At 35.0% G+C, this 1,153,433-nt stretch overlaps 1 protein-coding gene and 2 pseudogenes across 3 annotated transcripts; 1 reads left to right on the top strand and 2 right to left on the bottom strand.

The window, feature by feature from the left end:
• Positions 1-355,769: 355,769 nt before the first annotated feature.
• Positions 355,770-356,285, bottom strand: LOC123581405 (annotated as a pseudogene).
• Positions 356,286-445,604: 89,319 nt separating this feature from the next.
• Positions 445,605-1,146,857, top strand: LRRTM4 (leucine rich repeat transmembrane neuronal 4). 3 transcript variants are annotated; one of them, XM_045446641.1, is made up of 4 exons: positions 445,605-445,912; positions 446,204-446,354; positions 448,189-449,735; positions 1,145,585-1,146,857. In XM_045446641.1, the coding sequence occupies exons 2-4, from the start codon at positions 446,351-446,353 to the stop codon at positions 1,145,804-1,145,806; spliced, it is 1,773 nt and encodes a 590-aa protein (XP_045302597.1). In that variant the 5' UTR covers positions 445,605-445,912; positions 446,204-446,350; the 3' UTR covers positions 1,145,807-1,146,857. The 3 variants fall into 3 exon arrangements, with proteins under 3 accessions (XP_045302597.1, XP_045302596.1, XP_045302598.1); XM_045446640.1 differs by lacking the exon at positions 446,204-446,354; XM_045446642.1 differs by lacking the exon at positions 446,204-446,354 and having other exon boundaries at positions 445,606-445,912; positions 448,189-449,784; positions 1,145,585-1,145,681.
• LOC123581024 lies at positions 712,164-713,294 on the bottom strand (annotated as a pseudogene).
• Positions 1,146,858-1,153,433: the final 6,576 nt, after the last annotated feature.

Below are 1,153,433 nucleotides of genomic sequence, written 5' to 3'. Positions count from 1 at the left end.
CCTTCAAATCAGCATTTTTTGTATCCTTTGGACAAATACCTAGTAGTGCAATTGCTGGGTTGTAGGGTAGTTCTATTTTTAATTTTTTGAGGAACCTCCATACTGTTTTCCAGAGTGGCTGCACTAGTTTGCCTTCCCACCAACAGTGCAAAAGTGTTCCCCTTTCTCCGCATCCTTGCATATCTGTTGTTTCCTGAGTTGTTAATTTTAGCCAGTCTGACAGGTGTGAAGTGGTATCTCCAAACTTAACCCCCAGTTTCCTTATTTTTAAAATGAACAGTATAATACCTACAACTGTTTACTTACAATATATGGGATAGGGCTTTATAGACTTCAAAAAGTTACCAAAAAATCAAATTTTAAAGGAAAATCTTGATAGAATCTAAATGTTGGGTATATAGCTGTTTTCATTAAAAAAAAAAAAAACGGCTTTGTTGTGTTTTTAAAATTCCCCAATTTAGACACGATTTTATGGCATTTCATTAAAAGAACAAAATATTCTTCTTTATTTTTTTTTAATTTTTAATGTTTATTATTTTGAGAGAGAGAAAGAGTGTGAGCAGGGGAGGGACAGAGAGAGGGAGAGAGAGAGAGAATCCCAAGTAGGGATCCTGACACAGGACTTGAGCTCATAAACCATGAGATCATGACCTTAGCCAAAACCAAGAGTCAGACACTTAATGACTGAACCACCCAAGTGCCCCAAGAGGGGAAAAAAACAAACAAAAAAAACTAAATCACATATTATGATAAAATTATTATTAGTCCTTATTATTTACTTCCCCTCCCAGGAAAAGTATTTCATTTCTTTGTTCTATAAACATCAGAATTTCCTATGTGACTCTTTGGTCAGTAAAATCTGAGCGAGAGTGAAATATGCCTGCCACCTCTGAGAAGAGTGTTTCAGAGTTGAATCATGGCTCTTATTGGTCATGAAGCCATCTTTCCCCAGGCTGGGGTTATTTCATTGTCCTTGAATAAAGAGAAGAACTTTAGGTAAGCCATGAAGATATGTAGGAGGAGCAAATAATAAGTCTCTTTTGTGGGAAGCAACTAAGATATTTAAGCTTGTTATTAATGTAATATAACAGGAACTCACTAGCACAGTTTGAAAGCTAATAAAAATAAAATTATCCCTAACAAAGCAGATCATCCTGATGAAGAAAAAAGTTAGTTAATACCTAAAGAAACTCATCTGTACAGGCAGTTTCAGAAACATTTAGTTAAAAAGTATGGAATGAAGAATGTATAATTAGCAACACTCTTCAGTTATGTCTGTACCTTCCTGCATTTAAAAGCATGTCTTCTGGATGGCTTTATTTTGTCCCAAGGAAAATCTACCAACATTTCTCATGAATTCTTTTTAAAGCTATAGTGTACTCCCATTAACCAGTTTTCTACTTGGGAGCAAAGGCTTTATCCTTTGTTAATAAAAACCACGCAGCAATGAAAATATTTGGACAAACCTCAGTCCAGTTTGTAGTGAATAAACTGGCCATTCTTTTGACTGATTGCCCCTTCACATGTTCTGTGAACCGTGTAAACACTTGTGCAGTCCTGTATTTTCTGTCATGCTCATGTAATCAAATGTTTTCCCATCATTTAAAATAGACAACCTAACAATGTCCAATTAAATAATTTCTTTACCTCTCCTGTTTCAGCCTATCTCAACCGGAAAACCTGCAGTGAAATGAGTTGATAAGAAAAAATCATAATTCTCTTACTTTTCCATTTAATAGCTACAGTTTGAGGCCCTTCCAGCTCGGGGGCATTGAGAAAAGGAGAAAGATAAAACATCACCAATATCTTATTTGACTGGTAGAAAAAAAGTTATAAGAATTTTGACAGGTAAAATTGTAATCTGATGCTTAATTTAATCCTAATGCTGTGTATGTGGCAGAATCCAATGCTGATTCTTTTTCTCTTTATTCATAGTTTTCTGGGTTCTTTAAATCATACCTTACCTCATATTGCTGAGGATCCTTCATCTGTAGAATATTTGCCATGGGCAATGCCATCTCTATCTGGCAACTTAAAACTCTCCCCTACTTTGGGGTTTTCAACAGCACACCCCTTCACAAATGTCATTTCAAAATTCCAGAAGTAGTATTATGGAGCCAACATCTGTCCCTGGGAAATTTGTACACTTCTGGAATTGAAGCTTCAATATACCCCCTGTTTCTTTGCTATGCTACAGGTAGGGCCAGCTACAATGAAAACATTTTCTTCAGTCAGGTGTAATTCAGGCACCAGACAGCATGTTCCTTAAACTACACAATAAAGGTGTCAAGCAATCTTACAAGTTTATTGAAGCCATGTCACTTAGCTTGAGCAAGGTGGTATACCGTTTTCCCTTCTCTCCTCACATGGAGGAAGTACAGACTATATTGGCATACTGAAGTCTTCTCAAATTCTCATTGACGTTACCCTCATCACTTGCCTCCTGAATCACTCAATACAATCTTAGCATTTTCCTTTATAGCTCAGAAAGCGGATAGGCTGTCCAAGGAGAGCTGATTTCACAATTTCTTGCCATGTTTAAGCTAGGCTGTGAAGCAGCAGGCTTTAGGATGTTGGGTTATTACAATTTGGTTCAGAAAATAGGAAGATATTAAATAATGCATTTAACCTATTGTTTCATAACTTGATATTCACATGTGATCTACATGTAGGATATATCCCCAGAGGTGTAGTTGCTTTGTCAAAGAGAATATGCACTGTTAAAAGAATTGCCTTAATACTCTGCAAAGAAGTCACATCTATTTCCATTTACCACAGTATTTAAAATTACTTGTTTACCTACTCCTTTGTCTACTCAGATTAACAGGGATACTACTTTTGCCCTTTGGACAGATAAAAACATTATAGCAATTTTTTTTCAATGTATTCTTTAAAAAATTATTGAGGTTATATGTCTTCTCATTTGTTGATAGGTGTATATATATATATATATATATATATATATATATATATATATAATTTGAGTTCATTTGTTGATAGGTATACATATATATGTATATATATGTACATTTATATGTACATATATATACATATATATGTATCAGATCATATATATACATATATATGTACACATATATATGTATATGTATATATATATGATCTGAGTTCATATTTTAAAATGTAGGCTGCTTTTTCAACTTATAGGTCACTTTAATGATACCATAATAATATTATCAGTATAATTAAATTTCTCTATATTTGTTGCCAGAGTGAATAATGAGGGTGTAATTTGATCAATGATAAAAAGATTACAGGATTATAGTCTATTATTTAATTCATTGACAGTCATCTTATTAATTGAGTTAAGTAAGATAGATATCGAAGCATCATCTTTGACTTATCCCTCTTCATGTTAAGGATCTCTGCTAGATGTTCCCTTGTCTTCATTTCTAAGGCATATCACCTATTTTAAAATTTTATACAAATTTTGATTCACTAATTACATGCCTAGGAAATAATAAAACATGTGTTCAATGATCTATACATAGAAAAACTTGTTATAAAAATTCTATCAAGCAATTAAGAAATGTTTATGTAAATTAGTTTCCTTCCATTTAATTAAGTGGTATATTATCTTATGCTATGAAAGACATTTTACTAATTGAAAATACTATTTTTGGGGACAACTGGGTGGCTCTGTCGGTTAAGCACCTGACTCCTGATTTTGGCTCAGGTCATGATCTCATGGTTTGTGAGTTCCAGCCCGTCACTGGGTTCTGTGCTGACACTACAGAGCCTGCTTGGGATTCTATCTCTCCCTCTCTCTCTCTCTCTGTCCCTCCCCCAATCTCCCTCTCAAAATAAATAAATAAGCATTGAAAAAAGAAAAGAAAAGAAAGTGCTCATTTTTATTTTTTTTAATGTTTTTTTTTATTTTTGAGAGAGAGCACACGAGAGGGTGGGACAGAGGATCTGAGGTGGGCTCTGTGCTGACAGCAGCGAGCCCCATGCGAGGCTCAAACCCACAAATGGTGAGATCATGACTTGAGGCAAAGTTGGTCACTAAACCAACTGAGCCACCCAGTCACCCCAAAATGCTCATTTTTAAATACAAGGTAAAGAAAAGATTGTAAATTAATAGAGCATTATATCATTTTCAAAATACATATCTACAAACATGTAGTGGATATATATAATACATAGTTATATCTATCTATACATGTAACACACACACACATATATATATATATATATATATATATATATATATATATATATATAACATACAGTTAAATATAAACCCCCTTAATAGAACACACAGGATATATATGCAATATATACAATTATTGATGCATCTATAAGCCCATTCAAAGGATTGAAACTAGATTTTTATATACATTTAAGTATAGTACTTGGTGTATTGTATTTTTAGATAACAAAATTATAAATGTTTTTCTTGTACTTGTTCTTCAGATGTTCTCTACTGACCTTGTAATTTTCATATTAGAAAATAATTATATGTGATTTTAATACATGAATATAAATATAACAATTAGGTTAAGCTGTTAAATAAGACTATTTTGCCAATTTTTTGAACATTTAAATTAGAATAATGTGATACCTCCCTCCAAAAAAAAATTAGGCCGAGTGGGTATAAATATAAAATTAAAATCAAATCATGCATATAAGTAATTAAAAATAAATTTGATATTATGAAACAGAAATGCATACATATAGTATTATACATCTGCTAGATATAAACCATGAATTTGATCCTTCTGTAGAGGTCAAACCACTAAGTCATTAATAAGATCATTAAACTGGCAGGTAAGGTAAAGCACAGATTTCCAGGTGACAAAGTTGAGTCTGGTTTTCTCTTTTTGTCCACTTAAGAAAGGATACTGAAAAGTATAACTAACCATGGCATATTCAGCAGTATTACTACATTATGATCGGTGACAGGTTTTATTATGCTGTTTGTATTTATGTTTCATGACCATAGAATAATAGTGTAAAAATTAATATTTGAAACTTGAAAAAAGTGGCTAATAATGTAAACTAGGAGGAACATGTATAGATGTATATACATATATATTTATACATATACATGTGTATATATTTGAGTAAGTCAGGTGGAAAGGGGGATGATTTAAAAATAGATATCAATGCTCAGTGATTCTCTTATATCAAGTTTGATCTTGATTATATCTTTAAAAGGTTAACATTCCCTGTAGGAGGCTCCCTTTTGGGTAAAAACATTCTATTTTAGAATTGCCCATGGAGAAAACCTACATATGCCCTAGAGAAAAACTGTTTCTGATATATTTAAGTAAGCTATTATTTGGAGAGATCTTCAAAATAGAATCTGTCTTGAAGGTGCACTGAATGTTCACAAAAATTATTTTAACTGCCTCTTTACAATCCTACCATGAAATAATATAGTCTATAAAAAATATCCTGGAGCAAAACTTAGAAGTATGGAGGAGGATGTGTATTGTTTAACCAGCTGCTATAAATTTAATGTAGTAACATTATTGTCACAAAGAATTTTATTGATTTTTTTCCAAGTTACTTATCTACACATTTATTGTGTCAGTTCCCAAATTTATTTTACTCTAAATTCCCGTAAGAACATATTAACTAACTGCTATTTATAATGAAAGGAAAGAAATATGATTTATTTTGAATAAAGATTTAACTGAATTCAAGTATTGCACTGACATTTAAATCCTTTATTTTTGCCTGACTTTGAAAAATGTCACATAATTGGAAATTTAATTTATCAACATATGCAGCATGACTCTTTGAAACAAGTTTTGAGTTTGTGTTCTTCTCCATTGTATGGTATATTTATTAATATAAATAGATTACTCAATTGATTTTCACCACTACTACTATAATTTATGAATTATTATGGGTTTTTTAATATAAGAAGACTATAAAACAACTAAAATAAACATTAACATGTTTAAATTATATCAATTGGCCATATACACTGCCAATACCCATGTCTTATTAATAACAATTCAGTGTGTTGAAACATTGCTCTATATTTTAATATTGAAAAAAAAATCCCCCTAAGAAAATTTGTAAAGGTGGCTGACATTGATTAGGAAGTATTTATAGCTCTATAATGCTTTCTGATACACAGCTATTTGGCTGACTAAGCATATTGGTTGTTTATAGCCCATGGCTATCCTGATTTAGCAAATAGCAGGGTCCCTAACTTATTTGTATATTAAGTATGTTGAACCTCTCCAGTTGCAAATAATAAAGTGCTCTTTAGCCATGAATTTTTTTTTGTCAGAGAATGCAAGGTAAAAAAAATAAATAGGGACACCTGGGTGGCTCAGTTAAGCATCCAACTTCAGCTCAGGTCATGATCTCGTGGTACACAAGTTTGAGCCCTGCATTGGGCTCTGTGCTGACAGCTCAGAGCCTGGAGCCTGCCTCAGATTCTGTCTCCCTCTCTCTCTGCCCCTCCCCCACTTGTTCTCTCCCTCTCTCTCTCTCTCTCTTTCTCAAAAATTAATGAAACATTACATTTTTTTTTTAAATAAAGAAATTTGCAAACATCAAGTATAATGAAGTTCTAACTTGGGGGCATACCAGAAAGAATTTTGTTCAAGATGCTAACCATGAATATTAAGATTACAAATAATATGTCTTTCTCATCAGTGTTTAATTAAATTATATTTTTCTACAAAGATTAAGTATGAAAGTAGATTTGTATAAAGACTTTGTGATCCTTCTAATAATTAACTGACCACGAGTTTTAATTTTAAGTTTCTCTTGCTGGGTTTGTTTTACCTTGCACCAATTTAATATTCCTTTTCATGACTATTTGTAGAGTGATACATTATAAACAAAGAGTACATTGCTTTATGTTCCTAATGTGATTCTTTGCATTACTTACTGAGCATATGAGGAAATAAGCTATCTCGGTTTGCTCTCAGAATTACACATTACAGAAAGATAGTGTTATGAGTCATATTATGAAGTATCCTGGGTAATGAAATTTAAAGCATCATCAAGGCAAATGGCATTAGGCATGTGGTTACAAGAGCATGTGCTCACTCAGGTTCTGGTCAGTTGATTTCTAAGAAGGAAATAGAAATCTAGGACACACATCTCCCACACTAGGGGCTCATCAGAGTTTTACCATCATTGCATATGTGAGAGAAAATCCCTCCTGGAGTTACCTGAGATTGGTAATATTTGGTATGATTGAGGAATCAATTTCCCTGCTAGCTCTCTATATAAAGTTTTGTAAAATATCCTCCCATTAGTTCAAAATGTAAATTTGGAAAGTATTTGTGTCTGGATGATGCAAGAAATTATATATACAGTTTTCTAAGTTTGTTCTACTATAAGTTCTACTTATAAATTAAATAGAAAATTTAATACTATAGTCTTCTGCCTAAAGTCCACTAATCAACATTATGTTGCAGAATATTATCTCCAAAGTATTTTTTTCAATATTTGTATTTAATTAGAGTCGTAGAAAGTTATTGATTTCATGGGATTTTTTCGTAGCAATGTATTTTAAAATATTTTATATTTATAAGAGCTTCTCAGGGTAATTTCAGGAAATTAAATATAGATGTTTGCACTTCTTAGGATGGTTGGGGTACCACTCATTCTTCCAGTTTATTATACTATGCTATTGTAGCCTGTAGATTAAACATATATACATTTCAAGGGTTTCTAAGGTGTTCTATGGAGATAATATGCACAATTAAGAGAAAATACAAATTTAACTTTTTAGGCAAAAATATTTCTACATCTTATTCAGTTTCTGTTTAATACATATCTTTTTATTCAAGTTCATATGTTCTTATATGATATTGTATAAATATATTTCTGACAACTTCTTCTCTGGATTGTATTGTCTAGCAGATATAGAATTTTAGTGTAGCCTTAAAGAAAAGAAAATGCTATTATTGTTTCTTGCAAGTTTGAATTGGTATAGCAAAGCTGGATTAATAAAATTGAGAAAATATGGATTTTTATTTACTTATAAACATTTGAGTGCACAGTAACTGAAGACTAAAAGGAAAGTTTTGTTCATGGTTATTTTTCCAGAGGGAAGAGATTTTATCATGACCTATTATTAAACTATATTACTATATAGTACAGCTATAGAGCAATTAATATCTTTAAAAAACATTTTATTATATATTTTGCTTCATTAGAAATTTGAATTTAAATATATTTCAGAGAATGTACTATAACCTATAAACATGTTAAAACATGTTACTTTTTCATTAAAGAAAAAAGATAGATAAAATGTATCCCTGTTGATAATTTATGAATAATGGAAAATTAAATAAGGTATCATTTTAGCTATATGTTGTACATAACTTAAATTTGTACCTCCTGGCATACCCATCTTGAACATAGCACATATTATCTATGAATATTTAATAATAGATAACTACATACTTATAATCTATGGATTTCTTTCCAGTAAATCAATCTATCAGTGAAAATTTATTGATGCCCTGTCTTTTGGAAAGTACTTTCTTCACTTGGCTTTAGTAAAATATATATATATATATGTTTTTCTACCTCAGTGTTAATTCCATTCAGTCTACTTCACTAATGCAACTTATTTCCCTGATCTCTAAAAGTTACAGTACTTTATATTCTTCTCATTCTCTGCCCTAACCCTTGAGAGATAGATAGATAGATAGATAGATAGATAGATGTAAAAAGAAACCACCATGTAGTATCAGGATTTCCAATTTCTACCATTTACCCTCGACTGAACTCCACAGTTTTATACTCCACTCCACTAAAATATGTAATTGACATCACAAACTTGACACAGGCAAAGGTGTACTGGTTTTATATACAACTTTAATCTTCCCAGTCTTTTAAATATATATATATATATATATATATATATATATATATATATATATATACACACACACACATATACATATATATATATATATACATACACAGTCTTTTAAAGTATGTATATATATATGTGTGTATATATAAATACATATGTGTATATATGAATACACCATTCTTCTTAGATCAAAGCAGTTATCTTAGATACTACCTTGACTTTCATCTTTGTCTCGAATCCCATAACTAATACATCTGTCAGTACTGTCAGCTATACCTTGAAAACATTTCAAATTTCTGAGTACATGTCTTTATTTCACCAGGTTTCAGGCCATGATCATCTCTTACCTAGAGTTTTGCAGTAGCCCTCTAACTGGTGTCCTTGCTTTCACATCTGCCTCCCTGTGGTCCATTTAGTACATAGCAGCAAGAGTAATCCTATTAAGCTGTAAGCCACATCAGGTCACTCATCTGCTCAAGCTCTCCAGATGGCTTCCCATGGCTCTCAGAATAGAAGCCAAAGCCATCATAAAGACTTACAAATTCCTGCATGTCTGGGCCCCATTACATCTCTTGAGTCATCCTCTGCTAGTCTTGCCTTATATTATTCTGTTTCAGCTAACCTGGACTCTTTGCCGTTTCTTCATTTGGAATGTTATGTTCCTGCCTCAAGACGTTTCATTTAAACATTTTGCTACCTAGAATAATCTCCCCTGCCAAGAAAAGTATGGCTTACCTCTTGTAGGTTTTTACTTAAGTTTTAACTTCTCAGGGATGCCTTAACTAATCTTACTGTTGAAAATGAAACTAACCTCGTCCCAACTCCAGAAATCCCTGTATACAAATTATAGCTTAAGTTTACTTCACAGCACTTTTACTCTTTGGCCTAACACAAGATTTCATTTATTTATTAAGTTATTATTTCATTCATTCATTTATTAGTTTATTCATTTGTTTTTTTGTGTCTCCCCACTAGACTATAAGCTCCTAAATAGCGGTTTTTGCCTGTTTGATTCACTGCTATATGCTGAGTACCTAGAATAGTGTTCAGTACATAATAAAAGATTATTTAATATTTATTGAATTAATAAATTAATTATTGGGACTTATGCATAACATTCTAAATATAGATATAAAATGAATTTCTACTGCATTGTATCAGAGACTACTATATAAATTGCTAACCATATAAACTTTTTTTGCCTAATTGAAAATTCTGAAAGAGCAGTCATTTATTTTTATGCCTTCACTACAGCACTGCCCAACATTACTGGAATTTAATAGATATTTATAAAGTGAAATAGTGGAACCAGTTTCAAAGCATGTTAGCAGAGGTAAACAAATATAGTACTGACTAGATACATAAATGCTACAGAACACAGAGTAAAAAGTAATCCGATTTACCTGGTGTCAAGAGTCCATCTTTCTGGAAATATATAACAATAACACACAATTATTTTCATCATCCCACAAAATCAATTTAAGAGAAGTTAATGTGTCACCCTGATGTTTACCCTCACCTACTGATGTAGGATCACCATACCAACTACATGCATAGCCACATGTAAATGTCACAATTGCACTGTGAACTTGAATTTGTGTTATCCTGATTTGCTGCTTGTTTGATGTACTAAGAATTGAACTGATAACTTTTGAATAATCACTTAGTGATAAGTAGGTGATAGATTATGTCTTGAAATTTCTATATATATCGATAGAGAGTTTCATTTTTTATTGCATAGTAATTCCTAAAGGTAATTTTAAATGAAGATACTGAGGGTTGCAAAAGAAGAAATGTCAGAATAGTCACTTAATTCCAAGATTTCTGACTTTAAAATTTCTTCTCAATATGGGTTTTGAATGACATTAGAAAGATAATTTAACATAAAGTATTAGGAATATATGCTTGGTAATTAAGATATTTATTAAATGGCCATGCGAATTTTTATAATCCAAAAAGTTTTTTTAGTACAGTTTAAGCTGTAATAAAAAATATATCTTAAAAATTAAAAGTGCAACACATAGGAAAGTACAAATGGCTGTCATCAAAAACATAAGAGATTAACAAATGTTTGCAAGAATATGGAGCAATGAGAACCTTTTTGCCCTGTTGGAGGGACTGTAATCTTGTGCAGCCACTATGGATAGAAAACAATATGGAGGTTTTTCAAAATATTAAAACTAGAACTGCCATATGATCCAGGAATCATCCTTTCTTGTTATATGTCCAAGAAAACAAAAACACTCTCCAAGAGATATTTGCACCCCTATGTTCATTGTGGCACTATTTACAATAATCCAGACATGAAAACAACCTAAATATCCATTGGCAAATGAATGGACAAGGAAAATGTGATATATAGAGGGACTGGAATATTATTTAGCCATAAAAGTGAGGAAATCCTGTCATCTGTGACCATGTGGATGGTTCTTGAGTACATTATGCCAAGTAAAATAAGTAAGGTAGAAAAAGACAAACACATTTCTGTGGAATCTAAAAAAAAATAATAATAATAGAGAAAGAGATCAGATTTGTGGTTACCACAGCTGGAGGGTAGAAGAAGTTGGACCTGGATGAAGTTGGAAAAATGTACAATGTTCTAGCTATAAGATAAGTATGTGCTAGGGATATAATGCACAATATGATGATTATAGTTAACACTACTGTATGATATGTTTGAAAGTTAAGAGTATAAATCCTAAGAGTTTTCATACAAGGAAAAAAAATTATTTTGATTTTATATGAGATGATGGATATTAATTAAACTCATGTAGTAATCATTTCGCAATATATGTAAATTAAAGCATTATGTAGTACACCTTAATAATGCTGTATGTTAATTATATCTCAATAAAACTAGGGGGGAAAGAAGCAGAAAAAAAGAGAAAATTTCATTGGTTTCTAGAAGAGACATCAGTGGGAAAGTGAAAAAATTTCATACTCTCCAGCAGATGGAAGTGGTTTTATGTTACCAGCTCATAGGTGGGTAGGAAGAAAAAGAGAATTTGAACTAGTAGAAATGTCAGGTTCAGGGAAAGGTTGAGATTAATACCTCTCACTTCTCAGTAACAGACACCTGATGCTATAAGAGCATCAGGAGAAAGGTACTTTTTGTGGACTTAGGTTTATTTGAAAAAAAGGTTTATTTAGTCAGAGGCTTACAAGTCTTTATGATGTAAGGCATATGGAAAGATCTTAATGCAACTATCATGGAATGCGAGACAAAAAATACTCTTTAGAAAATAAGGCTAGATTAAACTTCTGATATTAGTACTTGTGAAATGTTTTGTTTGTAATTCCTAGGTTGTTTTTTTCCTGTTACTTGTTGATGAGATGTATTATTGCATTATTTCAGATGACTCTCAGTAGGAAGCAGGCGATCACGTACAACATGTTAGCGATTCAGAGCAGTCATCTTGCAGAGCCTCACTTCTGTCCAGGAATCTTAAATCCACCAAGGACCCTCTCAGATCTCAGAGCTAGCACAGTGTCAAAAGGGCAAAATTTTCATGGTAGAGAGGGCAGATTCAACTTACCATTGTTAGTTTATTTGATGGCAAATAACAGAAAAATAGATTAGAACCAACTAAAGGGGAAGAGTGTTGGATTGAAAGTTTATTCATCCAGCCTGTTATATACCATTGTCAATGTCTAGGTAACCCTGAATAGTATCTGTTGTTGGCTTCCTCCGCTTTAGGCAACACTGAAATTAACAGACCTAAAAATAATAAATTTTCCTTCCATATTCCTAATATATTATATTTTATTATGATATAATACTGTTATAAGTCATCGGTGAATCTTATTTCCATTATTATATTTAGGATTTTGCATAGATATTCAAAAATGTTATTGCTTTTCATTTTGGGTATTTTGTTAAGTTTGGCAGATTTTGTTACCAAAGTTATGTTACCATTATGAAATTGGGTGGCAGTTATTCCAACTTTTTCTGTGCTTAGAAAGAACAGAAATTCCAAAACCATGGAGTATATGAGGAAAAAAATGTAAATCTTCTGGGCCAAAAGTATTTATTTCTGTCTGTTTTTTTCTATTACCATTTTTTCTTAAGTTTTAAAAATTATTTCTTAATTCATTATTTTTTTCTCACAAACATCTTTTATTTAATGAACTGTTTCATAATTATTAGCCAATAAATGGCCATATTATGCTATATGTGTCTTTAATCTTCTGAGTATTTGATTAAGTTTTTTATCTCTTGAGTAATAGGGTGTTATAATTGCTTTAAGCTTATTAATAGTAAACGAAATATATTTGGTCAATGAAGAAAAATTCAAATATTTAGAGGAACAAAGGAATGTAATAATCATGTTCTCTCCAGCCATAGGCAAAATATAATTACTGTGTATATATTCAATTATTCTCTAAAAAATATCAAGATTATAAGGAACACCTGGGTGTTCAGTTGGTTAAGTGTCTGATTCTTGATTTTGGCTCAGGTCATGATCTCACAGTTCATGGGATGGAGCCCCGCATTTGACTTCACACTAACAGTGCGGGGTCGGCTTTGGATTCTCTCTGTACCTTCTCTCTCTTCCCCTCCCTCACTTGTCCACATGCACCTGAACTCTCTCTCAAAATAAATAAACTTAAAAAAAATCAAGATTAAGGGCACCTGGGTGGTTCAGTCAGGTAAGTGTCCAATGATGTCAAGTCATGATCTTGTGGTCCATGGGTTCCAGCCCTGTATCAAGCTCTGTGCTGACAGCTCAGAGCCTGGAACCTGCTTCAGATTCTGTGTCTCCCTCTCTCTCTTTGCCCATCCCCCACTCTCTCTCTCTCTCTCTCTCTCTCTCTCTCTCTAAAGTAAACATTACCAGTTTTTTTAATTAAGATTATATCTGAGCATATTTCTATGTAAAACAATTTAATTCTGTTACATGGTTTTCATTGCCGGCTTCGCACATGATCCCATGTGTGCAAATTAATTTTCTCAAACTGTCCCTGCACACCAAGGTCACGTCCAGTTTTTTACCATTTAAATGGAACAAGAGTGGTAGAATTAAATCTTTGTGCACATATTTTAGTTAGGGTTGTGGAGTCATAAAAATGAATAAGATAGTTTTAAAGTTTTCACCTTTCCAAATTTATACTCAAGAAGGGTTGTACAAATTTATAATGCATCTAGCAGTGTATGAGAATGTTGGTGTACTCTTTTACTTATGGTAATTCTTTTTTGTTTTATTATTTGCCTAATCATAACCTAAAATTTCCTGTTGTTGCCATTTTGAAAAGGCTTCCTTATATTCTAAAAACAATGGTAATCTTTCTCCTTTTCAATGGTTACAGTTCTTTATCAATTTTGTGTTGAATTTCAAAGGACGACATTATGTATTAGTGGCAATCATTGGCTGTTTTCATTTCTTTGCCAGTTTGCCACTTGAGGTCCCACTGGCCTCTGGACATTAAATTCTGTCATGAAGGGTGCCTATAATGCCTTTTCTCTGGACATTGAATACTCATCTGGTGCTGGTATTTTTATTTTCTTCCATGGCCTTCAGTCCTGAGTAATGTCTTTGCTACCTCCTCATTTTGATCCCATTTTGATTCCTAGAGCTCAGAAACTTTTAGCTGCTTTACCCTCAGCAAAGTTTTTTATATGGACTTTGCTGAAGTCATTTTATTTCCATGGAAATGTATTTATATTGGTTATATATTCTACTTTTTGTATCTATTGTGATTTGTCCATTTGAAACTTGTAGCTGAAGGAACAAAGTAAGTGGTAAGATAATTGTCATCACAAGAAATGCATTAAATGCATTACCACCTTATTTTTAACCCTAAGTCAAAAAAGGAATTTAAACAAGGAATTTCAGCCTCAATGAATTGATCGACAAAATGGAGATAATAAATGCTTGATGGAATTGTAATGATTGAAGAAAATGCCCTGTTTTCATGGGCAGAAGACATGAATAGACCTTTTTCCAAAGAAGACATCCAGCTGACTGACAGATATATGAAAAGATGTTCAACATCACTCATCATCAGGGAAATACAAATCAAAACCACATTGAAATGCTACCTCACACTGGTCAGAGTGGCTAAAATTAACAACATCTCAGGAAACGACAGATGTTGGCGACGATGTGGAGAAAGGGGAATCCTAGTGCAGTGTTGGTGGGAATGAAAACTGGCTCAGCCACTCTGGAAAATGGTGTGAAGTTTCCTCAAAAAGTTAAAAATAGAATTACCCTACAGCTCAGCAATAGCACTATTGGGAATTTATCCAAAGGATACAGGAGTGCTGATGCGGCACGTGATGGGGCACGTGTACCCCAGTGTTTATAGCAGTGCTTTCAACAATAGCCAAATTATGGAAAGAGCCCAGATGTCCATTAACTGATGGATGGATAAAGAAGATGTGGTTTATATATACAATGGAATACTACTTGGCAATGAGAAAGAATGAAATCTTGCCATTTGCAACAACATGGATGGAATGGGAAGGTATTATGTTAAGTGAAATAAGTCAGTCAGAGAAAGACAGATATCATATGTTTTCACTCATATGTGGAATTTGACAAACTTAACAGAAGACCATGGGGGAAGGGAAGGGGAAAAAATAGTTTCAAACAGAGAGGGAGGCAAACCATAAGAGACTCTTGGATGCAGAGAACAAACTGAGGGTTGATGGGTGGGTGGGGAGAGAGGAAAATGGGTGATGGGCATGGAGGAGGGTACTTGTTGGGATGAGCACTGAATGTTGTATGTAAGTTTTGTATGTAAGCAGTGAATCATGGGAATCTACTCCTGAAGCCAAGAGCACACTATATGTGCACTATATATGTACTATATGTTAGCTAACTTGACAATAAATTATAGCATAAATAAATAAATAAATAAATAAATAAATAAATAGATAAATAGATAAATAAAAGTTTATAGATTAAGGATTTAAAAAAGAAAGAAAGAAAATGGGTCATTTTCTTTCTTTTGTTTACAAAGTTTCCCCTCATTTTCCTGGCAAGATCTGACTCACTAGTTAGGCCCCAGTTAACTTATGACCTTATCTGTAAAATATTTCTCCACGCTTGAAGCAGAAGTAATTGATGCTGCCTGTGTGCTCCCACAGCACCTTATCCATGAGCACTCATCACATATTAGTTACATTCCAGATTGCTGTTAGCTAACACCAAATTGGGAGCTCCTTTTTAAAAGACCGATAATAGAACCTACTTATTTTTATTTTTTATTTTATTTATTTTTTTAAAGTTTATTTATTTTTGAGACAGAGAGAGAAAGAGCATGAACGGGGGAGGGGCAGAGGGAGAGGGAGACACAGAATCGGAAGCAGGCTCCAGGCTCTGAGCCATCAACCCAGAGCCCAATTCGGGGCTCGAACTCACAGACCACGAGATTGTGACCTGAGCTGAAGTCGGACGCTTAACCGACTGAGCCACCCAGTCGCCCCCCAAAAAATTTTTTTAAACATTTATTTATTTTTGAGACAGAGAGAGAGCATGAACAGGGGAGGGGCAGAGAGAGAGGGAGACACAGAATCTGAAACAGGCTCCAGACTCTGAGCTGTCAACACAGAGCCCGACGCGGGGCTCGAACCCACGGACCGGGAGATCATGACCTGAGCTGAAGTCGGATGCTTAACTGACTGAGCCACCCAGGCGCCCCAGAACCTACTTATTTTTAAAAGCCTAGAACTGTTCACTTTGCGTAGTATAAGAATGAAAAGACACCAGTTGAACTGGTTTGAATTGCATTGTCACTTCTGTAGAAAAATTAAAATAGTGGATCATTTTACTGTGAAAAAGTTGGACCACTTTAAGTCAGAGCTAGGGAGTAAAATGACTTGGGTCATTAAGCTGATTTGTCCAGCCCTCATGACTATTCTTTACCAAGTTAATCAGAATATTCTGGTTCATTTTTTAGGGTTGGTCCCCTCTCTCTTTGACAGAGCTGAAGGCACACAAGAGGTGTATTTCCTTCTTCAAGTCTTTTTTTTTTTTCACATCCTAAAGGCAGCTTATTTTCTTAACTCATACCAGCTTAATGTTTCAGACAGTCAGGTGTTATTACAAATAATTATTCAATAGCTATCATTTTTCCTCATATTCCATGTTTGGAGCCACAATTTGTTCATTTTAGTCTTGAATATTACCCAAACAACACATAGTTTTTTTTTTCCTAAGTTTTTTTTTTCCTAAGGAAGGGACTACTTTTATAGATTGATGCATGTCCCTTTAAAAAAAAAATTCATTAGTTTAACTTCTTAAAAGATGATGCTTTCCAGAATATTTCTTTAATTTTAGGGAACTGAAAATTTAGACCATGTTTATCATACATGCAAAAGTATAATGTTTAGGATAAAATGACATGATTTTATAAAAATAATAAATAGTATATGTTAGACTCATTTATTTGGTAAAATCCTTTTGTCTTGCAAGATAACATGAAGTAAGAATGGCACACAAAATTTTGGTTCTTGCAAAGTAACATGTGCTACTTAGCCAGACTCTTAGAAAAATGTTTTTTGATTCTAATCTATAGTCTTTTAATATATGCAACAATTAGAAGGAAATATATAAATGTAATATATATATGTTCAGGTTCTCTGCAAAATTCACTTTTTAAAAAGTCTGCTAAAATATAGTATAACAGCTAAAAGAGACAGTAGATCTTGTTCAAGGCAGATTTATAGCTATTGCTTTTTTTCTTTTTCCTTTTACTTTATTTATTTATTTTTTGCTTGTGTCAGCAAACCTTGGCAAAAAGGTTTTTGCTATTGGAGTGAAATCTGTAAATTTAGATTTTCTCTCCTTCCCTCCCAAAACCTTGTCCTAGGTGTTGTCACTTTCTTTATTCATCACTGCTTACCTTGAATGTGTAATGAAATTCTGGAATATTTCATTGTTGTTATATCTTGAACATTCTTTTTATTAATTTCACTTGTAGTTAGTAATTAATAAATATTCTTCTTTGCTGAAATGCAGGAAAGACTGTTGTGATTTTGAAGAACCCACTTTTTTGATTTGCATTATTCTGCTTTTATTTTTATTTACTTTATTTATGTTTATGTTTATTTATTTTAGAGAGAGAAAGAGAGAGTGCGAGCAGGCAAGGGGCAGAGAGAAAGAGTCACAGAATCTGAAGCAGGCTCTAGGCTCTGAGCTGTCAGCACAGAACCTGACATGGGGCTCGAACTCACAAACTCCGAGATCATGACCTAAGTCAAAGTTGGACGCTTAACCGACTGAGCCACCCAGATGCCCCTATTCTGCTTTTAAATTAAAAGAAATGTAAAAGGGCTATCTTTATAGTATATGTTAATAAAAATAATAATACCACTGATTTTCATTTGTGGCTTATACAAATAACTTATTAAATACGAATTACATTTTAATATTTTACATTTTAATATTACATACAAATTACATTAAAAAGTAGGCACATTTTTATATGTAATTTCAAACTGTTACTCTAATGCTGTCTTTGATCATTTAATTCTTTTATTTTTTAAATTAAAAAAATTTTAATGTTTATTTATTTTTGAGAGAACAAGCGTGAGCAGGACACGGGCAGAGAGAGAGAGAGGGAGACACAATTCAAAGCAGGCTCCAGGCACTGAGCCTGATGTGGGGCTTGAATTCACGGACCATGAGATTATGAACTGAACTGAAGTCAGACACTTAACTAAGGGACCAGGAGCCCCAGACTTGTTCTTTTAATTAATGAATATTATTACCATTTTTGAAAAGTCTGGGATTATATTAAGTATCATGTCCAGTAACTAAGGTTGAAGATTTGATTCTTGGGAGAAATTTTACTTTTCCTCTATCAGGAAATGTTTTTTTATAAGAAATTTAGATGTTCTCTTATATACGGTATGAGCAAGGAAAGTCACAAAAATAGCATGAAAGTAATAGCTGTTATAACACTCTAAAATAACTTTTAAGCTTTTTTGCTGATTGGACTAGATTAAGGTTTTTTGTTATTATTATAAATAAGGAATTGTTTTTGTGTATGAACAGAAGAAACATCTTGAGGAAATTACATGCATCCTGGAAATCTTTTAACTTTTTTTTCAAAATCTAGCTTGTATAGAAAATTAGTTTGTGAAAGCAGTCATTTGGCTTAATACATAGAGAATCAATGCTCACATTTACTGAACAGAAAATAGAATTTGTAGTCAGCATAATGAAATTTCCTTTTCTGATTAAGACAGATGTTTCTGCAAATGAGTTGTATACATTTTACAAAGGAAATAACCTTATTAAGTGCATCACTGCATTATCTCACTTAAGGAAAAGTCCATCTTTTCTCAGTTCTTCTCATGGCCCTAATATTGGTCCAATGGATGTAAAATATTGGTTTAATAGATGGTGTTTAGGAGCTGACTATAGAGATTTGCATATAAAGCACTTAAAGCAAGCAAAAGTAAAATTCGCAGAAATTTACCTACCTAGAGTTAATTCATTAATTTTGAATTCATACGGGTACAACTATGTTCACATTACTGTGAATAAATATTATCCATTCATTTAAAAGGTAACTCTCAAGGTGCCGGGGTGGCTCAGTTGGTTAAGCGTCCAATTCAGCTCAGGTACTGATCTCATGGTTTGTGAGTTTGAGCCCCCCATTGGGCTCTCTGCTGTCATCACAGAGCCTGCTTCAGAGCCCACTTTGGATCCTCTGTCCCCCTCGCTCTCTGCCCATCCCCTGCTCATTCTCTCTCTCTCTCTCTGTCTTTGAAAATAAACTTTTTAAAATTGTTAAAAAAGGGGCGCCTGGGTGGCGCAGTCGGTTAAGCGTCCGACTTCAGCCAGGTCACGATCTCGCGGTCCGTGAGTTCGAGCCCCGCGTCAGGCTCTGGGCTGATGGCTCAGAGCCTGGAGCCTGTTTCCGATTCTGTCTCCCTCTTTCTCTGCCCCTCCCCCGTTCATGCTCTGCCTCTCTCTGTCCCAAAAATAAATAAAAAACGTTGAAAAAAAATTTTTTTAATTGTTAAAAAAAAATAAAGGTAACTCTAAATGTAAAAGTATCTAGAGGCATTTTGGCTCATTTCTTTCTATTATGTGTCAAAATGTTGAAAACATACTTTTGAGTGTTTAATTTTCACTAGTGTTCAATTAGCAAGAACACCAAAATTTGCTGACTTCCCCAGCTCAATGTGATGTCTGAGCAAAGAGAGGTTTTGCACCCTGTTCAGCATGCAAGTTATGGCAATAGACTAGAAGCTCACTATTTTAGGTGTGGATTTCTATCAAAATATGGATAAGACTTCTTTTTGGAGAATTCTAATGTTAAACTAGAAAAAGATCTAGAAAAGATCTAAATGTGGGATTTGCTGACAGGATGACTCAGGTTACAGGCCAGATACCTCATGGATGTCATAATGGATACTCACATAATGGGGGAGACTAAAGGCTTTGAGAATTGGGCTTCTTTATCCAGCTAATCCTTGACTTTCAACTCAAAGATTTTTTTCATTGTGAATTTATTTTTTTAATTTAATTTTTAATTTTTAAAATTTGTATCCAAATTAGTTAGCATCTAGTGCAACAATGATTTCAAGAGTACATTCCTTAATGCCCTTTACCCATTTAGCCCATCCCCCCTCCCACAAACCCTCCAGTAACCCTCAGTTTGTTCTCCATATTTATGAGTCTCTTCTGCTTTGTCCCCCTCTCTGTTTTTATATTATTTTTGTTTCCCTTCCCTTATGTTCATCTGATTTGTCTCTTAAAGTCCTCATATGAGTGAAGTCATATGATTTCTGTCTTTCTCTGACTAATTTCACTTAGCATAATACCCTCCAGTTTCATCAACGTAGTTGCAAATGGCAAGATTTCATTTTTTTTGATTGCCGAGTAATACTCCATTGTATATATATATATACCACATTGTCTTTATGCATTCATCCATCAATGGACATATGGGCTCTTTCCATACTTTGGCTATTGTTGATAGTGCTGCTATAAACACGGGGGTGTATGTGTCCCTGCAAAACAGAACACCTGTATCTCGTGGATAAATGCCTAGCAGTGCAATTGCTGGGTCATAGGGTAGTTCTATTTTTAGTTTTTTTGAGGAAACTTCATACGGTTTTCCAGAGTGGCTGCACCAGCTTGCATTCCCACCAGCAGTTCAAAAGAGATCCTCTTTCTCTGCATCCTCGCCAACATCTGTTGTTGCCTGAGTTGTTAATGTTAGCCATTCTGACAGGTGTGCGGTGGTATCTCATTGTGGTTTTGATTTGTATTTCCCTGATGATGAGTGAAGTTGAGCATTTTTCATGTCTTGGTTGGCCATCTGGATGTCTTCCTTGGAGAAGTGTCTATTCATGACTTTTGCCCATTTCTTCACTGGATTACTTGTTATGTCATTTGCAAATATCTTCTCCCATTCTGTTGGTTGCCTTTTAGTTTTGCTGATTGTTTCCTTCGCTGTGCAGAAGCTTTTTATTTTGATGAGGTCCCAGTAGTTCATTTTTGCTTCTGTTTCCCTTGCCTCCAGAGACGTGTTGAGTAAGAAGTTTCTGCAGCCAAGATCAAAGAGGTTTTGCCTACTTTCTCCTTGAGGGTTTTGTTGGCTTCCTATCTTACATTTAGGTCTTTCATCCATTTTGAGTTTATTTTTGTGTATGGTGTAAGGAAGTGGTCCAGGTTCATTCTTCTGCATGTCGCTGTCCAGTTTTCCCAGCACCACTTGCTGAAGAGACTGTCTTTATTCCCTTGGATATTCTTTCCTGCTCTGTCAAAGAATAGTTGGTCATACGTTTGTGGGTCCATTTCTGGGTTCTCTTTTCTATTCCATTTATCTGAGTATCTGTTCTTGTGTCAGTACCATACTGTCTTGATGATTACAGCTTTGAAGTCTGGGATTGTTATGCCTCCCACTTTGGTTTTCTTTTTCAAGATTGCTTTGTCTATTCAGGATCTTTTCTAGTTCCATACAAATTTTAGGATTATTTTCTCTAGCTCTGTGAAGAATACTGGTGTTACTTTGATAGGGATTGCATTGAATATGTAGATTGCTTTGGGTAGTATTGACATTTTAACAATATTTGTTCTTCCTATCCAGGAACATGGAATATTTTTCTATTTTTTTGTGTGTCTTCTTCTATTTCTTTCATAAGCTTTCTATAGTTTTCAGTATATAGATTTTCCCCCTCTTTGGTTAGGTTAATTCCTAGGTATTTTATGGTTTTATGTGCAACTGTAAATGGGATCGATTCCTTGATTTCTCTTTCTGTCACTTCATTGTTGGTGTATAGGAATGCAACCGATTTCTGTGCATTGATTTTATATCCTGTAACTTTGCTGAATTCATGAATCAATTCTAGCAGTTTTTCGGTGGAATCTTTTGGGTTTTCCATATAGAGTATCATGTCATCTGCAAAGAGGGAAAGTTTGACCTCCTCCTGGCCAATTTGGATGCCTTTTATTTCTTTGTGTTGTCTGATTGCAGAGGCTAAGATTTCCAATACTATGTTGAATAACAGTGGTAAGAGTGGACGTCCCTGTCTTGTTCCTGACCTTAGGGGGAAAGCTCTCAGTTTTTCCCCATTGAGGATGATATTATCATTGGGTCATTCATATATGGCTTTTATGAGATCGAGGTATGCTCGTTCTATCCCTACTTTCTTGAGGGTTTTTATCAAGAAAGGATGCTGTATTTTGTCAAATGCTTTCTCTGCATCTATTGAGAGGATCATATGGTTCTTGTCCTTTCTTTTATTGATGTGATGAATCACGTTAATTGTTTTGTGGGTATTGACCCAGCCCTGCATCCCAGGTATAAATCCTGCTTGGACGTGGTGAATAATTTTTTTAATGTATTGTTGGATCTGGTTGGCTAATATCTTGTTGAGGATTTTTGCATCCACGTTCATCAGGGAAATGAGTCTATAGTTCTCCTTTTTAGTGGGGTCTCTGTCTGGTTTTGGAATCAAGGTAATGCTGGTTCATAGAAAGAGTTTGGAAGTTTTCCTTCCATTTCTATTTTTTGGAACAGTTTCGAGAATAGGTGTTAACTCTTCCTTAAATGTTTGGTGCAATTCCCCTGGAAAGCCATCTGGCCCTGAAGTCTTGTTTTTTGGCAGATTTTTGATTACTAATTCGATTTCCTTAATGGTTATGGGTCTGTTCAAATTTTCTATTTCTTCCTGTTTCAGTTTTGGTAGTGTGTATGTTTCTAGGAATTTGTCCATATCTTTCAGATTACCCATTTTATTGGCATATCATTGCTCATAATATTCTTTTATTATTGTTTTTATTTCTGCTGTGTTGGTTGTGATCTCTCCTCTTTCATTCTTAATTTTATTTATTTGGGTTCTTTCCTTTTTCTTCTTGATCAAACTGGCTAGTGGTTTATCAATTTTGTTAATTCGTTCAAAGAACCAGCTTCTGGTTGCATTGATTTGTTCTACTGTTTTTTTGGTTTCGATAGCATTGATTTCTGCTCTAATCTTTATTATTTCCTGTCTTCTGCTGGTTTGGGACTTTATTTCCTGTTCTTTTTCCAGCTCCTTAAGGCATAACGTTAGGTTTTGTATCTGATCTTTCTTCCTTCTTTAGGAAGGCCTGGGTTGCTATATACTTTCCTCTTATGACCGCCTTTGCTGTATCCCAGAGTTTGGGGGTTATGGTGTTATCATTTTCATTGACTTCCATATACTTCTTAATTTTCTCTTTACCTGCTTGGTTAGCCCATTCATTCTTTAGTAGGATGTTCTTCAGTCTCCAAGTGTTTGTTACCTTTCCAAATTTTTTCTTGTTGATTTTGAGTTTCATAGCATTGTGGTCTGAAAATATGCACGGTATGATCTTGATCTTTTTGTACTTACTTAGGGCTGATTTGGGTGCCAGTATATGGTCTATTCTGGAGAATGTTCCACGTGCACTGGAGAAGAATGTAGATTCTGCTGCTTTAGGATGAAATGTTCTGAGTATATCTGTTAAGTCCATGTGTTCCAGTGTGTCATTCAAAGCCATTGTTTCCTGGTTGATTTTTTGATTAGATGATCTGTCCATTGCTGTGAGTGTGGTGTTGAAGTCTCCTACTATTATGGTATTACTATCAATGAGTTTCTTTATGTTTGTGATTAATTGATTTATTTATTCGGGTACTCCCACATTGGCACATAAATATTTACAATTGTTAGGTCTTCTTGGTGGATAGACCCCTTGATTATGATATAATGCCCTTCTGCATCTCTTGATACAGTCTTTATTTTAAAGTCTAGATTGTCTGATATAAATATGGCTACTCCAGCTTTCTTTTGTTGACTATTAGCATGATAGATGCTTCTCCATCCCCTTATTTTCAATCTGAAGGTGTCTTTAGGTTTCAAGTGGGTCTCTTTTAAACAGCATATAGATGAATCCTGTTTTCTTATCCATTCTGGCACCCTATGTCTTTTGATTGGAGCATTGAGTCCATTGACGTTTAGAGTGAGTACTGAAAGATATGAATTTATTGCCATTATGATGCTTGTAGAGTTGGAGTTTCTGGTGTTTTTCTCTGGTCCTTTCTAATCTTTGTTGCTTTTGATATATATATATATATATATATATATTTTTTTTTTTTTTTTTTTTTTTCATCTTTTCTCCACTCAGATTCCCCCTTAAAATTTCTTGCAGGGCTGGTTTAGTGGTCACAAACTCCTTTAATTTTTGTTTGTCTGGGAAACTTTTTATCTCTCCTTCTATTTTGAATGGCAGCCTTGCTGGATAAAGAATTCTTGGCTGCATATTTTTCTGATTCAGCACACTGAATATATCCCGCCACTCCTTTCTGGCCTGCCAAGTTTCTGTGGATAGGTCTGCTGCAAACATGATCTGTCTTTCCTTGTATGTTAGGACTTTTTTTTTCCCTTGCTGCTTTCATGATTCCCTCCTTGCCTGAGTATTTTGTGAATTTGACTATGATATGCTTTTTTGATGGTCAGTTTTTATTGAATCTGCTGGGGGTCCTCTGTGCTTCCTAGATTTTGATGTCTGTGTCTTTCCCCAGTTTAGGAAAGTTTTCCTCTGTGATTTGCTCACATAACCCTTCTACCCCTATTTCTCTTTTTTCCTCTTCTGGGACCCCTATGATTAAGATGTTGTTCCTTTTTAATGAGTCACTGATTTCTCTAATTCTTAAATTGTGATCTTTTGTCTTAATCTCCCTCTTTTTTTTCTGCTTCCTTATTCTCTATAAGTTTGTCCTCTATATTGCTGATTCTCTGTTCTGCCTTGTCCATCCTTGCCCCCACTGCATCCATCCGTGATTTCAGCTCAGTTATAGCATTTTTAATTTCATTCTGGCTATTTTTTACTTTTTTTTTAATCTCTGCAGAATGGTATTCTAATCTATTTTCGACTCCAGCTAGTATTGTTAGTATCGTGATTCTAAATTCTGGTTCAGACATCTTGATTGTGTCTGTGTTGGTTAAATCCCTGGCTGTCGTTTCTTCATACTCTTTCTTTTGGGGTGAATTCCTTCGTTTTGTCATTTTGAAGGGAGTAAAGGAATTAATGAGGTAGAAAAACTGAAATTAAAAAAATTAAAATTAAAAAAATATTAAAATTAAAAACTAAAAACACACACTCACAAAAATCGAAGATGATGCTAGGTCCTAGGTTTGTTTTGGTATGGGTGTTGAAAGTGGTTGGACAGATTAGGGAAAAAAAGGGTGGAGAGGAAGAAAAAAAAAAGCTAATTGTTTGAGAATTTGAAAAAATAAATACACTGAAGTAGACTAAAATGAGATGATGGGGGTAAAATAGAATTTGAAAAAAATATACACAAAAGCAAAGAATATAGTAGAAAAAATTAAAGAAAATATTTTCAATAAAAGTTAAAATTAATATGAATTTTTTCTTTTTCTATATTTAACAAAAAAGAAAAGAAACGAAAAAGATAAAAGATAAAAAAGAAAAAAAAGAAATAGTTTGAAAAATTTAAAAAGTGAATACACTATAGTGGACTAAAATAAAATGATGGAAGTAAAATAGAATTTGAAAAAAATTACATAAAAACAAAGAATATAGTAATAAAAACTGAAAAAGATTTTAATAGAAATTGAAAGTAAAAATGAAGTTTTTCTCTTTCTGCATTCAAGAAAAAGAAAAGAAATGAAAAAGAGAAAAAAGAAAAAGAAAGAAAAAAAGGAAATTGTTTGAAAATTTGAAAAGGTGAATACACTGAAGTAGACTAAAATAAAATGATGGAAGTAAAGTAGAATTTGAAAAAAAACACAAAAGTAAAAAACATAGTAATAAAAATTAAAGAAAAATATTTTTAATAAAAATTGAAAATAAAAGTGAATTTTTCTCTTTCTGTATTCAAGAAAAAGAAAAGAATTGTAAAAGAAAAAGAAAAAAAAAAGGAAAGAAAATTGAATAGATGAATCTGCTAACGGATTGAAGGAGGACTGAAATTGCTTCGTTTTCCCCTAAAAGTCAGTCTATGTAGCTCTTTATAGCCCATAAATTAAGCCGGCAGTGAGACTTGTGTTCTTGAAGAGCGACATTGGCCCAGTTGGGCGGGGCTCAGTGTAACAGCTCCACTCTCCACTAGATGGCGCTGCTAGGCTTCTTGGGTGGGTTGTTGCAGAGCCTGTAGGTGCCTACGCACGTGTGCAGGAGTGGTGAAAATGGCAGCACCCACCTACCCAGTCTGTTCTCCAGGATCAGCAATCACGCACCCTCCTCTGTCTTCAGCTCTCGTCCACTTCCCGCTTTTTCACTGTCCATGACCAGGCCCCAGGCAGTACCTCTCTCCCGAGTTTTGTCTCAGATGCGGCTGTTTTCCCCAGCCCCTTACTTCCGAAGGACTGCAGCTTTGACCCATTCTGCCCCTCTGCGGGAGGGTCTCACCGAGCAATGGCCCAGTGAACAATGGCCGAATATTGGCTGCACCCAGGAACACCCACTGGACCCTGCTGTTGCCAGTGCCTGGAGACTGCAGCCAGGTGCCAGCCTGCCCCAGAAAAACTTTGTGAGATAGTGTAGCAGCAGCATTTCAGGGATTATGGAAAATCACAACACACATCTGGCACCAGGCTTCACCCTTAATGACCTTGCCCCAGCACTAGCAAATGTGGCCACTTTTAGTTTCTAATTTAAAGAAATATTCACTGCAGATAATTTGGAAATTAAAATAGAAGAAAATAACCCAACAGCACAGAGACAGAAAAATTTTAGAGGACATATTATTGTATAGTCTTTTCACATCTATTATCTTCCTGTCTGTCTGCCTGTCTATCTATCTATCTATCTATCATCCATCATCTATCACATCTATCATTCTATTTTAAAGATGAAACTACTATAGAATTGCATATGTCACTATAGAACATGCATTTTTGTATATGTATATAAATTTATTTACATGTCTATTTAAACAATTATAAAGTAGTCTTAATTATAAAATGTTATAAGCAATACTGGAGGAAATAAATATTGGAGATATATTTGAAAATAATCATTATTTGTTCCTTAGGAAAAATCCATAGGACTATAACTACAAGTTTAACCAATACACTTTAGAGAGATTTGATAATTGTCAAATCTCACTAGAAAGATACTAATTGGTTGGTATTTAATGTTTTTTTTTTAATTATTTTTTCAACGTTTATTTATTTTTGGGACAGAGAGAGAGCATGAATGGGGGAGGGGCAGAGAGAGAGGGAGACACAGAATCGGAAACAGTCTCCAGGCTCTGAGCCATCAGCCCAGAGCCTGACGCGGGGCTCGAACTCACGGACTGCGAGATCGTGACCTGGCTGAAGTCGGACGCTTAACCGACTGCGCCACCCAGGCGCCCCAGGTATTTAATGTTTTAATATGTCTAACAGCTTATATGAATTTAACTAGTTTCTATTTTTATCACTTTTTGGATCAAAAATTTTGTCTTTAAAATTTATCATTTTTTGAAAATCATTAAGATATTCTTTGTACCATTATGGGTCTATATTATAAGATACTACAATGTTAATAACCAAACCCTTAGTTTACTGTATAACATAAGCAAGAGGCTAAACTAGAGAAAGCACTGACTCCCGCACCGTTTCATTTTTCCTCATGAAATGGCTCTAGTGATGGATTAGCACAAATGTGGGAAATAGTCTCTCTACTGTGGGAGCCTTGTACTATTAAATACACAGACTAAAGTTTCCTGCAGTTTTATGGACCTGAGGACTGGACCAGAAGGCAGGAGAATGGTAAGGGCTAGGAGTGGATATTAAGTCAGGTAAAAACTGTCTTCTTAAAAGGTTTATTTTTTTTAAGTTTATTTATTTTGAGAGAGAGAGAGAGAGCCAGGGGAGGGGCAGAGAGAGAGAGAGAGAGAGAGAGAGAGAACCCCAAGGAAGCTCTGCACTCTCAGCACAGAGCCAGACATAGGGCTCAATCTTATGAACCATGAGATCCTGACCTGAGCTGAAAGCAAGAGTCTGACGTTTAACTGAATGAGCTACTCAGGCACCCTGAGGTTTCTTATCTCCATCAGGTAAGAAGGTTCAGAAGAGGTGCCTGAGAAAGGCCTCTGCTGAAGGCCCCAGTGCAGAGACCTCTTAATTCATGTACTTGGGCTAGGATTTCAGATAGGCATCAGGGCATGGTCAGCTAAGGGGCCTTGACTCTACAGTTCTTGACTGTATCTGTCTTCAGAAACTGCAATGTACTGACTGCCCACTAAGTCTTATGAGGTCAGGGCAGCTGTGCCCCAGTGAAGTGTACCAAATAAAGCCTTTCTAATGGCCTGTGGTTAGGCTTAAAAGATCATATAGATTTTTGGCCAGGAGCTAGAATTCTCAACAAGGTATGTTAAATTGAGGCAAATCTTTATACATCACATGATACACAAACATATATTGAATCACACAGTCTTTAATTATAATTTAATAAAAAAGTAGCACATGTCTGCAGGTGGGTAGTTTTTTTTTTTTAATTTTTTTTTTCAACGTTTATTTATTTTTGGGACACAGAGAGAGCATGAACGGGGGAGGGGCAGAGAGAGAGGGAGACACAGAATCGGAAACAGGCTCCAGGCTCTGAGCCATCAGTCCAGAGCCTGACGCGGGGCTCGAACTCACGGACCGCGAGATCGTGACCTGGCTGAAGTCGGACGCTTAACCGACTGCGCCACCCAGGCGCCCCTGCAGGTGGGTAGTTTTATCAGCCTGCTTTCTGTAAGTAAAATATGGGGACCGACAGCCTGTCATTTTGTATTCTGTCTTCCTTTCAGTCCAAGCTGGCAGTGTTTCTGCAGATACGAAATTCTTAAGAACTTCATGGATCTCCCTTATATGTCACATGGACTCAGTTAATTAGACAAGAGGCACATCCACAAATATTTATGAGATAATTCCATCTCATTTTTGCCTTCTGAAATGACTGAGATCAATATGCATAAATTTTGGAAGTCTTTTAGTTTGATTGAGAAGGTTTTGATACACATGCTTAATCTCTTGTGACTAAATACTCTGAATTTTGGTCTTTAGAGTCAAACATGTGTCTTTTACTCTAAATCATGTTTCCCTGACAGTGAATCTCTTATACTAATATCTTTCCCATCTGGATAGGCTGAGGATCAAAAAAATCATGAAGCCCTGGTTATTTTCCATCAATGTGCATTTATTTTACTACACGCGGCAAAAGGAAACCAGACCACACCTCCAATACCTTACTTGAAATCTCCTGGGCTAAAAATTAAAATTTTTCACAAATTTTGCTTTACCCATTACTGGAGGACATAATTCCATTAAACTTTCTGCTTATTCCCATTAAAATACTTCTCAGCTTCTGAGGCCATACCAACAGCACCTTCAAGTTCCCTATTTCTGCTAATAGTTTGCTCATGATGATTTACATACACTCTCCAAGGCCATTTAGATTTTCTATTATGCTACTCAGTTCCTTTGGATCCCTTAGTAGCAGATTTGTTAGCATCCTACTAACTAGCAGTTTGTTCAAGCAACTCTAGGCTTTTTCCATCATCTTTATCAAATTCTTTCAGTCCCTGCCAACTGCCCATTTCTAAAGCCAGTTCTGCATTTTTAGGTATTTGTTACAATACAGCTCACTTCTGAAAACAACGTCTGTGGTGCTTTTCTGTTTCTGTCATAACTATCACTGAGTGGATTAAAATTACATAACTTCCTCTCATAGTTCTGTAGGTCAGAAGTCTGGATCATCTCAGTGTTCTTGGCCTGTGTGAGCTCTTATCTGGAGGTTCTGGGGGAGCACCCACTTCAAAGATCATTGAAGTTGTTGGCAAATCAGTGCCTTATGGTTGTGTTTTAGGACTAAGGTCCTTGTTTTCTTGTTGGCTGTCAGCCAGGTGCTCCTGTCAGTTCCTTCAAGCCATCAGCATTTCTTGTCACATTGCCTCTTCCCTCTTCAACCCAGCAACGGTGAATAAAATCTTTCTCAAGCTTCAAAATTTTCTAACATCCCCTTCTTCTGTTCCTCACTTCCTCCAGCTAGAGAAAGTTTCCTGCTTTAAGAGCTCATGATTTGAGATTGGGCCCACTCTGACAATCCGGGATAATCTTCTTATCTTACTCTATAACCATAATTATATTTGTAAAGTTCTTTTTTGCCTTATAACATAACATATTAACAGATCCTAGAGATTAGTATGTGGACATATTATGTCTACCACATTCTAGTATATATTAGAATTTCTTTCTTTGGTCTAATACCAAAGGACTAAATAAATATTTTTCCAGACTTATTAAGTGAGATTATTTTTTGCTAACCTTCCTGTTGCAGAAATTTGATTATGATTTGCATTAAGGAAATTTCAATTGCCTTTATAAAACAAATACCTGGTCATAAGTCTTTTTGTGATTAAAGTAAAATGGATGATGAGTATAAAAAAACATGGTGTAGTTTATTATTTGACCCCAAAATGCAAGTGTGGAAACAAGTCCATTATATACCAATATGTGAAATGGCATAAAATAAGAAAATATGTTTTCAGAACACAAACAGAAGAAACATGCCACTTATGAACATGAAGAAAATATAAAATAACAAAATTCTGTAGTGTGATATCCCAGTGTGAAGAAAGCTTTCCATAGTTAGGAGCTAAAAATGAAAGAAGCAGAATAAATGGGGATATAGCTAGTCTGAAAGTTATACATGAGAGGATAGTACAATATTTTTAGTAACAATGATAGTTTTTTTTTTTTTTTTCTGTTTTTTTTTTTTGAGAGAGAGAAGGCTCAACTCGGGGAGAGGGGCAGAGGGAGAGGGAGAGAGAATCTCAAGCATGGTCCACTCTCAGTGCAGAGCCCTATGCAGGGTTCAATCCCGGGACAATGAGATCATGACCTGAGCTGAAATCAAGAGTCGAATGCTTAACCAACTGAGCTGCCTGCCCAGGCACGCCAGAATGATAATTTTTAAAGCCATATTTCACTAATTTTTTAAACATGTTGTGCCATGAACTTAGTGGTTTAGTTAGAGGGCTTTGTGAAAGTAAGTTACCCATAGGCTATGAAGGTGCTTGCAAACTGCAAGAGATTTTCATAAGCCATCTCAAATTCATAATTAAATTCAAACTGTCAATCAAATTGGACAGCAATATTTACTACTCAAAAATATTTTCTTTGCAAATTTAGAGAGTAGTGAACATATCATCCAGTACAACTATTTGCTTGAAGTTACTGTAATTAGGATTTCTGGAACACAGTATAAAAACAGAAATCCAAGAAATCAGTATTTCCAAGTACCAGACCCCAAGAAGCATTTTCTTGGAATATTGAATACATTAAAGTCACAAAATTGACAGACTGGATAACCTTCATAACTAAAATTTAGGCATATACTGCATTTTTAAAACACATGAGGGATGAAATTAATTTTCTTTCTTCAGTCCCACCTATGGTAGGTCTTGAGAGCATGTAAATTACCTGCTCCCAAGAGAAATGCTGGTCTATCACCAGTATAATCAAAAGTTCCAGCCCTCCTGAGGGAAGTAATTGGTGCAAGATGTGGTTATTTATAGTAAGCAATGCCTTTTGCCTTCTTATCATTTGAATAAGTTAGTGTATTTAGTAAATTATATCATAACTCCCCAAAGGATTCCAATTTTATTTGTACAATGGCCAAAACTCCATATGTAGCTATTGCAAAAATTTCCTCCAAATAAACACAACATAATGAAAACATAACCCTCACAAGATTTTCAAGTGAGTCAACAGATAAAATGTATGTGTGGTAGGGGCGCCTATGTGGCTTAGTTGATTAAGCGTCCAACTCTTGATATCAGCTCAGGTCATGATCTCATGGTTTGTGAGATCAAGCCCCATGTCGGGCTTTGCTCTGACAGTGCAGAGCCTGTTTGGGACACACACTGTCTCTCAAAATAAATAAACATGAAAAAAACTTGTGTGTGTAGGCAGATGGGGGTGGGAGTGGTTATAAACTATTAATAAGGCTAATGGAGCTATATTATATGACATTCGGCTTCACCTCTTGGCCAATCTAGGTTTCAATTCATGAACTAGACCTATATAAGAGAGAGAGTACATGTACCTAACTTGGAAACCATATCCAAACAATGGGAGACTTATCCTATGCTGTACTGAGTGTTTCTTTTTGAGGTAAATCCTGTTTATCCCATTCACCCCCTACTCTTACCCTTTATGAACTGCAGATATAGCAGCATCCAGAGAAGAAAAGTAAAGGGAGTGGAGGAAAAAGGATATTTAATATATTGTGTGTGTGTGTGTGTGTGTGTGTGTGTGTGTGTGTGTGTATGAGAGGATTGCCTCATACAGTATTCTAGGAACAACTATAGGAGGAATCTTCATTGAAGTTTATGCTGGGAATGTCAGCTTTAATTTTTATACCAGCTTAGTATAATATAGAACCACTTTAGAATTAGACGAAGTAACAGTTCATTGCAGCAGTCTTGCATGAAAAACTTCTGAGAAATGAAAAATTCTTCTAAGAGCTATGCCCATTATTCTAGCCCCCAATTTAATTTTGAGAAGATAGTTCTACCATCATCCAATAAACAATAAACAGACGCACAAATCTTAGGTTTTACCAAAAATCAGGTCTGAGGAAAATGTTTTTGTTTTACTAATAAATAAAATAATCTGTGATCTCACATTTTTTTCAGTGTTGTCTTAAAAGTTGTTAGACTACTCTCATAACTTTTAACCTTAAACAGGCCACTCTGCTTGTATTTTCTTTTCATTTAACCACAGCTGAATGGGTATGGTTGTAGACCCTTGCCATCGAGAGATTTTTGCCTCTTTCTGATTTCATTTCCAGTGTGATGAAATAGAGACCAACATTTTTATTTGGCTTCATCCAGTTATTTGTGGTGTCTGCAGCACACTTCAATCCTCATGTAACTATCCAATTACAGTAAATAATTTTACAGTTTAAAACATACAAAACACTAGTTTTATGTTGGTTTTTGTTGTTAATTCTGCCTATCACGGTATGGAAGTGTCTGTAAGTTGGTGTGATTACACTTGAGTATATTTAAATTCTGGTGATCTAACATGGTTCCAAGCCAGCTTCCTCATCGCTCTTCCAAATTTGATCCTCATTCTCATTTCTGACCTCTAAATGCTGAAATGACTACAACACTGAGTTTCCAAGCTAGTATGTATTCTTTGATCTTGTCTAGGCTACACTGTATGTCCTAGATAATCCTCAATGCTTATGGCAAACAAATGGCCATTTGCCTAGTTTCTATCTATTATTATGACTTATTTTATTTCCCATTTTTTTTATCATTTTCTCATTTCAGTTAAGATTTAGTTATTCAAGAGATAGTGCCTGAATTCAATTAGTATTATGATAATATCTTCTTAGATTATCTCTGTCTGTCTCTCTCTTTCTCTTTTATTGTTTTTTTTTAATTTTTAAGAAATATATAACAGATTGCTAATATGATGGTCAGTATTTTAACTGGAAAACTCAAAGAATCATTGTGTCCTAAACTCACTAAAATAATTGCCGCAAACTACAAAAGTAATACCACACTGGAAGAAGTGGTTACCACTAAAGTAAGAACTCTCTATCTTTCAGATTCAAAATATGAAGTATCAGTCAGTAAGAATGAATTTAGATCATTGCATGTGCACAAAATAATATGAGTTCTGTATCAATGTCTTTATCTCTGCTCTAATATTACCCCATGAACTTTCAAAACTAGTTCCTTCTCATTATCTTAGTCTCTCCTTGCAGTAGGCAGAATTCTAAAATGGGTCCAAGATTCCTGTCCCCTGGTGGACAAGCTCTTTATACTTCCCTTGCCTTGTGGGATATTCAATATATCCCACAGGATATACAAATATATATGGTCAGGACCTACAAATATAATGGGATTATTCTTATGACAGGACTCCATTTTAACAGATTGGAGAGAGATTCTCCTTGCTTTGAAGAAATAAGCTTCCATGTTGTAAAAGGATCATGTTGCTAGAATTTGAGGGTGTCCTTCAATAGCCGAGAGAGCTCAATAGGTAGCTCGGAAGAATATGAAGACCACAGTCTTACCGCAACAGAACTGAATTCGGCTAACAAACTAAAAAGGTTGGAAAAGGACCGCAGCCCTCAGATGAGAACACATCAGGTTGATGTCTTGATTTCAGCCTGGTGAGACCTGGAACAGACAATATATGTAAGGCATGCCTGGATGCCTAACCTACAAAAACCCTGGAACAATAAATTGGTGTTGCTTTAAGCCTCTAAGTTTGTGGTTAATTTTTATACAGTAATAGAAAACTAACACACTTTTTTTCCATTTATTTACTTATTTTTGAGGGAGAGAGTGTGTGCAAGTGGGGTAGTAGCAGAGAGAGAGAGAGGGGGGGGGGGGAGAGAGAGAGAGAGAGAGAGAATCTCAAGCACATTGCGTGCTATCCGTCCAGAGCCCAATGTAGGGCTTGAACTCAAGAGCTGCAAGACCATGACCTGAAGTGAAGTCATAATTAACTGAATGAGCCACTCAGGCGACCCACTAATACACTTTTCAAATGCCAACTTGTATAGTTCTTTTTTGGTGCCTCAATCTGAACTACATCCCACATAGTCATATCACTATCTATTATGTTGCCTTGTTTATTTTTTCATAGAATTTATTACCATCTGAAATTATGTATATTCTGATTGAACAGCAAAAAACCCTAATAATAGCTAATAATAATTGCATTCTTATAAAATTCCCATCTTTGTGCATTACTCATTTAAGTCTCATCCTCACCCCATGAAGAAGGCAGGATGATTTATATTTTATAAAGACTATTCTGGGATATTTATATGTTGAGTAATCATTTCAAGATTACATAATTGTCAAATGGAAAGATTTGGATTTAAATCCAAGTTATTCTAATTTGGTAGCTCTTACTATATTATTCTGCCTTAAAAAATATTTTATGTTATTATACCAGTTGTAATTTATTTCTTTCGTCTTCCTATTGCACTTTCCACTCAAAAAAGAAAAATAAAATAGCAAGTTTATGATCTCATATAGAGCCAAGTATTTATTTTCAATCTTTCATGACAAAATATGCTTTTCTTTTTCACATAATGATTGAAATACCCAAGATAGATTTTCCTTATGAAAAATAGTTGACGTTAAACTATTAAAGCAATAAAAAATGGAAAATCCACAGGGACGTTAATACCGTGAAGATCAGTTGCAAAATTATTCTACTATATTACAATGGAATCTCAAAGGGTTTTGTTTGATAGTTACAACATGAAATAGCAACTAAAACATGGGTAGAAACAAAATATAATCTATTATAAATGCAAATTATTTTTCTTATTATGAAAGTAATGCACATTTACTGTGGAAAATTTAAACAGTCCTGATAAGGAAAAAAAAGCATCTAAAACTCACATGTAATCCCACCAATTAAGAGATGGCAATTGTAAACAACTTAGTTATAAGATTTCAATATTTTTCTATATTTACATTTATACAAAGGGGTTCATATTACACATAATTTTTAGAAGATTTTTTCCCAGTTCACGATATACTGCAAGCATCTCATCTTTACGTATTTATCTGCATTACTATGCTAATAACTATATTTTAATATCGAGCTCAGGAGAGTTTTTAAGTTATATCACAAATTAATATGTTCATGTGGATCAAAATTCTTGTGGGTAAAGACATGAGCACACCCTTTATTATTCCTGTGTGATAAATTCCTAATTGTGAAATTGCTATATTAAAAGGAATGTAGGGGTGCCTGGATGGCTCAGTCAGTTAAGCATCCATCTGACTTGGGCTCAGGTCGTGACCTCACGGTTCCTGGGTTTGAGCCACGGAGCTTCTTCTGGATTCTCTGTGTCACTTTCTCTCTGCCCCTCCCCCACTCACTCTCAAAAAAATAAACATTTTAGTAAATAAGTAAAAGTAATATAAACATGGACATGCACTCACACAGTATGGATATATACACATATATATGTTATTTTAATATATATACCAAAATGTTCTATTCAATTTTTGTATCAATTTATATATCCATAGGTTGCATCTAAACATAAAAATTGTCATTCATCTTGGATATTGACATTTTCAACATCTCTACCATTACTATCTACTCAGATATTTAAACTGCATGTGTTAGCTCATTATTTAAAAATGCTTACTGTTTTGGGGCACCTGGGTGGCTTGGTTGGTTAAGGTCCAACTCTTGATTTTGGCTCAGGTCACGATCTCAAAGTTTGTGAGTTCAAGCCCTGAATTGTGCTCTGTGCTGACAGTGAGGAGACTGCTGGAGATTCTCTCTCTCTCCCTCTCTCTCTCTGCCCCTCCCCTGCTTATGCACACTCTCTCTCAAAATAAATAAATAAACTTAAAAAAATAAAAATAAATAAAAGTGTGTACTGTTTTTTTTCATGTGGTAAGTTTTTTCCTGGGATCTTTTTCATTCTTCATAGCTTTTACATGCTTTTGATACATTGAGGATCTAATGTTTTTTTCTCTACCTATGGCTCTGATAAATATTTCTAAATTAACCTTTATCCTTTAAGGCCAGATGTCATTATTTAAATAGAATGTAACAGGATGGGTTGCAATCAGGATATAATTAATAAAATATGTTAAACATCAAGGGAATAATACAGATGATAATCTCATCTGGTATCTGTTTCCTTTTACAGAAATTATTTTCATCCCCAACCGTCTCCTCCATCTGTCTTGCTGTTAATATAAGAACTATTCTATTTATTTCTGAGGTGAATCTCTACCTGAGCTATGGACTCCATTTCTTTTTGCCTTCCCATGAACTTTGCCCATTTTTTTTCTACTCCCCATTCCTATAATTATACACTATCCACAGTATTAACTTCATCATTACAGTTCTGTCGATTTTAGAAAAGGTAAAATTAATCCATTGTGAAGAAAACTTAAAAACATTGATTGCATGGTTTGGTTTGGGAGAGGGGTGGGTCCTATGGATTGACTGAGAAAGGACATGAAAGAACTGAGTAGTTTCACTCCTGGTCCAAATCCTGATGATCTTTCAGGCCTAATCACAGGGAATCACAAAGGCTTTACCTGTCAGGCTCAATGGGAGAAATCTATTCTGTCAGATTTGCTGCACAGCCAGTCCATTGCAGTCTCTGAGAAGATTTGTAGTCAATAACTCAAATTGTCTCTGTCATCCATGCCCTATGTGTATCTGAATTCCTAGCCCAAGTGCCTCCACTTGGAGGCCCTTTATCTGGTGCCTTCTTCAGGTACTTCTGCAAAGACCTCCTTATAGAAGGAGGAGAGGAGTGAGGGGAACCTTGAAGACACATTTTCTCCACTCTGACTCAGTATTCAATACTTTTCCTCCCCAACCCTTCTCCCACTCCCTTTCCCCTGCCCCATGGCCCATAAAACTGTACCACCCTTTTAGAAAATACAGTGCAACTAATATGATGAATATAAACTGCTACTGCTGGGAAAAAAAACAGAAACAAACAAAAAAACTAAGGTGCTACTAAAGGAATAGGAAACACACAGGATAGAACAAGTCCCTCTCTCCACTTCCAGCCTTCCAGTCTCCCTTCTGGGCTCCATATTGGAAGAGCCTGAGAAAAACACCTGATGAGGTTCAAATGTGGTTTTCAGTGTTCTGACCTCATCATTGCAAAGCAATGCAGGGAGGAGTAGGACTGGAGATAAGAAACAATTATTTAACAACGGGGCATACCATTTGACCATTACCATAACAACGTTAAGCCTCAATTTTCTCATCTTCAAAGTATGTGAATGTACGTGTGAATGTGTATGATGATTAATATACGTATATGTGTGTATGCACATACACATATACATATAGATACATACACACTTTTATAACTTATACCAGATTAATAAATTTGTTTGACACTAAAGGTGAGGGAAATGCCCAGGTCACTTTAATCAAGAGAAAACATGTCATTTGTATTATTATAATAGACTATAAATGTTGGAATCACTGTACTTTTTGTTTCCATGTAGCTCAGTTTTATTTTGTTTTGTTTTGTCTTTCCAAACAAAGATACCATTTCAAGTTTCTATTATGCTTATACTACATGCAAGAGTATAATAACCATGAGACACAGGTCAACATTGCAACTTACATAAATATGGTCTGATTATACATAATATCCAAAATTGCAACTCTCCTGGAAAGTCTTGAAATTTGTCAATACAAAGATATGTTCTCTGGCTATACATTTATTTTTATTCTATGGAAAATAAACCACTCATATATATTAGGTAGGAACCTTGGTAAATTAGCGAGGCATCACAAGATTATTCTGAGGATTATCTGATTTATGTGTGTGTAAATGCAATGCTGTCTATAGCAGAATCTAGCGTTGTAGCTGCATAATGAATATTTGTTGAATGCATAAATAGGAAGTATTATAACTGTACCTTTACATATTAAAAGTACATTCTGATGCATAGAAACAAGTGCCCTTCCAATCACGAATTCATAGACTTCTAAAGCAGCAGGCATTAGAAAATCAGTGACTAGTTGCCAGCTATTGTGCTAAGCACCTTCATGTGTAATTTCTCATTAAACCTCTAAAGATCACATGGCCAGTTGGTGTCAGTGACAGAGTTCAAATTTAAGTCTATTTGCCTTCAATGATACATCTCTTAACAATTTATCCCACCTTATTGTAGCAATATCAGCTGAGTGCACTGCTAAACACAGGGCCACAGTATTTACTCAGTAATTAACAATGAGATGTTTCGTTTTGTTTTGGTGTCTTGTGATCATCTAACCTGAGTATAAAAATAGTAAATGGCTGAGTTCCAAAATATCTATGTTGTGTAGGTTAGCATTGCTGCACTTTTATTCCATAGCCCTCCAAAAGCTTTTGGAAATGGTATTTAAAAAAACCTCATTATAGCATTACGCAATATGCTTTATGAAAAAGACACACTCTTTGTTTATTGGCTTCAAATCAAATATACTATCTAAAACAAGAGAAGGACTCTCTGCCCCTCCCCCGTTCATGCTCTGTCTCTCTCTGTCCCAAAAATAAATAAACGTTGAAAAAAAAAATTAAAACAAGAGAAGGATATTAATTAGGATGCCAGGATAAGGAAAAAAATAGGATAATCTAAAAAAATCGTCTCTGATCTTTTCTTTTTTTTGCATTTTGCAAATATATAGCATAATAAATGGTATAGCGCAGGACTCTTCGGTGCACAGGCAAGACTTTTCATTTTATGCTACTTAACATAATGCAATGATTCCAATGGGCTAGCACCTACCTTGTGCACAGAGCAAGGAAGAACAAAAGATTTGTTGTTGTTGTGAAGAATTCTGACTCATATCTCCTTTTTATTCCATTCTACAACATACAGAGATATCAGTCTTCATCTCAGAGAATACTGGAAAGAAAAGATATTCTTGCATAATTTGCCTCCTTCTTTTTCTTTTCTCTTACAGCTTGCTACTCCTATCTCTTTATATTTTCACGTATGGACACAGACACCAACCCTCTTTCTTGTTGTAAGTAATCATAGCATATTGCCTTAGTCCACTTAGGCTCCCATAACAGAATACCATCTTATGTGGCCTTGAAAACCGGATATTTATTTTCTCAGGTTTCTGGAGGCTAGAAGTATAAGATCAATGTGCCAGAATGGTTGGTTTCTGGTAAGAGATTTCTTCTTGCTTTGTACTTGGCCACCTTCTCTCTATGGTCATATTGTGGGGTTAGAGAGAAGGAGTTCTGTGGTGTCTCTTCTTATAAGGGCACTGATCCTATGATAAGGGCCCCACTTCCATGACCTCATATAAATCTAATTATCTCTCAAAGTCCCATCCCCAAAACCCATCACATCGGGGATTAGGGTTTCAATATATGAATTTTAGAGGGACAAAATTCAGTCCATAGCACATGTGGTGTTATATTTTAATTTTTTAATTAAAATAACTAAGGTACCTACATTATCTTTTCTATTTGTCATTTTTCAATTCAAGTTAACTTTCTGAGTCACTGTTTTTAACAAAATATACATGTTAACAGAGTTCAGTTCACTTATGTTATTTCTAGATTGTCTAGCAGATACTGCCTATGGATTCCAGGATTTCACTTAGAGTACATGTTTTCATATAGTCTTAAAACTTTGTTTTTGTCTGTTTATGTCTGGATATCCCATGGACAATGACAGATGTGGCCTAATACCCATGTAAATTGCCAAGTCTGACTTTGTCTAATTTACATATTCAGGTGAAATGCTGAAGAATCGGAATTAATTTCCCAGAGGTATTTTCAAATTTATAAAATATATGCCAAATCACAAAGAAAAGAGTGATTTCTCAGTGAAGACTTTCTGATTGCTGTCTGTGTTGCTCCATCATTATTCTCCCTCCCCTAGAAGAACAGCTAGAACGAAAACAGTCCATTTTTTATCACTTTGTGTGCTGCTACTTATCTCATTTATCTCATCTATTTTTGTGTGATGTGTATTGGCCATTGTTAGTTGAATTTTGGCTTTGAACTTAAAATTCAATTCAGGAAAGTGGAAATTCTTTTTTTTATCATTGAGTGTCAGGCAGATATAAGTTATATGCTATGGAAGACTCATATACTTTAAGCAGGTATGTAACATGCATACACATACACACACACACACACACACACACACACAAGAAGTAACAATTCCAGATCATTTGTTTAAAAAGCTAAGACTCTGGGACTATTGGTCTCCAAATCATTGGAAGTAAAACCCGCATGTAAAGTCAGTATGCATTAGTGTCCATGTGTAAGAGAAGGAAGTCTTATTTGATGTTCCTGAGACTCAGAATTGTTTTCTTGAAACTTGGATTATCTTACAGAATGCACAGACTGAGAAAAATATTTGCAAAAAAAAAAGCATTTTTCATAAAATACTTATATCCAGAATATGCAAAGAACTCTTAAAACTCAACAATAACAAAACAAAAAACCTGATTTAAAAAATGGGCAAATGATACGAGCCGACATCTAACCAAAGAATATATTTAGGTGCCAAAGAAGCGTATAAAAAGATACTTATTCTCATATATTAGGGAATTTCAAATTAAAACAACCATGAGATACCCCTACACATCTATAAGAATGCCTATGCTCCAAAAACCTGAAAACACCAAATGCTGACAAGGATTGGAGCAACAGGAGTTCGCTTACTGCTGGTGGGAATGCTAAATTGTACAGCCATTTTGGAAGAAAGTTTTTCGCTTTCTTTCAAAGGTAGTAATAGTGTTTGGACATGTTCTAGAAATCAAGATCCTAGGTATTTATCCAAATAAATTGAAAAGTTATGTCCACACAAAAACCTACAGCTTTATTTATAATTGCCAAAGACGGAAAACAACTAAGATGTCCTTCAGAAGGTGAATTGATAAGCAAACTGTAGTATATCCATGCAATGCAATATTATCCATTAATAAAAACAAATGCTCTATCAAGCCATTAATAAACAGGAAGTACCTTAAATGCATATTGCTTAGTGAAAGAAGCCAGTTAAAAAAAGCTACATACTCTCTGATTATAATTTTATGACATCCTGGAAAAGGCAAAGATATAAAGAAAGTAAATGTTCAGTGGTTTCCAGGGATTTGGGAGAAAAAGAAAAGGAAGGATAGGTGAAGTAGGCATTTTTAGTAAAATTATTTTATATAATATTGTAATGGTAAATATATGACATTGTGCATTTGCAAAACCTCTGGAACTATACAGCATAAAGAATGAACCTTAATGTAAATGATGGACTTTAGTTAGTAATATCATATCAAGGGCCACCTAGATGGCTCAGTCAGTTGAGCATCTTACTCTTAATTTCCACTCAGGTCATGATATCACAGTTCCTGGGATCCAGCCCCATGCTGAACTCTGTGTTGACAGTGCGGAGCCTGCTTGGGATTCTCTCTCCCACTGCCTTCTCTCACTCTGTATCTCTCAAATAAAAACAAATACACTTAAATAATAATAATAATAATAATAATAATAATAATAATAATAATATCATATCAGTAGTATTGGTTTATCAATTGTAACAAAAGTGCCACATGAATGCAAGATGTTAACAGTAGGGCAAGCTGTGAGCAGGGGAGAGAAGGAATATTTGGGAAGTCTGGGTACCTCCTACTCAATTTTTCATACACCTAAAAACCATTCTAAAGATAAAGTTGATTTATTGAAAAGAAATGGAAGTGGTTTCCCACTTCTCTCAACTTTGAATGGTATAAATATTTATTTATAATTATTTAAGGTTACTAATTATTGCCAGAAAATCAGCAAACTGGGGGAGAGATTATATTTAATAAACAGATAAATTAATTCCTGCAGATCTAATGCTAATTCAGGAAACAAAAAAAATATGAGAAACTTACTAAGCTTAAGAAAATATAATAAGTGGCACTTGGGTGGCTCAGTCAGTTAACCATCCAGCTCTTGATTTTGGCTCAGGTCATGATCTCAGAGTCATGGGATCAACCCGTCTGTGGGGCTCTGTGTTGAGCATGGAGCCTTCTTAAGATTCTCTCTCTCCCTCTCCTCTGCCCCTCCCCTACACATGTGCACATACTCTTTCTGAAAGAAAGAAAAAGGAAGGAAGGAAGGAAGGAAGGAAGGAAGGAAGGAAGGAAGGAAGGCAATGTAATAGTTATTTGAAACTTCTTTATAAAATACATCTAAGTTTAAATATATTTAGGACACAATAAAAGACTTATTTTCTATGATGTAAAACACTATGTAGTGACCCTTGACCAAATCACAATGCAAAAATGGAAAGAGATGGTAACTGTAAAATAAAAGTAAAAAAGACAAGATAAAATGACTTCAAGAAATCCAGTTACTGTTTATTGTGAGTTCTGGAAGAAGAAAATCTAAATCACAGAAAACTTAGCAAAAAAATGTATTGCATTTTTTGGTATGTTAGGTAGAAAATACAAGATTTTAGGCTAGGTTTTTACTACATGGTTACAAAAATCTAAGAAAGATAATATGTACATAGATTGAACGAAGTAAATATTCATTCAGAAGTTAGAGGTAATCATGAAGCAACATTATATAGAGGAAATATGAGAAACTATGAGATAGGAAAGTACATATAATGGTTGGATAACATCTGAGCAATAGTCAACATGAACTAGCAAAAGGAGAACTCACCACAATTTTAAAAAGTTCAAAAATACTGCAGTAACTAGAGGTAAACTAGCCTCGAGAGATCTTTTTTATAAAATGGGAATATTAAACACATATTATCAGCTAATGAAAATGCACTATGTGGAACAGACTGAATGTGCAACAGAGAGAGTTTGTTATATTTGATAGAGGAAGTCCTTAAACTATATGGTCAGGGACAACAACAATGTTTGATTTAGGAAGAGAAAGATCAATTATTTCAGCTTATGAGTGTACACAAACAAGGCTTATATTTACAGTAATGTTTCTAAATTTGCAAAAAGGACAAGAATTTGTGGGAAATTATGCAGATTGCTCCAATTGTCTTGTAGAAGAAGGAAACAGTTCTTTTGAAAGTACAGTTGGGATTTCTATTGTTGCTCTTTGCTTTTGGAACAGGGCTTGAGAAATAAGTGAGGGAGGGTATAGAGGTGGAATAGATGGATAAATGGTTCAGAGCACACTGTTTAGTTTGAAAATCAGGAATTTTAGTGGTGACCCACTAGTTGAATGATTTTCTCCAACTGTGCTTAGGAATGCAGATGTAGGATGGTAACAGATTCGAGTTTTTTTCTTTTTTCTCTCTTTCTGGGTCTTTATGGTTGAAGTAAGGTGTGAAAGGTAATATGGTGTTAAGAGAACATGTGAATATAAATATACAACATAAGATACAGATGGACTGGCACACTGGCTGATCTATATTCTGAGAAACATGGAGAACTCAAAGGAACATAATTCTCTGAGGTCTAGAATCTGAATGGGAGTGAGAAGAAGAGATAAAAAGTTATGAGTTTGGGGCTAAAGGCAGTAGTATTGAATTTTAGCATTCACACGGTGAAGTGACCCTTGGGGGTGAGAATATCTATGTCAGTGTTTCCCCAAGTATGATCAGGAGAACTACCTGAATCAGAATTGCTTGGAATTTTAACCTAACAGAAACTTTCAGGGGCTGTCTGGACATCAGTATTGCTAACAGACCCAGATGATTATTCGGTAGTCATAGTTGAAAAACCACTGATAAAAGTTATGACCAGTAAAGAAATGGCAGAAGCTGAGGTGAAGTTCACTGGACTTTGGAAATTACAAAATAGCAAGGGTAAGATTCTAAAACAGTGAAATCTTTGACATTAACAAGAAAGGTTAAAACAAAGAGGGCAAGAAAGAATAAGTATCTTCTTAATCCATCAAATAGATGGACATGACCACAAGTTAAGTATGGCTTTTCTTGCTAATTTTTGATTTTGTGAATTAGACAACATGACTAGATAAATAATCCATGTAGATAAGCTTGGGAACCCATGAATCAGAGTTCAGATTAAATACAGGGGTGCCTAGGTTGCTCAGTCGGTTAAGCAGCGAACTCTTGATTTTGGCTCAGGTCATGATCTCATGGTTGTTGGGATCAAACCCGGTGTCCAGCTCTGCGCTGATGGCACAGAGCCTGTTTGGGATCCTCTCTCCCTGCCCCCACTCTTTCTGCCCCCCCCCACTCATGTTCTCTTTCTGTCTCTCAAAATAAATAAAAAAAAACATTTAAAAAAAACCTCAAACGTGAATGTTGAGCTCTATGGAGCAGCCACTAGTTCATTCAATATGCCTTGATCAAATAGATACGTCAAGTTTATGATTAATGTCATCAGCCCTTGATATATAAGAAGGTTTGATATTCCAGAGCACCCAAAGTATCTCAATTCATCATTCCTGCACTATCATAGGGGTTGATTGGTAAAGTTAAAAGTTTAGCATAGTCTCAAACTTATACTTAAAGGAAATGAGATAAATACTCAAGAAGAACGATATTGAGGACAATTTGCATTTCTGGAGCAACATAGTAGGGAACAGGGAAAGTCCGGGGCTGGTTGCCATCACAAGCACACTGGTAGGCCAACACTAAGCCATCCTAAATAGCATATGACAAAATACAGGCTTATTTTTCTACTGTGGTTACTGTTATAAGGAAGCACATCATGCGGTTCCTTTTGTGTGAAGAATTAGATCAGGAATATGTAAGAGTAAAACTCAAGAGTTTGGCAGCCATGACTTCATCTGGAAGGGCTACCAAAATTCAGACATTCAGAGGCGGAGCCATTTCACTTTCAAATGAACCACCAATTACTATTAGCATAACCTTTCATTTTCAATTCTGTCTGGTATGGAAGGAAGTGCATCTACTATGAAAGCAGTTTTGCATAAAGAAAACATGAGGTGGTTTGACTGATAATGTGGAGCAGAGGAGAACATGTATTCACAAGAAATTTAACCAAACAGAAAATAATCAAAAACACAAATCTAGGGACCTCCAAGGCATTGAATAGTATGTAATGAAAGGTATGTTTTAAATATTAATGCCAGCTTTAGAGAGTTTTTCTTTCTTTTATTCCTCATATTTTAGTTCCTCAATATTAGAGGTCTCCAGACAGAAAATAAGGAATAGACTGAAAAAGTTAATTGATCTCATTGAATTTCGTTAGGGTTGTGAATAGAGGGATTCCACTGTGTTCCAGAATTTTGGATTACACTAGACTCCAATGAAAAATATCCTCATATTTTAGCCTGTGTGTCGGTGGGGGAGAGGGGTGCTGGTGTGTGTGTGTGTGTGTGTGTGTGTGTGTGAGTGAGTGGGGAAAATAGGGAAGAAGAGAATACAAGTGTTTGTGACATATATGTATAGTGTCACATGTACAAAGTCAACAACTTCATTATTATTGTGTATTTGGGTGATGGGCTTATTGAAATAAAGGAGGTCAGGCACTAAGAGCTGAATTTGTTCAAACTATTTTTTAATATGAGGAAGATCCCTGACATATCCATTTTTTGAAGCGGTTGTGAGATGTGCTGTTACACCTATAGTGTTACAGTGCTCTTGGCTGTGTATAGAAATGTGAGATGGTTAAAACATAACATAACCAAAATTTCCTTAATAGCTCTATTAGTTCAAAATTTGCGCCAAAATGAACAATCTACAAAGATGCTCTTTGATTCAAATGTAACAGACAAGTATAGATAGTTAAGTTGTATAAAGAGCAAAAGGAAATATAGAAAAGTTGCTGCTGCTAACACTCACCACTGTGTAGTTGTTAACCTAGGTCTATTCACTATCATTTTTACCCAATCCAAGTAATCATCCAAACAAATGGATCTTTGGATCACAAAGTTATTTCCTAAAATATTCAACACAATATTTTTTAAATGTTTATTTATTTATTTTGAGAGAGAGAGAGAAAATGTACACAAGCAGGGGAGGGCAGAGAGAGAGGAGGAGACAGAATCCCAAGTAGGCTCCATGCTGTTAGCACAGAGCCTGACATGGGGCTCTATCCCACGAACCATGAGATCATGGCCTGAGCCTAAATCAAGAGTCTGACACTTAACTGACTGAGTCACTCAGGAGCCCTTCAATGTGATATTTTTAAAGTTGTTAGATGAAAGTATGGGTGTTTTGATATTATTAAAGTAGTGTGATTGTCATCAAAACTCAAAACCAAAACCTACCCTAAATCAGTGTTTTTAATTACCTGGAACAAATTCTAACGCTGACACATTGTCAACTGCTGGTAAGTAAAATCCTGCTATAGTGGGCCTACCTGATGCCGCCACCACTCAGATACTCAGCTGGTCCCTTAGAAATTTCTTTGGTTAAGCAACTGAAAATTAATTCCTGGCATGGCTGGCTTATCTAAGATCCTGTGCTCCCTATTGGGGCAGCACCTATCTTGAAGGATTAGTGCCACACCAATTGTGAAAGATTCTGAACATTGTCTGTGTCCTAAACTATCATCATTTGAGCTATTTAATGTATTTGAAAGATGACATAACTGCCAAGAGCACTGAGAAAAGAAAGCAGAGAAACACTTCTTTAAAAATCTGTATTGATGCATAAACCCAGTTTTAGGAAACTGGAGTGAATTACATGCAGCTATGTGGTTTTGATAAGCTAATTTGGGCTAAAATAACTTCACACCAAAACAAAACACTTAACAACCGCAGGGGAGTACATCAATGAGAGAAAAGCAACAAGGGAACTCGGGACTTAGCATTTGTCTCAAATGCCTGGTGATGTTCTGGCTTAAGTTTCTAGACTACTGCTGGATAGTCTCCATGTTGGCTGTCAGAGGGGAGAAGGGAAAATGGAGGAGACAGCTGGGTCTGCACACAGGGGCGTGCCTTGGGACGCATTACTGCCTAAATAGCATATGTGCAAGACAGAAAGGAGACCTCTAAAAGCATGCCTGGAAGTCATCTCATGAACTAGGCTGTGGCTCACAGCACCAGAATGGTATGAAAAGGAAAGAAATAAAGAATGAGCTGTGCACATCATATTTGACACCCTGGTCCTGCCAATGGGTAAATCACCGTGCTTCAATCTATCATTCAGCTTAGTATTAATATAAGTGAAGTTTTCTTGTTTTTTTTTTTTTTAAGGTGAAGGTTTCTTAATTACTTAAGAATTTGGCCTTATTCATGCCTACAAATATTATAGGGATAATAAGCATAGGGTTTTTATACATGTTTCTTACATTTTGCACATCTACTTTTAAATTCCTTTTTGCATACATGTTGCAGGGGACAGAGCAGAGAATATAAAGAAGGAGAAAGGATGATTATGAGGGTAAGCCTTCACAAGGAAATGGGAACTTGAAGGCTAGAATCTGGTGCTTAGTTTTAGACACATGATTTTCTTCCCACATTTATTTTCCCCAAGTTTTCAAAAGCACTGGTGTATAAACTAGGATTTCTTTTTTTCTATACAGAATCAGAGCGAGGAAAGTTACCTGAAGGCTGTTGATGGGAACAAGCTATGGGGCCTGTAATACCCACCACTGCTGTAAAAAGGTATTTGCTATCTAGTTTGAAACACACAGTTTTGTTTGTCTCAGGACAAGGTCCTCTGGAGAGGGCTCAAGAAACACTGCTAAATACTTACTCTAAGAAAATTTCTCTTCATTTAGCTGATATTATTGTTTACAAAGTTATCTACATGAAACTTCCTTTAGCCAGGCTTAAAATTACCTAGTAGTGGTCTTGACTAGTTTTAGGAACATTATCAGACTTCTATTTGTATAAAATATGTTGGGATGAATCATTTCCACAGATATTAAGTCATATCAATTGAGTGTTGAATTTTGAAACTTAATTATCAAACGGTCATTTTATAATCAAGCTCTGTAAGAAAGTTACTCTAGTCCCATATAATCCAAAAGCATTGTTGTACCATTTAATCCATACAAGTCTGGAGAATATGTAGGGTTTTTCCTTGAGGTTGCCATGTTGTTTGGTTTGTTTGACCGATGCTGCTCATTTTTTCCTGGTCACTTATTGTCATGTATTTATACCATCCACCATTCCATCTATTGCCTCCGCTTACTGATTTCTTAGCCACACTTCATCATTAACTTAAGGTTTTGTCAATAGACTTGTCATTCTTCTCTTCAGATAAAATCTATTCATATGTCATACAAAGTAAATTCAGCATCCAAGCAGACACCCAGTGTGGGGAAATAGGTTCTATCTACATAAGTGGGTTAGAAAAAAGCTTAGGGCTGAAAGCCACCAGCACGGGGTGAATGCGCCTGAGGTTAGCTTGCAAGATATTGTAATGGGATCATGAGTAACTAGTTATATCACCTGCAGGAAACTACTTTCCCTCTGGTGCCAATCAATGTACCTTGATCACAAACATCACTTGCCCCCCAGACCCTTTGCTTCTTACACACACAAATTAATGATTACTATCTGATTGTTTTCTTCACGTTCACCACATGGGTAGTATCTTGTGAGCTCAATAAATATGGAGATGAAACCCCTGTTCAGGGCTCTTCTCTTCTCCTGGACATTAGCCTCTCTCCCATTCAGTTCTGCATCCGCTGTCCTGCTGGACAAGAGAGAACTCCAGACTTGTAGTCTGCGACAACCCAGCTTGTGAATTTCTTTGTTCCTTAACATTCTAAACTACTGGGACCTTCACCATGACTCTATCTCAGCCACTCATTTCCGTAATTACCTAGAATTGCTGCAATTCTAAACTCAAAATCTGATACCTGCTCTCGCATCTAGGTTTATCCCCGAAGCTCTGACATGTGGCTGCCCACTGTGTTGGTTTTGCATCTAGTCTTATGACCTCTCTAAGACCTTCACATTGATTAGCCTCCTCCCCAAGTCCCCATTACTGTATTTTTTATCTTCCTTATATTTCTAAATTCTACGGTACATCTTTTTAATCTTCCTCTTGCCAACATCCTCAAATTCTTTCCTTATTTGCATTTCTATTACATGCTGCCAATAAACTGCAATTTTGCAAAAGTCTAAAATATTGGCTGCTCAGCTTTTCTACCCCTCTTTTAAATGCTGCTGGAGAAAACCACATCTTTAGGCAGACTGGTGGCATCACACTCCATGAATCATTCTGTATTTACCTGGTCACAGTAACTATTTAAAATATTCTCTAATTTCCTCAAATAATCTATTCTACCATATCTTCCCCTTATTCAAAGCAACACGACAGAGAAACAGAAGTGTCTTCCCAGGAACATTATTAACTTTTTGCAACGATGCCATATTGGAATGCTATCTCTTGATGACAACACTTTAAAAAAAATTTTTTTAATGTTTATTTATTTTTGAGAGAGAGAGAGATAGAGTGTGAGTGGGAGAGGAGCAAAGAGAGAGAGAGAGAAAGACACAGAATCTGAAATAGGCTCCAGGCTCTGAGCTGCCAGCACAGAGCGTGACGCAGGGCTGGAACTTGGGACTGGTGAGATCATGACCTAGGCCAAAGTCAGACGCTTAACTGACTGAGCCACCCAGGCGCCCCTTGATGACGCCACTTTAGCAGACTTGCTATCCTGTATCTTTCTGTGGACTTGTCTATGCCCATCAATGTTTAAACATGTTTGAGGGTCTCACATATTTAAAAATCTATTCCTTTACTTCATGTTTTCCTCAAGCTAATAAGCAAAACAAAAGAAAACAACTTATTTTTTTCAACCTTTTCATAAGTAAGTTGCCTGAAACAATTTTATATATCTGTTGTCTTCAATTTGTACCTAGCCTGAACTTCTACAGTAAGGAATAAGCTACAGTTGCATGGAAAGTGTTCTTGTCTGAGTCACAGAAGGCACGCTTGCTTTTGATTCCAATTAATATTTCTTAGAGTTTATCACACTTGAGCTTTCCAGAGCACTTGACCTTGTCGACTACATGATAATCGTTAAAATGTACTTCGCCCTTGACTTCTAGAGGCTATATTCTTATTATCTTCCCAATACTCTGAAAACACTTTCTCAGAATTCTTGTTAGGTATTCTTCTGTCACCCATTTTTAAAATATTGGTCTTTTTCACACATTTTGTCCCTGGAACTTTTGTTCTCACCATATATATATATTTTCTGGGTAAACATCATTCAAGTATCTTCACTTGTTAATCTTTTTCAGTTCAGATACACCCAAGACAATGAGTAATAATAATAATCATTAAAATCAATAATAATCAATAATAATTAATATAATCAATAATAATCATTATAAAGACTGTTATTTTTTACTACAGATAGTTCCTCCACTCCACTAGAATCTTGAGAGGTGTTAATGTAGAAAATGTAGAGTGTAAACATGGTATCCCTGAGGTGATTATGGATTTCATTGATTTATTTTTTTTATTCTAAACTCCAAGTATATATATTAAAATTCCTATTGGACATACCATTTGGTATTATCTCTGATATTTCAAACTTCTCTTGTGAAATATCAAAATTATCATCCCTCCCTATTTCCCCTATGTCAGTCAGGATAATAAATGGTATAGGGGCAACAATTAAAAAAAAAATCTTATACAATAAAGATTAACACAATGTGATAGATCAAAAAAGGCCCTTTAAAGATGTCCAGGTCCTAATTTCCTGGATCTGTGAACATGGCACCTTTTCCAGATGTGATTAAGTTAAGGATTTTTAAAATGGGGAGTTTATTCTGAATCATTTGGGTTAGTACAATACAAATCAAAGCTTATAAAGCTTATAAGAGGGAGCAGGAGAGTCAGTCAGAGGAGGAGATGTCACAGCAGAAGTAAGAATCAAAAGTCAGAGAGGGAGATTAGAAGCTGTTATGACACTTGGTTCAAAGATGGAGGAAGGCACCATGAGCCAGAGAATACAGTAGCCTCTAGAAGCTGGGAAAGGCAAGAAAATGAATACTCCCTTGGAATGCCCAGGAGGAATGCTGTCCTTCTCAGCAATTTGATTTTGGATTCACAAGACTCACTTCTTTTGAACTGCAGAGCTGTGAAGTAGTGAATTATTGTTGTTTTGAGCCAGTAACTGTCATAATTGGTTACAACATCAATAGGAAACTGATAAAACAATAAAGATTTAATTGTTACAACTATAATCCAGAACAGATTCTCCTTGCTCTTATCCAAGTGATACAGATTTCTGGTATTTAAAATATGTAGTTCTAATATCACCAAAGAAGAAGAAGAGAGATTCTGGGCACTCATACTCAAAGGTTTATGGTAAAGGGACACCTGGGTGGCTCAGTCCCCACCCAGTTAAGCGTCCAACTTCGGCTCAGGTCATGATCTGAGGGTTTGTGGGTTCAAGCCACGCATCGGGCTCTGCACTGACAGTGTGGAGCCTGCTTGGGATTCTCTCTCTGTCTCTCTGTCCCTTCCCTATTTGTGTTTTCTCTCTCTCTCTTTCAAAATAAATAAATAACTTAAAAAAAAGGTTTATGGTAAGGCCTAGAAATGTGTACATCCCATTCAAATATTCAAATGATAAGGGAGCCTAAGACATGTAGTCTTGATATACATCCAGAAAAAGTAGCTGATATTAGTGAACATCTAGCAGGTCTCTGCCATCATCCATCCTCCTGATCATCACATACTTATTTCATTTTTCTCTTGTACATAGAACAAACTAACTCTTTCCCTAAAGAAGACTCCCAGAGTCCCATACAGTCACTGCATTCAGGGCAAGGGTAAGTAAGGCTTTCTGCATAATGTTCGATTATTTCCACTGAAGTCCAGGTGTTTGTTTTTGTTTTGCTTTGTTTTGTTTTTTCTGGCAACCAGTAAACTAAAAAGACAAGTTATCTGTGCTCCACTTCTATTTACACCCCCTTATACAAAGATGTAACAAGGATGAGATAACCCCAATAAATTATCCCTTTTGAAAAAAGAGAAAAATAGGAAACAGTACCTCACAGCAATTCTGAGATTCTTCTGAGCAAATACTGTGAGGGGACCCCCTCTCCTGGAGATGGCAGAGATTTAATTAAACCTTGATTCTACTATCGGTGGGAAATGGCCTCATGCACTGTTCTTCATAGTCACATTGTTCTAATGATCTTTTTTAGAAAGATCCCATTCATAATTTTCATAGTCACATCTGAAACATTGTTGTTCTTAAGGTAGTTACCATTAGGTTGAAAGAAGAAAGCTTGGTGCTGAGAAAACAGAGAAATAAAGCAAATTTGAGAAATGTGTCAAGGTAAAAACTTTAGGTAGAATTCCTGAAACATAGACCGACAAGAAATAATAGTTTAAAAGTTTTGTTAGAATGATATTGGCAAAGAAATCACAAGCCCTGATCCCTTGGCTTCTACCAATGGGAAAAACAAACACATGAACAAATAAAAAACAGCTAACTATTCAAGACTTAAAACAGACTCTGAACTTTGCTTTTTATGATCAGAGGGCAGCTTTTGAGGACTATGCAGTCTCAACGGAGGTCATTTTCCACAGAACCGTAACTCAAAAAAGTTTACGAGTGCCAATGTTTTTCATTGTAGACAACCCATAAAAAATAGGACATTCATGATTCAAGGTTGGTGGTGAAAATTTGATCCCATTTACAGTTGATAATTATTTTCCCTTTTCTATTCTTATCATCTTCATTTCTTCAGGGCCAGTGCATTTCATGAAAGGTTCCAAAATACGTGCATTTTTAAGTGGGAAATCAGAAGGGTGTCAAAGCACAAGGGTATTTTTGAGAGAATAATTTGTGACTGCAGACAAATGGCTGGGAATACAGACTCCGGCAAAGATATGCCAGTATATCATCAGTTTACAAAAGCCAGATAAAACCCACTTGCCCTCACTGGTCAGCATGCCAGAGAGAGAAGCAGGTCACCGATTTTCTACAGGCCCCAGAGTGTTCAGAGAACCTCATCTCTTGCACCACATGAGTCATGTTTACTTCTCCATTTTTTCATACATCCATATGACACATCAAAAAGGAACACATGAGAAATTAAAATAACTTTTTATCATACAAAGTAAGTTACCAAAAGTCATAGTTATTAGCTTGGGCACGGATGACTGGAATTGGCCATTATGACATCTCTCTGCTCCCACCTTGCCCCACTCTCCTTTTTAAGGAGATAAAATCAGTAGTTAAAGAATAAAGGAAACACATTTTTTGCACATATAATTTAATACATAGGTAAATTTATGACCTCACTAGAATTATAGCACAGTTATTCCATTATTGTGAAGTTTTAAGTGAAAAATACAATTACTTTAGGTTGCAGTATTCTCATTGATTAATTGAAAGAAAGAGACTTTTTGACTGCTATGTTTCCTCCCTATTCTAAAATTATGTTTAAGTCCTTTTATCTTCCAGCCTTTTTCTCCTGCCATACCATTTAGATATAAGGACTAAAATTATTACATCTTATTTAGTCTTTCTTTGGTGAGTTTGTTTGTGTAGCAATATAAATAAGTTTCTCAACATCTAAACAATTAGAAGGATATACAGTTGGGTTCTTCTAGGTGGGAAGAAAATAAATGCCTTCAACTTTAGCATAAACACATTAGCTACATGTGAAGATTTAAACCATCTAATTTACATAATGAGCATTTTATGCCTCATTATTTGCACCTGGTTTACAAATTTACTGAGCTTTTCACAACAATTATCAATGATCATATCAAAATGTCAAATGTCCCAAAGTGACATTTCACTAGGCAGTTATCAAAAAGATTTGTTTTCCTTTTGATATTTGTTGACAGTTTAATTTGTTGCAATTTATTATGTAAAAAGAACTATTGACAAAAAAAGTGTCATTTTTCTTTCTTATTTTAGTCAAGGAAAGAATGAAGAAAAAAAGATGCAGTTTAGACCTCTCAAAATCACATTTAATACTGTGACATAAACAAATGCACACATTTAATATATTTATTAAAAAAATAACTAGGTTAGAAAATGCAACCAAAATAAGCATACCAAATACATTTTACACCCTCTCACTCCATAAACAATCACTGTTACATTTTTTTCTATTATTCTTAGCATCTAAAAATTTTAAATCCTTATTCTTAAATAAAATTAGATCAAATATACACCCAGTTTTGTAAGCGTGCTTTCATTTATCAATATATCATAAGTTCAGACAGATTTCTGGTAAACAATTTACTATTTATATTGCAATTCATTGTATTATACTATAAGCAAAGCCTTATTTAGATAATTATAGTATTGCAAATTTTCCTCTTGTAATGAAGACTGTGATGAATATTTTGCAGTTCAATCCCACCTAGACATGTAGACATTTCTTTGACGTAAATACTTTGAAAGTATATTTATAGGTTAAGGTCTAATATAAAATCTAATGCTTTTAACTACTGTTGCTAAATAGCATTTAATAATTATTTCAAGGGAAAACTACATTTACAAATGCTAACCATTTTGACTATCTTTGGATCATTTCTATTCTCTATGTTTTATTATGTGACATTAATGCATTAGTACATAGATATATGTACTCAGCAGTATTATTGAAACTTTAGTCAAACTAATATTTTGAAATATATTGAGCCAGAGGAGTTTGTTTGTATAGGATATCACAAAAATCTTAAAGTATTATTTCAGATAATTAAGAAAAATAAAGTGTTTTTTCTCATATTGGGCAAACATTGGAGTTTGAGGTTGAGTTGTCTGCCATACATGAAAAGAAAAGGGGGAGGTTGTTGAACATAGATAAATATCAAAAAAAATTCATAAGTAAGGAATTAGAGGTTTTCTAATGAAGAATGGTGGAAGAATTAGCCAATTATTGGTTAGGTAGCCCATGATTCTGGAGTTGATCAATGTCTGAAATGTTTCTCTGTGGAATTAGTATATATTTAAAGCTTGCCAAGCCTTCAGTTTTCATGCTGTTATGGAGGACAGCGTCAATGAACCTGATCTTTCTCCTCAAAGCCTATACTAGAATTATATGTAAGGCCCATCTCAACAAGAGAGGGGAATATGCAGGTTACTTGTAGAGACATGAATCTGCCTTGCATCCGTCATTTCTTGAGACCACAAGCCTAAATCTGGACTAACCTAGACTCTCTCTGTCTGTAACACACATGAGAAATACACCCTTTGGATATATTTTAAAACTGCTAATTTTACCCTGGTTCATCTCTTACCCAGGTTTTTGTGTTTTGATTTTGCGCTTTTAAATAGGTAGATGTCACTGTTTTTTAATTAAAAATATGGATGGCCTACAGATTATATAAGCTCTTCCCTCATTTCCCTGGAGTCTAAATACTGATTTAGAACAGGCTTTCCAAGTATATTAGAAAGACACCTTATTTATTTGTGGCATATTTAATACAGACTTTCTCTAAAATTTAAGACCAATATTTATATAATTAAAGATGATAACCAGTTTTTTAAAACGGTAATTAATAATATGCCAAATGAACAACAAGTCTGTCTGGCATTGTTCAGAGAAGCTTATTCAATAGCATTTACTGGACACCAGACCAGCTATGTGCCAGTCCTTTTGTTTTGCTCTTTGGCTAAAGTTACGTTCTTAGGGTCACATAATCCCCCCAACATGTAAGAAATACAAGCCCAGTATCTGAACTCAGGAGATGAGTTCAGTTTATGAGGAATAAAAAATGTACTGAGGATCACCCTTTGGAAAAAATAAATAACCAAAATGTAAAATAATTGATAGTATTAATGATTACAAATGATCTTACTAATGACCTTAATGATTGTTTTTTTTTTATGTGAGCATTAATATTTAGACAAAATCCCTTAGTTTGTAGCTGATTCAGAGCCTGTGAGTTGTGATATCGATCATACCATTGATTTGTTGTCTGGCACCAAGAAAGGCACTTAATAGCTGTCAGTTAGTACTTCTGAAAATATGGAGTTGAATGTGCTCATGATATTGTTTTGACAATTTAGTGGTAAAATGTCAAAATATTCACAAATGAACATATTTTAATAATGTCTTTTTCATGTGTTGCTAACATGAATGCCAATGTGTAGTCACATTTTAAAAACTGCTAATTTGTCCTTTCTTCTATGATGCCCATCATTTAACAATTGATAGAGAGTAGAACTTCCTGGAAACACAATGAAAACCTATTCAAGGCAAAATTAAAAATATATTTTGGTTAATGTTTTGAACCTTTGTATGAATTTCAAGAAAAGTAACAAATATCCATGCTCTGATGATACAGTAAGCATTTACCTCTGTAAAAGTGTGATTTTGAAACTGAGATCTGAGAAAACATGCATAAAAATTAAGTAACATTTAAGAATTTAAAGATACTCTATTACCAGAAAATTAGGGCTAACAGATCTTACAGTGTGAGCACGTGAGCACACACACACACACACACACACACACACACACACACCCATAGTTGAGCTTAGGCTGTAGTTCCTGGCTGCATTAAATGTTTTACATAATGAACTGAAAAAGAAAGAAATGAACTTTTCAGTAGGCACTTATAGTAAGCCAAAGCACAAGGTTTTTATTCACTCTGCCATAATTCATTAATTAAGAGAGAGGAGGAAAAGTAAGAAACCAAAAAATGCATTTAGCAGCTACTATGAATTAGGCCTCATTCAATTTAGTTTATAAAACCATGTGAAGTAGAAAGCAGCTGGGGAAAAAATTTAAGGGTTTTCTGAAGAAATTAGAAAAAATGAGGAAGAGGGCTAAAATGGCTTTCTGACAATTGGGCTAATTAATTATACTAGTAGCATACGATAAAAGTAAATGATAATGTATACTAATAGTGGAGGTCATGTAGTAGACTTTAAAGGAAAACTCAAGGAGTTTGACCACAACCAACTCCAAGAAAAATGACTTATCTAAACTTAGATATGGAAATTTGTAATACAAGAAAATCAAACTGAATTTATTATAGTTAATGGCAAATTTTTGCCAAGGGAAGGTTCATGGTTAACACGAGTTAAGAAAATAAAGGCTAAAGAGGGAGAGTTTAAGAGTGTTTTTTTAGCACCACCCAGCTGAAAGAGAGTATCTGAATCTAGATGATAGTAAATGATTATCAATGTTACATTGGTGAGTGCTTCTTTTTCTTTTTTTTTTTTTTTAGGAGAAAGATGATTAATCAATCTTCTCCAGGTCTCCATTGTTTGGTTAAAATATTGCTTATTATTACTTAATTATTCCCTATGTCTTTTCCCCCCACTTTACCAGGCACAGTGGTTCCAAAAGTGTTGTTACAGAAATGGCAGAGACCATTTATTTTATTGCTTGCTTGCTTGCTTGCTGCTTTATTTATTTATTTATTTATTTATTTATTTATTTATTTATTTATTTATTTTACTTGGATCTCTCTACCACCAAAACAGAGGGTCAGACCTGGAACCTCTAAATCTTCTCCAAGCCCTAGTTTTCTTATCTATAAGATGGGGGAAAGCTGCATTAATAATGGTGATGCTGATAATTGTATGAGCCAATTATGATAATATTTAAAGCCACCTATTGTCATGAAAGTATCTTAATTACATACTATTGTACTGATTTTTACAAAGGAGGTAAATATGCGTGTATATACATTGTAATACTGTACTAAGTATATACACATGTATGCATGTATCGTTACATAAATAGGAGAGGACAAAGCACTTGTCAAATAGCAGTACTGCCAATGGGTAGAAGATGATACTTTAGAACTCCAGAGTAGAGATCAGCACACTAAGACCCACAGGCTAAATCCAGCTTACTGCCTGCTTCTCCGTATCTTGTTTTTCTGTGAGCTAAAAATAAATTATACATTCTTACATGCTTAAAAAGACAAAAGAAAAATGACATTTTGTGACACATGAGGTATGATATGAAATTCAAATTTCAGTGTCCATAAATAAAGTTTTATTGAACATAGTCATATTCATTTATTTCAGTACTGTCTATGATTACTTCTGTTATAACCAGTGAGTTGAATAGTTGAAACAGAGATCTTATGGCCCAGAAAGCCTAAAATCTTCACTCTCTTGATCATTACAGAAAAAGTTTTCCAATCTTTGCTCTTGGTCATTTCTGTAAATATTTTTGTGAGTTTCCTGATTTTTCCAAATGTTCGAAATTCAATTGAAATTATTTGTATAAAATTAAAGTAACTCTGTATTCACTAGTAATTATAAATCAATTTTAAGTCACCATTATACTTCATTGAATTTGTGAAAAATGATTTTTATATATTTATTTTAAAGTTATTACTGTTAGTTATCACTATTACTATTAAAATAGAGTAAATATAGATACCTTAATTTGATCACTTCATTTAAAACAAATTTCCAACTGATATTACTTTGAAATTTTAAATGAACATTTTAACAGTGAAGATTATGTGCTTGTTTTCTAAGATTGGAGTGGTCAATTATATCTTCTGGTAGTGGAAATATTTGGCAAATTTTAAGGTTAAATAACACAAATGAGCCCAAGGATTATTATGTCTCACATGTAGCCAAAAAAATCTCTCTTACAGAGATTTCTTTCTTTACAGAGGCATCCAAGGAGCATATTCTGTCCTTTCTTTCAAATATCAAATGGTTCACCAGTTATAATTACTGCCTTCCTTCAAAAACGACCTCCCAATGAGAACACATTGAATTGAAATAAAAAGCGTATTTACTTCTGTGAAATAAGGCAATTAATTATGGCCTTTAAAGCATGAGTTATTTGTGCATTCTCTTGTATTTGTACATTCTTAAATAAGCCACATATATATGTATATATTACGTATTTATATATAAATAGTAGATAAATAAAGCATGTAGAAATGCAAGGCATATATATGCATATGTATAACCTCCCTTACAATACTCATCCTCCAAGTGAGAGAAAAATGTCTTCATACTTTAATTCTTCTTCAAACAGTTTACTGGAAACATACCATTTATTAATATCCACTATGCTATATATTCACGTATATATGTAATATAAAGGAAACAGACTTTATATCAATTTTATTTTGAAATATAGAAAGAAATCATCTGAAAACCTTATAGCCAAACTTCTCAGGTGTGTATTCATTTTGAATATTTATGTTTAGAGAAAGAAGTGAAGTAGGGGGCTAGGAAAAGGTGAGATTTTAATATTCTAAGAACAGCCAAATAAATAAAATGGCATATAACCCATTATGCATCAACTTCTCCAGTAGACAGCAATTTTGTAACCTCCTTTTGCCATGTATTCTGCTTCTGTTCATTAGATTGGGGAATCTAAATATTATACATAATTCGTGCCTTTGCTCATGCCTTTCTAGCTATGTAGAAAACTTTTATGCATTGCTTTGATGAGTAATGTGTAGTTTAATGATGTTTATTCTAGGGTGGCTAGTGTAAATTGGATTCCAGGAATTTAATTATAGATCATCTTGGTGCCTCCTTCTAGGAGTCTAATAGAGAGACTAATTTGATTGCTGGTTTCAGGATTTCATTGGAAAAATTCCCCAAATGGGATTTCCTGTCTATTCTCTGACATTTTGTTTTGGTAGGATGGCCAATGTTGTAGTTATTAAGTGTCAAGGACCACAAATTTAACTATTTTGTTCCTTTTTTTAATTTATGTTTATTTTTTTCCTTAGCTAGAACTGAAAATTTTTAGATGTAAAGAAACAGACTTTTATTTTAAATTAAAATTAAAGGCATTTTCCACAGGCAACAGGTTTGTGTGAAAGGTGCAAGAGTGAAAAATATATGTCTTCTAGTAATTTTTCTTAGTCATTAGAATTGCTATTATGGAAAAGAAAAGAAGAATATATTTTTTACTTGCAAGTAATAGACTTATTTAATATAAAACTATGAGTCTTTCTTGTGACCAATTTTAAGGTGATGTGTGATTCCTAGATTTGGAACAAATAAGCAGTCCATTACTGCACAGTGGAAGGACTATTGTGAAGCCAAATGGGTTTTGGAACATTCAGGGGAAACAGAGATATATTTAAGTTTCTTTGATTTGAGCAGGTACTTTTTTTTTTCAGACTTGTTTTTCAAAAAAGTTGCCCCCTGCCTCATTTTGCCAATGCTTCCTTTCCATTATAAGGATGGGAAGAAGCAAGAAAACATTAAACACACAGAACAGCTCAAGGATGGTGGAGATTTGGAAAAAAAAAATTCAACCACATATTTTTTAGTATTTAATTATTTTGAGAGGGAGAAAGCAGGGAAGGGGCAGAAAGAAGGGAGAGAGAGATATCAAAAGCAGGCTCCACCCTGTCAGCCCAAAACCTGACACAGGGATGAATCTCATGGTTCATGAGATAATGACCTGAGCAGAAATTGAGTCGGATGCTTAAGGGACTGAGCCACCCAGGAGCTTCAAAAAGTTCAACAATATTAATCACATGTAAATACTGTGAAGTCCTGGTCTAAATCCTTGGATACCTCTTAAAAATTCCCTGCACTTAGCCATGATCTTCCCCAAACTTTCCTGTTACCAGCTCATTCTTGACTTGGGGCCTCAATGGGTGCCCTTGACCACTAGAGATGCTAGATTTTCAAGGAAAACCAGAATTTCCAGAGAATTTTATGACCTTAGAGATAGCTTATGGCCAATGACTGACCTGTGGGGAGGAGAAAAGTCAGTCCTCTTGGCCTAAAACTAGTTTATACTCCAGAGTTCCCTAAGACACCAGACAGAGTCTGGACATCACCTGAAATCATGTCTTTATTTGGGTTCCTCCCTTTCCAAGCATGCTTTCTTCATTCCATGATGTATTTTTCCTACAGCAGTTGTTGCTCAATCATTTACAATAATTTACACTCCCATAGTTGTGTCTGTTTTCTGGGATAACCCAACACTAAAACACACACTCACACTGCACAGAAAGAGTGAAAGTCACTATATTACATCCTAAGAATAACATGCATTTTCACAATCAGGTCTAGGGTTGAAAGACATACCTGTCATTTAAAGTATGTTTCTAGATGACTGTTAAGATATCTATGGTCAGAGAAGAACAATGAATAATTTTCCTTTTGCCTACCTACCCATATTTATTAAAAATGGCCACCTAGAATATTGTACGGGATGATTGACATTGAAAAGGATTTTGTTTCTCTATCAAACATTAGAGAGGCTGGCACATAAGAAAAGATTAACAAAATATTGTCCAAATATCTGTCAAATAATAACAAAGGCAAGAAGGAAATACTTGATTTGGTGTATAACTGTGATTTGGTGATACTGTCTAATGGGTTTTGTTTGTTTTTTAACCAAAGTAACCCAATATACTTTGTTATTTTCATTATTACAATGACTCTATGTTATTATTTTCTACAAACTCTATTTCCAGAGAGGTTTCCACTTATAAGGAGAGCACTAGTGCCTCCTGACAAGTACCTATTTAAATCACCAGAAGAGAAGGCCCAAAGTATTCTTTATACCGATGATCACCCTAAAGACACATCATCAAGAAATTCAGCTATTTTTCTGACTTTCCTATAAACAAAAAAATACATCATGGTTAGAGAAAGAGGTATGTTGGAGAATTTTTTTTCTCCTAAGAGAATGCATTAAAGCATTAAAAACAAACAAACAGGGGCACCTGGATGGTTGAGTAAGTTAAGCATCCAACTCTGATTTTGGCTCAGGTCACGATCTCATGGTTCCTGGGATGGTGCCCCTGGGATTTTCCTTCTCCCTCTCTGTCTTTCTGTCCCTCCCCCACTCATGCACGTGTGCACGCTCTCTCTCTCTCTCAAAATAAATGAACATTAAAAAAAAAAAAAAAAAAACACTGAATCAGAGACACTGATGGATAATCTATATTATTTAAGCCAAAAATAAAGGTGCTATAAGAAAAAAGGCATTTAAATCAGACCCTGTATATAATGCCTATAATAAAGAAGCTCATTACTCTTTTATCAGAATGGAGAGTCACTGTAAACTGTAACCTTGTAAATGATAATCAATAGTTGGCTGTTGGGAATATTGCCAAAGTCTAACAAACCCTCAGTAGTGATGGACATTTAAACTTCAATAGTTTCTGTGTCTGAAACTTGCCTGTGTCCTAAAGGAAATCTGGTTTCTAAGATCTCAGCTATCATTGGTATTTTACTGGTAATAACAAGAGGATGCTAGAGAATTCATAAATGCAATGATAAAGAGTAAATACTCTGGAGTCAATCTGGAACCGGGGTCAATACTTAGATCTGTGTGACCTGGCAAAGTTATGTAATCTCACTAGGTCACAGATTCTTCATTGGCAAAATGAGGTTCATGGTTGGTTAACGAAGAAGCAAGAGAGGTAGGAAAAGAGAGATAAGGTAAGAGAGGAAAAAGCACATTTAGGAATATCTAATCAGTATATAATGGCCTAAAATATTAAGGCTGAATCAACAATGTTAGCAAACAATGAATACTTGCTTAGTTTCCAGGTTTTATTTATTAATTGATTGTTTTCAAGTGGAAAATTTTAACATCTACTTATACATGCACATATACATATTTAACAATTGAAAATACCTGGAAGCAGAAATTTTAAAAGAATGCTTACATTTTAAATCATCAAAGTGAAAACTACAAGTATTATCCACACAGCCAAACATTAAAATGAAAGAAATTTTAAAACTAAAAAAATGCATTACTACAAAGCATAAATAAGGTAAAAGAGGTAAGTCAAGCATAACAATTGTAACAATAAATGTCAGAGTTTTACATGACATTGTAAATCAACCCAGTCTGTCAGACCCAGCAGAAAAATCAAAGGTTACAATATGTGGCATAAAAATGATAATCTGAAGTGAAATGAATCAGAAATAGGAAGCAAAATGTACAAAAATGATTTATAAAAATCAATACAAAATAAGTAGAAGTTATAATATTAATACTAAACCAAAAAGTAAAGCAAGAGGAAAATAAAAATACTACCAATCTGGGTATTTGTGTTAAAGAATGGAGCTCTTCTGATAAAGATATGCATCATGAATATCTCTAGCAATAATATGAATAAATATATCAACAAGTACATATGTGCATAATTTGTAACTGCTGTGACTTACACGATGACTTATTTACCTACTTTTATGTTTGACATTTTAGAGATATCCACACTTCACAATGTATATGTATATTAAACCATCATATTGTATACCCTAAATATATATATAATTTTTATTTGTTAATCATACCTCAGTACAGCTGTGGGGAAAGTGAATAAATAGGAACTGATGTAAATAGGTCTTCAGTAATGAGGTGGTGGGATGTGGGAGAGAGGAAACATACAACCATACTATGATTAGGCCTGTCTTTTACTGACACTATGCACCTGATCAGTAAGTTTTAGCCCCACCCCGCTCCCCGCCCCCTCCAACCTGTAGATGGAACAGCATGGCTAGAGTGGACTGAAGTTATTTATTTCCTTTCTTCCAGGTCAGTTAAGCTCTGATAATAACCCAGAAGGTTAGTCTCTGGTTAACTAGTTTCCTCTGAGGGCAGACCTTTTTAAGAGAGTGCTTTGGCATATTCCAAAATGGTTCTTTTTTCCTTACCCCTGAAACCTGAAAGGATTTGTCTCTGACATTTGCTGTGGGAAACTGGTAGGGTTCCCTGAGGGAAATCTAACAATATTATGCCTCCCCACTCTCATGACTGGGTTCTTTTGGAGTTGATAACTCTCAGAGTTATCTGCACTAAGCTTCCAACAATCTTTTGGTTATAGTTTAGGTTTTTCTTACCCTTCACTTATTTCCCAGGGTTGAATCCATTCACTCCTTGAGTCTTGGCTCTGGGAAGCCTCAACCTCCTGTGTTCACCTCTGTCATTCCAATCCTGGGGCCAGTAGAATGCACTGTGTCCTCCACTTTCTTATGGATCCAAGGAGAATTGTTAATTTCTCAGTCTGTTCAGCTTTGACTTGTTGTTAGGATGCAGTGGCAACTTTCAAGCTCCTTACGTGTGGGACCAGAAACCAGAAATCATCATGTTACTTCTGAATGATATTTTGCATTACAACTAAATTGTAAGAGTCTTAAAATTATTGGCTTTTACATGCTACCACCAAAGTATGGCACCTTGGCATACTGAATATCCTATGCTGAAAGAATTTAAGAAAAAAAAAAGGCAGAAATAGTAAACTCAGTCTGACCTCCCACTTGCCTGTCTTGCCTAAAGTAGGTAACATAATTTCCATGTTACAGATATCCTCCCTATGCAGGAAGGAAAAAAAAAAAACAACAGCAACATTCCTAACATCGGAATTGGGAAACTTGGGGCCAAGAAATCTGTGCAAATAAACCTTGTTAAACTAATCCTTATCTTCCTAGTTACTTCTTTTTTTCCCCCAGTTCTACTGAAATAGTGTTGGTATTACTTTAGGGTGTACAACCTAATTACTTATGTATATACTGAGAAATTATTGCAACGTTAGGTTTACTTAACATTTATCGCCTTACATAGTGACAGTTTTTTCTTGTGATGAGGAACTTTTAAGATTTACACTCTTAGCAACTTTTGAATATACAATACAGCATTTTTAAGTATAGTCATCGTGTTGTACATTACATTCCCCAGAACTTATTTATCTTATAAATAAAAAATTTATGAGGTACCTGGGTGGCTCAGTCAGTTGAGTGTCCATTTTTGGCTCAGGTCATGATCTCATGGTCCAGTTCAGGCCCTGCGTCAGGCTCTGTGCTGACAGCTCGGAGTCTGGAGCCTGCTCAGGATTCTGTGTCTCCCTGTCTGCCCTTCCCCTGCTCGCGTCTCTGTCTCTGTCTCTGTCTGTCTCTCTCTCTCAAAAGTAAATAAACATTTAAAAATTATACAGGAGGTTATGCCTTTTGACCACATTCGCTCAATGCCTCACCCCCAACCCCTCACTTCTGGCAACCACCAAATTGTTCTTCTCTATTTTTATGAGTTTGGGTTTGTTGTCGTTGTCGTTGTTGTTGTTGTTGTTATTTGATTGCACGTATAAGTAGGATCACACAGTATTTGTCTTACTCTGTCTGACATTTTCACTTAGCATAGTGACCTCAAAGTCCATCTATGTTGGCACAAATGGCTGGATTTCCTTCCATTTTTATGGCAGAATAATATGTCATTGCATATATATACCACATATTCTTTTTCTGTTCATCCATTGATAGACACTTAGGTTGTTTCCTTAGTTGTTGTAAATAATAATATGCACAATGAAAATGGGGCACATATATCTTCTGAGTTAGTGTTTTCATTTTCTCCAGATAAATACCCGGAAGGAGAATTGCTGGATCCCATGATAGTTCTATTTTTAACTTTTTAAGGAAGCTTCATACTGTTTACAATAATTGATGAATTTACGTTCCCACCAACAGTGCATAAGGGTTTCCTTTCTCCACATCCTCACCAACATTTGTTATTTCTTGTCTTTTTGATAATAGCCATTATAAAAGGTATGAGGTGATATCTCACTGTAGTTTTGATCTGCATTTCCCTGAGGATTATTGATGTTAAACATCTTTTCATGAAATCATTTATAGGTCTTCCTTGGAAAAAAATATCTATTCAGTTCCTGAATAGCTCTGGATACTTCTGGTCTTCATTCTCTTGTGAAGGCTCCCATGTACATGTCAAAATTCAACAAAATTTGTGGGGTTTTTTCTATTAATCTCTCTTTGTCGGTTTAACTTTCAAATCCAGCAAGGACCCTAACAGGGTCAAGGAAATCTTTTCTCCTCTACACTGTCCCCAGACTTGCTACTCTAGTAATTAATGCAATATCATGTTGGACATAAAATTTTACATGTATTGCTCATTTCAGATCATATTCTTTATATAATAGAACTAATAAGCATGCAAAACAAAAAGATAAAAAATATATTACATTGAAAATTTTGTTTGTTGTTAGAATTAAATACTATACCACTATTAAAAATTGATCTCCAAATAATGTTCAAAGATATGTCCCAAATACTTGAATAATGATATTAAGTAGTGGAAGGAGAAACTCTAACAATGTAGTCTCATAGTTTAACATAAATTGATCAGTTATCATTTATATATTTATTATGAGATATTTATCTGAATTTAACAATTAAATTATGTCCTTTCTTCCTAGCAGGACATTACTAATAACAGTAGGTGGGAAAGCAGAGATGAAAATGTTTCATTATTAGGGGTGCCTGGGTAGCTCAGTCAGTTAAGCATCTAACTTCAGCTCAGGTCATGATTTCACAGTTCACAAGTTCAATGCTCAGATCGGGCTCTGTGCTGACAACTCAGAGCCTGGAACCTGCTTTGGATTCTGTGTCTCCCTGTCTCTCTGCCCCTCCCCCACTCATTCTCTCTCTCTCTCTCTCTCTCTCTCTCTCTCTCTCTCTTTCTCTCTCAAAAATAAATAAACATTAAATTTTTAAAAAATATTTAATTATTGAGCAGTTAGTATATATGTGTGTGTGTAGCTCTGTGTGTTATACACCCAATGTTGTTAAATCATCATAATGACACTGTTAGTTATACCCTGTCAGAAAACTTCAAGAGTTCAGAAAGCACAAGCACTTACCACGTCTGGGTGTAGTAGTTCTGGATTTCGAATCTGGGTTTTTCTGTCCCGTAAGCCTTGGTGTTCTGTGAGACCAGACTATGATGTGAGCAATAGCCTTTTCAACTAGAAGCATGTCATGCAAGGTATGTTGTTGTGCAGGACAGTCTAAATGAGGAAATGGCAGTGAGAGAGCTTAACCCTTCTCGGCCATCCTAAACTCTGGTGATGTTCTTCAGGACTTCTCAAACTGCCCCTGTTTCCGTTCACTGCAGACCCAAACAAATGAAATGAACTACCAAACTGGAAAAAAGAAAAGGCTGTTAGGTAAACTATGTGATTTTTAGGAATACTTGACTTGTGGAAAAAGGCTCTTGAGAAAAAAAAAAAAAATACCATAGATACCACATAGAGATATTTCATCTCATCCTTAGAAATAAATCCCTTTGGTTTAATAGCATTTCTTTTACAGTGCAAATGCTTTGCCTTCTTTATGGCTCAATCATAGGTATTATGAGTAAGAAAGTCCATTTAAATGATAAATAAAGATCAACTGTGAAGGAAAGGGAGTAAAGTTAATGGACTGAGAAGTAGAAAGAGATGATTTTAGAATATTGTAGTGAAGGGCTTGAATATTGAAGTTTGAAAGAAGCAGACAGAAGGGAGAGATAGAGAAGCACAAACTTGGGCATGTTCATTTTGTTATTCCAGTGCCCAGAGTGCCATCCCTAATTTACAGCCTGACAAAGAGCCTGAGTGAATCGGAGGATGTTCTCTTTTCTACAAGTTCTTATTTTCTCCATGAACTTTTCAAATATTCATGCTAACAAAAAGGTTTTCATTTCATAGGAGAAATTTAGAGCAAGGCAAGCATTAGTAAGTAAGTTGGCAGTTGGCTCAGCCATTCTATTTCTTCTTCGTTCATTCTTTCCTTTATAGGGTCCTTCCTTCCTCACTTCTTTCTTCCTTTTTTTCTTTCCTTCCCTCCTTTGGTCCTTCTCTGCACAAATATTCATTTCACTTCTTGAGTGGGGTAGATCCTTTGCAAGATGAAAAAAAAAATGAGACCTCATTCCTATACCAAAGGAATTCATAGTCTGGTGTTACTATTCCTATACTTAAGTACAAAGAAGGAAAGCCGGTTTCACTGTACATTTAAAAAAAAAGGTAGCAAGTTGACTAAATTTTACATTATGAATCAGAAATGATAGTATATGTGTTTATTTAGTATTTTAATTTTATAAATGAAGAATATCAAGATGATGATTAATAATCATCTTTAGTTAGACGGTACATATAGATGTTGGTAACAGGATGTTGGCACTTGTGCTGTCCTTAATATAATCTTGCTCTTCATATATAAATTCTTCAATTTTTAATTTATTTTCTATATAATATGATTTCTATGCCTGTGATGTTTATTATATGGAGGCATAGAGGGGCTCACACTCTGAGGCAGTGTCCGCCAGAGTCCTTGGCCCAGATGGAAGGATGTTGGTAGGTGGTATTGTGGACGGGAGGGTCAGGGGAAGGTAAGAAGATGTAGCATAAGTTCATACATGCAGCTGGATGTTTATTTGTGTGTGGATTACTTTCTGTGGAAAGTATTCATCCTTTTCATCAGATATTCTGAAAGGTCTGTGACCCCCCCAAACTTAAAGACTATAGACCTAAATTCAAACATAAATATGCTACTTTTAATTTCTTTTTTTTTCAAGGTTTTATTTAAATTCCAGTTAGTTAACTTACAGTGTAATATTTATTAGTTTCGGGTGTGCAATTTAGTGATTCAACACTTCCATACAACATCCGGTGCTCATCACAAGTGGGCTCCTTAAACCCCATCACTTATTTCACCCATCCCCCCACCCAACTCCCCTCTGGTAACCACGGTTTGTTCTCTATAGTTAAGAGTCTGTTCCTTGGTTTGCCTCTGTCTCTCTTTTTTTCCCTTTGCTCGTTTATTTTGTTCTTAAATTCCACATATGAGTGAAATCATATGGTATGTATCTTTATCTTTGACTGACTTATTTCACTTATCATAATAGTCTCTAGATCCATCCACATTGTTGCAAATAGCAAGATTTCATTCTATTGTATGTCTAAGTAATATTCCATTGTGTACATACCACATCTTCATTATCCATTCAGTAATGGACATTTGGGCTCACTCCTTTTAATTTTATTGGCTCTTTCGTATATATTTTCAGGCAGTTCCACTAATAGAGATTTTAACAACTTTGGCAAACACACCAAGAAAAAAAAAGACTATATTAAATTGAACTTTTCTCATGCTTTCAAACTCTCTGCCTTAACATAGCTCTGCATAATGCACTCACAATAAATATAGTTTTGTTCCAAAATTTTTATTTTATATAATATCAAGATTGTACTCTCTACGAGTACATTTACAGAGATTAACATTTTGGTTTTTTAACAAGGTAAGGATGCCTTGACCGTTTTACTCTATGTAAATATTTGATTTCTTATGCCTGAGGGAAAAATATCATGTAGTTTATCATTACTATTCCCACCCAAATACATTCCTTTTCAAAAAAACCGTAATTTTGCACACACTTTTGCTCATGATATCATATGCATATTAACACTGATCAGTGAAAATGACAGTGATAGCAACAGCAGAAATTCAGCTGGATGTTCAGGAATTAATTAATCCTCCATGATATGTTAAATCTAAGCATTTCCTTAAAAAAAAGTTGGCACTTATTTCTCAGTGCAACCCACAGAGATGTAGGAAAGTGCACAGTGGTGATTACATAGCAACATAAAAGCTATTTTGGATCCAAAGCTAATAGTTTGTAAATAATCCAGATGTTGTTGTATGTGCTTCAGATAGATTACTGAAGTCCCTAGTACCACTACATCCGTAGTTAGAGAAATGCTTCATTTTTTAATAACTAGTTAGGTAATGCATTTTGACACCCTTCCTTAAGTACAATTAAGGAATTATAGGGAAGTAGAGTTCCACTGACAGCAGCCTGAGAAATGCTGCCTGAAATTAGGAATCCTCTGATGGAAGGTCATTTCTTGGTCATGCTCCTTGAAGTCTAAGAATCTAACACTGGATTTTGCTACAATTTCTTGTAGACTAAGATAAAGTACATATGGTAAGAACTGAGTCATAAAGCTTGTTCTTACACATGAAATATTTTCCCTGCTATTCTACCCCCCCCCCCCATTTTCTACATTTTAAGACCCGGTCTTTAGAAAATGCCTATTTAAAAGGATGCTGCTTGAGGCAAAAACAGGTTTAGAAAATGTTGTAGTTTAATTAATCAAAATTCGTGCTTTTATTTTTAATCTGTAAAAATAAGGTTGTGGACCTACAAAACTAAAGGAGAAGAAAAATAAGCTTTAAGTTACAGTAGGTGTGACAAAGATATTGCATTTTTCCTTCTTTATTAGTATATTCACCAGATATATAAAGAGTGACAACTTAGTATAACGCACAGTGCTAAAATTTTACATGCCCTAGAATTAAAATAGCAGTCCCTGATCTCTTTAAATACACCTTCTGATAGATGAGACAGACAAAAACTATCATTATTCCTTAATTCTAAAAGCTAGATATGATAATTGCAAAAACTACATGTGAAGTAGTGAAAAATATGAAAGTATATGCATCCATACACAAGCACACACATGTACGTAGTCATCCCTGTACCTTAATTCCAATTCCCTAAAATAATAATTGTTAATATTGTAGTGTACTACTTGTAATTATTATAATATCACCAACATTGTTTTCCTTCTCTTGCTACATTTAGCTCTAGATCTACCTCTTTGTATATTACTGACAAATAGTGTGGAAGCAAATAACAGAGTGCTAAGAGAGCTGGTAAATGGAGAAATCTAACCAATGCCAGAGCATCATGGAGAAAAGGACATTCCATCTGGACTTGGAATGAAAACAAGGATTACACCAGTGCTTGAGAAGGATTATGAAAGTATAGCTTTCAGAACTTGTGAAAGCCTGAAAGTGAAAAAGAACAATATGACTTGTGGCATGGACATAAGACCAGGCTGGCTGACATGAAAAGCTAAGAGGTTTCTGGTTTATAATGCAGCTAGTCCAGTGGGCAGCAGGGAGCTCCAACAGCTACTCTTGTACAGTCCATGCTGAAGTAAGTCTTCGCAGCGAAGGAGAGTTGCTGAAAGATTTTAAAACAGTTTATGACGTAATCACATTTGTGTTTTTAAATTATGACTCAGGATGCAACACTGTAAGAAAATGGTGGTATAAGAATGTAGACGGAGATAGAACAGTTAGGAAACCATTGATGTGGTCCTAGTGAGCAGAGATGACAGTTCAGACTAGGGTCATGGCAGTGAAAATGGAGATCTCTTATTGAGGTAGAACATCAGTGGTTGGATACGGGAGAGTGAGGAAGAGGGAGTCATCTAAGATTTAAAATGTACCTAAAAATAAGATATGCCTACAGTAAAACAAAACAAAAGAACCGCAACAACAACATACACACATACCCCTGGACATCCCATGAAACCGAAAGAGAAATCTTAGTTGCCCTTACAGACTAAGGGAAAGAAGCCCCCTTAGAGGAGACACCTGAATTAAAATTATCAGTTTTCCAAATTTGCCAATCCCAGGGAAAGACCACACACGTTAACAGAAACACTTTTTCACTGTCTCATTCACCAAAGAATTGAGATATGTAAATTTAAGTCTAGGATAAAGGAACTTTTTACCTCTAAAATCTGTGATTCCATTTCAGATTTACCTAGCAGATTCAGATGATGTGTTTCACACCTCCCTCTGAAATATTTAAGAAGGCATAGAAATGGATAAAAATTTGAAATAATCCATGGAGGTGAGAATGACAGGCTCTTGTCAGAATCTGTAAGAACTTTTAAATTAATGAAAAGTGACAGTTGATTGATAAATCACTACTCAGTGTTCACTTTAAGGTATATCCCTAATTCACCTTATGAAATAGAGCCTATGCCAACAAAATCATAGTAATCAAACTTCCCACACAGGTTAAGAAAAAAGCAACCTATTGAATACAAGCCATCTTGAATTGCTTGTATTCAATTGAGAAATGAGAAGAGAACCTGTGAAATACTTCTACCTTGGTTTTATTTAGTCTCTGATCTTCATCTATCCAGCAAATATTTACATAGCCCTTGATGGCATGAAACTAGAATCTGATGATAGAGTAGTGATGAAGATTTGTGTTGGCCTTACCTTCCTGGCATTTAAGGTTTCAGAGACTAAAATTTAAGACTAATAAGACAAGACAGTAATTCACAGGTTACACAACCCTTTTGGTCTCAGTCCAATGCTATTAAATGGTCTTCCCTGAATCTCCCAACTTGTAGATAGTATCACAGTGGCCTTTATTCTTTGTGAGTTCTTTTCAGTCAAGTGTGATTTGTGTGAGTTCTATAAATGCATAGCCATTATCAGCATCACTCATCGCTCACCACTGTAACACTTATGCTAATAGCAGTCAACAAATGCCCCATAGAGGGCCTATGAGCTAAGAACTTTATTTTTTCAAAGGTTTGCAAAGGAAAAATGGAAGAAGTGGGAAGAGGAGAAGAAGGAAGCAGAGGAGGAGGAGAAGGAGAGACCAGGGGAGGGAAAATTTACCTGGTCTGTGAAGCCTAAAATATTTGCTATCTGTCTATTTACAGAAAAAGCTTGCTGACCCCCTTCAATACAGGCCAGTATTTATTTAATAGAGGAGATGGATCACCTTTCTAAAGCCTAATAATATTAAAATCAGAAAATCAAGGAAATGAAAGATAGATTTCTCTATTAAAAATCAAATTTTTTTTGCCATAAAATGCCATAAATAGCTCAAAATAAAAAGACATACTACAAATAACAATTGAAATATTTATTCATTCATGCCATATTTAAATAGTTTTAAGTTTCTAGTCTTTTATGATGTGAAGATGCAATAAAGGCTTAAAAGCACGGAATGGCTATATAAAACAATATATTTAATCTCAGGGAAGTAGCTAAACACCAGTGTTAATAATATTCATTCTGTAGCAATAATGATCAGGTTCAAATATCAACTTTGATGGTTCCTGGTTTTGAGGAATAAGTTATTTATCATATTTTGTGACTATCACTTCATCCACAAAAGACAATATTAGTAGTGCCTACTTCATAGTTATATGGGAATTAAATGAGTTAATGCAGATGAAGGCTTAGAACAAAGACTAACACTTATTAAGCATCAATTTTGTATTAGGAATATGTTAGTAGACATTGTTATATCTCCTAGGTTTTTTAAGATGAGAAAAATATCACAGAGTTCACTTTGGGGCAGGGAAACAACTTTAAATACAGTTAATTATAGTACAAATCGCACAGTCTTTTTAAAGAGCAATTACTCAACATTTTTCAATGACATAAAATCAGCAAATTTCAGCCATTCTAATTCTTGGTATTTATATTTGTAAAAAAAATCAGAAATACGTAAAACACTGTACATGCAAGATATTTTCTTAAACACTGTGTATATTATACAAATAGGAAAACTCAGTGTCTAATAACTCTGAAACGGTTATATATACCAAAGTATTGACTAATGATAAAACATTATGTAGCTATTCAAAACTATATTTTAGAAAGATAAATACAGGGGCACCTGAGTGGGTCATTCAGTTAAGCATTGGACTCTCTATTTCAGCTCAGGTCATGATGTCATGGTCGTAGAGCCTGCTTGGGATTCTCTTTCTCCCTGTCTCTCTGCCCCTCCGTGGCTCCCTCTCACTCACTTGCTCTCTCTCTTTCTCTCAAAATATATAAACATTTTTTTTTAATTTAAAAAAAGAAAGATAATTATAGACTTAGATAATACTGACAATATAGTAATATCTTCCCTAGCCCCTCCAGCCCCCAGTTGCTTTTAAGATTTTCTATCTTTCTCTTTGTTTTCCTGCAATTTAAGACAGAGAGAGAGAGAGAGAGTGCACAAGTGGGGGAGGGATTGAGAGAGAGAGAGAGAGAGAGAATCCCAAGCAGATTGGGGCTCAATCCCACCAACCATGAGATCAAGACCTGAGCTGACATGAAAAACCAGACACTCAACCGACTGAGCCACCCAAGCACCTCTCATAAGTCAATGATATTCTTAATTTCTGTTAGTGTTTTTGATTTCTAGTATTTCCTTTTAGATTTTCTATCACTTTGCTTACAGTAACCATTTATCCTTGTATGTTGTCTGCTTTTACCTACAACATAATAACAATCACAGATTTTTAAAAATTTGTCTGGTAGTTCCAATTTCTGTATTATATCTGAGTTATGTTTTGATGCTTGCTTTGTCTCTTCAGACTATTATGTCTTATCTCTTAGAACATCTTGTAGTTGTTTGTTGAAAACTGGACTATTGTATGAGATAACAGGAATCAATGCAAACAGGCCTTCACTGTGAGGTTTTATGGTAACATGGCTATGAGTCAGACTCTGTTTAATTTTTAATAGAGCTGTAGGTGACAGGCATTTCAAATTCCTCCTCAAATTCCTCAATTCTTTATTTTTGTCTCTCTTGTCTTTGCGTTTCACTAAGAACTTCTTAAACAGAGTGTGAGCCTTACAGCTCAATCAGCTGTAATCCACCCTTATTATACTGGAGCTGGTTGATGTGGTGGTTATGGGAGGACGGGGTCGGAGGGGTGCTCTACAATCTCATGATTAAATTACATAATTTCATAAGTTTTGTGTCTTGCAACTGTGACCTTTACAAATGTTTCTTCCATTTCTTTCCCCGTTAAGTGAGACAGAAAAGCCGGAAAATGGAGTCGTAATCGTTGTTCCTCAGGTGCAGTAATGATTTGGTAAAGTCTTTAAAAGCCTACTCCCGGAGAGTAGGCTTTTGTTATGGGGATTTCTCTGGGCATATTTCAAAATGGAATCTATTCCCTTGCTCCTGTAAGATATATAAAGGGATTTTTCTTGCCTCTTCACCTTGAGAACCTAGAGTTGCTAGAGGCAAAACCTCAAAAGAATGAGGGAACCTTAAAACTGTGACCCTCAGAAGTTTCTTATACTCAGCCTCCTCCCCATTTGGCCTTCAGCCATTTGTCAAAACTGCCCCTGAAGTATTCTTGACAGTTTTTGGCTCTAGTAAATTCCGTCCTACGTGAGGACAACTATGTATCAACTGTGATACTCTGTATTCATCTGTCTCCAAATTTCAGACAGCAGTTTGCCCTATGACCTCAGTTCTCTGATAGGTCCAGGAAAAGTCATTGATGTGACTCTTCTTTTTTCCTGTTGTAAAAACAAGAGTTACAATTACCAAGTTATTTCCTGATTGGAGCTAACGCTTGCAATATAATATTAAAAGAAAACTGGATTTTTTAATGAAAGAAAATAGGTTAAAATGTAGAATCTATAGAAATGATTACAAACTTGTTAAATTTGCTCACAATTTAAAATACTTCTCCTTTAAATTGGAGGGTAACAGTGGATTGTCCTTTTTTTTTCTTTTTTTTTACCTTTCTGGTTTCCAAATTGTGTTTTTATTTTATTTTATTTTTATATTATTTTATTATATTATTTTACTTTTATAATCATAAATGTAGTTCAAAATATTCTAGGTTTCCAAACAGAAATGTAGTATAGTTATTTAAGGACTTCAGAGAAAATTTACCTACTTTTGTTTCTTGGCTTACTTCATTATATTTTAAATGACTCTGGGTGAATTTCTTAAATATCCAGTGCCTCACATTCCTCATCTGTATGATGAAAATACTAGTATTGCTAACCCATAAAATTGTCATCAGAATTAAGGGATTCCTATATTAAAACTGCCTCGTACCTTAAATACTTATTATACTGTTTGAAATAAGCAATTGAGAAAGCATTTCGTTTTTGAATTCATTAAAACAGATGCAATTTATTATTCATTTCCCTTGATGAATCCATAGTCTGAGTTGCTGACCATCTTCTCAAGTGGGTCAATTAACTGCTCTTCACCATCTGTTTGGCCAGTGATCTGGTCTCTTGCTTCCAGTCATATGCAATGGCCTTTAACAGTGTGGGGGCCTGAGAATACTGGAAGGGCACCAGATTGGAGATTATCTGTCCATGAGAAAACACCACAGAAAAAATATACGTGTATTCAGAGAGAATGAAATGTGCAACTTTAAAAAATTGTTGTGTAAATCTTATTGCTGGGTTGCAACTCTGATATCAGTACAATGAATGTAAATATCATGTTTATCCACTTGACAGTCATTCCTCTGTGAAATCAATGTGTCATTTTGTGAGGGATTTTAGCAGAATTGGCAGAGATCATATTTGATCTTCCTTGTTCATTATACCTTCCACTAATATTTGATTCTTACTTAAAAGAACATATACTTTTTTTTAAACGAATGTAATAATATTTTAGCAGGGTTGACTCTTTCAGCAGTTTGAATTTATGTTCTTTATTCATCCATTTTTTGAAAACTAGGTGAGTTTTAATTGTTCATGGTGAAAATAAAACAATACCACACTGGGAAAAGACCCTTAAAGCATGATTGTCAGGTTTAGCCCAACATTTTCCATTTCTATATTTAATCCAGTTAGAGCTTTAATTGAGACCCCTGTTTTTTACCTGAAAGACAGTCGAATTTTTATCATGAATCTGCAATTTTAAGTATTATTTTGAAAGTGGATTCTAGAAAATTACATAGAGTATTGAAAATTATATGCAGTATTTAAAAGAGGATTAGTTCAAAGTTCTTATTCAGATGATTTATCTCTTATTCAATAAGAAAGGGCATAGAATACAGATAGATACATAGAAATATGTAAGGGCTGCATTTTTCTCCTACATTCAGGAAAGTATGTCTATTATATTTAAAGAAAAAAATTAAAATATAATGTTAAATGCCAATTTTTTTTATTTTTTAAAAAAAATTTTTTTTTCAACGTTTATTTATTTTTGGGACAGAGAGAGACACAGCATGAACTGGGGAGGGGCAGAGAGAGAGGGAGACACAGAATCGGAAACAGGCTCCAGGCTCTGAGCCATCAGCCCAGAGCCCGACGCAGAGCTCGAACTCACGGACCGCGAGATCGTGACCTGGCTGAAGTCGGACGCTTAACCGACTGCGCCACCCAGGCGCCCCAATGCCAATTTTTTAAAAAAACTAATTTTTAGCGCTTGTACACAGTTTTATATGCTTTATATGTAATATTCTTTTAAATCTCTCCAATAGCTAATGAACTAGATGCTGCTATTTTCATCACTTTGCATATAGTAGTGATAAAATAAAGTCCTTGGACAATTCAGAAGAAACATTTTATTAGTAGGAAAAGATATGATGATTTACAACGTTTTGTAACAGTTCTTAATTAGCCACAGGATCTTTAGATTTTTACACAAGACCACAATATTCATATATACGTTATTAGAAAAATTTGAGAACCAAAAATAGTCTCCACTGAAGAAAGATTGAGAAGTATATTTTGCAGATTATGATACTAACAAATGATATATTTGATTTAATAAGCTCCTATAAGGTAGAAATGACATTCAAAGTGGAAACATAATTATAAACAAGAATGGTTAAAAATCTGTAAGTCCAGGGACACTTGGGTGGCTCAGTCATTTGAGTACCCAACTCTTGATTTTGGTTCAGGTTTGTGAGTTGGAGCCCTGAGTCAGACTTTGCCCTGGCAGGACAGAGCCTGCGTGGGATTCTCTCTCTCTCCCTCTCTTTGCCCCTCCCCTGCATGCATGCATACTCTCTCTCTTTCTCTCAAAAATAAAATAAACATTTTTTTAAGTCTGTAAGTCCAAATGAATTTAACCCTCCAATACCTGGAAAATGACTATTGGTGAATATTTTAAATAAAAGGAAAAATAAGAATAGTGACCTGGACCTGGGCAACGTTTTCAAATGAGCAAGAGGAATCTGATGGTTGATGGTGTCACGTGACCATAAATAATTCAATATAGTAGTAGTAACAATAAGCCAAATAACAAAACATCTATTTCTGAGCACCTGGGTGGCTTAGTTGGTTGAGCGTCCAACTCTTGGTTTTGGCTCAGGTCATGATTTCATGGTTCCTAAGAACGAGCCCCACATCAGGCTCTGTGCTGACAGTGGGGAGCCTGCTTGGGATTCTCTCCCTCCATTTCTCTCTGCCCCTACCTCACTTGCATGCATGAGAGTGCTCTCTCTGTCTCTCAAAAAGTAAACATTTTAACAAAAAGGAAACTTCTATTTCCTGAAAACATGAGAAACTAAACTTGAGTCTTTCTTCCTCTTTCCTAGAAACAAAGCCTAACACAACATAGAAATGAATGTGAGATTGAAATATCTGAAAATTGAAGGCAAAAGTTGTGGGAAAGGCCTGATACAAGAGAAGGTGGTTGACTCCAGATGTGTTTAGGTGTGTATGTATCAGGAGAAGAGGAAGGGAGGAACTTCCCTCCCTTAATAAAACTTCTTAAAGTTTTGTAATGAAAATTTTCAAATGTACAGAAAAGTTAAAATACTTACAGTGAACACCAACTTCCTAGATGCTACCATAAACATTTTTAAAAATACACTTTAGGGGCGCCTGGGTGGCGCAGTCGGTTAAGCGTCCGACTTCAGCCAGGCCACGATCTCGCGGTCCGTGAGTTCGAGCCCCGCGTCAGGCTCTGGGCTGATGGCTCAGAGCCTGGATGGAGCTTGTTTCCGATTCTGTGTCTCCCTCTCTCTCTGCCCCTCCCCCGTTCATGCTCTGTCTCTCTCTGTCCCAAAAATAAATTAAAAAAAAAGTGAAAAAAAATAAAAATACACTTTATTTTTTGGAGCAGTTTTAGGTTTACAGTAATACTGTGCAGAAAGTACAGAAAGGTTCCATATGACCCCTGTCCCCACAACTCCTCCATCAACATGCCACACCAGACTAGTACATTGGTCCCATCAATGAATGTATATAAACCCATCATTGTCACCCAACGCTTATCATTTACATTAGGGTTCTCTCTTGGTGTTGTACATTCTATGGATTTTGACAAATGTACAATGATATATTCACCATTATTGTATCATACAGAATAGTTTCACCCCCTGAAAAACCATCTGTGTTCTGCCTATACATTTCTTCCTGCTTCTAACCCCTGGCAACCACTGACATTTTATCTCCAGAGTTGTTCCTTTTTCAGAATGCCATTAGTTGGAATCATACAGTATGTAGCCTTTTACGATTGGCTTTTTTCACTTAGAAATGTGCACTCCAGTTTCATCCATGTCCTTCCATGGCTTGATAGCTCATTTAATTTTAGTGCTGACCAATATTCCATTATCTGGACATACTATAATTTATTTATCTGTTGAACGGCTGAAGGACTTTTTTTTTTTTTGCTTTGAAATTTTTGGCAGTTATACATACAGCTGCTATAAACATCTGTGTGCAGGTTTTTGCGTGGACATAAGTTTTCAACTCATTTTGGTAAATGCCAAGGAACACCATTGCTGAATTCCATGGTAAGAATATGTTTAGTTTAATAAGAAAGTGTCAAACTGTCTTCTAAAGTGGCTGCTATGGACTGAATTGTGTCTCTCCGAAATTCACATGTGGAAGCCTTAACCCCCAGTGTGATACTATTTGGAGATGAGGCCTTTGGAATATAGGTTTAGGTGAATTCATGAACACAGGGACCTCAAGAAGAGATGCCATAGAGCTTGCTCTCTACCTCTCTCCTTCAGTGAGGACACAGAAAGAAGGTAGCCATCTGCAAGCCAGGAAGAGAGCTCTCAAAAGAAGCTGAACATACTGACAGCCTTTTTTTCAGGCTTCCAACCTCCAAAATAAATTTATGTTATTTTGTTATGGCATCCCAAGCTCACTACTACAATTATTGGCAATGGGAAGTGGGGTGCTGCTGTAACAAAATACTTAAAATGTTGAAGCAGCTTTAAAATAACCTAAGTAGCAGCTAGAGGCTGGAAAAGTTTTAAAGTGCATGGTAGAAATAAGGTTATCAAGGTTGATTCTGGTGAGCTCTTTGACAGAAACGAGAACATGTTATTGAACAGTAGAAGAAAGTTTATCCTTGTTATAAAGTGGCAAAGAACTTGACTGAACTGTGTTCCAGTCTTTTGTGGAAAGTAGCACTTGTGATGAATTTGGATACTTAGCTGAAGATACTTTAAGTAAATTGTTGAAAGAGCAGCTTGGTTCTGCGTGACTACTTATAGTAAAATGTGAAAGGAGAGAGATTAACTGGAGAAGGAATTGTTAAGCATAAAGGGACCAAGACTTGAAGGTATGGAAAATTCTCAGCCTATTCATGTTGGAAAAAAAAAATGAGAAAGCATGTTCTGAAGGATCATCAAGGGTATGGCTGCACTATCACTTGGTAAAGATTTTATGGTATTATAGGAACAGAAGCATTGCCAGTTTGAACTGAAGGGGACAGAGATAGGACAAAAGAAAGGAAGGCTCTTGTACTTCTTAGATTTGATTAAATGGAATTAAGTGCCATTTGGCTGCAGAAGTGTGCTATTTTTCAGGAAGAGGAAACAATTACCTCAAAGGCAATTCGCATTTCATCAGGTTAACTGCCTTGGTTTCAACAGATCAGATGGCCTCCATCCAGAGCCTTAGATGTAGGCACACCTGGCAGAACAATGAGGTGGGACCACTTGGCAGAGCTTTGGGGGCAGGGTCCTGGCCCAGCCCGGTCATTGAGCAGAATCCCTACTTAAATCCATGGGAATGATGCTGCTGCCTTATTGGTTTTGGAGGACGGAGAATCAAACCAAAAAAAGGATTGTATTCAATGTTTAAGATCTAATGGAATTTGCCTTGCTAGCTTTTAGACTTGCTTGGGACCCATCACTTCTTTCTTCCTTCCAATCGCTCCCTTTTGAATGGCAGTGTCCATCCTATGCCTATCCTATGCCTAATGAGGAGTGCATTAACTTGTCTGGTTTCACAGGTTTACAGATGGGGAGGAATTTTGTTTCAGGACGAATTCTGCCTTGATTTTCACTCATAAATGATTAGATGATATTTATATGAAATTTTTGCCTTTAGATTTTATAACCAATGCTATAGTAAGTCCTGAATTTGGGTATTGTTTTCTTTGAAATTGCTCTTCAGTATAGAGTTGCCTATTCTGAGTCTTTGCATTTCCGTATAAACTTTAGTGTCAGTTTGTCAGTATCCTCAAAATAATCTGTAGTCTTTTTATTGGGAAATTCTTTAATCTATAGACTAAATTTGAGGATAATATTGACATCCATATAATATTGAGTCTTCTTATCCATGTACATGGAATAGCTCTTCATTAATTTATGTATTTTCATTTCTTTTATCAGAGTTTTATAGATTTCCTATAGATCTGGTGCATATTCTGTTAGACTTATATCGAGATATAACACATTCTGGATGCTAATGTAAATTACATAATGTTTTAATTTCAAATTCCAATTGTTCATTGCTAGTATATAGTAAAGCATTTGACTATTTTATGTTAACTTGTATGCAGCCTTGCTATCATTACTTATTTCCAGTAATTTTTTTGTTCATTTGAGATTTTCTACATAATCATGTCATTTATGAGCAGAGTTTATTTTCTTTTTTCCCAAGATGTATACATTTTATTTCCATTCTTTGTCTTATTGCATTAGTTATGACTTCCAATATGATGTTACCTAGCAGTGGTGACAGAAAATATCCTTGCATTGTTCCTGATTTTAGATGGAAAACATTTATTTTCTTACCAGCAAGTATTAAATCATGTATACAGCTGAATACATATTTATATTAAGAACAAGGAAATTCTCAAACAAATAATTTAATTTCCCACTTCAGAAAACTAGCAAAATAAAAGCAAAGTAAACCCAAAGCAAAAAGAATGCATAAAATAGTAAAGATGATAATTAAAATTAATAAAATTGAAAAAGGAGTAGGAGAATTTAAAAATAAATAAAACAAAAAGCTGGTCATTTGAAAAAAATCAATAAGATAAAATACATCTCTAAGAAGATTAACAAAAATAAAAAGGGAGAAAACACAAACCAGCAATATCAGTAATGAACAGGGAATATCACACCAAAACTATAACATTAAAAGGATATTAAGGTAATCCTAAAATATTTCACTGTATAAATTTAAAAATACTGATTACACTATTACCACATATTACCAAACGCATATTACGAAACACATATTGCCAAAATGTAACCATGATGAAGACAATCTAAATAGTCCCATTAACCATGAAATAATTGAATTAAAAAATTTTTAATGTTCTAATGTTTTAATCTTCTGCATGTTGCTGTCCAGTTCTCCCAGCACCATTTGTTAAAGAGACTGTCTTTTTTCCATTGGATATTCTTTCCTGCTTTGTCAAAGATTAGTTGGCCATACTTTTGTGGGTCTAGTTCTGGGGTTTCTATTCTATTCCATTGGTCTATGTGTCTGTTTTTGTGCCAATACCATGCTGTCTTGATGATGACAGCTTTGTAGTAGAGGCTAAAGTCTGGGATTGTGATGCCTCCCGCTTTGGTCTTCTTCTTCAAAATTACTTTGGCTATTCGGGGCCTTTTGTGGTTCCATATGAATTTTAGAATTGCTTGTTCTAGTTTCGAGAAGAATGCTGGTGCAATTTTGATTGGGATTGCATTGAATGTGTAGATAGCTTTGGGTACTATTGACATTTTAGCAATATTTATTCTTCCAATCCAGGAGCACAGAATGGTTTTCCATTTCTTTATATCTTCATTTCCTTCATAAGCTTTCTATAGTTTTCAGCATACAGATCTTTTACATCTTTGGTTAGATTTATCCCTAGGTATTTTATGATTCTTGGTGCAATTGTGAATGGGATCAGCTTCTTTAATGTCTTTCTGTTGCTTCATTATTAATGTATAAGAATGCAACTGATTCCTGTGCATTGATTTTGTATCCTGCAACTTTGCTGAATTCATGTATCAGTTCTAGCAGACTTTTGGTGGAGTCTATCAGATTTTCCATGTATAATATCATGTCATCTGCAAAAACTGAAAGCTTGACTTCATCTTTGCCAATTTGGATGCCTTTGATTTCCTTTTGTTGTCTGATTGCTGATGCTAGAACTTCCAACACTATGTTAAACAACAACGGTGAGAGTGGACATCCCTGTCGTGTTCTTGATCTCAGGGAAAAAGCTCTCAGTTTTTCCCCATTGAGGATGATGTTAGCTGTGGGCTTTTCATAAGTGGCTTTTATGATCTTTAAGTATGTTCCTTCTATCCCGACTTTCTCAAGGGTTTTTATTAAGACACGTTGCTGAATTTTGTCAAATGCCTTTTCTGCATCGATTGACAGGATCATATGGTTCTTCTCTTTTCTTTCATTAATGCGATGTATCACATTGATTGACTTGCGAATGTTGAACCAGCCCTGCATCCCAGGAATGAATCCCACTTGATCATGGTGAATAATTCTTTTTATATGCTGTTGAATTCAATTTGCTAGTATCTTATTGAGAATTTTTGCATCCATACTCATCAGGGATATCGGCCTGTAGTTCTCTTTTTTTACTGGGTCTCTGTCTGGTTTAGGAATCAAAGTAATACTGGCTTCATAGAATGAGTCTGGAAGTTTTCCTTCCCTTTCTATTTCTTGGAATAGCTTGAGAAGGATAGGTATTATCTCTGCTTTAAACGTCTGGTAGAACTCCCCTGGGAAGCCATCTGGTCCTGGGCTCTTATTTGTTGGGAGATTTTTGATGACTGATTCAATTTCTTCACTGGTTATGGGTCTGTTCAAGCTTTCTATTTCCTCCTGATTGAGTTTTGGAAGAGTGTGGGTGTTTAGGAATTTGTCCATTTCTTCCACGATGTCCAGTTTGTTGGCATATAATTTTTCATAGTATTCCCTGATAATTGCTTGTATCTCTGAGGGATTGGTTGTAATAATTCCATTTTCATTCATAATTTTATCTATTTGGGTCATCTCCCTTTTCTTTTGAAAAGCCTGGCTAGAGGTTTGTCAATTTTGTTTATTTTTTCAAAAAACCGGGGCGCCTGGGTGGCGCAGTCGGTTAAGCGTCCGACTTCAGCCAGGTCACAATCTCGTGGTCTGTGAGTTCGAGCCCCGCGTCAGGCTCTGGGCTGATGGCTCTGAGCCTGGAGCCTGTTTCCGATTCTGTGTCTCCCTCTCTCTCTGCCCCTCCCCCGTTCATGCTCTGTCTCTCTCTGTCCCAAAAATAAATAAACGTTGAAAAAAAAATTAAAAAAAAAAAACAACTCTTGGTTTCGTTGATCTGCTCTACAGTTTTTTTAGATTCTATATTGTTTATTTCTGCTCTGATCTTTATTATTTCTCTTCTTCTGCTGGATTTAGGCTCTCTGCTGTTCTGCTTCTATTTCCATTAGGTGTGCTATTAGATTTTGTATTTGGGATTTTTCTTGTTTCTTGAGATAGGCCTGGATTGCAATGTATTTTCCTCTCAGGACTGCCTTCGCTGCATCCCAAAGCGTTTGGATTGTTGTATTTTCATTTTCGTTTGTTTCCATATACTTTTTAATTTCTTCTCTAATTGCCTGGTTGACCCACTCATTCTTTAGTAGGGTGTTCTTTAACCTCCATGCTTTTGGAGGTTTTCCAGACTTTTTCCTGTGGTTGATTTCAAGCTTCATAGCATTGTGGTCTGAAAGTATGCATGGTATGATTTCAATTCTTGTATACTTATGAAGGGCTGTTTTGTGACCCAGTATGTGATCTATCTTGGAGAAGGTTCCATGTGCACTCGAGAAGAAAGTATATTCTGTTGCTTTGGGATGCAGAGTTCTAAATAGATCTGTCAAGTCCATCTGATCCAATGTCTCATTCAGGGCCCTTGTTTCTTTATTGACCGTGTGTCTAGATGATCTATCCATTTCTGTAAGTGGGGTGTTAAAGTCCCCTGCAATTACCACATTCTTATCAATAAGGTTGCTTATGTTTGTGAGTAATTGTTTTATATATTTGGGGGCTCCTGTATTCGGTGCATAGACATTTATAATTGTTAGCTCTTCCTGATGGATAGACCCTGTGATTATTAGTGGTGACGAATTCCCTCAGTTTTTGTTTGTTTGGGAAGACCTGTATCTCTCCTTCTATTCTAAATGACAGACTTGCTGGATAAAGGATTCTCGGCTGTGTATTTTTTCTGTTCATCACATTGAAGATGTCCTGCCATTCCTTTCTGGCCTGCCATGTTTCAGTAGAGAGATCGGTCACAAGTCTTATAGATCTCCCTTTATATGTTAGAGTACGTTTATCCTTTGCTGCTTTCAGAATTTTCTCTTTATCCTTGTATTTTGCCAGTTTCACTATGATATGTCGTGCAGAAGATCGATTCAAGTTACTTCTGAAGGGAGTTCTCTGTTCCTCTTGGATTTCAATGCCTTTTTCCTTCCCAGATCAGGGAAGTTCTCAACTATTATTTCTTCAGGTACACCTTCAGCACCTTTCCCTCTCTCTTTCTCCTCTGGAATACCAATTATGCGTAGATTATTTCTCTTTAGTGCATCACTTAGTTCTCTAATTTTCCCCTCATACTCCTGGATATTTTTTATCTCTCTTTTTCTCAGCTTCTTCTTTTTCCATAATTTTATCTCCTAGTTCACCTATTCTCTCCTCTGCTTCTTCAATCGAGCTGTGGTCGTCTCCATTTTATTTTGCAGCTCATTTATAGCATTTTTTTCGCTCCTTCTGGCTGTTCCTTAGTCTCTTGATCTCTGTAGCAATAGATTCTCTGCTGTCCTTTATACTCTTTTCAAGCCCAGCGATTAATTTATGACTATTATTCTAAATTCACTTTCTGTTATATTGTTTAAATCGTTTTTGATCAGTTCGTTAGCTGTTGTTATTTCCTGAAGGTTTTTTTTGAGGGGAATTCTTCCATTTCCTCATTTTGGATAGGCCCTGGAGTGGTGAGTAACTGCAGGGCACTTCCTCTGTGCTGTCTTGAATAACTTGCTTTGGTGGGCGGGCCACAGTCAGACTTGATGTCTGCCCCCAGCCCACCGCTGGGTCCACAGTCAGACTGGTGTGTGCCTTCTCTTCCCCTCTCCCCTGGGGCGGCATTCACTGTGGGGTGGCGTGGCCTGTCTGGGCTACTTGCACACTGCCAGGCTTGTGGTGCTGGGGATCTGACATATTAGCTGGGGTGGATTGGCAAGATGCACAGGGGCGGGAGGGGTAGGTTCAGCTTGCTTATCCTTTGGAGATCCGCTTCAGGAGGGGCCCTGTGGCACTGGGAGGGAGTCAGACCCGCTGGAGGGATGGATTTGCAAAAGTACAGTGTTAGGTGTTTGCGTGGTGCAAGCAAGTTCCCTGGCAGGAACTGGTTCCCTTTGGGATTTTGGCTGGGGGATGGGCAAGGGAGATGGCACTGGTGAGTGCCTTTGTTCCCCGCCAAGCTGCACTCTGTCGTCTGGGGCTCAACAACTCTCCCTCCCATTGTCCTCCAGCCCTCCCATTCTCTGAGCAGAGCTGTTAGCTTATAACCTTCCAGATGTCAAGTCCCGCTTGCTGTTGGAACACACTCCGTCCAGCCCCTCTGCTTTTGCAAGCCAGACTCGGGGGTTCTGCTTTGCCGGCAGGCTACCGCTCCGCCCGGCTCCCTCCCTCCAGTCCGTGCAGCGCGCACCGCCTCTCCGCCCTCCTACCCTCTTGGTGGGCCTCTAGTCTACACTTGGCTGCAGAGAATCCGTTCTGCTAGTCTTCTGGTGGTTTTCTGGGTTATTTAGGCAGGTGTGGCTGGAATCTAAGTGATCTGCAGGACGCGGTGAGTCCAGCGTCCTCCTATGCCACCATCTTCCCAGAAGCCCCCCCCCAAAATTCTATCAAATATTTAAAGGCAAATTAAAAACTGATTTTACACAATGTCTTCCAGAATATGTAAAACAGAACAATTTCTGACTCACTTTATAAGACCAGTATTAACCTGATATCAAAACCAGAAAAAGAAATGAAAGATAAAGGAAAACTACAGGCCATGAACCAAGTGCAAAATCCTCAACAAAATATTAGCAGTTTTAATCCAAAAGTGTGTAAAATAATTATACACTATGACCACGTGTGATTTTTTTTTCAGGTATATAAGGCTGGGTCAATGTGAAAGAAATCAGTCAATATAAATTATCACACCAAATGACTGAAGAAGAAAAATCATATGGTTATAACAATTGATGTAGAAAAATCCAATACCCATTCATGATAAAAACAATATTTTCATTTTGGCAAAATATCAATAAAGAGGAACTACAATGGGTGGATGAAGAACATTTATAACAAATACACAGAAAACATCAAACCTAATTGTGAAAGAGTCAAAGGTGTTACTCTAGGATTGGAAATGAAGCAAGGATGTCTAATTTTATGATTCTTATTCAACATAATACTGGAAGTTCTAGGCTTCACAGTAGGCATATATGATATATAATATATTACATATTATATATAGTATGTATCCTATAAATAAATATAAATAACATATATGTATATATATATATATATATATATATATATATATATATATATATGTATTATCTATACATATAAAGAACCTGGATGGGACTTCAGATAAATAATAGTGTAAATTGGGAATGTTCCATGTAACAAGTGTTCATCTTGTACAAGATTGAAATTCTTCATTGCTAGAGACATAATAGCATTATACACACAAAATATTGGACAGTAAGCACAGAATATGACCGTCTTGACCAGGTCATGTTAAGTTTTTTGTGTGTTTGTTTGTTTGTTTTCCAGAGAAATAAGAGACAAGGTTTAGGAGACCACAACAACAATTTTATTCTAAGTATATTGAAATGTCATGTTCTTTTTAATTTTTTTTTTAATTTGAATATAGTTGACACACAATGTTACATTAGTTTTAGGTAGGGAATGTAATGATTAAATTTTTCTATGCATTATGCTTTGCTCACCACAAGTGTCATGCTCTTAAAAACACCCTCTAAATTATTCCACCAGCCTTTTGGATTTAGAGTCTATTTCAGGCTTATTTTCAGATACTGGCATATATATAATTCAGAGAATCAGCCAGCTCAATGATCTTTCAGGGAATTGTCAATGAACAATTTGTCCAAAAGTACAAGAGAAATATTTCCAAATGTTGATCACAAACTATTATTTTGATGATGGTATTGTCAACATATAAATTGATATGACTTTAAAATTCTTAAGTATGTTCAATTACTTCCATGAATATTTTAAATCTCCACTGTTTGTGACATAAAAATATGCATTATCACACAGTAAAATGAAAATATTTATACTCATGCCACTTTGAGTATTTCTTCCTACATTGACCATACATGTATATAAAAACCTCAGGTCTGTTCTCTAAAAGGTAGAGTCATTTGTAGTAGAAAAATATACTGGACTAGAATAAAGAGAACTGAGTTTTTAATGGACTTCACCAATTATGTGCTATTTATCATCCAGCCAATTAGTCTCATGCTATTGGATTTGAAAGATAGATTGGGGGGAAAAAAGTATGGATAGGAGAGAGACAATAGATGGGAAAAAAATAAGAAAGGATGACAAAGGGTGTCAATATAGAAATAGCAAATTATTCTTTGAACTATGATTAATATAAAGCCTGCTGTGTATTATCTACACTATGTAAGAGAAAGGATATACAAACAATGAAAAAGTAAAAAATAGATCATCACTGAGTAAAAAGACACATCAAAAGATGGAATGAATTTGCTTATATGACAAATTCACTGAATGATTACTTTTTAAAATATCTTGCTTCACATTGGTGAAAATCTTTTCATGGATCTTTACTCAGGTTTAGATTCTGAGAACAACTGTTGTTCCCTTATGTTTCTCTTTTGTAAATTGAGGGTGGCTACTTTTTACCAGCTGACACCAGACAGGACTAACATATAAGATGGGGGAAATATGAGGCAAAGGAAAAGTAAGGTGTTCAGAAAAGTAATTGGGCTTAAAATTTTAAGAATATGTTCAACTTCAAATAATTTCTTCCTAAAAACAAATGTGCTGTAAAAATTTGAGAACTTTTTGTTTTCTTTCATTTTTATACATGAGTAGAGTTGCCCTCTCACTTCCCCAGTCAGCAAAAATGGTTTATATGCAAATTTTAAGTACTTAGTAATTATCAGTAATCATGCATTAGGAGAGTCACAAAAGAAGGGGAGAAGGTTATACACTTGGTTAGATATTTAAATGTCCCTGGAATACTTGCAGAAATATGTGCTTAAGTAATTTGCATGTGCTTATTTACATACATATCTCACTGGCCACTCATGATAAAGCATGTGCCAAATTGTGTTATGGAAACTGAGCACTTTTAATTGTAACATGTGAGATTTGTTTTGATCTTTTGCTGTGGACTCTGACAGGTAAATGTTTGTGAATCTATCGTTTGGCAGATTGGTGCTGTCATTATGATGACATAAAAATAGGACTTTAAGTAGAGCAGCTCCATGAGCAGATGGGAGAGAAGAAATACTTCAAAATCACCCGTCATTTTTTCATGGCACTTCTTGAAACTACCTACAGGACAGAATATAACTGGCCAAGATACACATACTACATAACAAAGACTCCTAAACCTTTTCACTAATATATGGATTATTGTCCAAAAGTAAAAAAGACAGTTGCACCTGTGAAGGTGCAGGAAAGGTTAGATACATGGTTGGCTACCATGGACTCATTTGCATACAAATGCCTTTGTGACATTTTAACCACTCTTTCTAAACAATACTTGTGTGGTGCATCTGAAATCATTCAATACAATGCATAAAATATGGTTTACATATAAATCATTTTTTAACCTTTCTTTTTTCTTTCCTTCTTCTGTCCCTCCTTCCATTATTCTTGCCTTACCTCTGAACTGGCTATCACATTTGTACAATTTATTCTATAATGTATTAAATTATAATCAACCCCGTTAAAAATCTGGAACTATAAAACAAAGATGAAATGAACAAAGCTCTACTTCTCCACAGGTTGGTTATGTATTTAGATAAACAGATAATTACAGGTGAAACAGTATTTAAATATTTTTATGCTGTATTAGTCTAGACATTTTACATTCTATAAAGGTATTTTATTTTTTTTTATTAAAATTTTTTTTAACGTTTATTTTATTTTTGGGACAGAGAGAGACAGAGCATGAACGGGGGAGGGGCAGAGAGAGAGGAAGACACAGAATCAGAAACAGGCTCCAGGCTCTGCGCCATCAGCCCAGAGCCTGATGCGGGGCTCGAACTCACAGACCGCAAGATCGTGACCTGAGCTGAAGTCGGAGGCTTAACCGACTGAGCCACCCAGGCACCCCTATAAAGGTATTTTAATTCTATTTAAGCTTGTTTCTTTTTTAAAATCTTGTTTCATTAATTATTTTTCTACTTGATTTGTCAAATTATGGAGTTCACTTACATTGTTCCAGTAAGGATAGACATTTTCTCATGCTATCTCTGCATTTATAATCAATTTTTTAATTTTTATAATTTTTTAAATTAAATGATTTGGGACTCATAATTGTATATTTTCAAAATATAAAATATCTTGAGGTGACTTCATCAGTAGGGTGGCATAAGACATTCCTTTTTAACATCTAAATTTTTTGTCCCTTTTTAACATCTAAACTTCTTTTTAGCCTCTGAAGTTTGTTTTCAATCCTAGAATTAGACATACTCATGTGTCATTCAGAGACCTTTCTATACACTGAAATTGGCCATATATACTCTCCCTGATTGTCCCAAACACCATGCTTCAAGAATGGGGAAAGAAAAATAAAGAAGGAACTGAATATCTGGCCTTTTGAACAAGAAGTTAAATGTAGAATCAGGGCAGATCCATCAGGAAAGGCATTCAGTTAAAAACTGAAGCAACCATGCCTGAGAGAGGGGAAGAGAGGAGGTTAGAGAACTGGGTGTCCCAGAACCTATACAAGGCAGAACCCTTGTACTTGGAAGAGTGATTATAGGGAAAAAGTAAAGAATTATTATGTACCACTTTTGACCTCTGTGTGTCTAATGGTAAGATTGTTGGTAATTGCTAAAGGACTTTGATTAATATTAACTGCATAATAAAGTCCATTGCCATGCAATATTTGTTTCCATTGCTTGTGAAACAAATGAGAAAGACACTTTATGTTTTTCACTGACAAACACTAAGGTCTCTGAACTTACTCTAAGAAAATGTTATCTATATTTAGTAAAGGAAAATTAAGGCAGTGACTAAGTACCGTTTTATTTTATTTTTTTAATGATTAGGAAGAGATTTAAAGAATACATAAAAAATATTTTAAAAAAAGGGGGGGGCACCTGGGTGGCTCAGTTGGTTGAGCGACCGACTTCAGCTCAGGTCATGATCTCACGGTTTGTGAGTTCAAGCCCCGCGTCGGGCTATGTGCTGACAGAGCAGGCTGTGCTGGAGTCTGCTTCTGCTTCTGTGTCTCCCTCTCTCTCTGCCCCTCCCCCACTCATGCTCTGTGTCTCTCTGTCTCAGAAATAAATAAACATTAAAAAAAATTTAAAGAATACATATAATCATCGTTGCCAGACTTAATGTGAAATGCTCAATATTCAAATCCAATTTTCTTTCCTGGGTAAGTTCTTCTTTCCTATCTCTTGTCAGTTTGAAAACATAATACCAGAAGAAGAGGGGCCCAATTCCAAACAGAGCTTCTAAGAGTGAAGTCCTGGTTGTGGCTCTGAAATTGGCTTAGATATTTGCTGATCTTGCACAGGGCCAAGGAATCAAGGCCAAGTCTTCATTTCACCCTTTAGCGCCTGGGGTTCCTTGCACTGGAGCAGGTACTTCAGTTTAAGTGGGGATCTTATGGTCAACCGCTGGGCTTGCGCCTATGGGCTTTGGGAGATATGTCCTATTGGGCTGGGTTGGGGGGGAGCAGGGAAGGTGGCCATGTGCACAGCTGGTACTTGTGGAATGACATCTTGGCAACCAGCACATAATTGCACCTCGACTAAGTACTTTTAAACGTTTGTTTTTTCAAAGGCTACCTTTTGTTTGAAACTAATGCTTGCTAGATGATACAATTTTACAAAATTTTAGAGGAAAGCTTAAATCATAATGTTTCAAATAAGGAAAATATTTTCTTTGAATATTTCATTGGGCTTTGAGTTTTCCTCTTCATGAAAAAAATAATAAATGGGGTTCATCCCTTCTCTTCTGGTCCTGTTTTCTTATAGAACTAGAGCTGTAAATTGTAAGAAAAGGTTTTTGGGTTTTGTTTGTTTGGTTGGTTGGGGTTTGGGGTCCATTTTTCTTTCAGAATGAGGTCTTCTGTGGCCCAGTGGCTGTATGGTTGCAAAATCCACCTTTAAGCTAAGGGTTAATGTTATGTGGGAAACCCTGAGTAAAACTGTCTTATTGATGATTAATTAAAAGTAGGAGAAAATACATATTTTGACTAGTTTATGTCTTTTGGTGTTCTGTGATTGCTATTTTATGCTGCTCAAAAATGTCAAAACACAGTACAACTTTGGAACAACTTTTAGACTTAGACTTTCCTAATTTTGACTATACCCTAAACTTTTATTTTATATTTTCTCTTTAAGAGTATTTTTCATGTTTTCTGTCAGTATTTTGGTTGTATCTATAACCTTGTTAAGATTTTCAGTTTAGGAAGCACCTTACTTTTAAGTTTTATTTTTCAGTCCCTATTGAAAGATACACTGCCCTTTAGTAAGCTCTTTTTATCTATTTTTTTTTATTTTTTAAATTGAAAAACATGTTTTTAGTACTTTTGTGTTTTTTGAGCTCTTATTATTGATAATAATTAACTTCTAAGTTTATTGCTGCGACCCTGATACTTCTAAACATCTATAGATATACAGTCTTAATTTTCTGCACATTAAACCTATGAAGTATAATCTAGTATGAAAAAGTTCAGATAATGTCAATTGCCAAAGTCATAAAGATAAAAGATGAGTGAGGATTCAAACCTAAGTTTTAAGCTGCTAAAACTGAAACTTTTCATCACGGAGCTATAGTACGGTATATAAGTTAATGACTGTGGATGTTTCTGTTCTGCACTCACACACACACACACACACACACACACAGAGGCACTGGGCTAAATATAAAAGGTGAGTGTTGGGGGTAGGTGTTTATGTGTGGAGATTCCCTCGTCAATATAATACTCTTATTCTATACTTATTCACTGATGTGGAGAGGAGTGATGGCTGGTGGAGTGATGTAGTTGATCCATATTTGGGCTAAAACAGGGTTTGCTTAGCTCAGCCACATTCCTTTCCTCTTTACTTTGGAAGTAGCCTGCCTTCAATAGTGTGCATTGTGGTCTGCTCCTCCCTGTTTAAATGTAAGGGGGTCAGGCATCACTGGGGAAGGACAACAATCCTTTAGCCTTGCTTATGACTGCTTTGGTAAGTAAAATTCTTAGGTTCACTTTCAAGAAACCCATTGTTCCTACATACCAAAGCAATGTCCCCCATTCCAAAGTTGTTTTAGTAATATAGTGAATATTCTGATCCTGTATACCTGAATAAGTTATCAGTCTTTCCATTGTTTCCTAATTCAAATGTGAGAGAAAGGTTTAACTTACTGACTTTTATGTTAAATCTCCTAAGAAGTGTTATAATCCTTTAGCCATAAAAGTCAATAGCTACCAGTATCCCTTTGTTTTATTTTGATCATTGTAGTCAGTGACTCTGTTCTGTTTCTTTGTAGGTAGCATGAGATTTTGAGCCATAATATAAATAAAATTATTTAATGTAAAAATATAAATATAAATATAAATATAAATATAAATATAAATATAAATATAAATATAAATTGAGCCATAATTTATATTATGGTTGAAATTACAAACTTATTGGAGCTCCTGGCTGGCTCAGCTGATAGAGCATGCATTTCTTAATCTCAGGGTTGTGAATCCAAGCCCCACATTGAGCATGGAGCCTACTAAAAAAAAAAAAAAAAAGAAAAAGAAAATACAAACTTACTTGTAATCATAATCTTCTTTCCTAAATCCAACCTGCTTTCAACAGCAAAGAGCCCTATGAAACTGAACATCTAATAATATGTGAACTTAGGTAAAGGTTTTCATGACAGACATAAAAACATAACAAGTCATTCTTCAGTTTTTAAATTTCATCTTTGCAAATTTTGAATGGAATTGCAAAAGTGTATCAATATTTTATCCAAAAAGATATTTAAAGACTTTTATAAAACCTTTTTATAATTTGCCTTTTTGTAAAAGGACTTTATCTAACATATGGAATGGGATTGTGCAGCCTCATAATGATCAACTCTTATGAGACTAAGTAGCTATTTTAGGTTACAGGATCTGTGTGTTATTGAATATATTTCTGAGGTTCCAACCATATAACAAAGCAGCAATTGCACATAGAAACATATCTTTTTATTACCTTATGTTTGTAAATATCACTGGCTTGATATTTAAATGCTGCTAATAGTTCTAGAAGCCTATGATTTTACTACTTTCAGGTAAATTATCTCAATCAAAGATATTAATGTGTTTACTCTTCCAATTATTTTCTGATAGTTGTTGGTGCGGTCAACTCTTTGTAGTTTAATTTTACTATTTTTATTTAAAAAATTTTTAACATTTATTTATTTTTGAGACAGAGAGAGAGAGAGAGAGAGAGAGAGAGAGAGAGAGAGCATGAACAGGGGAGGGTCAGAGAAAGAGGGAGACACAGAATCTGAATCAGGCTCCAGGCTCTGAGCTGTCAGCACAGAGCCCGAAGTGGGGCTCAAACCCACAGACCGCGAGATCATGACCCGAGCCGAAATCGGATGCTTAACCGACTGAGCCACCCAGGCACCCCTGTAGTTTAGTTTTAAAGAACCCTATATTGAAAGACATTTAAAATTACTTTATTTGATCTTAAATGCACATGGTTGTTTAATAGATTTTTTTTCTTATGTGAGAAAACCACTCTTTTACTAGGCTAATGACTTTTAAGTCAGTATTTGTGGGAAGGAAATTCAAAGGTATCTGCCTCCCTGATGAGTGCTACCTAATCAAGACTGAAATGAAGATGGCAAGATGTTTGCAACCACCTAACCCTCACATCTGGCTGACATAAGGTCATATCTTTAATTTAACAACATTAACAAATGATAAGCTCTATAGGTTGATAGAATCTTCTTTACATAGATGCAATGAAGTTTATTATGGTACCAAATGGTTTTGAAATATTCAGTAAAAGTGTCAAGTCAATAGTGTGGTGTTAACATTTTACTATTTCCTCATATAGGGTGTGCATACCAGCACATCTTAAATATGATCATTATTGCCAGTTCATACTCTGTCATTTTGATTTGTGCTTGGAATTCAGTCCCTTCTGTGTTCTTCAAAGTTGTTTAATTCACTGAAATTCAGTGATAGATACCACATTAAACACTACATTTTTTTTTCTCTTTTGACTTGTGTAAAGCAATCTGTTTCCCATGAGATTTTTCCATAGTCCCATTTGAGAAAAATGACTCAGTCTATTTGATTTCTTTGCCTCTTTTTACAGAATCAAAGTCAACAGTGTCTTTGCTTCAGAAGGTAAATACAAGAACAGACTCACTTCATCTCTTCAAATGGTGATAAAATTGTCCATTCATAAACTACCAAAAAAAGTTTTCAAGTGATTATTCTCTGGGAGGAAAAAAAATTGGTTTTCCTTACAGAATTGCAATGAGAGTCAGTTTTAAATGCAAGAAAACTTTTTAAAAGTTTATCTAGGTAGATTTTCTTTTCTTTTTCTTTTTTGTTTCTTTCTTAGAAAGTAACTTCTGGCTCAGATACTCTTACTCTATTTTTAAAAGCATAAAATTTATAGTGTTGGCCTCTGATTTTTAGTAATAAAAGGTAAGGCAAGCAATGAATTACAATTATCTGTAGCTAATAAACAGGTTGAGTGAATAATTTAATATATAATGCACTATCTTCAGTAGAAAATTTCAATCAAGTTGTAGATAAAACATTTGTTTTCTAATATTTATGATATGACAGCAAAATAAATTGAAAATAGAATGTCTGAAGTCAGAAATGAATCTGACTCCTTCAATTTTGCAGCTGGTAATTGGGCCCTGGAGGATTTAGCTCACAGACATATTGTCTTCACCTGTAGTACCTGTCTCTTCCAGCTTTTTCTCTTAACAATCTCATAGTCAGGATTTTTGACAGGAGCCCTGAGGACAAACACCTAAAAAAAGAAAATAAAGCTAGATTTTGGGGTCAAATTAAAGTGATCTGGGCTTCATTCAGCTAAGCCATCCTCTTGAGATTTAAATCAAAATATGAAAGAAATTTCCATTTTAGTCTGAAGGAGAAAAGTTCAATTTGAACTTTGGTCACTCAGCCTCTGTTAAGTACTATTTTGTTTTTGTTCCTCTGCAGAGACTATTTACATACTTTCAATATTTGGCTGAAATTCTTAATTTTTTTTTAATTTTTTTTAACGTTTATTTATTTTTGAGACAGAGAGAGACAGAGCATGAACGGGGGAGGGGCAGAGAGAGAGGGAGACACAGAATCGGAAATGGGCTCCAGGCTCTGAGCTGTCAGCACAGAGCCCGACGCGGGGCTGGAACTCAAGGACCGCGAGATCGTGACCTGAGCCGAAGTCTGACACTTAACCGACTGAGCCACCCAGGGGCCCCTAGTATTTGGCTGAAATTCTACCATGCGTTGTAACCCGACTACCATCTTCACGAATTTATTGCAGTTTATAATATGTTCGCTAAGGTCAGAATGTGTCTGAGCCTCATATATAAGGACACAGAGCCCTGTGGTTAAGAGCTAGACAGTGAGATTACTCCTTCACACCTCCTGACAAGAGATAAAATGAAAGACTGAAAACCCTAACAGTTGAGATGGATGTGGAGCAACCAAAACTTATATATTGCTAATGGGAGTGTAAAATGGTACAACTGCTTGGCAGTCTCTTGAAAGTTAACGTCTATCTTCTGACTCAGCAATTCTACTCTATTTGTCTTAGAGAAAGGAAACGATAGGTCCACAAAATTTTTTTGTAGAACAATGTTCAGAGCACCTTTATTTATAATAGCACTCCTGCCCCTCTCCATCCCCTCTGCCAAAGAAACTGGAAACTATCCACATGTGCAACAACACAAGAATGGATAAAGAATCGGTGGTATATTATACAATGGAATACTCATTAGAAATATTAAAAAAAGGATAGATAATTGAATAGGCAACAATACGGGTGAAACTTAAATATTTTATACTGAGTGAAAGAAGCGAGGATAAAAATAAATTAGTATTTACCATTTATATGAAAATCATGAACAGGCAAAGCTAAATATGGAAAGTGGTTACTTCCTTGGGAATAGAGATTGACTGTAGAAAGAGATAAGAAGGCAGTTTCTGAGATGTTAGAGATGTTCTATAATGAGTTTTGAGTGGTGATCACACTAGTGTATACAACTGTCAAATCTTATTGAATTGAACACTTAAGACTTGTGCATTTTAATGTATCTAAATTATATATCAAATTTGGAAAATTGGGGGAAAAAAGCTAGAACTTAAAGTCCACTGATCTGGGTTCAAATGCATATTCCACACCCTGTTACCTGTATACCCAGAGTGAGGTTACTTATGTGTGCTTCCAAAAAGAAGTGTGAGGATAATAGTACCTACGTTAGAAGGTAATTGGGAAGAAGTTAGTATTAGGGACATGAAAAACTCAATGTATTTTAGCTATTGTCATGTTTTCACAGACTATTTTTGCTGTTATTTTTCATTTATAACCATTTTAATAATCGCAAGAAGTTCAAAATCTTATTAACTGTCCTTCATTGTATGGGTGTTTTTTAATACATCATTTTATATTTTGGAACATAATTGTATGTGTGTGTATAGAGAATTTGATATATTCAGAATTAAATATACATACCCGTGAATAAAGAAACCACGCTAAAACAGCTTAAATTACATCCCAATAATCTACACAGCTACCTCTGCTGAAGGTATTAACTTAACACAGATCTGTTTGAGTCCTCAACTTAGGATCTTTCACAGCTGTCTTGGAGAGGAAAACAATGCAGAGAATAGGACCTTGGAGCTTGAATGACTGAATAAATGGTTGATTGTTTCATTTTAAAACTTTACACAGTTGGTATGCTGTGTGTGTGTGTGCGCGCACGCATGCTATACAGATCATTATTCTTTATCAAGAAATTAAGGAAATTTACTCTGCCCACTATGATTACACTAAATATGCTGAGTATTGTTTATTTTCCACCAGCCAGGGTTTTAATATGGCCTCACTTTGTGCTCAAATTTGTCCTATCTACTCTAGGTTAATTTTGTTTCTTTAAAGCTTAACGTAATAATGTCTTGTTAGAAACCATTTGATGAATACATCTAATCACCAAATCTGATCTACATCAATTATTTTATCATTACTAATGTGATCATTATATTTAAAAGTTATGCCATATGATTTAAAGATTAATAGGACATAGCTTGTTCATAGTCTCAATATCCACCCTGGATTCAGCATTGCTGTCTTACATTGGTATTAGGTCTGTGCATAGTTGACTGACTTTTCCTTAGAACCCATTTCTCAGATACTCTGTTGATAATAAGATGCGAAGAAGACCAATGACAGTAATCAAAATCCATAGTACAATATTGTGCTCCCTTAGCTTAATTAAGAGATGAGCAAGAAACTTAGGTAAAATAAGAGTAAGACAGAGATATTTAGCAAACATAATTAAAAAGAAATTTTCTCTGGTCAGAATATAACAATCAATACAAAAGTATCTCTCATCCTTATGATTCAGATCAAAACTATTTTAACTGTGCTTATACCATATATATGTGAGTATAAACTTTGTCTTTACTAATAAATAAAAAAAATCAAGATTCCATAGAAAAACATCAAAATGTACAGGATAGTGCTTCATTGATCTTTTCATTCTATGATGGGATTTATACAGTTTTATATATCAGAAGCAGAACTACCAAGAGTAATCTCTATGGACCTTTCAGAACATCATGGTCCGTGAAAATTTGTTTAAATAAACTTCAGTTTGTCAATAGCACTCAAATACATCCATGTGTCTATTTTTTTATTTTTCTTATTTTTTACATTTTTAAAAATGTTTATTCATTTTTGACAGAGAAAGAGAGTGTGAGTAGGGGAGGGACAGAGAGAGAGAGAGAGATACAGAATCTGAAGCAGGCTCTGGGCTCTGAGCTGTCAACACAGAGCCTGACATGAAGCTAAAATTCACGACTAGTGAGATCATGACATGAGCCGAAGTCGGACACTCAACCGAGTCACCCAGGCGCCCCCATTCATGTCTCTATTATCTCTGTTTGACATTTTATCCACAATATCCTGAATCCAGTTAAGAATGTCAGTAAGTAAAACCAAATTGGCACCAGGAATATAAAAAAATTATGGTAAATATTACAATTGAGTAACGATTATACATAAATTTTAAACTAGTGCATGTAACCTTGAGAATATTTTCTGATTCTAAAAATGAAAGCACATTTATGAAAGAAATAAATCTCTGTGCCAGATCTTGCTGATTAGTTCACCTATTATTTACAATACAGTTTCGGTCCCTTGAATCTATAGTCAATAATTAATTCCTCCAACTGAACTTCCACCCACACACAATCACACATACACAGAAATTACTAGTTGATGGGGCGCCTGGGTGGCGCAGTTGGTTAAGCGTCCGACTTCAGCCAGGTCACGATCTCGCGGTCCGTGAGTTCGAGCCCCGCGTCGGGCTCTGGGCTGATGGCTCAGAGCCTGGAGCCTGTTTCCGATTCTGTGTCTCCCTCTCTCTCTGCCCCTCCCCTGTTCATGCTCTGTCTCTCTCTGTCCCAAAAATAAAGAAACGTTGAAAAAAAAAAATTTTAGAAATTACTAGTTGAAGGCTATATTTTTAGATCACACATTCAGATCTTACTTACTTGTGTCATGCTTGACTATCCAACTTAGTCTTCGGTAATATGGCTATCAGTTGCTGAAATTATATCATTCATTCAACAAATACACTTTTCTTCCATCAACATCTCTTTTTCTTAGGATTTTGACCGGAATGATAGTATATATATTGCTTAAGAAAATTTAACATTTTAATATATTATTTCTTGTTATGACTCATTCATTTAGAAATTGTTCAATTTGTCTCAGCAATGTTTGGTAGTTTTTAACTTAGATTTAACTTAGAGGTTTTATAATTAATTATTTTAGACAGCTAGTGTATTTTGATTCTATTATTAATGCTACCATTGTTTTACTTTAGTTTTAATTTTTTATTGTTGTTATGCATATATACAATGATTTTAATTTAATAAAACTATTAATATTAATAGTTTGCCTGTAAATATTCTGGATTTTCTATGTATATAAACATTTCAGGGATGTCTAGGTGGCTCAGTCGGGTAAGCATCCAACTCTTGATCTCGTCACAGGTCAGAACTCACGGTTCATGAGATCAAGCCCTCTATCAGTTCTGTGCTGACAGCACAGAGCCTGCTTGGGATTCTCTTTCCCTCTCTCTCTGCCTCTCCCCTGCTCGATTTCACTCTCTCTCTCTCTCAAAATAAATAAATAAACATTTAAAAAACAAATAAATAAACATTTCAACATTTTACCATTTACTGTAACATTTTAGGAAGAAATTTAATACCACTCAATAGCTTATTTTGTTTGTTATTGGAAATATGATTTGTAAAATCTACTTGTTAAATTCACAGTTCTTTATTTTATATTGTTGGAACTTTTGAATACATCCATGTTAATTATGCACTGAGAGAGTAGTTCTACCATAATCACACATCATATATATATATATATATATATATGTGTGTGTGTGTGTGTGTGTGTGTGTGTATTTTATGTGTCTGTACATATATTACATGTTTCTTATATGTTTGTTATATGTTTATTATATGTTAATATTAAAGGAATATTCCAATACTAATGGGACATTTTTAATGGCTGAGATGGGGCCCAGATACTACTAATGTACATTTTATATTTATTCCTTCTCCTCAGATTTCCACTTTCCAAATATGTGTTTTCTTTGTCAGTGTGGATAGATTTCATTTTGTGACTAAACGGGAGGATTTAATTTTGGTGTGAGGAAGATCTTGAAAATGCCAAGGAAGATGCAATATTGACTTGTATCATTTTTCCATCAAGCATTTGAACTGTAGTTGAATTGAATGAGTAGTGTGGAAAGCACCAAAGGCTAATAAATGTATCAATCTGTTTCAGAAGTAGCTTGATGGAAATTTGACAAATGGTGCTCATTTGAGGTCAATGTAAATGTTAAAATGGGATTTTATGACCCCCCCCTGGAATAAGAAAAGCTTCTTTGGAAATCAGGTGATATAGACTGATTTTGAGAGGGGATGTCATCACCATTTCTGCCCCATAGCACAGTGATGAGAGTTGGAAACAATAAATCAGAGAGAGCACCCTTTCCATGTCAGAGACACTTTATTCATGGCTAATGGCAGCAATATGGCTTTTCAGAGTGGTTTTGCAAACAATGAATCCAGTGAACAAGCTAAAGCTGGAATAGTCCAAAAATGACATGGTGACATCAACAGACTTATGTATATGGAGGCAAATATTTATATCTGGAAATAATGGGAAAAAACTATTAAAATAGTCAATAAGGTCACTATATCCAAAAGAGTATAAGTTCTTAGGTGCACTTCACAAAAAACTAAATAGTATTGACAACCTAGAGGCAGATCCATGTATTTAAGATTTGATTGACATAATGGTTAAAATCTGTAACAAAAAAATTGTTCAACAATACATGAGTTTTCTAAAAACTTAGTGATTAAATAATAATAATAAACTAAATCCATTTCTATCACTATAATTATAAAATATATCTCAGCAGGTTTATACATGACATAAAAATAGTGAAACCATTGTTGAAAAATAATAAAAATAAGCATAAAAGTTCTATATTAATAATAAACATCATTAAAACACAAACTGGATAATATATACTTAAGGAAAATTATTATACAACTCTTAAAAGTTTGTATAGTTAAAAATACTGTATATATATATGTATATATATATCTACAGTCCTTGTCATGATTTTTTTGTAAAAATACTGTATATATATATATATATATACATATATATGTGTATATATATGTGTGTATATATATATATGTGTGTCCTTGTCATGATTTTTTTGTAGTGCTGTCAAATGTTAGAGGGTCTATCTACATGCTATGATTTTCACAGAGCTTTTACATGGAAACTTTCTCCCATACATTACATTCTTCTTAGGAAATTGAATATGAATAAATAGCAAAGCAATTTGTCTTATAACTGCAAGGAACACTGTTTAGAAGAATGCCGAATCAAACTTTCTCATCAATTATTTTGATTTGGTCAGACATTTCACTAATATTAATAATGAATACTATTGGCAGAAGAAAAATATGTCATATGAGGGAGTGGAAATGATTGTGTTGAATTTACATAATTAGAATATGATTCAGGGTAATACACACAGTGCAGCGAGATCTTATGAAAAATAAGCAGAATGAGTTTGATAAATACTTGCATGCTAATGATCAGACATGGAAATGAATCAAGAACATAGTTAGAAAACTAGAATTTGACCAAAAGAAACAGCCAGAATAATGAAGGAATTGCTTATGTCCAGTTCTAGCTAAATCAGTAATAAGACCATAGATCAGTTGATAGTATTATTATGAGAAAAGTCATCTGTGATGGAATATTAGCCAAAATTAGAGGTAGCAGCAGGATGCTGAACTTTGCCTTTGAAAAATATTGAAATTAAATTAACCAATCTACATGAATGTTGAGATAGGTGCGAGTTACGATAGATTTGCTTACGTATAAATTTATACTGTGTCTGTTTGCTTCACCATTTTTTAGGTCCTAAAGTCAAGATGAATTTCCAAGTTACAAAGTACCGTCTCTGTCAGTAATGAAAGGAAGATTTGTGAATCCATACAGGCTTGCTTGATCTATCACCAATGCACCTGATCCATCATTGATAGCTTATTGTATGGAAGAAATCTCCACCTTCAGCAATTATAAAGCAAAGCAAAATGGGGTAAGCAAAGTAATAATTAGTTTTGATTCAAACAGCATTCTTTTGTGGAATTGTCTAAGGAGTTGTCTAAGGATTCTCATCTTTGGATAAGAAAATTTGGTAATGTTAAATATGTTTCAAAATTTGGTATGTGTTAAATATGTTTTTTATAACTAGTTTAACGTTTTAGTGTTTACAAGGTGAGCGATGATCAATCACCATGGTAAGTTGAATTCTCCCACATATATTGTGGTTTTAAAAATCCATCAATTAATCAATGCAGTATTTATTATATTTTCTTATGTAGTTACTTCTGCAACAGGAGTTATGGGTAGTCTAGAATAAATGAAAACTATGGTCTACATCTGCAGAGAGGGGATATGAAATGGCAAAGATCAGTACATTATAAATATGTATATCATATACAGCAGGATATTTATAATATACATGGAGCATAAAATATATGAGAAAAACCTGTGATTTCAACAAGAATTACAGTTAGTCCAATAGTATTTCAAGGAGAATGAAGTTTGATGTGTATTGCAGTAGAGATAGAAGAATCCCTGAGGGGACATAACTGGAATATTAGGTAACTTCAGGTTACACAAATAGGCCAAAGAAATCACTTCAGCAAAATAAATACATGTGAAGGCAGGAATAAGAATGATACATTAATGGGTATTTGAGAAGACTTGGTGGACTAATGCGCTACTCGACCTTAATGAGTCACCCTGAAGGATGAAGAGTGAGGAAAATAGGCTTCATATCCCCAAATACCTTGCTTACATTACCATATATAGGGTAAGTGTTAAACATTTAATGTACAGGAAGAATATTTGTAAGAATATAGAAGTTGATTCATGTATGTTAAATCGCTAAAGTTCCTAAATAAAAATAATCCCATCATCACTTTCAGACTTAATCTCCAAATAGGAAGATGAAATGATATAATCATGATATTTAGTGACTGAACAATATTAAAACTGATATGCCTGTGGTAAGTGTCATAAAGTTGTAAAAATCTATTTCATTGATTTAAAAAAATCCAACATCCAAAGTTCTGTGGATGATCAGAATAATTGCATATGTTTTATCACACTGTTGGTTCTACAAGTATATTTTTGCCATCTTATTGTTACATATAAAGTTGTCTAGTTTGGTAAGATTAGTAGCAGAATGTAGCATGTAACTGAAAAACAAAACAGTTAGCCCATTTATGATCTACTCCTGGTAAGCTGCAAGTTTACAAGTACAACAGCATATAGGAATGAAGCTGAACATTTTTTCTTATTGATGGGAATACTTATCAGTGCATCTTAAGAATGTGGTGAGTTCTGGAATGGAATGACATAGCCTTACACAATATTGGATGATAATGTTCCTGAAATAAATCACACATGTGACTGGTTTTCGAATGAAAATTTCCTCATAAAATAGGAAATGTAAAAAGGGGCTGAGGGGAGAATATGCAAGGTATCCTGGGAAGTTTCCATGGGCCCGACCTTGAGGGAAGAGAGTGTGTGGAGGAGGGCACGAAAAGTATTATGGGCTAGAGGTCCATCGCTTTTGCCCACTTGTGCGTATTGTTCTAAATGCAAAGAGGTCTGGAATGTATAGTCTAGCTTTTTGACCAGAAGGAAATGGAGACAGGATTTGTAATGTAAAGCAGTCTTTATCACCCTTCCTGTGTCCCAAAAGTACTGGGATACTGTCACAAAATGTGTAACACAAACAGAATATGCCTCATACTGGTTTGCCTTAGGTAGAATTTCAAAGCTGTGTGTCTTAATAGTCACCACATTAAAATGCCCAGGCTTAAGGATGATTTAGAATGAAAAACAACCCTTTTATATACAAATATAAGTTAATATGGCAAACCGCCATTTGGTGTAAATTAACTGCATTTTCAGTGTTTATAGTCATAGATCGAATCTTCAGAAGTAGGCTTGGTTCATTCTGACATAGACTTTTTTTTTTTAATTAGGGTATAAATTGTTATTAGCTTTAAAATCTCAGATAGGAAGATACTTCTTTCAGAAAGTTGCAAGTAAACATCAAATTAAAAGAAAGATATATTCACCTGTGAGGAGAACAAAATTAAATATCCAATTGTGTAGACTAGGTAAATCAAGAACCAAGTATTTACATTACAAGGATTCAGACTTATTTTTACCATGACGTTTTTCAACCCAGATTGATTAAATGTGATTTGCTTATAACACACAATTTAAATAGTTTGGGCTCATGAAAAAAGGAGGTTTAGCACCACAGATTTAAGTCTTGAAGTTTTAATTGTCTCATATTTACCATCATATAAATGAAAACAAACTGGGTATATACAGTAGAAGAATGAGACACTATAGGCAAAACAGACTTGCAACAATAAATTTTAAAATTATAAACAAAATATTAGTATACTGAATCCAACATGAATATATATATGATAAATTTATATATTAATATAAATAATATATATAAAACATATAATAAAATACATATACTTTAATCTATACAGGCAAACTACCTTGCCTAGTTAGATTATTCCAAGAATGCAAGGTGGTTCACCTGTACAAAATAAATCAATGTAGTACAACACATTAACAGATTACAAAACTACAGAAGGAAAAGCAATTGATCATTTCAGAAGATGCAGAGAATGTAGTGATAAAATTCAATACTATTCCTGATAAAAGCTCTTAACAGACAATAAGTAGAAAAGAACTTTCATATCCTGATAAAGGATATCTGAAACAATTCCCAAAATACACCGTATTGTGATCAATAAGGAAATGTAAAAACATTACCTTTAAAATCCAAAACAAGATAAGGATATTCACTATGACCTCTCCCATTCATAATTGTAAGGGAGGTGCTAAAGCATTCAGTAGGAAACACAATCAAATGTAATATTTATAAGATTGGAAAAAAACTAAATTTTTAAAGTTAAGATAAAAAGGGGTAAAAAGAGCAGTGTCCCAATATTAAATATCATGTGTATTTATATGCTTAAAAACAACGTGTTAGAAAATGCAAGAAAACGTTTAAACAACACAAAAATAAGAAAACAAGAAATTCACCCAATAAAAGATTTGTATTCTATTGGAAAAGAATTATATAAGTATGTGGAAATGCATTAAAGAAGATATAAGTGACTGAAGAAATATAACTTTTTCATGGATATGGAAAGTTGATATTTTAGCAATGTAAAATCTCATCAAAATGATCCACAGATTCAATGTTCTATCATTAAATTCTGGCAGAGGTTTGAAATGAACTTACCAAACTTACTCTAAAATTTATATGCAATAAGACAGGGCCAGTAACAGTTTAGACACTCTTGAAGATCAGGTAAGTGTGAATTGCAACCATAAATAAATTGGCCAGTGACACTCAGTAGAGAGCCTAGAAAAACACTCACAGAAATGGGAACCTATGGATCACAAGTAGTATGGGAGTTAAAAGAGAAAAGAAATGACCATTTAATAAAATCATGGTATAATATGTTTTCTGTATATAAACAGTCTAAAAGTAGAAAAGTGACCACCTTAAAAAAGGAGGTTTGGAGAGTTGACTTTGGAGAGACACAGCTGTGGGTAAGGTGTGGGGAGATAACCTGTTGACAGAGGGTAATTCAAAGTACTTTAAGTAGTAGAAAGCAAAATCTGAACTTTTAGAAGTCTGCTACAATAGGGGCCATGACTGGCTTAACGGTGCTCAAGTGGTAAAGTGGGGTGGAATGCCAGGAGTGAAATCATAGTCTGAGGATCCCATGGGTAGCAAGAAGCAAAGGTGGTGCCAATGTGGTGCACTGTTCCAGGCATAGGAGCAAGCCAGGGTGCAGGATTTCAGCTCTGTTTTGCCATAAACTCTGAACCCCTGCAGGGTCATGCAACCACTTTCCTTGCCTGAGTCAGCAGATGCCTGGCAAGACCCTCCCCCAGAGGAACAGCACGGGTGCACGCTGTGGGGATCCCTAAAATTTGGAGTTTTTAAAGTCAGACACAAACCTGAGATAAAAAATCTCAGACATAGGCAGGATGAACGCAGGATTCTAATGGAGACTGAGGACATAAGAGGGGTGATTTATTAACCCCTGTGATTCGGGGCCCGATCTTTTGGATCTGAAATCAGAGAGCGAGGTGCCACCATATTCATCCTGCCCATCAGCCTGAAAGCCTTCAGGGAGCAAATACCACCACCACCTCCTGGAGGCTGGAGCTGCTTACTCCAAGCCCCCCCCCCCACCCCTTGGAGGTGCAGTTCCACTGAAACAAGTCAGCATGAGACTCACCACAGCAGGCCCCTTCCCAAGAAGACCAGTAAAAACAACTCACTTGTACCAAGTCTACGGACCAAAGAGTGCTACAAAGCTTCAGCCCGAAGGGAAATGGGTTCTAGCTTTTTTACTTTTATCCTTTATTTTTATTGTTATTTTTTCATTTATTTTCCTATTTTTTCAATTCCATTTTTATTTTTTATTAATAGTGATTTTTATTTATACATTTTTTTAATTTTTACTTTATTTTCATTTTATTTTATTTTATTGTTATATTTGGATCTCAATTATTTTAACAAGCAGACCAAAACACACTCAGGATCTAGTTTTGGGGGGTTTTTTGTTTAGGGGGGGTTGGAGATTTTTTTCATTTTTTTCTTTCAATTTTTTTTTTCTGAACAAAATGATGAGACAGAGAAATCCATCCCAAAAGAACGAATAGGAAGTGGAACTCATGGCCAGGGATTTAATCAATGAAGATATAAGTAAGATGTCTGAACTAGAATTTAAAACAATTAAAAGGATACTAGCTGGGCTTGAACAAAAAGCATAGAAGATACCAGAGAATCCTTTTCTGCAGAGATAAAATAATTAAAATCTAGTTAGGCTGAAATTAAAAATGTTATGACCAAGATGCAAACCCAAATGGAAGCCATAAAAACAAAGATGGACTGGGCAGAGGAGTGAATTAGTGGTGTAGAAGATAAAATTGTGGAAAATAATGAAGCTGAAAAGAGGGAAAGAAAGGTAAAGAATCACAAAGGCAAATTTAGGGAACTCAACGACTTTTTAAGACATAATAATATCATTGGAGTCCCAGAAGATCAGGAGAGATAAAAAGGGGAAGAAGGTTTAGTTGAACAAATTATAGCTGAAAACTTCCCTAATCTGGAGATGGACACAGACATCAAAATACAAGATGCACAGATAACTCCCATTATATTCAACAAAAGCCAACCAAGGCATATCATAGTCAAATTCACAAAATACTCAGATGAGGAAAGAATTCTGGAAGCAGCAAGGGAAAAAAAACAGTCCTTAACCTACAATGGAAGACAAATCAAGTCTGCAGAAATCAGTCCACAGAAACTTGGCAGCCCAGAAAGGAGTGGCAGGATATATTCAATGTGCTGAATCAGAAAAATATACAGCTAAGAATTCTTTATCCAGCAAGACTTTCATTCAGAATAGAAGGAGAGACAAACAGTTTCCCAGACAAAAATTAAAGGAGTTTGAGATCAATAAATGAGCCCTGCAAGGAATTTTAAGGGGGTCTCTTTGAGTGGGTGGATGGGTGGAAAAAGACCAAAAACAACACTAAAAGTACCAGAGAACATTACCAGAAACACCAACTCTACAGGTCACACAATGGCACTAAATTCATATCTTTCAATAATCAATTTTGTATCCTTTAGGTAAATACCTATAGTGCAATTAATTGCCAGGTCATAGGGTACTTATATTATTAGTTTTTTGAGGAACCCTCATACTGTTTTCCAGAGTGGCTGCACCAGTTTGCATTCCCAACAACAGTACAAGAGGGTTCCCCTTTCTCCGCATCCTTGCCAACAAGGTTGTTTCTTATATTATTAATTTTAGCCATTCTGACAAGTGTGAGGTGGTATCTCATTGTGGTTTTGATTGGTATTTCCCTGATGATCAGTGATGTTGAGCATCTTTTCATGTGTCTGTTAGCCATCTGGATGGATGTCTTCTCGGAAAAGTGTCTATTCATGTCTTCCCCATTTCTTAACTGGGTTATTTGTTTTTAGAGTGTTGAGTTTGATAAGTACTTTATAGATTTTGGATACTAACACTTTATCAGATATATCATTTACAAATATCTTTGCCTATTGCATAGGCTGCCTTTTAGTTTTGTTGATTGTTTTCTTTGCTGTGCAGAAGCTTTTTACTTTGATGAGATTCCCATAGTTTATTTGTGCTTTTGTTTCCTTGCATCTGGCAACATGTCTTATAAGAAGTTTCTGTGGATGAGGTCAAAGAGATTGCTATCTGTGTTCGCCTCCAGGATTTTTAGGGTTTCCTGTGTCACACTTAGGTCTTCAATCAATTTGAATTAATTTTTGTGTGTGGCATAAGAAAGTCACCAGGTTTCATTCTTCTGCATGTCACCACACTATTTGTTGAAGACACTGTTCTTTTTTCCATTGGATATTCTTTCCTGCCTTGTCAAAGATTAGTTGACAATATAGTTGTGGGCCCATTTCTGAATTCTCTATTCTGTTCTATTGATCTATGTGTCTGTCTCCATAATTTGGCTATTGTTGATAGTTCTGCTATAAACTTTGTGTACTTTCAAATCTGTATTTAAGTATCCTTTGAATTTAATTTTAATGTTTATTTATTTTTTGAGAGAGAGAGAGACAGAGACAGGGTGTGAGCAGGGGAGGGGCAGAGAGAAGGAGACACAGAATCTGAAGCAGGCTCCATCCAGTCTCTGACCTGTCAGCACAGAGCCCAACAAGGGGCTTGAACTCATAACTGGGAGATCATGACCTGAGCTGAAGTTCGACACTTAACTGACTGAGCCACCCAGGCACCTCTGCATTATCTTTCAATAATCACTCTGTAAATGGACTAAATGCTCCAATCAAAAGACATAGAGTGTCAGAATGGATTAAAAAAAAAAAAACAAGATCCATTTATATACTGCCTACAAAAGACTCATTTTAGACCTAAATACACCTGAAGTTTGAAAGTGAAAGGATGGAGAACTATCCATCATGCTAATGGATGTCAAATAAAGCCTAAGTAGCCATTCTTATATCAGACAAACTAAATCTTAAACCAAAGATTATAACAAGGGATGAATAAGGACACACACACACTTTATTGTATTTTTTTGGAGCAGTGTTAAGTTCATAGTAAATTAAACAGAAGGTACAGAGAAATGCCTCTCTTACTGTAGTGGTGCCTTTGTTACAATGAACCTACACTGACACATTATAATCACCCAGAATCCATAATTACTCTCAGGTGTATTCTTAATGTTATACATTCTATGGGTTTGGACAAGTGTATAACAGCATGTATCCACCATTATAGTATGATGTACGATTGTTTCACTGCCCTAAAAATCCTGTGCACTCTACCTATTATACTCCCTGCCTCATTCCCTGGCAACTGTTGTTTTTATTATTTATTGTTCTATAGCTTGGCCTTTTCCAGAATGTCATATAGTTGGAATCATACAATATATAGCCTTTTATTGGCTTCATAACTCGTTTCTTTTTAGTGCTGAGTAACATTCCATTGCCTGGACATACCACAATATATTTATCCTTTTACACACTAAAGGACATCAGGTTGCTTTCAAGGTTTAGAAATTATGAATAAAGCTGTTATAGACATCCATGGGCATATTTCTGTGTGGAAATAAGTTTTAAACTTCTTTGGGTAAATTCCAAGGAATGTGATAATAGGATCAGATGGTAGGAGTATATTTAGTTTTGTAAGAAGCTACCAACCATCTTCCAAATTGGTTTAACCGTTTTGCATTCCCACCAGCAATGAATGGGAGTTCTTATTGCTCCACATCTTTGGTAGGCTTAGTGCTGTCACAGTTTTATTTTTTTGTAGTTTTTTTTTTTAATTTCAGTTAATTAGCACACAGTGTAATATTAGTTTCAGGTGTACAATATAATGATACAACACTTCCATACAGCAGCTGGTGCCCATCTCAACAAGCGCACCCCTCAATCCCCATCACCTATTCAACCCATCCCCCCATCCACCTCCCCTCTGGTAATCATCAGTTTCTTCCCTATAGTTAAGCATCTGTTTCTTAATTTGCCTCTCTCTTTTCCTCCTTTGCTCATTTTCTTCTTCCTTGCATTCCACATATGACTGAAATCATACAGTATTTGTCTTTCTTTGACTGACTTATTTCACTTACCATAATACTCTCTATCCCCATCCACACCCTTGAAAATGGCAAGATTTCATTCTTTTTAAGGCTGAGTAATACCCCATTCTGTGTGTGTGTGTGTGTGTATATATATGTATGTATATATATATATATATATATATATATGTATGTATATATATATATGTATGTATATATATATATGTATGTATATATATATATGTATGTGTATATATATATATATGTATATATATATATATATATATATATGCCACATCTTCCTTATTCATTCACTAGCTGAGGGACACTTGGGCTGCTTCCATAATTTGGCTATTGTAGATGCTGCTGCTATAAACAGCGGGGTGCCTGTATCCCTTCAAATTAGGATTTTTGTATTCTGGAGTAAATACCTAAGAGTGTGATTGCTGGGTTGTCGGATAGTTCTTTTTTTAATTTTTTGAGGAACCTCCATACTATTTTACATCATGGCTGCACTAGTTTGCATTTCCAACAGTACAAGAAGGTTCTCCTTTCTCTGCATCCTCACCGACATCTGTTGTTTTCTGTATTGTTAATTTTAGCCATTCTGACAGGTATGAAGTCATATCTCATTGTAGTTTTTGATTTGTATTTCCCTGATGATCAGTGATGCTGAGCATCTTTTCACGTGTGTGTTGGCCATCTGTATCATCCTGGGAAAAATGTCTATTCATGTCTTCTCCTTATTTGTTACTTGGATTATTTGTTTCTGGGTATTGAGTTTTATAATTTCTTTATATATTTTGGATACCAACCTTTAATCAGATATGTCATGTGCAAATACCTTCTCCCATTCCATCAGTTGCCTTTTAGTTTGGCTGATAGTTTCCTTCGCTGTGCAGATTTTATTTTGATGAAGTGCCAACAGTTTACTTTTGCTTTTGTTTCCCTTGCCTCAAAAGATATATCTAGAAAGAAGCTGCTATAGCCAATGTCAAAGAGGTTACTGCCTGTGTTCTCCTCTAGGATTTTGATGGATTCTTGTCTCACATTTAGGTCTTTCATCCATTTTGAATTTATTTTTGTGTATGCTGTAATAAAGTGATCCAGTTTCATTGTTTTTTTTAGTATTAAGTTATCAAGGTCATCTCGATTTTCCCCTATGTTATCTTCTAGGATTTTTGTAGTTTTGCATTTTAAACTTAGGTCTATGATCCCTTTTGAGTTAATTTTTGTGAAGGGTGCAAAACTTATGTTTACATTCACATTTTTTTTTAATTTTTTTTTCAATGTTTTTTAATTTATTTTTGGGACAGAGAGAGACAGAGCATGAACGGGGGAGGGGCAGAGAGAGAGGAAGACACAGAATCGGAAACAGGCTCCAGGCTCTGAGCCATCAGCCCAGAGCCTGACGCGGGGCTCGAACTCACGGACCGCGAGATCGTGACCTGGCTGAAGTCGGACACTTAACCGACTGCGCCACCCAGGCGCCCCTTACATTCACATTTTTTACATGTGGTTGTCTAATTTTTCCAGTGTCATTTTTTTTATTGTTATACATTTTCAAACCTGGTTTTTAAGTTAAAATAGGTTCATGATTATTCTATTCCCTTGGTACAAATAACTTTTTAGCATTAAATTATGCAGGAGTTTTAATATTTATCTGATAGTATTTTTAGAAAAGTGAGCAAAGTAAAAAAAAAAAAAGAGACTGAGTAATCCATTAAATAGAGAAAAATTTTTCAGAGATGAAGCAAAATACACATACTTGTAATGAAAGTGGGGAGCAAGAAAGGATCATTTCCTTGACACATAGCAGGAAAATATGTAATGAAAAATATAATTAGAAGATTTATAAATATTAAAAAATGACTACTAAAAATACCAAGAAACACATTTTTATTAGATAATTTATTGGTATAACTGGATTCAAGAAGACGCTTCTTGAACTTCATGTTTTGCAGGAAAGTCTTTTTGAATTTTAAATTCTGCCTATAGCCAAAATATCATGCAGTTTGAAAAAAATGAAATTATCTTCAGTGATATAAAGACTGATGAGTTTTTAAAACCTGTAAAATAAATCTGAAAAAAAAAACAAAATAAATTTATTCAGCACAATGAAAATAAATGCACAAAGTTCTATGTGAGATACAAATGAAAAAGACATAAACAAAGAATTCAATAATACATATGGGTGAGCCTAAATGAGTCAATTTTCCTATTAAAAGACATAGATTCACAGATTTTGGGGATATATAGCCCTAGGTTATTTCCAAGAGAAATATTTAAAAATATTACAAAAAATGGTTGAAAATAAAAACATGGAAAAAGAAATGCCAGAAAGAAATACCTAATACAATAAAAAGTAGCTGTATCAGTTTTAATTGTAGTAACATTAAAAATCAAGGGTAAATATTTTGGAAATGTCAAACTAAATTTCTTAGTTTGTGTGGTGGACTAATGGATATACATTTTACAATTATACTAATGAATAACTTGTATGTGTCAAATATTTCATAATTTAGAAATGCAAATCAAATCAAGTAACTTAGACATGTAATCAAATTTCACTGTAATTTAACAAATTAAAAAGTAAAAATTTTCTTATATATAATTCCTAGATATTAGTTATATGTGTATATACATATGTGTATGCTTTTGTTCTAGAGTCAAAGTATGCCCACAATTTTGCTCTATGGACTTGAGATATATAGGTATAATTATCAGTAACAAAGTAATTGTCCTTTATTTGTGAAAAACATAAGTAATATAATCACTCTGCTATATTGAGGTCATTGCATTGTTTTTAATGTTATATACTGACTTTTTTGTTAGAAAAAAAAATCCCATCTCTATGCATTTGAAATGACTTTAACTTTGAAATTAAATGTTTTAAAATCCCTAGTAAATAAAATGGGATATTAAATTTAAAAATAGAAAAAAATGACAAACCCATATTCAAATTAGCTTATTTCTTGCTTTAGAGACTTCCAGAAATGTATCATTAAAAATGCACTCACAATTTCATGGGGTACGTGGGTGGCTCAATTGGTTAAGCATTGGACTTTGCCTCAGGTTATGATCTCAGGGTTCCCAGGTTCGAGGCCTCCATTGGGCTCTGTGCTGACAGCTCACACCCTGGAGCCTGCTTCAGATTCTGTCTCCCTCTCTCTCTGCTCCTCCACCATTCACACACTCTCTTTCTCTCTCTCTTTCTCAAAAATAAGTAAACATTAAAAAAGATTTTTTAATACTTTAAAAATACACTCAAAACATCAATCATACTGCACACAATTTTTTAAAATGTTTTAAATATCTAAGGCATAGTTAACTCTTTTTTCCCTTTCTTCTTGCTTCTTACTAGTAGTAACTAAGGTGGGGCAGCTTTGGAAGAAGTCATCCAGAGGAGGTGACCAGTGAATTACCCTTGCTGGACCCAGGCAATCTGAGACTCCTCCCTCCCTCCCATGTCCTTGGAATGTGCATTCTGCTTGCCTTTCCAAAAATAGAAGCTGACCTAAGGATACAGCCTTCACAGTGATGTGTTATTGTCATCATCTGGACTGTATACATGACTGAATCCTTAAGGCCTCTATTATAAACTTTTAAGATCCTGGTGGGCAAAAGCAGAGATCTATTCATCTTGCAGCTGCCCAAGACAAGCCTTACTGGTAAATTCCCTTGCTTATTAAACCTGCCACCTCCCAACCTGGAGGCCCTGCCTGTCTCTTCAGCCTCCCCTTGCCTTCTGTGTACATAGCCAATTCGTACACCAACAGGTGGACTTGGCTAAAGCACATCCTTGAACAATTCTCTCCATGAAATTGTCTGGTTGTCAATTTTCTGAGTCCTTTTATTTCTCGAAGTATATTTAGTTACTACTCTCATGACTGCTAATTTGGCCAGACAAATAATTTTAAGTTTAGAGTGATTTGCTTTCCATTCATCATTTTGAAAACCATCCTTGTTACACTGATTCATTATCATAGTGGCTGCATCTTCTTCTATCCCAAATTATCTTGGCAGCGGTATTTTTCACCAATTTTGACATGAATGTATTGAACAATTTTGACATATGTGCGTAGGATTTCCTTCGATTCAAGAGCATGTTCTTCTATAAATTTTAGTGGTTTTTTTTTGCTACTCTTGCCCTATTCTGGTTCTGGATTTAGGAGTTTCATTTATGTTATTATTTTTGCCTGCTCTAGTGTTCATTTCTTAATCTACAAAAAACTATTTCTCCTTTTTAGTGAATTTTATATGATTTTATTCAGATCCTAATTGTCTTTATTTTTTCCTAGATTTGTCAAAGACTGAAAACTTTGTCTTTTGATTTTTCCATACAAACTATTTTTCCTTTCAAAATTTCTACTTGACATATCTTTATTTTCTTCCTTTTCTATTATAATTTTATATTTTATTAAAAAGATAATTTTATATTTTATTTGGAAGTTTAAAACTTACTATTGATAAAATACACTGTTAAATATTCTCTATGTGAAGATCAGAATATTAGGTTATCTTTGCTCCTAACATGTTTTACACATTTTCTCTTACTTACATCAGTTTTATTAATAATATAAATAATCACGTTAACATATTAATTAACACACAATACTATACATTTTCAAAATAAAGCACATTACATTGAAAATGTATTTTCAGGAATTATTTTCATCATTAGTATTTGCTTTGAAATGATATATTCAAAGTAGATTGAGCCTTATTTTGCCTACCTGTGGATTCAATACTCATTAGTATCATTTTCATATATTGATATCATTTCTTACATTTCTATTTGGATTTATCCTTTGGTTTTAGTACTTTTTAAAAAAGTTTTTATTTAAATTCCAGTTAGTTAACATACAGTGTAGTGTTAGTTTCAGGTGTACAATATAGTGATTTAACACTTCCATACAACAGCTCAACAGTTGGCGTAGACATATAGCTACAGTACCTTTTGATTCTTTAAGCATCTCAGTATCATTATGGTTTGCACGCATAAGAACTCTTGCAATAATAAAATTACAGAATTATGGCATTTTCTCTCAAAGCTTTGAGTCATTTTCCCAATATTTTTTGGCTAGTCAGTCTTTTATGAAAGAAGACTAAACCTTGCTTTGTTTTCCCTATAGAAGTATCTCTGTTTATAGCTTTCTCTTGTCACGTTGCTTGTCAGCTTTTAAACTTAACATCTTGAAAATATAGAACCAAATATGTAGATATATATCTATTTTACATTATAATTAGGCATTAAACATGGTGTTCTTATAATTATCTTATTATGACTACTTCCCTACCCCTGAACAAATCAGTATCTGACAGCTCACTTCATCTTCCTGGCTGTTCTCCAAATTACTAACAGTCAGATCATACCCATGCTTAGACACTGCACTATGAGAGGAAAATCTTTATATTTTAATAGTTATTATTAATTCATGTAATTTTTTATTTTAGAAACTATCTTAAGTAATAACAGAGTAGAGTAAGATAAGTGAATTTGAAGATTACGAGGGGTTTTTGTTGTTGTTTTGGTAAATGCCTGCTTATATGCATGGTGGCCTCTTATGTGATATCCATAAAGCAATAATGCTTAAGAAATTCTCATGTTATGTATTTATAATCACATCTGAGCATATAAAGAAGTCTATCTCCTTGATAATGTTTTTAATTAAGGTTTTGTATTATTTTCATCATTATACACAATTAAATAGAAATATTTATACTATAAAAGTTAGCAATGAAGCAGTTTTTTACCCTGTAAAATAAAGATTATTACTTTTGTTAGATTTATAGTAGTTGCAGATCAAATGAACTAAATCTGTGAAGATTCCTTAGTTGTCACAGAGAGATCTAAACCATAGTGAAGATGAAGCTGAGTCCATACTAGCATTGCTGGCTATTTTATATGAATCCAGCATGAGAAAATATGTAATTCAGCTGAAAAATTTTGAGATTATACCACTATGACTTCTTTTACAAAATTCAAACTTTTTAAAATATTTTATTGTTTGTTTTATTTATTTTTTATTGTTTATTTTATTGTTTCAGATCCTTTGTTTAAAAAATACCTTTGGATATACTTAAATCATTGACTAGAACGTTTTCTGTCTCTTTGATGAATCACTTCAGAAAAAATCCAGTTTTCCTTATTCAGAGTTTTATTTTTCATTTTAAGTACAGTGATTGAAATTTAGTTTTAAAAGCTCTTGCTTTTATTTTCAGTCCCACTGCCAATCTTTCAACAGTTCACTTGACCTTTCTTTTCAATTGGTAATAGTGGTGGAAATAATGACTTTCTCCTACTATAATGATCATAAGAGAACAAATAATTTTTGTAATGAGAGTCTGCACTTAGTGAAGAAATGTTCTTTAAAAGAGAGATTTATTATCATTATTATATAATTTTCTTGTGTGTAAGGCAGTGTAATCATTAGTCTTTATTTTTATTTCTGGTACTTTCTAAGGACTGTTGAATGCCCTCAAATATGTTTCTTAAGCTCCCTATTTGTCAGACAATGATGGGATCCATGTATGCACATGCTCTAAAAAATTTTTTTAAGGAGAATTACATATTTTTGGAATGGCACTTTTCCCTTTTTCTCATTTTATTAATTTTCCTGGTAGTTGATGAGACTCCATTTTTAACTCCAATGAGAAGTGTCTAATACTCTTTCTTCAATTGATTTTCCTTTATTTGCTGTTTTCTCTGTCTAGAATCCTTATGTTAAACATAACAATTGTCTTGAAATTTTTATAACATTCATTAATTTAAGCTTTTCCTTTTATTTTTGGAAGAATTCTCTCTTTAATGCAATATTCTGCAGTAACTGCTGTGCTTAATATGCCCCTCATTGCTTTGAAGAATTAAGCAGTCATCCTTTTTAATCTAAGCAAATTTGTGATCACAAATTTTTTCTCTACCCAAAGTTATAGAACTTATTGTTGTTCATAGTATCTAAGTCCTACCAAGGACTTACTTCAATTAAATATTGTAAATTATTTTTTTTTTAATTTTGATCGCAACTGTTAATGACTTTGAATTTCTAATGCTATTTTCTTCTTTTGAAACCTTTGATCCATTAAATATTTTTCTATCATTTCTTGTACTTGCATTTACAAGCTTATATTTATGGGTAAATGGCATGGGTTTTGAGTGGGATATGGGGCCACAATTCAAATATTTAGTCTATAAAAATGTTTGCTTTAAATAAAAATCAAAATTTTAGTATAACATCAGTTTCCTTCTTTCTTTTCTTCCTTTTTAATTGGTAGTTTTTGCTCTTCAAGTTATTTCTTGCAAAACGGTATATGATCCAATATGGAGAATGAAGGACACACACACACACACACACACACACACATATGTATACTCTACTAAATAAATAATCACAAAATTCCTATTTCTCAAGTTAATTCAAAACCTTTTAAAACTCTTGTTTTTTTTTTTTTAATTAAACTTAATTATTTTCATTACTTATTTATTGAGGAGCATTTCGTTACCAGACAGTGACCATCGCCATCTTTTTTTCTGTAAGTCATTTGCTTTATAATAAATTTGGAAGCAAACACGGTGACTTTGGAATTCTGTAAGGATATATAAAAAAATTGACACAATCCTAACAAAGGCTGTCATCACCTAAGCATGCCTTCTAGAATGATGTTTGACTACTTCACACTTCTATAATAATGGCCTTATTATTGTACTGTGAAAGATTACACCTCAATAAGAAACATTGAACTCTTTAACCACTTTCCATGAATTTAATTATTTCAAAGTATTAACAAACTAGTGAAAGAATTAATCAAAACCATATAAAGTATTATTTCTCATGGATAGGAAAAAGAATAGGATGAGGTAAATTAAATCTAATTCCTAAGACTTTCTAATGATAAGGACATTAAATATAAAATATTCCACTTCAAAATATTTTCAGAGATGTTATACATGGTGAGAGAGAGGGGTGCCTGGGTGGCTCAGTCAGTTGTCTGACTTCGGCTCATGTCATGATCTCATGATTGGTGAGTCCGAGCCCCGCTTTGGGCTCTATGCTGATGGCTCAGAGCCTGGAGCCTGCTTTGGATTCTGTGTCTCTCACTTTCTGCCCCTCCCCCATTCATGCTCTGTCTCTCTCTCTCTCAAAAATAAATAAACATTAAAAAAATTAAAAATTATATCATATATAATTTTCCACTTTATTAACTTGATTATATTACAGCAAAGGAATATTATAGGATTAAATTAAAAGTAAAAATGCAAATCAACTGCACATATAAATTGACCTCAAAATTGGTTTGTAAATATTTTTAAATGCATCTTTCAGTTTTCTTGTTTTTCATATTATTTTGGAAAAATGATAAATTACAATATATAGATTTAAAAGTTTGAATGCTTATGTAATATATCTCAATCTCAAGAAAGCTAAAATCCCTCAAACTCCTTCCTTCTCTCCTTCCTTCTTCTTTTCCTTTCTTATTTGTTTATTGGTAATTTTGGCTCTAAAATTTATTTGTTGGCAAAATCTTACCTAAACTGATATCAAGATTGTAGGAATATATATCTTTCACTGATCCAACTTGGAATGAATATTTATGTATTTCTCTGCAAAATTATTAATGGATTTAGTTACAGGATGCCATCCCTTATCATTTTTAGTATTTTACAGTATATATACTCATTACTATTTTATAGTGTGAATTTAGCTATTGAATCTCTATCTCCATGCATACAAGAGCCTAAATTATTATAAAATTATAACTTGATAATTGTGATATAGGGGAATTACATGGTGTTAAATTATGGTAATGTAATGAACTTTGAGAATTCAGAGATAATGGAGCTGAGGCCTGAAAGATAGACGATAATTAGCTAGACAAACCACTTGACTAGAGTTTGGAATGATTGTTTGAAAGGTCATTGCCAGAAGTGAGATTGGCATGTGTAATGGCCCATTAGCATAAGGGAACATGGAGTTACAAGAGGTAAGTATACCTATAGTGGTGACCATGAAAGTGAGCAAGGAGTAACTTAAGGCTAGTGAAAAAGGTAGGGCCAAATATATACAAGTTGGTATATCATGCTGCTGTCCTTAACCCAGGAACAATAGGGGGCCTTTGGAATGTTGACATGGGCAGATTTTACTGATTTTGGAGTTTAATATTGTATGGAAAGCAATGGGAAGTGGAGTAAGTAGACCTGTTGGAAAACTATAGAAATAGTCTAAGAATAAAATATAGGCTTTTTAGATTGAGGTGAAAATGATGGGCATTAAAAATAGTGAACAGATTCAAGAGAGATTCAAGATATGGATACAAGGGAAAAGATATCAAGAAAGAAATCAATGCTCATTTATTGAACGAACTGAAGGATAATTCACTAATTAGAACAGTTCTGAGCGAGAAGAAATCATGAGTTCTGTTTTGGACAAGTTGGTATGAGTTCTTTTTGAGACAACCAAGTAAAGATTTTAATAAAACAATTGATATACAAGGCTGAAGCTTAAATGGAACTGCTGGGCTGAAGATATAAATTTGTGAGTTATCATTTATACGTGACCGTTGAACTACAGATATACATATATAATTGCCTAGGAAGCCAGAAAGTTAAAAGAAAAGAAGGCCTAAAGTTGCATATAATGCATAAAAATTAAAGAGTAGAACTCTCAAGGTAAAAAGAAAAGAACTAAGAATATAAAGTGGAAAATCAGGAACATACTGAGTCATGATATTCAAAGAAAAAGATATTTTCAAGAGGGAGCCATGAGAACTATGTCACTTCACTTAAAAAAAAGACACTCATGCATTGAAAAAATTTATCTTTTGCATTTATGAAAGATCATTGACAGAAAATATACCCCAAACAATGAACAATTGTGTAACATGGGTGACTGATCAGATACTGGTTGTAAAGCTAAAGCAAGGCCCTAGGTGCCTCATTATGACAAGCAATCTTTTAGTTGTAGGTTCTTGGAGAGTTTAGCAAAAGGCTACATAAAGTCAAGCTGGTGCTGATGGCAAGAAGGGGAGAAGATTGAATGGGGGTGTATCTCAGGACAGAAGTACTTTGTTATTTAACAACTACTATGGACATAGTAGTTATTCATTCCTAAAGACAAGTCCTGGTGATTAGTGACTTTAGAAAAATCTTATTCAATAAATAGATGGACCAGATGTCATAGTGGATAAAAATGTGAGTGAAAATAAGAAAATAAAGTTGTAATATTGGTAAGGTTTTTTATGTAATATGGCTAAGAGAGACAGGTATGTAACTAGATGGAGATAATCAGTGGAATAAAGTTGCTTTGTTTAAATAAGAATATGTTTTAAAATCAGTGTGACTGGCCATTTTGAGAAATAGAAGAAAAACAAGCAAAAGGTTACATAATACATATCTTAAATGATAGTGAAATGATTATTTTTAGAAAGAGAATGGTTCTTTTACTTTAAAATGATATAAGGATAAAAAGGTAAATAAGAGTGGAAGGTAGATTGGAAGAATAAAATGACCATTGTGGAGAATAACAGAGTAAATTGACCAGGGAACTCACTGATTTGCCACATTTAGAAATTTTGATTATAGATCAGAAGCTGAGTCAATTCATCATGCTGTGAATTTCTGTAGAAATTTGCACCTCCGTATTAAAAATATTTTTAAACTTTATAGTTTCCTAATGCCTCAAGATTCCTACAAGTAGGCTTTAAACACCCTGCTTAGGTGACCAGATGCACCAGTGATAAAGCTGGTTGGTTTGTCCTGATTCAAATTCCTCTTCTCGCCTGTCCTGACTGTGAGTTAATGACATTCCAACTTATCAGTAAAATCCCCTCATGCCTTTTGTTTAAGTACTGCACCCTGACCCTCATGAGTCCACACACTCTCAGCTCCCCACCTGCTTGGTTGAGCCCACTGCCCTGGTGCTCCTCACATGTTACTGACTGTGTGGTGTGCCATGCCTCCCTCTTCTAGGAATTCAGAATATGATAAATCTCTTCTCCTTTTGCATTGCCACTTCATAGTGCTATTCTGCCTCTATTCTGGTCTGATGACCAGGCTGATCATCAAAAATCCCATTTTAAGTAACAAGTATTCTTCACAAAATAATCTCTCTGGGGTGGGTGCCTGGGTGGTTCAGTCACTTGAGCATCCACTTCTTGATTTTGGCTTAGGTCATGATCTCAGGGTCATGGGATCTAGCCTCGTGTTGGGCTCCTTGCTAGGTATGGAGCCTGCTTAAGATTCTCTCTCTCCTCTCTTTTCCCCTTCCCTGATCATGCTCTCTCTCTCTCTCTCTCTCTCTCAAATTAAAAAAAAATAAGAAAATAAAAATAAAAATCTCTGTCTCTTCAGATACATGCATGAAGAAATGGGAGAGTTGAATTCATCTCTGATTGGATTGTTCTCAGATGGGTGTAATGAAATGAATGGTAGAAGAGCAGTGGAATTTAGGGTCCTATTCAAAGATCATCCATTGGTAAAAGCATGGACCCAGGCATTGTGGAAATCAAAGACAAATCTAAGACAGCAAAGATGAGGATTATCAATACATCTAAGCAGAAACTACAATTTGATGGCTCTTTTGGCTTCCCAGTACATTTTCTGTTAGATGTGGAACAACAAGAAGGAATATAATCTCTCCAAAAAACTCTTATTTTTCAAAAATATTTATGGGGTGTCTGGGTGGCTCAGTTGGTTAAATTCAGGTCATGATCTCATGGTCATGGGTGGAGCCCCACATCATGGTCTGTGCTGAGCATGGAGCCTGCTTAGGATTCTCTCTCTCCCTCTCTCTCTCTGCCCCCCACTCCCCACTCATGCTCTCTCTCTCTCAAAATAAATAATAAATAAACTTTAAAAATATTTCTGAATGGATATTATTGTATTATAGTCTCTCCTGATGAAATTGAATTGAGCAAAAGTGAGATAAAAAGAAATGTTCACAGATAATATCATGTATTTAGAACAAGATTCACATTTTTAAAATAAAATTTTTTAATGTTTATTTAGTTTTGAGAGACAGAGACAGAGCATGAATGGGGGAAGGCAGAGAGAAAGGGAGAAACAGAATGCAAAATAGGATCCAGGCTCTGAGCTCTCAGCACAGAACCTAATGTGGGACTTGAACCCAAGAACCATGCGATCATGACCTGAACCAGTTGGACACTGAGCCGCACAGGTACCCCAAGATTCAGATTTCTAAAGTTGCAATGTTAGACTTAACTGTTTGTTATAAAGGACATTTCTCAAGCTTTATAACAACTTATAATTTTTTACTAAGTTAGTAATTTGAAGTATTGTATATTGCATTATCTCAATATAATCCCCTTTTCCATGAAGTTTTCTCTAAACTCCATAAATTAATTCTTCAGATAATTCTGGATAAAGGATAGATACTATTATTGTTTTCAGATAAATTACATAACAATTGAATATTTATTTGTTCATAAGGGTGCCTTTATTCTGTATATTTCTTATCACTTTTACCAGTAAATGAAGGGTCTACATTTTCCCTTATTTTTAAATTTTTTTTCAATGTTTATTTATTTTTTTGGGGACAGAGAGAGACAGAGCATGAACAGGGGAGGGGCAGAGAGAGAGAGGGAGACACAGAATGGGAAACAGGCTCCAGGCTCTGAGCCATCAGCCCAGAGCCCGATGCGGGGCTCGAACTCACGGACCGCGAGATCGTGACCTGGCTGAAGTCGAACGCTTAACCGACTGCGCCACCCAGGCGCCCCTACATTTTCCCTTATTATGTATAGTGGAGGGTTTGAGAGCCTGTATGCACAAGGATTTAAGCCAGATCCAAAAATTCTTAAAAAATAAGTTTTAGATAAGGAAAATATTTTTAATGTAACATTAAATATAAGCAGTAAAGAGGTTAAAATACATCTTTTCAAAAATATATGAGGTAAGAGATATCTAAAGGGTAAATATGTAATCTGTATTACCCTAAATTTTACTATCTAAACATGGTTTTTTTTTTAATTTTTTTAATGTTTACTTTTTGAGAGAGAAAGAGCATGAGTTGGGGGAGGGACAGAGAAAGGGGAGACACAGAATCTGAAGCAGGCTCCAGGCTTTGAGCTGTCAGCACAGAGCCCGACATGGGTCTCAAACTCACAAACTGTGAGATCATGACCTGAGCTGAAGTTGGATGCTCAACCAGGAGCCACCCAGGTGCTAAATTTTACTATCTAAAATGCAGATGAAGGAAACTAAAATACTCAATGAAAGTAAAGGGGAAAAGTTAAAAAAAAAATGACACAAATGTATACAATTTAAAATAAATGAAAACATATATAGAAATAAAATTAAGAAAAACTGCCACAAGTATAATATTAGTATTCTATATCCATGAGAAGAAAAGTTTAAAATAAATAGAATACATGAAAAATTAGAAACAAGTAATTTTGTTTTAAATCCTGAAAGTTGGGAGAAAAAGAAAGGAAATTATTTCCAAGTTTCTTCAAACATAGCTGTTTTAGAAAATATTAAAATTGATACAGAGTATGTTAAGGAGTTAGAACTTGAGCAAGTGGGTAAGTTATTTTTGTGAATCCAGTATTCTGAAGAGGGCCCACGTCTCTGAAGAGGAAGATGAACAAAATATTCTGAGATCTACAACCTCTAAATCTTGACTTCTTAATTTTGATGCAACCCGTCACCGTTTTGGTTTAGCTTTTGCACCCTTTATATATGCTATTCTTTTTTTCTTTTTTTCTTAATGTTGATTTATTTTTGAGAGAGAGAGAGAGACAGAGCATGAGTGGGGGAGGAGCAGAGAGAGAGGGAGACACAGAATCCAAAGCAGGCTCCAGGCTCTGAGCTGTCAGCACAGAGTCCAATACACGACTTGAACCTATGAACCGTGAGATCATGACCTGAGTGGAAGTCAGACACTTAACTGACTGAGCCACCCAGGCACCCTATGCTATTCTTATCTTACCCCAAAATTGACAGACTATTTTTTGAGCTTTAGAAAATTACTTAATTTTTTAAAAAATTATAATTCCCATAGACTCTTATTGTTAGTGATTTTTTATTAAGAATCAGGAAAGAACTAGGGTAACCTAAAATTAAACAAGACATGGAGATACAATAGATATCACATATGAAAAGATGGGCACCAAACATATGCAGAGTTCAAAAGTGTTTTTGCTTGTTTTTGTTATGTTTTAAATGTGTTATATAACTGTAGAATTCACTAGCAACACTGAGTATATAAAAGGGTCTGGTTGATGGAAGATAAGTATATCTGGAGAGAATTTCTTTGTAGAAAGTTGCTATTGTGCTATAAATGCCACTGTTCCCAAGAAGAAAGTATGTGTATGTGGGATGAAGTTCCAGCCTCCCACCTTAAGCCCAGTGAGGATACTGCAAGTGGGAAATTCAGTGATATTCAAAGGAGTTAGTTAAGGTAAACTGACATGTTATTCCTGTCCGGTAAATCTAAAGGATAAGAATTAAGCTATCTGCTTTGGCAATGAGGTAGAGGACCAAGTGGCTACTATGTTAAGATTAAATTGTGCTCCTGAATGAATGAATGAATGAATGAATTTAATTTTAAAGTGTATTTATTTATTTCGAGACAGAGAAAGAGAGAGAGAGAGAGAGAGTCAGCATTCATGCATACCAGTGGGGAGGAGCAGATGGAGGGAGATATAGAGAAAGAATCCCAAGCAGACTCTGAGCAAATCTGTGCTAACAGTGCAGAGCCTGATGTGGGGCTTGATCTCATGAACTGTGAGATCATGACCTGACCCGAAATCAAGAGTTGGGTGCTTAATTGGCCAAGCCACCCAGGCACCCCTACAATTTATTTTTTTTAATTTTTTAAAGTTTATATATTTATTTTGAGAGAGAAAAGAGAACACAAGTTGGGGAGGGGAAGAGAGAGAGAGAGAGAGAGAGAGAGAGAGAGAGAGAATGAATCCTAAGTGGGTTCCACACTCTGCACTGAGCCTGACCCTGGACATGATCTCAAAACTGTGAGATCATAACCTGAGCCAAAATCAAGAGTCAGACACTTAACAAACCTAGCCACCCCAACATCCCAGTGCTCATAGAATTTATTGAGCAAAAAATATGTGTGGGCCATGAAAGAAAGGGGGCTAACATTCAAATACCTTAAATTGTCAACAAAAGGACTGCACAGGGACAAATAGGTTTTGCTAGAGAAGAATCTAGATGTGTACTGATCAAGTAGGGATGAACCACTGATTCAAGAAAGTGCATTAACTCAGGTCAAGGGAATTGAAAAAGGGTAACTGCCAGAAGGTATTAGTGTTTCCAAAGAACCCAAGAAAGCATTCTAGTAAAAATCTTAACTCATAGAACATGAAGAAGCCAGGTTATAAGAGTGTCAATGAATAAACATACTACTCTCTAACTCTTCTCTTTCCTCATTTAAGCTTAAAGGGTCAGATAGTGTTTTGTCATTTGGGAAAGAGGTGAGCGAAGTAGAAGCAAATGCCACCTCTACCCCATCATTGCCAACACAATCACTGTAAACTGAAAAAGAAAGTAGGCTACATTTATCATTAATGAATCACAATCATCAAGACATATTCTGGACTAACCAATGCCATCACAAAGTACATTTCTGAGTGTCTCAAGCCCCCCAGGAGGAACAATCCTACTGGTTTCTACTTTTATCCAGACTCTTTTTACCTATGGCTCTTTACAGTTCATTATCTGACTCAATCTCTAACCTCTCATGATCCCCCAAATATACCAATTTGTAATTCATGATCAAAACAATCTACAACATCTGTAGCCCCATCTCTGAACATTTGCTTTCCCATTGCTACACTGTTATTGTTGTTGTTGCTGTTGTTTATGACTGTCTCAAGAAAATAATTACCTTTATACCTACACCCCAAATATAAGTCAAGAAGTAGGACAATTGCCATTCTTGTCCTAGATGGCATCTTCCTGCCTTTTCCTAAAATCCATCTAATTCTTTGAGGTTATCAACAAGGCCATTCTCCTTTTATCAGTGGATGATTATCAGGACTAGATCACTGTCTTTCCTTAACACTTCTTACCATACTTTGGGCACAGCCCATCATCAGCTTCACCACTAAACTTTCTGAGTTACCCATCTTTAAGGATCTGCCCTCCCTTTAGTTACACCTTCCCTTGACCTAAGCATTTCTAAAGTGAGATTACCTCTACAATCTCATTGTCTGATTCCCAATCACTACCTTCTACCTTCCTTTAGTAACTCCACCCCCTTAACATGTCATTCCCAGTGCAGCCCCCAATACATCCATCTACCATTTGTTCACAGGTCATTGCCCATGTGCATCCCCTCACCTATCCCCTCCTCGTCTTCATCTTCCTCCACAAAATCTTCTATTTTTCCCCCTAAATTCATATCTACAGTCTTCTTTCCTCTTACAATATCTTCTGAATCCTAAATCTAATCCCTTCATAAACTCACTAAATTGTATTCCCTCTGCAATTAGCACACTTCTTTGTACTATGATCTATTTTTTCCTTTCTGCTTTCTTATTTCAATCAGTACAATAATAGCTGAAATATTTACATCCTGAAAGAAAAAAAAAACCTTTTGAATCTAGATTTTTTTATCAGTTGACTTCTTAATCTGATATCCTTTTTCATAGTAAACTTACTCAAATTGTGCAATGTTTTTGTTATCTCCACTTTCTGATCTCCTGCTCTAAAAGTCTCTTCAGTCTAGCTTTGCCCCCACTATGTCTTATTGATCCTCTTTTCAAGATCCCAATAAACTCCCCAGCTTCCAATCCAATCTTTAATGAGTAACATTTGAAAAAGATGGTTCTTCTTTTTTATTTTTTGAAACATGTGAAATAATTAGGGATAAAGGAAGAGAAAGTAAGCCAAAATAATGGTAAGTTTATTTTAGAATATTTTGGGTTTAGTTTAAAAACATATGTATGTAAGTATTTATTTCTGTGTGATAGGCTCTATCTTGATCCATTGGAGACCCTTGATCCACTGGAGAGCTCAGCAAAGTGGAGAGCATATGATGAAAGATTTACACATTTTGCTGTGCCTCTGGATCACCCAAGAACAGGCATACAGCAGAAACGTCTGGCTGGTAATGGGGTTTTAGCATCCTACAACACTTAGGGGCATATCCATAGGATGTAAGACAAGCCTGCAGAATAAGTAGCAAGAAAAACAAAGGAGAGAGGCCAAAGAGCCAGCAGGATGCAGAAGGGGTGCACCATAGAGAAATCATTACTTTGTAAGAAATGCTCAAAATATTCAGTGTTCAGAAGTACAGAAAAATGAGTAAATTGTAAAAACAGAAACAGTGAACTAATTTCTACTGCATCATAATTGAATTTGCAATCAAAATTAAGTTATGTGCTCTGATAAAGCGTGTTAATCGCATGCAAATTATTATTTTTACCTTAAGCCACTCTTCAAAATGACCAGACATCATGTTTATTTACAAATGTATGCAGGTATCGCTATGGCGAGTTATGGAGCATATCTAAAAATAGCTTCTGCTTCTGCTTCTACCACCAAATTACCCCTAAATTGAAGAGAAAAGCAGATTCCAGAGCTTGTTTCTTATTATTTCTATAATGATAGGACTGTAATGGCAGTCTAATGATAGTAGTCCCAGTGACTCCATTCAGGGGAAGAAGTGAGAATTGCACATTTATTTTAGCAAATAAGCATGCAGTTAATTATAGCTCTTGGCTTTAGTCTGCCTTTCTCTTGCATTTTTGGAAGCTGGATTCACATAGTTCATTAAAATAGCAGTTTTTCTAAGAGTTACAATGTTTCTTTAAAAAAATAATATGGATATAAAAACTCATTTACAACCTAAGGAGAAAAAGCTTCTCTTTCATTATAAGAGCCCAATAACTACTTTGCGCCTAAACAAATGGACAACTGAATCACAAAGTATTACCAGTATTGATTTCATCTAGCTTTCAAATAGCTTTGTACCAACCACAATAGTTACGTTCCATATAAGCTTTAATTTCTTGCACTATGTATGTCTTGTATTTGTGTGTGCCACTCATTGGAATTTTAATAGACCTTTTATTTTTCAATGCAATTGCAGAATGAGTATTCATGTCATATAAATGTAGTTAAAGATGTACATGGTGCTTCGAAGATCCTGTGATGACAGAATACAGTGAAGATTAAGGGATCCCCCATAAGCTTAGTGTGAAGGAGTGAGAACAAAGGAAGAGCCAAGGTTTTATGTTTGGCAAACTTAAGGGCTTTGTTGGACTATCACAAGCAATAAATACTTCCCAAAAAAGATAAAAATAAAAAGGATTCTAACCACAAGTGATAGAGCAGATGGCACGATGGCAAACAGCTGAATGTGACTCTATCCATACACTCAGTCTATACAAAGAACTAAGTATTAGTTATAAACTTATTTCAGCTCCAACAGCAAAAAGCATTAAAAGAATCCCTTGAATATGCCACACTACCAAGGGTTTTTGTTGTTGTTGTTGTTGTTGTTGTTGTTGTTATTTGTTTGTTTTTGATCATTCTTAGCCCCAGTCAGATCTATGTTGCCTACTTTTTTATTGCAACCCAGATTCAAGAATACTTTATTTGAGGGGTGCCTGGATGGCTCAGTCAATTAAGTCTTCAACTCTTGATTTCGGGTCAGGTCATGATCTCAGGTTCTTGAGATCAAGGACCACATTGGGCTCTGCCCTGACAGTGCAAAGTTGGCTTGGGATATCTTCTCTCTCTCTCCCTCTCTCTGTCCCTGCCCTGCTTGTGTATGCACACGCACCCTCTCTCAAAATAAATAAACTTAAAAAAATAAAAGAATATTTGACAGAAGTAAAACTGGAGGGGAATTAAGAATCCTACCAAGTTCTGTGATCTTTAAGTTTTCACCAACAATATGAACCTACCATTGAAACAGATATTACATGCATGCTTTGGCCCAATGTTTTGTTGTTTTTGAAAATCTGTGATTTTAATCTATCTTAATACTTTCAGAACTTGTAGGGTGCCTGGGTAGCTTCGTCAGTTAAGCATGCCACTTCAGCTCAGGTCATGATCTCATGGGCACATTGGGCTGTGCACTGGTGGTGCAAAGCCTGCTTGAGCTTTTCTCTCTCTCCCTCTCTCTCTGCTGCTCCCTACTTGTGTTCTCTCTCTCTCTCTCTCTCTCTTTCTCTCTCTCAAAATAAATAAATACACTTAAAAAAAAGAATTTCAGAACTTGTTAAATCAGATACTAGTTTCATATGCATAATTTTAGGGTATTTTCCTGATTTTTACTAACCACAATAGTATGACAGAAATAAATATATACAAATGACACAAAGAACTAAATATGTAAGTATGTTTATGGAAAAATAATGAGGTAACATCCCCTTCAAAGATGTAAAATTCTCACAATCGCTACCAGTTCAGCCAACTAACATCACCTTATGCCACCACATTTCACATTAAGCAGTTACAAAACTGAGATAAACATAATAGATATGGCACTAGCCTTCACTGTCGGACTGAAGGGAAGATTCCTGTAAGTGACTAAAGAAGGGAGCTAGTGCTTTGGGAACTTCAAATGCAATTTGGTCATCATCTTAATAACCTCTGGTACATAAAACAATGTATTCATCCTTTTTGACCCCTAGAATCTATGGGATACATCAGCAGGTAATCAGCATTTTCAAGCCCCTCAATATATGAAATCCTGCAGGCTGCAGTCAGGATACTACTGTCCCTATTTTCTGCGAGGTCCAGCATCAACAATGCATCAGGATTAAGCAAGCAGGACATTAAATAAAACCTGCGTGGCAATTTGCAGAAGATAAAGGATTAAAACGCTCACAGAATGTAATAATATGCAAAGGCACACATATAGTTATGCATACATGAGAATAACAAGGATATGCGTAGTGGTTAAGCAAAGTATCACTTACAAAACATTCAGATACCTTAGCAACATAATTCAAGCAAAAAAAGAATCTAGGAGAAAAGTTCAGGCTAATGTGCAAAAATACCTTGAATCAACCTCATTCCTAAGACTGTATCTTATATAATAAATCTTGCTCACTTTGAATAACCCATATCTGTTTTCACATTAACAAGTTCATTTTAATGGCAAGTGTTTTTTATCCCCTAACATTGCAACTTAACTTTGAATACAAAACTCTACCTTTTATTTCCCCCTCCATTTTTATGTGTTTTGATGTCACAATTTACCTCTTTTTATATTATATGTTCATTAACAAATTATAGTAGCCGTAGTCATTTTTAATACTCTTGTCCTTCAGTGTTTATTAAGTTGTTAACACACTACCATAATACAGTTTTAGAGTAATCTGAATTTGGCTATATACTTACCAGTGTGTTGTATATTTTCATACATTGTACAGATTAGTATAATTCAGCTTGAATATCTCCTTTCAGCCTTTCTTGTAAGGCAAGTCTAGGGGTGATTAACTCCCTATACTTTCATTTGCCTGGGAAAGTCTTTATTTCTATTTCATTTCGAAAGGATAACTTTGTTGGATAGAGTATTCTTGGTTGGCAGTTTCTTCATCTGCCTATAGAATTTCAGTAATCCAACAGTTTCCTTTCATTCTGCCCTCTATCTGTCCCTTTCAAACAGATCTGGTAATATCCCATCTGCTAACCTATATCTGCTGACCTCATATCCTCATTGTGGGGTTCCTATGTATATACAGTGGTTTAATTTTCTCCATTACATAAAAGGCTTCTTTACAGGTCTTTCCCAGACTACCTCATCTCTATTTTTAGCTTCTGCTGTGATGGCAGAGGGAATCCATGAGTCACTTGCCTAATTTTCTGTATGTTAGTATTGTGTCCTTTTGTTCCTACCTAGACATTGGCAAAGGTGGTCCAGTCACATCCTTGGCTTATGATACATCAATTCCACATTGGGTTATTTATCCAAAGGAACTGGATTAGGATCTTAAAGACATAGGATAATGCTGCATTGCACATCAAAGTGCAAGATACAAAGACAACTTTAGTGTCTGCCAACAGATGGACAGATAATGAAAATATGGTACATATTATGGAATGTTATTTGTCACACACAAAAAAGAAGGAAAGTCTGTCATAAGCTACAGTATGGTTTAACCTTGAGGGCATTATACTAAGTAAAGCAATTCACTTATAGAAAGACAAATAGCGTATGATTATACTTACATGCAGTGTGAAGTTAGTCAAACTCCTAGAAACAGAAAGTAAAACAGTGCCAGTGGCTGAGGGGTTGGGAAAATTGCTGTTCAATTAATACATATTTTGCACCGTGCAAATGGGAAAGTTCTAGAGATCTCTTGTGCAATGTTGTGTTAATGGTTAATACTGAACTCTATACTTAACAATTTATTAAGAGACTAGATATCATGTTAATGTGTTTCTTACTTCTATAAAACAGATGAAGTTTCCCTCTATATTTTAGCTCAAATTTCATTCACTGCATGTACTCGTCTTCTCCTCTAACAGGAAAACTGCCTTCTCCTCTCATGTAAACACCGTAACTATGCAATTTGTTGACTAGTATTTACATCAGGGTTTGCACATAGGGCTCCCCTACAGAACTGAGAAATTCTTCGTACCAGAGTCTGTGCCCTAATTATTTCTTCATTTAATGATTAGCATAACATTTGACACAAAATATAGATTCAATGTATATTCAGCTGAATCTATAATTTTTACAGATTTATGAATGAATGCATAAATAAGTGAATGAGTGAACAAAGGAATAACCAATCTTAATACTGTATTCAAATAACATTGTAGCTGAATACCAAGTCCTATTAAATATGCAAAGACTATAAAGTCACATTAAAAAATTGAGTCCTTAATGTTGCTTTGGGTTTCATATTTGAAAAATTTGGATGTGCATGAAAGATAAAGATGAAAATTATTATTCAAAAGGATACACAATAAGTCTTACAAAGAAGAGATCTAACAATTTACTTTTTACTTGGTTAGATTCTTTGTAAAATAACTATAATAACATGTATGTGTCCAGGATTTGTAATGAAGACTAATTTCTCTTCTTTGAAAAAAGAGAATAAGAGAAAATTAATGGGTCCCAGGAATGTTTTGCGTTAGATGTAAAATGAAAGAAAGAAAAAAAAAGTTGTACTTTTATTGTATGGTAATTCAAATGGCCTAAATAATTAATATATTTCTTATTTTTGTGTAAAATAGCATAGTGATAGCAGTTTTCCGACCACATGTTAAGATCCTTTCCACTCCAAAGGAAGTGAATTCTGTTGTGATATGAAGAAGCAATGTGTTTTTCAGGCATTTAATTGTGGAATTTTTCACATTCCCTCAAAGGTCTTTTTCCCGAGTGTGACTGTGCAGTGGGTTAAATGTTTTTATAATCAAAATTTATGTGTTTTTAAATTAAAAGTGTTTATTATCAATTTTGCAGTACCAGTCACCATTATAGGTACTAAGGATATAATTGTGAACAAAAGAAGGCATAAATCTTACTTTCTTGAAGCCTACAGTCTAGTGGGAAAAACAAAAATTAATCAGATATATATAAAATACATCAATAAATATAAATGTATCAATTCAATGAGGGGAAAGTCATGGTGCTATGATGATTGGTAGTAGACTAACCAACTTCATTTATTGGGAAGGAAAGTTTTCTCAGAAATTTATATTTGAGATTTTGTGTATGAGTAGGAGCTAATTTGGTGAAGTCCATGTGAATTTTAGACTTATTTTAGATTAAATAACGATTGTTGAGAACGTGAATTTTGATATACAGTTGACCTTTGAACACACTAGAGGTTAGGGGCACTGGCCTCCACACAGTTGAAAATCCACATATTTGATACTCCTGAAACTTAACACTAATAGCCTATTGTTGACCATAACCCTTACCAGTAACATATACAGTTTATAACACATATTTTTTATGTCATATACATGATATTCTGTATTCTTACAATAAAATAAACTAGAGAAGGGAAACTGTTATTAAGATAATCATAAGAATGAGAACATATATTTACAATTCTGTACTGTATTAATTGGAAAAAAAAATCCATGTACAACTGGACCTGCACTGTTCAAACCAGTGTTGTTCAAGGGTCAAAAGAACTGATGAGAAAGTAATTTCTAAATAGATGACAATGTCAAAGGTCAATAATAAAATGAGAATTAGTCACAAAATTCTCAGATGATTTGAACCAAATTCGGATTTGAGGATGTGGCAATACAATGAGAAGATAGAAAGAAAAGGAAGGGTATATTTTGTCCGGGGCTATGATACAAATGCTGTATCATATCTAATAATTATAATACAAATAGGTTTGGGTAAGTTTATTATAATTACTAACATGATGAAATACAATATAGGATATTTCAAAAATACAATAAAGAAAACAGTAAATCTATCAAAAGCTGAAGAATACTCAATAAGTAGACTCAATAAACAAGAATTTCCTGAAATAAGAAGAAATCTATCACCACAAAGTTATCACTACATTTTTGAAGGGGGTTAATTACCCTATTAAAGGGTGACAAATTTTGGTATATTGTTTGGATTCAGTTATTTGCTATTTTTTGAGAAGAATATGTTACTTGCTGATAGTAGGGAACCTATAAAGTGTCCCCAAATAATCCTGCCTCTAAGTATTTTTGTCTTTATTTAATTTCTTCCCTTGAGTTTAGGCTGGATTTAGTGAGTCTAACAAATAGAATATGACAGAAACAATGATGTGTCATATTTCATTTTAGGTTTTATTTTGCTTTGAAAATAAGTACATTAATATTCTCTCCATAAATCTGTGACATGACAATTGCCATTTCTGACAGTTGTCTGTCAAATCCACATCTCCATTCTGCAGGCAAAGAGAATGATATTTGTGTCCAGACCCAGTTAAAGTGTTATGATTGTTCTAAGATATTCTTTACTATTCTAAGACGATTTTATCAGTCCCACCCCTTTGAGTCATGTAACCCTGTTTTCCCTTAGGAAATTGGGGGTGGTTTTGAGAAGGCTTTACTTTCCTGAAAAAAAAGTTTAAAAGAGAGAAATAATTGGTCATGTCATTATCTCATGATCCTTGATATTAACAGTGGATGGTTGGAGCCATGGCATCCTTGTTACAAGCATCAAGGAAAGACCACTGCAGCTCCTAGAGAGAAGCCTTGCCAAATCCAGGAACATCTCTTTTCTGGACTCACAGTCCTTTGAGAAAGTCAAGCCTGATTTTTTTTTCAATAGCTGGAAGTAAGATTCTCTAACTTGTTGCCCCAAGCATTACTGATTTTTATTTCTGAGAAATATACACACATAGATAGTATTGACACATCAGGATACTGAGTCTACTCTAAAAAGCCACCAAAATAATGGTACCAATATTCATCTAAGGATTAATTCCAGCATTTTAGATGTATCATCCATTTGTCTATCTGAATATCTTGTTCCAAGTATATAACATGTTTGAGCCCCAAGGAATATAATGGTAGCTTTTGTTAGAATAGATATCCTGGTTCATTTACCTTCAGAGATTTAATCCCTTAAATTCTTCATTTAGGCTAAGTGCAGAAACTGGGGTTATAACCTGACCTAGAGTTCTGAAAATAACCACAATCTATCCATTTTAAAATGTAGGGTTATTCAATGAGAGGTTCCTGGGTGTCTCAGTCAGTTAAAGCATCTGACTCTTGGTTTTGGCTCAGGTCATGATGTCATGGTTTGTGGGATGGAGCTCCACATCAGGCCCCTCACTGAGAGTGTGGAGCTGCTTGGGATACTCTCTCTCCCACTCTCTCTGCCCCTCCCTGTTCTTTTAAAATAGATAAATAAACTTACAAAAATAAAATAAAATGTAGTGTTATTCAATTAAAACATTATCTGTCTATTGCTCTATCATCTATCATTATCATTATCTCCATGTATAAATAATTTTACTGGATTTTAATATATATTTAAAGTAATATTATAATCATATGGTATTTCATTATATTTATAGAAAGCTAGAGTAGGTCTGGGAAGTAATGAAAGGAATACATATATTCTACTGATACTTGCTTTTTCCTTTAGGGAAGTTAAATGGGATGATTAAAATAAAGGAGTTTCATGTTCATTAATCTTAAGTGGGTGGCTCATAACCATTAAATATTTGTGCTTATTTATAAACTGTTACCAATGCAGAGTAAGGTGAACACAATTTTGAAGAATTATTTGTCCAGGTATCGGGTTTAAAATATTTAATTGATGAGCAGATTATTTTATATTCTAGGTAAATCTGATTTACATTCTGGCACCACGACCTCATGTTACTAGAACTGTATGAATTAGCATGGTTGAATGTGAATAAACCTGCTTTGGAGTGAGAAAGATCTGAGTTTACTTTGGTCCTGACATTTGTTGTATGTTTGATCTTGAACAAAACTTTTCTGAACATCCATTTTCTCCTATCATCTTACTTCCTCATATGGCTGTTTCGGCGGGGGGGGGGGGGGGGGGGAGAGGTGACTAGTGCTGGCCAAAAAGTTATAAGCCAAGTACTATCTCTCCCCTTAGGCTGTAGAATTTAATTGTTGGAAACATCCACAGAAGTTGTCTTTCCCTCTGTAATAATGATAGTGTTGTGCAGAGTACCTATTCCAGAGAGGAGCTTTGTCCCAGAGAGGACAACACAGAGGTCAACCCAAGCAGTCAATGGACACATAGAACACGCAAAAAAAAATCTTTTGTTTCTTTAAAAAAATTTTTTAACATGTATTTATTTTTGAGAGAGAGAGGCAGAAGAGAGAGACAGAGAATCCCAAGCAGGCTCCGTGCTGTAGCACAGAGCCTGATGCAGGGCTCAAACTCACGAACTGTGAGATCATGACCTGAGCCGAAATAGAGACTCGGATGCTTAACCGACTGAGCCACCCAGGAGCCCCAATGAGCTTTTGTTTCATTAAGCCTCTCATACTTCGGTAATTTTATTGCATTACACAACCTAGTATATCTTTAATGACAATTATTGAGAGGACTACAACTAATACCAAATAAATAAATAAATAAATAAATAAATAAATAAACGAACGAACCCTCAGCATTCTGGAATTTTGAGGTTGCCTAATAAATGATAATATCAGTCATCACAGTTTCTATTGGTAATAGTCATTATAATTGTCACCTGATGCTTTTGAAATTATTCTGATGACAGGGTTTAGGAATGAGATGACTAATTTTAAAGATCAGTAAAGTAATTTCCATCTTTAGGTTGAAAGGTAAAGGGGATGAAAAAGATATGACTGAGAGAAAGGATGAAAGAACTGCTTAATTTAGACTTTGAAGATTTATAGGAACTGCATTCTTTAAAACTAGCTTTCATGCCTAGAACTGAGAGCAACCAACAAAGGTGACTGTATTTTAAAGAAATGATCTACCTGGGTAGATCTACCAGGTAGATCTACCTGGGTAGTCACCGCCTGGGTGGCTCAGTCGGTTAAGTGTCCAACTTCAGCTCAGGTCATGATCTCGGGGTCCATGAGTTCGAGCCCTGTGTGGGGCTTTGGGCTGATGGCTCACAGCCTGGAGCCTGCTTCCGATTCTGTGTCTCCCTCTCTGTGTCCCTCCCCCATTCATGCTTTGTCTCTCTCTGTCTCAAAAATAAATAAGTGTTAAAAAATGTTTTTAAAAATAAAAATAAAAAAAGAAATGAACTACCAGTGACCTAGGGTTTTTTTTAATTATTTTTATTATTATTGTTATTCATAGGAATCTATTGGCTATAGAGCTTCAACAATTTGTGAAAAAAATTAATAAAGTATTATTTGATTATTGGCATAATATAAAATAAATATCCATGAATCATTACTGATATAAATAAGAAAAATAAGGAAAGTCAGTGATACTGTCACAACGAAAAGAAGCCTAAGAGGCTTAGACTACCTTCATAAAAGGTAACATTGAAACACAGGAGCATTTCTTAGTTTCATGATTACAGTTTGCCATGGTTATTTAACACAATTCTGGATTCTGGGCAGTGACCTCTGAGGGAAGTACCAGGTAGATCAAATAATCAATTCAAACAAGAAGCCAGGAAAATAAAGTATTCTGGGCATGATGTTGGAGAGAGAATGATACATCATTACTGTCTATGCTGGGAACGTTAGAAGGCATAGTTTTAATATCTGGCTATTCTTCATCTACATTATTATCCTAGATAATAAAAATGCATTAGATATCTTTTGTCCCAAAGAGAAGACTGTCTTTCATTTTATTCACCTTCTTTGGGTTAGTTTAGCAGGCTATTTAGTTCCATTAAAATGGCAAATAAATTTATGGTCAAGTTGTCTGGTAAATGATTTTTTTTCTTAATATGTGTTTTACAGGGTGTCTTTCCTCATACCATGATTTATTTGTGGAGAGAACCAAAAGAATTCCTCTCTGTTTCTTACATCGACCTGTCCCTTGGCTCTGAACAGTCAATAAGTTATTAGCTTAGGAGTAATGTGTTATTTACTTCTCTTTTTAGATGGGTTTGTATTTGTGTGAGTATAGTGTGTGTGTGTTCATCATTATTATTAGCTAACTGTATATTAGACAACAGACTATGTACCCTAATGCAAAGATCTAGGATTTCATAATGTCGTCCCTCTGGGAAATTTCAGTATTTATTAGTAGAAACACCTCATTGAGTGCATAATTATTGCACTTACGTGTCCCCATAGAATTGCCTCCTTGGTATTTTAAGGAGGTATTAATCAAGAATGTTTAAAGGCATTATATAACATTGCTTAAAATGCCCCTCTTTCCTGAAGGAAATCTCTCTCTTTTTTTTAGTGTTAGTGATGTATAGTTGACAAATAAAATTGCAAGATATTTAAAGTATGCATTGTGGTCATTCAATATATGTATACAATGTGAAAAGATTCCACCATGTAGTTAATTAACATATTCATAACCTCACATATTTATCTTTTTTTATGAGAACATTTCACTTCTACTCTTTTAGCAAAATTCAATGATATATTACAGTGTTATTAACTGTAATCACCAAATTTTACATTGGCTTATCAGATAATTTCTTCTTGGTCATATTCTTCCGTTGCCTAGTAAAATCCTTCATCTAATGAATTCAGAGAAGATAGAATTCAGGTATCATTGTAGCTTCTTACAAGTGTTTCAGAGTAAAACCAGGGATATAACTCCAATGGATTTACAAAGAGAAAGAGTCTACTTTCCCAAAGGCCTACTCACTAACGGTAATCAAGATAACCCTTCCACTTCAATTGGCTAAATTTTTAATGTTTCACAATTTTTCTCTATCAGATAATATTTCTAGGTGAATATTGCATTTTGTTGAATTGAGTTCAGACATAGATTGAGCAGACCATTATTCAGTTATTTTAATTCGATCTCATTTTCCTCTCTGCTCCTGCATGGTGAGGCCAGTTGTACCAGAATCTTCAAATAACCACCTGGAAGAATGTGAAACTTTTCAAACTGGCTTCAGGTTATATTTGACTAAGTTGTTTCCCCTTACCCAAAAGGTTCCTAACCAGGCTGGAAATCTAAGAAGAATTTCTGCCTTTTCTTGCAGTCAACTGTTGTAGTATTTGCCTCCCGGAACTGGGGATATTAGCAAGCCTAGATAGGATTAAGAAGAGAAGACTGCTTTATTTTCTTTCTGAATATATATCAATGGAAGTGGCAGGAATTAACTCCATTTTGGCCTCACCTGCATCTTTTTTGTTGAGCCACTTTACTTTTACATGAAGTGTTAGCAGAACCCTCCACTATTTTCAGTCGTGGAGTTGAATGCTTGAATTTCCATTGGACATAACATAAGCATCTATTAAGAATAATAGTATCTTGGACTCTGTGCTACAAATATTTTTCTCAGTTTATTCATTACCTCATATGCATTTGTTGTATTTTTTATATACCTTAATATATAATACATTTAAAATCAGGAAAAAATACTGATGAACTTTTATACATGCAACAACTTCTCCGTTTTCAGACTATAATCCACTGTAGTCAACCCAAATGTCAACCTTAGAAGGGGTTAATGGATTGTGGTATGTTCATACAATAGATATTATTTACTATGAAAATATGCAAATTAGGTTATACTACGGAATGGATGAATCTCACAGATATAATGTTGAGCAAAACGACACAAAAGAGTACATACCTGTATATAATGTATGAAAACAGGTAAAATTAATGTGTTATAATAAAAACGCATCAATTTGGAGGTAAAAATGTCCAGAAGAGGGCACAAGAACTTGAGTAGTGCTATTTTCTTTTTCTTGGTCTGAGTGGTGGCTACATAGTGTCTTTACTTGTAAAAATGTATTCAACTGTATAAATGTGTGTTTATTCAATTTGTATGTACACTGTGCTTTAATGAAAATAGTTTAAGTCAAGAAAAATGTGGGAAAATAGGGAACTCTAAGAGTTGGACTGGTGTCCAGTGCCAGTGTATATTTGTATTTGATTGTGATATTGGCAGTGAGGTTGGAATAGAGATTCCCCCTCTTCACAATGTGCTTCATAGAGACAAAGCTGGACATGCATTTGGTTTTTCAAAGTCTAAGTGTATTTTCCTACTTTGGCCTCATCTTCTTTATATTTGCTGACGTTTCTATTAGATAAGCTTTACTCAAGAATTTAGGTGGTTCATCAGGCTTATTTTTGTTATTTCAGTGGGTAATTCAAAATATAATCATAACTTTGCCACTTTTCACTACTTTGTTGCCATCACCAGAGTATAAGTCATCTCATTTCTCCAGATTATGTTGAGAGAGTCTTAATGAGGTGTCTTCCCTCTTCCCATACCTCTTCCCATCAACCTCAATCCTTGCTTCTCAGCTCAGGTCAACAGAGGAATGATTCTGAGAAAAATATAATCTGAATATGATTATTTTTCTTACAGACCTGTAGTAATACTTCATTTCAATCATATTATTGAAACCCTTGTTATCTTTCTGACCTCATAGCCTAGTCTCCCCCCTTTTTTCACACACTTCTTTCCAGCCACATCAGCCTCTGGCTATGCCTACATATACAGTTTCTTCTTCCTGGATGTCGTCTTCAGATATACTCCTGGCCATCTTTCTCACTATTGTCACATATTTGTTCACATTTGAACCCTTGCCTTTATTCCAAAATCCATGCTTCCTTTACTTGATTTGTCTCCTAAATCTTTATACCTGTTTGGAGTATTCTATTTATCTACGATCTGTTTCACTCTCTATAGGCAGAGACATCTACCCTCCCTTGTCAATTTGTTCACTGCTATCTCCAGGATTTAAGAAAGTGCATGCTAAGGTTGGTCTGTGATAAACGTTTGTTGAAATAATGAATAAAATACATTATTTTCAATTCTGAAACCCTTGGTTTCTTTTTTTTTAATTTTTTAATGTTTATTTTTGTGTTTAGTGATTTGAGAAACATTTAATTTCCTTGGCATCCAAGAATAATTTTTAAAAATTAGAATTTTGGGTGCTTATTTTTATTTCATTTACCCCTTCCCAGGTTCAAGGCATAATCAGCAATGAAAATTGTACTTATTCAAGGTATACAACATGGTGATTTTTTTATGAAATTTATTGTCAAATTGGTTTCCATACAACACCCAGTGCTCATCCCAACAGGTGCCCTCCTCAATGCTCATCACCACTTTCCCCTCTCCCCACCCCCATCAACTCTCAGTTTGTTCTCAGTTTTTAAGAGTCTCTTATGGTTTGCCTCCCTCCATCTCTGTGACTTTTTTTTTTTCCACCTTTCCCTCCTTCATGGTCTTCTGTTAAGTTTCTCAAGATCCACATAAGGGTGAACATATGGTATCTGTCTTTCTTTGCCTGACTTATTTCACTTAGCATAACACTTTCCAGTTCCATCCACATTGCTACAAAAGACCATATTTCATTCTTTCTCATTGCCAAGTAGTATTCCATTGTGCATATAAACCACAATTTCTTTATCCATTCATCAGTTGATGGACATTATGATGGCTCTTTCCATAATTTGGCTATTGTTGAGAGTGCTGCTATAAACATTGGGGTACAAGTGCCCCTATGCATCAGTACTCCTGTATCCCTTGGGTAAATTCCTAGCAGTTCTATTGCTGGGTCATAGGGTAGGGCTATTTTTAATTTTTTGAGGAACCTCCACACTGTTTTCCAGAGTGGCTGCACCAGTTTGCATTCCTACCAACAGTGCAAGAGGGTCCCCGTTTCTCCACATCCTCGCCAGCATCTATAGTCTCCTGATTTGTTCATTTTGGCCACTCTGACTGGTGTGAGGTGGTATCTCAGTGTGATTTTGATTTGTATTTCCCTGATGAGGAGTGACGTTGAACATCTTTTCATGCCCCTGTTTGCCATCTGGATGTCTTCTTTAGAGAAGTGTCTATTCATGTCTTCTGCCCATTTCTTCACTGGATTATTTGTTTTTTGGGTGTGGAGTTTGGTAAGTTCTTTATAGATTTTGGATTCTAGCCCTTTGTCTGATATGTCATTTGCAAATATCTTTTCCCATTCCATCGGTTGCCTTTTAGTTTTGTTGATTGTTTCCTTTGCAGTGCAGAAGCTTTTTATCTTCATGAGGTCCCAATAGTTTTAATTCCCTTGCCTTTGGAGATGTGTCAAGTAAGAAATTGCTGCAGCTGAGGTCAGAGAGGTTTTTTCCTGCTTTCTCCTCCAGGGTTTTGATGGTTTCCTGTCTCACATCCAGGTCCTTTATCCATTTTGAGTTTATTTTTGTGAATGGTGTAATAAAGTGGTCTAGTTTCAACCTTCTGCATGTTGCTGTCCAGTTGTCCCAGCACCAATTGTTAAAGAGACTGTCTTTTCTCCATTGGATATTCTTTCCTGCTTTGTCAAAGATTAATTGGCCATACTTTTGTGGGTCTAGTTCTGGGGTTTCTATTCTATTCCATTGCTCTACATGTCTGTTTTTGTGCCAATACCATGCTGTTTTGATGATGACAGCTTTGTAGTAGAGGCTAAAGTCTGGGATTGTGATGCCTCCCGCTTTGGTCCTCTTCTTCAATATTACTTTGGCTATTCGGGGTCTTTTGTGGTTCCATATAAATTTTAGGATTGCTTATTCTAGTTTCGAGAAGAATGCTGGTGCAATTTTGATTGGGATTGCATTGAGAGAGTGAGTGGGTGAGGGGCAGGGAGAGAGGGAGACACAGTATCCAAAGCAGGCTTCAGGCTCTGAACTGTCAGCACAGAACCCAATGCGGGACTCGAACCCATGAACTATGAGATCATTACCTGAGCCAAAGTCAGACGCTTAACAACTGAGCCACCCATGTGCCGCCCCCTTGGTTTCTTTTTAGATGTGTAGACAAGTGTAATGTTAATAAAGAGATCATTCTTGCCTATACTGATATGAAATGCAAATTCTGGTTTCCATGTTCCATGTGTAGAATCATAAATTGATGGATCTAAATAATTGTAAAACCAGTCCACTATACCTTTGAATAAATTTATTCTGACAAAATTAAAAGCATTTATAGCAAATGTTACCATGGAACCTGGTATTTTAGCACTAGCATAAAAATGATTTAATCACACACATAGAAAAAAGAGATAGGAGGAAGACTTTCAGGAAAATGCATTTAAAATAGTTTTAGTTCTTGGCATCAAGTGGTGACACTCATTTATAATCTTGATTGTAGTTAAGGAAATATTGTGCTCCACAAAAATAATCATCTGACCAAATTTTCTTAGTCTGTCTTTCATTCAGGAGCATTTTTCCCTCCCCCCCCCCCCCCCCCCCCCCCCCCGTCACAGGGAAGATGTTTTGTTAAAATTGGCATGGCAGCAGCATTACTGGTGAAGCAAGAATATAAAGTAATACTGTGTTTCTCTAAAGAATTTCCAGTTGTGAAAATGAACGTTGGCTCCTATGTTCAAAGCTTTTAATGAATCTGAAATGAGAAAATGGGTAAAATGGGGTAGAGTAAATTTATATAATCAGAATAAAAGGGAATCATGGTTGGAAATGTAGATTGACTAAATTAAGATCTAATTAACTTCTGTTTCATAAATGTGGAAAGCATTGGGGTTATTATCTGTAGTATACTACCTGGAATCAAAGGCACAGTGGTATTTCTTATGTGATATGTTTCACTAACTAACTAACTAACTCATCAGGCACTTTTTGGGATACAGACATGATTCAAAATGTTTCACTCTCCTTCACCATTTCTGCTTCAATAACTGTTGTCCTTCCACTTTTGGAAAACTTTAGAAGCTGTACAAGCGGTAAAACCAGTATATGGATACTTTAACATACTTTGAGTTTATGTCTACTTCCTTGAAATGATACTGTTTTGCTATCTCTATAATGTTATTATTTCTGTTGATCTAGTGGTGTGGGGAATTGAGAATAATTAAGTCAGTAAAAGTGTAATGTGCCATATGTCCTCATGTTGATTCTATTTAAAAGCACAAAAACCTTGGGGCGTCTGGGTGGCTCAGTCCATTAAGTGTCTGACTTTGGCTCAGGTCATGATCTCACCATTTGTAGGTTTCGGGCCCGCATCTAGCTCTGTGCTGACAGCTCGGAGCCTGGAGCCTGTTACAGATTCTGTCTTCCTCTTTCTCTGCCCCTCTCCCACTCGTGATCTGTCTCTCAAAAACAAATAAACATTAAAAACTTAAAAAAAAATAAAAATACAAAAACCTTAAAAAATGGAATATTATGGGTGCCTGGTTGGCTCAGTTGGTTAAACATTCGATTCTTGCTTTTGGCTCAGGTCATGGTCTTGTGGTTCATGAGTTTGAGAGCTGTGTACTGACAGTGCAGAGCCTGCCTGGGATTTTCTTTCCTCTCCCTCTCTCTTCCTCTCCCCTGCTCATTCTCTCTCTCTCTCTCTCCCTCTCTCTCTCCCTCTCTCTCTCTCTCTCTCTCTCTGTCTCATAATAAATAAATAAACTTATTTTTCTTGGAAAAAAAAAAGGAATACTAATTATTGTCAAGGTATGTTTCCACTCTAATTAGACTGCACACCCCAGCTATGGATGTTGCCCCCATTTTTTTACCTTTTTGGATAGGGCCTCTTCAGCAGAGGCAAGGACTAGAAGGCAGAATCAATGTGGCAACTTCCATAGATATTAGGGAAACAATGTACAGACAGACAAAACCCTTCTCCTGAAAGCCGGCAGAAGAATGAATACATTGTATCAGCTCCCAGGAGACTCGCGATGCACTCACGATGCACTCCTAAAACAGACAAGTGCCTTACCCGGGTATTCTCAATGCATTCAATTCAGCCGTTTTCTGAGATATTTTAGGTGTTTTATACATATTCCAAATTCTATCCAAGGACCTCTCTACATTTAATGGTTTCAAAATTGCCTTAGAAAGTGCTCTCCTTTATGTAATTATCATGTCTTACTGGTAATTAAATTTAAATAGAATATTTTTTATTCCTACTTATATTAAACTCCTTGTTTATTACTCAGCAAATTCGACTACTTTGTATCAGTGGTTATCTTCATGATCAATATGGCCCATCAGTGTATAGCCAGTTCGTATAAATAGTCTTTACAGGAAGTCTTATCTCTCTACATGTTGTCCCTGTATTGTGGCTTGCTCCTATAAGACATAGCCCTGACCCTGTGTTCTTTTTTTTAACAGTCTTCCATTTTCATTCAAATATGAATTAATAAAATATACTTTAATTAGTTAGCAGACATTAAATAACTGGTGATAAGATTTGACTTTTCTATAAGCTCCAAATGTAAAATCAAATATAGTGATAAAATCATAGTGGCTTGAGATCAAATCTTAATTAGAGTTTTATAAAGTAGATATTTAAATTTATACTCACCTAAAAGTAATTTTCTCCTATATTAATTTGCTAAAGTATTATAGAAAAGTGTTTTTAGCAACAAAAGTGATCTCCCACATACCACTAGTATAGGGTAATAAACAACTTTGCATATACAGAGAATTTCTGTGTGAAAAAAATGTCATTTCAAAACAAAGACATTAAACATGATGTAAAACCTTTTTATCATTTAACAAGTATTCTTTAATTTTATTATTTAATCTCTCTCAAGCATTGCAACAAAAGTTAATGTAGTTTTATTATTTTGCCATGACAATTATTTTTGTTCATTGCAATTGTAAAATTCTATAGTAGCTTATCAACACCTACCTTCTTCTTTTAGGAAAATGTACTTGTGTGATTCTTCGGTGTAATTATTGTGGTTCATAAAAACTGTGTTATTATGTTGGCTTAGTATAATATGCTTTTTACATTAAAATAACTTATAGTTATTCTCTCCTCTGTTGGTAATTATAACCCAAGTCCATTGCAGTAATAAACTTGAGCTGAGTACTTGATGGACCACTTTATTTTATTCTAACTACCCTTTTTCTATTACGACTATTTATTATGTCTTCATAAATGTGATGCACAGCCATAGTAAAATGCAAAGACACTGACACATCTTACTCTTTGACTGAGGTGTATTTTTTTTCCCTTGGGCAAAGTCTTCAGGTTGTTATTTATTTGGAACATTGGAAAGTATTCCAAAGCCATATTCTCCCAGATGTTTCCACCATGAAAAAGAACGATATGAACACTTACTATTGAACAGCACCAACATTCCCCAGGAGACATAGCATTGCTGCCTATTGTGGCTTCAGTCCTAAATTCACTGAAATGAAACATAGAGAAGCACTAAGATTGAACACAAAGAAATCGTTGAATAGGTGAAAATATGCCTAGTGGTGTCTGTTATTGGGGTTGCAAAAAGCTAAAAAATACTCCACTAATGCTCCTTTCCAATACTGACCAAAGAAAAGATGAGATCTATACAGTATACCTTTATATTACATCTCATATGTACCCCCCTTCTTTGCATTTCAAGAAATATTGTTTTGTGTTGTGGACTTTTTGGTATTTTTATGACTGTAGAAAATATGAAAATTTATCTGTAGAGGTAAACTATTTCTTGAAACTGAACTTGCACAAAACATATCATATGAACTGTTATAAAAAGCATGTGATGATTTCTCTGCCAGGACTGTAAGTCATTCTTTACATTAAAAAAAATGCTACTCAGTTGTATTGTGTTGATATCACAAGTTTATAAGCCGTTTTTGTGTGGCAACTTAATGGAAGAAATTCTAGATCCAATGCTATTGTTATCCAGATATTTTGCTTATTGTGATCCAGACTGATTTGTTTTAAACCCATTTTCATTTTTCCTCTCCTCAGTAAAAAATGTGTATTAATTGTTTCAAAATGTGTATATTATCTTCTCTGTTTAGCCAACATTGAATTACATTTTCTATCTCATGTCTGAATGATTTGTTGGATGCGAGTGTATGCTGTGCTATCAACATAGATCCTATGCTTTCTGCAGCCCTATAATTCTAGGAACCACTGCCTTACTTAACTTGGAAAGATGAAAAAAAAAAGGAAGAGAGAAAGAAAGAAAGAAAGAAAGAAAGAAAGAGAAAGAAAGAAAGAAAAAAAGAAAGAAAGAAAGAGAAAGAGAAAAAAAGAAAAAGAAAGAAAGAAAGAGAGAAAGAGAGAGAGAAAGAAAAAAAGAAAGAGAAAGAAAAAAAGAGAGAAAGAGAAAGAGAGAGAGAAAGAAAGAAAAAAAGAAAGAGAAAGAAAGAAAGAAAGAAAAAAAGAAAGAATGAAAGAAAGAGAAAGAAAGAGAGAGAGAAAGAAAAAAGAAAGAGAAAGAGAGAAAAAAAGAAAGAAAAAAGAAAGAGAAAGAAAGAAAGAAAGAAGGAAAGAAAGAAAGAAAGAAAGAAAGAAAGAAAGAGAAAAGGAAAGAGAAAAAGAAAGAGAAAAGGAAAGAGAAAAAGAAAGAGAAAGAAAGAAAAGACAAAAATAAATAAGAACTAGAAAAACAAAAAAACAAAGTCTGTTTGTGTAAATAAGTTCAGCTGGATCCATGATCTACCCATCGACATTCTTGACAAAATGTATATTGGCCTTTATTTCAACATTTTTAGTGATGAGACACTCTCTCTAAGCTGGGCCTCTCCATTCTAGGGCAACTAAAATTTTACATATATATATTCAATTCCTGTGTCTCTGGAAACCCCCTAAGTCTAAGTCTAAATCCCTAAGTCTCCCTCTACGTGGTAAAGTTGTACAACTCAAAATCTATGGCAGATATTTATATTATCTACTAAAATAATTTTTATTGTATAAATAGCGTATATATATGAATTTTTATTTCTTATACTTTTTTAATACAATTGTGTTCGTTGTTAGAAAATATAAAATTGAGATGAATAATAATTTAAAAATAAACTTATGAGAAAATTTATATGACAGAAGTCTTTATTATTTTGGAACGTATTTTTCAAAGTACAAATATGTACAAGAGGATGCATCTGTAAATGAGAGATTCCTCCATATAAGTTGTTTTTTAACTTCTTTATTTAATTCTTTATTTATTCATATTGTCTACCTCTTTTTGCTTCTAGAGCAATCACTAGACTCATATCCTAGCAGGCCTCAGAGAGTAAGGTACAAAGTGTGATTCACGAGACGCTGAGATAAACATGAGAAGATCTGTATACTTTTTCAAATTTATGTAGACATGAATCTGGGGAAAATGTCTATGGGAATAAACAGGCATGGATATAAAATTGAATAATATGCAATTTAGTGATAGGATCCAATTAGGCAAAAGTTTTGGATCCAGTGTTTTAGATGGAGGGATATAGTAAGGCGGTATTGAATTCTAGTATTTTCTAATATTTTCACCACTTTGAAGATACCATTCTATATAATCTTCTAACTTCTAAAATTTCTGACAAAAATAACCTGCCATTCTTTGAAATAAATGTATGTATGTGTGTATATATATATATATATATATATATATATAATCTTTAATCTGCCTATTTGTAAGTTTTTCTTTTTGTCTTTCTTTTTCAATACTTTTGTTAATGTGTGGTGCCTGGGTGGCTCAGTCAGTTAAACGTCTGACTTTGGCTTAGGTCATAATCTCACCATTCATAAGTTTGAGCCCCATGTCAAGCTCTGTGCTAACAGCTCAGAGCTGGAGACTGTAACCTGCTTCGGATTCGGTGTCTCCCTCTCTCCCTGCCCTCCCTTCTCAAAAATAAGTGAACATTAAAAAAATACTTTTAGGGGCGCCTGGGTGGCGCAGTCGGTTAAGCGTCCGACTTCAGCCAGGTCACAATCTCGCGGTCCGGGAGTTCGAGCCCCGCGTCGGGCTCTGGGCTGATGGCTCAGAGCCTGGAGTCTGTTTCTGATTCTGTGTCTCCCTCTCTCTCTGCCCCTCCCCCGTTCATGCTCCGTGTCTCTCTCTGTCCCAAAAATAAATAAATGTTGAAAAAAAATTTAAAAAAAAAATACTTTTATTTAATGTATTCTGTGGGGTCTGTGGGGGGTGGATATGTGTGTGTATACATGCCAATGTGTAGTTTATTCTGCTTGGCGTTTAATGTGACTTTTTGACTTTTTGCGTAGAGGTTTTCATAAATGTTAGTATATTCTCTTCCACTATCTCTTCAAAGATTGCTTGTGACACTCTTTCTTATATCAATGTTTAGCATTTTAATCAACTCTATATTAGAATATTTCATTGTATTCAATAAGAAGTATATTATTTTCTGTATCTTTCAACTTTTTCCTTTTTCTTTTTCGCTCTGAATATTTTCTATTAATTTAGAAATATTCTAGGGGAGCCTGGGTGGCTCAGTTGGGTAAGCAACTGACTTTGGCTCAGGCCATGATCTCACGGTTCGTGGGATTGAGCCCTGCATTGCGCTCTGTGCTGACAACTTGGAGCCTGGAGCCTGCTTCAGATTCTGTGTATCCCTCTCTCTGCCTCTCCCCCACTTGTGGTCTGTCTCTGTCTCTCTCTCAAAAATAAATAAAATGTAAAAAAAAAATTCTGACATGCTATGTCTGTTCTATAATATCTAACTATTGAGTTTTTCATGTTAGTTTTCATATTTTTATTTTAGAATTTCCATCAGATTCTTTTTTACTGATTGAGATTCTCTCATGAGATGCTCTTTCATCTATTTTTTCTCTTTTTCTAATAAAATTGTCTACCCAGTTTCTTCTTTTTTTAATTAATTTATTTTTAATTTACTCCAAGTTATTTAGCATATAGTGCAACAATTATTTCTGGAGGAGATTCCTTAAAGCCCCTTATCTATTTAGCCCATCCCACCTCCCACAACCCCTCCAGTAACCCTTTTTTTCTCCATATTTAAGAGTCCCTTATGTTTGGTCCCCCTCCCTGTTTTTATATTATTTTTGCTTCCCTTCCCCTATGTTCATCTGTTTTGTATCTTAAAGTCCTCCTATGAGTGAAGTCATATGATATTTGTCTTTCTCTGACTGAATAATATCACTTAGCATAATACCCTCTACTTCCATCCACGTAGTTGCAAATGACAAGATTTTGGTTTTTTTTGATTGCCAAGTAATACTCCATTGTGTATATGTGTGTGTGTGTGTGTGTGTGTGTGTGTGTGTGTGTGTATATATCACAACTTCTTTATCCATTAATCCATCAGTGGACATTTGGGCTCTTTCCATACTTGGGCTATTATTGATAATGCTGCTATAAACATGGGGGTGCATGTGTCCCTTCAAAACAGCACACCTATATCCCATGGATAAATGCCTAGTAGTGCAATTGCTGGGTTGTAGGGTAGTTCTATTTTTAATTTTTTGAGGAACCTCCATACTGTTTTCCAGAGTGGCTGGACCAGTTTGCATTTCCACCAACGACCCAAAGAGATCCTCTTTCTCCACATCCTCGCCAACATCTGTTGTTGCCTGAGTTGTTAATGTTAGCCATTCTGACAGGTGTGAGGTGGTATCTCATTCTGGTTTTGGTTTGTATTTCCCTGATGATGGGTGATGTTGAGCATTTTTTCATGTCAGTTGGCCATCTGGATATATTCTTTGCAGAAGCATCTATTCATGTCTTTTGCCCATTTCGTCACTGGATTATTTGATTTTTGGGTGTTGAGTTTGATAAGTTCTTTATAGATTTTGGATACTAACCCTTTATCTGATATGTCATTTGCAAATATCTTCTCCCATTCTGTCGGTTGCCTTTTAGTTTTGCTGATTGTTTCCTTCGCTGTGCAGAAGCTTTTTATTTTGATGAGGTCCCAGTAATTCATTTTTGCTTTTGTTTCCCTTGCCTCCAGAGATGTGTTGAGTAAAAAGTTGATTTGGCCAAGGTCAAAGAGGTTTCTGCCTGCTTTCTCCTCGAGGATTTTGTTGGCTTCCTGTCTTACATTGAGGTCTTTCATCCATTTTGAGTTTATTTTTGTGTATGCTATAAGAAAGTGGTCCAGGTTCATTCTTCTGCACACCGCTATCCAGTTTTCCTAGCTCCACTTGCTGAAGAGACTGTCTTTATTCCATTGGATATTCTTTCCTGCTTTGTCAAAGATTAGTTGGTCATACATTTGTGGGTTCATTTCTGGGTTCTCTATTCTGTTCCATTGATCTGAGTGTCTGTTTTTGTGCCACTACCATACTGTCTTGATGATTACAGTTTTGTAGTATAGCTTGAAGTCTGGACTTGTGAAGCCTCCAGCTTTGGTTTTCTTTTTAAAGATTGCTTTGGCTATTTGGGGTCTTTTCTGGTTCCATACAAATTTTAGGATTGTTTGTTCTAGCTTTGTGAAGAGTGCTGGTGTTATTTGATGGGGATTGCATTCCATATATAGATAACTTTGGGTAGTATTGACATTTTAACAATATTTGTTCTTCCTATCCAGGAACATGGAATATTTTTCTATTTTTTTGTGTGTCTTCTTCTATTTCTTTCATAAGCTTTCTACAGTTTTCAGTATATACAGATTTTTCCCCTCTTTGGTTAGGTTAATTCCTAGGTATTTTTTGGGTTTTTTTGTGCAACTGTAAATGGGATCGATTCCTTGATTTCTCTTTCTGTCACTTCATTGTTGGTGTTTAGGAATGCAGCCGATTTCTGTCATTGATTTTGTATCCTGCAACTTTGCTGAATTCCAATTCTAGCAGTTTTTTGGTGGAATCTTTTGGGTTTTCCATATAGAGTATCATGTCATCTGCAAAGAGGGAAAGTTTGACCTCCTCCTGGCCAATTTGGATGCCTTTTATTTCTTTGTGTTGTCTGATTGCAGAGGCTAAGATTTCCAATACTATGTTGAATAACAGTAGTAAGAGTGGACGTTCCTGTCTTGTTCCTGACCTTAGGGGGAAAGCTTTCAGTTTCTCCCCATTGAGGATGATATTATCATTGGGTCATTCATATATGGCTTTTATGAGATCGAGGTATGCTCGTTCTATCCCTACTTTCTTGAGGGTTTTTATCAAGAAAGGATGCTGTATTTTGTCAAATGCTTTCTCTGCATCTATTGAGAGGATCATATGGTTCTTGTCCTTTCTTTTATTGATGTGATGAATCACGTTAATTGTTTTGTGGGTATTGACCCAGCCCTGCATCCCAGGTATAAATCCTGCTTGGACGTGGTGAATAATTTTTTTAATGTATTGTTGGATCTGGTTGGCTAGTATCTTGTTGAGGATTTTTGCATCCACGTTCATCAGGGAAATGAGTCTATAGTTCTCCTTTTTAGTGGGGTCTCTGTCTGGTTTTGGAATCAAGGTAATGCTGGTTCATAGAAAGAGTTTGGAAGTTTTCCTTCCATTTCTATTTTTTGGAACAATTTCGAGAATAGGTGTTAACTCTTCCTTAAATGTTTGGTACAATTCCCCTGGAAAGCCATCTGGCCCTGAAGTCTTGTTTTTTGGCAGATTTTTGATTACTAATTCGATTTCCTTAATGGTTATGGGTCTGTTCAAATTTTCGATTTCTTCCTGTTTCAGTTTTGGTAGTGTGTATGTTTCTAGGAATTTGTCCATATCTTTCAGATTACCCATTTTATTGGCATATCATTGCTCATAATATTCTCTTATTATTGTTTTTATTTCTGCTGTGTTGGTTGTGATCTCTCCTCTTTCATTCTTAATTTTATTTATTTGGGTTCTTTCCTTTTTCTTCTTGATCAAACTGGCTAGTGGTTTATCAATTTTGTTAATTCGTTCAAAGAACCAGCTTCTGGTTGCATTGATTTGTTCTACTGTTTTTTTGGTTTCGATAGCATTAATTTCTGCTCTAATCTTTATTATTTCCTGTCTTCTGCTGGTTTGGGACTTTATTTGCTGTTCTTTTTCCAGCTCCCTAAGGCATAAGGTTAGGTTGTGTATCTGATCTTTCTTCCTTCTTTAGGAAGGCCTGGGTTGCTATATACTTTCCTCTTATGACCGCCTTTGCTGTATCCCAGAGTTTGGGGGTTATGGTGTTATCATTTTCATTGACTTCCATATACTTCTTAATTTTCTCTTTACCTGCTTGGTTAGCCCATTCATTCTTTAGTAGGATGTTCTTCAGTCTCCAAGTGTTTGTTACCTTTCCAAATTTTTTCTTGTTGATTTTGAGTTTCATAGCATTGTGGTCTGAAAATATGCACGGTATGATCTTGATCTTTTTGTACTTTCTTAGGGCTGATTTGGGTGCCAGTATATGGTCTATTCTGGAGAATGTTCCACGTGCACTGGAGAAGAATGTAGATTCTGCTGCTTTAGGATGAAATGTTCTGAATATATCTGTTAAGTCCATGTGTTCCAGTGTGTCATTCAAAGCCATTGTTTCCTTGTTGATTTTTTGATTAGATGATCTGTCCGTTGCTGTGAGTGGGGTGTTGAAGTCTCTTACTATTATGGTATTACTATCAATGAGTTTCTTTATGTTTGTGATTAATTGATTTATATATTTGGGTGTTTCCACATTTGGCGCATAAATGTTTACAATTGTTAGGTCTTCTTGGTGCATAGACCCTTGATTATGATATAATGCCCTTCTTCATCTCTTGATACAGTCTTTATTTTAAAGTCTAGATTGTCTGATAAAAGTATGGTTACTCCAGCATTCTTTTGTCAACCGTTAGCATGATAGATGCTTCTCCATCCCCTTATTTTCAATCTGAAGATGTCTTTAGATCTAAAGTGGGTCTCTTGTAAACAGCATATCGATGGACCTTCTTTTCTTATCCATTCTGTTACCCTATGTCTTGTGATTGGAGCATTTAGTTCATTGATGTTTAGAGTTAGTAATGAAAGATATAAATTTATTTCCATTATGTTGCCTATAGAGTTGGAGTTTCTGGGGCTGTTCTCTGTTCCTTTCTAGTCGTTGTTACTTTTGGTCATCTTTTTTTCACCTTTCCTCCCTCAGAGAGTCCTCCTTAAAATTTCTTGCAGGGCTTGTTTAGTGGTTATGAACTCCTTTAATTTTTGTTTGTCTGGGAAATTTTCATCTCTTCTATTCTGAATGACAGCCTTGCTGTATAAAGAAGTCTTTTCTGCATAATTTTCCAATTCAGCACACTGAATATATCCTGCCACTCCTTTCTGGCCTGTCAAGTTTCTGTGGCAGATGCTGCAAACCTGATCTGTCTTCCCTTGTAGAGTAAAGACTCTTTTTCTCTTGCTGCTTTCATGATTCTTTCCTTGCTTGAGTATTTTGTGGATTTGACTATGATATGCCTTGTTGATGGTCGGTTTTTGTTGAATCTACTGGGAGTCAATCTGTGATTCCTGGATTTTGATGTCTGTATCTTTCCTCAGGTTAGGAAAGTTTTCCACTGTGATTTGCTCACATAACTCTTTTACTCGTATTTCTCTCTCTTCATCTCTGGGACCCCTATGATTCTGATGGTATTCCTTTTTAATGAGTCACTGATTTCTCTAAGTCTTAAATTGTGCTCTTTTGCCTTAGTCTTCTTTTTTTTCTGTTTCATTATTGCTCCATAAGTTTGTCCTCTATATCACTGATTTGCTGCTCTGCCTCATCAATCCTTTCCACCATGGCATCCATTTGAAATTGCAGTTCAGTTATAGCATTTTTTATTTTGTCCTGACTAGCTTTTACTTCTTTTATCTCTGCAGAAAGGGATTCTAATCTATTTTCAACCCCAGCTATATTCTTATTATCATGATTCTAAATTCTTGTGCAGACATCTTGCTTGTATCTGTGTTGAATAGTCCCTGGCTTTCATTTCTTCCTGCTCTTTCTCTTGGGGTGAATTCCTTCCTTTTGTCATTTTGAAACAAGAAAAAGGAATTAGTAAGTAAAAAAAATAAATTAAAAAATTACAAACAACACAAAAATCAAATAAATGATGCTATATCATCAGTGTGTTTTGGTCTGGTTGTTGAAAGGAGTTTGGTAGATTAGAGCAAAAAAGGGAAAGATAAGAAAAAGAAAAAAGAAAAGAAATGAAAGGAAAGAAAAAAAGGAAAACATTTGAAAATTTGAAAAAATGAATACAATGAAATAGAATTAAATGAAATGATGGAAGTAAAATAGAATTTGAACAATTTACAAAAAAGTAAAAAAATATAATAGAAAAAATTAAGGACAAATATTTTTAATAAAAATTGAAAATAAAAATAATTTTTCTCTTTCTGTATTTAAGAATAAGAAAAGAAAAGAAAAAGAAAACAAAAACTGAACAGGTGGACCAGCAAACAGACTGAAATACGATTGAAATTACATCGGTTTTCCCTAGAAGTCGGACTATGAAGCACTTTATAGTCTATAAACTAAACAGGCAGAGAGACTTGTGGTGTTCCTGAAGAAAGAGGTTGGCCTGGCTGGGCGGGGCTTAGTGTAACAGCCTCCTTTCTACACTAGATGGTGCTGATTAGCTTACTGGGGTGGTTTGTTTTGGTGCTTGTAGGTGTGTACGTGTATGCCCAGAGGGGTGAAAATGGTGTCAGCCAGCTACCCGGTCTCTAGAATCGGAATTCCGTCTCCCCCACCAGCACTCATGCACCCCTCCTTTGTTCTGGCTTCTGTCCACTCCCTGCTTTTACACTGTCTGTGACCAAGCCATCAGGTTGCCTGGCAACACCTCCCTCCTGATTTAGTCTCAAATGTGGCTGTGTTCCCCAGCCCCTCACTTGTGAGGGACTGCAGTTTTGACCTGCTCAGATCCCCTGGGGGAGGGTCTCACTGAGCAACGGCTGGGTGCTCACCTACCCCCCAGGAACGTTCACAGGACAGGGATGCTGCCAATGCCCAGAGACTTTTGCTGGGTGCCAACCCGCCCCAGAAAAAGTTAATGTGATTGTGTAGCAGCATTTCAGGGATTATGGTAAATCTCAACACACATCTGGCACCAGCCTTCACCCTTAGCCACCTTGTTCCAGCACCAGTGAATGTGGTTGCTCTCCAGGGTCCAGTGGGACCTATGCCTGTGGGGTAGCCACACAGCCTCTACCAAATGTCCTCCCAGCAGGGAAACCACCTCTCCCCATGTAGCCTGAGGGCTCTGAGGACCTTGCTCTCTGCTCCTGGGGATTCACCCTTCCCACCAGAGCACCACCAGGTATCGAGCTACAGAGTTTCAGACTCTGTGATCCCCCTGTTTATAGAGTCTTAATGGAATTTAAACCTTCTCCTTTCTCCTTTCTCCCTTTTTTTCAGTCCCTGTGACTGTTTCCACTTTTCCACTTTCTCTTCGACTACTTTTAGGAAGGGGTTACTTTTCCCGTACTCTCCCCATTGTCACCATCCTCTCTCCATAAGTGAAAACAGCTCCCTGCCCTCTGAAGCTTCTCTCTCTCCCAGTTCACCTCTCTGTGCCCTGTACCTGCTGAGTTCTGTGGCTTAGGTTGTACAGATTGTTGTATTAAAATCAAATCAGTTTTCTAGGTGTGCAGGATGGTTTAGTGTTAATCTGGCTGCATTTCATGGGTGAGAGATGCAAAAAGCCTTCCATACTGTTCCGCCATCTTGGACCCTCCTGTTTCATCTATTTCTTAAACATATATTAACCAGTTATTTGAAAGTCCATGTCTGCTAACTACTAAACCTGAATCTGTTTTAGGTATCTTTGTATTGTCTTTAATTTTCTCTTGGTGTTTGGTCATTAGGTTTTCCAGTTATATCTTCATATTTAACTTTGGATACCATATATAGTAAAGGACAGAGCCTCTGAATGATACCATGTCTCCCAAGAGAAACTAGTGCTGGTACGGGTAAAGAGGGCAGGGTGATAAACAAGTCATTTGGTGAACAATTGCATTTGTTTACAACATTTTTGGTGGGAGGAGAGAGGAGAGGTATCATCTAATTCTAATTGGCTCTTACTCCTAGGTTATAGCTCATCAAGAATCTCCATAGCAATACCAGCATGTAAGGCTCCTGGGTGGCTCAGTTGGTTAAGCATCCAAATCTTGATTTTGGCTTAGTTCATGATCTCAAGGTTTGTGAGTTCGAGCCCTGCGCCAGGCTTTGAGTAGATAGTGGGGACCCTGCTTGGAATTTTCTCTCTGCCCTTCCCTGCTGATGCTCACTCGCTGTCTCCCTCTCTCTCTTTCTCTCAAAATAAATAAATAAACTTTAAAAAATTTTTAAAAAATAATAAAAAAAATGAAATACTAGCATGTATACCAAGTACACAGTTCCTTCTTAAGCCCATTTATTCCATTGTTTCCCCTCCTTGGCTCTGTGAGCCAGCTTTAAGGCTAATTGCTGTCTTTCCTCCCTTAAAATTTGTCAATAAATTGTGGTCTAACATCACATAAAGGTCAGACCTATGTCAGTGAATTTTCTTTTCTCTGGTCCTAATATGGGATTATCTAGTCTTGGTCCCAAATCTTACTTTAGTTGCCTCAATTCCAGTTTTCTTTTTTCCCTGGACCTTTGATGCTTTTGAGAAACCTCTAGATTGCTGTTTTATGCTGAGCTCACAATTTTGCATCAGGAATCAACAAATGATGGAAATGACATGGGGCAGATATAGGGAAGGAGAAGGCTTTTTTCTCTGCCCCTCAAACTTAGATTTATTCTGCACTCTCTTATGCTTTCAAACAGTTGCAGGTGTTTGTTTGTTTGTTGTAGTACATTTTCTAGTTTTATAATTGTTCTCAGGAGAAGAATTGGTCTGATACAAGTCCTCATAGCCAGTAGGATAAGTCTATTTCATCTAGTTTTAATTCTTTTTTATCAAGTCCTATAAAAGTTTGATATCATAAATTTACCTCTGAGCTCTTCTATAGTCAAATATCATAGGTTCTGATATATATTTTATTTTCTAGATTCTAAGATTTTTGTTTAACCCATATTGGTGTTTTTTTTTAAGTTTATTTTTTTTTTTAATTTTTTTTCAACGTTTATTTATTTTTGGGACAGAGAGAGACAGAGCATGAACGGGGGAGGGGCAGAGAGAGAGGGAGACACAGAATCGGAAACAGGCTCCTGGCTCTGAACCATCAGCCCAGAGCCTGACGCAGGGCTCGAACTCACGGACCGCGAGATCGTGACCTGGCTGAAGTCGGACGCTTAACCGACTGCGCCACCCAGGCGCCCCTAAAGTTTATTTTTGACACAGAGAGAGAGATAGCACAAGATGGGGAGGGGCAGAGGGAGAGAGAGAGAGAGGGAGAGAGAGAGAGAGAAAGAGACAGAGGATCCCAAGTAGGCTCTGTGCTGAGAACAGAGAGCCTGATGCAGGGCTTGAACTCATGAACCATAAGATCACAACCTGACCTGAAGTCAGATGCTTAACTGACTGAGACACCCACCTCCTCTAACCCATGTTGTTTTAAAGGGAGTTTACAATTTTTCAGGTATAAGCATTATTTATTTTATATTTTGTTATTCAGTTTTAATTTTATTGGATTTCCATAAGAGAATGCCTTACACTATTTCTCTTCTTATAAAATGTATTAAAAGTTTCTTGTCTAATATATTGTTGACCAAGAAAAGTTCTTATGGCTTCTAAAGTATTTATTTAATGTTTTCTTTTTTATTTTGAGTGAGAGAGCATGAGCAGAGGAGGGACAGAAAGAGACGGAGAGAGAGAATCACAAGCAGTCTTCAGTCTCAGTACAGAGTCCGATGTGGGGCTGATCTCATGACCTCAGGATCACAATGTGAACCAATATCAAGATGCCTAATCCAACTGAGTCACTCAGGTGCCCCATAAATTCCTTTCCCTTCTATTTTTTTAAGTAGACTTCATTCCCAGCACAAAGCCCAGTGTAGGGCTTAAACTCATGACACTGAGATCAAGACCTGAACTGAGATAAAAAGAGTCCCTCACCTAACCAACTGAGCCTCCCAGATGCCCGTTGTCTGAAATATTTTGACACACGTCCGTATCTCTTACAAATTGAGAGGTTCTTGAGGGCACAGGGTAAGTCTTCATTTCTGTAGCCCCAATGCCTCATAAAGGAAAGCCACCCAAAGAATCATGCTGCTTGGAATGCTGAAAGAAACACCTCCCATAATTGATTTATTAGAGAAATGGCCCCTTTAGAGAAGATACAGCTTTGTATTGAGATACATTAATACCTCCAAATATTTCATTTCCCCCTTAGTAGAGGCAATATTCTTTTTATTATTTTTTAATAATTTTTAATCAACTTGTATCAAGAAAATCAGATATATTCTTTTAAAATAATTTGGTTTTGACCATAATATTATGAATACTTATTTCTTTTACATTTTCTTGTTTTTCGACATTTCCAAATCTCATCTACACAGTATCTGAGAATTTTTTTAAACACAAAGTAGGCATTAAATAGTACAAAAGATATTTAAAATATGATCTTGTTTGTGGACTCTTAATTCAGAGGAGTCGACATCATATTATTTCTTCAAAAAGAAAGGAATAGAAATTCTATATATTGGAAAGCAAAGATCCTGATGATCAACAAGAGGGCAATGAGTGGCAATACTGGTAATATTCCCTATAGATCTATCTGATGTCTAGCTATCTGCCTATCTATATAGTAATAGTAATATAGTAATATGGACCCCTGCAAGTATGTGCACACATGAGTGATTATCATGTACAGATTTATATGCATACTTATTGAGTTTCCTTGGATGTGTTATTAATTAGTACAATAAAAATTTCACACTGTTTTCAACATTTATTAAAACAGAGCTGAGGAGGAAGGCTATTGAAAAATTTGTTCCAGTGCCCATAGTTCCCTTAAAGAAGACTGCTGTTTAGTGTCTCATACACAGTGGGAAATGTTTCCATTTTCATGTGAAGTTCAAATTTTAAAATCTTATTATCTTTCAACATGATATCAGTAGTGAGCAATAATATGAATTCTGTTGAATAGTAGATAATGCTATGAAATGCCAGCTTTTACTATGTACATTTGAGTATTCTTTTTTTTTTTTAATGTTTATTTATTTTTGAGACAGAGGGAGACAGACAGCGAGTGGGGGAGGGGCAGAGAGAGAGGGAGACACAGAATCTGAAACAGGCTCCAGGCTCTGCGCTGTCAGCACAGAGCCTGATGCGGGGCTCGGAACCCACCAACCGTGAGATCATGACCTGAGCTGAGGTCGGACGCTTAACCGAGGGAGCTACTGAGGCACCCCTACATTTGAGTATTCTTAAATGACAGCTTTAAAATGAAATTGTGCTCTGACCCATAGATTTCAAAAAAAGTTATTATAAATTTAACTGTTGCTTCTTATTAATTTACTATATCAAGGATGGTATAAATGCTTTCTTCATTCTAATAGTAACAAAGTAAAAAGCTAAAGTGATAGTGACAACAAAAGTACAGATGAAGACTATTCGTCTTTAATATTTAGGTATTTATTTAGCAGACATAAGTAGCTGAGATAAAATGACAGGATAAACCACAAAAATCACACATTGTATGTTCAATACTCTACCATTGTAAAATTAACATATGACTATTAATATAATAGCAGTAATTTAATAAATCTTTCTGACATATTACTTACTATTTCTGAAAGACTTTAGGCCCCCCCTTCCTGAGCTGGGAATAAACACACACACACACACACACACACACACACACACACACACACATCTTATTAACAAATTATTCAGAACTGAAAGATGCATTCTGTTTGGAAGTTAACCAGCATTAATAAGCCCCTACAATAGGATGACTAATTTCAGAAAGATATACAAAGTGTATAATTTATAAAAGTTATCAGAAAAATTAGAATATATGCATTTTATTCATTAAAAATACAATTACTTATGGGGAAATTGTTCAAATGATTTCAAATTGACTTTTTCAAATAATGTCATGCATCTGGCAAATGGTGAATTCTGAATTGTAACTCTAACCTGTCAACCTTCAAAGTGCATATACTTTCCATTATATGTCACTACTTTCAGTCTTAAATCTAAAAAAGAAGTATGATCGGTAGAACAAGAGATCATGGCCTTTAAGTCCAAGTAAGTTAGATTGTAGAATATTGGACAGAATGATAGATGGATATTGTGCTTGGAAAATTTGATTCAGTATCATTTGTTCATAGAATATGTAAAAGCAGACAAAAATAAGCAAGGAGATACACACATCTTTGACTTTATTCTAATTGGGTAAGGATAAGATAATGAGCCTTAGAAAAGAATGTCATTGGTCATTACTGAAAAAGTAAAAGAGGGAGAGAATGAAAAACTATAGGAAGAAAGGAATGAGGTTAAATTGTACCCTGGGATGAAAATATGGGAAATTTAGAATGATGTAAAACTACTTCACTAGGGAAATAAGAGACAGTGTGGATATTATTGATAACTTAAAAATGTATCTGATAAATGTTGAGGGGGAGCCTACCTTTAATCCTTCATAGGTGAACAACACCATTCTTTTACAAAAGCTATCTGTGTGAGTGTATATTCCATGAAGAAGTAGAACAAAAAAAAAAAAAAAAACATTTGCGGGATGTGTTATCAAGCAACCCATGATTTAAAATGTTTCCCTGTTCTTTAATTTGTGATCATTAGGAGAAAACATTATCTTTGTCAGCTTCTTTATAAACCTGTAAAACAGAACTAGAAATATATGCTTGATTATATCATTGTGAAATTTATATAAGATGTATGTAAGTTATGCCTGGATAGTGTAGGCATTCAATAAAGAATTCTTGTGGATTGTTATTGCATCATTATTTAGGCAGTATACATATTTTCTTTTAAAAGTACGTTTAAACATTTTTTTATAACCAGATTCAGAGGAATTATTCAGACATCACCTCTCAGCATTTATTAAGTAATACATCACTAGCTTTTATATTTTCCTACTATAGTTTAAGTGTTATAATTACATATTAAAATAAAACTTCTTGAATAAGTGTGAAGTGTTGATTTATTTTTTAAAAAAACCAACATATATAGAATATCTCTGCAAATAAAAACAACATGTTTGGGAAAATGTTTTGAATGTTGCTGAAAACAATAGTGTTACATCAAAAAATCTAAAGATCATTTGATTGTCTTTGTGCCCCTCATAAATATCAAGCATTGCAGGGGCGTCTGGGTGGCTCAGTTGCTTAAGCATCTAACTTTGGCTCAGGTCATGGTCTCATGGTTTCGTGAGTTTGAGTCCTGTGTCAGGCTCTATGTTGACAGCTCAGAGCCGAGCCTGCAGCCTGCTTTGGATTCTGTGTCTCCCTCTCTCTCTGCCCCTTGTTCTCTCTCTCTCTCTCTCTGTCTCTCTCTCTCAAAAATAAATAAAATTGTCAAGCATTGCAAAAAATAAGGCTTTGTATATTTTTAAATTGATTTTACTTTGCCAGGACTGACTGCTCATGTCAATATTCATATAAAGACCTTCTTTAGAAAAAAATATTTGATCTATCATTCTTTATATTTTTTCACTTTTTTTTGGACACTCAGGATTACAAATGATCTTCAAGTATTGATTCCTCAATTTTTCCTTCATATCTGTTATCTTCACTTGTTTCCATTTAAAAAACTAATACAGGAAAATCTCCTTGAGTTTCTTTTCCATGTGAGAAACTTTTTTTCTTTTACAGTGTACTGTCAGTTTTTTGCTTTTGCCTATGTGGATTCTGTAAATTCGTTTTAATGTCTCACATATTTTATTTCATGAATATTTACTTCATCTTTTCCCATCATCTATTTCTTTTTCAGACCTTATCTCCTTTTGACTTTTTGCTACTAATTTACAGACACTATATATTCTTATATTCTAAAAGATATAAAATGGTTTATCCTGAAACTCGCATCATATACTTTGAAAAATATTCTTCTCTTTCTTTGTGATTTTCAATGTTTCTGGCACGACCAAGTGCATATTTACAAGAAATAAGGAGGCTGAATTGCAATTGATCTTGTTTACTATTTATTTCTTATTAGTAAGGTCAAAATATTTCTCAGATCAATAGAGGAAGTACAGGTCAATATGTAGAAATCTAAGGCAAGGTCATAGGTTTAAATACCAATCTTTAACAAATATTGCTATCTGGTTTCTTTCAATGTCTTTCTCTTCCTTGGTATTTTATCCACATCAAACCAGAAATTACAAATCAATTTTCTTGGCAAGGTATAAAAATACTGTGAAAATTAAAGGGATTATTACCTGAATTTTTCATCTTTATAGTGTTTTGTTACTCTTACTATGCCTTGAAACAAAGGCAGCATCTGGATTGTCAAAGGTAGGTCCATAGGAAACAGACTCTGAGACAGATCTGTATACATAAGGACATTATTGAGGAAAGCTTTGAAAAAATGTACATGAGAAAATGAGGTGACCAAGATTGGTTAGAGGAGATAATGTTCTGTTGCAGTTGCCTCTGAGTGGGGAATCAGTCTGGCTCCAAAATCCCTATTTCAGCTCTTATGGGTCAGGTGTCTTGGGAAATAACCTCTAAACTGGAGAGTTATTTGCAGGTGGTTTGTTAAGGAGAACTCTCAGGAAACAGTATGAAATGGGAGAAGCAGTATTTTCACAGAGGGAGAGGTTGAATTGAGATACATTGGCTCAGAAGCTTCTGCAAATTCTATACACTGGGGTAGCGGTTCAGACTTGTTCTGAACATAGGTGAAAAGATTGGTTCTCTTAATCCTGCATCAACCAGTTTTTGAACATGGGCCTTGTAATATTGTGATTAAACATATATTTGGAGGCGCCTGGGTGGCTCAGTCGGTTGGGCGCCCAACTTTGGCTCAGCTCACGATCTCACGGCTTGTGAGTTCAAGCCCCACATCGGGCTGTGTGCTGACAGCCCAGAGCCTGGAGCCTGCTTCGGATTCTTTGTCTCCCCCTCTCTCTACCGCTCCCCCGCTCATGATCTCTCTCTCCTTCAAAAATAAATAAACATTGGGGCGCCTGGGTGGCGCAGTCGGTTAAGCGTCCGACTTCAGCCAGGTCACGATCTCGCGGTCCGTGAGTTCGAGCCCTGCGTCAGGCTCTGGACTGATGGCTCAGAGCCTGGAGCCTGTTTCCGATTCTGTGTCTCCCTCTCTCTCTGCCCCTCCCCCGTTCATGCTCTGTCTCTCTCTGTCCCAAAAATAAATAAAGGTTGACAAAAAAAAATTAAAAAAAAAAAATAAATAAATAAACATTAAAAAAATTTATGTATTTGGTCTTCATCCCTGTTTCTGACACAGAGCTTCTAAACTCTTGGAATGCAAGTGATAAAGATGTTTTACTATTCCTAACAAATCCCTATCAGTCACACCTGAGTTTATGTTAATGCAGTGACTTTTGGAAAGCACTTACTAATGAGGCTGGTTGCCAGGGGACCTAACCTTATCATTGGTGAGTTGGAAATTTCAGTCCCACCCCCTGACCTCTGAGAAAGGAAGAAGGGCTGGAGGTTGAATTGGTCACCAGCAGCCAATGATTTAATCAGCCATGCCCATGTAATGAAGCCTTCATAAAAGCCGAACAGGAGAGGGTCCAGAGAGCTTCCAGGTCGGAGAGTACATGGAGTTTTGGGAGTGTGGCGGGGCTGGAAGAGGGCACTGAAGCTCCATGTGCCTTCTCACAAGTTTTGCCCTGTGCATCTATTCCATGGTGCTGTTCCTGTATTATATTCTTCTATAATAAGCTGTCATCTAGTAAGTGAAATGTTTGAGTTTTGTGAGCCATATTAGTAAATTAATAGAACCCAAGGAGAAGGTCATTGGAATCTCTGATCTACAGATGGTTGGTCAGCACAGGTAACAACTTGGACTTGCAACCTGTGTCTGAAGTTGGGGGTTCGGGGACAGTTTTGTGAGATTAAACCCTTAATCTGTGGGATCTGATAGTATCTCCAGGTGGAAGGCATCAGAATTGAATTGTAGGACATTCACCTGGTATCTGAGAACTTGGGGGTGTGAATAAAGCCCCCATTCTTTGAAAATTGGTATCAGAATTATTTTAGATCCCCCTTAGGACTGGTAGCCTTGGGTAAGACAGCTCCCTTTAGTCAAGGTCAGTTGATGGAGAGGGACAGTCCATCATTAACAGGCAATATTCCCAGAAGCTTAAGAGAATGAGTACCCTTGTCTTAAAGGGTGCCACTGTGTCTACTACAAGGAAATAAAAAGCCATTAGAATGTATGTCATGGAAAGGCATCTTTTTTTAAATGTTTACTCATTTATTCTAGGCTCTTGTATACCTTTTGTCTTATAACTCTATACTGACTATATCGACAGATACATACCACCTAGAACTAAAATGCAATTATTTACTTACAAGTCTCCAATACTTTTTGTATAACAGCAGTACTGTTACTTTAAGAGTCCTTCTTTATTAAAAGAAAAAAAATCTCTAAATTCTTTAGAATGCCAGTGATTTATCAGGAGGCAGAACTGTAGAACTTCATCTCATTGTTTATGGAATGGAAATCATCTCAGTGGAGAAAAATGGAGGAAGTGTCTCCATGTCCAAGGGCTGCGGGTAAGGCAAGAGACAGACATGCCCATCTTTGTGCTTTTTCCCTCTCCATTTTTCTCTCTTGCTGTGGAACTCCTAGGAGAGAGAAAATGTTGGAAAATCCCCCCAAATCAGGCAGTCAAGGATGAGTAATTGCACACTTAGGTTGGGAGGCATAGCTTGGGAGATTCCAACCTCTAAGCCATATCCAGTATGTCCTGGAGACAGAGTATATCATTTGCTGTAAAATGTGGCATAATTGATGGCTTTACACAGCATTACTGGCTCAGTAAGTTCTATGTAGGGCATGCATGCATTCCAAATATTCCAATGGGCCACAGTGAGGGAATGTGGAAAGATCGAGAGGGCTGGACAATAGGAAGTGGCCTGGGGTAGAACTGACAGGTGGGCAGAGTGGATACTTTTGTTCTGGTACAATTTTCTGAGTCCACAGACTATGGCTATGGGTACTGTTCCAATGTCCAAAAGACTAGATTGAGCAGGTTGCAAATTAGTGGCCATAAATCCAGTGATCAGAACAGCATAAGCCAGTACAGATCAAAAAAAATTATTCTGCAGCCAGGAATCTGAAGCATACTCTTCTATCCCAAGCACTCAGAAAGTCATCCAGGATATGAGCATACAGTTTAGAGAATCTGAACAATTACCTACAAAAAGCTGAATCATCCAAGAGGAAAAAACAAACAAAAATAAAAACCTTAAACCAACTCAAAAAAGGACTATGAATCTGAATTGACTGCATATTTAAGTGTTCAAACTGGAGGAGATAATAAGATCATTAATTAGCAAGTAACTTTATCCAGCTTCCCATGTAGGATATAGGACAGAAGAAGTAATTATCTATAGGATATAAAGGTGCCACATTTTGAGTAGCATAAGTAGTTTGAGTGAACTTACTATGATATTCCAAATATGTAGGTGAATTCCGAAACCTCATTTAAACCTCATTTAAACCCTGCCTTTCTTTCATTTACTTGCTATATGGTTAGCACATAAAGGCAACCAGAATTTAAAAATAATCCCATTGAGAACCATATTGATCAAAATCTACAAATATCTATAAGTTTTAAAGTAAGTAAAAGAGAAGAATCTTCTTGAACTGAATAAATCTAAGGCAAAATTGCAGAAAAGTAAAAAAAATGAATATAAAAGAAAGTCATGCAGTGTTGCAAATATATTTGAAGAATTAATGTGTCAGAAAGATGAGTTGTCTGGAATCTTGAATAGAAGGACTTGAAATCAAACTTTTCTTGTTCATACTTCATTGTCTGGCAGATATGAGGGTTCTGTCATAAGAAGGAGAAATCTACTTGAGATCAAAATGTGTATTTATTCATTTATTCAATCAGTAATACTTGAGTGCTTAAATAATTGATATCCCATTCTGTGCATGAGGCATTCAAAGACATGGGTCCTGGCTCTAATCACTTCACAGTCTTCTGGGAGTGATAGACAAAAAGGAAAAGTATCACATAAAGGATATTAAAGGCTATAATAAAGGGTGTTGAGGAGAATAAGAAACATCTGGCTTGAAATGGTCATCAGAGGCTCTCTGAGGAACTTAAACCTCCTCTTACAGTTAGGAGGTGGCCAAAATCATAAGCAACTGAGTAAAGTTATTGGCAATGATATTCCTAGAATAAAAAATAGCATGTTGTATAATAAAAGAAATGTTTTAACAGGGTGTGACACATTTTAAAAAGGATATATTTTCACATGAGAAGAAAATAGGATATATTATGGTGAAGATTAACATATTCCTTTTCTAGATCAAGACCATAAGGAACATTTATTATTACAATAAAACATTTGAATTTTGTCCTTAAGGTAACAATTTAAGGCAGGAGTATTGTCTGGTTATATGTGCTCTATAGTAAATGCAATATTATTGGATATAGTAGAGAATGGTTTGAATGGAAATAAGAATAGATTGTGAGGAAGTATTAGAAATATATTCGGGTTTTGAAAATGCAAACATGATGAACTAATCTGAAGCATTTAGACTAACAGTAAGGAAAAAATACAAGAGTTAATTAAGTTATTGAGTAAATTGGATTTGCTGATTAGATGTAGGGAAATGAAGCAAAAGTACAAATCAAGAATGAGCCTTGATTTCTGCTTTATTGACTAGATAGAAGTTAATGCCACTCCCCAAACGTAGAATGTAAGAGAAGAAGGAGCTGTTTGATGGTCTGTTTATTTGTTTGTTTTTCAGGGCAGGAATGGTGAGAAGGAGGTGAGTCCACTTTCTCTTCGATCCACACTGAATATGATATGATATGCTTAGGAGTCACTCATATTTATCAAAGTGTGTAACACATTGCCAGCTATATATGTCAAAGCTCGAGAGAACGTTTAGTACCGAAAATGGTCACTGTGCTATTCTTCAGATGGTGGGTGCCTTGTGAAACAGTATGTGTGAGTTAGGACAAACCTGAGGAAATGCTCAGAATTAAAACTGAAGAGGGACAAGAAGGGCAAACCCAAAGAGAACTGAACTTTTAAATGGTGTATAAAGGGGAGCAGAAGCTGTATGAGAAAACGAATAGAAGTGCTAGATATTAAGGAAAGACAAACAGACTCCACTATTACAGAAGTGCTTTGGAGATCAAGTGGAGGCATAATTTTAAAATAATAAAAGTATTAATACCATTCTATACGTCAGCGGAGATAAGTGATGATTTAAAAGTACCCAGTGAATGCATGGGCATCCCAAGATAGGTGATGTGATTGAAAAATAAGGAAAACATATAGGACAGTCTACCAATTTTTCAAGAAATTTAGCTACAAATTAGGGAATTGCACTTGAAGTTACATGGAAAATACCAGATTGAATTTTATTCTTTTAAGACTGGACAAAAAATGAGGAGGAAAGGCTATTAATAAGGCTCAATCTTAAAGAGGAATTGTTGACAATGATTTGTTGGCAGATCATGGTATTACTGGCTTGTGCACAATAGTAGACCTTCTTTTCCATGGGAAGGGTCTAGATTTAGATAAGGCTGCAGATACTGATGAGGAATGGGTGAGAAGGGAGTTTTAAAGTGATTTATATTCAATGATGTTTCTTACCACAACAGACTATAGTCCTCTGCTAAGAGTATAGGGAGAGAACAGCTATGGGGCTTAAAGACAATACAAAACATCTAGAAATGTGGTTTAGAAAATGGCACAGTTAACACACAGTAAGCTTGCTGGTCAGTGGAGAGGACCAAACAAATATTATTGACCATGAATTTTTATTAGATCTACTTCTCTGTTTCTGGACTTCCCTCATGCAGTGCTGGGCAAATTGGTTGTAAAGACAATCTTACAGTTTTGGATTGACACAAGATCAAGGGTCACAAAGACTAAGATGGCTTACTGGATTTCAGATCTAAGAAAACAGTTGAGGCCACAGAAAGAATGATGGGGTTTGGAATGAGTAGGAAATAGTAAATCTAGCACAGAGATAATAGATATGAAAAATGGAGATGTGACGAGGTCTCTATCAAGTCGGAGAAGAAGAGCAGTGGGAGGAGGAAGAGGGAGCTGGGCAGATTCTAGGGATTCAGAGTGTGATATAATGTTTAAAATCTCAGAAGTGGACTTTCCTAGAATGTTATCTATTAAAACAGTCTCATTGGCCTTACTATAACACAGTGAGGATGATACAACAGATTGAGACAATCAGAACAAAGGACTACCACATTTTTGAAAAAAAATTTTTTTAACATTTATTCATTTTTGAGAGAGAGAGAGAGAGAGAGAGAGAGCATGAGTGGGGGAGGGGCCGAGAGAGAGGGAGACACAGAATCAGAAGCAGGCTCCAAGCTCTGAGCTATCAGCACAGAGCCCAAATCAGGGCTTGAACTCACAGACTGTGAGATCATGACCTGAGCTGAAGTTGGACCCTTACCCAACTGAGCCACCCAGGGACCCTGGGACTACCACATTTTAAAACCCTGAATCCAGTCAGCCTTCCTTTTAAGCATCACACTCTGAAATGAAAAAATACCAGTTTTTTAACCTTGTATTATCCACAAATGTTCCTTGTCTCAGTTTCTTACTCATACAGTGTTGAATTAATGCAATTAGTGGCCCAACTTTGCTGAATATTAATAAACATATGTAAACTTTTCATCCTCACTAGATCTTGGAAGATGAGTAAATGTTAGTTACCATTTTAGTTATTAGATATGCAAAAATTAAGTGGACTTAAATATTACCTAGCATGTAGTATATAAAATGTAGTAAACATCAATAAGCAATAATTCATTCAAATAATTATATTACCCGACTACAGAATGCATAGCTTGCAAATATAACCAGAAAATCTGAATCTCCTTCCCTATATGGTTTTAAGGTAAGCAGGGTCATTTAGGAATAATGGAAACAAATACTGGCAGTGTTTTAAAGCTAGTTTGAGAAAGAGTTGCCTACTTAAAAGGTATTTGTATGATAATAGCCTCCCCTTATTCATTTGAAGTTTCATATAATTAGTTGTTGTTATTGTGGAAGTGAACAAAACATATAAGAAAAATTCACATGGGTATTTAATGCAGAGGCTTTTGTGTTAGATTAATTAGAATCTAAGAGGGTAATGCAAACCTAAGTATATTTCATTAAAAGGAAAGAAAAATGACAATTTATCGATTCACCGAATTTTTTAGTTCCTCATTGCTACAAGCATCCTAATGATGCATTCAATATTTTTAGGTATATTTTTTATGATTTTTAAAATTTTTTTAATGTTTATTTATTTTTGAGAGAGAGAGACAGACAGAGGGTGAGTGGGGGAGGGGCAGACAGGGAAACACAGAATCCAAAGCAAGCTCCAGTCTCAGAGCTGTCAGCACAGAGTCCTACGAGGGGCTCGAACTCAAAAATGGCAAGATCATGACCTGAGCTGAAGCTGGACACTTAACCGATTGAGTCACCCAGTGCCTTAATAAATTCAATTTTTAATCTTTACATGCCTTTTGTGTAATTTAATGGATTCTGTATAGGTTTCAGTCACTAATCTCAAAACTTCATAAACTACTTCCTTTCATCAGTGAAACCATCTGGGGATAAGTTTAGAGTATTTATTAGGGAGATTAAAAAAAACACTAATGCAAAGCCTTAATTAAAATCTTATAAATTTATAAGTAGTGAGAAGAATCCTATGAATGTAAACCATTAATCTTTTATAAATCCTTTGTCTAAAAATCTTTTGGATCAACACAGCTTGAACAGTAAAGTATTTTTGTTCGTCTAAATTTCAGAAGTGAAATTATAAGGGTAAATGATTGAGGCATATGTAAAGGATTAAAACTGGTTAATGGATAGTATCTTCACATCATCTCCTAAACACTCTTTATTTTTAATATACTTTTGTTTGTATATTGATTGTATATTGATATGCCTATTACAAAGGCATATCCAGATAGCAAAGGAAATTTGGAAGATAATAAAGAGAAACACAAATTACGCAGTTTGAGAATCATCACTGTAACAGAGTGTAATTTTCTGTACTTATATTTGAAAGGAAAAGCTCCTTCAGTGTTACCCAATTAATTCACTGAAGGAAGGATAGTCTTCACAGGAGCAATTGGCTATCTATGGACAAAACAAACAAACAAACAAACAAACAAAATCCCCAAGACAAAAAACACCTCAAATTAAACCTCACACCTTATAAAAATGAACTGAACATGGAAGATAGATTCAAACGTACAACTATAAAACTTTACAAAGAAATATAAGAGCAAATGCTTGGGGTCTGGGGCTAGGTGAAGACTTCCTCAGACGTTGTTTAAAAAGCATAATCTGTAAAAGAAAAAAATGGAAAACTAGACCATCAAAATAAAAAGTTTTGCTACATGAAAAACAGTCAAAAGCAAAAGACCACTAAAGAAAAAATATTTGCAACCCATATATCAGACTAAGGACTTACACTAGCACATATTAAAACTCTCAAAACTCAACAAATAAAAATAAACCCAGGATGTGCACAGACCTTTCCTTAAAGAGGAGATGTGAAGACAAGTAAGCACATGAAGATATGTTGAACGCCAGTAACTGCTGGAGAGTCACCAGTTACAACCACCGCAAGATGTTATTACACACCTATTAGAATGGATAAAATGTGTTTTTATTTTTTTTTAAGTTAAATGCTAGCAAGAATTTGGAGAAACTACTTTTTTTTTTCATGCATTTCTGGTAAAAATGTAAAATGGTAACAACCGCTTTAGAAATTACTTGGAAGTTATTTATAAAAGCAAACTATACTTATAATATGACCCAACTAATTGCACTCTTGAACAGATACCCAGAGAAACAAAAACCTCTGTTCACACCAAGACTTATGTATGAATGTTGATAGCAGCTTTATTTGTAGTAGCCGGAAATTGGAAATAAGCCTGCCCTTCAAAGGGTAAAGGGCCCAGTAAGTGTGATACACATGTATACCATGGCATATTAGGGGGCAATTAAAAAAAAAAAAAAAACAACTATTGCTACATGTAACAACTTCCATGGATGTCAAGGGCACTGTCATTAGTGAAAAAAGCCAATCTCAGAAGGTTATGTGCTGCAGGATTTCATTTACATAACTGTCTGTAAATGCAGGAGAGAGCAAAACCAAGTAATTTCCAAAACGGTGAGGAGTGAGAGTGCAATTATAGAGGAAAAGAGAATTTCTTGGTGGTGAGGGAACAATTCTGTATCTTGATTGTAGTGAGGATTACATAAATGAATATGCGTAGAATATAATTGTGGCAAACGACACACATGCACAGGTACTTATAAAACTTGGTGGAACTGAATAAGATCTATAGTTTAGTTAGTGTTAACAGACTAATGCCAGTATTTTGGTTTTGATATTATATTTATATAAAATGTTGCCATCGGGGAAAGGTTAGTAAGGCTGCACAATATTTGTACTATTTCCACAACATCCTCTAAGTTACGTCAAAATCAACAAGTTAAAAAATCAAAGAATAAAGAAAATTAACAATATAGACAGAAAATGATTGATTTGAAAATAGATACATTAAAGAAGATAATATAAAATGCTCTTTAACTGGAAGAAACAAGATAGCCAAATGTCTGATAAATAGGAAAGATTAAATAAACAATATCATGGAAATAAGGGCAAACCAGAGATAAGATATTTTCTAAACTAAAGGTAAATGGTTTTGAAAAAAACATGCCCAATGTATAAGAAAAAACTTTTGAAAAACTTAATTTTTTATAAATATAAAACATAAAAGTGAGATCAACCATGATCTTTAAAATAGTTGAATCAGTTTTAAAAATCTACTCACATGATATCATTTGTGCCAGAGAATTCAGAGGTAAATTACACATACTTAAAGGAATGGAACATAAACTATTTTTCACCAATGTTTCTTACAGAGGTTCGTTCCAGAGGCATTGTGTCCAATTCTGTTACTGGGCTAGGGTATTTCTCAGAAACCCAAATCAGTGCACGTGAAACAGATACACCTTAGTGTAATCTGTTATGAACAGAGAGGCACATATTGTAAATAAGCTCAGACAAAATAAATCACATGTGTGCAAAATTGTAACTCAGGAGGAAGATATGTTCTTCTCAGGACACTAAGAATTATTTACATATCAGAATGTCAATTAATAAAATATGCTGTACTAATTAGAGTAAAAGAGAAACATCATATCAAGAAGTATAAAAAGTAATTCCATTAATTTACTATCAGCAGATACTCATACTTTAAAAATATTCTTAGCAATCAAAGTATATAAAGGAACATCCTTATCTGGAGTTAATAGACAAGTATATAACATAAATATATTTATCATTGGTAAGTATTTTAAAAAGACCATTTGTAGGAAAATAATAAGGATATTTCTTATACTGGTAATAATAATTAGTGAAGAAAGACAAGAAAAATATCTTAAAATATGAGTTACAAAAGACAAAGTCATATAGGCATTTTTCACAGATAATATAGCTATAATCAAGGAAAATACTACAGGAACCTGTAAATTATTAGAGTTAATTAGAATTTGGCAAGTTTGGGAGTATGAATCAATTTGAGAACTTACATTCCTATGTATTAGCTATACATAGTACATAAATAGCACATTACTTTTTAAAGTCCCATTTATAGAGATATAAATATAATGTATGCAGAAACAAATTGAAAAATGTATAGACTTTTGTGGAGATTATGCAATTTTAGAGAAAATTATTTGAGATATCCTAAATAAATTGAGAGATATTTCAAGACCCAAGCACCCAAAATTTATCCAATGTAATTCCAAACAAAATTTAAAAATTTCAATAAGGTTCATAGAGCATGAGACATTTTATTTCATTTATGAGAGAAAAATTTCCAGCACCAGTGATAAGTGTTATTCATATGAGAAAAGAGTGTACACTTTACATAAAGAATATAAGTATTGAATATATATAAGGGAAATATTTATAGGAAAATATAAGAGGCTATTTTTTGTATATTTTTGTAATATGTTTTATATAAAGACAAATTTCCTAAATATAACAAAATTAAATAGCGTGTGAAGGATTGAAAGGGTCAATATAAATAATCCACATAATTTTGATTATGAAAAGCTATAAAAATGGGGGCGGGGGAAAGCTATGGACTTGGAAGCAGCACATCCAAACAAAATATAAATGAAAAAATATTAGTATCTACAATATTTCAGATTTTCATTTGCTTTGGGGATTCTGAAATCTCATAGCTAAGTGAGAGAATGTTTAAAAAAACTTGTCATGCACATTCACGTGGTATTCTGGCTCAAAAATTTTTATTTCATTCTTTGACCTGAGAAATTTTCTTCTTTGTTTCTTTCCCTATTATTTCATTGCTATTTTCTCTATCCTTTACCTTTGCAATTCCTTGTAGATGTATTCATTTCATAGATACTTTACATATACATTAAACTCTTTTTATATATAATATGGAAATTTCCTAGATTTTTCTTCAGTTCCTTAGCATAAATATGTGAATTGGCATGCCAAATGAAAGTTCTCTTTTGTTATGTATTGAACAGGTCACCATGGTTACCTCTCCTCTTTCAAGCAAGTAAAGCCTACCAGTCTGTATGCCTCTCTTCCCTATAGAGAGATTGAAGATGTTAAAACAGGCTGCTATGAAAAATGGGGATTTAAAAAAACAGGAAAGAGTTGATGACAGGTAGATATTCATATCTATATGTAAAGGTGTGAAAAATGAGGATCAATAGGAAAGAACTGACTACACACACATGTATGTATATATTTATACATATAGCAGCCTGTTTTACTGTTTTATCATTTTTGATCTTTCTACAAGAAAGATTGGCTGGCAGGCTTCACTTTACTTGCATTGAAGAAAAGGCCACGTTGACCTGTTCAACATAAAATGGAGAAAGAGCTCTCATTTGTTGTGCCAGTTCACATTCTGAGACTCTGTCCTTCCAAGCATGTCTTTTAGTTTCTTTAAAAGGTTTGTGTGTGCTTAAAGTTGGCGCCACAACAAATGCCGCACAAGCAAGATTGAAGGTGAGGAATATTCTTTCCACAGACACTTCTTAGCTCATCCCTGTGACCTCTGACCCACTAAGCTTCTGCTCACTACATCTGTGTCTGTATGAAGACTTGCTGCCAATATTGTTCCTCCCTTCTCTTGGTAGATTCTAAATTGTGTTAACCTCTAAATGAGTTTATCCATTAAATGATAACACACATTTTCCATGCAGAAACATATCTAAATATTTGTGTATTAATGTTTCCAATTCTAGTTATCTGAGATTTTAAAAATATTAAAAATATTAAAAATATTATTACTTTATTCAACTATATGGAGTTTTAAGTGCATAGTATCTAGATTGGGAGAAATATAAATACATTAGCCTAGATTTCCATTTTTAATCAAAACAAAACAGTTGTTTTATTCTTAAAGTGAAAACATTTATCTTTTCTATTATGCTATGTTCTATTTATATTCATTTATTTTAAGGACAAGATCTATAGTGGATCTTGTCCACTCTCCACTTATTCATTTATTTGAATGAATAATCATTTATTTGAATGAATCCATTGCCATGATGGAAACAAAGAAACTTGGCCCAGTAATTTTGATAATAGCTAACAGTTTTGAAGCCCTTAGTATTTTTGACAGGCATGATGTTAAATGTACCTCCTGAATATGTCATTCAACAATCATATAAGGTGTGTATTATTTTGCTAATTTTTTTTCTGAAAAAGAAATTAAGGCTAAGGAAGTTTAAGTAATTTACTCATGATCTCAAAGCTAATATAATAAATGGGCAAAGTCCATTTATTAAGTCAGACTCTAAAACTTTCTTATCTTGGCAACAATTTATTTGGGGCATTTTAACCTAACATAGATTTGGAACTTTTGTCCTTTTTTGGAGCATTTCCAGCAATAATACTATGCATCTTTAATAGGAAACCATGCAAACCTATATAAAACCCAAAATGCAATGGTTGTGGATAGAGAAAATGGAAGTGGGAGGAGGAGAGAAGGCAGCAAGCATTATGGTAAAATAAGAGAAATCACCAGGGATTTCTTTTTCCTAAGAAAGTTACACAAAAGCTTGCTGCTAATAAAATTGAATACTATGTATCAACAGTAATTAAAACAAAATAAAACCACAAGCACTTGTAAGGGTTCCCTGATCTCCTGAACTGTGTTTAACTGTGCTTGCTTCTACCTTTCTTAATTTCTGCAGACTGGCTGAAAAGGTGAGTCTTTAGAAAATTAGAATAGCCAATAGATGTCTGTAATCACAGGAGAAACGATATATCCAGCACTAGTATGAGCTGGTTTACATGCACCACTGATGCTCAATGTAATTTTGTGATTAAATCCAGATGCTTCTTTCCACTTGTAAAATCATATTAAAGAAAGTATAATGTACAACATTAATCATGTCATTTTACTTGATAAATCATAAGGGGTTCTTCTAAATAATCAAAGCTGCTAAATAATGTAAAAACATAAATGCCATTAAGAGAGAGTAAGTGAAATTCTCCCATGGGTTAACAGTTCAATTAAAATGGATATGCTTCATCAACACCTGCAATTTGCAAGACAGGTAGATTAGGTAATACCATCCTTAAGGTAATGGAGAAAAAAGTCAAAGTAGCAGCATCAGCATAAAGGGTTTGGAGATGGATTCTAAGTTTTAAGTATTCAAGCTTAATTTACAGCAAGCCCTCTTCATTAACAAACTTCAGGGTATAATTCCAGTGATGCAAAAAAATTTTATTCAATGCCCACCATGCAGTGTTTATTGAAGGAAGTGTTGTGTTACAAGTCCATATATATGAAATATCTCTCTTTGTTCACAATCTATTTGGGAAAGTATATATATAAATGTGAAGTTAAAATTAGATAAAATTATAATAAAATTAAAATATAAAGTTCAAATTATGTTATAGACACATGAACAAAATTATACTTTAAGCATGAAAGCTGAATAGGCTAACCTATTCTTGGGAAAATGTTAGGTGCTTTACGAAGAGTTTTCCGGGTTGTAAAGGAAGCATGGAATTTTGTGAATTCTTTTCACTTGAGTTTAAGTCTACAAACAATTACTATGTAAATGCCTACCATTTTCTGGGAGCCTACAAGAGAAAAGGATAATGTCACCAGTGATTTTGTGGTATATACACTCTTATGAATATATAGTCAGAGAAAAAATATCTCAAATATAAGGTGGTATTTTGAAAGGTTACTATAGAGCTAGTCACAAATGGGATTATGAGTGGTAGCAAGAAAAGAGATGGAGACCGGTATTGGAGGCTTAGGGAGTGGTGTTTTTAAAGTCTTTTAGTCTGAGCAACTACTTTCACCCCTACTCCCAAACAGTCCATATAGTGAATGATCTGGAGTGGACAACTTTATGAAGTTGGATTTATTCTGGGAGAATTAGAGAAAGTGGATTTTAAACAGAAGGATGGTTGAGCCGACTTTAGTTCTCAGGAGTTAATAAGTATGACATGGAGAAGAGGAGGATAGGGAGTTACCTGCACTCATTCTCAGAAAGACAGTCTCTAAAGAGAAAAACCAAGATTTTAGAGGTATTTTTGCGATTGATGATACTTGGTGAATAAATGGATGTGGAGTTGAGAGAGAAAAAAGTAAAAAAAAAAATTTTTGAGTTTATAGCTTTGGTTTCAGTGTTACAGCTAGAAAGCATCACTCAGAATATGGTACTGTCACTTGATAACTGTAGTTAATAATACTGTGTTATAAACCCGAAATTTGTTAAGGGAGTAGATCTTAAGTGTTCTCACCACACACCCACACACACCAGTGGTAACCATGTGAGGTGATGGATGTGTTAATTAACTTGATTGTGGTAATCATTTCACAATGTATATGCCTATTAAATCATCATGTGATTTACCTTTTTAAAAAGCACATTGTGTAATGTAATATATACAATCTTTTTTTTTCTAATCACACCGCAAAAATGCTGGAAAAAATATGTATGCTACATCATCTGAAAAGTACTGCAAAAATGCCAGAAAATCTGAGAAAATCATGAAACAAGACCAATCACTATAGCCATTCAGACAAGGTATCTTTTCCCATGACGGGGGTGGGGTAGGGCATATGGTAGGGTCAGACAGTGTACTTAGAAGATGGGGACTGAGGGCTACACTAGATCTGAGATTTATGCCATTTGTGGATGTTTTTAAATGTTTGAGATACTTGTGAAACATACAAGTGGAACTGTCCTGCAGGCAAATGAAATTTTGCAAGTAAATGACAGAAAAAAATTCAGTCATCACCATTTAGATTCCAGTAGAAGCTATAGGAATATTTGTAACCAGCCAGGTAGAAATTATGAATCAGAAATAGGAGGTCTCTTCTATTATTTAAAGGCTCATCACTAGGCACTCTTAAGATAACAGTTCAAATTTGTTGGAGAATTTGAATTCTCATGACCAATTTGAATCAAATAGCAAGTGTTTTTCTTCCTAGTTTATAAAATGGAAAAGTGGTTTTCTGTATTAAAACATGTACATGATATTTCACATTCAGTTTACTCAAAATATTTCCTCTTGAGACCTAATTCACCAGAGGTCAGGAAAAGAAAGTAGCAAGATTGCTTGTCATTTATTCTAGGGTGGGTGGGGGGCAACATTTATTCCAAAGCGAATTATGCAATTGTGATTGTTTGCTGTAATCAGAGATGAGAGAAATAGTAGCTGACCATTAGAAACTCGGGGTGAAGTAAAGATCCAATTCAGAACAAATGAGAAAAGAGGGTAGTTAGTAGAGAAAACCTAAAAGTTTCACTCCTCAGATAGCAATACCTTTGCTTTGGCTCTCTCCTGGCTTCAGAGGAGATAGCTAAATACCTAAGGGGAAGTCTTCTCAGTGTGTGTCATGTCCTCTCACACAGATGTAGAAAAGGGAAAAGCCTTGATAGCATACAAAATGACATTTCAATGACTTGCTTCTGAGATTTAACTGTATCTGGCTTCTTATCCACATTCTATATCCCCAACCTCTCCCCTGAAATGTCCCAGTTCTTCCAGCTTCTAAATAAACAGTATGAGCTTGTTGCCATGTTAAACTTTGATTCAGATCCTGCTTAATTTCCATAATCTTTTCAGGCCCCTAAATCTCACTTAGATAATGACCCTTTAGCTTGAATTAAGCCTTGTACCATTGATCATTTACTTGTTTTCTCTTAGAGTTTAATTTAATCATTGTAGTTTAGTTCAAAAGAACAAATAGCTTTCCACTCAGCGTTTCGGTAAGGGATGTATTCAGTTGTGACCTTACTCGTTATTCTTGCCTCTGCCCGTTTTGCTGTTCTTACTCCTCTCTCTCTATCATCCTTCTAGGGAAATGCCATTAAGCCAAAATTTCCTCACATCACCCTCAGAAGCACACAGTTGCACCGAGCCTTCACCCTCTCCATGTGTAAACTCTATTGCAGCACTCTCCATATTGGAGGACTTCTTTGGGGCACTAACCAGCGTGGTTAACACACACCTTCTCGCTTCCTATCTACCACAACCTTAACCCTCAATAATACACAGATGTAAGAAATCTATACTTTGTAGTTACATTGTTGGATGTAAATGCTGAATCCTCAGCTACATTGATTTTGAGATTTTGTATCTAGACTCCTAATGTCACAAGCAATATTGCTATCAAATCTCACAAATATGGGAATGGGAAAAAGGCAACCCATCAAACAGGGAGATAACCAGTCATCTGAGGCAAGGAGAGCAAACAATGAAACAAACATAAAGCAATGCAAAATGTTAAGGCTTCATAGCAGTTGCAGTTTTTAAGCTAGTAGTATGATGAGCAGGTAGACAGTCCCAGGGACTCTGAGCACTTTCTCAAAGCCATTTTTGCATGGTTGATTACATTATGTGAGAAAGTAACTGATACTAGTATTCCTTATATCAGCACACAAGCCACTAAAATCTGCTGATCTGAAAACTAAACTTCTATTTCCCACATTTATATCACATTTTCTATGGGTCTTATTTTCAGTTCCATTTCCCTTGCACATGAAATAACTTTCATTTGTAGTCAGGTTTGTTATTCAACTGTATTTGATTACAAACCTTTGTAAGAATAAGTACTTTAAAAAAATTTTTTTTAATCTTTACTTATTTTTTGAGAGAGTGAGAGAGAGACCGAGTGAGAGCAGGGGAGGAACAGAGAGGGAGACACAGAATCCAAAGCAGGCTCCAGGCTCCGAGCTGTCAGCACAGAGTCCGATGCAGGGCTCGAACCCACGAACCGTGAAATGATGACCTGAGCCGAAGTCGGACACTTAACTGACTGAGCCACCCAGGTGCCCCTGTAAGAATAAGTTATTAAGAATTACTTAATATTTGAATTTACTTTTCATATTCCCTCATAGGTCAAGCAAATGAAGAATGACTTTGTCCAACTCTATTGCCAATGACATATATACTACTGCTCTTAACCCGTCCTGATTCCCACCTATTCATTTTCATGAATTCTGTCTTCCATTCCCCATCAACTTGTTTGCATATGCCAAAAGACCTGGGGCTATTTTAGTTTAAAATCATTGTTATTCAAATAATTATTCAAATAATATGTAGAATATTATTTTCCCAGAAATAATTATATTGGTATTTGTCTTAGCTTGGGCTACCATAGCAAAATATTGTAAGCTGGATCACTAGGCAACAGAAATTTATTGTCTCACAGCTTTGGAGGTTAGAAGTTCAAGACCAAGCTACTGGACAATTTGTTTCCTAGTGAGGACTCTCTTCCTGTCCTGTAGTCACCTTCTGATGGAGTCCTCACATGGCAGGGAGAGAAAGTGGGGGAGAGCTATCTCATATCCCTCTTTGGAGAATATTAATCTCGAGAGCCCACCCTCATCACTTCATCTTAATTAAGTCCCAAAGGCTTCATCTCCAAATACCATCACATGGTCGGGGGGTAGGGGGTGGGTAGGGCTGCAACAAATAAAGATGGGATGAGGGGTACAACCATTTAGTCCCTAATAAGATTTGTATTCAGTTTTATAGTAAGCTACAGAAATTGAGTCTCATCACTATTTAAACTATTTCCAGAATTCTCTGCCATACTTGTTAAGGGCATGATATGGCTAAGGTAAACAAATAAGTTTTACTTATATTTTAGCTATTTCTTATATATTTTTCAATGATTCTATTCAATAAGGTACATGAATGCTATTTATCAGTCATTTCCTTTATTTAAGAATATTTTCTTTTCATCCTCTACAGAGACCACAATTTAATTGGCTTTGCTGTAAGATTCTCCAAACTCCCTGTCTCCAAATCTTTCTCCATTGTTTCCTGCCTTTTACTTTTGGAAAGAAGTCTTATTTTAATCTGATTTATGTGTGGAATTTAACCTTTGGTTTGAAGTGTCTCCTGCATTTAGGATCTTAATTTGTTCTCCCAGCACCAACACCAACAACATCTTGTTTTGGATATCTTTTAAACAATTTGCTGAAACACTTGTTTCAGCTCTCACTCTGTCTCTCTCTCACTCTGTCAAAAAATAAGTAAAGATTAAAAAAAATTAAAAAAAAAGTAATTATTCTTACAAAGGTTTGTAACCAAATACAGTTAAACACTTGCAGTGGCCATACAGAAGTTAACTTCAACTCAGGAAATACTTTCTTATACTTAGCTTTTAAGTTACTGCTATTTGCTATTCTGTTCCTTAGAAATCCTGTCCCTGTTAGTGGTGATACTGAATCCTCACTTCTCCTTTTTTTGTTGATGTTATCCCTCTGTTTTTCTACTCTGTGGCGAGTCTTCTATCTGTCCTCAACATTTAGATCTGATTTTTGAGAGGATTTTTTCTTTTATTTACTGTCCCCAGCGTACTTCACAATTTTACCCTTGTGTTTTACTTTCTTAAAAATACCTTTTTATCTCATGCGTCCCACTGTTTATCTCATTCTGGGGTATTTTTATGTACTGACTTCTGTTCATCTCTACTCTTCTTGTTCTCTACTCATGCCTTACTCCTTTTAATTTATTGAGGTCATTCTGTTGGAGTTTTATGTTCTATTAGGGGTATTAAATCTTTTTCCTGAGTCTTTTTTTTTCTGAATTTTCATTAGATAATTTTTTTAATTTATAATACCTCTCAGTCTTGAAAATAAAGGTCTATTCCACCCCACCCCCTCCACCTTCCTTCATGGGCTACTTAAATACAGTAAAATATTTAAAGATTATGTTGACTGCAAGACCAGGTGTTCCTCTGGGTGGGGGAAAGGGAGATGGTTAAACCAATTTCAAGACTCTGGGTTGATGTTTCTGTCCACTTGCTAGTTTCCAGTGTGCATTATCCTATTATAGATTTGCTCTTCATTTCTGATGTCTTCTTTCCTTTAATGAATATTACTTTCATCTAATTAAATGAGTTACTATTCATTATTAAACTGGCTTAGCACTTCCTCTATCCATGTTATTTTAGTAATCTGAAATTCTCATCTTTATGTCTTCATGCTCAAAATTCTGCTTATTCTTGACTCTTTTTTCTGAAAACAACAGTGTTTTCATGACAACTTTATTTTCCAGAGGATATAGTGTGATCTGGTTCTGTTTCCCTATTTGTTCTCCATTGTTGTTCTGTGACACAGTTTTGGTATGGTGGAAAGAGAGCACCTAGGCTCTATGACTTGCTAACCATTTGTCTCAGGCAAATTGTTTCATTTTTTTTTTTTGCTTTGTTTATTTTATTTTTTTTTAATATATGAAATTTATTGTCAAATTGGTTTCCATACAACACCCAGTACTCATCCCAAAAGGTGCCCTCCTCAATACCCATCACCCATCCTCCCCTCCCTCCCACCCCCCATCAATCCTCAGTTTGTTCTCAGTTTTTAAGAGTCTCTTATGCTTTGGCTCTCTCCTACTCTAACCTCTTTTTTTTTTTTCCTTCCCCTCCCCCATGGGTTTCTGTTAAGTTTCTCAGGATCTACATAAGAGTGAAACCATATGGTATCTGTCTTTCTCTGTATGGCTTATTTCACTTAGCATCACACTCTCCAGTTCCATCCACGTTGCTACAAAAGGCCATATTTCATTTTTTCTCATTGCCACGTAGTATTCCATTGTGTATATAAACCACAATTTCTTTATCCATTCATCAGTTGATGGACATTTAGGCTCTTTCCATAATTTGGCTATTGTTGAGAGTGCTGCTATAAACATTGGGGTACAAGTGCCCCTATGCATCAGTACTCCTGTATCCCTTGGATAAATTCCTAGCAGTGCTATTGCTGGGTCATAGGATAGGTCTATTTTTAATTTTCTGAGGAACCTCCACACTGCTTTCCAGAGCGGCTGCACCAACTTGCATTCCCACCAACATTGCAAGAGGGTTCCCATTTCTCCACATCGTCTCCAGCATCTATAGTCTCCTGATTTGTTCATTTTGGCCACTCTGACTGGCGTGAGGTGATACCTGAGTGTGGTTTTGATTTGTATTTCCCTGATAAGGAACGACGTTGAACATCTTTTCATGTGCCTGTTGGCCATCCGGATGTCTTCTTTAGAGAAGTGTCTATTCATGTTTTCTGCCCATTTCTTCACTGGGTTATTTGTTTTTCGGGTGTGGAGTTTGGTGAGCTCTTTATAGATTCTGGATACTAGCCCTTTGTCCGATATGTCATTTGCAAATATCTTTTCCCATTCTGTTGGTTGCCTTTTAGTTTTGTTGGTTGTTTCCTTTGCTGTGCAGAAGCTTTTTATCTTCATAAGGTCCCAGTAATTCACCTTTGCTTTTAATTCTCTTGCCTTTGGGGATGTGTCGAGTAAGAGATTGCTACGGCTGAGGTCAGAGAGGTCTTTTCCTGCTTTCTCCTCTAAGGTTTTGATGGTTTCCAGTCTCACATTCAGGTCCTTTTTCCATTTTGAGTTTATTTTTGTGAATGGTGTGAGAAAGTGGTCTAGTTTCAACCTTCTGCATGTTGCTGTCCAGTTCTCCCAGCACCATTTGTTAAAGAGACTGTCTTTTTTCCATTGGTTGTTCTTTCCTGCTTTGTCAAAGATGACTTGGCCATACGTTTGTGGGTCTAGTTCTGGGGTTTCTATTCTATTCCATTGGTCTATGTGTCTGTTTTTGTGCCAATACCATGCTGTCTTGATGATGACAGCTTTGTAGTAGAGGCTAAAGTCTGGGATTGTGATGCCTCCTGCTTTGGTCTTCTTTTTCAAAATTACTTTGGCTATTCGGGGCCTTTTGTGGTTCCATATGAATTTTAGGATTGCTTGTTCTAGTTTCGAGAAGAATGCTGGTGCAATTTTGATTGGGATTGCATTGAATGTGTAGATAGCTTTGGGTAGTATTGACATTTTGGCAATATTTATTCTTCCAATCCATGAGCAGGGAATGTCTTTCCATTTCTTTAAATCTTCTTCAATTTCCTTCATAAGCTTTCTATAATTTTCAGCATACAGATCTTTTACATCTTTGGTTAGATTTATTCCTAGGTATATTATGCTTCTTGGTGCAATTGTGAATGGGATCACTTTCTTTATTTGTCTTTCTGTTGCTTCATTGTTAGTGTATAAGAATGCAACTGATTTCTGTACATTGATTTTGTATCCTGCAACTTTACTGAATTCATGTATCAATTCTAGCAGACTTTTGGTGGAGTCTATCGGATTTTCCATGTATAATATCATGTCATCTGCAAAAAGCGAAAGCTTGATTTCATCTTTGCCAATTTTGATGCCTTTGATTTCCTTTTGTTGTCTGATTGCTGATGCTAGAACTTCCAACACTATGTTAAACAGCAGCGGTGAGAGTGGGCATCCCTGTCGTGTTCCTGATCTCAGGGAAAAAGCTCTCAGTTTTTCCCCGTTGAGGATGATGTTAGCTGTGGGCTTTTCATAAATGGCTTTTATGATCTTTAAGTATGTTCCTTCTATCCCGACTTTCTCAAGGGTTTTTATTAAGAAAGGGTGCTGGATTTTGTCAAAGGCCTTTTCTGCATCGATTGACAGGATCACATGGTTCTTCTCTTTTTTTTTGTTAATGTGATGTATCACGTTGATTGATTTGCGAATGTTGAACCAGCCCTGCATCCCAGGAATGAATCCCACTTGATCATGGTGAATAATTCTTTTTATATGCCGTTGAATTCGATTTGCTAGTATCTTATTGAGAATTTTTGCATCCATATTCATCAGGGATATTGGCCTGTAGTTCTCTTTTTTTACTGGGTCTCTGTCTGGTTTAGGAATCAAAGTAATACTGGCTTCATAGAATGAGTCTGGAAGTTTTCCTTCTCTTTCTATTTCTTGGAATAGCTTGAGAAGGATAGGTATTATCTCTGCTTTAAACGTCTGGTAGAACTCCCCTGGGAAGCCATCTGGTCCTGGACTCTTATTTGTTGGGAGATTTTTGATAACCGATTCAATTTCTTCGCTGGTTATGGGTCTGTTCAAGCTTTCTATTTCCTCCTGATTGAGTTTTGGAAGAGTGTGGGTGTTCAGGAATTTGTCCATTTCTTCCAGGTTGTCCAATTTGTTGGCATATAATTTTTCATAGTATTCCCTGATAATTGTATGTATCTCTGAGGGATTGGTTGTAATAATTCCATTTTCATTCATGATTTTATCTATTTGGGTCATCTCCCTTTTCTTTTTGAGAAGCCTGGCTAGAGGTTTGTCAATTTTGTTTATTTTTTCAAAAAACCAACTCTTGGTTTCGTTGATCTGCTCTACAGTTTTTTTAGATTCTATATTGTTTATTTCTGCTCTGGTCTTTATTATTTCTCTTCTTCTGGTGGGTTTAGGCTGCCTTTGCTGTTCTGCTTCTAGTTCCTTTAGGTGTGCTGTTAGATTTTGTATTTGGGATTTTTCTTGTTTCTTGAGATAGGCCTGGATTGCAATGTATTTTCCTCTCAGGACTGCCTTCACTGAGTCCCAAAGCGTTTGGATTGTTGTATTTTCATTTTCGTTTGTTTCCATATATTTTTTTATTTCTTCTCTAATTGCCTGGTTGACCCACTCATTCGTTAGGAGGGCGTTCTTTAACCTCCATGCTTTTGGAGGTTTTCCAGACTTTTTCCTGTGGTTGATTTCAAGCTTCATAGCATTGTGGTCTGAAAGTATGCATGGTATAATTTCAATTCTTATAAACTTATGAAGGGCTGTTTTGTGACCCAGTATATGATCTATCTTGGAGAATGTTCCATGTGCACTCGAGAAGAAAGTATATTCTGTTGCTTTGGGATGCAGAGTTCTAAATATATCTGTCAAGTCTATCTGATCCAATGTCTCATTCAGGGCCCTTGTTTCTTTATTGACCGTGTGTCTAGATGATCTATCCATTTCTGTAAGTGGGGTGTTAAAGTCCCCTGCAATTACCACATTCTTATCAATAAGGTTGCTTATGTTTATGAGTAATTGTTTTATATATTTGGGGGCTCCGGTATTCGGCGCATAGATATTTATAATTGTTACTCTTCCTGATGGATAGACCCTGTGATTATTATATAATGCCCTTCTTCATCTCTTGTTACAGCCTTTAATTTAAAGTCTAGTTTGTCTGATATAAGTATGGCTACTCCAGCTTTCTTTTGGCTTCCAGTAGCATGATAAATAGTTCTTCATCCCCTCACTCTCAATCTAAAGGTGTGCTCAGGTCTAAAATGAGTCTCTTGTAGACAGCAAATAGATGGGTCTTGTTTTTTTATCCATTCTGATACCCTATGTCTTTTGGTTGGCGCATTTAATCCATTTACATTCAGTGTTATTATAGAAAGATACGGGTTTAGAGTCATTGTGATGTCTGTATGTTTTATGCTTGTAGTGATGTCTCTGGTACTTTGTCTCACAGGATCCCCCTTAGGATGTCTTGTAGGGCTGGTTTAGTGGTGACAAATTACTTCAGTTTTTGTTTGTTTGGGAAGACCTTTATCTCTCCTTCTATTCTAAATGACAGACTTGCTGGATAAAGGATTCTCGGCTGCATATTTTTCCTGTTTAGCACACTGAAGATATCGTGCCAATTCTTTCTGGCCTGCCAAGTTTCAAAAGAGAGATCAGTCACGAGTCTTATAGGTCTCCCTTTATATGTGAGGGCACGTTTATCCCTTGCTGCTTTCAGAATTTTCTCTTTATCCTTGTATTTTGCCAGTTTCACTATGATATGTCGTGCAGAAGATCGATTCAAGTTCCGTCTGAAGGGAGTTCTCTGTGCCTCTTGGATTTCAACGCCTTTTTCCTTCCCCAGTTCAGGGAAGTTCTCAGCTATAATTTCTTCAAGTACCCCTTCAGCACCTTTCCCTCTCTCTTCCTCCTCTGGGATACCAATTATGCGTATATTATTTCTTTTTAGTGTATCACTTAGTTCTCTAATTTTCCCCTCATACTCCTGGATTTTTTTTATCTCTCTTTTTCTCAGCTTCCTCTTTTTCCATAACTTTATCTTCTAGTTCACCTATTCTCTCCTCTGCCTCTTCAATCCGAGCTGTCGTCGTTTCCATTTTGTTTTGCATTTCGTTTAAAGCGCTTTTCAGCTCCTCGTGACTGTTCCTTAGTCCCTTGATCTCTGTAGCAAGAGATTCTCTGCTGTCCTCTATACTGTTTTCAAGCCCAGCAATTAATTTTATGACTATTATTCTAAATTCACTTTCTGTTATATTATTTAAATCTTTTTTGATCAGTTCATTAGCTGTTGTTATTTCCTGGAGATTCTTCTGAGGGGAATTCTTCCGCTTGGTCATTTTGGATAGTCCCTGGAGTGGTGAGGACCTGCAGGGCACTTCCCCTGTGCTGTGGTGTATAACTGGAGTTGGTGGGCGGGGCCGCAGTCCGACCTGATGTCTGCCCCCAGCCCACCGCAGGGGCCACAGTCAGACTGGTGTGTGCCTTCTCTTCCCCTCTCCTAGGGGCGGGATTCACTGTGGGGTGGTGTGGCCCGTCTGGGCTACTTGCACACTGCCAGGCTTGTGATGCTGGGGATCTGGAGTATTAGCTGGGGTGGGTAGGCAAGGTGCACGGTGGCAGGAGGGGCAGACTTAGCTTGCTTCTCCTTAGTTGATCCACTTCAGGAGGGGCCCTGTTGGAGCGGGAGGGAGTCAGATTCGCTGCCGGCGGTTTGGCTCAGCAGAAGCACAGAGTTGGGTGTTTGTGTGGAGCAAGCAAGTTCCCTGGCAGGAACTGGTTCCCTTTGGGATTTTGGCTGGGGGGTGGGCGGGGGAGATGGTGCTGGCGAGCGCCTTTGTTCCCCGCCAAGCTGAGCTCTGTCATCCGGAGGCTCAGCAGCTCTCCCTCCCTTTGTCCTCCAGCCTTCCCGCTTTCTGAGCAGAGCTGTTAACTTATGACTTCCTAGACGCTAAGTCGCGCTTGCTGTGGGAACACACTCCGTCCGTCCGGCCCCTCCGCTTTTGCCTGCCAGACTCGGGGGCTCTGCTTGGCCGGCAAGGTGCCCCTCTGCCCCAGCTCCCTCCCACCAGTCCGTGCAGCGCGCACCGCCTTGCCGCCCTTCCTACCCTCTTCCATGGGCCTCTCGTCTGCGCTTGGCTCCAGAGACTCCGTTCTGCTAATCCTCTGGCGGTTTTCTGGGTTATTTAGGCAGGTGTAGGTGGAATCTAAGAGATCAGCAGATTGAGCGGTGAGCCCAGCGTCCTCCTACGCCACCATCTTCCTCAGGCAAATTGTTTCATCACTCACTTCAACTCTTATTTATTTATTTATTTATTTATGTATTTATTGAGAGTGAGAGCATGAGTTGGGGAGGGGGAGCAGTGGGAGAGAGAGAGAGAGAGAGAGAGAAAGAATCTCAAGCAGTCTCCAGGATCAGCGTGGAGCCCAACGCAGGGCTTAATGCCATAACCGTGAGATCATGACCTGAGCAGAAACCAAGAGTTGAACGTTCAACCGACTGAGCCATCCATGTGCTCCACTCAAACTCTTTAAGTCTTATATTCCCTGAATGCAAATGTAAGATTTCAATACTACACCATAGGTTTGCTTTTAAGAACAAATGAATAAACGATGCAAAGCTCTTATATATGACACCTGACGTATAACATAAGCCCAGCACAAGTTAGCTAGTATCGTTCCTCTGAGCTGCTGACTTCAGTGAATGTAAAAAAGGTAGACTTCAGTGAACTGATCACCGGAACAGAAACAATTAATTTGAGGACAGAGCCTCACTTTTCTTAATTTGGGCATAGGCAAGAGAGTCAGAGTCACACATCTTACTATGACTTGTTTAAATGAGTTAAAGCTCAAAAACACCTATGTGTGGGAAGTTTGTCCACATTGATATATAAATTCATGATTAAGAGGAAGTTTCCTCAATTAAAATTAGGGATTAGCAATTTGTCTTTTTTTTCCTTTTTTGTCCATGTTTTTATAAAAATGATTTTAGGATTAGATGACAGGCCTAATGAGAGGTTCTTATTCTGATTTCCGTACTCAAAACCTGCCATTTGTGCTAGCTACCAGCAATCAGGACTCATCCTTCTCTCTCTGTTTTATTTTTCCTTTCTTAATCCTTGAATTTACCTCATGTAGCTATTTTAAGTAATGCTTACCTTATTACTTTCCCTCTTTAGACTGTAAGATTCACTTGTAGAGACTGGGCCAAGTTTATTTCTTTATGTGCAAGATAGAATAAAACAGGTACATAAGTATATACATGTATAGACATGCCATTCAAATTTGGTTGAAAGAAAATGAATTATTTAGACAGATGCTTCATGCCAGGCTATAGTAAATGGGAAATATTTTAGATGATTGGCCTTTAAGAAAAAAGAGGCAATTATTTTCTATTTTTTAATGTGGCTTTTTATTTCTTAAACTAAACTAAAATTGCCCATGAGTTATGCTTTCAAATTGCTTGGTTTACACACATAAGTCATTTTTTAAGACTTTTAATATTCTAATGAAAAAAGAGCTGTTGAGGCCAATCCACAGTTAATACCCAAAACAAATAAAATATATAATAGATATACTAAGACAACACTCAAAAGTGAGTAAATGTTTTGTACTAATAGTTTTATTATTAAAAATTTTCATCATAGTTATACTTTAAACTCGGCGAGAGCAAAAGTCTTCGTGTAAGCTGCTCTATTTTTGGTGCTTAGTATAGCACCTGGCATAGAGTAGACACAATTCATGATTCTTGAATGACTGAATTAAAAAACAGGTATTATAATTAATAACCTTGTCTAATCCTGTTTAACTGATTGCAGAATAAAAAAAGGTGCATTCTCTTATAATCACTTCAATAGTTTGGTCTTTAGATAATTTTAATCAGTGTCAATATGGTATGAATTGTAAATCATAAATGTACTGAGGATGATCCAGCAAGGTGATGTTCTTTAGACCTTTCTGGCAGAAAGTAAGACTAAGCCTACAAAGAAAACAGAGAAGCAAAAATATACAAAATATGTTTGCCTCAGACCAAATTAATAAACTCATGTTTTATAATATTATCTATGCTTCCACATGAGGTCTAATTTATCCACAAATTCACCATGAAGAAACTGCATTGAGACTCTAAGTTTGTTTCGAAAGGTTTCCACTCAGATTTCATGGGGATTCTAAACTAGATTTTTCATTTCTTGCAGAAGCTATTTCAGTCCAACTGTTTTACTGTATTGAATTCCCATGTATTATCTATTCCTCTCATTGTGGTATAGGGACAAGAACACAAATCTTTTAGTGTGGATTTTAGCAGAGCAAGGAAATAGTCCATAATTCTCTATGCCATAAACCAACCAAGTTTGACTCCATTCCTGCTCTGGGTTGATGAACAGATCTTTCAGGACCTCAGGGATCAGTGGTTCTCATTCTAATAACTGCCTCATTTTAATCACCAATAGAGTTAGCAAACTTACTCAGGCTATTCTGTGTATTTCTAGTGTTTTGCCAAAAATTACATTTTTTTCTTTTTACATAACTAATAGTGAGAGGAAGTTTCTCTTAGAGCAAACTTGCCAGAAGTAGAATGACTGATCCCTGTTTATAGAGAAAACTTTTCTCTCCTTCAGGCATATCCTTTTTCCATAGTCTGTAGGGTCTACTTTCAATGAAATTGAGCATAAAGTTACATGATACATTGAACATGTGAAATTTGTGGAAATGAACTGTTAAAAGTCAGTATATGTGTGAGATACAGTGTTCCCTAGAATAGTTCTAAGGAGTTTTGAAAAATACCACTCTTGTAGTATTCATGTTTAATTCAGAGTGTTTAAACAGATTCTTTTGGAATCTCATCCTAGCACAGTTTATCACAAAATTATCCATTAAAATGTTCCAAGTCCCAAAAAGTTTGGTAGTCTGTAGCTAAAAGAGATGGTCAACTTTTGAGCCAAGGTCATCTTCTGTATTGAACACTTATACATTAAAAAAATAAAATATAAATAGTCCTTAAAACATGGATTATAATAATTATAGGCTTCCCACTTAAAAATAAATTAAAAGATTAAAATCTATATTGACAATATACAAGTAGAATCAGTATAGATAAGTGACTTTTTAATAGGCCAGGAATAATAACAACACATCCTGAAAAATACATGTTACTGGGGCGGCTGGGTGGCTCAGTCGGTTGAGCATCCGACTTTGGCTCAGGTTATGATCTCACAGCTCGTGGGTTCAAGCCCTGAGTTGGGCTCCATGCTGACAGCTCAGAGCCTGGAGCCTGCTTTGGATTCTGTGTGTCTCCCTCTCTCTCTGCCCCTCCCCTGCTCATGCTCTGACATTCTCTCTCTCTCAAAAATAAATAAACATTAAAAAAATTTTTAAAAAATACGTGTTACTGAAACAACAAAAATGAAATTAATCTTACATTAACTTATCCAACAAATATTCATTGTATACCTACTATGTGCCAGGTACTTTTCGAGGTGCTTGGAACCTATCAGTGTCTAGATTTCACAGAGTGAGCAAGGATAATAAATAAATTTAAAAAAACAGTGATGTAAAATGATAAAAATATTAAGCAATATAGCAGAGTGTTTGCTTTACTTTAAGAAGAATTTTCTGAGGAAGAAATAATTGACCAATGGTCCATCTATTCAATACTGTGCTTGGAAAAATCCTTATTTTATGAATAGAAAGCAAGTGTCTGTAGGGCATAAAATATATATTAGTTTCTCTAGAATTACACAATTGTAAGAAATATAGTCTCTTTCCTCTAGGAACTTGCAATATGGTTGCAAAGACCTGGCACTTGCCCTTAAGTCTAATATAAGGAAATGTGCTTAAATAAAGTTGCTTTAGTTTGTGTTGACTATGTTCTGGTCCTTTTCTGAAATTTTTCCATATTTCAACACTTTTAATCCTCCTGTAATATAAGGTAGCCCTTATTATTATATATGAAGAAACTAGAGTTTCTTACTCTAAAAGAGTAAGTTTCCCAGTGTCACAAATATAATAGTGTGCTGAATTGGAATTAAGTTCAAACAATCCAGCATACAGTTAACATTCTTAATTACTATAAGGAATGAATGGTACAACATAAATGCAGTACTATAAATTCATTTAAAAATAGATTTCTGGCTGAAGCCCTCTGAGAAGCTGTCAAGGTATATTTGTTCTGCTGTGAGCACCTCACTGCCCTTCCAAAGAGATGTGAAAGGAAGAACTCTTTGGAGATGCTTTCAGTTCAACAATGACAACAATCATATTGACATTACACTAGCGGCAAATGTGACAAATGGTAGCTTGGCTTATAAAAGTTCTCTGGTTCCACCTGGAAATTCTCTTGGGTCATTTGCAACATATCATTAAAGGGTTAATATTATACTAATAAAAATATGTGGGTAATGATTTTAAAAAAGGCATGGTTATTAAGCAATAATAAAAGAATATGAATAAATGTCTTGTGGAAATACATTCATTCTGAAGATAAATCAAGGGATGGCGATTTAAATGTAAACCATGTTCCAATAGATTGGCAAGGGGGAGAAAGGAAGAGAGAAAGAGGAAAAGAAGGGAAGGGAGGAGAGAAAGGAGAGGAAGAAAAGAAGGAAAAAATCTTTCAGCCCTCCCTCCAGCTATGGCAAGGACTTACAAAGTAACAACTTTCCTCCTATATTTCAGAGGAAAGAACAACTGAATAGTATCTTTGAAAGCCTGTATCAAGTTCATATCCTTTGACAAAGCAGTTTCACTTCTATGACATAAAAAACATATGTGAGTGATTAATTAAATAATTTTTAAATAATTTATGTAATTTAAATTTCATGGACTATCATGAAAATATTAAAAAGTATTAAAATACACTTTTATATATGTAATCTATTCAATATAAAATGAGTTTAAACATTGTATATACAAATTTACCTTTGTTGCCTGTCTAGGGAACTATATTGTTTTTATTTGTCAGAATCAAGTTTTTTCATGTTTTTTCAGAAATGTAGTGAATGTCTGCCAATTCAAACTTCTCTAACTCTATCTAAGATATGACACTATCACACTATTATCTTATAAGAAATAGATCAGCTTTAAAATTGCTTTATTGCATGTTTGAATGCATTTATTATAGTATATCTATTCTTTAGTCTGGTTTAAATGGAACCATTTTCTCCATCATTTAAAATGTAAACTCTACAATTTAGGCATGGTTGATTTTCATATTTATAGCATTAATTTTAGTTCTTTTGTTTCTTCTAAAAATATTTACTAGTGAGATAATCTGTGCAAACATCATTTCTAATTAATCTTTTTATCTATTAACTGTGAAATCACATTGAGTTGTGAGAAATAATACAAAGGGATCCTGTGAATGCTTTACTCATTTTCTCCCAATAATAAATCCTGCAAAACTAGGATACAATATCACAGGATATTGATGTTGACACAGTTCAAGATACAGGACCTTTCCATCATCCCAAGGACCCATCATGTTGCCCTTTTACAAGTGCACGGACATCCCCTCCTTCCCCTGCCCCTTAACCTCAGCAACTAGTAGGTGTTCTTCATTTCCATAAATTTTCCAGTTCAATAATATTATTCCAATAGAATCATATAGTAGGTTAAATTTTGAGATTGACTTTTTTCATTCAGTATAATTCTATAATAATTCATCCAAGTTGCTGTATATATATTGTTCCTTACCTTTCTTCCCTAGTAATATTTCATAGTAGAAATATTTCACAACCTGTTTTACTCTACACCTATTGAAGGGAATCTGATTTACTTCTAATGTGAGGGTATTACAAAAATGTTTTGTCATTGAGAAACTGTTAAATAAATGGAATATATGACTTTCTGAAACTGACTCTTTTCATGAAGCATAGTGTTCCTGAGATCTCCTACTACCATCACTAGTAATTTTGTTTATTCAGAAGTATATTTCATTTGGTATGAAAATAGCCACTATTGGTTTTCCTTCTAAATTAATGTTTTCTTGGTATATCTTTTTCCTTTCTTTTACTTTCAAATTACCTATGTTGTTAAATTTGAAATGGGCTTCTTTTTTTTTCAATATATGAAATTTATTGTCAAATTGGTAAGAAATGGGCTTCTTATAAAAAACACAGAATTGGGTTATGATAATTTTCTCAACTTTTTTTTAATTAAAATTTTTTTTAATGTTTGTTTATTTTTGAGAGAGAGAGAGAGACAGAGTGTGAGACGGGGATGGGCAGAGAGAGAAGGAGACACAGTATCTGAAACAGGCTCCAGGCTCCAAGCTGTCAGCACAGAGCCCTATGTGGGGCTCCAACTCATGAACAATGAGATCATGACCTGAGCCGAAGTCGGATATTCAACTGACTGAGCCACCCAGGCGTCTAATTTTTTCTCAACTCTTATAATGTTTGACTTTAATTACTATATTTAGACCTTTTACATTTAAGATTGTTGTTGATATGTTGTAGCTTCAGACAGCAATTTCATTACTAGTTTTCTATTTATTTCTTTCATGTCTTATTCTGCTGTATTTCTTTTCTTGAATTTAGTCTTTAGTTTCTTTTCTTGATGTTTTATAATTATTGGTTTACTTATTCCCCTCCATCACCAGACACTGGACCCTTTGAAGTCTTTGCCAACATCATACTTTTCTCTGTATTTCGGTCACTTAGCACTGCACCTGACATGTAGAATTCACTTGGTAAGTGCTGACTATATGAACACATTAAAGTAACTCATCTATACTCGACCTAATGAAAATGTATAAACAAAGATTATTTCTATTTTTAATTTTTATCTTCCCTATTTAGACAATAAAGTGGTTAATTAACAAGTAGTAAAGGATTTGCAACTGTGTATCCCATACTGAATTGGAAAGAACTGGAAATAAATAAACCAGCTCCCTATCCTTAGGTTGATGGTAATTTGTTTGATAAGGCATGTTTATACTACAAAACAGTGTAGACTATCCAAAAACTAATTGGAGTTCAATGCATACCAGAGTCAATGAGCTTTTGCACTAATCAAGAAAGAAAGTATAGAAAACATGAATCAGGAAGCAGTGCTTTTCAAAATATAATTTGCAATCCATCACTAGGTTTACAAATTTATTTTTTTCAAGCCAATTTATTTATAGTTAGGACCAACAATAAAATAGAAGAGTTTTTTTATGCAAACTTGGGAAACATAATTAAACTTTTGTGTAATTTTTTTTCATTTATAAAAAGAGTGTATTGGATCAAATTTCATCCATGAATGTTAACATTGAAATAGGAAACAAAGATCTATGTGTTGTAAAAATTGGGGACCTTTCAAATATAAACAGAAATGTTACCAGTTTGCTTATAACACTGAAACAATATTTTTTGTTGATGGAAAATACTGTACTCTAACATTTCAATGCAAACTATTTTTCATGAACAAGTATGTCTGAACAATACTATCCCCAAATCCCATAAACACCTTTGAAATATTCTCATATTAATGAGCTTTAATGATGCACGATGCACTTGAATAATACCTAGATGACTATAGCACTACTTAGAAAAGAAACACACCTTTCAAACTAATTAGAGTTCTTGAATGACATTGAAAGAGGGAGCTGGTTAAATCATTTTCTCCAGCACTAGGTTTAATTGACATAGATATAATGCCAGTGATAATTTTATGCAATTGCAAGATCAGGAGTTTAATATATCTGGCAGTAAGGCAGGGATTTGCTTTCTCTGACAGTGTTGAATAAACCTCTCTAATCCTTTTCTGTTAGCTTTCCCTTATTTCTAGGCTTAAATTTAATAACAGGCTGGAAAAAAAAACAAAAAACCCACAAGATTCCACTAGGCTTCTCAAAGCTCAACCACAAAGAGGGGAAAAAAAGATGTTATCTCAGAGAGGTTGTGGCTCAGAATCATTAAAAAAACTAATGGCAGGATCATGGGGCTAAGTTTATAATTCCCCTTGTATATCACAGAGGCACCATCTCTTGTAGTAAACACTTTATCTACTTTCATCTTGCTTCCAAATCACCAAAATCAAGGCAGCAATCCAAGAGGGACTGGATGATTATAGTTTTACAAGATGCTTCAAAATGCTTTGTTGGATGTTCCATTTGTCTTACAATGATGCTTGTTTATTCATTTACAGGTCATTCTAAAGCCTTGCTGTACAGAACTAAGATGTTTTGGTATCTTTGGTATGTTTGGTGTGGGTTTCTACAGCACGTTTCCTGTAACATTTAATGCTTTGCAGTTTAGAATTGTGATGGTCTCTCTGGGCCATTTGGCAGAGGTTATAAAAGGCATAATTTTTATCAAAGCCTCTGAAAAAGGCCAAATGATTTTCAATGAAATAATTTTTTTTTACTTTGTTTCAATTATAAATTACACACTACAGAACTCAAGCAGGTCTGAAGCCTGGATCTCCATACCCTTGGGAAATTTCTGCTTTTCATAAGTTTATTTTATGCTTCTCTTTTTGACTCCTTGAAACAAATGCCCAGTTCATAGTTTTCTTTCTTTCTTGACTGTTGGTCAGTATTATAGGTGTTCATATACAACATTCTTATTGTTCTAGAAGGCTTTAATAATTATGGTTTTTATTAATACATAGACCCAAGAGACACTTAACTGAATATATTTTTTATTTTGATGTGGCTTTTTTCTCCTTTACAATCTATTTTTAAATATATTTAGGTTGGATATGACCATGGAGTTTAGCGTTTGAATTGTTTCCCTTTAAATTCATTGAGGTTTTCTTTGTGGTCTCAAGTGTGTGTGTGTATATGTATATATAATATATAATATTATGCCATGGGAAAGGAAAGAGAATATAATATGCCATGGGAAATAAAAGGGAAAATTTTAGAGTATAACTCAATATATAATTTTCAAGTCTTCTGAAATGAAAGAATATAATCTGCAATATGCTTATTGTTAAAAAATGTTAATAGCATTATTTTAATGATGAAAATGGAACAAAACACATCATAAGAAATTATTAGATAAATTTAATTGCATACAATAGAATAATATGCAATCATTAAAATTCACAGTATAGAAAACATTACCATGATATATTATTAAGAACAGGTTATGAATATACAAATTATGTTGAAAAACAATATGTATTGTTTTCCTCCATAATTCAAGTTTTAACTTGAGAACAATACATAATAACAACAGTGAATAATGTAGTGCTATATAATCTTATGTAATAAGATGTGATTTTGTTTACAGCCTACTGTGGTGTCATTGTCTTCTCCCTCCTCCTCCCCCTTCTTCTTTTTCTTCCTCCTCCTCCCCTCTTCCTCCTCTTCTCCTCCTCCCCACCCTCCTCCTCCTCCTCCTCCTCCTCTTCTCCTCCTCCCCACCCTCCTCCTCCTCCTCCTCCTCCTTCTTCATCTGCAGGAAGGGAGAATGATTTGAATGTGGCAATGACAAACAAGGACAGTGGTACTGGGATCTCATTCTCACTATAGTCAATGAGATCTGTGGTAAGCAGAGTTAACCCAGATTCTTAGGGAGCTGTTCAGATTTCCATTAGAACAAAAATTGAAGGGAATATTTACAGTGCATGATGAATATATATGGTATGTAGCTGATAATGAACCATGAATTTCAGAGAACATGTGGTAATGGTTTTAGGATTTGAGGAAAGATGGAAAAGGAAACAGAATAGTAGATATATAAAAACACAGGAGGATTCTTTTGAAAGTTGTAGGATGTTACCTGGGTGTGGTAGAGCTTTCTTGAGACTATAATAACAGAATAAAATATATTTAAAATTAATTCTGGTATGTTCAAGGCAGAGTATAGTGTTACAGTGTTTGAGTCAAGATGGGTAAGGGAGTGTCTAGTGCTTTCTCTTTACCACTTTACCACAGTGATTGGGTACACAGACAGCAAGAAGTGGTCTTAGACCCCATGTGCTAACTCCCTCTCACTCCCCTTTAAAGCAGCAGAGATCTTATTTTCAGTGTGTATGCACTATCTTGTTAGCCTGCAGAATTCTGGAGAACCTGGGTGTTATACCAATCCCACAGAACACTCCTTATCTTAATTAAGTTATGCTTGTATATGTGTGTGTATGTATGTATGTATGAAAATAATTGCAAACTTGCATTCTTTCCATTTTGTTAAATTCTGAAATGGATGCATAGAAATCCTCTGCTATTCTGTTTCAAAAATGTCTCCATTTATTTATTTATTTTTTGCCTGTTCATCCAGATGCTGTTACCATACTTTTACCTCAGAGTATGTAGAATTAACATCTCTGAGAAATCATTATTTTTTTTTTTTTTGCACTTTCTTAAAATCCTATCTTCATAAGCTTTCTCCTGCTGAAATACTTCTGGTATTCAGTCCTTAAGAGGGATAAGTTGCCATCTCTTTTTCTTGTCCTTTATTGAAGTGCCAGCTTTTTAGATTACTTAGTGAATTTTCTGTGGGTATAGAGGTTAAATTTTGCCTGGGCATCATTAGAATATTTTCTTGCATGGTTTTATGGAATGTATGCATATAATCACAAATCCTTCACAGGTGAAACTTTTGACTTTGTTTTTTTCAATTTTAGAGAATGTTTCTTCTTTATGGAGGTAAAGCTTTCCCTGCACTTCATTCTTGCTTTGGGATTTCAAATTGGGAAACATCAGGTTGATAACCACATTATGCTTTTTTTTAAGTTTATTTATTTATCTTGAGAGAGAGACAGGGTGAGCAGGGGAGGGGCAGAGAGAAAAAGAGAGAGAGAGAGAGAATCTCAAGCAAGCTGTGCACTGTGGACACAGAGCCTGATGCAGGACTCAAACTCACAACTGTGAGATCATGACCTGAGCTGAAACTGAGAGTTGGACGCTTAACTGACTTAGCCACCTAGCTACCCTGTGAACCACATTTTACTTTTACAAAAATATAGAAAAAAAATTAGCCATGCTTATGCCAAACATTACATTTTTTGTTGTTGTTAAATAGAGTAATTTATTTATCAATTCATCAGTTATATCTTGTGTTTATATGATGTGCTGGACAGAATTTTCAGTGTCTGGAATGTAATAGTAAATACAGAAAATTATAATTCTTGCTAGTTATGTACTTTATATTGAAATCAATGAGCTAAGGTAGAATGAGGGAAGGATAGAAAATAAATAAACATGAAAGTGCCAAATTTAATGGTGTGTTAGAATATGATAAATGTTATGGAGGAAGTAGAGTAGGTTGAAGGGAATCAGGAGTGTGGGACTCAAAAGTGTGTTGCAATTTTACAGGAGGCTTTCGGCACGTCTCCCTGGTCAAGTGAAATACATGGAAATATTAGGGAAAGAGCAAAACAGACAACGGGAACAAGCCCAGCAAAATGTGTGAGGGTGAGATAGGACCAGTGTGTTTGAGAAACAACAAGGAGGCCATTGTGGCAGAAGCTTCATTAGCAAGATAGAAGGAAATGAGATGAGAGAAGTAATAGGGTCAAATACCTTGGGGCTTTATAAACTATTGTAATGATTTTATGCTGAGTAAAAAGTGGAAGCAATGAATGGTTTGAATAGGAAAGTAACGTGGTGTGATGTAGATGTTAAAATGGATCATTCTGGCTTCTGATAATAGAAGGTTTAGAACAAGGGTGGAAGCAGAGAGATGAATTTGGTGAGTAATGTATAATTTGATACCAGAAACAAGGAGAGCTTTGATCAGGTTATACAGGTGTAGATAATGGTTGTGTTATCATGTATTTTAAAGAAAATCCAATAGGAATTCTTCACAGATTAGACATGATGCAAGAGAAACAGAAGGCTGAAAGCTGACTCAAATATTTTGTCTTGAGCTACTAAAAGAAGGGAGTGGCTACCAGTTGAAGTGGAGAAGAGTGTGGGTGTGTGTGTGTGTGTTCAGAGGTGTCTATTAGATATCTTATTGGAGGTATAAGTGGACACTTGGACATAGGATGTGGAGTTAAGGAGACAGAGCTAGCCTAAATGCATTCTACTTTTAGAGTTGAAACAAGGGGAGAATTTTACGCAAGTAATGCCTGAGCACAGAGCTGAGGGCCCAGTAGGAGAGAAATAAGACAGAGAAAAGACAAGTAATGTAGAGCTAAATCTATGCTCTAAGGTCATGCTATGGCAGAGGCCTATAAGTTGTTTACCCCCAGTGCTAGTTTTTATCTCCTCCAACTCAGTTATTTAATTTCTTTTTGAATAAATTATTCATTCTAGAACCGTTTTAGATTAGCAGAATTATTGCCAAGATAGTACAGAAATTCCTCCAATTTCCTGTTACTAAAATTGTATTAGTTTCCTATTGCTACACTAACAGCAAACTTTGTGGCTTAAAACAACACAAATTTATTGCCTTATTGTGGTGTAGGTCAGAAGTCCTATATTCAAGGTGTTGGCAGAGCTGTGTTTCTTCTGGAGACTCTAGAGGAAAATCCATTTGAAATCTCTCTCTCTCTCTCTCTGTCTCTCACATACACCCCTTTACTTCCATCACCACATCTCTTTCTCTAACTCTGACCCTCCAGCTTCACTAACTACTTCATTTCACAGTATCACCTGACATCCCATAGAATGTATTTTCCCCACTTACTTGTTCACTTTATTTACTACTAGAGACACATGTGGCCCGTGTGGGACCCAGGAGTAAGTCACCATTTACAGGACCTTTCCTTTTTTTTTTCCCATCACTGTAACTAACATGGTTTCTACTGGATGAAAATGACAATTGCAGATTATCCCATAACAGTGATTTATAACAAATGTTTTAAAATCATTGCAATAGTGTGGATAGAGCTCGAGAGTATAATGCTAAGCAAAATAAGTCAGTCAGAGAAAAACAGATACCATATGATTTCACTCTTATGTGGAATTTAAAAAACCAAACAAATGATCACGGGGTGGGGGTGGTGGTGGCGGTGGGGAAGAGAGAGACGAACCAAGAAACAGATTCTTAACTATAGTGAACAAAATGATAGTTACCAGAGGGAAGTTGGGTGGGTGAGTGGGTTAAGTAGGTGATGGGGATTAAGGAGTGCACTTGTGATGATCACTGGGTGTTGTATTTAAGTGTTGAATCACTAAATTCTACACTGGAAACTGATATTACACTGTATGTTAACTAACTGGAATTTAAATACAAACTTGAAAAACACAAAATTGAATAAGCAGAAAAAATCATGGGTGGAGTTTTTAACAAGTAAATTATATTACAGCGTGTTCCATAAAACATACAAAGTTAGAGATTCCTTGGTATAAAACTAGAGGTGAAAAGAACCTGGAAGGGATCCTTCCTTCTACTTTGTGACTCCCCTCAAAGAGTTATTTAATACCCTAAGATTTCCTATCAACACAATGTAAAATCCCTAGACTGGAGGGTAGGAATCATGAATACTAATCCACTATATTAATGGACCTCAGTTACTTGATTATATACCATTTCAGTAAAAAACCCAAAAAACAAAACAAAACAAAACAAAAAAAAACAAGTATTCATTCCCAATATATTTCTACTTATTTGTTTATAAATTGTATTATTGCACTACTGTATTTATATTTTATTTTGCATACACTATACAAATGTTTAAATCAAAACATTTGAAGTTTTAAATTTAAAACTAAATATAAATTCAAAGTAATATTTACTCCTAACATACTGATCCATTTCCTTGCACACAATTTGGTTGGCTTATGTGAGAGTTTAGAGACCATTACTCTAGATCAGTGATCCTTAATATCCTGTTCTGGAAATAGATAGTGTCTGTGATAAAAATTCGCAATAGTAAGTAGTGAAGTAAGATAAATACGACAAATCCAATGTTTATAAAGTTAAACTAATTACATTTAGAGGACAGTCCTTTAATCTGAATATACTAGATATCAATGTTTTATTTTCTGAAGGCTACCGATCATATAATGTGTGTATATTTCAATTTTAATTAATGCACTCTGTTAATTACCAAAGTCTGAAAACTACTGCGTGGCAGAAAGTTATTACAGATATGCAAAATAAATAGAATGAAGAAGTCACACAGGTGAAACTGATGAAGTTTGCATTCAGAAAATAATTGTATTTAAATTCTGAATAGATCTTCAGCAAGATAATCCTTCACCAAGTAACAAGGATAGTGTCACTGCTGTTCTACATAGTAACCAATGAGAAAAATCTTTGTGAAAATAAAAGCCCATTTATGAAAGTTTTCCCGGGGTACTACTTAATGGTAACCTTTGATGGGTCCTGTTCCACCTGAAGTGGAAAATGAGACTCTAAAGAAAAATACTTCTCGGGGCGCCTGGGTGGCGCAGTCGGTTGAGCGTCCGACTTCAGCCAGGTCATGATCTCGCGGTCCGTGAGTTCGAGCCCCGCGTCAGGCTCTGGGCTGATGGCTCAGAGCCTGGAGCCTGTTTCCGATTCTGTGTCTCCCTCTCTCTCTGCCCCTCCCCCGTTCATGCTCTGTCTCTCTCTGTCCCAAAAATAAATAAACGTTGAAAAAAAAAATTTAAAAAAAAAAAATACTTCTCACTAGCAAAGATATATGCCTTTTGAGTACTTTTGCAAAGAGAAAATGCAATTGCAATAAATACCACTGAAGATGAGAGTAATCAGTTGTCATCTTAGGTCAGATGTAATAGTAAAACTGAAATTCTAAACCCAGAAAATACATGTTAAAATGATGTTAATCAGGAATTAAAGATAAAATATCTACTTTGGAAGAAGCATCAAAAAAAAAAAAAAAAGAAAGAAAGAAAGAAATAGAGAACTAAACATTATGGAAAACTCAACAAGAGCAAAAGGAAAATGTTACATGTTTTAATAGCCTGAAATTAAAAAACAAAACAAAACAAAACAAAACACACACTTGTAAAATGTTTCAAACCTGACCAAGCATTTATTTTCCTTTATGTCATTATTCAACTTATTTTATGAAAGAATGTGAATTATCAGTGGTATCTAAGTTTGATTGATGAAAAAGGTATTTTAAAAGATTATTTCATTTAAGGCTGTTATCTTTAGTATATATATATATGTATACATATATATATATATATATATGTATACACTAGTTTTTTTTTAGAATAAAGTATATACACATTTTTCCATTAACTGAAAATCTTTTTTCAATACCCAAAACACATAAGCAAAAATGTTTTATGAGGGGCTCATAGGTGGCTCAGCGTGTTGAGCTTCCAACTTCGGCTTACATCATGATGTCATGATTCGTGAGTTTGAGCCCCATGTCAGGCTGTGTGCTGACAGCTTGCTCAGAGCCTGGAGCCTGCTTTGGTTTCTGTGTCTCCTTCTCTCTCTGCCCCTCCCCCATTTACACACTCTCTCTCTCTGTCTCTCAAAAATAAGTAAATGTAACAAAAAAAGTTTTATTAATGTCTAATTGATAGGGACCCAGTGAGTGTTTTTGCCCGCACACTGTACAAAACTCCAGTGTGAAGAATAAAGACAGTGGTGCTCTTTAGAAATGGGTATATTGTTTAGAATCCTACTCACAAATGAGATCTTGAAAACTTGAAGGCATTTGCACTGGACCTTAACTGGTTCACTGGGAATCACTCGTCAAGGTCATGCAAATAGAAATATGCATTCTCTTGAAATATCAAGTTGTTAAAAAGTAATTTCAATATAAAACAGTTGGTTTCCCACACTAACATTTTAATTCTGTATTTGATATATTTAATTTTCAGTTAATGCTTAAATACCTAACCAAAGGAAGAAGGAAAAGAGGAGAGATTGTATCCTTAGTTACATAAAGCATAAAAATTATTCAAGACCAAGTTTGTTCTACATTGTGGAATCTACTTGTTCTGGCACAGGAGGAGCTAGGAGAGAAGCAAAACAAATAATTGAGTTGGTACTTCATAGGGCCAACCCAAGGAATATTCTGGGAGAAGTTTCTCACAGTCAGGAGAGGTATCTTTAGCCTTTTTGTTTAGTGGACAGAGCTATGAAACTTTTTGAGGTTCTCGTAAATACTAATGTTAAATACAATATAGGGCCTCAATTGTTCTGCAAAATTTCATGGTGAACTAGAAGTTTGTAGAGCATCGATTTTAAAAATACCAATTTAGTAAGCATTTCAAATGTTCTCAACCAGCAGATAAATGTGGTGAGATATGCAGAAGAATTATAGAAGTTAGCTTTTTAAGAATTTAAGGTATTATTTTCTGTATGCACAATCTGCCTCTCAAACATAACACATAATCTATGAAAAATGGGGGAAGAAGTGGCCACATAATGTATTTTACATTATGTAGTTCAGAGAAGAGATAAGTGGGAGAGCAGTAGGGAAGTCTTCCTAGAGGAAGTACAACTTCAAAGCAACATACAGAAAGAGGGTCAGTTTTCAGGGTGTGCCCCATCTTGATCCTTGGTCTAACAAGATTTATAGGTAACTGACTACACAGTGTTGGAAGACATGGCTGCTACCTAATTGTGATGTGAATAGAGTTTCTTTCGGGCATTGTATCATCTATACTTTGCTCTCTTCCTTTTGAACACATCACAAAAGATCTCTTTTGTAAGAGAACAGTAATATTGTCAAGAACTTGAAAAGAAAGGTATCAAACTCATTTGAGTATATATTTAATGGACCACTTTTCTCCTGAATAGCTGCCCAGCATCAATAATGTTCATTGAAGAGAAAGTGGCATTGTCCCTTCCCTCCTGATCTGAACAATTTGTGGAGGTTTCCTCTGTAATCTTTTGCAGGAATTATGTGTGTGTGTGTGTGTGTGTGTGTGTGTGTGTGTGTGTGTGTGACTGATTTCCAGTTTTAAGTTGTACAAATAAGAGTGTTAACAAAATACACAAACCAACGTCTATCTACTGTGATTTTACACCGTTATGATAGACTTTTAACTAAGATACTCAAATTAGATGAGCAGGATTTTATTTAAAAAACAATATAAAGAGTATCTAATACACCCATCACGAAAGATAACATTACACAATACTGAGTATAGACTGTTTGGAAATAGTTGCTTAGAAATTCATAACCAAAAATCAGAAGAAAGAGGAGATATTGTATTCTTATGTGCATGCAGTAAGAACTGAGAGATGTCCTTCATGTAAAGATTGGATCAGAGTTCTTGAATGAAAGTAAAATTTTATACCTGTGCAGAAATAACACATGGAAGACATTTTTCAGAGATTAGGAAATAGAATACTGATTTTACAAAATATAAATCAAAATGAAGTCTAGAGAGGTAAGAAGAAAGTAAAAACAAACACTTTCCCAGGGCCAAATAGTTCTGTATCTTTAGAGGTAAGTCTGGTGCTTTAAGTTCAGAAATAGAAATTCAGGCTACTTTTATACACTTAGCAATGTTAGCCATTCAAAATTGTTATTTTTCACAGTTGACAGTATTCCTGGTTCTTTGAATTTCTGCTTGAGTTTTAGAAAAATATCCATTTTTACTAATAGCTATTGGGATTTTCACTGGAATTTCATTGAATTGGTAGATCGATTTGGAAAGAATTGTTATCTTAAGAATACTGAGTCTTCTGACACCTGAAAAGGGTACATCTCTACACTTATTCAGGTCTTCTTCATTTTTGTTAGCAATGTTTTACTGTTTTAAATTTTCAGATCTTTCTCCTCAGTTCTCAGATTTACCCTTATGTATTTTCTATTTTTGCTGCAACAGCAGCTTAATAACTTTGGGGAAGTAAACAGGACAGACCAACTTAGTGAAAGTTATGACTTTTGGGAAGTATAAATAATAAACAAGAAAAGATAATTTAAAATTGTGAAAAGGCAATAATAAGGAAACAGGTAGAAAATAAGGCATTTTGGAATAGTGTCTGTACTTAGAAATAACAGTCCGATCCAAGAGTTTGAAATGTAAACATCTCCCTATCTTCCAGATTCTGTAGGAAGGTAGGAGCCTAACTTGAGTGAGTGTTTGGCTCCAAGTTGTAAAACCAACTCCAGTCATAAAGAAATTAGTCTCTTTGTTTGTTTTGTTTCGTTTTCCCTCTGAAAAGTCAATTAACTACCATAGATAGTCACCCCAATTACCAGATAAAATGAGGATGAACTGTGTGTGTTACCAGGGGTGCTGTAAATTCCTCTTACTTCAAGACTAGTTATTGTTTATTTTGGAGGAAAAAAAAACATATATAACAGGTTGTATCTTCTTGCTTGTAGAGAAGGGTGAGATTACTTTCTGTTTTTGCAATCTCTTAGGGGATTGCCAATGATGTGCATCACATTCTAGTTTAATGTTTATTCTATAATAAAAGTGTTCTCTTTGCTGACTTTGTGGAGAGAATTTCTGGGTTGAGAGATTTTTTTGAATTCTATTTCTTCAGCAGTATCCAAAAGGTAAGAAAATGCTAGAGAATAGTATTCCAATGGAATAGCACATGTGAAGGCCAGAAGTGAAGAAAAAAATTGACTTCATTGAAAAACAGTAAAAGAACTCAGAGAAGTTGATTGTTGTGAGACAATGATGAGATGAAATTGGAAAGAGTTGTATCAAACTATACTATGTAAGAATATTATGCTACAATCAGGAGTTTGGATTTTATTCTAGTTTCAGTGAATGGATGTTGAAGTGGTTCAAGCTGTATCTCATTTGCATTTGTAAATGATCAAACCAGCTGTTGTGTTGAGAATTAATTGAAGAGTTAAGAAGAGTAAGAGACCAGTTGGTGTGCAGTATCCTTGGAAAGAGCTGGCTTTCAAGAATAAGAAATACTAACACTGAATAAAAGTAGCCAAATGTATTATGTCATTAAAGTAGAGGATAAAGATTTGGGCAAGATATAGGGAAAAAAGAAGGTAGAAAAATGACCCATATTTTTTTGACTAGAGCAACAAGGTAGATGTTGATGCATTTTAAACAAATGCATAAAACTGGGAGAGGCAGATTTGGGTGGAGTGGCAGACAAGAATTATATATTATCATTTTTCACTCCCTTTGAGCATAATATATTTTTAAATACTTGCTTTTAATGATGTTATGGTATTTCACACTGTGGGCATATGCTAATTCAAATGAGCATCCCTCTAACTGTTGAATATTTGTTTCTCTATTGTATATATTGTAATTACTATTCCTATAGGTAAGTGTGCATATAGACTAAACTTGGATTCTTTTCTAAGGATAAATTTGTGGAAATAGAGCCTTTAGTTATATGTAATGTTTCAAATGCTTTGATACTGTTGACATTTGCCTAATACTACCAAAAAATAACCTGTTGATTAAGCAAAGTTAAGTTTATTAGACTTACTATAATAAGGGGGAATACCAATAGTGTCAATAGTGTTTCTTCAGGGGAAAGTGAGGAGAGTATATTTGTAGAGTTTGAGGACGTGAGTTGTGTGATATTAAGGTGAGACTTGCAATGTATGGAATTGGTTGAGATTAGGCCGATACTTATGATAATCTGGCTGTGGATTGGTATACAAAATGAAGTGAGGATCTTGAAGTGAATCTTAAGCAGGCTGTTAGTTAGTCTTGATAAGGAAGCTAGCTTAATTAGCTTACTGTTAGATCTTCCAGAAACAGATATTTGCTTGTCCCTAGCATTTGAATATAAGGATAGGAAAATGGTCCAGTATCGTTCAATACAGGGACAGGGAATTATGTTGATTTCAGTCCTAAATATAAATTGTCAAATTACTCTTAATGGAATTTGGATCAACTAATATTTTCCCATATTCAAATTTTGGAATGTATGGTTGTTGCTAGTTATATTTTTAGTTGAATGGCTGCTGAAAGATTATGGTTAGTCATGTTTTTTTTAATGTTTATTTATTTTGAGAGAGAGAGAGACAGAGACAGAGACAGAGTAAGAGCAGGGGAGGGACAGAGAGAGAGGGAGACACAGAATCTGAAGCAGGCTCCAGGCTCTGATCTGTCAGCACAGAGCCCGACGCAGGGCTCTGAACTCACAAGCCGAGCTGTGAGATCATGACCTGAGCTGACATCAGATGCTCAACTGACTGAGCCACCCAGGCACCCCTTGTTAGTAATATTTTAATGTGCTACATTGCCACATCTAATATGTGATGCATGTCTTTTTCTTAATATAAATCTAGACCCCAGTAAAATAAAAAAGTAAACAATAATTGATCATTAATTAGTTAATATCTGCAATGATTAAAAATATGCATTAGCAAGCCAATCATCAGGCTTCTAAGAAGAAGTATTAACTGAGAGAAAGGTATTGAATATTAAGTCCTAAACTTGGGGGCAAATGTGTGAATTTCTCTTATAAGAGTCACTTTTGCAATATTTCCACTGCAGCTTTTCAACTGCCAGCAGAGACTAGTGAGTAAAAATGGATTTGGCATATTTACAAAATGAGCTCAGTGTCGAATCCTTCATTTAAGGAGGTACAGCAGTGTTAGACAGATGATGATGGAGTCTCTTCCCAGTGGGAAGACGTGGGTTGCATCTCTCACTTATCATTCTTGTGGATAGTGACTATCAGTTATAGCTGTGAGAGATTAGCCAGTTTGGCCCATTTTATCCAGGCAAAGCTTTAGTGGCAGGTATCAAAAGAAGGGCACCTAGTACTCTTAATCCTTGTGGAATATAACCTAAGGGGGAGAAATTCCATTTTTGTATATAAACCTTACCAGGGAAATGTTTTAGACAGCAACAAGCATTTCAGATAATGCAATACAATCTGATTATTTTTCTGTTGACAAGATTGACCTTTCTCACTACAAAAAGTCACTTCATTAGAACCTAAAATAATCACAAAAGAGAAGTGTTCAATGTGCATTCTTTAAGATTGCAGATAAATATACATGTATGAAAATTAAAACATACATATATTATCTTTCTGATGCAAAAAAGCAAAATGTCAAGGTAAACTAACATACTTGTATTTTCTAACATGTTGAGTGAAGGTAGCATAGAGTGTGGATTTAATGATTTCATATTCTAATGTTATTAACTTATTGCAAATTGACATTCTTTAATATTTTACCAAAGATTTCCACGTATGAATTTATCATATAGATATATTTTTCTTATCAAGCAGTACAGAGTAATTGTAGATTCTTAGACAAACATAGATAAACCCAAAGAAAGAAAAAATATTTAAAATCATATCATCAGAAAGCATTTAATATTTATATTATGTTAATATAAATATATATAAACAGTAAAAATTTAGACCATGCAGTAAATATTACTTTTCAATTGTTTTAACAACTTAAACATTTATGTATGAGACAAAATGAACTGTTTGATGGAACTGGAAGGTGAGATTAAATTGTAGGACTATAGAAAAGGAGAGTATATCTTCCATATATGTCTATATATGTTTTCATTACTATCCTATAAGGGAGTCTGGTCTGTTTATTGTTCACCAATGATTTTCAAAATGTAGCTCATGGTGCAGCAGCAGCAGCAGCAGCAGCAGCATCACTTGGAAACTTTTTTGGAAATGGAAATTCTGGAGCCTCATCCAGATCAACTGGATCAGAAATTCAGAGAGACTCAGCTGTTTTTAATAAACCCTCCAGGTGATTCTCATTCATGCTTAAATGTACAATCCAGGATCTTAAGCCTAAGATCCTTAGTAATCATGGAAGAAGGAAGACAATGGAGTAGAATTTAAGAGTAATACTAGAAAACTAAGTAGTATTTGAATAGCCACATGGCTATTAATTTGCTTCTTAAAACTTGGAGGGGAGGTGGGCAGAGGAATGGGTTAAATGGGTGATGGGTATTAAGAAGGGTACTTGTGATGAGCCCTGATCGTTGTATATAAGTGATGAATCACTAAGTTCTACTCTTAAAACCAATAATACACTACATGGTAATTAAATTGAATTTAGATAAAATCTTGGAAAGAAAAAAAAGATGTTATATAATGTAAAAAAAAAAAAACAAAAAAACTTGAATCAAGTTCTCCACCTTTGTGTCAAAGGAAATTCTTATGAGATACCTCATTCACCTTTCATTTTTGTTCTCATTTTGCTTCATTTTTAAATTAACTAATAATTTAGGTTAGTGTTAATCTTTAGGGAATTATGCAGAAATATCTTTACTAAAATAAAAAATATGCCTTTATTGTCAATGTTGGGTTTGTAAAACAAAGATCATTCTCTCATAAGTGGAGAACTTGTATCATATTCTGAAACATGGAATAACTTTGTTTAATGGTTCAGCTATAAACCATTCAACATAGGGGTCCATGATATGAAGGCCGACAGTTTGTAATGTAAGGTTTAATTAAATTGGGCCCTGCTATAATTAAAGGTTTTGAGTTATTAATGCATCACTCTGGCAAACATTTAATTTTTATCTTGCTGGTGAAACCCTTATTAAAACAGGATATTAGGACAGCTAAATAGAATTTGCTGCAGAAATGGTTTGGAGTTTTAGATGTAATTCACCATAATACACTGCAGTGATTGTTTTCTTTTTAAATAAAAAGAGGACTTTTGGAAGCTCAAGGAAATGAGCACAGTTTGAGATAAGAGAACAATTCCATTTTTAAGTCATAAATCAGGTACAGTGAAACTGACTTGAAGAATAATTTCTCTGAATGCTCCATGTTGGAGATCTATCTGTGCTCACCACAAACCACCCTGGCAATTTGGGTGCTCAATATTGAGACTGAAGTTTCAAGTTATTTTAGTATCACTTGTACTACTTTAGCAAATATTTTCCTATTCCATTTGCATCTGTAGAAAGCATAGGAGCAGACGCATCATTAACTGGTTGATTCCCAGTTTCTTCTTAGAGCTAATATTAATTGAAAACATCGTCTGTATTTATCCATCCTGGGTCTAGATGATTCTCTCAAGTAGAAGAATTCTTCCTGCCAGAATTCCAGTACAATTTCAGTGCTATTGTCCCTCCTTTGACACTTAGAAACTAAATATGTAATGCAGAAACACAAAGTTCAGCATTGCTTCAAATTCTAAGGAACACTACTAGTTGCCACACAGCAAACCCAAAGTTAAATAAACTTGTGCAAATTACATTTGATATCCCCCTTTACAAGACTCAAATCACAAGATGGTACATTACAAACTCTAGAAGAGTCTTGTGGTTAAGAAAGATAGGCAACTTGATTTCAACATCTGTCAAATTTAATGTACCAGAGGCCTCTCCTACTTACCTGGCCATCGTACTGTTCCACAGAGCATGCATTGGAAAAGGCTCTTGTAATGAAAAGGGGGCTGGTTAAGGCAGTAAGAAACCTCAAATCAATCCTGCTTTCATTATTTGCTAACTGTGTGAGCTTAGAGAAATTAATTAAATGCCTCAAGGTTCAGTTTCTCATCTCTAAAGTAAGGTTAATAATTACAGTATAGGCATACTGTAAATTAAATGAATAGATAGGTTCAGAAACTTGGTAAATTTTAAAGTACAACTGAAAAGTTCATTTTAATTTCTCTGACTCTTACTTATTGAGAAATTTGTCATTAAACCTATGAGTGTCTGAGGTACTCTTTTCTCTTCTGTCATCCTATGTATTCTATTGACCATCGCTCTATATGCAGCCGTTGATGAGTAGACAAAAGAAGTGCCTAAGATTGTTCATCGAACATACTAGGATGGAGTGTGTTCACTTTGCTAAATATTTATCTCCTGGATATATTCAGGCAGAACTTGTTAGAACATTGTGCAGGAAATACTGTACAAGGTTAATTAATGTCAGGTTCCTTCTTATTCAAAGACACTTTGACTTGAAAAAATATATTAGTCCTCATAATGTAAATAATCCATTGACTTGATCATGCAATGACTAAATATTGGCAAATCATGGAGGATAGAGTTTTCAGGTACAATGAAAGGGGTATAAATTCATATTCATGTAAGTTTCTACTTAGTAATAGTAGTTATTTTAAGGAAAAGTGTGTGTGTGTGTGTGTGTGTGTGTGTGTGTGTGTGTGTTTGCATATAATCGGGAAAATCTATGCGAGACACGTAACATGAGTATTTTTCAAGACTTTATTCATGGAATAAGTATAGATCTAGTATGGTTATTTGAAGAGATAGGATAGCATATTTTTTTTTATAAAAGTGAGGGGTTCTTATGATCAGTATAAGGACAGAAATGGAAAGAAAAGATTTAACAGCATATCCATGGGTTTCTTCTTAGAGATGAAAATCTTGGAGAAGATGGAATATGGAAATGACTGACTTCCAACAGACTTTTTCATAAAAATGCTTATGACCCAGACCAGACCTCTTGTCAATATGATAATGGTAAAGAACAGAGTTCTTATTTTTTAAAAAGTAAATGGTTTTAGTGGGATATATCTGTTCTCTGTAATTGCTTATTATAAATAAACCTGGAATTACAGATTTAAAGAGCGTAACTAGAGAATGAGAGGTAGTCAAACACTTCACATTCATGTAACTAACAGCACAAAAATGGGAAGCCCAAAAATTCAAATAGCTTCTTTTGTGAACTATGATTTTTGCATACATCATTCAAATTTATCTGTAACCCAATGCCAAACATAGTCCTAATGTAAGCAAATGAAATTTCTTGGAAACTGTTGATTGTTGCTTTCTTCACCAAAAGGAAATCCTGCATTTGATCTTGGTTCTTATTTAAATCCTTTAAGTTATGAATCAAACTTGGTATCAGAGAATAATTATCATTAAATTAATAATTTAACCCTCCATGTCAACAAAGATAGTTACAATTATCTTTGTTATTTTAGCATTATCCATTACCACCCACCATCCATGTTTCTGTGGACAACACGCATCACTGTTAGTGGGTTGCTCTTTCAATGTCCCATTCAACTCAGAATGAGAATCTCTGGATTCAGATTTTGTTGCTGTTGTTGTAAACTCTCATCCAATTGTTAAGCTCCATAAAATTTCAGAATTGCTGTCATAGGCTGCATTTTTTATTGATTTCAATTAGGTAGTAATGGTTTCACCCAGGACATTGTTTGTATCAGAATCTTTATCTTTCAGATACTATAGAGTAATAGAGCCCACTAAGATAGAAATTCATGTATTTTTATACCCCAGGAAGTGGTTGACAGTAAATGATTTTAGTACAGGATAGTCACATCTAATATTTAACTGATTTTACATAAAGAAAGATCCAGCCATATTATCTAATATTTTAAACTTTTAAACACATTTAATATTATAAAGTGACTATTATTTATAGAAAACATAATACAGATAAAAATTCCTGAATAAAGTGATGATACATCCTTAGGGTTGCTAGTTGGAGAGACACTTTCACTCCTTGACTTCATTCCAAAAAAATCTGTGATGGTGGCAGTATTTATCAATCTTATAAAAACTACATACTTTAAAAATCTAGTGTAGTATCTTGAATTGTCCCTATTTAAATGCAAATTTTATTTCCCATCTGTCATAAAATGAATTTTTCAATAAAAAGAGAGGTGTGTATTTTTTAAATGTTAATGGCCTATTTATCCCACTGCATGCTTTGGCATTAATATCCAAGCACAGGAGGTTTGTATTTGGGAGGGGATAAAACAAGATAGATGTCCAGGAAAATACCTAAATCTTCTCTGGGGGAGGGAGGGGATATTTACTAATGGAATATGGAAAAAAATTAATCATCTTGAAAATAGTTTTTCAGGAAACCTAATTCTATTTTATAACAAAAGAAAAATAAAATCATCTTAATGACTGTGTATTCCTGTAGGGAAAAGAATTTGCAGTTTTGGAAACCTTATTACTGTATAAGAGATATGGCTGTGTTTATTGACTTCAAAAGGTAACTTGTGCATACCTTTCATTGTTTGTAATGGCTTGTATTTTTAAAAGGAATGGTTAGTGTTGAACATGTATTGAAGACCTATTTATTGAAGGTCTTACATATAAAGCACCCTGATAATCAATGATGGCCATTCCCTTCTCTGGTTTCTTAGTTTTACTCACCTGAGAAAACATGCCTCACGTTTTCAGACACTCTCTGAATTCCTGCACCTATTCTAACTGAGGAGGAAATTGGATAGCTGCCATATATATGTAATTACCTCTAGTACAAGGCAAAATGTTAAAAGAAACTTAAGGCAAAAAAGAAAAAAATGAAACAATGACAACAAAACAATAGGTAGGGCTGGAGAAAGAGGCAGGGTCAGGGAGAGGGAAAAAATTGTATGGGCTTCAGAAACCTGTATTTAAACTTTAAAATGGGGCATATGTATTTGTGAGAAATGATGAAGAAAGTGAACTTTCCATTGGGAAAATTAAATAAATGAAAAGATACAAAATTAAATTTTAAGAAGTTTTACCTTGTACAGTAACTTTAAAGCAACGTAGGATATTTATAAACTAAAGGAAAATTTGGTTGAGATGAAATTGAAGACCTTGAATGACAAGGAACTTAACTATAATTTGGGGTGTGATAAATAGAAAACTATGAGTCTTTGAAAGAGAGGAGGATTCAGATGTCAGAACTACCTGTCTTGCAAAAATTCATCATTTATTTCTGATTGCATTATTTCATGTATATTGGTCCTGTTCTGTAACATTGATTACATTTGTAGATGTAAAAGGAGAGGAAGGTTATCTCTGTCTCATCTAACCCCAGGGTAGAAAAGCACCAGATTTAAGTCAAAGCTAAGAAAATGATTTTGTAGGGGTGCCTGGGTGTCTCAAGCCTCCCCTGCTCATGCTCTGTCTTTCTCTCTAAAAAATAAAGAAACATTAAAAAAATTAAAAAGAAAAGAAAATGACGTTGCAAACCAAAAGGTGTATTTCTTAATATCGTAGTATTGTAGCCTTGTCTTCTTGTGTTCCTCTTCTCCTAGAGACATTAACTCAACTATCTCTTTCCTGTAGAATGTTTCCTCCCATTTGCCTGGTGTGGTAGGATGGATTTGGCTAAATTTCTCAGTTGGAAATTTCTAGGGATTAGCAGTTTAGGTTAGCTCTGCTGTGGACCTTAGGAACAGACCCCTTTTTTTTCCTCTTTATCTCTCTCTCTCCCTCTGTTAGATGCACCATTGTTTGTCTCATCTCTCCATCAGAATGGATAAATGATGCAGTTCAACAGATTGACATAAGTATAGCCAATGTGATAAGGGATCTGAGAGACCAATCATATTGGACCCTCCTACTTAAAAGTTAACTTTATTTATGACTACATTTCTGTCTTTAGACAAAAACTCTGGCTTCTGTATTAGGAGAGAATTTGGAAATAGAATCTGGATGTCAGGAACTTTTTCTGTGGCTGGATGAGCTATACAGAGCAAGTTGCATCTAGGAAGAAAATAGTACGTTCTCAGAATTTTCCTGCATCCCTCATTCTCTCACTTTCCCATCACTAAGCAAGAAATGATCTGTTTTCTAGAAGCAGAGCAAAGGCACCTGAAAATAGAAATTATTTTATGGTGAAATCTTATGGGTCTTCTTCCACAAACTTTATTATTTCATATGATGCAAGTTCACAATTCAACTATCCTTCTCTTGTCTACAGTATGTCTAGTAGGCATGTAACATTTCTTTGTAATGGATGTTACCTTTCTTCAGTTTCAGTTGCTGCTGCAGATTTTTCTTTTTTAATAATTGTGTATTTCTGTGCTCTCTTCAGTGAGAAACTTGAGGGAGGTTAAGGGAGGTGGGCTTAGAAGCATATGCATGAACACTTCTTTATGTCTACGTAGCAAAGAGACTTTTCAATGGTGCTTGGAGAACACTCTGAGATGCTTGAAAGGTAGCACTATTTCTGATTAAAAAGAGAAGCAATACTGATTGAAAAACTAATTCCTTAGGTCACTTATTTTTTTCTTAAGATTAACAGTGTTTAAAACCAGAGCCAAAATCTTGAGGAAACATGAACAAAAATTCAGGAATATAGAAAATCAAAGGGTTTTGAGGGCCTTTTTCTTACCATTTATTCTGACTCAAGAAGAAAAGCTTCTATGTCTATGAAGAGGTGAGAATTGCACTTATAAATGTTCCTGTTGAAGGCAGAAACAGGCAGAAAAGACGTTGCTTAGACTCACTATTAATAAATTGTCATTGAGGACCATTTTACTCACATAATTCAGAGATTGAGGCATAAAGTGCAGCCTTCAGATCTTAAGTTGATAATAGCAATTCTGGAAACTAGAAAAGAGAAGGCAAATAGGTGGAGTTATCTAAAATGGAAATTGCTGCTGAGAACACACATCAATAATAAAATGAAAGTTGGGGGCCATCCGAGCTATAAGATTTTTGTCCAAGCTATATAAAGCTATGTTTTCTGGAATAAACTTATATAAACTCACTATCCATTTACATTGTTGACAAGAGACATATAAACTAAATTTAACAGCAAAGATAAGAATCTCTTATAATTTTATTTTATTATTTAAAAAAATTTTTTTTAACGTTTATTTATTTTTGAGACAGAGAGAGACAGAGCATGAACGGGGGACGGTCAGACAGATAGGGAGACACAGAATCCAAAACAGGCTCCAGGCTCTGAGCAGTCAGCACAGAGCCCGACGCAGGGCTCGAACTCACAGACAGTGAGATCATGACTTGAGCCGAAGTCGGACGCTCAACCGACTGAGCCCCCCAGGCGCCCCAAGAATCTCTTATAATTTTAGCTGCTATAAACCACATGAAGAAAATCTGAAAATGGTAGAACATCACTAAAAAGAAGCCAGTTATATCTTTTTATTTTTTTAATGTTTATTTATTTTTGAGAGAGAGAGAGAGAGAGAGAGAGAGAGAGAGAGAACGCAAGTGGGGGAGGGGCAGAGAGAGAGGGAGACAGAATCTGAGGCAGGCTCCAGGCTCTGAGCTGTCAGCCCAGAACCCGATGCAGGGCTTGAGTCCAAAGATCTCGAGATCATGACCTGAGCTGAAGTTGGAGACAACCAACTGAGCCACCCAGGGCCCTGGAAGCTGGTTATATCTTTAAACTATAGTTCCAGTTTCTAACCATTCTGTTTCTTTCTATGTCCTGACTAGGAGAGGAAGGGACTTAGGGATCTTGGATATTTCACTTATTTATTTATGAAAATTCACCCAGAATATGAGTAGTGAGTACTTACTATGCTCTTTGATCTCCACCAAAGGGTATTATATAGGTATATAAACATAAAAGTAGTTCTAATAATTATTTTCATGACCATTATTTCTATATATTCCATTCAAATATCTTGAACTAATTAGTCTTAGATTTTTCTCTCATTTTTCTATTTTTTTTAAGGTCTCCTTAACTTCAGTTCGGTTTCTTCTTAACTTACTGAACTGTGTTGAACTGAGAATTATACTTTGATTATTTCCATTGAAATTTATATTTACCTTAAATGTTTGACTTTTATTTTTATTATATAAACTAACGTACAAAAAGATTTGCCCCTACTGTATTCACCTTTTGAAAAAATAAATGTGTCACATTTTTATTAACGATTCAGTGCCATATGTTTCAATCTTAATATGAAGCGTTTTTTGAAAGGGATACTTTTAATTTCCACAATATGTGGAGTACTATGTGAGGGGAATTATTCAGGATCAAAAAGCTGGTTGTAAAATTCATTTCATTAAAAAAGTGCTCAACTCTAATTTAATACTCTATGTTATGCAGGCGAAAAGGTCAGTCTGTGCAAAGTCCAAAGACGAATATTAAAGTAAAAACAGAAAACAAAACAGCTCCAAAATTATCATGTGCCTCAAGTTAATGTGTATCCTATTGAAGAAGACACTAAGTAAAATCACTCAATGGCTCTATAAAGGGAAATAACAATCTGCTCAACATCTTGTTCTGGCTTTCAAAAGGAAATTATCATTAAAATAAAAGTGAAATTCTTCCCTTACACATTGAAATAAAATAATCAATATATTCTTTAAATTGTAATAAAAGATTTTTTAAAAGCCTTGATCTTGATCTATAAAAACAAAATAGCAATATTTTGTTATCTGTGTTTTCTAACCAGAATACTACAGGGAAAGAAAATGCAATTATTGTTTCATTGCATTTCCCCATGCCTGATTAAGAAAAAATTGCATTTTATACTTAACTGAAAAACAAAATCAGCTACACATCACAAAGTCCAAAGCAATATAGTATTGAAACAGGAATATTACATATTGTAACTTTCATTAAACTGTAGGCTAATATATACAACTGGGTGTATATGGATCTAATATTAGGCACTAGAAAGGGGACTCCATTATGTATTACCCCAGATGACCTCAGCACCACCTGTCTTTTGAATCTCTGCTACTTGCCTTTGTTCTGAGCGACAATTACTGCCTCAGTGATAGCTCAGGTCATGAAGCCCCGGCTTTGGTTGGCATGACTCAGCGTGATGTTGTCATTAGTGCTCAGACCACCCCACTGATCTGAAAAAGAAGCAAGAAAAGCAGCAACAGAAACAAGTCTTAAACTCAAGTCCATTGAAATTAGAACTGCCAGTGAAAAGCACGAAACAGGAAGAAACCAACAAGGGAAGAGCTGATCCTTCCTTCTGAGTGTTAAGAGAGGCAAGGGCTTTATTGGAGGTATCTTACATAGTGTCACTCATCTGTTTTTTCTTAAGAATTGTACCCAATCTGTGATGTAGCTCCCTGTGTTTGTTTTCCTTCTTCACTCTCCTCAATCCTCCACCATTTACCTTTTCCCTCAGTCAGTCCTTCCTGGGATTCTACCTCCTAGCAGAGTTCTCCTTTGAAAATGTATCTAGGGTCTGTTTCCTGGGAAACCTATTTTCTTCTCTTAAATATCCCCTTGATGAGAAGTTCAAGGTTTCTATGGAATGCTTTATTATTTTATATTACTAAATTACAATTTCCTTAGTGATATTAACACTTTTCTTTATGTCACCTTTGAGGGATAAAGAAAAGAAGGGCAAAGGTCAGCCTGTGAATGGAGAATTTTCTAAAGAATACGATTAGGGTTACTTCTCCTTGAAAATATAAGTAAACAACATTTTGAAAATACGTGCTTTTAATCTAAAGTGAATCAGAGATAGCCTTGTACTGCTCAGCATTAAAATTTTACAGAAATATTTTAAAACCCAATTATGTTGAAACTGTGCTCTTTTCAAAACTGCCATTGAGGCAAGAGCAATTAAGCTTCTAAGTATTTGAGTGGTGTTAAAAGAATATAAGCTAGTAAAAGATAACTCCCAATTCTAATATAAAAACATGGCAGAGGATGTTCACTAAGAAACTGCCCTTTGTAGACAATGGAGACATCATAAAGTACCTCTCTAAATCTTCTCCCCAAATGCTATGAAATGACCTTGCGCTAGCAAAAATCCTGTGCAATACCACACCTTCAGGATCACTTGAAGATGAGAATGTCAAAACAAAAACTATGGGGAAAAAAAAGAGTGAATAAAAATAAATATCAGTGTATCAGTGCCAAATTCTCACATACTCCCAGTCATCCACATCCTGACAGAGCTTAGTAGCAGTACCAGAAAAACAATGAGAAGTACATAGCATTGGGACACTAGGGAAGAAGCCCGAGATTAAGGTGAAACTAAAAAGATTAACTCCATCTTAAATATGAAAATGCTAAAACAAAAATTAACCAAAAATTTTCAGACTATGAACTATGTGGTAAGTATTCAAAGTAGTCAATCCTTATAGGGAGGAATATCATAAAAAGTGCAAGGCATGTGATTTAAAGTGGCAGGCTCTGTTTCATGAGGCAAGCTGACTTAAAAGGACACACACAGTTTTAGGGAACAATCCTAACCAATGAATTCTGGGAGAGAGAAAAAAGCCAAAAAGGGGAAGAAAGAAATGCTTGTTGGTAATTAGCAAAGAAAGAATACAGAGACTTAGGTACTACAAGCTGAAATAAACTATAATCCCTATTTCCAGAGAAAAAAGCAAACAGGCTCTGCTAAGGTAACTGGAATTTGTTAGATGGACAAAAACAAGTGCCATTAAATGAAGAATTGTGTAAAATATTTCAATATAATAAAAATTAACCCAAGTAAAGACCGTGGAGAACCATTATAGAAAAACAGGGAAACTATAACAAGGAAAATAACTATGAAGCAAAAGGAAACTGTAATCTACATTTCAAACACAATTAAATATACCCAAACAGACATTTTAGAATATGAAAAATGAACTTGAAACAGGAATTAAAAAAAAAGACAACACAAAAATAGCAGAAAGAAATAAAAGAGTTATTTGAACTCAAGAATGAAAAAAAGACAAAATTATCTCAGGATTGAAGAATAAATTACAAGCCTTCCAAGAGAGAATATAATCAAATAAAATTTAATAATGGGCATAGAAGTCGATAAAACAACCAGCAGAATAAAAAAATAAAGAAGAAAAAGGATCAACCAAGACAGCAGTGAAAATGGAAGGCAAATGAGGTATCTGTGTTTGTAGAATCCTTCATGAAGAAACAGAGAAAAATGGAGAACTAATACTTGAAACTATATCCCAAGAAAATACACCAGAAACTGAAAATGATCAGACATTAAAACATACTATAAAGTCTCTATAATTAAAGATTATGTTAATGAAATACAAAGCAACAGTAAGTTGAGTAGAATAGGAAGTCTAGATTTAGACCCACATAACGGTTAGAAAAATAAGTTACAAAAGAGAAGGATTGGCTAAAAGGAACTTAATGGTGTTGAAGTGAAAGGCAATGTATCAGTTCAAATTTATGTGTTTTTTAAAAAAAGTTTTTAACATTTACTTATTTTTGAGAGATAGAGACAGAGCATGAGCAGGGAAGAGGCAGAGAGAGAGAGAGAGACACACACAGAATCTGAAAAAGGCTCTGTGCTGACAGCTCTGAGTGGGACTCAAACTCATGGACCACAAGATCATGACGTGAGCTGAAGTCGGGCGCTTAACCAACTGAGCCACCCAGGTGCCCCACAAATTCATGGTTTTTAATGGATAGATAGATAGATAGATAGATAGATAGAAAATGTGATCTCATTGAAAAAACAAAACAGTAAATCTCAAAATTCTCCAAATGATTCAACTGGAACCCTTTGAGTAAGAAAGTAAATTATGATAATATTAGGTTATAACATAAAATATCCATGAACTTCTGCCAATATACTAAATAATTGATTAAATAAACACATGAAGAAGAGATTGATCTCCCTCATAAATGTAAAATGAAAGAAGGAAATGGAAATACACTGCACTGTAAGAATTAATAGAGACTGACCCACTGATGGATGTTAAAATAACTGGGTAAAATTATGAGAAGAAATAGAATTGCAGAATCTCAAATCATGTATCCGAGGTATTTATTAGGTATAAAGGGAATGGTAGTCATTTACGATGGAGAAACCACCTTGCACAAATAATCAAGATCAACATCACCAGTAATAAAGATATTGACATCGTGATTCCTGGGATATCATGCACTAGGACATCCTATCATTGCTATGATATTCTTGGTGATAAAGCATAACTTCAGTCCATTTATGAGAAAACCTCAGACAAATTCAAACTAAGGGACATTTGGCGAGGGGGGTGGGGAGGAAAAACTGATCAATGCTCTCCAAAAGTGTCAAGGTCTTGGAAGATAAGGGAAAAAGGAGGAAATATTACAGACTTAAGAGACTAAGGAGAATGAACAAGCATATGTAATGTGGGATGTTAAATGGGATCTTGGAGCAGAAGTAAAAATAGTAGTAGTGAAAAAACTGGTGAATTTGAATAAGCTCTTTAGTTTTGTTAATAGTATTATATAAGTGTTAATTTCCTGGTTTTGTTAGCTGCACGATGGTTATATAAGATATTATATATAAGACATTAACATTGAATGAAGCTATCTGAGAGATATATGGAAACTCTACTATTTCCACATTTTTTATGTAAGTCTAAAATTACTTCCCCAAAAGAGTTTTTAAAAAATCAGAAAAGAAGCTTACCTACCTCTGATGCACTGAAAAGGGATGGCTTGCTGCTCTGCTATAATCCCTCCTGTTTAGATGCGACCCTTAGGTGTAACCTTATGATCATAGCTCTCCTAGAAGAGGAAAATGGAAGGTGGTCTCAGATGAAATGCAGTCCAGATTATATCATCAATATGGCACCAGTTGTTAATTACATGTATGTGGAGGAGAAAAATGTCCAGGGTAAAAGGACAAGGCTATCCTGGGACCAGATAATGGAAAAAGTGACAGCATATGGTTCTGATATGCCCTTGTCTAAAATGTCCACTAATTATGACTTTCTCTCAAAATATTTTTTTTAGTCCTTTTATAAAATTTGGCTCAATTTAGAATAATCATGTGTCGATAAATAATTTAAAGATGCTATTCCAGTCCTTCTCTAATTTAGATTACTCAAACAGTTTCTACATCGTTACAGTGCAATTTTAGGTTCCCCTGGGTTTAGATACACATTCCATTTTTAATTGCTGTATTTCTCTCTCTTTAAAATGCTAGGAAATGATGCAATCAGGATGAATAGGAGGATGTTTGGATATCTTAGATAAATTACATGGATGTCCTCCCTGCATTGCAAAAGTACAAATGTACCTGCTCAGCCTAGTTGAAAGTCATGTGCCCCTCCAAGTAAGTAAAAGTTGTATCAAAAAGAATATTAATTTGTTGCCAAAGAAGTCATTGTTCAAATTAATCCTCTAGAAAAGAGAGCTAAAAACAAGTGAATATTACATGGAGGTAGATGAAAAGAAAAGTTGTGATAGCTGTATCACTTTTGCAACTGTGTGGTGAAAAATGCATGACAAAGGTCTAGGGTTAATTTAGAAAATATTAAATGAATCAAGGGCACTGGAGAGCAAACTCTTTTTTAAGAATTTGGAATATGTGAACAGTAGAATCATCAATTCTAATACTAATGATCATAATGAAAAGAAACACTCTAAGTAAGTTAAACTTTTCTCTAGATTTCAGTTGGGTTCTATTCAAACATCTATGATTACGCTAATTTCATTGTGCTGTTTTTGTACTTACTCTCCTCTTTGTGCACTTAGTCATAATTTCCTAACTTAGCACAAGGCCTGGCACAAAGCAGACACTCTCTGTGTGCTTTAAAGCACTAAATAAAAATAGTATATTAATCATTTTAGAAGATATTTCACAATAGAGTTCCTATTAAGTTTATCCTTTTCAAAAAGTACTGATACTACTTAATGTAAAAAATGTGTATATTCTTTGGAATAATTTGGAAAATTAAAATAAAAACAGAAGTCACTAGGGATAACCACTATTAATGTTTTGAATATTACGCTTTCAGTATTTTTTTTCTTAAGGATAACTATGCTTATGTGTATGTGTATGTCTATCTTTTCATTTATATATATATATATATATATATATATATATATATATATATTAGGTACTTGAAAGTTGCTTTTGCATTTATATGCATATCATGAATATTCTTACTGTCACTAAATATTTCTATTATTTAACATCATTCAATTCCAGGGAGGTACCATATTCAAACACATGTTTTTCATTATTTACATTATTGTTAGTATTTAGCTATTGTATGTAATTGTGCAATAAATATTCTTGAGGCTAAATTTGAGCACACTTGTAATTATATATTTTGTATTCCTCAAAGAAGAATCATTCTGTTTAATTATGTGCACATTTTAAGGTCTTTCTATTTATTGTCAAATTGTCTTCCAGGATGTTGTACATTCCCACCAATGTGGATGAACGTATCTGTTTCCTAACAAAATAGGTTCTTTAATATTACTTGAAATAAATTGTTTCAATACAAATACATATTAATTATTTTAAATTTATCATAGAAATAGACCATAGAGTAACATGAGCTGCTTAAAGAATTAAGAGAAAATATGAAGACAGAAAAGAAGATAATTTATCTGGTCTGTAAAGTTCACTTGCATTTTCCAATCCAGTATTTAATAGTCACTTGCAAATTCTTAGTAAGGTGAATCTATACTCATCTGTCTTCCTGTGGTAAAAAACAAGAGTTCAGTACCTACCCAAATGCCATTGTATAAAAAAAATACCCATTAAAACTCCAAAAACAAAAACGAAAAACAACAAAAGAGATTGTCAGGCCAAGGAAATTTAAAAATGTTTCCTCAAATTACTTAATATTATCATTTTCTCAAGTTGCATAGTTAAGGATACAGAAACTCAGCTAAGAGAAGTGGCCATGGGAAACACAAACCTTTGCAGCTCTTCCATTTGCAGTTACAGAATTTTGCACCTGGAGTAAAAATCTGTTGGTGCCATTGTCAATGCAAAGAAGAGACTTGTTAAAAGCAAAGCAATTAATAGTACACACCACATTTTGTAATGCACACATATACATATATCATAAAAGATGTCTACATATATTGTAAAACATGTCTATGTATATATTATGTATATGTATATATACTATGTATATGTTATATATTGATATTGATATATCTTAAGGCATCTGTCTATCGTAAAATTATGCATACATACACACTCTTATATTAGGGAACACTTCAGGAACTGCTTTGCCACAATAGATGTTCTTAAGAGAAAATGATGATACACCTTCTAAAACAACTTTCTTAACTTTCCAACCTCAACCACATTCAGCCTCTACCAGGCCACATTATATATTGATGGGAAACATCCTTGACATTAGCGAGAGGAGAGTCCTGAGCATTTTGCTTGCCTCTAGCATTCAGGGTTCAAGAAGCTCACTTTATCACAATATTCATTCTGCTTTGGACACATCTTTCATTTTAAGACATGGATTAAAATTTTGAAAGAGAAATGAATACAGTGATGTAGAAATAGTGACATTGTTCCTAGATATCATCTGTAGGACAAATATTTTTGAAAATTTCTAGAATTTCAAAGCACCACTTCCATATATATTTATTTTGTTTGTTTGTTTTGTTTTGTTTTGTTTTTTTCTTTACAACTGTTCATTTCCTGGAACAAATACTATGTGCTTGCTAACTTACATGAAGTTTTTTAATAGTGAAAAAAGGCATTTTCTTTCTTTATTATTTTCTTGAAAAATCAAGAAGATTAAAATACATTAGGGGTATCTAAAATATAAATTAATTATAGAAAAGGCAACATTTGAAGAGTACGTAACACAAGTACACAGTGCTGTCAGGTATATATATCAAGCCTGGACCTCCCAGAAGAGCTTTAGGAAGAAGATGGCATATTATGTGGAATATTATGTGAAATTTTAAATAGGTAGATTTCTTATAAGAATTTCTGATATTCTTGCCATATGTATTGCATCTATTAACATAAATCCCACAGTAAAGTATTATGGTCCTTCTTTTTTTCCCCAAAGTTTTATATTTGATGTTTAATTTCAAGTCTATGGCCATTTTTGAGTTTGTATGATGTTTAGGTCAAGGTTCATTTTTATAGATGTCCATTTGCTGCAGAACCATTTGTGGAAAAGTCTATCTTTCCTGCATTTAATTGCTCTTTTGACTTTGTAAAAAAAAATGTGTGGCATATTTGTGTCTATTTCTAGGCTCTCTGTTCTATTTTATTGATTTATGTGAGTGTATCTCTCCAATTCATACTATTGTGTTGAATACAGCTACACATATATTAAACCTTATTATAGAGTAGAGGGATTTCTCCTTCTTTAAAATTCTTTGTTGAGATTATTTCAGGTTTTCAGGGACCTGGGTATTTTCATACAATTTTTATGATAAGCTTGTGTATGTACACAAAAACCTGGCTAAGATTGTGATAAGGAATTACATTAAGCCTATTGGTTGATTTGGAGAGAAACATCTTCACTATGTTGAGTCATCCAATCTATGAACATAGTATGTGTTTTCATTTATTTACTAGTCTAGATTCTTCTTACCACCTTTCAAAGTTCTCTTTTGGTTGCCTTTGCATTTTTGCCAGAGCTTCTGGTTGTATTTCTCAAGAAGGAATTGGAAAAGACAGTTAGTGCCATCATACCTGAAGGGGAAGTCTGCTGTTACCTTCTATTAGCTCCATAGTATTGCTATCCACAGCCCTATGTGTTTTAAGAAAATTAAGGGGGAAACTTAGTCTTTTATATTTATCTGTATGAGTATCACTTATAATATTCTTTATTCCTTCTTGAAAATCTGACTTTAATTTGACATCATTTCTCTTCATTCTGAAAAAATTTCTTTAGCATTTATTTAGTACAGATGGCTATTATCAAACTCTTGTTTAAAATCAGAAAATATGTTTATTTACTATTCTTAAAAATCATTTTCATTGGATGTAGAATTCTGTGTTGATGTTATTTTGAGCATTTAAAAAAATTTTAGACCTCCAACTTATGGCCATCTAATAAGAAAAAATCTTAGTCTATGTATATAACAAATTATCTGTTCATAACTATATATTATCCACAAATATCTAATCGTGCTAAGTAGGATCACAAATGCATTTTAGTATCTTCTCACTTTGTATTTATTACCTTATAACTAGAAAAATACAAAATGTAATTTATTTTAAAATTTTGGAAAGGTAGTGTCCATAGTGTACTGATTTTGAAACATTTAATACTCTCATTCTATCAAAATGTAGCTCCTGTATGTTATATTACTCATAGGTTGTATCCCTATTAAAAAAATAAACTAAGAGGGGCACCTGGGTGGCTCAGTCAGGTGAGCGTCTGATTTCAGCTCAGGTCATGATCTCGCAGTCCATGGGTTGGAGCCCCATGTCAGGCTCTGTGCTGACCCCTCAGAGCCTGCAGCCTGCTTTGGGTTCTGTGTCTCCCTCTCTCTCTCTACCCCTCATGCCCCTCTCAAAAATAAATAAACATTTAAAAAAATTTTAAATAAACTAACAAGCAAAAAAAAAATAAACAAAATATTTTGATTTATTCCCTGTAGTATAAACAGCTAATTATGGCTTAATGTGTTTCTGGAGAGTTTGGCTTCCTTCTGGAATCATAGTGTAGTGACACAGATTGAATGAAATGTCTGGATTGGAAGAGGAAATGGAATGCTCTTGTTTTGAAGTATTGCCATTTGTTGTCTCTCAGATTTTGAGCATTTCATTTCAACACTTTGAAGCTTGGTTTCCCTGCCTATAAAATAGAAGTAATAACTATACAGTGTCTTATATCTAGTAGATTTCCCTAAAATATCAATTAAAATATTCCTTAATATCTACGTATAGATAAAATGACACTGCATATGCGAAACTATTTAAAACCTGTCCAGAGCTATACAATATTCAGTCAAAAACTTACTATTTCCATGTAAATTAATTTTAATCACCTAAAAAATTAGCAAATTTTGAGGGAGTCCATTGGAAAGTGCCCGAAATGAGGCAATATTTTATTTCACTGATTCATCCATCAACTCGTATCAATATAGTTTAAAATATATATTGAATTTGTACCATTTGCCAAATATTAATTTGAGATTCGAAAGAAAACTAGGCACAATTCCTATCTTGGAAAGGCTCACATATGGTGTGGTAGATGAAAACAGAAATAAGAAAATGTTTTAATATGGTCAAAGAGATGTGAAAATCAGGAGGAGATTGCCAACCAGGCAGCTAGAAGAGTAGCATAATTAGCCTAAATATGGGACCTCATTGAAAACTCAGAGGGAGCTCCAATCTGCCCTCTCCATTGAGATTGTTCTCACACTGAGCACCCTGCTCCTAAGAGGAACTTTGCAATGTGCTGTACAGTTTAATCCTCACATTCCAAGTTGAAAACTTGAGAGTGTTAGTTCCAGAGTTTGCACACTCTTAGTCTTCTACTTTTTCAAAATTTGTCACTTTAATTAAATTTTACTAAAGAGTATGCATTTATTGCTGAAAATGCCATAGCATTCACTTTTCACATAGGAGTTTGATATATTTTAATCTACTATATAGATAAGTCATTTAAAGAAAATGTTGCTTCCAAAGTTTAACATTTCATTACTATATTTACATGATAGCACAAGTAAAGCACCTGTATTTAAATTTTTGCCAACTTAATCCATTTGCCCTTTTGTTTTACTTGCCAATTGCTCAACAGTAAACCAGGAGAAGGGGAACAGTAGCTTGGAATCTATGGCCAACTGGTATTGTGACATTGGACAAGAAAGTTTGATATTTTGTATCCCATTTACCTCCTCACTAAGAGTGTTCTCTTGATGGTAATGATAATGATTTTCAAGATGACCTAAATTACCTGCCATCTGTAAGCAAATGAACAGGTATGACAAAGTAAGAACTACTCCCCTCTACTTTACTAACTCAGTACCTCCATCCAGTGGTGTCAAACAGTCATTTCAAGCAATAAAAGCTGCAGGAAAAACATGTTTTGCTTCAATGTTCATGTTCAAGGTTCTTATATTCAGGAATCCATTATGGCAAACACTTATTATCTATTACTCATAAACCTGCATGATCAAATAAATCTCGTTTTCAAATAATAATGTTTAATACCATACTAAATAAGATGCTGATAATATTGTGGAGGGAGCAGAGGAGAAAAAGAATACTTTTTAAATGAAATACTGAATTAATTAAACTTCTAGACAGAAATTTCCCTTTAGTTAAAAACCTGGGGTCAGAAAACCAGATATTTGGAGCAAATTCCATAACTGAAAAAGTGAAAATAAATATTCTCCATTTTATATATGTTACAACTTATCTCCTGGTACAGAAAGAAATTATGACTGTGCAAAGGAAGATATTAATTATAACTTGATCTAGCTAAAGAAAAAAAGTGTTGAGTTTTGGCAGTAACTTACACTGATAATAAATTACCAGTGTAAGTTATTAAGGGAAACATCCAATACTTTTTTTTCCTCCCTCAATTTTTGACAATTTTCATAAAATAGCACCTTTTGTTGTTTAAATGTTCCTTTGCTCTTTAAGAAATACCCAAAAGAAGCCAAAATTTCTACCTCTGACAACGAGCATGGTTGCTATGGAAATAATTATGACTTTTGGTATGAAAGGATAAAAAAGCTGGAGAATTTGAAATGCTAAGAAATAAATACACTATTATCATGCAAAACCTCCTGGTAGAAGGAGACATTTAAAAAGTATATACTGAATTAATCAGAACTTTTCTAAATAGAGCATTTTCCAAAATCTTTAAAATTTTGGCAGCTTCAAAACTTCCATAAAGTGCAGCAAGTGAATGGGAGCTATGAATACAAACAGATCTTCATCAAATTACAATGGGATTATGGCCTTATAAAGTCATCATAAATTGAAAATATTAGAAGTCGAAAATGTATTTAATATACCTAACCTACCAAACATCATATTTAGACCAGCCTGCCTACAGTTGGGTGAAATCATCTAACCCAAAGCCTATTTGATAATAAAATGTTGCCTATCGCATGTGATTTTCTGAATACTATGCTGAAAGGGAAAAACAGAATGGCTGTATGAGTCCAGAGTGGTCCTGGGTGATTCGGTGGCTGACACTCTTGATCATGTAGCTGTCTAGGAGCTGTGGCTGGAGTTGCTGCCCAGCATGATGAGAGAGTATGGCACCACTTATCACCAGCCCAGGAAAAGATCCCAATTCAAAACCCTAGGTAATGGTTTCTACCGTATGCACATCGATATTGCACTATAATAAAACTGAAAACTCGTAAATCAAACCATCATAAGTCAGGGACCATCTGTATTTAGAAGCAAGAAATTGAGTTAATTTTTCCAGTAAAAGGCTGAAAACTGAAACTACCTGGCACTATTAACACATGGTTATGTAAAAAAGTATACATGTAAATTTGCTTACTTTGCCACTTTAGCATTGTCATACTTTCCCTTCTCACTTGCCATACCTTGCCCATGAAATAATGTCAATATAACTTTTTAATTCTATATAAACACTTACAAATGAAAAAGTAAATGAAAACCCTTTCCACACCCTTCCAACAGGCAAATTTTATTAAATATATTTTTGAAAATTATTCATATATAAAGAGAGGATATTCATGGGTGAATACATACAAATTTTGGAAGCCTTTATTTTACAGGGAATGTTTGCACTATTTTTTTTCTGAACTTACATATCACACATCTTTCTATGTTACTACATAAGTATTTACCATGCTCTTTTATTTTTTACTTATATATTTTTAAAGTTTTTTTTTTTTTTTAATATTAGAGAGAGACAGACAGACAGTGCATGAGCAGGGGAGGGGCAGAGAGAGACAGACAGAATACAAAGCAGGTTTCAGGCTATCAGCACAGAGCTAGAATGGGGGCTCAAACTCATGAGCTGCCTGTGAGATCATGACCTGGTGCTCTATCATTCTCTTTTAAATGGCTATGTAGAATTGAGACTATGGATGTGTTATAGTTAATCAATACATGTTTGATATATATTGAGAATTTAAAACTATAAATTTTACATATACATATATAATGCACATATCACATACAAATGCACATATGCAGTACCAAATTTTATCCACACCAATTTTGCAAAATCTATGTTTATTCCATACTTTTTGAACATATGGAAGATATTTTTATAGGCTAAATTCCTAGATATTAGATTATATTGAAAACAAATACATTTTTAAAATTCTGATAAAATTTGCAAATTGGTCTTCAGAGAGACTGAAGCAGTTAAAGCACTGTTTACTGTTAGTAGTGAGAAATTTTAATATTTTGCTACTTGAATTAATTTAGCCTATAAATGTTTATAGATTGATTACTATTTGAGGCATTTTGTCAGATACTAGACATGAACTAGTTAATATGATGAGCACAAAATGTACAGTTTAGGGGAAGGTAGCTTTTTAAAAATCTCAAAACCTCAATGAAAGTTACTACATAAAAAATACTAATTGATATTGATGTGTACTGCGAGTTCTGGGGAAAAATAGGTTTTGAAGTATATCCAACAGAATTCAATTTAAGTATTGCATTAATATACTATGATTTTGTTTATCATTTTTCTTTATATAATATGAAGTTCTTTCTACAATTATGCTCATGTTGCTGGAATACATGGAGGTAATTTTTCTGAGAATATGGGTTAACTGTAAAATTTCTAAAGCTTTTTAATTTGAGACCCACAAACATTAGTAGTAATGGCCTCCAATAAATCAGTGAAATATTAAATTAATATTAAAGCCAAATATTAAGCTGCCCTATGCTTCTACCACACTCAGAGGAGTGAAATTTTATGTTCTTTCTTTACTGATTTTTTCCACATTGCAGTATTTACAGTTACCCTGTTCATAACCATAAAAAGCCATTCCAATGATGAGTACATGGTCACCATCAGGGGCAATGGCCGATACAAGTCTGAAATACAAACTTTACCCCACTGCAGAGGGATGGATACTTAGCAGTCCCATGTACACTATCATTAATATGAGTTGTCAGCACAAAAACCGTGGGCGGAGCACAAAAAATGAGGGTTGCTCAACCAGTTGTTTCAGATGAAAAGCAAATGATAACACAAATGTACCTGTGAGAATATTTATCAGCACATAGAATCAGATATGTTATTCATGGAAAATCAGTCACCATTTTAAAAAAATTGTTAATGTTTATTTCTGAGACAGAGAGAGACAGAGCATGAGTGGGGGAGGGGCAGAGACAGAGGGAGACAGAATCAGAAGCAGGCTCCAGGCTCTGAGCTGTCAGCAGAGAGCCCAACGCGGGGCTTGAACTCACAAACTGTGATATCATGACTTGAGCTGAAGTCGGTCACTCAACTGACTGAGCCACCCAGGTGCCCCAAATCACTATTTTGATTAGTTTTTCACAGGATACAAATAAACAAGCTTTATATCAAGATAAAAGACCAGCACCAAAATTTAGAATGACAGCACTTAGCAAGATCACCTGCCTAAAGTCCAAGGTGTCTGTGATTCAGCACTCATCTTAGTTTCTGTTACCGATGTGTTTTGACCAACTAATGCCTGAAACTACTTCCTAGGTCAAAGATCTTCCGAAATCCTGGTGACAGGGGAAATGCTCAAAATTTCTGGTGAATGTCCCAATATTTAGTATTAAAAATATGATTCTGAAGCCCTGGTTTACACATTTTAAGAAATGTCTAAATGTCTAAATAATCCCAGTTCTTATTAAATCAACCCCCACTTTACAGGAGACAACAAAATGGGATTGCAGAATGTCACTATTCTATCAATGATGATGATGATGACATTAATAAAGATTATAAGAACAACTGATATCCATTCATTGCTTAAATGGTCCAGAGCTTATATGAAATGTTAAATCAGGATAGAATAAGTTTATATTGAGTTAGATACACACACACACACACACACACACACACACACACACACACAGAGTTTAATTCTTGCTTACACCAAATATTCTGTAGGAGTAATAAATCTAGAAACCATCTAACCTTCATAGAGCTTCAACGGTGAGCTGCTGCAGTTCTGTGATGCTGGCATTTCAACACATGGCCTCTGAAAAGGATGAGAGAGGAAGGAAAAGGCACTTCTCAGCCCATTGGCTCTATGTCTCTTCCATTTCTATATGGGAAATGAAGGGAAGCAGGGACTATCTGATGAGCAAGGTGATCTCAACCACAATACCATATGTGAATCATTACATTTAGCATTCATAACAACCCAGTATAAGAGAGGAAAGTTGCCCAAAATGATTAGGAAAGTGTATGTTTACAGACACCTAATTTCATTTGTATATAACCTTCGTTAATGTCCTCAAATTGAAGGAGGCGCCTGAGTGGCTCTACTGGTTAACCTACCACTCTTGGAGTTGGCTCATGTCATGATCTCACAGTTTGTGAGTTTCAGCTGCCGGTCGGGCTCCATGCTATCAGCACAAAGCCTGTTTGGGATTCTTTCTCTCCCTCTGTCTCTGCCCGTCCCTTGTCCCTGCTTGTGTGTGCACATGTGCTCTCTTTCTCTTTCTCAAAGTAAATAAATAAACTTAAAAAGATGTCTTCAAGTTGAAGAAAATGCTCAAGGTAAGCAATGAAATATTATAAAGTAAGACTACTCTTTGGGACTATATAAATATATGGAACACATTTTTATGCCTTACTCCGAACTTGTGAAAGTAGTTATAATGTAAAAGTGTTTAGTATATCATCAGTAGTAAATGACAGCTTAGATTAAATAATATTCAGTATATGCATATATAATGAAATCAGATAATATTATAAATAATTAGTGAAACCTAACAGTTGAATAGAACTTTTCAAAGCACCATCAAACCATGCTTTCACTTGGGATGAAAAGCAGCTTAGCACAATGATTAACTAACTGTACAAGCCCTGTAGTCTGATTGCCTGGGGAGCCTTTGTAAATACTTAACTGTTTCTTTATCCTGTCTGTAAAACATCAATGATGATAAGACCTAGCTCATGAGGCCATGTACAAATTAAATGAATGAATACATACAATGTTCTTAGAATCATGCCTGGAATATTGCAAATGTGTAGTATAAGGTAGCTCTTTTCATAGCTGTATGTAAGCCCCCCAGGTGCTTGTGTGCTCAATGTTATCAGCCAGACTCTGGTACTGATAGAGACAACCAGTCTTAGAAAGTGAAGTAATTTGTCCAAATATCACACAACTAGGAAGTATGATAACTAAAACTCAGAGGTTATTTTGGCTTTAAATGCATGTCTTCAATTTTTCCTCTATTCAGGTCATAAAAATCAGTAAAATTTCCATGCTTGTTTTTAGTCTTTAGGCAGTAATCATATGGTACCTATTTTTTTTAAGATTTTGTTTTAATTCCAGTTACTTATCATACAGTGTTACATTAGTTTCAAATGTACAATATGGTGATTCAACACTTCCATCCATCACCCAGTGCTCATCACAAGTGCACTCCTTAATCCCTATCACCTATGTCTCCCATCCCCCCACCCCCTCTCCTCTGGTAACCATCAGGTTGTTTTCTATAGTTAAGAGTTTGTTTCCTGTTTTGTCTTTCCCTTTCTCTTATTTTCCCTTTGCTTTTTTGTCTTGTTTCTTAAATTGCACCTATGTTTTAGTATAAAAGGTGTAATGAATGAGTGAAAACTAGCTGGCCATTTACCTAATGCCTTGTAGGAGCTCATCCACAGAATTTATTTTATAAGTTATCCACTGATAAACACATGATGTGTCTAAGTGTAAAAATCTTCATTCATATTTTTTTTTCTTTCTGTTACATTCTTCTTCTGAGTTCAGGTATGTGGGGGAGGGTTGGGGAGAGACTTGGAGAAGTGTCTTAGTAAAAATACAATATTTTCTTAATCACACAGACTAGATGCAAAATGTGCTTCTGTCATTAACCAGATGAACAAGAGTAGAAAAGTCTTTTTTTTTTTTTTTAATTTCAGCCCTCCTCTGTTGAAAGGAATTAAAGGAATTAAAATAGCTTTTTCTGGATGTTATTGTGGATATGAAAATGTAGTTTCAGTTTCCCTTGGCAAATTAAAAATGATTCAATGTATGTATTTTCTGTTGGAACACAGATTTTTATGAATTTATAAAGTGGACAAGAGTCAAACCATAATTACCCATTAAAGAAAGTAATCCACTACTATTATTAAAATGACGGTATTCTAGGAGTTATTCAGAGCTCTGACATAGTTTGCCCTTTGAATAAATTAATCTAAGGTCAGATAAAGGAAAAATAATAGTTGGCTTTCTTTGCTTTTTTATTTAATGAACACAGAGAGTTCTTAAAACATCGGAGGAAATCCCAGCCAAAAAAGAGCCACTAGCAATTATCTGATGCAATCTGTCCCAGTTGCAAACTAAAATGTCTACAGAGAACCAGATGTTATGAAAAGGCAGAAAGACCCTGAAATTTAAGACTAAGGCAAGACTAAGGGAGAATTTAAAATGCAGTTTTGGAATGTTCACTAACTAAAAGGGAAACAGCCCTGAACTGAGAGAAAATATGCAGAATTAATAGAGGTCATCGGGGATGGGGAAGAGGGTGGGGAGGGAAGCAGGAAAATATTCTGTACCTCTCCTATTTCTGACTGGGAGACCAAGGGACATATGTTTTTCTTCCCCTCCCCCCACTAATCAGTGAGATGGACTTCCTTTCAGATGCCACTTTCCTACACTTCTTATATATCTCTGAAAACAACAGAGCAAAAATGTAATAGTTGATGGTGCACTGCAAAGTGAAAGTTATGACATACTGATTACAAATATTGTTTCTGAAATGAGATCTTGAACAAGATGTTATATTCAATCTATAAAAGATAATACCATACTTACTTGGTAGAATTGATGTGAAAATTAAATGAGGAAGAACATTTAAATAAGGTAATACATTTAAATTTTTCAAGCACGTGCTAAGTGTCCAATAATGTTAGCTAAACCAGTATTAGTTGATGCAAATAAATCACTGTTGGGCAGAATTGGAGGTAAAATTATTGTAGTATTGCAGGCTGGGTGTTTTTCTCCCATGCCCTTTAGAAGGTTGTCAGAGGACTAGACCACCCAGCCAGCACTCACTTTAGTAGAGTAGAAATAGGGCAACCCTGATACAAATTGCTGTTACATGATACTTTTCCTTTGATGGCTTTAGCATGTTTGAGTGTGCCTACCACATATCAACCTCTGTGTGTTTACACCTGACATTCTTGCCTAACAAAAAGGATATATTCCTAGGCTTCTTCTACCTGTAGGTCACCGTTACACCTCGGTTCTAGGTTCTAGGTTTCTTTTCCTGGCCCCTATTCAAGGAAACCACTCCAGCTGTTTCCATTGTCCCCACCCCTGCTTTGTCATTTTTTTTCCAGTTTCTGTGAGATCTCTTCTGCCCTCATCTACCAGTTTTTTTGTTACTTAATTCACTCAGTTCCCCCTCTACCTTACTGGCTACTCAGTCTCAATCTACTTTGCTGTTAACTTCTCTTTCTCATGGCTTGTGAGGCTCTACATCTCTGGGACCTCTGACTCTGTTTCCCGTATTCTTTCCCCTACTCATACCGATCAGCCCCCCTGGCCTCCTTTCTGTTTCCAGAACATACCAGGCATTCTTTTGCTTTGGAAACTTTATGCATATTCCCTTCTCCTGGAATGTTTTTCACAGAGATATCTGCATGATTCTGCCTTTGCCTATGAAATTTTATATGTAATACAATTAAATATTTGACCACAATATTTAACATTGCAAATATACACGCACAGAGATATCCTTTTTTTTGGCCATACTTTACTCCTTAAACCTTATTATTGTCTAACATACTATGTATTTCTTTTTTTTTTTTTTTTTTTTTCAACGTTTATTTATTTTTGGGACAGAGAGAGACAGAGCATGAACGGGGGAGGGGCAGAGAGAGAGGGAGACACAGAATCGGAAACAGGCTCCAGGCTCTGAGCCATCAGCCCACAGCCTGACGCGGGGCTCGAACTCACGGACCGCGAGATCGTGACCTGGCTGAAGTCGGACGCTTAACCGACTGCGCCACCCAGGCGCCCCTATTTCTTATTTATCCTATTTATGATTGTCATTTCCACATGAACATCACTTTATTTATTTATTTATTTATTTATTTATTTATTTTTTTTTTTTTTCTGAGAAGGAGAGAGTAGGGGAGGGGTAGAGAGAGAGAGAATTCCAAGCAGGTTCCACACCCAGAGCAGAGCCCCATGTGGAGCTAGATCCCGTGACTGTGAGAACATGACCTGAGCCAAAATCAAGAGTCTGATGCTCAACTGACTGAGCCATCCAGGCACCCCTTAAGTGTCACTTTATAAAACAAACACGTGAACAGTTTTGTTTACTGATGCAACTGTAGAGCATAGAGGAGAGTCAGTCAGACAGTAGAGTTTAGTGAATATCTGTGAAATTAGTAAGTTAATAGTGAGGTAAAATACTCAGAAAATGCAAAACATTATAGAATTAGACATTTAGAAACGATATGCAGCAAACCTAGTGTTATAAAAATCAGATTGATGAGGTAGAAAGCAATTATGGACTTTCAAAACTCCTACAACTTTCCATTGAGGGCTTATTATGTCAGGCACTTGGCTGAAAATTTTATGTTTTAACATATTCTTTGAGGTAAATATGTTATCACCCCCAGTTTTCAAGTGAGCAAATTGAGGCCTTGAACATTTAATACTTAAATAAAATCACACTACTGGTGAGTGGTGGAGCTGAAGAAGAAATACCTGGTAGTCTGGCTTCAGAGCCTGGGCTTTGTAAAAACATCTAAATTGTAGGTTAGATGGGAGGATTAGACGAGTTAGTGCATGTAAAACTCCAAGGCAATTCCTCTGCATAATTAGTACTCAATACAAGTTATATTTTGGTTCATAATTTATATTTTTATGTTTGTGCTTCTTTATGGTTTGTTTGCTATTTGTTAACAGATTTTTCTTTTTTGTTCTATGGGTGGGCATATGGTTTTCTTCTAGTAAATTAGGAAATATATAATCTGTCATCTATGGCCACTTTTTAGTGTACAGATTTATAAAGCATACATTTCTCTACTAATCAACTTTAAGGATACAGCAGTGTTTATTTAGTTCATCTATACAATCACAAATAATACACATTTTTGCTTTCCCCATTTCATCTTGCCTCTTAGATTAATTAGAATGGCCCCCAAATGTTTATCTTGTGAAATCTTATTAAATAATCTCTTATTTAAAAACTAAAGAAAATAAACATTGGAAAGTGGATACAATGATTTCCTATGTTCTGAGTTCCTGGATGTATGAGAAATGACAGCCTACACAGATCAAAGTCACTTTTTCTGGATATAGAATTCACAGTTGACAAAGTTTCGTTCAAAATTATGTGCCTTGTTCAGTCGTCTTACAAAGCTATGTGCAAGAGTCTAAGAAAGCTTGGTTTGGATATTCAATATTAAGACTTATTCTGAAATTAAGGTATGTAAACCTTTGATTTTTTTGTGGATGCAAAACTTATCAGTTAATGGGATAGAAATGATTTGCTAATAAAAGTTCACACATTTTGTCTAAATAAATTAAATTGGTGCAAGTGGCTGAAGGAAATTGTTAATGTGGAACAAAACCCACAAAACTTTATTTATTCTAAAGGCTTAAGTGATTCCAGAGCATCATTTATTACTCAGGATATATTAAGGAAAATGAACAAATATATCAAGGAAACAGTGTATTTCATTGTAATAAAGGCCTAGAAATACATTTTCAATAATGAAGAATAAATACAGCTATCTGATAGAATAATGTTCAGTCATTAAAAAATAGTGACACACAGGGCACCTGGGTGGCTCAGTCGGTTAAGCTTCTGACTTCATTCTGTTCAGGTCAGGAGCTCACAGCTCCTGGCTTCGCGCCCCCCCCCCGCCAGGCTCTGTGCTGACAGCTCAGAGCTTGAAGCCTGCTATGATTTCTGTGTCTCCCTCTCTCTCTCTGCCCCTCCCCTACTCATGCGCTGTCTCTCTCAAAAATAAATAAACATTAAAAAAAAATTTTAAAGTGACACACAATGAAAACCAATAGGCATATGGAAAATAATTCTTAATATGCTAAAAACACACTTATAGCATGTTCCATTTACATATATTATTTTGCTTGTTAAAAATTCTAAAACTAAATGCAAACTATTAATGTGATTTTTCTTAAATTTTTTTTTTCAACGTTTATTTATTTTTGGGACAGAGAGAGACAGAGCATGAACGGGGGAGGGGCAGAGAGAGAGGGAGACACAGAATCGGAAACAGGCTCCAGGCTCTGAGCCATCAGCCCAGAGCCCGAAGCAGGGCTCGAACTCACGGACCGCGAGATCGTGACCTGGCTGAAGTCGGACGCTTAACTGACTGCGCCACCCAGGCGCCCCTATTAATGTGATTTTTCTAGGTATTGACTCATAGTTTTTCTACTTTTTAAAATATTTTATTCCTTCTATTATTTTTGAGATTGAGCACACTTAATAAAATAGTTCAGGAAAAATAAAATCAATATATAAAATCGAACAGGATATTTTGTATATTTTTTATTGTTTGTGGTATTTTTAGGAAAAAATGACATTTTCTCTAAGCAAAAGCTAGTTATTTTTATTTTCTTGCTACTCTTTCTTTCCAACTATCTCTCCCCAAATCCGGTTCCCTTTTATCTAAATTAGGGTCAATGATATTTATTTCCTATAACATTTGTCAAGTTTCAAGAACATACCGTTTGAGAACAGCTAAATTATCTGCCAAATAATGTTTTAAATTAATGATAGCTATTATCAGGTATACAAAAACGTCTCATATCTTATTTAGAATACCAAATAAAGGGTCATTTTTATGTATGTCATTGTTCATTTTCTAGTCTGCTTTTAGAAGAACATTGGCTGTATTTTTACAGAATTCCTTAATACATCTACATCTCTGCATACTTCATGTATGTTTCCAGGGATTATTCTTTGTTTACCCATTCTTATAGAAGGAGCCATCTCTTTTCCCACTAGGGTGATTTAATATGAATCTTGTCAGAGACTGCTTGTCTCTGAGCAAATCTTTAGTCACAAAAGGGAAAGGCCTAAGTTTATATTTTCTCTCATGTTGTTTTCAGAAATTGTGCTTCTGATTGATTTTGACAAGTAGGGAGGGAGTTAATACGGAGGTATTCTAGCAGCAGAGAAGTCCCCTTCTGTGCTTAGAGATTTATTTTTCTTATGCTTGGGGATAGCCCTTGTAGGTAACCCATTACAATTATGCCCTTACTTTATTTGGCATGTGTTCCAATGACATCTGCAAAGGCAAAGAAAAGGTTGGTTAGTGGTTATACCAGTCACTTAGTTTTCTGTGCAAGGTCTTTATCATGTGGGCTGCCTTAGGCCACTTCTGCATTGTGTCTGCTATTTTAGCATCAGTATGTTAGATACAGATCCAACTCCATTGGTAAGTAGGTTGCTAGTGACCAGTATCACCTTCAGTGTGAATCTGGGAATCTGCAGTACTTGTTAGTATTTTCCTAGGGAAACACGCCAATTGTATTTGAGGTAGTCCTGTTATTCACATGTTTTGAATCAAGAGTTGTAAGCACCTCCTTTCTTTTTTTATGTTTTCATTTAAATTCCAGTTAGTTAACATGCAATGTAATATTAGTTTCAGGTGTAGAACTTAGTAGAGCTTCAACACTTACATAGTGCTCATCACAAGTGCACTCCTTAATCCCCATCACTTATTTAACCCAATCCCCTGCACATCTCTCCTCTGGTAACCCTCAGTTTGTTCTCTAAAGTTGAGTCTTTCTTTGTTTGCCTCTCTCTTTTTCCGCCCATATCCATTTGTTTTATTTTTAAATTCCACATATAAATAAAACCATATGTTATTTATCTTTCTCTGACTTATTTCACTTAGAATAATACTCTCCAGCTCCATTCACATCTTTGTAAAGGGCAATATTTTATTCTTTTTTTATGGCTGAGTAATATTCATATATGTGTAATATTATATATTATATATATAATGTTCATATATATACATAAATATACAGTAATATGCATATATATATATATACACACACACACACACACACACACACACACACACACACACATATAAACACACACCAAATCTTCTTTATCCATTTATCAGTTGATGGACCTTTGGGCTCTTTCCATAATTTGGCCATTTATGATAATGCTGCTATAAACATTGAGGTGCATATATCCCTTCCAATTAGTATTTTTGTATCCTTTGGGTAAATACAATAGTGCAATTGCTGGATCATAGTGTAGTTCTATTTTCAAGTTTTTGAGGGAACTCCATGCTGTTTTCCAGAGAGGCTTCACTAGTTTGCATTCCTACCAACAGTGCAAGAGGGTTTCTCTTCCACCTCCTTGCCAACACCTATTGTTTCTTGTGTTGGTAATTTTAACCATTCTGACAGGTGTGAGGTCATATCTCATTGTAGTTTTGATTTGTATTTCCCTTATAGTGAGTAATGTTGAGCATCTTTTCATGTAAGTATTTCCTTTCTAAGGTACAAACTTTCTGTGTTATATAATTCTGAAATACACTATAATTTTGGATTACAATGGCACCTTTCTCTGATTTATAGAAGTGATTTAATTTTTTACTTGCTTTATTTGTTCTGATCACTTCAATGAAAACATGAAAGTGAATATAATTGAAATACTTGGATTTAAATGAATATCTTGGAAACAAAGCAACTGGTTTCTACTTTTTCTATTTTTTTTTTTAATTTTTTTTTTCAGCGTTTATTTATTTTTGGGACAGAGAGAGACAGAGCATGAACGGGGGAGGGGCAGAGAGAGAGGGAGACACAGAATTGGAAACAGGCTCCAGGCTCTGAGCCATCAGCCCAGAGCCCGACGCGGGGCTCGAACTCACGGACCGCGAGATCTTGACCTGGCTGAAGTCGGAAGCTTAACCGACTGCGCCACCCAGGCGCCCCTACTTTTTCTATTTTTGAAATAAACATGCTTTTTTATCATGAGCATAACACAATTTTTTAAATTAAATCATGGTTTTATTTGCCTAACACTGTTCCCCCAACAACATGGATAACTTGTATATTAGCTAAAAAGCATGAAAGTATAAAGAAATTCTTGTGGTTTTGAAGTGCTTGCCCTTTGAGGGAAATATTGTTATCTCTTTCAGATGAACATAAGGGCTGTAATTTTCAGGAAGCATAATCACATTTTTAAGTTAAAGTTATGCCTTTTTACAACTTTTGACCTTTCTAATAGTCAAGGCAAGATATGTAATTGATGCTTATTCTTTAATGGCTCTAAAGGAATGAGTAAAAGTGACCTTTTGATAGAGGCTCCACTTGGTGATTGTGCCAAGGCTGCATAATAGAATTTACAAAGTTGGGTCCAGGTGTGTGAGTGTGTATGAATGTGTGTGCTCTTTAAATATCCATAATGAAATTGAAACACTAACTCCACATAGGCTTTCTGCCAGCTGGCCCTAGACAAGTAACATTCAGCTCTTTTACAATTCACCTTCAGGTGATAGACATTTACATTGCAAGTTGTTTTTTTTTATTTTCTGCTTTTGATTCAGCCCTGCATCCATTCTATCAATATAAATTAAGTAGTATGATCAATTATATAGTGTTTTTCTGTTTATGAAAACACTTCCTCATTCATTATCCTATTTACTTCTTTCAGCATTGAAGATAGATACGAATATAGTATCATATATTCACATAGGAAAGAAAAAACGGGCTAACAGTACAGAGATGAAATTCAAGCCCAAATCTTATGATAATACATTTTGTGTTCTTTTTATCACAACATACATAGTTATAAAGATAGGAATACTACAGAATACTTTATAGAGCAACAATTCTACAATAGATATGAGATACATTCTGAACTATGTACCAGACAACTTTCAGAGATGCTTATATGTTTTGTTTGGGTTACAAAATTACATTTTACTTTATCCCCTTAGTTGCAAGAGTGAAAATCCATCAGAAGCATCATCAGTACACAATTTAACACAATAGAGTGGCAAATAAAATCATGCTGTCTTCAGTTTATTATAATTCCACAATTAGCTTACTTTTCTGTAAGAAAAGTGTAAGACACATTTTTAAAAAAAGGAAATAAGGAAAGATAGAAGGAAATGCCTGCAATTTCCTCATTTCTTAGAGCAAGACACTGAAGGATAAAAAATGAAAACTCATAGTTATTGTCCCACTTTCGAAGAAAACAAATAACTAATAGCCTTTAAGATAAAGTACAGTGACAAATAGATGAGTCTTTCCAAAGTCAATAATGTTCCTTCATTTCTTACATAAGCACAGCTTCTATTTAATATCTAAAAATAATTTATATTTATTGAGATTAGAAATTAGAAATGTCTTAGGAAAGTTTAAAATTACCTATAGAGAGTTATGTCTGGTTATTATATAAAAGGATTTGAAGACATTTTCCAGGAAAACACTTTAAAAATCTGGATAAAAGACTTTAAAGAGCACTGTTTACAAGGAAGCACAGATGAACTGAATTCAGAACATTCATGAATGAATAAAGAGTGATAGTAGTTTCTTGGGGGCAAATACATGGTGTCAGTGCAAGCAAATAGATGATATAGGCTTGTTGAAAAATTATCTAAGTGTAGCGAGTCCAGCTGAACTATTAGCAAGGATGAGGGACAAGTGGAGCATAATAGAGTCTAGAAGTCTCCAAAATACAACAGTAATTTATTCAACTTGACAATTTTTCTTGTTCCAGAAAAAATTGAGAAAAATCACCTAAAGTTAAACATTAGTTATCTGAATAAGTAAGAAAATTGATAAATCCATAACAATACTTTTCAAATTAAAAGAAGGAAAAACAAATTATGACTATTTGGATTCAGAGAGGGATATTGCCACCTATCCACAGACTTTACAATATATTAAGAGAATAAAATGAACAACTTTGTGCTGAGAAAATTAATAACAAATTAAAGGGGCACATACTTTAAAAAAGTTTAACTTACACAACTGACACAGGATGAAGTGGACAACCTTACAAGCCCTATATGTGGTAAATAAATTCACAGTAAATTTCTCAAAAGACGCAGAAACATTCTGGCCCCAAAGCGTCTATGGTAAATGCTATCAAATGTTTAATAAAAAAATGAAATCAGTTGTGCACAAGTATGTCATAGAAATGGTAGCTGGGAAGACATCCCAACATGTCATGACCTATTGTAACCCTAACACCATATTCTGTAAAGAACATTATAAGAAATCAAAATTTACCAAAGGATATCACAAACATAGTTTGTGCCAAACCCTTAACACAATTATTAAATTAATTCCTGCATTATAAAAAACAAAAATGCACTATGATGTAGAGGGATTTATGTTTGCAGAAATGCAAAGGTGATTTAATATTTCAAAATCAAATTATGTATTTCTTCACATTAACAGAACATTGAAGAAAATCTTTTTATCTTGATGCAGAAACATTATTTTTGCAAATTATTATCTGTTCATGATAAAACTTTTTAGCAAATTAGGAACAAAGGGGAACCTTCTCAAACCAAGAAAGGGCATCTAGAGAAAACTTTTACCTATTAGGTTTTGTAAAATGGATTACCTCCTAAGGTTAGGAAAATGTCAAAGATATTTTGTCCTACAACTTCTTTTCAATATTGAATAGTGGTCCTAATCAGTGTAATAAGGCAAGAGAAATGAATAACATAAATAGAGAAAGAAAAGTACATTTTTTTTATTAATAGATGACATAATTGTTTAGTAAAAATACAAAGGATTCTACCCTAAACCTGTTAGATCTTAATAAATAAATTATCAATGGCAGACAAAAAAGGCTACCATGTGAAATCCAAATGTATCTCTATTTGTAAACATAATTGAAAAATAACTTCTGGCCAAAATTGTAATGAAAAATATAACAAAAGATGCACAAAATCTACCTATTTCAAACTACAGAATATTAGTGAGAAAAGTTAGCAGTGATCTAAATAGATAAATGATCATAGTTGTTATATTCAGTATTGAAGAAATGTCTTTTTTTTCCACAAATTGATCTATAGAGCCAACGCAATTCAAATTAAAATCCGAGATGTCTTTTTTAAAGACATTGATAAGTTGATAATAAGATTCACATAATGATACAAAATCTATGAATTTGTCAAAATAATCTTGATAAAGAAGAATAAACTTAAGAAGCTCACGAAACCATATTGTAAGTCTTACTATACAACTATAGGAATTAAAATTACATGTTTGTACAAGATCAGACCGTAGTTGTTGAAAGAGAGGGAAGAATTACATACACATATATTCAGTAAAGTATTTTTTGACAATGGTGCAAATGAAAGCAAAGGGAATAGATATTCATAAATATTGGTAGAACAAGATAAATCCATAGAAGACATAAAGCCCTTGAGCTATACCTCACACCATATGTGCAAGTTGACAAGATGGATTGTAGTTCTAAATGTGAAAGCGAAAGCTATAAAATATCTAGAAGGAAACATAGAAAGTATTAATTTGGAGTAAGAAAAGATTTTTCTTAGACAAAACTCACAAATGCTAAGCATAAAATGCAAGAAAACTGATTGAGATAATCACAGTTAAAAAATCTGTTTATCAAAAAAATATAGCAACTATGATCATTCTATTCTCAGATTTGGAGAAAATATGAATAATACATGTATTTGACAAAGACCTTATGTCTAGAATAGATAAAATGACTCTCACATCCATTTTTTTTTAAGCGGGCAAAATGTTTGAAAGACATTTCACAAAAGAAGATATATGATTAACCCATAAGGATGTGAAAAGATACTCAACATCACTAATCATCAGTGAACTGCAATTAAACCAAAATGAAACATTACTAGAAACCTACTAGAATGGTTAAAATTGAAAGGAGTAACCAAATGTTACAGATGTCTGACAACTGGAACTCTTATACCTTACTGATGCAAAATTCATAAATATGCAACATGTGGCCAGCATATGACCCAGTAATTTCATGTCTTTTGGGATATCTATAGGGCTATCAATCAAATATTGATTTCACCTAGAGGAGGACGGTGATTCACTATGAAGGCATGTAAAGAGTAACCATTAGAGTTTCAGTTACACAAGTGTATATACTTGTCAGTAATCATCAACATTCATCCTGTGTCAATTTCAATTAACTTTTTAAATGTACTATGAATTTCTCAGGTTTAAAAAAAATCACCTCTAATACCTGGATTAATGTTAAAACTTCTTACTGTTTTAGCATATATCTTTGCTGTAGTTTTTCTATGCTTATTTTTAGAGTTGAGCTTATATTAAATATAAAATATAGTTGCTGACCTTTCTTTTTGATTCAATATTCAACCAATACATTTTCCATGGTACTTTAATTTTGTTAGTTGCTTTTATCCTTTCCTTCCAAATAGAAATACATGCTTATTTTAATAATATAAATATTATTGACAAAATATGTAGTGTCTACAGAATTCTATTCCTATTTATTATAATTTTATGGAAGTAAAATTAATGAGTCAGAGTTATGAGCATTTTAAAATCTACCCATACACGTGAGCAAATATCTTACAATAGAAGAGAAAGGGTGATCAGCAAGCAACTTTTATTTTAGTTATTTTTAAGACTTTATGGAACTATTGTTAAGCATACAGACATATATATGCATATAATTTCATTTTATGCATGTTGCTTTTCAAACAACATATTTGAGACAGCACACCAATTATATTTAACACGAAGCTGATTTTCACAAGGAGGTCTGAACTAGAATGTAATCGACCGTTTTGTCATTTAGATAAGTTCTTTGTTCTGTAGGACTCAAGTCAAATCAAGACGTAAGTGAACCCAGAATCAGATTTAAATAAGGAATATGTCAAGTTACAATGTATAAAGGGGTTGAAATCGTATATAAAAATGAATTCAGAATTGGAAATGTTCAAGACATTTATATCTGCTGTCCTCCCTATCATTTTCTTCTAGATGTCTACTTGGCAAGCTTCCTCATTTCCTTCATACGGTCCCCCTTCTCTTGCTTTATTTTTCTTCACGATGCTGGTGTGTGTGTGTGTGTGTGTGTGTGTGTGAGAGAGAGAGAGAGAGAGAGAGAGAGAGAGAGAGAGATACAGAGAGACAGAGACAGAGGGAGAGAGAGAGAGAATGTTTATTTTCCAATTGCTAAAATACAAGGTCTTCAAGATCAGGAATTTTGTCTCATGGGTGTCTCTCACTTCTGGGACAATAAATAACACATATTATTGGGTGAGTAAATGAAGTAATTATTATTAGGTCCATGTAGGTTCATGATTTTTACAGCTTCGTGAGATTTGTATAGCTTCTCAGTGTGAGTCTTTGGTATGAAAAAAAATAACTGGTTATTTTTCTTAGCTAATATATTAATTCTGTTTTTAAAGGTTAAGTTTTATTCACTTGCATGTATTATAATTACTGATATCCATAACTGCGTTAATTTATGCAATCTTGATTTCCATTTTGTTTACTCTTTTCAGTTTTCTTGTTTTTTTTCCTCCAATTTCTGTGGCTTTGTTTCAGTAAGTCAAATTTACAAAATCACTTCTCCACTCTGATTTTAAAATATTGGTTATATTTCCATTCCTTTGATGATTGTCTATAGTTTTAGGGACTGGATATAATTATAGTCCTTTTATAACAAAGTCTACAGTTATTGAATTATATTTTCCTCTTTATTACAATGATTAGCAGCAGCTTACTTCTACATCTAGCTAAAATTTTCAGAGATTTGAATTCAGCAAAGTCGCAGGATACAAAATCAATGTACAGAAATCAGTTGCATTCTTATACACTAATAATGAAGCAACAGTAAGACAGATAAAGAAACTGATCCCGTTCACAATTGCACCAAGAAGCATAAAATACCTAGGAATAAACCTAACCAAAGATGTTAAAAGATCTGTATGCTGAAAACTATAGAAAGCTTATGAAGGAAATGAAGAAGATACAAAGAAATGGAAAAACATTCCATGCTCATGGGTTTAAAGAATGAATATTGTCAAAATGTCTACCCAAAGCTATCTACACACTCAATGCAATCCCAATCAAAATTGCACCAGCATTCTTCTCGAAACTAGAACAAGCCATCCTAAAATTCATATGGAACCACAAAAGGCCCCGAATAGCCAAAGGAATTTTGAAGAAGAAGACCAAAGCAGGAGGCATCACAATCCCAGACTTTAGCCTCTACTACAAAGCTGTAGTCATCAAGACAGCATGGTATTGGCACAAAAAGGGACACATAGACCAATGGAATAGAATAGAAACCCCAGAACTAGACCCACAAACGTATGGCTAACTCATCTTTGACAAAGCAGGAAAGAACAACCAATGGAAAAAAGACAGTCTCTTTAACAAATGGTGCTGGGACAACTGGACGGCAACATGCAGAAGGTTGAAACTAGACCACTTTCTCACACCATTCACAAAAATAAACTCAAAATGGATAAAGGACCTGAATGTGAGACAGGAAACCATCAAAACCCTAGAGGAGAAAACAGGAAAAGACCTCTCTGACCTCAGCCGTAGCAATTTCTTACTTGACACATCCCCAAAGGCAAGGGAATTAAAAGCAAAAATGAACTGCTGGGACCTCATGAAGATAAAAAGCTTCTGCACAGCAAAGGAAACAATCAACAAAACTAAAAGGCAACCAACGGAATGGGAAAAGATATTTGCAAATGACCTATCAGACAAAGGGCTAGTATCCAAAATCTATAAAGAGCTCACCAAACTCCACACCCGAAAAACAAATAACCCAGTGAAGAAATGGGCAGAAGACATGAATAGACACTTCTCTAAAGAAGACATCCGGATGGCCAACAGGCACATGAAAAGATGCTCAACATCACTCCTCATCAGGGAAATACAAATCAAAACCACACTCAGGTATCACCTCACGCCAGTCAGAGTGGCCAAAATGAACAAATCAGGAGACTATAGATGCTGGAGAGGATGTGGAGAAACAGGAACCCTCTTGCACTGTTGGTGGGAATGCAAATTGGTGCAGCCATTCTGGAAAACAGTGTGGAGGTTCCTCAGAAAATTAAAAATGGACCTACCTATGACCCAGCAATAGGACTGCTAGGAATTTATCCAAGGGATACAGGAGTACTGATGCCTAGGGGCACTTGTACTCCAATGTTTATAGCAGCACTCTCAACAATAGCCAAATTGTGGAAAGAGCCTAAATGTCCATCAACTGATGAATGGATAAAGAAATTGTGGTTTATATACACAATGGAATACTACGTGGCAGTGAGAAAGAATGAAATATGGCCCTTTGTAGCAACGTGGATGGAACTGGAGAGTGTGATGCTAAGTGAAATAAGCCATACAGAGAAAGACAGATACCGTATGTTTTCACTCTTATGTGGATCCTGAGAAACTTAACAGAAACCCATGGGGGAGGGGAAGGAAAAAAAAAAAGAGGTTAGAGTGGGAGAGAGCCAAAGCATAAGAGACTGTTAAAAACTGAGAACAAACTGAGGGTTGATGGGGGGTGGGAGGGAGGGGAGGGTGGGTGGTGGGTATTGAGGAGGGCACCTTTTGGGATGAGCACTGGGTGTTGTATGGAAACCAATTTGACAATAAATTTCATATATTTAAAAAAATGAAATAAAATAAAAATTTCAGAGATTTATTATTATAAGAACCAAATGTATATTTGTATGTATTTTAGTTTGGATTTTAATTTGCAAACTTTTATTTTTTAATTTCTGAGTTAAATAGTTTCTCCCCCATTACCTCTTTAGGATTGAACTTTCTTTTTGACGAAACACATCTTTCAACTGAGCATCTGTGTGTAAATCTGTGAGTTTCAGAAACATTTTACAGACTTTCTCCTCAAATGCGACTTCTGTTCCATTCCTTCAAAGTTCTTTACCTTCTTATTAGATGGAATTAGCATCTTCATTCAGCTTGCATCTATACGGACATCTTTAATTCTTTAACCTTATATCTAAACTGCATTTTCCATGAGTGTCAGTATTGTTTTCTGATCCACTAATTCTGTTGTTAAATTTGTCCTACCTAGAGATCATCTTTTTTTATAGCATTTTAAATTCCAATCACAGTATATTTCATATCCAGTATTTCCTACTTTTGCGTTTATAGTTTTTCAAACTTTATCTGATTTTTGTATGCTCTAATTTATTATTTCATGTAAAACAAATTATTGACTGTATTGTTTATTTTATTGGATGTGATTTTTAACGTTAGAATGTTTTATGCTCTTTGGTTTGTATGCTATTCTCTGTTATTTTTTGACAGCAGTGATGGTAGTATTTTCCTTTTTCTTCTCTCCTTCTGCACTCACATTGCATCCATGGGTTGTTGTTTTTTTTTTAATTTTTTTAAACGTTTATTTATTATTGAGAGATGGAGAGACACAGAGCATGAGCAGGGGAGGGGTAGAGAAAGAGGTAGACACAGAATTCAAAACAGCCTCCAGGCTCTGAGCTGTCAGCACAGAGCCTGACACAGGGCTCGAACTCACAAACTGTGAGATCATGACCTGAGCCGCCGTTGGTCGCTTAACCAACTGAGCCACCCAGGCGCCCCCACTTTTTAAAAAAAATTTTTAATGTTTATTTATTATTGATCCATCCACAGGTTTTACTGCTACCTTCAGCTAGTACTCTGGGCCTTTATTATTATCAGGGTTTGGAGTACTGTGCCCATAGAAACACTGATGATATTGCATATCCCAAACATAATGTAGGGGTCTTGATTCATTTAGTTAATAAGGTATGTTTGTCCCTCCCCCTACTATCCCCAACCAATCAAGTCCAAAGTCTAAATAAAGATAAATCGCAGTCTTTCAGATTGGCAAAACTTGAATGCAGCTGCTCTTTTCGGATGGGAGCCCCTCATATTAGCTCCTTGGTTTTAGCAGTGAATTTAGTTCTGGTATCCTATTTCATAAGAAACCACTTTAATATCTCCTCTTTCACCTTCCTTTTCCTCCCCTGTTCCTCCTCCATCTCTATCTCTTCCTCCTCCTTCCTCAAGGATTAATGGTCCTGGGCTTGGATATTAGCCTTTTCACAATAAATGTAACTTACCACAAGGCCTGATTCATGCTCTTCCAACAGCTCTACCTTTATTTTCCATTCTGGGGATGACAAGCACCAGTTTCATTTTAATTTTATCCTAAGCCCTAGGTTTAATTAGCCACAAAGAAAACTTTGAGAAATATTTATTATTATGAAAAATTTTAAGTAGACATTTTTGGATAGATCTTTATATTCCTGTTCTACTATTTTTCTCAGCATAAATTTATAGATGAGGATTTGGCTCAAAAGATATACAAATAGAAAAATCGTATCATTCCTTGTTTCAATCTGATATTTGTTAAATGTATGTTAAGTGTGATTTTGTAGGAGTAGAAACATCCAGTTTTTATTAATTAAAATTTTCAAATTAAAACCATTATCGGGGCCCCTGGGTGGCTTAGTCAGTTGAGTGTCTGACATCAGCTCAGGTCATGATCTCATGGTTCATGGATTCATGCCCCACATCAGGCTCTGGGCTGACACCTCAGAGCCTGGCGCCTGCTTCAGATTCTGTCTCCCTCTCTCTCTGTCCCTCCCCGATTCACACACTCTCTCTGTCAAAAATAAGCAAACATTAAAAATAAAAAAAAAAAAAACCATTATCTACGCTAATTCATTTCTTTAGGTCTAGTTCTAATGAAAATCTACAAAGCATTTCCTGTGTAACCATATGTAATTTTCTTGAATAATCTTTGCCATTTTCAAAACCGAAAACTTCCAGGGGCATGTTTAAGGTTTTATTTAGGTAATAAAAGACATCATTGATTTCTACTAAATAGCACATCATAACTGATTTTGTTATAGAATTTGTTTTGCCTGAGATTATCAATTTTCTGCTAGCTTATGACTTTATGTGCTTATCATAATATATTAAAGAGAAATATAGATCTATGAGTAGACATAAGTTTTATGTTTGTTAGTTTTTTTTTTATTTGAGAGAGACAGAGAAAGAGAGTAGGTGTGTTAGACTCCTATCAGATAACAGGCTAAATGAAAGCAGAAGCAATCATATGTCTCCTAATTGTTCCATTTTGGAAATACTATGTCTTAACATCTGTTATATTTAAGTGTTGTGGACAACTGACCAGCTGACTAGTTTATATTCTGTTCTGGCTATGTGTAATGAGATGACTTCTCGTCACAGAATAAGGTAGATTGGTTTCCTCTATTAAGTTCTTCTCCCTTGTCTCCCATCATATCTTTGTTCTTCAGGGCTTTTTTTGTCCTTTTGTTTTGGCAGTTATAATACTAATGATATTTTCACGTGTGAATACTTTCCAGGGACTAACAAAACATACGTCCTCAGACTTAATTTTGACTTCCTATCTTAAATGCTGAATTGATTCATTTTTGTTCACTCATTTTTTCTGGAGCTATTTGTTATCCAATATACTGAATTTTCAATACCATCAAAACTTTGCATTTTGTTAGATGTTGGTAAATGTGTTATTAAATGGCTGCAAGGTTAATATTGTTGCTGTTTTATTTTATATAGCAAATATTTGCCATGATATCAGTTATTAGATTAATAGTTAACTGGTTTGCCTGAGTCGCGTTTCATGACTTTGCAATATTTATGTTGTTATATTTTCAATTTTCTCTTTTCTCCAAATCGAAATAGATTTCAGTTAATATTATACAAGGATTATTGTGAATTTAGAAAATTATTTTCCTAGATCCTGTCCATTACTTGTAAATAATATTTTTAAAATGGTTTTAATGTTAATTTATTTTGAGAGAGAGAGTGTTGGGCATGCAGTGGCGCAGGGGCAGAGAGAAAGGGAAGAGAGAGAATCCCAAGCAGGCTCCATGCTGTCAGCATAGAGCCAAATGCAGGGTTCGATCCCATGAACCGTGAGATCATGACCTAAGCCAAAATCAAGAGCTGGAAGCTGAACCGACTGAACTACCTAGGTGCCCTATTTGTAATCATATTAATTGCAGCTTACCAATATATTAAGCTTCACTCATTATCCCCTTCTAATATAAATAAGGGTATAATTGAACAGTAGAACTACAGTGACATATCTTCGCAACAAACAAATGAGAGAAATTAACATTAATATTTGTAAGCAAGAAGCATAATTTGGCAGTTTTCAAGATTTCATGAGAGAATGCTATCCACAAAAACACATTAACATGTTTTGTTTTCCCTTAAAATCAATCTGTTACTATCAATTTTAAAATCAGCTGTTGAGTGAAAAATCACTTAATAAGATGAAGTTCCTCTTGCATCTGATTCTGGAGTTTACATAGAACATTGCTTTAGATCAGAAGTTGGGAAACATTTTCTGTATAGTAAGTATTTTGGGTTTTACTGGCCATACAACCTCTCTTGCAACTACTCAACTCTGCTGTTATAACCAAAGGTAGCTGTCAAGAATATGCAAACAAACCAGTATAATTGTGTTCCATTAAAACTTAATTTACAAAAATGGCAGGGGTGCTGCATTTTGCCTACAAGCTATGTTTTATGGACTCCTACTTTAAATCAAGCATTGGGAAAAAAGAAACAAATTATAGTGGGCTTTTGAACTATGCAACAAACATTAATTTGTTAATAATATGAAAGCATTAATATACTTATATAACTTGTAATATATACTAAATATATGCACAATGGATTTTTTTTTATTCATAGTAGCTATAAATGTACTAGTTATGTTAATGAACAGGACTATAATCAGAAGGAGTTTCATATTTTACTATCACTGTCTACATTTCTTCTGTGTGAATGACACTTTACTGCTTGTGAATGAAAATTAGGGTGAGCTCCATGATTTTTTGTGTCACTGTCAGGAAAGGTAACAGTCTTAATTAATAAATAATATGTCTATTTCAGTCTAGCATAATCATAAAACCTTTAGACTTCACTCATAGTTGTAGCTGCCTGTACTGATAGCAAGTTGAGCTTCTTTATGGTAGAGGGATGCATGATCACCACATCTATTTCTCACACTGTTTATTCATCATGATTTCTAAGCCATCCAGATATGTACAATGGAGAGAGAGGTGAGAGGTCCCTATGTGACCAATATCCTTATTAAGTAGCTTACTGTTTTTGTAGATATGAGAAGTAATTAATACTAATTCCTTTCCTATGGGGCCCTTAGTGGGAACTTAAAAGAAACCTAACTCTTTCTCTGGTGCTCTCAAACCTGAAGTTTTTGTGAAATGTAGGGAGGAATACTGTTCAGCAGTTGTTGATTACACCTGTTTTCTCAGACCCCAGGACTCAGAGTTGCCTTCACTTCATTGTGCTGAGGTATTTCCCCCATTTTAGGTGGCAACCACATCCTGCACTTCTCACCACTATGGCCTACATCTAGTCCATGGGAATCACTCCCTTTTGTTCTAAAATACTTTGGCCAGTTCTAATATAGTCACCTCTCTTTGGACCCCTTGTTGGCAGCCAGGCTGACCAACTCTCATCTTTTATATTCTTTAGACAGAAGTCCATTATTTTCCCCAAACTGTAGATATAATTTATGAAGTTCTCCAAGAGAAAGAAGGTCTCCCTACAACAACATTTTTTTCCATCAGAGTAAAGAGGAAACGCTCACAACTTTGAAAATATTAAAATATGCTGTTTGTTATCCAGCAGCTTCTGACACATTACAGTCTCCTTGTGAATGAAGATTTCAGAGTTTTGTAACTAACTAGCTGAACTACATTCTTTGTAAACCCTATATCATGGCTTTTCTATTCACTTTTGAGTGTGGCACCTGTTGCTTTAGTAACCCAGGAGAAGAGCTGAGCTGAGCCTCAGAAAGGCAGTGCAGTTTGTACACAGCAAAGCTTTAGGGTCTGTGTGAATGGAGCTTCCTGGGACTTGTTATATGTGGCAACAGTAAGGACTCATACTAGTCAAAACAATAGAAACAATGTGATTTAAAAATGGGAAGAGGAGCTGAATAGATATTATTTTTCTAAAGAAGACGTCCAAATGGCTAATAGGTACATCAAAAGATGCTCAATGTCACTAAATATTAGGTATATGCAAATCAAAACTACAATGAGTTATCACCTCACAACTGTTCCAATGGTTATCATCAGGAAGGCAAGATAACAAATGTTGGCAAGTTGGTGCCAAAAAGACAACCTTTGTGTACTGTTGGTGGAAATGTAAACTGGTGCATTCAGTATGGAAAACAATATGGAGGTTCCTCAAAATATTAAAAATAGAACTATCATATGATCCAGCAATGCTTCTTATGGATAGATATCCAAAGGAAATGAAAGCAGGATATTGAAAAGATACATGCACTCCTGTGTTTATCCCAGCATTATTCACAATAGTCAAGCTATGGAAACAATCTAATTGTCTCTAAGTGGATGAATGGATAGAGAATGTGGTATATACATACAATGGGATATTATTCAGCCATGAGAATGAAGGAAATCTTGTCATTTGCAACAACATGGATGGAATTTTAGAACATTATCCTTAGCAAGATAAGATAGAGGAAGATGGATATTGTGTTATATGACTTTCTCATGAAATCAAAGCTGGGCTTGTAGAAACAAAGTAGATTTCTGGTTACCAAGAGCTAGACAATAGAGGGAGAACTGGGAACATGTTAAAAGTGTACATACTTACAACTAGAAGATAAATTCTGGAAATCATAATGATCATACTGAACAATTCTGTGTTATATACTTCAAAATGCTAAGATATTGTATCTTAAATGTTCTTAGCATAAAAAAATAAATAAGTTATGTGATCAGATAGAGGTGTTAGCTAGAGCTATGACAGTAATCATATTGCAATATATAAATGTATCAAATTATCACATTGTGCACCTTAAATATATGCCATGCTATATGTTGATTTTATCTCAGTAAACAAAAATAGATTGAATTAGTAATTAATGATTTACATATTTGATACAATTCTCCAATGCAGCCATGTTGGCCTGGGCTTTCTTTGTGGAAAGTGATTTTAATGAATAATTTTTTTATCATTCATTCTAAATTTTCTTCACTGAATATGTATTGTCTTGGTAAAAGTATTAAAGAGCCACTACTAATAAAGTTAGAGTTCAACTGACACACTAGGAATAATATTTATAGCAACTATATGGTACGTAAATTTGAAAATAGAATTCTCTACTCCATAGAGAATCTCCATGTATTGATGAGAAAAAGGTAAGTACCACAAGGGAAATAACTGAGAAAGAACTGACAAAGTTAAGGAGAGTAAAGCCCAATAGCATAACACTCTAATTCCAGGTAGGAATATTACATGCTGCAACATTTCTTGAGGACTGTTTGCAGTTGTGTATTGGAAAAAACCACATTTGTGTTTAATCAAGAAATCACTCTTCTAGTGATTCCTCTTAATGATTTTTTGGATTATTTTTGACAATTTAAGAACACTTTTCCATCCTTTCCAGTGTTCTTGCATGCCCTCTTGTTGATGTCTGCTATAGAGGGCTATATGTCTATTTTGACATCACCATCTTGCCTCATGCCTCATCACACTTATTTTACATAGGGAATGTATTAAGATACCTTAGTTTTTGTAACACAGGTCAAAAACCGTATGTGATAGAAATTTATTTTTTGCTCATGCACAGTCCAAAAGATGTTTTTGATTGACATGTTTCAAAATGGTGATAGATGTACCCAGGCTTCCTCCATCTTGGAGTTCTGCCATCTTCAACAGGGGGCTTTCAAGTGAGTGAGAGCAACTGAAATAAGTGAGTGAAAATGAAAAGAATGTGATGGAAAATATACAGAAGCTTTTATGGACTGATTTGGAAGTGATAGACATCGCTTCTGACCACCTTTTGTTGTTCATATAGACCCCTCCCCCACATTTATATGGTAGGCTGGTAAATGTAGTCTAAGTCCCTGTGAGAAAGAAAATAGTCTTGGTGAATACTCTGCCTGTCTCTGCCACAATGTAAAAGAGAAACTATGCTCCGAGGGAAATGTTTTCAATAACACATATTAGTTTTCTCTTTTGAGTGTTACGAATTTAAATTTATGCTATTTAGCACCCATCATATATTCTAATTCACTTCAAAATCCAAAACTTCAAATTATTCATGCTTGACTTAAAGTTTTCCATTTCTTTGCTCTGCTTTTTTCTGCCTCTTCTATGAAACAGACCTCCACTTTTAAAAATGCAACCTTATTTTACCTAGTCCCTCTTACATTTTTCCTACTTCTACCCAAAGTATTTACTTCCTTGCTGTTTTATCTTTTGATTTTTTGATCATCTGAAAATCCTTTTATGTAAGCTCCATAAAGAGTTTAATATTTACCCAATAATATATCTTATCCAAATAATAAATGTAATAGTATAGGTATATGTGTTCTGAATACGTATGGTTTAATGGACAATCAATAAACACCATCTGCGAAGGAAGGAAACAGCTGAGAAATTGCCTAATGTTTGTCTTTTTGCCCTACAATGTATCTCTGAATTCCTAAATGTTACTTATTTTCAAATTACCTTTATTGTTCATCAAAGTAGTCTAAGCCCATGGTTTTGGAAAAATAATAATAAAGCCTAAAAACACTTACAGTATAAAAAAAAAATGCCCACCCCCTACTTCTACCCTAACACCCAATTCTCATAGTTAACTCCTCTATGTTGTTTAGTCATTTCTTCTTGCAGTTACTTTTTATTTTTTCCTAAACAATATTTCTACTGTTATTCTAAGTGTTCAAATAGATCTGCCATATACCTATCAAAATTCTTGCCAAAGTTAAACCCACTAAATATCCAGCTGTTTGATCTTGGGTCCCCACTCTCCTCCCCCACTTCTCTGTGGAGATCTTGCAGTGCTCAATCCTAAAACATCAAATTAAACTCGGCGCCACTGGGCTTGTGCCCAGTTAAGTACTGGGAATTCCTTTTGCCTCTCTCTTGTTTATAGGGTATAAATCTACCCACTTGCTTTGCAGAAGCTGGACCCAAGAAAGGGTGGGTGTGCCAGTTAAATGTAGGTTTTTAACTAATTCTCCAGTTTGCAAAAGGTAATTTACTCCAGCCTTCTGAAGTGGCTTATGCTCCTGCATCTGGAGTATCTCACATTCAATTTATTCACAGAATAAATCTTATGTGCCCTCTGAGTGTATAAAAGGATTGTTGCTGGATGTCTCTCAATGGGAGAGAGGACCTAGAGAGTCCATCTGTTCTTTACTTAGATTTTGACAAGTCTTTTTCTTTTTTTTTTTTTCAGTCACTGACTTCTGCAGTACTTGGTTGGTTCCTCTACATAATGAGACTTTAAGGGTTCCATGGAGCACATTGGGTTTTAACTCATGGTATTCCACACTGTAAGCACCCAGGTAATAACTTTGTTTCCTAAATCATTTACTACTCCTCCATTTTCCTTTTTGTCTTCAAATTTTGTTGAAATAGCAAACTTGCTGTTGCCTTTTCTGCAGTCCTCTTTGTGCTTGAAAACATAACCTTTTTTTTTTTTTTTTTTTTTTTTTTTTTTTTTTTTTTTACTTTACTACTGGATTGAGAGAGTATGTGTATAGTCAACAACTTCCAATCATTTATGGAAATCCTTTCTAATTAAGTTTTAGAGTGATAGCAGAGACAATAACATATATACCTGAGCTGTTGATTTTTTTCTCCATGTTTATTGCTGAAATCTGTGTTTTAATTCTCTAGGGATGTTGGCTAATCATTCTAGGAATATAAAAAAGTTACTTTCAATTATTAAGCCTCCACCCAAGCTGCACATATGTAATATTCCATGCATTTTTGCCCTTGTCCTCCATTTAATCCTTTGTATCACAGGAGGGACATATCCCAATAAAGAGGGCAAATTCAACTCCTTTTATCAGCTCAGATCCACAAAGAAAAGACAAGAAAGGTTATAAAGAAAAGGAGGAAGCAAGGAAGTGTTCAAAAGAAAAAGATCTTTGCACTTTGCCCAGCTTTAACCCTAAAAAATGATATTGTATTTTTCTCAATATTTTTTAATTTCTATTTTAAATATATGACATTAAAGTTCCTCAGTTTTTCATACTAAACTATAAATCTCACTTAAGCCTGATAATATGGGGATATTGCCATTTGATCAGTTATATTCATTGAATTATTTAGCTCTTACAATAAATTAGACAAAATATATGCTTATATCAAAAATATAGCTAAGATATTTAAGATATGCCAAAGTATTTATAGAATAATCTCCTTTCTGAAGAATAAATGATAAATTCAATAGATAATAGTATATAAATTGAAACTGTCTGAAAAGTAATATATTCAACTGTTCGTAGACGATTACTTTGAAAAAATGGGAATACAGTAGGCTTTCTAAATTTTATGTTTCTATAATGTTTCCATTTTCTTACAATATATTCATGTAACTAGTTTAATAATGAAAAATGAATTATGTCATATGTATTGAATATATGCCCTTTGCTCAACATGAAGCCAGGAATCAAGAAATATAAAGAAGAATAAGGTGGTGATTCTAACTTCAGTTAACTTGCATTGTCAAGACAAGATGCATAGATATAAACCACATAATTATACGAGAAAGTATGTGAATAAATGTCAAAATTAGTTGTTTTAGTTCATTGAACAAAAAGTTGAGTTGGTTAGAATAGGAAAATGATTGAACTTGAGATGCATATTAATAGAGTAATTCTATTTGTGTAAGCCAACTGGAGTTGTAGAGTACATTAAAACGGGGATTAGTCAAGCTACAAAAACCCAAGAGAGAATTTAATATTAGCAAATCATTTTAATACTGTGTATTCTTGATCTGAAAATGTTTATATTTATGAATAAGGTAGTGTTAGCATCATGCCAAATGATGATTTATGCAGAAAAGAAGCATTTAAATAAAGGAAAAATGGTGCTTGCCCAAGAAAATATGGAGCATATATGAGGTCAGAAAGTTGTATTTGTCTTTTTATTACCCCATTTATGATTGACATACCACTTAGTACCTATTATTTAGGACATTGTTAAAGCAGCTCTAAAAAGAGCCGGAAAATTATAGATTTTGTAAGTTACAAGTTGATTTTTTATTGAAAATCTATTTTTCCACATATATGGCCCTGGGGTAATCATGTTTTGGGGGTGTTAGCTGTTTCCATTTGTGGCTCTACAGTTTCTCAGTGTGACTCTTCTAACATTTGTTCCAATATTCCTGCTCCATTTCCACTCTCATGATTGTTTTTCAGCTAACAGATGGTGGGGAGAAGATTACACCAAGCCATCATCAATTGAAAACCACTAAGTTGAGTAGCAGAACTCAACCTGGACTGCCCATTAAAATCACCTGGTGCCTTTTTAGGACAGTTTAATTGGAACCTCTGGGGATCCAGTAAATAGAACTTCCAAGAACTCCACTGGTCATTGCAATGTGCAGCCAAGGTTGAGTACAGATGAACTTAGGTGAACTCAGATCACTCAGTGGAAAGTGAATCGAAACATAAAGAATAGGTAGTTTCCATTGAAGCAGAACTCACCAAAAATCCACACAGGACATTTAAAAACAAGGGAAATATAAGAGTTTCTAAGGGAATATATTAAGAAAAGATTTTCAAGCACTATGATCAAGAACTTTAATTTGGAAATTTAATAGACAAAGTAGATGTGAGATGGTCACTATTAAAAACCAGCTAAATCTTCTAGAATTTCAAGTAGAAAAAATATCTTAAAGTTCATAGCAAAAATAACATGAAAAAATGAGTGCAAAGATAAATGTGTACATATACATGAGCTTTCACATGGGACAGATAAGCCTTCCACAGAACATAAAAATAGAGTGACATATAGTTAGACTCAATTAGTAGAAAAAAAATGTTCATTATGTAAATAAGGAATTGGCTGCAGATGGGAAGGCTTCCATAGGGCCACGGAAAGATGAATGAAAAAAGAGTTAAAAAATTAAATGAAATATCACAATTAATAATTATCATCAGGGAAATTTTGGATTCCAAGATTTAAAAAATGATCTTATAAGTTGAGGACAAATATTAAAGAAACAAAAATCTTATTCCCAATTAAATTATTACTTACCTGTAAGGGAAAATATATTTATGCAAAGATTCGAAAAGGATAGCATTCACATAATTAATATGAGGGAAGTACTTGAGAAAATATTCTAACCAATTGGAAAAGATTTTTTTAAGTAACATTATGGAGAGAGCAAATAGGGAAGAAATATTTTTAAAATATGAAATGTTAACATTGTAAAGAGGTTTCCAATACACATGTGGAAGTAAAAGTTTTAAAGTATATCATCTGTGCCCAGTCGTTAAAAAAAAAAAAAAAAAAAAAAAAAAAAAAAAAGAGTGAAGAAGGGAGAATAAGAATGCATTAAAACAAAATAGGCACATGTCTTTTTTTTTTTTTTTTTTTTTTTTTTTTTTGTAAAGGACAGGATAGAACATATTTTAGTCTGTCTGGACCATGTGGTCAGTTTTGCAACTGCTTATCTCTGCCATAGTAACACAAAGGCAGCAAAGGTGGGCATAGACAACACACAAACAAATGAGAATGGCTGTGTTCCAATAAAACTTTATTTACAATATCAGGCAGTGGAACAGGTTTGGTGTACGTGCTGTAGTGTGACGACCTCAGCTCAAAAGAATATTTGTGGGAGGGAGGAGCAGATGCACCAATGAAAATGTAAAAGTATAAATGAGGAAAGAAAAAATAGGACAGCAACTTCATGAATGACAGCATGAGGAGCTCAGTGGATATGCTCCCGAGTGAAACAACCATAATTGCTAAAAGTTATATATAAAACAAAAATTTTGGAAATTATCCTACGGGCATACATCAAATGAAGAAACAGTCAAAAAAAAGTCTAAATCTTAGTAAGAAAGTGAGAGTCCATGGCACTTGTGCCATAATCCATTTCCTGCCTGCTACCCTTAGGTCAGTGTGACCAGAGCTCCATTCTGAGTGGGTATGGATAAGATTAGGCTACCTCATCTCCTAGCTCTCAGACATGAACTATGGTAAATTCTTGGAAGGGACAAGCCACCAATATTTCTCATTTCCACCAGCTCCATGTTTGGAGACTAAATTCCAGGTAAGTATGACGAAGAGGTTGGGATCTCCTTCCCTCTACACAAAAACACTGAGACCTTTATCTCCCTTACACCAGCTCACTGACAGAGAGAATTTCCATCCCAGGAAAGACAAACCAAAAGAGACGAGTAAAATATGGGTGTTATCCTAAGAAAAGGAAGCTATTGTCACTGAATTTTTTGTGATAGTTAAGGATCATGAAAAGCGACAAAGGTAATCATTGCAGCATTACTTCTAGTTTAAAAATAAATTGGAAAAAAAAAGTCAAAATTAAAGAAATTTTAACTTCAATAAGCTTTAAAGATTAAAGAAAATGTATGCAATATCCTCACAACATAAGAATAACCAAGAAAACTTCTGAAAAGTTTGAAGAAGGAAAAAGAAATAGTGAGAGATGTCATTTATGAACCATAAACAAAGGCACAACAGAGAGGATCAATAAACCTAAAATCACTTCCAGAAGATCCACAGGTTAAGAAAACAAGTAACTACAATGATCACAAAAAGAAAAAGCACTAATAATCCAAGAAAGGAATTGAAATAAAGGATATGTACTCAGTTGCTACATATTTAAAGGCATGAAAAAGCATATCATGAAAATATTTTATGCTGATGTGATTGAAAATGTAAACAGAATGGAAAAATCCTAAACAAATAAAACTTACCAATACTGACACAAAAAGAATAAAAACTCTGAATAGTTACAGACCTAAAAAGAGGTATTAAGTTTGTACTTAAAGATCTTCACACAAAGATTATCTCAGGCCCTGACAGTAAATTTTACCCAAGAGAAAGAAATGATTCTTACTCAATCATTAATATAACTTGAAAACTTCTAGACATTATGAAAGAAGTAGAAATTCCCCAGCTTATTTTGTAAAGCCACCTTAATATCTAAGCATAAAAATGATTATGATATAAAGGGCAATTATAGTCTAAAACATGAACCTCAATAAACAATTATTTTAAAGACTTTATCAAAAGTTATCCATCTGTTTATATAATGAATGCATTTGGGGTTCTTCTGTGTATTAAAGTTGATCAAATATTTTAAATTCACGATGTAATTTAGCAAATTATAGAGTAACTGGGAAAATATAATAGATGCAAAAAGGATTTGATAAAATTAAAAGTCTATTAATAAAAAAAAAAAAAAAAACCTTTGCCAAATAGAAAAGAAAGGAACTTAAAATGGTAGGAACCTTAAAATCTAAAAAGTAAATATTGTACTTAAGGATGTGTTGAATGCTTTCCATTTAAAACTAGTAACTAAACAATGATTTACACTATTACTACCTTTATTTACCAGTTTACTGGAGTTTCTAGCCAGTCTAGTAAGGCAGGAAAAAGAAATGAATATTATAAGGTTGGAAATAAGTAAATGCAAAGTATTATTCCCATATCATATGACTGATTCACAGAATTTTTAAAATTAAATTAAAATAAATATGTTGTTAATTCTAAAGCAAAGTTGCAGGATACCAGGATAATATAAAAATTGTTATAATTTCTCTCTGAAACATACAGAATATAAAATTTGAAATGATGAACATTTTAGGTAGAATGAAAAACACTAACAGCCTAGGAATAAATCTGATGAACATAGTACAAAGCTTTCATAAAGACAATCCAATGGAGTGCTATAGATTTACATAGACAATGGATTGAAAGAGTTGATATATTAAATTATCATTTGGGAATAATTGGTCTGTAGAATTAACAAAATCTCAATCAGTCTTCCAAAAGATTTTCTTTTGAAAAGTTATATGCAGATTCTTGTATATGTGAATTCATTGGGCTCATAATAGCCAAGACACTATTACACAAGAAATATAAAGTGGAAATACTCACTATAATGGATAAAAAGACTGATGGATGGATAAAGAACATGTGGTATGTATATTACAATGGACTATTATTCAGCCATCAAAAAGAATGATATCTTGCCATTTGCAGTGATGTGGATGGAGCTAGAGTGTATTATGTAAGCAAAACCAATCAATCACAGAAAGACAAATACCATATTATTTCACTGATACGTGGAATTTAAGAAACAAAACAGATGACCATATGGGAAGGGACGGGAGAGAAGAGAGGGAAATAAACCACAAGAGACTCAATGATACAGAACAAATTGAGGGTTTATAGAGAGAAGTAGGTGGGAGATGGGCTAGATAGGTGATGGGTATTAAGGAGGGTACTTGTGATGAACACTGGATGTTATATGTAAGTGATGAATTACTAAATTCTCCCGAATCCAATATCGCACTTTATATTAACTAAATTTTAAATTAAAACGATAATAATAATATAATAATAATAATTTAAAAAGACATTGGAATACTGTATTAACTACTGCAGTATGATTAGGGCAAGAGCATACAAATAGACCAAATGAATAAAATAGAGAGCAAGAAACACACTGACCACCACCTATATAGACATTTGATTTATTAATTTATTAATCCCTTGGAAAATTATCACTTCAGAGTAAAGAGGAAAAGTTGGTCTTTTTAACAATAGTTAATGGTTATGAAAGTGGAAAAAAAAAGTGTTGACTCCCCCAACACAAAAATTAATTCAAATAGATTGAAATCTGAATTTAAAGGCTAGGTAGGGGGGTGCCTGGGTGGCTTAGTCGGTTGAGCGGTTGAGCGTCCAACTCTTGATTACGGCTCAGGTCTTGATCTCACGGTTCATGAATTCCTGCCCCAAGTGGGGCTCTGTGCTGATGGTGCAGAGTCTGCTTGGGATTCTCTTTCTCTGCCCCTCCCTGGCTCATGTGTGTATTCTGTCTTTCTCTCTCTCTCTCCCTCTCTCTCTCAAATAAATAAACCTTATAAAATATATTTTTTTAAAAAGGCTATGCAGTATAGAACTTAAGGGGTAATACAGGAGAACACATGTGTAACTCCAAAGTTGAAAGGGACTTATTAACATACAATACAAAAGCATTCAATCACAAATTGAATCACATTAATATTAAGATTTTTCTTACTAAATCACTACTCATCTCAATAAAAGGTGAGTAGAAAGCTACAATGTAAAAGAAGATGTTTGCAACAACTAAAATGGCTAAAGTTGTGCATATGTTGTATGTACGTTGTAACAGATTAGAAATCATACGTTGTAACAGATTAGAAAAATGATCACAAAGCTTAGCTCTTCTTGTATCCATGCCTTTGGAGTGTGGATTTCCAATTATTTCCACCAAGAGGAACATACTCTACCTCTTAAATTTGGGAAACCCTTGCAAATTGTTTTTCCAGTGAAACATGGTGGAAATAATGTTGTCACACATAAAAGATTAGACATCAAGAAGTCTTTTATGTGTCTTGCTCTTGCTGTTGGTCCTGCCCAGCCAGTTAGGTTAATAAACTCAAGCTAGCTTGTTGGATGATAAAGGGCATGTGACTTAGTCATCCCTACTATCCAACCTAAGCTAGCCAACCCCAGTGACAAAGCTGCACTGTAAAGCAGAATGAGTGATTACAGTTGCATGAGTGAGCCTACCTGAAATAAATCCTAATTATTCATTCACAGACTGAGACAAATATTGTTGTTTAGATTTACTAAATTTTAGGTATTTTATTATGCAATAAAAAATAATAAACAGTGACTCAAATAGGTACATAATTTAAGAAGATATTCAAGTGAATATCTTTAATAAGTGTTAACAATCACTGATTGACAACAAACAATAACAATACCAAATGTTAGCAGGATATGTTACAGCTGGAATTCTTAGACACTGATGATGGGAATATTAATTTGTACAGTAACTTTGCAAATGGCAGTATAGAATCAAATCAAATATTTCTGTACCTCAGGACACAGTAGTTCTACCACCAGGTAAAATTCAACAGAAATGCATGTATATTTTTTTTAATAGAGTATACTTATTTATTTTGAGAGAGAACACAGAGCAGGAGAAGGGCTGAGAGAGGAGAAAGAGAACCCCAAACAGGCTCCATGCCATTAGCGAGGAGCCTGATTCAGGGGCACAAATTCACGAACCATACGATTAGATTCACCCAACATAAGAGTGAATCATTCCAATACAAGTTTTGCACTTTCACTTTCTATAAATTTGTAAATAAGTAAATATGCTTACATATTTGTATAATTGCCCCATTTTCATTGTGTTTGATACTTTGGCAACTAGCTTTTTAAACTTGAACCTCTTTGACACTTATCCAGAGATACATGTAGATAGAGTTCATTTTAATTACAATACACTTTTCCAGTGTTAGAAAAAATTAAAATATAATGAACTTATTCACTTTGAAGGATATTTAAGATTTCCACATTGTTAGTTACAATCAACTTTCTTACAAATAAATAAAGATACAAATAAAGATACAATCAACTTTCTTATATGTCTTTTTTGAAAGCATAAGGGATTCTCTGGGGTTTACACTTCAAAAGTAGGATTGATAGAAATGCCACCAATATTTTTCACATAAGCTATAATGAACAATCCTAAAATTCGTAAGAACCACAAAAGAGCCTGAATAGCCAAAGGAATCTTGAAAAAGAAAAGCAAAGCTGGAGGCATCACAATTCCAGTATTGAAGCTACATTACAAAACTGTAGTCATCAAGACAGTATGGTACTGGCCCCAAAACAGACACATAGATCAATGCAACAGAATAGAAAACCCAGAAATGGGCCCACAACTAATATTCAAAAACAAAAAAACAAACAAACAAACAAAAAACAAAACAAGAAAGAGTATGCAAGGAGAAAAAGACAGTCTCTTCAACAATTGAGGCTGGGAAAACTGGAGAGCAACATGCAGAAAAATGAGACTGGACCACTTTCTTGCACAATACAGAAAAACAAATTCAAAATGAATGAAAGACCTAAATGTGAGACAGGAAACCATAAAAATCCTAGAGGAGAACACAGGCAATAATCTCTTTGACCTCAGCTGTAACAACTTCTTACTAGAGACACTGTAAGGGAAACAAAAGCAAACATGAAATATTGGATCTCCATCAAGATAAAAAGCTTCTACACAGTGAAGGAAACAAAATTAAAAGGCTATGGAATGGAAGAAGTTATTTGCAAATGACATCTGATAAAGGGTTAGTATCTAAAATCTATAAAGAATTTATCAAAATCAATACCCAAAAAACAAATGAGCTAGTTGAGAAAAGGGCAGAAGGGATGAATAGACATTTTTCCAAAGAAGACATCCAGATGACTAACAGACACAAGAAAAAGATGCTCAACATCACGAGTCGTCAGGCAAATACAAATCAAAACTACAATGAGATACCACTTCACACCTCTCAGAATGGCTAAAATTAACAATACAAGAAACAAAAGATGTTGGCAAAAAATGCAGAGAAAGGGAAACCCTCTTATACTGTTGGTGGGAATGCAGACTGGTGCAGCTACTCTGGAGAACAGCATGGAGGTTCTTCAAGAAGTTAAAAATAGAACTACCCTATGGTCCAGCAATTGCACTACTAGGTATTTACACAAAGGATATACAAATACAGTTTCAAAGGGGTACATGGACCTGATATTTATTAGCAGCACTATCAACAATGGCCAAATTATGGAAAGAGACCAAGTGTCCCTTGACTGATGAATGGATAAAGAAGATGTGGGATATATAACAGTGGAATACTATTCAGTCCTCAAAAAAAAAAAATGAAATCTTGCCATTTGCAATGACATGAATGGAGTTGGAGTGCATTATGCTAAGCAAAATAAGTCAGAGAAAGACAAATACCATACGATTTCACTCATACGTGCAATTTAAGAAAAAAAAAAACAGATGAACATAGGGGAAGGGGGAAAAAGAGAAGGAGGCAAACCATAAGAAACTCTTAACTACAGAGAGCAAACTGAGGGTTGATGGAGGAACGGTGAGCAGGAGATAGGCTAAAATGATGATAGGCATTAAGGAGGACACTTGTGATGAGCACTGAGAGTTGTTATATGTAAGTGATGAATCACTAAATTCTACTCCTGAAACCAATGCTGTACTATATGTAAACTAACTAGAATTTAAATAAAAACTTGAAACAACAACAACAAAGTGGAATTGACGGGTTGTAAGTTAGGTGACTTTCCTTCTTTGCTTGGAAATTTTTAATTATTTTGGCATATAATTATAAATTTTACTATCTCCAAAATATATTAATTGCTCTTTCCCTGTCTGTTTTTCAAACCTTAGACATTCATTTTCTTGTTAATTTGCTCAGCAAGAAATACTAATTTACTGTTATGGTACTCTTATTAATGATTCATCATGGGTTTGAGATTTTTATTTGATCATTGATCATTTGGGGTTCTTTCTCTGTGAACTGCATGTTCTTATATCTTTTACCCATTGTGAGGTTTCTTTCTCAGATAGAAATACCATCTGAGATGTTAACAATAGCAGATCCTGAGTGGAGGGTATATGTAAGGAAACCCTCCATCAATACCTAGAGATTCTTCTGTAAATCTAAAACTTGTAAAAGTAAAGAAAGTTTATTCAATGTTAGGTTTACTTCTCTTTCTCCATCTTGCCAAAGAGCTTCAGCTCAGTTTTGATATGCTTTGCTGTTTAAATTAAGAACTTAAATTAGTCTTGCCAAATATATCTGTGGTCTCTTTCTACCAATCTGAAGATCTGCTATGATGTTCCAAAAATCTTAAAATAAAGAAACGAGAGTATAACATAAGAATGTTGGTGTTTATTTAAAGAAAATGATTATCATTTTACTCTTTTATTACTTTGTAAAAACTTTTTAAGGCTTTATTCCAATTAAGAAAATGTGTGCTTCAGAAACAATCTGTCCCATGTACAGTGAAAAGAAGCAACACTGTCAAAAAGACAAGCACTTTACATCTACACTACCTACAGCTTAAATGGTAGGCCTAACCTCAGCAGTTTGTTGTGAATTCTGTTCCTGTTTTTTCTGCTTAAGGACTACACTGCTGAGAATGTTTATGAGCCTGGAAGATTCTTTAAACGAAATAACAAAAATAATAACAATAAAAATGATAATTCGCAGCAATAAAGCTTGCCTTCCAAAGAGGATTTTGCATACTCTAACTTCTCTACTGAAAAAATTGAGATATGGAAATATATTTTTCCATTGATAAAAACTAAAATTTTTGTCTATGAAGTATTCAGTTCAATCAGTGATGCATGCCCCTCAATCAAGTACAGTGAACTGGGAAAAGCACACAATTAAATTGCATCAAGTCAAGTTTGTTTCTTGAGTTGTACAGCAATCTAAAATTTTGAGTAAATTGGGCATCTGTGAAATTATGCAACATTTTAATCAATTATGTCCTGAAATGCCTTGACTAGAGAGCAGTCAAATCAGTAAAATCTGCAACCTATTCATAGAATAATGCATATTGATCATTGCATTTTGGTACTCTATCACCAATAGGTAACTGCACTTTGAAATTCATCATGTTTATTTCCAATTTGTATCTACTTAAAAGCCCAACCTAACAACCATGCCTATAAATGATTGTATTTCATATATGCTACCCATGCAAACACGAACATATCCCATCCTAGAGTTCATTATTAACTACTTCTGGAACCCAGATAATGCAGGAACAGATTTTCAAGTAAAAACTGAGCGTGCCTGTAGCCTTGAATTCTGCAAGCGCTCTGTAAGTCAAAAGAAAAGTAAACTCATTCTGCACTTTGTAGCTGCGTCAACCACACACCATTTCCAGGGTCTGTTCTTTATAGCTAGATCTACAAATCACTCCACCACAAACTCACCAGTTTGCACAGGAGAGATTCGAGTTTGTCATGAGATTTTTTCTTGGTAGGGGGGAAATAAGAGGTTCTTTTTTATTGTTTTGTGTGAAGCACATAAGGGACAGCACTAGCTTTCTTCCTTTTGTAATGTGAAGCCAACCATTTCATCTCATTGGAATCTTTATAATAGAGAAATTTTAAATGTAGTGGGGGCACTACTCTTCCTTCACTCTCTCTGGTTACTTTTCTCCTCCAATGTGGCTTGCTTTTTAATTCACTGATATTTTATTCCCAATTCTCCGTATGTCTAATTTAGATGATAATCACAGATTACTCTCCACACTTATGACTCATCACACAAGTACATAATTCACGAATATATACACCCACATGCATGAACACACTTTTCGTGGTGGATCAGCTCCCAAAAATGTCAACAATATGATTGGAATTATGAATCACAGTGTATTATAAAGGGTATTTAATATTAATATAGCATGCACTGTAGGTTGTGGTTAGGTACCAAGCCACCCACAGCCCCTCATTCAAAAAGTGTAATAAAAAAGAAGTATCAAAAAGTAAATGTACTATGATGTAGTAAGAGCAAGGTGTGGGGATGTGGAAGTGTAATAGGGAGGACTAAACAAAAACGTGTAAAATCATATCTAAGCACTGTAGGCAACGTGTAGACCCAAACCATTATGGGCTTTTTAGTATCTCCTTAAGTCCTGCCTTTCTAAATGTTATAGTAATGAACCTATCCAGGAGTTAACTGTCAAACTGAGCTTTAGGATAACTTCATGCCCTGCAGCAAGCTATCACTCTGGAAATATATCAAAATGAAGCATCTTTTATCTATAACTATTAAAGATAGAATAGTATGGTATAGATAGTGAAAGGCAATGCAATGCCTTGTCTGGCTTTCCTGGACATGAATAACTTCTATCTCTAATATTCAATCATGAAAATTTTAGAGATCTTGGGGTGCCCGGGTGGGTCGGTCCATTAAGCATCTAACTTCAGGTCACAATCTCATGATTTGTGGGTTCAAGCCCCATGTCAGGCTCGGTGCTGTCAGTTCAGAACCAGGAGCCTGTTTCAGATTCTGTGTCTCCCTCTCTCTCTGCCCCTCCTCTGCTCGTGCTCTGTCTCTCTCAAAAATGAATAAACATTAAAATATATTTAAAAAAAGAAAATTTGAGGGATCTTAAAACATGGATGTTATAAGAAAAAGAAACAGTGCCTACTATTATTCACTATGTGTTTGGTTCTGTGGATTTAAGATGGGTGATCCAGTATAGCACAGTCAATCAAAAAGTGTACCTATAAGTAAAGGAGAATATACAAGGTACAAAATGTGATGGAGTATTTTAAAATCTTTTAACATTTATTTACTTTTGAGAGAGAGAGTGTGTGTGTGTGAGTGAGGAAAGGGCAGAGAGAGAGAGGGAAGCACAGAATCTAAAGCAGGCTCCAGGCTCGGAGCTGTCAGCACAGAGCCTGATGCGTAGCTTGAACCCATAGACCATGAGATCATGACCTGAGCTGAAGTCGGACGCCCAGCCAACTGAGCCACCCAAGCACCCCTGTGATTGGGTATTTAGAAGCAACTCTCCTTGAGCAGAAGGGTTTGAGAGAAATTTAGTATATATTATGAAACATTCCTTGAGCACATTAATGAAGGGTCTAATTGAGTTCAAGCAAAGCGAATAACATTTGTGAAGATACCATTATGAAGTTGTATGGTGTGTTAAAGGAACAGAGATTTGATTAATGTGGTCAGACACTGATTATAAATAGAAATGCTGTATGGAAGCTTATTATGAAAAGTTCTATATGTCATATATGATGGCTCTAAAATTGAGAGGAAAATCATGCATTCAAAATTCTGAGAAAATGGGCAGCGTACCTGGGGTATCATGTCTTCAAACATCAATGTTCATCTGTAAGTATATGCTCTAGTATGTAAGCTGATTTCTTATATTAGTTTAAGGAAATTTCTTTTTATCATTAACTCTAGGTAGGTTATACAATAAATGTGTGTCAACTGTTACCAAACTTTTGTTATCTCTCTAAACATCATTTATTTTTCTTCTCCTTTAATGATTTAAAGCAATGAGTAGTATTGATAAATTTCCTAATGTTAAATAATCTTTCCATTTCTGGGAGAAACCTACATTGGTCATAATATTTTCTTCTTCAACTTACCTAGACTCAATATGCTAATTCTTTATTTTGGATGCTTAACCCTATTGGGTGACAGAAAGTGCTATTTTTTCATCCAGTATTCATGTTCTCATTATTCTGTTTAGTAACAACCAAACCTTTTAGCTGAGGGAATGGCACATGTCTGAAGACTGCTTTTCTTAGCCTTCTATATGAATAATTCAAATCCTGAGGCTATGTTTTAGCCAATGACAGATGAGAAGAGGGTGTGTGACTTGCAAATATGTCCTTTAAAGGAAACTGGTAGCCCTACATTATTTTATTATGAAATCTCCTAGTTTAGAACTTGGGCATGGTGGTTGTAGTGACTCATTATTGACCATGGATTCAAAGAAACTTATGAAACGGAAGTGTAAGGAAAAACAAAACAAAATAAAACAAAACCCTGAGTCGCTAGATGACCCAGGAAATTAGAACCACTCTGTTTCCTTTCACAGCCTGTATCCTAAAACTTTTATGACAGATGGAAGGGAAAATTACAAGAGGGGTTTCCCCCTCTCTCTACTTGATAGTAATTTATATGCCACAAATTATTTGTCCCTTAAAAGTTTGATAAAATTCAGGGGCACCTGGGGGACTTAGTCACTTAAGCATCTGATTTCTACTCAGGTCGTGATCTCATGATTTGTGGGTTCAAGCCCTGCGTGGGGCTCTGTGCTGACAGCTTAGAGTCTGGAGCCTGCTTCGGATTCTGTCTCTCTCTCTGCCCCTCCCCTGTTCACGCTCTGCTTCTCTCTGTCTCTCAAAAGTAAATAAACATTACATTTTTTTTTAAGTTTGGTAAAATTCAGCTACAAGATTATCGAGAATTAACTTAGAAATAGGCATCCATTTGATTTTCTCTAAAAATAGTTTCATTATAAGTTGAATTGCTAAGAATATTTATAATACATGTGAATTTCTTAGGAAAAGAGTAATTACAAATCAGGGACTTAATGCTAGAAGTCCAGTCCTCCGTGTCCTCTTCATTCATATCTCCCCTTGACACCCCCCATATGCTCATATTAATAGTACTTCTACTTGAAAATTTTTTATTCTTCTTTTCTTTTCCCTGAGTGGTCACATAAAGTAATGTTTTGCAAAAACATGTACCATTTAATTTTGCATGCTTTGTAAATTCATATAACTGAAATCTGGTTGAATGTATTCTATAACTTAGTATATTTTCATTATTATTTATATGTATATTTATAGTATGCATATATAGGTTCATTTTTAATAATTTATTTTTATATTATTTTTTATTAATGAAACTCATGAAAGATTATGTGTGCCACTGTAGTTTCTTTGTTTTTAATGCTATTTTGTGTACAAATTCCACAATTTAGAATTTTTTCCATGCATTTGTTTTCATAGATATTGTTGTATTGAAAACTTTGTATATAAAAATTTCTGAAGAATATATTAGTAAAAGTGACATTCCTGAGTCATAAAATGTGCACATATTTGGTTTTATTAAATAATGCCAAATTATTTTCCAAACTGTTTGGGAGCATTTTACAGCTCCAACAGTCATAGTATAGACAAAAGCAACAGTGCTTAATATTCATTGTCAAACTTCTTGATATTTTCAGTCTGGTAAATACAAATAGTGTCCTTTTATTTATCTATTTATTTATTATTTGTATTTCCCTAAGTTCTAATGAAGGTTAATTCCTTCTAATGTGTTTATTTATTGTTACTTCATGTGTCTTTCTGTAGAGCACACTTCAAGTCTTTTGCCTCTTTTCAAGCATTGAAAATATATTCTGGACATAAATCCTTTGCCAGTTTATGCATTGTTAAGTTCTCTCAGTTTGTGACTTTTTTTTTATTTTCTCTAATATCAAAAACATTAATTTTAATATAGTTTTATTTACTAGTCATTTTCCTGATGATCTGGACTTACAGCTTTTGTAGGAAAATTCCAAGCCTTTTCTTTTTGAATATTGAAGCATTTTTTCCAGCTCTTGAAAATATTGATGGGTGACACATGACACAGCTGACTCTCACTGGATGTCACACACACACACACACACACACACACACACACACACACTATGCCTGGAGTTTGCTGTTGGCTGAAGAAAGCCACCTCCACAAAGATTTCTTTCTTCCCCGGAGTCATATTGTATACAATGATTACTCATGTGGAGTTGGAAGTACATGACCTTTTGTCCCACGTTAGGACAATATGGTAGAGCCATCCTGTCCCCAAACTTCCTGTGGGATTGGCTGAGCCCTATGTTGTAACTGCATCACAATTCAACTTTCTCCTTTGACCAATCATGTTCTCCTGTTGGGTAAACAACAAGACTGTTCATCATGTACACAATCGAAAAGTAAAGATGAGGGGTGCCTGGATGGCTCTGCTGGCTGAGTGTTTGACTCTTGATTTTGGCTCAGGTCATGATCTCACTCACAGTTGTGAGGTCAAGTCCAACATCAGGTTCACCCTGGGTGTGGGCCTGCTTGGGATTCTCTCTCTGCCCCTCACTCCCTCCATGCATGTGCTCTTTCTCTCTCTCAAAATAAATAAATAAACTTAAAAAAAGTAAAGGTGAATGATCAAGAAGCTGAGGACTACCAGTCACAATAGTTAAAAATAAATTAATATCCCTATCTTTGAGCTCAATCTCAAACTCCAAAATCAGTGAAGTAAAGGCCAGAACACCATGAGAAAGTGGAATGGGTTTCCCCTGTAGCACTATCCTGTGAGTATTTAGTACTGATTCCCTGAGTCCTTCCTCAAAACATCTTACTCAGGTAACCATATGCTAGGGAAAGGGGAATATTCAGATTCTGAGAACTGTTAAATACAGTATATATGTTGACATTGATATTTGAGCACCTAAAGTACCATTATTGTTCCCTAATAGAATAGGAGTATTTGAGACAGGTAAGAAATGGAGGTCTGGCCAAGGTGTGGTCAACATTGGGTTCACTGGGTCCACAGATGCACTAGGAATCATTTTCCCACTCCTGAATTCTGTAGTTAGAATTGATACACTTATTAGTTGACACAATAGAGTTCACACATTGAGTTCTTGGACCTATATGAGGTGTCATAGGGGAGAAGGGCCAAAGAGAATCCTTTGACATGATTATACTGTCTCATTCCCATCCAAGATAGTAAATCAGAATCAATAGTACATGTGGGAGCATTGGCAGAAAATGATGACATATTTAAAGATCCATACTTAAAGACCCAAAAGGATATAGGGACCATAGTCCCCACTGCATCTCCATTTATTTATCTGGTATGACTCCTGTAGAAAGCAGATCGATTTTGGAAGGAAGAGTGGATTACTGTGCACTCAACCAAGAAGTAACTCCAATTAAGTCCATTGTGGCAGAGATGTTACCTTTGCTAGATGAGATAAGAAAACTAAGGCTAAGTGTCATTAAATAAATTATTGTTTAATACTACATAGACAGAAAGTTGAGGAATTAACTTTTGAATCAAAAAACAAATTCCTACTGACACAAAAGTTCATGTTTTTAAATAAGATTGAAATACAACCCACCACCATGAATTTTTTTCTCTTTCTATGATCAGCTCTCACTGGCCTATCACTGTCTATGCCATGTTGCTACCTTATTGGTGAGAGCAAATTCTGATGATATTTGGTGAAAGGGTGCAATCCAAATACTAAATATCTTAGAAAAATATTAAACATAAATTATACATTTGCAATTTTTGGTATTCTACCTGCTTTCTATTAGAGGAAAAAATTACAAAAATGCAGGTGATAGAGTCTGGTCTTTTGAAGTCAAAGTCATTGTGAAAAAGATTTTATATACTTTCATCCCCTGATAACTCTAGTCAGAAAATATTTGATACACTGTGACAAAGCTGACAGCCCAGTAGCATGGCAATAAATGGGTATTAGCAGCTTGAACAATGCACAAAACCTAAGCATTCCTTCCTGTGATGAGATTATGACTTGACTTTTCTTCCTTTTGTTACCATCTTCACCAGGTTTCAAATATTTTTTATCTGAGTTACTCATTATATTTCATACACAGACACACACACACACACACACACACACACACACATACTAAGAAAAAATAGATGATGATAGATAGATATTTTTTTTTACTTAAATTAACCTCAATTAGTTTTGTTTTTTTTTGCACATAAGAAAGAATAGTTATTTGGTCATCACCTGGATAAAGTCCACATTGAAAGCAATACTTTGGAAGATATGAGCAATTGAACTGGAGAACATAAAAAAAAACCCACAATTTTACATTGGACTAGAATAATTTTGTTACTACTGGCACAGTTTTAAATTACAATTAAATGTTTTAGTGGTTGCTCTCAACAAAACTAGTAATAATATTAAAAATTAAGAGGAAAAAAGGCCACAGCTTGATGCTGTAATTTATCATGTTACAACAACCCACTAGTTTTACCCAAAGGATACAAAAGACACCTTCAGCAATTTCCCAAGAAACACACTGTGAGAGTGATCTCCAGACCGCTGAATGGCATTTCGATGACTATTGTCTGTAGTTGGCATTAAAAATAGTCTCCTTGATTTCAAGGAGGATAAAAGGGTTCAAGAAGGTGAGAAGTGAGTGGCATTTATAAGATGTAGTCTCTATTAGGTTGATACAGTCAATGGAATGGTTTGGTCTATAGATATATTCAGTAATCAGTAATATTAATATATCAGGGCAGTCTATGAAGCTAGTTTTTTTTAAGTTTGTATTTAAATTTCAGTTAGTTAACATACAGTGTAATACTAGTTTTGAAGTGTACAATATAGTGATTCAACACTTCCATACAATACCCAGTGCTCATCACAAGTGTACTCCTTAATCCCCTCTACCTTTTTTATCCATCCCCCACCCACCTTTCCTTGGTAACCATCAGTTTGATGAAGCTAATTTTCATGAAAAAATTAAAAAAAAACATTACATCAGTTAAACAGATGCTTGACTTGATCCCCAATAGTAAGAGTTGGGTTTGAGATAACAGTGGTATTACAAATGTAAGTCAAAGTTGTAAGGTAACCTTGAGCCTCTTTGAGGACTATATGAATGGTCCCTATATCTTTTATTCCCCAGTAGCCTCTCTAAATAACCATAAAATATTCTGTTACCACCAATCCTGTCTTCATCCCAAATGCAGGATCAGACAAGTGTCTACTATAATATTATTCTTCCACAAAAGGGCACATTGGGGTGGCTGATAGTATGAATGTATACTATTATTAAATGTTTAGTTGGTTTCTACCACTGTCAGTGTGTTAAATTGCTTTGCATTTGTCACATGCTCTGGATGACCCTACACGACAGATCTTTTACTTGCTACACGAGGGAAATTAAGAGTGTGGTCACAGTGTGTTTTTCCTTCATTACAAATGCTTGCATTGATTCGATTTTTACTCGTTTCTATTTTCTGTTTCTGTTCAGAATAAACTTTGCGTTAACCCTCACTGCTTAACTCTATCTGATGTCCTTCAACTAAGCCATTTTCCTAATTCAAACTGAAATAAGATTTACTTCTTTCTAACAAATAATCCTGTTCTTTATTTTTTTCAAGTTTATTTATTTTAAGAGAGAGAGCACACTCAGGAGAGGGGCAAAGAGAGAGGCAGAGAGAGACAGGCATAGAGAGAGAGAATCCCATGCAAGCTCTGCACTGTCAGCACAGAACCTGATGTGGGGCTCAAATTCACAAACTGTGAGATCATGACCTGAGCTGAAGTGGAACACTTAACCAACCAAGCCACCCAGGCACCCCATTCTTGATTCTTTATATCTCTAAGTTTCAACAGAATTTCTCTTCACCATACCAACCCAGAACAATCATCAAGCGCTTCTTGGTGTCAAACAATACTGTTGTTTTATTATTCATCCTATTATTCATCCTGCTTTAGAAAAGTTATCCCTTTGAGTACCACCCCCCCTATTTTCTGATGCTTGGTTTCCTTGTTTGTCACATAATTGTGTATCCTTTTTATACTTTAGGGTATAGTTGGAAACTAAATATGAACATGGCTATAAAAGTGCTTTGCATTTCTTAAAGCAGACGCACAAAATAGAAGTTAATATCATGAAATATGATGCCCATTTTATAGTGATGTTTTTGATAAGCACAGATATTTCTTGAATTTTTTTCTTATTACCTCATTCATGCATCCCACTCTGTCATTGATTTAGTTTAGGTTTTTTTTTTTTTTTAATTTTTTAACGTTTATTCATTTTGGAGAGACAGAGACAGAGCATGAGTGGGGGAGGGGCAGAGAGAGAGGGAGACACGGAATCTGAAGCAGGCTTCATTCAGGCTCTGAGCTGTCAGCACAGAGCCTGAAGCAGGGGCTTGAACCCACAAACTGTGAGATCATGACCTGAGCCAAAAGTAATGATGAAATTAGCATGAAAGCAGCCCCCAGGTTCAAAAGCAGTGGAACAAATTATTCTCCATTTCTTGAACACTTTCGTCAGACTACATCCTCACATTATTTCTCCCCTGTTCATTTACACACATCATAGAAGTCATTTGGCTTCAGTCCTATGCTACACATATAGCCTTCACTTCCTTATCTCAGTAAATTTGCTCACGGTAACTTTCATTTTGTTAACATCCTGTTGCTCTCCATGGCAGTCTCCACTGTTATGTTCATTCCTGATCCACTTTGCTAAATGGGATCTCCTTCTTCCCACCTCCCTAGGCCTTTTTCATTGTTCTTAAGGCACTACTCACACTGTTACATTAGGAATCTGGTTTTATCTGTCTTCCCTTTCCTTACATTCTGGTAAGTTCTCTGAGGACAGGTTCTATACCTACATATTTCTACATCCTCGTGCAAGCTTACCATGCCAGCAGGAATAATTAACATTTTGAACTGAATAAAATTGAGAAATGATTTAGAGTAATATACTATAATGAACCTTTTAGGAAGGCTATTAAGAAGTTTATAACTCAGCCAAGAAAACTCTTAAGCCTAAATTATCAACGTGAGATTGATTGCATTAGACCTAGAGCAAAATTTCTGACTGAATGGGAAAGATATTAAGTGTTTTCTAGATACCATCAGAGTCAGAATATTTTGCCACTAAAATATAGCCGTTTTGAAATTTAGATGGTAAGAATACCATTTTCATGATAGTCTTATTTCCTTCTCCTCTCTGTAACCATGCAGTTGCCACAGTGGCTCCCTCTTTCCAGACATCCATGATTTAACCAACTCTAAATCTGTGAATTGAAAGTTGTTGGGTTTTTCATTTGTATGTTTGTTTTTACCTTCCAAAATGTTTTCACTTTCTCTGGCAGTTAAAACAACAATAGGTAAGTGTTATAATTGCTCTTTCCAGTGGGTATTGTGGAAGGTATTTCCCATATACCGATGAAGCAGTGACATACAATTTTACCTGCTAATGGAAAATTCCAAGGAAACTTCCAGAACTTCCTCAAACCTTTTTTCATTTTATTTCTGATAACTGATATTATCTCTGATTTAATAACATCTTTGCATTTGCTGTCTGATTGTATCATTGTTGACAATACACTAATTAGTTTATTTATCTTTAAAAATTATCAGGTCTTGAATAGTACATCCATGGAAGTTCATACCAATAGCACTTACATTAGATTTTAAGACTGTTTTGATTATCGGCACCCAATAATCACCATTTGTCCAGACCCCTTGAAACTTAGGGAATTTGGATGTGTTTGTCCATATAAAGACCATAGATGTCACTCCCTCACTTCCTTCCTATCCTTCCTGTCCTTTTTCTAGGTAGAGAGTTAGATGACAAGTAAAACTGTAAAAACCTCATAACTAATATGAAGCAATTTATAACTTCTGTAGAGAGTGCTGAGCTAAAAGGAATACTACTAGCAATTAAAATATTTCTGGGGGCACCTGGGTGGCTCAGTCAGTTAAGTGTCCGAATTTAGCTCAGGTCATGTTCTCACAGTTAGTGAGTTTGAGCCCTGTGTCAGACTCTGCTGATAGCTCAGAGCCTGGAGCCTGCTTCAGATTCTGTCTCCCTCTCTGCCCTCCTCTGCTCACATTCTGTCTCTCTCTGTCAAAAATAAATAAACATTAAAAAATTAAAAAAAAAACATATGTCTGGTAACTGTGTAAGTTATCCTTTTTTGCAATAGCTGGGAATTATGAATGTTAAGTCTTACACTTCTGAGAATTGAGAATTACAGATATATTGTTTTGTGGCTATGTTTATGATGGCCCCCTAATATCTTTTGGTTAGTAGTTTGTTACCTTATTAAAAATAAAACTCATAAACTTTGTGTGGAATGTATATTAGCATAAACTTTTTGGTAAGCATCTAATCATGGTTATGATAATAATTAAAATGAAGTAAAAGTACAGGACCCTGTAATCTATCACAGAACTTCCACAGGAGTGAAAGTACCATAGGATGGGCATTTTCATAACACAGATATGATTCAGTCTCTTTCTTGAATATTAATATAGTGTTAAATGAAAATAAGGATAATAGGCTGAGTATACACACAATCAACATATGATTTTTCTAATAAAGTTTTATTAGAGTTCTACCCATTACAGGTATACCCATTTATGTCCATTTGCTCTCTTACTGTCTGTGGCTGATTTCATACTATAACAGCAAATATGAGTAGTTGTTAAGACACCATATAGCCAGAAAATTTTAAAAAAAATTTATTTTCTGGACCTTTTTAGAAACTTTGCCTACCCCTGCTTTGTATCATGAATTCTTTCTCAGATCACCCTGTGTAAGATAAGCCAGAGGACAATTAATAGGCCAAAACCTTCTTAAAACTATGATCTTACTTTTTACAAGGAAAAAGGATGTTCCCTAGAATTAAGTTCCTGTATAGCCAATTTAAATTCACAGGTGGAAGAACATGTCAACAGATGCAAAATTTTGAATCCTGATATATTTTAGTAAGCTATTTCAACAGTAATTTGTATTTAGTTAAAAATATTTTTATTACAATTCAAGCTTAAATAAGCTCTGTGTCTGTCTGTTATGATACTTTCATTTTCTGGCCTTTTTCTGAAGACTTTTCTGAATAAAAAACAGATGGTATTCCAGAACTAGAGAAACTATATGCATATTTGAATTACTCATTTTTTTAAAAGTACAAAAATAGAAAAGTCTATAGATAACATAAAATAAAATGGATAACCCAGAAGCTTAATATATTGTATGTATATCATTATGATGAAAGCTGTTGAGCTATTGTTTAGTTTGTATATAATTTGATTGTACAGTTATAAAATATGTGATCAAGCAATGCAAACATTTTCTTTTTCAAGGAGAGAACTATAAAGACATGTAACACAGAGAAATACGCCAAAGATAGATCAAACTTACAAAATTGGAGAGATGAAATAGAATCAGGAAAAATGTACAATATTTTATTCATGGCCTACAAAATTCTTATAGATGGGCCACAGAGTTGATTGAGGTTTCTTACGGACAACGTGGAAAGGAAACTTTGCTCAGCCACGGAGTTCACTGCTCACAAGCGAAACACCAGATCTGTTACCCAAAAGAGGCACAAGTATCCCGCTGTACTTCAAAGCCAGGCAAGACTTTCCTCAGGAAGCCTCATAAAGAGTTATCAAGTGCCTCTTCCATTCTATTCATGCAATATCTAGGAAAAGAAACTTTATAGCTTCTCATTATAAGCTGATGATATCGCACAAAAAAAGACAATCCCTTTACTTGTTCGTTTGCTTATATCTTTGTTTATAATAAAAATATGTTCTGAGTGGATCCAGTTCTCTCCTGCTCAACATTGAGGCATGGGTAAATGTTAGGCTATGTAAAAACAAATTAATGGATTACTTATTCTACTGGTCAAAGGAAATTCCATATATATTTTTATGCATAAAACACATACATATCATAAGTATATGATATGTATATGTTTTTAATGTATGTAGATGTACACACACACTTTAAAATTAAAAAAAAATATTTATATTTTTGAGAAAGAGAGACAGAGAGTGAGCAGGGGAGGAGCAAAGAAAGACAGGAGACACAGAATCTGAGACAGTCTCCAGGCTCTGAGCTGTCAGCACAGAGCCCTGATGCAGGGCTCAAACTTGTGAACCACCCAGGTGCCCCTAAACTTTTTATATAAAGGATTGAAAGAACCTCACAAAGCTGAAATGACAACAATGTTTGCAATCGGTTTTTCTTTCTTTCTTTCTTTTTTCTTTTCCTTCTTTCTTTCGTTTATTTATATATTTATAAAGTATATTTGTTTGTTTTGAGAGAAAGGGAGAGAGCACAAGCAATAGAGGGGCAGAGAGAGAGAGAGAGGGAGAGAGAGAGAATCCCAAGTAGGGTCCACACTGTCTGCATGAAGCCCGACTTGGCGATCAAACTGACAAACTGCGAGATCATGACCTAAGCCAAAACCGAGAGTCAGATGCTCAGCTGACTGAGCCACCCCTGTGCACGGGTTTCTCCTATTTAGGAGGGAATTATGGCTGATTTGGTTTGTTTCTCTGTGTTCTCTAAAGAGTTTTAAATAGTTAAGTGTTACTTCTGTAATAAGAAATATAATTTTAAACTGTCATTTATCTTAATCTGTTCACTATAATACTGCCTCACATTGTTGCCTTTTCTTCCCTTAATTAAATGTTTTATATTTTATGAGGTTTTATTCTTCAAACATCCATTTATAATTTAAAGCAGAGCTGATCAGAGGTTTGAAGCACCCTTGCCACTGCTACATAGTGGTGTGCTAAAATCACATGGGCAGACTTAAGAGTTGTAATTAACTTCAATACGAGAGGAAGTATTCATTATATGATTATGCTACATATTTCCACCTTTAATTTAGGGTTAATATATCAGTCAGAATTTATTTAAAACCCTAAATTATCTAATAAAAATATATCAGATTTTTTTGCAACCTCTACAGTAATCAAAGAAATAGAAATTAAGAAAACAATGAAATAACATGTTGAAGTGTTAAATTATAATGCTCTGTTTATTTTTTTTTTTTTAGTGTTAATTTCAATGTCAGTGGAAGTGTGTAGGAATTCTTAAAGCATACTCTTAAAACTATTATTGAATCCAAACTTCTGGATAATATTTGGCAATATGTATCAAAAGCAGAGCCTTTAATTAGGCAATTAACTTGGAGGCCTTTATTCACAAAATAGTACCAAGAAATGCCAAGATTCATGAACAAGGATGTTCTTAAGTATCAGTCAGTCCCAATAAGTAAAATAGGGCAATTTAACATAGAGAACTGGCTACAAGGGTAATGGAAGAGATGAGATGCCAACAAGGGATACGGTTGAGAACAGCAGGAAGGCTTCACCACTTTAAGCTGGAGGGACAAAGAAAGAACGTTACTGGAACCCAGAGATCAAGAACACCTAGTGAATTTGGGGAGTGTTTCCAGTGGATGCTGGAGCCTCTTAGAAGATGAAGCTGAAGTTTCACACAAGACAGGTGGAAAAAAAAGTACCCTCTTCCTTCCTCCTGTCTTCCCAAGTCCATTGATCAAACCAAGCAGAACACAGCTGACATAGGAGCCCCACACACAGGCTGCAGAAGTCTGTCTCTTGAGACACATTTCAGAGTCCAAATAGCTCAGAGAACAAATAAGACAAGAACCAGCAATTAGCAAAAACTATTAATAATCTATGTCAACAATTGTTATACAGCCCTCTGATGGAACAATTAATATATGCATATTATCGTGAAATAATATATGTAAAATATATAAAAAATATTCAAGATGTCTTAAAAACCCATGTAGAAAAAAATCTTTTTAGGGGCGCCTGGGTGGCTCGGTTGGTTAAGCGTCTAACTTCGGCTCAGGTCATGATCTCACCGTCTGTGAGTTCGAGCCCCGCATCGGGCTCTGTGCTGACAGCTCAGAGCCTGGAGCCTGTTTCAGATTCTGTGTCTCCCTCTCTCTCTGCCCCTCCCCTGTTCACGCTCTGTCTCTCTCTGTCTCAAAAATAAATAAACGTTAAAAAAAATTAAAAAAAAAAAAAGAAAAAAATCTTTTTAAAATATAACTTGACTATTTTACTTTTGTTTGTAAAACACCATATTGCCTTCTCCTCTACACCCTCTGTCTGTCTGTCCCTCTAACAAAATAGGGAAATACATGGTTGACACCTATTTAACATATATGGTTGTTTTGTCCTGTGTTAATGATTATAAGGGTTGCTGTTTAAACTGGGGTTAGATGAAAAGTATGTGTTCTGAACACACATGACATAATTACATTACTTAGATATGAATCTTTTAGCAAGTGACAGGAAGAAAGGTAACAAATGTATTAATTTAACATGCTCATAGCAGTGAACATTAGATGTTACATACATTTCTTTTTTAATTTTTTTTAATATTTATTTTATTTTTGAAAGAGAGAGAAAGAAAGAGTGTGAGCAGGGGAGGGGTACACAGAGAGAGGGAGACACAGAATCTGAAGCAGGCTCCAGGCTCTGAGCTGTCATAGAGCCTGATAGAGGGCCCAAACTCACAAATCGTGAGATCATGAACTGAGCCAAAGTCAGACGCTCAACCGACTGAGCCACCCAAGTGCCCCAATGTCACATACATTTTGATTTGAATTTGGAAGTTTTGTTTAAGCAGAATTTAGAAAACTATGTAATTTGAATTTTATCTTTTCATAGATTAAGATGTCCATATATTTGTAGAAAGGGACTTATACTTAGCAGGACAAACCTATGCTATTAAAAGTTTATTCCCGGTTGACCTGAAGATGGAGAAACAATGGCAACAGTGAACGCATTTTCACTGGTATATAGTAAGATTAAGGACAAAACCAGGAGTTTGTCTAGGCAAAGTGAAAAAGAAGGGAGAAATCAGACAGAGGTGACTTTCATAGTGGCTACAGAAGTTTAAGACTGCTGATGCAAGGCAGTGGTGTTGAAGAAATCAGCCATTTTTTTAAGTGTATTTATTTTTTGAGAGAGAGAGAGAGAGAAGGGGAGGAACAGAGAGAGAGAGGGATAGAGAGAATCCCAAGCATGCTCTGCGCTGAAAGCACAGAGCCCAATGCTCAAACTCATGAACTGGGAGATTATGGGCTGAGCCAAAACCAAGAGTTGGATGCTCAGCTGACAGAGCCACCCAGGCACCCCAAAGAAATCAGCTATTTTATGATAAGAAATGCTTTCTGAAGGCTTTGCAGTAACACTGCAGCCCTTTCCAAATATTTGTTATCAGCCTGCCTTTCAAATAGCTTTATGGAAGTTCCTTAATTTACTATTAAAATATCATTTCTCTCTAGAGTGTCACACTCCTCTCCCCCACCTGAAACCAAGCAAATGCCCTCTCACCTCCTGCACCATCCTGGGCATCGTGGAGTTTTTCCTCACAGTGCTTTCCCAGAAAGGGTCTTAGGTGATGCTCTGGACATAAAACACCCACAATTTAGATGTTTTACAGGGTGTGGGGGCTCCAGTCCTTGACTTCTAAGCTTTTTTTTTCCCTCTTCCTGCCTACAATTCAGCTTTTTTTTTTAAGACCTTTAAAATTATCTGTAGGAGATTTGAAATTCTCAGTCTGTGGTCTTATTCTCCATAGTAGTGAGAATAAGCAAGCTTGGAAAGGGGAAATAAGATAATGTGTTCATGTTTTGACATGTCAAGTTTTATTAATTTAATGAGATATCCAAGTGGCAATGTCTTGTTTGAAAACGGAGATATAGAACTAGATTAGATTTTAAATCTATAACAATGAAGGTTGATTCAAAAATGTCATAGGGACTGTGAAATAATTCAGAATTTCTGATTGTTGTTAAAAATAAATTAGATTCTACTTGCCTCAGGACATTTGAGCATTGTTCATTTTTAAAAAGGAGTTAGTGAATAGTTTTGCATCATCACATCTTAGTTAAAAAGAAATATTTAAAAAGGAATAGCACATATACACTTGAACTTAGTCACTCAGTATATAAGATATTGCAACTTTTTTTTTTCACGTTTTTTTTTTTTATTTTTTTTTATTTTTGAGACAGAGAGAGACAGAGCATGAACAGGGGAGGGGCAGAGAGAGAGGGAGACACAGAATCTGAAACAGGCTCCAGGCTCTGAGCTGTCAGCACAGAGCCTGACGCGGGGCTCGAACTCACGGACCGTGAGATCATGACCTGAGCCGAAGTCGGACGCTCAACCGACCGAGCCACCCAGGCGCCCCGCAACTTTTATCTAATATGTTTTCTTACAAACACAAAAAATTTGTTTTTTTAATTAACTAATTAATTAATTAATTTTTTGGAGGGATACAGGGGCAGTATTTTTTTTGAAGTTCTGAGATACATGAAATGGAATAAATATCAATTTTCAAAAAGAATGTTTAATTGGCATAATATTAAAGGAGGCAATGCCACAGAATTTTGCTGGAGCAGAAAGGTATATTTGCAAAACCAATAAAACAGTATCTGGACAAAGAGATGGTTCTTTTGGAAAACATTAAAATTGACATTACTTTGATTTGTTAGAAAATGTGTCTTCTTGAGTGTATTCAATTTTAAAATATAAATTTTAAAAGCAACATATTTTTTTCATAATTCTCTATTTTGTTTGACACCTTGTCAGTCTATAGATGTGTGAGGGAAAGAAATTGAATTGGGCCTTACCTTCCTGGTATAATAAATCTCGGCCTTTATTGCACCAGAAGTGAGATAGAAGTTTTTCTGCATGCTTAAAAAATATAAAAGCACCAAAAATTTTTATGTTTTACTTTGCACCTTCACCCAGGGCAGGTAGGTGTGTTCAGCAGCATGTATTTGAATTTGATTTTTTAATTAATTAAACTTTTCTTGGGCAATAAATTGCCCACATGTAACTAATGAATACTTTACCAGTGATATGTAATTATTCTTCCTGGATCATAAATGTGTCTACATTTCCTGATTCTCCCCCTTGCCCCATTTTTTCTAAGCTTTTTTCCTTCAGCAATGCAGATTTTGAAATGGACTAAGAAACACAAAATATGTAACACTACAAAATATGACTTTCTTATCTGCATTGTTTTCTGTAATGAAAATTGAGACAAAGAATAGCTTATAATTCTGCATTACTTAGTATTTAGTTCCTTATATCTTAAAATTATAGGGGCGCCTGGGTGGCTCAGTCGGTTAAGTATCTGAGTTCGGGTCAGGTCATGATCTCACGGTTCGTGGGTTCGAGCCCCACGTCAGGCTCTGTGCTGACAGAGCCTGGAGCCTGCTTCAGATTCTGTTGTCTGCCTCACTCTCTGCCCCTCCCCCACTCATGCTCTGTCTCACTCTGTCTCTCAAAAATAAATAAATGTAAAACTTTTTAAAACAAAATTATGAAATGTATAGAATTTCAGAATGTAAATGAACTTTGACTTTGAGTCATCTTCCAATATAAAGAACTCCTTTTCTTAAAATAATTGCCTCCTTTGGTATGGGCCAAATAAACCTACTAGAATAAAATTAAGTTGCAGAAAATTATTTGGTTTTGCTTTTATGTAAGACATATATTACAAGTCAATATATCATGTAATTTTAATAAGTACTTATACTTACCTAAGAAATTTCAAGGTAAAAGAAAAAAAGACAATGTCTATACATTTCAAATACTAGGTATTGCTATACAGAGTTCTTCAGTGTGTTAACTATATGAAAAGAAATGGTTTGTACTTCAAATGTTAAATAATATTTAGAGAAACCCCAGAAGGCTTTCCTACAGCCTACAAGGCACTATATGATCTGGTTCCAAACTAGCTCTAATATCTTATTAAGTAACTCTTGCATTAACTTACTCCTAATCCAGATTCACTGACATTCCACATATCTTTCAACATGCTAGGCTCATTCCCATTACCAGGCTTAAATTCACTACTTGTGATATAGCCGATGGCATTATACTTTGTTTTTCAATCTAGACTCGGGGTGCCTGGGTGGCTCAATCAGTTAAGCATTAGACTCTTAATTTTGACGCTGGTCATGATCTCATAGTTCATGAGATCCAGGCCCGCTTTGGGCTCTGCACTGACAGTGTGGAGCCTGCTTGAAATTCTGTCTCTCCCCCTCTTTCTGCTCCCCTCTTATGCTTGCTCTCTCTTCCTCCTTCTCTCTCTCAAAATAAATAAACTTAAAAAAAATCTAGTCTCAATGCTAGAATAAAGGAACTATAAAAATGTCCTCATGGTTTTCAAATATAACTACATATATTAACACACACACACAACAGAGATATATACAAATGCTTTAGGTTTAATAACTACTTAATTTTTCACGCAATATTTTGTAATAAAATTATCTAGTTTCTTCTTTACTAAAAATGTCATTTAAAAGTTCATAAAAATTAATTCAGAAAGTGGGAAAATAGTGTTATATGCCTAATCTACTTTCTTATTACTTGATCTCATAAAAATAGTATTTGTTAATACACAAATATTTGAACTTTATATTCAGATATCAGCTGAATCAAATTTGATAGTTAAGTTTACATCATATTATACCAATGAAAGTAGTGTTTCCTAGGTTTCATGTTGCAAACACATTAACAAATTTACTAGTACTAGGATGTTAATGATGACATATCCTAAGTTAAAGTTATAAAACCACTGAGACCTGTATTTATAGAAACAAGTTTCCAGGCTAAAAAATGAAGCAGAAGCATAGAAAATAAATTCTTTATAATACTAATAGTTGTGATACAAAATCTTGATAATGACAGAACATTAAAGAACAGTATAAGCCCATAATTTATTATAATATGGATTTTAAAATACTGTACATCTAAGTAAACTGTTTAACAATGTAGTAACAGAATAATACAATACGTTTCTAGAAATTCAAGGTTGGTTCAATAATAGAAAATAAAATAATTCATGTTTTCAGCATATTCTTATTGAGAATCTATGTGGCAAGCACAATTAAATTACTTTGCACAACAAGTACAAAGTTATTTCCCCTCATTAGACCTCATTTTAGATCAGGAGAATGAAAATGATGTAATGCACAATAACCAATGTATAATTACTTAGAAGGTGATAAGTGCATTCAACAGACAGAGGGAATGGGACAGATTTGAATTATTCATAATAACAGACTTGATGAGAATAAAATATATGAATATTGATGATCTGAAGTTTAGAAAACATGATAGATACTGAAAAGCATTTAGAAAGTGAAATATCTATCTCTAATATATAGACTGTTGGTAAAAAGGAACAGAATTATTATTTTCTACTATGAAAATATCTATATCTCAAATGAATAGTCAATAGAATTATATTAGATTAATATGTATGATTTATATTCTTGTGTTCTATTTTTATTTATTTTTTATTTTTTTTTTCAACGTTTATTTATTTTTGGGACAGAGAGAGATAGAGCATGAACGGGGGAGGGTCAGAGAGAGGGAGACACAGAATCGGAAACAGGCTCCAGGCTCTGAGCTGCCAGCACAGAGTCCGACGCGGGGCTCGAACTCACGGACCGCGAGATCGTGACCTGGCTGAAGTCGGACACTTAACCGACTGCGCCACCCAGGCGCCCCTCTTGTGTTCTATTTTTAAACTTGGCCAGTTTATAATCTTGTCCTTTGTGATAATCTTGGATTGAACTCCTGTTCTCTTGTGGCTGGTATAACTTTTTCCATCCTAATTTTTAATGTTGTATTCTCTCATTCAATAAGTATTTGTTGATAGCCTACCAAATGCCAGGCATAATTCTTTTGTTTAGTATATGTGAGTGAATAAAACAGATATAAGCAATAATCATTATTAATAATTAAATTAAAAATGTTAGGAAGAGATAAGAGTTATGGAAAAATGAATTGCTATTTTAAACAGGTTGGTCAGGATGTGTTGTTTTAAAAGGTGAAGTTTTAGCAAATATTTGAAGTGGATAAAGGAACTTTCCATGAAGATACTGGAGTGAAATTGTACCAAACAGGGGAATCACCCAGCACTAAAGTACAAATGCAAGAGGGTGCCTAGTGTGTATGAGGATAAGCAAAGAGGAAAGAGTGATGGGGGCAGAGTGTATGCAGGGCAGAGTAGTAAATGTGAGCTCAAAGAGATAAAGGGGCTTTTTGCACAAGTGTCTGTGTGTTATTATATGGATTTTGGCTTTTACCTTGAGTGAGATGCAGAACAAGTGGCTTTAAAGGCAGGAAAAATTAAAAGTATTATATTTAAAAGGACCACTCTGTTCTTTTAGATACAGAGTAAAGAGGGCAACGTTGGAAACAGAGAAACAGGACTTTATTGCAAAAATTACCTAAGAGTTGATTATGGGTAGAAAGTACCAAGATATTAATTATGAGTTTATAACAAGTAATATGACTCTGGATATATTGTAATAGATCAGCAGGATTTTCTAGAACATTGTGTTTGATGTTTTAGAGAAAAAATGAGATATTAAGCTTGAACAATTAGCTTATGAGTCATCATTAACTCAAAGGAGTAAATTATGTATAGGATATGTATGAGAGCAAAGACAGAAGTTCAGTTTGGACATGAAATGTTGATATTTATTAGACCTCCAAGTGGAGATTTTGAGAAGAGATTTGGATATGGATTTGGATTTAGGGAAATAAATCTGAGCTATAAATTTAAATGTGTGAGTCACTAGAATTTGGTCGGTTTTTAAAGATAACACAAAGAGAGTGGGTATAGTTAAAGCAGAGAAGAGAACCAAGAACTGAATCATGGGGCTATGCAATGTTAAGTGTTTTGAGAGAAAAGATGACTGGAAAGGAATAATCAGTAAAGCAAGAAACACAACCAAGTGATTACAGTATATTAGAAATTAAGTGTAGAAAAGAGGGAGTGATGAAGTGTGTCCAGTGCTTCAAATCAGATAGTACTTAAAATTAGCCATGCTATACTGATGGAATAGTTATGACCTTATTGACGATCTAGACATGAACAATGGAAAAGTGGAAACAAAACTTAGTTTGAAAGAATTTCGGAGAGAATTAGAATAGTGAAAAAAAAAAAGACAGAGACGGTGAGTATATATATAATATATTTATATATTATTTATTATATACTTAAATATATTTTAATATCTCTATATTTTATGTGTATTTGTTTTAATATATAAATATTTTAAGGAGTTTTCCTATAGAAGAGAACAAAACATGGGACATAACCTGAAGAAAAGTGGAGAAATGATGGCATACGGGTTTTAAACAATATTGGAGACAATATATTTCTATGTTGAAAGAAATGATGAAGAGGGGTAGAATAACAAAGCAGGAGAGGGAAAAATCCTTGGAGCCACTTCCTTAAGTAACTGAGGAGTGAGATCTAGTATGCAAGTGGAGATATTGGCTTCGTATAGAGCACAGATGGTTCACTATAGTAACAGGTGGGAAGGTAGATAATATGGGTGCAGATGGTGGAGGGCTGGGAAAAGAAATTGTGGGAGTTTGTGGAAGTTTGCTTCTGATTGCTTAATTTTTTTCCAGTGAAATAGGAAAAGTTCATCAGCTGAAAGTAAGCATAGGGGAAGATATGTCATAGGTTTCAGGGTAGAGAAAAGGTGCAATAGTTATCTAGGGAAATGGTCGAATATATGGTAGAAAAATACAGTGTAATTGTTGTACAGCATTTTAAAGACCATGTTATGATAATGGTTGTGATTTAAAGTAGGGCTTGTCAATATAGCTCTTTTTTCTTTCTATAGCCACATTCAGTTGCAGGGGTGTGGGTGTGGAGTAGGCTGAATTATATTTAATCGGGGGTATTTTAGCAAGTGAGCATGATGATGCAAGAGTCAATCTGAGGGTGGGGAAACTGCGGATATTTGCAAGGAAGTGCTTTGATAATCCTGGAGTTTTAGATGGGGAAGAAGGAAAGAGTCAGGATGGTGAAAGAGTAAATAGATTGTGTTAGTGTGCAGAGAACTGTGGAGTTAGGTAGTTGAGGGAGTGTGAGTGTTATATATGGGCTTGTGGTCATGAGAAAGTGTGCCAAATGAAATTTATGAAAGGACTGCATTTATTGGCAAAGAAAATTGTGCAATATGGCCCTGGAATGTATGATTGAGACTGGGTGATGGACAAGACCACTGAAGGAGAGTTAAAGGAAATGAGATGCAAGAATACTGGGAGAATCATCCATGTGTATATCAAAGTCATGAAGAATTAAGATAGGAGTCATATTAGAAATATTTGAAGTGATATAGAAACTGAAGTCATTGAGAAATCAAGGAGAAAAGCTCAGTGGTAATTGTCAGCAACAATGAGAGATAGACTATTCCTAGACTTGTAGGTGATACAATCTTTCAGATAACTTACAATTAGATCGTAATTGTTGAACACCATTCCATGCCTCTCCTGAATTCCCTTGTTGAAAATTTAAACTGTTCCATAATATTGCTGCCTCCACATCCATTCTGTGTGACCCAGAGCCTGCAGGGGCCTTGAATTGACATCAGCTGCTCCTGCCAGTGCATGCGCTAGATAAAAGTCAGCAAAGACAAGTTGAGGCTCCTGTTATGACTTCTCCAGTACCGCTAATGATAAACAGTCTCTCCTGCTTCCCAATCCTTCCGCTCCTAAACTTCTTAGATAAGACCTCTGTGGAGCTTATCAAAACCCCAGCTTTTTGAATTGACCAATCAGATCTTAACTCTGGGACCCCAGCAGCACCCAACCCATGGATCCTGCCCTGCTGCTTGCACTCTTTCTGTACCCTTTCCTGATCTCTCCATGTGACCCCTTGAAGCTTGCCATGCGTGCCGTGATACTAGGCATCACATCCTCCATGACCTGTGAGTAATAAACTTTTCTATTTTACTTTCCCTTGGATCTTTGTTGAATCATGGCTTGTCATCCAACACTCCACCTGGGGCTTTACTTAACAAATGTTCATTTAACAAAGTCACTCCCATTATTTTATTACTTTCTAAACATCAACTTAGGTTTTATGGATTTGCACTCTCCTTTTTTTTTCTTTAACTACCATTTATTTTTGTATTTGTACTTTTTTTTTTCTTTTGGCAAGTAAAAAGTTGCCTAGTATTTGTTCAGCTACACATCTCACATCTTTTATATTTTAATTTTTTAAATAAATGTTTATTTTTGAGAGAGAGAGAGAGAGGATGCAAGCAGAGAAGGGGCAAAGAAAGAAGGAGACAGAAGATCTGAAGCAGACTCTGTGCTTACATCAGAGAGCCTGAGACAGCGCTCGAACTCATGGACTGTGACATCATGACCTGACCCAAAGTTGGACGTTTAAAGGACTGAGCCACCCAGGTGCCTCACATCTCATATATCTTAGAGTCTGCTAATTATCCTCTCTTTTTAGGCTGAATAAATTATCACATAATTTTAATGTGGGCCTTTGGTCAAGATTCTGAGGGTGGAATACTTGTGGTTATTTTAGGTAGATCATTACATTTGAATGGTGATTTGACTAAATAGACCCACAGAATTTATTTTTTCCTTGAATACATAAAAATATCATTTCATTATTTTCTTACATCCCATATAGTGTTCAAAATTCTGATACAAGCTGGATTTTGGCTTCTGTAGCTAATTTGTATTTTTTTCTTTAAACTTAATATTAATCATATTGTCTAAGGGCATTATAATATGTCTAGGTTAGGTTTTACTATATCCTTCCTGTTGGTAATTCTATGAGAACATTCAGTCTGAAGCTTTCCATCTGCGTTAAGTCTGAGAAACTTACCATCATTATGTCTGCCACTATTACAAATTTCAATTTACATTTCTTTCCTTCTGAGCTCCCTATTTATTACCCAGATGGTGTCAAGATAGAAGACTATCTGTCTTCTCCATATTCTATATTATTTTTTATATTTTGATTTTCTTCATTATTTCATGTTGTCCTTTGTTTGTCTCCATTCTCATATGCAGGCAATAACGTTATGTAACATAAATGAAACACCACATCCTTTTAAATTCTTGTATACAATTATTATTGTTTATATCTTAGTTCATTGGTTGGTAACTCATGTAAACTACTACTTAGTAAGTATAAGTTAGTGAATAATGTTATCAAGAAGCTGTAATTTAGTCCTGAAATTTGTGTTATTCTGTTTCACCAATAATAAGACTTTTCTTTAAAGTTGTTGGTAGCTATGATCACTAAAATATTTATCTTCTATTTCTGGCTAGCTAAGAAGTTTTAGTAAGAGTGAAATTTGCAGTGGTGAGCATAGTATAACATACACTTGTATATTCACTATGTTGTATACCTGAAACTAATGTAACATTTTATGTCAAATGTACTTTAATTTAAGGAAAAATATAAGTGATAGTTTAATCTCTTATTAAAATGTACTAATAATTCAAAGACTGACTTTAACCCATTCATTCTCTTTGTGTATGGATTACATAAATGCTTTCATAGTCTAATATTTTTAGCACAAAGAACACTAGCGTTTAAGCAGCCTTATTTCATAATGCATGTAAAAGATATGCCACAATTAAGCTGGCAACTTCAAACGCCAACAAAGCTTTGCTATGTAGTATTTTATTCTTTGAAACAAATAGATACTAAAAAAAGAATGGAATTTGCATTTTTTCAAAAGCTTTTACTGCATTTATTGTAATGATTATATATATATATATATATATATATATATATATATATATATATATATATGTTTCTTTAACAAAATTGTGAAGAATCACAGTAATCTTTTTAATATTGACTTTTTTAGGTATCTGGGGTAAACCCAGCTTAATAATGATGCAATTTTAAATATATGTTTCTGGGTCAAATTTTCAAAAATTTTATGTGGAATTGTATGTTCCTCGTAGTGAATGTTGTAGTACATTGTCCAGCACCAAGGCAATCAATACTCTAGCTACTAAAAATGTTAGCTGTGGAGAGCTCAGAGCTGAATCCTCTATGGGAATTACATATGTAAGCTGGCTGTCTTTAAGTTTTGCCCCTTACCTGAGGATAGCTTGCAGCAAATGACCAGCCAGTATGGTGATGCAAAGTTACAACAACCTCGTCTTGAGTTGAGACTACATTTCTAGCTCTACAGCAATCCAGAAGGTGGTAAACTAATCTTCAACAAGCAGGAAAGGCTATCCAATGGAAAACAGACAGTCTCTTCAGCAAATGGTGTTGGGAGAACTGGACAGCAACATGCAGAAGAATGAAACTGGACCACTTTCTTACACCACACACAAAAATAAATTCGAAATATAGGAAAGACTTAAATGTGAAACAGGAAACCATAAAAATCCTAGAGGAGAACACAGGCAGCAACCTCTTTGACCTTGGCTGTAGCAGCTTCTTACTAGACATCTCCCTAGAGGTAATGAAAACAAGCAAACATGAACTACTGAGACTTCTCAAGAGAAAAAGCTTCCACACAGTGAAGGAAACAATCAACAAAACTAAAAGACAGTCTATGGAATGGGAGAAGATACTTGCAAATGACATATCTGATAAAGGGTTAGGATCCAAAATCTATAAAGAACTTATCAAACTCAACACCCCCCAAAATACAAATAATCCAGTTAAGAAATGAGCAGAAGACATGAATAGACATTTTTCCAAAGCAGACATCCAGATGGCTAATAGACACATGAAAAGATGCTGAACATCACTCATCATCAGTGAAATACAAGTCAAAACCACAATGAGATAGCGCCTCATACCTGTCAGAATGGCTAAAATTAACAACACAAGAAACAACAGGTGTCTGGAGGATGCACAGAATGAGGAACATTCTTACACTGTTACTGGAAATGCAAACTGGTGCCATCACTCTGGAAAACAGTGTGGAGGTTCCTCAGAAAGTTAAAAATAGAACTACCCTACGATCCAGCAATGGCACTACTAGGTATTTACACAAAAGATACAAAAATACTGATTCAAAGGGGTACATGCACCCCGATGTTGATAGCAGCATTATCAACAATAACAGAACTGTGGAAAGAGCCCAAGTGTCCATTGATAAATTGGATAAATAAGGTTATAATATCTGTGAATAAATATATCATTTTATATATACTCACTTGTCATACTTAATGGTGAGAAATTGGATTTTTCCCTAAAATTAGGAACAAGGCAGGATGTACCCTATCAGAAGTCCCATTCTCACAGTTGTAGACATAACCAGTAAAATAAGATGAATAAAGGAAATAAGTTATACAGAATGGAAATAAGAAGCAAAACTGCTTTGTACAGATGACATGATGACAGTCTATGTAACAGATGCCAAAGAATTGACAACAATCCTCCAGAACTAATAAATAATTATAGCAAATTTATAAGATTAATATACAAAAGTTAACTGCTATCATATTGGAACTAGAACTGCTATTCCAATTGGAATTTGACATTAAAAACACAATACCATTTATAATAGTTCCAACTTGAAATACTTAGTGTAAGCAACAAATCTGTACAAGACCTATATGTAAGAAACTACAAAACTCTGATGAAAGAAATCAAAGATCCAAATAAATAAAGAGATGGTCCACGTTTCTGGATGAGGATAATCAATATCTTTAATATTTCAATTCAAGACTCAGAAGAAATGTAGATGGTTTCAAGATAGTCTAACTCTACTACATCATTAAACAATCACACTGAAGAGGATGGAGGAAAGAGTGCTAACAAGTTTGGAAACGAGTGAAATTCTTTAAAGACTAAAGGCACAAGGAAGTGAATATATATATATATATATATATATATATATATATACACACATATATATATATACATATATATATATACATATATATATATATACATATATATATATATATATGCCCTATACTTTGGATGATAAAGTTTTTTTCCCACAAGGTAGTAAGTTATCAATTCTTATATTGCTATATATGTCCACTGGAATGAAACAAGCAAATAATTACAGATTATGGAAGCCAGTTCTGTCATTTTTGTAGATGAGAATTTACAGATAAGCAAAGTAAGGGGACTAAATAATCCATATGATAATGGGTTAGAATTGGAGATACCAGCATGAACTCATGTTTAGATTAATATAATACAGAAGGTTACAAATAAAGATAATTATAGGTATGGGTATATACAAAGGTTAATACACACACATACATTTCTTTATTCTACTAGCTTAAAGGGCCTAAAAAAATTTTATCCCAGTAGGAATGAGCTCACTTAGCACTACGTTCTAGGTTTCTAACACCATTCTTTAATAAATGGAACCAGTGCTCTCTGGAGAAAAGGCTTATTCTTGGCTGATTCTTAGACTGATTCTCGGATTTCCTATTTGGGAAATATGCAAGATTATCCTGGAGCTTCTTGTAATGACAAAAAGAAAGACATGCTGAAAAAATGTAATGAGGGTATGTTCCAGAAAGCAACTGAGAAAATTGCCAATGGCCAAAGCTAGAACAATTTAAGCAAAAAAAAAGATGTTCTATTGGAATATAACCCAAAGTATAAGAGAAAATTAATGTGTCCATACTAATATAAAGGATTGAGTAGATGACTAAATGGGAGTGAAGAGACAAATCTCCTATACATAAGATTGCCAAATAATTTATCTATACAGTCTACCTTAAAGAAAAAAAATATATAACTCTCCACCTGGTAAGTGTAGGCTTCTCAAAGTAATTTTCTTCCAAAGAGTGCAGTAGGGAAAGGAGGACGTTAAAAAAAAAACAAACTTATTCTTCAGTTTAGAAACTTGATAAATACTACCCCAGACAGATGATCAACACCATCATTAATAGTGATAAATCATATTGATATCATATATCCTTTATAAGATGTGATGAAAAATGGCACTTTACCACAGTGATTGTCCTCCGCTAAACCCATAGCCCATGTCTAATCATAAGAAGCATATCAGACAAATTCCAATTGAGGGACATCCTACAATATACCTGAGCAGTACTCCTCTGAACTGTCATAAAATGTAAGGTCTGAGAAATTGTTATAGTCAAGAGGAGTCTAGGGAGACACAACATTAAACCACAGTGTGGTATTCTGGACAGAGTCCTGGTTGAAAAAAAATAATATTAGGTAAAAACTAAAGAAATCTGAATAAATTATGGACTTTAGATTATAATAATGTGTTAATATTGGTTCATTATTTATAATAAGTGTACAACATTAACACAAAATGTTATTGATAGGGCAATTGGATATTTGGGTATATAGAAATTCTGTTTTCTCATTATTTGTGTAAATCTAAAACTGTTATAAATAATAAAGTTTACTTTTTAAAAGTGGTCCTAAAAATCATGTTTATCCATCAGCTGGTTGACAGTGAAGATGCCTATCAATGGTAGTAGGTAGAGAATTGATAACCCTTGGAATGCTGTTTCCATTTAATTATTGAATCTTTGTCAAGGGTAAACACTACTGGAGTACTAATATAAGAGTGTGATGGTGCTTCCAATATCTCAGGTATCTAATGATGGGGGGATGTATATTTTAAAAAGGATTATGGAATTGGACAACTCTTGCTGGGTGCTATAGGTGCATAGAATGAAAAACTAAAGGTGCTGAATTACCAATTTAAGGTGACAAATATTTTGAAAGCCAGGGTTTTGTCTGCAGCCAGAGGCAGAAAAAGCTAAGGATAAAGCCCAGGGTTTAAATGTAAGAATAGCACAGTTCCTGGGAAAGTTGAATTCTCAGTTCTGGCATAATTTCTGCACCAAGGTCAAGGCCCTAGGAAGGAGTCGAACTGTAAGATGTGGCATGGGATACTCGGTTTGATTCTCTCAAACAACTGCAATCCCCAGGTTCCTCTCAGTCATACGTGCATCATAAGAGACACATACCTCTCTTTTAAAAGCTAGTGCTCACTTGTTGTTTGAACATGATGAAGAAATCTCTGCCTTATTAAAAAATAGCATACATTTTGTAACCCCCAATCCACCTCACCACAATATCTTAGTTTTTCTTATATTTAAATTTTTTTCTTAACATTCATTTATTACTGAGAGACAGAGACAAAGAATGAGCATAGGAGGGGCAGAGAGAGGAGACACAGAATCCAAACCAGGCTCCAGGCTCTGAGCTGTCAGCACAGAGCCCGATGTGGGGCTTGAACCCACAAACCGTGAGATCATGACCTGAGCCGAAGTCGGATGTTCAACCGACTGAGCCACCCAGGTGCCTCATTTTCTCTTCTATTTAAATGGGTAGTTTCTTCAGATCTATTTTCTAATTTGCTAATCCTGTATTCAATTATTTCTAATCTTCCATATAATTAAGCTATTCATTTTTTTTTTTTTTTTTGAGGAAGGAGGGTCAGAGGTAGAGAGAGAGAATCTTACGCAGCTTCCAGGCCCAGTGCACAGCCCAACACTGTGTTCAATTTCAGAACCATGAGATCATGACCTGAGCTGAAATCAAGAGTCAGATGCTTAGCGAGCTGAGACACCCAAGTGCCTCTAACCTATTAATTTTTAACTTAAAAATAATATTTTAAAATCTATACCTACTAATTCATTTTTTTCTGGCCATTTTTAAAATTTATTTATTTGCTCATGTTTTTAGTCCTCTCATTTCATTAACTTTCATATATACTTATTTAATATTCTTTCATGACAATATCTGTATCTACATAGATATTTATCCATATCCGAAGTACTCATGGGTCTAATTCAGATAATTATTTATTTGTGTCTGTTTTATGTTTTTGTTTTTGTTTTTTTCATGCACATTTCTTTATTCAGGGATCTGTTTTCACATTTGGGTGAACTCCTAAGTCTGAGTTTAGGCTGTGTTGCTCCAGAGAGAATGTTTTGTTGCTTTGGCCTAGTGGACTAGAGCACATTAAAATAATTTCTGAGCTCATGGTTTTCAGATCATAGAGATAACCTTCAAATCCTAAATATACACAGGACAAAGCTATGGTTACAAATTCTTATGGGAGACCCTTTACTTTCCAATCCAAATGCACAGCCAAGAAACATGATTTTGCAAGAGGAAAAGGTTTTCTAATCTTTTTCATGGTGTACTGAAAGCATTACAGTATCCTCAAAAATGTCAGTTCCAGGGCGGCTAGGTGGCTCAGTCGGTTCGGCATCTGACTCTTGATCTTGGCGCAGGTCATGATCTCATGGTTTGTGGGACTGAGCCTCCACTTTGGGCTCAGTGCTGATGGTGCAGAGCTTGCTTGGGATTCTCTATCTCCACCCCCCACCCCCGCTCCTCTCTCTGCTCCTCTCTCTCTCTCTTTCTCTCCCTCTTTCTCAAAATAAATAAATAAATAAATAGTAAAAAGAAAATGAAAAAAAATATCAGTTCCATCTACCAGGTGTTTATTAGCTTAAGGATTTTTGTCAGCAAGTATCTTCTGGGCAACTCCTAGTTCATACTAAGTTTGCACTGGCTGGTTTTCCCTTACTTTCTTAATACCCAAAACCTGTGTGCTTGTATTTGTGTGGAAAGAGAATGATTGCAATATTTTATCCAGAATTTTTAGGTGTTCTGTAGCTGGAAAAGTTTTCAGGATATATAGTCTGCTATTTTTCTGAGGTCTGTAAATTCCACTGACGTCTAGTTTTTAGTATTGTGGATGAGAAGTTGACTCCTATGCTGATGTTTTTTTTTTCTTTTATACATCAACTCTTCTCTCTGTAGAGGTTATATATTTTTTCTCTTTATCACATGAGTTCATAAATTTCACCAAGATACAAGTGTTTTGTTTTTTTTTTTTTTACTTAGTTTATCTGATGCCCAAACTTTTTTTAATCTAAAAACCTAAGTTTGTCATGCTGGGGATTTTCTTCTCTTATTTATTTCTTGTTCTATTCATTATTTCTTCTTTAATAAGTTGTTTCCTTTAAGAACTACTTTTTTTGGGGTGCCTGGGTGGCGCAGTCGGTTAAGCATCCGACTTCAGCCAGGTCACGATCTCGCGGTCTGTGAGTTCGAGCCCCACGTCAGGCTCTGGGCTGATGGCTCAGAGCCTGGAGCCTGTTTCCGATTCTGTGTCTCCCTCTCTCTCTGCCCCTCCCCCGTTCATGCTCTGTCTCTCTCTGTCCCAAAAATAAATAAACGTTGAAAAAAAAAAAAACTTTAAGAACTACTTTTTTTAATACTATTTTTTTCTTCTTTTCAACAAATTATTTTCTCATTAATGGCTCACTCTGGTTTAATATCCCCTAGATTAATCCTCCTTTTTTTAAATATCTGTCCTTCACTATGAGAGGAACTCTCTAGTACACCATTATTTTGACTTTTTACAATGTCCTTCTATTATCTCAATGCCTCTATTTGTGAAATTTACGTGGTATCTTCCAGCAGATAATTTTTCTGAGACATATTATTTTGAATCTTCACAGAAGAGTTTTCCTGGTTCTGCAGTCTATTTTCTTAGGGCTCTGGGTTCAAACTTGTTATGGTTATTATTTTAATTCTTTAAATTCATCCTCCATTGTTATCTTGGTCTCATATTACAAAGCAGCAAGTGGATTATTACAACACTCAGGTTAATTTCCGGGTTTTAAATGGTTTTCTCCTAGTGATCCTCTATTCTCCAGAAATGGAAAACTTTCTCAACTCCATGCCCTGATTTTGTTGTTGTTCTTATTTTCGTTTTAATATACAAATAAAAAAAATTATCAAAACCATCCACTCTTGGCTCTTCCCAAAGATTTTCCAAAATAATACTTTGGGGTCCTTTACATCAGTAGTTTTGAAGGTAACACTATCTCTTAAAACAAGAGACCATACTGTAAGAGGGATCAAGGGGTTGGGAATGGAACAGGCAGAAGGAAACCAAATGCTGACTCCTTATTTAAGAGACACAGAAATTCGGTTTCCCTGGTAGTGCTGTAACAGGTTCCCTGGAATCTTCAATGTGTGTATAGGCAGCATGGGAGATGCGAGTACCTCTTATTACTTTTGTAATTGATCTGTTTAATGGAATGGTAACTGAATAAGTTTTTCTTAATTAGCATAAGGTGAGAATGGGATTTCTTTATTTATTTAATTAATTTATTTATTTTTTAATTTACATCCAAGTTAGTTAGCATATAGTACAACAATAGTTTCAGGAGTAGATTCCTTAATGCTCCTTACCCATTTAGCCCATCCCACCTCCCACAACCCCTCCAGTAACCCTCTATCTGTACTCCATATTTAAAAGTCTCTTACGTTTTTTGTCCCCTTCTCTGTTTTTATATTATTTTTGCTTCCCTTCCCTTATGTTCATCTGTTTTGTATCTTAAAGTCCTCATATGAGTGAAGTCATATAATATTTGTCTTTCTCTGACTAATTTCGCTTAGCATAATACTCTCTAGTTCTATCCACGTAGTACCAAATGGCAAGTTTTTATTCTTTTTGATTGCTGAGTAATACTCCATTGTGTGTGTGTGTGTGTGTGTGTGTGTGTGTGTGTGTGTGTATATATATACCACATCTTCTTTATCCATTTATCCCTCAATGGACATTTGAGCTCTTTCCATACTTTGGTTATTATTGATAGTGCTGCTATAAACATTGGGGTGCATGTGCCAAGAATGGGATTTCTTCAAGTTCTTGCTATTAAATTTTTCATTTGGTTGATGAGTTGTTGAATTTGATGAGTTATAGGGAAGGTTGTTTTATATTTCTAGTAACTTCATAGGTATTTTCAATGGTGTTTTAGAGAGACTACACCAGGGACAACTGTTCAAATTCTCCTTTTGGAGAAATCATGATTTTATGTTTTTGTTCAGATATATCTGATCTTTGCATTAGAATCCAGTTGATTCATCCAGGGTTTAAATTCAATAGACTTTCTTTTATTTCAACTTGTATCTTTTAAATTTCAGTTTATTAAAATAGTCTTAAAAACTTTTTAATATCTGTGTTTTAAAAGTTCATACATTTCTCATATTTAGAAACCAAATGGATTGATTTTGAAACAAATTAACATAAAAGAATTAAACATATTTTATTGGAGCATGTAGATGTCAGAGATGTTTGCTAATTTCACAGAAAATGTGGTCAGAAATTCTTAAATGCTGATGGTAAAATAATATAATGTTTCATATTTTGCTTATTTCAATTTTTATTTTATAGAGTAAAAGTAATATATTTACAATTAGTTCCACAGTGCTCCCCTGCCAAACAAGGTTTGTTTAGTTGGTGGTTTGTTATTTTTAAGAGTATAGATGGTTAAAGGTGGTGAGAAAGGGAGAGTAAAGACCTAGATAATAGAATGAAAAAAGCATTACGCTTCTTTGTTAGGTTGCTGGGAGCCCCATTTACAATTCAATCTTCGTTTGTACCAAACACAGTTGGCATAAATAAGCTTTCTTTATTTTTCTTTTCCTGCTTCCATGAAAAGCAGGAAATTTTGACTATTGAATTAAGTCTTTTCTTGTTGTAGTCTACAGTTACATTCCTATGTTTCTGTAGGTATATAAGTATTCAAAACAAAACAAAAACAAACAGAAGCATCGGTGATGTCCTCAGGGTGTGAGAGGGTTGCTTAAGCACTGACTGCTATTCTGTCATATTTTACTGGTTTCCAGAGATGCACAGTTTATGCCAACAGATGCTCTTGAACTGGCAGGTGCAGTCATAAAAATTAAAAATATAGGGATGTGAAAAACTTTGTATTTCCAGAGAACCTAATACGTAGTGAGACTGAGATTGTATTTTGGCATAGATTAGCCCACTAATCAACAAAATCTATCAGTCAATCAATCAGTCAATCAATGTAGACATAAATCTCTCCCTCCCTCTCTCTCTCTCTCTCTCTCTCTCTCTCTCACACACACACACACACACACACACCCCACATTTGTTCCTTTAGGAAATTTTGAATGGAAGTTGGAGTGTTTGGATAGAGTTACTTTCACTCTAAATATAATTTCTCCTTATTCCTAATCTTCTATAATTGTTGATTTCAAAAAAAGACTGTTAAATAAATTTATAATGATTATAAAATAGAATGGCATTAATATAAGGTGCCCTATAACTTAAATGTTTAGGTAGTAATTTGGATACTTCAAGATGATTTGTTCCGGACTCCACAGTATTTTGAATCATTAAATACAAAATATAGCCTGCATCATGGTTGTAGGTAATCGTTGTCAGACAGCAATCTTATTATTGTCATTGGTCATCTAATGAGCTTAGCAAATATGTTTGATGTTGAATTTTGTTCCAGTTATCTATGGTTGCATAACAGACTATCTTCAAAACTAATGGCCTAATACAGCAATCATTCAATTTATCTTATTATTTTGTGACTTAGAAATAATAGGGAAAGTTCTGCAGGAGGATCTTTTCTCTCCAGTATAGCATCAACAGGAGTCACTCAATGGTATTTAGCTTGTGATCTGGATGGTCTCTGATGGCTTCATTCATATGTCTGGCACTTTAGCAGAGATGACTTGAACACTGGCACAGTTTTTTTTTTTGTTTTCCTCCATGTGGTCTCAGGGCCTGTCATGAGGTTTCTACAACAGAATAGCTAGACTTCTTTCACGGTGGCTGAGGGCTTCAAGAACAAGTATTCCCAGAAACCCAGGCAGGATCTGTAAGCCTTCTTATGAATCAGCCTGAGAAGTCTCAGAGTGACATTCCTGCCATAGTATGTGGTCAAGGAAGTCTCTAATAGCAAGCCAGAGTCAAAGCAAGAGAATTAGACCCTCTCAGTTGAAGGAATGGCAGTGAATTTGAGGCCGACTTTAATCCACCACAGCTGTGCTTGATCCCTTACCTTATTTCCTCTCTAAGACATCTTAGAGATTTGAACAAAAAGGTTTCTGTTTCTAACATCCAGGAACTAAAAAAATATCACTGACATTTTCTGGAAAATGAAGTCCTAGTGACACTTCTAAGAATCCAAGGGATACACAAGGTTAAATACATAACTTTTCTTCTGAGTATGAGAATATGATTAGGCAAAGCAAAGGGGATTCTAAATTATGAGATAAAAGAAATTGCAAAAGAAGTGAATAGAAAAGCAGTTGTCATGGTAAATCGGAAAGACACAATGGAAGGAGAGAGCGAAGAGGTAAATTAGGACATCGTGAGATTAAACTCAGCAGTAGCAGAAAATTAGATCCAAACCTACTCATCTGCTGCTTGGAAACGGTAACCAATTTAATTTTTTAAGTAAGAATCGCTTTTCTAAGCAAGATCAACAGTTGTAGATGTTGGTTACAGTTAGACTGTGTATTTCATCTATTTGTTAATAGTAATGCAAATTTTAGTTTGCATTATTTTACTTAATACATTTTAAAGAAAGGCTTAAATTTTACTTACAGGCTTAGTATGTTTCAGTTATAATTTATATTGTCTTAATGGTAGCAAACCTAAACTATGTCTGGAAAAGTTGACAGAACGCAGTGCAGAGTGTTCCTTCTAGGACAAATTGGCTTGCGGATGATGACACCAGCATCCAACAGTTTGGTAGTTATATGGTGTCATGGTATACAAGTGTCAAACCAGAGGGGTATATGAAGGTCCAAAAATAAGGGCCATTAGAAGCTAATAGTCTCTAGGAAATTGTGTGTAAGTAAGCATAAGCAATCTTTCATGCATTTCTTTAGCTATTTGGCAATGTGAGATATTGAAGGCAAAAGCAGAAAATAAAATGTCGGTTCGTATAAGCCTCAAAAAGCATCAGTGTCCGTGGGAGATTCTGAAGACATGACCTGTGGTCGGTTAGGCCGGCTGCAGCCCAGAGCAGACACGGCTTATCCTGGACAGGAAAAAAATAAAATCACCAGTGTCCTTGATTAAACTTTCTACTTTCCATCCCCAACTGTTGTTTCATTGTTTACCAGTATGTAGACCACTAAGGTCGACCAAAAATAGCACAGAAACTGCAACTTGTTGGCCCAGAGATCCAGCATGCGATCAAGATTTTTCCAGATCAGGGGGCGGCAAGAGGGACTTTAACTGAATTTCACTGCAATACATTTGAATTGTTCAGGACGTACTTAGGAGCACCTTCATAGAAGTTGATGTAATTGGGGACATTTAAAGGGCCTACATTCTTTAATGTATGTGCCACTCAGCTGGTATAAGGATTATGCTATTGCATCACAGGTTTACATATGTATCTTCCAAATTATTAATTTGGGTACAATGTTTCTGTATAAAACTTAGTTGATATGTCTACCAGTTAGCAACTACCATGCCAGGTGAGATACATTAGATGTACTTCTCATACTTAAATTCTGATGAAGACTTTTGGTTTATTGGTCAATGAAATTATTCTTAGGAAAGAACTGACTTCCCATCATTGGGTGTAGGTATTTTAAACCTACTTTGGTGTGAAAAAGCAGAACTTTGAGTGTTTAATTAAATGCATTTAAAAAAATTACTGAATGACTCTCTTGAATTTTGATGGAGCTTGAAAAGTAGCATTGAATAATACAGACATAAAGTTTAAGAAGGTTAAAAATCATCATGCAGAAAGATTACAAAATTAGACTTGCCAAAAATATCTTTTTAAAAATATCATGTGAAAAAATTTTATAGACCTAAAATTGCTTGTTTTTTTCCTTTAGAAGGACTAATCAAAATAGGAATAGTTTTCAAGTCAAGAATTTTCTTTTCTTAAGGACATTTTATCATATATCTGTCTTAAATTTCTTTAACAGTATATTATTTTTGCAGTGCCTATATATCTCAATTAATTACATTCAAAATTCCTTTAATAGACATCTTTCTGATTTCATAGGCAAGAAAATAGGAAGTGAGGACAAACTCTTTGCTTAATATCACAATGCCAGCTTACAAGTATATCAGTCATAAAGTCAGACCTATTTTAGTCAAGGGTAGGACTTTATGATCTCATCCTCTGATCGTTATTTTGAGAGTCTGCATTTAGCTGTTAACATAATAGATTTTGGTATAAGGTCTGTGATAAACTGTCATAGGCTTTATTCAGATAAATGGAAATGTGTAGTGTTCCAGCTACGGGAATGGAAACAAAGTGGAAAAAGATCCTTCTTCCTATCATTCCAAAGTGCTTTGCCAAAGAATTTAACTGAATTTGGAACCCAGCAGCTCACAGAGATTCACTAAGGCATACAGATTACCTTCAAAACACTGTCACTCTAGGTCGGGTTAGGAAAATAATCCCATTCCAATTAGTTCAATATGTGGAATAAACACACTAATAACCACAAATCTTATAAGATCAATATCCCCGAAAAGTGGTAAAGTAATCCACGATTAAAATACTAGTTCCTACCTGTCCAGAGGTGGAAGAGTAGGCAAAAAGGGTACTACTAGAACCTGAAGTCTTCACTTGGAAGAAGCTGAACCAACAGCGGGCACTCCCAGTGGGAGCTGTGTCCATGAATGGAAGGGCTGTTCATGGGGGATTCAAACCACCATGAAAATGTAGACAATGTGGGAGATTCAGCCCAAAACCGAAACAGTGAGGGCATGAAATTCCTATTCTCCAGTGTCTTGCCAGAGCCTCTCATCTATCAAATCTAATTTCAAAGAGAATACACAAAGGTACCAGGTAAATGTAGTTTACAAGGCAGAATATATGGGGCAGAATAGGGGAAGTACATAAATGGACATGAGATCAAATAGGCATTCTTCTGTATAATCTAAGAATCATGGTCCTTTGTGTAATAAATATTCACTGGTTGGAACTTAAGTTTTATGTGCAAGAATTATTTTGAGTAGTGTTTTGAGTAATCTATCAATTTTGATTGTTTGAATTACATGTCATACTTCAATAGTCAGAGAGAATGTTTTATGCTCTATCCACAGGTCACTGCATTATTGAAAGATAACCATGTAGTGTAAGTGTGGTTTGGTCAATTAGTGAATGATTGGTACTTCCAGTATAGGAGACCAATAAGTTATAGCCTCTGGTTTGTTCTCCAACCATCTTCCTAAAAATCTATGACCAGTATCAATGAAGGAGAGAGGGAATAAATAATACTGTAGACTAGAATTATGATGTGATAAGCTATTTATTAGAAAGGAAAGGAATTTTCAAAGCTCAAAATTTGGGAGATTAATATCAGAATAGGACCATGATATAGGGGTGTTGGGGATTTGGGAAAGGAAGGGATGACAGGAGAAGGGGTATGGAATTTAAGTTGAAAGACTACATCTGAAGTTGCTTTAAAAGCTTTGATTAAACAAGAGACACTTCTATTCTCACATCAAGAAAGACATTAAGGGAAGTGAAAGGGAAAAAAGGCACTATTGTCTATTGTTAATTGCTTGTTTATTTTCTTTATAACTAAGAGACCATGCCTTATGGTGCACTTCCTATTTCACCCTGTTTATACAATATTTAAAGGAAACAAAATACATTTTAGTACCTTGTGATATATCAACATTTATTCCTATATATCTGTGCTAATAAAGTTGCCCTTCTTTCTTCAAACAAGGACATGGAAACTAATATCTTTTTTCTTTGAATATGTAATGCCACAAAATTTCTTCTCAGCCTTTTCTCCTTCCCTGAAACCTGGGATACAGTCATGGAGTCTTCTCACATTAGGGAATGCCCATGCTTTACTTATCAAAGCTGTTCTCTGAAATTTCTAGGACTCTACTGTAATCCAATTGTCACTTCAATGCTTATTTAATTATTCTGTTTAGACCCAATAACTCCTGACATTTAAATTGTGGCATGTGAAACTGACAGGTGAAAATAATGAGTTTGGAAAAGGCATTGTAATGGTGCAATCTTGTAGCTAATTTTGGGGAATAGAAAGAAGAAACTATTTCAAGCCATCTCAAGTTAAAATCCACTTCCTAGAAAAAAGAATAATGCAACAGTGATCTCCGACCAGTATAGATTCACAAAATAAAGGCTCCAAAATACAGGAAAGTTACCAGAAAATGGTGATATCCTTTAGTCTTCTAGTAGTAAGCAAGCTTTAACAAAAAAAGTTTGGCCTGAGTGAGAAGTAACAACAACAACAACAACAACAACAACAACAACAACAACAACAAAACACAAATTAGGTACTCAAAAAATATGTGTTAAATGAATGAAAATATGTAATACGATTCAGGTCCACTTTTCACCTGCTGAAGTTTGATTAGTCTTTCTAAGCTAATTTCATCTTATCTTAATTCTTTTAATTCTTGTAATTATCTATCAGTTGAATTTCCCCCACAGCACCACTCTACCCCAATAGATGCATCTGGTACAAACTTTTTTCCACCCAAAAGTAAAATCATTAAGTAGAGAGTTTCAGAAATTTCTTTTTGAGGAGAGAAAAAAATTAGAGGTCAGTATACAAGATTTTCAGCTACAATAAAAAGTTCAATTAACAGAAAATGATTCTTTACTAGTTTTAGCGTTCAGCCTAAAAAAAACAAAAAAAACAAAAAACAAAAAACAAAAAGACAAAAAAAAACAAAAGACAATCTAAGCAGGCCTGTAATAAACAGATCCTACCGAGGCATATGTTTTGGAGAAAGATTGGATGTTGGCTGACATGATCTAACAACGGCGAGCTAGGGATTCTTTTTGCATGCTGTATTTGAAAATAACTTAGCAGATCAACTCTAAATTCATAGTTGAAGTCTGCATTTTATGTCCCATAATAAATTTTTCACACGTAAAAAAGGAAGTAGATGAAGAAGATATCAAAGGAATATATGAATAAATGTTTTGGATCTTAGGAGAGTTAAAGTTAAAGGAAGTTAGTGAGAGACAACCCTTCAGAATCATGCTCAGTTCTGTGCAAAGTGCTTTAACTGGAACATAAATGAGTTAGAGTGAACTCCAGGAAGAGTGGCCAGGAGAATGCAAATACTCAAGATTGTATTATATGCAGGATATTAAATAACTAGGTGCTTATATTCTTGAAGGAATAAATAGAGTGACACAGGAAAGACTTCTTCAAATTGTTAAGAAGGTGTCCTGCGGGAAAGGAAAAGAAGACTTGTGTGAGACCCCAGAGTTCAGATCAAGGATGAGAGACTGAAAGTTCTAGAGTAACATTTCTGCCCAATAAAATGAAGAAAGCATATCAATAAAAACTACCAGAATTTAGAATGAATTTAGGGCATTGCGTAGGAAGAATATAAATAAATAATACTATATTTAGATGTGAAGGAAGAAACAGAGAACTGATGCTACGTAATTTGTAGGATTTCTTCATCTATTTTTCTATGAGATGACATAAGATTAAAAGATAGGGTAGAAAATTTTACCAAAGCTAGTAAGTGTTGGACACTTTACATAAATGATTTTCAAACTGTGGGTTGTAATCTATTAGTAGGCATGAAGCCAATTTAGTGGGTTGGAACAGTATTGTAAAATGAATGAAATAGAATAGATAAAATAGGGTAAGTTTTACCTAAGAATGGTAAGCATTGCTTTGGGACACTTTGTTTGTTTGTTTGTTTTTAGTATGTGCATATGTACTCTGTCCTGACATAAAGATTTTTTTCTTTTTGTTTTTCCCACTATGGGCCATGTTCTAAAACTTTTGAAAACACTGTCTTAGACAATATCTCTGTATCTAATTTGTACAATTTTGATTGAATGGGATAATGAAATAACAGGAATATTCTTATGAACAAACGTTAAACGGCCTGATTTTTTGTCAATCGATTAATTTTAATTACTTTATTTTATTTACCATTAGCATCATTTCATATCATTGGTCTTTTCCCACAGAGTTTCTCCTTGAAAGTTAACTGCAGTTTCTTTGAGATTTGATTGAGATCCTTTGAAATAGAGGAATATTTGGAGACTAACATTTCAAGCCAGTACAGTTAAAACCCTCAGTGCTCATTTAACCTTGAGATTTAATACAGAACTAAATTAAGAAGAGTTGGTGGGAGAATGAACTTTAGAGTAAGGCATCCTCAGGTTCAAACATGACACTTACATATTTTATTTAATCTTGGACAAATTACTTCACTTTTCAGATCCTTGCCTTGCTGTATTTACATAATGAAGAAAAAAATTAAGAGTTTTATTTTTAGGGGCACCTGGGTGGCTCAGTCAGTTAAGCATCTTACTTTGGCTCAGATCATGATCTCACAGTTTGTGAGTTCGAGCCCCATGTCGGGCTCTGTGCTGACAGCTCAGAGCCCTGGAGCCTGCTTCAGATTCTGTGTCTTCCTCTCTCTCCGTCTGTCCCCCACTTGCACGCTCTCTCTTTCCCTCTCAAAAGTAAGTAAACCTTAATTTAAAAAAAAGAGTTTTATTTTTATGCCATGACCCTTCCTTAAATTTAACTTCATAGGTGCCATTTAGGTGACAGAGAACACTAACGCCATTGTCCTTTCTGATGGAGTCTTCAATTAAAAACAAAAAAAAGGAAATGGAGTCAAAATGTCTGCCTTCTGCTTACTATGTAATGTTATGCCATCTCTTACTGAAGAAAGCATGCCATCTACTTAGGAAATCCTCTTCTTCACATGGGCATTTGAAGGCAGAAGAAGGCCAAGTGGAAAGAGAACAAACAAGGAGGATTTTATTTCATAGAAAAAAAATTGAGTTAAAAGGACACTTGCCAAGAGTTTTATGACAGCACACCAAGATAGGACCCCAGCTGGGAATTTGGGACAGAAGGATCTTTTAAGAATTAAGATCATTATTTATGTCATGTATACTCAGATATCCTCAACTTAGTTTCAGGTGGCAACAAGCACGGGATATTTGGAAATTTAGCTCTGTGTCTTTTAAGTGCCTTAAGGATAATCCTTTAAGCGCTTAAGAAAGTCTCCCAAAGCAAATACTATTTTGTAATGACCCACTTTTTTTTTTTTAATATTGGTCACCAGATTATCCCTAAAGTAGTTGACATTATAGACTTTAAATGTAGAGCTAACTACTACAATTTGTCTATAATAGGGCAGGGGCACCTGGGTGGCTCAGTCGGTTAAGCTTCTGTCTTCGGCTCAGGTCATGATGTTGCAGTTTGTGAGTTGGAGCCCCGCATTGCGCTATGTGTTGACAGCTCAGAGCCTGGAGCTGCTTGGATTCTGTGTCTTCCTCTCTCTCTCTCTCTGCCCCTCCCCTGCTCACGCTCTCTCTCTGTCTGTCTCTCTCTCTCAAAAGTAAATAAACATTAAAAAAATCTGTAATAGAGTAGATTGGATTAAGACATGTATACACAGTACACATGTGGTTTTATGTATACGTGTGTGTGTGTGTGTGTGTGTGTATACATATATGTGAGAGGGTGACTGTATTCAATAATAAGCTGGAGCCAATTCATACTGGCTGATAAGACTTTTTTTTAATTTTCCAGAATTTTCAAACTGATTGTTAAAAATTAAATTGCTTAGATACACACTTTATATTTCTAAGAGGTAACTCCTTAAAAACCTTCAACTTACCACTTTCTATTATCTATACTCTCAAGGCTATGTTTTCTATTGCTTCAGTATATTATAAATAAAATACAATAGTATGCTACTGAACATTTTTCCTCATTGTTCAGTGATATGCTGTTAATCTGGAATCAACATTGTTGGGAATATTTACACCACTGAAAATGGCAAACACTACAAATCAGGGCTTTTTTTTTTTTTTTAGAAGGGTCTGTTCTTACATAATTGCCCCATCATACTAATATATTTTGTCAATAGATTTCACAAGCAATGGTGGCCTAACTATTTCAATTTCATTATTATGAAATTGCCCATCTGTGTTACATCAGGGGACATGTGCCCCTTTAGATGGAAGGTCAGAAGACTATTCTAGGACAGCTGAAGGCCACAGTATATGGCACCCATTCCATTCCACTGCCTGAGAGCCACTGAAAGAAAGGCTGTACTTCCTTTGGGTAAGACAAGAATAACCCAACAGACAAGAGACATCATGAATAATTCTTGAGGCAATTAATATAAAACATTTTTTTTATTTTGAAGCTATTAGGAGAAAATATTTTTGCCACGTATAGTAATCTATAAGGTTATTTCCTTTCCATTTTACTTTTTTCTTTTATCAAAATAAACTTGTTTTTCTCAAGTTGAATAATTTACTCCCGCACAATTTCATCTGAGACTCAAATCAACATGTTGTAGGAGGCAGATTTCCATAAGATTGCCCCTGGATCATTGTTGATTTATGAAAATGCCTTTCCTTTTTCACTCCTCCACTCTTCACTACAAACTTTCACTGCAAACAATAACTTTGTTATTGTTATGCTGAATTTTTTTTATAAGTTTTTTTTTTTCCAACGTTTTTATTTATTTTTGGGACAGAGAGAGACAGAGCATGAACGGGGGAGGGGCAGAGAGAGAGGGAGACACAGAATCGGAAACAGGCTCCAGGCTCTGAGCCATCAGCCCAGAGCCCGACGCGGGGCTCGAACTCACGGACCGCGAGATCGTGACCTGGCTGAAGTCGGACGCCTAACCGACTGCGCCACCCAGGCGCCCCTGTTATGCTGAATTTTAATGAAAAGACCAATGTATGATGAAGTAAAAAAAAAATCATGAACCAACAAGGGATACTATTGACAGCTTCATAACCAAGAACAGAACACATTGATTTTCATGCTAGCTCGAATTCCATTCCTGCATTAAAAGAGAGCTCATGTATGGGGGTTTCCTATCTACTGAGATAGTGTAAAAACTATATGTTACAGAGATACGACAAAAAGTTAAGGTTTTCTTTTTTCTTTTTTTTTTTTTTCAAACTAAAGGGTCAAGATAGACAATGACTGTTATAGCTGTGGAAGTAAGAGCCTGTGGCAAACTACCTGCTGTGTTCTCTGTGGATACAGCTTTTAATGCAATTCATTCTGCTATAACTTCTGTGAAAAAATACATATATAAAATCTTGAGGTAAAAAGAGATTTGCGAATCCATCTTGTTCAACTGCTGTATGTTGGCAGACATTTTTTTTCCCTAGTAGGTTGTATAGTCTATTCTCTCTTTGGAGATGCTATCATGACATGTCTGCTATAGAAGCAGACAGTTGGGAACTTCATATATACCTGATGTAAGTGTCTGTCAGGTTCATTTAAAGCTTCTCCATGGAAATGGAGGATAAGTGATAATAACTGCCTAAGAAACTCCCTACGTAAGAGGAAACTAATCAGTTCACACTGGAGTTTCCTTTCTGTCACCCCAAAATATCCAGTAACGTTAAACTTCTGTAAGTTCATCCCCTTGCAGCTTTCATCATTTTTCTTGATACTTCCAAACCTTCACCCCAATTTATTTTAATCTAGGAGGTAAAATTTGTACTTCCTCCTTATTTAGTTCAATACAGGTTTTTTTCCTTTTAGAAAGTTAAAACAGGTACATAGATATTTCTGATCCTCAGGTTAAATATTTTGTTTTAAATGCTTCAGTTACATATCTAACTCTACTTTTGACAAAATCAAATCATCAATAAGTCAGATTAATATAAAAATTAACCTGCAAAATACCTGGATATGGAGAAAGACACTATGCCACTGATTCTCTTCTCGCCTTCCTGTTTTATGTTATTGAATTTTTAAAAGTAATATCCAACATTTTAAAAAATATTCAGGCCAGTTAATTCTTTAGCAAGCGTGTTTTTTACTACAAATGGCATACTATTTGTTAGCATAAGTTTACCAAACTCATGCCCAATAACTCCAAAACATGCTATATAAAGTAACACTCACTATGTTTGAAAAGAGGTGGCATCAAATTTCATGTGATGTTTTTTCTATGTTTAAATAAGCCAGTATTTGTGGAAAACAAATTATGTACAATTAAATATTAAAATTATAAGCATTAGTGGTTTTCTATTATGGTAGTTTGTCACAAAGTTGGCCTAGTATATAGATAAGTAACAAAGAAAGAATCTGAAGACAGTACTCATCAAATGCTTTATAGACTCTGTCACTATAAAGCCAGATTATTTTGATCACACTCTACTGTGGGATATATCAGTAGGAGAGAATTTAAAATTTCAGTAAATACACTGAGAAATCGATTTACCACCTAATCTTGTCTCTCTGTACGTTATAGCAATAAAACATTTTTCAAAATGTGACAGGCACTCTAGTACTTGTCTTAGAAGTAGGAATTGTCAGTGTAATAGTTATTTATGTTTATTAAGAATTAATGTACTTTGAAGAACTCTGGAAGGAATTACAGGTAGACTAGAAGTTTTTGTTTATCAATTATGAGATCCAGGGTCTTTATGAACATAATTTTCTCCAGACTGTTTTATTCTTTTCTTCACCAGTCCCATCTGCCACCTCAACATCATGTGGCTTTGCTACTGCAATCATGTTATATCATGCCTCTGTTCAACCAGTAGCAAAGGGGAAAGAATAAGAAAGAAAAAAAATATTTATTTTGAGGAACCAATCAAAACTGTACCTGACATTTCCCATTGATCAGAATGTGAAAATAAACAGATAACCTGAGGCAAAAAAAAAACAAAAAAACAAACAGAGGGTATTTATTCTTACCAGGGAGTCAGCCATTATCACTTGCATTTAGCAGAGACTCAAAGACAGAAGGGGGATGAGAAATCTTTATTGTGAATAAAAGGAAAGATTCAGGTATGATTGGATATTTTGCCTGGAGAAGTTGAGGCAATCCAGCTAGAAGTGATCATCTTGTGTGACTGGTTTGGAGTATAGATTTCATTTTGTGTGACTGGCCCTGAGTTGGATGCTGGGTAAACAAGGCAGATAAGCCAGCAATTGTTGACTGAGTCCTAACTATTCTGGGCCAATTGCCACAGACTTTGTGGTTTGGCTTCCCAAGATGTTGCTGCAGATTTTGTGAGTCAAGTTCCAATGCCATATTGATCTGGTATTATCCATTTGTATATTGTCTCTCAATAAATTGGTCACATGGCAATCCTGATAAAAAGGATGTCAGACAATACAGCTTTTTCTCGTGGTGGCTGTTACCTAACTAAATTTCTATTTCTATGTCAAATGAGAACTCCCACAGCTAGCACATCTGGACTGTGAAGTATTTTCGCACATATTTGTTTGCTTGCGCAGACTACATTCAACCCTATCCTAAAGTAGATAATCTCCATGTACCAAAAACTTATTAGTTACAATACAAAGTCTTGGATCTCTAGCTTATATGCAGGTCTATATATGATTCCCTTTTGATGGACGTGTGTACAAATTAAATGCATACCCAACACACAATACAATGGGTAGGTAGGAACAGAATATTTGCAATTCAAACTCCCATTAAGAGAATGAGAAACACTAAGTCTCACCAATGAATGAAATGATCAATTTCTGCAATGGGAAAATTGCTAAGACAACCCCCCCCCCCAGCACACAAACATGCACACATATACACACATGAACTCCAGAAGTAAAATGAGTTTCTTGGATAGCCCATCTGGCTACCACTGATGATGTTTCCTGCGCAGTATGTCCTAAACCATTTTCTTCTGTAGTTTGTAACCTAATGTGAGATTGTTCTCTGTGCATTATCTTCTCTGGCTACTCTGAAGTGGGCATTAAAGAGTATGACTTACTTGGGGCCAGTTTTCTTAACCTATTTTCTAAGTCTGTTTTGGGGTTCTCTTTGAGGTTATTTTAGGAGTCCAACATCACAGGCTTTCTCCAGCAAAACTAGTAGTATATTTGGTAATATAATTTCTTCAAAACTTTACTAGGTTCCTGTCTATTGGCCACTCTGGTAAATTCTGAGGCAATTGTATTTAGAAATCACTGAAAGTCTTAAATCTCTGGTCTTTCATTCACTAGACTCTTGCCCATCAGAGTCACTGAACTTAATCACATATAACTTGGGGCCATCTGAAACAATAGGTTTGAGTGGATAGAAAAAGACCTTTATTTCAAGTATGCTGCTTGTCTGGCTCCCATTATGTGGTAGAAAACAATTACTGGAGGATGCTTCAGAAAGGCTTAAGGGCACAATCTTATTTCTTGAGAACCATCTTTTATATTAGCTTCAGGTGAGGCTAAGATTTTTCCCACCCTTATAGACTTCAGTCATATTGGAATTTAAGCTATAGACAAAAGAGCATCCTTTCCAAAGTTCATTGCATTATATCTTGCATAATGCTTAGATTTAACTAAAAATCCATCCCTGTTTTATAGGATTTTTGTAAAAGTGGAACAAAAACATACATGTGCCCTAATATTCTTAATTTTTACCAATTATTTTCCCTAGAATTACAGTTCTCTATTGTTCTCTATTATAGTTCTCTATAGTTCACTATTATAGTTCTCTATGTGGTTTACCTTAGAAGACATTACAGGCTCTTCAGCAATCACTGGCTTTCAGAATGTGTCCTTGATGCCCAGTGTTCACCTGCTAAGCTATGCTACATATTTCAGATTTTACTATGTCAGCATTCCATTTTTAGGTACTAAATTCTATATTGGATAGGATATCATTTCACTTGGTAAAGCGGAGAGTCAAAATTAACAATGATACAAGTAAATTAGACATTTATATCATTTTCATATAAAAGTTGAATTTTTTGTTGTTGAATTTCCATGTTAGAATTCAACATAGTCCCAGGCTCCCTCTTACTTGTTACTTTTCTATTCTCAACATGTGACTTCCATTTCATGGAGTGCGATAACCACTCCAGCCTTTGCTATCATTATATCCAGTTAGGAAGAGGAAAAGAAAGTGCTGGCCATGACACATCACATTAAGGCACAACTAGAAATTGCATACTGGCTAGATCTTGCTTATACGTTCATAGTTGGAAGAAAGGTAATATAGAAGATATAACCTTTATTCTGTCAGAAAAGTTTACTGTATGTAATCCAGAACTGTATAAAGAAGTTCATCAGGCAAAAAGAAAAGGATACTAGATGGGGACCAAGATGTACATGAAAGATTTGAGAGCACTAGAAATGATAAATATGTGTGCAATAATAATTTTTATAATATTCAATAATAATAATTTCTTCAAAGGATAACTGTGTGTTGAAAACAATAACAAAACAATAGGAATAATACATTGTGAGATATAAAATGCTTGTGAAAATAAAATCTATTACACTAATATCTCAGAGTATGGGAAGGGACTAAAAGAAGTATATTTTGTAAGGTCCTTACGTTATATGTGAAATGATATGATATTATTTTATTGTAGATACTAATAAGTTAAATATGTATATAAAAACCTAAGAACAACCAAAAAATAATGAAATATGTAAAAAGGCAAAAATAAGATAAAATAAATAACATGATCAGCTATTACAGGAATAATCAACTAATACAAAAGCAGGAAAAGAAAGAAACATTGGATAAGTTTCCCATTTATATGAATTTTTGACTAAGGAAAGGCCCCAGGTAGCTTCAGAAGAGGTGGCTAAATCTCAATAGAAAGTCATTGTTTTTTTTTTTTTATTTTTGTTAACGTTTATTTATTTTTGAGACAGGGAGACAGAGCATGAACGGGGGAGGGTCAGAGAGAGGGAGACACAGAATCCGAAACAGGCTCCAGGCTCTGATCTGTCAGCACAGAGCCCAACGCGGGGCTTGAACTCACAAACCGCGAGATCGTGACCTAAGCCGAAGTTGGCCGCTTAACTGACTGAGCCACCCAGGTGCCCCTAGAAAGTCATTGCTGAAGTAATGCAAATAACAAGTGTTTGTAAGTCAAGATGACCATGACAGATGTAAAGTGTGATTTCTAAAGAAGAGAGCTATAGAAGACTACTGTTTCTTGGGCTAAATAATTGGTTTAATCTGTGAAACACACATGACTAAGGAAAACTCTAAGCAGCACAGTTAAGGCTACAAAAACTGAAGACAGATTTCTGCTGCTTCCCACCACAAGAGAGATAGATATTTTATTTCAATTCTAGGCACAGTTATATGGCCATTACAATAAGAATCCAGTTTCTACAATGAACCATTCGCAATATCAAAGGTACAATCTAGTTATTAGACATGTAGGGGGAAAAAGAAAATATATGACTCAAACAGAGGAGAAAGGACAGTTAATTTTGATAGACCTTGAGATGAATTAAATTTTAGAGTAATAGAAATAGTTATTAAGTGAATACTATAGCTATGATAAAAGATACTAAACACATTTTAATAAATGAGCAAATGGATTAGTTGAGTAGAAAATTTTAAAAAGAATCAAGAGAAAATTTTACACACACATTCAGACACACACACACACACACACACACACACCCTCCACAAATTAAAAACAAATACTAGATCAATATAGCAGCAGATTAGAGTGATAGGAAGAAAAAGTCAGAAAATTTAAAGACAGAATTATGGAAATTATCCAACCTGAAAAACATGGAACAGATGAAGAAAAAATATAACCAAAACTTTAGTGCCTGTGCAACAATATCAAAATGTCTATTACAATGTAAATTAAAACCCTAGAGTAAGAGGAGAGACATTTTGGGGATGACAAGGTATTTGAAGAATTAGTGAGCAAAATTTTCAAATGTGCTAAAAGACATAAATTTATAGACATTCCATTCACACTGAAAAAAAAAAAGGAACAGCATTATGAATTACTAGTGACTTCATATTAGAAACAGGATAGACCTTAAAAGAGTGGAAAACAAATAGCAAGATGGTAGTTATAACCCCAAACATATAAAAAGAATTACACCAAATTTAAGTGGACCAAACAGTTCAAATAAAGTGAGAGATTATCTACCTGTTTAAAAAATGCAATACTCAAATATACTGTTCACAAGAGATAAACTTTAAATATTGCTAAAAGCAAAATAATAGGATCACTTATGTAAAGCTAACATGTCTAAATTAATACCAAGCAAAATAAGATTAAGACAATGATTATTACCAATGGCAAAATGTTGTGCCACATTTGGTAAATTCATTAAAAAGGCATAACAAGGCCAGCGTGGATGAAACTAATAATTATATTCAAAATATATGATGCAGAAACTGACAAATTCACAAACATATTTAGAGGTTTTACCATTCATTTTTCAGACGATTTAACACCATAAACCAATATAACCTAGCATATACTTATAACTAATAAATTTAAACACCATAAACCACTATAACATAGCACATACTTATAAAACACTATACTCAAAAAGGATGACATAAACATTTTTAAAGCATACATAGATTATTTAATAAGATAGACCATATGGAGGGATAAAAAAACGTCTCAATAATTTAAGAGATTTGAAATTATACAGAGTATTGTCTCTGATTATAAGGAATTAAAATTGAAATCAATAAGTCAGAGAAAGACAAATACCATATGATTTCATTCATATGTGGAATTTAAGAAACAAACAAGAAAAGGAGAAAAAGAGAGAGAGAGAGAGAGAGAGAGGCAAGCCAAGTAACAGACCCTTAACTATAGAAAACAAACTAATGGTTACCAAAGCTAGGTAGGTGGGTGAAATAGGTGATGAGGATTAAGGAGTGCACTTGTGATGAGCACTGGGTGTTGGATAGAAGTGTTGATTCACTAAACTGTACACCTGAAACTAATAGCACACTGTGTTAACTAAAAAAATAAATAAATAAAAATAAGTTCAAAAAAATCAAAATCAGTAAAAAATTTTTGGAAAAATTCTAAACAGGTTGCAAATTAAGCTACTCACTTTTAAACCACTCATTAGTCAAAGAGAAAATCACAAGGACATTTAGACAATATTTCAAACTGAATGAGATTTTGAGATGTCATCAAAATATGCATGGTACATATTCCTTCTATGTACTTATCAGCATTTAACATATCATACATTTTATTTATTGTGTTTATTTTTATTGGCTCTCTTTCCCTTGTAAATAATATTCTTTCTTGAGAGGAGGGGTCACTTTTCACATTTAATTGGCCACAGGGGAAGAGGCCTCCTCCATATCACTGGAGGTGCTCTCAAATTTCTTTAGCCACCTCGAGCTTGAGACCTGGAGTTTCTGGGGGTGTCTCGGCACATAGGGCATGTTCCCGTCATCTCAGATGGGCACTGGATAGTTGTGGAGCGTGGCCTGGTTGATCATAGTGGCGCGTTTGGTGAAGGGGCTGAGGGTGGGCAGAATTATAGTGAGGCCCCCAATGATGAAGGGCATGACCAGCACCAGCTCCTTGGCCCAGGTATCCTTGAGGAAACTGGCCAGTCTCCCAAACATCTTGCACTCAGTGGTGGCCAAAAGTAATATTCTTGAATGCAGGTATCTTCTTTTCTCCCTTTATTCACGGCAGAACCTAGCACAATGGCTGACACAGAATTGGTACTTAGCAAATGAGAGAACACTAAGACCCATTTATTATGTCACATGCTCAGTTTCACAGATTTAATTGGAAGGATTTTACTATGTTTATATTATTGTTCAAATGAATAAGCCTTAATAACTAACATTTATTGTCTACTGTTGATCAGGCACCACTCTAAGCTCTTTGTATGTATATTTCAGTTTTTTAGTGAAAAGAACTTGATGTGAGAGGTACTACTGTTATTATATTTGTTTGAAAACAAAAGTCACTGATAGAGTTTATAAATTGCCCAAGGTAAAGATACCAGGAATTATGGAACCAGGAATCCATCACAAATCATTTGACTTCAGAGTTCATGTACTTACCTGTGTTATTTATTGTTATATAACAAATTAAGCTAAAATTAGCAGCTTAAATCAACAAGCATTTATTATTTCACAGTTTCTTTGAATCAGGAATCCAAGCACCACATAGAGATGCCTGTGATTCAGGATCTGTCATGAGGATACAATCAAGGTTTTGGCCAGTGTTGTGATTATCTCTGGGTGCCAGTGGGGAGGATTCACTTCCAAGGTCATTCACTTGGCTGTTGGCTACCTTGAGATGGTCACTGGCATTTGGCCAGAAACATCAGCTCCTTGGCACATGAGCCTCACCATAGGGCTATTTATAGCATGCTATCCTGTTTCTCCCAGAATAAGGGGCTCCTAGAGGAAGAGTGAGGCATAGTCTATTGGAAGTGGTCACAATCTTTTTCTAATTAGTCTTGGAAGTGACATCAATTTTTCTATATTCTATTCATTAGAAGTGAGTCCCTTGGTCTAGTCCATATACCAGGAGGGGAGCCCACAAGGGCGTGAATTCCAAGATGTGAGGCTTACCTGGGGACACTTAATTGCTATTTGCCTCAATAATCATTCTGGGTGGATAGATGTATTATTGAATTAATGAATGAATGAGTGGAATGAACAATTTAAGAAAATTGCAAAACTAGTGGAACATGTCATATATATCAAGAGTACGTTCCTAAAATAGTGTTTAAAATATAGTTATGAGGCACCTGTGTGGCTCAGTTGGTTAAACTTCTATTGATTTTGGCTCAGGTTATGATGATCTCATGGTCATGAGTTCGAGCCCTGTGTCAGGCTCCCAACTGTCATTGCAGAGCCTGCTTGGGATTCTGTCTCTCAAAATAAATAAATAAACTTTTTAAAAAAGGCTTTAAAAATTTAGTTATGAGTGCATATAGCTCTTGAGTCCTAAGTTCTTATGAGAGTTGCAAGGGTATGTTTTCTGTTGGCCTGTATATAAAACAAAGCTCATCACATTAGTGATCACTTAGCTCTTTAGGCCTGTGAAAATCTAGACATCTTCCTGTGAATACATTTTAAGTGACAGTGGTCATTATATATAATTGATTAAAAGTCAACCACCTGAAAATCATTCACGTATGAGGTTCTCATGGCAACAGATTCTAAGAGTTTTTTATCCTAAATTTTTTATTGGTTCTAAATTACTTGCCATTAATTTGATCAAATAGCTTCTTGTTTTCAAATGATGAAGCAGTAATTTTTTTTATAACTATGTTTATGTTAATTATGTGGTAGATGAGGAAGATGAAACCCCTCTATACAAAGATTTAATCTCCATGGGAGGAATATTTTCACTGTCACTCCCAGGCAATAGTCTCTACCCTACCTTTATATCCAGGGTTCAAGGAGATGGAATTCCTTAGCCACCTAATGATTAGGTAATTTTTGAACAAAAATTTTTCTCATTAGTTAACTGAATGACTCAAATTGAATTGTCATCATTGAAGGAACTTAAAATTTCTCCACTATCATCTTAATAAAGACCTGTTTCTAAAATTTGATGATATTGCTACTATAAAGGAGGAAAGAATGGAAGAAGTCTGCAGCGTATGCATGCAGTGGACTGAATGTTTGTGACCCTTGGAAAATTCATATGTTGAAACCTCATCCTCAATGTGATGGTACTGTATAGCCTTTGGTAGGTGATTAGGTCATGAGAGTGAGGCACTCAAGAATCAGATTAGTGTCCTTATAAAAGAGACAGAACATGGCTGTCTACGAACCAGGAAGAGGGCTCTCACCAGACAGTGAATCTGTCAACAACTTGATCTTGGTCTTTCTAGCCTCCAGAACCGTGCAAAATAAATTTCTGTTGTTTATAACCCACACAGTCGGTAGTAATCTGTTATAGCAGCCTGAATGGACAAAGACAATGTGTCATTAAATGAAAACTTGCAAAAATATGATTTATCCTCACACTTCTTAACAGTAATTAGCATAAATCAAGGCCTGCAGGACTAGAATGAAAGGGAAACAGATTATATTGTAATTCATCTTCCTGAGACCACAGAAAAGACTAATTAGAAGTATGTAGACAACACAGCACTGTTTGCCTGAGAGATAAGAATTGGCTATACAATAGATAAAAATTAGCCCACTTTTACACAGATGGATTGTTGGCATCGGAAGACAACTATGAGGAAGGTTTTAGATATGTAATGGAAGGACTAAGCTACAAGGCCAATACCAAGCCCAGTGGGCGGAATTTTGAAGATGCCAAGTGGACTGAAATATGTCTTTTCCTTGAGTCCCTGGTGGTAAGTTTATGTATAAAAGAAAATATGATTATCCTCAAACATTATTTTTTAAATATTAAGTGCTATAAGACATGTGGAGTTTTACCGAGAAAGATACAGTTGATCATAGGAACAAAGTGTTTGATAGTTGATGGTTTGTGATTCAAATGTAAAGGTTGTAAGAAGTTTTCTCAGACATGCCAAATCACAGAAAAAATGTGATCTCTGTCTGAATTATAAAGTAAAACTATAATAAATATGTACATTGACAAAGAAAGATACATTCCACTTGGAGATGGATCACAATGAATAACTCATTAAGGGTGAAGTCACAACATTGAAGCTTTTTAATAACAAAGTATTAAGTTCACTCTTAAACTGAGAGAACTTTGAGCACAAATGCAAAGCCATTTCCTGAAGAGGAGAAGTTTGTACTGTGATTATAGAATTCAGTGAGTCTAGAGCCTAGCATAAGAAAAATAGCTCTGAGGCAAAAGTGAAATCATTAATTTGTGTGTGTGTGTGTGTGTGTGTGTGTGTGTGTGTGTGTGTATAATTTCCCTCTCAATCAGTATAAAACGGAGGCAGGGTCTGTGACTCTTTTCCTCATATGCTATAGTAGAGTTGAAAATGGAAACCATCAGATGTAAAGAAGGCTTTTCTGAACTTTTAGGCCAATTGAGATCATGTGATGTGTCCCGAAGTACAAAGACCAGGTAGAAATTTTTAGTAATTTAAGAAAAGGAGATTTCTTTTGTTTGGAAAAAGCAGAGAGATCTGTGGGGCTTGAGAACAAAGTGTGGTGGGGGGAACATTCACCCTATTTACTAGTAATGCCCCTGAAATTCAGGTGGGAATACATTAGGAGAGATGGATGATTTGTGTGATAGGGACGTCACATTTAGTAACTTGCCTCAGGAAATATACAGAGAAGAGATGGTCCGGGGGCGCCTGGGTGACTCAGTTGGTTAAGTGTTTGACTTTGGCTCAGGTCATGATCTGCGGTTCATGGGTTCAAGTCTCATGTCATACTCTGTGCTGACATCTAGAGCCTAGAGCCTCCTTTGGATTCTGTATCTCCTTTTCTCTCTGCCCTTCCCCTGCTCCCTCTCTCTCTCTCTCTCTCTCTCTCAAACATAAATAAACATTAAAAGAGAGAGAGAGAGAGAAGAGACGGTCCAGAGGTCAAGTGTGGACTTGGGTTTGAGCAAAGAAATTGCAGGACACACATCTAATAAACCAAGAGAGAAAAGACTGTATTAGTTATCCCAAATGTTTGTATGTTAAAGCAAAAAGCATTTATTATATCACAGTTTCTGTGGGTCAGAAATGTAGGCGTGGCTTAGTTGAGTGGATTTTGGCTCCAGATCTCTCCTGAATTTTTAGTCACGCTGTCAGATAGGGCTGTGGTCATATCATTGTGGTTAAGTGTCTGACTTCAGCTCAGGTCATGATCTCGTGAGCTCGAGCCCTTCATGGGGCTCTGTGCAGACATCTCAGAGCCTGGAGTCTGCTTTGGATTCTGTGTCTCTTTCTTGCTCTGCTCCTCCCCCACTCATGCTCTGTCTCTCTCTCAAGAATAAATAAACATTAAAACGTATTTTTAAAAAAGACCTGAAAAAAATTTCAGGAGAGAGGGTAGGAGACCATGAAAAATCTTACACATATATATAGGGGATCAAGAAAGGAGAGCAAGAACAGCAGTGATATGTTTCCACAATGAATTAAATTATCAATTGCAAGACAGCAATGAACTCAAAGCATAAAAAAAGTAAGTAATTCACAATCCAACAACACAGAATAATTGTAAAAACCCAGATTAAAAGACATTTTAAGAATAGTCAGAAGAATAAACATATCACCTTCCAAAAAAAAGTCTTAGACTCAGAGATAACTTCTGAAAAGTAACAGTGGAAGCTGAAAGACAATGAAATATCTTGAATGTGGCAAAAGACAACAATTACCAATCTATAATCCCATATGCAGTTAAATTTTCTTCACAAATAATGATATAAAGATCTACTCAGACTTACAGAAATTGAAGTAACTCACCAATATAGAACCCACAGTTAAGGTTCTTTTTTAAGCATGAGTAAAATGATACCAGGTGAGAGTTTAGAGATTAATGAAATAAGGAGTAATAACAAAATAGAAACCCCCAAATACCCATAAATACATATATGGGTAAATTAAAATGAGTATCTACTGTATAAAACAATATAATAATAATGATATTTTGGGAAAGTCAGAGTATATATTAAATTTACTAGAAAAATAAAAATTGAAAGGAGGGATAAATAGCTTATGGTTTTTTAAAGTCCTTTATTATCAGTTAGGGGAAAATATCAATATTATAATTTAAGAAGTAAAGAATTCATGGTTTTAATTTTAGAGTAACTATAAATACAAATAGGAAAATAGAATCTTTCTGACAACAGGAAAAGTGGAATAATAAAATTAAATCTGGGAAAGAATAGGAAATGCATAGTAAAATGGTAAATTTATATTAAATATAAATGAAATATATTTGAAAATATATTTTGATGTTTTCTTGTATAATGCATATAGTACACTGTTTTTGTTTTATTTTTTGTTCTTATTTATTTTATTCCTCAAAAGGATTTATAACAGTAATAGATTTTAGTAAAAATGAATAATTATTACCAAGAAGGAAGAACTGGAGACTAATAGAAGCCACTTTGTAACTTTGATATAATATTTATAATCATGCACAATATACTATATAACATTATAATTAAAAATAATTTAAATATTATGCAAGTTAACATCAAAAATATTATACACAAAATTATGAAGATAAATTATAAAGTAAGAGCTAAATTGGACAAATATGAAAAAATGATTAATGCTATTAGTAAATAAATAATCCTATTTAGAATAAAAGCCCCCCTCCAAAAAAGAAAAAAAAAAACTTGCCACCTATGTTAACAGGTAATTCAAATATGAAAACTGATCATGGCCAATAAAATTAAAGATTTAAAAATTAAATGAGATATTATATTAAATTTCAGAAATGCTTGGTATTATTTATCTTTTCTATTTAAGTTGTTTGTGAGTCTGATGAATGAGGGCCTCCAAGAAACCCCTACTAGGAGTTTAAACATAGCAACACATATCACAAATCTTAAAAGTAATTGCAGATTTATGCTCAAAAATTCCCTTTTATTAATTTATCCTGAAGAAGCAGAGTTAATGAACACAAGGATTTCTGTATGAGAATGTTCATTGACATATTATGATTTTGAAACCACTCTAAATATAGATATTATTCAGCTATAGAGAATAGATTTAATTTATTTTAGTGTATTGATAGAATCTAGTTTCATTTAGGCAATATGTATTATTTTATTTACTTATATTTTTGGCAGCACGTAATTTTTATTTCAATTTTAGTTAACATACAGTGCAATGTTGGTTTTAGGATTAGAATTAAGTGATTCATCACTTACATACAGCACCCAGTGCTTATCACAAGTGCCCTCCATAATACCCATCACCAATCTAGCCCATCTCCCACACACTCCCCTCCATCAACCCTCAGTTTCTACGTTGAGTCTCTTGTGGTTTGTTTCCTTTTCTTCTCTTTTTTCCCCTCCTTCCCATATGTTCATCTGTTTTTTATTTTTTAAGTTTATTTGTTTATTTAGAGAGACAGAGCACATGAGTGGGGAAAGGGCAGAGAGAGAGGAAGAGAGAGAATTCCAAGCAGGGTCCCACTGTCAGCACAGAGCCTGATGCAGGGATCAAACTCACGAACCGCAAAATCATGACCTGAGCCAAAACCAAAGTCAGAAGCTTAACAGACTAAGCCACCCAGGCATCCCTTTAACTGTTTTGTTTCTTAAATTCAGTATTTGCTTTCTCTAATTGACTTACTTCACTTAGCATAATACATTCTAGCTCCATCATTGCAAATGGCTAGATTTCATTCTTTTTGATGGCCGAGTAATGTGTGTGTGTGGGTGTGCGTGTATACCACAACTTCTTTATACATTCATCAATCGATGGACATCTGGGCTTTTTCCATAGTTTGGCTATTGTTGATAATGCAGCTTCAAATATTGGGGTGCATGTACCCCTTTGAATCTGTATTTTTATATACTTCGGTAAATACCTAATAGTGCAATTGCTGGTTGGTAGGGTAGTTCTATTTTTAGTTTTTTGAGAACCATCCATGCTATTCTCCAGAGGGCATTTCCTACCAGTCTTCCCAACAGCAGTGCAAGAGGGTTCCCCTTTCTCCACATCCTTGCCGACATTTGTTGTCTCTTGTGTTGTTAATTTTAGCCATTCTGACAGGTATGAGGTCGTATCTCATCGTGGTTTTGATTTGTATTGCCCTGATGATGAGTGGTGTTGACCATCTTTTCACATGTCTGTTAGCCATCTGGATGTCTTCTTTGGAAAAATGTCTATTCATGTTTTCTGCCCATTTATTAACTGGGTTGTTTGTTTTTTGGGTATTGAGTTTTAACGTTCTGTATACATTTTTGGATACTAATTCCTTATTAAATATGTCATTTATCAGATATATCTTCTCTCATTCTGTAGGTTGCCTTTTGATTTTGTTGATTATTTCCTTTGCTGTGCAGAGGCTTTTTATCTTGATGAGGTCCCAATAGTTCATGTTTGCTTTTGTTTCCCTTGCCTCCAGTGACATGTCTAGTAAGAAGTTGATGTACCTGAGGTCAAGAGATTGCTGCCTGTGTTGTCCTCTAGGATTTTGATGGTTTCCTGTCTCACATTTAGGTCTTTCATCCATCTTGAATTTATGTTTGAATTTATGTTGGTGTAAAAAAGTGGCCCAGTTTCATGTTTCTGCATGTCACCATCCAATTTTCCCAACACCATTTGTTGAAGAAACTGTCTTTTTTTTCCATGGGATATCCTTTTCTGCTTTGTCCAAAGATTAGTTGAACATATAGTTGTGGGTCCATTTCTGGGTTTTCTATTCTGTGCCCTTGATGTAGGTGTCTGTTTTTGTGCCAGTACATACTATCTTGATGACTACAGCTTTGTAATAGAGCTTCAGGTCTGGAATCATGAAGCTTCTAGTTTTCTTTTCCTTTTTCAGGATTGCTTTGGCTGTTTAGGTTCTTTTGTGGGTCCATACAAATTTTAGAATTGTTTGTTCTAGCTCTGCAAAAGATGCTGGAGGTATTTTGATAGGGATTGTATTAATTGTGTAGATTGCTTTGGATAGTGTAGACATTTTAACAACGTTTGTTCTTACAATCCATGAGCATGGAATGCTTTTCCTTCTTTGTTCCTCTTCAGTTTCTTTCAAAAGTGTTCTACAGTTTTCAGTGTACACATCTTTTACCTCTTTAGTTAGGTTTATTCCTAAGTGTCTTAGTATTTTTGGTGCAATTGCAAATGGGATCCATTCCTTGATTTCTTTTACAGCTTCTTTATTATTGGTGTATAGAAATGCAACAGATTTCTGCATGTTGATTTTATATCCTGTGACTTTGCTGAATTCATGTATTAGTTCTAGCAATTTTTGATGGAGTCTTTCAGGTTTTCTACACAGAGCATCATGTCATCTAGAAATAGTGCAAGTCTGACTTCTTCCTTTCCAATTTCTATAACCTTTATTTCTTTTTGTAGTCTGATTTCTGAGGCAATCTGTGTAAGTAGTAATGATGGGAGTGGATATCCTTGTCTTGTTCCCGACTGTAGGGGAAAGGCTCTCAGTTTTTCTCCATTGAGGATGATATAGCTGTGGGTCTTTATGATGTTGAGGTATGTGCCATATATCCCTACTTTATTGAGAGTTTTTTTTTTATCAAGAATGGATGCTATATTTTATCGAATTCTTTTTATGCATCTATTGACAGTATCATATGGTTCTTATCCTTTCTTTTATTAATATGGTGTATCATGTTGATTGATTTGTGAGTATTGAACCAGCCCTGCATCCAAGGAATAAATCCAGTTGATCATGGTGAATAATTATTTTACTGCACTGTTGAATTCAAATTGCTAGTATCTTGTTGAGAATTTTTGCATCCGTGTTCATCAGGGATATTGTCCTGTAATTCTCATTTTAGTATGGTCTTTGTCTGTTTTTGGGATTAAGGAATTCCAGCTTCATAAAATGTGTTTGGAAGTTTTCATTCCATTTCTATCTTTTGGAACAGTTTGAGAATAGGTATTAACACCTCTTTAAATGTCTGATAGAATTCCCCTAAGAAGCCATCTGGCCCAGGACTCTTTGGATTTTTATTACTTATTCAACGTCTTTGCTGGTTATGGGTCTGTTCAAATTTTCTATTAATCCTAGTTCAGTTTTTGTAGTTTGTGTGTTTACAGGAATTTGTCCATTTCTTATAGATTGCCCAGTTTGTTGGCATATAATTTTTCATTGTATTCCCTTTTAATTGTTTGTATTTCTGTAGTGGTGTTGTGATCCTTCCACTTTCATTTGTGACTTTATCTATTTGGGTCCTTTCTGTTTTCTTTTTTATAAGCCTGGCTAGGGGTTTATAAATTTTGTGAGTTCTTTCAAAGAACCAGCTGTTAGTTTCATTGATTTGTTCTACTGTTTTTTGGTTTGTTTGTTTATTTCTATGTCATTTAGTTCTGCTCTAATCTTTATTATTTCCCTTCTTCTGCTGGTTTTAGGCTTTATTTGCTATTCCCTTTCTAGCTTCTTTAGGTGTAGGGTTAGGTTGTATATTTGAGACCATTCTTGCTTCTTGAGATAGGCCTGAATTACAATACACTTCCCTATTAGGACTGCCTTTACTGCATCCCAAAGGTTTTGGACTGTCATGTTTTCATATTCATTTGCTTCCATGTATTTTTTTTTATTTCTACTTTAATATCTTGGTTAACCCATTTATTCTTTAGTAGGATGTTTTTTAACCTCCATGTATTTGAGGGCTTTCCAAATTTTTTCTTGTGGTTGACTTCAAGTTTCATAGCATTGTGATCTGAAAATATGGGTGGGATGATCTTGATCTTTTTGGACTTGTTGAGGGCTGATTTGTGACCTAGTATGTGATCTATTCTGGAAAACTTCCACGTACACTAGAGAAGAATGTGTGTTCTGTTGTTTTAGAATGAAATGTTCTGAATATATTTGTTAAGTCCACCTGGTCCAGTGTGTCATTCAAAGCTGTTGGTTCCTTGTTGATTTTCTGCCTATTTGATCTGTCCATTGATGTAAGTGAGGTGTTAAAGTCATCTACTATTATTGTATTATTATCAATGAGTTTCTCTATGTTTGTCATTAATTGATGTATATAATTGGATGTTTTCAGCTTGGGGACATAAATATTTATAATGATCTTCTTCATGGGCAGATCCATTAATTACGATATAATGTCCTTTATCTCTTGTTACAGTCTGGTTTAAAATCTAGTTTGTCTGATATAACTATGGCTACTCCATATTTTTTTTTGACAACCATTACCATGATAGATGGTTCTCCATCCCCTTTCAATCTTCAGGTGTCTTTAGGTCTAAAATGAGTCTCTTGCAGGCAGCATATACCTGGATCTTGTGGTGTTTTGTTTTGTTTGGTTTGGTTTTTGTTGTTGTTGTTGTTGTTGTTGTTGTTGTTGTTGTTTTGTTTTGTTTTGTTTTAAATTCATTTCTGATATCCTGTGTTTTGATTGGAGCGTTTAATAGAGTTCATGTTTCTGGTGATGTTCTCTCGTCCTTTGTAGTCTTTGTTGCTTTTGGTGTTTTTTGTTTGTTTTTTCTCCACTCAAAGAGTCTCCTTAAAATTTCTTACAGGGCTAGTTTAGTGGTCACAAACTCCTTTAGTTTTTGTTTTTCTGGAAAACTCTAACTCTCTTCCTATTCTGAATGCCAGCTTGAATGTATAAAGAATTCTTGGCTGCATATTTTTGCCATTCAGTTCATTGACTATATCTTGCCACTCCTTTATGCCTGGAAGGATGTATTTTTTAAGGAATAAGTAATTATTGTTCTAAATTCTAATATATTTTCTTTTAAATGGGAGGAAACAAAAATTAAATAAATAATTTTCAATTTTATAACAATTATGCATGCAGATATTTTAATAAAAATTCCCCCAAAATAAAATTACTAAAAATTTTCAAGGTTATATACAAATATATATATATGTATAAATATATATGTATGTATATACATATATATAAATATATATGTGTATATATGTATAAATATATATGTATGTATATACATATATACACATATATATGTATATATGTATAAATATATATGTATGTATACACATATATACAAATATATATGTATGTATGTATAAATATATATGTATGTATACACATACGTACAAATACATATATGTATACATATACATACACATATATATGTGTGTGTATATTTAGATAAAATATCCATTCTTTGGATGTTAAATTTATAACTAATTTTGTCTTCATTTTGTTTTCATTTTCCACATTTTGTAATTAATGATTATAAATGTTCGTTGACAATAATGATACAACATTCTTTGTTTTAAAAATTTTTTTAGGTTTATTTGTTTTTGAGAGAGAGAGACAGAGTGTGAGCAAAGGAGGAGCAGAGAGAGAGGGAGACAGAATCTGAAGCAGGCTCCAGTCTCTGAGCGGTCAGCACAGAGCCCGATGTGGGGCTCAGACTCATGAACCATGAGATCATGACCTGAGCCACCCAGGCACCCCTAATGATACAACATTCTTAAAGCAAAGTGGTGCTCAAGCTTACTAAGTCAGTGTTATGTTGGAAATGACTTCCACTGGCCTGTAAGTGCCCATTGGTAAAACTTTCCTGTCATGTTCATTGCTTAAAATTGACTGTTGTAAAGATTTACCCTGTGGATATCTGAAAATGCTACAAATCTTTTTTTTTTTTTTATACAGAAAGCTAGTTTTTAAACATTTACCATCACACCACAGGGCTAGAAAAAACAAACAGAGATACTTCAGACAATATATTTAGTGAACAATTCATAATTCTCCTGAAAAAGATAGTTAGATGTCTACATATTTATTTCTTCAAAAATAATAACATTCATATTTAATAGCAGCTAGCAAACATATTCTTTCCTTGACTTTTATTTTCTTATTCTTGTCATTTTCTTTCCCATTTAAAACAAGTTATTATTTTCATTTATTCTTAAGTCATTTTTGTTTAATGTTTACTCTCACATAGCTATGCAGAAGACCCTAGCAAGATTCACACCTTTAGCCATCAATATTTATGAAGTAAACAGGTCCTAGAGCAATAACTATACATTTGGTTGCACATAATAACATCATAAAATGAGAGATATATAAATATAACACATATTAATAAAGCCACATCTTGCTGGGAGAAACTCAGCCTTTTTAAATCACAGGGGCTAATGAGACCTTACCTGCTGAGAGTGAGAGAACCTGAACATTTTAGGTACATATATGGATACAAGAGACACTATGGACTTTGTCCCAATGTTAGCCATATAATCAATGGAGATTAAACATTCAGAAAAAAATGTGGTAGTACTTGCTATTTTAATATGGTTTAAAACATTTGTGTAGATTTCTGTCTGAAGTTTGGTAGTTCCTCATAAAAAGGAAGCTTAGTTTTTGAACTGTAAATAGTTAGCCCCACAACCCATTGTTACTCAAAGTGTACTCCATGGATACATACCATCAGTATCACCTACACTTGTTAGAAACGTAGCTCCTTAAGTTCCACACCAGACCTGATAAAACAGAATCTACATTTTAACAAGATGACCATGAAATATGGATAGGAACTTTGAAAAGCAGCATTCTAATACATTCTCATTGACATCTTAACAGATAAGTCCTTTTTACTTATTTTAACATCAAATATGTAAAATTAGTTTATACATCAACTCTTTTAGATGAATATGATTTATGTTACATTACTCAGTTCTTTCTTATAGCACTATAAACTTGGAAGGAACTATACATGTAGTATATTTTGTATATAATGCTATCCATTTAAATGTCACTTTACAGAGCCATAGTTAGCCAAATACTTATTATAGAACTGTTTGGAAAAATAGAAAAGATCCGTGTCTTTGAGGGTCAGATTTTATTTGCATTATAGTACTAATGCTACCTAGGCATCTCTATCTCTCTTGCAGTTTTTTGTTTTATAAATTATAAAGTCTGGTTCATATATGTTGGGTAAATTAGATGAATTTATAGGTAAAAGCAGCTGACATATATGAGTTAATCAAAATGTGTTCAATCAACATAAATTTTCTCGAGATATAGGAACCAGTCCTTATAATTTATAAGCTAAAAAACTGCAAGAGAGAGGGAGAGAGAGAGAGAAAGAGAGGGAGAGATGCAGTCAGATGGCTATAGTTAACAACAAAGCAAACAACAGGTGCTGGCAAGGATGCAGAGAAAGGGAAGACTCTTACACTGTTGGTGGGAATGCAAACTGGTACAGCCACTCTGGAAAACAGTATGGAAGTTCCTCAAAAAGTTAAAAATAGAACTTCCCTATGATCCAGCAATTGCACTACCATTTACCCAAAGGATACAAAAATACTGATTCAAAGGGATACATGCATCCCAGAGTTTATAGCAGCATTGTCAACAATAGCCAAATTATGGAGGGAGCCTAAAAATGTCCGTTGACTGATGAATGGATAAAGAAGAGAGGTATATGTATACAATGGAATATTACTGAGGTCTCAAAAAGGATGAAATCTTGCCATTTGCAACAATGGGGATGGAGCCAGAATGTATTATGCTAAGGGAAATAAGTCTGTTAAAGAAACACAAATAGCATATCATTTCACTCATATGTGGACTTTAAGAAACAAAACAGATGAACATGGGGAAAAAATAGAGAAGCAAACCAGAAGATAGATTCTCAAACATAGAGAACAAACTGAGAGTTACTGGAAGGGAAGAGGGTGAGGGGATGGGTTAAATGGGTGATAGGTATTAAGGAAGGCACTTGTTATGATGAGCACTGAATATTGTATGTAAGTGATGAATCACTAGACTCTACACCTGAAACTAATGTTATACTATATGTTAACTAACTGGAATTTAAATAAAAACTTAAAAAAGGAAAACAAATGTGTTCATTCAAATCCATTAATACCTAAATTGATAATGTCTGAAACATCTGTGCTTCTTAATTCTCCAAGTCAATATATTAGATGCATATAATTCATTTTGAACATCAAGAATCTGAGCCACTATAGAAAAGTTAATTAACATCATTATAGCTATTATGAGCCATTTCAACCATGCTACCAAAAGAATAATCTTATTCTCTTAGGCCTGATACTAAGAATGCTTTACTTTATCAGCTAACATTGGTAGTTTGAGATTCCATAAGGAATCTTGCCAGATCTTGAGTTACTTTGGATAGTATCTAAGGAAAGATTGCTATATATCATGAATCTGATTTCAAGCAAATGACTATAGTGTAATCCCATTACATCTATGACCTTAAAAAATACCAACACCATCAGGAATTATTAGATCTGATGTGTAATCTTTCAGGCAAAAAAGATTCCTGATTTCTTTCTGTGATCATAAATAATCTGTCAGTAGGCTCTTGGAAGTACCATAGGTGCCCTAGGTCTTAATTGAGTCTCATACATTCTAAACTAGAGAACAATTCTTTTTAGCCTTTACTAACTTAAAGGCATCTTTAACCATATATATCACAGTGTTTTTTACAATAGGAAAAATTATAAACAACATGTATCTCCAGATATCTCAGTTCAGATAAATCAAATATGGTGCGCTCAAATGTAGAGATAACTGACTGAATTCTAGATTAATATTTTTTGACATAACCACTTGTTTATATATTTCACATGTTCCATTTGGAAGAATACAAATCAAATTAGCAACAGTGGCACTTTCCAGTGAAAATGTGAATGATTATTTTTCACTTTTTACTTTATATTCCAATAAATAATTAAAAGCAAATATGTCATCATGAAAAGAACCTAAAAAAGTTTATTTTATAATAAATCTCAAATTCAAGTTTAGAATTCCTTGAAAGTTTTGTGTACAATATCCCAGTGATTTTATTATGTTTATATATATATTTATATATTTTCTGTTCTGAGCATAGAAAATGTTATTTGTCCACTGATTAATAAAAGATAATAGTTACTTCAAAGAATCATAAGTTAATTCAGCCGTCTGTTTTAATATGAATAAAAAACTCAATCCATCAGTATGTGTGGGAGAAACAGCATTGTATTCTCTAAGAGGAAAAAAAAAACATGTTCCTCTTTTTGTTGGAATTTATCTCTTCGAATGTCAATAACTTAGTGATATTTGTCGATAGAAAAATAATGAACAAATAAATCAAGGGAATGCCTAATGTACTAAAGAAACGTCAGTTTAAGTTTTCACAAATGTAGTTTTCTTAAACACAATATTTTCATGAGTTAACAAAATACATAAATGTATAGAATATAAAATTAACAATAGTACTTAGTGCATATTAAACTTTAGCTATTACTGTGTTCAATATATTCTATAAGTGACATGTCTAAGAATATTTTCCTCTGATTTGCGTAGCTTAAAAAACAGCAACTGATTAGAGCACTTAAAAAGGGTTTATCATTTTTAAATAACTTCCACAGAGCAAACCACATTACTTGAACGGAATGCCAAATCATTACAAGTGTATTTATATAGTTATGAGTTTCCACAATTTCGTGTATGTTATACACAAGTACATAGTTCACGATTTATTCTTATTTTACAGATGTGTAATTTTCATGTTTTCACAGAGTGTTGCATTTAATGTCTCTGATAGATCTCAAATCCAGACCTCTTCTGTCAAATATCATGTGTGCTCTTATATATCATCATTTCTTTTTTAGTCTTTTAATCTTTCTTCCATGAACTTTCAGATTATTCTAACATAATTTACCATTTAATGGCATAATTAGCCATTTTAATGAAGTGATTGCCTGTGTGATTCCCACTGGGTGTATAGTGGCAAAAACCCAATTGGCATGATTATGATTTTCTGTATGAGAAAAAGGAATAACAACACTTGGATAGAGGTGGTATTAAAAACTGTGAGATTACAAAGGCAATGTATTATTAACTCTCTTTAAAAAAAAGTTTATATCATACTTTGATACCCACGGACATTTTATTAGCACTACAAAGAATAAATGCTACAATAAGAGTAGTACAAGATAATTCAATCATGCATTTTCCATTCTTCTCTTTAAATATGTTGATTGAGTACTAACCATGTGCAAAGCATTGTGATTCTCAATATGTGGGCTACCAGGAATAATATTGTCACATCTTATAGAATATTCACAGGGAAGTTAAGAACAAAAGCAATTGTAATGACCAAGACTTTTAAATTTTAGTATAATAAAAAAGACATAAAATCAGCATGATGGGCATTTGGAGGGGAAGGAATTTTTTCCCCTATGGAGAAAAGGAGAAAAATTATAATAACATAACATCTCTTAAATGTGCAGGAAGACTTCCCAGAAGAAGAGGAAATGAAATTTGGCTTTAAAAAAGAGATAAGATACAAGAAATCTCACTGTTATATAATGAATCCAGTGACTTTCCCATTAGTTGTCAGGAACTACTGCAGCTTTTTACCAGGTGATAGAATTATTTGTTACATGGCTTGATTTTTTACATTCTGAATTCTAGGTCTTATACATTCCACATTCAATGCTTTGTCTTTAAGAGCTTACCGCATCTACATGTTGTGCAATTAATGAGAAATCCTAATGCAAAGGGAACAAAATATGGCTTTCTCAGAAATGAAATGCACATCTGACATGACGAGAAACACTTCAGTACATGAGGTTAAGGCTGATATTAACTTTTTCACCCGGCAGGTTAACTGGGTTAATTGTCAAGATTGTGAGTGACACTTTCATTTAAAGTGAATTGTTACAGCACTTTTTGAGTCAGTAGAGATCTTATGGGATTCAATTCTACAATAAAACAAAGTCATAAAAATAAGTGATTTTTAAAATAGTGATTCATTAGAGTACAATTTGAGTTCATAAACATTCCTCATTTTAAACTTTATTTGCTAATTGAGGGATGGTCAAGAAATGTCAGTTATAGTTAGCTAAGTGTTTTTAGAGTCAGGAAAACCCAATAAATGTTTGATGTATCCTTATGCAACCAGTGGAAAGCCACAAACATCATAACAAGAAATAACATATTTTGTGGAACATAAAGGAAAGAGTACATGGATTACAAATATCAATACTGATTTTCAAACATATTTTGTACTTGCTGCTTTGCCTTCCCCCCTTGACAATGCCAAGACACTTTCAGTTTCATTTAACCTTAGAAATTCCTCAATGAAAACACTTGAGAGTTCCACGCCATTATTGTCATCAACAATTAAATAATTATTTTACTAAATACCACAAATAATTACAGTTATTGCTATCAAACAATCACAAGAGGGTGTATTAGAAAAGAGTTTTGGCATGCGTTTGTATAGCCATACAAAAATAAATGATGGTCAAGGACTAATGTAACTTTTTGCACATTAAAATTTAGTTCAGTTATCATAAAGAATTAGGTTCTTAGGAATCTATCAAAGCAAATAACGATAATTCAGAGCATAAGTCGAAAATTGTGTTGAATGAGTAAAAATGCATTTTCAAAGTATCTGATTTATAGGGAATGTACTGTCTCAATAGAGTATCTTCTCTGCCTTTAATTAATTGCTAGGATAGCCAAATGTCCTGGGTGTATCTTCCTGCTAGATTGGGCAGGGGGTGAATCCAGGATCTCTGCAGTTAGTGTGAAAACCTCCAGAAAACAAAGGCTAGTGATCTAAGATCAATTCTACAAAGAAGGAGAATCTTTAAAGTTTAATTTTCAGAAAAATATATGAGGGCCAGATTCTTACGTTATTGGTCAGATAGATAATGCTTGGCCTATCCAAATATGAATTACATTACACAAAAATGAGTACACAGCTAGGGCAACATAAACTTATCCTCTTTTTTTTTTTTTTTTTTAATTTTTTTTTTTCAACGTTTATTTATTTTTGGGACACAGAGAGACAGAGCATGAACGGGGGAGGGGCAGAGAGAGAGGGAGACACAGAATCGGAAACAGGCTCCAGGCTCTGAGCCATCAGCCCAGAGCCTGACGCGGGGCTCGAACTCCCGGACCGCGAGATCGTGACCTGGCTGAAGTCGGACGCTTAACCGACTGCGCCACCCAGGCGCCCCATAAACTTATCCTCTTTATTCAACTGTAAACTCACTGAGGGGAGGAATTATATTTTAGACCGTATTGTATATTTAGAAAATTGTTCTGTAAGTATTGTCATGGATTATTTATTTGGAAATATTGGCCCCAAAACACACAATTTTATCTGTGACATCAGGAATCTGCTACTATCATAAATGAGTAAGCCACCATTTAGATCTAATGAGGATATCTGTGCCTGACTTTTGATATCCAGTAATTCCTTAACTATGCTGGAGAAGAGAATCCTCAGAAACAGACAAAACAAAGCCGCCTCTTTAAATCACATCCCAAATCCTACCTGTGTTTAATATTTGGTGGATAGTATTGGTTACCTAATTAACAAAGAGAAAGAAAGGTCTAATAGTAAGCTATGTACTAGGGATAGCAGCATTCAAATAAGACAGGCAAAGGATAAAAGATCCCTTATCTTTACTCAAGTTAATCCAAATTAAAGGCAAATGTTTCAAAAGAAGACCCTCCCCCCACCCCACCCCAACCCCCACCCCACCAAAAAACAGGGTGAGGAATTGGTCAAAAGAAAAACATTCTTCAATTGTTGTGACAATGGGTATTATTACTGGTATTCTTTGTAAGAATCAGGATTTCATTCTTATAGTTTTCCTTAATCCATATTTCCTGCACTTTGTGGATATTTTAGTTTCAATATAGTTACTGTGTTTTTCCCTCTTTCCTACTATATAAAGTCCATTGTAACAAAAGAAGAAAATAAAAACAGACTCAATGCCATCAATCAGATAAAAGCACAGTTTATCTTTCGTTAGTATCATCCAGATTTTTCATATTAATATGAAATATCAGTGTTCACATGTATATTCACACAAACCTGTACACACGCACACACACACACACGTACAGACACATGACACACAATGGGAGAACACTGTTCTGATTTGCTATCTACTTTTACACTTCAGTATGTATTAGCGAACATGACATATTCCATCACATTGTAGTGGTCTCATTGATCTCCACTGTATGGGAGTAATATGACTTTTAATGCATCTAGTATGGTTCCATTTTTTGCTTCTGTGAACATAGGTTCTATGAACATTATTGTAATCATATGTTACATTTTTTATTTATGTAGAATAAATTCATTGAAAAGGAATGATTTAGTCAAGAAATGTACTTTTAAATAGGCTTTAAAAAAAAATTAAGTAAGCTCGGTGCCCACCGTAGGGTTTGAACTCAAGACCTCAAGATGAAAGAGCCACATCCTCTACTGACTAAGCCAGCCAGACATCCCGTCAAGAAATATACTTTAAGAAAGCTATTTCTAAAAGGTGCCAAATAGATATCTGGGAGGATTATCAGGCATTATTTTAATTTAAATATGTATGGCAGTATCCATATCAGTTCATTTTAGTAACCAATGAATATTGCAACCTATTTTTAGCTTTGATTATTAAACAGAAAAATATGACATCTAGTCATTTTTAAAATTCCATTAAATTGACAACTTACCAAAGTAGAACACTTCTTTAAATGTTTATTAGTCACCAAAATTATTTCTTTTATAAATTACTTTAAGTGTGCTTATTCCATTTTTCTACTAGTTAATATTTTATTGATTTGTAAGAGCTTCTAATGAAATAGTAATACTAACCTTTCATCTGTCCTATATATTGCAAGTATTTCTGAAAGTCTTTCTTACTTTTTAAATAATTGTTACATGTTTAAATATGTCCCTTTATTGTCACCAGCTGTGTATCATTAGACAATTCTTCTCTAGCCCAAACTTCTACACATATTCACATATTGCATTCTAATGTTTTAATAACACTCTTATTACATTATATATTTATTTACCAATAAATATATGGATCTGTTACTCTTCTTTCAATAGCCATAGTACTTATTTCTGTTATTGGTCCAATTGACACTGCTAGAATTTCCAGAAAAAATGTAAACTGTTTTTATGCTTGCAAGAATTGTGATCCCAATTTAAATATTAATAAGAATGCTTCACCATTAAATGGATTCAATGCTTTTGTGATGTGTGCATATGTTTATACAAATATTTATATAAATTTTATCAAATGCTTTTAAGTTACTACCAAGAAAATAATTAAAATTTCTCTCTATACTATTCATAGCATTAATTGAATTAAATTTTTTTTTTTAATTTTTTTTTTCTTTTCAACGTTTATTTATTTTTGGGACAGAGAGAGACAGAGCATGAACGGGGGAGGGGCAGAGAGAGAGGGAGACACAGAATCGGAAACAGGCTCCAGGCTCTGAGCCATCAGCCCAGAGCCCGACGCGGGGCTCGAACTCACGGACCGCGAGATCGTGACCTGGCTGAAGTCGGACGCTCAACCGACTGCGCCACCCAGGCGCCCCGAATTAAATTTTTTATAAATTGAAATGTTCATAAAATAGATCCATCTTAAGAAGTTAATTAAATAATGTAGAACTAATTCAATTGTCTAGTTGCATATGTACACTACCTCAATTTTTTTTCTTGTTGATGTTGTTTTCTGTGCTATCGTATTAGAATAAAAGATGATTAAAATGAAATAAGAAGTTTGATCTGAGAAAATTAAATATCAAAACTTAGCTAATAATAAATATTTGATCTCACCATTCCAGGGCTGAACCCTGCATTGGGCTCTCTGCTGTCAGCAAGGAGCCTGCTTTGAATCCTCTGTGCCCCCCTCTCTCTGCCCCTTCCCCATTCATGCACATATGCGCGTCCTCTCTCACAAATAAACGTGAAGAAGAAAGTTTTAAAAACAGCTTTAAAGTATAACATGTATACCATTAAATTCACCCTTTATAAGCATTTAACTAAATGGTTCTTAGTAACTTTATGGAATTTTACAATGATAACCACATTCTAGTTTTAGAATATTTTCATCAACCTAAAAAATTCCCTCATGCCTCTTGTCAGTCATCCCTTCCTCTACCCCCAGCATCAGGCAACCACTGGTCTGTGTTTTCTCTATATACATACCTTTCCTAGAAATTTCATATAAATGGTATCATCTAACATATAATCTTTTGTGTATGGCTTCAGATACTGTTGAGTGAATAAATCACATAAATTAATTTCAACATTTATATATTCCTAAATCTTTGTTTTTAATCTTCCTATTTTTATAGTAACCTTATTTCCTTATTAGAAAAATCTTCACTGCCCACAAACCCTATCAGATGAGATAGCTAATCACAGACTTTTATTCTTGAGGATTTATTTGTCTGCAACCATTTCTTGTATCAAATATTTTTTTAAGTCAGGGTTAACTTGGAGAAAGCAGAAATAACCCTAGTGTTTTAAGTCAGGAAATGATTAATACAGAACATTAGTTTTTATACAATCTTTAGAAGTGTTGGAAAAATACTCCATAAATGGAATTGCTGGGAATGGCTTTTAGATTAACATTGCCAATCTGGCCTAATAAAGATGTACAATTACAGACACACACATACACGTGCACACACACACACACACACACACACACACAAAAGATGTGCAATTACAAAGATGAGAAATAAGAATAAGGAAGCTACCTCTGGAAATATTGGCCCCCCAAAAACACAATTTTGTGACATCAGGAATCTGCTACTATCATAAGTGAGTAAACCACCATTTAGATCCAAGGAGGACATCTGTGCTTGACTTTTGATACCCGGTAATTCCTCAACTATGCTGGAGAAGAGAATCCTCAGAAGCAGACAAAGCAAAGCCTCCTCTATAAATCACATTCAAAATCCTACCTGTAAGATTGGAAAAAAATGGAATTTCAGGTGGTTTGCCTCTTTAGTACAGATAGACATTGGGAGGAGGGTGAATGGATGCTGACCTAGTCAACTATATATCTCATTATGGAAATTTCTAGGTGGGCCTATGATATCATCAATTTTTACCTCAACTCAGTGAGTGCTATAGATCTGAGCATATAGATTATTTGGAAGTTTAAGGCAATTTCTATTACCATTGTTGTTGCTGCTGCTATTACTGCTTTCTTTCCCTTGCCTCTCCACTTACTTGTTAAATTCCTTAATTCTGCTTCACAATAACTGTGAGTCAATTTATTTACTCTCCTATTTGCCTAATAAATGATCACTGATACACAAATAAACCCAAAGCATCACTGAGGCAATTGGATGGATGCTGTTGAAGAATAAGGCCATTTGAGACATTTCTTGATATAAAAGAAATGCCATTAAGTTAACAGCTGATAAAACTACAATCCCATACAGCATACACATTACAGTGAGTTTTCCCAACATAATAGCCAATTTCAGTTTGTCTGCTTCAGAAGAAGCAGAAAGTGAGGGAAGGCCATGGAGCAGCCAGCAGGATAATTAATTACACAATATGGGAAAATTGCCTCCTCCTCTTAAACCTGTGACTTTTGACCTCAGATAAAATCCAGAAAATTTTCTCTTTCTACAATGATGATAAAATGTCACAAATTTCCGTTGTTGGCTCTATAGATGAGAGGAAAACATATGAATACCTATACATGATTTCCAACTTCATGAATATTCGCAAATTAAAACTTTCCCTGGAGACATATGCAGTAGTGTTTATGTCAGCACAGTTCACAACTGCTCCAAACTGGAAATAATGTGAATGCTCATGAACAGTGGAATTAATGGATAAATACATGGTGATACATTCATAGAATGGATTATTATGTAGCAAAGAAAATAAACTAAATGATACAACATGGAACAACATGAGTATCAGAAATAGTGAAAGATGGCAGACTTACAAGCACGCACACTGGATGACTTCATTTATAAAATTTCAAAGAACAAACCTAAGTTATGGTGTTTAGATATATAAGGATGCCTTTTTCTTTTTCTATTTTTATTATTTTATTTTATACTTTATTTTATTTTATTTTTTTATTTTTTTGTAATTTAGAGTGAGAAAACACCTGGGTGCCAAAGGACCTTCCTCCCAGACTCCTTTGTTTTTTTTTTTTTTAATTTTTTTTTTCAACGTTTTTTTTTTTATTTATTTTTGGGACAGAGAGAGACAGAGCATGAACGGGGGAGGGGCAGAGAGAGAGGGAGACACAGAATCGGAAACAGGCTCCAGGCTCTGAGCCATCAGCCCAGAGCCTGATGCGGGGCTCGAACTCACGGACCGCGAGATCGTGACCTGGCTGAAGTCGGACGCCCAACCGACTGCGCCACCCAGGCGCCCCCCTCCCAGACTCCTTTGTAAGGAGCTCGGTTCACACCATCTGTATTGCAATCCTCAATGCTCCTGGAATCTTCAACCCGGCTCTTCCCGGTATAGAATCTTACGGTAGCAAGCGCCTAGCCCAAGACGCCACACCAGGTGCTTGAAAGCACTCAGGCCCAAGCAGCCGCACCTGTGGGGCCTCCGGAAGCCAGCCCGAGAACGTGCACCGCGCATGCTCCGGACGTCAATTTACAGCCTTCCAGCGGCTTCCCGGGCTTCCGAGGAGGATCTCTGGGCTGACTTCTACTTCTGCCAACGCCCGAGGTCCAAGGCTGCAGCACCCGAAACACGCCGTTACGTTGTGGGCTCCCCATCCAGGACGCTGCTATCCTTTCGGACATCGTTAAGGTTTTGTTCTTTAAAATATATTCACATATATATATATATATGAATTTCATGGCATGTTGAGACAGTAATTATTTTGGATTGGTTAGAGTGAAGTGAGTTTTAAAGACAGCGTAAGGGGCGCTTGTGGGTTCTTTTAACCTGCATGGTGACTAATATTCACAGTTGTGGTAATTCATGCGGCTGTGTGTTTGGTTTGTGCACTTTTTTTTTTGTTTGTTTGTTTGGGTGTCATACTTTATGTTAGAAACAAAGATTTTAAAGTTTTGACATGGAGCCTTTTTAAAAAAGAAGGCAGGCTTTCTCTCCCTACAAGTTTAAAATGGCCTGACTTAACATCCTTACTGCTACTATAGCCCAGCTTCCATAATTAGCATCAGCAGTATGTGACTTTCATTTTACTCGTGAAAAAATCATAACCCAGTTACATTTCTGTGTGTATATGTATATCCAGGAAATAAGGATTACAAGCTTTTAATGATCAACAGAATTGGGACTGCTAACTGAAGAGGAACTATCATCAAGGCAAAAAGCAAGAGAAAAAATATTTTTAAAAGAACAAAAAAATCAGCTTTGAATTATTAGCCTTAGTGAAAAAAAGAAGGGATTCTGTGTATTTGATCAAAAGAACCAATAGTGACAGAGAGTGACAGAGACAGGGCGGGAAAGAAGGGAGAACTCTCTTTGAAACATCAAACTCATTAGGTAAATGTTAATATTTAGGATATAGATTGACAAATACAAGAGTGAAAAAATAGTTACCATGTTAGGCATACAAAAAAGCTAAGGAATCCTACCACAAGCTCCTTTAATACAACAAAAAGATAAAAGTTATGAAAGAAAATTTGAGACCAATAGTTGACCCAGTGTTTTCAATATTCATATCGATTTATTAGTTATTAGCAAATCAGAGATGAGACAGCACACATGCACAAATGCAAAAGTGTAATTGAAGAAGATATGCTATAACCTAAGAAAAAAATTATGGAAAGAGATCAAAGTGTCTTTCAAAATTACTATTAATGTGAAAAAACACATTAATACGTACAAATAAATATTGAGCTCAAGGATAAAAGGGCTCCTGAGTGGCTGAGTCAGTTAAGCCACTGACTAGATTTCGGCTCAGGTCATGATCTCACAGTTAGTGAGTTCGAGCCCTGCATAGGGCTCTACACTCACAGTACAGAGCCTGCTTGAGATTCTCTCTCTTTCCCTCTCTCTGGTCCTCCTGTGACTGTGCGTTCTCTCTCTCTCAAAATAAATAAATAAGCTTAAAAAAAAAAAGATAAATAGAAGTACTAAGTATCCTACAACTTGACAAAAGGGGAATATATTTACAAGGGAATTAGGTTGTGGTTGTTTTCAGACCATTTATCTGAGATACATGATATTGAAAGTAGTGGATCACTGCATTCAAATTCCAAGAATAAATATTTTTACTTAGCATCCCATAGTTGGCCCACCTTTGATCAAAAGTTAGGCAATATAAATATATTCTTAACAAGTGGGGATTCATAGAGTAATATACCATATATCTTTTCTGAAAAAAAAGAAGTACTTAAATTTAAGAAAAGAGAAGACATGAATAAAAGAAATGTGAGAATCCAAGTAAGTACAAAAACATATAATTATGTCTAAATAATTGCATAGGATTCAGTTGGAAAATTTAAAACAAATATTAAGAATCCCAAAAATAGAAGAATCATAATGTTTGAATGAATGAATTTTCTTGCCCCCCGCTAAAATATATAAACAGAAAAAAAACCAGATAAGGGAATTTTAATAAAAGCAGTCGTCAGGGATGTTTTAGGCAAATTTTAACATCAACAAAAGCAGTATCTATGATGTTAATATTTTTAAAATTGCACATAATAATTTCAAACTAAAATTATAATTGTATTTTAATAAGATTAAAGGGCGCCTGGGTGGCGCAGTCGGTTAAGCGTCCAACTTCAGCCAGGTCACGATCTCGCGGTCCGTGAGTTCGAGCCCGGTGTTAGGCTCTGGGCTGACAGCTCAGAGCCTGGAGCCTGTTTCAGATTCTGTGTCTCCCTCTCTCTCTGCCCCTCCCCCGTTCATGCTCTGTCTCTCGCTGTCCCAAAAATAAATAAACGTTGAAAAAAAAAAATTAAAAGATACAACCTGACAAGATTAACAACAGAAACCTGTATTTACCCTAAACTATAATGATGAAACTATTAGATATAAAAGGACGACGTGTAATCTCAATGGGCATATTTAACTCCTTTCTGAAATAGGCAGATGAAGTCAACACACGAATACCTGTAGAAATTAAGAAAGGTGTAAGCATATCCGGACATATTTAGATGCATTTTGAATTTTGTGATTGAATCGGCCAATGAAATAATGTATTCAACATGTTACTGTGCTTTGCTTACTTAAGACTGATTCTTGTTTCATATTATTACAAGTCTCAGTATCAAGCTCATTTAAATATTATGACTTTTGAGTGCTTTCATATTGACCAATGCAAATTCACCATTATTATTCTTCTCAGTAAAACATAGTCTTGCATGATTCTCATATAGTCAAATTCCAAAGGTGATCAAATTTGGGATTATGAGTGGGATATTTTTACCTTTATACATGAAAATAAGGAAATGTTTGTGATGGTAATGTTGAGTTTTCCCATCCATATCTGTAACTTGTTTTCTGCCTCTGGCCAAACTTTGTTTTCTGCCTCTGGCCAAACTTTGTAATTCACTACTTGGTTTCTTCCTGTAATATGGAGGAGTTTCCATCTCCACTGCAGCCTAGAACTTTCCCTATTCTATGCCATTAATTAACATCCTTTGACCTTCCTCTTTCCTAGAAATGCACTGAAAGCTCTTTTCCATTATTGCTCCCCTCCACTGCTTCTTGCTCTTTGTGTTACTTTCCTTTGTATTTCTTTACAGAAAATTAAAGGTGTTCATCATAAGGAGTTGAGGCATGAGTTTAGTCCACCATCTTGAATTAAAAGTCACTAGTGTGTTTAATTTGTATTGTGCATGAAAAATCCAGCCATAGGAATCTTTTTGTTAGGAAAGTAAGGGCAGCAAACTCGCTTGTTAATTTTTGTTGGGGTTTATGTGTTTGGAGCTGCAAGCAGTATTATGATTAGTTACTATATAAAGAATATAAGGTGTTTTGCATAGTATTTCTTGTTTTGATTCAAATCATGATTTTGAGATTCATACAAAAGCTAACAATCTGATTTGAAATTATTCTGTCTAGTAAATATTAAGAATGATGATAAAAACCTGAAAAAGTATTTTTCCAATAAAGGTAAAAACTTACCTAGAAAATTACCTTTTACCAATTACCTAGTGATTGACCAAATGATCAGAATATTTTGTGTTAATTCTATAATTGTATATCATTTTAACTTATTAAAGATTCCTGGGGCACCTAGGTGGCTCAGTCAGTTAAGCATCTGACTCTTGGTCATGATCTCATGGTTTGTGGATTCCATCCCTGCTTTGGGCTCTGTGCTAACTGTGCATAGCCTGCTTGGGATTCTCTGTCTCTTCCTCTCTCTGCACCCCCACCCCATGCACTGTTAGTGTCTATCAAAGGAAATAAATAAAAAAAAGTTTTAAGGATTTTTAAGAAACATTTATTATTAAGGGGAAACAATAGTTTCACTTAAGCAGATGTCTCAACTCTTTCTACTTCATTTTATTCAAATAGTTTTTGAAAAGGAGAATCTGAAGAGACAGCTTAAAAATAATTAAGTGGTCAATACTTGCATAGTATGCAAAAACAGATCACTCTCACTAAAAGCCTCCAGACAATTCATCATTGTTCTATTTGACAAGCCCATGAGAAGAAAGACTCTAGAGTTTACCAGAAGGTAGACAATGCAGTTGGTCAAAGTTGGGATTCAGTGTAGAGGTGCTCAGGATCTTCCTAAGTTAGAAATGACAAATTAATTAATGTTCATATACATGAAAATTGACCGAGGTTAAATGATGTCTTATAAAATGTCTTATACAATTTATTTATTTATGGATATAATACTCAGTTTAATGCAATAGTGTCATAAAATTTGGCAGAATTTTATCAGTGAACCCTCTTGTGCTTATCTGTAATAAAAAGGTCAGAAACAGCCATGATCAATTTGTAAAGAAAATACATGATTTTACCTGACTTTTCACCTTGACTTTGTGGTTGTTACTAATTAGATATGATGACAAGTAGAATAATTTGGTTGGTCCAGTTTATTGGGGGCTAGTCCAGTGTTTTTTGTGCCGAGAAAAATCAGAAAGCTTTTGTGTGGCTGCTACATGACATTGTCATCACACAGACTTTACTTCCTTTTTCTGCCCAGTCTATCTCAGGTGTACCTGTGTTTGTTCCTGGTCTAAAAATATTCTATCTCTTTCAGAATATTTACAAAGCTTGATAGTCTACATGTTTCCCATACTTGGTGTTACTCCTTCTGCATTACCTAATACATTCTTACCCCTCCCCAGTTCCAGCCAAATTTATCTTTCTGAAGGCTTTCTTGTCCATTGCAGGTCTTCCTTTCAGTTCTCAGAAGTTTACCTGCATTTATCCTCTGTAATCCTTATTAGATGCAATTAATGCTATCCTGTATTTTGTATTCATCAAATCATAGCTTCCTAGGCAAATCCTAAAAAAATAAAGATTGTGATTTATACTTTCAATCCATCATGATACCTGGCACAGTTCTACATATACACAAGGCTTCAAAATGAAATACCAAAATGTACATTAGTAGCATTTAGAAATAGGATTTCACATTAACTGTGTCACCCTTGGGTTTAGCTTACTGTATAACTTCTGATATATTTACAGCTGTAAATAAGTCAAATATACAAATTTCATTTATATGTATATATATACACACAAAAATATAATACAAATATAACAGGACATATTATAATCATATACAGTATAAAGTACTTTGTATCTAATACATAGTATTATATATATAATAGTAAAGAAATTCGATAAATTCTATTTATCCATACATCCATTTGTTTGTTGATCTATTCAGTTAATGTCTAGGATTCTGTGCTCTACATTAATGCTTCTACTAAGTTGTGGGAATAAAAAATATATATGATACCTACAGTCACAAACTATACAGCCTTATGGAGAGACAAACATTACAGTACCATGTGTGAGTGCTACACTAGGAGATATATCAGATAGTTAATAACAGTTTATATCATATTTCTGAGGTGAGTTACCTTTTCAAGTAAGCCATTTAAGCTAAGATACAAAGGAATTTGTCTTAGGAAGAGAGAAGTAGCTATGTAAAGATGCAGGATCAACCAAGACTCTTGAAACCTTCGTGAAGGTAAAAATATTTCAGTACGTCTGTAACGTGGTATATGAAGGATGCCAAAGTATGTTACTGGAGAAGTATCTTTGTAAGTTATGTTAAGATGTTTGGATGTTATCCAGAAAGAGGGCATCATTTAACAGTCCAAATCAGAGGTGTTTTTATGATTAAATTGAAAGCACAGAGTCCAATCTCAGCCTTGCCACTAGGATTTATTAATTTATGGCAAGGAACAACGTCTGTATGCTTCTGTTTGCTGGTTTTAAAATTAGGGAAGTAATATTACCTGTCTTATAGAATCATTTGGAGGCTAAAATGAGTTACTTTTTAATGCTTAGAAGAGTGCCTAGCACATTGTCAGTGTTAATAAATGTTAAATATTTTTATTCTTCTTTGAAACATTTATTTTTACAGAAGAATGGGAATAGTGGAACATAGGAAACCCAGAAAAAGAAGGATCAAGTGAAACTATTGCACTATTAATGTAAATGAAACAAAAAAAAAAATGCTGGTAGATTCTGATTCCACTGATGAATACCACATCACTTCCACTAAATTGGAAGTTGAATCTGTCTCTGGTTACTTCAGTCTCCTCATGTGACTGCTAGAACAGGTAACAAAGGGGAGTCTTGTGCTTCCTGGGTTATTTGATTATCACTATCAAGGGCAAAGAGTATCACTCTTTCACAAAGAGGGCGGAGAGGAGTATTAATGTGACCCTGTGGATCCCTGAGATACCTCCTAATATTACCATATCTAGTGGTTAAAGTTATTGGAAGTCTATAGTAAAATAGCATACCAAGTATTCAGATCTCTCAAGAATGAGGTTTGATTATTCACCTAGCTCAAGAATCCCAGTGAAAGAATTCCGAGTGAGAAGGAAATACAAAGTGGGTACTAGAGGAAGGAAATCGCAAAGCCCAATAGTAGCTTCATGAATAATTGCAGAAACAAGGACTAAAGAATTTACCTCTATGATTTTCCTTTCTCTACCATGTGTATAGTGTATATATACACATACACCTTAATTTATGTAATATACATATTAAACATGGCCTTATATTTATATTATAAATATGTATTATATATGCATTTAAATTTTTCTCTTATTTTTCTCTACGCATTGTAGGTCATAGTTAAAATTACAGTTTCCTTCCTAAATTATAAACTATCAAGGAAATATAGTCATAAAGTATTGAGCAACTTTTAAGTGATTCAGGACTTTGAGATGGATGCAGTAACTTTTGAGACCTCCAGTTGCTCCATTTTCCAAAGGCAGTGAGAGAATTGTCAGTTGTCTGAGGGAAAGTAACATTATGCTAGAAGGGATATTGTTGATGTTGGTGGAAGTGGTGGTATTTGGAGCCTTACTTATGGAAAGTGGTGTATTTTGTGTAGGACAACCACGTTGTAGACTCCAGGGAAGACGTGATTTAAATCTATTTTGAACAGTTGTTTCCTATTTTAAAAATTTCTGTCAATATGAGTCCATCTTTCCTAGATGGAGCCAACTAAATGTTCATCCTTGCTCAGATTCTCTTGCAGCACTGCTCCATACCTGTATGTTGGTTCTATCAATCTGGCATGCATTTTTAAGGCTTGTATTCAGAGCAGTGTGAGTGCTAAATGAGAATTGATCTTTTGATAAGTGCAGCTGCCATGCTAGGCAGGTCTTTAAGTGTAGCATATCGAAAAGCGAAGGATGACATCAGATTTGCATTTTGTAAATATTGTTTAGGCCGCAATCCCAAGGAAAGATTGGAGAGAGAGAGAGGAGTATCTGAAGATGGGGCATTTAGAAAAATTATTGGTGTAACCTAGTCAAGTGATAGGTGGTAATTTGCACTTGGGTTAGGATGATGATTCTGCAGAGAAGCATGCTGACTGGGAAGGTACTTGCAGATAAAGTTGGAAAAGCTTTTATATAAATTTGTAGGAATGATGAAGGAGAGAGACCTAGAAATGCTGAATTCAAAGCATATGATTAACTAGATGGATGTCACATGGAGTGATCATATGCTGTGAGCACATTTTACAATGAATACATTTGTGTGCATCTGTAATGTATGTAGAGTGTTGGCATGATTATTGTCTGCTGTGAATAAAAAATATATGCGAAAACCTTATAAAAATAATCTAACAAAAGTAGAGAAAAGGTAATCAAAACATGCTGGGATTTTCTCCCATAAACCCAACAATGCAGTTCTTGTCTACAAGCTCTTCATATTGATAGATTCTTGGAACCAAGATTTCCTCAATACTTGATTTTATACAATTGCATGCACAAATGGAAATAAATACCATATATCAATTGTTCCTCTGAGCTTTTCTATGGGTAATTTTTGTCTTTAATTACATTAGTCTGAAATGAGTTGTTTTCATCAAGGAAGATGTTAATTTTGCAATTAAGAAATTAGGCAATTTACCATATTTTTCAATGTCAGTAAAAATTCAGGTTTCTCTTCTTAACCTGATAGACAAAACTAGTTATAAGGAGAGATTATTAGAGTAGGTTCTGGCTCAGGAAGAGTCAACTCATCTACTCTTCTTATGAATTTAAAAAATTAGTAATGTTTATTTATCTTCTTTTTGACATTGTTTTCACAATTCAGTGTATGGAAAAATTATTTTTGTAGAGAAGATGAATCGTGGCTTTAACATTTGCATATTACTTTGCTTTACATGATTTCAGGTATTTGTGAAGTGTTTTATTAGCAGTGTGCTAAAACAAACTATAAGAAAATTCAAGATGTAAAATAAGGACTTTTTCACAAAAAAGAGCATTAACATTCACGCAAAGTATATGTATGTGTGTTTAAATCTGGAGATGGGTTTTGATTATCAAACTCAAATAATTATTATCATCATTACGAAAAGTATCAGTGACAAAATTATAAAGTTTTTTTAAAAGATTATATTGTTATGTTCGTCGTGTGCATCTGTTTAAATGTTAGAAAACTCATCCCATTATGAAATATTTAAGCTTAAACATAATTAGATTAACTATAAAAGTATGCATTATAAATTCATTACAATTGTATTTAAAGTTTAAAATGTTTATAATACAAGCTTTTGTTTTGGTTTTGACTTTCCAAATGAATTTTTTCCTACTTTGATAATTGTCTAATTTTAGTTTAGAGCCTCCTTGCCCTACATTGTGAAAGCTCATTTCTGTTACCTTCATATTAAAATCTATAAGACAAGATTTTCATACCTTCTTCAAATGGTTTATGATTCATAATGTCCATAGTTAATGATAATTTCATGGATATTGGCAATAAAATAATTTATTAAATTATTAATTTAAAAGATATAAAACTAAAATCATGTGAATAGTGAGTTCAAGAGAAGATATATTATACATTAATGACATAGGCCCATAGGTAAGGTTTTACCAATTGTGAAAAAGTAGTATTATATACCTCATCTACAAATTTTCCTTCCTGTTTTCATATGTCTTTCTGCCTGCTTGCCAATCTATTTCAAGTTGAGTACTATTGATATTGAAATTGACCTAAATAGGGGCGCCTGGGTGGCTCAGTGGGTTAAGCTTCTGACTTCAGCTCAGGTCACGATCTCGCAGTCCGTGAGTTCGAGCCCCGCGTCGGGCTCTGGGGCTGATGGCTCAGAGCCTGGAGCCTGCTTCCGATTCTGTGTCTCCCTCTCTCTCTGCCCCTCCCCCGTTCATGCTCTGTCTCTCTCTCTCTGTCTCAAAAATAAATAAACGTTAAAAAAATTAAAAAAAAAAAAAAAAAAAGAAATTGACCTAAATATAAACTTGCTAAAATGTCTTATGCTTTAAATATGTGTTCACATATTTATTGACCTTTTTTACAAACTGTTATCTCTGTGGCCTGATACAGTTATTTTCCTATCTTGCCTTGAAGCATAACGCATTTATTATGGTGTCTAGATATAACATCTACAAGATTTAAGTCAGTAGGGCCAACAGGCTCTTTGTTGGCTTTTGTTCCAAGTTATGGAGAAATGATGTGATGCTTTTATAATATCAAACCTGGTCTGGGCTGAGGTGGTCTTTCCAAATTCACAATAGATTTTTCCATTAGATATTTTAGTAGGTAATTTTGGATCATGATAGACTTAACCCAACTAATCTTGGCTTTGCTATTCCAAGGATACTATAGTCCATGTTTTCTGTCTGTAGCTTCTGAGTGCTTGAGGCAGAAAAAACAAACAAAAACAGTTTTGAGGAATCATATATTAACTCACATAGACAGGAAAAATTCCAAATGTCCGTGGTCAACATTGAAGAATACATAGTGTAACTCTACAACCCAGCAATTGCACTACTAGGCATTTATCCAAGGGATATAGGTGTGCTGTTTTCAAGGGATGCATGCACCCCCATGTTTATAGCAGCACTGTCATCAATAGCCAATGTACGGAAAGATCCCAAATGTCCATTGATGGATGAATGGATAAAGAAGATGTGGTATGTATGTATGTGTGTATACACACACACACACACACACACACACACACACAATGGAGTGTTACTCGGCAATCAAAAAGAATGAAATCTTGCCATTTGCAACTACATGGATGGAACTGGAGGGTATTATGCTAAGTGAAATTAGAGAAAGACAAAAATCATATGACTTCACTCATATGAGGACTTTAAGAGACAAAACAGGTGAACATAAGGAAAGGGAAACAAAAAATAAAAACAGGGAGAGGGACAAAACAGAAGAGACTCATAAATATGGAGAACAAACAGGGTTACGGGAGAGGTTGTCAGAGGGGGGATGGGATAAATAGGTAAGGGGCACTGAGGAATCTACTCCTAAAATCATTGTTGCACTATATGCTAACTAATTTGGATGTAAATTTTAAAAAAAATAAATAAAATTAAAAAATACATAGTGTAAAGTTGGATTATAGGGTAGGGATATGTGAAGAAAGATTGGAAGCAGGGAAATCATTAAGTAAAATGGAATTTGTACGATGCCTGAGTATTGGCTCAGCTGTTTTGAGAGATGTCAGAAAAGAAATATGCCTAGTACAATAACCTCCTCAGGAACAATAGCCCAGTTGCAGTCTGATTCTAGGAGCCAGCCTGCCTGACCATGTCACATAACTGGTGTGGGTTTTTTTTTTTAATAATTTATGTGATTCCTCTATACCTTACTCCTATTATCTATACAATGGAAGAAAATATCATACCAAAGTTTTGAAAGGAAGAAGTGAATTAAGACCTATGAAGTGCTTAAAACGTATGCCTGGTGATGATGATGATGATGGTGGTGGTGATTTCTGAGTCTGGATTAATATCCAGAACTCCAAGGTCTACCATATAATTAGATTATTCTCACTCAGGCGATCTAAAACTCCAGGTGCACCAGGCACTCCACACTTACGTAGTATTGGAAGTGAGTGAGCATGAGGATATATAGGAATACATTACTAGATGGATCACTCAGTATTACTTCTGATGGTTTTATGCATCTGACTGAAATATAATAAACAATCTTTATATTTCACAGTGCCATTGAGGCTATTTTGTCTCAGACTTGGCTTGAACTTAGCTGGATTGCTCTAATAACCTGAACTGTACTAGTTTTTTCTGTTCTTTCCCACCTAACCCATTAATATATCAATGCAACTAGTGACTAACATTTGTATGGAGTTTTATAGTATTTAAAATGATTACACTTTAAATATCTCACTAAATTTAATTTACCCTATCTTTGTGGACAACTTGATTATTCTTAAGTACCACTCCAACAGAATCAACACAAAAATTTTCCATTATTCCTATATTTATGAAGTTTATGACTATTAAATTTTGTTTTGGTTGTCAAATCCTTTACTGAAGTATTTTACTTTGTAGTTCTTAACTAGCTGGACATTCCATTGTACCGCTATTGATGTCATCAGTGATGTCATGAGAGTGGCAATGATCAACATATCAGCCCACAGATTTGGCAGTCCCCAGGATCTCTTTAATGGTTCCAGAGAGTCCTCTGGCTAAAAATGGCTAAAAATCAGGGCCAGTTTTGACAGTCTCTAATGTGGTATTTCCACTGTGCTTAATGTTTTTCTGTTTCTTTTTGCCTCTTCGTAGTTCGTTGAGTGCTTTGATCAGCAGGACAGAGGCAGAAAGTACCACTTTAACCTGGGCCTATCTGTTCTGTGGTCAGTTTCACTGACCCTTCCAACCACTGGTTGCCTTAGTGATGTCATCACCAGCCTTGTTTGAAGACAGATCCAAGGGGACCATCTTCCTTGCCAGGGCAGACGAGGCACCAACTTCCCCACCAGTGCACCTTAGGTATTCGATTTTGATCTCATTGGAGTCAAACATAGGCAGCCTGGTAGAGGTGGCTGGTGTCTCATGAACCCAGATTCAGATGACCAAAGATAGTTGCACCTTTACTTCCTCCGAGCTGAAAGCAAAAAGCTATAATTACATTTTTAAAAAATCATTTTGACAGGAGCACCTGGGTGGCTCAGTTGGTTAAGTGTACGCCTCTTGATTTCAGCTCAGGTCATGATATCATGGTTCATGGATTTGAGCCCCATGTCACACTGATGGTACAAAGCCTGCTTGGAATTCTCTCTCTCTGTCTCTCTCTCTGTCTACCCCTCCCCTGCTCTCACGCACATGTGTGCACTCTCCAAATAAATAAATCATTTGATAGTAACTTATGTTTTCATAGAAAATTTAGGAAATAAAAATATAACTTAAAAAATACCCATAAAGGCATCATTAAGCAATTAGTTCTCATTTTTTATTTTCCATCTAAGCATTTCATCCATTTTGAAATTATGTTTTTGCAAGATGTGCAGCAACCATTTTTGTTAATGGTTAGACCGTTGAAGCAACACCACTTACTGAATAATGTAACATTTACCTATTTTAAAACTTTAACATTATCACAGTCTGCATTTGGATGATTTTCTGGCTCTCTATTTCTGAAATTATTTTTTTTCCTTCATAAAATTCACTTTCAATCTGAGTACCAGAAAGTTTTAATTATTAAAACTTAATAACATATTTAAATAACTTAATAAGCGTTCCCCTATGACTCATCTACTTTATAATCTTCCTGGCTATTCCCCACACAAATACATTTTCATTGTTAAGAAGGGAGCTAGTGAATGCATTATGTATATGTCGGTGCAAATGCTGCACACCTTGGTAGGTTAACCTTGGTGTAAAGTTAGGTCGATACGTTTCAATTATTATTTATATATTAGGAAATGTTTTGTGATTAATTTTAATTTTCTTATGTGAACATTTACTTCTTCCTACAATCAAATTTCTATAAAAAGGTCTATCCCTTATAGAATGTAAGTTTATACTAGCAAATTATATGTCTATCTTTCTGTCTATCCATCCATCTAATATTGTGTAAGTACAAGGCTATTAATTGCAGCATTATTTGTAAAAGATTGTTGTAGAGTCTTAAGAAGTGTTGGTTATGAACATAGCTGGAGAGGAAAATAGCAGCTATGCAGGAGGGGCAAGAAACTTCACCTGGATCTTTCTCTCTTATATTTTCTATAGAGCATGTAGGAGTGCAAAATTTACCACTGCAAAATATATCTGTTTGGCAGGTGGATTATTTTAGACTGATTATTTTTAAGAAACAGAAGGCTCAAGAAGAACCTTTGACCTTCTCCCTGCTTACAAGAATTTAGGTAGAAGACTTTTTCCAGGAAGCAAGATATTATTATAAATAGCTATAATATAATATGAACTAGGGATGTTAGGGAGGAACCTAGCAAGGCCTATTTGATCAAAGTCCTCTCTATGTCCATTGTTTCTAATGGTTCAGCAAACATTTATTTACTGAACATTTACTCTTTTCCATTCTCCCTGTGAATTGTCTTCCTTCCCTTTGTAGCCTTAAGCCTCTACCCCCTTCTCCTTAGTTCAGAACAACATATATACCTCATTTTGCTCTGGAATCTCTCATGTTTATGTCAATTCCCTGTATGTACATAATTTTATTTCCTCCTGGCAATCTGTGTCACATCAATTTGATTCTCTGACCAGCCAGAAGAACCTTGAAGGGTGGAGGTTTGTCCTCCCCAAGAAACAAAAGTTTTTATCTATTATAGGAAAGGCAACAATCACCACTTTTCTATCTCTCTCCCCCTTTTTTAGGACACAAAACTCTTACTATACATAAAGTTTTAAAAGTGGGTAAGGAGATGGAGTGCAAATGTGCTTAATTAATTCATGTCCATCTGGGCAGGTGGGAAAGAAGTGGACCACAGGAACTGCTGGAATGTATTAGGAAACACATATGGGAGCTGGAAGAAGAGAACAGGAAATGGAAAATGGGCAGGAGTAATTGTTGAATGCATAGCTATAGATAGAGGCAGGGCAGGAGAATAGACATGTCGCACTCGTTGGCACCTAGGGAGAATACCTTGCCTAAGGCTTATCCTTAATCAGAAGAGCAAAAACCACACTCTACCACCAACTCGAGAAATCACAAATAACAAGTAACAGCACAGTACAGCTGGGAGGCAGACAGGAGAACCGAACAAGTGAGTGGTTTGTTGTGGCATTATTTGTCTTCACTGTACAACAGTCATCAAATTCCTATAGGGTTACCTATTATGTAGCAGAGGGCTGGTTTAACCAAATAATACCTGTTCTTTTCTGAGTTTTAGGTCTTTGTACTGTGCCTCAGAGGAGTCTCTTTTCATAAGAATCTTATATGAATGGGATTTTTTCCATAGTGTTTACTTACAGACTTTGACGTATAGAAAACTCAATTTTTATATAGTTTGTTAACAACTATGTAACTGTACTCTCTTGATAATTTAATGATTTGTAAGTTCATTTTCCATGATTTTCTGCAGGATTATTATCAGAGTTTGTATTCTGAAATGCCAGTGAGTAAAAACAAGCCTTAACAGTTCATAAAAACTCATAATAAAAGTAGAGCTTAGAATTATAATGTCTTAATTTGGAAGACAGATTGCATATATTTATTTTTTGAGTTCTCTTACTACAGCAGCCAAAGAACATGAGGATAGCCGTCTACTAATTCACACTACCCAGAGGTATCACTAGATGCTCTGCCAATTATGAAGTACATAAATAATGCCTGCCCCGCTCCCTTACATTGTCACTTAGTTTTAAAAAATAAAAAAAAGTGTGTACTCAACCGTATGACTATTTAAGGTTAAAGCTTTGAGCCAGTGTCCTTTGTGTTAATAAGAGAATGAATTCAGCTGTATTAAATGTTGCCAGATGGATGGCTGGTTAGTTGCTGGTTTGAGGATTTTGCAAAGTTTCTGTGTTTCAACCTGTGGGGGAAAAATCTGCTAGTTCAAATTCTCCACAGAAAGCCAGCGCTTTCTGTCACACTTTCCATTTGATGATAGCCCCTGGATGCATTGAGATGCATCAATTGTAGCTCTAGATCCTGAGTTTATCATATGTATCAGTTGCAACAGAGGGATGTATTCAGTTTTTCACACTATTTGAACAAGTTTTGAATAGTGAAGAATAGTCACAGAGAAGGACCATGCTAATGGAACTCCTGACAGGGCTTTGGGTCCAGTTAATTGCTGGAAACAGAATGGTTCCTAATGCTTTTTTTGGTGATGTGTTTATGGCTGCCAGCAGGGCTCAGTGGGACCTTTATAAATTCCCTCTTTATCTCTGACTCCAGTTGATTGACATGTGAACCATGCTGGTGGTGTTTGAAGAAATGCACTGGATTTCTATAAAGCTATGAATATTTCCTGAGCCTTATACAACCAGATCTAAATAGTACAATTTCAGCTACAATGCTTTAATGCCTTAAAATGATTGGGCTGAAAAGCCAGTCAGATATTTTTAGTATTGAGTTTATTACTTAATTCATTGAAAATGCCTTCAATGAGTAGAAGTTTGATGGTAGGGAATGCTTATAGCAACATTTACTAACACACCTTTTAACTACTAACTTGTTCACATTTTTGCTATAATATACAATAATGTTTCTATTTTGATTTGCATTCTGATTTTTAGTTAATAATATTAAGAAAAAATCCAAATAACATATTTTAAGTTTGTTTCTCAATTGCTTATGACATTAAAGCTATAAGTAAGCCAGTTACTACTGACTTTGAGGAGATTATAGCACAATTATAGGAATAATTGTGATTTTTCCATTTAGAGGACTTACATCACTTGCATTTGAAAATAGTAAATGATCTCTTGGTCTTGCTTCTTTCTGTCTCTTTTTCTCTCTTGCCCTTTACCACTGTGGTAGCTGACTCTAATTTAAAAAGGAGGAAATTTTATCCATGGATAATTCTGTGAAATATTGGAATAATACTATTTATAGGAATAGAACTAAAGCAAGCTATATTATGCATTTTGACCCAAAATTATCTGTTTGAACAGAGTAGCAGTCTCTCATGTGAGAGATAGTAATTAAAACCTTTTTTCCCCCTGTTATACAAGTCCTTTTTAAATCTTTCAGAAGAACACTGTGACAGGGTGTAATCCAATGTGGATTGCAAAGGAAAAAAAAAAAAAAAACATAAGATGTGTGATACCAAAGACTTTATGCTGCAGATTGCACAATTCTGTGGCTAATCTGTTTTTTGAAAAGCAACTTCAAAATGCTTCTCAAATGCAGCTGTACCTTTATTTTTTCCCATTCCTTTGCAGAAGTGTAATTTTTATTTTTCTTTGTGGTATTTAGTCTTTTTATAAACTGATTTAATGTGAAGTGGTTTTAGTGTTGGAGTGGATGTGGGCAATAAAGTTGATGAGTAGTTCTGTTCAATCAGGAATCAAAAATTTCTTCTTCTGAAAAGAATATAGCCACCTCAGAGACCTGACTTCTTGGTATGGGAATAGTTTGTTTTATTATAAACAGCATTGTATGTTTTCTACATATTATTTGGGGATCTAGGGTTTATTTTGGGTTTTACTTTTGTCATTGGACTGAACAGAAAATATCAATTCTCAGATTTCTAACTACCTACTCATATGGAATGAATTTGAAAATGTAAGGCAGAAAACATAGTGTGACCTTAAAGTTACAAAGACCTGGTATTAGGCCAGTTTTGCCATGATCACTATATGATTTAGGATTTGCTGGTTAATATCTCAAGGTCTCAGATTCATCATATATAAAATAAAGGGTTTAGAGAGTGTCTTAAGGGGTTTTGTAGTTTAAAACTGTGTGATTTTGTTATCCAATAAAGATGTGACCTGTTATCTTTCTAAATGAAATAATTATTTTCATGCATACATAGCAATGTTGGGTAGTAACGTATGCTTGTCTACCCTCCTGTTCTAGTAAAATAATGAGGGTGTTTGTATTTACAGTGATATTTTATAAACTATTAATTTTTAAAGCATCGACAACACAGCTAGTATCCAGTTAACTATGAGACAGTGAAAGAAAAAGTAATGCATGCTAAGAAAATAAAGGCTATAGTCATGCTTTGGCAAAATGCTATGATTTAAAGTCAGAGTAAATGACGCTTGAGCCATAGCTCTTGATGAGGTTATCTAATCAAACAAAATGTTGAGATGTGGTAGCTACATCCTGGAGCTTTGAGTAGAAGAAAGAATATCAGAGAATTAGTTAAGTACAGAAAAATGGAAAGGAATACAGTTCTGCAAAGGGAAACTTTCTTTTCAAGTGGGGGATATATCCAGTTGTTATGTTATACACCTTAAACCTCTATATAAACTTTGGAAAAGGAAATGGATTAAAAAAAAGAAGAAAGAATAGATAGGATTCTCTCTTACAGCCTTTTGGATTATTTTTAAGTTTATTTATTTTGAGAGAGAAAGAGAGTAGGGTAGGGGCAGAGAGAGAGAGGGGAGAATGAGAATCCCAAACAGGCTCCTCACCATCAGCACAGAGCCCCATGAGGGACGTGAACTCATGAAGGGTCAGATCATGACCCGCACCAAAATTGAGAATTAGACACTTAACCAACTGAGCTACCCAGACACCGCATCTTACAACCTTTTGTTAGAATTCCTAGAGAAGTAAGAACGTTTAGAAGTGTAATGGGTGCAAACAAAGAGACAAAGACCAAATGATGGTTTTGCACATTTTGTGGTTTTGTCTGAGTTTTGTGTCACCTTCTCATTCAAGCCTATGGTTCTAGTGGGCTCAAGCAGAGAGGGGGAAAAGACCAAGAATAGGGTCTTTTACATAATGAGAATTCAGGTTTAAACATTATGATGAGATATTTTAAGCTGTGTTTATTTTCCGGTGGAACTAACAAAGCAAAACAACTGGATGCCTTCTAAGTTTTAGCAGAAAATTTACTTCCAGAGAATCTATAATCTTGGCCAAGAATAGTTGTGATAATATAGTCTATACTCTGACCTCCCAAAATTAAAGCCAGTAGGAAGCTTTTTGGGTGGAAGCTTTGTTATAATGTAGTGCTTCCAGTTCACACCATGAAATAAGCCAAGAAGTAAACTGAGTAGAAATTCCATGTACATATGATGATTTATATATATTACAGATAGTTACTCCGTAGTATCTGAAATGATACAGAAATGAACATCGATTTGGGAAAAAGTAAAGTTTTTGTTTTCTCCTACACACAAAAATGTCTCAAGTGAATGAAAGATCTTGACAGAAGAGTGTGCGCACACACACACACACACACACAAACACATATATAAATCTATAGACATATACATACATTTATAGGTAAAGATATAAATATGGTTATACCTATTTGAATAATATTTCTTGGCCATGGTAAGCAAAAAGACAAAGCCATCAAGAAATCATGGAAAGATTGAGGGACTTGGCTATGAAAATTAAATCAGTTTTTAGGTGGCAAAGACAATATGGACATTCTGAAAAATAAGAAAACTGGAAACATTTATTTGCAATATGTATCACAGTTTATGGTTTAGAACATAATTGTATAAATCTTTCAATGCAATAATTAAGGAATTAGCCTCATAGCAAGAAAGTGGAAAAGGTTCTGGACTGTTACTAACTATGGAAATAAGCTGGTTAACATAAGGTAAAACAAATGACCCATAATATAAATGAGCACATTAAAGATATTAAATATATTAAATAATCTATATAATCCAAATGAAAATACTTGTGGAATATGATTAAGAGGAGCCAAATTTAAAAATGTATATAATTGATAATTGGCATGATTATGGGGAAGCACTCATTCCATGCACACTATTGAAAGTTTAAACTGGAATAGCTCTTTTGGATGATTCGACGAACAAATAAAAGTGCATACCATTTGATCTGCCAATTACATTTTTTCTATTTATCATAAATACTGGCACCAGACTACAAAATTATGTGTTCAAGGACATCCATTGCGACATTTTATATAATAGAAAAAAATTGGAACAGAGTAATGTCCGTTATTAGGGAAAATTTTAGACAATATTCTGCTGTACTTAAAAGGAAAATGATAGGTCTATTTTTCAAATGGAGAAAGATTTCCAAAACATAATTTCATTTATGTAAAATCAAAATGCAAACAATATAGTATGTGGTACATAGAGTTTCTAGGAGGATACCTTGCAAAATTGAATAGTGCTGTCTGAGGTGTGTCACAGTACTGGTCGGGGAGCTGGTGGGTGAGCCTTACCTTTGGAATCCCTCAACGTGGATACTTTTTGAACATTTTAACCATAATTATAATATTTTCTTAAATAGTAAAAAAAAAAAAAAAAAAACCTCTTTTGCAGATTTTGCTATTACTAGACTATGACATAGTTTATTTTGAGGTTTAATACGCATTAGCAGGAGTTATAAGGGATATTTAATGTTTCTGTAAATAATTCTAAAACAATAAATTCACATATAATCTGTTTAGTGCCTGAGGCAAGATCTTAATCTCTTCATGTTCATTACAACAGACTGACATGTATGTCTTTTGAGGGGCCAGAATTTTGAGAGAACCAAGGATTTCTTAAACTGTGGTACAAATTGCATGATTATATTCCATGAATAGCAAAACATCTCCAGAATAAAATGAATAATGCCTGCAGAATAACACAAATAACAGAATAATGCAAATAGCAAAATGTCTGTAGGATAGAGAGCTCTATTACTAGAATAGCCAACAGAATATGGTATTCTGTTCATATCTCTGTAGGATTGGCTATATGATTAAAAATAGATATTTAACCCCTCCAGGACTCCATTTTCAGTCCTCAAAAGGATAGACTACACAACACCTACATTTAATTTCGGCCCTTGTTTTATATTTCTTAAATTTTATTTTATATAAGCCCAGTTAGAAACCTAATAGTTTCCCCACAACTGCAGTTACATTTCTTTCATGTGTTGTGCGAAAAAGAAAAAAAGAATTCTAGCAGGGGGTTAATGAGATAGACACCTGGGAGAGCAAAGGCTGAATCAACGGGCAAGCATATTTTAAATTTAAATTTTAGTGCCAAATTGTCCTCAGAAAGCACGTGTCGTGCTATAGCTTCAACATTATATGATAATCTTTCCTTATTTGATGTCACTGAAAAATATAAGGTTTTTAAAATAAATGCATGACAATCTGAACATGTTATCTCATTTTTTTGTTGTTGTATTTCTGAAGCCAGACTGAATTGGTTTAAATCCTGACTGCCACTTACAAACTGTAGTGTTTGGCAATTTCAATATTAGTCAAAACCTCTCTTGGCTAGGTTAATTAATGTGTAAAGAGGGAGAAATAATAATAACTGGTCCTAGGGTGATTGTGGGGACTGATAATTTAAATAAAAAAGTATAGATAGTGTCTGACAAAGAGTAGCTGCTCAGCATTTGTGGTATTTATTATGATCATTATTTTTAGCTTTTTGGTTTCTGAATTACTTAATATGGCCTTCCAAAGACTTAAGATTATGCATATATTCACAAAGAAAAATAATTTCTTTGGTGCCATAAAATGCTTTCTTAAGCCATTTAGAATATATTCTTTTTTTTTTTTTCCCAAGCTACAATACATGTAGTATATTGCCACACTACAGTACATGTAGTGTGTTGGATATTCCATCTTTCCTCATCTATGTCAAATAGCACTTTTAATATTCCCTGCTAACTTTTTTTTTAAAGTAGACTCTATGCCCAGCATGGAGCCCAACACAGTACTTGAACTCACAATCCTGAGATCAAGACCCAACCTCGGGGCCCCTTGGTGGCTCAGTAGGTTCAGCATCCTGCTGGATTTCAGCTCAGATCATGTTCTCGAGATTCCTGAAATCCAGCCCTGTGTTGGGTTCTGTACTGACAACTTGATATTCTGTCTTCCTCTCTCTCTGCCCCTCCCCTGCTCACACTGTCTTGCACAGTTTCTCTCTCTCTCTCTTACTTTCTCTCTCTCTCTCTCTCAAAATAAATAAAAATTAAAAAAAAAAAAAAAAGACCTGAGCTGAGATCAAGAGTCAGACACTTAACTGACTGAGTCACCACGGTGCCCTAATATTTCCTATTAATTCTTAAAGCTAAATGGATCTGTTGTCAGTTTCTACAAATTAAAAAAAAATGCATCGTTCTCTTGGGCAAAAAGAAGTATTTGTAATTTGAGTCTGTTGATACTTTTAGTCTCAGGTGTTGATGGATAATATCATTTATACCATACAGTGGAGTTTAAATTAATCCATATAAATGCACTGAAATATTAACTATTAGCTTTATTTCACTGAAAGTTTTAGTATAATGCTTTTTCATGGGAGAAAAGTTAGTATATGTGTAACTACCTCAACTACAACATAAGCATTTTCAATGGCAACAAAAATTTGAACAGCAATCCTAAATACATACTAAGAAATTTTTAATTATGTGTTAGGTTTGGGAAATGCTTCATACTTTGTTCCTCATTGTCATTAGGTTAAGTATTAGGGGGAAAATGAATCACCTAATTTAGACAAATAGATAAATTTGGTACTTTGCTTTCACACTATTCTATTTGTTTATATACAATAATCTAGAATTATAATACTATCCTCAGGAAGATTCATGTGCTAGCATTATGAATAGTAGTATATAGAGAGTATTAATAACTCAAGAGCTATAATGCTTTGCTTTGGATCTGGAATTTAATGATTTTGAGGTGTATGGCATTAGGAAAATTGCTTAAATTTTATGGGCCTCAGTTACCTGATTTAAATAATCAAGAAATAATATAAATACACTTACAAGTTTTTGTGTGTGGGTTGAGTGAGTTAATATATATGAATTTCTTTGAAGAGTTTCTGGCCCATAATATTCAACAGAAAAAGTCACTTCTTGTCCTTTTGTACTAGCAGTTTTTATTTCCTTCTTATAGAGCCAATATAATTGTTTATTTTATTCTAGATTTATATATTATTTGTTAAAGAACTGTATTTCCTTATTTTACCTAGTAATGTGGGGGGTTATTTATATTAATTCAGCTTTCTTTCCTTTCTTTTTTTAAATTTAAATTCAAGTTAGTTAATATACAGTATAGTCTTGGCTTCAGGAATAGAACCCAGTGATTCATTTCTTACATATGATATGACACCCAGTGCTATCTCAAAAAGTGCCTTCATTAATGCCTATGAAATCACTTTTAATTCTTAGGGAAGTTTTGTGTTCACAGCAAAATTATGTGGAAGGGACAGAGTTTTCCATATACTCTCTGCCCCAACTCATGCATAGCCTCCCTGTTATCCATATCCCTACCAGAGCAGTACATTTGTCAAAACTGATGAACCTATATTGACACACAATAATCCCCCAAAGTCCATAGTTTACATTAAGGTTCACTCTTGGTGTTGCATTTCTGAGGGTTTAGATTAATGTATTATGGTATGTATATACTTTTAGTATTATAAAGAGTAGTTTCCCTGCCTTAAAAATTCTCTGTGCTTTTCCTATCTATCCCTCCCTCCCCCTTAACCTCTAGCAACCAATGATCTGTTTTCTCTGTCCTGTAGTTTTGTTTTTTTCAGAATGTCATATAGCTGGAATCATACCATATGAAATTTTTTAAGATTGGCTTTTTTTCACTTAGTAATATACATTTAAGTTTTCTCTTTGTCTTTTAATGGCTTTATAGCACATTTCTTTTAGTGCTAGATAAATATTCAATTGTTTAGATGTACTACAATTTATTCATTCATGTACCAAAAGTTGTTTCCAAGTTTGGGCGATTATGAATAAAGCTGGTATAAACTTAAGTTGTAGGTTTTGTGTGGACTTGGGTTTTCAACTCCTTTGGGTAAACACCAAGGAGTGCAATTGTTGGGTAATAAGGTAAGAATATATTTAGTTTAAGACTATACCAGACTGTTCTGTATTCCCACCACCGAGTGAGAATTCCTATTGCTCCACATGCCTGTCAGTAGTTGATGTTGTCGGTGTTCTGGATTTTGGTCATTCCTAATAGGTACTATTTGACTATTTTGACTGTGGGGATATTTTCCCCCAGGAGATGGATTATTTTTTAAATATTTGATTATGCATTTTATGTCTTATTTTAACTAATATGGATATGGAGCAGAAAACATGATCTTGGCAAGTTTCCCTGTGGAATACCTAGAATTATGAAATTGGGCATTTGCTCTCTTTTCTCTCATATCCATTATATTTGAGGGAGAAAAAAATGGCTTCTGTTTGCTTATTCCAGACCATTACTCATAGAAAAAAGGTGTATATATCTAATTTATTTCTTATATTTTTTTTAATATGTAAATATATTTATATATTTCTGTAAATATACACTTATATGCATGCAATGAAGTAATCCATGTTTACATATAAGTAAATGTGTGTGTGTGTGCGTGCGTGTGTGTGTGTGTGTGTGTGTATACCTCGGTTGCCTATACTATTGCCTATACTATCTTGACTCTTCCTGGTTTATTGTCTAACAAACTAGCTTTTTCCCCCTGCTTCATTTAATATTTTACCCATGTCTAAACCTGTTGCTGACTTTTCCTTGGTGATTCTAATATGTTAAATCGTACAGTCATACATATGGCCACTTATTTTTTGTCATTTCTAAGAAATACTTTTTCTTTTCCAATTCAGCCATCCATCCTCAAATGACTTTGTATTTTTTCATCAATAAAAATGATGATTTCAATTCCAATCATTAGTCTTCAATTCTTACCCTTCCAGTTTTAATACTTTACTGCCACAATTTCTTTACTTATTCATGTAGTAATAAATTATCATAATCTCTACACCCTTTGACTCATATTTGATTAAAACTGTAGCTGAAATCAGAAGCCATATATTTCATTGGCACTTAATGAAAAATGATAAGAGAAGAAGCTGATTATTTCCTTTTATTTGAGTTCCTTCTGTATGTGTATGTTTTTTCCCACTAGAGGATGAGAATAAGCTCCTTGATGACAGGAACCCTGTCATATTCACTGTTATGCCCTCTACATAATAGGTGCTCTATAAATGTTATTTGTATTGACATTGAATACATCGGGTTTTTTTTTTTTAACAAAACGCAGTGGATTTTAAACATGCTGCAATTTTTAAATAATCTGTCTTTGAAGATGATTCATGTAGTAGACTGACTATTCAACATCACCACTCAGAAATTTGACATCTTAAAATTAATTTATCTAGAACTAAATTTTATTTGCTAAACTCCACCTCCAAAACATGATGTTTTTTTATTGTCTCATTTTTTTACAAATGACAACTTTATTATTTAAATATTTTTGGTCAGAAATTATGAAGTTATTTTTAACTCTAGTCTTTAATATACTACATCTAACACATTAGTGAACCCTGACAACACTTCCTTGCAAATATATCCACAATCAGATTATCTTACATCATTTACACTACTATCAGCCTAGCAACACAATCATTCTTTTTCTCCTTAACTACTACAAGAACCTTATATTTGGTCTCTAGTTTTCAACAACATTCGTCTACAGACTATACAAATCATCTAGCATAATCCAATTTTTACTGTTTGTTTATTTTTGGGAGAGCAAGAGTGAGTATGAGTGAGGGAGGAGCAGACAGAGAGGGAGACAGAGGATCCAAAGCAAGCTCTGTGCTCACAGCAGAGAGCCCGAGTTGAGGCTCAGACTCACAAACCATGAGATCATGATCTGACCCAAAGTCCAACGCTTAACCTACTGAGCCACCCAGGTGTCCCTAGCATAATCCATTTTAAAACTTAAGATTTCTCAGGGTGCCTGGATAGCCCAGTCGTGTAAGCATTTGACTCTTGATTTCAGCTCAGGTCATAATCTCATGATCCTGAGATTGAGCCCTACATTGGGCTTAGTTCTGGGCATGGAGCCTGCTTAAGATTCTCTCTCCCTCTCCCTTTCCCCTACCCTGCTCATGGGGATGCATGTGCATTGTGTGCATTCTCTCAAAACACACACACACACACACACACACACGCGCGCGCGCTTAAGATTTCTTCTTGTGCCTAGGATTTGATGAGTTAAGAAAGTATATCCCTCCTACCCAATAATGATAAATAACATCCATAAATTATATAATAACAACTTTTTTGAACCCAACAGAATTAATAGAACAAGTAGTAGTCTAATATTTAAGAACTGATGAAAAGGTGGAAGAAATGAAGATAGGGACACCACTGGAAGAAAAAATGGCTGCCAAAAAAAGTGAGGAAAAAAATGAAGTTAGTTTATGAATTACTGAAGAACTCATGCAACTATAGACACAATAAGGACTCTCACTGAATCTCAGGCAATTTTTTATGGATAGAGAACAGGGAGAGAGAGCATTTGTCAGTAGTGTAAGAAAGGTAGGCATCAGATACCACTACAGAGAAGGCAGAAATTCCTACCCCTTGTGCATTTCTTTTGAACAGAGAAAGTTCTTTAAGCTATGAAGGAAGAATTGCAGATCCTTCCAACCAGTAGGGGATAGGGATAGCCTATTTGTTTCTGAGGAAAGGATAGGATAAGAAAGTGAAAAACAAACACATTGCATTCCTATAAGATATTCGGAAACCAGTCCTGGGTTTAATGGCATTAGAACCTTCTACTTCTAGCCACGAGCATGTACCTCTCTGACATGCAAGATCTGCATAGACATGAGGCAGAATTTGTCTGCCACAGAAAAAAAAAAGGAGCAGGAATAATGACAGAATCCCATACCTGAGTCCCAGGAGCACATGACTTACTTTAGGCTGAATCTGGTCCAGCGTAATAGAGATCATCTCCTGCCCTCTTCCTGCACATAAGCAAACACCAAGTGATAACCAATAGCACTTTACTTAATGAAGGAGGTATATGTCAAGAATATAGAGAGTGATATTCTCTGAGTCTCAGGCCCAGAGGGAGGACCAAAAGCTGAGAGGTTAGCTGGAGGAAACCCTGCAACATCTCAGTTTTCATCCTAAGAACAAGGTATCATTAGACAAATTTGAATATTGTGGTACAAACTTGGTTAACTATAGAAAAAACAAAATTCAGACCCAACTCATCCCCTGATTAGATAGTAGATTAGCTGCTACATGTGATGTCCAGCATTCATTCAAAAATTATGGGATACACACAATAGCAAGAAAAAGATACTGCAAGTAATAAACTAAACAGCCAAAATATACAAACTCAAATGTCTCATGTTGGGACCTTCACATTGGGACTTTTTTTATGATTAAAATGATCAGAAAAGTAGTGGTAACTGTGCACAACATGCTTGAAAAGATTGGGAATTTCAGCAAATGATGGAAAATATAAGAAAGAGAAGGAAAGGCCAGAAATAATTTTTTAATGGTATCAGAGGCAAAGAATTCCTCATTGGATCCCTCGGTAAACTCAACAAAGCTGAAGAAAGAATTAGCAATGTAAAGATAGATCCATAGAAATTACATAAACTACATCACACACACAAAAAGTGCATGTGTGTGTGGGGGGGGAGTGGTGGGGGGAAACAACATTTAAGAGTTGTAGGGCAACATGAAACGGTTAAACATATGTGCAGTTGGAATCCCAGACAAGAACAGAGGAGAAGCAAAAGAATTAGGAGATAATTGCCAAGAATTTCCAGCAAGTAACAAAAGACCTCAAACCATGTATCCACCAATCTCAGCTCACTGCCAGCATGATAAATATCAAACAAAATATACGTAGACACATTGTATTTAAATTGCTCTGAATGGGAAGTAAAGGAAATTCCTGAAGGAGGCCAGAGAAAAAGACAGTATCTCTAGAGGGACAATAATAACACACACACTTCTTGTCAGAAGCCCTGAAAGTCATTAAACAATGGTGTAGTATCTTTAAAGCACTGGGGGGCGGGGGGGGGGGGGAAGCACAACAAACAAACAAAAACCCTGTCAACACACACTTTTATGCACAGGAAAAACACCTTTAAAAATGAATAAGGAACTTTTAAACAAAAGTTTAGGGAATTTACTTCCAGCAGACCTGCACTGCAAGAAATGATAAAGGACATTATCGAGGCAAAGAATGTGATAAAAGAGAAACTTGGATCTGTATAAAGAAATGAAGACCTATGAAATTGGTAAAAAATGGGAGTAAATATATGGAATGTTTTTCTACCAATTCATTTAAATATATGAATGGTAGTTTTCTTGAACTCTCTTGGGTCCGATAGGATGTCAGTGAAATGTTAAAATATTTTGATTTGAATTAAAACTGAAAAATAATATTTATTATATATAAATATAATATATATAAGTATAACATATATTTGTATCTTATATTTATGTTGTATATTTATATGTAATATATATATATTAATTAATATATATTATTTATAAAATATTTATAATATATGTATTATATATATAAATATATTGTATATATAATATATATATGTGTCGGCTGTGGATAAAGCAGTGTTTAGAGGAAAATTAATAACATCAGGTATTCATGCTAGCAAATAAAAAGTTTCGAATGAATGCTCTTAACTTCCAACCAAAGAAAGCTCTGTTTTTCATCACCTGTCTTTTCTATTACCCTCCAGTCTCATGCTAATGCCTCTCTGTGACCAAATCCACTTTCAACCAAATCCAAAGTGAGAGAGAGAGTCTGATTTACAGTCTATAGAGATCATAGGGCTGTTCAGAGAATGTGATCTTCTGGGTAAGAAATGAAGGTGTCTTGGATTAGGGAAGTCAAACTAGAAGTTGTAGTATGTGGTCAGACTCTGAATATATTTTGAAGATCCAGTGGATTTGATGAAGGATTGAATGTGAATAATGTGAATATAAGGGAAGCACAGAAATAAATGATGATTTCATGGTTTTATGAACTAGCAACTTAATGAAAACTGTTACCGAATACTGAAATGGGGGAGTTAGGGAAGGAATTTATGGTAAAGGAATATATGTGGAAATCAATAATTTTGTTTTGAATTTGTTAAGTTTACAAAGACTATTATACATCCAAATCAGAATTATCAGTTATTATAGCAGTTGGGTATACTAAGTAGTCTATATAATGTTGAATTCAGCTTCTCTGGTAAGGTGTGCTCTTGTCAATATATTGAGCTATACATGACAACATTATTACATATTTTGTCATGCCCATTCTCTTTCCATTCCCACAAATGATTCCAGAAGTTTTAAAGTTTTTTTTTTTTAATTTATTTGAGAAACTTTAGGGTGTAATATTTCCCTTGGCTATTCTCTGAATTTTACTACTTGTGCATGTTGAGTTCAAAGTCACTTTTTAAGCAAGAAAAAAATGAGAGTATATAAAGAAGTTATTCTTTTTCTAGTTTCTAGTGTGTTTTTTTAAAGGAAAGCTTCCTCAGACAAAGGAGATTTAGTGAGGAGAATTTTTCTGTAAGTTTTAAGGGTTTAAGATTATTCATAATTTCTGAATTCTCAGAGATATCACTTTAATTGTTAAGATCCTGATCTTTCACTGTTAAAATCTTAGTTCACAAAAAGACCTTAAAAGATTATGTATTTAACTGTTGTTGTATGTCCCCAATTGTGTGAAGTCAGTTGCTGAGTTTAATATTAAGTAAAATGTTCTATACAAGTTTAAGCACTAAACCTTGGTGCTTAAAATCCTTATGTTTTTATTCCATACCTTGAGGCAAGAATTTCAAGTCTGTGCTTGTCACTGTCTCACTTTTAATGTTGCTGTGAACAACCTCCATTCCGTGTAATAGGAAGGATAATGATCAAGTTTCGTAACAAAAGCCAAAACAGCAGTGCCTGAACGAGATAGAATTTCAGTGTTCTCTCACAGTGTAGTCCAAATATAAGTAGCCTGGGCTTGCAATGAATATTTGTCAGTGCAGCTGTGACATCCTAAACCCATGGATTCCATATTGTGGCCTAAAATTTTGCTGCTCCCTTCACCAAGCCTCTTTTCTCTCTTCACTGGAAAGCTTGCCTCTTTGCTTTCATGGCATGATTGAGAAATTTCACAAATACTTTTGCTTAAATCCCATTGACTGGACCTCAGGCACATGGTCATACCTAGCTGCAGGTAAGCAGACATATATAATCTTTGACTGGTGGCCATATACCAGAAAAATATCATGTCTTAAAGGAATACGAGCCAAATGGAAAAGAGGAGTGGTGTAGTCTATCGCAATTGGCATTATTTGTCTTTAAATTGACCTATTGCTGGGGCGCCTGGGTGGCTCAGTTGGCTAAGCTTCCAACTTCGGCTCAGGTCTGTGGGTTTGAGCCCCATGTCAGGCTCTGTGCTGACTGCTCAGAGCCTGGAGCCTGCTTTGGATTCTGTGTCTCCCTCTCTCTCTGTTCCTCCCCCACTCATTCTCTCTCTCTCCCTCTCTCGAAAATAAGTAAACATTTAAAAAATTAAAAAAAAAATTGACCTATTGCCATATTGACCCATTACCCCGGTCTTCATTCTCAGTGCAATATGTTGTTGATTCCTTGAATATCTGGTTGTCTAATACATCCCACATAATGCTATCCCACACAAAAAAATATATATGATTCTTGCTATATTTTACCCCGTTTCTTTCTAACAGTTAATTACAAATTTTCCGATATTTCACCTGGAGTCTTTTGCTTAAGTCCCTCTGTCTTTATTAGTTTCCTTATCAATAGATTTCTTCATTTGTGAGCAGTAAAAACCTTATCTAGTTTACTGAAGAAAAATGAAGTATGCTATTGAAAGTACACTGAGTGTCTCACTGTCATCAAAGGACAAGTTAAAATATTGCTCTGTGCTCAGACCCATCTGGAGATTTCAGAAACATGAATTCATGAAACTTCATCAGCGGCTGCCAACAGACAAGTCAATTCCAACAGCCTCACTGCCTGAGCCCTGCCTCAAGATTCAGATGGCTTCAAATGTGCAGATAGGAGGATCGAATCGAACTAACTTTGGCCACAGCTTCACCTCTTTTTTCCTGGGATAAGTGTCAAGGACAAAAAGGAGGAGAGGAATGTGATGGCATGAACACAGTGACCTGTAAGAAGGGATGATGAGCATCTTGCACATGAGGTGTCCCCTCTTCCTTGGATGGTGCCACTCTTACCTTTCTATTTATTTGAATACTTTCATTGACCTTTGTTTGGAGACAAGTCACACGTTGTCCAAATCACCATTTTATCTCTTAGCTTCTTGGATAAGTATTTTATATTTGAGCCCAGTTTTATTATTTTGAAAGTAGAGTATTGGGGCACCTGAATAGCTCAGTTGGTTAAGTGTCCAACTTCAGGTCATGGTCTCATGATTCATGAGTTTGAGCCTACGCTGTGAGCACAGAGCCAGCCTTTGATCCTCAGTCTCCCTTTCTCTCTGCAGTTCCCTCACTCATGCTCTCTCTCTCTTTCAAAAATAAACTTTAAAAAATTAGAGTATAATTTTTGGTAAGGTCCCATGTATATTTACATTAAATAATTCCTAAGATGCCTGTTATATTTTAAGACTTAAAAATATTAACTTCTATACTTATTAAACTGATCAGTATTACAGAATTAGTTATTTGGTTTCTAATCTTTGCAGTTATGTTTATTTTTCCATTTTAGCTTATGTATAAAATTGTAAATTCATTAAGAAATTGCCTACTAAGTTTTTTCTTCTGAAAGGCTTAATTTAAAACTAATCATTTATTTAGCATTACATAAATGCTCCTTCATTAATTGATAGTTGCCTCTAAGTTTTTCAACTGCCATTATTTAGTAATTCCTCAAATTGGAAGGATAAGAAGGAAGAAACTAACTTTATTAAATAAACATTTACAAATTTATAAATCTCCATATGTCAACTTTAATTGATCAGTCAAAGCTAGGTGGAGTTGGACAGTGAAAAGGGTTTTGAGTCTTGATTGAGATTCAGTGGAAAAGGTTACTTTAATTAATGATTCCTGCCTTAGATGCAGGTGAGGGTATGGCAGTATGTATGATTCCTTAACAAAACACTGGGCGTCTCAAACTGTCATGTGCAATAGGACGCACCTTGGCAACTTGATGAAATGTAGTTTCAATTTTCTAAAATCTGAGGCGGGACACAAGAGGACACATTTTTAACAACTTACCAAGTGATGTGACTGCTGCTGGTCCATAGGCTGCACTTTGGGCATGAAGGCCAGAAATGTTAATCAATTAGACCCTTTCTCACTGAATTTTTTGGCTTGTGTAAATGAAAATTCATGCATGCATGAATACATGCAACGAATATTTATTGACTCTTCAGTATATGTCAGGCAATTTTCTAAGTGTAGAAATACAGCCATGAATAAAATAGGTTCCTGCCATTATAGGTGTGTGTGTTTGTGTGTGTGTTTAAGGGAAGCAAGGGATAGGTCTGGAGAGAAGCCGAATGGCAAAAGTTAAGCAAGTACAGAAATAATAAGTACCTGAACAAAGTGTATCTTGCTCTGGGAATATTTACCCCAACCCCCTTTTTCAGTTTAGCAGCAAACATACCCAGTTGTTCTTAAGCACATAAACAAGCTCAAGATATTCTGTAGCAAATAAAACAGGCTGGATTGTGCAAAAAATAGTAGACATCGCTGGGATGTTTCTATCCCACTTAGTTCCAGTTGTTGGGCCTTCCATAAGTCATAATATGACAGATTCCAGTGTCAGGTACCAGAACTTTATGTTCAATGGCTAAATAAGTCAGCTGCACAAAAATCCTCACTGAGGAACAGTGTGCTCCCCACTACAGAGACCAGCTGACATTTGCAGGTAATATTCAGTCCCGGCCTACTATCCCTTTTTACTATTACAGTGAAAACGCCAAAAGTCCTTACTCACAGAGCCACCATTCAAAATAGAACCTCCAGAACCTCTGAAGGGGTGGTTGGGTGGTCAGTTGGAGGGGAGAACTTAAATCTGAAAAACGTGTAGACCAAAGTCATCAAAAAGGACTATTTAACAGTCATGAAGAGATGGTCCTGGCTAGAATTAATACTGAAGCTGAAATAAAATGAGACTCATTAGAAGTAAATGAGCTATTGTTCATTGGCCAGTCTAGGTATGCTTGTTACCGAACAGGGTGGGAACTCAAAAGTTTGACAGAGAAGTGGTAACAGTGTTTTCAATTTTCTTTTGCACATTTTTTGTGAAGGCAAATTAATGACCAGGTTGTATATGCTGCAGAACTGGTCCTTTAGGCCTTCTCTGGCCTTTTTGGTCAGCCTCTGCTACAGAGGACCTTGGTGCTATTGTCATTCAACTGGGCACTGATGCCATGGTTTGGTGACAAAAAAACAACAAAAACGAAAACACCATAACCCAACTAAAATCTCAAGATCTTACTGAAGTCACTGCACATAGAAGAAATTCAATACAGAGGGTAGGTGACCACAGTCATTGAAAGTTGATTCTGTCAGAGAGGATACCTCTAGTCTGAGATCATTATACCTTTCTGAGCTGCTTTAAATCCTTACATCTCACACGGAGCAACACAGCACAAAAGAAACAGTGGCTTTTACCCATGTGACAATTTATGAGGAAACGTACATTCTCAGCACAGTACTATGCCCAACTATAAAATTTGCTTATTAGAAATAATGGTAGTCTTACAGTCAGAAGTATTTGTCTTGGTTACCTCACTATACGTAGCTGCAACAAGGGCAAAGATGAGTAGGTCTTGTTAGAAGTCCCCGTGCCTTGAAAGGCCCACTCCACTCAGTCCCTGAACAAAGTGAGAGTGTCTCCCCCAACTGAGTTTTAGTCTCAAAATTAGAAACTAGAAACTCTTTCAATATTAGTCAATTTTATAGCTGAAAATGCAGTTAAAAGTTTAGTCCTTGCTAGGTACTCCTTCAGTCCAGGGCCCAATTTCCCCTCCCTCCCTTTCTCCCTTCTGTCCCCCTTTTATTTCCCCTCCCTCTCTCCTTGATTGAATTCTCTTTCCTCCCTACCCCTCCTTCCCATCTCCTTCCTTCCTTCCTTCCTTCCTTCCTTCCTTCCTTCCTTCCTTCCTTCCTTCCTCCTGTTTTTCTTTCTTTCTTTCTTTCTTTCTTTCTTTCTTTCTTTCTGTGTGCAGCTTAGTTTGAAAAATAAGAATTGTTTTAAAGACTTTGGGTATATACTAAATAGCAATAATATAAAACTAATGTTTTAAAGGATAATATATACCCTGGCAATAAGGAAAATGAAAAGAAAACTCCTCTTTTTCTCTCTTTCTGTTTTATCTGCCCTTCTACAACTCTGAGAGAAACTGTATTCTATACATTACTTATTTTGCTGGGAGGAATAGCATGTAAGAGTCCCCTTGGCACAGACTGTTTAGAAAAGGTGGTCAAGGCTAAACACTGTTCTACATAAAGTAGAATTTTTGAAATGCTAAAATAAGAAAGTATATATTCTCTTATCGATGTGAAATAGATTTTTTTTTATTTGAAGAAAAAAGGGAATTGGCCCTTAGGGATTAAAAGAAGTGTTAAACTCACAAAAGTCAAATGAATGTTTCTTCTAAAGTTTAAATAATTATCACCCATAAAAACAATCATAAAATGCCCTACATTTTATATCCTGTTATACTTCCTAAATGCTTTCCCATATGTTTTGATGTAATTTTGTTCTCATAAATATCCTTGTGAAGGAGGGTGGGGAGTTATTAATTTTCTCTCTTATTCTCAGAGGCAACCCCAAATCCTCACTGAGTAGATTAAATATGCATAACTTCATTTTTCATTCCCTGACTGATTCCAGAGTCAATATCTTAATATTGCTAAGAGAAGTTGCATTCCTTAAACTAAGGCCTCTGTGATACAGAGAGAATATTTATAAGGTAATAAGTAAAGCATTTTTATGAAACAGAGCCCAGGTATTATGAAGAAAACATATTTCACATTTATTATATAATTTTAATTATTGGAGAGGAAATGTTTCATCTAGGTACCCAGGAATTTTGTCTATAAAATAGTGATATATACTATTATTAAAATGCATGTTCTTTGAAAGTAAATTTTTGTGCATTCTAAGATTTAACTCTTACTCGTGAGTTAGGATTCTGAGTCTCTCGCAGATTCAGTTTTCCTCACAATTTAGAAACCTGTAAAAGAGAACACCAAAGCTGGTATCAGAAGTTAAGATTTCATGTTGTGCAGTAAGGCCCGGAATGGAAGTCAAGGTATCTGGGGAACCTAAGAAACTTCACAAATCCAAGCTCGGAATGAGGAGAATGGTGTTAGTTCCATTGAAGTCTAAGTCAGAGGTGGTTACAATATGCCTTGGAAAATAAAAATAGTGACAAATGTACTTAAATATATATTGCATATATCTGTATGTATATTCATGCCTAAATCTATATATATCTACTCTATCATACACATATCTGGGACAGAGATATCCAATAAAAATATACTGTGAGCCACAAGTTGAAGACATATGCAATTTAAATTTCCTAGTGACCATATTCAGAACTAAAAGAAACAGGTAGAATTAATTTTAGTAATACATTTACTCAATGCAGTGAATTCAAAATATTGCGGTTTCAATATATGTAATCAAAATTTAAATTTTTGAAAGAGAAAAAGAGAGAGGGAAGGAGGGGAGGGGCAGAGAGATAGGGGACAGAGGAACTGAAAAGGGCTTGCACTGACAGCAGAAAGCCCAGTGTAGGGCTTGAGCTCAGCAACCATCAAATAATGACTTGAGCTGAATTCAGACGCTCAACTAACTGAGCCACACAGGCACCCCTGTAATCAAGATTTGATTGTATGTATTTAATATAAAAAGATACTTTTACCATACTTTCTTGAGGGTGAAGAATGGGGAAAAATGGGGCAATTTGTGGTATTATTTATCTGTATGTCTATGACAATAAATGGCATATGCCTTTTGAACCTAGGAATGAAGCCATTTTAATTCTATCACCCATGCACACCTATTAGAAAAAATGTGAACAACAGTTTGCCTCATTTTTGCCTCTGAGTAACTAAGTAACACCTGAAACATAAGTCAAAAAATAAAAATCAGTGTTAATTACCACATAGCATTCTTTTGCAAATTTTAACAAATAGGTTAAAATGGTTATTTGATCAAAAAATCTTCTTGCTTAGTTTTGCATAACAATGTTTAATAATCATCTTTGGACGTTTATCTTTGCCTGAATGTATATAAAAATCTTTGGAAATGCAAGTCATGTGAAAGGGATTTATATAGAAATAACAGTAAAGATTGGACTAAGATATCTAGACGTCTTTTTATGTTCTCATCAAGCTACCTTTCCTCTTCAGGTATCTGAGGAAAAGACACACACAGGAGAAAGTAGTATACACAATGGAATGTGTAACCAGGCAACTTTGAACTTTAAGCCTAATGAAGTTCTCTGGTGAAAAAGACTTGACCATGTGGAAATACAGTTTTGCATATGCTAAAGAAAAATAATTAAATAAGAGTCTGTTGCTAAAGTCTAAATAGCCATTATGAGGGCCACAGATGTAGCCTCATCTTTTTGTAGCCTATGATAAATAAAAGGGAATGAAACTTATCCTCAACACCATCCCCAGTGCTCTGCCAAAGCCTCATTATTGACCTCTTAAGAAAGCAAGTCTTTGGCTTAGCAAAACTGTGAAAGGGGGGACTATCTGGATTAAAACATTCAGGAAATCTAGTGAAAATATGTCATTTTCCCAAAGACAAAATTTTATGAATTCCATAGATAAATAGAATAGATAGATAATAGATAAGAGAAGTTAGCTGTTAACAAAGCAGTGGTTTGGTCATTTGGTCATTCTGCAAAATCAGGTAGCTGATTTTTGTAAATTACTTTGCTTTCACAAGAGAAAATATCTTGTAAATATAGCAAGGCTATATTACCGTTTGGACAGAAAGAAGTCAGAGTTGAAGTCATGTACCTCTTTTGGCAGTGCTTGACCCACATTTATTTTACCTTGTTGAAAATGGGAAAACACAGACTTTGAAAGGTGTTGTATTAAAGTGCTGTAGAAATGGGAGGGGGGGATCAGTATCAAAAAGACATAGAACAAAAAGTTTAAAATGACCCATTTCAATTCTCAGAAGAAAACTGGTATAATTGATAGACTCTCTCTCTGCAAAGTGAGATCAACACCATAAAAGTTGTTCACAAAGCCAGCTGGGGAAAAGGGTGAAATGGAAAGTAAGAAAGATAAATTACTAAGACAAAGGGATGTTGTGCACGCAGAGGATGAGGCACAGTGGATATTATATACACCAGTTGCTCACAGTGGCTTTTTGTTGTTTGTGCACTTAGAGTGCATTTGTAAAAAGTTTATTTTTGCTTTTATATATTTTCCAAAATATCTGCAATATATTGCAAACAATTTATGAAATAGAATATAGGTAAATGGTATGACCTAGAAAATTCTAAATAAGTATGGAAGGAATTAAAGATAGTTATAAAGACATTATCCATTAATGAAACTCCAGAGTTACATGGTTTTGCTTATTATTTCACACAAACTTTTAGAAAAGAGTATTACACAGTGCACAAACTATTTAGAATTTGTATAGCACAACATAGGGCATATTTTGAGCCATAAACTACGCTAAAACAAAAGATAGCTACAGTAAAAGCTAGTGAAGAACAATTCTTATAAATCAATGTGCAAGAGATACTAAGTACTAGTAAAGAGAATTGAACAGCATTTCAGAATATCAGTTCTATAAGACTAAGGTAGAACCTAATACATGGAGTAAAAGTTTGTCTTAATATGAGAAATCCCTGTCTGTGTTACTTTAGATCCAAAACAGAAGCATAGCAAAAACAAACCAAAAAGAAATAACATCTTGCTTTATTAAAATTTATGAAATTAATTAAAATTTAAGTGACTATGACTTTTGGCATATATGTAGATCTCATCTGAATATTCTGGTAGGCTCTTTGGCCTACCAATTTGAATAGTAATGCTATTTTTTTCCTCAATGGATGGACTAGACCTTCTAGAATAATATAGCAGTAGTATAGGCATTCTTTTTAATAGATACAAAATTTATAGTATTTTATCTTTTGGGTGTTAGTGACTATTAAAAATAGATATCATTATGATAAACGCCTCTGTGTCACTTTTCTACAGAAATGCTAGTCCTTGATTTTTATTGAATTACATATCTATTTCATATTTTAAAATGATTCTATATATTTCCCTTTTTTACATATTGTGTTTATAGATATCTCAGCAGTAACAGGAACAACCACAATGATAATGAAGAGCCATTCGTGTTAAACTATATACAATGTTCTGAATAGAATATACTGCTTTATTCCTTTCAGAAATCTAGTTTAGGTTGCTTATAACATTTTGTATCTTTATTGTGCTGTCTTTCCTTTTTTATTAGACTGTTCTTTTTGACACTTTAGTTGGGTAATTTGTCTTTGTATCTTTACCTTTGCTTATGGATCCTTTTCTCTTGGTCTGTGGGCCATGGTTGCCCTTCCATCCTGCTACTTTGCATCAAGAACCTGTAGGCTCTTCCTTTTTGGGGGCTCCATGTGCTAGTCTGTGTTAGAGGGTAAAGCATATGGAATCAATCTAAGGATGCCTTTAACACTCTAACAATGTAACTACTAGAGAATTTCTGTTTGTAGGCAAATCTTTCTTTACACTGCCCCCAACAATTCTATTTTTTTTTTCTTTTAAGCATGTTTTGACTATTTTTCACAAAGATTCATTGATAAGACCACAGCTATGTAGCACTGTTAATCTCTCTTTGTGTGTTTTGGGGCCAATTTCACGCTTTTTGAATTTTTTACTTCATTTTTGAATAACTAATTTTTAGAGCAAAGATGCTTTCCAAATAATTTATATAATTACTACTTTAATTATAAAAGCACATAAATTAGCTCACTACAATACAAATAATTCTAAAATGTGTGCCTTAGATGAAGGGATGAATTGTTAATGCTGGAGGAAAGCTGTGGCATTATAATCAAAAGAAAAAGTAGAGAATAACTTTAAATTGTCTCCCTATTTTATTCTACCCATCCTCCTCCTCATGAAAAACACACTCACACCCACATACACTGTTTTTCTGACTATAAATAATTTAATCGTCTGCTGCTGAAATGACAGAGAAAACTCACAAACACAGTGATTAAACTGTATTCAAGTTGATGGTCAGAAACCAAGAGTTTCCTTAATGCCTCTAAGCAGCTACATTGTAAGTCCCTAGGCTACTCACACTTGTATGCTCTGTTCTTCTTTAGCCAACTGTTTCTTACCTTTTTATTTATCTTTCAGGTCCAGTGTCTCATCTTCCATCTTCATCCTGTTGATGGCTCATGCTGTCTGTTTCATTTGAAGCATAATTGAAACCAGGACAAGAGACATCAGATTCTTTCCTTGACCCATCACACGGACTCCTGCAAAGGTCTTTCTGTCTCCTGACTCTTCTGCCTTGTCCTTTAAAGTTGGCAAATGGTTTACAGGTGAGACATGGTTTACTTTACTATGCTAGCTTGTTTGTTAGGGGACCAACTTTATTGGTCCCCTCTCAATAGGGGGGTGTAGCTCATTTGGAATTTCAGTTCTGTGAGTAAAACATGGTAAGAGCTACTGGGTTGGTGGCACAGAGGGGGTCCAAGAAGGATTAAATAGTCACTGCAAATGGGAAGAGAATACCAGATGCCCGTGGGGTGAGATCAAAGAAGGAAGCATGTACCTAGACTATAACTTTAAGACATTTATCCTTGGAACTCTCATTTGGATCTTTATCTTCTCAGTGAGCTTTTGACAGTTTTTAATCAATGGACCTGGAACTATAAAACTTGTGGATGTATCCTGGCTCATAATATTTTGACACTTGATTGTGTGCCAAACCTATATGTGTCTTCCCAAGCTATCCAGAATCTATAAATCAAAATTCTAAATATATATGTGCTGTGTAGCATATAGATAAAATATACTCACTATTTTTATATATCCAAATTACCAAGCCAGATGAAAAACAGAGATTTTTCTCCTGAGATAAGGAAATTGGTACATTGTGGAAGAAAATATATCATAGCTGGCTTTGACTAATAAGATACAGACCATGATTTCTTAAACTGGTTACTTATACTAACTTTGCCTTTCTATATCTTTCTATGAAAGATACATATTTTGAGCCTACCCAATGCCAGTTGCTTTGCTTTAAACTAAGTCAACCAATAGACAGACTATCATGTATTTCACATATGATTAATACTGTCTTCATAAAATTGTATCAATGTAATTTACCACATGGTATATTTAAATCCTCGTGATTCATATTGCCTTCTTATATGACATTATCCAGATAAAGCAGACTTTGAAAAAATAATAACTTAATTCTTTTTAGCCACAGTTTATGACAGAAAATAAAGGAAATAGAGGCATTGATCATGTTTTAATTGGTTGGCACATTTCTTCTGATCACCATTTCTCAAGGTGATGAAAATGCCCTTTCATTTTTGCTGATCTGTCAGTATACTTTCTTGAATGTTCCAAATTGCTCAAAGGAATTTGACATCTAAGGAGATGATGAAAAATTGTCTTTCATCCAACTGTAATGTTCTTACAAATCTCAAGAACTGAGCATTTAAAAAAGTATTTTTACACGCTCAAGCCTAGAATCTGCATCATAGCCATCTTTGAGACAGAAATACTCTGTTCTGGGGAACAAGGCCATGGAAATTGTAGAGTTTTTCTCTTCTGTTTTCCTTCCTTCCTTCCTTCCTTCCTTCCTTCCTTCCTTCCTTCCTTCCTTCTCCCTCCTTCCCTCCATTATTCCCTCCCTTCTCTCTCTCTCTTCCTATCTCTTTCATTCATTCTTTTTGTTCTTGTTGTTCTTCACTTATCACAGCTAAAGACTTAGATTCCCTTCGTTACCTTTCAAAAAATTCTCTGTATGCATTCTACCTGGAAGAACCCTATGAAATGTACCCACAATGTTCTGGTGACTCGGGGAACCTCTCTTGATTCCATTTTATCATGTATCTTCTTGACCCTCCTTCTAGGGCTGACCCTTAAACTTAAGATTTGTCTCTTCATCTTTATGTCTTGAAGGTATGCTCTGTGCAAATTTGGTTTTCCTTCCTATCCTGCATTTTCTTTTGTGGGCTAATTTTAGCTTCATGATCTGATATCTGCCTTTCCCTAGCATTACATCTCGTATCTCCTTGCCTATGCTTTAAAGGAGGAAGTATGGGAAAAAAGTGAAACAAAACAAAAACAAAGTGAAACAAAGTAATATCTTCTTTCTTGATACACTGGTATGGAAAGGAAGGCAGAAGCCTGATTGCAGAAGATCTCGATCACTAAGATATGTATAACCAAAGGAGTTTATTTAGGATTTTGTGATTAGGGCAATAAAATATTGAAAGTGATGTTCCCTAAAGTTTAATTTGACAGATGTATAAGAGGGATTGAATAAAGATGATGCTGAAAAGACAGAGCCCAGGTAGGAGACAGTGTGATGGAGAAGGGCACTCTAAGCTAATGGTATTAAGAAGATGGAATGAGGCGCCTGGGTGGCTCAGTCAGTTAAGCATCCAACTCTTGATTTCAGCTCATGTTATGATCTCAAGTCATGAGACTAAGCCCTGCGTTGGGCTCTGTGCTGGGTGTGGAGTCTGCTTAAGATTCTCTCTCTCCTCCCTTCATCCTTCCCTCACTCTCTTTCTCTTTCAAAAAAATAAAAGAAGAAGGGGCGCCTGGGTGGTGCAGTCGGTTAAGCGTCCGACTTCAGCCAGGTCACGATCTCGCGGTCCGTGAGTTCGAGCCCCGCGTCAGGCTCTGGGCTGATGGCTCAGAGCCTGGAGCCTGTTTCCGATTCTGTGTCTCCCTCTCTCTCTGCCCCTCCCCCGTTCGTGCTCTGTCTCTCTCTGTCCCCAAAATAAATAAACGTTGAAAAAAAAAATTAAAAAAAAATAAATAAAAGAAGAAGATGGAATTTGCCTTCTCTTTTTTGAGAAAACTTACTCAATACCCCAAATCTAGCGTATGAAAAAAAAAAATTCTGCTTTTTATTTGAAAGTAATATTGGAACCCCTCTACTTATTTATTTCTACTTACAGCTCTGTATTTATAAGACAGTGCTGATTTTTTGAGAACTGTTTCCAAGGATTGTTTGCACATGTGTGTTCACAGCTGCTTGAATTTTCCAGCTTTTCAGTCCTATGAGCATGAATGTATGTTTTGATAAACACATATAAGCAAATATTTTCTGTCCCCACTTTGAAATTACTTTCTGAGAAGCTGAAATAATTAGAAAATAATTTTTGTTGAAGAGTTATATCTATGTTGGTTCCTTTGCTGTGAATTATATGTCTGCCCTCCTTTGGAAAGTTTAAAATCCACTACAGATCAAAGGAAGCAGTAAACTGGTGGCAAGTCTGCGTATGAAACATGATCAATCCTGGGTTCTACATTTTCCTCAAAGTGATAAAATAGGAAAAAACTTGAAACTGGGGAGGAAAGCCACTATTTTAGTTTTCTGTATAACCACTAAATTCATTATGTTTCAGAAATGATGAATGTCTTACCAATAAAAAACATAGTTTCCTTACACACTACCTTGTAATAGAGAATAAGAAGGCAAAGATGAAATAAACATTTTCATTAGTGAATTTATTTCAGAATTACAATAGCTTAATCTAGAAGTGTTAACACGTGTTAGCTGTACTTGTGGACTAGTAGCTTGTTATATTGTAGAACTATTTGGCAATGGAATGTGTAATTCCCAAATAGGAAAGAAGTGAAAAGGAAGCTTGGAAATTATTCATACCAACATCTTATTTTGTAATAGAGACAAATAAGAAAGAAGCTAAGTGATTCACCCAGTGTTTTCTGGCTTGTCATGACTGCACCAGGGTTAGAATCAAAATCTCCTAACTCGGTCTCCAAATTTCACTCAAGCTGGTCTTCCTTTATTTCTGGATGTCTTTCCTGTAAAATAACAAGCAAAGAATCAGCATGTATTTTATTGTTTAAACATATCTCCAGCATACAAGTTTGACAGTCCCTTTGTACAAATATTGTCTTGAAAATAAAACACAAATATTACATATGTGCATGTGCACGTATTTCCATATTTTACATTTCAAGTAGTATTTTTAAGTGCATGACTATGGAGCATATACAGTTTTGCCTACACATTAAACTCTAAATACTAAACATTTTGCCCTTTTTTCATAGCCAAATAGGGAGATTAGAAAAAAAAGGTATTTAATTTTAAAAACAATAAAATAATGTTTAGCGACATAATTATTTTTAAAAGGAAGTTAATGGAGAAGTTTTACCTGATTATTGTTTTTGAATGAGAAGATAACACCATGCTTTTGGTTTTTATGTGAGAAATATTTACTCTTCAAAAATGCTAACACATATTTTGTAACTTAGAAAAATGTTTTCTACAAGAAATAGAGGTTATAGGCTTAACGAATGGATCTCCTCACTTAGTCTTCGTAAGTGTGTATAGACATATGAAAAGATGCAAGAAAGTTATTGGTAAGTTTAATAAAATAAAAACATGAATTTAATACTTTTAGCTGTCCATTATTTTTAGCTTATAGGCTAATCCATTCTTTCCAATAGTAATATAATGTGAACCCCAGAGTCATTTAAAATTTCATTATTCATTTTAATATTTACATAATTGGATATATCCACAATAGCATTTAAAATTGGAATCAATAGGAGTACCTGGGTGGCTCAGTTGGTTCAGCTTCCAATTTCAGCTCAGGTCATGATTTCATGGTTCATGAGTTTGGGGCCCACGTTGGGCTCGGTGCTGACATCTCGGAGCTTGGATCCTGCTTTGGATTCTATGTCTCCCTCTCCCTCTGCTCCTCCCTGCCTGTGCTCTCTCTGTCTCTCAAAAATAAATATGTTAAAAAAAAATAAAAATAAAATTGGAATCAATATAAAAATATTAATGAGATGTTTTAGTTTATTTTTATCTTTTCATAATTCATTGTATATTTTTCACTACTGTTATCTTAATTTTGACTATTCACATTTTGAATAGCTACCTGAGGTTAGGGCCTGCTGTACTGCACAGTGTAAGTCGAATCATTTGAAGCGTAGAAACAACAGAGCTCTTGATTTTCTCTATACATTTGATTTTCTCAGTTTCTCCTAACTATAAAGTGTGGTGATTCTCTCATTTGCTTATGTCCCAACACTAAGATATATTTTTCTCTTCCCTTTCATACTGATCCATCATCAAGTCTTGCTGGTTCTGCTCCCAGTAGAAATCAGACTTGTTCTATCAGTCTGCATTTCACTGGGCTCTATTCCAGGCTATGACTGCCATTTACCGAGACTATTACAATGCCCATACTTCCAATTCTGTTAGCTCTAATCTTTTCCCACTGGCATACCGTTATTTAAATGTACATCATACCATGTCGCTCTCCTACTTTAAAGTTGAAAATAGCTCCCATTGCTCTTAAAATTCAATCTCTTTATCATGGCATACAAAGTCATACATTATATGAACTTCTCTCTGACTCTCAACTTATGCCATAAGTTAATAAGAATCTCAAAGTATTGTGAGGATAAATTGATTTAGTGAATATTGGGTAACTTAAAAAAATTTGTAGTGTGCATTAATATAAGAGCTTATCCATAAATGAGGAGACTTTCTTGCTTCTGGATTTTTGCTGAGGGCAGAGTCCTAATGTATATGTTTTTAATGGCATCATGAGAGCTGATCCAAGAAATGGAAAACTAACAAGAACATGGAATAATAATGACCAATCCATATTTTCTGAGAATGGAAGCAATTGAGGAAAGTTTTGTCAATATATTATTTAATGATGTAGGCTAAATAAATTCCTCAATGCCTAAAAATTGATGGTAGAGAATATCTGATTATTGGCAGCACTAGTTTTTTTGTTTCTCTTTTTTTTTAGACCTTGATGCTACTTCAGTCCCAGAGACAATGTGACCAGAGGGGATGTAAATACATTTTTCTTATAACTTTAGCATTTTTGACACGGAAGGAAGAATTGAGTGAAATTATTTGAAATTATATGTTCTACTTTATTGGATAACTTTGGGCAGTTTTTACAAATAATAGTTTAGGGTATTTATCATAAAAGTTAATATGCATATAAATTTTTAAGTACACTCTTAACATCAACTTACATAAAAATAAAAAACTTACAGAGTGCAGTCTATGTGTCACTCAAAAGCATAAAGGTAATAACTTGGAATATCATATTTTTTTAATTTCTCAGATTTAGGTCAGAGAGTTTACTACTATGTTACTTATCTAATTTATGTAGCCTTCCTAAAGTTTCCTGAGTCTCAATCACAAAGCTTAAAAAGCAAGTTAATAACACGTCTGCTCAAGTCTTTGTTCTGCAAACAGTATATGCACTGCAAAGAATGCATGGCCTTTGGTTAAACTCTTTCTAAATTTGTGGAAGTTGTTTTGCAAAACCATTTTTGTATGTCTTAATTTTAAGACAGCATCAAAATATATTCCAAATTTTAATATGTAATCATTTGAAAATGAAACAAGTTCTTAAGATATTATAGGGAATAAATTTTGGTGTATTACGGACTGCTTTTATATTCTGAGGAAAATTCTAATAGAAAAATAGCTATTTTCACTCGAATGTTTTAATTACAATATTGTAACATACAGTTGCATTATAGTTAGCCTCCCTTGGCAATGGTCTTATTCTCATAATAGCTTCTCTGAAGGACTCCACCATAGTATGTGCATGCCATATAATCCTAGGTGCTCTGAATGGTCAATCTTGCTTTCTTATTATTTCAGTAATGATTCATTCTTTGATGATTATTTTACATGTTTAATTACTACTCACAGTTTTGAAAGTAACAAGAAGAACACATTAATCCTATGCAATATGAGGGTGAAAGATCACCTGTGGGTGATGATGATGAGTATAAATAGAACAATAACAGTGAAGTTCAGTTGACTGTTCTGTTTGAAATTCAGGCGTGCCACGAGTTAATACTACCATATTTTCATGCTTCTCCCCCTAAGAAGGACAAGAAATAAAAGGAGATTGTGTGAAATTGGCTCTGTGCACCATTATTGGCATAATTACCAAATATTTTAAAGATGAAGCAACCCTGTGGAGAGATTTAGAAAAGATCAGTGAAGTTAGTAATTCTACAGGATGAATATTTGTTGAAATATGTTCTTGGCATTAAGATTCAACTGTATTCTGTACATTTAATACATCTTTCACATTTCTATATAATAGTGTTTTAAAGTTTAAAATTTGTCAACTTTTACAGAACAGGAATTGTGACTTAGAAAAGGAGCTTGAACAAGATAACCCTGGCATTAAAAGTGGGAGCCTCTAACATAATCTAGCTCTTCTGACTCTAAATATCCTTTTTACTACAGTTATAATTCTGAACAACCATTCCCCTTAAACTCTTTGGTCACTTTTTTAGTGGTAAGTTCTGACACAACTTTGTGGTTTTCCTTTTTTTTAAGTTTATTTATTTTGAGACAAAATGAGAGAGAGGGAGAGAGAGAGAAGGATGGAGGGAGGGAGGGAGGGGCAGAAAGAGAAGGAGAGAGAGAATCCCAAGCTGGCTCCGTGCTGTCAGCACAGAGCATGATGTGGTGCTAGAACCCATAAATAAGTAAGTAAGTAAGTAAATATATGTATATATAATGACCATCCTTTCATCAGTTGATAGGTATTTGGGTTGTTTACACATTGTAGTACAATTAATAATACATGAACAATGCTATTGTAAACATTTGTGTACAAGTTTTTACATGGACATGTTTTTATTTCTTTGGCTAAGTACCTAGAAGTAGAATTGCTGGGTTATATGGTAACTCTACATTGATTTATGAGAAACTTTTTGACTGTTTTCAAAGCAGTTGTGCCATTTTACTTTCTCACCACCAATGTGTGAGGGTTCCAGTTTATCCACATCAACACTTGTGATTCTGACTTTAAGATCTAGCCATCCTAGTGGGTATGATAGTGATATCTCATTATGGTTTTGATTTGCATTTTTCTTTGAGGTTGATGTTGAACATTTCTTTATGTGCTTATGGGCCATTTCTGTATAGTCTTTGAAGAGATGTCTATTCATATTTTTGACCATTAAAAACTGAATTATAATAATTCTTGGTACAAGTCACTTTATCAGACATATGATTTGTAAAGATCTTCTTCCATTCTGTGAGTTGTATTTGCATTTTCTTGAGAGTATGCTTTGAAGCACAAAAATTTTTATTTTGATGAAATCCAATGTATTTTTTTTTTTTGGCTTGTGCTTTTGGTGTCATATTTAAAAATCCAAATGGTGAAGATTTGCTTCTGTGTTTTCTTCTACGAGTTTTATCACTTTAGCACTTACAGTTAAGTTGTTGGTCCATTTGGAGTTAATTTTTTTAAAGTTTTTATTTTTGGAGAGAGAGAATACACAAGCAGGGCAGGAGCAGAGAGAGGGAGAGAAAGAATCCCAATCAGGCTCCACACTATCAGAGTAGAAACCATGAACTGTGAGATCATGACCTGAGTGGAGATCAAGAGTCAGACACTTAACTGGCTGAGCCACCCAGGCATCCTGATTTAATTTTTACATGTGGTGTTAGACAAGGGTCAAACTTCATTTTTATGTGTGTGACTATCCAGTTGTCCCAGAACCATTATTGAAAGATTGTTCTCTTCCATTGGATGATCTTGGCACCTTTGTTGAAAGTCACTTGACTATAGACATATGGTTTTATTTCTGGAATTAACATATTTTTTTAATTTTTAAATTATTTTGTTTTTATATGCAAGATCATGTTGTCTGTAAGTAAAGATAGTTTCCTTTTATCTTTTCAGTCTGGATGCCTTTTATTTCTTTTTCTTGCCTTATTGTCCTGGATAGAACTTGGAGTCCAATCTTGAATCCAAGTGGCAAGAGCAGACATCCTTATAATGTTCCTTATCTAAGGAGAAAGTATCTAGTCTTTCATCAATAAGTATGACATGAGATGGGTTTTTCATAGATGCTCTTATTTAGGTTAAGGAGGGTTCCTTCTATTCCTAGTCTGTTAAGTGTATTTTGTCTGATGCTTTTTCTGCATCTATTGAAATAATCATGTGTTTTTCTTGTTTTAACTTCTAACGTGACATATTGCATTAATTGATTTTTGGATGATAATCCAATCTTGCATTACTGGGATAAATTCCATTTGGTAATGGTATATAATTCTTTTTATATGTTGCTATATTTGGTTTTCTAGTATTTTTGCCTGTATATTGATAAGAGATATTGGTATAGTTTTCTCTTGTCATTATATCTTTGTCTGGTTTTTGTCTCAGGGTATAACTGCCTCATAAAATTTGCTGGGAATTTTTCCCTCCTCTTATATTTTGTGAAAGAGTTTGTGAGTAACTGGAGTTAATTATTTAAATGTGTGTTAAAATCAACAGTGAATCCAGTGGTAGTGATCCATTGTTCTCTGTAGGTAGCTTTTCGATGACTAGTTTAATCTCTTTGCTTGTTATAGGTGTATTCAGGTTATCTACTTTTTATGTTGCTTTTGGTTAGTTGTGTCTATCTAGGAAATCTTCCATTTTATTGAAGTTGTGTAATTTGTTCATTTCAGATTTTGGTAATTTGAGTCTTCTGTCTTTTGTATTTTATTGTCAATCTCACTAAAGGTTGGTCAACTTCATTGATCTTTCAAAGACCCATTTTTGGTTTTATTGATATTCTCAATTTCTTTAATTTCCCTTCTAATTTTTTTCTGTTTTCTTTTCTTTTTTTTTAGTTTTATTTTATTTTTTTTTGCTTGCCTTAAAATCAGTTTGGTGTTTTCCAGTTTCTTACAGTGGAAAGTTAGATTACTGATTTGAGTAAGGTATTTTTTCTTTTTTAATATATGCAAAACAGCTATAAATTGATTACTATGCACTAGATCCCATTAGTTTTGGTATGTTTTTATCTTCATTTCCATTCATCTCTGGGTATTTACTAATAATCTTTATGACTTCTTTATTAAATAGTTATTTAGGAGCATGTTGTTTAATATTCATATGTTTTTGATTTTTTTCAAATATTTTTTCTAATTTTATTTCATTTGGGTCAGAACAATTTGTATTATTTCATCTTTTAAATTTGTTTGCTTTATGGCCTAGTATATAGTCTGACCTGGAGAATGTTTCATGTGCACTTGGCATGTATATATATTCAGCTGTTGTTGGTGTGGTGTTCTACAGACAATAAGTCTAGTTGGTTTGTACTGTTAAGTCTTCTGTTTACTTGTTGATCTGCCTAGTATTATCTATTGAAAATGGGGGATTGAGGTCTCTGCTAGTATTGCTGAATTTTCTGTTTCTCCTTTCATTTCTGTTTTTTTTTTCTTCATGTATTTTTTTTTCTTCATGTGTTATTATTAGGTGCATATATGTTTATAATTGTTATATCTTCCTGATGAATTGACCCTTTTGTCTTTACAGAATATCTCTTGTCATGCATGGTACAATTTATTGTCTTAACATCTATTTTGTCTGATATTAGTATACCTACTCTAACTTTCTTGTGATTGCTGTTTGCATGATAACATCTTTTCACATTATTTTAGTCTTAATGCATTTATATGTGTAGATGTAAATTTGTAGACAATATACAGTCACATCCTTTTTTCTATAAAGGATTTTTAATATTTTAAAAATTTTGGACTGCCTCTATTTTTATTGAATTTTTAAACCATTTACACTTAATGTTAATATGATATTATTAGATTTATGTTTGCCATCTTTTTGTTTACTATGTGTCTCATGTCTTTTTTTTCCTGTATTTTTTCTTTACTGGTTTCTCTTGCATTAATATTTTATAATGTAGCATTTTAATTTCTTTAATGATTTTTCACAACATTTTTTGAATTATTTACTAAATGATTGCTCAAGACTTTGCTGTGTACATCATAATTTATCAGGATCAGTTTCAGATGTATACTAACCTAATACGAGTGAGATACAGAAATGTTACTCCTATATAGCTCTATTCCCTTTAATCCCTTTTTACTTTATTTTTGTTACACATAGTTATAAATGTTACACACTTACCTAATATTTCCAGGTCTTTATATAATTTCAGGTCTTTATAGTAGCTGAGAGATGAAAGGAGAGGAAGTATACAGCTACTGTTTTGGTGATTTTATTTATCCTTTTTCTTTTTATTTGTTCTTGTGGATTCAAGTAACAGTCTTTAGTTATGTCCTTAGCTCAGCTTTGCTCCCACCAACCTGTTTTTGCTTCCTCAGTAGAAAATGTTACATTTGTGTATGCCCTAGGCACATTTGTATTGTTGTATTATGTAATGGTTATTTACATAATATTGTTAGACATAATTGTTTTTTAATCAAATGAAAAAGATGAAAAATATGCATTTGTACTGTCCTTTATAATTACATCATTACCATTACAGGAGTTCTTTGTTTATTCATGTGAATTTTAATTATTGTCTGATCACTTGGTTTCAGGCTGCTTTCAGCCTAAAGAACTTCCTTTAATATTTATCATAAGGCAGTTCTGTTAGTGATAAATTATCTCAGTTTTTGTTTTTCTGGGATTTTTATTATTTTTTTATTTTTTTAACTCTTTTTTAAAGATTGCCTTCCTGGATATAGAATTGTTTGTTACCAGATTTTTTTCCCTTGAGCACTTTGAATATATTCTTCCACTGCCTCTGTATTCCATTGTTTTCACTAGGTCAGCTTTTTACATTATTGGGGAGTCCTTTGTATCTTTCTGCTTTCAATATTTTTCTTGTCTTCTGTTTCAGTATTTTACTATGAGATATCTGCTTGTTCATCTTTTTGAAGTTGTGCTATTTGGAATTTGTTGAGCTTCCTGGATATGAAGTTACTATTTTTCAAAAATATGGGAAGTTTTCATTAATGATTTATTTGAATTTTTTTCTGCTCCTATTGTTCCTCCTCTCCTTCTGATCTTTGCATTATACATTCATTTGTGGGTTTAATAGTATCCCACATTTTTGCATTAGCTCTGTTCATTTTTTTTCTTTTAATTTTTTATTTTGAGGATTATATATCATCTCTATCGATCTGTCTCCAAGTTCATTGATTCTTTCTTCTGGCCGTTCACATCTACCATTGAGCCCCTCTAATTAGTTTTTCACTTGAATTATTGTAGTTTTTATCTCCCGAATTTCCATTTGCTTCCTTTTTATAATTTCTATTTCTTTATTCATTTTCTCTACTTGATGCAACTTTGCCATCAAAACTTGCTTTATTTATTTAATCATGGTTTTCTTTGGTTCCTTGACTATAATGGCTGCTCCAAAGGTTTTCTTCTTCTTTTAAATCCAACATCTGGTTGCTCTCATAGGAAATCTTTGTTGCCTGCTTTGTTTCCAGCGTATGAGCCATGCTTTCCTGTTTCTTTGCATGTTTGGTAATTTTATTTTATTTTTTTGGAAAATGGATATTTTAGGTCTTGGAACAGTTATTTTGTTATTTGTATTTACTTGTGTGTTTAGTGACTGTATAGTCTTAGTGGAGTCTGTGTCTCTATCTTACACAGATGTTGCTCCTCAGGAAGTACAGCCTGGGACATTTGTATAGTCAGCCTGGGATGACCGTGTTTCTGGCAAGGCTCTCTGACTGTCTCTGTTTATGAACACAACCAGCATTTAAGCTCTGCTCACTGTAGGCTGATCTATTGGTTTCAAGAAAGCCCTGGAGTATAAATTGTTCCCTAGACTTAAGCAATGGAATTCGGACTCCTTTGAAGTGATAGTTCTAAGGTTAGTTTTTGAGAGTTATTTTGACCACAAGCAGGTTTATCTTAGTTTTCACCTTCTCTGAGTGTCTAGGGAAAACCAGCTAGCCTACAGTTTAACCTTTATGTCCAAGAAATCCACCAATCTCTTCCTAGTCATTTTTTACTATAACTTCCACTGTTTTTGAAAGTGCCCTTAGGCTTGAATTTCTCCAAACTTTGGAATGAAGTCAGTTCCTTTGGCAGACATTGGGGGCCATCTGTTTAACAGACTATTTTTCTCACAAGGTAAAAATCTATGAGCCACTGCTATGCAGCTGCCATGGAGCTAATGGAATAACTGTCTCTGAGTGACACCTTGGCTTTAGGACCTATGCTTCTGGTAGAGTGGGATTGTATTCTCAGGTCTTCTCGACTTGCCTGCCTGATAATGGAACCACTAACTCATGAAACTGGGCAAAGATGATTGGGACCACATTATTCTCCGCACTCAGCAACAGGTAGTTTGGGAGATGAGAAATGTTGATATACTGTCCTGCTTTGGAAGATAGCCCTCCAGCCAGGATCTGGGGGCAGATGGAGACTAGTGTTCTTGCCTAAACTAGTCTAGAGTGTAATTTCCATCTCCTTAAATTGGAGAGGATAGGGAGAAAGCAGATCTCAGTCAAATACCGTATACTGTCATAGTTCTTATTGAATTTTAGTAGGTTTTTCTTGAATAAGTTTTTTAATTTATATTATGTCTTTGAGATATGTTCAGATTTTAAAATGTTTTTAAAACAATTGTCACCAGATTTGTTAGGGATTTTCCCCCAACTATCATATGATCCAGCAGTCCCCCTTCTGGGTAAATATCCAAAGGAAATGAAAACAGGATATCAAAGAGATAACTGTACTCCAATGTTCATTACATGTTCATTCACAATAGTCAAGATATGGAAATAAGCTAAGTGTCCATCAGTAGTTGAGTGTGTGTGTGTGTGTGTGTGTGTGTGTGTGTGTGTGTGTGTGAATATTATTAGTCTTGAGAAAGAAAGAAATCTTTTTTGCTACAACATTGATGGACCTTAAAGGTATTATGCTAAGCCAGACAAAGACAGTCAAATATTGCATGGTATCACTTATATGGGAAATCTAGAAAAAAAAAATCAAACTCATAGACACAGTGAGTAGAATAATGGTTGCCAGGGGCTGGGGGTAGAGGAAATAGGGAGAGGTTTGTAAAAGGTACAAACTTTTCAGCTACAAGATAGTAAGGTCTGAGGATATGATGTATAACATGGTGACTATAGTTGATAGCATTGCATTGGGTAACTGAAATTGGCTGAGTAGAATTTAAATATTCTAAAAAAATTTAAGGTGATGTGTCAGTTTGCCAGATTGGAGGGATCCTTTCACAGTATATATGTATATCAAATCATCATGATTTGATTTAAATATATAACTATCTTATTTGTGAATTATACCACAATAAAACAGGAAAAATTAAGTTCTTAGGAATAAAACTATCCAAGTAGGAGAAAGATCTGTACATAAAGCGTACAAGACATTGATGAAAGTAATGAGAGAAGTCACAACTAAATGAGAAGGTATGGCATGTTCACAGATTGGAAGAATTACTATTGTTAAAATGCCCAGCTACCTAAAATCATCTACAGATCAATACAATACCTATCCAAATTCCAATGGCACTTTTTGCAGAAACAGAAAAAACAGTCCCAAAATTTGTGTGGAACTATAAAAAATACTAAATAGCCAAAATGATTTTGAAAAGGAACAAAGCTAGAGGCATCACCCTTCCTGGCTTCAAAGTATATTACAAAGCTATAGTAATCAGAACAGTGTGATACTGTCATTAAGACAGACACATAGGATAGTGGAACAAAATAGAGATCACATCTATAATCCTACACATACATAATCACCTAATTTTTTGTAAGAATGCCATGAATACGTAATGGGGAAAGGATGTTCTCATAAATAAATGGCTAGGAAAACTGGACAGCCACATGCAAAACAATGAAATTAGACCCTTATACCATACACAAAAATTAACTTCAAAAGGATTAAAGACTTAAATTGAAGACCTAAAACCTTAGAAATCCTCAGGAAAGAAAACGTGGGGGAAAACTTATTGTTACTCATCTTAGCAATGAGTTTTTGTACATATCACCAAAAAACAAAAATAAACATGTGGGACTACATCAAACTAAAGTATCTGCACAGCAAAGGGAACAATCAACAAAATGAAAAGATAGCCTATGGAATGGGAGGAAATAATTGCAGACCATATACTGATGAGGCTAATAACCAAATTATGTAAGCAACTTGTATAACTCAATGGCCAAAACCAAACAACCAGGTTAAAAAATGGACAAAGGACATGAATAGACATTTTTTTTCCCAAAGAAGACATACAGATAGCAAACAGATACATAAAAAGATTCTCAATATCACTAATCATAAGGGAAATGCAAATGAAAACCTCACACCTGTTGGGATGGCTGTAATTGAATAGACAAGGGATAGCAAGTGTTGGTGAGGGTGTAAAGATAAAAGAACCTTTGTACACTGTTGGTGGGAATGTATATTGGTATATCAGTTATTAAAAACAGTATGGAGAATCTTCAAAAAAATAAAAATAGAACTACCCTGTTATCTACCAATCTCATTCTTGGTTTATATCAAAAGGAAATCAAATCAGTATCTCAAAGATACTCCCATATTCATTGTAGCTTTATTTATAATAGCCAATATATGGAAATAACCTAAATGTCTGTTAATGCATGGATCAGGAAAGTGTTATGCATTCTCTCTCTCTCTCTCTCTCTCTCTCTCTCTCTCTCACACACACACACACACACACACACACACACACACACAGAGAGAGAGAGAGAGAGATAGATGAATATTAGTCATAAAGAAACAAAGGATATTCTGGGGTGCCTGGCTGGCTCAGTCGTTAGAGCATGGGACTCTTGGTCTCCAGGTCATGAGTTCAGGCCCCACATTGGGTATAGATATTATTTAATTAAGAAAAGGGAAGAAAATTCTGTCATTTGTGAGAGCATGCTTGAACCTGAAGGATATCTTTCTAGTAAGTTAAACTAGACACAGAGAGACAAATAACGTATGAGCTTACTTACATAGAATCTTAAAAAAAGTTGAATTCACAAAAACAGAACATAAAATGGTGGTTGACTGGGTTTGTGGGATAGGGAAAATGGGGAGATATTGGTCAACGGGCACAAACTTTCTGTTCTAAGCTGAATAAGAGTATAACTATACTCAATAATATTGTATACTTAAAGTTGCTAAGACAGTAAATCTTAAGTGTTCTCACCATACACGCATACAGAGTGATGACTACATGAGGTGATGGTTGTGTTAATTACCTTGATTATTGCAATCATTTTGCAATGTATACACATAGTAAACCATCACATTTTGCACCTTAAATATGTACAGTTTTTGTCAATTACACCTCACTGAATATGGGGGAAAAACATAATGAGAAAAGTAATTAGAGCACAGCTTTTAAAAGTTGCCACTTAAATTTCTTTAAATTTGAATATTACACATTAATGTCTCATTCAGAAATCTAATCTATATGTTCTGCTTCACCAGCACTAATAAAAACTTCACATTAAAAAAAAAGATATGGAGAAACTTTAAATGCAATTAATAAATAAGACGCCAGACTGAAAATTCTATGTATTGTATGATCCCAACTATATGACATTCTGGAAAAGTTACAGGAGATCACTGATTGCCTGCCAGATATTTGCAGAGAATGTGGAACAGAGGAATGAATATGTGGAGAATCAGAGATATTTAGGAGAGTGAAATTATTTTTTATTACATTCTAATGGTGGTGACATGACTATGCATTTGTCACGATTCATAGAACTGTATGATCTAAAGATTGAACTCTAATGTATAAACTGTGGACTTCAGTTAATAATAATGCCTCAGTATTGGTTTATCAAATGTAAGAAATGTACCACACTAATGCTTGATGTTAATAATAAAGGAAATGGAGTGTGAGGTAGAAAGGGGTATGTGGAAACTTGCTGTATTTTCTGAACAATTTTTTTATAAACCTGAAACTACTCTAAAACCAAGCCTATTAAAACTTGAAAAAAATGCATATTTTAAAAAATCTGAGAGAGGAGAGTGTAATGAAGTAGGACTTCCAAAGAGCCTTATGGCCCTAAGTCTCCTTACCTCATCTTTTGGTTTACTTTTTAATGCATTTGTTTTTACATTTATTCATTGTTGAAAGAGCATGAGCAGGGGAGGAGCAGAGAGAGAGGGAGACACAATATCTGAAGCAGACTCCAAGCTCTGAGCTGTCAGCATAGAGCCGATTTGGGACTCGAATCCAGAACCGTGAGATCATGACCTGAGCCAAAGTCGGATGTTTGACTGACCACCTAGGTGCCCCTGTTTACTTTTTAACTTCATCTTTGTCTTTAAAGTAATGAGAAAATATGAGTAAAAATGTAATATTATAATAATTTTATAATATATAAGTACAATAACTTAGTACTTTTTCCAAGATTATGAAAGTCTTATCTTTGACTTCTCTACCATTCTCTGTAACAGAAGTCACTGCCACTAAGAGATTATTCTAACGAAGATATTTTCCTTTATCATTTTGATGAGTGGAGGTGGGGGGTGTGATGAAGAAAAATCTAAGATTAACACTATGCGTCATTTTCTATATAATGACTAAACTTAAAAATACAGCACATTGACAATGGTAGACAATAGAAAAAAATATTTGCACTCACTTGGATAGTGTTTGCTGGCAAAATAGAATAGTTAATTTAATATGTAATTTTTCAGTGGCTTGCTGTGTTATGATATAAACAGCTTTAATGCATGCTTTCCTTTTATGGCCTGTAAATTTGCTGAATGCAATGCCATATACTCTCTTCTTAGTATCTGATAATCTGTCATTTAAGGGTACGGACATTTCATTCCTATCAACAGTTTCAATGCAATTTGCATATATTGTGGACAATTTTGTTTTCCTTGTAGAAGTACCTTAAACACAATTACTCTGTTTGTAAAAGATACACTATTGTAGCATTTTGTAATATAGGAGTTTAAAAACCACCATATAGCAAGCAATGACTCTTTCTAAGAAACACACATTGAGGTAATGAAATCAGAATTCCACTAAGTTGCTATTTACTTCTTGGAGAAAATACTTGAAGGAATTTTTTTCCCTCCTTCTTGAATTCATCTGATAATCCTGAAAATGAATAGTCCCATCCAAATACCTTGCCATTCTCAGAATGACATGGTAACTAGCGTTGTCCATCTTCATGTTTCCTTTAATCTTGCTACCATAAGCATTACCTCTCCCACTGATACATGATTTCTTCATCTCCTAATAGGTTTGGCACCCTAGTTAACAGCTACTCAGTTTAGTTAAACCGTGATTGTTTTGCAAAGTCCACATACGCTTTTTGGGAGATACAGTTTATCACTATGGCAAACTATAAGATTTTTTTCTAATCCCAAAATAACAATTCATTTTCTCTATTCTGTTCATAAATTAAGTGATCAGAATAAAAGGGTGGCCAGCCATAACTGTAGGAAACATTATCAGCAAAATGATGCTGGGGATTGTATGCTTCATGGGAGCATGTTTGAATGCATCTTATAGTCAGTGTAATTGAATTTTACTGCCTGCAGTTTACTGCCTATCTTTAAATTATGTAGGTCCATTACCCCCAAAAGTATTTCCAACTTTAGCTGTAGCATATCCTTATTAAAACTCATAATTGTGTGCTCATTTTACTATATTCGTGACTGTTTATTATTGTAGTCAGTGTAGTATCTGGGTCTGCAGCATGTCACATCCTGTTTGCTACTGACAGGACCACCTATCATACAACTTCAAGTGCTTATTTCCATTGTGTATTTTCTATGGTAACTTTTTAGTCTTATGTGAGTGTTGTTACTTATATATTTATTTTGGATGCCTTCTTAAACAAGTTTTCTGGGAAAACTTTTGGTTTGGAATGGGAAAATCTCATCCATCTAGAGTAATTTGATCTCTCTGAAAAAATACTCAAATGATAAAACAAAATATGAACCATACCCTGACAAGGTGAAACAAATTTAAATGAAGCAACCTCTATATAGAAAGAAATATGAAGCAATGATGCTGTAAATTCATGTTTAAAAAATAAGTTGATAAGAAATAATGTGCTAAGTTGTTAAGAAAATTTTCTTATGAGCTTTCTAATATCTGTAGTACTTTGGATTTCATTTAATGTCTCAGGTGGTGTACGAATTTATAAGTGATTGCCAGAAGAGGTTTAAAACTTTGTAGATCTACAAATGTATTGTTAACTTGAAAACCTGAGTCAATATGTAGTGGTAGGAATTCTGACTATACGGCCAGAATGACAAGACTTGCATCTAAACTCTGTAATTCTCCTAGCTGTGTGTTCTTAGGTAAATCATGTGATTTTCCTGGCTTCTGTGTCCTAAGTTCTAATATGACAGAGATGGTAGATCTGTTGATTCAGATGCCCATGATGTGCCCTGCTTAGTTCTCCTGGAGTGCATTCGTCAGTCAGTTCTGTGGCTATGCCTATCTCCCATTGCTGTGGTGCTCCGGTACTTTCCTACATAGTATACAGAGCAGTAAGGAACATTGGAAACCTAAGGAAAGTCCTCAGGAAATTCAGGGTACCTAACCTGAGGTGATACCTGGACATTAACCTAGCCTCCTCTTCGCCCTATATAAAAACTCCCTCCCTTGGGGTCATAGGCAATTAGTAGACAGAAACCAAAGCTCTACTCCTTTGACCCAAAATAGAATAGAGTCTTTGGAGCAGTGAACCCTCCAGAGTTCCCCTTGAGTTGAGTTTGTTGCATATGAATAATTCTTTTCTCTTCCCTATCTTGCTTTCTCATGCCCTTATAGATTACTCATAGAGCACTGCTTCAATAAATCTCAGGCTCATAAATCTACTTCTCAGGCCCTGCTTCTGGGGAAACCAACCTCACTTACCTATCTTCTTGAGTTATTATGAATGCTAATTCACATAAAACCTCTAGAACCATGTGTGACACATTGTAAACAATAAATGTTAACTATGATTTTTATTATTGATATTGCTTAAAGAGGGGAAAAACCATGTGATTTACAGGTTAGTTTAATTTGGCCTGTAGGAGATCATTATGATAAAAATTCTATATAGGCAACTCCAATGACGTGATTCATCTGTCAATGAAGTATTAATCATCACTTTATTAAATGGTCAATATCAAATGTCTCTTAGTCTAAATAGTTGCATATTACTTTTAAGTACTTTTCTTTAGAGTAAACTCGTGCAAAAAAAATAAATCCTAAAGACAAGAAAACTTAGTAGGTCGTTACAAACAGTGTGGTGAGACTTAGACTTAGGAAATAATCATTTTAATAGTGCATTGGGTTTTTCGTTTGTCTCATTTTTTCTTTGTTCACTTGTTTTGTTTCTTAAATTCCACGTATGGATAAAGTCATATGGTATTTGTCTTCTCTGACTGACTTATTTAGACTCTTAAATATAGACAATAATTGCTTGTTCTAGGGGAGGTGGGGGAAGATGGGTAGAATAGGTAAGGAGATTAAGAGTACACTTATTATGATATGCATTGGTAATGATAGAATTGTTGGTTCATTATATTGTACACCCAACACTAATATAATGCTGTGTGTTAATTATACTGGAATTTTAAAAATAAATAAAAATTCTTTAAAAAAAATAATGCATTGGTGAGTAGATGTCTCTGTCTATATTAATTAGTATGCAATTCTTAACTATGTCTCACATTAGTTCTACCACATACAAAGTAATGGACAAAATTAAAGATCTCTTCATACCCATATAATAGATAATGGGGAAAATGGACTGAAAAGCACAAGTTGATAAACTTTTGTCTTTTTCTATGGTTCTTACCCTAAGAAATTACATAGGAATATGTGGAAGATGACTAGTTAGTAACCTAATGCTTTTAAGAAAACTCATCTGTAGCAGTTTTAAGCATTATTAATGGAATGTTATCCATCAGAATACCATCAATATTTTGTCAACATGTAATAACTTAGAATTTTTTTTAATGTTTATTCATTTTTGAGAGACAGAGAGAGACAGAGCATGAACGGGGAAGGGGCAGAGAGAGAGGGAGACATAGAATCTGAAGCAGGCTCCAGGCTCTGAGCTGTCAGCATGGAGCCCACGAGGCTCGATCTCACAAACTGCGAGATCATGACCTGAGCTGAAGTCGGACGCTCAACCCACTGAGCCACCCGGGCACACCGACATGTAATAAGTTTTAATGTCAGAACTGAGTCAATGTGTTTTATGCTTTGCAAAAAGGCCACATGAAAGTCAGAAATTAGTCTGTTTTAGCACTGCCAAACTCCATAATTAAAAAATGATTTTATTTTATCCATTAAATGACAAAGTCATATTCTCAATTTGAAAATAATTAAGTCAGTATTTACCCATCCTTCATGATATTTGTACCCATTTGAGCATTTTGAGCGCAAGACCGTAAGCTAGTCTTAGAGGAGTAGAATTTCTGTCTACAAAAGGGGATTAGCTGCAAGGATTGCATAATCATTGTGCAGTAACAGAAGCTGCCCAGAAATCTTTGTGGACACCACAGAGAAGACTCAGAATTATGGAACATTGGTCTCCCCGACAACCCTTTTCCATTCCTGTTTCCCAACTAATTTGATTTCTGATCTCATATTTTGAGGACAATATTTGAAGAATTTATTTTTTATTTCATAGAAATAATAACATGAAATATAACAGCATTTAACTGTAGATTAGTAAGTATTCATTTCTAAAAGCAGTTGTCACACAGAAAATAAAGTTGATAACAATCACATAGTATTCCACTAGAGGTAAATATTATTCTTTTTGTTGGATATTTTTCTAGTAGTTCTATGTACATCTATACATTTTTAAAAGTGATATACCTATATACTATGTGTAAAAAATAGTATGAGTATTTGTATAAATATTATGAACAGGGGGGCATGAGTTTCTCTATTGGCTAAGCGTCCAACTGTTGTTTTCAGCTCAGGTCATGATCCTAGGATCATAGGATTGAGCCCTGCATTGGGCTCTGCACTGAGTGTGGAGCCTGCTTGAGATTCTCTCTCTCTATCCCTCTGCCCCTCTCCCACTCATGTTCTCTCTCTCTCTCTCTAAAATAAAAAATTAATTTTAGAAAAGTTATTATGAACAGTGTTCTATACCACTATATATTATCTATGAATTTAATCAAATGATTAAATAGCATTCCATTGTGTAAACTCCTGGATTGTCTAACTAACTTTTTAAGTTTGTGTGGAATCTGAATTTTCCTAATTATAAACACACTGGTAATATAGATTATCATACCAACATCTTTGCATCTATTCAGGATTATTTTCTCAACAGGAATTCCTCCTGAGAGTTTTTGGTTTTTCTTTTTTCTTTGTCTTTTTATTTATTTTTCTTTTTATTATTATTTTATTATTATTATTTTTTTTTTGCTTAATCCTGGAACACACAGAAAGTACTCCAGTATTGCTAACCTATGCCTCTGTAGAAAAGAAGCCCACTAACTAAAATTTAACATTTGATATTTCCTTATAGTCCTTTTGTCTTTAGCCTGGACACACAGTGTCAAAATATGGAGTTCAAAATTTGCTTAGGTCTTTCTCCCCCTTCTTTGTGAGTATGTAATACATGTGCAGTATGGTTCCGTTCGTATATTCCATTTTATGTTTTATTCCACTATCCTTGTTTACTTCTGTTTGTGTGATATGTTAACATGATTCCAAGAGTCAGAACTTCACAAAAGGTGACAATGTACCACCTTCCAGATACATTTGACAACATCTATTTCACTCCAGCTTCACCATTATTTGGCTGTTTTTAAAATAATTGACAAATTCACTGCCAAAAGTTATGATTTTGAGTAAAACTGGATATGTTCTCATTCATTTATTAACATTTAAATGTATCCTATTCATTTTTACACACTCTCCTATAGGACTTTTCAAAATTTCTTATTTTTTGGTGAGATCTCTTTTTTATATTTTTATGTATGCTACAGGTTTTTTATTTTTCATTTTACTTTCTATTTAATGGTATTTTTAGTCACTGTAAAAATACACATTCAAAGCCATCTCTATTAATAATTTATTACATGTTTTCAGTGACATTTTTATGAAATGTTTGTAGGATTTTTGTTACCAGCTGTAAAATGGATGTGATAAGAGCAGGGGTAGGGAAAGGGGCAGATAATGAAGAGAGCACACAGATTCAGCTATGACAAAGAGTAGACACTGTGTTTGGGGTAACCAGGCTCAGCGAGCGTCCCTACTGCCACACTTAGACAATAACAATAGGAGTAGAACTTGTTCCATAATAATCATCTTCATAAGTGTTGGTGAGATTTTCCAGCTTCAAAAAAGGCTGATTTACCTTCATTATTTAGTAGTAAACAAGATGGGGTATTGGAAATATCAGCTGAGGGTAACTTTTGTGAAGTGTTCTAAATTTCAGGATAAGATGGCCATGCATGTGGGATATTGAGTGTTCTTTATGTGACATTATAGAATTATTTCCTAGTTAAAAATGACAACAACAACACTCTTAATCTTATTTAGCTTTGCATATCACAGTGTCACTATTGGGCACAGGCTGTATTTTTGCTTGAATATGACTGCTGTTTATTTTCCTAATGTATTATTTATTTTTTGCCCTGAGTTGTTGCTTTTTTAGTTTTGGGTAACCCAGTCTCAGAGTCTCTATGTTTTTATTTTGATAATTACTTGCATTTATAGACACAAATGTTTTATCTCGTTATGCTATTATCTGCTGTTTGTTTTAAATTTCAAAACTATTTTTGGATGATCAATTATAGGTGACATTACTACACATGACTACACATTTTTTTTTCTTTTGAAAGAGAGAGAGCGCACGCAAGCGAGCATGCATGTATGTGAGCAGGGGAGAGGCAGAGGGAGAGGGAGAAGAGAAAATCCCAAGGTGAGGCTATATCCCATGACCAGGAGATCATGACCTGAGATGAAATAGAGTCAGACACTCAATGCACTGAGCCACTCAGATGCTCCTAAAATTGATTTTTAAAACTAAGCTTTTCATTTTAGAGAAGTTTTTGATTTACAGAACAATTATGAAAATAATGAAAGGGACCCCATACCTCCAGCACCCAGTTTCTCCTACTATTAACATTTTATATTAATATGATAGATTTGTCATAATAACAAACCAACATTGATGTTATTATTAACTAAAGTTCACACATTATTCAGATTACTTTTTAATGTTTTTTTTTTTGTGTGTGTGTGTGTTCCAGGATACATTGCGTTTAGCAGTCATCTCACCGTAGGATCATCTTAACTGTGAGTTCCTCAGATTTCCTTGTTTTTGATGATCTTGGTATTTTTGACAACTATTAGCCCGATATTTTGTAGAATATACTGTAATTGAGATATTTTTATTTTTCTTATGATTAGACTTAGGCTATTTGTTCTGAAGAGAAAACTAACAGAGGTTAAGTTGCTTTTCATTACGTAATGTCAGGAGTACAGAACGTCATTATAATTAATCACTGCTAATGCTAACCTTGATCATCTGACTGTAGGTAGTGTTTGCGCAGTATTTCTCCTGGAGACTTACTCTTTTTTCCCCCATTCCATATTGCACTTTTATGAAGGAAGCCATTATGTGTAACCTGTCATTTAAAAGTGGAGAGTTGTGCTATCTCCTTTTTGGGGTAGTGTATATACATTGTTTGGAACTGTTCTGCATAGGAAATTGTCTTTTCTTTCTCAGTTGATTTCTTTATTTGGTTATTTATGTGAGTATGGGCTCATGGATATTTATCTTATACTTTGGGTTATAATTCAATATGTTATCTATTCTGTTGCTCAGATTGTTCAGCTTTCATTATTAGGAACTCTTTCAGTTGGATCCTGTGTCACTTTCACATACCCCCATCATATGTTGTTGTTAATATTTTAAGTACTTCCTTAATTTCTAGCATTAAAAAATTCTCAGCGTTTATCCATATATTTCCTGCTCCAGCCCAGAATTAGGCATTTTTCCAAAGAGCCATCATTTTGTGGGGGGAGGGGGGGGAGGGGAGGGGGGGAGGGAGGAGAGTAGCGATTGGTATCAAAAACCAAAATTGGGTTGTAAGATTTCTTTGTTACTCCCCGAGTGTCAATATTCAGTGACCTGTTAGGTGACAGAGCTTGGAAACATGTATATACTAACCTGTGTATATAAAGATGTCTGTAGGGCCACCTGGGTGGCTCAGTTGGTTAAGCGCCTGACTTGGGCTGAGGTCATGATCTCACAGTTTGTGGGTTCGAGCCCTGTGTCAGGCTCTATGCTGATGGCTCAGAGCCTGGAGCCTGCTTCGATTTTGTGTCTGCCTCTTGCCTGTTCACACTCTGTCTCTCTCAAAAATAAAAATAAAATACTTAAAGATGTCTGTATGTTTATCCATCTATATATATCAACATTAAGCTAAACAAGTACATGCTGATGTCTCCAACTCTGATCCATTACCACGTTTATCATTCTAGCCTTTTCCTCTTGCTTGCCTGTCACCTCCAATAGTGAGAAACTTGGTTTCTACCATCCATCATCCATTTACTTAGTTCTTAAAATCCTGGTATACCTGTATAATGGTTAAAAATTGTTAACCTGTATCCTCATGGCAAAAATCTTTATCAACTAGAGTGTAATGTTTTTTTTCTTTAATTTTTTTTCATGTTTATTTATTTTTGAGAGGGAGAGCGCAAGCAGGGGAGGGGCAGAGAAAGAGGGGGACATAGGATCCGAAGCAGGCTCCAGGGTCTGAACTGCCAGCACAGAGCCCAGTGTGGGGCTTGAACTCACGGGTTGTGAGATCATTACCTGAGCTGAAATCAGATGCTTAACCAATTGAGCCACCCAGGTGCTCCTGGAATGTAATGCTTCTGTATATTTCCTTTTGTGTTTAGAATTATAATCTCCTCTCATTTCAAAGTGATTTAGGTCAGCACCTTTTCTCTCATCTCCCTCAGTGTAGTTCTTCCATACATTTATGATACTGTGAGAATCTTTTGTCACAGGCTGTATTCCATTTGGGATCCCTTGATATCATAAGTGATTTAAAAAAATGCATACATTGAAGTTCCCTCTGTGTTCTGTGTTTGGGCATAATATCATGTATCAAACCATTAGAGTGTTACACAGAATAGCTTCCTGACCCTAAAAGCTGTGTTTTACCTACTCAACATTTTCCCTTCCCTTAATCCCTGACACCTACTAATTTGTTTACCAGCTCTACAGTTTTACCTTTCCTGGAATGTTGTATAAATGGAATCATACATTATACAGCCTTTCAGGTTGCTACCTGCTTTTCATGGTTTCTTCATTTTTTTTCTATCTTCAGCTATGATTTTTGCAATGTTAATTTTTTTCTTCAAAATTTCACTAACAATTTGGAAAAAAACAAAAGACAAACAGTCTTGTTTAGCTGTCAGTTACCTTACTTTTTCAAAACTCACTTAAATTCATTCTATGTAGAAATTAATTTTAGGGGCGCCTGGGTGGCGCAGTCGGTTAAGCGTCCGACTTCAGCCAGGTCACGATCTCGCGGCCCGTGAGTTCGAGCCCCGGGTCAGGCTCTGGGCTGATGGCTCAGAGCCTGGAGCCTGTTTCCGATTCTGTGTCTCCCTCTCTCCCTGCCCCTTCCCCGTTCATGCTCTGTCTCTCTCTGTCCCAGAAATAAATAAATGTTGAAAAAAAAAAAAATTAAAAAAAAAAAAAAAGAAATCAATTTTAAATGTAAGTCAACTTTTTAAATAAAATAAATCAGATTTTTAAACTACATAAAATAATCTCTACCCTTCTTTATGGAATGTAAGACAGCTCATTTTAGCTCTTCAAATTTTATCTTTGTTTTAGTTGGTATAATATGGTATTTTACACCATATTTCTATTTTTAAAAATATTTTATAGATTATAATAGTACTATTAATGATCAGTGTGTATATACATATATATACATTTTCTAAAAAATTTTCTTAAGTATGTTAAATTTTTTTGAAAAATCTTTTCAGACAATGCTTAAGATAATTTTTAAAGTATTTTTAAACCAGATCTTTCTTTTTCATTTTTAAGACCCAAAAAATTTTATAAGAGTTTCTTCTGAAGCCTTGATTAAATTTGCTGTTTGCTGTTGACTTGTTGATTATTCTCTTTATCACTTCCAAAGATGTGAATTTGAGCCACGTCAGTATCTGTTAAAGGAGAGTCAGTTGCCAAGGATGAATATCTGCACCCCAGCAACTATACCCAGTTGCTGCAAATTCAGCTATTTAATGGTAGGCATTTATTTTCATGTCCCCTATCACCGGAAACAAGAACGGAATGGTCATTCTCACATAATCATTTTGGTCAAATATTCTTTCAATCTGTACCCTTGAAAAAAAATAATGAAAGTTTATGAGATGTGAGACATATTTATCTTAGTTTTTAGCATGAAAACGTATGTTTTATTATTCTTGAAATTCTTTCCTACTTTCTCTGAAAATTTAGGAGACTGGGATTCTTTAGTCTGGAATTATATCTCTGTGTAATCTGGAAACTCAAACATGGTTTAGTTTCTCTTTTGTTGGTAATTTTGATGAAAATTAATCTCTTTTTCTGTAATTTGAAATGACTCTAAAGGATTTATTAAAGAACAGATGGCTTATGGTAAACAATTTTCGAATGAAATATATCAGGAATATTGCACAGAAAATTTAATTTATATATCTATCTTCTATTTTTATCCCTTCTCCTACCACAAAAGGAAGTTGGGATCTTTGATAAAGACTAATATTATACCTGATACTATTAGTGTATGATACTTCATAAAATGTATGTTTATTTTTATTTTTATTTATTGTTTTTCAGAAGTTTGTTTATTTTTGAAAAAGCACAAACAGGGGAGGGACAGAGAGAAAGGGAGACCCAGAATCCGAAGCAGGCTCCAGGCTCCGAGCTGTCAGCACAGAGCCTGACATGAGACTCAAACCCACGAACTGTGAGATCCTGACCTAAGCTGAAGTCAGATGCTTAACAGACTGAGCCACCCAGCATCCCTATTTTTAAGTATGGCATTAGGCCCTATACAATATATATGTTTTTATTTGATTATCATTAAAATAATTGAATAAATTATGAGATTCAGGGGAATATAAGAGATAAGAACTTAAAAATTAAAAGAGCTCCTCTGAGGAAAGAAAGGATATGACATAGTTATAATGTTTAATAATGTTGCATGATCATTTTTAGCATTTCCACTTGAGGCTAAGAGACATTTGCATCAATAATATTTTACAAATATGTTTCTTTAAGGGATAATATTCCCCAAACCCAAAACAGAAACTAGGATAAGAATTCACTAAGAAGTACTAATTGGACTCTTGAGTATAAAAATTCCATCTGTTTTTAAAGGACATTAGTGTGTTAGCAACAGAGTATTTCTCCTATAAAAATATCTTAATTCTAAGAAAGGTGTATGGAACAAGGTCCTAAATAGCCATTAGTTAATTACCCAGAATTCTCTCTGAACTGATATTTCTAAAAGCCTACCTTATTAAAAGCTAATGGTTGAAATGATAGTCCTTAAATGCACATGTTTTAAGATACTGTGAAAATAAAAAAGCATTAAAATATATTTAGCACAATTTAAATTACTAATTTAATTAGTCATAAATATCTAAACAAAAATATGCCAAATATGTCGCATACTGTGCATATCAAAACTGTATCATTAAAGACCTAGCTCCATATATGTGAATACTTGAGATATAACTGCATTTGGCCAGACGTGCGCGTGTACACACACACACACACACACACACACTCCACTTTTCAAATATTAGTTGCATGGGGTGCCTGGACGGCTCAGTCATTTGAGCGTCCAACTTCGGCTTAGGTCATGGTCTCGTGGCTCATGAGTTCGAGCCCCATGTCGGGCTGCGTATTGACAGCAGAGCCTAGAGCCTGCTTTGGATTCTGTGTCTACCTCTCTCTCTCTGCCCTCCCCTGCTTGTGTTCTATCTCTCTCTCAAAAATAAACATAAAAAAAATTAAAAAGTTAGTTGCAGGATGTTATTTCTGCTTGTATTTAAAGCTGCTGCTATCTTTACATATCTTCCATACTAACTTAACTTTCTATTTGGTACCTTTTAGTAAAAATACTGAACATCCAACAAAAATTTTATACACACACATATATATTTAACACATATACAGTTTGTTACTACTTTAGATAATAATCAGAAAAAACAAAGAAATTCAACTTTAGTGTTGTTTTCAATTTTGTCATTAATTCTTACCTGATTTTTCTTTCTAAGCTCTGTTATCTTTGACTTTACAATGACTGTCATATTCATAAATCCCAAGTAAGTTTGAAATGTACAAGAACTTTAATAAGTAAAGCATCAACACCCCTTTTGTCATCAACAGAGCTCTAATCAGCAGCGTGATCAGATTTGTTTTCAAATATCCATGTTCATTTGTATTTCTTTCTGCAAATGGAGTAGGGTACATAAATTTTCCTAATGAACCCCACTCTGCCTTGGTAGCTACTTCTGCACCCTAATCGCTTAAATTTCACAACAGTGATAAAAACAATATAAAGTTGAGGAAAGATAAATGTATCACTACAAGGATCAGTGTTGAGAAGGTTTTTAAACATGCCCCCTCCCCAATTTCTTTGACACACTCCCTTCCTTTTGGCAATCTCATTGAAATCTGATCAGGCTTGTGCCTACTTGGACCTTCATGGACTGATTGTGTAACTCCGGAGGCTGAGTCATAAAAGATGATGTAGTTTCTGCTTGTTTGCTTGTAACACTCATGATTAAAGCCTTGAACCATTAAATAAGGCCAGCCTGAGTCTGTCATGCTGCAAAGAAACATGGAGAAAGCCACACAGAACTCTTAAGTCCTAATGCTTGAGTCATATGCCAGACATGGGAGTGGACAAGCATTCAGGAATATTCCCATCCTTGAATCTTCCTCGCTGAAGCCCAAGACACTGTGAAGTATAGAAAAGCCACTCCTGCTGTGCCCTTTCCAAATCCTTGTCCCCAGAAAAAATGAGCATAGCACATTATGATAATTTGATTAATTTGTTACATTTGAAAAAATGGTAAATTTTTTTTTTAATTTTTTTTTTCAACGTTTATTCATTTTTGGGACAGAGAGAGACAGAGCATGAATGGGGGAGGTGCAGAGAGAGAGGGAGACACAGAATCGGAAACAGGCTCCAGGCTCCGAGCCATCAGCCCAGAGCCCGACGCAGGGCTCGAACTCACGGACCGCGAGATCGTGACCTGGCTGAAGTCGGACGCTTAACCGACTGCGCCACCCAGGCGCCCCTAAAAAATGGTAAATTTTGATTAATTTGTTACACAGCCGTGCTAACTTTAAACATATACCATCTGCTTGAAGAATGCTTTGAGAAATTTTTCTAACATATTCTGTAGGCTGGGTGAGGAAAGGGTGAATTAACCCAAGGGTTTACTTATAAATGAAAAGGGCCCTAAGAAGAAAGGTCCTGATGAAGACAACATTAGAGTAGCAGACAGACGTTATAAATGAGGGGACAGTGGGTATGGGATGCTTCTGCTGGAGTTTGAGAGAAGCACATATTAATTTTATTGGCTATTCCTGAATATACATTCAGTGTTGGCACAAGGCACAAGGGAATTTCCAGCTTGCTTTATTTGGTCTACATTCTTAGGTAACATAACACATCTCTTCTACAAGTGTCTAATATGTTAAGGAATGCTCCTCTGAAAAGCAACCAAGTGTCCCAAGTCTCTACACATTTGTAAATGCCTAAGAAGTAGAAACCTGTGAACATGTTGATTAGGGGACTTCATGAATCTTCTATGGATATATCTTGTCCTTCCCCTTCTATAAGCAGCAACCCTGAGAAGAGCATTGAGCACAAGAATAGTATGGTATATTTATATTTTTAAATTATAATCTTGGCTGCAACGTGTAGGGTAGATTTGAGAAAAGCAAGAGTAGAATTGAAGAAATTTTTTGCAATAGTTCAGGTGAGTAATGACAGTGCCTTAGACTAGGGAGGTCACAAGAGACAGAGTCTCACTTTATCTTGAGAGTAACTGTAAGAGTTGTTGATGGATTTAGTTCTGTTGTAGAGGTAGAAGAGGGTTACTCTTTTTTTATTTAATTTTCATTTAGTTTTTTATTTATCAGATGAACTCTTTTTTTTTTTCCATTTGTCATTTGAATGTCTGTGTATACATGTGTTTGTATCTTTCCTTTTTTCCTGTTAAGGTGTTTATCTTTTTTTTTTTTTTTTTAATAATGCCTTTGACTTATGACCCTACCATGTCTTCTAAGGAAATTAAATCTTCCACTTTAGTATATTTTGCCAATATAATCCCAACTTGTCATTCCCCTTTTACTTTTGTTTATTTTGTAATTAGATTTCCATTTCAAAGCTTAACATTTTTATTGCAAGTATTTGGCTTTAGAAAATGCACAGCTCCAAAGATGTTTCTAAGTCTCTAATCTAAAGCTAAATAAACACCAGTGTTTACCCACTGAAATAATTATGTTTTCTACCCTCCCTAAATTTTAATACTTTTTTAAGGAAATAAGCATAGTGTCTCTAAGGAATAATTTATACCATAGGCTTTACTCAAAGCAAATTTGATTTCTGATTTCCCCAAAAAATGTTTATACTAACAAATGATTGAATTGCATAAAAACGCTCACTTTTTTTTCTTTGTTTTGCTTTCTTCCAAAACAAACCTGTGTGATCAACATCTGTTAAGCTGTGTCAGATTCCTTTTTCATTCTGTGGATCTTCATTCTGTGTTTCTCTAAATGGATAAAGGATAAGGCAATAAATATAAATGATTCCTGTTTCAATTTTGCCTGAATTTGAAAGATACAGAGAAGGAACAACTCATGTCTGTAACAGAGCTTTTATCAGCTCCAGATTCTGAACCAACAGACTTCTACCCATACAGAGGGAAGAACAATTCTCTGCATTTGCTTGCATATGTCTGAGTGACTTTTGGCTTCCTAAAGTGCATTCTGCCTCAGTGACTGGCTTGTGGCACTGTGAAGGGATGCATCTTAAGAGAATAAATGAATCTCATACTAATAAGTTTTAAAATGACAATTATATAAATATTTGATTAGTCAAAATTATGCTAATTATTAGTTAAATCATTTCGTTCAAAATATTTGATCAATTCAAATATTATAGGGGCCACAGATGTTGCAAGCTCAGTCTAGGGGTATATGATTTATTTTATGGCATAGATTCCTGCAACCTCTGGTGAACCATGCAGCCATTGGAGAGAATGACATAATTTTTAAAGGTATTATGAAGAGATCTTCAAAATACATTAAATTCATGAGAGCAGAGGGAAAAAATGGAGAGAGTATAGTTTTGTTTGTGTTTATATTGGAGATAACATGCATATATACTGAGTCAAATATATATTTGTTTTTTAAAAAATAACAGAAAAGAAAAAATTAAAAAGTGGTACTTGCCCTTTAGAGAAAGGGAATAGGCACCAAAATAAAAGGAGACTTCATTTCTTGTTTTGTTTTTTATCTTATAATTACTTTACGCCTTAATACTTTTTTTGCTAGAATACTTTGTTTTTAGAAAAAAAGACTGTTTCCATACAAAAATGCCATGTTTGAATTGCATACTTTTTTCATATTTCGTAAGTGATAATGGCAGTAAAAGAACACCTTTCTTGTTTGTTGTTTTCAGTGCAGCATTGGATAAAGTACCTGCAAATTTAAAAGAAGTCAAATTATTTTTTGTAAGAGGGCCTGCCAGATTCAGTGCCCTCATCTCTTTCTTTGTGTTTAGGTGGACCCACTTCACTGTACTTTTCCTTAGACTTTTAGTACATCCAGGGGTCGAAAGTGGGTAGGTTCAATTCAAAGCAGTGAATCATGACAGAGCCTACTGGTCTCCCCAGATGGCGGGGGGTGCTCTTAGTGTTTATTTACACATACAGAGGAGCTGTAGCCAAATCAAGGTGATCCTAAGTATCTTGGTTTAAAACGTACAGGACATTGTTTTTACAATTTAATTATTTAGTAGTGTAGAGGGAAGGGAGCACAATGGCATTTCATATTTGTAAGTATGCCATCAAAAAGTAAAGAAGCAATAGGAGAATGTGGGATTTTCAAGCAGGGGAAAGACTGAAGTATCTTTCTATAGGACAAAGAAACTAGAATGGAAGCACTTACCATGTTGGATGATCCTCTCATTACACTTTTCTTTCTTGTTTTATTATTTCACAAATAATAGCACTTATTCCAGTACTCCAAAACAGCTACTATAAGCAGTTTGATCTTTTCTCTTATACTCAAAAATAACAGTGAGGGGAAATTATTATTCAAAAATTTGAAAACCTTTCTTAGCTCACAGGTCATACAAAAAGCAAGCAGCTGGCTGGATTTGGCCCAAAGGACAGATTTTGCCAAATGAAGTACAGTAACAGCCCTGTTTTAGTAAAGGAAGGAGCAAAACCTAGTTGTTCTTTCCTTGATAAATAGGAGAGAGGTGTGCTTGTCTTTTTTTAATAGTGAAATGTTTATAATGCAATTTTAAAAATAATAAATTAAGACAAGAAAGATATTTATAATCTTTATCCCTCTTAGGTGACTAATTATCTTTTCTTCCATCCACCATAGATATAATTTTATATAGTTATTACCACATAATGGTTATACATAGAGACTTGGCTTGTTCTTTACTTACCTAAAATTATGTTTCCCTTATTGCTTCAGAGTATCATTAAATGCCAGTTAAATGTCATATAATGTATTATTAAATTGATAGAAGCAATTTGCTTAACTTAAGCACAGATACAACAATAGTTAGGTAATTATTTCCAATTTTAAAATAGATACACTGTAATGAGTATCTTCAATTTTTTGGAGTTTTTTTACTTTTAGAATCAGTTTTAACATGAAAAGGTGCTAACTCAAAGGCTGATGACATATCTATGTATATGGTTATTGATAAATTTTCTAAAATTGATCTCTAAGTTATTATACTGATTTATGTATCCCACCAGAAACAATTATTATACATAGACATATTAAAATTTATTATGTTTTTAGTAATTCTTAAATGCACTGCTGTCTCTCTTTTGTTTTAATTTGCATTTATTTTACTACAAAAAGTCCATTACCATTTCCAGAATTCCTGATTGCATATAACACATTAGAATTGCATTTTCACATCCATTGCTTTTCTAACTCCTATATTATCGATCTATTTTTATCAGTATTTATAAGCTTTTTTCATAAAGCATATTTATAAGTAGTCTCTCAGAATTGCTTTTAATTTGCTGGGACTTCTTTCCTTTTTAATTATATTTTTGATATAGAGAAATCATTTTTAATCATATGTAGTCAGTTGAGTCATGGTTTCTTTCTTTTTCCTTTTGTCTTCACATCTAATAATTTCTGTTTTTCTAGCAATATGATAAACTTCCTATTGGACAACTTTTCTGTACTTTGAATGTTTTACCTTTGCTTTTATGTCCATCTGAGATTTAATGTTTATGATATGAAATATGCATGTACAAATTTTTTGGAATTCATCTAGCCAGTGAAAAACTATATAATTTTAGACCATGGGAATGACATCACTGAGGAGAAAAATTTGTAATCCTCTCTTGAAAAAAACAACTTGTAGCAGCTTATGCGGACCCATTTCATCACAGAGGGGATCACATTTCATGGCTCTCACTAAAGCAGGCTGTCATATGTAGGATACCCAAGAGATTGCCACATAGGTTTTGGGTCAGCAGACAGTAGCAGAGTTTGAGTTAGGCCTTTTCCTTTGGAAAGTAAAAAATGGAGAGAGCATGCATTGTGAAATCAGAATACATTGGTGGTTTCTCAGTATGGAGCCAGGACCAGCAACATCAGCATCTTATGGAAACTGTTAGAAATACAAATTCTTGAGCATACCCTAAAACTACTGAATTAGTAACTGGCACAGGGTCTAGTAATCTGTGTTTCACAAGCAATTGAGGTGATTCTGATACACCCTCAAGTTTGAAAAACTGAGAACCACTGGTATACAAATCAAGACCTGTATTTGGCTTAATAGGCAAGCAGATCTTGCCTTTGTCATTTTCAATCTTTATGTGTGTAAAGATAGTTTTATTGTCTATTAATTACAAGTTCTATTTTTAATTGTTGTGGAACCACAAGGCTGTTTACCATAAAGGCTGTACCATTATATATTCCCACCAACATTTATAAGGGTTCCCTTTATTCTACAGCCTCACCAGCGCTTACCTCTTATTTTTTATAGTTGTCTCCTAATAGGTGTGACATGGTATCTTATTGTGGTTTTGATTTGCATTTGTATATCTTCTTTGGACAAATATCTGCTTAGCTCCTTTGCCCATTTTCAATTGGATTACTTTTTTGCTAATGAGCTGTATGAGTTCTTTATGTATTTTGTATATTATTCCCATTATCAGATATATGATTTGCAAATATTTTCTCCCATTCTGTAAGTTGCCTCCAGTTTATCGATTGTTTCCTTTGCTGTGCAAATCTCTTCAATTTGATGTTACTCTTATGTGTTTATTTCAGATTTTGTTTCCTGTTGGCTTGGTGTCTTACCTAAGAAATCATTGCCAACACCAACAGAATGTCAGGGAGCTTTAACTCTATGCTTTCTTCTGGTTTTATGGTTTCAGGTTTTATGTCCATGTCTTTAATCCATTTTGAGTTAACTTTTGTGTAAGATAGAGGTTCAATTTCATTCTTTTGCAAACAAATATCCAGTTTTCCCAACTCAGTTTATTGAAGAGACTATCCTTTCCCCATTATGTATTACTGGTGCCTTTGTCAAAAATTAGTTAACCTTTATATATGGTTTTATTTCTGGGCTCTTTATTCCCATTTTCTGTGTGCCTGTTTTTATGCCAGTACCATACAGTTTTGATTACTATAGCTTTGTAATACAGTTTGAAATCAGGACATATGATACTTCTGCTTTGTTCTTCAAGATTGCTTTGGGTATTTAGGGTCTTTTGTGGTTCTGTATACATTTTAGGAATTTTTGTTCTATTTCTATGGAAAATACCATTGGAATTGTGAAAGAGAATGAATTGAATCTATAGAACTCTTTGAGTGGTATGGACATGTAAATAATATTAATTCTTTTATCCAAGAACATTGGATGTCTTTCCATGTGTTTGTGTCTTCAATTTCTTTTATCAACATCTTATAGTTTTCAGTGTACAGATCTTCCATCTACTTGATTAAATTTATTACTAAGTATCTTACTGGTTTTGATGCTAGTATAAATGAGATTACTTTCTTAATATCTCTTTCAGATAGTTTGTTGTTAGTATATAGACACAGAATTGTTTTTTGTACATTGCTTTTTGTATCCTGTAACTTTACTTAATTTATTTTTATTCGTCTAATATTTTTTTGGTAGAGTCTTTAGGATTTTCTGTATAGAAGACCATGTCATCTGCAAACAGAGATTATTTGAATTTGACTTTTTCCTTTCTGATTTGGATGTCTTTTATTTCTTTTTCTTGCCTGATGCTATTGGTTGGCATTCCAGTCTTAGGTTGAATAGAAGTTGTGAGAGTGAACATCTTTGTTCTATTTGTGGTCTTAGAAAGAAAGCTTTTAACTCTTCACCTTGAGTATAATGTTAGCTGTGGGCTTGTCATAAACAGCCTTTATTATGCTGAGACACTTTTGTAGTTGTTCTCTTATATATTCTGCTTATTAACCCCTTATCAGATATATGACTTGCAAGTATTTTCTCTCATTCCATAAGTTGCCTTTTCACTCTGTTATTTGTATCCTTTGATTTACAGTAGTTTTAAATTTTGATATAATCCAAATTTCGTACTTTGACTTTTGTAACCTCTGTTTTTGATGTTATAGTTAAGTCTTTGTCAAATCCAACATTATCAAGGTTTTCCCCTTTGTTTCTTGTAAAGGTTTTATTATTTTAGGTCTTATGTTTAGGTCTTTCATCCATTTTGATGAATTTTTATATATGATGTATGATGTTTCCACATCCATTCTTTTACATGTGGATATCCAGTATTTCAACACAATTTGTTGAAAACTGTCCTGTCCTTTACCCAGGGAAAAATCTTGGTACTCTTGTTGAAAATCATTCAACCATGTATGTGTAGCTTTATTTCTGTATTCCTGATTTTATTCCATTAGTCTGTATAGCATAATTTATATATATATATATATATATATATATATATATATATATATATATGGCATAATTTCTTGATACTTCTGATTAAATCTTTGGGAATCCTAGAGTCTATGTAACTTTGTTGCATTTGCTGAACTATTTCCTTGGAATTGTTGGGTATAAAAGAATGCATGTTTATACATATTTCCAGATATTCTGAAATAATTACACTATTAGGATGTAAGTTTATTTTTTATAAACTCATTACTTGTTACTATCAGACTTTTTAATCATTTTCCATGGGCTATGGTTTTTTTTCCTTTTTGTCTGTTAGTATACGTATAGCTGTAAAAGTTAGGTATTGCTTTTATTACATTATGAGTGTCTCTATATGTTCAGGAAATGCTTAAAATGTTCATGAGCACTAATGATGGAAAAAATCACACAAACATCCATGCTGAAAAGATATATCATCTCTAAAAGATGAAAAAAAAATCTCATTGGACTCAAATTTCTCTCTATGCAGGAAGGCAATAAAACATGAATGCAAAATATGAAGTTAAAAGATTGTGACTGAAGGTATTTAAATCAGCTAAACCATCATTCTTCTACAAGCACCTCACAGATTATATGACAGGCAGACTCATTCAGTATGCCACCCACACACCAGTTCTGGAAATATTTCATATGAATGTGAGATTAAATAATAAGAAAAAGGATAACAGTAATAAAAAAAAAAAAGGACAACAAACAGTGGTGCTAGTAAAGCATGGTATTGTGTAATTATAAATTAGGGTGCAGCAAAAAATTAAAATAAGATATGAAATATTTTGTAGAAAGTAGATGAATGTGAACCTGAAGAAAATCATATTATTAGGAAACTTTTAGAAATATCTATTAAAGTATAGGTTACACAAGTTGCCTCATCTCTTCAAGAATGGCAGCCTGAAAAAGGAATGTATAACTTCTAAATAATTTGAGCCCAAGTGAAGAAGATTTGAAATGTGTGCTTGAGAAAAGAAACAGGGTGAGTGTGAAAACGTAAAGGAAGATAGTCAAAGCCTCATTACTGGAACAACTCAGAGTTGCTTTTCTTCATCTCACACTTTATGTAATGTTTAGGGTAAACATATAGGTATTATTAGTATCATTATTTTATGAAAACAAAACAGAAAAAATTATAAATATTATAATTACAGTGAGAAAATTTTAAAATATCACTATCATTTTTAACAGCTAAAATAAAGAAGAAAATAAGCCATTAAAATATTAATGTGCTGTATTTGTATACATATGATAAAAGACAAAGTATTATAAATTGTTAATGTGGTGTATATGTTCAGTCTTATACTTTATATACAAACTCTAAAGAAACCTTTTAACGTCTTCCCTAAAGTTGAAAATGTGGACAGTTTTTTATCATAATTTATGAAAAGTATGAAATAATAAAATGACAACATTAAATCTCTTGGGAAAATTTAAATTTCACAAATAATGCCTTGTCAAGGAAATAATTAAAAATATATTGATATAACTTAAAATTAAAAATGAAAATAATGGCTTTTATTTAAAATATTTAGATATTTTAAGACCATGTTATGATAAAAAATGATTCTCTTAAAGTTTTATTTTTTTTAAACACGGAAAAAGCATTCACTTAAAATTTAGAATAGAAATAGCAACAATAAGAAACATAATAGGTTAAGTGAGTAAAATGATTTTATTCAACAAAATACCACATACTCTGTAATAAATTAGAGCATGTTTATTTGAAAAGGCCAATAAGAACCTTAGCTATATTTAATTAGTAAAATTATTATAAAAAATACTATAAATAAAAAATACCCTGAGAAAACAGTGAGCATTCCTGAAAGTAAGAAGAGATTTATAAATATTTATTTTATCAATAGATATTTTATAGAATTAAAATACCTTTTCACTTCATGTAGAGTTTAGAAAATGATGGAATGTTTTGTAATTAAATAAACAGGAATAGCATAGATAAAAAAAAACTAACAATTTGCAAAAGAGGAAATTACAGATAAGAAATTATAAATAATATATGACAAAATTGATTTCATGAATAACTTAAAATAAGACAACGCTAAATGTAGGGTTTATGCTAAACGCTAAATGCACTAGCATTCCACTAGTGCAAATATGGTTTAATATTTGATACTTACAAATATAATTCACCACATCAGTAGTTCATGTAAGAAAAAATCATTTGGCTATCTCTATTGAAGCAAAAGATAATTTAAAAAATTCAACACCAGTATTTGGAAATTTATTAGCAATGTATGAATAGTATAATCACTAAACAGTTTGCATTAAAGCTATTTAATTCTATTAACCAACATTGAACTTAATGCAGAGGCATACAGGCAATTTGTGAATTGAACAACTCACTCATAGTTTTTAAACATTTTTCTGTAATTTTTGATTATTAAAATGAAAAACAATCAGATTTTACTTTTTTTCAAATACTCAGAAGTAGAATAGAACTCTTGCAAAGCAGTATGTTTTCCTGAAGAATCACTTAAAATTTAAAAACGGGGGGCGCCTGGGTGGCGCAGTCGGTTGAGCGTCCGACTTCAGCCAGGTCACGATCTCGCGGTCCGTGAGTTCGAGCCCCGCGTCGGGCTCTGGGCTGACGGCTCGGAGCCTGGAGCCTGTTTCCGATTCTGTGTCTCCCTCTCTCTCTGCCCCTCCCCCGTTCATGCTCTGTCTCTCTCTGTCCCAAAAATAAATAAAAACGTTGAAAAAAAAAATTTAAAAACGGAAAATCGTTTAAATAGATTTTGTTATATGCTGTTAAAGAAACTTTGCAGGAAAATATCTGTTGACATGAATATTTTAGTAAAATACCCTATTCATAAAGACTTACAATTTAGTGTTTCTGTAAATTATATAGGCATGTGTCTGTATATATCTAATCATAATATGATTAGAAGTTTCTACCGAAGACCTTAATAGTGGGTGTCTTTAGATATTTAGGGGAGAGTATTATACAAAATATCTATTTTGAAAATTTTCAAGTCACATCTTGAGTATTTATTACTTGAAACAAAAAGTTAAATCCTATACAAATTTAAAATGTGTTATTATAAGAAAGAATGAGAATTGATGATCAATGTGTATAAAGGTGACTGTGCCTGATTTAATATATGATATTGACAGATCTAGGTAAATGAGCTTTTAAGTATAGGGTAATATTTTATTTAGTGGGAACTTTACCTTGGCAGCTGTGTTTAAAAGGAAAGGTATATCATAGACCATTTAATTCCACGGGTTCCTTTTGCTTGTGGAATCCTGGGTATATATGACAGGATTTACTATTTTACTCAAGTTTATAATCCTTTGTTAATCTGTCTGAATTTTGCAGATTTCAGTTTCTTTTCACTCTCTCCTTCTCTTTGTCTTTCTCATTATCTTTTCTTTTTTTTCCTTTTTTCTTTCTTTCGTTCTTTCATTCTTTCTTTTGTTCTTTATTTTCTTCTTTTTTTTTTTCAAACCAGTTTCTCCTCCCCAAGTATTATTTTAAATTTCAGGGCCGCCTGGCTGGTTCTGTCCGTGGAGGATATGACCCTTAATTTCAGAGTTGTGACTTCAAGCCCTGCATTGGGTATAGAGATTACTTTAAGTAAAATGTTTACAAAGAAAAATAAAATTCAGAGAGAGTGCCCTGTTTCACTGGTAGTCCACAAATCAGTAAGCTTGCCGTGGTGGTCTTGTGCCACCACCATGAGTTGGTTCTACTCATCCAAAACTCAGACCTTGCCCTAATTTTTAACATTTACGACATAAACTAATCTCTACTTTAGACAGATTACACTGAAGGGCTGTGAAAAACAAAAGGGAATTGTACCCAGACATGACTACTACATGTGTGGCCTCTGTTCTTATTCCACAGAGTCACCACCATACAGCAGCAAGCTCATCTCAGCCACTAAGAATGACCTCCACTATAGTTGTCCCCTCTCTGAGTCCAGCCACCTACTCCCTAGAGTTTTCTTGTTTTCATTCTAATCTCTGCAATGGATGTTGATTCCATTGGGATTCTGAGGGCCTCGGGCCTGAGACCTTCAGACAATATGTCAGAATACAACGTCCCAGTCAGTTTAGGTCCAAACACTCATTTACTCCATCTAAATTGCATGTAAGCAAAATGATCCCGGTTGGTCTTTGTCTCTCTCAGCTCCCCTTTAGGGTTTTCTGCCAGTGTGAAATTAAGATATTCTTCCTCCTCTTCCCTAGGCTTTGGATCAGATCGCCTCTGGTTAACTACCTGGACACAGATCTTCCCTAAACAAAGAACAGTTTTCACAATAAATGCAAGCAAAACCCAATATTGGTGAAAGAAACATTATATGCATACATTAGAGCCATAAGTGCAGCCATAACTTTCATGAAGTGCATGATACAGCCTCAGTAAGAGCACCAGTTTAGGCATATAGGAGTTTCCCATTTTTGTAGAGACACCTGGCTTTTAACTTACTTTTACTTTTACATAAAAGCCTAGAACAAAGCTTTCAAGAACTTAAAAGCCACTGGGGCGGGGGGTGGGGGGAGTTTTATTAAATAGCATTTTCCTGTAGAAATCTAGCCCACTTAATATATTTATTATTACCCCACCTGCTGATTTCAACTTGAATATGTGTATACAGGCAGCCTTGGAGTTAGCTTCACATGGTGAATAAATGGTGCCATAAGGCAGAAAACGCACTGGCAGTGTGTGGATATTTTGTCTGTGAAATCCCTTGAATTTCTTGATGTGGTTTGTAATATTCTATTGTTTTATTAAGCTGTTCTATTTATAGGAATTAAGGCACCATGGGAAAACAGTGTGAAACTTGTAAGAGGGTCTGCAATACATTACAGACATGTTTAATAAATCTTGTCTTGGTTTAAGAATTGACACATTTTGGCTTGCAGGAATGCGGGAAGTTTAATTTTCTACTCCAAAGTATAAACGAGCACATGTTAATGTAGTAATTGAATACTGCATATTTCACATGTTTCCTTCTTAATTACACTAAGAATAAGGACAAGTGACTTGTTAGTCTGTTGAATTGTTCTGAGGCTGACACAAAGTATAGACTTTAAATTTATTCAGATTACCAAGTTTGAATTATTTTTATAGCACTCTAGCCACAATTAACTAACTCTAAGCTGATATTCAATATAAATGATAATTTTTACTGTCTAAGGAAAGAATTGGAGCTGGTGCTAGTAAATGCAGGTCTTATTTAATATAATTTTTATTTAAGGATAATGTTAATTAAAAGTTATATTAATAAAGCTGTCTTTCTAATTTCTTTGTCATAATTGTTGTTTTTTGAGTTTCAAAAAATGGTTATTCTAACAACTAATTTAGTGTCCACCAATCTTTTGAGATAACAATATCTTTCTTATTCAAGATACATTTTTTCTCAGTTAGCCTTAAATTTAAAATGATTAGCAATTAAAGTATGCCATCACTGGTAAGATGTTATGAGAAATACCTCATCCTAAAAATGCCAGTCATTTGCAGAAGCAAAATTATTCCACACTTCCATTTTGAAAATTCTGAAACAGACTTTTAGGGCCTAATATTTTCATACAAAAAAGGCAAGAATAACAGTACCTCCAAATATTACATTTTCTTAATTTGGAAATTCAGATTATCTTAAATTATATGGAAACCAAATTCTTTGTCTTAAAGCTGATTGACTATATATATATACATATATATATATGTGTATATATATATATATATATATATATGACCATTTCATCTTTAATATTAAAGAATCATTTCATCTTTAATAATTTTAACATAAAGAAACCTATGGACTTTAATTCTTCCATTTAGTTTATGCTAAGTATTGTTTTCTATGCCTCAAGACTTTTCTAGGAAAGTTCCTATTCTTGGATTCTGCCCCCGATGTGCGATCTCTAAATTTCCTTTACCCTGCTCTCTTTCTACTTTAGAAGTGGTTCTCAGTATTTTGGTGATATCTGAGGACACCTTAGATCATCACAACGAAGACAGGAAGTTGTTATTGGTTATGTAGTGGATAGAGACCAGTGATGCTGCTGAATATCCTACAATACACAATACAGCCCTCAGAAAAAGAATTATCCATTCCAAAATGCCAGTAGTGCTGACCTTGAGAAACTCAGCAGTAAAGTATTAGGCTCCATGTGAAAAACACACTCTTAAACACTGAGCCCAGCATTTCCTTTGAAAGTAGCTTCAGCAGCTTTGGCATCATTGGTGAAGTCTATTTCAAGAAAGAGTGTTTAAGTGTTGCATGGAGTCAAGTCACTTATTAAGTTAACAAGTCAATCAACCGCAAGTCACAAATCAATAATAAAATAAGCTTCATTAACTTTAACATTTTCTCCAAGGAACAGTTTGCTAGATCATGCAAGTAGAAATAATGCCATGGGTGCAGGTATTAAAAAGTAAAAACTGGATACTGATAATATGCAATTTTGTTATATAATAGAAATATAAAACACAGTGTTTTTATTTTAATATTTGAGAGAGAGAGAGAGAGAGAGAGTGAGTGAGAGCGAGCGCAGGGGAGGGGCAGAGAGAGAGAGGGAGAGAGAGAATCCCAAGCAGACTCCCTACTGTCAGCACAGAGCCTGATGCAGAGCTCTATCTCAGGAACTGTGAGATCATGACTTCAGCCGAAATCAAGAGCTGGGTGCTTAACTGGCTGAGCCACCCAGGCAACCCTATTGAATGCAGTGTTTATTATTTCACGAATTGGACTCTGAAATTTATGCATGGGTTTTACACGTAGGTAATGTCCAGTAAAAAGAGTTATATTAATAAGACACTAAATAATTGCTCAATTTAGCAATCTTCTCATCACCATGGAATTTTGAAAATAGCATTCAATGCATAATGTGAGTTATTTAAATGATATCTAGTTTTTTGTAGTTATATACATCTCTATATATATCATGCAGTTTCTAGTCACATGATTATGTGTTTATATCGATAGGCAAATAATAGGATGGAAAAACCTCATGACTCAAATGCTTACATTGGATAAGAATTTAGCCAATTAAAGCTCAGATATATTCTCCATTTCATGATTTACTCACAATTTTACCTAAAATGCTAATATAAATGAGTTGTTATACAGCCTAATAAGACTTGAATTACAAGAATTTTGCTGACACTTCTGTTAACAGACAAATGACTCCAGCCTTACCAGTTTGTTCTCTGTCAAAAGCTTCCTGAGCCCCAGGAGTTATCCACCATATTCATGTTCTACACTTTTAGCACTTAAGTTTATGACACTCCTTTGTCATATACTGCTTTAAAAGATAAGCTGAGGCATTAAAATTTTTAAGAGTTTATTTGAGCATGCAGCAATTTGAATCAGCACCAAGACAAAACTGGGTAGTTACGAGTACTCCATGGGCAGGAGCTAGAGGGAGAGATTTTATTGAGGTGGCAGGGAAGCAAAGCAAAAAAATTATTTGATTGGCTAAAGCTTATGGATGCCTTATTTGGGAAAACCTGGTTGGCTATTTGTGATTGGTTGTTCTTAAGTTTAATATTTGTGGATTAGAACGCACTGATTCTGGCTTGGATTTTGGTTTGCTTACATAGGCTGCTAAGGCATTAGAACCACCTCAGTGTAATGTCCCCCTTGTTTAATTACCTTAACTGTTGCAAGTTTTTAAATATTATTGTAATCTGGCTTTTAAAATGTATGCATTATTTCCTTTAGAAAGAGAAAATACCTTGAAATTGGATATGTATATTTATTGCACACCCATTTCTAACATCATGCTAAACAAGTAATGGTAAATGGTACATCATAGAATAATAGTCTTACTTTTCCTATTGCATCTTATAGTCAGTAAATTGCATTCGTAAGATATGTGGCTGGAGAGAACAGAACTTGAGAACAAAAAGAGAAATTTCTTCTAAGTGTTCTAATTTTACCTTTAGGTCAATTGCTTGGTTAAAAAGAAATGGTGGGCCTCAGCCCACCAGCCTTCTATCATGTGATATCCATTATTCAGTGCAGTTTTTGTATGAATGACACCATCCTCTGCAGGAACTAGAAATGTACTCAGTCCTTGTTGGAAGCAGTTCAGTACTCTACATTGTCCCCTTGCAGGAGATCTCAGCCTACACAAACTCATTGTCAGGGGAGAGATGCCCAGAGGTTACAGCTCCCACACTTTCTTTGACTCAGAGTGAGTTCATTGCCTAATTTAGTCCAGCAGATTAGTCATTGTCCATAAAATTTTAGTTTAGTGTAAAAGTCAAACCTGGTGAGGACGGAATCTACCTCCAGGATTGTGCGGACTTAGGGTTCCTGCTTGTGTTTCCCCACACTCTCAGGAGCAGTTGGTCTAGATAATCTTGTGGTGGGCCAGCCTAGTAGCTACGGGCATGGGCTTTGGAGTCCCAACTCCATGGATTCTAATAATGGTTTCATCTTGTATTAGCTGTACAATCTTAAGAAATTTATTTAAAATCCCATGCTTCTGTTTTTTCATCTGTGAAATGAAAATAGTAACAGTACCTATAGCATATATTGGAACAAAAAAAATACACTGTTTAGAGTTGTGACTAGAGTAAAGTAAATGTTAAGTAGATTTTTTTTTTCATTTTGGTGATTGTTATCAATTCTGATGTGTAGCTTATCACAGGCAATGAAGGGCTGACCTTCTATACCCCTTCTTTGCCAGCTGCACTTCAGCTGAACCCTAGAGTTGCACATACGAATAGATGGAACAAATTATAAATTATCTTTGTTTTAGTTTTTGTATTGAGGTATAGATCATGCATCTCCCCAGTCCATTTGTCTTCTGAAAAAAAAAAAAAAAACTCTCATGTCCCTGTTGCTGAAATGAGGTACTTGCCTAATCAGAGTGGGAAGTCATTTCTCTTTTTTTTAATTATTATTATTATTATTATTATTATTATTATTATTTTATTTTAGGGAGAGAGAGCACGCACAAGTGTGCAAGTGAGGGAAGAGCAGAGAGAGAGGGGAAAAGACAGAGAGAGCAGGTTTCACGCTCAGCACAGAGCCTGACGCAGGGCTCGAAGTGAGGCTCGATCCCACAACCCTGGGATCGTGACCTGAGCCGAAATCCATTTCTCTTTTAATGAGGGAACACAGCCTCTTCTCTGTCTCTGTCTCTGTCTCTCTCTTTTTAATTATCTAAATTTCAGGTGTACAGCATCTTCTACATCTGTATACATGACAAAAGTGATGACTGCTACACATCTGGTTACCAGCCATCACCATACAGTTGACCTCCTTTATCCATTTTGGCCGCTCCCCAACCCCTCTCACTCTGGTAACCACTAGTCAGTTCTCTGTATCTATGAATTTGTTTTTAATGTTGTTTGTTCATTTTTTTTTAGATTCTATATATGAGTGAAATTTTATGGTCTTTGTCTTTCTCCATTGGGCTTATTTCATTTAGCATAATACCCTCAAGTTCCATTCATGTTGTTACAGATAGCAAGATTTAATTCTTATAGCCAAGTACTTTGGTCATTGTGAATAATGCTGCAATGAACACAGGTAATATGACTTTTCAAATTAGTGTTTTTGAATTCTTGGTTGAATACTCAAAAATGGAATGGGTGGGTCATATGGTAATTCTATTCTTCTTGAGGAATCTCCATATTGTTTTCCATAGTGGCTGCATCAGTTCACAATCCCACCAACAGTGTACTAGGGTTCACCTTTCTCCACGTTTTCTCTGGCACTGATTATTTCCTGTCTTTTTGATAAGTGACATCTCATTGTGGTTTTGATTTGAATTTACCTAATAATTAGTGATATTGAGCATCTTTTCATGTGCCTGTTGGCCATCTCTATGTTTTCTTTAGAGAAGTATCTGTTCATGTCTTCTGCCCATTTTTTAATTGGGATGTTTGTTTTTTGTTGAGTTGTATGAGTTTCTTGTATATTTTGGATATTAATCCCAAACCAGATATATGACTGCTATATAATATACCAGATATAAATATCTTCTCCCATTCAGTAGGTTGCTTTTCATTTTCATGATGGTTTCCTTTGTTATGCAGAAGCTTTGTAGTTTGATGTAGTCCCATTTGTTTATTTTTTTTATTTTGTTTTCCTTGATTTTGGACCAAAAGGAATTGCCAAGACTGATGTCAGGTAATTTACCACCTGTTTTCTTCAAGAATTTATGATTTCAGGTCTTGTACTCAGCTCTTTATTTGAGTTAATTGCTGTGTATGATGTAAGATAGTGGTCTATTTTCATTCTTTTGCATGTACTGTCCCATTTTCCAAACACCATTTATTGAAGAGATTGTCCTTTCTCCATTGTATGTTCTTGGCTCCTTTGTTGTAGATTAATTATAAATATATGTGTAATTTATTTCTGGTTTCTTAATTCTATTCTCCTGATGTGCATGTCTGTTTTTTTTTCCCAATACCATAGTGTTTTGATTACCCTAGCTTTTTATACAGTTTGAAATCAGAAAGTGTGACACTTCTAGCTTTTGTGGTTCCTTATAAATTTTAGAATTATTTTTTCTAGTTCTGGAATTTTTAAAAAGTCTTTTCCAATAATTTATTTAATATAGGTTTACTGTAGGAAATATAATTTATAATATTTTATAAGCTAGTAGTTATAGGAGAATGTCTGTTAATAAGCCAATAAAGAAATAACATACTCCAAACAGTGATAGATTGATTATACTATTGTTTCAGGGAAAGGGGAGATGAAAGAAATAAAGTCCAAATTTAGTTAAAGAGTACCTTTCTATGAGTTGGTTCTTGGTATAGGTAGTCCTTCCAGCTAAAACCTTGGTATCAGCTGTTAGCTTAGGTCTCTCATTGCTGGGGCACACAGCTAGTGGGTTACAGCACCAAAGTTGGCGGACAAGGTAGGCTCCTCTGAAGGGTTTTACTCTAGGGACCATTACAAGGCTTGTGTCAACAGCTCCCCTCTAAATTTAAATTCAGTCATGTTTTTCTAGAAATATGTTTCAGTTAGCCTGTATAGTTTCTGTGTCTACATGTTTTAAACTATTAATATCTGTTCATTTTTGCCATTACCTTTATTAAATGTATTAATTTTATAAGACTGTATACAGATATGAAAAGCAGTGTTCTGAATTTTTTTAAAAAAAGATGCTAAACTCCTACTCATAGCTGGTATCTAGATAGCACTAGAATCCTGCCAAATTCCTCTCAATGTCCCTATTAATTTTCTTTCAAATTCCTCTATTAATTACTAAATTGAGGTTTCTTTGGAGTTTTATTACTGCAATGGCCAATTATAAATGTGAGAATTTTCTATTGGGAAAAATGTTTTATATACAACTATATTTTCATAGGCAGTAATGTACAGTAAGTAGCAAATTGCATAAATCAGTCAAATATATTTGTGTGGTGGGGCACGTGTTTGTATCTGTACAAATAAATATATATATATATATATATATATATATATATATATATATATAAAATCAATAACTCTAGTAGGGAAATATTTTCTGATGGGACATGCGTTTCAAGGTAATATCTAGATAGTTCTTATTTACATTCTAATTATGTGTTAATCATTAAACCCAGAGGGTGTAGGAATTGCAGTGATAAGCATCTAAGCTCCTGTTGCCTTGTTACTTATATTCCTGCTGAATGGAATGAAATCCATTCTATGCTGCAGAAGCATGTTCCTTTTTTCATTTGCTATTGTCACTCACTATTAACTTTATGCTGTCTACTTTAGATGAGAGTGACTCAGGGTCATTTGGGGACCTTGTAACAAAAACATCTCACTTCCTTGAATAAATGCAAAACCAACTCAAAGGTGCTACTATTACATGTAAGCTGAATTTTTAAGCTTTTTGTTTTTCTCCCCACTTGGGCTCTATATAGCTACAAATAAGGAGAGTTTATATTGGGACCTGTTTAATAAAATAATTTTTTTCAATTGAAAGGCTTTTTTGTTTTTGTTGTTGTTTAGAAATTAAGGGCTAATTTATAAAGTCATGAATTGACCATTGAAGACTTCAATCTAGGCAGGTAGCAGTTTAACATTTCCTCATCTAATTCACTAAAAAGTTATTTTCACACATTTTTATTTTATATATGAGATGGACGGAGGGGTTTTTAGTGGCTGGTATAATAGCCCACAATAGATCTAATTTTGTTAGGGATTCTAAGGAAAAAAGATGACTAAATATTCTCTTGTATTTCCTTGATATTTATAACCTATAGTTTGTTTGCTGTAATTCAGTTAGTATGACTTAATCAGAGACTGGTTGCACCTAAAGCAATTTGATGCCTTCATTTAGAGACTACAGGAAAAAATGGTTAGGGAAATTGTGATATTACTAAGGTCATTTTGCTGGTTTGTTGTTGAGCTTGGACCATGACACAGGTGCTCTTAATGAGAGTACCGATGCAATAAGACATGTTTAACTAAAGGACTTGAGCAGGCCTGGTAATGTACTGGCAGTGATGATCAATAATATATATAGGTTTTATATTATATATAGGTAGGTTTTATATATATATAACCTATATATAGGTTTTATATATATATATAACCTATATATAGGTTATATATATATATATAACCTATTCTCTTTTCAGAAAAAACTTGATAGTAAAAGATACAAAAATATATGCAGATAGGCTCAGCTGAATATTATTAAATCTATCAGGGAAAACACTAAACATGCATTAATTAAATACAAATATATTGCTATACTTACCATATGTGGATACTGATATGGAGATATATATATTTAATACTCAAAACCTTAGAAATTATATACTATTATCCTGTCATTTTCATTTTATAGATAAAGAACTTAAGGACAGGTTAACTTAAATTTTTATATCTAGCTAAAGACAGATATTTTTTGCTTACTGATACAGTGCATATTCAGTAGGTATTTCTTAAATGGAGCAACAGCTAATAGTGCTGCATTAGAATGTAAACCTATATTCTTTTTACTTCCAATATTCATGTACTTTTTAATATACTGTCTTATTTCATTTGAAAAGTATGTATCCATATGGCAGAAAGAGAAAGAATATTGACTGATGGTATTACTTGAGCATTAGTTGATACAGAATATCTGGTTGGGCTATTTCAATTAAAATTATTCTGTACTTCATAGAATACCATACACAAATAGGCACTACCATATGCTGAGAAGGAATATAGCTAGTGAATAATTATAAAACTTTTGTTTATGGAAGGGCAAAGCCAATCAACAACAGCAGTGTGATGACAGTTACCAAAATACAATTGCTAGATATGTCAGGACAATATGCAGAAAACAGTAAACACAAATACTAAATCTATTTTTTACCAGATAAACAGCCTGAATTCTAGCTATATTATACCAGAACTAAGCATTTTATAGGTCTTTATGTGTTTTGCTATCATCATTACTTAACCCTAAAAATATCTCTTCTATAAAATTTTGTGTTACCATCCCCTTCCTTCTAGAAGATAAACAAGATGTAAAAGGTAAAGAGATTTATCAGCATGGTTCAGACACAGAAAGAAGAGTAGGGTGTAAAATATCGATACTAATCAATCAGCCTACTGTAACAGATGCCTGATTAGATATGTTTATGTAGCCAGGGAAGACATTTAGTTTAAAATCATTTATAAACTATTCCAGACCATTTTATAATAAAATCAGAAACTTGATTGATACCTGAAATTAATTTGGCATAATTTAGGGTAAAAAGCAACTCTTTTCTGGTATCATTTTCTATTCTTCTGATTCATATGTATTGCAGAAAATGAATTATAACCATAAAGAAATTACCAAAAAGTTACATATTTATCAAGCCAGTTTTTTTTCCTGTGTTTTTCAGTATGAGTATAGATTTTCTTTCATGGTTGTAATTAATAAAATGAATACTATTTTGCTTTCATCATAAAATTATTTTCATATTTTAGTGGTTGCAAATATTTTATAGATTAATGTGCCATGTTTCAGTAAAACAAAAAAAATCTAGTTTTTTTGAAGTTTATTGTGTGCCTTATTTTCTCCTTGTCTAATAACACAGCACTGCATATATTTTAATGTATATTCTTTTATTTTGAGACATTTTAGAATGGGTACACTAGGTTAAAGGCTAGGTACATTTGTGTGGATCTTGATACATACTGCTGAGTACATGACAAAATATTCTAATTCACATTTCTGCTATAGATATAGGATTGAGAGCAAACATAAAAACAGTTGCAATATTATTTAAAATGTAATATCTGAGGGGCGCCTGGGGGCTCAGTTGGTTGAGTGCCTGACTTCGGCTCAGGTCATGATCTCGCGATCTGTGAGTTCAAGCCCCACGCCAGGCTCTGTGCTGACAGCTCAGAACCTGGAGCCTGCTTTGGATTCTGTGTCTTCCTCTCTCTCTCTACTCCTCCCCTGCTCATGCTCTGTCTCTCTGTCAAAAATAAATAAACATTTTTAAAAAAATTAAAAAAAGTTAAATGTAATATCTGATAATACAGTTAATATGTGGCTTAACTTTTATTTATTTTCCTAGTTAGTAATATGTCTTTTATTTTTTTTTCCGGTCTGACTTCCTGAATTTCTGATAGCTTATTACTCTTATCATTATTATAAGCATTTTAAGATATCATGTGGAAACAATGCCTTGTTCTATTGCTTTCACTTTCTTTTTAAAATTTTCACTGAAGCAAAGTTTGCATTTTCATGTAAGACTTTGTTAATCCTTCTTTGTGCAGTTTTTTATATCATCTCACAATTTATGAAAATGACAGACATTGAAGACCAAAAATGATTATAAAAGATGGAACCAAGAGTTACCAGGATTTCCAGTTGATGTTGCCATTGTTGGCCCTAACAGACAAAATGCTCATGTTATGTAAACCATATGATGTCATTGTACATGCATTTAGTTCTATTCATAGCTATATTATTAACATTTGTGATTTGTGATTTTGAAAAGGCTGTTAAGCTTATCTTAATTTTAGGTTCTATGTCTGTTCATATCAGTGTTGTTTAAACTATATACACTGAGACATCAATTAAGTATACAATCAGCATATTATTAAGTAAAATTCAATAATGTAAAAAAATACCAGAGTAATATTGCTCTGAGTAAAATATTTTTGGTTTAGTAAAATATATTCTTTTCTATGTATGATAGTAAAAATAAAATATAAATGCATATATAAAACAAAAGTCCCTGAACTAAATTTCACATTTTGTTATTTTATCAAGTTCACTACATAATCTTCCTCAGCTGTGCCCAATTTCCACTTAAATTTGATTAATTAATTTCAGTTATTTTCAATTATTCTATATTTTGGTTTATAATTTGTAGGAGATGGAGGAGAGAAACATCAAAGGAAAGACTTCGAAAGGGAAGGGCTGGAGAAGGTGCAAGGCCTTAGGACATGTTTACACAGCTGAACCCAGCTGGGTTCCTAAGGAACGCCTAGAGCCATTAACATTGTCCAGGGCTGGATCCTCATTCACACCTGACCCTTCCTAGTGATACAGAAACCAGTTAACTTGAAATTCAACCTTGAAAAGCTAAACCATTAGATTGTTTAACACACTTGCTTAGCTGACTTTATGCACGTAGTCTTTAGCAATTATCCTAATGAAAAGAAGCTTCATTCTGGAGTCAGGGACCTCATTCTGACTCAAGTATGAGGACTTTCACTTAACTGCACTTTGTTTGTGGACTCATCTTTTGAGACTCTGGCCATACTCCCTGCGACAATAATTTTGATTTTATTCTTATTTACAACTCCATTTATTTGCTGGAATCCCCATCTTGTGATATATGTACTTCTTTAAAATAGTAACCAAAATTATCTTTAAGTCTAAGTCTTGTAACTCTAATATTGAATCATCTATGAGTCTGTTTGTATTATTTGTTTTTTCCCATTATTTATTCAAATAAGCCAAGCATTCACCTCTTCACATACTATTATCTTTTTTCCCTAATGTATTCTTCTCTCTTTGTCCTTCATATTCACCTACTTCACTCTTACTCATTCCTTTAGTCTCAAAAATTTGGTAATTTTTCCATTTCACAAATATACGAGAGCATTTTACTTGAAAGCCCATTAAAATATTATTTTTAAAGATTCCTTCCCTCATTTTCCAAAACAAATTATCTCCCATTCTTTTTCATAACAGCTTCTTTTTTATTAAAATTTATCATAGGGGTGCCTGAGTGGCTCAGTCAGTTAGGTGTCCAACTTCAGCTCAGGTGGTGATCTCATGGTTTATAAGTTCGAGCCCTGCATTGGTCTCTGTGCTGACAGCTCAGAGCCTGGAGCCTGCTTTGGATTCTGCATCTTCCTCTCTCTCTCTTCCCTCCCCCACTCATACTCTTTTTCTCAAAATAAATAAACATTATAAAAAATTTTAAAAAATTATAATTAGGGGGCACCTGGGTGGCTCAGTCAGTTAAGTGGGCTACTCTTGATTTCCATTCAGGTTATGATTTCACAGTTTGAGATGGAGCCCCTTGTGAGGCTCTGCACTGACAGCATTAGCCTGCTGACAGTTCTCTTTTCTCCTCTCTCTCTCTGCTCCTTCTCTGTTCATGCACACTCATGCACACATACGCTCTCTTTCAAAATAAACATTTCAAAAAATTTTTAATTTATCATAAACTGTAAGTCCTTTATTTTCATTTTTATTGGTTTAATGCCCAATTTCCATTCACCCCAAACCCCATTTTGTTATGTTTACACTATCATTACTACTCATTAATATCCTATGTTATTAAAATTTTTTATTTTATAAAATGAGGCATGGAGTTCATTTGTATGTGTCTATATTTCAATACAACTTTTTCTGTGAATATATTAATATGAAATTACCTTAATATACACATTGGGATTAAATGTTTTGAGTATGGACATCGAGATTCCTAAATTCAGCTAAACATGTATTATAAAATGTTATTTAAATTTTAACAAGTTAAGTGACTAATTATCACTACTATCAGAATTGAGGCACTGTTAAATCATGATAAGTAAATTGGAAAGGGAGAAAAAGTCATTAATTTTGAAAAAGTGGATTCAAGTTTCTTCTTCATGTTGAATGAAATTCAATTAGGTACATAATTAAAATGTGTCTGATGAGTAAATTATTTTTAAGCACATGCATGCATGATGTGCTTTTCAGTGTGTGTGTGCACATATGCACGCATATGTGTGTAGGAGAAGCAGGCACAATGTAATTCTGCTTTTTTGCCATTTGAGTGTGAAGTTAGGGGGAGGATTGGAAATATTTGGTAAATCAGGGTATGAAGAACTTTACATATTGAGGATAAAGAAAACATAGGTAACATGACATCCTGATGGCAGGGTAGAGCAAGATCAAAAGGTTACTGGGATGTTGTTATGTTTTATTATGTTGTTTTGTTTCTGTTTTTGTATTTTTAAATGTTTTTTTGTTTATGTTTGGTTTGCATATTTATTTGCATGGTGTATATTTTTAGTCCCAGTATCCATCATTGCACCTTGTCCCTTTTATACTGCAAGATAAACAGTCCCCTGTAGTGTAGTAGTTTTAACAGGGTTTTAGAGTCCTGGGTTCTAGTTAGAAGCAGAAGAAATGGACTCTTTTTCTTTGACCACCGTGACCTGGAAATAATACACATCAATTCTACTCATAGTCCTTGGTGAGGATTAGTTACATGATCCCCACCTAGATTCAAGGTATACCCTGGCAGGGCAGCAGCCCCTTTTTGGTGATGGCATTATACTTTGGAAGAGATGCACACACCATTTTTCTCCCCCTTTTAGTACACGTTTTGGTTTTTTTTTGAGTCTTTTTTTAAGTAAGCTGTATATCTAACATGGGGCGGAACTCTACCTACAGAGCCATTCAGCTGTTCCCAGTACATGTGTTTTAAGAAGCTATTCCCAGGGGCACCTGGGTGGCTCAGTCAGTTAAGCTTCTGACTTAAGTTCAGGTCATGATCTCATGATTTGTGAGTTTGAGACCCACATCAGGCTCTCTGCTGTCAGAGAAGAGCCTGCTTCAGATCTTCTGTCCCCCTCTCTCTCTCTGCCCCTCCTCTGCTAATTCTCTCTGTCTCTCTTTCTCTCTCTCTCTCAAAAATAAATAAATACACTTAAAAAATATGTTTAAAAAGAAGAAGAAGAAGCTATTCCCAGCACACCTAGTGGTAGAATACATGACCTTTATATAAACCACTCAGGAAATCCCAATCATCTAGTCACAGAAAATTATTAATAGGGGGGACAAAATCCACTAGAGTACTGGAGTTACTTCATGCAATGAAACATTTGTTAGTTCTTGAATCTTACTGTACATGGAACTGGAGCTACTAGAGCTGTTTTGAAACGAAAATTACATTGGAAAGAACACATTGGAAATCAGGCCTGAGAAGGACTAAAGAAACTGGTTATACCAGTGATACTTTGAATTTCTGAGTCAACCTGTATCTGAGTATAGAATTTTGATTTAAACAAACTAAAATAATTTTCCTTTTTATTTTCACTCAGTTTGAGTTGAGATTTCTTTCACTTTTAAATTTCTTAACTGATACAGGCTTTTAAGTTTTGAGGAGAGCAAATAATATTTTAGAAAAGAAAAAAGTATTGAGGATATTGGAAGTGACATCGGTTATGTAATCATAATTGAATTAGAAAAAAATAATGTTTACTTATTTTTGAGAGAGAGAGAGAGACAGAGTATGAGCCAGGGAGGGTCAGAGAGAGAGGGAGACACAGAATCCAAAGCAGGCTCCAGGCTCTGAGCTGTCAACACAGAGCTTGACACGGGGCTTGGACTCATGAACAGTGAGATCATAACTTGAGCCGAAGTCGAACGCCCAACTGACTAAGCCACCCAGACGCCCTGAACTTTTGATTTAGATATTGAAACCAGGTCATCAGTACCATGAATGTGTTTAAACTAGTTCACTTTTGGAACAATATAGGTGTAGACTTGTAGGCATGGTGGTTTACTGGTAAATGTTTAATAATTGGCTCTCCAGGTATTATTCCAGCATGAATACTGTCTGATATTTTTGCTTACATTAATGAGTAAGACAAAAGTGAAACAGTATATACATATATTAGAATTTTCCTTGTTCATCAGTGACATGGTAATTTTTTGCCCCATCAGATCATAGTTTTCAAATATTACATATTTGAAATTATATACATTATAATTTATATTTATATAATAGCTATTTATAATTACATAAAACCTATTTATAATTAAATGGTTATAAACAGTATACTTTTAAGTTTAATCTGTGTTACGAATATTTTCTATATCACTTTCTTAAGTGTAGATACTCAACAAAATAATAAATCATGTTTTGAACTTCAGCTTTTGCTGATTTCCTTGGTGTGAAAACTCCTACCATGGTCAGTTCCATATTACTAAGGTGAGGTCGCTGAATGCTCTGTGTGTAACAAAATGTTTTTTTTTTTTTTCAACGTTTATTTATTTTTGGGACAGAGAGAGACAGAGCATGAACGGGGGAGGGGCAGAGAGAGAGGGAGACACAGAATCGGAAACAGACTCCAGGCTCTGAGCCATCAGCCCAGAGCCTGACGCGGGGCTCGAACTCACAGACCGCGAGATCGTGACCTGGCTGAAGTCGGACGCTTAACTGACTGCGCCACCCAGGCGCCCCCAAAATGGTTTTGAGATAACAAAAATTCGTATTATATCCTTAGTTCATAAAGTCTCAAATCTGTAAATGGAATATTAGATCTGCCATATTAATATTGTATGTTTTATATAAAGCTCACACATAAGCACTGTCCCGTTCCAGTGTAGGACCAGTTGTGGGTGGAAACGTCTGCTACCTAGGAATTATAAAAAAAAGTATGGTCAGTTTCTCTCATTCTCTCTTACCTCCTCTCACCCTTACTTACTATTGTTTCAGACTGCCCCAGGAATCTTCTTGGTTGACTTAACAATTATCAAAAGGTTTTTTGATCTCTAGTCCTAGCAGATGTCAAAAGATATTTCTCTTTTTCATGTACACATTGCTAGATCCTTAATAGCTCCATTGGACCAAATTTCCCTTGACAAGGATGACATATTTTTTTCTTCATCTATCTAGTACCTTCCAAACTTGATTGGTTTCTGTTTTTGTTGTTTGTTCGTTTGTTCGTTTTTTTGGGCAGAAGGGCAGAGTTTGCAAACCCTTTCTGTTGGGGGTATCACCAGGTTTTAAAATGGCTTCAGGCTGACACTTTCTCTGTCATATAGTCCTCTCCTGTGTGGAAAACACATGTGCATATTTTTTATCCGGACAAACTGAAAGTAAAAGCCAGTCCCAACACTGTTTTAATTCACTAGTTTATAGAAGAGCAGTTGGATACAAATCATGTCTCTGGCAAATGGAATAAGTTAAAGTTACCTGCTCAGATGGCTCAACCTTTTTATTAATATTTGTGGGGAAGACACATTATTTCATTTCCCTTAATTCCAGTTTCCCAAACAGCCTCTCTCTTGCTCTCTTTCTGAATAAGTTGCTCTCTTAAGTTTGCATTTCAAATTTTTTTTTTTTTTCAACGTTTATTTATTTTTGGGACAGAGAGAGACAGAGCATGAACGGGGGAGGGGCAGAGAGAGAGGGAGACACAGAGTCGGAAACAGGCTCCAGGCTCTGAGCCATCAGCCCAGAGCCCGACGCGGGGCTCGAACTCACGGACCGCGAGATCGTGACCTGGCTGAAGTCGGAAGCTTAACCGACTGCGCCACCCAGGCGCCCCTCTTAAGTTTGCATTTCAAAGAGATGGTTTAGATAAGAACTTCCAGAGAAGACTGGGTAGAATATTTACATCTCAAAGGCATAGAGAAAGAATGCCTGTTCCTCCAAGTAGCACTTTTGTTCCCTAAGGCCAGAATTTTTCAATATAAGCCTTCGTTTTGAGATAAATAGTGGAGGGTTTGGGATTAGTTAAAATGGTAGGTGAACTATGAATTGTTTCTAGAGCTGTTTCTGGTTTTATAAACATTTGTAAGATAAGAGCAGTTGCTTTTAATTGTTCAAAGAATTGGCTTGCAGCCCCAATGATATCAAGAGGTTGAACTACCCATTCAATTAAATTATCCTCAGTTTGCTTCTTTATATCAGGGAGAAGATCTTCACCTAAAACGGAAATAAAATATTCCTGTATTCTAGATTAGAGCTTTGTCTTTCACTTGTTTCTCATTCCCTCTGAGTCCATTTAGCTTAGAGGAGGAGGCCTAAAAATGTTATCAGGCTCTGAATATCAGCTTTCAATTTGAACAACTTCTAACCACCGAGATGCTTAAAATATCATTTGAAATATCTTGCCAGGAAAAAAAAAATCATCATTTTTAGCCAGGACTAGTTTCAGCCATTTACAAACAGTAAATGTTCCTGGAAGTATGAACCACTGACCCATAAAACCAAGAGGCATCCCCAAAGAGGGTGGAGAAGATATTACCCTCCCAAGATCCAAAGCCACCCCCAAAGATAACCAGAAGAAAGAGACATTTTTTTCTGTTTAAGGGAATAATGTAGCAGTTTATCACAAAATCTCTCATGGTTCTGTTAACGCTATTAAGGGTTCTTATGGGGACCCTCCTTCCAGAGTATATACCGAGGTATCTGTAAGGCCAGTAATTTGGTAGACTTTTGTTTATGTTCCTGCTGTCTCTTAATAGTGGAAAGACAATTCAGACAGAGGATTAGTAGACTGAGTACTCAGATAACGAAAGGCAGGGGGGTGGGGGGGTAGATAGGAGGCAATAGGAGTTACCTCTGTTTGATGATCTTGTTTTTTGTTTTAATATATTTTTAATTTGGCATTAGGCTTTTTAGCAAATATGTCAATGAAGCTATTTTGGAATTTTGAAACTTTTTGGAGACTTATGCATACCAAATAAAATTGATACCCCATTGTATTTATTTGTTTTGGGAACTCTTGCTTTCAAATGCACTTCTAAAATGAACAATCTTGTCTAATTGGAATGTTCCCTATTGGGGTTTGGCACCAATGCCCAAGAAAGAGTTTGTGACATGTCTTTGTTGCAAAAAGGTGGTTTTATTAAAGCACGGGGACAGGAACAGTGGCCAGAACAAGATGCCCAGAGATTGTGAGGAGTAATTGATTATATACTTGGGAATTGGGGGAGGTAAAGGCAAGGGGAAGTTTACAGAGGATTTTCCATATGCTAAAGAAGACTCTCAGGATCCTGGAAACCTAACTATTGTCAAGCTAAGGTTGTTTTTCCCTCTTGTAAAGCATTCATATTAAGACAGTTGGGAGTTCCTGGAGGAATGCTGTACTCTGAGTGCCTCAAATACTTGTCATTGGGCTGCAGGTTATAAGGAAATTTAATTTTGTCATTTCTTTCTGCCTTTGTTTCCCACATCATTCCCCATAATGGCCGCTGTAATTCTAGATGCCTTTAGTAAAATTGTTCCATTTTTGTAGGTATGTACAGCTTCTGAGACCCACATTACTTAGCCATAAAATAAGCAGGTGTGCCAGAAGGTGGCACTCTCAAATCTTTGGAATGTAAGGATCCTATTTCTTTTAGGTACGCCTTTGGTGTCCCAGAGCAAAATTAATAATACCTAACAGGGATGTGTCACTGGCTTGAGGATTATGTGCATTTTACAGTGTTCCTCATTACCTGGAAATTTTCTTCAGGTTGCATGTGACCTAGTGTCAGTCTAACCCATTCTGTAGCCACCTAATCCTAACATGAAAGTCTTAGAATTAGGTGGCAAGTGCTTTAACAGCTTTTAAGTGTTCCACCCGTGCCATCCACCAATTTTGTAGCTTTGGCTTCCACGATTCCCATTAGCAATGGCCTTTACCTTATGTGCCTATTAACAGAAATCAACAGTAGCCTGGACAAGAGGTGGCATTTTGTGCCCCGCTAACAGTTTCCAATGTGGAACTGAGTACTGAGGAGAGGACCTAACAAATGGGGACTGCAAACTGGGATTCCAATCAAATGAAAAACTGCAGAATGAAGCACCAGGAGTTCCCAATATGGCGTCTGGGAACTGAACCTAAGTCTAGGGGCTGAGGTTCTGGTAGAACTGTTACCTTAAGCTGACCTGCCCTGGACTAGAAAGACAATTATGATTATTATAATTATGATTATTTTAGAGAGAGAGAGAAAGAGGGACAGAAGGAGTGGGGGGGGGGTTTCCTGAGCAGGCTCCACGCTCAATCCCTCAGTACCTCAATCCCCTCAATCCCATAACCCTGGGAGCATGATCTGAGCCAGAATCAAAAGTCAAATGCTCAACTGCCTGAGCGACCTAGGTGTCCCTAGAAAGCCGATTAGACCAAGAGTTCAATGCAAAGAGAGCAGAACTCAGAACTCAGAGGAACTTACCTGTGGCCCTAAGAAATGGCAAGAAGGACAAATTCAAAGGATTCATGAGTAATTGTACCTGTGTTTCTTGTTGTTCCCTCAAATACACACATTTCCTTTGAATTCCATCACTGCCACCAAAACAGTTAAACCAAAATTCAACTCCATCATTTCTAAAGATCTTATTGCCTTTATTCGGTGATTTATGAATTGGGGAGCGTTCCATCTAGCAGATAGAAAGGGGCTCTAAGAAGCCATAAAAATGAGACACTGTTATAGACCAAAGGGAATAGGACAAAGATATTATATTAGAAAAAGGCAGGTTGGTTGTGACAAGGTCACTTTCCTTCAGGGAATAAAGGGAACTATCAGACAGATGACCTTACTAGTGTTGACCAGGTGATTCCTTATTGACTGGTTTAAGATTCTGTTTTCCTGGAGTGGCCAAACTGTAATTAAGTTAAATCCTGGTTTGTCAATATGAGGCTTAACATAAGTAACCCCATTTGGTGCCTTTGTCTTATTTTTAACACACTACAATTAAGCTAAGGTGTAGGTATACCACCCTCATTTCCTTCGGTGAAGGGTGTGTGTGTGTGTGTGTGTGTGTATGTGTATGTGTGTGTACGTGTATGTACATGTAAGTAATACCAGGACAACTCATTCCAAAGAAGTCCTTCTCACAACATCTTTTGTCCCTCTTAACTCTCTTGGCCCTTTTGTGCCCTCACAGTGTGTTCAAGAATCACAGTGTATAATTGACTTTTGACAAAATTCTTTGTAAAATCTGCATGTGATTTAGTGTCTGCTTTGGAATTTGGCATCTATTAGATCTTAGTACTTCAAAGAAAGCTTGCTTTTTAGTTGGTTATTACACCATCAATGTGGGTAACACCATTAGATTTTTCCAATCCACTATCAAAAGCTGCTCTTTCTTATATCTTATATTCTTTTTTTTTTTTAATTTTTTTTTTTCAACGTTTATTTATTTTTGGGACAGAGAGAGACAGAGCATGAACGGGGGAGGGGCAGAGAGAGAGGGAGACACAGAATCGGAAACAGGCTCCAGGCTCTGAGCCATCAGCCCAGAGCCCGACGCGGGGCTCAAACTCCCGGACCGCGAGATCGTGACCTGGCTGAAGTTGGACGCTTAACCGACTGCGCCACCCAGGCGCCCCTCTTATATCTTATATTCAAACAAAGGAAAATGTACACATATGTGCAACAGCATATGTATATGTGCATATATGTTATATGTACCATGTAGTCATCATATTTAAAAGAAACAGAAAATACAAATAGACAAAAAAACCCATAAAAGATGAAATGAAATCCATACAAAATTCATCTCCCAGGAAAATCTACTCTGTATAGTTTATTTTGCCTCCATGTACAACTAAAAATATGTACAAAAGTAGACTCCCTAATCATCCTTTTTCCTGTGTTCTCTGCCTCTACTCACCTTGCTTTATACATTGTGGTCATCATTCCCTGTCAACAAATACAAGTAATTTTATTTTAATTTTAAGGGCAGCATGTGTTCTAATCATGAATATATTAATTTTTCTTCACATGACCCTCTATTATTGAATATTTGGGTAGGATGTTTGTTTCTATGTAAACTATACTATGAACAAATTATATGTGTATCATTTATGTTTATTTCCTTAGAGAGGTATACCTTTTTCATTAACCAAATAAAATTCCCTCTTTGGGTGTTCATTTGCATTTCAATAGGTATTAAGCCTTAAGCCAAAAGTATACATTTCTAAAATAGAAATTCAAGTATCAGTTAATGAGAAAGGGATATATTTGGGGGGGCATATTATCTCTTTCTGTTCCTTGAAAAATCTTAGTAATTAGATAAATTGCCTGTTACTGCCTACACATAAATCTGAGTCAAATTATTTATGTTATTTATATGATAAGCCCTCCTTATTAATATTTTGGCAGTTTGGTTAGTAATCTCATCTAGCAGTCTCTCTCCGTGTTACATTAGTTCATTCTTTTGGATTGTTCCAAAAGTCTTCTGCCAGAGGATTATGAAATAAACAAGTAAAGAGGAGAAACAAAATGGAAGGTGATGCATCATTATTTTTTTTTCTCAAAGTCCAATGCAAGTTGATGGAAAGCACAGGCTTTTAAAAATATATATTGCAGGTGTTTCATCATTTCGTCTTTCCTAATTGTGAGGATACTTGGCAAATTTTAGAGAAATACAACAGTGATACAGAACTCACATGCTTTTTTTTTTCTTCTGGAATTGTACATTATAAGTAACTTGCACAAAAAATGCATTATGAATGTAGACAACTTTAAAATATGGTGACTGCACAAGGATGTCAATTATACTCTGGAATAAAACTCTTATCTAAGTAACATTTAGTTTCTCTTAGTTACCTGCACATTTGTTAATATAGTATTAAAAGTAACTACTTTAAGACTAAGAACGTACACTTCAAGAAAGTAATGATCCAGACTGTTTAATAAGATGTGCAAAATTGCATAGTGTATTTAATGATCAAAAGTTGGGAATTTAAAAATTAGATCTAAAAATTTTAAGTAACTATCTTTAAAAGTGATCTCATATTTTTCCCTTGAGTTAAGATTGCTTCTCTCTGTGACTTGCTTAAAAAATATAAATAAATAAACTGACAGCAATAACAACAACAAAAAAGCTCAAATGATTTCTGCTGAAAAAAGATAATAAATCTGTGATCTGTGCAAAGAAAAAAAAAAGGCCCAGGGAACTTTTAAAAACTGCTAATTGGGTAATATTTAGCCAGTATTTTACTTATTATTTAATATCACTGAATGGAATCCTTGGCATAACCCTTTCATAATATATATATTATTGGAGAGAAAAAAAAAAAAAGTGATCCTGTGCCTTTAATTTCCCTTTCTGAGAGAGGGAAGGCTGCACACCACTGACAGGCTCACTTGTTCCCGTCTTTAATGTGCAATCTGTTTTCTCCAGCGGAGGGCACTCAGTGTATCACAAACTCAAGCATTAGCACCAACAAGCTCTGAGCATCATCAGTCTCTGGAAAGCCTTCTGAATTAGACAAGGGCTGCCTCTCAGCACAGCTACAAAACACTTTAAACCTGACCAGCTAAATGGATAAACCTAGCCTGCATAGCTTTTAAACTGGGGTCTCATACAGCACAGGAGGCCTACTTGCTTCAAGAACTGAAAATCCAGAGGATGAATTGCTTTATCTGGGAATGGCAAAAGCCAGCACAATAAGGAATGCCAGGTATTCTGAAGATTTTCTTTTTTTTTTCCTTTTTTTTTTTTTTTTTTCACCTCTCTTTTTACAGAGAAGTTGGTTACCTTCGAAATGGGCTGTAGCTTTTTTGCACAGATTGCCAATTACTGCTGATGGGTCTCTGGTGAATTACACAATGGTCCTCAGAGCTTAGAGGCCCTCCCCCTCCCCCCCCCCCCAACGGGCTTCCTTTTCCCTGCCCCCCCCCATCCCACCCCATGCTGATTTTTTTTTTTTCATATATGTATATATATTTTTTGCCTGTCCTCTCCGGGGAAGTTTGTATGGGGCTACTAGCTCACATGCGGGATCAGAATGGTGTGAATGACAGCCGCACTGTGTCATGAAGGTGGTGGTGGTTTCAGCACGAGAGACCAAATAAGAAGAAAGCTGAGAGAGGGGGGAACCGTTTTTGGATGACAAAGGATGGGTAAGTGAACTTTTGTTGTTTCCTTCTTAGCAAAGCTGATCCTCTTGGCTTCCTATTCTCAGTCGTGGCATTAGCTGATAAAAGACGGGGAAACAGGCAAAAAGCAGCAGCCTCTGAGTTTGCCAGTTGACTCAGTATAGTTGCTATTATATTTTTAGATCATTTTCCTTTTAGTAGTTTTTTCTTTTTAAATCTGTAAATGCATAACACGGACTCAAACAGACTCTAGAGAAATATCTTTAAGACTGTCTCTTCTGTATGCGTTTCTACAGCTTGGGAATTGAGCCTGAGATAAATATTGTGTTTGCTTCTATTTCTTGATAATATTAACCACGCTTGTATTTCTGGTCGCGGTCAGGAAGAATGTTAACACTTTACTGTGTGTGTGTAGGGGTGGGGTCGTTACTTTATCAGAGGTCGCTCAAGGGTTTGTTTTATCTTTGAAGCTGTATCCTAAACACAGCTTCCAAATTTCCAGCAGTCATTTGCCAGTCTTATTTTTTCAAGTGTGACTGGCTTTTTTCCCCCCTTTCCCCTGTCTGGAAGAGCTGGAATGTATTTCAATGAGATTGTAACTGGCAAAAGGACAGAGAGCAAGATCGGGTTTCAAATTAAAAAAAACAAAACAAAACAAAAACCTGGTTGAGTGAAGGAAGGAGAGCTTTTTAATTAGAGGTTTGGCTGATTGCCTCTTGCTTAAAATATGAATATTTAAGATAAATAAAGAAACTGCAGCACACAGGGTTTTTTTCCCCCCCTTACCGCTAAGAAATAATAAATCTACTGTTGACAGAGGAAAGAAGTCCCTTAACATGCTATGACTTGGAAATGCAGCACAAGTGCCAATACATTGCAACTTTGCAGGTTTTTGGAAGTTAATGGAGGTAGGGGAGAAAAAAAAAAGTCTGAGAAATTTGAGCAGGTCGGTTTGGAAATGGGGGGTAGTAGTCTATTGCTTCTCTTCTTGTTTTTTCCCCAAATTTGCAAAAGCAACTATGTTAAAAATAACAACAAAACTAATACTACACAAAATTATTTTTCATTTTATGCAAATATTTAATAAGAATTTGACAATCTTAACTTTGACATGTTCTGTGTTATCAGTAGTTAGGGCTCTGGGCTGATGTATCTATTGCTGGGCAAGAGAGCCACGGTAGGCAGGTCCTCCTGAATGCTGAGAGCATATATGCTTATTAACACGTTGAGAGTACCTCACACTGTTAGTAGTCTTCATACCATGCTTCACTGGTTGCCCATACTAGTCCCAATGCCAGTTGTTCAGAGCTCATGTATTGTTATTCCATTATGCAATAAGGATACAGTTTCAGGCAGGGCAAACTTGGGTTACCTTGACAGCTTACTGAACCTCTTTTGTCAAATCAAAGTCTGTTTGCTCAACTAGGAAATATGTCCAAGTACAGGGTTTTCTAAGTCACAGTTTTGCCATTACCGGAAGACTCGGTACTCTTCATTTTGGTGCTGATGTTCAACAGAATGACTACCCAAATATTATTGTTATTAAAATGTTGGCGTTAAGTGATAAGACAGGCTGTGTGCTTTTCAGTGTTGATGACTGTATGAACTCCTGAAACTCGGGAAAGATTTTCTTAGTTCCACGGCACTGTGATGATTTGAAAATCAAGGAAGAAAGAAGGAAACCTGAATAGCAAACATGCAACACTGAAGAAAATAAGACTTCAGATGTTGAATACATTGTTCTTAAATCAACTGTCCCATGACTGCACTAGATGGAATGCCCCTGATATCGGTAAGCTGGTGGTGATTTATATTAATAGCTTTACAATGTGCATTTGTCTTCTTTTTAATATTGTAGGTTTCCGTTTAATTACGCAGCTGAGAGGCATGCGTGTGGTGCTAGTGCTACTTCCTACACTGCTGCTTGTTATGCTCACGGGGGCTCAGAGAGCTTGCCCAAAGAACTGCAGATGTGATGGCAAAATTGTATACTGTGAGTCTCATGCTTTCGCAGATATCCCTGAGAACATTTCTGGAGGGTCACAAGGCTTATCATTAAGGTTCAACAGCATTCAGAAACTCAAATCCAATCAGTTTGCTGGCCTTAACCAGCTTATATGGCTTTATCTTGACCATAATTACATTAGCTCAGTGGATGAAGATGCCTTTCAAGGGATCCGTAGACTGAAAGAATTAATTCTAAGCTCCAACAAAATTACCTATCTGCACAATAAAACATTTCACCCAGTTCCCAATCTCCGCAATCTGGATCTCTCCTACAATAAACTTCAGACATTGCAATCGGAACAATTTAAAGGTCTTCGGAAACTCATCATTTTGCACTTGAGATCTAACTCATTAAAGACTGTGCCGATAAGAGTGTTTCAAGACTGTCGAAATCTTGACTTTCTGGATTTGGGTTATAATCGTCTTCGAAGCTTGTCCCGAAATGCTTTTGCTGGCCTCTTGAAGTTGAAGGAGCTCCACTTGGAGCACAATCAGTTTTCCAAGATCAATTTTGCTCATTTTCCACGTCTCTTCAATCTCCGCTCAATTTACTTACAGTGGAACAGGATTCGTTCCATTAGCCAAGGCTTGACATGGACTTGGAGTTCCTTACACAACTTGGATTTATCAGGGAATGACATCCAAGGAATTGAGCCGGGCACATTTAAATGTCTACCCAATTTGCAAAAATTGAATTTGGATTCCAACAAGCTTACCAACATCTCACAGGAAACTGTCAATGCGTGGATATCATTAATATCCATCACTTTGTCTGGAAATATGTGGGAATGCAGTCGGAGCATTTGTCCTCTATTTTATTGGCTTAAGAATTTCAAAGGAAATAAGGAAAGCACCATGATATGTGCAGGACCTAAGCATATCCAGGGGGAGAAGGTTAGTGATGCAGTGGAAACCTATAATATCTGCTCTGAAGTTCAGGTGGTCAACACAGAAAAATCACACCTGGTACCCCAAACGCCCCAGAAGCCTCTGATTATCCCTAAACCTACATTTTCCAAATCTGACCCCACCCAGCCCACCCTTGAAACACCAAGCCCTTCCCCAGGGTTTCAGATTCCTGGCACAGAGCAAGAGTATGAGCATGTTTCCTTTCACAAAATTATTGCAGGGAGTGTGGCTCTGTTTCTCTCAGTGGCCATGATCCTCTTGGTAATCTATGTGTCTTGGAAACGCTACCCAGCCAGCATGAAACAACTTCAGCAACATTCTCTTATGAAGCGGCGACGGAAAAAGACCAGAGAGTCTGAAAGACAAATGAATTCCCCTTTACAGGAGTATTATGTGGACTACAAGCCTACAAACTCTGAGACCATGGATATATCCGTTAATGGATCTGGGCCCTGCACATATACCATCTCTGGCTCCAGGGAATGCGAGGTATGAACCATGATCCTCCTAAAAGCATTTCTGCTGCGGGGAAGGAGAGGTAAATGTTTGAAGCCCTAGAGGTGTCTCTAATCACTAGAAAGATTAATGACCCTTTTGCTTTTGGGTTTTTGCTCAGTGTGAAAGGTTACTTAATTAAATTACAACCACCAGGAAATTGACTGTTTTCTTTATTTTTTTTTTTAAATGGTTGAAACTTGAAGGAAGTTCATTCAAGGATGAGATTAAGTTGGAATAAAGCACTATGTTAAAACATCTGTTTTTTTTTTTTTTTTTTTAACAGTTTGTATACAGAGGTTGGACTTACAAACACACATACACACAAAACTTTTTCATTCTAAAATTAACGTCTGGTTCTTGTTGTTTGACTTCTGTAATGGAGTAAAGAAGGAGAGACCAGCTTAATTTAAAAACAAAGTGATTTTACCAAAATTCCAGGAGGTAATGAAGATTTAAACCAAAGAGCAATTTACCCAAGGGTTGATTTTGTTGTAAATTTTTAGTTATAATTAAAGCATGCAACAGGGATCTCACAGGGATAACTTTCTGTGTTATTTGCCATTTAGTTATTATACCAGCATAGAGAATGTGAGAGGCCTACTGTGTAATTGTATTAGGCTTTTAAAGATGTTTTTCTTTCTTCTTTCCTTCCTTTCTGCCTTCCTTTTTCTTTCTTTTTTTTTTTTTTTTTTAAATTACTGGACATAGATCACTTTTCATAGGTTTTCTTAAGTGCTGGCTATTTGTATGTAATCAGAATGAAACTTAAGTTCCATGTTTTGGCTATGTCCCTGGTAACTAAAATCAGGTCCTGATATTGTGGATGATTTAGCAATAATATAATGACAGGCATAACAGGGACTGTTTGTCAATGTTGCTGTCATCCCCAACAAAAATCATGTATATTCTTGTGAAACTTATCCAAAACTAAGTGATGCAAATATTTACAAATAAAAAGAGAGAGATTTGAGTTCTGGGTATTTTCCCTTATTGTAACATTAGCTTCAAATGAAGGCATTCATGTTACCTTATTTTCATTTTCATGAGATTGAAGTTTGGATCCAGTTTCTGATTATTTAATTTTAAAGATTACTTACAGTAACTTGCTTATGTGTAGAAAATAGTCACAGATTTCCAACTTGTTGATAAGTAGTACTGGATGCAAATTACTCTTTGCTTGGTAAAGTTGATCAAAAAGTACAAAGATCATGACTGCCAAGGCCTTGTTGCTGGAATAGAGTAGCAAAGAGAGAAAGTAAGTTCTGGCACAATGTTGTCTTAATATCTAATTTTAGATGATTTGTTGTTCAAAGGAAAGTTTTAATGAGTATTTAATGAGTATTTTCCCCTTTTTATTACTAGTTATAACAGTTGGAACAAATAATTTGCTCTATGATAATATATACCCAAAGTTTCCATAGTTCTAAAGGCAGATGCTGAGGGAAACGTTTTCAGACAAAGCACTGAGTTTGAAATATTCTCCAACTGAGTAGAATTTGGAATACTGAACTATTTTTCACAGAGTTCATTTTTTCCTTCTTGTGTATGATTGAAAATAAGAATAGTAATCCCAGTAAAACATCCCTGAAAGAAACCTGCCTAAACAATTAACCTTAAAAATTAAGGAGAATAAGATATTTTATATGAGTCCTAACAAGACTTGATGATTTTATTGCAGGCTGACATTTATACAGTGTACATGAATATTAGTAAAACAAGTTCATCCTGTTTTATTCTAGATTCTCTTTGTATTTTGAGATCCTCTTAAAGCATAGTAGTACAAAAGGGAAAGGAGAATCCAAGTCCATTCATTCATTTTCTCTGGACTTTTGTAGTAGAGAGGTGATTTTTATTTATTATAATCACCAAGAAAGAAGAAAGATTCTTAAAGAACTAGGACTTGAGTATAGTGATTTCTAAAGCTTTTCCTGAGTTCTTAAATTCCAGGGATTATTCTTTTAAAGACCCTTGACTTTACCATGATTAGAACGAAATAAAAACATGTTTTATTCCATAAAAACATGAGTGTTTCAAATCACATTTTGATACTATGTGTATTAGGTAGAGGGGAGTTTATGGTCATGAAATTGCAGTGGCACTGTTGGAGTTGAATGTGGTGTTAAGACATATTAAATAATGAAGTACATGATTAAGTGTTGTAATGAAGAAAGTTGAAATGGCAACTCTGCTGAAGTAGATCAAACTCTCCGTGCCCTAAAACATGGGAAATGGTAGGTTATACATTTAAGACCATTAACTCACAGGGTCTAATGAAGCTGCATTTGAGTGAATATTAACCTGTTTTCCAACACAAACACATACAAACATTTCAGCCACCACTCCCCCCTTTTGACATGATAGTCAGTCTACTACAGTTGTAGAAATGAGTTATAAGAAATGAGAACAGTTATAAGAAATGAGAAAAAGCAAATTCTTAGAAAGTGTGGTGAGAACCATAATTTCCCCTTATGTCTTTGTCACTATGGAGTAAAATTTCTTCTGTTGAGAAAATGTCTCTACAGAATGAAGCCAAGAGAGAGGAGTGATTTGTCCAATTCTTTTAGGACTATAGAGGTGTGCCGAGTTATAGTCTGCTGTTGCTTTTATAAACCTCACATATCAATAGCTTAGAAAAATAAAGAATCAATATATTTACAATACAATTTTGTGAGGTAGTCTTTTTTTTAATTCAGAACACCAAACTCTACCCAATAAAGCCATAAATACTTAACTAGAAAACTTAGCACTAAGTGCCTTGAAAACAAACTGCATTAAATTGAAACTTCCACTTATACAACTGTTATATTTAGTTATTGTGATCTAAATATAGTTCAAATATCCGTTTTGTCTATTTCTTTTAAGAAGAAAATAAAAATATTAAGATCTCTGATTAGAATGGTGTCTCTGAGTTAACATACAAATATAAAATATAGCATGCAGTTCAATAAGTGAATAACTTTGGCTCTATTCTTTATAAGTTTTAATTTTTGAAAAGTCCACGTGCACATTCTAGGTTAATACATTGAAGAAGGATATTATAATACCTTAGGCAGTAAAACTCTCTTATATCTATAAAAGAAGAATAGAGTAGATAGTAGTGAATAATTAATATGATATATGGCACAATTCTAATAGATACATACATCTCAATCATCATACTTTGAGTGGAGCAGTGTGCTTGGTTGAATTGAATCATTTAATTTGTCTCTCCTCAATATGTGCTCTGAAAGGAGTACTTCAAGCCAGAAGGATACAGCTTTGCCTGAAGCTTAGTAAGGTGTTATTAAAAGAGAAAATTGCAAATAGGTACTTTTGAAAATAGTTTGTGGTGCTTTGCATAGCTTTATCTCATTAACATATTACAAGAATTATGAAGTTACTTTATTTTGCATACCAAAATTTTACTTGATAATTATACAGAACAATTTTGAACACCTGTTTTTTCTAGGATATGTTGTATTAACTGAAATTAGCAAGGACCTTTATAAAACTATTGTGAGTATGGGAGAAGAGAGAACACTTCAAGTTTGTCTTGTGAATTAAAAAAAAGATGAAATTGGTAAAACCTTAACATGAATGAATAAATGAAAGCGGTCTCTAAAGAAATTCTCCATTCCAAGTATTTTAAAAGTTAACTAATTGAAATATAAAGTTTAATGATCCCATAATGCTAAGAGTGCTGCCATTAAGAAAATGAGACTATAGGTGACACTAGATATGTATTTTCCAGATATTTGATATTTTAGTTATAACTCTTCAAAATCAAGTAAAATATAATGGTTACAATTGAGCTTACTTTATTTCTTTCACTGCTATGCAGTGGGTGGTATAGACCATTTCTAACAGTTTATATTTATTGAATATATTATGTCAGGTCCAAACTATTGATTTAGGAGGGATTATTAACTTCTTTCTACACTTTAGATATTGACATTTTAAAGGATACTAAGTAAATTTATGAGAACTAAAAAGCATAATATGTTCAAAGAGGATTTCTAAGTGATGGAGGCCCAATATCCTTGAGTTTAATTTACACCTTACCAATACAAAACTGTAGAAAATAAACTTCATTTGGGGGCTGACTCCCACTGTGCTATGTCAGAATGTTATAATTGAAACTTTACTTTGTAAATCCACTTAAATTATATCTATGTGTGTATGTGTGTGTGTGTGTATGTGTTTGTATATATGCATGTGTATGTGTTCATGTACAGAGAGACAGAATATATATTTCCATTAAAATTCTTCTGTATTTTGGACATTTGAAAGAAACTTGGGTTCTAGTTATCAGAATTTGTTAGGAACATACTTCTTAAGGTAAATGTTTAAAACTCTCTAAAATTGTAGGTATCTCCTGTCTAGATACCATCTTTCTTAATGTTCTTTTTCTTTCAAAAAGCAGAATTTAAACTACACATTGCCATTTTTGGTGTGACTTTGGGCTCGTCACTAGTTTCTCTGTGACCCATCACTAAATGAGTATATGTGATGAGCACAATATATCCCAACTCAAAGCTTTGCTCAGACTAGTAAACTTTGTAAACTCTGTGGGCATTCCCAGGACTGCAAAAGCAAGATGGGATCTAGAAGAAAAGTGAGCTATTGGTATTCATTGTCAATGAGAAATGAAAGAAATTTTGAGTTAAAAAAAAAGACAAAAAAACAAATGGCATGCTCAGGTGAGGAACATTATAATTTCCTTTATGCTTGAGGAGAACATATGTAACACGCACGCATGGGTACACATAACATGCACGCAAGCACACACGCAGATTTATGTATCTTTCAAATTCTGGCAAGTAACTGGTTATTTTGAAAGCATTTAAATATGACTTTATTAAAAATATCTGTTGTCTGAATTTGATTCAATTAAAATCAATGTGAAAAGAGTTTTTAGTAGAATCTGCAAATGGCAATGGTGAGGAATGACAGCTTCCAAAAATGCCTGACATGATTAATTTAGGAGAGATTTTAAACTGAGGATAAAGGGTCCAATTACCCTTTTTAGAATAAGTTTTTATTAGCACCTCATGGACAAAGTTTTAATAAGATTCCAAGCTGAAAACGTCTGACTGTGGTCTTAGGAATGTACATCTTTTGAGACACCCCAGTAATATTCATATGATTTCAGAGTTTTTCTTCTTGGGATTTTTTTATATTGTATAAAATCTAGTCATCCTAGTTCTCAGGAATTACATTTATAGATAACTTTATGCATTGGAAGTTGCTTGGTAATATTAGCATTGAGGACGTGGTGACTCATCAAAATTTTCATGTCTCTAGAGTTTCCTGAATCACTAAATCAAAGTGGTACACTGGCAACCTGTATATCATCAGACACTGGGAGTTTTGAAAAATTGGTGTGTCTTTGGAGCAGTGAAGAGCGTGAAAGTGATGTTAAATATATTTTAAAAATTAAAATTGCTTTTTATAGTACCGAAAGAAGCATCATCCATCAGGTCAATTTAATAAAATCTCAATATTCTTAAAATGAAAGAGAAATTATGAGGGTATTTTTCTTAAGCACTTCATAAGCCATTAAAAATTTAACTGTACATTAAGGAAAGTTGCGAAGCACAGAATTTCCTGTGGCATCAAAATCACTGGCTTTTAAATAAACTGCTTCAGTATGTTTGAAACTCCTCAATATATGCAAAGGCTATGATTCATACTCCTGCTAAATAGTTCAGAAAATAGTGCTTTCATTGTTAAGAGAAATTAAGGTTTAAACAAATGTAGATGTGGGAAAATTGTTTTTTAAGAGTAAGGTGTTTGACTTATGTCAGATATTATATAATACTTGTAAACCTAAGGTTTGGGAATGGAAGGACAGCAAAGCTTCTGTGCATTAATAAAAGGTTAAGGTCGTCATGAAAATGTTTTTTAAAAATCAGAAAAAAATCATGTCCAAAAATTATTAATAAGTTTAACTGAGAGGGAAACATTGAACAAAGATTAATGCCTGGGTATCATATAGAATAGTAAATACATGCATACTAAATACGATTATGATATTAAGCATTATTGTTTGTACATGGAAGTGAGACTTTTATATTTAATATTATATAAATGGTATTCTTACATATAAGTACAAAAGTAACCTTGAAATAAAAGTGTATTTAAATAACCATTGCAATTAAACACCCACTTATTTCATATAAATATTTCTAAAATGCTAAAATGTATATTGCAGATATTAAAGTAATATATATTATACCTTTTAATAAACCCTGTTCTTTACTGACTTGTCCAATTCACATGAATTGCCTCAAAAGTAAATATTTGGGGGATATTAAAAAATGTAAAGACATTGAGATAATTTTGTGTCTTCTGTCACTGTCTCAATTTTAGCATGATTGTTTTCTGAATTTTGGAATGTCCATACCACCATCTCTTGGAAAGTTCTATTCTCTTCTTTACTTCAGTTTTTTATATGTTTACTCAATTCTCAGACCTCAGAAGGGTACAGATAGAATCATTAAACCTAGCAAGAATGGCCATGTGTTTTTTTTTTAATGATTTTTTAACGTAAATTCTTCTAGTAGAAGGAAATAAGGCACATTACACATTTTTATCACATTGGTTTTGAAGGAAACATTTAAGGTAAATGCAGTAACTATAATATTCAAACAAAATTTCATTTATAATTGTCATTTTTACTTACTATTCCAGTGGTTGAAATCTTCAAATCTTATTGAGTTTAAAACTTAAAACTTTATAGTATATATAAATATTCAAAGCAGACAAGCTACAGTGAATATAGATAGATTTGTTTAAGAAAACTCACTCTTTTTTAGGATCTCATAAGCAAATAGGTCCTTCTAAATAGGAATGTGCAAGGTTATGAATTTATTCCATTTTCGGATCATTTTCAAGGTTAATGCAAAACTTTATAGACACTAATTTTGGACTGGCAAATGATATAGACAGAGGAAAAATAATTGAAATTATTCCATTTTAGAAATTCAATAATCTATTTAATTCATATTCACGGTATATTTTCATTTTAAGGATAACAATTTTGTTTTGCTATCTTTAAATATCAGATAAGGCATTGAAATTATACTGGTTATTAAGACAAATAAGAAACAGTATTTGAATTTAAATTCTGTGCTTGTTTTTAATTCCTCCCTCGTCCCTCAAGTCACATTTACTGAAACACATGTTCTTTCATTTTTTCCTAGTGATCTAATTATTTGTGGGGGGTGAGAATTATGAAAAGTTGATTTCCTGTTTCCTTTAAGTAACTCTTATTAAATACATTTATGTTCACATGAAGCCCTGAAAATATTGCTTGTCTGTTTTGGCATAAATTTAATTATGATGCATTACACTATTAAGTTTTTGGTATTTACAATTTTAAATCGACACCAACATTGTTGTATGTTTCTAGTAAGACTTAAAAAAGAAAGAAATAGAAATTAATTGTGTCTGAGTCTTTTTTAGTATGATCTCCACAGATGAAAAATTGTTATTTTCTTCTGTGTTTATAGGTCTGTAAAAGTGATAGCAGAGAGGTCAGCCTTCAAGTACTTTAGGTTGATGGTCAAACCATAGTATGAACCAAAATTGCACTGGTCCAGTGGTTAGATCAAAGGGTGAATAAAAGGCCTGAGAGACTTGAAACTCACTCACTTTACTTCTGTAATATTGGACAAGTAAATATGTATCTGACCTTTCTGTGATATAATTTTTCCATCTATTGAACTGGGATAATAACTTTCCAACAAACTTGTTGAAATGATTAATGAGCTACTATTCAAAAACCACTCTGAACTCCTCCATAAAAAGCTTCAGTGTAAATATAAATGATTATTAGCCATAAGCCCTACTGTCTACTGAAAAATGCAAAATACATTGTAGCTGTATTATTTTCATTGTTATTATTAGTTATAACGATGGTTATAATACTCCCTGATGTAGAAACAAGTGTTGTGGTTACATTTTTACTAAAGTGAATAATAAACCTGACCTTTCAGTCCCTTGTCTGAGCTGTAATTTAGTTTGGGTACCAGACACGCTAATATATAAATAATACCTCAGGATTTGTAAAATACTCCCTTGGCTGAACGTTTTATTCATGTTTCCAAGACAGTAGCACTTATACTTCTTTTATTAGTATTAACTCTAAGGAAGAAATGGGTCATAGAAACAACTTACAAATTTCCATTCTGATTGAGTTTACCCTTCAGTTCATTTTCTTAATAAGGGGAGGCAGTTTTCATTTCTCCAAATTGTTTATGAATAACAAGTTAATATGTATTTTTAAAAACTGGTATTTCTCTAGCAAAAATATATAATATTTAATGCTTTGATGTGTGTAAGTATTTATTTTGGTTGAGGATAATATGAGCTCTTATTTTTGCATAAATAGATTCTTACATCCTATTTTTGTCCCCATCCTTGTAATATATTTTAATGTGAAGTATATTTATATTTTAAGTTTCCCCATGGAATACCTCCTGTGATAATGTTGTATGCTGTGAAATAGAGGGCACTACTAGTACAGGTCCTTAACAACAAAAAAAATACCCTATAGACAAAAGAAAAAAAAATATCTTTTCTGGAGAAGACGATAAGTTATTTTCCTTGTGATTGCAAAGGCAGTATTATTTCAAAATGAGGATTCTTCCAGTCATTAAGTGTCTCTTCCAATGATGTAATCTGGAACTAGGCACATAACTATAGAATGGGGCCTTGGACCCACTGGACCTACTAGACCCACTATGAAATGGACCTGAGCTAAAATTCCATCGATCACCATGAGCCCCTAATCTAACTCTGGAACCACAGTGATGTTTAGGGTATGTAGGAATTAGTGTCACTTCCAAGTCAATGTCCAGTAAGCCCCCAAACCTGATTATATCACTTAACCCAATGCACAGTCACTTTGGTAAATAGTTGTATGTCCCTTTGGGAAAGGATGGAAAAAAGATTAAGAGTATACACTTGACACTGTAGCTCTGTCTTTTCCTCAGTGGGATCTGACCTTTCATTCAAATGTTTCTTGGTCTTAAGTTGACTCAAGTCTGGGAATTGATTATGGTGCCCTGACACTCTATTTTGGTGATTCATGGTATACTTCTGTTCACTTGACCTAGATCTGGCCTACTTATACAGATCAAGTAAGAATTAGTACTCATGTACTTTTTTCCTAGGGACACCATGATCAAAAAGATCACACCATGGGTCTCTTGAGTCAAATTATTTGATTGATGCTTTGACTGTACTGTCTCTTACGGTAACTACGTCTATCTTGTCTTTGGCAATTCAGTGCTGACAGGCCCATACCACCTGGGGATTGCATCTTTCCCATTGAAATAGGAATGCCAGTTATGTGGTAGCTATTCCCACTGTGATTTTGACCTGCAGCAAAGAGTGACCAGAGAGTCATTGGCCCTGACCTTACTCTTCCCAAACTTCTCTCCCCAGTTGCCAGGTAGTCAACCTATTTCATATTCTTGGAATTTGGTCTAGAGAACTCTGACCAGATTTTTTTATTGTTTTTATTTTTGAGCATCACTGCTTAGATGCCAATCTTGAAAACTGAAAGATGAAAGAATGCTATCATAAATATAAATTTTTAATATTTTACACATTTTAATCTCTCTTGACTCTCTGTCCACTCATGGTCTGTGTTTTCTCAAATGACTGGATGATAAGAAATCAGTTTAAATCAGTATTCCAACTTTATGCTCCTTTAATTTTGGCATACCATCTTTCTTGAAAATGTATATACAACTCTCCACCAAAACATGAAGATTGGCAAAGATCATGGCCTAGATAGACAATAGTATCCATTCTCTTTCACATTGCATTTCGTACTGAAAATTTATTGGAACATGGTGACTAATTACATATGCAAATATATTATGTAATTAATGCTCTCTCAGAATATTTCTATTTTATAGATACCAATTATTCGATAAATATTGCTTTGAAATATGAACAGGTACAGTTTTGTACATTAACCTGATGTATTTTATTTATTTTCCATTATTTTCTAATTATACATGAATGCTTCTTTAGAAAATTTGAAAACAGGTTATTTACAAAAATAAAACAGTTGTCAACAATTTTCACTATGCAGTGATAACACTAAAAATTTTGCTATTTCACTTCGATTATGTGCACAGGTAATGTATGTGAGAGTTCATAAAGTTAATTTGTTATTGAAAACTATGTATAGATATATGCTACTGTTACTTTAAAGTTCAGATTTTGGGATGGATAGAGTCACTTTTAAAAATACTGTATTTTGAAACTCATTTACTTACCCCTTCTTTTTTGTTGGACATTTATGCTGACTTGTTTCACTGTTAGGATAGTTCTTCAGTGACCTCTTCCTTTAGGTAAATTCCTTGAAGAGAAAATACATAGCCAAAAGAATGAAAACTTTAAACTCCTTAATTCATCCTACTACACTATTCCCTCAAAAAATATACCTATTTGTGTTAACACATCCATTGTATAAGATTTAACATTTTCCCTACATATACACCAACGTTATTTATTATCTTTTATTAAACAAATTGACACATTATATTTTGGTGTTTAATATTTACATTTTTAACTTAGTGCATTAGGATTTTTTTTGTGTGCAGTATTGTTATTGGATTTCTTATTTTGAAATAGGATGTATGAACAGTCCATGAGGTCAACAATAGTTTTCATTATGTTCTCTTACATTGCTTTTATTTTTAGAAAGGCCTTTCCCATCCTTTATGTAGGTAAATATTCACTATGTTTCGATCATTTCCTCTGTAGGTATATTTTCATATTTAATTCTTTAATCTACCTAAAATATCTATTAGAATATAATGTGAAATATAGTCTGAACTTGTTTTTTCCTCATTAAAGAATTATGATTTTGTCACTGTGTTTCACATAACATTAATGTAAAACTATATATTCATGTCTGGTTTCTAGGTTTTGCCATGGATCTATTCTCTATTCTTGTATCAAAAACATATTTTTACCTTAATATGGTTTTAAGATACATTTTAGATTATAAAGGTGTCTTCTTCTAAATTCCACATAGATTTTTAAAAACTGTCTTGGTTATTTCTTGCTATTTTCATTTGAAATAAAATTTTGCATGTGTCTCTTCCTCCTTCTCCCTCTTTTTAATCTTCTCCTTCTGGAACACACACACACACACACACACACACACACACGCACATGCGCGCGCGCACACACACACACACAGTATTTTGACTGTCATTATGTGGATCTATGAATCAAATTGGAAATAATTGAAATCTCTACACTTGTCAAAGAAAATGTTATGGATAGCATAAAAATGGCATAGAACTCAATTTGCATTACCTGTCTTTTGTGTCCCCAATAATGATGAGTTGATTTGCTTTATTTTAAATTTCTAATGCATATGTAAGATCCTAAGTGTATAGATGCATAAAAATTATTATCAACATATTTACAAAATCAATTAATTTCAGGAGACTAAGTTGATTTCTTTTTGAAATTTCTAGTTCAAAAATAAGTTTATAAAATACAAAATGTGTTAACTTTCTCATAGTTAACATTTCTTTGTTTTCTATTTGTATTGACTAAATCTTCTAGAATAATATCAATTACAGTGATTTTAAGCAATATTTTTGTTCCTTATTTTGATGGGACTGCCTTTTCTGTTTTTGTCCATTTTATCAACTCTATATTCATTCACTTGTCTATTCTACAAAAATGTATTGTTTACTTTCACTAGTAGGTGTTAATACTGGGTTCAGTGCTTGTGTTTACAATAGCAGATGCAACACTTTGTTTTAGGTAAAAATTATTTATCACATCATTATACCTATAGTATCATTATAAAACACGTATTTATCAGGATGGACATTCAATTTTACTAAATGACTTTTTGGAATTGTGTTTTTTTCTCTTTGTATGGCATATCTTTCCCTCTCACTTTTATTGATTTTATGAATTATATATTTTATTTCCTACTTTTAAATGTTATTTACATTTCTGGAATTAATTATGGTAGTTTTTTTCATAACATTCTTCCTAGATCACCTCTGATTGAATTTACTTTTATTTTCTTTGCAATTTTTAAATTTCTCTTAATTAGGGAGGAGGGCCAATATTCTCTCCTTATCAAAAGTTGAGTTATATTTATTAATATCTTTTTTCTAGCTCTGAGATGGTTAAAATAATACAGGTATTATCTCTTCCTTGAAACTTGTAAAACAGCCAATGAAAACTCCTTTTGTATTGTCCCTTTGTGGATATAATAATGAGAAAACATTATAAATTTTACTCAGATTTGTTTACCTTTTGCTGTCCTTGAATCAGAATGTTGAATTACAGTTTCCTAGAAAAATACTAATAACATTAAAAATTTAACATATATAATGATTTTTATTTTATGTAATAATTTTTTAGGCTTAGGCAACTTCTCTAGTCATGTATTTTTTCCTTCAGTCTCTGTGGACCACTGTACTAGAAATTGTAAACAAGGCAGGTGAGTTTTTTCACTCTATACTCCTATAACCCAGAATCAAACCATTAGATCATTAGATATTAGATGCACTTTTTCCTTAAGAATGTCAATTCCTTAAAGATATAAAATTTATTTAATCTGATTTTTTATATATTCTGTTTATTTTGTTAATTGCTAAAGATTTTCAGCTTTATTAATAATTTTAAAAGAATTTGGTGGAGAATCACCTTCAAATTATAAGGAATTCTATTAGTGTTCCATTTCCTAAGGTATAACCTGTCCTCTGAATGAATGCCTCCACCAGCACGCCCTAGCATCCTAAGTAATTTTACCTGATCATTAAGGCCAAATTATTTCTTTATTCTAATCAGGGGTCAGAAAAATATTTCTGTAAAGGACCAGATAGTAAATATTTTAGGCTTTGTGAGCCTTATGCTCTCTGTCACAGCTACTTAACTCTGTCATTGTAGCATGAAAACAACCACAGAAAATATGTAAAGGAAGGTCACATCTGTGTTCCAATAAAACATTTTTTTACAAAAACAGGCATCATGCTGGATTTAACTCATATTTTACAGTTCACTGACTCCTAATATAGATCATGGTCATAGGTTTTTAAAGACACTGGAGTCTTACCCCTCAAAATAAACTGTGTAGAATTCTCTTCTTATGTGGTATCTTCCTCCTCTATTGCTCTATCTTGTTCCTCTTCACAGAAAATGTTTCTAAAAGACTGTACCCAACTCTGCCTTTCCTCATCATTTAGTTCTCCAGCCTGTTATAATCTGTCATCAGAGCTGAAGCCATCAAAACAGCTCTTGCTAAGTTTGCCACTGACTTCATGAACACTAAATGTGATGACTGTTTTTCTTTGCTTTACCTCGATATCTTAATGTTCAACACTTGGTCTTTTCTTTCTTCTTCAAATGTTCTCTTTGGAATTCTATGTGGGGCCATTCCTTTTCCATTGTATAATGTTCCTTTTTTATATCCTCTTTGTAAACTAAATATATTCCCTTATGGCTTCATTCTCACACTTTCTCCTATCCCCTGTGTTCATTCGTTCTCTCCCTCTCCGTCCTTCACTCTGTTTTTCTCTCTCTGAATGATCACATTCACATATACAGCATATATTACCATTATTTTTACTAATAAAGTTATTTATTTATTGCTTGACCTCTTCTAAGTTCCCCACATGTATAAACATTTTCTACTTGACATCTGAATTCAAATATATGATCCTGTAACCCATTTTCAAACCAAACCATGGTCTTTCCTTCCAAGCCAGTTTTTCTTTCAGTGGTCCTTGTCTTGTGAATGAAACTATCCATTTCTGCAAGTCAGAATCAAAGGAATCATACTTGACTCCATCCTCACCATTACACTCCATAAAAAATCCATCATGAAGTCCTGTTGATTGTACTTTTTAAGTATCTCTTGAGTGCCACCTTTCTTGTCCTGTTTAGTCTCTCTAAATGATCTCTTGCTCCATTGGATTTATTCTCTACACTGCACAGTGGTGTATCTTTTAAAATGAAAGCATATCATGTCATCCTCTCCTTAATTTAAAGCAATTTAGTGGAGTCCTGTTCTTAGAATGAAAATGAAAACTCTTAACATGACCTTAAAAACACTGAAAACTTGGCCCTGCCTTTACAGATTCTTCTCACATCACACTCCTCTTGCTTTCAACAGAAGGCCTCCACACTGCTGTATACTGGCCTCCTTTCCTTTCCCTTTTATTGGTCATGCTTTCTTCTTTGACCGCGTCATTGTATAAACCCAGCCCTAAGTACTCCTCACTCAACTTCCTTAATTTCCATTCATCAATGCCTCAGGAAGCCACTGCTGAAATCCTTGTCAAACCTATAGTATTTTATTCTTGCTTATCACCACATATTTTTTGTTAGTGTTTTAATAATGACTTGTTAATATCTTCCAATTCTGTCTACTCAGGACAGATAATATATGACAATTTTTGTTTGATTTTATATCTTAGTGCCTCATCCCATGTCTTATATGTTTACTGAAATAATACTTACTGAAAGAATAAATGATGGAATTCCATCATTTTACATCTCTTAGTTATTTCCTAACTTTTAAAAATAGATTCTCTTTGAAAGTTTCTTCATAAATTTTTGTCTGAAAAATTAGTAAGCTTATTTCATGATTTGATATTTAAGACTGTGGATTAACTTTAGGATATAGATTTGATGTATGCTTTTTAATATACATTTTCCTTACTGACTTTCTTCATTAATATGTCATTCCAATATACAGTTCATGTTCAATATGACAAAACATAAGGACCAAAATTAGAAAGAAACCCCCATATAACCCTTTTACCATTTTCCTAAATATTTCTGTATTTTTGTTACACAAATAAAATTAATGAAGCAAATTGTTTATAATCTGTTATTTCTGTTTGCTCTATTGTGAGCATATTTACACATAAATAAATATTCATCTCCAGCATAATTTTAATTAGTGGATGATAATATATATTACTTTGCTGTACATGGGTTCTAGTTTTGTTTTGGTGGTTGTTTCAACATTTTTGGAATAAATATGGCCACAGTTGTACTATGTCTATCTAAATATACTTAATGATTAAAAACTTATAATGTTTTAAATTCATCTTCTCCACTTCAATACTTTAAAATTGGCAGTGATATTTTCCAATTTAGATCAAAAGGTATTTTGTTGTTCTTTTAATATCCATCACTTTATTAATGACATATATAATTTTTTACATTTGTTTGGCCTGTGTATAGTTTACTTTCTGTATTTTATGTTCATGTTCTTTGCCAATTCGTAATTTTATTGATTGATTTTAAATTAGTTGATTAATGCTTTAGCTTCTATAACATCACAGATGATTTTTCCAGAGCTTTTCATTTGTCTTTTAATTATTTTATGTGGGAATTTTGACTGTATAATTAGAAAATTAATTTCATATATTTAAATTCTATATTTTATTTTTTGATTCTGCCTTTTTTGTATGGTGCAAAGGTTATCTCCAGAAAATATTAAATAAATAATCATTTTTGTTTTCCTCTAATAGTTACATGGTTTTATTTTTTGCATGCAAGTCATTAATTCAATTAACTTTTGTTATCAAAAATGTTACCACTTCCCCAAACTCATTTGTCATTTACTCACAGCAATGGAATGTTGTATTTGTTAATTTACAAAGCATTGAATACTTATAACACATATATTGTTTTATGCATATATACTTATGTGTTATTTGCATGGATTATGTATTCACATATGTTTACATATATACAAATATATATGAATACACTTGCTCTTGTGTTAATTTTTTTGTTTTCCTAATCCTTTTTCACACTGCTTAATTAATATAATGGGTTAAATTATGTTAAATTATTTATATTTGAAAAATATTTTTTGCTATCATTTTCATCCAGTTTCTAATTATAAAAGGCACTGTACACACATATACACACACACACACGTGGTTCTTTCCACTATCTTGTTTTCTACTGCCTTTTATCCTCTCCAGAACCATAGTCTAGAAATAAATCATTGTTAACGCTTTGCTCTGTATTATTCTGGATACTTTCTGTGCATATATAAATGATTACATTTTTCTTCTCAATTAATATTATACTAGCTGTACTTATCTAAATACTGTTTGTATGCTTTTGGACTTTTTGTTTAATGTGACATATCTTGGACATTTCCCCATGACACCAAATAAAAATCTACCTCTTTGTTTTTAATTTTTTAAAATGATTATTGGTAGACAAATGAGATGTTTGAGGATATGGAGATGAACTTTAGAATTATGTCAGTAGTCTAATAAAATTTCTTTGATACATTTATCGGAATTGTGTTATTTTTAAAAAATTATTTGGAGTGAATTAATATCTTTTAAATTCTGAATGTATAATCTTGGGATATGCTAAAACTCTAATTTCTATTTGTGAGTTAAGTGTACATTAAAATACTAAGATATTCTGCACACAGGAGAGTATTTCCATACATATGATAATTATTTTTGTTTCTAATAAGAATATAATGAATGTTTATATTTTAATATTTTCTCCTATGTGTTTTGCTATCACCCATCTAAATGCAGATTTGTGTGTATATGCTGGGCAGATGTATTTTTTAATGTGCATATATAATCAGAAACAATTCAAAATATTCTGATTCTGTTTCAGTATATTTTCTTTGGTCTGATAAATAGGACATTCTTTATCCATTATCTCTCAACTTTGCCAGTTGTTAAACTTCACATGCTTCACTTTATTAGTCAATTTTTTAAAATGACGACCAGTTAAGAAGCCTCTGAGATTGCTCTGCAATGTTCTCCTCTCTCACCTTTACAAGTTTTGAGGAGGAAAAGCATTATTGTGGATAATTTGGACCCACATCAGGGAACATTCAAAGTGGTTGAGAAGCATTGATAGTTGATAATAAGGCTCTTCTGGGGGAAGAGGGTGCAGCAAAGTAGCCTGGCAGCACTTCTCCAATGAGTGTTCCTACTGTGGGGAGGTAGACTTAGACAAGGTGCTCTGAGCAGTATCATTTTCTTCTGTAGTATTTTTTATTAGGTTTCCTCTAGCTCTTACTATTTTTTGAGAGACCAAGGAAGCCAAAATAAGCCTGTGAGTTTGGGGCAAAAGGTTAGGAAGATGTTCTATTAAACTTGTTCTATGGGTTGCCCTTAAAGGAGCTTAGGCAGACTCCTATACCTTCAAGAGCAACTAACTGAGGTTATGTGAAACAGCATGTGTAAATAAAGCATTAGAAATTAATGGGACTATGGAAACCTACAGTTTGCAGAATATCTATGGAGGCTTTCAGAATTTTAACACGTCTGGATAGATGAAATAGATTTGGTCAAAGTTCTTTTTTATCTTCTCTTTTTTCTTTTGTTTTTTTTTGTTTTGTTTTGTTTTGTTTTGTTTTGTTTTGGTTATCTAATTAGTGATTGATTCTGAGCTTTAAAGGGTTGAAAGCAGTCTTTGTGATTTACATGTTGTCCACCCCAGTTTACCAAGGCTAGGATTAAGAACTAAAGCTATGGCAGAATTAGGCAACTGATGAAGCTTTTTTTGAATTCTTTATTCTCATCATGTCTTTACCTCTTTACATCTCAGAGACACAGTTAACATCTAGCATAGCTGGGCAGACTGAGGCAAGTGTGTAGAGAACCAGAACCAGGAAAATTTCCCTCAGTGTTGTGTAAATTCTGAGGCAGCTCTACTTTGCATGCACATATTTCCATTCACAAATTGAAACTCCTAGTGTAGGAAATAATCTAGTGAAAAGTTTCTCAATCTCAGTACTATTGACCTTTGAGGCCAGATAATTGGTGGTGGGGAGATGGGGTGTGATCTGAGCATTGTAGGAAATATGACTGGCCTGTCTCCATTAGATACCAGCAGCAACCCCCATCTTCCAGTTGTGGCAACTGACAATGTCTCCAGATACTGTCAAATAACTTTCTGAGGGAGTGAGCAAAATCGATCATGATTGAGAACCACTGATTTGGTACAAAAAATCGGTTCTTGGAGAGGTAAGGATTTCTGTAGCCTAGGAAGGTTCACTAGTGATCCTAAAACTTAAAGAGTTGGATGTCATATCTAGGGAGCAAGGGGTAATCTATGCAGAGTTTGATTGTAATCTCAGTCTCACTTCAAAATTGAGGGCATGTTTGTGTATAGGGTTTTAATAAAGTGGTGTCAGGATTTTGCTGATAAGAGTGTTATGCTTTGCTTTATCGTGACTCTTAGCCAAGGTTAAAGTACAGACAAGTTTCTATAGGTAAAAATAGTCTAGCAAAGAAAGACCATACCACACAGTATGATTTAGAGAATTTTGCATGAGGAAAGGCAATGGTGGGTGAAGTTAGTACATTGTAGAAAAAAATGTGTATCTTCCCACAAAATTTCTGAGTAATTGGGTTTGGGAAACACAAATAGTACCCATCAGGCCCAAGGATATTTAATGATTTGTTAAGCATCAGTGAATTTAAGGCTATGGCTATATTTGTTTGTCTCATATGTATGGAGAGCAGGAAAAAAAAAAAACTAGTAGAGTTCCTACACTCAGTTCAATGTTAGGAGATCTGCAAAGCAAGAATCAAGGGGGAAACTGAAAAGCAAATAAAAGGTTTTGGACACACAAAATGAAAATGTATAGGAAGAAACTAGCCTCAGGAAGAACTTGGGGACTGACAGAGACATTTCTGTAATTTTCTGCAATCTTTCGGAAGATAGTTTCTCAGATGACTTGCTCTATTGGAGGAAGCAATTTTCACGGATGGTAGAGTTTCCTCCTATTATATGGGAGAGAGATGGTTAAACTCCTGATGAAAGATTTTTTCCAATTGAGTTATAGGCTCACAAGTAATGAAATCTGAACAAATGCCATAGACTGACTGGTACCACAGAGAGGCTGAAATTAAAAAGAAAATGTTTTTTTTTTCTTTAGAAACACTTTGGAGTCAAAAAGACTTCAGCTAAAACACTAGCCCTGCTGTGTTTAGCTCTGGAAATATGGGCAGATTATTTAGCCTATGTCAACCTATTTTCTTAACTATAAATAGTGCCACTATGTGTATAGGACTTAATGCAACCATAATGTAGTAAAAGACATAACATAGTCTCTGGCACACTGTGAGTGCTCTTAACAAAGGCTAGCTATTGCTGTGATATTGTTATTATGCTTGTGATACCTTACCTCTTTATCCAGATATCACTAATCTTCAGTGATATCTATTAAGTTACCAGTGTATGAAGCATGGAATAGAACCTGTATTATTTTGGATAATATATATATAATATATATAAGATATGATTATAATTATATAAGATATTATAATTTTTCTTTATATACATATTTAAAATTTCATATGAGTCTATCTACCTCTCTACATATCTCATGTTTGTGTGAGTGTGTGTGTATGTGTGTGTATGTAAATATGGGTGTAGACCTGGACTTATAAAATATTTGTCTTCTTGACTTCTTGAGCTATTTGAAAAGTGTGACATAGGGAGATGTGGAAGAAGGCTCTGGTAAAAAATGCACACTGCAGTCAGTATTTACATGGAATAAATGTCTATATTAGAAAAGAAGAAAGTTTTCAGAACAATGACCTCAACTTCTACTTTAAAAAAATAGAAAAAAGAAGAGCAAATCAATGTCAATATCAATCAAAAACCAGAAAAATAATAAAATTAGTGCAACTTATTCTATGAGGGAAGCAATGCAATTGATTAAACTCTATTCAGACTGATCTACCAAAACTAAAGTACAAATACACAAATACCAATATCAAAAATGAGAATGGTAATATTTCTCCAGATTCTAAAGATATTAAAAGCATATTAAAGGACTATTAAAACCATTTTGATAACTTACACATAACTTACTCCTTGAGAGACACAAAGCTACCAAAGTTTACTGAATAAGAAATAGAGCACCAGAATATCCTGGTTATCTATCGAATAAATTAAATATGTACTTAAAATTCTTCCCACAAGTGAAACTCCAGGTATGTGTGGTGTCACTGTAAATTCTGTCATATATTGAAGTAAGAAATAATACAAATTCTACACAAGTTGAAGAAGATTAAAGAGAAAATTAAGAAGAAACACTTTCCAACTCATTCAGTTAGGTCATCATTACACTGTCACCAAAAGGAGACAAATAAATTACAGGAAGAAAACTTCAGGAAAATAAACCAAATAAAAATATCTGCAAAAATTTTATACACATTTTAGCAAAACATACCCAAAAATACATAATCATGACCAAATGAGGGTTATTCCAGAATGTGTGGTTGATATTCACATCCGAGTATCAATGTAATTTATTCTATAACAAATAATTGTCTCAGTACATGCAGATAAAGCATTTGAGTATATTAAATATACATTTCTAGTAAAAACTCAGCAAAATAGAAGGGAACTTCTTCAACCTGATAAAGGACATCTATGAAAAATCAACTAACAGTCACACCATACTAGTGACAGACAAATGCTTTTATCCTAAGATTAGGAAGAAGGCAGAGGTGGCTGTTTTAACCATCTATTCAAAATGTGTAAATTCTAGCCAGTGCAATAGGTAAGAATAAGAAATAAAAGGCATACAGAATGGAAAGAAGAATAAAAACTACTTTTGGGATTCCTGGGTGGCTAGCCGGTTGAGCATCCAACTTTGACTCAGGTCATGATCTCATGGTTCATGAGTTGGAGCCCCAAGACGGGCTCTGTTCTGACAGCTTAGAACCTGGAGCCTGCTTTGGATTCTGTGCCTCCTTCTCTCTCTCTGCCCCTCCCCTGCTCCTACTCTGTCTCTATCTCTCAAAAGTAAATTAAAAAAAAAAAAAACACACACACTACCTTTATTTGTAGATAACACAATCATCCATATAGAAAACCTAGTGGCATTTACAAAAATAATAGCTAAAAATGCTCCCAGCATAAGTGAGTTTAGCAAGATAGAGGGTACATTTTTTACTCAAAAAACCAATGTATTTCTTTTTTTTTTCTTTAATGTTTATTTATTTTGAGAGAGAGAGAGGCAGAAAGAGAGGAAGACAGAGCATCCAAAGCAGGCGCTGCACTGTCAGCGCAGAGCCCAATGCAAGGCTCCAAATCAAGAACCGCGAGATCATGACCTGAGCTGAAATCTGTCGCTGAACTGACTGAGCCATCCGGGAGTCCCCAGTTGTATTTCTGTGTTAATAAAAAATTGAAATGAAACAGTGCTGTTTATGATAACATCAAAAAATATAAATTGCTTAGAAATAAATCTGACAAGAGTGCTCTAAACCTATATGAAGTTACATAATATTGTTGAGAGAAATTCAAAAAGGCATTAATTACAAGTAAGACACAGGGTGTTTATAAATTGGAAGAGTCAGTATTGTTATGATGTCAGTTCTTCTCAGATTGATGTATAGATTTAACACAATCTCAACCAGAATCACAGCAGGCTTTTTTTCCCCCAGTGGAAAATGACACATTGACAATGGAATACCAAAATTAATACTGAATGCAAAAGACTTAAAATAACCAAAACAAATGTGTAAAGGAAGAACAAGTTGAAAAGCAAGTTGCCTTATTTCAAGACATAAAGTGAGTACTCAATACAATGTGGAATTAAACAGGAAGATAGACAAAGAGATCAATAAGACAGAATAAAGAATCCAGAAATAAACCTATACATAAGTGGACAGTGGTTCTTTAACAAAGGTGTAAAGGCAGTTCCAGGGAGGAACACAGTCTTTTCAACAATTAATGCTTGACATCAATATGGTAAATAAATAAATAAATAAATAAATAAATAAATAAATAACACTTCACACCTGATACCAATTTAATTCTATGGATCATAGACCTAAATGTGAAACTGAAAACTATAAAGCTTCTAGAGTAAAACACAGGAGAAAATCTCTTCTTGTATATGATAGCAAAAGCATGATCTGTAAAAGAACAAAGTGATAAATGAGACTTCATTGTCATTAAAGCTTCTGCTCTTGGAAAGGCACTTTTAAGGGAATAAAAATACAAATGACAGATGGAGAATATAACTAAAACAGAAATAATGGATCATTCCAGTAATTATACTTCAATAAATATATATATATATATATATATATGGATGCTCGTGTGGCTCAGTGGGTCAAGCGTCTGACTTCATTTCAGCTCAGGTCATGATCTCATGGTTCCTGAGATTGAGCTCTGCATTGGGCTCTGTGGTGACAGTGCAGAGCTTGCTTAGCATTCTCTTGCCCCCCTCTGTCTCTCTGCCCCTCCCCTGCTTGCGTGTGCTCTCTCTCAAAATAAATAAATAATAAAAACATTGTTTAAGTTAAAAAATCTAAAGTAAAACCAAATGAGGTTGTTAAAATCATTTCTGTCTATAAATTTTTCAAATTTATTTATTTTTCCTCTTTTAGATTCTCTATACTCTTAGGCAAAAAAGTTTGGCAGATTTTCTGTTGTCTATTATCATTGAGCAAGAACAGCAGTTGCTCTTAGTCACAAATTCTTTACCATGTTGAAGAAATACTCTTCTTCATAGTTTGTGATTGGTTTATTAGAAATGCATGTTGAAGTTTATCATACAGGTACGCTGTATCTATGGAAATGATTTCTATTAACTCATTAATAAAGTAGACTCATTTTATGAGGTTTTGTAAGTTTCAACCATCATTGCTGTACTAGTAGAAACTATTTTATCATGGAATATCATGGTAATATATAGCTGAAATAATTTGGCTACAAAATATTAAGTATTTTGTATCTATATCTGTAAAGAAAATTAATTAGTACTTTTCCCCCTTTGTCATTTTTATTAGCAGAATTAAACCTGCTTTGTTAAATGAATTGTGAAACTTTCCATAATTTCTACATTCTCAAATAGTTTTTAGTACATAAAAATGGATACTTACTTCATTTATGTCATCCCTAAAATTCTTGGGGATCCTGTGCCTTTTGGGGAAGATTTCTTAGCTCATTTTTATATGACGTTTATGGTTGAGGATTTATTATATTGTCCTCCTCATAAAACAACTGAAAATTTCTACTTTAGAAATTAATTTTTAAGAGATTCTCAACTTTTTTTGCAGAGTGATATAAATAGAACTTTGAAATTTGAAAGTAAAGGGCAGTTTTTTTATTTATAATTCTGAAATTATACACTTTTCTGTGATTTTACTCTCAAATACTGGCGTCTAATATACCTATTTATTCTTTTTTCTTGATTTTGTTTTTAAGAAGTTTTCATATATATTTACTATTAAAATGGCTTTAAGAAGTATTTATTGAATATGCCACTTTGTCTCCTGATTTCTTATTGCTGTTTCATTTTTTCATTTTATCTTTATTAATTTGTATCTTCTCTGAAATATATATTCCTATACCATTTATATTATTAAGCATGAAGTTTAGCTTTTAACATCCTTTTTCTTGTTTCTTAATGAAAGAAGTTAAGTCTATGGCATTTCTTCAGAGTATAGTTTTGGTTACATTTTATGAATTCTGACGGATACAGTCTGATGGCTGATCATTTCCAAATAGATTTCATTTGCTATTTTCTTTCCTAGATTCCTTAGATTTATTAGGGAGAATGCCAAGTTTGGTTTTTTGTACTGTTGATTTTTAAGCCTATTAAAAAATTATAGTTAATTTCTAATTTCATTACATTACTTACTTTTACTTTGTGAGATAAACTAATAAGGTTTTTCTACGTTGACCTGCACAAAAATGTGTAAGGATTGTGGGCCTTGGGTACGAAAATGTACTATTTCTTTCTAGGGTATAACTTTCCAAATATTAGCCCTCTCAATGATATTGTTTGAGTTATATAATTTATTGTTTGCCTGAGTTTATTGATTTCTCAAAACTAAAAGCTATATATTAATTTCAGAGTTTTCTATATGTCAATCCTAAATTTCATACTGGATTCTTATGTCTTGATCCCTTCCATTTGTAGTATGAATAAGTTTGTGTATATGCATTGTTTCTTATCATTTCACACATTAGGTGTTAGGAATTTTTATGGCCCCTGGAAATAGCAGCAATTAGAAATATATGTTGATACTCGTCTATAAAAATACTTTTCACCTAAGTTCTATGAATTTTTATATTAATTTTTCTATCCTGCATAGCCTGTGTGAGAACCATAAATGAAAGGTGGCTGGCCACTTTTCTTTGTGGTGCAGATCCTGGGTCTTTGAAACTATGGTGGAAAGTAGAGGAGGGATTAAATGTTTGCCTATTTTCAGGAACCACTATTTCATGATATTATGCCCCTTTATTTATGTAAGACTGTCTCAGTAAGAATTTGTTTGTCTAATAATGGTGTTGGAGGGTCATCTAATATCTGTAAAAATATTATCTCTCTCAGTTTTCATCCTATTTTAAATTTTCCTCCTGTTTTATTTGTATTTGATTTAATGATGAATTGGGAGAATATATATCAGAGTCTGCTAGCTATATGCCATTTTATATTTACAAAACCCCATGCATATTATTTTTATATCTATAAATATCATAGTTGAGTATTATTAGTTCCCTTACTCTAGGTAAGCCTGACATTCCCAATTTTAAAGGAAATTGATTGACCAGATCTACTGTAATAGATATAACATCTTTTAAAATACAATGTCTTTGTCTTTAGATAGCAGTTGAATAATTTCAATCACATTTTACAAAATATGAACAAATCTAAAACTCAAAATAGACATCACATTCTCTAGCAAGGGAATAATTATTGTACACAATTATATTCTGTATCACACTAAATCGTCTTTAAATATCATACAGAGAATACAAAGGAACATAAAGGATGGGAAGAGTACATGAAGATCATTATAATTTAGAAGTCTAGGAGTAAGGTTTTGTCATATTAGCTCATCTAGTTACAATTCTTGCAGGTTGTGAGAGGACATTAATTTTTTTTCATGCTAAATTATTTAGGCATGCTCTAAGGCTAACTATGATAATTATTCCTCAGGCACTGAAGTCCGTGGTTTTGAAATAAAAAACTCTTAAAGATGCGTGTTGTTCTAAATGTTGAATATGTTTCCTTCAGCAGGATTATCCAGTATAAAGTAGTTGAATTTTTCAAACAAACTATTCTTGTTTATTTGCTTTATTGATTTGTGCAACCATAAATCAGAGACTATGTTAGACATGGTTGTTTAGATAATTTGAGTGTCAATCCCCACTTCTCCAAATACTGAAAACAACTTCTAAGAAAGACCAGTACGTGGTAGGTAAATTGCTGTTCTCTGTAAATGAACTGAAGGACCGACCATCTGTGGATATAACTCATGTGCTATCTGCTACAAAAGGATAATGTTTGCATAGGTTCAGACAGATTATAGTCTTCTGGGCAAGAGGCAATTTGGGGAGATCACACATAAATGTCATAGAATAGAATTGCAAAATGAAGATATATAGAGACCACTTGATCATCATTGTATGTATTACTAATATATACCTGTTAGGATAGTAGATGATGGGTAATGGTTTATAACATTTTATGTGGTCACAAGGAGATTTGGATTAATAAATCCCCTTGCCCCATACTAAATAGTTCAGTGCTGTGTGTAAGACTCATTCTAGCACCAGGTTCAAACATGGCAAAGATTATAAGTTGAATGGATAAGAAAAGAGGGTGTTCATCAGTTTATTAAATTTTGCAATTGATTAGATCTTCATATTGGAAATTGATTCATATTTGTTTGTACTTGTACTAAAGAACAGCTTGTTATTTCACTTGATTGATCTGCAAATATGTCACTTTAAAATAACATTAAATTTTCAACATGTTGCTCTTTCAATTTAATTTTTAAATTTTCATTATTTAACTGATATTTAGCTGAAAATAAGACATGATCTTTTAATATTCTGTAAATTAGTGACCAGAAATTTTTGACTATTTAATTTTGCATTTTTACTGTATACTATGTGATCTCTGATGGTGCTCTTTCATTCACATGAGAGGAGAACATTCCTAATATAGATCTGTCATTTTTAGATGTTTATCACAAGAGCTGGAAATGAACATTATCATTCTTGTGAAACACCAAATGGCATATCTGTGCATTAATTCATTTTTTTCATTTCAGTGGACTTATTTGAAAGTATACATATAGACCACTGATCAATCAGGCCTTATGTGTAAAATTAAAAAAAAAGTTTTTAACTTGCTTAATAATATTGGGGTTTTTTTCATAAGAAATATGCATTTTAGGTGATTCATTCTTGGAATCCATAATATACCATGCCTTTCCTTAAGGTAGTCACAAAGTAAGTACATTATACTTCTTTACACAAATTCTAATTGACAGAATGAATGAGAAAAAAAATTTATTTTTCCCCCAAACAGGCAAATATATCATAATGGAAGGCAACATTCCCTCTTCCCTCTTTTCCATTCTTTTTTTTTCTTCTGAACAGACAGAAAAGATAGTATAGTCAATTTTTAAAATTTGTTTCCAAAACCCATTAGTTAATATATTGTCAACTTCCATGAGAATAGCTGCTATCCGTTTATTTCTGATGAAACTGTTCTATTGAGTTGAAAGGAAATGGATATCCCAATCAATGTGAAACAATAGCTAATTAAAATAGTCTTCTGACTTAATTGTGGAAGCATAGATGTGTAATAATCACTGAGTATTATTACCCTAAAAACATGGTAGAGGTTTTAAATTTGTTTTTTATTTTTTTGTTTTTTTAATGTACCATCTCCTTTGAGGAAGTATATGGATGAAACCGGCAATATTTATTTTTGGAGTGCCTCCAGGGCTGTCTTCTTAAAGAACAAATCTTATGTTACACTTCTGATTTGAAAACCTCTTTGATTTCCTTTCCCTTCCAGAAAACATCTAAATTCCTAATCTCTTTATTATCTGATTTCAAACCTTCTCTCTGGATTAAAATCCTGTTAATCCCCATTACACTTTTTTTTTTTTAATTTTTATTTTTTTGTAGCAAGTCCCATTGGTCCACAACTATACAGAAACATCACATTTTTCTTCACTTACTGGGACTTTGTTCATCATTTGCTGTCTATGCAGACTATACTTTGCCCTATTTTATCTACCTAGAAATCTCCCTCATTTAATATCCAGTTCAAATTTCTTCTTCACTTCTCCAATTTCGTGGTGCCTTATGTTTTCCCAAGGTTTGCATGTTCTCTCTGTTTTTCCTCATTTATATTACATGACACTCTTTAAAAAATATTTTTGTTCACATACTGTGGTCCATATTTGAATTTAAGTTCCTTGGGATAAAACCTATTGTATTTACCTTTTATATATAGGAGTCTTTATAGTAAATTGTCTGACACATAGAAGTTTCTCAAAAATAAATTGTGAAAGTAAAGATGGTCTGAAGAACGTATTAAATATTACAAATAACCCATTGAACAGAAACCAGTTCTGGAACTTATTATAATGCTAATTGGCATCCTGATTCATTGAACATTTTGTTTTAACCTGTGTTTTCCTAGTCTGTCTGCAAAGATTCTATGCCTAGATATTCTATTAATAAACATGTCATTAACTTCTGTTTGTGCTTGGATGAGCTTGGGTTATAGTAATTAAATTCAGTGATTGCAAGATTATTCTTTATTAACTGTTAAAAACAATAAATGGAAAGTGAGTTTATCAATATTATGAAAAAAAACTGAAAATTTGTTAACTTTCAAGCATTTGTACTTAATCAAATAAAAATAATTTCAAAATTAGAGTTATACTTACTAGTGTCAAAATCATTTTGTGGATGTCCAAAACATGTGTTTCTATTTAATATACTAACATTTATAAATCCAAACAAATTTAATCATAATTACTAATGCTCTGGTTGTCAGTAGTGTTCTTGACCTTGAGAAAGAGAAAGAGATTATTTAAAAAGTAAACTATACACGGGGCGGCTGGGTGGCTCAGTCGGTTAAACGTCCGACTTCAGCTCAGATCATGATTTTGTAGTTCGCCCGCGTTGGGCTCTGTGCTGACAGCTCAGAGCTGGGAGTGTGCTTCGGATTCTATGTCTACACCTCTCTCTGCTCCTCCCCTGCTTATGCTCTGTTTCTCTCTCTCAAAAATAAATAATAAAACATTTAAAAAAGTAAACTATTCATACACACACATATATATATACACACACACACATATACACTTTTCTCTCTCTCATTTATATATTTATATATTTATATTTATATACATACATATACAGTTGTTTTTTAAGAAAGTTCTCATACTCTAGACTAATCTTGAATCCATAGACACCCCTTTGTAGTCTCATGTCTAGCTCGAAGATGGAGACATCTTTCCAGATACAGACAACTAATCTTGCAAATGTGATTTCAGGACCTTAAATTGTACAAGCCACCTCAAAGGGGCAGACCATCTAAATGTGTTAAAGGAACAAAAGGAGAATATATTTAAATTATTAGAAATACTGGCATTGAACTGTAAAAACAATTCAAATAAACTGCCTAAGAAATTGCCTATTACTAACTGAGGTGGTTGGCTTCCCAGTGGCCAAAAGCCCTGACTTAATTTCTCAAACATTATCCACTGCCTGCCCATGAATAACACAATTTGTTTCTTAAGCTATGTGTGTCTAGACACACAGTCTTACCCTTCAGTAATACTCAAACCTGCCAGATAAATGCAGCTGAACTTTTACTTCAGTAAGCTGTGGTCTAATGGTGACACGGTGACACATATGATTTGCCTTAGACAAACATTCTGAGTTAACACCGTTAAAAAAAAAAAAAAACAAAAAAAACAACACCTACTTTGAAATATTGAAATAAAAAGAATCTTTGACATACAATACACAATCAATACATTCCAGCTATTAATAATGATACTTACTCTCCCAGCTATACTTAGATGGTCAGCTTGTTACATTAACCAAAATAGTGTTAATAAATTTATTAGATAGGTAAAATTAGTTTTTTCGTACCAATCTCCCAAGGTTTTCTTCGTCCACATTCATTCAGATTTCAGTCTGCACTCAAGGTCATTTTTATTTTCTTGCTGCCTTGAGCTTTTCCCTTAAGAGGAAACTCCATGCAGTCTTCTTCTCAGGATGTTGTCCTCCTCTGTTCTATACTCGTCTGTCTGCCACATAAATTAAAAAAAATGTCCCAAGCAGTCTTTTAGATTTTCATCTAAGAGGAAGAACTCACTTATTGTACCTGAATTGTTAGACAATATATGTGCATTATAACTTGGAAACTCATGGCATTTAAACCCAGTAACTTGAAGTTATAGATTAGATGGAAAGGTATTTTTGGGCAATGGAAAAACAAGGCTTATTATTGGCAATTAATACTAATTAGTTTGTCAATTAAATAAAGTACATTCTAAGCAAATGAGAGGGTAAAATTTTAAAACCAGACTTGTAAAGTGATACATATCACTTTAAATTATATTAAAATTACAGTAAGATAAAGTGGATATTGCTATGTTGTCTTATGTCTAAAAATGTACAAGTCAATATGTTATGTAATTATTTTAAACTCCTTTTAAATTTATCATGTAATCACTCTTCCTCTCTGGATCAAGACCTTTCTGGAATCTGTGTCAAATTTAATCTTCATTATCTTCATTATCTTCAAGTAGAATGGAAAGTTAATCACATGTCCTAATGTGTCTTTTAAAAAATATTTCTATGGGTGTTTTTGTGTTCAAAAATTCATTGTTTTTTATGGTAATTTGTATTTCATTTTTTCTTTCTTTGCTTTTTTATTTACTTCCTGAAGTATCAAAAATCTCATGTAGGGCATTCAATTTATTAGCCAATGCCTTGCGGAATTCAAATGAGAAATAAAGGTTTCTCTTATCCTCTCACAGTTGGAATAAAGATTTGCCATATCATACTGGAAAAAAGCACCAGTGACTTCAAATTAGTGAGAATCATTTATGGTCATTCATAACATGCTTCCCCCATCCATCATCTCCTTTTTATTGAAGTCACTAATTCAAACTCAGGGAAAGTGTAGCTATCCATTGACCCAAAAACATAACACATTTGATTTGAAATTTTAGAACATTTTTCAGTATCTTCAAACAGCCGATTAGATATTAGAGTTGTACACTAGTGTTAGGTCATACAAATTGCAACAGAAGTTTACAGCAATCCAGGACTGTTAGGAAAACTGGTCCCAAAATAGGGGGAAAAAGCCACCTCTCCCCTCTTCTTAGGCTAATCTGTAGTCTCCTAAAGTAAGTTCACCTGGGGCAGTTGCCCTCATCCCTAGGATAAATATCCTCTTTTGAAAAGAGATTTTCCAAATTTTATGTATCCATAAAGAAAACTGGCAAGGGATGCCCGAGACACATACCACATGCTTTCAAAAAAAATTTTCTTTTTATAATCTTACATTAAAAAGCAAAGAACAAGGAAAGAGAAACAGGGTACATCTTAGTGCATGAGGAGACCTGGGATGGTATAATCTCAGCTCTTGACTTTTTCCCCTGGCTTTATCTAGAACCTAGAAGATGAACAGCCTCCAATAGCTACGGAACTACTATTCTTGCAAGGTTTTAATTCTATCAAGCCTTTGTATTTGTGTACCTAGGCAAAGGCAGAATTAATCTACTCTATTCTGGTTAGGTCCATGATGTGCAAACAGGAGGGGGAAACTATTGGATTGCCTTGGCAAAGCCAGATAATGGTCATGGTTAAGAAACCATGTTCTGGAACCAGATTGTTGCATTTAAACCTCAGCTGTGCCTTATCCTAGATTTGTGATCCCAGGCAGGTTACTTTACTTCTTTGAGCCTAAATGTTCTCTTATGTAAAATGGAAACAACACTATGCCCATGACTCACAAAATTGTGAAGAGAGTTAAATGAGCTAACATACCTATAGTTTGGAACAGGGCTTCTCAATAATTATAGTTAATATTCATGTTGATTCTTTCAGAAAAGTGTCCGTAAGTGGGAGATTGATGAATACTTTTGGCGGAAGAATTGGGATTTTCTAGGCAGGAAGTGAATAGAGGGATGGCGAATGTTGTATTTCCATATAGGTTGTATCTGAACAATCTTATATCAATTGAAGGACTTTTCAGATATGGCCGTTTGGGATGTGCTAAGTGAATCTTTGGCATCTGGTTGTAGAGTTCAACCGTAAAGAAACAAAAGAGAAAAAGAACTATTGCAATCTTTCTGTCTTACTATCTTTGTCACTCTGGTACTCACTTGTACGTTCTCTCTCTCTCTCTCTCTCTCTCTCTCTCTCTCTCACACACACACACACACACACACACACACACGCTTCTATAACAGTCATGTATAGCAACTTTGGAGCATCAGAATGTTGGGAGAGTGATGCTGAATGGCTCATATGGTTATTCTTTTTGTAAGTTGTGAGCATTTATGCCTGCACTTTCCTTTTACCCCCTGCTGCTGTCAGTGTTTAATTTGCCTGCTTTATTAATAGTGGCAATATGAAGTAGAAAGAGAACGATCTATCTAGGAATTGAAATGATATATTAATTGATTTTCTTGAGACTGTTTGCCTTCACAGTGGTGAATTGAATGAGTGTCCAATGAGTAGCTAGATATTAACCCTAGGTGAGGTAGCTGCTAATTTTCCATGGCCTGCTCTCTCTCTCTCTCTCTCTCTCTCTCTCTCTCTCTCTCTGCATTTGCTAATATATTGATATTAAATGAATAAACTATTTTGGGGAGAAAATAGGATAAGAATTATCACAAAGCATCTCTCAAGAAGAGAGAACACCTTCTGAATCATCTGAAAGTAATCTGCTACCAGGCAACAATGCTGGGGATATTTTACAAGAGCACGGTCTCTCGACTCTTTTGTGGCTCCTCATACTTGATAGTTTCCTCTTTAAAGCAAAAATCCACAAACATCAACTTTACTGATTAGGCAGGATTTGCTGAGGTTGATAATCAGAGGCAATGTAGTTTAAAGAAAAGCACATTAGGCTGAAGCAGACCCCATCTCTTCCTTACTCCAAATTCTAACATTACCAGTGCTGATTGAGCACTCTGGCTCTGGGAAGTTCATTTTCTTCATCTGGATGCTGGTGACCTCACCATAATATACCAAATTAAGCTTGGAATAAGGGTGAAATGAGATCCTAGATGAGAAAATATGTGTCATATGTATTATTTAAAATATATATTTGTTTTGTTCCTTAGACAGTCTTTTCCTAGCATTTTATGATTTGATTATTAGGTGGCTTACAGCCTTTGTGAGAAGTGTGTAATCATTTGGAAGGGATCTGAGGATCCAGGGACACGAGACAGAGAGAGAGAGAGAGAGAGAGAGAGAGAGAGAGAGAGCGCGAGAGAGCGCGAGCACAGGAAATGGCAGGAAGGAATGTCAACAATCCGCCTCTAACCCTGAGACCCACTGTGGTTCAAGATGACTTATAAGGAAATAATGCACAGTGTACTGTCTGTAGGTCAGTTCACTTTCACAGTCAAAGTCACCTCCTGTTAGTTAGCTTTGTTTAGAAGTCTGCAGAGATTAGTACCCTGCTAAGGTGCACATTCTCCAATAAACTCTGAGTACTTGCTGTTTGAAACCTCCAGAGCTTTTACAGAGTGTACTGTACTGCCTATTTGATCTTTTTTTTTTTTTTTTTTTTGGGTCAGATATATGTTGTTAACAGAAAAATATTCATTTCTGGAGTGTCTCACTTCTTATACTTTTTTATTATGGGTGTTAGAGAGCCCATTGAAAGATTTTCACATTCACTTTCATATATATAAAAAAAGAAGACATTGACATTAATGAAAAGGTCAAGAAGGAAATTACATTGCTTAAGAGACAGAAAAGTCCTTATGTAAAAATAAATATGGAATTGCATAAAAATACTTTGCCATAGGAGACTGATCAAGACTAGCCCTTTTTTTTCCTTTTTGGAAAAGATAAAAATTGAACTCTTATGTGGCAATTATAGCAGACATCATCTTCACACCAGAGACTACTTACAGGTCTTTAGAAGTAAATGCCTCTGAAATGACATGAACAAATAGAAGTATGTTTTCTCTAATTGAATATCTTGGAAATCCAGATTGTTTTCCAGGAAAGGAATTATTGTATATATGCCAGTGTATGCATAGAGACAAACACCTCTCAATTGACGGGCTTTTGTTACAACTCTGAAACTTGCCTAGGACTGAACTAAGTGCTTACAAAAGCAAAGTTTCTTTCCTTAAGGAATACCCCCCCCAAAAAAAAAGTTTAAAATAGTAACTGTTGATATGGACACTGTATGTTTATATACCCAAAGCTTTGTAAATGACCCCAAAGAACCCTAATAATTTAAACACATGGAAGAGTAAGTCACATATATTAGTTGTAGCATTTCACCTGGAAATTTTGAAAGCTGAGCTGTCTGGAATGGTATGTCACATTTGGATAGATGTAAAGATAAATTTTCACTTAAACTTTTTATTTCAAATGACATCTTGTATTAAAAATGGAAAAAATAAAGATGGCCTTCTATGAGCTAAGTTTGAACTTGTGTGTTTCCATTATCTCCATGAAAGTCATGATCAACTTTGATAGTATGTGAGAAAAGAATATATAGGACAAGACAAATATTTAGGAGACAGGAAGTAATAGCAGGAAGAACAGTGATTCTTAAGACTGCCAACACTGGATTTTAACTGAATTCATCTTGCAATTTAGAGTCTGGGTTACCTTGAAGAGGATACTGAATGTCTATGAGCCTGATTCCCTCATTCTTAAAATAGAATTAGCAATATCTGTGTCATGTGGTTGTGGAAAGCAGAAATGCATTTCAAATACTGCATGGCACAGATATCTATTGCAAAATAAATCAATTTTTAAAAAGTAAGATAATGGGAATGTAATATTTTCATGGGTACTTATGGAAGAATTTAAAATAGAGGTTCAACTCTACAGAATAGGGCCATTACAGTACCAAATTCCCTCCTTAGGACTTCCTTTAGTCAAGATGAGAGACATCCTTATTCAGAAATTCATTGTTTTTGCCATGGTAATGTTATCCAGTATTCACCCAGAATATTTTAGATGTATCTCACTAAATATTACTTTCATTTTCTATGGTAGCTCTTGATTTTTTAGAAAGTGTTTTTCTGAATCCTCAGCAGATCTTCTTCTTGAGTTGTACATAATGCTAATGATCTCACCATGCAGTCTACGCTAATGTGGTCTACACTCAATCTTCCTCTCTGTCTCTCTTTGTCCTCTTGCTCCTGTCCCCCCACCTGCTTCTCTGGAGAGACATTGGAAAGCCCAGTAAACCATCCCTATAGAGGTTAACATTTATCATCCTTTTGTCACATTTATGTATTGAAAACCATAGACACGCATGCACACACACACACACACACATACCCATCACTTCAGAATTAATTATTATTAATTATTCCACACACACCTACATTTATTTATACTTTTTAAAGTAGCATTTTTGCAAGACAAATTAATAGTATACTCTTAAGGCAAAAGAAAGAGAAGCATCTGTAATCTTACCCCTTAAAGAAAACCATCATTCACTTATTTTTATGGTAAAATATACTACAGTAAATTTTTCACTTAGACTATTCATTTTCAAAAGTTTGGACTATTACTATAAATAATGTTTCTAACTGGCTTTAGCATGACAATTGTTCCATGGCATTTAATATTCTATTGTGACAGTGTTTTTAGATTACATTATTTACCATTATATTTTTCAAAATGAATTTAGCTCTGTTTAAAGCCTTAGCCTGCAATTCATAGTTTCTACTTTTTTTTTTTTGTATTCTAAATTGTATAAATGATACATTTGGGTTTTTTATTTTTTTTTTAATTTTTTTTAAATGTTTATTTATTTTCGAGAGAGAGAGCAAGCAGGGGAGAGGCAGAGAAAGAGCAAGACACAGAATCTGAAGCAAGCTCCAGGCTCTGAGCTGTTAGCACAGAACCCCATATGGGTCTGAAACCCACAAACTGCAAGATCATGACCTGAGCCAAAGTCAGACACATTAACTGAGCCCCCAGGCACCTCCTTTTTTTTCTTTTTTTGATGTAAGAGTTATTAAAAATAATATTTTCTGCTTACTTTTAAATTTTTAATTTTTTTTAATTCTTGAAGCTAATTTGTGACTTTTGTTGCATTATGCTCAGGTAATTATATATAATTTTGAATTTTTTGAGTTTTGAATATTGGATACTTTGAGATTTCAATTTTTTAATTTAATTTTCACTTAGAATATGATCATGTTTGGGTGTGCCTGGGTGGCTCAGTCGGTTGAGCATCTGACTTTTGATTTCAGCTCAGGTCATGATCTCCTAGTTATGGGATTGAGCCCCGCATCAGGCTCCACATGGAGCACTGAGTCTGCTTGGTATTCTCTCTCCCTCTCTCTCTGCCCCTCCCCTGTTCATTCTCTCTTTCTCTTTCAAAAATAAATAAATAGGGGTGCCTGGGTGGCTCAATTGGTTAAGTGGCCGACTTCAGCTCAGGTCATGATCTTGCAGTCCATGAGTTCAAGCCCCGCATCGTGCTCTGTGCTGATAGCTCGGAGCCTGGAGCCTGCTTCTGTTTCTGTGTCTCCCTCTCTCTCTCCTCCTCCCCCATTTGTACTCTCTCTCTGCCTTTCAAAAATGAATAAATGTTAAAAAAAATTAAAAATAAATAAATAAATAAATAAAACATTTAAAAAAATAATATGATCATGCTCTGTAAATATTCTATGAGCACATAAGAAAGGTGCATCCTTTGTATTGTAAATATTTCAGTACATAGTTCTGAAATAAATCCTCTTTATTACATCACCCCATTTCATGATCATCTTATTTATCTTTCTACAAGTTTGATATCGGGGACTTAGACATATTATAGTTTTGTTCCCCCACAAGTGGGAAAATTAACTTATATCAAAGGTAATACATTTGTGCATCTCACACATATTCATCAAGTGTTTGTTCTCAGTCAGAAAATAGAATATTAGCTTAATGGAGCTGGGATAACTACTTTAGAAGGAAAGAGGTAATTTATTCTCATCATGTAGCAATAGTAATCATATTCTTAATAAATGAACATATGGAAACAAATGAAATGATTTAAGAACCAGAGAATATAAAGGTGTATGTTTATATAAGCCAACTGGGAGAAGGGTTTGAGGATTTGGCACAGAGGAAACAACAAGAAGGATGGGAATTCTTCTTTCGCATACAGACCCCATGAATGAATTTAGGTAGTTTATGAGACTTCTTTTTACATCTATAAGCAAAGTGTTCTTGGCACTATTTTTCCCCTGAGGAAAGTTTCCATTGAAAATTTTCCCCTGAAAAAAGACCGCATATATTTTATTACATTTTCCGTTGTGTCTGTGTTAGAAAAGGTCAGTATTTGGGCACCTGAGTGGCTCAGTTGGTTGAGTTTCTGACTTCGGCTCAGGTCATGCTCTCGCAGTTTCTGGGTTTGAGCCCGTGTTGGGCGCTGACAGCTCAGAGCCTGGAGCCTGCTTGGGATTCTGTCTCTCTCTCTCTCTCTTTGTGCCCTTCCCTTGCTTGTGCTCTCTCTCTCTCTCTCTCTCTCTCAAAAATAAATAAATCTTTAAAAATTAATAAATATAGGGGCGCCTGGGTGGCGCAGTCGGTTAAGCGTCCGACTTCAGCCAGGTCACGATCTCGCGGTCCGTGAGTTCGAGCCCCGCGTCGGGCTCTGGGCTGATGGCTCAGAGCCTGGAGCCTGTTTCCGATTCTGTGTCTCCCTCTCTCTCTGCCCCTCCCCCGTTCATGCTCTGTCTCTCTCTGTCCCAAAAATAAATAAACGTTGAAAAAAAAAATTAAAAAAAAATTAATAAATATAAAGAAAATAAGAGGTCAGTATTAATGGGGAAATGTAAAAGTTTATTTTGTGTGTGTGATAAAAAATTATAATCGAGAAAAGAGATAATGTGCAGGATGCTATGGTGGGAAAAAATAATTTATTAAATAGGAAAAGTAGACCTGCAAGCAAAGCAATCAAAAACAAAATGTCATATAATTTGAATTGAAAAAGGCAAAAAAATATGAAAGGTAATCTGAAAAAGAAATATAAAGTGTCAATTCTGAAGAAATGTCAACTTCACATATAAATAAAAAACATGCAAATTACCCTAAAAATTATCTTTTTTCTTCTCCGATTAGTAAATATTTTAAAAATTATTAACTCTAGTGTTGGAGAATGGGTAAACTTTTCTAGAAGACAATTGAGAAATATGTATGAAATTAAAACTTGCACATCATATAATCTAAAAAAATACATATCTGAGAAATTGGCCTAAAGAAATAGACATTCATTTATATTGGCCATGTATGCAGAAAAAATTCTACAGAAAGGGAAACAAATTCTATATAAGGTTACTGTATATTTCGTAAATACTATGTGTCCCTTCAAAACAAATGATACCTTTTTGAAAAATAGTTTGAGCATTCCCCATCATGGTAGTAACCTGTAATAGTGGCAATAATATGCAACTGGCTATTAAAATGATGCAAGCTATCTGTATGATGTTGAAGGTTTAAATTTTTTTCTAATATGATTAATGTGTCCCACAAAGTAAGCTAAATCGATTCTTATGAATGAACTGAGTTGTAAAAGCAACACCACCTGTGCTCCTTTGTAGGCGTGAATTGGAGTTGTTTCCTCCACAACACACAGTTGGTGGTATTAGGGAAAGAACAACTTTCCCTTCTATTACATATTTAGAAGAAAATGTTTTCCCATCAAAGTGCATCTTCTCTCTTGGTCGCAAATCTTTCTTGATGTCCATATGTCTGTGTTTCACACAATCACTTGCTTGCAACATACTGAACCTTCCCTTTGCCCAACTTTAAACTTCACAAAATGGAATATAGACGTTTGGCTATCAGCTGGATGAACAAAGATTTGTGTTTACATGCTGTGATGCTGCCTCGCAGTCAACAACTCTGTTGTGAAAGCCTTAATGATGTTCCTGTTACAAAGGCAGGTGTTGATTATTTGAAAAATTTATCCTATTGTGCCTTTATTATTGTTAAGTACTGCAGTTTGAAAGAATTGCTGTCGGTTACACATTACATAGTTGAATCAAAGGTGATTGTTGCTACATCTGCAGAAAACAACTCATTTTGACCCTTAATCCTAAACATACTGGATTTAAATAGGCCAATGTGGGTCAATTATAAGGCAAAATGAAGAAAACTAAAGGAAAACTGGGAGTTTATAATTTTCTCTCAATAATTTGGTGCTAGAATTCCTGTAACATTTATTTGTCTTTTGAGTATTTTATAATCTTGATTTAATTTTGATATTTTTTAGTCTAAATCAAAACTAGCTACCATAATGATTCTGTTGCAACCTTCCTGCCATTGTTGTAGCCACCCCTATTGGCTCTGTCAGAAAACCATAAATAAGGCTGAGTCAACAAAAGAAGAAATTGGACTGACAATTTATAAAAAAGTCCTACCAACCTATTCAGATAGCTGAAGTCCCAGGCAAATACCTCAAAATTTATTCAGTGTCTTTTTCTTCTCTGTTTTTCAGATGCTATCTCTTTCCTTTGCTCTCTCCGTTTTCTTCCTCCCTTCCTCTGTTAGCCTATTCCTCCACACATGTTAATTTTTAAAGTAATTTTCTTTTGAATACTTTTTCTCTGAAATTTAAAACACATACACACAAACATTTAAATGTGAATCCCATGGTTGATTTTTTTTTCTGCATCACTGACCCAGAAATAACACAAAGTCATGTTTGTGTTTCAGTGTAATACCAATGAGAGATGATAACAAACAAGGACAAAGCAGACAAATCCACCTGGCTCACATTCTAAGTGAACACAAGTGACAGTGAACACTTTCCAAATTGCCAGGACTAATTGAATAAATGGTTACTTGTAAGAATGACGTACAAGCAGTCTTGGCTTGACTGTTGCATTGTTTAGAATTCCACCTGCCAAAGAAAGTGGGAAAATGCACAATAGAAGAAAATCTCTTTTTCATTTCTTTATTAGTGTCACATACACTGATGCCAATAAAGCTGTCAGGCAGATGTTTCGGCTTAAATACCCCTGGCAGTAACTTTATTGAAAATCAACACAAATCATGGTCAACTATCAGTTCTTACTCCCCAAAGAAACAATTAAGTCAAAGTGACAGCTCCGAAGGCCTCATGAGGCGAAAACCAAAGCTCAAGGTCTGTGAGTGGAAGGTGTTTTGTGTCACAGTTGTCAGGCTACAATCGGGTCAATGGTCCTTTCTTTATTTGATTTTACTTGTACATCAGACCCACTCATTTCTACAAAGAAAAAAAAAGGCTAATAGAGCTATCAGGTGAGCACTGTGCATAAAATCAATCCTATTAGCCTGAAGGAAAAGCAAAACTCTCGTGTCTGAGTGACATTAATTTGTGTCTATGTCTTTGATTTTACAAGCTCTGGTATTATAACAATAATCATATTTATTCTAAAACTACCTCCTTATGAATTACTTCATAAATATTTGTTTCAAATACTTAGAAGAGTGATTAATGTTTATTACATAATGTTTATTCATTACTTTAATAATATAACATGTAGTCATCTTCAGATTTACACTCATCATTCACCTTGATTCCTCCCTCAAGCCAAAAATTGGGGAGGAAAAGTATGCTTATATATGTATACAACAGTCTCAAAATCTGAGTCTCAAAGTCTTAATAACTTGATAATGAGGATGAACTCTGTATGAATGTGTGTGTGTGTGTGTGTGTGTGTGTGTGTGTGTGTGTCTAACACTCAGAAGAGAGTAGCCTGATCCAGGAATAGAGTCCATATTTTCTGACTTTAAATAATCTGTTGTTCTGGTTTAGTCACTGCATTTATCTTTTTAACTTTTTAAATTTAGGAACAGTAATAAATCTTCGAATCATGATTAGTTTAATAACAAGGGCTGTGGGCTTCACTGTCTCCAAAAGATGATATATTCAGTTAGATATTCCGTAAATTCATGTGGTGTTTAATTAACTCATTTATTCCTTCCTTAATTTCTTTCATCAACTGTATAGATATCCACAACTTCATCTTGAACAATACTGAGGTGGATGGGAACCCAGATACTCTTCCTGGTTTCACATCTTGACACCAACAATTACCACTGAGTAAATTAAGCAAGTGATTGACTTCTAAAGTTTTGTTTTGTTTTGTTTTTAATGGAACTGCACCTACAAATGAGACTGAGATACAGTTTATTTTTTTTAATGTTTATTTATTTTTGAGAGGGAGACAGTGTAAGCGGGTGAGGAGCAGAAGGAGGGAGACAGAGAATCTAATGCAGGCTCCTCACTGTTAGCAAAGAGCCTGACGCAGGGCATGAATTCACGAACCGTGACATCATGACCTCAGCTGAAGTCAGATACTTAACCGACTGAGCCACCTACGTACCCTTGTTATATAAGCTTTTTTATATGTAGAACAGGTGCAGCAGACCCTATCACACTGAATATTTAGGAAGATTAAATGACATATAGATATATTATTCATACTGAGCACCTGCTATATGCCAGGCACAGGGTTAAGTACTGGAAATAGTGTCAGTGAGGAAAATAAAGGCCATGCTTTTATGGAATCTTCTACATTTGGGAAGAATTTGACAATAAAAAAAAGAACAAATATAGTCACATCTCATTGTTCACAACAGTCGTGTTTTCTAAAGTCACCATGAACTCTGAATTAGCACACACTAAACCACTGCTCCTAGGGGTGGGTTCCTGTGAGCCTCGGTCACAACAGTTTCTGCCAGCTGATCAATACATAACCTTGTTTCCTGTATGTTTCTGGTTAAAAACACCTCATTTAATATATGCTGTTGATACACTGACATTGAATTCACCGCCAACAGCACTATAACTCATTCCTGAACAAAACTCATATAATACACACATTTTCTCTGTAAGGCGCATCATAGCTCTCTTGCACTTAGGAACACTAGACAGTACTTAAGCAGTACACTTGGGGCCATTTTAAACAGAAAAATCACCAACAAAAGGCACACAAAAATGCGAAAAACATGGCAAAAAATAGACTGTAGAAAAGACACTTGTTTGTAGTATGATAGCTGAGAACAAGAAGGCAGAGTCCAACCTCAGATGAGAACATGCTCCCTCAGTGGCAGATTTTTCACAGCTGTGCACATGCCATGACTGACCCTGAAAACAATGCAAGTATTAGGTTTGACGTTACAAATAAATTCTAGTGGTAGGGGAAATTTGTGAATACAGATTGTGAATACAGACTTTGTGTGCGTGCTTGCATGCGTGCATGTGTATGTGTGTGTGTGTTTAAGACATACCAGGTGGTAAAAAGTATTATGGAGAAAAATAAATCAAGGTATAGGGTTCAGAGAATTCTGCTGCTGATGGAGGTGAGTGTGGGTTGTGTGTCTAAACAGTCAGCAAAGACCTCTATGATGAGCCGTCATTTGAACAAAATCTTAAAGTTAGGGAAGGTGCCAGGTGCCTATGTATCAGAAATGTCTTCCAGGCAAAGAACAGCAAGATGCAAATGACTTGACGCAGTATCATAATTGGTTTGCTTAAGGATCGGCAAGAAGGCCTGAGAGCTGAAGTGAGAGAGGGACAGTCTGTGGAGGAGATGGGGTCGGAGAGATTGCAAGGAGACAGGTTGCATGAGGCACGAAACAGGGCTATAGGAAGTCAGGGGGTATTTAAGAGGATGAGTAACGTAATCTGAGGTATTTAAAGTTGATCATTCTGGGGCACCTGGGTGGCTCAGTCAGTCAAGCATCTGACGATTGATTTTGGCTCAGGTTGTGATCTTGCAGTTCATGAGTTCAAGCCCTGCATCAGGCTCTTCTCTGATAGTGCAGAGCCTGCTTGGGATTCTCTCTATCCCCTTCTCTCTCTGCCCCTACCCCGCTCATGTTCCCTCGCTCTCTCTCAAAATAAATAAATACACTTTATAGTGGAGCATTCTGGCTTTTGTGGGGAGTAGACGGGAGGGAATCAAAGATCCATTTAGGATATTATTACAATTCCAGGGCTTATTACAATAGTTTGGCTGAGAGATGATGGTACTTTGAACTGGACTGGTCGGGAGTGACCAGATATTGGATATATTTGGAAAATATAATTGATAAGATTTGCTGATTGCACAGAAGGTATAGGAAAAGAGGAGTTTATGGTAACTCCATGATGTCTCTGAATAAATGGAAGAATGGGGTTGCTTTCAACAAGGGGAGGAAAACTGTTTGAAGGTGGCTTGTGAGGAAGGGACAATCAGGAATCTGGTTTTGAACATGCCAAGTTTCAGACAGAGATTTAAAATGCAAGTGGGAATGTCAAGTCCATAGCTATTGTGAATTTGGAGTTTAGGATAACAGCCTGGACTAGAGCTGTGTATCAGGAGTCCAAAACACATGGAGGGTATTTAAAGCCGAGAGACTGGAAGGGACCAGTGAGCAAGAAGAATACAGGAAAGAGGTGCTAAGACTGAGTCCTACTCATTAAATTACTAGGTCATTGTTGTTTTAATAAGTTTTTTGCCTACTTTTTTGGTACTAATTGAGTCCCACAGCATTTCTCATCATTTCTGAAACAGCTGATATGATCCTGTTGTAACATTGTGTATATAATCTAAATAGAAAGGAAAAGTTGTACATTTAAAGAAATATTGGGTTCTATGTTAACAGTACCAGAGTGCAATTTTTTGTTCTATAATTGCATAAGCAAAATCTTAAGGTGAACATATCGTAAAATACCAGATGAATTGCTGATTCTGACCAGGAGTCTCCCTGTGATGCTGAGGCACATTTTTATGGACCATCAACAGCCAAAGGTTGTGATTATGCCATAAATATTCTTACCTTACCTGATGTGACAGTCCTTGGGTCTACCTGATTCTTGTCCAATTCACTCACCTTTCTCCTCTTTAGAGCTTCATTGAGGAGGGAACCAAATGCCTTTGTGTGTTATTTTGAAAGTACATTATCATGCCTTCCTTTTCAAAAGCATTTCATGCTTTTCAAACCCTTGCTTTGTGTCATTTGGTCTGTGTTTTATGTAATTTTCAATATATTTGGCATCAACTTGGTGTGCCTTCCAAAATTCTTATGTCCATCCATCTGCTTGTCCATATGCCAAAAACCAAGATAAATGGCTCTTAATCCTTAGTTCTTAAGGGAATAATTGGACTACTTGGAATGAAATATTCTACCTTGCTATATGATATGTGATCATGAATGGCACATACAACTTGGTTGCCTAGTGCTATGTATTTTAAAATGTGTTTCCCTATGCCTAAACATATGTCTGTGCTTTTCATAGAAGTTCTGTTGCTCCTAAAGAAGCCTGCCTAATAGAGATCATACAAATTGATCCTGAGTGACTCACTTCTTAGCTGACCCACTCCAGCCTCTAAAACACTGTGCAATCTTACATTTCCAGTAATGTAAGTTTATTGTGATTCACTGTACTTTTATAAATAAGAAAACTTTACTCAATTACGGCATTAAACTAATCATCACTTTGAAATGGAGATAATTATAGCAGCCTTATTCACCGTTAAGAGCTGGGTGAAAATGTCAGAAAGCATATAAAGTGCTATAGAAAAAGAAAAAGTCCTTGAATGTGTATAAGTTAGAATACTCAATATATTTATAGCAATATATGCATTCATATGTATGTTTTAAATATATGTGATATACATACATAAAAAATTTTAATCATCTTCCTTTTTCAGAGTGAGATTCATATCTTTAGTTTGCTATAATTCATCATCTCACTTTCTTAAAATCTTTTTATATATTCATCAAAATTAGGGTCTTTATTCTGGAATCAGATGGAAATGAAATAAAGTCTCTGGCTTTCTCATTTGCATAATTGCAAAATTTTGATTTATGTGTTAACCTGGCACTAATTCCCATCTATTTCTTGGCAGCGTCTTTACTGTTAGCAGCAAGCTTATTTTTTTCAGTACATTAGCTCTCTATTACTAAAATTCAGTTTGAATTCTTTGTAGGATTTTTTTCCTGCCCCCTGACACATTCTCTCTCTCTCCATCAAACAGGCTTCTGTTTGAGTAGTTTATTAGTGGCCTTCTGTGAAATAAAGATGCTTCTGTGTGGGCTGTGGTTTCCCTGCTGCCCCTGCTTTCAGAGGCAAACCCTTGCTGTTTCCTCTGCCCAGGCCGATTCTGCAGATTTCACAGACCACCACTGCAGTCTAACTACTTTCCTCAAACGTAAATGCTTAGGTGAGAGTCAAGCTAACCTCGTTCCCTCTTATTTTCTCCTTACTCCTTTTTCTGTCCTTCCTATTAAAATAGCAGCTGACATTGGACATGAAGGGGCTGTTTCTGTGTTCTAGAAGCACGGTAACATCTGTACCCACAGGGCATGATCCGACCCTCCTGAGTGAAGGTCTGCATTACTTTTCAATTTCAGCACAAATGTGGCAAAACGAGGCAACCTACTTAGTACTTCTTAAAGCATTACAAATCAGGGTGAGCCCATTTAACAGATATTTCAGTTGTGTCCTCAGTGACAGATAGTAGGGCTCTTATGCTGTTCCCATGAGAGAAGGGCAAGGATCGATTTGGATCTTAGGGGTTAGGCCTGTGTGGTTGTAGCCATCGCATCATGGGAGGATGCACGTGTAGAGACGCATGGGAACACAGGACCAGGAGGAGAGCAGGAAGAGAGCCAGGGAGTGTGTAAAGACTCAGACTCCTCCAGTCAAAATTTATGTCCCCCCGTCTGGGTAAAGAGTGCAGGTGGTATTCCCAGAGCTTTCTGCAGGAGCCCTGTTCTGGCACTCACCACACTACCTGGCAATCCCCTTTGATGTGTCTGTCTTTGCCGTGGACTCTAAGGCCGGCGAGGACTGAACAGGTTTTTTTTAATATTTAAAGAATAAATACAGATTACTCCAAAAATATTTTAAACATGCCTCGATCTTATAGCATATTGTAACAGAATGAATAGTTTGCCTGATTGTGGGCTTCCTGTGGATAAGGAATGTGTATTAAGTATTTTTGCATCCTCAATAAATAATGATTCTTAGTTCATATGCTTCCCAAGAGCATAGCATAGTACTGTGCTCATAGTAAGAGTTAAATACTTGTGAGATGAGGACACAAATAGAAGAATTGAAAAAGTCAGTGATAGCCAAATTAATGCGGTTTTGATAAAAAATTTTTTCCTTGATACTCTCTGATTTTGGGTTTTATTCTCTGGAGAGGAAGCAGAGGATGGGTATAGAACAAATATTTGAGTTGTTGGCAAGATAGCTCATGATGGATATTTATAATTTCATAGACATGTTGAAGAAAAAAAGAAAAATTAATGAAATAAAAGCAAAACACAAGAATAAATAAACAGAAACCATATGACATTACTTTTTTTAATCGCTTGGCTGACATAGAGAACTATATGAGAGCCGCTGATTGCAACTCAAAAGTAAACAGTAGTGGGAAAAAAAAAGACAAATCAATAAATAACCTCTGACATTTATTCAAAATATTTTTTCAGGGTTGACACCCATTGATTTTATAGCACAAAAATGTGTTTCTTTTCTAAAGGTCTTGTCATTTTTCCTACTATCCAAACTTAAAATCACTTTATTACTTTTTTTTCTTAGGAATTTGTGGTTTTCAGAATAAAATGTCAATTTAAATCATGTCTAAAATCACTGTTACATTATTTATAAACTCAATCTCAGAATAACTAATAACCAAATTACTGTGCTTGGGCCTAATTTCTTTGGCATGTATCATTCTTAGAATATGTTCAAAAGGTTCCCTCTGTATGTTGTTGGTTAAGAATGCAAGTGTACAAGCCTATACATATGCACAAGCAATCATGAATGTATAAATGAGTGCATATCCATTCTTAGGCCATCTGAAGTGGAATTGTATCCAGGCACTGAGACTCCGCACAGGGATGTGTAACATGACTAGGTGCTCATAAGTACAGTGTCCGGTGGATAAGAATCTAGAGCAGCAGGAGTATGGCTTTTGTCTTTCTTAGATGCCTGCAAGATGGAGAAATCATGCTGGAAGTGTCTGCAGAGAGGGCAAAGTCTTGCTATTATATGTCAGGATGGCCATTCAAAACTGAGGATACATGAATAAACAGAGAAACTTAACGTGCTGACAACCAGATCTTATAAAAAACTCAGAGCTCAGAGATGCCTGTAAGATACATCTTTCAGCCATACAAACCCCTCTTTCTCTCCTTATCCTCTCCTCCCCCAAACCACCAGCCAAAAACCCCAGAACAACAAAAAGTAAAACAGCTATACAAAAATGTTACCATGTAAAATGTGATGCTTCATTTTAGTTGTGATAATAAATTAACATACAGAAAGTGAAAGTTGCTATATTTGGAAGCTTTGATCACAGAATCAAATATTATATTGGAGACAGATTTCTCCAGAAACAAAAGATTGGAAAAGGCACTAGGTTGTGTTGGTGCCTTCGGGATCTGATTTTGTTGATTATTAACAAAGAGAAACAGTGATTAAGAAGCATAATATTATCATTTAACTGTTAATAATAATATAAAATGAAGAGACGCTTTAGAACCTGAAATAGTTGATGGATTGGATTGTTTCATTAGTGACTCTAGTACATTCCATCAGCAGACTTCACTTCCTTGCATTAAGGCATCTCTCCTAGACCATTAACCTCACCTTTGAGGTTACAAAACTCAAAATACTTTAACTTATCTGCCAGATATTCTCATTATTATTTTTTTTTTCCTGCTCAGTGGTAACCAAGACCAATTTAATTCCGGCTCCTCTGAAGTAATTAATTTGGGGTCTTTTAAAAATCAGAATTCTGCAGAAGCAGGGTTCTTTTCACTTCTATCCAATTAAATTCACAAGCCTTTACTGTCCCCATATGCCCCTTTCTGATAAGCTCTGTTCAGAATTGTAACTCTGTGGAGAGCTGATCTGAATTTAATTCTATTGTTTCTAAGAAATGTATCCCATAGTTAAGGACTTGTTGTTTTTCTCTAAAACAAAGATCTCCTCCTTACATAAAAAAAGTCATGGTTGTTTAGGGCCTGAGATAGACAAGTTTTATGTTCTGCGAATGGATCATAATCACTAAGCAAAATAGAGGCACAAAGGAAAAATAGTCTATATTGCGTTTGAGAAGCCTGCTGTTTTTATCATTACCTTAGGTACCAGCTGCCCCTATGTATTGCTCTGTTATACTAGTCTAATCAGAGCAGAGACCAGGAACACAATATCTGTGAAACCAGAGAAATTTTGCTAAAAACAATAAATCCAAACAGAAATCACAATATTGGAAGAGTTGTATTCTAAAAGAAAGTGCTTTGTGGGACAACCAGTAGGTAAAATCTCTGGCAGAAACAGATGTGTTTTCCATTTTATAATCATTGGGTTGAACCAGGTTTAAGGGGCGGGGGAGAATCTGAGATGCCTCCCTCTATGATACATTTATAGATCATCTCCCTTGTCCCCCACTATGGTCACAAGACAGAATAACAACTATTAGAGCAACTTCTCATGGACTGAAGAGGATCTCTTCAGACATTTGCTTTTAAAATGCAAATGTCCTTGAGGGAGGGAATACAAGTTATTAACAACTGCAATTTTATGAATTCGCTCTTCCCCTGCTCAGGAAAAATAACCAAACATTGGGGAAAAGTTATGTTAAATGAAGAAGTGTGTGTGTGTGTGTGTGTGTGTGTGTGTGTGTGTGTGTGTATAGTCAATTTTCATTTCATGCAATCCTTCAAGATACATAACTAGCTTCCATTTCAGGATGAACAAGCTATTTATTTATTTATTTATTTATTATGTATTATTTATTGAGAGAGAGAGAGAGAAAGAGTGGTGGAGGTGCAGAGAGAGAGAATCTAAAGCAGACTCCATGCTCAGCACAGAACCCAATGCCGGGCTCCATCTCACAACCATGACATCATGACCTGAAGAGTTGGATGCCCAATTGGCTGAGCCACCCAGGCACCTCTGGATGGACAAACTTTTAGTTCACATTAGGTAACTCGTTAAAAGAAGTAAATATTTCATTCATTCATTGATCAAATATCTGCTGAACAGCTACTATTTTGCTAGCTACTATTTTAAAAAATAAAAACTGTATATTACACAGATACTGTACATCAGTCCCAAACATCATGAAGATCATATACTAGTGGTAGCAGAAAGTGTGGGCATTGATAAATTCTATGATCAAAAATTAAGGATTTGAGCTTCTGAGAATATGATAACTATGTATTTCATAATTTTATTTTCTCTACCATGCTTCCTCTCATGGTAAAGATGATTAGAATTGGTTTGGATCTTAAATATTAATGATTTCATGTAGTATCTCTCCTTGTGTCATTTATCAGGAAAGTAGGGTTTAAAAGTCATATTTTCAGATATTAATCTACATAAGAAATACTTGGCTAGGTTTTTAAAAAATCCTGATTCTTTTTGCCCAACCCACAGGTTTTAATTTAATAAACCTTGGTGGACAACTATTTTAATAAATATCTGATGAAGGTGGTCCATTGGCCATCTTTTGAGAATCAATCATCCCAAAGAATGGGAAATTAATATATTACCATGATATCAGGCCATACCAATAAGGGTTCTGAAGAACTAATGTCCCTAAGACTAATTCATACCTGAGAGCTGCCTTGTACAATACAAGTGACTCTTGAGCCCTTGAAATGGGCATGGCCCAAGTTGAAACGTGCTAAAAATGCAAAATATACAATGAATTTTGAAGACTCAGTAAACAAAAAACAAACAAAAAACCAGAAACAACATCAACAACAAAAGTAACATAGCTCACTAATAATTTTTATGTTGATTACATGCTTAAATTGTGATATATTGGGTATATTGGGTTAAACAATACATATTATTAAATCAATTTTGCCTTCAAACATTTTTTTATTGTGGCTATTTGAAATTAAAAAAAATTATACATATGGCTCACATTATAGTTCTGTTAGATGAATTATGAGTTCTTGCTTATTTAAAACTATGGAAATGATTGCACTATTGTCTTAAACTTCTTTCCCATGATCACATTACTGTGGCACATGTAGGTCTTTCTGATATTTTCCTAGTCTCGCCCCAGGCATTAGCCACATGGACCTATATGCTGTCTTTACTTGCTGTGTCTTGTGCTAGCCTTCATCCAGGCTGTTTTCTGCCAAACAAGAATCCATCTCTACTACTATACAATCCGTCAAGCTCAGTTCAAATCCCATCTTCCCTAAGAAGCATTCCCATTACCTGCAGCATTTATTGTGTAACTCTGAATTCATCAACTCATTGATTCACTGAGAAAATAATTAAAATGGTACAATGGTAATGTTTCCTAACATTGTGTACTGTAGAGCTACCAATCATGTGGTTTCCAGAGGAGATGGGAGATGTGCAATCACTGGCCACACTATTATTATAAAATACATCTCTAGAGATGGTGCTGCAGTGCAATTATGATAAAATATGTACATTTACTTCATCACCATTATTCTGCTTGTAAAAAAATGTATTCGACTAGGAGGAAGATAAGGTCTGTGAGTGAGAAAAAAATAATCTTAGAATCATGTCAGAACTGTAAAATATGTAATGACCTTTCATTCATACAAAATATAGCTGCTATTCTTGGGGTGGATTTTCTTGGAGGATAATCACAGTCATAAATATATACTTAGAAACTATAAACATTTTCTAGTATTGTGTTGCAAAATAGGTATCTAAAACTATTATGAATTTAGTAATTATGGCCATTTGATTTATTGTTTAAAGAGAGTAGTTGTACTACTATTTGAGATTTACAATGTGCAGGTTATTCATGAAAATGCCTTCATCTAGAAGAAATTTTTTTTTATTCACTAAGATGATATAATCAAATAATAATTAAATCCAGCATTAACAATCAAGATAATTTTCCTCTCTGCTTCCATAGTCATTTCTTCTTTTAGATTTTCATAATATTTGCTTAGATTCTCCCCTGTTTAATCAGATTGCCCTTGCTTCTCAACCCCAACACACACACACACACACACACACACACACACACACACACATGTAAACACGCACATGCATGAGTATGAATACTCCTAGAAGGCTGTCTGAAAACAAGAAGTGTTGTCCTACTCTCAAAATCATATGTGCAATGATTTCTGCACAGGTAGATAATTTGTGATTTTATTTTTCCTTATGCTGATTGCTAATTAGGGTGGATGCAAGACCCACTTTGTTTCCATTTAAAAGCTTTTGCTTGTGAGTGTTTCATCATCTGTGAACCCAGCAACAACATGAATATCAAAGAGAAAGCTGTTGGTAGATCTTCCTGCCACCTGTTTTTGTTTTTTTATTTTTTTCCTGGTGAGCTGGTAGTGCATTTCCATATGCTAGAACATTTCCTTGTAAGGTTTCCTTATGTCAAGGCAGGCATTTTATTAACTGATTGGCGGTGGTCAGGAGTGAGGGTAGGGCTGAGTCAGGAAGTGTGAGGAGGACGCTGGGCTCTAAATAACCCTTGCTGCTGTTCTCCACTGAGCTTACTCAAATCTCTACCATGGAAGAATGCTACGCTACAGTAATTCCTGGGTGAAGGAAGACTTTCCAAATGTCTGGACTGATTGCTTTCCTTTTGCAACAATAATCATTGCTTTGAGAGATTAGGTTTTGTTTTGATAATGACTTCTGTCACATATTTTGCTGTATACTGGGGATGCAGTGGTGGATACTCCAGAGCTCACATCATGGTTTATTCCAGCACCGGGAGGAAGACACAAGCAAACTGACCTTTATAAAGGCATAAGAAGTGCTTTGGTAGAGGTATGCACAGGATATTGTGAGAACAGAGTAGGTGGGGCATCTCAGTTGAGATGTTGGTTAAGTGAGTAGATAACTAAGGGAAAAAGAGAAAAGATGTTCTTAGTTGTTCTCAGTTTGTTCTCAGAGAGAAGTGAATTCAAGATCCCATTTTATTTAAATGTTCAAGTGTTATTACAGAAAGATAAAAACAACCGGCAAGTTTTTACTAAAGGCAAATAAACAAAACAAATCATCGGTGAAAGAAATAGCAGTTCAGCGAACCATTTGAGGCAATTGACTGAAAAATCATTCTACTGGTTGCTCAGTATAATTCAGTACTCCCAGGGTAAGAGACCAAAATCAGCCACAGAGCAGGGGATGCTGAGTAAAAAGCATCCCAAATTCTCAGAATGAATTGATCAACTGTGAAGGAGTTGGTTAGATCCCCAGAGAAAGAATAATATGCATGCATTGTAAAAAATAGATATTTTTTAACTTCAAAATAATCATGCTAGTAGTCCTCATTAGTAAAATGATACTCCTTATGCTTGTTCTACAGGTTTGTACTATCCTTATTTTCCATTGCATAGAGATAATTAGAAGTGGGGAATGGGATATTTTGACATTTTCAGTCCATATGGCCTCAGAAGTTCTTAATTCCATGATAGTAAGAAGGTATGCACATTCAGTGACAAATCTGAGAAGATATTTAATCAGCACTCAAATGAGCAGAGCCAAGGAACTCCAAATACCAGAGTTCTTGCTGGCAAGTATTGAGTCTGAATAAATTTCACTACATTTGAGAATGTGTACAATAACCAGAAAATAATGCCCATGGTAACAGTGGATACCTCTGGGGGACTTATAATTCATTTTTATGTATTTTCATGTTTTATGAAATAAGTGTATATTTTTTAAGGAACAAATTGAAAATTTTGCACAATCCTGGTGTGTGCATGTGTGTATATATGCGAAAATACATTGACATTTTAAAAAAGAGAAAATGTTGAAGTATGCCAAAGGGTTAATTAGAAATGATTGACTCTGAGTTGAAGATTTTTTTTTCTTCTCAATTACTTGGTCATTTTCAAATTCTTTAAAATTTAGTTTATATTCCATTTCTAATATTAAATGGGGGCAAACATGCTTTTAGGAATGTCTGTCAGGCTTGGTAGAGGATAGGGGAAGTCGGTTGGAGTTCCCAGTGTCACAACAGTTTACTAGGATGCAGTTACTTTATTGGAAGTTACTGCCCCAACCTGAAGGGGGAGGGCAAAAGAGCCACATTCCTGGGGGCATTTATAGTGGTGCTCCTTCCTGGCGCTCTCAGTTCAGGTACAGAGAACCAGTTTCTTTAAGAAATTCAAAATGGGGGTGCCTGGGTGGCTAAGTCGGTTGGGCAGCCGACTTTGGCTCAGGTCATGACCTCACAGTCTGTGAGTTCAAGCCCTGCATCGGGCTCTGTGCTGACATCTCAAAGCCTGGAGCCTGCTTCAGATTCTGTGCCTCCTTCTCTCTCTCTGCCCCTCCCCCATTTACGCTCTGTCCCTCTCTGTCTTTCAAAAATGAATAAATGTTAAAAAAAAAAAAAAAAAGAAATGCAAAATACATTCTCTAACTACCAATCAATCACTTAAAATATTTTTATCTTACCAACTAGCCTACATTTGAGATAGTGTCTACATCATTTCAAAAGGAAAATTCTTTCATGATTAATTATCTTATTATGTGTGAATAATTATTTTGGTCAATGAGCTATATAAATCATCATTTTAAATTTGCTTCTTATCATTGTCAGGACTTACTAAAATGACCTCAAGAAGTAAACCACCTGGGGAAACTTTTTTCTTGCCCGATACAAATGGATATGCAAAAGAGATTTGTCATCCTCAACTTCAGACTAGTGGCTGTAATGGCTATTCTCTTATAACAGAAAGCTCAAAGAAGTTAAGTAACTTAACCAAAGTCATACAGCTATCAAAGGTGCACATTTTCAGTTCAGTAGTCACGATGCTTCTCTTACACAGAACTAAATTTGGTTAATAATATATTTTTTTAAGAACGAAAATAAAACTTGTTTCTGATCTAAGAAGCAGCCTATGTTAGCCTGATTATGGGGTGGGGGAGTATCAGAGAATTATCATATTAAATGCATAGAGAAAGTATGTATGTTGTTTAGCAGCTATGCAGATATTTAGGTATTCCATCAATTCTCCTTATGTTTTCTTGCATTCTTCCATGTGTCCATGGAGAATGCAGATGTGGAATTCTTTCAGTTAGTTCACTCAGTTGGAAAGAGAAATGTAATTTGAAGATTATCATTTTTCATCATGATTGTAGAATAGATTGGGACTTGATGAGATGGTCATTGTAATAATAAGAATTATATATCTAAGCATAATACAAGGCAGAAACCCATTTCTAAAAGGCAAGATTAGCTCATGAGCATTTGAGATTCCCTAAGCACAAATGATTATTCAAGAGCCACACAGTTTGGTGGTAAGCTCTTTCTTTCTTTTTTTTTTCCACCAAGACAAATTCATACACTAAGAGTGTAAAACTTTTTAAGTGTGTCATAGAAAAAGAATTCATATCTCTGTCCCTTGTTTTATTAAGATATATTTGCCTGAAATCTATTTCAATGAGGCTTCAGCTACGTCAGGCATAAATATATTTAATAATAGATGTTTTTATAAATGGCATGGATGCCTTAATATGATGTTTTGCAAGGGGCTAATATTTTATGGAAATACTCTAGAAGGGGCTATACAAGGGCTATACAAGGGCTATAATCAAAGGCTAACCCCTATTTAAAAAAAACAACAACAACTGAATTTGTATGTCATTGAGAAGGGCTTTTACAATGTGTTTCATAGGAGGACCCTACTCTTAATAGTTATATATATGTGTATACATATATATATATATATATATATATATATATATATATATATATGTGTGTGTGTGTGTGTGTGTGTATACATATGTTTCATAGGAGGACCCTACTCTTAATAGTTATATATATGTGTATACACATATATATAAAATCCTAACTTGAACATGCTGAGTTTTAGTTACCTATGAAATAATCACCTTAATTGTGTCATCCAAAAGATCCAATAGGCTTCACTTTTATTTATTCTCTTGAAATCCATATAGCTTAATATTAATGTAACAAAAGTTAAGTTAAAACCCAGCACGCCTCTTCCAGAAATAAGGTGAAGATGAAGTTACTTTTTGTAAGAGGTAAACAATAGTTCCTTCACGCATTTTGTGGAATGGAGAGTTTATCATACTAGTTATTTACTGTTATTTTAGATAAGAAGAATATAGCTGAACTTTTTGGACAAATATAAGTAACAGGTTGTGATGTAATCCAGATTTTTAAAAATATGGATAGTTTGCATTATAAACTTAAAAAAAAATACATAGATGATGTAATACCAGAATAGAAAAAGAACCAAAGGGCATGGTGTCATGAGCCCATGGATACAGTATTACAAAGTTATTGGTCAGATCAATATATGTTTATGGTCAAAATCAGAGCTCATAGACTTAAACTTCCCTCATTTTTGAATTTCCACTGAAATGACAAAATATGGCAATGAAAGAGAAAATTCCCATCAACATTGAAATGTAAGAAGCCACTCAAATGTGGGAAATATTGAAGAATTTCTATAAAATAAATTATAGCAGTAAACATTATAATAGGACAGACAGTCCAGTCACTGGCCATTCGGTGAGTCTCTGCAGGGATGGAGAAGCCCACCTGGATAGAAAGGGTGGGAGCTGCACATGAAATCCCACTAACCTGCTTTCATTTGCAGCGGTAGAAGCTGGAGCCAAGAATAGCCTTTGGGCAGTTGATGGGAAGTACAAATTGATCTCATTATTCCCCCAGATTTCTACCAAATAATGAGTCCATTCCATAGGACAGCCCTGCAGTGGTGCTGCCTCCTAGGTTACATTTGGCATGTATGGCTTTTTAAGGAAAGCAGGGCAGTACTACAGCTGGCTCCAAATGAAAGGAGTGGTGCCAGCTCTAAAGAGTGCCACTGACCCAGCTAATGCCTGCTGCTCTGAGAAATACAAAGAGAAACAATTTGGCAGAAAGGTGAAGCACTATGTCTCTGCTCTTTCTGGCTATAGCTCCCTTGCTACTCCATGCTGGCAACTGAAAATAGAGCAACTTAAAACTTCCCCTTTATTCCTTTGGTCCAGAAATATTTGAACAGAGATCTGCACAATCTCTGATAGATCCCATCTCAAATCCCAAAACTGGAGAAGAATTATTGACTATCTGCACTATGTAGGGGTGGAAAATATTGGATATATGCAAGGACTAGGCTTGAAGAAGAGAATCCATCTAAAGATGAAACCAGTGCTACTTATGAGGCAGATTTGGCATTTCTCTCACTGGGATAATTTTAACCATCATCCATGTGGGTTCCCTGATTCTATCCCAACTTCCTTTCTCTAAATCCATGTATGCCCTGCAGCCAGAGTGATCTCTGAAATAAAACTGTGTCAGGAATGCAGGGTCATCTGGGACTGCATCTCTTAGAAAGTGACCTTTGTGCTGATGCATGATGAAGAGAAGAAGGTGCCAGGTGATGATATTTGGGGCGACTGTTCTAGACAGAGGAACCAAAAGGTCAAGGCATTAATTCAGGAATGAAATAGGTTTTGTGGAGAGACAAAAACAGCTTGGATGGCTTCAGTGCACTGATGGTAGAAGAGAAAGATAAAAGGTGATATGGGGTTGTTAGGAAATGGACAGTAGGAAGAGCTCATTGGGTCCTATAGTATCTGAACCATCATTAGGAAAAATTTTTTAATGGAAAACTGTTTAAGTGTTTCTAAGTAGAAGAGATAATGTATATGATTTATCTTTTAAAATATAATTCTGGCTTCTGTATGGAAAATGAATCAAGGCAGGGAGGTTGCCGTGGAAGCTCTTGCTGTATGCAGTCCAGCTGAGAAGGGAAGGTGATTCGATTAGAGATGTAGAGAGGTGGATTATGTGCTGAGATGTAACAGAACTTGATGAGTTTTTAGATTGTCTGTTGAGAGGTGGGGGGTAATGGGGAAAGAAAAAAAATCAAGAGTGGATTTTAGCCTAGCCAACTTCACTTACTGAGATAAAAAATAAAATAAAATTCTGAAGGGGAAACAGATTTTTTGGTTGTGGTGAGAGAGTAGGGAGTAAAGTGCGCTCATATAGCTTTAAGTTTAATATAGCATTAGACAGTTGGATATTGAAATATTGAAATCTCCAACTCCAGGGAATGAGTTAAGTTGAGGATATAATTTTAAAAATTAATTAGCATATATAGTATTTAAAAACCACAGGACAAAAAGAAGTCATCAAGAGAATAGCGAAGAAATCTTGCCAAAATGTCCAGTGCAGGGGTGGAAGGGTTGGGAGGGTGGGAGGGGTGGCGAGGGAAACAGTAGACTTTTTCAGAGAATGAAGACTCAGCACAGGAGAGTGCCATGGGGAATGATGAGAGGAAATAAATGATGGTGTTACAGAAAATTGGAGAAGGAAGTAGTATCAGTAGGAGGGTTTAAATAACTGTGATAAATACTAAAAAAAGGAGAATAAGATAAAGTCAGTATATATCCCATGGGTCTGAGAGTTGGAGGTCACTGGTGACCTTGATAAGAACCTTTTCAAGAATGAAGGGGTGGAAGCTTTAGTGTAAGAAGCTGGAAAAGGATGGTGTTACAGATGTTGGTCATAAGGGTAAGGGAGTTGTTTATTTCATGTAAATTACAGTACATGTTTGTGGCTGGATGGAATAAAATGATAGAAAGAGGGAGATTGACGATGTTAGAGCAAAAGGGGATAATTTCAGGAATGAATTCAAAGGGTGAGTAAAAAGAGATAGAAACTAGATTACCAAGGGACAAATTGAACTTACTTAAGGAGCATGAATAGTTAGCTAGCTTTAGTCTGAAAATGCAGAGCATTTGTGGAAAGAAACGGGTACATATTTATAAGAGGAAACTAAAACAGTTTCTTATCAGGCAGTATCAGTAATTGAGAGTATGATTTAGGGGAAAATACTGGACATATCAGAGAAGTTTTAGGGTGGCATAGTAAATAGTAAGTAGTAGAATGCACTATGATTTTCTGGATTAAGTACCCACTTGAAATCTGTGAGCACAAGTGTAAAGTGAATTCAGTCAGTAGGGATTCATTATTTTCTGTAGCAGTGTTCAGCTGATTGGGTATTAGTATCAGTCACTAGTTTTGATAGTTTGACAAAAAAGTTCATTGTGGGGGAAGTGAAAGGATCGAAACATGTTGACAAGTATGCCTACTAACTATGGAGAATGTACAGTAAATTAGGTAAGGAGGAAAGTCAAGTCATGAAGAGGTAACGGATGAGGAAAATTCATAAACATCAGTGGATTGCAGACAAAGGAATATTGGAGTGAGGCCATAAGAGTTAGTGTCCTGGAGTGGTGGAGAGTGACATTTTACAGTGGCTGTTTGTAATAGAGATTTTATTGGAAATGTAATTTCTGTGAGATGGTAAAAAGAGTATTTGGGGTGTAAGATATCTAGGAACTAAGGGTCAGGGGGAAAAGAGTGTGGAAGTGAAATGGGGAATGAGGTATGTGCACTTCACCTTTAAGCTGGACATGTGCGGTGTGTTGAATGGAGGAAAGCCTGCACTGGAAATAGTGTCATCTGGGGCCAGGCACATTTCAGGTTGGGCAACCTGTTTACATAGAGGAGATGTTTGAATACATAAGAAAATTGGCTGATGTCAGACCTTGAGTTTTGTATCCTCATGTTTTAAATCTGAAATAAACACTGAGATACCTTAAAAATTAACATAAAGGTACTCATAGGAGAAAATATATGTATATGAAAATGTTCAAATGTTAATAGCAATCTTTTGAAAATAAGATATGATAGTCTCTGTGGTTTCAATGCTTGGGATTGCATAAAATTTTAAATCATTTAAAAAACTCGTGGATCTTTTAGGATAAAATAGGAAGAAGAAAACTTGTCATTCACTAAACAGATATTTATGAAGCATCTATGTTGTTGATACCAATGCAGGTGCTGGCAGTATATTTGTGAGCAAAACAGCATGCTTCCTGATTTGACTCAATTACTAGTCTAGCTCTCCTAACTTTTCTGAATTTAAGTAATTAGCAAGATTAAAAAACAAAAAACAGAGGTCTCTTCTCTTTGTGACCCTAACTGGATGGTGTCCATAGCATTCTGAATAGTTGCAGTTAGCTACTTTTCAGTATACGCTAAGAATTTCTTCTTCAACCAGTTGGATTTTATGCTTAACTAGAGTCTGTTGAGTTTGTTCTCAAACTTGTTTCTACCTTGTTCTTGTTTTGTAATGGTGCAATTTAATTAAATGTTAGATAACTCTAAGAGCTGTTTATTCTATTTTTTCTTTTTTAAATTTTATAAAAAAGTTTATTTATTTTGAGAGACAGAGAATGAATAAGGGAGAGGCATTGAGAGAGGGAGAGAGGAGAATTCTAAGGAGGCTCTGCACTGCTAGTGCAGAGTCCCACACACAGGGCTTGAACTCACGAAATGGAGAGTTCATGACCTGAGCTAAAACCAAGAGTCAGATGCTTAACTGACTGAGCTACCCAGGCGCCCCTGAGAGTTGTTTCTTCTATGAAAATTAACTTGAATGATTTCAGAAATGTGGTAAGGGAAAAATCACTGAAAGCAATTACTATATAGAATTAGGTATAGGTAAGACAACTCTAAGGGATTGGGAAAATGTAATAAAAAAGCAAATACTGCTTTCAGATTCCCTGGCTAGTGTATGTAAATTCTTGCTCCACTTTGAAGAAATAAAACATGGACTTTCATCAGAAGATAAATGAAACTACACTTATAAGTCTTAAGTTAAATTTTTTTAAATGACCTTAAAATTTTAAAATATTTTCTTGTATGTTTTATACATTCCCCCTGTTACAGTCACACAAATATGTAATAGTAAATTATAATAGAGCTTTTTAAAAAGAGTATGAGGTGAGGGGCACCTCGGTGGCTTAGTTGGGTAAGCATCCAATTTCAGCTTAGGTCATGATCTCACAGCTCTTGAGTTCGAGCCCCACATGGGGCTCTGTGCTGACAGCTCAAGCCTGGAGCCTGCTTTGGATTTGTGTCTCCCCCTCTCTCGCTGCCCCTCCCCTGCTTGTACTCTGTCTCTCTCTCTTTTCTCTCAAAAATAAATAAACATTATTTTTTTAAAGAATATGAGGTGTTCTAAGAAGAGATAAGAGAGGAGGGTATCTGTTATGTGGAGTACTTAAAGACACTTTGTGTTGAGATCTGAAAGATAAGCAGATGCTAACTAGATGAACCAGGGGGGACGTTACTCTGGAGAGTAGAAGTGTTGAGAAAATTTGGTCAATATGGCAGAATACAGAAGGAAGGAAACAAGAAGAAACCAAGGGGAAACAAATGGTAAGTAAAATTAGAAAAGTCTAAATGAAATTCTGTCATAGTAAGAGTGAATGGATGAAAGAATATACAAAAGAGAATTCAACAATATGCCTTTTACAAGAGATATGTCAAAAACAAAATTCCACAGAAACATCAAAAACAAAAAGATAAAGAACTATAGATAAGACAAAGAAATGCCAAAAATAATATTACTGTAGAATAGGAATATTAATACCAAGAAAAGTGGAATTCAAGGCTAAAAGCAGTTATCAGATAGGATGGATCATTGTCCTTGACAATACTTTGACAAGGGTCAAAAGTATAATCCAAGTTAGGGAAGACCACAAATGCATTTTTATAAGTCAGTATCTTAGAATGAATGCTTGCAAAGGAAATAAAACTTCAGCAAAACTGATAAAATAAAAATTATAGTGGAATATATTAATATATGTATCTGTACTTGGTATAACAGAAAACATCACAAAAACAGGGATGTCTGACTTTAATAATATTAACAACTTTGGATTAGGAGTTCTATTAACTTTCTCCTTTGTTGTCAGAAATTTTTTTCCAAATATGTATGAGATCAATTACAATATCATTTAGAAACCATCAACAGATTTGGTTGAGCCAATAGGAAGAAATTAGTTTTGTGAAAAAGTGCATTGGATAAAGACTTGGAAAGTGAAAATATAAATCTTAACTCTTCTGGTGACCCAGGGTATACTGAATCTAAGTCATAAAATCTTGCCTGAAAAAGCCATTGTTTTAGCTACTGTTAACTCATCCCCAATATCACTTTCTATTCTTGAATGTGACTATCAGAACCAACTACATAATTTGCAGGATGTAGTGCAAAATGAAAATGCAGGGCCCCTTGTTAAAAAATTATTAAGAATTTCAAGACAATGACAGTAGAACATTAAACCAAATCCAGAGCCCTCCTGAGCTCACGGCCCTGTGTCACTGCACAGATTGCACATCTGGTCTCTCTTGATAGCTCATTCCTCTGCCTCCTAATGTGATCCATTAAAATGATTTTACTCTATTTTTACTGCTGAAGTTGATCCCATGCTATCTCGCACCCCCCATTGCATATACAGAATCTCTGTATTTGTTAGAAGCATCCTTAAAATGAATTCATGACACACTGATTTTCAAAACCCTGCAAATATTTTTATGTCGCTTGGAATAAAATTCAAAGTTCTTACTAAGTAATCAGACCTCTGCTTTTCTTGCTTTCACTTTTTCCCCTTTACTCCCTGCATCAAATCCATCAGTCAGTTAGTTCTACCACCCACATATATTCTGGATTTGTCGAGTTCTCTACAACTCCACTGCTGTCATCTTACTCCATGCTACATGGCCCACTATAATAATTTTCTGAATCTTCTCTTTGTATCTGTTTTTATCTTTAGTAAGCCATTTTGCTCATAATTGAAGATAACTTTTAAACCATAAATTAGATCATAATACTCCTGTGATTAAAACCTTCTGGGGCTTTCAACTGCATGTAAAACGAAATCTTAACTCCTAACATTGGTCTACAAGGATAACTCACATCTTCTCTAGCTTAGCTATCAAAACTCCCGACTTGCCTACCCCTTCCTGTATCCTATAAATAGAAGTTTTCCAGAAGCAGGAATTTTACCTTTAAACATGCCAAATTGATTGGTAACTAAAGGCCTTTGAACTTTTACAGATCCTTTTGTCCGGAGACCTTTTCACAGCTCATGGCCAACTCTTTCTTCCCGTTTCTGTCTCATTCAGCTACTGCATCCAAGACTTTGTAACCTGAAGTGACTTCTCTCCTCTTGCCTATCACCCTGTGTGTTGTATTTAGAGTAATTATCACCATCTAAAATCACCTTATTTATTTAGCTAGCTATTTCTCTTAACTACTGTGAAGAAAAGTGTCTTGCTCTTTGCTGTATTGTCAGTGTTTAGAATAATACCTAGAATTTAGAAGATGTTCAAGAGATTTTAATTGAATAACTACAAATGGAAATTGTCTCTAACTTCTGTAAGAAAATTACAACTATTAATAAAAGATTGAGCAAGCATACAGCAGAGTTTCCCCCACATCCAAAATAAGACGAAAGTGCACCATACTTGATTTTGTATTCTTAGTCTTGTCTCTATTCAAGTCCATTGAACCTCCATGTTTTATTTTCTAATTCATTAGGAAGAATAGCACTGATGCTCAGATTGCATCTAAAAATCAATTGACAGATATTCATTGATTGCTTCTTATATGCATTGAGCAGGATTCGATGATGTGAGAAATTAAAAAATATAACATACAATGTTAGAGGGACTGGATTCTATCTAACACTGTGATCCATGGGATTTATTAAAAAACCTAAAGGAAATTCATAGAACAGATTGGGATTGAGACACCCAGGGATGACTTCAGGAAGAGCTAATCTTCAGATCAGTCTTTAGAAGAAAACTGAATTGGGATTGGAGAACAAGACTTGCAAATGCAATTATGATCTTTTCCAAATAATTTTATGAGATAGTATGTGAACTATTTTGGTTATTGCAAAAGTTTACATATAGAATCTGTGGAAGATAAATTAGAAAGTTATGTTCAGATTGTGGAGATCTTTGGATGCTAAGTGCATTTAAAAATTAAAATGTAGGCAATGAAGATTCATAAAGCCTTTTTGGCAGGGGAGTAATAGTGGGGAAGTAGTATGTTAGGATTTAATCTGTAGAAATTTATAGAATTTATTGGACTAGCAGGAACTTGGAATAATTATCACCATCTCACGCCATTTTACATAGGAATTAAAGTTGGAATATTATATTCATCTAGATATAAGGTGATAAGTGCTTCATCTAGAAGGTCTACAGTGAACATTGAACTGGGTAGGTAAAAATAACAAGCCTTTAGAATGTGACCAAATGTAGTTATTTTGGAAAAAAGGAGATCAAATTCTTGGGTGTTGTTTCAACTCTGCCACATAAGAGGTGAAAGGAGGCAAGAATAGAGACCCCTGGGAAAAGTTGATTTCTGCTTGCATAGATATGTTTATTTTTCTTTTTTTTTTCTAATTTCTTAAAGTATAGGTCAATTACATTGCTGATTATTGGCACTTAAGAATAAATACACTTGGTCTATCTTCTTTATTTAGCTTTAATTTTTTAAATTTAGCATTATTACCAAAAACATGTAGTTAAAAACAGAATCAACGATATATGCCTTACTGTATTATTTGTTTAAGTTAAAATTTAGATTTATGCTCTAGACTCATAGACTTTGGGAAGTTACATTTTTTTGAGAATGAAACAAGATGATTTATTTATTTACCCTGTAACTTTGTACCTGGTAAGATTGTGTGTGTGTGTGTGTGTGTGTGTGTGTGTGTGTGTGTGTGTGAGTCTGGTGGCAGGGGGCAGTGATACTTAACATTACATAGCTCCCAAACTGTTGAACAATGTCTGTCTAAAGCAGGTATAAAGCTACTAGGCACTGTCATCAAAATCTTATATTAAATTTTTAAAATAATAATTTTAATCTTTAATTGTTGACTACATTTTCATCTAACAATTATTTCTGAGATAATAATACCAAGAATTTATCCAACAAATATTTGTTTAGTGTCTACTATCTACTAACCTGAGCTATGTGCTGGAAATGTTAACATCGAACAAGTGAAACATAATTCCTGACCTCTTGGAGGTGATATCCATCATTACTATAGACCTGGTACTGCTTAAGTATTTAACATACTGTATCAGTCAAGCTTTATTGCCCAAAGCAATAGTAACTGGTTGATTTAAGTTTGCACAGAATTCATTTACAGTGGAGCTTGAGAACAGGATCTGAGGTGACATGGCCAGTACCACTGTCCAAACTTATGCCAAATGAAACGATCCAGTGAAGTTACATTGTGGTCACACTGGGTACTAAAAGCGGCAGTTGGCAGCACTGACCCCAGCAACACAACACACTGGACCATAGAACTGCTGCTTCTGGGAATTAGATGTCGCTGCTGCCAATGGCTATCTCCTTCCACAATGGATTCTGTGTAGTCTTGCTGCTTTATATCAGTGGCTTTTGATTCAAGGTCTGTAGAAGGTACGTATAATTGGCAGAGTCTAGGTCACATGATTGTACTCTAGTAATAAGGGGGGTTGGGAAATGAGCCTGGCATTTTGAGCTTCTACAGATGCAGGAGTGCTTTACTTCATGAGGTAGGATATTCCCTAATTAAAGGATGCCAGTTCAAAATTCTGAAGAGGCAAACAAATAAGAAACAAAAATGACAAATATCAACTCCATGTAAATTATCTAATTTACCACCTACTACAACTCTGGTATTATTATAGTTATTTAAGACATGAGGTAACTGACATGCAGATATTCTGATTAATACATTAAACACCCAACATTTTAACTGAGTCAGATTCTAAAACCTATTGCCAATGACCCTGTGCCACAAAACTTTTCTGGATTTGCATACTTTGGGGATAACTTGATGTACAATAAAAGATTATATTAATATATATTCATGTTGGTTGAAGTGGTCAGATTCCATAAAATTTTAAATTGCTTATTAACCTAAAATTTATAGGCAATGACAAGAAAGAGATATATAAACTTAAAAAATAATTTGTGGTTTGAGACACTTCCTTATATTAGGATTGCTCTTCCTTATGTTAGGACTTGTAACGTATGTCACACAGTTGGAAGGGATTGTCAAAATATGTTTAACTTATCTATATTCAAGATCATCAAATTTCAAATATTCCAATATCACTTGCACATATATTAAAGTGACTTGAACCTGCCACTTTCCATGATTGTTATGTGAGGATCATTGCCTGCTAGTATGGTCAAATTTGAAAACATGTATTAAAAATATAAAACATGTTCTTAACTTTGTTAGGTACACTCAAAAGTAATATACCCTTTCAATTCTCACCAAAGAGCATCCATGTAAAAACGTAAGATATTACAGAAGAGATCACTATGCAACTGGCTATTTTCACTCCTAGAGTTACTCTAAGCTACTCTTGCTCATGCTCACACAAGTATTTATAGTAATATTGTTCATAGTAGCTCAAACTGGAAATGGTACAAACGTCCATTTAGAGGAGAATTGAAAATAGATTTTTTCTTTATACCATAGAATACTATACCAAAGTAGAAATAGATTAATTACAGCTACATACATCAAGATAAAATAATCTCCAAAGCACAGTACTAAATGAAAGAAGTCACACACACACACACACACACACACACACACACAAATACTATAGATAGATGATAGATAGATAGATAGATAGATAGATAGATAGAATGACTCAATTTATATGAAGTTTAAATTTTTTTAATGTTTATTCATTTTTGAAAGACAGAGACAGAGCACAAACATGGGTGGGGCAGAGAGCAAGGGAGACACAGAATCCAAAGCAGGCTTCAGGCTCTGAGTTGTCAGCACAGAGCCTGATGCGGGGCTCGAAATGTGAGATCATCACCTGAGCCAAAGTCAGACGCTTAACCGACTGAGCCTCCTAGATGCCCCGATTAATATGAAGTTTAAAAGCAGGAAAAACCTAGTTATTATAGAATAAGTAATAAAATAAAAAATAAGTAATGAAATACTAAATAATATGTTATTTTGTAATATAGCCATAATGGTAGGGTCAGAAAGAAAACAAGGTGTTTATATAAGAGTAAGTGTAGTGCTGTCTTGGGAAGTAAAGAGAACATACGATCAGAAATTAGTAATAGGGGGTCTCTGAAGATACTGGCAATGCTCAATATTTTAACCTGGGTAGCTTTTGTTTTTGTTTTGCTTTATTATTACTTTCATACAACATATACAAGTTTTAGACACTATTAATTACATAGTATAATCACATTTAAGAAAAAAAGACAGAGAAATGTAACGTATCTATGACTCCTTACTTAATGCCAGAATCTACAGGTTTAACATCCCTTGATTTTATGTGACTGCTTTTGTTGGAGTCTTTTAGAGGCCATGAATGCAAACAGGGCTAATTCTGTGCTAAGTATTTGGGAAGAGATTTGAATTTTGTGCAAATCTTCCCTTTCCACATCCATCCTTTTTATCTTCTTTTCCTGTCCCTAAAGGAAATGTGATATCCAAAGATTTTTACCTCACTTCCTGTCTCCCAAAGTATTCACTTGTTTTCAGTGTGCTCTATAGGAGCCAATAAAGTACCAACAACATTGCTTATTTTTGATCTTTCTTTCTTTATCCATCTCCCATAGATCTTTTATTTATGTCTTTCTCTTTTTTTAGATTATAAGCAGGGATAGATTAGTTCAGGTAGAACACATAACTCTACATTTATTAGCAATATGTTAGTTAATTAAAATCCTAATTACTATATTGTAATTGGATATTCATAGGCTTTTTAAAAAAGTTTATTTTGAGAGAGAGAGAGAGAGAGAGAGAGAGAGAGAGAGGAAGCAGAGGAATGGCAGAGACAGAGGGAGAGAGGGAATCCCAAGCAGGCTCTGCACTGTCAGCACGGAATCCAACACAGGACTTGAACTCATGAACCATGAGATCATGACCTGAGCCTAAATCAAGAGTCAGATGCTCAATTGACTGAGCTACCCAGGTGCCCCCATTGGCTTTTTTTTAACAGTGAGAAAATAGGTTATTTTAATTAGAGATTATTTCTGGGAATGAACTATGTTATAAATTTTGACAAATAATTTAATTTTTCCCAAGAATGTCATATTAGCATGCCCATAAATAATAATCCTGGAATGATTCTTCATATTCGTCATATGATTCCACTTAGACATGACTCACCTGACTATTAGATTCAGAAACTACTTAGAGTGCTAGTTTCAACTGATTTAATATTAACCTTTGTGTTGATCACTTAATTAAAACAAACAAACATAATAGCACAACCAACCAAAGGATTTTGGACACAACATATTTAACTCTTTTTATATTATTGTATTAACCAGTATCCCCAAAGCACAAAAGTAGTGAGAAAACAAACAAAAAACATTGAATTTCTAAATACACAATACATTAATTTTAGTTTCCTTTCCCTGAAAAACTCACTATGCTATTGAATCAACATTGGATGCACCTATAGAGACCATGCTATTTCCTTCTCTTCAACACAACTATTTTTCCTCTTCCCAAATCAATAACCCAGCAGTGAACATAGAGCAGCATGCAATTTCTACACATACAAATATTTTCAAATTAATTTTTTTGAAGTGTTACTATCATTAGTAGAAAAGAAAGGAAATTGGCATTCTTGTCTTAGCTCTGCCACTAATTAGCTGCATAATTTTGAACAGTTTGCTTTATCACTCAGGGCCTGTTTAGTTTTGTTTTTTCCTTCAACTGAATCAGAGAGTGCATATTGCAGAGTATGAGCTTGACAGCTATGTTTTATCTGGTTGGTTATAATGTTTTAAAATGCTTTGAGTTACTTGTCAACATTTAAGATTTTAAGTTTTTCACTTAAAAATCAGGATATCCAGCATTTTATGCCTCGTTGTGGATGATTTCAACTTGTTGGGGATATTCCTCCCCAAGCCTGAAGTCACAGACCCCTCTTCCACTCCAGCCATTCACAAATGTTGTCAACTTTATCTTCTAAGAATCTTTCTAATCTAATTGGCCTCTTCATCCCCAAAGCATTGTCACTTGCCTGCATTATAGCAATATATCCTATCTTTTTTGTTGTTGTTGTTTTTTGCCTGTAGTATCTCCTTATTCCAATCAAATGTGATTGCATTCCCCAAAACAACAATTAAAAAAAAAGTCCTTTATTGGATTGGGGACAAATCTTAGATCATGGTACAGACAGAGGGACAGGAACACTCATGGTGGGTACTATCTGATCCCACAGCTGCATCTGCTACCTCACTCTCCCACATTCAGACTCCTTCCTGGTCTCAGAAAACTATTTGGAATTTCTGAACTTAGAGGATCTCTTGCTTTGGGGTGTTTGTATATGCTGCCTATTCTATCTGTACCACCCTTGCTTCTGTCTCTTCCCAGTTATTTCTTACAGGAATTGCAGTTCCTGTCTTTAACTTCAAGCCTCTGCTGCAGAGTCAGGTCTTCCTACTCTCTAGTGTTCGAGCACTGTGTGCATTCTTTGACCACATGCATCATTGCCAGCTTTGTTTATTAGTCTAATTACATCAACATCTTCTTTCCATTCTTAAAACAGTTGCAAACACTACTCATTTTCTTGCTATCTTCTCAGTCTTCAGTAGAGTCAGACAAAACCATCTCTTAAAACATCCCTGATCCTGCCCACAAAGGGGTCGGTAAGCCAATTGCATTGAAATCACTGGGAATTTAGCTCTATACCAAACCTACTTAACAAAAATCTCTGGAGGCAGGGCTCTGAATTCTTTATATTTTAAACAACTATATCAGGTAACTATTATACCCATTGAAATTGAAGAACCATGCCATAAATTATTATTTGTTGGGATGAATGTGTCTATTCCAGCCTATTTAGATGTACTCTTCATCTTATTTGTGGGTTCAACTTAGTCTAATCATAGTTTTGCCATTTGCTTGATCCCACGTGTATTTTCTTAAAAATAACATTTTTATCAATCTCAATATTAGACTTATAAATCAATAGGTTCAGAACTCAGTCAAGTGTGTTGAGGGAACTCCACCTGGAGAGAAGGCTATAATTGCAAAGGCAATGTTGACAGCTTCTTAAAGAACAGATTTCATGCAAAGCACTAAAAATATGAAATCTAACCAGTTAAAGAGCTTCCTTGACTAAGGCTTCTTGAATTTATTCTAAGTTATTAAGTGCCAAGAAAGTATCACATGTGTGATTAGTTTTGTGCAGGACCTCATTTAAAGAGTTTTGAATTAACTGCTAGCACTTTAGTTACATGGGCATGGGACCTGTGTCAATCTCTTCTTAGTGCCATTATATCAAATTTATTTCCTCAGAATCCGTAAGAAAATTAGAAAGTGAAATGAAACTATTTGTGAGTGCCAATTGAAAAATGAATTACACATTTCAGATTCCTCCTGCTTATTCTTCCCTATACTTCCATCCCCCAAAAGTATTTAAATAATTTTTATAATGCTGTGGTACAATTTTATGACTAAAACCTAAGATATTTCATAATGGTGAAAAATGGAAAGTGTGACATAATAAGGATTAAAACTCCTGCTAATTATTAAGGATATGGTTTTAATCTTATTACAGGAGACTCAGGCTTATAGACATGAATGATCTCCTGTTCTCATGCCTCCTTCTCTGGGTTCCTGAGTAGACACACACACACACACACACACACACACACACACACCATGGCACAGAGTGGAAGGAAGTTAGAGAAACCCTTGGCAAGCCTTGTCTAAGATGCAGAGCTCTAGAAAAGGCTGAATTAGAGCAGGCCATTTAGACTTAGGCTTATGTAGGTATCCTTGATCCTCTGTTTCTTAATATTTTTTAAAAGTTTTTTAATGTTTGTTGTTGAGAGAGAGAGAGAGAAAATGAGAGAGAAGAAGGCGGAGAGGGGAGACACAGAATCCAAAGCAGACTTTAGGCTCCAAGTTGTCAGCATGGAGCCTGATGCTGGGCTTGAACTCACAAAGCGTGAGATCATGACCTGGGCAGAAGTCAGATGCTCAACTGACTGAGCCACTCAGGTGCCCCCTCTGTTTCTAATTTTATAACACCTGGGGTCAGTTATGTCTGTGGATATTCAGAGATGGCCTGTCCCAAGCTATTCTTTTAGCAACATGGATTGGGAAGAGAAGGAAGTGACCATTTTTGAGGGTGTGGGTTGGTTTTGTGGAGGAGGCTGATTCAGGTTATCATCTATATTTTCCCAGCCATCTAAATCCAAGGAGATGGATGAAGAGAAAGGTTAAAGACTACCACGTTGGAAGGTGGGAATGGGAGCAGGCAGGATTAGTGGAAACAGAGGGAGAGAATGGCTTCTTATATTTTAAGACACTCAGAGTAATTATAGCTCAATCGATGTCTAATATTTTAAACTATCTGATTAACATCTTCTCCTTGGTGAATAATAGAAAAGGGTGGAAGTGGCCATGGAATAGGAAAAAGCATTAATAAGTTCTAAGCCTATGTACACTGCTGCTTCTTCCTTCTCCAATTTTCATTTTGTCTTTTCTCTCTGGACTCAGTGTTTAAGGCTATGGACAAGAGAAATGAGGCTCTCCCCCATCTAAAGAGAAGAAAAAAGCTATGGGGAGAATCTGACTTTCTTCTATTTGAGGTTGTTATTCAAATACTTAAGTTTCCTTATAATCTTCTGAAATCTGAGAAAGACAAACCTGTGCCCTCAAATGTCCCATGTAAAAATTCACCCTGATTGTATTTCCCATCTCAAATAATTGACAGTCACAACTGTGCAGTCTGACTCTCTAGAGATTATACTGTGAATCCAAGTGAGAACATGATGCAAATAACCATGAGACACGCATTACAGTTGAGCAGTATGGAGTCCTACAATTTTCAGTAACCACAAAGAGATATTAAAATCCGGATGAGAATTCTTTTCCTCACCCAAAAATCCAAGTTCCCAATTGTGATTGTAAGAAACTTGGCATCACTCCACATTTATGTAACACAGGATGGCATCATAACAAATGGTAAGATGTGTGGTCTATTTAGCAAATCACTTAAGCACTCTGTGCTTCTGCTCTCCCGCCTGTGAAACAAAACTAATACTGCAGTGAGGAGATAATGACCTAATACCTAGGAGGTGCTTAGAACACTGCTTAGTGTATTGTAAGTATTTATTAGTATAATTCTCTAAACAGAGTAAAAAATACTGTACTTTTTCTTCCCCTTGAGGGAAAAGGAAGAAGAAGGAGGAAAGGGGCCCAGGATTGAAAGAGAGTGGGAGCTGTCTCTCCACAGCTATGATATCATTGATTTCGATCCCCACGTTTTCCTTTTTTTTGTTGTTTATTTATTTAAGTCTATTTTGAGAGAGAGAGACAGAGAGACAAAATGAGTGGGGGAGGGGCAGAGAGAGAACAAGAGAGAGAATCCCAAGCAGGCTCTGAGCTGTCAGCACATGGGGCCTGACACAAGGCTTCATCTCACAAACCCTGAAATCATGATCTGGGCCAAAATCAAGAGTGGATGTTTAGCTGACTGAGCCACCCAGGCGTCCCAAGCCTCATGTTTTTCTATTGTTAATATAAGGAAGGGCAGTGGGGTGCCTGGGTGGCTCAGTCGGTTGAGCGTCTGACTGTGGTTCAGGTCATGATCTCATAGCTCGTGAGTTCGAGCCCCGCGTCGGGCTCTGTGCTGACAGCTCAGAGCCTGGAACCTGCTTCATATTCTGGGTCTCCTTCTCTCTCTCTCTCTCTCTCTCTCTGCCCTCTCCCACTCATGCTGTCTCTCTCTCTGTCTCTCAAAAATAAATAAACACTAAAATAAATATAAGGAAGTGCAGTTGTAACATATTCAAGTGATCACATTACCTATATATGTATACTATGTACATATATGTATGTGTGTGTCTGTAAGAAAATATTGCCCCCATTTGTTTTGTGGAGAAAAAAGGACCTAAAGGAATAAGGAGGAGAGTGAGAATAAGAATCACATATATGGACACCTTTTCCAGTTCTTTTCCCATTAGAAAACATTAGGAAATGGCAACTTTAATATTCAAGCTGCATAGGGGAACCTGGGTGCCTCAGTCCATTGAGTGTCTGACTCTTGGTTTCAGCTCAGGTCATGGGATCAAGACCCCATTAGGCTCTGCACTGGGCATGGAGCCTGCTTAAGATCTTTTCTCTCTTGCTCTCACTCTCACTCTCTCTGCTTCTCTCCCCTGCTCACACAGTCTCTCTAAAAAATGGAAAAAAAAATTCAAGCTGCAGCGATGAACAAAGTTACTTGAAAAAAAATTGCTGGGACACACACCTGGGTGGCTCAGTCGGTTAAGTGTCCGACTTCAGCTCAGGTCATGATCTTGCAGTTTGTGAGTTCAAGCCCTGCATTGAGCTCTGTACTGACAGCTCAGAGCCTGGAGCCTACTTCGGATTCTGTCTCCCTCTCTCTCTGCCCCGCCCCTGCTCATGCTTTATCTCTCTCTCTCTCTGAAAAATAAATAAACATTTAAAAACAATTGCTTTTCTTTATAACAAAATGAGAATGGTACAGATGCAAAATTATAAACTATTTCCTCCCAGGAATCTAGTCATTTTTGTTGTAGGCCAATGAATAATTTAAAGATGAGGCTAGGGAAGGTCCTGTGTGGATTATGAGTAATTATTTCATCATTGAAATAAGGGGTTGACCTCTAACAGAAGCCAGGTATGCTCAGCCCTTGCCCATCAGCTGGGGTTGTCTGTAGTTGAACCACAGTGCAGGATGGGAGGTCAGAACATGCTGAGCTATCCACATCATAGCAGTTGATTCTTATGCAAAACCTTACTGACAGTGACAAAAGAGCTAATGCCACCTTCTGTGTAATATGGCACATGTCCTACTTTCTAGTCCCTTGAGAGTGGGTAAGAAATTAATTATAGAATGATTAAGGAAAGGCAACATTTTCATAATTTGTTTTCTCTCTTTTGCACCTTTCTCCTGTTTTGGATATGGTTCAATCGTTTAATCTGCTCTTTAAATAAACAATGCCTCTTCTGCTTCTTACATAAAAAGGAAATTGTTTAAGAAATAAATTGTTCTAATACAATGCTAAAATTTCCACATTCAGCATTAGTTGCCAAAACTTTTGTGTGGAATGAGCTAAACCCAACAACAGTAGGACTATTGACATTATTAAACTATGGTCAGAACATGTCACTTTATTAAACTATGTCTGTTATAACATGACATCTGTGTACCTAAAAACCACTACAGTATGAAAAATTGTGCAATGAAATCCATAGGGTTTGTGGAAAAATGGGGTTAGGGGAACAACACTCAAAAACTTTGTCAGTGACATATTGAAAAACATAATCACAGGAACATAATAAAAAGTGTAACACAGTTGTTACATATTGAATGGTTAAGAAATACACAAATACCACAATAAATATGGCAGATAGACTTGAAAAATATCTGACATTTATGAATGGGACTTTTGAATGATTGGGCATTTATGGATTAGTATACAGTGATGGAAGGAGGGTTACTAAAATTAGACACTAGATGTGGACGGGCATGGTTAATAGCACAACAAATTGAGGTAACTGGTAGATGTTTGACATGTGTTTCCCACCTCGCCCCCCCCTCAGCTGGGTGCAGTTTTGTACATTTACCTTGTGTTCTTGCAGACACAATTGCACATACAAGTTTTTATTCATATTTAGATACAGATATCTCTTTCCTTATAGGTATATTTGCTTATACTATATATATATATATATATATATATATATATATATATATACACATATATATATGTGTGTATATATACACACACACACACACACACATACATACATAAATACATATATACATGTCATTTGCCTTGAAACAAATTTACATTTTCAAAATAAGTGTTATGGTAAAACTACATATAGGAAAAACAAGTGATACAGTATAGTAGAAGTATTTGGAGTTATTAAAGCATTGGAGAATCTCATTAAAGATGGGAATCTTCTCCCCTCCTTCCCTTCCTTATGATTTCTACCTCTGGTACCATGGTTTACATGTTTTTTTGCATCACAAGTTTATGTACCCTTCAGCTTTGTTTTGTACTAGTTTTATTCTTACTTTGGAAACTGTAAACTCTCAAATGACAAATGCTTCCTTCATCAAAGAAATTTCAAGCTTATTCCCAAATATGTTTTTATAAATTTGGGTGCCTTTGTGAATCCTGAAAGCCTGGGTTGTTATTCCCTTTGTTTTTCTATACTAGTAGAGGGAGGTGATACTTTTTGCCAAATATGGGTTATAGAGATTGCTAGAGTACTTTTTATAGAGAAAAACTGCATTTATTGGGAAAGTTCATGTAGCAAGGGCATTGTGATTTTACAGTAACTGTATTTAAAGTGCTGTCTTGCTGTGGCTAAAGTCCAAACTTGGACTCTTTTTTACATCAATAAAATGAAAGAGGAAAAACAGTGTGGCTGATGTTAAATCTTAATGAAGCACAAAAGGTGTGAGTTTACATTGGAATGAGACCAAATTAGGCCCCACAAAGGGCTCATTATTACAGTTTGCTACTGATGCTAAATGAGTTATTTGGAATAACCTGAATATCTTATTCTTTTAATTTTCAATGTAAGATATACGTGTTATCATTGAGGATGATCAACTAATAATGTTGTCACTGTAGGTCAGTTGTAGTGTTCTCAACCAAGGGTTATTTCTGGCAATCTGGCAGAAGCTGTTTGGCATCGTCCAAAGACATTGTTACAATGGAGGAGTGGGACATACAACTAGTATCTATGGCCGGGAGAATGGAGATGGTGTTAAACAGCCTACCGTGCACAGGACAGCCTCCCACAGAAAAAGAATTATACCACCCAGTCAGGACAGCATCTGATTATATATATCAGATTGAGAAAACGTGATGTGGAGGAAACATAACATTTCATTGATTTAGATAAACAAATAGATTATCACACACTGCCTATAAATGTTATATGATGATGATGCTGTTTTGAAAGTGCTTACACTAGGCTGCATATCAGTCCCAGAGGAATTCATAACATGTCACATAATTTTTGCTTGGTGATAACAACATCTCATTTAGCAAACTAAAATTAATAGTCATACTATTAGAAATATTTTTTTTCTGACTGCTTAACAGACATTTTTTTAAAATATGTATTTGTTGTCGAGAGGGAGAGTGAGAGCAAGCAGGAGCGGGGGGGGGGGAGGAGAGAGAGAGAGGGAGACACAGAATCCAAAGTGGACTCCAGGCTCTGAGCTGTCAGCACAGAGCCCAGTGTGGGGCTCATTCCCATGAATTGTGAGATCATGACCTGAGCCGAAGTTAAATGCTTAACCGAATGAGCCACCCGGGCACCCGATACCAGACTTTGTTTTGAATAATATTCATGTTTTATTTTATTTAATTACCATAGTGGTCCATGGGATAAGTTCAGACTTTTTTCACTGGTTTACATCTGAGGAAACTGAGAGGTTAAATACCTGAGTTGTACAGCTTGTAGTAATAGAACCAGGGAATGAGGAATGGAGATGGTTTATGAAATCACTTTTATAAATTTTAAAACTAAGAGAGCACAAATTTACTGTAACTGTGCCAAATGGTACTCTGGGGGTATAAGATTATATATTGATATCCTGAGCAGGCTCAGATTATTTCTAAATGTGCTTTATTGATGCTTAGGAAACAGTAAGCTATGCTCTACTATACTTTCACCCCGTGTTATGTCTTACACAATTTTTCTGTTTTTCTTTCCATTGGAGCCATACTGCCTATCTTTGAAACCCTCTTGTTAGACCCCATCTCTCATGACACAGGGATTTTGAGTACGTTATTATTTATGATGATTATGATGATAAGAAGGAGGAGGAGGAGAGGAAAGGAAGGAAGAGGAGGAGGAAAAGGAGATGGAGGAGGAGAAAGACAAGAAGAGAGGAGGAAGAATGAGGAGAACGAAGAGGAGGAGGAGGATACAAGTAGTTAACATATACTAAGTGAGCCCTTACTATGTTCTAGGAACTGACCAAAGCAGTATACATGTATTATATAACTCAATCCTCACAATGACCATAAGAGTGAGTCTCTATTAACATGAACACCTAGGATGAACTCCTTTACCCTCTCCATGGGGTTAAAAGCTTTTGGCTCAAACAGACCTCCACCCAGATATCACTTCTTCAGGAATATCATCTTTGACCTCCTTGGCTTGGCTAAATCTACCTAATGTACACCTTGAAATACAGGGTTCACATAGTACTGAGTGCCAAATGCATTGAGGGAGGGAAGTGTATTTTGCTGCTCACCATCAGAAATTATAAGAGTTTCTCATAGGGCCTAGAACACAGATAGGATCAACAAATATTTGCCCTCATAATAATGTACACTTGATAGCTGAGTTTAAAGTACCTTAACATATACTCAAACACTGTAATGTCTGCAGGCAGTGTTGATAACAGAAGAGTTTGACACACCTGCAGCTTTGAGGGAAGTTTTCTAGAAAGCACTAATGTAATCACCATGCTACTCAGTAGGTGATATCACTCACAAATTTTGGTTTTGGAAGATGAACAGTTTTGAGTTGTATTGTAAAATTTCTTCTTGCTTCCATCCAAATACATGACCTTTTCCTGAGGTTTAGGAATCTGAAATGCTATCACTTATAAGACTCACTGTTTTCTTATATACTTGATTGAGAAAATGAAAATATAACATGGTGCTGTCTTGTCAGTTAGACTTGTATATTTTGCTTATATAAATAATGATTTTAGATTCTTTAGACAATGATATGTACATTGATTAAAGGAAAATAGATGTGAAATAAATTGGTTATGTTATTTCTAAAACCTCTTCACATGTAATGCCCTGTTCTTCTGCATCAGATTTTAACCCACGGTCCTCTGTGTCCATGTTTTCCATATGTCATTGCTCTCTCAGACATTGGGAATGTTTATAGTGCAGAATTTCTGAAAATAACATTTCACAATTTTCTGTGTTTTGTCTGCTTGTTGTCTTGTTTTGTTTTTCCAAGCTGGTAACGTCTATTCTGAAATTTTGTTAATGACACTTTCTTGTTTTTAATAGAAAGAAAACTTCTAGGCAGTAGTGAGGACGCATATCCCTACCTCAAATAGTCCTCAAATGGTTTATTGACTAAAACACTGAACAGTTACAGTTGCCTAGCTAAGCACCAAGAAATAAACATGTTTATACTTATTCAAGCCAGGAAAACTATGTCCAGCTTTCACTTAGTTGACTGTCATTAGAATATGTGAAAAAAACTTGCCTTGAAGCCTTATGATATATATTTAATGATTGTATGCTATCAACTATGTGTCTAATACTGTGAAAAATATTTATTTTTAGTCATTATTTCTAACAGCTCAAGCCAGATAAGCTTATTATCTTCATTTTACAGGTGAGGGGAGAGAGGCTTTGAGGGAGAGATCACTGACTTGCTCAAAATAAAATACCAATAAAAATCTGACATTTAAACTTCACCTGTAAAGGTAGGATAGCAAAAATGTTAACTAATTAGGTGATTGTGAGCATCACATGACGCCAGTACTTAGCATGGTACCTGGGATATAGTAAGTACCCAATACATATTAACTACTTGTGTCATTCATTTATTCAGCAACTATTTTTTGAGCATGGAGCAAGTTACTGCTTAAGTTATTGGGTATAATGAAAACATAATAATCATTAAAGAAAAACTCACTCCTAAGTGAAATAAGCCATACAGAGAAAGACAGATACCATATGTTTTCACTCTTATGTGGATCCTGAGAAACTTAACAGAAACCCATGGGGGAGGGGTAGGAAAAAAAAAAAAGAGGTTAGAGTTGGGAGAGAGCAAAAGCATGAGAGACTGTTAAAAACTGAGAACAAACTGAGGGTTGATGGGGGGTGGGAGGGAGGGCAGGGTGGGTGATGGGTATTGAAGGGGGCATCTTTTGGGATGAGCACTGGGTGTTGTATGAAAACCAATTTGACAATAAATTACACACACAAAAAAAAAAAATCTCAGTCCTTGCTCTCCTGAGCATTTATTCTAGTAGGTCATTAATAAAGATTAACCTTTTCAATTCTAATGACTTGGTTTAAATAAATTACACCAGATCCTTTTCAGTTCAAGGTGAGATAGAGATGTTTAGATATTAAATAGACTTTACACACATGTATTAAAGTATCAAAGTTTGTTAACAAAGTCAAGTTCTTTAGGCAGATTATTTTAGCAGGTTTTGTTCATTGTGAGAATGGTTTTGTAAGAGAAAGTAATGTGAGCAGTTCCAGTGTAAACAATTGTGCAATGACAAGACGCCTTCACTGAGTTTGGGAGAATACCTCTTAAGTTAAATATGAAATGGCCAATCAGACTGTTCCATTAAAATATTACACTCATTCCTACAAATTCAAATCTGTGTGACTAAGTAAGGAAAACATATCTAAATTTTTCTAGGGCACTGAAACTATACTTATCTAAAATATTTTTTTTCTGAGGTTGGTATTTTGAAAATGATATGTAATAAAAGACAGCACATCTATTAGAAAGAAATTATATTTGCACTGCTTTTGAAGGAATTCATTCCGTATCAGTTAATTAATTGATAGCTACTGAATTGGTACTGATTTGAAAGCTTAAACACAGGGACTGCTAAGTTTTAGATTATTTGACATTAACATTCTGAGCAATCAATATCCCAAATAAAATTATTTTCATAGCAAATATTTAATTCCTTGGTAAACTCTGGAAGATAAATTTATTCTTGACTTTTGTCCTATTAGACTTCGCACTCCCATGCGGTGCTATTTCTCACACATGATTTGCAATACACTCTCAAGCTTGTTTATAGAATATTCAATATCACCCTTCTCTCCTTTGCCAATGCCACATTACTATAGCTACGGTACTGCAGAATAACTTTTTGTTTGATAGAGAAGATATCATTTTTTATATTTAGATACACAGTATAATTTTTAAGAGCACAATCTCTGGGACCTGCCAGCTTCGTTTGTTTTGTATTAGCTGTGACATTCAAAATAATACTCAAATTTTCTCTGTTCCAGTTGCTTTATTGGTAAAATGGAAATAAATATTGCCTTCTATATAGTTTTGTACTGAGCATTAAAGGAGACAATACATGCAAAATAGCACATCACTGGCCTTTAGATACCATGTGGTATAGTGGTGTCACTATTGCTATTATCATTATTACTTTTACTATTTTAAGAAAGTCCATATCTTTCTCAACACAACAATACTGTTAACTTCCAAATATTATCCTGTTTGGATTCTGACTGCTGTTGCATTGAATTTAGAGATAAATTTGGGAAAATAGTAATCCTTAGAATATGTCTTTTCTTTCGTTCTTTCTTTCTTTCTTTTTTCCTAATTTCTTTCTTTTTTCCTAATTTCTTTCTCATGGATGGTTACTTTTTTTTCTTAAGCTTCTGAATCGAATGAAGATTTTTAGTTTTTCTTGTTAGACGACAGAATAATAAAAGAAGCTATGATTATGTTCATATTTGGCTTTATTTGGCCATACTTGGTTTTAATCCATAACATGCAAATATAGTAGAAGGAGGAAGAAGAGGAAGAAGGAGAAAGGGAGGAGAAGGGGAGAAGGAAGACAAATACGAGTTTAGCATTATAACTCTTTTGATACAGACTGCTAGGAGATTTAAGTTGTGAATTATCTCTAATTTTTTCAGCATCCTGAGTTTGGTCCTGGTTTTATTGCCCTTTTTATAGGTTCAGGATCTTAGATTTAAAAGGGTCAAACAACTTCTTTAGCTTCATACCACTTTTGCCTGAGTCTGAAGATTATCAACAGCACTGCTCTAGATTCTAAAGAGCCCTACAAGTTATTCTGTTAAGTAACTTTCAGGACTATCCCTTAACTTCTTGGCAGGATCGCATGGTTTATTTTCATTATTAAGTTCCAGTTCTATGGCATTATGCGCACGTAACAGGGTCTATATGTTTTATGCTTTTCAGAAAGTTTTCAGACTGTATCCTTGCTGAAAACAAAACCAGCTTTTGTAAAATGTTCCATACTTCCTAGAATGAAGAAGCGTTTTCTATTTGAAGGAATCACAGTTTGATATGTCTTTGTTTGTACCTCTGCTAATAACAACCTTTAGTTTTTGAGATTTCTTTAATTTATATTTTTCTAATTATCATCAAGGTAGAGAATGTAGCTTTTAGATTCCATTGTATATTTATGTCTACCATTCCCACAAAGTAATCATTTTTCAAAATACTGTTTTAAATTTACATTACTACTCTATTCATTTATTTATTTTGCATTCTATGTCAAGATCATTTTGACATTGTGCTATAACAATATTTTACTTTACTGAAATACATAAATTTTGTTTATTTTATAGTTTGGCAATATGTTTTATATATATTGTAGATACACTGTGTCAACATTTCACAGGTTCAGAAATAAGAATATATTCATCACAATCTTGTGATCTAACTTTGTTGAATTTAAAGAAATTTAGTAAAAGATATCAGTTTACATGAGTTTAAATCTCCATAACAACTTGGTGATAATCTTGCTAAGCATATCGCGTAACTATACTCATAGGCATACTGTGAATTATTTATAATTTTTAAAAATAGTCCCAACATTGTTTTTCCTCCACTCCCATTTGGAACAAATTAAAAGAAAAAGGGTATATTATAAATGCTCAGTAAATATGTGCTTATACATTTCACTTTTCAGGAGAGACAATATTTAAACAGGTATTGAGATAATATTAAATGGTTCAAGGAAACAAAATAATCTAAAGTAGATATTCATTAAATATTCTGGCCTTACATTTTCTGTCAAACACGATTCAATTAATTTTGGAATGTACTTTTTAATGTTCTTTTTAATCACTTTGATAACTTTACAAGAGCAATGTTAATGTTTTACATTTATCTAGTGAGTTAAATGTCCCTACCAGAAGTATACTTTTTTCCAGTTCAGTGAGTTTTCATTCTTTTATATGAAAAGGTTATGTCCCAATTTCCTCAAAGCAACTTGGTTATTTTTTAATATATTTCTTTTCAAATATTGAGTGTAATGGCTCTAACACCACGGCTTGAAAAGTCATTGAGGTTGAGATAATACAATTACCTTGTTTTCTTGCATGAGTCCACAAATAGAGTTCATTAAAGGGGTGAATCTCTGTGTGATATGAAGCCATCGTGAAAAACAAAGTGTGTCTCAAATTTCTCGTGCTTGCCTGCTCAGAAGAGCATATGTGATAAGCTCAACTTTTCATGTTCAAAGGTACCATTGATATTTCTGATTTCTTCAACTATCCTAAACATCTTGCTTAATCAAAAATTTATAAAAATCATCACATTTACTCAGCTGGAAATGTAACAGGCCAGTATTATTGAAAGGTCATCTCAATTAAAAGGGAAACTCTTAGCAAAATTATTATACCCTGGGTTCTTTCTAATCAGATCACTGTCAAAACAGATAATCATAATTTTCTTCCTAACCCTATAAACCAGATGTATGAGTTATTAGTATAGATTAATTATTTATATTAATATTTAAGTTGCTACACTATGTGTGGATTCTCAGTTGAAAAAAAAAAAACCCTCTTTGTTGTAGCTGTACCAAGAACTGATTGCCAGCTATATGAAATTCTATGTCCCTAAACTTTGCTATTTTAAGAGATTAGAGAGTTTACAGAATGATTTGTCTATACCAATAAAATATTACTTTCATAGCTAATGTGTTACCTACGGAAAATAGTTGAATATTACCATTATAGGACTAATAGCAAATAATAAAGCCTTGGTAAAAGTGAAGGTGTAATGTTTTTTACTTTTTTTCTCTTTCACTGTATTTCATCATCTAAAGGTTGTATATTGTGACTTACCATTTAAACCATCTAAAGCCTTCTAGGATATTTTTGTTTGTTTATGTGCATGTCATTTCTGAAGGTAATGATCTCTATGATATACTAATCTCTTTTCCATTGGTCTTAAATTTGCTTCTTCCTAACATCAATGAGTAATGTCTAATTTTTGTCTCACTTTTTATGGCATTGTACAATTATATAAAATCAATTATTATATTGATTTTATATAATTATCTAACAGCGTTAGCATTGATCTTTAAAGACAGATGATTTTCCTATTTCCTAAAGACAGATAACATTGCCTGGAGGCCAGGATATATGTCATGGTAAATATTGTATCACTTTGCAACGTATTTGACTTAGTAAATAGTGTGTAGCCTGTGAATAATTTTAGTTCCTGTTCTGAGCATTCTTTCTTGTAGTAATTCATAAAAAATAACAGCATATTTTCATCACATTGAAAGAAAATTTAATAATTTTATGATTGCTTTTAGTATCTTTCCTTCAACACTCTACCTTCTTTGAAATTATCAATGTCTCACTTAATCACATATATTTCCACACACATGGAGAGTCAAAACTACCTGAGAGAGATGTTCATGTGGTGGAAATAAAGGAATTCATAACTTAAGGTTGTGATCAAACATCTCTTTAATAGTTGCATTGGTCCTTGTTTTTTTTTTTTTTTTTTTTTTTTTGCCATTGTGATTATGGTCAAGGTAAATACAGTTTTAGTCTCCTAGTATTACAGTTAAACAAGTTTTGTTTCTATTGTTTCATTTTACCCATCTAATCACATTATATAAAGTGGATGTTATGATCTGTATTTTAGAAATAAGAGACTATGCAGAGATAGGGCAATTGACCTGTCTAAAACATTTTAGCTGAACAATAAAGCAACTCAGTTGAAGAATGGTTGAATAATAAAACTTGAACACACGTCTTATGATGCAGTTTCTTTCCATGAATTGCATAAATGCCTTCAATTCTTCTAATTACTTAGATTCAAGTTTTCAGTATCAATTATAAGGTCACAAGAACTCTCAAAACTAGAAACAAGACAGCTGGTAAAGATCATTTGAGTCTCCCTCAGCCACTTTAAATGTAAACCAGTGGTTGTTAACTAGATGCTATTTTGCCCTCCAGGGGACATATGACAATGTCTGGAAACATTTTGATTGTCACAACAGGGGGTGGCGGCTCTATTGGCATTTAGTGGGTAAAAGCCAGTGATGCTGCTAAACATCCTACAATGCATAGGACATCTCATAACAACAAAGAATTATTTGGCTCAAAATTTCAATAGTGCCAAGGCTGAGAATCCCTAAACTGGAGGTTGAGGTCCCATGAGGTAGGAGGTGGACACAAAATCTTCAATTCAGCTTCAGTATATATATTAATTCACTAGTACCCATATTCTTCCTTCTGCTCATCAGTATATGGTATGTTTTTTTGAAGTAGAATTGTTATGAGTATACTTTGGTTTAATTCCTGATTCTACTACCAGTTGGCTTACTAACTTTGGGCAAGTCATTAAACCTTATTTACCTTTAAAATAAGAATGCTGTACTAACAATTTCTAAGTTGTGGGTTGTTTGGAAGATAAAATAATGCAGGGAAATCACTAAACACCTAGCTTGGAGAGTGAGTGCTCAATACATGGCAGTAACTGTGTTAACTTTGTGTACCAGTGGCTCTGAAGATATATCAATTGTCATGTACAAAATATTTAACTTAAAAAATAACCCTAATTAATTTCTACTGCCAGCTCTTTTTAGCCTAGTGGTGAAACAAAATTAGTAAATTTGTTGATAAAATCAAGTAATTCATGAGTTTCTTAACATATTATGGATTATTGTGTTCCAAAGTTGTATGTAAGTTTATGACTTACATTAAAGCCTTTGAAAGGTGATTGGGTTCTTGGTTATTTTGGTATATTTTGGTATCTTTTGAAACATCTTTATTTCCCTTATTTCTTGTCAGCAATAGTTGTATCACTCTGGCATTTGGAAGACATTATTTCCAATGTAGGCTTTGATAGAGCATCCACCCACCTTACTCTGTTCTGCATCCTAACCTGGACACTACTCTCTGTAGCATTGTAGCATTGTATCCTCCGAATGTTATGCTATATTACTTTGTCTCTGTGTTAAGCTCCGTAGCATGATCTCACATCTAGACACAAAAGACAGTTATGTGTAACTTTATTGCTCCAAAAACATACTCATGTACAAGGAACTCTAGAACCTTATGCTCATGCAGACCCATGAAACCAGGCTAAGTTGCCCTCTGCTCTGGAGGGATTCTACCAAAACTGATCTAAGGATTTTACTGTTCTACTTCTCATGAAGCTCAGATGAGGGTGGAAACATAAGGTAAAAGCCCATTTCTTGAGAAGTTTTTCCAAAGTTGACATAATTCTTTTGTTCTCTGTGTTGCTCCTAAGTCTCAGCTCAAAGGTAGATAGAAAAAGGTTTACTGACTCATTCTAGAGCATCATAGTGGCTTAGTAATTTCCTTCCAATCCTGTTGTTGTGTTAGGACTTCAGCTTTTGAAAATCCAGAAGCCAGGGAATTCTTTTGTTTTTTTAATGGCTTCCCTTAATTGATGGTAATATGGCTGAAGGTCTTATGGCTGAGAAGAATTAAAAATTGATAGGTAATCAAAGTATTACATAATCAGTATATAATTTCCTTTTACTACAGATAATCCATTTTATAACGAGAGTACTTTATAGGTATAGTCCTTGACTTTTACAAGTTTAGGCATTTTTAGATTCGTTGACATTGGTGCAGGGTTGAGATGGATGGTAATCTTCCTTTGGCTAAGCAACCTGTTTTGATTTCAGGATGGTATTGCTGATTCTGTTTGATCTTTTCTAGTTCTCAGTTCCTCAAAATATAATATTATAGATTTTGACACATCCTATTTTTCTCATACTGCACTCATAACTTTCTGTTCATCTATTCTCTCTTATTCCCATTCTTTAGGAAATAAATGGGGAGGCTTTCCTGAATCTTTCTACAAGACATCAGCCTTCAAAGGATTGAATGCCTTTCTTATTGGTGCAGGAAGAAGGCTTAGGGGTTCCCAGGGTATGGATAGGTTTAAGAGATTTAATTTCCAGATAATAGTATTTTTTAAAAAACTGACGTACCTGAGAACTGTCTACTGGCTACATATTTTCTTCATCCACTTCCTCTCTCACAATTGTCCCTCACCCATTTTACAGAAGAAAGATGCAAATTTGCTCAGCTACTGTGTTTTCACTGACAAAAACCATTAAAAAATTGGCACCAAACAAAGAGGCAGTTAAGAATGTTTTACTTCTGAAGGACAGTTCCAGGAGCAAAGCACAGAAAGTATTAATAAATACTGAAAGGGACAGATTTTTATGTCATCCTAGTCACATGCTTTTTGCTTATATCTAGAATGAAGTAAGACTCTGCTTCTTTCAGTACTTTTTACCAGCAGTTTTGGGGTATATATGTGCAAATGTGTATTTATCTCTATTTATTTTTTATTGAAGTGTAACTAAAATACAACATTATATTAGTTCAGGTGTACAACATATTGGTTTGACAATTCTATAAGTTACTCAGTGCTCACTATGATAAGTGTAGTCACCATTCAATTAAAATATCATACTATTACAATATTGTTGATTATATTCCCGATGCTGTACTTTTCATCTCCCTATTTGTTTTGTAACTGGAAGGTTGTATCTCTTAATCCTGTTTATCTCTTTTGCTCAGTCTTCCACCAATCTCTCCTTTGACAATTCCCAGTTTGTTTTCTGTATTTAAGAGTCTGTTTTTTGTTTATTCGCTGGTTTTGTTTTGTTTTTAGATTCCACATATAAGTTAAATCATATGGCATTTGTCTTTCTCTGACTTATTTTACTTAGTATGATCCTCTGTAGGTCCATCCATGTTCTTGCAAATAGCATGCTCTCATTCCTTTTTATGGCTGAGTAATATTACACTGAGTGTGTGTGTGTGTGTGTGTATGTGTACACAGAATTATGCATTCATCAATGCATTCTTGGGCTGCTTCCACGTTGTGGCTATTGTAAATAATGTTGCAGAAAACATAGGAGTGCATGTGTCTCTTAATCTCTCAATCTCTTTACTTGCATAAGAATTAGAATTCATAGTAAGAAGACTGTCATAAGGATATAGGCCATATGTTGATTTTCATTAAAAAAATAGTCCTGCTTTTTCTGAGAGAAAGTTGTCCAATTTGATTGATTTGATAATGAGGACCAGCTTTTACCAGTACAGACATTTTCTCTAAACTGAGTGAGATAAATTTTCTTCTTGAAAGTTAAATAAAAATGTATTTTAAAGGGTATGCCATATGCAATTTGCCTAAAAAAATACAAAATACATCTTTCATAATGATTTGAATATAAAATAATCTTAGGTGTAAACTTAAAAAGTGCAAGAGGTTACCTAGGTTTTAAAGCCTTTACAGAGTATATGATTCAAATTTTTGAAGGCCAGTGCTTGAGAGAGCTTTACTATATCACTGGAATAAACTGAAAATATTAAATGGTTACAATGACGTTCTGCAAGCCATTTTTATTGTAAGTGACAAATGCAAGTTGATCCTATCCTATGACAACAACCAAACAAAATATCTTTCCCTGAATTGACTTACCTTTATTTACCATGAGATCATGACCTGAGCTGAATTCGGACACTTAACTGACTGAGCCACCCAGGCACCCCACTCCTAACATGTTTGGTTTGAAATTGCAAATAGATAGGTAGATGGATAGATAGATAGATAGATAGGTGTATAGATAGAAAATAGATAGATGTATAGATAGATGATAGATAATAAATAGAGAATATGAACTAGGGAAAAAGCAAAACATTAAGCAAATATTTCAAAACATTGGAACTGCTTTGAATACAAGATATAAATTTGTAAGTACATTTGTTTCTTAATAAAATAAATGTTTCCTTATCTACACCAAATACAAATTTAATGAATATTTAATAATATTTCCTTTCTGATTCTAAGAAACTTGTTATTTTCTATATGGCTTCATTTGTCTTTATTACTCCTATTTCAGAGGAAGTCACGTATAGCAGAAAAAGCAAAGTCTCTGGACCCATAATTGGGGCATGTGATCCTATATTTTGAATTAAAATAAAATGTTTAGTTGAGATGTTTAATATAACAGTAACACGATTAGCTGGAAAAAGGAAGGTCCATTCACTCATTCATTCATCTATGTGTGAAGGATTTATCCAGTACCAGTGAGTACCCACTCTAAAAATGAATGAGACACAGTCCGTGTATAGCTGAAATTCATGAGAAACTCAGTCATTACACTTTAGTGTCCTAGAAGTACAAAGTGGTTTACAGAATATTATAGATATCCTGAAGAGGAGCATATGACAGTATCAGAAATCCAGAGGAGTCCATGGTAAGTGTTCAGTAAAATTGAGTTCTGCTTGATGAAGGTATTTACCAGAACTGGAAATATTGGGGAACATTCCAGATAGACAAAACAAAAATTCTAAATGGAAAAGTACAGTACAAGAAAGTTTTGTTTGTTTTTAGAAACCCCAAGCAGCTTAGTGTGCCCAGGAATTAGGGTGCATGGTTATGTGGTATGGGAGTTGGACAGAAGTAGGGACGGGTAAAGGATACAGTTCCGAAGGTGTTAGGCAAAACCAGAAAAATTATTTTTAAATATCCAGGAAACACATGGAAATATTTCAAGTAAGGAAGTGGTAATATAATAGTTTTATTTTGTCAAAATCACAATAATAGTATGGAGAGGGATGAGTCTAATTATGGAAAGAAAGAACAGTTAGGGGAGGTAAGAAATAGTAGTAGCTGAACTAGAAAATGGGAACAGATAAAATATAGAAGTTGCAACTATGAAAACAAAGTCTTCCAATTTAATAATTCAGTAAAAGTTGAGTTAAATGAAGAAGAAGATAAAATGACTACTAAGGCTTTGGGGATTATGTATGAGACTATGTTAATGTTACTTCTTAAAACACAGAATATTGGGCTGCCTGTGTGGCTGAGTCGGTTAAGCAACCTACTTCGGCTCAGGTCATGATCTCAGTGTGAGTTCAAGCACCATGTCAGGCTCTGTGAGGACAGCTCAGAGCCTGGAGCCTGTTTCAGATTCTGTCTCCCTTCCTCCCCCCACCCCCTGCTTGTGTTTTGTCTCTCTCTTCCTCAAAAATACATATACATTAAAAATTTTTTTAATTAAAATACAGAACATTAAAAAAATTACGTGCTTTGGGAGACAAAACAGTGAGCTCAATTTTGAGTGCATAATTTATGAAATTACTAAGAACACTTTCAGATAGGCATAATCATTCAATTGGAAACATGGCTGGATTTCAGAAAGGAGATTTTCACTTCAAACAGCCCACCATTGTATACCAGTATATCAGTACAACAACAATGTACTATATTGGTCAGCATTTATTTCTATTGTAAGTGACAGAAATCCAATTCAAATTAATGTAGAAAAAAATTTCATTCATATACTATATAGGGTTATTTTTAGGTGCAAATTCATTGGGCATCCAAGATGCCATGTCTCTTTATTCCCTCTGGGTTGGCTCCATTTTCAGGGTATATTGTGAATGCTTCCATCTGCTTCAGGCTTCTCTCAAGCCATGACTGCTATCTCGACCCCGTATTTTCATGTCAACAAAACCTAGGAAAGACATAATGCTTTTCTTTCCAAAAGCTATACCTAACATCTCACATCTCCTTTATTCTGTTACTTGCTGTTTCCTGAACTGATAGCCATGGGCAGGGTACATGATTTGCTTGGCTGCCATAGGCTAATTTTGTCTCATTGAAGCTACAAGCACCATTGTATTCATCTGGAAACAGTTGGGCTAAGAGCAGAGAAGGTGGTGGTTCCCTTAAGGAAAATTGGAATATGTTACCAAAGAAAGGGAATGAAATACTGGCCATGAAAAAATAATCACATTAAAGGAACAAAAAACAATAAACATCTATTATGTATGGCAATTAAAGCTATAAATTTGGAAGCAGATTACCTTGGATAATGTATAAGAAAGAAAAGTTGTAGTCTTGTGGTCTTTTAAGGAACCACCAACATTTGAGAGGTCCATAGAGAGTGAAGTTTTGGCAAAGACTTTTTGAATGAAAGAGCATATTGTAATTCTTAGATCATTTTCCTGGATCATAAATGATATCTCATAATCTTTTATGCCATATCTGGAATTGTTCTTTAAATGCTTTACTTCACACTTGCCCACATTGAAGCTCAATTGCCATTTGTCTTACCCCACACAGCTTCATGAGTTCTCTCTGCACTTTACTCCCACTGACTCAGCATTCCTTTGCTTAGAAGAACTTGGGTAACTTACTGTGTACTCCCACTTTTAGGTTATTTATAAAAATCTTTAAATAAAATTACTGTCAAACCTGGGGAATGACATTGTTAAACTTTCCCTCCCAGTAGAGAATTAATTTAACTCTGTTCTTTTTCTCCTAATTGTGTCTACTCTTTATCCACAGTAATCAATATGTATTTGTTAAGCAGCACACTATGTGCTTAAAAGTACACCAGGTTTGGGGGCATACTAATGAGTTTAAAGACATTAAAGAGATTCACAAGGCAATTTAACTTTATTTGCTTTTTTTTAAAGCAGTTTCAATGAAACTTTGCTTAAGAGCATGCATTAGTTATGTACAGTGTTCTCTGTTCTGACTCATTAATGAAAGGCCTTACCTTTGTTTCCAACTGATAATACACAGGCTGATTTCAATTTTCTTCTCAGTTTTAAACACTTATCCAATAAGTACTGAAAGTATTTGGAACCTGTTTGCGAAAAATATAGAACATTTCATAGAATTATTCCTAAGAATGGAAATAGGAATATTTTACTGTGGGTTGTGTCCTTCTCATCTATGTTATATGAGTGATTTGCAAGTGTCAAATTATGTACTGGGGCCAGTCTCCTGATGGCAATTTTAACAGACTGAGGTGAAATGATAAAAATAAGGACAATGGCCACAGTTTAACAAATAGTAACATTTTTATAATTGAAACGCCTATCCTTATGTCTTTCTGATTCTTTTAATGTTAATATAACTTTCCTTTGCTGCTGCTTCTGTCGTTATGGGACAAGAAATGTAGCCATTTTAAATATCTGTAGTTGGCAAGTGAAAAAATTGGCAAATTTATGCTTGTCTTCCCTACTTTTTTAAAACATTATGTGGTTTGTAATTTTCTAAACATTAGTGACATTGATTTATATGCCAATAGGCAAAGAATTTTGTCTATGCACCTGAGCTTTCATTTCAGGATCTAAGTAAAAACTATGTAAATCCAAAAACTACAGAGGTTTCTCCCTACTATTCTCTCCTCATGGCAGACTGGCAGCCATATCATACAATCTAAGGTAAAAATATATGTTAAATTAACAGTTCAACTACATAATAGCTTCACAGGGAAGATTCATTTTCAAAACAGAGCTTAATTATCTCATTCTGCTCTAAGAATTTTAACTTCAAGCAACCAATAAATAAATTTCTCTGTATTCTGTGCTGGTAGATCCATCGTTGCGTGCATTTATACGTGCGTGGAAGTATGTACTTCTTTTTACGTTAGCCAAGAGGTTTCCAAGGGAAAAATAATTTAACTTGATAAATACATTAGTTAAAAAGATAGTATACATAAAGATAGAATTAAGATGGAGATTTATTACTTGAAAGCATTTCTTTATTTTTTATATTTTAGACAAATATCTCTTAGATACTAACAAGGTTCCAAGCACTTTGCTAGATGCTAGGAATAAATAAAACCAGATCTGGTCCCTCTTCTTGTGGAGCTTAACAGGTAATGGGAGACACAGGCATTCATCAATAGTGTTGGAAGAAAATACAATTTTATAACCTTGAAAACAGAAAAGAAGATATCTATGTCTATATCTAAAGTTATGTATCTATCTATCATCTATCTATTTATCTATCTATCTATCTATCTATCTATCTATCTCTGGAGAAAATCTAAAGAATAAGTAGAAATTAATGAAACAAAACTGAATGGAAACAGACCAATGTGAGGGGCTAGTTGATGGCCACAACGAAAGATTTGTAGGACTAACTCAATATTTCTAGGAAAAAACGGAAGTCTACAACTGTATCATTACCAGGTTAATGTGATGAAAATACTTTGTTGGTTGAATGTAAAGAGTAGACTGTAGGGAAGCCAGGGGGGAATGCATTAGATTTCTGTTGTGGATATTAAGAACAGAGATAATGGTAGATTGGACTAAGAAAACAGAAACCAATATCAATGTTCAGAAGTAAATGAGCTTGAATAATATTTAACAGGTATATGTAAGAGGATTTTTGATGAGTTGGATAGAGAAAATAAGGAAATGGATGTCATGGTTAACTCTTACCTACTGATTTGAGTAATTAGATATTTAGGGGTTCCATTATGTGAGAAAACAAGGTTTGAAAGAAGACATAGATATAGACTATGCAGAGATCATTTGCCTTTGATATAGTCAAGTGAAGTTTCAAGGAGCCAGCGGATACAGATGTCTAGAATTAAGAGTGAGATTTGGCCTAAAGATATAAATGTGTTGTGTCTCTGCTTCTAAGTGTCAATTGGTGTGTATGTGATTACTGTAATTATCTAGGGAAATCGTAGAGAGTGAAAAGAAGGCAGATTTTTCGACCGAGTCTTGAAGAATTCTAATTAGTAGAATTCTAATTAGTAGACAAGGTGAGGCTCCAAAGAGCCTACACCAAAGAAGGTGTAGAAGAGGTAGTCTAACATAAGAGAAGAAACAGAAAAGAGAAATGACCAGGAAGACAAGGGAAAATATGTTAACAAAAATGAATGCTGTTTAGAGGCCAAGTAGTATGATGGTTGGAAAATAGCCAATGGATTTAGAAAAATAGGCTTGATTGGAGATCATCATGAACAATTTTAAAGTAGAGTGATGGACTAAATTTATGACCAAGGTGAGAATTGTATAAAAGGCCAGAAAATGAAGAGAGTGAATATAGACAGCTTTCACAAGAAGTTTAACTATGAAACTAGAAGATCTTAGTCCCTACTTTTCAGACATTGTGTTACATTGAACAAATAAAAACAAGAAAAAGAAAAACTTAAGAAATTTAAACGAAAATATTTTAAGATTACTCAATGCTAAAATTCTCACTGTATGAGTGCAGTTTTATTTAGCACAGGTCTTTTTTGTAATTTGCATAGGTTTTTAATAGACACCATGCTTAATCATCCTCAAGAATCTGCCACTGTGATTCAAAGATGTTTCATATTCCATTTAAAATATCAAGCATCTAAAATAAAAAAGAATATATTAGTTCACCTCCTGGAGCTTTAAGATGTTTTAATAAAAACAACTAACACTAATAATGGGCTTATTAACATTTGCCTCTGCCATCTATAGGCATCCTTGGATCTATAGCCAAATATAGTATGACTTCTACCAGGAGTGTGTAGATAATTAAGGCTGGAATTTCCTCAAGTTTATAGCAAATTCCCCAAACATTTGTTTTTTTCTGATGCATATTTAGTTGAATAACCTCAAGATATTCTTATCAACAGAGATGGCTACTTATACAATCATCTCTAAGGTGTTATTTAATGGGTTTGTAAATTTTCCTTTTCTAAAATATTGCACTGATCAGAAAATTTTTAACAGAGACATCACACATTGTAAAATGTGCATTTCATGGGGATAAAGAACTGATCTTGGTTAAAATAAAAATATTCTGTAGGAGGATAATGAACTACCTCATGTCTACTTTTAATGCTTTGGTAATAAAAAGTTTATCTGATCCTGTACAAAGTGACAGTAAGCTTCTATCAGCTCATTATATAATGAGATATACCATGAGAACTTTTGAAGGCCAAGGAGTAAAAAGGTCTGGAGGTAAAGCACTAGTCTTAGAGGATGGGTGGAAAAACATCACTTCAAAGATGATTCTTTCCTCAAATTCAGTCTCATACACTAAACTAGGCTATTTGACTTAAGATTCTGGATTCTTAACCCTCCCAATCACTATAACATCTGTCTACCCCAAAATAGTTTATATAAATTGCTTAATAAATATATAGTTTCATATTTAGGTAATGGCAAAGAATATAAAGCAATTTAAAAACAATAGAGCATCTTCTATGTAATTATTAAATGAAATTGAACAGTTATAACAAAAATTGGATGTCATTTAGCACTTTGATACTCTTGAAATGTGGGGCTCATGTACCACAAATTGGCTCACTCGGCATCCATTCCTAACTACTTATCTCTTTTACGCTAGAAAATTAAACACCCTGTTTTCTAACACAGCTTCTAGTCAGGCATGAACTTGAAGCACATTTCTCACCAATGAGGTCAGAACAAATCTACAAGGAATTGCTTGCATATCTACATACAAAGACAAAACCTCTAAGGAAGGAAGGCCTTGTTTCTTCTACCCTATTCCAGTCTGGTCCCTAGATAAGGTATTATAGCACATGAATTGTTACCATGAGGCTGCATTAAAGATGGCAGAACAGAAGAGAAAAAATTTGTGTTATTGATGATACTATGGTGCCACTGTTCTAACACTGAACTTTTTTATTTTGTGAGACAAACAAAATAACTTCTTGTTTAAGTAATTGTTATAGGATGCTCATTTTTTTGCAGCCAAATGCTTTCTTAATCTCTGCAGATAGTGATTTGTCTTTATGTCTCAATAATCTTTAGAACGATGAGACCTTATACTCAGTTATTTAAATTCTGGGAATTATTCCAAAGAGATGGATTTATACCAGACCTATATGCCCTAAAATGCATGATTTTGGATAGGAAATTATATTATATGCAAAAGTGTTTATTTCAGCACTATTTATAATACTGAAAAGTAGAAAAATACAATGGTAAGTAGGGGTTGAAAAATAAATTAAACAAGTGATGTTTATTTAATGGACCATTATCTAACAGTGACATGACTCTTGAAAATGAGTAATGCTAAAAGAAAATTTATTTTAATATAAATAGAAAGTTAAAAATTAATGCTCAAAATTATATACAATATGATTAAAGTGGCATATTAAAGTAAATAAAATACTAAGTTTTGTTTCAAGTTAGTATACTTTATGGAATATTTTGTTGCTATTTTATCATATTTTCCCCTTAGTATGTACAGTAATGAATAAACAGAACTTGTAAAGTTTTAAAACTTTCATGCAAAATTCCAAAAACACACAAAAGTGAGAGTGGTATCATAAATTCATAGCTTCAGATTGTTTCATCTGTATTCCTACATATATATTCTTTTTCCATTCTTGATTATTTTGAAGCTGTTACCACATCTTATCATTTTTCTGTAATAATTTCAATATATATCTTAAAAGATAAGAATGATTTTGTTAAGTTTTTAATTTTAATTACAGTTAGTTAACATACAACATTATATTAGTTTCAGGTGTACAATATAGTGATTCAACACTTCCTTCCATACATCACCAGGTGCTCATCATAACGAGTGCTCTTCTTAATCCCCATCGCCCATTTAATGCATCCCCCACCCCCTGGTTACCCTACCCTCTGGTAACCATCAGTGTGTTCTCTATAATTAAGAACCTGTTACTTCATTTCTCTCTCTCTCTCTCTCTCTTTGATGTTTTTTTTCTTAAATTCCACATATGAATGAAATTATATGGTATTTGTCTTTCTCTGAGTTATTTTGCTTAGATTATACTCTCTAGCTCCATCCATGTTGTTGCAAATGGCAAGATTTCATTATTTTTTATAGCTGAATAATATTCCATTGTATATATTCATGTATGTATGTATATATACCACATCTTCTTTATCCATTCATCAATCGATAGACACTTGGACTTCTTCCATATCTTGGCTATTGTAAATAATGGTGCTATAAACATAGAGATGCATATATTCCTTTGAATTAATCTTTTTGTTTTCTTTGGGTAAATACCCAGTAGTGTGATTGCTAGATCATAGAGTAGTTCTATTTTTAACTTTTTGAGGAAACTCCATACTGTTTTCCACATTTGCTACACCAGTTTGCATTCCCACCAACAATGCATGAATGTTCCTTTTTCTCCATTTCCCACCAATACCTGTTGTTTCTGGTGTTGTGGTGTGTTCTGGTGTCTGGTGTTGTGTCATTTTAGCCATTCTGACAGGTGGGAGGTGATATCTCATTGTAGTTTTGATTTGCATTTTCCTGATGGTAAGTGATGATCAGCATCTTTTCGTATGTCTGTTGTATGTCTTCTTTGGAGAATTGTCTGTTCATGTCTTCTGTCCATTTTTTAATTGGGTTATTTTTGGGAGGTGTTGAATTTTATAAGTTCTTTATATATTTTGAAGCTGATCCTTTATCAGTTATGTCATATGCAAATATTTTCTCCCATCCTGTAGATTGACTTACAGTTTTGTTGATTGTTTCCTTTGCTGTGCAGAAGCGTTTTACTTTGATGTAGTCCTAATAGTTTATTTTTGCTTTTGTTTCCCTTGCTTCAGGAGACATATCTAGAAAAATGGTGCTGCTGCCAATGTCAAAGAAGTTGTTGCCTGTGTTCTCTTCTAGGATTTTTATAGTTTTAGGTCTCACATTTAGGTCTTTCATCTATTTTGAATTTATTTTTGTGTATGGTGTAATAAAGTGGTCAGGTTTTATTCTTTTGTATGTTGCTGTTCAGTTTCCCCAATACCAAAATAAGAAAGCTTTTTAAAAATATAACCACCATGTCACTGTCACACTTACAGGGATTTAAATAATTTCATAATATGATAACCAAATATTCAATTCTTTGCAAATTTCTCTGGTTGTCTTATAACTTGTTTTCTGCTTATTTGTATTAATTAGAATCCAAATATGTTCTATGTATTACAATTGGTCAATGTAGCTCCTCTTTCTCTTATTTTTTTCACTTATTGAAGAAACTGAGATATCTGACAGTAGATTTTTTTTAAGTGTGGCTTTAGCAAATTGCATCTAGCTGGTGCCATTTATTATGTTCCTTTATCAGATGTGGATTCAATTTATTGAAAATAATATTATATAGATGGTTGTACTCTTTCATGTTTATGTGATACTAACAACCATTTGTGATCAATGGCAAAATCCACCTTTTATTAGATTGCAAAAGGGTGGTATTTTACTTTTGAACATTCCTAAATTGTTTATTAACTGGAGTAAAATTTCATCTCTTCAACTGTTTGGTTATCTGAAGATTTCTCAACTCAGGTACTATTGCTAATTATAGACTGGGTAACTCTTTGCTTTGATGGGTTGTTCTGTGCATTTTGCATGTTTAGTAGCATATCTGGCCTCTTCCTACCAAATATTAGTAGTACCCTTCCTCAGTCATGAGAACTAAAGCTGTCTCCAGACATTGTCAGATGACCTCTATAAGCAAAATTGCCCACAGGTGAGAATCACTGGTTTATCCTAAAGTTTATGCATGAAATACAGGATAGATACTTGATTGCTTTCCTCTATTTGTCAGCTTTTAAAATGATGAGTTAGTTCTCAAGCTTTCCTTAGCGGGGATAGATGAGATGTTTTCTGAATATCATTATGAGCTCATTATTTTAAATGTAATTTATATCATGCAAATGTTATTATTCCAATTTATGCTTATTTTTTGTTTGTTTGTTTTGGGTCTGAGTCTCTTCAAGTTGTTTCCTGAATTCATTTGACACATCTAGTGCCATTGCTTTCTACTACAACAAATTCACCCAAGTTAATTCTGTCCATTTTTTGTCAAGGCCTAGCATCCATTATTTCTCCAAGGAGCCTTGTTTCTTGTAGTAAAATATAGAATTTGGAGAGTGAAGTCTGTGTACTTGAGGTGCGCATTACTTTTTAGGCCTTTCAGCATACAGAAGTAGGAAATGTATATATACATACACATATATTTGCGTGTGTGTGTGTGTGTATGTGTGTGTGCATGTCTGTGTGTGTATACTTGGATTCATACTTCCAATTCAAATCCACAGGATTTTTACTTAATTGTTAACCTGATACTTGTTTCTCTTTTCTCTACTGCTTCAAATCCCAATAATCAATGATGTTAACATAGTCACTTATTTGCTTTATACCCATAGTAGGACAAATTCTAATGTTGCTCTTACGTCTTCACCTCCTGGTAGTCATGCTCTAGTGTCATCCCATCCTCTTGCATGTGAACTGAACTGAGTGAATCACTTCTAATGAATAGAATTTAGAAAAAGTGATGTGATATCACTTCCCAGATTAGGTTGCAAAGAACGTGACTTCTGTCTTACGGGCTTCCTCTAGTTCTCTTGCTGGTTTGCTCTGCGGAAATCCATCTGGTCTATTAGGAGCTGCCCTAGGGTGAGCATCACATGGCAAGAAATGAGAGACACCTCCCACTAGCATCTTAAGAGAATCAGAGGACCTCAGTTCAACAGGCAAGGAAGAATTAAATCCTGCCGAAAACCATGTAAATGAGCTAGGAAATAGCTTGATTTTATTTATTTATTTACTTAAAATTTTTTTTAACGTTTACTTATTTTTTGAGAGACAGAGTGTGAGTGGGGGAGGGGCAGAGAGAGAAAGAGTGGGAGACAGATTCCTAAGCAGACTCCAGCCTCTGAGCTGTCAGCATAGAGCAGGATGCAGGCCTTGAACACACAAACCATGATATCATTACCTGAGCTGAAGTTGGATACTTAATTGACTGTCCCAATAGCTTGATTTTAAATATAATACGTACAGCCTAGTCCTATAAGATATGTGCACACACACACACACACACACACACACCATCCTTGCCACCAACAATTTGAATATTTAAAATATATTCAAAATAGTTAAAAGTTTCCTGGTCATTTATTTTTGTCCATACTATATAAATTACTAAAGATGGAAGCTATATTATTGTTTTAAACTCACGTAACATAATTCCTATCTGTGTGATTATACCACTAGGTCAATACCAAGTACTAAATTAGGTTCATTGCTTTATTTTGCTTTTCTTTAGTATAAATTTTGTTTTGTTTTATAGTTATGAATGTATTTACATAGTTCTAAGGTTAAATCCACAAGCAAGGAATATTCAGAAAATTTTATTTTCTAACCCTGATCTCTCCATCCTATTGTTTATCAAACGTCTCATGGGTATCCTTTTATTTTTTCAAGAAAATATAATCAAATATGTTTATATATTTATAGACTCTCTTAGGGATATAAGGTAAATAGTAGCAAACCATATATATAGTTCTTCCCCTTACTTTTGCTCATTTGTCAATATTTCCTATTTCAAGATTTCCTTGTCTTGATACCATCAAAATTTTGGCTAGAATATTCTTTGTTGTGAGGCACTATCCTGTATTGTAGGATATTTAGAAGTATCCCTCTTCTCTATCCAATAAACTCCAGTAGCATTTCTCAGCCCGGTTGTGACAACCCAACACCTTTTTATTTATTTATTTATTTTTAATTTTTTTTTTCAACGTTTATTTATTTTTGGGACAGAGAGAGACAGAGCATGAACGGGGGAGGGGCAGAGAGAGAGGGAGACACAGAATTGGAAACAGGCTCCAGGCTCTGAGCCATCAGCCCAGAGCCCGACGTGGGGCTCGAACTCATGGACTGCGAGATCGTGACCTGGCTGAAGTCGGACGCTTAACCGACTGCGCCACCCAGGCGCCCACCAACACCTTTTTAAACATTGCCAAGGATCCCCTGGGGAACTGTATCAATCCCTTTGAGAACCACTGTCTTTGCTATAAACATAGTATGTTCCTTTTTTATTATTTTTATTATTTTTTAATTTTTTAATGTTTATTTTTACTTTTGAGAGAGAGAGAGAGAGGCTGAGAGAGAGGGAGACACAGTACCCGAAACAGGATCCAAGCTCTGAGCTATTAGCACAGAGTCCAAGGCAGGGCACAAACCCACAGACCTTGAGATCCTGACCTGAGCTGAAGTTGGAAAGCTTAACCAACTGAGCTACCCATACGCCCCTTAAATTTTTTTTAATGTTTATTTATTTTTGAGAGAGAGAGACAGAGTGTGAATAGGGGAGGGGCAGAGAGAGAGGGATACACAGAATCCAAAGCAGGCTACAGGCTCTTAGCCGTCAGCAGAGCTAGCTCAGTGCGGGGCTCAAACTCACAAGCTGTGAGATCATGACCTGAGCTGAAGTCGGACGCTTAACCAACTGAGCCGCCAAGGCGCCCCAATATGTTCCTTTTATTTTAAAAAGCTGCACAATATTCATTTGTGTGCATATACCATAGCTTTTTTCTCCAGCCCCTTACTGATAGACATCTTGGTCTTTTCCAGATTTTTGCTATTAAATCTTGTGCTTTTATCTTTTTTATATTTTTGCCAGTGTATCATTGGAGTAGATTTCCCATTAGAATTGCTACATCAAAGCATATATGCATGTGTAGTTTTGCAAGATAATGGCAAATTCTCCCCTCACCCCTTAGGGTTTAAACTATTTTACTTTCCTACCATCAAATGTGAAAATGTTTCCTCTGGCCTCACACACAGTTTGTTGAAGGTTAGAATTAGTGCCAATATGACAGGGAGATAGGGTATCTCAGGGTTAGTTCACTTGTGTTTCTCTTATTATTAGCAAGGCTCAGCAACTATTCAGACATTTATATTCATTGTTATTTTTATTTTCTGTGAACTATCTGTGCATATGTGTTGCCCATTTACTATCGGTTGTCTTGTTCTGTTTCTTTTAGGAGATCCTTATCTATTAGGTATTAACCATTTTTAATGTAAGCAGAAAATATTTTTCCAGTTACTCATTTGTGTTTTTACTTGTTTACAATGTAAAAATTTTTAGATTCTTCTTTTTTATTTTAATTTTTTAATTTATTTTTGAAAGAGGGGGAAGGGACAGCGAGAGGGGGGACAGAGGATCCAAAGTGGGCTCTGCACAGACAGCAGGAGTCCCATGTGGGGCTTGAGCTCACAAATCACGAGATCATGACTGAGCCAAAGGTGGATGTTCAACCTACTGAACCACCCAGGCACTCCAGATTTTTCTTTTTAAAAAAAATCAATATTTTTCTGTGTTGCATCTGAATTTTGAGTAATAGACATCCTCTCACCTCCCCAAATAGACAGGAATTCACTCATGGTTTTCCCTAGAAATTGTATAGTTTCTGAATAATTTTCATTTTTTCTGTTGCATACCATAAAAGGAACAATTTCAATTTTAACTTTTTCAGTGTGTCTTTTCAATTATCCCAACCATACTAATTTTAAAATGTCATCTTTTCCTTACGATTTGAGATGATATATTTATAATACATTTTCAAATGTATTGGGTCTATCTGGATGTTTTATATAAACACTTTTATTAATGTATAACTTACATGCTTTGAAATTTATTTAAGGGCAAAATTAAATAACTTTCAGTAAATTTACAGAGTTATACAACCATCACCAAAATAAAATCACATAGAAAATATCTGTTGTTCCCTCTTGCCATCACTGTCTGTTTCCATCTCCAGATCCAGGAAACTACTAATTAATTTTTGTCTTTATGGATTTGCAACTTCTGGAAATATTATATAAATAGTGCATATGATATTTGGTATTTTGTTTCTGGCCTCTTTTACCAAGCATAGTAATTTTCAGATTCATCCATTTTGTAGCATGTTTCTTTCCCTTTTATTGTCAGGTAATATTCCACTGTGTGGATATTATTGCATTTTGTATTTATTTATCAGCTTATGGGCATCCGGATTGTTTCCACTTTTCAGCTACAATGAATAACGCTGCTATGAACATTCGCTCACGTGTATTGCTGTGTACAATACATATGTTATACTTCTTGGGTACATACCTAGGAGGTGGATCGCTGAATCATATGGTAAGTTTTTGTTTAACTTTCAGAGACACTTACAAACTGTTCCCTGGATTTTCTATTCTTTGGTCTATGTGTCTAAACCACACTAATTTAATTATAGAAAGTATATCTTTTATTTCTGAAAGCCTAGACCCACTGTTCAATGAGATATTTCCTGATTATTCTTGCTCTTTTGTTTAAATTTCAGTTTTGAAAACAGTAATTTAATTGAAATCACATTATATATATGAAGGGGGGAGGGCATTCTTTATTATACTAACTTTTATATTGAAGAATAAGGTACACCTTTTTAATTTTACCAGGTATTAACCTCGGCTTGTTCCAAGCGTAGAGACACTGGTTTTGTGTCTCTCAGAAGCATATATTTTCGGGTGGTTTTTTTTATTTTGAGTCTTCTCAACAGGATTCTTCTGTTTTGTGAAGTATCCTAAATGTAGCCTTCTATTCCATTACATCTTACAGTAAGCTTTTGTTTTTTATTATTTATGGCTATATATTTTGGTTTTGATTTTATACTTTCCTACTTTGTTCATTTATCTTGTTGTTTATAGTACATTTCCCATTGACTCGTGAGTTCTCTAGATCTATAATAGTATCATCTGAAAAAAAAGTTTTATATCTTTTTTTTCAATTCTTATGCCTCTAAGAATTCTGTGTTTCTCTCTTCTAATTGGATTGGATAATACCTCCACTAAAATCTAAGTAATAGTGTAGATAGTGGATATCATTGTTTTAGTTGTGACATTATCAACAAAGCTTCTATAATCCCCCATTGAGAAAATTGTAGTTTTTGGCATGAGGTATCCATCAATTTTTATCTTATGAAGAAAATTCTGCTACAGAACAAGTTGGACTTGGGTTTGTGTTTGATTTGGTTTTGTGCTGTGTATCAACTTTTTTTTTTTTTCATAAATGGCCTTTTTAGGCTTCTGTTTATTTGGGATGAGTTTATTAAGTTGTATTCTTCTAAAAAAATTATACTTTTCATCAAATTTTCAAGGTAGTTTCTTTTTTAAAAATATTATCTGATTTAATAATTACTTAACCTTTGTCAATTTTATTTTATTTTTAAATTTTCTCTATCTGAACCTTCTTCCCCCAACTACAACTCACATGTTTTTTTCTTTCTTTTATTAGGCCAGCTGATGACTAATAATATTTTTATTATTATTTTCATAGAAACATTTTTTATTTATTAGTGTTACTGCTTTGCTTTTATTTTATAAAATACTTTGCCACTGCAATATATTTACAAATAAAATCACTGAACATACAAAATACTGAAGAAGTATTAATAGTGATCCTATAACAGAGGACCGATAGAATCACTGGGCCTGGAGTTCAAGTCAAGGGAATTTCAAAGTTCAGCTGTAATAAGAGTAGTTTTTTGATAGAAAACAGGATGAGTCCCTCTCACATGAGTTGCTTAAAACTAAAATTAATTGGCTCTCTTTTTATTTAACTATGAATGTTAGAGGACACATTCAAAGATAAAAGTCTTAATGCCTGATGTACCTGGTTAGTTATTGTTCAATTTATATTGAAAGGATATGTTCTTTAAAAAAAAATAGACAGAACCTCAGGAAGTCGTGTGTTATTTTCTGTGAGCATTCGCAAATTGAAAGTGAAAGAACTATGGCATGTTTTAAAAATCTTTAAATGCTGAGTGTATCTCTGGACATCCCCTAGCACTACTTTCAAGTCCACGATAAAAATTCTAGCTCTTGAGGTGCCTGGGTGGCTCAGCCAGTTATGCATCTGACTTCAGCTCAGGTTATGATGTTGCAGTTGTGAGTTTGAACCCTGTGTTGGGTCTGTGCTGACAGCTCAGAGCCAGGAGTCTGCTTTGGATTCTGGGCATCCCTCTCTTTCTGCCCCTCATCCTCTTGTGCGCGCTCTCTCTCTCTCTCTCTTTGTCAAAAATAAATAAACATTTAAAAAGTTTTTTTTGTTTTTGGTTTTTTTTTTTTTTTTTTAATTCCAGCTCTTGACTCTAGGTAGTGACAGTGAGTGATAGTAAACTTGTAATGAACAACTTCTTTCAAGACCACATACTATAAAAGGGCTACATCTATAGCCAGGAAGAGAAAGTTGTTAATAAATGCCAGAAACCCAGATTTGAGAAGAAGGAACTCACAGATGGGGGTGGTGCCTATGTAGCCACCAAAGAACCCTGATGTCACCATGTGTTTTCCCTTGACGACCCTTTAACTTGAAGGTGTTTTTGTTAATGGTTAATGCTAACTCAAAATTTGCTGATTTGGGCTCTGCTGTGAAATTCCTGCATGCTGTCATCTTATAACTGTGGTACTACTTCTATTCCATTATACTTGGGTGCTATTGACATTCTAGTCCAGATATTTCTTTGCTGTATGTCTTGTGAATTGTATGATGTTTAGCAGCATCCCCAGCCTCTATCCACTAGATGCCAGTAACACCTTCCCCTCAGTTGTAACAACCAAAAATGTTTCCAGACATTGCAAATGTCCTTTGGGAGAGGCAGGACAACAGTACAAGCTATTGCATTATATGTTTACTGACATATTCCTTCTATGATTGATAATTATTTCTTTCCCTTATATTCCTGGAAGTATAGGAGAGGAAGGAGCCTGCTTCGTCTTTGTTTGTCTCTTTTGAAATTACATTTTTAAACCTTACGTGCTTTTTATTTTTAAGCCCACCAAAATTTGCTTTGTAATGCCTGTAGTAGGCCCTGGGGGAAGAGTTATAATTTATAAATTAATAATAGACCCCAAACAAAATAGAACACGTGTCAAAAAACAGGATTTTCTGTTGGCTAGGCATTAATTCTTCGTAACAATTCTCTTAATCAGGCACATGAGCCCCAGGATTAATTTTTGGCTCCAATGTTTGTAATGACAGCATATAGGGTATTACAAAACAAATGAATAGACAAGTCCACAGATAGGGCAGGGAAAAAGAATTTATTTACTAATGCAGTGTATATCATGTGTACTATATACCGAGTATTATGCTAAGTACTCCGTATGTACACATTAGTTAAAAAAAAAGTAGAATAAAAACAGACAATATGTCATGCCCTCATGAATCTTTAATCTAGTAGGAAGATATAAAAAATAAACATGATAAATAAGTGAACATCAGGAGGCAGGGATCCTACAGGCCACCTTAAGAATCTGTTGGCCATAGTAAATAAATAACATGGTGTATTGGAAACTAGTACATGGTATGAAGATAAACAAAGCAGGGCAGGAGATAAGGAGTACATACATAAAGATGTGTTTAAATTGAACTAGGATGCATAGTGAAGGACTCTCTAACAATCTATGTGCAAAGTCATGGGTATGGCTTAGGGAAGAACATTTAAATGAGGAAACAGCAAGTTCAAAGACCTAGGGCAGGAGCATTACTACCATGACATAGGAGTCATGTGACTGGGACAGAATGAATGAAAAGATAAAGTCAAAGAGATGTTGAGGGGGCCACAGTCTGGTGTAGGGCTAAATAGGCATAGGGGGACTATGTACTTTTCTCTGCACACATTTGAGAATCATTGGAAATGTTTGAGAAGATAATTCTTAGTAACGTTAGGATAACAAGGTTTTGTTTCAACTTCCATTTTTCAAAATAAGCAAAGAGTGTATGCTGCAGTGGTCAGAAAGGAATTTTCTGGGGATGGAAAGTCATCTGAAAATTTTCTATCCTGATCTCAAATTTCCGTGTGACTTTTATATATAAGCATATTGTTTTTCTCAGTTTAACGTACAACATCATCAAAAGATTGAAGTGAACAAAAATATATCAATCAACACAATCAAATCACATATTACTACTTTTTAATTATCAGGAATGTTGATCAGAAATGCTGTTGTCCCTGCATCACAGTCAGTTCAGAGAATTCCATAAACCCACATTGTTTGTGTTTCAAGAAACATAACAAGAATTTAATTAGAACCTAAACTAAGAAATGCTGATTTGGGTTGCTGTGTACCTTTTTCTAATGCCTAAGAGCTTCCCTCATACAAGTCCATATTTTTTCCCTTCGGATATTATCCAATGCCATTAAACTAATTTGTAAGGAGTAGTCATGTAATTAATGAGATTGTGTTCTCCATTTGTTCCTTTCTCTTCTTCTGGAACTCCTATAATTCAAATAGTAGGTAGAGTGGTACATTTTCCTTGTTTCTTAAACTTTCATTCTTACTTTTTCATTATTTTAAAAATTTTGTTTAGTGTTTGTCTTAGGGTATAACAAGATATCATAGGCTGGCTAGCTTAAACAACAGCAGTTTATATTCTCACAATTCTGGAGGCTAGATGTCCAAAATCGGATGCTAGCATGGTTGAGTTCCACCAGGGTTCAATTTCTGGTGAGAGCTTTCTTCCTGGCTTCCAGATGGCCAACTTCTATGTCCATACATGGTGGAGAGAGAGAAAGAGCTGTCTCTCTTATTCTTCTTGTAAGGCCACCAATCCAGTTGGATTAGGACTTCACTCTTATGACCTTATTTAGCCTTAATTACCTCCTAATGCCCTTTCTCCAAATAGAATTAGTAAAGATTAGGGTATCAACATATGAATTGGGAGGGAACACAATGCAGTTCATAGCAGGGTTGTTAAATAAGTATTCTTATTGTATTCTAGAACATTAATTTTATTTCAACATTTGTATATTCTATTCTCTTTTGTTTTTAAGTGCATATCATATATACACATGTGTGCATGTGTGAAACACATACGTATATGTGTATGTGTATATGTGTGCATACCTATCTGTCTATATTATCTGATATATATGTCAGAACATTTCTTTGTAATGGCTTCTTGATTTCTGTTAAGAATTTGAAATATTAGGTTTTTCTTTTGTCCTAAAATTCTCTCTTATTAACTCTTCTTCAGAGAAAATCATGTATGGCAATTTGTTGGTTTGATTTCTGTTCTTCAAATAACTGAATTCCTTAAACAAAGAGTAAATTCCTTTTGTCTACTTATACTTACTCACTTACATACACCAATCCTCACATGAGTGAGTGTTTATTATTGGCTTCTCAGTGTAGGGACTAAGAAGTTGTGATTCATTAAGCAGTGAACAGAAGTAATTCTTTCCCTGTGGACTGAAAATAAATGGGCTTCAGAGCTGAGTCTTTCTGAAAAACAAGGGGAGGCTCTTGCTTCTCAATCTTTGACACAAGGAGGAGGGGTAGGTCTCAGGTACATGATAGAAAAATAATTCTACTTTAAAAAAAATAATTCTTTTTTGAATAGAGCCCTTAGAGGCAGCCAGGACTGTAAGCTCAGTAATATTCCCCCATATGTTACCATAACGTGTAGGCTGAAGCAATTCATCCGCTAAAGTTGGTGGCACACTGTGGGTCCATTGGTGCCCTGTAGGTACACTACACTGGTTCACATATGCAAATATGCCTCAGTACCAAGAATTTATGTGTGTGGCATGCCATTAGACCACATTTCTCTACCTCCCCAATCCCTCCTATCAGTGTCTGTTGTTTATATTAGTTGAGTCAGATCAGGGACATAGCAGAGACAACATCCTCCTAGATAGAGCCCCCAACACCTCTTTGATTTTATTTTTGCTTCCCTCATACTGTTCCAGGGGTGAGAGTTCATCTCACTTTAAAAATTTTGTCTTGTACATCTTATGTTCTTATTTTATATATCTCTTATAAAGAGCAAATTTAATCATTTAATAAATGTTCACTTAGCAATCATTTGCTATCTTGTTGGTGTTTATACAATTCTGTATTAGGTTTAATTGGATAAATAATTGACTAGAAAGAGTCTTCCTGACCTTCATGAGTTTATTATATAGTTAGCAGCTCAGACATGATTAAATAAACAGAGATAATTAAAATAAGCCTGGGATAACCTCTCCTGACTTTGATATAAAGTCCTGTGGAAATACAAAATTGTGGTGGTCAGGATGAATTTAGAGTTCACCAAGAGATTTATTGGAGAAGATATCTTGAAGCAGTTTTAAAGGGAGTCAGGGATGTGAGTGGGTGGAAATTGTTACCTAGGCTGTGTTGAGAAAAAGCAAATGTGAGAATAAATGAAGGTGCAAGGAGGATTCGAAGATTTTCAAGTAAGCCAAGTTCCAATATAGCTTAGTTGGTATGCCTTAAGAAAAAAAAAAAAAAAACTGTTAAATTTGCTTTATCATGTATTCTTTTTTATTTAGTAAACACAATTTTGATTTAACTGAGTATATTTCAAGCTTACTTCATAAGTGCAAACCAGTCTAGATTCAATGATAATTACCAGATTTCTACAATGTGATTAGGTGTATTGCAGGAAAATAGAGTATATCCATGTCTCATTCTGTGATTTTACCAGTTGTCTGCAGAGAAATGGTACAAGAATAAGAAATGCATACCCATTCCTCTGACCCAACCTCAGATAAAATCTGAATGAGTCTTGGGGAGAAAGGATTTCTGTAGTGATGAGACATAGAATCTTCATAGAAAGTATTCTAAAACACAGAAATAATGCAAAAGACAGTTTGAAAAAGTAGCTGTCAAGAGTTTTAGCATATGCCTGATGGAAACTAGTTTGGCCCAATACATGTGAGCTGTTGATGCCTTTCTCCAGTAAATCATGATGACAAAGACAAATATAAAAAAAGATGTTGGACTCATGATCCTCATTGCCCCTGACTCAGAAACTCTGGTGAGTTCTTTAACATTTCTAGTACTAATAAAATGGTGGCATCATACAAAATGGATAAACCATTGAAATGCAAATTTCTAAAACTGAAGTCTAATGGTGGCTATCTGTGGGATGTTGACTATTTACCTGATGATCCCATCCAGCTTTAATAAGATGTGAGCCACACATTGTGCATATGAAATGACTTCTAAAAGGACTCTGCATATGAACATCCAATCTTTCCATCATATGATTTCAGAGTTAGGTGGATGTTTCACTCTAAAATGACAACTTAAGAAGTTATTTTGCAATGCTTATTTTCCATTAAACAAACAACAGGAAGATGGTTTATGCAATAAATGTTTAAAGTGAAAAAAATGTTATTAAGTTAAAAATACTTCTTAGAGGTTTAAGTTAATTCAGAGTAGTTCTTTTTAATGGTTAACTTCTTATGTGTAAATCCCTTGCCTACTGTTTTAGAGACATCTGTTCGTAAAGACATTTTAGAGAGTTAAAGTGCACTAGCAAGCTATTTACAAAATGAAACTTAATATAAATACTTTCCTAAGCAAAAGCAAAATTTTTTGAAATACTACAAATTTCAAAGTTAATTTTCATTGATATTAGACAAGATTTTTGATTATATGTTTTAAGAGTTGAAACCATTTAGGTTGGGTGGGAGCTTTTATTTTTACACATTTAATATAATTTATTAGAGCAAGAGAAAATATATCTGATGTTAGTTACTGCAATGCTTACTTGAAAATCTTGCTCCCTGTTGTGAAGATAATAGAAATATAATAATGTAGTGTGTACTGCCCCACTTGTCTTCACAAAAGAGTACCATAGCATGAAAATAAGCAAGCATTCACTTTCATTGCATTTATATTGTATTAGCTATTCTGAAAATAAATATTATAGATTTCTCACTTTTTTGAAGCTATTTTTAATGTGAAAATTACAAGAAAATCCATATACCAAAAATGTCCTTTGATTGAAAAAGTCAGTACTTAAGGGAAGATGTAAAAGTGGCAAATGTGTTGTTTTTCTCACCTCTAGCACCCAAAACCGTATTTGGCACAGAGAACACCATAATCACGTGTGTTCACTGTTTAATCTTAAGGAGAAAGTTATAATGGCTAGTGAACTAATATTTCTGAAGGCTTTTAAAATATTTTTCATAACTAAGTCTAATAAAAGAAATATACTATTTTAATGGTATTTTAATGATACCTCTTTATTTCAGAGACCTAGTTTTTGAGTTGTATACTAATTTCTTTTTGTTTAATTTTTCTTGACTCAGTCTCTTCAGTTTTTCTGCCACCAAGGAGACCTTTTTACTAAACATGGAAGTCTAGTTCTAAGCTATGATTTTATATGAAGTGATATGCTTTTACTACTATTCCATGGATAAATGTCCATAGTAAGAGAAACCTTTTGAAATAGTACTTTTCTGAGTTCATTTTAAGGCGAGGCAGAAAACTCAGATTTCTTTTTTCCTTGAGAACGGATTTGTAATCATTTTAACGTTTGACAGTTGTAAGCCTTTGTAAAAGGTGGGTTATATTTATGAATGAATCCAAGGCATTTGATAACAACTACTACAAATACATGTTTTGAGTACATTCAATGAGTTATAGATTTATTTCATTAAAAAATTCTAGATGGACTGAATAATTTGTAAGTAGCTACAGAATATTATCTTTTACTTAAGGCCAAAAAGTATAACAGCAGGTTTGCTCATTTGTAGGCCCATTATGGAGGCTTTCATGGAGGTTAATGTTTATTAGTTGCTAACTGTCATTAATTTTGCAGTCATGCTTTGAAAATCCACAAGATTTAGAGCACAAAATGAAGGAAATATTATTCTATATATATATAAAAGCAGGTTGGGAAAGTGGACTCACCATTCAAAGGGAAAAGTACAAAGCATATTTTACTTTAAAGAAAAAGAGTTACACAGACAATGGAGAGACAAATACTTGTAAATCGTCATACTAGTCCTGGATTCTAAAGTATAAATTTAGAGAAATATTCATCAATTATATAGATAGCCTATAGATGATTTTGGTCATAATCTAGTGATCAAAAATGAATCAGTGGTTTGAATTTGGTTAGTTAATTAGCATTTACTGAATCGCAGTTGCTTTTATTTATTTGCACATTTGATAGATATCTAAGAAATACTTCCGATGTACCAAACACTGTGCTAAAATCTGTGATAGGAAACTGTATTTGATCTCATGGAATTAAGGCCACTAGGTACATGAAAATAAATAGGCAATCACAATGCAGATGTTGAGAGAAAAGCAAGGTGCTATGGAAAGATAAAAAGATAGTCATAAAAGGGATTCTACAGGAGATTCCTAGAAAAAAGTAGTACTTTTTAATTGTAGTACTAAAGATGAAGCTCTATGTTGAGAAGAATTAAGCAAGAAAATGGGTGGGGAAATAGAATGTTTTATACAAACAAAACAGGTTCTCATATGCACAAAGTTTCCCACATGGAATCAAGAGAACATGATATTTTGCAAAATGTAAATGTAGGTCAAAATGGTTGATCTATGGAACTTAAGAAGGTCACCAGGAAATCTTACTGGCTACAAAGCTGAGAAAGAATGAATTTAAGGAATTAATATGTTCTTGCACCTCCTAAAAAGGAAAACAGTTTTTAAGTGACATAGATTACAGAGAGTAGTCTTTAATACAGTAAAAGGGAGTAAGTACTACCATGAAGAAATGCATTTCTCTAAGCAAAGTCAGTGACATACAGTTAAGAAGAGCTATCCTTCCATTATAAGTATTATGTACAGGAGTATGATTTTACTAAAAGCATTTCCTTAGAAAGGAAATGTATATCAAATATTTGGGTAGAGTGAGGAAACTTACTTATGTCTTTGGTGATTTTACGGTGAAACTGATTTGCAATACACTGGATTGCAAACATGCCAGCACAATTTAGAACAACCATAATCAATATTTCCTCACTCTAAATCATTTCCATTAAATCTCTCTAAAATTGTTATGGAATTAGTGGATTTCAATAGTACCTTAGAGATTATTTTATCTACCTTCTTCCTATTATATGTGGGAAAAAGCTATTGGAAATAGTAAATTTCCATATTTTTCCAATGCAAATTGTATACATTTTAGGTGTATAATGTGATGTTTTGATAAGTGTATACATTGTGAGATGATTACTACACTGAAGGTAATTACCATACCCATCCCCTCACACAATTACCGTAAGAGATCTACTCTCTTAGCAAATTGTCCACATATGATTTTAATTTTGATGTTTTGGTGTTTGACTTTCCAGCCAGGTAGCTCATGTATTGAAGTGAATTATTGGTGTTGTGTAAGTGTGAGGGGGAAAGGGCATAAAGTGTGTACAGGGAGGACTGGGAGATTTGTTCATAGATCACATGGATCAATAAGCATAAATTTCTTGGCATGACACTACACGGCTCACTTTCCTTTAGATCCTTTTTTAATAGCCTTTGTCTTCCTGAGAAAGCATGATTGGATCAGAACAATCCCTAATCACTGTGAGAAATTATAGAAAAGAACACATCTTTTACTGACAGCAGATTATACTTAGAAATCTGTCCTTATGGAGTTTATGGTCTCTAATTGGTTTTAATGCTGATAGTGGCTATGGTTGGCAAAGAAATAGAAACAATTAAAACACACTGAGATAAATAGAAGTATGAAAAGGGCTCTTTGGGAACACAGAAGGAGGTCACTAATCAGACAAGGTTTGGGCAATGAGTGAGGGAAGGCTTCCTTGGGCAGGACAATGAAACTAGCAGATAAGCTATTCACATAACTCTCAATCAACATCTCTCTTCACAGCATTTGTCTGACTGAATTATAATTATCTGTGTACTTGTCCATCTCCCTTAAAGGCAAGGATCTGCCCTTATCTTTATTTTCTCAGCTCCCAGTTCAGTGCCTCACACTTACTGGATGGAAGGAACATGGGAAAAGAGTAAAAAAAAAAAAAAATGGGAGAAAGACATAGGAAGAAAGGGGGAAAAAAGTGAAAGAAAGAGACCTGACATAATCAGGTCGAATTCAGAGCATTTTTTTTATTTCAGGGAGCAGTCTAATATTCTTTTGACCTCAGGCAGCTTGTCAGTCAAGAGTATTACAAATACTTCCCCATTTTTCTTGTATATTTAAACATATTTGTGATCAGCCCTTCTTGACTTTTGGTGAACGCAGTCACCTGCTGAGTTAGGGTCAAGGACCCTGGCTATCCACATAGGTTAGGAATATCTCCGAAGGAATGAACATAACCCTGCATGTAATTAGACAGAAGTAGTATTGATGTTTTTCTGGTGCTTTATACTTATAAAACATGGGTTCATATATAAACATGTAATTTCATTCCAGGAGGTGATAGTGGGTGGAGGGTTAGATGAGGGAGATCCCTAGAGTGGGCATTTGTGTTTTGCTTCTCAATATCAATTCTCTCTCCTGCTGCACACAGTTTCCCAAATTTCCTGTGAGAAATCATCCCTCCAATTCTCATGTGTGGGTAGAATTTTCTCCAACATGAGCTGTATTGGGTTAAACCAACTGGACTATCTATCTCACACACCACAATAATTGGCTCAGAGTAGCACATTCAGAACAAAGTGGATCATTGCTGTGACTTCTGAGAAGGAAAACCTCTCACTGTCTTTGGAATGTGTAGTGTGAGTTTGAGAGACTAGGGTTGATGAAGTCAATTGGCTGTCATGAAGGGAAACAGCTTGACGAGGAAACAGAGGAAGGGGACTTGAGGTATGGATCTCCATGACCTCGTGTGAGCTTTAAATGCAAGTAAAGTGAGACCTACCCATAATCTTTTCTGTTCTGTGATCCAATCAATTTATTTTTAGTTTAATAGAGTTTGGATCAAGATTCTTCCACTTAACAAGTGACAGAACCCTTAATGATGCAAGTGGTGAACTAGGATAACACCAGTATTTGAGTCAATAATCTTGCCACTAACCAACCACACTTGGTTGACAGTTACCTCTGTGGTTTGAAAACGAACTATAAAAACCATCGAACAAAAACCAACTTTCTTCCTATTTCAAAATACTGTCTGTGAGTCTTAATAGAGACAATGAATATCAAAAAACTTCATAACTAATACATTAATAAATATATATAAGATACTATTGTTGATATCTAAAAGGATGAGCATCGAGTTTTTCTTTCTTACTGATAACAAACGGGTACAAGAACTAGAGAGTAGAAAGTTAAATTAGGTTATTTTAACTTTGGTGGTGCCTGGGTGGCTCAGTCAGTTAAGCCTCTGACTCGGTTTTGGCTCAGGTCATGATCACACGATTTCGTGGGTTTGAGCCCTGCATTGGGCTCTGTGCTGGCAGCACACAGCCTGCTTGGGATTCCCTCTCTCTCTGTCTCTCTCTCTCCCTCTCAAAAATAAATAAATAAAAAACCTTACAAAAGTCATTAAAAATATAAAAATAAAAAAGGTATTTTAATTTCTATCCAAATTTATCTCTGCCATGCTGTGCTGCTGGTAAAATGTGAAATAATTTTCAAAATTGCATTTCATTAATAATGGCAATTTCTGAATAATTTGTATACACTGCTCCCTTGATAGTCCAGCAGCCAAAGTCACCCTAATGGGATTTGATTGCACAGACATGACCTTGTGTTTCAATGTTGTCATGGCTTCTGGTATAGACAGACATGATTTGAAGCAGCCAAATTTCTTTTTTAACAACCAGTAATTCACATTTAGGCTGTTCAAAAATACCCTTGGGGTTAGCACATCAAGAAGGCATTATCCCAAGATTAAACACTGGTAGCTGCTTGTAAAATGCTTGTAAATATGGAATATTTGCTTGGTGGCTGAACAGATGCAATTGTAGAATGCTGTAGAGATTTGGGGAAAATTTAGGAATAGAACATAAGGATATTTTTCTTCCACTGTCTTGCTAGTCTTTGTTCAGAGATAAATTAATTTTTTTCAAATGGTATCCTGCTAGAATCTTGGCTATATGGCAAACTTCAGACTCTCTGCCTATGCCTAGTGCCCTTGCCGACTCCACTGACATACCTGTCATTCCTTGTACTGAGAAGATATTTATGTGGGGAGTACTTGGAGGTCCCTGTGAACAGTGCCAAGGGGAGGCAGAAGTTCAGGCTATGGAATTCCGGAACAGTTGGTCAGTCTTTAAAGACTGTAACCACCCCTGTAACCACCACAATTGTGCCCGTGGGAGGATTAAGATTGAGGCAGGTAACTGGGCTGATACCACAGAAGCTCATTCCTAAAACAAAGTGAGAGAAACATGGTGACAGCATGGTCTCATAACCCAAAACTAATGTCCGTTATTGGTAGTTCATGTGTTCCTCAGGGATAAGGGTCTTATTTATTTCTGTTTGAAAGAGCCATGAATACTGCTTGACATGGCAGTGAGCCTTGTGTGAATTGTCTAAGTACATACATTGTTGTGGTGGTAGGGTGAGTGCAGTAGAAACGCTAGGCTTTGGGGTCAAATGCCTGGGTACCTAATCCTGGGGCAAGGAGTAAGGGAAAGTGACTGGAATCTTCGGTCCCCCTCTTCCATATTTTACTGAGGCTAACTTGCAGTCTTAAACCTAACATAGTTTAGGGACGCAAAAGAAATGAAAGGCTGTGGGATAGCCACCCCTCAGAGTCCTTTGTTGAGGGACATGGAAAGGGAGGGGAAATGAAGAGGGCCTGAACCTATGCTCCAGAAAGCCTTTCCTGAAAGTTCTTTTCAAAAGTTATCTATTCCTGGGGCGCCTGTGTGGCTCAGTAGGTTAAGCATCCAACTCTTGGTTTCTTCTCAGGTCATGATCTCACAGTTTGTGAGCTCGAACTCCACATTGGGCTCTGTGCTAACAGTGCAGAACCTGCTTGGGATTCTCTCTCTCCCTTCCTCTGCCCTTCTGCTGCTCACTCTCTCTGCCTCTCTCTCAAAAATAATTTAAAAACATTTAAAAAATAAAAATTAATCTATTCGTCTACCTTTTATTTGTAGCATTTTTTATAATACTTCAATTATTCCTTGCATTTCTAATGCTCATGACTTATTATTCTTGGTAGATTGTAATCTCCTTGAAAATAAGTTCATGTCTAGTCCATTCACATTTCAACATTGTTCCTTCTACATAATAGGTTTACAATGAAAGTTTGTTGAACAGTATTAAGCCCAATATATTTAACTTGCTAGGTTTTTACGGCAATGGTGTATGTAACAGTATCATCTGGGGACATTTTAAATATGCAGACCTGGTCTATCCACCAAATATTCTGATGCATTCAAACAATTTGGGGGCCTAGAACATGGTTTTAATACCCCCCCGATGATTCTCATATATAGCTCTGGTTTATAATCACTGTTTTAGTGAGCGGAAAAGAAAATGGTGTTGATTTCCTATACATGCATCCCTAGGATAAATTTCAATTTGACCAAATTTTCTTTAGTATCCTCCTTCTCAGTCAGTATTCTTCTCCTCCTTATGGGCCCCCCATCCTCAATGTACTTTCCCATAGGAACTATCTCACTTAATTAGCTGTCTGCCAGATTGGAAAGCAATCCCTGATCAGGTGTTAGCTGATGCTTCCTATGGTGTTACATCCTGTAAAGCAATTTCAATTTAATGGGGAAATGGGAGGGACCAAAGTCTTCAGGGCTTAAGATATCTAATAGGGGTTTCAAGTACCAGTGTGGGAGCTATTTCAGGGCAGGAAGGTCTTTAAAATAGACCTTAAAAATCACAACAAAACTGGCTCCCTACTCATGTGGATGGCCCCATTTCCCCAAATATCAGACACCAGTTATACCTGACACAAAAAGTTTCTGGTGATTACTCTTCTATTGCAATGTAAAATCCTAATGTTAGAAAACGTTTACTTGTCGATTGTCCTTTTGTATAATATTTTTAAGAACCTGTGATATATGTTTACGTTTACTTCAGAAACCTTACATGTTATTAACAGAAATAACAAGTTATTTTTCCAGAATTCAAGAAATCATGACTTGTGGAACAAGTTTAGCACTGGCAGTTTGATTCATCTAAGTTGTTTCCTTTCAGGAGCCAAGTCAAGATGTTCTGGCTGGGAAACATTTTCTACATTGCTCATCGTGAGGTTAACTGGGACAAGGAGTGGTAGCATTGCCACCAGAGGAGAGGGGCTGCACTAGGAGGTTATCTCCTTGCCTCTCCTTACCTCCTTACCTCCTTACCTCCTTGCCTCTCCTTTTCTATTCTGGGTTTGGTTTGCTTTGTGCTTGAACTTCTTCAGTCAACCTCAGTATCAATTTAGGGCAGATAAGATACAAGCAAAGATAGGATAAAGATAAAGTAACTTTGCCAGTTTTTTGATTTTTTAAAAAACATTTCTTCTGAAGTCAGTGAAAACACACATGCACACGTTCACACAGACACAAATACACAAACTCTACAACTTAGAAGACAAACAGCTCTCATCATTTAAATGACACTGTATCAGAAATTCTTACATATTTATTATACTTAATTTGTATACTAATCCTGAAGGGTCAAACTATTGTCTTTTTTTTTCTTCCTGCCATTAACTATCTTGATGGAACTCCCACAGAGCAGGATTCAGTGTTTGCTGAAAAACAACAACAAGAAAACTACTTTCTGTGGAAGGATGTTACTTTTATGATTAGATAAAAACAGCTATGTTTTTTTCTGGTAGAGGCTGGCTCACTTACAATATTTTCTCAAAAATGAAAAAATCATTAATAGTGGTAGACAGTAGAACATACACATGTGATTCATTGCACATTTTCTTAATTGACTGTTTAATTGATACTCATTTTTTCATGGAAACATATTTATTAAACAGAAAGTATAACATCTGCATTAGACACTAGGGATTTAACATGGGCATAATTTCTTCCTTTGAAGAGCTTCAGTCTATTGGGAGATTCAGACAAGTGAAAAAGCAATTATAATACAGAACCACAAGGGGCCACAATGGGGAATCAGGGTTTGACAAGGGGGAACATCTAACTTGGACAAGAGGATTGGGAGTCTTCTGGAAATGTGCAGACTTCCTGGCAATTTGGATAAATGTCGCAAGAAGCCAGTGGCCCAGGTGCTATAATTACTTATTTTTATGAGAAAACACACAATGAGAATTATTTGTGAACAGAATTGCAGCAAATTGAATATTGATTTTATATTATATTTCTCAGGGACTTAAATTCTTCACTTAACAGATAGATGAAAATCCTAATTGGTAGCAACATCTTTTAACGACTAATTCACATTGAGATTTATGACCTGATATAATTTATAAAATACTATAATTATAAATTATAAAATATCTATAAAATATTATGTCTGGAAAAATATTTCAAACCATGATAAATATTGAGCTATTAACGAAGAATCACCAAATTGGATGATAAATTTCAGGAGCAGATACAACAGCAAATACCCTAATTCCATAGGATTGGAAAACATTGTGAAGGGATAACAGGTGCATGGCAGAGACCATACCCTTAATAAACAAATTTAAATGGGGGAAAAACAAAAAAAAACACTGTTATTAGGAAGTGAGACTAAATGATAGGGATAGAAAGCATCAATGCAGAAAACTGATTTTTAAATGGAAAATGTATATGGAGAATACGTTTTCTAATAAGGATTGGTAAGTTTTTTTTTTTAATGTTTGTCAAAATAGAGTATTCTTGTATATGTGTGCCTACAAACTCTGATGTATGAATTCCCTCCTGAAGCTTACTAAGGGTAAAAGGACAAGTGATGGGTTTAGACCAAAGGAACACTAGTTAGGCATTTGTAATTTTGTTTTTCCTGTTGCCAGGCTATTTGATGATCACTACATCTTGAAAACCTACACCCAGATCAAAGAGGAATAATCCAAACATGATTTGGAAAATGGTCTGAGCTAGTGTTTAAAGATGATTTTGGAGGCATTTAAATAGCCCTAAGAGTGGTAGGTGAATCCACTTGTAATATTTTACATCATATATATGATTTTTACCATGGCTCCTGTTGTCAAGATTTGCCAATGACCTCTAACTGCCAAAACAATCCGAAACATAAACTAACAATAAACTCAAACTTAAAACAAAACATACACTTGGGGTGCCTGGGTAGCTCCGTCGGTTAAGCATCTGACTTCAGCTCAGGTCATGATCTCATGGTTCATGGGTTCAAGCCCCGCATCAGGCTCTGTGCTGACAGCTCAGAGCCTGGAGCCTGCTTCAGATTCTGTGTGTCCCTCTCTCTCTGCGCCCCCCTTGTTCTCTGTTTCTCTCTCTCAAAAATAAATAAATGTTTCAAAAAAATTAAAAAACAAACAAACATATACTCAAAAGTAGATGCGCTTTCACTAAAACTAAAGCTTCATTCTGGAGGGTATCTGTTAGTCTGGAATCAACACATAGTGATTAGAGTCAGCTCTCAAGATTTTCATGCAAGGATTACATCTTTTACATGTAAAACAATATTTTGGGGGTACATCCTAAACATAATATAAAGGTAAATTTACTTGATTTATATAAATTTTTTTTCTCCTACCCAAATATTATTTTCCTTGTCCCTGTCTCCATTTTTCTCAAACGGAGGCATGGAAGAATGACATATGTGTGTATGAATTCGTTTGCCTGGACAAATACCACAAAACAAATAAGCAGATAGCAATTCTTTGTGAGATATTTCTTGGTAAGATTTACTTTTAATTACAAGTGAGCTCAATAATCCAGGTCTAAGGAATAAATTCTTCCTCTATAATTAGAAATTATATATTTAAAAGATTGGCTTTATTGACCAACTTTATAATGGTTAACTTCATAGGATATGCATCAGGACCTTGCTGAAGGACAATTTATTTCTCCCTGGGCGTTGGGCAGTATATTTTCCCGGTTATTTCCCATTAGAATGGAAAGACCTATTTTTGATAGTCATATTTTTTAAAGATATAAAATTACTGTATTTGGGTCTTTTCTTGTTTGTGGACTTAGAGCAAGAGAAACTTTCTTTTCAACTGTTTGTATGAAATGGAGATAGTCTCTTATCACACTGATGGAAGATCTTTGAGTTTAATCCATGCATTGTGCAAAGTGGCCTGATGACCATCAATTTTTATAGTAGCAACTATATTATTGCTTTAATGTAAAAAAGGATTTTCTTACTACTAATCTAAACTAATATTAGCAAAAGAGATGATATGTATAAAAGTCCCTATTATAAAACCCAATATAATTAATTGGTTGCTTGGTTTAGCAGTTGATTAATAAATTGTTTCAATTTGAGTTTTCGGTCCAAACCATAATGAGCAGTTTTTAAGTATTATTCCCATACTTTTTTGTAGAATTTAATTTACCTGTTTAATCCCTATCCTCCAACCACTGAAAGATCACTATGGCAAATATCAGTCTATTAAAATGTGCATGGTGCTGCTGGTTCGCCATCATCTGTTGATAATTTATTCTTTCATTTATTCATCCAGTATCTACTGGTTCTGTACTGTTGGGCTTTGTTACAGAGATAAAAGAAAGATAGTTCTGCTCCTAAGCTCATTTGTGGGGCACCTGGGTGGCAGTGTCGGTAGAGCATCCATCTTCGGCTCAAGTCATGATCTCCCAGTGTGAGGTTGAACCCTGTGTTGGGCTCTGTGCTAACCGCTCAGAGCCTGGAGTCTGCTTCAGATTCTATGTGTCCCTCGCTCTTTGCCCCTCCCCCACTCGTACTCTGTTTCTTTCTCTCAAAAATAAATAAACAGTAAAAAAATTAAAAAAAAAAGAATCTCGTTTGCTAGTGTAGGAGTCAGACATGTGAACGCGCAAAGATAGGAGGAAAATAAGAACTGTGCAAACCAATCATGGAGACCTACTAGACTGAGGAGGATATGAGGAAACAGAGATAATCCAAACAGATAATGCAGGAAGATGCTGGGTAAATGTGGGATGGCCGGACTTGAAGTCCTGACTCTTGGCCTTCAAATTCCCCTTCTCCTTCAAGGCCACTTACCAATTATAGCTGGCAACACCTCTTGTTTTAGGAGTAGTTCATTGCTAAATTAATTTCAGTTGATGAGAAGAGAATTCCTGGAAGGGCATATCTTTGAATCAAATATCAAACACAAAATAGGTATTAGCTAGGTGAAGTTTGAAGGGGAGCGAAGGAAGAGATACTGATGATGAAGAGTGGTATAGTGATGGACTGATGTGATGTTTAGTCCCGGAACAAAAGTATGTTCACGTCTGAAAGATCTATCACATTTGAGTAAACACGTGTTGTTTAGTAGGATAGAAACAAAGCTTTAAAGGATTAGGGTGGTAAGAGGTGGCCCACTACATAGGCATCACCAGTCTGTACCATGTTCTGGAGCCGTCTCCACCCCCATACAGTTTTCAGTGGTGAAGAAGGAGAAGTACTGTTGGGCTTTATGTAATTCCCAGGAGGGCAGCCAAGTCAAAATTAGCATTTTGCCCATAAATCAAAGTAAATTGTATTAATTTGGTTGCAATTAGAGTGAGACTGATAAGTGGAAGCTTTCAACTCAAACATCTGTGGAAGCTGAGTTTTTATATTAGACTTTTAAAATTACATTATAAGAGTAATTTAAATCATGGCTTACACCTGCTATTTAGTAACACTGATTGCAGAGGGTTTAGTAAGTTTATAAATTTACCTTAAAAGTGGCATCACATTTGCCAATAATGTGAAAGTTCAGTGATTTGAAGAGGAGGAGGGGGTGAGGGTTTGTGGAAAACATTAGAGACATTAAATTCAAGGTAGCCAGTGGTTCCTGTTGCTTAACTAAAAATGATATTTTTTACTATTATTCCATGCAGCTACCTACTTAGAAGTTTCCTGTGGCCATTTTAATTAGCTTTCCCACCACTCCTGTGAGACAGGCAGGTTGCATAATATGTTGAGTTAGATGAATCTGGCTTTCTACTTTTTGTAGAAGTTTTGAAGTGTTGATGGCATTGAAAAAAAAAAACCCATATCTCTTCAAGTCCGTTTGATAACTCACCAAGCTGAGGCAGAGGCCAAACAAGTGTCCTGATATATATGTTAACAGTGTGTTCAGCTATTTATTATACCCTCGCAGTATTTTCTCTCCCTCTAAAAGCCTCTTTTGTCTCCTTAAGTTTACTTAAAGGCAAATGCTTTTCTTTCTCTTAGAGAATTTAAATGTGTCATTTTCTGAAATGTAGGGAAAGTCCTAATATTAAAAAAATTAATCACAATATTACTATTATAAAATGCTGACACATCGAATTGAATAAAACCCTTTGCCTGGGTTAAGTAGCAGCCTTCTGAAAAAAGATGCTGGGGAAATTAGAGATAGTGACAACGGAAGAGCATGCTTTTTCTGTAGCATGCAATTACAACAATTTCAAATTTGTTTTTCATTTCTATAAATTGGTTATGTGACCATATTTTAAAGTAGAGTGACTTGTGAAATCAGAAACCAGAATACCCTCAGAAAGCCTTCTCATAATAAGAGCTGATCTAAGGACTATTCTGCTACATAAAACAGTAAATTAGAATACAAGTGGTATTATTTATCCAGGCAAGACAACTTATGATTCCAGCTGATTTGTGTTGAATTCCAGGATGGATTCTTTAAAATGATAACAATAAATTGCATTGTATGATATTTATGTATAAGACATTTTATAAAATGAAAATAGTGTAATAAACATTTTTCTTCCTCTTAGTGAGTAAAAAAGAAAATCTCTAAACCAAACTTCCTTTTCTAAAATTTCTGTTTCTCATAAAAATGTGGGAAAAAAAGATAGTGACCTATTAAATTGGTTATATTTAATGTTGGCCATTGGATGATAGAAACAGGATTAGTATAGGAGGAAGTTTCAAGATGGTTATGGTAAAATATGACACATATATCTGAGAGCAGGCAGAGAAAATTTGAAGGGGAGGATTTATCTAAGACCTGCCAATTACCTTAGAATTATTGGGACCCACTAAGTCCCAACCCCACTACTAAATAGTTAGAAATCATTTATTAAATACTTATCAAGTAGAGGAAAAGATAAAGAAGAAATAAAAGGTTAAGGTATTGAATGGTTAATTTTTAAAATAATTTTTAAATAATAAGTACATTTATATTATACATGTATTTGAAGTTATATATATCAGGTCTTCCCAATTTCCATTCTGTTCATCATTCATTCATTCATTTATTCATCCATTCTTTATATAAATATAAAAAACCCACTCTACCCCCAAATAGTTACTGTACTAAGTACTGTATATCCAGCTGAGGCAATACATATCTCCTGGTATAAAGGAAATTGCAATCATATGGCAATGATAAGCCAGTGACTGGCAATTAATAAAGTAATTCTGGGGACATGCTCAGGGTATGATTAACCAATCAACTCAATAAGTTTTGTGCTGCTGTGGAATTCTGACAAGAGACCTTAAGACAGGGGTTAGGATGAAAAAAGCTAAAAAGGGGGTAGGAAGGATTTTGGATAGAGAGAACTGCAATTATCAATATAGATATCTAAAGTCATAGATAATAATCTGAGGCTGAAACCAGTTCAGTAGCAATAGAGCCCTAGAACCAAGATGACGATGGAAGGTGGAAGGCTGTTTTTTGTTTGTTTGTTTGTTTTTGTTTTTTTGTTTTTTGTTTCATTTTGTTTTAAGAAGGGAAGGGAATGGGTCATAGAGAAATGGTATTAAAAGGTCAGGATAGAAAAAAACCGTCTATTGCAAGTTTTTCTGTGATCAGTTTGGCGACTTTAAACTTTACCTGAGGTTAACAGGGAGTCAGTGTTACATGGGTTTCAGCACAAAAATGGTATAATGAGATTGGTACTTGAGAATTTTTTTTTTTTTTGGCTCAGTGTGGAAATGGCTTAAACATAGTGAAAAATGAAAACACTCTTATAGGAATCTAAGACATAATAATGTTGACTGCAATTAGGGTAGTAACTATTAGGAAGCAGAAAATTGTGAACACTTTTCATGAGAAAAGGACAGAATTTTTCATATCACCATAATACAGAGCCCTAAAGATGGTAGTTATTTAATAAATATGTATAGGCACCCATGAAAGGTCATATACACCCATCACAGACTGTATTCTCCTCATTGTATTTTTGGGGATTTTCAGCAGAGAAATGGCACAATTGGATAGAGTTTTGAAGTCCCTCTGTGGCTGCTCTGCATAAACATGAGACAAAGTGGTGAGAATGTGGAGCAAAAAATAAAGCAGGAGAATTATCAGGGACCTCCCTTAATTATCCGGGGGAATACTTTGGGCTTGAACTCAGACAATGGTTTACAGGTGGTAAAAAGGCTTTTTTGCAATGCAAACCACCTACACATGGTGATGGATAAGCTGTGAGTAAAGGAGGAATAAAGAAGTCAATGATAGTTCCAAGCATTTTAGTCTGGAAGCCAGGTGAATTATAGGGCCATTCCTTAGATGTAGGCATCAAAGCAGATCGTGGGGTCAATTACTCAACTGTAGGCAATAGAACAAAAAAAGATTGTGAAGTCATGAAGCAGGAAAGAAAGTGAAGAACACAGCACCATGCTGTGGAGAAGAAAGACGAAGAATACAGTATCATCAAGTAAAGAACGTGTTTCAAGAAGAATGGGGTCCACATGTTCAGACACTGGGAGGTAAGGTAAAGGTGAAGGTGGAGAATTGTCACAGGTATGACATTGACAGTTTCTGTGGTGCTAAATTGTAAAATTGTGGGTGTGGTTCAAGAAAGAATGGGAGTAAAGAAGCAGATGCTGTGTTTACTAGGATGTCCTAGAAGAGTTTTGTTGACATAGGGTACAGAGAATGGTGTAGTGGCTGGAAAGGTATAGAGACAAGGAGTTCCCCTGCCTCCTGCCACTTTAGGTAAAGATTGGGAATATTGTGGTATGTATATATGCTGATACGGATTAAAAAGGAAAAAAAAAACTTGATGAAAGGGAAGAGATTGAGAGAAATTGCTGATTTAAATTGTTGAGTTTGTTAGAAGAGATGGCTTCTTGTTAATGTTTGGAGGGTTGCCATCATAGGAACAGGAGAGAAGAGACAGTAACATGCAGTGCAGATATAGTAAATGTGAGGAGAGGATGTGCGTGTTATTTTCCGTTAACTTCTATTTTTTGAGGCCTGCAAATGACAAGGAGAAACTCTACCTGTCTCTAAGTATCGTGCAAATTAAGTGGGGGGAAATAAACAAAGGAAAGAAAGCTGTTTCTTGAAAGGATTTCTTAGGAATCCGTTTTATTCAAGGGAAGCCTGGTTTTAGGAAGGAGATATCCAGAGAAAAAATTGAGGGAGTCTACTAATGAGGACATATTTTAAGAGCAGAAATAAGGGTCTGAGAGGGGCTCAAATTAGGCTGTGTGTAGCATACAATGGGGATATGTGCCCAAGTTCAAACTGTTGCATTTTCTTGAGACTGGGTGGTGATGATATTGAAATATTGGAGAAGAGTGGTGGTCTGATCAGGAGAAAGAACACTTTTGTGGCTTTGCCACCAGTCTTTTGGGGTCAGTGATGAGGCGTAGGGCCGAACCTGGTGGGCTTCATAAATCCTGCAAGGGCAGTGTGTAGGCGGCTGAGAGTCACTTGGGAGCACACTCTGTTCCAATTCATATGGCATCTCCTTTAGTTATCTTTGGGATCATTAGTCTGCCACTGCATAAATTAACATTAGGGAGTTGGAAGTGCCTTTACCCAGATTTTCTGATAGCCTTCAATCCAAGTTGTCTGACTCTGCGATCTGTACTTTCAGCCACATCTAAGTGGACACAACGAGGGGATACATAAAAGAATTCAACTGGCACATCTTTCCCAATTTCTCTTTTGGAGTCAGTGAAGTATCATATTTAAGGGCACTGATTTTTATTATGTTCTCAGCAACTTACTCTGTGTCTTGCTGAAAACAAATTGCTGAAATGTTTTCGAGTGTTTGATTCCTCCTTATTTATATGTAGACAATAAGGAACCACTTAATTATTTATAAGATTATTGTGAAAATAGAATGAGAACTCACTGCATGCTCATTGGTTATCGTTAAAGGTCCATAATTCTGAAATCCATACATTCTGAGAACTGAAAGCTGTTTTGTAATTCATTTGATGTTAAAACTTGACCTAAATCTACATGGAACTTTTTTTTAACCCTTTATTTGTTCCATTTACTGTAGACATTGATATATTTGCCTAAAAAATATTAATGCATTTGATTTTAGGGTGTAGCTAGACGACCCCCCAGGGATAATATGCAATATTTAGAATACATGTTTACTTTTCTAAATCTCCGAAATTTTTCTGAAATTCTCTTTTTAATCTTTATTTATTTATTTTGAGACAGAGAGGGCGAGAGCACATCAGAGAAGGGGAGGGGCAGAGAGAGAGGGAGAGAGAATCCCAAGCAGGCTTTTGCAGTCTGCACAGAGAACAATGCAGGGCTTGAACTCAAGAACTGTGAGATCATGACCTGAGCTGAAATCAAAAGTCACATGCTTAACTGACTGAGCCACCCATGCACCCCTGAAATTCTCTGAAATTCTAAACAAATCTGGCTCCATAGTCAGTGACTGTTTTCTAGACATGTTTTGTCATCATTATTCATTATCCTTTACCAGGACATGTTGTGAATTGATATGATTATGTGAAATGACTAGTTCTTTTGCAAGATGATTTTTTTAAGTCCTAACACAATTAGAAGAATATGATTTATACTGGTAGAAATATTTCTAGCGTTTATGCAGAAATAGAAGAATTGAAAGTTTAAAATTGGGCACAATGAAATGGAAGCTGTTTCTGGGTCAGGCCAGCTAGTTGGCTCCCTTAAAGCCTGATGGTTTGCATGATATACAGGAATTTGCTGCATTCCTGAGTCTGGCCTTAAGCCTTGCTTCTTGAGAAATCTGTCAGCTCTTCTTTCAGAATGGATGTGTCACCTGGGGTTTGGCTCACCGAAATGAAACTCATGAGACCGAGGTGTAAACTATAATGCCAGGCTGGTGATTTCCAAAGGGAACCATCACTAACAATGGAATCAGGGATACTTCGTAGAGAGTCTCCCTATAGGCAAGGAATGTAGAAAGCCAAATTATACTCAAGGTGTCCGTTTAAAAGTGTACCGATAAGGGGATAGTACATTCAGTCTAGCACATGTGAGGACAATAACATGCGTAGTTCTGTTTATCTGGCATAGAATCAGGATGAAAGAAGAGGGATAATAGTCTGAGTATAAATGTCTAGTGGCATATGCACAAGATAAACTGTGGATAGTTTCATACAAAGAATCTTAGCAGAGATAGAGGAGAAAAATCAAAGTCTGGGGCCAGGGGCACCTGACAGCTCAGCACAGCTCTGGAATGAGCATTGAGTCACATAGATTCTTCTATGTGAGGCCCTTTGTATTCTAGGCCCTGAAAACTGCCACATCCACTTAGAGAATGGATTCTTTTTTAGAGATGATAAGTAATTTGATCAGGTTATAATCACATCCTGCTGGACTGTAAGTCATCAAGGTTTTTTAAAATGCCATGTCTTATCTTTTCTCTGATTCATTGTCTGCTGATGTCTGTGTTTAATTAGCAAAAACCAGTCTTAGAGGTCTTCCCTCCACCTCCTGTTTCCAAGATCCTGAGGGTTAGCACACTGTAATGAGGAAGGACTGAAAATATAAGCAAAAGGCCATGATGTATGGAATCAGAGGACTTGTGTTCCCATGTTGGTTTTGAAACTTATTCTAGGATAAGAGTTCTTACAGCACCTGTTACACATTAATTATGCAAGTGGAAATATTTTAGTATGGCCTCACATACTTATTTTGGTAATCAGCTAGACTGTGCATGAAAAAAAGAAACAAGAAATATGAAACATCTGTTTAAATTGCATTTATTTAAACTGTATACTCTCTATATTCAGCAAAACTTTGTTGAATGAATAAGCAAATCAGAGTCAATCCATCTGTCAATCATTGTGTCTTGCTATACTGAAAGCCACAGGTTGGAAGTGCCTGTTATGTATAACTTATCCATGGGTAAAGTAAAGAATAGCCATGAGACAGTAACAATGTTCTGTCTTCTGTGTATAAATATCCCTCTCTTAAGAAACATATATTCACTCATTAATTTCCACTGACCTTGTTGTTCAACACTCTAGCAGCAACAATGCTACTTAATCACTTTACTGTTCTATATGTTGTTCTGGTGTGCAGGTTGCTTGTTCTCAATAGTGAATAACTTACCGTCAGCTATGTCGCTGACACATAAACCTCTGATGCTGTTTTTTCCTTAAACTCTCATAATCTACTATGCATTATCTTGCTCTGTCATGAAGAAAGAAATCTGTAATCTATCTTGGGTTTTAAGGGGACTTGAGGTTATTTCTTATTACCCAAGGAAAGACCGTATTGTGTGCGCATCCTCCGTGATTTATTCAGAAAAACTTCCTCAAAATGTAGACCTTAGAGATAGCTGTCACTTCAGTTTTTTGTTCTTTCTCTCTTTTTCCCTCCCTCTTTCTCTTTCAGTCCTCTCCCTTTTTGTTTGGCTTTTTTCCTTCATTTATTTTCCTGTATATTATTTTATTTTAGTAAATTATACTTTGTAAGGCCTGGACAATTCGACTCAGAAATTCAGACATAAGAAGTGTACAGTGTGGATCTCTGAGATTTAGAGAGAATCATCTTCTAAATAAAGAATCTTGCTTTTGCATGCTCTGTCCAGTGTCAGCTGAAAATAAGGGTAAATGGCAACCACTGTGGAGATCTGTAACTTTTGGATGACTCTGGACACCTGTAGAATGAAGTGAGGAACCAGGGGTGAATGTGGACTTGGTATCATAGTCATCTGGAATACTTGTAGAAATCACTGTAGATACTTCATAAAAATCTCTCTACTCAGTTGAGTGAATATTGGATAAATGAGGATCTCTGCAGCATTAGTTCTGTTATGCAATGGTTGATGTAAACACTGAGGGAAAGAAATGTTAAAAATAAAATTGATATAAAAAAAAAAAAAAACCAGGGGCACCTGGGTGGCTCAGTTGGTTGAGTGACCGACTTCGGCTCAGGTCATGATCTCACGGTTTATGAGTTCAAGCCCCGCGTAGGCCTCTGTGCTGACAGCTCAGAGCCTGGAGCCTGCTTCTGAATCTGTGTCTCCCTCTCTCTCTGCCCTTCCCCCACTCACACTCTGTCTCTCTCTGTCTCAGAAATAAATAAACATTAAAAAATTTAAAAAACAAAAAACAAACAACAAATAGGGGCGCCTGGGTAGCCCTGTCGGTTTAGCGTCTGACCTCAGCTCAGGTCATGATCTCACAGTTCGTGAGTTCGAGTCCCACGTCAGGCTTTGTGCTCATAGCTCAGAACCTGGAGCCTGCTTCCGATTCTGTGTCTCCCTCTTTTTCTGCCCCTACCCTGTTAGTGCTCTCTCTCTCTCTCTCTCTCCCTCTCTCTCAAAAATAAATATTTAAAAAATATATAAAGCTACCAACCCAAATCAGGTAATACATGTAAAGACCACAGTACATCATAGTTGCTCCATAAATGCTATTTTATTTCTTATTTATGTTGACTTACAAACTATTTTGTATTACATCATTTCCACGGATAGGTAAATTTTATTTAAAAGCAAAAAGATCTGTGGTATTTTCCTTAATGTGCCAACATTAAGAGTAAAAAAAGAAATGCATTCAGCACGAGATGATAAACATAATGGCAAAACCAATGATAATTAAGAGTTTGCATTATTTCTTTAATACTCAAAATAAATCTATCTAGCAGGCACTATAAATAAGTTTATTTTACAAAAGAGAAGGCTGAGACACAGTTTTAGTAATTTGCTCAAGATCCCAAAGGAAGGCAGTGAAAGTCAGAATCCAAAGCCTGGTCAATTGACTGAGACCCAGAAGAGATGGGAAGCTGTCACCTGGCCCAGACACTTACACGTGTGTGACTCCAAAATGATTCTTTTGCTTTTCCAAACATTGACAACAGACATACTGTTGTTAGTAGATTGAAAATTTCTAACACATTTTTCATCACTAGACATCAGTTGTCTCTGCACTCTCCAACATTGTCCCATCCTTGCTAAGGGAACAGTTAGTTATGTTCTAGGAAAAGTAGGAAATTATTTGTATGGGAATTGAATTAATATTATCATATTTTAATATGATTAAGTGGCTGAAAAGATTTTAACTAACCCAAGAGACTATATTCCCAGGGCAGCTTTGAGGATGGCAAGTGCCTTTTAATGGAGAACATTTTAAAGCGCTTTTAATTTTAATTTTCCCGTGTGGCTGCATGCTAATATTGGGTGCAAAGTGCCTTGGTTTCTAGAAATGAAAGTTGTTACTTGTAGTAGTCATATGCTGTTTATCATATCCTTTACAGAAATAGGAAAAATAACAAATATTTAATTTAAATAAACAACTAGCTCAGTTGTTTTTGAATGTTTCCAAAATTGAGTTTATCACACAGATAATCCAATGGAGGAAACTTCTGTGTGTGTTTAGTAATATTCAAAGGACATCAGAAGATAAGACTTTAATATTCTCACTGGTAAGAAAAAAAGGGGGGGAGGGCATTCTCTGTTTCATTATTTCCTCATAGGGAACAAAGTTTTAAATCTTTATCTGAGGACGTTTTTGCCCAAGACAGCAAAGTGGCTTTCTCCATTGCAATCACAGACTATGCCTTCACAGTTTTCAGCACGAGGCTGATCTCAAACTTCTAATCCCATGGCCATAATTCCTACAACTTTTGACAGTAATCATCTATATTCTATCTAAGGAGAAAGTATAATCTTGTGATTTCCATATTTAATGACACAGGTATAATTTAACCAAGGTTGTTAATAAAATATTTAAAATTGAATCAAATTAAAGAATAAAACATTCTGGGCTTTTTCCTTCTGGAAACAAAATATATCTGCACTTTTGCATGTCACAAGGGTGTTTGCAAAACTTTTTTTCCCTCCTAAGCTTACAGACCATATTTTTCAATAATTAAAAAAAATTTTTTTAACATTTATTCATTTTTGAAAGACAGAGACAGAATGTGAGTTGGGGAGGGGAGAGAGACAGAGACAGAATCTGAAGCAGGCTCCAGGCTCTGAGCTGCCAGCCCAGAGCCCGATGTGGGGCTCGAACCCACAAACCATGAGATCATGACCTGAACCAAAGTTGGACGTTTAACCAACTCAGCCACTGAAGTGCCCCTATTTTTCAATAATTTTAATGGAAGTCAAGCCTGTACAAATTGTCTGTGTGCTATGTTTTTATATTGTACACTATTTTACTTCATGAATGTGGCTTTTCTTTTTGTAGAAGAAAATGCATGGTTCCATTTGTTTTTATTATTGAAGAAGGAAAATGGTCCATATTTATTGATTTTATTTTCACCTGAAAATAGTGTAAGTGAACTAGTTCAGATCTCTTCACTCTTAACACCTCTGTTGCTAAGATATTCCATTTGGAGATTCACAACTGACTGATACAACTTTATTTGTTGGGTCAATGATCCGGAAACCAAGAGTAGGATTGCCATAGGCAATCCCGGTAGGGGTACTTTGAAGCTTGACTTTCATCTTTATCCTTCTAGGGACGAGCTTTTCTGTTTTACTTATCTGTATTCCAGAAATAAGAGGTCATGTGCCCTGCCTCCTTCTCTGTTAATGCTGGCAGCATCAAGAGAGGGGTTTGTATCAAAAGAGGGAATCTGTAGAAAAAAAGAACCTGAACTGATTTCAGTTTAGTGTGGCCACATTTACACTAGAGCCTAACAGGTCAGCTGACTTGGAAAAGTTTTTTTGCCTTATCTGACATGGCTAAAGAAGTTCCTCGAGGAGTAGTTTCATTCTTTCCCTCCAGTTCTCACCTTTCCAAATTATGACACATTTAAGGGATTCTTGTGGCATTTTTTTCCCACTTACACAGCAGTAGCTTGCATTGCTTTTTCAGATAGCAAATGACTGCCCTTCAGTTTGGTTCCATTTCAGTTGAATTAAGCAGAGATCCCTTGAAGATTTCAAAAGTGGCTATCTTCCTTCTCTATTAGTAGTGCTGATGAAAGTTTTCTCTACTTTCATAAATCTTTGTTCATTTCAGTCAACTTCTAATATCAAAGGAAGGGGAGTTTTAGTTGCCTATTGTGAAGCTATCACCATTCTCTGAAGACATTCTATGGAAAAAGCCTTTGATCTTTGGCATTCTTAGATTACTCAGTTAAGTTACTATATCAGGAACCGATACTGTTAAGCTTCACTGGACAATACTGAAGGATCCTATAATCAGAAGGCAGGATAATAAATCTCACGTATTTTCTATTTTCATCTTAAATCCCTTTTTAACCTCACATCTGCAGTAAAAGGTGGTTCTTTATTGATTAAAAAAATAAGTTTAGTTCTGGGAAATACACTGTAAGAAATAAAAGGTCTGGGGAAAAAAAGCTTTTATGGGGACAAGCTTTATTGCGATTCCATAAAAAACTTTTTTTAGACTGAGGGGTCAAGTAAACTAAATTTATTTATTTTTGTCATTCATTTACCAAACATTTAACAAGTGCTAACAGTATGCAGGGCTGTGCGTAGGCACTGTGGGAGACATAAAGATGAACTAAACACAGTTCCTACCTGTAAAACTCTTAGGGGAGATGGGAAATATGCATAAATAGCTTGAATACAAGCTCAAAAAATGATGAATGCCACAAGGAGAGCATAAACAAAGTCTATTGAGTCAGTAGCTGTAGAGATTACTTTCCTGCTGAAGGTAAATGTAGAATATGTATTCATAGATGGGTGGGTGTGTGTATACACACACACATGCTTATACATGTTTGTGAGACTTTTTTATGTGTCAGCCTTTAAAATGTTAACCAGTCTTTAATGTGCATAAGTCATTTTGGTAGCTTTAATATATAAACCAACAAAATTATGCATGTCCTAATGTTAGAATCTAAATGATTCAAAACTTCATCCTGATTTTAATAATGTTCAAAGAAATGTTTCAGTACAAATATCAATTACAAGACATGAAACATATGAAATGATTAATAATGAGCAAAATTGACTTCTTGTCTCTCAGCAAATATTATAGAAACATACCGGTTGGTATCTAATTATTTTAAAAGTGGCAAAAATTAGGAGGGAAACCAAACCACATAAGAGGAAAAACAACAACAACATGAGAAAAACTGATATGATGCTGAATGGATATTTATTAAGTGAATGCTAAAGCATCCACGCATTTTGTGAGTGCTTTAAATAATTCGAGATAAGGTCTTGGCCCAGTGGACTTAAAGCATGGAAGTTAAGTTTTGCAACCAGTGCCAGCCGGTAGTCTTATTTGTCTGTGCGTAGACATGGAGCAAATACATTTTAATATCAACACAAGGTTATGTTAGATTCAATAAATTTTCAGAGAGAGCAACCTAAATATGAAGGAAGTATCAGAACAACTTATTAATAATTATCAACTTACAAAATTCTGTAAGTTAACTGAAGGAACTTGAGAGAAGTTATAGATGAGGTGGTATTTTCAAGTGAATTTGTATTACAGTCAAAATGATCTAAATTCAAGCACTGGCTACCTTGGGATCTAGCTATGTGATTTCAGGCCAATTTTTAACCTTTCTGAGCCTTTTTCGTAGAGAATAGATATCTTAAAGCTAGGATAATATTAATACCTACCTCCTTAATTGCTTTAATAATTCAATGAGTGCATACATGTAAAGCTTAAGACTACTATTTTCTCAGATATTAATTCTCAGTAACTCTTTCCTCCAAAGCAAAAGCAAATAAACTAGCAATAAGGAAGAGACCAAGAAAACACTGATATGGGGACATTGATTGTCACAAATATCATGATAATTCTTTACTTTCCTTCATGAGAATCTGGATGGAATCCAGAGGTATTATAACAGAATAAAGATAAGTTCCTTGAATTTTTTATTTAAATCGATTTTATTTTTACACAATTAGCTTCCTTTCCTCTAGTCTTTTCTTGCCCTGGATTTGATTTTTCTGGTATTCTTGATTTAAAATTATGAATTGTATTAAATGAAACATAAACCTGTATCTGTGATAGAAGATAGAAGAGTTCCTGAATGTTATAAAAATAGAGATACTATCTCCAATACTTCACTGCAGTATGGTTGCCAGATTAAATACAGGACTCCTAGTTAAATTTGAATTTGAGATTTAAAAAATGAATACTTTTTGGTATAATGCCCCAAACTTGCAACTGGCATATTATATTAATAAACTGTTTATCTAAAATTCACATTTAACTGGGCATCCTGTATTTTTACTTGATAAATCTGGCAAACTGGACTGTAGGAAGCCCGCTAATCCCCAATGTGTCAACCCCCAAACAAGTCAGTCAACAAGTAATTCTGTATATTCATCTCAGTCTCTACTGGACCTTCCTCCTTACACCATAATCATTCCCACTGTAATAATTCCAATAGTCTCCTAATTGTCTCTGGCCAATCTTTTCTCCACCCAGTAGAAAAGTGATTGTTCTAAAACACAAATCTGATCGCAGTGACTTGCCTGCTAAAAACTTGTCAATGATTCCCCAGAGCCCTCTGGATAAAATTTAAGCTTCTTAGTAAACACTGCAGGGTAAAGCCCTAGGTGATCTAGCACCAGCCTTCCACTCCAGTTTATTCACTGTAAATTAAACTCCACCTACAGTCAACCTCATTCTGTCTTCATTCCTCTGCTAAAAAGATCTTCTCCAACCATCACTTCCTCCTTTGGTTAGCTCCTGCTCACCAGTCTGAGTTATATGCCCTTTCTCTTGTGATCCCATAGTGTTCCAGTTTTAGCACTTTCTGACAATTATCAAATAGTACTGCAATTGCCTTTTTTTCCCGTTAGTATCCCTGGTTGATTCTGTGCTCTGGGAAAAGGGACTGTGTCTTTTTTAACTTTAACACACACTGTTTGACACATTTTTAAAGTATGTTGAATGAAGACAGCGATCTTTAGTTTAATAATATGGCAGGGCAGCAGGTCGGGTGAAATGAGTGTTTTTGAAAAGCTATAGCAGCAAAACTAAAGTAAGGCTCTTAGTCAGCCTTTATGTTTTGCCCACCTTTGATTATTCATTGGCAGCACAGTTCTTAACGCATTGGTAAATGACATCCAATTATTTGTTTAAATACTGTACAGAATTATAGGCTATAATCTTTTTTTTTAATATGCAATGAAGACAGAAGTGAACTAACATGACCTGAGAAATAATTTCCTTACCTTTAATCAAGGTCTTTTAAAAAATATTTTATTTAAAAACAATTTATGTTTTAATAGATAACATATACACAGTGTTCAAAAAGTGTAGAGAGGGGCACCTGCCTGGGTAGCTTAGTCAGTTAAGTGGCCGACTCTTAGTTTCTGCTCAGGTGATGCTCTCACAGTTCATGGGTTCGAGCCTTGCATCAGGCTCTGCACTGACGGTGCTGAGCTTGCTTGGGATTCTCTGTCTCCCTTTCTCTGCCCCTCCCCCACCTCGTTCTCTCTCTTTCTCTCTTTCTCTCAAAATATATAAATAAGTAAATTTTTAAAAATGACTTAAAAAAAAAAGTATAGAAAGCATCTGCTCCATCCTCCCAGTCACCTACTTCCCTTCCCAAGATAACCATTGTCAGTTTCCCTTGTGCCCTTCCAGAAACACTTTATGCATACACAAGCAAATATATGCAAATAGAAGCACACATACATTCCCATTGTTTCTATGGGTAATTAAATCTTCAACTAGTAAAGAATATAAAGTTATAAAACTATCATCTGACCTATTCAAGCAGTGGATTTCATGAGAATAATTTTTTTTTGCTCAGTTTCACTGTTTCGATCAGTTAATTAAGTAATTAAATATTCATTAATAAAGAATTTGTAATGTCCTGATTGCAATTTTAAGTGGGTCATGTTCCACAAAAATATGCTCCATTTCACTGTCTCAAGTTTTAAAATTTAAACAGGTAGCCTCTCTGAAGATTATATATTTCCTTTTGTTTTCATTTTTTTTCTTCTCTGTGTTGCATATTTGAATTTCCTGTTCCTAGCAGTCTTTGTACTCATTTTCAATGCCCCAAAGGATTAAAAATTAAAATAGGATTTGCTTACAAAGTATATAGAATTGGATATATTTCATTAAACATATAAATATCAAAAAATATTCTTAAAACAATAACATTTTTATTTTAAATTATTCAAAATAATATTTTATGATTTTTGTCTCTTAATTTTAATTACTATAAATCAAAATTTTAAATGATGTTTTTATCAAGATTGTTTTATTGAGCATTTTGAAAATTTATGTCAAATTTATAACATTTTTATAATAATAAAACTATTTGGAACTTTAGCATTCTAGAATATAAAGAACATTCTGATTGCCAATGTTAAGAACAGGGATCATGCTTCACACATATTATGTATGAACCATCATATATACTAATTTACCAGTGATATGAATTATTTTGTACTGAAAAATGATTCTCAACTGCTATGTGCAGCTCATATGAAAATTGCAATAATGTGTGAGTAATACTGGAAGCACAAAATGAAATAATAAGAGAAAAATGGATGTTCCACCTTTCTGCTTTCTGGAAAATGATATTTCACTATGCAAGGAGCTATTGCCTTCATGCTAACATTACCTCTTAGCTAAGCCCATCCACTGCTCAGTTTTCTCAACAGTGTCTAAAACATCATCCATCTTCCAGTGCCATACAATACACACATTTTTATAGCAGTCAGTTACATGGTTAGAAGGAATTGGGCAAAAATGTATTTTTTACTATATTAAACAGTATTACTGTAAAGTGCATGTTTAGAATTAAGAGTTTTCCTGTGCTGGACCTTAATGGTAAATTTTGAGTGACAAGGTAGCTATATTCTTTAGTGCATGTTGTGTATGTGTTTGAGATATGCTGTGCCCTCTAAAGCCCAAGACTCAGTGCAGGGGCCTCTCTTACTCATGTAGCACCAAAATAGTCATTGAACTGTTGTCTTTCATAATGATGATTTCCATAAAGGCTCCCCATTGAATTCATAAAACCTAGCACAGAGTCAGACATGTATTAGGAGAGGAACAGAAGGAAGGAAGGAAGGAAGGAAGGAAGGAAGGAAGGAAAGAAAGAAGGATAGGAAAGAGAGCTCTTGTTTGTATTTTGTTCAGGCAGAGAATTGTTTCGTCTTGTGGAGTCATGGGATAAGTGGGGGGTTGTTAACTTATTGGCAGTACCATCTTGTAATAGAAGTTTTAGCTTCCTTTTGGTGGTAGGTGGTTTGAGTTTAGGAAAGTATCAGCCTTTTTTTTTTTTTTTTTTTTTTGAGAGAGGGAGCATGGGCAGAGGAAGGGGCAGAGAGAGAGGGAGACAGGGAATCCCAAGTACCCAAGCAGTCTACACGCTCAGCATGAGCTGGATGCAGGTCTTTGTCTCAGCACCCTGAGATGATGACCTGACCCCAAATCAAGAGTCAGATGCTTAACTGTCTGAGCCACCCAGGTGCCCCAAAAGTATGTCTTTATAAGATGATCACCTGGGAAATAAAGTATCACTTCACTTTGCGAACCAGATAGCATTTAAGGATTCACAAATATCAAGCCCTTTTAAATCACTTCTGTGTTTTGTTACTCTACCTAAACAAAGAGGGGAGTAGTAAATAATCACCTGTTTGAAATTATCTACCTATTAATTACTTAGGCTTTTTAACACAGTTGAATGGTTCTACCTTATCACAACCCTGTGCACCTTTTGTTATGGACCCAGTTTTAGGAAAATCTTTAGTACCTATCCTGCAGGTGGAGTTTGATAAGTAATTCAGTCCCTTAGATTTTCCAGATTTCATTTTGGAACAAAAACATGCAGTTTTCGGCTCTTTGAATTCTTTATTCTTCTTTAAGTATGTTAAAATACAGTTACAGTAACAGTTCAGTTCATCTAATTTGGAATGACAATGTGATTGGCACTTATTTAAACACTGATACTTTGAAAGATAGTGAAATGTTTACTTGGTATTTTTTTCATGCTCATTTACACTTACTTTTTATAAATTTTAAGATACTTATGAATGCACCAGCATTTTAATGGACATTGTGGGAAATTCTCCATAACTCAGTACCTAACTCTATAAAATCAATTATATCCTTGGAACTTTGCAGTATGTTCTAACTTCTAATGAAATGGTTCTATAACATGAATTGGTATTTGTGTTACCCAAATGACTGTTTACAAAACCCTTCTGTTTATACATGGAAATTTAAACTAAAAATATATTCAATGAACTATGTATATTTATATAAAAGAGCTCATATAAATATTTACTATTTTTACATATTCATTTATATACTCATTGAAACATTTATTTATTTCACTGAAATGAATTAATGAATACAAAATGAATTACTGACATAAAAAACATTCACCAACATGCTTGCCTTGGGAAATGTTGACAAAAGAGAAAACATCCAACTAAGTTCCAAATTTGGAATACAACTGACACCAAACTAATTCACTACTATTTCATAAATAATACTTTTTAACATTTGCTATAAATTATTTGATCTATAAATAGTTGTAATAGAAATGGAACTTTATAAATTGACCTTGGCGAGAAACAATATTTATAAATCTCAAAATGCTTACATTACATGAACCTGTAATACAACTGCATGAAAAATAATGGCCCCACAAAAATGAAAGAAAGAGATAATGAATGAAGAAGAGAAACTCTCTCAGATTTATTTTCCCCAGTCCAGGGGCTGCAAACTCCATCTGTATTACTGTCACATTTTTGAATGTCTGGTGTAGAGAAATAATATGCTGGCCTTGTAGCTATGAGATCTGTGTGCTACCGACTGCACAGTGTGACCTTGGACAAGTGACCGAATCTCTCTAGACTTGGACTAGATTATATTTATGGTCTGATCCAGCTTTAACATTCTATATCTAATCTCATCTTTTCTGCGAAGATTCATTTCATTCACTTCTCTACTCACAGGACCTGAATGACTGTTCACTTTCAGACACCCTTACTTTTTTTATTTTTGAAGACTGAAGCTACTAATCTGACTCTTCCTTTCCTGAACATGGGCATGTCCCTTAGTCTTCCATTACACCGTCGGGTAAATCAATTCACCACGCAGCTACAGCAAAGGCCTTCATCCAGTCAGGAACAAAAAGTCTGCATCAAAAGAATAATTTGAGCAGAAAAAGAACAAGGACCTGATCTTACCCCAGGCCCTGTGAAAATACCAAGTAGAGAACCATTGTAAATATCCCGTATCGTATTTTTGTCTCGCTGTCAAGTGAAGTGGTATGAAATTCAAGTTTGAGGACATTTTAATATGATGATCTCTATTCAGAAACATAACACGGTGAAGTAATTTTATTAACTGTTAGCCTTATGCTTTCCAACTCATTACCATGTCCCTAGTTTTTACATAATTTATCTCATCAGGTGGCATGACTTACCTTTACGTAAGCTAGTCATTGTTGCATACTGTGAAGGGCCCGAGAAGTTACCTTGCTTGAGAGCTAACAGGTTAGCCTGCCACACCTTCGTGGGAGCTGGCAGAAGGGGCATGAGGACCCAGGGCACAGTACACAGCATAAGCTTCATGCTCACATGGCTTCTCTTGCCCCTGATACTCCATGGGGTAATGCAGAGTTGTCCAGTTTGATGATGAGTATGCGATCAGTTTGTGTGACAGCTTAAGAAATAAGCTTAGGCAGCACCAATCTTGTATTTTATGTTTTTTAAGTTTGTTTATTTTTGAGAGAGAGAGACAGAGCGCAAACAGGGAAGGGGCAGAGAGAGAGAGGGAGAAACAGAATTTGAAGTAGGCTCTAGGTTCTCAGCTGTCAGTACAGAACACAACATGGGGCTGGAACTGACAAACTGTGAGATCATGACCTGAGCTGAAATCAGACACTTAGCCAACTGAGCCACCCAGGCACCCCCAGAAGCTCCAATGTTTTAAAGAGGACTAACTTACAGAACTGCACAACTTTCCCCCAAATGGAGACATCCTAGACAGCAAAGAAACCTGCCCTTTGCTTAGAAGACCTGCAGAAACATGTGGGATCCATGGAGAATACTCTCCCAACAGTCCTCATAAACAAACCAAAATCAAAAACAACAACAACAAAAAACTTAGAAAATTCACCTTCATATATAAATCAAAATGCATATAAAAATTAATATATTTCTTCTTTCCTAAGGAAAAAGCAGAAAGATGCCATAATCAACCAAATCTGGTTCTATATAATAGCTATTAAAAGCTTATCATAGTCCAGGCATTTCCATATATACTTTTGCTCTAATTCCTAAAGCATCTCTATGAGGAATACTACACTATCCTCAATTGCATAGGTAAGAAAATTAATGTTCGTGCGGGAATATCACCTGCTTCTTGGTCATAAAACCATTCCATAGCACCACTAGGAGTTAAATACAGTAGAGCACACTGAAAAATAATGTATATGAGTGAGGCCTTAAAATGGAGTGGAAATAATAACCACCTTCCAATTACAAAATATCTTTGTTCTATTGACTTATAATAGGCACTGAATTTACATAATCATCTTGTCAGGAGTCAATAATGTTCAGTATATAAAACTGCTAAGATCAAATAGATCTATAGATATATGCAATCAGTCACTCTTACTCATGTCTGATAACTTACTGATATAACCTCTCTAAAACTGCTATTTCTTCTCTCTTGTCTTTTGATTGTTTTAGGACAATTTGATGAGGAGTTAGTTTCAGTAGCATATCTTCAAATACTTTCTCTGGAAATTATCTTCTATACCAGACCTTCTAAAACTTTTCTATGTAATATTTTAAGTATATTCTATATCTTATTTTTAAGATTAATAGAGTTTACTTATTACCTTGGTTCATCTGGTATTATGAGTGAAGTGAGAAAGTTTGAGATCTATACATTTTCAAAGCTTGTTTTAATCTTTCTGACCATTTTAAGAATATCATAAATCATGCCTATTCCATCTGAAGTGTTTTGTTAGAAAATTACTCCTATTTTAAAGCTCATCATTACCATAGGACAACTGCCCAAGTAGTCAGTGAGAGGGTTAACCAAGGAGCAAAGAATTACACTACACAAACGTTTTTGAAGTCAACAATAGCTAAGAGGATTTGTCCCTGCCAGTGAATCTACTTCAGAAATCTCTTTGGAACCACAGTAAACACAATTCCACTCCCTTTCCTATTGTTAATGTTGTTGTTAGTTAACTTAATTTTGCCTAAGCCTTAAGGATAAAAGGTTGAGAAATGTACAGTTAGAATTATTAATGGAATTTATAAAACCAGATGGGTCATTAGAGTGCAATATACTCTGATCCCTTTTGAAATAATCTATTTTCTGTTATCCCTTGATCTGTTTCTCAGGCTCAAATTTTAGCCTACCGAGATCCTACTGTGATTGTTACCTCTTAAAACGCATTGCCCAACAATGTGATTTTTTTTTTACCTAACAGTGTTTTCATTCTTCACTCTGTGTTTCCTTCCTATAAGCCCTTTTACTGGGTATGGTATTTAGAGGATTAAAAGAAGTCCAGTATAATTGAGAGATTATTAGATCTTTGTCAATGCCTACGACTTGAGAATTATAATTTTCATAGTTTTGCTGTAGCATACATGATGTGTATAACATGTGAAGTTTGTCCTTAATAGAGATGAATTTCACTTTACAGTAAGGTAAAGCCCATGTATATTAGCTTTAAATCTGAGCTTGCTCTATCTGCATCAAATTCCCTTCACCAGTCTATTGCATCATCAAAACTGGTTTATCCACTTTCCTAGAAATATTCTTTCAAATTCCTCTTGTTACCAATTTCTTTTGCTTTTCACTAAGGGGGATAAAGATAGATATTGCTGAACTTAGGACCCATTTTTTTCTTTAATCTTTTCCTTAAACACACTAGTCTTCAGTGACCTTTCAGTCTCCTGAAAGTAGGGGGGGAAGTAGCAATAATTAACATTTATTGGGAGTTTAATATATGTTAGACATTGTACAAAGCACTCACTTTTTCATAGTGACTTAATTTCTTAAATTCTTTTAAGGAAGATTGAGAAACTGGGTATTGGAACAGTAAGATAATTCAGATAAAGTCACACAGCTAATCAAAGCTGGGATAGAGATTCAAGCCCAGTTTTCTAATTCAAGAGGTCACATTCTAAACTAAGCCATCAAAGTTCATGTAGTGTTTTTAGTGATCTCTGTTTTATCATTTTATCTCCCTAATTATATCACAAGATCTTTGAGGGAAATGACAATGTCTTATATGTTTCTTGCTCTTTCGTACAGTCTAATTTCTTGTATACTGAAAAGTCTTAATGAATATTAAGCCCTTAGTTGAACAACTGATGTAGTGAATTGTAAAACATGCTGTTTAACAAAATACAAATATTAAGAGTAACAATAAAAGAGCCAACAGTAGCTTATTTCTTCTAGCATATTTCTTGTCATTCATTTACAACCAGCTCTTGTTAAATGAAGCACTGAAACAGTACAACTGACTGTCATGGTCTTCATATTTGATCTTGCATCAGAATCCCTTGGAGGGCTTGTCAAAGCACATGCTGAACTCTACTTTCAGGGTTTATGACTCAGTAGATCTGGGGTGGATCTGCTCATTTACGTTTCTAACAGGTTTGAAGGTAATGTTGATGCTGATCTTCCAGGAACCAATCTTTGAGAAATCACCAGTTAGGGATTCCAGAATCAGACTGGTGGAGCTACAGCCCCAACTCGATCACTTATATGCTATCTATTGAGCAAGTGATTAGTATCTCTGGCCTCCATTTCTTTATCTATGTCAAGAGAATATCAGAATTTTTGTGTTGGGTAAATAAGATAGCATACATAAGTTGCTTAAAACAGTGTCTGGTGTGCGCACGCACACACACACACACACACACACATATGTAATACAGACTCCATTAATATAGCCATATTTATTTTTATAGTAACTATAATTATGAAGTTGCAAGCATCTAGATTACCAGCTCTTTCTTTGACTGCCTTTTGTGTTGTAATACAAAAAGCAAAACATTAGGAAGTAGATTCTATGCCATGATTCTCAGAATAGCAGAGAAGAAAAGAATGACATATGAGAAAGGCATGACAGGCCTTACTAGAAAATCCAAACAGAAGAACCTGGATGGCTCAGTGGTTGAGATTCCAACTCTTGATTTCTGCTCAGATCATGATCTCATGGTTCCTGGGGTCAATCCCCATGTCAGGCTCTGCACTGACAGCACAGAGCCTTCTCGGAATTCTCTCTCTTCCTCTCTCTCTCTCTGCCCCTACCCTGCTCACATGTACTCTATCTCTCAAAATAAATAAATAAACTTAAAAGAAAAAAAAAAAAAGAAAAGAAAACCCAACAGTAGCACAAAGAATGCAGAGAGCCGCATAGGGAAAATGTATCTGTGAGAAGAGGAAGAAAGCAAGATGATTTAAAAAGGGACAGAGTAGAGGTCAGAAAGTCAGGTAATTTTTAATAATTTTAATGAATATGGGACTCGATCTGAAGTGTACAAAATCTAAATTGAAGGTTTTTAAAACTTTCACTGCATTGTGTGTAGTTAACACGATCTGTAATTTTCTCAGTCATTTCACATTAAGTTATGAAACATGAAATTAGGATAAATATTCCAAAACTTAATTTGAAGTACAGAAATATATCAAACATTCTCCCTATTCCTTGTGAATACACAAGCCAGTATAATTAGAAACTGAGGGAATTTCACAGTTTATGTTTCCAAATGAAGAATCTGCCTTTTTTTTTTTCAGCAGGATGTTTTGTAGCAGAGGGTTCTAGTCAAATCAGTTTCTTAAACAGCAAAAGCAACCATGTAATAGGATAAGGTCTAATGGTATAACGGATGTAGGTTTTGGTATGGCTAGTACTTTACCAGTTGACCCATCTTGAAATTAGATCTGTTGTATACTTAGATTTCAATTAAAAAAAATATATCCCTTTATGCTTTTAATAAGATAACTTTATTCTAATCTACAGTGATGTGAGGAGAATATATAGCAGTGACATGATTTCCAACTTAAACCGTTTTAGGTAAAAGGTCATTTTGTGGCCACTGTTGTAAGAATATGTTCCTGATTATTTTTGCCTACCTCATGAGGCAGATTATGGGGTAATAAAAATGGATTAACATTGCCAGGACTTATGCAAAGGACGAATGCTACTGCCAGTGTTTTTCAGAGTATAGTCTGGGGGTGCTTGCCCCAGAATCACACAGGGTGTTTGTGAATAGTTAGGTCTTTGGGCATCTTCCAGGACCACTGATTTGTAATTTCTGGGAGTTAACTCATGATTCCATTGTTTTAGGGATAACACAGGCACTTTCTTCTGAGCTCATAACTCTCTGATACTCACAAGGGTGAGCTTTTGGAGAACTTACATGGCTAAAAATAAATTACTTTTACTTCCTTTAGGTTAGAAAATGTGCAAATACATTAAGCATGCTAATTGGTGATAAAATATCTGCTGAGAGAACAAAACATATTTTAATAAATATTTTACATTTAGCTTGAAAATTCTGCCATATTCTCCTGTTTGCCACAGATTTAACACAGACAAATCTTCACAGTATATAATAAACTTGATACTTGAGTCTTTACCGTTACTTAAAAGACAGTAGTAAAATGTGCTCCTCACACAAATATTCTTACTCTGAAAGTATCTCGGTAGATATTCATATCACATGATAACAATACACAAGAATTATATCCTGTAGCTTATTATTCCAGCTGAGAAAGTGAAATGCCTTATATTGTTATTGTATGTTACATATTATATTATAAATTATATAATTTTCCCCAAAAGTCCATCATCCTGTCATAAGAAAATAAGAATGATCTTAAACATTCTTTTTTTTTGTGCCAAAATGTGGATGCATGACTGTAGAGTAACTATCAGAAATCAGTTGATTGAATATTGTTTTTTCAAAATACCACTAAATCATCAACCTAAAAAGTTTATGGCAACTTGCATGTTCATCAAAACATTGGAAGAATCAACTCTTCTTCCAAGTTCCTATCCACATTTACTTATTAGTACCATTTTTCAGTTTACTTGCCATATGGAGAGAGATGGCATGTGTTTGTTATCATTTGCATTTAGTTACTGATGAGTGACATCGCAATTTTGTATGCTTCTTGGCTATTTACATATGTCAATTTTACTACTGGTCTAACTTTCTCTTAGTCTAAGAGATGTTTTATGTTAAAACAATTTGCCTTCTTGCTGTCATAGGGTTGCCAACTTTTTTCTGGTTTGTCAGTCTGTCAGCTTCGTTTATTATATTATCTATCTGTACAAGAGATTTAAAATTTCATGCAGTCAAGTTTATCAATATTTCCCTTTCTGCTTTTGGTGTATGTCACATGCTTAGAAAATCTTCTTATATTTTCCAAAGGCTGAAATTGGTCACTTAGAAATCTCTATTTCTTTGATGTTCTCAGAAATTAATAATAACAATTGTTATTATTTATACTCTATACTACAGACATCTAGTTTACATCTACTTTTGCTACATTTCTTATATTCCTCCCATTTAGAATAATTGCTTTACCTGATCATATGAGTATTTCATGTAATAAGCTTAGAAACTTCAGAAAAAAAAATTTATAAATATTCATAATATTATCCAAACACTAAATCTGCCACTAGTTAGTATATTTTATCTACTTCTTATGTTTAATCAGTTGGACTACATTTTTACCTCATTGTGTGTATATTGTCTTATAAGTTAATTTTTGTAATATGAACTATTTCATCTCACATGAAGTTCCTTGAAAACATTACTTTAATAACCATATTATTACAGTGAGTGAAGAATGAAAACACTGTTAGGTAAAAAAAAAAAAATCACATTGTTGGGCAATGCATTTTAGGGTTATATATAGACATTATATAGACATGCCATTAAGTTTTAAGCATGCTAATTCCTGTTTGTTTGCTATTTTATTAAAAATTATGTTATATATCTTTTTTCATAGTCCTCTGAATAAAATTATCATTATGAAAAATTATTAGAAGTTGAATTCCTCAGTTAATTTATATGAATATATTTTCAGATTTTTCCATATGTTACCAAATTGCCATAAAGAGATGTTTTAATGACTGTTATCTCCTGAGTTGTACATGAGGTTTTACATTTAACTGAAACCTTGCCAACATTTGGTAGTGTTTATTTTGTTAAAGAAAGAGAGAGCACAAGTGGGGGATGGGCAATGGGAGAAGGAGGGGGAGAGAGAATCTCAAGCAGACTTCATGCCCAGTGCAGAGCCCAATGTGGGACTCGATCTTGCAGACCTGAGAGATCATAACCTGAGCCAAAGTCAAGAGTCAGAAGCTTAACCAACTGAGCCACCCAGGCACCCTGCGGTGTTTCTTAAATTCAATCTATAACAATAAAAATATTGGGAAATTTAATATACAAAGGATGTTTTTTAGCGTAATTATATGTTTCCATGGAATATTTGCCCTTAAGCATATTACTTAATTAGCCATAAATTCAAAGATAATTGCCAAGAATTATAACTTCATAGTGTGCTGGCTTAAAAAAAATATTACCTAATGAAATGAGAGCCACGTATGTCCTTTTGTTTCTTGCTATCTATATATAAGCACACTATTATGAAACTCTAGACTATCAAACACTAAATGAAAATTTTAAAGTAACTAGAAATAAAAGATATATCCCCTACAATTTAATAACAATGAGACTGAGAGCAGACTCCCCACCTTCAGTATGAAGGTCAGGAAACAATGACATTATATTTTTAATTTGTTGAGAAAAATAACTGCCAGCCATATTAACTACCATGGAAGAAAGATGACAAAGTAAAAGATAAAACAAGATAGAGTTTATCCTTTTTCCAAAGAACCACCGCAAAGGTATAATTCAAGAAGAGAAAAAAGAAAACTCATTAGAAAACACAGGAAAATAACAATTATGAGCAAAGGAATTGATAGTCATATAGGGAAATGTATGTATAATTAACTGTATATATCAATATTAATAGCAGGAACTAGTGGAGGAGATTAAATTCAAGGTGGAGGTAAAATGAAGGACAACAATAACATGCTGTATGTGAGAAGAGCCACTGGGGTTAAACTAATCTAAATGCCAGATGTTATCAGAAAGGAGAGTGGAGTGGTATATTCTCTTAGGTGTTTCCATGCCAAATATTCATGTTAAAAATATACACATCAACATTAAAATCACATAAATATGAGGTATTGCTTCTAAACTAGTGGAAAGAAAGAGAGCGAATAAAAGTTAATAAAGAAAGTGTCACCAGTGAATACATAGCCAGAAAGGAGAGGGGAAAAATGAATAAGCGTGTGCAACAGAAGCACAGACAGAGCAAAAATAAATTTCAAAATATTAGTAATCAAAATAGGCAAAGAAAATCTACCCTTAAAAATACGTGCTTAATTGAAATGTGTGTATGTATACACATAGCTTTAAAACAGACAACTCTGAACAATGTAAGATTAAAAGCAAAAATGGGAAAATACAGTAAGTGGCTACTTATAAATGAGAGCAACACTAGACAAAATGAAGGAAAAAAAGCATTTTGTAGTGACAAAGAACATCATTATGCACAATGAGAAAAGGAAGAATTCACCAGGAAGATGTATTTCTGAGCCCTTGAAATGTGTAATGGTGTGCACTATGCCTCCTGATATATTCCAGGCAAGCCCATGGGTACTTCACACACATTAACTTGCTCAATACTTATTAAAACCCAACAGGAAGGTTCATTGTGCACAGGAGGACACTGAGGTGGATGAAAGTTTAAGTGCTCAGTCTGAGCTCACACATGTAATCATGGATGAAACCAGATATGTACCAGTAAGCCTGGCTGCAAAGCCTGGACTGGTGTAGAACATACAGAGAGACTACCACAATTACAGCAAGAAACTTTTTCTTCAACATCTGAAAGAATGTAGATTGAATCCATGTACATATGGAACTTTTAGCACCTGATCAGGTCCCAGGGTACAAAGAAAATCTGAAAAATACACAATAGTTTAAAATATATAAAACAAAACAAAAGAAATTACAAAAAAATAAAGTAAAATAAAATAAAATAAATAAAATATATAAAGCATATTCTCAATGAACATAATTACTCAGAAAAAAGATATGAGAGCTCCCAAAACATAATATAGAGAGCAAGTTTAAAAGAAAAACATATATACATACATATACACTTCAGTTAAAAATTGCTTTAAGAAGAATCATAATAGAAATAACATATTTAAAAATGAAAATACCACTTATTTACAGATGTGGAATGAATTTAAAGCAGGCTTACAGATAAAAAATGATAACCTTAAGTACATTAGAATAAAGATAAAAAAATAAAGTAATTTTATTTATGACAAAGAGACAGACATACCCTCAAAGTAGGAAGAAAATAATAAAAGTAGTTTTAATAAGACAGAAAATGAATTGAAATATAGGGAAAAATTAATATATCAAAAATTGTTATTTGAAAAAAAATAGGGAATTATGTGGCGGAATTACAAAGGGCAGAAATAAATGATTGAAAGTTCAACAAAATAACATTTCAGTGAAGTAGGTAATATAACTACAGATACTTTTTAAACATGTAAATGGGTATTATGAATAATTATAAACTAGTAATTCTGAAAAAAATCAGGCCAAATGGACTTCTGTAGAACAACCTAAATTATAAAAATATTTTTAAAAGATGTAAAATTCTCATAGGAATACAGACATTAAAGACGTCAGATTATTTTTTAAAAGGTTAGTAGGTTGATTTTACTTTAAGGACACAGGTGCAAAAATACAAAATAAAGTGTTGGCATGTTCTATGAAGCAATAAAAAAATATATATATCCTGACCAAAAGAGTGTATCTCAGACAGGCATGGATGTCCTAGCATTAGAAAATCGATTTATGTAATTCATCCCATAAACTGATCAAAAAGAGTAAAAATCCATGAGCTCTTCTCCACACATTCAGAAAAGCATGTGATAATATTTAGGATGCCTATAAGATTTATTTATTTTTCTTACCAGATCGGAGATAGAAAATTTCCTCTTTAACCTGATAAGTAGCATTATCAAAAACTTGCAGAAAACATACCACTTTACAGGAAGCAGTAGAACATTCATTTAAAATCAGATATATGACAAAGATGCTACAGCTTAACATTGTCCTGGAGATGCTATCCAAAACAATAAATCTTAAAAAAACAAAAAGTAAATGGTATAAGAATTGGAAGGCAGAATTAAAATTGCCAAAACAATACTATTCATATAGTAAATCAACTACTATCTGCAGGATGATGTACACGAAACAGTTTAAATCTGAGATTGTAGTTGTAATATCAATGTATTAAAATCAACAGTGATTTTGTGTGCCATAAATAATCAGAAATTTTAATTTTTAAAAAATTGCCCAACCTGTGCCCAGATCTTGGTTATTAACACTACTCTCCAAGAAAAGGAATCAGAGATATTTAGGGAACTGGTTGATTCTAGGGCTGGGGAAGGAATATATAAAATAGGCCTGGAGCATCTTTTAATGCCAGAAAGTAAGAAAGTGCTCAAAATACAAAACAATGCAAGCATCTCAATGGGACACAGCAGTTAAATTTTCAATGAAAGAATTTTCAACGGACAAAGCTGGAACAATTTGAAAACCAAATAAATAATATATTACATCATAACCCCAACTATCAAATAAATCAAAGGTGGTATGAATAATGGATACAATAAATAAATATAAAAGTGTGTGAGAAGAGACAAATCTAAAGAGGAATTCCAAATATTTATTGTAGACATTCCCCCCACACCAAGGAAAGAAGGCTTAATTCCTCATTCCTTGACCATGAGATGTGCTTAGTGACCTACTTCCCAAGAGTGGAGTATGTGAAGGGGAGAAAAAGTAACTTGAGAGTGGAGAGACTTCACAAACTTTACCTCAGGCAGGCGACCTAGGGTAACATCTTCAGAGATCAATCATGTTGATGGCATGGTGAATCATGATAGTTGATAAACATGCGAATAGTATTTTATTCCTGTGTCTTCCACGAGAACTATAACTTCAGTCTAATCATGGGGAAAATGTAAGAACGTTTCATTAACTTCAATCTAATCATGAGTAAAGTGTAAGATAAAGTTTCATTGAGGGACATTCAAAAAAACAACTGACCAACTCTTCTCAGAACTGCCAAGGTCAATCATCAAAATCAAAATCTGAGAAACTGTCAAAGACCAAATGAAGCTAAAGAAACATGGAGACTAAATGTAAAGTGGTACTGAGGCTGGAATCATGAACAGGAAAAGGGCATTAGAGAAAAACTTCTGGAGTCTGAGGAAACTGTGGCATTTAGGAAATAGAACATAGCAATGTTGTTTTCTTGTGACAGAAGTAAGGAAGACATCGGCAGGAGAAACTAGGTGAGGGGCATATGGGAACTGTTGGTGGTACCTTTGCCACTTTTCTATAAATCTAAAAGTATTCTACCATAAAATGAGATTTTTTAAATAATTTTTTGAAGGAGGAAATTGCTTATAAAAAGTTACCTAAGATATAAGATATCTAAGGGTAAATATAACAAAACAGGCATAGCTATAATATAAAAAATTTGGGGGCCACAATAAAACTTGAATAATGGAGAGATTTATTATTTTATTGGATGAGACACATCGATATTATAAAACTTCAACTATCCCTAACTTAACCTGTATGAAGGGTCATGAAACTATGACCCACAGGTCAAATCCAGCCCATGGCCTATTTTTATACTGCCCCATGAAGTAGAAGTTGGTTGGGTTTGTGTTTGGTTTTTGCATTTTTAAGGATTAGGTGAAAAAGCAGGGATTAGGAGGGGTAGGAGGAGAGAAGGAGGGAGGGAGAGAAGAAGGGAGGAAAGGAGGGAGGGAGGAAAGGAGGAAGGAAGGAAGGAAGGAAGGAAGGAAGGAAGGAAGGAAGGAAGGAAGGAAGGAAATACAACATGGCTCACAAACTTTCAAATATTTACTATTTGGCCCTTTTTAGAAAAAGTTTATAATAATGATGATAACAGTATTGAACACATATAGAGTCCTTAGCAACTGTCAAGCAAGTTTCTAATTGCCTAATTCTCTTTTTTTTCCCCCTCTCACAAACACTACATAAAGTAATAATCATGTTGGGGGACCTGGGTGACTTAGTTGGTTAAGCATCTGACTCTTGATTTTGGTTCAGGTCATGATCTCATGGTTGGGGAAACCAAGCCCCATGTGGGGCTCTGCCCTGATAGTATGGAGCCTGCTTGGGATTCTCTCCCTTCCTCTCTCTCTGCCCCTCTCCTGCTTGTCTTGCTCTCTCTTCCTCTCAAAATTAATAAGTAAACATTAAAAATAAGCAATAACCATGTTTTCCTATTTTACAGAGAAAGAAACCTAAGTACCGAGTCAGATAGTTATTTGCCCAGGATCACATATATATAGTCCACAGTGGACAGAGATTCCAACTCAAACTGTATCCCTTTAGTGTTCATACATTTGTGAGCATTGATTGGAATGAGCACACCAACTTTAGGATAGTGGTTATATGTGGGAGTCTAGCTACAAATACAATGTGCTTTTTGTTTCTTGTTTAGTTATTTTTGCCTTTACTAATTTTGTTGTATCCTTTCTTCCTATAACATTTACGTTTATTTTTTAAAAACTAAAGATTCCTCTTGAGTTTTTTAAAAACTAAAAGATTCCTGTGTAGTTATTTTTGCCTTTACTAATTTTGTTGTAGCCTTTCTTCCTATGACATTTACGTTTATTTTTTAAAAACTAAAAGATTCCTCTTGAGTTTGGAATGTGTACAATTTGAACTTTCATTGAGCGATGAGGTTTGTACAGAGAGAGAAAACACAGGGTGGAGAGAAGAGTGAATGGATATATGACATGTAAAGTTTGTTTAAAAAAATTTGGGGGGCACCTGGGTGGCTTAGTTTGTTAAGCGTCTGACTCTTGATTTTGGCTCCAGTCATAATCTCACAGTCCATGAGTTCAAGCCCCCGCCCCCGTCCCTGCCATTGGGCTCTGTGCTGAAAGTAAGGACTTGCTTGGGGTCCTGTCTCTCTCCTTACCTCTCTGCTCCTCCCCTGCTCGTGCAGAAATTTCTCTAAACAAACAAACAAACAAACAAACAAACTTTAAAAAAATGAAAAATTAAAAAGAGTTTTTGACTAAAATTTAGAAGAAAATTGGGAAAGAAGGAACCGAGAAAGCTTAAAAGATTAGAATAAACTGAAGAAACAGAGATGAGTTGCATCACGTAATAATCTCTGGCAGAAGTTCTAGAAATTGGAAATTCATAATACAAAAAGAAAATTAGTACTTGTCTTCCCTTTCACCAAAGGAAACCAGAAAGTTTTTCTGTCCAAAATGACTTTGGAACTTAAAATTTATAGCAATTAGATCAAGTAGTGCTACAACCATAAAATGTTTGATGCTGCATTTATTAACTAGATATAGATAAATCTTTGGTACCAGATGGTCTCTAGTAAAGAACTCTGAATGCAGTTAAGATTGGCATTAAAATTTCATAATAAAAATAAATAGCCATTGAGAATAGTCACTCTTTTAGGACCATCCTACCCCAGGGAGTAAATTGACTCTGATCCCAAAGAGAAGTCCCCTATAAGTTCTACAATTATCATCTGATGAGCTTCATTTCCATATTAGAAAAGATGATAAAATCTGTGCAAAGATGGTGGTTTTACTCACATTTAAACAAATACTCTTCAGAAGTGAAATAGTGGGGATTTTTTTTGCTTTTGTATGTTTATTGGTTTGAGAAAACCATGTCTGTCTACTATGGAAACTATAGGGAAATGGGTGTTAGGTTTTAGTGCCTGGATTCTTATTTAACAACTTTGTAAATTATGGAAAGAGGAAGTTTGTTGCCTCATTCCCTGCAAGTCTGTCCCCTCTTCTGTGATCAGTGTATTTATTTCCATTTGCTTTGGAATTCTTTCTTAGCCCCTTGATGTCACATTTCATCACAGCTCCATTATTTTTAATCTCAGTCTTTTCTTTCCTGCAGTGATTTCCTCCAGCATCACATTTTCATGTAATCTGAGTATGCCAACCTTCCTAAAATTTTATATTTTATTCAGCAGTAGAAACTGTGGAGAGGCAGGATGTGAACATGGGCTTGCCTGCTACCTTCAGATCTTCACAACTGGGAGAGTGTGTGTTGAAAACTCCCTGTCTAGTTTCTCAGTTCTAGCAAGGCTTTGACTTGCAGGTGACCAGGTTCACCTTCATTTTCCACTAGACTCTTGTGTGGTACTGTCAACTGGTGAGCATATTAAATCAACAAAGTAGACTTATCATTGTGCAGTGACTCAGGCTGTTTCTGTTCCTGCCTGCACTTTTCTGGCACTATGTTAACAGCAGTATCCCCCGCAAGGGACACCTCCACCTCCATTCCCACTCCATTCCCTCTTTGCTTCCTGGACAGTTATTTTCTGTGGGTTATATATATGAATATAGCTTTAAAAATGAAGGGGAGGGCAGGGGCTCCTGGGTGGCTCAGTCAATTAAGAGTCTGGCTCAGGTCATGATCTTATGGTTCATGGGTTCAAGCCCCACATTGGGCTCTGTGCTGACAGCACTTGGAATTCTGTCTCTCCCTTTCTCTGCCCTTCTCCCACTCACACATGTGCTCTCTCTCTCTCTCTCTCTCCCTCTCAAAATAAATAAACTTTAAAAAAAAATGAAGGGGGAGAGTAAAAGTGATGAAATCTAAATGAGGTGAATAGTTTAGTTTAATAGTATGGGTCCAAGTTCAGTTCCTGGTTTTGATGCTATGTGCTTAGATGTTTTCATTGAAGGAGGCTACCTGGAGGTACCTGGGAGTTTTCTGTACTACTTTTGCAACCTCTTATGGATCTTATATTTTTAAAAGTAAAAATTTAAAAAAAGCAAGAAAGGAGAGAAGATGTGAGGCAGTGAGTATCCCATCGACCTCAAACTACAGTACCAGTTTGTATGTTGTACAAGTCTTGGATTTCTGAGGTGGAGACAGACAGAAATTGAAGACAAATCATTTTCTAACTTTTTTTTTCCCAAGTAAGTTTTGTTTCAGAAAGCAAATCCTGGTTTGTCTAATGCAAAAATTCAATAGATTATTTCTTTTCTTCTGTAATCTTTTTTATTACTCTTTGTTGTTGTTTGTTGTTGTTTAAATGTTCATTTATCTTTGAGAGAGAATGAAAGAGAGTGAGAGAGCAGGGGAGGGGCAGAGAGAGAGGGAGACAAGGAATCTGAAGCAGGCTCCGGGCTCTGAGCTGTCAGCACAGAGCCCGATGTGGGGCTTAAACTCATGAACAGTGAGATCATGACATGAGCTGAAGTCAGACGCTTAACCAACTGAGCCACCCAGACGCCCCTTTAATAAACTCTTAAAACTAATGAAATATCTCCAAAGATCTTTATTATAAGTTTTCTGTAAGTCTAAGTTTTAGCAATTTTAAATAACTTCATTTTTTTAGTCTCTATCTACCTTGTTTTTGTTTTTGTTTTTGATTTTTAAATTTCATTAATTTTGTTTTCTTTACTTATTTGTGTTTGAGGACTGGGGAAAGTTGCATAAGGGTCTAAGAGAGGATACCATTTTAAGAAAAAGTGTCCCTAATCTGGTTGATATTCCTTATGATCCTATTTAGTAAAGCCTTTTTTTTTTCTCCTAGAAATCATTAAGTTTATTTTTGTCGGCAAGTAAATTGTGTTTGACCAGCTGTTCTATTGCATTCATTTCCAGAAAGAATTGAATTTGCTTCTGAACTCTGAACTCACAATGGCTAAACTTGGCAAAATGTGTTTCCTTATCTCTACCCCAAAAGACCAAGCACACACAGTTATTTAATATAATGTGATTTCAACTGTTGGTTTAAAACAAAATGGAGGATTACAGCAAGCACAATAGTATATTTTCCAAGAAGCACCATTTTTTGTGTCTTACAGAGTGAAGAAAACACTGTTAATGCTGAAATATTATTTTTGATTTATTCTTCTTTATTGGATCAATACTAATATATGTGGAGACTTTTTACCAGACCTCAATGCCTAGTAACCTTTCAGCAGTTTATAATGAAATGACTATGTGTGATTTATGATTTATAATTAAGGGCTTTTAAAAATCACATTATTCCTAAAATGTGCACTGCAGTTCATTGTGTCTATTAAGAATACAATAGGGTGGTGCCTGGGTGGCTCAGTTGGTTAAGTGTCCCCATTTGTCTCAGGTCATGATCTCCCAGTTTGTGAGTGTAAGCCCAACATTGGGCTCCACACTGACAGTACAGAGCCTGATTGAGATTCTCTCTCCTTTCTCTCTGCCCCTCCCCCACTTGTGTGCGCACGCGTGCTCTCTCTCTCCGTTTATATATACACATATATGTGTACATATGTATATGTACATGTGTACATATGTATATGTGTATGTGTGTGTATATATATATATGTATATATATACTTTAAAAAAGAATACAATAGGATTCTTCAAATCTGGTGCTGTGATCTGCATCTCAGTAACTCCCCACTGAGCAAACTGGCTAGGATATAGAGAATATACAGTAGATTTTTTTTCCACTAATAAGAATATAAATGAATAAATGGCAACCTGCAATTCTCTATGGCATTTCTATATGTATGAGGAAAGCTTTGGTCCCAGATTACATTTTCAAGGAGGTTTGCACAATAGAATGCTTTGGAAAATAGAGATAGATTTTCCTTCTAGGATGGAGCACTTTTTTCCTGACCAGAATTAGAAGGAAAATGTCTTCTTCCTGAACAGTTAGATGAGAATCTGCCAGCATCCTATTACAATATTGGGGTTTTTCTGAGTGTAAGTTGGTCCCTTAGCTATGACATAAGTCCACCGCGTACACAATATCCTTTTGGCTATATCCATCACCTCTGTAGGACTTGGGGACACAAGGAACCACAGCAAATATATATTGCACACATGTTGCAATACCATGAATACTACTGTTCTGTGTCTCTTACCCACGAGCTTTGTCTCCTGCCAGTATGTATAAAACTGTGGCAGAGTAACTTGCTAGGCTTCAAGTGGAGTAAAATCTCCTTCCCTTCAAGGTTGTTGACATAACTGTTTAGCATGGAGCACAGTATGACTTTGTGAGTAGCTAGAGAGACCATGGGGCAAAGGGAAAGTCTATACAATTCGGAGGATTAACCTCAGAGTGAGGAGCTGTTGGAAAGGAGTGGTTCAAGGTCCATGAAAGAAACATGACTGATGTAGTTAGGTCTTACAGCAGAATTGACAGGAGAATCTCAAAAACACAAATAGGAAATTGTGTCTTAGAGCAACCAGAGGCCAGTTCATCCCATGTGATTAGAGAAAAGAAAGAAGGGATGCCAGTAGAAAGTTTAATAGATAAAGAGGTGGAAGGATGAGCGAAATCGAGCCCAGTGGCCACAATTTTCTAAGTAGTCAGTCTATCTGTTGAAAAGCGGAATGGGAATTGAGTGTAGAGAAAGTCTGAGAAAAGGGGATAGTTCTGAAAATGTCAATAAGGAGATGGGAAAAGTAGCCGACTAAAGACAGGTAATGGGATCGATAGGTGGTGCTAAGGGCCCTGCTGAGTTCAGAAAATACAAATCTGTATAGTTCTTAATACACACTGTGACATAATGGTCTGTGGCAGAATCAGACACAGAATGATGTCCATTATTGTTTATCTTGGGATGGACCTAAGAGTTACATGCCTGTCCCAGGTCCTAGCTAATTTTACATCTAGAGATGTAGCTGACCATTGGGAGCAAGAGACGACTCACCTTTTGATTCTCCAGTGTTGAAACTAACATACATGTTCTGATACCTCTTTACTACATGATACAGTCCTCCCCATCCATTTAATCATATTACAGATTAAATTGACCTTGTCTTGAAATCATGTGTTAATGAGAGGCCTTGGGCATGGAACTAGAGCTAATTTGCATGGATGCCTTAGTTCTTTTTATTATTGAAGTCTAATCAAACCGTGTCACCAAGGAGCTGTGAGTGATGGCAAACTTCAATGAAGCACTCGGCAAATGCATGTCAGAGAAATTCTTAATAATAATAAATCCTCTGACAAGACAAGAGCACTTAAGTATGATGGTGACATTTTAGTTTACAGAAATAAAGCCAATGTTCTCTGTTCCATTTCCAGGGTCTGAATGGTTTTAATCATGCTGTTTGGCAGATAGCTGCATCAATCCATCCCATCATATCTAAATTCTGCCATTTTTGGCTAGTCATTCATAGACATATTTCTAAACTTCAAAAACAAATCAAACCTCTTTACTTTTCATTTTTGTTCAGCAACCATGGGAAAATTCTGTTATTTACAGTTTGAATATGAATGAAGCCCCTGAGAAATGAAACAATGCTTTCTATTTCCCCCAAATTAGAAACATAAAGATTACTCTCAAATCAATCTTATGCCAAGGTTGATGCTTCAGGAAGTAACATTGCTAGAGGCAGCAGTTATTATACTTTGACTTGGAAACTTGATGGGGTATGTATCTGTAGTCTTCTTATATCAGGATTTTTTTTTCATTTTCTTATCCCTCTCCCCTTGCTTTCTCAATCCAAACCTAGCATCTTCCCTTGCTTATTTCCAGGCCTGAATTTAGATTAGCCTTAGTGGGGAGCAAATCTCTCTTGAAATGGCATGTACGTTGCCTATTTGTAAATAATTGTTGGACCTAATATCTGACCCATAGACTCTATGGGTCTCTCAACTCCAATCTGCTCAACTGCTCCTGGTAACTTGCTTGTGTTGATCAGAAAATTTTGGGGACCTCAGTCTCAGTCTTTTCCTGGGATTCCTCTATGTTACTCACACAGCCCTGCCTCAATATCTTTAATCTCTGTTACTTTCCTATAGCTTAACCCACAATACATTAAAAACAAAATTTTCCAAGGGCAATACCGTATTTATTCCTTTGTCCTTAACTTTTAGTACAAAGACTTTCACTTTGCAAATGTTATAGGATAATAGTAATATGACATGTTTTTAATTCACATAAACCATATAGATTTTAATTCAGGCTCTATTACTTTTATTGAACTCATTGTACCAAAGTCTCCTCATCTGTAAACAGAAATATTAAAATGTACCTCATGTTTATTATGCAGATTAAGTTAAAGCTATTCAAACTAGCTTATTTTTTTTATTTTTTATTTTATTTTTATTTTTTTAATATTTTACTATTTATTTTGAGAGAGAAAGCATGTGTGAGTTGGGAAGAGGGGCAGAGGGAGAGAGAATCTTAAGCAGGCTCCAAGCTCAGTGTGGAGCCTGATGCGGGGCTCGATCCCACAACCCTGGGATCACGACTTAAGCCAAAATCAAGAGTCGGATACTCAACTGACTGAGCCATCCAGGCACCCCTACCTTATATATTTTTAAAAGGTAGCTTATGTTTAAGGATTCAAGGATAGTTCATAGTACACCAAGGGCAAGGGTAAAGGAAAAATTGAAGACATGAGTGTATATGAATGTCACCATGAACTTCATTTTCCTTCTCATAATTGGTTAATGGCACATCTGCTATCTTCTTTATTTCTCAAATCCAGTTCCTTTTCCTCTCTAAAACACATGATAGACATAGGTGAATCACCTGAAGAGAAAATGATCTTTCCCTTCCTCAGTTCAAATTCCAAATTTTTGGGGAAAAGACAGGTTGTCCTATCTTAGGCACATGCCCACACCTTTTCCTGGGTGAGAGGAGGTAGTGAATATTGGCAGGGTTGTATAGTAGAAAGCTGTTTTGTTTTTTTAATCTACCATTGAGAACATAAAAATCAGGAGAAAGTCTAAATTAAGGCAAAGGAAACAATATTTTCCAAATATAGAATTTACTAATTAAAAGACAGGTTATAGAACAATATTGTCTAATGGAGCTTTGAATGATGATGGAAACAATAATGTAAAGTATAGCTATTGCAAATAAGGAAATAATACTGATTTTAATTAATTTAAATTTACATACCCTAGGGGCACCTGAGTGGCTCAGTTGGTTAAGCATCTGACTCACGGGTTCGGGAGTTCAAGCCCTGTGTTGGGCTCTGTGCTGACATCTCAGAGCCTGGAGCCTGCTTTGGATTCTGTGTCACCTCTCTCTGCCCCTCCCCCACTCATACTCACACACACTCTCTCTCTATCTCAAAAATAAATACAACATTTAAAAAATTTACATAGCCCTATATGGCTGGTGACTATTGTATCGGACAGTGTAGCTACAGAATCTTGTAATCAACAACTAAAAGCTATTACTATGAGGTAACTTACAATTATTTAATGGATGTGTAAATGAACCCCTTCCAATCTAGACCAGTCTAGACCTGGAAGGCACACTTATCTGTCATCTCTTATTATTCATTTCTGCAGTTTTTATATTTTCTATAATTTTTCCTGTTCTTTAGATACCTATAAGGAGAAATATCCTGGGAAAGATGTGTTAGCATTGTTCTGAGAGAGCAGACATAGCTGACGTCTGCACTAAAAGTCACTGAGTTTCCTTTTTTTAATTTTTTTAACGTTTTTTTTGAGACGTGGAGAGACAGCATGAACGGGGGAGGGTCAGAGAGAGAGGGAGACACAGAATCTGAAACAAGCTCCAGGCTCTGAGCTGTCAGCACAGAGCCTGACGCAGGGCTCAAACTCACAGACCCTGCGAGATCATGACCTAAGCCGAAGTCGGATGCTCAACCGACTGAGCCACCCAGGCGCCCCAAAGTCACTGAGTTTCTAAGGGTGATGAAATTGCCAGAAGTTGGATGAGGAAGTGGGAAAGGGAGGAAAGAGCAGACATATTAATAAAATTTGCCTGTTGCACAATTTCATATGAGATGTATTCTGTTCAGAAGTCCTTTAGACAAGTTATTCAATTCCAAACAGGTTACAATCTCAAGTGTAAAATGAGAGATGCATTCACAATCACTGTCTCATGTACACATTCTCATGGTAGTAACTGGAGTTGCAATCTTGAAGAAAAATAGACAGCTCCTGCTTCACATAGCCTATTGTCTAGTAAGTGACAGACACAAAATAATCAGAGAATGACACCAACAAGTGCAAGGGCGATGAAAACCTATGTGTGAATGGGCAGGGGCATTGACCTACTCTGGAAGGGCTGGAAGGCTTCTCTGTGGAAATACCTTTTGACTGAGAGCTGCAAGGGATTTTATCTTCATGTAAGAGTGATTGGTAGTCATCAATGATGGAGAGGAAGAAGAGCAAGAAATAGACATGTGACTAGATTGGAAATTTTTAAAAGGTCATTTTTATTGTACTTTCGGGGAAAGTTAAGTGGCTAATGCAGTATCTGGGGCAGAGATGATAACTTGCCCTAGGATGTTGGTGGAGATAGACATTAATGCACGTAAGAATGATAATAGTAAGTACAATTCTTGAGACTGGAGAGGATATTGGATATTGTAGATAAGTATTAGTTAAAAGCTAAACAGCATTGATGTTTTTCTGTGCATGAATGGTGGTACTTTTCATTAAGATAAGGGACACTGGAAATGGACAGGTTTGAGAGAAGTAAGAGGGATTCCTGATTTATTTTTTATGAGATTGACCTTTGACACATGCAATTGGAGATGCCAGATAGAAAGTTGATATAATTGCTTGGAGCTTTTAGGAGTGGTCAGGGCTAGAGATATACATTTCTGAGTCATCTGCTTATTTAGGGTCAAACAAAGTTTGGGGTAGGTAGGAGAAAATAGAGGGTGAGAATATTAAGGAAGTAAAGAAAGCTACCTCCGGATAAGTCTTGAAAGATATGAATCAGATGCAAAGGTAACTAGAGAAATAGAAGGGAAAAGATATGTCCTGGAAACCAGGGAAAAGCATGTTTCCTGGAGGAGGGAATGATCAACTGAGGTGAATCCAACTAGGAATTTAAGTAAGTTGAGTACCGTGAAATGAGCATTATCTCTAGGGGCCTCATCAATAGATGAGAGCTGTTGTGAAGGAGGACAGTATAAGAAGCCAGATTGATCTAGTTAAATGTGAAGGAGAAGTAAAACAATGGACGTAGAGATGACGAGTGATGCTTTAACAAAGTTGGCTACGAAGAGGACATTCACTGTATTTAATTTTTCCTTAACTTTCCAAGAGATACATCAATCAGTCTGGCACACTTTCTTTTATGTATATATAAGAAATTGTTCTCTCTCTCTCATATATATATATATATATGTGTGTGTGTGTGTGTGTGTGTGTGTGTGTGTGTGCACATTATGTAATATATGTATATAGTCAAATTGTTCCATCAAGTAGGAATTTATTGTTTACACTAAAAAGTATTAGTTGGAGGAAATAAAGATGCAAATAAAAACATCCACAATCTCAACACTCTAACATTTATTTACATATATTAAAAGGTGATATTTATATTACAGTTAACTATTGAACAATGCAGGGGTTAGAGGTGCTAACTCCTGCACAATCAAAAATCTGCATATAACTTTTGACTCCCCCAAAACTTAGCTACTCATAGCCTACTACTGTTGACTGGAAGACATACTGATCACATAAACAGTCAAGTAACACAAATTTTGTATGTTATAAGTATTATATACTATATTCTTATAGTAAAGTAAGCTAAAGGAAAGAAAATGTTATTAAGAAAACACAAGGAGGAGAAAATGCCTTTACAAGTACTATACAGTATTGACAGAAAAAAAAATTGCCCGTAAGTGGATCAAACAGTTCAAACCCATGTTGTTTAAGGATCAACTATATTAATAAAGTAACTCAAGCAAATTCTCATTATTTACCTTCCATCTATTTAGGTGGAGGTCTAACAGTTTATTTTAGAGACATGCCAAAATTTAAATTACTTTCCTTTATGAAAAAACCTGTGTCAAGAGAAAAATCATGACAGCTTTTCTGATTGCCTGATTACTGAATGACTCCTTAGTTTATTCATAATTTTCTCATGTAATTAAAAAAAATGCTAAGTGTTTCACAGAGCAGAAAACAGAATTTTAGGATGAAATTAAGCATTATATTCTGCAAATACAGCTGAATTTAGTGATATTTGGAAAGTAACTAGGTGATAACAAGACTTTTTTCATTGACTCTAGCAATTCTCTGAGACCATCAATATTCAGTAAACCTGTTCTTGGTAAATTTCATCCACTTAAGAATATTTTTAGGGGTGCCTGGGTGGTTCAGTCAGTTGGGCATCTGATTTCAGCTCAGGTCATGATCTCATGGTCCATGAGTTTGAGCCCCATGACAGGCTCTGTGCTGACAGCTCAGAGCCTGAAGCCTGCTTCAGATTCTGTGTCTTCCTCTCTCTCTGCCCCTCCTCTGCTTACACTCTCTGTCTGTCTCTCTTTCTCTCTTAAAAATAAATAAACATTAAAAAAATTAGAAAAAAAAGGGACACTTGGGTGGCTCAGGCAGTTGAGCATCTGACTTGGTTCAGGTCATGATCTCGTGATTCGTGGGTTCGAGCCCCACATGGGGCTCTGTGCTGACAGCTCGGAGCCTGGAGCCTACTTCACATTCTGTGTCTCCCTCTCTCTTTGCCCTTCCCCTGCTTTCTCTCTTTCTCTCTCTTTCTCAAAAATAAATAAACATTTAAAAAAAATTTTAAAGACTATTTTTTAGTATGAATCAAAATATATAGATCTAGCCTACTGGTAAAAAGATAAAATGTCACTCTTTCTTTTTTTCCTTTAAAGACTGTTGGTTCTTACATATAATTAGTGTTCAACTTCCACCCTGAAAATAGAGATAAGGGTTTGGACCCTGAAAGAGTTGATAGAATCCATAAAAGTGAAATCCTTCTCACTGGAAGGATCAATGTTGGTTTAAAAGTTTGATTTAAATAAATGTTGTTTGTTTATCTGCTAAGAGGTAGGATTATGTGATTATTGGGGATTTGTTCTACTCTGGTGAATCTAAAAGCAGTGATTTTCCCACACGGAAATTACAACAACAATGATAATAATGAAAATACTAGAGGTGGTTCTGGTTATCATGGTGATTCTAGGACTTGGAGGCTCATTTTACGTGTCTCCCTTACTGTAAAGACAGCTATTTACTGGGATGGATTTAGTTGTCTTCCTGTCTTCCATCCAGGGATAGAGGCTGCACTAAAGTTTATTGACTCACTGAGTGTGAGGTAAGCTGCCAGGAAATGGTATGGGAAAGGAGGGAGTGAAAGGGCATGATGGGAATTACAGAGGGAGCAATAAGAATTCAAATGGCCCTGTAAATAAATTCAGAAAGTAGTGTCTCCCAATTTTATTATGGCTGCTGAGCTGTTAGAGAGTTGTCTCTTTAAAATATATCCAGGTGGGTGCCTGGATAGCTCAGTCCATTAAACGTCTGACCCTTGATTTCTGCCCACATCATGATCTCACAGTTTATGATTTCAAGCCCCAAGTTGGGCTCTGCTCTGACACAGCAGATCCTGCTTGGGATTCTCTCTCTCCCTCTCTATCTACCCCTCCCTGGCTCACACTCTCTCTCTCTCTCAAAATAAATAAACATTAATATTTTTTAATTGAAAATATATCCAGGTAGAGGTTTTGTCTGTAAGTTAATATTTAGACCTCTGCTGCTAATTCCTCCTTTCTTGTTTGGAATTGAATTCAAATTTTCCTATACTTCTCTAGACTTTATTTTTGAAAAGTATTTATTTATTTTTGAGAGAGAGAGAGAGAGAGAGAGAGAGAGAGCGTGGGGGAGGTTCAGAGAGAGAAGGAGGCAGAGAATCTCAAGTAGGCTCCACACCATCAGTGCAGAGCCCCATATGGGACTCGAATCCATGAACTGTGAGGTCATGACCTGAGCTGAAGTCAAATGCTTAACTGACTGAGACACCCAGGCGCCCCTCAATTAGTCCTTTAAAATGGAATCCATTTTTTTTAGCTTTCTCTAAATACAGCCCCTATAAATAGCAGTTAGTTTGAAGACTCAATTTTTAGAAGAATTTTAAACAAATGTGTGCTAAGGAGCAGAAGGTAAACATTCTTGTGCTCAGAAGCCACTCACCCACTCACCCTGCTACAGTGTGGCAGGCGTGCTGATGCTGAATGCAAATAAATGTTCATGCAAACACAGACAGGGAAACAAATTTTTTTTTTCCTCTAGCTGTCCATCAGTGGCATTCTCTGCTTCTAAGTGTATGCTTTGTGAGAGAGCCTTCACTAATAAAAGTTTCCCTTTGTGACTTGAATTTAGTTATGTTTAGAGGGAACACATGTAGCTTATTTATCTTTAGTAATTTTGTATCTGTGGTAAATGTGTCAATCATATGTGGAATTATATGTCACTTGTAACTGAAGCTTTCCATTATACCAAGAAATACTCTAGTTCAATTATTTTAGAGTTTCTTTTCATTTTAGAATTCAAAGAGTTATATAATGTGTTTAGTTAAAATTCCGAAGTATTCCTCCTAATACCTTCCTGAAAAGGAGGAGATAAATCTCATACATGGACTTTGTGTTCAGCTAGAGCTGTGGTCTACACATAAGGGATGCAATTATTTATGATACATTCTCCCCCTTTTATTGAGGAGCTGATGTTAATGAGACAGCATTTTAAAGAGCACATTCATTAGTCACTTACTATTTATGTCACAACTTTGAGTCAGAAAGGAATTTTGCATTGAATGCAAAGCTCTGTAAACCATATCAGGATGACAAGACACAGAATTCATGAAATTGTGCATGGCCCCGATTCCTTAAAGGACATAAGGGAAATTATCACCACTACTCCTATTCAGTAGGATGACAGGAATAATACCTGGTTTTGTTAGATTCCATCTCAATGCTGTCTTTGGGGACACCTCTAGAGTCTGTGTTGGTTCAGGACGATACAGTGTATTCTTAGGAGTACATTTTTCTTTTGATTTTGCATCCCTATACTTTTCAGTTTCATTATTTTTCTTCCTTGCCTCCTACTTTTTTTTTTTCTTTTCAACATTCAGTTCTAAGGACTAAAAATATGTGAATAGCCCATGACAACTTCATAAGGAAAAATTTGGGGGCAGAGTGTAATTTTTTTTTATTATGAACCAAGACAAAGTTTACTGTGGATTTTTAACTATGGAAATAGTATAAATTCTAATGGGACAAAATAGCATTGTGGTCAAGAACATGGATTCTGGGGCAAAATTCCTGGATTCAGATCCGTTCTTTGCCACTTCCTATTTATTGACCTTGGATAAGTTACTTAACCTCTTATTGCCTCAGTATTCTCATTTTTATTATTATTTTAACATTTAGTTATTTTGAGAGAGACAGAGACAGAGTGCGAGCTGGGACAGGGCAGAGAGAGCGGGATAGACAGTATCTGAAGTAGGCTCCATGCTCTGAGCTGTAGCACAGGGCCTGAAATGGGACTCGAACTCACGAACCATGAGATCATGACTTGAGCTGAAATCAGATGCTTAATGAATGAGCCACCCAGGTGCCCCCTCAATATTCTCATTTGTAAAATGATGGGCAGTAATAGTGCCCACATGGATTCCTATGAGGGTCCTTCATTAAATACATAAAAAAAAAAAGTTGGTTAAAATTTTCTTACTTTTTAAATTAAGAAATATGCTAATATTGACTCTGGGCCACCTTTTGTATATAGATAGTTTTAATCCTAACATCCCGTTTAGTCTAAGTAATCTATAAATCAGACACTTAATAGACTCAGTTATATGGTTGTTATGGACAAAGAGTGATAAAAAAAAAGGCAGAAGAAGGAGCAGTCATCATCTTTGATTTTGGGGATCTGCCAAGGCAGAAGCAGTCATATTATTCTTCTCACCACTGTTCACATTGTATGTTTCATAACATGGGCTCTTTGGGGATGACAACTGAATTAGGTCAGTCCCCGTGTTACTGTTTGTTGGGAAGGAGGAGGATAGAGTCAGTTTTAGGGTAGCATCAAAACAGATGGAGGTAACAGGGACCACAATAAAGTCAGCCTGTGATCAAAACTCAACCTTCTCTCTGTTCTTAGCTCTTGTCTTTCAAACCAAGTAGTTTCTCCCCTAGAGTAGTTGCATTAGATGTCAGTTTGATCTCTGATTTATGTTTTCCCAGAGTGGTGTGAATCTTAAGTTCTCTTTATGCTTACCTTGCTTAGGGAGAACAGTCTAACATCCTAGAATCTTCTTCTGACTAGGAAATGTCTAGTAAAGTAAGAGGCAGATACTTTAGATGGTTAAGACTATGAACTGTGAAGACAGCTTGACTGGAATGAAATCCAGGAAATGCTACTTTCAGCAATTTAACTAAACTTCTAGGCCACAGTTTTCTTATCTGTGAGATATCAATGGTTATGATGATAAAAATGGAGAAGCAGGATGGATTTAAGAAATAGAGGGGCGCCTGGGTGGCGCAGTCGGTTAAGCGTCCGACTTCAGCCAGGTCACGATCTCGCGGTCCGTGAGTTCAAGCCCCGCGTCGGGCTCTGGGCTGATGGCTCAGAGCCTGGAGCCTGTTTCTGATTCTGTGTCTCCCTCTCTCTCTGACCCTCCCCCGTTCATGCTCTGTCTCTCTCTGTCCCAAAAATAAATAAACATTGAAAAAAAAAAATTTTAAAAAAAGAAATAGAGGTAAAACGAGTGGTATTGGAATGGAGTGGTCCTAAAATGACACCAGACTTAGACTTAGTCACTGATCTTGTTTGTGTGTGTGTGTGTGTGTGTGTGTGTGTGTGTGTGCGCGCGCGCGCGCGCGCATGTGCGTGTGTGTGTCTATGTATTTGTCTTTGTCTTTTATAGTTAGGTTAACGTATAGTTTGAAGGCATATCAGCCATAATTAGTCCACCCAAAAGGTAAATGGTGTGTATTCTAGATTATTCTTTCAAATACCTTAGTTGGGAAGGGAGTATATAGAACCATAATTAGCCAAGATGTGGATTTGAGGAAACATTTTCTTTTAAGGTGAAATAAAATTGAAGATTATTGTTTATCTAAGATAAAAGAAAAAAAAGAGTGAGGATAGAAAAAATGAAGATGATTGAAATTGCACAATGTCTCAAAAACTAACAGGGGAGAAAAAAAAGCTGGAGAAAGGAATTAAGTTTAGTTTAGACAGAAAACTTCCACTGCTAAAATTGCAGGGAAGAATGAAAGAATACACAGTTGATTCATTTGCCTGTGGCAAAAAGTGGAAGTTTCGAAAGTTCTTGCCTGATTGTCCCCCTCTCCGCCTTTTTTCCTCCAATGAAGGAGGAAAGATCATTTGCTGGGAGGAGGGAGGGGATGAGGCATATGGCCCTCGGGGAAGGAAATCAATATTTAGAAGAGTACCTGAAAGGGTTCATAGAGAACTTACAGGAACATATTGAGGAGGATCTGGTAAAGTTTAAACTCTGGATGAATTTGGATATTTCATGAGGCTATAACAAGACTTGGAGATTTTTCTTATGTATTGTCAACTGTTCAAGACCAGAAATCGAGAAGCTAAATGGTAGGATTCATCCCAGCCTGAGATAAAATGTGGGTAACTGAACGAGAAAGTTAAGTCCAATGGTAAGATAATGATTAAAATGGTGGCACGTGTGGATTCTGAGTGAAATATTAAGGGAAAATAATCAATGGATTGGGGAAGCTGGTGTAGGAAGCTGCAATATAACTTTAAAAAATAGATAATAGAATGAGAGTATGTTGAAGTGATTAGTGACTACTATTAAATGTTTAACATGCCCAATTTACTTGTTGAATTTCATTCAGTCTATTACGTTATATCACAATGTCTTGGACTATTGGAGAATCTAGAACTCAAAGTCCCAGTTCTGCTCTGCTATTCTCTAGTAAAAGGGAGTTAGGGAAGTCATTCAACTTTGCTAGGTTAATTTATCTGCAAATTATAGCACTATTTATGTATTGGTAGGATTCAGTTCATATCAAGTGAATAAATTAGTAAACAGACTGGAATTTAAAGGTGGGTTGTTATGAGTTATAACACATTTATAAAACACTGCATTTCCAGTGAGATATCTATACATACATATATATATGCATATATATATGTGTATGTATATATATATATATATATATATATATAGAGAGAGAGAGAGAGAGAGAGAGAGCAGAATTTATATTCTATTATGGTAACTAAGTTGAAGCTTATAAAAAAATTTCACATTAGCAATGTCTCCTTGAACTAATTTAAATTGGCCATAAATACTTCAAGTTAATAGAAAAGAATAGAAGTACAAAGGAGAGTATAAAGCAAATATTATATGCCAGATACTTTACATATCTTTCTGTCTTACTTTGCACAATGGTAATTTGATGGAATTATGACTGCTCCCAATTTATAGTTGAAAAAATGAAAAATAATGCAATTGTTTATAGTGGCGGATCCAGGATTCAAACCTGTCTATGAAAGATGTATGACTCAAAATGTGAACCTTCCCCACTACTACTTTGCTCTTAATTTGCAGAGAGATTCGATTGTTTTCTTAATGATAAAACAGTTTACAGCAGTATGTTTTATAAGCCGTAAGCATATGTTGTAAAAACCTTCACATTTTTCTCTAATTAGAAAAATGCTCAGTCAGAACAATGAGACAATGAAACTGGGCAATTGGGGGAATATGAGATGGTAATTTCTCTTAACTATAGTAGTAAACCTAAAGTAGCATTGATTAAAATAGAACCAAAAAAACCTCAAAAAGAGACCCCCAAGCTTGCAAGAATGTTATATATGCCATTTTATATGAGAAAATAGATGACAAAAATGATATCATTTAAATTATTTGATTGTATTGAGGGGCATGACTAAAAGTCCTTTGTCTCACAACAGACAACAAAAATAAATTTTATTTACATCAAAAGGTTAAAGCTGAAAAAAACAAACAAGAATATAATAACATTGAAAATGTAGCTTGCTTTGGGTGCTATTGACATTTTAACAATATTTACAAATCAAGATAATAATTAACTGATTCTGGGCTATAAAAGTTTTATGACTAAATCCAAATGCAAAATGATACAAAAATTTTGTTACATTTATAACGTAAGATTTAACTATTGAAAGCATCAAAAATTAAGGTAATAAACTACTAAAATATCTTAAGTAAATAAAAGGGAATAGTATAATTAAGTATGAAATGCTTTCATCAATCAATAAGAAAAAGTTGAACCGCCTAGTGGGAAAAAGGGAAAAAGTATTCACAGAGGTAATTCACACATACTCAAAAAGGTTTTTCTTAACCACTGTATGCAGGTTGACCTTTGAGCAATACGGGTTTGAACTTCTTAGGTCCACTTATGTGCAGATTTTCTTCATTAGAGTTCAGTATTATAAATGTATTTTCTCTCCCTTATTGATTTTCTTAATAACATTTTATTTTCTCTAGCTTATTTTATTGTAAGAATGCGGTATATAATACTTACAACATACAAAATATGTTAATCGACTATTTGTTATCAGTACGTCCATCCTCCAGTCAACAGTTGCTATTACTCGTAAGTTTTGGGGGAGTTAAAAGTTAATCACAGATTCTTAACTGTGTGAGAGGTCTGTGCCCTTAACCCTTGCATTGTTTAAGGGCCAACTGTATATTAAATATTTGTTCCCTGTTAAAATGAAAGACATTTTTAATTAAATTGACAAAAAATACAAAGTTGGTAATAAATGTTAACAAAACCACAAGGCAATGGGCAATCTCATGTATTGCCATTAGTTATACATATTAGAAAAATCTCAGTAATGAAATTTATCATATACAGTAAAGCTTCATATTCTTTAATATAGTAATTCAACATCTAGTAATTATCTCAATGAAAAATATTCAAAGATGTGGAACAGTTATGTATGGAAATAAATACTTCCAAAAACTGAAAATAACTACAGACTAGATTTTTTTTTTCCTGACATGAAACATCATCTTTTAGGGAAAATGTTAGGGAAATGATTTCAGTTTATATTAAGTGGGGGAAAAATTTTAATTCTAAAGCAGTATATAAAGTATGATCCCATTTTTGTCTAAAATATTATATATTTCAACATACTACTCATAAACAGAAAAAATATAGGAAGTACATTAAAATAATATGTCTGAGTGATGAATTAATTGTTTTATTTAATTTTCATCCCTGTTTTTCTGAAGTCCTCATAGTAAATATTCATTACTTTTTTTTTTTTCAACGTTTATTTATTTTTGGGACAGAGAGAGAGCATGAACGGGGGAGGGGCAGAGAGAGAGGGAGACACAGAATTGGAAACAGGCTCCAGGCTCTGAGCCATCCGCCCAGAGCCCGACACGGGGCTCGAACTCACGGACCGCGAGATCGTGACCTGGCTGAAGTCGGACGCTTAACCGACTGCGCCACCCAGGCGCCCGTATTCATTACTTTTAAAATGAGGTATGCATCTGTGTTATGCTCATTGAAAATTAGAAGGTTTTTGAAGGATAATATTGTCTAATGCAATAAATCATACATCATCTTCTTTATCTTAACTTTATATAAATTTTACTCAAGTTTCCAAGTTTGCTGTGGTGACATACTGTCTTTTAATTGTCTTTTGTCTTCTTAACACCTAACACATATCCAGGAATAGAGCAAACAATCAAATTTGGTTTGGCAAATGAATGAAGTTCATATTTATATGCAAAACTCTGGGGAAGATTTGAAGCAGACATTTAGCCTAACTAGATATTTTCCATTTAATTAGTATTCAGGAGGATCAGGAATATTGCAGAAAGATTTTCCTAAGCAATGATTAAAATACCAATATGGAATTGCATATGCCATGATTCTTCATTTCCTATAGAATATTCCAGCTGTGCTAATTTATAATGTGCTGTGGGAAATAGGAAAAGGTCACTATCATCTTTGCTCATTTTGTCACACTACAATGACACTTTTTTGTAAAAGGTTGCTCTTAGTTTTCATTTTGTTTTTCTTCTTTAAAGACTGGAAATTAGCCTTCTCTTCCACTACCTAAGCAAAAGTAAAATCAACTTAAACATTTTGAAGTTAGGAAAAAGGAATATGAATATAATACCTACATATAATAAAATATCTCAGGCAAAATAATCTGATTCTAGTTCACAGTCGTGTAACACAGACTGTTAAGTACAACATCTAAATATTATTTTAAGTCACTAAAAATTAAGGATGCATAACCTCTACAAACTGAGAGGAAGAAAACATGGTAAATTACTAGGGATCAATGTTTCATAATTATGAAAGTCAAATGGCACATTATACTCTTTCAAAAGAAATTCAAATGTGTTAATTAATTTGACCTTCATGGAAATCGTAATACTTAGACTGTAGCACATACCCTTATTTTGCAGATAGAAAAAATGACAACATGAAAAGGTTGAGTGATAAATGTAAAGCCCTACAATTAGTCCTAGTCTTAAGGTTGAGTTTCAAGTTTTGGATTTTATAATAATTTCAAGTAGAAATTTGCACTTAGGCTGTGCTCTTACATGTACTCTTATACATGTTTATGCGAATGGGTATGATAGCATAGTATCAAAGCACAGCAAACGAATGGACACCTTGTCTTAACTGATTCCTTTTAGCAGGATTTCTCAAGACAACACTGATCCTTGTTCTCATTTCTAACCAACTAAGTTAAAGATTCTTTTTGCCTTTCATGTGATTTTCAATCATCTATATCACTTATGATCATCTAGATCTTAAGTAGCTTTTGCTTACTAGTTACTCTTCTCTCTGTTTTTTTTTCTTTAAGAAGCAAAACTACTCAAATGTGAGTTATCTTCTAAATTTATTTTGATGTAATAATTGATGACAAATATTATTTCACCAACTGATGAATGATTTAAGTGACTAGTAATTAGTTTTGATTTGGTCATATTTAGTTATTTGGCATTTATGTATAATACGTATACTATCTTGAGAACTTACTGTGTGCTAAGTGCTGTGTTTTATCACAGGAATTATCTCAATAGCAACCTTGTAGCAACCTTGATATCTGGGTTATTATAATATTCATTTACAAAAGAGGAGGCTCAAATAATGAGGGATTAAGTAAATTTACCAAATCGTTTCCTTTTATGAAATTTATACTGGCCTCTAGGTTAGAAAGAAAATTTCATGCAAGGCCAACCTGTGTATTTATTAAAAATTCATTTACAGTTTTAAAGAACTTAAAACTAGAACTCCAAGGAGATTTTTTAAATCGGGAAAAGTGGGGCACCTGGGTGGCTCAGTAGGTTAAGAGTCCGGCCTTGGCTCAGGTCATGATCTTACAGTTTGTGGTTCCAGCCCCATGTAGGGCTCTGTGCTGAAAGCTCAGAGCCTGGAGCCTGCTTTGGATTCTGTGTCTCCCTCTCTCTCTGCCTCTCCCCCGCTCACACTCTGTCTCTGTGTCTCTCTCAAAAATAAATAAACATTAAAAAATTTTTAATTGGGAAAAGTAAATTTAAGAAATTGGCAGAATAAATAGGGAAGAAATCTTAGATTTAAAAAAAAAAAAGAATGAAGAACGACTTGCTGCTCTGATACCCAATATACTCCAAAGCTACAATAAGTTAAGGAAATCAATCTGGGACCAGAATACTGAAGTGGATGGATTGGCCAATGGTATATATATCTATATACAGGTGCACACGTATAAACATGTACATGCATACATGTTTACACATATGTGTTGCCTGGATTTAGAACTATATATGCACAAATATAAGTACAAAAGTATGCACACAAATGCATAAGTCATACGTGATAAAACCACATTCATATCAGTAGTAGTGTATTGTTCAATAAGATATATTGGGAGATGTAGATAACAATTTGGTTTAAAAGTTAAGCTGTGTTCTTATACCAAGATAAACACAAGGTAAAAAGAAATGAAAAAATTATAAAAGAACTAGATGAAAATATATTATTTCAACATGCTGTCATCTCTCTCTATATTATTCAGAAAAGATAAATGTATAAGGATGTTCATTATAGTTTATGTGAAATAAGGGAAAATGTTGAACCATATGAATATCTAAAACTAAAGAATGAGCTTTATGGGTTATGATTTAACCACAACAGAAAACTATTTAATCTTTAAGTATGGCACTGTAAAGTTTATAAACATGAGAAAAATGTTTAAAATATACAGTGAGCAAGAATATGCATGTCTTTATATTTTGCAGGGAAAAAAGAGTAAAGCTTTGAAAAATATACATCAGAAGTTAACATCTTTTAACTAAAGGCACTAGAACTGTAGTGTTGCCTACTCTCATATTTAGGTCCTTTCATTTCAATTATTGCATTTCCTAGTGTTACTACATCTAAACTATATGTTGTGATATAAATAAAAGCGTATTTGAAATAAAATAGTTTGAATTTCATTTTTACATCTGTTTTCAACCAGTAGTTAAACATTTTTGAATTGGCATTTTATATTGCTTAACTTAAATATCGTTCAATTCTAATTCATAGAATAAAGTTAGTCATGAATTTTAATTATTTAAAATGATTAATAAGGAAATATGTATAAAATTAATTCTGTCTCCTTGTTTTGATTTGTTTAATATTACCAATAGGCTCCTTGATGAAATGCTTGCAATTAGGCTTCTGGTGTTTATATTCTTTGTTTCTTTATCAGTCAACTTACTCTGAAAAGAGTAATAGTTGTACACTAAGGCACAACAGAAATCACCGTTCTTTCTTATTCTCCTTAATTCCTTGGAGTTTCCAATCCCTGTTACAATAAAATCTTGGTTTTCGATGGAATTGTTGTGCAGTTTAAGGGATCCCTGTATTGTCATGTTTCGATCAATAATTCACATTAAACCATAGCTCTATCAAGCAGGGACAAACCTGGTCTCTCTCCAAATATAAACACCTACAACAATGAGAACTTCTGATTACAACTCAGTTCCAAACAATTTCCTGGGATACCGAGTATTTTAAATAAGGTGGGTCATGCATAAAATTAATTGCAATTCCTGGAGTTTGCAAAATGATCCAAAAGGGTGCTGCAGATCACTTAATAATTGCCAGAGTAATCTGTGTTCAGTGTGTTAGGTCACTGAGGGAGACTAGAATTTACTCCTTATTGCAATCAAATGTTGAAAACTAACACATTTTCCTCTGGTCATCTGGTGAGTTGTACATCAAATCAGTAATATGACTTCACTCCTAAAGTCTAATTATTATTCAAACATTGGGAAGGGGAACTAAACAAATAGCTTTAAACTGTTATTCCATAAATGGAAGGTCAGGCTCAGCATCAAAAGGAGAGTGAACAGCTTCTCATGAATGCTGAACAGAGGAAAAGAAAGTTGTCCTGTAATAATAGATTCTTCCCTCATTACTGATTGAAGTTCATGTTGATTGACTAGGATTAGGACATAGTCCAAATTCTCATTGATCTTTCATTTCTCATTTTAATTTACACTGTCACATATTTCACACATGTAATGAAGGTGAGTTCATTAATAAAATTGCACGCAATGAATCAAGAAATATTCAGAGGAATATAGACAAAAAATATCAACTGTTCCTAACTGTATTTTATAGTAATTGTTATTTTATTTTAAATATATCTTTACAAATTACATAGACACACATTCATGAAGGAATTCTATTGCCTTATATGCACATTTTTCATAGTTTTTATTTTTCTTGCCGTTTGTTGTTACTGTGATCTTCTTTTCTACTTTGCTTGATTCCTGCTTTCCTCATTGTACACAGTGTCCATCAAGTAGTCTGAGTTAATGACTTAAGATGAGTAAGTCTATATTTTTCTGTGTGTGTGTGGGCACTCAGTCATACACATAAACACACATATATATAAAGGTATGTCTTTCTTTCACAAAAGTATATTATTTTCTACATCTTGCTTTTATTATTCAAATATATCTCATACAAATGTTCCCAAATCAGTTGGTTTACTTCTGTTGATCTCTTCATATTCCATGGTACAGATGTACTTTAAGGTCATTAGCCATCCTACTACTTATGGGAATTCAATTTGTTTCAAGTCTTTCACCACTTTACTGTAGTAAGTACTGTAATGAACATCATTTTATTACACCATTAAATATAGTTATTTCTTTCCTTAATGTTTTATTTATTTAATTTGAGAGGAAGAGAAAGAGTTAGCAGGGGAGGGGCAGAGAAAGAGAGGATGCCACATGCTGCACAATCTGCTCTGTCAGTAGAGTTATGTGGGGCTGGGACCCATAAACCATGAGATCATGTCCTGAGCCAAAATCAAGAGTCAGACACTCAACCAAATGGACCACCTAGGTGCCCCTATAGTTGTTATTTCTAAGAAATAGAATACTCTCATTGGGACTATCTTGTCCCAAAAAAGGTATGTATTTCTGAATTTTATGGATTTTGACCACCTGATTTCACCTTGCACTGTATCAACTTACATTTTCACCAGTAAAGGTTTTGTTTGTTGTTAGCAGTTTATTTTATTTTATTTTATTTTATTTTTTATTTTTTTATTTTTTCTTATTTTAATTTCTTTATTTTGAGAGAGAGAGAGAAAGAGGGTGAGTGGGAGATGGGGAGAAAGAGAGAGAGAATCCCAGGCAGGCTCAGCAGTCAGTACAGGCCGAATGGGCTGGATCCCACAAACCATGAGATCATGACCTGAGCTGAAATCAAGAATCCAATGCTTAACTGACTGAGCTACCAGGCACCCTTTTAAAATATTATTTATTTATTTATTTATTTAATGTTTACTTCTTTATTCTGAGAGAAAGAGAGAGAGAGAGAGAAAAAAAACATGAGTGGGGGAGGGGCAGAGAGAGAGAGGGAGAGAGACTTGCAGGCTTTAAGGGTTTTTTTTCAGTGATAAGTTTAAAGTGTTATTTCACTGTAGTGAAATAATTTTATTCACAGCATATTCCTGAGTACTCATGAGTCTGAACAACTTTTTATGTATTTTGGATATTTTGTAGTTATTAATTCTACAGAGTAAGTTTTTCCACCTCTATTATTTGTACCTTTAACTTGTCTATGGTATTTCTACAAACTGTTTTAAATTATCTTTATACTCCGATGTATCTCCATTTTCCCCCATAGTTTTGGGTTTCAAGTCTTGGTTATCCCTTAATGATAGGTTAGACATACAGTTTCAAAGAAGTCTTAAAGAAAAAATTTTCTAAAAAACATGTAAATCCTCATTTATTACCTTTTCTCAAATTCTTCTAAATTCATTCTCTGACACCTCAGCATTATTAAGCTGTCCGTGGGAATATTTATGAGGGGAAGAGTTGAAGTTCCTGACATTAAGGATTCTTTCACTGAAGAGTCTAAACCCAGAACTAGAGGGGTAATCAGAATGTGTTGTTGTATATGAGGTAAGATAGAAGATCTAGATTCTCCTAGATAGCTACCTAGCCTTCTCAATGATAGAATTAATTTATAATCTGTTGGTTACTTACTGAGTTGGGATGACACAACTTTCCTAACTTATGGAAAGTTAGGAACTTATGTTCTTGTATATATTGGAATTTAATTTTTATGAATTTCCTGTGCTACGTCCATTGAAAAAAAAATTTTTAATTTCCATATATATTTTATTGTAGTAAATGTGTAAGCATTCTAATAATACCTGGTGAAGTTTGTCCTCTCTTTCCATTGTTCTTTAGCAAAACTGTCTTTTTTTTTTAATGCTTTTATTCTTTCTTATATACGTTAAAGTCATCTTATCCCCATCTTCCCCATCCCAATAACAATAAACAATAGCATCAACAACAAATATGTAACCAATGGTTGCTTTCATAATTTTTAAATTTTTTTTTTAATTTTTTTTTTCAACGTTTATTTATTTTTGGGACAGAGAGAGACAGAGCATGAACGGGGGAGGGGCAGAGAGAGAGGGAGACACAGAATCAGAAACATGCTCCAGACTCTGAGCCATCAGCCCAGAGCCCGACGCGGGGCTCGAACTCAGGGACCGCGAGATAGTGACCTGGCTGAAGTCGGACGCTTAACCGACTGCACCACCCAGGCGCCCCACTTTCATAATTTTTTAAATGTATAGTTAATTTATGGGAAATAAACCTCTGATTAAGAGCATAGTATCACTTTCCATCTGTTTAAATCTAATTTATGTTCTTCAAAAATATGATTAGAATTTTCTTTCCCACGTCTGCTGGACCATTCTTACAAAATTCATCCATAAGCATTATCTAGGTGTTTTTGTAGTAGTGCATGGGAGATTTTTTTAAATTTCCATCTCCTTTTCCACAAAACTATTGCTAGACCAGAAAAGATCTAGGGTTTTATTTTTTAGTGCATTTACCTTATATGCAGCCAAAATACAAAAGTCAATCAATTTTAATGGCTTTTCAGTAGTTCTTAATATCATTAACATAAATAGAGTATTATCTCTACTTTTCTGATGTTATTTCATTTTCTTACTGCATTCATTAGATCCTCCAAAACATCGTTGATTTAAAAAAATGGAGCTAGCCAGTATCCCTGTCCACCTCCACATATTATTGGAAATACTTTTAGTGGTTTGACATTTATAATCATATTTGCTGTCAGTTTTAATGGTCTTCCATTTTTTTTTCCCCTTGGAGTTTTTAAGTGACTGCTGTACTTTGTCAAATGTGTTTTCATTTAATTTTCTCATTAATTAGTGAATATAAGATTGTGTTAGTAGGTTATTTTCTTAATCTAACCCACCTCTGTATTTATGTAATAAATTCTATTTAAAATAATTTTAAAAAATATTCATGTCTTTTATTTGCTATTATTTTTGTATGTTTGATAACTGTTCATAAGTAACATTTGGGCTATAGTTTATGTGTTTATTTCAAAATATAGGTTCATTGAAATTTCAAGATGGCATCTAACCAAAAGAGTAAAAGAAAACAAATATTACCATTCCTCTAACAAAAATAACTTTTAATATAATGTTTTTATATTTTTTCCATATAGAGAGATAATGTCAAGTTATATGTATATAAATATAAAATATGTATATAAAATTTGACATTCCACTCTGTATACTTGTAAGTCATATTTCACTTGCCAAAAAAAATCAACCTTTCCATGACATTATATATGCTTCTAGAATTTTAAATTTTGCTTTGTGTTCCATCATGTTTTACGAAAGCATTTTATACTTTTCCTTTTGGTTGGACATTTTTGTGGGTTTTTCCAATTTTTCCTGACTTGTGAATAGTACTGTTAAACTTTATTATCAGACCAAAACATATGCTTATTTAAACATTTAGATAGGTTTTGCCTATTGTCAACTCCTGGATAGTGTATGAGAGTCCTACTCTGCAACTCTAGTAGTCAAAGTGATTGCATATATAGTTGTGTGTATTCTGCATTTTGTTAACTGTTTTATTTTTTTATAATTTGTTCAGTCATATTTTTAACAAATATTTACTGAGTACTTAATAGGTGGTAAGGCACTGTTTAGGTATCACTAACTATATATAGATATAGATAGATAGATAGATAGATAGATAGATAGATAATGTATATGTAAGTAGATACAATTATATGGATATGGATATCCTCTTATTTGATGACTCACTTGATCATATTTTAGACCAGTACTATGAAAAGTGTGTTCTACAAACAGGTGCAGGTTTACAAATACTACATTAATTGAGATTAAACATTTAGAAAGTTTATAGATTGCTATAGCCAAGTATTTTATGTCTGCTGAATTTAAATGTACAAACTTTGGTTTTGTATATGTATTTTAATTTCATTTTCCTATTCATTTCCTTTATATTTATAAAACTGTATATTCATGACTGAATAAAAAACACAACGAATCTTTCGCCACAGATAGCTTGAGAAACATTATTTCAGTAAATTACCTGTTTTTCCTTTTTTAATTACAAAAATCGGCATAAAGGTAAATGCCACACAAAACACATCCATAAAAGTAAATCCACATAAAAGTAACATAAATATATAAATTGTATTTCATAGCAAGGAATAACTTATAACATTTTGGTGAAATTATTATTGAAGATCCTGACAGGAAATACCTAGTAAATAAAATGAGGTGATTAAAGAGAGAATTCAACAAATGTACTCGTTACAAAGGCATGAAGTTATAATGACAAGGAGTGCTGAAAATTTCCAGGGCTTGCATCAGTGTGAAATCATTGTATCTCCTGTTTGAAGTGGAGACAATGGTTACTGAAAGTCAGTGGAAACTCTAGCTTTAGGGTTTAACCATTTGACAGAATTATGGCCTTTGGTCAAGTCATGTAACCACTATCAGGTCTCAGTGTACAAGGAATTAGCTGAGGAATAAACACTCTCAGTACCCTTCTGTCCTTCCAATTCTGTCAATGCCTTATATCATCCAAATCAACTAGACACCTGGGTACAAGGGAGCCCACTGATGGAGCCCCAGAACAGGAAGAAGAGGGTGGAGAGATTGCCTGTAGAGGATGGTGAAGGATAACCTAATGTACATGATATGGACTGTCTGAGGTAGTGCACAAATTAAGAAATAAATGAATATTATTTAGAAAGTATTATCAAACCAGTTCTTATATTTTGTAACTAATTTTTAAAAAATCTGTTGTGGTCAGTTTTTTTCTTTTTAAGTAAATATACATCTCAGCATTATTTCCATGGGTGCTTATATATTATTTAATCAAACCTCTATTATTGGTTATTTACATTTTATTGAATTATTCAATTGTATATGTAACTACACAATTGAAAACCCTATAGCTATATTTTTGTCTACATCCATGATTATTTAATTTGATTTCCTGAAGTGGAGTTCCTCTACGTTTTGGGAAAAAAATTTAAAGTTTATCATAATTATTCCAAGGCATATTGTACCAATTAAAAAATTCCACTAATAGCATGTAGGAATGTATGTTTTTCCATAGCCCAGTTGCCCATGTCCACATCCAAGATCAGGTTCCTCCACACATACACATGATGTGTGTACTGACACACATTTACTTCTCTGTCATTTCGTTAAGAATAAATACTTTCTCATGCTGCTTAAATTTGTATTTGCTAGCAAAAGGTAACATTTCTCAGATCATATTAGGCATTTGTATTTCATTTTCCTATGAATTGCCTTAAATGACTTTACACATTTTTTAGTGGGTATCAATTTTTTAAAACATCAGTTAACAAGAGCTCTTCATAAATTTGGGTTAATTAAAAGTTTTTATAGTCATGTGCATAACAAAATTACCCTGGAAGTATATAATCTGCTTTCATTTTTTTTTACATTTATTTATCACAAAGCACTTCAATTTTCTTTTCAATTGATATTCTCTAGCACAATTTCTGTGTTTGTATGATCTTGACACAAACAACTGAACATTTTTTTCATATTCTTTCATTTTTCCATGTATTTTAAGTAAAACTGATTTTTTTCTCTTCCTTACCACTCTGTGAATCTTAATAAATATTTAGATCCGTGTAATTACCAACATGACTGGGGAATAGAACAGTTTCATTGCGTCACCTACTGCTACTCCTTTGTAGTTAATATTCTCTTGTATGCCTAACTTTCAGCAACCACCAATCTACTCTCTGACCCTATAGTTTGGCATTTTCTGAATGTCATATAAAGGAATCATACATTATGCAGTTTTTGAGGATGGCTTCTTTTACTCAGCATAATACCCCTGAGATTCATATAAGTTGTTATGTTTAACTATAGTTCATCTCTTTTTACTGGTGAGGAGTATTTTATTACTGTACAAATGCACCATAGTTTTTTTTTTTTATCTATTCATTTATTTGGTGACAGACATTTGCATCATTGAATTGTTTTGGGGTTTAATTATTATTTATTTATGTTTTTATTATCAGTGTATCTGCTGTAAACATAACATTCAAGTTTAGTGTAAATGTAAGCATTCATTTCTCTAATATCTAGGAATGAGATCACAAATTCATATGGCAAATGTATATCTAAATTTAAAAGAAACTGCCAACTTGTTTTCCAGAGTAACTCTATCATTTGGCATTCTCACCAGTAATGTTTGAGCTTTCCAATTGCTGCACATCCTCACCAGCAAATTGTATTGTTGAAGCTCTGGTGTTGTAGTTGTTTCTTTCTAGTAGGTGTATAGTGGCATCTCAGGATATTTAAATTTGCATTAGCCTAGAAGGTTGAACATCTTTTAATGTGCTTATTAGCCTTCTGTATATCTTCATTGATATCTTCATTCAAATCTTTTGCCCCCCCCCTTTTTTCATGTTGGATTGTTTGTCGCTTATTGTTGAGCTTTTATTTGAGTTCTTTATATATTTTAGATACAAGTCCTTTTGGGACCAATAGTCTGAAAATAAATTTCCAAACCTGTGGCTTGCCTTTTCCTTCTCTTACCATTGCATGTCTTAGAAAAAAAAATTAACTTTAATAAATGCCAATTTACTGTTGTAAAAATGTATTTTGGCAGCCTGTTTTTTTTAATCGGTATGATTACACAATATACATTTGATATGGTTATTTATGTTGGGAGTTTACTTTTTGCTTTGTTTTTTAAATTCATTTTATAATTCCATTTTGTTTCTTCTTTGAGTTGGCTGGGTATTGTTTTTAGTAGTTTCTCTAAGAGTCTTCTGTTTTTAGTTTTCAAAGTTTGATGATTGCAGTACATCCTGACATGGATTTCTTTGAGTTCATTCTTTTTGAAATTTGTGAATTCATCACTGTCACAAAGTTTGGAAATTTTTAGCTACTATGTTTAATTTTTTTTTTCTGTACAACACTCTTCTGTTGCTACAGTAACACAAATATTAAGCTTTTGGTTTTGCCTCATAAGTATGGCTCTATGTTCACTTTTTTTTCCTCTTTCACTTCCTGTTTTTCAGATCGGATTATTTCCATTGCCGTATCTTAAAGTTCCCTCATATTTTCCAGGGCAAATCCCATTCTTCTATGAAGCCTAGTCCATTATTTTTAGTTCAAAAACTGCCACTTACCTCTCCTTTATTTTTGTTTCTATGCCAAGATTTGGTATGTTCAGTTCACTTGAAGAGTGTTTCTCTTACTTCCTGGGTCTTTGTTATAATGGCTGTTTATAGTTGTAACATAATTCTAATACCTGTATATCTCAAAATTAATTGGTATCTTTTGTCTTTTTTATTATATCAATGTAATATATTTAATATGATATATTGTGATATATATCTTTTGTATACAGAGTAATTTTGCTTTGTATACTGGATATTTTGAATACTATGTTCTAGAACAATAGGTCCTGTTTACATCATAGTGAGAATGCTGAATTTTTGCTTGCTTGCTGACTTATTTTTCTTCTTTTTGGTGGTTTGTGTGACTACCACTCAATGGCAAGACTGGCACAAATTTTTTAAATTATCTATTTTTTTATCCAGATTTTACACACCTTTTTCTATCTACTCCATCCTTTTCTTTTTCCTATTTCTCCATGACAACAAACTAATTTCCTAAAGACCTTTATATCAAGTATTCAAACATCTTGGAATATTCTTCCTGCCTAACTTCTTCTCTACTTTCAGATATCAGCTTAAATATTCCTTCTTCAGAGAACTGTTCGCTGACCACTTTTATACTTATGTTTGTATCACAATTTCTTGTTGCCTCATAGCACAAAATACAAAAATTTTGTCTTACCTGGTATTTGTTTTCACCATTAGGATAAATATATCAGGTTTTCACCATAGTAAAAGGCACAAAGTAGGCACAAACCTAATAAACAAATAATTGGTAAATTAACAAATTAGCTCAATATACCTTAAAATTATTTCATTATTCTATCTTTAGATTATGCAACAGTCATAGTCACTATATTTTCAATTTGTTTATATGATGTTTTTGGCTTTTTAAGACTTTTTCTTGGGCAAGTCAGTACAAGTTACCTACGTAATAGTGCCATAAATAACTAAAATTAGAAACTAAATTTTTAAAATAGAATACAGAATAAAATATTTTTATTACTACAAGTTTGAGATCAGCTGGTCTTCCAAAATTAATACATATTGGATGAAATTCAACAACTAATTTGGGGTTTGGGAAGCCTAGTGTTTAATTCCATGATACAATTTGTATTATTTTCTGTGAAACATTTAAATGTTTTTTCCTAGGGGCGCCTGGGTGGCGCAGTTGGTTAAGCGTCCGACTTCAGCCAGGTCACGATCTCGCGGTCCGTGAGTTCGAGCCCCGCGTCAGGCTCTGGGCTGATGGCTCAGAGCCTGGAGCCTGTTTCCGATTCTGTGTCTCCCTCTCTCTCTGCCCCTCCCCCGTTCATGCTCTGTCTCTCTCTGTCCCAAAAATAAATAAACGTTGAAAAAAAAAATTAAATGTTTTTTCCTAGAGCAACCTAATTTATTATGGGATCAAGACATTTACTTAGGATAACTCTATTATAATGAATGTTAGAAAACATAAGAGCTCTCCATTTTCTACAGAGTAAATAATAATTGTATATGTGTTAGGACTCTTTTGCTTGAAAGTGACAGAAAACCAATGAGCTAGCTAAGGAAAACAGAAGATATACTGGCTTTGGTTACCTCAGATTACTGGCTTCAGAGATGACTGGCCACAGGGCTTAAACTCAGTCTTTCCATCTACATGTCTCATATTTGCTTTATTCTCAATGTAAGCTTCAAACCCTCTTACTGTAAAAGAGCTTTAGGCATGTCCAGTACAACTGGATCACGCTCTCTTGACAAGGGAGAAAAAAAGTGTTATTTTCTATCAAGTTTGGAATCCTTAGGAAAAACACTAATGACCCAGTGTGGATCATCTGCCCCATTCTTAGGATTCTAATTGTGGCTACTGACATAGGTTCCTAAATTTGAACTCTTGAGACACATCCCACTGGTGTGTCCATTGCTTTGTTAACAGAAGCAATGACTGGTCTGAGACACATATTCCACCATATAATTTCATATACATTATCTTTTTTAAAATAACTTTTACTTTCCAAATTAAAAACTTTCATTTCTTTTTTTCATTGAAAAATATGAGGCCTAATCAGATTAAATAATTAACCAACAGTTATTAAACAGCAAAATGGAGACTTCAAGTCCAATTGTTTCCCTTTCTACTACACTAGGTTTTCTCAACTTTTGGCTACTAACACTTTGGGTTGGGTAATTCTTTGTTGTGGGGATTGTCTTGAGCATTGTAGGATGTTTTAGCAGCATTCCTGACCTCTACCCACTAGAAATCAGTAACAACTCCTGACCTCCAGAGATACGACAACTCAAAATATCTCCAGACATTGCCAAATATCCTTAGGGGTAAAAAACACTACCCAGTTGAGAATCATTGCACTGTACTGTGGATTTCCAACATGTGTTCTGTGTACACAAATCCTTCATAATGCTCCATGGGAAAAGAAGAGTGTTTCATAAACAAACATATTAAAAAGACTCTCTTTATACTGTAACTTCATGGTAAATTACGTTGGGTAGTGTATTTATATAGCAAATAGCTCTGAGAAATCCTGCATTAATGAAGCCTGTCCAAATTTTATTTAACTTCAATGTTGTCTTCTTTCTGAATCACCCATTAACTGACTTAGAACTTTTGTAATACTATGATGCTTCATACATCTTGATCCAATGCCTTCACATATTCTATTAAGCCCTTTATAATCTGTCTTCACAAACTGTTGCTCTTTACAAGGAATTTTTCCAACTCAAACTTGGAAAAGATCCTTTAGTCCTTACAAATGTCTTCTTTCTCCATAAATACTCTTCTCTTTACCCTGCCTGGTAAACTCCTACTCATGTCTAAAAGACCCATGTGAAAGAGTCAATACTCAATATGAATTCCAAAAATTAATTATTGGAGTCTTCCTCCAAAATAAATTATTTTATCTTAGTGGGCTCTTAGCATTTAACCCGAATTGTCAGGTGGAATTCATTTTTTCATTCATTCAATAGATATGTATTAAGTGCATTGTCTTGTGCAGAATGACAACATATAAAGTTCTTGTCTCCATGGAGAATATAAGTTACCAGGGGACATAAAAGCATGCAATAAAAGTGTGACAAGCATTGTGACAAAAATTGTTCTAGAGGAAGTATGGATTGTTCTATATAACTGTAGTAGCTGAAATAATCTATGATAAGGTGGGGAAGGCTTACATGAAGGAGTAATTTCTTAACTTAAACCTCAAAGCTAAGCAGATGGAAAGGAGTATTCCAGGCAGAATAAAAACAAGACTCAGAGGCAGAAGAGAATGTGTGTCATTCAAAAATCACATTCAAAAAACAAAAAGGACTTGATGATAGATTTGAGCATGCAAAGAGAAATCTGTTATCTATGGAGATATGTTTTTCTCCACCTGGTATGTTCAGCTATATGTAAAAGACTGTGCCCTAGTCTTCATGTCTGCCCTTGTGGCTAGAAGAGTGCCTGACTTACGTTATTCAAGAAGTATTTCTTGATAGTCCATGGGATAGTAAGAGATATGGACTGTATGTCACTATGCCCATGGAGGATTTCATTTCACTGGCAGAACATCTGAAATTGGAATTGCAAAATGCTTTATATCAGAGTTTTACACTGCCTGAATGTTCTCTGACTCAGAGGTATTTTATGAGGTTGTGTGATATGCACTGTTAAATTTCCTCCCTATACTCTTACCAAGTAACTTTTTTTTTAATCTTCTTTTACTTTGAAATGTAGATCATGCTCCCTGGGCAAGGTCCATATTTTTATTCTGTTAAGCAACTTGTAGCATCAAATGCCTGAAAAGAATATTGAAATCATGAGTTATGGAGGCCAAATTAAAATCATTTCTGATGCTCAATAAATGATAAATCAAGAGAATACAAACATAGTGGTGCTATAAATTCTTTTATTTCTACATTAATTTGAATTCCTGGCTCATAATCCCATCCCTACCAATTCTTCCCAAAATATAAGCACTCTTCATTTTTCCCATGTGATAATGAAAGTGTTTAAAAGGTCAACAATCTGTGTAGCGTTTAATCGTGGTTAGTTTAGTGTTATTTCAATATTCAATATTTAAGTATGTATGTTTCCTTGAATATGAATGCCTAATCTTTAGTAAAGACTTAGGATATGGAGGTAGTATACCATATTTATTAGTTTTGAGTTGTATAATCCTCACAGCAGTCTTACATTGTAGATTCTTTATTATATCCCAATTTTATAATTGAAGATACCAAGTTAGAATGGTTCTTCCCCCTAATATCTGTGAGCTTGTGAATTATGGACGTACACCCTCTGACTCCAAAGCCATGTTCTTAACCACTGTTTTATGCTACCACCGGTAACAACATATGGCAAAGGGTGTATATTTAAAATATAGATTTTAGTGAAACCAAACAGATGTGTATGTACTAGGTTACCTAACAAGACTAAAGGTTATTTTATGAACTATTTCCTCTTGATACCTTGTAAAAATCTATTAGAATGTGGTGCATCACATTTCTTAGGGCATCTGTTTTATACTAGCATTCCTTTAAATCTGTGTGAACTCATATCCAGAATATAGATTTATGGCATTTTTAAGTGTTTGCCCACCTCTTTGGTCACAGTTATCAATGTGTATCATCTTAGTTGGGAAATGAAGCAACGTTCATTGGAGAGCATAAAATCAAGTTTGAGGGTGAAGAATACCCGAGCTTCTGGTGACAGAAAGCTATCTTCTCAGGAGATGAACCTATTTTTCTCCTTTACTTGTCCCACTACCCCCAGCCTCTGAGAGAAGAAACATGTCTCTAACCTTCTCTTACCTACTGTCCAGTCTCCATATATCTGCCTCTGACCCATCTTACACTGGAGAAGCAAAGACAACATAATTCAGTGGCAGTTTTTAAGAAGTAAGTGTCTGAAAACATTAGTGATGAGTTATATGGGCTTGATCACTTCACGTACAATTCAAGAGTCTCCCTTTCCTAATTTCTAATTTAGAGCACTAATACATGTATTGCTAATAGAAAAGCTTATCTAGTTATTCATTTAACAAATATTCAACATTTGCTACCTGGCTGTGCTGCCCTTATGGAATTTACATGGGGAGGATGGATACTAAATCCATAAATACATAATACATTAAATAAGTACATATACTATCACATAAGGATCATTGCTTTTGATAAAATAAAACGGGAAAAAATGGAGTATGGGAGTAATGGGGAAGCAGGAGGTCACACTTTAGTTAGGATTGGCAGGGAAGAACTTCCTGAGAAGTTGGCATTTCAACGAAGTATATATGAAGTAATGGAGCAAACCATGGCTTTCTGAATTGCGAAGTGCTTTGCTCATATTTGAGCTTGCTAATTTAAGTCTCCTCAAATTCTTTTAGAGTGTGGGTCTCAGAGGAGGAAAACTGACCAATCCTGGAATAATGAGATAGGTAAGGCAGAAAACTAGGGTAGGGTAAACAATTCCTATCAGAAACCTCTATTTCATACAGGCATGTGTACAGGGCTCTCTGATACCTATAAATAGTCATGGTGCTTATATGTGATATCCCTTCAGTTGTGTAAATGATTGGGCACTTAGAAGTTGATGCCACAATTAAACTTTGGTGTGCCAAACTGTTTCACAAAGCCATTTCAAGGCTACGTCTTATTAGTTCTATGTTAACTATTCCTTATGTGGCTACATCTTGAAAGGAATATAAAATGGATATGTAAAATGTCCTGGCAGTCACAGAAGCTTTCTATGTCTTTCCCTTAAAAAGATTGATGACTAAAAAATAAGACCATGTTTAAATAATATGAACTTCAATTATCACCACAATAATACATGGCATTCTTCTTTGACCTCCATGCAAAAGTAGTTTCTATAAGAGAGGATTTATTTGCTCTATTCCAATAGCTTTAAAAGTCTCTTAAGTTTAATAGCAAAGAACGAGATGTACCAGCCTTGATTACAACTGCAAGCAGGGACTGATCATGAGAAAGCCTTGGTGTACCACTGCATAAGGATCAATGACCTCCATGACCTCTACTATACTGATGGCAGAGAGAAAAAGTATATACAAATATATATATATATATATATATATATATATATATATGTGTGTGTGTGTGTGTATATATATATGTATATATATATATGCACACACACACGCATATATATATGTATATACACATTTTAAGCTGTGTGTGTATATATATATATATATATATATATATATATATATACATACACACATTTTAAGCTGTTAATTTTAGGAAAGATAAAGACATGAAAACAATATATAAAACATTTTATAGAAAGTAATTTGAAAAAACTCGAGAGTACCAGATTGTTCAGTGCCTTATAGCTGTTGTAAGACAATGGCTTTTAATTTGAAGTGGAAAGTGATGATTTGTAGGTTTTCATTAGTGTTTTAAGCACGTTTAACCTGGAAACATAACCAGAAGTCCCAATTCCATGTTGGATCAGTTGGTAGATTCCATAACAAAGCAGAGTATCACACAATAGTCAAGTTAATATAAGCTATTAGAGAAAAAGTAATATATTACTAATGTCTGTAAGAACATAGAGCCATTAAGATGGGAGAATAAAAGAAGCAAGCTAAATAAAGAAGTAACAAGACTCTATAAATGGAAAAGGAGAGTACTAGAATTACAAACAAACATTTCCTAAATATCTATTATATTCCAGGCATTGTAATAGTATTTTAGATATGTTATTGGTCAAAACACTTTTATAAGAGAGTTGTAATTAACAGAGTAGGACTATTATCCTATCCTTTAGTAAACATAGTTTATCTCTAATAGAGCACCATCCTGTAAGAAATATGGACAGAAACCAAAGGATAAAGATAAACATACCAAGGAGGGATATAACTGTACTCAACCAAAGGTTAGGACTTCCAAAAATGAAAACATGAATAGGTAGAATTGTGAATAATTAAAACTGTATAATAGTAAATAGTGTAGGTATAAGTTATAATGCATTACAGCAACTAGTAACTATTATATTATAATGAAAATACTTTCAACTGAACGTAAGAACAATGTAAGATCAATTTAGGGATGTTGAGGCATTTTAATATTGTTCCTGAGGAAAATATATTTCAACCTATAATCTGATCTTTCCATGATTCTTCTCTGAAAATAAATGTGATGAACAATGATTCCTTGAAGCCTATTTAAACACAGAGGTCAAGTAGAACTTGATAAATAGTTTCACTGAGGGAAGAAATACTCATGAACATTTTTTTACATTATTAATATATACACATACACCCCTTTGCTAGACCACTGATAAAATATTTTTACATTAAGGCAAAACTAAGTTTATAATTATGGGGAAGAACTATTCTAAAATATTTACTAATAATCAGGGCTGTGATTTACTAATTACAGAGCTCCTGCTTCCTTTCTTCCTTTGACTCTCAACAGAAGTTCCCAAATATCCAACCCATTGCACTTTGTGATATGCTATATTTATTGTTTAGCTTATTTATAAGTCAAAATTCCAACTCTCCAAGTCCTTTTGGAGGAATGAGAGTAAATATTTGTGTATATATATGTGTATATATATATGTATGTATGTATATATATGCATATATATGAATATAACAAAATAACTATATAAAAATAAATACATATAATATATAAGATATATATTATATAATATGTATTTATTTATATACATAGTTTTGTTTTTGCCAGATTGCAATGGCAATGTGTATGATAGCCCTTGCAGTTAGAAGAAATTCAGTCCCAGAAAATAGCCAGTTTATCATAGGAAAAGGTGTTTTCTGGAAAACTAGGAATGCAAGGTTTTCCTAAGAGACATATTGGCATTTTTATTATTTATGACAATATCTGTGACTTTGCTCTAATATTAAAGTTGACCTTAATTAATGAAAATACACTGACTGTTCTTCTTGTAAGTTTTTCAGTACCTGTCTTGTATGAAGAGAATTATCAGAAAAATAATTGAGTTGTGTATGTTCATTCATTTTTTGAGGGCTCTATCCCATTTCCATTCCATATTGTTTTGGCAGAGCTTAACGCAAAGGATTGGGTTGTCCATTGTACTTGCAAAAATAAGAGATCTTACCCAGTATCAATTTTATTAAAATTTTTGAGAGTACAAGCAACTGTAAGGTAGAATCAAAACAGGAAAAAGTCTAGAACTTCAAACACCATTCCCCGTATCCTCTCTTGCCACATCCAGGCCCAGATTAACATAGGGAGTTCTATTATTATTATTATTATTATTATTATTATTATTATTATTATTTTAGAGAGAAAGAGAGAGAGGAGGGGAGAGGGGCAGAGGGAAAGAGAGAGAATTCTAAGCAGGCTCCATGCTCAGTACAGAGCCCAAAGCAGGACTTGATCCCATGATCCTGGGATCATGATTTCAGCCAAAGAGAGTCGGATGCTCAATTGACTGAGCCACCTAGGCGCCCCAACGTAGGAAGTTCTTAATAACTGTTTTTAATTACATAACTTACAGAAGAGCAGTTGATTTGATCATGCAACCTCTCTATTTTCATGTATGTTAATAACTCATATGACCTTTCCCTCCCAGAGACAGCATCCAATACAAGGACAGAATGGATTGTAGATCTGCTACTTAATCATTTACTCTACACTTTTAATTATAGCATCTTCCTCTCTCCAAACTTTAAGAACAGTCCTGGACAATCATTCCCCCCACCCTGCTGCCCTAGAAATAATGATTGGCCCACTGAAGAGAATGTAAACCAAACAGAGCCAATGAATCTTTCCTGGAATCGATATATAAATCCTAGAAGATTGATTTTTCTTTTCCCTAGCAAGATTGTTAAACCTGTATCATGGCAAGACTCCTATAGTAGAAGAGAATAATCTCAACATGAAGGAAACAAACTGAAAAGAGAACCATAGAGGAGAGGACTAACAGAAAACAGTATACAAATAGTGTTTAAGTCCTGACTTAAGAGTCCTTGAAGTTTTGCTTTCCTTGCATCTTTAGATCCATATACCAGTTGTACCTTCTCCCCTTCAAATTATGTAAGCTGTTTTTTTTTTTTTTATTTTTTTAATATTTATTTATTTTTGAGAGAGAGACAGAGAGACAGCATGAGAGGCAGAGGGGCAGAGAGAGGAGGAGACACAGAATCTGAAGCAGACTCAAGGCTCTGAGCTGTCAGCACAGAGTCCAACGTGGGGCTTGAACTCACGGACTGCGAGATCATGACCTGAGCTGAAGTCAGCGGCTTAACCAACTGAGCCACCCAGGTGCCCCATCTGTTGTTTAAAAAATGGGTCATTGCCGCTTTCTAAAGAGTCCCAATGAACAAAAACACATAGAAAAATCTTGAAGCGAGTCACACTGTTTTCATTCTATCATGGATAAAGTACCATTTTGATATTTTGACAACTTAATCATTTCTTCCTGTGGTGTCAAAAGCATTAGGATATGCTGGGCTTTGAGATTAATTCCACCTTTGAGAAAGGTCAAATACATGGAACTTATTATATTTTAATTTTTCAAGTAAGTAGTTTTACTGATAGAAAGTTGAGAACAGACTTTTGTTGACCATATGGATGAGTTTAAAAGAAAAAAAAAAAGAGGGCGCCTGGGCGGCTCAGTCAGTTGAGTGTCTGATTTCGGCTCAGGTCATGATCTCACAGCTTGTGGGTTTGGGTCCCGCATTGGGCTCTGTGCTGACAGCTCAGAGCCCGGAGCCTGCTTCGGATTCTGTGTCTCCCTCTCTCTCTGCCCCTCCCCCACTCACACTCTGTCTCTCTGTCTCTCTCTCTCTCTCAAAAAATAAGCATTAAAGGGGCGCCTGGGTGGCGCAGTCGGTTAAGCGTCCGACTTCAGCCAGGTCACGATCTCGCAGTCCATGAGTTCGAGCCCCCGTCAGGCTCTGGGCTGATGGCTCAGAGCCTGGAGCCTGTTTCCGATTCTGTGTCTCCCTCTCTCTCTGCCCCTCCCCCGTTCATGCTCTGTCTCTCTCTGTCCCAAAAATAAATAAATGTTGAAAAAAAAATTAAAAAAAAAAAAGCATTAAAAAAGTTAAAAAAAAAAAAAAGCCAAACCACCCGTTATCCAATTGCCTAAGGATAGACACTATTAAATGTTGTCATACTTTGTTCATATATATAACATGCATGTACATCTATTCATGTAAAATAGAAAAACATTTTATACATAATATTTAAGAATTATTTTATTTCACGTTTCATAGAAATTTCCTTTTATCATTAAAATTCTTTTTAAACATAGTTTTGGATGGCAGTTTATCAGCTTATTTTTCTTCATTTAGTGTAGGATGAAACTTTGGAGGATCAATTCTCTCCCCACTCAACAAAATATAAACAATTAGTAATATTTTAAATACCACTATTTTGATTGCAATCAGCACTATTGAATAAAGCACTATTAATTGGATACATGTCAGCTTATTCTGTGGGTAGTGAGCAAGTCATTTGAACCATGTGGGCAATTATAAGTAACAGAGTTTAGGGAAGCAAACAATTAAATAACAAAACAATTCCCAAACTTGTGCTGAATGCCTGGTTTACACTCAGCAAGTGGTCTCTCCACCTACAGTCCTGCCCCTCCACATCAGCCCCCTCTAAGTGACATTTACAAAGTGACATTTCTATATACAAACCTGAACCAATCACTCAATCACCTAAGGGTCCAACCAAATCAAGTCTGTTGCATAGAGTAGACGAGCCTGTGTGTCTGATCCTGCCTTCCTTACTCCTCTTGCTGGCCTCCAACAGTCGAGCCAAACCCAGGTCAAGCTCTGCTCTTTCAGGTTCCTGACTGTTCCTTGCCTAACTACATTCACAACTTCTGATGGAATAGGATTATTTAGTTTATTCTTATGATAATGGAGTTACGATATATATACCCCTGTAACATCTTCAGCCTAATCAGGCCATCTGGACAAATTCTGCACATCCCTCAGGATCCCAAACAAATGCCCACCCTTTCTGTGAAACTTTTCCTTATTTTCATCTGCATCTCATGCACATTGTCTCCTCCACTTCTCTCCCACAAGCTCCTGTGCATCTGGCTGTGAAGACATCTATGGCCCATGCACCATATTTGTTGGCATGCCTGACACCCTCACTAATCTGAGCACCTTCATTTCAGTCCAGGGACCAAGATTTGTGCAGCAATAGAGCTTCAAAGCAAATATAGTGCAGAGAGCCCTCCCTGGCTTTTTTCCCTGAGTACTTAGCATTATTAAACACAGTATAGTTTTTACTGGTACCTCTTTTTATTTATTTATTTTTTTTAAATGTTGGTCACTCCTTCTAGAATGTAAACTCCCTGAGGATACAATTTGTTTCTATGGTGCTCACGCCAGTATTCCTCACCTAGATGAAGTCCCAGTCCAGCACATAGTAGGTGCTCACTTAAACATCTATTGAATGAAAACTATGTTTGGTTAGAAAGTCAGAGGGCTCAGAAGTAAAGATACAATCTTATGTGAGCGGTTTTATGAGAAGTTGGACTGAATTCTGTAAAGTTACACATAGCTGAATGTATTATAACCAGTCAGTGGAGCAACAGGATACTTCTCTGATGATGGCTATCCTGTGGTTAGTCTTCTCCTGAAACAAACTAAGTGCCCTAAATAGGGAGAAGATAGAAGACACTGTTGATGTTAACATTTAGTAGCCATCTCATCTGAGATTCGTGAAATTCTGGCCAGTCTCTATATTTTCCAAGTGAGAAAACTCAGTTTGGAAATATTGAAGGTGCCAGGTGCAAGGTCCCAAGTAGCCATTGGACCATTTGGCCTATTACTTCCCACTTAGCTCTCAAGAGATTTCGGCTCGAAGGGATTCTATATCTAGAGCATGTACAGTGCCTTTTGAGATATCAGGGCTAAAGTATAGAAGCCATTCGTCAGCTTCTTTCAATTTATGTGCCTATGGTGCAGCCTGAAATCCCTAAATAGGAATAAATCACCTGCCAAGTTATGTGAAGAGTCCTGTGTAACTTCTCCCAATGACAGCACTTGTAAACCGTAGATCATGGCTCACTGCACTCTCCCCCAGGGCTTCACATTTTGCTTATGAATGTATAATATATTTGGGAAGTTATAGTTTTAGAAACTGTCATTGTAAAGCTCTAATCCTTATATCCTCAAACTGTGGCCTGAAAGTGTTCTAATGGAATAGTTGTGATGAATGAATGAGAGAGAATGAGGGAGAAGAAAGGAAAGAAGGAAGGAAGGGAGAGGAGAAAGAAAGATGTCTTTACCCCCATTGCAGAAATTTCCCTTTTCAACTACACAGTTGGAAAAATGTCAACCCAAACAGGAAGCTTCAAGAGTTCCCATGGGAAAACCAGTGAACTCCCTGGCCACAAACTCATCTGAAATGGACAGGGTTGCTCTGACTGTGGATCAAGGGTTTTATGTGACTGGGATTTTGCAGAGAGCTATCATTCAGTTACACCTGATAGCAACAAGCTTCACCTACATCGGTGAGTGCACGTGGACTTTAAACGTAACTTAATCTCAGGTTATATCAAACAGGCTATGGCGTTAAGGGATAAAACCTATTTGCTGAAATTATAACTTTTATTACCAGAAATGAGAGGTCACCAAGGGTTTAGCACAGTATGTAGTAAGAAATACAATGCCATGTCTCTTAACACATGTGTTTTGCTAAAAAGGCAGATACAGATCCTTGTGATGACAGATCCACCAAGTAGCCTGTCTTGTCTTCCCCTGTTATGTTTTTCCCTTTCTCCTCTGTTCTTTTCTTATGTTTCTTTCTTCTTTCTTGCCTCCAGCTCTCTTTTAAAATACTTTCCTCTTTGCTCTCCTCCTCACTCTTCTCTTCCTTTGTTCCTGGTCTAGCTGAATTCTTACTTTCCTTTATTCTGCTTTCCCCCCTTTTTACTAATGTATACTTGTATTTCTCCTTGCATTTTCCCCTCTACACCCCAGCTACTGAGATCATTTTTGAAGGGCGTAACCATGTGAATATTACTGGGCTTACTGTCCCCCAAAAAACATACTGCCAGAGAAGATAGGCCTGCCCAAGATTAAACAAAGGAATAATAGAAGACAAGTATCAAATGCCATCAAGTCCAAAATGCTACAATCACATAGAAGGGTAAAGGATCCCTCAACTCCTCTCTTTTTAATCCCTACCCAGCCAATTTAGAACCTATTGTTCTTCCTTTTGCTCTCTACCCTATAAAGAATTTAAATTACTTTTTCAAATATAAAATGTACCATGACTAAGGAACCATTTTACATAACAGTCTTGATTATATATAGCCAAATAGCACTTCATTGTTATTGATACGTTACTAATTACCTTGGAAAAAAAGAGCTCTACACCCACCCAAGAAGAGTGTGATACTAGGGAGATCTAGGAGCTAAAAGTCTTGAAGTTTTATTTAAATACAATTTGTATACTCTTCTCAGGAGGTTATTCCATCTTTTTTTAGTCTTGTATAACTTTTAATATTTTGTACAGTGTAGTTAGGCCCACAAACTATTGTATTCACACATTGTTACCCTTTGGTTTCTGTAGAATGTCCAAATAGATTAATATAAGTAACCTGATTGGTATCCTTGCTTCCAGGTATAGAGATGTTCTCTACATTTAATTTAGGAAGCAAATTCTTTCCCTACTATTTTACTGTATCCAACTTAGAGGAGAGAACTATAGATTCAAACACAAAATGGAATGACAACAAAAACATTCACATGTTTGTAAAATGTGTCTTGTAGTAGAGACAGCTTAGGCCCAGTGTTTAGGAGACATTTTAAGTTCTGCAATTAAAACAGGCCTGAGGGAGAAAATGGAGCCTCATAAGCAAAATAAGTGAGAAAAAATTGTCAAGTGACAGTCTCAAATCTGCGTAAGGTGTGCGAGATTTTTGTGACAAGATGGCAACAGAGAAAGGGAAACTAGTCTGATACAACAAAATGCAGTATCTCTCCTCTTATTGGCTGGAAATGAGGTTAGATTCTATAGATCCTATTCAAAGTAGAGAAAGGGAGAGGAGTACTTTGATGATAAAAAGGTAAATTATGAGTGGTTTAAACATGACCACCAATATTCCTACTGTTAGAATAAAGCTGATGTACAGATTAGGGGCAAAACAACAACAACAACAAAATGTTCACGCATTTTTTTTCCAATATATGATACAAAAAGCTGAAAGCTGCAAAAATAGTTGGTATCACTTCAGAAAGAGTACCCTCATGAAAACAGAGCACATTTCCCAAACCTCAACATGAAAAGGGCCCTCAGAGAAAAAGTGGAGAGAACTCTGTTAGCAAATGGCTCACTGATCATTTCAAATCTTTGAGGGGAGTCTTGACCCTGTTTTCATTCTATCCTCTCTCCCATTCCCATGCTGCATTTATGTTTTATGACATCCATAAATCTAATTTTATTTCTTTTCCTTTCTGAGGTCCAGAGCTTTCCACTGCTAAGCAACAACTTGACATCTCTACTTGGTTGGCTCAAATGGGTCTCAAACCCCATGTCCCAAACTGAATTCACATCTATAATCTACCTACATAACCAGCTCTACATGCAGTATGAGTAAAGTAAAAGTTGCTTTGGCTAGAAAAATGAGAATCATCCTGGAAATATTTTGTCCTCTGCTAACTGATGAGCTATTTTATTTTAGGTGGCCTAGTGGCAGAGACTGAGACAGGGATTTGCATACAAAAGATGTTCTGTGTCTAGGGAAACAGTCCTTTGGAGACTGTCAGTTTACTGGCTTGGGGTTTGGATATGAGGAATGAAGAGTGGTATCTAACTTGCAAGCAGCTTCTTGAATTTTTCTGTAGAAGGGATTAGATGTTAGCCTAGCAGCCATTTTAAACACAGAGCAGGGGAGGGGAAGAGGAAGAAAGAGAGAGGGAATCCCAAGCAGCCTCTGAGCTGTCAGCCCACAGCCCAATGTGGGGCTCAATCTCACGAACCATGAGATCCTCACTGGAGCCAAAATCAACTATGGGACGCCCAACTGACTAAGCCACTCAGCCTCCCCTTAATTCAAATTCTTAAATAATCATTGATTCAGCTACTCTCCTCTTCATTTTACCATCACACTCTTCAAGGCAATAGTTTGCTCTCAAGACCACACATATATCTTCCTGATTATTCCTCACAAATTTACTAATATGCCTCTCATATCTATCCTCCACAGAACAGTGACTTCTTTAAAAAAAAAAATGAAATCATACCACTGTCTTAAGACACTTGAGATGAATGAGCAAATCTATAAAATGGCTTACAAAATGCAGTATGATCTGTTCTGTGTCAACCTCTCCTGCTACTTGCCTGACTATACGTCCCCTACATTATTCTAGCTACAGGAGGATGTTAGGGTGTCCTGAAAGCATAAAGTTGCTTTCTGCTTCATGGCTGTTGTGCCTGCTCTGGTCTTTCTCCTAAACACGTATCTCCAGATGAAGCTAGTTCTAGATAAAAATTTCATCTTCAGAGGACCCTCCCCTTGCTTCAAAGGCTTGAGCCTCCATTTGTCTGCTATCACAGTACACTTTTTGTAACACTTTTGTCAGAAATATATTTATTGTGTGTGAGCTTACCTATTTAAGTGTTTATCCCCTGTACCCCACAAGACTGTTAAGCTCCTTGAAAGTAAAAACCTTATCTGCTTTATGTTTGCTATTCCATCCCCTGCTCCAAAACGCCTTCACACAAGCTAAATTTTTAATAAATATATGCTGAAGGAAAAATCAATAAAGTCAAATGCACATGGGATAAAAAGATAAAACCAGGAAGATTGTAGCCATTCTTATGTGAGCTCCATGAAAATCCAGTGTTTCCAGCTGAGGCTTGTTTCGAGTGGGTTTTAGGCAATGATGAAACACCATAAAAAAAATCTGTATTCTGTTGGTTAGGAAACTTAACCTGAGGACTTTTTCATGAAGACTAATAAATGTAAGTCTGGTATCAAATGGCAGAACTAAAACAATTTAGTAACAAGTTTGATGTCCTTTATTCAAGGGAAAACAATCCCTGGATTGGGGGACTACAGTGACTCATAAGCGATGGACCACTCTTCCTCAGGGATTTTGGGCAAGAGTGAGTTTTACTGAGCCTTGGAAGAGGCAACGTGGACACTGGGAATGACTCACTAGTAGATGGGGATTTCTGGATAAAGCCAGCAGGTCCTATTTTCTAGAGTAAAGTAAGCTAGTTAAAGCTCAGTTGCAGCACTGTCATTAGGACTGTGATTAATTAGGTTTCCTTGGTGGGTGTCTCCTATAAGTGCAGGCTCACTTAGGTTTAGATTTGTGATGTGGGCTGGGCCACTGGGGCAGACTTCATTTGTGTCCCCAATGTACAAATGAATGGCATCACTAGTAATTTTAATAAGCTCTAATATTTTTGAGTGATTACTATTGTGCACATACTTTGATAAGCATTTCATATATGTAAACTTCTTTAATACTCATGTAAATTAGGAACTATTATTTTCCTAAATTCATGTTTGAAGAAATTGAGACCCAGGAGGTTAAATAACTTACACAAGATCACACAACTAATGATGGTGAAACCCATAGTATAAGGTTTAAAAGAATGTGGACTTCAGGGGCCCCTGGGTGGCTCCAGTCAGTTAAGCATCCAATCCTTGATTTTGGCTCAGGTCATGATCTCACAGTTTGTGGGTTCAAGCTCCACACTGGGCTCTGTGCCAACAGCACAGAACCTGCTTGGGATTCTCTCTCTCTGCTCTGCCCCTCTCCCGCTCTATTTATTTCCCTCTCAAAAATAAATAGATAAACGTTTTTAAAAAAGAATATGGACTTTATGATCAGAAAGATAACATTTAAATTGTAGTTCTGATAATTTATTAGATGTGTGATCTTAAGGAAATCATTTAGCCTCTCCAAATCTGTTTCTTTATCAATGAAATGAAGGTAATAATTAAGCATCTGCCTTCCAGGGCAGGATTTTGGGAAGCAATGACTTTCAGTTAGGAAATACTTAAATAATGGTAACTACCATCATTGCCATTGTTTGTTTCCAAGCAGCAAAAAAATTAAACTGGCATAAGCAATAAAGAGAAATGGTTGGCTCATGCAACAGAGAGACATCCCAGCAAGGGTTAGGGCAGGGTAGCCCAGTACTCAGGACTTTTCCAATTCTCTGTTCTTCTGCAGCAGCAGTATTATCTAAAGCCTAGATCTCTTCATTATCTCACCTTGCTGTAAACAATAATGAGGGTGCTGGTCTCTTTCTGGTTTAGAGTGAGAATGTTTCTCTTCCAACCACCAAACACATTCAGGGGAAGGAAGTTCTGGGATTTACTCTGTTCAGAATAACTTTGGTCAGAAAGCAAAGCGGAGAAGAGATTGCTGTGAGACAATTGCCGAGAACTGGGCTACTGCTCATTGTGGCAAGACAGGTAGAACACAAGATGGTGTGTGAAAATCAGAGCTCTCCCCAGAAGTCAATGCCACCCAAACCTTGTGACTTCAGCACATGGGAAAGGGTGGTTCTCTCAATGAACTTCTGGATGCTATTGAGAGACAATGATGTTGGATGGACAACCAATGATTTTCACTAAAAATTATTGCTATTATGGTGTTTTTGTTATTGATGTAAATATCTATGTAGCAGATATTGGACGCCAACATTTCTAATTTGCACAACTGGTTATCAGTAACAAATCATTTGTTTGAAAGAGGTGGGGAGATCTCATAGTTCCAAAATGCCAACTCTCAGTCTTGGACCTTCTCTGGCAAACGAATACCAAAATCGGATGGATTTTAAAAATTGTGTGTGAACTCTAGATATTTTACTTTTTTAAACTAATTTTGAAAGTTGTTTGATGAAGATGCCTTATTGATATTAAGATTTGCAAGGGTTATTTTTGCCCTAGCACTAGGTATGTGTTCCTAGCAGGGGCAGTTTATCCCTAAAGCCATGTCAAACACTTATTTTTATCATGTACTACAGAATTGGTATGAATACATTTTTTTTCTTGCCATTGAATTCAGAAATGTTCCAACATTTGGGAAAGTATCTGTTGAATGAACTCTTAAGCTTGCCGTATCATTTAATGAAAACAGAATCATTTTTAGTTCAACTATGATACAGGATCACATCTTGAAATGCTTGGAGTTTATTCTCAAGTGGTTAGAGAAGCCAGATGCTTAGTGAATGTTCTTAATGTCAATTTATTTTACTTAAAGAGGTATATTTGGATCACCTAAGAGAAATGGAAAACTACCATCAGAGTGAGGCTTAGGAGGTTATTCACCTAGAGAGTAAGTTGTGTTTCTACTCATTTACCCATTCCCTCCCACCTCTCATAAAAATGCAGTATAATTGAGAGCCTTCTTCGTAAATTTGAAAAACAATGCTTTTGTAAACAAAGAGCCTAAATTCAAATGTCAACTCTACCAATTATACCTGTGTGACTTAGCTTTACCTTGATTACCCATGAAACTCATTTTTTTTTCATGTGCAATGGGGAGAAATTAATTTAAGAGGAAAAAAAAATATCCCTTCTATAACTCAGAATTTCATATCTTAAATTTTAATTTGAAATAATCAAATTCAGTCCTCTCAGGAGACTGTAGAAATTTAGTTCTATTGAATTTACAAAAAGCTATGTAGCAACAGAAGATTTCTTTGTTCTATATTTATAATCCATGAGGTCAAATGCTCATACTAAACGTCTTTTATACTTCCCAGATTTAATACCTTTTTTTAATGAAATCTCAAAAATTCTAAATGTATTCTTTGCATGACTATCTTTCTTTAAAAATAAAAAGCATCACTCCTCCCTTGCTAATGTTAAATTCACACATCAAATTTTGGCATAGTTAAAAATATCTATCTAATGAATATAAAATATGAGCGTTTTTCCCCCCAATTTGGTCTTATCTCACATCAAGCCATAGTCACGAATTTATTTTCCCTTTCTTCATCCGGCCAACACTTATTTAGAACCTACTGTGGGCTAGAATCAGGCTATAGGCTGAACTAGTTAAAACACTTCAATTTAGATTTTGTAATGTTTCCTGTGGGGGAGGCCTCTACACTTACTGAACTGACAATTGCCTTTTGGTTATGTAAGACTGATTTAGAAGAGAAAATACTCTCATTTATATACCTAAGCTTTCCAATAAAAGGCAAGCTGTACAATTGATTTCCCCTGAACACACACACACATAGACTAAAACATTTTACCAATAAAATCTACCTCCTGTTTCTCTAGGCTTGTAACTTCAGTATGCAGTGGGAATCTGTGCAGGCATGCAAGAGAAAAAAATGTTTTTCTATTCTTTTATCAAAGAATCTGAAGACAGATTGAAATGCATCAATTTCTAGTAACCAGCAGATGGTGCTTTTAGTAATAAATTTATTGGAGGTTACTTGAATATCCTTTCTGTAGTTTTTTTTTTTTAATAAAACTAACCAAAAATGAGGCAAGGTAATGTTTTGCCATGACATGAAGCTTTTTTATTGTTATTAATGTATGTGCTTACAAATCTCAACACAACTTTTCCAATTTACCTGTCAGGTATCAGTCAAATAATGAGAGAGATGAAATATCAAAGAAGCTGAAGTTAATACAGGTATTATAACCCAGTGGTTTATTTAAATGCTATATGCTTTTGTAGCTGGAGTATTTAACAGCCTGCATAAATCCAATTACAAATAAACTCATATATATTATTTTAATTTGTGCTGATTTGGTAACACATTTTTTGTTTGTGTTTATAATATTTTTAAATATTAAAACAGAAAATTTAAATGACTTAGGTAAAATTATGAAGATGAGATTCTTGATGTCTAATAACAACAACTTTAGTAGCATTTGCTTTTGGCATGTTTTATTTAGTCTCTTTCTTTGACTCTGGACTTCTCTCTTATATCAACTTAATTGTATTATGTTCTTCAAGTTGGCCACCTCAAATCCTTTTTAGGTGGAAATCGATTTTAAATAAATAGTTAAATAACACTATTAATTCAATGTTTGGGGAACAATCATGCAGATCACATTTGAGGTCATCATGATGGGAAGACTAAATCTCTTTTATAATAGTATGAACATTTTCTTTCTTCTTCCATGGCCTATGTCTATTAGGTAAGTAAATTAAGGGTGTTGGTGCAACTACCTGTAAGTTTTTCTTACCAGCTGAAACATGGGAAAACAATAATTTTTATTACTGTTGCTTTTGCTCTTTAGTCCCTTGTTAAAGTACCTTATGCCCTTGTGTGGTGGTCATTTTGTCTTTCATTTTTGACATGAGCATGAATAGACATAGCTGATCTGACATTAATAAAGAAAGGGAGGACAGAGGCACTAGGGTTACACTGTGTCTAGAAAAGCTCAGAAAATAGCTAAGTAGGAGTAATGGAGGGTAAGTGGGGAGCCTATAGCTACTGGGACACTTTCGCCTGAAGAATCCACAGTGAGGAGATTATATCATTACCTTTTCCTTTTGAAAGAAAGAAAGAGAAAGAAAGAAAGAAAGAAAGAAAGAAAGAAAGAAAAGAAAGAAAGAAAGAAAGAAAGAAAGAAAGAAAGAAAGAAAGAAAGAAAGAAAGAAAGAAAGAAAGAAAGAAAAAGAAAAGAGAAAAAGAAAAAGAAATATGTCTTCTCAGTCGGCAGTGCTAGAATGGGTATTCTATGATGGTTGTCATAAAGTCAGCAAATTGTATAAGCCTAGATTTTAAATTCCTGATTTAAAAGCATACATGGATTTTCATATTTGGAAGGTTAGTAGCAAACATCTTTCATGGACAACAAATCTTGATTTTAGTATACTCAAAATCTATGTATTATAGTTATTTCAAAATGTAGGTGTCCTTAGTTTAAAACACAGGAAGTGGTTATGCTTATTGTGAACTGTGCTGAAGGTGTTGCACTTGGACAATTTACGCTCATATTTGAGGGCTTCTCACTATAAAATCAGACATGTTTAATATCCTAGAATCCCAAATCCCTATCAGCTTTTTCCCTACAAGATATAGGAGAAGGGGACATAAGGACAGATTGAAAGCATTCAAAAACTCTTGTTAGTCACTGAATCACTTCCCCAGCTTCACTAGCAGGACCCACCCACAGTTCAAAGGTGACAGAGTGAGAGGCAGTTGGTTGGAATCAAGTAGAAGCTGGGTTTTAGCTAAGTTATTTGACTCTTACCTGGTCTTGGGGCGGGTCCACCACAAAACAGGAATTTATGAATGTACCAAACTCTTTCTGCATTTTCCCTACATGAAAAATATAAGTTGTATCTATTAATACCTGGCTACCCCCATTTTAAAGAAATAAATTGCATTCAGGTATACAAAGGGAATCTGGTCCTTAGGTCAGATAGTGGATGAGGGGATTTTCAATAGTAAGAGTGATAGTAAATTTAAATACTAAAAGTATTTCAATTTACCTTGATTTACGTGTTCTTTATATTTCATTTGAGATCTGGAGAAATGATTTTGAAAATGGGTTCTTTTGTACCCTACTCACTTAACCAAATTAGACATCTTTTCACATTCAATATTAGATCTTTTCTTTAATATGTATAATTATGAATATAGTTCCTGGAGTTGCTATGAATTAATATAAAAATACTAGTCACATTAATTTCCCTATAGCTTTAAATTCACACTGTTTGATAACAGAAATATACATATTTCTAGTAGTTTCCCCCTCCCCCAAAGTCCCATATATCAATACAGAGATTTCTCTACTGAAGATGTACCATTCTAGTTGTTTTTATTCATACCCTATATTAGCCTCACTTTCAGCTTAATAGAAAGATTGGGTATCTGTTTTTTACATTTGTAAAATGATGAGTTAACTTCCAAAAACATGGATTTTTTTTCTTATTGGTAATTTTTTTCAGGCTTCACAGGCATAAATATGAATTATTTAGTCTGAACAACATTTAGGGATAGTCACTTCCCAACAGTTACCTCTGCAGTGTTTCTAAGGACATACCTACTCTGAAAAGTAAGGATACAGTACTTCAGAATAACGTCATGTATCTTATGGTAGAATGCACTGAGAATGGCTTGATGTCACTTCTTTGTTGTTCTATTTTTTTGTTTATTTATAATAAATAAATGAATAAATAAATAAGAGAGAGAGAGAGAGTGCAAGCAGGGGAGGGGCAGAGAGAGAGAGGGAGACACAGAATCTGAAGCAGGATCCTGGCTCTGAGCTGTCAGCACAGAGCCCAACATGGGGGTTGAGCTCATAGACCATGAGATGGTGACCTGAGCTGAAGTTGGACGCTTAACTAGCTGAGTGCCCCACTTTTGTGCTGTTCTTATCAAAAATCCGTAACTTCAATCTAGTAATGAGAAAGTATCAGATAAACCCAAACTGAATGACATTCTATAAAATAACTGACTAGTATTTATCAAAATTGTCAAAGTCATGATAGAAGAAGAAAGCTGGAGGAATTTTTATAGATTGGGGAAGCCTAAGGAGATATGACAACTAAATGCAATGTAGGATGCTAGATTGGATTCTAGTCCTAAAAAGTATATTAGTGGAAAACTGGTGAAATTCAGTATCTGTTAAGTGAGTTTAAAATATTTTATCAATGCAATTTCCTATTCCTATTTCTGTCACTGTTCTATGATTTTATAAGCTGTTAACAGTAGAGGATACTGGGTGAAAGTATAAGTGAACTCTGTATTATTTTTGCAATTGTTCTATAAATCTCACATTACAAAATAAAAAATCAGATAGGTATCTAAATAATCCACAGCACTCAGAATTTTATATAATCCCATCAGCTTTACCTTAGCTTTCAAGTGTTTATTCTTAGAAATCTTTATATCAATCTAGCTTCAAGTGAGAGGTTTTTTTTTTGGGGGGGGCCGGGGGGGAGTGTTATCATACTTAACAAATTACCCATCCTAAAATTATAATTATCACTATGGTGTTAGAGCAAATAGTATACATTGCCACATAAATGAATTGGTACTGCCTGTTCCTTTACCCAAATTAGATAAACTATCCCACTTCAAGCCAAAATGATATTAAGTAACAGGATTATTAGATTTGGGTTCTATCCCTTGAAAAGGGTAGTTATATTTTCCAGGTGTCATTTTAATTTTCAGCCAATAGGCAATGTGATCTGCAGCACTTCTATGGAAATTTTGGTTCTGAGTTTTCTTTTTCATGGTGCTTTTCAGTCTATCCATGTTCAAAGTTTCCTGTGTGTCTCCACATGAGTTACATGTAATAATTTAGCCATATGCCATTTATGTCAACTAACTCAATCATATAAGCATGCTTTAAATAAAACTCAGTGTTAGGAATTTAAAGGAAAATGCTAATTTGAAAAGGAAAGCAATAATACACTAATTTTGTCTTCTGAGCAATAAAATCCTTCATATGAGTCTTTATTAACATCATCACCAACCTGTGGTGAGTCCTTGTTATTTTGACAGTTCTTAGATGAGAGGTTTTCTGGTTTTGTTTTGGTTTTCTCAATAGGCAGTCAGCGGGTTTAAATTTTATCTATGTGGAGAATGGAAATAAACCAATAAGTCAAGTGCATTATTAAAAGAGTCAAATGAAAAAAGATTGTCTTCCAGGCTCCTGCTAACCCCCACCTCAGCAGTGTACTAGTTAAATTGTCTGGTGGTTTACTGATTCTATGGAAACATTAAATAGTATTATCTAATTTTAGGAATATTATTTGAAGCCTAAATGAAGAAAATGCATAAGGAATAAAATGTATATTTAGAGTATAGAATAGTTTTACAAATATAAAACATTGTGAGGAGTATTATATTAATTGGGAGATACCATAATTTAATATAGACCTATAAAAAGGATTTGATGAACATTCATAGGAACAAAGTAAGTAAAAGCTAAAAGAAAGCAGTAAGGAATGCCTGAGTAGAAGACATCAAGGGGCCTCTGGGTGGTTCAGTTGATTAAGCGTCTGACTCTGGGTTTCATGAGCATGGTTTTTGAGTTTGAGCCCTGCATTAAGGCTCCATGCCATCAGCACAGAGCCTGCTTGGGATTCTCTTTCTCTGCCCACCCCCCCATCAAAGTAAATAAATAAACTTAAAATAAAAAGATATTGGACAATATAGAAATATTCATTTCAATGACTATTAGAAAAATAATGGCCTAAAAAAATACTGCTTTTGAACTAGAGGATAAATACCAAGGTGATTACTTTGATCATATTTGCATATTTGCAAATAGTTATGAAATGGCAGAAAATGATCACCATTGAATGTTTTGTATTACATATTTTAGACCACTAGCTAGCTCACTTGGTATGAAACATACAGATTACAATGTATAAATTACTTTACTTTGTTTTTGCTTCCTTTTTATCATGAATTTTCTCAAGTGATAAAAGGTTCTTAAATGTGATTCTAAATGTTTATATAGTATATTCCCTTGTGTATTTGCACAGTGATATATTTACAGTATCTCCTATAATTTGGTTTTATAGGTTGGTTTTATTTTCAATGTTAGAAATAGAGCCGGGATAAACATTGGCATTGACTAATATTTACCAATGTCAAACCACTTCTTCACCTTAAAAGCAGAATTGCTAGGTAGGCACAATTTTAAGAGTTTTGCCACTTATTTACATATTGCCCTCCAGAAAGATAATAGCAGTTTATATTTCTACCCCTAGTATGTGAGAATATTTTCTTTGCCAAAAACTTGCCAACTCTGTAGAGACATTAAAAAAAAAACATGCCACTTTGATTGCTGGAAACTAACATTTCACTGTTTCAACTTGCATTTAAAAAGAATAAAATTGACATGGAACATTTTTTTCAAGAGTTAACTGGCAGACTGTTTTTGTAATTGCCTATTCAAACCCTTGGACTACCTTACTTCTAACCTTTACTGAGCACTTTTTGTGCATTATCTTCTTTGTTCCTGACAACCACTCTGCTTGGGAGGTGCTGTAAATTCCTATTTACAAATCAGAAATTGAAGTTTAACCATGTAACATGCTCCAAATTATAGAACAAGCTATAAGAATCCAGAACCACTGTGCCTCTGTTAAAGAAATGGAGAAACTAAGGGAGGGAGGGAGGGAGGAAGGAAAATAGATGATAGATAGATAATAGATGATTGATAGATCGATAGGTCGATCGACCTCACAGGACAAGAAAAACAGCCAGGAGTTGATTTTATACTGGTAAGATTGCATCCAAGAGGAGAGATGGAACAGATAAACTAATTCTGCTGAAACAAAAGTTTGGACAGGTTTTAACACCTGGGGTTGGGGAGGATCGTAGGTCATCTCTGTTTGCTAATTGACCTTGCCTAAAGGAAAGAGAATTTTGTTCCTTCTTCACAGACGGAAGTAATTTTACAATTTAGAGTAAGTCTCTTAGCCAAATTAGGCTCCTACCCTCCCATAGAAACTAGTAGATAGGGATGCTATCTTCCTTGATGATTACATTACAAAGAGCTAGTTCTCAGAGTCTTGAGAAAGACAGTTCCTGCACATCTTATAAAGGTGGCAAGAGGCTTTGGGCAGAGAAAAAAAATTCACATTTCCATTGCCTTTACAATTAAACTGCTGAAGAAAAAGGGAGTTAGGGGCTTAGAGTCAGAAAGCAACTTTGTCTAAAGTTTAGTCAAGCTGCAGGAAACGTTAAAGCCTTCTGGGTCACTCACAAAAACCTTTGATATACAAAGAAATTAACTCTGTGTTAGTCATATTGCAAATAATGTTTGACAACTATGTCTCACTTACAATTTAGTAAATTTTATGGCAGTAGCAACCTCTATTTCTTGCAGAATAATGAAAAAAAAAAAGCAACAGAGTGGCAGGAAACCTTTATTTAGAAGAGTTATTTCTATGTTATGTAAATGAGTTGCCTACTTATTTCAATTAACAATGTATTTTATTTTATTTATTTTTTTTTTTCAACGTTTATTTATTTTTGGGACAGAGAGAGACAGAGCATGACCGGGGGAGGGGCAGAGAGAGAGGGAGACACAGAATCGGAAACAGGCTCCAGGCTCTGAGCCATCAGCCCAGAGCCCGACGCGGGGCTCGAACTCACGGACCGCGAGATCGTGACCTGGCTGAAGTCGGACGCTTAACCGACTGCGCCACCCAGGCGCCCCTAACAATGTATTTTAAACTGTATTCTTTGTAAATAACAACATTCTATAATATCATTATAAAGTTCTATCTGACTTCATTAGTTCTTTTTATAATTTAAGCAAATCCCCACTATTTCACATAGATTGTTTTCAACCTAATAAAAATGTGCACATGCAGTATACTATTCCAGAAAAATGGTTTATTTTTACATATGTTCTTCTTATTTTTTAGTACAAAATATTTTATAGGTACTTTGCATTTAATCCTATCAAGACCCATAAGAGAAAGGTACTATTTTCTCTGTATTTCATCTGTATGTTTCAGATAAGAAAATTTAATCACAGTGATAGTTACTCCCTTAGGGTCACACAGCTAGTAAGTGATCTTACAGAATAACTTTTAATTAGTAAACCTGTCAAGCATAGAGCATATAATGTTATGTGAAGAAAAACTGATTGAAAGCAATAAATATATTGTGATCCTATTCTTAGAAAACTGGTACGGGTATATGTATAAAATATGTAAAAGACTATAAACCATGATCAGAACAGTGCTTACCTTTGTTTTAGATTTTATTTTATTTTTGTTAATCCATATTTGAGCATGGATTGCATTTATAATATTACGTAATAAGTTTTTATCTTAAAAAAGGTATGATTAATGAAATTTCGTTCACTGAACATTAAAACACAGTAAAATACAAAACAATGTAACAAAATGTACCTAGAAGATGAGAAGTACTATAATTACAGAGACCCTCTGTTATACTTTCAACAGTATTTGAAAATTCAAGGAAACCAAATAAATAAATATCTAGATGCTTTGAACATTATAAATAAGCTCAAACATGTGTAAAATTGTGTTTCCTATGATCATGTGAAATATAGATATCCTCTAAAATGTACCTCTTTGGCCACAGTGTCTACTTTAAGTTACATTATCAACAATTTATAGATAACAAAGGAACTTTGGCTCAAAATTGAGGACAGTGATCCCCACACAATGTTTTGTTTTATTTTTCATTTTACTTTAGGCTTTTGTAATAAAAAAAAAATTAAGAACAGATTTTTGTTCAAAGGAGAATGTAGTAATACATTAAAATATTTTGATTTTCAGTGGAGTATGGTTTCCCAAGGAATTTGGATGTTACTGGGTAGGCTTTGAGGAATCATTGTCATTTAGAGGTTTTATTTTGTTTTGTTTTTTGTATTCAAAGAGAAGTGCATTGGCATAGTTTCAGGAGGAACACTGTCAACAGTATGTAGAATCAGCCAAAGTGGAGGAGAGTTTGGGGGCAAGAATATCATAGAGATGACCAGAATAGTAATAGATAAATAAGATGAAAATGAATATGGGATAGAAAGGATGCCAAGATGAAGGGACAAGGTAGAGAAGGATATCATAGCAACAATTCTCATGTGGCTGTTTTGTCACTGAAAGTGGGTTTTGATATAAACAGTCTGACAGTCTACCTCTATGATAGGATATGAGTTCGATTTTCCTGATGATGAGAGGAAATAAAACGATCTAAAGAGATGCTTACTTTTTCTATCAATTTATTTATTCTAACTTTAGACATGTATCATTGTTTTTCCCATGAGCTTTCCTCTTCATTTATAGCCACTCTTTTTTTTTTTTTTAATGTTTATCGTTGAGACAGAGCACAAGCAGGGCAGAGGCAGAGGGAGGGGGACACAGAAGATCCAAAATGAGCTCTGCACTGGCAGCAAAGAGCCTGGTGCAGGGCTGGAATTCACAAACCATGAGATCATGACCTGAGCTGAAGTCGGATGCTTAATTGACTGAACCGCCAAAGCCCTCCTCCAAACACTCTTATCAAAGAAAAGTTGTTGGTACTAACTCATTTGACCTTATTCATTGACTTCAGCATCTACTTAATTTTCTCCCTTAAAAATCATATGATTATAGAAGGGCCATATCAAATCTTTATTTTGGTATTGAATTATATGAATTGGTATTTTTGTTTTTTTTTTCCTTTTTTTTCCAGAGCAGGTCAAGATTAGATGATGAATTTCCATGTAGTTAGATAAAATTTTAGAAAGGACTTAAGGTTTAAGCCACATTATGGAAGTGTGTGTGTGTGTGTGTGTGTGTGTGTGCATGTATGTATGTGTGTGTTTTAAGAACCACATAGGTAATTATGCAGAGCTGATATAATTGAAATATAAGTTTTACAAACCATAGTGAAATAAGAGGATATTTATTTATTCTCTAACAAAGTATTTAAGTTGAGAAAAAACTTTTGTCTTCAAACTAGAGTTTTAAGGTGAGGTTCAAAGTGGATAATTGAAGCTCTACAAACTGATCTGAAATCCAGTAATGTCATCAAAATAAAATCACATTTACATAATTGGCTTGATACCATGTTGATGTAACTGAATGGCAATTAATAATAGCATTTTTCACTGATTGAAACAATCACAGTCCAGAAGAGGCTGAAACACAAATGAATAAGCAGGCCAATTGTACATCATTAGGAAGATTTAAGTGACATCTAATTAACACTGAGGAATTATATACTTTTGTAGGATAGAATACACTTTTGAGAAATCAATTGGAGAAATTCATATTAATGACAGGGATATGTGGGCAGTGAAATGGATTGAAGTCAGACAACTTTTAAAATAAACATCAGAAGTTTCAATAGTTTGGGTGTCCAAGGTGGAGATTTGGGGTATAGGCGGAATTTATGGGATGATAAAAATATATTGTGCCTACAAGTTATTTGTGGAATAGTAGAAAAAAAATGGAATCCAGTGGCCCCTACGTGGATTGCTTCGTATTCATTTAGAATGGCCAGGATAAGAATAAAAATTTACTCATGTTTCTACTGACAACTCAGTAATTGTGAGACTCTCTTCCAATTTTTAGTCTATCTTCATTTTCTACCAAGGCTGGAATTCTTAACAGGCTGTGTCTTTGGAATTTTTTTTAAAGTTTGTGTCTAGCATATGCCTTAGCTTACAACCAAACTTGTCTTCCCTTCCTAAGTGCTGCATCTTTCCTGTTCACTCTTCTTGGTGACTGTGGTGATGGCCCACCATAGGGCTTTCCAAATAAGCTTCATACTTGTCGCCATTTACTTAACCAATGCATAATACATACAGTCTTTGGTATATGCCATACACTGTGCTAAACCCTTTACAATTATTAACCCATTGAATTGTCAAAACAACCTTATAACGGAGACAGAAAATATAGTTGCCTGCAGTTTGAGCAAATGGAGGACTTGAAACTTGCCCATTTCCCATAGCTAATAAGCAGAATTCAATCCCAATTTTTCTGACTGCAGAGATTATGCTTTCAATCTAAATACTCTTGGTTTCTTCTACATCAGCACTCTCTCCTTAGATGCCCTAAATTCAGTAATTCCTTGTGAACTCCAGATTTCACTTATAAAATTCTTGGTAGTCTTCAGGAAATGGGACAGTTTCAATAAATACAAAAATGATACGCAGAGGATATTTTCTTAAAGGGCCAGACATTCAGAGTTTGTCAAATTCCTGCCTTTTATTCTAATTTGTTAATGTTGAGCACTGCTTTATAGTTGCATTTGAATTCAACTCAATTTTTGCCAAACAAACAAACAAAAAAATCCAAAAACCAAACCAAAACAAAAAACACCTCAGTACCCTCAAGTAATTTGGGGATAATCTGTGGCAATATTTGCAAACCTCTACTTGACAATAAAAAGCAAACTATAGCACAAGCTTAAGTTTATACTGAAAATTGAAATCATGAATTATGAGAGAGACTTAAATATTTCAAATATCACATTCTTACTTTAAGAGTCTATTTTAGGTGAAATGACAGACAAAACACAAGCATATGTATACACATATAACATATATATATATATGTATATATATATATATGTATATATATGTATATATATATATATACATATATATATAGTCATGATTATTATTCCCAACACTGTAATGCTTAATGTTATTAAAAATTAATTAATCATCACCTTCTGGTACAGGTATCGACATACTGGTTGATCAGACTTGTCTGATCTTTCCTGTAGTAGCTGCTAAGCTCTTATATTGAGAGCAGCTTTTGCTGCCATATCAGACAGTAGTCTTGTGACAGATGTTCCATGTTTGATTGAAGGAGCACAGAAAAATAACAGTTTCTCCATGCTCGTGAGACCACAGTTGAAAATGAGCAGTTGTCCCCCTTCCAAACAATAGCTATCAAACTCATAGAACCTTGACATAATTTGCAGCCTGCCCTGCACTAGAATGAAGCAACATAGTCCTTGAGGCTGTCAAAGCTCCATGTTACTAAAACACAAGAAGGAGCCATATTCCTTTTCTGAAAATTCAGCTTTTAGGACCAATGATTATGCAAACACCAATAAAACCTGCCTCAATGATTTTGCGCATTTTCTGTTTTAAAATATTTTGTTGTTGTCTTTGTTACATAGGTAACATTTTCTTATGGATAAACTTTGACAGTAGTTAATAATGACAAAATAGAAGCCATCAATAATCCTAATTGAGATCACCATTGCTAACATTATGGTGTTTATCCTTCCCTACTTTCACAAATGCATGTATGCACACACACACACACACACACACACACACACACACACGAACATTTTTAGATACACAAAAATATGAGCTTTGTATATGTAGTTTTATAATTTCCTCTTTCACCTAATATTATCTCACAAAATGTTTTCATGTCATTAAATAGACCTCTTTTTCTTTTTTTCTTTTTCTTTCTTTTTTTTTTTTTTTAACCAGGAGCAAGAAAACTTTTCCTTTAAATGTCAAGATAATAAATATTTTAGACATTCCTGGACAAATGGTCTCAGTCACATCTATTCAACTCAGCCATTGTAGCTCAACAGTAGCCATAGGCAGTAGTTAAATAAATGGGTGTGGCTATGTTCCAATGAAACTTTATTTACAAAGGCTGGAAGTGTACCAGAATTGACCTGTGAGTGAGTCATAATTGCCCATCCCTGGCCTACACTATTATTTTAATATTGGCAGAAGCTTCCATAATATGAATGTGGTTGGGTTTACTTAAGCCTTTTGCTCCCATGGGGTACTCTGTGTGTTTTCAGCCTTTTGTTATTGAAAAAAATCGTGCACTGCCAGATTCCACTGTAGGCTTTCCTCTCAGTGCAGTGGTTAATATCCCTGCGGGTGGGGATAGGGGAGAGGGACTAGCTTTCCCATTAATTACTAACTCTCCCAGTCTGACCTGACTTCCTGGCTTTCTCCTTCCCAGACAGAGGGCTTCTGTTGTCTGGATTTCCTACCCTATGTTGTCTCAAATGTGTCCTATTTTATCAGATAAGTTAAATGGCAGCCTTTAATGAGTATGTTGTTTTATTATGGTCGTATCTGCCCCTCAATTTATAGAAGTTCTGCAAAATTTTCGGTATTAAGATGGTTCTTTTACATTTCTTGGAAGATCAATGGAGTTTATTTCTCATGTTTTCACATTTCCTAAGTCCTAAGAAAGAAAAGGAGAGAGTCAGATGTTTGTCATTCTGCCCTTCCTACAAGACCTGTTTATTTGATTTTTCAGGACATGTTGCTATTCTAATGTCATTTTAAAAGTGCATTGTTTGAACTGTACTCCAGCTTTGTCTTTCTGTGTTGCAAAGGGTGCGCAAAGAATCATCATTAAGCAGTTTTATTTCTGCCCTGTCATTTCTAACTTGTATTAATCTTTTTTTTCTTGAATTTGTTAGTGAATAGAAATGTTTGGGCTTTGTTTCCCTTCCTTTTATGTATCTTTTTGTTTGTTTTCATAATCAATGTTATCTATGCCAGGAGATTATGAATTAGAAATTATATTCTTTTGTATTTTTTAGTTTATGTTAGTAGGTTTAGGGTTTCCTTGACTCAAAATTTGTACATCCTATAGAGATTTAGGATGTGCTTAACCAATACCCCAAATACCCAAATACAGATAATTTGATAGAAACTGCTAGAAAAGAAAGCAGTTTGACTCAAGAGAATGGGTTTGTCTTGTTTCAAAGGCTCTCAATGTACATGCACTGCTATGATTAGATAGATGCAGGAAGGGGGGATGATGGAAGAAAGGTGGGAAAATGTAATGGCATTGATTTCCTCTCACATAGTGTAGATTAAGAGGCAGTGTCCCAGGTGACAGAACAAAAGGGATTTATGTATATTATTTAAAATGATAAAGAGGTGGGTGGAGGGATGGGTAAAATAGATAAAGGGGATTAAGAGTTACAAACTTCCAGGTACAAAATAAGTCTCAGAGATGAAAAGTACATCTTAGGGAATGTAGTCAATATTATTTAATAATGTTATATTGTGACAGATGGTGACTACACTTAACCACGGCGAGCACTGAGTAATGTATAAGATTGTTGAATCAATATGTTGAGCAACTCAAAGCTAATATAACACTGTTAATTATACTTCAATTAAAGAATATGTTATAGGAAAGAAAAATTAAATTTGTTTCCACATGACAAAAATAAAGAGAGATATAAACAAAGTAATAGCTATCTACAAAACTCACAGGAAGAAAGTGATTAGCCAGAAAATGTGACTAAATCCCTCAAATTAAAAGGGGCTAGTAAGTTCATATTCTCTGAGGTTAAAAATCAAGAAGTTGAGGTATCAGCCTATTATTGAGAATTATAGCAGTAACCAGTATAATAATCAAAATAGAGTTGAAATGGTCCTCTTAGGTCCAGAACTAAAAATGAGAAAGGGACATATTAGTGTCTTTCAATTTCCATTTATTATTCTTTACCATTTGGATCTTTTTTTTAATTTAAATTTGAGTTAGTTAACATACAGTACCGTATTGATTTCAGGAGTAAAATTCAGTGATTCATCACTTACAACACCCAGAGCTCATCACAAGTGTTCTCCTTACTACCCATCACCCATCTCCTACTCACCTCCCTCCATCAAACCTCAGTTTGTTCTGTATTGTTAAGAGTCTTTTGTGGTTTGTTTCCCTCCCTTCTTATCCCCCGCTCCAGTAGGTTCATCTGTTTTGTTTCTTAAATTCCACATATGAGTGAAATCATATGGTATTTGTCTTTTTCTGATTGACTTATTTCACTTAGCATAATACATTCTAGCTCCATCTACATTCTTCCAAATGGCAAGATTTCATTCTTTTTTTAATGTTTATTTTATTTATTTTTGAGAGAAAGAGGGAGAGAGAGAGAGAGAGAGAGAGAGAGAGAGAGAGAGAGAAAGACAGAGCAGGGAGAGGGAGAGCCTGCATCCAAAGCAGGCTCTGTGTTGACAGGATCTAAATCCATGAACTGTGAGATCATGACCTGAGTTAAAGTCAGAGCTTAACTAATTGAGCCACCCAGGCACCCCAAGATTTCATTATTTTTGATGGCTGAGTAATATTCCAGTGTGTGTGTGTGTGTGTGTGTGTGTGTGTGTGTGTGTGTGTATCACATCTTCTTTATTTATCATTTGATGGACATTTGGGCTGTCTCCTCAGCTTGGCTATTGTGGATAATGCTTCTATAAACATTGGGGTACATGTGCCCCTTCGGTTCTGTATTTTTGTATACTCTAGGTATATACCCAGTAGTGCAATTGCTGGATTGTAGGGTGGTTCTATTTTTGTTTTTTTTGAGGAAACTCCATACTGTTCTCCAGAGTGGCTGCACCACTTTTCATTCTCACCAACAGTGGAATAGTGTTCTCCTTTCTCTACATCCTCACCAACACTTTTTGTTTCCTATGTTGTTAATATGGATTTGTACTGTGCTTAATAAGAAAAGAAATGTCCTATTTAATATCATATATTTCACTATAATTATTCTTTCTTTTTAAATCTTTTCTCTATACAGAAGTAAATAAAATGCCAAAATCATATTATCATGTGCATCTGTTTGTGTATGTGTAATAGAAATAGCATGTGTGTGTATATATATGACAATGACTTATTAAATTTACTTATTTACTTATTAAATGTAAAGTCATAAACATTACATACAGAAAAAGTCTATCTCGCATTATGTTAATAAATGAAATATGTGGTACTAGATGGATAAATATAGTAAGAATCAAAAAGTAACTAGTAATTCATATTTCAGAGAAAATTTCAGGTTGGCCTGCCACCCATTCATGTTTTATTCTGTAGGATTTTAATATCCAAAGTAGACTACAAAATATATAAAAGCAGAATATAGCTCCGATTTTAGAGAAGTGTATGAATTATTGCCAGGTGAACTGGGAATACCCTGGGGCCCTGAGGCTTCAACCCAGCCTGTCCAAAGATGTCCCCAAAGGCCCTTGGTTGAGTCACAAGAAAGAATTCAAGGATACACACAATGCAGCATTGCAACACAAGCAGAGACATTATTAAAGTGGAAGTACACTTTTGAGATGTGAGAGAGCAGGTGAGAGGGAAAGAGACCTGCAATGCCAGGGTTCAGGTTTCTACTGTCTATCAACAGTTGTTAACAAACAGGTGGAATAATTATTACTTGATGTGGGGATTTCTTGGGAGCAGGGTATCCTGCTTTTTCTTCCTTCTTTGGTCAAGGGTTTCCTGTCTTGGCACCCATCATCTTGGCACCTGTCTGGTTTGGTCCAGCTTCTTGTGGAGGGCTGCCAGGACAGGCCTCAGACGTTCCAGGTAGCTGGCCATGACTTGCTCTTTGTTGGCCTCCAGGCATCCTATTAGAACCTAACTAACTGCCTACTCTAACCAAATGACAGATAGTATTTAATTTTACTTTAAAAATGATTCAGAAGATTAGGGATTTCATCTAATCAATTGCAGTTCACTGCTTGGCATTTAACTTTTTTTTTAAATTTTATTACTTTATAATCTGATTGAGGAACAAGAAAAAAAAAGACTGTATTTGAAGATGGGGTTCACATGTATCAAACTCTTCTCCAAATATAGTTGTTTCTCATATCCTCAACTTAGAAAGGTAACCACATCACAGAAAATTGCATTAAATTTATCCCTAATTGGCCTCAGGTTAACTGCTTTGGGGAGGACAGGAAGAGAAAGATATTAAGGATTTATCAGCTGCAAAAGCTGAATAGTCATTTGAATACTAGTAGTGTCATATTTGCATACCATTTTGGGATATGTCTGCTCCCAATGCCTCAGGTGTGACTTAATGGAAACTATCAAGTTTAAGGTTTTGCAACATAAGGCTGATCAGCAATATCTGAAAGCCATGGTAAATTGCAGTAGAGCTATTGCAAGGAGGCTGCAGACATTCCTGATGTGAGCTATTGTCCCTGCAAACTGTTGTTAAGTGACCTGTCAGATGCAGGATACAAAAGGGCACACAGGTATATTTCTGCTTTAGTTAATGTATCACAAAGGCAATGCATATTAAAATTCTTTTAAAAACCATATCCTTTATCTGACAACTTTGCTTAAAATAATTTCTCTTAGGTATAATAAAAAATTACAGAGATGCCAATATTGAATAACCGAACCTAATTGAACCTATATACAAATATCTGGGAGTGAATAAACAAATTATGATGCATCCACGCAATGGGTCATAGGCAGTCATTAAGGAGAAGCTGTTGATGTGGACACAGGGTCATCATACATGGTTAAGTATAAGGGCAGTAGAGATCTCAAATGATGTGATCCATTTTCCACACACAAATATATCCTCATACTATAATTTTGATAATCTATATTTTCAGAATAATCTATACTGAATCAGTGATAATGACTTTATAGATCATATTTTCGGAAGCTTAGAATGTACAGGCTTAAAGCATAAGAGACTGTTAAAAACTGAGAACAAACTGAGGGTTGATGGGGGGTGGGAGGGAGGAGAGGGTGGGTGATGGGTATTGAGGAGGGCACCTTTTGGGATGAGCACTGGGTGTTGTATGGAAACCAATTGGACAATAAATTTCATATAATTAAAAAAAAAAGAATGTACAGGCTTAATTGAGAGCATAAAAGAGATCATTCTGGTCATACCGTTTATAAATTTGCACAATTTTTGGAAAATACAACATCCACCTTTTTCAGGTTTAAATTTTAAGGTATCATAGGAAAAAGTCATCTTGCCAACTTTAGTAGCATAACAAAGCAATGATTTTTAGAGCTCAGCAATAACACATGGATATGCAATGAAAATTTTAAAACATGCATTGACTTTTAGGACTATGCTTGTTGAATATTAAAAACCTGAAATTGCTAGTGCCTAAAGCATTTCATTCAGCATAATGTGTATAAACTTTCAAGCCACTTTCAGACACTAGTTTTAATAAATGAGGAACAAGATAGAGAAGGAAGTTTACTACAAAATATTTGGTTTTACAATGAATTAATTTAGCTACTACCTATATTGAAACTTTGTCCCTAAGATGGGTGAAGTTAGAAAAAAGATTGTCAGATCAAATTAGTATTTGAATGGTTTAAGAATTTAAGTTCAAGCATGCTTTTAAACATGTTCTCAATAATTTCAAAAGCATTTACAATTCAACTTTTATTTAGTATACAGGATTGGCATTTATATAAATATGAGAAATTTGATAAGGGGTAAACAAAATAGTCTAATTCTATGTAAGTCAACAAAGAAAACTAGATAACAGATGTCCCCTGGTGTTGAATTAACTAGTTTTGAGTTTTAAAACAGCAATTAAATAGTAATCTCAAATATGGGGCACCTAGGTGTCAGACTTACAGTCAGGTGGTGATCTCATGGTTCCTAGATTCTAGCTTCATGTAGGGCTCTGTGCTGACAGCTGGGAGCCTGGAGCCTGATTTGGATTTTGTGTCTCCCTTTCTCTCTTCCGTTACCCCGCTCACACTCTGTGTGTGTGTGTCTCTCAAAAATAAATAAACATTAAGAAAAATTTTTAGTAATTTCAAATAATTGAGTTTTATGCATATATTTTCAACCTTTGTTTATATGGTTCATTGTCCTCAGAAATTGATGTGCATTACAAATATTCCCGTCTTTCATCTATGTACATGATATGATGTTCCTAATATGAAGAATTGATCCATAATGAATGAATAAAAGTATGGTTAATTTAGACTACATAATTCTTCGCATATTATAAAGAGAACTTAAAGGACATTGTTTTAACAAAACTTAGCATACCATCTTAAGACGATTTGGAGTCAGAAAGACATTCTTTACATCCTGGCTCTACTACTTACTAACTGTGTGATCTAAGATAAGGTAATTACTCTGAGCCTCAGTTTATGTATATGTAAAAAGGACAAAATAATACCACTTCTATAGGGTTATTTTAAAGATTAAATGAGATAATATTGGAAAAATAGTGAATATAATACCTATTTACATACTATTTGCCCAATGTCTGGCAGTTATTACTTTAACACAATTATTACTTATGGCATTAGTACACATGGTCTGGTAGCCATTGTAATAAACCAGAGAGGCAAAAGCTATCCCCCTCCAGTTTTTCTGACTTCTATTCACACTAAGTCTCAAGAATTTTTCAGGTCCATCATTTGATTACTTTTTTTTTTTTCATTCAGCCTCAGTTATTTCATGGATAAAAAGTAGTTCCATTAAAGATGGACCACTTGCCACTAAACTCTACACTTCTTCCCTCTGGATTCAGAAACTTGGGATTCACTTCTCATGGAACTGCTAACCCTCATTCAACAAATTCTGTTGAGTGTTTACCACAAGATCAGCACCGTGGTAAGAAGTGCTGAGGTTAGAGTGGTGTGGACTTCAGGACGCTAGCTTGTGTGTAATAAAGTCTGCACTTGTGCCATAATCAGACCCTACTAAGGCCCCACTACTCATGCAGGGCATGCTTATTCATCACTTTTATTTCTTCTCTATCAAAAGAAGTATATAGAAGCTTTTGTCTTCTTGGAAATGTGAATTATAATTGCCTTCTCTTCTAAAAGTTGATGACTTCAGGGGCTCCTGGGTGGCTCAGTCGGTTAAGCATCCAACTTCAGCTCAGGTCATGATCTCATGGTTTGTGAATTCGAACCCTGCGTTGGGCTCTGTGCTGAAAGCTCAGAGCCTGGAGTCTGCTTCTGATTGTGTCTGTCCTTCTCCCTCTGCCCCTCCCCTGCTCACACTCTGACTCTCTCTTTCAATAATAAGTAAACGTTAAAATATTTTTTAAAGTTGATAACTTCAGACAAATCTACTTTAGAATACATACTTACCATCCTGTGATGATTATGCTTTTTTTTTTCTAAAGAGGAAGAAAATACATGAGGGTTTTAAGAAGGTGGCTGAAACTCAGGTTTATACTTTCCCTGGTAATATTATAAAGGGGGCAGGGTAGATATATAGCATTGTAGTCATCCAGGAAAACAGGCCTGAAGAGTGGCAGAGCTTGGCATAGATGCCCCACCCTAGAAGCTTCTGCGAGCTGTTCCTCTCTTTTATCCTCCCATGCCTACCATGCACAATGGCTTTCACCCAAAGCCTAGATTATGTTAAGACAGGCTGTATTACCCTACTATCATTTCCACACAAAGTGGTCCTGTCCCATCACTTCCCTAATACCTCCTTGGTAGTAATTCCTCCAGACTCATTCCACAGACCTAGGAAGGGGTGTGTCCATAGCCATTTTACTCAAAACTACTGCAGAAATCTCATCAAGGGTGTTTGGAGTAGTTTATAGCCGTCCACCTGCTGTTGCTGACACAAGTCCCCTCTGCTACCGAATGACTTCTCATGGGATATTACAAATCACAGTATTAGTAAGCAAATATTTTTTGAGAATACCTCCCTTCCCCCATAAAGTGCCAGATACTAGTATTTACTTGTTTCATTTAATCCTCACAACAATATCAATAGCATATTCTGACTTCAAATCCCATTTTTTTTCATTATGTCAAAGCTACTTTGGGGAAATCTTGGAGTCCTGCTATTAATGATTTTGAGTTTTATTGCAAAGAAACCTGAATGATCAGGTTCAGTGATTAAAAATAAGTCATTTTTATGTAGCAAAACTATTAAAATAAATAGATTTACCTACTATTTCTTTTAAAAAGCTAGAAGTGATCTCACAATGTCACGTGGAATCAAAACTGAATAGTATTGTGAGAACAAATTATTTTTGTATACGATTTATATTTTATTGCTTTAAATTTGGAATTCATTTCTGATTATTTCTGAGGGAAATTTTAGCCCTCATGTGAGTTTGCAGTGATGGCTAGAAAAGTATGTCTTTATTTTTATCTATTCCTCAGTCGCTCCTCTGATGCATTGAAAATGAGTCCATTTCTGCTTAGCTCTCTCTTTCTACCTAGATGACTTAAAAACTGAGAAGCTAAGTCTAAAATAGGTTTTTAAATGATTTCACCTGTTCTCATTTCTGGTGAGTCGTCCATAGCTTTCATTTTCCAAGGTGTTGCTAGGCAATGTCTTAACTTTTATTTATTTCTTATGATTCTTTAGCCTCTCCATGTTACAGATAAGTTTTGAATAGGGGTCATGGACATACAATATGCCATGTCTACCTTGTGTTTGAATCTCTCTATGGCCCAAGAATAATCAAGTTTAATATTAAGGGCAAAAGGATTCATTTTTAGTTCTATTAGCAAAAATTCTGCCTAACAATTCAAACATAGGGAAAAACATAATTATGTGAGTGGATTGCCAGCTGTCTCTTACATTCCTCTTGTGTCTCCTGGGACAAAATAAAAGTGACTGCATTTATATTTCAAATATCAAAAGGCTATTAATGGGATAGTTTTAGCTATAGATTTCTTATTTTTCATAACGTTATGTTAATAAAAAGGATGGCTCTGATAATTTATGCAGTACTGCATTTTGTTAGTACTAATTTCTACTTAATATAGTCTATGTGACAAAATGACCTGAAAGAATCTTTTCGGGACATAGATCATTCCAGAGTAAAACCTCCTGGAACATCATTATTAGTTATTACATATTTTCTAATAATACTTTATGTAGTTGTTTCTACTTAAATTCTTCCTAGCAATTATTTATTTCTTTAGCTATGGTGTTATGCTTTTCAGATTCAATTACTTTATTATATAAACTAAAAATTAGGAATTCTCAACATTCAGTAGTTTTAAAATTTGAACCATAAACTTTATCCATTTTCCTATAAACTAGTTTAAATATGTAAAGTTAAAAAGAAAAAGTAATCTTAAAAGTTTCATGAATTATCTATTTCAAAGTATATTAAAAATATATAAAGTGTGTTTTCTATGATAGGTTTATATTTGTACTATTAACCCTAGACAAACCAAAAAGTCCAAATAGCTTTAAAAGAGACAATTATATGGCTTTATATCCTGTTAAAAAAAATAAAAGGAAAAAAGTCCATCTATGTAGATTCAAAGTGTTTTTCCATTTGCTACAACTGGCTTTTCATTATGATTTACATCTTCCTTTTAACTCAGTATGTATTACTATTTTTAACTATAAAGGCATTACTATTTTTAACTATAACTATGAAGCCCAGGATTCTATCGAATGCAAGTTGCTATCTTAATCAAGTAGATGAAAATAATTGATAAGCACAAAATAAACATATGAATGCGCATATTAAATATATGTCTCAAATCCTTTTGTAAGAAATAGTATTTAATCATTAAATGATGATATGCATGCATGTTGTATGTATTTGATTTATATACAACGGGAGTAGCTACCAATAATTGAGAGTTTAATTTTGCTAGGTGTTATATTAAATGTTGCTAGAGTTTATTCTTCACTACAACCTTATGTGCTAATTAGTATAAACTCTATATTACAAATGAAGTATTAAGCCACATATTGAGCCATTTGTCCCAAATTATTCATCTAATCTTTGATAGACCTTATCCACAATTCTAGGTTGTAATGCTGTTGTCTTAACACTTAATTATTTAGTCCTCTGCCTTTTATACAAAGATACTTTAGAAATCCAAACAAAATTTAGAATGTTTCTGTTTTCATATAATAGTGGCACCAAAAGATTAGTACAGTATTCCAGCTATACAATTCCGATTAAAGAAAAATGCTTGTGAATAATCATTTCTACAAATTAGATGTTAAAACAACCCCATGTTTTTTAGAAGACATCACTTTTTTGTAGTCTAATAAACTACATGTACTACAAATAAACTTTAGAAAATCAATAATATCTGACATTATATCTTCACATTTGGTGACAGTGTGTTGTTATGTTTCCATATATCTGTCAACATGTTTTCTTTGAAAGATTTAGAAGTGTTTCTTTTCAGTAAGTTATAATGAATATATTCCTGTAGGTTCCTTGCCCACCTTTTAGAGTCTTAGTGTATCTTACAATGGATAACGGGAGGGTTTTACTTAGATAGGCTTTTATTTTTCATGCACATGATTTGAGAAATACATGTCTAAAAGTAGCAAATATTCTCCTACTGCACGAAAAGCAAACAATGTCCCTGTGCTTCCAGTCAAGAGACTGAATTTTGAAGTTTATGATTTACTTTAGGAATCTTCTGTGAACTGTCACAAAGTTGAAATCATCTTTTATCATTCAGAATGTGGTAATGAAGAAAATAATACACACACACACACACACACACACACACACACAAGTAGGAATGACCATTGTGCATCTATTTCTCTTCTCAACAAAGCTGGTCTGTATTGTTGCCAACAACCATATAGAGTGTCATGTTAAAATTTTAATTATTATTTTTATATTTGTTTTCTTAAGTTGCCCTTTAGTCAGATTGGGAATCTTCCTATATTTGATTAAAGGAACATTTTTATATATTGATGAATATTTTGTATAATGTTTTATATAAACATTTTTACCCATCATCTTCTGTACATTTTAGAAATCGTGTTAGGTGCTTCTCCTAGACCTTAATCAATAATAAATGTTTATCACTATTAGGTTAAAGTTACAACTAATAGAAAGGCAAAATGATAATTAAAAGTGCCAAGAAATTTCCATTTTTATTGGAAAAATGGAAACAAAAATGGCATTTTTCTTATTCCTCTGTAATGACGGTAGCAGGACACTTTCTGATGAGTGCAAGATTAGTCCATTGTAAACTTCATGAGATTAAATTGTGGGGACAATTGGCCAATGCATCACTAGTTAAGGATTTGGGTTTGGCATCTATCATGGTGGTTTTCAATTCTGGCTTTGCATAAAAAATATCTCCAAAATTTCTAGATAATATCCATCCTTGGATTCCATTAAGTCTGGAGTAAGATCTGAGAAATATTTTAAATATTTCCTTAGTGATTCTCCTATAAAATCATTTTAGAATCAACTGTCTATTTTAATTAGATTGTCTTCATTTGATAATAGATCCACACAGAACTCTAGGTGATGTTACTCCCAATGACCATTTAATCCACTTGTCTTTGGATCTTGTATTATTTATGGAAAGGCAGAATTCACTTTCTTCTTTTTGAGTTTCTCACAGATCACATGCTTATCCATCATACTTAATTCCACAGGGTTCTGCATAACATTAGAAATTTAAATCATATCACCTGCTTTGGGAAATGATGGCAAGGTTAAAAAGAGAAAAAGAAGTAGCTTATTTTCTTCTTAGATGTGTAAGCTTTTGACCACATGATCTTGTGTAAGTCCTAAAGTAACACTATAATCACAAGGTATTGCCAGTGTGGATAATTGGGATACCCTAAAATTAATCAACTAAGAGCAGGGGTAACACTCAAGTAGAAAATCTCCCTCAATACATTACTTCTAATTTGCTTTAAAGTTCCATTCTCTTTATTACTAAGGCAAAAAAAGTCTAAGAATCCTTGGTATGACTGCTTTCAAGGGACAGCATATAAAGCCTTCTGAAAAGACTATAGCCAAGCTTGGTAGAAGAAACCCTAGAAATTGATGAGAGAACGAGCCAGGCTTGCTTAATCCCTGGGTCTCAAGGTATAGAATGAGAATAAAACACTGACTAGTCAATATATGAGGAGGGTCCCTAAGATCAATCTCCTAAAGTCCGTCTGTAGTTTTCTCTTTCCCCTCTCCCTTCATAAATGATACCCCTAAATGGAAGGCACTAACCTTATCAGATGTGAAACAAAATGTGGTAACAATAGGATAATTAGAGTGATTTCTGTAAATCAAGTAACCAGTCTTATTACATTTTAGCAAACTTTTTATAGACCTACATTGGTTGAGTGGACTATTCATTCTTCTTATTTACTATGATGTAAGACTCATACAAAAGATAATTTTTAATAATAAAAAGTGTTACTATGCCCCTTTATGACATATAAAATATTTGAGGAAAATCTCCATATAAATAAATGCAAAGGGAATATGTAACAAAAACAAACAAACAAACAAACCCTAAGACTTACTAATGCTGAATGCCAGAATACTAGAGGGATCTCCATTCCCTAGAAGATCTGTGATGAGATTTGGATGTCAGAGAACCCTGTCTTCTGTACTGATTCCAGGGGTCACTGTATGAGAGGCCTGGAACAGATTTATCCTCATCGCTCTCAGGAGGAATCATCCCTGCTGGAAAACACCTTGATGTTGGACTTCTAGCCTCCAGAACTGTTAGAAAATAAATTTCTGTGGTTTAAGTCAATATGTGCTACTTGTTATGGTTGCCCTAGCCAATTAAAACAATAATGGTGAAGTCATATAATTGGTTATATTAATTTGTCGGTATTATTCCTGGAGGAGGAATTTGCCTGAACCTGCAGACATGGGCCCGACAGTGCTGATCCACCTAAGAATTCCCATCTCACTCCTTAAATAATGTAGACTTTAAATTTTAAGAAAAAATATATATCCTAGAAAAATTACCAGAAGCAGAAACTTTTCTGATTAAGAAAGGGATCTTAATATAGGGGAAAACAATTGCTGAGAAATGAACTGCCTCTGTGTCTAATGTAATATAAGAGGTTACTGTGCATATGTACTTAAAGTAATATGTAGGGGCGCCTGGGTGGCGCAGTCGTTAAGCGTCCGACTTCAGCCAGGTCACGATCTCGCGGTCCGTGAGTTCGAGCCCCGCGTCAGGCTCTGGGCTGATGGCTCAGAGCCTGGAGCCTGTTTCCGATTCTGTGTCTCCCTCTCTCTCTGCCCCTCCCCCGGTCATGCTCTGTCTCTCTCTGTCCCAAAAATAAATAAACGTTGAAAAAAAAATTTTTTTTTAAATAAAATAAATAAATAAATAAATAAAGTAATATGTAAAAGCAAAAAAAAAAAAAAATCACACTTGCTTAAATTAAGCACTTATAAAAAAAGATCATATCTTCAATTCTAGAAATAATGTATTAAATCCATGAGTGACAGTAATATAAGCACTATGGCTAGAAATGCTAGTATTGGGGCTCCTGGATGGCTCAGTCAGTTAAGCGTCCAGTTCTTGATTTCAGCTCAGGTTATGATCTCATGGTTCATGGGTTCGAGCCCCACATCAGGCTCTGTGCTGACAGCATGAAACCTGCTTGGGATTCTCTCTCTCTCTCCCCCTATGTCTGCCCCTCCCCTGGCTTGTGCTCTCTCTCTCTCTCTATCTCAAAGTAAATAATTTTTAAAAAACTAAAAATTTAAAAGAATTTTTTTAAAAATTAAAAAAAGAAGAAATTCTAGTATTATCACAAATATGTTAATTTGACTGTACCTTAGAAATAAGATGATTTCAATCACCTGGAGTCATTTTATGTCTATAACTTTTTCATGAAGATGAAGTAAATGTACTTCATATTACAACATTTAAAAGTTAGGTAAGTGGAATACATAGGCTAAAAATAGAAAATAATTATATATAGCAAATGTTTGTTTTGATTTTTCCAGTTTTAAAATATAGATGGTGGTACAGTATAAATCCTGCGTGCATTACCCACTGCAACTGAGCTCAATTCTTTTCCAGTGTCATTTCCAGGTCCCTGTTGCCATAGTTGCTGCTAAGAAAATGCATTTTTCTAAAAGATTTATAAATAATGATTGCAATGTTTTTAGCTCTTTGTAGTGAAATACAATATCCAATGCCTCTGAGAAGAATATAAATCCAAGCACTAGGGAGCCATTCAGGTCACACTTGAGTCTTGTTATAAGTAGGGCAAGAAAAGTGTCTCAGTGGTATACATTAATGTGCACTCTCCTGCCCACTCAAAAGATAAATCCCATGTAGTTAGGTTTTGAAGACATATATAAGACTGTCTTTAAGCTTTATATCTGCTTTTGTTACTCCAACACCTTGTCAGACAAAAAAAAAGGTTGTGTTTATTAACCCTTACCTTTTCTAATATTTCTTATTGTCATCATCTTTCCAAATGCTTAGTTAAAATATTTAGTTTATATGAACATGTTTTCCCAAATGCATTGCATTCTTAAAAGCTCTGAAACTTAGGTAAATTCTAATTTTTATTATAACAGGGAATCAAGGATATTGTATACTTGATAAGTTTATTTTAATTAATGCTCTTGATATAAATTGAAAGTAAATATTCAAGAGCAAATTTCCTGACATTTTTTCCTCAAAAATCAGCCACTATTTACTAATTGAATTGCTGATTAAGTTATTCCACATATAGTACATGTGTTCTGAAGTAGAAAATGTACCAAAGAAACAGTCTAAAAACAGAAGTCAAAGAATGATGATAAAGTAGCATAAATGTCTACCATCCAGAAATAAGGAGTTTAATGTTTTTGCTACACACACATACACACAAATACACACATATGTACATATATCTGATATACAGGTGTATGGTATATACACATATTACTTGACTAGTCTAGGCTGTGATGCAATACAAAACAAAATTTTAGTGTGTTGAAACAACAAAGCTTCATTTCTCCCTTATACTTACATTCAACACTTTTCAGTGGAAGGGTTTGCGTCTGTTAGTCACTCAGAGACACCTAGGCTGGCAGAAATTCCACCATCTTGGTACATCACCATCTCATCATGAGGTATCACGTTTTACCACTGCAAGAGAAGAGAGGACTGGTGATGCAGGGATCCACATCAGCAACTAAATGCTTTGGCCATAATTCATTGGCCACAGTTAGTCACATAACACTGACTAACTGATGGAAGTGATGAAGTGTTTTCCTTCCTTATGCCGAAAAGGAGGATAAATGTCTGTGAATAAGCACTAGAAAGATCAACCACGATGTTCTTCTGTACAAATATTCATTCTTTTCTTCCTTCTCTGATTCTTTCTTGTTTGTGCCTCTCAAAATTCCAGATGACATATATAGTAAACTTAACCTTTAGCTTATTTATATATTGATCGATAGAGTGTGTCAATAATAGTATTAATATTTTAATGTTAATAAACAGATAGCTTGGGTACCTGGTGGCTCAGTCAGTTAAACGTCTGACTTCAGCTCAAGTCATGATCTCACAGTTTGTGGGTTCAAGTCCTGCATCGGGCTCTGTGTTGACAGCTCAGAGCCTGGAGCCTGCTTTGGATTCCAGTCTCCTCCTCTCTCTTTCCCTCCCATGCTCATGCTCTCTCTGTCTCTCAATAATAAATAAACATTACAAAATTTTTAAATAAACAGATACCTATATAATCATTTTTATAGATCCCTAATTTTCCATTATATGGATTTCTGGAAAAATTCTCCACTTTCTCCACTTATCCTCTTCTCTGCTTTTTCTTTTAATGGATTGAGCCACATAATAGTGACGGTACCTGGCACATAGTGTAAAATTTTTCCTCCCGCCTTGTATATGTTTTCATTTGGCAAACACTAAGTTCTCAACAAGTGTTTAGCTCATTACTTTTGGTCATAAATACCACTTTTCTCATTTGGATCTCCTTTTTACTATACCTTGTGAACACTCCTCAATTTCTTATTTGGTGGAAGTTTTTTTCCTTCTGTTTCTATACATTTTGGTTCTACTTCTACGCTGTGTCGTATTTTCCTATAGATATTCATGAAAATTTGAAAAGGAAAAGAATCAAGCATACAAGCTCAATGTAGTATCTTGATTCAAGACTAAAAAATTTTCTCTTGACACCATATAGTATATTTAAAAAGCCTACCAGACTTAAAGTCATGTGATCTGGATTTAGTTTCCAATTTTCTTACTAACTAGTGATGTGTTTTAGAGAAGTAATGTAATGGAGTTGAATTTTTATTTCACCATTCAAAAAAAGGGGGAGAATAATAACAGTTTAACTTATTAAAGACTTATTAAACAGAAAAATGTGGGCTACATACTAAAATATAATGGCTACTTGATTCAGGTTTATTTTCTTCTTTCCAATTTTTCTTATTTAAATAAGTCTGAAGCACACAGAAACTCTGCTAAATATGTATATGTGAATCATGTTATTCTACTTTTAAGCTTTTGATCTTTACCAGCAATAATTTAAGTTTATATCATTGGAAATAAATAAGATACACCCATGTATAATTTTATGGATTCTTCAAAGTTGAACTGTTTTTGAATTAAGAACATACCAAAAATACACAAGATAGAAGTTAAGGAACGAATAGTATAAATTAATACTAAGATCTTTGTTGACTTTCCTTTTTCTAATTCTTTTAACATTATATATTTTATGGTACTCTTTATTTATACCCCAAAAAACTCTACACTTTATACCAAACTAGTTTGGGTTGTGCCATAATTTTAGTTAACCATAGTATGCTTAACAGAGAAGTATAATAAAGCCCTGTCCCTACTAACTATAGTTTTATTTCCACACAACTATAGTTATATTTCCAACTCCTACCTATGTAATAAAATGTCAAATAATTTTCTTAGTATTAAGAAAATTTATGGCAGCTACTAAAGTCCATCTGCTGGGAACACACTATTGAATAGGGTACTGTCTCTACCTTATTCAGTAGAACTGAAGTGGACTTATCCATGGGCCACGAGAGTAGAAAAGGGGCATGTAGTCAAGCAGTAATGCCTTCCTGTATCAAGTGTTAGTTGAACTGAGATAGAAAGATGCCTGAGCTACCTGATCACCGGAAACTCAGTAGTCATAGATATTTTGGGGAGCAAATGCAGTATGGAACACAAATTCTAAGAACTGTAAGTAATTGAGTATGGCTGGAGCTTTAAAAAAATCCTGAAACTATAGGGAAGGCAAGAAGAAAAGGAAACGTGAATTACAGGTAGGGCCACATTGTAAAGGGACTTATGTGCTAATTCTGGAGCTCGGACTTTGAAAGCAATGGGACACCACTGGAGATGAATTCAGCATCCAAGGAAAATTGTCAAGTAGATGTTAACCTCTGTTGAACATAGCAGACGATGTCTAGGAAAGGTATCACCTACTGATATTATTGCATTCACAATTGTGTGGACTGGGATTTTCATCTGCTGCATCATGTCTAATGAATCTCACAGTTTAAGATTCCCCTTCTAGTCTTATATATGTTTTCATTAATTTTTACTGTTTTAGTTTACAAAATATCTAAGATTGCTTACAAAGCATTAACAAATAAGGAAGCAAAGTCAACTGATAAAAAAGAAATAAAACCCTTCTTAATATTACCATCAGACAGTAATTCCTCCTGGGTGTTTTTCATGAGTTTTAACCCAGGGATTAAAAGGTAAATTAGCTAGGTGTGAGTGGCCATGAGAAAGGATGAAGGAACACTATTTTGAGAGATATAGAAAATCACAAAAGAAATTAATTATGTGTGGTTCTTCATAGTAAACAAAGATTTATCTCAGAGTTTTTAAACGTTGGAATATTTTTATTTCAAACAGAATTGAATAGAAAAAATCTTACTCTATACTCATTAAATATGAAATTCAATCAGCATTCCCACTTTGGAGACAAAAATAGGCTGGTCTGAGTATGAGCCCCAGAGTCCCAAATTGTCAGTAGTAACCCGGATTGCCCACCAAGCAACAATTCTTAAAAACACAAACATACCTTCTTTATCCTGCAAGTGTTATTGTTGGCATGTGATAAAATAACAAGTTTCTTTGTCAACTGTGCATTATGAAGCCCATGGTTAATATAAATGTTAATCAGGGTTATGATAGTAGCTCCAGGGATTATGCTAATCCTGTAGCATATAACGCAAGCATAAATGTCCAATTCAAGTGTAAATATGTAGTTAATGAAGAATACAATCACTTACACTTTTTATACTCACAGTTTAGAAATGTCAGGGCTATAAATCCATTACCTTTCAAATTTTCCTTTTGAAAATAAAACTCTTAGCTTGTAAGTGAATTAAGACATGTTGTAGCAAGGAAAAAATAAAGAACTGAAGAAAGGAAGTAAAAAAAAAATGCGTGAGGCTACTACCACTCTGTGAAAACCCCTTTTACATCTTGGTGATGCTGGACAAGGTCCAGCTCATGCATACAGATCTTCCTTGACTTGCAATGACATTATGTTTAATAAATCTATCGTAAAGTGAAAATATCATAAGTAAAAAAATGCATTTCATACACCTAACCTACTGAGTTCAGTCTAGCTCAGCCCAGCCTACCTTAGACATCATAGCTCAGCCTAGCCTCCCTTAAACATGCTCAGAACACTTACATTACCCACAGTTGGACAAAATTATGTAATATAAAACCCATTTTATAATAAAGTATTGCATAGCTTATATAGTTCATTGAATATTGTACTGAAAGTAAAAAACAGAATGGTTGTGTGGGTAGAGAATGGTTTTAAGTATGTGGGTTATTGACTTTTGTGATGGCATGTGATGGGAGTTGTTGCTCACCGCTGCTACCCAGAATCACAAGAGAGAGTATCATACTGCACATCGCTAGACTGGGCAAAGAGCCAAATTCAAAATTTGAAGTACAGTTTCTACAGAATGCATATTGCTTTTGCACAGTTTATCAAGTCAAAAAATTGTAAGCCAAATCGTCATAAGTCAGGGACTGACTGTAGTATTTTTTTTAATTTTTATCATTTTTATTTTTTAATGTTTACTTATTTGTTTTTATCTTTTTGGAAATATAATTTATTGTCAAATTGGCTAACATACAGTGTATAAAAGTGTGTTCTTGGTTTTTGGGGTAGATTCCCATGGTTCATCGCTTACATACAACACCCAGTGCTCATCCCAACAAGTGCACACCTCAATCCCATCACCCACTTTCCCCTCTCCTCCATTCCCCACCATCAACCCTCAGTTTGTTCTCTGTATTTAAGAATCTCTTATGGTTTGCCTTCCTTCCTCTCTGTTTGTAACTATTTTTCCCCTTCCCTTCCCCTGTTGTCTTCTGTTAAGTTTCTCATTTTCTACATATGAGTGAAAACATATGGTATCTGTCCTTCTCTGACTTATTTCGCTCAGCATAATACCTTCCAGTTCCATCCACGTTGCTGCAAATGGCATGATTTCATTATTTCTCACTTCCAAGTAGTATTCCATTGTATATATAAACCACATCTTCTTTATCCATTCATCAGTTGATGGGCATTTAGGCTCTTTTGATAATTTGGCTATTGTTGAAAGCACTGCTATAAACATTGGGGTACATGTGCCTCTATGAATCAGCACTCCTGTATCCCTTGAATAAATTCCTAGTAGTGCTGTTGCTGGGTCGTAGAGTAGTTCTATTTTTAATTTTTTGAGGAACCTCCACACTGTTTTCCAGAGTGGCTGCACCAGTTTGCATTCCCACCAACAGTGCAAGAGGGTTCCTGTTTCTCCACATCCTCACCAGCATCTGTTGTTTCCTGAGTTGTTAATTTTAGCTACTTTGACCAGTGTGAGGTGGTATCTCAGTATGGTTTTGATTTGTATTTCCCTAGTGATGAGTGATGTTGAGCATTTTTTCATGTATCTGTTGGCCATCTGGATGTCCAAATGTTTACTTATTTTTGAAAGAGAGAGAAAATGGGTGGGGGAGAAGCAGTGACAGAGGGAGGCAGTAGATCTGAAGCAGGCTTGTGCGACAGCAGAGAGCCCTATGCAGGCTCAAACTCATGAAACCATGCAATTGTGACCTGAGTCAAAATAGAGTCAGAAGTTTAACTGACTGAGCCACCCAGGTGCTCCACTTTCCCTTTTCTTGTCTTCTGGGTAACCCTCACAGGCTTCATCTGTGACTGGATGCTGCTTTGCATAACCAGAGCCTACTCTTTCCATTAGGGCTTTGTTTGGAGATTGCAGCTATGAATACAACATTATAATTGACTGTTTCTATCTACTTTCCTCACTTGTGCAAAGAGAGAATTGAAGGTAGGATTGGGCAGAAAAAAATCAAAAAGATTAATTTTGAATAAGTTTTCCTTCAAGTAGCCCATAGGCTTCAATTAATGTCATTTTTACTCCTAAAAGTATGACAATTCTGAGATATTCCTTTGGTTATGATTTTTCCCATTGTCTTAATGAGTAGTTTTATGAAAGCTGGTCTAGGCTAAATTAGGAATTCCTATTGAGATACCAATTTAAAATAGAAGCTCTCTTCTTAACTGTCTTTATATCACTGTGCAGTTTCTACAATGACTTTCTTGCTAGAGTTTTTTATTCATATATATAAATATATATTCAATATATATATTCAGAATATATATATATTCAAATATATATATATATATATATATATTTTTTTTTTTGGTGGTGATGTATAGTGAAGGAAAACTGCCAGTTGAGAGAAAAAATCATATGCATTTTATATAATCTTAAAGTAGCAGATGCTTAAAGACCAAAATATTAGGTAACATTTAGTATGATTTTATCAGTTAGGTTAGTCTTATGATATTATTATGATTTTAAATATTTTGTTTTGAAAAAGATAAAAGGAATAATTGTTAAAAATTCTTAAAAATTCTTACAATCAATTCATAAAAGTGACTTAGAATTATTGATTGACTGATTTTAAATGTTAATTTATTTTATTTTGATAGAGAGAGAGTAAACATGTGCAAGCAGGGGAGAGAGAGGGAGAGAGAGAATCCCATACAGGCTCCATATTCAGCATGGAGCCTGACCCGGGGCTCGATTTTACAACCGGGAGATCATAACCTGAGCTGAAATCAAGAGTTGATCGCTTTCCTGACTGGGCCATCCAGGCGCCCCTAGAATGATTTATTAATGTAAACTTTTAATACCTTGTATTTTACGTATTTAAAAACACTTTCATTTTACTGAATTATTCACTATAATCAGAAGGAAGAATAGAGTCTTAACCTCTTCAAAAATCTAGATTTCAATTTGCATACTCCAGCTGAATTTACAAAACTCAAGCAATTACTCAGTTCAGTGGATCCACAGTATTCTTGCAGCTCTGTTAATAGCAGGAAATGTACAAATTTACCATATACGAGATTATAATCTTTCCAAAGTTTATCAGATTATAATCTTCCCATCAGCCACATCCAGTGCAGTTTAACATGCCATGAACTATCAATAGACATCTATAATTACATATAAGAATGATGTTATTTATATCTAAAGAAATATTTTGTGTTATTTTGTCTGGAAGTGCAGACTTTTAGCTTCTTTAAACTTAGATTTACATTCTTTTTATAGTGTTGCCATCCAATAGGGCTTGTTTTATCCTACATTGTGAAGATGGAGATATATCTAATTGACAAATATTGCATGGCTTACAATACCTACAAGTTTGTGTTGCTTTTCCTCTTCTGTTTTAGACTATCAGGATCTCTTTTTAATATTTTTCCTTCTTAGGGGATTTCTGTAACGCTTACTTGCAATTACTCATGCTTCCGTGTTTTTGTATTTCTATTGTCTAAACAGAATTGTTTTTAAAATTTTGTGTTAGGGGTAGAGTTAAATTTACATAAATTTAATTATCCTCAACAATTGTTTAACATGGCACTAAGGCATTTCTTTTTACTGCCAGTTGAAAATATCCTCACTGGTTTTTCAAGAAAATTTGTGCTAGAATGCTCACAGATAGGTATTGGAAATACCTACTGCAGGAAACTAAAAGGGCAGGAAAAACCACAAACACATTATTAGAATGGATAAAGTTTTTTAGCCCAGTTTTGTAGCTATCAGAGGTTTATATCATTTGACCTTTAGTTAAATACTCTGAGCCTCCAAGAGTAAAGGCTCTATAGTAGCATTAAGTATTATTGCTCTTATCTTCATCATCTAAATGCAATCTTTAAACTACTTAAGATTCACCTCTCACTGTTGGACACTTTCTTTAATACCTCTGTAATTGTAAAGAGGACTTTGATGAGTGTATTAAGGTTTCCTCAGCTTCTGAGTGAATTGCCTGTTTAGTAGTAGATAAGCAGACTTCAAGGACTGTTGAGATTATCAACATTCAGTTTCCTTTGATTTCTTCATTTTCTAATTTCCTTAAAATTCATCTCTTCCTCACTACTGTGAAATCATGTAAGCAAGCACCATGTTAAGGTGGAAGGAACACAGAAAGACTTAGGAAACAAATTCCGTTCCTAACTTCATCACTAACTTTGAATAGGATCTTCAGAAATAGTACTTAATCACCTGCAGAATGGAGTGACAGCACCAGAGCGCTGGTGTGGTGCTATGTATTGAATCATATTTTCAGTGATTTGCTGACACTTTAGAAGAATGAATATGTCACCTGTCCATATGGGATTTTACACATAGTTGTCTTTTTCATTTTAAACTACTTTCTGTATTTAAGGAAAAGACATTAGCTTAAAAGAGAAAAGCATTTTACATTTGAAATAAAATATAAGTATTCACTAGCTTACATAAGTTTGGATTCCTAGTATGTGCAATCATCTGAATTTAAGTAATATTAATAGAATATTATTCCCTGGGACAATAGGTACACTATGAGAATTATTAACAGACCATGTTGTGCACTTTCAATATATCCAGTACTGAAGGTATGTATCCATCTCATGTGACATACCACCCATGGAACAACTTGGGGAATAAGTAGCTGTCATCTACAAACTTCTAAATAAAGAGTGATTTTTTGCCCCTGGGACAAAGGAATATAGTAATTGCAGTAATACAATTTCAAAATCTGCCCAAGCAGCTGCAAGCCACTGTTTTTACATATATAGGAGACAACATAGCGACAGATACTCTATTACAAACAGTATGGATGAAAGTTGTTTGATAAGTTACCTGCATTTTATTTTTAACTATTTTATGTAACATGGCAGAAGCTAGGGAACTGACATAGACTAAGTGGTCAAGCTTTCGCTTCATGAACTCTTTCTATCCTTGGCTGTTTTTGTCACTTTGTTTGCCTATTTTCCTAAACAAATTTATTTAAGTCAGGGGTTCTATCTCACCCATTTGCATGTACCTGTCCACAGTTGAAAGGTTGCAGCTGTTTGAATGTAATACGCATCATTTCTGTCATGCTTTTTGTTTCTTCTAATGAGAATTTAATAGTTGGGAACAGTTGTAAATTGACAACCCTATTACCTAAATCACAAGTTAGATCAGTCTTTTTATGGTCAAAGCTGAACCACATAAGAGGGTGATATGTGAAACTTCCTATTTCACTCCTACTAATTTTCAATTTACATTTGTCATTTGTTTAATAAGTGAATTGATATTTCAGTCATGGTGGGTCACAGTTCTTCAGTACATGTTTGAGGAGAGCAAGCATGAGAAAGCATTAGCGTTGCCCAAATTGTGATAGATGGAAGCTTCAGTTAAGAAATCTAGAATACAAAGTGTTGTAGCCGTGATGGAAAACAGTGTGGAGATTCTTCAAAAATTAAAAATAGAACCACCATATGATGCAGCAATTCTACGTCTGGGTATTTATCCTGAAGAACTGAAAAGAGGATCTTGATTAGATAACTGCATGCCCATGTTCACTGAAGTGTTATTCACAATAGACAAGAAATGAAAACAACCTAAGTGTCCATCAATGGATTAATTGAAAAAGAAAATCTGGCATATATACACAATAGAGTACTAATCAGCTGAGAAAGAGAAAGTAAATCCTGTCATTTGTGATGAATTTTGAGGGCTTTAAGTGAAACAACTTAGACAAAGAAAAATAAATACTATAGTATCTCACTTAAACATAGAATTTTAAAAAGCTGAACTCATAGAAACAAAAAATAGACTGGTGGTTGCCAGGGGCTAGGGGTTAGGGAAAATAGGGAGATGTTGATCTGAGGGTACTAACTTTTAAGAGGAATATGTTCTGGGGTTATAAGAGATTATAAAAGGACTAAGTTCGGGAGATCTAATGGGTAGCATGATGACTATGGTTAAAAATATTGAATTGTGCATTTGCAAGTTGCTAAGAAAGTGGATTTTAGATGTTCTTACCATAACAACAAACTAAAATGGTAATTATGTAAGGTGAAAGATGTTAACTAGCCTCATTGTGGTAATCACTTTGCAATGCATATGTCTATCAAATCATTACATTGCACACCTTAATCTTTACAGCATTTTATATTTCAGTTATATTTCAATGAAGGAGGGAAAAACTAAATTAAAAAAAGAAAATGTGGCATATACATAAAATGAAATATTAGCATAAAAAAGAAAATTCTGTCATATGATACAACTTGGATGAAACTTGAGGACATTATGCTAAGTTAAATAAGCCAGTCATAGAAAGTTACATGTTATATGATTCCACTTATTTGAAGTATTTAAAGTAGTCAAACTTATAGAAGCAAAAAATTGGAATGGTGGTTGCCAGGGACTGGGATAAGGGGATGGGAGAGTTGCTGTTTGGTAGTTATAGAGCTTCTGACATTCAAGATGAAAATGTTCTAGAGATCTTCTGTATGGTGTTGTAAACATAATTAACAATATTGTACCGTCCACTTAAGAAATTGTTAGGAGGATAGATTTCATGTTTCATGTTATGTGTTTTTTACCACAGTAATAAAAAAAAAATAACCTTAAGAGGTAAGACTTATTGGGTGTCTCAGAAGTGGGTCCCAACTCTTATTCAGACCTTTGGAAATTTGTGAAGGTGAAGAGAGGGCTAGAAAATTGGGAGACCCTTGACACAGAATCTTGGCTAGTTGCTAGCCTCACTGAAAATCCTTCTTAGGAAAATAATTAAGCCATTAAAAAAGCCTCAAGATTCTAAGCTCTGGAAACACTGTTATGATCTGGAAATCATAGATGACAAAAGGTTCTGGAATCCTGAGGATGATCTTGCTAAATGTGAGCTCCTACGTGGACTTTCACAATATCTTACATCACAAGAAGCTCTGAGCATGGGTTACTGAGTGACACCATAGAGAGAGGAGTGAGACATTGTGCAAACATTAGCCAAATGAGATTGACATTGATTTCAGATGGGATTCTTGAACCAATTATAAAGGAAATTATTAGTGAGTACCTGAAAGAAAGAACACATACCATTCAGTTTCAATATGGGTTCACATAAACTAAGTCATGTCAGACTAATTCAATTTCTTCTTTTAATAGGGTTAGTAGCTTAATAGATCAGGGTGTATTAGACACTGCAAGACAAGGTCTGGATTTCAGCCAGGCATTTTACAAATCTTCTAATGTTTTCCTTGTTGACAAGATAATTGACATGAGCTGGATTTAGGAGCAATTTCTACTTGAAGAAAAGTTACAGCAATTTGTAAAGAATTTTAAAATATTAAACTAATAAATATTTACAACTTTTCATGTGCAAGTCACAGCTATTTGCTTTATATGCATGCTCTAACATTCTCAGTCCTCATAATCTATGAAGTATCATACACATCCTTCAAGTTAGATAACTGAGGCAAAGGAAGTTTAATTACTTACTATAAGGTCATGTGGATTGTAACTGGCAAAGCCATAATTTGAACTCAGTACATGTAACTTCAAAACATGTACTGTTCATAACATTTCTTAATTATAGCAACGAGAATATAAAAGATACATTCATCAGTTTTGGCATAATCTGTGTCTGAAGTAATAGGAAATATTCTGGATGGTATAATAAACATTAGAGATTGCATCTTTCAGTTAGTTTTCCATGGCTGCTATAACAAATTCCCACAAACTTATTATCTTATAACTTTGTAGGCTTGAAGTCCAACACTGGTCTTACTAAAGACTAAATGGGCTAAAATGAAGGTGTCAATAGGGCTACATTCCTTCTGGAGGCCGTAGTGGAGAATTTGTTTCCTTGCTTTTTCCAGTTTCTGTAGACTGCTTGCGTTCCTTGGCTGTGGCCCCATTATATCTCTAGAGCTAATAATGTTGCATCTTTTGGTGGCTTGCTTCCACAGTTACATCGTCCCTCAACTCTCTTCTGTTTCCATATTCCAAATTTGTGATTATTATATTGAGTTAACCCAAATAACCTCAGATAATCACCTTTTTAAGGTCAGCTGGCTAACGCCCTTAATTTCAGGTGCACATTTAATTTTCTTTGTAACCGGGCATAGTCATAAGTTCTGGGGATTAGGGTGTCAACATTGTTGCATGGGCCATTAAGGAGAATGGTATACAGTACTCCTTATAGTTAATTCTCTATCTTATGACAGAATGAAATTTGTTTTTGCCATTTGATAAGGATTTTTTTCCTTCCATAACAATTTACATGAGCTTGCTAATGCAATTTCTAGTTTAATATGTCCTGCTTAAAATTTTGTATTCTTCTTAGTAATATTCAAACAAATTAATGGCGTATAAGACCCATGAGAGTTGATAATTGTTGAGGGGCACCTGGGTGGCTCAGTTAGTTAAGCATCCAACTCTTGATCTCACCTCAGGTCATGATCTCTTGGTTCATGAGATTGAGCCCCATGTTGGGCTCTGCGCTGGCAGTGCGGAGCCTGTTTGGGAGTTTCTCTCTTTGCCCCTGCTCTGCTCGCATGCTCTCTCTCTCCCTCTCTCAAAATAAATAAACTTTAAAAAAAAACTATCGAAGCTGAATTATGGATATATAGGAGATTTGTTATATTAGTCTACTTTTGTATATATTTAATTTTTTTACTAATAAAGACCAAAAATAGACTCAGATGTTTTATTAGACTGTATAATAGTTAGCCACGTCATAAGAACAATCTAAAAGCAATATATACTTTTATATATTGCAATATATGCAATATATACTACAATAGTAGAAGTGTAATATAGAGACCAAAAGAGCAGGTGATGGACAGCATTATAATGGTTAAAAAACAACTAAATTATGGCATCCACTTTTGAGTGCTACAATGGAAAGAAATGAAGATACAGCTCTAGGAGAGTAGTTAAAATGATCAATACATAGAAATCTACATAAACTTGGTTGAGAGATTAATAGTTAGCTTGGAAAAAAAGCTGGAATATTTTCAGGTATTTAAAGAATCATCATGGTTAAAAAAAGTAGTTTTATTTTCCCTGGGTCCTGAGAAGACAGATATTTAGTGGATCCATGGAAAGAGTTTTTGGAGTCTATGGTAGTTTAAGTTACCCAAAGGTGAAAGAGTTGTCATGAAAGACAATGAGTTCAATAACCCCATGATCTAAGCAACAGATTTCAAATGTTTGTAGTTTCTTCTAACCTACACTTATAATTTGGTAATGGGTAAATTTTGCCCCTTTTAGTTACTGATAGCCTCCAAAAACGTGTCACATTCTAATTTTTTTCAGTTTTACGGAATCACCATTGGTTATTATCATCACACCAAAGTGTTGAGACAGGTGAAATCTCATTGCTTTTGCCAACTTGCAAAGGGCATTTGTGCATCTCACTGACTAAGGTCAGTGGGTTATAATGCTTCAGGTACTGAAATACTAAGCCCATAAGGGTAGTCGTGGGAGGAAACAAACAATACTTGCCAAATGACATTGAGCCAGAAAGTGGTGGAGTCCATATGGCATACACTGCTTACTAACCTGACTTCTACAAACTGGTGAAGTAAGATACTGTGGATGGAGTATTTATATCCCCTGCAGATATCTGGGTCTTTTCTCTCCAGCTATATTGGGATAACTTCCCCTTGGCACCCTTTAAACATACCCTGAAATTCATATTTTTGGCTTTTTACTTTTCTTGGCAACTCTTCTCATACACCTTTATGTAGTTTTGGGAAAATCTTTTCTCAAGTGACATTTAGTGCTGTACCACCCTGATTTTTCCAGCAATCGCAGTCTCTTAGCTCTTGCTATGAGATACGTGATGAATGAAATACAGATTTTGGGGGGTGCCAATCAAGCATGCATAGACATACAGATGGTGAATTTTTAAGCTCCTTCCAGATGTCAGAGGACAGTATTACATGCAAAGGAGGTGTTTTTGGTTTAATAATTGGTGCTTAAATTCCTCATTTGTGCACAAATTTAGTATTTTTGTAAATGTTTCACAGGTATAATCTCTTTTGATTGTTACAAGAGCTGTTGAAAAAGAAATGTGTCATGAGGAAACGGAGGAGATCCAACTGTCTTTACCCAAGGTCACATTGCTGGTTAAAAGTCAGCAAGGCTTTAGAGGTACTACTACTATCCCATACTCATCCCACCAGACAGGAGGAGAATCGGGGTTTGAACCTTGGACTTCTAATTATAAGTTCACTGCTCTTTTCACTATGCCATATGACCTTTCCAAGTAAAATGCCACATCTTTCCAGCATGATAATTAGCTTTCAGCGTGACTTTGAGGCAGTGATTCTTCCCAGGGAGAAAGAGAGAGAGAGAGAGAGAGAGAGAGGATAGAGAGGGATGGGGTGAGGTGGGGGGAGAAGAAGAGAAAAATCCCAAATGAAACATTCCGGTTAACCCTAGCAAATGAATTTGATTTATTTTTCTTATGAAACTAATCAGGGTTGGGATTAATCTGAAATGAATAGCTATAGTTTTCTCATCTTCAGTTTGCCATATAGAGCTACTTTTAAAAGTACTCAGTGACATTTTAGAGTAAATATGACAAGCAAATGTAAATGTAATTACACAAGTCATATATGGTGTGAGTCATTTGTAAAGTTCACTACGAATGAGCTATATTGCACAGAATCCATTTGTCACTTAAGAAAATGAGATCATCTGCTTTTACATATGAAAGGAGAAATTTAACAGTGCATTAAACTCAGTCCAAGCTAGAAAATGTCCAAATTACTACTCCTCGGTGGTTTGTGTTCAAATAATCTAACCATGAGGCTATTCCCCATTCACTCTTCTCTTGACACATACTGGTAGAGAAAAGGAATGGAAAATCTGAAGAATATGTTTTAATATTTTATGTGTTTGAAAGGTATCTGAATAAAAGACAGATGGATATATCTTTGCCTTAGCTTTACTATTTTATGTCTCTATACTATAAATTTTCATAATGTACAAATTCTAATTTTCTGTGAGATAATATGCAATTAGCCAAGCAATGATTTTTCTTTGTGATATGATTGACTGGATCAGAGAGAAAAAGGTTAAAACTTATTCTGAACTACAACAAAGTATTCTTCATGCTATACAGAGGTACTAAAAGCTGAAAATAGTAAAATTTATTTTCTCAGAAAATAGGCCCTATGTGCCACTGTTGGTATGTGTAATTGGTTTTGAATGTAACTATTTCCAAAAAGTGAAAGTGTAGAACAATGAGGTATGTGCCACATTATAGAAACGATCTCAAAATGCACATTTTGGATTATCCCTTCTGTTCTGACATGTGTTCTGTAGTTGTAAGTCACTGGGCTTGCCTATTCTGTTTTAAAGGTGAACATGTAAGAGCACAGAATACTGATAGAGGAGATAAAGCTATTATATCAAGGACGAAGTGAAATAAGGCAACTAACATGCTTACCCACACCCGCTGTCTTTCCCTGGACTCTAAATTTGGCCTCTTCTCCTTGCTTGTCTTTGGTATTGTTGAGTCCTCCCACCCCATGCTTTATCAGAGAGAGCTCTCCTATCTCCTCACTGCTGGAAGACAAGGGTTGTTTCAGTCCCCAATGTTCTTTCTTGATTCTAAGCCTTTTCCTTCCATATTACTCCAGCAGGTAGAGTGAGAGATAAACATGTCCTAAGGGAAAAAATATATATGTGTATTTAAATTTTATGGTAGTTACATTGCATATCTACATACACTCCCTATGGCAAGATTCCTTCCTTCTCCTTCCCTGCCCCTGTTGTTTCTTTCAGTCTTTCTTTATAGATTTTAGCATATTATGTATTTTAATATGTAATGTTTGCTTGAGACTCTGAAATAGTCAGTTTGGGAGCTTTTTGGCAAATCCAAAAAAATAAAAATAAAAACACCAGCCTATTTTATTTTTTTTTTAATTTTTTTTTCAACGTTTATTTATTTTTGGGACAGAGAGAGACAGAGCATGAACAGGGGAGGGGCAGAGAGAGAGGGAGACACAGAATCGGAAACAGCCTCCAGGCTCTGAGCCATCAGCCCAGAGACCGACGCGGGGCTCGAACTCACGGACCGCGAGATCGTGACCTGGCTGAAGTCGGACGCTTAACCGACTGCGCCACCCAGGCGCCCCAACCTCCATTTTATATTATAGGATTTTATAATCCAGATTGAAAATTATAGAGAAATCCCTGCAGGAACAAATAACAATGCAAATCAGTGCAGGTGGACACTAATGTGTGTCACAGAGAAGTGCTATGGAAGTTTTAAGGGAAGAGATTATTTATAGGTAGACAAAGTGGCTTATGCATATGTCAGGATGGCTTTAAATGGTCCCTAACATCTTTTTCTTTACTTTCTCTTCTGTTCTCTTCTGTTCTCTTCCCTTCCCTTCCCTTTCATCCCCTCCCCTCCCCTTCCCTTCTCTTTCTTTTTAAGACTTACATTTTGGGGCACCTGGGTGGCTCAGTCAGTTAAGCATCCGACTTCGACTCAGGTCATGATCTCACAGTCTGTGAGTTCGAGCCCCGTGGGCTCTGTGCTGACAGCTCAGAGCCTGGAGCCTGCTTCAGATTCTGTGTCTCCCTCTCTCTCTGACCCTCCCCTGTTCATGCTCTGTCTCTCTCGGTCTCAAAAAAAATTAAATAAACATTAAAAATTTTTTTTAAAAAAGACTTACATTTTGATTTTTGTATAGTATTTGATTTTCATCACTGTTAGTTTTCTAGAATTCTTGCACATTAATGCCCCTTTTTGTGTCCTTGGAGGCCCTCGTAGAGCCTATACATGTAATGGTACTTATGGTTAAGTGAATGGAACCCATGCACAGTGAAAGCCACCAAACCCTCATTACTCTTCCTTCATTTGCTTTCTGCCATACACTCTGTCAAGCTACTTTTTTAGAGTTTTAGAGTTTTAGAGTTTTAGGGAAGAAGGATGGATGTAATGATAGTTATTTTTAGTTAACTAGTCTGTGGATCCCTTTATATCCATTTTAACAGTTAGATACCCAGGACTATATAGATGTTGTGAATGGGTCATAATATTAAAAATCCAAGAGCCATTTAAATGATAGTAATATAGCCAAAAAAATTCCCAAGATCATGCATTTAAAGTAATAGCAATAATAGGGATTTTTTGTCAAAACCTTTTGACACATTGTAATTTAGGTTTATTAATGTCACTTGGAAATTACTGATTGAGTACCTAAATTTTAGTCTTTGAATACACTAGGGGAAAAAGAAGCCACAGAGGTATAAAGTATTCCCCAATACCAAATTGGAAGCATTTTTGTAAATTCTTTTTAAAATATCTAACCATAAAATATATGGTTAGGTGAGCATATTTATCATCCAAACACCATGACCTTTATTGCACCTGTGATTTTACCATGCTCCTCGGTAGTTTCAGATATTTTCCATAGGTACAGATACAGCAGAATGCCAAAGCCACTTTTAAAATAACTGAATGAACTAAAACCCTTGGGTTCCATCTCATCTAGATGTTCATTAACCTTTCTGTAAGATTGTTTGGTCTCTTAATATATAATATGGGCAACAGAAAAATCTCCTGCTTTATTACCAGAAAGCTTAACAGTGTGTGTGTGTGTGTGTGTGTGTGTGTGTGTGTGTGTGTTCACATATGTAAGAGAGAAAGCAAAAGAAAATAATGGTATGAGGGCTTGGGAAATATAAAATTTAGTATTATTTTCCCAAAGTGAACGTAAATAAATGCTGTCCAAGTAATCAGATTAGTGAATTTGATTCACTAGAGCAACATTAGCCTCTAGTTTTAAGAGAGACTGAAAAAACATATTTTCTGAGGGTCATTTCCTAAAGATTCTCTTATTACTGAAATAAGAAAGAAATAGACATCTTGTATTTACCAGTAAGGAAAAAGAAGATGCTGTTTACAGAATATTAAGGTATATAACTGGATGTATATTATATCAAATCAGTACATAATGAATATGTACTTAGCAGTTTAAGAATCTCACTGGTGGATCTATTTCTAAATGTCTTTGGATGTCAAAAGCAAAACAGAAAACCACAAAAAAAATGTTAAAAGATTTCTGTTGCTTCTTTTATGTATCAATCTTATTATTGTGTTTCTAAAGAAGAAGTATAAAATTAGAACAGAGCATTGTGCTTTTTATCCTGCTTAAACATTTTAAAAACCTTAAATCTAATACCCTGAAATCTCTAAGCTCACTATTCATCTTACAAAGTTTTATAAAGAATGATTCCCACCCAAAGTTTACCCAAACCCTTGGGTTATTTTTGTGTGTATGTGAAGGTGTTGTCCTGATGAGATTAAGTATTAGCTTATTTCTGCCTTCTGCTAAATTCATATCAAAACAAAAATAAGGTCTAGTGACTCAAATTTTGCCATAGTGATTATAAATTTAGGTAATAGATAATACAGTCTGTTTTCTTCAGAGTGCTTATTCACTGCACAAGAGAATCTGAACTGTTGAAAATAAAGCAGATGCTCTGAAAATTATCAGGCTTGTATTTAATTTATGCAGTTTTCCCATTAATAGCATTATCTATTTAACACATCCATTACATATCCTCAGTGTTAATTTAGGCAGAAAAAAAATGTAGCAACTTCAAAAGGAAATCTTCCATTAAATTAAGGATATTGACTTTAATGGTTGTCCCAAATAGACATGAAAATTAACAGGATGAAAAAACAAGTTGATTAAAAGTGGTCCCATTATAATTTGTTATGCCACATAGAATGAAAATATTAAGATGGAATTCACTAAAAAATAGTGCCAATGAAAGATCTTTGTAGTCTAAAATACATGACTTTAAAATCTGTCAAATCATAGAAGCTTAAGTAAAAATATGGCTTTCTTTAATTCCGGATAAACCTGTGTCTTGCAAAACAAAAAGCAAAAAACAAAAACAAAAACAAAACCTTGATAGCTACAAGATTCACTTTGTTTTGATGGCTGAGGAATTGGAAATGGTGATCAAATTCACTTGTTAATGACTTCATTCCATGGAAATTCTGTGCCTTCTGACATGGTCAATTGCTGCCCTTTTTCTTTCCCACTTTCTCCTCTCTTTGTATCCCACACCTTCACAAATATCTGTTATTTTGTTCATCAGATTACTTGAAATTCCTTTTTAATGATTCATTTATTTTGGACGTGAAACTCTTCTTCTGTTTTTCAAGACACTCCTATTAAAGTGCCAATATGCCTGAGTAAGCAACTAATAGCTCAATAAAAGTCACAGGTGGCAAGAATCATCCAGCTACGGTGGGGAAGGAGAAGCAAATATAAGGCACAATATGTGAATGGGCACAATATAGGGCAGGGAAGGGGTGGCTTAACAGGGCGAAAGGGAAGGTGAGTTGGAACCAAAGACAAATTATCCTTCTCTATGATATTGTGTATGTCTGGTTCAGCAATATAATTTAATGTCTTTTTTCTTAATCCACTGATTTATCTATTCAAACTATTTTATTGAACGCTTACAATCTGATTGGCTTTGTATAGGCACTGGAAACGTGAAGATAAATATGACAGAGTCCCAGTTCAGTCTAATGTAATAATGAACTATAAATGTAAATTATCATGTGGTAATAATACATTTTCAATTATTCATTTATAATATGCTTAGTGAGGGCTTTCCCTATATAGGGCACTGGCTGCAAAGTTGTCCCACATTACTGTCTTTAAGGAGATATCAGTGGAAAAAAAATTAATTTTAAAACCCCATAGAATATATATGATATATCACGTATTGATAAATGCACAGAGAAGATAAGTGTTACAGAGGGAATGATAAATATGCTAATGAGAAGAGGGGAGGGATAGCTGGGATAAGTTTCAAAGAGGAGTTAGAACATGAGCCTACTTGACGGAAGATGAAGAATTAACCAGGCAGAAAACTCTAGAGAAAGAAGTGGATATTCTGAGCAATGAGTACAGCAAGTACAATGGCTTGGAGATATTAAACAACATGATGTACTCAAATAAATTTAAATAGGGGCGCCTGGGTGGCGCAGTCGGTTAAGCGTCCGACTTCAGCCAGGTCACGATCTCGCGGTCCGTGAGTTCGAGCCCCGCATCGGGCTTGGGCTGATGGCTCAGAGTCTGGAGCCTGTTTCCGATTCTGTGTCTCCCTCTCTCTCTGCCCCTCCCCCGTTCATGCTCTGTCTCTCTCTGTCCCAAAAATAAATAAACGTTGAAAAAAAAAATTAAAAAAAAAATAAAATAAAAAAATAAATTTAAATAATATCTTATGTTTGAATTACCTATGCTTGTAGAGAATATATGCATAGCACTTGATGGTAGAAGCATGTTCTGGTAAGAATGTAAAAGTAATCTGTTACTGGGTCATAGAACGGTTTTGATCCTATACTAAGACATTTGGCCATTAGGGAATAATGAGTGGTAGCAAATCCGGGAAGGATGGACAAACAGCATAATCAAAATGATACTGCACAAAATTCGACCTGAGTGGTAGCCTTGCACATGAATTAGAGGAGGGTCAGCAGAAGTCAGGAAGATCTTTCAGGAGGCTATTTCATGGTCTAGACTCTAGGTAGCTAATGAGGCATGAACTAAGAAAAGGGGATGGTATCAGAAATGAAAGTGGCCAAATAACAACGTAGAAGAATAACATGGGTTATAAAATGAGGATCCTGAGGATTAGCTCATGAAAAAGAACAGAATTTCAGAAAATACTCAAATAAATTTTAATTCCACACAGTCTTCTATTATACGTTTATTACTACACGAAATTAGAATTATCTTTTTTTCACAGAAAAGGGCATTTGGAGGAGAACCAAGCAAGGATGACCTTATTTTCACACCAGTCATCGTGGAGAGACCTGCGTCTAAATAATCTCCTTTTAGTGGACATAAAGGAAGGGCAAAAGGTTGCAATTTCTCAACCTTCCTTGGCAAACCGGGAACAAGACCTATTACCATTTTTATTTTTTTCTTCCAATTAAGCCCTAACTTTTCAATTTTCTAGGTCACTTTTCTAAGCTGTCCCTTTCTTTCTTAAAACCAGTGACCCAAATACATAACTTATTGAGGTAGAGGTTTTTCCTTTTGCTCAAGCCTCTGCAGAGGGATGCAGATGAACAAGAGCTGCCTTATCAAGTCAATCCAGACATTTGCCACAGTTCAGATCTTAAGTCATCATCTTTCTACTTTAGTGCATAGCTGTGGCCAGATGACCTTAAGTTCTGTGTCTCCCAGCAATCACGAGTAGGAAAGACACAGCTGAATTGGTGGGTCCTCCATGAAGCACCCATGTTGCTTAGTAACCAGGAAACATAGTTCAGAATTTAAGGGACCAAGGCTCCAGGAGTTTAGTTTAATCTCTTTCTAATAAATTGCTGTTCCCAAAGATAAAACATTTAACTAGTTAGTCTCTTTTATTATTTGATTTTTGTTGAATATTGTAAATATTTTAAATAAGACAAATGCAAGACAAAGACATTTCTAACAAACTTCCTGTGCTCTGAAAGAAAAAGAAATTAAGAAAGAAAGAACTTGGCAAAAGACCTTGTTTACAAGTGAGCTCTGTATAATCATGCGCTGTATAACTTTAGTATTTTTTTTCTTTCATTAAAGTCATTAGTGATTATCAGCAATTGGTATATTTGAATTTCACTTATACTTATAAATGGTACCAGCTTAGAATATCTGGCAGACACTTTGATTCAGTAAGTTTCGTGTAATGACATATAATCTATTGTCTTCCTTAAATCAGTGAACGCCTGTCATTAACAATGGAGTGTGTTAATTGCCTTCCTTTACCTTGTCTTTTCACCAATATTTTATCTCTATGTTTAACATATTGCCATTAACCTAGTCATATTTATTGAACCTCTTTTGTGTGCTACCATGCTTAATAAATTATGGATCTGTCTAACCAGATTCATGGTGTCCTGTTTTGCAAAGTCTAGTTGGGGAGATGGACATTTAACCAACTTATACAAATATATAATCATACCTTGTAACAGTTGGTTTGAGTGTAAAATGCTGGAAGCTGTGAGAATTTATAACAAGAAAACCCAAACTAGGTGAAAGGAGGTGCACCTGTGTGGCCCAGTGGGTTAAGCAGCTGACTTCAGCTTAGGTCATGATCTCACAGTTCATGAGTTCAAACCCCGCATGGGGCTCTGTGCTGACAGCTCAGAGACTGGAGCCTGCTTGGGATTCTGTGTCTCTTTTTCTCTCTGCCCCTCCCCAGCTCATGCTTTGTCTCTCTGCCTCTCTCTCTCAAAAATAATAACATTTAAAAAAAATTTAAATAAACTAAAGGGAAAGATGAAGCATCAAGCATGATGCCCCAGAAGAAATAAAATTTGAGATAAAATATGGGAAACAAGTAGAAAGTAAGAAAAGGGAAGAGAGAAACAGTTACAAGTGAAGGAATCAGTGTATGCAAAAGTTCAATGGTTCTCAAGCTTCAGAGTGCATCACAATTATCTGGAGGGCTTGTCAAAACAGACATTTCTGTGAGGTGCCTGAGTGGCTCAGTCGGTTAAGTGTCTTGATATGATTCAGGTCATGATCTCAGGGTTGGTGAATCAAGCCCCGGGTCAGGCTCTGTGCTGACAGTGTAGAGCCTGCTTAGGATTCTCTTTCTCTGTCCCTCTCTCAAAATAAATAAAATTTAGACACACACACACACACACACACACACACACACTTCTGAGCCCTGTCCTAAAATTATGTTTCAGCAGGCCTGGGTCAGGATCCAAGAATTTGCACATATTGCACCTCTAACAAGTTTTCGGGCGACACAGGTGTTGCTGCTCTGGGAACATACTTTGAAAACTACTGGATTAGAGAATTAGAGAAAGATCACTATGACGAGTCCCTGGCTACTATGGAACAAATGATTGAGAAGACAGAAATGTAGAGAGAAGACAGATGAATTCAGCCCTTATAGGATTTTTTTTTTGCCATAGTTTTGAGAGCAATTGGACTGATCTTAGTGGATTTTAAGCCAGGAACTGACATGATCACATCTGCCTTAAAAAATCCCTGGGATATGGTATGCAGAATGAATTGAAGGGAAGTAAGAAGAATGCATGCCAGAAGAGCCTTTAGGAGATTATTCCAGGAGTAAAGAGGAGAGCAATGGCAGGGTGATAGGAGTGGCAGTGCAAAGATTTAGAGAGATATGAAGGATAATCAGTAGGGAAAAGTCAGTATGACTTGGTAATAAATTCAATGTAAGAGTATTGGAGAGGGAAGAGTTAAGAATGACTCTAAGAATTCTATTTTCTGGTTCCCAGATGATAGTGTGTGGTACATTCCAGGGAACAAGACCCTTAAAAGGACAGATTGGAAATAGAGGTGATGAAAAGAAAAGGGAAATATAATGTGGATTTAAGATATTGAGGGTTTTGTTTTGTTTTTGGTTTTTGGTTGTTGTTTTGTTTTGTTTTGTTTTTTAGTGGAAATGTCAAATGCTCATTTGGATGTATTTGGCCCTGGAGCTGAGATGAGAAGTATGTGTCAAGAATAAAAATTTGAAAGTCATTGACCTATTAATGGAATTTGGAGTTTTGTGTATAGATCAAATCATCAAAGATTTAAGTATAGAATGAGATTACAAAAAGGCCTAGAACTAGTTTAAGGAAACAAAACTAGACAGCAAAACCATATGAGCTGATAAAGGAAACTGAGAAGAATAGATATGTAGGAGGGGAAAAAACACAGTGCCGTTTAGATGCCTAATCATTTTCATATGGATTTTTATTTAACATTATTTTCCCATTTCTAAAGATGTTTATAAAACATCAGTGATCTGATGTTTTATTATCATCTATAGAAACTGTTTCTAATCTTTTAAATTCTCTTTTCGGAAAATCTTATTGTCTAATAGCATGCTCTTATAATTCATAGTCCACAATAAGATTTTTTTTTTTTAACTTGAAAGTGGCATTTAAAAGAAATCTGCTGGGGGCGCCTGGGTGGCGCAGTCGGTTAAGCGTCCGACTTCAGCCAGGTCACGATCTCGCGGTCCGTGAGTTCGAGCCCCGCGTCGGGCTCTGGGCTGATGGCTCAGAGCCTGGAGCCTGTTTCCGATTCTGTGTCTCCCTCTCTCTCTGCCCCTCCCCCGTTCATGCTCTGTCTCTCTCTGTCCTAAAAATAAATAAACGTTGAAAAAAAAAATTTAAAAGAAATCTGCTGGAAAACCAGTTCTAAATGTGACCTACCAGGGAAAATTGGAATATATGGTCTCTTTACATTAGCCATAAATTGGATCTTCTAGATCTATATGTTTTAAGTTTCCTACTACATTTTCTCTTATTTTCAATTGCTTCGTCTTGTACTTTCTGGGGGATTTCTTCAGTGATATTTGAAGCACTAAAAATTCGGGTTATTAGGTTTATATAGGGACTTTTTGTTTCCTATGGCTTTCCTGGGCAGAGATCGAGAGGAAAGCAACTTTACAATTTATAACTCTTTGTGGGGGCACCCCTTCCCTTACCAAATGTCAGTATTTCAGTACTTTTGTTTGTTTCCTCTTGATAATACAATTTATTCTGCCATCTTCCAATGTCTGGTCTGTTTTTAAGGGGCAGACTGAGAAAGAAGAGAGAGGTCTCTGAGTTTGGCATGTCAGCTGACTCTTACCCCCCACCCTTACCCTCCCAGCCTTCAGCCTGCTGCCTCATTTCTGCATTCCACTGGGACTCACTTCTTCCACATCCAGAGCCTTCACAGCTCTGTCCATCTCCAGAATTATCCCCCTGCTTTCTGAAGTCAGAAGGCACTGACTCTGCCTTTCAAACAATTTTAGCACCGGTCTGTCACTGTCCACTATCATTCCTCGTGGACCCTCTCGAGAGATCAGTAGGAAAAAAAAGGCCCTTTTCTTAGCTGAATCTCCTCTGTAGACCCTTGGAATGTAAATTCCTCCACTCTACTAAATCATTTACAACTCCTTTGTCTTCTTTGTTTTCCAGAATAATTGGAAATGTTATTTTGGTCCTGGTGTCTACTTACATTTTTACATTTGAAACTTACTCTACTTGAAATTTATTTTACAATATAATTTGCTACAAATCTTCATTTTTTTTCCGCTAAAATAATCAGTTGTCCTAGTGCAATATATTTAATTATCCATTACTTTCTCATCAATTAATGATTCTAGCTTTTTTATAGATGAAAGACTATATATTTCCTTGGGTTTGAAAAGATTTTCACAAGGCTTCGTATGTATTAAATGAAATGAAATTATATGTAAAACTATGTAGCATGTTATTTTGAACATGCTCTTAATACAACAGGCATTACTGTACTGTTTCCTTCTCAAGTATAATAATTAGAGTAGTTAAAATGCAACTTAATAAACATGCTGAACAAGTAGAAAGTAGAAGAAAGCTTTGCATTTTATATTGTTGTTCCATTTTTTTTTTCTCTCTTGTATTAAGCAGAACCTTTCCTTTGTCCTTTTCTTAGCATATTATGATGACATGACTCCCTTTAATTTTAAGGCTTTCTCAACTTATAAAAGCCATTCACTGTGACTTCTTTTGGTGAATGGCTCATTATATTTTCCAAGACCCTGTTGTTTTACCATCTTTGAAAACAAATAAAAATGACACTTCTAAACACTCCACTAAAACAAATTAGATTTATTCTGAAGAGCTCAGTGAACAGCATTTTGAATGAGATCCATAATGGGCTTTTTAATTAAATGAATATAGTCATTTCATAGAGGCAATTCTCATTAGTAGAGCAGTATTGAGATGACCGTTCCATTCTAATTGTGCTGTGTGTTTATATAAGGGGCCTCATTTTAGGGTTGGTTTGAATAGATTTATATCTAATTGTGTCTTGACACCTAACACACATTTGAGAGGTAAATAGTACTGCTTTTTCAAAGACAAATAGTAAATAAAACAAGAAAATGAAAACATTTTTCCCAGTAATTTGCTTTTCTTTTATTTGAATCGGGTGGAAGAGAAATTAGACTTCACATATTGTCTTCTGTTAATTACTTGGCTTTTCTTTTATTTCTTTACCTTCAGCAATGGAGTGAATGTTTGTGTCTCCTAAAAATTCATTATATTGAAACTGTAACACCCAGTGTGGTTCTATTTGGAGATGGGCCTCTAAAAAACTAATGAAGGTTAAATGAAGTCATACGAGTGGGGTCCTGATATGATTCATGTCCTTAAGAAGAGCCACCAGCAAGTTCACTTGCTCTCCTTCTCCACATCAATGAACCCAAGTAAGGCCAGAGGCATTGTACAATAGAGAATGCTGTGAACTTCAAGCCAGGAAGAGTCTTCACCAAAAAACAACTGTACTGGTACCCTGATCTCAGACTTCCAGCCTCTAGAAGAGTGAGAAAATGAATTTCTGTTGTATAAGTCACCCAGTCTGTGGTATTTTTATGGCACCTTGAGCTGACGAATGCACTTTCTTACATACAGTTCTGAAATGCTAATATTCTGAGTTACTGTGAGAGTAGGTATGTAAGTGTCAGATACAACTCTAAGGAAAATTATTAAAGAAGCATGAGTTTAACACATCTTTCTACAAGTTTGAGCTTTCATTATCTGAAAGTCTTCATTGATAGATACCATTAGGACAAAGTACCAAGAAATATTGGAACATTTTACAAGTGGAGAATGGGTTTCCAGGTAGACTTATCTAGATAGAAAAATATGTATGAAAGTGACTTTCTTCTGTAAGGTACAGTGTGAAAAGTTGGGGGTGAAGAGTAACTTTCCAATGGCAGAAATCTAACAAACATTACCTCAGCTAAGTCATTAAGGATAACATCCTCAGTGGTAAGTCATCTCAACAGTATGTACTTTTGGTATGATAGTCCTTGGTATGTGATATTTCTGCTTAAAACACACTATTATAGTCTAACTATGAGAAAACTATCAGACAAACACAAATTTAAATCTATCCTAAAAAATACATGACCCATACTCCTCAAAACCGCAACAGTCATCAGTAGAGTCTAAGGAGACAAATAATATAAATAATATGTATTCTAGATGGGATGTTGCAATAGGTAAAAGGTCATTAGGTAAAAACTAAAGAAATGAAAATAAAGTATGAACTTTAATGAATAATAATGTATCAATGACTGTTCGTTAGTTAAGGCAAATATACCCTAAAAATGTAAGATGTTAATACTAGAATAGGGGAAACTGGGTAAGGTGCATATGGGAACTCTATACAATACTACAATCTTTCAGTAAATCTGGAAGTACTTGGAAATAATGTTTATTTTTAAATTGTATATGTAAGGGATGCTATATTTTTATTTGTGTTTATCCAAAGTCAGCAAGACCCATAGACCAGGATAGAGAGCCCACTTTCTCCAAAGATCAGTAGTTCTAATGCTGTTAGGAACACTGCACATACTCTTATCCATGTCACATCCTAGATTTCTGTCCCTAGGTACCATGTATATTAGTCAGGAGAGGCTAGGCTTAGATATTTTTTAAGTGGCTTCAAGTAATCCAGTTTTATTTCTTTCTCACATTTCATTTCCAGTTTGGGACACCAAGGGATCTTGGGACACTCGGGGACAAGGCTAATGGGAGCCTCATATAATAACATCAACTTAATTAATATTTCCAGGTTCGCCAGAATAAGAAAAGATATCCTCGATATTTTTTTTAACTTTTTTAAGTTTATTTATTTTGAGAGAGAAAGAGAGAGCGTGTGTGAACAGGGAAGGGCAGAGAGAGAGGGAGAGAGAGAGAATCCCAAGCAGGCTCTCCACTGTGAGCTCAGAGCCAGATACTGGGCTCAAACCCAAAAACTGTGAGAATCATGACCAGAACCAGAACCAAGAGTCAGATGCTTAACCAACTGAGCCACCCAGGTGCCCCAGTCTGGATAATTTCATATAAGAATTTCACTGCCTTAGTCTAGAAATGAAATGTGTTACTTTTTCCTCATAGCCCCCACTAATATTTGTCATATGGCAATGCCAACTGAAAGAATAATGGAGAATGTAGGGAAAGAAATGGAATATTCGGTGTGTAGTAAATTTACCATCAATTTCCTCATTTTTTACTATTCCTTGGCTTACTTTTATCTATTCTTTACTACTTCCAAGGTATTTAGAACACTGTTTTTTATAAACCTTGCTTAGTCTTTGATACTCAAAATACTCTCAAGCCCTTCTCTAGAGGAACTGTGAAACCCAATACAGATTTGAGTTTTCCATCCTCTCCTATGGACTACACACAATATTCATGCTTCCTCCAATTTGTGCCCGCCTAAGACTTATCATTGGAAATAATAATAAGACACATGAAATGAGTGTACGTGTGAATATGGGAAATTATTATTTTAAAGTTATTGCCTAGTGATGGGGAAAAGTACAAGTTATTCTATGGTTCATCTCCTAAAATCATTACTTGAAGATTGTCTCCAATTCCAGTGTCATCAATTAGGATAAGGTCCCCAACTGCATTTTGATCAGGCTTGGTGAGGCTTTATTTTCATAAGGAAATTGCCCTCTTGCCTTCTAAATTGGATAATTACAATTCTAAAAGCCCACTCAGAAATGTAAATGCCCAATCGCCTATGAAAATGCTATGTTTTGACATGCACTTAGTGCATCTGTGCCTATGTGTATAGTTGAACTAGCTTGTGCTTCTTGGTACAAGCTCAGTTTATATTTACCTTTCTTAATAACATCAAAAACTAAATGATGACAAATTAGAATCTCTTTCTTGATGTGGTAGTTAATGGCTGTTAGAAAAACATATGGCAAATTTTGACAAGAAGGGGTTTGCTATCTAAATGCTGCTACACATTTGTGTAATGTTGTGTTAAAATCACAACTAATCATTAAAGCTCATTTTTGTATGATATATTCTGGTCTCTGATGTACACATTACACTTCTTTCGATACAGAAAGCAACCATTCAACTAAGCAAGCACAGACACCAACATATACATACGTGACTTCTTTGAAGTTCTAATCTCTTTATTATTATTATTATTATTATTATTATTATTATTATTATTATTTACTTAAGTTATCTCTACACCTATCGTAGGTCTCAAACTCACGACCCCAAGATCAAGAATGCATGCTCTACGGACTAATCCAGCCAAGCGCCCAAGTTTTAATCTCTTCAGTTGTAGGTCAAACAGTAAGGAAAATCTAATTTAGGAAATGTGGAGGAGACTTTCATATACACTTACGTGTTCTACAGGTTTTCAATCACATCAGTCTCTTTTAGGAAATTTCAGATGAGCATATTCTTTACCTCTGTAAACTGTGCTGTGACCCATAAATTTGTAAAGCTGAATATTGTGTGAATTCTAGAAATATTACCTCTCTATTAAAAATGTAGCAGACTTTCTATAATCTTTTAATACAGACTTTTCTTCTAGTACTAAGGGGAACCCAATGATCTATTAGGCTGATTTTTAAATTCACATCTTAAACCTCTTAACACTGAGGTTTGCTTGCTGCACCAAATAGAATTCCCTCTCCTTTCCTTTCTGTGTTTCTCTTTATACTCACAATTAACTGTAGAGTTAGGAGTTTATTTTGACCTATGATACTCTTAACGTGGGTTGTTCTTTTTTTTTTTTTTTATTTTTTTTTCAACGTTTATTTATTTTTGGGACAGAGAGACAGAGCATGAACGGGGGAGGGGCAGAGAGAGAGGGAGACACAGAATCGGAAACAGGCTCCAGGCTCCGAGCCATCAGCCCAGAGCCTGACGCGGGGCTCGAACTCACGGACCGCGAGATGGTGACCTGGCTGAAGTTGGAGGCTTAACCGACTGCGCCACCCAGGCGCCCCAACGTGGGTTGTTCTATTGAACCTCTGTTCACCAAACGTGTAGGTGTTACATATGGAAAAGGTGAAAAGTAACCTGATTATATCAACGTTGAATAAATTATTTCCTCTCAGTCTTGCAAATGATGTTGCACTGACACTGAGTCATGTTTATAATCTTAATCCATTTCTCTCCATTTCTGGGTCTTCACCTGGACCACTCTTACTCATCCTTCATATATAACTTCCAGGATCGCTTTTATCAGAAAGGGTGCTCTCGGTTTTTAATTCTTATCCTGTCTCTTATCTGTTGACCTCCATGTTCCCCATACTTCCTGTGGCAGAGTGTATCACTGCATAACTACTTGTCCATTTGCCTATATCATTCTTAGGTTTCCCTTACAAGATGGAATATGCTATTATGACTATTATGGCTTCATCAATGTGGTACATATTCCTTGAGACGTAAGTATTCTTCCAGAAATTGCCATTGGGTATCACATAGACAGTTAATGTAAGAGCCAGGATTCACATCTAAGCTTATTTGATGCCCAAACCATGTTCTTGACCTTTGACATATCCTGTCACTGCTTTTATGACGTTAGAGGATACTAAATTATTTTTTAAGGTTTTTTTTGTTTTGTTTTTAGACTTTCTAATTAGTGCCACATATCTCGGTCCTAATTTCTATTCAATCATGTACAAATTTAGTTACAATAATGTTACTATGTATTTTGATGTTTTCTAGTAAAATCCATCTTTTCTGCTTTTCCAGGGCTCCTTCTTCAACTTCCTGATGTTCCACATCTTGTCTTTTTTTAAATTTCTGCCCCATATCTTTTTGCAAATGCTGCCCATACTAATTTTCTATGTAAAACCAGTCAGGATTTGATGTCATTTCAATGAAAATCCCACTGAGCAATGAAAATCCCATTGAGTTTTATTCAAATAAAACTCAAATAAAAAGCTAATATAGTGGTACATGCAAACATCTACTTGCCTTATACTTACGTTTTTGATAACATTCCTTAATACAATGTAAATATTAATCTAATGGTAATACCAAAAGTTTATGGTTTATTGTCTGAATGCCCCGTGTTTATCTTATTTAATTGTTTGTGGTATCCTTTTTGTTGCAAACTTCTCATTTTGAAATAATTATGGATTCACAGGAAGTTGCAAAGAACACACAGAGAGTTTTCAGATGCCATTCACCCAGTTTTACCCATACGTTACATCTTACACAGCTGTGTAGTACAGTAGCAAAACCAGGAAACTGATAATACAATAAAATGTAAGTATAAGTATAGTTGTATGACATTTTATCATATTTGTGTATTCATGAAATCACCACTTCAATACACAACATACAGAACTACTGTAGCACCATAAAGGTTCTGATTGCTACCCATTTATGGACACATCCAAATCCCTCACAGTCACTGCTTTGTTCATCAAACCCTGACAACCATTAGTCAGTTCTGTCTATAACTTTGTTTTGAGAATGTTATGTAAATGGATTTATAAAGTATGTGACCCTTGGAGATTGCCTTTTTTTCCCCCACCGAAGACAGTGCCCCTGAGAGCCATAGAAGTTGCTGCATATATTGACAGTTTGTTCCTTTTTATTAATAGTATCACATGATACGTAGATACTACATTTTGTTTATCCATTTATGTGTTAAGTAACATTTTTGTTGCTTTCAAATTGGGGCTATTACAAAGAGAGTTGCTATAAAAAATATCACAGGTTTTTTTGTGGATATAAGTTTTTATTTTTCTGGGATAAATGCCCAGAAGTGCAATTGATCTGTTGTATGGTAATGTATGGTTTATTTTTTTAAAGAAACTGCCTTGCTATTTTTCATAGCAACTCTGCCACTTTAGATTTCTACCAGCAGTGTGTGAAGGATTGACTTTCTTCATAATCTCACCAGCATTTGGTGTCGTCACTGTTTTTAATTTTAGCTGTTCTAATAGATGTGTAGTGATGTCTCATTGTGGTCTTAATTAGCATTTCCCTAACGACTATTGATATTGAACACCTTCTTCCATGCTTATATGCCATTCCATGGATGGCATCCTCTTCAGGGAAAATTCTTTTGCCCATTTTCTAATTAGTTTTTTTTTTTTTTTCCCGTGGTGTTTTGTGAGTTTGTTATAAATTCTCAATCCAAGTCATTTATCAGATATTTGCTTTGCAAATATTTTCTCCCAGTCTGTAACTTATCTTTCCATTCTGTTTTAATGGGTCTACACAAACAGAAGTGTTCAATTTTCATGAAGTACAGTTTATCTTTTTTTTTTTCTTTTGTGGACATCTTTTGGTGTCATGTTTAAAAACTCTTCACCTAGGCTGAGATCCCAAGGATTTTCTCCTATGTTTTTAAGAAGTGTTATAATTTTATGTTTTTATTTAAATCTACTGTCTATTTTGAATTAAGTCCTGTGGAAGTTGTGAGGCTTAGGTTGAGATTCATTTTTCTGCCCATGAGTATCATATTGCTCCATCAGTTTATTGAAAAGGCTGTTCTTCCTCCACTGAATTGCTTTTTTCCTTTCTCAAAAACAAACAGTATCTGTGTATCTGTTTCTGAATTCTTTTCATCTATGTGTCTATGCTTTTGCTAATTCCACAGTCCTGATACTGTAGCTTATTATAAGTCTTAAAATCAGGTAGACTGATAATTCCTACCACTTTATTCTATTTTTCAGAAATGTTACAGATATTTTACTTCCTTTGACTTTCCATATAAACTTTAGAATAATCTTGTGTATATCTACAGTCTTGCTAGGGTTTGATAGGAATTATGTTGTGTGTGTATGACAGTTTACAGAAAATTGATGTCTTTTCTGTGTTGTCTTCTAATTCATGTCATGTTATGTCTTTCCATGTATTTAGATCTTCTTTGATTTCACTAGCACTTTATAATTTATAACCTAGCAGTACTGTATTTTATTAGATGTATACCTAGATATTACCTTTTTTTTGAGGGGTTTGAACTGGTGTTGTATTTTTAATTTTGATCTTCATGTGTTCATTGCTAGCATATAAAAATGCAATTGATTTTTTAATGTTTATATTGCACTATGTGACATTTCTGAGCTCACACCTAAATTAATGAACTTTTTAATAGATTGTTGGCTTTGTCTACATAAACAATCAAGTCATCTTCAATTAGAAATTATTTCTTCTTTTCTAATCATATGTCTTTATTTCCTTTATTCAACTGTATCCTGTTGGCCACAACTTCCAATTCTTTGTTGAATAGCAGTAATGAGACTGGATAACCTTGTTTTATTCCTAAACATGGAGAAAAAGCATTAAGTGTTTTACTACTAGCTATAGTTTATTTGTAGTTTTTTTAATCAAGTTCAAGAAGTCTTTCTATTCCTAGTTTTCTAAGAATTGTTATCATGAATGGATGTTGAGATTTGCCAAATACTTTTTCTGCATCCATTGATAAGATCATGTAATTTTTCTTTCTTAACCTCTTACTACAGCAGGTTATATTTCTTAGATTTGGAATATCGTTTTAGCCTTGCATCCCTAGAATAAATCCAGTTAGTTATGGTTTACTAGTTTATGTTTTTCTGAATTGCATTTGCTAATGTTTTGTTAAGATTATTTTTTAATGTCTATGGGGTGACTGGGTAGCTTAGTCAGTGAAGAGACTGACTCTTGGTTTTGGCTTAGGTCATGATCTCAGGGTTCATTGGGTAAGCCCTACAACAGGCTCTGCACTCACAGTATGGAGCCTGCTTAGGATTATCTCTCTCCCTGTATTCTGCCCCTCCCCTGCTCATATGGTCTTTCTAAATAAATAAATAAATAAATAAATAAATAAATAAATAAATAAACTTTAAAAAAATTTTAAAAGAAATTTCTTGTCTCTATATATAAGGAATATTGATCTGTTTCTTCACTCACTCACTCACTCACTCACTCCCTCCTGTATTCCTTCTTTCCTTCTTTCTTTCCTTCCTTCCTCCCTTCCTTCCTTCCTTTTCTCTCTTTCTTTTTACCATCTTACCATCTGGATTTTATATGAGGGTAATATTAACTGCATCAAATGAGTTGAAAAAGTCTTCCCTCTTCTATTTTTTACATGAGCTTGTTTAAAATTAGTTCTTGTTATTTTTGTTAGTTCTTCTTAAAACATGTAGTATGCTTTTCCAATGAAACTATTTGAGCTTGAGATTTCTTTTTCAGAAGAATTTAATTTCTTTTTTTAATTTTTTTAAATGTTTATTTTTTGAGAGAGAGAGAGAGAGAGCACAAGAGGGGGAGAGGCAGAGAGAGAGGGAGAATCTGTAGCAGGCTCCAGGCTCTGAGCTATCAGCACAGAGCCTGATGTGGGGGCTCAAACCCACAAACTGTGAGATCATGACCTGAACCAAAGTTGGACGCTTAACCAACTGAGCCACTCAGGTGCCCCTTTAATTTCTTAATATAAGCAGCTCCATAACTATTATCTATTTCATATTGGCTGGATAGTGCTAATTTGTGCTTTCAATAATTGGTCCATTTCATCTATGTTGTCAGATTAATTTGTGTAGAGTTATTTTTTATTTGTTCCCTAATTATCCCTTTTGATGCCAGTAACGACTCTAGAGATATCTCTTATTTCATTCATGACATTGGTATCTTCTCTCCTTTTTTCTAATCTGTTACACCAGAGATTCATCATTTTTACTGATCTTTTCCAAGAACCAAATTTCGTTATATTGATTTTCTTCATTGTTTCTCGGTTTTCTCACATAATTAATTTCTGCTAGTTTTGTTTGTTTATTATTTTCTTTCTTCTGCATACTTTGAGCTTATTTTTGTTCCTCTTTTTCTAGTTTCTTGATATGAAAGCTTAGATTATTGATTTGAGATTTTTAATTTTTGCTAATATAGGCCTTTAGTGATATGCATGTCCCTTCACCACTACTTTAGCTGCATCCCACATATATTGATAGGTTAATTTTATTTTCATTCTGTTGAATGTATCCTTTTCCATTTCCTTTAATATTTTCTTTTTGACTTCTAGATCACTTAGAAATATAGTGTTTAGTTTCCAAGTATTTGTAGGTTGTCCTGTTATTGCTCTATTACTGACTTTCTACTCTGATGCTATTGTGGTGAGAGAATACACTGCATGTGATTTAAATTCTTTTTAATATTTTGAGTTTGTTTCATGATTAAGATATGGCCTATTTTGATAAATGTTCTGTGGACATAATATGTAATCTATGCTTATTGTATGGTATAGCCTATAAATGTCTATCAGATCCTGTTGGTTAAAGACAATGTTCAGTTCTTTTATATTTGGCTAATTTATGTCTAGTTGTCTATCCACTTGAGAGATGGGGGTGGGAAACTTAACTATAATTGTGTGTTGATCTATTTCTTCTTCAGTCTAGCAGTTTCACTTCACATATTTTGCAGCTCTGTTGTTTAATGCATGCACATTTAGTATCGTGGATTGGCCCTTTTATCACTCTGCAGTGACCCACTCCGTTCCTTGTAATTTTCTTTGCTGGGAAGTCTACTTAGTCTGATATATCAATACAGCCACTCCTGTTTTCCTTTGGTTATTTGTATATTCTTTCTAAATACTTTAACTTTCAAACTCTATTTATCATTATACAGATATTCCCCACTTTTTTGAAAGTTTGCATTATGCCACTTCACATTTATGAAAGATCTACATTAGTACCCCTTTCCATTAATCTAAAATAATCCGGAGAGGATTTTTACTTTTATGAAAAAAGGCAAAAAGAGCACATAGTGTTTCTTTTGCAGTGAGTCATTAGAGAGGCAGCACCAACCAGTCGCGGCCAGAGTGGCACCACCTAGCTCCTTCCCCAGGAACTATGCTCAGCATCTCAGAATCAAGCCTCCCTAGCTTTGAATTCTATCTGTGAGCATCTGTGCTTTATCTGGATTTGTTTTGTGCATCCATCAGCAAGATATGTCCTAAGGTATCAGAAAAGCCTAAGAGAGGTTATTTTGACGTCTGGGAATGCTGGAAATTTTTTTTCCATATAAATTAATGATAACTACTTCTTTACTTGATACCATTTCATACCATATGAAAGGTTTCCTAAGAGCGCTGTGCTTACAGATAGTTGAGGGAAACCTGTATTTTAAGTGAGGTTCTTATAGATAGCATACAGTTGTATTATATTTTTAAATCTACTTTCAATCTTTATCTTTTAATTATTCTAATTAGACTATTTACATATAATGTAATTATTGATATATTTAGGCTTATGACTGTCATTTTATTTTTTGTTCTTTGTTTTGTTTTTCATTTCTGTGTTTTCTTTTTCTTCTCTTGCTGTACGTTACTTAAATATTGTTTAGAATTCCATTTTAATTTATCTGTGATGTCTGTACGTGTATCCGTTTGTATACAATTTTTAATTATTTGCTTTAGGTTTTATATTGTATCCACATAACTTATAACAGTCTACTGGTGTCATCTTTTGACCGGTTTGAGGAGTGTACAAAAACTTTTCTCTCCTTACATTATTCTACCTTAACTCAATTTATAACATAATTATCTTAAATAATTCCTGTTGAGAGCTAAAATAGACCATTTTATAATTTTTGCTTTAATCGTCAGATATAATTTAGAAAACTTAATAGGAAAAGAGAAGTCTGTTGTATTTCCCTATAATTTTACTTTCTGTTGTTTTTTTCTTTCTTTTTGTTGTTTCAGAATTTGTTCTTTTGTCATTTCTTTTCTGTTTAGATTACTTCTTTAAGTATTCTTTTAGGGCAAATCATCTGGCAACAATTCTTATTTGTTTTTTGTTTCTGTTTTGTTTATTTTGCTTTATTTTCAGTCATCTGAGACTGTCTTGATTTCCTTTTTATTTCTGAAGGATATTACTCTTGGATGTATATTCTGGAATGAAGTTCCCTTATTTCAGCACTTTAAAATCATGCTACCTCCTTTTGGCCTCCACAAATTCTTATCAGGAATTCACTTGCATTAGAAAACTTTGCCCATATAGGTAATGTGTTGTTTCTGTCTGTCTGCTTTCAAAATTTTTCTTTTCTTTTCATTTTCAGAAGTTTACTGCATGTCTGGGCATGAATTTCTTTGGGACTACCATGTTTGGGATTGGCTCCGTTTCTTAAATTCCTAAATGTATGTCTTTTGCTAATTTGGGGAAGTTTTCAACTTTTATTTCTTTGAATATGTTTTCCAACTCTTCTTTTTTCTCCTTTTCCTGGAACTCTGATAACATTCATGTTAGATCTCTTGTAATCGTCTCACAGATCTCCGGGTCCCTCCTTTTGCATTATTCTTCCAGATTATATTCTTTCTGTTCAAAATGCGTAATTTTTGTTGTTCTCCCTTCAGGATTCTTCTTTACATTTTCCATTTCTTTGCTTAGGATTTCTTTTAAAAAATATACCAAATGTGTTCATAATCATGGAAGTAGTTTTATGACGACTGATTTAAAATCCTTGTTAGATATTCTAACAGTTGTATCACCTAAGTGTTGGCATCTGTTGATTGCCTTTTCTTATTCAAATTGAGATCTTCCTGGCTCTTTGTTAATTCAAGAGATATTTTAATTAAGTCCTAGATATTTTGAGAACTATGTATGAGATTTTGACCTCATTAAAATCTTGTTTTAGCTAGCCTTCTTTGCTACTAATGTGGCAGGGGAAGGTAAAGTGCTGCTCATTTCTGCCAGGTTACAGTGAAAGTCCAGATTCCCCACTTCTCTGGTTCTAGAGGAGGTAACTTCTCTTTACTACTGAGTAGTGATAAAGTGACTATCTAGTAGGCCCACTCTGATACCACCTCCGTCAAGAGTAAGGAGGGGTACCCTGTTACCCTCAGTCAAGGATAGAAGTGCAGGATTCCCACATGGTCTCCACTGATGCCAAAGTAGAAAAAGACACACCAGTTATCACTCATTCTGCAAGGATAAGAGTCCTAGCTCACCACTCAGACTTCTTTGAGCCATCCTAATTGACAGAAGGGTTGGGTAAAAAAACATGTTTTTTGATGTTTATTTTATTTTTGGGAAAGAGAGAGTCAAAGCTCCAGTGGGGGAGGGGCAGAGAGAGAGGAAGACATAGACTCTGAAGCAGGCTCCAGGTTCTGAGCTGTCAGCACAAAGCCTGATGTAGAGCTTGAACTCATGAACTGCGAGATCATGACCTGAGCCGAAGCCAAATGCTTAATCAACTGTGCCACCCACTCATTTTTTTAATGAGAAGTAAGCTTTTATTTTCTTGTTTCACAAATAAGTTTGGCTAAATTGGTTGCTTTATGATTAGTGAAAGAGACCAAATTCCATATCCTTTTCTGATTTCTTCAACCTTGGCTGGGCTGTGGCAGCAGCAGGTGCAGCAGTGGTGTTAGTGGCCATGGGGTGGCAGCCACAAATACAGATGAATCAGCCAAGAAGGCCTTGACCTTTTCAGCAATTGGGAAGGTGTAATCAGTCTCCACAGACAAAGCCAGGATCCACTTGTATCCATTGATGGTAGAATGGGGCACTGATACAACAGTCAGATACCCTATCCGGAGACATATACTGGCAACACTGTGGACACCTTCCAGGAAGCAAGAATGCAGAGTTTCTTCTGTGATGTCAAGCATTTCAGGGTTGTAGAGCCTGTCATTGTCAAACATGTGCTGGATGACTATCTAAAAAGAGAAGGAGGAGATGTTCAGCATGTTGAGCAGTATGGCTTCGCTGGCTCCCACTTTGTCTCCGTCTTAAATAGCTTAACATCATCAGGATTTCAGTGGTGCCCTTGGAGATTTTAGTGGTGATGCCTAAAGCCTGGAAGAAGGAGGTCCTCTTGGGCCCCAGAACAGTGTTCTGGACTGGCACAGTGACTTCACATAAGATTATGGCACCAGCACAGCCATAGCTGGTACCTGATAAGCCAGCATCATGTCCCTGATCTCAGTGAGGTCTTCCTTGGAGAACACAAAAGCCACATTCCCCCAAAGGTGAGGCGATAGTTTTTCCAGAGCAGGGTTGTTCTCCAGATGCCTTCAGATAGCCTGTGTATCAGTATTCTTGCCCATCAGCACCACAGCCTTCCTACAGAGGGACATGGGGATCTGCTGCATCTGCTTGGAACCCACATTTCCTGCTCCCACAGTGAAGCATTTTGGATATTCATCCAAAAGTTGGATGATTGTAAGGAAGTAGTTGGACTTCCAGGTCACCCCATCTTCCCTGGGCCCCATTGCAGCTTATCAGGAATTGCCTCACAAGGTTTAAAGATGATGTCACTCATAAGGAGGCCTGGAGAGAGGAAGGGCCAATTTTTACAACCAGTGGAGAGTGGAAGTCTAGGTTACACCCTGGGCATTTGCTGGTGTGAATGGAGGTGGAGGCAAAAGTTTTTCTGTGATGTTTGGATAGAGTAAAGTAGCTGTCTGCTAAACTTTTGTAAAGTTTTTTTTTTTTTTTTTTTTTTTTTTTTGTTTTTTTTTTAATCTTGTTAGACTGCCTCTTGTCCTTTAACTAAACAGGAGGAGGCTTTTGTTAGGGCTTTTATTGTCTGGGCCCATTGGTGTTTACAAGTTACTGGCTTTTATAACACCAAATCTGCAATTTATAAAGAAAAAAGAAAACCCACAGGCTTGGTATTGTGTTATTTCCTGGATGCCAAAGTCCCTTGCCAGTCTGCCCTTTTCTCTACAGTGTTTTGCCACTATAATTAGCCAAAAGAGTAGAGGATTACTTCTTCATTTTTTAGGAAAGAGAACTCTTTGCTTATTTGTTTTAATTTTGCTACCAGTGTTTTAAGTGATTAATTTCTAAGTTGTCTAGATTACATCTCTAAGACTTTGGGCTGGCTCAGTCAGTTAAGCGTCTGGTTCGCTAAACTCTTGGTTTCAGCTCAGGTTATGATACCACGGTTTTGTGAGTCCGAGCCCCACATCATTCTCTGCACTGGCAGCACAGATTCTGTCTTTCCTTCTCTCTCTGCCCCTCCCCTACTCATGCTGTCTCTGTTTCTTTCAGAATAAATTAATAAGCAAAAATATTTATAAATTCTCATATTTCTGACAATGTACTTTTGGTGCCACAACTTACATATTACGTAAGGATAAATATGTGTGTGTGTGTGTGTGTGTGTGTGTGTCTGTGTTTCTCTCTCTAAAAATACTCAGAAATTTTGTTTGTTTTCTTTACCCTTGACATTTACGACTTCTACGGGGATAATCACAAAGTTGAGGTGCTCTCTTTATTTATGTTACATGATAGATTTTAAGCCATCTTGATCTCCAGTTTCAAGTGTTTCTTCACCCCAGAAAAATTCATTTTATTACTTCTTGATCATTGATTTTCATCTTGTTCTTGACTGCACTCTAGACTGCAAATTGTATTTTAGCGTAATTTCCATGTTCCTTCCTCACTCTCATTATTTATGTTCTTTTTTTCTTTTGCTTAAGTATTTTGTGAAAGATTTCTTAAAATTGACATCTAATTTACTCATGGGGGTTTCTACAATATCCAATATTGTGTACATTCCCCCATTACAGTTTTTACATCAGTTATCATGTTTTTCATCCAAGGTAAAGCATTTGTTTCTGTGAACAGCTGGCATAAGAATTCCTCTTAGAGAGAAAACTCTATTGAAAAAGATTTTGCCTGTGTGTGAGAAGCTAAGGGAATGCTCAGGAAACAAAGATGATTGCTGAGTTGTAATTTGCTAGAGGAGAGGTGGAGCGAATCAAGGAGATTCTGGATAGATCTGAGGCACTCACGATGACCTTTTGGTGGGGCTCCAGCATACTTTCAGCATATGGAAGTTTGGTTAATCATTTTGATTAATTTTTTTGTTTGTTTGAAAATGAAAGCACTAAGTATCGTGTTTTATGTCAGGGCCAATGTGTTTAGACCAGTAAATAAGTAAATAATGTAACAGAGAAAACAAGGAGAACATTGTCTCCTTAGTATTGGAATAGATACTTTCGAAACCCTTGGACTCCCAAGAACTATGGAATTGGTGGGGAGGAGAGTACAATCAGGCACAGAAGAAATTCCAGGCAATCTTTCAAAGACTTAAAATCCAGAGATGGAACAATACAAAGGAAGACCAAATGCAAATAGGGAGAAGATGATCATGTGCAAGTCAAAGAGAAAGGCCCGAAGAGAGACAACTTGCCAACACCTGATCTTGACTTCTAGTTATCCAGAATTGTGAGAAAATAAATTTCTGTTTAAGCCACTTCTTAGCCCCCACATCCCCTCCAAAATAAGGTAATGAGGGTGTTCCCATCTAAGATGCGGTAATGATTTTTTGTTTTTCTCTTGTTCTCAATTATTTCTCCTCCTTAGAGTTGCCCATTTACTTTCAGCTTCAGTGACACTTTTGTTCCTTGTTAACTCACTGTGCTTATGCTTCATTGAAATTGCAGAAGGGTTGGGGCACCTGGGTGGCTCAGTCAGTTAAGCATCCGACTTCAGCTCAGGTCATGATCTCGCAGTTTGTGAGTTTGAGCCCTGCGTCAGGCTCTGTGCTGACAGCTCAGAGCCTGGAGCCTGCTTCAAATTCTGTGTCTCCCTCTCCCTCTGCCCCTCCCCTGCTCACGCTCTTACTCTCTCTGTCTTTCAATAATAAATAAATGTTAATAATAATACTAATAAAGAAATTGCAGAAGGGTCATCTCAGAGAGTAGGTTTGTTTTGGTTTGAATCAGGTACACCCAAAGGGAGTAGGAGGCAGAATGTTTATATTCACTGTAATATTATTTTCCAGTTCAGAAGCCCTCAAATCTGAAGGCTAAAGGAGATAGCTAGATAACCATGGAGTCATAGCAGCAAGCATGGAACGCTTGGTTGATTACAGCATTGCTCCTGTTCTCTCAGAGGCTCATTTAACCTTACTTATTAGAAAAACAAACAAGAAACCAAACCTTTTGCCTAGGAAGTCCAGCTGCCCTAAGTATAAGCAAGGAGCAGTAGATGCCAGCACAGGTTCCCCACTCTCTGTCATCTCAGGCATCTGTGACCTTTCCCAAGGTCATAGTTGAATCAAGATTTATACCTCCCATCTGTCCCAGCAACCTCTCATCTCTGATGCCAGACTTGTTTTAAATTAATTTAATTATGCCTCCAAACCCCCATTCTACAAGGCTGGTGGAAAATTTAATCTCAGAAATTCACATACTCTGACAACTACCAGGCACCCAAATATGACCTAAGAGAGACAAACTCTTCCCAGGTTTTTAGTGCTATGATGTTGAGGAATTTGCCAACAAGATACCATGTACCCATACAGCCATTAGCAGTGAAAGAGTACAGTGGATGAGTGCAGACAATGGAGCCAAATAGTTCTGAGTAAAATATTATCTCTCCTATTAGTTGTGTGGTATTGTATATTATCTAACTTCTCTACGTCTCTGTTTTTCATCTGTAAAATGTAAATTCTAAGATGTGACCTCAGAAGATTTTTATGAGGATTAAATACATAAATAGGGGTGAAGTTCTCCAAACAGTCCCTCACACACAGCAAGCTCTAGACCTGTGTTGGATATTGTGTTCCCCTGAGTCTTTGCCTTCTATTTGGAGTGCTATGGTTTCCCAAAGGACACAGATTACTCAGCCCCCTTCTCAATCTCAGTCCTGCCCATGTATGTTTAGTTGCTTCTTCATTCTCCCTTTCCCATCATTTCCCTCAAAATCCTAGGAATCCTCTTTGCTAAGCTTAAAGTTGCACAAAAAGAGAAGAAGCATTTTTAGCTTTTTTTCTGCTCATCCAAATCGGTGGCAAAAAACAAAAAACAAAAATTACAGCTACTTTCTGGAAACAGAGGGAGAAAGGTAACCCCATAGTCAACATATAATATTATCCTGCCAGGTATGAGCTAAGGCTTTGATCATTTATTGGAATGTTGGAGAGAACTAGAATTTAAATCTATGTGCTTAAGCCTTTTTCATTGTGAGAAAATTTCAGGTTTTTTAAAATCTAATTTCTGCTAGCTAGAATCCTATAGAATTTATAATTTCTTCAAAATTATGGATAAATTGTTTTTACTATGTGTACAATGAGATAATAGTAATAATTATAGTAATACAGAATAGAAAGGAGGCATATTCCTTTGCTACCTTATGGAAATAGACAAAGCATATAATCTACTTATAGAAAACTAAAAACAAAGCATACATCAAGCTTTTTACTTTGGATTTACTCATTCACTATTAAATGTGTCTATAATTTCGTATTACTTGTCATTTTCTCTTAATAGCACTTATATTACTATAGTTATATAAAGTTTGACATTCTGGCTTACTTCATGGATTTCAGGCTGAAATGGTACTTAGAATTGATTTTCTAGGAAATATGGTTTGGTGACATAGAAATTGATCACTTTTATTCCAGTAGATAAGACTCTATAATAATTATCTTTATTAGGTATCAATATTTTCTATCTATGCTTTACAAGTATATAAATCTGATTTTCTATCCATATTCTCTCTTGTAGTTAATCCATATAAATACATATATATACATATGCACACTTTTTTTGTTCATGATTTTATTTTGCAAATGATTACATACATGTATATTTTATATATTCATAAAAATAATTAGGAATGAATAAGTCATGGGAATAAAGGGCATACCATAGGGAATATGGATAATGACATTATAATAGCATTGTATGGTGACAAATGGTAGGTACACTTATGGTGAGCAGATCATAATTATACTGAAGTTGATTCACTGTGTTGTAGACCTATTACCACTATAACATTGTGTGTCAACTATACTCAAATAAAAACATTTTTTAACATATATATATATATACACATACACATAATTTTAAGGAATATAAATAATAAACAAATACATAAATAAAGAAATAAAATATATACAAAGAAAGATATGTATATATACATTTATATATTAATTTGTATATTTACATAATGTATTTATAGAATATTTCAGCAATTTTCAAAAAATATATTTGCATATCTAATGATAATTGTTTCTGATGCCCTAGAATAGCCAAATTTCAAAAGAAAATAGTCTCCAAAGTTAAAATAATTTACCAATAACATATTAATTAATTAATTAATATTTAATTAAATAATATTAAATAATAATATAAAATTAAATAATATTTAATTAAATAATTAATTAATATTATATATCATAATGTTGTATTAATTTATACTAATATATTAATTCATATTAATATAATGCACATTGTGTCTGCATATAAATTCAATTATTGATATAAATTACAAAGTATGTTAATTTGTAATAATATAAAAAATATCATATTAAAATGACCACCTGCCTTTAAGTGCTAAATTTAAAAGCACAATTTCAAAATATTAATTAATTTCAATTTTTGTGGGCAGCATTCTTAATTACAGATGTAAACGTAATAGTTTTTCTTTAAAATTGCCCATGAACATATTTTTGGAAGAACGCCTCATTCTGACATTTTTGTGTTGCTCAAAATTTTCTCTCTAACCTCTTCACCATCACAAAATGTTGGCAGGGTAACAAGAGCCTGGGAGATGATATGAGCACGTAAGTTATGAAAAATCAGAACCCACTTAGATTTATAGGTGGTCCATAACTTTCAGGAACAGTATCTTCAAAACACCCATGAATTCTGCAAAGTAATTCTATTCTGAGTGTTATATATGAAGAATAAATAGACCTATTATTCTTTTTTTTTTTTTTTCAACGTTTATTTATTTTTGGGACAGAGAGAGACAGAGCATGAACGGGGGAGGGGCAGAGAGAGAGGGAGACACAGAATTGGAAACAGGCTCCAGGCTCTGAGCCATCGCCCAGAGCCCGACGCGGGGCTCGAACTCCCGGACCGCGAGATCGTGACCTGGCTGAAGTCGGACGCTTAACCGACTGCGCCACCCAGGCGCCCCTAGACCTATTATTCTTAAAATACCTGTTCTAAAGATACCATTGCTAGCACCTAGAAAACAGAAGGGTTTTTCAGGTCTCTAAACAAAAAGAAAAAGGAAGTGCTTTAACAAGTCATATAGTGGTGTGATTTTGTGATCTTTCAACTCACCTACATCAAGTTTTAGTGAATAAAAGTTGTAGCTACTCAATTGTGTACATTGTATGTTTCCCACTCCTTGCTAAGTTATATTTTATTTTAATTTCATATACCATTAATAATTAATCAATTTAAAACTATTAATTTGAAATGAATTATCAAGTAATTATATTATTAAAAACAATGCATGACGTGCTTCTGCACTTCTGTTAATCAAAATGTTATGTGCACACCAATTAATGTCATTTTTAAAAATCTCCTATTAGAAGGATAAGTTTATTTGGAAAATGAAGTAAAAATTGCATTGATTAAAATGGTGAAAATGTAATTTTAAAAATAATTTTGGCTTAGTACTATTTCATCGTGTATATACACACACACACACAGATACACACACACATATATGGTGTGTGTGTACACACCATATCTTTTTTAAGATCTCCACATCTTTTTTATCCATTCATCAGTCAATGGACATTTGGGCTCTTTCCATAACTGGCTATTGTTGATAGTGCTGCTATAAACTATGGGGTGCATGTATCCCCTTGAACAAGTATTTTTGTATTCTTTAGGCAAATACCTAGTAGTGCAATTGATGAATTATACGGTAGCTCTGTTTTTAACTTTTTGAGTAAACTTCATACTCTTTTTCAGAGTGACTGCCCAAATTTACATTCCTACCAACAGTGTAAGAGGGTTCCCCTTTCTTCACTTCCTTGCCAACAAACCTGTTGTTTCCTGTGTTGTTAATCTGACATGTGTAGGATAATATCTCATTGTAGTTTTGATTTGTATTGCCCTGACGATAAGTGATGTCGAGCATATTTTCCTATGTCTGTTTGCCATCTCTGTGTCTTCTTTGGAAAAATGTCTATTTATGTCTTCTGCCCATTTTTAATTGTATTGTTAGTTTTTTTGAATATTATTCAGCTCTCAAAAAGAATGAAATCTTGCCATTTACAAGGATGTAGATTGAGCTAGAGAGTATTATGCTAAGCATAATAACTCAGAAAAAGACAAATACCATATGGTTTCACTCATACAAGGAATTTAAAAAACAAAATATATGACTTTAGGGGAAGGGGGGAAAAAGAGAGAGGGAAGCCAACCACAGGAGACTTTACTATAGAGAACAAACTGAAGTTGATGGTAGGAAGTTGTTGGGAGATAGTCTACATGGATGATGGGTATTAAGGAGGGCACATGTTTTGATGAGCACTGAGTATTACATGTAAGTGATGAACCACTAAATTCTACACCTGAATCCAGTTTTAGCGTATATGTTAACTAATTAGAATTTATATTAAAACTTGAAGAAAAGGGGCATCTGGGTGGCTCAGTTAGTTAAGCATTGACTCTTGGTTTTGGTGCAGGTCATGATCTAATGGTTTCATGAATTCAAGCCCACATCGGGCTCTATGCTGTCAGCACAGACCTTGCTTGAGATTCTCTCTCTCTCCCTGTCTCTCTGCCCCTCCCCCATTCACATTGTCTCTGTCTCTCTCAAAATGAATAAACTTAAAATTTTTTAAATGAAAAAATTATTTGGTATATGTTTTATTCTTACATTTTAACTATAATATTGGCTTCTTATTTATTTCTTTATCAATCTAAACTCAAATAATATTAATGTCAACTTCATACAGTATACATAAGCGTATATAACACTATACTTATATTTCCTTCCTCTTCTCTTTTATATTATTGTTGTCATATATTTTATTTTTACATAGGCAATAAACCTACAGTGCAGTGCTATTAATTTTGCTTGGACAGTCAAATATATTTAGAACAATTTAAAATAAGAACAAATATATCTTCTCTTTCTTTTTTGAGACCATTTCTGGAACTCTGTATTTCAGATTTCTCTCTGATATTATGTTCCTTCTGTCTAAGTGCAGATATGCTGGTAATGAATTTTCTTACCACTGGTTTGTCTAAAAAATACTTAATGTAAAAATTTATTTTTTCTGGGTATAATATCCTAGTTTGACTTTTTGCTTGCTTGTGGAATTACTTTAATGATGTCAGTTTTTGTCTTCTGGTTTGCATACTTTCTGACTCTAATTCTTGCCTTTGATTTTTAATCAGTATATGATCTATCTTTCTTTCTTACTTCCTTCTTTCCTTCCTTTCTTCCTTTTTTAAATGACTGCCTAGGGGCGCCTGGGTGGCGCAGTCGGTTAAGCGTCCGACTTCAGCCAGGTCACGATCTCGCGGTCTGGGAGTTCGAGCCCCGCGTCAGGCTCTGGGCTGATGGCTCAGAGCCTGGAGCCTGTTTCCGATTCTGTGTCTCCCTCTCTTTCTGCCCCTACCCCGTTCATGCTCTGTCTCTCTCTGTCCCAAAAATAAATAAACATTGAAAAAAAAAATTAAAAAAAAAAAAGAAATATGGAATGTATGTTCTTTTTTTTTTAAGTTTATTTATTGATTTTTGAGAGAGAGAGACAGACAGAGTAAAAGTGGGGGAGGAGAAGAGAGAGAGAGAAGGAGAGAGAGGATCCCAAGCAGGCTCTGTGCTGTCAGCGCTGAGGGCTACGCAGGACTCAAACTCACAAACTGTGAGAGATCAGGACCTGAGCTGAAATCAGGAGTCAGACACTTAACCAACTAAGCCACCCAGGCGCCCATATGTTCCTTATATGATCTGGTTTTTCATGACCCAGTTCAATAGATGTGGCTATTAGATTGTCAGATACGTCATGTACTTTATAGTTGACACATACTTGCTACTCAGAATATAGTCTTAATTAAAGAAGTCAAATAGCTATCAGGCAAGTTTCAAGAGCTCTTCTCTGGGGTTTTGACTTACAAAAGAACACTTTTAATAAAATATTCTTGATTGTTAAGCAATCAAATTTATTAGTGAACAAATCGTTGAAATTTTGCAAAGTTTAGAAAATTTGAGATATTGAAAGCTTGATAGAATTTGTAATATATACTATTAAAAGACAAAAATATTACATTAAAATATATATAGAAATACCAAAATAATAAGTAAGAATAGGTACAAGAGTGATTCCAGAATACTGCAGGATTTGTATTATAAAGAGAAGAATTAAGAAATGTCAACTCTGAATTTTATAGAGGTAACTTCAAGCTTTTCTGTTATAACTCAGCTGGGAATGGGAAGGCCCCCTGAAGCCCAGTTATAAGTTGCTTCAAAAAGTAGCTAAAAACCAGTCTATCACTTAGGATTATGCCAAGGAAGATTAAAGATTGGGCAGAAAGGAGAGCAAATTGTTAGGTTTTATACTTTTGAAACAATTTTTAGCAAGGGCCAAGCTTCCAAATACTTCCTAAACACTATTTTATTGCTACAAAAGGAGAAAGTTTAAGATACTAATTTGTCATAAGATTTTTGACCCCCAAAAGGTAAACTTCCCACCTATGATTCACCCTAGAAAACTCACACTCTCAAGAAATGCAATTTCTTTATCTATCTTATACATATTTAATTTTCTAAGAAATATTTTATAGTTTCACCATACCTTCTAAAGTCAAATAATTGAGTTCATCATATTCATCTGACAGTCACTTCAGAACTTAAAGAAAAATTTTTATTCACCTGCAAACATGAGAAATAATCCAATTTTAAAATGTAAGTGGATTTCATGCCTTGAAGAAACATTTACATTAAGTACATCTTAATTTTTTCTATTAAATTTCCAATTTAGCAGTGGAAAAGACCCTAACATGTAATTATTGAATGTTTGTAACAGTATATTTATGTTGTCTTTTTTTTAATGTTTATTTATTTTTGAAAGAGAGAGAGAGAGAGAGAGCGAGCACCAGCAGGGGAGGGGCATAGAGAGGGAGACACAGAATCTGAAGCAAGCTCCAGGCTCTGAGTTGTCTCACACAGGGCTCGAACCCACAAACCACAAGATCATGACTTGAAGTTGGATGCTTAACCAACTGAGCCACCCAGGTGCACCTTATGTTGCCTTTTATAAAACTTTAAGATTATGCCATATATGCCACTGGTAAAATAATAGAGAGAATTCAGAAATTTCCTCTCTTATGTTCAATCCATGCGCATAGAGTAACAGGTCAGATGAAAACAGATAGATAAAATCTTATGGCTATGGCTACACAATTATAGGCTTAGGTGCCTGGGGAAGGAGGACTCAGTCTTCTTTGTTCTAAAGATGCAAAAGAAAGACATGAGGCTCAAAAGGACAGTCCAGATAAACAGGACAATATTTGGAATCAATCTGTGAAGTCTCTAGATTTACTCTGTGAGACCATACCTTTCATGACAGACATGGAACAATATGTATTAAGTAGAATTTAGGACTCAAATTCTGTACAGAGGCAGAAACACTAATGTTATATATGTAATAAATTCTTCCCCTTTAATATCAAATATTAAAAAAATAAAGTATATGACTTGGGAAAATGTGTTAAGTTTGAGTAAAGACAGAGGTCAGATATGAAGTGCATTGGGCAATAATATCTAACATCACATTTGTAAGCAGAGTATATTTGATGGGTCTGGCTGCCTGAGTGTTTTGGTTTGTTTTCCCGTTAGTGTTTTGCCACTCAGTATGTGTCCTGCTGGGACATGCATGTTAGATAAAAGAAGTTGACCTGGAAGATCACGAGGATTATTCTGTGGTTAATACATACATAATAACATTGCCTTGCTAAAATTTCTTTGAAAACTGTAAACAAAGGAATAATCTGAAGAAATGCAAAAGGTATATGAAAAGTAAATTTTTGAATTAAGCATTATATATATATATATATTTATATATATATCAGAAAATAGGTTTCCATAGTTGGCAGGGCTGACTTACTAGCTTGCATCATGAAAAAGTCAAAATACCTAACTTTAGAATCATAACTTGGTTGCATAATGCTCTATATTTCCATATAGATTTATTTTAGTGCTTATAGGTTTATTTCAACCCTTATTCAATTGAATATCTTTCTCACTTTTCATATTACACTATCAGCTTGATAAAGGCACCTGGCAGGACTTCTGCAACATAGCAGGCTCTCAATAATTATTCACTGAATGAATGAATCACGATGAATTTCTTCCTCTATTCATGAATTGACAAACTTTTCTATAAAGGGCCATATAATAAATATTTTAAGCTTTGTGGGCTATAGAAGTTCTCTTTGTATATCATTCTTTGTTTGTAAGTTAAAATATAAAATATAAAAAAAAAATTCTTAACCTGAGGGTAGTTACAAAAAAGGACATGGCCAAATTTAGCCTTCAGCCCATTGTTTGCAGATTCCTAATCTCTATATTAAATGGCTCTGGGGGCACCTGGGTGGCTCAGTCGCTTAAACATCTGACTCTTGGTTTTGGCTCAGGTCATGATCTCACAATTCATGGGATCCAGCCCCTAGTTCGGCTCCTCACCACTAATGTGGAGCCTGCTTGGGATTCTCTCTCTCCCCCATCCCAAAATAATAAATAAACATTTAAAAAAAAAACAAAAAATGAAAAAAATAAACAAATAAATGGATCTTAATTTGATTTCTAAAACTCCTTCTAGTTTCCTGAGTTCCCTTTCAGTGGTATATCAGAGCTGGCCACTATCAGCTCAGTAGACGAACTCGGCGAACAGCATATAAAGTCTCTCTGTTTATGTATACGTGTGTGTGTGATAAGCTTGTTTATCAGCATACCACTGTTTAAGTTAAAAAAAATAAAACCAGAGATTATATTTAAAATTGTCATCCAATTTAAGTATTCAGGTTAAATTTGAAGTTCAGGTAACAAACACAAAATTTAAGTATAAGCGTGTCTCGTAATATTTGGGACATTCTTACATAGAAAATAATTTTTTGTTCATCTTAAATTTAAATTTAGTTGAGAACTTTGTGTTTTTTATTTTCTATTTCTGGCAACTCTCTCTGCAACCAGTGGAGATCTTTTGAAAAAACTATTAAATGTGGTGGTCATATATGTAATGGAAATATTTTATATACTTTTTAATAATAGCTTTTCATTATTATTAAGTAATAAGGATTTTTTTTAAATACAAATATTAAATATTGAAAACAAATCCTGTCATTCTGTGGCTGCATCATTCATGATATACATTTAGGCTATATTATCTTTACTATTATAATCATAATTGAGGACTATTAAGTGCCAGGTATTAGCTTATATGGTTTACTAACATTTTCCTCACTTAATACCTGCAAAATATTCCATCATATAGATGAGAATACTAAATATCATAGAGTTAAGAACAAAACATCAATGAAAATTTAAGAACAAAATGTCAAAGATCATATGATTAGCAAATGATGAAATCGCTATTTCTTCTCAGATTTTTTACATTTATATTATATTGAAACTCAGTCTAGTTGCTAGCTATGAAACAAAGCTGTATATTACTATTCTTTCCCATTTAGGGATTATTTCTCTCTTTGGAACATTTCAAGACTATTCTCTTTGTATCTTTTTTTATTTTTCTGTGAGGATGCTTACCAATTTATATAGTTTTTAAAAAGAACAATGGTATCTTATTTATATGAGTATTCCCAACAGTATTTAGCACACTCTTTTATATTTATGTGAGTTTAAAAGTATATTTGGTGAATAATTTATTAGTGTTGAATAATTAATGATGACAGGTTAATAATTAATGATGTGATTGCCTAGTGTATTTGTTGAATGAATGCAAGAAGTGTGGGGTTTTTTTTCTATTACAGTTTTGTTTTGAAACTAAATTTACAGCAAGATACTGAAAACGCCAAAAGAGTGACTTTTGTGACCCACCAAACAAGGACTTTGGCACTGAAAAATTAGAGGGATGACAAGAATAAAATAGCCCTACTTTTCTGTAGTGGATATTTTTCTGGGGAAGACAGACAGATATAATATTCAGAGTTTCAGTAAGTGCAATGAAGAAATATAAAGCAAAATGAGTAGATAGAAAGTTATTGTAGGGGATGCGATAGTTTACACAAGAAAATGTTTAAAAGGCAATGCTGATAAGGTGATATGTGAGCAGAGATTTGAAGAAAATAAAGTAGCCATTCAGCTATTTAAAAAAAATAGCATTTCAGGCAGAAAGAAAATCTAGTGCAAAATCCTTGAGCGGATGTGTACTTGGGGTATTCAATGGAGAACCACGAGACTAATGACATTCATGCAGCAAGGTGACATGAATCCACTACTCAAAACTCTTGCTCTGCTGCTGCTGTTTGGAGAATATTCCACAGAAGAGCAAGAGTGAAAGCACAGAGAATAGCTAGGAAGCTATCGTTTAGTCCAGGAGGAGATGATGGTGTCTTGGACTGTGAAGGCAGCAGTGGAAGTAAGGAACAGAGGTTGGATTCTGGATATATTTCAGAAAAATTGTCAACAAAATTCACTGATGGTTTGGATGTGGAGTATTAGAGAAAGAGAAGGATCAAAAAAGATGCTAAGTGAATTGGGCTTATTATCTAGAAAATGTGGTTACTAGAAAAATGTGGTTACTGTTCCATGATGGAAAGACTAGGGAAGAAACAAGTTTGGGGAGGCAGCTTTGGACTTTTTAAATGTGAAGTACTGATTAGTAATCTGGGTAAAGATTCCTTATAGAAAAAAGATGGTTAGAACTCATTTGCTTATGATTCTCTTACAAAGTTGAGAAGTCAGTTGGATAAAAAAGTATGCAGTTTGCAGAAGAGGTTGAGGCTGGAAATACAAAGGCATTATTCATTGATTACAAGTGGAATTCAAAGTCATGGAACAGTCTGAAATTATCTGAAGAATGAGTATAGGGAAGTATATAGAAGGATCAAATATTAGGACACTATAACTTTACAGTTTATGAATTCAAGTATAATCCAACAAAGGAAAATAAGGAAGAGTCACGAGTAAGGTAGGAAAAGAACCAAGAATGTGGTATTCCAGAAACTAGTTAAGAAGGGGTTTCAAAAAAGGGAGAGGACATGATCAGTCCATTCCTGCTCCTAGGATGAGTAATATAAGGATAGAGGAGTGGTGGAAACATGGTGATGAGTAAGGAGTTTTGCTGGATAATTGGGAATTTTCATTAAAAGGAGGAAAGAGTTAAGTAATCAAAAAGAACCATCACTAGTCCTCTTGGTTCACGGGGAGAAACCTCATGGAGACAAGAGAAGTAGCAGATAGATGGATCTTTTGATGCACATTCATTCTAAAGTGACTCCCAGGAGGCCAGCAGGAATGGACATCAGGTTACAAGTGAGGAAACCTGCCTCATGGCTTTGGGAATTTTCTGCTTCTTTAAGGAATCATTAGTTCTTCTGATATGAACAGGAGCAGGACACAAAAAGAATACATTTGGGCAGGAATTGGCTGCATTCCATTCCTGCTATAACTCAGCTTTAATTGCTGGGCATAACACCAGCTCTTTCCCTTGGGTGAACAGTGAGAAAGCCCTACTGTGTGCCAGGTGCTGAGCTTGTAGCTGTGATGTAAAAAGTTGGCAGCAAGATTCCCCACATTAGGATGTGCAGGTAGAAAATCATCAGATCCTCCTCTGGCATGATCAGCTTAGCTGAATCTCAGTTTTGTGGCTGTCCAGGATTGAATACCTTACTCACTGAGCTCTGTCCAGTTTCCATGCAGTTTTACAGAAAGACTGTCCTTTTTTTTTTTTTCTTTCTTTCTTTTTTTTTTTTTTTTCCTGACTGATCAGTCTGTAGGAGATCATTCTGGGATAGGTTAACTCTTCTCTCTCAAGATGGGACAAAAATAGATTGGAATGGGTTCAAGAGAGAAAGGGAGGACAAAAAGTGCAGTTAAAAAGTATAGATAGTACTTAATGTAAATATAAAATTATTATGTGGAAAAATTGAAATTTGATGGAAGGATCATGGATTTGGACAGCATCCACTATTGTTAAAATCTTAGACTTATTATGGAACATGAACAAAAAGTTGAATCTTTTTTTTTCTTAATTTTCTCAGATTTTCTCTGACCAGTAATGCATTGCGCTATAAGAATCTATAAGCATGTACTGTTTTAAAACCAAATTAATATTAAATTTAATAATAATAGTATCTTTGTGACCTTTATATTTTATTTTGCCTGAGAAGTCCCATATGATGCTTATAAATTAATTACTCTTTAAATAGTAACATTAAAAAGAAACAAAGTAGTCCTGTGATATCTCCATGTGTAAAAAAAAAATAATGTAGGCATATGGATAAGACACAAACAAGAAAGTACAACCATATATCTTTTTTTTTTTTTTTTAATGTTTACTGATTTTTGAAGGAGGGAGAGACAGAGCATGAGCGGGGGAGGGTCAGAGAGAGAGGGAGACACAGAATCCGAAGCAGGCTCCAGGCTCTGAGCTGTCAGCACAGAGCCCAATGTGGGGCTCGAACTCACGAGCCATGAGATCATGACCAAAACTGAAGTCAGATGCTTAACTGACTCAGCCACCCAAGCGCCCCAGTACAACCAGTAGTTGCCATGTCACACTAAATACTCTTAAAGTTGTAAAACAAGTGGGAAATAAAGACTAGAAAGCCCTACTATGTGCCAGGCCCCATTAGATTGATTTCACTAAGAAACTACTCTGGAGTGGTTTTATAATTAAATTGACTTACCTTTATCGTTGTACAACACTGTCCTTGTGATGTAAAAAAAAAAAAAAAACCAGACTACTTGATTAATTGCTAATGTAAAAATCACAATTGCTTTCACCTATTTATTTTTTGTTCCATTGTTTCCTCATGGTTTCCCTCCTGTTCAATGACTCCTCGGCCTCTTAGAGTCCTTTTTTGTAGAACTTACATTGAATCATGTATTAAATTATGTTTTTAAACTTTCAAAATATGCTCATTAGTGCTAAATTTATTCCACTCAGCAAAAACCCCTTGGCAATAATATTAAAATAAAATAAACATTGAGTGTGAGCTATGGCAATTTGGAAATTCATAAAAGTGCAATTTTCTTTCCTTTTGTTTCTTGGAAGCTGTACATTAAATTTGTAAAGCAGATTGCTGCTAACACTTATAAAACTGGGGTTGGGGGCAAGAAAAGTGATGCTGGCATTACTCTAGGAAGTCAGGTAACAGCTAGCAATGAGAACCAGAAAACCAGGTGGCAATGCCATTAACCCAGTCAGCCTGGCCCTGGTTATCGCTGGGAATAACCGTCAATGGAGAATATAATTCCTTAACTTTCCATCCAGTAAAGTATAAGGCAACACATTGAAAATATAAGCTGGAGCACAGGATGAGAATTATTGATGTTGAAGAAGAGGATTTGGTTAGGATCTAGAAGCATAGTGTACACACTCTAAAGCCCATCCTCCTCCTAAAATTGCTCGTTATTAGTACATTCTCCCTGTGCCTCTGCAAACAATTCTATTTTTAGCATAATATTCTACCCAGTTGTGTTCCTATTTAGGGATTCAAAGTATGTCAAAAGACAGGTTTATGAAATATATGTGTGCTTTGAGAAGAAACTGTATCTGAGAACGAGTGTTTTGCTTATTAAGCTCAGCAAATGAATTTTATTTATTTGATTTGTGAGAAAATTTTATAACATTTCTCAAACTTTTCTTAAATACTATTAAGTCCAAGGAATTGTTTTAGGCATGTGTAAGACATATATTGTCCTATCTATAATAAACTTCAGCAGAAATGTTAGATGATAGAAAACAAACACTAATGATAAAACTGTGTGCTTATTCATTTTAATTGGGAATGTGGAGCATAAATGGACCTTTATATATTTCTATGCTCTAGAGGCAAAGATATTGAACTATTAATATAAATATTAAAAATGGGTAGAAGTTATGTCTGATCATTCCTAATTTTAACTTTTGCTTTGTGATCTTTAATCCTGATTTTACCCAGAGAAGAAGAGTGGAAGGAAAAAAATCCACTGATGGTTAAAGATTAAAAGTATTTCCTTGTTGAAATCATTTAAAAAAAATTTTTTTCAACATTTATTTATTTTTGGGACAGAGAGAGACAGAGCATGAACGGGGGAGGGGCAGAGAGAGAGGGAGACACAGAATCGGAAACAGGCTCCAGGCTCTGAGCCATCAGCCCAGAGCCCAACGCGGGGCTCGAACTCCCGGACCGCGAGATCGTGACCTGGCTGAAGTCGGACGCTTAACCGACTGCGCCACCCAGGCGCCCCGATGTTCAAATCATTTTAAATGATATATATGATATAAGAATTGCAATGGGTCTTTGAATTTTGTTATTTATGATTTCAAGAGTCTTCTAAATTATCTGGAGTAAACAAATGTGGATCTCTTTAGAAGATAAAAGTATTTGAAAATATAAACAATAAGTAATTATAAAATATATAACTTTAACATTTAAAAAATATTAAATAAAACAAGTATACATTTTTCACATTCTTTTTTTTACTACCATGTAGTGAGAATGAATTGCTTATCAAATGTAATAGTTACTTACTATTGATTTTCACAGAGCTGTTTGATGTCATTTCTGTACGTAAATAATATATACCTCTGTTTTCTCTGTAAAATATTATGTTTTAATATGCTTATTTGTACCGAAAGCAAAGACAAAATGATTTAGACAACTGAAGTCAGTTTCAGGTACATTTTTTTTTCTCCCTAGATAAATGTAAGCTTCAAGGTCATGGCCATGGCCATGTTATGTATTTCATCTGTTTTCACTGTAGCATGTATAGGTCTAGGCAAATAGTAATTACTTATTTACAGACAGTGTATAATTAAAATGTGTATAACCATTATTAGTTAACTCTATACATTTATGGAGAATTGTGAGACTAACACTGCCCCACAGACAGTAAGCTCCCTACTGTTTACCTAGCAAGTACTCAATAAATATTCATTGAGGGACAAAAAGAAGGGAAAATATGTGTACACACTTAGAGGAGCGACAGACACACCATAGACAATTTAGGAATATTAGGTGTTGTTATTGTCATTAAAGTGAGTTCTCTGAAGTCACACAGCTGCCAAGTGGCAAAGATGTGACTCACATCCTCATATTATTTTCTGGCAAACTTCACTTTCCATCATGCCCAAACCTGAGATGGTTAAATCTTAGGGAAGTATTTACATAGTATTAAGGATCTTCCCATGCTCTTCTTAGACCTGCTGTAGACATGAGAAATAATCAAAAGTTATCAGTCCTGTAAACAAGGGTAATGTATGTTTGCTTACCACATGTACCCACGTGTTAAATCATGGTCTTCTTTTTTCCAGTGGATTTCCTGACTGGGAGAGAGTGCTGTATGAATTCAGATATCTAGGGGAAGGGATTTGTGGGCTCCAGGTATCTTTCATTCTAGTAGACTTGGCAGATTATGCTCTTTGACCAATAATTCCAAATGGCGACCAGTACCAAACCATTATGTATGCAAAATAAATACAAAGGGGACCTGACAGTGTAAGCCCTATCTTTCTATGGTTCTTCAATTGCTCTTATCACAAAATCAAGTCTCCCAAATCCATATACATTGAGAGAAATATAGCTGATGCTCATCTTTATCCAAAGAATTCAATGAAGTGTCTGGCTAAAAATTGTATGACTCCTCTTGCCTCTTTTATGATATTTCATCTAGGAGGAATGAATTGTCACCATGCATAATTATTTATCAAGAAAGAATTCTTGGGGCTTCTGGGTGGCTCAGCCAGTTAAGCATCCAACTTCAGCTTATGTTATGATCTCATGGTTTGTGAGTTTGAGCCCCATGTCAGACTCCATGCTGACAGCTCAGAGCCTGGAGCCTGCCCTGGATTCTGTGTCTTCCTCTCTCTCTGCCCTCCCTAACTCACACACTCTCTCTCTCTCTCAAAAATAAATAAACATTAAAAAAATTAAAGAAGAATTCTTGGGTAAAAATCTGACTTTAACATTATTCATAGGAATTTCAACACACCACAATTCTGTGGTACTCTGGTAATGCCCAGCACTTATGAGGCATTATATTTTATTTCTTTACCTTCTCATCTTCCCCACTTTGTTTTGTGTCCCTTGAGGGCAGGGGTCAAGTCTTTTCTTTTTAATCTCAATATTAAAAATGGTTTGTCCAGTATCTGGTGCTCTTTAGTCAATGAAGGCATCACATATTTTACACAAATAGCATTTCAAAAGCCACCTTATCCAAGCTTACTGAAATTGTTGTTCACATGAAGCTGGATATACAGCATTAACTGCTTATGTGGCTACAGCTAGGAGAAATGTTTGGTAATGCAATAAACTAATGGTTTCAGATATATGGGAGACATAGCTGAAATATCTCCAAGTCTTTTTTTTTTACCTTGGATATCATTTGTCCTTCATTAAATATTGAACAGGACCTAAAGCCACTTCCAATATTACAGAGCCAATAAAAATAAATAAATAAAGCAGAACACAGAGTAGAGATACAGAAAATTGAGGGAGGTGTAATTTCTGGGGTAAGAAAGTTTTCCCCTACCCTTTTTGTCCTTACTTTGTAGAAAGCTCATATTGAAATAAAAGATCTGAATACATATCCAAACTAGCCTAACTCTGAGCAATGTTGTTTTTTAGGAAAAATAGAGTCAATTTTGTTTAATTAACATTTATTGAGCTTCTCTCCTATGTTGGGTGCTATGCATGAGTATAGTAGCCAACAAGGGAGGCATGGTCCCTAATGTAGTGATACTTTCACTGTATTTATTTGGGAATTAAGGTATATAAGATATGTATGTTCCATGCCATCATTAAAAATAAAGAGTAAAACAGATTACTATATGAAAAAGATTATGCTAAATTATTAATTTTTGGTTGATGCAAATAAAAAGCCTTATAATTTATCTGTAAATGACATAAAAGTACTCAGAAAGGAAAGAAACAGTCTCAAAATAGGTGTGTTGGGACAAAGAACACTATAACAGAGCAATAAATGAAGCAGAACGAACATGACCCAAAAAACGCACAGTCATGTTTGCCTTGACACTTCTAGCTCTGGTTTATGTTAGGAATAATTTGAACTCAATTCAAGAAACACAATTTATATTATCTGCAAATTATCTTCAAATTAATGGCTTAATAAATATATTTAGTTCATTCTGTGATGTACCTCAAGTTATTCTCAATATAAATGATACATAAACCATATAGGTGTTATTAAATATTAATATATCTAATAGATTATCTTCAAAATTCTGGTACTTAGAATAAGCAGATTAAGGAAACAAAACTCTCAACAGAAAAATAAAATGGTTGGTAGCAATAGTTGTACATCAAAGTCACTTGAAGAATTTTTTTTTTTTTTAATTTTTCAACGTTTATTTATTTTGGGGACAGAGAGAGACAGAGCATGAATGGGGGAGGGGCAGAGAGAGAGGGAGACACAGAATCAGAATCAGAAACAGGCTCCAGGCTCCGAGCCATCAGCCCAGAGCCCGACGCGGGGCTCAAACTCACAGACCGCGAGATCGTGACCTGGCTGAAGTCGGACGCTTAACCGACTGCGCCACCCAGGCGCCCCCTGAAGAATTTTTAAGAAGAAAGCAATCATGTCTGGATACCAGTCCAAAACTATCCCTGGAAATCCTGACTCACTGGCCTGGGGTGCTCCTCCCAGTTTTTCAAAAAGACTCTTCATGTGATCCTGATGCACATGTAAGTTTGAAAACCTCTGAAACATGCCTGTCTTATGTCATGTGTTAGCTTTTCCGATAGAAAACACAAATTTAGAAGACTCAGTTTTACCTGCTAGGTGAACAAGCTATCTTCAAGGGAGAAATTTTAAGTAAATACTGCAATTTACAAATATATCATATGTATCCTAGATTAAGCCCATTGTTATTTCTTCTAATTCTTCTTTATTTGCCTTGCCTTTGATTTACTCTATGCACAAAAAATATATAAACTCTCACTTATTTTCAAATATCTGGGATTCCTTTTGCAAACTAGGTCCACCATAGTCTTCCCTGTCATATTCTGACAATGGTATTAAGCATATTTCACCTCACTGTCTAGGACAATTTCGATTACCTCTTTGAAATCCCAGAAATGCTTTACAAATCCTCTTTCTTGCTTATCCAAGTCCTAGTTGTATTTCTGTGAGAAGGCTTTTCAAGCATCGTAGTCCTCAGCTTTTCTGCAAGGAGTAGAATCTTCCCCTCTTTATTTACACACTAGCTCCAGTGGTCCACATGAAACATAGCAAGGACTAGGAATAGGGATCAAACAATGCATGGGGAAGGGAATGTTAGAGTTGACCAATGATTTGCTGATGTTGCCATTAGTATTAATAATTCTAGGGGAAAATGGCAGTTATAAAGATATATCCATTATTTCAAACTTTTCATTAATTAAGACAGCATGAGCAGTTAAAATCTATGAGGTTTTACTATAATTGACATTGTTCAGCAGTGGCAATTAAAATTAGTCATTCCAAAGACACTTGACAGGCCAAAGTTCAATTAGATTTTCAAAGAAAGGAAGTCTGGATGTTTAGCCAGTTCTGAAACCAGTTTTCATCTATGATGAATGAAAAAGTGCCTCATAAGTGCTTCACATGAAAATGATAGGCACTGAGCATCAGTTTTACCCCAAAAGTAAGGCTTCAATTCACTTGTGCTCTAAGTGTGATAGAATAAGCCAATTTGTGTTTAATGAGGAGATGCCAAGAATAGTTAAAGAAAAAAAAGTAGGTCATAATTCTATCCTGTAAAAATATGGTGTTAGACTACCTAATTAGCCAATGACATTTTCTTAAAGGCAAGTGAGGCATCTGGTCATAGAAGTGTCCAATTGTACCACATAACTTTGAAGTGTATTTTGGGCAAACTTATCTTCTTGTTAATGAAGCATCTAAAACACCTTTCTACTCCGTGAAGGCCACAGGTTTTAAGGGTGACTGCTTTTCCCCTGAACTAATTTCCTTCAAAACCTTCTGCAATCGTTTTTTCTTTCTTCTTTCCTTGCATTTTCCTACTTAAAATATGCCTTTTAGTACATAACTAATAGTGCTTGAAGTTCTAAAGCTCATGTTGTTAAATGAAGGAATCATATTGTTAAAACATAAGATTTGCTTACGTTAATTGATAAAGTAGTGGCCATGCAAAATTGATTACTTTAATCCACATCTGGAATTTGTGGATAGTCCATATCAGCCTACTAAAAGGAGACTTTTGGAAAGTTACTAGGTATAACATAAGCAAATTAAATTATATAGGAACTTTGATTTTATTTATTACAAAGAAAGCAGACTCTAGATTATTTAGTAAAAGATTTTGTGGATACCTCACAGAGTACTGTCAACCTCGAGTAAATATGAGAGACTTCTTTAGGATGCCAAACATCACAATATCTGTTTATTTCAAGAAAGGAGTATATGCTGTTAGAATTATAAATAAATACTTTTTGCAGAGAATAGAGTAACAGATGGCTGGAGATGATTGTCCATATCAGTGAGTTAGCAACAGTTAAAAAATACTTCTATAAAATATTAATTTTGCCATTTACCTCTTTTTCATATTGTACTTAAGGGAGGATTTAGTAATACAGGCATTGCATGTGGCATGAAAAACCAGGAATGCAGTAAGTTAAATCTTCTCATAGATAATTTTCTATTGAAAATGGTAAAGTAATTTGCCATTTGGAAGCCAATTTTAGAGAAGTATAAGTTCTGTTGTTGTACAGAATAATTATCATTGTGCTGAAGATGTAAGCTAATAAAAAAACAATAACCTCATTTATGAACCTGCTGTGCATCTGGCGTGGAACTGGACAATACATATAGCATATCGTGTAGTGATAGTCACACTTAGGCAAAGAAATATTATCATACCTACTGTAAAAATAAAGAGAATCTGAATGTCAACCAAAATAATAAGGCATAGTTAGGACACCAACATGGGTCTCTTTACTTCCCAAGCTATCACTTTCGTCCCATGCATTTTTTATGGGTCCCTCTTCTCATTATGTTACCCACACATTAAAACTATGTTGTGATATGGCCTCCACATCAGATCATTAACTGTTTTTTTTTTAAGATCATTAACTCTTTTTTTTTAATTTGTTTATTTTTGAGAGAGAACTTGCACACCCACATGAGTGGGTGAAGGGAGAGGGAGAGAGAGAATCCCAAGCAGGCTGTGCACAGAGCTGAATGCAGGGCTCAATCCCAGAACCATGAGATCATGACCTGAGCCAAAATCAGAAGCTGGACATTCAACCGACTGAGCCATCCAAGTGCCCCTAGATCATTAATTCTTAAGTGAAGGCAAAACTGAATATTTTGTTTGCTTGTTTTTTTTTTTTTTTTTTTTTTTTTTTTTTTTTTTTTTTTTTTTTGTTTCTTGGTTTTTTGTTTGTTTGTTTGTTTGCTGGAAAATCAGACTTTCCCTTTGACTCAGTGTATAAGCTCAGTGGGAAACCTCGGTCATCCCACAAGGGGATTCAGGTGTCTGTAGTAAGAACACTTAACATGATTTCTACCCTCTTTAACAACTTTTAACTGCACAATACAAGGTTGTTAACTGTAGGAATGATGTTGTGCTGAGTTCCTACATTTCAGTTTTCTCTAACACTCAGTACATAGCTTTTTATTGCAGGAGCTTAATGGCTGATTGACATTTTAGCTCCATATTCATTTCATACCTCTTTCTGTCTGCCCTATTACTAGGATAGATGAAGTAAAGCATTTCTCTCTCTGGTGGAGTTCCATAAAACAAAGGATCTATTACATTTTTCCAATAACCCTCGAGTCTCTCTAGCATATCTGAACTGAAGCTAGCTGTCAGAATAGGATACTCTCAACCTATCCCTTTAGACCCACGTGGGTTCTAAGAATCCTGAGGTTGGGTGTTAGGGACCTACTGAAAAAGGACAGCTCATGAAAAAGTCTTTCTTTTCTTTTTCTGGAAAATAATCTAGGGCCCGCTTGAAAATTCGGGTACACTATGATAATAGTAGCTAACATTATTGAAAGTGTACCATGTGCCAGACACTCCTCCATGTGCCATATATATATATATAAATCCATCCATTCTTAATAACAACCCCAGCTCCTAGATGTCAGATTGGCAATGTTCTTCAGGCATCTGAGAAGAGAGTATGTCCCTAATTAGCAAATAAAGTTGATGTTGACAGTATTTAAAACAAAATGAAAATGATATTTAAGAATGTCATACTTGACAGAATCATCTACCAGTGTCTTTTATTTCCTGGTATCATTTGTAGGTCTTAACTGGTGTTGATGAGAATTGCTATGATGCTAATTCAGAACAATTAGCTTTGATTAGTAGATCAGTTTGCAACCTTGAAGTTAAATGTTGACAGATAAAAATCTTCAAATAGTATATATTCTGTATTTTTAATGAAGCACAGTGAAGTTCATTATGTGATCAGTGGGTACAAAGAAGTAAATTACTTGCGTGGAAACTGTAGCTCCTTCCCAAAATGTTTTATTTCTCCTTATTCTCAAAGACTATGTACACAAAAGAAATACAAGACTTTTTTTTTTTTTTAACCAAGAAAAAGACTGTATAAACAGTTGTACTAGAAGTAAATTATACCTGACATATACACCAACCACTTTAGAGTTTTTCTGTCAGGCACAGCATGGTATAGTGAGGAGCAGATACTCTCAAATAAAGTAACAGATTGGGGTTCTCAGAGTAAAGATCTTCCTTGATTTATGGTTGGAGTTGCATCCTGATACATACATGCTAAGTTGAAAATATTATAAGTTTAAAATACATTTAGAACTTTTAACCTACCCAACATCATCATTTATTATAACCTGTCTTAAACATACTAAGAACAGTTACATTAGCATACAGGAGGGCAGTCTAGGGCCACACTACCCTGAACGCGCCCAATCTCGTCTGATCTCGGAAGCTAAGCAGGGTCGGGCCTGGTTAGTACTTGGATGGGAGCATACAGGAGGGCAAATCATGTAACACAAAATGTATTTTATAATAAAGTATTGAATATCTCATGTGATTTATTGAATATTGTACTGGAAGTGAAAAACAGAGTGGTCATATGGGTACAGAATGACTATAGGTGTATCAGTTGTTTACCTTCATGACTGTAAGGATGACTGGGAACTATGGCTTGCTTGCACTTCCTGGCATAAGAGAGTATCATACCCCTTATTGGTAATCCAGGAAAAGATCAAAATTCTAAGTACTGTTTCTACTGAATGCATACTGCTTTCACATCATCATAAATCTTAACTGTAAGTTGAAACATCATAACTTAGGGACCATCTGCAGTGCTATAATTTATCAGGTATTTGATGTAAGGAGGTTGGCTTTTTCTCACGTGTAAAATAGGAATACACATACTTATTATGTAAGTTAATTATCAGGATTACATAAAGGTAATATAAACCTCTTAGTATTAATTTAGTAATAGTTCCATAAATTCTAAAATGGATTAACATTTTCACAGATAGTCTTCTGTATGTTATTATCATTATATTAACTATTTTTATTTTGTTAAATAATCAACCCAGAATAATGTTGTTTTCTAAAAGTCTATTTTATTTCTTTTTCAGAAAATTCATTGTTAGAGTATAAAAACCATGGATTTTGTAGGTTAATTTTATATCCTGCAACTTTACTGAACTCATTGATTAAATTTAGCAGTTTTTTGATTGAATCTTTAGGATTTTATGTATATTAAATCATGTCATCTGTAGACAGTTTTACTTCTTCCTTACCATTTCTAATACCTTTTCTTTCTTTTTCTTGCCTTATTGCTCTAGCTAGGACTTCTAGTACTTTATTGGGTAAGAGTGGTGAGAGTGAGCACCTTTGTCTTGTTTTTGATCTGAGAGGAAAAGCTTTCAAACTTTCACCGTTGAATATGATGTTAGATGTTGGCTTGTCATAAATGGCCTTTAGAATGTTTATATATGTTCTTCTGTGCCTAAATTGCTAAGAGATTTTATTATGAATGGATGTTAAATTTTGTCAAATGCTTTTTCTGCATCTATTGAGATGATCATGATTCTTTTTTTTATTCTTTCATTCTATTAGAGTGATATATCACATTGATCTATTTGCATAAGTTAAGCCATCCTTGCATCCCAAGCATAAATACCACTTGATCATGGTTTATAATCTTTTTATGTGCTGTTGTATTCTGTTTGCTAGTATTCAATACAGAATTCTTGCATTTGTATTCATCAGAAATATTGATCTGTAGTTTTCTTTTCTAATAGCATCATTTTCTGATTTTGGTTGCAGAATAATGCTGGCCTTGTAAAGTAAGACTGGGAATGTTTCCTCCTCTTTGATTTTTTGAAAGAGTTTTACAAAGATTGATGTTAAGTCTTTTTTAAGTGTTTGGTTAAATTCACCCATGAAGCCATTTGGTGTGGGGCTTTTCTTCTCTTCGGTGGAAGATTTTTGATTATTGATTCAATCTCCTTACTAGTAATTGATATATGTAGATTTTTTTTTAATTTCTTTGTGATTCAGTCTTGCTAAGTTGATGTTTCTAAGAATTTTTCCATTTCTTCTAGGTTGTCCAGTGTGTTAGCATATAGTTGTTCATGGAAGCCTTTTATGATCTTATGATCCTTTTAATTTCTATAGTATCAGTTGTAATGTCATTTTTATGATTCATAATTTTGTTGATTTGAGTCCTTTTTCTTTTTTCCTTGGTCATTATATCTAACTAAGGGTTTGTTAATTTAGTTTTCCTTTAAAAAGAATCAACTATTAGTTTGGTTAATCTCTTCTATTGTTTTTCTGTTCTCTATTTTATTTATATTTATATTTATTAATCTTTATTATTTATTTTATTCTGCATTCTTTGTGCTCAGTTTGTTATTCTTTTGCTAGTTCTTTAAGGCCTAAATATAGGTTGTTTATTTAGAATCTTTCCAGCTTCTTAATGTAGGTGTTTATTACTATGAACTTCCTACTTAGAACTGCTTTTCTTCACCCTATAAGTTCTGGTATGTTGTATTTTCATTTTTGTTTGTCTTAAGAAACTTTTTTATTCCCTCTTTAATTTATCTTTTGACCAATTTGTTGTTTAGGAGAGTGTTGTTTAATTTATATGCATTCATAAATTTTCCAGTTTTCCTCTTGTTATTGATTTCTAATTTCATGCCATTGTGGTTAGAGAAGTTACTTGGTATGATTTGAGTGTTCTTAAATTTGCTAAGACTTCTTTTGTGGCCTAACATATGGTCTATCCTAGACAATATTCTATGTGCATTTGAAAAGAATGTGTATTCTAGTGTTGACAAGAGTGTTCTGCATGTCTGTCAGATCCATTTAGTCTATAATGGATACAGAATCCATTTTTTTCCTTATTGGTACTCTGTATGGATAATCTATTCATTGTTAATAGTGGGACATTAAATTCCCCAACTATTATTGTATTACTGTTTATTTCTCCTTTTAGCTATGTTTTTGCTTTATATATTTAAGTGCCCTAATGTTGGGTGCGTACATTTTTATAATTGTTATATCTTCTTCGTGCTCTCATCCCTTTATCATTATATAATGATTTCTTTGCCTATTTTTACCATTTTAGTTTAAAATTGATTTTGTCTTTTATAAATATACTTACTCCTGGGGTTTTTTGTTCATTTGTTATTTGTTATTTTTGTTTTTTGTTTTGCTTATCATTTGTTTGAAATTTCTTTTTCCATACCTTCATTCTCAGTCTGTGTGTGTCTTTAAGGCTAAAGTGAGTTTCTCATAGGGAGCATATTGTTGGATTTTTAAAAATCCATTTAGATATTATGTGTCTTTTAATTGGAGAATTTAATCCATTTACATTTAAAGTAATTATTGATAGGTAACGACTTACTGTTCTCATTTCGTTCATTGCTGTCTGGTTGTTTATTAGATCCATTGTTCCTTGTTTCTTATCCTACTATCTTTTTTTGTTTGTTTGTTTTGATGACTTTTGGTTTCAGTATGCTTTGATTTCTTTATTGTGTTTTGTATATAATTATGACAGGTTTTTCCCCGTGGTAACCATAAAGCTTATGTAAAATATATTAAACTTTAACACCTGATTTTATTTTATTTTATTTTTTTTTTTCAACGTTTATTTATTTTTGGGACAGAGAGAGACAGAGCATGAACGGGGGAGGGGCAGAGAGAGAGGGAGACACAGAATCGGAAACAGGCTCCAGGCTCCGAGCCATCAGCCCAGAGCCCGACGCGGGGCTCGAACTCACGGACCGCGAGATCGTGACCTGGCTGAAGTCGGACGCTTAACCGACTGCGCCACCCAGGCGCCCCAACACCTGATTTTAAATTGATAACTTCAGTAAAGTTTGTAAATGTTATACTTTTCCTTTCCTCGCCTCACATTTCAGGTTATTGCTGTTATTTTACATGTTTGTTTGTTTTATTGAGTAATAATAGATTATTATTATGGTTATTTTTACTATGTTCTTTTTCTAACTTTTAAAGTAGAATTGTAATTATGATTATGCAGCACTATTACCCTATTGCAAAATCTATGACCAAATATTTATACTATCTTTTTATGTTTTCATAGTGTTAATTAGCATTCTTTTACTTTTGCTCTAAGAGTTTTCTTTTTATTGTGTTCTGTAATGCCCATAGGTTGGCTCTTTTCATTCTTTTTCGTTCTTTTTTTCTTTTTGCTCCTGTGACTGGATAATTCCCAATGTCCTGGTCCTCCAGGTTGCTGATTCCTTCTTCTGCATGGTCAAGTTTACTTTTTAAATCCTATTAGATTCTTCAGTTCAATGATTGTATTTTAAACTCAAGAATTTCTGTTTGTATTTTTTTTAATTAATGTTTGTTTATTTCTGAGAGAGAAAGAGAGACAGAGCATGAGTGGGGGAGAGATAGAGAGAGAGACACAGAATCCGAAGCAGGCTCCAGGCTCTGAGGTGTCAGCACAGCCCTACCAGGGCTCGAACCCATTAACCAGGGATCTCATGACCTGAGCCGAAGGCAGATGCTTAACTGACTGAGCCACCCAGGCGCCCCAAATTTCTGTATTTTTTGTTTGTTTGTTTGATGTTTGCTATTTACTTGCCACACTTCTCATTTTGTTCATTCATTGCTTTTTAATTTTCTTTAGTTGTCGGTGTTTTGTAGTTCAATAAACTTTCATAAGAAGATTATTCTGAATCTTTTGACAGTTCACAGATTCCATTTCTTTAGGGTCAGTTATTAGTGCTTCATTTATTTCCTTTGATGGTGTCATATTTACTTCATTTTTCATGATTCTTGATTCATTATATTGGTGTTTGTGCATTTGAGTGAAGGGGCTCCTCTTCCACAGGTTTGCTTTAGAAGAGACATTTCTTCACCTCATGCTCAGTTTAAGTTTCTGGGTATAGATGCTGGTAATGTCCTTAGGAAGGTGGGTCCTGCTTTATGGCCTATTTTTGGGTGAGGCAGCTGTTCCAGCTCTGAGGCTGGGGATGGGGGTTGTAACATTTCCAGAAAATAGTTGGATAAGACTGTTGAATTTTTTCCCCTATCCAAGTGAGGTTGTAGGATGTATGTCTGGATTTTCTGGCTTACTAGATGGTCGGGACTTGGTACCATATTCAGTACCAGACAGAGTTGTGAATTAGCTTCCCTGTCTTGGCAGGACAGCAGGACAGAACCCAGAGCTTTACAGCTTGTGGTTTGGGGACCTGAATCAGGCCAAAGTGTGCACTGAATTCCCTTGTCAGGTGAAGCTACCAGTTTGACTCTGAAGGTGGGGAAAGTCATCATCTGTGTTCTGTTCAAGTGCTACTGTGTATAGGGATTTTAAACAGGCTGTGTTGCTTCCAATGTGCTTTGGTTACGCTCCCTGGCCAAATAAGTTGAAGGCTGTATTCAGCAATGAATGAATGGGACTACAAGTTAGATTCCCTGCCTGGGGGCAGTGGGAGATGCAGCTCTAAAGCCAATAAAGCTCTTTGTTGTCTTAACCCCAGCCTACCCACATACCAAGTTCCATGACTAAATAAGACCATTGGCTTTGTTTGGCAAGCTATTTGTTTTGCCTTTCTGTCTCTTGGCTTGAGTGCTACTGACCTCTACAGTGTCCAGGTGTTGTCTCTGGCCCTTCTGGTCAGGTGGGGCAGAAAGACACATTCTACAGCAGGTAAGGCAATGTCTCACCTCCCTTGCCTGGGTGAGAAGAGGAATGGGCCACTCCAGGCTATTTTCAATTTACCGAATAGGTTCTTTGGTTGGAAGGGGCTGGGAGCCACCCTCAACATTGGCTATGTATTAATACCCCTGCCTGTGCATAGCATAGGAACATCCACATTTGATACTAGCTCAGTTCTGGGAACAATCAGCTTTGGGCCTCGCTGCTTCTAGGAATTGTCTTTAGCCCTTCTGGTCAGATGGGGCTGGAATGTACTCTCCACAGTGGATGGTTCTGTGACTCAACTCCTTTCCTGGAGATGGGTAAACTGGGCTGTATGCCAGCAAACTTCAGTATCTGAATCAGGTAAATGTGCACCTGCTGAGTTCCCTGGTCAGAATGGATGCCTGACTTGGTTCTGCCGATGAGCAAAACCTCTGATTGGGGTTACTGCTGAGGCAGAGCAGGTATGAACTCTGTCTGCCAAGATACTTGTGCTAGTTGTTGAAAGACCCTTCCCACTTCTCCATCACAGATTCCCTGTGGTTGAGCTGTGTACTCTCCCCAGAAATCCTCATGGTGTGAGATGAGACTAGAGGCTCTCACAAAGTGCTCACAACGCTGGGGCTAGTGCTGGTTGTCCCCTATGGGCTCCTTTTTCTGACTGGAGGAACTGGAGGCTCGAGGAGACCTCTCTGATGCTGTGCTGGCCTTGGGGAGGGACAGTGCAGTCAATGTCTAGCTGCTTCTCTTTTCTTCTAATGCATTCTGTCTTGGTCTGTGTAGTGCAAGGGGGTGGTAGTACTTCAAACCCACACTCTAGGATTCTTTCAGTAATGTCTTATTCTTAAATAGTTGTTAGTTGTTCTTGTGAGGGGGACAATGTCAAGAATGACCAGTCACCATTTGGTTATGTCACTTATACTCTAAACATCTTTACCTAATAATATCATTTAGTTATTCCAGTAATGCTTCATAGTATCTTTTTTCCTATACACTGAGGTCATCTCCCATACACTCTATGCATTTTTATTTATTTGTGAGAAAAGGAAAAAAGGGAGGTATATTTCATTAACCCTGATATTTATCACTCTATGCATAATACTGGTCAGGTGCTGTCGGTAGTAACAGACATATTAACTCATTGTTTCTATCCACAAAGAGCTTATTACTAAATTGGGAAGAAAATTTTCATAAAAATGTTCATGATAGCACCCAATAATATTTTATGTGTTGCATGGGGAAATTGTGGAATACGTCTGTATATATTAATTAAAGGGTCAAATTTTATTCATATTACATTTAGGATAAGATAAAGATTGGTGAAAGATTTGAGTTACCTAAGGAACACCTATGGGAGATTTAACATGTATGTCTTCTTCAGTAGATTTTAAAGTATCAACAGACATGTTGATATGTGAATAGAGTTATGCCACTCCTTCTCTGAACATTTCTAACCTAATAATATCATTTAGTTATTCCAGTAATGCTTAATAGTGTCTTTTTTTCCTGTTCACTTACACCCCACCAGTATTATTAAAGCAAGCATGATTAGTCAGAGAGAATTCATTTACCTGCTGTACTTTGCTGAAAAGTCTAGTGGTAGGATCAGAATGATCATGATGATAATTGTTGAAATCAGCAAGAAATATATACATTTGGTTAGCAGTGAATACAGATAAAAAGTATTTGATTTTCTTTAACTACAGTGTCTTTAGAATCAAGTAGGAAGTGGATTAGAGATTGGGTCAATCACTTGCCCATTTCTTCTTAAATCCTTTCCCCTTTCTGTTCCCTCACCCAACAGTTTCCTATTACTTTCTACTAATATAGACATTGGCAAGAGATTGAGATTAAGAAAATAGGAGAAGCCTGAGTACTTCTCATTCTTTCCCTTGCTTTGATGCTGATTTGAGCAGTCTCTGTTTTCTCTTTCATGAGTCTGCCTGTGTATTCCCTGGGTATTCCCTTTGCTATCTTTCTGGTCCCTGTGCTTGGTTTCTGGTAGCTATATCCTTTCTTTGTATTTCTAGCTTTAAAACTAAGGGTGCTTTCTTTTTTTTTAATTTTTTTTAATGTTTATTTATTTTTGAGAGACAGTGACAGAGCAGGAGCAGAGGAGGGGCAGAGAGAGGGATACACAGAATCCAAAGCAGGCTCCAGGCTCCGAGCTGTCAGCACACAGGCTCCAGACTCCGAGCTGTCAGCGCACAGCTGGACGCGGGGCTCAAACTCACAAACCCTGAGATCATGACCTGAACCAAAGTTGGACACTCAACCGACTGAGCCACCCAGGCGCCCCATAAACTAAGGGTACTTTCTATACTTGTTTCTCTTTGGACTGTCCTACTTCCTCAGTGTTCATCTTTTTAAATACGTCTCTATCTAGTTGCTCATTTTATTTTATGAAATTACCTGGGCTCTCTTTCCCTGGATGGACCTTGAGCACTTACAGTGATTCAGAGGGCCTTTTTTCTGATAGAGTCTTTAGTGGAGAGTGACTACACTTTTGCATCCATTGCACTTCCCAGGCAATGGGTGTGCTACTGCATCTTTTACTCCCTTGCTCAGCAGTTGCCTGTACCTCCCAGACAGTAGAGGCAGTGCCGTTGACTTCTCTCCATGCTCCATATGTGTCCCCCTCTTGCAGCTACAGATTTGAGGAATAGGATGAACTTGCCTGATAGGAGACATAATTCTTCAATATAGGGAAATTATTTGCTGAATGTCATCAGGTCGAACCTCCAAACAAGTTCTCAATTTCTGTTGTAACTTCAAACACATAACAAGATATTGCAAATGCAGGGAGGAAATGGCAGATTAGGAGTCAAATTGAACTTGATTAGAGTTTTATTTTCACCGTTAACCAGCTGTGTGACCTAGGGATATGGGAAGAGAGACAGATAAAGAAAGATTGCTGGGAGAGGAGACTCATTTGAAAGGATATGTAAAATTATTCATGAATATGACACAAAGACAAAACAAAATGATAATCCATCCTTTATCAGATTAGTAAATTTATATAAAAATTGTCTCTTCATTTCTTGAATTATTTTTAATGTTATTTTGTAACTGTTTCTAAGAATTTTACTTCATTTTAAAGGATTCTATTCTTTCCAGACGTTAGCCAGCTAAAGGGAAGTTTTATAAGGGGAGGGGAAAGAGAATACAGGAAAAGGGAGACTTCCAGAACCACAGTTTTCCAGACAAGGCAGGACTGGATGAGTTTTGTATTATCATGAGATAAGCAGAGATGCTATTAGTAATGGGGCAGTAGAGGTGGGGGGATCACCGTGTGGCTCAGAAGTGATAAGGGGCAGGCTAAAGTAACTTTATTCTTGGCCTCTCCTTCAAATGCTTAGTCAGTCCCTTGGCATGTTACAAATCATCAGCAACAAAATTAGTTATTATTTCTGTAAATAAAATGGGTCTTAATATATATTTCTAATCTTTGCATATCGTGTCTGACACATCCTAGTGAAAAGTGTAATACTCATAAAAACCAGGTAGATGACTATATTACTGTATTCTGGGTTGAGAAAAGAAACTTTTGAAACCAGGAGTCAAAGAGTTACTCTGGGAAGAAGCGAGAATTGTAGAATGGGAAGTAGATTTAATAAGGCTTTACTTTTGTGGTCCTGCTGAGTTACTATTATCCAAAACACACAAAAGCTATTTTCACCTTGTTCCTAGTTTCTCCTAATGGCTTTTTCCAGATAAAAGTATTTTCAATGTGTGATTATTGAGGTCAGAGCATTGTTTCAATGTAATTGTTTTTTGTTGCCTTTCATTCCTCTTAGAAAATGGCATAAGAAGATTACAGTTCAGTAGAACCCTTGCCTTTTTTTCCTAAATAAATTAGTTGTAAGTAAATGGTCGGATTGACAGCATGTTTGAGTATTGCAACAAGTGAACTTTATTTAAATTGCACTGCTGTTGATAATACCTACCTCTGAAATATCATCTGTGATTCAAAGGAGAGTGACCCTGCCAATACAAGAAGAGTAATGGTTGTGATGTTTGTGCTTTTGCGGTTTGACTGGTATTCAACTGGCTAGTTTTCTTTTTATGTACAAAAGCTTCTCAAACATTACTTTCCTCTGAGTTGCCAACTAGGTGCTAACACTATGGTTGATAAAGCTGCACGTTAAAATCACCTGGAGAAATTTCTCCCAACACCCATGTCCAGTCCCTACTTCCAGAGAATTCTGATTTCGTGTTTAGGTATGAAGATGAAACAATTTTTCATGTTTATTTTATTTTTGAGAGAGAGAGACAGAGCGTGAGCAGGGGAGGGGCAGAGAGAGAGGGAGACACAGAATCCGAAGCAGGCTCCACGCTCTGAGCTGTCAGCAGGGAGTCTGATGCGGGGCTGGAAGGAACTCATGAACTGTGAGATCATGACCTGAGCCGAAGTTGGATGCTTCACCGACTGAGCCACCCAGGCACCCCAACAACAGTATGTTTTAATGTGCAGCGTGGTTTAATGCGCAGCGAGTTCCTCCTGTAGAGGGAACAACGAAGGGGAGAAAAAGTAAAGATTTTTCTTCTATAATGAATTTATAACCTTAATAACTTGATGAGCAACATCTTAGTTTTGCAGGAAATTGAAATCGAGGGAGCCATATGAAGACAAAGAGCTGGTGATCTGGCAGGTTGGGTGTCTTAGACACAGGTAGGGTGGGGAAGGCTGAGTTGAGGGAGATATCAGAGTGGAGATGAGATAAGGAGTGAAGTCTCATTAGGAGAAGTCCAATGTTAGGAAGTGAAATTGCAAATTGTAGGTTTGAATCACAGAATTGCTGCATCCCTGAAACAACACGCCAGTTTTTAAATAATTCTATTTTATTGGCATAAGTACAAATATTTTATTTGTCTATACTCTTTTATTTGTGTAGTACAAACAGCCAACTGTGTTGATTCATCCCCTAGATATTATTTTAATATATGATGTAAGTACAACTAGTTTTCTATCAAAACTTCCCGGGCTCTTGACCTTGGCATTTCTTAAAGACTACTGAATTGCACCTGGCTGCATTTTCCACTTAACCTCCATCTTCCATTTTCCACACTGGCAATCACAAGCAGTCTGGTTTCTCTATAAAACCCACAGTTCCATTCCCTCTCCCTCCATAGATAACCCAACCTCATACTTTCTGAGGTAACTATGGCCATCCCAACTCCTTCTCTAATAGTTGACCAGTATTTCTACCGAAATCTCTACCTCTTCCCTTTGACTCAGTGAGAGGAAGCTGCCTTCCTCCTACAGTCTTCACATTTGCTCTGGATCCCCAGTCCTGCCTGCCCCTTAGGTATCCAAACAGTTACCTTCTTCACAGAATTAATTCCATTTGTCCCTCAAAGTTTTATTGAAACTTCACCTCAGGAGAGGAGGCTTCCAATGATTTAGGTTCTACTGGTGCATGGAAGAGGGCAGGATGGAGGAGGCTAAAGATGCTTATAGCACCTAGTTCTCAGATATAACATATAATTGTTGGTTAAACAACCCTGTCTATACCCATTAAAAAGAGCAATCATGTCTTCTTCAGCTTTCCCTAACCAGTACCTAGCATGGAACAGAGTATGCAGGAACACTCCCATCTAGAGAGAGAAAAAAAAAAAATAGAACATGATTTGTTTTGAAACAGCTGATGGAACATACAATACATAGTTATTTATGAGCCAAAAATAGTAAGGAGAACCTACAGGCCTGCTAAAATCTACACACCGCTCAGAATTGTCAGTGACTGTTACAGGCATTTAAAGGTAATCAAGGAGACCTACTTGTGAAACTTTGTACAGATTTATAACAAATAGCCAAGTGCTGTGAGCTCAGCTCTGCTGTGGACAGTAAGTCACAGCCAGCTTGAGAGTCAGCATCAATTATAACCTCACCCTGATGACACACGCTGCAAGGAGAACAGAAGGTAACATCCAAGTGTGTCCCAAATGTTTTCTGGTGAGAAAACTAAATGAAATCAGGAAAAAAAAACACCAAATTTTTCTAAGTTTCTTCAATCTGAATTTCAGTTGGTTGCAAACAAAAGAGAAAATGGCAAGTCCCGTTTTGTGTGGAATGGTTCAGACTCTGAAGAGACATCATGGAAATGATGAGTAGCCTTGCCACCTGTGTAGGATAACTTGTGTGGTGGTGCCACAGAGTCGGTAGGAGACTTTTCTGTAGGTCAGTAATCTTGGATTCCAGTTAATATTAGCTATCTTTGATGTGAAATGTGACCTGCACTACCTTAATTAAGGCTGTTTTTATTGATCTGTCAACAAAATCATTTGGGGGATGTTGGAAAATAGAGAACAATTGGACTGCGGTGTTCAGCCAGAAGGATTTCGAAATCATTATGCAGCATTGAAAAAGAAGCAAAATCTCTAGCAACATCATTATTAAGATGATGTCTGAAGTTTATATATATTGTGTTCATTCAGCATTCATAATAGAATGTGTACATTTTCCTTATAACAGCCATGGTGGTTTTTAATAACCTAAATCATGCTGAAAAGCAAAAACCCATGGGTATCCATGGCAATCAACTAACATCCAAATTGCCATGATGCACAAAGCCTAAAGGATCTTACCCCGTCCCATAACCCTTTTATCTTATTTCACTTCATTCTCTCACTTCCTCTTTATGCTCTATCTTCCTTTATGCTCTCCTGGTCCTTTACTTGTGTCACATACACCCTGAGAGCCTTTTTCTGTGCTGTTTCTTTTGTTTGGAATGGTATCCCCCAGATCTTTTCAGTACTAGTAACTTCTCATTGTTCATCTCTGAAATAAAAAGTCATGACTGTCTAATCCAAAATAGCCCTATTCATTTCCTCCCAATCATCTGATTCCCATTATCCAATATTACTCTCCTCCATGACACCTTTCAATATTGGATATTATCTCATTTGCCCGGTTTCTTGTTTCTTTGTTTTCTCTAGTTCTCTCTTGAATATAATCTTCATGAAAACAAAAGACCATATTTATCATGTTCACTTTTGCATCCCTCAAATCTAGGATAAGAGCTACTCAAATAGTTGCTGTGTGAATGAATAATTGACTGCTGTAATGTACAACATTTAAACACTTCCTTATTCCAGGACTGGAAAATGTTCATAACCTTCTAATGGATAAGTAATCACCCTTTTGATTTCCAAGCATGGGGAATTATAAATATTGCAATTAGTTCTGGACTTATGTAATACCAACAGTCTTATGCTTTAGTGTCATAATAATTTCACATTAGACCTAAGTTGGGAATTATCACACCAGTTCTGGGTGCTGCTGGTTTTATTTCTGATGGTTTTACTTATAGCATTCTTACCCAAGTTGGGGGATGAGTGGGTAGGTGCACTATGGCAATTGATAGATTCATGTATCCGTTTATTTAGCAACTATTTATTGAATACCTCCTATCTGCCTAGTACTGTGCTTGATATACAGCATAAATTGGAATGAATGACCCCATGGAGTTCATGGCTAATTAAACAGTTCCTCACAATGAATCACAAAAAGCGCTATGATTAGAGAATGACAGAATGTCATGAACACACAAAGCTGAAGCACTTGACTCAAGTTAGCCTGTCTAAGAAAGTTTCCCAGAAGAAGTGACATCAAACCTGAGACTAAAAGAATAAACAGGAGTTAGTGAATAGAACTAATAGAAGCACCTCCTGGCTTCATCCACCAAATGCAGTAATTGCTAGAATCCATTCCTCAAAACGCTTCATTCTATTTCAGGAAGTATTAAATTTGGTTTCCATTTCAAAATCGTCATCATCAATCTTTATTCAGGGAATAGTTCTAAACACCTTATATGTTTTATTCAAGTAATCTTTATAACAACCCTGGCATGGTACTAATACTATATTTATTTTACACATGAAGAAGTAAAGTTCCCAATGTTTGACCCCAGCTCATCCAGCTGGTCAGTACCATGTCGTTCTGTTTTCTGCTATACCCTGTGATGTCTGCAATGGACTTAGTTTGCAAGAAGGATATGTTTTGGGTGATAACAGGAGTTACATGTCAGTGTAAAAAAAGGACATTGTGTAATGCCCAGGTCTTTATATTTGACACTGATTTTGTGAACTTCAGGGCATTTCAGATAATGGTACCAGACACTTACCATATAGCTTCAGTTCAGGTCCAGAGTTGCCATAGTGACTTATTCTGTAGCCTAGAGAGAAGGCAGGTATCCTCTACCTCAGGTTACTAAGCAAAAGACCAGTGCTGCCTTGAATTTTAAGTCTCTTTAAGGTATCTTAATGGAACAACATATTTCTTTAATTTAACCTGATAACGTAACATTTTGAGCATAAGAGGGGAGTTACCATACAATGGCTACGCCAGAAGTATGCATCTCCTGTGAAGAATATCCACTACCTCTAAATGAAATTTCTATATATGATTCCTTCTGTATCCCCACAGCTTGAAAAACCTTGTCATCAGGATGAAGTCATCACTTGTGTTTGCTAAGCCAATACACTAGGTCTCCGTTCTAGAAACACACAACTATTATAACTCAGACTTGAGGCTTTGCACTGTTTTCATCCTCATAGCAGTAATGGGGTGTTGCACCCACTGGAGCTGTTGCCAGATTCTAACACCAATCTTGACCTAAAGCAATAGATCGTAAATAAGCCTTGTCTACTGGATCTCACTTCATAGTTATACGTGCTGCTCTTCCAACAATAACAGTGTGATCTAGTTCTTGGAATCATTTCCGTTTATGGTTTACCATTCCTTGACCATTTCCAGGACCTCCAAGTTGTATCACATAGCATTTGCCTGGGCCTTTGTCATTGTGGCTGTTGAGTAACCTATTCCTTTCTCTTCTGACAGTGGGACCTCATTTGGTCTTGTCAGCCACTATCCAGAGACCTCAAAGGCAACTGGGTAAAAATCATTACTGGAAGGTCTGGATTCCTATTGCCAGACCTCGCATCTTAAGTAATGTTCAAATAGTTTGCTATACCAGTTTGAGATGGCCTATTGTTCTTTTGTTTTTGTTTTGATTTTTCTAGTCACTTGTAAGAACCTATTGCTACTTAGATTTTTCTATGGTTTACTGAAAACTTCTGTCTCAGACGTTTATAGAGACTAGATAGGTAATGTAAATGTGAGAAGCCAGCCAGGTGGGCACTCTGGTGACCTCTGGGCATTTCCAGGGAACTGCAGCTATTCCCTTAATGCTCACTCTTACCAGATTTGAACATGATCCTTATTGTTCCATATATTCCACTTTTCCTTAGAAGATACAAATTTATATATTTATGTGAAATCTCCAATTTTGTAAAATTGGAAACTAAGTCAGAAATTTAAAAAATACTGAGAAGCCAAAAAATAAAATGAAATAGAGCAGAACAACAGCTATACCAACTCTCTGAAATTGCCCTGATAGCTCAGTTTACACCAAAGGATGACATAATTCCAGTCCTGTTCGTTTAGGGTACCACAGTCCTGTAAGATCTTTAGGAACCTACCTTAGTATGTCTTCGAATCTGTCTTATCTAGAGAAAATAATTATCCAGATTTCAATATAAAACGGTAACCTGTTTTGGTTGACCACTTCTAGAGAGCAAATTGAAAGGTACAGACATTTATGGATATATACGTTAAACTATGTAGTACCCTTGTAGTACTGTTGTTGCTACCACTGCTAATAATAGTATTGGTAGTAATACCATTTGTAAGGAGTTCTCAGACTTGGGGATGTCAGGGCCAAAATCTCCAGATTTTTTGACACGTCTGAGTTTTTTCCTATTTCAGCTAATCTGATTAAGTTTTCCACTTCACTTTCTATGGAAAGAAAGGGTAATCCTCAGCAGAAGCAATGACTTTAAAACATACCTGGAGGGGGGAAATGAAACATCCAGGATTCCCAGAGAGATTTGATAAGTTTACACAAGTCACTCTCTCCACTATCTGTGACCACTTCTATTTCTAGCACCTTTTTAGCGTTCCTGACAACATTCCCAGTTGAACTGAATAATTTACCCTCTCACCTGACAGCAACTGTCATTATAAAAATTACCAAGCCAATTCAGAGAGTATCTTCACAATGGGAGGGGGGGACTTAAACTTTTAACAACCTTCAAGAAAGCCTAGACTCATCCCCACCTCTTGTCAGCTTGTACATGAACTCATCTTTAGTTGCAAAAAGTTGGCAGATTAGAAGATTATATATGACAGATCTGAAATAGCATTCATGACATTCTTCGCTAGTAGTACCTCTGAAAAGAAGCATAACGAAAAATCATATTTAGAAATTTGGTAAGTACTCTACAAATCGAAGAAGGTTAGGTTTATGGCCAACTATTTATAATCTATTTCATTTATTTATACTAAAAATCCTAGCAAGCTGTGATTTTTTTAATATTACAAGGAGGTTTATTAGAAATGCTATGGAATGTTGCTCCTTTTTGGCATGTATTAGATTTTTGCTTTTATGCTCATTTCATTTATTTCACTAAGGAGCTTGGAAGGACACTAACCTTTTGTTTCATTTTGAATATAGTCTATCTGCTTGAAAAATTGCTACTTCTTTCTCAGCATTCTGTTTCTGGAGTTGAATTATACTACCCTGTATATGCTAATGATGTATGTTAACCTCTTTGTTTGCCAGAGCTTCTGAAAAAGTTTGGTCAACCAAATTATTATATTTAAGTGATAATTATTTATTTTTCCAAAAATTCAATTAAATACATATATATATATAACTTCCCATGTCCAGAGATCAGCATTGTAAAGCAAAAGTTAGCACATGGGTTTAGACTAATTCTAGGCAATAGCAAGGAAAGATAGCAATTTGTTCTTGGGCACTCCTGTGATAGATGACTCTCATTTTGGTTTCAGAAACTCTATTTTTGAAAACATACTTTGCAGACCCTTCTTAATACCTGTGTAGTTAACCTCTCACCAGCCTATCAGCCACTATACTGGAGTACTATTTGAAGGTGTTTTAATTTCTCTCTTTTACCTTATTTGTTGTTCATACTTTGAATGTTTCCTCTTTTCTCTTTTTGTAACCTGCTGATTCTAAGCCATGGTAGTATAAAGGATAGCCCTTCTCCAATTACTGTCTTGTTAAAAGCCATAGGTGGTGTTGTATATCTATGTGATGATGTGCTTATTTACACTGCCTTCACTGACTTGAAGGGGTTTTACTCCAGGTTTGCTAATATATGCATACAGATGTTTTGGCTAGTGGGTGGGAACAGGAAGGCAGTTGTGGCCAAGTAGAGGTAAAATCCCAAACTCATATTTTATAAGTAGTAAGTCATAAATTACTTAGGATTCTATCCAGCTCTCCCCTACCAGTTTAATGAGGTAAAGGAAGACAGTCATCATATTAAATTATGTCAGTTTTTCTGGGAACAGGTGACAGAACAAATCATTTCAAACTCCCTCATTCTACATTCTAAGAATCCACTGAGGACTATAACTGCTGACCTTTGTAGCAGCTGAGTTGTAGCTTGGGAAAAAAAATGAGGGAAGATTATATTTCACTGGACATTTTTACCCTAGCTAAAGTGATTCTTACCAACTCCCACCCTATAAAATGTTCTTCTGAGAAGATGGATACATGTAATAGAGAGTTTTCTAGTATGGATATTCATGTTGTTAATAACCATTTTTGAAAGTTGATTACTTTGTCCAGAGCTCAACTAACAAGGGTTTATATTTGAATATGTATATTGTGTGTATATGAAAATATTTACACATGTGTTATGCATATATGATCATATATATACATAATAATTATACACATACATATATAGAGATAAATAATATATGTATAGACAACATACAGATTTGATAATTTGTGTGTGTTTGTGTGTGTGTATATATATATATATGTATATATATATATATCAGTATATCAAGCCACAGAGAAATTGAACTTTTGATCAGAAAGTAACATTATTAAAAGAGCTAAAATTTTATTTTTTTTCTTTCATGTTCCTGGGGATTTAAAATAAACTCATTATTTTCTATTTCTTGTTCTCTGAACTCTGAAATCAGTATTTCATAAAGAATATTTCAGGGACCATTATTCACACAAGATGCTTCATGAGAAAAATAGGAGTTTCACAGCTAAGTAAATTGGGAAAGGCTGTTCTTTCTAAGTATGTGATTCTATCATCATAGTAAAGGTTCTAAGAAATTTGCTTAATTTTGCTTAATCTAGCATTTCTCACATATGTTTGACTATGAAGTTAAGATTCTATAACTGCTTTTTGGAGATATTGAAGTGCTAAAAAAAGTTAGAAGTTTTGAACTTTTTAGAGAAATTTGTGATGTCTTTAATCAGTGGTTGTTTCAAATGCCTTTGACTCTAAATTTCTCTGGGTTATAACATGATGCTTCTACTTACCTTAGGCATGGCATTCTTGAAACTGATTTATGTTTGCTATTAATTAATTATAATGAATAAATGTCCTTTATTGAACAGATATAATTGTTCCTTGTCTTTGAAGTACAACAACATGACAGCATCGGATGTTACAAGTGAGATTTATGTCACTTGTGTCAGTTATATCTGTTTAGAAACTGTGAAGATTCTTGTATCTAGAGTTTTGCCATTTAAAAACATTTTCCTTATCTTACTCGTATTTTCATGAAATGGAAAGTGATCTGGGGATCATTTGGTCTCAATCTTTTTTTTTTTTTCTTTCTTTATAGAAGGGAAAACAAAGCAAAACAAAACAAGGAAAATGACTGCTCCAAAGGTGGAAACTTTAGGGGCGCCTAGGTGGCTCAGCCGGTTAAGTGTCTGACTCTTGATTTTAGCTCAGGTCATGACCTCACAGTTTGTGAAATGGAGTTACACGTCAGGCTCTGTGGTAATAGCAAAGAGCCTGCTTGGGATTCTCTATTTCCCTCTCTCTCTGCCCTTCCCCCACTCCCACTCTTCTCTCTTTCTGTCTCTCTCAAATTAAATAAATAAAGTTCAAAGTTAGAAACTTTAGAGAAGGTGGAATCCTCCATTAAGGGGGGCATTGTAGCAGAGTGAGACAGCGCAGGCTCTGGAGCCAGATCGTCTAAGGTCAAATCCTGGCTTTAGCCCTTATGAGCCATTTGGGCCAGCTGCTCACCTGTTGTGTTTTTAACTGCCTCATGTGGAAAATGAGCATACTAATAATACCTGCCTCAAAGGGTAGTTGTTTGGGGCCAAGTGAGCTAAAATATGTATAGCTTTATTATCTGGTACATAGCAAGTGATGGATAAGTGCTTGCTATTATTATTATTATTATTATTATTATTATTATTATTATTAAGATTCAGGTCTTTAATCTAGCCAAGTGTCTTCAGGAGACAATTTATAAAGTGTCCCTATAGGGAATATTTAATAATATTTACTGATTTAGCACTCAGTAAGCACTATCCCACTGAGGCAGTGAATTGGAGGCTGCCAAAATAAAGTCTAGGTTGCCCTTGGTCCTAGAGAATGTGCAATGAACAAAGCAACCCTTAATGTGTAATTTACATTAGTAACAGATAAAAGGTTGTTGTGTAAAGTATTGAGGTTTGATTGTCTTACTGTTCTACATGATCTAGTCTAGTCCATCTGAAATTCATATCTATCAACATAAAATCATGTTTATTTGTGTGTGCATTTCTTTTTCTCTTAAGAACAAAATGAAAAATTAGGTGAAAATAGGATTGAATGTAGTATTTCCCTTCGCTGACATAGGGCATGAAAAGGAATAGAACTAGAACTTTCTATGCCTTTGGAAATAGCAGGTTTTCAATAAATGAAAATAAAATAATTAACCTGATATGTTGATATATTAGGTAAATGGATGGGAAGAATTGATCATGGCACAAGAGGTAGTGTACAGACAGAATAATTGAAATTCAGCTAAAATGAGTTAATTTCCCAGGGTCTCATAAAAAAATACGTGGAAAATTTAAAAAAAAAAAAAAAGGAGGCTTCACTGAGACCCCATTCCAGTGTGCTATTTCCCAACTCACTTACAGTTCCAATATGAGATTTATTGCATAAAGGTGAATAGAACAGTGTTTTGGAGGTATAACAGATTGACCTCAATTATTACAAATAATAAGATTGTATTAGTTATATTAATGTGTTTGACTAGAAATTTATCCTATTTCAGTTGTCCTTATGTTATTAAGTCTAATAATTTCCAGTATCAGCAACCTGAAATAAGAGTAACTGATAATGTTTCTTATTTCACCTAATATAGATACAAGGAAAAACTAATGACAGTTTTACTATTTTGTTATACTTTATGGTATGTATTGATTATATAGAGTAAACAATGGCATCAGGTTTATTTACCTAATTTCTTATATAATCTCAATATTCTCAAAAGTAATTTCTTTGGAACACACTTATTTAGGGATGTCTTCATTTATTCCCACTACTTAAATGGGAAAACTATAAAGAAATTCCTGATAAGATTATGAGGAAGGCAAGAATGACCATTTTTTTCCATTCCTATTCAACACTGTACTAGAGATATAAATTTAGGATGCCTTAATTTTTAAAAAAGTAGGCATATTGATATCAAGAGAGAAAAATATTGCCAAACTGACCAACAGATTTAGTAGCTGGATCTCATAAATCCAAAGGGAGGAGACCAAGAAAATTACAGAATGAAAAAAAAAATTGGTATACACTCAAAACTGGAATAAAGGACTGTATTGTCCTGGACTTATTTCTTAAATTATTCTAAATTTTCAACCAATTCTCTTTAAAATGACTTATTTCTCACATATTTTTGTATTAAGTATTCATATATATTTTCTTTTAAACTCAAACTCATAAATCTTAGGTTCAACTTAAATTAAAATTTAAGTTAAAGTTGTTAAATAGAAATTTGTGTTTTATCTCCTCCCCTGTCCTGTTTTGATGGTCTGTGTGTTACAGACTTCTCATGTTGCCACCTAATTATGAACACTGATTAATTCCAGTCAGTATTATCCTTTGTTAAAAATAAAATCTCTCTTCAGTGCCACTAACATTTTGAAAATGACGATAGGTAAATGAATACCCCATTATTACTTATGTATTAATAAATGTTAAATATTTTCATTCTCTGAGGTAATATATTAGGTTTTAATATGAATATTCAAGAGCCATAAGAAGAAGAACTGATTTCCTCCTGCCCTGCAAGGTTAATAACTTTTCTACACATATATGAAATTTTTCTATGAGATTCATTCTTCAAGATCCATTTTAGATAGCATCTCTTCCATGAAGCTTTTTCCTGTCCATACAATGGCCATATATTCTTGTTTGAACCTGAGGACTCACCATAATTAACAGCAACCATGCTCTCTTAATAGAGTTTCATGTCCTGTTTGTATGGCAAATTGTATGGCTGCCCACTTATCCTAGAGATTAGAAAACTAGAATTGAAATGAATCATTATTAATTTATCATATTAATGATTATATTTTGGAATTTATTAACTTTGGAGTTTGGTTTGCCACAGTTTCATTATAAACATATAATATATATATATAATGTATTGTAAGTACTCATTATGTATAATCTTTATCATATTAGTTTAAAGACAGAAATTTGACATTATCTGTATTCACAACTTGCATACAGTGCATTGAAAGCATCTATTTGATAAATTTTGAAAAAAAAGAATGATCTTAGTTTTAGATATAGTTCTTTATAGTAAATGCTAAGTTTTTCTTTTTGTTGTTATTAAAGTTTATTAAATATGTTTATAATTGTTTATTTAAGGTATAAGCCTAGCTTTTTAAAATTTTCAAATAACTTATCTCTTCAGTATTAACCTGTTGTATATTTTATAGAACACTGCCAAGGGAAATATATATAAATATTAATAATGTTAATAATTTATTAAGCATTTTCAAGTTGTAAATTAATCCTAATATAGTTTCAGAAGCATGTCATTATAGCAAAGGCAGGTAGGATAAAAAATTAATTCCTCAGGGCACCTGGGTAGCTCAGTCGATTAAGCATCCAACTCTTGATTTCGGCTCAGGTCATGATCTCATGGTCTTAAGATTGAGCCCCGAGTTGGGCTTGGTGCTGGGTGCAGAGCCTGCTTAAAATTCTCTCACCCTCTCCCTCTGCTCCTCCCTGCTCTCGTGTGTGCACACACTCTCTCTCTCTCAAAAACAATTACTTCATCCCACCCATTAAACTTCTTAAAATATAGCACATGCCTATTTTTTTTTAGTATTTATTTTGAGAGAGAGAAAGAGAGGAAGAGGGAGAGAGTGAGAGAGAGAAACACTCTGTGCTTTCAGTGAGGAGCCCGTCGTGGGGATCATGGGACTAGATCTTGTGAATCGTGAGATCATGACCTGAGCTGAAATCAAGAGTTGGGTGCTTAACTGACTGAGCCATCCAGGTGCCCCAGCACATGCCTCTTTTAAGTGATTTTAACAATACAGATGAATACATAGTAAATATACAAGTACAAAATGGAATATTACTGAAATTAATTAATGATATATCAGGGGATCATATTAATCATGGATTGTCAAACATTTTGATTGTTTCTACATATAGTATATAAAGAAAACACTATAAAATTTAAATTTAAATTTTTTAACTCATGATAGTTTTAAAACACAGTCTCTCTCTTTTTTTTTTTTTTTACTTAATTTGAATGCTTATGGTGCTCTGATGTGGGTATTTTTTTTACTGTAAATGAAAGCAAATCCAAACATGTTGAATTGTCTGTAATAAACTTGGCATCTTAATAGGTCGTATCCATGCTGTTTTCCGTGGGTGCCAAAGAACAGGATTCAGTACATGTTATCTAGGGTCCCTTTGCCCATAGGTTAAGGATCAGATTCTTCTGAGAGGCCACTATGCAAGATTTGGAAGGCTCTTCTCTGATGGCTATTGTAGCCAGAAATTTATAGCAATTTACCGATGACCTCTTGAGAACATCCTAATTTGTTGGTGTTATCTGGGTACTTGGTGGAAAGTTCTACAGATTCTTTAGCACTACATGTGAATGCTGAGAACCTCGCATTTTAGCTTTTCAGGTTGATGTTCAGTGATGGCTATCTGGTCTTCCATTATCCCACATACTCAAGTGTTTTCTTAAATTCTACATACCAGAAGTTTCTGCTTTGCTCTTCAAATCCTGGCTGATAATGCCAACTAAAAGTGGCCTCAATTAATGAACTTTTATTTTCTCCCATAAGAATTCTAGAGGTAGGCGTGTTCTCGGGGTGATTATTTCAGGGGCTCAATGACATTGTTAGAGACCCGGTTCTCTCCATTTCCTTCAATGCTATCCTCAGGATAATTGGCATGTTGCTTTGACGGGCTCCTCCTCTCATTAGCATTGCAAGACCTGGGCAGAAGATCTCTTGTGAGCACCCATCACTACATGAGAGGAACATTTCTCTGCATCTCTCACCCTAAGCCTCAGAACAGGAGGGAACCATAGCCACATGCCTGCAAGGTGTGTGAGTTGTGCCACTGTCTATTTCAGAACAGTAAAATTTAAGCAACAGAAGTGCTTATGTGAAAGAAGATAAATCAAGTTGCTAAGTCCTTTTTCTTAGCATGAATCTCATGGATTCTGGCATACTCACTTCCCCGAAGGGATGAGTTTCCATTTTCTTGCTTCTCTATCTGTTCCTCATACAGGCATGTCCTGACGGTGTGCAACAGTTGCACGCTGTCCTGAAAAATATTCTGTGGTATTAAAAACACATATCCCTCTCAGATTTATATATAAGTAGTTCTACAAGTAACATGAGTAAGGCATGCTGTCATTTTATACTGGCAACAGTATGGGTTCTTAAATGTAAGAATTATGATTTTTTTTTATTTTATAAAAATATTTAACATTTAATTTAGTTTCAGAAATTAAAACTTTAGCTTCATTTGAATAATGTACATATTGTCAAGAATAAGAGGGAAATGCACAGGCTAGAATTTTGACTGAAAATCAAAAGCTTTCTTTTTTTCCACATACAGTCTATACTTTGTATGCCTAAGCTGATAGCAATGATATTCTTTGAAAAATTAAACTATTATATATGATGCTTTCTGAGTCTGACCAAAGATGAAATATGTGAAGCACACATAAAATTTGACCTTAAAACTCCTTAAAACACAATGATAATGTCATCTAAATCCTGTAAAAACAATTTTATTTAATAAACATAAGACATGACATACACTAAAAGCAAATTGTGGATCTTTAGCAGAAAATCAAATTAATTTTCAACTTGTGCTATCGACAGTAATTTGGCATGGTTTACAAAAAAAAATCAGATTTAAATCTGGTTATTTTACTTTGGAAAAGATTTAAATTATCTTAAAATCTTTAAAACATGATTCTTCTAAATTTCAAAAGAAGATTGATTTTAGGCACCTGAAAAATATGCTGCTATTGTTTGTAATTTTTCTTTTTTTGGTAATATGCCACATAGAAAATTTTGAAAAAAAGAGAAATTAAGTACCATAGATGTAATTTATGAGAAAGTAAAAATTTGAATAATATAATAACAATTTATGATGAAATTTAAAAAATAATGGAGAACTTCAATATAGTTGTGTCAAAATCTTGACTTAACCTAACTAGTGACTTTGCTGAAATGAAAGAAAGAATCATAAATGTATAGAATAAACACAGATTTAAAAAAAATGCCTTTGTTTTATTTTTCTTATAAATATCCTACTCATCAGCTACCAACATGTATAATATCAGTTAAACAATTAAATTAGACAATTAAATTGTTTTTACTATTTTGCCTATTTGCAGTTATATGAAATTTTAGTTTCATGTACGTATACTTGGAAATTTTATCTGTTGTGAATAGGAGGTATACCATATCTTAATTTCCAGCTGGGTATCTTATTTTTACCTTTTAAATATTTAAACATATGGTTAGTAGGTAGGACTTGGTTTATGTTTATTGTCCCTGTCCTGTAAAAAATATAGGTGAGCCTGTCCCTAATATTCCCAAAATTATGATTATAGATGCAGGTGGTAGAAATGTAGGAAAAATTCTTTTAACTACTGTAAAAAAAAGATAAATTAACCTTTCTCAAATTTTTTCAACAGATGGTCCACATGGTAATTTATTTATCCAAGTTCTCTACTTCTTGAGTTAGTTAAGTCAAATTGCATTTTACCAAGAAAAGTTGCCCATTTTATACATATTTTTCAAATTTCTAGCACATATATAGTGTTTTTATAATTTAATCTCCTTAATACTTATCATTAGAGTATTAATTTTAAATTTCCTTTGGTATTAGTGGTTCTTTTCCAAGTGAAATTTGTGAAAAAAATTATATATTTTATTGGTTCACTGACTATATTCTTTAATCGTATTTTTGTTTTTCTAGCATTTAATGAATTGCAGATATCTTTATTTTGCCTTCTACTTTATATAGATTGTTTTTTTAATGTTTATAAAATGAATATTCAGACTAATTTTTTCTTGATGTAATAAAATTATTGACATATAAATATTTATCAGGATAGAACACTGATAATATTTTGTAAATTTCTATGTCATGTTCTTGTTCTTATTATTGGCTTTATTTTAGATTTATTTCCTCATTAATTAAGGAGTTATCTAGAAATATTTTTTGAAACAAAATGATCTGAGTAGTTTGATTTTTTTTTAGTTTTTTTAATGTTTATTTATTTTTGAGAGAGAGAGACAGAGTGTGAGCAGGGACGGGGCAGAGAGAGAGGGAAACATAGAATGTGAAGCAGGCTCCAGGCTCTGAGCTGTCAGCACAGAGCCCAACATGGGCCTCAAACCCACAAACAATGAGATCTTGACCTAAGCCGAAGTCAGACGCCTAACCGACTGAACCACCCAGGTGCCCCAGGAGCTTGATTTTTTTTTTGTCATGGGTTTAAACTTGTATTACTCATTTCTGTTTTATTTAGTTCAAGGTGTTAAAAAATATGTCCTATGTGTCCTATGTGGAAAAAGTATGTCCTATGTGGAAGCTTACTGAGATTTTATTCTCTTAAATAATCAGGTTTAAAAATCCTTAATACTATACATGCTATCGTTTCCATTTCCTAGGTGCAAAGTTTGATACACCTCTATTAAGTTAATCTTATTAATTAAATTCAAGTACAAATATGCTTACATAGAACTTCCTCTGGAAAACATTCCATAAATAGTACTTGACCCCAGACTAGTTTGGGTATGCCTGCTACACACTACCATACTACTTTCTAATTCCTCCTAATTCCTCTACAAAGCACTCTTCTAGACTGAATGGTAACTGTATGTAGTTTTATTTTTCCATAGTAAGTTAGAATCTCAATGAGGCCAAAGACCTTATTTATATGTATGTATCTGTAAGTTTTGTATGTTGATTATGTGTTGTGTGCACATGTATGACACCATACATATTCATAGCACTTAGAACAGTGTCTAGCATATGTTCCTGAGGCGCAGATGAAGGCAGAGATTTCAGTGTAGATAGATCATATTTGAAATGAGGGTGAAAAATCTAGAGGGAGATGCCAATAAGGGACTGAATATTTGAATCTACTGCCTAGAAAGCATGTTGTGCTAGAAATATATATTTAGGTGGAAACAGAAAGAAGAATCAAAATGATTCTTTTAAAAAGTGACCAAATATTTGGTGGAAAAGTCTAGAACATGTTATGTCTACGAGACCAAGAACAGAAAGCAAGTTTTTGAAACTGGAACTGATTGGATCAAATGAGGTGAGTAGAGAGAAAGAAGTAACTAGGGGAAGCTTAGGACCAGGGAGTGTTTTTGGAATCTTTTTTTTTTTTTTTACTATATGGGAAATACCATGGAAATAGTCATTACAGCGTGAAGATGCAGCAGAAAAAAAAAATAGACATATGTAGCCTCTATAAATATAAGAAAGAATGAAGATCAGAGCCCATGTCGAGACTTTCATTGCCTTTGATAGGAGAGGGTACCCCTCCTCCTTTGTCGCAGAAAGGAAACATGGAAAGGGCTAACATAGCATTTTTCACGTTTCAGGGAGTAAACTGTCAATTCAGTCAAAGTCATCAGGATAACATTTTTAAGAAATAAGAGCTGAATATAATATTTGATATGTGGTACAATTTAAATCAAATAAAAGGCATAAAAACACAAAGAAAATGCATAGTATTTAAGAAAAGATAAGATTTGCACTTTTAAAATAATTTTTTGTGGTCATATACTTTCATGAGAGGTAGGACTACTATTTAACCTGAAGAGAAGGTTTTAGACAAGTGTATTTTTCCCCCTGTTGATTTTTTCTTCAAAAGCTTTAAAGTTGCATGTTTATCTGGAGGTCATATTTTTCATTTTTGTTTTTTCCCAGTTCAGTGATAAGGCTAAAAAGAGTCACAGAGTTTGCTTGTTAAAGGATAGGGTATTTAGAAAATAAAATAAAAATAAAGAAATATCTAAAAGAGTCAACACAGATATTTTAGTGTGACTTTTATATAGGCAAGCTCTGAGAAGATGATTGTTATAGATGTGATTTGCAGGAGTGATCTCAAGAGCAAAACCTGTGATCCAGTGAGGTAGAGGGTAGACGGGAAGAAGCCAAGGAAAGGTATGGTTTGTATTAAGTTACGGTTCAAAATGATTTCACAGAGAATGTGGAGCATCAATGGCACCTCAGCTGTCCCACTTCGAAGTAAGGGGCTGGGCACTTAGCACCCCACATCAGTCATTGGCTATAGGCTTCAATTCCCTCCCTCAGCATGTCTGAGTATGATGGCTGCTAATGTAGAAAAAGGTACAGCTCTGAGCATTTTCAACGTAGTGGGTGGGTGCATCTCCAAGTAAATGTGTCTGGTGAGGCAGCTGCGCTTCTATCATGGGTAATGGAAAAAGCCCTGTCCTGGAGAGTCAGAAGAATTGATACGTAGACCAATTCTGTTTTCAATCAGCACAAAAATAATTTTCTTCAGAGTGATAAAGGAATTTGGGTTAAATAACTTCTAAGGTTATTTTCAGCAATGTGTTTTAGTAGAAAGGCCATGGACTTTTGGGTGAGAAATCTGTTGAAATAGTTGTCCACCAGTAATTAGCTTACATCAGGTCTCTGTTTTAATCTATAAAGTATGAATGATCATTCCTAAATCATATTCTGTGTCTTTATCTAATAATGTTCTTGGTATAGTCATCATCAGTAAATAATGATATGAAAATAAATAATATATATTTTGTATTTTTATATACCTTTTGTCCCTGTGGTTCAGGAAAAAAAAAAACCTCACCATTTAAAACTATTAGTATGCTTTGAATATATGTATGTTGCTAAGACCATTTCTAGTGTTTCATCAAATTTGAAGGGTTTACATCTCTTGTCTTCTTGAATCATTGAACATGGGTCTGTAGAGGCCCATATAACTAAAAGCAGTCAAAATAGTCTAAATAAAATTGGAAGTTTGTCCAAGTAAGAGTGTAATGACTGACATATTTTGTTTGTTGCAGGAAGAGAAAGGTGTTAAAAGACTATGATCTCTGTAATACTCACTATTGTTTTTCTACAATTTTAAAAACTTTGATTCATTCTGTATTCCTCAGATACCACTTGAGCAGATTAAAAGACTGAATTAAATGTTGACTTCTATTAGGGTGTGATTTAATCAATACCAACAAGGATTTTTTGCCTAAATCCCAGGGACATGGAACACACATTTACCTAGTGTTACTACTTCTAATAAAATTTCACTAATGAAACAGACAATTTATGGGTTATAGTTCGCTGATTTGATTTTTTAAAATATTGCATTAACTTAGTATTTATCTTGATTACTGTGTATTTTGTCAGTCCTGAAAATGTGTATTAGACCTGAGTGCCTCACTCATCTTACATTAGTCTTATCTCAGGAGAATAGAATAGCCTCTGTGAAAATGATTGTTAATAATTAGCTGTCCTTCATGCAGAATGAGAGCGTCAAATTTAGATCTTAGTCTAGAAAATGTTTAAAAAGATGAAAATATTGTGTAAATCCTGAGATGAAGGCATTCTTTCAGAGAAGTGTGAATCGAATATCTTCTCTAAACATTCTAAAGCATGATGCAAGGCTAACTATAGCAGTGTTTCATTCAGTCATTTATTCATTTAATGAATTTAGTATCTTACTATTTATAGTGATGTCCTTCTCAATGTGAATTAAAATTTATGTACCATGAATCTAACCATAAGTTTGGATCAAAAAAAGACTTAGACTAAAAGTTACATTAAACCAGTGTCAGTACTGATGTGATATTATTTAAGAAGCAGTATAGGGAGTAAGGAATGTAATAGCTTTTTATTCATTATTATTATTTAGAGAGAGAGAGAGAGAGAGAGAGAGAGAGAGAGAGCATGAGCAGGGGAGAGGGGCAGAGGGAGAGAATCTCTTAAGAAAGATTCTTAAGCAGGCTCCATGCTCAGTGTGGAGCCTGACCCAGGGCTCAATCCCACCACCATGGGATCATGACCTGAGCTGAAATCAAGAGTTGGATGCTTAGCTGACTAAGCCACCAGGAGCCCCTGTAATATTTTTAAAGGCAAATCTATCAACCCTGCTGCCAGTAGATTATTTTGTTTTCTGTCACAATGTATTACCTTTTAAAAGTAGCTCCTCTGATTCCTCCAAAACTTATTAGTAGCCCTTGGGTTTTTGTTGTGGGAATTAGCAATAATATGGGAAAACCAAGCTTCCTTTGACTCATAGTTAGATATCAAGTATTAATTGTCCAATGTAAATTTCTCTATAAAACAGTTGGAAGGATCATATAATTGATACTCAAATATAATAGAAGCACCACTTGGGTGTGAAGTTATTTCATGCCAATTAATTTTCATCCTAGAGAATTATTTCTTTCTTATATGAAACCTATGGCATTTTAATTGGATTTAACATTGTCATTGTTTCCACAATCTCGTTATTTCATTTTTTTAGAAATTCAGTACTAAGTGAATATTGGCAGGTTCTCTCATTTATCTTTTATTTGGCAAATGCTTATTAAGCATATTAAGTGCTTATTCTATATAAGGTAATAAACCACACAAGGGAATAAGGCAAATCCTGCTACCCAAGAACACAAAATCTAGCAAGATAATTGAGAGACATTTATAATTAATTTCAACCCAAGGAAATTTTGGATTAATACCACATGAGTGGCACAGGCTACATTTTTTTCTTAATGTTTATTTATTTTTGAGACAGAGACAGACAGAGCATGAAGAGGGGAGGGTCAGAGAGAGAGGGAGACACAGAATCTGAAGCAGGCTCCAGGCTCTAAGCTGTCAGCACAGGGCCCGACACAGGGCTCAAACCCGTGAACTGTGAGATCATGACCTGAGCAGAAGCCGGACACTCAACTAACTGAGCCACCCAGGCGCCCCTAGGCTACATTTTTTAATAAAAGAGCAAGTGCCCCCTGATGATCTGGAAAGCTTCATGGAAGGGGTGACATTACGTTAGAACTGATAAATAGCACTGCAGAACGGAAAGAATGGATGTATACATCTCAAGTACAGAAAAGAACATGTTAAGGAAACAAGGCACTAAATCTCAATTTAAGTTCCTGGGAACTAGTTCATGGGAATGAAGTTTATGGGAATGAAGTTGGGTATGATGTTGAAGAATGTTAAAAAATGTAGATGCTAGCTTCATTCTGTAATTTTGTAACTTGGCGATATTAAACACATTACCTATCTTTCTCTGGGTGTCAGGACTTCATTTACAAAGTAATGAAAATAATAGCTAATATCCACTGGTTACTATGCGCCAAACACTGTGTTAAAGGTATTACACATTATCTCATATAATCCTCATGCAAAGCTCATAACGGACTTTCATTTTAGCCAACTAAAGCTTGGAAAGGTTTAGTAATTTGCCTAAAGTCACAGCACTTGTATATGGCTGAAAGGGATTTAAAACTAGGCCTGTTTGACATCAGTTTCCATGGTCCTATCTATGACATTACACTCCAACCACCTATCCTGTCTCACTCTCAGAGTTTCAAAAGATACTAATGGCTTGTGGATACATACCTAATCTTGAATGAGAAACAATCTCGGTGTATAATTTAAAGTTTGCTTCTTGTTTGTATTTTGGTTTGACTTCTCCACCCCTACCACCAACCATGACACCCATGATCACCCCACACATGCACACATACCACATTTGCTGTGTATGTGTTCACTTTGCTTTCTTAGCTCTCACTTTGCTTTCTTAGCTCTTATGTAAAGGTAAAGTAAAATGGAAACCTACTCTTGAAGTTTTGTGGGAGGCAGGTGGTATATAAATAATAGCCCTTCTACTCATCCATTTATAAATCCATAGTGTAATAAAGACATGAAACTAATAGATCAAAATATGACCTTTATTACTGATACAGCTGTTTAGAAAATTACTTTAGATCTGTGGACAAGTGGGAATGCTAATAATTCATCCCATAAGCACTGGGCAGTTATAGATTTCTCCCACCAACAGTTGCCCCCTTACCACAAGACAGGGAGCAGACCAGAACATGTAGATATGAGGACAGGTTGGCTTCTAAGGATGCTGCAGCTGAGTCAAGCATGCTCAGTTCCTTTTCCAGAGATTACTGAATCTGTAATTCCTTTCTGTTCCCATGGGAGAGAATGAGTGACAAGTGGGGAGGTAGGGAGATAAAGGCAAGAAGTTTAGTTTAGAATCAGTGGTTTCCATCCCTGACTGTACTGTGTAGAACTGACCAACAAAGAGTTTCATCATCTGGTGTGAGGCTCAGCCACCAGCAATTCCTTCATGTGAAAAAAAGAATCATGGGGAGTAAATTACCCCCAAATAAGTGTTGTCTTATTCCCCAAATACCTTGACCTATAGGATATAAAACTTGCATAATATCTTTCTGATTTTTAATTTCATTAGTAAGGAAGCAAATATTAGAATATTCCTCCAATGAGAATAATGATTTCCACTTGTACGTAAGGTGGTACAAATTTAACATGTTATGTGGAAATCGGCATCTCCAATTCCACTTATATTATTTATGGTTAGGATAAGAGGGAACTAGAATGAAGGGGAACTAGAGTGAATGGGAACCTGGAACACTCCTAGGGCAAGCTTTTAAAATTCTTTGGGAAAAGTTTTATATACAATTCTAACGGTCTGAACATTATTGTTGCTTTTTCCTAAGTTTAGCAGTAACATCTGGGTTGGGGGCAGGGGGAATGAGGGAACAATAATTCAACTTTTTGCATTGTGTTTTTTTCTTTAATATATAAATCAGTTCCTCAAATATAGTCTTACCAGAATATAATTGTTATAAGAAATAACACATTCATTTTCAATTCTTTCTCTTTGTGGAGACTTTATGAGAAGTAAGTAATGGGCATGAGTCTTAGTGATGCCAGTTCTTTCCCTATGAATCTTATGGCAGGTCAGGATTATCCTCTTTGTGGCTGTGTTTTCCCATTTTATTTTTTTTTTTTTTTTTTTTTTTTTAATTTTTTTTTCAACGTTTATTTATTTTTGGGACAGAGAGAGACAGAGCATGAACGGGGGAGGGGCAGAGAGAGAGGGAGACACGGAATCAGAAACAGGCTCCAGGCTCTGAGCCATCAGCCCAGAGCCCGACGCGGGGCTCGAACTCACGGACCGCGAGATCGTGACCTGGCTGAAGTCGGACGCTCAACCGACTGCGCCACCCAGGCGCCCCTGTGTTTTCCCATTTTAAAAAAGAAGATGGATGAATGGATAAAGAAGATGCGATACACACACACACACACACACACACACACACACACACACAATGGAGTATTACTCAGCAATCAAAGAGAACGAAATCTTGCCATTTGCAACTACGTGGATGGGACTGAACGGTATTATGCTAAGTGAAATTAGTCAGAGAAAGATAAAAATCATATGACTTCACTCATATGAGGACTTTAAGAGATAAAACAGATGAACATAAGGGAAGGGAAACAAAAATAATATAAAAACAGGGAGGGGGACAAAACAGAAGAGACTCATAAATATGGAGAACAAACTGAGGGTTACTGGAGGGGTTGTGGGAGGGGAGGTGGGCTAAATGGATAAGGGGCAACTAAGGAATCTACTCCAGAAATCATTGTTGCACTACATGCTAACTAATTTGGATGTAAATTTAAAAAAATAAAAAATAAAATAAAAAAAAAGATGATAAATCATATTTTGGAAAAACTGTGATATTAAGTGTAGTAATGCATATAAAATTCACGTGTGTGTTTATGTGTGTATGTGAAGGAAGGAGAAAAGAAAGAGAGGAAAGATATGAATAACATAAATTTGAATAAGGTTTCATTTCTAATCAGCTCCCTCACATTGAAGAATTCCAGATCATGATTTTCTAGCTCCAAGGAAAAGCAGGCTACTATTTCTATATAAGTAAGTTATGTGGAATGTGGTACAATATATTAATAGTACTTGTAAACATTCAAGGAAAATATTGAAGGCTGTGGGCATTAATCTAATTTTAGTGCTTCATTAGTCCGTGTTATGGCAGTGACCCCAATTTCTTATTTAGATATATAGTTTATTTTAATATATTTTCATAATAACTTTCATTAAATTTTTTAAGAAAATATTTTTAAGGAGAAAAATTAAGAAGTAGATGTACAAAGTGGAAAAAAAGAAAATAACATTAATTTTTGAATCTTCATTTGTGTAGCTATGTATATTTTGGGTAACTCATACTAAGAATAATTCAGATCTTTTTACAATTGCTCCTTCTGTGATTTTAAGGAAGCTATCATTATTACTTTAACTTTTTATTCCAATTTTTTTTACTCCTTTTTAGAAACTTTTTTTTATTCAATTACCTTGACTGGTCCTTTCATAAAAATTGAAATGTCAGCTGTCTTTGTCTTTTCTTAATTTTAATGAGAAAGCCTCTATTATATAGGATTTTAGCCATTCTTTGTGATAGATAATCATTCTCTATCATGTTATTAACTTCTTCAGTTTCTATTCAGTAAAAGTGTTGTGTTTTGTTAAAAGCCATCTACATATGTTACAATGTATCAAATTCTTTTGGGAGGCATTGTGCCAGATTATATGTGTTTTCACTTTAAACCTCATAATGTGATGAATTTTTATTACCACATTTCCTAACACTGGACCACTATCAGAATTTTGGAGTTAAACAAAGATTTTTGTTCTCCTTTTTTTGTTTCTTCTAGGGATTTGGAAGACGTATATCCTAAAATCATTAGAATACTTGTTATATTTCAGTAGAAAACAAAATGCCAAACTGAAATCATAGGTAACACTGAATCAATTTCTACTGAAATCATAGGTAACACTGAATCATTTGTTCTTCTTATGCAGAAACCTTTGGCATATTTTTACTTCCTTGCCCATGATACTTCTCCCCCAATTAAATATCACACAGTTAATTTGGTGAGACACCATGAATTTTAGCTCTAGATGATAATGTTATTTTCTTTTAATGTTTATTCATTTTTGAGGGGGAGACAGAGACAGAGACAGAGCAGGAGAGGGTCAGAAAGAGAGGGAAACAATTTGAAGCAGACTCCAGGCTCTGAGCTGTCAGCACAGAGACTGACTAGAGGCTCAAACTCACTCACGAAAGGTAAGATCTTGACCTGAGCTGAAGGCAGACGCTTAACCGACTGAGCCACCCAGATGTCCTTAGATGATAATGTTGTTTTATACATTGTACAAAAGATACCTTACTTCAATGTGTTTTCACTGATTATACTTTATAGCCATGTCACCAGTAATTATTTAGATTTTAAATATGGATATGACTGGTTTTATTGTTCGTAATCTTTTTTTAAGTTTATTTATTTATTTTGAGAGAGAAAGAGAGAGCACACAGGAGGGGTAGAGAAGAGGGGAAAGAGAGAGAATCCCAAGCAGGCTTTGCACTGTCATTAAGGAGCCCCATGTGGGGCTTGAACCCATGATCCATGAGATCATGACCTGAGCTGAAACCAAGAGATGGACGCTTAACTTTTAAGCCACCCAGATGCCCCCATAATCTTTTTTATAACACATTTTTTATAATTCAATATCAAACTGACAAATTTTTTCTTAGGAACTTTGTGATTTTCATTATTTGCTAATATTTATTGATGGTAGTTTTGTCTATTTCTGTACTGGCACTGCACTCTAATTGTTGAGATTTTTCATTGTATCATGGAGTAAGGCTGGTGCCTCATATTGTTATTTTTCTGAATTTTGCTAGATATCCTTTAATTACTTTTTCTATGTGCACATTGAAATAATGTTAATAAGTCGTTACTCCCCATCCAAAAAATCCTGTTTTTTTTTTATTGGCACATTACATTTAATAGTTAATATAAGTAGAATTAACATCTTACATTTTTAGCTGACTGTCCATCTTATTCTGTGTTATTTGGTAGTATTTAAATGAACATTCATACTCTGGCTCATTTTTTGTTGCTGTTGTTAAATATGTACCTGAGTAATTTGTCTTTTTTTGTTGTTGCTGTTTGCTATTTTTATGGTAAGTTTTACTTTTGTACCTAAAAGTTTGCGTTGCTTTGTGTGTGTGTGTGTCAGCGAAATGATAGTTAATTCTTTCCTGTCTGGTACCTTTCTCTTGAATCCACTTTTAGCCATTGTCATTTTTTTCACCAGCCATTCAGTCAAAGGCAAATCCTTGGCCCTGGGATCAGAATGTCCTGTGCTGCTTCCGGTATCTGGGCCACTTCTCTAAATCATTAGTAATTTGTCCACCTCTCTTCCATTCCTCTTGTCTCATCTGTTCCAGCATCAGACATCATATTGCTAGGTTTGTCAATGGTTTTTTTTTTTTTTTTGACACACTCCCCATTATACCCACATGGGATTTTCCTTCAAACAGTAAAATAACAGGTCCTGCCCTCAACTCAGTTTAACCTGCAGTGTAGTTTATAGACATTTCTCAAAACATTTATCTAACTTATGCCATCCTGTGCTAGAATCAATTTCTTCTCAATTTTATATTTCTTTGGTAAAATCATTTGGGATTATAATGAACAGATTAATCCATGGGCTGAAACCATAGTCTCCATTCCTCATATCTGTTTATTCTTACAAACCTTTTAAAAAGGAAAGATTAGAGACCTTTCTCAGAGTCAAACACAAAGCTATAGAGAGTAGACTTTATATTGTAAATGTAAGTGTACTGAAACTTCACATAATTCAGTATTTATTATTCATGCCCGATTCTGAGAATATGTACAATATGTCTGTCTGATGAGATTGGAACAGAGTGTTCCATAACCTTGTGGATTCACTGTTTTGTTCTGTTTTTTTTTTTTTTTTTCTGACTGGTTTTTCTGATATCCTTTTGACATAGCTTTTATGACAAATGGATATCATTAATTTATAGTACAGTAGCATAAATGAGACAATCAGAATTTTCTTCTGGAAATGTAATTGGCATGTGCTCAACATCATGACATTAAAAAACAATTTTCATGATTTTTCACAAAATTTCAGGAGGAAAAAATAATGAAAGTTGTATTTTATTGGAATGAGTATTTTACATGAATTTTTCTACAAGTGTGTGAGATAGAACTAAATCTCTGTTTTATGTAGGAGGAAATTAAAGCAAAGAGAGTTTTAACCACTAATACAGGTCACACAACTAATTAGTGGAAGAGCCACGATTTAAATCTACACCATTAGATTCCATAGCTATATTCTTTAACATATTAATAATGTGATAATTGCTTCTGTGTATACAAAATATAACTAGGAGACAGATAGAGAGAGAGAGAGAGAAAGAGAGAGAGAGAGGAGAGAGATTAGGCAGCCAGTAAGCATAATTTAGGGTCTCATTTTGCCATGAACTAGTTTCCTTCATTTTTTGAAAGATAGCCTATCTTACCAGAGCAACATACTGAGGCAGAATCAAAATTAAGGTACTGTCATTTCTGCCTGGTGCTGTTAAAGTGGTAATTTCTGTTGTATCAGCAAACTCTTCTGTATCCTTATATTACGTGTGATGAATTTTCAGATGCTAACTTCTTATACTTTGATATCCAAGACTAGACTTAATTTTATAAGCAATCTAATAAATTGTCATGTTTTTTACTACCTTATAATAATTTCTTATAATAATTTCTCATACATTCTCATGATAATTTCAATTAAGCTATATAATATAAGCCTTCAGTTCTTTTAAAAAAATTCTGTTAATTTTATATAACACATTTAGATATTTCTGATCCACAATTCTGTTTGCTGATTATTTTTTCCTTTTGTTTTCCAAAATACCAGAGAAGTTAGTGATTTAAGAGAATTGGTTTTCTATGTCTACAGCCAAGACACTTTTCAATTTTGACTACATTGAGACCTACATCCTGGGCATAAGGTGATTATGCTGATAAGAAATCAGTCTTGTCTTAGTAATAAAATGAGTTGGCTCTTACTCTCATTTTTTTTTCCTCCAGCTGAAGCCCGAATCATCCTTATTAGGACAGTTTTATGGTCTAATTTTTTTAATAGAGTGAAACCTGACATAAATCAATGGAAAATCGAACCTTAAACCCCTAAACCGTAAGTGACTTACTCTCGATTTAACCACACAGTCTTCTTGAAATACTGATGAATGACAAGTAATTACTTACTCGATGTAATGCTTGTCAATCAACTGAACAAACAATTACTAAGTCTCACACCATATTATTCAGCAAAACCCCAAGCATCCCACAGGGGGAAAGTTAAATATTTCAAAGACCACTGACTCAGGACATCTGTAAGTACATTTATTCTGCTTTGTTCATTGACTTCTTTGACTTACTTTAGGTACAATGCCAAATTAGATTTCCTAAAATAAAGTGAATGATCCTAGTGGCTACCACCATATTTCAAGAAATTTGCTTACTGACATGTTAATTCTGCTTGCTAAAATGGAAAGAATTATAGACTTGGCAACAAAGGCCTAGGTTTTGCTTCTTTCCCACTTACTGACTGAGTCATTTATCCATAACATTGCCATAGCACTTTGTGACTTAATTATTCATGTCTTATCTTCATTACAGTATTATAAAGATATTTTGAAGTATACAAAATGTTCTTAAAAATAATTTTAAAAATACTGATTTTAAAAGCTCAAATAAACATATATAAATCTACATGTGTATGTGTGCACATATGTGTGTATAGGTATACATATATTTACATACATATACATGCATACATTCATTTTATAAGAATTTGAGGGGAGGTGGGAAATTTGGCACTACTAATGTGAATAAAAATTAGCCACACTTCCTTTGAGATCAGTTTTATAATACAAATCACATGTGTTAAAATTGTACTCTTTGGCCCAAAGATTCTTCTCTAGAATGTGATCTTAAGGAAATAATTAATAATTTGCTGAAAGTTTTAGGTGAAAAGATATCAGTACTCAAATTTGTTCAGAATAATAAAACTGTAGAAAAACTTGATGTTAAATATTAAGGAATTTATTAATTATACAGTTTTACTACTATATGATAGAAAACTATGCAATCATTAAATAAATATACAGAATTGTGAAATAGCAAAAAAAAGCTTTACAATTTATACACAGTATAATTTCAAATATATAAATATTATCACTGAGCAGAGCAATTCTAGATAATTTCTGAATTGTCCTACATGCAGTTTCCAGATCCTTAATGTGCTTCAACCGTTTATATATTAATAATACTCATTCATTATAATATTATTAAGATATAGCAGTTAATAATAGCTGACATTTTGGGGTGCCTGGGTGGCTCAGTCACTTAAGCGATGCACTCTTGGTTTTGGCTCAGGTCGTGATCTCGCGGTTTCATGAATTCAAATCCCACATCAGGTGCTGTGCTGGCAGCAGAGAGCCTGCTTGGGATTCTCTGTCTCCTCTCCCCCACTTGCACTGTCTTTGTCTCTCTCAAAATAAATAAATAAAAAAAAAAAAACTAAAAAAAAAAAGCTAACATTTTTTGAGTACTTGCTATGTACCGGGCTCTCTTCTAAGTGCTTTACATGTAATAACTCATTTAGTATGAATTGAGTTGTTGATATTGCTAAGCATATATAAGAATCTTTCTCTTTTGAGTTTCTCACAGTAGTAAAAGCTTCCTAAAAGGAATTTTTTACTTATAACTGACTCTAAATCTTCTCATGAGTTTTGGAGACATGTGACTGGATGGGAATGAAATGAAAGTGCCAGACTGAGACAGGTCAGGAGTGTCCGTTGACTTAGTTGACTTCCTGTATGGTGGAGGGCGATTTCATGCAGGTTGCAGCTAAAGTTTTAGCTGGCAAGAATCAAGTTCTTAATAAATAATCTAGTTCCAGTGTCACCTGTGGCCTGGACTGCTTCTGCTTATTTGAAAATGTGGGCCTCAATCATGGAAGTTCTTTAGACAGTGGAAGCCATGAGAAAACATTTGACTTGGCAGTTTATCTTTAAGAATCCGTACTTTATGGGAATGGGCAGACATCAGAATAAGAATGCTTTTGTTAAAAAGGATAGATTTCTGTACCCTAAGACATTTTAAGAGATTGGACAAAACTTTGAAGTACTTGAAGGTAGAAGGCACTTTAGGACATAATGGGAAGATAAGAAAGCAGTTGTAAAGTATTTAATTTTGGATAAAGAGAATATTTTTGCTTTTTAAGTATTCTAAGAGATTATTCCAAGAGACATGAATTAAGTAATCTGTTACTGTCAGTATAACATGCATCATGAGTGTAATACAGATGGTTATGGCTTAGGGACGGCTGGAACAGTAGAAAGCCTGACATATCATAAAACCAATATATGAAATGAGTCTCCTAATCACCTCGGTTCATAGCACAGTATATAAAGGAGTCTATTATTCTGTAGCACCTTCATCCTGACAATCCAACTGTAAGTGATTTAAATTGTTTATTCCCCATGTCATCATCCTCCTCCTGCCTGACTATTGATTTGGTCATCAGCATCTTTTCCATAGGAATTATCAGGAAAAGAGAAAGACATTGACCTTGAAACCAGACATAGAGGTATTTGTTTTCTTATGGATGATGAAAGCAATGTGTACCTTGAGGGGTGATCAAATCATTCCAATTTGCATAGACCCCAACTAGATTTAACCCCCTTAGTCTCAGGCAAAGTCAGGAATTGTGGGAGCCCCCTTAGTCGCAGGCAAAATGAGATTTTTGATCATCCTTACGGTATGTTCTGTATAATACCTTTCACACAGAGAATTATATCTAGAGTGATGGGTGACAAATGTGAAGAGGCTTTGACAAACTGGAAGGTAGTCTCACAAGTCTAGAAACATTAAGCTGATGTCTGACTTTAAACATCTGAAGAAATTTCATATCAAAGAGGAGGAAACCAATCTGTCACTACAGCAGAGAACTCAGTGAAAGGACAGTGGGCTAGATTTTTGGCTTAAGATAATGAAGATCATTCAGAACCCCCAATATGCCTACCACCTACTACCCTTAAGCTTCAGAGCTCAGCTAGAAATCTTCCTATAATGAAGGCGAAATTTCTAAGCACAGATTAAATATATGTCAGGGGAGTTGTATAGATGATATCAGAATTGATACTTAGATCCCAAGATCCTCCCTAACTCTGACATTCTATAATTCTGTGAAGAGACCAGGAAAAAAAGAGTAAAATGGAAGCATTTTCTTCCTTCACATTTAAACTGACTCTTTAATGGGATGACACTTTACTTATTTTTAATTCATTGAAAAATATTAATTTTAATTTTTTATGATCAGACAAAAGGGAATGAAATTGTCACCAAATTCAGTTTTAGATCCTATAGGCTCAATTGAGACTATGCTGTTGCCTCTTGATCCCTGGGTTTATTTATATTTATTTCCATGGTGAACTCTTCTCTCTAGCTAATTAGTATCATATCTTCCTTTTTCTAGTACTGTCCTTTATTGAACAAGTTGTCCAACATTCCAAGGATCATATCATGTATTGCTTTACAGAGAATTTTAGGATATAACAAGAATTCCCATATTTCTTGCTCTTTTTATTTCAACATAACTTACCTCTTTATCTTCTTAGCACTTCTTTCCATTTTATTTGTTTATTTATTTATTTATTTATTTTTTCAACGTTTATTTATTTTTGGGACAGAGAGAGACAGAGCATGAACGGGGGAGGGGCAGAGAGAGAGGGAGACACAGAATCGGAAACAAGCTCCAGGCTCTGAGCCATCAGCCCAGAGCCTGACGCGGGGCTCGAACTCACGGACCGCGAGATCGTGACCTGGCTGAAGTCGGACGCTTAACCGACTGCGCCACCCAGGCGCCCCAGCACTTCTTTCCATTTTAGAAGAGAAAATGATTTCCCTTTTTCAGGCTGGCATTTCTTCTTTTCACCCCTAACCAAGTACCTAAAAAAAAACTTGACTTTACACTTTAAGAAATGCAAAGTCAAAAAAGATAAGATTATTGTGTATTTTGGTTCCTCTTTCCCTTTAAGTCTATAATGTCTGTTTCTATAGTTCTCTTGGTAAGCAAGATATATGATACATTCATAGACAAATTCCATTTAAGGTTTGTTTTTTGTTTTGTTTTGTTTTTGTTTTTGTTTTTGTTTTATTTTGTTTTGTGTTTGAGAGAGAGAGAGAAAGAGAAAGCCTGAGTAGGGGAGAGGAGTAGAGAAAGAAAGGGGTGGAGGGAGAGAGAGAATCTTAAGCAGACTCCATGCTCAGTGCTGAGCCCGATGTAGGGCTCAGTCTCACTACCTTGAGATCATGATCTGAGCTGAAATCAAGAGTTAGACTCTTAACAGACTGAGCCTCCCAGGTGCCCCCCCCCCATTTATGGTTCTTGTTTAAATATGTGAAAGATGTTTTTTTTCCTTTTCTTAAATAGTTGGAGATATATGTTGTATAATAAAAAAGGAGGAAAGTAAAGTGGGAGGGTCAAAGAAATTGAAATAGTTAATGGAAAACATGAACTGTGAATGAAGGCACGGCTTTAGAATACACTTCCATTTTCTGAAGAACATTGTTATCTTGCTTAAAAACAAACACTATGATAGCATTATTTTTCTTCAAGAATATTCTCATGGCTCCTCAAATCCCTATATGCTGCACAATAAAAATTTGTGGAATACGTGTTGAATATACCTATACCAGTTCTTACCTCCAGGCAACAACTTTTGTTGTTTTAAACAAATTGTTTTACTACTTTTAATTATTTTATTCCTTTTTGGCTTAAATTAATAACTTTATTTAAATGTTCAAGTGTATCCTCAGAGTTTTATAATGTTCTTACCAAATTCTTTCATAAATGGGACATTTGTTAAATCACTGATCTCAGGTAAAGTCTTATAAGAGGCCAATATGAAATTGAATAAATGTTCAATTGGTTTTACTTCTTGGGTATTTTATCTGTTAATGGAAAATATCTTAAGACATAACTTTACCTTCACAATATCTTGATGCCATAGTTGGAGTGGTAATATCTCTAGCTCTACTCAATAATGTTGAATAGACAGAAATTAAAAAAAAAATCAAACATTGAGTAAGCAAAAGTGGAGTTGAAGAAGCTAACCATGTTTTAACATTCTCTCATAACAAAATGTCTAATTTTGACTAGAGAAGATAAATAATAGTTGAAAATAAAAATTTTATGATGCTAAGAATTATGAAACAACATATGGCAATAAAATGTTTTGGAGGGAGGTATCTAAGATATTTTCTCTTCTACCTCTCTGATTATTATCACTTAAAAAATTCTGTTTTCTGCCACAGATTACTGTGTTTAACATTATTACCATTTATACTTGGGAATATAGAAAGACCAGACTCCTCCCTCCCTTAACCTTGGGCATGGCCATGGGACTTTATCTGACCAATAAAATATGGACAGAAGTAACTTGTTGAATTGATCATTTATAATTGATGCACAATTCTCCAAATTCTTTTCCCCTGGATGACTTGACTATCAATATTCTACGTGAGTTAACTTCTGTTAGCGTGACTCCCAAAGTGAGGAAGACAAGGAGCAGAAAGCCCTATTGATATGCATGGAAATGTACCATGACTTAGAAATAAATTATTTTTTAAGTTACTGATATTTGGGATTTATTTTATACTGAACCATAACCCTACCTATCCTTACTGATATATCATAGGGAGATCATGACTGACCTAGATTAAGAATAAATACCACACAGAGATAACATCTGAGAATTTTTGTCTATGTTTTTTTGAGAGATGGCAAGCAAATTTTTGTTGTGTGATTATGTGATGGGTAGTTCCATCAAGTTACATGAAACAATGTTATTGTTTGTCTATTATAGTTTAGAAATTTAAAGTAGAATATCTATGGATGCTGAATAGATAAAGGAGCACATGGTACTGAATTATCTGTTGTAAACATTGCACCAATGTTACCCCAACATGCAATCTTTTATGGAAGCCTAGAACGACATTTTCCAGGACTCCCTTATATTTATGGGTCTAGTTGGGAGTTTATCAGTGAAGAGTATCCCTGTAAAATTTCAAAAGTGTAAGAGAAGGGAAAGCATTATATTCTAGTAACAATTGCCAGCAGATACCTAAAAAGACATAAAGTTTTTGAAAATGTCTAGCTGAGGTTGGTAGCAGTGGACCTATGTGAGACTCTCAAGTTTCATTGTGTCTACTGCATGAACATCTGTGAATCACTCATTTGTAGCTGTGGCTTTCTGGAATCCTTCAAACTACTATATACCTAATAACATCATTTAAAAATACATAATGCAAAATTTGATATATCTGTAAGGAGAAATTGAAAAATCCACTACCCTAATGTGAGATCCAGACATCAATCTCTTAATAATAGAGGAGGCAGATAAAAATTCTGCAAGATGACAGGAATTTCACATCACAGGCTTCTCTCCAGATATAGAATGCTGCTCTACTCTGATCACAAATATATCAGACTAAATATCAGTATCAAAAATATAACTGTACTTTTACATTTTGGAAAAGATTGTCTTTTTAAATGCATCAAGTATCACATGCAATGACCAAATAGAAATATTAAATTTAAAGTCAAGAACAAGACAAACAAACTCATTATCCTAATTTTTATAATATCAAATTTACCTGTGTTTGTGTTTTTAGTTTCAAAATTTTATCTTCTTGGCCTTTTGGTAATACACATATACTCTAAAGGTTATATTAACTAATGTGACAATTCAAACAGTTATTATATATTATAATATATTAAATATATTGTATATATATCTGATTAATATATAATATTAACTATAATTAAATTATATATATAAATTAAATATAACTAAATATATTAATTATAAATATAAATTACAGTTAATGTTATATATTAATCAGATATATAAACATCTGATTAATAAACCCATTCTTGCCCCACATCATGACCTTCTTTTTTTTCTGTCTTCTTTATATAATATGTGTAAAGACCATACTGTAGCTTAGACTTTATTATAAAGAAGTGAACAATACAATATATATATATTCTAATATTAAGCAACCCCCTCTTGGATACATCTTTTAGTTCCTGAATTATTGTTTTATAGTGTTTGATTTTTTTGAACTCTGTACAATAACTTAACAAAGATTATTATGAAATATTTCAGAAATACAGAAACTACAGAGTAATATGCCCACTAATAACCTCAAGAGAAAAAAAAATATAGTAAATAGTTGAAGGCCTCATTGTGTCCCTTTCCAGTTTCCATACCCCCATGTCAGCCTGAATTTCATGTTTATATGCATTTATTGGCCTTGATACTAAACATTTATTTCTAATAATTATGGTATTGTGTTGGATGTTTTAAATTTTATATTAATAGTACCATACTGGATATACACGCTCTGTATCATTTTTTGACCCAATTTCCCTTTTAATGTGTAAAGCTTGAACTGATTTATTTTTACTTCTTTCCAAATTTTCATTGAATACACTATAGTTTATTAAGTCATTCTCCTATGAATGGACAATAATTTCAAAGACTATTTTTTTGTTTTATTTATAGGAATTATCTCTTTTAAATCTGCCTCCTCCTTCTTCTTTTTCTCTTTAGTGCCCTTTCTTTATAGCTTGTTATACCTATCTGTGTTTCCTAAATTATTTTAAGGTTAGATAAATAAATAAAATAGGATTTTACAATGTCCTAGTTGTGTTTCCTGTTTGCTAAACCTGTTCTCTCATGGAACTTAGTTTGTATTGTTTATAAATTATAATTCTTTTTACCTGAGTGCTCATCTTTAATACAGCCCTCCACTCTTTCAAGTGTGTGTACCCATACACACGCACATGCATGTGCATACACACACACACACACACACACACGCACACACACACACTTGTTGGAGTCCTTTATCCACTACAGAGGGAGTCTGGTGTTCTGTATCTTTAGAAGCTAAGCTTTTGGTGCCTAATAGAATTTTTGTTCTAGTCCTTTCTTTCAACAATGCATCAACCCTTCAAAAATTTGTGCTTTACACAAGAGGCTCCTTTCCAGCTCCAGCATCTGGCAAACAGGGAGATCCTTTCCATGTGGAACTCATCAATATAGTGGATTGGGCCTATATGCAAATACAACATCTTGGTTTCAGATCCCACTTTTGTGCCTCCTTTGAGGTCTTTCTTTATTTCTGCCTCCCACCCCTCTACAGGTCAGCTATTTGTTAAAAGATATATTAATAGTATATACATTTTTTATGGATTTTATAAGCAAATTTGGAATAATTGTAATTTATTACAATACCCATATTGTCTGAAAATTTTTTTAATATTTTATTATTTGTTTGATTCCATTTCTGCTGATTTTTCAAGTTGTATAAATGGAATTCAGATTAGCAAATATATACTTTACCTTTTAGTTTTTCATTTGATTAAGTATGATTAAAAGTTGTACTTTCTTTAAATCTCAGTGACAATGTTTTACTCCACCTTTGACCTACCTACAACTTAGCAAAAAAACTCTTTTCCACAAAAATTAAGCAATAATGTTTGAATATTATTTTAAAAAGCCAGAATATATAAATGAAAAAAAGAATTTATGTGGGCTTTTTCATTCTCTTTCCTTATTTATACTAAAAATAGGATTTCAACTTAATACTATTCTGCTGCCATGTAGCTTCTTACTTTTTTAAAGTTAACACATAATTAAAAATTATGTCCCACATCAATTGACATAGCTTTTCATTCACATTGCTAATGGATAGCTAGGAGTGCCCATCATATAGATTTATACTAATATTGAGAGTATAATAGTATAAACCCAAAACAAATCATATCTAATTTAGTTTTCACAACACCCCTCTGATGAAGACACAATGATTACTCCCATGTTAAAGGGGAGAGACTGAATTTTACAGTGGTGAGGAACTTTCACAAGAAAATACTACTAGAAAATTTCAGAGTCCTGAAGTGAAACAGACTCTCTGATTCCAAAGCCCATATGCCTGATATTACTCTGTGCAGAGTCTTACCAACATTCATGTAACTAATCCCCAATTCTTCAATATTTAAGTTTTCATTTTCATGGTTTCTTTTTTCTATTGTATATAATTATATGTTAACTGTTCCAAAGTATAAATGTAAACCACCTTTGTAAATATGCTCTTTGTCTCAGTATAAATTCTTAGAAGTGGAAGAGTTGGATTAAATGGCTATTTTTACTGCTTTTAATGCATTTTGGCATATTACCATCCATAAAACTTTTACTAATATCCACACTTACTTCAGTTTAAGAAAGTGCCTGTTTCCCTATGTTCATGCCAATATGAGTTATGAGCAGACTGTTTTTCTTTGCCAATCACCAATTACATTGTCAAAACCCAGAAATTATGAAATGCACTTTTTATTAAAAGTTTTTTTTCATTATTGGTAAGGTTGACCATTACTTCAATTGTTCAGTTGCAATTTGCAAACTTTTTGTTGATGGATCAAGGGCACGGAAGGTTGACCAGGGAAAGAAACAACACTGTAAATAGTTTGCCTTTAGGATGGACAATAAAGCATGTTTAGGCAAAGTCTATAGTTTTTAGACACGCAGACTGAAAAAAACGGAAGAAACTAATAGCTTTAATGTCACAACTTCCATCGAACTGCCAGGAATGAAACCCAAATGATCACAAAGCCAATTCAGTACACTTCCCACTGTCCCACAACATCTTTGCATTTGGTGTTGATTGATGTTGACCACACTTTTGTAATTGAAAACTTTATAATTGAAAAATATTGAGAACAATAGTAATTTATCCTAACCTCCTGTGAAACAATTCTGAAAGTTCTAAGATATATCTTAAACTTAGTGTCTTACGACATATTTGGCATGATGAAATAAATTAGTTGTCAACTGTGGACCACTATAAGCTTTTAATAATTAAATGCTTCCTTTGTCACTAGGGAGAGAAAAATGCACTCTTTAAATCAAGAGGATAATTATTTTTCTTGACAAGACTTCACTGTGCTTGATTGAGATTTTAGGATGCATCTATATGAGTTGACAGTTTGCATTTGCTGTGTTTTCCCTTAGGTGAAATCTAAAAGCATTCATAAGTTTTAGTATTAATGAGAACAGATCCCATTAACCCTAAAAATGCCCTTTGGCTCAAAGGAATATTCCACCTGGAAAACTAATACGAAAATATTTTTCATCATGAAATGAAAATTTAGCTTTTCAAATGAGATATGTGTCTGTTTAATTTTAGACATAACATAAATGAAATCAGCATCCCTTTTCATGGTAAAAACTATTTACCTTGACTTATATAGAGGGAGAAAGTGAGTCACCGTTCTTTGCATTAAATTTACAGGAGTTAGTCTTTCTTAGATTTTTAAACTTGGGAGCTATGCAAAATTGTCAGAAAGTTCACTGAAGACTCTGCACTTAGAAGGCAAGGCAGCCCTTTTTTCAAGTATGTGACAAACTATTACAGAAAAGAGGAGCAGGGAGGCATTCTCTCCACATCTTCAGACAACACCATCACAGCGCATTGAAGACTATGAAGAGCACCCTGCTAATCTGAGAATCCTGTGCACCTCTTTCTCCAGGAGGCTCAAAATTGCTTCTAATGGAGAGAAGGTCCTCTGTGAGCATTAATGGTAGTAACAAGTCACCTCGGTGTGAATCCAAAGACAGGAAATCTTACAGTAAACAACAAGGCAAAAAGATGGAGGTTGAATAGGAAAAAGAAGATGAATAATTGTCACCTACTGAGTGATTACTCATTATTATTTGTGCGTCTCATATTTTAGCTCATGTAGTTTATGCAGCAAATCCTTGAAGTATAATTGCCATCTCTATTCTGCGAATGAATAAACTAAGACACAAAATGTGATGACATATGTCCCAGGTTCCACATCAAGTGTGTGGTGACACTTGGCCATGAGGTTCCAGAGCAAGCACTCCTAGTGTTAATGCTGCTTGGTCTCTGCTGGGATCAAATGACAGTCCCACATCATGTCCACAAAAACACCAGTTAGGTTTCTTTATAGGCTCAAATTAGACACCCTTGGTGAATTCCCAAAAAATTGCTAGGTGAATCAGGTGTCATGAAGCCAGGACATCAATTAAATAATTTAAGCATAAAAACCCGTGACACCTAATTTCTGATTTTCTTCTTTGCATGTTCCAAATGGATAAATTTCCCATCCATCTTGTCTACATGTTTATCCCTTTAAGTTCCCCAATTGGGTAAAATTTCATGAAAAGCATTACTGCAATAAACATTTTCCTATTTAAAAAAAATGAAAACTAACGCACCTCAATATAAGAAAGTAGTGAGTGGGATAGAGAGCTTTTATAAAAAATTATTTGATCTGTGTTATAGTCAAAAAAGAAAGTAAAAACTTTCTGTTACTAAACTTACACACAATACCTGAGTGAATTCCAACCTGCTTTCCTTTATATGAAGTTTTTAGAAGGGTAAAGATGTATTTAAACTGTTGAATAAATAGAAAGTGAGACAAGGAGAAAATGAATTTTAAGACAATAATGGAGAAAGACTCCAATAAAGGAGGCTTAGGGCAATGGAAGAAGATATAGGATTATTTGTTTTTAATAATACCAGCACATGATGTGCAACTTAACAGGCGAAAATGATATCCAGTCACTTCTATTCCTGACTCAATCAGGCTGTTCTTTTAACGGACAATTAGAATATAGTCTCTTGTGTATTCTTCTTCTTCAATTATATAGGAAAAAGATTACCTCTAAAAGGATTTTTACATATTTATATAATTTATATATTAAAATATATATCTATTTAATACAATTAATAAATTAAATTTATTTAAAATGCAAATACAATTAATAAATGCAATTTATTGTACAAATAAATACGAATATAACACAATTAATAATACAATTCAATTAAATATATATATAAAGATATGTGTAAATCTATGCATCCACACATATATATGTATATATCTATATGCAATATACAGCATAATAGGATATAATGTGTCTATATATGTGTGTGTGATTATATAAATGCCACTAGAAAACAAGCATAATTCACTAAAAAGGAGAATGTAAAGTGAGTGCAGCCTGGGGTACCTGGGTGGCTCATTTGGTTAAGTGTCCGACTTGATTTCAACTCAGGTCATGATGTCACAGTTTTTTAGGTTCGAGCCCATGTGTGGGGCTGTATACGCTGACCTCATGGAGCCTACTTGGGATTCTCCCTCTCTCCCTCTCTCTCTGCCCCTCCCCTGCTCATGTTCTCTCTGTCTCTCTCAAAATAAATAACTAAACTTCAAAAATAAATAAAATAAAACGAGTAGAGGCTTCTGGTTCATTCTTACAATATAGTCAGTCAATCAATCTGTCTCTTCATGACTGAGCTCCTGCTATGTAGCAGGCTCATAGGACTGCTAATGAAGCATTTTATTAGGAGGAGGTTGAAATCTTTATTTCGTTAGGAAACAGTTCTTATTTTTAAAAAGGGGGGGGGGGAAGGAAAAAGAAAAGAGAGAAAGAATAAAACAGTGGAGCTGTATCCAAGTTTGCCTGGTAACACTGTGGTAGCCAGGGCCTTTTGTACTCTATTTTGCAGCATAGAGAAGAATGCAAAAAGAAAAGAGAATTCAGGTATCCTATTATCCCTATTACCTAGCCTAATAAACTATCAGGAGAATTTTTCTTTCCAGTTTTTCAGAGCCTTACCTAACAACGGAGCTCAGCTCCATTATTTAAGGTCAAATTCTGTGACAAAGTAGTTGCTCTTTTTTTCTCTACTAAGTAGATGAGATCCAAGAAGCAGCTAGGAAAAGCATTACTGTACAAATTAACCAGGAATAAATACAAATTTTCAGTCTTGCTTAGAGAAAATAATAGCCCCCAAGGACCACACTGTCTTCATCATGTCAATAATGTATGTAAGTGAGGCTACATAGACGCTTGGGCAAACTCAAGGAGAGCTCTGTCAAGGCAGGAGGGGGAGAGAGGCAGCAAATGATTGAGGTGGCCACCTGGGAGTCCACGTTTGGTGAGGTGTGACATGATGGCAGGTAGGCACTCAGTGCTCACCAATGAGCCATGCAGCCCCTAATGAATGTGAGTCTGCACCCAGTCACATTCAGAGGTTCTCAAACGATTCTCCCTTCGCACAGAGCATTTTCCCTCGGTAGTTTAAAGAATAGCCTGATATGTCAGAAACCAGTCTCCTTAGTGAAAACTCAAACAGATTTTTAATGCTCCCTGAAAAAGTGATTTCCACATGTTTTACAGATTAGATGCATGTAGCAAGTATTTATTCGGCATCTGACAAATTCTTCACGTAAAGGGACCCTGTGAGTTTTTGGCTCTTTAAGAGAACAAGCCATCTGTGAAATTCGTAAAGGCTCTAGATTAATGCTGTCCACTAGATATATAATGGGAGGCATACATGTGAGCCACATATAGAATTTAAAATTTACTGATAGCCACATTGAACACATTAGAAAAAGATAAAAATAACAAATACATTTTGCTTAACCCAATATATCTAAAATATTATATTTCAGTATGCAATCAGTAAAAGGATCATTGAGTTCTTTTACATTTTTTCATATTACATTTTTTAAGTGGTTATTTATTTACTTTGAGAGAGAGACAGAGTGCACACATGTGAGGGGGGAGGGGCAGAGAGAGAGTGGGAGAGAAAATCCCAAGCACACTCAGTGCTATCGGGGCAGAGCCCACACGGGGCTGGATCCCGTGAACCGTGAGATCATGACCTGAGCCAAAATCAAGAGTCACATGTTTAACCAACTGAGCCACCCAGGTGCACTTCCTATTACATTTTTGAACTCTAGTATGCATATTTTCCACTTTCAGCACATTTCAATTCAGAATGTACATGTTTCAAGCCATTACTAGCCATATGTGCCCTGGGGCCGCAGTACTTACCAACACGCCTCACGATTCCAGGTTCAGAGAAGCATTGTGTGGATATATACAAATCAGTTTTGTGTAAAATTTCACATGGCCCTTGGACCTCAAATTAAGATTTCCTGTTTGAATAACTACTTGTTCTTTTTGAAAGATATTTCTGTCAGGAATTGAAGAAATATCTTTAAGAAGGCATGGTAAAATTCTTCCCAAGTATACACAGCCATAAAAAACTGAAGGCAGACAGTATTAAGGATTCCTGCTATTAGACTGTGACCCTTTGCTTCCTACTTTGTGTTCCCTCATTGAATTAAGACTGTAGAAAATCCCTGATAGGAGTTCACTCACAGCTTCTGGATTGCCACAACTATCTACCCAAACATTGCTGTTTTCTAAACCATTAATTGTGGATGTTTTGTTCTCCACTTTTTTCTAATTCCACACCAATCCTTCCCTCCTCTCCTGTTACGTTCTTTCTGTGTCTGCCTGATTCCTATGTTACAGCAGGTGCAGCTAGTTGATGCTTTGCTTCATTTCCATTATTCAAATACAACACAATAACCATTTACAAGAGTAGCTCTCATATATTTCTTAATTCATCTTCTACCATTATTTGAAGACATGCCAGAAAATATTTATTTTGCCAGACATCCAAGCTCTTCTCAGAATGTCTTTGCCAGGCTAAAATCAAAGCAATCAAAGGAATAGCTAATTACACGTGTTCGTGAGCTACCAGTTAGAAAGGTAGATTCTATAAAGTTAAGTGGTCACATACCATGGAGCCATGGACTTGAGCGCCAAGTTGTAAAAAATGGCTAACAAAAATCATCTGTATTGAGTGCAAAGGATGCTCAGATTACATAAATTAAGGGGAAATCTTCCATCAAAAGAAGAATTACAACTCTTTTCTATTATTAATAAATTTGAGTGTGCCTGGGTGGCTCAGTCAGTTAACTGTCCCACTTTGGCTCAGGCCACGATCTCACTGTTCATGAGTTTGAACCCCTCATCGGGCTCTATGCTGACAGCTCGGAGCCTGGAGCCTGCTTCAGATTCTGTGTCTCCTTCTCTCTCTGCCCCTCTCCTGCTCACACTTTATGTGTCTCTCTCAAAAATAAATAAACATTAAAAATTTTTTAAAATAAAAATAATAATAAACTTAGCAGTTTTTCACAACACTAAAAGCTTCATGATATGAACTCTATTTGAATAAATATTTAGAAATCCTGAATATTAAAAAAGTAAAAATTGAAAAAGTTAAAAACCTTTTCTATTCATAAGTAGATTAATCTTTCCTTTTTTTTTTTTTTTTTTGCACATTTGGCACTGTTTCCAGTGTATGATCCTTACAAATCACCCCAATTCATAGCAGTGCTCTTTTTAAAATTTATATTTCTATTTTTGAAATTTCTCAATTGAGTCCAAGGGAGAGCTTTAACTGAATCTTTCAATACTTGCAAATCACTTTTGCTGCAATTAACATTTGCAGCAGTACAATGGAATAACTAGATGGAATCTGGGAGAAAAATAAAATAAAAAAGAATCCAAGAGTAGGTGGGAAAGTTCTGAAGCCAGGGGAGAAAAACTTGTCTGAGTGAGAACGCAAACCCAAATTAATAGAGCCTGGGTAACAGGATAGAGAGGCAATGGCATAGTGTACATGACATATCTTTTCTAATCACATGAAAACAAACCCCTCAGAGTCCATAGAGAAACACTGTGCCATTAATTCTGCTCTGCTCTCTTGCACACTAACAGTTCCTGTCCTAATTAAATGTGCTCCTGGAACATATGTTTTATTGTCTAAGCTGTGCCATTAGATTTGATATACTTGTGAGTCTTGTCATCTGGGATGGGAAATCCCTCTTGGAGGCTTTATCTGTATCAATGTCTTCCCTGAGCAGAGGTGTTTGAGTGTCATATCATACTGGCAACAAACAACAGGTGTAAATATAAGAACCAAAAACGTCGAAACCATTCCTTTGAACTTTATATGCTTGTAGATTTCATGGAAAAGGAATTAGATGTGTAGGGAAAAAATAGCTTAAGTCCACCTCTCCTTACATTGATACAGCATTGTTATTTTTCTCTGGGAAAGTTTTATAGTTTTTAAAAGGGGAAAATTTTTATTAATGATAACGAAGCAGATATTATCAGCTAATTACTACCTTCAATATTTATTTAAATTGGTTTGTCAGAGAAACTGGCTCCCTCTAAATTCTTTTTTCTGTATAGAGTAAGGTATTGCTTGAGTAAGTCATTGGCAAGAAAGCAGAATGAAGGAAAGAGAGAAGAGTTTTAATTCGTTATGCTGTTGTAATCAAAGTTACTTAACTGGGCACCAGAACTTCTTTAAGGCTGATTGAACTGCATGGAGATTTGAATTGGTTCTACCACTCTAAAATAGAATGTCTCCATAGGGTAAAATACCAAAATATTGGTGAAACACTTGTTTTAGTCACTGAAATCTCTGGGTTCTACCATATAGAAATCTCTGGCTTTTAAGGAAACTAAATGGGAAATGTGGTAACTACAGAAAGAGTCGTAATTCTAGTTCAAGCCTAAAGCTTCAGAAACTTCCAGTCCTAATTTTCAAAGACCCTCAGTTGGAACAGGGCCCTCTATTTCACAGGATTCCTTCTACTTCAGTATCTTGGTTGGTTTGACTTTTCATTTCTAAAAGTTAAAGCAGGATGAATGCATCTGGTGCTGTGTCTCTAATATCTCTGCTATGCTTCGCACATCACCAAAGGCTAACAGAGTAATCTCGATCCGAAAATGTTTTCAAGCTTTAAGTAGAAATGAAGCCTGTTGAAAATACAAAGTATTAGGGGCGCCTGGGTGGTGCAGTCGGTTAAGCGTCCAACTTCAGCCAGGTCACGATCTCGCGGTCTGTGAGTTCGAGCCCCGCGTCAGGCTCTGGGCTGATGGCTCAGAGCCTGGAGCCTGTTTCCGATTCTGTGTCTCCCTCTCTCTCTGCCCCTCCCCCGTTCATGCTCTGTCTCTCTCTGTCCTAAAAATAAATAAACGTTGAAAAAAAAAAAAAAAAGAAAATACAAAGTATTTGAAGAGTTTTCATAAATATCCTCATTAAAATTAGACATGAAACCCTTCGCTATTTTAGTGCTATTCCCTGTCTTTAGATTCTTAATCATCACAGATTAATATGGACAACAAGATCTTATACCTCTAGGGGAGAAGTGTCCAAGGACATAGTGTTTGAAGGTTAATTCTAGAAGTAGGGTTTAAGAGAAAAAGAAATATACACTGAAAGAAGAGGTTAAATATATACCATTAGCTGAGAAAGTCTGACTATAGATTTTTAAAGACAACATTTTTAATATTGTTTAAACAACTCCAAGCAGATGGCCGACTGTAGATTAAAGGTGACATACTGAATGGGCTGCAGCAGTGATGGAATTTGAAAATCTTTGATCTTAAATTTTCTTGGCAGGAGGATAATCTTTGAAACACAATACTAAGACAGTAAAAGCAATGTTTTCAGGCTATTGCCTTCTCTTTCCAAGCACATGTACAAATTTTATGAGAACTCTGATGACAACTAAGGTTTCAGTTCTCTGAAGTACTCTTGTTTATATCATTCACTGCTTTTGTCATGAAATCAACACAGGTATACTGTACCAAGTTACAAAATATAGATAAGAAAAAAAAAGGAAAAGATAATATGATTTGGGGGTTTTTGTTTTGATTTGTTTCATTTTACTATTTTTTCAGTTAATGTGTCTTTGTTGGTTACTCTACTCTTTACTTTGAGTATTTACTCCATGAATATGGTATCTTTCCTAGCTTTTTACCCTATGCCTATTATTATCTCTTCCTGTTTGTGTTGCTGTTCTTTCTTGCTAAAATGAATAGGTTTGGTCTTTCAAGTCTATAAATTCATTTCCTACATGTTCTATTTGCTGCACATTATTTGTATTATTTTTTTTTAATTTCTCTAACCATGCTTTCATATTAGAGCATACATTTCCAATCTCAGTCTTTCCCCAGTTCATAAACTGAAAGTCCCCTCAAATCTCCCTGAGAATAACAATTTTCTGGTGGTTCTCCCAGCAACTGTCTCGCATCACAATGTATTTGGTCTTGTCCCTCAGTTATTTTCTCTTCTTTAGAACTGGCACATCTCTTTTCTATCACTTGTGCTATTCTTTTGTCTTTGATCATTTTGCCATATGAGTCAATGGACTATCATACAGTTTAGGAGCTAAGGGGAATTCTATCATGTTTATAACTCTCTATTCCAATCTTATAGTCACATAAAAAGAGAAGGGAAAAACTTAGCTCTTCTGAAGTTTTATTTTTCTAGAACAGAAATCCTGTTGCTTCTATCAGCAGAGTCAAGTAGGGCACCTGTGGAGGTGCCTGTGGCAGACAGCCTTCTCTCTGGACCAGTTTCTCTTTCATGTAACTCATAGCCCGCTTTATGTTCCCTTTCTACTCAGTATGACTATTGTCATCAGGAAATGGTGTTGTTTTCGGTCCCATGTAGTAGTAATCTTCATTTCCTGAGTAAGTGTGGTGAACACTTTGATGTGCTCCTGAGTGTCTCTTCAACGAAGGACGTATAGACTACTTGGGAATCTTGTCCACAATCAGCCTTCAGGTATCCACTTCTTTAGGAATTGCCTTAATTACAGGAAACCACTTTGTCCAAGGCCACAACCCTCCCCAGGAAGAGTCACAAGTGGTCACTGATTGATGTGGGGTCATAAAGCCCTGGCAATCTTGGCTCATCTCAGGACCGCTCAGGACCATTCTAACTCCAGGGCTTCCAAGGGGTCAGCCAAACTTTGTGACTGAACCTTTATCACAATGCAGCTTCTCCCTGTTCTCTGTTGTCATCCTCTTCCCTTCCACAAGTGTTCTCTCCAAAGCATTTTCTAGTAAACAATAAATATTTCCTCAGTATTAAGCTCTGTCCCTGACTCTGCTTCTAAGGGAATCCACCCTGTGACGGTAAGTTATATGGATAGTGGATGTATTTTGGTTATGTATAAATTCATTAACTTAGTGAATTTAAAAAAGGCACATGCAATGTCTAGATCTAGCCCCAAGTGCCCCTTTTAATTCCACCCCTTGCCCTTAAGCTAGCAGTTGGCATTGAAAATCCTTTAGTGGTTTCGCCCCCTTTTTTTTTTCCTCCTTGGTCTCTTTGCATTTTGTAAACAATGAATTGATTGGCCCGTTCCTCAATCCAGCCTCTCCTTATTTATGTCTTGCAGAAATTCTGAAAAGATTCTGGCATGTGAACAAAGCAGTTGTCCTAGATTCGCACACATTTATTGTTCGCTTTTTCTGTTTCTATACATCATTGATTTTTTTTTTTTTTAATTTTTTTTTCAACGTTTATTTATTTTTGGGACAGAGAGAGACAGAGCATGAACGGGGGAGGGGCAGAGAGAGAGGGAGACACAGAATCAGAAACAGCATCCAGGCTCTGAGCCATCAGCCCAGAGCCCGACACGGGGCTCGAACTCACGGACCGCGAGATCGTGACCTGGCTGAAGTCGGACGCTTAACCGACTGCGTCACCCAGGCGCCCCACATCATTGATTATTTTTGCTGATGTTTTGAAGGGAAGGGAAATCTATAAGCATGAGCTCAGATCACCATCTCAAGGCAAATGTCCTTAGCATATTCTTGATATCAAAATTAACATTTCTTTTACCACCACAAGGAAGGAAAGTGAAATAGAGCACTGAAATTCATTAAAACAAAAGTGAACACATATCACACGTGATATTTGAAAGTCAAATTAAGATATTATCTTTAAAATCACTTTGATTATAAAGTACTTTTCGTTCAAATAAGAGAACAGCCAAAATTTTTCCCATAGAGGTTATAGCTGGAATTAGAAGCACAGATTTAAAAATCATCCAACTTGGATTTAATCCTGGATGTTTATTGTTGGTAGCATTGGTGCTGGTATTAATCTTGTTTGAGTATGGGTACAGAAAACTCACATACAAGGAAAATTTACTTAGTTAATGTGACATAATTCCATGAACTGAAAATTTCGATCCATACTATGATTTTTTCACACAAAAAAGTAGGACCTTGTAAAATTTTGTTAACGCTACTATCACTCAGTTTTCTTATTTGTAAGTGCAAATAAAAATAAAAATAATATATTACTATGTGCCGTGAAAATCAGATTAGAAGATACATATAAAACTCTCTTGAAAACATTTTAGCATAAACATGAAAGACATTATCACCATGATTCTCTTCTTCAATCCATTTTTATCAGTAGCGTTTCCTGAAGTTTGTATTTTAGCAGGTTCTCACCATCGGGTTCAAGGATCAAGGAAGGTCTTGTTACTATACCAAAACTGATTTGCCTGACTTATTTATCTAGACAAATATCTAAAATATGATTGTAACCTTTGACTTTAAGAATTCATTGTTAATCCACCTGGGATAATAAATTAAAAGTAAATATCACCTATACACTCATTAATAAAGCTACTAACTTTTGTTTAATTAGTGCTTTGAGAGAGACAGAATGTGTGAGTGTGTGTGTGTGTGTGTGTGTGTGTGTGTGTGTGTGTGTGTGTGTAGATGGTGGCAAGCAGCAACAAAAGGGAGAATGGCTCATGATGTTTTCGATCTAGTCTAGCCCTTGGAGTAAACATCCCATGAAACCATGGAAACAAGGACAAGAACTCAGTCACAGGGTACAATAGAGGATTTCCAGCCTGTTAAAAAATTTTCTCAAAAGTTTGTGGTGAACAAATTGCAAAACAATTGGATGTTGTAAAAATACTCAAACATTTTCAAAGGTATTAATTTTAAATGTTGAAATCATTGAGGAAGACTTCTAGAAATCATTTTCTAGAACTGTCAAGCCAGTGACCAAACTATAAAACCTACAATCTTTAGTGTCAGGTACAGTTATTTCTTGTGCTCTGTGTATAATTCAGTGTTTTGCTAACTGCATATTTTTCAGTTTGTTTCAGCTTTGGCTCTAGCACAGAGAGTAAAAATGAATTCTAGAGATGAATGTAACAAGCAAAGAACAGAATTGTGATTAAGATAAGAGGCTTTTGAGTTGAAGCCCTGGGCTTGTATCCTCTCCCTGTTAGCTCTTTGCAATGTAATTTCCCCCAAGTTTCCTCTACTGTTGATTGGAGATACTTATATCCTTAGGGCTGTTGTGTCATAATATAAACCATTAGATAAGCATATAATAATCAAAAAAATTTTTAATAATAACAACATTAGGAGCCATTAACAAATGCCAAGTAAGTTTGGCAAACTACTTTAGAAAATAAAATTTTATTTACTCATTGTGCTATTTTAATTTTTTTCATTGAGTTGCTATAGTTCTCATATTATGTACACACACACACACACACACACACATGCATATGGCTTTCAAAAGCAGTGCATTGAAAATAATCAGAATATTCACCACAGTAGACTTCCTCATAATAAATTGTTTATTGAGAATTTTCAAAAACTATCAATAACTTTATCCTTCATGGCAGGTTTATAAGATTTTTGTAAAATGAAATGATGCAGAGAAATCAGAATGTGTTGTTGTAATAAGTAAATATACTATTTATTTTCTAGTTCAAGTTCTCCTGTAACCCCTTTTATTGTTTATATGTGGTTCTGTCCCTAACTATATGAATGCCAATTCCATACACTGCAAGGGTTTTGTAATCCCAGAAGATCCTAAGTAACTCTAGAAAGGATTTGTTCTCAGTATGGTGGAGAACTCCTCACAGATGTCTGTGTACCCTGACTGGTGAGGATGGAAGTGAGCATGCGTATGCCATTGCACATAATGAATGTCCCTCAAAGAAGCAACAGAATACTCTATGTCTCTGAAAAGGGACATCTGTAGAGAAAGCTCTGGAGTCCTTTACGAGAATTAAGACAGTGGCCAGTGGAGGTGCCTGGGTGACTCAGTCGGTTGAGCATCCAACTCTTAACCTAGGCTCAGGTCATGACCTCACATTTCGTTACATCAAGCCCTGCATCTGGCTCTGCACAGTGTGGAGCCTGCTTGGGATTCTCTCTCTCTCTCTCTCTCTTTCTCTCTCTCTCTCTCTCTCTCCCTCCCTCTCTCTCCCTCCCTCCCTCCCTCTCTCTCTCTCCCTCTTTCTCTGTCCCTTCCAAGCTCACTTTCTCTTTCAAAATAAATAAATAAACTTAAAAAAAAAAGACTGCAGCAGCAATATAAGCCCCACATGTTGGCCAATGTCTGCCAGGATTCTTAAGAGTTGGGGGACTGCTTATCCAGAGTCTTCAAAATTTGGATTGAAAGTTATTACCAGACCATTTTTATTCATTATTGTCGTTGTTGTTTCAGCTATAATTTTCAGTCAGAATGATTTCAGGATTTCTATTAGTAGTTCCTTTCAAATAAATATTACTGGTGCCTCTGAAAGTTTCAAATGCCCTTGAAGGGTATCATTTCTTGTCTGTAGAACTGAACTTGTCATTTACTGTCTTGTCTTCAAATGGACATATACCCCCTTTACATTGTAACCTGAGCATAGACGTAGCAAAGAACTTATGTCCATTTAACTCAATTTGTGACTGATTACTTACACGATTAAAAAGAAATTCTCAACAGTTTTCTTCACTGGAGGCTCCTGGATGACCCAGTCGGTTAAGCATCCAACTTCAGCTCAGGTCATGATCTCACAGCTTATGAGTTCAAGCCCTGTGTCGGGCTCTGTGCTGACAGCTCAGAGCCTGGGCCTGCTTCAGATTCTGTGTCTCTCTCTCACTCTGCCCCAGCTCTGTTCGTGCTCTGTCTCTGTCTCTCTCTCAAGAATAAACATTGGGGTGCCTGGGTGGCTCAGCTGGTTGAGCGTCCGACTTCGGCTCAGGTCATGGTCTCGCGGTCTGTGAGTTCGAGCCCCGTGTTGGGCTCTGTGCTGATGGCTCAGAGCCTGGATCTGTTTGGATTCTGTGTCTCCCTCTCTCTCTGCCCCTCCCCCTCTCATGCTCTGTCTCTTTCTCTCCTTGTCAAAAATAAATAAACATTAAAAAAAGAATAAACATTAAAAAATTAAAAGAAAAAAAGAGTTTTCTTCACCTAAAAGGCCTAGAGCATTTGGCATGCTATCAAGACTCTGCTACAGTTAGATTTCAGTAGAGTTTTTTCCTCTAAGAATATTTTCAAGTCTACAAAGACAATTGATAGAGATATAAGAACTAAAACTGTAAAAAGAAAAAACATTAAAAATGAAAGGAAAAAAATCACTATACTTGAAAACTATAAGAAACTTGATATCCTTAGTCATATGAAACTTGAAGCATCAAGTCCAATTTTGGTGTCCCTTAGTAGGAGGAAAAAGTCCATAAGTAATGTAAACATATTTAACACATTTTTACATAAGAGTGTCTCCTGAACCTTGAACTTCTTGTGTTAAACATAAAGCTAATGAAAATTATTTCCTAATGGAAAAAAATATGTGTGAAAATATTGGGCAGAGTCATCAAACTGAAAGCAATCACCTCAAGCTGGGCAATGTGTCCCAGTCTATAAGCCACTTGCTTAACATATCTTTATCATGAACAAGTCATGATATTATAAGATCTTAATTTCACATAAATTTAATTTGGTCAGTTTTGAAGTGCCAGCACCTTAATTTAAAACAAAAATTCATTGGGTCGCCTGGGTAGCTCAGTCAGTTAAACGTACCACTTCAGCTCAGGTTATGATCTCATGGTTCATGAGTTTGAACCCTGCATCACGCTTGGTGCTGACAGTTCAGGGCCTGGAGCCTGCTTCAGATTCTGTGTCTCCTTCTCTTTCTGCCCTTCCCCTGTTCATGCTCTGTCTCTCAAAAATAAATAAACATTAAAAAATTTTAAACAAAAATATGTTAATTCCCATCTTTATTATCTCTTATTCCTAGATACTTATAAATCTTTACTCAAAAGCTGTATGTATATTTATAAATATGTATATACATATATAAGTTAATAGATATATACTTTCTATTTACAGTGAATATGACTTTTTTTCTAGTGCTTCTAAATCTTTGCTGTTTTCAGTGTTTGTTTCCAAGACAGAGTACACCAACATTGATTTTAGACTTGGCAAATATAACTCATTCTTTAAATCTCTTCTTACTGTTTCACACAATGAGTGGCTTATAATTCCTCAAATATGCATATGGAAACAAATGAAACAAAGTTCAGGTACTTGCTTTTATCCCAAATGGCTATGATAACCCATGCCTCAGGAGTCAGGGTGACATTTAATGGCAAGTGGTAATATAGTGAGGTGGCAGTTAACATTGCACTATTTTTTTTCATGGCACTAACGGGACCAGGTTGCATGCACATCCATGCAGAGATATAGTTTATGTCATTGATATCTAATTATAAATTAGTATGCCTTCACTATATGGCAGAACTAAAGTCTGTGACATTAAGAACAAGAAACCCTTGGGTCATTAGCCTATTAGTTGATGAAATCTGAATGACATCTTCCCCAATTATCCCTTAGTAAAAGTTAACTCACCTTGATATGGAACTGACCCTTAAAGTAGCTCATTTCTGTTTTCTTAATTCAACTGGACAAAATTAAGTCTTGTATTGCTTTGGCAAGTATAAGCTGAGATCTGAGGATATTCCTAGTAGATTTAACCATAGGCAGCAAAGACATTAAATATTTTTCCAGGAAAAAAGAAGGAAAGAAAATAGAGTAAACTGAGAAAAATATGATGAAGAAAGAGATGCTTAAGCTGTGTCATATCACAGTAAGTGTTCTTGATATTTCTCTCAGTTACTGCTGAGCTGGCCAGCCTCTCTCTTAGATATTTGCAAAGCTGCCAACACTAGCTTAGCTCCATTTCTAAACAAATAAAAGCCAACAAAGACATAATTTATACCCGAAATGTTTATTATGGCCATTGGCTATGCTCAATAACTTGAAGTAGGTTCTCTGTGAAGTTGCTAGATTTGCTCCAGGCAAATAAATGCCAGGTAATAGCGGCTTAAATATCTATACTCATATGCATTTTATCTCCCCCTTCCTGCACTTTCTTCCCCTCTTTCTTCACCTCCTCCTTCTTCTTTTCCTTTCTCTTCCCCGTGTCTTTCTTTTTCTTAAAATTCTGCTTCAGCGTCTTTAAGGGATGTTTCCTTTTAAGTAATTATGAGTTGGGTATATCCACAGAAAATTTATTGAAGGGGATAAGGGATTAGATCCTACCTTTGAGAAATTATTCTAAATTTCTCCCTGGTGTCCATACCATCGACATTCTCTCTGTTACATACAGCCCCACTTAGGCTGATCTTTGACAAAATGAACTAATAGATTTGTATTTGGCCTTTCTCCACTTTTCTATACAATATATTATGAACCACAGCTTTGGTTCCATTAAGATTCCAAACCAGGTAGTTGTATTACTGAGTAAAAGATAAGCTAACCCTGTCAGTTCGGTTTTATATATTTAACATACCAGATTATCATGGCCAGTTAGTCAATGATGGAAACACTGGTACCAATAGAGTTGGGATTTCAGAAGAGCTGATGTTTCTTTCCAGCTTTGACACTAACAAGGGAAGTGATCCTCTTTAGTTCAAACTCTCTGAATCTCAATTTCTTTGTTAGTAAAATGAGAATAACACTAATAACTACCTCATAGCTTGCTGTGATGATCAAATACTTATAAAACATTTGCTTGCAGCTTTGTTTAGCATACATTCACCAACAGGCTTCCCTCCTTTGTGTGATACATAGGGAAATAAAATAACAAAAGAAAAATTAAACATAAATAATTATATTTTATACTGGACACTCAAAATAATATTTTCATTATTTTTACTGTAGGAATCTCTTCAACACTTTCCATGTTTTATATGTAATGATCAAAAGGAAAACAAAGCTCTCAGTCTGTCACAGTCTTAAATAATCTGAATAATGACATGGTATACTAATAACTTTTTACCAGCCTTGAGGAAAGTATATTGACCTTTGAAAAACCTGAACACTTGAATAATGCCCACTTGTTAATAAAGTTGGATTTACACCAAGTGAATAATACATTCAATTATACTCATGTTTTTGTGAAATTCAATAAGTCTTTCCCTCTAACTAATTTTTCTAGTAATAAATCCATTACAGAGCACACATTAAAAATAGCTCTGACAAATAATTCATGTTCTTGGCCCTAAGCCTCCATTTAGACCTCTGTGTTCCTTTCCATAGTCTTTGGATAGTAAACATGGATCAACTCTAGTCTATCACAAACTGAAAGCTGCATTGAGCAATATTTTCAGGAACAGAATTTAACTTACTAAAGTACTAAAGACAAAAAAAAAGAAATTTGCTTTTATGTGTAATTTTAGGCCTCTCCCCCCTCGTTCTTATGCATATACATACACACTACTGAGTATGAAGAACCAAAGGTCCCTCTTTCTTACCTTTTCTAGAAGTCCAGTTATTTATGATACTCCTAAAGTTATACCTTTCATGGTAGAGAGTCAGATGAAGGAATAATGTGGTGCACATACATGGAGAAGTCAGAGTGTTTTAAGGAGAATTTAATTGTGAATACACCATGTGGGTTTGAAACATAGGGTGCGTGGAACATCTCCTCATCTTGTTTCCCTAACACAAATGGAAGCCTTCTGTATCAAAGCACTGGAGCTTTGTTGCTCACTTTCCTCATCTTCATTTGTTAACTAAAGGCAAGTATCTTAATTAAACTAGAAAATACTGTGCATTTTTTCACATATACAGTATGTGGCACTTAAAACCACTGATGAGGATAGATGAGGCATAGTATAGAGATTCTGGTAACTGCCTTTTCTGAAGGCAAAGTGATTAGTAGATTCAAAGAACTTACAGTGAGATTATAAAGCAAGACATACCCTAATATATAAGAGCCTTCAAAATGTGCTGTGAGAATGTTTTGGAGGAAGACTATGTGATGATAGGTGTATCTCTGTGACTACTCATGCAATTGCAATTTTGAATTCCAACCTTAACATTTCAGGAAGTTTAAAATCATCCATGACCACTCTGGGTTGCTACTAGTTGCTTTCCTTTTTTTTCTTTTTCCCATTCTTATTCATTCTTGATTCATTCTTATAAATCCATACTAAATAACATTTGTTAACCATCACCAGAGGTTTTAATAAATCTATTTATTTATTTATTTATTTATTTATTTATTTATTTATTATTTATTTATTTATATTTCAAGTTTTTATTTACATTCTGATTAGTTAACATATGTAGTAGAATTGGTTTCAGGTGTAGAATTTAGTGATTCATCACCTACATGTAACATCTAGTACTCATCACAACAAGTGCCTACTAGTTGCTTTCCTTAAGCAATGCCTTACCTCACAGGAGAAACCACTGCATTCGGTTAATAGTAGAGAATGACAATTCTGTGCAAGGCCTGTGGACACACCTTGTAGGCAATCACTTACTTGCTATGAACAAGGCTCTGTGACTGCCAACTAGCTTTATACAGAGATTCCCTGGAAGCTTTGTGTAACTAGGATCCAGCTTGTCTGTGGAGGACACTTTATCTTTCCCTTTACTTAAGTTCATGTTTGGGAAGACTTGATTACCACAGACGAGTAACTGTAGCACTTTCTTGAGGCTTGTTGCTGAAGCCAGAAATCCAAGTTAGGCCAAGCACATTTTGGATCAGTCAGCTTCTATCAAACATAGTACAAGTGTGAGAGAACCAGCTGGAAAAACAAAGAAAATTCATGTTAAGTAAAGCAACAAAGGGCTTGGGTCCACTCATTCAGAGGGGCCTTTTGTGTTTGTGCTCCACATAATTCTAAATGTGCACCATCCCAGATTTAATTAAGTGGATCCTTCTTCCTCCTCATTGAAGATGCCCACCTCTGCATTACAAACATTTGTTGGTACAGAGGGAAGGGGAATATTACCCTGCACTCACACTTACCCACAAGAGTGCTTGGTATCAGCATTCAGTGAAAGTTTTATTTGCTCATTATGTGAGACCACTGGAGAATCAAGAGATCAGTTAGTCCCACACTACGTGGAAGAGAGTGAACTGCTCTTTTTTTTTTCACTACTTGCTTTATCCCTTAGATTATATCAATGTTTTCAGGCCATGGCTATGGAGCTGGATACCTGAAAACATGCACTGAGAATGAGAAGCACAAGAACACAAAGGAGTTTCAGAGACATAAACATGTTTTCTTTGATTGGGAGCACCTGTTTGCAAGGACAAAGTAGAAAATCAAACATGTGAATAAAAATATGAAAGACATAAATTTTAGTACAATTTTCAAGTATGAAAATGTCAGCACAATTCTCCTTTCTCATAATGCACAGCAGAATATTACTTTTGACTTTAAGAGAGAGGCATAGGATTGGATAGGTTTTATGTGGTGTTACTGGATTGGGACTTTTTGGGGTGATTAATCTGCTAAGGTACTATTGCTGAATGTGTCTGAGTCTGTCACAGACACATAGGGGCCAAGTACATCAGTGGGAAAAGATTTAGTCTTAAATTTGAAGACAAACTGCTTAACATGTTTTTGTAACTTGCAGAATTTCATATTTTGGTCTATTTTCTGGTTGTCTTATATCTCTAAACCCAGATGTCAAATTTCTAGTGCAGGAAACTTCCAAACCTTACTAATTGGTTAAAAATGACATCTATTACATGCATGAACTTTTTTTATTTTCTGTTTCACTTCCCCCATAACCTATTTGTATTAGGCCAAAACTTGGTAGCTTGAAAAACACATTTTATACTGTCTCACATAGTTTCTGAAGCTTCGAAATCTGGGGGCCTCTTAATTGTGTGGTTCTGGGCCAGGTCTTTGCTGAGACTATAGTTACTCTCCATCAGGGCTACTGTCATCTGTGAGGACTTAACTGGGTTAGAGGATTGGCTCAAGATTGCTCATGTGCTTTTTTTTCAAGAGACTTCAGTTCTTGCCACATGGGCTTTCCTGTAAGGTTGCCTTTAGCATTACTTCACCAGAACAAGTGATAACAGAGGGAGAAAGGGAAAGAGAATGATCAGTGGAAGCTGCTTTCACTTACAGCCTAATCTCAAACATGATATGTCATCATTTTTATAATATCCTATTGGTCCTGTAGACCAATTCTGGTATAGTATGCAAGGGAAGTACACACAAGGTGAATATCAAAAGCCACAGATCATTGTTGGCCATCTTGGGGATTAGCTACAATAAAATTTATTAGTTTATTGATTCATGGGATTTATGCAATTAAATTTAAGTGAGTAACTTTGATTAGTTGAAACATTGAATATTTGTTAAATGCGTATGATGAGCCATAAGGAATTTACAAGACAGTTACATAACAGGAGGTTTTAAGAAGCAGATGAGAAAAGCTAGATCTGGGCTGGGCTCCGAATTCTTTCAGAGCATGATGCTGGGGTGGTCAAGGAAGACTGACATATGAGTAAAGGATATTTAAGCTGAGGAGGAGAGGATCAAAATAACAATGTTGAGGAGATAAGAAACAATGGCATACCATGTCAGCGTCTCAACATATATAGAGGATAATAAAATATTAAGGGTGCAAAGGGGAGAAAGATAGACTTGTACATATAGGAAATATAAAAACCTTCATATATCCATAGCAGAATCAAAAATAAATTCTGGGACCTCTTACTAACCCTTGGCATTGCATGTTATAGTTCTCAAGTACTGTCTTAAAAATAGAAAAAAAAATGTGGGTAAATATCCTTGAACTCAAAGTAATGCAGCCCTCTCCTGCGGGGGGTGGGAGGATGGGGGGAGGGGGAGACGATGCAAACAGCTTGCAACAATTATATACCTTCATATTCTTTTATCATCCTAATAACCTTTATCAACTTTGTTCTTCCATTTTTAGGTGTTACTAAGTCAACCCCCAGAGGATCCCATTAATAGCTCCAAACCTTTCCAGGAATGACCTGACAAGACCCCTATGTCATTTCACATTTCTCTCTACATCCCACATTTTACTTGTAGGATGCAAGAAATCCATATAAAGCGAGTTGAGAGAATTGATTTTCCATGAAGGGAATCTATCTTTCTTACTTAAATAGCCTCTCTTGTAATGGAATCACCATTTTCTTACCTTTGGGATACTGGATGCAAAATCTTTTCCTTTCAGTGCACAAGGAGAAATATACCACAGTAGAGGCAAAGAGAAGACACAATAAATGATACAGAAACTTAGAACTTCCCAAATTCGCCTCCACCATCCAAACCATTTCTATGGTTCTCTCCATTGTATATCCTATGGCCTCAAAAGGAAATTCCTGTATTTATTCTCTCACTAACTTGTTATTGCTAATGATGCTTAAATATAATCTTTTGTCTATTCTATTCTGAATTGATCTCTAGGAAAATTATTTATTAATACGTGTTTTTTTTAGGTTATGTAATTTTGTTTTTGTTTTTTGTGTTTTTTTAACTATAATTTATTGACATATTGGTTTCCATACAACACCCAGTGCTCATCCCAACCCGTGCCCTCCTCAATGCCCACCACCCACTTTCCCATCTCCCACACCCTCATCAACCCTCAGTTTGTTCGCAGTATCCAAGAGTCTCTTATGATTTGCCTCCCTCCTCCTCTGTAACTTTTTTTTCCCCTTCCCCTCCCCCATGGTCTTCTGTTAAGTTTCTCAAGATCCACATATGAGTGAAAACATATGTTCCACCCAAGTTTCTGCAAATGGCCAGATTTCATTTTTTCTCATTGCCAAGTAGTATTCCATTATATATATAAACCACATCTTCTTTATCCATTCATCAGTTGATTGACATTTAGGCTCTTTCCATAATTTGGCTATTGTTGAAAGTGAAGTAAACAACAAAAAGCCAATTTAGCTTTACAATATGGATGTATAGAGTGTTTTGGAGAAAAGCAATTCGACGGGGGTAAACAACTGAGAACTTCACAAGTATAATTTACTTGTATCTATTGAGACTATAGCTTACTTATTTTAGTTCCCTATTGCAGATGATTAGTTTTATTTTCACCCAGTATATACACACATACATATATGTATATAATCCAAAACATATGTAGGTGTGTATGTATACACACATATACATACCTATATATATATATATATATACACACACACACACATACACCACACACACACATAAACGTGTGTGTGTGTGTACAATCTTTTAATTATTTAAGTCACTGAAGTTACTAACTTCAAGTAAAATTTCCATTGGGCACAATGATTTTTCAAATTCTGTAAACTAGAAATAATGATGTCTTATGTTTTTCAGTGTTGATATTTAAAATATCCATATCTTTATAACTTTCTCAATTACACATATACCCATATGTACACACACACACGTTAAAGACATGTAAGAATGCATATACTTCCATTTTACTGGTATGTAGACAATAAATACCATTAAATATTTTTAAAAAAGAACATTTAGAGAACAATCCTAAATAGGATAAACTCATTAGTGCAAGATAGTCCTAGTTTGCTTCTGTTGTCTCAATGGTATCCATAATCTCAAACTTAACGATAAAGGAGGTTTGACTTCAGTAGGGCTTTTAGGATGGAAGAGAATAGAAGACTTAAAGCAAAGCCTGGTCTATCAAATTTGTGCTGGTTTTTACACGCCCCTATGAAAAAGGAGAAGAGCTGTTTTCTGGTGGGGACTGCGTTCACATTCTCCTCTATCTCTGATGAAAGCCGTTCTAGAATATCTTATTCATCTGCATACCAGATGTCATATAAAATTACAGAAAAAATCTTTAGAGAATCTTTAAATGTCATCTTAGGACCAAGAACAACTGTTTCACATATGATATCCAAAATATGACTTCCTATGGTGAGGGCAGAAACTTATAATAAAACAGTCATAACTATAGCAGATTTCATATATGTACAGTGAAAATTTTTTAAGGAAATTCTAAGGTCTATCCATGATGGATTTGGCAGCCATTTTGGATCCTGTTCAATCAGATTCCTGCTTCAATTTGAACAGTCACTTGTGGATTTTAAAGAGCTTGAATTAGGAAAATGAGGAGAGGACCAACTGACACACTTGCTGTTTGTTTAAAACATCAAGTGGGCCTGCTCATCCAGGCCCAAAATGCTGTAACGGTTCTGCTTGCTAATTCCTGTTCCCTGAAGACATATCTGCAAGACATGCCTGACAATAGAAATGTTTCTGAAAAGTCAGCACATGTTATGCGTTGACATGAGGAAGATGGATGTCATGAACCACATCACAGCAAGAAACAGACACACAAAAAACAGTATAGTCAGCAGAATATCTTCCTGCCATGTTCCATTATCTGGAAACCATGCCACACAAATCTGTACTGATGGCTAAAGGGGCACAAAACTGAATAATAGATATTAACATTCCCTTCAGGGAACTGGAAACACAAGGAGTGACTCCACTGTTGCCAAGTTTATCAAAGGTTGACAAGGAATAACAGATAGCGTGGACCATCTGGTGAGGTCTGTGACTTAGATGGGAAAGACATCTCCATCTTAACCTTGTTGAAAGCTTTCTTCAAGCACAAAATTTTTCTCATTGCCACTTAATTTTTCATTTAATCTTCTAAACTAGTGCTATTCTTCTTTTTTATTATTGTTTAATTTTTATTTTTGAGTGAGAGTGGGGGAGAGAGAGAGAGAGAGAGAGAGAGAGAGAGAGAGAGACCATAAGTGGGGTAGGGTCAGAGAAAGAAAGAGACACACAATCCGAAGCAGGCTCTAGGCTCTGAGCTGTCAGCACAGAGCCCAATGCAGAGCTAGAACCCACAGACCTTGAGATCATGACCTGAGCTGAAGTCAGATGCTTAACTGACTGAGCCTCCCAGGTGCCCCTAAACTAGTGCTGTTCTATACTAAAATTTATGACCAATTTGTCTTAAAGTCAGAGGACTTAAAATATTACTTGTTCTGTCTTTAATGTCATAGCATACAGATAATTACGTCCTTCTGATTTTGCTTTGAGATTGTCCTGAAGGTCTTTAACTTGGTTCCTGCTCTTGTTGCTCTGAACAAGCCCCAGGTCCCTTCCACATTCCATCACTCTTTGCCGCTGTCTTCTTCCTTGTCCTCATGTTTGGGTTCTCTTTATATTTGACCTCAGTTCCTCCAGATATAGGACTATGATTCAAACTTATCCACTTCTCTTGTGATTAAAGTTCTGCGCCTGGGCTCTCCCTCCTGTGGCTTCATCTTCCTTGATGTCAGGCTTCCCTGAGATTACATCTAGAGAACTGAGTGTATCACTACTTTACCTGCCAGTAGGGAATGGTTTTCATCAGTTTCGTTAGAAGGCAAAGGGATAAAATGAGATAAAATTAGGAATTTCTAAAATAGAAAAAAACACTTTTTCTCATCCAAATTTCACTCCAAAATGTTTTTTTTTTCTTCATGTATCTCTGTATTGAATATGATCTTTAAGGTCAAAGATTTCATATTGGATTCATGAACTTATGCCATTATGCACATTTTTCTGCCCCCATCTGTTTCTTCATATCTCTATTCTTTGCAAAGGTCCAGTCCCACACAAAATGCATAGAAACTAATGAACCTGGGAGAAATATTGCAGCAGTAACGCTTATGTTTCTACATGGTTCAATCAGGGTTTCCTTCTCTTTTTTATTTACTTAAAGCTGTAAGCCAGAAAATAGGGGGAAAAAAACCACACACACACACACACACACACACACACACACACACTATTTAATTAAGTGGAGTTCAACAGGTAAGTTAATATACTTTAGTGTGGGAATATGAAAAATATGCCAAAACAGCAAGTAAACAGACTGAATTATGAATTACATTCCCCCCACCATCTTTCACTTCCTCTCTCTGTGTCTTTCTTTCTCCACATGGGACTGAAGTTGCATATGGGGGAAAGTTTGTGGTTGTTTGTTTCTGTTGTTTTTCTCCTCAGTTGATCCATTTGCTTCCATGACTGACTGGTTCCCAACATGCAAATCAATTTGGATATTCACTGTTAGAAAAAAGAACGTATTTTTAATGTATTTGAATGGATTCTAATCCATTTTGTTTGTTGCTTTTAACACGTTGAGCCATGCCAGTGATTTTTATTACAGAGTCTCAATGTTTTCTGATTCATAGAGTGGATGCATATAAAATTTGACATGCCCTAAATAAATAAAAGCCTTTAGGAAACTTGAGGAACTTCTGAATCACTCGGAGTGGCAAAATCACACAAATAATATTTTCAAAATTAATTATTTCTCACTCATCACAGATTGCTGGATTTTCTGAGTTTTGCCCCTTCTTGAGCTTATCATCCCCTATTACTTGACAGAAACTTTTTACTTGGATGATTTTCTAGCATTTATTCAGTTAAGTCGGTGAGCAGACTCTCATGGGGAAAAGTACATTTATGGATGGTGGATGGCAGAGCTTTAGAATAGAATATTAACATCCAGTTGCCCAATGTCAGACTTTGTGAGCTATGCATATGCAAATTGCAAGAATGATGTATGCCTGTCCAAAAGAGAGAGAGAGAGAGAGAGAGAGAGAAACTTGCATCATGAAAGCTTTCTGGGAAGCAAGATACTTAAAAAGGAAACTGCAGACAAAAATGTACTACTAGCACTTACTACACTTATTTTTATACTAAAAAAATATTTTCAACGTACTTGACCTTGCACTAAGGTTCCTAATTTGGCCCATGTATATGACCAGATGTGAACAGCTTTTTCTTGAACTCAGTTATTTCACTTAGGGGATGTTTATGCAGGTGCTTTTTGTGAAATAGAGATCTTTAAGATCTCTAATTTTAACATGAAAGTTGTTAAAACAAATGCATTTTGTATTTAATTGTTCATAAAACAATACATAGTATATGGATATACATTTATGCATTAACATGTGTGCCTACACCTTCTGAAGCAAAAATAATCAGTGTTAACATATTAAGTTATTACTGATAATTAAGTTGCATATTTTCTCAAAAGTGCATGATAATCATCAGTCTTCTGTATTATTCCAAATATTGATGGTAGTTAGATTTATGGTTTTCTTGTCTCTGAGGACTCTATAATGTAGTGGGACCTCATCACAGGTAGCCTCAATCATTGCTACCCTCTCATCACCCTTGCAAAAAAACAGTAACCTTAAACATCATCTCAGTTATAGCAAATGGTAGAAAAGTAGTTGGTTAATATTCACCCAGGGAAACTGGACTAAAATAAACTTTCAAATTATAGAAGAAATATTTATAATCTTTAGGAATCCTGGTTGTATAACATTTCTGGCGTTTTTCTGTGGAAATTTATCTGTACCAGAACCTTCTGTCATTTTCTGAACTACTTTATTATTATTTTTTTATTTCTGTGGCATAAAAATCTTCTTTATTTAAAAATAATTCTTGGGGCGCCTGGGTGGCGCGGTCGGTTAAGCATCCGACTTCAGCCAGGTCACGATCTCGCAGTCTGTGAGTTCGAGCCCCGCGTCAGGCTCTGGGCTGATGGCTCGGAGCCTGGAGCCTGTTTCCAATTCTGTGTCTCCCTCTCTCTCTGCCCCTCCCCCGTTCATGCTCTGTCTCTCTCTGTCCCAAAAATAAATAAACGTTGAAAATAAATAAATAAATAAATAAATAAATAAAAATAATTCTTGTCCACCTTGTAATTCGAACTTTGCAGAATTTTCCAAAGCAGGCATCTTGATTTTAAAGTTTTAGATACGTGTTTTTTTTTTTTTCAATGCGAAGCATAAAAATAAATATATATTTTCTTAACACTTTGCTTTTGCTTTAAATTGAGGAAGCACAATACCACTTAACCTCTGTCTGGGAGAGGTAATTTATTGTGCTGTGTTCTTGTTTAAGTGCAGTTTGGTTTCATTTAAAAAGATGTTCATATTGATATTAAGATGAGGAGCTGATAATACAATCAATACACATAGTTTGGTCTTTAAAATGTAGATATTTACTCTCATGTAAAACAAAATATAGCATGATTCATCTGTTGGAAGCATGAAATTAAATGGTGAGGTCCTAATTTGTCTTTTCACATTCTTTTTTCTCTTATTTCCAAAAAAAACTAATTCTTTCACCTAGACATGGAAGTTTGACACTAAAACTCTGTTTCTTGCCCTGTTGATCTCTCTTGTCATTATCTTCCAAACAGCACACCTACACACACATAACCTCAAAACACACACACACACACACACACACACACACACACACACAATCCCCTGTGTTTCTGTTCTGAGATTTGTTTCAAAATCATTCTGAACACTTGAGTTTCTGCACTGAAGAGCTGTAGACTGCTGTTAGAAAGCCAAATTAAATTATATGTTCTCAGATTGTCAAAGAACAAGAAGGGTTGATAGAAAAAAGGTTTTCCGCCATTGACACAAATGCCATGCCTCAGTGAAGTGAAGGCAATGTCTGGCGCTATCAGAGATGCCAAAGACATTGTTTGTGCAGATTTCATTTTCCTACCAAGATAAATATTGTCCTTTATACAAATACATACATTTTTTTCCAGCACTGTCAAGGCATTTCTCAATTTACTTGAGTCTAAGAAAGCGAGCTTTTGAAAAAAGAGAGATGCTTCAGTCTGGTTTTGAAAATGAAGCATCACAAGCATGAAATTACATTATTGACCTAGAAAATTAGTGAAGTATTTGAAAACCTTATGTATCTCAAGTTTCTGAATCTTTTAAAAATGACCCATTTTAATATTCCATTTTAGGTTATTGAACTAATATTGGGGAAGAGCTCTGCTTTAAGTAGTTTTCAAAACTTTCTTTCTGAAATATTTCTTCACTCATTAATAACGCACATCTTTTGAAATTATCACTATCACCCTTCACCTCAATTTCTGCTCAAATCCTAGACTAAATTTAACTGAATTTAGTGTGTCTCCTGTTAGCCTACACTCCACATGGTAATTTCTTAATTCTCATATGAAGTCATTTTAGAAACTTGTAGGATCATGTGGATGATATATTTGCTGCTGGTGGAATATCTCTATGCGTCACCCTCGCTCCTGTCCCCCACCCAGCACACACACATATTCCAGCCCTCTTGTAACTACCCACGGCCAATGGAATATGAACACAAATGATGCAAAACCAATTTGGACTAAAGCCATTTTTCAACCTTCTAGCATCTATCTCCCTTCCTTTTTCAAAATGACTATAGAGGCCAGTGTAGAGATGGTATATTCTTAAGATAGAAATATCTTGCATTACTGAGTCACCATTTGGAAGCTGTTTGGGAGATATGCTCAGGCAATAGCAAAGTTTCCATGAGTAAAATGTAGACATTTATTTGTTAAAGCATTAAAATTTGGGAAGTTATGCATAAATGTAGATTATCTTTACTAATATAAGTGAATCCTAGTAGATCCTAGACCAGCTATCCCAGAATATCCTCAGACTTGAGTTCCAGTCTTGATCTGAGGAATAGGAAAAAAAAAAAACCCACAGAAGAGAGGATTAAGTTACCCAGAACAGTGACATTTAAAATTCTAGAGATCTAAGCCAAGAAAAGTTGTTGGTTAATATTTATCCAGGGAAACTGGAATAAAATAAGCTCTCAAATTAAAGAAGAAATCTTTATAACCTTTATGAATCCCTGGTTGTACAATAACATTTCAGGTGTTTTTCTGTGGAAATTTATTTGCAAGAGAAGCCTCTATCATTTTGAAACACACAAAGCATTGGTTGCCCCTTTTTAAAAATTTATTGTCCCTTGAGTGTATTGTTAGGAAGTAGGCTCCAAGAGGCAGGAACTGTCTCTTCATTGGTCTGACTATATTATTCGCCACAGTATCTGGAGTAGAGTAGGCAAAGTAAACATGGCTTACATAAGTGGTTACTTGATAGCTATGCCTATGAGTAAAGTCCCTAGGACAATGGTTGGACTGCATATTTATCTTAGTTGCTTTTAAATCAAAATATCTTAAAAGAGGATTCGATCCTCCAATATCAGGTGAATAGATAAAAAATAAAATAACACTAATATTTCCTTGCTGGATTAAACACTTACCAGGGACCAAGCACTGTGCCAAGTGTACATTACATAAAATAATCAAATGCTTAACTTGTTCAGGAAATCTTGTGTGTGTGTGTGTGTGTGTGTCATCCCAGCATATTATTAATGGTTCTCTTTCTAAAAAAAAAAAGTAGCTCTCCTCAAAGTTCTGATCAGAACAAAACTTACACGATCCATGTAGTCTTTGGGGATTTTCCCATTTGTCTTCAAGGAATCTCTATGCCATTATTATCCCCACTTGAGAGGTGAGGAAATGGATGTTTAAAAATTTGAGTGACTTGTCACTAGCTCTCACATGTTTAATAAATAACAAGTCAAGGGTCACCTGGGTGGCTCAATTGGTTAAGTGTCCAACTTTGGCTCAGGTCATGATCTCACAGTTTGTGAGTTCAAGCCCCATATCAGGATCTGTGCTGACAGCTCAGAGCCTGGAGCCCGACTTGGATTCTGTGGGTGCCTCTCTCTCTACTCCTCCCCTGCTCATACTCTGTGTGTGTCTCTCTCTCAAAAATAAATGAACAGTAAAAAAATTTATTTACATAAATAAGTCAAGTAGGATTGCTTCATAATGCATGTTCTTAACCACTAAGCCTTACCACAACCACTGCTTTCTAGGAACATGTCCATCGCCTTCGGGGATGAACATTCACCTCACCGGATTCAATTTTACTAGATTCCAAAATTATACTTTATTGAAAGCTAAAGTGTCTCAGAAATAAATATGTGTAATGATGTCCCAGCATTGCTGCATGCTGTATCCATCACTGATAGATTTTGAGCATTAATAATGAACAAGTAGGATTAAAAGAAATTATGTGTCTCTGCCAACCCATAAACCACAGCAAAATAATAAAAATGGAGTTAGTCAGTGACTTACCGGCCATACTCATGTTCCTAATGAGTAAATAATTTTCCTTCATGAGGAAAGTAGACACTCCTCTGGGTTTGAGATTGTCATTTTTTTCCAGATATTACATCAATATTAGCATTCAATGTTCCTAAACCAGCCTATAATTTAATAATATTTGGAAATAAGACTATCACTTTATTTTTAAGACTATGTTTTTTTTTAAACAAAGTGACATGAAATGGCATTTGCTCCCAGTGGCAGTATTGCTACAAAATTTACCAATTTCTGGCAGTGATAGCATTTGTTCAAAGTTCTGGTCTTACATAAATAACTGAGGTTACTGCGATAAGGAGGAACATTTTCTGAAGACAACGCAATTATTTTTTGTTATAATATGAATTTCTAAATACAATGAACATGGGAAAAGTAATTTGGTTGTGAAATAAATGCTATGTTTTGACAACAATAAATTCTCTGAGTACAATGCTGAAGTTTTGCAGATGGAGCATAAGTTCTATGGTGCTGCGATCACGTCTTTTTAAAGAGCACACAGATATGTGGAGCTAATGGACTCTTGAATTCTTAGTGCAGAAATAAGTTCCAGCACCGAGAACAGGCCTAAGCTTTAGCATGTTTGAATAAAATAAACCACTTATTAGATTTTTAAAAATATGTAACAAAAACATGAATTTGTGTGTGTATGTGTGTGTGTGTGTGTGTCTGTGTGTGTGTGTATGCTATGTGTGTGCATACTCTGTGAATTCCCGGTAGGATTAAAACTTTTTAAAATTGGATCAGCTGATTTTATTTTTGCCCCAACTTAACTGTATAATGACATTTTAATTTACAACCTTATTTATTTATTTATTTATTTGGACGTTGCTGATATAAAGAAGAAGTTACTTCTCATCTGTTTGTCATCCCCATATGGAGCAGGTGATTTATGGTTAAAAAAAAAGGAGTGGGGTGGCTGGGGGAGGGGGGAGGATGTCACCTTAGGAAAGTGCACTGACAGAATGGATCCTGCTTGGGATTCTTTCTCTCTCCCCCTGCCCTGGTTGCTCTCTCTCTCAAAAATAAATAAGTAAATATCTAAAAAAAATTTTAAACATGGATAAACCTTGAAAACAATATACTCTGAAAAAAGCCATAAATAACAGACCATATATTATTGATTACATATGCAGCCTCCAGGAAAGGGAAATCTATGGAGAAATGGTGGCCTGGGGCAGGTGCTCACGGGTGTGTATAAACGGTAGATGTTTACATTGGGGTGATGAAATCTTCTAAAAGTGATTTATAGTGATGGTGACATGACTTGGTGAAGTTACTAAAACATCATTGAATTTTATACTTTTTACTTGAAATGGGTGAACGATGTGATATAAAAACTTTGGTTACTTTTGAAAACAGAAAGGGAGGCTTAGTATATGGGGGCAGAAAGACACTCCTTCTTCTATATGGGGTATTAAAGACACTCCTTATATTTTGTATGAAATAAAAAAATGAGAGTCTTTACTATATGACAAATAGAATGCTGAATTTTGTCAGGCTTTGGAGGACTATATTATCAGTCATTGAAATTCTCCTGATACTGTAAAAAAGAGTTAGCATGATATGCTATGCTACATATAGATAAAAGGAAATGAAGCATAGTTGACTATTTTCCTCATGGCTAGAAAGTAAGTAGATAATTGCGCTAAATTTGAAATATTCATTTACTAAAAATAATTTTCAAGTTTTTGTGATTGTCCTTACCTGAACTGCAGAAATAATATATATGCAATAATCACATACTTAGTAGCATTTAGTTTCTTTTTTCTTTTATGTTTCTTTACATGGACTGCTTTAGTATTAAATTCGAATTTATTCTCACATTTCTGTTGTTAGAGACAGTAGAGAATAAAGTCAGTGTTGTAGATTGACTGCGTTACATTACATTTTAAAATAATTAAGTGACATCTTCCATTCTGCCTAATAAATCATATTGTTGCTGAATCTCACTATGATCTACTTAGGATCTGTGGTTTGCTTTCTCATGATGTGTTTTAGTAGGATTAATGGGATAATTTCAGAGTCCCCACATCCATCCCTTCTTCCTCTCAGCCCAGTAGACATTAACCTCAAAAAAAGCTTGTTACGCACCATTTGTATATAAATGAATCTCCATCTGTTTAAACCCTTCATCAGTGATTCTTGAACACTGCACTTAAATATCGGTAAAATGTTTTATATAACACTGAAAAACTGTTGCAGATTTATTAACTATATAGGGCACGTAAAAGGGAAAATGCTCTTTTAAGAATGACTTTTCCCTATGATGTCTATGCCTAGAGTTGTGTTAATATGTAGAGTCCTTTAAAATAAATGTGGTAATATGATACAACGTATTTTTCCACTTTATAATCCGTTTATAATCTCAGTGGAAACTGGTAGTTTAATTTCCTTCTTGGTCATTCAAGAAAATAGCCAGTTACATGTTTTATTTGCCAGGAGAACTTAAACAAATAGAAGTAAACAGAAGCAATCACCAAACACATTTACTAAAAGTCAGTTTTTGTATGCTTACGTTACACACCCCTAGAAAAGTGATCATATTTTGAGATTAGTTAGAATGTACCCGGTTGCCTTAGAAACCAGCCCTGTATTCCCATGAGTACTTTTCACCTCCATTATTTCTTCTCCTGCCTCAGACATTTTCTACATTAAACGCATGAGACTAGAGGTAGTGAGTTACTGTAGAAAAACTCCTTCCTTCCACTCACAAGCTAATCGGAGTAGATATTTCATGCTTCTCCATGCCTTGTTCAAATTCTATGTCTTCAAACTTTCAAACACTGAAGATGCATTCAGACCCATAGATAGTATTTATTTTTATTAATATTTTTTCTGAGTATAAAAGGAAAAGTTTAGTGTAGAAATAATTTTAAAATATTGTCAGACACAAAAAAAGCAATTTGAAAGGACTCAAAATTCCATTACCAGAGATAACTAATTTAAATATTTTGGAGAGTATGTCTCTAGTAATATGTCAACAAACTGTACAAGAGTATAGGCTGCTTTCGAAAGTAATATACCTAAGTTACCTATTATGCTTTTAGACAGATTTTTTAAAATAAACATGATTAATGATAGCATAGTATTTCAATATTTCATGATATATTTCACAAGTCTCTTTTTGTTCAGGGTGAAAAATGTTTCTGATTTCAATATAATGAAAAATTTTGAAATGTTCTTGTGGGAAAATCTTTGCAAATATCTATAGCAAAATTATTAGGATAAAACTTATAGGTAAGGGATTCCTGGCACAAAGATCATGAACAATCTCTAAAAATGTATAATAGCAACTTATGTTTGTATCAGTTTAAACTTTCATTAACAATGCTTACTGGATTCAATTTTATTATCCATGTATATAATATGTTGTAGAAGATACTTCAGCAAAACTCTTGTCACTAGATTTTGATTTTGAACTGTCTGGTGATTTTTATTTATTTTAATTTATTTGGTTGTTTATTGGTTTTTATATGATAGTTTAGCTGAGTATGAGTTGGTTTTTGTTTTTAAGTTTATTCACTTATTTTGGGAGAGAGGGTATGTATGGGTGCATGCATGCACATGGATATGTGCATTTGGGGGAGGGGCAAAAAGAGAGGGAGAGTCCAAGTAGGGCCCCATCTCAGGAACTGTGAGATCTTGGCTCGAGCTGAAATCAAGAGCCTGAAGCCCAATGACTGAGCCACCCGGGCGCCCCGCATAGAAGTTCTAAGTTGAAGCTGTTTTCTCTCAGTATTTTAAAGAGTCAATCCAGTTGTCTTTTCTTTATTGGTACTTAGCTGTTTCTCACTGATCCATGTAAGTCATTGTTTTCATGTTCTGGAGATTGACTCCCATGTGATTAGATGTGGAGCTCACTTTCCTTATCCCATATAGGTCTTCTCATGATGTCTGCATCTAATTATGTATATCTTTTTTTTCAGTTATGAAAACTGTGAAGCCATGCCACTTTGCATTTATCTCTGCCTCACATCCTCTGTCCCTTATTTCTTAAATTGCTGTTACATATATATTTATTTTTCCATATATATATATATATATATATATATATATACATATACATATATATGTATATATATGTATATGTATGTGTGTGTGTATATATATATTTTTTATCTTTAAATATATATAAATTTTTATCTTTACCATTTTGTGCTGCACTGTGGGTCATCTCTTCACATCTGTCTTGTCATTTACTAATTCTGCCTTTAGTTTTTTAAAATACTTAAAATTTGTATTTTTCAACTCAAAAAGTTCTATTATTTGATTATTTGATTTCTTAAATTCCCCTGGCCTTTTTGGTGCTCTCATATTTTGAGTCTTCTTTCTTATCTTTAGCAATTTTATACATATTGGTTTATAGTCTTTATTTGATATTCTGATTATTCGAAGGGAACAATGGCCGGTGGAGACCTTCACACTGGGGCTGTGGCACTCTCTTATGGATTAGAGTGGATGAAACCCATCTCCATTTTAGCTACTGTCATCAAATTGGCCTCACCAACTTTTTCAGTGAGAAGTTCTTGACTGTTTGGAGGTTCTTCTCTTGTCACGTTTGCTTGATCCCATGCTCCCTTCTGCACAAATGCTGATAAACCCTCGTCTCTGGCTCTTAGTGGTTTCTTACCACCTGATCATATTTTGAGGTTTGTGGGAATGTGTTATCATTTAGTTTTGTTGCAGATATATATGTGGTTTTGAAGTTCTGCTCTCCTAGTTATCCCATCTGTTTTTAAGGGGGTACCTATGGAAATTAAAGCCTATTCCATCATTATCTTTAGATTCCTATGGTTTACTCTTTTTTTTTTTTAATGTTTATTTATTTTTGAGAGAGAGAGAGAGAGAGACAGGGACAGAGACAGAGACAGAGACAGAGCATGAACAGGGGAAGGGCAGAGGGAGAGGGAGACACAGAATCTGAAGCAGGCTCCAGGCTCTGAGCTGTCAGCACAGAGTCCAACATGGGGCTCAAACCTACGAACACAGAGATCATGACTTGAGCCAAAGTTGGAAACTTAACCAACTGAGACACACAGGCATCCCTGTGCCTGGTTTACTCTTATAAAGAGAAGCAATTTGAGGATTCTGGGGGGAAAGTTATCATTATCTGATTTATACTTTTAAAACACCACTAATCACCCTATGGAGAATGGATTAGTGGCTGTCAAGAGTGGAAACAGGGAGCTCTGAAAAGAGACTTTTCTATCAGTTCATGTGAGAGACACTGCTGACCTGGACAAGCAAGGCAGAGGTGGAGGGACTGCACAGAAGGTGGTTATAATTTACGGATACATTTAGGCAGAATGGGCTGATGGATTCCTTGTGGAATTGCAGGGAAGACAGCAATCAATACCTTCTAGATTTGGGCCTTGAGCAATTTTAGGATGGTGATATTAACTAAGAGGAGGAAGATTATAAGAGGAGAAGTTGTGAGAACAATATACATAAAGAGTCTTGTTTTGATCTTGTTAAATTTGATGACTATTAAATATTCAAGTAGAATATGGTCAAACAAGCAGATGAATGTTTGAGCCTGGAATTCTAGGTTCAATTAAGGCCAGAGACCTCTTTGATTTATCCTTCCTCTTTCTCGTCTTTGAATTTTTTCTCTCCAAATTCTAGGAGAATGCCTTTGATTGATTGATTGATTGGTTGATTGATTGTGTTTCCTGAAATTTGTGATCTGCTGTTACTGCCTCCACTAAATTTTTATGCAGTACAACCTTTCCCTCTAAATCTATTTTCCCTCACTGAGTATTGCCTTTCCATAACTGTGTATTCTGTTGTACTGTATATAATCGCCTCCTGAATTACACTGAGAATGCCAGTTGAGAACACCGTATAGTTTTAGCCTTTTACATTGTAGATCCATTTCTAAGAAGTATTAGTAGTATAGAGTTCAAAGACTGGTCCCCTTTTTCAACTGCTAAGTCTATTCATATGCCCAGTGAACTAATATTTTTTTATTCTTACAGATGGATGGCTACTTTTCACATGACTGGGAATTCTCTTGGAGATTGCATTGAGTTGTTTAAATCTTTTATGACAGGCAAGATGGAAAAAGTTTAGTTTCAATTTGCCAATTTAAATCTTCAATTGTCTGTGCACTCCCTCATATCTGTGGTATCTCTGGAGGCTAAAATGTTTCTTTTATTTTCTGTTTTATTATTTATTTTTATTTATTTATTTATTTTATTTTAGTGATACCTTCCTTCTCCAAATATCATGACTTTTCTCTTTGAAGGTACTTTTGGCAGTGCTTCTACCTTTGATGTTCAGCCTGCTGCCCCTGGGCCTTAAATGAAGCCCATAGTTAATGAAATAATGTAACATCTTATCTGTGTGAATTCTTGTACCTGGTCTAATATTTGGAATTAATGTTGGGGTTAAACTTTGTTTAATACAAATGATACCACATTTACCCTTGGACCTAGAATTGGCCGTATTTGCAAACTTTTTCTGTAAAGGGCTAAATAGCAAATATTTTAGGTTTTCATGCCATAAGGTCATTCATAGAGGTCATTCACCTCAACATTTATAGTGCAAAAGTAGCCACTGAGGATACATAAATGAGTAAGTGCAACTATGTTTCAATGCAACTTTATTTACAAAGGCAGACAGCAGATACATTTGTCACACCAGCCACACAGTTTGTTGACCTCTATTATGTGATATTACAGGAATTACACTGGAAAGCATTTCCTTCGCATTCAGAGTCTCCTGAGTCAGCCCAAGAACTCCAGAAGTTCATATTGCCTTTAGCCCTTCCTTCAGTCTTTTTTGGGCACTCAAAATCTTACAGAAAATTTCCTTGATTTGGAGCATACAGGATTTGTCACTCACCCTGTGTCACTATTGCATTCCTTTGATCATTTGAAAAATAATCTGAATAAATGGAAATTTTAAATATGTGCTAAGACCCCCATCTTAGAATGGGTTTCATTTGGGTCCAGTTAGGAAAACATATTAGATGTTTCAAATAAAGTGTATGTGTTTACCCTGATACTGGAATTTTTAAAGAGCAGAAAAAGAAGTCCAAAGTAACCTAGAAATTTCCAACTGCAGAAAGCCACAATCTCCTCCAGGGCTGGTAAAAAAAATGGATGGAATTAACTAAACCCAGAGGCAGCAAGATGCAAGATAGAGATCCATTAATACTGTGCTTTGATGTTGTGGGGGGGGGGGAGGTAAGAGGGAGCAAAGCTTAACAGGTGCTCAGGCTTCTGAGGAAAGAGCAGGGGCTGGTACTTGGACCCACAGGAAGTACATGACCAGTGGACAGGGAGCCTACATTGTGCCTGGTACTCTAGTTTGCTAAGAAGACACGGCAGACCTGGAATGTGAGTGCAAAAACAAACTGCAGGCTTGAGCCTCTTGTTATCTGCTGCTGGAACAACAAAGTAGGTGGAAAGTCGGAAGGAAGTCCCTTTGCTTATGCTACAGTCTGCCATTAGCATTTTCTAGCAGAGTGCAGACTAACTAAGGGGATGTGAGAAATGTAGTTTGAAGAATCACATGAAAAAGTAGATTCTAAAATAAAGATGGGCTCCGGACTTCCAAACAATAGTAAATTACCAGCACAAACCATATTTAGCTATCTCTATCTTAAGGTTTTAGTAGGCTATGATTTTTGCCTGTGGAGCATAGCACATATGTCATATTTAGAAATATTGCTTATCAGAATATATTTAAAAATCTAAAAACTTTACAGTTAGGCTAACAACATTACTCAGTTTTGATGATACTTGTCTAACTGCTACATTTTGTGTGCAAAATATGCCTTTAGATAAAATTAAGTTTCATGTAATGAGGATTTCTGGTACTGAGAATCTCATGATTCTTGTGATCTTAAAGTTTTATATATACATATATTCATATACATGAATACACACATACATACATATTAGCATATATATGAGTATGTATATTTTAAGCAAAGGTCATAAATAGATTTTACAATATATTATATCTTATATATAATATATATTATATCTTGCATATATTGTATATATATTATTACTAAATACGTATTATATACATGTCTCTTGTTTAACAAACAAATCTTTTATTTACCAATAGTCAGAATTGTTTCCCATACTTATTCATTCAAATATTTTTCAATGTCTTCTAGGCATATAGCACTATGCTGTATCCTAAGGGAATCCAAAATAATATTTTAAACTTGCAATGAAATAATAAAATTTCTGGATGATAGGATTAACTGAAAGAATCAGAACTAATTTAGTAAGGGCTTAAAGCAATACATTTGCATGTACTTTAGTATTACCTCCTGGTGATATCAATACTTTTAATAACTACTATGCCATTATTCATTTCACAAAATAAATAAAAATATCTCTGTATCATTTAATATTTACTCCATATTTCCCTTTTCCTGATTGCTTCAGGGATTTTTTTTCCCAACATTTTATTTTATTTTATTGTTTTAAGTTTATTTGTTTATTTTGAGAGATAGAGAGAGAACGCACACACAAGCACACAGAAAGACTGAGAGAAAGAATCCCAAGCAGGCTCAGTGTTGCCAGTGCAGAACCCAAAGCAAGGCTCGATATCACCAACTGTGAGATCATGACCTGACTCTAAATCAAGAGTAGATGCTTGACTGACTGAGCTACCCAGGCACTCTTAGCATATTATTCCTTTAAAACAAAACTTAACATAGGTACCCATTTCATTTGAATATTGCATCTCAAAAATTTTAAGAAACTCTGCCTTTTATTTTTTTATATTTATTGTTGGAGAAGCCAGGATATGTGTCCTGTAGAATGTCCCACATTCTGGATTTGGCTGATTGTTTCTTGTGGTGAGGTTTAACTTGGTCTTCTATCCCTGTTATTTCCTGTATTAAACTAGTCTCAAAGCTAAAGGTATGATTCAGCAACAATGCTTGTGCCACAAGAACACTTCATGCTGGTTCTGTGCAATTCCTACTCATCATGTGAAATTTTACAGTGTTAATGATTGGGAATTGGGAGATATTCCAACTGGGACCATGAAGTTTAGTTTTTAGAAGAGCATGTCAAGGTATTGTGACTGATGAACTGTTTAATGGTATAAAATAAATTCTTAACCCAAGTTAGCATAAATTCTTGAAAAAGTGATGGATACTCCCTCTTCTCTCACAGGCAACATTATTAATGCAAATGTGTCAAAAGAGTGTGATGAGGCTGACAAGGAAGTTAATGTGTAAATGATGCAGAAATGACAGAAAATTCATTGCATGTTAGTCAAAGGACCAAGAGGACACCAAAGGATGAGAAAAAAATCTATGAGTACCTTAAGGAAAGAAAAGAATAATTTGTTAGAAAGGATTATTCATCTATTTATAGAACATTTATGTTATTTATAAAATACTCATGTTATAATCTCCAGGAAGTTATGTGTGTACATTTTTGCATCCTAACATTCATAAAAGACACATAAGTGACAGTGAAAATATCTTATTATTTTATTTAGTTAAAATTTGTTCAGATGAATGTTAGATTTAAAGAAAGTTCATTATATTCAAGTGCTTTGAATATTAGTACTAAGTCTCCACAGGTTTCAGTTAATTAGGTAGTCAATACCAAGTCCTGTTTGTCCAACTTCTTGACTGAAGCAGACGTTTGCACGTGTGTGTCTGATTGTTCTGTTATCTAACATGCATTATAAATTATTTACAGCACACAAAAAGCACAGAAACAACATTCATTTGACCAGTATACACTTAATAAAATAAAACGTTATAAAACCTATTGGACTCTCCTGGGTTTTCTCCCAATTGCATCCCATTCTCTTTCCTAGTAACTAGATAGATAGCTAGATAGATAAATAGACAGATGTAGATGTATAGATATATGGATATTTAAAGATGTGTATATGTATTTAAACCATGTATAATATTGATTGACAAGTTTTAATATGCATACAAATGAAATCAGAATATATGCATTAGTCTGCAAATTTTTGGCATAACAATATATTTGTGAGATTCGCTCATTTTGACATGTATAGGTCTAATGTTTGCAATAGTCAGTCATGAGAGCATCACAGTTTATTCTTTCATTCTCCCTACCCGTAGAGGGATGGTATTTTGTGCATAATTATTCTGCTGTGAGAAATAACACTGCTACTATGAATATTCTTATCAGTGTCTTCTTATACGACAATTTCCCTAGATTATACCCAGGAGTTGACATTATTTACTAGATAATTCCAAATTGCTCTCTAAAACGCTTTGAATTTAAAGTACCACCACCCCTACTTACCATCATTTTACATTACCAGATTTTTACGTTATTGTAAGCCTGGTGGGTGTGAATGGTATCTCATCATGGTCTTACTATTAACTTCTTTATTAGTGGGCTTTAATAAGTTTTCCTTTTTTTATTGGCTTTTCCAGTTTCTTCTTTGTGAATTGCCACTTCTTTTCCCATGCATTTGCCTTTATTTTATTGATTTGTAAATAGTCTTGACATCGTCTAGAAACTAACTTTTTGTGGGTAATATGTATTATACATTCTGTATTTGTAGTAAATGAATTGTATTTTCACTTTTTAGTAGAATCATTTGCATCACACAAGTTTATAACTTAAAAATGACCAATGTTATCAATACTTTACTTTGTGGTTTATGTTCTTTGTCTTGTTAAATAATGTTTCCTTACCAAAAGGTCTTATTCATATAGTCTTGTATTTGCTTCTACCCATTTTAAGTCTTGAATTTTTACATCTATGTCTTTAAACTACAGCTATAAATTTTTGTGTATAATAGGAGATAGATGTCTAATTTTATTGTTTCCCATGGGAATACCCTTTCCTAGGCATTATACTTGAATAGTCCATTTTGTCCCGAGTGACCTTCATCATCATCTATGTTACATATTAAGTTCCTATAAATATGTACCTTTTTCCTGAATTCTCAAACTTCCTTTGGATTGTCTATCCCTCTATCAATTCCACATGTATGATAACCACATTGTCATAATGATATTTGGTAGGTTAAGTTCTTCCAAGTTGTTTTTCTTCAAATTTAACTTAATTGTGGTCCTTACTTCCACATACATTTTAGAATCAAATTCTATATCTAGGCTCAAGTGTAGACCTATTTGGGATTTCCATGTATTTTTTCAGGGAAAAAAATAATTTTTCTTTTTTATGTGAAAGTATTTTCTTTTGTGTAATAGAGGTTTACTTTTATGTAAAAGTGAGTCTTCACTCTTATTGTCACAATGTAGTTTATTATATTTCCCAATTTTTAAATTTCTATTATGTTTGTAACTTTGATACTTTTTACTCTTTAACATTTTTATTTGTTTTTTTTTTGTTTTTTGTTTGTTTGTTTGTTTGTTTTGGATCAGGAATACTCTATCCAGAGCTTGAAGATTTAATAATTTTTTGATCTTTTCAAAACAATATCTTGTCTTTATTAATCCTCTGAGTTGTGTCTTTTTTTCCTACTTCATTAATTTTTCTATTTTCATTACTTTCTTTTCTATTCATTACTTTCCTTTCCATTCTTGATGTTACTATAGCCCTACTAGCTTTTTATTTATTAGCATTTATATTTTAAATGAAGCTTGAAAATCACCATATTTAATTGCAGAGTTTAGTTTAATTACCTTAAGCTGGTAACTGATGTAACTATTTCTGTCACCTAATATGGGCTTTCTGTTTACTCTGCTTTTCTAAATTTTAATTCTATATTGTACAATTCTTCCTCCTCTAGGATTGATTATTAATTTATTCAATATTCCCCAATAATGGAAATTATAAAAATCTATTTTAGTGTTTATGGTGACATGCAAACATTCATACTTGATTTGACAGTACTGATATCTATTTACGCTACTCTAAAGGCAATTCAGAAAATATATAGTCTTTTAGCTTTTACCACTATTCCATTTTACATAGCATTCATTTTGTCTTTTCCTCCCTACTCTTATTATAGACATTTTTATTATTTTGTATACTCCGTTTTGGCTTATACTTACTCATGTGTTAATCAATTTCTTTGCTCACTGTTCTCTCACATCTCAATCTTTTCTTATGAAATTTTTTTGTCTTATTCCTTTTAGAACTCCTTTAATGAAAATATTTTAGTGGTAAACTTCCTTTGCTTGAATATGCCATTTTTTCCCTTATAACTCTATGATAATGAACACATTTGAATTCTAAGCTGGGAATCTTTTGTTCAACATTTTGAAGGCATTGTTCCATAACCGCCCCAGTCTATTATTGCTGTTGAGAAATCTTCTGATTCTCTACTTTGACATCATTCCTCAATTCTAAAAATATTTAGTCCTTATCTTCTTTACTATTACCTCTCCTCCATTCTCTAGTTATATCCCCGAGAGACACCAAGTAGATGAATGTTAGACTTCCCTTGTCCTTTAACATGGCATATTTATGCATAGTGCCAGGCAAGAAACTATTTGCAGGCAGCTAGATTCAGTATGTGCTTTGCCTCACTGACTGGTTCAAGGGTTCTATAGATGGTTTGTGCTGCTTCTCTGTCTTAAAGCTAGGTCACTGTGAGCCACCATCACTGTCGGTGGAGAGATCTTTGGGGGCTACTGCACCTAGGCCTTTTTGTCACTAAATAATCCAGCCCACAGTACCAATTAGCCCTGGCTTCATGCCGGTGCCATATGCCTCTTGCCTTCACCTCAGAGCTTTCAGTAGCTTCTAAGGCCTAAGACACTGTAAGATTCCTTTATGTTCATACCTGTGTGAACTGTGTGGGGTTTACCTGCTAGGTAGTAAACCTTGGCAAATACCTAAAAAAAATCCAGTGGTCCAGACCAATGCTCATCTCTTTCTCCTCCTGGTTTAGGTAAGACCCATCTTTCAATTCATCATGCAGTTGTGACTAGCTCAGCAACATGCTGAGCACATTGGTTATATTTGTTTTTTCTGCTTAGCTTCCCTTTTCCATTCACTTATACTTCACTGGGCCTGTACTCCCCAGTCAGGTGTTAGCATATGATATTTTGTCTAAGGACAAGGAGGACCGGTGCAAAGACATATATTTACATGCTGTCAAACTTCTATTATTTATTTGCCACATATATGCCTATCAGTTTATTCTCTTTCCTGGTTTAATTTAGCACATCTATTGAGGGTTTTTTTTTAATTAAGGGATTATATTTTTTGTCTTGTAGATTTGTTTTTATAGCTGCCTAATCTCTCTTTGGATAATACTATGCGCCTTTCTATTGTCCTCAGTTCTAGCTTTGAACATACTCATTGTATATTCTCCATCAATTATTTCTATTTTCGTTACCCTATGCTGTTGGGGTTCGAGGTCTTTTCTTCATGTCCTTGGTGGTTCTCACTCACTGTGGCTTGTGTCTTCATGGATCTGGTTATTTTAAACAGTGAGCTCAACTTTCTCAAGATTTAATCTGTGAGTCTAACTTCTGTGATGGTTGGTTCAGGGTCTGTACCTCAGGAGAGCATTTGGGCTAAATTCCGCCAGGCCTCGGTTACTATCAACTGGGGAAAGTTTTAAGTGAAGTTATTAACTGGCTTTTTTTTCCAGTGGACCATGTGGAAATTGAGAAGTCAAATTCCTGACTCCTGAGAGTGGGCTATGATTGTGAATTTTTATGGCAGAGGTTTTCTCCCACCAGATCCTAGGCCACAATAGGCAAAGTATCTTGTAGCTTTGCCTTTGCCAACAGAAACAAAGTTTCTAGCCTACCAATTCACTTGGGAGGTAGGCTTTAGAGAGATCTACTTAAGGTGTGTGTGTGTGTGTGTGTGTGTGTGTGTGTGTAGGTGTGTGCACCCACCTCCTTGATACTGTTTAGCAGTAAGGTCTTGTTTCTTGTCTACAGAGCCATTATTAAAACCCAAACTGGCAGCAAAGAAGCTTTTTCGCTTAACAAGATCAGCAACTATACACTGGTTGCTTTAGTTTTAGTATTAACTTAACCATTCTCGTTTCTAAAGCCCTCTTCTTTTGGGCCTGGGGTAATTTACATTACTCTATTGTGATCTCAGTCAGCTACAATGTTTAGAAGGTTATATTTGTATCTTTTACTCAGAATGTCCAGGTGTGCTTTGTCACTTGCTTCTTCTGTTTAGATAACATTGCTGCTAGAAGCAAGTCTGTCCTCTGACATTGAAGCGTGGTGTTAATTTACTATGCTAGCATTTAATAGCCTTGCACCAAGTGTTTTTTTTTTTTTTTTTTGAAATTTTTATGTATGACCTCTAATCTTAATTTCTTAAAACCAAACGTGAAAAAATGCTTTAAAAATGAGAAGAAATGCAGTATTTAAGGGATAATAAAGTGTGTTGGTGAAATCATAAATTTTGGTTTACAGCCTGAGCTTGACATCTGGCTCCAGCTCTTTTCTAATGTTAGACTTTGGGCCAGTTGCCATTCTCCTTGATACCTTTCTCATCTGTAAAATGGACCACAGGTAACAGTGTCCACTTCTTTGGATGATTGCACTGATTAAATGAATGAGCATATGAAAAATGTCTACAATAGTGCCTGGCACATTAAAATGCACTCTAAATACTTTCTATGATTATTATTCCATTTACGGCCCATCTTCAATGCAATTCTGAATTACTTAATCAGTAAGAGCAAGACAGTCTTTCACAGGATTGTTTTTTTAAACTTGAATTTAACTCATGTGCTTTCCTCCCTATTCAAAAATTGGTTCACATATAGTGCAATAACAATAGCATAAAAGAGTTTGTTCATTTTGGCTTTTTGTTATCCATATAAGTTTTGGGAAGATAGGAATATTTATGCATACTGGAAATATTTAAAAGATTTAGGTACTGAGAACATTTAGAAACTACTTTAGCCTCATATATTTTACATTGGCTAATCAGTTTGTGATAAGAAACCATATTTAAACAAGCAGAAAATCATTATATGATGTACAAAGTGCTGAAAACAGACAAAGAGAATATGATATCAATTCGAAATAGAAAATGATTTGATTGTTCTCTTTAACTGAACACATTTTTCTTGGTAAAAATTAAAGGAATTGTGTCAGGCAGAAAATTGTGTTCCATATAGTATTTGCTGAAAATGAACAAATGGCACATTGGCAATTAGTGTTTCCCTAGAATACAAAGACAGACTACTATTCTTTAATATGTAATTTGGTGTTTCAAAGAGAATACGAAATTATATAACTCTTTAATAGTTTTTAGTTTAAGTTAATCTATCTTTTACCGAATCAGGACAGACTCAAAAGCCTCCAAAAATTTCCAACCAAAATTCTTAAAACAGAAAAAAAAAAAGAAAAGAAAAACACATGTTGAGGGTGAGGATGCTTTTTCTTTCAACTTTTCAAACAATGGTTCTTAAGCCATTGTTAGTGTATCATACTTGTTGGTAAAGAAATGTCCAAAAATAAAAAGCTATGAAAGTATTTTTATGGTTTGCTTAAAAAACTTTGTGATTTATTAATGCTATATTAAAATAGTAAAATGTGATGTTAAAAATAGCCCCATGAAATATTTCTTCTTAAGCTTAGGTATATCTAAAATTCTCAAATCTAGCTCATCTAACACATAAAAATATTTCTTCCTCAATAAAGAGAAAAGTTTGCTTTTGAAATTATATTACTAGAATCAGCTCAATTTTGGTTATATATAGACATCCATTGCTATATTACAGGCATTGTAAAATTTTCCTCATGGAAAAGAAAACAGCATTGACTTTTACAATATTTTGGAATTTAAAATTTATTGTGTATATGTGTACAAATGTGTTTGTATAAGATTATCACCACCATTATTAAGCATTAAACTCCAGCCTACATTAATGGTTCTGTGCTTATCCTATAGCTCATAATCCCAGAAATATATAAAACTTCAATTTTATGTATACATATGTATCTGTAGTATAAATTTGGGACACTTATTATGTATTCCCAACTGAAATAAGCCTTTATATTCAGTATCAAAATTATTCTTCATGACAGTATGAGGTAGGTACTATCATCGTAACTATTTGTGATTAAACCATCTGTGAGGCTTGGAGAAGTTAAATACACATCTAGTAAATGACGAATCATTTACTAGTTAGTCAAACTCCAGAGCCTATACACTTTTAACTCTACTTCTGGATACAAGATTGATGAGGTAGACACTTCATTGATGAAACACCCAGGAAGTTAAAAAACAGAGTAATTCTCCCATAAATAATATTACAGTAAATTAGCAAATAGAAAATGTGATAGTTAGAATTAGGTCTGCTATTAGAATCCAACTAAACATTGTTAAACAAGAGAGGCGCTTGTTTCTCATACAAAATTCTGGAGGCTGCAATGGAAATTCTGTTCACAAAGTCCTAAGGACCTGCGGTCATTTCAGCTCTCCACCCTTCAGTCCTCTGTGTCTTCAGGGTTCAAGATGGTTACTAGTCGTCTAGCCATGAGGATCTATCTTATAACCAAATTAACATGAGTTAGTTGCAGATAGAAACTACACCAGGTGGAGTTGTCACACCAAAGAAACTTTATTTGTAGCACATAAGGAGATCGCAGGGAATGACCTCTTTTATTTTTTTAACTTTATTTATTTATCTTTGAGAGATACAGAGACAGCATGAGTGGGGAGAGGCAGAGAGAGAGAATGGGAGAGAGAGAGAGAGAGAGAGAGAGAGAGAGAGAGAGAGAGAGAGAGAAAAGGAATCCCAAGCAGGCTCCATGCTGTCAACACCAAGCCTGATGCAGGGCTTGAACTCACGAATCCTTGAGATCATAACCTGAACCGAAACCAAGAGTTGGACCCTTAGTGACTGAGCCACCCAGGTGCCCCACAGGGAATAACTTCTAAAGCCATGATTCTGCAAGCAGGGGTGAGTGGGTTCTTTTTATTTAGGGTTTAGGATGAATATTCAGAAAGGGGAGCTTTATCACCACATGTAAAAGTGACCATAAAGTTTCTCAGGTGAACTTAGAAAATATGGCTATACGTACATCCTACGTTATGTTAATAAAGCCTGTGTTCCTCCTAGGGCAGAGACTTTAACATTTTAATAAAGCAGAGGTAAATGAGTAGGGTAAGTGGCTTTGGACAGGCTCCCATGGCCAGTATAAACTGGATGGGGTCTTGGGCTCCTATCTCAGGTAAGAAATGCAGGGTCTGGCATACTTTTGAAACAGCACTGGGAGATTTTAACCACTGATTTATTGTCTCTGATATGGTTAAGCTATTTCCTGGCTTGGTAAGACTGCTGGCTTTTGCATTCCCTTTGTTCCCTTAAAATTTTTAACTACTGAGGGTTTTGCATTTCTTTGTAATTCTGACACCTCTTAGGAATTTCTGCAAGAAGTGTGTTTGGGCAGGTAGATCATAGATAACAGAAAATAGCTGGGGGCCTAAAATGACTTCTCTTGTGTCATGAAAACTATGTTTTGTCTGTCTTTCTGGGGACCCCTAATTCTTGCTGCTTACAAAATTACAGGCATCAGAATGTAAAACTAGTTGGAGATGGGAAAAAGACAAAGTAATTGTTTTATCAGTAATGTTGTTCATTGTTTCCAACATTGTTCATTGGAAATCCTCTCCATAATCTTCTGTTTATATATCACTGATGAGGGATTAGTCACACTCTTTACTTACCAAAAAAATAAGAAAATTTTAAAAATTAAAAAAAAAAAGAGGGGCACCTGGGTGGCTCAGTCGGTTGAGCTTCCGACTTCGGTTCAGGTCATGGTCTCTCAATTTGTGAGTTCGAGCCCCGCGTCAGGCTCTGTGCTGACAGCTCGTAGCCTGGAGCCTGCTTTGGATTCTGTGTCTCCTCCTCTCTCTGCCTCTCCCCTGCTCATGCTCTGTCTCTCTCTCTGTCTCTCAATAATAAATAAACATTAAAAAAAGAAAGAAAGAAAGAAAGAAAGAAAGAAAGAAAGAAAGAAAGAAAAAAAGAAAGAAAGAAAAGAAAAGAAAATCCCTATGTCCAGATAAAAATTGGGACATTCTATTACTATGTAAGAAAATGAAGTGAATTCAACACTCAGCACCAGAGTAAGCATTACAGTCACTGTTCTGTACTACGTGTTCATTAAGAGGTAGAAAGAATAGGAATTTACAGAGCTTTGCTACCTAATGTTTTCCAGGACTAGCTTCCCATGCTGTGTGGCTGATTTCATCTTATTTGGGGTTGTTTTACTGGCTTTCACTATTGAAATAAATGGTTGGTGAAATGTGTGGTAGGTTTACCACTGGCTACAACTTTTGACTCGGTTCTGTGGCACATCTTGGGTCACTTGGGTGCCTGTGTGGACAAGCCCTTCAGAGCTACTTAGAAGTGGGCATCTCAAGGAAGCACAAGTACTTCTCTAGACTCTAACAGGTAGACGGCTCCACACCCTCAGCTTGATGAAATCCTTGGCTCTCTAGGGTGACTAACTGGGCATCGTGGGCGCCGAACCGTATTGCATCCCTACTACATGTTGTGCAATCTGAAATTTCCACCATGCTTACTTTCATTTTGTGGAAAATTAAAGGTCTTGGAATTTTCCAATCTGCTCATAGAGAAAATAATGAACAAATGACATATTTGCTAAAAAAACATATGTACAAATATAGCATTTTTATATCAGTCAGATGGGTGTTTTGGCATACTTTTAAAAAGTTATAAATTAATAAAATAATAACCTTCACAGTATCAACACATCACTGAGTTAGTTTTCCCTTCTTCAAATCACCTCAAATGTAAGATGTATAATAAGCTGGTCTTCTAAAACAGTAGAATATATAAAAAAAATTTTAAATGATGAAATACTGCTTGTGTTGTATATATAGTATTTGTGAAAGGGCAAATGTGCAACATATTGTCAGGAGTAATGAAGTTCTTGTAAGAAAAGGGCAAACATGTTCAAAATAGAAAGATATTTTTCTCTGATACTAATGTCAGAACCAAAAAACTAGTGTAATTTTATATTTTTCCACTTTATATTGATTTTTTTATATAAGGTAAGAAATACAAATATGTGCATGTGTATATGTTCACAACTGGTTTATCTTTACCAGCCCTCAATTTACACAAATAGCAATTTTCTGCACTAACCTATATACCATGTATGAAAGATGCCCTTTTGAATAGATAGATGTCTAAAGTAAAATTGTCTTTAAGGAAAGTTGTCAAGTTGTCTTCAACAGTAGGAACTGTAAAACTTCACTATAAACATTGAATTCTTAAATGTATTTCAAACTAATAACTGTTTCTATGACAAAACTCATAAAAAGAGGGAAATAAAGGTAAATAGTAAGGTCTCTGACTTTGTGACCTGGATCCCTCTAAGCATGTAGTCTACTATTAGTCATATTATAAGTGGTTGATAAATAAAATTATAGTAAAAAACAAGAAAATTAACACAAGTAACTGGGAAAAACAAGAATGAGCTGCACCTTGGCACCAAAGTCAAAAAGGGCACACCAATATTCCTGGAGTTTTACAGGAATAAAATTTATAGGAAGCTTGAAGGTAAGTGGAATTTAGGGCAGGAAAGTTGATGAGAAAATGCCTATAAGAGAAGAGGTATTCTTCTAGGATCTACTTCTCTTCTGAAAGATAGGAAGGAGTAAATTAACAATAAAATAAAAATATAAAAGAAAGGTAAAACATAGGTATAACTAAGATTTAAGGTTGTGGACCTTAAATCTTTCAGGGAGTATTATGGATTGTAAAACAATAGTAATCCCATTAGGATGGAATTTGGATAATAATTTTCATTTATTTGATTATTTGAAAACAGAACCCAAAAAGCTGACTAAATGTGTCTTTGTAAGTTTTCTAATGGATTATAGAAGCTGTCACTATTCAAGTATTGCTTCCAGGGATGAGTATATCTGATTGGTCCAAGAGGATACTTAGTTGACTCAGCAGTTGCTCATGGCAAGAAAGTTGAAGGTTTTCAGAGTGCAGTATTATCAGAAAATTAGGTCTAGAATATTTTTGAAAACCTATCCAGAATGCATTTCCAAACTGATAAGTTGCTACTGAAATGTAAGATTTCAAAAAAATATATAGAATCTCAAACTTCAGAATGTACCTGGCATTTATTGGAAGAAAGTCACTTCTTTACAGTGAAATATTTGAAAATGATGAATGTCTAAATTCTAATATGAACGGCAGGTAAATATGTTTGTCTCTATGTGCACACATATGTGTGTTAATTTCTTATACATTTGGGCTATATATATATATATATATATATATATATATAGATTGCTGTATTAAGTGCTAGTAATGTATCAGGGTGAAAAACAAAGATTACTGTGTTCTGGTGACTTCTCATCTATAGGAGAGACAGATAATAAAAAATAAAAATAATCATAAAGTAAATTATAGACTGAGGCAGAAGATAACAAATGGATAAAGAAAAAATGAATAAAAGAAAAAATATAGAGCAGGATAAAGAAGATCTTTTATATGAGCAGGCAGAGAAATTTCTGTTAAAAGAGTACTTAACACAATGAGACCATTTGTGGGCAGAGAATGGTAAACACAAAGGGCCTGAGGCTGGAGAATGCTCCATTTAGTTGTAGAACTTTAAGGAGGCAATTTTATAGAATGAAACAGGAATAAAGTAATAGTAGAGGAATGTTAACAGGGAACTAATCACAGAGGCCTTATAGGCATTGTAATTACCTTGCAGATAAGAAATGATGATGACTCAGACCCTGGTGTTAGCTGTGTTGGTGGTAAAAGGTGTGAGGTTTTAGATCTGGACATAAATTGAAGGTGGGGCTAACATGATTAGATAAAATGGGCTGTGAGGGAAAGGGAGCAGTCGAGGATAGTTTGGGCTCCAACCACTGGAAACAATTTCCATTAACTGAGATGGAATGGATGCTGGTTAAGTCAACTTAGAGTAGTGCAGTGGTCAGAGTTCAGTTTTGCGAAGGTCAAACTTGCGATGTCTGTTAGATTTCCAAGTAGAGCGGTCAAGATAGCAGGAGACTTGCTTCTGGTGTTCCAGAATGACCTGAGGATATACATTTATATTCTTCACCACATGCAAGGGACTTAAAGCCAGAGCTGGAATATGTGCAAGGGTGTGAGAGTAGGCTGAGAAAGTGATCAGGACTGAGCCCTAGGGAAACACCACTAAGAGGAGGTTGGGGAAAAGAGGGAGTGGGCAAAAGAGACTGAAAGCAAGTAACCAGTTCTGTTGGGGAAAAAAGAGAGGATTGAATTATGGAAGTCAGCTGCAGATCTCCCTTCCAGTAGAACAGACTGATCAACCCTTTCAAGTGCTGCTAATAGGTCAAGTAAAATAAGAAGGGAGAGGTGACTATTGAACATAGCAATGTAGGGTCATTGAGGACCTTGATGAGAGTAATTTTAGAGTCATCGTGTGGGTGAAATGCTAATGGGAATGAGTTCAGAGAGAATGGAAATTAAAGAATAGAAGTGAGTAACCCTTTTGAGAAAAGTTGCTGACAGAGCAAAAAGATATAATATTTTTAAAGTGCATTTGAAAATATATCTGTACGTAAAATGCATGTTAAAGATAAAATTAAACTTAAATGTGTTTCCTATGTAGTAATTATATGTAAATATTTCAAAAAATTTGAAACATACAGAAAGGTAGAAAGAAGAACGTAAAAGAATGGAAATTAGTACCATCATTACTCTAGTATGCTGTAAATAGTACTTTGCTCACTTTGAGTTGATAATTATCAAGCTTTCTGGGGCAGCAGGACCAGGAGTGAGAATTCCTTTTTCTGTAAAAATGACCATCTGATGTATTTTAAGCTTGCAGGTCAGAGAGTCTCTGCCGTAACTACTCAATTCTGCAGTTGTATGGCAAAAGCAGCCACACACAATATGTAAATCAATAAGCAAAGTTGTGTCCCAATAAAACTATATTTACCAATACAGGCATTGAGCCCTATTGAGCCTGCCGGCCATAGTTTGCCAGTCCCTGTGCAAGACAGTCATGGCATTTAAGATTGCAGTCCCTACCTTTAACTCCATAAAAAAAGTTGAAATGTTTGATATTTGTAAAGGTCAAATCCATTACTGACAGAAAAGACAGTTTTCCTTTTGTCAATGTGTTTCTCTATATTTATAACATATTTTAAAGCATTTCCCTGAACAACAAGTATTGGTGAGGATGTTGGTTGGAATATAAAATAGAGCAGCCACCATGAAAAACAACATAAAGTTTCTTCAAAAAATTAAAGAGAGAATTCCCGTTTGAACCAGCAACTCCTCTCTGGGTATATATCCAAAGGAATTAAAATCTGAATCTCAAAGAGATATCTACCCCCCCCCCCATTTTAATCTCAGCGTTATTTACAACAGTCAAGATAGGAAAGGAATTTAACTGTCCATCAACAGATGAATGGATAAGGGAAATGCATTTTAGCCATACACAGGAGTATTATTCAACTTTAAAAACAAGTTCTGCTATCTACAACAACATGGATGGACCTGGAGGACATTTGCTAACTGAAATAGGCCAGACACAGCAAGACAAATACTGCATGGTCTCATTTCTATGTGGAATCTAAAATAGTCAAGCATAGAGAGACAGAGAAAGGTGTTTGTTAGGGGTTTGGGTGAGGGGGAAATGAGGAGGTGTTGGTCAAAGGTGTGAAGTTTTACTCATGTAAAATAAATGTTTTGGAACTCTGTATAACATAAGGCCTATAATAAACAATAGTATATTATATGCTTAAAAAATTGCAGTGTAATTTTTTATTACACTGAGAGTGTAAATCTTATACTAGTACTTTTACCACAAAAGAAAAAGAAACAGGGTGGGATTTTTAGAGGTAATGGATAAATTAATGGTATTGATAGTGATATTGATTTCACAGGTATACAATTATCTCCAAACACAAGTTGTCTACATTAAATAAATACAGCTCTTTGTATGTCAATCGTACCTGAATAAAACAGTTCAAAATGTCTCGATTTGGAGGCAACTTTAACAGAAGTCTGTACATGGTTTCCTAGCCTTTTTGCTTGTTGTACAAGTTTTGCCACTGTACTATATGGGTATCAGATAATCAGATTTTTTGCAAAGTCTCTAAAGATAAGTAGCTCTCTAAATTAATGGCTATTGTTTTACCGTATTTCATGACAGCTCATCCATACAAAAGACTTTCTGACTTGCTAAGTTAATAAAATATTGATTAGAAAAATATATAGTAGTTTATTATAAATGACGAACAAGGCCAGCTCAGGCAACATTGTTATATTATTCTGCTTTGTTACTAATTCCTCTGTCATTTGACATTTGCAGGACCACAGAGCATTGCAAAAGGAGATATAGGTATCGATGATGTAGAGATAGATAGATAGACGATATGAATATTGCTGACCTTAAGAAAAGAGCCAGCTATCTGAGTGGCAAAATGAACTTTTTCTGCAATAGCAAATGAGTTGCAATTGACTGGCAAACTAGAGAACAGAGGAGAGGGACTTGCTTTTATAGGAGAAAGAGGAAGCTGAGAGGGGCTGTTGATACTGATTTTAGGGCAGTGGCAGCTGGCTGGGCTGTTATGAGGCAAGGAGAAATTCTCCCCTCTGTCTGGGGTATGTAAAGAAAGCTTTTTCCTGTTGGGGAATGTGAGGTATGCTTCTTACTGTTAGTGGTAGCATATGAGAGCTCAGGCCTTCCTGACTCCATTTTAAATGAAGTTTCCTTTATTTTCACAATATGTATAAGAATATATACAAAGTATATTATATATAACATATACTATATAAAGCATATACTATATGCTATAGTATACTATACTATATATAAATATATTATATATAAAACATATACTATAAAAAGCATATATATATTCTTTAATAAGAAAAGTCTTTTTTCCTTATTCTTGTTTTCAAAGAACCTTGGATATGAAAAGAAAATAACAAAAGAAGCTGTCATTTAGAACTAATTCAACATTGCCAATTCCTGTTGGATTAGTTTGTAGCAGTTTTAGAGATACAAGGTGACAGAATTCTTAAAGAAATTTCAGATGGTTCTTGGGTATATGGCAACAACAAAAAAAGTTAATCCCAGTGTTACTCATAGCCTTATAACAAAAGGTAAACATGTAAAATTACAAAGAAAATCTTGCTGTTAGACACTCAAAAGATTAGCTCAACTATTTCAAAAAAGAAATTTGGAGATCATGAACTATAAAGTATAGGAAAAAAATGGATTAGAAAGCCTCCTGATGAGAATGGAAGGAAGCAAATCATTTTATTTATTTGTGTCTCTCTGTCTTCACTTAAAAATTCAGTGCTTCCTTTGTTACAGAGGGCTATGAAGATTAATTATTTGACATACATTAAGTACTATGAATGTGCTCCGTGTAACTTTCTCATTAATCAAAATTCAAGGTCTTTCAATCTTTGTCAATGTACAGTTTTTAGAGGCTACTGAGTACAATCTACACATATACAGACTGAGAAACTTGCTTTTTATTCCCCCAAAACATATGCTGGAATTTTTATTAAGCTGATCACTCATCACCCCCAGTCTTCATAATCTCACAAAAGCCATGTTTTTGTTACTGGGAGTCCTTCTGGATCTTCTTCACTGGAGTGACCTCAGTAAGTTCCAAAATCATGGGCTGTGTTGGGACACCCAGGTCAGAAGCATCTTATGTAGTGAAGGTTTTCTACTCTAGCCCACAGACAGTTCTTGAATTAGAAATGTCTAATATCTATGTTTAATCTCATACCAGAATTTTCCAAAGTTTTTGACCTGATTCCATGGTTCTTGGAAGAACTAAAATACATCTCTGATCTTTCTCATCTGTGATATCTTTTAGGATGTAGTAACACTCATCATGTTCCCAAACTGGAAATAAGCTAGTACTGGCCAAGTTTCCTCATCTCATATGTTCAGGTTGATTATAGTTATTATATATATAGTTATTATATTTATAGTTATTATATATATATATATATATATATATATATATATATATATATGTGTGTGTGTGTGTGTGTGTGTGTCCATACAGCATATGGATTAAAGCCACTGTGGAATCTGTCACACAATAAGAAAACAGTCTATCTTCTTGAAGCCTCCTTTTTACAAATAAAGTGGCTATTCATAGATAATTTAGACAATGAGAGAGTTATCTCAAAATCATACAACTTAAATCTGGCAAATATGGACAATATAAACATTGTGTTCATTTGTGTGACTTTCATCCTATCATTTCTACTAATGTAACATTTTAAGATCATTTAGACACACATTCAATGGCATTACCCATGCTTCATTTCAATGTAGCAAAAAGAATTAATACTATTCCCCCAAGAAACAAAAAGATGTTCATGCTCATTTGTTATAAATAAGCAAGAAACACTACAGTGTATCCTTCTTATTATCATGACAGTTGTTACTATAATATCTGTTCTTTATGCACTGCTTGTTTTATTCTCCAACTATACTTCAAGCATTAGGAGAGTGACAGGGGCTGAAACTGTTATCCCATTTTTCAACTTATGAATTAAATTACATTCCATTAGGGATTCATTTAGTGAAATATCCTTTAAAGTATTTAAAATATACAAATACATTGCAGCCTGTGCATAATATGTATCACTACAAATTAGACTAGTTAACTTCTCATATTAAACCCCAAACACTGAAGGAATTTTTCTATCTTCCAAGGACAGTGTGAGTTCTGGTAAGTATTGTATGTCAGTGACAAGCCATTTATGTTAGATGTGCTTTTAATTAATGTTTCCCCTAGCTGCAGCATCTTTCTCTTTGAGGAATGGCTCTGAGAGAATGAAAATGCCTTTTTGCTTTATGTAAATGTCAGAAGCCTCACTCATCTACATAGTGCTAGAAAAAAAAGTTAAAATACATGGGAACCATTCTTAGAAAGTAATCTGAATCAGACTTTAGAATGACCCTATGAGAAACCGCCCTAACTTCTCATCCCACTCCATTTAAAACAAAGTTGAAAATTAGTTTTAAATTGTGACTTTTATTATTACATTTGAATCCTATTTGCATTGTGAGAAAATAATACACAACAACTTATTTTTATGACAAGTTTATAAAAGTATCTTAAGTAGTATTTGGTGTTACTGCCACCTTCGCCCTATCCTCCTACTCACTGTGAAACATGTCACCAACTTTTGTGAAACAAAAACTAAATATAAGCCCAAGGCTGTATTTACTTTGAAGAAATTTAAAACAATTTAATTGCTGATCTCCTTATCAAGACTAATAAACCGACAGAGAATCTAGCTTATTTATGATTAAGCCCAACTTTTCTTTCCAACATTGTTCTTTTAAATCTCAGTCTAGTAAAGTTTTGGAAGGATATACTATCTATACTTCATGTTAGTCTGTTTCAACTTCAGATTTACCATGTATTGGCAGGGGCAACTCACCTAATCCACTCTGTAGAAAAGCGTCACTAAAAGTAATACTATATAATAAAATAAATCTTTAATTTTGATGCAACAATGTTGATCTGGCTTCCATGACCCAGCAATAATTTCTGTTTTAAACTGACAACTGGTTAGCAGTCTGGGTAAGTTGTTACCCACACTTTCACTGAAATACTTACTAAAACGTAGAAAACAGCAAAATCTCATTAGGTTCTGAAAAAAGTCATACTTCAGTCAAACTTCTGCTGGTGTATTTGGTTTTACTTTGAACCTAACTTGATGGAACTTATTTGATTAATTCAAATGCCAGCTCACCTTTGTAATGCCAACTAGGAATTCTAGGAAAATCTATTTTCATCTTTTCTACCTCTTAGTTTAGAAAGTCCATATCTATACCAATTGATGTGCTGTCATTATAATGTTTAGGGCTAATTTTTAAGATAGCCCTTCTTCCCTCTGTTCCAAATCAGGACTTCTCTTTCCACTTCCAGTTTATGATATAATCCAGAGCTATAAAATGCATCCATCCATATGGATGGATGGATGGATGGATGGATGGATGGATGGATATGTAGGTAAGTAGATACATAGATAGATATCAATTGAGTAGGACAAATTCAGAAAAGTGCAATCTTGGAAATTCAATCACCAGAAATAAAGTACTGTACATTTAAAAGCAGATATAAAAAATTCAGGAATGAAGAATATTTAGCCTTGAGTTTCTATAATTCCAAGAAGTAGGGAAAGAGAGCATGCCATTTCATTACTGCTAATTCCCACATGATAAAGTCAATTTCAACAGAAAGAAGTAGTCAAGGGACTATGGACAAAAATACACTTTCCAACTGCAAATTTGAACTAGGCCCAAGGACACAGATCTTATGAACAAAAGCAAATCATACACCAATAATGTTAACGAAGGTTTGTTAGAAATGGATCACCTATGTTTGAATATGATATAAATGTTGGCATGATAAGACAACAGGATAAATTAAAGGAGATTAATAAGAATTTGGGGAAACTAAAATATGCATAAGAACATTTAAAATCAAAAGAAAAAGACCATTTAAAATTGCATTTAAGATAATGAAAGATAAAATAGACACAATATTGAATGATTGGTATGAAGGGCAAAGGTTTGTAAAGGCTTTCAGAATAAAGAAGAGAAGTACTAATATGCACATGGCAAGTTATTCATAAGAAAAATAATGTGGAGTTAGTTAAGAATATATTTCTCATAAATATCAAAGATAAAGTCATCTATATTGAATAAAATGCTCTCAGCTGAAAAAAAAAAAAAGACAAGAATATACAAACAAAAATCGTTCATCAGATTCCTAGAAAAAAATCCTTGCTGAAGGTCACATATTTAGCCATGGCTATTTTTTAATTATTGTAAAAAGAAAAAAAATATATACAAATATAGGCAGAAAGAGACAAGTGGTATATAAAAAATCAGAGTTCTCCTGGATAACATGAATCTAGAATCAGTATATTTTGCATGATAATACACATTGGTTCCTTCATACCCTCCTTTTACAATGTATTTGAAGATCAATGAGAAAGGAAATCAAAATTAAAAATTAATAATGGTTCATTTTTTGGTATGAAAAGACTGATATTCATACACTAGGATTCAATCTTAAGGAATATTAAGAAATGCTAATGACTGCAGATCATAATATTGGAAACACGTCCATGTAATGAGCATAGAATAATATAACATAGAAATGAAGTACATAATTCAAGGAAAGTGCCATCAAAACGAATATGCTACAAGACTTTACATTGTATATAATTATATATTCTATTATAATATATAATAATGTGTTAATGTTTATATGAGTAGAAGACTATGCACCAAACTTTTACACTAGGTGAGAAGAGTTGGGTAGCTTTCAATTTATGGCTTATTATGCTAAATATTTTTAACAATAATTATGTAATATTTAATAATAAAATTAGAAAATAATATCAATAAAGTATTCATGGCACAAGAACATATTTACAACATAGTATCAAAAAATTATATGAATATGTATACTGTAATATATTTGTTGGGAAAGCCACTGAGATACCTGCCAAAATTTCACCAGTGGTTGGTTCTATGTCAATGTTTTGCAAACCATAATGTGCACATGAATCACCTGGGGACCTTGTTTAAAAACAAATTGTGATTTCGCTAGTCCGGGATGTAGACTGATATGCATGTCCAACAATTTCCCAGGAGGCACTGAGGCTGTTATTCTAAGCACAACACTTCAGGAAGCAGGGACCTGTATGCTCTGCTTAAGGATAATATTCCTGTTTCTTTATGATTTTCTGTATTATAAACTATCCAGAAATGAATACATATTAAATTTATATTTAAGTTCTATATTTATGATGAATGTATTCATTATTAAAAAATGGATACATAATGAAATTTAAACCAGAAAATTTGTGATCCTGTTTTTTTTTTTTTTTTTGCCCTCCTCTAGAATCTTTAGTGCAGACGAATAGCGATTGTTTCTGTACTAACAAACCATCACATTCCGAAATCTTCTATGACCTGACAAACACTAGTAACTGGATAATTGAGAAAATCGTATAAACTTTAGAGATTTTAGAAAAGGTTGGTAAAGCAGTCTTTGGTAAGCCATATGGGATTTTTGAATCTTAAAAATAATATGTCCCAAATCTTTGAATTCATCTATTTTGAAATCAAATATATAAATATGTCTAGGCCATCCGTTGTTTTCAGGGAAATAATGACACAATTATGATGAAAACTTGCTGAATAATTGTGGAAACATGAGTCATCTGGGTTTTCAGCTGAAGACCACTCATTTGGAAAAGATTAACCTATCATTTTAAGTATAGTTTGTATTGTAATTAGTTGATTTAATTTTTCTGTTGTTATGATGTTGATAGGAGCCATTAGTTCCCAATCTGATGTTTTTTAATTGATGGCATGGAATAAAAAGATTTGGATCTTTAATAACATTTTACAACTCTGAGTTTTCCAGAGAAGGCAAAAGGAAGTGACTATTTTTGAGGGGTTAGGGAGAGTATAAAAAGCAATTGCATAGTTCAGTGATATGAACTAAAATGACAAAGTCCTACCAATTTGAAATTTCAAATGCTTGTCAGTTCTCATACTCTGAACCACCAACCAGCCCAGTGCTGCCTGGGATATAGTATAAGAGATACCTACACAAAGCATAGACCCCAGCTTCTTCTACTTTCTATCAGAAAAATTAGATATTAGAACCTGTTTGAAGGTTTTTCTTTATCAGCAACAAATATTGTATGGTATTCTTGAACTCTGCTATTTGTGAAAGTCTATAGCATGTTGTCTCATGAATGGGAAAAAATCTTCAGTAAAGGGTTATAAATATCATAAACAACTACTTTTGGATTTATTTTACCTGCCTATAATTTTTATATGGTTGGAACTTGAGATTTTGAACAAAGTCCTATTCAGGCTTAATTCATGTTGTAGGAATAAATCTCTGCTTCTTGTTTCTTGCCACTATAAGAGCCATAGTGATACCCGATTCCGTATTTGTCATATTCCTTGTCTTCTGGGGAGTTCAGGAGAAATACAGTAAACTCCATTACATTTACTATTTAGGATTGGGAATAATACTTAAATGAATATTTTATTTACTAGAAATTTGTATATAATTAATGAATTTTCAAGTTTCGTTGAATTATAGTAAAATAACATGGATAAAAATTTAATAAGCATTTCTAGAAAACCATTGCAATATACAAAGATATCTTTAGGTTGGAGAGATTTTTATTGTTGGAGCATTCTGATCACGAGAAAATCAAAGCTCAGGTTATGCAATTATTATGTAGATTCTAAAGTTCACAGTGGGATTGTTCATGTCATTTTTATATCATTTGGTAAGATTTTGATGGTTTGTATTTGGTCCTGAAGGTATAGATCTCCTCAAGACTTTTTGTGACATATTCTTTATGCTCCTGTATTTTCCTATGTACACTATTCCTATGGTAAATGTGACCTCTAGAGTAAAAAGGGAGAATGAAATATTAGTCATGCACAGAAAGTAATCCCTAGGGTCTGGATAGGATTAAAGCCACTAGATTCTGAAGGAATATAAACATTGCATATTAAAACTGTTCTTTAAAAATTTATTTTTTACTAATGTTTTTAAAGATGTAGTTGTATATATGTTTAAGTAGTAAAAAAAACAGTAGAATAAGTAAATAAAAACCAAAATCTTTGTGATAAATTAAGTGTTATTTTAATTTTCTTTTTTTTTTTTTATAATAGAAAGGTTGAATACTTTTAATATATAGTTTGGTCATTTTCATTTTATCTTAAAATATTCTATTTAGAGTGACATCAGTGAAAATGGCAGCATCAGGACCTCTGAAAATTTGTCCTTTTGTAAAATCAACTCAAAAACTCAACGTAAAAATTATTCAAAGCAGTGTTTTTGTTTTGTTTTGTTTTGTTTTTTCAAAGCAATGTTTTTAAGACTCTTGAAATTAAACAAAGGTTTGCAACAACTCATGGAGCATTTATTCAAGAAAAAGTGGCAGATTATTAGTAATTACAGTGAGTTTTGTAGTGTTTTATCATGCCCTGGTCCCATCCCCTGTTCTCAAGCTCAGCAGTAGTCGTGACAAAAATAAAACAGCATGTGTTCCAGGAACTGGAGGGAGCAGAAAAGAACATGAGGTCTTCCAAAGCCTCATTCCCTAGGAATTGTTGTTGACTGATCTGTCTGGTGGTTATCTAGGAGTCTCTACTCAAAAAGATAGTCGTTATATGCCCTCATTCCAGCTTGCCAAGACTAAAAGCATTTCCCAAGGGGTGTGTCCAAAAACATTTACAATTGTTTTAAACTTTGCAACTGCCTGCTGTATAGTTGGGACAAAGCAGAGAATAAGAAAAAAAGCTTTTAAAAACTACTACATATTCCTGGAAATCCAGAAATCACCCATATGTAAAGGACTGTGAACATGCTCAGGGAAGACTTAAGAAGGCCCTAAGCTCTCACTGCCCACTAAGTATGAGGGTCTGGACAACCAGGAAGTAAAAGCTGAACCAGAGCTGTGAACTTGCTGGATAATTTTTTTTAATTAAGTTTATTTATTTATTTTGAGAGAGAGAGAGAGTGAGCACCAGGGAGGGGCAGAGAGAGAGGGAGAAGGAGAATTCCAACCAGGCTCCGTGTTGTCAGTGCAGAGTACAACACGGAGCTCGATCTCAGGAACCATGAGATCATGACATGAGCTGAAATCAAGAGTCACATGCTCAACTGACTGAGCCACCCAGGCGCCCCTAGGTGATGATTAGATGGAAACCCCAATAAGCACATAGAGACCATTGATTGGCAAAGACTGGGAAGTTTATTGGTTGTAGGTATTTAAGAAAAATCTCTCTCACTCTTAAATACAGAGAACAATGTAAGGGTTGCTGGGTGGGGCAGGGAGTGGGTGTTGGGTGGGAAGATGGGCTAAATGAGCAATGGACATTAAGTAGGACACTTGCTGGGACAAGCACTGAGTATTATATGTAAGTGATGGATCACTAAATTCTATTCCTGAAATCGTTAAAAAAAATTAAAAAGAAAAAAAAGAAAATCTCTATTGATTACCCAACAACTAACCCACTCAGAAACAATAATGGCCACTTCTGACCAAAAAAAAAAAAAAGATTTTGCAGAATTAGTGCAGAAAAGTCACTAAGCAACAACTTCAACAAGCAGCAACAACAACAAACCCTGTTAGAGCAAAAAGATATAACAGCTGTAAAAACATGTTCACATAGCCACCCCTCAAAACGTCTGAAGCAAACAGACTGATGTGAGAAATAAACAATTAATTATAGTTGGAGTCTTTACTATACCACTGTCAACAATTAAGAGAATATCTAGATAGAAGATCAACAAGAAAATAGAAAACTTGACAAATACTATAAACCAACTAGATTTAAAACACACTTATAGAATACTTCATCCTACAACAGCAAAATACATATTCTTCTTGAACGGACATGGACATTTCAGGATAGACAATATGGTACGAGTCTCAATAAATTTTAAAAGATTGAAACCATACAAAGTATGCTCTGGCACCATAACGTAATGAAATTAGGAATGAATAACATAAAAAAATTTGGAAAACTCACAAGTATCTGAAAATTAAACACAAACTACTGATTAACAAAACACCAAAGAAGAAATTGCAAGTAAATCTAGAAAATACTTTGATATTGGGGCACCTGGGTGGCTCAGTCAGTTGAGCATCTGGCTTCGGCTCAGGTCATGATCTCGCAGCTTGTGAGTTCGAGCCCTGCATAGGACTCTGTGCTGACAGCTCAGAGCCTGGAGCCTGCTTCAGATTTTGTGTCCCTCTCTCACTCTGCTCCTCCCCTGATCATGCTCTGCTCTCTCTGTCAAGAATAAATAAAACACTAAAGAAAACTTAAAAAGAAAATACTTTGAAATTAGCTAAAATGAAAAAAATAACATACAAAAGTTACGTAGCAAAAGCATTCTTAGAAGGAAATGTACAGCTGTAAATCCCTACATTAAAAAAGAAGATCTCAAATCAATAACCTATGTTTGCGCCTTAACAATTAGAGAAAGGGTAGTAAGCAAAACTCAAAGTAAATAGTAGGAAAGACCTAATACACATTGGAGAAAAAAAAAAAGAAGAAGAAAAAGAAATGATAAGAGGAAAATGATAGCCAAATCCACAAAACTAATAGTTGGTTTTATGAAAAGATCAACCAAATTCACAGATCTTTAGCTATATTAACCAGGAAAAAAAGAAAAAAGAGAGACAAAGAAGACTCAAATTCTGAAAATCAGTCAAGGAAGAGAGGATATAATTACAACCTTAGAGAAATAAAAAGGATTATAAGGAATACTGTGACTACCTAAACATCAACAATTAAGGCATCCTAGTGAAATGTACAAACTACCAAAAGATACAAACATACAAACTGCCAAAAAACCACTCCCATGAAGTAATAAATCTGAATAGATTTATAACAAATGAAGAGACTGAGTTTGATATCAGACTTTCCATAATAAAAAGCCCAGAGCCAGATGGTTTCACCAGTGAATTCTACCAAATACTTGAAAAAGAATTAACACCGATACTTCTCAACTCTTCCAAAAAATAAAAGAGGGAATACTTTTTAACTCATTCAGTGAGACCAGTATTACCAAAACCTGACAAAGACATAAACAAACACATAAACAAAAAACCACTCACCAATATACATTAGATGCAAAAGTCACCAGCAATTTACTAGCAAACCTAATCCAGTAATATTTTTAAAAGATCATTATGGGGCACCTGGGTGGCTCAGTTGGTTAAGCTTCTGACTTCGGCTCAGGTCATGAACTCACAGTTTGTGGGTTCAAGCCCCACGTCGGGCTCTGTGCTGACAGCTCAGAGCCTGGAGCCTGTTTCAGATTCTGTGTCTCCCTCTCTCTCTGCCCTTCCCTCGCTCTCTCTCTCTCTCTCTCAAAAATAAAAACATTAAAAAAATAAAAAAATAAAATAAAAAGATCATCAGGGAGCCTGGGTGGCTCAGTCGGTTGAGCGTCCAACTTCGGCTCAAGTCACGATCTCATAGCTCGTGAGTTTGAGCCCCACATCGGGCTCTGTGCTGACAGCTCAGAGCCTGCAGCCTGCTTTGGATTTTGTGTCTCCCTCTCTCTCTGCCCCTAACCCACTCGCATTCTGTCTCTGTCTCTCTCAAAAATAAATAAACATTAAAAAAAATTTTTTAAATAAAACAAAATAAAAAGATCATCCAGTATGATCAAATGTGATTTATCCCAGAATCACAAGGTTTGCTCAATAAATTAAAATTTAATCAATGTAATATACTACCTTAATTGTCTACAGGACAAAAAACCATATAATCATCACAGTAAAAGCAGAAAAACCATTTGACAAAGTCCACCATCCTGTCTTACTCAAGTTTGATTCATAAACACTCAACAACCTGATAAAACACATTTACAAAAAGCACACGACTAATATCATACTGGAGCTTTTCCCTTAAGATCAGGAGAAAAGGATGTCTGCTTTCCTCCCTTCCAATTTGTACTGGAGGTTCTACTTAAGACATTAAGGAAAGAAAAGAAAATGAACGGGATTCAGTTGCAGTGGAAGAAGTAAAACCATCTATTTGCAGATAATATAATCTTATATATAGAAAACCCTAAAGAATACATAGAAACACCCACCCCACCCCCACACTCCCACACCTCTTTATCTTTAGATAAATGAATAAGTAAATAAATAATGGATTCATCAAACGTGTGGAATATAAGATCAAGATACAAAAATCAGTTGTATTTCTACACATCAGCAGTGAACAGTCATTTAATCCATTGACCTTTTTTTCTACAGTATTTCATTGGATCTTTAAGAGATACTTTAAAACTTCAGTAGTTGTATCACTACATAACCCCTCACCTCACTGCCCCATCACCTACGTTGAAGTCCTTTTTTGTTGGTGCCAAAGATCCTAATCAGAAGTTGTTCTCTTATTTTGGCTTATTTTACTGCCAGGCTTTAGCATGAAGGGGTACTTTTTTCTAATTGAGTGTTCCTTTCTTTACTCAGTAAACGGTGAAGTCCTCAGCCCTTTCCACCTTCCATCCTTTCTTACCTCCTTTTTATTTTTTAGAAGTTCCTCTCATTTTCAGGATTTTTTTCTTAATCTTTATGAGAGATTTATATGTTCTCTATTGTTTTCTTCCTCCTATCTCATTAATAAGAATTAGGAAACAATGGTGTTAAATTCAGATTATCTCCTGACAGACATTCACTTTGCTTATTTTCCAGCCTTGTGATGCAATGCACGATGAAAAGCACCCAGAATGGTACATGTTTCTAGTCCTATTAATACAAATTATAATTAAAATGGAATCACATATTTGATACATGTACTATCCAGATTGTATCAAGAACTTTTATAATGCAATAATAAAAAAGACAAACAACCCAAATGAAAAATGGGCAAAGGATTCAAATAGACATTTACCCAAAGAAGACACACACATGGCCAAAAAGCATGTTTTTACATCATTAATTATTAGAGAAATGAAAATTAAGACCACAAAGAAACACCACTTTACACTCACTATGATGCCTATAATAAAAAATGGAAAATTTTAGGTGTTGACTGTGTGGAGAGGCAGAGAAATTGGAGCTCTCATGCATTACTGGTGGGAATATACAATAGGACAGCCACTGTGGGAAATGGTTTGGCAGGTCCTCAAAAAGGTGAACATAGTTATCAGATGACCCAGCAATTTCAGCAGTCCACCCACTACCACCCCAATACATTGCCTTTGAGTAAATTTGGAATTTGGCACTCTCCTCAGGAGAACTCAGGGAAGGCTCATAGGTTTGTGATTAGATCAGACCATGGGTTGGACTTCAGCCTCCATTCACTCTGTGAATGCATTTACAATGGACATCATATACATGCACAGTGTTATGAATCATCCTTGTTTGAGTAAGCCCTTAGTAATTCCCCAAGATGCAACCTAATATCACATCTTTTTCAATTCTTTTTTAAAATAAATTGTGAATCTTAATTAGTCTCATATTATTTTAATATTTCATATATTCCTTTTATACTTGTGTATTTGTCTGCATATCATGTTCCTACATGTCAAGGAGAGTCTTCCAATTTTTTTCATGTTAGTCTTTATTCACAGTGAATGCGTCAATAAAGGGTAACTGCCAAGCTTTCACATTAAGCTCCTGATTCCCATCCATTAATATACTTCCTTTGTACTTTAGTGACTCTTGTTGCAGCTTGAACTTTAAAATGAATCAAGTAAGAGAACTTGAACTTCAGAGCATGAATCTATGGCTACAGGTGGCTGTCCCCACGAAGATGATGCCCATTAGGCTTCTGTTTTTAATGTGTTCACTATAGGCCAGTACTATTCTAAGGCCTTGCCTTGGTTTATTCATTTAATACAATAGACCTGGCAGGTCCAGTACTACACTATTAACCTGCTTTTATAGATGGAGGAACTGAGACATATAAAAATTTAAGTAACATATTGAAGGTTACAAAATAGTAATTGATAGAGTCAGGGTTTGAAAAAAGCAATTTAATTCAGCATCTGAGCTCTTAACCAGGGTGCTGTTCTGCCTTTCACTAATGCATGTTGTTACTATTTGCAGTGTGAAATCCAAGAGAGATAGCTACACTACACCTTTTTTCTTTGGCTTTGAAAAGCTGTGTCTTCTTTTATACCACCCAGGATTTACTTTGTAGAGATTGTCAGACTGTATATGAAGGATCTATTAGATCCCATTTCACATAAACAAACATTTATTAAGCACAAACTATGTTCCTGGAGTTATGGTTAATATTTTGTACTTATATTTAACTTATATGAGATACATAAGGCTGGCATCATTTTTCTTTTTACTGATATACAATGAGGGTCAGGGTTTGTGTCACCCATGTAAATGGTTAATAGGTGAGTTGGGAATAAATTCCATTCTGTTATCAAATGGGAAGAGAATCAAATGATAAGATTAACAGAGGCTCTTGGCTTTGGACCAGGAATTCACTGAGTTTTAGCCAAATGCTTTGTTCCTGTTCCCGCCCTGCCCCCTTCTTGCTACCAAGTATTCTTCCCCTGAATCAAAGCCCCAGGCTTTTCCCAGTATTATATACAATTTCAGATGTTATTCTGTCAGACTATGTTGTTACAAAATGTGATTTAGTAGCATATAGTAGTATTTATTCACTCATTCAACAAACATGTATTTAGCATCCTCTATGGGAAAGATGAGATGCTGAATATTGTAAAACCCAATTAAAAAAAAAAAGAGGCCAACAAATAGCAAGATACACAATTGTACACTGTCTTTTAAATATAGTTTTCATAATTAATCTCCATTATTATCATGTGAGTTCTCTGCAGGCAAGGACTGTGTCTTATCTCTGTAACTTCTGGTTCTATCACTAGGAATTAATAAAAAGATGGGAAAAAATTTGTGGCTCTAATTCCAGCAGATTTGTGTAGAAAGCAGTTCTGCTGCCTAATTAGTACTCAGTAAATAGTAGTTAAGTTTCCTGGTGATGGGAATAATAATACTTGAGAGGATTTTGATGAGAATTAAAAGAAATAAAGCTTAAAATCTTCCACTGTAATACTAGACACAAAGTTTTTCAATAAAATGTGAACATTATGAATTATTATTGCAGGTGTTAAATCAGTGTGTGTTGAATGAACCATAGTACAGTGCAATGGGTGTTATAACATTAATCAACATTAATTATAAAGTTTTATCAGACCATAGAATATCTTGGGACCATTTGTGTTTAAATGGCTTCAGAATGTAGGTGATATCTTAGGTTCTCCAAGAGTGGGTTAAATCTGCCAATCTGGAAAAGCAGGGGGAGGTACCAAGAAAGCACAGCCCAGATACAATATTCAAAAAGTTCCCTCCATCTATGACAATATTTGTCCTCCAAGTGCTAGAAATTTTATGGGCATATACTCCTTAGAGCATTATGAAGAAAAGGCATCAAGCAAATCTAAGATGCCATTCATCTTGTGGGAGAAATGTGCTGAACAATACACTTCTGGCTTGAGTGACCAAGCATAACCTTGTTTGAAGATAAGATGGTTCATTCTCTAAAGTCTGTACATAGTTCAGTGGCCTGAAAAATGTGGCTGACTTTGCTCTCTGAAATTATTTTTGGCAGGTGCCTTTCAAAGGATTTATATCTATCTCTTCTGTCATGATTTACCTGAAACTCTCAGGGAAGGAGAGTTGAAATCTGCTTTGAAATCTACTTTTAAATTAAGTTATTAAGATACCCCTTTTTGGGTATCTTATCAGTTGGCTAAGTGTCCGACTCTTAATTTCAACTCAGGTCATGATCTCATGGTTAATGGGATCGAGCCCTGAGTCTGGCTCTGTGCTGACAGCACAGTCTGTATGGGCTTCTCTCTCTCCCTCCCTCTCTGCCTCTCCCCCATTTGCACTCTCTCTTCCTCTCTCAAAATAAATAAATAAACTTTAAAAAAAAGGATACCCTTTCTTAGTTTCCTCTGTAGTCCTGAATGCTTTATTTCTACTTTATATACTGCAGCAAATGTGACAATTATGAGGTTGTCCATTGAAGGCCTATTTTAAATAATACATAATCATACAGTTGCAACACATTATATTAGTTAACTACTTTCTTAGCTTATACAGTATTTTCTAGGGTTGGAGTACTTACTAGATAAAATTAGAATTCCCCAAACGTTTTTTTTTTAACCAAAGCTGAATCAATTTTAAGATGAAAATATTTCCTAGTGTATGTCTTTTGAATTACATTTCCACATTTCATGAGTACTTTAAAGAAAGTAAGGAACAATTTATAATGTTCCTTAAAAGTCATGCTGTAAATATGTACATGTATGCACACACGCACACACACACATACACACACGCACAGCTTAATGTTCCCTGTCACTCTTACTTTAGAATCTATTTCCCCGAAGAGCTTTAGTCTCCTGCAGAAAAATAATCCAGGCTATCAATAATCTTTATTTTAGGGACATATGCTAGATTTCCAGTAACTGTAGAATGGAGTTGATTGAATTTGGGAGAACACAAAGAGGAAGCATTAAACATGTTATAAATTCAGAATTTTTAGTTTATTATAATAAGCATTTGTTGGGCATCCAGGTGGTCAGTTGGTTACGAGTCTGACTCTTGATAGCAGCTTAGGTCTTGTTCTCAGGGTCATGAGTTCAAGCCCTGCATTGGGCTCCACACTGGGCATGGAGCCTACTTAAAAAAATAAAAACAAACAAACAAGCAAATAAATAAAGCATTTGACATTATGGGCAGTATTCAAAATAGAGTGTTTCCAAACTCTGCTAAATTTAATTTTGACCAAAAATAATGGACAATTTTTAATGTCATTATACCTCAGGATGATATAAAGTAGGTTGCTTTGATTTTGAACTTAAATGACATTTGTCCTTTATGTTTAGTTGTATCCTCTAAAGACTTCTGCAGAAGAAAGTATAATTTAGAAGAGAATATACACAGATCTTCTGTTGACAAAACAAGTATCAAAAAAAATCAGGCACTATTTTCTTGTTTTATATTTTTCCTTCCAGGAACAGTAATTGTACATATAATTTGGTAGAAATGTAGAAGCATATGACATAATGGCCCCACAGTTAGCAAACACACAAGGCTAAGAGGCACCATTACATTCTTCTAAATAGAATGAACTTAACAGATGCAAAACAAATCCTCAGAGATCTTACTGTGATTTAAATTGTGAACACAATGATGACCAGCAGGTTATGCTATCATAAAAAGGACAAAGAAGAACTAAACACAGAAGAAAAATTATCAGAATGTCAGAGCCCTAAAATTCACACAGACAATTAAGGCCCACCTCTACCTTGTTACATCTGTGTTGGGGATCGCTGTATCTTGTGCCAACATGATAGAGTGCTGAAGAGTGATTAAGCTTTGGTGATCTATCAGCCTCCTGCCCCAGCTACACGTTATTGGAGGCAACAAGACATCATGAAAAATCCAAGACTATTCTGTGCTAGGGAGAGAAGGAAAGACAGATAAAGAAAAAACAAAGAGAAAGGAGAGAGCAAAGAGAATAACTGAGTTACAGTCTAAGTCCTGTCTCTACCCGTGGTTTTTAAAATATCAGCATATTCACTATACACATTGAGTAGGCAGAAGAACCAGGTCATTTTCCAGATAGTGCTTTGTTGAGTTGGAATACTTATAATAATTGCCAGATCAGGTTACTCAATCTGTTTAAATACTGATTAAAATTATTGTTAGGTCTAAAATGATTGCATTAAGTTGCAAATATTAGTTCCTTTCTTCAAATCTTGAGTTTTATCATTTCTCTGCAGAGAACAACTGCTGTGTAGAGAATAACAACTGTTATGTAGATTTCCAGTATTTTAAATGAAGAAATTCTTACCTACTTTTCTACTTGCCATGTGCTTTTTGATTAATCTAGTTTAGAAGATACACTAAACTCAAATACTAATGTTTCCACTTTGTTTAGATCTTGGAAGTACTGCCTAGTGCAAACAGAATTTTACCAGATTGGAGGTATGGTCAACAATGTAAACAGGAAGAATGTTATGCAGGAAAGAAATGAGTAGGTCTTCTCCAAGGGTAATTTAAGCCAAAACTGACCAATGACACAAATGTTTTGGACCCCCTCTTGCCTTCCTGTTACCCTCACACATGTCTTACAGGCATATCCTGGAACATTAGCTATTTTCATTTACCATGCTTTATAAGGTCACTTGTGCTTTACACATTCTCAGGGAGCCTGCATAAAATATTTTGTTTAATTGACTCATTAAAAGCTATCAACTATTAAGTACGGTGTAGATGACTTTGAAAGTCAACTTGGGTTCAATTTATCCATCAGGCAATGATGATAACACAGAGTGACTAGTCTGTATATGTATAAAGAGAGAAAAAAGCTAGTTCAATTAATTCATGATTGTTCACATTAATGAATCATGGTTTCATAGAATTTAATGGATAGGAGTTGTGGGGTAGATCATTAGAATGGTAGATAATGGGAAATCATATTTGGGAGTTAGTTTGATATATAAAAGAACATAATATTTTATATTAATCTGAGAATTAGCAGTGCTATAAACAAAGCAGGGTTAATCATGCCCATCTGGTCCCCATGCTGAACTCTCTTCCTGGAGGGATTAGAATGTTTGTCACAAACCCTCAGACTGATGCAGTAGACCAGCTTAAAGCAGAATTGATCTCACCCTGAAAGCTTCTGCATAACATTAAGTGAAAAAGCAATTAATGTGTTGGCTCTCATAATCTCAGCAGGTTTATTATTTTAATTTTGAAGACCACTGTTTTTTAAAATTCTAGTAGACTAGAGTAAATTAAAGAACAGATGAGGGCAACCTTAAAACCCTGGATTTAACATTTGGATTACTGACATTAACAATATGAACTGACTTTTCAGATTTGCCAAGTATAATCATGATAATTAAAGTTGCTACTACTATTTATAATCTAAAGGATATTGCGTTATCTAATTTGCTTCTCACTATGACATTGTGATATAAGAAGAACTAGGGGCACCTGTGTGGCTCAGTCGTTAAGCACCAGACTCTTGATTTTGGCTCAGGTCATAATCTCCCAGTCATGAGATAGAGCCCTGCATCAAGTTTCATGCTGAGCATAGAGCCTGCTTAAGATTTTCTCTCTCTCCCTTTCCCTCTGCCCTCCCCCCCCCACATACTCTCTCTCTCTAAAAAAAATAAATTTAAAAAAAAAGGAAGAACACCTAACATGCCTTCATTTTATAGATTTAAAGAAATTAAGATAAAAGAAATCTAACGGTATCTCTAAAGTTGTAAATCAAGGAAGTGCAAAACTAGAACTTGAGTTGATAGTTTTTACTCTATGTGACATGCTCCTTATAATTTTCTAGTAAATTATTGTTTGCTCCTCGATGATGCAATTTTATCATTTACTACTATTTTGCACTTATATTGGAAAACAGAGACAAATTCTATGTATATACAATAAATTTATATAATTTATTAAACATTGATAATATTAACGTGCCAGGTATTGTGCTAAAATCTCTCCATGAATTATCTTACTTAAGCTTCAAAACACCCCTACTAAGAAAATACTGTATTTTCCCTGATTTGGGGGATGAGGGAAAGAAAACTGAAACTTAGATAAATCGCAGTTATCCAAGATAAGAGCTGTTAAATGGCAGAAGCCAGATTTGAATTACGAAGTCAAAATCTAGAACTATTTAGCATTTATAATGGTGTATATATACATATTCCCTTTCCTTAACGTTGGACTTTCTTTGTTTTGCCATGATTTTAAAATAAGTATTAAGCTATCTGCTGTAATCATATGTTTTCAAGCATGATTTTTTCCAAAACATTTGGATCATCTTTGCTATAAATAAAATACATAGGTACATTTCCTTAAAGTAATATTTTTTAAAATTCCAAAGATGTGCTTACCTAAATCACTTTTCCCAAGATGTTGATCCATGTTCTTCAAGGACATTTAATCTGTAAACTCATATACTGCCTAATAATTTCAGTAGCATCTTTATGTTATAAAATAATTGCATCTTTACCACAGATAATTTTGACAATGCCCCTCCCCCAAAAAAATCATAATAGAAGAAAAGAAAAAGTCATCACTAAATTTCCAAAAGAAACTATAATTAATATTTAGGCATATGTCTTCATAGGCTTTTTTTTCCCGCAAGCATGCATGCTGTGAGGAATTTCAGACACCAAGAGATTGCATGACTGGTTTTAGGTCATATGACCAAACCAAGATGTAATTCACAGAAACTGATTCCAGTGTTCCCAATCATCAAATTGATTGCAAATATTTATTGTAGAAAACACTCTTAGCTCAAGTGTCCTACACAGAGGGCCATATTGGGCCTATGGGCCAGAGTTTACCAACCTCTGCTCTTGACTGTTACTTTACCTTGCCTCTCAAAAATGAACAAACAAAACAAAGAGATTTATTTTGTGTTATTCTTTGAGATGTCTATTTGATAATCAATTGGAGATATCAAGCCTGGGGATCTTGGAAGAATGGGAGATATGATCTGGAGTATAACAGAACTGTATGAGGCAGAAAAAGATACATTTAATATAAAAGTGACTTTAAGGTATGGGCAAAATATCTTTTGCTTTATCTTTTACTTCTCCCAAACCGGATAGGTGCAGATCACTGGGCAAAAATGTATTGCCCTGTTATGATTGCCTTGCTGTACTGCTACCCTATGTGGGTTAATCACTTAGTATAGACCATGCCCATAGATAAGAAGAATGTTGTTCAGGTTTAAGAAATCCCATGTAATTCATTTGAGAAGGATACAAAATGATTGAGTCTCTTGCCAGTGACTTGATTCTAAAGAAATTATTCTGGTCAGGCACATGGAATGTGTTCCAAATGATTGAGAAGGAACTGGCACCTCACTTGCAGGGCTTGTGTTGATTCTAGGCCAAAACATGAGCCATTACGTTTAGTTTCTCGCTATTTCATTTTAATATCTAAGTGCCAAAGTTACCCAAGTGAAAAAAAAAAAGTGAAGTAAAGAAAAAGACTTGGGAATATTTAGACAACTCTACAGAAGGAATTATCCACCGTGACAAGCTAATGGTTTATTACTACAAGACAAACGGTCTTCCAAATCCCAAGACATTTGTCAGGAAATAAAAAATGGAGACAAACACAATATATTTATTTTGTAGTACATTGTTTTAGGATGATAGTCTAGTTCCCGTGATTCAAGTATGCTAAATAATTATGTATAAAAGAGTAAATTTAGCTAAAGATCTGGAAAACCATTGCCAAGTTTAGCAGATTAAAAAAAAGGATTGACAAAATTTAGTGGGAGAAGAAAAGGATTTTTGTTTTCAAAAAGACAACTTTTTGACTGGCCTAAGTAATGAATAAATTTTAAAAAGTTGTTTAGAAAAATGGTTATTTCAACTGAATCAGAAAATTTCATTCCTAAATATTTATAGGCATTCAGTGGGAAAAAAATCAAGTAGTAAAAATCATGACTTAAAGTTCAAAGGAACTAGATATGCAATATTACCTATATTAAATGGATATAAAAATCCTATCTAAAAAAATTATCTAAACAAGTTTGGGTCATATGCCTAATGTGTAGAACCAACAGCAACAACAACTAGACTAATTTTTATTAGGTCTAGTATTTTTAGGTATTTAAAATTTCTTCTTATATTAATGTGTGTTTTCCTCAAGAAAACTAAATATTTTAATTCCATTTGAAATGCATTAGAAATATAAAGATGGGGCACTTGGGTGGCTCAGTTGGTTAAGCGTCCAACTCCAGCTCAGGTCATGATCTCGCACTTTGTGAGTTCCAGCCCTGTGTTGGGCTATGTGCTATTAGCCGGCTTCAGATTCTGCATCTCCCCTTTCTCTCTCTCTCTCTCTCTCTCTCTCTCTCTCTCTCTCTCTTTCTCACTCACTCTCTCAAAAACAAATAAACATTTAAAAATTATTTAAAAAAAGAAATACAAAGATAGTTACAGAATGTTTTTTGTTTAGAGAGAGCAAAAGAATAAATGGAAGAGGAAGAAGGGATAAAAGTAGGGGAAAGAAAATACAGAATGAGGAAGGAAGGAAGCAGAGAAGAAGTAAGAAAAGACAGATGAGAGAAAAAAGGGGGAGAGAAGGACTGAAACTACCTAGGATACTAAAGATTCATTACTGATGATGAAATGGCCCTGCCTCTCATCTTTCCTCCCCTAAGGAAGGCTTACTCACCCTAGACATGGTGGTAGGCATGAGCTACAGCTAACATTAACTGACTTCACTCTAGTCTTACACTTCTTTTTTTCTTGAGATATAACTGAGTTATAACATTAGTTTCAGGTGTATAACATAATAATTCAATATTTGTATATTTGGCAAAATTATCACCGTTTTAACTAAGATTAGTTAATACCCATCACCACACTTAATTACATTTTTGTCTTGTGCTAAGAACTTTCAAGATTTACTCTCTTAGCAACTTTAAAATACAAAATACAATATTATTAACTGTAGTCACTATGTTGTAAATTAAATTCCAGGACTTGTTTATTTTTTAACTGGAAGTTTATACTTTTGACTCCCTTCACCCATTTCTACCACCCTTACTCCTACCTCTGGCAACCACTAATGTGTTCTCTGCATCTGTGAGTTTGGTTTTTGTTTTATTTTAGAATCTACATGTAAGTGAGATCATATTTGTATTTATCTTTCCCTTTCTGACTTCTTTCACTGAGCGTAATGCCCTCAAAGTCCATTCATGTTATTGCAAATAGCACAATTTCCACTTTTTATGGCTGAATAATATTCCTGTGTGTGTGTGCATGTGTGTGTGTTTGCATGTGCATGCGCACAAACCTGTTGTTTCTTGTGTTTTTGACAATAGCCATTCTAACAGGATTGAGGTGATGGTATCTCATTGTGGTTTTGATTTACATTTTCTGGTGATTATGATGTTGAGTAATGTTGAGTAACTTTTCATGCACCTGTTGGCTGACCCTAGCACTTTTTGATTTATTCCCTATCAGCCAGAAACGCTTATTACATGACCAAAGACAGACAATTAAAAACAATGCCCAGTAACTAACAACCTCTGGTTTATGACCTACCATTTGCCATGAAATATGAAGAGGTTCAAATAGACTATGTTTCCTTGAGATTTTCCATTGGTTATTTTTAGTAAGAAAACTGAAGGAATTAGGGATGGGAAAATAAAAAATGTTACTGTGAAATGTCATCATCAGGAGGAATTGATGCCAGAAGCCTGTGAAAAATCGAAACCATTGACCCAAAATGTATGGATGAACAGAAACCTGCAGAAGACGTTTGGTAGCAGACTTTGAAAAGCTGACACGGGAGATGGGACTGAGTCACATTTATGTGTATATACACTCATGTGGAAACTTTCTTACTTCCAGTTTCCATGAATCTTTGAACTAGTATGAATCTTATTCTTAGCTTCCCATGAAATTCACCTCCCTCCATATCTGCTCTAAATATAGGTTGTATTGATTGATTTATTGAAATACTCCTACTGCTTGAACCTGGTCACACATTAAAAGCATCTGGGGGGGGGGGTTGAAAATTATCAGAAGGTCCTGATTTAATAGGTCTGGGGTGTGGGAAGGGTACTGGTATTTTGTTGGAAAGCTCCCCAGATGACTCTAATGTGCAATCAGGTTGAGACCACTGGACTAGCTTGGTTGGCTCCAAGTCCCTTGAAATCAAAACAGCCAGACTAAAATTTATGTTTTAATAGTAAGGAAAGGTAAAATTAGCCACTGTCACACTATGATTTAACAACTAAATTATATGTTACTCCGCTGTGAACTAGTTATTCCTCTAATTAATGGTCTTCTTGTGGCTAATGATAACCCAATTAATTTGTTTAGCTTCTTCCAGGTTTCAAAGCATTTCTACACACATTATCTCAATTGCTTTTAACAGTAAGTATATGTTACACTGTTAGCCACCCCTGTTCTTCAGAAATCTACATTTACACAGGTTTCGTAATAACATTAGTTATCTGCACCTTATCCCATATTTTACAGAGTTTTTCCAAAATTTGTTTTATGTAATACCTTTTATGGGAAGCATAAATGTGTGGTAATCTTTGTGAATAGTTTTTTGTTTTGTTTTGTGTTTGTTTGTTTTTTTGATCAGGGGCTAGCAAATTTTGTATCAAAGGTCAGCAAAGAGTTTCTGTTAAAAGCCAGATGGTAAATATTTGACTTTGCAGACCATGCAGTCTCTCTTGCAGTTCCTCTGCCATCGTAGTCTGAAAGCAGCCATATACAACATGTAAGTCAATGGATATGACTATGTTGCAATGGATGTGACTATGTTGACTTTATTAAAACAGGTAGTGGGCCAAATATGGACATGGGCTGTAGTTTGACAAACTATACTATAAGAACTATAGTAATGCTGTGTAAACAGCTATTGTGCTACAATAATTATCTTCCAAGATTTGTATATGTTGGACCTTGTCTTTATTTATTAGAGTGTGGAGGGAACTTAAATAACAAATGGAATTTTTCCTCCCAAATAGGCAATGATTTTTGGGGGGAGGAGAATCTGATTTTTTTTCTCTTCGATTCAAAAGCTTAGCCAATGTAATTTTCAATGACAGTCTTTTTTAAAAATTTTTTATCTGTTCTTCACTCCTTTTATTCATTTCTATTGACCTTGAGCTTTTTAAGTCATTCATTCTGTTTTCTGTTTTAGCTAATTTGTTCTCTACTGCCTAGTTTGTATTTTTTTTTAATTTTTATTTATTTATTTTAATTTATTTTTTTTATTTTGAGTGAGACAGAGAGAGTGTGAGCAGGGGAGGGGCAGAGAGAGAGGGAGACAGAGAATCCCAAGCAGGCTCCGCAAGGTCAGCACACAGACCCCAACAGGTGGCTCGAACTCATGAAACCACAAATCATGCATGACCTGAGCCGAACTCAAGAGTCAGAGGCTTAACCGACTGAGCTACCCTGGTGCCCCACCTAGTTTGTATTTTAAATTTTTAAATATTATTCCTATAGTTGTCCTTGATATTGGATTATGATCATTTCATTGCTACTAGTTCTTGATGTATATAGGTGCTATAATTTGAATCTAGTGTAAAATATAAATTTAAGATTTTTTTCAAAAAACCTCATTTCTTAAAGCAATTTAATTTCACAGGAGTACATATTTTCAAATGCTTTGGCTGGTTTTCCTTCCTTTCTCAGCTTGGTTTTACAAATAACGAGATATGTGCCCAGAAAAAAAGAGCACAGCTGATTTCCAACAACAGTTGGGAATGTTCTTCCTTGGGGATCCCAGGCCCGGTCACAGAGAAGAGGAACAATTTAGATGTCGTGTTGTTTTATTTTACTTCTTCAGTTATCTAGACGCCATGGGAAGGTAGTGCAGGGAAAGGAGGGCAGAAGGCAGTCATGGCAGGGAGATCCCCTCTGGGCTGAGTCATTCCTTTCCTGTCTGTGTTTGTTGTAGAAGTTCAAGACTGCTGGGCTCAATGTCCTCCTTTGTTGCCAGCACTGGTCCTTTTCCCCAACAAAACCATTCTAGGGCCTCTGCTTTTGGCCCAGCCTTGCCATTGGAGCAAGAAAAAATGCAGCTGTTGTATTTCTACTGTACAGAAATCAGGTGATCTAGTTGCAGACAAATTGGGGGGGGGGGGGAAGGTTGCAAATTAATAAGTCAAAAACAAACTTGTTGAAATGATAAATTGGTCAAAAATGAATTTTTCCAGTCACTGATTTTGCAATTTTTCTAGTCACTGATGCCTGCTTTACTTTTAAAAACAGCAATTACTCAAACTAAAGAAATAGCAGTCTGATTGTTTCTACTTTTAAAAACAGTGGTCAGCCAGTGGTAACCCCTCTACTCTTCCAAATGATTCTTCAAACTGAGTGTAGCTCTTTCTAAGTGTGAGTGCACTTAAGTCAAAGAATGTAACAATATCAGTGTTTATTAGGAATGCCAAATTAATAAGAACTATCTAGTTTGTGAATTTTTCCCTGAATAGGACCTACTTTAACTGTTTAGCCATGTTTACTTCATTTATCCTGTATAGGTTTTCGTTCTTTTACTATTATGTATCTTTGATAAAGTCTTATAAAAAATTGTCTAGTGAAGCAAATAAAGACAAAAATTTTTTATGTGAAAAATATTTGTCTAACATCCCTCTCATTGATCATTGTATCAGGTAGTCCATATCCTCTGGTTTGCCTAATTATTTGCAAAGTGGAAGTGGATGCCTCTGAAAAAAAAATGTTCCAAAATCTGTGATTGGAATATTCAAATTCTAATCCCTTGTAGTTTTAAACAATGTGCAATGTATTTTTTCAACCAAGTTTTTGAGTGTTTCCTTGGCACCATTTCTTGTGGCTTCTAACCATATGTTCTCATTTGGATGAGAACTTGTGGAATTTATGTAGGCATTCTTTCCCAATGTTGACCTTCCCCATGGCTGCCTTCCTACCGACTCTTCAGAAGAACCTCCTTACATACATGCTATCCAATTCTCTTCCACACACAAGGAAAGTAGGGAACGTCTCATTGTTAGTAAGTGGGCAAAGCCCAGTTGCGTTTCAGACATGGTGACTCAAAGTTGGAAGAAGTAAAATATATCAGTATGTAAATTTCTAATTCAAAATCCTTATTTTTGAACTAAACATTCCCCCACTGATATTAACGCAGGATAGTCTGAAGATACACTAGTCAGTTTGTTTGGTTTTCTTTGGCTATTGTTTTCCTATCATATCTGTACTTAACAAGCAAATTAAACAGAAAACATGGCCTTATATAAATTTATTTTAGCTCAAAATTTCCATTTAATTTTCTTTTATGTTTTTTCAGTTTCATATTGTGACCTAATTGTGTACCCAGTGTTCCTGCTATGTTTGGCAAAGAGACTCATTAATTCTATTACCTCTAGCAGGATAAAAGGAGAATTTTGAAATGGCTAGCAGCTACAGATCAATACCCCAACTCAATAGAGATAATTATTGAAATCACTAGGAGACTAGCAAGCTGTCAGCTGTAAGCAATCATTTTAGGCCTGGGATAAATCTACAGAAAACACAAAGCAAACTTTAAGTGTATTATTTATATTGAAAGTCATATGCCTATGATTGTCTTTCTCTTATCCATTTCCACAGATCTATTATCATTGGTTCCTGATGATATATATTGATTTGTAAATATTTCGGCCTGCTAAGCTTCCTGTTGAAGCTTAATTCCTGTCTGCTTTGTTTTTCTCATTCATTATCCCTGTTTTGCTGTCTTATTGAACTATTAAGTTTTGTTCATTTATTTTTCATTTTTAAATATGAATATCTTATTTGGATTTAAGCATTTACAGGGATCAGTCATGGAAATATACAAATGAAAGTAAAATTTCCTGTAATATCACATTTCTGCAGTATATGAATTCCATTTTAATAATAAACTTGTACTTTGTCTTCTAGTTATGGTTTCTTTGAACTAGTGAGGTTATAAACATAACCATCAAGGACACTTCTTCATATCTCTCAAAACAAGCTTTCTGTTTCTCTTAAACTATATTAGTAAAATACTTCTTTGTCTTCATATTTTTTTACCTTCTATTCTGGGATTCCTAGCTCCTTTTCAAAAATTACTGAATGGGACCTGAAACTTTGTTAGATTGGTGAATTCAAATAGAAAGCTATTCTATTGTATATGCCCTGAGGAAAATCAATGAGGCTAAGCTTTATACATCAAGCACATTTTTCACTTTCATTTTAAATACCTATGTCAGCATCCTTGGTATTGTAAGAAAATAATTAAAATAGAAAATTAATAGAATCTCTCACAAGAATATTTACACACACATGCACCCAAACACACACCTGCACATAATTCCCAATTATAGAGAAGTAAATGCAATGCTTATAAAAATGGTAGAATAGAATCCATTGTATAGATTCTGAGCACAGTTATCATTAAAACATAGCATCATATGGCTTCTTCTTTCAGTTCAGAAAAGTAATTATGAAGTAGAAGATAGGAGAAACTTTGTAACTTATTAGATAAGTAATATGGCAACAAGTGATCACTTATAAGGGCGTGATTCTGGGGCGCCTGGGTGGCTCAGTCGGTCCAACTTTGGCTCAGGTCATGATCTTGCAGTTTACAGGTTTGAGCCTCCCATCTGGCTTTGTGCCAACACCACAGAGCCGGAGCCTGCTTCAGATTCTCCATTTCCCTCTCTCTCCGCCCCTCCCCCCTCTCAAAAATAAATAAACATTAAAACAAACAAACAAAAACTGTGATTCTCTCTTTTGTGAAAAAGGAGATGTAACCTTATTTTGCTCTGTATCCCCCCCAGCCCCCCCTACCCCCAACTGTGAATGCTGTTGGTTCGCTTTCATTGATTTCTCTTGTGGTCAAGGGTTAAGAACATCTCCAAACATAACCTATCTCCCACCTACAAATAAACTACCTTTTTAATAGCTTCATATAAATTACTGCAGGTCCTTGAGGAAAAATTGGAAATAAAAGCATAAGACCCAAGAAACAATTACATCTTCTAAAAACAGTAGCATACTGGAGGGAAATGGATGGTTGGTTTTCATAGACGCTTCCACTGTCATGAAAACCATCACTGCTTTTAGTTTCCTATTTGACAAGGTGAGACAAAGAGTGGGGGAAAAAAAGTGAAGTCTTTATCCAGGTGCTCAGATTGCAAATTTGATAATCAATTTAGTCTTTATGTAAATAGTTAATGCTACCAGATGACAGCCTTACACAAAAACTGGTTTTATAGATGTCTAGGGACCTTTAAAAGTTTGGTGTATTATCTATCCCAGAGAAAAGGTATGGAAAGTAGTTTCAAGCGATGACGTTACATGTATTAATTTTAGGAACAGACTCACACACATGGCTAGTGATCCACTGGGGAAATTCATTTATTTTGGCTTCAACATCTTAGTCCTGGGCATTAAGATGATAGATTTATCCTGATCCTAAAATCTTTCTTTTGAAAGTCAAACTTCTGTAGTTCGGAGAAAAGCACTTAATTCATCTGACAATGAAACCTTCTTTGACGAGTATATGGTGCAAGTGGAAACAATTCTGTGACTGTTATTGGTCCTTTCTCTTGACATACACTCCTTTTCTGATTATCTTTTTTCTTATTTTCATAATAGTGATTATTTAGTTTATGTTAGTAAATGTCTGTAGTACAGGGCTTCTCAAATCCCACAATACTAATATTTCAGACCAGATATTTCTTTGTTGCAGGGCACTGTCCTGTGCACTGAAGAATGTTTAACAGCAGCATCCTTATCTTCTATCCACTAGATAACAATAGCATACACCCCAGTCTTGATAATGGAAACATCTACAGACATCACCACATGTTCCACGGGAAACAAAATCACCCAGGGTTCAAAACCATTGCTCTAACATTTGATGTTTCCAATTTTGGTCTAATAGTTAATATTAGATATTTAATATGATATTAATTATGCTAATATTTGCTCTGATATTTAATTTTGTCTAATTTTTCATGGTCTGATTGACCTAGGTATGCATAAGTAAATTATGCATTTATTTGAGTCAATTGAGAATATAAGACATTGGCATGATGATTATTTAGAGAATGAGTGAGTGGGTTATCAAAATAATTGTGGTGAAAATAACAATAGATAACATTTAATGAGGGGTTGCCCTGGCAAACATAATTTTAAGCAGTTAACATGTATTAACTTTCTAATTACTCACTTACGCTTATGACATAAATACAATTTTTCCATTTTATGGAAGTGGAAAGTGAAGTTTGGATGGGTTAAATAATGCCAAGATCATAAGTAAGAGATGCATTTTGCAATATTCAAGATATCAGTACAGGGCAGAGACCTAGTTTGTTTCTAACAGTGCCAAGCAATTAATGGCAAGGACTTGTTGAATGTGTGACAAGTTCTTGCGGGTTCAGGTTCTTGGCCTTCATAATGATGTCTTCTATTTTTTTGCCCTATCCCTTCAGAAGTGTTCTGACACCTGTTTCTTTGAACTTAGTTGGTTTCCTTCCATAGATTCACTAAGTGGGGATGGTAAACCCATATGCTATCTATAGGGCTGTACCATTGATGGGATTGGGTCTAAGTTAAAACAAACAAATACAAACATAAATGGCATCTCGCATTAGACCATAGTAGAGAAAAGTGGCAGTGGTGAAGCCAGTCACCTACTGAAGAATGTAGCCAGAAAAAAATGGGGCTACACCTCTGAGCTCCATCTGATGGTAGCCATACAAGAATGGAAGGTCAGGGATCCCAGAGCTGCTGATTCCTCAGGAAAAGCAGAACCCTCCAATTTTTAAATGAAATTTTCTGATTTTACTGCTTGTAATGAATTTAAATCAAAACAAAAGGGAAAATGGTCCAAGAAAACACAGCTGTGGACAAGTACAGTCCCTTGGGCATTGCTTTTGACCTCTGTTATCGTTAAATTTTTATGAAGAATTTTGCCAACTTAGAAGATGTTAGGCTTATTTTACAGAAAAGACATCTGAAGAGTTAAGATTTGCCCAACTAATCTAATTTTGTTATATATTCCTCATCAGAAAGTCATTGGTATAAGAGATACTGGAACTATTTGGTAATACAATATCTACATTTCTTCTTTCTTCGCACCTTTTCAAGGCAAGCAAAGAATATTATACTCACATCATCAAAATTTAGCAAGAAATTTATTACTTTAAAACAGCTTCAAAAGCAAATGTACAAAGAACAAGGGATGTTTTTTCTTTCAAATCAGTGGAAATTATTTAGACCAGTCTTTTGAAGCATAGTTTTAATCATATGCATACAGAAATTCTCCAGTTGAATTTCTAGTTTTAAGAAGCCTTAACACAAACTAATGTTATTGCCTATTTGTTTTTTTTTTTAAATGTTTTAACGTTTATTTATTATTAAGAGACAGAGCATGAACAGGGGAGGGGCAGAGGCCGACGTGGGGCTCAAACTCACAAACCACAAGATCATGACCTGAGCTGAACTTGGACACTTAACCGACTGAGCCACCCAGGCACCCCACCTATTTCTAAAAATTGAATGATGATGGCTATCCATGTCCTTAAAAAAAAGAGTAAGACATGCCCAAACAGGGTTACAACATCCAAATACATGTATGGTTCCACCTCTGTGGACTCCCTTGAAAATAAAAACAAATTTTCATGCCAATGTTTTAGCAGGCTCATCTGAATAAGCCCCTAGAGAGTGTATACATGTAAAAGAAAATTACACAGCACACACACACACGACATACACATACACACTGATTTATCTATTTTGAATCATGATTGTTTTGTGCATAACAAAACATATACTGCTTTATTTTTCCCTGTTAATTCATTACTTTCCATTGCCTGCACCTGACTTCACTGTTGATTCATTTTTATAAAAGATCAAAATAAAAATACAGAGAGATACAACATGAGACAATAGAGAAATGGGTTTTATATCAAAATATCTTTGTATCTACATATAAAAATAATCACCTCTCTTAAATTTCTTCTTCTTTTTAAATTTATTTTGAGAGAGAGAGAGGGAGAGGGAGTGCACATGACAGAATCCCAAGAAGGCTCTGTGCTGTCAGCACAGAACCCAATGAAGGACTCAAACTCTCGAACCATGAGATCATGACCTGAGCCAAAATCAAGAGTCAGATGCTTAGATGACTGAGCCACCAAGGCATCCCATTCACCTCTTTTAAAAAATACACAAATGTACCACTTTGAAAAAAAAGTTAACTCCTACTTCATTGCTATTGCTGAGGGTCAGGTTAACTTGTTGCTGTTGTTATGATAATTTTCAGGTTTTTGTGGATATACAGAATTAATTTGATTTTGATTAATTGTTCAGTGGCTCTCAGCTAGGGCTATTTTGCCCCCTGGAGACACATGGTAATGTCTGAAGGCATGTTTTTTTGTTTTGTTTTGTTTTGTTTTTTTTTTTTTATGTTTATTTTTGGGAGAGAGAGAAAGAGAGAGAGAGAGGGAGAGAGAGAATGAGCAGGGAAGGGGAAGAGAGAGAAGGAGACACAAAATCTGAAGCAGTCTCCAGGCTCTGGAGCTGTCAGCACAGAGCCTGATGCAGGGCTCGAACTCGTGAGCTGTGAGATCATGACCTGAGCCGAAGTCAGTCACTAAACTGACTGAGCCACCCAGGCGCCCCTGAAGACATTTTTGATTATTCTAAATGTGAGTGGGGATGCCACTGTAATCTATCTAGTATGTAGAAATGCTCATCAAGACATTCCACAATGCACAGACATCCTGTACCTCCATCTAACAAAGAATCAGCTGGTCCAAAATATCAGTAGTGCTGAGGTTGAGAAACCCAAATAGTGTATCTTCTAAGTATGACTGATCTGTCGTGCTTTTTTAAAATTTTATATTATTGGGTTTTAGGGGTTGAAATGTGTCCCCCAAAATTTGTGTGTTGAAATCATAATCTCTAATACCTCAGACTGTGACTCTATTGGGAAATAGGGTCATTGCAGATATTAGTTAAGGTGAAGCTACATTGGAGTCGAGGGAGCCCCTAATCCAATGTGACTGCTTTCCTTAAAAAAGGAGAGATTTGGACACACACACACACACACACACACACACACACAGGAGAACACCATGTGAAGATGAAGGCAGAGATCAGTGTGATGCTTCTACAACACGAGGAATGCCACGGATTGCCAGCAAACCACCAGAGGCTAGGACACGATCACGGAACAGATTCTTCCTCACAGCCCACTGAAGGAACCAGCCTTACTGCCACCTTGATCTCAGACTTCTAGCCTCAATAGGTCTGGCACAATAAATATCTGTGGTTGCAGCCCCTCAGTTTGTGGTACTTTCTTAAGGCAACCCTAGCAAACTAATACCTTGTGCTTTTAACTTCTCTGTTACTACTCAGTTTAAGTAAAGGTTCTGCTCAGGAACAGCTGTTAAAAAATACATTGTAACAACGATAAGCTGTGTCTGAAATGACTGATCAAGGCTTAGCCCATTTAGCAGTATACTCACCTAATTGAAATCAATGTTATGTATGAGACCAAAGACAACAAATATTTTGCTAAAGGTGAGCCAAGATACAGTGGGGATGCTGAGAACAAGGATTTCTTCTGTAAAGTTTTCTCCAGGCTGAAGTGTAACACATTTCTGAACAGCTAAGTACATTTTAATTCACGAATGGTGACAAAATGTGTCTTGTTTCTTGGATGGTTGTTCTGAGATAGGAGCAGGACATCTTTCTGCAGAATACGTTAGGGATCAAAATAAAAAACCCAAGGATGAACCTCTAGCCCCTCTTTCTACAAATCTCTCAGTCTTATGAATGCATTTCTAAATATGCCTCTGTTTCCCTTTCATTCATCAGGCTGGAGTCACCTCATTTGGCTTGATGATAACGCCAATGCAAATACGAGTCTGTTCAAACTTGTCTTTTCCTAGATGACAAAAATTCTGTATGTTTTTCTGTGTGGGGAGGGGGTGGCGTATGTCTAGCTAGGGAGCCGATCTCCTTCTGCTTCATTCCCTATGCTCCATTTTTATAAAAAATCTTACTCCAACCATTTTTCACAGTGTGAATGAGGCAAATTCTTCCTGGGAATAAAACGGATAATTTTATATTGTAACCTCAAGGGTGCATGTGTCAGACACATCCCTGTCTCCCTACTGAGCGGTGTCTACTCTAGTCGTTCTGCCAAAGGCTCCTCCAGGGACTTCATCATTGAGACTCTCTGCCAGGGCTCTGTGGCAATTGAATATCAGATTATTTTTGAATATACTGTCGGGTGGAATGAATGAATATGTAGGTTGGCTCTAAGCTGCCATTTACCAAGCGTTATAGTAATTTTCCTAGGAAAAAAAAAACCTGTCCATTGCACGTTTCAGACTTTGGTTGGCCTTTTAGGATAACAATTAACCCCAGGAATACAGTACATAGACTTCTGTAAAGGAAGGTGATGTGTTGTGTTGAAAAGACCATCATTTGGGAATCAGATACTCTTTTTTTCTAGTCTGGTAGAGCTGGCTGTATGCAATGTAAAGCACAAAGGAACACCTACAAAGTATTTTTGCCTAAATGGTTGAACAACTACCATCAAATCAAAACTCCAGACTTAGCTAGATTTATAGCTAATCTGAGAGAATGGAGGAACAACTTAAATGACACTAAAGGGAACCAAATGTGCAAGTCCAGAATGTTGGGCATTTTAGAGGAGAGCTAAGTATGTTTCTCAAACAAGTTAATGACATGAGAGAAAAAGGGAGGGGTCATTCTGTATTAACTAAACTTAAGAGACATAGCAACCAAATGCAACATATAGAATAGATCTGGATTCAAACCAGCTAAACACTATTTCTTAACTTATCAGGGAAATTTTATGATACAAAAATAATTGCAATTTTGTGTTAGATTTAAAAATGGACTTATGTAAAGTATGTCCATATTTTTGAAAAAGACGAATACCAGTGCAATTTGCCCATGAAATGACATGAGACCTGGAAGTAACTTTGTCATATTTTAGCAAAAAGAAAAAACAAAAATAAAAACAAATAATAGATGAGGTGCCAGGGTGGCTCAGTTGGTTAAGTGTCCGACTTCAGCTCAGGTCATGATCTCACAGTTTGTGAGTTCAAGCCCCATGTCTGGTTCTGTGCTGACAGCTCAGAGCCTGGAGTCTGCTTTGGACTCTGTGTCTCCCTTTCTCTCTGCCCCTCCCCTGCTCATGCCCTATCTCTCTCTTTCAAAAGTAAATAAATAAATAAATATTTTAAAAAATGATAGATGGAACAAATGAGGCAAAAATCTGGATACTTGTTGAAACTGAGCAACAGGCAAATTGGAGTTCACTTGTGAAATTTTCTCTACTTTTTTGTGAGGTTTCAAAAATTATGAACTAACACAAAAAGTAAGAATACCAACTTAAAAAAAGAAAGAATACAAACTTTAGACTCCCACACTTCTGGGTTAAAATTTTACCTTTTCCAGGGCACCAGGGTGGCTCAGTTAAGCATCTGACTTCAGCTCAGGTCATGATGTCATGGTTCCTGAGTTTGGGCCCCATGGGTTCTGTGCTGACAGCTCAGACCTTGGAGCTTGCTTCACATTCTGTGTCTCCCTCTCTGTCTGTCCCTCCTTACTCAAGCTCTGTCTCTGTCTCTGTCTCTCTGTCTCTCTCTCTCTCTCTCAAAAATAAATAAAACATTAAAAGTTTTTAATAAAAATTTACCTTTTCCTCCACATTTACTAGCTTTGTGCTAGGAACTCTTCCAACCATTTTCTCAAGTTCTGTTTAAAACTGCCATGTTACCTTTCACGTAAAGGCTATTTACATGTAGCATGTTCAGAAGGTAGGTACATAACATATTAGTGCTTGCTAACCTATTACTATATTCACACATGTTCGCTACTAAAACATTCTCACAGGTATATGTGTCAGCTGTGCCAGACTTTCTCGTGTGTGTGTGTGTGTGTGTGTGTGTGTGTGTGCATGAGAGAGAGAGAGATTGAGAGATACCAAACTAGTATTAATCATGGAAAGGACATCAAATAGACCAGTTTTCACTCCCAAATTTCTCTCTCTCCTTCCTGTCTCTCTCTGTCTCTCTGTCTCTCTCTCTGTCTCTCACTGTCTGTCTCTCTCTCTCTCTCTCACATACACACACTCTTAATTAATACCTGAATTTGTTTAGAAAAAACATTACCATAAGAAACATTTTTAATCTCAGCCTTAAGATCTGTATAAATTTTCCCTTATAAAATGTTTCTCTTCTCAAAGAGAGCAGAATGAAGGCTAGCATTTTTTGAGCTTTCCATGCAAAGTAATATTTGAACTGTTTGATGTAATTGGCAGAGTTTCAAATAAACATTCTAAGCACCATATTTTACAGATAATCTTTAGTTGAACCATTTTATTTAAGTAATGTCTTTTAATTCCATTAAAATAATATTGCCTTTACAAATTTCATGCACTTTATATTCAGATGGGTTAAAGGTCCTCAAGCATAAAGGACAGTATGTCCTTTATGTATGTATTCCCATACTGCAGGGACTGATCAAGGACATTCTAATTCCTATTGAAGTCATTCAAATACCTACAGGAACTTCGCTAAAAGCTTTCATGCATTTATGATTTCTGTCATCATTTTTTTTAAATTATCTGGGAAGAAGATGTAGAAGAAAGCAAATAAAAATGAAGGAGGAAATGAGGAAATCCTCCCAATTAAAGCATTGTGCATCCTGGAATAAGTGTGTAGTTATCTTCTTGGTTGAGATATTCACTAATCTCCTGCCCAGGATGTGGGCCGGAAGTTGTTTTTGCCTGTTTGTAGGATGCAGAATTGACTGTTTTGCTACTTTAATTGCAAATAAATTATAATACATTTCTTTTTTTACCTGACATATAGAGCTTAACATCCATTAGTTATTATTCCATTGGAAATCCTTCATCACTTTAAGATGAAGAATGTTTGCAAGAGGAATTCTGCCAGATTATAGGATCATTAGACTGGTCCTGATTCATCATCCTTCATAAAGTTTGGCTGTAATCTGCACATTTATATGATAATATTCCAGTTATGATTAAATGTTCCCACATCATCCCTTTCGAATAAGACAGCATTTGCTTAACCCTTTCTCTCTTCTTTCCCACAACATCACTGTTGATTACAGCTTGAATTTGATTTCAGTAGACCACATAAATTCAACATAGCAGCATTAATTTAGGCATCTTAAATACCCTTGTGCAAACATTACAGGAAGACCTTTCAGAGAATTAGAAATTTCTCAGCTGTGCTTCTTGTTGCAATGTTGTATGTTGTATTAGCATTGGAAGATAAGATGTGTCGGGAAGCTACAAGTTCTAAATCCTCACTTTTACATCCTCTTATAGACAACTTTTCTGACAGATACTGAGAAAATTTAAATATGCAGAAGGTCAATTGTCAGTTGGAACATTAACCCTAAATCTGAATGACTAGACTAGAGGCAGCCATTGACCTACAACCAAAATATACCAAGTAGCCTGTTTTCCTCCCGGAAACACACCCATCTACACACCAATATCAATGAGAGGTGAGGACAAGAAGTGTAGCAGCAGAGAATGGGAAAGAAAGGCTGATTTCCTAGGCCCAAGGGCAGAGCTAACCTAACAAAACCATACACAAGCCTTCCTAGCCTGAGTAGCTCCCAACAGACCGGGAGCACCTTGGTAGAAAAGAGACAGAGCCCAAAGAAGTCCCCCTGGCCCACAACACTGGATTAAGCTTTGATCCCTTTGCTTAGAACAGAGAAAGCCCTATTCACCACTGCGGTCTATTCCAAAGGCTTTGCTTGAGGACAGTGGGAGGGCCGGAGGCATAGGAGAAGTCTAATGCCCCTCTGGCTGCCAATGTCTTTATGGTTCCATCATGGGAAATGCCCTGGATGAATGTAGGTTTATAAACGCTCCATGAATAACGTTAAATTATATGATGTGCAAGTAAATAATTTACATGTGATCATAGGGATTATATAAAATTAGATTGTATTTTTAAAAATATTTCCTGTATAATAAAAGCCCACATACTTATTCTAGACTATCTTATACATAAATTATAGTCTTGCTATAATTCTGATTTGGTTGAGTACTCATAATAACAGATATTAAGTAACTACTATGTTTCATACATCAAATTAAATTTCATTAAAGGGAGAGATAGTCTTGTTCATAACATTTTTTCTTAACTTTAACTTTTGATATCATTTGAGATTTATAGAAAATAGAAAAGTACATTGAACAAAGAATTTCCACACATCCTTCACCCTTAATCCCCAAATATTAACCTTTTGTCATAGTTGCTTTATCATTTTCCCTCCTTATTTCTATTTTTTTTAAAACTGTTTGAGGGTAAATAGCAGACATAATGACTATTTGCCTCTAAATACTCAGGGTATTTCCTACAAAGCAAAAACATTCTCTTATATATATACAGAGTATAACTGTGAAAATGAGGAAATGAAGAGTGATACAATTCTATTATCGAAGCCACAGACTTTATTCATAATTTAATAATTCTAATAATTTAATGATTCTAATAATTTCCTCCTTAGAAAAAAGAAAAAATCCTGGGTCATACACTGCATGCATTTGATATGTCTCTTTGGTGTCTTTTTAACATTTTCTCAGGTATAATCACTACAGAGACAAAGAAAGTGAACACATAGTTTGTCTTCTCTAGGACTACAAAAGTAATAAATGACTGGCTTGGTAGCCAAATACCTATTTCTTTGGCTTCTTAACCTCATTCTCTATCCAATAAACCATGTATCTCTCCTGCATTGAAGAATGCATATATTTTTTAATTTTTTAAATATTTATTCATGTTTGAAAGAGAAAGAGACAGAGCATGAGCAGGGGAGGGGCAGAGAAAGAGGGAGACACAGAACGCAAAGGAGGCTCTGGGCTCTGAGCTATAAGCACCAGAGCCCCATGTGGGGCTCCAACTCACGAATCGTGAGATAGTAACCTGAGCCAAAGTCCGACACTTAACGGACTGAGCCACCCAAGAGTCCTGAAGAATGCATATGATTTTGCATTTGAGTGTTTAACCTCTGCATTTGCCATATGCCAAGATTCCAGACTGTTTAAATCTGCTGAGAAGCTCATTTAATAGTGCTTCTAGGTAGAGCTACCAAATCATGAACTTGATGACTTTTTTTTAAACTTTTTACTGAATTTACTGCACTTAGCTGAAATTTATCAATATGACAATCTCTTTCGGCTTCATATGATGCAACCTTATTCAAGCTTCATTTAGAGTTTCAGTAGATTAAACAGGACTTGTTTATTTTTAGCTATTACATGTTTAGCATTTGTCAAAATCTTTGCAAGCATTTAACAAATGAAGTAATAATCTGAATACATAATGATTATATAAAACATATAGAACATAAGGAGGATTCAAGATATGTCTTGTTTAAGGGAAGAGAAATTATATTTTAATTAGTATTATAACAAATGATAAAAAAGCATGGAAAAAAATCTCCATAGCTTTGTGAGGTTTCATGGATTTGGACCACAATATAATCTATGGTGACATCAGCCAGATCACTCTATTTTTATATTTTCTGCTGCTCTGCCTACTCATCCAATAATATCAAGGTAAACATCGAAGTAATTTGACTTAGACAATAAGACACAACAAAAATCCATTTACTCTTGCTTATAAAAAAGAGTTTGTTGTAATTTCAAGTAATTAATAGCTAAGAAAATAATTATTAAAAAATAATTCATTAATATTATCTAATGAGAAAATTACCATGTTGAATTTTATTTCTTCTATAAAATTATTCTGTTAAAATAAGTTAAAGACAGTCTTCATTTTTGTGAACTCAGTGTTGTTCTAATGGGTTTTGCAATAGCTTTGACTTATAGAAAGACTAAGGCAAATATAGAACAATCAAACAATGTTTCTTGGAAATGAATAACGTGAAAAAGAGAGAATATTCTATTGCTAGAATCCAGTCTGTGTATGTAAGTAAACCCAAGATGGCATTAAATTAATAGTATTTGATACAATGTAAAAAGCAGTCTTCTTTTTATTATTTTAAAATAGTATGATTTCCTTAAAAGAGAGAGAGAGAGAGAGAGAGGGAACAGATTTGTGTGTGGAGCATTGTGTGTTTTGTTTTATAGAAATCCAAGTATAATTTAACTTCAAAATCGCCCTTACTGCTAATCCTAAGTGCATTCTCTGAAAGTGAAGGAAATACTTGTGGATGACAGAATATGAGGAGTAATATATATTATGGTTACTGAGGGAACTGACACTAATGACGAAAACACAGGGGTGCCTGGATGACTCAGTCGGTTAAGCGTCCTACTTCAGCCCAGGTCATGGTCCCCCGGTTTGTGGGTTTGAGCCCCACATCGGGCTCTGTGCAGACAGCTCAGTACCTGGAGCCTGCTCAGATTCTGGGTCTCCCCTCTCTCTGCTCCTCCCATGCTCATGCTTTGTCTCTCTCTGCCTCTCAATAATAAATAAATGTTTAACAAAAATGATGAAAACACAAAGCTCAGGTAAAACAGGTACACCCAGACCTTAGTTCATATTATCCTGAGGCTTTGCTTCAAAAAGTCATGATTATTATAATTTTTAAAAATTGGTTGAAAAATATTTTTGACTCATCTTCCCAGACGTCCCCAAGCTTGGTCTTAAAGCCTCTATTACAAAGAACACCTAGCTGCTATTAGTCTCTTTACCCTCAGAAGGTGTTTTGTGGTGCACTAGTTCTAGGATGACGGATCTGTTAAATCTTAAATAGTTCATATCTTTGTTTTCCTTACCCTTTTATAAATTAATTACTCCTCTTATTCTATTTGAAATTTTTTTTTTCAACGTTTATTTATTTTGGGGACAGAGAGAGACAGAGCATGAACGGGGGAGGGGCAGAGAGAGAGGGAGACACAGAATCGGAAACAGGCTCCAGGCTCCGAGCTATCAGCCCAGAGCCCGACGCGGGGCTCGAACTCACGGACCGCGAGATCGTGACCTGGCTGAAGTCGGACGCTTAACCGACTGCGCCACCCAGGCGCCCCAATCCTCTTATTCTATTTGAGCAGAGAAAGATTTTGATTGATTTTTTTTCATTAATTGTGTTCATTGTTATCTTGCAAATATATAGCCTAGTTCAAATTTCTCATGAACTAAATGGGATTTTAGAAATCTATTGACCTCCATTAGACCTCTAGTATTGCAAATACTATATTATTTTACAGATTTTTAAAACACTCACTATGTAATAGGAGCAATACTACATGTAATGCAGTCCCTAAAATCAATTATTTTTTAGCCTGATATGAGAGTCAGAGGGGAAAAGAAATAAAATGCAATATGAAATGGTTAGTACTATGAAAAGTAGGGCAAAGGAGAGAGAAAACTCTCCAATGGGCTACCCTATTAACATTGTGTTGCATGATAACTTGGGTCATCAAGAAGACCCTTAATTAATGGTATTTTCAGGATGATTTTTAAAAAAAAATTTTAATGTTTTTATTTATTTTTGAGAGAGAGAGACAGACAGAGCATGAGCAGGGAGAGACAGAGAGAGAGAGGGAGACACAGAATCTGAAGCAGGCTCCAGGCTCTAACTTTCAGCACAGAGCCGAACATGGGGCTCGAACTCATGAACCGCAAGATCATGACCTGAGCCGAAGTCAGACACTTAACCGACTAAGCCACCCAGGTACCACCAGGATGATTTCTTTAAGGCTCGTTTTGCAAAAGGTGGAAAGACAGCAAAACCAGGAGTGGATGAGTGTGGAATTGCTTTGCTAACAGCTCAGTTCTACCAGTATCATACATGTTATAAACAGCATACAAATGTGGCGGGATGATGGTAAAAATGACATTTAAAGGAGCCCAGCATTTTTTCACCACTTCAGCATTTTGCATGTGACATAGATAACGCTGAAACATGACTTCATAGAGTCTAAAAATTACTTTGTAATTTTTAAACAAAACTTTAGCCATCAGATTATAAGTGATAACTTATTAAAAAAAAAAACAAGCCAAACCCAAACAAAATAAAATAGTTGCTATTTTAGGATTGCAATTAACATGCCTGAGGTCAAGTGAATTCTAATAGCAAATCTGTGCCTTACTGTGCATGGCAAATAATAATCTATTAGGCAAATTTCAAATGATGAATTTTAATGCAATATGATAATTAATTCACGGTCTTCATTTGCCTCTTTTTAAAGGATTTGTAAGGAATAATTGAAAGCCATAGTAACAATATTGAATTAGTACTTGCAATTTTGCTACTCGAAGGTCTATAGAGATTTTCCTTGGAAATATGTTGTATACTCATCAATAAATATTCAGGAAGAAAAATAAGTGGTCTAACAAAGAAACAGATGGATACTTCAGAGAAAATATGCTTGCTGTGATTATATAGATACTTTGAAGACCACTATTCTCTGTTGGACTTCAGTAAAGAATGTGAGCCTGTGGATTCTGACAAGTTCACTGGCCACTGGCCTGCTCTAGGCACACTTCATCCGAAAGTACTTGAGATAGTGGACCAGATAAATTTGTACTCCCCACTAAGTACATTAAGATAAAACCAATTTAAATTGTGAAATTAAAATTGAGAGAGAATTTGGAATCTACAATGATTTAATTTTGGAGCAAAACTCAACTCTAGTTATAGATGCTCTGAACTGAAAACAAACAAATAAATGAAATATATCTACTAGGGAGTATATAGATGTCTAATTGAATGCTTAAAACACAAAGTATTCCTTCTCGTGATTTTAGCCTTCACATTGTTTTTTAATGGCGATCTGTGTTTCCAGTTCGTGTGAGCCACGATGTGTTAAATGAATGTAGGGCTTTTCTTTGGTTAGTCTAGGAATAAAGAAAACAGCCATAGAGAAGTCATTGATGAGGTCATATTTGCAAGTATTGCTTCAAGCATTGAAAGACAAACAGAGCATTGGGAGCTGTGCAATGCTTGAAATTGCCTGCAAGGCAGGATTAAACGATGGATATAGAGGGAAATATTATGGCCTCCAGAGATTTCAGTTCCTGGGGTCCTTAGAAATTCAAGACACACTCATAAAACATAACAGGAGACTACACTGTAGATGACTTTATGAATTTTATCTCTAACATAGTTTGTACAAGATATTTTAACCTTCTTTGAATTGGATTAAGACCTTTGTTGGGTCTCTTTCCATAGGGAAGAAAATATAAACTCATTTATGTCCCTGTCCCAGCAATAGAACCCCCATCCCACTGTCCCCATCACCTGATTTGGGGGGAGAAGGAACAATATTAAATTAGTGATTAGTGATTGAGTTATTGAATTAGTGATCTACCAAGTGATTGTTAGAAGGGGTTCCCTAGGACCTAAGGCAGTCTAAACATCTAGTAACCAACAGTTTCTGCAGCATTAGGTAGGGCTTAATCAAGTCTAGAAACTTTATTTATTTATTTATTTATTTATTTATTTTACGTTTATTTATTCTTGAGAGAGACAGAGTGTGCTTGGGGGAGGGCCAGAGAGAGAGGGAGACACAGAATCCAAGGCAGGCTCCAGACTCCAAGATTTCAACACAGAGCCTGACGCAGCCTCGAATTTACAAATGGTGAGATTGTGACCTGAGCCAAAGTCAGAAGCTTAACTGATTGAGCCACCCAGGCACCCCAGGTCTAGAAACTTTTGAGATCATTCCTCCACAATCTTAGTTTAGTAAAAAGGTTCTATGTCTTCCATGGATTGACTGAAGGTTTATTTAAGAAATCCCTAGTTGAGGTGCGAGGGGCCTAGACAAAACATCTTTTATTATCTTTCTGCTCCAGTCATTATTGTTGGGTCAACTGGAAAAAACTCTTCTTTCTTCTAGAGATTCAGCAAAATCAATGCAATGCTTATTGGTCACAAGCCAGACTTATCAGGTCCAGCCCAGTTTTTGAAAGTGTCTGTACTGAATGCTTAGGAATTTATAAAGAAATAATGTAAGTGTTCCATGGTATACATGATGGGGTTTTTTTGTTTTGTTTTTTGCTATTGGTTGATTGATTATAAGAGAGAGAGAGAGCACAGCAGGGGAGGGCAGAGGAAGAAGGAGAGAGGGAATCCCAAGGAGGTTCTGCTCTGCCAGCTACACAGACTGATGCAGGGCTCAAACCTATGAACCTTGAGATCATGACCTGAGTTGAAATCAAGAGTCATATACATGTTTTTAAGAGATAAGATAAATTAGTGTGAAAAGATAAATGCAACATTTAGAGAATGCCACGAAGTCAATGTATGGTAAGGATATCAGGAACCTAAGCATGGGTAGAGATCCACATGAGTTGGGCTATTTAGGGATGAGAATAAGCTATCTGAGCAGGATCCTTAAAGTAGGATTTTAAAGATAGATGTTTGTTTTCTAGAAAAATACTGTTCGAGCAGTTGATGATCAGCCTAAACAAAGGCATTTATACTAGGAAAATAACACTTTAGTCTTTAAATTATGAAATATGTATCTAGAAATGTACACAAAACCAGAAATGCTACCTCCAACCAAATGAACTTCATTTTCAACTATTTTATTTTTTCTACCTTCTCCCACACCTGCATTTTTTTTCTTTAATATTTTCTCTCACTTTGGTTTCTCATGTCAATGTAGTGCTTTCCTCCGTTTCTGTGTTATAGTTATCATTAAGTCTTTTAAAAATTTTTTAATGTTTATTTTTGAGAGAGAGAGAGAGAGAGAGAGAGAGAGAGAGTACGAGTGAGGGAGGGGCAGAGAGAGAAGTAGACACAGAATCTGAAGCAGCCTCCAGGCTCTGAGCTGTCAGCACAATGCTGGACGTGGGGCTCAAATTTGTGAATCATGAGATCATGACCAGAGCTGAAGTCAGATGCTTAACCAACTGAGCTACCCAAGTACCCTGGTTGTCATTGATTCTTTAAGCTGGTAACCCATTTCTACTCCTGCATATGAATCAACTATCAGTTTGTGTTCTTTAGCTTTTGTGTGGCAACGCCTACATTGCTGTGAGGAAAATATGTCTTTTTTTTACTAAAAAAAAATTAACGTGTACTTATCCTTGAGAGACAGAGAGACACAGACCGTGAGCAGGGGAGGAGTAGAGAGAGGGGGAGACCCAGAATCTGAAGTAGGTTCCAGGCTCTGAGCTGTCAGCACAGAGCCTGACGTGGGGCTCAAACTCACGAACTGTGAGATCATGACCTGAGCCAAAGTCAGTCGCCTAAGCAACTGGGCCACCCAGGCACCCCGACAATTTGTCCTAATTAATAAAAGTCCAAACTAATTCTTTGAGAGTAAGACTCGAAGACCCTAAGGAGGTACAGTTGAAGAATGGAATCTCAAAACATTAGGCTGTTCCACAGAACTTGATCTAATCAAAGTCCAAGGAAAAGACTTTTGAAAAAGTCCCTGGTAACAGGTAGAAGATCCCAGTATTGATTAGATTTGTTCAACTGATAACAATTCAGATTCTTGTAAAGTATTAAATACTTATGTCATTGTATAGGTGTATTTCAGAGAATATTGTATTATATTTTGTTGTGAAAAAAACACTGGGCTGTGGATCAGAAAAGCTAGAATATTGTCTCTTTTGTGCTACATTGTGTGATGTCCCTTCTATCAGAAAAAAATGTATCTGGACATTCAATTGAAAAGGGTCTTTAGAGGATTAGATAAGTGTTTAGGTAATTTGAAAAGTATAAACTTAAAAATAGCCTTCCAAGTTATTTTACTTAAAAAACAAAACACAACAAAACAAAAAACCTATTTCCAATCTCTTAATCACTCTTTAACCTATTCCAAATCTGGCTTCCAAAAATATGAAGCCACTATGTCGGAGGATGAAAATGACCTTTACCACTAGTAAAATAAATTTAAAATAATCCAATCATCTCCCAGAATTTGCCCTTTCCAAGGTCATCAGTAATCTCCATGTGGCTAAGTACAATTGACATTCCTCTGTCCTGATTTTACTCTACTTCTCAGAGCCTTCATCAGAGCTGACATCTCTCCTTGAAACATTCTTCCCTGGTTGAATCCAGAACTCTGTAATCTCCAGAATTTCCTCTTGGTTCTAGAAATCAATTCTCAGTATCCTTTACTATCACATCAGCTCTTTATTGACCTCTAATTTTGTGAGAGGAATGAGTTCTCAGAATTTGATCCTGTTTTTCTCTTTCTTACATATAATTTCTTATCCAATCTAGTTTTGAAAGACCATATAATTTGTTAACATATCAGTTATGCCTTGATTATATGCTTAATCTCTTAACTTGAAACCTCTTATTAATTTATTTAATTAAATACATTTATTGAAAGCCTCATTTGTGCCTTGCATAGGACAAAATTTTGGAAATAAAATAGTAAATGAAACAGATCAGATTTTGGCCTGAAACTGACATATAAGGTAAATACATTCAAAGGGTATTCTTCATGAGGGAATGAATCTCCATTGATTGATGTGGTATGGATATAAACCTGATTAGTGTTTGTCATCTAATCATATGATGGACAAAATGACAAATAAGCCTAATGTTTTATGAAAAGCCTCCAAGAACATCTTGTATATTATAATCATACCTCTTCATTAGCTGCTGTTTTAACATTATTTACTTTTGTTCAAATAGGGTTGGTTTTCTTTCAAAATAACTATTTAAAAAATAGTTAATTTTAACATTTACATTTAAAGAAAAGCTGTCAGGATAAAACACTAGTAACACTATTCACGTTTTCCCAAAATGTGATTAGGGCTTGTACAGAATACATATACGTATGTTCATTCATTCATTTTATATACATATGAATATGTGTACACACTCACACACACACAATGTGGAAAGACACAAAGGCACAAAGAATAAGTTTAAAACTTTGAAAATTCCCCTAATGATTTATATATGTAATCTGAGTATTTCTTCTCTATGTTCATATTTATTTTTTCTTAAATATTCAGGTTTCCTACCGTATATACTGCCTAATTATCTATTTCTATTACCTAAAATTAAATCAAGAACTTTTTCTTAGGTTAGCAGTTCGTTTTGTCAAAGGGATTTATAATTTGTACCTTGTATTTCATCTTGAGACTATACCATTTTTATGTCCTATATCCTTTTTTGTGGGCACTATTTTTCTTCCTTTATTTTCTTTCTTTCTTTCCTTCTTTTTCTTTTCTTTTCTTCTCTTTTTTCTTTCTTTCTTTCTTTCTTTCTTTCTTTCTTTCTTTCTTTCTTCATTTCTTTCTGTGTAATTTGGAAGTCATATTCTGGTGTAAATTTTATTAGTATATATTGTTACTGTTTTTAATTACAAATGGAAGGTAATTTCTCACATTACTAACCTAATGAACCAGCTTGTATCTATGTATTACCTTCATGAGTATTATGGGACACTTCAAAATTTTCATACTTTTTGAGGGGTGCCTGCATGACTCAGTTGGTTGAGAGACCAACTCTTGATTTTGGCTCACGTTTCCTGGGATCAAGCCCCTCTGTGGGCCTGCTTGGGATTCTCTCTCTCCCTCTCTCTCTCTGTCCCTCCTCTGCGGGTGAATGCTCTGGTACTGTCTTTCTCTAAAAGTAAATAATAAAATAAACCATAAAAAATAGATAAAAATACTTTTTGAGTAAGAGATAGTAAGGTTTGTGGTGTATTTTATTAGTTTAATATTCTAGCTTAACATTCTTTTTTAATATTTCCATATGATTCTGGGGCTTATGGAAGAGACAGGAAATGACATGGGGATTAACTTACATTTACACATGTAAATATGTGTTTTTGTGGTTTTGTGGTTTTTTTGTTGGTACAAAAAAAAAATCATGTTTATTTTACAAGGCAGTATTTTCTTAAAGCATTATACATAAAGGAAAGGTGAAGTATCTGTAGGAAAACAAAATATAATTTTGGGAAGTTACAGAAGGGTCAAAATTGTGCTTAAAAATTTAAAATAGACAGGTTTTAAAAAAATAGCATAGTAAGCAAATATTGCAAGGTATGAACAGCCTTAGAAAATGTATATGAGCATAATGATATAGAAACTCAATATTAAAACACTTGGTGATCATTTACTTTCAGACTTATTCAGACTACTAGGAAAGCACTGCTTCAGTCGTAATAGAAGAAAGAACTCAGAGCACATGGCCCTTTTCTAATATAGTCAACACTCAATCATCCATAATAATGAAAAGGAGTAGTGACATATGAAATTTTTTTAAAGATAACTCCAAAATTAACTTTGAGAAATGCCTTGGACTTATGGTTGGATGTGGAAAATACTGATATCCTTAGAATTTATAGCACTGATAAAGTTAGTAGCAGTCCCACTTTCTCCCCTCCTCCTCAATGGGAATAGACGCAATCACACACGCAGATGCACACACACACACACACACACACACACACACACACACATTTATACACATATGTATGTGTATATACACAAGTATATATGTATGCCGCAATCTTTGTAGAAGTTCCTGAGGTATGTATATATCCTTGGTTTCTTGTTCTGTAGTATTTAATACCACATTGTTAGGGAAGGTAAATTGTTAATATGCTTGGCATATTTCACATTATCTTTTCACTAAATCAGACACCTGGGTACTCTGAAACTCTCAAATATAATTGTCCAGGAACCCTGAGATAATTTTAAAATTTGGCAGAACCACTAAATGCCAGGCAAACAATTAAAAGTAAAAGTGATAGTTAATGGAACCATAAAATATCCTAACCGTCTTCATGATAATTTATAGAACACAGCATGAAAATGTGAGATAGTCGGTCGTTTTTCTAAGCACTATGTAGAATCTGTTTGCTTTAAAAATAGTACAGATTGATTTAACACAAAACCAAAAAAAAAAAAAAAAGTATACTAAAGCACATCAGAGAAAGTATGCAGCTGTAACAAAATAAGAGGAGATGTTTACTAGTTACAGTTTGCAATATGTGACAATGAAAAAGGACTACCCCTTATAGAATGATAATGTCTTAGAGTTGATCACCATGTTCATAAAATCAAACTACTCAATGAAAAGATCTTGTCTAAGGTAATTCTGGAAGATAAAGTTCATACTCTACTTAATTATTGACAGCCACGGGATCTGGGACTAGCTCATTTCATTTGTGAATAGTTCCTGTTTGAGAGGCAGTACAACAGAGCGCTGAAGAGTGTAACTTCTTGTCAGACAACTTAGGTTTACACCTCAGACCCACCACTCACTTCAGGTGGTCATGAGCAAGCCACCTAAAAAGCATATCTCTTAAACACTTGTAACAGGTCTTGACACAGTAACTGCTATAGAAGGGTTAAATATCATTACTGTTTCATTTGCTTAAAAGTTCTTTGGGTGTTTTTAGATAAACCATCTTCTACATAAAAACTATCTACTTAAAAATTAATTGCTAACATTAATTTAACTCTGACAATTGATAACATCCTTTGTATGTGTAATTATAATTTTTACTAGAGTTTGGTCCTATAGAGTGTAAAGTCAACAGTCTTAGGCATCACTGCCATGCATCTTTCCCCTGAGTGTGTCAAGATAAGACAAAAAGGAAAATATAAATCAACAACCACTAATCATAGTTTTGATACAATTCCTCAGCTAATTCTAACTCTGCCTAAATCCACTGTCATTCTGCTTTGGCCTCCTGGGTAATGAAAATCTTGTTTGTTCAGCTTAAATACTACTTTTACAGATAAACTTCTCAGTTATCATTTCCCAACCAATCTACAACTCCCCCAATTATCAACCATTTTATAGGGTGACAGAATTGTCTGAAATATATATTTCTATTTCAGAGATGTTAAAAATGTAAGCAGAAAAAGATACCTTTGAATAAATGAAATGCATGCTTGTTTTAGCACTGTCTATTTTGCCTTAATAGAACTTACCAAAATTGTGCTTGATTACGTAATTATTTATTTAATAATAGGTGTCCCCTGTCAGGATGTTAACTCTATGAAAGCAGAGTTTCTACCTGGCTCATTCATCTTGTATTCATAGCAAACAGATCCTCTCTCCCATAGAGACCACAGAGGAATCACAGTATTGATCAGCATTCTGATACCTAGCAGGTATATCCATCATGTGTGGTTATTGAAGTAAATGAATACATTTTTACATATAAAGATAGTCCTCAAACATACATATTTGAATACAGCAATCTTGTATCCCATTATACTTTTTTTTCCTACCCAAAGAGTTGGCAAATAATTTTCTGTGAAAGACCAGAAAGTAAATGTTTTAGGCTATGTGGTCATGTGGTCCCAGTAGTAACTGAACTCTACCACTGTAATGCAATAGCAGCTACAGATAATACATAAACAAACAGGAATGACTGTATTTCAAGAAAACTTTACAAAACAGTTGGATTGAGCCCGTGGGTATGTTTGCCAACCTCTGTTCTGGACCATAGCATATACCAGCTGCTATATCCAGATGCGTTAAATAGCACCAAGGTATTCTGCCAACCATTTCTTGTATTGCATGATATTCAGAATCTCACTATTTTGGTTGTTTTCTTTTGGTACATATTAGCTTTTGTAGTCCCTCTTTTGACATATCCCTAATCTAAACATAACATCCCAGAATGTGTCTAGCCAGTGGAGTCTATGGTGCTGCCTCTCTCTCATTACTGGACACTATCGATTGTCAGTTTTAAAATCTGGATCATAATATTGATTCTTATCAAGTTCTTGCTCACCTAAAACCTCTACTGGCTGCTAGGTCTCTCCTATTCTCTATTCATGCTGTTTTGAAATTTAATGTTTATACTATTAATTTGTATTTTCCTGTTTGTGGAAAAGCACATTAGTATGCTTTTATGTGAGTTAGTTATGTGAACTGTCCTATCATTTTACCTTCTATCAACTGAAAATCTGATAAACTTTCCTTCTATAATTTCTTTGAAATCGTTAATAAAGAGACACCCAACGCCTCCCTTTAAAGTGCTGCAAAGTTATTAATCAACTCCAGCTGTATATAATTCTTGAACCAGCTGTGCACTACCATTTCCACAAGGTATACACCTATTTCCAGGAAATTAACATATCAGACATTGTCATACTTGGATAAAATCAAGACACGGTGTACTTGGCACTTTTGGTAGGGTCTATCTATCTAGTAATCTCATCAGAAGAGTAAATTATTCATATTTACTTATCTTATTTTAACCAAATGTCTACCCACTTGTTCAATCTTTGCACTTTTTACCAATTTGAGAGATATTCAATTTTATAATGCAATTTAAACTTTTGCTAGATATTCTGCTTGGTTCCAGTATTTATACTTTTAATCATTTAAAAATTATTTTTTATCTACAGTTTTCTAGTATTTAACCTACTTTACATTTCTGGAAAGGAAGATTTTTTTTTAATCAGCAAATTCGTTTAAAATCATTGAATATATATAAAACTCATGAAATGTTTAGGTGCCAATTTACTACCCCTTCATATATTAAGCTATGAATTCCTTTTTAGTTTGGTGCTTTCAACCTTTCAAAACTGCAAACAATTTTCCATTCTGGAAAAAACATACCAAAATTGGAGTTGATTTTTTTAGACTAGTCTCTGCTTTCTGTTAATTTCACCTCACATTCACTGTGAAGTGGTTCCTAATCCTTTACTGTCTTGCTCTTTGACAAAAACCCCTTTCCTTCAATTTATTATAACCCTGAACCATGCATAATATATGCAGTGTTGTTCACCTCCATTGTGAAATATTGAGGAAATTGAAATTCTTTTTCTACAGTTAGCCTGCAAGATAATCCATACAGTCTCATTCTCCTTTCTTGGTTCATACTTCAGTGTGTTTTTTTGATTCCTGCAGCTTTGAATTTTGATGTGTTCAAATATATTTAAATTACTGTGTGAAATATTCTTATTGCGAGATTTTTATTTCCACAAATGTATAAGGTAACATACTAATTCTGATAATGCTGGGTTTTTCCATATTTTGTAAAAAAAAAAAATTCACCATCTCTTCCACACCCACTGAAACCCTCCCCCACATTTGCCCTCATCTCACAGATAATTCCTCTCTTAGGAAAAGACCTGTTAGGATTGGAATGATCCCTATGCTAATCTTATTTTCTCTTTTTTCCCTTGGTGAAATTGGTTATGTAAGAGAGGGATAATTGAGCAGGACAAGGAAAATAGAAATGAAGAAAAGGGAGTTTCAGATAAAAGTGAGGTTAGAGGAGAGCCAGGAAAGCTCAGAAAGTGAACTGCCATATTCTTGAATGCTACTGAAAAGTAACAGAGGAGAAAATAGTAGTAAGTTAGGAAAAAATATCCTGACCACTTTTCCCTCTTAAACGTTGAAGAATCTTCCCAAATCGCCACGTAACAGATCAGCCCACAAAACCATATAATACTACAGCCTCCTGTTCCAAATGAGTCAAACATTAAGATGAAAATATACAAGAGTGGGAGATTCCAACTTCCAGTTACATACAGAATGAATGAGTCACAGGAATAAAAAGGACAGCATAGAGAAAATAGTCAATGGTATTGTAATAGCATTGCATGGTAACAAATGGTAGCTACAAGTATGGTGAGCATAGTAATGTGCGGTTGTTATTACTATGTTACGTTAATAGTATATGTTATTACAATGGGATATACCTGAAACAAATGTAACATCATGTGACTACTTTCCTCAAAAATAAACAAGTAAAAGAGATAAACTTGACAAACACACACACAACATGAAATAACACTATAAGTCAGAGTTAGAAAAAACAAAAGAAATTAGACAATACTCAGAAAAGCATTAGAGTTCAAAACAAAAAAAAATCACTTCGTAAATATAGGAGGGCCACAAAAGCAAATAAATCCAACAAATAATGCATTAAGAGAAATGCAAGATAAAAAGAAATTAAAATATTTAAATTTTCAAGAGAAGATAAAAAAAATTAAGGTATTTAAAATAAAGAGGCAAATACTAAAGAGAGGAAAGGATAAATCCAATGTACGAATAATAGCACACAAAATAAAAAAGTACATCATGTGCCTAAGGTTAATAACTCAAAACAACAAACACCAAAAGAATTATATTAAAATCACTAGACTCTAAAGGATAAAAGGAAAGGAAAAAATAAAGGATAAAAGAAGAAAATCACTATGCAGAGAGAAAAAGAAAATGAACTTAAGGAAAAAATTGATTATCATAAAAAATTTCAAAAACAATGTTATATTCTATGAGAAAAGCTATACATACTTAAGGTGATAGAAGAAAATGTGAGCTAAGAGTTTTGTATTTACTTATCTTGACATTCAATGATAAAGAACATTGTTAAATGTTATCAACATGCAAGAACCTGGAAAATATTGTTCCAATAAAACTTCTTTTGAAAAATCTAATAGAGAGTAAGCATCAAATGATCAAATTATTTGAGAAAAATTGACATAAAACGTGGTGAACATGAAATACAGTTATTAATAGATTTAAGACTAAAAGAAAGAGAGAGTATAATTATACCAAATGGCACAGATCTAGCAAACTTTTAAAGTCATGTTAAAATAAGTCAGTATACACTTTACAAGTCTCCTAATAATTGAAATTGAAACCATTTGAACTTCATTAAAGATAAAAAAATGCAACTGATTGAAATCCATCAAACATCGTTAAATCAATCATAGTATAGCTTTAAAAAAGAGACTTCTAAGAAAATGGAATAGTTCTATTCCTTTCTATTAATTACAACTAAAAATAATGGACATTATCTGTAAAATAAATGTAAGAAGACTTTGGAAACTGGAAGGAAGAAAGCACACCAGGTAGGGAATTTGGATTCAAGGAACAATACGGTGATGAGTTTCCTGAGTTTCTTTTGGTCTCTTATATCCCAAACTTGAAGGTGAAGAAGCTGGTAACTCAGAAATGCTATATACACAGAAAAAAAAATAAAAGCCCCAGGAAAATCAGCTCTTTCTAGCCATGGGACCAGGAAAGAGATAATTTAGGAAAACCTAAAACCTTTAGAAGATAAATGCTCTATGGCATCCAACTACAGAAAAAAACATGGCCCTACTCCCACCCATTGCAGAAACAGTGAGTGGGGAGGTTAGACTTCTGTCTTCTTGCACCTGTAATGAAACCTCAACAGTCCCAGCAGGGTAGTGTCAAAGAAAGTAAAGTACGGAGCCAGGACTTAACTGTCAGCAGGTAACAGGCCCTCTAGACCACAGTGGCAATGGAGATCATGTAGGCAACATGGACTTACCCTCTTACCCAACAGTAATTATGTTTCTTTCTCCCTCCCAGCTGGCATGGTATCAGAAGAGACCAGGGGAGAGTTAGGACTTCCACCACCACATTGTGGTAGTGATTAGCTCGACTAATAATCAACAACACTTGGAAGCAACAAAGATGTCCTTTGGTAGGTGAATGAATAAATAAACTGTGGTATATCTAGACAGTGAAATACTATTGAGTGCTAAGAATACATAAGCTATTAAACCATGAAAATACATGGAGGAATCTTAAATGAATACTAATAAGTGAAAGAAGCTAATCTTAAAAAGCTACATGCTGTATGATTCCAACATTCTGGAAAAGATTCTGGAAAAGGCAAAACTATGGAGACAATAAAAAGATTAGTGGTCGCTGCAAGGAATTGTGCAAAGTGATAAATAATCAGAACAGAGAGAATTTTTAGGACAGGAAAAAAAATCTGTATAATACTATAACAATGGGTGTATTGTTTACATTTGTTCAAACTCATTGAATGTACAACTATGGACTTTGGATGATCACTGTTTGTCAATGTTATGTGTAAATTCACCAATTGTAACAAATGTTTTTGTATTTTGTGTGTGTGTGTATAAAAAAGGATTACATTTCATACCGAAAGAAGAGCATCATTGGACTCATGCCCATGGTCTCAACTTTCCTGATGGAACAATATAGTGGCCTACTAAAGATTTAGTTGTACACAGAGAAAACAGAGAAGTGTTGGAGTCCTATCTTGCAAGAACTCATATATATTTTGAAACTACAGTCAGTGTTGCTCTTTCCTTATAGACAAAGACCAAGAGGTAGAAGTTGAGTGACTCCTTTTGAATTTTTTTATCTTTATTGAAGAAAAATTTATGTGTAATAAACTGTGCCCTCTTGTGCCAAAAGGAAAAATAAAAGAAAATAAATAGAAACAGAAATCAATAAAGTTGAAGACAGAAAAAAAATGAAAAAAACAATGAAAGAGTCCTTTGAAAAGAACTCTAGACAAAAAGTTCTTTGACTTGACACAAAAACATGATCTATAAAAGGAAAAAAATAACAAATTAGACCTTATAATAATTAAACCTTTGCCTGTAAAGTGCCTTATTAAGGGTATGATAGAACAAGCTACAGAATAGGAGATAAAATATTCATACCATATATCTGACAAAGGACTAGTATCTAGAATATATAAAGAACTCTTAAAACTAACAGTAAAAGAGCAAACAATCCAATTAGATCATGAGCAAAACATTAGGAGGCATTTCACCACAAAAGAAACACAGATTACAAATAAGCACATGAAATATGTTCAATATGATCAGCTATTAGTAAAATGCAAACTAAAATCCCAATGAAATGTTTCTTCATATTTTTAAGAATGCTTAAATTATAATTAGTGACAACACAAAATGGTGGTGAGGATATGGAGACACTGAATCTCTCACACAATGGATAATAATGTAACATGATACAACCATGCCAGAAAACAGTTTGGCATTTCTTAAAAATCTGTATGAAACTACCATACAACCCACCATTTGTAATTTTAGGGTTTTATCCAGAAAAATAAAGATGTATGTTACATAAAACCTGTACACATTCTTTTCATGTCCTTATTCAAATATACCACTGGAGGGAGCTGGAAAAATAGTACACTAGATGTCTGTTATTATTTGTTACAACTGCGTGTGAATCTACAATTATCTCAAAATAAGTTTAATTTTTAAAATATAGTATATTTTTTTCCACTAATAGGATATGAAATTTAATACCTAATATTCATTAAAATTCTGAAATGCTATAAAAGTAATAAAAGATGCACTTTGATCTTATAAGACTGGCTTATACATATTTAGTAGTTGGGGAATATTTTTTTATGTAACAACTTAGTAATACCTAAAAACTGGAATCAACTCAGACGTTCTTCAACACGTAAAGTGTTAAATTGTACATCCATAATGTGGAATACTATTCAGAAATAAAAGGAAATGGACTATTGATGCACACAACAACTGCTATGTCCAGAGAATTATGCTGAATGGAAAAGGTCAATTCCAAAAGATTATTTATTGTGTGATTACATTTTTATGAAATTCTTGAAACGACAAATTATAGAAATGATGAACAGATTGATCATTGAGTTTATAGAGAGGCTGGAAGTGTAAGAGAAGTGACCGGGACTTTAAAAGTGAAACAAGAAGGACTCTTGGGGTGATGGACATGTTTCATACCTTGACCCTATGGGTATGAATACACTGCTTGTAATATTGCATTGTAGTTTTGCAAGATGATGCCATTGGGAAAAACTGCATAAGCATACCTGGAGCTTCTTTGTATTGTTTCTTAAAACTGCATATGAATCTACAATTACCTCAAGATAAAAAGTTTACTAAAAAGAAAAAAAAAGAAGAAGAAAAAGCCTAGTCACCTTTGGAGGACAAAAAGGAACTGATTTTTTTTTAAATAATGAATAATGGGGGAAAAACTATCTTTATCTTACCTTTACTATATGAACTATAACACTTGGTACCCTAATAATAGAAGAATAAAAACTTTTATTTACAGAATTATTCCAACTCATAAAGAAAGTTAGATTTAGAATGCCACCATTTTGCAACACTCAAAAAATTAATGATTCCAGGCATTGAATATCAGCAGTTTGAACATCGTCAAGCAAGCAGACATAATACACTTCTTGAAGAAAAAAAGCATCATCTGTAGCCTTGACAGTGATTAAAAACTAAGTTTAATCAAGTCTCTGGATTCAGCTGCCCATTCTCAGGAAGAACAGAAGACGAATGTTGAACGGCCCCATAATTATGAAATCAGCAAGATGTAGATTGTGGGAGACCCAAATGCCCCAGAAAAGTACAAGATAACGTGAGGATCTTCAGATTTAAACAGTGAATTAAAAGACACATCACATTTTTAAAAATTTAACAAGATTAAACTTTGGTGTCTAGGGAAGTATTCTTTGATATTAGAACTAGAAAAACTCATAAAGAAAGCAATTGCTATGAATGTCAGGAGAGCACTCAAGTTTTCAGGGAAGGAGGGAGTTGTGACTGAATTGTGAAGTCTTGGACAAGACTTCTGGGGACTGGCAAAGTTCTTGACCTGGGTTACCATTACAAGGATGGTCACTTCATAATATTTCATTAAGCTCTACATATATTTTCTGTGTTTTATTTATTTTTTTAAGTTTATTTATTTATTTTGAGAGAAAAAGAGAGAGAGAGGGAGTAAACAGTCAGGGGAGGGGCAAAAAGAGAAGAGAGAGAAAATCCCACTCAGGTTCCTTGCTGTCAGTCCAGAGTCCAATAGGAGACTTGATCCCACAAACTATGACATCATGACCTGAGCTGCAATCAAGAGTCAGAAGCTTAATGACTAACCCACCCAGGTACCTCTCTTTATTTAATTTTTTTTAATATACTCGGAAAAATTTCATAGTGAACATTTTCACAAATTTAAAAATGCCTTGAAATCCTTACTTTAAAAGTTTTATAATATACCATAATAGGACATATAATAATAACATATAACTATTTGCTATAATAGGACACTTTCATTCTTTCCAGTTTTTAATTATCACTAACAAAAGTACAGTAAGCATACTTTCTATTTTAAAATAATCTCGAGGGGCGCCTGGGTGGCTTAGTCGGTTGAGCGTCCAACTTTGGCTTCAGTCATGAACTCGCGTTTCGTGGGTTCGAGCCCTGTTTCAGGCTCTGTGCTGACAGCCAGAGCCTGGAATCTGCTTCGGATTTTGTGTTGCCCTCTCTCTCTGCCCCTCCCCTGCTCGCACTCTGTCTCTCTCTTTCTCAAATATAAATAAAGATTTAAAAAATTAAGAAAAATAATAAAATAATCTTGAAATATTCATTGTGTTACAGTTTCAACCTCAGGCATGCTGGTCCTTGCTACTGCCCCCAAAGTAAGGAAAATATAAAACTGTGATGATCTGAATATTTGTAGTGTAAGTCTTTGTTTAACATTTAAGAAATCCATCTCATACTTTATAAGTTGGTTATTTTTAGGGGGAGGTATTTATTTACTTAATGAGACATTATTACATTTTGGGAGACAAACAATAAGCCAGCTTATAGTATACAACTAAAGAGCCCTGTTAATATTTGAAATGAACTGAGGAGCAAATGAAAAGGATTATAAGCCCTATCTCTAATGTTGATTTGCATAGCCTAGATATTATCCTCCACACCCACCTACTCAAATATAGGAAAGTATAATGTATCTTCAGATCTACAAGGAACAAGAGTTCTACGTAGGTTTGTGGTGGAAGAATTCTTAAACTTCTCCATGTTTCAAAAAGATCTGTTCATTCAATTAAATTGATATTCAGTACACAGGGAAATGGTGATTTAATTTGTCAATATTATTTACATTTCCATGGCCAATATTGTATACAATATTAATATATTAAGAATAAAAAAACTAATTATGCATTTATTGCCTACATAATTATGAGCTAATTATACTACTAATGGAAAATGTCTTTCATTGCTGTTAGACTTCAATAAAGATATTTTTTATAATCTTTACTTGGCATTTAGTGTGTAATAAATGTCTTCATAAATATAAATTCAATGCTTTCTTGAGAGAGCCCATTTAAAATAATAAATGCATGTGACAATGATCTTATTTAGAAAATATGAGTTTTAAATACTGAATAGATTACAACTTCTATTGGTTCCTTGGAATTATTGTTCTTTCATTGTAGCTGAAATTTAAAGCCCTTCTTTCTAAAAGACATTATTTCTGTTACAGCTTTCAGTTACTTTTCAATTTAAAAACACCAGGTAACCATAGATTGTGATTGTCTCAAGATATTTCTTCTTTTTCATTTGTATGCTGTTCTATTGGGAATTTGAACATATTATTAAGCATAAAATGTGTAATAGGTGGTCCCAGTACAATTAGTAGAAACATGTTCTATGGTATAATAGGCAATTAGAGCCCAGCAAGAAAATAACCTTGTATATTATAAATTCCCAGAAAGTCAATATGACAAAATTGGTGAAAAATGAATGAGTATTTTCAAACGTATCATTATTGAAATATAATTACTCTAAACAAATACTATTCATAAATCAGGAAAAAATGTCCCCTCCCACTACACTCTAAATCAGAAAACTTTAAAATAGTTAAATAGGTAAGACTTAAGAAGGTTATAACGCAGCCCTTTAACACATAATAAGGAATAACACTTAAGAATCATCGACTTTCTCCCAATATGCACACCAGTTAAAAAAGAAATGGAACAAAAATAGGATCAAACAGAGCTTAGTGAGTCAGTTTGTCCTTCATTTATTCAATTGTTTATTCATTCAACAAATATATTGAATTCCTACTTTGTTCCAGTCTCTGCTGTAGCATATGGCAACGTGAACAAAACTGAGTCTGTGTGTTCACAGACCTTGCAATCTAGTGAAAGGAGAAGGAAATGAGCAAGGAACTGGATATATAATAGCCTGGTGGTAAGTGCTATGGAAAAAACAAACAAAGGCAAACTAACAGAGAAATCAGTCAGGATTGTTGGGGAGGGTGTACTCTTTTATAAGGGATGATTAGGCCGACTTCTCTAATATGGTGAAATCTGAGCAGAGATTTGAAGTAAATGAAAGAACAGCTACTTGGCTTGAGGGAAAATCTTCAAAGAGGAAATGGTAACTAAGGCTCTGCAGTATTAGAGGGATAGATAGTGAGAAGACCAATGGAATGATGACTGATGAGGCTAGGGAGGGACAGATCTCAAATGTGCTGGGGCATACTAGGAAAGTTGGACTTCGCTCATTAAGGTGGTATACTGTTGGAAATTTTGGAAGAGAGGATACGGTATCAATCTGACTTACGTTTCACATCTTTCAATCTGGCTTCTGTGAGGAAAAGTACTGCAGAGTTGGGGAGAAAGTACAATAGTGGAAGTAGAGAGGCTCTGGGCTAGGAGCCAAATGCAATATTCGAGGCCCAAAGTAATGGTGGTTTCCACTAGGCCAGTTGCTGTAGAGAAAGTACAAAGAGACCCAGGTTCTTGAGATCTTTAAAAAGTATTTTTGTTTGCTGAGGTATAAGATGTGGGGTATAGAAGAATGAGCGGTTGATAATCATGCTAAGGTCTGGGGCATGAACAACTGGAAGTAAAGAGATACAATTGATATGGCCAAGTAAGGAAAAAGATAGATGTCCCAGTAGAGATGTCGTGGAAGCAGATAAAAATAGCTCTATATTTATTTTTGATAAATAAATGCATTATAATACATTAATTTACATACACACATAAGGAGAGAGTTAGGAATGAGTCTGGTATTGTTGGGAGTCATTCATTTGGAGATCATCAGACATGATATTTAAAACCATAAGACTACATGTGATCACTGATATAAACATGTATTAAAACGAAGTTGAGGACTAAACCATGGGGCTGTGCAATATGTCCACCCCCTGTGTAATCCATGATCTATAGTAAATCATAATCTTCCCAAAGCCTTCTGCTATAAGAATATTTAGTGCTAACCATGTGGAGACATTAGGGTATAAACTAATAAATGGCCCTAGGATAATCACGATCTACTTGGAAAAGGAAGTTAATACCTACCTCAGATATTATGGCAAAATAAATTTTGTGTAGACTGAATAATTAAATAGAACAGCTATAAGAAAATATTTATTTGATCTCCAAGTGGTGAAAACATTCGAAAGTCTATCCTTAATGGAAGATACAATAAATTAGTTGTATAGTAGATAGCTACATTAAAAAATGAAAAAAAAATTGGCATATCAATGAATACTATAAAATTCAAAGTAAATGGCAAACTTAGAAAAATATACTTTACAGTACAAACAAGAAAAAGAATAATATTTGTACATATATGTTTTACTAATATGTTATAAATTACACTCATATCTGGAGGAAAAACACGCATCCCAATAGAAATATGGCCAAAGAGCATTAGTAGTTTATTTATAAAGAAAGAAATGAATACCGCGGTCTAATATCTCTCAAAATATTTACATCAATAGGTATCAACACATTGCAAATTGAGAGAGATGTCACATAAGAAAGTGGCAATATTAGAATCTGGATGGTGTCTGAGCTTTAACAGAGTGACAAGAATAGTTTATAAAATTGCTTACAGGCATGTATATTAGGACGAGTTTTCTGATAGATATTTGGGTATTACTGATAAAAATTTTAAAGATTGCCAACAATCGTGGGGCTAGAAGACATCTTTTGGGATTTTACAGCAAGGGAGTAATGTCATTTTTTAAATAGTGGCATTTGACTCATCTGATTTTATTTTCATAACATCAAATTGTTCATTATCAAGGATTCATTTTTGGTTGTTTCCTTTTTTAAAAATGTTTTGATATGTAGGGGGAGCCTGAGTGGCTCAGTGGGTTGAGCATCCGACTTCGGCTCAGGTCATGATCCAATAGCTCGTGAGTTCGAGCCCCACATCAGGCTCTGTGCTGACAGCTCCAAGCCTGGAGCCTGCTTCAGATTCTGTGCCTCCCTCTCTCTATGCCTCAACCCACTCACATTCTGTCTCTGTCTCTCTCAAAAATAAATAAACATTTAAAAAAAAATTTTTTTAATGTTTTGATAAGTGGACTCATGTCTATGAATTGAAAAGTATACATCCGGGGCGCCTGGGTGGCGCAGTCGGTTAAGCGTCCGACTTCAGCCAGGTCACGATCTCGCGGTCCGTGAGTTCGAGCCCCGCGTCGGGCTCTGGGCTGATGGCTCAGAGCCTGGAGCCTGTTTCCGATTCTGTGTCTCCCTCTCTCTCTGCCCCTCCCCCGTTCATGCTCTGTCTCTCTCTGTCCCAAAAATAAATAAACTTTAAAAAAAAAAAAAAAAAAAAGAAAAGTATACATCCTATTTTAAATACTTATATTTAACATCTTTAAAATTTTATAAATTTAATGGGACTCCTGGGTGGCTCAGTCAGTTAAGCAGCTGACACTTGATTTTAGTTCAGGTCATGATCTCACAGTTCATGGGTTGGGGCCCCACATTGAGCTCTGTGCTCATAGTGCCAAGTGTTCTTCCGATCCTCTGTTTCTCTCTCTCTGCCCCTTCCCCACTTGTTCTCTCTCTCTGTCTCTCTCTCTCTCAAAAAAAAAAAAAAATATATATATATATATATATATAAATGTTAAAATTTTTAAAAAATATTTTATAAATTTATTACTTTTTAATGTTTATTTTTGAGAGTGAGTGAGAGACAGAAAGAGGGAAAGCAGGGGAGGGGCAGAGAGAGAGGAAGACACAGATTCTGATGCAGGCTGCGGGCTCTAAGTAGTCAGCACAGAACATGTTGCAGGGCTTGAACTTGTGAACTGTGGGATCATGACCTGAGCCGAAGTCGGACACCTAACCAACTGAGCCACCCAGGTGCCCTAAGATTTTATAAGTTTAAAGTTAACTTCTAAACATTGTAATAAAAACCACCTCCTTTCAGCAAACATTTACATTATTATTGCTTTGTTGTTAAATCTGTGATATTTGACTCTGTGTATGAACGTTCATTGTTTCACATTACATTTTTTTAATGAAATGAAATAAAATTTTTAATGAAAATGAAATATGAATTTAGGATTGTCTTATGAACAAATTTCACATATTAAATTCTGTGTATTATGTAGAATATGTATGTAAATTCTAAGTATTACAGCACTAATTATTAGATATTTATACTATAATATTACAACTCTTGAGTTCATTTTAATCTTCTCATTTTGTTTGATGTGCCCCCACCACCCATCCACACACCCTCGAGTCTCTAGGTTTCCTGGTCACCACTGACACCTGCTGTATCTTATGGACTTTGCTTTATTACTGTGGGCCTCTTTTCCTAATGTTTCAGGGTAGGTGATACAACAAATCTTCCCTCCATTCTGTAATGTTTCATTTTGTTATGTTTTTGGTTATTGCTTGTTTATAATTTATCCTCTTCTTCAGGAAGTCTCATTGCCATATATTAGATTTCTCTTTTCTGTCTTCCTTATCAAATAATCTCTCTTAGAAGTTTCATCTCTGACTGGTGGGGTCATCACATTTGTGCACTAAATCATATGTTCTACTGTCTATATTCAGAGCATGGATGGCTCTGATTTTATTGCTTATGAATATTTTAATTCTCTGTGGTTTTCTTCTGTTTTAATCTTTCCCTATATCACCATCCAAGTGTCATTGTGTTTCTTTTTCACTCTGCTTTCTTTTGATTAACATCATAGTCATTGTTTTCTATTTTTAGTATTTTCTCCTTGTCTTCATAATTTATGTTGCTCTCATTATCACTAAATTCCAGAGAGGATGACTTGAGAGGGGCTTCTCGGATCTTCTCTCAATCATGTCTCACAGAATCTAGTATCCAAGCAAAATTCTGGAAGATTTAGTCATGTGAATGATTCCTTTTTATCTTATATTCCCTTGGGCTTCTTCAGAAGTCTTCTAATAGAGTTGGGGAAGGTTAGACAGTTGATCTCAACATTTTTTTCCTGGAAATCCTCTGATTAATGTTTTTAAGTGGTTTCTGACATTTGATTTCCATTCATACTTTTGGCTTCTGATGTTCTACGTCTGTATCATTGAACACTCGCCAACTTTCTTAATCTATGTCCTTTTCATTTCTCAGTGAGTCATATGTTACCTTCTGATATCTCTTCTTTCTTCAAATTTGCTTTGGACTTTAGATTTAAGTGTGTTTGACTTTCCTTTTCCTTGCCGAATGCTAAACTTTTTGAGCTAACACCCCAATTATTCATGCAGAGCTTAATAGAGGTAGCACCATAAATAATTGCTATTTATTTTAATTTGAGTAGATCCTTATCAAAACTGATATGGGTGTGAAGTGAACAAGAGTTTGTTTTATATATTTTTACATTATTGCAAACATATGTTCTTTAATATTGCGTAACACTTACTGAAAAGAGGAAAAATATGGGAAATGGTTGAAAAATGAATTTGCCATTAATTCTATTGACAATTTTTATTCTGCTCATGAGCGGTATTGCTGCTTCTCAGATAGAACTTCAGTGAGCGATCCTTTGGATATTGCAAATAGAATACGTGAAATATGCATGGTACGAATTGGCAAACGTGCTAAAATTAATGCAAGGCACATTGTAATTCAAATGTTTTGATATTTGTAATGTTTCTTTTACATATTATTTTGAAAGACAAACAGTCGATAAAAGATTAAGCTAGATGGAATGATCCTTTAGACAATTTACTTTTAACTATAATCATTTAAAAGGCTCTTAGCGATTCGGAAAGCACATTATGTACTCAGAGCTGATATTCACTGGTAGGATTGATACAGTCATGCCATTTGTTAAAATATTAAACTCCTTCTATCCTAGCTGGTAAATAGCTTTTACCATGAGCTTCCTGAGTGGCTACCCACCCATTCTACTCCTGCCACCTGGCTATTGAGATTAGGAGCACTTCAGTGCTTCTAAAACCTTTTCATCACAGATGCATGCATGTATTGCAAATTAATTTTGGCATGCTGTGACTATTCAGTCTATTACATAAGCTATTTTTAAAAGGATTTATTATTTCCTTTTGATATTCAATTCATCTTCTCCAATTTTATAATCTTTTAAAAAAGCCTCAGATTAAAGCATCTATGCCCCCATTAAAAACTGAATCTTGCTCTTACATAGTGTTTTCTTCAGTGTGAAGAAGCATGGGAATAAAAAGAATTGACCTTACATTGTCTGTGTCAGAAAAGGAGCTTTACATCTAGTGGGGTAAACAGTTTATAAATAATGCAGAGTAGAAGACAAGGAAGGACAGGCATGGGGGAGATGTGACATACGGGCACTATAAGGATTACTGTCATTTCACCAGTTCCAGTAATATGGCAAATATCAGAAGATCAAAGTAAGAATTTTAACAAAGGAGAGTGATTTTTCCCCCTTTGCTTACCTTTCATTGAGTTATACTATATATTTTCCTTCAAATTAACATTTCCTGGAATAATTTACCAAATATTCATTGATGTATTTAATATTTATTTTCTTTGTATACGAATATGGAAATTTCCTTTTGAATACTTACATATCCCTACAGTCCAATATTATTGTATTGTGAACTTCCCCAAAAATATAATTTAGTTCAGACAATAATTTTTAAACAATACTTGGGTTAATGTGTGTGTGTGTGTGTGTGTGTGTGTGTGTGTAATATGCAAACAAAAATTTAAAGAGAAATTTACCCATTCAAAATTTTAATTTTTATATGATAATCAACTGCTTTTCAGGTTTGGTAGAATAATTTACATATATGGCATAATAATTAAAATAGATTTTGATTTAAATGTTTTTAAAATTAGGTTAGGCACTTAGAATTAGTTTGGTTGTAATTTTACAATTTAATTTAAAAGGTGGCAAAACTCATTTGCTATAAAACATTATAATAATTTAGATTTTTTTTCAAATGCACCTGTTAGAGGCTCCTGGGTGGCTCAGTCAGTTAAGTGTGGGACTTCAGCTAGGTCATGATCTCACAGTTCATGGGTTCAAGCCACACATCAGGCTCTGTGCTGACAGCTCAGAGCCTGGAGCCTGCTTCAGATTCTGTGTCTCCCATTCTCTCTGCACCTCCCCCTGTCATGCTCTATATCTCTCTCAAAAATAAATAAACATTAAGAATTTTTTTTCCAAATGTATATGTTGGACAGCAACTACTCTCATCATCATGGATATGGTTAAATTCGAGCATTTAGAATCTAGTGTACAAAATTCTTAGTTTCACTTTCCAAGTTGCACAAAGTTTGCAATCTCTCTGAGCCTCATTTCACTTTCTGTAAAATGAGGAAAATGTAATATCTACTTCCTAGGGTGCTAAGGGCGATTGGAAAGGATGGTGCATGTAAAGTGTTTCAGATGGCCCCTAGAACATAAATGCTAGCTATTATTATTGTCAGAATAAATAAAAAGATTCTTTCTTTTGTAGTGCTAATTACTAAAGAGCATTCCACAGAGTATGCACAATATCATTTAATCCCTAGTAAACTTACTTATCCGTGGCAAAGAAAATAAAATTTTGTTTTAGGCAATGTTTATAATGCATGAGTTAAGTTTTAGAGCTGGGCATTTGTTGTTCCCCCATTGTATACCCTGTATTTTGACTTAAGTAGGGGGCATGTGTGGTCATAGCTTGCTTATGTAGCAAGAAAAGTAATCAATATTTGTGAGAAATGGTAATTGACTTTAATCTTTGAAATGCTGATCTAAATAGGGTCTTCTGCCAAATATATGTAGAAATAGTTGTTGATGAAATGGCACCTAAAATAAAGAAGAAAGGAAGAAAGGATCATCACCATGTACCTGTAGTGGTATGCAGTGAACGTGGTTAAGTCTTCATAATATTATGTAATTCCTAAACCAACATTCTTCCGTGGCTTTATCTAGCCTATCTACTTTGTATTATAATCTAGTTCACCTCAGCCCTTTGCCTTTAGTCATTCATAAAGTTCTTATACAATGGAGAAGAGCGAATAGACTCCAGTCTTTTTGACACCCAATATCGCTCAAGTTCTGAAACATATGATCTGTGGAAATATTGATGGAATTTATTTGCATTCTGATTGTGAAGGGGAAAAAAGGAACACATATTCAGAATACTAAAAAGAAGAAAGGAAGAAGAGGAGGAGAACTGGGAAGAGGAGGGAGAGGGATCAACAGAGGGAGAGGGAAAAAGAAGGGGAAGGGTGAAAAATCTTTGCCATTTCTAAGAATTGTATTGTTGGAAAGAAGAAAGAGATTAATGGTCACCACTCTGGGAGGGGGGGTTGGGTTTCTCTTACACCCAAAGATACACTAGACCTCCTCCAAGATTTTTCCTGTGCTCATAGAGATAGAAGGGCCTAGTAATATTCAAGTAGGAAGATTCAATATTGTGATAAACAACGGTATCAGAAACAGAGGGGAATTGGATCTTGTAGTTATCAATCTATTTCAAGAGATTATTTGAAAGGTATTACTGGTAACAAACATTTGAATGAAGTCATAGTATTTTTCTAAGAAAATAATTGTGATCTATTAAGGGGTCATGGGTTTTGCCAGGGAAATAAAGCATTACATATCTCTTTGTTAGTGACTTTTAGAATGTGACATAAATTTCCACTGATTATGGATGGACAGATTTCCTTATCACAAATCAAATGTGAAAATATACACGCTTGAGTTATAAACCTTAGAATTTCAGAAATATGGATCAAGAGTCTTTCTCATTCTATTTGAAACAAAAAGGTATAATTTTCCAAATTGATTACTATTGGAAAAATGCAAAAGAAAAAACATTATCTGCTTGCATTATCAGTAAAAAGACTCATTACATTTCAAACAAGATATATTCTAACTGGCTTCCCAAACATCCTTAGGGAATAATGTGCTAGACTAAGGGCTTAAAATATGTTCCCAATAATGAAATTCCTACTATCTACATTTACAAACATCTGAACTCTGGAAGTTTTATATTTTTCAGAGTGGCTCGTATATATTATTTCATTTAATCTGCAAATGAGAAAAATGCAAAATGAGCAGAACATGTTTTATCACTCCTTAGTTGAGAAAAATGATCTAAAACAAAAAGTGAAGAGGCTACCTGGGTTATTTGTAGCAATCATACTCATGAGTAACAAAAAAATGAGTTTTTCCCTTTTTCTTTCATTTTCCTCACTTTTCAACTTTTTCCTTTTTCTTTTTTTCTTTTAAGAACTAGGATGGTTTTGTTCTTTTTATTCTAAAATCTTTGCAGCTAGTGACTAATGACATGAATCTGTGTGATAGGTCACTAGTGTTAGAATTTATGGCAGTAGTGAGTGCATTGGTTATCTCTGCTGCATAACCACCCTTATCCTTCAGAGGATTAGACCAAAAAAAAAAGGTGTTTTTTTTTTTTTTTTTATTTTATGGGTTAGGGAAAAGTTTCTTCTGCTGATCTCATATGGCTTTACTTATGCAGCTGCATTCATCTGGCAAGTTTGGTTAAAGACTGGCTTAGTTGGGATGGCTGGAATAATTGAGGATCTCTTTCCATGTGATCTTTTTACTCACAGTGTAAAAAGTGTAATCTTTTTGTTCACATAGTGACAACTGGCAAGCCGAGGTATATAATCATTTATAATGTCTTTGCTTGTGTCATGCGTGTTGATATCCCTGTGGCCACAATAGTGTGATTCTCAAACTTTGTGTGTGTGTGTGTGTGTGTGTGTGTGGTGACTCTTGGCTCTATCTTGTGAGACGGACATTTTTTTTTTCCAAAAGAAATTAGCAGTGTTTGAAGCTGAGTATCTTCTCAGGCTACTTGATGGTCATAGAAAACTGTAGGCATAGGCATCTTTTCATTTTTAACACTTTCTGCACATTTTAATTCAATCTGATACTACTCCCTTAAAAATGTTGTGCACTTCATATGTTTGTTGTAACTGTTGTTTATTCCATACCTCAGAAGCCATATCTGTAATAATTTCTGAAATAAACTTCTCTCTATTTGGAGTAGAGTGTTAAGAGGATAAAGCCTTTAAGATTCTTAGAAACCATTTTGTGTAGCCAAAGATGTCTAGTTGGTACCCCCATAGTGTTTCTACAGTATCAACAAAGGATCTTAAAGCTACACTTGACTTAATTCTTACTGTGAGTCCGTTTTGAGAATCTTATTGGTGGGAGAGACTGAAGGAAATGCAGTTTTCTTTTTGTGTCAATTGCGTCCTGTGCCCTCTATATTTACTATTAATACCACAAATAAACAGAAAAATTCTAACTTAGTTCAGATTTCTCTTCTTGTATTTTAATACATGCAGCCAAAAAAATTACAATATTGAGCTTGGAGGTCTTAGATTCACAAGTTCATTAAGCACATTTTATGGTTTCCAAGTAACCATAGGATATGGCTTTGTCAATTGTTTCACTACTAAAAACACAGATCGCCATTTTTTTCAGCCTCTGATCATAATTTTTTCACTTATTTTCCAGCTTCTGCTAACATTTTGTGTGCCATTGTCCCAAACTTCACCAACAGCCTCCTTGACACTTGCCTAGCCTTTGCCCACTCACTACCTAGTGCCAAAGCCAATATTACATCTTTTTAAGTTTCTATTACGTTAGAGACCTACTTCTGATGAAAATTTTCTGGTCAGTTTTCTATTGCTGCATAATGAGTACCATTCATGTAATAATCTATAATTATAATTAAGTCTGTCTCTCTTCAAACTGATTTGCATGTGTTAGAAACAAGAAATTGACTTTATCTGCAACTGATTTAATTTTTATCACTAGGTTAACAGGATGAATACATGCTAACCCTTTTTCAATAATTACAATGTGCCAGGCATTGTGCTAAAGATTTAAATTCATTTCCTCTTTATATCTTCAGAATAGTTCCTTCAATGAAATTCATAGTATCATTTCACAGGCATGGTAACTGAGGCTTAGGAAAGGTTTGTAACCTTCTCAAGGTCAAATAGAAAGTAATAAATTTAGGATTCAAACCTTATTATTTCGATAGCAGAGATGATGCTCTTCACTACACGATGTTGCCTAAAATGTTGCATATTTAATTAAGATCTTTGGGGGCTTAAAAATGTCAAGGGATAACAATAATCAGGGTCAGTACCCTATGTCATCTTTATTTGTGAAACAGGGTCAAGCTTAGTATCCAGTAGTATGTTCTTGAATAAATCCTACACTATGAAAATCAATACCATCCATTGGTTAGTAGAGCTATGTTCTGCCTATAACATGTCTAAAAATTCAGTTTCCATATTTCATTCAAGAAGTTTTTCACATAGCACTGTGAAATGAACAGCAGATTGGGGCCTTCCAAGGTGTGAGATTTGAGATTGTAGGTGCAAATTCACTACAATTCTGTAACAAGGTTTTCCTCTTTTTTCATTTAGAGACTTAGATGGAGCAGGGCAGGGTGGGGGTGGGGGATGATATGTTAAATAAAAAAGATCAGAATTAAAAATACTTAAAGAAATTATGCTTTGCCACATTCAAGCACAAACCAATGTTAGAATTAGATTAAAACTTCACTTAGGAGTCATTAATTTGCTTTCTTGAAAGGAAAAAATTAATAATTATCATACCAATTGTTTATATGCAAATTATAATTTTTGCACTGTATCAGAAGACTTCAAGGGCTTTAAACCTTCTCCTAATAATTGTATTTTCCTACTCAGAAAATATCTGAGGAAGCTATCTGAGTTAAAGTATACCTTCAGCCTAACTTCTGAACTATTAGCAATTCAGAAGTTTTCTTCAGGAAAGAAAATGTACATATTTCTTAACATAATCAAAACCTAGTGATTCTAGAAATTGGCTCGGATGCTTGCTGTTTGTATAAGGAATGGAAGGGTCTGATTTTTGCCTTCTGCTCAGAGGAATGCTGTAAGAAGTCTGAGTCAATAACCATCATGAGTTAATCCATACACAGCAGTCTAGCGCAAAAGGTTACCCAGACACAGATACGATATGGCAGCTACATGGTTTGTTCTCTGAAATGATGTAAATGAGAAAATCCCAGCTATCAACAAATAAAAGAACCCTTAGGAATCCTTCAGGTATCAAAGAGGGCTTTACACTCCTCCTGGTCTCTTTTCATCTGCTCACAGTCAGAACAAAAGTCAAAACAAAAAACAAAGGCAACTGAGAGCTCAGATCTCTATGGCTAAGTGAAATACAGTTTTGAACAAAGAAAACAAAAGTATTTTTCTGTAGGGGGGCTATTTTTCATCACATAACAGAAATTAAATGTTTGAAATAGAAACTAGACTTCAAAAACATCAAAATGCAAAATAGGTCTTTCAGTTGTTTGTTACACTAAACAATGTGTATACTGTATCTATAAGTAAAAGTCAAGTATATATTGAGTTTAACTTGCACAGAGATATGCCGGATATTTAGGCTTGCATTAATTATATGCAACATATATTTACATATCAACATTTCATTATGATTATCTGTTCCCATCTTATCTCTATTGAGCTAACACTTCTTTTTAAAATAAAGAGTTTTCCTGATATGTACTCTTTTGATCTTTATGCAAACCTGGTGAGTATAAGTAGATGGGATTTCTCATATTCTGAAGACTATTAATCAAATAATGAGATTAGAAGACTATTCATATGGTTATTTCTAAAATTGTCTTTTATACTCATCATTTGTTCTTTTTAGATTTTTTAAAAAAATTTTTCTTGGGATTGTGGGAGGAGGAGCAGACGGAAAAGAGTTACTTACATAGATAATGTATTTGGTATAAGTAGGCTATGCATTATAGATCTAACCAAACTATCCTTACTGGTAGGAAATTACTCCTCTGTAGATGCTTCTCTGCAGCACATGCAAATTGTGGGCACCACGTTCACTTAGCATCAGCAAATGGTCTCTTTACCTGTATTTATCAAACCCTAGGAGGTACAGCTAATAGAGAATACATGTTAGGAAGAAAAGATTCTTTTATATCTTCCTCAAAATTAAAAAGAAAAAAAAATGGAAAAGGGGATGGGTAAGGCCAATACATATGATATTTGCTCTACAAAAGAAGTTTCCAGAGTAGATGATTATTTTCAGTAGATAGTCCACAAGTATATTTACTAAATGGAATTTAATTTCAATGTGACTTTTAGAGGATACACATATTACTTACAGCGGCAGCACAGCAGAACAAAAAGAGAGCAGGTCTCCGATAAAATCCTGTTTCTGCCTTGGATATTAATTTCTATAGCCTCAGTGTACTCATCTATAATGATACCTGTCCTGGAGAATTCTTTCTGATAGCATGTAAGGGCTATCAAACAAAGGGCAAGGTCCCTACAGCCTAGTGTTGCTTCTATCCCTCAAGCTTTTAAAATGAATAACACCAGATGTGTTTTAGCTAAGTGTAACTGAGAAGCGTTGGGTATTCATGGTTTGCTACTATGAAATAGAGAAAACAAGAGATGACCCTAACTACAATCAAATAGAGTGCTACTACACATTTCTCTGCTGGCTATGTCTCCCTTATTAAGACATACACACACACACACACACACACACACACACACAGAGAGAGAGAGAGAGAGAGAGAGAGAGAAAGAAAGGAAGGAAGGAAGGAAGGAAGGAAGGAAGGAAGAAAGAAAGAAAGAAAGAAAGAAAGAAAGAAAGAAAGGAAAGGAAAGAAAAAAGTCAATACAGTATCATTGCAAATCTCCAATTGGCCTTGCTTCCTAATCAGTTTCTGCAGCCAGAGGCAGCAAATGTTGAACAAGGCAATAGGTGAGAATGAGAAGTTCCCAGAAATAGAAAGTGTAATTCTAATATGTAATTCACTAGAGGAAACACTTCAAGGCCTCCATTTATCACTTGTGAGCAGGTGCCTCTGTGGGGGTAAGTTTATTTGCATTTTCAGGGGCAAAATGTTCTGTCTTTCATCAGAAATAGGAACCTTGCATGAGAGGAGAGGGAATCTGTGTGATCTAGTTGCAGATGGGTGTGGAACCTTTCCAGCTGAATTTGCACATCAGCATGGCTACACCACTAGGCTTTATAGTGCCGGAGGAAAATCGCAGCTCTTGGTTACAGACACTCTGAATTTGAAGAATTTGTTTATATCCATCAGTTATAACTTGTTTCCTTTTCCCCCTTGTTTCTTACTCTTCCCTCATCTCCCACAAAACAAGGCTAGGTTAGCGTGGTTAGCAATCACCTTGGCACTTCTGTTCCTTTGACATTTCAGATATAGTACTTACAGTTATTTCTGACAGATTTCAAATTTCCAGGCTTTTGTTGCTGTTTTTCTATGCACTCCATTCATTCACTAGGCTGATGAGCTTCTCTTGGTAGCATTTATTTTCCACTCTAGAGTACATTCTTTGGCGATATTGTTTCTAAAACATAGAACTTCCTCCCTATAAGCTTCAGCTAGAAAAGTAGAACTGGTAGGATGTAGCTATTAATTGCAATGTAGATATTGCAAGGAGCTGGCTTATATGATTGCAGGGGCTGGCTGGGCAAGTCTGAGATCTGTAGGGCAGATTGTCAGGAACTCTGGGCACAGGCAAAGTGTGTGTCCCATAGGGGAAGCTTCAGCTCTGTTTTAAGACCTATCAACTGATTATGTCAGGCCCACCCTGATTATACAGGATATTCTCCCTGTCAACTGATTATGGACTTTAATTACATCCACAAAATACCTTCACAGCAACTCTAGGTTAGTGTGCAGTGAGTAACTGGAGATGGTAGCCTAGCCAAGTTGACACATCAAAAGACTGCCGGTTTGCAAATAATGAAGGTCTTTGAAAGAAATAAAAGTCAATTATAATAAAACTATCTTATCAAGCATTATATAAGCATTTTTTATAGTCATTAAAAGTAATGTTTATAAAAATTTTTATAAGATGCCATAAATGCTTCTTCTGCAATGTTATCAAAAAAAGGATCATGTGAACAGTGTTTATTAACTATGTAAAAATTCTAGTGGAAGACGGGCACAGAATGATTCATAGCATATAATGGGATGGTCTTATTTGAGTCCTGTAATTTTGAAGTGTTTCAGTGGGAAGTTATTCTTTTTCTAATAAATTAATATTGAATTTATAAATAGAATGTGTACCCATATCATGCTCACTCTAAACATACTTGCGTTCACGCTTGGGCTATCCTTTGACCATCTGCTTTTCCCCAGTTTTCTTTTCTTCTTCCTAATTTGGACCTCTCAATCTTATTAACCCTCACACACCTCTTCCTATCAATTCTCTCCATCACGCCTTATTATACGACAGCCTGTAGGGGGAACAACAAAAAAACTGTTCCTATTCACACTCACCATCAAGCTATTCCCTCATCATGCTCATAGCACAAAGTTAAGAATTTACTCACTTTGATTCCCACATGGGGGAAATTAAAAAAAAAATAGGTTTATTTTCCATCACTAAACCCAATCTTACCATCAAACTCCCTGGAAAATGGGTGCAATGATCCTCACTTTACTCAGAGGAAACCAAGCCACTGAGAAGTTAAGTAACCCACTCACTTGAAGGCAACAGACCCTCCCAGTTTAAAACAACCTCTTTATCATTAACATGATCTCATTGGGGGTAAATGTAGAACTATTTCAAAGTTCAAATTCTGTGTCTGAGTTATTTCTTTCATCATCCAGAGTTTTTCTTTCCCTTCTGTCTAAGAGAGTATGTAAATTTATTGGGAAGATTATTAACACTAGTGGCTTTGAGGTGGCATTGACGTCAGCCCCTACCTACTGTTACCACTGATGAGAAGCCAAGGGCTCCTGTAACTCATATTCTGTTGTCCCAGCACAGGCCCTCAGCAGGTGTTTTGAAAGAGCCAGTCTATGCCTCCACTGATACTGATATTCTTACTTCAGTTTTTAATAGTGCTTCAGATACTCTCAGGTCTGGCTGGAACTTCTACTTGACTTCCAGTTTGTCCGGCAATGTTCACTTTAAGTCAACTTTTTCCTCACAGTACTGACCTCACAGGCAAGGTTGCTCAACAGGGAGACCCCCTCTGAAATGCCTGGGAGCCGAGGGAGAATGGAAGGCACCTTCCTCACTTGCTGCCTTTGCCAACACATATGACAAGACCACGTCTGTTCTCTGCAGCCAACTCATAGAAGCAGAAAGAACAAACTAGAATCAAGGCACACACCTTCTCCCACTCTCTGCTTCTATTTTATGTGCTCTGAATAGGTTCGCCTCTTCCCCTGTGTGATATTCTTTCTCAATGGGAAAGCTGAAAGAAAAAAGGTAAAAGGAAAAGGAAATGAGAATGCTGGAAAATGAGGAGAAGGTTATCTAACTTAATCATATATGCTATATTCTATTTAATTCCATTACAATTAAGAGTATACCTTCTGAGGGGCTCCCGAGTGGCTCAGTCGGTTAAGTGTCAGACCAGCTCAGATCCTGATCTTGTGGTTTGTGAGTTCAAGCCTGGTATTGGGTTCTGTGCAGACAGCTCAGAGCCTGGAGCCTGCTTCGGATTCTGTGTCTCCCTCTCTGTCTGCATCTCTCTCTCTCTCTCTCTCTCTCTCAAAAATAAATAATAAAAACATTAAAAAATATATAAAAAAGAGTATACCTTTTTTTTCCTTAATGAGATGTATCTTGAGCTTACCACTTATTAACAATGTCCTGCACCAGTTATATAGGTAAGTCATTAACAGTACCATGGGTAGTAATTATAGATAGGTATTATGTATATTTGATGAGTTAGTTAGACTTAACCAGGAAAGCAATCCTTATTTGATTGAACAGCCTTATTTGCTTTTCCATTTTATTTCAGTTATAGTATATTAGATCTCTGGAAAACAGAGTCCTACTTTTTGCTGAATTACTCTCTAATCAAATGATTTGAGGTTTACTCAATTTATGTTTCTGGGTCTCAGTTCCTCATCTAGAAATTCAATCTGATAATTCGAAAAACTATTTCTGGTTCTAAAGCCTATGATACTTCTACTTTAAAAATTACATTAGAACTTTGACTTTAAGTGCAATTAGCACTGATCAGTCCTGCCTGGGCTCTGTAGGTGATTATTTATATTCCCTAGGATCTCTGCAGTTAAATGATTTTGTGTCAGTGTCTACAGTTTCAGATTAAAAAACAAAAAGAGGAAGAAGAAGAAGAAGAAGGAGGAGGAGGAGGAGGAGGGGGGAGGCGGGGGAGAAGGGGGAGGAGGAGAAGGAGGAGAAGGAGGAGAAGGAGAAGAGGAAGAAGAAGAGGAGGAGGAGGAGGAGGAGGAGGAGGAAGAGGAGGAAAGGAGAAACCTACCAACACAAAATCTGTAGGCATTAATTTCTCAGTGTAAAACTTTCTGCACTATAGGAGGTTTCTGTAGAACATCTGTTTTAAACCCCTGTGTTGTACTACTACTGAGATGATATTTCCAAAGAATAATTTTAATTTTGATAGGACATGGAAACACTGGAGTAAGCTTCCCTCCCTGCCTGTGGTGCATTCATACTGTATCAGTTTAGTTAAGCTGGATCTACACTTCCCAGAATTCATTCCATATATGGTTCAGAGTTTCCATTGCCCACAAAAGACATTTTGCATCTGATAGGCAGTGGTAAAGCAGTGCCATCTTGTATGCTCTAAGGTTTGATGCAGTGTTTCAAATAATGTGGCAGTTGGCTCATGTTTTCACTGACCTGTTATTGCACCTCGTAGGTATGGGGCAGTGGCTGAACACGTAGCTTCTCCACCTCCCACCACTTCTCTTCCTTCAGCAACTCTGATTTTTGGATCACATGAGTGGGTGGATCCATGGTTAAAGTCACCAGCCTGTCCTCCATCTAGGTTGGGGGTGATGAGAAACATACATGTGTTATACTTTGTCCCATTTTTACTTCATTCTTGTCCACAAAAAAATAAAACAAAAATAAAAACAAAACAACAACAACAAAAAAAGAAACAAGCTTCCATTCTGGTTGCCAATCAGGCTGACCTCTGGGGACATCAAACTCAACATTAAACATGGAAGTTAAATCTAACATAGACTCCTTCATCAGTTCCCACAATTAGGTAGGGTCTAACCCCAAAAGTAAATCTCTTATTCTAACCCTATTCTGTCCCATATGATAGCCATTAGTACATGTGACTACAGAGCATTTAAATGTGACTAGTTGGGGCACCTAGGTGTATCAGTTGGTTAAGCCTCCGACTTCGGCTCAGGTCAGAATCTCATGGTTTGTGAGTTTGAGCCTCACACTGGGCTCTCTGATATCAGCATGGAGCCTACTTCAGATCCTCTGTCCCTCTCTCCTACTTGTGCTCTCTCTTTCTCTCAAAAATAAACATTAAAATAATAAAATAAATGTAACTAGACTGAATTGAGGTATGTGAGGAGTATGAAATCCACATTAGAGTTTGAAGACTTGATGTAAAAAAAAGAGAGAATATAAGTAATCTCATTGGTAATATTTTATATGGTTATGTTATAATCATATTTTGAAAATATCTCATTAGATAAAATATATTATTAATTCCATCATTTCTGTTTTAGTCAATTCCATCTGCTATAACAAAACACTTTAGACTGGTTAGCCAAAATAACACGCATTTATTTCTCACATTTCTGGAGACTAGGAAGCTCAAGATCAAGGTGTTGGCAGAATCATTGTCCAGTGAGGGCCCTCTTCCTGGTTTGCAGATGGGCCAACATCTTGTTGTGTACTCACATGGGGGAGAGACAGAGAGCTCTAGGGAGATTCCACCCTATGATCTCCTCTAAATATAGTTACCTCCCAATGCCCCAACTCCCAATACTATGTATTGGAGATTAGGGTTTCAACATATGAATTTTGGTGAGGGACATATTAAGTCCATAACATTTTTCTTTTTTTTTTACTTTTTTTAATGTGACTGCCAAGTAATTTTAAATTAATGCATGAGTCTCATTCTATTTCTATTAGATCATAATACTCTACGCATATACTTCTGATGCTCTCATAGAAAACTAAGTCATTAATTTTAATATCCCAGGCTCCTATATGAATTATTAATATTAGACAAAAATCCCCAAAATGATATTTGATGTTCAGCCGATCAATTCTGTTTCAATGTTGCTTTTACATGGAGAGAATGGTGAAGTAGCTTTCTCTTCCATGGCCTCAAAATACAATCAATCTCAACTTAGAAAATCACCTGTGGATAAGACTTCAGTTGACCAACCTCACTCTAAACAGTAGGTTCATTTAGTCATTCATTCAACAAATATTCTCTAAATAACACCTAAGTATCAGTTACCCTTCTAGGTCCTAGGTGGGGGAAGGATACAGATTTGAACATGTAACAAAAGGTCTTGTCCTGATGGAAGTTAGAGTTTATGAGGGGAAACAGATGGTAAACCAACCAAAAGAATGACTAGGGTGTTTAAAGTGGATCCTGAGCAAAATAAGATATAATATGGGAGATAGTAACTGGACATGGTTTCCTTTAGATGGCTTGAACAATGATAATTTCTTTCTTAAATTATTACAAGATGGAAGCTTACATAGTGTTAAAAGGAACGACTTTATTGATTTACAAAGTGTATAAAAATACAATAAATAGTTTTAATTTTATTTATTTGAAGAAACAACTGGAAAAATTATAGAAAACCGTGCACATGGAAGTAAAGTTGATTGCCACTGATATTCCAGGTATGGCTACTGTGATTTTAGAGCTGGTGGGTTCAAACCTAAGGTTAAAAATTCAAGGCCCACCAGCTTTGTAGCTTTATTTTGAATTGTAGACACAAAGTAAAGAACTGGTTACAGTTTTGTCTGTGAGTACGAAGGAATCATACCTCTTGGCACTTTTAAATGTGTTTATTAACATTTAATGTGTCTGTAGGATGCTTTGAAGGATGTAGTTTATACAATTAGAACATTTACGAGGGATGAGTCATAGTACATGAATCATGTTTGTTATCTGTTTTGAAATTTAAAATCACTAGCAGGTTTCCAAAATGCATGTTCAAGTTCTAAGGAAGAGAGAGGACAAACCTTCGATGGGTAAAGAAAAGGATGCCACACAACACACTTCAGAGAAAAATAGTATTTCTTATAGACTTCAATGTTGAAATCATACAGTAATTGCAAGGAAAGATTTTCAGTGGATCTGACATCTTTCCTTCGGGTTGGCCCATGAGTTGTCTATGAATGGTGTCAGCTTTCTACTTGTGCCGAAAACATTCAGTGGTTCAGTGCCAAAGCAGTTTTGACAAACTTTTTCATTGGTGCCAATTCTCATGATGGTGTGCTCTCAGCATTTGCCTTTGAATTTCAAATGGTTGTAAAACTCCAGGGGTTCACACTCTGTGAATGAAATGAGACAAGAAGATGTCAGCAAAACTGTTTAGCTGCATTTCATTCTTTTTTTTTTTCCTTCTTGGCTCCAACGTGGCTTGAGACCTGGCATACTGTACAACACAGTAAAGTGTTAGACAGAAAGTGCTAACCCAGTCAGAAACAGTGAATCCTGCAAGGAGAAAGCAATAAGCTACCAGAAAGGCATTGCCGACGCCTTGCTATGCCTCCAGGCCTAGAAAACAATTATAAAAATGGTACATTTGGAAATCACTGTGTCCCAGGCAGAAGCAATAAATTGACTGAGTTAATGTACATGATTTGACGAGTGATATAAACATGAGCTATATGGCAAGCACACCTCAACAAGAAAAACAAGAGTTTAGTCTGGTACCCAGATGTTATTCAAATACACAGCTGTTAGGCACTGCATTGCCAACATTCAGTGATTTTAATCCTTCAGCCCTTACATTGTTTTATAGGGACAACAACAGCAACCTTATTCAAAAAGCTTAACCAGTATCATTTCAGTAGTGAGTTCAAAATGCCCCCAGTTACGCTAGCTTCTGAGTGAAGCTACATTATGTTGAAGAATCTAACTTCTATCTTCTATGATATCTCCATGATTCTGCTCTTAGGAATGATTGAGTTTAAGAAAAATATAATATAGATTCGATTGGATTATAAAATAAAACAAGATTATGGGGTGCCTGGGTGGCTCAGTTGGTTAAGCATCTGACTCCAGCTCAGGTCATGATCTCACGGTTCATGGGTTCAAGCCCCGCATCGGGCTCTGTGCTGACAGCTCGGAGCCCGGATTCTGCTTCAGATTCTGTGTCTCCCTCTCTTTCTGTTCCTCCCTTGCTTGTGCTCTGTATCTCTCTCTCTCTCTCAAAAATAAATAAAGATTAAAATTGTTTAAAAAATAAATAAAACAAGATTAGAGGTTTTATATATCAGCTTTCACTTAGGATGCTGAGATAAACATGAATGTGTGCACCACTAATTCAAGTGGCTTTTCTATTCATCATTTTGACTTAGTGTAAAGAATGCCATCCAGATGACATTAATTTACATTAACACCACACTACATTTGAGGTGTTTGTTTGTTTTGTTTTTTTGTTATCTTCTCCATCAATGCCTCTGGCCACGCGTAGCAAGTGGTTGGCCAAATTACCAGATTCTATAATCGTTCACATCGGTGCAGTTTACATTTTCCTTCCAATTTCAATTTGGTGCGGTGGAGATTAATACCTTAGGTAATATATCTGGGGACACAGTTAAAGTATGTATTTTCAGTGAATGACTCAATTCATTGAAGGAACAATGAAGCTATATGAAAGCTGTCTTGGATGTAGGACAAAATCGCTTAACCTCTGCCGTGTCTTTTGTAGGATGGTGTAGGTTATGGAGTTGCACTCAGCAGCTGATTCCAGGAGAGTAATTAGGAAAAGAGCCAATTTGCTATTCATGGAACTCTCTGTGAAGCAGAATAAAAGATATGCAGCCTTTCTTTTCCACTGACCCATTGCAAAAACACTGTAAATACCTTGCTCTATTCTGTCCCCTTAAGAAAGACCTCAATGGTGAGATTCAGTTGTAAAGATATTCACTAATATGCCAGCCAAATGTACAATTTATTCATGTTGCCATTTTATGAGATGGGGAAAGGACTATGGCAGATCAACACTTTCTCAAACCTTGGTATCAATTTTTCCTTGGCCCTCCTATAGTGGCAATGACTATTTCTATTTATGGACTTTCATTACTTTCCAAATATATTCTTTCACACAGCAATGGAATTTGATCACATAGCTAATATATCTCAGCAGATTTTACATGCATGACTGCTATCTTCATATTGATCTTTTTAAATTGCTGTAATACTTTGCACTGTGTCTAAAGGCACTCAATGTTTCTCTTATTATAATACACAAGGGAGCCTTGATGTTCACCTCCTCTTTTACTTGCATCTCCTCTGTGAGTTCTTAGTCTTCTCTTAGGTAACAGAATTGCAAATGTACATACTCTACATCTTGTATGCACAAAGAGCGATGTTTCTCTTTATTTCTTGTAAGAAAAAGCTCTAATTGCCTTAAGTTTCCATTTGGCTTCCAAGGTCTCCCAGATCCCCCAGGTTAAAATCGGTTCTTTCCTATTAACTCAGCCTCTTCCTAATAGAAAGTCACTGGAAGGTAAAAACAGTCTATGTTTAAAATCATATTGGAGTATTTTTCTCCCTATCAAGCTTACCCCTCACCCTCCTTAAATCTGTCCCTAAGAGAAAGTTTTTATGTGTTTGACTAGAGATGCGTTTGGTACAACTGCTGTCCTCTGGACTTCTAACAGTCTTCAGAGTCTGGGTCTGCTTCGGCCTCTTCAATCCCTATCAGGGTCTGGTATCCACTGAAGGCTGGCTACCTATTTCTTATGGGTGTCTTGTTGCCACACTTCAGAGACCCCAGTGAAGGAGTCCACCTTCACAGCTCCTATATTATAATCCCAGACTTTCTGATCTACCGGTTATCTTCAGGTATTCCATGGACTCAAAAGTGCAGCATATCTCGGCTCATTTGTCTGCATCATGTTGGTACCTGCAGACTCTGAGGGGCTGTTCTCCAGCCCAGCAATCTAGTCAATTTCTCTAACCCTTGCCTCTCTATACCTCAGAATGACATGTAGATATGGGACTTTGCTAAGGGTAGCAGCCCTTGACCCTAATGTTAGGATTTTCATCTATTTCTTCTACCCCCATCCCTCAAGATAAAATTTTCTAGAGGCTTTACAAAATTTTGGAAGGAGATATTCTTAGGTAATAGTCCCCAACCATTTTTTGTTATTGCTCACTGAACATCTCTTTGATATCTTTGTAAAAATGAGCTTTGAGAATTTAGGGGAGAAAAAACTTTTCTCAGCAGGGCCTACATTTAAAATTATTGTAATTACCTCTATTCCCAAAATGTTAAGTCAGAGATTCAAAAATGATCAGTAACTCTTTTATTCCAGACCATATTTTTCTTTCCCTGAAGGAATGGATGCCTTTTGTTTAAGAGCTAGAAATTCTCAGAAAAGCATGATTGAAAAGAAATAAATATATGTGGAAATATTTTAAGTATATGTCATCTTTGGGTTTTTACCCATTTGTTCAGTTTGGAGCTTGGACCCTGGAGACAGACTGCATGGATTTGGGTTTAAATCTTGGCTCTTCTGTTTACTACCTGTGTGAACATGAGCATTACTTTTCCTCTTTGTGCCTCCCTCTGTGTGTAAAATAAGGATAATAGTATCTCTCTAATCACACAAGGATTTTAGTAAGTGATCTAATGTTTACAAATTTCTTAAAATAATTCCTAGCATAGTATAAGTTCTATATAAGCAGTTAATAATAATGATAATGACAATGATAATAATATGCAAATAAAATTAACTGAATCTACAATTACCATGAAATTAAAAGTTTAATTATAAATACACACACACACATGAAAATTCTATCAATGGCCAAAAAAATGATATAAATAGCACATAGAAAGCTGAAGTTGCAGCCTAAGGGACTTAGAGAGAAGAGAAATTGGGTATGTTCTTACTGCAAAATTAAAGATTAGGCAAAAAACTAAAAATAAACAAAAATTCAACTGAGTATCCACCATATGTCAAAGTTTGGTCTGGGCGCTGAGATTACCACTATAGACAAGACAAATTTTTGGCTCCATTTAGCATAAATTCTTAGTGTGAATGAGATAAAACAATGAGATTAAACAAGTAAAAATGAATAAAATACAATATTGATACATACTTCAGAAAATAAACTAGATAAATAAGGAGAATTAATATGGTAGAGGTAGAATTTACATTTGATGTTCCTGGGGACACCCCTCACAAGGCCTTTTAAGTAGAGACCTGAATGAAGAGAAGAAGCCAATCGTGAGAGAGCAAGGACACCAAGGATGCATTAAGGGTGATAGAAAAAATGAGCCCGTTGTTCCCAGGAAACACAAAGTGCACTGTGGTATGAAGCCTTGGGGGTTTAAGCAGTGGAGTGACACATTCTGTTGTATGAGTTTAGGAAGAAAAATCTGACTGCTATGCAACGAATAGATTGTAGGGGGCTAGTGTGGAATCGGGGATACCACTTAGTGGGCAATAGTTATAGCTCAAATTAATGGTGGTTTCAACTGGGACAAAGTCAGCAGTGGTAATTATGGGGAAAACGTTTCACATACTAGGAATTTTGAAATATGGCTTTTGGTATTTGCCGAGGACCTGCATGCAGGATAAAATGAGTCTCTTCCGCCAGATATTGGGCATCTTACATACACCTCTTAGAAACACACCATTTTCACAGCCTTTGTTTTATACACAGGTAGAACTCTAACTTCCCCTCTTTCCCAGAGTTGCTTTGGGGTTCCAGCAAATAGACTTTAAAGGGTTATTTGAAAAGCAAACTAAGATATACATTTGAAAAGAGGCCAGGTATACACTTGAAAATGAGTCAAATCACAATAAATACCTCAGAAGAACACAGAGTGGGGCACTCAAAATCTACAAAGTCATAATGATTTGATTCTAAGGGAGTAAAATATTAAACCATATTTTATATGTTGTATGGAAGAAAGTCCATCAAGTATCTTTAACATAACCTTTAATTTGAAGACACCAGGCCTGAGAAATCACCAAAGGAACACTCTGACCTTGTGCAGGAGGGTGGAATGATTTAAGGAGGGTTAAGCAGGCAGGGTGAGTGGCAGTTTGGCTGATTTCAGGAATAGTTAGTTAAGGGTGATTCTTGAAAAGGATGGAATCACATGTGAGGACGATCTGGCTGTGACATCTGTCACCCCATTGATCACCAGGGTTGACTTGGCTGATGTGGCTGACTAAGCAGGTGTCCCCTCCCTCCCTCATCGCTTCATGTGCATCCCTCCTGAAGCTGTGTGCTCTGTGGAAGAGGACGACCTTCCTGATAGAGAATTATTCTTTTGTCAAGGGGATCTGAGTAGCAGAGCTTCCCTGCTGGAACCTCCAAACAGACTCTCAAGGTACATTTTTGTAGGAGAATATAGGGTAGTCAAGCTTCCAAGACTACAGACATATCCAAATGAGTGCTGCATGTGGCAGTTTGCCTTTCTTATAAAAAAAAAATTTTAATTTTTAAAAAGGAAGGAATTATTTGTGCAGATAACTCTTGTTTATGCAGTATGGTTTTTGTCAAGAGTGTGAAGTAGCCATTAGGAGCTGAGGTCATGTACAAGAGATAGTAGGAGAAATAGTTGCCAGGACAAAGGCATATGAGGCACTATAGAAAATCCTCAATTCTTCAATCTATCTCACACTGAGTTTCAATTTTTAGAGCACATTACATGACATCTGTTGGGTGTGGAGGAGTTGATTTTGTAGTTAGCGGAGATGGAAAGAGATGGCTAAGAGAAAGCTCAAGGATGATGACATGTTTTTTGGTTATTCATTGATTCTATTTTCATCTCTTGTCTCCAAAGAAGTAATAATAAGAAATTCTCGCATACATAGGAAGGGAATGTTTGACCCACAGTGATACTCCCCACCCAGTAAACCCCCTATCACATATATACACTTGGTTTAGGAATGTTGTACTGCATTCTAATAAGGTTGTCTTATTTAAGCAACAGGGTACCTCACATTCCTGGGGAGTAGGGGCCTGGCTCTCCGGTGCATATGTGAATCATTCCAGATTCTCTGCCAATTATTCAAGGAAAAAGTGTGATCCAAAAACAGAAAAATAGGAATCCACAACATGAGTCCAAGGCAGGCTGGTGAAGAGGTGTCTTATGTCTCTTGCCTAACTCCTTTGAATGTAGATTTCAAGGAGGGTGGGTATAGGCTTCCCTGAAGCAGCCACTAAGGCAATCCCTACCACACCCCAATAAGTCAGCGCTTTGATGGGGCTAAGCCTACAGCCTCAGAGAGAAAGGCAAGATAACATTTATTACTTAGCTTGAATATACTGCATATATATATATATATATATATATATATATGTATATATTTCTGCATATATATTTATATATATATATATAATTTTCCTCTGAATCATGAAGTCATAGGTGATTTCCTCTTAGAACAACATATCAAAGGGGGGTAGTGCTTTCTCAAGGACAAAGAGATTCCTAGGGAAGAAGAATAAGGGGATTCCCATGTAAAACGTTCCTCCACTGCAACCATGGAGGGGCATAGGTTAATTTCAGGAAAGAAATACTGGAAGCTTCGTGAGACAGAGAGCAGAGCCCGAATAATGGCTATGGACAAAACCAAAGAGAAGATGAAGGAATGGCCAGATAAATCTTAATTATTCCATGAGAACTTTTAAGATCAGCAAGTTTCCAGGACAACCCAAGATAAGCACCTCTCTTTGGTCCATGTCCCACCAAACACACAATGATGGGACAGGAAATTGATGCCTTCCAATTTCTCTCATTTTACAAACAGGCAATGCTGCCCCTTTGCAGACTTCTGACCCCGAAGACAATGTGAAGTTACAGGGTTTTCCACTGATCCCCCCACCTCTCACATGCCATTGATACAAGCAGCAAGACTGAGAACATAACCATGCTCTCTCCGTTAGCATATCTGTGTGCTAGACTTGTCACATTCTCTCCCAACCTATCATTTATGATAGCCCTTGAAATTTGAAATGTTAGCATCTGTGTTATGGGAAAAAACATACAATTCCCTTCATAGTATTTCTCCTAGAAATCCTTTAAGGCTGAGGAGAAGATAGACTGTATGCTCAGTCCTAAAGAGGTAATTGCTCCCGAATTCTCCTGTGCCTCAGCTGCCCCCGCAGTCTCGTTCACAGTTTGATTCAGGGTCATGCTTTTCCACCTATGGACACACTTTCCCAGTCTTTCTCCATCTCAGCTACTGTCTGAGGCTTTTGTCAATTCATCAAGTTAAATGAGGCTCAGAAACCAAAAAAAAATCACATAGGCTATATTTTTCAGTCTACCTTCAGTAATGTGTAAAGAAGAACGATCTATTGTACAGTTTCCTGGCCGAAAGAAGCCATTATCATCGTCCATTGAGTTCTTTCCATAGTATATAGAACTGTCAGACTTCCCTTGTACACTTTTAAACTGTAACAACTTAGTTTTAAGGTACAATAGAAACCATCTGAAAATGGCATTTTGAAGCAGCTTTATAAAAGTTTGGAATCTATATTATATAATTGTTCAAAGTGCTTTCTTATTTGAGACCCTGAGACAAATGAAAAATGGATACAACTATGGAAACTTTAAGTGATGTGCTGTGGAAGACAAAATAGAATTCCATATTAGCTGGTGAAGAAAATTCAATGCACCAGATATATGCTGATTGTTTGCACTGTATTAGCAGCTTAAGTAATTCGGGTTTTAAAGTCGGAAAGTCAAGAAAAGATACGGAAACTTCAAATCCCCTTCTGTAGCTCTCACGATTCAAAACGAGTTAGTTCTGTTTTGACCTGTGTAGGCTAAATATATGTTGGTGTTATAAAATAGAGAGAAAATGTTTATGCACCTTTATTTGCAGACTCCTCACCAGCCTTTTTGGCTTCCTTTTGTGTTTTCTTTCCTGGATTTAAGCATTTTTTATGGCCCTATGATTGGCCCCTGGAGAGTCTTAAGTCACAGTCATCATTACTGTGTACCAGTTGCTCAAGTACATCTTGAGATTCTATCAAGATATTTTCTGAAAGTGTTCACTTGAGAATTGTATCTACTCCCAGGATAGGAAATGAAAAGAAACACATGTTAGGGCCAGTAGGTACTGTTGAGTAATATTCTTTATGATCGTGATTTAATTACATTGATTTATTGATTTTGCTGCAGTTCAGTTTGAAAGTGTTTGGGATGAGTCATAACCACAAAGGGACTATAAGTCAGGACTGACTAAAGGAAAAACTTTAGCTTATGTCTCATGGTAGGGAAAAAGAGGGGAGGAAAAAGAGGGAAAAAGTGAGGGAAATATAACTGAGGATAGTAGCAATGACTTTTTTTTTTTTTTTTTTTTTTTTTTTTGCATTGGATCTTTCTGCAAACAGATAGCTGGTTATAGTAGTGATGTCAGACTTAAGAGTGTGCAAAAATCACCTGGGGCTGCTGGTTAATCATGCAGATACCAGATTCTCAGCTTGGAGAGTCAGACTTTATAGTTTTGTCATTGCTATTGTTGATGACTTGGGGGCAGGGAAGGGACTATCATCAATCTATATGTTTAATCAGCACTCAGGTTGATTCTGATATAGATAGTTGAGTGACCACACATTAATATTAACCTGTTCATAGGTGCCCTGGGAATACACTAAGCCAGCTTTGTGTGAGCAGGTACCTCTGTTATCTGGTGGAACTAATGGTATAACCTTCTAAACCTGTGTAGGAAATAGTGAGGCTTAAAAAGAACAATCTGCATAAGATATTGGGCACAGTGCATGGAATGTAGTAAAGACTCCATAAAATGTTAGTTCTGTTTCCTCTGGCTCTATTACTAACCATATATCCTTAAATGTGACTTCATGTGCCTTTCCTTTTTAAAACTGGGATTGTATAAATTGTATTAAGTCGGTAGAGTGAGTCAGGAAGTAGAAGTAGAAACAGTGAGGTCTCAAGGAAGACTGGTTTGAGCTCTGCAGCATCTCATGAGCCAGTACCTCACTCTGGTAGCATTTTAGGTTCTCAAATACTTATTTTGTCAGTGTTCATGGGTGTTGAGGCCTGAGCCAGAAGACTGAGTCATGCTAAATACAATATCCAAAAAACTAAGGTAAACAAGGGAGTGCTAAATTGCCAACGTTACAGTGAAATATGAAACATATACACTGACAGCTATGCCAGCTTATTTATAAACAAACCTTGTCACTATGTTCAAATTGCATGGGAACAAAAAAGGGGGGAAAAGGAGGTCCAAGAGTAATAATTTACTTCTAGAAATCACTGTCAGAAAGATCACAAATATTTTAAGTCTTTTTGATTGAGCTTCATAAGTTGATGGTTGCTTGGGGAGCATGGAATCAGAATGAGGGAAATTAGGTTAATTAAAATTTTACTGACTTTGGAATAAGACATTCTGAGAAATCCATTAGAACAGTCTAGTTCTGCATAAATACTCAAAATAATCTGACAATACGTTGTCCTATGGCTCTGGCTCCTTATTCCTTGACCAAAACTAACATTTCCCTCTTGGGCTATGCAATTTACCAGGCTTAATATGTGCTCTTGATTGCTTTCCAGATATATTAAAATATTGACAAGTTACTGCAAAGCACCTGAAGGAGTAGGTCTCTAAGAAAAGATTGTATTATGTATGAAATTTAGACCCATGATTCAGTTATACAAAAAAAAATGTTTTGTTTTCTATAGCTATACTTAATTGAATTTTTACATTTTATCTCAGCAGATTGTCAGGGAACTTTTCATCAATCATTAGCATCCTTGTACATTTCCTCCTAAAGAATATTACCGGAGGTTTAATCTCCCTGAGCCTCCACCCTAGTCACGTGTACTCATGAAGTTTTTCCACATTTTTCAGGCAAGAGATCTTTTATATTGGGATTGCATATAGGAATTAGTAGAGCTTTATCCATCATCCTTGTTTTTCCCCTGTTAATCCTTAGTGATACATGTTATTAAATAAAATTTTATTTTACCTTACACAGTCATTAAAAGTTGACTTCTCCAGGCGCGCCTGGGTGGCTAAGTCAGTTGAGCGTCCAACTCTTGGTTTTGGCTCAGGTCAAGATCTCACAATTCCTGGGATGGAGCCCACATTGGGCTCTGCTCTGACAGTGCAGAGCCTGACTGGTATTCTCTCTTTATCCTACTTTCTGTCTCTGGCTCTCTCCCACTCATGCTCTTTCTCTCTTTCTCTCAAAATAAATAAACATTAAAAAGAAAGAGTTGACTTCTCCACGTAGTTCCTCAGAGAAGTAGCTCCACATCATATTTTTTTTTTCTCTGAAATATTCTTCCCCCGTTTGACAACCTGCAAAAAGAACAATTTACACAACACTAACAAAATTCTACAATTTGGCACAGGTCTCATTAGTAGGAAACCAGGTATCTCATGATTAGTGTTATTTTTTTTTTAGTTTTATTATTTTTTTAATTTCAGCTATATTGAGGTTTAACTGACAAAAGTGTAAGGTATTTAAAGTGCACAACGTGGTGATTTGATATACATATACACTATAAAAGGATTTCTTCCATCTAGTTAATTAACACATCTATCCCCTCACATATTTATCTCTCTTTTGGCGGGGTGGGGGGGGGTAGTGGTGGTGAGCATATTCAAGTTCTATTCTTTCAGAAAATTTTAATTATACAATACACTGTTATCAACTACAGTCACCATGATTTACAGTAGAGTCTCAGACTTGATTCAGCCCCTTGCAACCGTTTTTCTAGTCTCTATTTCTATGTATTTGACTTTGTTTTTTCAGTTTGCGTACATAAATGAGATCATGCAGTATTTGTTTTTCTCCGTCTGGATTATTTCGCTTAGCATAACGTGCTCACGGTCCATCCATGTTGTTGCAAATGGCAAGATTTTCTTTTTCTCATTTCTGTATAATATTCTGTATAATATATATACATATGTACCTCATCTTCTTTATCCATTCATCTGTTGGTGGACTCCTAGGTTGTTTCCATATCTTGGCTGCTGTGAATAATGCTGCACTGAACATGGGATGCAGATATCTCTTCAATATCTTGTTTTCATTTCATTTGAGTATGTATCCAGAAGTGAAATTGCTGGATCATGTGGTGGCTCCATTTGTAATTTTTTGAGGAACATCCATACTGTTTTCCACAGTGGCTGCACCAATTTATATTCCTGTCAACAGTGCACAAGTGTTGCCTTTTCTCCATATCCTCACCAACACTTGTTATCTCTTTGTCTTTTTGATGATAGGTGTTCTAACACGTGTGAGGGGGTATATCATTGTGGTTTTGATCATTGTGGTATTTTCATGATGATTAGTGACATTGAGCATCTTTTCCTAGTGCTATTTTTTTAGTGATTGCTCAGAAAAGGTTTGGTTTAACTCCGTGAGGTTTCTAAACTATGTTCATCTAAACCAACAAAATTGGTCTCAGTTATCTTTTTTGTTGTTGTTGTCTGATAGTATGGAGGATAATGTAGAATTCTTATATTGAGGAGAAGCTCAGCTCCTTGAGGTGCATTCTTTTGGAAACAACGAGAAATGCATTGAAGGGTTTATAATGTGCAATTGACCAGAAGACATTGAGTCAACTTTGAATAAAGTGGCAATATTCACGTATCATCTCTTTCATAACCTAATTGTAAAATTCCTATGCCCAAGTAGATGGCTTTTCTTCTACCTCACACTTTCCTAAGACTATTCATGGTGAAATATGATCTGAATTTGGCAGCCTGCTAGTTACACAACTCACCAGTCAATTCAATTTTGGTGAGAACAGTACATAACATACATTTCTACAATGCAATCTATACCATATTGTATTAATAGAGCTCTTCATAGAAATGAAAATCAAGCAACCATAATTTTACAAATGAGCATGATTATGTTTTAGAAGATGTATCATGGCCTTTTTCTCTTTGTGGAGCTAAGGAAAAGTTCTGCAAGAAATGCCCCATCTTCTTCAGAGGTATGCCGCACCATGGTTCCTTCAAGTGCTTTTAGTGTTCTAAATATGTCTGTAGGAATTCCTTCACTGGTTACCAGTCTTCATGTTCTAATACAACCCAAGTTTTGTAGTATGCATCAAGAACTCCTTTTTCTTCCTTTGTACTGAGAATTCGTTCACAGCAACCCTCACAGGGGTAGCCTTAATGGCTGGTGCTGTCTGTCTGTAGCCAGTGACTGTCTTAATATTTGGCACCTCACAGTTTTTCCTCAGCTAAGAGTATTGGCTGAAGTTCCAGCACACTCTGCCTGGCACATATTAAGCCCTAACTAGATATGTACTGAGTAAGTGAATATATCCCACTTGATGTCTTTTCACACATGTTTAATTTTATACCTTTTTGTCAAAATCCAAGGTTACTTTCCATATTTATTTTCCTCCTGAACTAGACAATGTCCTCTTCACACCCACTTTCTGGGCTTTCCCATCCACATTCTATGTTACTGTTATTTAGAATTTTGAATCCATCCCTTTTAAAAATGTATTTTTCCAACATTTTACAACTCTTTTGCTTTTGATATCACAGTCCTCCTTCTAGGTTCATATTTCACTATATCTTTTATTTTATTGTTTTTATTAATTTTTATTTTTTTTAGGTAGTCTCCATACCCATTGTGAGGCTTGACCTCATGACCCTGAGATCAAGAGTCGGATGCTCTACCGACTGAACCACCCAGGCACCCCTCACCATATCTTTTACTAGTAAAATTTAAAAATATTTGTTTATGGCAAATAATTTTAGTATTTTAAATCTAATGTTTTTGTTTAAAACACACTTATAGGGGCACCTTGGTGGGTTGCTTGGTAGAGTGTCTGACTTTAGCTCAGGTCATGATCTCACACTTCATGAGTTCGAGCCCTACATCAGGCTCTCTGCTTATAGCACAGAGCCTGCTTTGGATCCTCTGTTCCCCCCAACTCTCTCTGCCCCTCCCCCACTTGCATTCTCTCTCTCTCTCTCTCTCTCTCTCTTTCTCTCTCTCTCCCTCTCTTTCTCTCAAAAATAGATAAAATATTAGAAAAAAGCAAAGCACACTTGTAAATGGTAGTTTAGTTGAGTGTAAAATTTAAGGTTGACTGATTTTCTCACAGACCTTTGAAAATAATACTCCATGGTCGGTGGGCAGTTCTTGTTACTACTGAAAGGACTGTATCAGTAATTGTGATTCCTGTGTAGACACTCTGGTTTTTCTCCCTGAAGCTTTTAAAGATTATTTTCCTCCTTGTTGTTTGGTAATTTCACAGTGTGTTTAGGTGTGTGTTTATTTTTATTTATCCTGATCAATGCTCTTTGGCTTGCTAACTGATGATTCATGTCTTTCATTGATTCAGAAAATGACTCTGTCATTATTTCTTTGAAGATTACCTCTCTACTCTTTATCTTTTTTTTTTTCCTTTGAAACTTCTCTGATGTATATGTTGATGAATCTAAAACTATCTTCTGTTTCTCTTAACTATTTTCCCTATATTACATTTTAGCCATTTTCTCATTATGACATACAGTTCAATAATTTTCTCTACTTTTGTGGCCCATTCAAAATTTATCACATTTATTTTTTTCTTTGATAATGTTTTTAACTTCCAGGATCTCTAATGATGTTTTTATATTTCAACTCATTCCTCATCATATCCACCTATGTCTTGTTTCACAATTTACCGTTGGTAATTTATGAATGTTATTCCTTCCTTTATCAGTACAAACAGATTAAGATCATTTTATAGTTCTTTTCAAAGATTGCTATGTTATCTGCATACCCTCATAAGTTAATTCTCTCACTTGTTGAATTTTCTGTTGTTTTTTTAATTTGTTCATTTTTCTTTGTGCTGTAGGCCTTAAAATGTCAATTCATTTTGAATAAGTGTCTGAATGTGTGCACACGTTTATTTTTTACTTCCCATGGTCACCCATATATTGTAGTGGTTTCCAGCCTGCAAAATGAGATCCTACATTTAGAATCACTTCTTATATTGGAATTTCAGGGGTCTCATGCTATAAGGGATGACATATTTCTAACTCCTGAATCTAGATAGCTTAGCGCTGGTCCCAGGTGAGATGGACATGTCTGTTCCCTCCAGCTTTCCTGGAGCAGCCCCAGGCAGTAATTATAGCTTTTCACATTTATTTTTGTGTGTTTTCAGATTTCAGCATGACTCTTGCCCACAGCCACATATAGGATGGTATGATACTTCTTATTCTGACAGAGTCAATTCCCCAGATGCTTCCACCAGCTTTTGATCTAGGAACTTCATAGAATTGGAGCTCAGGCTTCATTTATTGTTACAGATTTTGGTTCCATTTTTGTTTCATGGGGGTATCTATATGATGTAAAAATACTTTATTATTTTTATATGTTTAGAATCAAGGTGGAGAGGATTCCAGATGAAAGCACAACAATATTTTGACCAGAATTCACAAGGATAAACATTCTGCCTCCACATTTCAATTGAACATACATTCTGTGGCAAAAAAAAAAAAAAAAAAAAAAAAAAAAAGAAAGAAAAGAAAGAAAAGAAAATCAATACATTGCTCTTGAATATGCTGCTTTTCAAATATATGTAAACTTAACTCACAAGAAACATTAAACAAGGAATTATATAGGTAGCTCTTTCAATTCAAAATTGTTCCTTACCTTTCTATCTCTTTCATGCATTTTCTGAACTTAATTTCTATATACAAACATCTAAAATTTAAAAGTTCAGTTTCTCAGGACATATTTCTCCTTACAATCCCACGTGTTATAATAAGGCAAGACTTGTCAATTATCAGATTCAACTCTGAGCTCTACACTTAAAACTTTCCTCTTGACTTAGATCAAAATGTCAGGAGGGGCTTTAAACAAAAAGTTTCATTTTCCTAGTTAGATATTATTTAACTTGGATGGAATGCCATATATTAGAATTTCCTAACTTTTTCTTATTATACTTTTTTGTGCATTGCTTTTGATGGTATTGAGAAATCAATTTTACATGTTTATCAACTAAAAACATATAATACACTATTATGTAGTGGTTTTAGTCAATCTCCCTTTACCCTAAGTGCCATGTTCATATAATAATGAATTATATTTTCAGTGTATCAATCATAAGTTATTTAAATAATTCTTTTTTATGTTCTTTAGGAAACTACTGTTTCAGATTATGTTTTGGAGGTATCCTTATGTGAAGAACTGTGCAGCATGTGAAATTTTAGCCTACTTACAAACTAATGTGTTAGCTTGCCACAGTTTGAAGAATGTTGAATCCCCTGGGTCAGAGTCAAAGGATTTTATTACTCATGGCAACAACATTAGCCAGAGCTTCACATTAATTTTCACCAGTTCTCTGTGCTCCTCAAAATTCCACTGAGTAAATGCAAAGGCCCTAACACAGGTGATTGCACATGAAACTGGTTGTGTTATAAGGTAGGATGACTGAGTTTGAGGGATTCACCATTTTGACAGAAAACAGAAATATACCTGCTCTTTTCTATGAGCAGAGAAAAGTGGGGAGGGGAGGTGTAACAAAGGGATGGGGAGGAGTTACCTAATATTTCCAGGTTGCCCTGCAAACATAACCCTGAGAAATGGCCCTGATAAAGAATGATTAGAGGGTTGCATTCTTGGCTTACCCAGTAAGAACTTGCAAGGAAGCTCAGGGTTCCTGAAAGATTTCCTCTCCCCAAACCAAGTAAGGAAGAGCTATTATATAACCTTATTAGATATACAAAGAATACTATTATTAACAATAAGAAAGATTAGCCAGTAGTTATTAACTGTTTTGCTTGGTGTTTTATCTACTTTATTTCTATATCTTGTTATCTGCCCCAATGTACTTTTAATCAATCCATGTTTGAGATGAGTTGAGGAAACCAAGTCCTAGGTATTTTAAGTCACTTGCCTAAGGCCAGTAGAGACAGAAAGCAAAGGAAGATTAGAGACATCTTAGTAATTATTTTTATAAAATATGATAAGTCATCTACAGTTATCATAATCAACATCATCTTCTATATGCTAGATACAAATTTTTATTTTTTAAATGTTTATTTGTTTATTTTGAGAGAGAGAGAGAGAGAGAGAGAGCGTGCACAAGTGGAGGAGGGGAAGAGAGAGAGGGAGAGAGAGAATCCCAATCAGGCTCCCTGCTGTCAGTACAGAGCCCATCATGGGGCTCTATCTCAGGACCACCAGATCGTAACCTGAGCCAAAATCAAGAGTAGGACACTTAACTGACTGAGCCACCTAGGAGCCCCTAGAGATTTTTAAAATCAAGTCCTCATGGTAATATGCACTGAGGATCATTATTCCCATTTTCTAGCCCAGGATAAGGATAAGAGAATTTAGGGAGGTTAAGTAAGTTGCCCAGGTCAGGAATAATTGCAAGGACAAGAACAAGTATAGCTCTAGAATGTATATTCTCAATCCATTTGTTATCTTATTTGTCAATAAATGATTATAGCTTCACATTAACAAAAGCAGCCTTTCTCCTACACCCAACACATGGAACCTTTGTTTATACTATTTTCAAACAGTTGCAGATTCAAATTTTTAATTAATTTCTTCATACTGGAGCACAAATGAACTACTTTCTTCCAATCCTGAGATCATTAATTTAAAAAAAAATATTTCTTCTAGGATCCATCACAAACTATCAGTGCTTGCTTTTATGGCAAACTATTAGCAATGTGGAAAATAATGGAAGCTGGACAGACCACATGGGAAGCATGTTAAATAAGTTATTACATTTCAAACTGGTCTTTTACTTTGCCACTCAATCACTTTTTTCCAGGGGGAAGGAGTTCTATGACCAATACTGAGAATATCTAAAGCATTCCAGAAATAAAGAGAGATTCAGGATGAAAACTCAACAGTACATATCATCCTCACCTTAGGATGGGATTACGTCTTGACAAACCCATCGTAAATTGAAAATATCCTAAGTCAAAAATGCATTTACTACACGTAACATCATAGCTCAGCCTAGCCTACTTTAAACATGCTCAGAACACTTACATCAGCCTATAGTTGGACAAAATCATCTAACACAAAGCCTATTGTATAATAAAGTGTTGAGTATCTCATGTAACTTATTGAACTGTACGGAAAGCGGAAAACAGCATAGTTGTATGGGTGCAGTGCGGTTGTAAGTGTATCCCCTGTTTATCCTCGTGATCATGTAGCTAATTATGAGCTACGGCTTGCCGTTACTGCCCAGTATCAGCAGAGAACATCCTACTACATGTCACTAGACCAGGGAGAGATCCAAGTTTAAAACCCAAAGCATGGTTTCTGCCAAATATGTAAGGCTTTTGCATCATCATAAAGTCGAAAAATCATAAGTCAAAACATCATAAGTCAGGTTCATATATGTTCATATCAATATATTCTATATTTTCTATAGATAGAATACATAACAATATGTAGAAATTGCATTCCCTAGAATATTTATTGGGGAAGCACTGAAATTGTTGGGGCAAAAAATATTCTGATAAGATGCTTAAAGTAGGAGTGAAGAACAAAAGACACATTTGTTTTCATAATTGATACTGGCTATTTCCTAATTAGGTATGTGTGAGAGGTTATTTAGTTTGCTAAACAATATGGTAGGGTATATCAATTTAGGTATTCCCAATTTAGGGCTAGTAGCTGAATTGTCTATTGTTTTAGGTCTTTTTCTTTAAGATCAGTTTTAGCTTCACAGTAAAATTAAGAGGAGGGTATGGACATTTCTGATATACCTCATGTTTCTATGCATATATAGCCTCCCCCATTATGAACATTACCCACCAGAGTAGTTCATTTGTTACAGCTGATGAACCTGCATGGGCACATCATAATCACCAAGAATCGAAAGTTTACATAAGGAATCACTACTGGTGTTGTACATTCTATGAGTTTGAACAAATGTATCATGGCATGTGTCCACCATTATAGTGTATGGAGTATTTTCATTGTCCTAAAAGTCGTCTATGCTTCATCTAATCATCCCTCCTCACCTCAACTCCTGGAGACCACTGATCTTGTTATTGTCTCCATAGTTTTGCCTTTTCACGATGTCTTACAGTTGGAGAAATACAGTATATAGACTTTTAAGATTGGCTTCTTTAACTTAGTAATAATGTGTTTAAGGTTGTCTTTTCACTGCTTGATAGCTCATTTGTTTTTAGTACTAAATAATATTCCATAGTTTCAATGTACCATAGTTTATTTATCCATTCATCTACTGAAGGGTATCTTGGTTTCCAGGTTTTGTTAATTATGAATCAAACTGCTATAAACATCTGTGTGTAGGTTTTTGTGTGAGCATACATTTTTATCTCTTTTGAGTAAATACCAAAAAGCATGATTGCTGGATCATATAATGAGAGTATATTTAGTTTTGTGAGACACTGGCAAACTGTCTTCCAAAGTGGTTGTGGTATTTTGCATTCCCACCAGCAATGAATGAGAGTTCCTGTTGCTCCACATCCTTTCCAGCATTTGGTGGTGTCAGGGTTCTGGATTTTGGCTATTTTATTATTTGTGTAATGTCTCATTCATGTTTACATTTCCCTAATGACATATGATGTGGAACATCTGTTCACAGGCTTATTTGCCATCTTTCTATCTTCTTTGATGAGGTGTCTTTTAAGGTGTTTGGCCCAGTTTTGATCTTTTTTAAAGAATAAATAAATGTATTGTCACATTACCTAACACTAAAGGATTTGTACTTTGTCATCACGTGTAGTGTGGGTACCTGCCTCACATGTAATAAACTCTGGCATTCTGACTACAGTCAAATATTATGCATCCTTTTTTTATAAAAGGAAACATCACTTTTTGATAGCAGGAAAATATAACAATAATGAATGCTATATTTAGAGACAATCCTTTCATAGAACTTACAATGAAAGGATGCCCACGAAAAAAGAAAATCAGATTCACTGTTACTATCCCATTTACCCTTCTCAAATATAAACTTGATGTTTTTCTGTTACTTTGTACAGAATCAGCAAAGATATAATATATTGGAGCCAGTTTGTTTTTTGTTTTTTTTACCCACCACTGGCTGTTGACTTTCAGATAAATATAGCATCAAAATAGTTCATGCTGGGGCTTCTGGGTGGCTCAGTTGGTTAAGCATCTGAGTTCATGAGTTGGAGCTCCGTGTTGGGCTCTGTGCTGACAGCTCGGAGCCTAGAGCCTGCATCAGATTCTGTGTCTTCCTCTCTCTCTGCCCTTCTCCCTCTCTCTCTCTCTGTCTCAGAAATAATTTTTTTTTTCAAAATAGTTCATGCAACTTAGTTGTTTGAAGTTTTCTCTAGTGACCACTTTACAAACAGATGAGACAGCCTATTTTTCATGTTTATTATGGCTACATGTGAGAGAAACTAATGTTTAATTAGCTAAAGCAAAAGAAAAACTGTATTAGCCCATATAACTACAAAGTCCAAAGGCAGTAAAACTTGCTCCAGACACAGATGAATCCAGGAGGGTAAACTGTAGTCAGAGATCTATCTCCTTTCCTCCATCTGTTGACTCAGTTTTTCTGTCTGTTGGTTTCATTCTCAAGCAAACTTACCCTATGTGCCAGAATAGCTGCGCCAGTCCATCCTGGGTTTCCATTGTTTTCTATTCCTGAGAATTAGTGGTAAGATATACCTTGCATGTCACTACCTATCAAAAATATTCATATTGGCCACACTGGATTATGTACCTAATTCTGTAAGCCAGAAGCACAAACACATGATTGATTTCTTAACAGAAGGACAGGGGTTGGGAGGCTTCTGAAAGGAAAAGACATGAGTAACCTAGAAATAGAATCTGCCATACAAGGGGAGGATCCCTGAACCTCTGATCTAGGCTTTGCAGTCCTTGTACCCTCCGTCTCTCCAGAAGGAATCTATCCCACTACACTTTGGCTGAACACTATGAGAACTTCTACTAAATATCCTGCAGCCCAGTCTATTTATTAATTAATACCAGAAAAGAGGATAATCATGCTTAGCTTAAAAAAAATAGATTTTTAAATGTTCACTCCTTAAAAGTTCAGATCAAACAGTGAAAATTCAGGTCAATATGTAGAAACAAGAGCTTAGAACTTGTAGCACTGCTAAAATGCAAAGGATCAGAGTCTCATGAAAATCTAGAGTGTGCATCATTTAAAATATAACTAGGTTAATCAGTCATATTTCTGGATGTTAGAGCAGATGATAAAATTCCAAGCTACAATGTGAATGGAGGGTCAAGGACTCCACCCCTTACTACAACTAGCTGTGTCAAAGATTTTGAATTGAGAGCTTAACGTTCAGAGGGTAAATTACTTGTTTTCAGCTCTTTGAAACCTCTAAGCAAGTGTGTGAGAGGGGTGAGGTGGGACAGATTCATTCTTCCCTGAGCATTCATTAATGATTCATATTCCCTTTCAATATTCCCTTTTATCATTAAAAGTAATGAGTATCTGGTGCGTTAATAAAGCCATCCTAATATACTAAGACTATATCCTTAAAAGAAGCCAGATTTTAGCTGGGGGAAAAAAGGGCATTAGATTTCATCTCCTTTTTGATTTCCTCTCACATGTTGCACAGAAGCCTCTAACTTCCTGTACTCCTTAATAAAAACTTCAAATCATGCGGCAAGACTTTTGACATAACAGAATTTTCACTAACATCCTTTCGGCAGCTAGCAGCAACTTTTGTCTCAGGAGGGAATCTCTCACCCTGCTTTGGGTTATTAAAGCTAATTAAAGTGATGACCCTTGTTTGCCTTACTGTCACTCAAGGTGCCCAGAAGGGGCATCCTATCCCTTCTCAGTCCTTTGTTCCTTTTCTATGGCCTTGGTAGAAGAAAGAAAGGAAATGCTATCCCACTGGGGCTCTAAGCTGAAAGCAAATCTCTCTGGGAATCAGTCTTTCCAATACAGAGGAGGCAATTTCTCAATTTACTCTTAAGAAAACATTATTCCCCTGATTAATTCACAGCTGGGAACTTGTTTAAATATGTGCAACTTTTACATGTTTCTAACACAAACCCTGTCACCAAATTTTCCAACTGGGAATGTATCCTTTTTATTTTGTGCAAGGTAATTTTAAATAAGAGTTTAAAGGATTTCCAGGAGCGTATCCACATTTTGATAGAAAGTAAAGAATTATCTTTTGGAAGAAAAAGCATATGCTTGGATTATGGCAGTTTGAAAGATCCAATCACATAAAATTCATTCTAAATTTAAAATACTTTACTTTGAATGTCTACCGTGTTATAATATCAAAACTTTCATCCTCAACTACCTCCAAAATCCAGGAAAAAAATCCTTGTATTGTTTTTAAACTTAGTAATTCTTATTTTGTCAAACCTTCACTTCATTATCTATTTATGAATATCTTAATATGTGATGCCCATCTCATTTTTTAAATCATCTTGACTTGAGAGTGAATAATATAGTTAGGAATGTTTTGGGCTGCAAATAGCAGCAAATCCAAATAACACAGGCTTAACAAATAGGAGTTTATCCTTCTGTATAGAGAATTCTGAGAGTAATTTAGTGCTGATTCAGTGGCTCCATGATATCCCCAGGGTCTCAAGCTTCTTCTGCTTTTGTCATCTACCAACTTTAATATGTTAGTCCTCGGCTTCAGGTTGCAAGAAGACATCTACAACTCCAGAATCATGCTATAGTTTAAGGCAGGAAGAAAAAGGTGGTGCAGAGGCCTTCTGTCTGAGTACATCCCAGCAGGAAGATTTTCCCATATGTCTCATAGGCCAGAACGGTATCACACGGACAACATACATATAAGTCATTGCCAAAAAATGGGATGAAGATGTAGAACAGTTAAAACTATGTAACAGGTCTCCTACAAGTCTCTGTTGCTTATTTTGTTCTAGATATACATGTAAAAGCCACAAGATACTTTGTTGTTCATTAATTATAGGAGGAAAAATTCTACACTGTTTTTCATTTACTTTTTTTTTAAGTTTTTAAATGTTTATTTAGTTATGAAAGAGAGAGCACAAGTGAGGGAGGGCAGAGAGAGAGGGAGACACAGAATTGGAAGCAGGCTGCAGGCTCTGAGCTGTCAGCACAGCATGATGTGGGGCTTGAACCCATGAACCGAGAGATCATGACCTGAGCTGAAGTCAGACACTTAACCGACTGAACCACCCAGGCACCCCTACACTGTTTTTTAGAAGTTAGTGCACGCATGCACACAAGTGCAGGGGCGGTGGGTAGGGGAAGAGAGAAAAGGAGAGAGAGAATACCAAGCATGCTCCACACTGTCAGTGCAGATCCTGATGGGGGCGCAATCTCACAAACCATGAGATCATGACCTGATCTGAAATCAAAAGTCTGACATTTAACCAACTGAGCCATCCAGGAGTCCCTACACTTTTTTATATTGAAACATTCCTGAATCTGAGAAATAAGTTTCAGTGTACTAATACTAAATATATATTTATACTTAAAAATCAGCTCTTACTAAATTGATAATGCATCTTTGAGCTGAGAGAACAGATCTTTTGTGAATCACAGTATATTAATTCTGAGTCAGATGATCCTTTTGTTATATGTGTTCATTTTTCTAAAATGGGATTACTAACATAGTAACATGGTACATTTCATTAATGCTGCAAATACTTGATAATTATTAAGGTAAGCACATGGTGAATCTTAATATAGATAATGATCACAAACAGCAGGTGTCAGGTAGTTACACTGGGAATCACCCTGTTTATTTTCAAATGATGTTTGTTTAGTTTTTAATAATTCCCATTTAAAAAGTATACAAAAAAATAGGTGAATACTATCTGAGAGTACAACTTCCTTGTGGTCCCAGTGTCACTGTTTTGATTGGATTGTTGTCTAGAAACTAGGTCATTATGAAGGCAGACAAATTTTAAAATATTTTACATCCTAATCTTTTCTCATCTTAATGAAATAACTTGTAGAGTTGGATTATGTGAATATGATTAGAAACTATCCCCAGATAATTTCCTTTCCAATCTCAGGTAAGACTTTAAAGAACATAATATAAGCACAAGGGTCAAACTAAGAAATACTGCGTGTTTAATAATAGATGACTTAGAGTCTAGAAAAAGGGTTGGGAACTTAGGGCGAAGTTGGACGCTTCTCTCCATTCTCACTGTATCATTATCTTGTATATGTAGATCTATTACAACACTCCTGAATTGCACAGCAACTATCTGTACTGACAGAAATGAGTGGTCTTTATCATTTTAACATTATATACTGGAATTAAATGAACTACTTAAAATCTTTTTGTCTGTAATGGCATGATAGTCTGGAGAGTACAATATTTACAATCAGAGGACTTAAATGTGAGTCTTTATTTAATTTTATGTGTGACCTTGAGTAAATCATTTAACTGCCGGAGCCTCAACTTACTTATCGGCATTTTGGGCATAAGAAAAATTGTTTAAGACATGCTTTTTCGCTTGTGGCAAAAGAACCACAGCTATAGGAATAAGACTTAAAAATCAATAAAATTTGTAATGTTCTAACCTTCATTCCACTTAATTTTCAAGTGTATCCCATGTTTGCAAATCTAGTTAAACTCTGTTTTGTTTTTTAATTTACCCTGGTGTTTGGTTTACACCTGATTCTCTTTCCTCTCAGACTTTTATACTCTCTTCCTGCAATTCTGGATTTCACCCAGGTCCCTCCTGTCTCTCCAGATCTGCTCTTGATTTCCACATGCTGCAGCCTCTGGAATAGGTCACATCGCATCACTCAGCCTGGTTTCCTCCACTGGTCACAAACTCCTCCATCACCCTACATCACCCATAGGTACCAAGGTGCTTGGAAAACTATAAGGAATTATGCAAACTTACCTTTTTATTATCAGCCTTAAAATGAAGGCGATGGAGTTCAAATTCTTTTCTCCTTTCCATTTAGTTTAAACCCAAAGAAAGAGCCTGATTGCTTGAACATAAAATCTTTGCATGGTTAAGAAGTAGTTTCCATTTTGCATCACTGGGATTTTCAGAGTGAAATTATATAAATGTTAAAAATATTCTGGGAACTCATATTATGTTGATGATTTTGCTACTCAGTAGGGTTTCTTACTTCTTTTTATTCAAATGCAAGAAGACTTTGAATGCATCAACGGAGGCTGATAGCAGACTTTCTTTCCAAGGTCAAATAACTAGAGAAATAGAGGAAATATGGCAAATGGCAGATCATAACAATATTCATGAACATATAGTGCAGATGCCCTAGGATTGATGGCACAGGCAAATAGAAACTCACTGAACACAATCCTTTCATTACCAAATATGTTTCAAAGTTTTTTGGGTTTTGTTTTGTTTTGTGTTGTTTTGTTTTGTTTTTTAAGAACTGCTCTTCTATCAGGGGCACCTGGGTGGCGCAGTCGTTAAGCGTCCGACTTCAGCCAGGTCACGATCTCGCGGTCCGTGAGTTCGAGCCCCGCGTCGGGCTCTGGGCTGATGGCTCAGAGCCTAGAGCCTGTTTCCGATTCTGTGTCTCCCTCTCTCTCTGCCCCTCCCCCGTTCATGCTCTATCTCTCTCTGTCCCAAAAATAAATAAACGTTGAAAAAAAAAATTAAAAAAAAAAAAAAGAACTGCTCTTCTATCAAAGGGGCAATAAGCCTCTTCCAAGGTCATTTAATTTCAGTTTCCCAAAGACTGATCAAGTTATAAGGGGACTGAAACTCTTTAAACTACCCAATGTTTGAATTTATGCTCTGCTCAGTGTTTATGACAAAACTCACATTATATATTTCATTAGTGTACACAGAAGCCTCGACTCTTTCCTAATACATATTTTTAAAATTATGCTTAGAATATATTTCCAAATAGTGCTGATATTTCTATATTTAAGACAGGTTTGGATTTGCAAAAGCCCAGTTGGCTCTGCCTTGGCAGAGTGTATGGAGCAGGAGTAAATGTCCTGAGGTGAATGGAGATTTCTGTTGATGGTGCCTAGGTACTGTTCCAGCTGTGAATTTTTGAGTTAGGGATAACTGAAAGATAATTTGCTTTCTGTGTTTTACTACCATCTGAGTTTCTCTTCTAATGCTGAGACTGATTCTCACAGCCATATCTCTTTGTTTCCCACACATAACTAATATGTATTGCCTGAAACAAGGTCAATAAATGTTAAGTAGGGAATGAATGAACACTATCACTTTTTTCATGTAACAAGATAAATAATAATTACTTTTATTTGTTGACTATGAATATTTTTATAGCATTTACTATGGTGGCAAGCACTTGTAATTGAGCAAAACAGTGTCTGATAACTACATTAATCATCTCATTGTAATTTTGCTCCAAAGAAATTGAAGTCCAGTGTTGAGGAACTAGCCTCCTGGGTTAGCAATGTGGATGATAATAATATTTAATATCAGTGTGTAAACATAGGATACTTAAAAAATTCATAAGAAATAAAATATAATACAAATATACAAAGTGATAGTTCCTCCATCCCCCTTAATCCTTTAATTGTACTTTCTACCTAATCACTCTTTCTGGTGTCCCTTGAAATAAGTTTAAGCACTTGGAATCTTTTCTCCTGGTCACCAAAAATTGGCTGTGCTCACTTCAGGAGGCATTGCTCTCAAACTTAAAGCACTTGGGTAAAAGTCTCCACCACATCCCAATTAGTTATTGGCTTAAAAAGTGCCTCCTGCTTTTCATTAACTTGCTAGCATAGGAGGCTAGAGTTTATTCCTCTTAAAAATCTGATGCCAAGAGTGGCGCCTGGGTGGCTCAGTTGGTTGAGCATCTGACTTCGGCTCAGGTCATGATCTCGCGGTTTGTGAGTTTGAGCCCCACGTCAGGCTCTGTGCTGACAGCCTGGAGCCTGCTTCAGATTCTGTGTCCCCCTCTCTCTCCACCCCACCCCTGCCTGTGTTCTGTCTCTGTCTTTGAAAAATGAATAAACATTTAAAAAATTAGAAAACAAATCTGGCGTCAAGAGGGTACCTGGGTGGCTCAGCAAGTTAGGTTAAGCATCTGACTTGATTTCAGCTCAGGTCATTAGCTCACGGGTGATGAGTTTAAGCCCTATGTCAGGTTCTACACTGAGCAGGGACTGGTTGGGATTTTTTCTCTCCCTCTCTCTCTCTGCCTACCCTGCGCGCGCGCGCTCTCTCTCTCTCTCTCTCTCTCTCTCAAAATCAATATATAAACCAAAACAAACAAACAAAAAAAGTCTGGTTCCTAGAATGTATCTTGTAGGAGAGTGGCTTCTTTCCATTGTTACTTCTTTTCTTTTCTTGAATCTTTCTGCAAAAGACACATAGTGTCTCAGAGATATCCTATGTCTTTCCCACCATCTTTCATTTTCTTTTAAAAATTCATATTTTTGAAAATTCCGAAAAATTTTAAACATCCTAGATTTATTGATTAGAGCCATCTCTCCCTGTTTGGTAAATATATGAAACTAAACACAAACTGGTTTGAACAAATGTGTAACTTGTTGTCTTAGTCCATTCACGCTGCTATAACAAAATATCATAGATTAAGTAGCTTATAAGGAAGAAAATTTATTTCTCACAGCTACAGAGGCTGGAAATAGATCAGAGTGCCAGTATGGTCAGGTGAGGGCCTTCTTTGGGGTTATGGACTTCTTATTATATCCTCACATGCCAGAAGGGGCTATAATGTTCTGTAGAATCTCTTTTATAAGAATACTAATCCCCATCCATGAGGGTTCATCCTTCATGACCTAATCACCTTTTAAAGGCCCCACCTCCTAATACTACCACAATGGGCATCAGAATTACAACTTGTAAATTTTGGGGGGACACAAGCATTCAGACCATAGCACTTAAAGGGGCCAGAGATGCTTTTGGAAACTGAGGATAAGGGTGCCCAGGCTTCAGCAGCAGCTCTACCCAGTAGCTCAGTCATCATCAGCACGTTGTCTCCATTCTCATTGTTGCTTATCTCTGAGAGTCTGTGATATTCTTTTGTCTTGCTGAAGACTGGCTTTCTAAGCTCATCAGTCTGCATGACAACACGTAGTTACTCATGCTTTCAGAGTTTATGTATTATGGTTTCCTAAGAAAGTCAAATTTAACTATCATCTAAAACCCAGGAAAGGGAATGATTGTGTAAGCTTGAGTCAGGGTCCTTCCCACCACATTTTCTACCAACTATAAACCATCATCTATGTCTAGGCTTTGAAAATAAACACGTAGCTACAGTGTGGGATGAGAGGCGTTATGCCCAGCAGAAAGAGTGACAAGGGGAGACAATTGCCATAAATGAAATAATGGGCAAGCAGTCAGACAGGAATCTAGAATGCGTTCCAGTTAATCCAATATTTTCCTGTATTGTCATAAGCTTAAATATCTTCAAAGAGTCACATCTTCAAGAACTGCTCACTCTTTTCTATGTCTAAAAATGTCAAGGACATTTTGAATATACAAATACAGTTAATTTTTTTTTTTTTTTTTGGTGTCTTAAAGTATGACATGGTTCAATAGAACAATTAGTGAGGTGGGGAATGGAAGCTTTGATTTTAAACACATCTAATTGTAAGGATTATTAAAATAATAGTAGCACGAGCTGGGTACCAAGTGACTTTCTCAAGAGTATTCTCTTTTAACTAATTTAATTTTTAACACTATGATTATTCCCAGTTTATGGATGATGATATTGAGGCCAGAATGTTTTAACTTTCTAATGATTACAAGTTTAGTGAAGAGTGTAGCTGTGGTTTAAATCCAAGAAGCTTGTATCCATAGCTGTACCTTTGACCCTTATGATATTAATAAATGCAATGGAAATAAGATGCTAGTAAGGACATATTCTAGAGACTTGCTTTATATTTTCCTTAGGCTACATGTAATCTTGCTCACATTTTCTGTGGTTCACACTAGTATCTCATCCTATTTTATCTTCTGCTTGGATTTTTCTGCTTACTCATTTTTCTTCTCTCTTTTATATGTTCAATTTGTGCTTGGCTCATCACAAAACCAGTAATACTTTACAACTTTTCTTAAGCATAAGTTCCCAAACCTAACTTACCCTTTTTATCAGTAGTCCCAGCTTGTAAGAAATGAGGTTTAGAATATGAATGGTCTTACTCATAAATTGGAGCCAAGTAATAAGTCAAGGATTGCTGAGTGTTCTCTTGGCCTCAGTGCCTGATTCTCATCCAATTGGCTGTAGACAGTATCATGTGGTACAAAATATGACCACCTTGATTTAGCCTTTGGTACAAAGGTGTAGTAGGTACTATAAGACATGTTTCAAGGCCTCATAATATCATCATCATCAATTTTACACACCCTACTAAAAAAAGAGGAATAGGAAGAAGAGAAAAGCTCCTCGAGAATATTATCAAACCACAAACAGATCTCAAACATCATTTACTAAACACAGGTTTTCCTTTCTTAAGAAAGTAGAAACTAAGATGGATATATGGCCAGAGTAGTAAAGTAGCAGACTAGATGCAACGATATTTACAATTTAAATAAATTTACAGTGCTTCCTTTCAAAGAGCTTAAAGTCAATGTGCGGAAGTAAAATCCACACTCATGCACAATATCATGAGATATTTCTTCATATTATTAGAACTTCTACTGTCTTATATAAACCTACACACAACATAATCTCTGAATAAAAAGTTTCTTCTGCTTCTTATGTATGTTTCTTATACAATGACCTATGTCATTTTCATGTACTCCTTTATGGATAAAACTGGTGGAATGGAAATAATACATCCAGATACTTTCCAGAACTGATCTTATTTCCAGCGTTAGCCAAAACATTCAGCACCTTCTCCCCATCCATCAAGCTGATTCTCATTGGGTTGGTCTTCTGGATACATGCAGACTACATACATATATATATATATATATGTATGTAGTCTGTATATATATATATATATATATATATATATATATATATATATATGTAATCTCTTTCTGTGCTCCTGAGAAGTCAATTTTATCATCGTTTTCATAGAGAAAATAGAGTACATGAGGAGGGTTCTTTCTCAGCCTCCTCTCTTTCCCTAGCCTTTTCTCTTCAGTCCTGTGATCATCCTCCCTGTTTACCTTCCCTACTCCCTTTCCTTCCCAGTGGAGAAGCTGTCCTGTCATCTGTCCAATGCAAGTCCTCCCACCTATTATTTATGATCTGTTTCTTCAATCCTCTTAAAGCAATTATTCCAACAATTATCTCCTCTCTTGAATATTCTTCCTCTCTCTCCTTATTGGCTCTTTCTCTCCAGCATATAAATATGCTCTCTTCTATCATCTTAAAAGGAAAACAATAAGAGCCAAACTATGTCTTCCTTTAACATGATTCTATATATTTTCTTCCCCTCACAAGACTTCTCAACCTGCTAGTGTCTAGTGATTTCCACTAGGTATAGGATAAACTTGGACCACATTGCTATGCATTTATCTATCCAATCAGACACAATTTCTTACATTTCTGCTGCTTGTAATCACTTGGAGGTACAGCAATTAATAAGAGAGATGTAGTCCTTAGCCTTATAGGATCCGACACCAGGGAAGGACACATGGTGTTTCATGACTTGGGCCCTACTTGTCTTCTAAACTCATATGTATGTGCCTATTTATGTCTCTATCTCACTGTGTCTCTGTCATCTACCCATCTATCATCATCTATTGCTCATTCCCTTTTTGAAACCTGCATTTCAAATACAACCAAGCTCTCACAAATCTATCAATATACCTTAGAATGTCTTTCTAATCCCTTTGCTGTAGTGCCTTTTATGCTTCCTCTTTTTCTCTACATCTTTCAAAACTCTGTCTTTCCAGTATGGATTGTATACTCCTCCTCTGTACTCCCACATCCCTCTTTCTGAGTTATCACAGCATCTCATACTATGTTGTACTTATTGTTACCTTATTTGTCTCCCCCACTAGTATATAAGCGCCTTGGCCTCATGTTATCCAGGCACCTTCCTTCTATGCTCAGTACCTAAAGTCTAAGTTTCCCCTAGAAAGTGAGACTTACCTTTCCTAGGCTTCAGCAATGTCTAGGTAGAGGTGAGGTTAAATTAATAGTAGTAACAGACAACTCCACTCATTCTTGCCTATACATGCTCATGTAGGATCTCAATGACCTGAATGTCATTTCTAGCATTTCTAGGAGTCTCCAAGGGACGTCTGATAACATATGTCTGATAATACCGGGATTTGCTATTACTTGGGTGAGCAACTGCTGAGTATGAGATGGGGCCCAGGCATCGTCACTGACCACTGAGCTCCTGGTATCTGTGTCTCTTTCTGATCACTGAGAATCACCATGAAAGTCCACATGATACAACAACCTTAATACCATATTCTATGTGAAAGAAAGGACAAAACCCTTCTCCTTCATTCTGTGTCATTTTTTTAATTGTCTGGAGACAGAAGGATTTCAGGCTGCCTCTAGGTGTCAAATAATGGGCTACATGAAAATTGCTTATGCAGCTTCACCTTTATCTTTGTATCCTCAGACCTTAGACCCAGTTTATGCTGCAAGGCAAGGGAGGGCACAGCACTGTTCCGCACCACCCATCCTAGTCTCAGCCACCAGGTGTCAGCATCTAAAAACGTCCCCTTTTACCTTCTGCAAAAATAAATAAGTATCTATGCAAACCAATTACTTGAAGATCTGTTTACCAGTTCACCAGACACTCCCAGGCGAGCTTAAGTTTCATTTTCTTTTCTTTTTTCAGTTTCATTTTCTGCTGAAGGTAGTACACCTTATAGGTATAACCCCTGTAAATATGTGTTGATTGAATAAATGACAGAGTGAATGAAGAAATGATTGAGTGCACTGTGGTATCTCACTGGTTTTATTTTTATTCTCTGACTATCTCATCCATTGCTTAGAATTCAAGAATCCTAAGCAAGAGGCTGTATGAGTGAGTGAGCATTTGGATTGCAGAAAATAAATGTGAAAGCAGAACATCGAAAAATATATATATATATTCATGTTATATAAGAAAAAATGACTACAACCATTACCATTCATCATCACCAACATAACTGAGCAATAAAATCCTCTAACTTAAGCCAAGCATGTGCCTTGATTCTTTTTTCCCATTTCTAAATTTCAAACAGCTAAATGATTCTGAAGGAAATGCCTTAGCAAAGCATTACTTTTCTGTAGTAGAAAGAAAGGACGTTGCCTTCAGAGGCAACCATGCTGAACTGGCCTAGTGGAGGAGGGAATCTGTTTGTAGGCCAAAGGGGAGAAGAGTTTGGGAAGGCTCATAAAAGAAAGAAAACTATGAGAGGGCTAATGGTTGCCATCAGAATATAATTTGTGTGAGAAGAGCCAGATAACATATTAACCTTCCCCATAGACTCGTAAGCCATGGGTTTGACCATATGGAAGCTCACATTCACACTGAGTGAATGTAAATAAAGGTTTTCAACTCCAGTGCTATCAAAGCCATTTATGTTTCTGGCTCAGCAAGCCTTTCAATTCTTTCCTAGACATAGTTAGCATAAAAGGGCATCCCACTGTTTTCACTACATTTGGATGAAAAAAAAGTTATAACCTAATCCTTATTTGTTTTCTTCTAATAGGTTTTTGAAAGAGAAAACACATTTCCTGTGCTTTAGATTGCTCTTTCATGACTGAAATATAATAAAGAATCACCAATTGACAACTATTATACAAAGAAGAATGAAATGTCACATTTTCCTGGTTTCAACATTATCAATATTCCAAAAGAAATAAACATTTACAGTGAGTTCTATCTGTGAGGACATAGGAATCCAACAACAGTTTGTGATGGTTATTACATTCCAGCCTTTGGCCTTGAGGAGCGGCCTTACATATTTTGGAAATCAACAGGCTGCTGGTTCAAGTGGGAATGACTGCAGTGGCTTAATATACTGCCCGCCTTCTGAAATTTTAGTTTCATCTTTAGAATAAGCCAATACCTGCAATCTTTCAAAGTTAGCTTGTAATAAAATGTCTTCACGCTGCATGTAATCTATGCAAGAAATTTTGATTGCCACCAGGAGGGTAGGTTTATGGGTGTTTGTGCTTAATTTGATCAAAAATTAAGGATCACATATTATTCCCAACAGAAGACCTTAGCAAAAGATTTTAAATATGTAAAAACAAAAATTGGGGGCTGGGTACAGAAAAACAGTATAATATCTAGGTGTTATGTAAAAAAAAAGGGGGGTATTTGCCATTGTCCTTATGAATGCCAGTGGACATGGAATCAAGAGTTCCATTTTGAACTTATTAATATAGAAGGGAGACTATTGAACATCCAAGAGGAAGGATCAACTCACTAGCTCAAAGGGAAAGTTTCCACTGAGAGGGAGAACTGTCCACACATGCGCATGCTTTCACACATATACACACACATAAACACACATAACATAATCAGCATATAGATGCCTTTTAATACCATAGAATTAGATGAGATCAGATAATGATGTGTGTGGGTAGAGCAAAAATTCTGTTTGAGCCTGGGCCACACCAGCATGGAGAGATTTAGTAGAGAAGGCAGAGACTAGTGAATTCTATAGGAACCAAGAAAGAGACTAGTGAGTTATATAGGAACCAAGAAAATAAATAACTACTGATATGCAATGTAACTGTTTCACATTGTATGATTAACTTAACCAATCTTATTATTTTTATGTTTTGGAGTTATTTCATCCTAATCAAATGGTTCCATTAACCAAAGGAGTCATCATTTAAACATGGGTTTCTTTATACCAAGCCCAGTGTTTTTCTTTCCATGGATGCTAGGTCAAATTAGGACATAATTTGATTTTATTTGCTCTCTTGATATTATTATTATTTAAAATACGTTTTGAGACAAACATATTCCGCTATTACTGAAGGGTTCCTTGCATGACTAATTCTGTGATAAGCAAGTAAAGGGAAAGTTTCTAGAATATCTTTTATGCATTTAAAGTCAAATGGATAGTAGAGTATGTCTGCATATGGATTGGAGTTTGGATGAAAGTTTGAAGCCCTTTAATATAAATGCACACAAGCCAATTTTCAATAGAAGGACCATATTTATTATAAGGAGAAATCATAATTCAATGGAAAGAAACATTATTTCCCCAAAGAATTAGAGGCAAGAAAGGAAGAAAATCCATACACATGGCATGAATGATCAAGAATGCAATCTATTTCATTAGGAGAAAAAAAAAAGCAGGAAGTTACTTCTCAAAATTCTCTCATGACTTACTTATTTTATATCTAGAATTCATGTTTGTTTCTAAATCATTTAACAATTATTTGATTAGCTACAAAATAAACAAATAAGAGAAAAAGATATTGATTTGACTCACTGCTTCCTATAAACTTAGTTATTGTGGCATCATAAAAATACTTCAGGGACTTTTATAAAGTACTTCGCCAAAAATGGTTCAATGACAAATCTTCTTCATGTCTGTGTAATGCTTTCTGCTTAGCAGAGTGTTTCCACAATTAACTCCCTAACATTTGCTTCGTGATCATCTTTTGACTGTTAGTGGAGGTGTATTTATCTTCTTTTAATCTTGAGAAATGAACACTGAGATGCACTGATGCTAAATAAAATGCCCAGAATCGTAAGGAATATTGGGAGTAAAACAGGTATGGCAGAGAGGTGGTATCTTCTACACTATTGTGAGTCCTTTCTGAAAACAACCTCCTTCTACTCCCAGATTTGTCTGAAAAACTACAGCAGATTATATTAGAAACATCCACTTGTGTACTCAAATCCCTCATAAGCAAGCAAGGCTGGACCCTCCTTGCCTAAACTAGGTGTGAAGTAGCCAAGTGGCCAGTTTCTCACCATGTGCATGGCAAAGAGGGGTCCTACTTAGGAGTCACCATGAGGAAGAGAGATTTGGTTAGCATAAACAAATGAGGAGTTCTCCTAGCTTGTGATATGCTGTTTTCACAAATGGGTCCAGTGGGGTACTGGAACCAGCCCACAGATGGGGCACTGCCGTGTCCACCTTCAATGATGTCATGCTGATAGCTTGAAACCCACCACAGTGGGATTACTTACACCACAGAAATCTTCCGATGGTACCAATTGGGATCATTTGATTTGCTAACTATTATCAGCACACTACTGCACATGGCTCTTAATATTTGTAAATAACTAGCCATACTCTAAAGGGCGACCTACGGTCTCACTTTTGAATACCAGGAAATGTGGAAAATACAGAAATATAAAATTGAAAAAATGTTTTAAAAGCACATGCCGGGGCGCCTGGGTGGCGCAGTCGGTTAAGCGTCCGACTTCAGCCAGGTCACGATCTCGCGGTCCGTGAGTTCGAGCCCCGCGTCGGGCTCTGGGCTGATGGCTCAGAGCCTGGAGCCTGTTTCCGATTCTGTGTCTCCCTCTCTCTCTGCCCCTCCCCCGTTCATGCTCTGTCTCTCTCTGTCCCAAAAATAAATAAACGTTGAAAAAAAATAAAAGCACATGCCAAGACGATTATTCTGCATAACTATTTCTGCTTGCCCCTCTTGACTTACCTAGATTAAATGTAAAGGGTATAAGAGTTTAAAAAGATTAAAAGAATGTAAATTTTAGAACTTTCATAACACATTATTGAATATTCCCCAGAAATATGTGTGGGAAATTACATTTCTAGTATTAGTATATCAGAATATTTATTTGGCTTTTATTCTCTAAAATGTAACCACATTTCCTATCAAATTCCAGTAAAACTTGCTGAAAAATCTATCCTTTGTACTCATTTGAAATTCCGCTTTTATTAGAAACTAGAGTGTAGATACATACCTGGATCATTCTTGAGGCTTTTTTTTTTGTTTCTTCATGTGCCTGTGTGTATTACAATAGTAATCCCACCTTGTTTTATTTATTTCAAGTTTATGGACATAGTGGGGGTTTAGTTAATATTGCAAAATACACCATATGCTATAATATTAATACAATCACTTGGTATTTTCAAACTTTCTAGTGTTCTCAAGATACATGTTATTAGCTCAAAAGCCCATTTTAAAAAAAGGACTTTCAGGTGTCACAATTTCAAAATATGTTTAAAAATCTATTAAAGCATTGTTAATGCTTTGTTATATCAGAATAAGAAGTACATATTTAGAGCAAATATACTAATAACCATGATTCAGCATTAAAAACTGTGCATTTATCTGAACAGATGACAAAACCTTCTTCTAAGCAACTGGAAGTTATTCTCCTTATGTGCTGTGTTCTTATCAGGGTTACTTCTTTTTCCCCCCAAAGAGAGATGGAAAGTATATTTTCCTCTGTCTTGGAGATGTGAAAATGACAAGCAAAATACCAGCTGTATTTTTTTTCTGAATGTGTTTCATTGATCCTTTGGTTAAGAAAAGCTGAAAAGTAACTTTCCATCACATTTATCCCATGACACATAATTTTAACTGTGAGAATTAGCAACAGAATGAATGACAAATGATGGGAAGGGATTGACAGATGCTAGTAATTGTATGTGCTACCCTGGTTATTCCGTTCTGTCCAGATTTCTATATTTCATTTTGTCATCCTTCATGCATTAAGCTTACTCATCCATCTTGTAGAAAGATGGAAAATTGCATAAATGGGTTATTTGGTTGTATTACTACTGATAGAATAGGAATGAGCATTACCATCAAAAGTATATATTAGAGCTCATCAGAAGTGATATGGTCTGCAATACCCCATGTCTCACACAAAAGGTAGGATTTTCTTGGGCAGAGAGTGTTCCAAATACAGATGAAGAGTTCTTTCCTTCTGAAAATTTTAGACAATGGAAAAAGTAAATAGCAGGTCTACCTTCAGAAGAGTATGCATATGAAATATGGTCCATATTTTCTATATCATGCACTAGGGAGCTAAAACTTCTGAGAAACTTCTTTCCACTTAAGAATATTTAAAAAATTGGGGTGTCTGAGGGCCTCAGTCGGTTGAGCATCTGACTCTTGAATTCTTCTTAGGTCATGATCCCAGGGTGGTAGGGTGAAACCCACATCCAATTCCGCAATGAGCGTGGAGCCTGCTTAAGATTCAATCTCTCTCTCTCTCTCTTTCTCTCTCTCTCTCTCTCTCTCTCTCTCTCCCTCTCTCTCCCCCTCTGTCCCTCTCTCCTGATTGCACACTCTCTCTCTCTCAAATATTTTTTTTAATTTTAAAAAAGAATACTTTAAAAATTAACAAAACTAAGGAATTTATTGTGATCGGAAGCAGGAAAAACTAGCACTCCCTATTATAAAAACCTCATAAAATGAAGAAAATTGTAGCATGATATGGGACACTTTGTTATTAGAACTTTCAAGGCATTTAAACATTTACTCTATGATTCTAAGATTATAAAAATCATATCCTAATCAATGTCACTGATCTTACATCCCTCTCTTTGTCAGCTAGCAGTTTCTTTTCAACTCTTTTTATACACTAAAATTAGCTTATATCTCACCAGATATGTTTCCCATCCATCTCAGGGTGTCAAAACCAGATTTCCTTGTTTTAGTATCATAGAAAACATTCCCATTTTGCTCTGGTCAAAATGGTATGTACCTGTCAAATATTGGTGGGAAAAAAAAATCTCACACAATATGCTAGCTTACCTTTTAAAGAGAATGAAGGAAAAGGAAACAGAGTTAACCCTAGAAAACCTTTCCATTATACTTATTCCAGGATTTTATATGGCAAATATTTTTCATGAGAGGTGACATCATATATCAGGCACAAAGCTTGCCATCAGGGATTCCGAATGCTATGAGGTTAGGGACACCAGCAGTCTTACTTATGGATGTGCCTAGACTGCCATATGGCACATAGAAGGAGGTTAAAAAAGTATTCAGTGAATGGATGAAGTACCTATAATATATATAAGGCAGAGAGTGACAGGTGACTTTAAAGTGTCACTGATTAGGAGTGTGCGTATGACAGGAGGAAGAGACTGTCTCTGATGAAAGGCTTATAGTGGGTGTCAGCCAACTGACTCACCACATTACTTTCTCCCATCTCCTCATCCTCCTCAGTCCTCTGGCATCTCATTGGATGAGCAGATTTGACCAGGATTTTCAGGAAAGTACTATTAGGTCCCTCTTTCTCACGAAGACAAACTGTTTTGGGAAAACGGCAGTTGAGAATGGTTGAGTTTTTACCAGAGTGGCTGACTTTCTTGGAAAGTGCTGAAATAACAACCAGATTCTGTGCTGCATTGTAAATGGAGGCCATAAAATAAGAATGATAGTATCCCCCACAATAAAGGCTTCTGTTCCCCTGCAAGTCAATGAAACAGCATGATTTGTGGGATGAAATATAACACTATCACTATGATCATCAGTCCTCATTTTATAGAAAAGTAAATAACCATTAAAAAGTTTCCGTCACAATTTAAATCGTATTGATTTTTTGGCCTCTGTTTTATCCGTGTATTTCTGGAGGGGGAGGGGTGTTATTTTCTGTTCTCTTCTTGTTTGTTAATGGAACTTTGAAAAAATCCACAAATGAATGGTGGGATGTATTTGTAAATACATTTAAATACAGTTAATACAGTTAAACTCTGGCTCTGATGCTCTCAACTCCAAGCCCATTCCTTATTCTCTCTTTACCAGCCAGGCTTGGACTAATATTTCTCAAACGAGGGGTCACACTGATAGCTATTTCTTCCCTGAGATCAAAACTCTTACCCAAACCTGAGACTGGAGGCCTGCTACCATTCTGTTTGACTGACACCACAAATGCCAATTACCTGTCTGAATCTCTTCTAGTTTCTGTGATGCCATGATTGGCCTTCTTAATGACACTCAAGTGATACCCCTTATGGGACGTAGCACCTGTTAATCATCAGTCTGCCTCTCACTAAATGCCAGTCACCAAACTCAAGGGATCAGTGGTTGTCAAACTTCAGCCTACAGTAAGAATTGCCCGGGGAGCTTAACAGAGGTGCGCGTTCTGAGACTCCAACTGAGACGATCTGATCTGGGTAGGTTGGGCTGACAATGTACAGTTTTATCAAACACACAGGCTGTGCAGGCACAGATGATCCTCACAACAGACCGAGAACATTGCTGTTGCGAGTCTGTTTTATGAGTCTGGGAAGACTGCTCTCCGTGTGCTGCTGTTGTCCTCTCCTCTAGCATGAACCCCCACCTCAGAGTATTGCTCTTGTCTTTATCTCAGGAATCTTGGAATGTTTGAACCACCAAAGTACCTATCCACCCTCCCTTGCTGCTTTGTACTTCTTCTGTTCTGTAAACCCTGGAGATACTTAGAGTAGACGCATTGGTTCTAAAGAGCAACTAAATCAATGATCTTGAGACTTAAGTGGGCCTCCTTTACACCTTGATGGGAGCTCCACGGTGCTCTTGTCTCAGTCATTCAGTGAAACTGTGTAATTAATTGTAACTCAACTTCTCAACCTCTATCCATGACACTTTGGCATAATAAGCAAAATATATTATCAAACACCTTCCGATGAAATCAGCATATTCAGTTATAAAATAGAAATCTAATTACATTGCTACAGCTCTAGGCTGTGAGGTTTGGCTTTATATAACTTTTGGCAGAACATATGTGAAGATGGTGTGAAATTGCTTTAGGGTGTTTTTCTTTTATGAGAAATTACAGATTTCATAGTGCAAACCAATTATTTTTAGGAGTTATTCAGCTAAGGATAATAGTTATTCTATAACATTTTTTAACATTCTTATGATATGCCATAATATTGCTAACTTCATGTGACTTACGAATCAATAGCACACTTGTAGAGACCCAAACCAATGTGCTTATCATTTTAATAGGGAAGAAACCAACAAGGGGGGATTTGGGAATTTGCAACTGAATAAAAATTAGTGTTTTTTTCGTTATTTATAATACTGTTAGTTGTTATGAGTGCCAGAAGAAAAGACTTCAGAATTGAACAAAGTGAAATACATCGCTTTTGTAAGAAACTAAGTAGGCAGCACGATGTGTTTGTTGAATGTATACATTGGCTTCTCAGAGATTTTAAATATTCTATCAATTTTACCCAGTACACTTATTCACATTATGAGCGTATGAGTCCTAATTTGGGGAGCCATTTTAGAAGTCACAGAAGGAAGACTGTACTCTATATCAGGAGATTAAATGTTGAAGCTTTCTTTGAAACTCTTTTTAAGTAACCATGTACACATCATTTAACTCTGTGAGTTTCAGTTTCCTCCCCCTAAAATGAGTGAGTAGGACCGTGTGATCGCTAAAGTTGTTTCTGATTTGAAGTTACATGAAAGTTATCCAAAGTCCTAGCAGAATAGAGATATTTTGAAGAAGACACAGACCAGAAGAGATAGACTTGAGAATTTGGGTCAACTACTAATTTTCTCTAATTCTCAATTTCTTATCCAAAAAAAATAAATAAATAATAAAATAAAGATAGCATTTCAACTCTTATGGTAGTTGTGAGGTGTAACAAAGACAACACAGCTACAAACAAGTAGGACATGGTCTATAATATAGTTAGAGAATTCAGTAGGTGCTCAAACACCGTTACCAACGTCATCATCATTGTCATCACCATTATTACATTATTGCTGTTAGTATTTTTTATTATTTCATTGTTATGCCATTTCCTGACTGTTAGAAAATTTTGTTACTCTATGGAAACTTGCAAAGCTTAGCACAACATGTTATCTGTTTGTAGCTCTCTGCATGTCTACCTGAAAGGCTTAAAATTTCTTTATAGTTAGAGCTACACTTGCAACTTTTCTAAAGTTGTGTTTCTTGGAGGAAATCTAAGACATCTGCTTCTGGATTGAGGCAAATACTAAAAACATCTCTTTTCTTACATTTTTGCATCTCCATATCTGGCACCAGCTGGAAACTGGGGGACACGGAGGGGGCAGAAAATTTTTAAAAAATAATGAGAAAGAGAAAAAAAAAGTACCAGAACTTCATGATTGAAGAAGGGTTAGTTTACAGAATGACTGGGTGGGAAGCAAGGTATAGTACAACTCCTTCGGCCCCTGTCCCATCCTCACAAGAGACCAATTAGCTGTTTAGTGGACTGGTAATATAGAGAAAAATATCTTTAAAGAGGACCAAAAGCTGTTCCTTAAATATGTATCGAAGTTCTACAAAACCAGATTCTGTCAACTTTAACAGGTAAAATAGATAATAGCAAATCTTTGTAATGTACATAGATGAGAAGGAAACCCTTTGGGAGAGCAATAAGGGTGGCTGTCTCTTTATTTTGCAATTAGCAAAGGCTAATGGCTATATGGGAACTGATGGCTCCCTAGACACCAACAGGTGGAGCTAGATTTTGATTTAATATACTGACAACAAAATTATTAAATTGTAAGATATATATATATATATATATATATATATATATATATATGCCGCAAATGCATGAGCAGGGGATATACTTCAAGTGTTATGCTGAGCATAAGCCTTTGAACTCCAAAAGACTGGTCAGCAACCTAGACTGAGATATGGGTGGTTTCACAGGTAACAATCCTTACATGGTAGTATGGAGTTACCAAGCACAGCAGGCGCATCATTTATATTTTACTCTGTGCCTGTTCCTCTTTTCCCTCCACTCTATAAATTATCCCTCTCCTTCTTGCCCAACTCAAGAGAGAAGAATTAGCTATGGCAAAGGGGCTAAGGATTAAGAGAAAACTATTGAGGAAGACTAGGCTGGCTGTGGAAAGGTAATTACATCTGAAAGTTTAATCTGGAGATATATATATATCAAGTGGGAGAAGATGATGATGATCGATAGATAGACAGGCATAGAGGAACAGAGAGAGAGCACATGAAAGAGAAAAATGGGTTTTCATGGCCAGATTTGGTTTTCCTTTTAAAAAGAGTTCCCTGGGGCGCCTGGGTGGCGCAGTCGGTTAAGCGTCCGACTTCAGCCAGGTCACGATCTCGCGGTCCGTGAGTTCGAGCCCCGCGTCGGGCTCTGGGCTGATGGCTCAGAGCCTGGAGCCTGTTTCCGATTCTGTGTCTCCCTCTCTCTCTGCCCCTCCCCCGTTCATGCTCTGTCTCTCTCTGTCCCAAAAATAAATAAACGTTGAAAAAAAAAATTTAAAAAAAAAAAATAAAAAAAATAAAAAGAGTTCCCAGTGCTATTTTAATTTTCAATTACTTGATTGTCATTAGTGAATTCAAGTTTTTGCCCTATGAGCTGCATCTCTTTCTTATGTAAGTTTTGCGCAAACGAATACCCGCATATACATCAAAATATAACGACAGGTGGATGGTGTAACTGACATTTGACTTTCTTCATTTTCCTTACTTACATCTTTAATCTTTTAATCATCCCTTATTGCCTTTTTAATCAAATAAATAAATAAATAACAATGGCATGCCAGTCCTCAGTCAACATTCATTTGTCTTCACATTTGTTAAATAACTCTTAGGCATCAGGCACTGAGCTAGGTACTAGGAATAGAGATACAAATAAGACCTAGTGACTGTTCACTTAGAGTCCAGTATTCAGAGGGAGAATGTAATGAGTGTTATAATATCAGTATTTGCAATGTGTTATTTAAGAATCTGCTTCTCAAAGGAAGTGTAAGCCTTAAAAAACTAGTAGGAATTTTGCAAAAGTGTATATGTAGGAAGAATATTCTAAGAAGAGAAATTGTCATGGGCAAAGGCACAAGTTTTTGTAACCATGGCTATTTTGAGGAATTACAAGTTATTATTATTTGGGGGGGGGGGGAGGTATGGAACATAGCCTAAGTGATAGAAGGGATATTTGAGAAGATTAAAACAGGAAGTGTGCAGCAGGTCAAAAGGGCCCATGTCCACACCCCAACAATATTAAGGTCAAATTGTGTTCTATAGGGATTGAGGAGCTCCTGAATGGTCTTTTTTTTTTTTAATTTTTAATGTTTTTATTCATTTTTGAGAGACAGAGAGAGACAGCATGCATGAGCGGCGAAGGGGCAGAGAGAGTGGAACGCAGAATCAGAAGCAGGAAGCAGGCTCCAGGCTCTGAGCTGTCAGCACAGAGCCCGATGAGGGGTTCGAACTCATGAACAGTGAGATCGTGACCTGAGCCAAAGTGGGACAGTTAACTGAGCCACTAGGCACCCCTCCTGAATGGTCTTGTAATCAAAACTCCCACACTGAAGGGTAAAACCGATGAAGTTATGTAGAATGGATTGGTTGGTGGAATTACACTCACTGTTACCAGAAGCTGAATCGACAAAGACTATGCAAGTAGAGAGGAATCGAGCAGGGATATTGAAGGGATAAAATCTGGAAAACTTTCTGACTAATTGAAGTTGGAGCATGACTTGGAAGAAAATGTCTGAAATCAGTTCCTTATTACTGATTTGGATGAACAGGCAGATAGTTGTGCTTCTCCTGAGAATGAATAAAAAAATGTAAGAAGCGGCACGCATTCTGACAGGAGAGAGACATACTAGGGTAAAATAGATAAAGGCACCTAGAAGACGGTAAAACATGTGGGTCAGGTCTGATAGAAACTTAAGGGCCAGTTAATTCATTTACAAATTTATTTATATGATAAATAGGTAAGTTGGTATGTGGAAAAGCCAAAAATATGTATGTCTTATTATGCCAGTAAAAACATGCATGTTAGAAAAAAAATTGGGAAGGCTGAGTAGGTGTATTGGGAGGATATTTAAGGACCCAGATAAAAAAGAAGCCAGTGAAGGCTACCTGAAAAGTCATCAAGGAAATGAGAGGAAAACCAGCAGAGACTATTATTAAGGATCCCCAAAGAAGATTAATCAACAGTGTCAAACACTATAAAATGTTATATGAGAATTGAAAAAAAATTACAGTGTTATGTTGGAAATGGTAATTAGATTGTCATTGAAAGCATGACATTGCTATTTTCTGTAGAGCCAATTTGATGGGAAAAGATTGTAGTGAGATAGAGAAGTAAATGAAAGATGAGAAAATGGCAACATTTCCAAGAAAATTAGTTACAAAGGAAGGAGAAAGAGAAAAACAGTTTCAGGAAGAAGGTACACAGTTGAGGGGTTTTCTTGTTGCTGTGTGTTTGCAACAAAGAAATTGTTTGCTTTGTTTTTTAGATGTGGATGAGGTTTAAGCATGTTTGGAAGCTCCTGAAAAGAATACAGTGATTTTTCCTTTTCATTACCAGTTGAGCCACAAATATGCTGGCAGAATCTCAAAACACATGAGCATGGTCATGAAAACTAGGGCCTACACTTACCTCTTGAGTTGCTTCTGGGAAACCACTTTACATTTTTTTTTAAGTTTATTTATTTATTTTGAGAGAGAGAGAGTGTTTGAGAGAGGGGCAGATTGAAAGGGAGAGAATCCCAAGCAGGGTCTGTGTTGTCAGTGCAGAACCCTATGCGGGTTCCCAGGAACCATGAGGTCAAGACCTGAGCAGAGATCAAGACCTCAGCCAGAGTTGGATACTTAACCAACTGAGCCACCCAGGCACTCATAGTTTGATTTTAAAGCTAGGCTGTGGGTGTCTGACTCCAGCCATACCTAAGAACAAAGTATGGTGGGCTATACAAAAGCAATTTTAGATACTGTTTCTATTTTACTTAGTACCTTTGTATTTGTACAGATAATTTATTATTGTCCTAAATGAGCAAGAATAATTCATGTAATAATGATATTTTATCAAATATTTTTGCTTGCACAAATTTGTTTCCGGTGTGATGCATTTAGTTATGACATATTACAGTATTTGTTTGAAATGCTTAACACAATATTTAAATGGTAAGGTCAAGCATTACGCCAGTGTAAACTCAAATACAAGAAAGCCAAGTCAGTTGTGAATGATTTTTTGATTTGCAAACTGTGGTAATTCTAAGAGTTAAGTATGCAAATATGCATTTACTTCAGGTCCTAAAACACAAAAACAGTTTTCATTACATAGCCCTAAGGTAAATGTTTAGAAATTAAACATACTTATTCTCAGATCATATATCAATTCATATGATCATATGATTTTTTTTCTTCTGTATTCTGTTGATGTGCTGGATTGCATTAATTGATTTTTGAGTCTTGAACTAGTTTTGCACAGCTGAAATTTATTCCCCTTCGGGATGGTGTATAGTTCTTTTTATATAGTGGTAAATTTGATTTGCTGATATTTTATTGAGCATTTTTGCCTCTTTGTTCATGAGATATATTGGTCTGTAATTTTCTTTTCCTTCTTAATAATATATTTATTTGGTTTGGGTGTGAGGATAATATTGGTCTCATAGAATGCACTAGGAAGAGGTCCTCTGCTTCTGTTTTCTGAAATAGATTGTGGAGACATGATATCATATTTTCCTTATGTTTATAGAGTTCATCAAATGAAACCATCTGAGCCTAATGGAAGGTTATTAATTATCAAATCAATTTCTTTTATAGACATAGGCCTATTCTCCTTGTTTGAGTTTTAGTTCTTTGTATCTCTCAAGTAATTGATTCACTTAATCTAAATTATCTAATTCATGGGTATAAAGTCATTCATAATATCTCTTTATTATATTCTGAAAGCCCCTGGGATTAGAAGTGAGGACCCCTTTTCCATTTCTTAGCATTGGTAATTTCTGTCTTCTCTCCTTTTCTTCTTGGTTAGCCTGGTTAAAGATATATCAATTTTATGGATCTTCTCAAAGAGCTAGCTTTTGGTTTCATCGACTTTCTCTCTTGTTTTCTTGTATTCAATTCCATGAATTTCTGTTCTAGTTTTTGTTACTCACTTTCTTTTCAATTTAAGCTCAAGTTGCTCTTCTTTCTTGAATGTCCTAGGTTAGAAACATGGTTTATCAATTTTATATCTTTCTTCTTTTTCAATATTTGCATTACTCAGACCATTCTAAACGCATACTTTTCTTTCAGCTTTCTTTTTAATATGAAATTTATTGTCAAATTGGTTTACATACAACACCCAGTGCTCATCCCAACAGTTGCCCTCAGTTTTCAACATATCAAACAATTTAAACATAAGGAGAGCAGTACAGATGCCTGGAACATTATTGAGTTTGACTTAGGCACAGGGAAAAAATATTGCTGAATTTTGACACTTGTTGGAGGGTGGTACAGAAATATCAGAGGGAAACTTCAAATGTTCTGACTTTGGGTATTATAGCATATTATATTATGGTAGATCTAGAATTTATCATAAAGTTATTTCCTCCAAATATCTCATATATCGTCAGGAAACATACTAGAGAACAACTAATAAAATGTAAATATATGCCTAGCTGGATTGTATATTGCTTAAAATGTTCCTATCCCCAGTCTACCTCCAAGTAAGTTGAACTGTTCTGGTCACAGCTGTAGGCATTCATGTTGTTTGGCTTATAGGGTTTATTTTTTCATTCCACATCAATTCTGTCCACTTCCATGAAATTTTATCTGATATCCATTGACTAAAATTATTTCCCTTATTCAAAATGCTTTTGGATTTTACCAGTACTCATGAGTACCTCCTTGTGTTATGTCTGAAATATGGAAAAGCTATGTCAACTAGTCATGTAAAATTCTAAGGCTTTAGAAACATAAAACTAAATTTCTCCACCTCACCTTTCTCCTCCTCCTCCTCAAAACATGACAGTTCATTTTAGAAATATGATTTTGACTTTATGGCTTAGTCAATACTTAAAACATGCCTTCTAATTTCATAGGAAAAACATGAAATTCATTGTTCATTTGAATTTCTTGGATTATTTGTGAATCAAAATGTTTTTTCAAAGTGTTCTTGGCCATGTGTGTTTATTTTCTTTGTTGCCAGATCATGTTATTTGCCCATTTTCCAATGAGGGATGCATTTTAATTAATTAAGATATCAATAATTTTTTTTCAGATTTTCTCCACATTTTCAGGGTAGGTGCAGTTGTGGGTGTGGATCTTCGGGTATATGTTTTCTTTTCTTCCCTCTCCTTCCCAAAATATACACTTCTGTCTTTATTGTGGTGATTTGCATTAGCCATGATTTCCAGAGCAGTGATTAATGAAACCAAAGATCACAATATCCTTGACTTAAGAAGAAAGTGTCTGGGGTTTTACTATTTAACTTAATGTTGACACCTGGTTTGTATCATACATAATTGTTCTTTCAATTACACTTTGAAAATCGACTTTTAGTAATAATTATTCTTTCAGGAATAATAATTGAATTTTTAAATAACTTTTTACATTGAATAAGGTAATAACTAAATTTTTCATTCTTTGATATATTAAATAATATGTATACTGAAGTTCTGACATTCTTAAGAGAGAAATTGGTTATGTGTCTTATATTTTAATATACTGCTAATGCCTTGTCAGAATTCTAAATTGGATTTTCCATGTACATCTGTGATTGGGACTGATTTGAGAGTGTGTGTATGTTTGCGTGTGTACATATACAACGGTTTTTAATCAACTTTTGATTCAGAGTCATGATGGCATTTAAAATGTATTGGGAAGTTTGGCATTATTTTTACATGCTCTGATAATATTCAAGTATCATTGTAATTACCTGTGACTTGACGTATTGAATGAGCTAACATAATATATTCTGACATTTCTTCCATCATATTGTCTTTTGAGGGTTTTTTTAGATTTTCTGCCTATTCTGGTAATAATATTTTATTCAATATTACACTATAAATAATTCATTTCAACAAAAATTTCAGTATATTACTATAATATACTATGAGTTTGTTCACACTTATTTCATTTAATTTGATATAAAAGTTAATACATTCATGAGTTAAAAAAAATGGGAACAGTAAAGGTTATTTCAGGTTGCAAGTTCAATGCTTTATACCCACTTTCTCTTTCTAGAAGGAAAAATACTGTTTTGTTGGTCATTGTCATAATAACCCAAGATCATGTGTGTACAGCATTTATAACTGCCACCATTCATTCATCCAACAATATATACTACTAGGTATTATAATCTCTGTATGTATCTGTTCTTGTATAAACTGTCTTTTACAAAACTATCCTCTCAAATACTTTCATTTAGTTGTTTTCTCTCAAATTACTAACTAATGATTTGTGGTATCGTCCACATCACATTCAACCTCTCAGTTTTTAAGTGGGCCCTTCCTTATGCAAATGATTTACCACTCTAAGCCTCAATTCAATCATCTGTAAAATGAAGTTATAGTAAAGCTCCATAAGGCAATGATAGGGCTTAGGGTCAACATATATACAGGCATTTAGCATAGTGTGATTATCTCTAATGTATATGAGCTACATCAAGAAGAGAAATCTCAGAAAACCAAAAAATTATATCCATAGGTTGGAAGGACTTCATTGAAGAAATGGGTAAATTGCAAAGATAATCCAAGTTCAGATAAGAACTATGGTTGTTTTCCTTTGCAACCTTAAGAGTTAACAAAGGTTTGAGGATTGATGAAGTAAAGTAAATGATTGAGAAAACAGAATTTAGAGAGAAACTATGGTAAAGAATACCAAGGGTAAAAAAAAAAAAAAAATACCAAGGGTAAAAGCAACTGTCTTGTAGATATGTGATCTATAGAGTTTACTAGGAATAATGTACAATGGAAAAGAGGTCCAGAATATTTACGGTTACTACATCAATTTGGTGCATTTCCCACAATGTCTATACTCATATTTCCATCAAATAAATAAATAAATAAATAAAATTTCATTATGATGATCCTAAGGGTGTGTCACATTCTTCTATATCTGTGAATTTATCAAAGATTAAACTGCCTTAAGCAAAGTTTAAAATTATCTTATTGAGCTAAAATTTGTTGAAAATCAGGTGCACATGTGTTTGTATCGTGTATCACCCAGAGTCTCAGACCCCAAATAAACCTTTGTCCTTATGTGGTTAAAAACCCTCATTTTAGAAATTAAGAAACTAAAGCAATCTGAAGTGATCCCACTAATATAAAATTGTTTCTTAGAGTGTTGGTCCAATATACAGTCCATCTCATGTAGGTCTCTGTTTTCAACTCTTTCGGTTACTTCCCTATTTTGGCTAAAGATGAAATGAAGAAAATATGTTGTATTGATGTTTTTTAGTGATGGCATCCAATCCTGGCCACTGGTGATCAAATAACCATGTCCCTTAGGTACACATTCATGTTCCAAATAGTGAGGGGACATTTTAAGAATTTGTGGAAAATCAGTAGCAAAATGTTTCACATTTTATTTTTAAACATTTTTTAAGTTTATTTATTTATTTTGAGATAGAGAGAATCAAGTTGGGGAGGGGCATAAAGGGAGGGGGACAGAGGATCCAAAACAGGCTCTGTGCTGAGAGCAGAGAGCCTGATGCAAGGCTCTGACTCAAGAACCATGAGATCATGACCTGAGCTGAAGTTGGATGCTTAACCCACTGAGCCACCCAGGCACCCAAAACGTTTCACATTTTAAAAGGTGAATGTTAATTGGAGATGAAAACACTACAAATCTATCATAAATCATTTTTTATTCTTCTAAAATAATCTTCTTTATTGGGATATATAGGTCTTACTGTTTCTTAACATGATAGCAACTTAAGGATTTTAATGTCTGTATTGGTCGTCACACTAATGTGCAAGGAATGTAGGCACTACCATTCCCCTTACCTTTCATGCACACAAACACTGACAAATATGGACTGGGCTTAAGATCGGTTGTATTGTGGAAAACTCACAGACAGAGGGTCAGTAGGGTACAAGGCCCCTATCCTCCTATTATCCAGTGGAAAAGTATATTGGACCTAGAACTTAATAAACTTCAGGAAAGGGACCTGGCTCTTCTTCCCTAACCCTGCACTCCCATGGTTCTGCTTTAACTATTTTTAGTGATTTTAGGAGAAGGACTGTTTGGAAGTGACAAGGAGACCTTTCTCTGGCAAAATGGCACTGCTGGGGAAGAGGGAAGACTCACACACCAGAATGGGATGGCCTGTGCACAGAGTTCACTAGCTTCAACTGGAAACTGTGATTTTCCATTCAGCTGACTCAGTCTTGCTGGGCCAGTGAATCACCCAAATATACAAAATTACCCAAAGGTGGAACCAGTGATGTAGGCAAAAGTTTTCTCTTTTACTCATATACAGAATCCATTTCTGTTAGTTACAAAAGACATGTTTATGATGTTTTGTCCCTGAATTGAGAAACTAACATTCCTTATTATTTTTGCACAAACTGGATGAGAGCTTAATCATTGTAAATCTTGGAGAAAAATGTGTAAAATTGTTGCATTTTTCTCATTAAACAAATCCTTTCTTTAGATTCCTGCTTCTTCTGTTTCCTACATTTAACGAAGAATTTTTGTTGGAGGTAATATCTTCAAATGTTTAATGTTTATTTCTGCATTGGCAGCACATTTATAATGTTCACATGGTTATTTTTCAACAAATATAAGGTCAATTTAGTAAGAACACTTTCACACATAAAATAAGTACTTTAAGTATCCAAACTTAAAAATGTCAAGATTTTATAGTAGTAATTGCACTTTGGATTTAAAAAGCTGACAGCATTTCCTGGAATAACAAACTAAAAATCTTTAATTATTTTTCAACTCACCTCAAGTAACAAACAAGTAACAGTAAAATGGTAACTAATAGGAGTTATTTATATTAATATGAAGAATATATTATACTGTGCTGTATATAGGATATATTATACTGTGTTTATAGGAACATTGATTCTTTAATTTCAGTAGAATGTAACTTAAGTAGTTGGATAATTCACCAACTAAATAATATTTAGGTGCACCTAAAAATTGCTGCTTTTGATAATAATGCAATAAGACTTGGAGGTAATTCTTTCTAGGGGGACATAATATCAATTTCATATCCCTCAAGGTTTGCTAATATGGTTCATTGTTTCAAGCTGTTGTGGAATGAAGGTCATTATTATTGTTAATTAAAAGTCTATACTGCAAAACATTAAGAAGTATTTTAATCCATACTCCTATATTTATTTCTGGTTTTAAACATGGTTTGGCATAGTCTGTTTACTTCTCTGTAATTCAGAGCTATTAATTCACACTTGAGGATTTCCAGATGGAAAAAAAAAAAAAAAAAAAAAAAACCTTTACTGAGAGGTGGTGGAGAATTGGAAAGTCTTAAGAATGATTACATTGCCAAGAGTTTTAAAAATTAATTGCAATCAGCTCAAACTGGTTTCTGAAACTCTGATATTTGAGCAGATTTCAGGATAATGATGACTGTTCAAACTATTACCCATAGTAGGAAACTAAAATGTTATTTAGAAAGGAAGAAATCAAGAAAATCTATAGGATCTCATGAATTTCATGTAGCAGAGGCAAAAGTAGAACTTTATTTATGTAATCTTAATCTTTCCAGAGGACAAGCTACCACTGAATATCTATCTATCTATCTATCTATCATCTATCTATCATCTATCATCTATCTCACCACTCTTTAATCTTTATCTGAAATGTTCCAGTCTTCTAAAACATATATTGATCTACTTACCTCAAATAGTTGTTAATGTTTTGTGACTGTCATTAAGACATAGGAGAGATGCATCAACGAAGAGCAAAATTACATAGAAATGCATTGTTTCATCAATTCAGCCAATCCCACCCTCCTCTTTTTCCACTCTGGGAAAGAACAAGACTGTCCTAGTGCCCAAACTACAAAGATGGTCAAGGCCTCTTTCCTGATGACCACTCAACTACACAGCTCTCTCAAAAGGAAAATACATAATTAGATTCTGAAAGATCACTTAAGGTAGCCATTCTTTGATTTATTTCTCACACTGATAGAAACAAGTCTGGAATTACAACTATAGGTTTTTCTGTTTTCTTGATATATAAAAATGTTGGCAAGCTAACATATTTGTGAAATTCACTTGTAATATTGCAACAAAGTCTTATTGTAGCCATTGGGAATTTCAAGATTCGAAAGTGATGATGTGGACAAGTCTTTTACGTTTGGGCAGTATCTCCTCTTACTGCCCAAAGATTTCCAATTATATCAAATAAATATTTTTTCACACATGCCACCTGAAAATAAACACCATTGCCTATAATGTTAGATGATCAGAAAAGTCAATATATTATACCATCCAAAAAGGGGAAATGTTTTTATCCTACCATTATAATATGTAATGATTTAATGTATTTAATGTAATCATACATAAAATATGTATGATTTAATGTATTTGCACCATGGATGCTGATAGGCAAATTGAAAACAGGATTTTGCATTCTCTCTAATCTTTCACAAATATTGATTCTAAAATCCCATTGGAAAAATAAATCATCTTGTTGTATTACGATTATTTTCCCCACAGTCCTAGCACCATATATTATGCATAGCCATTATTCAATAAAAATGGTATATATTTATTGTTTACAACATGCCAAACATTCTACTAAGCACTTTAAATGTATTTCTCAATTTAAACCTCATAAGAATGATGTAAGTTCAGACAGTTTAAGAGATTTGATTATAAACTTACAGAGATTTTATTTTAAAAGAAAAAAATCTTGTAGAGAGTCACACATCCAGGAAATGCAGTCAGGTTTAAAACTTCTATCATGTGGTTCTAGATTTCTCTTAACCTTTACAGTATCTTGACCCTCAAGAAATTGTTGTTAAATAACTGTGATCCTGGAAGTGATATCTGGTATTCCTGTGTTTGCATGTGTGTGTGTGTGTGTGTGTGTGTGTGTGTGTGTGTATCAGAAAGAGAGAAAAAAGAGATAATACTAATGTGGGCATTTGTGATGAAAATACCACATATACCTGGCTATATTTTTATGGTATAGTTTTTGAGATAAAATCATAAATAAAGATATTGTGCAAGTCCATATTGCTTTAGTGTTCTTTTAGATGGAACAATTTACACTTCTAACATTTCAACTCATTCCAATAATAATAATGTTTATTCTTATAAAGTTCAAAAATAGAAAATCGTAAAATAGAAAAATAAAAATCTCATGTAATCCCACTATTCATGTTTTCTATACAAACATGCACATATAATATATAATACTGTATATTAAATATTATATGTAGCATTTTATACATAATGAAGAACTTTATAATATGGTCACCAATTTGTATTTTTTAATAAATTGATGATCATACTATGAATTCTCTATTTTCAACATTGTTTTGCCTAACCAATATATTTGGAACATTTATTCATAATATGAAAAATCTTCTAGGGGCACCTGGGTGGCTCTGTTGGTGAAGCATCAGACTTCAGCTCAGGTCATAATCTCATGGCTCAGGAGTTCTAGGCCCGCATCGGGCTCTGTGCTGACAGCTCAGAGCCTGGAGCCTGCTTCAGATTCTGTCTCCCTCTCTCTTTGCCCCTCCCACGCTCATGCTCTGTCTCTCTCTCTGTGTCAAAAATAAATAAAAACATTAAAAAAAAACAAAAATCTTCTATAATTTTTTTCAATATGATAAAATTATTCCTTCTTTGAATATGTTAGAATTGTATTCATTTCTTACTCTCTGGGAATCAGGAGGATGGAAAAGAGGCTGTGGTGTGGGCAGTCCTAGTGAGATAAGTTGATTTTTGTGTTCTTGTTGCTTGTCATCGAGGGAAGTCAGTGTGGCATCAGGCAATTTCCAATAGCTCATTTTCTGTTTGGCCATATTTTCATTTCTAATAAACAGTAAACCAGTGGCTCTGAAGGTGATAACAATGGAAGTGGTCTTCCCCTGGACAAGTGCAGGCAATAATGGGATGCATTCTCTGTGGAGATTTTTAAAACAATAATAAAAAAGTTTGCCTTTTTAAATCACCATGCACTAGCATTTAAAACAACTGCAGTCACCAGGCACCTGGGCAGCTAAGTCAGTTAAGCATCAGACTCTTGATTTCTACTCAGGACATGATGTCATGGTTTGTGGGATCAAGACCCACGACAGGCTCTACAATGACAGTGCAGAGCCTGCTTGAGATTCTCTCTGCCTCTGTCCCTGCCCCTTCCATGTGCATGCTCTGTCTCTCAAAATAAATAAATAAACTTTAAAAAATACAGTTTAAGTCATAAAATAGTATTCCTTCCCTGGCTGTGGACCCTCCCACATAAATACCTTTTTTTATACCACTGCACTTTACCATTATAGTCATACTCCACAGGCTACCAAGATAAAGGAAGAGCTGTATCAGATACTGTCTTTAAATTCTGTGTAGACAGCATCACATACTTAGGACAGCTTATTGTGTATGTCGTTCATGCATATTGTTTAATATTTTCCAGTAGGTATATGCTTTATCTGTTTCATATGCTACTATCTCCTCCATCTCTTACCCATTCAAATTAAAGAATGCAGCTTAGTTCTTCCTAGCTTATGTGCAGTTTTAAAGAACTAAACTTATTTTTAAGAGGTGCATAATTATCTCTTGCATCTTCTATCTTCTCCTTTTACCAGCAATGTTTTGGTATTTGTGTTATTAGATCTTAAATAGCAGCCTTATTTCCCACTTGATGTGGAGTTTTCTTTTCCCATATTTATGGGAATTTCCTATATTTATTTCCTATATTCATACATATGAATATAGATCCCTGTATTCAGATTGCATTTATCTGCACTATGGCATTTATTTTTAATTTCATATTGTGACCAACACGTAATTTTAACATTTGAGAACTTGCCAAGAGTATCTTAAAGAGTACTTTAATAGAATACATTGGGTGAAAATTAGGGGAATATTTGAAATTTCAAATTTTAGCACCAGGAAACGAAAGGGACACTCTAGACTTAGATGTGTGATGTTCATGGTGTCTAATGTAATCAACATCAGTTCAATATTCTAGAGAAGAGGTACTTGGGGAACCACTAACAGTGTGATCACTATCTCCAAGTTTCTTTGAGCACCAAGGACGGTCCACCTGGGGCTCTTCACCCTCTACAAGACCATTTTCCTAGCAACAAGCCTTGAAAACTAGTCCAGCAAGATACTTGCTGGGGCAGTGGATAGATGAGATTTCACAGTTAAAAATTCTGCATAGTCTACCTTCCCACCTACCCATATAATTCTTCTTTCATTTAACACCTGTTAATATCCTATAGGACTACTGTTCCTTAGAACACACCTTCAGCAATTCTGCTCAGCAACTGGAAAGCATGGGTTGTGTACTTTTCTTTGCCTCAGGCTTTAGTCATGTTTACCAGAAGCTAGCATACTGATACTTCCCCTCCAGGATTCAGTAAAAGGGAGGATAAAGGAAGTGAATGTATAGGTTACACTCTCCAAATCACTTGCCAGTCTTTATTTTCTAGGATATCTGAGGCAGTGTAAAACCTCCCTCACTAAGGTATGGCTTATTTGTAATTAGCCCTTATGAATGGAAATATCCACCTTTATCTCTCTTTCATGACAGGATAATCCTTAAGAATTTAGAAACTTTGCATGGTTCCAAAGCATGTGGCATACATTCTTGCAGAGTTTCTACCTATTTGGTCAGTTTTGGTGACTAAATGATAAATCCCAAAGCATAACCTGTGGGTTATTTATACCCAAAATACCTGGGTGACTAGGTAAAAAAGTTCAGGGTTTTTTACATACTGAATTGCAATATCTGGAGAATGAAAGTATGATGACTACAGTTTTAGCCACATCTCAGGTAATTGTTATGCTTGCTAAGGCTTCAGAACCACTGACCAAAATTACTAAATAGTACTTATTGTTTAACTGAATCCTTAGCTATGTCTTCAGGTTCTCCACCTGAGTGGAATCTTCTCACACTGCTATCTCCCCCTGCTCTGTGGATGTTAACTTTCTGATCCGAAAGCTTTGGTTTAGTTAAAAGCTGACAACTATACAGATTTGGTAAGAAAGACATCCTGAAACCCTCACAGACTCAAGTTTTGAGTTGTGCATCCCAGAAAGGAAAAGCAAAAGGGGAGTATAACAGCTGGTTGAGTGGTTAGATTTCCTCAGATCCCATTAGCCAATCAAGAAAATAACATCAGGCCTTTGAGGTTTCAGTTTATGTCTCAGTCAGAAAACTATGTCCTGCAGGCCAAATCTAGTTCACCGTCTGTTTTTGTATATAATTTTTTTATTGGAACATAGCCATGCCCTTTCATTTACTTGTTGCTGATGGCCGCTTCAATGCTACAATAGCAGAGTTAAGTAGTTTCAAGAGAGACCATCTGGCCGGCAAAACCTAAGATATTTACTATCTGGCCGTTCACAGAAAAATCTTACCAAACCCTGGTCTAGGGTAATTTTGTTCTAGGTGTAGTATCAGTTCATACTACAGAGTTTTATCTTACAATCAGTGAAACATGAAAGCTATCCAAGTCTGTTTGCTTAGCTCAAATAAAACAAAGAACATAGGTGCAGTTCATGCGTTCTGGAGGCTGAGATGGGGGTTAAGGGGAGCCTACAGAGCCTCATTGAATCTTGCATGGAAATGGATGCTAAGTGTACTTTCTCATGGTACTTAATATTTAAACAACTACGAAACTGGCCGAGGTAGAAGGATAAAATGTTCTAGTTCGAACATTCAGTTTCTCATTATATGATTTCTTCCTCTGGGTAGGGGCGGATCCATTATGAGGTTTATCCCGTCAGATGATTATAAGGCTCAGTTGTCCACCTTTGTGTTGGAAAATCTATCAACACACAATACCAAAGAGGCACAGAGTCAGCCTTGAAACTTATACCAATCAAGAGATTCTATAACAATTCTTTTTTTTTCTGGTTTGCATTCTGCATTCTTGGGAAGAGATTGTCACGTGAAATTTGGCATTATGGTTATGGCACAGGTCCTCTGCCTCAGCACTGGGTGCATATGGTTAGTTTCTCTGTAAATATTTGATGTCATATTAAGGGAAAGGGTGGAGAAATCTTTCATCCCATGGAATTTTGTACTTATAAGAGTAAAAACTTTGCTACTTTGTGAGTCTTATCAAGGGTTAAAGCTGATCTTATTGTCTCAGAGATGCTTAAGGCTTACAGCTGAGAATAGCTAAAATTGGAACCTGTGACAACAGAAGACATGAGCCCAATTAAAATAAAATATATATCTTCTTGAGGGAAAACCGATCTAACTGGCTGAATTAGGAAAGTCATATCATAAGCATCTATGTTTTGAAAACGATATGACTGTGTGCCATTATGAGAAACGTGGATTATTACTTCTCATAGTCAAGACTTCACATCCTGTTAATAGGAACCAGATTGAATTGATAGTCATTTTCTCCATGAATTCACTTTCCAGTGGTGGACCCTGAAATACTATTAAATCAGTTTAAAACTTTCAGGAAATGGAAGCCAAATATGGTAATCCAAATTTGCCCTAGATTGAAGGGTACATTATGGAATTGAAAATAAAGAATGCTTTTGAAAGATTTAAAGTTAGATTTAAAAGTTGAATACAGGGGCGCCTGGGTGGCTCGGCCAGTTAAGTGGCCGACTTCGGCTCAGGTCATGATCTCACGGTCCGTGAGTTCGAGCCCTGCGTCGGGCTCTGTGCTGACAGCTCAAAGCCTGGAGCCTGTTTCAGATTCTGTGTTTCCCTCTCTCTGACCCTCCCCTGTTCATGCTCTGTCTCTCCCTGTCTCAAAAATAAATAAAACGTTAAAAAAATAAAAAAATAAAAGTTGAATACAATCTCCATTAAAGCTAATATATTTTCTTGTTATTTTATAAAGTAAACAATATTTCTTACCTTAACATTTTTAAATTATGCCTCTGCTGCTGTGAGAGAAAAGCCCAGAAAATATTATTTGGGATATAAAGAAGATGTAGTCCAGTGACCCGTTTCCCTTAATTAACTGAGGAAATACCTTCTCATCATAGAAAGTAGTGTTGAAAAGAAATTGTGCTTGTGGGTAAAGTCAGAGGTCTTAAAAAAGGAGTGGAAAAGAGGCCACTCTTAGCAGAAGACTCAAATCAACTTCACTCTCCTAATCATTATACTTATAATGTTGATCAGCAGAATCACAGTGGTTAATCACTCCAGATTGATTGATTGATTTTTTTATTTATGTATTTATTTATTAGCAAGATATAATTGACACATAACATTATATTAGTTTCAGGTTTACAACATAACGATTTGATATTTGTACATATGGTGAAACGATCACCATAATAAGTCTAATTAACATCTGTCACTCCACTCCAGTTTTCTTATCTCATGATGTTTGTAAGACTACTTTTAAAATTTGGAACAAGTAAAAAAAGAATTATTTGTGTGCATTTTCACTTAGTAAGTTTTTTTCCAGCTGTTATTCAAAGAATAGCTGATGTGTCTGTTGACTCTTGTGTGAATCCTCTAGTGATGAAATCATCATTAAATTACATGTGGCACACTTACTATATTTTATTTTTTCCCTAATATAGAAAAATGCTAATATGCAGATCTATTCTGAAGTTACACTGATGTATTCCTCCTCCAAAGTGTTGAAATCAAATAGAAAAGACTGCACGTGAATACATCTATCTGGTCTATTTGGAGAGATATTGTCAGGAAAACCTCATTGTTCAAGTCTGGGAAACTCAACTTCATTTTAGCTTCATTAATGATGTACATTTAGATATCGGGCAAAACAGCCTCTGAATAACTCAATTACACTATGTATTAATGGTGATAACAAAGCTCTTTCCAGGAAGGCAAGAGAATATGCCACTAAGTATGCTAACCCTAATAATTGCTTGAGTCTGAATTGCTTCCATTCAAATAGACTAATATACTTCCAGGTAGCATTTGTTAATTCCCAATCAATAAACCATTAACAATGCAGAGGACATTATTATTAAATAATCTAAATCTTATATTTGCAGTAGACTTTTATTGCTTGTCCTTATGATAAGCTTTATAATTATTCAGAGAGAGCAGAGCTGAAGTACATTCTGAATATATTAGTCAAGATACAAATATATGACTCCACCAGTTAAGGAATATTTGTCATTTTCATTCAAACATAAACATAAACTCTGGAAGCAATAAATTAATGTTCTATAGCTTTCAGTGATGTAGAAAAATCATGTTATTTTATCACCAAAGGTATATTTTATGAGAGACTGCAACATTGGCACATTTAAAATCATTAGCTTGTCTTATATTTGCTTCAATACGAGGACAACTGATTGCCAGGCAGCATTTATGGTCAAGCTTGGGAATACTGGAATAGAAAGAGTTTTGTTAGCACTTTTGAAAGGAAAGAATAATATTCAGAAGTTTATTTCTTTGAAATAGTTACATATGTATTCTGAAGGTTACTTTTTCATGTATAATTATTCTCATAATGTTATGTCTACTTTTATATTTATTCAAACAGCACCATTTATTGGCAGTGAACAAAAGAATAGCAAAACAAAGTTCCTGAATTTAAGTAGTTAAAATCTAAATATGGCAGAACCCCTTCTTGAAAGCACATTCAATAGCAACTGCTATTAATTTAAATTTTTTAATAATTGGGTCAGAGCTCAATACTTCCCATTTTTTTTTACATTAAAATGGCTCTTTGGGGACACAAATTGAACTATATAAAGAGTGAAGTGGGTTTCTTGTTGTTGTTGTTGTTGTTGTTCATTTGTTTAACTATTGTAAAACCTATTATCTGAAAGTTTGGACAGCAATCTGTTTTGATCCAGGTGATATTATATCAAGCAAATGAGTCCATATTGCCTTAATCTACCAAAGGATTCACTTTTTTTCCTAACCTTTTCAATTCAGGTACAATATTCATGTTCTCAGTTTTGAAGGTTAATAGAATTTTTAAAAATAACTCCTTAACTTTGCATTGGATGGAGTTTGGAAGTGTAAGCGGGGATGATTTTCTGCCATATGCTTGGTTAAATTGAGCTGCTTAAGTGTGAGGTTATATTGCATTTGTCACTGATTCCATCCCAATACCTGAAGTGCCTTGGTGGATATGCTTTTAGGTATACATGAGCTGAAATGTGATGATACCATAGAGGCCTTTGAGGTGACCTTTCATGATATGCTTCTAGACTATTCTTTGGAACTATAGGTTGCTCTTACTTTTTTCTTGGCAAAGCTGTTTAAGGATTACTGTGCTCTCATGGACATGTTCAGATATCTGGGAGGGCTTATTTAACTCTTTCTGCATGGATCACCATTGTGACTACTCTTTTCATCATTTGAGGATCCACTTCTCTTCGCTTGTACCACAGCCCTACCCTCACTCATTCTTGTCAAGCTTGTGCCTCTTACTGCTGACTTCTTACTGTCTAGTAATTTTACATTTTTTCCTGTCTTATCTCTTATTTTTCCTACATACTTTTCCTGTGACTCTTAATTTTCGCTATAATGGGATTTAATCTATGATCTTGACCAGTCAATGATAATGCTGCTTACCTCTTTTCTGTTAAAAGTTATTTCATTTCTCTACATTTTTCTAATACTATCATCCTAAGTATTTGATTTCAAAATAAATGACATGTTTACAACATCACAAGGTGGTTTCAACTATTTCACTGTGTTCATTGGTGATAATTCTGTTAGATATAAATTATCATAATAACAGGGAAGTAACACATTTTACAGATAGGTCAACTGAAACACAAAGACTGCATATAAGGGGAGAGTCTGAGATCTTTTCTCATCCTGTGGTCACTGAGCATCACCACTTCTCTGCTAATATTTTTGGCACGTTTTCCATGCCACCCCAATAGCTGAAATTCCTTTCATCCATCAAGTCTGGCTGAAAATGTTATATCTTCTATGAAGTGTTCTGTGAACTATTCAAGCAGAAAGAATTGTTCTTTCCTTGGGTTACTCTGTTCTAACCCCTTATAGAGCAGGTTTTCCATTGTATTATATTTAGTTTTATATGGCTTTGCATCTACTTTATTGGGAGTCCATTAGAGTGAGCAGCCTGGTCTCTTTATATTGCATCCCACGTGTTTAACACAGAGCCGGAAACTTACATGTTCATTTACTTGAGTTCATTTTTTAAAAAAAATTTCATGTTCATTTATTTATTTTGAGAGAAAGAGAGAGAGCAAGATCAGGGGAGGGGCAGAGAAAGAGGGGGAGAGAGAATCCCAAGCAGGTTCCACACCATCAGCACAGAGCCTGATATAGGGCTCAATCTCACAAGCTGCAAGATCATGACCTGAGCTGAAATCAAGAGCTGGACACTCAACCAGATGAGCCACCCAGGCACCCCCCGGACTCATTTTTTAAAATTGCCCCAGATTCAATGTTGCCTCCAATAGCTGAGGATGGCTAAGGTATAGAGAAGTGGTTGTTAGTATATTTTTATTAGCTAAAGCACTGTTTATTTTTCTCCAAATCACTCTATTTCTCTTAATTGTATGAAATGGTTGGATTTGAGTGTAAATATGGAATATTCACTACAGATAATTAAATCCATCAATCATGTAGGACAAATATGGCTCTTATAAAGACTTAATCACCACAGGTTTCAAATTTCACACAGATAGCTTAATTCAAAATCAGTAAAATATTTTAAATCAAATCCACCAAATATCATGTATTCTTTACCATAAAATGTATAAAATCTAGTTATGATTAATAGCATTATTATGAGTCCCAAATCTCATTACTGAGTATTGCTGAATTTACTTGCAGTTCAATGTTTAAATATAGTAAGATTAAAACTATTCAATGAGTCCTTATAACTTGTGGCAAATCATTATTACTTCCTCCAATTGCTATTGTAATAATATTAATCATAATGAATTCCTTTGAAATTCGGTGGAGCAGTAATATAGTATTCCATATGCATTTCCACTATAAATTAGCTCTAGTGACTTAACTGCCTAAGAACTATTATTAAGTTACTATATAACACCTACAGAATCATAATCAGACTGAGGAATTGATTCCAAATGAAATTACTATGACCAGTTCTACTGGAAATGGAAATCAGATAAATGAAAAAAGATGAGATATCCTAAAATAAAGTAGTTCTAAATAGTGTAAGATTATTAAATTTCCTTTGAAAATATGTCCAATAGACTTCAATGAGAAAAGATTAAAATGCAAAGACATTTGTCTTCACCTGACAAAACCCAAGAGAGCTCAGCCATGTAGGTTATACACATCTCTAGTCTAATTAAATGGTGGAAAGTATTTATGGGTACAATAAGACCACAGCCCCAAGGTGTATTTGTCATCACCTCTTTTTGTAGGGTTTCCTGCTCACAATAACAGCAAGTAATGAGGGCAGGAAGAGAGAAAAGACAATCCTGTACCTCTTGTCATTGAATGGATTTTCTACTAGGTGATGTGAGTTACTTGCATTGTCCTGCAATGCAACTGTCCTGCAACTGTAGCTCTCACAGTATTGGGGAGCTCTGTCTTAAGTCAAAACTTCTTTCCTCTCAATCCTGTTGTGAATAAAAGAGATTGAGGAATTGCTAAAAGAGGAAATTGCAAAAGCCAATTCACAGTGTATAATTTTAAAAGATGCTCCAGTGCCAGACATGAGGGAGGGAGATCAGGGTATTGGGGCAGCTCAGAATTTTTTTATTTGATGAATCACCTTGAAATTCCTTTCTTTTGTTTGGTCTTTGCTAAGAATCTATTGTAATTGTGCCTATTCTTTCAAACTGAGAATAAAAAACACATTTTCAAAGTCAGGCATAAATGATAGTGTGATTAGTGGATATGTTGGATTAATTATACTGTTATTCCTTTCTAATAGTCAACACTCTCTAAAGTAAGTTGTCATAATCTGAATGCTGCTTTTTGTGTGTGTGCTTGCATGCATGGGTGCATAGAAACGTCTATCCATTTGCCTGTGTATCTGTGTAAAGAAGTCTCATTTCTCAGTTTATCTGTAAATTTATTTTTTTAACATGCAAACATTAATTAGATAAGATGGGATTAGGAACTAAATAAGGCTTGAATATTTTTGATATGGTGCTAATATATATAATATGTCATTACTTCCACATTATTGTGTTTAGTTTATAATGATTATTGCTTAGAAGAATCTGGCTTAAAATCTAGGCATGTTAATTTACTAGATTTGTTATTCTAGGCAAGTTATACATCCTATCTATTGTAGTTCTAGACTTCCTCCTCTCTATAATGGGGAGATATTAGCAACATTAGATATCATGAGGGTTAAGTGAGAGAAGTCATAGTTCATGCCAGTGTAGCTTCAGGATCATTGAATGCAGTCAATAAATATTAGTTCTAATTCTGCTGCTACTTATTATTATCAACATATCACTGTAATTTCTTTTGATTGATTTTTTGTTGAAAAGCATATTTAGCATTTTAGGTGTTTTATTTTTTCCCATCTCAAATCTCAACATTTCCTTGAAATTCCCAGATCAGGAACTCAGAGTTCAAAATCCCTCCTCCATTCATCCAATATCAGTGACTCCATCATACTTATGAATTAAATTTTATCACTCTAACCATCTTTTATTTCTTGATATGCTATTCTATAATTACCCTCGCCTCTCAGGCCTTCTTGGTCATACTGTACCTTTTTTTTTTTTTTTAAGTTTATTTATTTATTTTGAGAGAGAGAGAATCCCAAGCAGGCTCCACACTGTCAGCACAGAGCCCGCCTCGGGGCTCAAACTCACGAACCATGACATCATGACTTGAGCTGAAATCAAAAGTTGGAAGCTTAACCAACTGAGCTGTCCAGGTACCCCATACTGTAATCTTTTCAAACAAAAAATTTGGTCTTTTGTTTTCTCCCTCATCTTTATATGACAAATCTACCTCATTTGTCAGAAAGGGCATTTAAAAAATAATTAAGTATATGTAAATTCAAGTATATTGAATGATGCTTCCAATGGCATTTTTAAAGTTCAATAAAATTTTACAGAAAAGTTAATTTCTCTTTTAGTTGTTGTATAATATTGAAGATTATAGACCAAATTCTTACTCTAGGTGTGAGTTAGCAGATCATTTAACATTTGTTACCTGCTGTGTTGCTATAACTCATCAGACTTTGTGTATACTGTTGTATTAATTCCTTCAGTGAATCCAGGAATGCAGAGATTATTATCCCCATCTTAAAGATGAAAAAGTTGAGGCTCAGAGATAATAACTTGCTGTGTTCTTTAATATTAGGAAGTGAGGGTTACCCAGTATGGATGATTTTTCAGTGCATGTTTTTATCACTTCCAACTACTAGGATTTCTTCCAAACACCAAATCTTACACCTGCCTTATATCTAGTCTATAGCCTTATTTTCAAGTACATGGATAAACACTTGCTTGTCTCCTTAACAAGCAAGCAAGAATAGTTTTTATATTTCTCATCTATTTGTTGTGATTTTAATTTGCCTGTATAGTTATGACTTAGTCTGTTTGACTAAAAAAAAATAACATAAATTGGTGACTTATAAACAATATAAACGTATTTCTTGCAGTTCTGGAGGTTGGGGAGTCTAAGACAAAGGTGCTGGTAGATTTGTCATCTAATGAGACCCACTTCATGACTAAAGGTTGTCGTCTTTTTTTTTAAGTGTATGTATTTATTTATTTAGAGACAGAGACAGAGACAGAGAGAAGGAGTGCACAGGAAGGGAAGAGAGAGAGAGAGAGATTGAGAGAGAGAATCCCAGCAGGCTCTGCACTGTCAGTGCTTGGAGCCTGATGCAGGGCTTGAACTCACAAAGTATGAGACCATGAGCTGAGCCTAAATCAAGAGTTGGATGCTTAACCTACTGAGCCACCCCAGTGCCCCTAAACTGCCCTCTTTCACTATTGCCTCACATAGCAGAAGGGGAGGGAGTTGTCTGGGATCTTCTTTATAAGGGCTAATCACATTCATGAGGGCTCCACCCTCATGGTCTAATTATCTACTAAAGGCCCCATGTCCAAATGCCATCACACTGGGGGTGAAGTTTCAATTGTGAATTTTGGAGGGACACAGACATTCAGTATGTAACAAGCAATAAAGATGATGCGAAAGTGTTCTTTTTTTCTTAAGTGTGTTAATTTATGGACACATGCTTATGCATTCCCATTTAAGATAATCGGGAGTATTATTTCCTTGGAATATTTACCCTGCATATGACTTTCTACCATCTTTTAGGAAAGTATTTCAGTCTTAGGAAAAAAATTGACTTCTTAGGCATTCACTACCTGTGGAGACAAGATGCAGTGTGCCTACATTTATGAAATAAGATAAAAGGCTGTACTTTAGTGACACTGCATTGAGATTTCAAGTAGAAGCTTAAACAGGTACACTATTATTGTTTTTAAAGAGAAACCCTTATTTTTTAAGGGGTGCCTGGGTAGTTCAGTGGGTTGAGCATCCAACTTTGACTCAGGTCATGACCTCTCAGTTCATGAGTTCAAGCCCAGCATCTGGCTCTGTGCTGATAGCTCAGAGCCTGGAGCCTCCTTTGGATTCAGTGTCTCCCTCTCTCTCTGTTCCTCAGCTGCTTGCACTGTCTCCCTCTCTCTCTCTCTCAAAAATAAGTAAAGATTTTTAAAAATTAAAAAAAAAGAATGAAGAGAAACCCTTATTTTTTAAAAAGAAATTAAATGGGAGTGCCTGGGTGGCTCACAGTTGAGCATCTAACTCGTGATTTTGGCCCCGGTCATGATCCCAGAGTTTTGGGATCGAGCCCTGCATCTGGCTCTGCACTGAGTGTGGAGTCTGCTTCAGAATCTCTCTCTCTAAATAAGTAATAATAATATTAATAATAATAACAATAAAAAGAAATTAAGTGGACATCATGCATGAGATGTTTATGGATTTCTAACACAATTTCTCAGTTGTGGATATAGTTATTATGGTTGTATACTTCAATGAATTCAATGTCAAAAAGCATTTTTAATGTTGTAATTTAAAAATCCACTGTCCTGTAATGTGTTTTTTTGAAAAAAAATATACAGCATTCTTTATCACTCAAAATATGATTTTTGACATGTTTCATTTTTAACCCCAAATTGTTTTGTACTTACAGTAGGTCAATGTTTTATTGTTTTCTTGTGCTCTTATTGTTAAGGTTCATCATGAGACTAAAAAACAGATTGCATCAGAGATATGCAAGGTTTTTTTTTTTTTTTTTTTCAGGGCCTGATAGATATTTAGGCTAAAATGTTTTGTAATCAACATACTGCTTCTTATTCTGTGGAATTCTCTTTAATATTCTGTATTACAACATGGATCCCCTTTGTGCCTTCAACCACACCACACATTTGCTGCCACAGTTTTCTCCCTCTTCACCAATATTGCCCCATGCCTCATAGAGCCATTTCTAATCTGCTAAAATAAAACATGATACATTTTATGGTGGTGACGTTTTCACAATAAACGTTTCTACACTGAAGAAGTTGTTACTCTGAGACCAATAAATATACATTAAAGTGAATCTTTGTCTCCTCAGGAAAATATAAAAAGTGTCATTTAGGTAGACTAGTTGCTTTATCTTATGAACAATTTCCTTTGAGGTAAAGTTATGTGTGTGTTCTACTTTTCATGAAGCTAAAAAGAAAACTGTGAGGTTACGACATTGGGAAGCATTCTCTTTAGTTTACTGTATGTCGGTCCACCCCTTATCTGTAGTTTTGCTTTCTGCAGTTTCAGTCACCCGCAGGCAGCCATGGTCCAGAAGCAGGTGATTCCCCCCATTCTGACATATTATCAGAAGGTCAGTGGTTGCCTAACATTATGTCCCAATACCTACATCATCACCTGACTTCATCTGATCCTGTAGGCATCTTAACATCTCACATTATCACAAGAGTGAGTTCAGTACAATAAGATTTTGAAAAAGAGAGATCATGTTCATATAACTTTTATTACTGTATATTATGTGTTCTATTTTCTTATTAGTTATTGTTGTCAGTCTCCTACTATGCCTCATTTATTGATTAAACTTTATCATAGGTATGTATGGGGAAAAAACATAGTATATATAATGCTTGGTACTGTCTACGGTTTCAGGCATCTGCTGGGGCTTTTGGAACATACCTCCTGCAGATAAGGGGGGACTGCTGTATTTGCTTATAATAATCAACAAATAAGTGTCCCACTATTTTACTACGCCCATAACCTTGGACAAAACATACACCTGTCCTAAACCCAAATTAAGTTTTCAAATCTTCAAATCTGGGGCCAGACCTGCAGGGTGATTTCTACATTCTACAAACCATGTGGCCCTTTTGGAAGTTCTGGACTCCTACCACAACCTTCCAAGTAAGCTCCATAGAAAGCCCATAATTTGTTGTGTCCTTTCTTATACGTGAGTCCAAGAACACTCACAAATGTACCCAAGTAATGCAGACCTACCCCTTTACAAATCCATGATTTTGATTATCTTTTCATTCGCTTTGAGGATCTTTTTCCTTGCCTTTGGTAACTTTCCTCCCATTTCTAAAACTCTGGGAATAGCTGGAAGAACACTTTTCAGTGTTCTTCCATAACACTGGAGTAAACATAATGATTACCCATAATCATAACCATATTTTCAGTAGATAAATATAACCATACTTTTAGAACAAAATGAAGACAGTGGCATCGAGCTTCTTTTATCTTCTTTTGCCTCCCACTAATCCCTACCTGCAAGTGAAAATACTCAGACCTGCTTCATGATAAGGTGTCTTCTTTCATTCTTACGATCAATGTATTCGCTTCTGCCCCTTAATTCATCAAGTATTTACTGGGTGATTACTACTTCTGAGGCACTGGGAAAATCACTGGAGACATAGCTAGGAACAAAGCAGTTATACTTCATCAGAGAGCTTTCATATTTTTAAACAAATAAGTAAGCAGATAGAGAATTAAACGCAATGTTGTAAATATTTTAAAGAGGAAAGTCTTGTGCCATAAGAACCCCTAAGAAAAAATGTCATCCAGATTTGAGTGTTAAAAAAGGCTGCCTGGAGGAAGTGTCATGAAAGTATGAGTCAGGAGTGGAAGGGAGAGGAATTAGGAAACTATGACTTGAAGAGCAATGATAGCATATTCAAAGAGGTAAGTGAGAACATTCAAAAAAAATGAAATGAAGGCTAGTGTGACTGGAATGTACAGTGTGAAGAGAAATGAGACCTAAGAGGCAAGCAGGGGCAATCATGAAGGGCATCAGAGGCCACACTAACATTTTAGGTTGGGCAGTGATGTGATCATATTTATTTTGATGACTTAGAATAAAATTTGGATTGATGATGGACAAGACTGAAATCAAGGAGACCAATGATGAAGCTTTAAGAATAGTTCAGAGAAGATAGTATTATGGCCCTGGGGTAATGGCTCTGAGTATGAAAAGACATGGATAGATATAGGAGATGTATAAAAGAGAGGAGTTATCAGCCTTTTGGTGTGTGAGATTGTATGTGAAGGAAGAAGACAAGCAAGGCAGTAAGGCTGATGCTCTTGCTTTTGGCTTAAACGAATGAATGGATTACAGTGCCATTCATTGAAACACAATAGAGGAGAAGGAGAAGATTTAAAACAAAGGTAATAAATTTGTTTTGTGGTGTTTTGAGGATTCAGTTCCTGCAGAATATACAATTGAAGCCGTCCAGAAGGCAGAGGGATGTAGAAGTCTGGAGCTCACAAGAATAAAAAAGTAGAATCCAATTGTTATGGATAGAGGAATAAATTGTAACAAGAAAGTGTATAGACCATAAATGTAAACACCTCATTTAGGCATAATTAATGTTTCCAGTGAATCTTTTGATTACATGATGCTCAAACCTAGCTGCATATTAATCATCAAGGGAGCTTTTAAAAATATTGGTGTTCTGGCCTCATCAAAGAAAAATTAAATCAGAGTTTGGGCATTTGAGGATTTCAGAATCCAGGGATTGGTAAGTTATAACAGCTTTCCAGGAATTTTAATGTGAAGACGGATAAGAACTACTGATTGCGGAATTGATCTACTGATTATCATGTTATGGTGTATTTACAATTCTCGAAATTGTATTGCTAGCTTCTTTCACAAGGAAAGTGAAAGACCGAGCAAACATGCTTTCTGACAAAATAATATATGATTTAGAACTATTTATTGCAACATGTAACCTTAATCATTGGCAATATTAATTACCTGCTTTTACAAAATATCATTTCATAGATACATTTATCTTGGAACTAGAAACCATAAGGCAGAAATTCATATATATTTAGTACCTAGTATTATGCACACTTATTAAGAATTTTATGTAAACTATGTCATATGGTAAAAAAATTAAAAACCTATAACTACTCAGTCCCAATGAAATAAAAATCTCTGGATCTTAGAGGTTGCTTACTTTCCCAAGGTTTCATCGTCAGAATAGTAACAGGTAGACCCATTGTTCATAAAAGTTGAGGTTGAATCTATGGGGCATATCATTTTTCAATACAAATTTGTACATTTATTTCCTTCTTTATCTGACTGAAACTTTCTGAGAATGTTTTTATTGTGAAGAAGAGTTAGCACAGAGGTTGAAGCATCAGAAATACACTGTTTTATCTGTATTTCCTCAGGGACTAAACATCAATTATCTTAATACTCTTATCATTTGACTCTTACTTGAATGCATTCAGAATGTGTTTAATGTAAATACCCATCTGTTTTGCCTGAAAATTAATATGATTCAATGTGTAAAAGATAGTGTACATGTGTCCTGCTATTGAATGCTGCTCATAAAAGAACCTTTTTCATCTTTTTCTTATTTTTGGGTTTTATTTCTGATGTATATTTCCCTTACATTTTATCTTTGCGTGAATTATGTCCCACCTTTTTATTCCTTTCTTAGATCACATTGGAAGACAAATTCCAGCCACAAGAATGAGGGAAATACAAACAATTTCATTTGCTAAAAGCAATTATGAGAATCAACCTTAATCCTAAAGAAAACAAAAGTCGTGAAAAGTCAATAGGCACCTAAATGCTTTATGAAACTTGACTTATTAGCCTTGCAGGAGAACAGAGAAAAAAAGGTCTCTAAGAGGGTGACTTTGGACAGAACTAGAGTATTAGGTTTACTTCTGGCAATAAGAAGGGTGACCAGTTCAGCACAGTGTAATGAGGGTGGGTGGAGACCTAATCTGCATACCCACTTTAGGAACTTTCTTCCTGAGTTCTAGATAGCAGATGTAATCTGGGATCTGCACATCTAAAAACAGAAACAAACAAAAGATTTGAGGAACCAGCCCCACGTTGGCCTTGAAATAATGAGTTGTTGTCACTAACATGTTCATTTGACTATAGCAATGGTATCAATCAAATATATCTGGGAAACTTCTGCAAGATATTTTCTCCCTAAATCTGCTGAGAAATGCAGAAAATTATGAATGATCTCTGGCCATTTAGAAGCCACTGAATACTGATTTACTAAAAGGGTATCGCTTAAAAAACAGACCATCTTAGAACTGTCTGAAATACCTGTAATAATTTTGGATAAAATTCATTCCATAATTTTGGGGTCAGAAGAAAATTTGCTGCTTAACATAGTCAGGAAAGGAACACTGAATCTATCAGAACAGTGGTGAAGTATTACTGTATTCTTTGAATGACAAGACAGGGCCACTAGATACCCAGCCAGGACCTACTCCCTGGCTTCCCTCTCATTCTGGAAAGACTAAGTGACTATGTTTCACCAGTGGAATGTAAAAGCAGTGATATATGAAAATTTCTGAATCTTAAGGTCCAGTGATGTCTTCACTGTCTTTCCCTTGCTTAATGTTGATTGTAGTAGATTCCAAGACCATAGGAAATACTGGAGCTACAAGGTGAAAGCAATCTGGGCTCATGAATCTTCTTGCAGTGGAAAGTCTCCAGGAAAATCTGCCCTGAAATGTTATCTGAGTAAGAAATTTCTGTTGTGTTGTCACCAAATATTCAAGTTTTGTTATAGCTTCAAACATTACCCTAAAAGTACAAACACTAATTTTTTTCTGATTGTTAAAAGTTATTATCTCCAGTTCTAGTAAGTAAAAAAGTGAATCTTTACCTAGAAAGTGGGATATATGGGGAGTTTCTAGATTCTCTAGAATGTTCATGTTCTGCTGCAGGCATCAGAAGTAACTCTTCATAGACCAAATGACATATTCTTTTTTTTTTTTTTTTTTTTTTTTTTTTTTAGTTTTTTATTTTGAGAGAGAGAGAGAGAGAGAGAGAGAGAGAGAGGATCTTAAGCGGGCTCCAAGCTCAGCACAGAGTCCAACATGGGGCTTGATCCCATGACTTGAGGTATCATGACCTGAGCTAAAATCAAGATTTGGATGCTGAACCAGCTGAGCTACCAAATAGGATATTCTAATTGACTTTCCTGCTCTTTATTTGTGGCATGCCACTCCTCTGTTGTCACAATGTCTGATATTTGTTTTTGTTTGTTTGTTTGTCCCTGGTCTCTCTTTGTTCAGCTACCACATAGCCTCCACATTAATGGGCTGAAGTAGGTAAAGGAATACAAGTTATCTATGAAGTTCTATAATCCATGGGCCTGATGGAAAGGTTATCAGAGAACCTATCAGAAAAAGGTGATAAGTGGTTATCAGCATAACCACTATTCTTAAAATCTACCCTAATACAAATATTGCAGTTCAGATTTCTTCATAGAAGTGTAGACACAGAACAGAGCACAGCGAGGAAGGAACATTTTATTCCGTGTTTTCATGCAGGCCTAAGTTTCAAACCCTAGTGAACTAAGCTGAAGTCCATAGATATACAAAAACGTTCTCGTGTTAAGAAGCTAGACCTGAGACCTGATAGATTTAATGGATTCTTTTTTCTTCTACATTTTACTTATAAACCTATCTTAATATTTTGATGGCGAGAAAAAACTATAAGGAGAGGAGAATGCATACTTTCCTTAATGCTTAATACAGAGTTGACCTAAATTATCTGTCACTGGCCTTAAGAAAGAGGCATATCCCAGAAACAGGCAGACTCAGGCCCTTTGATGATCAAATACTCCAGCTAGGAGAGAGAAAATTACATTTATGCAAAGAGTTTAAATATACTAGATTTGTATTAGTTTTCAAAATTAAAGACTCTGAATCTTGAATTGGAATATAATCAATGTGCTTGATCATGATCCAATGTCATCAATATTTCTATGGTAGAGCAGAGGAGGATCGGGCGATGAAATAACTAGGATTTAAGAGCCTTGAGCTCTTCATAGAAGTCGACAGCTATTAGATGATAATGATAAATAATAGCATAGTTATTATTATTGTAATTATTATTAGTAATGATCAATAATAATAAGTCAATAATATTATGCATACCTTTGTGCTCTCTTTATGCACTAGACATTATACTTAAGGTTACAAATAAATAATTTCCAGTGAACCATATGTGCAAATTGAGGCCAGATGTGTTCTATGTCCAATGCCTAAAATGTATGAAGCCGTGAGTGTATTAAACTCTATTATTTAGAAGGCTTTTTCACACCTTACATTTCCTCTGGGTTCATGCCTAAATGAGTAGGATGCCAAATATCTTAACAAAAAATACACAGGAATATTACCTTATCTGTGTAAGTACTTAATTTTCTATGTATAAACATATGAATACATTTGCATAGAGATACTCACATGCATACATAAAATTTAAACAAGTTTATTTTAATAGTTCATCCTATATAAATCTAAACATATAAAATGTAAATTATGATTGAATAATGATCTGTTTGAAGTCAGTGTTAAGGCAAAATGAAATAAATTCATAAGTGGACCTCTAGGGAATCCAATAAGGCATATCTGGAAATGACTACATATTGTGTAGCTCATAATTTGTAGATAAATAAACTGAAGACAAGAAGTTAGATGTATTCACAATGTCATAAATACATGAAAAGACACCAGATTTCCACATTCCTTGTCAAATGTTCCTTTGAACACACATCAATACAAAATAGATATGTAATATAACCTAACTGCTCAAAGACGCCAAGTGGATGGCAAATTGAATGATCTATTGCAGCTACATATCATTCAAACACTTTAAAGCTATATTGAAAGTATAGTTTTAGGCATATTTGTTTTTATAGAAGTAAAGCAACACAGGGGCGTCTGGGTAGCTCAGTCGGTTAAGCATCTGACTTCAGCTCAGGTCATGATCTTGCGGTTTGTGAGTTCGAGCCCCACATCAGGCTCTGTGAGTTCGAACCCCCACATCGGGCTCTGTGCTGACAGCTTGGAGCCTGGAGCCTGCTTCAGATTCTGTGTCTCCTTCTCTCTCTCTGCCCCTCCCCCACTTGTGTTCTGTCTCTTTCTATCAAAAATAAATAAATGTGAAAAGAAAAAAAAATTTTAAATAAAGCAAAACATCCTCATTAATACTGTAATCATGCAAATTTAATTTGTAAGTTTTTCTTTCTTTTTCTTTCTTTCTTTTTCTTTTTTTCTCACTTTGAAAAGGCTTGGAAATTCCTTCACCTCAGAATGTACATGTAAATTCTATACTGATATAAGCAGTTATTATATGGATGTCACCAATATACTTAATAGATGAGATGACAGTCTTTATCAGAAGGAATCCTATGATACTCCTAGACCATTAACAATATACTTGGAGTCCAAGAGGTGATACAAAGATTTCTTCACTATTTCCTTGTGGTTGCTTTTTATTCTTAGCTAAGTTGGCTTAATATGGGCACTTAAATTCCCTCCCACTTGTCTTTGTTCAGCACGTCTTACCTACTACACTTCCATTCATCCTTTCATTCCACTGTCAACCTCCCATTTCATAGAGTTTCTCCTCAGGTCTCAAGTTCTGGCTCAAACCCTTGGTCCCTCCAAATTGCAAGTCCCATTTCATCATGACAGTACATTCTTTAGGCTAACCATATATCTCAACAACAACAACAAAATATCTATCATATTAACATGGTTCATGTGACTTAGTTTTTTTTGAACGAATTTTTTAAATGTTTATTTTTGAGAGAAAGAGAGAGCGAGAGCATAGCGGGGGAAGGGCAGAGAGAGAGGGAGACAGGATCTGAAGCTGGCTCTATGCTGACAGCAGAGAGCCCAATGTGGGGCTCGAACTAATGAACCGTGAGATCATTACCTGAGCAGAAGTCAATCACTTAACAGAGTGAGCAACCCAGGCGCCCCTCATGTGATGTAATTTTAATGCACTATTTTGCTTAAAGACTCCATTCTACCAGAACTGAGGATAGAAAAGTGGCAATGGTAATGGAGAGCAGAAATATTAATCATCTCTTCCCTTATTAAAGGACATTTAGGTTATTTCCAAGTTTTCTTGGATGTAATTTCTTGGATGATAGTCTGTTCTTTCTACTATTAGCACAATAGAAATGTGTTATGTCATAGTGGCTGTAGTACCAATCCTTTTATAGATCAAAAATGCCAAAGGTGTGCTTAAACAACAGTTGATGCAAATAGAACCCCCACACATACTTCATAAACACAGAAAGATCTATAGAGAATAACTTCACCATGTAGAATTACAAACTATTGAATGCTAAATACATTGTTGCTCCTTTTCCTTCTCCAGGTATTTCCTTGTTGGGATCCTCTGTGATACAGGCTGGATTCTTAATATTATAAGACTAGTTTAGCAATGTATATATAGACTTGAAAAAGATAAAAAAAAAAAAAAAACCATGATGAAAATAAGAACATTTATGATACAAATTGATAAGATGTGATAATTTAACATTTTCTATTTGCTTTCTCTGTTACATTTACTTTTTCAGATTCGATATTATAAATAAGACTAATGTCTTTCAAAAATGGTTCCATGATAGCATTTCTGCTTGCATATAACTATGATCAATTACAGAATAGCATTTTAAGATCTTTTACTGAAAAAAAAAAAAATCTCAGCTTTTAAATCTAAACTTGTTTGAACAATGTGTGTAAATATGAGGGAAAATGTTAGAGAAAAACTCTAGGTTACTCAAAATATAGTATCTCATTTTGTTCAATGAAGCTAATTATAATCTAGCTCACTAATTCATGTATGTGTCAAATCACATCTCCCAAAATGTAACAAAAACAATAAAAAGCAGTTATAAGGAGCTTTTTCTAATGAAATTGTATGATCCATACTCAGTAAATTGTTCTAAAAGAATCTTAACTTGAGACAGAATTTTTAAAATAATTTATATTCTTTTATCTTTGAAATTAAGAAATGTCATAATAGTTTTATCACAATATTTTTTTAAATCAGTATGATACTGTTTGCCAGATGCTTAACTTTGCCAGTTACTGCCAAATGAAGGATGTGTGATTCGTCTAATACATCAAGACTAATCTTTGTACTCTCTCTGGATTTGTCAATGAGACGGGCTCAGAACTGAGGAATGTTAGAGAGAAAAAAAAATCAAAGCTATTGAAATGGACTGATGACACGCAGACACAAAGTCAATGGAATTTTCTTTACCAGGAATTATTTTATAAAATAAAACAAATTTGGAGGGAAAGCTCATTATTAGATATTTTAAAACTACTGAGGGAAAATACCAATGAGACTATTAATTAAAGCCCATTAAAATAGATTCTAAATGTTAAACAAAATCAATGTTTCCCCTACTCTTTTGTTGTTTATAAGTGATATTTGAACTCAGTGATTTACTATACAAGTGGTATTAGAGTGATGTATTTTTAAAAATGTGTAGTCAGTTGATGAAAATAAGACCCTCCTTTCATCTTCCATAATGCCTAAATTAAAATAGAGAATTACTTGATGCATAGGCAAAATCAGATTTGAAAACATGAAAGTTCCATCCAAAGATCAGAAATGCGTGACTACCACACTGATTCTGATACCACTTTTCCCATCCTATCAACAAAAAGAAAGAAGTTATCAAAGTGTTGCTCTCAGTGTCTTTCAGTAGAACTTCCTAGAAACTCCATTTTCCCTCCCTGGCCTTACAGTTAAAGATTTTAATTTGCATCAGTTGGGCACTTCCACGACCATTTTTGTTTTGTATGTGAAAGTTCTAGCTAAGGACTTTTAAGTAACTTTTTGGTCCAAAAGCAAGGAACATCATTCATGCTGAGTAGTGCAGTGTGGAATTTTCCCCTTGGAGCCGAGCAATGCAATGACCATACCAAGCCTTGTGTTTCTATAAATTGCTGTTCAGCCTCCAGACTATGCTTCTTGAGGTCGTTCTGTGGCTTCATCTTGTCATTGACATGATGGATCTACTGATACGGTGGTGTGTCTTCATATGTACTTAATTGCATCTTTGAATGGGAAATTTACCAGTAAGAAATGTGCTGTGACCCCAGAGTTATGTCATACACAGAGCACAGTTTCCCATGGATGCGGGTTTGGAATGGCGGTGGAGGTCTGGAGCTGCAGGCCAAGGAAGATTTCTTAAGATGTCTTTGGTGCAAAAAAGTGATTTTATTAAAGCAAGGAGGTCAGGACCTGTGGGCAGAAAGAGGTGCACTGGGGTTGTGAGGAGTGACTGATTATATACCTGAGAGTTGGGAGGGGATAAAGGCAAGAGGAAGTTCCCCAAAGGACTTTGATATGCTAAAGAAGACTCAGGAGATACTGGAGGCCTTGCTATTGTTGAGCTAAAGTTATTTTCCTCTCTGACAAAGCATTAACATTAAGACACAGTAGGGAGTTCCTAGAGGAATGTTATACTCTGTATTTTCCCCAAGTATTTGTCAATGGGCTGCAGGCTATAAAGAAATTTTATTTTATCTACATTTTTTCTTGCCTTTGTTCCCCACATCACTGTGGAGGGGAGGCTGATGTTAGGGCTCCAGGAAACCATGTCTATGGGTTTCTGGAACTTGGGCTATTGATAATATTGTCTTTTTCTTATAATTTTATTAAGACATTTGTAAATTGATGGAGACTCTGTCCTGCATGACTGTGATCTTCAGTTAACTATTTATTTTTCCCTTTCCTTTGTTCTTGGGCAGCCAGGCATGCCTGAAGGACGTCACACACATCACACCTGGAAGGGGACGGGGTGGGGGGTGGAGAGGAGGAGGGGTACAGGGTGTTACCTTGTGCTTTGCTCTCAGCTTGCCTTTTGTTCCCTCATCATCATACTTAGCTTCAGGTTGCTAGCTACTCAGTGCCTTTTTTACCTTTTGTCTTTTCTGGTCTTGAATGCTACGGGAGTGTGCACTGAGACCATTCACACTGGTTATATTATTCTTACTTTCATATTCTTTTCTGCTTTTGGTGAAATGGTATTAAATTCAGAAAGTTTGGTAATCAACATATTTAAGTAAAATTTATATCTAGAGCCATATTATTTTTTTAACTCTCGAGAATATGGAATTGAGAATGAGAGATCCCCAAGTACTTTCCAGAATTTTATTTTGATCATAAATATGGCTTTATATAAGATTGTAAAATTAAGCTAATCAACAGCTTAATGCATCCTTTTTCCTCCCACATGGAAATGACTATACGACCCTTTCATGTGAACATTCACTCAACAGAGTTTGCAAGCATATGCTTTTTCTGTGACACACTATATATCTCACCCATATTTTCCAGTGGGAGCAGTATGTCTTGAAACCAGCTTGCACCGGTTTATAAGACTGGATTCTGGACATCTCTTTCCAATCGCTTACTCAGTGACCTCAGATTGATACCTTGAAATTGTCTATGGTTGAAATATTTACTATAATTTCCATAAATTGAAAACTGCTACAAATCAGGTCTATTTTGCATGGAGAACTGGTTGTTAAACATTTACCAGCATACCACTTGCAATAACTAAATGAGCCATTTTGTAATAACTATAGGAGAAAGGTACGCTAATATAAATTTCACAGATAAGACACCCAAGTTTCAAAAATATTAGCTGGTTTGTCCCTCATCATGTGTACAATTGGATCCAAAAGCAAGTCTTCAGACTGTAACTACTAAAAGTAGTTCAAAAAAAAAGTAGACTCTAATGACTAAAAGTAGTTACTTTTTCACTCTTCGCCACAGTTGCTACTTTGTATTACCAAAAAAACTTAATTGCAATATTGTTTATCTCTGTGGTGAAGTTGTGTATGTGTGTCTACATGCATACACACTGTCTTATTATATTTGACATGATTACATTTTAGTGACACTTCTGAAAGAATTCCGACTGACAAGGACAGACGTCCAAATTTATTTAAATCATCATGAGATCTTTCTGCAAAGTAGAGTTCTCCGTTTCCATTGAATGTAGAATCTTGCTTTGAGAACTGGATTCCTGATGCAAAATGAACACTGGTAAATCAATGTCAATGTTATCGACATCTCAGCCACTGACTTGAAGATGTCATTTCTCAACATAGGAGTTCCTGTGTAGGACAGACTACTGCCAATATATTTTAGATTTCTACCTTTAATATTCGAGTACAGTAGGGAAGGAAAGCATGTAAATTTAGAACGAAGAGTTAAATTTTTCATCAACTTTTCCTGAAATGTCATGGCTGCCTCCAAAACTAGTATTTCTAGGTGCACTAATAAATACCCAGCAGGGATAATTCATTGATTCTGACACTAATGCTGTGCTCAGAAATTCTTTCCTCTTTATTTATTTAAATCATCAGTCTCTGACCCAGTCAACACCTTATAACTGAAGAGAGATTTATCTGGCACCTTTCAATCAATATAATGGATACTGCTAGTACTTCAATGGATCCAATCTTGCATGTCATTATTTCAAAGCATGATATTCTAGAAGGAATGCAATTATTAATACCAGACACTAGTTTTAGTAATATATTCTAAAAAATTAATGAGCGTTCCTCTTCTTTTATATACCTCAATCCTATTTATCTTCTTTTAATTACTCAAGTAGTTCATATGCGAAATTTGATTCTTACTGTAGCACTAGAAAAATTATCAGCTTCTTTAGGTAAGTGTCTATTTGTGTGATAGTGTAAGGATAAAAAGAATACCTATTTTCAGACACAGGAAAACAGATTCAATACATAGTAATTGTCAGTATATCATATAGTAGAATGGAATCATATACAGCTCTATTGTTTGAGAAAGCATCTCTCTCTCTGATAATTCCCTGAATACTTTGCTGTGAGATTCAGATTAAAGGAATTGATGGTATTTCATAGATTTTAAAAATGGGCTATTTAGATATATGTATTGTCTTTTGTCATAAGGTGACTTACTATTGCATTCAATATTATTCATCTTATTGGCTAAAGCTTATGATTTGAGGAATTGAAAAACATGTAGGCATCTCAAATTATTTTTCTATATAGACTTCAACTGCATTTGTGATGTTCTATTGTTTGAAGTTAATTTCTTTAAGGTAAACATTTTCCTATCCTTATGTATGTGTGTATCTACACATATATGTATCTGTATATATAGAAAGTACACACACACACACACACACACACACATATACTATATATGTGTGTGCAAGTGTATGTGTGTGTGTGTGTGTGTATTTCTTTTCTTCAAAGGGCAAATACTCCAGGGGATTAATTCAGTGGGTCACTGACACATTAGTATGAATTAACTTACTTTTCACCACCACCATTCTCAGAAATAACTTTTAGCCTTTCTTTCTGATAGGAAAATTGATTTTTTACAGAAAGAAAAAAGCCAGAAAAATAAAGTTGTTGGACTAAAAACAAGTGTCCTCTAATTTAGAATTTGCCAAGGCAAGTTCTGGTGCTATCCTGTCTGATGTAGATTTTAGAGGGCTATCAGAAAGTGATAGTCGTTTCAGACCTGGTGGTGAACTTTGATAATAATCTAGAAGACAGTTTTCTATTTACAAATGAGACAACTGAGGTCCAGAGTACAGACCTAGTACAAAAGAAGAATGTGCCTCTCTTTTAAGAATACACCGTGTACCCTTTCCTTCCACCCACATTTCTTTGCCACAGTTTTTTACAGTGGTCAAACATGGCTGTGATGAAGACATGGAAATATCTTTATTACGGGTGGCACTGTGTCCACATATGGGTTGGAGATTATATTACTAAAGGGATAAAAGGGGTTAGGATTATCATTGGAAGACAATGCCTATCTCTCACCAGTTGGTGTTTTGACTACCCAAATAATGGTCCGAACCCTTTGTTAATACATGACTGTAATTGCCCCTGCCCTTAAGGGAAATAGCCTCAAGGTTACAGTCAATTCATGTTTTCAGCTTGAAGTCCAAGTACTTGGGATGTGATCACATTTAGATGCGATGTCCCATCATATTGAGTCATGGCTTTGATAACTGTTTTTGCCTTGGTCAATATATAATATGAAAGACGAATAGGATAAGCACAATAATATTCACTTTGAACAAGGGGAAAATGGGGACAACACAGAAGTTGCTGTGATTGTTGTGATCAATTCCCAGGTTAAAAAAAACTGAAGACAACTATCTTACTAAGACATATTTTTTTTTGAGACTTAAGGCCTTATTCTTTCAGTTACTAGCTTCCTTGTTCTGTTTATTGTTCTTTCTCTCAACGTAATAAAAACTACACTGATATTGAAATTATTTGTTGGAATTTTGAGGGCGCTAATTAATCACAACTCTCTCATTCAATAGTTCTGAATCATTTGAAAACTAAAGTAAGAGTAAGACGTAGGTATCAAAATATCAGTTTTATGGCTTGTGAATTTAGACTGTAGGAAACACATTGAACCTGAAGTCCAAATGAAGTTTTTATACTTTCCTCCTTTAAATCAAGCCCTTATGATCCATCTGCAGGAAAAATTGGATCTTTAGAGAACATGTATACATAGCCAGCCAATTGGGTTTTGTCCATCCAACTCAGAGGGCAGAGTGTAATCGTCCTGATCAATAGGACAGCTGGGAGGCATTAGATGATGTAGCTACAGGATAGAGCCAGAGAGTGAGAGAATAAGAGAGACAGAGAGAGAGAGAGAGAGAGGGAGAGAGATCCCTGGGCACATATCAAGGAAACTTGTCCCATACTCTTGAATCAAAAAGGCACTGTGAAGGGGAATCTCAAGGAGGCTATCAAGGAGAGCAAGAAATACAACAAAAAGCTACACAAAGAGTTATAGAAGAGTAAGGAAATGGTTTCCCCTACCCTGCGTTTCTTCCTTCTGTTACAGAAGATGATTTTAACATAATGTTGATATTATTGCTCATATTTATCAATGTATGCTTATATTTCTCCCAAAAAGTGTCCAGAATGCAAATAGTCACTATTGTTTAATAGTTTCCTTATTTATTTGATGGTTATTGGGGATATCACCAATTTGATAAAGAAGTTGAATATACTTTTCACTTAATTTTTATTTCCAAAGAGTATTTATTTTCTCTCACCTCTCTTTTCCTCTACTCCCTCTCCCCACCTCTCTCTCTTTCTGTCTCATTACTTTTTTTCCCCATAATCCTAGAGCCTTTTGCTTACACCGAAAAGACATTGCCATAACACAAAGTTGTGCAGGTTCTTTAAACAAAAGTCTAATCCCTCAAAAATCAAACATCTCTCTGAGCTTCAAGAAATGCTGACCAACGTGGTATAAAAATTACTAGGGCTGGAGTGAAAAGATTTCTTTGGATGTTAGAAATGATTTGACTTCCATTAAGAAAATCTTGAGAAAAATAAAATTATGATTTATTTTTAAATAGCACTGCATAATTTATCAAGCATTTTCAGTGCTTTCTCATTTTTTCACCATAACACCTCTTAGACAGCTATATAACATAAATCATTATTTTACAGACTAGGACACTAAGGACAGGAAGAACACATGACTCCGTCCAGTGAGGAAACCAATACAGACTTCTAAATCTGGCCCTCTGATTCCACAATCCTTGCTCTCTCCACTACAGCATGCTGAAGTCACTAGTGAAAAAGCACTCCATATGTCACACAACATGCCATAAGATTGTCCAACTATTTTGAAGAAAATCTCCCAGAGAAATCAATGACCAAGAGAGAATTGCAGAAAGCAGATGGTGTCATCAGCACACTTCTGGTGTGGCATCTGTGGTTACTTCTGTGCCTCTAGATTGGATTGTACTTACATCAAAAGAGCCAATATGTGCAAAAGAAAGAAAATAATAATAAAATAAGAACAAAACTTTCAGCACAGGCACATTTACTAATTACAGAAATTGCTGATAGACATTAACCACACTGTATGGTGTGGTATGGTGTTGGGTGTGTGTGTGTGTGTGTGTGTGTGTGCGCGCGCGCGCGCGCCTGAGCGTTAGCAGAGGCTTACCTAATGCTCAGTGAATGCTATAAAGCTTGGAAGCCCAGAGGCCAAAGGGGCCCCAAGAGACTCACCTAGAAATCACAGTAATGGAGTTGCAGTGGTAACCCCCTACCTAATTACAGATGGTGCTCAAGGCAAAATCCCATTAAGACAAGTTTTATGGGTTTGTTGCGGATTGGCTGTTAGAAATTACACCATTAGTACACAGAGCCTGAAGCTGAAACAGTACTAATCTCCAGTCTCTACAGAGAGATAATAGAAAAAAAATAACCACCCCCAAACCCCACACTCCAACTTAAAAAGGATTCCATTCTAAGACAATAGGCTATAAGTCAAATTAAAAAAATAAAAATAAAAACAATTCTAACTACAATTAACATATTTTTAGAGCTCTATTGCAAAACACATTTGCCTATTTTTTTTCATGCTAAAAACAAGCTGAAAGGATAGGATATGTGAGGTTCCTTTGATTTTCACTTTGAAGCAGTGTTTTTTTAGTCAGGTCACTGATGCTAGAATATCGGTGGTCTGTGAGTTCTGTCCTGAACTAGATCCATGATGGATTTACAAGAGGAAATGTCGGACAAATGTTGACTCTGTTATTATGAAAGAAGGGTTTTGTGCCCTGGTGAATTACGCTGGACCTCCTGTGTAGGGTAGGATCTTAAATAGCTTGTTTAACATAAGGTCAAGACTAGAAGCATGCCTACTCTCTCATTTTTTCTTGAGTCTATACTAGGACATTTAGACTATTTCACCCTAATGACAAAGGAAATCCCAAAGGAAAAACCAAAGTAGAAAAAGCTAAGAGCTAGAGCAGAGCAGGGCTGAAATTCTGTTTCTTCCTCCTGAACCCAACTCTGGTGGATCCACAAATATTTTTTGTAAATGTCCAGATAGTAAATGCATATTCAGCTTTGTGGACTGTTTGACCTCTGTTGCAACTTTTCAACTTTACCTCTGCAGCATGAAAGCATTCCTAGACAATTCGAAAACAAATGGGCATGGCCAGATTTGTTTTGGAACAAACTGGATATGGCCCATGGGGCCTATTTTTGCCCACCATCTAGGTCTTCAATAGATGGCATGAGGGGGCTCCAGGCCATTTCTCTCTCCTGAAGAAACTGCAGGAAAAGGGAGGGAGGGACTATTAACATATAAAAAAAGCACTGCACAAAGAAAACAAACAAACAAAACCACACCCTTTCCCCTTCCTTTGCTTGTTATCTCTGACCCTAAATGTAAGGCCAAATTTGTTTTTATATCCTTGAAGCATTCAAAACTACTCCTAAGAGGTTGAGTTTGTAGGCTTTATTTAACTTTAGCTTTGAATTTTATGTAAAATTGAATACAGTAACATAGAACCATCCCCAGGAAATATATTTAATATGATTTTATTTTAAATATGACTACACCACATTCTAAATTTTTGATAGTCCTTGCTTAATTTTTTCATGGCATAAGTCAAAAGGTGAAGGGAAATTATCCTGAATTAAGTAGCAACCTTGACAAGCATTTTTATTCCTCGAACTGATTAAAGGTCATTCAGTTAGCTTGGAAAAATTGAGAATCATTCAGTATTCTGGGCTATAGTTTTCTTTTCCTATTCACCTAAAGAGAAGGGTAAGTTGGCTTCCTAACTACCCATCTCATCACACCCACAGTTTTATCCTATGCCCTGAAATTATTTAAGGCACGACTGCCTTTAAAATGCATCAACCCATATTTGCCCTCAATGTTCCAGTCTTTGATCTTTCATCACTGATTGTTCTACATCATCAAAAATCCTCAAAGCTCCTCTGTGAATAGTGGTCAGGCCCATAGACACACTGTAGAATTTGATCTTGAAACCACACAATTGAAAGACTACATCTCATCCCCCACTTGTGCACTTGTTTAAACATATTCATAACACTTCAGAATGGCTTTTGCTGTTATTCAGTAAATTATACATGATACCACTTTTAATGTTTTAAATGAGAGAACTGACAGTCAAAATAGAGAATTCCAATTAACACTGAATTTTTATTTTATCAATATTTTAAAGGATTTTAAGCATCAGATATGAGGTGTGATTCTAAAGTGTGACTTTAGTCAAAAACCCAAACTTCCACATCCACATGGCTGCTGTCCTTCTATTTGATTCAACAAACATTTATTATGTGACTATTATATGTCTGATATAAAGCCCTATAAAATTGGAAAGGCATATTCTCTGCCTTCTAAGAGCATGAAATTTAGAAAGGTAATTAGGATATGTGTCTTATAAAATTAGTCAATTTATTCGGATCATTTCATTGTTAACTTTTTTTTTTCAAGAACAAGACATCTGAAGTAATAAGTCATACAAGAACTTATTAGATTAAAGGAGTAACTAATCTAATCTAAGGTAACTCCTTAGATTGGAGGAGTAACTAATCTCATCTAAAGTAACTCCTTAGATTAGAGGAGTTACCTTCTTTTACTCACTTACCCCACTATCTCCTGTCCCAATTGTTGAGAGCCCTACAGAAAGATGTCAGTGCTTTGAAGCTGAAAAATTCTTGAGAGACAAAACATTAGACTGAATTAGTAAACTGAGAAAGCCTAAGGCACAAACAGGAAGCTAAATGACATATGTTTATTTGCTGCCTCTCTAACAGTGTATTAATTAGGATTTCATTGGTTGCAAGGGCTGGAAACCCAAGTAAATTAGTGGAAAACAGAGAAATATATTGACTCTTGAAATACATGACTATTGGAAAACCAAAGTAAAGGTGATAGCTTTGAGAATCCAACGATGCCATTAAGTCTTTTCTATTTTGTCTTTTGTCTTGTTTATCTATGGCATAGGCTTCATTATCACTCATGCTTGATTTGTAGGAATAAAGAACAACGTTATTTTTTTTAATGCTTATTTATTTTATTTTTGATGGAGAGAGAGAGAGAGTGTGTGTGCAAATGGGGGAGGAGCAGAGAGAGAGGGAGAACCAAGCAGGCTTTGAGCTGCCACCACAGAACCTGATGCAGAACTCCAACCCCTGAATCCCGAGTTCATGACCTGAGCCAAAGTTCAAGGCTCAACTGACTGAGCCACTCAGGCACCCCAAGAAGAACAAAGTTTTATAACTTGCAATTTTTATAATGGAGAGGCTTTCAAAGATTTCTTAATCCTCTCAAGTTCTAAAATCTCAGGGAAGCAATTTGATTGGCTCATTTTGGGACAGCTTCATATTCCAAGGAAAATCAACTATGGACATAAATACGGTAGTGCCTCAGGTGGTTATATAGATATAACAAAAGAGGGCTTTCAGGAAAAGTGTAAGATAATTACTGGCAAAAACCTCTATAGAGATCCACTACAAACATGAAATGTAAATATTGCAAATGCTAATAACCATAAACACAAATGTCATAAGTAAGTAAAATAGTTGCTGATTTGCAATTTGAATGGAGAATAAATTAAGCAGATGTAATATATTATGCCTCCATTCATCATCTTGACACATTTTCATATGCCTTCTCTTTGGTTCTAGTGAAACTGGGAGGATTTTTCACATTTATGTGAGCTTTTCTGATGTAAGTTTTTGGGAATTTTAGGATAAGGGACAATATGGGGTGCAGTTAAGAGATAATTTCTTTTCTTGATGAAGCACCATTACTACTATAGTTATAATTCATGAAAATGTCAGCTGTAACTCCGTTCTCTTTTGCTTCATCAATTTACTCTTCAATAATAGTGATGGGCTTCATTAGAAGGGGTAAATCAGAGAATGCATGTGTTATGTAAAAAATTTGGGGACTCTACTATAGAGTGAATCTGTAGAATTGTTGATTGGCAATTGCATAGCCTTTAAAGAGTTTTTCTTTGTAAGACTATTAAGTGTAGTTTTATTTATTTTTTAAAATGAATATTTTTAAGATCTGGGTTAAATTTTCATAAAAGTCCTCTTAAATACATTCCATATTTTCCTAATCCTCTAAACACTCATTGAATGGAGAACCTTATAACCCCAAAGGAGGAAACAATCAAATTCTTCAGTTTATGAAAAGTGGAACTTAGAAAAAATTCACTTATGGTAATAATTCCTAAATGAAATCTCAGACTCACCTCTTGTTTAAAAGAGAGAGGTTAGAAAGGATAACCTTGTAATAACTTGGTTTTATTTCTTAGGCCTCACATATTTATTACTTTAAAAAGATAGTTTAAGGGTAAATATGACAAGTACATTGAATACTATTAGAAAAAGATTTTAGTCTTTATTGGGTTCTTGTGTCATAATTATGTGAGAAAGGGTTTTTTTTTTTTTTTTTTCAAATATGTTCTGAGTACAGCCAGTTTTAATACAAGATGACATATGTATTCATAAAAAACACTGTGCTGTGTTAGACAGCACAATGAAAGTCACAAGGCCTATGGGAAAATGGGACTGGGTCACAACACTTAAGAACTTTGTTAGTGATGGGACGACTGGGTGGCTCAGTCAGTTAAGCATCCGAATCTTGGTTTCAGCTCAGGTCATGATCAGGCCCAAGTCATGATCTCACAGTTCGTGAGTTTGAGCCCTGTGCAAGGCTTCATGCAGTGCAGAGCTTGCTTGGGATTCTATCTCCTGCTCTCTGCCCCTTCCCTCGCTTGCACTCTGTCTCACATGCGCTCTCTCTCTCTCTCTCTCTCTCAAAATAAATAAGAAAATTAAAAAAAAAAAAAAAAAAAGAACTTTGTTGGTGACACGTTTAAGAAAAAATAAGGACACAATAAAAGAAAGCAGCGTAGTTTCACACATAGTAAATGGTTAAGAAACGTGTGAATATTGCCCCCAAATGGCACTTTACTTTGAAAATGGCTACAAATTTATTTGCGGATATAGCCATCTGAAACTATATTAGTTTTCTATTGCTTGCATAACAAATCACCACACAGTGGCTTGAAACAGCACCCATTTTTCATCGTGTAATTCTACAGGCCAGAAGTCTAAGAATAGCTCAACTGGGCCCTCTGCTCAGCGTCTCACAGGTAAAATCGAGGCTGTCTGGAGGCTGCGATGTCTGTCGAAGCTCTGGTTCTCTTCCAAGCTCATTCAGGTTGATAGCAGAACGGATGCTGGAGTGACAGGATGGAGGCCTCAGCTCCTATAAGTCACCCTTCTCAATGTGGCTGTTTCCTTCTTCACAGCCAGCAGGACAGCATCTCTAACTTCTTTTATCTTTGACCTGAAAATTCTCTTTTTAAGGGCTCACATGATTTGGTAAGGCACACCCAGAATAAGGTACTCTAAATCAGTGAAAGTTAATTTAGGGATTACTTATGTTCATTTGGGAACTTAATTGTGTCTGTTACTTTCTTCACCCTTACTATATAATGTGTCATAATCATAGGAGAGATAACCTATCACCTCTGCCATGTTTTATTGACCAGAAACAAGTTATAAGTGCCTCCTACCCAAGAGCATGGGGTAATACAAGAACCTGAGGCATTGCAGCATTTGCAGCTTGTGAGTTGCTATGAAGTGGTGGAAATAGGGCTAATTGGAATTGGATGGAAGGTTTTAACACAGGATCTGGATCACTGGGGCTCGTAACACACAAGTGAACTGAGGCAGCTGGTAGATGTTTGAGATGTGCATATGTGTGTGTTTTGTGCATTCCTGCATGGTGGCTCTGTTCAGCTGGGTGTACTTTTTGGCATTCAACTAGCGTTTCTCATGGATGAAATTATGCATAAGCAAACACGAAATTCATATTATGTGCAAATTGTTCCTTAATATATCAGTTTTGTTGGGACTAATGTGCATTTTTAAGACAAGCATTATAGCAGAATGAACTATACATATTTATCTTTCTATCACCTTCAATACTTAAAATAATGTTGGCATATAATGGAAGTTTTGTAATACTTTTTAAATTGAATAGAATTGAAATAGACTCTGGAATTTGAGATAGATTCATGAATGGGCTGTATTTCAATCCATCAAGTCCTTGCTGAGTTGTGTTCATGGTTCCACAGAGCCAGAGAGAAAGAGAAGTGGGATGAATATGCGATCTGTCTACATAATCATGTAGAACCCACAGAGAACAAAAGAGGAGAGTTTCAGGAAAGTATATTAAAAAGGCAGTATGGTGTAGTTTGGATACCTGAGTTCTAATTTAAAAATTACTATTATGATCTCCATTATGTGTATTTTCTCTTGGCTTTAAAATACATGTTTGGAAAGGAGGTGTTGCACTTTTACTTAATAAATACAACAGAAAAAGCTTTCCTAACATATGTGGGTTATGTGTGGGATTGAGAAGAAATATTTTGTGTAAATTAGAAAAAAAAGGTAGGAAAATACAATAAATGCAGTGGTGAAGAACTGTAAGAGTAAACATGAAAACAATTTATATTTATTAGTTATGGAAATAAAGACGAATTTTGTTTAAAATTTTTTAATGAAAAATCAGTGACTCCCCAACTTGTTCCAAAACAAATACTTAATGTCATTTGTAGGAAATGCATCTAAAAGTAAATGCCTTTGAATAATAATAATACAAATGCACAGTAGATGAATACAAACAGGAAAAATAATAATGATCTTAGGTAGTATTTGACAAAGCACATTTCTGGTGAAAAGCATTTATGATTCATTCAACAAGTATTTATGCAGTGCCCACTACAGTCAGGACCAGCATAGAGGGTCTCATCTATCAGGTCTAGACAAAATATTTTGTGGTCCTACCCTCCCCTCAGGCAGATTTTATTAGCGATCTGGTGGCCAGGTTATCATTTCTCGTGTTTCCTAAATAATCCTAGGCATCCAACATTTCTGCTATACTAGTCAGGGAGTTATACTGTAAGCCCTCCCTGCTCTCCATTTGCAACTAAAATTAGAGATACATGTAATCTTTGCTGATGTGTTGATCTAGAAATTACAAATTTGGCAGTCACTGGAGAGGTAAACTTGTGGTCGACTAGATTAATGGACTGGTAGTATAAGCCTCTGCCCACTCATGATTAAGGCTACTATAAAATTCCTGGATTTTTAAAAATTTTAAATAACCTAGGAGGGGAATGAATTAACTTTAAAAATATAAGACAATCAATGAAATTTGAATGCTGACTGGAATGTGAATGATGTTACATTATAGATGAATTTTCTTTAAACTTTGGTAATTGCATTATAGTTAGGTTAAAAAAGGTTTTTTATCTTTTAGAGACTCTGTAGATGCAATGACAGTGGGGCCTGGGGAACAAGTCGGAGAGGTAGATAGAGGAGATGAAGAAGATTTGTTTGTGTTGATCATTGAGTGAAAGGCTTTGAGAGATTCAGTAACTTTTCTACTTATGCATATGTTTTTAATGCTTCCATGACAATTATAAAAATGAGTCCAGTGGCAAGGAGTACACCCAGCACCCAGATCTTAGTTTCTGTTGTCATTCTCAACAAAAATACCCAGATCTCTTTGAAGAAATGGCTGATTCTCAGGCTGGGGCAGGCATATACCAGATGAGCTTAGAGCATCCTGGAGTGCCAGAAAGTAAAGTACTCAAAAGCCAAACAAAGGGACTTGTCCAAGGGACATAGGAGTCAACATGGAAGAGGCTCAGTTGCCAAAATTGGCACAATGTGGGGAACAAAATAAATAATATGGCCTACAGTGTAAAATACAGGGCCATGAGTCCACATGATATAAACAAAGATCATTTAAATAAATGGGAAAAGAGACAAACTTCCTGTACAGAAGAATTCCAAACCATGTATAGATGTTAACTGCTCCAGGAGATGGAGCTTGATTCCCCAACCCTTGAGTGTGGACCATACTTGATGTCACTTTTACAGAATAGAGCACGAAAAAGGATGGGGGTGGGGCGTAGCAACAGTAGAGAAATATGACAAACATTACTTCTGCCAGGTGACCACGATTAGTGTCATCTGTGATAAATCATCTTAATAGCATATACACACTTGATATGATGTGATGAGAAGCCACTTCAGTTTTGTTGTCTTCTTACCAAAACCCAGGGCCCCAGTCTAACCAAAAGAAAAACACCAGACAATCCAAACTGAGGAACATTCTGCAAAATACTGGACCAGTGATTCTCAAAATTGCCAAATCCTCAATAATAAGCAAGATCTGAGAAGCTGCCATAGCCAAAAAGAAGCTAAGGGGACATGGTGACAAAATTCAATGGGATATCCAGTGTGGGATCCTGAAACACAAAAAGGATATTCAGTGAAAATTAGTGCCATCTGAATGCAGTATAAAATTTAGTTAATAATAATAATAATAATATATCAATGTTGGCTTTTTAATTTTGATAAATGTAAGATAGTAAAAATGGGGAAAACAGGGTAAAGAATGTATGGGAACTCTATCTTTGAACTCTTCTGTAAATCTAAATTTACTATTCTAAAGTAAAACAAACAAACAAACAAAAACAAAAAAGCAAAAAACATACGACTACAGTGAGACCAGGAAGAAATGTTTCAAATACATAAATCAAAATGTGGTCGAGGTAGGGACTAGAATAACGGTATTTTGGCAATTGAAGTGGAGGGCAGACGATTTGCTGAGAATCTGCCATGGACTCAAGGCCATGCTAGATGCTTCATTTTACATACTATATTTTATTTGTTGCTGTTGCATTATTCTATATTTAGACACACAAGAAAACCCTCTTAAAACAACAGACCAGCTCCAAATAGTTACCAGCCAAGTCTCCCAAATTACAAATAAATCACACTGACAACTTTTGAATGTCATTAGGGCCTACATATCACCTAGTGTGACAACTATGAAAATGAAGTCTTCTCCAGGTTCTGAAATAAATTACTGAAACCTCAATGTCATTCTTTCACACAAGTGCAAAACCTTCAGAATTCTATAGGAAACTAAACCATTATTTCAAACCCAAGCATTCATGCCTGGAGATTATAAAATGGGTGTCTATAGTCTAAAACTGTACTGAAGAACTCAAAGTGTTGTGGAAGGAACTTCTGGAAAGCTAGGATTTAAAGCCCCTTATCTGAGACTAACAGAAGGTTACATCAAAGTTTATCCTTTTGAGAAAAAACATTTTATTTCTACAGAAAATGAAGAGAAAGAAGAGAGGAAAATGTGGTATGGCTACACATTAACCATTTCCATCAAGACTACAATATTGTAAATGTCTCTTGCAAAGTGATTTTTATTATCTGTAGGTGCCAGAAAGGGACCCTGCATTGTTCTTTTGAAAGAGCTATGTGGCAAAATCTCATTGGAAAAATGTCTAATTGGAATTCAAATTGAACATTCCGTGTATTTATTGAGAGTTCATTATGTAAAACACTGGTGTAGGTTAGTGGAAATAAATAACATTTCAAGAAAATATAAATAAGTAAAAGATCATGAGATTTTTTAGCATTGTAACAATGAAGGTATTGTAGTTATTGCATTACTTAGAACTGGACAGAGAGCTGGGAAAAGACAGGATAAAAAACAGACTTTCTGTCATATTGATATTCATTCTAAGACTGAAGTCTTATCAGAATATATATATATGTGTGTGTGTGTGTGTGTGTGTGTGTATACATACATATATACATATATGTGTATATGTATATATACATATATGTATATATATATTATATATATATATATATATACAATATATATAAAATATATATATATATATTAGCCTCCAAACTTCAGTTATATGCCATGGTATGCATTGGATACTGAATCACTTATCTATTTAGCTGAATCAAAGAGAAGAGCCAAATAAAATAACTTTAAAATGGTTTCATAATGTATTTCACATAGAAAGGTATTATTCAGGAAGGTGATTAGGAGGTGGTAAATGGGAAGTTCAAAACTGTCAGGCCCTCATCAGCATCTACAATTCTCTCAGCAGTCCCTTTACAGTTTCAAGATGGAGGCTATAGCTCCAAACATATGCCTTCACTCAGCCATGTTCAAAATACACCGCAGAGGATTAACTCAAGAGGCCAGGTGCTCAAACCTGCACGTTCCCAAGAAAGGTTTGCCTTCAGGACTGGCCCTTGGCCAGCTCTTGGGAAATGAACTCTGAGTCCTTGGAATATTCTGGCTGATTTAAAAAAATATATCCTGTGTTTTGTTTGGTATGCCTGGGCCTTGGGCTGTGAGGTACCTGCTTGATCAGATAGTTTATGCTACCGATGTGGTTTGTGGTGAATGATTATTTTTGCTGTGGGAGGTTGGAGTCTGAGTAGCTGAGGTCAGAGATGCTGCATGCATCTGTAACTGATCACCCCCTTGTCCCCCTGCCCAAAGCCAAACCTTGACATTAAGTCTCCGGTGAGCTGTCCTGGTTGACAGCACTTTGCCTGTGCTCCATACATTGTTGCTAGAAGATTGAAGCTTATCAGTGTACTCCACTAGGAGAGGACACCTGGAAGCTTGTACCTGGTTTCTCTTGAAGTTCACCCTATGCACCTTCTCTTTGGTGATTTTAATCTACATCCTTTTGCTAGAATAAACCATATCCCTTAGGATAACAGCCTTTGTGAGTTCTGGGAGTCCTTTCAGTGAATGATTGAGCCTGACAGTGGTCTTAGGGACACCCAGCTAAGCTGATGTCAGGAGTGGGAGGCAAGGAGGGTACCGTTGACATTCATGTCTCTTATTACCACAGTGGGAAATCTCTTCCAGAATTCCCCCTGAAGACTCTTAATTTTTGTTGGGTCAGAACCAGGGCATAGGGCCTTTCGTACTAGCAACAGAAGCTAAATTGAGAATGTGGTGCTTTTAGCCCCTGTCCTGTAAGGTAGGTTGTTATTAAGGAAAATAGGGCGAGGAAATGACTGTGAACCAGACCACCAAGAGTGATGACACAGATGATTTCTGTTTCCTCTATACTTTTGCATCCCTCCCTTCTCTTTTTTTTAAAAAAAAATTTTAACGTTTATTCATTTCTGAGAGATGGAGAAAGACAGAGCATGAGTGGGGGAGGAGCAGAGAGAGAGGGAGACACAGAATCCAAAGCAGGCTCCAGGCTCTGAGCTGTCAGCACAGAGCCTGACATGGGGCTTGAATCCATGAACCACGAGATCGGGACCGAACCATGAGGTCATGACCCCAGCCGAAGTCAGACGCTTAACCGACTGAGCCACCCAGGCGCCCCTACATCCTTCCCTTCTCTTTTGATGACCAGTCTCATTTATTCCATTTACAGTTTTGGATGAGGATAAGCCTTCATGTCTTATACTTGCATGGCTTATATGATAAGCCAAATATGTTCCTAGAACAAAGTTTAAAGTAGTGGACAAATGGGGCATAAAGGTGAAATTCTGAATTATGTGAAGGAATCTAACCCAAGTTGGTACGCAGCTGTACACAGGAGATTTTGTCTAAACCTGAACTGACAGAAAGAACCTGTAATATTATCATTTGATTGCACCTCAAGTAAAATTCTTTAGCATTAAATGAAATTTCAAAACTTAGCATTTATTAGCCACAAGTTTGTTGCTTTTTTTGTGGTTTTAATGGTTAATACAGCACTTGTAAAACTTTCACAAGGGGGTTAGGAGGATAGGCATTTTTAATGAAAGTGTATTTCTCATACACTGATGTGTTATTAGTGTTTAGTTACTCATGTTTTGTTAACATAGCATTGTTATTGTTTTGTGAAAGATGGAGTATGACCCATTAATCCTGGAAAACCACTGATACCTTTGAAATATCAAATGGTGTGTTCAGCCCTCTTCTCTCCCCCAAAAGTAAAAAGATGCCATGTTTTTCCTGTTATCATCAAGACTGCAGGCTAAGTCCCAGGTAGAAGAGATTTAGAAGCACATTTTCCCCTTTGAGTACCACTTTACCACTACAAAAATGAGGGGAGTAGGGGCACTAGTCAAGATAAGAGAGGGTAGAGAAAAGTAAAAATAGAAGAGGAAATAAGAATCATTGTGTAACTTCCTGCTACCCTGCTGCAAGCTAATCCTAAGGCAAGAGTGGGAGAGGTTGTTAGGGACTTGACTGGGAATGACCTGAACTGAGAATAAATTTGGGGCTCAATTTTATCATCTTGATTTATGGTACTCAGTAGTCTTGCAGAGATGGGCACATGTTGATATATGCACAGTAAGGAACCCCAGACATCTCCCTGAGTTCTCCATGTAGGTAATTGGCCTGGAAGAAGATCACCCAGCAGTTTTGGGTGATACCGAGAGAAACACAGGACTTAATAGGAGTTAGCACATCCAATAGCAATACAGAATGCACTTAACTCTGGTTAGGAACACAGACACTGTTTTTCACGAATGACAGTGCTATGAAACCCAGTATAAAATATATTTAAATTAAAAGGATTTTGGAAAAGGTTCTGGGAATTTAATGTAGCAAGGGTCAGCAGACTATGGCCCTTGGGCAAAATCCAACCTGCCCCTGGTTTTGTAAATAAAGATTTAATGGAAGATAGTCATGTTCATACATTTAAATATTGTCTGTGCCTACTTTTATGTTACCGTGGCAGAGGTGAGTTGTTGCAACAAAGATTAAATGGCCCTCAGAGTCTAAAAGATTTACTTTCTGACCTTTTATAGGAAAAGTTGTCCAACCTCTGGTCTACACAAAAAAGGATATATTAACAAAGAGCACCTGTGCATTATACATCCCAATAAACATCATGGGTACAGTCTTTCATATACTATAAATATCTTGCTGTAGACTTACAGTCAACGTGAGGAAGAGAATAAGGGAAATAAAATATGAGTCTTTTATGTGAAATGTTTATAAATGAACATAAATGAAAGGTTTATAAATATTATTGTAGCTGAAATTAGCTGCATTTAATTTACCTGGGAATAAGTAGGTGAAACTGGCTGCTAAGAAGCAAGCTGGGGTTCCAAGTCAGGTATTTAAGTTAGTTCTGGAAATATGATTGTATTTTTGCACATCTGAGTTTTGTGGACCTAGAACTGCAGGTCAGGATATTGTACCTCAAAATACTGTGGACCTAAAATTACTGGGGGCATAGTGACTTTTAACACTTTAATTTGACTATTTGATTTTGTTTCCCCTGACACCTACCTTCCAAGTGTACTGGATTTCAGCTTGAGAAATTATGTATATTTTTTTAAGCTTGGATACAACCAGATGTCAGTAATTTTTCATTAATTTTGATGAACCATAGGAATTTTTTTTAAACTGTGATCATAGTACTCTACCATTTCTTTGGTTAAATTATCATAATTGATTTTATTATCTCTTCTGGAATTTATATTCTACATATATTTTATTTGCAGCATCTGTTTGACCTGGCACTTTTTTCTTTTTATCACTTCCATCTCTTTATTCTTAAGTCCTGATTGCTGAGGAAATTTCTCTATCTTCAAATGCACTGGTTTGTTTTCTCCAGTTACAAACCTGTGGCTTACTAGATTACCTGTAAAACTCCAAAGATTACCTTTCTAGTTTCCAATAAATATTTTCTTGGTGAAGTTTATTTTTCATTGTTTAATAACTGCTCTACTTCAATAGAAACAGGGTATTATATCTTGATTAGAATATTAAAAACATATTTTACAGCTTTCTTCAGTTTTTATAATAACTTTTTAAATAAAAAGACAGATTCCCAGAGTAGATCCTTTACTTGAACTTTTTTCATATATATATATATATATATATATATATATATATAGTAAAAGGAAAAAAAATATATATATATAGTAAAAGGAAAATATATAGTAAAAGGAAAATATATATATATATATAGTAAAATACATATATAGTAAAATATATATATATATATAGTAAAAGGAAAAAAAGAAATATATATATATATATAAATATAATATATAATATATTTATATATATTATATATAAAATATATTATATTATAATATATAATAATATAAAATAGATTTTATATTATAAAAATATAAAATATTTTATATTATAAAATATAATAATATAATATATAATATAAATATAATTTATATAATATAAATTTATATATATAATTAATAAATTAATAAATTTATATATAATTTATATAATATAAATATATAAATAAATTTATATAATATAAATATAATTTATATAATTTATATAATATAAATATAAAATATTTTATATTATAAAATATAATAATATAATATATAATATAAAATATAATATAATAAATATATATATATATATTTCTTTTTTTCCTTTTACTTAGTCCCTCAAAAAGAACATTCTTCTAATCTACTATGTCCTAATCAAGTGGAGAGGGTGGGAATGGTTTCAGTCAGGCATGACATGAGTTGCCTGGGTGACTCCTTTATGTTCTGAACATCAAGAGTCAAAAAATATATAAAAATTAAATTTACTTGAGTGAAGGAGGTAAATGTATCCAGGTACCTTCATTTTAACCTTTACCTCTAATAAGATGTCAGAGGTCTAAACTTTCAGAGCAAAAGAAATGTGGTACAAATTGAGACAGATGGAGAAAATGATCTTTGCCTCTCTATTAAAAATAAAACTTGCAAATTTATCTGGGACATTGTCCTCTGTTAACAGAGACACAACTCTAACCAGAACAATCTTCAAGGCATAACTCTGTTGTAATTGTTGCGGCTGAATCCCATTTTGATATCATTTCATTTACTTGGTGGACTTTCCACGAAGACTCTTAGAATAGATAATCTCCCTCACACTCTAATGCTCAGTCCATTTGTTCTTCCCACCGGTGACTCCTGTTCCAATGAGGATGTTTTCACCCACCTTACTCTCAGGGTTCACCTCTTGTTCCCAAAGGAAATATTTGTGTGTGTGTGTGTGTGTGTGTGTGTGTGGTAAATCACCAATTGATTGTCTTTTCCTTCCTTTTCTCTTTCCCAGATACAGCATCAGTTCTTATTTCTTGATATATTTTATTGGGTATTTGGAAAGTGGATTTTTCCACCTTCTGTATTAAGCCCAGGTGAACAGAGGCTTTTAACACCAATGAAAAAGAGCATTGTTTAATTTTTATTTCATATGCATAAGATACTCGAAATTTTCTTTCTACTTCTAGTAAACTGAAGTTTGTCTGTGATTTAAAGTTTTGTTGTTAATTAATATGTAACTATAGCCAGAATGTAATTAAGAGTTATGATAGTAAGCAACAAAATTAGTTTATCCTGGACATTAATCTTAGTTTTGATATTAAACAAATAAAAGCTTATGTTAAAATGATAGAAATAGAATTAAATAAAATGAAACACAGTAATTTAACATTTTAATTTAAGGTTGTCTTAAAAATAAATAGAACTTTGTTGGGTGAGAGCCGAGAAAATGAATGGTATTAAAACATGCAATTAGTTCTCTACCTTTTATTCAAACACGCTACTAATTTTTCAGGTGGACAAAAAGTGTGATATAAAACCTTAAATAATACATTTAATAATCATGATTTAATGGCAATCCAGGTTAATTTTACTGTATGAACAGAAAATAACTACTCATTCAAATGATCATTGAAGCTTTAGAAAAAAAATTATATTCCACATCATGAAGCAAAACTGAAATAACTCCATATATAAAGAAAAAGTAGAGGGAATGCAGTATACATTTGTTATTCACAATTTAAATCAAGAAAAAAGATTATATTAAAGAAACAAAGAAATCAAACATCTTGTAAATGAAATGAATTTAAAAATGACAGAGCCACAGATATGAAGGAAATTAAAGTAATTAAATATTATACATACCATTTTATGTTAATATAATGGATGGTGTTTTAGGGAAATATTAATTAAAATAACAAAAATAAAATAGAAAACATAAATAGAATACAAACTTTGAAAAAAAAGATTTATTGACATCCAAGAATGCAACCACTGAAAGATAGTTTTATGGATGAATATTTTCCAACTTAACTCTGTAAAGTATTACTGACCACAAGTAAAACCTAGAAGCTTCATATTTTTTTCACAAAACTCTATCATCACCTTATTCCAAAATATTCTGAAGATAGCATACTAAAATTAAAACTACAGATTCACTATAGAATATTCCTCATTTGGGAGTAAAGATTTTTAAAAAAACCTAATAAAAAAAACATGATTGTAACAGTTTCAACTATGTAGTTAGAGACTAAAATGTCATGAGTAAGTGTGTTTTATTCTGTTAATGAATGAGTGACTCAATAGTATTCAGTATATTAATATAAATAATTTAATATAAGATCAAAAACAAAACCATGCAATCTTCTTGATATGTGCGATAATTTCATTTTATTTATTTCACCATCGACCTCTCATGAAAATCTTTAAAGAATTGTAAATAGAAGTACACTTTTTTAATGTTAAAAATTTAATGTTAAACATTAATGTTTAACATTAAAATTTAATGTTAAAAACAAGTCTTCTATCCATCACCATTATTATTTTACGTTTTCTAATACTTCTTTTTTTTAAGTTTATTGATTTATTTTGAGAGAGAGAGCGAGAGAGAGAGCATGCATACGTACATGAAAGCAGGGAATGGGGGGGGGAGGGAGAGAGGGAGAAAATCCCAAGTGGGATCCTCATTGCCAGTGCAGAGCCAGACATGCTAGAACTCAAAAACTTTGAGATCATGCACGACCTGAGGCAAAATAAAGACACTTACCCTACTGAGCCACCCTGGTGCCCCATATTTTCTCATACTGCTAATCAATACGGAGAGAGATGATAATTGAAATGGGAACCGTGGATATTGGAAAGCGGATGACAAAATTTTTCCTTGTTTGCCAGTGTTAAAATTGTTTACTTGAAAAAACCCACTTTCAACTTAAAAATTCCACATTAACAAGGAAACTCAGTAATCTACTTAGTTCAATAAGTGGACAGACATCAATTGTCCTTTATCAACAATAATCTGAAAGACAATAATAAGACAAATATACCATTAAGATTAGATAAAATATATCTAGTAATAAGCTTAACATGAAACATACAAGATACAGGAAAAACATTGTTCAATTTGAATGTTTCCAACATATATAAAAACTCTCTTACAAATCAATAAATATAACAATACTCCCAAGGAGAATGGGTCAAGGTCATAAGTAAGTGAAGCAAAAGAAATAATTATAAAGACATTTTCGGGGACACCTGGGTGGCTCAGTTGGTTAAGCATCTGACTCTTGATACCTGCTCAGGTCATGATCCTAGGGTTGTGGAATTGAGCCCTGCATTGGTCTCTATGCTCACAGTGCAGAGCCCGCTTGGAATTCTCTCTCTCCCTCTCTCTCTCTCTCTCTCTCAAAAATAAATAAATAAATAAAATAAACTGAAAAGAAAAGAAAAGAAAAGAAAAGAGAAAAGACATGTTCAATAGGAATAGCAATAAGGCTACAAAAACGAAAATATTTTAATTGGCAAAGATTAAAAACTATATGATGATAACTAATGTCTTCTCAGGAAAGAATATTGGGCCCTGTGACATCAAAGATTTTTATTTGGTAAATCCAAGTTAGTATGAGCTTTCTGAATGGCATTATCTCTAAATGTTTTACAACAGTATTGGAATTTTGTATACCTATTTCCTATAGTTTACCTCTAAGAATTTATCCTAAGAAAATAATTAAGGATGGATAAAATATATTCACAAGAGATTCATCATAACATTATTTATAACTGCTGAAATATCAGAAGCAATCTAATTGAAAAAAGTATTGAACTAAGATGTATCCCTAAAATGCAATATTATGCCATATTTATAGAAGTATATTTATTGATGTGAAATGATAGTTGTGATGCAATAAATGAAGAACGTTAATAAAACATTGTGTATAATGTGTTCCTTTTTATTATACACAAAACATTTAATTAAAAAGGCACACATCATAATTCACTGTTTCCAGTTCATGGTGGTGGGGTTATGGACAGTTTTAAACTACGCACACACAACTACACACACAAACACACAAATCATAAAGTTTTCATTTTCTTAAATTGGAAATTGTAACTTAATTGTTGTATGTAGTTCCATCAAAGTCATTTATCGTTAATTTCTTTCCCTCCCTCCCCACATCATTTTGCAATACAGAAGTGTATCAAAATTTGTTGTGTACCTTAAACTTATTCAATGTTGCATACCAATGTTTTCATTTTTTTTCTGTTCCTCTTGACTGTGTATGTTACATGTCATTAGCCTATTCTATTTCAATTGCCATTTCTATATTTCTCTTTCTTTCTCTCCCTCTGTCTTCCCCATTAGTCCTCCTTTCTCCGCTGCTTTCTTTTCTCTTTCTCCATTTTCAGTTTCTCCTCTTGAGTGAGCATATCAGAATTCCATAATGATCAATTCAATGACCTCATGGTTTGTCTCCCACTGTTATTAACCATAGGAAAAATCTATAAGTCATTAACCATGTGCCATAGGAGAAAGTTGAAACTCTCAAGTACTAGATTTAAGATATTTGAAATGCTCAATAGAATTACAACAAATGGAAAGATTTATACCATGGTTGGGTGGGTGTGTAATCATTTCTTGACAAGGACTGTGTTCTGTCACAGCATTTGTTCTTGGCTGTCAAGGACAACATTTTCATTTTTATTTTCAAGAAATCCTTAATAGGCTTAAACAAATAATTCTGAAGTTCCCAATAATTATTATCATATTAACAAATGGTTTGACAAAATGACTATTTCTTTTACTACACTGGCTTTGCTGCATATCCATCTATTATCTTACTCATTGAAAGTTTTCTTTACAAATTCAATACCTGATTGACCCTTGTTCTCTTCTTTCAGGAAAAATGTTTCTTTATGAGTGAATCATCATTAACTAAAGGACACTTTTTTAGACATTTCTTCATCTTATTCCCTGAGTAAAATGCATACATATTATGGATCAAATATGAATTTCAGGGGAGACTGGATGGCTCAGCTGGTCGAGCATCTGACTCTTGGTTTTGGCTCAGGTCATGATCTCACGGTTCATGGGTTCGAGCCCTTTGTTGGGCTCTGTGCTGACAGTGTGGATCCTGCTTGGGACTTTCTCTCCCTCTCTGTTCTTCCCCCGCTTGTGCATGTACTAGTGCACATACATACACACACTCTCTCTCTCCAAATAGGTAAATAAACTTAAAAAAGTATAAATTTTATATTTTCTGCAAATAGTAGCTACTTTAGATTATTTCATTGAGTAAGGGCATTTCTGTAGACAAATTTATGACTCAGGACCATCAAGCTCATCAACATCCTATCATTGTGCAAAATGCATGAGAATGGTCAAAGAAGACAGATAATGTCTAGGGGAGAATGAGATATATTTCTATGTTGGGGGAAAAATGAAATAAGCTGGAAAGAGACAATGATATGAGATCAATTAACATTTCACACCACAGTTGTTTTCATATAACAGAGTGTTTCTGTGCTTTGAATGACCTTCTATCATCTTTGTGGCCATTTCATTGCAAATGCCTCTTCAGAAACACAGAGTTATTATTTACAGTGATAGGTAAAGAATCTGGCACAAGCTTTATCCTTGAGTGCACACATATGCTTTGTAAAGGATTCCATCAATCCATGAATAAGGAGAAACTGAAAAATATTTATGCTTAATAATAGGACTTTAAGAATGAATCATCTTCAGAGCACATTTGACAAGTGTGTGGCTCATATTATTTTTACTCTAACACTTCATGGAGAGTAGTTTCATACATTATACGCATATTTTTCTTTTACATATGTGACATTTGATGTTTCAGGTCACAAAACTTGTTAATAGCAGATGGAATTTGAGTATGAGTTTTCCAACTTCCAAGCCAATGTTTTTTGCACTGAACCAGCAGCCTTCACAACATTGTTGTAGCGTCCTTTTTGCTCAGATATATGAAAATGGGTCCTTTATGGGAAGTTTGTATCCTCTATACTCTCAAAGATTTACATTAACATTGCCGAGAGATGTTATATTCAGTGTCATATTTCTCAAGCTGGCATACCAGGAACACATATTATTTTCCATTATGAAAATATTATTGTAATGATACATGCAAGTGTAAAACATAAAGCAAACATCAAATACATGCCTAAGCCCCACTGGATTGGGAGAGTTCTATATCTACTTTATTTCTATTTTCTTCCTTTAGCAACAACCTCTGAATCAAATCTGGTGTGATCAGTAGGGTTGTAGGCTTTATCTTATTAAAAAACATTCAGCTATTCAGAGAATAAGGTTAATATTCTTATAAATTAGATAACTGTATCATAGAAACTTCGTGATTCCTTCTACCTTGGCCTACACAAAGGGGTGAAAATATAGAACACATAGGACAAAAGAGGCACTGATCTTCATTGCATAATTTTTAAGTAAATAATTATTTCCACACTGATATTCCCTGTAGTAAATAAAACCATAAACAGTGGGAAGTGGGAAGAGACTTAGAAGCATCAAGTCAATTCTTCTTTACCTGCTTGAGTCCTATGTACAACATCCCAAACAAATGCCTACCTAATCACACCATTATAACTTCCAGCAATGATTAGCTCATTGATTTCATTAGTTAGCTCAATTCCTGCCTACTACTGAGCTGAAAAAAATACCTCCTTATAGATTCAACCTAGAAACTTAAGACATACCTTCTACAGTAGGACTTTAAGACTTTGAAGACACTTTTTTTGTGTATCTTGTATCTTTTAAATCTCCAAATTTATTATCATATTGGAGTCAGATCTGCTAAGGGTAACTCGCTATTGCCTTAATCTTCTATCTAGAGTAAAGTTATTTTGAATTAATTCCATCATCAAATGTTCTCAATAGCCACATTATTATTATTAACACTCTGAGCCTTAGGTATATATGTCTTTACTTATAATCTTAAAAAGTTGTAAACATATTTATTTAATGCTCCATTACAGCAACATCATTACTGTGATTTCCAGAAAGAACAGTAATTTGTTGTAATTTCATTTGATAACCCATACTGAAATGTTCTTTGACAAGATGCTAAATGTTAAGCAGTTGAAAGTGTATGATCTTAGAGACAGATATACCTGTGTTTATCTCAATTTTATTTGTTCTTATCTAACGAATTTAGCCTAGCATTTTAAACTATGAGCCTTATGTTGTTTCCATATGTGATATGAGGATTGTAAAAACAACCTTCTAGTGTAATCATGAGGATATAAAACACGTGAAAATGCTTGGCATTTGTTGGTATAAAGTAAAAACTAATTTCCTCTCTTCCTTTTCTCTCTTTTAATAAAGATAGCATACTAGAGGATCCCAAATCAACCCAAGTTTTGCTACTTTTTTCTTTGTTATTTTCTTTTTTGTTATTACTTAAAAAAACATACATATATTCCATCTTCCAAATAATCACATCCTTCTTCCTCTCTCTTATATCTTTGCCCAAGATGGTTTCTCTAAGAAGATTATTTTTGTTCTCAATAAGTAGGTAAAATTCCACTAAGCAATTTAATGATATAACTAAATAAGAAGATAGGAAGATCTGCTAAGCATACGCCAATAAGACAACAAGAGACATCCTACGAAGTTGGATTACATGCTGCTCTGCCCTACGTGTAATTGGGGTGGGAAGAGTGCTGGAGATCCATGTCTGAATGCTAATTCTACCATGCTATGCAAACCAAGGAAGTAATTTTACTTCTATTTCAGTTCCTTTTAAGTAGGTGGGAATAAGACCTGTCACTCAGTATTGCTGCAAAGATTAAGTAAGATGTTGAATGTGAGACCTCCTGGGCTTTCACATTTACGTTACATTGGGTTCCTACATTTGAAGAATGGCCACTTGATGCTGAAACATTTGATGAATTTCCTTTAAATCTAAAAACATCTGAATCATTAGTGAATGGATAGAATAGAATACTCTATCCACTAAGGACTTCCGTGGTAATAAAATAATATTACATAATTAAGAAAAGCATGCTATCAACTTTCCTGGATGCAATCTTCATATGATCAGTTTATTAATAACAGGATCTATATACAAAATCTATCATTTATGTATAATAAAAATACTTTATGGATGTTTCACCTTTTGATTTACCTCAAGAATACCATGTTTTGACTCTGATTCAGAATCCTAATTTCTCTAGACAACATGTCATCAGTAAACATTACCAGGCTTAGACGAAATAAGCTTTTGTAGTTTTAATGAAATTTGGTTGAAAAATAAATGAAACAGTTCAACATATATTAAAGAGCTGAGAAGCTGTGGAATTTGATTGACATATTAAAATTATATTAACCTTGACCCACCGAATTTATTAGTTTATTACAGAAAAAGTCACTCAAAGTCCCTGGAAATAGAGTTCATTAAGACACACCAAGAAATGGTTAGAACTCAAATGGACATGATAAAATTTTCAGAAACTCCTTCCAAATGCACCAGGGAAATCTACCAATTTGGGGCTAGCTGATGTATAACTTCATAGAATATTTTAAAAGTAGGGCAATTTGATTCTAGATAAGTATTCAATGAAAAATAAAATGGTTGTGCATAATGAAACTTAATACAGAGTACAAGCCCAGAAAAAACTTAAAATAGGAAAACTTTACTAACAGACCCAAATCTCATCCAGGAACTATCTCCTACTGTCATCCCTAGGGGCCCTACTATAGCCCCTATTCTTATGAGGCCCCTTTCATGGCTATCATCTTCTATCCCTACCCCCAGTTCCATACTCTCCTCTGTCATCAAAATCCACATGCCTCATGTTCTTTTCTCCCAGAGCTCTGGTTAATGAGAGGTGGTCTAATACATAATTCCTTATTAAAGCATTAGTGTGGATAATTACTGAAAATACATTACAATATCTCAAATCTGGCTGGATGGAGACTCATTAATTAATTAAAATGTAGTTATTTAATTTTAAGAAAGGTTGATTAAAAAGGGAGAAACCCAAATAACTCCTGGCCTATTTATAATGTGGCAGGTAGAAATAGGAGAAATTGGGTATAGCCACAGTGGTCAGGTGCTGTAGAAGATGGACCACATATGTTTAAAAAGAATTAGAGATTGACTGTTATTTTTGTGAGTATGTTAAATAGAGGACAATTAAGTTGGTTTCCATAATGTTACTTTCTTTTAGAGAAAATTCACATTTTTACAACTTTTCAATGTGATTTGGCAAGCAGAAAATCTAAAAATTCCTCACATTACAGAAGGTATCGTGTGTGTGCATGCACGAGCGTGTGCATGTGCACATATGTATGCGTTAGGTATGAAAAAAGGAAGGCAGACATTCTGAGGAATTTTTCTTTAATTGTTCTTTTCAGTAGGCTTAATAATGGTCCCCAAAAGAAGTCAATGCCCTAATTACTGGAGCCTGTGAAAATTTAGGCTACATGGCAGAGGGAATTAAGATTATATACGGGATTCAGGTTGCTAATCATTGGACCTGAAAATAGAGATGGTTCTGGATTATCCAGATGGACCCAAGATAGCCAAAAGGCTCCTTATAAATGGAAGAAGAAGGAAGGAGAATAAAGTAAGAGGGTGATGTAACTATTGAAAAATGAAGAGATATAATGTTACTGGCTTTGAATACTGAGGAAGGGAATTGTGGGCTAGGAATACAAAGAGCCTCTAGAACCTGGAGAAGGCAAGGAAATGAGTCTACCCTAAAGCCCCCAAGAAGGAACCCAGGCTTGCTTACATCTACATTTTAGCTAAGACTAAAATGTCAGACTTTTGAACTCTAAAACTTAAGAATAGATTTGTGTTGTTTTAAACCATCGAATAAATGTGTGGTGATTTATTGCCACAGCAATAAAAAAGAATTCTTCAATTCTGCAGAAGGTACTCTTTCTTTTTTTTTTTTATTTTTTAAAATTTTTTTTCAGAAGGTACTCTTTCTATATATGTGGTACCACTTCTGTCAGCAAAATTACTGCCAGGAGCCATACAAATGTGCCCAAGGGATGAGTGAATTTTGGTGACTGAGGCTTCAGTTAACAAGGAAGGGATAGTAAAATAGTACTCAAATAGAGTCAAATGGTGGTTACCAGGAGATAAGTGTGGGAGAATAAGGTTGATGTTAAGATATAAACTTGCAGTGTGTAGTAAATAAGCCACAGAAATATAATGCACAGTATAATAAACGTAGATAATATTGTGCTACAATTATGCAATGTGATATGGGGAGCCTGGGTGGCTCAGTTGGTTAAGCATCCAACTCTTGATTTTGGCTCAGGTCATGATCTCATGGTGAGTTCAGGCCCCACATAGGACTCTGCACTGACAATGCAGAGTTGGCTTGGGATTCTCTTTCTCTCTGCTCCTTCCTCTCTCTCTCTCTCTCTCTCTCTCTCTCTCTCCAAAATAAAACAATAATTATGTAATGTGATAAATATTGTTACAATGATAATATATAACAATACATATTAAATATATTATGTATTGAAGTAACACCTGGTACACCTTCAATTTATAAACAGTTATGTGTCAAATATATACAATTAAAAAACACATTATGTTTTTTGTGGTTTTTTTTAAAGTTTATTTATTTTTGAGAGACACAAAGATGGCGTAAGCACAGGAGGAGCAGAGAGAGAGAGAGAGAGAGAGAGAGAGAGAGAGAAAGAGAGAGTTCCAACCAGGCTCCATGCTGTCAGCACAGAGTCCAACACTGGGATTAAACTCACAAACTGTGAGATCATGACCTGAGCCAAAACCAAGAGTCGAATGCTTAGCCAATTGAGCCACCCAGGGGCCCAACATTATGTTTGTTAAAAAGATACATATCCATAGACAGTGACTTGACATTCTGGGCCTTGAGATCTTCTGAATCTCAATTAAATTAGAATAATCTTTTTTATTACTTTTCCCACTTTGTTCAGAGGTATCCTACGAATCCTAAAAGGTTGTCTCCAGGCCTTCCAAGAGCAGCAAAATGGGGATAGGAAGACAGGGACTCTGGAATTAGGACACTAGGCCTTCACCATACCATATTCCCCCATTCCCTCATTTAAAAACGTGATATTTTTTCTTATTTAATCTTCTGATTAAAAAATCTCTTGAATAGGGGCACCTGGGTGACTCAGTCAGTTAAGCGTCTGACTTCGGCTCAGGTCGTGATCTCATGGTTCGTGAGTTTGAGCACCCCTTGGGGCTGTGCCTACAGCTCAGAGCCTGGAGCCTGCTTCAGATTCTGTGTCTCCCTCTGTCTCTGCCCCTCCCCTGCTCACGCTCTGTTTCTCCCTCTGTCAAAAAATAAATAAACATTAAAAAAATATATTAAAAAATTATCTTGAATAATTTTCAAGAGTGAAGGGAAGGGAAGGGAAGGGAAGAAAGTTAGAAAATGCCTGGATTAGGTATATTTTTAGGTCTCTCACAATTCTAAAATTCAGTTCTAATTAATATCTGCTAATATATGATTCAATTCAAAAGTGTTAATTGAATGTCATGGGATTTAGAATTGCACTGTTTTCATTTAACATATTGTGGGCACTTTCCTGGTATTAAATGTGTTTTGTAAAGAAGATTAATTCCTGTATGATATTCCATCAAATGGATATGCCACAATTTTTAATCATTACCTTGATTTTGTAAATGCAAGGTATTCCAATTTCTTATTCTTTTGAATTATGCTGAAATGAACATCCTTATACATAAATCTTTGACCAGCATTCCTTATTTCAATTGGATTATTTGCTAGAAGTGCAATTATTCACTCATTTATTCAAGAAATATTTCTAGAAAGCTGTGATGTACCAGGACCTATTCTTTTTTTTTTTTTTTTTTTCAACGTTTATTTATTTTTGGGACAGAGAGAGAGCATGAACGGGGGAGGGGGCAGAGAGAGAGGGAGTCACAGAATCGGAAACAGGCTCCAGGCTCTGAGCCATCGCCCAGAGCCCGACGCGGGGCTCGAACTCACGGACCGCGAGATCGTGACCTGGCTGAAGTCGGACGCTTAACTGACTGCGCCACCCAGGCGCCCCATACCAGGACCTATTCTATGATTTGACATATAAGAAAGAACAAAACAAAGCCATTGTCCTAGTAGGTACATTATAATAAAGTGAAAATAAAATATAATATTAGGAATGACTATTGTTTTAAAAATAATTGAATAAGATGGGGGAATAAAGATGATGATGGAGTTTAATAGTATGAAATTTTGAGATTACTGACATGTATTTCTACCTAATTCTTTAAAGAAGTCCATTTTTGACATCTACAAAAATATATGTGAGCATCCCACACTCTATACTTGTATTAGCATATATTAAGTTCGTAAACAGCATTCACAATATATTTAGTGTGGACATCAATAAATGACATTGTTCTAAGTTCTGGAGGTTCTGCTGTGAATAAGAAATGTTCTAGTTTCTATAGATCTTGTTATCTAGTGGATTGCCTTGTGTTAATTTGTTCTTATCATTTCATCCCAGTTTGTCTTTTGCCTCTTAATTTATTCATGATTGTCTTTAATGTACAGAAGTTTCAAATGCATATGTAATTAAATCTATCAATATTTTTGCTAACTCCATTTATAGCTTTAATAATTTTCCTATTACTCTCTCTTTCCCTCCCTCCCACCTACACTACCTTCCTTTTTTTTCTTCAATGTACCAGGCTTGAATTCATCTTAGGTGCTTTGCATTGGCTGTTTTCTTTATATGGAAAATCTTTCTCCAGGAATCTTTAGGTCTGATACCTCATTTCCTCTAGTCTCTGTTCAAATATCACCTTCATAAGACTTACAGTGGCCAATCTATTTACAACTCTGTGGTTCTCAATAGTACTGATCATCTACCATTAAAAAATAAAGTGTATGTAGATATGTTGTCTACCTGTCTCTCTCCCTTACACTAGAATGTAAGCTCCATGAGTGCAGATAATTTCTGTAGTTTTGTTCACCTCTGTATCCCCAGCATCTCTCTCTCTCTCTCTCTCTCTCTCTATATATATATATATATATATATATATTTGTTGAATAAATTATTAAAGTTCTTTCCTCTCTTGAGGTGTGTGAACATTCACCTGCATTTCATTTTAATGTTTAGTTTTATCTCTTAATTAATCAGTTATTCCTTTTGGTGTAAGGAGTTAGGTAAGAGTCTCAGATTTTTTTCACATGTGGAGTTAACCAATTTTTCAACACCATTTGCTCAGAAACCTTCCTTTTTCTACTGGTTCATGAATGCAACTTAGCCAGAGTACATTATTTTATAAACTTGGTCTGTTTCTAGGAAAATCAATCTTTCAAAACACTTCAAATGCTAAATGAACGATTAAAATGAAAAGTAGAAGTTAATAATTGGTTTACAGAATGTGCAAAAATTACAAGTAATATTATATATATTCTGTACCCTCATAATACATAATAATGTGGTTTTTTTTAATCTAGTAGACATCTTCCTTAAAATTCCATACCTCCAGAGCTATTTGCCCAGATAACTTTACATGGTTGTGAAAAATAAAAACTAACACAGATATCAATAGGGGACATTAATGAAATTATTTTGTACCATCACCTATTACTGTATTGATACTTACTAATGTTTTGAAATTACCCTTTTCTATAGTAGTGAAAATTCGACTTACCACATGCAAGGGGGAAATTATTTCAGTGACTGTTTGTCATATTATTCAAATATATCTGTATAATCTGCTGATTTCCAAAAAAGTTGTTAGTCAACAAACCCTACTTTTAAAATGTCTAACTATTAGGATATTAAGAGAAGAAAATGATGTTACTGAAGCATTCCTATGTATTTAAAATTAAATGCATAGTCACTATCTAATGAGTATGTATTTTATATTTATACAGAATTCAGAAGCAGAAACCACCAGGAGCAGAGTAGGATGTATATTAAGTCTCAGTATACATTCTTTAGAATACAGAGGAAAATTCATTTATAACAGAAGATACCTGTATGAAGCTGTCACATTTCTTTTCTCTAAGTTTCCTGGCACTAGATAGGGAGTTTAATCATTCACTTGTGACCTCTCCTTCTTCATTCCATTTCTAAAGAGAAACTCTGAGAGGACTGGACAGAGGGGCAAGCTTGGACCATCTTGTTAATGGTTGGAGTTTACATGTGGAAAAATGAAGGGAATAAAGTATTTTTTTTTTCTTTATAAGGTCTTCTCTGTTTAGATCCCCTTCCCTTTTGATTGCTTAATTCTACTAATATAAAAAGACAATCTTGTTCTTCCTTTGTTTTGTGATTGAATGGCATTGCTGTTGTTAGTTGGCCCTGTAGGAATAGAGGTGGGGCTCAAGGACAAGGGTCCACAGAGCAAATAATTACCCTAAAGCTGTGTGATGGGAATTAACATAGAGTCCAGCCCAGGTTGCTGAAGGAAATAGCATCTGGGGGGCCATTAGCTACCTGGACTAATCACATAACCGAACTTGTGCTTACAAAATAGTCTGTGCCCTAAGCATATTATCTCCTAGTTATATTGATTGAAGGTAAAAATTGATGTAGGTAGAGAAACAGCTATTATGGTTATCTCGAACAGCCTAAGATCTAAGAATTCAAGACTCTACCTTACTCTTTTTCTCTTTTCATTCATCACATCTACTATATGCTATTTACCAGAGATTAATAATAGGCAGTTTTGGGGGCGCCTAGCTGACTCAGTTGGTTAAGCATCCAACTTCAGTTCAGGTCATGATTTCACAGTTTATGGGTTTGAGCCCCATCTCGGGCTCTGTGCTGATAGCTAGGAGCCTGGTGCCTGCTTCAGATTCTGTGTCTCCCTCTCTCCCTGCCCCTCCCCCACTCACGCTTTGTCTCTGTCTCTCAAAAATGAATAAACTTTAAAAAAATTAAAAAAAATTAATAGACAGTTTTGTCATAATGTTATATACTCTATAGAGAATACCATAATTTTTAAAATCCACGAAAAAGTTCAGAAAATTGAAAATGATTCATTTACGTTTTATTTATGCCCAACAGACTACTTAGTAATAAAAATAAGGGAGTAGTTATCTTACAACATCTTACTTTTATTTTCGATATGGAAGTGAAATTGGAAATGTCACAGGTGCTGTGTGACCACATTTCTTTTCTCTCTCTGGTCAGGAGTTTACATTGCAGAGAGCTAAATTTTCTCTGAATGCAGAATCGCAGATGATTGCTTTATCAGGCAACTCCCTACTCTGCACTGAATAAACAACTAAAATTCAGCTTTAAGCTTACCTCCTCATCTCAAGTTCTCAGAGAACTTGGACTCTTTCTGACTCATTGAAGCAATGACAGTAGAATTGTCTAAACAACCACATTCTTTCTGAAATTTAAATAACCTGAAAATGTCCATCTTTGTGAAATACACTGGGCACCCTCATCAGAATATTCTCTTCCTCAAATTCAGAACAATTACAAGTACAGACTCAGCCTGTCTTCTAATTTCCCTGTTTCACAAATGTATAGTGCATACTTTTTGGTACAGTTGTAATTGTTTTATTTAATTAATTAGCTCTTTTATATACAACTACTATTGCCAAATACTGTGCTCCTGGTACAAGAAACGTATCCTGTAAATCTTGTACAGTAATCAGAGTCCCCAACAGAGCCCCTATCAGAATGCGTCCAATAAACACTTGCTAACTAGAAATAAAAAGATCTGAAACTCCAGCTGACAAAAATTTGATGATGAAATGACACTTTCATTAACTAAGTGAATATATAAAGGTGTCATAGTTTTCACTGAAGTGATTCCCTTCTGGGCATATTCGCTAAACAAATGATATGTGGCCTGTAAATTTTGAATCATAAATTTTGCCAATTATAGCATATTTAATTTTTTGGATATTGGCCACCTCATGAAAAATTACACCTGAGATAAGCCACATTGATTGTTCAAAGTTGTTTTTTTTTTTTTTTTTCATAGAACAGAATAGAATTTGTAATACTCTGTCCAGGGTCAGGCAGAACTTAAAACATGTCCATATCTGATGAAAACTTGTCATTTGTGTATCCAAAACAATGAATTTTGTACTCTATTTCATTTTTGAAAACCTGACTTGCATAGGTTATGGCGTTTAGTATCTAAATTATTGTTCAAGTGATTTTTTTATGTCACACCATGGGGAAAATGTAACCAAGAGTCTGAACTGTGTGTTGGGGGGTGGGGTGGGGGGAGAGGGTGCTACAGAGAAACTGCAACTTAGTGTAAGGCATTTAGATACTTATATTTTTTCTTTTTTATAAATTTCTCATAAAGAATACTGTATGGGGTTCATCTATGTAATAGATAATGATCTTTAACATCTTAGGGACAAGACAAGGGCATAGACTTGGCACTAATTCGCCCCTGCCTTCACACACACAGTAGCACACAAACCTGCTGAGTGCTTTTATTCACCCTGTAAACCTGACAGATGTGATCCCAGTGAGGTTCCACCATAATCCACAGCTGAGTGGAGCCCATATGTTATTAAAAAGAGAAAAAGAAAAGAAGAAGATTAATTCAGTTGTCAATGCAAGTAATTGGGGTTATGTTGCCACCCACCCTATTCTGCATGGAAGTTAGCCATTTTCTTAATTATTTATACAAAAACAAAACTGGGCTCAATACCACCGATATATTTTTTGCAGTGTGTTTACCCCTGTGGCTCTTCACATTTCTTTCTGATGGAGTGTTGAAGGTACAGATTGTTGTCTTAATTGTACAGCCTGAATGAAGAGCATACTGGATTTATAGACACATAGTGGACAGAACCAGGCTTCAAGATAAAAGTAGAGACATGCTTAAATCTCTAACAATTTGTTTGCTTCTCCTTGTCAGAATCAATGACTGGAGAGAAGAGCAATTCTAGTATTTTCCACTCTATGCCCATTGGCTCAGAGAATGAACAATTTTAGCTTCATATGTCCCCAAAGTCTGCCTTTGTTCTGAGAATCTGTATCAAAATGAGGTAATATTATTTGTAATCTTGATTTATAAATACAAATACTACATACGACATTGTTTTTATTATGACCATTCTTTCTCTTTGATGGATAAAGGACACAGCCATTTGAGAATAGATTAACTAATAAGAAACTTATAGAGAATCTATTTTATAAAGCTTATTTGAATATGAGGTATTTTTATCCATAGCAAATCAGTCTACCATCTTCCACAAGTTTTATATAGAGTTGGAAATTAACACAGAATGTTGTAAAAGCAGATAAGTTACAAATAGAAATGCAAATGAAGTGCTAAAATTTTATAATGGGGAAATATCTACCTGGGATTGTTCTATTAAGTCTGGCTCTTTTTTTTTTTTCTTTTAACTGCCCTCTTGCAAAGTATTTTTCCTTGTTTCACTTTAAAATAAACTGTCATTCTGTAATATTTGGTAAGTGAATTTTTAAGAGATGATACTGATAATACATAAATCAAGTTGTTATTGAATTGTATTATTTTTAACTATGTAGTATAACTATGTATATCTGTGCACACACACCTGAATAAACAATGTATGTGTGTATATATATATATATACACATAATGTGTATATAAATCTATATGTACACACTTATATACAAACACACACATAATGTGTATATAAATGTGTATATAATGTGTATATAATACATATAATGTACATATAAATCTATATGTACACACTTATATACAAACATATATACACATATATAATATATGTGCATATGTCTCACACACAGACACAGATTTACATACAGATGTCTGGTAAGCAAGCTTATGATCAAGTGGTTAAAACTCTGCTCAGTTGAACAGCGGTTTATTAAAAGAATAAAAAATGTCACTCAGTCTTCTTGCAAAAGATTTATAATAGTGATTTTTTAATAATACCTTCACCAGATAAGATTCAGAGCCTTACAAAAGAGTTAATGCTTGGCCCATTTTGAAAATAGGAACATTAACAAAAGTTGCCAGCAAAATGCCATTTGGTTACAAGCACCATATTGAAAATCAGCTGATCTGCTCTTTTCAGCTCTTGTTGCAACCTGACAGTCGGAACATTCCAACTGATTACGAACAGGTTAATTAATAATATGAATTAAACATGTTCTTCTCAAAAGTGGTCAGTTTAGAAACCACAAGTAGACAAGACCTCTATCTAGATACAGGGAATCAGAAGACTCAATATTTTGTACAAACCAGAATCATAGTATCCTAGAATCCCATGTCCATTTGGACCTAACATGCCATCTAGGCCAATTACCCACCAGTGCCTGAATTCTTACTGGTGAATTATTATTGCTAGCATGGTTTTTAGCACGTGGACAAATTCCTCCTGAGAAAACTTACTTCATTGTAAACACCATTTAATTTTAGAGAATAGAAGCTTTGAATAGCCAAATATATCTCTGTAAATTCCATCCACTGGTCATCTTTGTATATCTTTAACCACGGACGTTTAGGTAAACACCATTCTACATACAATTAATTAACTAATTTTATTTAGTATAATATGCATGTTTAAATTTATCTAATTGAGAGTTATTTGCAGTCGATTGAACCAACTGTGTTCTAAACTTATTTGAATTCGGGCCATTTAAAATCTGCCAAAGTTCCCCTCACATGGCAGATCTACTCATATTTGAGGGGGGAATGACTGAACAGTGGTTCATGACTAAATAATGAAAAGTGCCTTTCTCCTAGTCCAGTACTAAACAGATGACACAAATACAAATACAGTGCGTCCTAAATATGCATGGAATTTTGAGCAAAATAGCTCTTTTAGAACTTATTTAGAGCTCTTTTAATCCTTGGGACCCAGAAACTGAGTCTGTGATTTTATAAATGGAAGAAATAAGGACAAAATGCATTGACACAACTAGAATCTTCTTTAGCTTTGACTCTGAGATTTAATTATTGGGTCATGGTTTCAGGAAATATACCCATGTCCTTAGGATGGGTTCTCTTCCAGCAGTTTCTAAGTGTTTCAAACAAATAAGACTCCTGGAGGATCCCTGCCTCAACTGGAGCAAAGACTCAGTTCAGACTAAAGTTGAAATGCTAGACAGGAAGACAAATACGGGTCAAAATAGGATGAGGATGAGTCAAGATCCCTGCGGAGTTCCACCAAAATTCCTCTCTTTTTGTGTGTTGCATATATTAACCAATACATTAATTAATCAATATGAATCAGTAACATTTTGATGCCAACAAAAAATAGACAATTAATCCATATCGTAAGTTGGCCTGGAATTTATCTGTGTTGTTTTTCTTAGGTTGTATGTTGTTAATCTTTCTGGGAGCAATAGTTTGAGATTGCTTATATTGTTTTTCTTGCCTTAAAATAAGCCAAATAACCTAGAAATTCTCTGCTCTTTGAAGACTTGAAATACATTAACAAGAATTATCTGTATTCATAGCCATTTATTTCTTTAAATTTTTTAGATGAATATTATCAGAAGTTATCAGAGATTAAGATATTAGATATTTTCCATCTCTACTCAGGTTACTAAATCCTTTTTTAAAAAGCCCCCTTTCTTGGAAAATTACCCCTTTTTATTTGGATATGGCTTTCAAGAAATATAATTTCTTATCTGTCTTGTGAACAGCATACATTTGAACGAATTTATTTTAAAGGTTAAGTGTGACACTTTTTTGCTTAATACAAAACATAACTAATTAACATAACTAATCAATGTTTCATAACTAAGTAATAGAATTATTTATTTCTTTAATCTCATTTGATGATTGATTTATAAATTCAACCTCTGTGGTCAGTTTTCCTTTATAATTTTTTGTCTATTGATTTTTTTTGCTTGTTTTCTGCTGATAACAGTTATACTTATTTTTCTGAGGTTCAAATTAAGTAATAGTCCTCTTATTATGATTTCCAATATCTTTTCACACTTCTGGGACAACTTTTAATATATCAGTAGGAAAGATTCTTAATAATCCCCAGAATGCCACTGAAATGCCGTTTCAATAGTTCTTACATGTCCTTCCAAGTCAGTATTTCCCAAAAACATTTTTGAGGAACACAAGTCCTTTAAGAGACTCCTTGAAAGATGGCTTGGAGAAAAAAATATATTTGATAAATGCAGCATATTTCATTTTCCTCTTGTAGGGCCATAATGAATATTTAAAATGCGGTGACTTTCTGAGTTTAAAATATGCAAAATCACTCAGGTTTTCCTAAACGTATTTCACTTTGAATCTCCCACTTCTTCCACTTTTTTTTTCTCCCTTAAAATGAAGCCTATTGATGTTCTGTGGTTCCTTGGAACATGTTTTGGGAATTCCTGATATACATCACTATTTTTAGGTTTGCCAAAAAAAAATGCAATTTACACTTAAATCAGTTTTCAAATGGCCTAAAATGGGAGAAAGTATGCCTTATGGGCCTATTAACTCTTCCTAACTTCCTAAAATCTACTCTAGAAGCCATAAAAACGGTATGAGCATTATAACATTGACATCATGGACCTGGCAGCAACTTTGGTAGCAGAATGAAACAGCTAGAGCTTTCGGCGTGCCAAAACTAGAAAACTAGGGACTATTGTTCAAAGTCTAAAAATGGAAGACAAAGTAATCCAAATACGTATTTGGCAAACAAACTGTAAAGCCAGCTTATAATTTTGTATCAGAAAGAGCAAATGCTGCTGACAAAGGTAAGCAACTGAATAGTTTCCCAGGATGTTGAAAGGTTAGCTAGAGAGTAGAGTATGGGTTTAGGTCAGTTGTTAGAAGACTGAATTTATTGTCTGATGACTCCACGGTTTCTGTGCTCTTTCTCTGGTGAGGGTAGTGGGAGCTACATGAGGAGCTGCAAATATTCTGGTAGAAACCTGCTTTTCTGTTGGTCTAGACTTCAAGCACCATGCTGCAGCCATGATGAGTCCCAACACTCCCACAGCCAGCTGTGCAAATTGAGGAAGTTACTCAACTTCTCTGCTTCTGTTTCTTTACGTACAAAATGGAGGCAATGACTTCATGGGTTCTTATTACCTTAGAGAAAATAACACACAGAAAGGTATATAAAACCGTGGCAGGCACATATTAGGCTTTCTAAAATAATAGCAATTGTTACTGTTATTGATATTATTGTCAGTATTATAAGGGTTTAAATATATGTAAGTTATTTCCCAAATAGCCAAATATCTTGCAAACTTTCCTATTCTATCGGACACAGCTTCTTACTATTGGAAATTGCCCAGAGAGCGGTTTCAGTTGTAACTTTCCTAGAAAAGTTTTAAAGCATTTCCATTCTAGATTACTACGTGAATTCTTCATATAACAGAGATTGAATTTAAGTTTTTTAAAAAATTTTTCTGGCTTTTACAATAATGTCTTAGGGTAATTTCAGTAATATAACAGTCGTATTAAATTACTTATTTTCTACGTAGTATACCAAATAGAGACTATTCTGCATTAATTTTTATTTTTTAAATTTCTCCTTCTCATATTTAGTTCATTATATTTTTAGGGAGATGAGTTTTTCATATGTGATATATGCTGAAAATATTTTCTCCTTGATTATTTTGGTCTTTTGCCTTTATTTACTTTTTTTGTGAAATTTTTTATCAATTTAATCAATACATTCCATTTTTGTGTTCAGATTTTAAGTCATATGCAAAATTTTACCTATTACTAGTTTATAAATTAATCTATGTTTTCTTCTATTAACTATGTGACTTTGATTTGTTATATTTAGATATCTTATTCATTCTTATGTGAGGTAGTAATGCAATTTCATATTTTTCCACAATGGTTTTCTGATTACCAAATACCTCCTGTGTAAAAAGTCCATATTTTCTCCAGTGATTTCAAATGCCACCTTTATCATACACTAAATATCTATTTGTACATGGATTTATTTCTTCCTTGGAGCAATTTTAAATGTTCTTCAAGTATTTTATTTTTTGCTTTGCTATAATAAATTCGATTTACTCTTCCAATATTTTAACTAGATCTTATTCATACATAAAGTTTGTTCATTTCATATTCTGCCTCCTAATGGAATGTTATTTTTTGTGTTAATCTTATCACTGATTCTCTAGAGCAAGGGTCAGCAAACTTCTGAAAGAGCCAGATAATAAATATTTTAGGCCTTGTTGACAATGCATTTCCTGTCACAACTATTTAATTCTATTGCTGAAGTGCAAAATTAGCCATAGACAATAAATACATGAATCAATAAACATGGCTGTGTGTGAATAAAACTTTATAGATAAAAAAACTTATTTTACAGAAATGATGGCCAGCCCATTGACTATAATTTGCTGACCCCTACTCAGGATAAGATTGCCAATAATAGTATTATGCTGTCTGGATAAACAAATGTTTTTATCTTTTTTGCCCACTTACTACAACTCTTAATAGTTTTTGTTTTGTGGTATCTGTTCATTTTGTTTTGCCTTTTGTCTGAATGTGTTCTTTAACACCTCCAATGTAGTATTAAATACTAGTGGGGATACTGGACATCCTTGCCTTTTGTATCTCCTCAGTAGGAATGCCTCTAGTGTTCTCTAAAAAGTAAAATGCTGGCTTCAGGACTAAGGCATAAAGTTTTTACTGCGTAAAGCAAGTATTTATTAATTTCTATTTTGGTAAGTGTTTTAATCAGAGATAGGTATTGAATTTTATAAAAGATCTCTTCAGGGACACCTGGGTGACTCAGCTGGTTGAGCATCCGACTTCAGCTCAGATCATGATCTTGCGGTTAGGGAGTTTGAGCCCCACATTTGCGCTCTCTGCTGTCAGCGCAGAGCCTGCTTCAGATCCTCTCCCTCTTTCTGCTCCTCCTTCACTTGCATGTGAGCTCACTCTGTCTCTGTCAGAAAAAAATAAAATTAAAAAAAAATCTCTTCAGCATCTACAGAGATAATCATGATTTTTCTGTTTAGATCTGTTAATGTAGCAAAGTATTTCAAGGATTTTCAAATGTTAAACTGTTCTTACATTCATCGGATAAATCCCACTTGACCACGATGCATTATTTTGTGTGTATGTGTGTGTGTTTTGCTAATATTCTATGTAGGAATTTGCATCAATATACATAAGTGAGATTGGTAATTTTATGTATGTGAGTATGTGTGTATGTATAGGTTTGAGTGTTAATGTTAGCTTTGCTTCATATAAAGAATCTAGATGTGGGGTGCTCAGTCAGTTAAGTCTCTGACTCTTGATTTTGGCTCAGGTAATGATCTCAGGATTCATGGGATCGAGCCCCATGTCAGGCTCTGTGCTGACATCATGGAGTCTGCTGGGGATTCTCTCCCTCTCTCTAAGCCCCTTCTCTACTGGCTCTCTTGCTTTCTCTCAAAATAAATAAATAAACACTAAAAACAAAAATTTTAAAGGAAGAATCTAGATGTTACCCTACATTTTTATGCTCTGGGCAAATTAAAATAGCATTGTGATTATAGTTTCTGAAAATTTGGTTGAGTTTCCTTGTAAAACTGTCTGAAACTGAAAATTGTTAAAGTATTCTGTGAGGCTTTTCTCCTTTCCAACAGCTGAAATTCTTGGATTCTTTTTTCTTTTTTTCTTAATGTAATTTTGTAAGGATGTCATCCATTCTTTTGTTTACTTTGAAAATTCCTTATCATTTTCTGGACAAGCAATAATAGGTGATTCTTTTTGGGCAGGAGTGAGTGGTTGTGTTGATTTACAATTTTTTGGAGAGCCTCTCCTGTTATTTAAGTAGTTGTTTTGTTGTATTCAGCAAACTTCTTGGCAGGAAGTTGTTGGAAAGGGATTGGCATGTTCTCTGACTTTATGATCCTTTTTATTTCTGTAGGATCTTTAATTTCCTTTTTTGTTTCACCAAAAATCTCAAAAGGCATTTCAAATCATGCCTCCTTTCACTTCATTCTTTCTCTTTCCCTGAAGTGGTTCCTTAAGACAGCCATTTTTGTTCCCTTGAAGTTGCAAGACTTCTTGTATTCTCAGTAGTCATTCCTCTGACCCATCCATCTCAGATCTGTTCTGGATCCTCCCCACCAGGGTGCATTGTTCTCTTTCTGGGAGTGATTTCACCTGTGTTCTTCCATTGTTAGACCTTGCAGCTCTCTTCTCTGAGTCTCTGCCTAATCCTCTTTTCTGGAATGCAAGTCAGAGTTGGCTCTGCTTAAGTTATTTATTGCCATATTTCTATATAAATTTGACTTTGTAGCATTATCTTCCTACCAACTACATTTTGGTATGGATTATGGTCCTATTTTTGTTAATATTCATGTTTTTGGAAAGTTTGGTTGGCTGCCATTGCTGCATGGAAACATGGATATTCTCTACTATTGTTTTGACAGTTATTTTCATATATACATAATTTAAAAACTTTTCTCTATTTCCTTCAGGGGTTTATTTTGTCAAGGTATAAATCCTCACCATACGTTAACATATTGGAAAGTATTAACTGTGTCTGAGGAAATAAGGACATGAAACATTCTAAAGTAAATGTAATTAACATTGATAGGATGTATGTTCACCTTTGGCCTCTGAAACAACTTTCGATAATTATATAAATCATGCTTAACCATGATGTTAGAAGTTGTAGACTAGAATAGTAAGCTGGTCAGTACATAGTATCTTTTTTCCCTCACTTCACTTGTGAGGCTTTGGCTCATCCCCCTTTGAAATTTTAATTTGTGGGAGTAATAATCTATGAAGTAAACACATTAATGGAAGCAGAATCATGAGACCTGGATTCTACTAACCACTCAGGGCTAGACAACTCGTTATGTGGCCTTCATATCATGAAACTTGGCCTTCTCAGCATAACATATTTAGGCTGGTATGGTGGGATGATGAAATCCACTCCAAGAGTCTAAGGGTCTATCTTGCTTTTGGTAGTGTGTATGCTACGATTAGTCCTTTTCATTGATCCCAGATGGAACATTCACCAGCAAATGACCTCAGATCTTTTATCTCTTGACAGAATGACAGAACTCCCTGAATATCCCTGTAGTCATCCATCTAAGAGCAGGTCACAGAACAGAATGCCTGAGGTGAACAGTGGTTCGATAACTTCGGCCATGGCTTGCACATTCTTGAATGCTCCCTGCAATCATTCTCTCTATCTTAATCTCTCTCTTTTCTCTCTCCCACCCCACTTTCCCTTTTACCTGTTTATTTTCCTCTCATACATGAAAGAAACACAAAGAAGGTGGAAGCAAGTATAATTTTTCTGCTGTATTATTTAAACATCCACTAAGAATGTGGTGGGGGCCACTGCTCAGATTAAAGTATCATCCTTTTGCTGGCCTGCCACCTTGCTAATTGGATCATCAATTGACTTGAACTTCCATTTGCTTCAATCAGTATCCTTGGATATTTGAAGTCAAATTATTTTTATGTATCTGTTGCTAGGTTTCCAGTCTATTTTCATCACCTTCATTTCTTCAATTCACATAAATCAAATACTAAACACTAATAATCTTTAAGAATCATGAAATTATTGAAAGTGATAGTTTATTTTTCACTTTAATCCCATTGAAAATGAAAGACAGATTTCAAGCAAAAGCTCTCTTCATTTCTTTTCTAGAAGACTTTCTCATTTTTTTTTCTATAAGACTGTGCACACAAAAAGCAATATGTTTACTGTATATAAAATTTTTTATTCCTCAAAATCAATACCTGGTTTTTCAAACTAAGCTGCCTCTAGCTAAGAGGTTTGTGGTGAAACATTTTCAAGACTAAAATCAAAACCTTAGTTTTAAACAGAAGAGCAAAATGGTGTTTAAAATAACCTTATTAATTTTAAATCAATTTCATAGTTAATCTAACCAAAGCAAAAGTCAAATGTTCCTACCTCACCTCCATGAAAAGGTAGTAGATAGCTAGCTAGCAAGCTAGATAGATGGCATATTACAAATTCAATTTTTGATAAAAGTGTTTTTGTTGTTGTTTGTTTCTTTGTGTGTGTGTGTGTGTGTGTGTTTTCTGTTTTTTTGTTTGTTTGTTTTGTTTTGTTTTTGCCTGTTTGATATTGTCTTTGTAATTCAGAGTTAAAATGGAGGTGTTACTAAGGGATAGTTAAGTACATAGGCTTCCTAAAGAAAAAAAAATACATTGTTGAAATATTAGCTTCCTGACATACCTTAATTGAGAATTTAGCTTCACATTCTTTCCCTTAAAAAAGAGAAAGCAGAATGTGTTAAATAAAGTAACTAAGCATCAAATATTTTATAATCACTAACTTGACTTAATCAACAAATTGTAAAAAAGAAAAATCATTCTTTGGACATGGCAACCAAGTGTTAGATGCAAAAAAATGAACATTATTTCTCCATAGTAGCAAAAGAAAAGTACTGAAAAAAAAAATCAGTATGACAAAAGAAAAACAAAAAATGAAAGGAAGCAGTGGTCCCAACTAAAATATAGAAAAAAATATTAGATAATTAAAATGAACTTTGAAATTGAATAGAATTTGAAATGGAGGTGATACTTCTGATTGATGAAGATAATTACAAAGCATCTATCATCTCAACAAATGAGAATTCCTTTCTTAATTTCCTTGCTAGAAATAAGCTAAACTATTTTTAAGTCTTAAATATATTTTATTAATATGGAAAGATATGCATACATATTGAGACACTAAGTCTTGCCATCCGTAGGGGATAATTCTTAAATTTTAGAATACGAACCTTCAGATATATGTGTATGATGATGTGTTGGAGCAAGATATATATTACCTTTATATGTTATACATTATATAATTTTAAAATACACATATATGTATAATTTTTATGCCAATAATATACTTCTATAACATAATTTAATTACCTATTAGTATGACATTAGAGGAATTATGATAGAATTGAAATAATGCAATCTCTGATATTGAACTTCAAGACTATTTCTTTTACTTCATTATTATTCTAAGAATACATTTGAAGCAAAATTACTTCTTCTTAAAAATTATATATTTTTATATATTATATATATTTATATATTATATTATATATATGCAGTGACCATGGAAGAAAAAAGGAGACATGCCCTTGTGTGTATATATGTATATATATATACACATGCATGTGTACACATACATAGGAGAATATTAAGGCTTCCACTTGATAATTTAGGCAGTATCTTTTTTCTATATTCGTCTTGGCAAATTTGACAGGCAAAATGTAGCACATCATTATTTTAGGTCACATTCCATTGACTAAGTAATTTAATTATTTTATTTTTCATGTTTTCCTCAGCCATTTGAATTTCTTAACTTTCGATAACATGTGCATTTTCTAATTTTATCTCCTATTGTATTTCATTTATATGTTATATATGTTGTATTGTATGTGTGTGTATACAAACAAACATCATGTATACAAACTCATAATATGTAAATATATATAATGTATATGCTTTTATGATGTGTGTATATGTGTGTATAAACAAAGGGTATTTAGTGTTTGTCACTTTGTAACTGTTTTGGATTGATAGTGCTGTTTGTCATATATTTACATCTATCCTGTTTTTCTTTTTATTATTCCCATTGTTGTGAGGCTTGAAAAAAAATTCCCCTGTATGCACACTAAAAATACTCAATTAAGGATCACAAATTTTGATTATTTGATGCATTTACTTTCACATTACACTTCTCTCTTGAATTTATTTTGGCATACAATAGATACTAGATAATTATTTCCTTTCCCATTTACAGAGTTAAAAGTTAATTCAAAACCAGTTTTAATTACTTACATTTTCTATACGGGAAAGTATTTGCTTCCCTGTATATCTTTCTTTAATTTATATTTCAATTCATATATCTCTCTCTACATTCTGGTGTTAGCAGTACAGTTTTAAAAATAAATAATTGTGATGCAATAATAATACAATGGACGTCTCCTTTTGCTACTATTATTTGAAAGATTCTGAAATATACATTTGGACTTATAGACAAATGGAAAAATTGATGTATTAAGTTCAAAATTTTTCCTTAAAATGGTAGATCAGTTTTGATGGAATTGGTGCCCTTCTTGTGTTGAATCTTCCATTTAGAGATAGTGTCTTATAGTAATAAGAGATTTTTATTTTATTTTATTATTTTAAATCTATCAGAAATAAGACAGTTTTTCTTGTAAATATCCTACACAGTAGTGTTAACATTTTTATAAGGTATTTAATATTTTTCTCTGCAAAATCTTCATTTTCTAAATGACTATTTTAAGTATCTAGGAAAGTTATTTTGTGTTTTAATTTTTGGAAATGACCTTCTTTACAAACACTCTATTAAGTGCATAGGTTTTTTAAAAATTTTCCCTTGAGCTTTCCAGGTAGTAGAATATATTTTCCTGAGTTAAAGATGTGTCTCCTTTTTTTCTCCATACTCAGTCATAATATCTCTTTTTTCATTCCATTGCATGAGGTACGGCAAAGTTTCATAACAGTGCTGATCATGGGAGTCAATACTTACACTTGACTGTAAAAAGAACACCTGAAAACTGAAGTGTTTAGCCCAAGTTCAATAGAGATTTGAGCTAATCCGTGTAACCCAAGATATTAAATTAAAAAGTGTGTATCTTGGGGCGCCTGGGTGGCTCAGTCGGTTGAGCATCCGACTTCGGCTCAGGTCACGATCTCACGGTCCGTGAGTTCGAGCCCCGCGTCGGGCTCTGGGCTGATGGCTCAGAGCCTGGAGCCTGTTTCCGATTCTGTGTCTCCCTCTCTCTCTGCCTCTCCCCCATTCATGCTCTGTCTCTCTCTGTCCCAAAAATAAATAAACGTTAAAAAAAAATAAATTAATTAAAAAAAATAAAAAAATAAAAAGTGTGTATCTTAAAGTTTTGGAGTATTTATCATTTGTGGTGAAGTCTCAGTAGTGTTTGTGACTCCAATGGTTAAGACTGTTCCTCATTAAATATTAAATAAATATTGCCATTTATTTGAGGTAATCCCTTATCACAGTAGGGAAAAAGTATAATTTTTTATTTCCTAATATTCTTTTTTTTCTCTCAATTATTCTTAGCTTTGTCTTTCTCTGCTTTGCTTTGATTTTTTTTCAGGATATTGACTTTTCTCAAATGTCTTTTCTTTTAACCTTTGGTGTGGTCAATTATGTTGAACAGTTTTTATAATTTAGAAATGGGTCATATTTATTCATAGTGTACTATTCTATTTTTTACTTTTTGGAGGGTGCTATTTTTGTCAAGTTTATTTATCTGAGTTGTTGCTAACCTGAGAAATCTGAGACTTCTGCTTTGTAATCTGGAAAAGTTTATATACAAAATTATTAGTTATTAGTTGAAACTGCCTGTGTAATTTCCACAAAATTCCCACAGACTTGTGATATTTTCCTTTTTTTTTTTGTTTTTTTTTTTTGTTTTTTGTTTTTTTTTTGGTTTTTTGTTTGTTTTTGTTTTTGCAGGGAGGGGAAGAGGGAGTCAAAACTCCTCTCCTGCTTATCAGTCAGCTCAAATCCTTCCTGTCTTGTGTTGTTGATTTCATTAGCATTAATTGAGCTGACAGTGGTGGGCAATGAGTACACACAGAAGTTAAGATACTGTTGCTGCCTTTTACATGTTATGGTTTACTAGGGGAGGACCTTACTTTACAAATCACCATTCAATATATTTTTAAATGCGTTTATTTCTTTGTCAACATTCATGCATATTAGAGAAAGTCTGAAAGTTGAAGTGAATTATTTTAAATAAAAGTAATATTTTGTGATAATTATGGAAAATTTGTAGAATATGGAGAGTTATAATGAGGGAAATCAATCATACTCCTCCTATCCAGAGAAAACTACTATTAACATTTTAGCATATGTCTTTGTAGTCTTTTATCTGGGCTCATTTTATGATCATACATTCTAATACATAGAATTTTATATACTGCAATTCTGCTTACTTTTACATTACAAGCATTTTTCGTTGCCATCAAAAAGATTTTGAAAGCGTAATTATTGTATAAAATTACATCCTGCATGTGCACAATAATTTTCTTAAGGTGCCCACTTGGGTATTTAAGTTGTTTACAATTTGCACTTTCATGGACATCTTTATTCACAAACGTTTATCCACTTCTTACATTACTTCTTTAAAACAGATTACAAGAAGTAGAATTAGTGGGTTAAAAGTCTCAACATTTTAAAAGCTTTTAGTACATATTGCCAAAGAAGAGAAAAACTATGTTGGTTCCTGTTCCTTTTCCTCCCTCATGCCCAAGCCTTATTTTATATGTTGTTATATACATAATTACATATACGTATACATATATATATATATAATTGTAATTATACTTTATATACAACTTTACATTCTACTACTTTGACCTAACAAAAGCATTTGTTGCATTGTATCATACACTATATATAAATCTATTAATAGACATTCAGTAACCTTTGGATATAATTATAGTTTATTTAAACATTTGTCTATCATTGAAATTTAATCTATGTGCAATATTCAGCATTATACATAATGTAATTCTTGTGTATTAAAGCAGACCTTCTTGTAGTTATGATTCGGTTTTGAAACCTTTGACTTTTTGTTTGCTAGTAGGGATCTCCTCTTCTCCCAGTTCCCCTACCCCAATCATGCACATTGTGTCAGGTTAATTAACTTTTTGATTGGGTTCATTTGAATCTGGCTCTCAAACTGTAGCTTAGTCTGTCAATTTAGCACTGCCATTCCTTCCTTTTAAATGAATATATAATGTTGCTGCTAAAACGACCTTCCAATGGCCGTTTTACATCTAAGTGACTTTGATAAAGTTTTTATCATGAAGAAAATAAAGTTTCTAAAAGGAATAAAATAATCGTTTTTATGTTTCTGAAATAAACATAGAAATAATTAAATTCTGGTTTAATATTAGATTGTAAAGCACAGAGGTAAGACATTTTTAGTTTGAGCTTTTAACTTTGATTTAAAATTCTAATAATCCTAGGTATTATTTTACACTTCACCCTAAGTACAACAAAATACCATGCAATTATGAAGTGTCGAGTCTTTAGTTGATTAGCTATTGTTCATGAAGGTAAAATAGTCACCAATTCCTGAAAAAAAATTTTTTAGAAAGTTAAGCAACAAAATAATTTAAAAGTGGACTAATTGCTTTAAAAATGTGTAAACTCTTCCTTTTTAAAGTTGCACAAAAATTATGAATATGTTAACTAATAAAACATCAGTTTCCAACCAACTTGTATAGAGTATTAATTAAACTTTTTTTCCTTAACCTTTATTTTTTTTGAGGGAGAGAGAGAGATGAAGAGTGAGCAGGGGAGGGGCAGAGAGAGAGGGAGACACAGAATCGGAAGCAGGCTCCAGGCTCTGAGCTGTCAGCACAGAGCCCGACCTGGGCCTCGAAGCCACAAACAGTGAGATCATGACCTGAGCTGAAGTCAGACGCCTAACCGATGGAACCACTCAGGCACCCCTGGAGTATCCATTTAAAATTGAAGGAAATAAATGAAATCATCAAAACCCCTTTTTAAAGAAGCAGAGCAGACAGAAACTATACCAAATAAAATGAAATTACCTTATAGCTCCTTTATTTTTTATTTTTTAAGCTTATTTATTTATTTTGACAGAGAGAGACAGAGGCAGGGAGAGGGAGAGAGAGAATCCTAAGCAGGCTCCGTGCCATGATGTAATTGGCTGTCTGTTTTGAAGGAAGCAAAGTAGGATGGGAAGCAGGGAGAAAGAGAAAGAGCATGGGGGGTGATGTCCAACTTTGCACATAAGTATTGTTTAAAAACATCTGAGGCAAATATAAAAAATTGTAGACACCATATATTAATTTTGAGTATCAGAAAGGGAGATATTCATTATCCTTTGTAGTTTTTTTCATACTTTTATCTATGGAGAAAGAAAACTAAATGTCTTATAATGTAATGCCTAATAGAGACACTTCAGCAAAAACAATATTCATTCCAATATATTTGCCAGGCTTTTAGCTTGCAAAAATTATGTAACAATTTTCTAATCTTAATGCAAAAAGGCAAGGTTTTAGGTAGTCCTGTGCTTCTGGAACCCAGCATTACATCTGGTACTTTGATAGCTTTTATCAATATCTTTTCAATGAACAGGTAGTGTAAATGAACGTTAGTTTAAAATAACTTATATCATGATTTAACAGAAATCAATCTAAATCTTGCTCATTTCTTGGAAACAAATAAAATAAACAACCTTCCCTTTCTCTAAAATCTTTAGGCATGGTGTGTTCTTTACTGTGTGTGTGTGTGTGTGTGTGTGTGTGTGTGCGTGTAATTCTCACCTCAAGGGAAAACACCAATTAGACTTGATTAGAGAGTAGATTCCTTAGGGACAGCTGGAGAAAAGCTCATTAAATTCAATTCTTGTAAAGATGGCAACAAATTGAAAGATTTTTTTTTCATGTAACTGGTATCCCAAGTCTGTAAATACTCTCACTGACTGTGTTCCCTTGCAGGCACCCCTCTAATGAAACACACATTTTTAACTACATGCTATGACAAAATTCAGCAGAAATAAGAGTTTGCCTGTGGCAATTGCCTATAATCCCAAAATGTTTTCTTACCTTTCTTGATTCTTCTGAAAATAATAATCTCCATTGAGGATACAAAGTGACCAGCAAGATCTGGCAGGTCATGGGAGGAAAAATATCTCAACCTTTATAAAGATTTTCATATTATAAGTGATTGACAGCAGTAGTCAATTAGGATAAAGGATAGCTTTAGAAAATATGGAAAAACAGGCAAAGTCTTGAATCAGTTTTTTTCCCTAAGATTTGCTAGTCATCAAAATTCATCTTTCTTATTCCCTGTAGCCCCACTAACTAGAATGACAAAATGAATGGAAATGCATCTTACTTAACTGATTCATTCATTCACTCATTCACTTATAATTCACAATATATTCCAACAATGTATTGCAACCAAATATGTCAGATATGGGATAGATATGACCTCCTGGCAATTTAAGGACTAAAAATAAACCAGTATGTAGTCTGAAAGGAATATGAAACACGACTATGAGAGGTTTATGTAAATTATGGAGAAGTGTTAAGGAAGGAGAAAATATTGAAAAGTATTAAAGAGGGAGCACTATTTCTCATTAAAGGGCCTTGAAGAAGTCAGAATGTGGTAGGAATTGGCTAATGACTGAGGCAGACATATCTTTTACTATCTCTTAGGCTTTACTGTAGGAATACTGATCTACCTTCTTTAAGGCAAATACATGTTCATCATGTATACGTCATTAAAACAACAACAAGAACAACAACTGTATTCTTTAGTGAACATGTGGCTGTTTTTACCTGTATGCTTCTTGGCTCATGTAGAAGCTTCCCATTTCTGCCATTGTGCAACAGAAATTGTGTACATAAAAATAATTCCTCAAATGCCACTCCAACAGAAAAATGAACCAGGGATATTGGGAGACAATAGGCGGATGAGAAATGGTATCAGATTAAGAAATGTGAATTATTATAATAGATATATGATAAATATATGAAGAGAATATTTTATCTTCATCACATAACTGTAACATGAGAGCTGACACTGTCACCTAAAGCAAACTTTAAGAAATACACTATATCCACTCTTAACATTATTAATCATTAGTCGTTTGAAAAAAGTAATTTGGCAGTAGCATCAAAAGCCTTAAGAATGTTGTGCTTCTAAGAATTTATTCTGAGAGTATCATCAGAAATAGAGATCAGGATTCCATTACAAGATTGACCACTGAATTGTCTAAAATAACAAAGCATTAGAAGTACCATCAATGACCAAGAAAAAAATAACTTGCTAAATAAATGATTGTTCATTCATGTGGTGGAATATTACAACAGTTGTTTAAAACCTTATTGTCGATATTTAATCATCATAAAATATATTCATAATTTAATTTATGTATTAAATTAGGCCATTCATTCATCCATTCAGTTACCAAAAGTGCATTTCTATTTTAACCTGTGGCCAGCTCTTTGACTATTTGGGGAGTACAGTGGTGTGCAAGACATTGTCTTTGCCTTCATGAGAATTATAGTTTAGCTATAAGATTGAAGAATCAAGCAATCTAAATGTGATACTGTGTTAATAGAGAAGAGCAAGATACTAGAAGAACATAGTAGAAATTGGGGAAAGCAAAACTTCTTGAGTCAAAGTGAACTTTACTTATCAAGACTTCCTCAAATGTTGTCTAAGATAAGACAAGAAAATGAGCAAGATCTGAGCAAAGAGAGAATATTTGGATGAATTTTCTAGGCAGAGGAAACATTATATGCCAATGTCCAAAGGAAAAAAAAAAAAAACACAGACATTTCCTATACAGTATAATTTGAATTTTCTGTAAAGTACTCTAACATAGTAAGAATCATTCTCTCTGGAAAGGAGGATATTTGGTTGATATAAATAATTTTCCCTAAATTTTAAGTTTTTGATTAAATCTTATTTATAGTAAATATGATTTGCCATTAAATTAGGAAAAATTAACCTTATAAATTTTCAAGAAATTCAAATGATCAGAGGAGGCTGACCTTCAGAAGAATTAATCAATACTTAAATTTATTCTGTACACTGTTCGTGAATTCTCTTGTGTTTAAATACATTAGCATCAAGATCAGGATATCAATCTATCAACCTGTTTCACATGCCTCACCTATTAAAATTTGTGACTTCAAGCAGCATACCTTGATGATTAACAATAAGGTCATATGGTAAAATGTTACCCAGCAGCACACGCTTGTCTCACACATGCCAGGGTCACAAGACTATCACAGAATTTAAAGATGGGGCAAAGTGTTAGTCTAATTACCTACTTGAATTCCACAAGAAAAATCAATAATTGCTCAGAGAACTTGGCTTTTTTTTTTCCAGAGGTGGTTTTACAACTAAGCTCTCACTGGCAAGATGATGGGGAATGCAGCTGTGTCTAGAAGGGCTCTGGGTCTGAAAGTACTAACCAAACTACATAATTTTCTCCCAGTGTGTTGCAAATAGATTTCCTCATGTCTTGAAAACTTATGATATTTGAATTTTCTTCCTAAATCGAAAACACATGTTATTTCTATTGTTAACATCAGCACCAACATCTACAAAGACAGATTTTGGGGAATCTTCTGTGTCATAAATTACTATGTATTTTGCTGGCATTAGAGGAATATGAGACATTGCTCCTGACCTTACGAAGTTTTCCTCACTTAGAAGGGCATATTAAGGAGAAAAGCTATATCTGTGCACCCACCAGCAGTATCGCTAATATGTTTTACGTGCTGTGTAAGTGATACAAACAGTAAGTTCTTAGGGAAGGCAAATGAAGCTGAACTATATATGGGTGCTGGAGGTCAGAGATAGCCTCCGGAAGGTGTCACCTGAGTAATTCAAGAAGGGGAAATGTACACAAGTAGAGAGTGACATTTAGAAAACCACTTTGTTGTGATCAAAGACATCTTAGAAAGTAATTGTAATTTTCTTCTATTATTAATTCCATTTTTATAATTGCTCTTCATAATTGCCTAATTCTTTTATTATCATTTTAATAGAGGTTACACGAATCTGATTTTAATCTATCCTGAGGATCAAAAAAATTGTAAGTTTCCCAGAGCAGTTACGTTACCTTGATTGTGGACAAGACTTATTTCCTTTAAGTACATATTGCTATTTTATACAGAAGTAAAATTATATTAGTTATCTGTTGCTGTATAACACATTATCTCAAACCTAGCAACTTAAAACAACACGTATTTATTGCCTCACAGTCTCTGTGGGTCAGGAGATCAGGTGTTGCTTAGTTGGGTCCTCTTCTTCAGTGTTTCTCACAGGCTTCAGTCAAGGTGCTGACCTGGCTGAGGTCTCATTTGAAGATCTGACTGAGGAAGAATCCTCCTGCAGGCTTAGTTGCATAGGTATCGACAGCATTAAATTTCCTGTGAGCTGTGTGACTGGAGGACTGAATTCCATGGTGGCTGTTGGAAGTAACCTTCAGTTCCCTGTCACCTGGGCCTCTCCATAGGGCAATTCATAGCATGACAACTAGCTTCATCAAAGCCAAGAAGGGAGATAGTCTGTTAGCAAAACAAAATTTATAATTATATGTAAGATAATCAAAGGAATGATATCCCATTAACTGCTGTATTCTGTTAGTTAGAGGCAAGTCACAGTTCCTGCCCATTTAGTAGGAGGGGGTTATACAAGGCATGAGTACCGAGAAGCAGAGATCTTTGGGGAGTTATCTCAGAGTCTATCTACCGCACACATTCATGTATTTTATATGCTGAAGTGAGATGCATATTATGGCATAAACACAAGATTTTTAATTCAATACATGTGATTAATTTAGATATTCTTGACTAGAAGATGTGTAAGACTAGATTGCTATGCTAGTTTCTGGTTAAAAGTAGACTATAGTCTAAACTCTAGATGCTCTGCTAACTACAATGTTAGTCAAGTCCTCAACTCCACCTATGCCAGTTCCATTATCTATAATATCCAGAGATTGGACTGCAAAGCATGTTAATGTTAATATTTTATTGCTGTACGTCACACACTAATATGAAGCTTGAAGGTGAGTTTGGCAAAAGGGTTTTTTAGTACTTCTTTTAAGTGGAAGATCATTTTCTACGTTAGCAACTCTACTTGATATGAAACTTGGGACAATGTTTGCTATCTATAGCACATCATATACCATTTTAAAATACAGGTGAACATGCTGGTGCCACATTGATTTTTTTCAAGATTTTAAGATCTATGTTTGTTGTATTATGTTGCCACCTAAAAGCATAGTCTGTAAGATGTAGAACTCTGCAAGCATAACCAGTAATGTCTCTGGATGCATTCAGAGAATGAAGTTTAATACAAAGCAGGACAGTTAAAATGTGCTTTATTGTATAAATTGTGTATATAGGCATTTCCATGTGTGGTTTCCTGACATCTTACCATTGGACTATCAGTGTTCGTGGAACACTTGTGTATGGTGATTACATTTATATAATAAACATAGTTGTGCCATAAACATGCAATTTCCATGGCATTATAGACATGTTGACCAGCTTTATTCCCAGTAAATTTTCTTGACTTTTCCTGCTGAAGACAATCACTTGGGAAGGGGAGAGGTTTAACTTAACGTAAGTCTGACATGTGAACAAATGGAGAAAAATAAAAGCTCTGAGTGATAGAAAAGGAATAGACCTGCTACTCTGCTTAGCAGTAGAAGCAGAGATGCTGGAAAGTATTCATTCACCCGCTGCATACCTGCACTTGCTACAGAACATTTCTCAAGAGTTTCATCTTTTTTTTCCAAAGGAAAATGTTTCATCCAAAAGATTCCAGTTTTTTCTTTTGGGAAACTCTGAGCATGGAGTGTTCTCCTACACTCAGGTGATCTGACTACGCTCAGGTGATCATTCAACAATTCACAGGATGTGGTGAGAGATGCCAGAAAGGGTTATAATATCTCTTATTGTGAGACATAGCCATATAATCCTTTTGAAAAGACCTTGTCAGACTACTCAGCAAGTCCACAGATCCAAGTGCAAACTATATATTCTTCCTGGAGAAGGCAGTAAAAGGCATTGGTATGCAAAAATGCTGAGCAAGCAGGAAACACTGGAGGACTCCAGTAGGATATAAGATCATATGTCTTTTGGTGAGAAATAAAAGGATCCTGGCTACTAGTGAGCATTAAAGATCTCAGGATACTTCTCCCAGGATGGGACTGTTAATCTATATGTTCTGGCAATATTCCAATTTAGGTAATTGTTTTCTGCCTTCCTAAATCTCTTTTTCCTTTCCATTTATATTGAAAATGTCTCACTTTCTGTCCTAAATGGATTACACTATTGCTCACCTAGAAGGGCATGTTATAAGAGAATAAATGTAAATTTGTGTAAAATGTTGAATAATGTGCAAGTTCATAATACTATTATCTTGATCAGTACTATTGTTAATTTATATATAATTTTCTCCTAGAGTATTTTCTGATTCTTGGTTATTATTTTAGTTTACGGCCTTCTTTCAAATATTCATATAATCTTATGGTATAATTCTCAATCTTATTTCCTAAGATAAATTCATTGTATCTTTAGTTATACTGTATCTCAATTTTAATAGTCTAAGTTTATTTATATCATACACAATAATGGCCGTTTTTAAGTACGTATCTGGAATTGGCGGACATTTTTTAATGTTCCCCCAAAAGGTCTGACCTTTTTTAAAAAAAATCAATCATCTACCCTTTCCCACTTTTCATTCATTTTTCAAATCAGCCTCCGGATAAGCCAAACAGCATCCCGTGAGATTTCTTAGTTTTGCCTGTCTGTATTTGTAAGTTTAAGACAAGCTTAATATAAGAAATATATGAAACTGGTGACCAGCCTGTTAATACAATTTGAAAGACAAAGAGAACCCTCAGTCTCCTTAACCCGCTACTTGAAATTGTCTTCCTTACCTTAAGGTTTTATTAGTTTTTAAAATACAAAACCCCAGTGAGGTCAAATAAAACTGTTAACAACTGCATATTGTGGTAGGGCTAAGTAAATTCCCCATCCTTTTCTGAAAACAATTTTAACAGGGTGGCCAGGAAAGGTATAATGAGAATACAGGTACTTGAGAATAGGGAAGGGACAAAAGGTAATTTAATGGGGTAAAAAAAACCAAAAAACAACAACAACAACAACAAAAAAGACGGCCCAGAAAAATCTTCAGAATGATCAGAGATCTTCATCCTCTTTCATATGGGTCTGACTCAGTTTAAATTTTTATGCTTTACTCTATTTAAGTGGCCAGACTCCCTCCTACATATCACCTATTGCAAATCTACTGGATATTTTTTTATGTTCTTAGCAATATTTCCACATAGAACTAGACAATATAAAAATAGGTTGAACTTCCTTAAGTTGAGTGAAGGCTACGCCAGGCTTTTTTATTCTGCTAAAGCCTTTCTCTAACATAATCCTAAAATAGCCCTGCAAAATTGCTGATAGATCCGTGGGAGTTTAATGCATGTATTTGAAGGAAAAAAATTAACCATGTACAGTGTACAAAGAACATTCTGATTGAAAGGTGCTATATAAATGAGAGATATTTTTTCTTATTCTGTTCACACTCAAAAAAAATTTGTTGAAAACTGACCGTGGCATATGTCTATAGATAGAAGATATTGAAATTTTAATAAATGTGATTCATACTTGTGTAGGAGTATAGTCTGGGTTAAATATGATACCTCCATGAGCCTCTAATTTAACCAAGCAAAAAATAATAATATCAGAAAAAAAACAAGCTTTGTTTGGAGATTTAGGGATGAGAATCTACTTCTAAAAGCTTACTAGATTGATAGAGAGTTATAGAACTCAACTGAGTTCAGTTGAAAAAAACATCTTTAATTCCGTCTGATGACTATAATCTTTTCCTGACTTAGCCTATGATATTCACATTATCCAGGATCCTAATATCCTGTGTAGGACAGAACAACTGTGTCAACAGGAAATGTCTGACAACTGAGTAGATTCAGTAGGGCATTTTTGGTTAGGTTGGCAGTAAGAATCAATAACTTCTTATGGACTTGATCTCTCTAGAAACTTCCAAAGCCAATTAAATCAATAAAGCCTCAACTCTATGTATCCCAGGACTTAAATGGAATTTCTATTCCTAAATGGAGTGAGAAGGATTGTGCATGTATATGTGTACATGGTGTATTGCAGGGAAGAGATGTGTCCGGTGAAAAATATGTTCTATTCCAGACAACATGCCTCGTAATGCTAAAACTGTAAATCAACAGAAGCAACCTATTTCACAAGGTGGGGCTAGTGCTTACCTATGAAAGGGGCATTGCCAAATAGGGGAAATCTTTGAGCAGTGATGGGAGTGTGTTTATTTGTGGTTTCAGGACCACTGTAGCATCAGTCGTACATTAAGCTGATGGCAAACATTTCTTCAACTGAAAAATCCCTGAAGGATTTATTACAGCAGCTAACTTTTAACATTCATAAGAGGAAACAAACAAAAGATTAAAACAAACACACCTAGCATTTACACCAACTACATCCAGAGGAAGTCAACAGTGGAAGTATTTCCAGGATTTGGGCCATATCTCAGGTATTTTACCTTTAAATCTCTTATACCTGGAGTTATTTATGTCCAAGTTGTTTTGCAAACACAATCTGAAGGCCTTCACATTTGCATTCATTGGAAGAACGTGTTGCAAAGCCTCAAGGAAACCTGGCCTATAGACCTCACACTGCATCCTGGCACTCGCTGGTCAGCAAAGTCTGTCATTCTAGCTTGCTTGTGGATTGGTAGGACACAAAGAGATAAGACTTACTGAAAGCGATGTGATACAACATGACACACCAGTCAAGAATTAAAAAACGATATTTTTTAATTAACATATCTAATTAAAAAAATAATTAAATTTTAAAAATTAAAAAAATAATTAATTAAAGTAATTAAAAGATATTTTTAATTAAAATATTTAATTAAAAAATTAATTAAATTAAAAAATTAAAAAAAAGATACAGTTCAGAGTTTTAAAAGTTTGCCTGTGGAAGGGAAATCTTTTAGATGTGTATTAGAAAAAAATAAATAAATAAAAAGCTGAAGGGCCAATCCAAAACTGAAAGAGGAAAAAAATACAGTATCGATCCAACTGCTGCTTGCTGAGTCATAAGGAAATTGAAATTGCTCTAAGGAAAGAAAGGTAACCAGCAGGGCTGATGAAAACCCTGAGGAAAATGTTCGAAATGAGATCACTGTATCATTATCATTCTGTGTTGACGAGAGCTTCAAGACTTCAAAAAGGATGGTGGGAACTGAGATTGTTCCTCAGTGAAAATGCATACAGATAAGTTTAAATTAACTTCTGAAGTGTTCGGTGCCCCTCAAAGGGATTTAATGCCTACACTTAGGATAGGTCTTGTAGGGATGGAGGGAGGTAATTGGGATTCTTTGGCAAGAGCATCATCCTGCTCTGGAAGGAATAATATCAAGTGCTTCTGTTTTGTTTCCATTAAGGGATGGGATGTCGAATGGTCTTGAGACCCTTTCCCACCTGCTCCTTTCACTCCAGCTAAGTGAATTCTTGTGCAGGGTTTTTATTGATCACTCTGGTATTCTTCCAAATAATTTAAATGATTTCAATATAAGAATTTTGATATATAAAACATTTGTCCTAATGGGAAGTGGTATACTGAACTCTTAGTTTCTTACTCTCCAGGAATATGCAACGCGGCAGTCTTAAAGCATCTTTTATATATTAAACAGGGTCATTGGATAATAACAGCTTACTCCCTTTTGTTTAAAGGTATAGCCTTTGTCTCATATTCAATCAATATCTATGTTCTAAGCATGTGTATTTCTGCCTAACATTCCTTTAAAATAGGAAAATATCTTAGGGATCGTCTTGATTATCAAATACTTAGATCTTAACTCTTAGCAGTTATGGGAGGGAGCTCAAAATCATGAGAGTCAAGATACTCAATGAAAAGTTTAGCCAAAAAAAACTGGGAAAACAAATGTCTTCAAATTAGGAATAAGTTTGATAAAAGGTTAATACCTTCTGTGATAAAGTGATGAAGATGGACAAAAACTGGGTATGGAATATAAAATGTTACATTGGAAAAGACTTTTTTTTAATTTTATGAACTGTATTCAAAATGACCACTGAGCTAGGTGACCATGCCCATCCCCTTCATCTTATGGTGCTGTTGGCATCAATACAATACGGGCCTTTGACTGATTTTTTTTTACTACCAGTGAATATCCAAAAGTGGCTTCTGCAAAGAGGACCCTAATATGTAATTAGTCAGTCAATTAATATTTATTGACTCCTTCCTCCATGAAGGTGGGTAGATGGTGAATATCAAGATGGACATGGTCCCTGCCCTCATAGAACTTATAATCTAAAGGTAAAGAAAGGATTTTTTTTTTCAACGTTTATTTATTTTTGGGACAGAGAGAGACAGAGCATGAACGGGGGAGGGGCAGAGAGAGAGGGAGACACAGAATCGGAAACAGGCTCCAGGCTCTGAGCCATCAGCCCAGAGCCTGACGTGGGGCTCGAACTCAGGGACCGCGAGATCGTGACCTGGCTGAAGTCGGACGCTCAACCGACTGCGCCACCCAGGCGCCCCAAAGAAAGGATTTTTAACACACACTGCTAAATAACTTCTTAAGACAACCAGTTTGCCAAGTACTACATGAGTATTGCTTGTGCTACAGCACAGTGTAGTGGGGTAACCTCAACCTTGGAATGAGGGTGGAGAATGTGTCAAGACCCAGTAAAATGTTCTCCCACAAGACTATAAAGAACACAAGTAAGAATCAAGAGCTAGGGGGGATTATAAGCATCATCTGATACTGAAATCACTTCTTAAAAATCCCCAATAAATAGTTTTTAAATCTCTACATAAATAATTCCAGGGGTGAAAAAATGTTTACCTCCTGGGTATTTCATTCCATATTTGGCCAAAGTGAGAGCAACTTCTCTACATTCTGCCTTTTCATCTGTATCCCACCACTTCGAAAACATATAGAATTAGTTTAATTTTTGTTCCATATGACCATATTAAAGTGCTGTAAGAAGGCTATCATAATTTCCCCCAAATTCTTATCCTCTTAGCAAAATTTCTTATTCACAGTTTACTTAGAAATTCTAATCATCATCTTCTAAGTGGGATATAATATGTTTTGGTTTCTTATACTAAAATGTGGTGAGTTAGTTTAGGGTAGGTGTGCCTAAATCTTAAGTCTTATAGATTTTTTTTAATCAGAGTGCAGGACTTAACATGTATTCTTATTAAATTTCATCCGATTAAATCTCACCTGATAGTCCAAGTAGGTGAAAACTTTTGAATCTCATTCAGTCACCCAGTGTATTTCAGGTTCCTGAATGCTAGTGGTATGTAATATATGATTGCTTTACCTCCTACATCATCAGAATTGCTAACCATCGAATTGGTAATAAATATATAGGGAAAATTACTTTTTATTCGTCTCTGTTTTTCTATTAATTTCTGGGAAGGGGGTGTTTTAGTTGCTTGTATATAGCTAATATCCATTGAACATTATTATTTGAAAAACTGTGGAATTTAGGCAAGGAAAAGAGAGAATCAAAGGTAAATAAATATAAAACTCTTTCACTTGCAAAGTACAGTGAAAACAATGTTAAATTTAGTGTTAGGAAGTTCAAGATTAATTTACCATATCTTACTACACTAGCCTCTGTCCTGGAGGTTACCTCTAACCTCTGAATGCTGATTTTCTGGTATGGAAATACACACTCACAATCAGATCTGTCTTACCATGACATTGTGAGGACTGAATTATTATATGTCAGTACCTGGCTCTTAGTAGCTGCATTTTCTCCCTCCCCAGAAGTTTATAATAGCCTGTAGGAAATGGACAAGTTCACAAATAATTAAAGAATTTGAATGAATGTGGTAGGTAGGTGGGACATAGAAGTGTCCAGAGTGGGATGTGTTTAAGTCACCAGCTTTTGCCACCACTCTGGTGGCAAAAGTATGTAATTGGAGGGCAGAAAAATGGTCTGGAAGTATGATTTGTTTTGGATTACACAATGAATATACAGGTGGTGCTATCCTTAACAAAGAGGCTTTCAGCAAACATAAGAATTCATTTTGCCAGCTAGGTGTCTTCATTTATTAAAGTTTCATTTCTCTCTTTTAGCTCCAATTCTCCCTTAATAATGTTTTGTTAATGTTTATTTTTATTTTATTTATTTTTTTTTTAATTTTTTTTTTCAACGTTTATTTATTTTTGGGACAGAGAGAGACAGAGCATGAACGGGGGAGGGGCAGAGAGAGAGGGAGACACAGAACCAGAAACAGGCTCCAGGCTCTGAGCCATCAGCCCAGAGCCTGACGCGGGGCTCGAACTCACAGACCGCCAGATCGTGACCTGGCTGAAGTCGGACGCTTAATCGACTGCGCCACCCAGGCGCCCCTATTTTTATTTTTGAGAGATAGAGTTCACATGGGGGAAGGGCAGAGAGAGTGAGGGAGACACAGAATCTGAAACAGGCTCCAGGCTCTGAGCTGTCAGCACAAACCCTGACATGGGGTTTGAACTCGGGAATGACGAGATCATGACCTAGGCCGAAGTCGGACGCTTAACCGACTGAGCCACCCAGGCGCCCCTCCAATTCTCCTTCAAAGTCAACAAATATATGTGAATAAGATCCTTGTTTTCAGTCCTTAGACCGTTCAAACATGAGTCAACAGACTTCAGTTTAACAGAGAAATTGCATCTACAGAACATTCTCTCAGGTTATCATTGCTTTATTATATATATATGTATATATATATATATATATACACATATATATATAATATGCATATATAAAATATTACATATATAGTATTTACATATAATTTATATAAAATCCATCTTTATACATGTATACATGTGTATATATATACTATATATATATATATATATAGTATATATATATATATAATATATTCCCCTTCTTCTCCTCAGATACAGCTTTTTTTTTTTCCTTTAGTCAGGAAGGTCATGCTGCTACTATCTATTGTTACCATGTCTGCTCCAGAGCAGTGATCTTCAGGATGACCTTTTCAGGACAATAGCATTTCTCAGCATTTGTTTCCCACCTGAGAACTCGCTTTCTCACTGCTTCCATGCACTTCCCTGAATAAAGCACATAGTTCACAGCAGTTTTAGTTAGAAGCAACAAATAACAAGTGATCACTAGATCCCCAAGAAGACATTTTCTGAGTGCGACTATGAATTGCCATTTAATCCAAGCTTCCTCACCTCCCAAGGGCGAACTCTCACCTGAGAGGGCCCTGCTCCAGGAGTACAAACACCCAATGCCACCACGCCTGACAAGCTGCAGAAGAGGCACCAAATGGCCCAAACATGCAGGAATTAGGAGGCGACAGGCCCATTTTTCTTGATTTTAATTTCATTGAAATAATGGACAAGGGCGTGTCATTATTTATAGCAATGTGAAAATAAAAACCCCTACTTTTTTTCCCTAAATACCCAACTAGGCAAGTGTCTGTACATGTGGATCAATATGAATATACCTGTACTTGTAAACATAGAAACAGCCTGAGAATCCTCAGAAGAAATATTCCAGCCAAAGAATGCCTCATTTGATGCACATTGCTTTGGCTGCTTTGGGCCTTAGCCTGACCAGAGCAAGCCCATAGGATTTATTGATCTATTTCATATGTGTCTGTGTTACTTCAGATAAATGTCATTATATATTTAAGCACAGAGCAGATTTTCTTTTGAGTCATAAATTCAAAACCAGCATAATTCTTTAATCCTCATCCATGCTCTTATTTGAAATTGTAAATGTTAAATGCCTTTATTACCATTGATAACCTGGATTATTATGTTTTATTACAATTCCTTTTTAAAAGGAAAAGTGAAAGTAGGGAAGTACTTTTCTCAAATAAGCAAATGATTACCCCATCAGCCTGGCAGATTTCAATGCCTATGTCAAGTTTAAGGAACAGCAAAGGCCAACACAAATTTCTCAGGAAAAGGCAGAGATTGTGGCTGTTGAGAAGACTGCATTGACATTTGAGCTGAGAAGGCAACGTACTACACCAAATGGACTATCAGGAAGAGACTGAAACTGAATAAACAAGACCATTTTAATGGAGAAGTAGGATATAACTTCATGCTTCCTGGAGGTAAGTGACATGTAGCACAGATATGGGAAGAAAAAGCACATCATTTAGTGATGTGCAGGAAGATTTTTGATGATTCTAAAATACTTTTTAAAAGTTAGTCTAGGGCTAATGTTCCTGTACTTTATAGTTTCCTGCATTCTTGGAATTTTACAATATAAGAATATACAGAATATGTATTTAATGAAATCATTAAATTATTAATGATGGTAGGATTGAAAATGACCTTATTCCCCAAATAATACAACATGTCTGAATTTAGACAAATGGAAATCAATACCTAAAGAGGCAAAATGATTTGTCAAAAAGTACCTACCACTTAAATAGTAAGTCAGATCTTCCTATTTTGACCCTCAAAAAAACCATTTCCTCTGTAAAAACTGGGTCATTCACTTTCAAAGAGAAAGTGACTTGATTTGTTTCCTTTTTACTTGTTAGTATTTCTATATTATAATCAGACCTTTTATCTGTTCTTAATCTTATTACATCTTATATAAAGTCTATACTTAGTCTACATTCATTACCAAGTTGTTATCTCTTTCCTTCTGGTCCCTGATTCTTCCTTTTTAAAATCACAACGTTTTGTTTTTATATTTTCGTGTTTTTTTATTTATTTTGAGAAAGAGAAAGAGTGGGCACATGCGTGAGCTGGGGAGAGGCAGAGAGGGAGGGAAAGAGAGAATTCCAAGCAGACTCCACACCATCAGTACAGAGTCCAATGTAGGGCTCAATCCCATGAACCATCAGATCATGACCTGATCCAAAATCAAGAGTTGGATGCTTAATCAACTGAGCTACCCAGAAACAGCTGATCACAATATTTTAAATCTGGGGAAATATACTTACATTTCTGGAGCTCATAGAAAGAAGTTTTAAATCACTATTTAAATCACCCTTTTATCAATATAGCTTTGTTCTCTTCTGCTTTTTATACAAAAAATTAGTAAGAAAGGATAAAATAGAATTGAAATACAGAAAACTATAGCTGAGTCCTACTCTTGTGGGGGTTTCCTGTGGGATACATGTCTATGATGGTCTGACTTTCATATATTCATATGTCCCGCATTGCATTTATATGAACGTGCACTGTTGCTGTTTTTAACAAAATTTTACATTAGCTCTTTACCTATTTCCTTGGCTTTTATGAAAGTATGCCCTTTTAAACAACTTTTAACTGATTTCTTTTAATTCAATCGTATTACATTGATCTCTAATAAATAAATAAGCACATATTTTAGGCATTATGAGAACAGACTAGCAAAATGTTCCCACAATGAGGAAACATGTGACATTTGAGGATAAAATTACAAAAGACAAAATGTCAATGAGCAATTGGAAAGATTCCTTCAGCAAAGCATCAGAGTGCTGCCTTAGATAATTCTTGGCACTATTAGCATATCCTAAATTTTTATCAAGTATAATTTTTACGTAACTACTGAAAGACCATTAATAATGACTTATCTGAATAAAAAAAGAAAATGGCAATTGATATCCATACAATTCTGTCAGGACTGCTTTTCTCTTCAGTAGGTAAGATGGCTTGGTCCTTACAGCAAACAATTCCTCTAGTGACAAGTATTGAGTAATGTATCAACATTTTGCTTCATAAACTAAACACTGATTGTCAGCTGGAAATTTCCAATAACAGGGAAATTGTGCTGGTCAGAAGACGTGGATGTCTGTCACCTTAAAGATTATTTTTATTATTTCAGTTTTATATCTATTTCTTGAGTTGCTGAAACCTTGGTTTTCATTTAATTCATATGAGCCAATAATTTAAGTCCCCAAATCCCTGGGATACTTAATAGTTCATTTTCAGAATTTCAAACTTTGGTTTTCTTCATACAGCTGTCTTAGAAACCAGTTTGAAGCTCTTCTCTAGCAAAAGACTGTATTGTCTTCAAACCCAGCCCATAAAAAAACTAACTGCTGTTGAACTTATATTTAAAACATAACTGTACATATTTTTCAAAGCAATTTTTTATATTGTCATCTTAATTGTAGTTCATATAAAAAAAACATAAAGCAGGAAGGGCTGAAAAGTATTATCTTCAACTTCGTGAGGAAGTGAAGGGTATGGGTTGAATGTAAGGACGTTGGACTTAGAAAGACTGAGACAGGGGCGCCTGAGTGGCGCAGTCGGTTAAGCGTCCGACTTCAGCCGGGTCACGATCTCGCGGTCCGTGAGTTCGAGCCCCGCATCAGGCTATGGGCTGATGGCTCAGAGCCTGGAACCTGTTTCTGGTTCTGTGTCTCCCTCTCTCTCTGCCCCTCCCCCGTTCATGCTTTGTCTCTCTCTGTCCCAAAAATAAATAAACGTTGAAAAAAAAAAATTAAAAAAAAAAAAAAAAAGACTGCGACAGAATCCCAGCTTTGTCACTTGTTAACTGTTTCTTCAAGTTATTTACACTCTTCTCCCTCAGTTCTCCAGTTATAAAAGAGAAATAACGTTACCACCTACTCATAGGGTTGTTTTGAGCAATACCTGTAAACACATTGAATACACCTCAGTACATATTAGACACTCAATAAATGGTAGTTGTTATTTACATTAAAGTATTGCCCCTTAATGGAAAAATGAGACACAGAGAAGTTCCAATGATGTGCAAAAAGCCAAGAGACATGGCTAGTGACAAAGTTGGATTTAGAACTCACTGTCTTCCAACTCGTATGCCCATATGCTATATCCTTTGCATTTCCCTAATATACGGTAGTGTATGATTAAGTGAAAAATATATAGACAATAAAAAGTATCATGAAATGCGTGATATGGTCAATCATACATATATGCCATGTTTTCTGCCTTTGTAAACTGGTAATTCTAAATTTAAAAAAAATTTTAATGTTTATTTATTTTTGAGAGAGAGACAGAGAGAGAGAGCATGAGTAGAGGAGGGGCAGAGAGAGAGGGAGATACAGAATCTGAAGCAGGCTCCAGGCTCTGAGCTGTCTGCACAGAGCCTGATAGGCACTCCACTCGTGAACTGCCAGCTCCTACTCGTGAATTGCAATACCATGACCTGAACCGTAGTCAGTTGCCCAACTGACTGAGCCACCCAAGCACCCATCTAAATTTCTGCTGGGAGTTTTCAAACTTGCAGAAGCTAGATACAAATATTTTTTATGAATATATTAATATGATATATGAATCTATAATATATTTTATATGATAATACACAGATAACATTTGTAAATACATGTATTTCAAACAAAAGGGGTAGAAACAATTTTTTATACTAGGACAGTATAAAATTTATTTTGTTAACAAGATGAAATATTTTTGCTATGAATTTTTTGTCATAATATTTTTATAACAGAAGAAATGCATGTTTATTTTTGAATGACCAATTCTTACCTCTTTTATTAGTGCATAGATTTTATTTCAGCCACATATACATATACATATACATGTATATGTATGTAAATATATATATGTATGTGTATATATATATATACACACACATGTATATATGCCTAATATTTTTATTTTATATATTTAGTTTATATTTTATAAAAACACTAAGCAAATATATAGCACATTTAGCTTAATAATACTACAGGGAGGGGCACCTGGGGGCTCAGTGAGTTAAGCGTAGTACTTTGGCTCAGGTCATGATTTCGCAGTTCATGAGTTCCAGCCCCGCACTGGGCTCTGTGCTGACAGCTCAGAGCCTGGAGCCTGCTTCGATTCTCTATCTCCCTCTCTCTCTCTGCCCCAACGCTGCTTGCACTCTGTCTCTCTGTGTCTCTGTCTCTGTCTCTCTCTCTCAAAATAAATAAAGATTAGAAAAATAAACAGGGGCGCCTGGGTGGCTCAGTTGGTTAAACGTCAGTCTTTGACTCAGGTCATGATTTCACGGCTGGTGAGTTCAAGCCCCGCGTTGGTCTGTGCTGACAGCTCAGAGCCTGGAGCCTGCTTCGGATTCTGTGTCTCCCTCTCTCTCTGCCTCTCCCCACTCACATTCTGACTCACTCTCTCTCAAAAATAAATATTTAAAAAAAGTTAAAAATAAATAATTAAATAAATAAATAAAATATATTTAAAAAATAGTACAGAATATTTTCAAATAATTTGGTATATATTGTTTTTAATGATAAAAAATATTTTATTGATAAATAAGCCATAATTTATTTTAAGGATTAACATATTAAACATTTACGTTGTTTCCTGTTTTGTTTTTTTCTAATAGGACACCTGCAGACAAATTTCACAAGACAAAAATTAACCCTGAAATAGAAATTTCTAGAAATAAAATTTCCAAGATAAAGTCTAGGCATGTTGATAATGCTTTTGATATGTGTGCCCTAATATTTCTTAGTAATAGATGTGCCTATTTAGATATTTACATTTAATATAGATAAGAGACTTAGCCAGCATTTCAACCAATAGGGATATTATATCTAACATAATATTACTTGAAAACATATAAATTACTTTTTTAAAACCTCATTTTTTTTCTGGATGTATTTCTTTGATTACCAGAGTGATTGGGTGATTACCAGAGTGATCATTTGTAGTTCTATGAATTGTTCATTTCACTTTCCCACTTTCAGATATTCCAGATTAGACTTTATCCGAATAAGTTGTCCTATTGCCACTTACCCTCCAACAGCCGAATTTCCTGTATCTTGAGGCGCCATGTCCCACGGGGCCCTATTTTGAATCTCCCACAGACCCACACGGACCCACACTGACCAAATGTGCAACAGAAGGACGATTTCTCATCTTCCAAATTAATGTTCTCAGATCTACTTTCTAGGCTCATCTGCATTCCGTTTTCAGAAAATGTTTTTAACAGTTCGGCATGGTGATATCATCATTTGCTAGTTTTTATTTTAAGGTCGATTAAAAATTATCTGACTTTTTAATGTGCTTTTGGTGTGCTCGTTAAACTCAGTGTGGAGGGCAAAAAGAGGCTGGTGTAAGTGAAGTGCATCTTCTCCAGCAGTAACTTGTTCCCAGAATGTGTTTGTAACTCTGTTTTGATTTTAAAGGAAACTTTATGAAGTATTTGATGTGATTCTCCATTTGTCAAATAAGAGAAAATTTTAGAGCAAACATTGCCTTTTATAATGAAGTAGAAAATCTATAAAATTTTAAAAGCTTTGGCTCTGTCATTTAAGGGGACAAAATGTTTTGTTGTGGAATAGTCTAAATCCTAAGGGGAAATTGATCTCATGGAGCAGGAGTTAGCATTAAAGGGCTGTCAACGAGCGTAAGGCAGGGCATTCATAAATATCAATCTTTGTCCTAGACATGGGTCAGTAACCGTCTCCAGTTATTTCAGCAATGATGTTCACTGCCTTAACAACTGATGACCTACAAGGGCTCCCTGATCCTGTGCCTGTTCCCTCTTTCCCTCCTCTCTTTTTGTTCACTTTGTTCCTGATGACTCCTCAGTCAAGCCTCTCAGGCTTCTGACCAAAATGCATTTGTTCTAATAATTCCCTCTGCCCAGAATGCTCTACTTCCAGATAGCCACTTGGCTGATCTTTCTTCTCTTTCAAACCTTGGTCAAATGTCACCATCTCAATGCATCCTAGCTGGGCCATTTTATTTATTACTGAAGTTTGTCTGCTCTGGCCACCAGACTCTATCTTCCTTACTCTAATCTACTGTTTCTTTCTCTTTTTTTAAATAATACTTATCAACTTGAAAAATGTTACATAATTCTATGTAAAATAAACTATGTAAATAAACTATGATTATTTTTGATGGTCTTTCACTTTCTTCTAGAATTTCACTTCCATGAGGGCAGAGATCTTTTCTTCTGTTTTGCACACTGGCGTGTCTCAAATGCCCTGACTAGCAACTGCCATATAGTAGGTGCTCAATAAATATTAAAAAAATAGAGAGAGACATCTTAAAGTAGGGAGTCTAGCTAGAGCAGGCTCAGTAGCTCAGCGTCTGTTATCAGGTACCCAGGCAGTGGCGTGCCGGATATTTAGTGATTGGTAGTTTCAATACAGCTATGGTGGGAATATTTACACCATTAAAATTGGCAAACAAAACAAATGAAGATTTTCTTTTTTTCCCCTCAGAGAGTGGGTTATCAGCACACGTCTGGACCCAGGTCATCCATTCTTTTGTTTCTACCATGCTCATTGACTAGGATGTTAGTCTCTGTGCTTTGTTACTTTGTGACTGAAAGGTGACTGCCACTTCGCCAGTATCATGACTCATTTTAAAGATTTATGTGTTTGTTGAGGGAAAGTGAAGCAAACTCTCAGCATGACTAGCTCTTTCATCAGACAGCGAAAGCTCTCTCTGAAGGCTCCTAAAAGATTAGTGCTAACTTTTCATTGGCCCATACTTGTCACAGGATCATCTGTTACCTGCACAGGAGATTGAGAAAGTAAATGTCTGGCAATGGGAAGTATTCTACCACTCTTGCCTTCATGTGATCATAACTCATCTCCTGAGATTGTAATTGTATCCGTGAACATAATCAAGAATTAGCTCTAGGAAAGAAGTGGAGTAGGAAGCCTGTAAGATTGCCAACTCAGAGTGGTTACTATAGGCAGACCATGATGAAGGATTTTCTTAAGTACTGAACTCTTTAAGAGAAAGGCAAATGAGCATCTGAAACTTTGAGGAGAGGCAGATGGAGAAAACTTTTCAACAATATTCACAACTGGGGGGGAAAGGCAACTTGATTTTGTGGCATTGAGAAAACACATTCCCTTAGATGCCATGTATAGTAGGTTAGCAGCATGTAGGATCATCTAATACTGCAATTGTATTTGTCCTTGAACAACACCAACATAGTTGTGTGTGTGTGTGGGGGGGGGGGGTTGTTGTTTTCTTTGCCCTCTGGAAAATGGCTTCATCTTTGATTTATCCTAACACTTTTTTGAGGTATCACATACCTAAATTTTAAAAGGGTTTAAAGTACTACTTTCAAGATCTTTCTTCTTTAGAATTAACACATTTTTTTCTGTGCCCAAGTATTTGCCATTTAGCCTATTTTAAATATTACTGTAGAGAGGTCACTTTTAAGTACATGTTCTGGGTAGCATTTCATAGACAAATCGTCCACAGCTGAACAGTGTTCCCATTCAAAGACCGCTTTAATATCCAAAGGGCAAGGACCAGTGTTTGGTTTGTCCTAGAAAAAAGTCAGCGAGAAAGCAATTGAGTTCTATTTAGATGGTGACAGGTGCTCTCAACAATTTGGATGTTGAAATAAAGGCAGACTTGTATATATATAAAAAAAAAACAATCTAGGAGACTGAGAGCCTATCTCAATTCAATCAGTTCTGTTGATTATATTTCTTGAACATCTCTTGAATCAATTTTTCACCTCTCCTTCTTCACCACAACTATATTAGTGACAGTAGCTCCTCCCCAACGAATCCTCCACCCTGTGCCCAACCTTATCTCTCCAACACCAAATTTTATTACACCCAAGTTCTGCTACACAAAAAACAAAACTGAAAAATCTTTAGCGTTTCCCAAGATAAAGCCTAGATTTTTCAGCATAGCATAAAGCTTTCAATAGACAGGTACAAGTTATGAATGAATCTTATGTCATCTCTTACTATTCAGCTTGCTCTAAGACACAGAATCCCATCTTTTTCTGAGAATAAACCATACTCATGCTCATTTTTGCATACATTGTTTCTCCTAATATCAAGATCTTCCCGTCTGAAAAAAAAAAGCTCTTTTTAATTAATTTCCAGCCTCCTCATTCATATGTTCTCAAACCACCATCCCTTCCACAGAGCTGTTTTCCACATCTTTTTTGGTAATAACATTTAAGGCAAGTTTGGTCATGAATTGTATTATATTATTTACATTTATTTGTTTGGGTATCAGTATCTCCCACCTCACTCTGAATTATCTGACCAAAGGGTTAAGGGTACTGTTTCATTTTTGCATGTTTCAGGGCAAAGAACGTTGAGTCTTATTGGATGACTGGATTAAATAATATTTATTACAAATTACCTGTTTCACCAGAAAAAATAGCTTTTTTTTCCAAAAGAGAGCTCGTAAGCAAACACTAATTTAATAAATAATAACATGAGAGTATACAATTGCATCCTAAATGATGCAGACTAAACTCACTAAAAATATTCAGAAAAGGAAGTAAATGAAATCTGATGTGATTATTATTAAAAGTTCCTGATGACGACTGGGGCATCACTTGGATCTTAACATAAATTTCAAGTTTGCGTGGTCTAGGACAAAAGGACAAGAAACAATGCCAAAAGGTGGAGATGACTCTGAGAATGGAACAAACCAATAATTATAGCAGGAGCTTAGGTTGAACGGTGCTTCCAGTTTATTCTGGGTCGTAGTAAGAGAAACGATCTGATAGAAAATGTGTTACGGAAGGCTGTTAAGTTTGGAATTGGAAGACTGGAGTTGGAATCCAATAACTGCTTACTCATGTATGACCTTCAGTAAGTTGTGATGATAGCATTAAAAAATGCAGGTGAAGTTCTCTAGCATAACAGGTAGTAGATAGTAAATGTTCAAAAGTAGTAGTTTAATGTGAATAGGGTTTAGAAGAAATGAAGCTTCCTTAGAACTTTCACGCACAGGCAACATAATTCAACTTTAAGTAAAAGTGAGTTATGTTCAATCTCCACAGTCATACTCCACTTTCGGTTGCAATCCTAGAGATTGTTTTGTAAGTGATTAGCAAATAGGGTCAAAATTATAGTGTAACTCAGGATCAAATTTACCACATGGCAGGGAGATAACATCACTTCAGGAAAATGCTCTTAGGACAACACAGGGTGTCAAATAAACAAACTAACTAAATAAGCATGCAAGTTTCCTTAGCAGAGTACACGTCTAGAATTTGAAAGAGCTTGAAGGTCATCAACTCTGACTCTGCCAAATTGTTGGTAAGAGAACTGATCCCTGGGGAGATTAAGCAACAACCTAAAGCTGCAGTTAGTTTAGCAGGATGACTTCTAGAACGTGGCTTCTCAATCTCCACGATCTCTAAACCAGTACTTCCTTCTCACAGGGTCTAGGTGGGAAACTATCAGCAACTGTAAAATCAAGCCCTGTATCTCTGTCTTTAGATCTTTTAGGTAACCCACTTGTGCTCAGTACAAACCCATTTTTAAGGCATGAAGAGATGCCCAGACAAAAACTCAAATTACATTTGCAGCAAAACCCCTGCTATTTCAGTACATTAGCTACAGATTCAATAAAGGTAAAGTGGTTGTTAAGCTTTTCAGCTTGAATGGCATCATTTTTTTTATTGCACTTGGAAGAAAAATGTGGTGGCACCCACCCAAAATCATAAAACCGGAGCATCTAACAAAAGATGCTGTGAGCCTTGAGCTCCATTATAATTTCAGATTTGGTGTGCTTCCCACTCTGTAAATCACCTGAAATTTACAGCTGCACCTGCAAACCCAAGCACGAGGCTGAACTCTTAGATAAATAGAATTGCTCACAGTGTTCCCTGAATGTGCACTGTTAGCAAAACTGGGCCCTCAGCCCAAGTGGGGCTCCAGACTTACCCAAACTGGCTGCTTCTACTTAGTCAAGATCAATTGGAGCTTTGGGGATGAAATATATTTATAAATAATGTCAATCTTTTAGATGTCTCAAGAGAGTCCCCAGTAAGAAATGGAAAATTAAATTGTTATGCCATAAATCTTAGTTGTGATATTTGATCCATTTCTAGATTTCTCTGGCTTTTCCATTACCCCTATCCTTATTAGGGATGGACAAATTTAATTTTTAGAGCCACTTAAACATTAACAGAATCTATTGAGAAAGCTATGCATATAATACTGGAGTCGGTGCTATGACTCCATGTGCACATTTACATGTGTGTGCACACACACACATCTGATAACATGTAACATGGGTCCTACTCTTCAGATGAACAGAGGGAGGGAGAGGAAAGTGACACTTGTTAAGTGCCTGCTATGTACAGTGTATTTAGTATATAATGGAGAAATACATATAACTTCCATTTCCTCCTCTCTGAGGTGAGCATAGCATAATGTACATAGATGTTGAATCACTGTTGTACACGAAAAACTAATATAACATATGTGTCGAGTACATGCAAATTTAAAATTAAAAATTAAAATAAGGCAAAATTAGATAAAACTAAAATTATGATCTAAATAATAACCAAACCACAAAGAAATGTAGCATTTAATCCTTGTAGTAATTGTGAATCTTAGTTATTGTCATCTTCAGCTATAAAATGACAAAACTGAGGATTAGAGTTATGCATGAGTTTGCTCAACATTACTCAATTAGTAATGCTACCAATATTTGAGTCTACTTATTTTAGATCCTAATCTGTGATTGATCCTTGCTGTCATCTTCTGATCTTATCCAATGTACAACTCCTTGATTTTCACTACGTTTCCATTAAGTGTATCTCTTTATGGAGCATATGGACCATTCAGTAGGTCTTGGAGAGGTGGATACGATGTGAATGGCTGTAAAGGAGTTAAAGATATGGTATGAGAGTGCAAATGGGCTAAAAGGCTTTGGGTAGCACAAAAAACCTTGTTTGGCTAGAATAATGTGTTTAACTTGAAGACCCCTAAGACAGAAAGTTGGAATTTTGAAATTAGATTGAGAAGGATCTAAAATGGTGGAGAGTTCAAAATTCAAGAAATAATAATCATCCATTACTACCAAGTGATTGTCCCCATGAGCATGAGGACATAGTTCTCTCCACCATCATCCATAGCTGTGCTCCAGGAGTCAACTCCTGTCACTGCCCTCCACCAATCACTTTCCTTCTCATGTGGAGAAGGCAAAATACACTTATAAATAAGTTCTTTGTATGACAAGAATATATCATTAGCATTTCTTTTTTTTTTCCTTTTTGGTATATTATTTTGAACTTCTAAGGCATTGCTGAACATTAGTTTAAATACTGTGAAACAACCAAAATTTTAAGATACAGTCTCAAATACAAGGAGATTATAATTTACTTGCAAACGTTTGTTAATAAGGTATTTTGGTTTGGTCTAAAATGTAAGAAACTTTCTTTAAACTTATTTGCTAAGGAAGAATTGGATAGGGATTACTGATCAGCATGATTATTTTTCATTAACCTATGATTCCTTTTTAAAAGTCACCTTCTATAGAAGTATGATTAGCAATATATTTATTTTATGAAGTTTTATTACCATCATTATTCTTAGAAATGCATAGAATTTATTTGGAATATCAGTTTGGAATATCAACCTGATAAAATCTGTCCATTTGTAATTATCCAAAATACATATTATTAGTTTTGAGCAAGAAGTTATTCTAGTTGAGGGTGTTTTTGTTTTTGTTTTCCGTGGTACCAGGACCAGGATAAACAGAAGGGAGTAAGGGAGCTAGGGCCCAAACTTTAAGGAAGTCTTCAGCAGGTTGGCAGAAGTGTGGGGTCAGCCCCTGAGAGTTAGTGCCTCCTTAAATCTTGTCCCCTGGTGCCTCACTCACATCACGCCAGTCTCTGCAATAGCCCTTTTGGAATTATTTCCCTGCTTTATCAGCTTTCTTCCAGATTTCCAATGCTTTTCCATGATGACTAGCTTCTGAGATGTCCTTTCTCACTAGAACCCTGAACCTCAATCATATGTAGGAGTTTCCCTCTCTCTTATTTCCATATCGAATCTCCATTTGTTTCTACACCATTCATGGGGAGAACACTGTCACATAGACAATTTTATAAAGAGCCATTTCATTTTTGAGATAAAAAAGACTAAAAGAATTTGATGTTAGCTCCCCAGGTAGTACTTGCATCTTATCGAAAACTACCAGAATGCTAAGGAGTGTATTTTTCGTGTCTTCAGTATTCCCTCCGTCTTCGTGCATTTGCTCACAGGACCTGATCCCACTGTTGACCTACGGCCTGCAGCTGAGGCCTGCTCCTGGGAGGATTCTTCCTCAGAGGTCCGTCGGGAGCTGCCACTCACTCTCCAGACTGCATCAGACCCTGCCCTGTTTCTCGTTTGTTCTACACACTTTCACTGTCTTACTTACTGTTGTTTTTCAATTGTGTTGTACGCGTTGGTTTTATTACTATGATTGTAGCTTAGTTTTTTCTAGTCAAGTTTCCTACATTCAGACTTTTTTTTTTTAAATCACAAAGCGCTAATTCTCTGACATCAAAACAGACTGAAATACGGTAAAGAAAGCGATAGATTTGGGGCACAGGATTCTCACTTGCACCACCAAAATGAATTCACATTTGCAACCCCACCATACACCTACCTCTTCCTAAAGCAAGCCCTGTCAGCATGCTTTTCCTTCCTTCTGATTACTGCCTCCTGATGGGAAACAAAAGAATCTTATTATTGTTTCTCAAAATGAAGTGAACAGGGGCGCCTGGGTGGCGCAGTCGGTTGAGCGTCCGACTTCAGCCAGGTCACGATCTCGCGGTCCGTGAGTTCGAGCCCCGCGTCAGGCTCTGGGCTGATGGCTCAGAGCCTGGAGCCTGTTTCCGATTCTGTGTCTCCCTCTCTCTGCCCCTCCCCGTCCATGCTCTGTCTCTCTCTGTCCCAAAAATAAATAAACGTTGAAAAAAAAATAAAAAAATGAAGTGCACATACTCTGTTTCCAAAAAAAAAAAAAAAAAAAAAAAAATGACCCAGTAACCTCTAAGCTGAAATCAACTACACAATGTGTATCAGTTTGGTATCATTATACCGTTTTTCTTCATTAAAACCTCTATGCAACAATGATCCATCACTAAGTAAGATATTCTATGACTTTGGACTTGGGGATTAGGAGACGTTATAATCAAATAGTCTTTTTTTTTCCCTAAAACAATTTAACCCTCCTTCTCAAAACAAATGATGGTAACATACTTTTAGCATGAAACTCTGACTCTAACCCACATTATTGGAAATGATACATTGTCTGTTTGCTTGCTTCTTTACTAAACTTCAGTAAGAAACTAAATTATATATGGGGCACCCGGGTGGCTCATTCTGTTAAGCATCAGGCTCTTGATGGTGAGATTGAGGCCCACATCTGGCTTTGTGGCTTTGCACTGTCAGCCCTGAGCCTGTTTGAACTTCCCTCTCTCTCTGCCCCTCCCCCACTCATTCTCTAAATAAATAAATAAATAAATAAATAAAACTAAATTATATAGTACTAGATAAAGAAAATAGTTTAACTTTCGCTGACATAGATAAGGGAACAAAAAAATAAGGAGAGATTATGTAGTTCCCAAAAAACAGAAAAAGTGATTTTTTTTTCCAGTAAATATCAATAAAGAAATTATTGTGGGTGTTTTAAAGCATGGGTTTTGGAGACAGAAAGACTTAGTATTGATGCTGTTTTACGTTTTCATAATGGATAATTTTGAACATGTACAAAAATAGTTTTGTGTGATAAATTCCCCTTTATCTACCATCTGAACTTGGCTACCATCAATCCCGGTCATTCCTGACCCAGCCTCACTCCCATCCAAACTTCCTCCTCCAAATTAACTTTAATAACTCTCAGAAGTCATGTCATTTTATCTGTTAATATTTTACTATGTAATTCCAAAATGAGAACTCATTTTATTTACATAATCAAAATATTGTCAGATGTAAAATTTATAAAGTATTATTATCACCAAATATCCAGTCATTGAAATTTCCAGTTGTTCATTAATAAGCACTGGGCTTCAGGCTCCACTTTTCCAGATACTTCTGTATGATCTTGCTCTCCATATCTGTAAAATGAAGTTAAAAGGCTTACTTGAAGGTATATATATATATATATATATATATATGATAAGGAATTTTAGATGCTTTTGGAATACATGTTAAATCTAAGCCATCCACAAGTTTTCAAAGCCAAATATAAAAACCCAAGTCTGGAAAATCTACAAATCACACTCCAACAATCTTCTGATTCCACCTTTTTGTCCTCTTTTCTTCCTTCCCTGGCTGCTAGATTGTGTTTTTACTTTATGTAGAGTCACGGGACTGTGGTTGCACCCAGACCCATTTTCTCACTTTGCTTCTTCCTCACTTAAATGTATCTATTTGTGTCCAAAAGAAAATGCCTATCACCTGTCTGTCACTTGGAAATGGATACCAAAAAAAAGACCACACTATGTTGTTGACGTTATTGATGAAGAAAAACAAAAACAGTGGCGATGCGTAAACTTATTTATTTCAGAGCATCACTTTGAGACGATGGGTCAATTTTTAAGCAGCAGAAATTTCTCTGTGCGTCTGAATCCACAGAGGGAAAAGCCAATTCCAACTATATATTTATAAAATTAGCTAGTCTCCCCTAAGGTAGATAGAAGGTTAATTCCCCTTACAAAATTTTCCTTACTTACATATCATTTCAAATGAAATATGGCAAGGAGAGGTATTAAATGTATTGGCATAAATTGCCACATTGCAGCTAAAGTCCAAATAAAGTTTTAATGATAAATAATGCTTAATTGCTGATAAGAAATGTCTGAAGTTTGCCTCCTATGAACAGTGTATGTATGAGCCCCATTTCCCACAGTCTCACTATCAGTTTTAAGTTTTGCTTCTGTGAAATGTGAAAATAATATGTCTTAAGGTTTATATTATGGTTGAATATTTGATATTTTATTACCTATTTTTAGTATGTCTTTTACGGATGTTTACATACTTCTTACCTTTTTTTGGAGCATATGCCTTTTTATATTGAATGTTTTTATCGTCTGCCCAGAGTACAGTTTTCATCTCCCTTGTCCAGGTTGCCAGACCGACTCCGAACCTCCTGAATTTTTTTACTGACATTGTGTGTCTTGAATACTAATAACTGCATAGCATTTAAAAGTTGAGGATTTTAAAGTATTTCATAGTTAATGAATTCCCATCCGACCCCAGTGTTACAAAGGCCTTTTAAAGACAATAAATTGAAAGTGACATTTTCCTGGATGTGCGGTCAGAGAGATGGCAAATTTATGATCAGAAACAAGAATCCAGATATCAATATTAACTTCATCTTCTCTTTTTTGTTTTTTGTTTTTTTTTGTTTTGTTTTGTTTTAGTGGGAAATAGAAAACTATATCTAGGGAGGGCATCAGTAAAAGTAAAATCAGTTTTGGGGTTTTTTTGGTTCTGGTCAGTTCAGTTTGGTTTGGGTTTGGGGTTTTGGTTATGGGCTTGTCTTCCATATGTGAGGTTCAGCAGATAGAAGTTTGACGTTCACTAATATCCCTACACGCCCTTCTCAGGTGATAGTGAACATTCCATCAAATACACTTAAGCTGATTTTCTGGGTGTCCAGAAAACTGTGTTCTGGGATACACAAGAAAAGGGAAGGAATAGCTCTGTTACTACCGTTAAAAGGCTGGATTTGTGGAGGACAACTTCTGAGAGGATGCCTTTGCCTAAACAATTTTGAAGTTTTACTTTTCAATTTTCTTTAGAACCTGTTTGTACTACCATTGTAGCTTACTTAAACTATGATTTTGAAAAAAAAAAAAAAAAGTTAATGCCAATTTGATCATTATGTGTTTTACTAACTTTGTTTTAAGTTTGTTTATTTTGAGAGAGAGAGAGAGAGAGAGAGAGAGAGCAGTATGAGTGAGGGGGGTGGGCAGAAAGAGAGGGAGAAAGAGAATCCCAAGCAGCGTCTGTACCGTCCGCACATGAAGCCTGACGTGGGTCTCAAACCCAGGAACCATGAGATCATGACCTTGAGCAGAGATCAAGAGTTGGATGCTAACCAATTGAGCCACCTAGGTGCCCCTGTGTTTCACCAACTTTAATAAAATAACAAATGGCTACTAACCCACCTCGTCTTTACCCCGTACTCCGTTATTGGCAAATTCATCTTCAAAGGGGAAACAATGCTTTGTCATTATTGAAGATATTCCAAAGAATACCACCACCAAAACCCCCAAAAGACATAAATAAAGAAGTCCTTCTAGAGGACAAGCAATATTTGGACAGCTAGTGGGTCTCCTTTATTTATCATTGTTTCCTTAGGGTCAGACTCAGTGCCTGGCATATAGTAGACAGTTGATTTCTATTAAATAAAGCCATTAAAGGAATTCAGAATTCTAGAATCATTTGATAAAGCAAGAATTTCCTAATGTGTCACTAATATTGGAATATTCCTCATATCCAAGGAACAAACACTTCCTTTGTGCAGGTTTGCAAGAGTCAGCATTTAAAATAATAAAGTGATATTTAGAAATTACCCAAACTATTCACAAGTGTTTATAAGTGAACTATTATTTGATAAAGATATCAGTTATATGATATATACAAATAAATGCTTCCAAATAAGATAACCTATTCCACTGAGTGGAAACTGTGTTAGGGTAATATTTCATGGCTTTCCAGGATAACCAACTCTAGCAAATAGGCATTATTAATTGGAAATGACAGGATAAAAAATATCTACCAGGACAGCTTGATATGCAATTGAGGCTTAACAGATTAGAACATTCAATTATTTAATTATAAGGAAAATGTCTATTGTTTGTAAATTGTCAAGTGATCATATAGTAAAAATAGTTCACTATTGACTTATTGATTTAAGATTACTATTTGAGGATTTAGGGTCAGTAAAATGTTTTCAGTTAGAAAAAAAGTTAATTGAGCATTTTTTTCCTCTCTTCTGTGAATCTTGCCTTCTCTGACATGTGATTAGAACAGTTAATGCAATCTTGTGTTCGTGCTTTGAGAACTTTCCCTTCAGAAATTGTTGTCATTTGAGGATAAAATGTCTGTATCTCTCTACCTCATTGACTCTCCATCTGTTGTCAACAATCATTTGAGAACATTTCTTATTTTCCTCACGCTGTCTCTTAATTTCTTTTTCTCTTTTTAACAGTTTCATAATTAACACTATATTGTGGTAAATATCCTTGGGAAAAATGCTATAAAAATATTTCAGTGCAGAATATTTACATTACAGAGGACTTGAGGTAATCTGGTTCCCAGAATGATACCCAAATTCCCTTTCTTTTTATTGAGGAATGAATGTTATGCATTTCATTGCTAGTATTGTTGTGAGTAAATACAAAATAATTATGTAAACTAAAACAAATTGGATGGGTGGGTTTGTTTTCTGAACAAAAAGTAGGTATCCTGAATTCAGGATAAATTGCTTAAATTTCAGATCAACTTCAAAAGTGACATTTGGTTTATCTAGCCCTGTAGTCCATCAATGAGCTCTTATTAACACCTCCCATGGATTGTCAAATTCAAGAACATCATTTCATTCAAATAACATCAATTACTTAAAAATGCACTTCCATATATTTCTAGGTGTTATTCCAGGTGTGATACAGAGAAGACACTGCTTGTAACATCTCAGAAATCAATGAGTGTTCATAGTAGCTTCAAGTAGAGTGGCAATTTGCTTCTCTAGGGAGGAAAGAGAGTTTGGCTGGGGGAAGGGAAATGTATTCCAAAACTAATTTGCAAAGATACTTCAGGTAACAAAATTAGAATTAGTTTCTACAAGCTGATTTTTTTTTTTTATGCTGTCATGAAGAATAGTAAGACAGGACTTGAAATTGTTACATTATTTGTTCCAACTCAGTAAGTTTTCCTTCTTGATTTAGGGATATACATTAAACATTGTAGAAAGCCTTCTTATATAAACTAATTACAGGCTTAGAAGTAGGAAAACAGCTACTATAAATATTTTACAGAATAAATAAGTTGAAAACAAGCTTTTGGATAATTCAGCCAAAATCATTTCTTACAGTGTCATACATCGAATAGTAAATATAATTAGACATCTCCTGTATATTAGTTAGTAACTTTTATGACACTTTGAGACTTTAAATTTAAATAGTACTAAAATGACTTGGACATTCCCAAATTTTGTTTCTGCCTCAATTTTTATAGATGATTATTAACCTTGGAAGGTGACAGAATGATCCCATCTTAACATTTCATCTATTTGCATACAATATGGGGGAAATCCTCTCAGTTCATGATATTGAAAATTGATTTACTGCAGTAATAGAACTTGTATTATTAAAAAGTTGTTGGTACAGAAAGGAAAAAGAAAACAATTTCTACCAGACTAACCTTAATAACTCATGACCAAACATAAACCTTAGCCCTGTTACCTTCTAATCTACCTCCTTAGACTTTGGGAAACACAATCAATACTGAATTGGGCAAGATCTTGGATTTTCAACTCGCAAATTTAAATCCCACCTGTGTTACTTAGTAGCTGTGTGACTTTGGAGAATGTGTTTAACATCTCTGAATCTTTATTCCCTCATGTATAAGCTTGGATAACAGTAGATCTTGCCATATGGATTGTTATCAGAATTAAGTGACATGTATGTAAGGCATTTAATATAGTCTCTAGTGTATATTAATTGTTCATTAACTGTTAATTATCAATAGTATAATCTTTGGTGCTTTTACAACTAAAGAGAAAACAAAAGTGAAAGACAAAAGAGAGCTGTTGCAAAGATGTGTGGAATAAAATAAAGGTGAGAAAGAACACAGGAAGGCATGGAGAATGTCCTAGAGTAGGCATGGGCATGATCAAAGATATTGGCAAAACAACAAAGTAGGAAGCTAATATTTATTGAGTAATTACAAGATACCAGAGCCTTTGAAACATACTTGCTAACTCATTTCAAACTTACATAAGTGTTATAATGTCTTGGGGCACCTGGGTGACTCAGTTGGTTAAGCGTCTGACTCTTCATTTCGTCTCAGGTCATGATCTCGTGGTTGTGGGATCAAGTCCCATGTTGGGCTCCGTGCTGAGTGAGGAACCTGCCTGGGATCCTGTCTCACTGGCTCTCTCTTTCTGCCCCTCCCCCACTCACGTGCAAACACGCATGCTCGCTCTCTCTCTCTCTCTCTCTCTCAAAATAAATAAATGTTAAAAAATACTTTTAAGAGGTATTATAATGTCTTTCAGTTTAGAATAAAACTGAGGCTCATAAAAGTTATGCAGTTGGGCCAAAGTCACATATTGAATATACTACTGACAAGGAGGAATTAATATTCAAATATTACACTTCATTTTTCATGGTTTTCTTTTCATTTTTTCACATATCCTTCATTATATCTCAAGTCTAAAAAAACTACCTTCAAATACACCATCTAACAATTTTATTCCTCTAATAATTTTCCTCTTTTCCCGTGAAAAACTAATTCTTATAATACTTGGACAGGGGAGAGGGCCTTTTGATGTATCTCTCAGCTTCTCCCCAACTTTATGTCATCTACCCTTCTCTTCAGGACTGGGAGAGAACAATGGATATCTTCTGGGATTTAAGATGTTCTCTGATAACTCTGGGACAAAAACATTGCTAACTACAGTTATCACTTAAATTTGGTCTTGTAGATTTCAGATTACATGATTAATCATCCAGAATATTTTCAATTGTTTTCTTACCTGTAATCATTATCTAGTTCCTGATGGCTATCACTGAAACTTATTTTTCTAGTCATGGCTTAGCTTATGCCAGTTCCCTGGGAGTAACTTTCTTCAGGAGATCTTCATAGATGCTTAGATAGATAAGCAAATACATACCTAAATAAGTGTGAAAGTTATCAACTGACTAGACAAGTTTGCTATTGCTTTTTTCATTGTGTTTATTTCCAGAAAATACTCCCATAATTTGAGGACAGTCCTGGTGTCTTTATTTAAAATATTTAGAGCATTTATTGCCTCAAATGATTAAAGCTTAATAATATTATTGTAAGTCCAAACCCAGATAAATGGCACTTTTCATTCAGAAAGTTCTCTTCCTGAGTTCAAAGAGGAATTAGAAATCCTTACAATTTGAGTCATATTCTTTGTGTAGGATTCTGACTATTTACAATTTCCTTTAGAATTTAAGAAAATCCAAAGTAGTATTTAGTTTTCTTTTTTAAACAGAAATATGGTGTTTCTCACCTCATAAATCCATGCACATGTTAGGAGATATTTAGCCACCCACGTTTGTTTTCATGAAGTGTTCGCTTCTTAGGGCCATTTTTTTCCAAGTTTATTGAGGTATAATTGACATGCACATCTTTAAAATGTTTGATTTGATCAGTTTTTTCGTTTTTTAAAGAATAAAATTAGTCTAAGCACATAGGTGACTTGCCCAATACACATAAAGTTCTGGATTTTGAGGATATATTGCCATGGGCAAAGGATAAATGAAAAACCAAAGAACAATTCCTATAAACTTATAGCATTATTGGTCTCTTACATCCTAGTTATGATGTTACCATGGAGATTATTTCTTTTGATGGAACATGTACTTGAGAGTGGAGTTAGGCTATAAGAATCCTGATGTTATTAGCTCCTCCAAATCATTTAGTTCACTAAACATTGAAATAGCTTGGTAAAAATTATTGTACCCAGTTCCAAGTGGTAGGGAAGGCTTTCCCCCAACACCAACAAGCAATATTATGACATCAGCTGGGTGTCCTACAATTCAGCTCAGTCTGACACTGTCTACCTGGAGACAGTAAAGGGTTCAGTCCCACAAGACTGCCCCCCTTCCCACTTCAGATGCCAGTCACAAGTCCGGACTGTCTCCTGTATTTCTGACTGACCAGCTATAGATTGGAGGTTCCAATGACCTCCCCCCTGGGTTTTATTACTTTGCTAGAACAGCTTGCAGAACTCAGAGAAACATTTTAATTACTAGATTATTAGTTAATTATAAAAAGATATAACTTAGGCACAGCCAGATGGAAGAAATGCATGGGGCAAGATATGGGGAAAGGGCACAGAGCCTTTGAGTGCCCTCTGAGTGATCTATTCTCCTGGCATCCCCATGTTGCTCACCAACCTGGAAGCTCTCAAACCCCGCCCTTTGGGATTTTTGTGGAGGCTTCATTACAAAAGCACAATTGATCAAATCAATAGCCATTTGCCATTGAAATCATTCTCCATTCCCCTCCCCTTCCAGGAGATCAGAGGGTGGGACTGAATGTTCCAACTTTCTATTCAGGCTTGGCTCCCCTGGCAACAAGCCCCCTTCCTTAGGTGCTTTCCAAAAATCACCTCGTTAACATAAACCCAGTTGTAGTGGAAAGAGGCTTATTATAAATAACAAGATCCCCTTTTTACCTTTATGGTTCTGAAACAATTTCAAGAACTAAGTACAAGAGACTAAATATTATGATGAAAACATGCTCCCGTTGCTCTTATTGCTAGGAAATTCTAAGGGTTTTGGGAGCTGTGAGCCAGGAACCATGGACAATGACCAAATATATATGAAAACTACGTATTGGCCATTAGATGACCAGATATATATTTCAAATAAATCACAATATCGTATTTATTCATTTAACTGATGTGTCTTCTTCCCAGTGTTAATTTTTCTGCATATGAAGGGAAGATTGGACCTTTATTGTCTTCCAAAAAAGGGTTTTGTTGGTCTACTAGCACAATGACATCGACTCATTTGGCATTTATTCAAGTACTGCTGTGTAACATTGTGTGTAGAGTTTCTTCTTTTCCTGTTTAGTGAATTTTATATGTGAATCATCTTTCCAAAGAGATCTATATATTTTATGGATGTATCATCTATAAAAATAGAGTATAAGATAACAAAACAAGTATTTTGATATTCCGACAAATCCCAGCTCAGAGTTAAAAAGCAATCTTCAGGAGTTTGAACCATTGAACATGGAGAAAGCACTCTCACCTCCAGTGACATATTATCTAAAAGACAGGATGAATATGAGTATGGTGGGATAATGTATTTATATTGTTCAAAAAAAAAAGCAAGCAGAAAATGGAAATGGGGTGAAGACGCTCTTAATTGTACTCTAATCTTAATACTTTCTACAACTGTCGAAGAAGTCTGATCTTCCAAGCCATAGGCCAAAAAACATAAATCGCTTGTATCAACTTTACAAACATTCGTAGAACCTGGAATTATCTTGCATGAATGCAAGAATGTGGACCAGGAGTCTCAAGTACACTTGCAAGCCATGATTCATTATTCTAATTCTAGGAATATATGCGAAGAGAAACCTGACCAAATTTTATGTGCTAAGATTCGCATTGAAGAATTATTTAGAATAACGGATATTTGGAAATTGCCTTTAAATTCAAAAGTATGGGCTTGTTCAACTAAATCATGGGTATCTATTCAATGAGGTATGACACATCCTTTGCAAATTACTTTTATAGAGAATATTTGATTGCACTAGAGGAAAGAGAAAAAGAAAAGTCAGAAATGCCAAAAATGTTTTTGTTATTTATTATTAAAAGGAACAATATATATTTAAGGCACAGACATATCAAAACATTATTTGTCTAATTTCTCTAAGAAGGAAGTATTTTAAATTTTATAATTTAAAATTGTCTCTATTTTCAAAATGCTGTATGATGAGCATGTTAAACATTTTGTAATCACAAGTTTACTTTAAGAAATCATTATGGGGGCGCCTGGGTGGCGCAGTCGGTTAAGCATCCGACTTCAGCCAGGTCACGATCTCGCGGTCCGTGAGTTCGAGCCCCGCGTCGGGCTCTGGGCTGATGGCTCAGAGCCTGGAGCCTGTTTCCGATTCTGTGTCTCCCTCTCTCTGCCCCTCCCCCGTTCATGCTCTGTCTCTCTCTGTCCCAAAAATAAATAAACGTTGAAAAAAAAAATTAAAAAAAAAAAAAGAAAAAGAAATCATTATGATGAAGTTAAGTAAATTTAAATGCTCACGTAATTAAAATGTATTATGTATTTATTAATAGCATCATATTTTATAATGAAAAGTATTATATTTATTGATAATATATATTTACTAATATGAATTTATAAGTGAATATTCCAAAATATAAACTGAGAAAATCAATCATCATCCTTCCTTTACTAGTTTTTATAATGATCAGACTATATCATATATTTGAAAGGTGCGTTGTATGTAAGGACAGCTGACGTATTTTTAAGTCTTTTTTTAATTTACTTTCGCCGGTGCTGAGATAAAATATGTTCGGTATAGATAAATTTATGGATTCAACTACTCTGACCCACTTAGAACATCCATACAAAGTTGAAGAACAAATGGCATATTTACAGTCAGAGTTTGCTGCATGGATGTGGATGGGTAAGTCACAGAGGATTCTTTTAAAGGAAAATAGGAGCTTTAAAATAAAACTCCTCACCCTTTATGATCACTCCCTTGCAGAGTTCATTTACTTTTATTGTTTCAACCATTATTTCTGTGTCAAACAACTCCCAAATCTGTTATTTCCAACCATAATCACTCACCCACATTCCAGATTCATATTTCATACACAGTTCTACTTAGATATCTAACAATCACTGCAAACTCGGAAACCCACGATATATCTCTCCACCCAATAAACATGTTCTATTTTCTGATTTTCCAATTTTGCTAATAGTATCAGAATGTGTCTAGTTATCTCAACATCAACAACTTAGTAGTGTCTGAATTCCTCTGGGCCCTTTAGCCACCAAGTTAGATCAATCAGCTTGTTCTGTTGACTCTCTTTTACTGATCCCCTGCAGCTTTCTACTGCAGCCACATGCACTCTAAACTAGTCTTCCTTCACCAGTTCCTAGTTAGAGACCTGCAGTTGTCTTTGTCACGGATGTCTTTAAGTACATAGAGCTGTTATCATTGGCTTTTAATCAAGCCACTGCCTCATCCACGAGCTATAGTTAATTTAAAATAGCAACTTGGGAACTAGAATGTTGTTTAAAATTCAGTCTGTACATACTGAAAAGCACTCACTCTAACACACCTTTGTTATCATAAACTGGATATATGTTGAGAAAATTCAAACCTAAATAAAAAAGGTGAAAGTATTCAATCATCTTTCAACAAATTTTTATTCAAGACCTAAGAAATTCTTAGCCTTCTCTACCCCATTAAGCAGGGTAGAGAAACAAATCACTTAAGGATGCACTAAAACAATGTATTGGAAGATGGACTGTAGGAAATCAGGAGAAATGCAATCCATGTCTTGGAATCTGTGTGTGTGTGTGTGTGTGTGTGCGCGTGCACGCGTGCGTGTGTGTATGTAAAGCTTTAATCAACCTGAATCTGTGTGTAAAACGCTTGCTTCACATTCCATATATTTGAGATTCAATAAGGATGCAAAGAAGCCTAAGACAAACTTCCACCTGGTTTACAGTCAAATTGGTGACAGGAAATTCAGGCATGCTAAACCAAAGAAAATCAAATAAAATACAGTGCAGACATCTTTAAGTATAAAAACCTAATTTGTGTCTGCCAGTATGTTCTAGAGAAAATTTTCAGAAAGCGGGAGCGTATGTTACATTATTTTAATGGAGGAGAAAATATTGGGTTTTCAGTGTATCCAAATCCCCAAACATCTTGCAAGTCACTAAAATATTTTAAGCACTGAAAGAATTAATCCTTTGGGGATTTCTACAAAATAGAATGTTTTAAGGTACCAATTATAAAATTATTTAACATCCATTGAGCTCAAAGGATATGTTTGTATGTTCAATACAAAGATACTATACTCTGTCAGATATAGATTACATTTCCTTTCTGCACTGCAACAAACGTGAGCAACCATATTAATTTGAAGTAGAAGAAGGAGGAGGAAGAAGAGAAGTAGGAGGAGGAGGAAGAGGAGGAGAAGAAGAAATAGAAGAAGGAGAAGAATGGAAGAAGGAGAGGAAGAGGAAGAGAAGAATAGAAAGATACTAAAAATGATATCTGAATTGCACCTAGTTAATAGTGTCCACAGGTGCTTGGTAGATGCAACTCGGGAGCCCCTGAAGGGCTAATTCTCAGGAAGGAAGGGGTAGGAGTTAGTGACAACAATGGTGGGATCTCATGAGAGGGATTGAAGTGACATGCAGCATTCTAACTTCCTTCTCTCAGATGTCAAGGTTTTCATGATGTGTGAATAAGTTTGTTAAAGCAGTATTACTATTTGGATCATGGATTTGAGGTAACCATTTTGCAAGTCATAGCAAAGTTGCAATAATCAGATATCAAAAGATACACTTTTATTAGCTACTGAATTGTATGTTTGGGAATGGGTTCATTCTGTTGGCTCCATGGATCCCAGTCAAATGGGTCACAGCTGAAAAAAGGACAGAGTTAGGCTCTTCAAAGCAGAGGGTCTAGGGCAGAATATGATAAGCATATTCTCTGGTAAGAGACTATAGAAAAAAATTCCAAGTCCTACTGACTGACTGTATATTAAAGATGAGGAATTAAACAGAAATTTACAGCAAATTTGAGGTTAGGAAGCAAGAGTTAGGATTGAGGATTGGCATGGCCAAGGAAGACTGCAAAGGTGGATTCGGGTAATCGATTGGTTTAGTGCCGGGCATGTTAAATTTGTTCCATTCTGCTACAGCTCCAAAGTGTAAAGAAGCTGGGAGCTAGAAGATGAATTTGCTTTCAGTTTCTATGAAGAGGCAACAGGCACTGTGCTCATATGAGCTTAAATGAAAGTGTCTTTTGCAAGTAAAGAAACAAAGGTCTGTTTTTGAAAACACAAAGGGAAATTCGCTGATACCTACCATTCGTGCCACCGTCAACTTAATAGCTGTAGTAAGAAATTGTTAACTCCCTAATGGAGCTGCACACTCTTCTCTCCAAGGGCAGCATTACACTAACACTTAAGAAGGAATTTTTCAGATTCTTCCTAAGTGTCATCGTCTCGTACTCGGAACACTTCAAAGTGTATGAAGTCAAGAGAACTAGCACTAAGTCTCTTTGAAATGTGCATTACAATGATATCACTTTCACTTCACATTACTGCTCCGTTTTTAGACACTACACATCCAGCATTGAGGCCCAAAGAAGATGCAATTATGAAGGAGCTAAGATGAAGACAGTCTCTGCCTCTCAAAGCTTTAAGAGCTTTCCCCCTTTACTGCAGTTTGGGGAGGAGGGGCAACTATTTAGAGAGAACTCAGTAGTGTCCTAAATGACACGCTCAGGCAATCAGGCAGTCACTTACCATCACATCATCCAATGTTCAAGAGAAACTCCTAACAGGTTATTCTATGCCAAACATTGGTAGAAATAAGGAAATGAGGAAAGAAATGATTCTACTTTTTATTAAATCCTAAGTCAGTGTGTTAACACTTAAGCAAGGCTTTTCTAACAAGGCAACAAATCCTTTCTTCTCTATTTCCCAAGAGTAAAAACAAATGACAGTTTCCTGTGTATTCTGAAAATAACATTCCATTTGTTCTATTGTGTTCCCACACTAGTCTGTTATATTTAGAATCAGTAACTGTGGAAAATGGAAATTCTGATTCCTGAGAAAAAGCAAGAATACAGTAATATTATTATAGCTATCTAATTCCTGTGGAGAGATGGCTTTAATGCCAGATGTGAGAGGAGAGAAAAACAACCATAAGTACTTGGTACCTTGGTAGGTATCGGTAATTGCCTCAAACTAGAGCAATATATTTGTAATCTTACCAATACTCAATCTATTGATCTTAAATACACAATCTGTGAAAAAAATATGTTGGCTGATTTCTTTATGCTCATATACGTTTTGTGCAAGAATCGCAAAGTCGGTCAATGTAAATAACACGTTTTTGGAATCAAATGAGAAGTTCCTCAATGCTGTCCAATCCATCAATCCATCAAGATATAGTCATCACAGTGTGTAGTTTCTAGCATCCCTGTGATACTGAGCTTAAACCTGAGCAGCATGGCAGTATGTGCTTTTGTTTAATGGGGATTCACCATCAGTAAACATTAGAGCAAGCAAACCATAAGGGCAGACCTCTGGAATATGATCCTTCTCTTTTAAGACTCAAAACTTTCTCTTCAAGTACTCAGGAGTGATTAGGTCTGGAGAGACTAACCCTTGCTACCTAAAATGCCTATAGAGTTGAAACATACACCAGTTTTCTGGTTTATTATTTTAAAATGGAAAATGACATCACAGGGTCTTGAAATACCTAAAGTCAGTGTGATGAGCATATTTTTCTCCTCTGCCACCCAACACTATGAGAAGCCAAATCAAAACCAGAAATCACTTTATTGATTTACTGCAAGGACTCCTGGTACAGAAAAGAAAAATACAAGGTCTATCATATCAGCACCTTCTCTTCATGAGATGGATGTGTCTGAGTGAGCATAGAAACAAAACAAGGCAACTGAGTGATTCAAAGCTTAATGTGCCTGCCTGAGGAAGCTAGAAGCCTCTCTCATGATTGTGATGAGTTTTCCTTCAAGAACGGAAATACACATCCCCTTGGTTACAGAACTTTACAGTCTTTCTATTCCACAGGTGGACTTTCCATAGGAGGCAGAGATGTTTTGAGATGATAGTTAATGCACACTTGTTGCTGTGAGATACTTGAATCGGTGTGATGAACAGCCTCTCTGGTGACCTTCCTTTTATTTCTGCTTTCCTGGCTGGCCAAATCTTTCTTCTGAATGACACAAGATTTCTTAAGTAGTTTAATGAAGTTTATTTAAAGTATTGCTAATCCTTCTAGCTTTGTAGCTATTCTGTCTCCTGCAGGTGAATTTCAAAATCTACTATGTACATATTTATATGATGTATAAATTATATAAATATATAAATACATAAATAAGTTTATTTAGTTCTATGTAACAGTTTATGTGTTAAAGGCAATCCATTTCCTACTTTCCAAATTCTTAGGAATTACATCAGTGTAGTCCTTGCTATTGTTAACCTTATTATTTTCCCTTTTATGACTGATTAGATTATGCTAAAGGGGTTTATGTGACTTATTTAAGATTACACATCTGGTGTGCAATAATACTTAGATTCAAAACTAGCTTTTCTCCCTCCTAATCCTAAATTCTTCACCACTATATTAAAATACAGGAGGTTTTCTTGTAATCTTTTTCTATTAATTTTGCTATGTTCTTTGTGTCCTTAACCATTGAATTAGATAATGACCTAGCATCTTCAATATTAAGAAACACATGTTACTGTGTAGATACCATGGCATTTCTTTGGTCCTTTTCACAGCAAAACCCATGGATAACACTTGCTCACATGTAATCACCTCTTCCTTCTTTCTCATTGTATCCTCAATGGTCTACGTGGTCTTCCTTCCATCTGCTCAACTCCAGTGAAACTTATTTTGATCAAGGTCATTAATTATTTTAAGTTAGCAAATTCAGTATCCACTTCTTTGATTCGTTTTAATACATTTAGTATTTTATATATTTTTAATTCTAATATATTTGACAATAGATTTGGTTTTAATATATTTCATATATAATATAAATACCTCTTTTATAAAATAATTTCTGCTCTTAGAGACTATAACTCCATAGGCCCTTCGTTTTCCTAATTTACTGCATGCTCTTTCCCATTCTCCTTGTCTGGCATCTTCCCTTTGACTTTAACCTCTTAATGTTTTAATTTTCCAGGCTCAGTTCTAGGCCTTCACCTCAACCTTTATAATTCATCCCTAGGGAAACTCATTCTGTCTCATGAACTTATACACCATTTATATGTGCACATGTGTATTTCTAACTCTACCTTCTCCCCAAATCCCAAACAGTGCATTCAATAGCCAGAGGTCTATGCATAATCGTATGCTTAATACACACAAAATGGACTTTTTAACTTGCTTCCATAGCCATCAACCCCAAACCTTCCCTCCTGTGTCTCCCTTGGTCACTTCCATTTCACTAAGTGGCATCAACATCTGCAAATGGCTCAAGTCAAATAGCTAGAAGTTGTGAGTGATACCTTTCTCTCTCCATTACTTCCCATCCATCAGTACATCAATTCATTCTGTATTCAGAATCTATCCAGAATCAGACCATTTCCACTATGACCTGCTTACTTCTCTACATCTCTGCTAGTATCAGAATGTTTCAGCCAGCCCTTATTTCTACCTTAGGCTGTTGCAATAGCCTCTTAACTACTTTCTCTGCTTCAACACTTAGCCCCTTCAATCCTATTCTCCACCTAGTATCTGGAATGACTATTTAGAATGTAAAGCTGATCATTCCTTTTCCCTCTTTAACCCTCATTTCCTTCCATTCTCTCTTTTGTCACATTTAGTGCTAAGTACAAATGTTTTATTCATATCTAAAAGATTCTAGGGACACCTGGGTGGCTCAGTCGGTTAAGCATCCAACTCTTGATTTTGGCTCGGGTCATGATCTCATGTTCGTAGGATCGAGCCCCAGGTTTGGGTGCTCTGACAGCATGGAGCCTGCTTGGGATTCCCTCTCTCCCTCTCTCTGCCCCTTCCTCTCATTCAACTCCAGTGAAGCTTACTTGCATCAAGGTCATTAATTACTCTCTCTCTCAAAATAAATAAATAAATAAGCTTAAAAATATTCTAAACTATGGAATCCTTTCTGACTCTTACCTGCCTCATATAAGACATTTGTGATTATATCATGTCCAAGCATATAATCCAGGATAATCTCCATGTCTCATGATCCTTTGTTTAATCATATTTGCCATATATACAGGGTAGCATTCACAGGTTCCAGTGATTATGACATGGATATCTTTGGGGGCTGTTGTTCAGCCTCCCACAAACCCCTACCTTCCTCTTCCACTCAATTTTTCACCCCTTCGCGTTGCTCAACATTTACTAGTTACACTCCTTTGTTTATATCTGGTTGCACTCATTCCCCATTGTGTCTCTGCACTTTTCAGTTTCCAGTCACTCTTGTTTACTTCTCATTCAGGTCTTAGGTAAAATTCTTCCACTTTAAGGAAATTTTCTCAACTGTCTGAAACTCCCTGGATATCTAAAATAGCCATTGCCTCTGGTCATTCTCTATTATTCTATTTTTCTTTAGTATATAGCACATACCACCCTAAAAGTATCTAAGTATTTACTCTTTGTCTGCCCTACTAGAACTTAAACAATGAGAGCCAGGAGCTGCATGTCTCGTTCACATCATTATATCCTCCTTTCCTGGAAAAGTTGCCTAGAACATTGTAAATGCTTAGCAAATATATGCATATGAAGTAAAGAAATCAATGAATAAGCAGTACCCCAAATGAAAACATTGGATGTGTTTTAAGTGTCATTTGATGTTCCCTAGATATATTCTGTGAAATCTGCCCTGACTTCTTAATTTTTGTAATGTTTATTTATTTCTGAGAAAGAGAGAGAGACAGAGCACAAGCAGGGGAGGGGCAGAAAGAGAGACAGAGACACAGAATCAGAAGCAGGCTCTAGGCTCTGAGCTGTCAGAACAGAGCCCGAAGTGGAATTGAAACCCACCAGCCTCAAGATCATGACCTGAGCTGAAGTCTGATGCTCAACTGACTGAGCCACCCAGGAGCCCCTACCCTGATTTCTTTGTTCACATTGTTTCCTTGTTTGGAAAACACTCCATCATCCTCTCCATCTATTCAAACCTTATCCATTCTTGGATCAAAGAATTTCAAAAGCCAATTTCAAAAGCCTTCCTTGCCATTAGAAAATTCCTGTGACCAATCACCTTTATCTACCTCTAAAATTCCAGGAAACAATGCTAACGCTCCTTATGTACTTTTTGAATCATTATTAACTGGCCATTTATTAAGCAAATATTGAAAAGTTATCTAATATGTACAGATAATAATTAATTGCTGGGTCTCTCATTAGTTTCTAACTTCCCCTTGGGCAAAGATTATGTTTTATTTTTGTCTATCTTCTTTTGCATCAGTGTTACAAGCTTAAGCAATGCTCAAAGCAGCCTCATGAGTAATTTAATAAAATGAGTGTATGGTTACCACTCAGAATAAGAATTTATCAAATTATAATTATTGGTATAATTATTTGACTTATAATTCATTGGTTGAACATGAAGACACCCCAAGGAGAACCTGAAAACATTGTATTTATTTATAATCTATAAGTATCAGTTGAAGGTAAACAGATTGTTTTCCTAAAGCAAACGTATTGTTGTTAAAATTTTTTTTTCAAAAAAGATAAAATTAAGGCAATAATGCAGATATGAAATAAATATACCCTAACTTTTTTTTCTACAAATTAATTTATGAAGGAAAAAGGGAGATGCTATATAGGATAGCATATAAAGGGTATAGTATACTATAAAGAGAATGCAAAGAACAGATACATTTATAGGTCAAGAATATTGAAAGATACTACAAATGGAGGAAAACCTGGTTTTTCATTGGAGGGGTGGTTGAGAAGTCAATTGAATCTCTACCAGACAAGACAGAATTTGCATGTCCACAGATAAAACAACTCGCAGGTGTAAAATAGCTCAAAGACAAGAAAAGATGAGAATTAGATAACCCAGAGGGATGTCCTATAGACAATGCATAGTTTTCCATTGGAGCACACATTTTTCTCTAAGTCATTCAACTCAGGCCATTCTGTAGAGGTACTGAAAGGTAACGATTTATAACGTATTTATTAAAGCAACAAGAAACGTATCATTTGTTACATTATTTTAGGAAGCAAAACATGCATGTTCATATACCTTCTTTTATTTTTCTAAGAAAACTGTTTTAAACAGATTTAACATGTTTCTGAATATATACTGCAAATGTTCTCCAATATTCTCTTTGCCCTTTAATTTTGTTTGTTTTTGATGTTTAGCAGTTTTAATGTTTATGGAATTAATTAATGCATCTCCTTATGCTTTTATTTTATGTTTTCTTATGTTTTTGAGGTCCTTAACTCCCATTCCCAATGAACAGAACATTGAACAAATACTTTATTTTAGTTTGTTAAACTTTTTTATTTTATTACATATAATGCTATGTCACTTGGTCTAATTATATATTTTCTTGATATATATTTTTTCTTGATAGTTAACCACACACTCTCCACCATGTTACTTACTTCATCTTTGTTGCATTAGCAAAAATGCAACATTGTTTATATACTTGCAGAAATAGCTCACTATTTCAGTGCGTATGCCTGTATTAATATGTGTGTGTTTGTGCGAGTTGGGTATGAATAATGAGCAGCGAAATTTTGTCTCATTGCGTTTTTCATGATTTCTATTTGATTATGTGTTCCTAGCTGTTGATTTCCTAAACAAATTTGCTTTTAAGAATTACTTAACATAACACAAGAATAGAAGGTAAACCTTTATTGTTTCTTTTATTCTTTGTACAGCAGGAAAGTAGTCTTCCATTTTTGTGCAAAATATAAGTTGAAATATAGCTCATACTCATTGATGTTATGTACGTACACTTGCATTTGCTTAAGTTCTTATATCAGATTTCAATCTGCTCCCTTGTATTAGGGTTGATTGTTGAAACTAGAATCTAGGTGTTTGAGAACATAGGTATGTATGTTTTGCTGCTTTTGTCACATATTGCTGCATAGCAAATTACTCCAATATTTGGGGCCTTAACACAACAAACATTCCTTATCTCATAGTTTCTCCAGGTCAGGAACTTGGGAGCAGCTAAGCGGGGCGGTTCTGGCTCAGGGTTTCTTAAAGGGTTACAGTCAGAGTGTGGCAGCAATCAGAAACTAGAGCTGGAGGATCCACTTCCAGGATGGTTCATTGCCACCTGAGTTCTTTGCTTGGTGAGCCCCTCCAGCACTGCTTTAGTGCTCTCTTATCAGGACAGTCAACTTCCTCCTGAGCCAGCAATCCAAGAGGATGTGAATTAGAAGGAAGTGGTGGTACCTTTTATAACCGAGTTCTTTGAAGTCACACACTATCATTCCTGCTTGATCCTATTAGTTAGAAGTGAGTTGTTAAGTTCAGAGGACTCTTGAGAGGGGAGGAATGAGGCTTTGCTTCTTTAAGAGAGAATTATCAGAAAATCCGTGGCTATATTTTAAAACTACCACATTTACTGAATTTGAGAGTCTTTTATTTTAATGAAGCTTTTAGCAAATTTAATTAAAGATGTTTCATTTGGTCTTACTTTTTCATCTTAATTCTTTCTTGTTTCTTTGTTTCTCTATTCTCTTCTACCTGGATGTGCTTTTCTTCAGTCTTTTGCTATAAAGACAAAGTATGCTTCTCTAATTTCCCCTTGTGATCTGTACATTATATATCCTATTTTTTTTTTTTAATTTTTTTTTCAACGTTTATTTATTTTTGGGACAGAGAGAGACAGAGTATGAACGGGGGAGGGGCAGAGAGAGAGGGAGACACAGAATCGGAAACAGGCTCCAGGCTCCGAGCCATCAGCCCAGAGCCCGACGCGGGGCTCGAACTCACGGACCGCGAGATCGTGACCTGGCTGAAGTCGGACGCTTAACCGACTGCGCCACCCAGGCGCCCCTATATATCCTATTTTTAATTTGATGATGGTAGCTTTTACTTTTCTACCTGGTTGTTTCATTTTGTAAACATTGAATGGTGATTGATATATGATCTTTTTATTCTGTTTGATGTAAAATAATGAACTTATGTTTTCGATGTTCTTTACTTCCCTTTATTATTAATTTCACCTGTGGCTTTTTGACACAATTTATTGATTTGCTATATTTACAAAGTCAGTTATGGTTAGTGCTATTTTTTTTTTTCCATTGAGTGACAGTGGTTTCTTTACATGTTGGTTTTAAATCACTTGGAATATAATGAACTCTTTCTTTCCTTCTAAAGATTCAGAGTTTTCTTCATCTAAGTAAAGTTTATTGCTTATTTTTTTCCTATCTTTTTAATTACGATTTATTATAATGTTCCTAGTTTCTTCTTCGGAAAACATAATTTTGTCAATTTTTAATCTCTTTTCTTTTTAGTAACTAATAAATTATTCATTATGTTTCATTAGGTTTTCTGTCTCATGTTAATTTCTATTTTCACTATCCTAATGTCACTTTTAATTCTATTATAACATTATAGTTTACTTACATTCTTTATTATACTGTCCAGCTCTCTTCATTTCCACCATTATCTCAGTAAACTCATTCACCCTATCATTTTCAGGTCTTAGCGACTCATTTTCAGCTCTGATCTCATAAAGTCCACGTTTTATTGCAATTGTTTTGGGCACACAAGGCACATGCTGTTTAAAAAATTAATATATTCTCTACAGCAAACTTTTTTTTCTGGAAATATTATCTTTATTTGACTCTGGAATATCGTATTTTCTTACTACTGAAATTTTACTGAATATTTTCATGAGCCAAATTTGGGTTCCTATTTCTATTCATTCCGGTTATATTCAAATCTACTATTTTCCAACAAGCATAGATTAATTTGCTTGGAATTCTCTAAAAAATAAAAGTTATTAGACTCTGTCCCAGTACACACTGGACAGTATACTATGAGGAAAACCAAATAACAAATACACTGGTACATATCCTTTTGCCCTCACATTTGGTAAAACTTTTGTGTTTTCTTTGTAGCCCACATTAATAAGGTGGGGATGTTGCCTTTCCAGGAGAAGAGCCCAGGTCTCCACTGTCTATGCTGGATGGGCACTGGCTAGATGTAGCACCATATTATCTCCTACTTTATCTTTTTTCAAAGCAGTTCATACCCAGGGCCTAAGAAGTCAAAGGCAATGACCCATGTTAAATGGTGTCGATGTTGTTATTTGCTTTTATTTCACTTCATTCCCAATTTACATTGAGGTGGATTTGGCCTCTGGGTCTCCTTTCAACCTAGTTCTGTAAGTTTTGTACCTGGGAGAATACCTTTAAATTTTCTGATATGTTTCAGGAATTATGAAAGCCTTTCTTTTAAAAAAAATTATATTAAAACTCAGAGAAGAGTGGAGATAGACATCTATCGTCAATTGTACATAAAAATTGAGAGCATATATGCTCTCAATCTTTCTTCTACTTTAATTAAATCTACTGGAGCAGAGGAGGCCAGATATTTGAATTAGCTTGCTCACTTTTTATGATGTGCTCATTGTTGAACCTCAGTTTTGGGGTACTTTTAAACAAAGCACAATCATCCCTCTTAAATGTGCACGTCATTAAAGTTTGGCCTTGATTTGTAATACAATTATATGACTCACTGTGGTGTAGGAGCAACTCATTTTTTCTTAGCCTGGTCACAGACTGCTCAAAATCAGTCTCCCATTTATTTTTTATATTCATCAACATCTCCCATTTATTCTTTATATTCATAGTGCCCATGGAATATAGTGCCCTGCTCGGTATGCTGACATAACCCATGATTTTACATCAAAACATGTATCTAATCACCTTATTTTTAGTCCAAAAAATGGATGTCAGGTCAGATGATGTCCTACCAGTTTGCCCTAATTTTCACAGTCTACAGAGAAAGGATATAATGGATAATTCAGATGTTGCGACTGCTTCCAGCTCCTTTTTTTTTTTGCCTCAGTGATTTTCAATTTTATTAGTGCAATAACAGCTTTCACAGTTTTATATAGTATTAAATTATAAATACACATTATCAGTATTACCATCCTGATGCTTAAGATTACTTTTCTATTATTTTTAATAGAAAGAGAGTTTCGGTCTCTATTAATTTTATGATAATTGATAATGTGTTGTTAGTAATTCTGTATAGGCAAAAATCACTAAAAAATAATCATATATAGTTGGGTAGTGATATCTACCTAATTTCTTCAATTAACCTCTCTAAAACAAAGTCTATTATTTTTATGACAAATTTCTTCTAGTGATTCTACCTCCCAGGGATTAAGGCTAAAACAAAGCCATGATTTTTCCTAGATTCCTGTTTTACATTCACTCCCACTCCCATGGGGGCCTGGAGAAAATTTTAAACTCTCATTCTTCTCTAATCCCACTGACACTGCTGGAGCCCTGACCTGAATCTAGCCCTCAGTCCTGTCCTTTTTTATCTGATGCAGCAGGAAGTTAGAGAGCTCAGGGACAGAATGCTAAATGAGAAGAAAAGAAGCCCCAAGATGGAGACTTGAGGAATGCTTGTATGAAGAGGCCAGGTAGGAATGTAGACAATCCAACAGAGACTGGGAGAGGTCATGCAAGATGAGAACCTAAAAAGCATCATTTACATTTAATACCATGAGCAAAGACTGGTGTTCAACAGAGTGAGAGCTGAAGAAATAGGATGTGTTTAGTTTCCTTTTTTTTTTCCTTAAGAAATTTTACTAACGAGTAAGAGAACTGTCAGGTGGATATCTGGAAAGTCATGTAAGATCCAGAAGTTCTCTTATTGTAGTTGCCACTGTTGTTCCAATGGACACTATTAGGACATGGCAGCCTATGAAGGACATACTGAGGCTGAAGATTCAGATCACAGAGGGGGTATACCGAATGATTGGAATTCCTGAAAATGCAAAGACTAGATGGATGGGCCTTTCACAGAAAAGGTATGAAAATTGGAGGAGGGACGAAAGATAATTGTATATGGAAGTTGAATTTTAGGTATGACGGATAGAATTTGAGCATATTCCACCTGATATTATCTATTTACTCAGTTGAAGTTTCAATCACAGAGCTAGGTTGAGAGTAACAACCTGGAAGATGAGTCACAATCTTAACAGTGGAAAAAGCATGAAAGTATCACTTTTGGGTGGGGCAAAGTCTTTGATTTCCATTTTTATTCATTATGTTCTTGAAACAATTCTTTTTAATGTTTTGATTTGAAGCCTAGCAAGTTTAGGTAGCTCACCTACCAACAGAATGTTCACATACACTGTTGGTTTGTTTTCCAGGCAAAACTGGTCAGTTTTCTTTTAAATGTAGAATGCTTCCTTGTCTTTTCCTAGTTTATATTGCCGTGTTTTTCTACATCGATGAAATTTTGATTTGCTATTTACATCTCTTTATTTTTGAGAGAGAGAGAGAGAGAGAGCACAAGTGGAGGAGAGGCAGAGAGAGAGGGAGACACAGAATCCAAAGCAGGCTCCAGGCTCTGAGCTGTCAGCATAGAGCCCAACGCAGGGCTCAAACTCACGAACCTTGAGATCATGACCTGAGCCAAAGTCAGATGCTTAACCGACTGAGCCACCCAGGCGCCCTGCTATTTACATCTCTTGATTTGGGAAGTATACATGCCTTTTTTCTGATGTTGAGCAAATGATGTAAGTTTTTGTGGCTCAGTTTCTTCATTTACATAATAAAGAAGGTATCAGTATCTACCTCTGGTAGTCTTAGTTTTTGAAAGAAGATTAAATGATGCAATGTATTTTTGTTATAACATAGCAATAAATACTGCCTGTTATTATTATTGTTTACCTTTACCTTACCAAATTATAGAGTGATATATTTAGCTATTTTTTAGTCTATTATTCTATTTTATCAATTTTTTGGTATTTCAGGAATTGTTCTGGCATTTGCTATGTTTCATAACCATGTCAACAATTATTTAGGACAACACTGTTTGTACTGGTTTTATTGATATTTAATATACCATGACTTCCGACCTTTTAATTTTAAGTATCATATGTGAGTTTTTACTTTTCTTTTCTTTTAGGATTAACTCATTTTTAAAAAATAATATTCTCAGAGAACATGTGTGGACAACCCTATGTCTGTGTTTGTGGGTGTCAGCATGTGTGAGTGTGGTGATGTATGGTTGAGCTTTCATGTTTGAAGCTGTCTCCCTGGTGACCTTATATAGTAACTGGATTGGATACATACAGTGGGAATCTGGAAGGCATCAGTGTTTTATTTGTGAGGGTTTGAGAAAGGGAAGACTAGTACCGCAGTCTTTTCAGTGTACAATACTTTTTCCTCTTAGCGTTTGCTCACTGTAGCTGAACCGTTTAAGATACCACATTAGTTCAGACTTCATATTCAGTAATGTGATGAGATATGGCTGTGAGGAAAGGAAGGTATGCACAGATTTTATTATTTTTTCCTGAGTTTTTTTTCATTTTTTAAAAATGTTTATTTATTTATTTTTGAAAGAGAGTTTGAAAGTGCATACACACATCGGCTCATGAGTGGGAGGTGAGCAGAGAGAGAGAGAGAGAGAGAGAGAGAATCCCAAGCAGGCTCCATGCTGACAGTGCAGAGCCTGATGTGGGGCTCACCCTTACCAACTGTGAGATCATGACCTGAGCTGAAACCAAGTCAGCAGCTTAACTGACTGAGCCATCTAGTCACCCCTTCCTCAGTTTTTTAAAATAGAAATTTCATATTATAAGAGATTATGTCCTAGTAAGTAAATTCTACCATATTATTCACCCACTGAAGGAACACAAGTCAATGAAACACCGTTTTAAAAATACATTTAAAGAAAATATTTAAGTTAAAAATGTATAATTTACTCTCTGTCTTGTTATTTTTAAAATAAAAAAAACTATCTTCAGGGGAAAAGAAATGTATCGCCAGCTCAAATAGATATTACAAAGAGTAATGCCCTGTAGTTTTTTTTTTTTTTTCCTACCCTTCACCACAGGCTACAAACCACAACTCCCATGCTTCTGTTGCTATCCATAGTCTCATTAGCTTTTTAAAGAACTTGCTCTGGGTTTTCCTTCGTTCAGAGTTTAAGAGAGCATGAAACCCCTTAGTGTTATGTCCAACATGATTATGTTTTATGAATGATGATAAGTTCTATGCTAAATACCACAACTCTCTTCCCTGAAGAGGAAAACCAATTCTTTCATGTGAAAGGAAGAAACCTGGCATATCTGAAGCGAGATGATGGTACTCTGCAGCCCAGATTCATTAATACAAATTTGATAGGATCATTAAAAATCTCTCTTGTTTAAAGAGCATCGAAGCATATTTTAAAGTACTTTTCATTTTAAAATAATACGAAAGGTGGTTTTCCAAAGCAGTCGCACAGGATGTGAGTAGCCATGTTATGGGCATAGCCTTACCCTCTGGCTGCGATTGTGACTGCTCCCCAGAACTTCTAGTGCCAAGAACAGAATAACAAAATGTGATCTCATCAACTTACCAGCTGCGTAACCTTGGATAAATTATTTAACCTTTCCAAGGCCATTATTTGTCATTTAAATTTAACTAGCTTCATTGTGAAGATTAAACAAGGCACTGCTTATTCAGTTCCCAGCATTATCATTTGATAAACGTTAGTTCATAGCTCTTTCTTCTACATCTTGACCCCAACTCCACTCTGCACAGCCTCAATCCTTATGTCTTCTACTTCTGTAGTAGTCATGTCAACTGGTATACCAGTGAAACCACCACCTCAGCAACAGCCTAAATCAAATTTCCAATATGCTCCTATATTACCTATGAAATATCATTGGCCACTCTACAGTGGAATGAACTATCAAGCTGTTGAGATCACTTGCTCCTTGATAACAGAAACAACTATGCCCTCTCTTGGCACTCCATACTGCTTTCAGGCTGTTCCCTCCCTCTGGAATTCTCTTCCTTTGTCCTCTCTGTCAGTTTGAATCTGTGCATTCATCAGAGAGTAAGGCCCACTTCATTCTTAAGATTTCCTGTGACCCTTACAAATGCACCTATTGTTAATATCACAAATTCAGCATTTAAGAGAACAATCTAGCTTAAACTGAACACACAAGGAAATTACCCAACTGTGTCTTTGCTTCTTTGGACTGCAGTTCACTGTGGGTGTACTTCCCCCACAAAGATGCGAAGCCATTTATATTTCTTATTTGGCTTTTGTAAGAAAAAGCATTCATGTCTTCGAGCATCAGCCAGCTGTACCTCAAGTAAAAGCAAGCAGTGCTCACATAATCCACTGGAAAATCTGAAGCAGGTCACAAGAAAGGAGGAGGAAAAGAAAGTTAAGAAGGGGGATTCAGGAGTCTTTCTGACCAGCGTCACCAGGTGAAATTTATAAGACTCAACAGTGTTGGTCAAGGTTATGAAACATGAAGCTAGCCAGGAACTAATTATTAGGAAAGTGTACAACTGTGGCTGATTGAAATCACATTGGAATCTTTTTGAAAATACAGATTCCTGGTTCCTGCTCCTGCAGATTAGAGTTCATGATAACAGATCTATGCATTCACTTTCTGTGACAATAGTTGTATACTTAAAAAAAATTTTTAACTTTTATTTATTATTGAGAGACAGAGAGAGACAGAGCATGAGCAGGGGAGGGGCAGAGGGAGAGGGAGACACAGAATCTGAAGCAGGCTCCAGTCTCTGAGTGGTCAGCACAGAGCCCGACGTGGGGCTCAAACTCATGAACTGCAAGATCATGACCTGAGCCAAAGTCAGATGCTTAACCGACTGAGCCACCCAGGCGACTCTACTTTTTTTTTGTTTAATGTTTATTTCTGAGAGAGACAGAGAGACAGTGCAGGAGCAGGGGAAGGGCAGAGAGAGAGGGAGACAAAGAATGTGAAGCAGGCTCCAGGTTCTGAGCTGTCAGCACAGAGCCCGATGTGGGGCTCGAACCCACGAACTGCAAGATCATGACCTGAGTCAAAGTCTGACGCCTCACCGACTGAGCCAGCCAGCTGCCCCAGTTGGATACTTTTGGTGAGCATCCAGCTTGAGACCATTGTGTTCAGGGAAGGGGTCAGTCATTGCACTGCTCATCCCTTTGGGATCCATAGTCAAAGCAGCCAGTAAAAACTTGGTGACCATAGTTCTGAAAGCAGCCTGAACCCAGTGGGAGAAGTCCTGCTCATGACCCATGCTATACCAGTTCCATTCACCAAGTCTCATTCATTAACTTCTTTGCATACTAAACAATCCTTTTTGTATCAGATTCTGTCTATACCAGCAAGGTTGCCTTCTCTGTATAGACAGAGGAAAGCATGGAGGAAACAGTGCCAATTTGTGACCTTGATCTTTATGTTATTTCTGTTATTGTGGTAGGATTAAACAGACAGGTCTAAGGAATTCTAACTGCCTCATCTCAAAATTCTTAAAAATAATGGCTATAATAATAAACAAGAAACAAAAATAACATGGAAAAACAAGTTATTAGACAAAGTAGAGTAGAAAAATAGTGGTAGGAATATAATAATTTGCAAAAGAGTTCTTCAGTTGTTAGTGACAGCTGAAAGATCCAAAACATAGGAGTTCATTCCTCTACATTAATATTCTATTCTGTTCCATTGCACATCATTCTATTTTCTTCCATTCATCTCTGATACACAGTTATTTTATGGCTATCTGCAAAATGAGTTTTCCCTGCAACTTCTAATGTTTGCATTCAACAAGCAGTCCATAATTTTGCCCAATCCCACCCTGGATTCCCAACATTTTGTAATCCTCAAATGAATTTCCTCATGCAAATCCATCAATAATAATAGTTGTTGTTGTTGTTGTTTTTATTACTAGAACCACTACTGCTCCTTTTATTACTAATACTAATTTTGCATAGTGCTATTTGTCAGATTCTGCTTTAAGTCATTATAGATATTATATCATTTAAAGTGATAGATATTCACTAATTTATTCATCTGTTTCAACTGGCGTCGGCCATATTTCCAGCCATGTGGCTTACAAAGGGCAGCACAGCTGAAACAGGGCATCTTAATTCAGCCGGAATCCCTTGCTTCTGCAGGCCTAGGGCCAGGCCCTTCTGTACAAGTGAACAACACAGTCACGTTTTTACCTAAGATCTTTGAGTTAGTTTTGCAAGCTAGATGTGTCAAGCTAATTCACAGAATTAGTCTGACTTTAAGTTTCAGTTGGGCACATCAGCTGTAATCTTTCTGTGTGAACAGTCATTGACTCATACAAAAAAGCATTGTTAAACTAACTTCAGCCATCACTTTATTTATTTTAAACAGATACTATGGTCATGTGTTTCAAAAAGTAAAAAAAAAAGAAAAGAAAAGCACATAGTAAGGTTCTTTTCCACTTATATCCCTCTCCCCCTGGGCCTCACCCCTCCGCCCTTCCCCCTGACTGAGAAACCACTCTCATAAGTTGCTTATTGAAATGTATATATACCTATTTTTCCAATTTTCTTTACAAATGGTAGCCTAGTGAACCTACACTTTTGCACATTGTTTTGATTTCTTTCACTTAACATTATATATACATTGTCAAGTTTGTTTATTTATTTACTTATTTATTTATTTTGAGAGAGAGGTGCGGAGGAGGGCCAGAGAGAGAGAGAGAATACCAAACAGGCTTCACACTATCAGCACAGAGCCCGATGTGGGACTTGAACCCATGAACCCTGAGATCATGATCTGAGCCGAAATCAAGAGTCAGAAGCTTAATCGACTGACCCACACAGGCACCCCACACGTAACATTATAGCTTGAATATTTTTAAAAATTTCTTTCTCTTAACACACTTTATGGATGTACCATAATTTATTTAGCAGAACTCCTCTTATGGAGAGTTGGGCTCCAGTGAATAACCCTGTACGTTTGTTGCTTTACACATATGATGGTATTTTTATGGGATTAATTTCTGGAAGCAAAATAACTGGTCCTAAATGTCTATGAATTTTGATACTTGGGGAGGTTGTGCATATGTAGGGGCAGAGGATATATGGGAGATCTCTGTACTTTCCCATCAGTTTTTCTATGAATTTAAAATTGTTCTAAGCAATAAAATTTACTATTTTAAATGTGAAAATGAAATAAAAAAAAAAAACAAAAAAGGCATAGGAACAACAAATATTATTAGTCACCTGCTACATAATATATTATCAGGTCCTATGCCGAGTACTAGAGATACAACGCCAAATATCATGTACGTGTGAGGATGTGAGAGGTGTTTAAAATAATAATCCCATGAAACTGAAACAAAACCTATGGTTATTTTTTCAGGTTTCATTTGCGAGATGAAGGGAAAGTCCGTTTTAAATTCCATATCATCACACCCTCTTATTAATGCTGAACATTCATTAAAATGGGTGATTTATTTGAAAGAAACATTTTCTTCTCTGTAGCATTAAATGAAAACAAAAACAAAAAACCATAATCCCACTGGTGAAAATGAAACCCTAAAGAGGCATACCTCCAACACTTCTCTAATCACACCGAATCATAATTTATTTTTTTTTATTTTTTTTTATTTTTAAAATTTTTTTTCAACGTTTATTTATTTTTGGGACAGAGAGAGACACAGCATGAACGGGCGAGGGGCAGAGAGAGAGGGAGACACAGAATCGGAAACAGGCTCCAGGCTCTGAGCCATCAGCCCAGAGCCTGACGCGGGGCTCGAACTCACGGACCGCGAGATCGTGACCTGGCTGAAGTCGGACGCTTAACCGACTGCGCCACCCAGGCGCCCCACCGAATCATAATTTAATATGGATTGCCTTATCTTCTAGTTTCCATGATACCCGTGTTTAGCATAGAATTGCTACTCCATAAATATCTGCCAAATGGAATCGTGTTAAGTAACATGTCAAAGCATTAGGTGATTTACTGTGTGCTCTGTTGTTTGGTTTATGAGATGTTTTTCTCTGTGACAGGTAGGGTCAAATTGGCAGCCAGAAATCACTGAGTGCCCTGGGGTGAAGAGAGTACTGCTGAAATGAGAGGGAAAAAAAAGAAGCAGGATAGAAGAAAAGGAAAAGGTGCTTTCAAAGAAACACTTGACCCACTTTACAATTCTGCCACTAACTCACACGGTAAAAACCAATGTAGATGTCATGGCCAGAGGTTTCCTACATCTGACTCAGAGGCAGTGTATACTATAGGGATTGCTTACTCCTCATCTGTGCCTTCTTTTATTATGGTGGTAAATATGCTGTTTTTTCCCACCTGGGACCTGCAGACAGGTATTGGAATTTGTTAGTATTCTTGGATTTGGTGAGAGAGCAATCTCTCACAGTTAGTATCGTCATTATTTGTGAAGAAACATACATGAAATAATTAGCTGCTGGGTGGAGGGGTTACTTCCTTTGTTATGTAGATTTTCTACCTCAAGAAGATGGATCTGGGGCGCCTGGATGGCTCAGACAGTTGAGAGTCTGACTTCGGCTCGGGTCATGATCTCATGGTTCATGAGTTTGAGCACCACCCCCCACCCCCGTCCAGCTTTGTGCTGACAGTGCAGAGCCTGCTTTAGATTCTCTGTCTCTCTCTCTGCCCCTCCCCCTCTGGTGTGCACGCTCTCTCTCTCTCTCAAAAATAAAATAAACATTAAATAAAATTTTAAAAAAAGAAGGTGGATCATAACAACTATTCCTTTAAATTCTGGCTGTGCCTAGTGATTTCTTTTAACGAGTATGATATGGAAAGGAGGTGGGAAGCAACTCGGTGATGGGTAAATCTGACAACCATTACCTCAAATAGGTGATGAAGGCCACTATCATCAGTAAGAAGTTATGTTGATAGTGTGTAAAATTTTATGAGAATGGAACTTTCCCTCTGTGATCTTCCTCCTCAAAACCCTTAATCCCAGTCTAATCACAAGAAAAATATCAGTCAAATCCCACTTTAGGACACGCTACAAAATACCTGACCAGTATTCTTCAAAACTGTCAAGGTCATCAAAAATCAGGGAAATCTGAGACATTGTTTCAGCCCAGAGGAGGCTAAGAAGAGGAAGACTAAATGTAATGCAGGCTCTTGGAACAGGAACAGGACTTTAGATAAGGACTAAGAGATCTGAATGGACTTTGGTTAATAATAGCATGCCAATTTGTTGCATTAATTGTGACAATGTAATACCAATGCTTTACTAATTAGTAAAATGTTAAAAAGAGGGGAAACTGAATTTGCAGTATATGGGAACACACTATACTATCTTCTAATTTTTTTTTTTTTTTTGTAAATCTGAAACCACTCTAAAAATTTTTTTATTTTTACTTTTTAAGTTTACTCATTTTTGAGAGAGAGAGAGTGCACATGTGCGTGTGCACACAGGGGAGGGGCAGAGAGAGAGGTAGAGAGAGAGAATCCCAAGCAGGCTCCATGCTGCCAGCACAGAACCTGATGCAGGGCTCAATCTCAGGAACGGTGAGATCATGATCTGAGTCAAAAACAAAAGTCAGATGCTCAACAAACCGGGACACACACATGCCCCTCCAAAAATAAATAAATAAATAAATAAATAAATAAATAAATAAAAGTTAATAAAAATAGCACCCCCTCTATTGTCCACATCTCCCCTGACTGCTGCAGAGGTAATAAAACTGAAAGCCTGTCAACCAGTCCTAATCTGAAAGTCAGAAGGGAAGAAATGTACCAAAAGCTCACCTGGGCTACTTAATCAATTTTCACTGCCTGGGATTATTTCTTTTACTTGTTCACATCAATGAGTACCTTCCATCTAAAATACATGAATTATATAGGTTTTAAAAATGGAAAAGATATGAGAAATTATAAAGAACAAAGTAGCAATAGATATTTCATACTCTGTGTCTTGGGGATTTCATGTCTTGAGATTGTGCAGACCAAGGGCTTTCATATTTCTCTTACACAAGGCAAAGTCAAGCAAGCCCATGGCTGATGAAAGACATCTGAGGAAACATCTGATGAGAGATGGTCCTTGTCTGACAGAAGCAAGATTATACCACTCATGATGATTTAAGTAAAGAAAAATAGTTGCTATAAACAATTCCCCAGTGGGGATATTTCCTGCACACACATTTCTGGATGAAATATGTATATGTATTCCTCCTTTAGTGGTTCTAAGGATTTTTTTTTTTTTTTTTAGCAGAAACATGCAAACTCTCTCTAAATCTGACCTTGGAAAAAGCCTATTTTAATGCAGAAATTCAGTGAAGGCGCCGGTTCAGATTAAATATTTATCCCATCTTCAGCCTAGGCACAAAAAGGCTGCCTTACTGCAAAACAGCTTTTTGACACAGTCTCCTTCGCAAGAAGGCATTGGGGCTGAGGCGACCCATTTATCACCGAAAGCCAATAATTAGGCTGAATTAAGCGTCTCTTGGTAATACAGGCTCTTATCAAGCTCGTGCTGAGCCTATTAAATCCCATTTCAATGCTAACAAGTATCCCCAGTCAATTCAAACCACAGTTTAGCAAGCTGCCACTCTCAGGCAGGTCCAACAGTCTCCTAAGACTGGAGAATTTACTGCCGGGCCAGGCATTTGTTAACCACTGCCCCATCTCACAGAGCATTTCATTGGTTAGCAGCCAGAAAAACACTCAATGAAGTTTTCATTCTGTTGGTCCTTCTATAGTACCAAGCATATACATAATATAATTAAATGTCAAAGAAGTTTATGTGGTGTTTAAGTGACTAGAATGGATCGGAGATCTGGAAATTGGATCAGATATATGAGATGGGAGGAAGTATACATTGTTTCATTCCTCCTTCCAGACCTCAAAGACTTCCACTAGCTGTGTTTATTATTCAGTTACACTATAAATTTTTTCTCTGTGCTTTATGAAGTTCAAATAACTCCATTTATCAAAAAGAGTATAAGTTATTTTAATGTTTTATTGCTACAGGGGAAAAAAAAGCTTGGTGTTTGAAATATAATTCTTATGAAACACATTTAGTATAATGCTTGTAAGGAAATGGGAGATTAACATAAGAAAAGTAAATGAGTAAACTTATTCTATAATAAAAACAACGAATGAGACCAAGTTCCTAGCATTCTGTATCTCTGCAGCTTCCCACCTCCCAAATCAAATAAAGGCTTACTTTCAACCATTGAGAAATTGGATTCTAATCGACTGCCTTTTTGGTGTTGAGGACTATTAAATTGAAAATGTGACGGCTTTGTTCAGAGATTGTTTAGAAAAGCAAGCATGGAGACCTTCTGAAGTTGGAGTGCCCTGGCCAGACACACATGAAGTCACCCCTGACAGCATTCAGTTTTCTTACATTCCCTCTTGCATAAATGCTCAACATAAACACATTCATCTACTAAATAGAAACATTGCAGAAACAAAGGCAGACAACTCTCACTAAAATTATAGTCAAAAAAGAATAGGTTTTCCCTTCAGATGGAAGGCCTGAGGCCAACTCACAATGTAGGGGAGAGTTGATGGTGTGGCTGCTCCCTCAGCTCTCAGGTGGCCTGATGACCTCCCGCCCTTCAACCAGCCAGTGTCCATTTGCTGCTTTCTGGATGCCCAGTGGCCCCCAACCTTGTTGTTTTGTCCTCGCCTGTCTTTCATGCTTCAAAATGTTTATTCCTCCATCAATAGGCTTTCAAGCTTCTGTAAGCTGCTCTGTAACAACTACAAAATTAGATAAAATACACAGGCTAAGGGGATGTGAGGTGCTAGTGTTTATTTTTCTTTGGTAACTATAGCATGAACATCCCCCTCCCAAATGGGGAGGTGATAGGAACTCTGCAGTTTAGCATATTAACAGTAGCCTTTTGGATCAAACTCTTAATAGAAAGAAATGCCTCTAACCAGAGAACTTTCAAGGTTTATGACTGGTACATCTAGGTAAAGACGGGGCTAAGGTGGGGATGGAGTGATTGGAGGACTTTGTCCAAATAAAGAGGACTTTCTGTATTTATTTCTAATGAGCTACCTTCAAATATGTCCCGATTTGTTTTCAGTGGATCTATAGTTTTGACCATTGATTATAGTGTTACCACCCTATTCTTTAAATATTAAATTCTCAAAATAACCTAAAGTTTGTGTAAATGGTAAGGGAGAGTCTGTAATATTAATAATAACTAGAACTTAACCTCCTGGATTTTAGCTCCTTGAGAAAACACATTCACTGCTAATCAGCATGCTTCTATAATGTGGTATATCCATTGATCTCAAAGCACTGTTTTCATTAAGGGGTCAATAATCCTAGTGAAGCAGGGGCTTTAATATTTTAATGAAAAAAATGAGAAACCTGGTAATCAAGTTGTTACAACAGGCTGAAAACCACTCTTTTATAGTTGGAATACAATTTCTATAGATTTTAAGACTTCTTGGAAAAACAACACATTTATAATTTTTAAAAAATCACTAACCTGTATTGATAGCTCACTATGTAGCAGGCTGTTTACATAAATGATCTCAAAGCAGTTTTATTAGTAACATCTAAAGTGTGAAAAGAAGCATCTCGCCTCATAAGTGAATGAAAAATTTAAAGAGAAAAATTAAAGAGTAAAACTCAGTGTTCATAAGAGTATATAAAAATAGGTGTTCTAATACCATATTAGTGGAAGCATAAATTAAGGAAATCTGTTATTGAGAATCATTTTGCACAATACTCACATCACTTAAATTATATAATTTGCTTTTAGAATACTCTTATGTTATAATCAAAGATGAAAAGTATTGCTTATAAGAGAAAATAAAAGCTGTGTAGTTTGAGAGAACTGGTTAAATTAATTAATGAATGCTGTATGTCACTCACTTTGAAGGTGTCGGGATTAACAAAAACTGACTAGCCCTGATCTTTATTCACCTTATGTTTTAGTGTGGGAGATAGAAAATAAGTAAAATGAATACATAAACATAATATGAGCTGAGGATAACTGATGAAGACGTACAAGGGAACATGTAAAACAGCAAGTCATAGGTGATGATATTTTTTATAGGTTGTTAAGAGCAGGAGACATTTGAATAGGAACTGTATGAAGTAAGAGAGGGAGCCACGACAGTGTCTAGGGAGAGGTCTTACACCAGAGCACGCACAAAAAAATGCAAAGACACTCAGAAACAAGCTTGGCATATTCAAGGATCATGAAAGAAGCAACTGTAGCTGGAGCAAAGTGAGAGAGGAGAAGGAGAAGGAACAAAGAAATAGACGCCTGGAGTCCAAGTTCTTCTGGGCCACGGCACATATTTAGGTTTTTATTTTCAGTGTGATGGGAGGGCATTGGTGGGTTCTAAGCAGAAGAATCCATGGTCTGACTTTAATTTAATTAATTGTAGGGGTAGCAAAGTGCGAGAAGGGAGGCTTCTGTTGTAGAGTAGAAAAGAAATAATGATTGCCGGGGTAAGGGGTTAGCAATGAAAGGGTGGGAAGTCTGTAGATTGTGGTTGTTGTTGTTGTGGTTGTTGTTTTTGGTTAAAGTTACTAGAATTGGCTGACGACAGGATGTGGGTTATGAGAGCAAATGTCATGGAAAAATCCATGGTTCAGATCTGAGTAACTGAGCACTGGCGTTGGCATCGTTGATAGGGGGATATGGAGAGCCAGGTGGTGATGAGATATCAACAATTAATTGCAAACATTAATATTAATACTTGAGAAGAATAATTAATAAAATTGTAAAGTATTAAAGCTGTGAGGTATAAATGGTACAAACTGTAAGTACAATAGGATTATACATGGGTGTGTATAGAAAAATGACTAGTGATAAAAAAATGTTAACATTTATCACTGGTTAGCATGATTAGAGCTGACTCTGATTTTCTTCATCATTTCATTCTCTATTTTCCAATTTTTTTTTACTATAAACATGTGTATTGAATCAGAGTGGGGGGAGTATCATTTGAAATAGCTTGGAAGATCATGGAGAAAGATAATTGGAGTAAAATATGGTTGAGAAAGCCCAGCTGCTTGAAAATCACTTGAAGCATCTGACAAACACAAAACACAGCTGGCATGGAGGACAGAGATATTATATAATTTGAATTCTTTACTGTCTTTGCTAAAATGGGAAAGAAATGGAGGAAAACATTCTTTTAAAATAAGAAGATTGCCATCTATTTTCTAAGTTGAACTAAAAAAAAAAAGTCCCAGCAAAATATTCTCAGCAATTCATGGTGTTTTTAATTTTTCTGACTAACTGTGTTGCAGGAAAGTGCACTGGTCATGTAACATTCTATACCACTGGGGCATATAATGGCATATTCCCAAATCATTCTGTGCCAACTCTAGGGACTTGAAAGTGGCCTTCAGAATACTGGTTTTCACTCTCCAGGAAAATGAAAAACTGTGCAAAAATAATCTCATCTAATTTTGCAAGTTGAAAAATACGTAAAGTACAAGTATGCATCAATAGGTAAAGGAAAGGACAACCTTCAATATGGTGATGGTGTTTGTTTTACGGTGATTGGATTTTAGGTGATCCTTTTCTCTGTGACTCTATGTACTTACAAACAATATAAGTAATTTTTCAATAACAATGTACATATATTATTGTGCAGCCATAAAATGTTTTATTGTGAAAAAGCAATGAATGAACATCATAGAAAATTCAGAAAAGTAAAGATAGAAGAAAATACAAGAATAAGTAAGAAACTATGAAAATAATAGTAAGTGGAAAACCAAGATTATGACACACAGAAGAAATCCATGATGATCAAGATTTTATTGTATAGTTTTTGCATATATATGTATGCCTACATGAAAGTTCATAACACATATTCTGGGAACATATTTCCCGATAATTATCTATTCTTTAAAATGTTCAATATTTGCAGTGTTAGCCAAGGTGGGCATACAATAATTCATTTCACTTGTCCTTATAGTTGAAAATTTGTGGTTCATTGTAATAAAGAATACTTTGGTGAGCATTTCCATAGTCAAGCAGTACTGATTATTTCCTTCAGGTCGATTCCTTCAAGTAGAGCTGCTAGATGACCTATATAGAAAGAGTCTTTGGTTTCTTATTGCAAGAAGGTTTGTAGTTTACACATTCCCACAGTGTGGAAGCCATCTTTTTGTCCATACCTCATTTATGGTGAATTTTATCAGCATATTTTAAATTTTTTCTGCACTGATAGTTTTTTGAAGTCTCACTTTATTTTTAAATTTACCTTTTTTGTGTTTACTAGTGAATTTGTACATTATCATGTTTAGAAGCCATTTGCATTCTTTAAATTTTTTTTAATCTTTATTTATTTTTGAGAGAGGGAGAGACAGTGTACGAGTGGGTGAGGAGCAGAAATAGAGGGAGACACAGAATCTGAAGCCAGCTTCAGGGTCTGAGCTGTTAGCACAAAACCCAACACGGGGCTCAAACTCACGAACCACGAGATCATGACCTGAGCCGAAGCTGGATTCTTAACTGACTGAGCCACCCAGGTGCCCCTATAAGCCATTTGTAGTCTCAATTTATGACATGCATTATCACTTTCTTTGCCTGTTTTTCGATTGAAATGTTTATCTTTCCTAGGGACCATTATATATTAAAGATAACAATATGTTATATGTCATACTACTACAAGTATATTTATAGGTTGACAAGTAATTCCTTTTCTTTGAATTGCTGTAGTATTTTATCATCATCCAGAAATTTAGATATTAAATTTTATTCACATGTTCTGTTTTCTTTCTAATTCTGTCAGTCACTTTGGGAAACTCCTTATGCTCAGTTTGTATGAATATGTAACTAAGTTATTTTTAAGATGGTTTATTTTTCACATAAGTATCTAGTTTAAGAAATTTGAAGTGAGGTTTTTTTCTTTTATAGTTTAAGGTAGTTTCTATTTTTCTTTGTCTCCACATGCCCGACCAGTTGTTGAAAGATGACTTTTCCCACTCATTTGAAGCATCAACCTTTTTGAATGCTAGATTCTCAGATGTGTTTAAACTTGTTTCTATACTTTAGATCCTGCTTCTAGTAGTCTCCCTTGTTCTGTACTAGCATCTCAGCTTTGTTTGTTCTTTCCATAGTAGGCTGAAAAATGACTCACAAAGATACCAGGCCCCAGTATATGCATATATGATGAAGTTAAGGGCATGAAAAATAGATTATCCAGGATTTTCTGGATGGGACCTAAATGCAGTCACAAGTGACCCTATGAGAGAATCAGAGTAAGATTCAACTAGCAGAGAAGGGCAGGTCACATGAAGTCAGAGGAGAGATTTGAAGATGCTGGCCTATACAACTGGAATTATGTGGCGATAAACCATGAGATGCCAGAAGCCACCAAAAACTGGAGGAAGCAAAGAACACATTCTACCCTAGAGAGTCCAGAAGACCATGGTCCTGTGGATACCTTGAATTGGCCCAGTGATGCTGATTTTTAATTTCTAGCCTCCACAACTGTGAAATACATTTCTGTTGCTTTAAACCAAATCTTTGGTAATTTGTTACACTGAGGTGTTTTTATTTTTATTTCTATCTTTAAATTTTATGTATTGATTAATTTATTTAAGTTTATTTATGTATTTTGAGAGAGAGAGAGAGAACACGAGTGTCAAAGGGGCAGAGAGAGAGGGAGAGAGAATCCTAAGTAGGCTCCTCACTGTCAGCCCAGAACCTGATGTGGGGCTTGAACTCATGAACCCTGAGATCATGACCGGAGGGGAAATCAAGAGTCGGATGCTTAACTGACAGCTGTGGAGGTACCCGTGAAGCATTTTGATATCATTTATTTTCCAACAATCCAGGGCTCACTTGGGGCTTGTTTTGCTAAATTTTCATAACCACTTTTATTCATTCCATAACTATTGATGGTCTATTCTATGGCCATATATTTTTATTTTTTTGATTCATATATTTTTCTAGAAAATGTTGGTAGTAATAAGTGGTATTAACTATTTGGACTAATCTATTAATTAATAGGTATCATGAGAACATTAAAATGTTTTCCTATTCAGGAATTTCCAGTTTTTGCAAGTGTTATTTTATGAACTTGGTTGAAATTGTGCTTTTCTTTTCTCATATAGGTTTGGGTGATAGCTCTTATTGAATTTATTCCAATATTTTAAATAGTTTCTATTGATATTATACATAGAGGTCAAAGAGTCACTTTTGGTTTAGACAAAGTTTTTGTTGTTGTTATTGCTGTTGTTTTGGTTTTGGTTTTGGTTTTTACTCTGGAAACTAGCAGAAAGAAAGAATACTGTAACCACAGAAGTAGGTAGTCTGAATTTTGAGATTTTTGATAACCAAGTTTCTATTTCCCTACAATTAATTCATTTGGAGGCGAAAAAAAAATTGATCCTATAGAAATACAACTCAGTGTTACAGATGGTAAGCCATGAATACATGAAAGCAATAATAGATATAGAGAACTGGAAATATCCATAAGGATCATCAATATAACCGAAGTAAGAACCAGCATCAAGAAACAGGACAAGTATTTAAAATATAGTAATAGGAAACATTCCTGAACTAGAAAAGACCTGCATGCTGATATTGAAAGAGCTTTTTATACTTTATGTAAAATTGATAGATACAACCTTCCTTTGTATAGATCTGAAATCAGGTTTTGAGCTGCAAATACAATGAAAAATGTTTGCAAACATCCAGATGGAGAGGAATAGAGTAAAGCCAAATTTAATTATGATAGACCAAAATTGTGGTTGCTTTAATTTTTCTGCCACAACCAGTGAGAACAAAAGATAATGGAACAAAACCATTGGCTTTTAAATAAGAAAAGTGTCTTACCCAAAAAAGCTCTTTCTTACATAAAGGTGACAGAAGATATTCTAAAATATGCAAAGGCTCAGATAATATGTATTTAAACATACTGGAGATATGCTAAGTGGCAAAAAGATTTATCAAAATCACAAGTTTAAGACACAGATTATGTAAATCACACTTACTGGAAATACATTAAGCTCCCCCTCCACCAGTGGGAACAGGGAGGGCTATGTCTAATTGTGTGGTCATTTTAATTTGTCTTTTTTTTTCAGGGCTCTTTCCCACCAGTAGAATTTAGGATAATCTCTGTCCATAAAGTTGTAGAACGTTGAACCTCAAAGGAAGGGATTGGGGCTTTAATTCCTTATCTTCTTTAAAATTTTACCTAATTCTTTAGAGAGGTTTTGAGAAGGGTAGCCTTTGTCAGGTCAAAAAATGGCCCTGGTAAGCCTTTTCCCTATGACAATAGGTACATATTCACCTTTGTTAGCCTAAATAACAAGTCACTCAAATATTTAGGAAATTATTAAAGTTCCGCTCTTTGATGATGGGATTTTCTGTGTTTGCTTACATTATCTGATGACAGTGTAAAAATCTGTTCTAACTCACCAAATTATGAGCAACTTGGGAAGTGTTTATCTAAACATTTCCCATAGCATCATGGCATAGTGTATATAGTATGCATAGTGTTTTGTTTAAATATATCCAGTGGAAATGATCAAATATTTTAACAAGACATCAAAAAGGGCATTGACCAATCAGAATAGATTCCTTACAAATTAGAACAGATCATGGTCGATACATGGATATGTCATAACTGAATTAGCTAGTCCTATGTTCATAAATAGTCTCCAGGGTTTCAAATTTGTGAATAATATTGTAAATCTATGAGGTTATGTGTGTGTGTGTGTGTGTGTGTGTGTGTGTTCTCCTGTGTTTTTTAAGTAAAATTTCAAGTAATGCAACCACTAAATCAAAGAGTATAGGTAATAAATTTTGATACATATTTCCGAATGATTCTCCAGAAATAATGAACAAATTAAAATTCTCACAATAAGGTGCCAAGCTCTTCATAATATCATTAACAAAAGGTATTATCTCCCTGTGTCAGGAATGCTCAAGACCACCTCCACATTCACTGGAGGACTCAGCATGAAGTTTTACTCCCAACTCTAATTTATTACAACAAAATGGTACAAAATAAAATCAGAAAAGGGAAAGGCACAGGAAGCATTGTCCAAGGAAGCTAGGTGCAAGTTTCCAAGAGTTTTCTCGCAGTGGAGTCAGACAGAGCATACTTCATTCCTCAAGCAATGAGTTGTGACATGTATGAGATGTTGGCTAGGAAGAAAGCTAAGGAGATTCAATGCCTAGACTTTTTAGTGGAGGCTGGTCATGTAGGTACCTTCTGCCTAAGCATACCAAAACTCCAGAGTCCATAAAGAAAGCAGGTGGTCAGGATTAAAAAATACTGTTTTTATCTAAGCACTCTGATGGTGAGAAGTGTCAAGGTAAGATGAATAAATATGAAGCATACCAAATGGATAGTGCTATCCCCCAAACCTAGAGTAAATGGCATAAGCCGTTCACCTCTTCCAGGAGTCGCTAGACCCTACTTGCCTAAAAACTTGGGTATGAATACCAACTCATAATTTCATGTTCTATGTGAAATTCAGGAAGTTATTTAATACCACCAAAGCCTCAGTTTCTTCAATGGCAAATGGGTAGTTTCTTCAAAGAGTCATAATTAATCAATGAAGACTTGCTTTCTATCAAGATGGAGTAACAGAGATAGGTCTCACTCTCCCACACACAACAAACAAAAACCCAGACAAAATATATAAAACATTGTATTTTGAGATGCTGGACATCAAGCAATGCAGGACAGTGATCCCTAAGAGACAGGAAACAAATAAGGTGAACCTCATGCTTCCTCCAACTTACTGCCTTGAATGTGTTTTCAGGCTGGGAGTGGGGTGGGAGAGGGGGAACCCAGGCAGACCTCAGCTGACTCTGTGAGCTGAGGAACAGAGCTGAGAGTCCTTACCTACTGGCATTTAAAGGAAAAGGTACTGAAGAGGGAAAGTAGCACAAAGAGAGAATCCTGGAGATCTGCAGAGGGTCCCCATCGAGAATTCACAAAGAAGCAATCATTAGCAACAGCAACATTACTACTCATAAGGCAGTTTCTCTTGCCTAAAATGCTGTGTTCTCTGATAGCTACTAGGAGACATAGCATACCTTGCCCTCAGTCATAGGTATATGACTGAATATCACAAACATCTTTCCGAGTATACTCTAAGTTCTTAAGGAATGGATGTATGTCTTTCTACCTTTGGATCATCCATGGATCTTAGCAGAGTGTTTTGTAGAGTATATGCCAAATAAATATTTCCTGGAGTTGAACATTAGCATTCTACAAACATTTGTCCCAATTTCTAATACTCCTGATTTGACATGGGGGGGGGGGTAGTATTAATTTAATGTGTAAGTGACTCTGACTCCATTCTCAGACAATGAGAGGGTGTTGTTATTATGATTATTTGTTTCTAAGTTGATTTAATATGCATTTTTTAAATGCTGGAACATAGTGATATTATAGGTCAAGTATTATACCAAAAGCCATGTATGTGTATGATCTTAATCCTTATTCTGCAAGCTCTTCGTTTTATGACTAGAAAAATCCCATTTCTCTAAATATGGGCATTTGTATTTTAAGTATTCTGCCTGCCTCCAGGTTTGTGGGCTTAGATAAACAAAAGCTGACTTTCTTTTTGAAATAGAACAATATAATGGAGAAAATTGAAATGTAATGAAATTTATGACCCAGATCTGATACAGAAACATGAGTGGGTGATAGGCTAAGCTAGTTAAGAATTTTTTCTTTAGTTTTGTTTTTTCTTTTCCCCAAGAATTCTCTGGGGTTTGAAAGTCTATTTCATATTGGAAACTAGCTTATTACAGTGTTTTGACTTGATTTCCTATGACAAATATTGTTGGCAAAATAAATATGTATAGCTCTGAAGCCTGCAATGCCTGTCTGTTCCTGTGTATCTGTAAAATATGTAGCTCTCCATGGCTGATTCTTTCACCAATTTGCCTTATGACATTTCTCCACATGAGAACATAATAAGCACTGAGATTGTGTCTTTACCAGGTCCTCCCAGCTTAAAAAATTTTGTGTACAATCCAGAAGCACCCACTGCATTATTCTCTAGTCCTACTGTGTTTTCCTGTGTATCTGGCAGGGTAGGATTTATTGTTTTATGAGTGTTCTTGCTGAAGTAGACACCCTAAGTTTCTGAGCCCTTTGTCTTCCTTATGGTACCTTGATGTCCATATGATATTCCCATTTATTTTTTTTTCTACATGGTCCTGTAAATCATCTAATAAGTAGCTATGAGATTTATATTCCAATTTTACAGTCAAATGGCTTCTGTTGAGTTTCAGACCTACTAATGAACGTAAGTAGGTACATTTGGATAAGGAACTTTGTTTCTTCAAATAGATGATGCCTCCCAGCATTGATTCCAGAATTGTTGAAATGATCACAGTAGAGGTTACCAGGAGCCCTGTGAAGCCCTCTCCACAAGTCTCAGTTGTGTCAGGGTTTTGGCAAGATATTCCCTAGATCATTTGCAGCTCTGATAGACTGTGTTTCTATCATTCTCTAATTTCAATTTTGACTTGAGAAGAAGTAGCCCTGTATCACATCAGGGAACTCGGAGGATGCAAGAAAATATCGATTTGGGGATCCTCTGAGGCCATCAGAGTAACAGCCAATAGGTTATGTCCTCAGCAAATTATCTCTTTGTCACTGTAACATCAAACTGGCTTATCAAGCAGCTGAGAAAAGACTTGTGGAGTGTGTTATTCCATATTTAGAGTAAAATACAGAAACATGACCTGCCATTGTAGCAGTTCAGTGTTTATTGATTAATACAACCCTCTCAGGGTCCAGTCAGACAGCATGATTGCCCAAAACAGGTTTCCAAGTAGTGTAGCACATTAAGTCTAACATTAGAGCATCTATGGCAGAAACAGGATTATATCCAATTGTATCAGAGTATATTTATATCAACAAGAAGGTGCTGACATCTTGCCTATTAGATTTCCCTGTGGAGGGGGAGTCTATCCAATTAAGCAACAATTCAATGTATTGTTCCCCAAATTCAGAAGGTCTAATTCTGTTCATGACAAATGGTAATGGGAATTATTTAATTAATAGCTGATGCTTATTGGGTACTACTGTTTGTTAGGCACTATGTCAGGACTTACATGTGTTTTCTTACTTAAATTCCATAGTATCTATGAAATAGTGCTCATTTTCCTCATTTTATTTTTTACTTTTTTAAGTTTATTTCTTTATTTTGAGAGAGAGAGAGAAAGCACGAGCAGGGGAGGGACCGAGAGAGAAGAAAGAGCTAGTATCCCGAGCAGGCTGCACACTGCCAGCATGGAGCCCGATGTGGGCTCAAACTCACAAACCATGAGATCATGACCTGAGCCAAAGTCAGATGCTTAACCAATTGAGCCACCCAGGCACCCCATCTTCCTCATTTTAAAAAGGACGATATGGAGTTTGGCTCTCAAGATTATACAGCTAAAGTGAAGCAGAGATTTGAACCCAAACAACAGGAGTCCAGAGAATTATCTCCTAATCAGGATCTGCTCCACTGAAGAGATAACTTTTCATATGTTTATTTCTTTGTTCAGAGCCTCATAGAATTTGCCTCATAGAAGTTCTTGCATCATTGTATCCCTACAGAGAAGGAATGTAAACACCACACAATGACTGCAGGGCCAACAACTGCCTTAATATTAGGTCAGACTATTTTTTCCAGTTTTATTGAGATATAATCAGCATATAACACTGTATAAGTTTAAGGTGTACAACTTAATGATTTGATACATTGTGAAATGATCACCACAGTAAGTTTGGTTAACATGCACCACCTCACATAGTTATATTTTTTTTTCCTTGTGAGGAGACCTTTTAAGATCTGCTTTAGATCCCCAGAATATCTTTATCCTGTAGCTGCAAGTTGTACCATTTGACTACATTCATCCAATTCCTCCCTGCCTCTGGCAACCACCAATCTGATCTGTTTCTGTAAGTTTGTTTATTTTTAGATTTTGTATATAAGTGATATCATACAGTATTGTTAGCATACAGTATGCTAACTTCAGTTAGCATAATGTCCAGCATGTTCTTAAGTTCATCAGGTTGTCACAAATGACAGGATTTTCTTCTTTTAAATGGCTGAATAGTATTCCATTGTGAGTGGGGGGGATGGGGGGAAGTGGGTGTGTGGGGGTGTGTGTGGGGGAGTGTGGGTGTATAATATATATGCTATATTTTCTTCATCCACACATTTGTCAATGGACACTGAGATTGTTTTCATGGCCTGTCTATTGTAAATAATGCTGCAATGAATATAGCGGTACAGATTATCTCTTTAGGATAGTAATGATTTTTTGGATATGACACCTAAAGTACAAGCAACATAGTAATAAATAAACAGTTGCACTATATCAAACTATAAAGGTTCTGCACAGAAAACAAAGTGAAAAGGCAAACTACAGAATGGGAGAAAATATTTGCAAAACACATGTATGATAAGGGGTTAATACCCAAAATACATAAATAACTCCTACAACTCAATAGTAAAACAACAAATCCAATTTTTAAAAATGGGCAAAGGACCTGCATAAACATTCAAATGGGCAATGAGTACATGAAGAGCTGTTCAACATCAGTGATAATTAGAGAAATATCAAATTAAAACCACAATAAGATATCATTCACATCTGTTAGAATGGCTATCATCAAAAAAAAAAAGTCATAAGTTCTTGAAGGCTATGGAGAAAAGAGAACCCTTATGCACTGTTGGTGGGAAAATGTAAATTGGTTCAGCTACTATGGAAAACAGTATGCAGATTCCTCAAAAAATTAAAAGTAAAGCTATCATAGGATCCAGTCATTCCACTTCTGGGTCTGTATCTGAAGGAAACAACAAAATCACTATTATTTTGGACTTTAGCCCCTAGTCACAGCACAGAACTCTGGGGAACTAGGTTCAGCCTTGTGGTGTTTCCTTCAGTAAGTCTGGACAACTGCCCTGGTATTTCTACGAGTAAAGCAGAGTCCCTGATGCCGAGACAGATCTCATGCAGGAGTGATGAGATGCAGGCAGTCCTGGAGAACGAACAAACAAGAGAGATTTACCCAACACTTCTCAGAAAAGCTGTCAGAAGTCACATACCTCAGGCTACTCGTCCAAGGAAGCTGCCCTTGGTTCTGGCAGCTGCAAGGAAGAACCAAACCATCTATACGTGAAATATATGGAAAGCTAGAGATAAAAAGAAGCCAGTTTAGGCTTACTCTAAAGCGAAAGACTCCCAGTTAACTGCCAGCCAGGAAACTTTTTTTTCCCCCATATTATATTTTTCAAGGTAAAAGCCCTCCCAAAGAAGCCTTATTATGTCACTCATGCTAGCTGAGTTACCCCTTGAAGATGAGAGTTCTTGTAAGAAGGAGAGGGCACTGGGATCGAGGTGAGTGATGAGGATAAGAGGCTTCTGAGCCAACAGAAAGTGTATAGAGAACAGAAGGGGGGGGGCAGTTCTAAAGGAACCTCACATCCTTGACCACTTTTTTCCAGTGTCCTTCCTACTGTTCGCATTCCCTTTCCTCGCTGCCTCTGAGAACACATAGAGTGCCTTGGGGTGAATTTAAAAAAAAGAGTGTGTACCCCCTCCAGATGACTTCAACCCAACCTCAGGTCCTGCCCTTGAGGAAGGGAGTGTGGGGCGGAAAATGGGTTGGAATTGAGTGCCCTCATTTGTTTGGCTGGGCAACTTCTGAAGGGCACAACCTGAAAAACCATAGGTAGTGGTTCTGCAAGGTATTGATAAATTAGTCTATACCCCAGTATGCAGCATTTAACCATGGCCCAAACTGAATTCAAGAACAAATTGGAATTCTGGGTCCTATGAAATGAAGACAAACAAGAAAGATCTATGTTTATACCACACAGTTTTCTTTAACATTATTGAAACTAATATGGTTGCTTGGGGGGGGGGGGGAGGTTGTTAGAACTTTCCTTGATCTTTACATGTTTCCTGTAACTAAATAAAAATCCTGTGTTGTTGTTGTTGTTGTTGTTTTTAATTAAAATGCATTTCTTTCATTCTTTCAGAAGGCACTAATAACAGTGCTGGGATAAACTAAGATAGTACGTAAATCTTAATTCCCTCCACGTATCATAGTATGGCGGTAGGACAGGAAGGAAGGATGGCTTATTTGGCTCCTCTGACACCTCCCTCCCGCCCATTCTTCTGGCATTAAAAGAAACAGAATTAGAGACAAAGCTCCAGTACCTAGTTCTAATCTCAAACTCTATTCCCAGCCCTAATGGGTCCTCAATCTCAAACTCCATTACTCCTAGTATCTCCAAATCATAAAGTTCCATTTTTGTTGAGAAGCAACTTGTAGTAGAAAATCACAGAATGAGGACCAGAAAAGCAGGGGGCCACATATTAGCTGTTTAATTTGGCATAAGAAATTTTGTTTCTCGAAGACTCCACTTTCTCATCTGTAAAACGTGAAAAATAAAACCTCCTTTTCGCTAGTGGTTAGGAAATTAAAGGAAATGCTGTATGTAGAAATTATTTTGAACTAGAAACTCTATAGACATGAAAGCATTTATCATTATTATCACAGATCTTAATATAAAAACCTCTCTATGTTTAAGAGTCCTTAAGTATAAAGTGGTGTTAGAATTCCCTTCTTCAGCTGAATTCACAGGGACTTTTCCTGAGGTTACAATGACAGAATAGGTATAAAAGGACATTGAACAGAGATACAGTGCTTCAAGTTTGTATTATTACTTTTCCTTCTTATGTGATTTCCCTCTTATGTGATTACTTTAAAAAAAAAGGTCGACATTAAATTTTTATTTAAACTTAACCTTGCTTTATGAGCTTTCTTGCACTTATTTTGAAATTGTATCTTTTATTTGTCCTGGGCTATCATTAATCTCAGCCACTGCTAAGTCTACGCAGGTTAAATAGAGAACATTACACTTTGTATCTTTGCCGACTTCTTAGTATTAGTAAATGTGACCTTGTGCTTCAGCTCATTTTAGTTCTGATTGAGTAAAAGAGAGTTTATTCACTCATTGCCTTTGTCCTGGTTCTGTGTTTAATATTACAATGTCTGATTATAGCTATTCATCAGCGGTAGCTAGGGACAATAATGTGATTGGCTAACTCCTTCCCTAATCTTACTCTTAAATGTTGCCCCCCATACACACACCCCATTTTTCTCTTGACCCTGAGGCAGAGTCAATTGCTGTTTTATCCACATTACTATAGGACCTTGTACTTACCTGGATTACATGTCTTCACACATTCTACTGGAACTATTTATTTACTTAATTCTCCCACTACACTCTAACCTTCTTCATTTTAATAATGACCGTGTCCCAGCACACAGAATCATGAATGCTGGCTCATAACAAAAATAGCAACTACAATGTTTATTCATCTCTCCCGATTCCAAGTTCTAGCTGTTTTTACACTTTGTGAAAGAATATGTTTAATGGTAAAATCATGAACCCCATGCATACATAAATGAACATATTAAAGATTTTACTTAACTCATAATTAAGGTACCAGATAGATGTAACTCATTCAAAGAAGAAGTTAAAGATGCACAAATTCATATAAAGAAATGGTGAAATGAAATTACAAATAGAAACTGCTTTTTTCCTGTCCCCCCCCCCCCCCGCCTCCCCCGGCCATGGACAGGAAGGGACGTCAACGGAACCTCCATCTGACAGAATGTATTTGTTGTCTCTAGATAAAAAATATTTCACATCGTTGTAAAATAACTCCCATAGATCAGAATCAGATAATCTGGAAAAACAGACTCTAAAAAATGAATAGTTTTTCAGTTTTCTAAAGCACAGAATTTTCCCTATAACTCTTAATCCTCACAAAATAGGCCATATTCACTAAATTTAACCAAAGCACTAAACTTCACCATTAATTCCGTAGAAGACACCTTTTTCCTGTTCTACCTCCCACTCCCCATTAAAAAAAATTTTTGATGTTTATTTATTTTTTGATTTTTGACAGAGAGAGATAGAGCACAAGCAGGAGAGGGGCAGAGAAAGAGGGAAACAGAATCTGAAGCTGGCTTCAGGCTCTTAGCTGTCAGCACAGAGCTCAATGCAGGGCTTGAACCCATAAAATGTGGGTTCATGAACTGAGCTGAAGTCTGACGCTTAACTGACTGAGCCATCCAGGTGCCCCTTTAAATTTTTCTTAAATGTTTATTTCTGAGAGAGAGCGTGAGTGGGAGAGGGGCAGAGAGAGAGGGAAACACCACTCCCCATTTTATTTCATATCTAACCATTAAATATTCTGTATTGACCTCAGTAGATAATGGGCTTCCTACCTGTTAATCTCAAACTCTGGAAATGTATAAAATGATGGAACATAATATGGGAGATTATGCAGAACAGGCAGAAAAAAGGAAAAGAAGAAATCACTATGGGCTGAAAGTTGCTGATAATGGCAAGCTATCTATTTCCAGTGTAGATTAGAATCTCCTTATGCCAATGTGAACTCTATTTCCTGAGTCATCTTCTCCACCAAGCGTCATGTTTCCCAAGTCATTTTTATTTTCCACATCCCTTCCCTCTTTCCTATTAGAGATACCTTTTGCTGTCTGACAGATAACTTGCTTCATTTATAGCATGAATCTTGGCCTTCCGTGTCCCTTTCCACATCACATACAGTCTTTCTCCAGCTGTGGTTAAGAAGGTGGGAGTTATCCCCAGGGTACCCCTTTGTACTTTCCTTAGATATGCCTTTGGGTTCCCCCAGTCACCTGCTTATGGATGGAAACAAAAATTGTGACAGTTAAATTGCTCCCCAGCAAGTTTTCTTTGTGTTCAGCCAATCAGGGTGTCAGAAACTTGCTGAATGGAATGGCTTTGGCTTTGATGCTACCAGCATGAAGAAAGGAAACAGCAAGGGAAACGATGGAAAATCTTGTTTCTCCTGCATTTCTTAAGGAAACTATTTTTAGTTTGTCAACCAAGAAAATGTATTCCTTTGCAAAAAGTCTTATAGCCTGTTGACACTAGATAAAGAAATTGAAAAGGGGGCCACTTAGCAGGAATCAAAGAAAGAGGAGAAACTGCCTAAATACATCTGCACCTCCCCCAGATATTTTTAAATCCAAATTACCTCTCAGCACTTAGCTCTCTGGTTATTTTGCTCCTCTGGAGGTTAGAGTGGAGAAAGGTAAAGGAAAATTGAATCAGACAACTCCCTCAAGGATTAAAAGAGCTGCGTGACAAATATTCAAAGTTTTCATTAAACTTAATAACTACTTTTATTTTGAGAATACTACGACAATGAAACCCATGACAGAATTGAAAATATCATACAAATACTGCTAAGCAAGGGTTAGAAATATTGGCAAACTAGACTATTTATTTATCATTTGTATTTTCTTGACTTCTTTTCATATATTATCAATATACTAATTCAGTAAGATCTCTGCCATTTTCAAACTCAATTTAAGAAAAATCGATCACTTGGAAAAGATTGTTTTAAGTGTGGCTTATTTTTAATCGTTCATGGTACATTTGGGAAGATAGGCTAGAAACTTTCTTTATTGCTTTATGAATAGGAAAGAATTTGTACTTTTTTTCCAATCAATTATGGCAGGTTTCCCAGACAAAGTTGAATTTGAGGTGAGGGTTGAAGAATATAGCTTGCCAAGATGCTCAGTTAGCTTATGTTTTCCGGACTCACAAACTATTAAAATGATAGGAGCAGCTAGGTTTCATTCAGCTGAAGTGCATATTGTTCAGAAATCAGTCAAGTGCATGGTCACTGATTAACTTTTGCTGCTGATATTTCTACTCATGGTTCATTTTGTTTCTAGTTGACCCACTGGCAAGGCTTTTTCCTCCTCAGGCAACTCTGTAGATTCTATCTGGCTGGTCTTTGTCTTTTAATACCCACCATTATAAATTAATTCAAGAGCATGATGGATTCAAGCCATGCTCTCAGTTTAAAGATGGGTTTGTTAAGCTTCTTGTACATCAAAATCAATTCTATTTCCACAAGGTATTCATAACAACTCAGTTATATAGATTTGAGAAGGATAAAATAATATTTTTTACTTTAATATCTCAATATATACCACATAACCATTTATTCTGCTTATGGTCTTTTATGCAGAAGGCTATTACTAATATATGTTCAAATCAAATTATTGGTAGAAAATATAAACACTAGAAACAAATTCTAAATTAAATAGCGAAAGATCCTACCTGGATTACCATACCAAAGGTGATTAGGGACGATCTGCTTCCAAAATATGATATGAACTATTGGTTTCCCAACTAAAATTCACTCTCATTCACTTTCTATTGAAAGTTGTCCGGAGCTACTGCAATAATTATACTACTGATATTATAAAGTACATCATTATAAATTGATGCTCTATTTTGCCTAATCCTTCTAATTATTAATTTTATCAGACTACTTGTTCTACATGCTTAACTTCAGACAGAAAATTGTAGCCTCATATTTGAGAAAAGATTCCTCTCATTACAAATACTGCAAATCAATTATTAAAGAAGTTCTCATTTTGAATTTTATGCAGACTATTCAAAATGCAGATGCCAATGTAAACACAAGATCAGAATTTTCAATTAGTTGTTTATACTTCCTTCTTTGAGAAAGCGTGTAGCAGGGTATCTTTGGAGGACTGACATCTAAATAGTTTATTTCCTGCTGCAGAATAAATTGGATGTTGATGCAACCATATTATAGGAACAACAACCGGGGAATGTTGCCTATAGGGAATCAGGATGGTATAGAATAAAAATGAAAAGCCCCAAATTGCTGCAGTGCATCCTAGAGTGCAATCTGCCACTCAGTTATTGTGCATCTCTATTTGAATTGAACTAGTTTTGTGCAAAATAATGGATTTCACAATTAAAGCATTTCACTACATGCTGGGCTGAGCAAACGGTTGTCTTTAAGGAGCATTTACTTAACTGTTTTAGTATTTCATTTTTGTAAAAATAAGTAAATAAAAAAATCACACAGAAAGAAATTCAGTCTTGACAAAATCACTGACCATCATAGCTCCTGGTATTTTAAGAAGCCGTTCAGATGTGGAATAATGATATTAATAAGATCATAGAGAGCTATTCATGTATGAAATGAGGAGAACATTGCATTCGTCATTTCACAATCAGTGATGCCCAATAATAAACACAACTTGAATGAATGAAATTACATAGGATACCTAATTTTGAAATATGGCATTTATTCATATTATGTTATTACAAAAGAATACAAAAATCAGCTTAATTTTATCTCACCCAGTGAAAAACACAGCACTCCTATATCTATGCATATGCATATGTTAGATTTATTTTAGTGGAGGCACAATAACTTCTGATCTACATTTCTCATTTGACCACATATATAGAACTTTTTAAATGACATTAAAAATGTTAGTTTTTAAATGACATTAAAAATATTTTCTATAATAATTTTCAAATCTGCATAAGATTATAATGCAGCAATTAATGGAGTATGTTATTTATCCGAATAATGTATTTAAGTGAATAAACTGGGATTCTTTTTCAAAAACATTAATCTAGTGATACCAATGCATCTTTTTTTCTTTTTTTGCAATATATCTATAGCCAGGACTGAACATTAAATCAAATAAATATGAATACCTCATGAACTTTGGAGATATTTTAACTCAAATATAGTAGTTTATTTGGGAATTAATTTCAAAAGTAATTATTTACATTTTCTTTCACAATAAAATAAAGGAAATACAAGTAGCAGCTCTGTTTAAAATTCATTTTGTTAGCGCTCTAGATCTGCATTTTCCCTTATGAATAATTTAGATATTACTAAGCACTTTTGTTATGAGCCCTCCATAGTGTAAGCTCATACACATCCTCTCTCATTCTCAAATGCTCATAATTGAACATTTCAGTTAAAATACAAACACACGCGCACACATGCACAGTCACCTTGGATTTCTTTTAAAAATGCTATTGTGTTCTCTTTCCTCATATCTTTGAACATGTGTTTGCTGTGCCAGAAATGTCATCTTCCAAATTGAGCCTTATTCTGGAAGCATGTAACATCACAGATCTAGTTTAAGGAGCATTCTGACTGCCTTCCACACACCTCTATGACTCCCTAGTGTAATTTCTTTTTGTCTCTTTTCTCTAACAGACCATGAGTTGCCAAACACAGGGACCTTGTCCATTTTGTCTACTGTATATTTATCCTCCAGGGTCTGAATTAGTGTCAAGTGCAATTAAATATTTGTAAAATAATATGTGGTCCCTGAAGAAAAAAAAAACAGAATATATAGGTTAACAGGAAGAAATCCTATCTGTCATATTTTATAGCTATTTTCAGAGAAAAGTTTAAATGATTTACTTTAAAATTTGACTAATTTTTTCCTTTTATTTTTTCAATAATTTGTTAAATCCCTTCTTGAGGCATACTTCTCCTTGCAGGTTTATTTCATTGTCTTTTTAAATTTGTTTTAGTTTCTTGAAGCAAATGTTTGATTCACTTACTTACATTCTTTTTAAGAGTAAAAAAAGTAAGGCTTTACATTTTTATCCAAATGAAAATAATGCAATTTATTTATTATTTCTATGTTGCCAGGATTTGAATTGTTCCTAATGGTAATTAACACTGTCCATTTGTAAATAGTGTTTCTCAGACCATGCTTATACATATAACTTTCTGTGCCGAAGCATGCATTTCTCATTATATGTATATATATATATATGTATGTGTGTGTGTGTATATATATATACACACACACACATACATATATATATAATGGAAAGAATAAAGGCTTAAAGGTATTTTATTTTTTATTTTATTATTATTTTTTTTAAATGTTTATTTATTTTTGAGACAGAGAGAGACAGAGCATGAACGGGGGAGGGTCAGAGAGAGAGGGAGACACAGAATCTGAAGCAGGCTCCAGGCTCTGAGCTATCAGCACAGAGCTGAATGCGGGGCTCGAACTCACCGACCGTGAGATCATGACCTGAGCCGAAGTCGGACGCTTAACCGACTGAGCCACCCAGGCGCCCCTTAAAGGTATTTTAAAGGAATGTATAATCTTTAAAGCTTTCAGCAGTTGCTATATGTTTGCTGTAACCTTAATTCTAAGACACTTTCCCCTCACAGTTTAAAGTGTTTCTCCCGCAATAATGTAAAGTTTTTGAAAACAGTAAGTAATTTAAAATCAATGTAATGTAGTTGTGTTTATTATATTGTTATTTTTTTTCTTCCAAACAGTTATAATTAACTCAAATTTAAGGTAGATTTGGCATTGGTGGAATTTAAGAATTCTGAAAATATGTTATGCCTAATAAATAAAACATATTGATTCCAAGATTAAACTCCCTATATCCTTATTTATTTTTCCGTCCACATTGTCTGTCAACAACTGAAAGAAAATTGCTTAATTCCTCTTTGGATTTTTGAGGGTTTCTTCCCCTAAAATATTTTTGGTTTTATATACTACTTTAATGGATTATTCTGTGTAAAGATCACATCTTTGGGAATTTTAATTTAACTTAATTTCAAGTTTTATCTTTTCTTTTTTTTTTTTTTTTTTGTTTTTGTTCTTGTTTTTAGTTGTTCCTTTGCTTTGATCTATTTTGCCTGGAATTAACTTTTTTTTTCTTTCAATTTGTCTTCCAGAATGTAATTACGTACGTGTATGAAATGATGAGAAATTTATCATTTTACCTAGACCACATATATTTTATATTACATATAACCAGCTTTTATTGAAATGATGTGGATTTTGTCAAAGACAAGTTCCACAGAACACAGTTAAATAGGCAAGAAAGATTTCCTCTGAGACCATTGCAATAAGGGAGAGAGATTGAGCTGAACTGACTGAAACAAAGGGCTGGGCAGTTTTTAGACCCTCAGGTTAGCTAGTGAAGAGTTACTCTAGGGGAGGATTCTGGGGAGGTGAGTTTCATCAATATGATTAGGCCACATGGGTTTGCTGATTTCCTACCTACTTAAATTAGGCTCCTACTATCCTACAGAGAGGGACAGAGGGGGGCTTTCTCTGTTTCAATTCTTACATTTCAAAGGCCTTTGAGGAGGTTATTCTTGGGTTTTAGACTGGCAAAAGGCTGGGAGAAGACTTACATCTCCCAGGTCAGAGAAGAATTTACAATTTCAAGTTTTCTAAAGTAAATGCTCTATGCAAAGGGAAGTCAGAGGCCTATGGTCATAAAGAAACTTGTCTAAAGTTTGGTCCAATGGAGGGCAATGCAAAGGCTGTCTTGGTCAGTTTTATAGCTAGTTTATTATTTCTTTCACATATTTGTCTCCTTCAATGATTCTCTAGCATTATTTTGGTGTTTACTATCAACATTTATTTAGACATTTCCAAGTTTCCAGTTGTCTTTGCCCACAACTACTTCTTTCCTTTTAGGTAATTTCCTCTAAAATTTTGCATTGGTCTCAAACTTGGCCTCTAAGTTTCGATGTTTTTTTCTTTCTTCTCTTTCTTTGAGGAGATGAGGGAAATCCTGGACTGTAACTTCCCTCAAAATCACCTGGGTGGGTTTTCCTTAGATCCTTCACTGTTCATATGGAGAGCATTAGAGTCCTTCTCAATATTAGGTAATGTTAATAAGAATGTTAATGTTAATGAAAACAGACCCAGAATTCAAAAGCTTACAGCATTGGAGACAAAGGTAGAAATTAGTCCTGGGGGTCTGTCAAGAGAAAAATCCTCTCTGTGCTGGTTTGGGCTCACCTCTGCGTTGGTCATGAAGTGTATTGAAGTGTATTCAAGGTCAGCCTTAAACTGAACTGTTTTCCAGTTCACCTGGCAATGATTCGAGGGACAGCACACAACCTTCCTGATGCTTCAGGTTCTAGCCAAAGCCATTTGAAGTAATAGTGCTGGGCCTCAGATCTCCCACAAGTCACTTAAGAATGCTGTGAAAGCATAGCAGTTAAAGGGATTCCACAGTGGAACCATTGCTGTGGCCCCACCTCACCTCCATTCCTCTTTCTTACAAACAATGTCACTGTAGTGGGATTTTGCCTGAATTTCATCTAAATCAGATGGAGTAGTTCTGAGTCAGCCATTGTTTTCTTTCCTCTGTCTGGCTCCTGCTGCATTAAATCCCACACAGATCCTCTAAGGTTATGGCAAATGGATGGTACTTTATACTGTTTCCAAACTGCTGATACTGCAGTTCCAACCCCCATGCAGTCATGTACACACACACACACACACACACACACCATCATTTTTTTGACCCTTGCTCATTTCTTGAGTCAAATGAGATGAGATGAGGGTTAGGAATCTATGATCACATCACTGTATTTTCCACAATTCTTTGCCACTGGTTTTTTGTTGGTGGTGGTGGTGGTGGTTTTGTTTTGTTTTTCAGGATTGAAAGTGGGTGGAAACTAACCTGAAAGAAGGGGAGATACTAAGGAGCTAGGAATAACATTGTTCACCAGAAATCTAAAAGCTGCAGGAGCCTGCATTTGACACAGTCAAATTTTTCTTTTGATCTCTTCTAACTATTGTATAAATGAAAAGCGTTTGCTAGCATTCTATTTTTGAGGATAAGAGATGAGACTAACTTGGACTCTTGGAATGTGTAGCACAGTGTGAGTACTTCGTTGACCTAGAAAAGCTCTCCAAAGGAACCGAGAAACAATTAGAAATTTAAATGCATGAAAATGGAGACATATTTTATGTTATGTCAAATGTTTCAATTGTACTACTGGGGGGTAAAGACCTTCTATGACTTTGTTGGTGGATTTTTTTTTAATGCTTAATGTATAAAAGGAGATGTTCTTAACATAGCTTACTTTTAATCAGAGGATCTCAACGTATTTTACAGGTAGCTATTCATCCTTTAAAAAAATTTTTTTTTCAACGTTTATTTATTTTTGGGACAGAGAGAGACAGAGCATGAACGGGGGAGGGGCAGAGAGAGAGGGAGACACAGAATCGGAAACAGGCTCCAGGCTCTGAGCCATCAGCCCAGAGCCGGACGCGGGGCTCGAACTCACGGACCGCGAGATCGTGACCTGGCTGAAGTCGGACGCTTAACCGACTGCGCCACCCAGGCGCCCCTATTCATCCTTTTAAAAAAAATGATTCTTAAACCAGGAAAATAAATAGGCCTTTTCATCTTCAAACCAAAGAATTAACAAATAGAAAACATATTCAGCCTCAACTGTATGCCAGATATAGTGTTAAATGCCTGCAGGCTACACAGATACAAGACAGAATCTCTACCCTCTGGAAACTTTATACATAGAGTAGTTCCCTGGTGGTCTCCTGATACAATTATTGGAAAGTGACAAGCACCACATGGTCAATACAGATAATGGGGAAGGGAAAAGTTTCCCTGAAGAAGCTGGTATTATATCAAGTTTGAAGGGCAATGTATGGAGTTGGAGAAAAAATAACAAGCATAATTAATTCCACATCTATTCCTAACCCTTGAAAACACAGCACCATTTATGGAAATACGTCCGTTTTTCTTGTAAGCCCCTTTGGGCTTGGTAACTCTAGTCAATTGCCTTTCACCCTGATTATCTATATCTGGTGGCTCTTCATTTCCCATTCTAAAAGTCCAGTTGGGCATCAGAATCACCTGAAGGGCTATTCAAATATAAGTGCCTGGGCCCCAAACTGAAAGGTTTGATTCAGTAGGTCTTTGGTGGAGTGTGATCATTTGCAAGTTATGCTGCAAGGTATACCAGGTCATGCTGCTGCCACTGGTCTGGAAGACCACTTCCCTGGGTTCTAAAACTACTATTATTTTTTTCTTTTCTTCATTTTTTACCTTTCTTTTCTTTTATAGTTATTTATTTATTTATTTATTTATTTATTTAGAGACAGAAAGCACAAGTTGCGGAGGGGCAGAGAGGGTAAGAGAGAGAATCCCAAGCTGGCTCCATACTGCCAGTGCAGAGCCCAACAAGGGGCTAGAACACATGAACTACGAGATCATGACCTGAGCAGAAGGGATGTTTAACCAACTGAGCCACCCAGGCACCCCTGTCATTTTTTATCTTAATGCTTTTTTTGATCTGGGCATGGTGGAAACACAGAGCTGCACCATTGTCATTCTGGTCAATGATACCTCTGAAACAATGGATCTGTTGTAAAGCAGTGCATCCCAAACTTTAGTATGCATATGAATCATCCAGAGGCCTTGTTAAAATGCTGATTCAGATTCAGTGGGTCTGAGGTGAGACCTCAGATTTTGCATTTCTAACAGGCTCTTAGATGGTGTGTATTACACTAGGAGGAGCCAGGCGCTAAAGGACATTGGACACAGCACCTTAACAACCATATTAGTGTTTTTCACTTGCAGATGAACTTCTTTTCAGGGACAGCTCATCTCCCAAATTCATCTAATTAATTTTACGGCTTCAGTTACATTATCATTGTCAACTACTCCCAATAGAAAAGACTGTTTTGCATTCACAGAAAACACAGAATAAGGCAAAGTGGACCTTAAATATCTTTCAAATTAATCCCTTCATTTTACTTATCAGGACATTTTTCTGGTCCCACATCTGATTGGAAATAAGAATATGGTGTAATCATTTGAGGTCTCTTCTTTTGTGTGTGTGTGTGTTTTTTTTTGGGGGGGGGGGGTGCAGATTTAATCTAAATAAAGAGCAGTTCCTTAAGAGGCAGCAGCAGTTTATGAAACCAAGGTAGTAGAATGATCCTTCTAGGCCTATAGAGATGTTAATGACCTTCACCTGTTTCTTTTTATGGCCATGAAATGAAATACATATTTTACAGCCCAGTGTTCCTAAAACTAGTTAGTGATTATGAGCAGGCCCTCAAAGAAACATGAGTCATTTCTTAGGTAGTGCCACAAGATGCTTCATTTGAGATCTTTATAAAGACTTCTTCATAACAATAATTAGAGTGATGAACACATCAAAAGAAGATATTTCTGTGTGTCAGTTCCATGTGAATTTCAATATGGGACATCCCCAGCACATTCTATTCCCTATAAAGAATGAACAAGGCAAGAATCTTTCCCAATCTTTCAGCTATCCTGAATGTCTTAGGCGGGATGAATCACATCCTGATTTCAGCAAAATTTCTGAAATGGCAAGAGAATGCCTTTGTTCTTACCCTGTGAGAGGGATATTTACAGAGAAAATTGTCATTAGAAAGGTTTGTGGGGTTTTTTTTGAAGATTTATTTTGCTCATAAGAAGACAAAATACAAGAACATTTTGAATTGACCAGCATTAACTTTCAGTTCTCACTCTTTCCACATACAAGTTTAAGACAAATATGTTGTGCATTGCTCTCAATCAGTCCTAGAAATTGGAAATAGTTTTTCTTTAGGAGAAGATAACTTGTATATCTTTAGAAGGAGTATTTAAACCTCCTTAAAGAAACTATAAATTCCTACTTCTTTTGTATGCTATAAATTCTCAGTTGGCCTAATGAAAAGCCAATACTTCCTCTAAGACAAAATCTTATTTCACTCATCTACCAATGCATCCATTTATCAAAACGTCAGTATAACTCAGCTTTTGATATTAAGTGCTGTATATATTTATAGTGAAAAATGGATGGAATAGGTTACTATCCTTAGTATTGTTGCACGCAAAGCAGCAACTATACTTTTATGCTTACTGTCATAATTCCTTAGAGAATAAATCAATTTGCCCACTTTTGAATAGTATTTTCAGAGAAACTATTACTTTCAAATATTGCCATTTCATATTCTCAAACTCAAGCCCTTACATAAATAAACTTTATCTTTTTAAACAATTTCATATCTCTATATAATATGAATATAAATTATAACCTGTTTTTCCTGTGTTTCTCAAATATAGGCTTTAAGATTCAACTAGAGTATACATCACAATTTTTTTTAATGAAATTGACTATATTGTTTCAAGTCACTGGCACTTGGAAAACTAACATTTAAGTGATTTTATGCTTAACATTTCATAAATCTCAGGAATAGGCTTATTTAATATTTCATACATTCTTTCTGTTCCTTATGGTTTGAATGCCATTATGACTAAAAAGTTGAACCTAGTTCATTTTAACATTTAGGTACCAAAAGCAGCCTAAGTTTTGGGAAAAGAAGTGGGGGGCAAGGCAAAGAGAGGAAAGAATGGAAGTGAAGAGACATGCAAAAATAAAGGAAAAAGAGAAACAAAAAGAAAAAGAGAAGAAATATAGGAGGCAAGAAGAAGGTAAGGACAAAGGAGTAAAAGAAAGAAAAAAAAGACAGAGTGGGAGTGTAGAATGCCATCAAGGGTTGCCTTGGATGCCACTCCGAAAATTTCTTTGTGATTCACATTTGAGTGATTCACTGGAGCCAACTATGGCTTTCTGTGTTGCACATATTATAGATTGGTTTATTTCTGAAGACAAAATGCCTCCTTGAGGTAGTATTAAGCAATCTGGCTCACAGCTGTTTTCAGTACATGAGCCCGGGCAAGTCATTTCACCCACATTCTCCTGTTTTACCATGAATCCTATCAGCACCCAAATTGTAGATCTTTTGTGAAGAATAAATGAGTTAATTGATATCAAGCACTTATAAAGATGGATACACAGAGACATCACTCAATAAATGTTTGCAATTAGTAGTGGTGAAACTTTGCCACTCCACCTCTAATTTAAGAAAAATAAACAGGATGTTAAATGCTCATATCAATTGCTTCATGTAAGCCTATAACTCCCTGCCCATTGTAGTCCTACAAAGAAACACTATCCACTCAAAATTTTTAACCAAAGAGAGTTTAGGGACACCTGGCTGGCTCACTCAGAAGAGTATGAAACTCTTGATCATGGGGTCCTGAGTTTGAAACCCATGTTAGGTTAGAGATTACCAAAAAAGTAAATAAATAAAGAGAGTTTAATAAATAAACTTAAAGAGAGTTCTATATTATATAGAAGTGCAGTGTTGAGTGGAGATCTACAGAGGATGGTGAAGAATTCTAATAGAAACAGCAAGAAGCTGCTACCCATCCCCACTCCTTGGTCAGAAGGGGCAAAGGGAAGATACTTTGTTATCATATCCAAGTGGAAGCTGTGGCTGGGGAAGACCTCTCATCTTGAGGGTCCATCTAAAAGTATCTGTGACTGTAGTACAAACATAGCTTGACAATGACACTCTGACATCTAGATCAGATAATTCTGTTGTTGTTGTTGTTGTTGTTGTTGCTGTTGTTGTTACTGTTGGCAGGAAGATATCTTGTGTATTGTAGGATGTTTAGTAGCATCCCTGGCTTCTACCCCACTCGATGCCCAGGAATACCTCAGTCTTGACAACTTCTTGTCTTGACAACCTTAGTCTTGACAATAGAAATACCTTCAGATTTTGCCAAACGTTCCCCAGGAGGCAAAATTGCTCCAGATTGTGAATCACTACTGTAGAATAAACCAGTCACTCCAGAAGAGTAGCAAGGCCAGACTGGATGGCAAGGAATAAATACTCTGACCTCCTATTTCCTATTACCATTGGGTACCTCTCATTACTGAAACTGACGCCAGATAACAATGGATCTTGGGTCATAGAATGAGCCTCCTTAGGCACAAGGCAAGGCATAGAAGGGTGGGAAAGTGTTTAAGTGGATGAAAGGAGAATGAGCACAATGCAGTCCAAAGATATGCAGTAAGTTAGAGTTACCTTGATCCTTTTTCAGTAGTCATGAGCCTTTGGGGTAACATAAGGAGACAAGGAGCACCACAGCTTACAGAATCTTAGGAAAATGTGTTGGTGCCCAGGTCACCAGCTGGACACTAGGAGAATGACAGCCTAGATGAAAATAAAAGTCTCTCTCCATCTTGCATTGCAAGTAAAAATAAGGTACAAGGAAGGAAAGAATCCCCTCATATATGACCCCCTCCCAGATCCAGACTAATTTAAATAGTATAAAGATGAACATTATATAATGGAGGATGGGGAAGATGTTCAAGAAAGAAAAATGTAAATCGTCATGCTCCTGTTAAATCAGTCCTAAACTAAGAGATATTTTGTCAGGAGGGAAATCTTAGCATCTTGTGACAACCTGTATACTGATCCTTGTGGTCTAGCATTGATAAATCAGATAAATACCACTAATGCCCATATATCCTGCTATTAAATAGCAGGATTCCACTCATCTCTCTCAATAAATTCTTTCTGGAGGTGTGCAGAAGTACTTTCTCACTAAGTGACTCATCAGCTTCAGCCATGGTGCTTCCATCACTGTGACAGCATTCACCCATCTTTATACAAAGTCTCACCACTTCAGGGTGGTGGTGTCTGTATTAGTCAGCTCAGGCTGCCATAAAAAAATGCCATAGGCTGGATGACTTAAATAGCCATTCTAGAAACTCAGAATTCTAAGATCAAGGTGTTGGAGAGGTAGGTTTCATTCTGAGATCCCTTTTCTTGGCTAATAAGGATCTCGTGGTGTGTTTACATAGCCTTTATATGTACATGGAATGACAGAGAACAAGCTCTCTGGTCTTTTCTTATAAAGACACTAATTCTGGGGAGCCCAGGTGGCTCATTTGGTTCAGCATCTGACTCTTGATTTTGGCTCAGGTCATGATCTCACAGTAGTGAGGCTGAGCCCCACATTGGGCTCCATGCTGACAGTGCAGAGCCTGCTTGGGATTCTCTCTCTCTTTCTCTCTCTCTCTCTCTCTCCCTCTCTCTATCCCTCCCCAAGTCTCTCTCTGTCTCTCTCTCAAAATAAATAAATAAACATTTAAAAAAAACACACTAATCCTGTGGAATCAAGACCTCACCTTTATAACCACACTTAATCTTAATCTTTCAGCCTTAGAAGCTCCATCTCCAAATACAGCCACACCAGGGGTTAGGGCTTCAAGGTATGGATTTGATGGAGGAAACATACATTGGGTCTGTAACAGTGCCCCACTGCAAGACCATTGATGAGGTCAGAGATGCAAGAGTGCTGCTCTTCCACAGAAAAAAGAAGGGCTTCTTTACAAGTATATGTCACCTTTAGTACTCAGTGTTACAAAGTCCTTCATGCACCTTTTGATCAACTGCTGATCAGAAACAATGGACAGGAAGGGAATGTTGTTTCATTATATTTTATTCTCCCTAGTCTTCCTGGTACCAATCTGCACAAATTCTCCCTCTACCACAAGTCACATGACATAAACATCCTACCCATCAAGGAGATATAGGTGGGAAAGTATATTGTCTACACACACTGGTAGCTTGTTGACTTTAGGTTAATCCCAATGAAGTAAACTACAATGTTTAAAATTTTTTTCTAAGTTCATTTATTTATTTTGAGAGAGCGAGAAAGAGAGAGTGAGCATGTGCACGCGTGAGTGGGGGAGAGGCAGAGAGAGTGGGGAAGATAGAGAATCCCAAGCAGGGTCCATGCTGTCAGTGAAGAGCCCATCATAGGGCTGGATCTCATGACCATGAAATCACGACCTGAGCCAAAATCAAGAGTTGGCCACTCAACTGACTGAGCCACCCATGTGCACCAAACTACAACTTTTTAAAATGCTATATAATTTATTATTCTCACTGAGTGATCATCTCTCAGTTACTCTGAATCAGTGCGGTTTTACTACATGTTTAGCTAAAATGATAATGTTGCTTTTCCATGTTTTCTCATAGTTAAATAGAAATTATCTACCATCCTAGAAAATAGTACTTTGGGTTGCCATATAGAATCCACATAAAGTTAAATCTATCCAAGAATACTATGAGCTCTTTTTCTATCAAACTCTAAATGCTTGACTCAGTTCCAAGAAACTGAGTTCCAGGACTTCTCTGAGGGTCTAAGTTCATGATGAAATCATAAACTTATTTTTAATAACTTATAATAGTACGGTATAAATAAATTTATTTATGATAAATGTGTGGTATTATTTAACAATAAGCCAGAAAACCACTATTCAATGGCACTCTAAAAATTAGTTATACCTTGAGCTTCTTAGTAAGATTCAATGAGCGTGAGCTGTCTTGATAAAAGACTATGGTCTATCTGCATTAAGATACAGTTCAGAACTAAAAACTTCCAAACTAAACTGTTAAGAGCAGTGGGAAATTCTGAATCTGGGTTAAATACTCTGGGTCAATCACCCAAAGGTCAGGATCTAGGAGGAACACATAGAACTAGAACACAGTATACAGGTTAGAAGTGGCCTGCTTCAGGGGCGCCTGGGTGGCGCAGTCGGTTAAGCGTCCGACTTCAGCCAGGTCACGATCTCGCGGTCCGTGAGTTCGAGCCCCGCGTCCGGCTCTGGGCTGATGGCTCAGAGCCTGGAGCCTGTTTCCGATTCTGTGTCTCCCTCTCTCTCTGCCCCTCCCCCGTTCATGCTCTGTCTCTCTCTGTCCCAAAAATAAATAAACGTTGAAAAAAAAATTAAAAAAAAAAAAAAAGAAGTAGCCTGCTTGGAGTGTCAGATGTCAAAGGTACCTGAATCATAATAGAGCTACATGCATTCATTGAGGTGGTTTGGTAGGAAAAAGGGAAAATACATTTGGGTCAGGAAAGAAAAGTAGAATATTATAGAAATGGTGTGTAGTGGGAATAGATAGCAAAAAAAATAATCAAGTGCAACATGATGGATTTACCCAACTCCTTTGGAGTATATCAAAAAATTCAGCTACTCAGTTTAGCTTCGTTCTTAAAAAGGGACCCATAGAGGTAGTCTGCAAAATTAATACTCTGTAGTGCTAGGGAACTATAGGCATATGGCCATGGTGGTCGACAGGGGAGCATGATACTATGGGGCAAGTAAGATCTTTGGGTGAGCAGCAGCTGGAGTTGGGGGTGATGGGTGGAGAGTGGGAGAACAGCTCTGTGGTTGCACACATACCTTCTATGATTTATTACCATAGATGGTGAATTTCACCAATTATATGTCAACTCTTACTACTTCCAGTGGCAGAAAACACCCTTTTATAGTCCCCTCTGCATATGAGTATCAGGTTGCTCTAAAGCAAAGATGAATTTAATGATCTTTCCCTAAGTTTCTCCTAGTCATTATTGCTTACTTGCTAACACTTTGGGATTTTAATTCTTTTTCTTTTCTTTTAAATTTATCGCTTGATGGAAATAATTGGGAAGTTTGAATATTTTTCAACAGTGGGAGTCTTTATTAGCTTTTAAGTAGATAAAAATATCCTTTCTTCCCCATAGTGCAAAGTGGAATGGGCTATTACTACCATCCCAGTAAATTAAATTACTTAAAAAAAAATAAAAGAAATAGATTGTGAAAATGTTTAGCCAAAGGAGTTCTCCAGCTGACTGAACATTTATGGGCACTTTGCCATCAAGGCAAGGTAAATTCACCTACAAGTAGCTATTTAAAAAACATGTGTATAATGTAGTTGTTAAACTTACCCAACTGAATTACACCTAACTTGAGACAAAAGAGTAGAAATATACATAACCAAACTGATAATAACTAAAAGCCAGGCAGAACAATCACCTACAAGAATATGAATAGGGCCAAGTGAAGAAACACAAATTGGTGAGACAGAATAATTAGCGGTAATGAATTGAACTTAAGAAAAAGGCAAATTTAATTGGAGAGTAAGAAGCACACACATGTGCACCATGTTTGGTGACTTCAGACTGAGAAGTAATCTGCTTTGTTTTGAGCCAGGGAGTCTTCAGGCAGGTGTGGGGAATTAGGTAAATCACAATGTGTACTCCCTGCTGGGCCTACGTCTTTAAAGGAAAGCGATCTAAATTTAACAAGAAGTAGTGTTTTCAACCTTGGTTGCACATTTGAGCGGGTACTTTTTTTTTTTTTTTTTCAACGTTTATTTATTTTTGGGACAGAGAGAGACAGAGCATGAACGGGGGAGGGGCAGAGAGAGAGGGAGACACAGAATCGGAAACAGGCTCCAGGCTCTGAGCCATCAGCCCAGAGCCTGATGCGGGGCTCGAACTCACGGACCGCGAGATCGTGACCTGGCTGAAGTCGGACGCTTAACCGACTGCGCCACCCAGGCGCCCCGAGCGGGTACTTTTTAAAAAATAGAGTGGCCTGGGCCATACCCCAGAAACTCTGATTTGATTGATCTGGGATAGGGACCAGACTTAAGTATTTTTAAAATCACTGCAGAGGGTGTCAAAGTTGCATCCAGGTCTGACAACCATGGTTTAAGGGCAGTCTGTATGGTTGATGAAATCCCAAATGGCTAGTGAAAAGGAAGGTGAGGATCTCCATTTCTTCACTTTTATTAAAGGTGGCAAGGGTCAATTGTTTTCTCAGCAGCCGCTGAGAAAGCTGCTGTCTCAATGTCCTGCCCCAGAGCTATGGTCAGTCTTACCTGCTTATCACAACTTAGGGATGCTTCATCTGTAAGAAACTAAGGCAACAGTCTCCTCTCAGTGTTGAGCTGAGAGGTGAAAATAATGGAGGAAGAGATTGAGGATGTGGAATCCATTCCCTGCAAGGGCAAATTGTAGGTGAGTTGGATAGACTATTAATATTTTTAAAAGACTAACCTGGGCAGTGGGCTCTCAATGGCACAAGGAAGCCATGTGCCGTGGCAACAGTAGCAGAATCGGGTTGACCATATTTAGAAGCCACATGTGGCATGAGACTTTCTATTGGTGACTTCATAAGCATCCATTCTTTGGATTAGAAAACACCTGATAAGCATCTCACTTCCTCTTCTGTCCTCCTTATCATTTTGCATATACGTCTATTACATTGTACCATAAATGATGTCACATTGTAAAAATCTGCTCACATTTGTCTTCCATATTAGGTTATAGGTTCCTTAAGGTCATGGACACCTTTAGTCATTCTGTTACCTATAGCTCTCAGCACAGTGCTGGGCATGCCGATATTTGTACATAGAAAGTGTTTGTGCCCCATCCTAGGTCCCTGTTTAAATTTAAAGCAGAGAATTGGGTGACAGGCAATGGAAAAAGACAAAGGAAAGGAAGTTCACAGTTTTGGAGGCAAATGTCTTCCACATAAAACCCAATTCCCTCACAAATACCTCTCATAAATTCATACATTGTTTTAGCACACATTTGTTGAAATATTCTAGGAAGGCAATACCAAATCAGTCTGAAACATTCTGTGACAGCATGGAGCTCATACTGGGAGAAAACAGACAGTAAAGGAGCAAAGATACACATGATCACAGATACTTAACATTTTGATAAATGCTGAGAAGAAAAAAACCAGGGAACTGAAATAGGGAATGGCTTACGTGTGTGAGTAGTGATGGAGCGGCATGTTAGACAGGGCAGTTTGGGAAGGCCCCTCTAGAAATGTGACATTTAAGCCAGGACTCAAAGGATCAGCATCATCCTACTGAAAAGATTTGGAATAAGAATATCCCAGACAAAAGGAATGGCAAGTACAAAGGCCCAGATATGGGAAAAGGCTTGTTGAGACTGGGAAAGAGAAAGGCTTTTCAACTTCTCCACAAAACAAAACCTGTTTATGGTTAGATGACCTGTGAACTTAACCTCTTTTACAAAAGCAGGAAAGTTCCCTTGGGCCTTGCAGTTATATAAGCTGTCATATACCCAGGGGTAGGTTCACGGGCCTGAGTGTTGCTTAAAATCTTCACTGAAAGGTCATTGGGCGTTTATTCTGCCAGACTGTGTTTGATCTAAATGACCTGAATGGTGACTTCAGAACTCCCACCTGGAGGTTCAAGTCTGACTTCTAAGTACCAAGGTTGTGTGGGTCCAGCTCTTTGTCTGGGATCCACTGAGAGCTTTATTCCAGCGTGGAAGGCCTGGATCTTCACAAGAAAACCTGCGGTGCCCACTGGCTGGGAGTGCTTTTCTCCCTCTCTTCACTGATTTGGATTATGCGGCTTCACCTACAGGGAATTAGAATTACATTCGTCTTACTCTATCAGTTCTGAGGAGGCTTTTTGCGGACGGACCTTTATTTTCTTCTTCATACACCCAGCACCTACCACAATGCCTAGCTTAGTAAATGAGGCCCAAGCTAAATGGCTTTTATTTTTTTTAATGGTTGAAAATATCCAAAGAAGATAGTTTCTGTCACCTGAAAATTACATGAAATTCAAATTTCAGTGTTCATAAATCAATTATTATTGAAATGGAGCCACGCTCACTTGTTTACATTTTGTCTCAGCCTACTATCATGTTACGATGGTAGTCGTTTACTGGTTGTGACAGAGATTGCATGGGTTGCAAGCCTAAAATATTTACTATTGGCCCTTCCCAGAAAAAGTTAGCTAACTCCAGTGATAAATATTTGCTATGTGAATGAATGGATACATAAATAAGTGCACTATTATGGCAAATTCACTTTATATAATTACCCCTTAATAGTATATACTCAGTGGCAGAGATCCAGGCAGCAACCTAGAGCTTAACACGTTTTATTAAAAAATATGAGACCAATATTATTTATGCCTGACTCTGCCATTCTGTTCTAAAATATATTCAATCAGAATAAAAACTTTAATTGCATTTTCTAAATGGACCTCTCCTATATTTGTAACTAAATATACATTGCCATGCCTCTTTTCATTAGGATCAGTCAGTCCCCCAAGAAGTTCTATTTAAACTCTATTAGAATCAGGTTACTCATCCTATCAAGGTGTACGTCCTTCTGGGGTTTTCTTCCGTCTGTAATTGTCATTTGGTTCTAAACTTTTACCCTGGGATGAAAAGGTAGGTACATGAATACAAGAAACCCAATCACCTTCCTTATATATGATTTTCATTTCATTTTATTTTTACATTTTAAAAACATTTCTAGCTTTTACTGAATACCCACTGCACTATTGAATTGCATGCTTTGGGAGGATCACAAAGGGAATATATCTTCAAAAGCCAAACAAATCAGTCACATTTGGATTAGACGAGATATAGGCTCTTGCATAAAACAAATTAAGGACACTATTAAGAATTTAACACAATTTTATACAGAACTACAGAAATTCCTATGGAAACTAGAAATAAGCTACTCGGAACATTGTGGAGAAACTAAAAGTGACCCTGAAAGAAAAAAGGTCTCTCCTGCCTGCTGCTTGCACCTTCCCACCATTTCCAAATTTCTGAGAAGGGATTGCAAAGTAAATCTTACCCTGAAGCTGTTACATGTGCTAATAAGTTTTGTTTTTGTTTTCTTTTGTTCGGTTTTGTTTTTAAGTTTCCAGCAGTAGTGATTGCTGCCTTCTATTTCAGCAACACTTGTCTTCTGTACATCACTGTATATCATCAAAACTTCCATAACTTTTTTCAGAGGAGAAAGATGTGGATTTTGAAATTTCATTGTGTCTATTTTTTATTGCAGTATTCATGTAGATTTCACTTCGATAGGATGTTTGCTTGTAGTGCACTATTAGGGAGTCTTTCCTCTTTCAAATTCAGAGGCCAGAGCAACAGAGGGAAAGCCTTTAGAAGTTAATACTAGCTAATTAATCCAGCTCATTAGCCCAAAACCTCACTGAACACTGAGAGTCCTGCTAATGTAATAAGCTTTCCAGTTAATGGAGTCAAAGCTAACTTCAAAGTAGAGCTAGTACCTCATTCATTAAGTTAATCAACTCTCTGGACACCTCACACACAAGGTGGCCTGGTAGGACAGCAATAAAGATGTAAGTGGATGTTCTGTTCTGTTATCCCACGACTGACTTAAAAGTTAAAATTTGGACAACCATGAGTGCACAAATAGTACATGTTCCCATCTTTAAATAAGAACAGAACAAGTAAAGCAAATGCCAACATGCAACTTTTGTCAGAACTTAACTTTAAAAAAAATTTTTTTTATATAATGTTTATTCATTTTTTAGAGACACAGAGACAGAGTGCTAGCGGGGTGGGGGACAGGGTTCTGAAGCAGGCTGCAGACTCTGAGCTGTCAGCACAGAACCCCACACAGGGCTCGAACTCACAGACAGTGAGATCATATCCTGAGCTAAAGTCAGATGCTCAACTGACTGAGCCACCAGGGCACCCAAGAACTTAACTTTAAAATGGTCTTGGGGCACCTGGGTGGCTCAGTTGGTGAAGCGTCAGACTTCGGCTCAGGTCATGATCTCCTGGTTCGTGAGTTTGAGTCCCGCATTGGGCTCTGTGCTGACAGCTCAGAGCCTGGAGCCTGCTTTGGATTCTGTGTCTCCCTCTCTCTCTCTCTCTCTCTGCCCTTCCCCCACTCACGCTCTGTCTCTCTCTCAAAAATAAAATAAACATTAAAATGGTCTGAATAGGGGTACCTGGGTGGTTCAGTCAGTTGAGCATCTGACTTTGGCTCAGGTCAGGATCTCAAGGTTAGTGAGTTCAAGCCCTGCATTGGGCGTGCTGCTGTCAGCACAGAGCCTGCTTGGGATCCTCTGTATGTACCCCTCTTGCTCTGCACTTCTCCCGCTCACGTGCTCTCTCTCAAAAATAAAAATAAAAACCTTTAAAAAATAATTAAAATGGTCTGAATAGTCCCATCAAGATGAAAAGCCAACATGTACTGTGTTTAGTATTGTGTATTTTGCATGCTAGAGCTACTTGGTACACACTTCAGCCCATAAACAAAACAGAAGTTACCAAGTTGCACCAGTATCTTTTGTTTTTCTTTAGAGATTTTCAAAACCAAAGATCAATAAATTTAATAAGTGTTTGTGACAAATATTAGTGGATTATTTTGATTTTTTTCGTATTTATTACTGATTTAATCTTCAAAATAAAGTGTGGGAAAAAGAAGATTGCTGTTGTTCTTTCCTTCAACAAATAACGTGAATACCTGGTATGCAGCCAAGCAATGTCAGGATGATGAGTTTCAACTAAAATGCACTTTAGGGGCGTCTGGGTGGCTCAGTCTGTTGAGCGTCTGACTTTGGCTCAGGTCATGATCTCGCATGAGTTCGAGTCCCGCATGGGGCTCTGTGCTGACAGCTCAGAGCCTGGAGCCTGCTTGGGATTCTGTCTCCCTCTCCCTCTTCCCCTCCCCTGCTCATGCTCTGTCTCTGTCTCAATCTCTCTCAAAAATAAACATTAATTTTTTTTAATAAAATAAAATGCATTTTAAATTGTTTCTAGTTTCATTCATTTTTAGTAAATCTTGACTTTTTCTACTAATCACTGTGATTTATTGTCTTCTCTTAAATTCTCGAATCTTATTTCTCGAGATTCTTCTCTATTATTGTTACTGCTTAGGGAGTAAAGTCTTTGTGTGTGTATACAGTGTTAGGATGTCAGAGATTGCATGGGCCTCTTTTTTAAAGAGATAGGCTTTGTGGGGCACTGGGTGGCTAAATTGCTTAAGCTTCCAACTTCAGCTTAGGTCATGATCTCACAGTTCCTGGGTTTGAGCCCTGCGAGGGGCTCTGTGCTGACAGTTCAGAGCTTGGAACCTGCTTCAGATTCTGGGTCTCCCTCTCTGTGCCCTTCCCCTGCTCACACTCTGTCTCTGTCTCTCTCAAGAATAAATAAACATTTAAAAAGAAGAAGAAGAAGAACTCACCATTTCCTTAAATAGGAGGTGAGTTTTCTGGTATAGTTATACTCTGGCTTTACTCAGTGTTACACAATATGAATCCTGAAAGTAAGCCTTATTCTGCTTTTTCTCAACCTCTGATGTTATCCTGATTTTTCTCATGACCGGGAATTGCCCCAACCCTGCCTTTTCTTCCTACGTCACTGGTCTTAGATACTCAAAGCTGCTGACTGTTTTATAGTCCTGCAAATGGCCTTTCCTTAATCTCAAGCAGCTTTTCCTCTGGTTGCATTTTATTACATGCTAGTAAATTTTTCTTTTAATTTATTCTCCTCTATACTGTATGTTACAGGAACTTCTAAGAGTTTTTGATTTGGTGATGGAAAAACAAACGAACAAACATCTATTAAATAAAATCTTTGTTCATTTGAGTGTTAACTTGGAAAGATAGTACTCAGGACTCAAATATCCATCTTGACCTTTGGGTTCAAGGTACTTTTTCAAAACTGTGCTTTAAAATAGGCTGTATAGCAAATGTTTTAGAAATAATGTCAAGTGATATTGAAAGTTTTACTGTTCGATGAAAAGAAACTAATATTTAGATAATTGTGTTTTCTAATTAAGAAGCGAGCCTGCATTTAAAAACAATGAATAAGAATGTTTCATTGTCGAATGGATTAAATAATGTTAATTTGATGAGTTGATTTAGATTCATTTCTTACCTTGTGTCCCTTTTTTATATTACAAATGCCTTCAGATATTCAAAACCTAAAGAGGCAAAATTTATGAAAGGACAATTGTTATTTTAATTCTTTCAATTGAGAAGTGAAGGATTAAAGCAGGTTTGTAGGAATTGTCAATGTTGTAGTTCAGTCCAATGTCTCATATGCTTTTTGGAATGAAGGGCAGTAGCTGAGCAATTCTGCTCCTCTGGGGCCAGCTGGAGTGCAGGGGGGGCGGGTGGGTTTGCTCCTGGACTCATGTGCCTGATGAACTTCTGTGGGCCCTAAGGGACGCTGGCTGGTCTAAGATGCCTCCATGGCTCCAGAGGGCCTTCCACTCTCCAGTGGTCTAGACTGGGCTTGTTCACGTGGCGGTGGCTAACCTGGCCAGGATCCTAGGAACCTTGTGACCCAAGCAGCACTTCTGCTGCTGTGTACTACTGGGCAAAGAAAATCACAAGAACAGCCACTATTTATTCTACATTTTGATGAGGGGAGCTAGAAAAAACTGTGGTCATTCGTGTGATCTACTGTGGCGGGAACATGCAAAATTTTGAAGCTGTCGCCCTGTGCTCAGTCAGATGAAGGAAGCTGTTGGGCAATCAAGATGTGAAGATAACTTGTAGAGATTCTCAGTCCTGATTGACGGAGAAGGCCCTGGTGACATTCGCGTTCCTAGTGTCAATTGTTTTTGAGACCCAGTGGTACTTGCTTTTTTTAGCTGTAAAATCCTTTCTTGTGTCTATGAGTCCATTAAATCTCCCTTTTACCCAATGTACTTAAAGGAGCTGAGGTTCTGTCAGCTTTGATCAAAATTCCTGAAAAGAAAAAAAACAAAAACAAAAAACAACCTCTAGCCAAATTTGTTTACATTTTCTTAGGCCCTGTTCATTCCTGTCATAGACTAACATAGCGAGTAGAATAAAGGCTAAATTATATGCTCATTTAGCTATTTCCCTTCATTTTTAATCTATTTTATTTCCAATAAACCAAGTGTCCATCTCCATGAAGCAATTCAACTACATTGAATTCCTCATCTGGATTTGTAGGATGGTACTTTTTAAATGGTCTGAGTAGTCAGACACTACCCTTTAATTCCAAAAATTAGAGACCAAATGTCATTTAGGAAATTGAAAATCAACTTTTTATGACTTCAATTGAAAGAACTCATACTGAAATGTGAACAATGTTCATGAAAAGTTAATAAATAAGACTAATGATAGTGCACGGTAATTTTAAAATGATCAGACTATTAAACTACTTATAACTAATGCTAATACCTTTGAGAAAAGAGGGTAACGATATTGGAATTTCATGCTTATAACAAAACTGAACTTCAAAAGCCTTTCATGATCACATATATCAAGAGCCCATTTCACATTACTCTCACATTAACTACACAGACACATTCATTTCTCATTTTAAATATAATTATTATGGATGTAAAATTACGGGATCTGAATCAATTTGTAGACTCTTGAAACTCTGCATATCCCGCTATACTTTTGCCCTTCCTCCCAAGGTTTAAACACATTCTCTTTTCTTCACTTTCCTCTTTGAATCACCGGCTCTGTGAGCCACCATAATTGAGAGGGGTGTGTCCTTTTCCACTCTCTCCAGCACGGTAGAAAAAACACATATTCTAGGCAAAGGGTAAATGATATTTTCAGACAACCAGGACATCCACTAAGGTATCTAAGCTTCTGAGTGCACAAAGAAGGGCTGAGAGCCTCTGTTAATGAACCACTCTGTGACCCCTCAAGACCTTGCATCTCTCGAATGGAAACTGTAAGACAAAAGACAGGGAACATTTCCAGGAAAGACACTGTCAGTGCTGAGTTAAACTACGGTAGATATGTCTTGCCAGTGTATTCCTGCTTTCTTGAGAATCAGTGAATACTTTCAGAGTTATCTGAAATTTATAGAGGTGAATGAGATGTCATTATTATCCCCATTTTCAGGGGATTTGCAGGAAACTCGGCAGGATTAAAGTGACTTATAATTAGTGACTATAATGATTTTCCCCTTTGTAACCTACCTCAGATTTAGTTATGAAATATGCCTCTATAGAAGTTTATGTGCCTCTATAAAAGTTTAAATCCAATTTGAGTTAAAGTGTTCACATTCTTGAGAGAAGCAAATGACAGAGTTTCAGGATAGTATATTTCCCCGATGAGATTCCTTCGTTCCATGTACCACACCTATTATCTGTAAATAAAGTGCAGTTTCCAAAGCAATCAATGAGCAGTCAAGCATACGAATGAGGCCATCTTTAAGTAGTGCTGTTGTGCTGTGCCACAGAACGAAGTCCGTCAGAGAGCTGATGGAACACAGGGACCATTTGGAAAAGCTCTAAGAACACATTTACAAAAATATCAAAGACACATTAAGGGGAACTTAAGGATACTTTGTTTTGACTGCTGGAAAGGAAACAATGATACACACAGGGACCCAGGTGGTTAATGTACTGTACATTATTACTATAAAATACAAGACCTCAGTCTCTTAGCTCCTTGAAAACCACAAAATCAGTTGATTACATAGTGCCCTGCAGAATAGATTTTAAGAGTAAATGAGCAAACATCTCGGATATCCTTTCAGAGCTTGCCAATTTACTAGGCTTTTCAATTCTTGCTATTGGGCTGTTGTGCAGGAGGGAGCTTTACAATGTTTTTTGTCCTGCTGGAAGTTCTAAGCCTGTCTCCAAATACAATAGAGAAAATGGCAGGAGCCCTTGTTCATTGAAGTAAAAAGTAAACTGGTCCAATGTAATAGCAAAACAAATTTTCTGAGTTCAGAGATGATGGAATATATGAACCTGATGTTCTGCAGTTAATGCAGGTCCCTGGACATTTGAATCAACTTAATTTGAAGGTAAATGCCACTGTGGCTTAGATATGAAGTTGTTTGTTCCCATTTTAGTTCAACTTTTGGAACTTTACAATGAAAATGGAACACTGTTCACATATAAGTTTTCATTTGTAGATGAACTCAATTTTAGTAGGGTCTGTAGGACCCTGTCTCACTTTGCATTTACCGCTCATCCAAGTTATGTTTGTAGTTCAGGCATCTTCTCATGGGTGACTGGAGGAGAACTATCCATGGTACTACGAGATAGTGGACAAAACCAGAACGCATGCTTAATGTTTATTTTGATGCCTTTTAGTAATTTGGCTATTTTGTTGACAATGAGTCATTCATTTCAGTGAAAGTGTGCAACACATATTCTATGACCAGTGAATGATGCTGTCATTGGAAATCATTTGGTGAATTTTTTGTTTTAGAGTTATACTATTCCACCTGTTAACGATGGAAAAAGTAAGAATGAACTATGTAACTCTTAAGAAGGTCTTCATAAAATTCTTTTTGCTGAAATGTCACAATGAAGTGGTTTCATTTCTATGCTTTTTCAGAGTTTTGGTGACCCATGACACTAATCACAGATATCTCTACCTATCTGACACACAGCAAAATTCTATGAGGTGACCTAAAATAGAACTTGCTGACAAACATTTCATGTCTGGACCTGTACTGATTTATAAGGAGAAGTCTGTATGAGTAAGAAAAAAAAAACCCACCATAGATTGAGGGCAAACCTAACTTTATATTATAAATACATTTTTCATCTAGTAATTCAGCCATGTTGTCCTATAATTTGTTCCTTGTTCTCACTCTCAGCCCAGAAATGAATGTCTAAGGTCTAAAACATTTCTGTGTCAATAAAAATTTTGACCTAGTATGTATTCTTGTTCAGATTTTTTTGAGAACAGCATTGTATATTCCAGGTTATATCAACATCTTGTTTGATGAGAAATTATCTTTCCTTTACTATTTCTTAAGACTTGATGAAAATAGTGTTGACCTTCCATTTAGAAGTCAACGTGTCTCATCCAAAAATAAAGAAATATATATTGGCTTAATTTTCTCACTCGCTCAGAAAAACTGAATTATGTGAGTTAGAAAAAAGAGAATAGTAAAAGAAGCAAGGGAATTTATCTAGGTATTGTGACCATATTAAAATAAAGTACAACCTGACTTTGTGTTTTGAGTATTTTTAGAAGCATCTTTTATTGTGATTCCCAGTTTAACAAATAATCACAGTGTGACTCAGTAAACACACATTCATGAACACACAAATTTGAAACAAAACTTCTATGAAGCAATTTACCCTTATTCATGATATAATCTAATATTTTCTGTTCCAGTTAATTCAATTTTTAAAATGTTTATCTGGATTCATTAATTTGATTTTATAACTTAGTAATGAGTTGTGATCTGCCATAGAAAACATTACTTTAATCTATATCTTTAAAAATGTGAGAAAGTGACTTTCATCTTAATAAGCATAGAGGTGTTCAAAACAGAATTCTCATACAAACATAATTTATGTCAAAATTTTGCTTAACACATTAATGAGGATACTAGGAAGAAAACACAAGACCTACTTGCATGATCATTTGAGGGATTTATATAATAATAGGAAGAATGGATTGTGAAAATAAGGCTGCCAAGTTAGAACACTGGTTAACTTCCTTCAGAACAATTAACCCATAAGGCCTTTGGGGGTTAACTTCTCTACCAAATTATAACACCTTATATTTCTGTAGTTTAACCTACTTCTCTACCAAATTATAACACCTTAATTTCTGTAGTTTAACCTACAGAAAGACTCAGATACAGTCTAGTCTATAGTCTAATCGGGAGACAGACAACATATCAGTTATCTTGACAAAGCATTTACATGAATTGCTAACTAAATACAGAGTTATTAACTCAGCTCGTGCAAAGGTTAAAAGTGCCATAGTGTAACAGAGGCAGCGGCTTTAGAAGTAACTGCCAGCCCTACCACCTGTGGGACCAAGGGGCTAAACGAAGATGTTGGAACTGTAAAATTACAAGCTTGGAGAAAGAGCTTTGCAGAGATGCATCTCAGATTTCCTTGGTGCTGGAGATTCTGAGGGGGACATGGGATCAAATGCTGGGAAGACTACAAACCAGAATGGCCTGCTATTGTGGGAAGGTGCTGCTACAACCAATATGAAGGAGTGTTGGTGAGGTAGCTCCCTGGAGCAGGAAGAAGCAGAGAGGAAGCCCACCATGGGGTCAGTTTCCTCCAGCTCCTCTAGTCTTGCCATCTCTCTCCAGTGGGCCCACTGTTAAAGTCTAACAGGGAGCAGCAGGCCAAGCAGCAGTGTAGTTTGCAGAGACCCAGCCTGGCATCATAAAGCCAACTACGGCAAGTGAGTTGGAGCTGGGAGACGATACTTGAAACTGCCACATCTCTTGCCTGAGAGGACAGTGGAGTGTTTGCAACTCTATCATCTGTGGACTTGTTAACCAAGAGTATCAGACTGGATCTAGTGGGTCATGAGAAATGCTTAGTGTGATATCAAGAATTAAGCAACCCTCATATTCCTTTCTCTATTTTTCTTTACCAGAAATTTGTGGTTTAATAAAAAGCTGCACAGACTTGAATTTACTAGAATTTTAATATTTTTAGCTTTTCATATGAAAAGGGATTTCTATAGACAGTTATTCAGGCATTTTATTCCAACATTAGACACATATTTGGCTTGTTAGCTTGAAATCAATAACATTACATATTATGAACACAAGGATGTGCCCACTTTCAGGATTCTTCAGTTCCTTGGTCCAGGATTTACAGAATTGTTAGAAATAATCTATAGTAAATTGTGATTATTTTTTAAAAAGTTTAAATAAAACATATATGCCCACAATAAAGATTTTAATTGTATATAAGTATATTTTAAAAGTAAAAACTCTATGTTTATATTTGTATTTATACAAAATGGAACATACTGTACATTCTTTTCACATTGTTTTCCCTTAATAGCATATCTTGCCATATTACAATAGACAGACACCCCAGTCTTTGTATACCTGTACTCAAGTGTGTGAACTTACCTAACATATTTTAAAATTCCCTGTTGATGGGAATTTAGGTTGTTTTTAACTGTCTGTATGACAATACATAGAAAGATAATAGGACTGAACATGAAAACATCTTTATGATTTTATATATAGTGTATATATATACATATATACATATATATGTATATGAATATGTGTATATATACACACTTTATATAAAAGTATGCGTAAAAAGTACACACTTTTACATAAAGTATATATACACACAACTACATAAAAGGTGTATATACAAATTATATATACACACATACACACACTGTACATAAAATCATATGTAAGGCTTATGTATCTGGACAAAACAATATCAAGTTAAATACTACCAATCCTTATTCTGTTTAACGTTTATTAATAGCAGAATCAGCAGCTGATGCCTTAAAAGGGCATGAAAGAGAAAAAAGTACAATGCCATGAATGCCCTCTTCTTATCTTTCCAGAGCACTTTCTTAATCGGACTTTCTCTTCCTCCCACCCAGATCCCCCACCACGTGAAGCCCTTGCCCTATTACAGCTACGACCAGCCTGTGATCGGCTACTGCCAGGCTCACCAGCCGCTCCGCGTCAACAAGGGCTACGAAGCAGTGTCTCCGGAGCAGGACGAAACCCCCAGCCTGGAGCTCGGGCGCGACCACAGCTTCATCGCCACCATCGCCCGGTCGGCGGCGCCGGCCATTTACCTTGAGAGAATAACAAACTAACGCCAAGGCCAACTCCTCGGGAGGGACCTCGGCGGGGCTGGGGGCGGGGAGGGAAGGCTTCATCTTAAAGGAGAATGGGTGTCCAAAATCAAGCAAGCAAGCCGGCTCATCCTTTCTGTTCAGCCAGGACACACAGGAAAGGAAAAAAGAACTGCTTAAAGAGGGCAGCGGATGCACCTGCAGCAAAACCAGGAGAACACTACAGTACTTTCTTTGCGTCGAAACAAAACAAAACTTCTCCTGGATGTAAATAGTCCAAGTGTCGAGTTCTTATAAAAATAGATTTCACCCTAGCTCCATATAGGATTGTTTGTATATTTGCTTTTTCTACACTGCATGGTTCCTGGGCTGGAGAACCACAGGGGGGCGGGGGGTGGGGTGGGGGGGAACCTGAGCTGGGTGGGAAGTTGGGGTCACAATACACTTTTCCTTGTTAGGTGTGTGTAATTCTTACAGACTTGATTTCAATTGCTTTATTTCATTTTTCCTCTAAAATGCTGTTTGTTCCTGTTTGATTTATTTTCATTTTTTTTTTCCTGGTCTAGTGAATCTGTTTCCAATTCTAAACATGGGCATTAAAGCTTATGTTGTACCAAAAGAAAATTTGCTTTACGACAGGCCACAAAGAAATAAAGTTGACCACAGAGTTTGACAAAACTACTGGAATGAAAATCCACAAAAACTGGGCGAATGATCCTTCAAAACACACGAAGTACACAGTATGAGGAGTTTTGATTTGCTTTTTTTTCTTATTGGCAGTCCTCACTGTGACTTTTCACTGTGTAAGGATTCTGAAAGGGATCTGTACAGACTTCTGGTTGGAAAGACCAGCAGAAATCTTCTCATATGGACTCAGTCCTATGAAGAACAATGGCCATGTGGTCAATGAATAAAACTGCCAAGTTGACAAATTTCTAAACACAAGATAATGTATAACATTGCTTTTTAAATTAATTATCAATTAGCTTTTGTGTAGTTTTTATCAATAAAAGAAAACATGTTGGAAAAATAAATATATGATTTTGTGGTTGGTATACCACAGCTCACTTAATGTTGAGTGCTTTGTCTCTGTATTGTGAAATCCTTCTAGCCTGTGCCAGTTGGCTACCAAACGCCTTCTGTGTGTTCTATGATTAGGTGGGGAGACCCTACAGGGTGTAGGAACGAAGTATGAGTATATATGCACTAACTCATTTCACAGGGTTTGTTTGTTTGTTTGTTTTCTGGAAACATATGATGTAACTCAAAAACTGTTTAACAGTATGAGGAAAAAAAGGTAAGTATCCATGGAAGGGTTAGAGGTTATGTGATCCTTTAGGAGAAAAAGAACTGCGTGGAAATTGGTTACAATCTAAAAGAAGCACAATGACCACTCATTTTTTAAACAAAGGTGATAACTCTGCACACATAAGTTAGATGATTTTCACTTGACTTCATTAGTGTTGTGACGCTTTATGTCAGCAATTCTCTGCTTCTCTATGGACATTATCCTGATCTAGCTGGTCACCTGATTTGCTTAGTTCTACTTTTAAAACAAAATTAAATTATAAAATTTTTGTCATCCTTTATTAGGTCATGTTTTGCATTCTGAACAGGTGGAATTCTGAAGAACTAAGTTGGTAGCTGCCATTCATTTAATCACAAATTGTACTGAAATAATAATTAAAGAGCCTTGTGACTATTTCCATAACAAAGTAAACTAGCATAGAGTATTGAGTATGTTTTTTTTTTCTTCTGAAAGTAATTTTGTTCTACTACCATTTTAAATTATACTTGAAGTTAAATTCTATCTTAATTGAGAAAAATATTTGCCATACTAAAGAAAATTCAACCAAAGGAAGTTTTTCCACATTGGAACACAGGACTCTTGCTGTCAGATTCTGGTAACTTTCCAGTTCACATCTATAACCTGGATTATATCTGGGTATATGTTTCCTAGCTATTCAAGTAGAATGAATTGACTATGAGTTTAAAAGTTAAAGATCATTATTTGATATTGTGGTTTCTCTTTTAAGAATTATTGAATAGATTGTAGCAGAACATTTTGGAGTGTCTGCCCAAATTATAAGGACTCTCTAACCCTCTGTCTATCTAACATCACTCATGTAGCCCATCTACCACCCCACCCCTGTCTTAGATGATTTACTGGAGGTCAGACCTGAAAAATTTTTATCAAAGGAGGCCTAAGTCAACTGTTTTCTGTTCACTGCAGTTTCTTACAAGTCAAAAAGTGTCCTAAATCGGTTATGGTCTTCACGTTGTTTAAAACTGTCATATTGGCCAACAGTTGCTTCAAGTTTAACATGAACTAAGGAAGTGAACTGCTAGCGAAACAGGTAGCATTATGAGGATGCTATGCCCTCTGAATGTGAAAACTTTCACTTGCATATGCTAGACAAAGTTTACACTGTGCATTGGAAATCTTTTGATGATTAAACAAAAACAAAACAAAACAAAAATTTTACTTGAGGAAGCTTGGAAAAGTCACTAGTTGATAATTTCAGGCTTGATATTATGTGACAGGTCATATGAGTTTTCAGAGAAAACAACTTATTGAAAAAAAGATAGCAATATTTCTACAGAGGATTTAGGATCAAATATTAGATTATTAATCCTTAAAGCACAAAAGTCAGTCATGTCTGTGTTGAAAACTGTTGTAACCAAGGATACAAGGCTTGTTAGTCACTATTTAGGTTATTGTCAGGGCCCCTTAACCTGTCTATGAGTGTCACTTTCATCACCATTTCTGGTTTATTCAAGTGCCTTGTTATGTGAACTGCCCCCCTTTTCCCTCAACATTGAAGAGTTTGAATTGTGGCTTTATTAGAAGATGCCATCCAGTGAGTCAAATAGCCCACATGGTATACTCCTTGTGTGCTGGAAAAGAAATATATCACACATTTACAGGTGTTTTGAAATTTTGGTCACTCTGGATCTGGCTATTATTAAGATTTTTCAGTCTTCTAAAAGTCAGGAATTATTTTGACGCTACTCATTTTTCATGTTGAAAGAGACCTGTCAAAGAAAGTTATGTTTTATTTCAAGACTAGCCTAATTAGTAACTTGATTTTGTACCATAATTTTTATTGAACCTCCAAAAGATTTGCAGGTTGAGGAGTACCATGGAGTATTTGCAGAGCAAGGACATTAAAACTGTGCCTGAAAAGAATTGGGAGTGACACATGCAGATTAGAAGAATCAATATTTGAAAATTTGGTTAACTTTTTTCATAAATATTTTTAGTAATGTTGAGTTTGTTTTCAATTATTGTATCACGCAGCGGGGAAATACCTGACTTCAGAAGCTTGACGGACAGATGTATGAGAGTATCTGTGGCTTAAATTTTCACTGGCCTTCCTGCTACACTTTTATCAGTAGATATGGCAGATCTACACTCCAAAGTGATCCACATCATGAAACCGAGAAAGAGGATAAAGTGTAGTATCCCAATTGTAGTATAACTTTACATTTTATGAGCAATCAATACATGCAAATTAAATTTGGGAATTTTGGTTGATAGCTTAACATTACTCAATGTAATGAGAACAGCAAAGAAAAATCATAGAAATGTCCCTAACAAGGAATGTTATTGTTTTAATCTAAGCTTAACTGGTCAAACCACACCTGGAATTTAGTATCAATGTCACATCTTCAAGGGGACATCTACAAGTGTAGCAACCTGAATATGGAAAATTATGCAATCCACAGCATATGTCTTTGCTTAATGAAGAATTGAAAGCAGGACTATTCATTTAGTAAAGGTAATAAAGCATTACAGATTATCAAACAGTGAGGAGAAGCAAAGAAGCAGCAGATTCACTCTGCTCTACAGGCGTAATGACAGCCACAGTGTGGTTGGTAATCAGTTTTTTTAGCTGAGAAATCCAAGGGTCTTGTGGCAATAATGTGCCTAGGTTCTTGTCTCCACCTCTGTACTTTTCTAATTCCTGAAGCCATGTGGACCCTCAGGCAGGCATATTTGCTATACCCCATGTTATAAAACCTTTACATGCTTTTAATTCAGAAGTTCATAACCAGCCCAAGTTCAGAAATTCGGTTGTCTATCTTTGAATCTTTTATTTTTTTTAATGTTTATCTGTTAATTAATTAATTATTTATCTAAGGAGTGCACACATGAGTGAACAGGAAAGGGACAGAGAGAGAGAGGGAGAGAGAGAATCCCAAGCAAGCTCTGTGCTCAGTGTGGAGCCTGATATAGGGCTTGATCTCATGACCATAAATGAGATCATGATTTGAGCCCAAATCAAGAGCTGGATGCTCAACTGACTGAACTGCCCGGATTCCCCTCATTGAATCTAAGTTTTAATTTCACCTTGAGTGCAGACCTGTAATGACATGGCCTCAGGATTGTTATGTAACAAAATTCTGTAACTGTCTCCTATTCTGTTCCCTGGAATTCAGAGTTCCTCCTGCCTTGATTCACCTCTAGGATCCTGGTCCTGTGAGGTTAGGTATGTCTTTCTCTTGCCTGTATTACCAGGCACCTGATTTCTACCTCTGAATCCCAGTCATTTGTTACCAAGCCTGCTTTGAAGACCTCTAAATGACCTCTGTCATGCAAATACCTAATGTACCTGCTAGGCCAGCCTTTGCTTCTACTTGTAGTGCCTATTGGTAGGGTCTCTGTCCTCTTGATTTGTTACTCTGCTAAGCACTCAACTTCCCATCCTCTGTTGTGGAGCTTGCACTATTCCAAGGGTACAGTCCAGTTTCAAAAAAAGTGCTCCTTCTATTTGATTGAGATCTGAGTCTCCATTCTGATTCTAACATGCAAGATCAGTGGTTCTCAGGTTCTCAAATGCTAGCATGTAAAATAATTACCTGAAAGGCTTTTAAAAACAGATTGGTGGGCACCAATGCAGTAGGTCTGGGGTGAGGTCTGAAAATGTTTACTTCTAATAAATCCCCAGATGATGCTAATGCTGCTGGTATGTGACCTGTTCTGAGAACCATTGCCATAGAACAGAGGTCATCATCATAGGTTGATGACCCTGAATGAAGAATTGACTAAAAACAAGTTGAGCCATTATACAAGCATGCAATATGAGAGGTCTGTGCCTTTATGTAAAGAGCATTTTCTAAATGTGGTGTCTAACACTAACAGAAGATGCTTTCTGTGCAACCACAACAACAAAAGAGGTTTCTATTATCACATTAAATTCAGAAAACATTGCATATGACAGACTTCTTTTGGAAATTCACAAGGCATTTTAACATTTAAAGGATATCAGAAATATTGTAGCCAAGAAACCCATTCAAGTTTGTTTAACTCTGGGTTTTCTAAATGTATTCAGTACCCTTACTCAATTTTCTAATTAACAAATTTCTGCATAAGTAAGGTTCTCTAGAACTTATTTAGAGAATGTTGCTTTAAAGAATGTTCTACCCTTGTCCATCAACCAAAGCATGTGCCTGAGCAAATAACTGTTTCCATATTTACAAATGACAAAATGTACTCTTACTTCTGGGATGCACAGTGGCTTTTTTTTTTTTTTTAATCAAGAACTTAATATATTTAAATCTCTCCAAGAAAGGAAATGTCAAATCATCTGAATTAAATGAGAGTAATTAAAATGGTAAGAACTTGGCATCATGAATGGAAAATAAATCTCTTCATTTATGACATTCCTCTTCCCTTGTTGGAGATCAGGCCCATTGTTTCTACTGTATATGACATTGTAAAATCATAGTAAATCACCAAAGATAACACAGAACTGTGGGCAGTCTTTGTTATCTGAGTTGACAAGTTCTTGATCAGTCATTGGCCTCAGGTGATGTCATTTATATATCTGTGTTTTCTAGGCCAGAGGCTCCACTCACAGTGAATATTCCCTCTCAGGGTATTCTCCCAGGAGTGATAATGCAGGTGGGAAAGGGAGATGAGAGAACCAAACATGGACTTTGGCTCCTCCTATCCAAGTCATTTCCTTACATGAGCCAGGCAGTTGATTAAAATGTGTTAAAATAGGGATGCCTGGGTGCCTCAGTCCATTGAGAAACTGACTCTTGATTTAGGCTCAGGTTATGATCCCAGGATTGTGAAGGCAAGCCCCACATCAGGCTTTGTGATAAGTGTGGAGCCTGCTTAAGATTCTCTCTCTCTCCCTCTCCCCTTCTGGCTCTCTTTCTCTTTCTCTCTAAATTAAATATATATATATATATATATATATATATATATATATATATTAAATATATTTTAGACTTCCAATACTCATTACTGTTTGTTTTTCAAAATTATATAAGAAGAAAAATGCATAAAAATGAGGTCAGACATGAGATCAGATTTTGTATGCATTAAGAGACCTACCCTAATGGAAATAATGAACAAATCATATGATGATTTCCCTACAATCAAAAATATTCGTATTATTCAAATTATTGAGCTTGATTTACTGCTTCAGGGAGACTTTCACTTGATTTTTGATAATGGATGGAATCTGATGGACAGTGACTGAGGTGGTACTTAGTAGTTCTGCTCTGGCTACCAAAACAAAATACCACAGGCTGGGTGGCTTCTATAACAGAAACCTACTTTCCCACAGTTCTGGAGGCTGGAAAGTCCAAGATCAAGATTCCAGCAGTTTTGTTTCTGGTGAGATCTCTCTTCCCGTTTTGAGTATGGTCACCTTATGGCTGTATCCTCACACAGCAGGAAGAGAAAATGGGCTTTAGTGTCTCCTCTTCTAAAGATACTAATCCTATCAGATCAGAGCCCCACCTTTATGACCTCATTTAGCCTTAATTACCTCCTTCCAGATAGGTATCTATCTCCAAATACAGTTGCATTAGGGGTTAAGGGCTCAGCATGTGAATTTGGGGAAGCAAAATTCAGTCCATAGCAGACAGGAAACCAATCAACCAAACAAACAAAAAAAACAAAACCAGCTGCAGGATACCTACTAGAATGATCCAAATGAATATATATATATATATATATATATATATATATATATATATATATATGGAAAAGACCCAGTTTGTTCCAGCAGGAGAATGCTTGAGGGGAAGGCAGGAGTTGAAACTCTGAATGCACCTGAACTCTAAATATATTTATAAGGAGAAACTATATGGTTTACTTTGAGTCACATGGAGTATTAAAATATCTCTTAATAAGGTCATTGAGAAAGTTAATTAACTAAGTTTTATACAGGATTTTAGTGCTTTAAAGGAGATCTATTACTTACAAGAAAACATGTCCCAAACTGGTTTTACACTAGTCCCATGATGTGCTTTGCATAAAAGGGTTCCAAGGTCAAGTAACCCTAAGGGAAGGCTGCATTTTTTATCCAAATTCTCAGATATTCTCAGTGCTCATTAATATATTAAAAGCTTTCAGAATTCCTGTAGTAAAGAAGCTGTTTGAATTCAGTATTTCCCAATATTATCAGATTGTGTGGAATATTCTCCATTGAAATAATAGCTATTGAGAATCTATAGTTTTCCACAGAAAACATTTAGAAACACATTATATGTCTAATGAAGGGCTATATGTCATAGAGCTCACCTAGGGTGGAGAAATAAAAGTATTAAGTATGGGTATAGATTTCTGTATAGATTTCTAACATCTACAAATGTAACTCTCTGGAATATCTCCCACTCTAAGAAA

Source organism: Leopardus geoffroyi, chromosome A3, assembly GCF_018350155.1.
Source record: "Leopardus geoffroyi isolate Oge1 chromosome A3, O.geoffroyi_Oge1_pat1.0, whole genome shotgun sequence".
Classification (NCBI taxonomy): domain Eukaryota; kingdom Metazoa; phylum Chordata; class Mammalia; order Carnivora; family Felidae; genus Leopardus; species Leopardus geoffroyi.
Note: the sequence above shows the minus strand (reverse complement) of the source record. Positions and strands in the feature narration are given on the sequence as shown.

What these genes read in the sequence shown, in the direction of transcription:
- LRRTM4 (XM_045446640.1), top strand. An exon ending in CTGGCTCCAGGGAATGCGAG is followed by an intron (nt 449,736 to 1,145,584) that starts GTATGAACCATG and finishes CCTCCCACCCAG; the next exon opens with ATCCCCCACCACGTGAAGCC.